This window comes from Zootermopsis nevadensis, unplaced genomic scaffold (assembly GCF_977971745.1).
Source record: "Zootermopsis nevadensis isolate Lab colony 2312 unplaced genomic scaffold, Znev_1.0 Znev_ptg000021l, whole genome shotgun sequence".
Lineage (NCBI taxonomy): Eukaryota > Metazoa > Arthropoda > Insecta > Blattodea > Termopsidae > Zootermopsis > Zootermopsis nevadensis.
In genome coordinates, this window is record NW_028259153.1 from 2,156,521 (window position 1) to 3,309,953 (window position 1,153,433).

Genomic DNA, 1,153,433 nt, shown 5'->3' on the forward strand with positions numbered 1-1,153,433 from the left:
TAGAGACATTTAAATGTTTAGAGATTGTTCGAAAGTCAATTTTTAAAAGGCAAATATCTCCCGATCTGTAGGAATCTGAGAGACAAAACTTATGTCACTTTGAGGGAACGTATATGTCAACTTCCTGTCAGAGTCACGTCAATGTATGTCCAAGGGTTTGGAGTATACAGACATTTGAATTTTTCGAGATTATTCGAAAGTCAATTTGTGAAATGGCAAATATCTCCCGATCTGTAGGAATCTGAGAGACAAACCTTATGTCACTTTGAGGGAACACATATGTTAACTTCATGTCAGAGTCACATCAATGTATGTCCAAGGGTTTGGAGGATAGAGACATTTCAATTTTTCGAGATTATTCGAAAGTCAATTTTTGAAAGGCAAATATCTCCCGATCTGTAGGAATCTGTGAGACAAACCTGATGTCACTTTGAGGGAACGTATATGTCAAGTTCCTGTCAGAGCCTCGTCAATATATGTCCAAGGGCTTGGAGGATAGAGACATTTTGGTTTTTAAAGATTATTCGAAAGTCAATTTTTAAAAGGCAAATATCTCCCGATCTGTAGGAATCTGAGAGACAAACCTTATGTCACTTTGAGGGAACGTATATGTCAACTTCCTGTCAGTGTCACGTCAATGTATGTCCAAGAGTTTGGAGGATAGAGACATTTCAATTTTTCGAGATTATTCGAAAGTCACTTTTTAAAAGGCAAATATCTCCAGATCTGTAGGAATCTGAGAGACAAAACGTATGTCACTTTGAGGGAACGTATATGTTAACTTCCTGTCAGAGTCACGTCATTGTATGTCCAAGGGTTTGGAGGATAGAGACATTTAAATTTTTAGAGATTATTCGAAAGTCAATTTTTAAAGGGCAAATATCTCCCGATCTGTAGGAATCTGAGAGACAAAACTTATGTCACTTTGAGGGAACGTATATGTCAACTTCCTGTCATTGTTACGTCAATGTATGTCCAAGGGTTTGGAGGATAGAGACATTTAAATTTTTCGAGATTAATCGAAAGTCAATTTTTAAAAGGCAAATATCTCCCGATCTGTAGGAATCTGAGAGACAAAACTTATGTCACTTTGAGGAAACCTATATGTCAACTTCCTGTCAGAGTCACGTCAATGTATGTCCAAGGGGTTGGAGGATAGAGACGATTTAATTTTTCGAGATTATTCGAAAGTCAATTTATGAAAAGGCAAATATCTCCCGATCTGTAGGAATCTGTGAGACAAACCTTATGTCACTTTGAGGGAACGTATATGTCAACTTCCTGTCAGAGTCTCGTCAATATGTGTCCAAGGGTTTGGAGGATAGAGACATTTGAATTTTTCGAGATTATTCGGAAGTCAATTTTTAAAAGGCAAATATCTCCCGATCTGTAGGCATCTGAGAGACAAACCTTATGTCACTTTCAGGGAACGCATATGTCAAATTCATGTCAGAGTCTCGTCAATGTATGTCGAGGGGTTTGGAGGATAGAGACATTTAAATTTTTAGAGATTATTCGAAAGTCAATTTTTAAAAGGCAAATATCTCCCGATCTGTAGGAATCTGAGAGACAAAACGTATGTCACTTTGAGGGACCGTATATGTCAACTTCCTGTCAGAGTCACGTCATGGTATATCCAAGGGTTTGGAGGATAGAGACATTTTAATTCTTCGAGATTATTCGAAAGTCAATTTGTGAAAGGCAAATATCTCCCGATCTGTAGGAATCTGAGAGACAAAACTTTTGTCACTTTGAGGGAACGCATATGTCAACTTCATGTCAGAGTCACGTCAATGTATGTCCAAGGGTTTGGAGGATAGAGACATTTAAATTTTTAGAGATTATTCGAAAGTCAATTTTTAAAAGGCAAATATCTCCCGATCTGTAGGAATCTGAGAGTCAAAACTTATGTCACTTTGAGGGAACGTATATGTAAACTTCCTGTCAGAGTCACGTCAATGTATGTCCAAGGGTTTGGAGGATACAGACATTTTAATTTTTCGAGATTATTCGAAAGTCAATTATTAGAAAACAAAGATCTCGCGATCTGTAAGAATCTGAGAGACAAAACTTATGTCACTTTGAGATAACGTATATGTCAACTTCATGTCATAGTCACGTCAATGTATGTCGAGGGGTTTGGAGGATAGAGACATTTAAATTTTTAGAGCTTATTCGAAAGTCAATTTTTAAAAGGCAAATATCTCCCGATCTGTAGGAATCTGAGACACAAAACTTATGTCACTTTGAGGGAACGTATATGTCAACTTCCTGTCAGAGGTACGTCAATGTATGTCCAAGGGTTTGGAGGATAGAGACATTTAAATTTTTCGAGATTATTCGAAAGTCAATTTTTAAAGGCAAATATCTCCCGATCTGTAGGAATCTGAGAGTCAAACCTTATGTCACGTTGAGGGAACGTATATGTAAACTTCCTGTCAGAGTCACGTCAATGTATGTCCAAGAGTTTGGAGGATACAGACATTTTAATTTTTCGAGATTATTCGAAAGTCAATTATTAAAAGGCAAATATCTCCCGATCTGTAGGAATCTGAGAGACAAAACTTATGTCACTTTGAGGGAACGTATACGTCAACTTCATGTCATTGTCACGTCAATGTATGTCGAGGGGTTTGGAGGATAGAGACATTTAAATTTTTAGAGATTATTCGAAAGTCAATTTTTAAAAGGCAAATATCTCCCGATCTGTAGGAATCTGAGAGACAAAACGTATGTCACTTTGAGGGACCGTATATGTCAACTTCCTGTCAGAGTCACGTCATGGTATGTCCAAGGGTTTGGAGGATAGAGACATTTTAATTCTTCGAGATTATTCGAAAGTCAATTTGTGAAAGGCAAATATCTCCCGATCTGTAGGAATCTGAGAGACAAAACTTTTGTCACTTTGAGGGAACGCATATGTCAACTTCATGTCAGAGTCACGTCAATGTATGTCCAAGGGTTTGGAGGATAGAGACATTTAAATTTTTAGAGATTATTCGAAAGTCAATTTTTAAAAGGCAAATATCTCCCGATCTGTAGGAATCTGAGAGTCAAAACTTATGTCACTTTGAGGGAACGTATATGTAAACTTCCTGTCAGAGCCACGTCAATGTATGTCCAAGGGTTTGGAGGATACAGACATTTTAATTTTTCGAGATTATACAAAAGTCAATTATTAAAAAACAAAGATCTCCCGATCTGTAAGAATCTGAGAGACAAAACTTATGTCACTTTGAGATAACGTATATGTGAACTTCATGTCATAGTCACGTCAATGTATGTCGAGGGGTTTGGAGGATAGAGACATTTAAATTTTTAGAGCTTATTCGAAAGTCAATTTTTAAAAGGCAAATATCTCCCGATCTGTAGGAATCTGAGACACAAAACTTATGTCACTTTGAGGGAACGTATATGTCAACTTCCTGTCAGAGGTACGTCAATGTATGTCCAAGGGTTTGGAGGATAGAGACATTTAAATTTTTCGAGATTATTCGAAAGTCAATTTTTAAAGGCAAATATCTCCCGATCTGTAGGAATGTGAGAGTCAAACCTTATGTCACGTTGAGGGAACGTATATGTAAACTTCCTGTCAGAGTCACGTCATGGTATGTCCAAGGGTTTGGAGGATAGAGACATTTTAATTCTTCGAGATTATTCGAAAATCAATTTGTGAAAGGCAAATATCTCCCGATCTGTAGGAATCTGAGAGACAAAACTTTTGTCACTTTGAGGGAACGCATATGTCAACTTCATGTCAGAGTCACGTCAATGTATGTCCAAGGGTTTGGAGGATAGAGACATTTAAATTTTTAGAGATTATTCGAAAGTCAATTTTTAAAAGGCAAATATCTCCCGATCTGTAGGAATCTGAGAGTCAAAACTTATGTCACTTTGAGGGAACGTATATGTAAACTTCCTGTCAGAGTGACGTCAATGTATGTCCAAGGGTTTGGAGGATACAGACATTTTAATTTTTCGAGATTATTCGAAAGTCAATTATTAAAAAACAAAGATCTCCCGATCTGTAAGAATCTGAGAGACAAAACTTATGTCACTTTGAGATAACGTATATGTCAACTTCCTGTCAGAGGTACGTCAATGTATGTCCAAGGGTTTGGAGGATAGAGACATTTAAATTTTTCGAGATTATTCGAAAGTCAATTTTTAAAGGCAAATATCTCCCGATCTGTAGGAATCTGAGAGTCAAACCTTATGTCACGTTGAGGGAACGTATATGTAAACTTCCTGTCAGAGTCACGTCAATGTATGTCCAAGGGTTTGGAGGATACAGACATTTTAATTTTTCGAGATTATTCGAAAGTCAATTATTAAAAGGCAAATATCTCCCGATGTGTAGGAATCTGAGAGACAAAACTTATGTCACTTTGAGGGAACGTATATGTCAACTTCATGTCATTGTCACGTCAATGTATGTCGAGGGGTTTGGAGGATAGAGACATTTAAATTTTTAGAGCTTATTCGAAAGTCAATTTTTAAAAGGCAAATATCTCCCGATCTGTAGGAATCTGAGACACAAAACTTATGCCACTTTGAGGGAACGTATATGTCAACTTCCTGTCAGAGGTACGTCAATGTATGTCCAAGGGTTTGGAGGATAGAGACATTTTAATTCTTCGAGATTATTCGAAAGTCAATTTGTGAAAGGCAAATATCTCCCGATCTGTAGGAATCTGAGAGACAAAACTTTTGTCACTTTGAGGGAACGGATATGTCAACTTCATGTCAGAGTCACGTCAATGTATGTCCAAGGGTTTGGAGGATAGAGACATTTAAATTTTTAGAGATTATTCGAAAGTCAATTTTTAAAAGGCAAATATCTCCCGATCTGTAGGAATCTGAGAGTCAAAACTTATGTCACTTTAAGGGAACGTATATGTAAACTTCCTGTCAGAGTCACGTCAATGTATGTCCAAGGGTTTGGAGGATACAGACATTTTAATTTTTCGAGATTATTCGAAAGTCAATTATTAAAAAACAAAGATCTACCGATCTGTAAGAATCTGAGAGACAAAACTTATGTCACTTTGAGATAACGTATATGTCAACTTCATGTCATAGTCACGTCAATGTATGTCGAGGGGTTTGGAGGATAGAGACATTTAAATTTTTAGAACTTATTCGAAAGTCAATTTTTAAAAGGCAAATATCTCCCGATCTGTAGGAATCTGAGACACAAAACTTATGTCACTTTGAGGGAACGTATATGTCAACTTCCTGTCAGAGGTACGTCAATGTATGTCCAAGGGTTTGGAGGATAGAGACATTTAAATTTTTCGATATTATTCGAAAGTCAATTTTTAAAGGCAAATATCTCCCGATCTGTAGGAATCTGAGAGTCAAACCTTATGTCACGTTGAGGGAACGTATATGTAAACTTCCTGCCAGAGTCACGTCAATGTATGTCCAAGGGTTTGGAGGATACAGACATTTTAATTTTTCGAGATTATTCGAAAGTCAATTATTAAAAGGCAAATATCTCCCGATCTGTAGGAATCTGAGAGACAAAACGTATGTCACTTTGAGGAACCGTATATGTCAACTTCCTGTCAGAGTCACGTCATGGTATGTCCAAGGGTTTGGAGGATAGAGACATTTTAATTCTTCGAGATTATTCGAAAGTCAATTTGTGAAAGGCAAATATCTCCCGATCTGTAGGAATCTGAGAGACAAAACTTTTGTCACTTTGAGGGAACGCATATGTCAACTTCATGTCAGAGTCACGTCAATGTATGTCCAAGGGTTTGGAGGATAGAGACATTTAAATTTTTAGAGATTATTCGAAAGTCAATTTTTAAAAGGCAAATATCTCCCGATCTGTAGGAATCTGAGAGTCAAAACTTATGTCACTTTCAGGGAACGTATATGTAAACTTCCTGTCAGAGTCACGTCAATGTATGTCCAAGGGTTTGGAGGATACAGACATTTTAATTTTTCGAGATTATTCGAAAGTCAATTATTAAAAAACAAAGATCTCCCGATCTGTAAGAATCTGAGAGACAAAACTTATGTCACTTTGAGATAACGTATATGTCAACTTCATGACATAGTCACGTCAATGTATGTCGAGGGGTTTGGAGGATAGAGACATTTAAATTTTTAGAGCTTATTCGAAAGTCAATTTTTAAAAGGCAAATATCTCCCGATCTGTAGGAATCTGAGACACAAAACTTATATCACTTTGAGGGAACGTATATGTCAACTTCCTGTCAGAGGTACGTCAATGTATGTCCAAGGGTTTGGAGGATAGAGACATTTAAATCTTTCGAGATTATTCGAAAGTCAATTTTTAAAGGCAAATATCTCCCGATCTGTAGGAATCTGAGAGTCAAACCTTATGTCGCGTTGAGGGAACGTATATGTAAACTTCCTGTCAGAGTCACGTCAATGTATGTCCAAGGGTTTGGAGGATACAGACATATTAATTTTTCGAGATTATTCGAAAGTCAATTGTTAAAAGGCAAATATCTCCCGATCTGTAGGAATCTGAGAGACAAAACTTTTGCCACTTTGAGGGAACTCATATGTCAACCTCATGTCAGAGTCTCGTCAATGTATGTCCAAGGGTTTGGAGGATAGAGACATTTTAATTTTTCGAGATTATTTGAAAGTCAATTTTTAAAAGGCAAATATCTCCCGATCTGTAGGAATCTGAGAGACAAAACTTATGCCACTATGAGGGAACGTATATGTCAACTTCATGTCAGAATCTCGTCAAAGTATGTCCAAGGGTTTGGAGGATAGAGACATTTGAATTTTTCGAGATTATTCGAAAGTCAATTTTTAAAAGGCAAATATCTCCCGATCTGTAGGCATCTGAGAGACAAACCTTATGTCACGTTGAGGGAACGCATATGTCAACTTCATGCCAGAGTCTCGTCAATGTTTGTCCAAGGGTTTGGAGGATAGAGACATTTTAGTTTTTAGAGATTATTCGAAAGTCAAATATTAAAAGGCAAATATCTCCCGATCTGTAGGAATCTGAGAGACAAACCTTATGTCACTTTGAGGGAACGTATATGTAAACTTCCTGTCAGAGTCACGTCAATGTATGTCCAAAAGTTTAAAGGATACAGACATTTTAATTTTTCAAGATTATTCGAAAGTCAATTATTAAAAAACAGAGATCTCCCGATCTGTAATAACCTGAGAGACAAAACTTATGTCACTTTGAGATAACGTATATGTCAACTTCATGTCATAGTCACGTCAATGTATGTCGAGGGGTTTGGAGGATAGAGACATTTAAATTTTTAGAGGTTATTCGAAAGTCAATTTTTAAAAGCCAAATATCTCCCGATCTGTAGGAATCTGAGACACAAAACTTATGTCACTTTGAGGGAACGTATATGTCAACTTCCTGTCAGAGGTACGTCAATGTATGTCCAAGGGTTTGGAGGATAGACACATTTAAATTTTTCGATATTATTCGAAAGTCAATTTTTAAAGGCAAATATCTCCCGATCTGTATGAATCTGAGAGTCAAACCTTATGTCACGTTGAGGGAACGTATATGTAAACTTCCTGTCAGAGTCACGTCAATGTATGTCCAAGGGTTTGGAGGATACAGACATATTAATTTTTCGAGATTATTCGAAAGTCAATTTTTAAAAGGCAAATATCTCCCGATCTGTAGGAATCTGAGAGACAAAACTTATGTCACTTTGAGGGAACGTATATGTCAACTTCATGTCATAGTCACGTCAATGTATGTCGAGGGGTTTGGAGGATAGAGACATTTAAATTTTTAGAGATTATTCGAAAGTCAATTTTTAAAAGGCAAATATCTCCCGATCTGTAGAAATCTGAGAGACATAACGTATGTCACTTTGAGGGACCGTATATGTAAACTTCCTGTCAGAGTCACGTCAATGTATGTCCAAGGGTTTGGAGGATACAGACATTTTAATTTATCGAGATTATTCGAAAGTCAATTATTAAAAGGCAAATATCTCCCGATCTGTAGGAATCTGAGAGACAAAACTTTTGCCACTTTGAGGGAACTCATATGTCAACCTCATGTCAGAGTCTCGTCAATGTATGTCCAAGGGTTTGGAGGATAGAGACATTTTAATTTTTCGAGATTATTTGAAAGTCAATTATTAAAAGGCAAATATCTCCCGATCTGTAGGAATCTGAGAGACACAACTTATGCCACTATGAGGGAACGTATATGTCAACTTCATGTCAGAATCTCGTCAAAGTATGTCCAAGGGTTTGGAGGATAGAGACATTTGAATTTTTCGAGATTATTCGGAAGTCAATTTTTAAAAGGCAAATATCTCCCGATCTGTAGGCATCTGAGAGACAAACCTTATGTCACTTTGAGGGGACGCATATGTCAACTTCATGTCAGAGTCTCGTCAATGTATGTTCAAGGGTTTGGAGGATAGAGACATTTTAATTTTTCGAGATTATTCGAAAGTCAATTTTTAAAGGCAAATATCTCCCGATCTGTAGGAATCTGAGAGACAAAGCTTATGTCACTTTGAGGGAACGTATATGTCAACTTCATGTCATAGTCATGTCAATGTATGTCGAGGGGTTTGGAGGATAGAGACATTTAAAATTTTAGAGATTATTCGAAAGTCAATTATTAAAAAACAAATATCTCCCGATCTGTAGGAATCTGAGAGACAAAACTTATGTGACTTTGAGGGAACGTATATGTCAACTTCCTGTCTGAGTCACGTCAATGTATGTCCAAGGGTTTGGAGGATAGAGACATTTAAATTTTTAGAGATTATTCCAAAGTCACTTTTTAAAAGGCAAATATCTCCCGATCTGTATTAATCTGAGAGACAAGACTTATGTCACTTTGAGGGAACGCATATGTCAACTTCATGTCAGAGTCACGTCAATGTATGTTCAAGGGTTTGGAGGATAGAGACATTTTAATTTTTCGAGATTATTCGAAAGTCATTTTTTAAAAGGCAAATATCTCCCGATCTGTAGGAATCTGAGAGACAAAACTTATGTCACTTTGAGGAAACGTACATGTCAACTTCCTGTCAGAGTCACGTCAATGTATGTCCAAGGGTTTGGAGGATACAGACATTTTAATTTATCGAGATTATTCGAAAGTCAATTATTAAAAGGCAAATATCTCCCGATCTGTAGGAATCTGTGAGACAAAACTTTTGCCACTTTGAGGGAACTCATATGTCAACCTCATGTCAGAGTCTCGTCAAAGTATGTCCAAGGGTTTGGAGGATAGACACATTTGAATTTTTCGAGATTATTCGAAAGTCAATTTTTAAAAGGCAAATATCTCCCGATCTGTAGGCATCTGAGAGACAAACCTTATGTCACGTTGAGGGAACGCATATGTCAACTTCATGCCAGAGTCTCGTCAATGTTTGCCCAAGGGTTTGGAGGATAGAGACATTTTAATTTTTCGAGAACATTCGAAAGTCAATTTTTAAAAGGCTAATATCTCCCGATATGTATCAATCTGAGAGACAAAACTTATGTCACTTTGAGGGAACGTATATGTCAACTTCCTGTCAGAGGTACGACAATGTATGTCCAAGGGTTTGGAGGATAGAGACATTTAAATGTTTAGAGATTGTTCGAAAGTCAATTTTTAAAAGGCAAATATCTCCCGATCTGTAGGAATCTGAGAGACAAAACTTATGTCACTTTGAGGGAACGTATATGTCAACTTCCTGTCAGAGTCACGTCAATGTATGTCCAAGGGTTTGGAGTATACAGACATTTTAATTTTTCGAGATTATTCGAAAGTCAATTTGTGAAATGGCAAATATCTCCCGATCTATAGGAATCTGAGAGACAAACCTTATGTCACTTTGAGGGAACACATATGTTAACTTCATGTCAGAGTCACATCAATGTATGTCCAAGGGTTTGGAGGATAGAGACATTTCAATTTATCGAGATTATTCGAAAGTCAATTTTTGAAAGGCAAATATCTCCCGATCTGTAGGAATCTGTGAGACAAACCTTATGTCACTTTGAGGGAACGTATATGTCAAGTTCCTGTCAGAGCCTCGTCAATATATGTCCAAGGGTTTGGAGGATAGAGACATTTTAGTTTTTAGAGATTATTCGAAAGTCAAATATTAAAAGGCAAATATCTCCCGATCTGTAGGAATCTGAGAGACAAACCTTATGTCACTTTGAGGGAACGTATATGTCAACTTCATGTCATTGTCACGTCAATGTATGTTGAGGGGTTTGGAGGATAGAGACATTTAAATTTTTAGAGATTATTCGAAAGTCAATTTTTAAAAGGCAAATATCTCCAGATCTGTAGGAATCTGAGAGACAAAACGTATGTCACCTTGAGGGAACGTATATGTTAACTTCCTGTCAGAGTCACGTCATTGTATGTCCAAGGGTTTGGAGGATAGAGACTTTTAAATTTTTAGAGATTATTCGAAAGTCAATTTTTAAAGGGCAAATATCTCCCGATCTGTAGGAATCTGAGGGACAAAACTTATGTCACTTTGAGGGAACGTATATGTCAACATCCTGTCAGAGTTACGTCAATGTATGTCCAAGGGTTTGGAGGATAGAGACATTTTAATTTTTCGAGATTATTCGAAAGTCAATTTTTAAAAGGCAAATATCTCCCGATCTGTAGGAATCTGAGAGACAAAACTTATGTCACTTTGAGGAAACCTATATGTCAACTTCCTGTCAGAGTCACGTCAATGTATGTCCAAGGGGTTGGAGGATAGAGACGATTTAATTTTTCGAGATTATTCGAAAGTCAATTTATGAAAAGGCAAATATCTCCCGATCTGTAGGAATCTGTGAGACAAACCTTATGTCACTTTGAGGGAACGTATATGTCAACTTCCTGTCAGAGTCTCGTCAATATATGTCGAAGGGTTTGGAGGATAGAGACATTTGAATTTTTCGAGATTATTCGGAAGTCAATTTTTAAAAGGCAAATATCTCCCGATCTGTAGGCATCTGAGAGACAAACCTTATGTCACTTTGAGGGAACGCATATGTCAACTTCATGTCAGAGTCTCGTCAATGTATGTTCAAGGGTTTGGAGGATAGAGACATTTTAATTTTTCGAGATTATTCGAAAGTCAATTTTTAAAGGCAAATATCTCCCGATCTGTAGGAATCTGAGAGACAAAGCTTATGTCACTTTGAGGGAACGTATATGTCAACTTCATGTCATAGTCATGTCAATGTATGACGAGGGGTTTGGAGGATAGAGACATTTAAATTTTTAGAGATTATTCGAAAGTCAATTATTAAAAAACAAATATCTCCCGATCTGTAGGAATCTGAGAGACAAAACTTATGTCACTTTGAGGGAACGTATATGTCAACTTCCTGTCTGAGTCACGTCAATGTATGTCCAAGGGTTTGGAGGATAGAGACATTTAAATTTTTAGAGATTATTCCAAAGTCACTTTTTAAAAGGCAAATATCTCCCGATCTGTATTAATCTGAGAGACAAGACTTATGTCACTTTGAGGGAGCACATATGTCAACTTCATGTCAGAGTCTCGTCAAAGTATGTCCAAGGGTTTGGAGGATAGAGACATTTGAATTTTTCGAGATTATTCGAAAGTCAATTTTTAAAAGGCAAATATCTCCCGATCTGTAGGCATCTGAGAGACAAACCTTATGTCACGTTGAGGGAACGCATATGTCAACTTCATGCCAGAGTCTCGTCAATGTTTGCCCAAGGGTTTGGAGGATAGAGACATTTTAATTTTTCGAGAGCATTCGAAAGTCAATTTTTAAAAGGCTAATATCTCCCGATATGTATCAATCTGAGAGACAAAACTTATGTCACTTTGAGGGAACGTATATGTCAACTTCCTGTCAGAGGTACGAAAATGTATGTCCAAGGGTTTGGAGGATAGAGACATTTAAATGTTTAGAGATTGTTCGAAAGTCAATTTTTAAAAGGTAAATATCTCCCGATCTGTAGGAATCTGAGAGACAAAACTTATGTCACTTTGAGGGAACGTATATGTCAACTTCCTGTCAGAGTCACGTCAATGTATGTCCAAGGGTTTGGAGTATACAGACATTTTAATTTTTCGAGATTATTCGAAAGTCAATTTGTGAAATGGCAAATATCTCCCGATCTGTAGGAATCTGAGAGACAAACCTTATGTCACTTTGAGGGAACACATATGTTAACTTCATGTCAGAGTCACATCAATGTATGTCCAAGGGTTTGGAGGATAGAGACATTTCAATTTATCGAGATTATTCGAAAGTCAATTTTTGAAAGGCAAATATCTCCCGATCTGTAGGAATCTGTGAGACAAACCTTATGTCACTTTGAGGGAACGTATATGTCAAGTTCCTGTCAGAGCCTCGTCAATATATGTCCAAGGGTTTGGAGGATAGAGACATTTTAGTTTTTAGAGATTATTCGAAAGTCAATTTTTAAAAGGCAAATATCTCCCGATCTGTAGGAATCTGAGAGACAAACCTTATGTCACTTTGAGGGAACGTATATGTCAACTTCATGTCATTGTCACGTCAATGTATGTCGAGGGGTTTGGAGGATAGAGACATTTAAATTTTTAGAGCTTATTCGAAAGTCAATTTTTAAAAGGCAAATATCTCCCGATCTGTAGGAATCTGAGACACAAAACTTATGCCACTTTGAGGGAACGTATATGTCAACTTCCTGTCAGAGGTACGTCAATGTATGTCCAAGGGTTTGGAGGATAGAGACATTTAAATTTTTCGAGATTATTCGAAAGTCAATTTTTAAAGGCAAATATCTCCCGATCTGTAGGAATCTGAGAGTCAAACCTTATGTCACGTTGAGGGAACGTATATGTAAACTTCCTGTCAGAGTCACGTCATGGTATGTCCAAGGGTTTGGAGGATAGAGACATTTTAATTCTTCGAGATTATTCGAAAGTCAATTTGTGAAAGGCAAATATCTCCCGATCTGTAGGAATCTGAGAGACAAAACTTTTGTCACTTTGAGGGAACGGATATGTCAACTTCATGTCAGAGTCACGTCAATGTATGTCCAAGGGTTTGGAGGATAGAGACATTTAAATTTTTAGAGATTATTCGAAAGTCAATTTTTAAAAGGCAAATATCTCCCGATCTGTAGGAATCTGAGAGTCAAAACTTATGTCACTTTAAGGGAACGTATATGTAAACTTCCTGTCAGAGTCACGTCAATGTATGTCCAAGGGTTTGGAGGATACAGACATTTTAATTTTTCGAGATTATTCGAAAGTCAATTATTAAAAAACAAAGATCTCCCGATCTGTAAGAATCTGAGAGACAAAACTTATGTCACTTTGAGATAACGTATATGTCAACTTCATGTCATAGTCACGTCAATGTATGTCGAGGGGTTTGGAGGATAGAGACATTTAAATTTTTAGAGCTTATTCGAAAGTCAATTTTTAAAAGGCAAATATCTCCCGATCTGTAGGAATCTGAGACACAAAACTTATGTCACTTTGAGGGAACGTATATGTCAACTTCCTGTCAGAGGTACGTCAATGTATGTCCAAGGGTTTGGAGGATAGAGACATTTAAATTTTTCGATATTATTCGAAAGTCAATTTTTAAAGGCAAATATCTCCCGATCTGTAGGAATCTGAGAGTCAAACCTTATGTCACGTTGAGGGAACGTATATGTAAACTTCCTGCCAGAGTCACGTCAATGTATGTCCAAGGGTTTGGAGGATACAGACATTTTAATTTTTCGAGATTATTCGAAAGTCAATTATTAAAAGGCAAATATCTCCCGATCTGTAGGAATCTGAGAGACAAAACGTATGTCACTTTGAGGGACCGTATATGTCAACTTCCTGTCAGAGTCACGTCATGGTATGTCCAAGGGTTTGGAGGATAGAGACATTTTAATTCTTCGAGATTATTCGAAAGTCAATTTGTGAAAGGCAAATATCTCCCGATCTGTAGGAATCTGAGAGACAAAACTTTTGTCACTTTGAGGGAACGCATATGTCAACTTCATGTCAGAGTCACGTCAATGTATGTCCAAGGGTTTGGAGGATAGAGACATTTAAATTTTTAGAGATTATTCGAAAGTCAATTTTTAAAAGGCAAATATCTCCCGATCTGTAGGAATCTGAGAGTCAAAACTTATGTCACTTTGAGGGAACGTATATGTCAACTTCCTGTCAGAGGTACGTCAATGTATGTCCAAGGGTTTGGAGGATAGAGACATTTAAATTTTTCGATATTATTCGAAAGTCAATTTTTAAAGGCAAATATCTCCCGATCTGTAGGAATCTGAGAGTCAAACCTTATGTCGCGTTGAGGGAACGTATATGTAAACTTCCTGTCAGAGTCACGTCAATGTATGTCCAAGGGTTTGGAGGATACAGACATATTAATTTTTCGAGATTATTCGAAAGTCAATTGTTAAAAGGCAAATATCTCCCGATCTGTAGGAATCTGAGAGACAAAACTTTTGCCACTTTGAGGGAACTCATATGTCAACCTCATGTCAGAGTCTCGTCAATGTATGTCCAAGGGTTTGGAGGATAGAGACATTTTAATTTTTCGAGATTATTTGAAAGTCAATTTTTAAAAGGCAAATATCTCCCGATCTGTAGGAATCTGAGAGACAAAACTTATGCCACTATGAGGGAACGTATATGTCAACTTCATGTCAGAATCTCGTCAAAGTATGTCCAAGGGTTTGGAGGATAGAGACATTTGAATTTTTCGAGATTATTCGAAAGTCAATTTTTAAAAGGCAAATATCTCCCGATCTGTAGGCATCTGAGAGACAAACCTTATGTCACGTTGAGGGAACGCATATGTCAACTTCATGCCAGAGTCTCGTCAATGTTTGTCCAAGGGTTTGGAGGATAGAGACATTTTAGTTTTTAGAGATTATTCGAAAGTCAAATATTAAAAGGCAAATATCTCCCGATCTGTAGGAATCTGAGAGACAAACCTTATGTCACTTTGAGGGAACGTATATGTAAACTTCCTGTCAGAGTCACGTCAATGTATGTCCAAAAGTTTAAAGGATACAGACATTTTAATTTTTCAAGATTATTCGAAAGTCAATTATTAAAAAACAGAGATCTCCCGATCTGTAATAACCTGAGAGACAAAACTTATGTCACTTTGAGATAACGTATATGTCAACTTCATGTCATAGTCACGTCAATGTATGTCGAGGGGTTTGGAGGATAGAGACATTTAAATTTTTAGAGGTTATTCGAAAGTCAATTTTTAAAAGCCAAATATCTCCCGATCTGTAGGAATCTGAGACACAAAACTTATGTCACTTTGAGGGAACGTATATGTCAACTTCCTGTCAGAGGTACGTCAATGTATGTCCAAGGGTTTGGAGGATAGACACATTTAAATTTTTCGATATTATTCGAAAGTCAATTTTTAAAGGCAAATATCTCCCGATCTGTAGGAATCTGAGAGTCAAACCTTATGTCACGTTGAGGGAACGTATATGTAAACTTCCTGTCAGAGTCACGTCAATGTATGTCCAAGGGTTTGGAGGATACAGACATATTAATTTTTCGAGATTATTCGAAAGTCAATTTTTAAAAGGCAAATATCTCCCGATCTGTAGGAATCTGAGAGACAAAACTTATGTCACTTTGAGGGAACGTATATGTCAACTTCATGTCATAGTCACGTCAATGTATGTCGAGGGGTTTGGAGGATAGAGACATTTAAATTTTTAGAGATTATTCGAAAGTCAATTTTTAAAAGGCAAATATCTCCCGATCTGTAGAAATCTGAGAGACATAACGTATGTCACTTTGAGGGACCGTATATGTAAACTTCCTGTCAGAGTCACGTCAATGTATGTCCAAGGGTTTGGAGGATACAGACATTTTAATTTATCGAGATTATTCGAAAGTCAATTATTAAAAGGCAAATATCTCCCGATCTGTAGGAATCTGAGAGACAAAACTTTTGCCACTTTGAGGGAACTCATATGTCAACCTCATGTCAGAGTCTCGTCAATGTATGTCCAAGGGTTTGGAGGATAGAGACATTTTAATTTTTCGAGATTATTTGAAAGTCAATTATTAAAAGGCAAATATCTCCCGATCTGTAGGAATCTGAGAGACAAAACTTATGCCACTATGAGGGAACGTATATGTCAACTTCATGTCAGAATCTCGTCAAAGTATGTCCAAGGGTTTGGAGGATAGAGACATTTGAATTTTTCGAGATTATTCGGAAGTCAATTTTTAAAAGGCAAATATCTCCCGATCTGTAGGCATCTGAGAGACAAACCTTATGTCACTTTGAGGGAACGCATATGTCAACTTCATGTCAGAGTCTCGTCAATGTATGTTCAAGGGTTTGGAGGATAGAGACATTTTAATTTTTCGAGATTATTCGAAAGTCAATTTTTAAAGGCAAATATCTCCCGATCTGTAGGAATCTGAGAGACAAAGCTTATGTCACTTTGAGGGAACGTATATGTCAACTTCATGTCATAGTCATGTCAATGTATGTCGAGGGGTTTGGAGGATAGAGACATTTAAAATTTTAGAGATTATTCGAAAGTCAATTATTAAAAAACAAATATCTCCCGATCTGTAGGAATCTGAGAGACAAAACTTATGTGACTTTGAGGGAACGTATATGTCAACTTCCTGTCTGAGTCACGTCAATGTATGTCCAAGGGTTTGGAGGATAGAGACATTTAAATTTTTAGAGATTATTCCAAAGTCACTTTTTAAAAGGCAAATATCTCCCGATCTGTATTAATCTGAGAGACAAGACTTATGTCACTTTGAGGGAACGCATATGTCAACTTCATGTCAGAGTCACGTCAATGTATGTTCAAGGGTTTGGAGGATAGAGACATTTTAATTTTTCGAGATTATTCGAAAGTCATTTTTTAAAAGGCAAATATCTCCCGATCTGTAGGAATCTGAGAGACAAAACTTATGTCACTTTGAGGAAACGTACATGTCAACTTCCTGTCAGAGTCACGTCAATGTATGTCCAAGGGTTTGGAGGATACAGACATTTTAATTTATCGAGATTATTCGAAAGTCAATTATTAAAAGGCAAATATCTCCCGATCTGTAGGAATCTGTGAGACAAAACTTTTGCCACTTTGAGGGAACTCATATGTCAACCTCATGTCAGAGTCTCGTCAAAGTATGTCCAAGGGTTTGGAGGATAGACACATTTGAATTTTTCGAGATTATTCGAAAGTCAATTTTTAAAAGGCAAATATCTCCCGATCTGTAGGCATCTGAGAGACAAACCTTATGTCACGTTGAGGGAACGCATATGTCAACTTCATGCCAGAGTCTCGTCAATGTTTGCCCAAGGGTTTGGAGGATAGAGACATTTTAATTTTTCGAGAACATTCGAAAGTCAATTTTTAAAAGGCTAATATCTCCCGATATGTATCAATCTGAGAGACAAAACTTATGTCACTTTGAGGGAACGTATATGTCAACTTCCTGTCAGAGGTACGACAATGTATGTCCAAGGGTTTGGAGGATAGAGACATTTAAATGTTTAGAGATTGTTCGAAAGTCAATTTTTAAAAGGCAAATATCTCCCGATCTGTAGGAATCTGAGAGACAAAACTTATGTCACTTTGAGGGAACGTATATGTCAACTTCCTGTCAGAGTCACGTCAATGTATGTCCAAGGGTTTGGAGTATACAGACATTTTAATTTTTCGAGATTATTCGAAAGTCAATTTGTGAAATGGCAAATATCTCCCGATCTGTAGGAATCTGAGAGACAAACCTTATGTCACTTTGAGGGAACACATATGTTAACTTCATGTCAGAGTCACATCAATGTATGTCCAAGGGTTTGGAGGATAGAGACATTTCAATTTATCGAGATTATTCGAAAGTCAATTTTTGAAAGGCAAATATCTCCCGATCTGTAGGAATCTGTGAGACAAACCTTATGTCACTTTGAGGGAACGTATATGTCAAGTTCCTGTCAGAGCCTCGTCAATATATGTCCAAGGGTTTGGAGGATAGAGACATTTTAGTTTTTAGAGATTATTCGAAAGTCAAATATTAAAAGGCAAATATCTCCCGATCTGTAGGAATCTGAGAGACAAACCTTATGTCACTTTGAGGGAACGTATATGTCAACTTCATGTCATTGTCACGTCAATGTATGTTGAGGGGTTTGGAGGATAGAGACATTTAAATTTTTAGAGATTATTCGAAAGTCAATTTTTAAAAGGCAAATATCTCCAGATCTGTAGGAATCTGAGAGACAAAACGTATGTCACTTTGAGGGAACGTATATGTTAACTTCCTGTCAGAGTCACGTCATTGTATGTCCAAGGGTTTGGAGGATAGAGACTTTTAAATTTTTAGAGATTATTCGAAAGTCAATAATTAAAAGGCAAATATCTCCCGATCTGTAGGAATCTGAGGGACAAAACTTATGTCACTTTGAGGGAACGTATATGTCAACATCCTGTCAGAGTTACGTCAATGTATGTCCAAGGGTTTGGAGGATAGAGACATTTTAATTTTTCGAGATTATTCGAAAGTCAATTTTTAAAAGGCAAATATCTCCCGATCTGTAGGAATCTGAGAGACAAAACTTATGTCACTTTGAGGAAACCTATATGTCAACTTCCTGTCAGAGTCACGTCAATGTATGTCCAAGGGGTTGGAGGATAGAGACGATTTAATTTTTCGAGATTATTCGAAAGTCAATTTATGAAAAGGCAAATATCTCCCGATCTGTAGGAATCTGTGAGACAAACCTTATGTCACTTTGAGGGAACGTATATGTCAACTTCCTGTCAGAGTCTCGTCAATATATGTCGAAGGGTTTGGAGGATAGAGACATTTGAATTTTTCGAGATTATTCGGAAGTCAATTTTTAAAAGGCAAATATCTCCCGATCTGTAGGCATCTGAGAGACAAACCTTATGTCACTTTGAGGGAACGCATATGTCAACTTCATGTCAGAGTCTCGTCAATGTATGTTCAAGGGTTTGGAGGATAGAGACATTTTAATTTTTCGAGATTATTCGAAAGTCAATTTTTAAAGGCAAATATCTCCCGATCTGTAGGAATCTGAGAGACAAAGCTTATGTCACTTTGAGGGAACGTATATGTCAACTTCATGTCATAGTCATGTCAATGTATGACGAGGGGTTTGGAGGATAGAGACATTTAAATTTTTAGAGATTATTCGAAAGTCAATTATTAAAAAACAAATATCTCCCGATCTGTAGGAATCTGAGAGACAAAACTTATGTCACTTTGAGGGAACGTATATGTCAACTTCCTGTCTGAGTCACGTCAATGTATGTCCAAGGGTTTGGAGGATAGAGACATTTAAATTTTTAGAGATTATTCCAAAGTCACTTTTTAAAAGGCAAATATCTCCCGATCTGTATTAATCTGAGAGACAAGACTTATGTCACTTTGAGGGAACACATATGTCAACTTCATGTCAGAGTCTCGTCAAAGTATGTCCAAGGGTTTGGAGGATAGAGACATTTGAATTTTTCGAGATTATTCGAAAGTCAATTTTTAAAAGGCAAATATCTCCCGATCTGTAGGCATCTGAGAGACAAACCTTATGTCACGTTGAGGGAACGCATATGTCAACTTCATGCCAGAGTCTCGTCAATGTTTGCCCAAGGGTTTGGAGGATAGAGACATTTTAATTTTTCGAGAGCATTCGAAAGTCAATTTTTAAAAGGCTAATATCTCCCGATATGTATCAATCTGAGAGACAAAACTTATGTCACTTTGAGGGAACGTATATGTCAACTTCCTGTCAGAGGTACGACAATGTATGTCCAAGGGTTTGGAGGATAGAGACATTTAAATGTTTAGAGATTGTTCGAAAGTCAATTTTTAAAAGGTAAATATCTCCCGATCTGTAGGAATCTGAGAGACAAAACTTATGTCACTTTGAGGGAACGTATATGTCAACTTCCTGTCAGAGTCACGTCAATGTATGTCCAAGGGTTTGGAGTATACAGACATTTTAATTTTTCGAGATTATTCGAAAGTCAATTTGTGAAATGGCAAATATCTCCCGATCTGTAGGAATCTGAGAGACAAACCTTATGTCACTTTGAGGGAACACATATGTTAACTTCATGTCAGAGTCACATCAATGTATGTCCAAGGGTTTGGAGGATAGAGACATTTCAATTTATCGAGATTATTCGAAAGTCAATTTTTGAAAGGCAAATATCTCCCGATCTGTAGGAATCTGTGAGACAAACCTTATGTCACTTTGAGGGAAAGTATATGTCAAGTTCCTGTCAGAGCCTCGTCAATATATGTCCAAGGGTTTGGAGGATAGAGACATTTTAGTTTTTAGAGATTATTCGAAAGTCAATTTTTAAAAGGCAAATATCTCCCGATCTGTAGGAATCTGAGAGACAAACCTTATGTCACTTTGAGGGAACGTATATGTCAACTTCATGTCATTGTCACGTCAATGCATGTTGAGGGGTTTGGAGGATAGAGACATTTAAATTTTTAGAGATTATTCGAAAGTCAATTTTTAAAAGGCAAATATCTCCAGATCTGTAGGAATCTGAGAGACAAAACGTATGTCACTTTGAGGGAACGTATATGTTAACTTCCTGTCAGAGTCACGTCATTGTATGTCCAAGGGTTTGGAGGATAGAGACATTTAAATTTTTAGAGATTATTCGAAAGTCAATTTTTAAAGGGCAAATATCTCCCGATCTGTAGGAATCTGAGAGACAAAACTTATGTCACTTTGAGGGAACGTATATGTCAACATCCTGTCAGAGTTACGTCAATGTATGTCCAAGGGTTTGGAGGATAGAGACATTTTAATTTTTCGAGATTATTCGAAAGTCAATTTTTAAAAGGCAAATATCTCCCGATCTGTAGGAATCTGAGAGACAAAACTTATGTCACTTTGAGGAAACCTATATGTCAACTTCCTGTCAGAGTCACGTCAATGTATGTCCAAGGGGTTGGAGGATAGAGACGATTTAATTTTTCGAGATTATTCGAAAGTCAATTTATGAAAAGGCAAATATCTCCCGATCTGTAGGAATCTGTGAGACAAACCTTATGTCACTTTGAGGGAACGTATATGTCAACTTCCTGTCAGAGTCTCGTCAATATATGTAAAAGGGTTTGGAGGATAGAGACATTTGAATTTTTCGAGATTATTCGGAAGTCAATTTTTAAAAGGCAAATATCTCCCGATCTGTAGGCATCTGAGAGACAAACCTTATGTCACTTTGAGGGAACGCATATGTCAACTTCATGTCAGAGTCTCGTCAATGTATGTTCAAGGGTTTGGAGGATAGAGACATTTTAATTTTTCGAGATTATTCGAAAGTCAATTTTTAAAGGCAAATATCTCCCGATCTGTAGGAATCTGAGAGACAAAGCTTATGTCACTTTGAGGGAACGTATATGTCAACTTCATGTCATAGTCATGTCAATGTATGTCGAGGGGTTTGGAGGATAGAGACATTTAAATTTTTAGAGATTATTCGAAAGTCAATTATTAAAAAAACAAATATCTCCCGATCTGTAGGAATCTGAGAGACAAAACTTATGTCACTTTGAGGGAACGTATATGTCAACTTCCTGTCTGAGTCACGTCAATGTATGTCCAAGGGTTTGGAGGATAGAGACATTTAAATTTTTAGAGATTATTCCAAAGTCACTTTTTAAAAGGCAAATATCTCCCGATCTGTATTAATCTGAGAGACAAAACTTATGTCACTTTGAGGGAACGTATATGTCCACTTCCTGTCAGAGTCACGTCAATGTATGTCCAAGGGTTTGGAGGATAGAGACATTTTAATTTCTCGAGATTATTCGAAAGTCAATTTTTGAAAAGGCAAATATCTCCCGATCTGTAGGAATCTGAGAGACAAAACTTATGTCACTTTGAGGGAACGTATATGTAAACTTCCTGTCAGAGTCACGTCAATGTATGTCCAAGGATTTGGAGGATAGAGACATTTTAATTTTTCGAGATTATTCGAAAGTCAATTTTTGAAAAGGCATATATCTCCCGATCTGTAGGAATCTGAGAGACAAAACTTATGTCGATTTGAGGGAACGTATATGTCAACTTCATGTCAGAATCTCGTCAATGTATGTCCAAGGGTTTGGACGATAGAGACATTTTAATTTTTCGAGATTATTCGAAAGTCAATTTTTAAAAGACAAATATCTCCCGATCTGTAGGCATCTGAGAGCAAAACTTATGTCACTTTGAGGGAACGTATATGTCAACTTCCTGTCAGAGTCACGTCAATGTATGTCCAAGGGTTTGGAGGATAGAGACATTTAAATTTTTAGAGATTATTCGAAAGTCAATTTTTAAAAGGCAAATATCTCCCGATCTGTAGGAATCTGAGAGACACAACTTATGTCACTTTGAGGGAACGCATATGTCAACTTGATGTCAGAGTTACGTCAATGTATGTCCAAGGGTTTGGAGGATAGAGACATTTTAATTTTTCGAGATTATTCGAAAGTCAATTTGTGAAAGGCAAATATCTCCCGATCTGTAGGAATCTGAGAGACAAAACTTATGTCACTTTGAGGGAACGTATATGTCAACTTCATGTCATAGTCACGTCAATGTATGTAGAGGGGTTTGGAGGATAGAGACATTACAATTTTTAGAGATTATTCGAAAGTCAATTTTTAAAATTCAAATATCTCCCGATCTGTAGGAATCTGAGAGACAAAACTTATGTCACTTTGAGGGAACGTATATGTAAACTTCCTGTCAGAGTCACGTCAATGTATGTCCAAGGGTTTGGAGGATAGAGACATTTTAATTTCTCGAGATTATTCGAAAGTCAATTTTTGAAAAGGCAAATATCTCCCGATCTGTAGGAATCTGAGAGACAAATCTTATGTCACTTTGAGGGAACGTATATGTCAACTTCATGTCAGAGTCACGTCAATGTATGTCCAAGGGTTTGGAGGATAGAGACATTTAAATTTTTAGAGATTATTCGAAAGTCAGTTTTTAAAAGCCAAATATCTCCCGATCTGTAGGAATCTGAGAGACACAACTTATGTCACTTTGAGGGAACGCATATGTCAACTTGATGTCAGAGTTACGTCAATGTATGTCCAAGGGTTTGGAGGATAGAGACATTTTAATTTTTCGAGATTATTCGAAAGTCAATTTGTGAAAGGAAAATATCTCCCGATCTGCAGGAATCTGAGAGACAAAACTTATGTCACTTTGAGGGAACGTATATGTCAACTTCATGTCATAGTCACGTCAATGTATGTCGAGGGGATTGGAGGATAGAGACATTTAAATTTTTAGAGATTATTCGAAAGTCAATTTTTAAAAGGCAAATATCTCCCGATCTGTAGGAATCTGAGAGACAAAACTTATGTCACTTTGAGGGAACGTATATGTCAACTTCATGTCATAGTCACGTCAATGTATGTCGAGGGGTTTGGAGGATAGAGACATTTAAATTTTTAGAGATTATTCGAAAGTCAATTTTTAAAAGGCAAATATCTCCCGATCTGTAGGAATCTGAGAGACAAAACTTATGTCACTTTGAGGGAACGTATATGTCAACTTCCTGTCAGAGGTACGTCAATGTATGTCCAAGGGTTTGGAGGATAGAGACATTTAAATTTTTAGAGATTATTCGAAAGTCAATTTTTAAAGGCAAATATCTCCCGATCTGTAGGAATCTGAGAGTCAAAACTTATGTCACGTTGAGGGAAAGTATATGTAAACTTCCTGTCAGAGTCACGTCAATGTATGTCCAAGGGTTTGGAGGATACAGACATTTTAATTTTTCGAGATTATTCGAAAGTCAATTATTAAAAGGCAAATATCTCCCGATCTGTAGGAATCTGAGAGACAAAACTTTTGTCACTTTGAGGGAACGTATATGTCAACTTCATGTCATAGTCACGTCAATGTATGTCGAGGGGTTTGGAGGATAGAGACATTTAAATTTTTAGAGATTATTCGAAAGTCAATTTTTAAAAGGCAAATATCTGCCGATCTGTAGGAATCTGAGAGACAAAACGTATGTCACATTGAGGGACCGTATATGTCAACTTCCTCTCAGAGTCACGTCATTGTATGTCCAAGGGTTTGGAGGATAGAGACATTTTAATTCTTCGAGATTATTCGAAAGTCAATTTGTGAAAGGCAAATATCTCCCGATCTGTAGGAATCTGAGAGACAAAACTTTTGTCACTTTGAGGGAACGCATATGTCAACTTCATGTCAGAGTCACGTCAATGTATGTCCAAGGGTTTGGAGGATAGAGACATTTAAATTATTAGAGATTATTCGAAAGTCAATTTTTAAAAGGCAAATATCTCCCGATCTGTAGGAATCTGAGACACAAAACTTATGTCACTTTGAGGGAACGTATATGTCAACTTCCTGTCAGAGGTACGTCAATGTAAGTCCAAGGGTTTGGAGGATAGAGACATTTAAATTTTTAGAGATTATTCGAAAGTCAATTTTTAAAAGGCAAATATCTCCCGATCTGTAGGAATCTGAGAGACAAAACTTATGTCACTTTGAGGGAACGTATATGTAAACTTCCTGTCAGAGTCACGTCAATGTATGTCCAAGGGTTTGGAGGATAGAGACATTTGAATTTTTCGAGATTATTCGAAAGTCAATTTTTGAAAAGGCAAATATCTCCCGATCTGTAGGAATCTGAGAGACAAAACTTATGTCAATTTGAGGGAACGTATATGTCAACTTCATGTCAGAATCTCGTCAATGTATGTCCAAGGGTTTGGACGATAGAGACATTTTAATTTTTCGAGATTATTCGAAAGTCAATTTTTAAAAGACAAATATCTCCCGATCTGTAGGCATCTGAGAGACAAAACTTATGTCACTTTGAGGGAACGTATATGTCAACTTCCTGTCAGAGTCACGTCAATGTATGTCCAAGGGTTTGGAGGATAGAGAAATTTAAATTTTTAGAGATTATTCGAAAGCCAATTTTTAAAAGGCAAATATCTCCCGATCTGTAGGAATCTGAGAGACAAAACTTATGTCACTTTGAGGGAAAGTATATGTAAACTTCCTGTCAGAGTCATGTCAATGTATGTCCAAGGGTTTGGAGGATAGAGACATTTTAATTTCTCGAGATTATTCGAAAGTCAATTTTTGAAAAGGCAAATATCTCCCGATCTGTAGGAATCTGAGAGACAAAACTTATGTCACTTTGAGGGAACGTATATGTCAACTTCATGTCAGAGTCACGTCAATGTATGTCCAAGGGTTTGGAGGATAGAGACATTTAAATTTTTAGAGATTATTCGAAAGTCAATTTTTAAAAGGCAAATATCTCCCGATCTGTAGGAATCTGAGAGACACAACTTATGTCACTTTGAGGGAACGCATATGTCAACTTGATGTCAGAGTTACGTCAATGTAAGTCCAAGGGTTTGGAGGATAGAGACATTTTAATTTTTCGAGATTATTCGAAAGTCAATTTTTAAAATTCAAATATCTCCCGATCTGTAGGAATCTGAGAGACAAAACTTATGTCACTTTGAGGGAACGTATATGTCAACTTCATGTCATAGTCACGTCAATGTATGTCGAGGGGTTTGGAGGATAGAGACATTTAAATTTTTAGAGATTATTGGAAAGTCAATTTTTAAAAGGCAAATATCTCCCGATCTGTAGGAATCTGAGAGACAAAACTTATGTCACTTTGAGGGAACGTATATGTCAACTTCCTGTCAGAGGTACGTCAATGTATGTCCAAGGGTTTGGAGGATAGAGACATTTAAATCTTTAGAGATTATTCGAAAGTCAATTTTTAAAGGCAAATATCTCCCGATCTGTAGGAATCTGAGAGTCAGAACTTATGTCACGTTGAGGGAAAGTATATGTAAACTTCCTGTCAGAGTCACGTCAATGTATGTCCAAGGGTTTGGAGGATACAGACATTTTAATTTTTCGAGATTATTCGAAAGTCAATTATTAAAAGGCAAATATCTCCCGATCTGTAGGAATCTGAGAGACAAAACTTATGTCACTTTGAGGGAACGTATATGTCAACTTCATGTCATAGTCACGTCAATGTATGTCGAGGGGTTTGGAGGATAGAGACATTTAAATTTTTAGAGATTATTCGAAAGTCAATTTTTAAAAGGCAAATATCTCCCGATCTGTAGGAATCTGAGAGACAAAACGTATGTCACTTTGAGGGACCGTATATGTCAACTTACTGTCAGAGTCACGTCATTGTATGTCCAAGGGTTTGGAGGATAGAGACATTTTAATTCTTCGAGATTATTCGAAAGTCAATTTGTGAAAGGCAAATATCTCCCGATCTGTAGGAATCTGAGAGACAAAACTTTTGTCACTTTGAGGGAACGCATATGTCAACTTCATGTCAGAGACACGTCAATGTATGTCCAAGGGTTTGGAGGATAGAGACATTTAAATTTTTAGAGATTATTCGAAAGTCAATTTCTAAAAGGCAAATATCTCCCGATCTGTAGGAATCTGAGAGTCAAAACTTATGTAACTTTGAGGGAAAGTATATGTAAACATCCTGTCAGAGTCACGTCAATGTATGTCCAAGGGTTTGGAGGATAGAGACATTTTAATTTCTCGAGATTATTCGAAAGTCAATTTTTGAAAAGGCAAATATCTCCCGATCTGTAGGAATCTGAGAGACAACTCTTATGTCACTTTGAGGGAACGCATATGTCAACTTCATGTCAGAGTCACGTCAATGTATGTCCAAGGGTTTGGAGGATAGAGACATTTAAATTTTTAGAGATTATTCGAAAGTCAATTTTTAAAAGGCAAATATCTCCCGATCTGTAGGAATCTGAGAGACACAACTTATGTCACTTTGAGGGAACGCATATGTCAACTTGATGTCAGAGTTACGTCAATGTATGTCCAAGGGTTTGGAGGATAGAGACATTTTAATTTTTCGAGATTATTCGAAAGTCAATTTTTAAAATTCAAATATCTCCCGATCTGTAGGAATCTGAGAGTCAAAACTTATGTCACTTTGAGGGAAAGTATATGTAAACATCCTGTCAGAGTCACGTCAATGTATGTCCAAGGGTTTGGAGGATAGAGACATTTTAATTTCTCGAGATTATTCGAAAGTCAATTTTTGAAAAGGCAAATATCTCCCGATCTGTAGGAATCTGAGAGACAACTCTTATGTCACTTTGAGGGAACGTATATGTCAACTTCATGTCAGAGTCACGTCAATGTATGTCCAACGGTTTGGAGGATAGAGACATTTAAATTTTTAGAGATTATTCGAAAGTCAATTTTTAAAAGGCAAATATCTCCCGATCTGTAGGAATCTGAGAGACACAACTTATGTCACTTTGAGGGAACGCATATGTCAACTTGATGTCAGAGTTACGTCAATGTATGTCCAAGGGTTTGGAGGATAGAGACATTTTAATTTTTCGAGATTATTCGAAAGTCAATTTTTAAAATTCAAATATCTCCCGATCTGTAGGAATCTGAGAGACAAAACTTATGTCACTTTGAGGGAACGTATATGTCAACTTCATGTCATAGTCACGTCAATGTATGTCGAGGGGTTTGGAGGATAGAGACATTTAAATTTTTAGAGATTATTCGAAAGTCAATTTTTAAAAGGCAAATATCTCCCGATCTGTAGGAATCTGAGGGACAAAACTTATGTCACTTTGAGGGAACGTATATGTCAACTTCCTGTCAGAGGTACGTCAATGTATGTCCAAGGGTTTGGAGGATAGAGACATTTTAATTTCTCGAGATTATTCGAAATTCAATATTTAAAGGCAAATATCTCCCGATCTGTAGGAATCTGAGAGTCAGAACTTATGTCACGTTGAGGGAAAGTATATGTAAACTTCCTGTCAGAGTCACGTCAATGTATGTCCAAGGGTTTGGAGGATACAGACATTTTAATTTTTCGAGATTATTCGAAAGTCAATTATTAAAAGGCAAATATCTCCCGATCTGTAGGAATCTGAGAGACAAAACTTATGTCACTTTGAGGGAACGTATATGTCAACTTCATGTCATAGTCACGTCTATGTATGTCGAGGGGTTTGGAGGATAGAGACATTTAAATTTTTAGAGATTATTCGAGAGTAAATTTTTAAAAGGCAAATATCTCCCGATCTGTAGGAATCTGAGAGACAAAACGTATGTCACTTTAAGGGGACGTATATGTCAACTTCCTGTCAGAGTTACGTCAATGTATGTCCAAGTGTTTGGAGGATAGAGACATTTTAATTTTTCGAGATTATTCGAAACTCAATTTGTGAAAAGGCAAATATCTCCCGATCTGTAGGAATCTGAGAGACAAAACTTATGTCACGTTGAGGGAACGTATATGTCAACGTCCTGTCAGAGTCACGTCAATGTATGTCCAAGGGTTTGGAGGATAGAGACATTTAAATTGTTAGAGATTATTCGAAAGTCAAATTGTAAAAGGCAAATATCTCCCGATCTGTAGGAATCTGAGAGACAAAACTTATGTCACTTTGAAGGAACGTATATGTAAACGTCCTGTCAGAGTCACGTCAATGTATGTCCAAGGGTTTGGAGGGTAGAGACATTTAAATTTTTCGAGATTATTCGAAAGTCAATTTTTGTAAAGGCTAATATCTCCCGATCTGTTGGAATCTGAGAGACAAAACTTATGCCACTATGAGGGAACGTATATGTCAACTTCATGTCAGAATCTCGTCAAAGTATGTACAAGGGTTTGGAGTATACAGACATTTTAATTTTTCGAGATTATTCGAAAGTCAATTTTTGAAAAGGCAAATATCTCCCGATCTGTAGGCATCTGAGAGACAAACCTTATGTCACTTTGAGGGATTGTATATGTCAACTTCCTGTTAGAATCACGTCAATGTATGTCCAAGGGTTTGGAGGATAGAGATATTTTAATTTTTCGAGATTATTCGAAAGTCAATTTTAAAAGGCAAATATCTCCCGATCTGTAGGAATCTGAGAGACAAAACTTATGTAATTTTGAGGGAATGTATATGTCAACTTTATGTCATAGTCACGTCAATGTATGTAAAAGGGTTTGGAGGATAGAGACATTTAAATTTTTAGAGATTATTCGAAAGTCAATTTTTAAAAGGCAAATATCTCCCGATCTGTAGGAATCTGAGAGACAAAACTTATGTAATTTTGAGGGAATGTATATGTCAACTTTATGTCATAGTCACGTCAATGTATGTAAAAGGGTTTGGAGGATAGAGACATTTAAATTTTTAGAGATTATTCGAAAGTCAATTTTTAAAAGGCAAATATCTCCCGATCTCTAGGATTCTGAGAGACAAAACTCATGTCAGTTAGAGGTAACATATATGTCATCGTCATGTAAACGTCACGTCAATGTAAGTCCAAGTGTTTGCAGGGTAGAGAACTTTTAATTTTTGAAGGTTATTCGAAAGTCAATGTTTCAAAGGCATATATCTCCCGATCTGTAGGAAACTGAGAGACAACACTCATGTCACTTTGAGGTAACGTATATATCATCGTCATGTCAGAATCACGTCAATGTAATTCCAAGGGTTTGCAGGATAGAGAACTTTTAATGTGTGAAGGTTATTGGACAGTCAATTTTTCAAAGGCATATAACTCCCGATCTGCAGGAATCTGAGAGGCACAACTCATGTCAGTTTGAGGTAACGTATATATCATCATGTCAGGGTCACGTCAATGTAAGTCCAAGGGTTTGGAGGATAGAGAACTTTTAATTTTTCAGTGGTATTCGAAACTCAATTTTTCAAAGGCATATATCTCCAGATCTGTAGGAAACCGAGAGACAAAACTCATTTCAGTTTGAGGTAACGTATATATCATCGTCATGTCAGAGTCACGTCAATGTAAGTCCAAGGCTTTGCAGGATAGAGAACTTTTAATTTTGAAGTTTATTCGAAAGTCAATTTTTCAAAGGCATATATCTCCCGGTCTGTAGGAAACTGAGAGACAAAACTCATGTCAGTTTCAGGTAACGTATATGTCATCGTCATATCAGAGTCACGTTAATGTAAGTCCAAGAGTTTGCAGGATAGAGAACTTTTAATTTTTCAGGGGTATTCGAAAGTCACTTTTTCAAAGATATATATCTCCCGATCTGTATGAAACTGAGAGACACAACTCATGAGAGTTTGAGGTAACGTGTATATCATCGTCATGTCAGAGTCATGTCAATGTAAGTCCAAGGGTTTGCAGGATAGAGAACTTTTAATTTTTGAATGTTTATTCGAAAGCCATTTTTTCAAAGGCATATATATCCCGATCTGCAGGAAACTCAGAGAGAAAACTCATGTCAGTTTGAGGTAACATATATGTCATCGTCATGTGAATGTCACGTCATTGTAGTTAAAAAGGTTTGCAGGATAGAGAACTTTTAATTTTTGAAGGTTATCCGAAAGTCAATGTTTCAAAGGCATGTATCTCCCGATCTGTAGAAAACTCAGAGACAACAATCATGTCAGTTTTAGGTAACGGAAATGTCATCGTCATATCAGAGTCACGTCAATGTAAGTCCAAGGTTTTGCAGGATAGAGAACTTTTAATTTTTCAGGGGTATACGAAACTCACTTTTTCAAAGGCATATATGTCCCGATCTCTACGAAACTGAGAGACACAACTCATGACAGTTTGAGGTAACGTATATATCATCGTCATGTCAGAGTCACGTCAATGTAAGTCCAAGTGTTTGCAGGAAAGAGAACTTTTAATTTTTGAAGTTTATTCGAAAGTTAATTTTTCAAAGGCATATTTCTCCCGATCTGTAGGAAACTGAGAGACAAAACTCATGTCAGTTTGAGGTAACATATATGTCATCGTCATGTGAATGTCACGTCATTGTAGTTAAAAAGGTTTGCAGGATAGAGAACTTTTAATTTTTGAAGGTTATCCGAAAGTCAATGTTTCAAAGGCATGTATCTCCCGATCTGTAGGAAACTGAGAGACACAACTCATGTCAGTTTGAGGTAACGTATAGAACATCGTAATGTCAGAGTCACGTCAATGTGAGTCCAAGGGTTTGGAGGATAGTGACCTTTCAATATTTCAAGAGTATTCGAAACTCAATTTTTCAAAGGTATATATCTCCCGATCTGTAAGAATCTGAGAGACAAACCTCATGTCAGTATGAGGTCACGTATATGTCAACATCATGTCAGAGTCACGTCAATGTAAGTCCAAGGGTTTGCAAGATAGAGACCTTTTAATTTTTCAACGTTATTCGAAAGTCAATTTTTCAAAGGCATATATCTCCCGATCTGTAGGAATCTGAGAGACAAAGCTTATGTCACTTTGAGGGAACGCATATGTCAACTTCATGTCAGAGTCTCGTCAATGTATGTACAAGGGTTTGGAGGATAGAGACATTTTAATTTTTCGAGATTATTCGAAAGTCAATTTTTAAAAGGCAAATATCTCCCGATCTGTAGGAATCTGAGAGACAAAGCTTATGTCACTTTGAGGGAACGTATATGTCAACTTCATGTCATAGTCATGTCAATGTATGTCGAGGGGTTTGGAGGATAGAGACATTTAAATTTTTAGAGATTATTCGAAAGTCAATTATTAAAAAACAAATATCTCCCGATCTGTAGGAATCTGAGAGACAAAACTTATGTCACTTTGAGGGAACGTATATGTCAACTTCCTGTCTGAGTCACGTCAATGTATGTCCAAGGGTTTGGAGGATAGAGACATTTAAATTTTTAGAGATTATTCGAAAGTCAATTTTTAAAAGGCAAATATCTCCCAATCTGTAGGAATCTGAGAGACAAAACTTATGTCACTTTGAGGGAACGTATATGTAAACTTCCTGTCAGAGTCACGTCAATGTATGTTCAAGGGTTTGGACGATAGAGACATTTTAATTTTTCGAGATTATTCGAAAGTCAATTTTTAAAAGACAAATATCTCCCGATCTGTAGGCATCTGAGAGCAAAACTTATGTCACTTTGAGGGAACGTATATGTCAACTTCCTGTCAGAGTCACGTCAATGTATGTCCAAGGGTTTGGAGGATAGAGAAATTTAAATTTTTAGAGATTATTCGAAAGCCAATTTTTAAAAGGCAAATATCTCCCGATCTGTGGGAATCTGAGAGACGCAACTTATGTCACTTTGAGGGAAAGTATATGTAAACTTCCTGTCAGAGTCACGTCAATGTATGTCCAAGGGTTTGGAGGATAGAGACATTTTAATTTCTCGAGATTATTCGAAAGTCAATTTTTGAAAAAGCAAATATCTCCCGATCTGTAGGAATCTGAGAGACAAATCTTATGTCACTTTGAGGGAACGTATATGTCAACTTCATGTCAGAGTCACGTCAATGTATTTCCAAGGGTTTGGAGGATAGAGACATTTAAATTTTTAGAGATTATTCGAAAGTCAATTTTTAAAAGGCAAATATCTCCCGATCTGTAGGAATCTGAGAGACACAACTTATGTCACTTTGAGGGAACGCATATGTCAACTTGATGTCAGAGTTACGTTAATGTATGTCCAAGGGTTTGGAGGATAGAGACATTTTAATTTTTCGAGATTATTCGAAAGTCAATTTGTGAAAGGCAAATATCTCCCTATCTGCAGGAATCTGAGAGACAAAACTTATGTCACTTTGAGGGAACGTATATGTCAACTTCATGTCATAGTCACGTCAATGTATGTCGAGGGGTTTGGAGGATAGAGACATTACAATTTTTAGAGATTATTCGAAAGTCAATTTTTAAAATTCAAATATCTCCCGATCTGTAGGAATCTGAGAGACAAAACTTATGTCACTTTGAGGGAAAGTATATGTAAACTTCCTGTCAGCGTCACGTCAATGTATGTCCAAGGGTTTGGAGGATAGAGACATTTTAATTTCTCGAGATTATTCGAAAGTCAATTTTTGAAAAGGCAAATATCTCCCGATCTGTAGGAATCTGAGAGACAAATCTTATGTCACTTTGAGGGAACGTATATGTCAACTTCATGTCAGAGTCACGTCAATGTATGTTCAAGGGTTTGGAGGATAGAGACATTTAAATTTTAAGAGATTATTCGAAAGTCAATTTTTAAAAGCCAAATATCTCCCGATCTGTAGGAATCTGAGAGACACAACTTATGTCACTTTGAGGGAACGCATATGTCAACTTGATGTCAGAGTTACGTCAATGTATGTACAAGGGTTTGGAGGATAGAGACATTTTAATTTTTCGAGATTATTCGAAAGTCAATTTGTGAAAGGCAAATATCTCCCGATCAGCAGGAATCTGAGAGACAAAACTTATGTCACTTTGAGGAAACGTATATGTGAACTTCATGTCATAGTCACGTCAATGTATGTCGAGGGGTTTGGAGGATAGAGACATTACAATTTTTAGAGATTATTCGAAAGTCAATTTTTAAAATTCAAATATCTCCCGATCTGTAGGAATCTGAGAGACAAAACTTATGTCACTTTGAGGGAACGTATATGTCAACTTCTTGTCATAGTCACGTCAATGTATGTTGAGGGGTTTGGAGGATAGAGACATTTAAATTTTTAGAGATTATTCGAAAGTCAATTTTTAAAAGGCAAATATCTCCAGATCTGTAGGAATCTGAGAGACAGAACGTATGTCACTTTGAGGAAACGTATATGTTAACTTCCTGTCAGAGTCACGTCATTGTATGTCCAAGGGTTTGGAGGATAGAGACATTTAAATTTTTAGAGATTATTCGAAAGTCAATTTTTAAAGGGCAAATATCTCCCGATATGTATCAATCTGAGAGACAAAACTTATGTCACTTTGAGGGAACGTATATGTCAACTTCCTGTCAGAGGTACGACAATGTATGTCCAAGGGTTTGGAGGATAGAGACATTTAAATGTTTAGAGATTGATCGAAAGTCAATTTTTAAAAGGCAAATATCTCCCGATCTGTAGGAATCTGAGAGACAAAACTTATGTCACTTTGAGGGAACGTATATGTCAACTTCCTGTCAGAGTCACGTCAATGTATGTCCAAGGGTTTGGAGTATACAGACATTTTAATTTTTCGAGATTATTCGAAAGTCAATTTGTGAAATGGCAAATATCTCCCGATCTGTAGGAATCTGAGAGACAAACCTTATGTCACTTTGAGGGAACACATATGTTAACTTCATGTCAGAGTCACATCAATGTATGTCCAAGGGTTTGGAGGATAGAGACATTTGAATTTTTCGAGATTATTCGAAAGTCAATTTTTAAAAGGCAAATATCTCCCGATCTGTAGGCATCTGAGAGACAAACCTTATGTCACTTTGAGGGAACGCATATGTCAACTTCATGCCAGAGTCTCGTCAATGTTTGTCCAAGGGTTTGGAGGATAGAGACATTTCAATTTTTCGAGATTATTCGAAAGTCAATTTTTGAAAGGCAAATATCTCCCGATCTGTAGGAATCTGTGAGACAAACCTTATGTCACTTTGAGGGAACGTATATGTCAAGTTCCTGTCAGAGCCTCGTCAATATATGTCCAAGGGTTTGGAGGATAGAGACATTTTAGTTTTTCGAGATTATTCGAAAGTCAATTTTTAAAAGGCAAATATCTCCCGATCTGTAGGAATCTGAGAGACAAACCTTATGTCACTTTGAGGGAACGTATATGTCAACTTCATGTCATTGTCACGTCAATGTATGTTGAGGGGTTTGGAGAATAGAAACATTTAAATTTTTAGAGATTATTCGAAAGTCAATTTTTAAAAGGCAAATATCTCCAGATCTGTAGGAATCTGAGAGACAAAACGTATGTCACTTTGAGGGAACGTATATGTTAACTTCCTGTCAGAGTCACGTCATTGTATGTCCAAGGGTTTGGAGGATAGAGACATTTAAATTTTTAGAGATTATTCGAAAGTCAATTTTTAAAAGGCAAATATCTCCCGATCTGTAGGAATCTGAGAGACAAAACTTATGTCACTTTGAGGAAACGTATATGTCAACTTCCTGTCAGAGTCACGTCAATGTATGTCCAAGGGGTTGGAGGATAGAGACGATTTAATTTTTCGAGATTATTCGAAAGTCAATTTATGAAAAGGCAAATATCTCCCGATCTGTAGGCATCTGAGAGACAAACCTTATGTCACTTTGAGGGAACGCATATGTCAACTTCATGTCAGAGTCTCGTCAATGTATGTTCAAGGGTTTGGAGGATAGAGACATTTTAATTTTTCGAGATTATTCGAAAGTCAATTTTTAAGGGCAAATATCTCCCGATCTGTAGGAATCTGAGAGACAAAGCTTATGTCACTTTGAGGGAACGTATATGTCAACTTCATGTCATAGTCATGTCAATGTATGTCGAGGGATTTGGAGGATAGAGACATTTAAATTTTTAGAGATTATTCGAAAGTCAATTATTAAAAAACAAATATCTCCCGATCTGTAAGAATCTGAGAGACAAAACTTATGTCACTTTGAGGGAACGTATATGTCAACTTCCTGTCTGAGTCACGTCAATGTATGTCCAAGGGTTTGGAGGATAGAGACATTTTAATTTCTCGAGATTATTCGAAAGTCAATTTTTGAAAAGGCAAATATCTCCCGATCTGTAGGAATCTGAGAGACAACTCTTATGTCACTTTGAGGGAACGTATATGTCAACTTCATGTCAGAGTCACGTCAATGTATGTCCAAGGGTTTGGAGGATAGAGACATTTAAATTTTTAGAGATTATTCGAAAGTCAATTTTTAAAAGGCAAATATCTCCCGATCTGTAGGAATCTGAGAGACACAACTTATGTCACTTTGAGGGAACGCATATGTCAACTTGATGTCAGAGTTACGTCAATGTATGTCCAAGGGTTTGGAGGATAGAGACATTTTAATTTTTCGAGATTATTCGAAAGTCAATTTTTAAAATTCAAATATCTCCCGATCTGTAGGAATCTGAGAGACAAAACTTATGTCACTTTGAGGGAACGTATATGTCAACTTCATGTCATAGTCACGTCAATGTATGTCGAGGGGTTTGGAGGATAGAAACATTTAAATGTTTAGAGATTATTCGAAAGTCAATTTTTAAAAGGCAAATATCTCCCGATCTGTAGGAATCTGAGAGACAAAACTTATGTCAATTTGAGGGAACGTATATGTAAACTTCCTGTCAGAGTCACGTCAATGTATGTCCAAGGGTTTGGACGATAGAGACATTTTAATTTTTCGAGATTATTCGAAAGTCAATTTTTAAAAGACAAATATCTCCCGATCTGTAGGCATCTGAGAGCAAAACTTATGTCACTTTGAGGGAACGTATATGTCAACTTCCTGTCAGAGTCACGTCAATGTATGTCCAAGGGTTTGGAGGATAGAGAAATTTAAATTTTTAGAGATTATTCGAAAGCCAATCTTTAAAAGGCAAATATCTCCCGATCTGTAGGAATCTGAGAGACGCAACTTATGTCACTTTGAGGGAAAGTATATGTAAACTTCCTGTCAGAGTCACGTCAATGTATGTCCAAGGGTTTGGAGGATAGAGACATTTTAATTTCTCGAGATTATTCGAAAGTCAATTTTTGAAAAGGCAAATATCTCCCGATCTGTAGGAATCTGAGAGACAAATCTTATGTCACTTTGAGGGAACGTATATGTCAACTTGATGTCAGAGTCACGTCAATGTATGTCCAAGGGTTTGGAGGATAGAGACATTTAAATTTTTAGAGATTATTCGAAAGTCAGTTTTTAAAAGCCAAATATCTCCCGATCTGTAGGAATCTGAGACACACAACTTATGTCACTTTGAGGGAACGCATATGTCAACTTGATGTCAGAGTTACGTCAATGTATGTCCAAGGGTTTGGAGGATAGAGACATTTTAATTTTTCGAGATTATTCGAAAGTCAATTTGTGAAAGGCAAATATCTCCCGATCTGCAGGAATCTGAGAGACAAAACTTATGTCACTTTGAGGGAACGTATATGTCAACTTCATGTCATAGTCACGTCAATGTATGTCGAGGGGTTTGGAGGATAGAGACATTACAATTTTTAGAGATTATTCGAAAGTCAATTTTTAAAATTCAAATATCTCCCGATCTGTAGGAATCTGAGAGACAAAACTTATGTCACTTTGAGGGAACGTATATGTCAACTTCATGTCATAGTCACGTCAATGTATGTCGAGGGGTTTGGAGGATAGAGACATTTAAATTTTTAGAGATTATTCGAAAGTCAATTTTTAAAAGGCAAATATCTCCCGATCTGTAGGAATCTGAGAGACAAAACTTATGTCACTTTGAGGGAACGTATATGTCAACTTCCTGTCAGAGGTACGTCAATGTATGTCCAAGGGTTTGGAGGATAGAGACATTTAAATTTTTAGAGATTATTCGAAAGTCAATTTTTAAAGGCAAATATCTCCCGATCTGTAGGAATCTGAGAGTCAAAACTTATGTCACGTTGAGGGAAAGTATATGTAAACTTCCTGTCAGAGTCACGTCATTGTATGTCCAAGGGTTTGGAGGATACAGACATTTTAATTTTTCGAGATTATTCGAAAGTCAATTATTAAAAGGCAAATATCTCCCGATCTGTAGGAATCTGAGAGACAAAACTTATGTCACTTTGAGGGAACGTATATGTCAACTTCATGTCATAGTCACGTCAATGTATGTCGAGGGGTTTGGAGGATAGAGACATTTAAGTTTTTAGAGATTATTCGAAAGTCAATTTTTAAAAGGCAAATATCTGCCGATCTGTAGGAATCTGAGAGACAAAACGTATGTCACTTTGAGGGACCGTATATGTCAACTTCCTCTCAGAGTCACGTCATTGTATGTCCAAGGGTTTGGAGGATAGAGACATTTTAATTCTTCGAGATTATTCGAAAGTCAATTTGTGAAAGGCAAATATCTCCCGATCTGTAGGAATCTGAGAGACAAAACTTTTGTCACTTTGAGGGAACGCATATGTCAACTTCATGTCAGAGTCACGTCAATGTATGTCCAAGGGTTTGGAGGATAGAGACATTTAAATTATTAGAGATTATTCGAAAGTCAATTTTTAAAAGGCAAATATCTCCCGATCTGTAGGAATCTGAGACACAAAACTTATGTCACTTTGAGGGAACGTATATGTCAACTTCCTGTCAGAGGTACGTCAATGTATGTCCAAGGGTTTGGAGGATAGAGACATTTAAATTTTTAGAGATTATTCGAAAGTCAATTTTTAAAAGGCAAATATCTCCCGATCTGTAGGAATCTGAGAGACAAAACTTATGTCACTTTGAGGGAACGTATATGTAAACTTCCTGTCAGAGTCACGTCAATGTATGTCCAAGGGTTTGGAGGATAGAGACATTTGAATTTTTCGAGATTATTCGAAAGTCAATTTTTGAAAAGGCAAATATCTCCCGATCTGTAGGAATCTGAGAGACAAAACTTATGTCAATTTGAGGGAACGTATATGTCAACTTCATGTCAGAATCTCGTCAATGTATGTCCAAGGGTTTGGACGATAGAGACATTTTAATTTTTCGAGATTATTCGAAAGTCAATTTTTAAAAGACAAATATCTCCCGATCTGTAGGCATCTGAGAGACAAAACTTATGTCACTTTGAGGGAACGTATATGTCAACTTCCTGTCAGAGTCACGTCAATGAATGTCCAAGGGTTTGGAGGATAGAGAAATTTAAATTTTTAGAGATTATTCGAAAGCCAATTTTTAAAAGGCAAATATCTCCCGATCTGTAGGAATCTGAGAGACAAAACTTATGTCACTTTGAGGGAACGTATATGTCAACTTCATGTCAGAGTCACGTCAATGTATGTCCAAGGGTTTGGAGGATAGAGACATTTAAATTTTTAGAGATTATTCGAAAGTCAATTTTTAAAAGGCAAATATCTCCCGATCTGTAGGAATCTGAGAGACACAACTTATGTCACTTTGAGGGAACGCATATGTCAACTTGATGTCAGAGTTACGTCAATGTAAGTCCAAGGGTTTGGAGGATAGAGACATTTTAATTTTTCGAGATTATTCGAAAGTCAATTTTTAAAATTCAAATATCTCCCGATCTGTAGGAATCTGAGAGACAAAACTTATGTCACTTTGAGGGAACGTATATGTCAACTTCATGTCATAGTCACGTCAATGTATGTCGAGGGGTTTGGAGGATAGAGACATTTAAATTTTTAGAGATTATTCGAAAGTCAATTTTTAAAAGGCAAATATCTCCCGATCTGTAGGAATCTGAGAGACAAAACTTATGTCACTTTGAGGGAACGTATATGTCAACTTCCTGTCAGAGGTACGTCAATGTATGTCCAAGGGTTTGGAGGATAGAGACATTTAAATCTTTAGAGATTATTCGAAAGTCAATTTTTAAAGGCAAATATCTCCCGATCTGTAGGAATCTGATTGTCAGAACTTATGTCACGTTGAGGGAAAGTATATGTAAACTTCCTGTCAGAGTCACGTCAATGTATGTCCAAGGGTTTGGAGGATACAGACATTTTAATTTTTCGAGATTATTCGAAAGTCAATTATTAAGAGGCAAATATCTCCCGATCTGTAGGAATCTGAGAGACAAAACTTATGTCACTTTGAGGTAACTTATATGTCAACTTCATGTCATAGTCACGTCAATGTATGTCGAGGGGTTTGGAGGATAGAGACATTTAAATTTTTAGAGATTATTCGAAAGTCAATTTTTAAAAGGCAAATATCTCCCGATCTGTAGGAATCTGAGAGACAAAACGTATGTCACTTTGAGGGACCGTATATGTCAACTTACTGTCAGAGTCACGTCATTGTATGTCCAAGGGTTTGGAGGATAGAGACATTTTAATTCTTCGAGTTTATTCGAAAGTCAATTTGTGAAAGGCAAATATCTCCCGATCTGTAGGAATCTGAGAGACAAAACTTTTGTCACTTTGAGGGAACGCATATGTCAACTTCATGTCAGAGACACGTCAATGTATGTCCAAGGGTTTGGAGGATAGAGACATTTAAATTTTTAGAGATTATTCGAAAGTCAATTTCTAAAAGGCAAATATCTCCCGATCTGTAGGAATCTGAGAGTCAAAACATATGTCACTTTGAGGGAAAGTATATGTAAACATCCTGTCAGAGTCACGTCAATGTATGTCCAAGGGTTTGGAGGATAGAGACATTTTAATTTCTCGAGATTATTCGAAAGTCAATTTTTGAAAAGGCAAATATCTCCCGATCTGTAGGAATCTGAGAGACAACTCTTATGTCACTTTGAGGGAACGTATATGTCAACTTCATGTCAGAGTCACGTCAATGTATGTCCAAGGGTTTGGAGGATAGAGACATTTAAATTTTTAGAGATTATTCGAAAGTCAATTTTTAAAAGGCAAATATCTCCCGATCTGTAGGAATCTGAGAGACACAACTTATGTCACTTTGAGGGAACGCATATGTCAACTTGATGTCAGAGTTACGTCAATGTATGTCCAAGGGTTTGGAGGATAGAGACATTTTAATTTTTCGAGATTATTCGAAAGTCAATTTTTAAAATTCAAATATCTCCCGATCTGTAGGAATCTGAGAGACAAAACTTATGTCACTTTGAGGGAACGTATATGTCAACTTCATGTCATAGTCACGTCAATGTATGTCGAGGGGTTTGGAGGATAGAAACATTTAAATGTTTAGAGATTATTCGAAAGTCAATTTTTAAAAGGCAAATATCTTCCGATCTGTAGGAATCTGTGAGACAAAACTTATGTCACTTTGAGGGAACGTATATGTCAACTTCCTGTCAGAGGTACGTCAATGTATGTCCAAGGGTTTGGAGGATAGAGACATTTAAATCTTTAGAGATTATTCGAAAGTCAATATTTAAAGGCAAATATCTCCCGATCTGTAGGAATCTGAGAGTCAGAACTTATGTCACGTTGAGGGAAAGTATATGTAAACTTCCTGTCAGAGTCACGTCAATGTATGTCCAAGGGTTTGGAGGATACAGACATTTTAATTTTTCGAGATTATTCGAAAGTCAATTATTAAAAGGCAAATATCTCCCGATCTGTAGGAATCTGAGAGACAAAACTTATGTCACTTTGAGGGAACGTATATGTCAACTTCATGTCATAGTCACGTCTATGTATGTCGAGGGGTTTGGAGGATAGAGACATTTAAATTTTTAGAGATTATTCGAAAGTAAGTTTTTAAAAGGCAAATATCTCCCGATCTGTAGGAATCTGAGAGACAAAACGTATGTCACTTTGAGGGAACGTATATGTCAACTTCCTGTCAGAGTTACGTCAATGTATGTCCAAGTGTTTGGAGGATAGAGACATTTTAATTTTTCGAGATTATTCGAAACTCAATTTGTGAAAAGGCAAATATCTCCCGATCTGTAGGAATCAGAGAGACAAAACTTATGTCACGTTGAGGGAACGTATATGTCAACGTCCTGTCAGAGTCACGTCAATGTATGTTCAAGGGTTTGGAGGATAGAGACATTTAAATTGTTAGAGATTATTCGAAAGTCAAATTGTAAAAGGCAAATATCTCCCGATCTGTAGGAATCTGAGAGACAAAACTTATGTCACTTTGAAGGAACGTATATGTAAACGTCCTGTCAGAGTCACGTCAATGTATGTCCAAGGGTTTGGAGGGTAGAGACATTTAAATTTTTCGAGATTATACGAAAGTCAATTTTTGAAAAGGCTAATATCTCCCGATCTGTTGGAATCTGAGAGACAAAACTTATGCCACTATGAGGGAACGTATATGTCAACTTCATGTCAGAATCTCGTCAAAGTATGTACAAGGGTTTGGAGGATAGAGACATTTGAATTTTTCGAGATTATTCGAAAGTCAATTTTTAAAAGGCAAATATCTCCCGATCTGTAGGCATCTGAGAGACAAACCTTATGTCACTTTGAGGGAACGCATATGTCTACTTCATGCCAGAGTCTCGTCAATGTTTGTCCAAGGGTTTGGAGGATAGAGACATTTAAATGTTTAGAGATTATTCGAAAGTCAATTTTTAAAACGCAAATATCTTCCGATCTGTAGGAATCTGAGAGACAAAACTTATGTCACTTTGAGGGAACGTATATGTAAACTTCCTGTCAGAGTCACGTCAATGTATGTCCAAGGGTTTGGAGTATACAGACATTTTAATTTTTCGAGATTATTCGAAAGTCAATTTTTGAAAAGGCAAATATCTCCCGATCTGTAGGCATCTGAGAGACAAACCTTATGTCACTTTGAGGGATTGTATATGTCAACTTCCTGTTAGAAGCAAGTCAATGTATGTCCAAGGGTTTGGAGGATAGAGATATTTTAATTTTTCGAGATTATTCGAAAGTCAATTTGAAAAGGCAAATATCTCCCGATCTGTAGGAATCTGAGAGACAAAACTTATGTAATTTTGAGGGAATGTATATGTCAACTTTATGTCAGAGTCACGTCAATGTAAGTCCAAGGGTTTGCAAGATAGAGACCTTTTAATTTTTCAACGTTATTCGAAAGTCAATTTTTCAAAGGCATATATCTCCCGATCTGTAGGAATCTGAGAGACAAAGCTTATGTCACTTTGAGGGAACGCATATGTCAACTTCATGTCAGAGTCTCGTCAATGTATGTACAAGGGTTTGGAGGATAGAGACATTTTAATTTTTCGAGATTATTCGAAAGTCAATTTTTAAAAGGCAAATATCTCCCGATCTGTACGAATCTGAGAGACAAAGCTTATGTCACTTTGAGGGAACGTATATGTCAACTTCATGTCATAGTCATGTCAATGTATGTCGAGGGGTTTGGAGGATAGAGACATTTAAATTTTTAGAGATTATTCGAAAGTCAATTATTAAAAAACAAATATCTCCCGATCTGTAGGAATCTGAGAGACAAAACTTATGTCACTTTGAGGGAACGTATATGTCAACTTCCTGTCTGAGTCACGTCAATGTATGTCCAAGGGTTTGGAGGATAGAGACATTTAAATTTTTAGAGATTATTCGAAAGTCAATTTTTAAAAGGCAAATATCTCCCAATCTGTAGGAATCTGAGAGACAAAACTTATGTCACTTTGAGGGAACGTATATGTAAACTTCCTGTCAGAGTCACGTCAATGTATGTTCAAGGGTTTGGACGATAGAGACATTTTAATTTTTCGAGATTATTCGAAAGTCAATTTTTAAAAGACAAATATCTCCCGATCTGTAGGCATCTGAGAGCAAAACTTATGTCACTTTGAGGGAACGTATATGTCAACTTCCTGTCAGAGTCACGTCAATGTATGTCCAAGGGTTTGGAGGATAGAGAAATTTAAATTTTTAGAGATTATTCGAAAGCCAATTTTTAAAAGGCAAATATCTCCCGATCTGTGGGAATCTGAGAGACGCAACTTATGTCACTTTGAGGGAAAGTATATGTAAACTTCCTGTCAGAGTCACGTCAATGTATGTCCAAGGGTTTGGAGGATAGAGACATTTTAATTTCTCGAGATTATTCGAAAGTCAATTTTTGAAAAAGCAAATATCTCCCGATCTGTAGGAATCTGAGAGACAAATCTTATGTCACTTTGAGGGAACGTATATGTCAACTTCATGTCAGAGTCACGTCAATGTATTTCCAAGGGTTTGGAGGATAGAGACATTTAAATTTTTAGAGATTATTCGAAAGTCAATTTTTAAAAGGCAAATATCTCCCGATCTGTAGGAATCTGAGAGACACAACTTATGTCACTTTGAGGGAACGCATATGTCAACTTGATGTCAGAGTTACGTTAATGTATGTCCAAGGGTTTGGAGGATAGAGACATTTTAATTTTTCGAGATTATTCGAAAGTCAATTTGTGAAAGGCAAATATCTCCCTATCTGCAGGAATCTGAGAGACAAAACTTATGTCACTTTGAGGGAACGTATATGTCAACTTCATGTCATAGTCACGTCAATGTATGTCGAGGGGTTTGGAGGATAGAGACATTACAATTTTTAGAGATTATTCGAAAGTCAATTTTTAAAATTCAAATATCTCCCGATCTGTAGGAATCTGAGAGACAAAACTTATGTCACTTTGAGGGAAAGTATATGTAAACTTCCTGTCAGCGTCACGTCAATGTATGTCCAAGGGTTTGGAGGATAGAGACATTTTAATTTCTCGAGATTATTCGAAAGTCAATTTTTGAAAAGGCAAATATCTCCCGATCTGTAGGAATCTGAGAGACAAATCTTATGTCACTTTGAGGGAACGTATATGTCAACTTCATGTCAGAGTCACGTCAATGTATGTTCAAGGGTTTGGAGGATAGAGACATTTAAATTTTAAGAGATTATTCGAAAGTCAATTTTTAAAAGCCAAATATCTCCCGATCTGTAGGAATCTGAGAGACACAACTTATGTCACTTTGAGGGAACGCATATGTCAACTTGATGTCAGAGTTACGTCAATGTATGTACAAGGGTTTGGAGGATAGAGACATTTTAATTTTTCGAGATTATTCGAAAGTCAATTTGTGAAAGGCAAATATCTCCCGATCAGCAGGAATCTGAGAGACAAAACTTATGTCACTTTCAGGGAACGTATATGTGAACTTCATGTCATAGTCACGTCAATGTATGTCGAGGGGTTTGGAGGATAGAGACATTACAATTTTTAGAGATTATTCGAAAGTCAATTTTTAAAATTCAAATATCTCCCGATCTGTAGGAATCTGAGAGACAAAACTTATGTCACTTTGAGGGAACGTATATGTCAACTTCTTGTCATAGTCACGTCAATGTATGTTGAGGGGTTTGGAGGATAGAGACATTTAAATTTTTAGAGATTATTCGAAAGTCAATTTTTAAAAGGCAAATATCTCCAGATCTGTAGGAATCTGAGAGACAGAACGTATGTCACTTTGAGGAAACGTATATGTTAACTTCCTGTCAGAGTCACGTCATTGTATGTCCAAGGGTTTGGAGGATAGAGACATTTAAATTTTTAGAGATTATTCGAAAGTCAATTTTTAAAGGGCAAATATCTCCCGATATGTATCAATCTGAGAGACAAAACTTATGTCACTTTGAGGGAACGTATATGTCAACTTCCTGTCAGAGGTACGACAATGTATGTCCAAGGGTTTGGAGGATAGAGACATTTAAATGTTTAGAGATTGATCGAAAGTCAATTTTTAAAAGGCAAATATCTCCCGATCTGTAGGAATCTGAGAGACAAAACTTATGTCACTTTGAGGGAACGTATATGTCAACTTCCTGTCAGAGTCACGTCAATGTATGTCCAAGGGTTTGGAGTATACAGACATTTTAATTTTTCGAGATTATTCGAAAGTCAATTTGTGAAATGGCAAATATCTCCCGATCTGTAGGAATCTGAGAGACAAACCTTATGTCACTTTGAGGGAACACATATGTTAACTTCATGTCAGAGTCACATCAATGTATGTCCAAGGGTTTGGAGGATAGAGACATTTGAATTTTTCGAGATTATTCGAAAGTCAATTTTTAAAAGGCAAATATCTCCCGATCTGTAGGCATCTGAGAGACAAACCTTATGTCACTTTGAGGGAACGCATATGTCAACTTCATGCCAGAGTCTCGTCAATGTTTGTCCAAGGGTTTGGAGGATAGAGACATTTCAATTTTTCGAGATTATTCGAAAGTCAATTTTTGAAAGGCAAATATCTCCCGATCTGTAGGAATCTGTGAGACAAACCTTATGTCACTTTGAGGGAACGTATATGTCAAGTTCCTGTCAGAGCCTCGTCAATATATGTCCAAGGGTTTGGAGGATAGAGACATTTTAGTTTTTCGAGATTATTCGAAAGTCAATTTTTAAAAGGCAAATATCTCCCGATCTGTAGGAATCTGAGAGACAAACCTTATGTCACTTTGAGGGAACGTATATGTCAACTTCATGTCATTGTCACGTCAATGTATGTTGAGGGGTTTGGAGGATAGAAACATTTAAATTTTTAGAGATTATTCGAAAGTCAATTTTTAAAAGGCAAATATCTCCAGATCTGTAGGAATCTGAGAGACAAAACGTATGTCACTTTGAGGGAACGTATATGTTAACTTCCTGTCAGAGTCACGTCATTGTATGTCCAAGGGTTTGGAGGATAGAGAAATTTAAATTTTTAGAGATTATTCGAAAGTCAATTTTTAAAAGGCAAATATCTCCCGATCTGTAGGAATCTGAGAGACAAAACTTATGTCACTTTGAGGAAACGTATATGTCAACTTCCTGTCAGAGTCACGTCAATGTATGTCCAAGGGGTTGGAGGATAGAGACGATTTAATTTTTCGAGATTATTCGAAAGTCAATTTATGAAAAGGCAAATATCTCCCGATCTGTAGGCATCTGAGAGACAAACCTTATGTCACTTTGAGGGAACGCATATGTCAACTTCATGTCAGAGTCTCGTCAATGTATGTTCAAGGGTTTGGAGGATAGAGACATTTTAATTTTTCGAGATTATTCGAAAGTCAATTTTTAAGGGCAAATATCTCCCGATCTGTAGGAATCTGAGAGACAAAGCTTATGTCACTTTGAGGGAACGTATATGTCAACTTCATGTCATAGTCATGTCAATGTATGTCGAGGGATTTGGAGGATAGAGACATTTAAATTTTTAGAGATTATTCGAAAGTCAATTATTAAAAAACAAATATCTCCCGATCTGTAGGAATCTGAGAGACAAAACTTATGTCACTTTGAGGGAACGTATATGTCAACTTCCTGTCTGAGTCACGTCAATGTATGTCCAAGGGTTTGGAGGATAGAGACATTTAAATTTTTAGAGATTAATCCAAAGTCACTTTTTAAAAGGCAAATATCTCCCGATCTGTATTAATCTGAGAGACAAAACTTATGTCACTTTGAGGGAACGCATATGTCAACTTCATGTCAGAGTCACGTCAATGTATGTTCAAGGGTTTGGAGGATAGAGACATTTTAATTTTATGAGATTATTCGAAAGTCAATTTTTAAAAGGCAAATATCTCCCGATCTGTAGGAATCTGAGAGACAAAACTTATGTCACTTTGAGGGAACGTATATGTCCACTTCCTGTCAGAGTCACGTCAATGTATGTCCAAGGGTTTGGAGGATAGAGACATTTAAATTTTTAGAGATTATTCGAAAGTCAATTTTTAAAAGGCAAATATCTCCCAATCTGTAGGAATCTGAAGGACAAAACTTATGTCACTTTGAGGGAACGTATATGTAAACTTCCTGTCAGAGTCACGTCAATGTATGTCCAAGGATTTGGAGGATAGAGACATTTTAATTTTTCGAGATTATTCGAAAGTCAATTTTTGAAAAGGCAAATATCTCCCGATCTGTAGGAATCTGAGAGACAAAACTTATGTCAATTTGAGGGAACGTATATGTAAACTTCCTGTCAGAGTCACGTCAATGTATGTCCAAGGGTTTGGACGATAGAGACATTTTAATTTTTCGAGATTATTCGAAAGTCAATTTTTAAAAGACAAATATCTCCCGATCTGTAGGCATCTGAGAGCAAAACTTATGTCACTTTGAGGGAACGTATATGTCAACTTCCTGGCAGAGTCACGTCAATGTATGTCCAAGGGTTTGGAGGATAGAGAAATTTAAATTTTTAGAGATTATTCGAAAGCCAATCTTTAAAAGGCAAATATCTCCCGATCTGTAGGAATCTGAGAGACGCAACTTATGTCACTTTGAGGGAAAGTATATGTAAACTTCCTGTCAGAGTCACGTCAATGTATGTCCAAGGGTTTGGAGGATAGAGACATTTTAATTTCTCGAGATTATTCGAAAGTCAATTTTTGAAAAGGCAAATATCTCCCGATCTGTAGGAATCTGAGAGACAAATCTTATGTCACTTTGAGGGAACGTATATGTCAACTTCATGTCAGAGTCACGTCAATGTATGTCCAAGGGTTTGGAGGATAGAGACATTTAAATTTTTAGAGATTATTCGAAAGTCAGTTTTTAAAAGCCAAATATCTCCCGATCTGTAGGAATCTGAGACACACAACTTATGTCACTTTGAGGGAACGCATATGTCAACTTGATGTCAGAGTTACGTCAATGTATGTCCAAGGGTTTGGAGGATAGAGACATTTTAATTTTTCGAGATTATTCGAAAGTCAATTTGTGAAAGGCAAATATCTCCCGATCTGCAGGAATCTGAGAGACAAAACTTATGTCACTTTGAGGGAACGTATATGTCAACTTCATGTCATAGTCACGTCAATGTATGTCGAGGGGTTTGGAGGATAGAGACATTACAATTTTTAGAGATTATTCGAAAGTCAATTTTTAAAATTCAAATATCTCCCGATCTGTAGGAATCTGAGAGACAAAACTTATGTCACTTTGAGGGAACGTATATGTCAACTTCATGTCATAGTCACGTCAATGTATGTCGAGGGGTTTGGAGGATAGAGACATTTAAATTTTTAGAGATTATTCGAAAGTCAATTTTTAAAAGGCAAATATCTCCCGATCTGTAGGAATCTGAGAGACAAAACTTATGTCACTTTGAGGGAACGTATATGTCAACTTCCTGTCAGAGGTACGTCAATGTATGTCCAAGGGTTTGGAGGATACAGACATTTTAATTTTTCGAGATTATTCGAAAGTCAATTATTAAAAGGCAAATATCTCCCGATCTGTAGGAATCTGAGAGACAAAACTTTTGTCACTTTGAGGGAACGCATATGTCAACTTCATGTCAGAGTCACGTCAATGTATGTCCAAGGGTTTGGAGGATAGAGACATTTAAATTATTAGAGATTATTCGAAAGTCAATTTTTAAAAGGCAAATATCTCCCGATCTGTAGGAATCTGAGACACAAAACTTATGTCACTTTGAGGGAACGTATATGTCAACTTCCTGTCAGAGGTACGTCAATGTATGTCCAAGGGTTTGGAGGATAGAGACATTTAAATTTTTAGAGATTATTCGAAAGTCAATTTTTAAAAGGCAAATATCTCCCGATCTGTAGGAATCTGAGAGACAAAACTTATGTCACTTTGAGGGAACGTATATGTAAACTTCCTGTCAGAGTCACGTCAATGTATGTCCAAGGGTTTGGAGGATAGAGACATTTGAATTTTTCGAGATTATTCGAAAGTCAATTTTTGAAAAGGCAAATATCTCCCGATCTGTAGGAATCTGAGAGACAAAACTTATGTCAATTTGAGGGAACGTATATGTCAACTTCATGTCAGAATCTCGTCAATGTATGTCCAAGGGTTTGGACGATAGAGACATTTTAATTTTTCGAGATTATTCGAAAGTCAATTTTTAAAAGACAAATATCTCCCGATCTGTAGGCATCTGAGAGACAAAACTTATGTCACTTTGAGGGAACGTATATGTCAACTTCCTGTCAGAGTCACGTCAATGAATGTCCAAGGGTTTGGAGGATAGAGAAATTTAAATTTTTAGAGATTATTCGAAAGCCAATTTTTAAAAGGCAAATATCTCCCGATCTGTAGGAATCTGAGAGACAAAACTTATGTCACTTTGAGGGAACGTATATGTCAACTTCATGTCAGAGTCACGTCAATGTATGTCCAAGGGTTTGGAGGATAGAGACATTTAAATTTTTAGAGATTATTCGAAAGTCAATTTTTAAAAGGCAAATATCTCCCGATCTGTAGGAATCTGAGAGACACAACTTATGTCACTTTGAGGGAACGCATATGTCAACTTAATGTCAGAGTTACGTCAATGTAAGTCCAAGGGTTTGGAGGATAGAGACATTTTAATTTTTCGAGATTATTCGAAAGTCAATTTTTAAAATTCAAATATCTCCCGATCTGTAGGAATCTGAGAGACAAAACTTATGTCACTTTGAGGGAACGTATATGTCAACTTCATGTCATAGTCACGTCAATGTATGTCGAGGGGTTTGGAGGATAGAGACATTTAAATTTTTAGAGATTATTCGAAAGTCAATTTTTAAAAGGCAAATATCTCCCGATCTGTAGGAATCTGAGAGACAAAACTTATGTCACTTTGAGGGAACGTATATGTCAACTTCCTGTCAGAGGTACGTCAATGTATGTCCAAGGGTTTGGAGGATAGAGACATTTAAATCTTTAGAGATTATTCGAAAGTCAATTTTTAAAGGCAAATATCTCCCGATCTGTAGGAATCTGAGAGTCAGAACTTATGTCACGTTGAGGGAAAGTATATGTAAACTTCCTGTCAGAGTCACGTCAATGTATGTCCAAGGGTTTGGAGGATACAGACATTTTAATTTTTCGAGATTATTCGAAAGTCAATTATTAAAAGGCAAATATCTCCCGATCTGTAGGAATCTGAAAGACAAAACTTATGTCACTTTGAGGTAACTTATATGTCAACTTCATGTCATAGTCACGTCAATGTATGTCGAGGGGTTTGGAGGATAGAGACATTTAAATTTTTAGAGATTATTCGAAAGTCAATTTTTAAAAGGCAAATATCTCCCGATCTGTAGGAATCTGAGAGACAAAACGTATGTCACTTTGAGGGACCGTATATGTCAACTTACTGTCAGAGTCACGTCATTGTATGTCCAAGGGTTTGGAGGATAGAGACATTTTAATTCTTCGAGTTTATTCGAAAGTCAATTTGTGAAAGGCAAATATCTCCCGATCTGTAGGAATCTGAGAGACAAAACTTTTGTCACTTTGAGGGAACGCATATGTCAAATTCATGTCAGAGACACGTCAATGTATGTCCAAGGGTTTGGAGGATAGAGACATTTAAATTTTTAGAGATTATTCGAAAGTCAATTTCTAAAAGGCAAATATCTCCCGATCTGTAGGAATCTGAGAGTCAAAACATATGTCACTTTGAGGGAAAGTATATGTAAACATCCTGTCAGAGTCACGTCAATGTATGTCCAAGGGTTTGGAGGATAGAGACATTTTAATTTCTCGAGATTATTCGAAAGTCAATTTTTGAAAAGGCAAATATCTCCCGATCTGTAGGAATCTGAGAGACAACTCTTATGTCACTTTGAGGGAACGTATATGTCAACTTCATGTCAGAGTCACGTCAATGTATGTCCAAGGGTTTGGAGGATAGAGACATTTAAATTTTTAGAGATTATTCGAAAGTCAATTTTTAAAAGGCAAATATCTCCCGATCTGTAGGAATCTGAGAGAAACAACTTATGTCACTTTGAGGGAACGCATATGTCAACTTGATGTCAGAGTTACGTCAATGTATGTCCAAGGGTTTGGAGGATAGAGACATTTTAATTTTTCGAGATTATTCGAAAGTCAATTTTTAAAATTCAAATATCTCCCGATCTGTAGGAATCTGAGAGACAAAACTTATGTCACTTTGAGGGAACGTATATGTCAACTTCATGTCATAGTCACGTCAATGTATGTCGAGGGGTTTGGAGGATAGAGACATTTAAATGTTTAGAGATTATTCGAAAGTCAATTTTTAAAAGGCAAATATCTTCCGATCTGTAGGAATCTGTGAGACAAAACTTATGTCACTTTGAGGGAACGTATATGTCAACTTCCTGTCAGAGGTACGTCAATGTATGTCCAAGGGTTTGGAGGATAGAGACATTTAAATCTTTAGAGATTATTCGAAAGTCAATATTTAAAGGCAAATATCTCCCGATCTGTAGGAATCTGAGAGTCAGAACTTATGTCACGTTGAGGGAAAGTATATGTAAACTTCCTGTCAGAGTCACGTCAATGTATGTCCAAGGGTTTGGAGGATACAGACATTTTAATTTTTCGAGATTATTCGAAAGTCAATTATTAAAAGGCAAATATCTCCCGATCTGTAGGTATCTGAGAGACAAAACTTATGTCACTTTGAGGGAACGTATATGTCAACTTCATGTCATAGTCACGTCTATGTATGTCGAGGGGTTTGGAGGATAGAGACATTTAAATTTTTAGAGATTATTCGAAAGTAAGTTTTTAAAAGGCAAATATCTCCCGATCTGTAGGAATCTGAGAGACAAAACGTATGTCACTTTGAGGGAACGTATATGTCAACTTCCTGTCAGAGTTACGTCAATGTATGTCCAAGTGTTTGGAGGATAGAGACATTTTAATTTTTCGAGATTATTCGAAACTCAATTTGTGAAAAGGCAAATATCTCCCGATCTGTAGGAATCAGAGAGACAAAACTTATGTCACGTTGAGGGAACGTATATGTCAACGTCCTGTCAGAGTCACGTCAATGTATGTTCAAGGGTTTGGAGGATAGAGACATTTAAATTGTTAGAGATTATTCGAAAGTCAAATTGTAAAAGGCAAATATCTCCCGATCTGTAGGAATCTGAGAGACAAAACTTATGTCACTTTGAAGGAACGTATATGTAAACGTCCTGTCAGAGTCACGTCAATGTATGTCCAAGGGTTTGGAGGGTAGAGACATTTAAATTTTTCGAGATTATACGAAAGTCAATTTTTGAAAAGGCTAATATCTCCCGATCTGTTGGAATCTGAGAGACAAAACTTATGCCACTATGAGGGAACGTATATGTCAACTTCATGTCAGAATCTCGTCAAAGTATGTACAAGGGTTTGGAGGATAGAGACATTTGAATTTTTCGAGATTATTCGAAAGTCAATTTTTAAAAGGCAAATATCTCCCGATCTGTAGGCATCTGAGAGACAAACCTTATGTCACTTTGAGGGAACGCATATGTCTACTTCATGCCAGAGTCTCGTCAATGTTTGTCCAAGGGTTTGGAGGATAGAGACATTTAAATGTTTAGAGATTATTCGAAAGTCAATTTTTAAAACGCAAATATCTTCCGATCTGTAGGAATCTGAGAGACAAAACTTATGTCACTTTGAGGGAACGTATATGTAAACTTCCTGTCAGAGTCACGTCAATGTATGTCCAAGGGTTTGGAGTATACAGACATTTTAATTTTTCGAGATTATTCGAAAGTCAATTTTTGAAAAGGCAAATATCTCCCGATCTGTAGGCATCTGAGAGACAAACCTTATGTCACTTTGAGGGATTGTATATGTCAACTTCCTGTTAGAAGCACGTCAATGTATGTCCAAGGGTTTGGAGAATAGAGATATTTTAATTTTTCGAGATTATTCGAAAGTCAATTTGAAAAGGCAAATATCTCCCGATCTGTAGGAATCTAAGAGACAAAACTTATGTAATTTTGAGGGAATGTATATGTCAACTTTATGTCATAGTCACGTCAATGTATGTAAAAGGGTTTGGAGGATAGAGACATTTAAATTTTTAGAGATTATTCGAAAGTCAATTTTTAAAAGGCAAATATCTCCCGATCTCTAGGATTCTGAGAGACAAAACTTATGTCAGTTTGAGGGAACGTATATGTCAACTTCATGTCATAGTCACGTCAATGTATGTCCAAGGGTTTGGAGGATAGACACATTTAAATTTTTAGAGATTATTCGAAAGTCAATTTTTAAAAGGCAAATATCTCCCGATCTGTAGGAATCTGAGAGACAAAACTTATGTCACTTTGAGGGAAAGTATGTGTCAACTTCCTGTCAGAGTTACGTCAATGTATGTCCAAGTGTTTGGAGGATAGAGACATTTGAATTTTTCGAGATTATTCGAAAGTCAATTTTTGAAGAGGCAAATATCTCCCGATCTGTAGGCATCTGAGAGACAAAACTTATGTCACTTTGAGGGAACGTATATGTAAACTTCCTGTCAGAGTCACGTCAATGTATGTCCAAGGATTTGGAGGATAGAGACATTTTAATTTTTCGAGATTATTCGAAAGTCAATTTTTGAAAAGGCAAATATCTCCCGATCTGTAGGAATCTGAGAGACAAAACTTATGTCAATTTGAGGGAACGTATATGTAAACTTCCTGTCAGAGTCACGTCAATGTATGTCCAAGGGTTTGGACGATAGAGACATTTTAATTTTTCGAGATTATTCGAAAGTCAATTTTTAAAAGACAAATATCTCCCGATCTGTAGGCATCTGAGAGCAAAACTTATGTCACTTTGAGGGAACGTATATGTCAACTTCCTGTCAGAGTCACGTCAATGTATGACCAAGGGTTTGGAGGATAGAGAAATTTAAATTTTTAGAGATTATTCGAAAGCCAATCTTTAAAAGGCAAATATCTCCCGATCTGTAGGAATCTGAGAGACGCAACTTATGTCACTTTGAGGGAAAGTATATGTAAACTTCCTGTCAGAGTCACGTCAATGTATGTCCAAGGATTTGGAGGATAGAGACATTTAAATTTTTAGAGATTATTCGAAAGTCAATTTTTAAAAGGCAAATATCTCCCAATCTGTAGGAATCTGAAGGACAAAACTTATGTCACTTTGAGGGAACGTATATGTAAACTTCCTGTCAGAGTCACGTCAATGTATGTCCAAGGATTTGGAGGATAGAGACATTTTAATTTTTCGAGATTATTCGAAAGTCAATTTTTGAAAAGGCAAATATCTCCCGATCTGTAGGAATCTGAGAGACAAAACTTATGTCAATTTGAGGGAACGTATATGTAAACTTCCTGTCAGAGTCACGTCAATGTATGTCCAAGGGTTTGGACGATAGAGACATTTTAATTTTACGAGATTATTCGAAAGTCAATTTTTAAAAGACAAATATCTCCCGATCTGTAGGCATCTGAGAGACAAATCTTATGTCACTTTGAGGGAACGTATATGTCAACTTCATGTCAGAGTCACGTCAATGTATGTCCAAGGGTTTGGAGGATAGAGACATTTAAATTTTTAGAGATTATTCGAAAGTCAGTTTTTAAAAGCCAAATATCTCCCGATCTGTAGGAATCTGAGAGACACAACTTATGTCACTTTGAGGGAACGCATATGTCAACTTGATGTCAGAGTTACGTCAATGTATGTCCAAGGGTTTGGAGGATAGAGACATTTTAATTTTTCGAGATTATTCGAAAGTCAATTTGTGAAAGGCAAATATCTCCCGATCTGTAGGAATCTGAGAGACAAAACTTATGTCACTTTGAGGGAACGTATATGTCAACCTGATGTCATAGTCACGTCAATGTATGTCGAGGGGTTTGGAGGATAGAGACATTTAAATTTTTAGAGATTATTCGAAAGTCAATTTTTAAAAGGCAAATATCTCCCGATCTGTAGGAATCTGAGAGACAAAACTTATGTCACTTTGAGGGAACGTATATGTCAACTTCATGTCATAGTCACGTCAATGTATGTCGAGGGGTTTGGAGGATAGAGACATTTAAATTTTTAGAGATTATTCGAAAGTCAATTTTTAAAAGGCAAATATCTCCCGATCTGTAGGAATCTGAGAGACAAAACTTATGTCACTTTGAGGGAACGTATATGTCAACTTCCTGTCAGAGGTACGTCAATGTATGTCCAAGGGTTTGGAGGATAGAGACATTTAAATTTTTAGAGATTATTCGAAAGTCAATTTTTAAAGGCAAATATCTCCCGATCTGTAGGAATCTGAGAGTCAAAACTTATGTCACGTTGAGGGAAAGTATATGTAAACTTCCTGTCAGAGTCACGTCAATGTATGTCCAAGGGTTTGGAGGATACAGACATTTTAATTTTTCGAGATTATTCGAAAGTCAATTATTAAAAGGCAAATATCTCCCGATCTGTAGGAATCTGAGAGACAAAACTTATGTCACTTTGAGGGAACGTATATGTCAACTTCATGTCATAGTCACGTCAATGTATGTCGAGGGGTTTGGAGGATAGAGACATTTAAATTTTTAGAGATTATTCGAAAGTCAATTTTTAAAAGGCAAATATCTGCCGATCTGTAGGAATCTGAGAGACAAAACGTATGTCACATTGAGGGACCGTATATGTCAACTTCCTCTCAGAGTCACGTCATTGTATGTCCAAGGGTTTGGAGGATAGAGACATTTAAATTTTTAGAGATTATTCGAAAGTCAATTTCTAAAAGGCAAATATCTCCCGATCTGTAGGAATCTGAGAGTCAAAACATATGTCACTTTGAGGGAAAGTATATGTAAACATCCTGTCAGAGTCACGTCAATGTATGTCCAAGGGTTTGGAGGATAGAGACATTTTAATTTCTCGAGATTATTCGAAAGTCAATTTTTGAAAAGGCAAATATCTCCCGATCTGTAGGAATCTGAGAGACAACTCTTATGTCACTTTGAGGGAACGTATATGTCAACTTCATGTCAGAGTCACGTCAATGTATGTCCAAGGGTTTGGAGGATAGAGACATTTAAATTTTTAGAGATTATTCGAAAGTCAATTTTTAAAAGGCAAATATCTCCCGATCTGTAGGAATCTGAGAGACACAACTTATGTCACTTTGAGGGAACGCATATGTCAACTTGATGTCAGAGTTACGTCAATGTATGTCCAAGGGTTTGGAGGATAGAGACATTTTAATTTTTCGAGATTATTCGAAAGTCAATTTTTAAAATTCAAATATCTCCCGATCTGTAGGAATCTGAGAGACAAAACTTATGTCACTTTGAGGGAACGTATATGTCAACTTCATGTCATAGTCACGTCAATGTATGTCGAGGGGTTTGGAGGATAGAGACATTTAAATGTTTAGAGATTATTCGAAAGTCAATTTTTAAAAGGCAAATATCTTCCGATCTGTAGGAATCTGTGAGACAAAACTTATGTCACTTTGAGGGAACGTATATGTCAACTTCCTGTCAGAGGTACGTCAATGTATGTCCAAGGGTTTGGAGGATAGAGACATTTAAATCTTTAGAGATTATTCGAAAGTCAATATTTAAAGGCAAATATCTCCCGATCTGTAGGAATCTGAGAGTCAGAACTTATGTCACGTTGAGGGAAAGTATATGTAAACTTCCTGTCAGAGTCACGTCAATGTATGTCCAAGGGTTTGGAGGATACAGACATTTTAATTTTTCGAGATTATTCGAAAGTCAATTATTAAAAGGCAAATATCTCCCGATCTGTAGGAATCTGAGAGACAAAACTTATGTCACTTTGAGGGAACGTATATGTCAACTTCATGTCATAGTCACGTCTATGTATGTCGAGGGGTTTGGAGGATAGAGACATTTAAATTTTTAGAGATTATTCGAAAGTAAATTTTTAAAAGGCAAATATCTCCCGATCTGTAGGAATCTGAGAGACAAAACGTATGTCACTTTGAGGGAACGTATATGTCAACTTCCTGTCAGAGTTACGTCAATGTATGTCCAAGTGTTTGGAGGATAGAGACATTTTAATTTTTCGAGATTATTCGAAACTCAATTTGTGAAAAGGCAAATATCTCCCGATCTGTACGAATCAGAGAGACAAAACTTATGTCACGTTGAGGGAACGTATATGTCAACGTCCTGTCAGAGTCACGTCAATGTATGTCCAAGGGTTTGGAGGGTAGAGACATTTAAATTTTTCGAGATTATACGAAAGTCAATTTTTGAAAAGGCTAATATCTCCCGATCTGTTGGAATCTGAGAGACAAAACTTATGCCACTATGAGGGAACGTATATGTCAACTTCATGTCAGAATCTCGTCAAAGTATGTACAAGGGTTTGGAGGATAGAGACATTTGAATTTTTCGAGATTATTCGAAAGTCAATTTTTAAAAGGCAAATATCTCCCGATCTGTAGGCATCTGAGAGACAAACCTTATGTCACTTTGAGGGAACGCATATGTCTACTTCATGCCAGAGTCTCGTCAATGTTTGTCCAAGGGTTTGGAGGATAGAGACATTTAAATGTTTAGAGATTATTCGAAAGTCAATTTTTAAAACGCAAATATCTTCCGATCTGTAGGAATCTGAGAGACAAAACTTATGTCACTTTGAGGGAACGTATATGTAAACTTCCTGTCAGAGTCACGTCAATGTATGTCCAAGGGTTTGGAGTATACAGACATTTTAATTTTTCGAGATTATTCGAAAGTCAATTTTTGAAAAGGCAAATATCTCCCGATCTGTAGGCATCTGAGAGACAAACCTTATGTCACTTTGAGGGATTGTATATGTCAACTTCCTGTCAGAAGCACGTCAATGTATGTCCAAGGGTTTGGAGGATAGAGATATTTTAATTTTTCGAGATTATTCGAAAGTCAATTTTTAAAAGGCAAATATCTCCCAATCTGTAGGAATCTGAAGGACAAAACTTATGTCACTTTGAGGTAACGTATATGTCATCGTCATGGCAGAGTCAAGACAATGTAAGTACAAGGTGTTGGAGTATAGAGACCTTTTAATTCTTCAAGGGTATTCGAAAGTCAATTTAAAAAGGAATATATCTCCCGATCTGTAGGAATCTGAGAGACATAACTCATGTCAGTTTGATTTAACCTATATGTCATCGCCATGTCAGAGTCCTGTGAATGTAAGTCCAAGAGTTTGGAAAATGGAGAACTTTTAATTTTTCAAGGTTATTCGAAAGTCAATTTTTCAAAGTCTTGACGAAGAATAATTTTAAATGGATACTTTACTGCATCATTTAATATCGGTCTATGTCCACTTTTGTGTCAGGTTTGTTTAGCTTTTTTTTCCAACTTATATTATGTTTACGTTGCGTCTACTGATAAACAAGACTAATGTTGCAACGTTGAATATGTTCATGCCAAAATAACTCAAGTGCAAGGTTACCGTATTATAAAGTTTTTTCCGAAAAGAACTATTTTCAGCATTAAAAAGATTTTCGCAGATGAACTGTGAAGTCTAGCAGTCGGAATTGGCACTTATACTATAACGCCAAGAAACCAACGTAGTTATTAAGTTTCTTTCATGCAACTGCATTATACATCTTGAGCAAAAGTTACATTACAATTTAAAAGAAGTAATGACGTTTTATTTAGGTAAAGTACTCGAAAACAAATTTCTCTACAACCTTGGGCAAAAATTCAAATTTCCCAACGTACTGCTGGAGTTTCCAGGCATTTCCCTAAAAGACGTGCAGATCCTATGAATTATTAATGGCGGATTACAATCGTAGGAAGCGTGCTTTTTGCTGTTCTGTATATGAAGAAACGCATTCATCGACCGCTGCAGAACGTCCTTACCAAATAAGATTTGAGGAGCAGTCTCCTAGCAGTGTATTCAATATTATGTGGCATTCGCAGTTCAAGAAGATGAAGAATTCTTCGGGAACAAACCGTGTTTACTGAAGAAACTACGTTTCACGAAAGTAGTTAGTAACCATTTCTAACCATGCGGGGATCAGAATCGCCCGGGTTCGTAGTTGAACATCATCACCGCTTTCCGAAACTGAACAGCTATAAACAAAAACTTTGATGTTGGACCACTGTTGTAAAGCAATCTATTTTCCAATACGTGGTCTGAATAAAAACCTTTTAAATCTATACTGTAATTTGCAGTCGCCCTTCAACGTTCGTGCCGCTTGATTTCAACTTTAGTCAAACGACGCACACAGTTTTTATTAAAAAGCAGTTTATCAATCTCCTACTCACCACTCCTACGCGATGACCTCGAAGATACTTGTCTTCTTAGCGCATGGAGACCGCACGCATAAGAACAAAGACTGCAGACCAACCAAGTCCTCACAATAGCAAATTATGAACGACACACGCAAAACAGTCAAACTGGGCACCAGAACAGCATTCAGCACAAGGCATACGTAAGAAACAGATGAGTCTTCACAGCCAATATGTCTTTTTAAGAAATGTAGACTATTTCACAAGAATAAAATGCACATCACTTGGCTTGTAAATCTTAATTTGTGGCAATGACATTAAAGAATCTATACACATCGCAGTATTGATCCCGAAGATTATAAATGTTACTAATAAAATCACAGATAATATCCAACTGACAACGAAATGACATAGTCAGCACATCATAAATATTATTAATTTAAATTAAAGAAAATTAAAACTGTTGTCGAAGGAATTGTGAATACCTTTCAGAAGTTTATTTGGCCATGTGTCGGACAGTTTCACTTGCAATGGTCAAATGAACATTAGTTCTTTCGTAACAGACCCTTTTATACATATCTGAAACTAAAGAAATTTTGTGATCTTGTTTCAGTTCAAAAGTTCCCTAACCAAACTCATGATTTTAATTTGGTTTTAATGCACGTTTACAATGAACCACGGTTAGCCTATGTTACATTTTGTGGCGACTTCAGTGGATACAAAACCAGTTACTTGTATCACCTAAACTGACAACAGTCTATTATTCTTAACAAATTGCTTTAGTGTAGTAATGACCTTGATGTTTTCATTGATAATAAGGACATAACGTGTTAAAACATTTCATCTTGCGTATCATGTCGTTAAATATGATTATAATTAGGATCACACCGCAAATTAAATATACAAAGTAAAGTGTTTCGTAAACCAACCTCACAACTCTTCGTTAATGTTGACAATGGACCCGCGAAAATCTCTCACTGCTTATGGAAGTCACAATCACACGCCACCTGTCAACTCCTGAGCCCCTATCGTCAACGCCAATAACGGTGAACCAGCAGGCTTACATCCTACGGCCACAACCTGCGACAAGCGACTGTGACACTGCGCAGAACCAGCGAGCAACTGAGGGGAACGCGCATCGCGAACAGAGACACCGCGCACAGTTACGGGAATTGTCTGAAGATGAATAGGTCTCCGATTTAAGAAGTTTCAAAACGTCGCCGTGTAGAAAGAATATCACACCTGAAGATTTCTGTCTTCTGGGTTGTTGCGCTGTGTAGTCTGGTAGATGTTAACCAACGTTTCAGAGGTCATACTGCCTCCGTCATCAGGGCGATGATTCGTTGGTAAACATCTACCATACTACACGGCGCAACAACCCAGAAGGCAGAAATCTTCATACTCATCGCTCTGATGATGGCGGCAGTATGACCTCTGAAACGTTGGTTAACATCGACCAGACTACATAGCGCAACAACCCAGAAGACAGAAATCTTCATACTCATCGCCCTGATGATGGAGGCAGTATGACCTCTGAAACGTTGGTAAACATCTACCAGACTACACAGCACAATAACCCAGAAGACAGAAATCTTCATACTCTGATGACGGAGGCAGTATGACCTCTGAAACGTTGGTAAACATCTACCAGACTACACAGCGCAACAACCCAGAAGACAGAAATCTTCATACTCATCGCCCTGATGACGGAGGCAGTATGACCTCTGAAACGTTGGTTAACATCGACCAGACTACACAGCGCAACAACCCAGAAGACAGAAATCTTCATACTCATCGCCCTGATGATGGAGGCAGTATGACCTCTGAAACGTTGGTAAACATCTACCAGACTACACAGCACAATAACCCAGAAGACAGAAATCTTCATACTCTGATGACGGAGGCAGTATGACCTCTGAAACGTTGGTAAACATCTAAAAGACTACACAGCGCAACAACCCAGAAGACAGAAATCTTCATACTCATCGCCCTGATGACGGAGGCAGTATGACCTCTGAAACGTTGGTAAACATCTACCAGACTACACAGCGCAACAACCCAGAAGACAGAAATCTTCATACTCATCGCCCTGATGACGGAGGCAGTATGACCTCTGAAACGTTGGTTAACATCGACCAGACTACACAGCGCAACAACCCAGAAGACAGAAATCTTCATACTCACCGCTGTAAAAACCTCAAATCTTACAATATCACACCTTCTTTAGGGCATTTATCCGATCGAGATACGCTTTTCATTTCATCATAACATATTTTAATTTCATCCATCCCTCATTCTACCGATGCTCACTATTTCGCTAATCTTTTACGTGCATATGACCCACTAACTTATTTTAATCGATCTTGTTTGAGAATGGTCCCCACCACAGTTACATGATCCTACTCCACTTTCTTTACAGGGTGTTAAAAAATGGTATTTAGAACACATGACTGGCTCATTAATCGACGAATGAATAACGACCAAAAGGTCTGAAACTGGAGCTACAGAGTTTTAACAGCCAATAACAAAGTACTTAATGACAAGGCAATCCAACGTAAGGGACAAGTAATCTTCACATACCTTTATGCGTGCGTGCGTGTGAAAATACGGTTAATGTAATTATTTACGCAGCTTCTTAGAAAGGCCCAGCATGTTTCGATCCTAGTGGGTCTCCTTCAGTGACATTTACTGATTATAAGAACGTGAACAGGAAGTTCTTCAATACCTTCAATTGTGCGACTTCCTTCGTGCCACATTTCTTTAGTGTTCTGTTTGACGATAGGTCCATACGAACAGGATCCTTAAATCTTTTTCTCGGACTGGGACCTGTTCATATACGTTCTTGGCAGATGATCCAGAAGTGGTTTGCCATTGCCTTCTTCTGTGTGTGAATGGAGTAATTGTTGGGATGCCACGGAGGAAAACTCCGTGTTGCCTAGACCACGGCCTTGCCCAACACAAGTTATAAATTCGGGCACCGCCGGGAATCGAAACCTAGACCTCAGGATTACAAGGCCAGCGTTCTAAAGGCTAGACGACCGTGCGACATACTAAAATAAAATTTCCAAAACTTCACACCAGTAAAGTCGTCATTCGCAGATGGCTGTCTTCTGGGTTGTTGCGCTTTGTAGTCTGGTAGTAGTTCAACGACGTTTTCAGCGGTCCTTGCAGCCTCCATCATCACCATTAATATTTATACGAAGAACTATCCAGAAACAGAAGCACAGTTTGCATTTTCATAAGCCCTTGTTACGTTGTCAAAGCTTTCGTCTCTTTTGATTACCGACATCCCAGTCTGGCGCGCGCGGTCAGAAGGGCACTGAACACAAATATCCAGCCCTGGCATGGTACGAATATGAAATATCGCTCGCTGCATTTTTCTACGGCCATATGTATGCATGATAGTGGGATGTGTTCGTATAACACATTCTCTGTCCAAGAGCTGTCAAGATGAATACTGAAGCTGTATAACTTTCGATTGAAAGAACACATTTCTAGGCTCGTTCAGACTGAAAAGTTTCAAAAATGCTCCTGATGGCTTCTCCGTGTTTCCCTGTCTCTTTGTCCACAAATCGAGAATTGCAATATGTATTTTAATTACATTGATATTGGCAAATTAGAGACATTCTAGTCTTAGCTAATGCGAAGGTTTCGATAGCAAGTGGACAGATATGAGATTTGTGTCACAACACACTTTTTGTGTTTTGTATTATTGTTTTTCTGCGTCATCTCACCTCGAGAAACATTAGACTGACTCCGGTAATACAGTGAAACCTATAGCCATCGTTCCTCGAACTAACGTTTTACCGCATGCATCGTCCGTCTTGTTCGGTCCCAGATACATCCCATATAGAATAATGTTACATTTTCCCGTTTCTATCGTTACTCGAACTATCATGTGTTTCCTAAGGTGACAGCAAAATAAATTCCAGATGTACATGATTTACAGAGGTTGGACCTGTTTAAATGTGACGTTAGTGTGGATATGTATACATAATGAATATATTTTTAACAAACAGGATATTTGTAATATCTCGATATATTTCAAAATAAAATTTTGACATTTGTATTATATTATGTCTTATCGCTTTTTAGAAATTCGCACGAAGGCATCAAAGTCGTGAGGTGGACCACTTATCAATAATGATATTACGCGCTCACACAATCCCCATATAACACAAATAGTGCTTACATGCGTGTAATACATCATAACACGTCTAAAATTACATAATGTTTAGACAAAAATTATTTCTTGCAAAATTGATGCAGTGTAGATGTTGACGCAAATACGTAGCAGATTCATGAATAACGATTACCCAATCTAACTCACTATAAATCAGTATCATGTAACGACAGAATTGGAATAAACATACGTGAATGATAGTACGTCAAAAATGAATATAAACCGCCTCAGAAAAAATTGAATACAAATCTCTGGTACATTAATTGCAATGCTTGGTGGGCGCGGAATTCGTGGCGCACGTCAAACTTGTGGTAACAAATTGGTGTCCTATGTCAAATGTCAAAAAAATACATCGAAAATATTACCTCACATTTACTCGAGGAAACGACGTACAACCACAAAGACGCAGTCTATCGGAGAAATACGGAACCAAAGATATGACGTGCCATCTGTGAAGACTTCAATGGAAAGAAATCAATACTTTCGAATGGCATCGAGGACCAATCATAAGTCAGTCAGTACAGATTTTGTCTTGGAACAGTCGGCTGGTCCCGGTTTGTATACTCTCCATTAAACTACGGTTGGAATTATTTGATTTCGGTCACTCACTATCAACGTAACTTTGTGCTCTAGAAATAGAGTTCTTCGGGACCATTAACAAGATTAATTACCACCGTTCAATGACGTATTAACGGGTGCTACATGCAGTGAATCTCAGTGTAAGGATGTCTTCTCCGTGACGTGTGAGAATAGAAACAAGTGAACACCAATTCAACATAACATGCAAGAATATGTGCGGTTCCCCACATTGAGATATACGACTTCAGTGAAAGGACATTTGCATGCCATGTGTACTCAGTAAAGACGTTTGTACGAGTTAGTATAACGTAAATCATATACAGATATCGCGTATGTGCAGAAGCTGGACCTATGTAATTTGAGAACATTTATTCTTTATAACGATACTGTAGTAATTACATGTAGTGTAATATAAAATTAAATAAATATTTAATAAATTATTCTTCGTGTGACAACAATGAAATATTCAATAGCATCATATTTAAGTGATAAGTCATTGGTGTACTTGCAATTACTGAAAGTATGTGTCCAATCAAATATCATTGTAAAAAATTTAATTAGGTATGAAAGTGAAGCCCAGAATATAATATACTTCTTAAAGTGACGGAATCGAATTTTTGAGTGTTTAATAATTTACAATTAACCATATCGAGCTCAAGGTGCCCTCACATGCGCACGTCATACGACTGCACTGCGCAACAACGTCTGCGCAGGTGCCTCACTAACCTAACCTAACCTAACCCAAACCAACCAAATCGGTGTAATCCGGATCAGTGCAAAATAGTTTCCTGCGCACGAATTTTGGAAAAAACAAATGGATGCTCAGAAATTATTGAAATTTTGTATGGACGTCATGCCACAGGTAAGTTAATGATATTCATACTCTATTATGTCTTATTGCTTTTTATAAATTCGCACGAAGCCATCAAAGTCGTGAGGTGGAGGATGCGCAAAGTCGGCCACGACCACTTATCAATAATGATATTACGCGCTCACACAATCCCCATATAACACAAATAGTGCTTATATGCATGTAATACATCATAACACGTCTAAAAGTACATAATGTTTACACAAAAATTCTTTCTTGTAAAATTGATGCAATGTAGATTTTGACGCAAATACGTATCAGATTCATGCGTAACGATGACCCATTCTAACTCACTATAAATAAGTATCATGTAACGAAAGAAATGAAATAAACATACGTGAATGATAGTACGCCATTAATTAATATAAAACGCCTCACAAAAAAATTGAATATAAATCTCTGGTACATTAATTGCAATGATTGGTGGTCTCGGAATTGATGGCGCACGTCAAACTTGTCTTAACATATTGGTGTCCTATGTCAAATGTCAAAAAAATATATCGAAAATATTGCTTCACATTTACTCGAGGACACGACGTACAAACACAAAGACGCAGTCTACCGGAGAAATACGGAACCAACGATATGACGTGACATCTGTGAAGACTTCAATGGAAAGAAATCAATACTTTCGAATGGCATCGATGGACCAATCAGAAGTCAGTCAGTACAGATTTTGTCTTGGAACAGTCGGCTGGTCCAGGTTGAATACTCTCCATTAAACTACGATTGGAATTATTTGATTTCGGTCGCTCAGTATCAACGTAACTTTGTGCTCTATAAATAGAGTTCTTCGGGACCATTAACAAGATTAATTACCACCGTTCAATCACGTATTAACGGGTGCTACATGCAGTGAATCTCAGTGTAAGGATGTCTTCTCCCTGACGTGTGAGAATAGAAACAAGTGAAGACCAATTCAACATAACATGCAAGATTATGAGCGGTTCGCCACATTGAGATATACGACTTCAGTGAAAGGACATTTGCATGCCATGTGTACTCAGTAAAGACGTTTGTACGAGTTAGTAACACGTAAATCATATACAGATATCGCGTATGTGCAGAAGCTGGACCTATGTAATTTGAGAACATTTATTCTTTATAACGATACTGTAGTAATTACATATAGTGTAATATAAAATTAAATAAATATTTAATAAATTATTCTTCGTGTAACAACATATATACTTCCACAATGAAATATTCAATAGCATCATATTTAAGTGATAAGTCATTGGTGTACTTGCAATTACTGAAAGTATGTGTCCAATCAAATATCCTTGTAAAAAAAATTAATTAGGTATGAAAGTGAAGCCCAGAATACAATATACTTCTTAAAGCGACGGAATCGAATTTTTGAGTGTTTAATAATTTACAATTAACCGTATCGAGCTCAAGGTGCCCTCACATGCGCAAGTCATACGACTGCACTGCGCAACAACGTCTGCGCAGGTGCCTCACTAACCTAACCTAACCTAACCTAACCTAACCTAACCTAAACCAACCAAAACGGTGTAATCCGGATCAGTGCAAAATACTTTCCTGCGCACGAATTTTAGAAAAAACCAATGGATGCTCAGAAATTATTGAAATTTTGCATGGACGTCATGCCACAGGTAAATTAATGATATTCATACTCTATTATGTCTTATTGCTTTTTAGAAATTCGCACGAAGCCATCAAAGTCGTGAGGTGGAGGATGCGCAAAGTCGGCCACGACCACTTATCAATAATGATATTACGCGCTCACACAATCCCCATACAACACAAATAGTGCTTATATGCGTGTAATACATCATAACACGTCTAAAATTACATAATGTTTACACAAAAATTCTTTCTTGCAAAATTGATGCAATGTAGATTTTGACGCAAATACGTATCAGATTCATGCGTAACGATGACCCAATCTAACTCACTATAAATAAGTATCATGTAACGAAAAAATTGGAATAAACATACAAGAATGATATTACGTCATTAATTAATATAAATCGTCTCACAAAACAAATTGAATATAAATCTCTGGTACATTAATTGCAATACTTGGTGGGCGCAGAATTCGTGGCGCACGTCAAACTTGTGGTAACATATTGGTGTCCTATGTCAAATGTCAACAAAATATATCGAAAATATTGGCTCACAATTACTCGAGAACACGACGTACAATCACAAAAACGCAGTCTACCGGAGAAATACGGAACCAACGATATGACGTGCCATCTGTGAAGACTTCAATGGAAAGAAATCAATACTTTCGAATGGCATCGAGGACCAATCAGAAGTCAGTCAGTACAGATTTTGTCTTGGAACAGTCGGCTGGTAGCGGTTGAATATTCTCCGTTAAACTACGGTTGGAATTATTTGATTTCGGTCGCTCAGTATCAACGTAACTTTGTGCTCTAGAAATAGAGTTCTTCGGGACCATTAACAAGATTAATTAACACCGTTCAATCACGTATTAACGGGTGCTACATGCAGTGGAACTCAGTGTAAGGATGTCTTCTCCGTGACGTGTGAGAATAGAAACAAGTGAACACCAATTCAACATAACATGCAAGAATATGTGCGGTTCGCCACATTGAGATATACGACTTCAGTGAAAGGACATTTGCATGCCATGTGCACTCATTAAAGACGTTTGTACGAGTTAGTAACACGTAAATCGTATACAGATATCGCGTATGTGCAGAAGCTGGACCTATGTAATTTGAGAACATTTATTCTTTATAACGATACTATAGTAATTACATATAGTGTAATATAAAATTAAATAAATATTTAATAAATTATTCTTCGTGTGACAACATATATACTTCCACAATGAAATATTCAATAGTATCATATTTAAGTGATAAGTCATTGGTGTACTTTCAATTACTGAAAGTATGTGTCCAATCAAATATCCTTGTAAAAAAATTTAATTAGGTATGAAAGTGAAGCCCAGAATATAATATACTTCTTAAAGCGACGGAATCGAATTTTTGAGTGTTTAATAATTTACAATTAACCGTATCGATCTCAAGGTGCCCTCACATGCGCACGTCATACGACTGCACTGCGCAACAACGTCTGCGCAGGTGCCTCACTAACCTAACCTAACCTAACCTAACCCAAACCAACCAAAACGGTGTAATCCGGATCAGTGCAAAATACTTTCCTGCGCACGAATTTTGGAAAAAACCAATGGATGCTCAGAAATTATTGAAATTTTGTATGGACGTCATGCCACAGGTAAGTTAATGATATGCATACTCTATTATGTCTTATTGCTTTTTAGAAATTCGCACGAAACCATCAAAGTCGTGAGGAGGAGGATGCGCAAAGTCGGCCACGACCACTTATCAATAATGATATTACGCGCTCACACAATCCCCATATAACACAAATGGTGCTTATATGCGTGTAATGCATCATAACACGTCTAAAATTACATAATGTTTACACAAAAATTCTTTCTTGCAAAATTGATGCAATGTAGATTTTGACGCAAATACGTATCAGATTCATGCGTAACGATGACCCAATCTAACTCACTATAAATAAGTATCATGTAACGAAAGAAATGAAATAAACATACGTGAATATTAGTACGCCATTAATTAATATAAAACGCCTCACAAAAAAATTGAATATAAATCTCTGGTACATTAATTGCAATGATTGGTGGTCTCGGAATTGATGGCGCACGTCAAACTTGTCTTAACATATTGGTGTCCTATGTCAAATATCAAAAAAATATATCGAAAATATTGCTTCACATTTACTCGAGGACACGACGTACAAACACAAAGACGCAGTCTACCGGAGAAATACGGAACCAACGATATGACGTGCCATCTGTGAAGACTTCAATGGAAAGAAATCAATACTTTCGAATGACTATCGAGGACCAATCAGAAGTCAGTCAGTACAGATTTTGTCTTGGAACAGTCGGCTGGTCCCCGTTGAATACTCTCCATTAAACTACGATTGGAATTATTTGATTTCGATCGATCAGTATCAACGTAACTTTGTGCTCTAGAAATAGAGATCTTCGGGACCATTAACAAGATTAATTACCACCGTTCAATCACGTATTAACGGGTGCTACACGCAGTGAATCTCAGTGTAAGGATGTCTTCTCCCTGACGTGTGAGAATAGAAACAAGTGAAGACCAATTCAACAAAACATGCAAGATTATGTGCGGTTCGCCACATTGAGATATACGACTTCAGTGATAGGACATTTGCATGCCATGTGTACTCATTAAAGACGTTTGTACGAGTTAGTAACACGTAAATCATATACAGATATCGCGTATGTGCAGAAGCTGGACCTATGTAATTTGAGAACATTTATTCTTTATAAAGATACTGTAGTAATTACATATAGTGTAATATAAAATTAAATAAATATTTAATAAATTATTCTTCGTGTGACAACATATATACTTCCACAATGAAATATTCAATACCATCATATTTAAGTGATAAGTCATTGGTGTACTTGCAATTACTGAAAGTATGTGTCCAATCAAATATCCTTGTAAAAAAATTTAATTAGGTATGAAAGTGAAGCCCAGAATACAATATACTTCTTAAAGCGACGGAATCGAATTTTTGAGTGTTTAATAATTTACAATTAACCGTATCGAGCTCAAGGTGCCCTCACATGCGCACGTCATACGACTGCACTGCGCAACAACGTCTGCGCAGGTGCCTCACTAACCTAACCTAACCTAACCTAACCTAACATAAACCAACCAAAACGGTGTAATCCGGATCAGTGCAAAATAGTTTCCTGCGCACGAATTTTGGAAAAAACCAATGGATGCTCAGAAATTATTGAAATTTTGTATGGACGTCATGCCACAGGTAAGTTAATGATATTCATACTCTATTATGTTTTATTGCTGTTTAGAAATTTGCACGAAGCCATCAAAGTCGTGAGGTGGAGGATGCGCAAAGTCGGCCACGACCACTTATCAATAATGATATTACGCGCTCAAACAATCCCCATATAACACAAATAGTGATTATATGCGTGTAATACATCATAACACGTCTAAAATTACATAATGTTTACACAAAAATTCTTTCTTGCAAAATTGATGCAATGTAGATTTTGACGCAAATACGTATCAGATTCATGCGTAACGATGACCCAATCTAACTCACTATAAATAAGTATCATGTAACGAAAGAAATGAAATAAACATACGTGAATATTAGTACGCCATTAATTAATATAAAACGCCTCACAAAAAAATTGAATATAAATCTCTGGTACATTAATTGCAATGATTGGTGGTCTCGGAATTCATGGCGCACGTCAAACTTGTCTTAACATATTGGTGTCCTAAGTCAAATGTCAAAAAAATATATCGAAAATATTGCTTCACATTTACTCGAGGACACGAAGTACAAACACAAAGACGCAGTCTACCGGAGAAATACGGAACCAACGATATGACGTGCCATCTGTGAAGACTTCAATGGAAAGAAATCAATACTTTCGAATGGCATCGAGGACCAATCAGAAGTCAGTCAGTACAGATTTTGTCTTGGAACAGTCGGCTGGTCCCCGTTGAATAGTCTCCATTAAACTACGATTGGAATTATTTGATTTCGGTCGCTCAGTATCAACGTAACTTTGTGCTCTAGAAATAGAGTTCTTCGGGACCATTAACAAGGTTAATTACCACCGTTCAATCACGTATTAACGGGTGCTACATGCAGTGAATCTCAGTGTAAGGATGTCTTCTCCCTGACGTGTGAGAATAGAAACAAGTGAAGAACAATTCAACATAACATGCAAGATTATGTGCGGTTCGCCACATTGAGATATACGACTTCAGTGAAAGGACATTTGCATGCCATGTGTACTCATTAAAGACGTTTGTACGAGTTAGTAACACGTAAATCATATACAGATATCGCGTATGTGCAGAAGCTGGACCTATGTAATTTGAGAACATTTATTCTTTATAACGATACTGTAGTAATTACATATAGTGTAATATAAAATTAAATAAATTATTCTTCGTGTGACAACATATATACTTCCACAATGAAATATTCAATACCATCATATTTAAGTGATAAGTCATTGGTGTACTTGCAATTACTGAAAGTATGTGTCCAATCAAATATCCTTGTAAAAAAATTTAATTAGGTATGAAAGTGAAGCCCAGAATACAATATACTTCTTAAAGCGACGGAATCGAATTTTTGAGTGTTTAATAATTTACAATTAACCGTATCGAGCTCAAGGTGCCCTCACATGCGCACGTCATACGACTGCACTGCGCAACAACGTCTGCGCAGGTGCCTCACTAACCTAACCTAACCTAACCTAACCTAACATAAACCAACCAAAACGGTGTAATCCGGATCAGTGCAAAATAGTTTCCTGCGCACGAATTTTGGAAAAAACCAATGGATGCTCAGAAATTATTGAAATTTTGTATGGACGTCATGCCCCAGGTAAGTTAATGATATTCATACTCTATTATGTCTTATTGCTTTTTAGAAATTTGCACGAAGCCATCAAAGTCGTGAGGTGGAGGATGCACAAAGTCGGCCACGACCACTTATCAATAATGATATTACGCGCTCAAACAATCCCCATATAACACAAATAGTGATTATATGCGTGTAATACATCATAACACGTCTAAAATTACATAATGTTTACACAAAAATTCTTTCTTGCAAAATTGATGCAATGTAGATTTTGACGCAAATACGTATCAGATTCATGCGTAACGATGACCCAATCTAACTCACTATAAATAAGTATCATGTAACGAAAGAAATGAAATAAACATACGTGAATATTAGTACGCCATTAATTAATATAAAACGCCTCACAAAAAAATTGAATATAAATCTCTGGTACATTAATTGCAATGATTGGTGGTCTCGGAATTCATGGCGCACGTCAAACTTGTCTTAACATATTGGTGTCCTATGTCAAATGTCAAAAAAATATATCGAAAATATTGCTTCACATTTACTCGAGGACACGAAGTACAAACACAAAGACGCAGTCTACCGGAGAAATACGGAACCAACGATATGACGTGCCATCTGTGAAGACTTCAATGGAAAGAAATCAATACTTTCGAATGGCATCGAGGACCAATCAGAAGTCAGTCAGTACAGATTTTGTCTTGGAACAGTCGGCTGGTCCCCGTTGAATAGTCTCCATTAAACTACGATTGGAATTATTTGATTTCGGTCGCTCAGTATCAACGTAACTTTGTGCTCTAGAAATAGAGTTCTTCGGGACCATTAACAATGTTAATTACCACCGTTCAATCACGTATTAACGGGTGCTACATGCAGTGAATCTCAGTGTAAGGATGTCTTCTCCCTGACGTGTGAGAATAGAAACAAGTGAAGAACAATTCAACATAACATGCAAGATTATGTGCGGTTCGCCACATTGAGATATACTTCAGTGAAAGGACATTTGCATGCCATGTGTACTCATTAAAGACGTTTGTACGAGTTAGTAACACGTAAATCATATACAGATATCGCGTATGTGCAGAAGCTGGACCTATGTAATTTGAGAACATTTATTCTTTATAACGATACTGTAGTAATTACATATAGTGTAATATAAAATTAAATAAATTATTCTTCGTGTGACAACATATATACTTCCACAATGAAATATTCAATACCATCATATTTAAGTGATAAGTCATTGGTGTACTTGCAATTACTGAAAGTATGTGTCCAATCAAATATCCTTGTAAAAAAATTTAATTAGGTATGAAAGTGAAGCCCAGAATACAATATACTTCTTAAAGCGACGGAATCGAATTTTTGAGTGTTTAATAATTTACAATTAACCGTATCGAGCTCAAGGTGCCCTCACATGCGCACGTCATACGACTGCACTGCGCAACAACGTCTGCGCAGGTGCCTCACTGACCTAACCTAACCTAACCCAAACCAACCAAAACGGTGTAATCCGGATCAGTGCAAAATACTTTCCTGCGCACGAATTTTGGAAAAAACCAATTAATGCTCAGAAATTATTGAAATTTTGTATGGACGTTATGCCACAGGTAAGTTAATGATATTCATAATCTATTATGTCTTATTGCTTTTTAGAAATTCGCACGAAGCCATCAAAGTCGTGAGGTGGAGGATGCGCAAACTCGGCCACGACCACTTATCAATAATGATATTACGCGCTCACACAATCCCCATATAACACAAATAGTGCTTATATGCGTGTAATACATCATAACACGTCTAAAATTACATAATGTTTACACAAAAATTCTTTCTTGCAAAATTGATGCAATGTAGATTTTGACGCAAATACGTATCAGATTCATGCGTAACGATGACCCAATCTTACTCACTATAAATAAGTATCATGTAACGAAAGAAATGAAATAAACATACGTGAATATTAGTACGCCATTAATTAATATAAAACGCCTCACAAAAAAATTGAATATAAATCTCTGGTACATTAATGGCAATGATTGGTGGTCTCGGAATTGATGGCGCACGTCAAGCTTGTCTTAACATATTGGTGTCCTATGTCAAATGTCAAAAAAATATATCGAAAATATTGCTTCACATTTACTCGAGAACACGACGTACAAACACAAAGACGCAGTCTACCGGAGAAATACGGAACCAACGATATGACGTGCCATCTGTGAAGACTTCAATGGAAAGAAATCAATACTTTCGAATGGCATCGAGGACCAATCAGAAGTCAGTCAGTACAGAATTTGTCTTGGAACAGTTGGCTGGTCCAGGTTGAATACTCTCCATTAAACTACGATTGGAATTATTTGATTTCGGTCGCTCAGTATCAACGTAACTTTGTGCTCTAGAAATAGAGTTCTTCGGGACCATTAACAAGATTAATTACCACCGTTCAATCACGTATTAACGGGTGCTACATGCAGTGGAACTCAGTGTAAGGATGTCTTCTCCGTGACGTGTGAGAATAGAAACAAGTGAACACCAATTCAACATAACATGCAAGAATATGTGCGGTTCGCCACATTGAGATATACGACTTCAGTGAAAGGACATTTGCATGCCATGTGCACTCATTAAAGACGTTTGTACGAGTTAGTAACACGTAAATCGTATACAGATATCGCGTATGTGCAGAAGCTGGACCTATGTAATTTGAGAACATTTATTCTTTATAACGATACTATAGTAATTACATATAGTGTAATATAAAATTAAATAAATATTTAATAAATTATTCTTCGTGTGACAACATATATACTTCCACAATGAAATATTCAATAGTATCATATTTAAGTGATAAGTCATTGGTGTACTTTCAATTACTGAAAGTATGTGTCCAATCAAATATCCTTGTAAAAAAATTTAATTAGGTATGAAAGTGAAGCCCAGAATATAATATACTTCTTAAAGCGACGGAATCGAATTTTTGAGTGTTTAATAATTTACAATTAACCGTATCGATCTCAAGGTGCCCTCACATGCGCACGTCATACGACTGCACTGCGCAACAACGTCTGCGCAGGTGCCTCACTAACCTAACCTAACCTAACCTAACCCAAACCAACCAAAACGGTGTAATCCGGATCAGTGCAAAATACTTTCCTGCGCACGAATTTTGGAAAAAACCAATGGATGCTCAGAAATTATTGAAATTTTGTATGGACGTCATGCCACAGGTAAGTTAATGATATGCATACTCTATTATGTCTTATTGCTTTTTAGAAATTCGCACGAAACCATCAAAGTCGTGAGGAGGAGGATGCGCAAAGTCGGCCACGACCACTTATCAATAATGATATTACGCGCTCACACAATCCCCATATAACACAAATGGTGCTTATATGCGTGTAATGCATCATAACACGTCTAAAATTACATAATGTTTACACAAAAATTCTTTCTTGCAAAATTGATGCAATGTAGATTTTGACGCAAATACGTATCAGATTCATGCGTAACGATGACCCAATCTAACTCACTATAAATAAGTATCATGTAACGAAAGAAATGAAATAAACATACGTGAATATTAGTACGCCATTAATTAATATAAAACGCCTCACAAAAAAATTGAATATAAATCTCTGGTACATTAATTGCAATGATTGGTGGTCTCGGAATTGATGGCGCACGTCAAACTTGTCTTAACATATTGGTGTCCTATGTCAAATATCAAAAAAATATATCGAAAATATTGCTTCACATTTACTCGAGGACACGACGTACAAACACAAAGACGCAGTCTACCGGAGAAATACGGAACCAACGATATGACGTGCCATCTGTGAAGACTTCAATGGAAAGAAATCAATACTTTCGAATGACTATCGAGGACCAATCAGAAGTCAGTCAGTACAGATTTTGTCTTGGAACAGTCGGCTGGTCCCCGTTGAATACTCTCCATTAAACTACGATTGGAATTATTTGATTTCGATCGATCAGTATCAACGTAACTTTGTGCTCTAGAAATAGAGATCTTCGGGACCATTAACAAGATTAATTACCACCGTTCAATCACGTATTAACGGGTGCTACACGCAGTGAATCTCAGTGTAAGGATGTCTTCTCCCTGACGTGTGAGAATAGAAACAAGTGAAGACCAATTCAACAAAACATGCAAGATTATGTGCGGTTCGCCACATTGAGATATACGACTTCAGTGAAAGGACATTTGCATGCCATGTGTACTCATTAAAGACGTTTGTACGAGTTAGTAACACGTAAATCATATACAGATATCGCGTATGTGCAGAAGCTGGACCTATGTAATTTGAGAACATTTATTCTTTATAAAGATACTGTAGTAATTACATATAGTGTAATATAAAATTAAATAAATATTTAATAAATTATTCTTCGTGTGACAACATATATACTTCCACAATGAAATATTCAATACCATCATATTTAAGTGATAAGTCATTGGTGTACTTGCAATTACTGAAAGTATGTGTCCAATCAAATATCCTTGTAAAAAAATTTAATTAGGTATGAAAGTGAAGCCCAGAATACAATATACTTCTTAAAGCGACGGAATCGAATTTTTGAGTGTTTAATAATTTACAATTAACCGTATCGAGCTCAAGGTGCCCTCACATGCGCACGTCATACGACTGCACTGCGCAACAACGTCTGCGCAGGTGCCTCACTAACCTAACCTAACCTAACCTAACCTAACATAAACCAACCAAAACGGTGTAATCCGGATCAGTGCAAAATAGTTTCCTGCGCACGAATTTTGGAAAAAACCAATGGATGCTCAGAAATTATTGAAATTTTGTATGGACGTCATGCCACAGGTAAGTTAATGATATTCATACTCTATTATGTCTTATTGCTCTTTAGAAATTTGCACGAAGCCATCAAAGTCGTGAGGTGGAGGATGCACAAAGTCGGCCACGACCACTTATCAATAATGATATTACGCGCTCAAACAATCCCCATATAACACAAATAGTGATTATATGCGTGTAATACATCATAACACGTCTAAAATTACATAATGTTTACACAAAAATTCTTTCTTGCAAAATTGATGCAATGTAGATTTTGACGCAAATACGTATCAGATTCATGCGTAACGATGACCCAATCTAACTCACTATAAATAAGTATCATGTAACGAAAGAAATGAAATAAACATACGTGAATATTAGTACGCCATTAATTAATATAAAACGCCTCACAAAAAAATTGAATATAAATCTCTGGTACATTAATTGCAATGATTGGTGGTCTCGGAATTCATGGCGCACGTCAAACTTGTCTTAACATATTGGTGTCCTATGTCAAATGTCAAAAAAATATATCGAAAATATTGCTTCACATTTACTCGAGGACACGAAGTACAAACACAAAGACGCAGTCTACCGGAGAAATACGGAACCAACGATATGACGTGCCATCTGTGAAGACTTCAATGGAAAGAAATCAATACTTTCGAATGGCATCGAGGACCAATCAGAAGTCAGTCAGTACAGATTTTGTCTTGGAACAGTCGGCTGGTCCCCGTTGAATAGTCTCCATTAAACTACGATTGGAATTATTTGATTTCGGTCGCTCAGTATCAACGTAACTTTGTGCTCTAGAAATAGAGTTCTTCGGGACCATTAACAATGTTAATTACCACCGTTCAATCACGTATTAACGGGTGCTACATGCAGTGAATCTCAGTGTAAGGATGTCTTCTCCCTGACGTGTGAGAATAGAAACAAGTGAAGAACAATTCAACATAACATGCAAGATTATGTGCGGTTCGCCACATTGAGATATACTTCAGTGAAAGGACATTTGCATGCCATGTGTACTCATTAAAGACGTTTGTACGAGTTAGTAACACGTAAATCATATACAGATATCGCGTATGTGCAGAAGCTGGACCTATGTAATTTGAGAACATTTATTCTTTATAACGATACTGTAGTAATTACATATAGTGTAATATAAAATTAAATAAATTATTCTTCGTGTGACAACATATATACTTCCACAATGAAATATTCAATACCATCATATTTAAGTGATAAGTCATTGGTGGACTTGCAATTACTGAAAGTATGTGTCCAATCAAATATCCTTGTAAAAAAATTTAATTAGGTATGAAAGTGAAGCCCAGAATACAATATACTTCTTAAAGCGACGGAATCGAATTTTTGAGTGTTTAATAATTTACAATTAACCGTATCGAGCTCAAGGTGCCCTCACATGCGCACGTCATACGACTGCACTGCGCAACAACGTCTGCGCAGGTGCCTCACTAACCTAACCTAACCTAACCTAACCCAAACCAACCAAAACGGTGTAATCCGGATCAGTGCAAAATACTTTCCTGCGCACGAATTTTGGAAAAAACCAATGGATGCTCAGAAATTATTGAAATTTTGTATGGACGTCATGCCACAGGTAAGTTAATGATATTCATACTCTATTATGTCTTATTGCTTTTTAGAAATTCGCACGAAGCCATCAAAGTCGTGAGGTGGAGGATGCGCAAAGTCGGCCACGACCACTTATCAATAATGATATTACGCGCTCACAAATCCCCATATAACACAAATAGTGCTTATATGCGTGTAATACATTATAACACGTCTAAAATTACATAATGTTTACACAAAAATTCTTTCTTGCAAAATTGATGCAATGTAGATTTTGACGCAAATACGTATCAGATTTATGCGTAACGATGACCGAATCTAACTCACTATAAATAAGTATCATGTAACGAAAGAAATGAAATAAACATACGTGAATATTAGTACGCCATTAATTAATATAAAACGCCTCACAAAAAATTGAATATAAATCTCTGGTACATTAATTGCAATGATTGGTGGTCTCGGAATTCATGGCGCACGTCAAACTTGTCTTAACATATTGGTGTCCTATGTCAAATATCAAAAAAATATATCGAAAATATTGCTTCACATTTACTCGAGGACACGAAGTACAAACACAAAGACGCAGTCTACCGGAGAAATACGGAACCAACGATATGACGTGCCATCTGTGAAGACTTCAATGGAAAGAAATCAATACTTTCGAATGGCATCGAGGACCAATCAGAAGTCAGTCAGTACAGATTTTGTCTTGGAACAGTCGGCTGGTCCCCGTTGAATAGTCTCCATTAAACTACGATTGGAATTATTTGATTTCGGTCGCTCAGTATCAACGTAACTTTGTGCTCTAGAAATAGAGTTCTTCGGGACCATTAACAAGGTTAATTACCACCGTTCAATCACGTATTAACGGGTGCTACATGCAGTGAATCTCAGTGTAAGGATGTCTTCTCCCTGACGTGTGAGCATAGAAACAAGTGAAGAACAATTCAACATAACATGCAAGATTATGTGCGGTTCGCCACATTGAGATATACTTCAGTGAAAGGACATTTGCATGCCATGTGTACTCATTAAAGACGTTTGTACGAGTTAGTAACACGTAAATCATATACAGATATCGCGTATGTGCAGAAGCTGGACCTATGTAATTTGAGAACATTTATTCTTTATAACGATACTGTAGTAATTACATATAGTGTAACATAAAATTAAATAAATATTTAATAAATTATTCTTCGTGTGACAACATATATACTTCCACAATGAAATATTCAATACCATCATATTTAAGTGATAAGTCATTGGTGTACTTGCAATTACTGAAAGTATGTGTCCAATCAAATATCCTTGTAAAAAAATTTAATTAGGTATGAAAGTGAAGCCCAGAATACAATATACTTCTTAAAGCGACGGAATCGAATTTTTGAGTGTTTAATAATTTACAATTAACCGTATCGAGCTCAAGGTGCCCTCACATGCGCACGTCATACGACTGCACTGCGCAACAACGTCTGCGCAGGTGCCTCACTGACCTAACCTAACCTAACCCAAACCAACCAAAACGGTGTAATCCGGATCAGTGCAAAATACTTTCCTGCGCACGAATTTTGGAAAAAAACAATTAATGCTCAGAAATTATTGAAATTTTGTATGGACGTTATGCCACAGGTAAGTTAATGATATTCATAATCTATTATGTCTTATTGCTTTTTAGAAATTCGCACGAAGCCATCAAAGTCGTGAGGTGGAGGATGCGCAAACTCGGCCACGACCACTTATCAATAATGATATTACGCGCTCACACAATCCCCATATAACACAAATAGTGCTTATATGCGTGTAATACATCATAACACGTCTAAAATTACATAATGTTTACACAAAAATTCTTTCTTGCAAAATTGATGCAATGTAGATTTTGACGCAAATACGTATCAGATTCATGCGTAACGATGACCCAATCTTACTCACTATAAATAAGTATCATGTAACGAAAGAAATGAAATAAACATACGTGAATATTAGTACGCCATTAATTAATATAAAACGCCTCACAAAAAAAATTGAATATAAATCTCTGGTACATTAATTGCAATGATTGGTGGTCTCGGAATTGATGGCGCACGTCAAACTTGTCTTAACATATTAGTGTCCTATGTCAAATGTCAAAAAATATATCGAAAATATTGCTTCACATTTACTCGAAGACACGACGTACAAACACAAAAACGCAGTCTACCGGAGAAATACGGAACCAAAGATATGACGTGCCATCTGTGAAGACTTCAATGAAAAGAAATCAATACTTTCGAATGGCATCGAGGACCAATCAGAAGTCAGTCAGTACAGATTTTGTCTTGGAACAGTCGGCTGGTCCCCGTTGAATACTCTCCATTAAACTACGATTGGAATTATTTGATTTCGGTCGCTCAGTATCAACGTAACTTTGTGCTCTAGAAATAGAGTTCTTCGGGACCATTAACAAGATTAATTACCACCGTTCAATCACGTATTAACGGGTGCTACATGCAGTGAATCTCAGTGTAAGGATGTCTTCTCCCTGACGTGTGAGAATAGAAACAAGTGAAGAACAATTCAACATAACATGCAAGATTATGTGCGGTTCGCCACATTGAGATATACTTCAGTGAAAGGACATTTGCATGCCATGTGTACTCATTAAAGACGTTTGTACGAGTTAGTAACACGTTAATCATATACAGATATCGCGTATGTGCAGAAGCTGGACCTATGTAATTTGAGAACATTTATTCTTTATAACGATACTGTAGTAATTACATATAGTGTAACATAAAATTAAATAAATATTTAATAAATTATTCTTCGTGTGACAACATATATACTTCCACAATGAAATATTCAATACCATCATATTTAAGTGATAAGTCATTGGTGTACTTGCAATTACTGAAAGTATGTGTCCAATCAAATATCCTTGTAAAAAAATTTAATTAGGTATGAAAGTGAAGCTCAGAATACAATATACTTCTTAAAGCGACGGAATCGAATTTTTGAGTGTTTAATAATTTACAATTAACCGTATCGAGCTCAAGGTGCCCTCACATGCGCACGTCATACGACTGCACTGCGCAACAACGTCTGCGCAGGTGCCTCACTGAACTAACCTAACCTAACCCAAACCAACCAAAACGGTGTAATCCGGATCAGTGCAAAATACTTTCCTGCGCACGAATTTTGGAAAAAACCAATTAATGCTCAGAAATTATTGAAATTTTGTATGGACGTCATGCCACAGGTAAGTTAATGATATTCATAATCTATTATGTCTTATTGCTTTTTAGAAATTCGCACGAAGCCATCAAAGTCGTGAGGTGGAGGATGCGCAAACTCGGCCACGACCACTTATCAATAATGATATTACGCGCTCACACAATCCCCATATAACACAAATAGTGCTTATATGCGTGTAATACATCATAACACGACTAAAATTACATAATGTTTACACAAAAATTTTCTTGCAAAATTGATGCAATGTAGATTTTGACGCAAATACGTATCAGATTCATGCGTAACGATGACCCAATCTTACTCACTATAAATAAGTATCATGTAACGAAAGAAATGAAATAAACATACGTGAATATTAGTACGCCATTAATTAATATAAAACGCCTCACAAAAAAATTGAATATAAATCTCTGGTACATTAATGGCAATGATTGGTGGTCTCGGAATTGATGGCGCACGTCAAGCTTGTCTTAACATATTGGTGTCCTATGTCAAATGTCAAAAAAATATATCGAAAATATTGCTTCACATTTACTCGAGGACACGACGTACAAACACAAAGACGCAGTCTACCGGAGAAATACGGAACCAACGATATGACGTGCCATCTGTGAAGACTTCAATGGAAAGAAATCAATACTTTCGAATGGCATCGAGGACCAATCAGAAGTCAGTCAGTACAGAATTTGTCTTGGAACAGTTGGCTGGTCCAGGTTGAATACTCTCCATTAAACTACGATTGGAATTATTTGATTTCGGTCGCTCAGTATCAACGTAACTTTGTGCTCTAGAAATAGAGTTCTTCGGGACCATTAACAAGATTAATTACCACCGTTCAATCACGTATTAACGGGTGCTAAATGCAGTGAATCTCAGTGTAAGGATGTCTTCTCCCTGACGTGTGAGAATAGAAACAAGTGAAGACCAATTCAACATGACATGCAAGATTATGAGCGGGTCGCCACATTGAGATATTCGATTTCAGTGAAAGGACATTTGCATGCCATGTGTACTCATTAAAGACGTTTGTACGAGTTAGTAACACGTAAATCATATACAGATATCGCGTATGTGCAGAAGCAGGACCTATGTAATTTGAGAACATTTATTCTTTATAACGATACTGTAGTAATTACATATAGTGTAATATAAAATTAAATAAATATTTAATAAATTATTCTTCGTGTGACAACATATATACTTCCACACTGAAATATTCAATAGCATCATATTTAAGTGATAAGTCATTGGTGTACTTGCAATTACTGAAAGTATGTGTCCAATCAAATATCCTTGTAAAAAAATTTAATTAGGTATGAAAGTGAAACCCAGAATACAATATACTTCTTAAAGCGACGGAATCGAATTTTTGAGTGTTTAATAATTTACAATTAACCGTATCGAGCTCAAGGTGCCCTCACATGCGCACGTCATACGACTGCACTGCGCAACGTCTGCGCAGGTGCCTCAGTAACCTAACCTAACCTAACCTAACCTAACCCAAACCAACCAAAACGGTGTAATCCTGATCAGTGCAAAATACTTTCCTGCGCACGAATTTTGGAAAAAACAAATGGATGCTCAGAAGTTATTGAAATTTTGTATGGACGTCATGCCACAGGTACGTTAATGATATTCATACTCTATTATGTCTTATTGCTTTTTAGAAATTCGCACGAAGCCATCAAAGTCGTGAGGTGGAGGATGCGCAAAGTCGGCCACGACCACTTATCAATAATGATATTACGCGCTCACACAACAACCATATAACACAAATAGTGCTTATATGCGTGTAATACATCATAACAAGTCTAAAATTACATAATGTTTACACAAAAATTCTTTCTTGCAAAATTGATGCAATGTAGATTTTGACGCAAATACGTATCAGATTCATGCGTAATGATGACCCATTCTAACTCACTATAAATAAGTATCATGTAACGAAAGAAATGAAATAAACATACGTGAATGATAGTACGTCATTAATTAATATAAAACGCCTCACAAAAAAATTGAATATAAATCTCTGGTACATTAATTACAATGCTTGGTGGTCTCGGTATTGATGGCGCACGTCAAACTTGTGGTAACATATTGGTGTCCTATGTCAAATGTCAAAAAAATACATCGAAAATATTGTTACACATTTACTCGAGGACACGACGTACAAACACAAAGACGCTGTCTACCGGAGAAATACGGAACCAAAGATATGACGTGCCATCTGTGAAGACTTCAATGGAAAGAACTCAAAACTTTCGAATGGCATCGAGGACCAATCAGAAGTCAGTCAGTACAGATTTTGTCTTGGAACAGTCGGCTGGTGCCGGTTGTATACTCTCCATTAAACTACTGTTGGAATTACTTGATTTCGGCCGCTCAGTGTCAACGTAACTTTGTGCTCTAGAAATAGAGTTCTTCGGGACCATTAACAAGATTAATTACCACCGTTCAATCACGTATTAACGGGTGCTAAATGCAGTGAATCTCAGTGTAAGGATGTCTTCTCCCTGACGTGTGAGAATAGAAACAAGTGAACACCAATTCAACATAACATGCAAGAATATGTGCGGTTCGCCACATTGAGATATACGACTTCAATGAAAGGACATTTGCATGCCATGTGTACTCATTAAAGACGTTTGTACGAGTTAGTAACATGTAAATCATATACAGATATCGCGTATGTGCAGAAGCTGGACCTATGTAATTTGAGAACATTTATTCTTTATAACGATACTGTAGTAATTACATATAGTGTAATATAAAATTAAACAAATATTTAATAAATTATTCTTCGTGTGACAACATATATACTTCCACAATGAAATATTCAATAGTATCATACTTGAGAGATAAGTCATTGGTGTACTTGCAATTACTGAAAGTATGTGTCCAATCAAATATACTTGTAAAAGAATTTAATTAGGTATGAAAGTGAAGCCCAGTATATAATATGCTTCTTAAAGCGACGGAATCGAATTTTTGAGTGTTTAATAATTTACAATTAACCGTATCGAGCTCAAGGTACCCTCACATGCGCACGTCATACGACTGCACTGCGCAACAACGTCTGCGCAGGTGCCTCACTAACCTAACCTAACCCAAACCAACCTAAACGGTGTAATCCGGATCAGTGCAAAATAGTTTCCTGCGCACGAATTTTGGAAAAAACCAATGGATGCTCAGAAATTATTGAAATTTTGTATGGACGTCATGCCACAGGTAAGTTAATGATATTCATACTCTATTATGTCTTATTGCTTTTTAGAAATTCGCACGAAGCCATCAAAGTCGTGAGGTGGAGGATGCGCAAAGTGGGCCACGACCACTTATCAATAATGATATTACACGCTCACACAATCCCCATATAACACAAATAGTGCTTATATTCGAGTAATACATCATAGCACGTCTAAAATTACATAATGTTTCCACAAGAATTATTTCTTGCAAAATTGATGCAGTGTAGATGTTGACGCAAACACGTAGCAGATTCATGCGTAACGATGACCCAATCTAACTCACTATAATTAAGTATCATGTAACGAAAAAATTGGAATAAACATACGTGACAGATAGTACGTCATTTATTAATATAAATAGCCTCACAAAAAAAATTGAATATAAATCTCTGGTACATTAATTGCAATGCTTGGTGGGCGCGGAATTCGTGGCGCACGTCAAACTTGTGGTAACATATCGGTGTCCTATGTCAAATGTCAAAAAAATATATCGAAAACATTGCCGCACATTAACTCGAGGACACAAAGTACAAACAGAAAGACGCAGTCTATCGGAGAAATACGGAACCAACGATATGACGTGCCATCTGTGAAGACTTCAATGGAAAGAAATCAATACTTTCGAATGGCATCGAGGACCAATCAGAAGTCAGTCAGTACAGATTTTGTCTTTGGAACAGTCGGCTGGTCACGGTTGAATACTCTCCATTAAACCACGGTTGGATATATTTGATTTCGGTCGCTCAGTATCAACGTAACATTGTGCTCTAGAAATAGATTTCTTCGGGACCATTAACAAGATGAATTACCATCGTTCAATCACGTATTAACGGGTGCTACTTGCAGTGGATCTCAGTGTAAGGATGTCTTCTCCCTGACGTGTGAGAATAGAAACAAGTGAACACCAATTCAACATAACATGCAAGAATATGTGCGGTTCGCCACATTGAGATATACGACTTCAGTGAAAGGACATTTGCATGCCATGTGTACTCAGTAAAGACGTTTGTACGAGTTAGTAACACGTAAATCATATACAGATATCGCGTATGTGCAGAAGCTGGACCTATGTAATTTGAGAACATTTATTCTTTATAACGATGACTGGGGTTACTGTGGTAATTACATGTAGTGTAATATAAAATTAAATAAATATTTAATAAATTATTCTTCGTGTGACAACATATATACTTCCACAATGAAACATTCAATAGCATCATATTTAAGTGATAAGTCATTGGTGTACTTGCAATTACTGAAAGTATATGTCCAATAAAATATCCTTGTAAAAAATTTAATTTGGTATGAAAGTGAAGCCCAGAATATAATATACTTCTTAAGGTGGCGGAATCGAATTTTTGAGTGTTTAATAATTTACAATTAAGCATATCGAGCTCAAGGTGCCCACACATGCGCAAGTCATACGACTGCACTGCGCAACAACGTCTGCGCAGGTGCCTCACTAACCTAACCTAACCTAACATAACCTAACCTAACCCAAACCAACCAAGACAGGGTAATCAAGATCAGTGCAAAGCGGCTTCATGCGCACGAATTTTTGAAAAATCGAATGGATGCTCAGAAATTGTTGAAATTTTGTATGGACGTCATGCCACAGGTAAGTTAATGATATTCATATCGCTTTTTATAAATTCACACTAAGGTATCAAAATCCCGAGGTGGAAGAAACGCGAAATCGGCCACGATCACCAACATCCGACTTTATCAACACAAGATTGTTCTATAATTTAAGAACATTGAAATATTGGAGTTTTTAATTTCCCGCTATCGATAACAGAACTCATACGATGCCGTAACCTAGACAAGTTGCACACGTCACTGCGCATCACCTTCTGCGCAGATGCCCCATTGTCCTAACCTAACTCAACCCTATAGCGGTAATCTGCGTCAGCTGAGCATTACGATCTGTGCACGAATTTTCGAAAAAACCATGGATGGTCGGAAATTGCTGAAGTTTTGTATGGACGTCGTGCCACAGGTAAGTAATAAAATTTCATACTCTTTAGTGTCACAACACTTGGAATAAATTCACACGAAGGTATCAAAGTCCCGAGGTGGAAGAAACGCGAAATCGGCAACGATCACCAACATCCGACTTTATCAACAAGGAATTATGTACAAAAACGTTTCTTTATGTTTTCTAACTGGTGCCTATACGTGCATAGATACGACATAAGACTAAAAAATGCACAAAATAAGTGTAGAATTATTTTTATGGCGAAGAAACTGATAGTGACTAAGGTTATGTAAGCGCGTTGTCAATTAATACGTAAGGATTCGCGCACAGAAATCACCATACGTAAATAACGGGATTAAAATTTAATTCAAACACATTCAAGTGACGGAAATTAGGAAAAAACAACAAATAAATGTGCAATATCAAAAACCATTTCGAAAATTATGCAATTCTTCGTACGCATTGATGGCTGCATGTGAAAAAAGACTTTCCGAATTAGGCTGGTGATGACGTGCTGCTGCAGTCAGGTAAATCAATAACCCTTCTACGTAGCGATTGGCCGACAGCAGAGCTCACAAATTTACGAACTTTAACGAAGAGAAAACTAAACAGAAAATGACGTGGTTCCATTCGATTGGACAGACCTGTACATCGGCTTTCAAATACGTGAGATTGATGTCAGCCCCGCAAGTCAAAGTCAGTCGTTATTGATTTTCGTCGAGATGCAGTGGTGCAGTCTCCGTGATTCAATGTTTCCCTTGGAATTTAGCTAAGACATATTCACCTTCTTAAGTTCAAGCTTTCGGACGTTAGTACTCAAACAAATGCGTTCATCGGGATAATTAGCAACATTTATATCCTGCGATGCATATTAAACTACTGTGTGCTTCGTACAGAGAAGACGAGAGGACGTTCTCCTTCCAGTGTCGTATGCAAGATGGAGCCAAGTACAAAATTACACTTACGGTCTGATGTACGTGAACGTGTGAATTGCCGAGATGTGTCATTAAACTCCGGGAATTAACTTTCGACATTACACGTGAGCACAAAAGAGGCGAGAGTTTCTTATGGTGACAGCCAAATAAATTCCAGATGTACCTGATTTACTGAAGTTGGACGTGTCTAAATGTAACGTGTGTGTGCATATGTATACATATATATTTCTGACAATCCGGATCTTTGTAATATCTCGATACATTTTAAAATAAAATTTTGACATGTGTATTAATGATTCCTAAGCGTAAGCAGACTACAAATGCAATTCAACAACTACCAATGCGTAAAAACATACACAAGTGACGTGAGCTAATAGTCTTTCGAGGTCAACAATAAGGTAACCAATGTAAAATCTTTGAAGTGTAAAGCTATGGTAGTAACTCAAACAACAAGATTGTTCTATAATTTGAGAACATTGAAATATTCGTGTTTTTAATTTACCGCAATCGATAATAGAACTCATACGATGATGTAACCTAGACACCTTCTGTGCAGATGCCCCATTAACCTAACCTAAACTAACTCAACTCTACAGCGATAATCTGTGTCAGCTGAACATGACTACGTGCGCACGAATTTTCGAAATAGACCATTGATGGTCGGAGATTGCTGAAATTGTGTATGGTCGTCGTGCCACATGGTGAAATATGGTTAAAATGATTATACAAAATTTATGTGGCTTCATAACCAAGGATTTGCACATAAAATTATTTTGTGTAAATACATATGTTAAGAATGAATCAGTATATATGTAAGGGAATAATTTTTGGTCCTAAAGGAAATAATGCAACATAACAAAATTTTGGGAATAACATATTTTGTGTCTACAAGCTTCTTCCAGTCTACATGGCATAACAACCTATAAAACAGTCATTTGAACCTGAAATCAACCAATAAAGCACACTCACCCTGTGCTGCATCAGCCTGTTCCTTTGCGACTACTAGCGAGCCTTTCAGAAATTGACTGCTAGCTGTTATTCTTGAGACAACAAATCCAGTTAACGGACAGAATCATGGAAGTACGAGCGAAGCTGAAGCAAGTCTTGAGGTGTGATGTCCGACACGGATCCTGATGCAAGTAGTTTCTCACGTTCTAGAGCATCAGCAGCTCTAAAATCACCAATCATATTATAATGCTTCACTACATTTTTATCCAATACCACATAAAATTTTTAATTTATTTTTCTGCCTAAGAAACATGGATTCAAGATTCCTGTTAATAACTACAAAAATCCACGATCAATACAAATATAAAGAAAATATATACACTGAAAAAGGCAGCCAGCACACACTGAACCAATTTTGTATTACTAATTTTCAATTCGTACAATATTTCATCCGTTTGCATAATATTTACCTATATGAAATTAATTCAAATATTTCAAATCAAATTCTTTAAAATGATCTCAAAACTTCCATTTGGTTACATAACATATACAGTCCAATGAGTGGTTTTGATTATCCTCTGGTAGCATTCCACAAGTGTCATTGAGAGAAAAGGACATTCTGAAGAAAGGTTCCACTAGCAGAGTGAATCAGATAATATACTGAATGACATTTTGGTGAATGATAAAATGATTACAGACCCAACAACATTTGACTTACCTGTTTCATCATTGTGAAGCCACAATTATAAGCTCCATGATCCAGTATTAAAAACCTGCAGTGTATTTATTAATCAGACATACTTCGCAAACTCTATTGCAATTTATGATGTTTCAGCTGTATTTTTGGTTATTAGCCATTGAAGGAAGAACTAAATTAATGAAGATTTCTCACTTCTGGGTTGTTGCGCTGTGTAGTCTGGTCGATGTTTACCAACGTTTCAGAGGTCATACTGCCTCCATCATCAGGGCGATGAGTATGAAGATTTCTGTCTTCTGGGTTGTTGCGCTGTGTAGTCTGGTCGATGTCAACCAACGTTTCAGAGGTCATACTGCCTCCAATTCATCACCCTGATGACGGAGGCAGTATGACCTCAGAAACGTTGGTTAACATCGACCAGACTACACAGCGCAACAACCCAGAAGACGGAAATCTTCATACTCTGGTGACGGAGGCAGTATGACCTCTGAAACGTTGATAAACATCGAGCAGACTACACAGCGCAAGAACCCAGAAGACAGCAATCTTCATACTCATCGCCCTGATGACGGAGGCAGTATGACCTCTGAAACGTTGTTTAACATCGACCAGACTACACAGCGCAACAACCCAGAAGACAGCAATCTTCATACTCATCGCCCTGATGACGGAGGCAGTATGACCTCCGAAACATTGGTTAACATCGACCAGACTACACAGCGCAACAACCCAGAAGACAGAGATCTTCATACTCTGATGACGGAGGCAGTATGACCTCCGAAACATTGGTTAACATCGACCAGACTACACAGCGCAACAACCCAGAAGACAGAAATCTTCATACTCTGATGACGGAGGCAGTATGACCTCCGAAACCTTGGTTAACATCGACCAGACTACACAGCGCAACAACCCAGAAGACAGAAATCTTCATACTCTGATGACGGAGGCAGTATGACCTCCGAAACATTGGTTAACATCGACCAGACTACACAGCGCAACAACCCAGAAGACAGAAATCTTCATACTCTGATGACGGAGGCAGTATGACCTCCGAAACATTGGTTAACATCGACCAGACTACACAGCGCAACAACCCAGAAGACAGAAATCTTCATACTCTGATGACGGAGGCAGTATGACCTCCGAAACATTGGTTAACATCGACCAGACTACACAGCGCAACAACCCAGAAGACAGAAATCTTCATACTCTGATGACGGAGGCAGTATGACCTCCGAAACATTGGTTAACATCGACCAGACTACACAGCGCAATAACCCAGAAGACAGAAATCTTCATACTCACCGCTGTGAAAACCTCGAACCCTACAACTAAATTAATATTGATATATATATATATTTATTCTTCAAGTCTATACACAAACCATTTTAATATTGATGTTTAAAATTAAAATTGATATAAATAATTCGCGCTATTCATCGTTTTTCTCGATGTTACAATTTGCGCTATATATTACAACATGTTTCGATGTCTCAGCATCATCTTCAGGTTTATTTTTTAAAACTATTCAATATTTTTCAATGCACGCTTTTCGGTAATTGTAGATTGTAGGTTGTAGTTGTGGATGTTCCTTTTATCTTCTGATTCTCTGCATAATATGTGGCGTGTTTATATTATTTTGTTCATTATTTCTGTGAAATTATCAACAATATAATTAATATTATTCATACGTAAATGAGTTTGGACATCGTTATAAAAATTTTCATTAAGCAATATAGAAACATAATAACATACCAGGAGTTGGATGTGTCGTGTGTCCTCGGCTGGACAGGTCTGATCGGGTGAATGTCAGTTCACAGACTAGTTTGGTGTACTGAATGGGTCGTATATATAGGTAGCATGGTGTTATGGAGTTGGGTCAATAACCTGAATTGTGTTAAATATAGAGTTATTTAAATATGGGTTGTTGTCGTTTAGCGCAATATTTTGTTTATGTGTACGTTGTATATGGTATTTTTCTATGGTTTCTCTATGTCGTCTATTTTGTACAATCTTTATAATGTCCAATGTTTGTTCGATTCCCCCATATGTGTGCCCCGTGTTTAATATATGTTTTGCGTAAGCTGAGTGATCCTTATTATGTTTTATAGCTGTTACATGTTCTTTGTGTCTTCGTTTAAAGTTACGTCCTGTTTGGCCTATGTAGGTTAAAGGACAGTCTATGCATTTCAATCTATATACACCGGGTTGTTCGTATTGGTTTTTTGTGTCTAATGTTGTTTTTGTTTTAAAATGTTTTTTATTGTATTTTTTGTTCTGTATGCAACTTTTATATTTACGTATGAATAATATTAATTATATTGTTGATAATTTCACAGAAATAATGAACAAAATAATATAAACACGCCACATAATATGCAAAGAATCAGAAGATAAAAGGAACATCCACAACTACAACCTACAATCTACAATTACCGAAAAGCGTGCATTGAAAAATAAAAAATATTGAATAGTTTTAAAAAATAAACCTGAAGATGATGCTGAGACATCGAAACATGTTGTAATATATAGCGAAAATTGTAACATCGAGAAAAACGATGAATAGCGCGAATTATTTATATCAATTTTAATTTTAAACATCAATATTAAAATGGTTTGTGTATAGACTTGAAGAATAAATATATATATCAATTGAAAACACAAACATGACGCATCTAAACTATAAATTAATATTCCTTAGCAGCAACAAATAACATGGCAAGATATAAACAATTTCAGGACTGAAATTGCTGAAAAAAGAAGCTGGATGTTCCTCCATAATGCTGGTATCTACCTACATGTTAACAGACAGCATTACATCACAGAAGACCAACATCTTCACCACCATAAGAATGTCAAATCTGAAAATTGGAAGACTTATCATGCTGATGATGATTTAACTGCCTAAAATTCAAATGATATACCACTTGTAGCCCAAAGCAAGCTGACCGAGATTGTGAGGAGGAGGAGGTCTAAAGCATACAAACGACAGATTAACGACTCACAATTTCTGTAAGCAATTCCCTGGAATAGAGAAAACTTCCTTAAAATATGTAGATTCGGAGACCACTGTCAAAATGCTAGAACCGCTATGGCAAAACTGGACTACTTTTGGTTTAATATAAAAGATAAACGAATCTGTGATCATGGGCACTAAAACACACAAAGTGTTCTGTCCAATGTTCTGAAGATTAAAATTTATGCGATGCAACAAATCAAATTAGAGAGCCTGTGTAGATGACAAACGTAGATGGGAGGATAATCTCAGGCGGGATCTATGGGAGATAGGAGTTGAAGGAGACTGGATTTTGTTGGCCCAGGTCAGGGTCCGGTAGAGGGCTTTGGTTAATTCGGTGATGAACCTTCAGGTTCAGTAAGCCATCTAGTTAGTTAGTTAGTTAGTTAGTGTAGATGACAATGACAACTACACATAAGAATTACTGCTGACCAAATCACGATTAAAATATCTCAAAAGGACAACACTATATTGCTTTGAACTTCATACAATGCTAATTCAATACATTGACAATGCAATAGTAGTTATCAACATCAGATTTAAGGAGTATAATATCTGCTTAAATGTCACAGCAGTCCTTCCAGCTCCCAACCATTAAAGTGACTATAAGAAAAGTCACACCAAATAGTCCATCCATTTGTAAACTTTCTGAATGAGGAAATGCTAGCAATCACAGGTATCTGATTACTGTGACTCTCAACTAAGAATGATGGGTGGTTTTACTTCCTTGAATAAAATATTTAAATATTAAAGGTAATCAGCAAAGCATTCATACTTACAAACACAGGCAGTGGCATCCCACAACAAATTCCTAAGAAGTTCAAATACTTATATGAAACTGCTATAATGAATATTAATGAAAATTTGAGACACACCTAGAAAATTACACCATAAAATCTAAATACACAATTTCAAGGTCCTATTACAACTTTTTTACTCATACATACAGAAGATATGGTATTATATCCCAAAAAAACCAACTCATTCAATCCTTTCTCCCTCTGTCCTGTTAAAACCCAATACCGCTAACATAAAATATCACCACTGAATGTGATTCATACAGTTACATCTGTACACATTACAAAAACCTACTTCCTAAAGCTCCATTTTAATATATCCTCATATCTCTGCTGCTGTTACTTTCCAAGAGGCAAATCATTTTCCCACTAAAAATTGGCAATATGATGTGATAATTATAACATTACTACATACACTTGATGGTCTAATGAGCTGTTTTGTAGCGTAGCACTTAGAGTGTCAACATTTCAAATGAAAATATTACATATAATGGCTTGAGGTTACTCAGCACAGATTGGGAAATAAAACATGATATGACAACAGATTATGAACAAATCGACTATATTTGGGGCGTACCAATATAATTACGAGATGACTATGGAAAATTGTGTTTTCAAATGCCAACCACTCAATTTGCTTGTTTATTATTAGTTCAAATGCTTAAGCAGAGGTGAACGATCATCCAACCATATCGCCGGTCCGAAGCATGATGCCTCAGACCGCGCGGCTACGGCGCAGGACTAATGCAGGTATTAGCCAGTCAACATTCTACATGGTGATGTTTCCTCAAATGTTGCATGTGCAAACCTCAAACACTACGCGTACGACACATAAGTGTCACTCTGATGCCCGCACGAAGCACAGCAAGCACATAGCATGTCATGCTAGCCTCCTTCCCACCCTTCAGCCAGATGCCAAGTTAAATGATGCAAACAATACTAACATCATTCTGATAAACATTTTCACACATGAATAAGAAATTGTAAGTGGCACCAAAACAAATCTTGCACTGCTAGTTCAGTATCATAAGGCTTCACCTGGAAGATGAGTTAAAATGGAACTATGAAAAGGGGATTAAACTGCTTTATTAATATATAATAAATGTGTGGAATCAATTATAGTCACACTCGCTTAAGACATTTTCTTATTGAAGTGGTGTTCACAGACAGCAAGTGTTATTGCCTAAACATGCTTACCGACATTTATTATAACAAGCGTCTAAAATTGATACTGCTTACAAAGTCAAGTGGTTGTCAATATCAGCCAAACAAAACACTTCTAAGTGAACTCAGCAAGATTCAGCCAATCAAAAACATCCATTTATGATTGTTTCGTGCTCAATTTCCATTACTTACTGTGTTAAGCTAAGGTAAGCATTGTTCTACTGTAATATTTGTCTGCTTTACTTACCGATTCTTTACTATGTTTGTTAATTGTAACAATTTACCATGTTCTTATAATGTTTAATTGTCAAAAATTACCACATTTTTTAAGGTTAACTTACTATGTAGTCTTAGAACAAATTAGGCCTTCGTCCAGTATTTCCCCAATTTCACATAATGAAGGCTTTCATGAACAAATTAAATTCATTTTGTGCGGATAAACTATAATTAGAGTCTATCATATGCCAGAAAACATTAATATACATGAAGCCTTTAGTTTTAATTTCAGTTCCAAAAAGTGTTAAGATATTAACCCTTCACACACCATTTGAATTTCTGCATCTTGAAGCCAATTAATTCAAACACACTTTATCCTGAAACACACTGGCCCACAACCTTTTTTTATTATTAATTATTAACACACACATGCACACACAAACAGCACACCAATAAACCTCTAAATCACAAAGCATCCCAGGAACCCATGTCGGTTCTCTGCTGTTTTAAAAACCGCCCCCCCCCCCAAAGCAATTTTGGTCCGAAAATGGAGCAGACACTGCATGTCTGATCACCGAGCAGAGAATCCCCTCACGAGCCCCCCGACAACAGAGGAAAACTGGAGAGGACCAGGGTGCACTCTGGCGGGAAAATAAGGTTAAAAACAGGGTGACACACAGGCACGTAGAAGAGTACAGAGTGACAGGGAAGGAAACATAATGAATAAAGTTTCATTCTATGAAGGAGGGGGTGAAGGGGGGGGGGGGACATTAAAACTGAAGTTGGAATTATTAAATGAATTAGATGTCTTTTAGTACCAGAAATTATCTATAAACCACAACTTCTGCATACTATTTACGTGCCATATGCTGTCCCCAGTTGATATTCAGGAATTACGAGAGCAACCATTGGCCACGGAGCTCTAGCAAGCATTGAATATGCCACACCCAAGATACACTACAAACAAAACAAAACGTATGGTAATAAATTGTATAGCATCGACGAGGGGTCAATCGCCGACTGGGACAGATGATTTTTCCTCTAGCATGCCCAGTCCAGTTCTGGGGCCCACCTAGCCTCCTATCCAATGGGTACCAGGGTCCTTTCCTGTAGGTAAAGCATGGCCAGGGCGTGATGCTGACCACTCACCCCCATCTAGTGCTGAGGTCAAGAAAGGGAGGAGCTATACCTCCGCTTCCCCCAAGCGCCTACATGGCGTATGGTGGGACAGCTTTACTTATACTTAGCACGCTTTAAGAAGACTATATATTCATCTGGATTCCAGATGATGAAAATGCCACTTATTTGTTAATCGTTACTTTGTTGCAATAGGTACACTAGATAACACAACAGTCTAAATTTGATTATTCCAAATCAATAATCCCTCCTGCACAACTAACCCTGAAGGGACATTGAAAAAGCAGCCAACCTTTGACCTGGGATCAATGGCCTTTGAGCTACGACTTGTGGCAACACATGAACATTGGGTCGCATATGAGGATACCCACGTATACATCAATCGGAACATATAAAGTTTTCCTATCCACTGGAACGTAGAAGTAAATGTTCCATCTACATGGATATTGTACCTATCATGTTCAAATAATCCTTAATGTGAAATAAATATAAACCATGTCAATATGAAATTTCTGAATTGAAATCTCTGTAATGAACTCTACTCCTAGATTTAAAAATACTGCAAAATTCCAGTTTTATTGCTAAGTCAATAACAATAATAAAGATATTATTCTTACCATTGCAATATATGGATTGATGAAAGTGAAGGCAAGAAGTGCATGGCAGCCAATGGACACCAGAACTGAAAATCATACTCAAGAGTATATTCTTGCCAACTTTATCCACCAGAAGACCAAGGAGAGGTGATGCCACAGCTGATATTACGTATATATACAATACTGTTCACTGTGTTTGCATTGTCAGGTGTGAATTCTAACTTGCGCTCAAAAAATACCCTGCAAATAACATACAATAAAGTATAAGTTATTTGTATTTAGACTACTTTAAAAACTGCAATCTTTACAGTCTCAGCATCATTAAATTTGTAGTTTATTTAACGATGCTGTGAACAGCTCAAATTACATAGCAAACAGTGAGAGGATGATTAAGAATAAAGAGATGAAGAGGATGTGGGAGACGAATTTAAGGCACTACTTGATCAGCAAGACTGAGGAAAACCATAACCTATTCAGTCAGACCTCTGGGCCAAGATTTAAAACTGGGACCTCCTGGATGAAATGCAGAAGCATCTGATTCATGGCAAAGTACAGGTGAACTTATTCCTATGCCTAAATATCATAACACAAAGCATATGGGAGTACAAAGCTTCATGCAATCTTAATCATATAACTTAAAAGAGACGAGTGATCGACTTCATGCACTGGTCATATTGCCATATAGAAAAAGCATCATAATTCATTGGTTAGAAGTCTAGATGGCCCTCAGAGGCATTATGGAAGTAAATGTGAGGATAGAAAGCTAAGTCCCAAATGTAATTCAAACCCTAGATACCCAGTTAGTACAAAATTAAAAAACTAACCTACAAATTCTCTATGAAAATATTTTTGTATGCACATAATTACAAACACTGCACACATGTGAAACTTAGAGGCTTTATCTGACAATACCTGTGGTTAGAACATGTACTAATCAAAAAGATGAACAGAAATGGATCAGTAAACTATATAATTATTAATTCACAATTGTTGCTAGTCTCGTCATACAGACTAAAACATTTTAAGAGAAATTGACACACTGAGTTAGAACTTTTTGTCTTTTCCATCACAGGAAACATTTTCACAAATACATACTACTTCCTTGTTATAAATGTCACATGCTACGAGTATGTTTATGAACACACAGTTCATAAAAAAAAGAGAAGTAACAGACAATGCTCATAAGACCCCATAGCATGAAGTTAGTAACAAAGTTATTAATTTATTTTCGAGGGCAATGTCCAGTTACAAAGATAGTTATTAATGAAATCCTTATCCAAGGCCATCAGGGCAATTGTAGTTTTGAACACCCATAAGAGTAAATTTATTAATGAAATTATTTAGCTGGGACATATGAAATACAATCTTAAATGATGGAATACCTTACACCAATGAAGAAGAAATATGGGTCTGAGTATATATTATTCATGGTGTGGTATTACACCTACATTTTCTTATTAACTCCTAGTTTCATTCCAAGCGAGTCTTTTCCATTCTTACTACTTCAAATTTAACTACCAGAAATTCATCCATTACCTCTAAGTCTTTAATAGGCCCCTTACAAAGTCATAAAAAGATTCAAAATGTTATTATTTATGAATATGGCTCCACAGTTTTATGTTTATTGCTATAAATTCAAACAAAATAAGATTCAAATACCTATAATATACTAACATACTAACTACTCAGAAGAATCTATGGTGACTGTTCAAAAAATAGGAAAAAATTGCTGTTTTATGGAACAATCTCATAGAGGCATCAACCACCTCTGAAATACCAGTCAATTTCTTATACTTGCTACCATGAAATCTCAACAACAGAAATAAAAAATCATCAGTATGTATTTAGACAACATTTGCAACATCAGGAATGCAAAGAATAACATAGAAATAGACAGGGTATGTCCAACAACATACATGCAAAAATATGTTTAGTGAAATGAGCTCCTCTACCACCTTCCTTTTAAATGACTTGTGGACAAAAGTCTGTGGAATGCCCTTGGATAAGAAATTTAATGAATGCACAACCGTGGGTAAAATATCCTCACACCTCTACACATATCAATGCTACTACATTCTTTCAAATGCTGAAAGATGCCAACCAAATAAGGAACAGGAAACTTATATTTACAGGAAGACTACATGACAAATTTATTATGTTCAAATGAAATATTAACCTTTATCAACCGGGAATAGGGGATTTAAATGTCCACAGTACAAGGCTGCCAGCTGGACTCTAGCGTCAATAGTTTAGTAGTACGCTACTGCACTGAAGTGCACAATCAGCTGGACTTCACATAAATTGTGACACACAGTCAACAAAGGTTAATCAATGGAAAAATATGGTCTAGCAGAATATATCATTCAGACCAATGTGTACTTCAATCACTGTTCTTTGTGGATTCATGCCCTGACATCAAGTTTTTCACAAAGACAGTGAAAGCGGCTAATGCTGAGACTAAGGATGAGTGGAGCTTTATTTTTAAGTCCTTTACATACATTCATAGTATAGTGTTTAGTACTAAAATAGCTTACTTTTTATATTTTATATGTTTATGAATAACCCACTACACAAGTAGGTGTTCATATCCTGTACACATCAGCATGTCAAGTAGTATTAAAAATTATATTAAAATTGGCCGTCAATCACAATATAAGATAATTAAAAGATTAAAATATCATTTTTTCGTTCCGTATCGAGTACTCGATTTACATATGGAACATTTACGACATGTTTCGGCTATCATAGAGCCGTCATCAGGTGTTATGTTATAAACTTTTAATTTTTAATACTATTTAAATAAATCACAATATGACGCACTTACAATATCTTCTGTCAAGTAGTGTTTGGCTACAGACTAATATTTCCACCTCTTGATTACTAACAGTTCATAGCTGCTATCAATTCAGAGGGCAAAGAACAATCAAAACAAGCTGAGTAGGAAATAAATTCTGCTACAAAGAGCAAATCAGGTGAAGGAATTATATTTTCTGAATCGTTATTAAATTCTCCGTCCATTGTATAAAACAAACAAAACGAAACAACAGTCCTATTCAGTATTCGTACTATTTTAATGTATTAAATGCAACCGCCTACCACAGCAAGACAGAAGATGGGCTACACACGACAAATCACAGACCATAAATCACCTGTAACTGATAACCTCTATGACAAACCTGATCCACAGAAGTTCTGCAAAAGGAAACCTTTCTTGACTGTGCTACCATCTTCTGGTTGAGCGGAACTATTTCAGCTTCGGTAGCTCTGCTCAGTCGATAATAAGAATTACTACTACTACTACTACGCCTCATTTCTCGGGATTTTAACCTTGGGTTTAGGGTAGACTGTCGCGTCTGCAGCATGTACAAAGAATGTGACTATAAATCACATGGCAAGATAGCGTAGTCCTTCAATAGATCGTCACGTAAGAACCAAAATTTCTTCGCTGTGCACTAACGTAGGAAAACCAATACTTGTATTGGTGTTGGTGATACCTTGGTCATCTTTGTGATTAAGCTTTCTGTGATTTACTGAGGGCATGCGTAGTTTCTTGATGTTAGATGTTAGATTGTAGGAAGATGGTGATGAAATGATGAATTACTTACTGATGACCTTGGATAAGGATTTCATTAATAACTATCTTTGCCATCTGTGATGACCTCAACGGAAAGAAATCAATACTTTCGAATGGCATCGAGGACCAATCAGAAGTCAGTCAGTACTCTTTCTGTCTTCGAAGAGTCGGATGGTCCCGATTGAATAGTCCCCATTGAACTACGGTTTAGAATTACTAGATTTCGGTCGGTCAGTATCAACGTAATTTTGTGCTCTAGAAATAGAGTTCTTCGGGACCATTAACAAGATTAATTACCACCGTCAATCACGTATTAACGGATGCTACCTACAGTGAATCTCAGTGTAAGGATGTCTTCTCGGTGACGTGTGAGAATAGAAACAAGTGAAAGACCAATCTAACATAACATGCAAGAATATGTGCGGTTCGCCACATTGAGACATATGACTTCAGTGAAAGGACATTTGCATGCCATGTGTGCTCAGTAAAGACGTTCTTACGAGTTAGTAACACGTATATCATATACAGATATCGCGTATCTGCAGAAGCTGGACCTATGTAATTTGAGAACATTTATTCTTTATAACGATGGGTGGGGTCACTGTAGTAATTACATGTAGTGTAATATAAAATTAAATAAATATTTTAATAAATTATACGTGTGACAACATATGTACTTCCACAATTAAATATTCAATAACATCATATTTAAGTGATAAGTAATTGGTGTACTTGCAATTACTGAAAGTATGTGTACAAAAAAAAATATCCTTGTGAAAAAATTAAATTAGGTATGAAAGTGAAGCCCAGAATATAATATACTTTTTAAAGCGACGGAGTCGAATTCTTGAGTGTTTAATAATTTACAATTAACCATAACGTGCTCAACGTACCCTCACATGCGCACGTCATACGACTGCACTGCGCAACAACGTCTGCGCAGGTGCCCCACTAACCTAGCCTAACCTAACCTAACTTAACACAAACCAACCAAAACAGGGTAATCTCGATCAGTGCAAAATGGTTTCCTGCGCACGAATTTTGGAAAAAGCGAATGGATGCTCAGATATTATTGAAATTTTGTATGCACGTCATGCCACAGGTAAGTTAATGATATTCATACCTTATTATGTCTTATCGCTCTTTAGAAATTAGCAAGAAAGCATCAAAGTCGTAAGGTGGAGGATGCGCAAAGTCGGCCACGACCACTTACCAATAATGATATTACGCGCTCACACAATCCCCATATGATACAAATAGTGCTTATGTGCGTGTAATACATCATAACACGTCTAAAATTACATAATATTTCCACGAGAATTATTTCTTGCAAAACTGATGCAGTGTAGATGTTGACGCAAATACGTAGCAGATTCATGCGTAACGATGATCCAATCTAACTCACTATAAATAAGTATCATGTAACGAAAGAATCGGAATAAACATACGTTAATGATAGTACGTCATTTATTAATATAAATCGCCTCAAAAAAAACAGAATATAAATCTGTGGTACATTAATTGCAATGCTTGGTGGGCGCAGAATTCGTGGCGCACGTCAAACTTGTGGTAACATATTGGTGTCCTATGTCCAATGTCAACAAAATATATCAAAAGTATTGCCTCACATTTACTCGAGGACACGACGTACAAACACAAAGACGCAGTATATCGGAAAATTACGGAACCAAAGATAAGACGTGCCATCTGTGATGACCTCAATGGAAGGAAATCAATACTTTCGAATGGCATCGAGGACCAATCAGAAGTCAGTCACTACTGATTCTGTATTGGAACAGTCGCCTGGTCCCGATTGAAGAGTCGCCATTAAACTACGGTTGGAATTATTTGATTTCGGTCGTTCAGCTTCAACGTAATTTTGTGCTTTAGAAATAGAGTTCTTCGGGACCATTAACAAGGTTAATTACCACCCCTCAATCACGTATTAACGGATGGTACCTACAGTGAATCTCAGAGTAAGGATGTCTTCACGGTGACGTGTGAGAATAGAAACAAGTAATACACCAATCTAACATAACATGCAAGAATAAGTGCGGTTCCCAACATTGAGACATACGACACCAGTGAAAGGACATTTGCATGAAATGTGTGCTCAGTAAAGACGTTTTTACGAGTTAGTTACACGTATACCATATATAGATATCGCGTATCTGCAGAAGATGGACCTATGTAATTTGAGAACATTTATTCTTTATAACGATGGCTGGGGTCACTGTCGTAATTAAATGTAGTGTAAAATAAAATTAAATAAATATTTTAATAAATTCTACGTGTGACAACATATATACTTCCACAATGAAATATTCAACATCATATTTCAGTGATAAGTGATTTGTGTACTTGCAATTAATGAAAGTATGTGTCCAATAAAATATCTGTGTAAAAGAATTAAATTAGGTATGAAAGTGAAGCCCAGAATATAATATACTTTTTAAAGTCACGGAATCGAATTCTTGAGACTTTAATAATTTACCATTAACCATAACGAGCTCAAGGTGCCCATACATGCGCACGTCATACGACTGCTCTGCGCAACAACTTCTGCGCAGGTGCCCACTAACCTAACCTAACCTAACCTAACCTAACCCAAACCAACCAAAACAGGGTAATCTCGATCAGTGCAAAATTGTTTCCTGCGCACGAATTTTGGAAATAGCGAATGGATGCTCAGATATTATTGAAATTTTGTATGGACGTCATGCCACAGGTAAGTTAATGATATTCATACTCTATTATGTCTTATCGCTCTTTAGAAATTCGCAAGAAAGCATGAAAGTCGTGAGGTGGAGGATGCGCAAAGTCGGCCACGACCACTTATCAATAACGATATTACGCGCTCACACAATCCCCATATGATACAAATAGTGCTTATATGCGTGTAATATATCATAACACGTCTAAAATTACATGATATTTCCACGAGAATTATTTCTTGCAAAACTGATGCAGTGTAGATGTTGACGCAAATACGTAGCAGATTCATGCGTAACGATGACCCAATCTAACTCATTATAAATAAGTATCACGTAACGAAAAATCGGAATAAACATACGTGAATGATAGTACGTCATTTATTAATAAAAATCGCCTCACAAAAAAACTGAATATAAATCTCTGGTACATTAATTGCAATGCTTAGTGGGCGCAGAATTTGTGGCGCACGTCAAACTTGTGGTGACATATTGGTGTCCTATGTCCAATGTCAACAAAATATATCGAAAGTATTGCCTCACATTTACTCGAGGACACGACGTACAAACACAAAGACGCAGTCTATCGTTAAATTACGGAACCAAAGATAAGACGTGCCATCTGTGATGACCTCAATGGAGGGAAATCAATACTTTCGAATGGCATCGAGGACCAATAAGAAGTCAGTCACTACTGATTCTGTATTGGAACAGTCGGCTGGTCCCGATTGAAGAGTCGCCATTAAACTACGGTTGGAATTATTTGATTTCGGTCGTTCAGTGTCAACGTAATTTTGTGCTTTAGAAATAGAGTTCTTCGGGGGCATTAACAAGATTAATTACCACCCTTCAATCAAGTATTAACGGGTGCTACCTACAGTGAATCTCAGTGTAAGGATGTCTTCACGGTGACGTGTGAGAATAGAAACAAGTGATACACCAATCTAACATAACATGCAAGAATAAGTGCGGTTCGCAACATTGAGACATACGACACCAGTGAAAGGACATTTGCATGAAATGTGTGCTCAGTAAAGACGTTTTTACGAGTTAGTGACACGTATATCATATACAGATATCGCGTATCTGCAGAAGCTGGACCTATGTAATTTGAGAACATTTATTCTTTATAACGATGGCTGGGGTCACTGTAGTAATTACATGTAGTGTAATATAACATTAAATAAATATTTTAATAAATTCTACGTGTGACAACATATATACTTCCACAATGAAATATTCAACATCATATTTAAGTGATAAGTGATTTGTGTACATGCAATTAATGAAAGTATGTGTCCAATAAAATATCCTTGTAAAATAATTAAATTAGGTATGAAAGTGAAGCCCAGAATATAATATACTTTTTAAAGCGACGGAATCGAATTCTTGAGAGTTTAATAATTTACAATTAACCATAACGAGCTCAAGGTGCCCATACATGCGCACGTCATACGACTTCACTGCGCAACAACTTCTGCGCAGGTGCCCCACTAACCTAACCTAACCTAACCTAAACCAAACCAACCAAAACAGGGTAATCTCGATCAGTGCAAAATGGTTTACTGCGCACGAATTTTGGAAAAAGCGAATGGATGCTCAGATATTATTGAAATTTTGTATGGACGTCATGCCACAGGTAAGTTAATGATATTCATACTCTATTATGACTTATCGCTCTTTAGAAATTCGCAAGAAAGCATCAAAGTCGTGAGGTGAAGGTTGCGCAAAGTCGGCCACGACCACTTATCAATAACGATATTACGCGCTCACACAATCCCCATATGATACAAATAGTGCTTATATGCGTATAATTCATCATAACACGTCTAAAATTAGATAATATTTCCACGAGAATTATTTCTTGCAAAACTGATGCAGTGTAGATGTAGACGCAAATACGTAGCAGATTCATGCGTAACGATGATCCAATCTAACTCACTATAAATAAGTATCATCTAACGAAAAATCGGAATAAACATACGTGAAAGATAGTACGTCATTCATTAATATAAATCGCCTCACAAAAAAATGAATATAAATCTCTGGTACAGTAATTGCAATGCTTGGTGGGCGCAGAATTCGTGGCGCACGTCAAATTTGTGGTAACATATTGGTGTCCTATGTCCAATGTCAACAAAATATATCGAAAGTATTGCCTCACATTTACTCGAGGACACGACGTACAAACACAAAGACGCAGTCTATCGGAAAATTACGGAACCAAAGATAAGACGTGCCATCTGTGATGACCTCAATGGAAGGAAATCAATACTTTCGAATGGCATCGAGGACCAATCAGAAGTCAGTCACTACTGATTCTGTATTAGAACAGTCGGCTGGTCCCGATTGGAGAGTCGCCATTAAACTACGGTTGGAATTATTTGATTTCGGTCGTTCAGTGTCAACGTAATTTTGTGCTTTAGAAATAGAGTTCTTCCGGAAAATTAACAAGATTAATTACCACCCTTCAATGACGTATTAACGGGTGCTACCTACAGTGAATCTCAGTGTAAGAATGTCTTCACGGTGACGTGTGAGAATAGAAACAAGTGATACATCAATCTAACATAACATGCAAGAATAAGTGCGGTTCTCCACATTGAGACATACGACTTCAGTGAAAGGACATTTGCATGCCATGTGTGCTCGGTAAAGACGTTCTTACGAGTTAGTGACACGTATATCATATACAGATATCGCGTATCTGCAGAAGCTGGACCTATGTAATTAGAGAACTTTTATTCTTTATAAGGATGACTGGGGTCACTGTAGTAATTACATGTAGTGTAATATAAAATTAATAAATATTTTAATAAATTCTACGCGTGACAACATATATACTTCCACAATGAAATATTCAACAACATCATATTTAAGTGATAAGTGATTTGTGTACTTGCAATTACTGAAAGTATGTGTCCAAAAAAAATATCTTTGTGAAAAATTAAATTAGGTACGAAAGTGAAGCCCAGAATATAATATACTTTTTAAAGCGACGGAATCAAATTCTTGAGTGTTTAATAATTTACAATTAAACATAACGAGCTCAAGGTGCCCATACATGCGCACGTCATACGACTGCACTGCGCAACAACTTCTGCGCAGGTGCCCCACTAACCTAACCTAACCTAACCTAACCTAACCCAAACCAACCAAAACAGGGTAATCTCGATCAGTGCAAAATCGTTTCCTGCGCACGAATTTTGGAAAAAGCGAGTGGATGCTCAGATATTATTGAAATTTTGTGTGGACGTCATGCCACAGGTAAGTTAATGATATTCATACTCTATTATGTCTTATCGCTCTTTAGAAATTCGCAAGAAAGCATCAAAGTCGTGAGGTGGAGGATGCGCAAAGTCGGCCACGACCACTTATCAATAACGATATTACGCGCTCACACAATCCCCATATGATGCAAATAGTGCTTATATGCATGTAATACATCACAACACGTCAAAAATTACATAATGTTTCCACGAGAATTATTTCTTGCAAAACTGATGCAGTGTAGATGTTGACGCAAATACGTAGCAGATTCATGCGTAACGATGACCCAATCTAACTCACTATAAATAAGCATCATGTAACGAAAAATTGGAATAAACATACGTGAATGATAGTACGTCATTTATTAATAAAAATCGCCTCACAAAAAAACTGAATATAAATCTCTGGTACATTAATTGCAATGCTTGGTGGGCGCAGAAATTGTGGCGCACGTCAAACTTGTGGTGATATATTGGTGTCCTATGTCCAATCTCAACAAAATATATCGAGAGTATTGCCTCACATTTACTCGAGGACACGACGTACAAACACAAAGACGCAGTCTATCGGAAAATTACGGAACCAAAGATAAGACGTGCCATCTGTGATGACCTCAATGGAAGGAAATCAATACTTTCGAATGGCATCGAGGACCAATCAGAAGTCAGTCACTACTGATTCTGTATTGGAACAGTCGGCTGGTCCCGATTGAAGAGTCGCCATTAAACTACGGTTGGAATTATTTGATTTCGGTCGTTCAGTGTCAACGTAATTTTTTGCTTTAGAAATAGAGTTCTTCGGGAGCATTAACAAGATTAATTACCACCCTTCAAAAACGTATTAACGGGTGCTACTTACAGTGAATCTCAGTGCAAGGATGTCTTCACGGTGACGTGTGAGAATAGAAACATGTGATACACCAATCCAACATAACATGCAAGAATAAGTGCGGTTCGCCACATTGAGACATACGACTTCAGCGAAAGGACATTTGCATGCCATGTGTGCTCAGTAAAGACGTTCTTACGAGTTAGTAACACGTATATCATATACAGATATCGCGTATCTGCAGAAGCTGGACCTATGTAATTTGAGAACATTTATTCTTTATAACGATGGCTGGGGTCACTGTAGTAATTACATGTAGTGTAATATAAAATTAAATAAATATTTTAATAAATTCTACGTGTGGCAACATTTATACTTCCACAATGAAATATTCAACAACATCATATTTAAGTGATAAGTGATTTGTGTACTTGCAATAACTGAAAGTATGTATCCAAAAAAAAATATCCTTGTGAAAAAATTAAATTAGGTATGTAAAGTGAAGCCCAAAATATAATATACTTTTTAAAGCGACGGAATCGAATTCTTGAGAGTTTAATAATTTACAATTTAACATAACGAGCTCAAGGTGCTCATATATGCGCACATCATACCACTGCACTGCGCAACAACTTCTGCGCAGGTGCCCCACTAACCTAACCTAACCTAACCTAACCTAACCTAACCTAACCCAAACCAACCAAAACAGGGTAATCTCGATCAGTGCAAAATGGTTTCCTGCGCACGAATTTTGGAAAAAGCGAATGGATGCTCAGATATTATTGAAATTTTGTATGGACGTCATGCCACAGGTAAGTTAATGATATTCATACTCTATTATGTCTAATCGCTCTTTAGAAATTCGCAAGAAAGCATCAAAGTCGTGAGGTGGAGGTTGCGCAAAGTCGGCCACGACCACTTATCAATAACGATATTACGCGCTCACACAATCCCCATATGATGCAAATAGTGCTTATATGCATGTAATACATCATAACACGTCAAAGTACATAATATTTTCACGAGAATTATTTCTTGCAAAACTGATGCAGTGTAGATGTTAACGCAAATACGTAGCAGATTCATGCGTAACGTTGTCCAATCTAACTCACTATAAATAAGTATCATGTAACAAAAGAATCGGAATAAACATACGTGAATGATAGTACGTCATTTATTAATATAAATCGCCTCAAAAAAACTGAATATAAATCTCTGGTACATTAATTGCAATGCTTGGTGGGCGCAGAATTTGTGGCGCACGTCAAACTTGTGGTGACATATTGGTGTCCTATGTCCAATGTCAACAAAATATATCAAAAGTATTGCCTCACATTTACTCGAGGACACGACGTACAAACACAAAGACGCAGTCTATCGGAAAATTACGGAACCAAAGATAAGACGTGCCATCTGTGATGACCTCAATGGAAGGAAATCAATACTTTCGAATGGCATCGAGGACCTATCAGAAGTCAGTCACTACTGATTCTGTATTGGAACAGTCGGCTGGTCCCGATTGAAGAGTCGCCATTAAACTACAGTTGGAATTATTTGATTTCGGTCGTTCAGTGTCAACGTAATTTTGTCCTTTAGAAATAGAGTTCTTCCGGAATATTAACAAGATTAATTACCACCCTTCAAAAACGTATTAACGGGTGCTACTTACAGTGAATCTCAGTGCAAGGATGTCTTCACGGTGACGTGTGAGAATAGAAACATGTGATACACCAATCCAACATAACATGCAAGAATAAGTGCGGTTCGCCACATTGATACATACGATTTCAGTGAAAGGACATTTGCATGCCATGTGTGCTCAGTAAAGACGTTCTTACGAGTTAGTAACACGTATATCATATACAGATATCGCGTATCTGCAGAAGCTGAATCTATGTAATTTGAGAACTTTTATTCTTTATAACGATGGCTGGGGTCACTGTAGTAATTACATGTAGTGTAATATAAAATTAAATAAATATTTTAATAAATTCTACGTGTGGCAACATATATACTTCCACAATGAAATATTCAAAAACATCATATTTAAGTGATAAGTGATTTGTGTACTTGCAATTAGTGAAAGTATGTATCCAAAAAAAAATATCCTTGTGAAAAAATTAAATTAGGTATGTAAACTGAAGCCCAGAATATAATATACTTTGTAAAGCGACGGAATCGAATTCTTGAGAGTTTAATAATTTACAATTAAACATAATGAGCTCAAGGTGCCCATACATGCGCACGTCATACGACTGCACTGCGCAACAACTTCTGCGCAGGTGCCCCACTAACCTAACCTAACCTAACCCAAACCAACCAAAACAGGGTAATCTCGATCAGTGCAAAATCGTTTCCTGCGCACGAATTTTGGAAAAAGCGAGTGGATGCTCAGATATTATTGAAATTTTGTGTGGACGTCATGCCACAGGTAAGTTAATGATATTCATACTCTATTATGTCTTATCGCTCTTTAGAAATTCGCAAGAAAGCATCAAAGTCGTGAGGTGGAGGATGCGCAAAGTCGGCCACGACCACTTATCAATAACGATATTACGCGCTCACACAATCCCCATATGATGCAAATAGTGCTTATATGCATGTAATACATCATAACACGTCAAAAATTACATAATGTTTCCACGAGAATTATTTCTTGCAAAACTGATGCAGTGTAGATGTTGACGCAAATACGAAGCAGATTCATGCGTAACGATGACCCAATCTAACTGACTATAAATAAGCATCATGTAACGAAAAATTGGAATAAACATACGTGAATGATAGTACGTCATTTATTAATAAAAATCGCCTCACAAAAAACTGAATATAAATCTCTGGTACATTAATTGCAATGCTTGGTGGGCGCAGAATTTGTGGCGCACGTCAAACTTGTGGTGACATATTGGTGTCCTATGTCCAATGTCAACAAAATATATCGAAAGTATTGCCTCACATTTACTCGAGGACACGACGTACAAACACAAAGACGCGGTCTATCGGAAAATTACGGAACCAAAGATAAGACGTGCCATCTGTGATGACATCAATGGAAGGAAATCAATACTTTCGAATGGCATCGAGGACCAATCAGAAGTCAGTCACTAATGATTCTGTATTGGAACAGTCGGCTGGTCCCGATTGAAGAGACGCCATTAAACTACGGTTGGAATTATTTGATTTCGGTCGTTCAGTGTCAACGTAATTTTGTGCTTTAGAAATAGAGTTCTTCGGGAACATTAAAAAGATTAATTACCACCCTTCAATCACGTATTAACGGGTGCTACCTACATTGTATCTCAGTGTAAGGATGTCTTCACGGTGACGTGTGAGAATAGAAACAAGTTATAAACCAATCTAACATAACATGCAAGAATAAGTGCGGTTCGCCACATTGAGACATACGACTTCAGTGAAAGGACATTTGCATGCCATGTGTGCTCAGTAAAGACGTTTTTACGAGTTAGTAACACGTATATCATATACAGATATCGCGTATCTGCAGAAGCTGGACCTATGTAATTTGAGAACATTTATTCTTTATAACGATGACTGGGGTCACTGTAGTAATTACATGTAGTGTAATATAAATTAAATAAATATTTTAATAAATTCTACGTATGACAACATATATACTTCCACAATGAAATATTCAACAACATCATATTTAAGTGATAAGTGATTTGTGTACTTGCAATTACTGAAAGTATGTATCCAAAAAAAAATATCCTTGTGAAAAAATTAAATTAGGTATGTAAAGTGAAGCCCAGAATATAATATATTTTTTAAAGCGACGGAATCGAATTCTTGAGAGTTTAATAATTTACAATTAAACATAATGAGCTCAACGTGCCCATACATGCGCACGTCATACGACTGCACTGCGCAACAACTTCTGCGCAGGTGCCCCACTAACCTAACCTAACCTAACCCAAACCAACCAAAACAGGGTAATCTCGATCAGTGCAAAATCGTTTCCTGCGCACGAATTTTGGAAAAAGCGAGTGGATGCTCAGATATTATTGAAATTTTGTGTGGACGTCATGCCACAGGTAAGTTAATGATATTCATACTCTATTATGTCTTATCGCTCTTTAGAAATTCGCAAGAAAGCATCAAAGTCGTGAGGTGGAGGATGCGCAAAGTCGGCCACGACCACTTATCAATAACGATATTACGCGCTCACACAATCCCCATATGATGCAAATAGTGCTTATATGCATGTAATACATCATAACACGTCAAAAATTACATAATGTTTCCACGAGAATTATTTCTTGCAAAACTGATGCAGTGTAGATGTTGACGCAAATACGAAGCAGATTCATGCGTAACGATGACCCAATCTAACTCACTATAAATAAGCATCATGTAACGAAAAATTGGAATAAACATACGTGAATGATAGTACGTCATTTATTAATAAAAATCGCCTCACAAAAAACTGAATATAAATCTCTGGTACATTAATTGCAATGCTTGGTGGGCGCAGAAATTGTGGCGCACGTCAAACTTGTGGTGACATATTGGTGTCCTATGTCCAATGTCAACAAAATATATCGAAAGTATTGCCTCACATTTACTCGAGGACACGACGTACAAACACAAAGACGCGGTCTATCGGAAAATTACGGAACCAAAGATAAGACGTGCCATCTGTGATGACATCAATGGAAGGAAATCAATACTTTCGAATGGCATCGAGGACCAATCAGAAGTCAGTCACTAATGATTCTGTATTGGAACAGTCGGCTGGTCCCGATTGAAGAGACGCCATTAAACTACGGTTGGAATTATTTGATTTCGGTCGTTCAGTGTCAACGTAATTTTGTGCTTTAGAAATAGAGTTCTTCGGGAACATTAAAAAGATTAATTACCACCCTTCAATCACGTATTAACGGGTGCTACCTACATTGAATCTCAGTGTAAGGATGTCTTCACGGTGACGTGTGAGAATAGAAACAAGTTATAAACCAATCTAACATAACATGCAAGAATAAGTGCGGTTCGCCACATTGAGACATACGACTTCAGTGAAAGGACATTTGCATGCCATGTGTGCTCAGTAAAGACGTTTTTACGAGTTAGTAACACGTATATCATATACAGATATCGCGTATCTGCAGAAGCTGGACCTATGTAATTTGAGAACATTTATTCTTTATAACGATGACTGGGGTCACTGTAGTAATTACATGTAGTGTAATATAAATTAAATAAATATTTTAATAAATTCTACGTATGACAACATATATACTTCCACAATGAAATATTCAACAACATCATATTTAAGTGATAAGTGATTTGTGTACTTGCAATTACTGAAAGTATGTATCCAAAAAAAAATATCCTTGTGAAAAAATTAAATTAGGTATGTAAAGTGAAGCCCAGAATATAATATACTTTTTAAAGCGACGGAATCGAATTCTTGAGAGTTTAATAATTTACAATTAAACATAACGAGCTCAAGGTGCCCATAAATGCGCACATCATACCACTGCACTGCGCAACAACTTCTGCGCAGGTGCCCCACTAACCTAACCTAACCTAACCTAACCTAAGCCAAACCAACCAAAACAGGGTAATCTCGATCAGTGCAAATGGTTTCCTGCGCACGAATTTTGGAAAAAGCGAATGGATGCTCAGATATTATTGAAATTTTGTATGGACGTCATGCCACAGGTAAGTTAATGATATTCATACTCTATTATGTCTAATCGCTCTTTAGAAATTCGCAAGAAAGCATCAAAGTCGTGAGGTGGAGGTTGCACAAAGTCGGCCACGACCACTTATCAATAACGATATTACGCGATCACACAATCCCCATATGATGCAAATAGTGCTTATATGCATGTAATACATCATAACACGTCAAAGTACATAATATTTTCACGAGAATTATTTCTTGCAAAACTGATGCAGTGTAGATGTTGACGCAAATACGTAGCAGATTCATGCGTAACGTTGACCCAAACTAACTCACTATAAATAAGTATCATGTAACAAAAGAATCGGAATAAACATACGTGAATGATAGTAAGTCATTTATTTATATAAATCGCCTCAAAAAAAACTGAATATAAATCTCTGGTACATTAATTGCAATGCTTGGTGGGCGCAGAATTTGTGGCGCACGTCAAACTTGTGGTGACATTGGTGTCCTATGTCCAATGTCAACAAAATATATCAAAAGTATTGCCTCACATTTACTCGAGGACACGACGTACAAACACAAAGACGCAGTCTATCGGAAAATTACGGAACCAAAGATAAGACGTGCCATCTGTGATGAACTCAATGGAAGGAAATCAATACTTTCGAATGGCATCGAGGACCAATCAGAAGTCAGTCACTACTGATTCTGTATTGGAACAGTCGGCTGGTCCCGATTGAAGAGTCGCCATTAAACTACGGTTGGAATTATTTGATTTCGGTCGTTCAGTGTCAACGTAATTTTGTCCTTTAGAAATAGAGTTCTTCGGGAACATTAACAAGATTAATTACCACCCTTCAAAAACGTATTAACGGGAGCTACTTACAGTGAATCTCAGTGCAAGGATGTCTTCACGGTGACGTGTGAGAATAGAAACATGTGATACACCAATCCAACATAACATGCAAGAATAAGTGCGGTTCGCCACATTGAGACATACGATTTCAGTGAAAGGACATTTGCATGCCATGTGTGCTCAGTAAAGACGTTCTTACGAGTTAGTAACACGTATATCATATACAGATATCGCGTATCTGCAGAAGCTGGATCTATGTAATTTGAGAACTTTTATTCTTTATAACGATGGCTGGGGTCACTGTAGTAATTACATGTAGTGTAATATAAAATTAAATAAATATTTTAATAAATTCTACGTGTGGCAACATATATACTTCCACAATGAAATATTCAACAACATCATATTTAAGTGATAAGTGATTTGTGTACTTGCAATTACTGAAAGTATGTGTCCAAAAAAAATATATTTATGAAAAAATTAAATTAGGTATGTAAAGTGAAGCCCAGAATATAATATACTTTTTAAAGCGACGGAATCGAATTCTTGAGAATTTAATAATTTACAATTAAACATAACGAGCTCAAGGTGCCCATACATGCGCACATCATACCACTGCACTGCGCAACAACTTCTGCGCAGGTGCCCCACTAACCTAACCTAACCTAACCTAACCTAACCCAAACCAACCAAAACAGGGTAATCTCGATCAGTGCAAAATCGTTTCCTGCGCACGAATTTTGGAAAAAGCGAATGGATGCTCAGATATTATTGAAATTTTGTATGGACGTCATGCCACAGGTAAGTTAATGATATTCATACTCTATTATGTCTAATCGCTCTTTAGAAATTCGCAAGAAAGCATCAAAGTCGTGAGGTGGAGGTTGCGCAAAGTCGGCCACGACCACTAATCAATAACGATATTACGCGATCACACAATCCCCATATGATGCAAATAGTGCTTATATGCATGTAATACATCACAACACGTCAAAAATTACATAATATTTCCACGAGAATTATTTCTTGCAAAACTGATGCAGTGTAGATGTTGACGCAAATACGTAGCAGATTCATGCGTAACGATGACCCAATCTAACTCACTATAAATAAGTATCATGTAACGAAAAATTGGAATAAAAATACGTGAATGATAGTACGTCATTTATTAATAAAAATCGCCTCACAAAAAAACTGAATATAAATCTCTGGTACATTAATTGCAATGCTTGGTGGGCGCAGAATTTGTGGCGCACGTCAAACTTGTGGTGACATATTGGTGTCCTATGTCCAATGTCAACAAAATATATCGAAAGTATAGCCTCACATTTACTCGAGGACACGACGTACAAACACAAAGACGCAGTCTATCGGAAAATTACGGAACCAAAGATAAGACGTGCCATCTGTGATGACCTCAATGGAAGGAAATCAATACTTTCGAATGGCATCGAGGACCAATCAGAAGTCAGTCACTACTGATTCTGTATTGGAACAGTCGGCTGGTCCCGATTGAAGAGTCGCCATTAAACTACGGTTGGAATTATTTGATTTCGGTCGTTCAGTGTCAACGTAATTTTGTCCTTTAGAAATAGAGTTCTTCGGGAACATTAACAAGATTAATTACCACCCTTCAAAAACGTATTAACGGGTGCTACTTACAGTGAATCTCAGTGCAAGGATGTCTTCACGGTGACGTGTGAGAATAGAAACATGTGATACACCAATCCAACATAACATGCAAGAATAAGTGCGGTTCGCCACATTGAGACATACGATTTCAGTGAAAGGACATTTGCATGCCATGTGTGCTCAGTAAAGACGTTCTTACGAGTTAGTAACACGTATATCATATACAGATATCGCGTATCTGCAGAAGCTGGATCTATGTAATTTGAGAACTTTTAATCTTTATAACGATGGCTGGGGTCACTGTAGTAATTACATGTAGTGTAATATAAAATTAAATAAATATTTTAATAAATTCTACGTGTGGCAACATATATACTTCCACAATGAAATATTCAACAACATCATATTTAAGTGATAAGTGATTTGTGTACTTGCAATTACTGAAAGTATGTGTCCAAAAAAAATATATTTATGAAAAAATTAAATTAGATATGTAAAGTGAAGCCCAGAATATAATATACTTTTTAAAGCGACGGAATCGAATTCTTGAGAGTTTAATAATTTACAATTAAACATAACGAGCTCAAGGTGCCCATACATGCGCACATCATACCACTGCACTGCGCAACAACTTCTGCGCAGGTGCCCCACTAACCTAACCTAACCTAACCTAACCTAACCCAAACCAACCAAAACAGGGTAATCTCGATCAGTGCAAAATGGTTTCCTGCGCACGAATTTTGGAAAAATCGAATGGATGCTCAGATATTATTGAAATTTTGTATGGACGTCATGCCACAGGTAAGTTAATGATATTCATACTCTATTATGTCTAATCGCTCTTTAGAAATTCGCAAGAAAGCATCAAAGTCGTGAGGTGGAGGTTGCGCAAAGTCGGCCACGACCACTTATCAATAACGATATTACGCGATCACACAATCCCCATATGATGCAAATAGTGCTTATATGCATGTAATACATCACAACACGTCAAAAATTACATAATATTTCCACGAGAATTATTTCTTGCAAAACTGATGCAGTGTAGATGTTGACGCAAATACGTAGCAGATTCATGCGTAACGATGACCCAATCTAACTCACTATAAATAAGTATCATGTAACGAAAAATTGGAATAAAAATACGTGAATGATAGTACGTCATTTATTAATAAAAATCGCCTCACAAAAAAACTGAATATAAATCTCTTCTACATTAATTGCAATGCTTGGTGGGCGCAGAATTTGTGGCGCACGTCAAACTTGTGGTGACATATTGGTGTCCTATGTCCAATGTCAACAAAATATATCGAAAGTATAGCCTCACATTTACTCGAGGACACGACGTACAAACACAAAGACGCAGTCTATCGGAAAATTACGGAACCAAAGATAAGACGTGCCATCTGTGATGACCTCAATGGAAGGAAATCAATACTTTCGAATGGCATCGAGGACCAATCAGAAGTCAGTCACTACTGATTCTGTATTGGAACAGTCGGCTGGTCCCGATTGAAGAGTCGCCATTAAACTACGTTTGGAATTATTTGATTTCGGTCGTTCAGTGTCAACGTAATTTTGTGCTTTAGAAATAGAGTTCTTTGGGAACATTAACAAGATTAATTACCACCCTTCAATCACGTATTAACGGGTGCTACCTACAGTGAATCTCAGTGTAAGGATGTCTTCACTGTGACGTGTGAGAATAGAAACAAGTTATAAACCAATCTAACATAACATGCCAGAATAAGTGCGGTTCCCCACATTGAGACATACGACTTCAGTGAAAGGACATTTGCATGCCATGTGTGCTCAGTAAAGACGTTCTTACGAGTTAGTAACACGTATATCATATACAGATATCGCGTATCTGCAGAAGCTGGACCTATGTAATTTGAGAACATTTATTCTTTATATCGATGACTGGGGTCACTGTAGTAATTACATGTAGTGTAATATAAAATTAAATAAATATTTTAATAAATTCTACGTGTGACAACATATATACTTCCACAATGAAATATTCAACAACATCATATTTAAGTGATAAGTGATTTGTGTACTTGCAATTAGTGAAAGTATGTATCAAAAAAAAATATCCTTGTGAAAAAATTAAATTAGGTATGTAAAGTGAAGCCCAGAATATAATATACTTTTTAAAGCGACGGAATCGAATTCTTGAGAGTTTAATAATTTACAATTAAACATAATGAGCTCAAGGTGCCCATACATGCGCACGTCATACGACTGCACTGCGCAACAACTTCTGCGCAGGTGCCCCACTAACCTAACCTAACCTAACCTAACCTAACCTAACCTAACCTAACCCAAACCAACCAAAACAGGGTAATCTCGATCAGTGCAAAATCGTTTCCTGCGCACGAATTTTGGAAAAAGCGAGTGGATGCTCAGATATTATTGAAATTTTGTGTGGACGTCATGCCACAGGTAAGTTAATGATATTCATACTCTATTATGTCTAATCGCTCTTTAGAAATTCGCAAGAAAGCATCAAAGTCGTGAGGTGGAGGTTGCGCAAAGTCGGCCACGACCACTTATCAATAACGATATTACGCGATCACACAATCCCCATATGATGCAAATAGTGCTTATATGCATGTAATACATCACAACACGTCAAAAATTACATAATGTTTCCACGAGAATTATTTCTTGCAAAACTGATGCAGTGTAGATGTTGACGCAAATACGTAGCAGATTCATGCGTAACGATGACCCAATCTAAAACACTATAAATAAGCATCATGTAACGAAAAATTGGAATAAACATACGTGAATGATAGTACGTCATTTATTAATAAAAATCGCCTCACAAAAAAACTGAATATAAATCTCTGGTACATTAATTGCAATGCTTGGTGGGCGCAGAAATTGTGGCGCACGTCAAACTTGTGGTGATATATTGGTGTCCTATGTCCAATCTCAACAAAATATATCGAGAGTATTGCCTCACATTTACTCGAGGACACGACGTACAAACACAAAGACGCAGTCTATCGGAAAATTACGGAACCAAAGATAAGACGTGCCATCTGTGATGACCTCAATGGAAGGAAATCAATACTTTCGAATGGCATCGAGGACCAATCAGAAGTCAGTCACTACTGATTCTGTATTGGAACAGTCGGCTGGTCCCGATTGAAGAGTCGCCATTAAACTACGGTTGGAATTATTTGATTTCGGTCGTTCAGTGTCAACGTAATTTTTTGCTTTAGAAATAGAGTTCTTCGGGAGCATTAACAAGATTAATTACCACCCTTCAAAAACGTATTAACGGGTGCTACTTACAGTGAATCTCAGTGCAAGGATGTCTTCACGGTGACGTGTGAGAATAGAAACATGTGATACACCAATCCAACATAACATGCAAGAATAAGTGCGGTTCGCCACATTGAGACATACGATTTCAGTGAAAGGACATTTGCATGCCATGTGTGCTCAGTAAAGACGTTCTTACGAGTTAGTAACACGTATATCATATACAGATATCGCGTATCTGCAGAAGCTGGATCTATGTAATTTGAGAACTTTTAATCTTTATAACGATGGCTGGGGTCACTGTAGTAATTACATGTAGTGTAATATAAAATTAAATAAATATTTTAATAAATTCTACGTGTGGCAACATATATACTTCCACAATGAAATATTCAACAACATCATATTTAAGTGATAAGTGATTTGTGTACTTGCAATTACTGAAAGTATGTGTCCAAAAAAAATATATTTATGAAAAAATTAAATTAGGTATGTAAAGTGAAGCCCAGAATATAATATACTTTTTAAAGCGACGGAATCGAATTCTTGAGAGTTTAATAATTTACAATTAAACATAACGAGCTCAAGGTGCCCATACATGCGCACATCATACCACTGCACTGCGCAACAACTTCTGCGCAGGTGCCCCACTAACCTAACCTAACCTAACCTAACCTAACCCAAACCAACCGAAACAGGGTAATCCCGATCAGTGCAAAATGGTTTCCTGCGCACGAATTTTGGAAAAATCGAATGGATGCTCAGATATTATTGAAATTTTGTATGGACGTCATGCCACAGGTAAGTTAATGATATTCATACTCTATTATGTCTAATCGCTCTTTAGAAATTCGCAAGAAAGCATCAAAGTCGTGAGGTGGAGGTTGCGCAAAGTCGGCCACGACCACTTATCAATAACGATATTACGCGATCACACAATCCCCATATGATGCAAATAGTGCTTATATGCATGTAATACATCACAACACGTCAAAAATTACATAATATTTCCACGAGAATTATTTCTTGCAAAACTGATGCAGTGTAGATGTTGACGCAAATACGTAGCAGATTCATGCGTAACGATGACCCAATCTAACTCACTATAAATAAGTATCATGTAACGAAAAATTGGAATAAAAATACGTGAATGATAGTACGTCATTTATTAATAAAAATCGCCTCACAAAAAAACTGAATATAAATCTCTGGTACATTAATTGCAATGCTTGGTGGGCGCAGAATGTGTGGCGCACGTCAAACTTGTGGTGACATATTGGTGTCCTATGTCCAATGTCAACAAAATATATCGAAAGTATAGCCTCACATTTACTCGAGGACACGACGTACAAACACAAAGACGCAGTCTATCGGAAAATTACGAAACCAAAGATAAGACGTGCCATCTGTGATGACCTCAATGGAAGGAAATCAATACTTTCGAATGGCATCGAGGACCAATCAGAAGTCAGTCACTACTGATTCTGTATTGGAACAGTCGGCTGGTCCCGATTGAAGAGTCGCCATTAAACTACGTTTGGAATTATTTGATTTCGGTCGTTCAGTGTCAACGTAATTTTGTGCTTTAGAAATAGAGTTCTTTGGGAACATTAACAAGATTAATTACCACCCTTCAATCACGTATTAACGGGTGCTACCTACAGTGAATCTCAGTGTAAGGATGTCTTCACTGTGACGTGTGAGAATAGAAACAAGTTATAAACCAATCTAACATAACATGCCAGAATAAGTGCGGTTCCCCACATTGAGACATACGACTTCAGTGAAAGGACATTTGCATGCCATGTGTGCTCAGTAAAGACGTTCTTACGAGTTAGTAACACGTATATCATATACAGATATCGCGTATCTGCAGAAGCTGGACCTATGTAATTTGAGAACATTTATTCTTTATATCGATGACTGGGGTCACTGTAGTAATTACATGTAGTGTAATATAAAATTAAATAAATATTTTAATAAATTCTACGTGTGACAACATATATACTTCCACAATGAAATATTCAACAACATCATATTTAAGTGATAAGTGATTTGTGTACTTGCAATTAGTGAAAGTATGTATCCAAAAAAAAATATCCTTGTGAAAAAATTAAATTAGGTATGTAAAGTGAAGCCCAGAATATAATATACTTTGTAAAGCGACGGAATCGAATTCTTGAGAGTTTAATAATTTACAATTAAACATAATGAGCTCAAGGTGCCCATACATGCGCACGTCATACGACTGCACTGCGCAACAACTTCTGCGCAGGTGCCCCACTAACCTAACCTAACCTAACGTAACCTAACCTAACCTAACCTAACCCAAACCAACCAAAACAGGGTAATCTCGATCAGTGCAAAATCGTTTCCTGCGCACGAATTTTGGAAAAAGCGAGTGGATGCTCAGATATTATTGAAATTTTGTGTGGACGTCATGCCACAGGTAAGTTAATGATATTCATACTCTATTATGTCTAATCGCTCTTTAGAAATTCGCAAGAAAGCATCAAAGTCGTGAGGTGGAGGTTGCGCAAAGTCGGCCACGACCACTTATCAATAACGATATTACGCGATCACACAATCCCCATATGATGCAAATAGTGCTTATATGCATGTAATACATCACAACACGTCAAAAATTACATAATGTTTCCACGAGAATTATTTCTTGCAAAACTGATGCAGTGTAGATGTTGACGCAAATACGTAGCAGATTCATGCGTAACGATGACCCAATCTAACTCACTATAAATAAGCATCATGTAACGAAAAATTGGAATAAACATACGTGAATGATAGTACGTCATTTATTAATAAAAATCGCCTCACAAAAAAACTGAATATAAATCTCTGGTACATTAATTGCAATGCTTGGTGGGCGCAGAATTTGTGGCGCACGTCAAACTTGTGGTGACATATTGGTGTCCTATGTCCAATGTCAACAAAATATATCAAAAGTATTGCCTCACATTTACTCGAGGACACGACGTACAAACACAAAGACGCAGTCTATCGGAAAATTACGGAACCAAAGATAAGACGTGCCATCTGTGATGACCTCAATGGAAGGAAATTAATACTTTCGAATGGCATCGAGGACCAATCAGAAGTCAGTCACTACTGATTCTGTATTGGAACAGTCGGCTGGTCCCGATTGAAGAGTCGCCATTAAACTACGGTTGGAATTATTTGATTTCGGTCGTTCAGTGTCAACGTAATTTTGTCCTTTAGAAATAGAGTTCTTCGGGAACATTAACAAGATTAATTACCACCCTTCAAAAACGTATTAACGGGTGCTACTTACAGTGAATCTCAGTGCAAGGATGTCTTCACGGTGACGTGTGAGAATAGAAACATGTGATACACCAATCCAACATAACATGCAAGAATAAGTGCGGTTCGCCACATTGAGACATACGATTTCAGTGAAAGGACATTTGCATGCCATGTGTGCTCAGTAAAGACGTTCTTACGAGTTAGTAACACGTATATCATATACAGATATCGCGTATCTGCAGAAGCTGGATCTATGTAATTTGAGAACTTTTATTCTTTATAACGATGGCTGGGGTCACTGTAGTAATTACATGTAGTGTAATATAAAATTAAATAAATATTTTAATAAATTCTACGTGTGGCAACATATATACTTCCACAATGAAATATTCAACAACATCATATTTAAGTGATAAGTGATTTGTGTACTTGCAATTACTGAAAGTATGTGTCCAAAAAAAATATATTTATGAAAAAATTAAATTAGGTATGTAAAGTGAAGCCCAGAATATAATATACTTTTTAAAGCGACGGAATCGAATTCTTGAGAGTTTAATAATTTACAATTAAACATAACGAGCTCAAGGTGCCCATACATGCGCACATCATACCACTGCACTGCGCAACAACTTCTGCGCAGGTGCCCCATTAACCTAACCTAACCTAACCTAACCTAACCCAAACCAACCAAAACAGGGTAATCTCGATCAGTGCAAAATGGTTTCCTGCGCACGAATTTTGGAAAAAGCGAATGGATGCTCAGATATTATTGAAATTTTGTATGGACGTCATGCCACAGGTAAGTTAATGATATTCATACTCTATTATGTCTAATCGCTCTTTAGAAATTCGCAAGAAAGCATCAAAGTCGTGAGGTGGAGGTTGCGCAAAGTCGGCCACGACCACTTATCAATAACGATATTACGCGATCACACAATCCCCATATGATGCAAATAGTGCTTATATGCATGTAATACATCACAACACGTCAAAAATTACATAATATTTCCACGAGAATTATTTCTTGCAAAACTGATGCAGTGTAGATGTTGACGCAAATACGTAGCAGATTCATGCGCAACGATGACCCAATCTAACTCACTATAAATAAGTATCATGTAACGAAAAATTGGAATAAAAATACGTGAATGATAGTACGTCATTTATTAATAAAAATCGCCTCACAAAAAAACTGAATATAAATCTCTGGTACATTAATTGCAATGCTTGGTGGGCGCAGAATTTGTGGCGCACGTCAAACTTGTGGTGACATATTGGTGTCCTATGTCCAATGTCAACAAAATATATCGAAAGTATAGCCTCACATTTACTCGAGGATACGACGTACAAACACAAAGACGCAGTCTATCGGAAAATTACGGAACCAAAGATAAGACGTGCCATCTGTGATGACCTCAATTGAAGGAAATCAATACTTTCGAATGGCATCGAGGACCAATCAGAAGTCAGTCACTACTGATTCTGTATTGGAACAGTCGGCTGGTCCCGATTGAAGAGTCGCCATTAAACTACGGTTGGAATTATTTGATTTCGGTCGTTCAGTGTCAACGTAATTTTGTGCTTTAGAAATAGAGTTCTTCGGGAACATTAAAAAGATTAATTACCACCCTCTAATCACGTATTAACGGGTGCTACCTACAGTGAATCTCAGTGTAAGGATGTCTTCACGGTGACGTGTGAGAATAGAAACAAGTTATAAACCAATCTAACATAACATGCAAGAATAAGTGCGGTTCGCCACATTGAGACATACGACTTCAGTGAAAGGACATTTCCATGCCATGTGTGCTCAGTAAAGACGTTTTTACGAGTTAGTAACACGAATATCATATACAGATATCGCGTATCTGCAGAAGCTGGACCTATGTAATTTGAGAACATTTATTCTTTATAACGATGACTGGGGTCACTGTAGTAATTACATGTAGTGTAATATAAATTAAATAAATATTTTAATAAATTCTACGTATGACAACATATATACTTCCACAATGAAATATTCAACAACATCATATTTAAGTGATAAGTGATTTGTGTACTTGCAATTAGTGAAAGTATGTATCCAAAAAAAAATATCCTTGTGAAAAAATTAAATTAGGTATGTAAAGTGAAGCCCAGAATATAATATACTTTTTAAAGCGACGGAATCGAATTCTTGAGAGTTTAATAATTTACAATTAAACATAATGAGCTCAAGGTGCCCATACATGCGCACGTCATACGACTGCACTGCGCAACAACTTCTGCGCAGGTGCCCCACTAACCAAACCTAACCTAACCTAACCTAACCTAACCTAACCCAAACCAACCAAAACAGGGTAATCTCGATCAGTGCAAAATCGTTTCCTGCGCACGAATTTTGGAAAAAGCGAGTGGATGCTCAGATATTATTGAAATTTTGTGTGGACGTCATGCCACAGGTAAGTTAATGATATTCATACTCTATTATGTCTTATCGTTCTTTAGAAATTCTCAAGAGAGCATCAAAGTCGTGAGGTGGAGGATGCGCAAAGTCGGCCACGACCACTTATCAATAACGATATTACGCGCTAACACAATCCCCATATGATGCAAATAGTGCTTATATGCATGTAATACATCATAAGACGTCAAAAATTACATAATGTTTCCACGAGAATTATTTCTTGCAAAACTGATGCAGTGTAGATGTTGACGCAAATACGTAGCAGATTCATGCGTAACGATGACCCAATCTAACTCACTATAAATAAGCATCATGTAACGAAAAATTGGAATAAACATACGTGAATGATAGTACGTCATTTATTAATAAAAATCGAATCACAAAAAAAATGAATATAAATCTCTGGTACATTAATTGCAATGCTTGGTGGGCGCAGAATTTGTGGCGCACGTCAAACTTGTGGTGATATATTGGTGTCCTATGTCCAATCTCAACAAAATATATCGAGAGTATTGCCTCACATTTACTCGAGGACACGACGTACAAACACAAAGACGCAGTCTATCGGAAAATTACGGAACCAAAGATAAGACGTGCCATCTGTGATGACCTCAATGGAAGGAAATCAATACTTTCGAATGGCATCGAGGACCAATCAGAAGTCAGTCACTACTGATTCTGTATTGGAACAGTCGGCTGGTCCCGATTGAAGAGTCGCCATTAAACTACGGTTGGAATTATTTGATTTCGGTCGTTCAGTGTCAACGTAATTTTTTGCTTTAGAAATAGAGTTCTTCGGGAGCATTAACAAGATTAATTACCACCCTTCAAAAACGTATTAACGGGTGCTACTTACAGTGAATCTCAGTGCAAGGATGTCTTCACGGTGACGTGTGAGAATAGAAACATGTGATACACCAATCCAACATAACATGCAAGAATAAGTGCGGTTCGCCACATTGAGACATACGACTTCAGTGAAAGGACATTTGCATGCCATGTGTGCTCAGTAAAGACGTTCTTACGAGTTAGTAACACGTATATCATATACAGATATCGCGTATCTGTAGAAGCTGGACCTATGTAATTTGAGAACCCTTATTCTTTATAACGATGGCTGGGGTCACTGTAGTAATTACATGTAGTGTAATATAAAATTAAATAAATATTTTAATAAATTCTACGTCTGGCAACATATATACTTCCACAATGAAATATTCAACAACATCATATTTAAGTGATAAGTGATTTGTGTACTTGCAATTACTGAAAGTATGTATCCAAAAAAAAATATCCTTGTGAAAAAATTAAATTAGGTATGTAAAGTGAAGCCCAGAATATAATATACTTTTTAAAGCGACGGAATCGAATTCTTGAGAGTTTAATAATTTACAATTAAACATAACGAGCTCAAGGTGCCCATACATGCGCACGTCATACGACTGCACTGCGCAACAACTTCTGCGCAGATGCCCCACTAACCTAACCTAACCTAACCTAACCTAACCTAACCCAAACCAACCAAAACAGGGTAATCTCGATCAGTGCAAAATCGTTTCCTGCGCACGAATTTTGGAAAAAGCGAATGGATGCTCAGATATTATTGAAATTTTGTATGGACGTCATGCCACAGGTAAGTTAATGATATTCATACTCTATTATGTCTAATCGCTCTTTAGAAATTCGCAAGAAAGCATCAAAGTCGTGAGGTGGAGGTTGCGCAAAGTCGGCCACGACCACTTATCAATAACGATATTACGCGCTCACACAATCCCCATATGATGCAAATAGTGCTTATATGCATGTAATACATCATAACACGTCAAAGTACATAATATTTTCACGAGAATTATTTCTTGCAAAACTGATGCAGTGTAGATGTTGACGCAAATACGTAGCAGATTCATGCGTAACGTTGACCCAATCTAACTCACTATAAATAAGTATCATGTAACAAAAGAATCGGAATAAACATACGTGAATGATAGTACGTCATTTATTAATAAAAATCGCCTCACAAAAAAACTGAATATAAATCTCTGGTACATTAATTGCAATGCTTGGTGGGCGCAGAATTTGTGGCGCACGTCAAACTTGTGGTGATATATTGGTGTCCTATGTCCAATGTCAACAAAATATATCGAAAGTATTGCCTCACATTTACTCGAGGACACGACGTACAAACACAAAGACGCAGTCTATCGGAAAATTACGGAACCAAAGATAAGACGTGCCATCTGTGATGACCTCAATGGAAGGAAATCAATACTTTCGAATGGCATCGAGGACCAATCAGAAGTCAGTCACTACTGATTCTGTATTGGAACAGTCGGCTGGTCCCGATTGAAGAGTCGCCATTAAACTACGGTTGGAATTATTTGATTTCGGTCGTTCAGTGTCAACGTAATTTTGTGCTTTAGAAATAGAGTTCTTCGGGAATATTAAAAAGATTAATTACCACCCTTCAATCACGTATTAACGGGTGCTACCTACAGTGAATCTCAGTGTAAGGATGTCTTCACGGCGACGTGTGAGAATAGAAACAAGTTATAAACCAATCTAACATAACATGCAAGAATAAGTGCGGTTCGCCACATTGAGACATACGACTTCAGTGAAAGGACATTTCCATGCCATGTGTGCTCAGTAAAGACGTTTTTACGAGTTAGTCACACGTATATCATATACAGATATCGCGTATCTGCAGAAGCTGGACCTATGTAATTTGAGAACATTTATTCTTTATAACGATGACTGGGGTTACTGTAGTAATTACATGTAGTGTAATATAAATTAAATAAATATTTTAATAAATTCTACGTATGAAAACATATATACTTCCACAATGAAATATTCAACAACATCATATTTAAGTGATAAGTGATTTGTGTACTTGCAATTACTGAAAGTATGTATCCAAAAAAAAATATCCTTGTGAAAAAATTAAATTAGGTATGTAAAGTGAAGCCCAGAATATAATATACTTTTTAAAGCGACGGAATCGAATTCTTGAGAGTTTAATAATTTACAATTAAACATAATGAGCTCAAGGTGCCCATACATGCGCACGTCATACGACTGCACTGCGCAACAACTTCTGCGCAGGTGCCCCACTAACCTAACCTAACCTAACCTAACCTAACCTAACCCAAACCAACCAAAACAGGGTAATCTCGATCAGTGCAAAATCGTTTCCTGCGCACGAATTTTGGAAAAAGCGAGTGGATGCTCAGATATTATTGAAATTTTGTGTGGACGTCATGCCACAGGTAAGTTAATGATATTCATACTCTATTATGTCTTATCGTTCTTTAGAAATTCGCAAGAAAGCATCAAAGTCGTGAGGTGGAGGTTGCGCAAAGTCGGCCACGACCACTTATCAATAACGATATTACGCGCTAACACAATCCCCATATGATGCAAATAGTGCTTATATGCATGTAATACATCATAACACGTCAAAAATTACATAATGTTTCCACGAGAATTATTTCTTGCAAAACTGATGCAGTGTAGATGTTGACGCAAATACGTAGCAGATTCATGCGTAACGATGATCCAATCTAACTCGCTATAAATAAGCATCATGTAACGAAAAATTGGAATAAACATACGTGAATGATAGCACGTCATTTATTAATAAAAATCGCCTCACAAAAAAACTGAATATAAATCTCTGGTACATTAATTGCAATGCTTGGTGGGCGCAGAATTTGTGGCGCACGTCAAACTTGTGGTGATATATTGGTGTCCTATGTCCAATCTCAACAAAATATATCGAGAGTATTGCCTCACATTTACTCGAGGACACGACGTACAAACACAAAGACGCAGTCTATCGGAAAATTACGGAACCAAAGATAAGACGTGCCATCTGTGATGACCTCAATGGAAGGAAATCAATACTTTCGAATGGCATCGAGGACCAATCAGAAGTCAGTCACTACTGATTCTGTATTGGAACAGTCGGCTGGTCCCGATTGAAGAGTCGCCATTAAACTACGGTTGGAATTATTTGATTTCGGTCGTTCAGTGTCAACGTAATTTTTTGCTTTAGAAATAGAGTTCTTCGGGAGCATTAACAAGATTAATTACCACCCTTCAAAAACGTATTAACGGGTGCTACTTACAGTGAATCTCAGTGCAAGGATGTCTTCACGGTGACGTGTAAGAATAGAAAAATGTGATACACCAATCCAACATAACATGCAAGAATAAGTGCGGTTCCCCACATTGAGACATACGACTTCAGTGAAAGGACATTTGCATGCCATGTGTGCTCAGTAAAGACGTTCTTACGAGTTAGTAACACGTATATCATATACAGATATCGCGTATCTGCAGAAGCTGGACCTATGTAATTTGAGAACATTTATTCTTTATAACGATGACTGGGGTCACTGTAGTAATTACATGTAGTGTAATATAAATTAAATAAATATTTTAATAAATTCTACGTATGACAACATATATACTTCCACAATGAAATATTCAACAACATCATATTTAAGTGATAAGTGATTTGTGTACTTGCAATTACTGAAAGTATGTATCCAAAAAAAAATATCCTTGTGATAAAATTAAATTAGGTATGTAAAGTGAAGCCCAGAATATAATATACTTTTTAAAGCGACGGAATCGAATTCTTGAGAGTTTAATAATTTACAATTAAACATAATGAGCTCAAGGTGCCCATACATGCGCACGTCATACGATTGCACTGCGCAACAACTTCTGCGCAGGTGCCCCACTAACCTAACCTAACCTAACCTAACCTAACCTAACCCAAACCAACCAAAACAGGGTAATCTCGATGAGTGCAAAATCGTTTCCTGCGCACGAATTTTGGAAAAAGCGAGTGGATGCTCAGATATTATTCAAATTTTGTGTGGACGTCATGCCACAGGTAAGTTAATGATATTCATACTCTATTATGTCTTATAGTTCTTTAGAAATTCGCAAGAAAGCATCAAAGTCGTGAGGTGGAGGATGCGCAAAGTCGGCCACGACCACTTATCAATAACGATATTACGCGCTAACACAATCCCCATATGATGCAAATAGTGCTTATATGCATGTAATACATCATAACACGTCAAAAATTACATAATGTTTCCACGAGAATTATTTCTTGCAAAACTGATGCAGTGTAGATGTTGACGCAAATACGTAGCAGATTCATGCGTAACGATGACCCAATCTAACTCACTACAAATAAGCATCATGTAACGAAAAATTGGAATAAACATACGTGAATGATAGTACGTCATTTATTAATAAATATCGCCTCACAAAAAAACTGAATATAAATCTCTGGTACATTAATTGCAATGCTTGGTGGGCGCAGAATTTGTGGCGCACGTCAAACTTGTGGTGATATATTGGTGTCCTATATCCAATCTCAACAAAATATATCGAGAGTATTGCCTCACATTTACTCGAGGACACGACGTACAAACACAAAGACGCAGTCTATCGGAAAATTACGGAACCAAAGATAAGACGTGCCATCTGTGATGACCTCAATGGAAGGTTATCAATAATTTCGAATGGCATCGAGGACCAATCAGAAGTCAGTCTCTACTGATTCTGTATTGGAACAGTCGGCTGGTCCCGATTGAAGAGTCGCCATTTTACTACGGTTGGAATTATTTGATTTCGGTCGTTCAGTGTCAACGTAATTTTTTGCTTTAGAAATAGAGTTCTTCGGGAGCATTAACAAGATTAATTACCACACTTCAAAAACGTATTAACGGGTGCTACTTACAGTGAATCTCAGTGCAAGGATGCCTTCACGGTGACGTGTGAGAATAGAAACATGTGATACACCAATCCAACATAACATGCAAGAATAAGTGCGGTTCGCCACATTGAGACATACGACTTCAGTGAAAGGACATTTGCATGCCATGTGTGCTCAGTAAAGACGTTCTTACGAGTTAGTAACACGTATATCATATACAGATATCGCGTATCTGCAGAAGCTGGACCTATGTAATATGAGAACCCTTATTCTTTATAACGATGGCTGGGGTCACTGTAGTAATTACATGTAGTGTAATATAAATTAAATAAATATTTTAATAAATTCTACGTATGAAAACATATATACTTCCACAATGAAATATTCAACAACATCATATTTAAGTGATAAGTGATTTGTGTACTTGCAATTACTGAAAGTATGTATCCAAAAAAAAATATCCTTGTGAAAAAATTAAATTAGGTATGTAAAGTGAAGCCCAGAATATAATATACTTTTTAAAGCGACGGAATCGAATTCTTGAGAGTTTAATAATTTACAATTAAACATAATGAGCTTAAGGTGCCCATACATGCGCACGTCATACGACTGCACTGCGCAACAACTTCTGCGCAGGTGCCCCACTAACCTAACCTAACCTAACCTAACCTAACCTAACCTAACCCAAACCAACCAAAACAGGGTAATCTCGATCAGTGCAAAATCGTTTCCTGCGCACGAATTTTGGAAAAAGCGAGTGGATGCTCAGATATTATTGAAATTTTGTGTGGACGTCATGCCACAGGTAAGTTAATGATATTCATACTCTATTATGTCTTATAGTTCTTTAGAAATTCGCAAGAAAGCATCAAAGTCGTGAGGTGGAGGATGCGCAAAGTCGGCCACGACCACTTATCAATAACGATATTACGCGCTAACACAATCCCCATATGATGCAAATAGTGCTTATATGCGTGTAATACATCATAACACGTCAAAGTACATAATATTTCCACGAGAATTATCTAATGCAAAACTGATGCAGTGTAGATGTTGACGCAAATACGTAGCAGATTCATGCGTAACGATGATCCAATCTTACTCACTATAAATAAGTATCATGTAACGAAAAATTGGAATAAACATACGTGAATGATAGTACGACATTTATTAATAAAAATCGCCTCACAAAAAAACTGAATATAAATCTCTGGTACATTAATTGCAATGCTTGGTGGGTGCAGAATTTGTGGCGCACGTCAAACTTGTGGTGATATATTGGTGTCCTATGTCCAATGTCAACAAAATATATCGAAAGTATTGCCTCACATTTACTCGAGGACACGACGTACAAACAGAAAGACGCAGTCTATCGGAAAATTACGGAACCAAAGATAAGACGTGCCATCTGTGATGACCTCAATGGAAGGAAATCAATACTTTCGAATGGCATCGAGGACCACTCAGAAGTCAGTCACTACTGATTCTGTATTGGAACAGTCGGCTGGTCCCGATTGAAGAGTCGCCATTAAACTACGGTTGGAATTATTTGATTTCGGTCGTTCAGTGTCAACGTAATTTTGTGCTTTAGAAATAGAGTTCTTCGGGAACATTAACAAGATTAATTACCACCCTTCAATCACGTATTAACGGGTGCTACCAACAGTGAATCTCAGTGTAAGGATGTCTTCACGGTGACATGTGAGAATAGAAAGAAGTTATAAACCAATCTAACATAACATGCAAGAATAAGTGCGGTTCGCCACATTGAGACATACGACTTCAGTGAAAGGACATTTGCATGCCATGTGTGCTCAGTAAAGACGTTTTTACGAGTTAGTAACACGTATATCATATACAGATATCGCGTATCTGCAGAAGCTGGACCTATGTAATTTGAGAACATTTATGCTTTATAACGATGACTGGGGTCACTGTAGTAATTACATGTAGTGTAATATAAAATTAAATAAATATTTTAATAAATTCTACGTGTGACAACATATATACTTCCACAATGAAATATTCAACAACATCATATTTAAGTGATAAGTGATTTGTGTACTTGCAATTACTGAAAGTATGTACCCCAAAAAAAATATCCTTGTGAAAAAATTAAATTAGGTATGTAAAGTGAAGCCCAGAATATAATATACTTTTTAAAGCGACGGAATCGAATTCTTGAGAGTTTAATAATTTACAATTAAACATAATGAGCTCAAGGTGCCCATACATGCGCACGTCATACGACTGCACTGCGCAACAACTTCTGCGCAGGTGCTCCACTAACCTAACCTAACCTAACCTAACCTAACCCAAACCAACCAAAACAGGGTAATCTCGATCAGTGCAAAATCGTTTCCTGCGCACGAATTTTGGAAAAAGCGAGTGGATGCTCAGATATTATTGAAATTTTGTGTGGACGTCATGCCACAGGTACGTTAATGATATTCATACTCTATTATGTCTTATCGCTCTTTAGAAATTCGCAAGAAAGCATCAAAGTCGTGAGGTGGAGGATGCGCAAAGTCGGCCACGACCACTTATCAATAACGATATTACGCGCTCACACAATCCCCATACGATGCAAATAGTGCTTATATGCGTGTAATACATCATAACACGTCTAAAATTACATAATATTTCCACAAGAATTATTTCTTGCAAAACTGATGCAGTGTAGATGTTGACGCAAATACCTAGCAGATTCATGCGTAACGATGACCCAATGTAACTCACTATAAATAAGTATCATGTAACGAAAAATTGGAATAAACATACGTGAATGATAGTACGACATTTATTAATAAAAATCGCCTCACAAAAAAACTGAATATAAATCTCTGGTACATTAATTGCAATGCTTGGTGGGTGCAGAATTTGTGGCGCACGTCAAACTTGTGGTGACATATTGGTGTCCTATGTCCAATGTCAACAAAATATATCGAAAGTATTGCCTCACATTTACTCGAGGACACGACGTACAAACAGAAAGACGCAGTCTATCGGAAAATAACGGAACCAAAGATAAGACGTGCCATCTGTGATGACCTCAATGGAAGGAAATCAATACTTTCGAATGGCATCGAGGACCACTCAGAAGTCAGTCACTACTGATTCTGTATTGGAACAGTCGGCTGGTCCCGATTGAAGAGTCGCCATTAAACTACGGTTGGAATTATTTGATTTCGGTCGTTCAGTGTCAACGTAATTTTGTGCTTTAGAAATAGAGTTCTTCGGGAACATTAACAAGATTAATTACCACCCATCAATCACGTATTAACGGGTGCTACTTAACGTGAATCTCAGTGCAAGGATGTCTTCACGGTGACGTGTGAGAATAGAAACAAGTGATACACCAATCCAACATAACATGCAAGAATAAGTGCGGTTCGCCACATTGAGACATACGACTTCAGTGAAAGGACATTTGCATGCCATGTGTGCTCAGTAAAGACGATCTTACGAGTTAGTAACACGTATATCATATACAGATATCGCGTATCTGCAGAAGCTGGACCTATGTAATTTGAGAAAATTTATTCTTTATAACGATGACTGGGGTCACTGTAGTAATTACATGTAGTCTAATATAAAATTAAATAAATATTTTAATAAATTCTAGGTGTGGCAACATATATACTTCCACAATGAAATATTCAACAACATCATATTTAAGTGATAAGTGATTTGTGTACTTGCAATTACTGAAAGTATGTGTCCAAAAAAATATATTTATGAAAAAATTAAATTAGGTATGTAAAGTGAAGCCCAGAAAATAATATACTTTTTAAAGCGACGGAATCGAATTCTTGAGAGTTTAATAATTTACAATTAAACATAACGAGCTCAAGGTGCCCATACATGCGCACGTCATACGACTGCACTGCGCAACAACTTCTGCGCAGGTGCCCCACTAACCTAACCTAACCTAACCTAACCTAACCCAAACCAACCAAAACAGGGTAATCTCGATCAGTGCAAAATGGTTTCCTGCGCACGAATTTTGGAAAAAGCGAATGGATGCTCAGATATTATTGAAATTTTGTATGGACGTCATGCCACAGGTACGTTAATGATATTCATACTCTATTATGTTTAATCGCTCTTTAGAAATTCGCAAGAAAGCATCAAAGTCATGAGGTGGAGGTTGCGCAAAGTCGGCCACGACCACTTATCAATAACGATATTACGCGCCCACACAATCCCCATATGATGCAAATAGTGCTTATATGCGTGTAATACATCATAACACGTCTAAAATTACATAATATTTCCACGAGAATTATCTCTTGCAAAACTGATGCAGTGTAGATGTTGACGCAAATACGTAGCAGATTCATGCGTAACGATGATCCAATCTTACTCACTATAAATAAGTATCATGTATCGAAAAATTGGAATAAACATACGTGAATGATAGTACGTCATTTATTAATAAAAATCGCCTCACAAAAATACTGAATATAAATCTCTGGTACATTAATTGCAATGCTTGGTGGGCGCAGAATTTGTGGCGCACGTCAAACTTGTGGTGACATATTGGTGACCTATGTACAATGTCAACAAAATATATCGAAAGTATTGCCTCACATTTACTCGAGGACACGAAGTACAATCACAAAGACGCAGTCTATCGGAAAATTACGGAACCAAAGATAAGACGTGCCATCTGTGATGACCTCAATGGAAGGAAATCAATACTTTCGAATGGCATCGAGGACCAATCAGAAGTCAGTCACTACTGATTCTGTATTGGAACAGTCGGCTGGTCCCGATTGAAGAGTCGCCATTAAACTACGGTTGGATTTATTTGATTTCGGTCGTTCAGTGTCAACGTAATTTTTTGCTTTAGAAATAGATTTCTTCGGGAGCATTAACAAGATTAATTACCACCCTTCAAAAACGTATTAACGGGTGCTACTTACAGTGAATCTCAGTGCAAGGATGTCTTCACGGTGACGTGTGAGAATAGAAATATGTGATACACCAATCCAACATAACATGCAAGAATAAGTGCGGTTCGCCACATTGAGACATACGACTTCAGTGAAAGGACATTTGCATGCCATGTGTGCTCAGTAAAGACGTTTTTACGAGTTAGTAACACGTATATCATATACAGATATCGCGTATCTGCAGAAGCTGGACCTATGTAATTTGAGAACATTTATTCTTTATAACGATGACTGGGGTCACTGTAGTAATTACATGTAGTGTAATATAAAATTAAATAAATATTTTAATAAATTCTACGTGTGACAACATATATACTTCCACAATGAAATATTCAACAACATCATATTTAAGTGATAAGTGATTTGTGTACGTGCAATTACTTAAAGTATGTATCCAAAAAAAAAATATCCTTGTGAAAAAATTAAATTAGGTATGTAAAGTGAAGCCCAGAATATAATATACTTTTTAAAGCGACGGAATCGAATTCTTGAGAGTTTAATAATTTACAATTAAACATAATGAGCTCAAGGTGCCCATACATGCGACGTCATACGACTGCAATGCGCAACAACTTCTGCGCACGTGCCCCACTAACCTAACCTAACCTAACCTAACCTAACCTAACCCAAACCAACCAAAACAGGGTAATCTCGATCAGTGCAAAATCCTTTCCTGCGCAAGAATTTTGGAAAAAGCGAGTGGATGCTCAGATATTATTGAAATTTTGTGTGGACGTCGTGCCACAGGTAAGTTAATGATATTCATACTCTAATATGTCTTATCGCTCTTTAGAAATTCGCAAGAAAGCATCAAATTTGTGAGGTGGAGGATGCGCAAAGTCGGCCACGACCACTTATCAATAACGATCTTACGCGCTCACACAATCCCCATATGATGCAAATAGTGCTTATATGCGTGTAATACATCATAACACGTCAAAGTACATAATATTTCCACGAGAATTATCTAATGCAAAACTGATGCAGTGTAGATGTTGACGCAAATACGTAGCAGATTCATGCGTAACGATGATCCAATCTTACTCACTATAAATAAGTATCATGTAACGAAAAATTGGAATAAACATACGTGAATGATAGTACGACATTTATTAATAAAAATCGCCTCACAAAAAAACTGAATATAAATCTCTGGTACATTAATTGCAATGCTTGGTGGGTGCAGAATTTGTGGCGCACGTCAAACTTGTGGTGATATATTGGTGTCCTATGTCCAATGTCAACAAAATATATCGAAAGTATTGCCTCACATTTACTCGAGGACACGACGTACAAACAGAAAGACGCAGTCTATCGGAAAATTACGGAACCAAAGATAAGACGTGCCATCTGTGATGACCTCAATGGAAGGAAATCAATACTTTCGAATGGCATCGAGGACCACTCAGAAGTCAGTCACTACTGATTCTGTATTGGAACAGTCGGCTGGTCCCGATTGAAGAGTCGCCATTAAACTACGGTTGGAATTATTTGATTTCGGTCGTTCAGTGTCAACGTAACTTTGTGCTTTAGAAATAGAGTTCTTCGGGAACATTAACAAGATTAATTACCACCCTTCAATCACGTATTAACGGGTGCTACCAACAGTGAATCTCAGTGTAAGGATGTCTTCACGGTGACATGTGAGAATAGAAAGAAGTTATAAACCAATCTAACATAACATGCAAGAATAAGTGCGGTACGCCACATTGAGACATACGACTTCAGTGAAAGGACATTTGCATGCCATGTGTGCTAAGTAAAGACGTTTTTACGAGTTAGTAACACGTATATCATATACAGATATCGCGTATCTGCAGAAGCTGGACCTATGTAATTTGAGAACATTTATGCTTTATAACGATGACTGGGGTCACTGTAGTAATTACATGTAGTGTAATATAAAATTAAATAAATATTTTAATAAATTCTACGTGTGACAACATATATACTTCCACAATGAAATATTCAACAACATCATATTTAAGTGATAAGTGATTTGTGTACTTGCAATTACTGAAAGTATGTACCCCAAAAAAAATATCCTTGTGAAAAAATTAAATTAGGTATGTAAAGTGAAGCCCAGAATATAATATACTTTTTAAAGCGACGGAATCGAATTCTTGAGAGTTTAATAATTTACTATTAAACATAATGAGCTCAAGGTGCCCATACATGCGCACGTCATACGACTGCACTGCGCAACAACTTCTGCGCAGGTGCTCCACTAACCTAACCTAACCTAACCTAACCTAACCTAACCCAAACCAACCAAAACAGGGTAATCTCGATCAGTGCAAAATCGTTTCCTGCGCACGAATTTTGGAAAAAGCGAGTGGATGCTCAGATATTATTCAAATTTTGTGTGGACGTCATGCCACAGGTACGTTAATGATATTCATACTCTATTATGTCTTATCGCTCTTTAGAAATTCGCAAGAAAGCATCAAAGTCGTGAGGTGGAGGATGCGCAAAGTCGGCCACGACCACTTATCAATAACGATATTACGCGCTCACACAATCCCCATACGATGCAAATAGTGCTTATATGCGTGTAATACATCATAACACGTCTAAAATTACATAATATTTCCACAAGAATTATTTCTTGCAAAACTGATGCAGTGTAGATGTTGACGCAAATACCTAGCAGATTCATGCGTAACGATGACCCAATGTAACTCACTATAAATAAGTATCATGTAACGAAAAATTGGAATAAACATACGTGAATGATAGTACGACATTTATTAATAAAAATCGCCTCACAAAAAAACTGAATATAAATCTCTGGTACATTAATTGCAATGCTTGGTGGGTGCAGAATTTGTGGCGCACGTCAAACTTGTGGTGACATATTGGTGTCCTATGTCCAATGTCAACAAAATATATCGAAAGTATTGCCTCACATTTACTCGAGGACACGACGTACAAACAGAAAGACGCAGTCTATCGGAAAATTACGGAACCAAAGATAAGACGTGCCATCTGTGATGACCTCAATGGAAGGAAATCAATACTTTCGAATGGCATCGAGGACCACTCAGAAGTCAGTCACTACTGATTCTGTATTGGAACAGTCGGCTGGTCCCGATTGAAGAGTCGCCATTAAACTACGGTTGGAATTATTTGATTTCGGTCGTTCAGTGTCAACGTAATTTTGTGCTTTAGAAATAGAGTTCTTCGGGAACATTAACAAGATTAATTACCACCCTTCAATCACGTATTAACGGGTGCTACTTAACGTGAATCTCAGTGCAAGGATGTCTTCACGGTGACGTGTGAGAATAGAAACAAGTGATACACCAATCCAACATAACATGCAAGAATAAGTGCGGTTCGCCACATTGAGACATACGACTTCAGTGAAAGGACATTTGCATGCCATGTGTGCTCAGTAAAGACGTTCTTACGAGTTAGTAACACGTATATCATATACAGATATCGCGTATCTGCAGAAGCTGGACCTATGTAATTTGAGAAAATTTATTCTTTATAACGATGACTGGGGTCACTGTAGTAATTACATGTAGTGTAATATAAAATTAAATAAATATTTTAATAAATTCTACGTGTGACAACATATATACTTCCACAATGAAATATTCAACAACATCATATTTAAGTGATAAGTGATTTGTGTACTTGCAATTACTTAAAGTATGTATCCAAAAAAAAAATATCCTTGTGAAAAAATTAAATTAGGTATGTAAAGTGAAGCCCAGAATATAATATACTTTTTAAAGCGACGGAATCGAATTCTTGAGAGTTTAATAATTTACAATTAAACATAATGAGCTCAAGGTGCCCATACATGCGACGTCATACGACTGCAATGCGCAACAACTTCTGCGCACGTGCCCCACTAACCTAACCTAACCTAACCTAACCTAACCTAACCCAAACCAACCAAAACAGGGTAATCTCGATCAGTGCAAAATCCTTTCCTGCGCAAGAATTTTGGAAAAAGCGAGTGGATGCTCAGATATTATTGAAATTTTGTGTGGACGTCGTGCCACAGGTAAGTTAATGATATTCATACTCTAATATGTCTTATCGCTCTTTAGAAATTCGCAAGAAAGCATCAAATTTGTGAGGTGGAGGATGCGCAAAGTCGGCCACGACCACTTATCAATAACGATCTTACGCGCTCACACAATCCCCATATGATGCAAATAGTGCTTATATGCGTGTAATACATCATAACACGTCAAAGTACATAATATTTCCACGAGAATTATCTAATGCAAAACTGATGCAGTGTAGATGTTGACGCAAATACGTAGCAGATTCATGCGTAACGATGATCCAATCTTACTCACTATAAATAAGTATCATGTAACGAAAAATTGGAATAAACATACGTGAATGATAGTACGACATTTATTAATAAAAATCGCCTCACAAAAAAACTGAATATAAATCTCTGGTACATTAATTGCAATGCTTGGTGGGTGCAGAATTTGTGGCGCACGTCAAACTTGTGGTGATATATTGGTGTCCTATGTCCAATGTCAACAAAATATATCGAAAGTATTGCCTCACATTTACTCGAGGACACGACGTACAAACAGAAAGACGCAGTCTATCGGAAAATTACGGAACCAAAGATAAGACGTGCCATCTGTGATGACCTCAATGGAAGGAAATCAATACTTTCGAATGGCATCGAGGACCACTCAGAAGTCAGTCACTACTGATTCTGTATTGGAACAGTCGGCTGGTCCCGATTGAAGAGTCGCCATTAAACTACGGTTGGAATTATTTGATTTCGGTCGTTCAGTGTCAACGTAATTTTGTGCTTTAGAAATAGAGTTCTTCGGGAACATTAACAAGATTAATTACCACCCTTCAATCACGTATTAACGGGTGCTACCAACAGTGAATCTCAGTGTAAGGATGTCTTCACGGTGACATGTGAGAATAGAAAGAAGTTATAAACCAATCTAACATAACATGCAAGAATAAGTGCGGTTCGCCACATTGAGACATACGACTTCAGTGAAAGGACATTTGCATGCCATGTGTGCTCAGTAAAGACGTTTTTACGAGTTAGTAACACGTATATCATATACAGATATCGCGTATCTGCAGAAGCTGGACCTATGTAATTTGAGAACATTTATGCTTTATAACGATGACTGGGGTCACTGTAGTAATTACATGTAGTGTAATATAAAATTAAATAAATATTTTAATAAATTCTACGTGTGACAACATATATACTTCCACAATGAAATATTCAACAACATCATATTTAAGTGATAAGTGATTTGTGTACTTGCAATTACTGAAAGTATGTACCCCAAAAAAAATATCCTTGTGAAAAAATTAAATTAGGTATGTAAAGTGAAGCCCAGAATATAATATACTTTTTAAAGCGACGGAATCGAATTCTTGAGAGTTTAATAATTTACAATTAAACATAATGAGCTCAAGGTGCCCATACATGCGCACGTCATACGACTGCACTGCGCAACAACTTCTGCGCAGGTGCTCCACTAACCTAACCTAACCTAACCTAACCTAACCCAAACCAACCAAAACAGGGTAATCTCGATCAGTGCAAAATCGTTTCCTGCGCACGAATTTTGGAAAAAGCGAGTGGATGCTCAAATATTATTGAAATTTTGTGTGGACGTCATGCCACAGGTACGTTAATGATATTCATACTCTATTATGTCTTATCGCTCTTTAGAAATTCGCAAGAAAGCATCAAAGTCGTGAGGTGGAGGATGCGCAAAGTCGGCCACGACCACTTATCAATAACGATATTACGCGCTCACACAATCCCCATACGATGCAAATAGTGCTTATATGCGTGTAATACATCATAACACGTCTAAAATTACATAATATTTCCACAAGAATTATTTCTTGCAAAACTGATGCAGTGTAGATGTTGACGCAAATACCTAGCAGATTCATGCGTAACGATGACCCAATGTAACTCACTATAAATAAGTATCATGTAACGAAAAATTGGAATAAACATACGTGAATGATAGTACGACATTTATTAATAAAAATCGCCTCACAAAAAAACTGAATATAAATCTCTGGTACATTAATTGCAATGCTTGGTGGGTGCAGAATTTGTGGCGCACGTCAAACTTGTGGTGACATATTGGTGTCCTATGTCCAATGTCAACAAAATATATCGAAAGTATTGCCTCACATTTACTCGAGGACACGACGTACAAACAGAAAGACGCAGTCTATCGGAAAATTACGGAACCAAAGATAAGACGTGCCATCTGTGATGACCTCAATGGAAGGAAATCAATACTTTCGAATGGCATCGAGGACCACTCAGAAGTCAGTCACTACTGATTCTGTATTGGAACAGTCGGCTGGTCCCGATTGAAGAGTCGCCATTAAACTACGGTTGGAATTATTTGATTTCGGTCGTTCAGTGTCAACGTAATTTTGTGCTTTAGAAATAGAGTTCTTCGGGAACATTAACAAGATTAATTACCACCCTTCAATCACGTATTAACGGGTGCTACTTAACGTGAATCTCAGTGCAAGGATGTCTTCACGGTGACGTGTGAGAATAGAAACAAGTGATACACCAATCCAACATAACATGCAAGAATAAGTGCGGTTCGCCACATTGAGACATACGACTTCAGTGAAAGGACATTTGCATGCCATGTGTGCTCAGTAAAGACGTTCTTACGAGTTAGTAACACGTATATCATATACAGATATCGCGTATCTGCAGAAGCTGGACCTATGTAATTTGAGAAAATTTATTCTTTATAACGATGACTGGGGTCACTGTAGTAATTACATGTAGTCTAATATAAAATTAAATAAATATTTTAATAAATTCTAGGTGTGGCAACATATATACTTCCACAATGAAATATTCAACAACATCATATTTAAGTGATAAGTGATTTGTGTACTTGCAATTACTGAAAGTATGTGTCCAAAAAAAAATATCCTTGTGAAAAAATTAAATTAGGTATGTAAAGTGAAGCCCAGAAAATAATATACTTTTTAAAGCGACGGAATCGAATTCTTGAGAGTTTAATAATTTACAATTAAACATAACGAGCTCAAGGTGCCCATACATGCGCACGTCATACGACTGCACTGCGCAACAACTTCTGCGCAGGTGCCCCACTAACCTAACCTAACCTAACCTAACCTAACCCAAACCAACCAAAACAGGGTAATCTCGATCAGTGCAAAATGGTTTCCTGCGCACGAATTTTGGAAAAAGCGAATGGATGCTCAGATATTATTGAAATTTTGTATGGACGTCATGCCACAGGTACGTTAATGATATTCATACTCTATTATGTTTAATCGCTCTTTAGAAATTCGCAAGAAAGCATCAAAGTCATGAGGTGGAGGTTGCGCAAAGTCGGCCACGACCACTTATCAATAACGATATTACGCGCCCACACAATCCCCATATGATGCAAATAGTGCTTATATGCATGTAATACATCATAACACGTAAAAAATTACATAATGTTTCCACGAGAATTATTTCTTGCAAAACTGATGCAGTGTAGATGTTGAGGCAAATACGTAGCAGATTCATGCGTAACGATGACCCAATCTAACTCACTATAAATAAGCAACATGTAACGAAAAATTGGAATAAACATACCTGAATGACAGTACGTCATTTATTAATAAAAATCGCCTCACAAAAAAACTGAATATAAATCTCTGGTACATTAATTTCAATGCTTGGTGGGCGCAGAATTTGTGGCGCACGTCAAACTTGTGGTGATATATTGGTGTCCTATGTCCAATCTCAACAAAATATATCGAGAGTATTGCCTCACATTTACTCGAGGACACGACGTACAAACACAAAGACGCAGTCTATCGGAAAATTACGGAACCAAAGATAAGACGTGCCATCTGTGATGACCTCAATGGAAGGAAATCAATACTTTCGAATGGCATCGAGGACCAATCACAAGTCAGTCACTACTGATTCTGTATTGGAACAGTCGGCTGGTCCCGATTGAAGAGTCGCCATTAAACTACGGTTGGAATTATTTGATTTCGGTCGTACAGTGTCAACGTAATTTTTTGCTTTAGAAATAGAGTTCTTCGGGAGCACGAACAAGATTAATTACCACCCTTCAAAAACGTATTAACGGGTGCTACTTACAGTGAATCTCAGTGCAAGGATGTCTTCACGGTGACGTGTGAGAATAGAAACATGTGATACACCAATCCAACATAACATGCAAGAATAAGTGCGGTTCGCCACATTGAGACATACGACTTCAGTGAAAGGACATTTGCATGCCATGTGTGCTCAGTAAAGACGTTCTTACGAGTTAGTAACACGTATATCATATACAGATATCGCGTATCTGCAGAAGCTGGACCTATGTAATTTGAGAACATTTATTCTTTATAACGATGACTGGGGTCACTGTAGTAATTACATGCAGTGTAATATAAAATTAAATAAATATTTTAATAAATTCTACGTGTGACAACATATATACTTCCACAATGAAATATTCAACAACATCATATTTAAGTGATAAGTGATTTGTGTACTTGCAATTACTGAAAGTATGTATCCAAAAAAAAATATCCTTGTGAAAAAATTAAATTAGGTATGTAAAGTGAAGCCCAGAATATAATATACTTTTTAAAGCGACGGAATCGAATTCTTGAGAGTTTAATAATTTACAATTAAACATAATGAGCTCAAGGTGCCCATACATGCGCACGTCATACGACTGCACTGCGCAACAACTTCTGCGCAGGTGCCCCACTAACCTAACCTAACCTAACCTAACCTAACCTAACCTAATCCAAACCAACCAAAACAGGGTAATCTCGATCAGTGCAAAATCGTTTCCTGCGCACGAATTTTGGAAAAAGCGAATGGATGCTCAGATATTATTGAAATTTTGTGTGGACGTCATGCCACAGGTAAGTTAATGATATTCATACTCTATTATGTCTTATCGCTCTTTAGAAATTCGCAAGAAAGCATCAAAGTCGTGAGGTGGAGGATGCGCAATGTCGGCCACGACCACTTATCAATAACGATATTACGCGCTCACACAATCCCCATATGATGCAAATAGTGCTTATATGCGTGTAATACATCATAACACGTCTAAAATTACATAATATTTCCACGAGAATTATTTCTTGCAAAACTGATGCAGTGTAGATGTTGACGCAAATACGTAGCAGATTCATGCGTAACGATGACCCAATGTAACTCACTATAAATAAGTATCATGTAACAAAAAATTGGAATAAACATACGTGAATGATAGTACGTCATTTATTAATAAAAATCGCCTCACAAAAAAACTGAATATAAATCTCTGGTACATTAATTGCAATGCTTGGTGGGCGCAGAATTTGTGGCGCACGTCAAACTTGTGGTGACATATTGGTGTCCTATGTCCAATGTCAACAAAATATATCGAAAGTATTGCCTCACATTTACTCGAGGACACGACGTACAAACACAAAGTCGCAGTCTATCGGAAAATTACGGAACCAAAGATAAGACGTGCCATCTGTGATGACCTCAATGGAAAGAAATTAATACTTTCGAATGGCATCGAGGACCAATCAGAAGTCAGTCAGTACTCTTTCTGTCTTGGAACCGTAAGATGGTCCCGATTGAATAGTCCCCATTAAACTACGGTTGGAATTATTTGATTTCGGTCGTTCAGTGTCAACGTAATTTTCTGCTCTAGAAACAGAGTTCTTCGGGACCATTAACATGATTAATTACCACCGTTCAATCACGTATTAACGGGTGCTACCTACAGTGAATCTCAGTGTAAGGATGTCTTCTCGGTGACGTGTGAGAATAGAAACAAGTGAACACCAATCCAACATAACATGCAAGAATATGTGATGTTCGCCACATTGAGACATACGACTTCAGTGAAAGGACATTTGCATGCCAAGTGTGCTCAGTAAAGACATTTGTACGAGTTAGTAACACGAAAATCATATACAGATATCGCGTATCTGCAGAAGCTGGACCTATGTAATTTGAGAACATTTATTCTTTATAACGATGATTGGGGTCAATAGTAATTACATGTAGTTTAATAAAAAATTAAATAGATATTTTAATAAATACTTCTTCGTGTGACAACTGATATACTTCCACAATGAAATATTCAATAACATCATACTTAAGTGATAAGTGATTGGTGTACTTGCAATTACTGAAAGTATGTCTCCAATAAAATATCCTTGTAAAAATTTTAAATTAGGTATGAAAGTGAAGCTCAGAATATAATATAATTTTTAAAGCGACGGAATCGAATTCTTGAGTGTTTAATAATTTACAATTAACCATAACGAGCTCAAGGTACCCTCACATGCGCACGTCATACGACTGAACTGCGCAACGTCTGCGCAGGTGACCCACTAACCTAACCTAACCTAACCTAACCTAACCCAAACCACCAAAACAGGGCTCAGATATTATTGAAATTTTGTATGCACGTCATGCCACAGGTAAGTTAATGATATTCATACCTTATTATGTCTTATCGCTCTTTAGAAATTAGCAAGAAAGCATCAAAGTCGTGAGGTTTAGAATGAGCAAAGTCGGCCACGACCACTTATCAATAACGATATTAAGCGCTCACACAATCCCCATATGTTACAAATAGTGCATATGTGCGTGTAATACATCATAACACGTCTAAAATTACATAATATTTCCACGAGAATTATTTCTTGCAAAACTGATGCAGTGTAGATGTTGACGCAAATACGTAGCAGATTCATGCGTAACGATGATCCAATCTAACTCACTATAAATAAGTATCATGTAACGAAAGAATCGGAATAAACATACGTTAATGATAGTACGTCATTTATTAATATAAATCGCCTCAAAAAAACAGAATATAAATCTGTGGTACATTAATTGCAATGCTTGGTGGGCGCAGAATTCGTGGCGCACGACAAACTTGTGGTAACATATTGGTGTCCTATGTCAAATGTCAACAAAATATATCGAAAGTATTGCCTCACATTTACTCGAGGACGCGACGTACAAACACAAAGACGCAGTCTATCGGAAAAACACGGAACCAAAGATAAGAATTGCCATCTGTGATGACCTCAATGGAAAGAAATTAATACTTTCGAATGGCATCGAGGACCAATCAGAAGTCAGTCAGTACTCTTTCTGTCTTGGAACCGTAAGATGGTCCCGATTGAATAGTCCTCATTAAACTACGGTTGGAATTATTTGATTTCGGTCGTTCAGTGTCAACGTAATTTTGTGCTTTAGAAATAGAGTTCTTCGGGAACATTAACAACATTAATTACCACCCTTCAATCACGTATTAACGGGTGCTACCTACAGTGAATCTCAGTGCAAGTATGTCTTCACGGTGACGTGTGAGAATAGAAACAAGTGATACACCAATCTAACATAACATGCAAGAATAAGTGCGGTTCGCCACATTGAGACATACAACTTCAGTGAAAGGACATTTGCATGCCATGTGTGCTCAGTAAAGACGTTTTTACGAGTTAGTAACACGTATATCATATACAGATATCGCGTATCTGCAGAAGCTGGACCTATGTAATTTGAGAACATTTATTCTTTATAACGATGACTGGGGTCACTGTAGTAATTACATGTAGTGTAATATAAAATTAAATAAATATTTTAATAAATTCTACGTGTGACAACATATATATTTCCACAATGAAATATTCAACAACATCATATTTAAGTGATAAGTGATTTGTGTACTTGCAATTACTGAAAGTATGTATCCAAAAAAAAATATCATTGTGAAAAAATTAAATTAGGTATGTAAAGTGAAGCCCAGAATATAATATACTTTTTAAAGCGACGGAATCGAATTCTTGAGAGTTTAATAATTTACAATTAAACATAATGAGCTCAAGGTGCCCATACATGCGCACGTCATACGACTGCACTGCGCAACAACTTCTGCGCAGGTGCCCCACTAACCTAACCTAACCTAACCTAACCTAACCTAACCCAAACCAACCAAAACAGGGTAATCTCGATCAGTGCAAAATCGTTTCCTGCGCACGAATTTTGGAAAAAGCGAATGGATGCTCAGATATTATTGAAATTTTGTATGGACGTCATGCCACAGGTACGTTAATGATATTCATACTCTATTATGTCTAATCGCTCTTTAGAAATTCGCAAGAAAGCATCAAAGTCGTGAGGTGGAGGTTGCGCAAAGTCGGCCACGACCACTTATCAATAACGATATTACGCGCCCACACAATCCCCATATGATGCAAATAGTGCTTATATGCATGTAATACATCATAACACGTCAAAAATTACATAATGTTTCCACGAGAATTATTTCTTGCAAGACTGATGCAGTGTAGATGTTGACGCAAATACGTAGCAGATTCATGCGTAACGATGACCCAATCTAACTCACTATAAATAAGCAACATGTAACGAAAAATTGGAATGAACATACGTGAATGACAGTACGTCATTTATTAATAAGAATCGCCTCACAAAAAAACTGAATATAAATCTCTGGTACATTAATTTCAATGCTTGGTGAGCGCAGAATTTGTGGCGCACGTCAAACTTGTGGTGATATATTGGTGTCCTATGTCCAATCTCAACAAAATATATCGAGAGTATTGCCTCACATTTACTCGAGGACACGACGTACAAACACAAAGACGCAGTCTATCGGAAAATTACGGAACCAAAGATAAGACGTGCCATCTGTGATGACCTCAATGGAAGGAAATCAATACTTTCGAATGGCATCGAGGACCAATCAGAAGTCAGTCACTACTGATTCTGTATTGGAACAGTCGGCTGGTCCCGATTGAAGAGTCGCCATTAAACTACGGTTGGAATTATTTGATTTCGGTCGTACAGTGTCAACGTAATTTTTTGCTTTAGAAATAGAGTTCTTCGGGAGCATTAACAAGATTAATTACCACCCTTCAAAAACGTATTAACGGGTGCTACTTACAGTGAATCTCAGTGCAAGGATGTCTTCACGGTGACGTGTGAGAATAGAAACATGTGATACACCAATCCAACATAACATGCAAGAATAAGTGCGGTTCGCCACATTGAGACATACGACTTCAGTGAAAGTACATTTGCATGCCATGTGTGCTCAGTAAAGACGTTCTTACGAGTTAGTAACACGTATATCATATACAGATATCGCGTATCTGCAGAAGCTGGACCTATGTAATTTGAGAACCCTTATTCTTTATAACGATGGCTGGGGTCACTGTAGTAATTACATGTAGTGTAATATAAAATTAAATAAATATTTTAATAAATTCTACGTGTGGCAACATATATACTTCCACAATGAAATATTCAACAACATCATATTTAAGTGATAAGTGATTTGTGTACTTGCAATTACTGAAAGTATGTGTCCAAAAAAAATATATTTATGAAAAAATTAAATTAGGTATGTAAAGTGAAGCCCAGAATATAATATACTTTTTAAAGCGACGGAATCGAATTCTTGAGAGTTTAATAATTTACAATTAAACATAACGAGCTCAAGGTGCCCATACATGCGCACGTCATACGACTGCACTGCGCAACAACTTCTGCGCAGGTGCCCCACTAACCTAACCTAACCTAACCTAACCTAACCCAAACCAACCAAAACAGGGTAATCTCGATCAGTGCAAAATGGTTTCCTGCGCACGAATTTTGGAAAAAGCGAATGGATGCTCAGATATTATTGAAATTTTGTATGGACGTCATGCCACAGGTAAGTTAATGATATTCATACTCTATTATGTCTAATCGCTCTTTAGAAATTCGCAAGAAAGCATCAAAGTCGTGAGGTGGAGGTTGCGCAAAGTCGGCCACGACCAATTGTCAATAACGATATTACGCGCTCACACATTCCCCATATGATGCAAATAGTGCTTATATGCATGTAATACATCATAACACGTCAAAAATTACATAATATTTCCACGAGAATTATTTCTTGCAAAACTGATGCAGTGTAGATGTTGACGCAAATACGTAGCAGATTCATGCGTAACGATGACCCAATCTAACTCACTATAAATAAGTATCATGTAACGAAAAATTGGAATAAAAATACGTGAATGATAGTACGTCATTTATTAATAAAAATCGCCTCACAAAAAAACTGAATATAAATCTCTGGTACATTAATTGCAATGCTTGGTGGGCGCAGAATTTGTGGCGCACGTCAAACTTGTGGTGACATATTGGTGTCCTATGTCCAATGTCAACAAAATATATCGAAAGTATTGCCTCACATTTACTCGAGGACACGACGTACAAACACAAAGACGCAGTCTATCGGAAAATTACGGAACCAAAGATAAGACGTGCCATCTGTGATGACCTCAATGGAAGGAAATCAATACTTTCGAATGGCATCGAGGACCAATCAGAAGTCAGTCACTACTGATTCTGTATTGGAACAGTCGGCTGGTCCCGATTGAAGAGTCGCCATTAAACTACGGTTGGAATTATTTGATTTCGGTCGTTCAGTGTCAACGTAATTTTGTGCTTTAGAAATAGAGTTCTTCGGGAACATTAACAACATTAATTACCACCCTTCAATCACGTATTAACGGGTGCTACATACAGTGAATCTCAGTGTAAGGATGTCTTCACGGTGACGTGTGAGAATAGAAACAAGTTATAAACCAATCTAACATAACATGCAAGAATAAGTGCGGTTCGCCACATTGAGACATACGACTTCAGTGAAAGGACATTTGCATGCCATGTGTGCTCAGTAAAGACGTTTTTACGAGTTAGTAACACGTATATCATGTACAGATATCGCGTATCTGCAGAAGCTGGACCTATGTAATTTGAGAACATTTATTCTTTATAACGATGACTGGGGTCACTGTAGTAATTACATGCAGTGTAATATAAAATTAAATAAATGTTTTAATAAATCCTACGTGTGACAACATATATACTTCCACAATGAAATATTCAACATCATATTTAAGTGATAAGTGATTTGTGTTCTTGCAATTAATGAAAGTATGTGTCCAATAAAATATCCGTGTAAAAGAATTAAATTAGGTATGAAAGTGAAGCCCAGAATATAATACACTTTTTAAAGTCACGGAATCGAATTCTTGAGACTTTAATAATTTACAATTAACCATAACGAGCTCAAGGTGCCCATACATGCGCACGTCATACGACTGCTCTGCGCAACAACTTCTGCGCAGGTGCCCACTAACCTAACCTAACCTAACCTAACCTAACCTAACCCAAACCAACCAAAACAGGGTAATCTCGATCAGTACAAAATTGTTTCCTGCGCACGAATTTTGGAAAAAGCGAATGGATGCTCAGATATTATTGAAATTTTGTATGGACGTCATGCCACAGGTAAGTTAATGATATTCATACTCTATTATGTCTTATCGCTCTTTAGAAATTCGCAAGAAAGCATCAAAGTCGTGAGGTGGAGGATGCGCAAAGTCGGCCACGACCACTTATCAATAACGATATTACGCGCTCACACAATCCCCATATGATACAAATAGTGCTTATATGCGTGTAATATATCATAACACGTCTAAAATTACATGATATTTCCACGAGAATTATTTCTTGCAAAACTGATGCAGTGTAGATGTTGACGCAAATACGTAGCAGATTCAAGCGTAACGATGACCCAATCTAACTCACTATAAATAAGTATCACGTAACGAAAAATCGGAATAAACATACGTGAATGATAGTACGTCATTTATTAATAAAAATCGCCTCACAAAAAAACTGAATATAAATCTCTGGTACATTAATTGCAATGCTTGGTGGGCGCAGAATTTGTGGCGCACGTCAAACTTGTGGTGACATATTGGTGTCCTATGTCCAATGTCAACAAAATATATCGAAAGTATTGCCTCACATTTACTCGAGGACACGACGTACAAACACAAAGACGCAGTCTATCGGAAAATTACGGAACCAAAGATAAGACGTGCCATTTGTGATGACCTCAATGGAAGGAAATCAATACTTTCGAATGGCATCGAGGACCAATCAGAAGTCAGTCACTACTGATTCTGTATTGGATCAGTCGGCTGGTCCCGATTGAAGAGTCGCCATTAAACTACGTTTGAAATTATTTGATTTCGGTCGTTCAGTGTCAAAGTAATTTTGTGCTTTAGAAATAGAGTTCTTCGGGAACATTAACAAGATTAATTACCACCCTTCAATCACGTAATAACGGGTGCTACCTACAGTGAATCTCAGTGTAAGAATGTCTTCACGGTGACGTGTGAGAATAGAAACAAGTGATACATCAATCTAACATAACATGCAAGAATAAGTGCGGTTCTCCACATTGAGACATACGACTTCAGTGAAAGGACATTTGCATGCCATGTGTGCTCAGTAAAGACGTTCTTACGAGTTAGTAACACGTATATCATATACAGATATCGCGTATCTGCAGAAGCTGGACCTATGTAATTAGAGAACTTTTATTCTTTATAAGGATGACTGGGGTCACTGTAGTAATTACATGTAGTGTAATATAAAATTAAATAAATATTTTAATAAATTCTACGTGTGACAACATATATACTTCCACAATGAAATATTCAACAACATCATATTTAAGTGATAAGTGATTTGTGTACTTGCAATTACTGAAAGTATGTGTCCAAAAAAAAATATCCTTGTGAAAAATTAAATTAGGTACGAAAGTGAAGCCCAGAATATAATATACTTTTTAAAGCGACGGAATCGAATTCTTGAGTGTTTAATAATTTACAATTAAACATAACGAGCTCAAGGTGCCCATACATGCGCACGTCATACGATTGCACTGCGCAACAACTTCTGCGCAGGTGCCCCACTAACCTAACCTAACCTAACCTAACCCAAACCAACCAAAACAGGGTAATCTCGATCAGTGCAAAATAGTTTCCTGCGCACGAATTTTGGAAAAAGCGAATGGATGCTCAGATATTATTGAAATTTTGTATGAACGTCATGCCACAGGTAAGTTAATGATATTCATACTCTATTATGTCTTATCGCTCTTTAGAAATTCGCAAGAAAGCATCAAAGTCGTGAGGTGGAGGTTGCGCAAAGTCGGCCACGACCACTTATCAATAACGATATTACGCCCTCACACAATCCCCATATGATACAAATAGTGCTTATATGCGTGTAATACACACGTCTAAAATTACATAATATTTCCACGAGAATTATTTCTTGCAAAACTGATGCAGTGTAGATGTAGACGCAAATACGTAGCAGATTCATGCGTAACGATGATCCAATCTAACTCACTATAAATAAGTATCATGTAACGAAAAATCGGAATAAACATACGTGAATGATAGTACGTCATTTATTAACATAAATCGCCTCACAAAAAACTGAATATAAAACTCTGGTAAAGTAATTGCAATGCTTGGTGGGCGCAGAATTCGTGGCGCACGTCAAATTTGTGGTAACATATTGGTGTCCTATGTCCAATGTCAACAAAATATATCGAAAGTATTGCCTCACATTTACTCGAGGACACGACGTACAAACACAAAGACGCAGTCTATCGGAAAATTACGGAACCAAAGATAAGACGTGCCATCTGTGATGACCTCAATGGAAGGACATCAATACTTTCGAATGGCATCGAGGACCAATCAGAAGTCAGTCACTACTGATTTGTATTAGAACAGTCGGCTGGTCCCGATTGGAGAGTCGCCATTAAACTACTTTTGGAATTATTTGATTTCGGTCGTTCAGTGTCAACGTAATTTTGTGCTTTAGAAATAGAGTTCTTCCGGAAAATTAACAAGATTAATTACCACCCTTCAATCACGTATTAACGGGTGCTACCTACAGTGAATCTCAGTGTAAGAATGTCTTCACGGTGACGTGTGAGAATAGAAACATGTGATACATCAATCTAACATAACATGCAAGAATAAGTGCGGTTCTCCACATTGAGACATACGACTTCAGTGAAAGGACATTTGCATGCCATGTGTGCTCGGTAAAGACGTTCTTACGAGTTAGTGACACGTATATCATATACAGATATCGCGTATCTGCAGAAGCTGGACCTATGTAATTAGAGAACTTTTATTCTTTATAAGGATGACTGGGGTCACTGTAGTAATTACATGTAGTGTAATATAAAATTAAATAAATATTTTAATAAATTCTACGTGTGACAACATATATACTTCCACAATGAAATATTCAACAACATCATATTTAAGTGATAAGTGATTTGTGTACTTGCAATTACTGAAAGTATGTGTCCAAAAAAAATATCTTTGTGAAAAATTAAATTAGGTACGAAAGTGAAGCCCAGAATATAATATACTTTTTAAAGCGACGGAATCGAATTCTTGAGTGTTTAATAATTTACAATTAAACATAACGAGATCAAGGTGCCCATACATGCGCACGTCATACGACTGCACTGCGCAACAACTTCTGCGCAGGTGCCCCACTAACCTAACCTAACTAACCTAACCTAACCTAACCCAAACCAACCAAAACAGGGTAATCTCGATCAGTGCAAAATGGTTTCCTGCGCACGAATTTTGGAAAAAGCGAATGGATGCTCAGATATAATTGAAAATTTGTATGGACGTCATGCCACAGGTAAGTTAATAATATTCATACTCTATTATGTCTTATCGCTCTTTAGAAATTCGTAAGAAAGCATCAAAGTCGTGAGGAGGAGGTTGCGCAAAGTCGGCCACGACCACTTATCAGAAACGATATTACGCCCTCACACAATCCCCATATGATACAAAGAGTGCTTATATGCGTGTAATACACACGTCTAAAATTACATAATATTTCCACGAGAATTATTTCTTGCAAAACTGATGCAGTGAAGATGTTGACGCAAATACGTAGCAGATTCATGCGTAACGATGACCCAATCTAACTCACTATAAATAAGTATCATGTAACGAAAAATTGGAATAAACATACGTGAATGATAGTACGTCATTTATTAATAAAAATCGCCTCACAAAAAAACTGAATATAAATCTCTGGTACATTAATTGCAATGCTTGGTGGACACAGAATTTGTGGCGCACGTCAAACTTGTGGTAAGACATTGGTGTCCTATGTCCAATGTCAACAAAATATATCGAAAGTATTGCCTCACATTTACTCAAGGACACGACGTACAATCACAAAGACGCAGTCTATCGGAAAATTACGGAAGGAAAGATAAGACGTGCCATCTGTGATGACCTCAATGGAAGGAAATCAATACTTTCGAATGGCATCGAGGACCAATCAGAAGTCAGTCAGTACTGATTCTGTATTGGAACAGTCGGCTGGTCCCGATTGAAGAGTCGCCATTAAACTACGGTTGGAATTATTTGATTTCGGTCGTTCAGTGTCAACGTAATTTTGTGCTTTAGAAATAGAGTTCTTCGGGAACATTAACAGATTAATTACCACCCTTCAATCACGTATTAACGGGTGCTACCTACAGTGAATCTCAGTGTAAGGATGTCTTCACGGTGACGTGTGAGAATAGAAAAAGTGATACACCAATCTAACATAACATGCAAGAATAAGTGCGGTTCTCCACATTGAGACATACGACTTCAGTGAAAGGACATTAGCATGCCATGTGTGCTCAGTAAAGACGTTTTTACGAGTTAGTAACACGTATATCATATACAGATATCGCGTATCTGCAGAAGCTGGACCTATGTAATTTGAGAAAATTTATTCTTTATAACGATGACTGGGGTCACTGTAGTAATTACATGTAGTGTAATATAAAATTAAATAAATATTTTAATAAATTCTACGTGTGACAACATATATACTTCCACAATGAAATATTCAACAACATCATATTTAAGTGATAAGTGATTTGTGCACTTGCAATTAATGAAAGTATGTGTTCAATAAAATATCCTTGTAAAAGAATTAAATTAGGTATGAAAGTGAAGCTCAGAATATAATATACTTTTTAAAGCCACGGAATCTAATTCTTGAGTGTTTAATAATTTACAATTAAACATAACGAGCTCAAGGTGCCCATACATGCGCACGTCATACGACTGTTCTGCGCAACAACTCCTGCGCAGGTGCCCCACTAACCTAACCTAACCTAACCTAACCTAACCTAACCTAACCCAAACCAACCAAAACAGGGTAATCTCGATCAGTGCAAAATAGTTTCCTGCGCACGTATTTTGGAAAAAGCGAATGTATGCTCAGATATTATTGAGATTTTGTATGGACGTCATGCCACAGGTAAGTTAATGATATTCATACTCTATTATGTCTTATCGCTCTTTAGAAATTCGCAAGAAAGCATCAAAGTCGTGAGGTGGAGGATGCGCAAAGTCGGCCACGACCACTTACAATAACAATATTACGCGCTCACACAATCCCCATATGATACAAATAGTGCTTACATGTGTGTAAAACATCATAACACGTCTAAAACTACATAATATTTCCACGAGAATTATTTCTTGCAAAACTGATGCAGTGTAGATATTGACGCAAATACGTAGCAGATTCATGCGTACCGATGACCCAATCTAACTCACTATAAATAAGTATCACGTAACGAAAAATCGGAATAAACATACGTGAATGATAGTACGTCATTTATTAATAAAAATCGCCTCACAAAAAACTGAATATAAATCTCTGGTACATTAATTGCAATGCTTGGTGGGCGCAGAATTTGTGGAACACGTCAAACTAGTGGTAACATATTGGTGTCCTATGTCCAATGTCAACAAAATATATCGAAAGTATTGCCTCACATTTATTCGAGGACACGAATTACAAACACAAAAACGCAGTATATCGGAAAATTACGGAACCAAAGATAAGTGTGCCATCAGTGATGACCTCAATGGAAGGAAATCAATACTTTCGAATGGCATCGAGTACCAATCAGAAGTCAGTCAGTACTGATTCTGTATTGGAACAGTCGGCTGGTCCCGATTGAAGAGTCGCCATTAAACTACGGTTGGAATTATTTGATTTCGGTCGTTCAGTGTCAACGTAATTTTGTGCTTTATAAATAGAGTTCTCCGGGGACATTAACAAGATTAATTACCACCCTTCAATCACGTATTAACGGGTGCTACCTACAGTGAATCTCAGTGTAAGGATGTCTTCACGGTGACGTGTGAGAATAGAAACAAGTTATAAACCAATCTAACATAACATGCAAGAATAAGTGCGGTTCGCCACATTGAGACATACGACACCAGTGAAAGGACATTTGCATGAAATGAGTGCTCAGTAAAGACGTTTTTACGAGTTAGTTAGACGTATATCATATATTGATATCGCGTATCTGCAGAAGCTGGACCTATGTAATTTGAGAACATTTATTCTTTATAACGATAACTGGGGTCACTGTAGTAATTACATGTAGTGTAATATAAAATTAAATAAATATTTTAATAAATTCTACGTGTGACAACATATATACTTCCACAATGAAATATTCAACAACATCATATTTAAGTGATAAGTGATTTGTGTACTTGCAATTACTGAAAGTATGTGTCCAAAAAAAAAATATCCTTGTGAAAAATTAAATTAGGTACGAAAGTGAAGCCCAGAATATAATATACTTTTTAAAGCGACGGAATCGAATTCTTGAGTGTTTAATAATTTACAATTAAACATAACGAGCTCAAGGTGCCCATACATGCGCACGTCATACGACTGCACTGCGCAACAACTTTTGCGCAGGTGCCCCACTAACCTAACCTAACCTAACCTAACCCAAGCCAACCAAAACACGGTAATCTCGATCAGTGCAAAATGGATTCCTGCGCACGAATTTTGGAAAAAGCGAATGGATGCTCAGATATTATTGAAATTTTGTATGGACGTCATGCCACAGGTAAGTTAATGATTTTCATGCTCTATTATGTCTTATCGCTCTTTAGAAATTCGCAAGTAAGCATCAAAGTCGTGAGGTGGAGGTTGCGCAAAGTCGGCCACGACCACTTATCAATAACGATATTACGCCCTCACACAATCCCCATATGATACAAATAGTGCTTATATGCGTGTAATACACACGTCTAAAATTACATAATATTTCCACGAGAATTATTTCTTGCAAAACTGATGCAGTGTAGATGTTGACGCAAATACGTAGCAGATTCATGCGTAACGATGACCCAATCTAACTCACTATAAATAAGTATCATGTAACGAAAAATCGGAATAAACATACGTGAATGATAGTACGTCATTTATTAATAAAAATCGCCTCACAAAAAAACTGAATATAAATCTCTGGTACATTAATTGCAATGCTTGGTGGGCGTAGAATTTGTGGCGCACGTCAAACTTGTGGTGACATATTGGTGTCCTATGTCCAATGTCAACAAAATATATCGAAAGTATTGCCTCACATTTACTCGAGGACACGACGTACAAACACAAAGACGCAGTCCATCGTTAAACTAATGAACCAAAGATAAGACCTGCCATCTGTGATGACCTCAATGGAGGGAAATCAATACTTTCGAATGGCATCGAGGACCAATAAGAAGTCAGCCACTACTGATTCTGTATTGGAACAGTCGGCTGGTCCCGATTGAAGAGTCGCCATTAAACTACGGTTGGAATTATTTGATTTCGGTCGTTCAGTGTCAACGTAATTTTGTGCTTTAGAAATAGAGTTCTTTGGGAACATTAACAAGATTAATTACCACCCTTCAATCACGTATTAACGGGTGCTACCTACAGTGAATATTAGTGCAAGGATGTCTTCACGGTGACGTGTGAGAATAGAAACAAGTGATACACCAATCCAACATAACAAGCAAGAATAAGTGCGGTTCGCCACATTGAGACATACGACTTCAGTGAAAGGACATTTGCATGCCATGTGTGCTCAGTAAAGACGTTTTTACGAGTTAGTTACACGTATATCATATATAGATATCGCGTATCTGCAGAAGCTGGACCTATGTAATTTGAGTATATTTATCCTTTATAACGATGGCTGGGGTCACTGTAGTAATTACATGTAGTGTAATATAAAATTAAATAAATATTTTAATAAATTCTACGTGTGACAACATATATACTTCCACAATGAAATATTCAACATCATATTTAAGTGATAAGTGATTTGTGTACTTGCAATTACTGAAAGTATGTGTCCAAAAAAAATATATTTATGAAAAAATGAAATTAGGTATGTAAAGTGAAGCCCAGAATATAATATACTTTTTAAAGCGACGGAATCGAATTCTTGAGTGTTTAATAATTTACAATTAAACATAACGTGCTCAAGGTGCCCATACATGCCCACGTCATACGACTGCACTGCGCAACAACTTCTGCGCAGGTGCCCCACTAACCTAACCTAACCAAACCTAACCCAAACCAACCAAAACAGGGTAATCTCGATCAGTGCAAAATGGTTTCCTGCGCACGAATTTTGGAAAAAGAGAATGTATGCTCAGATATTATTGAAATATTGTATGGACGTCATGCCACAGGTAAGTTAATGATATTCATACTCTATTATGTCTTATCGCTCTTTAGAAATTCGCAAGAAAGCATCAAAGTCGTGAGGTGGAGGTTGCGCAAAGTCGGCCACGACCACTTATCAGTAACGATATTACGCGCTCACACAATCCCCATATGATGCAAATAGTGCTTATATGCGTGTAATACATCATAGCACGTCTAAAATTACATAATATTTCCACGAGAATTATTTCTTGCAAAACTGATGCAGTGTAGATGTTGACGCAAATACGTAGCAGATTCATGCGTAACGATGACCCAATCTAACTCACTATAAATAAGTATCATGTAACGAAAAATCGGAATAAACATACGTGAATGATAGTACGTCATTTATTGATAAAAATCGCCTCACAAAAAAACCTGAATATAAATCTCTGGTACACTAATTGCAATGCTTGGTGGGCGCAGAATTTGTGGCGCACGTCAAACTTGTGGTGACATATTGGTGTCCTATGTCCAATGTCAACAAAATATATCGAAAGTATTGCCTCACATTTACTCGAGGACACGACGTACAAACACAAAGACGCAGTCTATCGGAAAATTACGGAACCAAAGATAAGACGTGTCATCTGTGATGACCTCAATGGAAGGAAATCAATACTTTCGAATGGCATCGAGGACCAATCAGAAGTCAGTCACTACTGATTCTGTATTGGAACAGTCGGCTGGTCCCGATCGAAGAGTCGCCATTAAACTACGGTTGGAATTATTTGATTTCGGTCGATCAGTGTCAACGTAATTTTGTGCTTTAGAAATAGTTCTTCGGGAACATTAACAAGATTAATTACCACCCTTCAATCACGTATTAACGGGTGCTACCTATAGTGAATCTCAGTGTAAGGATGTCTTCACGGTGACGTGTGAGAATAGAAACAAGTTATAAACCAATCCAACATAACATGCAAGAATAAGTGCGGTTCGCCACATTGAGACATACGACTTCAGTAAAAGGACATTTGCATGCCATGTGTGCTCAGTAAAGACGTTTTTACGAGTTAGTAACAAGTATATCATATACAGATATCGCGTATCTGCAGAAGCTGGACCTATGTAATTTGAGAACATTTATTCTTTATAACGATGACTGGGGTCACTGTAGTAATTACATGTAGTGTAATATAAAATTAAATAAATATTTTAATAAATTCTACGTGTGACAACATATATACTTCCACAATGAAATATTCAACAACATCATATTTAAGTGATAAGTGATTTGTGCACTTGCAATTAATGAAAGTATGTGTTCAATAAAATATCCTTGTAAAAGAATTAAATTAGGTATGAAAGTGAAGCTCAGAATATAATATACTTTTTAAAGCCACGGAATCTAATTCTTGAGTGTTTAATAATTTACAATTAAACATAACGAGCTCAAGGTGCCCATACATGCGCACGTCATACGACTGTTCTGCGCAACAACTCCTGCGCAGGTGCCCCACTAACCTAACCTAACCTAACCTAACCTAACCTAACCTAACCTAACCTAACCCAAACCAACCAAAACAGGGTAATCTCGATCAGTGCAAAATAGTTTCCTGCGCACGTATTTTGGAAAAAGCGAATGTATGCTCAGATATTATTGAAATTTTGTATGGACGTCATGCCACAGGTAAATTAATGATATTCATACTCTATTATGTCTTATCGCTCTTTAGAAATTCGCAAGAAAGCATCAAAGTCGTGAGGTGGAGGATGCGCAAAGTCGGCCACGACCACTTACAATAACAATATTACGCGCTCACACAATCCCCATATGATACAAATAGTGCTTACATGTGTGTAATACATCATAACACGTCTAAAACTACATAATATTTCCACGAGAATTATTTCTTGCAAAACTGATGCAGTGTAGATATTGACGCAAATACGTAGCAGATTCATGCGTACCGATGACCCAATCTAACTCACTATAAATAAGTATCACGTAACGAAAAATCGGAATAAACATACGTGAATGATAGTACGTCATTTATTAATAAAAATCGCCTCACAAAAAACTGAATATAAATCTCTGGTACATTAATTGCAATGCTTGGTGGGCGCAGAATTTGTGGAACACGTCAAACTAGTGGTAACATAGTGGTGTCCTATGTCCAATGTCAACAAAATATATCGAAAGTATTGCCTCACATTTATTCGAGGACACGAATTACAAACACAAAAACGCAGTATATCGGAAAATTACGGAACCAAAGATAAGTGTGCCATCTGTGATGACCTCAATGGAAGGAAATCAATACTTTCGAATGGCATCGAGTACCAATCAGAAGTCAGTCAGTACTGATTCTGTATTGGAACAGTCGGCTGGTCCCGATTGAAGAGTCGCCATTAAACTACGGTTGGAATTATTTGATTTCGGTCGTTCAGTGTCAACGTAATTTTGTGCTTTATAAATAGAGTTCTTCGGGGACATTAACAAGATTAATTACCACCCTTCAATCACGTATTAACGGGTGCTACCTACAGTGAATCTCAGTGTAAGGATGTCTTCACGGTGACGTGTGAGAATAGAAACAAGTTATAAACCAATCTAACATAACATGCAAGAATAAGTGCGGTTCGCCACATTGAGACATACGACACCAGTGAAAGGACATTTGCATGAAATGAGTGCTCAGTAAAGACGTTTTTACGAGTTAGTTAGACGTATATCATATATTGATATCGCGTATCTGCAGAAGCTGGACCTATGTAATTTGAGAACATTTATTCTTTATAACGATAACTGGGGTCACTGTAGTAATTACATGTAGTGTAATATAAAATTAAATAAATATTTTAATAAATTCTACGTGTGACAACATATATACTTCCACAATGAAATATTCAACAACATCATATTTAAGTGATAAGTGATTTGTGTACTTGCAATTACTGAAAGTATGTGTCCAAAAAAAAAATATCCTTGTGAAAAATTAAATTAGGTACGAAAGTGAAGCCCAGAATATAATATACTTTTTAAAGCGACGGAATCGAATTCTTGAGTGTTTAATAATTTACAATTAAACATAACGAGCTCAAGGTGCCCATACATGCGCACGTCATACGACTGCACTGCGCAACAACTTCTGCGCAGGTGCCCCACTAACCTAACCTAACCTAACCTAACCCAAGCCAACCAAAACACGGTAATCTCGATCAGTGCAAAATGGATTCCTGCGCACGAATTTTGGAAAAAGCGAATGGATGCTCAGATATTATTGAAATTTTGTATGGACGTCATGCCACAGGTAACTTAATGATTTTCATGCTCTATTATGTCTTATCGCTCTTTAGAAATTCGCAAGAAAGCATCAAAGTCGTGAGGTGGAGGTTGCGCAAAGTCGGCCACGACCACTTATCAATAACGATATTACGCCCTCACACAATCCCCATATGATACAAATAGTGCTTATATGCGTGTAATACACACGTCTAAAATTACATAATATTTCCACGAGAATTATTTCTTGCAAAACTGATGCAGTGTAGATGTTGACGCAAATACGTAGCAGATTCATGCGTAACGATGACCCAATCTAACTCACTATAAATAAGTATCATGTAACGAAAAATCGGAATAAACATACGTGAATGATAGTACGTCATTTATTAATAAAAATCGCCTCACAAAAAAACTGAATATAAATCTCTGGTACATTAATTGCAATGCTTGGTGGGCGTAGAATTTGTGGCGCACGTCAAACTTGTGGTGACATATTGGTGTCCTATGTCCAATGTCAACAAAATATATCGAAAGTATTGCCTCACATTTACTCGAGGACACGACGTACAAACACAAAGACGCAGTCTATCGTTAAACTAATGAACCAAAGATAAGACCTGCCATCTGTGATGACCTCAATGGAGGGAAATCAATACTTTCGAATGGCATCGAGGACCAATAAGAAGTCAGCCACTACTGATTCTGTATTGGAACAGTCGGCTGGTCCCGATTGAAGAGTCGCCATTAAACTACGGTTGGAATTATTTGATTTCGGTCGTTCAGTGTCAACGTAATTTTGTGCTTTAGAAATAGAGTTCTTTGGGAACATTAACAAGATTAATTACCACCCTTCAATCACGTATTAACGGGTGCTACCTACAGTGAATATTAGTGCAAGGATGTCTTCACGGTGACGTGTGAGAATAGAAACAAGTGATACACCAATCCAACATAACAAGCAAGAATAAGTGCGGTTCGCCACATTGAGACATACGACTTCAGTGAAAGGACATTTGCATGCCATGTGTGCTCAGTAAAGACGTTTTTACGAGTTAGTTACACGTATATCATATATAGATATCGCGTATCTGCAGAAGCTGGACCTATGTAATTTGAGTATATTTATCCTTTATAACGATGGCTGGGGTCACTGTAGTAATTACATGTAGTGTAATATAAAATTAAATAAATATTTTAATAAATTCTACGTGTGACAACATATATACTTCCACAATGAAATATTCAAGAACATCATATTAAGTGATAAGTGATTTGTGTGCTTTCAATTACTGAAAGTATGTATCCAAAAAAAAATATCCTTGTGAAAAAATTAAATTAGGTATGTAAAGTGAAGCCCAGAATATAATATACTTTTTAAAGCGACGGAATCGAATTCTTGAGAGTTTAATAATTTACAATTAAACATAATGAGCTCAAGGTGCCCATACATGCGCACGTCATACGACTGCACTGCGCAACAACTTCTGCGCAGGTGCCCCACTAACCTAACCTAACCTAACCTAACCTAACCCAAACCAACCAAAACAGGGTAATCTCGATCAGTGCAAAATGGTTTCCTGCGCACGAATTTTGGAAAAAGCGAATGGATGCTCAGATATTATTGAAATTTTGTGTGGACGTCATGCCACAGGTAATTAAATGATATTCATACTCTATTATGTCTTATCGCTCTTTAGAAATTCGCAAGAAAGCATCAAAGTCGTGAGGTGGAGGATGCGCAAAGTCGGCCACGACCACTTATCAATAACGATATTACGCGCTCACACAATCCCCATATGATGCAAATAGTGCTTATATGCGTGTAATACATCATAACACGTCTAAAATTACATAATATTTCCACGAGAATTATTTCTTGCAAAACTGATGCAGTGTAGATGTTGACGCAAATACGTAGCAGATTCATGCGTAACGATGATCCAATCTAACTCACTATAAATAAGTATCATGTAACGAAAAATTGGAATAAACATACGTGAATGATAGTACGTCATTTATTAATAAAAATCGCCTCACAAAAAAACTGAATATAAATCTCTGGTACATTAATTGCAATGCTTGGTGGGCGCAGAATTTGTGGCGCACGTCAAACTTGTGGTGACATTGGTGTCCTATGTCCAATGTCAACAAAATATATCGAAAGTATTGCCTCACATTTACTCGAGGACACGACGTACAAACACAAAGACGCAGTCTATCGGAAAATTACGGAACCAAAGATAAGACGTGCCATCTGTGATGACCTCAATGGAAGGAAATCAATACTTTCGAATGGCATCGAGGACCAATCAGAAGTCAGCCACTACTGATTCTGTATTGGAACAGTCGGCTGGTCCCGATTGAAGAGTCGCCATTAAACTACGGTTGGAATTATTTGATTTCGGTCGTTCAGTGTCAACGTAATTTTGTGCTAGAGAAATAGAGTTCTTCGGGAACATTAACAAGATTAATTACCACCCTTCAATCACGTATTAACGGGTGCTACCTACAGTGAATCTCAGTGTCGGGATGTCTTCACGGTGACGTGTGAGAACAGAAACAAGTTATAAACCTATCTAACATAACATGCAAGAATAAGTGCGGTTCGCCACATTGAGACATACGACTTCAGTGAAAGGACATTTGCATGCCATGTGTGCTCAGTAAAGACGTTTTTACGAGTTAGTAACACGTATATCAAATACAGATATCGCGTATCTGCAGAAGCTGGACCTATGTAATTTGAGAACATTTATTCTTTATAACGATGACTGGGGTCACTGTAGTAATTACATGCAGTGTAATATAATATTAAATAAATATTTTAATAAATTCTACGTGTGACAACATATACACTTCCACAATGAAATATTCAACATCATATTTAAGTGATAAGTGATTTGTGTACTTGCAATTACTGAAAGCATGTATCCAAAAAAAAATATCCTTGTGAAAAAATTAAATTAGGTATGTAAAGTGAAGCCCAGAATATAATATACTTTTTAAAGCGACGGAATCGAATTCTTGAGAGTTTAATAATTTACAATTAAACATAATGAGCTCAAGGTGCCCATACATGCGCACGTCATACGACTGCACTGCGCAACAACTTCTGCGCAGGTGCCCCACTAACCTAACCTAACCTAACCTAACCTAACCCAAACCAACCAAAACAGGGTAATCTCGATCAGTGCAAAATCGTTTCCTGCGCACGAATTTTGGAAAAAGCGAGTGGATGCTCAGATATTATTGAAATTTTGTGTGGACGTCATGCCACAGGTAAGTTAATGATATTCATACTCTCTTATGTCTAATCGCTCTTTAGAAATTCGCAAGAAAGCATCAAAGTCGTGGGTGGAGGTTGCGCAAAGTTGGCCACGACCACTTATCAATAACGATATTACGCGCTCACACAATCCCCATATGATGCAAGTAGTGCTTATATGCATGTAATACATCATAACACGTCAAAAATTACATAATGTTTCCACGAGAAGTATTTCTTGCAAAACTGATGCAGTGTAGATGTTGACGCAAATACGTAGCAGATTCATGCGTAACGATGACCCAATCTAACTCACTATAAATAAGTATCATGTAACGAAAAATTGGAATAAAAATACGTGAATGATAGTACGTCATTAATTAATAAAAATCGCCTCACAAAAAAACTGAATATAAATCTCTGGTACATTAATTGCAATGCTTGGTGGGCGCAGTATTTGTGGCGCACGTCAAACTTGTGGTGACATATTGGTGTCCTATGTCCAATGTCAACAAAATATATCGAAAGTATTGCCTCACATTTACTAGAGGACACGACGTACAAACACAAAGACGCAGTCTATCGGAAAATTACGGAACCAAAGATAAGACGTGCCATCTGTGATGACCTCAATGGAAGGAAATCAATACTTTCGATTGGCATCGAGGACCAATCACAAGTCAGTCACTACTGATTCTGTATTGGAACAGTCGGCTGGTCCCGATTGAAGAGTCGCCATTAAACAACGGTTGGAATTATTTGATTTCGGTCGTTCAGTGTCAACGTAATTTTGTGCTTTAGAAATAGAGTTCTTCGGGAACATTAACAAGATTAATTACCACCCTTCAATCACGTATTAACGGGTGCTACCTACAGTGAATCTCAGTGTAAGGATGTCTTCACGGTGACGTGTGAGAATAGAAACAAGTTATAAACCAATCTAACATAACATGCAAGAATAAGTGCGCTTCGCCACATTGAGACATACGACTTCAGTGAAAGGACATTTGCATGCCATGTGTGCTCAGTAAAGACGTTTTTACGAGTTAGTAACACGTATATCATATACAGATATCGCGTATCTGCAGAAGCTGGACCTATGTAATTTGAGAACATTTATTCTTTATAACGATGACTGGGGTCACTGTAGTAATTACATGTAGTGTAATATAAAATTAAATAAATATTTTTATAAATTCTACGTGTGGCAACATATATACTTCCACAATGAAATATTCAACAACATCATATTTAAGTGATAAGTGATTTGTGTACTTGCAATTACTGAAAGTATGTGTCCAAAAAAAATATATTTATGAAAAAATTAAATTAGGTATGTAAAGTGAAGCCCAGAATATAATATATTTTTAAAGCGACGGAATCGAATTCTTGAGAGTTTAATAATTTATAATTAAACATAACGAGCTCAAGGTGCCCATACATGCGCACGTCATACGACTGCACTGCGCAACAACTTCTGCGCAGGTGCCCCACTAACCTAACCTAACCTAACCTAACATAACCCAAACCAACCAAAACAGGGTAATCTCGATCAGTGCAAAATGGTTTCCTGCGCACGAATTTTGGAAAAAGCGAATGGATGCTCAGATATTATTGAAATTTTGTATGGACGTCATGATACAGGTAAGTTAATGATATTCATGCTCTCTTATGTCTAATCGCTCTTTAGAAATTCGCAAGAAAGCATCAAATTCGTGAGGTGGAGGTTGCGCAAAGTTGGCCACGACCACTTATCAATAACGATATTACGCGCTCACACAATCCCCATATGATGCAAATAGTGCTTATATGCATGTAATACATCATAACACGTCAAAAATTAAAATCTCTGGTACATTAATTGCAATGCTTGGTGGGCGCAGAATTTGTGGCGCACGTCAAACTTGTGGTGACATATTGGTGTCCTATGTCCAATGTCAACAAAATATATCGAAAGTATTGCCTCACATTTACTCGAGGACACGACGTACAAACACAAAGACGCAGTCTATCGGAAAATTACGGAACCAAAGATAAGACGTGCCATCTGTGATGACCTCAATGGAAGGAAATCAATACTTTCGAATGGCATCGAGGACCAATCAGAAGTCAGTCACTACTGATTCTGTATTGGAACATTCGGCTGGTCCAGATTGAAGAGTCGCCATTAAACTACGGTTGGAATTATTTGATTTCGGTCGTTCAGTGTCAACGTAATTTTGTGCTATAGAAATAGAGTTCTTCGGGAACATTAACAAGATTAATTACCACCCTTCAATCACGTATTAACGGGTGCTACCTACAGTGAATCTCAGTGTAAGGATGTCTTCACGGTGACGTGTGAGAACAGAAACAAGTTATAAACCAATCTAACATAACATGCAAGAATAAGTGCGGTTCGCCACATTGAGACATACGACTTCAGTGAAAGGACATTTGCATGCCATGTGTGCTCAGTAAAGACGTTTTTACGAGTTAGTAACACGTATATCATATACAGATATCGCGTATCTGCAGAAGCTGGACCTATGTAATTTGAGAACATTTATTCTTTATAACGATGACTGGGGTCACTGTAGTAATTACATGTAGTGTAATATAAAATTAAATAAATATTTTAATAAATTCTACGTGTGACAACATATATACTTCCACAATGAAATATTCAACAACATCATATTTAAGTGATAAGTGATTTGTGTACTTTCAATTACTGAAAGTATGTATCCAAAAAAAAATATCCTTGTGAAAAAATTAAATTAGGTATGTAAAGTGAAGCCCAGAATATAATATACTTTTTAAAGAGACGGAATCGAATTCTTGAGAGTTTAATAATTTACAATTAAACATAATGAGCTCAAGGTGCCCATACATGCGCACGTCATACGACTGCCCTGCGCAACAACTTGTGCGCAGGTGCCCACTAAACTAACCTAACCTAACCTAACCTAACCTAACCTAACCTAACCTAACCCAAACCAACCAAAACAGGGTAATCTCGATCAGTGCAAAATCGTTTCCTGCGCACGAATTTTGGAAAAAGCGAGTGGATGCTCAGATATTATTGAAAATATGTGTGGACGTCATGCCACAGGTAAGTTAATGATATTCATACTCTATTATGTCTTATCCCTCTTTAGAAATTCCCAAGAAAGCATCAAAGTCGTGAGGTGGAGGATGCGCAAAGTCGGCCACGACCACTTATCAATAACGATATTACGCGCTCACACAATCCCCATATGATGCAAATAGTGCTTATATGCATGTAATACATCATAACACGTCAAAAATTACATAATATTTCCACGAGAATTATTTCTTGCAAAACTGATGCAGTGTAGATGTTGCCGCAAATACGTAGCAGATTCATGCGTAACGATGACCTAATCTAACTCACTATAAATAAGCATCATGTAACGAAAAATTGGAATAAACATACGTGAATGATAGTACGTCATTTATTAATAAAAATCGCCTCACAAAAAAACTGAATATAAATCTCTGGTACATTAATTGCAATGCTTGGTGGGCGCAGAATTTGTGGCGCACGTCAAACTTGTGGTGATATATTGGTGTCCTATGTCCAATGTCAACAAAATATATCGAAAGTATTGCCTCACATTTACTCGAGGACACGACGTACAAACACAAAGACGCAGTCTATCGGAAAATTACGGAACCAAAGATAAGACGTGCCATCTGTGATGACCTCAATGGAAGGAAATCAATACTTTCGAATGGCATCGAGGACTAATCAGAAGTCAGTCACTACTGATTCTGTATTGGAACAGTCGGCTGGTCCCGATTGAAGAGTCGCCATTAAACTACGGTTGGAATTATTTGATTTCGGTTGTTCAGTGTCAACGTAATTTTGTGCTTTAGAAATAGAGTTCTTCGGGAACATTAAAAAGATTAATTACCACCCTTCAATCACGTATTAACGGGTGCTACCTACAGTGAATCTCAGTGTAAGGATGTCTTCACGGTGACGTGTGAGAATAGAAACAAGTTATAAACCAATCTAACATAACATGCAAGAATAAGTGCGGTTCGCCACATTGAGACATACGACTTCAGTGAAAGGACATTTGCATGCCATGTGTGCTCAGTAAAGACGTTTTTACGAGTTAGTAACACGTATATCATATACAGATATCGCGTATCTGCAGAAGCTGGACCTATGTAATTTGAGAACATTTATTCTTTATAACGATGACTGGGGTCACTGTAGTAATTACATGTAGTGTAATATAAATTAAATAAATATTTTAATAAATTCTACGTATGACAACATATATACTTCCACAATGAAATATTCAACAACATCATATTTAAGTGATAAGTGATTTGTGTACTTGCAATTACTGAAAGTATGTATCCAAAAAAAAATATCCTTGTGAAAAAATTAAATTAGGTATGTAAAGTGAAACCCAGGATATAATATATTTTTTAAAGCGACGGAATCGAATTCTTGAGAGTTTAATAATTTACAATTAAACATAATGAGCTCAAGGTGCACATACATGCGCACGTCATACGACTGCACTGCGCAACAACTTCTGCGCAGGTGCCCCACTAACCTAACCTAACCTAACCTAACCCAAACCAACCAAAACAGGGTAATCTCGATCAGTGCAAAATGGTTTCCTGCGCACGAATTTTGGAAAAAGCGAATGGATGCTCAGATATTATTGAAATTTTGTATGGACGTCATGATACAGGTAAGTTAATGATATTCATGCTCTCTTATGTCTAATCGCCCTTTAGAAATTCGCAAGAAAGCATCAAAGTCGTGAGGTGGAGGTTGCGCAAAGTTGGCCACGACCACTTATCAATAACGATATTACGCGCTCACACAATCCCCATATGATGCAAATAGTGCTTATATGCATGTAATACATCATAACACGTCAAAAATTACATAATGTTTCCACGAGAATTATTTCTTGCAAAACTGATGCAGTGTAGATGTTGACGGAAATACGTAGCAGATTCATGCGTAACGATGACCCAATCTAACTCACTATAAATAAGTATCATGTAACGAAAAATTGGAAAAAAATACGTGAATGATAGTACGTCATTTATTAATAAAAATCGCCTCACAAAAAAACTGAATATAAATCTCTGGTACATTAATTGCAATGCTTGGTGGGCGCAGAATTTGTGGCGCACGTCAAACTTGTGGTGACATATTGGTGTCCTATGTCCAATGTCAACAAAATATATCGAAAGTATTGCCTCACATTTACTCGAGGACACGACGTACAAACACAAAGACGCAGTCTATCGGAAAATTACGGAACCAAAGATAAGACGTGCCATCTGTGATGACCTCAATGGAAGGAAATCAATACCTTCGAATGGCATCGAGGACCAATCAGAAGTCAATCACTACTGATTCTGTATTGGAACAGTCGGTCCAGATTGAAGAGTCGCCATTAAACTACGGTTGGAATTATTTGATTTCGGTCGTTCAGTGTCAACGTAATTTTGTGCTATAGAAATAGAGTTCTTCGGGAACATTAACAAGATTAATTACCACCCTTCAATCACGTATTAACGGGTGCTACCTACAGTGAATCTCAGTGTAAGGATGTCTTCACGGTGACGTGTGAGAACAGAAACAAGTTATAAACCAATCTAACATAACATGCAAGAATAAGTGCGGTTCGCCACATTGAGTAATACGACTTCAGTGAAAGGACATTTGCATGCCATGTGTGCTCAGTAAAGACGTTTTTACGAGTTAGTAACACGTATATCATATACAGATATCGCGTATCTGCAGAAGCTGGACCTATGTAATTTGAGAACATTTATTCTTTATAACGATGACTGGGGTCACTGTAGTAATTACATGTAGTGTAATATAAAATTAAATAAATATTTTAATAAATTCTACGTGTGACAACATATATACTTCCACAATGAAATATTCAACAACATCATATTTAAGTGATAAGTGATTTGTGTACTTTCAATTACTGAAAGTATGTATCCAAAAAAAAATATCCTTGTGAAAAAATTAAATTAGGTATGTAAAGTGAAGCCCAGAATATAATATACTTTTTAAAGAGACGGAATCGAATTCTTGAGAGTTTAATAATTTACAATTAAACATAATGAGCTCAAGGTGCCCATACATGCGCACGTCATACGACTGCACTGCGCAACAACTTCTGCGCAGGTGCCCACTAAACTAACCTAACCTAACCTAACCTAACCTAACCTAACCTAACCCAAACCAACCAAAACAGGGTAATCTCGATCAGTGCAAAATCGTTTCCTGCGCACGAATTTTGGAAAAAGCGAGTGGATGCTCAGATATTATTGAAAATATGTGTGGACGTCATGCCACAGGTAAGTTAATGATATTCATACTCTATTATGTCTTATCCCTCTTTAGAAATTCCCAAGAAAGCATCAAAGTCGTGGGGTGGAGGATGCGCAAAGTCGGCCACGACCACTTATCAATAACGATATTACGCGCTCACACAATCCCCATATGATGCAAATAGTGCTTATATGCATGTAATACATCATAACACGTCAAAAATTACATAATATTTCCACGAGAATTATTTCTTGCAAAACTGATGCAGTGTAGATGTTGCCGCAAATACGTAGCAGATTCATGCGTAACGATGACCTAATCTAACTCACTATAAATAAGCATCATGTAACGAAAAATTGGAATAAACATACGTGAATGATAGTACGTCATTTATTAATAAAAATCGCTTCACAAAAAAACTGAATATAAATCTCTGGTACATTAATTGCAATGCTTGGTGGGCGCAGAATTTGTGGCGCACGTCAAACTTGTGGTGATATATTGGTGTCCTATGTCCAATGTCAACAAAATATATCGAAAGTATTGCCTCACATTTACTCGAGGACACGACGTACAAACACAAAGACGCAGTCTATCGGAAAATTACGGAACCAAAGATAAGACGTGCCATCTGTGATGACCTCAATGGAAGGAAATCAATACTTTCGAATGGCATCGAGGACTAATCAGAAGTCAGTCACTACTGATTCTGTATTGGAACAGTCGGCTGGTCCCGATTGAAGAGTCGCCATTAAACTACGGTTGGAATTATTTGATTTCGGTCGTTCAGTGTCAACGTAATTTTGTGCTTTAGAAATAGAGTTCTTCGGGAACATTAAAAAGATTAATTACCACCCTTCAATCACGTATTAACGGGTGCTACCTACAGTGAATCTCAGTGTAAGGATGTCTTCACAGTGACGTGTGAGAATAGAAACAAGTTATAAACCAATCTAACATAACATGCAAGAATAAGTGCGGTTCGCCACATTGAGACATACGACTTCAGTGAAAGGACATTTGCATGCCATGTGTGCTCAGTAAAGACGTTTTTACGAGTTAGTAACACGTATATCATATACAGATATCGCGTATCTGCAGAAGCTGGACCTATGTAATTTGAGAACATTTATTCTTTATAACGATGACTGGGGTCACTGAAGTAATTACATGTAGTGTAATATAAATTAAATAAATATTTTAATAAATTCTACGTATGACAACATATATACTTCCACAATGAAATATTCAACAACATCATATTTAAGTGATAAGTGATTTGTGTACTTGCAATTACTGAAAGTATGTATCCAAAAAAAAATATCCTTGTGAAAAAATTAAATTAGGTATGTAAAGTGAAACCCAGGATATAATATATTTTTTAAAGCGACGGAATCGAATTCTTGAGAGTTTAATAATTTACAATTAAACATAATGAGCTCAAGGTGCACATACATGCGCACGTCATACGACTGCACTGCGCAACAACTTCTGCGTAGGTGCCCCACTAACCTAACCTAACCTAACCTAACCTAACCTAACCTAACCCAAACCAACCAAAACAGGGTAATCTCAATCAGTGCAAAATGGTTTCCTGCGCACGAATTTTGGAAAAAGCGAATGGATGCTCAGATATTATTGAAATTTTGTATGGACGTCATGCCACAGGTAAGTTAATGATATTCATACTCTATTATGTCTAATCGCTCTTTAGAAATTCGCAAGAAAGCATCAAAGTCGTGAGGTGGAGGTTGCGCAAAGTCGGCCACGACCACTTATCAATAACGATATTACGCGCTCACACAATCCCCATATGATACAAATAGTGTTTATATGCGTGTTATACATCATAACACGTCTAAAATTACATAATATTTCCACGAGAATTATTTCTTGCAAAACTGATGCAGTGTAGATGTTGACGCAAATACGTAGCATATTCATGCGTAACGATGACCCAATCTAACTCACTATAAATAAGTATCATGTAACGAAAAATTGGAATAAAAATACGTGAATGATAGTACGTCATTTATTAATAAAAATCGCCTCACAAAAAAACTGAATATAAATCTCTGGTACATTAATTGCAATGCTTGGTGGGCGCAGAATTTGTGGCGCACGTCAAACTTGTGGTGACATATTGGTGTCCTATGTCCAATGTCAACAAAATATATCGAAAGTATTGCCTCACATTTACTCGAGGACACGACGTAAAAACACAAAGACGCAGTCTATCGGATAATTACGGAACCAAAGATAAGACGTGCCATCTGTGATGACCTCAATAGAAGGAAATCAATACTTTCGAATGGCATCGAGGACCAATCAGAAGTCAGTCACTACTGATTCTGTATTGGAAGAGTCGGCTGGTCCCGATTGAAGAGTCGCCATTAAACTACGGTTGGAATTATTTGATTTCGGTCGTTCAGTGTCAACGTAATTTTGTGCTTTAGAAATAGAGTTCTTCGGGAACATTAACAAGATTAATTACCACCCTTCAATCACGTATTAACGGGTGCTACCTACAGTGAATCTCAGTGTAAGGATGTCTTCACGGTGACGTGTGAGAATAGAAACAAGTTATAAACCAATCTAACATAACATGCAAGAATAAGTGCGCTTCGCCACATTGAGACATACGACTTCAGTGAAAGGACATTTGCATGCCATGTGTGCTCAGTAAAGACGTTTTTACGAGTTAGTAACACGTATATCATATACAGATATCGCGTATCTGCAGAAGCTGGACCTATGTAATTTGAGAACATTTATTCTTTATAACGATGGCTGGGGTCACTGTAGTAATTACATGTAAAGTAATATAAAATAAAATAAATATTTTAATAAATTCTACGTGTGGCAACATATATACTTCCACAATGAAATATTCAACAACATCATATTTAAGTGATAAGTAATTTGTGTACTTGCAATTACTGAAAGTATGTGTCCAAAAAAATATATTTATGAAAAAATTAAATTAGGTATGTAAAGTGAAGCCCAGAAAATAATATACTTTTTAAGGCGACGGAATCGAATTCTTGAGAGTTTAATAATTTACAATTAAACATAACGAGCTCAAGGTGCCCATACATGCGCACGTCATACCACTGCACTGCGCAACAACTTCTGCGCAGGTGCCCCACTAACCTAACCTAATCTAACCTAACCCAAACCAACCAAAACAGGGTAATCTCGATCAGTGCAAAATGGTTTCCTGCGCACGAATTTTGGAAAAAGCGAATGGATGCTCAGATATTATTGAAATTTTGTATGGACGTCATGATACAGGTAAGTTAATGATATTCATGCTCTCTTATGTCTAATCGCTCTTTAGAAATTCGCAAGAAAGCATCAAAGTCGTGAGGTGGAGGTTGCGCAAAGTTGGCCACGACCACTTATCAATAACGATATTACGCGCTCACACAATCCCCATATGATGCAAATAGTGCTTATATGCATGTAATACATCATAACACGTCAAAAATTACATAATGTTTCCACGAGAATTATTTCTTGCAAAACTGATGCAGTGTAGATGTTGACGCAAATACGTAGCAGATTCATTCGTAACGATGACCCAATCTAACTCACTATAAATAAGTATCATGTAACGAAAAATTGGAAAAAAATACGTGAATGATAGTACGTCATTTATTAATAAAAATCGCCTCACAAAAAAACTGAATATAAATCTCTGGTACATTAATTGCAATGCTTGGTGGGCGCAGAATTTGTGGCGCACGTCAAACTTGTGGTGATATATTGGTGTCCTATGTCCAATGTCAACAAAATATATCGAAAGTATTGCCTCACATTTACTCGAGGACACGACGTACAAACACAAAGACGCAGTCTATCGGAAAATTACGGAACCAAAGATAAGACGTGCCATCTGTGATGACCTCAATGGAAGGAAATCAATACTTTCGAATGGCATCGAGGACCAATCAGAAGTCAGTCACTACTGATTCTGTATTGGAACAGTCGGTCCAGATTGAAGAGTCGCCATTAAACTACGGTTGGAATTATTTGATTTCGGTCGTTCAGTGTCAACGTAATTTTGTGCTATAGAAATAGAGTTCTTCGGGAACATTAACAAGATTAATTACCACCCTTCAATCACGTATTAACGGGTGCTACCTACAGTGAATCTCAGTGTAAGGATGTCTTCACGGTGACGTGTGAGAACAGAAACAAGTTATAAACCAATCTAACATAACATGCAAGAATAAGTGCGGTTCGCCACATTGAGACATACGACTTCAGTGAAAGGACATTTGCATGCCATGTGTGCTCAGTAAAGACGTTTTTACGAGTTAGTAACACGTATATCATATACAGATATCGCGTATCTGCAGAAGCTGGACCTATGTAATTTGAGAACATTTATTCTTTATAACGATGACTGGGGTCACTGTAGTAATTACATGTAGTGTAATATAAAATTAAATAAATATTTTAATAAATTCTACGTGTGACAACATATATACTTCCACAATGAAATATTCAACAACATCATATTTAAGTGATAAGTGATTTGTGTACTTTCAATTACTGAAAGTATGTATCCAAAAAAAAATATCCTTGTGAAAAAATTAAATTAGGTATGTAAAGTGAAGCCCAGAATATAATATACTTTTTAAAGAGACGGAATCGAATTCTTGAGAGTTTAATAATTTACAATTAAACATAATGAGCTCAAGGTGCCCATACATGCGCACGTCATACGACTGCACTGCGCAACAACTTCTGCGCAGGTGCCCACTAAACTAACCTAACCTAACCTAACCTAACCTAACCTAACCCAAACCAACCAAAACAGGGTAATCTCGATCAGTGCAAAATCGTTTCCTGCGCACGAATTTTGGAAAAAGCGAGTGGATGCTCAGATATTTTTGAAAATATGTGTGTACGTCATGCCACAGGTAAGTTAATGATATTCATACTCTCTTATGTCTAATCGCTCTTTAGAAATTCGCAAGAAAGCATCAAAGTCGTGAGGTGGAGGTTGCGCAAAGTTGGCCACGACCACTTCTCAATAACGATATTACGCGCTCACACAATCCCCATATGATGCAAGTAGTGCTTATATGCATGTAATACATCATAACACGTCAAAAATTACATAATGTTTCCACGAGAAGTATTTCTTGCAAAACTGATGCAGTGTAGATGTTGACGCAAATACGTAGCAGATTCATGCGTAACGATGACCCAATCTAACTCACTATAAATAAGTATCATGTAACGAAAAATTGGAATAAACATACGTGAATGATAGTACGTCATTAATTAATAAAAATCGCCTCACAAAAAAACTGAATATAAATCTCTGGTACATTAATTGCAATGCTTGGTGGGCGCAGTATTTGTGGCGCACGTCAAACTTGTGGTGACATATTGGTGTCCTATGTCCAATGTCAACAAAATATATCGAAAGTATTGCCTCACATTTACTCGAGGACACGACGTACAAACACAAAGACGCAGTCTATCGGAAAATTACGGAACCAAAGATAAGACGTGCCATCTGTGATGACCTCAATGGAAGGAAATCAATACTTTCGATTGGCATCAAGGACCAATCACAAGTCAGTCACTACTGATTCTGTATTGGAACAGTCGGCTGGTCCCGATTGAAGAGTCGCCATTAAACAACGGTTGGAATTATTTGATTTCGGTCGTTCAGTGTCAACGTAATTTTGTGCTTTAGAAATAGAGTTCTTCGGGAACATTAACAAGATTAATTACCACCCTTCAATCACGTATTAACGGGTGCTACCTACAGTGAATCTCAGTGTAAGGATGTCTTCACGGTGACGTGTGAGAATAGAAACAAGTTATAAACCAATCTAACATAACATGCAAGAATAAGTGCGCTTCGCCACATTGAGACATACGACTTCAGTGAAAGGACATTTGCATGCCATGTGTGCTCAGTAAAGACGTTTTTACGAGTTAGTAACACGTATATCATATACAGATATCGCGTATCTGCAGAAGCTGGACCTATGTAATTTGAGAACATTTATTCTTTATAACGATGACTGGGGTCACTGTAGTAATTACATGTAGTGTAATATAAAATTAAATAAATATTTTAATAAATTCTACGTGTGACAACATATATACTTCCACAATGAAATATTCAACAACATCATATTTAAGTGATAAGTGATTTGTGTACTTTCAATTACTGAAAGTATGTATCCAAAAAAAAATATCCTTGTGAAAAAATTAAATTAGGTATGTAAAGTGAAGCCCAGAATATAATATACTTTTTAAAGAGACGGAATCGAATTCTTGAGAGTTTAATAATTTACAATTAAACATAATGAGCTCAAGGTGCCCATACATGCGCACGTCATACGACTGCACTGCGCAACAACTTCTGCGCAGGTGCCCACTAAACTAACCTAACCTAACCTAACCTAACCTAACCTAACCCAAACCAACCAAAACAGGGTAATCTCGATCAGTGCAAAATCGTTTCCTGCGCACGAATTTTGGAAAAAGCGAGTGGATGCTCAGATATTTTTGAAAATATGTGTGTACGTCATGCCACAGGTAAGTTAATGATATTCATACTCTCTTATGTCTAATCGCTCTTTAGAAATTCGCAAGAAAGCATCAAAGTCGTGAGGTGGAGGTTGCGCAAAGTTGGCCACGACCACTTCTCAATAACGATATTACGCGCTCACACAATCCCCATATGATGCAAGTAGTGCTTATATGCATGTAATACATCATAACACGTCAAAAATTACATAATGTTTCCACGAGAAGTATTTCTTGCAAAACTGATGCAGTGTAGATGTTGACGCAAATACGTAGCAGATTCATGCGTAACGATGACCCAATCTAACTCACTATAAATAAGTATCATGTAACGAAAAATTGGAATAAACATACGTGAATGATAGTACGTCATTAATTAATAAAAATCGCCTCACAAAAAAACTGAATATAAATCTCTGGTACATTAATTGCAATGCTTGGTGGGCGCAGTATTTGTGGCGCACGTCAAACTTGTGGTGACATATTGGTGTCCTATGTCCAATGTCAACAAAATATATCGAAAGTATTGCCTCACATTTACTCGAGGACACGACGTACAAACACAAAGACGCAGTCTATCGGAAAATTACGGAACCAAAGATAAGACGTGCCATCTGTGATGACCTCAATGGAAGGAAATCAATACTTTCGATTGGCATCGAGGACCAATCACAAGTCAGTCACTACTGATTCTGTATTGGAACAGTCGGCTGGTCCCGATTGAAGAGTCGCCATTAAACAACGGTTGGAATTATTTGATTTCGGTCGTTCAGTGTCAACGTAATTTTGAGCTTTAGAAATAGAGTTCTTCGGGAACATTAACAAGATTAATTACCACCCTTCAATCACGTATTAACGGGTGCTACCTACAGTGAATCTCAGTGTAAGGATGTCTTCACGGTGACGTGTGAGAATAGAAACAAGTTATAAACCAATCTAACATAACATGCAAGAATAAGTGCGCTTCGCCACATTGAGACATACGACTTCAGTGAAAGGACATTTGCATGCCATGTGTGCTCAGTAAAGATGTTTTTACGAGTTAGTAACACGTATATCATATACAGATATCGCGTATCTGCAGAAGCTGGACCTATGTAATTTGAGAACATTTATTCTTTATAACGATGACTGGGGTCACTGTAGTAATTACATGTAGTGTAATATAAAATTAAATAAATATTTTTATAAATTCTACGTGTGGCAACATATATACTTCCACAATGAAATATTCAACAACATCATATTTAAGTGATAAGTGATTTGTGTACTTGCAATTACTGAAAGTATGTGTCCAAAAAAAATATATTTATGAAAAAATTAAATTAGGTATGTAAAGTGAAGCCCAGAATATAATATATTTTTAAAGCGACGGAATCGAATTCTTGAGAGTTTAATAATTTATAATTAAACATAACGAGCTCAAGGTGCCCATACATGCGCACGTCATACGACTGCACTGCGCAACAACTTCTGCGCAGGTGCCCCACTAACCTAACCTAACCTAACCTAACATAACCCAAACCAACCAAAACAGGGTAATCTCGATCAGTGCAAAATGGTTTCCTGCGCACGAATTTTGGAAAAAGCGAATGGATGCTCAGATATTATTGAAATTTTGTATGGACGTCATGATACAGGTAAGTTAATGATATTCATGCTCTCTTATGTCTAATCGCTCTTTAGAAATTCGCAAGAAAGCATCAAATTCGTGAGGTGGAGGTTGCGCAAAGTTGGCCACGACCACTTATCAATAACGATATTACGCGCTCACACAATCCCCATATGATGCAAATAGTGCTTATATGCATGTAATACATCATAACACGTCAAAAATTAAAATCTCTGGTACATTAATTGCAATGCTTGGTGGGCGCAGAATTTGTGGCGCACGTCAAACTTGTGGTGACATATTGGTGTCCTATGTCCAATGTCAACAAAATATATCGAAAGTATTGCCTCACATTTACTCGAGGACACGACGTACAAACACAAAGACGCAGTCTATCGGAAAATTACGGAACCAAAGATAAGACGTACCATCTGTGATGACCTCAATGGAAGGAAATCAATACTTTCGAATGGCATCGAGGACCAATCAGAAGTCAGTCACTACTGATTCTGTATTGGAACATTCGGCTGGTCCAGATTGAAGAGTCGCCATTAAACTACGGTTGGAATTATTTGATTTCGGTCGTTCAGTGTCAACGTAATTTTGTGCTATAGAAATAGAGTTCTTCGGGAACATTAACAAGATTAATTACCACCCTTCAATCACGTATTAACGGGTGCTACCTACAGTGAATCTCAGTGTAAGGATGTCTTCACGGTGACGTGTGAGAACAGAAACAAGTTATAAACCAATCTAACATAACATGCAAGAATAAGTGCGGTTCGCCACATTGAGACATACGACTTCAGTGAAAGGACATTTGCATGCCATGTGTGCTCAGTAAAGACGTTTTTACGAGTTAGTAACACGTATATCATATACAGATATCGCGTATCTGCAGAAGCTGGACCTATGTAATTTGAGAACATTTATTCTTTATAACGATGACTGGGGTCACTGTAGTAATTACATGTAGTGTAATATAAAATTAAATAAATATTTTAATAAATTCTACGTGTGACAACATATATACTTCCACAATGAAATATTCAACAACATCATATTTAAGTGATAAGTGATTTGTGTACTTTCAATTACTGAAAGTATGTATCCAAAAAAAAATATCCTTGTGAAAAAATTAAATTAGGTATGTAAAGTGAAGCCCAGAATATAATATACTTTTTAAAGAGACGGAATCGAATTCTTGAGAGTTTAATAATTTACAATTAAACATAATGAGCTCAAGGTGCCCATACATGCGCACGTCATACGACTGCCCTGCGCAACAACTTGTGCGCAGGTGCCCACTAAACTAACCTAACCTAACCTAACCTAACCTAACCTAACCTAACCCAAACCAACCAAAACAGGGTAATCTCGATCAGTGCAAAATCGTTTCCTGCGCACGAATTTTGGAAAAAGCGAGTGGATGCTCAGATATTATTGAAAATATGTGTGGACGTCATGCCACAGGTAAGTTAATGATATTCATACTCTATTATGTCTTATCCCTCTTTAGAAATTCCCAAGAAAGCATCAAAGTCGTGAGGTGGAGGATGCGCAAAGTCGGCCACGACCACTTATCAATAACGATATTACGCGCTCACACAATCCCCATATGATGCAAATAGTGCTTATATGCATGTAATACATCATAACACGTCAAAAATTACATAATATTTCCACGAGAATTATTTCTTGCAAAACTGATGCAGTGTAGATGTTGACGCAAATACGTAGCAGATTCATGCGTAACGATGATCCAATCTAACTCACTATAAATAAGCATCATGTAACGAAAAATTGGAATAAACATACGTGAATGATAGTACGTCATTTATTAATAAAAATCGCCTCACAAAAAAACTGAATATAAATCTCTGGTACATTAATTGCAATGCTTGGTGGGCGCAGAATTTGTGGCGCACGTCAAACTTGTGGTGATATATTGGTGTCCTATGTCCAATGTCAACAAAATATATCGAAAGTATTGCCTCACATTTACTCGAGGACACGACGTACAAACACAAAGACGCAGTCTATCGGAAAATTACGGAACCAAAGATAAGACGTGCCATCTGTGATGACCTCAATGGAAGGAAATCAATACTTTCGAATGGCATCGAGGACTAATCAGAAGTCAGTCACTACTGATTCTGTATTGGAACAGTCGGCTGGTCCCGATTGAAGAGTCGCCATTAAACTACGGTTGGAATTATTTGATTTCGGTCGTTCAGTGTCAACGTAATTTTGTGCTTTAGAAATAGAGTTCTTCGGGAACATTAAAAAGATTAATTACCACCCTTCAATCACGTATTAACGGGTGCTACCTACAGTGAATCTCAGTGTAAGGATGTCTTCACGGTGACGTGTGAGAATAGAAACAAGTTATAAACCAATCTAACATAACATGCAAGAATAAGTGCGGTTCGCCACATTGAGACATACGACTTCAGTGAAAGGACATTTGCATGCCATGTGTGCTCAGTAAAGACGTTTTTACGAGTTAGTAACACGTATATCATATACAGATATCGCGTATCTGCAGAAGCTGGACCTATGTAATTTGAGAACATTTATTCTTTATAACGATGACTGGGGTCACTGTAGTAATTACATGTAGTGTAATATAAATTAAATAAATATTTTAATAAATTCTACGTATGACAACATATATACTTCCACAATGAAATATTCAACAACATCATATTTAAGTGATAAGTGATTTGTGTACTTGCAATTACTGAAAGTATGTATCCAAAAAAAAATATCCTTGTGAAAAAATTAAATTAGGTATGTAAAGTGAAACCCAGGATATAATATATTTTTTAAAGCGACGGAATCGAATTCTTGAGAGTTTAATAATTTACAATTAAACATAATGAGCTCAAGGTGCACATACATGCGCACGTCATACGACTGCACTGCGCAACAACTTCTGCGCAGGTGCCCCACTAACCTAACCTAACCTAACCTAACCCAAACCAACCAAAACAGGGTAATCTCGATCAGTGCAAAATGGTTTCCTGCGCACGAATTTTGGAAAAAGCGAATGGATGCTCAGATATTATTGAAATTTTGTATGGACGTCATGATACAGGTAAGTTAATGATATTCATGCTCTCTTATGTCTAATCGCCCTTTAGAAATTCGCAAGAAAGCTTCAAAGTCGTGAGGTGGAGGTTGCGCAAAGTTGGCCACGACCACTTATCAATAACGATATTACGCGCTCACACAATCCCCATATGATGCAAATAGTGCTTATATGCATGTAATACATCATAACACGTCAAAAATTACATAATGTTTCCACGAGAATTATTTCTTGCAAAACTGATGCAGTGTAGATGTTGACGGAAATACGTAGCAGATTCATGCGTAACGATGACCCAATCTAACTCACTATAAATAAGTATCATGTAACGAAAAATTGGAAAAAAATACGTGAATGATAGTACGTCATTTATTAATAAAAATCGCCTCACAAAAAAACTGAATATAAATCTCTGGTACATTAATTGCAATGCTTGGTGGGCGCAGAATTTGTGGCGCACGTCAAACTTGTGGTGACATATTGGTGTCCTATGTCCAATGTCAACAAAATATATCGAAAGTATTGCCTCACATTTACTCGAGGACACGACGTACAAACACAAAGACGCAGTCTATCGGAAAATTACGGAACCAAAGATAAGACGTGCCATCTGTGATGACCTCAATGGAAGGAAATCAATACTTTCGAATGGCATCGAGGACCAATCAGAAGTCAGTCACTACTGATTCTGTATTGGAACAGTCGGTCCAGATTGAAGAGTCGCCATTAAACTACGGTTGGAATTATTTGATTTCGGTCGTTCAGTGTCAACGTAATTTTGTGCTATAGAAATAGAGTTCTTCGGGAACATTAACAAGATTAATTACCACCCTTCAATCACGTATTAACGGGTGCTACCTACAGTGAATCTCAGTGTAAGGATGTCTTCACGGTGACGTGTGAGAACAGAAACAAGTTATAAACCAATCTAACATAACATGCAAGAATAAGTGCGGTTCGCCACATTGAGTAATACGACTTCAGTGAAAGGACATTTGCATGCCATGTGTGCTCAGTAAAGACGTTTTTACGAGTTAGTAACACGTATATCATATACAGATATCGCGTATCTGCAGAAGCTGGACCTATGTAATTTGAGAACATTTATTCTTTATAACGATGACTGGGGTCACTGTAGTAATTACATGTAGTGTAATATAAAATTAAATAAATATTTTAATAAATTCTACGTGTGACAACATATATACTTCCACAATGAAATATTCAACAACATCATATTTAAGTGATAAGTGATTTGTGTACTTTCAATTACTGAAAGTATGTATCCAAAAAAAAATATCCTTGTGAAAAAATTAAATTAGGTATGTAAAGTGAAGCCCAGAATATAATATACTTTTTAAAGAGACGGAATCGAATTCTTGAGAGTTTAATAATTTACAATTAAACATAATGAGCTCAAGGTGCCCATACATGCGCACGTCATACGACTGCACTGCGCAACAACTTCTGCGCAGGTGCCCACTAAACTAACCTAACCTAACCTAACCTAACCTAACCTAACCTAACCTAACCCAAACCAACCAAAACAGGGTAATCTCGATCAGTGCAAAATCGTTTCCTGCGCACGAATTTTGGAAAAAGCGAGTGGATGCTCAGATATTATTGAAAATATGTGTGGACGTCATGCCACAGGTAAGTTAATGATATTCATACTCTATTATGTCTTATCCCTCTTTAGAAATTCCCAAGAAAGCATCAAAGTCGTGGGGTGGAGGATGCGCAAAGTCGGCCACGACCACTTATCAATAACGATATTACGCGCTCACACAATCCCCATATGATGCAAATAGTGCTTATATGTATGTAATACATCATAACACGTCAAAAATTACATAATATTTAAACGAGAATTATTTCTTGCAAAACTGATGCAGTGTAGATGTTGCCGCAAATACGTAGCAGATTCATGCGTAACGATGACCTAATCTAACTCACTATAAATAAGCATCATGTAACGAAAAATTGGAATAAACATACGTGAATGATAGTACGTCATTTATTAATAAAAATCGCCTCACAAAAAAACTGAATATAAATCTCTGGTACATTAATTGCAATGCTTGGTGGGCGCAGAATTTGTGGCGCACGTCAAACTTGTGGTGATATATTGGTGTCCTATGTCCAATGTCAACAAAATATATCGAAAGTATTGCCTCACATTTACTCGAGGACACGACGTACAAACACAAAGACGCAGTCTATCGGAAAATTACGGAACCAAAGATAAGACGTGCCATCTGTGATGACCTCAATGGAAGGAAATCAATACTTTCGAATGGCATCGAGGACTAATCAGAAGTCAGTCACTACTGATTCTGTATTGGAACAGTCGGCTGGTCCCGATTGAAGAGTCGCCATTAAACTACGGTTGGAATTATTTGATTTCGGTCGTTCAGTGTCAACGTAATTTTGTGCTTTAGAAATAGAGTTCTTCGGGAACATTAAAAAGATTAATTACCACCCTTCAATCACGTATTAACGGGTGCTACCTACAGTGAATCTCAGTGTAAGGATGTCTTCACAGTGACGTGTGAGAATAGAAACAAGTTATAAACCAATCTAACATAACATGCAAGAATAAGTGCGGTTCGCCACATTGAGATATACGACTTCAGTGAAAGGACATTTGCATGCCATGTGTGCTCAGTAAAGACGTTTTTACGAGTTAGTAACACGTATATCATATACAGATATCGCGTATCTGCAGAAGCTGGACCTATGTAATTTGAGAACATTTATTCTTTATAACGATGACTGGGGTCACTGTAGTAATTACATGTAGTGTAATATAAATTAAATAAATATTTTAATAAATTCTACGTATGACAACATATATACTTCCACAATGAAATATTCAACAACATCATATTTAAGTGATAAGTGATTTGTGTACTTGCAATTACTGAAAGTATGTATCCAAAAAAAAATATCCTTGTGAAAAAATTAAATTAGGTATGTAAAGTGAAACCCAGGATATAATATATTTTTTAAAGCGACGGAATCGAATTCTTGAGAGTTTAATAATTTACAATTAAACATAATGAGCTCAAGGTGCACATACATGCGCACGTCATACGACTGCACTGCGCAACAACTTCTGCGTAGGTGCCCCACTAACCTAACCTAACCTAACCTAACCTAACCTAACCCAAACCAACCAAAACAGGGTAATCTCAATCAGTGCAAAATGGTTTCCTGCGCACGAATTTTGGAAAAAGCGAATGGATGCTCAGATATTATTGAAATTTTGTATGGACGTCATGCCACAGGTAAGTTAATGATATTCATACTCTATTATGTCTAATCGCTCTTTAGAAATTCGCAAGAAAGCATCAAAGTCGTGAGGTGGAGGTTGCGCAAAGTCGGCCACGACCACTTATCAATAACGATATTACGCGCTCACACAATCCCCATATGATACAAATAGTGTTTATATGCGTGTTATACATCATAACACGTCTAAAATTACATAATATTTCCACGAGAATTATTTCTTGCAAAACTGATGCAGTGTAGATGTTGACGCAAATACGTAGCATATTCATGCGTAACGATGACCCAATCTAACTCACTATAAATAAGTATCATGTAACGAAAAATTGGAATAAAAATACGTGAATGATAGTACGTCATTTATTAATAAAAATCGCCTCACAAAAAAACTGAATATAAATCTCTGGTACATTAATTGCAATGCTTGGTGGGCGCAGAATTTGTGGCGCACGTCAAACTTGTGGTGACATATTGGTGTCCTATGTCCAATGTCAACAAAATATATCGAAAGTATTGCCTCACATTTACTCGAGGACACGACGTAAAAACACAAAGACGCAGTCTATCGGATAATTACGGAACCAAAGATAAGACGTGCCATCTGTGATGACCTCAATGGAAGGAAATCAATACTTTCGAATGGCATCGAGGACCAATCAGAAGTCAGTCACTACTGATTCTGTATTGGAACAGTCGGCTGGTCCCGATTGAAGAGTCGCCATTAAACTACGGTTGGAATTATTTGATTTCGGTCGTTCAGTGTCAACGTAATTTTGTGCTTTAGAAATAGAGTTCTTCGGGAACATTAACAAGATTAATTACCACCCTTCAATCACGTATTAACGGGAGCTACCTACAGTGAATCTCAGTGTAAGGATGTCTTAACGGTGACGTGTGAGAATAGAAACAAGTTATAAACCAATCTAACATAACATGCAAGAATAAGTGCGGTTCGCCACATTGAGACATACGACTTCAGTGAAAGGACATTTGCATGCCATGTGTGCTCAGTAAAGACGTTTTTACGAGTTAGTAACACGTATATCATATACAGATATCGCGTATCTGCAGAAGCTGGACCTATGTAATTTGAGAACATTTATTCTTTATAACGATGGCTGGGGTCACTGTAGTAATTACATGTAGAGTAATATAAAATAAAATAAATATTTTAATAAATTCTACGTGTGGCAACATATATACTTCCACAATGAAATATTCAACAACATCATATTTAAGTGATAAGTGATTTGTGTACTTGCAATTACTGAAAGTATGTGTCCAAAAAAATATATTTATGAAAAAATTAAATTAGGTATGTAAAGTGAAGCCCAGAAAATAATATACTTTTTAAGGCGACGGAATCGAATTCTTGAAAGTTTAATAATTTACAATTAAACATAACGAGCTCAAGGTGCCCATACATGCGCACGTCATACCACTGCACTGCGCAACAACTTCTGCGCAGGTGCCCCACTAACCTAACCTAATCTAACCTAACCCAAACCAACCAAAACAGGGTAATCTCGATCAGTGCAAAATGGTTTCCTGCGCACGAATTTTGGAAAAAGCGAATGGATGCTCAGATATTATTGAAATTTTGTATGGACGTCATGATACAGGTAAGTTAATGATATTCATGCTCTCTTATGTCTAATCGCTCTTTAGAAATTCGCAAGAAAGCATCAAAGTCGTGAGGTGGAGGTTGCGCAAAGTTGGCCACGACCACTTATCAATAACGATATTACGCGCTCACACAATCCCCATATGATGCAAATAGTGCTTATATGCATGTAATACATCATAACACGTCAAAAATTACATAATGTTTCCACGAGAATTATTTCTTGCAAAACTGATGCAGTGTAGATGTTGACGCAAATACGTAGCAGATTCATTCGTAACGATGACCCAATCTAACTCACTATAAATAAGTATCATGTAACGAAAAATTGGAAAAAAATACGTGAATGATAGTACGTCATTTATTAATAAAAATCGCCTCACAAAAAAACTGAATATAAATCTCTGGTACATTAATTGCAATGCTTGGTGGGCGCAGAATTTGTGGCGCACGTCAAACTTGTGGTGACATATTGGTGTCCTATGTCCAATGTCAACAAAATATATCGAAAGTATTGCCTCACATTTACTCGAGGACACGACGTACAAACACAAAGACGCAGTCTATCGGAAAATTACGGAACCAAAGATAAGACGTGCCATCTGTGATGACCTCAATGGAAGGAAATCAATACTTTCGAATGGCATCGAGGACCAATCAGAAGTCAGTCACTACTGATTCTGTATTGGAACAGTCGGTCCAGATTGAAGAGTCGCCATTAAACTACGGTTGGAATTATTTGATTTCGGTCGTTCAGTGTCAACGTAATTTTGTGCTATAGAAATAGAGTTCTTCGGGAACATTAACAAGATTAATTACCACCCTTCAACCACGTATTAACGGGTGCTACCTACAGTGAATCTCAGTGTAAGGATGTCTTCACGGTGACGTGTGAGAACAGAAACAAGTTATAAACCAATCTAACATAACATGCAAGAATAAGTGCGGTTCGCCACATTGAGACATACGACTTCAGTGAAAGGACATTTGCATGCCATGTGTGCTCAGTGAAGACGTTTTTACGAGTTAGTAACACGTATATCATATACAGATATCGCGTATCTGCAGAAGCTGGACCTATGTAATTTGAGAACATTTATTCTTTATAACGATGACTGGGGTCACTGTAGTAATTACATGTAGTGTAATATAAAATTAAATAAATATTTTAATAAATTCTACGTGTGACAACATATATACTTCCACAATGAAATATTCAACAACATCATATTTAAGTGATAAGTGATTTGTGTACTTTCAATTACTGAAAGTATGTATCCAAAAAAAATATCCTTGTGAAAAAATTAAATTAGGTATGTAAAGTGAAGCCCAGAATATAATATACTTTTTAAAGAGACGGAATCGAATTCTTGAGAGTTTAATAATTTACAATTAAACATAATGAGCTCAAGGTGCCCATACATGCGCACGTCATACGACTGCACTGCGCAACAACTTCTGCGCAGGTGCCCACTAAACTAACCTAACCTAACCTAACCTAACCTAACCTAACCTAACCCAAACCAACCAAAACAGGGTAATCTCGATCAGTGCAAAATCGTTTCCTGCGCACGAATTTTGGAAAAAGCGAGTGGATGCTCAGATATTATTGAAAATATGTGTGTACGTCATGCCACAGGTAAGTTAATGATATTCATACTCTATTATGTCTTATCCCTCTTTAGAAATTCCCAAGAAAGCATCAAAGTCGTGAGGTGGAGGATGCGCAAAGTCGGCCACGACCACTTATCAATAACGATATTACGCGCTCACACAATCCCCATATGATGCAAATAGTGCTTATATGCATGTAATACATCATAACACGTCAAAAATTACATAATGTTTCCACGAGAATTATTTCTTGCAAAACTGATGCAGTGTAGATGTTGCCGCAAATACGTAGCAGATTCATGCGTAACGATGACCTAATCTAACTCACTATAAATAAGCATCATGTAACGAAAAATTGGAATAAACATACGTGAATGATAGTACGTCATTTATTAATAAAAATCGCCTCACAAAAAAAACTGAATATAAATCTCTGGTACATTAATTGCAATGCTTGGTGGGCGCAGAATTTGTGGCGCACGTCAAACTTGTGGTGATATATTGGTGTCCTATGTCCAATGTCAACAAAATATATCGAAAGTATTGCCTCACATTTACTCGAGGACACGACGTACAAACACAAAGACGCAGTCTATCGGAAAATTACGGAACCAAAGATAAGACGTGCCATCTGTGATGACCTCAATGGAAGGAAATCAATACTTTCGAATGGCATCGAGGACCAATCAGAAGTCAGTCACTACTGATTCTGTATTGGAACAGTCGGCTGGTCCCGATTGAAGAGTCGCCATTAAACTACGGTTGGAATTATTTGATTTCGGTCGTTCAGTGTCAACGTAATTTTGTGCTTTAGAAATAGAGTTCTTCGGGAACATTAACAAGATTAATTACCACCCTTCCATCACGTATTAACGGGTGCTACCTACAGTGAATCTCAGTGTAAGGATGTCTTCACGGTGACGTGTGATAACAGAAACAAGTTATAAACCAATCTAACATAACATGCAAGAATAAGTGCGGTTCGCCACATTGAGACATACGACTTCAGTGAAAGGACATTTGCATGCCATGTGTGCTCAGTAAAGACGTTTTTACGAGTTAGTAACACGTATATCATATACAGATATCGCGTATCTGCAGAAGCTGGACCTATGTAATTTGAGAACATTTATTCTTTATAACGATGACTGGGGTCACTGTATTAATTACATGCAGTGTAATATAAAATTAAATAAATATTTTAATAAATTCTACGTGTGACAACATATATACTTCCACAATGAAATATTCAACAACATCATATTTAAGTGATAAGTGATTTGTGTACTTGCAATTACTGAAAGTATGTATCCAAAAAAAATATCCTTGTGAAAAAATTAAATTAGGTATGTAAAGTGAAGCCCAGAATATAATATACTTTTTAAAGCGACGGAATCGAATTCTTGAGAGTTTAATAATTTACAATTAAACATAATGAGCTCAAGGTGCCCATACATGCGCACGTCATACGACTGCACTGCGCAACAACTTCTGCGCAGTTGTCCCACTAACCTAACCTAACCTAACCTAACCTAACCTAACCCAAACCAACCAAAACAGGGTAATCTCGATCAGTGCAAAATCGTTTCCTGCGCACGAATTTTGGAAAAAGCGAGTGGATGCTCAGATATTATTGAAATTTTGTGTGGACGTCATGCCACAGGTAAGTTAATGATATTCATACTCTATTATGTCTTATCGCTCTTTAGAAATTCGCAAGAAAGCATCAAAGTCGTGAGGTGGAGGATGCGCAAAGTCGGCCACGACCACTTATCAATAACGATATTACGCGCTCACACAATCCCCAAATGATGCAAATAGTGCTTATATGCGTGTAATACATCATAACACGTCTAAAATTACATAATATTTCCACGAGAATTATTTCTTGCAAAACTGATGCAGTGTAGATGTTGACGCAAATACGTAGCAGATTCATGCGTAACGATGATCCAATCTAACTCACTATAAATAAGTATCATGTAACGAAAAATTGGAATAAACATACGTGAATGATAGTACGTCATTTATTAATAAAAATCGCCTCACAAAAAAACTGAATATAAATCTCTGGTACATTAATTGCAATGCTTGGTGGGCGCAGAATTTGTGGCGCACGTCAAACTCGTGGTGACATATTGGTGTCCTATGTCCAATGTCAACAAAATATATCGAAAGTATTGCCTCACATTTACTCGAGGACACGACGTACAAACACAAAGACGCAGTCTATCGGAAAATTACGGAACCAAAGATAAGACGTGCCATCTGTGATGACCTCAATGGAAGGAAATCAATACTTTCGAATGGCATCGAGGACCAATCAGAAGTCAGTCACTACTGATTCTGTATTGGAACAGTCGGCTGGTCCCGATTGAAGAGTCGCCATTAAACTACGGTTGGAATTATTTGATTTCGGTCGTTCAGTGTCAACGTAATTTTGTGCTTTAGAAATAGAGTTCTTCGGGAACATTAAAAAGATTAATTACCACCCTTCAATCACGTATTAACGGGTGCTACCTACAGTGAATCTCAGTGTAAGGATGTCTTCACGGTGACGTGTGAGAATAGAAACAAGTTATAAACCAATCTAACATAACATGCAAGAATAAGTGCGGTTCGCCACATTGAGACATACGACTTCAGTGAAAGGACATTTGCATGCCATGTGTGCTCAGTAAAGACGTTTTTACGAGTTAGTAACACGTATATCATATACAGATATCGCGTATCTGCAGAAGCTGGACCTATGTAATTTGAGAACATTTATTCTTTATAACGATGACTGGGGTCACTGTAGTAATTACATGTTGTGTAATATAAATTAAATAAATATTTTAATAAATTCTACGTATGACAACATTTATACTTCCACAATGAAATATTCAACAACATCATATTTAAGTGATAAGTGATTTGTGTACTTGCAATTACTGAAAGTATGTATCCAAAAAAAAATATCCTTGTGAAAAAATTAAATTAGGTATGTAAAGTGAAGCCCAGAATATAATATACTTTTTAAAGCGACGGAATCGAATTCTTGAGAGTTTAATAATTTACAATTAAACATAATGAGCTCAAGGTGCCCATACATGCGCACGTCATACGACTGCACTGCGCAACAACTTCTGCGCAGGTGCCCCACTAACCTAACCTAACCTAACCTAACCTAACCTAACCCAAACCAACCAAAACAGGGTAATCTCGATCAGTGCAAAATGGTTTCCTGCGCACGAATTTTGGAAAAAGCGAATGGATGCTCAGATATTATTGAAATTTTGTATGGACGTCATGCCACAGGTACGTTAATGATAATCATACTCTATTATGTCTAATCGCTCTTTAGAAATTCGCAAGAAAGCATCAAAGTCGTGAGGTGGAGGTTGCGCTAAGTCGGCCACGACCACTTATCAATAACGATTTTACGCGCCCACACAATCCCCATATGATGCAAATAGTGCTTATATGCGTGTAATACATCATAACACGTCAAAAATTACATAATGTTTCCACGAGAATTATTTCTTGCAAAACTGATGCAGCGTAGATGTTGACGCAAATACGTAGCAGATTCATGCGTAACGATGACCCAATCTAACTCACTATAAATAAGCAACATGTAACGAAAAATTGGAATAAACATACCTGAATGACAGTACGTCATTTATTAATAAAAATCACCTCACAAAAGAACTGAATATAAATCTCTGGTACATTAATTTCAATGCTTGGTGGGCGCAGAATTTGTGGCGCACGTCAAACTTGTGGTGATATATTGGTGTCCTATGTCCAATGTCAACAAAATATATCGAGAGTATTGCCTCACATTTACTCGAGGACACGACGTACAAACACAAAGACGCAGTCTATCGGAAAATTACGGAACCAAAGATAAGACGTGCCATCTGTGATGACCTCAATGGAAGGAAATCAATACTTTCGAATGGCATCGAGGACCAATCAGAAGTCAGTCACTACTGATTCTGTATTGGAACAGTCGGCTGGACCCGATTGAAGAGTCGCCATTAAACTACGGTTGGAATTATTTGATTTCGGTCGTACAGTGTCAACGTAATTTTTTGCTTTAGAAATAGAGTTCTTCGGGAGCATTAACAAGATTAATTACCACCCTTCAAAAACGTATTAACGGGTGCTACTTACAGTGAATCTCAGTGCAAGGATGTCTTCACGGTGACGTGTGAGAATAGAAACATGTGATACACCAATCCAACATAACATGCAAGAATAAGTGCGGATCGCCACATTGAGACATACGACATCAGTGAAAGGACATTTGCATGCCATGTGTGCTCAGTAAAGACGTTCTTACGAGTTAGTAACACGTATATCATATACAGATATCGCGTATCTGCAGAAGCTGGACCTATGTAATTTGAGAACATTTATTCTTTATAACGATGGCTGGGGTCACTGTAGTAATTACATGTAGTGTAATATAAAATTAAATAAATATTTTAATAAATTCTACGTGTGGCAACATATATACTTCCACAATGAAATATTCAACAACATCATATTTAAGTGATAAGTGATTTGTGTACTTGCAATTACTGAAAGTATGTGTCCAAAAAAAATATATTTATGAAAAAATTAAATTAGGTATGTAAAGTGAAGCCCAGAATATAATATACTTTTTAAAGCGACGGAATCGAATTCTTGAGAGTTTAATAATTTACAATTAAACATAACGAGCTCAAGGTGCCCATACATGCGCACGTCATACGACTGCATTGCGCAACAACTTCTGCGCAGGTGCCCCACTAACATAACCTAACCTAACCTAACCTAACCTAACCCAAACCAACCAAAACAGGGTAATCTCGATCAGTGCAAAATGGTTTCCTACGCACGAATTTTGGAAAAAGCGAATGGATCCTCAGATATTATTCAAATTTTGTATGGACGTCATGCCACAGGTAAGTTAATGATATTCATACTCTATTATGTCTAATCGCTCTTTAGAAATTCGCAAGAAAGCATCAAAGTCGTGAGGTGGAGGTTGCGCAAAGTCGGCCACGACCACTTATCAATAACGATATTACGCGCTCACACAATCCCCATATGATGCAAATAGTGCTTATATGCATGTAATACATCATAACACGTCAAAAATTACATAATATTTCCACGAGAATTATTTCTTCCAAAACTGATGCAGTGTAGATGTTGACGCAAATACGTAGCAGATTCATGCGTAACGATGACCCAATCTAACTCACTATAAATAAGTATCATGTAACGAAAAATTGGAAAAATACGTGAATGATAGTACGTCATTTATTAATAAAAATCGCCTCACAAAAAAACTGAATATAAATCTCTGGTACATTAATTGCAATGCTTGGTGGGCGCAGAATTTGTGGCGCACGTCAAACTTGTGGTGACATATTGGTGTCCTACGTCCAATGTCAACAAAATATATCGAAAGTATTGCCTCACATTAACTCGAGGACACGACGTACAAACACAAAGACGCAGTCTATCGGAAAATTACGGAACCAAAGATAAGACGTGCCATCTGTGATGACCTCAATGGAAGGAAATCAATAATTTCGAATGGCATCGAGGACCAATCAGAAGTCAGTCACTACTGATTCTGTATTGGAACAGTCGGCTGGTCCCGATTGAAGAGTCGCCATTAAACTACGGTTGGAATTATTTGATTTCGGTCGTTCAGTGTCAACGTAATTTTGTGCTTTATAAATAGAGTTCTTCGGGAACATTAACAAGATTAATTACCACCCTTCAATCACGTATTAACGGGTGCTACCTACAGTGAATCTCAGTGTAAGGATGTCTTCACGGTGACGTGTGAGAATAGAAACAAGTTATAAACCAATCTAACATAACATGCAAGAATAAGTGCGGTTCGCCACATTGAGACATACGACTTCAGTGAAAGGACATTTGCATGCCATGTGTGCTCAGTAAAGACGTTTTTACGAGTTAGTAACACGTATATCATATACAGATATCGCGTATCTGCAGAAGCTGGACCTATGTAATTTGAGAACATTTATTCTTTATAACGATGACTGGGGTCACTGTAGTAATTACATGCAGTGTAATATAAAATTAAATAAATATTTTAATAAATTCTACGTGTGACAACATATATACTTCCACAATGAAATATTCAACAACATCATATTTAAGTGATAAGTGATTTGTGTACTTGCAATTACTGAAAGTATGTATCCAAAAAAAAATATCCTTGTGAAAAAATTAAATTAGGTATGTAAAGTGAAGCCCAGAATATAATATACTTTTTAAAGCGACGGAATCGAATTCTTAAGAGTTTAATAATTTACAATTAAACATAATGAGCTCAAGGTGCCCATACATGCGCACGTCATACGACTGCACTGCGCAACAACTTCTGCGCAGGTGCCCCACTAACCTAACCTAACCTAACCTAACCTAACCTAACCTAACCCAAACCAACCAAAACAGGGTAATCTCGATCAGTGCAAAATCGTTTCCTGCGCACGAATTTTCGAAAAAGCGAGTGGATGCTCAGATATTATTGAAATTTTGTGTGGACGTCATGCCACAGGTAAGTTAATGATATTCATACTCTATTATGTCTTATCGCTCTTTAGAAATTCGGAAGAAAGCATCAAAGTCGTGAGGTGGAGGATGCGCAAAGTCGGCCACGACCACTTATCAATAACGATATTACGCGCTCACACAATCCCCATACGATGCAAATAGTGCTTATATGCGTGTAATAAATCATAACACGTCTAAAATTACATAATATTTCCACGAGAATTATTTCTTGCAAAACTGATGCAGTGTAGATGTTGACGCAAATACCTAGCAGATTCATGCGTAACGATGACCCAATGTAACTCACTATAAATAAGTATCATGTAACGAAAAATTGGAATAAACATACGTGAATGATAGTACGACATTTATTAATAAAAATCGCCTCACAAAGAAACTGAATATAAATCTCTGGTACATTAATTGCAATGCTCTGGTGGGCGCAGAATTTGTGGCGCACGTCAAACTTGTGGTGACATATTGGTGTCCTATGTCCAATGTCAACAAAATATATCGAAAGTATTGCCTCACATTTACTCGATGACACGACGTACAAAAACAAAGACGCAGTATATCGGAAAATTACGGAACCAAAGATAAGACGTGACATCTGTGATGACCTCAATGGAAGGAAATCAATACTTTCGAATGGCATCGAGGACCAATCAGAAGTCAGTCACTACTGATTCTGTATTGGAACAGTCGGCTGGTCCCGATTGAAGAGTCGCCATTAAACTACGGTTGGAATTATTTGATTTCGGTCGTTCAGTTTCAACGTAATTTTGTGCTTTAGAAATAGAGTTCTTCGGGAACATTAACAAGATTAATTACCACCCTTCAATCACGTATTAACGGGTGCTACTTACAGTGAATCTCAGTGCAAGGATGTCTTCACGGTGACGTGTGAGAATAGAAACAAGTGATACACCAATCCAACATAACATGCAAGAATAAGTGCGGTTCGCCACATTGAGACATACGTCTTCAGTGAAAGGACATTTGCATGCCATGTGTGCTCAGTAAAGACGTTCTTACGAGTTAGTAACACGTATATCATATACAGATATCGCGTATCTGCAGAAGCTGGACCTATGTAATTTGAGAACATTTATTCTTTATAACGATGACTGGGGTCACTGTAGTAATTACATGTAGTCTAATATAAAATTAAATAAATATTTTAATAAATTCTACTTGTAGCAACATATATACTTCCACAATGAAATATTCAACAACATCATATTTAAGTGATAAGTGATTTGTGTACTTGCAATTACTGAAAGTATGTGTCCAAAAAAATATATTTATGAAAAAATTAAATTAGGTATGTAAAGTGAAGCCTAGAAAATAATATACTTTTTAAAACGACGGAATCGAATTCTTGAGAGTTTAATAATTTACAATTAAACATAACGAGCTCAAGGTGCCCATACATGCGCACGTCATACGACTGCACTGCGCAACAACTTCTGCGCAGGTGCCCCACTAACCTAACCTAACCTAACCTAACCTAACCTAACCCAAACCAACCAAAACAGGGTAATCTCGATCAGTGCAAAATGGTTTCCTGCGCACGAATTTTGGAAAAAGCGAATGGATGCTCAGATATTATTGAAATTTTGTATGGACGTCATGCCACAGGTACGTTAATGATATTCATACTCTATTATGTCTAATCGCTCTTTAGAAATTCGCAAGAAAGCATCAAAGTCGTGAGGTGGAGGTTGCGCAAAGTCGGCCACGACCACTTATCAATAACGATATTACGCGCCCACACAATCCCCATATGATGCAAATAGTGCTTATATGCATGTAATACATCATAACACGTCAAAAATTACATAATGTTTCCACGAGAATTATTTCTTACAAAACTGATGCAGTGTAGATGTTGACGCAAATACGTAGCAGATTCATGCGTAACGATGACCCAATCTAACTCACTATAAATAAGCAACATGTAACGAAAAATTGGAATAAACATACCTGAATGACAGTACGTCATTTATTAATAAAAATCGCCTCACAAAAAAACTGAATATAAATCTCTGGTACATTAATTTCAATGCTTGGTGGGCGCAGAATTTGTGGCGCACGTCAAAATTGTGGTGATATATTGGTGTCCTATGTCCAATCTCAACAAAATATATCGAGAGTATTGCCTCACATTTACTCGAGGACACGACGTACAAACACAAAGACGCAGTCTATCGGAAAATTACGGAACCAAAGATAAGACGTGCCATCTGTGATGACCTCAATGGAAGGAAATCAATACTTTCGAATGGCATCGAGGACCAATCAGAAGTCAGTCACTACTGATTCTGTATTGGAACAGTCGGCTGGTCCCGATTGAAGAGTCGCCATTAAACTACGGTTGGAATTATTTGATTTCGGTGGTACAGTGTCAACGTAATTTTTTGCTTTAGAAATAGAGTTCTTCGGGAGCATTAACAAGATTAATTACCACCCTTCAAAAACGTATTAACGGGTGCTACTTACAGTGAATCTCAGTGCAAGGATGTCTTCACGGTGACGTGTGAGAATAGAAACATGTGATACACCAATCCAACATAACATGCAAGAATAAGTGCGGTTCGCCACATTGAGACATACGACTTCAGTGAAAGGACATTTGCATGCCATGTGTGCTCAGTAAAGACGTTCTTACGAGTTAGTAACACGTATATCATATACAGATATCGCGTATCTGCAGAAGCTGGACCTATGTAATTTGAGAACATTTATTCTTTATAACGATGGCTGGGGTCACTGTAGTAATTACATGTAGTGTAATATAAAATTAAATAAATATTTTAATAAATTCTACGTGTGGCAACATATATACTTCCACAATGAAATATTCAACATCATATTTAAGTGATAAGTGATTTGTGTACTTGCAATTACTGAAAGTATGTGTCCAAAAAAAATATATTTATGAAAAAATTAAATTAGTTATGTAAAGTGAAGCCCAGAATATAATATACTTTTTAAAGCGACGGAATCGAATTCTTGAGAGTTTAATAATTTACAATTAAACATAACGAGCTCAAGGTGCCCATACATGCGCACGTCATACGACTGCACTGCGCAACAACTTCTGCGCAGGTGCCCCACTAACCTCACCTAACCTAACCTAACCTAACCTAACCTAACCTAACCCAAACCAACCAAAACAGGGTAATCTCGATCAGTGCAAAATGGTTTCCTGCGCACGAATTTTGGAAAAAGCGAATGGATGCTCAGATATTATTGAAATTTTGTATGGACGTCATGCCACAGGTACGTTAATGATATTCATACTCTATTATGTCTAATCGCTCTTTAGAAATTCGCAAGAAAGCATCAAAGTCGTGAGGTGGAGGTTGCGCAAAGTCGGCCACGACCACTTATCAATAACGATATTACGCGCCCACACAATCCCCATATGATGCAAATAGTGCTTATATGCATGTAATACATCATAACACGTCAAAAATTACATAATGTTTCCACGAGAATTATTTCTTGCAAAACTGATGCAGTGTAGATGTTGACGCAAATACGTAGCAGATTCATGCGTAACGATGACCCAATCTAACTCACTATAAATAAGCAACATGTAACGAAAAATTGGAATAAACATACCTGAATGACAGTACGTCATTTATTAATAAAAATCGCCTCACAAAAAAACTGAATATAAACCTCTGGTACATTAATTTCAATGCTTGGTGGGCGCACAATTTGTGGCGCACGTCAAACTTGTGGTGATATATTGGTGTCCTATGTCCAATCTCAACAAAATATATCGAGAGTATTGCCTCACATTTACTCGAGGACACGACGTACAAACACAAAGACGCAGTCTATCGGAAAATTACGGAACCAAAGATAAGACGTGCCATCTGTGATGACCTCAATGGAAGGAAATCAATACTTTCGAATGGCATCGAGGACCAATCAGAAGTCAGTCACTACTGATTCTGTATTGGAACAGTCGGCTAGTCCCGATTGAAGAGTCGCCATTAAACTACGGTTGGAATTATTTGATTTCGGTCGTACAGTGTCAACGTAATTTTTGCTTTAGAAATAGAGTTTTTCGGGAGCATTAACAAGATTAATTACCACCCTTCAAAAACGTATTAACGGGTGCTACTTACAGTGAATCTCAGTGCAAGGATGTCTTCACGGTGACGTGTGAGAATAGAAACATGTGATACACCAATCCAACATAACATGCAAGAATAAGTGCGGTTCGCCACATTGAGACATACGACTTCAGTGAAAGGACATTTGCATGCCATGTGTGCTCAGTAAAGACGTTCTTACGAGTTAGTAACACGTATATCATATACAGATATCGCGTATCTGCAGAAGCTGGACCTATGTAATTTGAGAACCCTTATTCTTTATAACGATGGCTGGGGTCACTGTAGTAATTACATGTAGTGTAATATAAAATTAAATAAATATTTTAATAAATTCTACGTGTGGCAACATATATACTTCCACAATGAAATATTCAACAACATCATATTTAAGTGATAAGTGATTTGTGTACTTGCAATTACTGAAAGTATGTGTCCAAAAAAAATATATTTATGAAAAAATTAAATTAGGTATGTAAAGTGAAGCCCAGAATATAATATACTTTTTAAAGCGACGGAATCGAATTCTTGAGAGTTTAATAATTTACAATTAAACATAACGAGCTCAAGGTGCCCATACATGCGCACGTCATACGACTGCACTGCGCAACAACTTCTGCGCAGGTGCCCCACTAACATAACCTAACCTAACCTAACCTAACCTAACCCAAACCAACCAAAACAGGGTAATCTCGATCAGTGCAAAATGGTTTCCTACGCACGAATTTTGGAAAAAGCGAATGGATCCTCAGATATTATTCAAATTTTGTATGGACGTCATGCCACAGGTAAGTTAATGATATTCATACTCTATTATGTCTAATCGCTCTTTAGAAATTCGCAAGAAAGCATCAAAGTCGTGAGGTGGAGGTTGCGCAAAGTCGGCCACGACCACTTATCAATAACGATATTACGCGCTCACACAATCCCCATATGATGCAAATAGTGCTTATATGCATGTAATACATCATAACACGTCAAAAATTACATAATATTTCCACGAGAATTATTTCTTCCAAAACTGATGCAGTGTAGATGTTGACGCAAATACGTAGCAGATTCATGCGTAACGATGACCCAATCTAACTCACTATAAATAAGTATCATGTAACGAAAAATTGGAAAAATACGTGAATGATAGTACGTCATTTATTAATAAAAATCGCCTCACAAAAAAACTGAATATAAATCTCTGGTACATTAATTGCAATGCTTGGTGGGCGCAGAATTTGTGGCGCACGTCAAACTTGTGGTGACATATTGGTGTCCTACGTCCAATGTCAACAAAATATATCGAAAGTATTGCCTCACATTTACTCGAGGACACGACGTACAAACACAAAGACGCAGTCTATCGGAAAATTACGGAACCAAAGATAAGACGTGCCATCTGTGATGACCTCAATGGAAGGAAATCAATAATTTCGAATGGCATCGAGGACCAATCAGAAGTCAGTCACTACTGATTCTGTATTGGAACAGTCGGCTGGTCCCGATTGAAGAGTCGCCATTAAACTACGGTTGGAATTATTTGATTTCGGTCGTTCAGTGTCAACGTAATTTTGTGCTTTATAAATAGAGTTCTTCGGGAACATTAACAAGATTAATTACCACCCTTCAATCACGTATTAACGGGTGCTACCTACAGTGAATCTCAGTGTAAGGATGTCTTCACGGTGACGTGTGAGAATAGAAACAAGTTATAAACCAATCTAACATAACATGCAAGAATAAGTGCGGTTCGCCACATTGAGACATACGACTTCAGTGAAAGGACATTTGCATGCCATGTGTGCTCAGTAAAGACGTTTTTACGAGTTAGTAACACGTATATCATATACAGATATCGCGTATCTGCAGAAGCTGGACCTATGTAATTTGAGAACATTTATTCTTTATAACGATGACTGGGGTCACTGTAGTAATTACATGCAGTGTAATATAAAATTAAATAAATATTTTAATAAATTCTACGTGTGACAACATATATACTTCCACAATGAAATATTCAACAACATCATATTTAAGTGATAAGTGATTTGTGTACTTGCAATTACTGAAAGTATGTATCCAAAAAAAAATATCCTTGTGAAAAAATTAAATTAGGTATGTAAAGTGAAGCCCAGAATATAATATACTTTTTAAAGCGACGGAATCGAATTCTTAAGAGTTTAATAATTTACAATTAAACATAATGAGCTCAAGGTGCCCATACATGCGCACGTCATACGACTGCACTGCGCAACAACTTCTGCGCAGGTGCCCCACTAACCTAACCTAACCTAACCTAACCTAACCTAACCTAACCCAAACCAACCAAAACAGGGTAATCTCGATCAGTGCAAAATCGTTTCCTGCGCACGAATTTTCGAAAAAGCGAGTGGATGCTCAGATATTATTGAAATTTTGTGTGGACGTCATGCCACAGGTAAGTTAATGATATTCATACTCTATTATGTCTTATCGCTCTTTAGAAATTCGGAAGAAAGCATCAAAGTCGTGAGGTGGAGGATGCGCAAAGTCGGCCACGACCACTTATCAATAACGATATTACGCGCTCACACAATCCCCATACGATGCAAATAGTGCTTATATGCGTGTAATAAATCATAACACGTCTAAAATTACATAATATTTCCACGAGAATTATTTCTTGCAAAACTGATGCAGTGTAGATGTTGACGCAAATACCTAGCAGATTCATGCGTAACGATGACCCAATGTAACTCACTATAAATAAGTATCATGTAACGAAAAATTGGAATAAACATACGTGAATGATAGTACGACATTTATTAATAAAAATCGCCTCACAAAGAAACTGAATATAAATCTCTGGTACATTAATTGCAATGCTCTGGTGGGCGCAGAATTTGTGGCGCACGTCAAACTTGTGGTGACATATTGGTGTCCTATGTCCAATGTCAACAAAATATATCGAAAGTATTGCCTCACATTTACTCGATGACACGACGTACAAAAACAAAGACGCAGTATATCGGAAAATTACGGAACCAAAGATAAGACGTGACATCTGTGATGACCTCAATGGAAGGAAATCAATACTTTCGAATGGCATCGAGGACCAATCAGAAGTCAGTCACTACTGATTCTGTATTGGAACAGTCGGCTGGTCCCGATTGAAGAGTCGCCATTAAACTACGGTTGGAATTATTTGATTTCGGTCGTTCAGTTTCAACGTAATTTTGTGCTTTAGAAATAGAGTTCTTCGGGAACATTAACAAGATTAATTACCACCCTTCAATCACGTATTAACGGGTGCTACTTACAGTGAATCTCAGTGCAAGGATGTCTTCACGGTGACGTGTGAGAATAGAAACAAGTGATACACCAATCCAACATAACATGCAAGAATAAGTGCGGTTCGCCACATTGAGACATACGTCTTCAGTGAAAGGACATTTGCATGCCATGTGTGCTCAGTAAAGACGTTCTTACGAGTTAGTAACACGTATATCATATACAGATATCGCGTATCTGCAGAAGCTGGACCTATGTAATTTGAGAACATTTATTCTTTATAACGATGACTGGGGTCACTGTAGTAATTACATGTAGTCTAATATAAAATTAAATAAATATTTTAATAAATTCTACTTGTGGCAACATATATACTTCCACAATGAAATATTCAACAACATCATATTTAAGTGATAAGTGATTTGTGTACTTGCAATTACTGAAAGTATGTGTCCAAAAAAATATATTTATGAAAAAATTAAATTAGGTATGTAAAGTGAAGCCTAGAAAATAATATACTTTTTAAAACGACGGAATCGAATTCTTGAGAGTTTAATAATTTACAATTAAACATAACGAGCTCAAGGTGCCCATACATGCGCACGTCATACGACTGCACTGCGCAACAACTTCTGCGCAGGTGCCCCACTAACCTAACCTAACCTAACCTAACCTAACCTAACCCAAACCAACCAAAACAGGGTAATCTCGATCAGTGCAAAATGGTTTCCTGCGCACGAATTTTGGAAAAAGCGAATGGATGCTCAGATATTATTGAAATTTTGTATGGACGTCATGCCACAGGTACGTTAATGATATTCATACTCTATTATGTCTAATCGCTCTTTAGAAATTCGCAAGAAAGCATCAAAGTCGTGAGGTGGAGGTTGCGCAAAGTCGGCCACGACCACTTATCAATAACGATATTACGCGCCCACACAATCCCCATATGATGCAAATAGTGCTTATATGCATGTAATACATCATAACACGTCAAAAATTACATAATGTTTCCACGAGAATTATTTCTTACAAAACTGATGCAGTGTAGATGTTGACGCAAATACGTAGCAGATTCATGCGTAACGATGACCCAATCTAACTCACTATAAATAAGCAACATGTAACGAAAAATTGGAATAAACATACCTGAATGACAGTACGTCATTTATTAATAAAAATCGCCTCACAAAAAAACTGAATATAAATCTCTGGTACATTAATTTCAATGCTTGGTGGGCGCAGAATTTGTGGCGCACGTCAAAATTGTGGTGATATATTGGTGTCCTATGTCCAATCTCAACAAAATATATCGAGAGTATTGCCTCACATTTACTCGAGGACACGACGTACAAACACAAAGACGCAGTCTATCGGAAAATTACGGAACCAAAGATAAGACGTGCCATCTGTGATGACCTCAATGGAAGGAAATCAATACTTTCGAATGGCATCGAGGACCAATCAGAAGTCAGTCACTACTGATTCTGTATTGGAACAGTCGGCTGGTCCCGATTGAAGAGTCGCCATTAAACTACGGTTGGAATTATTTGATTTCGGTGGTACAGTGTCAACGTAATTTTTTGCTTTAGAAATAGAGTTCTTCGGGAGCATTAACAAGATTAATTACCACCCTTCAAAAACGTATTAACGGGTGCTACTTACAGTGAATCTCAGTGCAAGGATGTCTTCACGGTGACGTGTGAGAATAGAAACATGTGATACACCAATCCAACATAACATGCAAGAATAAGTGCGGTTCGCCACATTGAGACATACGACTTCAGTGAAAGGACATTTGCATGCCATGTGTGCTCAGTAAAGACGTTCTTACGAGTTAGTAACACGTATATCATATACAGATATCGCGTATCTGCAGAAGCTGGACCTATGTAATTTGAGAACATTTATTCTTTATAACGATGGCTGGGGTCACTGTAGTAATTACATGTAGTGTAATATAAAATTAAATAAATATTTTAATAAATTCTACGTGTGGCAACATATATACTTCCACAATGAAATATTCAACATCATATTTAAGTGATAAGTGATTTGTGTACTTGCAATTACTGAAAGTATGTGTCCAAAAAAAATATATTTATGAAAAAATTAAATTAGTTATGTAAAGTGAAGCCCAGAATATAATATACTTTTTAAAGCGACGGAATCGAATTCTTGAGAGTTTAATAATTTACAATTAAACATAACGAGCTCAAGGTGCCCATACATGCGCACGTCATACGACTGCACTGCGCAACAACTTCTGCGCAGGTGCCCCACTAACCTAACCTAACCTAACCTAACCTAACCTAACCTAACCTAACCCAAACCAACCAAAACAGGGTAATCTCGATCAGTGCAAAATGGTTTCCTGCGCACGAATTTTGGAAAAAGCGAATGGATGCTCAGATATTATTGAAATTTTGTATGGACGTCATGCCACAGGTACGTTAATGATATTCATACTCTATTATGTCTAATCGCTCTTTAGAAATTCGCAAGAAAGCATCAAATTCGTGAGGTGGAGGTTGCGCAAAGTCGGCCACGACCACTTATCAATAACGATATTACGCGCCCACACAATCCCCATATGATGCAAATAGTGCTTATATGCATGTAATACATCATAACACGTCAAAAATTACATAATGTTTCCACGAGAATTATTTCTTGCAAAACTGATGCAGTGTAGATGTTGACGCAAATACGTAGCAGATTCATGCGTAACGATGACCCAATCTAACTCACTATAAATAAGCAACATGTAACGAAAAATTGGAATAAACATACCTGAATGACAGTACGTCATTTATTAATAAAAATCGCCTCACAAAAAAACTGAATATAAACCTCTGGTACATTAATTTCAATGCTTGGTGGGCGCACAATTTGTGGCGCACGTCAAACTTGTGGTGATATATTGGTGTCCTATGTCCAATCTCAACAAAATATATCGAGAGTATTGCCTCACATTTACTCGAGGACACGACGTACAAACACAAAGACGCAGTCTATCGGAAAATTACGGAACCAAAGATAAGACGTGCCATCTGTGATGACCTCAATGGAAGGAAATCAATACTTTCGAATGGCATCGAGGACCAATCAGAAGTCAGTCACTACTGATTCTGTATTGGAACAGTCGGCTAGTCCCGATTGAAGAGTCGCCATTAAACTACGGTTGGAATTATTTGATTTCGGTCGTACAGTGTCAACGTAATTTTTTGCTTTAGAAATAGAGTTTTTCGGGAGCATTAACAAGATTAATTACCACCCTTCAAAAACGTATTAACGGGTGCTACTTACAGTGAATCTCAGTGCAAGGATGTCTTCACGGTGACGTGTGAGAATAGAAACATGTGATACACCAATCCAACATAACATGCAAGAATAAGTGCGGTTCGCCACATTGAGACATACGACTTCAGTGAAAGGACATTTGCATGCCATGTGTGCTCAGTAAAGACGTTCTTACGAGTTAGTAACACGTATATCATATACAGATATCGCGTATCTGCAGAAGCTGGACCTATGTAATTTGAGAACCCTTATTCTTTATAACGATGGCTGGGGTCACTGTAGTAATTACATGTAGTGTAATATAAAATTAAATAAATATTTTAATAAATTCTACGTGTGGCAACATATATACTTCCACAATGAAATATTCAACAACATCATATTTAAGTGATAAGTGATTTGTGTACTTGCAATTACTGAAAGTATGTGTCCAAAAAAAATATATTTATGAAAAAATTAAATTAGGTATGTAAAGTGAAGCCCAGAATATAATATACTTTTTAAAGCGACGGAATCGAATTCTTGAGAGTTTAATAATTTACAATTAAACATAATGAGCTCAAGGTGCACATACATGCGCACGTCATACGACTGCACTGCGCAACAACTTCTGCGCAGGTGCCCCACTAACCTAACCTAACCTAACCTAACCTAACCCAAACCAACCAAAACAGGGTAATCTCGATCAGTGCAAAATGGTTTCCTGCGCACGAATTTTGGAAAAAGCGAATGGATGCTCAGATATTATTGAAATTTTGTATGGACGTCATGCCACAGGTAAGTTAATGATATTCATACTCTATTATGTCTAATCGCTCTTTAGAAATTCGCAAGAAAGCATCAAAGTCGTGAGGTGGAGGTTGCGCAAAGTCGGACACGACCACTTATCAATAACGATATTACGCGCTCACACAATCCCGATATGATGCAAATAGTGCTTATATGCATGTAATACATCATAACACGTCAAAAATTACATAATATTTCCACGAGAATTATTTCTTCCAAAACTGATGCAGTGTAGATGTTGACGCAAATACGTAGCAGATTCATGCGTAACGATGACCCAATCTAACTCACTATAAATAAGTATCATGTAACGAAAAATTGGAAAAAATACGTGAATGATAGTACGTCATTTATTAATAAAAATCGCCTCACAAAAAAACTGAATATAAATCTCTGGTACATTAATTGCAATGCTTGGTGGGCGCAGAATTTGTGGCGCACGTCAAACTTGTGGTGACATATTGGTGTCCTATGTCCAATGTCAACAAAATATATCGAAAGTATTGCCTCACATTTACTCGAGGACACGACGTACAAACACAAAGACGCAGTCTATCGGAAAATTACGGAACCAAAGATAAGACGTGCCATCTGTGATGACCTCAATGGAAGGAAATCAATACTTTCGAATGGCATCGAGGACCAATCAGAAGTCAGTCACTACTGATTCTGTATTGGAACAGTCGGCTGGTCCCGATTGAAGAGTCGCCATTAAACTACGGTTGGAATTATTTGATTTCGGTCGTTCAGTGTCAACGTTATTTTGTGCTTTAGAAATAGAGTTCTTCGGGAACATTAACAAGATTAATTACCACCCTTCAATCACGTATTAACGGGTGCTACCTACAGTGAATCTCAGTGTAAGGATGTCTTCACGGTGACGTGTGAGAATAGAAACAAGTTATAAACCAATCTAACATAACATGCAAGAATAAGTGCGGTTCGCCACATTGAGACATACGACTTCAGTGAAAGGACATTTGCATGCCATGTGTGCTCAGTAAAGACGTTTTTACGAGTTAGTAACACGTATATCATATACAGATATCGCGTATCTGCAGAAGCTGGACCTATGTAATTTGAGAACATTTATTCTTTATAACGATGACTGGGGTCACTGTAGTAATTACATGCAGTGTAATATAAAATTAAATAAATATTTTAATAAATTCTACGTCTGACAACATATATACTTCCACAATGAAATATTCAACAACATCATATTTAAGTGATAAGTGATTTGTGTACTTGCAATTACTGAAAGTATGTATCCAAAAAAAAATATCCTTGTGAAAAAATTAAATTAGGTATGTAAAGTGAAGCCCAGAATATAATATACTTTTTAAAGCGACGGAATCGAATTCTTGAGAGTTTAATAATTTACAATTAAACATAATGAGCTCAAGGTGCCCATACATGCGCACGTCATACGACTGCACTGCGCAACAACTTCTGCGCAGGTGCCCCACTAACCTAACCTAACCTAACCTAACCTAACCTAACCTAACCCAAACCAACCAAAACAGGGTAATCTCGATCAGTGCAAAATCGTTTCCTGCGCACGAATTTTGGAAAAAGCGAGTGGATGCTCAGATATTATTGAAATTTTGTGTGGACGTCATGCCACAGGTAAGTTAATGATATTCATACTCTATTATGTCTTATCGCTCTTTAGAAATTCGCAAGAAAGCATCAAAGTCGTGAGGTGGAGGATGCGCAAAGTCGGCCACGACCACTTATCAATAACGATATTACGCGCTCACACAATCCCCATACGATGCAAATAGTGCTTATATGCGTGTAATAAATCATAACACGTCTAAAATTACATAATATTTCCACGAGAATTATTTCTTGCAAAACTGATGCAGTGTAGATGTTGACGCAAATACCTAGCAGATTCATGCGTAACGATGACCCAATGTAACTCACTATAAATAAGTATCATGTAACGAGTAATTGGAATAAACATACGTGAATGATAGTACGACATTTATTAATAAAAATCGCCTCACAAAAAAACTGAATATAAATCTCTGGTACATTAATTGCAATGCTTGGTGGGCGCAGAATTTGTGGCGCACGTCAAACTTGTGGTGACATATTGGTGTCCTATGTCCAATGTCAACAAAATATATCGAAAGTATTGCCTCACATTTACTCGATGACACGACGTACAAACACAAAGACGCAGTATATCGGAAAATTACGGAACCAAAGATAAGACGTGCCATCTGTGATGACCTCAATGGAAGGAAATCAATACATTCGAATGGCATCGAGGACCAATCAGAAGTCAGTCACTACTGATTCTGTATTGGAACAGTCGGCTGGTCCCGATTGAAGAGTCGCCATTAAACTACGGTTGGAATTATTTGATTTCGGTCGTTCAGTTTCAACGTAATTTTGTGCTTTAGAAATAGAGTTCTTCGGGAACATTAACAAGATTAATTACCACCCTTCAATCACGTATTAACGGGTGCTACTTACAGTGAATCTCAGTGCAAGGATGTCTTCACGGTGACGTGTGAGAATAGAAACAAGTGATGCACCAATCCAACATAACATGCAAGAATAAGTGCGGTTCGCCACATTGAGACATACGACTTCAGTGAAAGGACATTTGCATGCCATGTGTGCTCAGTAAAGACGTTCTTACGAGTTAGCAACACGTATATCATATACAGATATCGCGTATCTGCAGAAGCTGGACCTATGTAATTTGAGAAAATTTATTCTTTATAACGATGACTGGGGTCACTGTAGTAATTACATGTAGTCTAATATAAAATTAAATAAATATTTTAATAAATTCTACGTGTGGCAACATATATACTTCCACAATGAAATATTCAACAACATCATATTTAAGTGATAAGTGATTTGTGTACTTGCAATTAATGAAAGTATGTGTCCAAAAAAATATATTTATGAAAAAATTAAGTTAGGTATGTAAAGTGAAGCCCAGAAAATAATATACTTTTTAAAGCGACGGAATCGAATTCTTGAGAGTTTAATAATTTACAATTAAACATAACGAGCTCAAGGTGCCCATACATGCCAACGTCATACGATTGCACTGCGCAACAACTTCTGCGCAGGTGCCCCACTAACCTAACCTAACCTAACCTAACCTAACCTAACCCAAACCAACCAAAACAGGGTAATCTCGATCAGTGCAAAATGGTTTCCTGCGCACGAATTTTGGAAAAAGCGAATGGATGCTCAGATATTATTGAAATTTTGTATGGACGTCATGCCACAGGTAAGTTAATGATATTCATACTCTATTATGTCTAATCGCTCTTTAGAAATTCGCAAGAAAGCATCAAAGTCGTGAGGTGGAGGTTGCGCAAAGTCGGACACGACCACTTATCAATAACGATATTACGCGCTCACACAATCCCGAAATAATGCAAATAGTACTTATATGCATGTAATACATCATAACACGTCAAAAATTACATAATATTTCCACGAGAATTATTTCTTCCAAAACTGATGCAGTGTAGATGTTGACGCAAATACGTAGCAGATTCATGCGTAACGATGACCCAATCTAACTCACTATAAATAAGTATCATGTAACGAAAAATTGGAAAAAATACGTGAATGATAGTACGTCATTTATTAATAAAAATCGCCTCACAAAAAAACTGAATATAAATCTCTGGTACATTAATTGCAATGCTTGGTGGGCGCAGAATTTGTGGCGCACGTCAAACTTGTGGTGACATATTGGTGTCCTATGTCCAATGTCAACAAAATATATCGAAAGTATTGCCTCACATTTACTCGAGGACACGACGTACAAACACAAAGACGCAGTCTATCGGAAAATTACGGAACCAAAGATAAGACGTGCCATCTGTGATGACCTCAATGGAAGGAAATCAATACTTTCGAATGGCATCGAGGACCAATCAGAAGTCAGTCACTACTGATTCTGTATTGGAACAGTCGGCTGGTCCCGATTGAAGAGTCGCCATTAAACTACGGTTGGAATTATTTGATTTCGGTCGTTCAGTGTCAACGTAATTTTGTGCTTTAGAAATAGAGTTCTTCGGGAACATTAACAAAATTAATTACCACCCTTCAATCACGTATTAACGGGTGCTACCTACAGTGAATCTCAGTGTAAGGATGTCTTCACGGTGACGTGTGAGAATAGAAACAAGTTATAAACCAATCTAACATAACATGCAAGAATAAGTGCGGTTCGCCACATTGAGACATACGACTTCAGTGAAAGGACATTTGCATGCCATGTGTGCTCAGTAAAGACGTTTTTACGAGTTAGTAACACGTATATCATATACAGATATCGCGTATCTGCAGAAGCTAGACCTATGTAATTTGAGAACATTTATTCTTTATAACGATGACTGGGGTCACTGTAGTAATTACATGTAGTGTAATATAAAATTAAATAAATATTTTAATAAATTCTACGTGTGGCAATATATATACTTCCACAATGAAATATTCAACATCATATTTAAGTGATAAGTGATTTGTGTACTTGCAATTACTGAAAGTATGTATCCAAAAAAAAATATCCTTGTGAAAAAATTAAATTAGGTATGTAAAGTGAAGCCCAGAATATAATATACTTTTTAAAGCGACGGAATCGAATTCTTGAGAGTTTAATAATTTACAATTAAACATAATGAGCTCAAGGTGCCCATACATGCGCACGTCATACGACTGCACTGCGCAACAACTTCTGCGCAGGTGCCCCACTAACCTAACCTAACCTAACCTAACCTAACCTAACCTAACCTAACCCAAACCAACCAAAACAGGGTAATCTCGATCAGTGCAAAATCGTTTCCTGCGCACGAATTTTGGAAAAAGCGAGTGGATGCTCAGATATTATTGAAATTTTGTGTGGACGTCATGCCACAGGTACGTTAATGATATTCATACTCTATTATGTCTTATCGCTCTTTAGAAATTCGCAAGAAAGCATCAAAGTCGTGAGGTGGAGGATGCGCAAAGTCGGGCACGACCACTTATCAATAACGATATTACGCGCTCACACAATCCCCATATGATGCAAATAGTGCTTATATGCGTGTAATACATCATAACACGTCTAAAATTACATAATATTTCCACGAGAATTATTTCTTGCAAAACTGATGCAGTGTAGATGTTGACGCAAATACGTAGCAGATTCATGCGTAACGATGACCCAATCTAACTCACTATAAATAAGTATCATGTAACGAAAAATTGGAATAAACATACGTGAATGATAGTACGACATTTATTAATAAAAATCGCCTCACAAAAAAACTGAATATAAATCTCTGGTACATTAATTGCAATGCTTGGTGGGCGCAGAATTTGTGGCGCACGTCAAACTCGTGGTGACATATTGGTGTCCTATGTCCAATGTCAACAAAATATATCGAAAGTATTGCCTCACATTTACTCGAGGACACGACGTACAAACACAAAGACGCAGTCTATCGGAAAATTACGGAACCAAAGATAAGACGTGCCATCTGTGATGACCACAATGGAAGGAAATCAATACTTTCAAATGGCATCGATGACCAATCAGAAGTCAGTCACTACTGATTCTGTATCGGAACAGTCGGCTGGTCCCGATTGAAGAGTCGCCATTAAACTACGGTTGGAATTATTTGATTTCGGTCGTTCAGTGTCAACGTAATTTTTTGCTTTAGAAATAGAGTTCTTCGGGAGCATTAACAAGATTAATTACAACCCTTCAAAAACGTATTAACGGGTGCTACTTACAGTGAATCTCAGTGCAAGGATGTCTTCACGGTGACGTGTGAGAATAGAAACATGTGATACACCAATCCAACATAACGTGCAAGAATAAGTGCGGTTCGCCACATTGAGACATACGACTTCAGTGAAAGGACATTTGCATGCCATGTGTGCTCAGTAAAGACGTTCTTACGAGTTAGTAACACGTATATCATATACAGATATCGCGTATCTGCAGAAGCTGGACCTATGCAATTTGAGAACATTTATTCTTTATAACGATGGCTGGGGTCACTGTAGTAATTACATGTAGTGTAATATAAAATTAAATAAATATTTTAATAAATTCTACGTGTGGCAACATATATACTTCCACAATGAAATATTCAACAACATCATTTTTAAGTGATAAGTGATTTGTGTGCTTGCAATTACTGAAACTATGTGTCCAAAAAAATATATTTATGAAAAAATTAAATTAGGTATGTAAAGTGAAGCCCAGAATATAATATACTTTTTAATGCGACGGAATCGAATTCTTGAGAGTTTAATAATTTACAATTAAACATAACGAGCTCAAGGTGCCCATACATGCGCACGTCATACGACTGCACTGCGCAACAACGTCTGCGCAGGTGCCCCACTAACCTAACCTAACCTAACCTAACCCAAACCAACCAAAACAGGGTAATCTCGATCAGTGCAAAATGGTTTCCTGCGCACGAATTTTGGAAAAAGCGAATGGATGCTCAGATATTATTGAAATTTTGTATGGACGTCATGCCACAGGTAAGTTAATGATATTCATACTCTATAATGTCTAATCGCTCTTTAGAAATTCGCAAGAAAGCATCAAAGTCGTGAGGTGGAGGTTGCGCAAAGTCGGCCACGACCACTTATCAATAATGATACTACGCGCTCACACAATCCCCATATGATACAAATAGTGCTTATATGCGTGTAATACAACATAACACGTCTAAAATTACATAATATTTCCACGAGAATTATTTCTTGCAAAACTGATGCAGTGTAGATGTTGACGCAAATACCTAGCAGATTCATGCGTAACGATGACCCAATGTAACTCACTATAAATAAGTATCATGTAACGAATAATTGGAATAAACATACGTGAATGATAGTACGACATTTATTAATAAAAATCGCCTCACAAAAAAACTGAATATAAATCTCTGGTACATTAATTGCAATGCTTGGTGGGCGCAGAATTTGTGGCGCACGTCAAACTTGTGGTGACATATTGGTGTCCTATGTCCAATGTCAACAAAATATATCGAAAGTATTGCCTCACATTTACTCGATGACACGACGTACAAACACAAAGACGCAGTATATCGGAAAATTACGGAACCAAAGATAAGACGTGCCATCTGTGATGACCTCAATGGAAGGGAATCAATACTTTCGAATGGCATCGAGGACCAATCAGAAGTCAGTCACTACTGATTCTGTATTGGAACAGTCGGCTGGTCCCGATTGAAGAGTCGCCATTAAACTACGGTTGGAATTATTTGATTTCGGTCGTTCAGTTTCAACGTAATTTTGTGCTTTAGAAATAGAGTTCTTCGGGAACATTAACAAGATTAATTACCACCCTTCAATCACGTATTAACGGGTGCTACTTACAGTGAATCTCAGTGCAAGGATGTCTTCACGGTGACGTGTGAGAATAGAAACAAGTGATGCACCAATCCAACATAACATGCAAGAATAAGTGCGGTTCGCCACATTGAGACATACGACTTCAGTGAAAGGACATTTGCATGCCATGTGTGCTCAGTAAAGACGTTCTTACGAGTTAGCAACACGTATATCATATACAGATATCGCGTATCTGCAGAAGCTGGACCTATGTAATTTGAGAACATTTATTCTTTATAACGATGACTGGAGTCACTGTAGTAATTACATGTAGTCTAATATAAAATTAAATAAATATTTTAATAAATTCTACGTGTGGCAACATATATACTTCCACAATGAAATATTCAACAACATCATATTTAAGTGATAAGTGATTTGTGTACTTGCAATTAATGAAAGTATGTGTCCAAAAAAATATATTTATGAAAAAATTAAGTTAGGTATGTAAAGTGAAGCCCAGAAAATAATATACTTTTTAAAGCGACGGAATCGAATTCTTGAGAGTTTAATAATTTACAATTAAACATAACGAGCTCAAGGTGCCCATACATGCCAACGTCATACGATTGCACTGCGCAACAACTTCTGCGCAGGTGCCCCACTAACCTAACCTAACCTAACCTAACCTAACCTAACCTAACCCAAACCAACCAAAACAGGGTAATCTCGATCAGTGCAAAATGGTTTCCTGCGCACGAATTTTGGAAAAAGCGAATGGATGCTCAGATATTATTGAAATTTTGTATGGACGTCATGCCACAGGTAAGTTAATGATATTCATACTCTATTATGTCTAATCGCTCTTTACAAATTCGCAAGAAAGCATCAAAGTCGTGAGGTGGAGGTTGCGCAAAGTCGGACACGACCACTTATCAATAACGATATTACGCGCTCACACAATCCCGAAATAATGCAAATAGTGCTTATATGCATGTAATACATCATAACACGTCAAAAATTACATAATATTTCCACGAGAATTATTTCTTCCAAAACTGATGCAGTGTAGATGTTGACGCAAATACGTAGCAGATTCATGCGTAACGATGACCCAATCTAACTCACTATAAATAAGTATCATGTAACGAAAAATTGGAAAAAATACGTGAATGATAGTACGTCATTTATTAATAAAAATCGCCTCACAAAAAAACTGAATATAAATCTCTGGTACATTAATTGCAATGCTTGGTGGGCGCAGAATTTGTGGCGCACGTCAAACTTGTGGTGACATATTGGTGTCCTATGTCCAATGTCAACAAAATATATCGAAAGTATTGCCTCACATTTACTCGAGGACACGACGTACAAACACAAAGACGCAGTCTATCGGAAAATTACGGAACCAAAGATAAGACGTGCCATCTGTGATGACCTCAATGGAAGGAAATCAATACTTTCGAATGGCATCGAGGACCAATCAGAAGTCAGTCACTACTGATTCTGTATTGGAACAGTCGGCTGGTCCCGATTGAAGAGTCGCCATTAAACTACGGTTGGAATTATTTGATTTCGGTCGTTCAGTGTCAACGTAATTTTGTGCTTTAGAAATAGAGTTCTTCGGGAACATTAACAAAATTAATTACCACCCTTCAATCACGTATTAACGGGTGCTACCTACAGTGAATCTCAGTGTAAGGATGTCTTCACGGTGACGTGTGAGAATAGAAACAAGTTATAAACCAATCTAACATAACATGCAAGAATAAGTGCGGTTCGCCACATTGAGACATACGACTTCAGTGAAAGGACATTTGCATGCCATGTGTGCTCAGTAAAGACGTTTTTACGAGTTAGTAACACGTATATCATATACAGATATCGCGTATCTGCAGAAGCTAGACCTATGTAATTTGAGAACATTTATTCTTTATAACGATGACTGGGGTCACTGTAGTAATTACATGTAGTGTAATATAAAATTAAATAAATATTTTAATAAATTCTACGTGTGGCAATATATATACTTCCACAATGAAATATTCAACATCATATTTAAGTGATAAGTGATTTGTGTACTTGCAATTACTGAAAGTATGTATCCAAAAAAAAATATCCTTGTGAAAAAATTAAATTAGGTATGTAAAGTGAAGCCCAGAATATAATATACTTTTTAAAGCGACGGAATCGAATTCTTGAGAGTTTAATAATTTACAATTAAACATAATGAGCTCAAGGTGCCCATACATGCGCACGTCATACGACTGCACTGCGCAACAACTTCTGCGCAGGTGCCCCACTAACCTAACCTAACCTAACCTAACCTAACCTAACCTAACCTAACCCAAACCAACCAAAACAGGGTAATCTCGATCAGTGCAAAATCGTTTCCTGCGCACGAATTTTGGAAAAAGCGAATGGATGCTCAGATATTATTCAAATTTTGTATGGACGTCATGCCACAGGTAAGTTAATGATATTCATACTCTATAATGTCTAATCGCTCTTTAGAAATTCGCAAGAAAGCATCAAAGTCGTGAGGTGGAGGTTGCGCAAAGTCGGCCACGACCACTTATCAATAATGATACTACGCGCTCACACAATCCCCATATGATACAAATAGTGCTTATATGCGTGTAATACAACATAACACGTCTAAAATTACATAATATTTCCACGAGAATTATTTCTTGCAAAACTGATGCAGTGTAGATGTTGACGCAAATACCTAGCAGATTCATGCGTAACGATGACCCAATGTAACTCACTATAAATAAGTATCATGTAACGAATAATTGGAATAAACATACGTGAATGATAGTACGACATTTATTAATAAAAATCGCCTCACAAAAAAACTGAATATAAATCTCTGGTACATTAATTGCAATGCTTGGTGGGCGCAGAATTTGTGGCGCACGTCAAACTTGTGGTGACATATTGGTGTCCTATGTCCAATGTCAACAAAATATATCGAAAGTATTGCCTCACATTTACTCGATGACACGACGTACAAACACAAAGACGCAGTATATCGGAAAATTACGGAACCAAAGATAAGACGTGCCATCTGTGATGACCTCAATGGAAGGAAATCAATACTTTCGAATGGCATCGAGGACCAATCAGAAGTCAGTCACTACTCATTCTGTATTGGAACAGTCGGCTGGTCCCGATTGAAGAGTCGCCATTAAACTACGGTTGGAATTATTTGATTTCGGTCGTTCAGTTTCAACGTAATTTTGTGCTTTAGAAATAGAGTTCTTCGGGAACATTAACAAGATTAATTACCACCCTTCAATCACGTATTAACGGGTGCTACTTACAGTGAATCTCAGTGCAAGGATGTCTTCACGGTGACGTGTGAGAATAGAAACAAGTGATGCACCAATCCAACATAACATGCAAGAATAAGTGCGGTTCGCCACATTGAGACATACGACTTCAGTGAAAGGACATTTGCATGCCATGTGTGCTCAGTAAAGACGTTCTTACGAGTTAGCAACACGTATATCATATACAGATATCGCGTATCTGCAGAAGCTGGACCTATGTAATTTGAGAACATTTATTCTTTATAACGATGACTGGAGTCACTGTAGTAATTACATGTAGTCTAATATAAAATTAAATAAATATTTTAATAAATTCTACGTGTGGCAACATATATACTTCCACAATGAAATATTCAACAACATCATATTTAAGTGATAAGTGATTTGTGTACTTGCAATTAATGAAAGTATGTGTCCAAAAAAATATATTTATGAAAAAATTAAGTTAGGTATGTAAAGTGAAGCCCAGAAAATAATATACTTTTTAAAGCGACGGAATCGAATTCTTGAGAGTTTAATAATTTACAATTAAACATAACGAGCTCAAGGTGCCCATACATGCCAACGTCATACGATTGCACTGCGCAACAACTTCTGCGCAGGTGCCCCACTAACCTAACCTAACCTAACCTAACCTAACCTAACCTAACCCAAACCAACCAAAACAGGGTAATCTCGATCAGTGCAAAATGGTTTCCTGCGCACGAATTTTGGAAAAAGCGAATGGATGCTCAGATATTATTGAAATTTTGTATGGACGTCATGCCACAGGTAAGTTAATGATATTCATACTCTATTATGTCTAATCGCTCTTTACAAATTCGCAAGAAAGCATCAAAGTCGTGAGGTGGAGGTTGCGCAAAGTCGGACACGACCACTTATCAATAACGATATTACGCGCTCACACAATCCCGAAATAATGCAAATAGTGCTTATATGCATGTAATACATCATAACACGTCAAAAATTACATAATATTTCCACGAGAATTATTTCTTCCAAAACTGATGCAGTGTAGATGTTGACGCAAATACGTAGCAGATTCATGCGTAACGATGACCCAATCTAACTCACTATAAATAAGTATCATGTAACGAAAAATTGGAAAAAATACGTGAATGATAGTACGTCATTTATTAATAAAAATCGCCTCACAAAAAAACTGAATATAAATCTCTGGTACATTAATTGCAATGCTTGGTGGGCGCAGAATTTGTGGCGCACGTCAAACTTGTGGTGACATATTGGTGTCCTATGTCCAATGTCAACAAAATATATCGAAAGTATTGCCTCACATTTACTCGAGGACACGACGTACAAACACAAAGACGCAGTCTATCGGAAAATTACGGAACCAAAGATAAGACGTGCCATCTGTGATGACCTCAATGGAAGGAAATCAATACTTTCGAATGGCATCGAGGACCAATCAGAAGTCAGTCACTACTGATTCTGTATTGGAACAGTCGGCTGGTCCCGATTGAAGAGTCGCCATTAAACTACGGTTGGAATTATTTGATTTCGGTCGTTCAGTGTCAACGTAATTTTGTGCTTTAGAAATAGAGTTCTTCGGGAACATTAACAAAATTAATTACCACCCTTCAATCACGTATTAACGGGTGCTACCTACAGTGAATCTCAGTGTAAGGATGTCTTCACGGTGACGTGTGAGAATAGAAACAAGTTATAAACCAATCTAACATAACATGCAAGAATAAGTGCGGTTCGCCACATTGAGACATACGACTTCAGTGAAAGGACATTTGCATGCCATGTGTGCTCAGTAAAGACGTTTTTACGAGTTAGTAACACGTATATCATATACAGATATCGCGTATCTGCAGAAGCTAGACCTATGTAATTTGAGAACATTTATTCTTTATAACGATGACTGGGGTCACTGTAGTAATTACATGTAGTGTAATATAAAATTAAATAAATATTTTAATAAATTCTACGTGTGGCAATATATATACTTCCACAATGAAATATTCAACATCATATTTAAGTGATAAGTGATTTGTGTACTTGCAATTACTGAAAGTATGTATCCAAAAAAAAATATCCTTGTGAAAAAATTAAATTAGGTATGTAAAGTGAAGCCCAGAATATAATATACTTTTTAAAGCGACGGAATCGAATTCTTGAGAGTTTAATAATTTACAATTAAACATAATGAGCTCAAGGTGCCCATACATGCGCACGTCATACGACTGCACTGCGCAACAACTTCTGCGCAGGTGCCCCACTAACCTAACCTAACCTAACCTAACCTAACCTAACCTAACCTAACCCAAACCAACCAAAACAGGGTAATCTCGATCAGTGCAAAATCGTTTCCTGCGCACGAATTTTGGAAAAAGCGAGTGGATGCTCAGATATTATTGAAATTTTGTGTGGACGTCATGCCACAGGTACGTTAATGATATTCATACTCTATTATGTCTTATCGCTCTTTAGAAATTCGCAAGAAAGCATCAAAGTCGTGAGGTGGAGGATGCGCAAAGTCGGCCACGACCACTTATCAATAACGATATTACGCGCTCACACAATCCCCATATGATGCAAATAGTGCTTATATGCGTGTAATACATCATAACACGTCTAAAATTACATAATATTTCCACGAGAATTATTTCTTGCAAAACTGATGCAGTGTAGATGTTGACGCAAATACGTAGCAGATTCATGCGTAACGATGACCCAATCTAACTCACTATAAATAAGTATCATGTAACGAAAAATTGGAATAAACATACGTGAATGATAGTACGACATTTATTAATAAAAATCGCCTCAGAAAAAAACTGAATATAAATCTCTGGTACATTAATTGCAATGCTTGGTGGGCGCAGAATTTGTGGCGCACGTCAAACTCGTGGTGACATATTGGTGTCCTATGTCCAATGTCAACAAAATATATCGAAAGTATTGCCTCACATTTACTCGAGGACACGACGTACAAACACAAAGACGCAGTCTATCGGAAAATTACGGAACCAAAGATAAGACGTGCCATCTGTGATGACCACAATGGAAGGAAATCAATACTTTCAAATGGCATCGATGACCAATCAGAAGTCAGTCACTACTGATTCTGTATTGGAACAGTCGGCTGGTCCCGATTGAAGAGTCGCCATTAAACTACGGTTGGAATTATTTGATTTCGGTCGTTCAGTGTCAACGTAATTTTGTGCTTTAGAAATAGAGTTCTTCGGGAACATTAACAAAATCAATTACCACCCTTCAATCACGTATTAACGGGTGCTACCTACAGTGAATCTCAGTGTAAGGATGTCTTCACGGTGACGTGTGAGAATAGAAACAAGTTATAAACCAATCTAACATAACATGCAAGAATAAGTGCGGTTCGCCACATTGAGACATACGACTTCAGTGAAAGGACATTTGCATGCCATGTGTGCTCAGTAAAGACGTTTTTACGAGTTAGTAACACGTATATCATATACAGATATCGCGTATCTGCAGAAGCTAGACCTATGTAATTTGAGAACATTTATTCTTTATAACGATGACTGGGGTCACTGTAGTAATTACATGTAGTGTAATATAAAATTAAATAAATATTTTAATAAATTCTACGTGTGGCAATATATATACTTCCACAATGAAATATTCAACATCATATTTAAGTGATAAGTGATTTGTGTACTTGCAATTACTGAAAGTATGTATCCAAAAAAAAATATCCTTGTGAAAAAATTAAATTAGGTATGTAAAGTGAAGCCCAGAATATAATATACTTTTTAAAGCGACGGAATCGAATTCTTGAGAGTTTAATAATTTACAATTAAACATAATGAGCTCAAGGTGCCCATACATGCGCACGTCATACGACTGCACTGCGCAACAACTTCTGCGCAGGTGCCCCACTAACCTAACCTAACCTAACCTAACCTAACCTAACCTAACCTAACCCAAACCAACCAAAACAGGGTAATCTCGATCAGTGCAAAATCGTTTCCTGCGCACGAATTTTGGAAAAAGCGAGTGGATGCTCAGATATTATTGAAATTTTGTGTGGACGTCATGCCACAGGTACGTTAATGATATTCATACTCTATTATGTCTTATCGCTCTTTAGAAATTCGCAAGAAAGCATCAAAGTCGTGAGGTGGAGGATGCGCAAAGTCGGCCACGACCACTTATCAATAACGATATTACGCGCTCACACAATCCCCATATGATGCAAATAGTGCTTATATGCGTGTAATACATCATAACACGTCTAAAATTACATAATATTTCCACGAGAATTATTTCTTGCAAAACTGATGCAGTGTAGATGTTGACGCAAATACGTAGCAGATTCATGCGTAACGATGACCCAATCTAACTCACTATAAATAAGTATCATGTAACGAAAAATTGGAATAAACATACGTGAATGATAGTACGACATTTATTAATAAAAATCGCCTCACAAAAAAACTGAATATAAATCTCTGGTACATTAATTGCAATGCTTGGTGGGCGCAGAATTTGTGGCGCACGTCAAACTCGTGGTGACATATTGGTGTCCTATGTCCAATGTCAACAAAATATATCGAAAGTATTGCCTCACATTTACTCGAGGACACGACGTACAAACACAAAGACGCAGTCTATCGGAAAATTACGGAACCAAAGATAAGACGTGCCATCTGTGATGACCACAATGGAAGGAAATCAATACTTTCAAATGGCATCGATGACCAATCAGAAGTCAGTCACTACTGATTCTGTATCGGAACAGTCGGCTGGTCCCGATTGAAGAGTCGCCATTAAACTACGGTTGGAATTATTTGATTTCGGTCGTTCAGTGTCAACGTAATTTTTTGCTTTAGAAATAGAGTTCTTCGGGAGCATTAACAAGATTAATTACCACCCTTCAAAAACGTATTAACGGGTGCTACTTACAGTGAATCTCAGTGCAAGGATGTCTTCACGGTGACGTGTGAGAATAGAAACATGTGATACACCAATCCAACATAACGTGCAAGAATAAGTGCGGTTCGCCACATTGAGACATACGACTTCAGTGAAAGGACATTTGCATGCCATGTGTGCTCAGTAAAGACGTTCTTACGAGTTAGTAACACGTATATCATATACAGATATCGCGTATCTGCAGAAGCTGGACCTATGCAATTTGAGAACATTTATTCTTTATAACGATGGCTGGGGTCACTGTAGTAATTACATGTAGTGTAATATAAAATTAAATAAATATTTTAATAAATTCTACGTGTGGCAACATATATACTTCCACAATGAAATATTCAACAACATCATTTTTAAGTGATAAGTGATTTGTGTGCTTGCAATTACTGAAACTATGTGTCCAAAAAAATATATTTATGAAAAAATTAAATTAGGTATGTAAAGTGAAGCCCAGAATATAATATACTTTTTAATGCGACGGAATCGAATTCTTGAGAGTTTAATAATTTACAATTAAACATAACGAGCTCAAGGTGCCCATACATGCGCACGTCATACGACTGCACTGCGCAACAACGTCTGCGCAGGTGCCCCACTAACCTAACCTAACCTAACCTAACCTAACCCAAACCAACCAAAACAGGGTAATCTCGATCAGTGCAAAATGGTTTCCTGCGCACGAATTTTGGAAAAAGCGAATGGATGCTCAGATATTATTGAAATTTTGTATGGACGTCATGCCACAGGTAAGTTAATGATATTCATACTCTATAATGTCTAATCGCTCTTTAGAAATTCGCAAGAAAGCATCAAAGTCGTGAGGTGGAGGTTGCGCAAAGTCGGCCACGACCACTTATCAATAACGATACTACGCGCTCACACAATCCCCATATGATACAAATAGTGCTTATATGCGTGTAATACAACATAACACGTCTAAAATTACATAATATTTCCACGAGAATTATTTCTTGCAAAACTGATGCAGTGTGGATGTTGACGCAAATACGTAGCAGATTCATGCGTAACGATGATCCAATCTAACTCACTATAAATAAGTATCATGTAACGAAAAATTGGAATAAACATACGTGAATGATAGTACGTCATTTATTAATAAAAATCGCCTCACAAAAAAACTGAATATAAATCTCTGGTACATTAATTGCAATGCTTGGTGGGCGCAGAATTTGTGGCGCACGTCAAACTCGTGGTGACATATTGGTGTCCTATGTCCAATGTCAACAAAATATATCGAAAGTATTGCCTCACATTTACTCGAGGACACGACGTACAAACACAAAGACGCAGTCTATCGGAAAATTACGGAACCAAAGATAAGACGTGCCATCTGTGATGACCTCAATGGAAGGAAATCAATACTTTCGAATGGCATCGAGGACCAATCAGAAGTCAGTCACTACTGATTCTGTATTGGAACAGTCGGCTGGTCCCGATTGAAGAGTCGCCATTAAACTACGGTTGGAATTATTTGATTTCGGTCGTTCAGTGTCAACGTAATTTTGTGCTTTAGAAATAGAGTTCTTCGGGAACATTAACAAGATTAATTACCACCCTTCAATCACGTATTAACGGGTGCTACCTACAGTGAATCTCAGTGTAAGGATGTCTTCACGGTGACGTGTGAGAATAGAAACAAGTTATAAACCAATCTAACATAACATGCAAGAATAAGTGCGGTTCGCCACATTGAGACATACGACTTCAGTGAAAGGACATTTGCATGCCATGTGTGCTCAGTAAAGACGTTCTTACGAGTTAGTAACACGTATATCATATACAGATATCGCGTATCTGCAAAAGCTGGATCTATGTAATTTGAGAACTTTTATTCTTTATAACGATGGCTGGGGTCACTGTAGTAATTACATGTAGTGTAATATAAAATTAAATAAATATTTTAATAAATTCTACGTGTGGCAACATATATACTTCCACAATGAAATATTCAACAACATCATATTTAAGTGATAAGTGATTTGTGTACTTGCAATTACTGAAAGTATGTATCCAAAAAAAAATATCCTTGTGAAAAAATTAAATTAGGTATGTAAAGTGAAGCCCAGAATATAATATACTTTTTAAAGCGACGGAATCGAATTCTTGAGAGTTTAATAATTTACAATTAAACATAATGAGCTCAAGGTGCCCATACATGCGCACGTCATACGACTGCACTGCGCAACAACTTCTGCGCAGGTGCCCCACTAACCTAACCTAACCTAACCTAACCTAACCTAACCTAACCTAACCCAAACCAACCAAAACAGGGTAATCTCGATCAGTGCAAAATCGTTTCCTGCGCACGAATTTTGGAAAATGCGAGTGGATGCTCAGATATTATTGAAATTTTGTGTGGGCGTCATGCCACAGGTAAGTTAATGATATTCATACTCTATTATGTCTTATCGCTCTTTAGAAATTCGCAAGAAAGCATCAAAGTCGTGAGGTGGAGGATGCGCAAAGTCGGCCACGACCACTTATCAATAACGATATTACGCGCTCACACAATCCCCATACGATGCAAATAGTGCTTATATGCGTGTAATAAATCATAACACGTCTAAAATTACATAATATTTCCACGAGAATTATTTCTTGCAAAACTGATGCAGTGTAGATGTTGACGCAAATACCTAGCAGATTCATGCGTAACGATGACCCAATCTAACTCACTATAAATAAGTATCATGTAACGAAAAATTGGAATAAACATACGTGAATGATAGTATGACATTTATTAATAAAAATCGCCTCACAAAAAAACTGAATATAAATCTCTGGTACATTAATTGCAATGCTTGGTGGGCGCAGAATTTGTGGCGCACGTCAAACTTGTGGTGACATATTGGTGTCCTATGTCCAATGTCAACAAAATATATCGAAAGTATTGCCTCACATTTACTCGATGACACGACGTACAAACACAAAGACGCAGTATATCGGAAAATTACGGAACCAAAGATAAGACGTGCCATCTGTGATGACCTCAATGGAAGGAAATCAATACTTTCGAATGGCATCGAGGACCAATCAGAAGTCAGTCACTACTGATTCTGTATTGGAACAGTCGGCTGGTCCCGATTGAAGAGTCGCCATTAAACTACGGTTGGAATTATTTGATTTCGGTCGTTCAGTTTCAACGTAATTTTGTGCTTTAGAAATAGAGTTCTTCGGGAACATTAACAAGATTAATTACCACCCTTCAATCACGTATTAACGGGTGCTACTTACAGTGAATCTCAGTGCAAGGATGTCTTCACGGTGACGTGTGAGAATAGAAACAAGTGATACACCAATCCAACATAACATGCAAGAATAAGTGCGGATCGCCACATTGAGACATACGACTTCAGTGAAAGGACATTTGCATGCCATGTGTGCTCAGTAAAGACGTTCTTACGAGTTAGTAACACGTATATCATATACAGATATCGCGTATCTGCAGAAGCTGGACCTATGTAATTTGAGAACATTTATTCTTTATAACGATGACTGGGGTCACTGTAGTAATTACATGTAGTCTAATATAAAATTAAATAAATATTTTTATAAATTCTACGTGTGGCAACATATATACTTCCACAATGAAATATTCAACAACATCATATTTAAGTGATAAGTGATTTGTGTACTTACAATTACTGAAAGTATGTGTCCAAAAAAATATATTTATGAAAAAATTAAGTTAGGTATGTAAAGTGAAGCCCAGAAAATAATATACTTTTTAAAGCGACGGAATCGAATTCTTGAGAGTTTAATAATTTACAATTAAACATAACGAGCTCAAGGTGCCCATACATGCGCACGTCATACGACTGCACTGCGCAACAACTTCTGCGCAGGTGCCCCACTAACCTAACCTAACCTAACCTAACCTAACCTAACCCAAACCAACCAAAACAGGGTAATCTCGATCAGTGCAAAATGGTTTCCTGCGCACGAATTTTGGAAAAAGCGAATGGATGCTCAGATATTATTGAAATTTTGTATGGACGTCATGCCACAGGTACGTTAATGATATTCATACTCTATTATGTCTAATCGCTCTTTAGAAATTCGCAAGAAAGCATCAAAGTCGTGAGGTGGAGGTTGCGCAAAGTCGGCCACGACCACTTATCAATAACGATATTACGCGCCCACACAATCCCCATATGATGCAAATAGTGCTTATATGCATGTAATACATCATAACACGTCAAAAATTACATAATGTTTCCACGAGAATTATTTCTTGCAAAACTGATGCAGTGTAGATGTTGACGCAAATACGTAGCAGATTCATGCGTAACGATGACCCAATCTAACTCACTATAAATAAGCAACATGTAACGAAAAATTGGAATAAACATACCTGAATGACAGTACGTCATTTATTAATAAAAATCGCCTCACAAAAAAACTGAATATAAATCTCTGGTACATTAATTTCAATGCTTGGTGGGCGCACAATTTGTGGCGCACGTCAAACTTGTGGTGATATATTGGTGTCCTATGTCCAATCTCAACAAAATATATCGAGAGTATTGCCTCACATTTACTCGAGGACACGACGTACAAACACAAAGACGCAGTCTATCGGAAAATTACGGAACCAAAGATAAGACGTGCCATCTGTGATGACCTCAATGGAAGGAAATCAATACTTTCGAATGGCATCGAGGACCAATCAGAAGTCAGTCACTACTGATTCTGTATTGGAACAGTCGGCTGGTCCCGATTGAAGAGTCGCCATTATACTACGGTTGGAATTATTTGATTTCGGTCGTACAGTGTCAACGTAATTTTTTGCTTTAGAAATAGAGTTCTTCGGGGGCATTAACAAGATTAATTACCACCCTTCAATCACGTATTAACGGGTGCTACCTACAGTGAATCTCAGTGTAAGGATGTCTTCACGGTGACGTGTGAGAATAGAAACAAGTGATACACCAATCTAACATAACATGCAAGAATAAGTGCGGTTCGCAACATTGAGACATACGACACCAGTGAAAGGACATTTGCATGAAATGTGTGCTCAGTAAAGACGTTTTTACGAGTTAGTTACACGTATACCATATATAGATATCGCGTATCTGCAGAAGCTGGACCTATGTAATTTGAGAACATTTATTCTTTATAACGATGGCTGGGGTCACTGTAGTAATTACATGTAGTGTAATATAACATTAAATAAATATTTTAATAAATTCTACGCGTGACAACATATATACTTCCACAATGAAATATTCAACATCATATTTAAGTGATAAGTGATTTGTGTACATGCAATTAATGAAAGTATGTGTCCAATAAAATATCCTTGTAAAATAATTAAATTAGGTATGAAAGTGAAGCCCAGAATATAATATACTTTTTAAAGCGACGGAATCGAATTCTTGAGAGTTTAATAATATACAATTAACCATAACGAGCTCAAGGTGCCCATACATGCGCACGTCATACGACTTCACTGCGCAACAACTTCTGCGCAGGTGCCCCACTAACCTAACCTAACCTAACCTAAACACAACCAACCAAAACAGGGTAATCTCGATCAGTGCAAAATGGTTTACTGCGCACGAATTTTGGAAAAAGCGAATGGATGCTCAGATATTATTGAAATTTTGTATGGACGTCATGCCACAGGTAAGTTAATGATATTCATACTCTATTATGACTTATCGCTCTTTAGAAATTCGCAAGAAAGCATCAAAGTCGTGAGGTGAAGGTTGCGCAAAGTCGGCCACGACCACTTATCAATAACGATATTACGCGCTCACACAATCCCCATATGATACAAATAGTGCTTATATGCGTATAATTCATCATAACACGTCTAAAATTACATAATATTTCCACGAGAATTATTTCTTGCAAAACTGATGCAGTGTAGATGTAGACGCAAATACGTAGCAGATTCATGGGTAACGATGATCCAATCTAACTCACTATAAATAAGTATCATCTAACGAAAAATCGGAATAAACATACGTGAATGATAGTACGTCATTTATTAATATAAATCGCCTCACAAAAAAATGAATATAAATCTCTGGTACAGTAATTGCAATGCTTGGTGGGCGCAGAATTCGTGGCGCACGTCAAATTTGTGGTAACATATTGGTGTCCTATGTCCAATGTCAACAAAATATATCGAAAGTATTGCCTCACATTTACTCGAGGACACGACGTACAAACACAAAGACGCAGTATATCGGAAAATTACGGAACCAAAGATAAGACGTGCCATCTGTGATGACCTCAATGGAAGGAAATCAATACTTTCGAATGGCATCGAGGACCAATCAGAAGTCAGTCACTACTGATTCTGTATTAGAACAGTCGGCTGGTCCCGATTGGAGAGTCGCCATTAAACTACGGTTGGAATTATTTGATTTCGGTCGTTCAGTGTCAACGTAATTTTGTGCTTTAGAAATAGAGTTCTTCCGGAAAATTAACAAGATTAATTACCACCCTTCAATGACGTATTAACGGGTGCTACCTACAGTGAATCTCAGTGTAAGAATGTCTTCACGGTGACGTGTGAGAATAGAAACAAGTGATACATCAATCTAACATAACATGCAAGAATAAGTGCGGTTCTCCACATTGAGACATACGACTTCAGTGAAAGGACATTTGCATGCCATGTGTGCTCGGTAAAGACGTTCTTACGAGTTAGTGACACGTATATCATATACAGATATCGCGTATCTGCAGAAGCTGGACCTATGTAATTAGAGAACTTTTATTCTTTATAAGGATGACTGGGGTCACTGTAGTAATTACATGTAGTGTAATATAAAATTAATAAATATTTTAATAAATTCTACGTGTGACAACATATATACTTCCACAATGAAATATTCAACAACATCATATTTAAGTGATAAGTGATTTGTGTACTTGCAATTACTGAAAGTATGTGTCCAAAAAAAATATCTTTGTGAAAAATTAAATTAGGTACGAAAGTGAAGCCCAGAATATAATATACTTTTTAAAGCGACGGAATCGAATTCTTGAGTGTTTAATAATTTACAATTAAACATAACGAGCTCAAGGTGCCCATACATGCGCACGTCATACGACTGCACTGCGCAACAACTTCTGCGCAGGTGCCCCACTAACCTAACCTAACCTAACCTAACTTAACCTAACCCAAACCAACCAAAACAGGGTAATCTCGATCAGTGCAAAATGGTTTCCTGCGCACGAATTTTGGAAAAAGCGAATGGATGCTCAGATTTAATTGAAAGTTTGTATGGACGTCATGCCACAGGTAAGTTAATAACATTCATACTCTATTATGTCTTATCGCTCTTTAGAAATTCGCAAGAAGGCATCAAAGTCGTGAGGTGGAGGTTGCGCAAAGTCGGCCACGACCACTTATCAAAAACGATATTACGCCCTCACACAATCCCCATATGATACAAATAGTGCTTATATTCGTGTAATACACACGTCTAAAATTACATAATATTTCCACGAGAATTATTTCTTGCAAAACTGATGCAGTGTAGATGTTGACGCAAATACGTAGCAGATTCATGCGTAACGATGACCCAATCTAACTCACTATAAATAAGTATCATGTAACGAAAAATTGGAATAAACATACGTGAATGATAGTACGTCATTTATTAATAAAAATCGCCTCACAAAAAAACTGAATATAAATCTCTGGTACATTAATTGCAATGCTTGGAGGGCGCAGAATTTGTGGCGCACGTCAAACTTGTGGTGACATATTGGTGTCCTATGTCCAATGTCAACAAAATATATCGAAAGTATTGCCTCACATTTACTCGAGGACACGACGTAAAAACACAAAGACGCAGTCTATCGGAAAATTACGGAACCAAAGATAAGACGTGCCATCTATGATGACCTCAATGGAAGGAAATCAATACTTTCGAATGGCATCGAGGACCAATCAGAAGTCAGTCACTACTGATTCTGTATTGGAACAGTCGGCTGGTCCCGATTGAAGAGTCGCCATTAAACTACGGTTGGAATTATTTGATTTCGGTCGTTCAGTGTCAACGTAATTTTGTGCTTTAGAAATAGAGTTCTTCGGGAACATTAACAAGATTAATTACCACCCTTCAATCACGTATTAACGGGTGCTACCTATAGTGAATCTCAGTGTAAGGATGTCTTCACGGTGACGTGTGAGAATAGAAACAAGTTATAAACCAATCTAACATAACACGCAAGAATAAGTGCGCTTCGCCACATTGAGACATACGACTTCAGTGAAAGGACATTTGCATGCCATGTGTGCTCAGTAAAGACGTTTTTGCGAGTTAGTAACACGTATATCATATACAGATATCGCGTATCTGCAGAAGCTGGACCTATGTAATTTGAGAACATTTATTCTTTATAACGATGACTGGGGACACTGTAGTAATTACATGTAGTGTAATATAAAATTAAATAAATATTTTAATAAATTCTACGTGTGGCAACATATATACTTCCACAATGAAATATTCAACAACATCATATTTAAGTGATAAGTGATTTGTGTACTTGCAATTACTGAAAGTATGTGTCCAAAAAAAATATATTTATAAAAAAATTAAATTAGGTATGTAAAGTGAAGCCCAGAATATAATATATTTTCAAAGCGACGGAATCGAATTCTTGAGAGTTTAATAATTTACAATTAACCATAACGAGCTCAAGGTGCCCGTACATGCGCACGTCATACGACTGCACTGCGCAACAACTTCTGCGCAGGTGCCCCACTAACCTAACCTAACCTAACCTAACCTAACCCAAACCAACCAAAACAGGGTAATCTCGATCAGTGCAAAATGGTTTCCTGCGCACGAATTTTGGAAAAAGCGAATGGATGCTCAGATATTATTGAAATTTTGTATGGACGTCATGCCACAGGTAAGTTAATGATATTCATACTCTATTATGTCTAATCGCTCTTTAGAAATTCGCAAGAAAGCATCAAAGTCGTGAGGTGGAGGTTGCGCAAAGTCGGCCACGACCACTTATCAATAACGATATTACGCGCTCACACAATCCCCATATGATACAAATAGTGTTTATATGCGTGTATACATCATAACACGTCTAAAATTACATAATATTTCCACGAGAATTATTTCTTGCAAAACTGATGCAGTGTAGATGTTGACGCAAATACGTAGCAGATTCATGCGTAACGATGACCCAATCTAACTCACTATAAATAAGTATCATGTAACGAAAAATTGGAATAAACATACGTGAATGATAGTACGTCATTTATTAATAAAAATCGCCTCACAAAAAAACTGAATATAAATCTCTGGTACATTAATTGCAATGCTTGGTGGGCGCAGAATTTGTGGCGCACGTCAAACTTGTGGTGACATATTGGTGTCCTATGTCCAATGTCAACAAAATATATCGAAAGTATTGCCTCACATTTACTCGAGCACACGACGTAAAAACACAAAGACGCAGTCTATCGGAAAATTACGGAACCAAAGATAAGACGTGCCATCTATGATGACCTCAATGGAAGGAAATCAATACTTTCGAATGGCATCGAGGACCAATCAGAAGTCAGTCACTACTGATTCTGTATTGGAACAGTCGGCTGGTCCCGATTGAAGAGTCGCCATTAAACTACGGTTGGAATTATTTGATTTCGGTCGTTCAGTTTCAACGTAATTTTGTGCTTTAGAAATAGAGTTCTTCGGGAACATTAACAAGATTAATTACCACCCTTCAATCACGTATTAACGGGTGCTACCTATAGTGAATCTCAGTGTAAGGATGTCTTCACGGTGACGTGTGAGAATAGAAACAAGTTATAAACCAATCTAACATAACACGCAAGAATAAGTGCGCTTCGCCACATTGAGACATACGACTTCAGTGAAAGGACATTTGCATGCCATGTGTGCTCAGTAAAGACGTTTTTGCGAGTTAGTAACACGTATATCATATACAGATATCGCGTATCTGCAGAAGCTGGACCTATGTAATTTGAGAACATTTATTCTTTATAACGATGACTGGGGTCACTGTAGTAATTACATGTAGTGTAATATAAAATTAAATAAATATTTTAATAAATTCTACGTGTGGCAACATATATACTTCCACAATGAAATATTCAACATCATATTTAAGTGATAAGTGATTTGTGTACTTGCAATTACTGAAAGTATGTGTCCAAAAAAAATATATTTATGAAAAAATTAAATTAGGTATGTAAAGTGAAGCCCAGAATATAATATATTTTTAAAGCGACGGAATCGAATTCTTGAGAGGTTAATAATTTATAATTAAACATAACGAGCTCAAGGTGCCCATACATGCGCACGTCATACGACTGCACTGCGCAACAACTTCTGCGCAGGTGCCCCACTAACCTAACCTAACCTAACCTAACCTAACCCAAACCAACCAAAACAGGGTAATCTCGATCAGTGCAAAATGGTTTCCTGCGCACGAATTTTGGAAAAAGCGAATGGATGCTCAGATATTATTGAAATTTTGTATGGACGTCATGCCACAGGTAAGTTAATGATATTCATACTCTATTATGTCTAATCGCTCTTTACAAATTCGCAAGAAAGCATCAAAGTCGTGAGGTGGAGGTTGCGCAAAGTCGGCCACGACCACTTATCAATAACGATATTACGCGCTCACACAATCCCCATATGATGCAAATAGTGCTTATATGCATGTAATACATCATAACACGTCAAAAATTACATAATATTTCCACGAGAATTATTTCTTGCAAAACTGATGCAGTGTAGATGTTGACGCAAATACGTAGCAGATTCATGCGTAACGATGACCCAATCTAACACACTATAAATAAGTATCATGTAACGAAAAATTGGAATAAAAATACGTGAATGATAGTACGTCATTTATTAATAAAAATCGCCTCACAAAAAAACTGAATATAAATCTCTGGTACATTAATTGCAATGCTTGGTGGGCGCAGAATTTGTGGCGCACGTCAAACTTGTGGTGACATATTGGTGTCCTATGTCCAATGTCAACAAAATATATCGAAAGTATTGCCTCACATTTACTCGAAGACACGACGTAAAAACACAAAGACGCAGTCTATCGGAAAATTACGGAACCAAAGATAAGACGTGCCATCTGTGATGACCTCAATGGAAGGAAATCAATACTTTCGAATGGCATCGAGGACCAATCAGAAGTCAGTCACTACTGATTCTGTATTGGAACAGTCGGCTGGTCCCGATTGAAGAGTCGCCATTAAACTACGGTTGGAATTATTTGATTTCGGTCGTTCAGTGTCAACGTAATTTTGTGCTATAGAAATAGAGTTCTTCGGGAACAAAACAAGATTAATTACCACCCTTCAATCACGTATTAACGGGTGCTACCTACAGTGAATCTCAGTGTAAGGATGTCTTCACGGTGACGTGTGAGAACAGAAACAAGTTATAAACCAATCTAACATAACATGCAAGAATAAGTGCGGTTCGCCACATTGAGACATACGACTTCAGTGAAAGGACATTTGCATGCCATGTGTGCTCAGTAAAGACGTTTTTACGAGTTAGTAACACGTATATCATATACAGATATCGCGTATCTGCAGAAGCTGGACCTATGTAATTTGAGAACATTTATTCTTTATAACGATGACTGGGGTCACTGTAGTAATTACATGTAGTGTAATATAAAATTAAAAAAATATTTTAATAAATTCTACGTGTGACAACATATATACTTCCACAATGAAATATTCAACAACATCATATTTAAGTGATAAGTGATTTGTGTACTTGCAATTACTGAAAGTATGTATCCAAAAAAAAATATCCTTGTGAAAAAATTAAATTAGGTATGTAAAGTGAAGCCCAGAATATAATATACTTTTTAAAGCGACGGAATCGAATTCTTGAGAGTTTAATAATTTACAATTAAACATAATGAGCTCAAGGTGCCCATACATGCGCACGTCATACGACTGCACTGCGCAACAACTTCTGCGCAGGTGCCCCACTAACCTAACCTAAGCTAACCTAACCTAACCCAAACCAACCAAAACAGGGTAATCTCGATCAGTGCAAAATCGTTTCCTGCGCACGAATTTTGGAAAAAGCGAGTGGATGCTCAGATATTATTGAAATTTTGTGTGGACGTCATGTCACAGGTAAGTTAATGATATTCATACTCTCTTATGTCTAATCGCTCTTTAGAAATTCGCAAGAAAGCATCAAAGTCGTGAGGTGGAGGTTGCGCAAAGTTGGCCACGACCACTTATCAATAACGATATTACGCGCTCACACAATCCCCATATGATGCAAGTAGTGCTTATATGCATGTAATACATCATAACACGTCAAAAATTACATAATATTTCCACGAGAATTATTTCTTGCAAAACTGATGCAGTGTAGATGTTGACGCAAATACGTAGCAGATTCATGCGTAACGATGACCCAATCTAACTCACTATAAATAAGTATCATGGAACGAAAAATTGGAATAAACATACGTGAATGATAGTACGTCATTTATTAATAAAAATCGCCTCACAAAAAAACTGAATATAAATCTCTGGTACATTAATTGCAATGCTTGGTGGGCGCAGTATTTGTGGAGCACGTCAAACTTGTGGTGACATATTGGTGTCCTATGTCCAATGTCAACAAAATATATCGAAAGTATTGCCTCACAGTTACTCGAGGACACGACGTACAAACACAAAGACGCAGTCTATCGGAAAATTACGGAACCAAAGATAAGACGTGCCATCTGTGATGACCTCAATGGAAGGAAATCAATACTTTCGATTGGCATCGAGGACCAATCACAAGTCAGTCACTACTGATTCTGTATTGGAACAGTCGGCTGGTCCCGATTGAAGAGTCGCCATTAAACAACGGTTGGAATTATTTGATTTCGGTCGTTCAGTGTCAACGTAATTTTGGGCTTTAGAAATAGAGTTCTTCGGGAACATTAACAAGATTAATTACCACCCTTCAATCACGTATTAACGTGTGCTACCTACAGTGAATCTCAGTGTAAGGATGTCTTCACGGTGACGTGTGAGAATAGAAACAAGTTATAAACCAATCTAACATAACATGCAAGAATAAGTGCGGTTCGCCACATTGAGACATACGACTTCAGTGAAAGGACATTTGCATGCCATGTGTGCTCAGTAAAGACGTTCTTACGAGTTGGTAACACGTATATCATATACAGATATCGCGTATCTGCAGAAGCTGGACCTATGTAATTTGAGAACATTTATTCTTTATAACGATGGCTGGGGTCACTGTAGTAATTACATGTAGTGTAATATAAAATTAAATAAATATTTTAATAAATTCTACGTGTGGCAACATATATACTTCCACAATGAAATATTCAACAACATCATATTTAAGTGATAAGTGATTTGTGTACTTGCAATTACTGAAAGTATGTGTCCAAAAAAAATATATTTATGAAAAAATTAAATTAGGTATGTAAAGTGAAGCCCAGAATATATTATACTTTTTAAAGCGACGGAATTGAATTCTTGAGAGTTTAATAATTTACAATTAAACATAATGAGCTCAAGGTGCCCATACATGCGCACGTCATAAGACTGCACTGCGCAACAACTTCTGCGCAGGTGCCCCACTAACCTAACCTAACCTAACCTATCCTAACCCAAACCAACCAAAACAGGGTAATCTCGATCAGTGCAAAAAGGTTTCCTGCGCACGAATTTTCGAAAAAGCGAATGGATGCTCAGATATTATTGAAATTTTGTATGGACGTCATGCCACAGGTAAGTTAATGATATTCATACTCTATTATGTCTAATCGCTCTTTAGACATTCGCAAGAAAGCATCAAAGTCGTGAGGTGGAGGTTGCGCAAAGTCGGCCACGACCACTTATCAATAACGATATTACGCGCTCACACAATCCCCATATGATGCAAGTAGTGCTTATATGCATGTAATACATCATAACACGTCAAAAATTACATAATGTTTCCACGAGAATTATTTCTTGCAAAACTGATGCAGTGTAGATGTTGACGCAAATACGTAGCAGATTCATGCGTAACGATGACCCAATCTAACTCACTATAAATAAGTAACATGGAACGAAAAATTGGAATAAACATACGTGAATGATAGTACGTCATTTATTAATAAAAATCGCCTCACAAAAAAACTGAATATAAATCTCTGGTACATTAATTTCAATGCTTGGTGGGCGCAGTATTTGTGGAGCACGTCAAACTTGTGGTGACATATTGGTGTCCTATGTCCAATGTCAACAAAATATATCGAAAGTATTGCCTCACATTTACTCGAGGACACGACGTACAAACACAAAGACGCAGTCTATCGGAAAATTACGGAACCAAAGATAAGACGTGCCATCTGTGATGACCTCAATGGAAGGATATCAATACTTTCGATTGGCATCGAGGACCAATCACAAGTCAGTCACTACTGATTCTGTATTGGAACAGTCGGCTGGTCCCGATTGAAGAGTCGCCATTAAACAACGGTTGGAATTATTTGATTTCGGTCGTTCAGTGTCAACGTAATTTTGGGCTTTAGAAATACAGTTCTTCGGGAACATTAACAAGATTAATTACCACCCTTCAATCACGTATTAACGGGTGCTACCTACAGTGAATCTCAGTGTAAGGATGTCTTCACGGTGACGTGTGAGAACAGAAACAAGTTATAAACCAATCTAACATAACATGCAAGAATAAGTGCGCTTCGCCACATTGAGACATACGACTTCAGTGAAAGGACATTTGCATGCCATGTGTGCTCAGTAAAGACGTTTTTACGAGTTAGTAACACGTATATCATATACAGATATCGCGTATCTGCAGAAGCTGGACCTATGTAATTTGAGAATATTTATTCTTTATAACGATGACTGGGGTCACTGTAGTAATTACATGCAGTGTAATATAAAATTAAATAAATATTTTAATAAATTCTACGTGTGACAACATATATACTTCCACAATGAAATATTCAACAACATCATATTTAAGTGATAAGTGATTTGTGTACTTGCAATTACTGAAAGTATGTATCCAAAAAAAAATATCCTTGTGAAAAAATTAAATTAGATATGTAAAGTGAAGCCCAGAATATAATATACTTTTTAAAGCGACGAAACCAAATTCTTGAGAGTTTAATAATTTTCAATTAAACATAATGAGCTCAAGGTGCCCATACATGCGCACGTCATACGACTGCAATGCGCAACAACTTCTGCGCAGGTGCCCCACTAACCTAACCTAACCTAACCTAACCTAACCTAACCCAAACCAACCAAAACAGGGTAATCTCGATCAGTGCAAAATCGTTTCCTGCGCACGAATTTTGGAAAAAGCGAGTGGATGCTCAGATATTATTGAAATTTTGTGTGGACGTCATGCCACAGGTAAGTTAATGATATTCATACTCTATTATGTCTTATCGCTCTTTAGAAATTCGCAAGAAAGCATCAAAGTCGTGAGGTGGAGGCTGCGCAAAGTCGGCCACGACCACTTATCAATAACGATATTACGCGCTCACACAATCCCCATATGATGCAAATAGTGCTTATATGCGTGTAATACATCATAACACGTCTAAAATTACATAATATTTCCACGAGAATTATCTCTTGCAAAACTGATGCAGTGTAGATGTTGACGCAAATACGTAGCAGATTCATGCGTAACGATGATCCAATCTTACTCACTATAAATAAGTATTATGTAACAAAAATTGGAATAAACATACGTGAATGATAGTACGTCATTTATTAATAAAAATCGCCTCACAAAAAAACTGAATATAAATCTCTGGTACATTAATTGCAATGATTGGTGGGCGCAGAATTTGTGGCGCACGTCAAACTTGTGGTGACATATTGGTGTCCTATGTCCAATGTCAACAAAATATATCGAAAGTATTGCCTCACATTTACTCGAGGACACGACGTACAATCACAAAGACGCAGTCTATCGGAAAATTACGGAACCAAAGATAAGACGTGCCATCTGTGATGACCTCAATGGAAGGAAATCAATACTTTCGAATGGCATCGAGGACCAATCAGAAGTCAGTCACTACTGATTCTGTATTGGAACAGTAGGCTGGTCCCGATTGAAGAGTCGCCATTAAACTACGGTTGGAATTATTTGATTTCGGTCGTTCAGTTTCAACGTAATTTTGTGCTTTAGAAATAGAGTTCTTCGGGAACATTAACAAGATTAATTACCACCCTTCAATCACGTATTAACGGGTGCTACTTACAGTGAATCTCAGTGCAAGGATGTCTTCACGGTGACGTGTGAGAATAGAAACAAGTGATACACCAATCCAACATAACACGCAAGAATAAGTGCGGTTCGCCACATTGAGACATACGACTTCAGTGAAAGGACATTTGCATGCCATGTGTGCTCAGTAAAGACGTTCTTACGAGTTAGTAACACGTATATCATATACACATATCGCGTATCTGCAGAAGCTGGACCTATGTAATTTGAGAACATTTATTCTTTATAACGATGGCTGGGGTCACTGTAGTAATTACATGTAGAGTACTATAAAATAAAATAAATATTTTAATAAATTCTACGTGTGGCAACATATATACTTCCACAATGAAATATTCAACAACATCATATTTAAGTGATAAGTGATTTGTGTACTTGCAATTACTGAAAGTATGTGTCCAAAAAAATATATTTATGAAAAAATTAAATTAGGTATGTAAAGTGAAGCCCAGAAAATAATATACTTTTTAAAGCGACGGAATCGAATTCTTGAGAGTTTAATAATTTACAATTAAACATAACGAGCTCAAGGTGCCCATACATGCGCCCGTCATACCACTGCACTGCGCAACAACTTCTGCGCAGGTGCCCCACTAACCTAACATAACGTAACCTAACCTAACCTAACCCAAACCAACCAAAACAGGGTAATCTCGATCATTGCAAAATGGTTTCCTGCGCACGAATTTTGGAAAAAGCGAATGGATGCTCAGATATTATTGAAATTTTGTATGGACGTCATGCCACAGGTGAGTTAATGATATTCATACTCTCTTATGTCTAATCGCTCTTTAGAAATTCGCAAGAAAGCATCAAAGTCGTGAGGTGGAGGATGCGCAAAGTCGGCCACGACCACTTATCAATAACGATATTACGCGCTCACACAATCCCCATATGATGCAAATAGTGCTTATATGCATGTAATACATCATAACACGTCAAAAATTACATAATGTTTCCACGAGAATTATTTCTTGCAAAACTGATGCAGTGTAGATGTTGCCGCAAATACGAAGCAGATTCATGCGTAACGATGACCTAATCTAACTCACTATAAATAAGCATCATGTAACGAAAAATTGGAATAAACATACGTGAATGATAGTACGTCATTTATTAATAAAAATCGCCTCACAAAAAAACTGAATATAAATCTCTGGTACATTAATTGCAATGCTCGGTGGGCGCAGAATTTGTGGCGCACGTCAAACTTGTGGTGATATATTGGTGTCCTATGTCCAATGTCAACAAAATATATCGAAAGTATTGCCTCACATTTACTCGAGGACACGACGTACAAACACAAAGACGCAGTCTATCGGAAAATTACGGAATCAAAGATAAGACGTGCCATCTGTGATGACCTCAATGGAAGGAAATCAATACTTTCGAATGGCATCGAGGACCAATCAGAAGTCAGTCACTACTGATTCTGTATTGGAACAGTCAGCTGATCCCGATTGAAGTGTCGCCATTAAACTACGGTTGGAATTATTTGATTTCGGTCGTTCAGTGTCAACGTAATTTTGTGCTTTAGAAATAGAGTTCTTCGGGAACATTAACAAGATTAATTACCACCCTTCAATCACGTATTAACGGGTGCTACCTACAGTGAATCTCAGTGTAAGGATGTCTTCACGGTGACGTGTGAGAATAGAAACAAGTTATAAACCAATCTAACATAACATGCAAGAATAAGTGCGGTTCGCCACATTGAGACATACGACTTCAGTGAAAGGACATTTGCATGCCATGTGTGCTCAGTAAAGACGTTTTTACGAGTTAGTAACACGTATATCATATACAGATATCGCGTATCTGCAGAAGCTGGACCTATGTAATTTGAGAACATTTATTCTTTATAACGATGACTGGGGTCACTGTAGTAATTACATGTAGTGTAATATAAAATTAAATAAATATTTTAATACATTCTACGTGTGACAACATATATACTTCCACAATGAAATATTCAACAACATCATATTTAAGTGTTAAGTGATTTGTGTACTTTCAATTACTGAAAGTATGTATCCAAAAAAAATATCCTTGTGAAAAAATTAAATTAGGTATGTAAAGTGAAGCCCAGAATATAATATACTTTTTAAAGAGACGGAATCGAATTCTTGAGAGTTTAATAATTTACAATTAAACATAATGAGCTCAAGGTGCCCATACATGCGCACGTCATACGACTGCACTGCGCAACAACTTCTGCGCAGGTGCCCACTAAACTAACCTAACCTAACCTAACCTAACCTAACCTAACCTAACCTAACCCAAACCAACCAAAACAGGGTAATCTCGATCAGTGCAAAATCGTTTCCTGCGCACGAATTTTGGAAAAAGCGAGTGGATGCTCAGATATTATTGAAATTTTGTGTGGACGTCATGCCACAGGTAAGTTAATGATATTCATACTCTATTATGTCTTATCCCTCTTAAGAAATTCCCAAGAAAGCATCAAAGTCGTGAGGTGGAGGATGCGCAAAGTCGGCCACGACCACTTATCAATAACGATATTACGCGCTCACACAATCCCCATATGATGCAAATAGTGCTTATATGCATGTAATACATCATAACACGTCAAAAATTACATAATGTTTCCACGAGAATTATTTCTTGCAAAACTGATGCAGTGTAGATGTTGCCGCAAATACGTAGCAGATTCATGCGTAACGATGACCCAATCTAACTCACTATAAATAAGCATCATGTAACGAAAAATTGGAATAAACATACGTGAATGATAGTACGTCATTTATTAATAAAAATCGCCTCACAAAAAAACTGAATATAAATCTCTGGTACATTAATTGCAATGCTTGGTGGGCGCAGAATTTGTGGCGCACGTCAAACTTGTGGTGATATATTGGTGTCCTATGTCCAATGTCAACAAAATATATCGAAAGTATTGCCTCACATTTACTCGAGGACACGACGTACAAACACAAAGACGCAGTCTATCGGAAAATTACGGAACCAAAGATAAGACGTGCCATCTGTGATGACCTCAATGGAAGGAAATCAATACTTTCGAATGGCATCGAGGACCAATCAGAAGTCAGTCACTACTGATTCTGTATTGGAACAGTCGGCTGGTCCCGATTGAAGAGTCGCCATTAAACTACGGTTGGAATTATTTGATTTCGGTCGTTCAGTGTCAACGTAATTTTGTGCTTTAGAAATAGAGTTCTTCGGGAACATTAACAAGATTAATTACCACCCTTCAATAACGTATTAACGGGTGCTACCTACAGTGAATCTCAGTGTAAGGATGTCTTCACGGTGACGTGTGATAACAGAAACAAGTTATAAACCAATCTAACATAACATGCAAGAATAAGTGCGGTTCGCCACATTGAGACATACGACTTCAGTGAAAGGACATTTGCATGCCATGTGTGCTCAGTAAAGACGTTTTTACGAGTTAGTAACACGTATATCATATACAGATATCGCGTATCTGCAGAAGCTGGACCTATGTAATTTGAGAACATTTATTCTTCATAACGATGACTGGGGTCACTGTATTAATTACATGCAGTGTAATATAAAATTAAATAAATATTTTAATAAATTCTACGTGTGACAACATATATACTTCCACAATGAAATATTCAACAACATCATATTTAAGTGATAAGTGATTTGTGTACTTGCAATTACTGAAAGTATGTATCCAAAAAAAAATATCCTTGTGAAAAAATTAAATTAGGTATGTAAAGTGAAGCCCAGAATATAATATACTTTTTAAAGCGACGGAATCGAATTCTTGAGAGTTTAATAATTTACAATTAAACATAACGAGCTCAAGGTGCTCATATATGCGCACATCATACCACTGCACTGCGCAACAACTTCTGCGCAGGTGCCCCACTAACCTAACCTAACCTAACCTAACCTAACCTAACCTAACCCAAACCAACCAAAACAGGGTAATCTCGATCAGTGCAAAATCGTTTCCTGCGCACGAATTTTGGAAAAAGCGAGTGGATGCTCAGATATTATTGAAATTTTGTGTGGACGTCATGCCACAGGTAAGTTAATGATATTCATACTCTATTATGTCTTATCGCTCTTTAGAAATTCGCAAGAAAGCATCAAAGTCGTGAGGTGGAAGTTGCGCAAAGTCGGCCACGACCACTTATCAATAACGATATTACGCGCTCACACAATCCCCATATGATACAAATAGTGTTTATATGCGTGTTATACATCATGACACGTCTAAAATTACATAATATTTCCACGAGAATTATTTCTTGCAAAACTGATGCAGTGTAGATGTTGACGCAAATACGTAGCATATTCATGCGTAACGATGACCCAATCTAACTCACTAAAAATAAGTATCATGTAACGAAAAATTGGAATAAAAATACGTGAATGATAGTACGTCATTTATTAATAAAAATCGCCTCACAAAAAAAATGAATATAAATCTCTGGTACATTAATTGCAATGCTTGGTGGGCGCAGAAATTGTGGCGCACGTCAAACTTGTGGTGACATATTGGTGTCCTATGTCCAATGTCAACAAAATATATCGAAAGTATTGCCTCACATTTACTCGAGGACACGACGTACAAACACAAAGACGCAGTCTATCGGAAAATTACGGAACCAAAGATAAGACGTGCCATCTGTGATGACCTCAATGGAAGGAAATCAATACTTTCGAATGACATCGAGGACCAATCAGAAGTCAGTCACTACTGATTCTGTATTGGAACAGTCGGCTGGTCCCGATTGAAGAGTCGCTATTAAACTACGGTTGGAATTATTTGATTTCGGTCGTTCAGTGTCAACGTAATTTTGTGCTTTAGAAATAGAGTTCTTCGGGAACATTAACAAGATTAATTACCACCCTTCAATCACGTATTAACGGGTGCTACCTACAGTGAATCTCAGTGTAAGGATGTCTTCACGGTGACGTGTGAGAATAGAAACAAGTTATAAACCAATCTAACATAACATGCAAGAATAAGTGCGGTTAGCCACATTGAGACATACGACCTCAGTAAAAGGACATTTGCATGCCATGTGTGCTCAGTAAAGAAGTTTTTACGAGTTAGTAACACGTATATCATATACAGATATCGCGTATCTGCAGAAGCTGGACCTATGTAATTTGAGAACATTTATTCTTTATAACGATGACTGGGGTCACTGTAGTAATTACATGTAGTGTAATATAAAATTAAATAAATATTTTAATAAATTCTACGTGTGACAACATATATACTTCCACAATGAAATATTCAACAACATCATATTTAAGTGATAAGTGATTTGTGTACTTGCAATTAGTGAAAGTATGTATCCAAAAAAAAATATCCTTGTGAAAAAATTAAATTAGGTATGTAAAGTGAAGCCCAGAATATAATATACTTTGTAAAGCGACGGAATCGAATTCTTGAGAGTTTAATAATTTACAATTAAACATAATGAGCTCAAGGTGCCCATACATGCGCACGTCATACGACTGCACTGCGCAACAACTTCTGCGCAGGTGCCCCACTAACCTAACCTAACCTAACCTAACCTAACCCAAACCAACCAAAACAGGGTAATCTCGATAAGTGCAAAATCGTTTCCTGCGCACGAATTTTGGAAAAAGCGAGTGGATGCTCAGATATATTGAAATTATGTGTGGACGTCATGCCACAGGTAAGTTAATGATATTCATACTCAATTATGTCTTATCGTTCTTTAGAAATTCGCAAGAAAGCATCAAAGTCGTGAGGTGGAGGATGCGCAAAGTCGGCCACGACCACTTATCAATAACGATATTACGCGCTAACACAATCCCCATATGATGCAAATAGTGCTTATATGCATGTAATACATCATAACACGTCAAAAATTACATAATGTTTCCACGAGAATTATTTCTTGCAAAACTGATGCAGTGTAGATGTTGACGCAAATACGTAGCAGATTCATGCGTAACGATGACCCAATCTAACTCACTATAAATATGCATCATGTAACGAAAAATTGGAATAAACATACGTGAATGATAGTACGTCATTTATTAATAAAAATCGCCTCACAAAAAAACTGAATATAAATCTCTGGTACATTAATTGCAATGCTTGGTGGGCGCAGAATTTGTGGCGCACGTCAAACTTGTGGTGATATATTGGTGTCCTATGTCCAATCTCAACAAAATATATCGAGAGTATTGCCTCACATTTACTCGAGGACACGACGTACAAACACAAAGACGCAGTCTATCGGAAAATTACGGAACCAAAGATAAGACGTGCCATCTGTGATGACCTCAATGGAAGGAAATCAATACTTTCGAATGGCATCGAGGACCAATCAGAAGTCAGTCACTACTGATTCTGTATTGGAACAGTCGGCTGGTCCCGATTGAAGAGTCGCCATTAAACTACGGTTGGAATTATTTGATTTCGGTCGTTCAGTGTCAACGTAATTTTTTGCTTTAGAAATAGAGTTCTTCGGGAGCATTAACAAGATTAATTACCACCCTTCAAAAACGTATTAACGGGTGCTACTTACAGTGAATCTCAGTGCAAGGATGTCTTCACGGTGACGTGTGAGAATAGAAACATGTGATACACCAATCCAACATAACATGCAAGAATAAGTGCGGTTCGCCACATTGAGACATACGACTTCAGTGAAAGGACATTTGCATGCCATGTGTGCTCAGTAAAGACGTTCTTACGAGTTAGTAACACGTATATCATATACAGATATCGCGTATCTGAAGAAGCAGGACCTATGTAATTTGAGAACATTTATTCTTTATAACGATGGCTGGGGTCACTGTAGTAATTACATGTAGTGTAATATAAAATTAAATAAATATTTTAATCAATTCTACGTGTGGCAACATATATACTTCCACAATGAAATATTCAACAACATCATATTTAAGTGATAAGTGATTTGTGTACTTGCAATTACCGAAAGTATGTATCCAAAAAAAAATATCATTGTGAAAAAATTAAATTAGGTATGTAAAGTGAAGCCCAGAATATAATATACTTTTTAAAGCGACGGAATCGAATTCTTGAGAGTTTAATAATTTACAATTAAACATAACGAGCTCAAGGTGCCCATAAATGCGCACATCATACCACTGCACTGCGCAACAACTTCTGCGCAGGTGCCCCACTAACCTAACCTAACCTAACCTAACCTAACCCAAACCAACCAAAACAGGGTAATCTCGATCAGTGCAAATGGTTTCCTGCGCACGAATTTTGGAAAAAGCGAATGGATGCTCAGATATTATTGAAATTTTGTATGGACGTCATGCCACAGGTAAGTTAATGATATTCATACTCTATTATGTCTAATCGCTCTTTAGAAATTCGCAAGAAAGCATCAAAGTCGTGAGGTGGAGGTTGCACGAAGTCGGCCACGACCACTTATCAATAACGATATTACGCGATCACACAATCCCCATATGATGCAAATAGTGCTTATATGCATGTAATACATCATAACACGTCAAAGTACATAATATTTTCACGAGAATTATTTCTTGCAAAACTGATGCAGTGTAGATGTTGACGCAAATACGTAGCAGATTCATGCGTAACGTTGACCCAAACTAACTCACTATTAATAAGTATCATGTAACAAAAGAATCGGAATAAACATACGTGAATGATAGTACGTCATTTATTAATATAAATCGCCTCAAAAAAACTGAATATAAATCTCTGGTACATTAATTGCAATGCTTGGTGGGCGCAGAATTTGTGGCGCACGTCAAACTTGTGGTGACATATTGGTGTCCTATGTCCAATGTCAACAAAATATATCAAAAGTATTGCCTCACATTTACTCGAGGACACGACGTACAAACACAAAGACGCAGTCTATCGGAAAATTACGGAACCAAAGATAAGACGTGCCATCTGTGATGAACTCAATGGAAGGAAATCAATACTTTCGAATGGCATCGAGGACCAATCAGAAGTCAGTCACTACTGATTCTGTATTGGAACAGTCGGCTGGTCCCGATTGAAGAGTCGCCATTAAACTACGGTTGGAATTATTTGATTTCGGTCGTTCAGTGTCAACGTAATTTTGTCCTTTAGAAATAGAGTTCTTCGGGAACATTAACAAGATTAATTACCACAATTCAAAAACGTATTAACGGGTGCTACTTACAGTGAATCTCAGTGCAAGGATGTCTTCACGGTGACGTGTGAGAATAGAAACATGTGATACACCAATCCAACATAACATGCAAGAATAAGTGCGGTTCGCCACATTGAGACATACGATTTCAGTGAAAGGACATTTGCATGCCATGTGTGCTCAGTAAAGACGTTCTTACGAGTTAGTAACACGTATATCATATACAGATATCGCGTATCTGCAGAAGCTGGATCTATGTAATTTGAGAACTTTTATTCTTTATAACGATGGCTGGGGTCACTGTAGTAATTACATGTAGTGTAATATAAAATTAAATAAATATTTTAATAAATTCTACGTGTGGCAACATATATACTTCCACAATGAAATATTCAACAACATCATATTTAAGTGATAAGTGATTTGTGTACTTGCAATTAGTGAAAGTATGTATCCAAAAAAAAATATCCTTGTGAAAAAATTAAATTAGGTATGTAAAGTGAAGCCCAGAATATAATATACTTTGTAAAGCGACGGAATCGAATTCTTGAGAGTTTAATAATTTACAATTAAACATAATGAGCTCAAGGTGCCCATACATGCGCAAGTCATACGACTGCACTGCGCAACAACTTCTGCGCAGGTGCCCCACTAACCTAACCAAACCTAACCTAACCTAACCTAACCTAACCTAACCTAACCCAAACCAACCAAAACAGGGTAATCTCGATCAGTGCAAAATCGTTTCCTGCGCACGAATTTTGGAAAAAGCGAGTGGATGCTCAGATATTATTGAAATTTTGTGTGGACGTCATGCCACAGGTAAGTTAATGATATTCATACTCTATTATGTCTTATCGCTCTTTAGAAATTCGCAAGAAAGCATCAAAGTCGTGAGGTGGAGGATGCGCAAAGTCGGCCACGACCACTTATCAATAACGATATTACGCGCTCACACAATCCCCATATGATGCAAATAGTGCTTATATGCATGTAATACATCATAACACGTCAAAAATTACATAATGTTTCCACGAGAATTATTTCTTGCAAAACTGATGCAGTGTAGATGTTGACGCAAATACGTAGCAGATTCATGCGTAACGATGACCCAATCTAACTCACTATAAATAAGCATCATGTAACGAAAAATTGGAATAAACATACGTGAATGATAGTACGTCATTTATTAATAAAAATCGCCTCACAAAAAAACTGAATATAAATCTCTGGTACATTAATTGCAATGCTTGGTGGGCGCAGAATTTGTGGCGCACGTCAAACTTGTGGTGATAAATTGGTGTCCTATGTCCAATGTCAACAAAATATATCGAAAGTATTGCCTCACATTTACTCGAGGACACGACGTACAAACACAAAGACGCAGTCTATCGGAAAATTACGGAACCAAAGATAAGACGTGCCATCTGTGATGACCTCAATGGAAGGAAATCAATACTTTCGAATGGCATCGAGGACCAATCAGAAGTCAGTCACTACTGATTCTGTATTGGAACAGTCGGCTGGTCCCGATTGAAGAGTCGCCATTAAACTACGGTTGGAATTATATGATTTCGGTCGTTCAGTGTCAACGTAATTTTGTGCTTTAGAAATAGAGTTCTTTGGGAACATTAACAAGATTAATTACCACCCTTCAATCACGTATTAACGGGTGCTACCTACAGTGAATCTCAGTGTAAGGATGTCTTCACTGTGACGTGTGAGAATAGAAACAAGTTATAAACCAATCTAACATAACATGCCAGAATAAGTGCGGTTCACCACATTGAGACATACGACTTCAGTGAAAGGACATTTGCATGAAATGTGTGCTCAGTAAAGACGTTTTTACGAGTTAGTAACACGTATATCATATACAGATATCGCGTATCTGCAGAAGCTGGACCTATGTAATTTGAGAACATTTATTCTTTATAACGAAGACTGGGGTCACTGTAGTAATTACATGTAGTGTAATATAAAATTAAATAAATATTTTAATAAATTCTACGTGTGACAACATATATACTTCCACAATGAAATATTCAACAACATCATATTTAAGTGATAAGTGATTTGTGTACTTCCAATTACTGAAAGTATGTATCCAAAAAAAAATATCCTTGTGAAAAAATTAAATTAGGTATGTAAAGTGAAGCCCAGAATATAATATACTTTTTAAAGCGACGGAATCGAATTCTTGAGAGTTTAATAATTTACAATTAAACATAATGAGCTCAAGGTGCCCATACATGCGCACGTCATACGACTGCACTGCGCAACAACTTCTGCGCAGGTGCCCCACTAACCTAACCTAACCTAACCTAACCTAACCTAACCTAACCTAACCTAACCCAATCCAAACAAAACAGGGTAATCTCGATCAGTGCAAAATCCTTTCCTGGGCACGAATTTTGGAACAAGCGAGTGGATGCTCAGATATTATTGAAATTTTGTGTGGACGTCGTGCCACAGGTAAGTTAATGATATTCATACTCTATTATGTCTTATCGCTCTTTAGAAATTCGCAAGAAAGCATCAAATTCGTGAGGTGGAGGATGCGCAAAGTCGGCCACGACCACTTATCAATAACGATATTACGTGCTCACACAATCCCCATATGATGCAAATAGTGCTTATATGCGTGTAATACATCATAACACGTCTAAAATTACATAATATTTCCACGAGAATTATCTCTTGCAAAACTGATCCAGTGTAGATGTTGACGCAAATACGTAGCAGATTCATGCGTAACGATGATCCAATCTTACTCACTATAAATAAGTATCATGTAACGAAAAATTGGAATAAACATACGTGAATGATAGTACGTCATTTATTAATAAAAATCGCCTCACAAAAAAACTGAATATAAATCTCCGGTACATTAATTGCAATGCTTGGTGAACGCAGAATTTGTGGCGCACGTCAAACTTGTGGTGACATATTGGTGTCCTATGTCCAATGTCAACAAAATATATCGAAAGAATAGCCTCACATTTACTCGAGGATACGACGTACAAACACAAAGACGCAGTCTATCGGAAAATTACGGAACCAAAGATAAGACGTGCCATCTGTGATGACCTCAATTGAAGGAAATCAATACTTTCGAATGGCATCGAGGACCAATCAGAAGTCAGTCACTACTGATTCTGTATTGGAACAGTCGGCTGGTCCCGATTGAAGAGTCGCCATTAAACTACGGTTGGAATTATTTGATTTCGGTCGTTCAGTGTCAACGTAATTTTTTGCTTTAGAAAGAGAGTTCTTCGGGAGCATTAACAAGATTAATTACCACCCTTCAAAAACGTATTAACGGGTGCTACTTACAGTGAATCTCAGTGCAAGGATGTCTTCACGGTGACGTGTGAGAATTGAAACATGTGATACACCAATCCAACATAACATGCAAGAATAAGTGCGCTTCGCCACATTGAGACATACGACTTCAGTGAAAGGACATTTGCATGCCATGTGTGCTCAGTAAAGACGTTCTTACGAGTTAGTAACACGTATATCATATACAGATATCGCGTATCTGCAGAAGCTGGACCTATGTAATTTGAGAACATTTATTCTTTATAACGATGACTGGGGTCACTGTAGTAATTACATGTAGTGTAATATAAAATTAAATAAATATTTTAATAAATTCTACGTGTGACAACATATATACTTCCACAATGAAATATTCAACAACATCATATTTAAGTGATAAGTGATTTGTGTACTTGCAATTAGTGAAAGTATGTATCCAAAAAAAATATCCTTGTGAAAAAATTAAATTAGGTATGTAAAGTGAAGCGCAGAATATAATATACTTTGTAAAGCGACGGAATCGAATTCTTGAGAGTTTAATTATTTACAATTAAACATAATGAGCTCAAGGTGCCCATACATGCGCACGTCATACGACTGCACTGCGCAACAACTTCTGCGCAGGTGCCCCACTAACCTAACCTAACCTAACCTAACCTAACCCAAACCAACCAAAACAGGGTAATCTCGATCAGTGCAAAATCGTTTCCTGCGCACGAATTTTGGAAAAAGCGAATGGATGCTCAGATATTATTGAAATTTTGTATGGACGTCATGCCACAGGTAAGTTAATGATATTCATACTCTATTATGACTAATCGCTCTTTAGAAATTCGCAAGAAAGCATCAAAGTCGTGAGGTGGAGGATGCGCAAAGTCGGCCACGACCACTTATCAATAACGATATTACGCGCTCACACAATCCCCATATGATGCAAATAGTGCTTATATGCATGTAATACATCATAACACGTCAAAGTACATAATATTTTCACGAGAATTATTTCTTGCAAAACTGATGCAGTGTAGATGTTGACGCAAATACGTAGCAGATTCATGCGTAATGATGACCCAATCTAACTCACTATAAATAAGCATTATGTAACGAAAAATTGGAATAAACATACGTGAATGATAGTACGTCATTTATTAATAAAAATCGCCTCACAAAAGAACTGAATATAAATCTCCGGTACATTAAAAGCAATGCTTGGTGGGCGCAGAATTTGTGGCGCACGTCAAACTTGTGGTGATATATTGGTGTCCTATGTCCAATGTCAACAAAATATATCGAAAGTATTGCCTCACATTTACTCGAGGACACGACGTACAAACACAAAGACGCAGTCTATCGGAAAATTACGGAACCAAAGATAAGACGTGCCATCTGTGATGACCTCAATGGAAGGAAATCAATACTTTCGAATGGCATCGAGGACCAATCAGAAGTCAGTCACTACTGATTCTGTATTGGAACAGTCGGCTGGTCCCGATTGAAGAGTCGCCATTAAACTACGGTTGGAATTATTTGATTTCGGTCGTTCAGTGTCAACGTAATTTTGTGCTTTAGAAATAGAGTTCTTCGGGAACATTAAAAAGATTAATTACCACCCTCTAATCACGTATTAACGGGTGCTACCTACAGTGAATCTCAGTGTAAGGATGTCTTCACGGTGACGTGTGAGAATAGAAACAAGTTATAAACCAATCTAACATAACATGCAAGAATAAGTGCGGTTCGCCACATTGAGACATACGACTTCAGTGAAAAGACATTTCCATGCCATGTGTGCTCAGTAAAGACGTTTTTACGAGTTAGTAACACGAATATCATATACAGATATCGCGTATCTGCAGAAGCTGGACCTATGTAATTTGAGAACATTTATTCTTTATAACGATGACTGGGGTCACTGTAGTAATTACATGTAGTGTAATATAAATTAAATAAATATTTTAATAAATTCTACGTATGACAACATATATACTTCCACAATGAAATATTCAACATCATATTTAAGTGATAAGTGATTTGTGTACTTGCAATTACTGAAAGTATGTATCCAAAAAAAAATATCCTTGTGAAAAAATTAAATTAGGTATGTAAAGTGAAGCCCAGAATATAATATACTTTTTAAAGCGACGGAATCGAATTCTTGAGAGTTTAATAATTTACAATTAAACATAATGAGCTCAAGGTGCCCATACATGCGCACGTCATACGACTGCACTGCGCAACAACTTCTGCGCAGGTGCCCCACTAACCAAACCTAACCTAACCTAACCTAACCTAACCTAACCTAACCCAAACCAACCAAAACAGGGTAATCTCGATCAGTGCAAAATCGTTTCCTGCGCACGAATTTTGGAAAAAGCGAGTGGATGCTCAGATATTATTGAAATTTTGTGTGGACGTCATGCCACAGGTAAGTTAATGATATTCATACTCTATTATGTCTTATCGTTCTTTAGAAATTCGCAAGAAAGCATCAAAGTCGTGAGGTGGAGGATGCGCAAAGTCGGCCACGACCACTTATCAATAACGATATTACGCGCTAACACAATCCCCATATGATGCAAATAGTGCTTATATGCATGTAATACATCATAAGACGTCAAAAATTACATAATGTTTCAACGAGAATTATTTCTTGCAAAACTGATGCAGTGTAGATGTTGACGCAAATACGTAGCAGATTCATGCGTAACGATGACCCAATCTAACTCACTATAAATAAGCATCATGTAACGAAAAATTGGAATAAACATACGTGAATGATAGTACGTCATTTATTAATAAAAATCGAATCACAAAAAAAATGAATATAAATCTCTGGTACATTAATTGCAAGGCTTGGTGGGCGCAGAATTTGTGGCGCACGTCAAACTTGTGGTGATATATTGGTGTCCTATGTCCAATCTCAACAAAATATATCGAGAGTATTGCCTCACATTTACTCGAACACGACGTACAAACACAAAGACGCAGTCTATCGGAAAATTACGGAACCAAAGATAAGACGTGCCATCTGTGATGACCTCAATGGAAGGAAATCAATACTTTCGAATGGCATCGAGGACCAATCAGAAGTCAGTCACTACTGATTCTGTATTGGAACAGTCGGCTGGTCCCGATTGAAGAGTCGCCATTAAACTACGGTTGGAATTATTTGATTTCGGTCGTTCAGTGTCAACGTAATTTTTTGCTTTAGAAATAGAGTTCTTCGGGAGCATTAACAAGATTAATTACCACCCTTCAAAAACGTATTAACGGGTGCTACTTACAGTGAATCTCAGTGCAAGGATGTCTTCACGGTGACGTGTGAGAATAGAAACATGTGATACACCAATCCAACATAACATGCAAGAATAAGTGCGGTTCGCCACATTGAGACATACGACTTCAGTGAAAGGACATTTGCATGCCATGTGTGCTCAGTAAAGACGTTCTTACGAGTTAGTAACACGTATATCATATACAGATATCGCGTATCTGCAGAAGCTGGACCTATGTAATTTGAGAACCCTTATTCTTTATAACGATGGCTGGGGTCACTGTAGTAATTACATGTAGTGTAATATAAAATTAAATAAATATTTTAATAAATTCTACGTCTGGCAACATATATACTTCCACAATGAAATATTCAACAACATCATATTTAAGTGACAAGTGATTTGTGTACTTGCAATTACTGAAAGTATGTATCCAAAAAAAAATATCCTTGTGAAAAAATTAAATTAGGTATGTAAAGTGAAGCCCAGAATATAATATACTTTTTAAAGCGACGGAATCGAATTCTTGAGACTTTAATAATTTACAATTAAACATAACGAGCTCAAGGTGCCCATACATGCGCACGTCATACCACTGCACTGCGCAACAACTTCTGCGCAGGTGCCCCACTAACCTAACCTAACCTAACCTAACCTAACCTAACCCAAACCAACCAAAACAGGGTAATCTCGATCAGTGCAAAATCGTTTCCTGCGCACGAATTTTGGAAAAAGCGAATGGATGCTCAGATATTATTGAAATTTTGTATGGACGTCATGCCACAGGTAAGTTAATGATATTCATACTCTATTATGTCTAATCGCTCTTTAGAAATTCGCAAGAAAGCATCAAAGTCGTGAGGTGGAGGTTGCGCAAAGTCGGCCACGACCACTTATCAATAACGATATTACGCGCTCACACAATCCCCATATGATGCAAATAGTGCTTATATGCATGTAATACATCATAACACGTCAAAGTACATAATATTTTCACGAGAATTATTTCTTGCAAAACTGATGCAGTGTAGATGTTGACGCAAATACGTAGCAGATTCATGCGTAACGTTGACCCAATCTAACTCACTATAAATAAGTATCATGTAACAAAAGAATCGGAATAAACATACGTGAATGATAGTACGTCATTTATTAATAAAAATCGCCTCACAAAAAAACTGAATATAAATCTCTGGTACATTAATTGCAATGCTTGGTGGGCGCAGAATTTGTGGCGCACGTCAAACTTGTGGTGATATATTGGTGTCCTAGGTCCAATGTCAACAAAATATATCGAAAGTATTGCCTCACATTTACTCGAGGACACGACGTACAAACACAAAGACGCAGTCTATCGGAAAATTACGGAACCAAAGATAAGACGTGCCATCTGTGATGACCTCAATGGAAGAAAATCAATACTTTCGAATGGCATCGAGGACCAATCAGAAGTCAGTCACTACTGATTCTGTATTGGAACAGTCGGCTGGTCCCGATTGAAGAGTCGCCATTAAACTACGGTTGGAATTATTTGATTTCGGTCGTTCAGTGTCAACGTAATTTTGTGCTTTAGAAATAGAGTTCTTCGGGAACATTAAAAAGATTAATTACCACCCTTCAATCACGTATTAACGGGTGCTACCTACAGTGAATCTCAGTGTAAGGATGTCTTCACGGCGACGTGTGAGAATAGAAACAAGTTATAAACCAATCTAACATAACATGCAAGAATAAGTGCGGTTCGCCACATTGAGACATACGACTTCAGTGAAAGGACATTTCCATGCCATGTGTGCTCAGTAAAGACGTTTTTACGAGTTAGTCACACGTATATCATATACAGATATCGCGTATCTGCAGAAGCTGGACCTATGTAATTTGAGAACATTTATTCTTTATAACGATGACTGGGGTCACTGTAGTAATTACATGTAGTGTAATATAAATAAAATAAATATTTTAATAAATTCTACGTATGAAAACATATATACTTCCACAATGAAATATTCAACAACATCATATTTAAGTGATAAGTGATTTGTGTACTTGCAATTACTGAAAGTATGTATCCAAAAAAAAATATCCTTGTGAAAAAATTAAATTAGGTATGTAAAGTGAAGCCCAGAATATAATATACTTTTTAAAGCGACGGAATCGAATTCTTGAGAGTTTAATAATTTACAATTAAACATAATGAGCTCAAGGTGCCCATACATGCGCACGTCATACGACTGCACTGCGCAACAACTTCTGCGCAGGTGCCCCACTAACATAACCTAACCTAACCTAACCTAACCTAACCTAACCTAACCCAAACCAACCAAAACAGGGTAATCTCGATCAGTGCAAAATCGTTTCCTGCGCACGAATTTTGGAAAAAGCGAGTGGATGCTCAGATATTATTCAAATTTTGTGTGGACGTCATGCCACAGGTAAGTTAATGATATTCATAGTCTACTATGTCTTATCGTTCTTTAGAAATTCGCAAGAAAGCATCAAAGTCGTGAGGTGGAGGATGCGCAAAGTCGGCCACGACCACTTATCAATAACGATATTACGCGCTAAAACAATCCCCATATGATGCAAATAGTGCTTATATGCATGTAATACATCATAACACGTCAAAAATTACATAATGTTTCCACGAGAATTATTTCTTGCAAAACTGATGCAGTGTAGATGTTGACGCAAATACGTAGCAGATTCATGCGTAACGATGACCCAATCTAACTCGCTATAAATAAGCATCATGTAACGAAAAATTGGAATAAACATACGTGAATGATAGTACGTCATTTATTAATAAAAATCGAATCACAAAAAAAATGAATATAAATCTCTGGTACATTAATTTCAATGCTTGGTGGGCGCAGAATTTGTGGCGCACGTCAAACTTGTGGTGATATATTGGTGTCCTATGTCCAATCTCAACAAAATATATCGAGAGTACTGCCTCACATTTACTCGAGGACACGACGTACAAACACAAAGACGCAGTCTATCGGAAAATTACGGAACCAAAGATAAGACGTGCCATCTGTGATGACCTCAATGGAAGGAAATCAATACTTTCGAATGGCATCGAGGACCAATCAGAAGTCAGTCACTACTGATTCTGTATTGGAACAGTCGGCTGGTCCCGATTGAAGAGTCGCCATTAAACTACGGTTGGAATTATTTGATTTCGGTCGTTCAGTGTCAACGTAATTTTTTGCTTTAGAAATAGAGTTCTTCGGGAGCATTAACAAGATTAATTACCACCCTTCAAAAACGTATTAACGGGTGCTACTTACAGTGAATCTCAGTGCAAGGATGACTTCACGGTGACGTGTGAGAATAGAAACATGTGATACACCAATCCAACATAACATGCAAGAATAAGTGCGGTTCGCCACATTGAGACATACGACTTCAGTGAAAGGACATTTGCATGCCATGTGTGCTCAGTAAAGACGTTCTTACGAGTTAGTAACATGTATATCATATACAGATATCGCGTATCTGCAGAAGCTGGACCTATGTAATTTGAGAACATTTACTCTTTATAACGATGACTGGGGTCACTGTAGTAATTACATGTAGTGTAATATAAATTAAATAAATATTTTAATAAATTCTACGTATGACAACATATATACTTCCACAATGAAATATTCAACAACATCATATTTAAGTGATAAGTGATTTGTGTACTTGCAATTACTGAAAGTATGTATCCAAAAAAAAATATCCTTGTGATAAAATTAAATTAGGTATGTAAAGTGATGCCCAGAATATAATATACTTTTTAAAGCGACGGAATCGAATTCTTGAGAGTTTAATAATTTACAATTAAACATAATGAGCTCAAGGTGCCCATACATGCGCACGTCATACGACTGCACTGCGCAACAACTTCTGCGCAGGTGCCCCACTAACCTAACCTAACCTAACCTAACCTAACCTAACCTAACCTAACCCAAACCAACCAAAACAGGGTAATCTCGATCAGTGCAAAATGGTTTCCTGCGCACGAATTTTGGAAAAAGCGAATGGATGCTCAGATATTATTGAAATTTTGTATGGACGTCATGCCACAGGTAAGTTAATGATATTCATACTCTATTATGTCTAATCGCTCTTTAGAAATTCGCAAGAAAGCATCAAAGTCGTGAGGTGGAGGTTGCGCAAAGTCGGCCACGACCACTTATCAATAACGATATTACGCGCTCACACAATCCCCATATGATGCAAATAGTGCTTATATGCATGTAATACATCATAACACGTCAAAGTACATAATATTTTCACGAGAATTATTTCTTGCAAAACTGATGCAGTGTAGATGTTGACGCAAATACGTAGCAGATTCATGCGTAACGTTGACCCAATCTAACTCACTATAAATAAGTATCATGTAACAAAAGAATCGGAATAAACATACGTGAATGATAGTACGTCATTTATTAATAAAAATCGCCTCACAAAAAAACTGAATATAAATCTCTGGTACATTAATTGCAATGCTTGGTGGGCGCAGAATTTGTGGCGCACGTCAAACTTGTGGTGATATATTGGTGTCCTAGGTCCAATGTCAACAAAATATATCGAAAGTATTGCCTCACATTTACTCGAGGACACGACGTACAAACACAAAGACGCAGTCTATCGGAAAATTACGGAACCAAAGATAAGACGTGCCATCTGTGATGACCTCAATGGAAGGAAATCAATACTTTCGAATGGCATCGAGGACCAATCAGAAGTCAGTCACTACTGATTCTGTATTGGAACAGTCGGCTGGTCCCGATTGAAGAGTCGCCATTAAACTACGGTTGGAATTATTTGATTTCGGTCGTTCAGTGTCAACGTAATTTTGTGCTTTAGAAATAGAGTTCTTCGGGAACATTAAAAAGATTAATTACCACCCTTCAATCACGTATTAACGGGTGCTACCTACAGTGAATCTCAGTGTAAGGATGTCTTCACGGCGACGTGTGAGAATAGAAACAAGTTATAAACCAATCTAACATAACATGCAAGAATAAGTGCGGTTCGCCACATTGAGACATACGACTTCAGTGAAAGGACATTTCCATGCCATGTGTGCTCAGTAAAGACGTTTTTACGAGTTAGTCACACGTATATCATATACAGATATCGCGTATCTGCAGAAGCTGGACCTATGTAATTTGAGAACATTTATTCTTTATAACGATGACTGGGGTCACTGTAGTAATTACATGTAGTGTAATATAAATAAAATAAATATTTTAATAAATTCTACGTATGAAAACATATATACTTCCACAATGAAATATTCAACAACATCATATTTAAGTGATAAGTGATTTGTGTACTTGCAATTACTGAAAGTATGTATCCAAAAAAAAATATCCTTGTGAAAAAATTAAATTAGGTATGTAAAGTGAAGCCCAGAATATAATATACTTTTTAAAGCGACGGAATCGAATTCTTGAGAGTTTAATAATTTACAATTAAACATAATGAGCTCAAGGTGCCCATACATGCGCACGTCATACGACTGCACTGCGCAACAACTTCTGCGCAGGTGCCCCACTAACATAACCTAACCTAACCTAACCTAACCTAACCTAACCTAACCCAAACCAACCAAAACAGGGTAATCTCGATCAGTGCAAAATCGTTTCCTGCGCACGAATTTTGGAAAAAGCGAGTGGATGCTCAGATATTATTCAAATTTTGTGTGGACGTCATGCCACAGGTAAGTTAATGATATTCATAGTCTACTATGTCTTATCGTTCTTTAGAAATTCGCAAGAAAGCATCAAAGTCGTGAGGTGGAGGATGCGCAAAGTCGGCCACGACCACTTATCAATAACGATATTACGCGCTAAAACAATCCCCATATGATGCAAATAGTGCTTATATGCATGTAATACATCATAACACGTCAAAAATTACATAATGTTTCCACGAGAATTATTTCTTGCAAAACTGATGCAGTGTAGATGTTGACGCAAATACGTAGCAGATTCATGCGTAACGATGACCCAATCTAACTCGCTATAAATAAGCATCATGTAACGAAAAATTGGAATAAACATACGTGAATGATAGTACGTCATTTATTAATAAAAATCGAATCACAAAAAAAATGAATATAAATCTCTGGTACATTAATTTCAATGCTTGGTGGGCGCAGAATTTGTGGCGCACGTCAAACTTGTGGTGATATATTGGTGTCCTATGTCCAATCTCAACAAAATATATCGAGAGTACTGCCTCACATTTACTCGAGGACACGACGTACAAACACAAAGACGCAGTCTATCGGAAAATTACGGAACCAAAGATAAGACGTGCCATCTGTGATGACCTCAATGGAAGGAAATCAATACTTTCGAATGGCATCGAGGACCAATCAGAAGTCAGTCACTACTGATTCTGTATTGGAACAGTCGGCTGGTCCCGATTGAAGAGTCGCCATTAAACTACGGTTGGAATTATTTGATTTCGGTCGTTCAGTGTCAACGTAATTTTTTGCTTTAGAAATAGAGTTCTTCGGGAGCATTAACAAGATTAATTACCACCCTTCAAAAACGTATTAACGGGTGCTACTTACAGTGAATCTCAGTGCAAGGATGACTTCACGGTGACGTGTGAGAATAGAAACATGTGATACACCAATCCAACATAACATGCAAGAATAAGTGCGGTTCGCCACATTGAGACATACGACTTCAGTGAAAGGACATTTGCATGCCATGTGTGCTCAGTAAAGACGTTCTTACGAGTTAGTAACATGTATATCATATACAGATATCGCGTATCTGCAGAAGCTGGACCTATGTAATTTGAGAACATTTACTCTTTATAACGATGACTGGGGTCACTGTAGTAATTACATGTAGTGTAATATAAATTAAATAAATATTTTAATAAATTCTACGTATGACAACATATATACTTCCACAATGAAATATTCAACAACATCATATTTAAGTGATAAGTGATTTGTGTACTTGCAATTACTGAAAGTATGTATCCAAAAAAAAATATCCTTGTGATAAAATTAAATTAGGTATGTAAAGTGATGCCCAGAATATAATATACTTTTTAAAGCGACGGAATCGAATTCTTGAGAGTTTAATAATTTACAATTAAACATAATGAGCTCAAGGTGCCCATACATGCGCACGTCATACGACTGCACTGCGCAACAACTTCTGCGCAGGTGCCCCACTAACCTAACCTAACCTAACCTAACCTAACCTAACCTAACCTAACCCAAACCAACCAAAACAGGGTAATCTCGATCAGTGCAAAATGGTTTCCTGCGCACGAATTTTGGAAAAAGCGAATGGATGCTCAGATATTATTGAAATTTTGTATGGACGTCATGCCACAGGTAAGTTAATGATATTCATACTCTATTATGTCTAATCGCTCTTTAGAAATTCGCAAGAAAGCATCAAAGTCGTGAGGTGGAGGTTGCGCAAAGTCGGCCACGACCACTTATCAATAACGATATTACGCGCTCACACAATCCCCATATGATGCAAATAGTGCTTATATGCATGTAATACATCATAACACGTCAAAGTACATAATATTTTCACGAGAATTATTTCTTGCAAAACTGATGCAGTGTAGATGTTGACGCAAATACGTAGCAGATTCATGCGTAACGTTGACCCAATCTAACTCACTATAAATAAGTATCATGTAACAAAAGAATCGGAATAAACATACGTGAATGATAGTACGTCATTTATTAATAAAAATCGCCTCACAAAAAAACTGAATATAAATCTCTGGTACATTAATTGCAATGCTTGGTGGGCGCAGAATTTGTGGCGCACGTCAAACTTGTGGTGATATATTGGTGTCCTAGGTCCAATGTCAACAAAATATATCGAAAGTATTGCCTCACATTTACTCGAGGACACGACGTACAAACACAAAGACGCAGTCTATCGGAAAATTACGGAACCAAAGATAAGACGTGCCATCTGTGATGACCTCAATGGAAGGAAATCAATACTTTCGAATGGCATCGAGGACCAATCAGAAGTCAGTCACTACTGATTCTGTATTGGAACAGTCGGCTGGTCCCGATTGAAGAGTCGCCATTAAACTACGGTTGGAATTATTTGATTTCGGTCGTTCAGTGTCAACGTAATTTTGTGCTTTAGAAATAGAGTTCTTCGGGAACATTAAAAAGATTAATTACCACCCTTCAATCACGTATTAACGGGTGCTACCTACAGTGAATCTCAGTGTAAGGATGTCTTCACGGCGACGTGTGAGAATAGAAACAAGTTATAAACCAATCTAACATAACATGCAAGAATAAGTGCGGTTCGCCACATTGAGACATACGACTTCAGTGAAAGGACATTTCCATGCCATGTGTGCTCAGTAAAGACGTTTTTACGAGTTAGTCACACGTATATCATATACAGATATCGCGTATCTGCAGAAGCTGGACCTATGTAATTTGAGAACATTTATTCTTTATAACGATGACTGGGGTCACTGTAGTAATTACATGTAGTGTAATATAAATAAAATAAATATTTTAATAAATTCTACGTATGAAAACATATATACTTCCACAATGAAATATTCAACAACATCATATTTAAGTGATAAGTGATTTGTGTACTTGCAATTACTGAAAGTATGTATCCAAAAAAAAATATCCTTGTGAAAAAATTAAATTAGGTATGTAAAGTGAAGCCCAGAATATAATATACTTTTTAAAGCGACGGAATCGAATTCTTGAGAGTTTAATAATTTACAATTAAACATAATGAGCTCAAGGTGCCCATACATGCGCACGTCATACGACTGCACTGCGCAACAACTTCTGCGCAGGTGCCCCACTAACATAACCTAACCTAACCTAACCTAACCTAACCTAACCTAACCCAAACCAACCAAAACAGGGTAATCTCGATCAGTGCAAAATCGTTTCCTGCGCACGAATTTTGGAAAAAGCGAGTGGATGCTCAGATATTATTCAAATTTTGTGTGGACGTCATGCCACAGGTAAGTTAATGATATTCATAGTCTACTATGTCTTATCGTTCTTTAGAAATTCGCAAGAAAGCATCAAAGTCGTGAGGTGGAGGATGCGCAAAGTCGGCCACGACCACTTATCAATAACGATATTACGCGCTAAAACAATCCCCATATGATGCAAATAGTGCTTATATGCATGTAATACATCATAACACGTCAAAAATTACATAATGTTTCCACGAGAATTATTTCTTGCAAAACTGATGCAGTGTAGATGTTGACGCAAATACGTAGCAGATTCATGCGTAACGATGACCCAATCTAACTCGCTATAAATAAGCATCATGTAACGAAAAATTGGAATAAACATACGTGAATGATAGTACGTCATTTATTAATAAAAATCGAATCACAAAAAAAATGAATATAAATCTCTGGTACATTAATTTCAATGCTTGGTGGGCGCAGAATTTGTGGCGCACGTCAAACTTGTGGTGATATATTGGTGTCCTATGTCCAATCTCAACAAAATATATCGAGAGTACTGCCTCACATTTACTCGAGGACACGACGTACAAACACAAAGACGCAGTCTATCGGAAAATTACGGAACCAAAGATAAGACGTGCCATCTGTGATGACCTCAATGGAAGGAAATCAATACTTTCGAATGGCATCGAGGACCAATCAGAAGTCAGTCACTACTGATTCTGTATTGGAACAGTCGGCTGGTCCCGATTGAAGAGTCGCCATTAAACTACGGTTGGAATTATTTGATTTCGGTCGTTCAGTGTCAACGTAATTTTTTGCTTTAGAAATAGAGTTCTTCGGGAGCATTAACAAGATTAATTACCACCCTTCAAAAACGTATTAACGGGTGCTACTTACAGTGAATCTCAGTGCAAGGATGACTTCACGGTGACGTGTGAGAATAGAAACATGTGATACACCAATCCAACATAACATGCAAGAATAAGTGCGGTTCGCCACATTGAGACATACGACTTCAGTGAAAGGACATTTGCATGCCATGTGTGCTCAGTAAAGACGTTCTTACGAGTTAGTAACACGTATATCATATACAGATATCGCGTATCTGCAGAAGCTGGACCTATGTAATTTGAGAACATTTACTCTTTATAACGATGACTGGGGTCACTGTAGTAATTACATGTAGTGTAATATAAATTAAATAAATATTTTAATAAATTCTACGTATGACAACATATATACTTCCACAATGAAATATTCAACAACATCATATTTAAGTGATAAGTGATTTGTGTACTTGCAATTACTTAAAGTATGTATCCAAAAAAAAATATCCTTGTGATAAAATTAAATTAGGTATGTAAAGTGATGCCCAGAATATAATATACTTTTTAAAGCGACGGAATCGAATTCTTGAGAGTTTAATAATTTACAATTAAACATAATGAGCTCAAGGTGCCCATACATGCGCACGTCATACGACTGCACTGCGCAACAACTTCTGCGCAGGTGCCCCACTAACCTAACCTAACCTAACCTAACCTAACCTAACCTAACCTAACCCAAACCAACCAAAACAGGGTAATCTCGATCAGTGCAAAATGGTTTCCTGCGCACGAATTTTGGAAAAAGCGAATGGATGCTCAGATATTATTGAAATTTTGTATGGACGTCATGCCACAGGTAAGGTAATGATATTCATACTCTATTATGTCTAATCGCTCTTTAGAAATTCGCAAGAAAGCATCAAAGTCGTGAGGTGGAGGTTGCGCAAAGTCGGTCACGACCACTTATCAATAACGATATTACGCGCTCACACAATCCCCATATGATGCAAATAGTGCTTATATGCATGTAATACATCATAACACGTCAAAGTACATAATATTTTCACGAGAATTATTTCTTGCAAAACTGATGCAGTGTAGATGTTGACGCAAATACGTAGCAGATTCATGCGTAACGTTGACCCAATCTAACTCACTATAAATAAGTATCATGTAACAAAAGAATCGGAATAAACATACGTGAATGATAGTACGTCATTTATTAATAAAAATCGCCTCACAAAAAAACTGAATATAAATCTCTGGTACATTAATTGCAATGCTTGGTGGGCGCAGAATTTGTGGCGCACGTCAAACTTGTGGTGATATATTGGTGTCCTATGTCCAATGTCAACAAAATATATCGAGAGTATTGCCTCACATTTACTCGAGGACACGACGTACAAACACAAAGACGCAGTCTATCGGAAAATTACGGAACCAAAGATAAGACGTGCCATCTGTGATAACCTCAATGGAAGGAAATCAATACTTTCGAACGGCATCGAGGACCAATCAGAAGTCAGTCACTACTGATTCTGTATTGGAACAGTCGGCTGGTCCCGATTGAAGAGTCGCCATTAAACTACGGTTGGAATTATTTGATTTCGAACGTTCAGTGTCAACGTAATTTTTTGCTTTAGAAATAGAGTTCTTCGGGAGCATTAACAAGATTAATTACCACCCTTCAAAAACGTATTAACGGGTGCTACTTACAGTGAATCTCAGTGCAAGGATGCCTTCACGGTGACGTGTGAGAATAGAAACATGTGATACACCAATCCAACATAACATGCAAGAATAAGTGCGGTTCGCCACATTGAGACATACGACTTCAGTGAAAGGACATTTGCATGCCATGTGTGCTCAGTAAAGACGTTCTTACGAGTTAATAACACGTATATCATATACAGATATCGCGTATCTGCAGAAGCTGGACCTATGTAATTTGAGAACCCTTATTCTTTATAACGATGGCTGGGGTCACTGTAGTAATTACATGTAGTGTAATATAAAATTAAATAAATATTTTAATAAATTCTACGTGTGGCAACATATATACTTCCACAATGAAATATTCAACAACATCATATTTAAGTGATAAGTGATTTGTGTACTTGCAATTACTGAAAGTATGTATCCAAAAAAAAATATCCTTGTGAAAAAATTAAATTAGGTACGTAAAGTGAAGCCCTGAATATAATATACTTTTTAAAGCGACGGAATCGAATTCTTGAGAGTTTAATAATTTACAATTAAACATAATGAGCTCAAGGTGCCCATACATGCGCACGTCATACGACTGCACTGCGCAACAACTTCTGCGCAGGTGCCCCACTAACCTAACCTAACCTAACCTAACCTAACCTAACCTAACCCAAACCAACCAAAACAGGGTAATCTCGATCAGTGCAAAATGGTTTCCTGCGCACGAATTTTGGAAAAAGCGAATGGATGCTCAGATATTATTGAAATTTTGTATGGACGTCATGCCACAGGTAAGTTAATGATATTCATACTCTATTATGTCTAATCGCTCTTTAGAAATTCGCAAGAAAGCATCAAAGTCGTGAGGTGGAGGATGCGCAAAGTCGGCCACGACCACTTATCAATAACGATATTACGCGCTAACACAATCCCCATATGATGCAAATGGTGCTTATATGCATGTAATACATCATAACACGTCAAAAATTACATAATGTTTCCACGAGAATTATTTCTTGCAAAACTGATGCAGTGTAGATGTTGACGCAAATACGTAGCAGATTCATGCGTAACGATGACCCAATCTAACTCACTATAAATAAGTATCATGTAACGAAAAATTGGAATAAACATACGTGATTGATAGTACGTCATTTATTAATAAAAATCGCCTCACAAAAAAACTGAATATAAATCTCTGGTACATTAATTGCAATGCTTGGTGGGCGCAGAATTTGTGGAGCACGTCAAACTTGTGGTGATATATTGGTGTCCTATGTCCAATGTCAACAAAATATATCGAAAGTATTGCCTCACATTTACTCGAGGACACGACGTACAAACACAAAGACGCAGTCTATCGGAAAATTACGGAACCAAAGATAAGACGTGCCATCTGTGATGACCTCAATGGAAGGAAATCAATACTTTCGAATGGCATCGAGGACCAATCAGAAGTCAGTCACTACTGATTCTGTATTGGAACAGTCGGCTGGTCCCGATTGAAGAGTCGCCATTAAACTACGGTTGGAATTATTTGATTTCGGTCGTTCAGTGTCAACGTAATTTTGTGCTTTAGAAATAGAGTTCTTCGGGAACATTAAAAAGATTAATTACCACCCTTCAATCACGTATTAACGGGTGCTACCTACAGTGAATCTCAGTGTAAGGATGTCTTCACGGTGACGTGTGAGAATAGAAACAAGTTATAAACCAATCTAACATAACATGCAAGAATAAGTGCGGTTCGCCACATTGAGACATACGACTTCAGTGAAAGGACATTTCCATGCCATGTCTGCTCAGTAAAGACGTTTTTACGAGTTAGTCACACGTATATCATATACAGATATCGCGTATCTGCAGAAGCTGGACCTATGTAATTTGAGAACATTTATTCTTTATAACGATGACTGGGGTCACTGTAGTAATTACATGTAGTGTAATATAAATTAAATAAATATTTTAATAAATTCTACGTATGAAAACATATATACTTCCACAATGAAATATTCAACAACATCATATTTAAGTGATAAGTGATTTGTGTACTTGCAATTACTGAAAGGATGTATCCAAAAAAAAATATCCTTGTGAAAAAATTAAATTAGGTATGTAAAGTGAAGCCCAGAATATAATATACTTTTTAAAGCGACGGAATCGAATTCTTGAGAGTTTAATAATTTACAATTAAACATAATGAGCTCAAGGTGCCCATACATGCGCACGTCATACGACTGCACTGCGCAACAACTTCTGCGCAGGTGCCCCACTAACCTAACCTAACCTAACCCAAACCAACCAAAACAGGGTAATCTCGATCAGTGCAAAATCGTTTCCTGCGCACGAATTTTGGAAAAAGCGAGTGGATGCTCAGATATTATTGAAATTTTGTGTGGACGTCATGCCACAGGTAAGTTAATGATATTCATACTCTATTATGTCTTATCGTTCTTTAGAAATTCGCAAGAAAGCATCAAAGTCGTGAGGTGGAGGATGCGCAAAGTCGGCCACGACCACTTATCAATAACGATATTACGCGCTAACACAATCCCCATATGATGCAAATAGTGCTTATATGCATGTAATACATCATAACACGTCAAAAATTACACAATGTTTCCACGAGAATTATTTCTTGCAAAACTGATGCAGTGTAGATGTTGACGCAAATACGTAGCAGATTGATGCGTAACGATGATCCAATCTAACTCGCTATAAATAAGCATCATGTAACGAAAAATTGGAATAAACATACGTGAATGATAGCACGTCATTTATTAATAAAAATCGCCTCACAAAAAAACTGAATATAAATCTCTGGTACATTAATTGCAATGCTTGGTGGGCGCAGAATTTGTGGCGCACGTCAAACTTGTGGTGATATATTGGTGTCCTATGTCCAATCTATAACGATGACTGGGGTCACTGTAGTAATTACATGTAGTGTAATATAAATTAAATAAATATTTTAATAAATTCTACGTATGACAACATATATACTTCCACAATGAAATATTCAACAACATCATATTTAAGTGATAAGTGATTTGTGTACTTGCAATTACTTAAAGTATGTATCCAAAAAAAAATATCCTTGTGATAAAATTAAATTAGGTATGTAAAGTGATGCCCAGAATATAATATACTTTTTAAAGCGACGGAATCGAATTCTTGAGAGTTTAATAATTTACAATTAAACATAATGAGCTCAAGGTGCCCATACATGCGCACGTCATACGACTGCACTGCGCAACAACTTCTGCGCAGGTGCCCCACTAACCTAACCTAACCTAACCTAACCTAACCTAACCTAACCTAACCCAAACCAACCAAAACAGGGTAATCTCGATCAGTGCAAAATGGTTTCCTGCGCACGAATTTTGGAAAAAGCGAATGGATGCTCAGATATTATTGAAATTTTGTATGGACGTCATGCCACAGGTAAGGTAATGATATTCATACTCTATTATGTCTAATCGCTCTTTAGAAATTCGCAAGAAAGCATCAAAGTCGTGAGGTGGAGGTTGCGCAAAGTCGGTCACGACCACTTATCAATAACGATATTACGCGCTCACACAATCCCCATATGATGCAAATAGTGCTTATATGCATGTAATACATCATAACACGTCAAAGTACATAATATTTTCACGAGAATTATTTCTTGCAAAACTGATGCAGTGTAGATGTTGACGCAAATACGTAGCAGATTCATGCGTAACGTTGACCCAATCTAACTCACTATAAATAAGTATCATGTAACAAAAGAATCGGAATAAACATACGTGAATGATAGTACGTCATTTATTAATAAAAATCGCCTCACAAAAAAACTGAATATAAATCTCTGGTACATTAATTGCAATGCTTGGTGGGCGCAGAATTTGTGGCGCACGTCAAACTTGTGGTGATATATTGGTGTCCTATGTCCAATGTCAACAAAATATATCGAGAGTATTGCCTCACATTTACTCGAGGACACGACGTACAAACACAAAGACGCAGTCTATCGGAAAATTACGGAACCAAAGATAAGACGTGCCATCTGTGATAACCTCAATGGAAGGAAATCAATACTTTCGAACGGCATCGAGGACCAATCAGAAGTCAGTCACTACTGATTCTGTATTGGAACAGTCGGCTGGTCCCGATTGAAGAGTCGCCATTAAACTACGGTTGGAATTATTTGATTTCGAACGTTCAGTGTCAACGTAATTTTTTGCTTTAGAAATAGAGTTCTTCGGGAGCATTAACAAGATTAATTACCACCCTTCAAAAACGTATTAACGGGTGCTACTTACAGTGAATCTCAGTGCAAGGATGCCTTCACGGTGACGTGTGAGAATAGAAACATGTGATACACCAATCCAACATAACATGCAAGAATAAGTGCGGTTCGCCACATTGAGACATACGACTTCAGTGAAAGGACATTTGCATGCCATGTGTGCTCAGTAAAGACGTTCTTACGAGTTAATAACACGTATATCATATACAGATATCGCGTATCTGCAGAAGCTGGACCTATGTAATTTGAGAACCCTTATTCTTTATAACGATGGCTGGGGTCACTGTAGTAATTACATGTAGTGTAATATAAAATTAAATAAATATTTTAATAAATTCTACGTGTGGCAACATATATACTTCCACAATGAAATATTCAACAACATCATATTTAAGTGATAAGTGATTTGTGTACTTGCAATTACTGAAAGTATGTATCCAAAAAAAAATATCCTTGTGAAAAAATTAAATTAGGTACGTAAAGTGAAGCCCTGAATATAATATACTTTTTAAAGCGACGGAATCGAATTCTTGAGAGTTTAATAATTTACAATTAAACATAATGAGCTCAAGGTGCCCATACATGCGCACGTCATACGACTGCACTGCGCAACAACTTCTGCGCAGGTGCCCCACTAACCTAACCTAACCTAACCTAACCTAACCTAACCTAACCCAAACCAACCAAAACAGGGTAATCTCGATCAGTGCAAAATGGTTTCCTGCGCACGAATTTTGGAAAAAGCGAATGGATGCTCAGATATTATTGAAATTTTGTATGGACGTCATGCCACAGGTAAGTTAATGATATTCATACTCTATTATGTCTAATCGCTCTTTAGAAATTCGCAAGAAAGCATCAAAGTCGTGAGGTGGAGGATGCGCAAAGTCGGCCACGACCACTTATCAATAACGATATTACGCGCTAACACAATCCCCATATGATGCAAATGGTGCTTATATGCATGTAATACATCATAACACGTCAAAAATTACATAATGTTTCCACGAGAATTATTTCTTGCAAAACTGATGCAGTGTAGATGTTGACGCAAATACGTAGCAGATTCATGCGTAACGATGACCCAATCTAACTCACTATAAATAAGTATCATGTAACGAAAAATTGGAATAAACATACGTGATTGATAGTACGTCATTTATTAATAAAAATCGCCTCACAAAAAAACTGAATATAAATCTCTGGTACATTAATTGCAATGCTTGGTGGGCGCAGAATTTGTGGAGCACGTCAAACTTGTGGTGATATATTGGTGTCCTATGTCCAATGTCAACAAAATATATCGAAAGTATTGCCTCACATTTACTCGAGGACACGACGTACAAACACAAAGACGCAGTCTATCGGAAAATTACGGAACCAAAGATAAGACGTGCCATCTGTGATGACCTCAATGGAAGGAAATCAATACTTTCGAATGGCATCGAGGACCAATCAGAAGTCAGTCACTACTGATTCTGTATTGGAACAGTCGGCTGGTCCCGATTGAAGAGTCGCCATTAAACTACGGTTGGAATTATTTGATTTCGGTCGTTCAGTGTCAACGTAATTTTGTGCTTTAGAAATAGAGTTCTTCGGGAACATTAAAAAGATTAATTACCACCCTTCAATCACGTATTAACGGGTGCTACCTACAGTGAATCTCAGTGTAAGGATGTCTTCACGGTGACGTGTGAGAATAGAAACAAGTTATAAACCAATCTAACATAACATGCAAGAATAAGTGCGGTTCGCCACATTGAGACATACGACTTCAGTGAAAGGACATTTCCATGCCATGTCTGCTCAGTAAAGACGTTTTTACGAGTTAGTCACACGTATATCATATACAGATATCGCGTATCTGCAGAAGCTGGACCTATGTAATTTGAGAACATTTATTCTTTATAACGATGACTGGGGTCACTGTAGTAATTACATGTAGTGTAATATAAATTAAATAAATATTTTAATAAATTCTACGTATGAAAACATATATACTTCCACAATGAAATATTCAACAACATCATATTTAAGTGATAAGTGATTTGTGTACTTGCAATTACTGAAAGGATGTATCCAAAAAAAAATATCCTTGTGAAAAAATTAAATTAGGTATGTAAAGTGAAGCCCAGAATATAATATACTTTTTAAAGCGACGGAATCGAATTCTTGAGAGTTTAATAATTTACAATTAAACATAATGAGCTCAAGGTGCCCATACATGCGCACGTCATACGACTGCACTGCGCAACAACTTCTGCGCAGGTGCCCCACTAACCTAACCTAACCTAACCCAAACCAACCAAAACAGGGTAATCTCGATCAGTGCAAAATCGTTTCCTGCGCACGAATTTTGGAAAAAGCGAGTGGATGCTCAGATATTATTGAAATTTTGTGTGGACGTCATGCCACAGGTAAGTTAATGATATTCATACTCTATTATGTCTTATCGTTCTTTAGAAATTCGCAAGAAAGCATCAAAGTCGTGAGGTGGAGGATGCGCAAAGTCGGCCACGACCACTTATCAATAACGATATTACGCGCTAACACAATCCCCATATGATGCAAATAGTGCTTATATGCATGTAATACATCATAACACGTCAAAAATTACACAATGTTTCCACGAGAATTATTTCTTGCAAAACTGATGCAGTGTAGATGTTGACGCAAATACGTAGCAGATTGATGCGTAACGATGATCCAATCTAACTCGCTATAAATAAGCATCATGTAACGAAAAATTGGAATAAACATACGTGAATGATAGCACGTCATTTATTAATAAAAATCGCCTCACAAAAAAACTGAATATAAATCTCTGGTACATTAATTGCAATGCTTGGTGGGCGCAGAATTTGTGGCGCACGTCAAACTTGTGGTGATATATTGGTGTCCTATGTCCAATCTCAACAAAATATATCGAGAGTATTGCCTCACATTTACTCGAGGACACGACGTACAAACACAAAGACGCAGTCTATCGGAAAATTACGGAACCAAAGATAAGACGTGCCATCTGTGATGACCTCAATGGAAGGAAATCAATACTTTCGAATGGCATCGAGGACCAATCAGAAGTCAGTCACTACTGATTCTGTATTGGAACAGTCGGCTGGTCCCGATTGAAGAGTCGCCATTAAACTACGGTTGGAATTATTTGATTTCGGTCGTTCAGTGTCAACGTAATTTTTTGCTTTAGAAATAGAGTTCTTCGGGAGCATTAACAAGATTAATTACCACCCTTCAAAAACGTATTAACGGGTGCTACTTACAGTGAATCTCAGTGCAAGGATGTCTTCACGGTGACGTGTGAGAATAGAAACATGTGATACACCAATCCAACATAACATGCAAGAATAAGTGCGGTTCCCCACATTGAGACATACGACTTCAGTGAAAGGACATTTGCATGCCATGTGTGCTCAGTAAAGACGTTCTTACGAGTTAGTAACATGTATATCATATACAGATATCGCGTATCTGCAGAAGCTGGACCTATGTAATTTGAGAACATTTATTCTTTATAACGATGACTGGGGTCACTGTAGTAATTACATGTAGTGTAATATAAATTAAATAAATATTTTAATAAATTCTACGTATGACAACATATATACTTCCACAATGAAATATTCAACAACATCATATTTAAGTGATAAGTGATTTGTGTACTTGCAATTACTGAAAGTATGTATCCAAAAAAAAATATCCTTGTGATAAAATTAAATTAGGTATGTAAAGTGATGCCCAGAATATAATATACTTTTTAAAGCGACGGAATCGAATTCTTGAGAGTTTAATAATTTACAATTAAACATAATGAGCTCAAGGTGCCCATACATGCGCACGTCATACGACTGCACTGCGCAACAACTTCTGCTCAGGTGCCCCACTAACCTAACCTAACCTAACCTAACCTAACCTAACCTAACCCAAACCAACCAAAACAGGGTAATCTCGATCAGTGCAAAATGGTTTCCTGCGCACGAATTTTGGAAAAAGCGAATGGATGCTCAGATATTATTGAAATTTTGTATGGACGTCATGCCACAGGTAAGTTAATGATATTCATACTCTATTATGTCTAATCGCTCTTTAGAAATTCGCAAGAAAGCATCAAAGTCGTGAGGTGGAGGTTGCGCAAAGTCGGTCACGACCACTTATCAATAACGATATTACGCGCTCACACAATCCCCATATGATGCAAATAGTGCTTATATGCATGTAATACATCATAACACGTCAAAGTACATAATATTTTCACGAGAATTATTTCTTGCAAAACTGATGCAGTGTAGATGTTGACGCAAATACGTAGCAGATTCATGCGTAACGTTGACAAAATCTAACTCACTATAAATAAGTATCATGTAACAAAAGAATCGGAATAAACATACGTGAATGATAGTACGTCATTTATTAATAAAAATCGCCTCACAAAAAAACTGAATATAAATCTCTGGTACATTAATTGCAATGCTTGGTGGGCGCAGAATTTGTGGCGCACGTCAAACTTGTGGTGATATATTGGTGTCCTATGTCCAATGTCAACAAAATATATCGAGAGTATTGCCTCACATTTACTCGAGGACACGACGTACAAACACAAAGACGCAGTCTATCGGAAAATTACGGAACCAAAGATAAGACGTGCCATCTGTGATGACCTCAATGGAAGGAAATCAATACTTTCGAACGGCATCGAGGACCAATCAGAAGTCAGTCACTACTGATTCTGTATTGGAACAGTCGGCTGGTCCCGATTGAAGAGTCGCCATTAAACTACGGTTGGAATTATTTGATTTCGGTCGTTCAGTGTCAACGTAATTTTTTGCTTTAGAAATAGAGTTCTTCGGGAGCATTAACAAGATTAATTACCACCCTTCAAAAACGTATTAACGGGTGCTACTTACAGTGAATCTCAGTGCAAGGATGCCTTCACGGTGACGTGTGAGAATAGAAACATGTGATACACCAATCCAACATAACATGCAAGAATAAGTGCGGTTCGCCACATTGAGACATACGACTTCAGTGAAAGGACATTTGCATGCCATGTGTGCTCAGTAAAGACGTTCTTACGAGTTAATAACACGTATATCATATACAGATATCGCGTATCTGCAGAAGCTGGACCTATGTAATTTGAGAACCCTTATTCTTTATAACGATGGCTGGGGTCACTGTAGTAATTACATGTAGTGTAATATAAAATTAAATAAATATTTTAATAAATTCTACGTGTGGCAACATATATACTTCCACAATGAAATATTCAACAACATCATATTTAAGTGATAAGTGATTTGTGTACTTGCAATTACTGAAAGTATGTATCCAAAAAAAAATATCCTTGTGAAAAAATTAAATTAGGTATGTAAAGTGAAGCCCTGAATATAATATACTTTTTAAAGCGACGGAATCGAATTCTTGAGAGTTTAATAATTTACAATTAAACATAATGAGCTCAAGGTGCCCATACATGCGCACGTCATACGACTGCACTGCGCAACAACTTCTGCGCAGGTGCCCCACTAACCTAACCTAACCTAACCTAACCTAACCTAACCCAAACCAACCAAAACAGGGTAATCTCGATCAGTGCAAAATGGTTTCCTGCGCACGAATTTTGGAAAAAGCGAATGGATGCTCAGATATTATTGAAATTTTGTATGGACGTCATGCCACAGGTAAGTTAATGATATTCATACTCTATTATGTCTAATCGCTCTTTAGAAATTCGCAAGAAAGCATCAAAGTCGTGAGGTGGAGGATGCGCAAAGTCGGCCACGACCACTTATCAATAACGATATTACGCGCTAACACAATCCCCATATGATGCAAATGGTGCTTATATGCATGTAATACATCATAACACGTCAAAAATTACATAATGTTTCCACGAGAATTATTTCTTGCAAAACTGATGCAGTGTAGATGTTGACGCAAATACGTAGCAGATTCATGCGTAACGATGACCCAATCTAACTCACTATAAATAAGTATCATGTAACGAAAAATTGGAATAAACATACGTGAATGATAGTACGTCATTTATTAATAAAAATCGCCTCACAAAAAAACTGAATATAAATCTCTGGTACATTAATTGCAATGCTTGGTGGGCGCAGAATTTGTGGCGCACGTCAAACTTGTGGTGATATATTGGTGTCCTATGTCCAATGTCAACAAAATATATCGAAAGTATTGCCTCACATTTACTCGAGGACACGACGTACAAACACAAAGACGCAGTCTATCGGAAAATTACGGAACCAAAGATAAGACGTGCCATCTGTGATGACCTCAATGGAAGGAAATCAATACTTTCGAATGGCATCGAGGACCAATCAGAAGTCAGTCACTACTGATTCTGTATTGGAACAGTCGGCTGGTCCCGATTGAAGAGTCGCCATTAAACTACGGTTGGAATTATTTGATTTCGGTCGTTCAGTGTCAACGTAATTTTGTGCTTTAGAAATAGAGTTCTTCGGGAACATTAAAAAGATTAATTACCACCCTTCAATCACGTATTAACGGGTGCTACCTACAGTGAATCTCAGTGTAAGGATGTCTTCACGGTGACGTGTGAGAATAGAAACAAGTTATAAACCAATCTAACATAACATGCAAGAATAAGTGCGGTTCGCCACATTGAGACATACGACTTCAGTGAAAGGACATTTCCATGCCATGTCTGCTCAGTAAAGACGTTTTTACGAGTTAGTCACACGTATATCATATACAGATATCGCGTATCTGCAGAAGCTGGACCTATGTAATTTGAGAACATTTATTCTTTATAACGATGACTGGGGTCACTGTAGTAATTACATGTAGTGTAATATAAATTAAATAAATATTTTAATAAATTCTACGTATGAAAACATATATACTTCCACAATGAAATATTCAACAACATCATATTTAAGTGATAAGTGATTTGTGTACTTGCAATTACTGAAAGGATGTATCCAAAAAAAAATATCCTTGTGAAAAAATTAAATTAGGTATGTAAAGTGAAGCCCAGAATATAATATACTTTTTAAAGCGACGGAATCGAATTCTTGAGAGTTTAATAATTTACAATTAAACATAATGAGCTCAAGGTGCCCATACATGCGCACGTCATACGACTGCACTGCGCAACAACTTCTGCGCAGGTGCCCCACTAACCTAACCTAACCTAACCTAACCTAACCTAACCTAACCCAAACCAACCAAAACAGGGTAATCTCGATCAGTGCAAAATCGCATCCTGCGCACGAATTTTGGAAAAAGCGAGTGGATGCTCAGATATTATTGAAATTTTGTGTGGACGTCATGCCACAGGTAAGTTAATGATATTCATACTCTATTATGTCTTATCGTTCTTTAGAAATTCGTAAGAAAGCATCAAAGTCGTGAGGTGGAGGATGCGCAAAGTCGGCCACGACCACTTATCAATAACGATATTACGCGCTAACACAATCCCCATATGATGCAAATAGTGCTTATATGCATGTAATACATCATAACACGTCAAAAATTACATAATGTTTCCACGAGAATTATTTCTTGCAAAACTGATGCAGTGTAGATGTTGACGCAAATACGTAGCAGATTCATGCGTAACGATGACCCAATCTAACTCACTACAAATAAGCATCATGTAACGAAAAATTGGAATAAACATACGTGAATGATAGTACGTCATTTATTAATAAAAATCGCCTCACAAAAAAACTGAATATAAATCTCTGGTACATTAATTGCAATGCTTGGTGGGCGCAGAATTTGTGGCGCACGTCAAACTTGTGGTGATATATTGGTGTCCTATATCCAATCTCAACAAAATATATCGAGAGTATTGCCTCACATTTACTCGAGGACACGACGTACAAACACAAAGACGCAGTCTATCGGAAAATTACGGAACCAAAGATAAGACGTGCCATCTGTGATGACCTCAATGGAAGGTTATCAATAATTTCGAATGGCATCGAGGACCAATCAGAAGTCAGTCACTACTGATTCTGTATTGGAACAGTCGGCTGGTCCCGATTGAAGAGTCGCCATTTTACTTCGGTTGGAATTATTTGATTTCGGTCGTTCAGTGTCAACGTAATTTTTTGCTTTAGAAATAGAGTTCTTCGGGAGCATTAACAAGATTAATTACCACCCTTCAAAAACGTATTAACGGGTGCTACTTACAGTGAATCTCAGTGCAAGGATGCCTTCACGGTGACGTGTGAGAATAGAAACATGTGATACACCAATCCAACATAACATGCAAGAATAAGTGCGGTTCGCCACATTGAGACATACGACTTCAGTGAAAGGACATTTCCATGCCATGTGTGCTCAGTAAAGACGTTTTTACGAGTTAGTCACACGTATATCATATACAGATATCGCGTATCTGCAGAAGCTGGACCTATGTAATTTGAGAACATTTATTCTTTATAACGATGACTGGGGTCACTGTAGTAATTACATGTAGTGTAATATAAATTAAATAAATATTTTAATAAATTCTACGTATGAAAACATATATACTTCCACAATGAAATATTCAACAACATCATATTTAAGTGATAAGTGATTTGTGTACTTGCAATTACTGAAAGTATGTATCCAAAAAAAAATATCCTTGTGAAAAAATTAAATTAGGTATGTAAAGTGAAGCCCAGAATATAATATACTTTTTAAAGCGACGGAATCGAATTCTTGAGAGTTTAATAATTTACAATTAAACATAATGAGCTCAAGGTGCCCATACATGCGCACGTCATACGACTGCACTGCGCAACAACTTCTGCGCAGGTGCCCCACTAACATAACCTAACCTAACCTAACCTAACCTAACCTAACCTAACCCAAACCAACCAAAACAGGGTAATCTCGATCAGTGCAAAATCGTTTCCTGCGCACGAATTTTGGAAAAAGCGAGTGGATGCTCAGATATTATTCAAATTTTGTGTGGACGTCATGCCACAGGTAAGTTAATGATATTCATAGTCTACTATGTCTTATCGTTCTTTAGAAATTCGCAAGAAAGCATCAAAGTCGTGAGGTGGAGGATGCGCAAAGTCGGCCACGACCACTTATCAATAACGATATTACGCGCTAAAACAATCCCCATATGATGCAAATAGTGCTTATATGCATGTAATACATCATAACACGTCAAAAATTACATAATGTTTCCACGAGAATTATTTCTTGCAAAACTGATGCAGTGTAGATGTTGACGCAAATACGTAGCAGATTCATGCGTAACGATGACCCAATCTAACTCGCTATAAATAAGCATCATGTAACGAAAAATTGGAATAAACATACGTGAATGATAGTACGTCATTTATTAATAAAAATCGAATCACAAAAAAAATGAATATAAATCTCTGGTACATTAATTTCAATGCTTGGTGGGCGCAGAATTTGTGGCGCACGTCAAACTTGTGGTGATATATTGGTGTCCTATGTCCAATCTCAACAAAATATATCGAGAGTATTGCCTCACATTTACTCGAGGACACGACGTACAAACACAAAGACGCAGTCTATCGGAAAATTACGGAACCAAAGATAAGACGTGCCATCTGTGATGACCTCAATGGAAGGAAATCAATACTTTCGAATGGCATCGAGGACCAATCAGAAGTCAGTCACTACTGATTCTGTATTGGAACAGTCGGCTGGTCCCGATTGAAGAGTCGCCATTAAACTACGGTTGGAATTATTTGATTTCGGTCGTTCAGTGTCAACGTAATTTTTTGCTTTAGAAATAGAGTTCTTCGGGAGCATTAACAAGATTAATTACCACCCTTCAAAAACGTATTAACGGGTGCTACTTACAGTGAATCTCAGTGCAAGGATGACTTCACGGTGACGTGTGAGAATAGAAACATGTGATACACCAATCCAACATAACATGCAAGAATAAGTGCGGTTCGCCACATTGAGACATACGACTTCAGTGAAAGGACATTTGCATGCCATGTGTGCTCAGTAAAGACGTTCTTACGAGTTAGTAACACGTATATCATATACAGATATCGCGTATCTGCAGAAGCTGGACCTATGTAATTTGAGAACATTTACTCTTTATAACGATGACTGGGGTCACTGTAGTAATTACATGTAGTGTAATATAAATTAAATAAATATTTTAATAAATTCTACGTATGACAACATATATACTTCCACAATGAAATATTCAACAACATCATATTTAAGTGATAAGTGATTTGTGTACTTGCAATTACTGAAAGTATGTATCCAAAAAAAAATATCCTTGTGATAAAATTAAATTAGGTATGTAAAGTGATGCCCAGAATATAATATACTTTTTAAAGCGACGGAATCGAATTCTTGAGAGTTTAATAATTTACAATTAAACATAATGAGCTCAAGGTGCCCATACATGCGCACGTCATACGACTGCACTGCGCAACAACTTCTGCGCAGGTGCCCCACTAACCTAAACTAACCTAACCTAACCTAACCTAACCCAAACCAACCAAAACAGGGTAATCTCGATCAGTGCAAAATGGATTCCTGCGCACGAATTTTGGAAAAAGCGAATGGATGCTCAGATATTATTGAAATTTTGTATGGACGTCATGCCACAGGTAAGTTAATGATATTCATACTCTATTATGTCTAATCGCTCTTTAGAAATTCGCAAGAAAGCATCAAAGTCGTGAGGTGGAGGTTGCGCAAAGTCGGCCACGACCACTTATCAATAACGATATTACGCGCTCACACAATCCCCATATGATGCAAATAGTGCTTATATGCATGTAATATATCATAACACGTCAAAGTACATAATATTTTCACGAGAATTATTTCTTGCAAAACTGATGCAGTGTAGATGTTGACGCAAATACGTAGCAGATTCATGCGTAACGTTGACCCAATCTAACTCACTATAAATAAGTATCATGTAACAAAAGAATCGGAATAAACATACGTGAATGATAGTACGTCATTTATTAATAAAAATCGCCTCACAAAAAAACTGAATATAAATCTCTGGTACATTAATTGCAATGCTTGGTGGGCGCAGAATTTGTGGCGCACGTCAAACTTGTGGTGATATATTGGTGTCCTATGTCCAATGTCAACAAAATATATCGAAAGTATTGCCTCACATTTACTCGAGGACACGACGTACAAACACAAAGACGCAGTCTATCGGAAAATTACGGAACCAAAGATAAGACGTGCCATCTGTGATGACCTCAATGGAAGGAAATCAATACTTTCGAATGGCATCGAGGACCAATCAGAAGTCAGTCACTACTGATTCTGTATTGGAACAGTCGGCTGGTCCCGATTGAAGAGTCGCCATTAAACTACGGTTGGAATTATTTGATTTCGGTCGTTCAGTGTCAACGTAATTTTGTGCTTTAGAAATAGAGTTCTTCGGGAACATTAAAAAGATTAATTACCACCCTTCAATCACGTATTAACGGGTGCTACCTACAGTGAATCTCAGTGTAAGGATGTCTTCACGGTGACGTGTGAGAATAGAAACAAGTTATAAACCAATCTAACATAACATGCAAGAATAAGTGCGGTTCGCCACACTGAGACATACGACTTCAGTGAAAGGACATTTCCATGCCATGTCTGCTCAGTAAAGACGTTTTTACGAGTTAGTCACACGTATATCATATACAGATATCGCGTATCTGCAGAAGCTGGACCTATGTAATTTGAGAACATTTATTCTTTATAACGATGACTGGGGTCACTGTAGTAATTACATGTAGTGTAATATAAATTAAATAAATATTTTAATAAATTCTACGTATGACAACATATATACTTCCACAATGAAATATTCAACAACATCATATTTAAGTGATAAGTGATTTGTGTACTTGCAATTACTGAAAGTATGTATCCAAAAAAAAATATCCTTGTGATAAAATTAAATTAGGTATGTAAAGTGAAGCCCAGAATATAATATACTTTTTAAAGCGACGGAATCGAATTCTTGAGAGTTTAATAATTTACAATTAAACATAATGAGCTCAAGGTGCCCATACATGCGCACGTCATACGATTGCACTGCGCAACAACTTCTGCGCAGGTGCCCCACTAACCTAACCTAACCTAACCTAACCTAACCTAACCCAAACCAACCAAAACAGGGTAATCTCGATCAGTGCAAAATCGTTTCCTGCGCACGAATTTTGGAAAAAGCGAGTGGATGCTCAGATATTATTGAAATTTTGTGTGGACGTCATGCCACAGGTAAGTTAATGATATTCATACTCTATTATGTCTTATACTTCTTTAGAAATTCGCAAGAAAGCATCAAAGTCGTGAGGTGGAGGATGCGCAAAGTCGGCCACGACCACTTATCAATAACGATATTACGCGCTAACACAATCCCCATATGATGCAAATAGTGCTTATATGCATGTAATACATCATAACACGTCAAAAATTACATAATGTTTCCACGAGAATTATTTCTTGCAAAACTGATGCAGTGTAGATGTTGACGCAAATACGTAGCAGATTCATGCGTAACGATGACCCAATCTAACTCACTACAAATAAGCATCATGTAACGAAAAATTGGAATAAACATACGTGAATGATAGTACGTCATTTATTAATAAAAATCGCCTCACAAAAAAACTGAATATAAATCTCTGGTACATTAATTGCAATGCTTGGTGGGCGCAGAATTTGTGGCGCACGTCAAACTTGTGGTGATATATTGGTGTCCTATATCCAATCTCAACAAAATATATCGAGAGTATTGCCTCACATTTACTCGAGGACACGACGTACAAACACAAAGACGCAGTCTATCGGAAAATTACGGAACCAAAGATAAGACGTGCCATCAGTGATGACCTCAATGGAAGGTTATCAATAATTTCGAATGGCATCGAGGACCAATCAGAAGTCAGTCACTACTGATTCTGTATTGGAACAGTCGGCTGGTCCCGATTGAAGAGTCGCCATTTTACTACGGTTGGAATTATTTGATTTCGGTCGTTCAGTGTCAACGTAATTTTTTGCTTTACAAATAGAGTTCTTCGGGAGCATTAACAAGATTAATTACCACCCTTCAAAAACGTATTAACGGGTGCTACTTACAGTGAATCTCAGTGCAAGGATGCCTTCACGGTGACGTGTGAGAATAGAAACATGTGATACACCAATCCAACATAACATGCAAGAATAAGTGCGGTTCGCCACATTGAGACATACGACTTCAGTGAAAGGACATTTGCATGCCATGTGTGCTCAGTAAAGACGTTCTTACGAGTTAGTAACACGTATATCATATACAGATATCGCGTATCTGCAGAAGCTGGACCTATGTAATATGAGAACCCTTATTCTTTATAACGATGGCTGGGGTCACTGTAGTAATTACATGTAGTGTAATATAAATTAAATAAATATTTTAATAAATTCTACGTATGAAAACATATATACTTCCACAATGAAATATTCAACAACATCATATTTAAGTGATAAGTGATTTGTGTACTTGCAATTACTGAAAGTATGTATCCAAAAAAAAATATCCTTGTGAAAAAATTAAATTAGGTATGTAAAGTGAAGCCCAGAATATAATATACTTTTTAAAGCGACGGAATCGAATTCTTGAGAGTTTAATAATTTACAATTAAACATAATGAGCTCAAGGTGCCCATACATGCGCACGTCATACGACTGCACTGCGCAACAACTTCTGCGCAGGTGCCCCACTAACCTAACCTAACCTAACCTAACCTAACCTAACCCAAACCAACCAAAACAGGGTAATCTCGATCAGTGCAAAATGGTTTCCTGCGCACGAATTTTGGAAAAAGCGAATGGATGCTCAGATATTATTGAAATTTTGTATGGACGTCATGCCACAGGTAAGTTAATGATATTCATACTCTATTATGTCTAATCGCTCTTTAGAAATTCGCAAGAAAGCATCAAAGTCGTGAGGTGGAGGTTGCGCAAAGTCGGCCACGACCACTTATCAATAACGATATTACGCGCTCACACAATCCCCATATGATGCAAATAGTGCTTATATGCATGTAATACATCATAACACGTCAAAGTACATAATATTTTCACGAGAATTATTTCTTGCAAAACTGATGCAGTGTAGATGTTGACGCAAATACGTAGCAGATTCATGCGTAACGTTGACCCAATCTAACTCACTATAAATAAGTATCATGTAACAAAAGAATCGGAATAAACATACGTGAATGATAGTACGTCATTTATTAATAAAAATCGCCTCACAAAAAAACTGAATATAAATCTCTGGTACATTAATTGCAATGCTTGGTGGGCGCAGAATTTGTGGCGCACGTCAAACTTGTGGTGATATATTGGTGTCCTATGTCCAATGTCAACAAAATATATCGAGAGTATTGCCTCACATTTACTCGAGGACACGAAGTACAAACACAAAGACGCAGTCTATCGGAAAATTACGGAACCAAAGATAAGACGTGCCATCTGTGATGACCTCAATGGAAGGAAATCAATACTTTCGAACGGCATCGAGGACCAATCAGAAGTCAGTCACTACTGATTCTGTATTGGAACAGTCGGCTGGTCCCGATTGAAGAGTCGCCATTAAACTACGGTTGGAATTATTTGATTTCGGTCGTTCAGTGTCAACGTAATTTTTTGCTTTAGAAATAGAGTTCTTCGGGAGCATTAACAAGATTAATTACCACCCTTCAAAAACGTATTAACGGGTGCTACTTATAGTGAATCTCAGTGCAAGGATGCCTTCACGGTGACGTGTGAGAATAGAAACATGTGATACACCAATCCAACATAACATGCAAGAATAAGTGCGGTTCGCCACATTGAGACATACGACTTCAGTGAAAGGACATTTGCATGCCATGTGTGCTCAGTAAAGACGTTCTTACGAGTTAATAACACGTATATCATATACAGATATCGCGTATCTGCAGAAGCTGGACCTATGTAATTTGAGAACCCTTATTCTTTATAACGATGGCTGGGGTCACTGTAGTAATTACATGTAGTGTAATATAAAATTAAATAAATATTTTAATAAATTCTACGTGTGGCAACATATATACTTCCACAATGAAATATTCAACAACATCATATTTAAGTGATAAGTGATTTGTGTACTTGCAATTACTGAAAGTATGTATCCAAAAAAAAAATATCCTTGTGAAAAAATTAAATTAGGTATGTAAAGTGAAGCCCTGAATATAATATACTTTTTAAAGCGACGGAATCGAATTCTTGAGAGTTTAATAATTTACAATTAAACATAATGAGCTCAAGGTGCCCATACATGCGCACGTCATACGACTGCACTGCGCAACAACTTCTGCGCAGGTGCCCCACTAACCTAACCTAACCTAACCCAAACCAACCAAAACAGGGTAATCTCGATCAGTGCAAAATGGTTTCCTGCGCACGAATTTTGGAAAAAGCGAATGGATGCTCAGATATTATTGAAATTTTGTATGGACGTCATGCCACAGGTAAGTTAATGATATTCATACTCTATTATGTCTAATCGCTCTTTAGAAATTCGCAAGAAAGCATCAAAGTCGTGAGGTGGAGGATGCGCAAAGTCGGCCACGACCACTTATCAATAACGATATTACGCGCTAACACAATCCCCATATGATGCAAATGGTGCTTATATGCATGTAATACATCATAACACGTCAAAAATTACATAATGTTTCCACGAGAATTATTTCTTGCAAAACTGATGCAGTGTAGATGTTGACGCAAATACGTAGCAGATTCATGCGTAACGATGACCCAATCTAACTCACTATAAATAAGTATCATGTAACGAAAAATTGGAATAAACATACGTGAATGATAGTACGTCATTTATTAATAAAAATCGCCTCACAAAAAAACTGAATATAAATCTCTGGTACATTAATTGCAATGCTTGGTGGGCGCAGAATTTGTGGCGCACGTCAAACTTGTGGTGATATATTGGTGTCCTATGTCCAATGTCAACAAAATATATCGAAAGTATTGCCTCACATTTACTCGAGGACACGACGTACAAACACAAAGACGCAGTCTATCGGAAAATTACGGAACCAAAGATAAGACGTGCCATCTGTGATGACCTCAATGGAAGGAAATCAATACTTTCGAATGGCATCGAGGACCAATCAGAAGTCAGTCACTACTGATTCTGTATTGGAACAGTCGGCTGGTCCCGATTGAAGAGTCGCCATTAAACTACGGTTGGAATTATTTGATTTCGGTCGTTCAGTGTCAACGTAATTTTGTGCTTTAGAAATAGAGTTCTTCGGGAACATTAAAAAGATTAATTACCACCCTTCAATCACGTATTAACGGGTGCTACCTACAGTGAATCTCAGTGTAAGGATGTCTTCACGGTGACGTGTGAGAATAGAAACAAGTTATAAACCAATCTAACATAACATGCAAGAATAAGTGCGGTTCGCCACATTGAGACATACGACTTCAGTGAAAGGACATTTCCATGCCATGTCTGCTCAGTAAAGACGTTTTTACGAGTTAGTCACACGTATATCATATACAGATATCGCGTATCTGCAGAAGCTGGACCTATGTAATTTGAGAACATTTATTCTTTATAACGATGACTGGGGTCACTGTAGTAATTACATGTAGTGTAATATAAATTAAATAAATATTTTAATAAATTCTACGTATGAAAACATATATACTTCCACAATGAAATATTCAACAACATCATATTTAAGTGATAAGTGATTTGTGTACTTGCAATTACTGAAAGGATGTATCCAAAAAAAAATATCCTTGTGAAAAAATTAAATTAGGTATGTAAAGTGAAGCCCAGAATATAATATACTTTTTAAAGCGACGGAATCGAATTCTTGAGAGTTTAATAATTTACAATTAAACATAATGAGCTCAAGGTGCCCATACATGCGCACGTCATACGACTGCACTGCGCAACAACTTCTGCGCAGGTGCCCCACTAACCTAACCTAACCTAACCTAACCTAACCCAAACCAACCAAAACAGGGTAATCTCGATCAGTGCAAAATCGTTTCCTGCGCACGAATTTTGGAAAAAGCGAGTGGAGGCTCAGATATTATTGAAATTTTGTGTGGACGTCATGCCACAGGTAAGTTAATGATATTCATACTCTATTATGTCTTATCGTTCTTTAGAAATTCGCAAGAAAGCATCAAAGTCGTGAGGTGGAGGATGCGCAAAGTCGGCCACGACCACTTATCAATAACGATATTACGCGCTAACACAATCCCCATATGATGCAAATAGTGCTTATATGCATGTAATACATCATAACACGTCAAAAGTTACATAATGTTTCCACGAGAATTATTTCTTGCAAAACTGATGCAGTGTAGATGTTGACGCAAATACGTAGCAGATTCATGCGTAACGATGATCCAATCTAACTCGCTATAAATAAGCATCATGTAACGAAAAATTGGAATAAACATACGTGAATGATAGCACGTCATTTATTAATAAAAATCGCCTCACAAAAAAACTGAATATAAATCTCTGGTACATTAATTGCAATGCTTGGTGGGCGCAGAATTTGTGGCGCACGTCAAACTTGTGGTGATATATTGGTGTCCTATGTCCAATCTCAACAAAATATATCGAGAGTATTGCCTCACATTTACTCGATGACACGACGTACAAACACAAAGACGCAGTCTATCGGAAAATTACGGAACCAAAGATAAGACGTGCCATCTGTGATGACCTCAATGGAAGGAAATCAATACTTTCGAATGGCATCGAGGACCAATCAGAAGTCAGTCACTACTGATTCTGTATTGGAACAGTCGGCTGGTCCCGATTGAAGAGTCGCCATTAAACTACGGTTGGAATTATTTGATTTCGGTCGTTCAGTGTCAACGTAATTTTTTGCTTTAGAAATAGAGTTCTTCGGGAGCATTAACAAGATTAATTACCACCCTTCAAAAACGTATTAACGGGTGCTACTTACAGTGAATCTCAGTGCAAGGATGTCTTCACGGTGACGTGTGAGAATAGAAACATGTGATACACCAATCCAACATAACATGCAAGAATAAGTGCGGTTCCCCACATTGAGACATACGACTTCAGTGAAAGGACATTTGCATGCCATGTGTGCTCAGTAAAGACGTTCTTACGAGTTAGTAACACGTATATCATATACAGATATCGCGTATCTGCAGAAGCTGGACCTATGTAATTTGAGAACATTTATTCTTTATAACGATGACTGGGGTCACTGTAGTAATTACATGTAGTGTAATATAAATTAAATAAATATTTTAATAAATTCTACGTATGACAACATATATACTTCCACAATGAAATATTCAACAACATCATATTTAAGTGATAAGTGATTTGTGTACTTGCAATTACTGAAAGTATGTATCCAAAAAAAAATATCCTTGTGATAAAATTAAATTAGGTATGTAAAGTGAAGCCCAGAATATAATATACTTTTTAAAGCGACGGAATCGAATTCTTGAGAGTTTAATAATTTACAATTAAACATAATGAGCTCAAGGTGCCCATACATGCGCACGTCATACGACTGCACTGCGCAACAACTTCTGCGCAGGTGCCCCACTAACCTAACCTAACCTAACCTAACCTAACCTAACCTAACCCAAACCAACCAAAACAGGGTAATCTCGATCAGTGCAAAATCGTTTCCTGCGCACGAATTTTGGAAAAAGCGAGTGGATGCTCAGATATTATTGAAATTTTATGTGGACGTCATGCCACATGTAAGTTAATGATATTCATAATCTACTATGTCTTATCGTTCTTTAGAAATTCGCAAGAAAGCATCAAAGTCGTGAGGTGGAGGATGCGCAAAGTCGGCCACGACCACTTATCAATAACGATATTACGCGCTAACACAATCCCCATATGATGCAAATAGTGCTTATATGCATGTAATACATCATAACACGTCAAAAATTACATAATGTTTCCACGAGAATTATTTCTTGCAAAACTGATGCAGTGTAGATGTTGACGCAAATACGTAGCAGATTCATGCGTAACGATGACCCAATCTAACTCACTATAAATAAGCATCATGTAACGAAAAATTGGAATAAACATACGTGAATGATAGTACGTCATTTATTAATAAAAATCGCCTCACAAAAAAAATGAATATAAATCTCTGGTACATTAATTGCAATGCTTGGTGGGCGCAGAATTTGTGGCGCACGTCAAACTTGTGGTGATATATTGGTGTCCTATATCCAATCTCAACAAAATATATCGAGAGTATTGCCTCACATTTACTCGAGGACACGACGTACAAACACAAAGACGTAGTCTATCGGAAAATTACGGAACCAAAGATAAGACGTGCCATCTGTGATGACCTCTATGGAAAGAAATCAATACTTTCGAATGGCATCGAGGACCAATCAGAAGTCAGTCACTACTGATTCTGTATTGGAACAGTCGGCTGGTCCCGATTGAAGAGTCGCCATTAAACTACGGTTGGAATTATTTGATTTCGGTCGTTCAGTGTCAACGTAATTTTTTGCTTTAGAAATAGAGTTCTTTGGGAACATTAACAAGATTAATTACCACCCTTCAATCACGTATTAACGGGTGCTACCTACAGTGAATCTCAGTGTAAGGATGTCTTCACTGTGACGTGTGAGAATAGAAACAAGTTATAAACCAATCTAACATAACATGCCAGAATATGTGCGGTTCCCCACATTGAGACACACGACTTCAGTGAAAGGACATTTGCATGCCATGTGTGCTCAGTAAAGACGTTTTTACGAGTTAGTAACACGTATATCATATACAGATATCGCGTATCTCCAGAAGCTGGACCTATGTAATTTGAGAACATTTATTCTTTATAACGAAGACTGGGGTCACTGTAGTAATTACATGTAGTGTAATATAAAATTAAATAAATATTTTAATAAATTCTACGTGTGGCAACATATATACTTCCACAATGAAATATTCCACAACATCATATTTAAGTGATAAGTGATTTGTGTACTTGCAATTACTGAAAGTATGTATCCAAAAAAAAATATCCTTGTGAAAAAATTAAATTAGGTATGTAAAGTGAAGCCCAGAATATAATATACTTTTTAAAGCGACGGAATCGAATTCTTGAGAGTTTAATAATTTACAATTCAACATAACGAGCTCAAGGTGCCCATACATGCGCACGTCATACGACTGCACTGCGCAACAACTTCTGCGCAGGTGCCCCACTAACCTAACCTAACCTAACCTAACCTAACCCAAACCAACCAAAACAGGGTAATCTCGATCAGTGCAAAATGGTTTCCTGCGCACGAATTTTGGAAAAAGCGAATGGATGCTCAGATATTATTGAAATTTTGTGTGGACGTCATGCCACAGGTAAGTTAATGATATTCATACTCTATTATGTCTTATCGCTCTGTAGAAATTCGCAAGAAAGCATCAAATTCGTGAGTTGGAGGATGCGCAAAGTCGGCCACGACCACTTATCAATAATGATATTACGCGCTCACACAATCCCCATATGATGCAAATAGTGCTTATATGCGTGTAATACATCATAACACGTCTAAAATTACATAATATTTCCACGAGAATTATTCCTTGCAAAACTGATGCAGTGTAGATGTTGACGCAAATACGTAGCAGATTCATGCGTAACGATGATCCAATCTAACTCACTATAAATAAGTATCCTGTAACGAAAAATTGGAATAAACATACGTGAATGATAGTACGTCATTTATTAATAAAAATCGCCTCACAAAAAAACTGAATATAAATCTCTGGTACATTAATTGCAATGCTTGGTGGGCGCAGAATTTGTGGCGCACGTCAAACTCGTGGTGACATATTGGTGTCCTATGTCCAATGTCAACAAAATATATCGAAAGTATTGCCTCACATTTACTCGAGGACACGACGTACAAACACAAAGACGCAGTCTATCGGAAAATTACGGAACCAAAGATAAGACGTGCCATCTGTGATGACCTCAATGGAAGGAAATCAATACTTTCGAATGGCATCGAGGACCAATCAGAAGTCAGTCACTACTGATTCTGTATTGGAACAGTCGGCTGGTCCCGATTGAAGAGTCGCCATTAAACTACGGTTGGAATTATTTGATTTCGGTCGTTCAGTGTCAACGTAATTTTTTGCTTTAGAAATAGAGTTCTTCGGGAGCATTAACAAGATTAATTACCACCCTTCAAAAACGTATTAACGGGTGCTACTTACAGTGAATCTCAGTGCAATGATGTCTTCACGGTTACGTGTGAGAATAGAAACATGTGATACACCAATCCAACATAACATGCAAGAATAAGTGCGGTTCGCCACATTGAGACATACGACTTCAGTGAAAGGACATTTGCATGCCATGTGTGCTCAGTAAAGACGTTTTTACGAGTTAGTAACACGTATATCATATACAGATATCGCGTATCTGCAGAAGCTGGACCTATGTAATTTGAGAACATTTATTCTTTATAACGATGACTGGGGTCACTGTAGTAATTACATGTAGTGTAATATAAAATTAAATAAATATTTTAATAAATTCTACGTGTGACAACATATATACTTCCACAATGAAATATTCAACAACATCATATTAAGTGATAAGTGATTTGTGTACTTGCAATTACTGAAAGTATGTATCCAAAAAAAAATATCCTTGTGAAAAAATTAAATTAGGTATGTAAAGTGAAGCCCAGAATATAATATACTTTTTAAAGCGACGGAATCGAATTCTTGAGAGATTAATAAATTACAATTAAACATAATGAGCTCAAGGTGCCCATACATGCGCACATCATACGACTGCACTGCGCAACAACTTCTGCGCAGGTGCCCCACTAACCTAACCTAACCTAACCTAACCTAACCCAAACCAACCAAAACAGGGTAATCTCGATCAGTGCAAAATCGTTTCCTGCGCACGAATTTTGGAAAAAGCGATTGGATGCTCAGATATTATTGAAATTTTGTGTGGACGTCATGCCACAGGTACGTTAATGATATTCATACTCTATTATGTCTTATCGCTCTTTAGAAATTCGCAAGAAAGCATCAAAGTCGTGAGGTGGAGGATGCGCAAAGTCGGCCACGACCACTTATCAATAACGATATTACGCGCTCACACAATCCCCATACGATGCAAATAGTGCTTATATGCGTGTAATACATCATAACACGTCTAAAATTACATAATATTTCCACAAGAATTATTTCTTGCAAAACTGATGCAGTGTAGATGTTGACGCAAATACCTAGCAGATTCATGCGTAACGATGACCCAATGTAACTCACTATAAATAAGTATCATGTAACGAAAAATTGGAATAAACATACGTGAATGATAGTACGACATTTATTAATAAAAATCGCCTCACAAAAAAACTGAATATAAATCTCTGGTACATTAATTGCAATGCTTGGTGGGCGCAGAATTTGTGGCGCACGTCAAACTTGTGGTGACATATTGGTGTCCTATGTCCAATGTCAACAAAATATATCGAAAGTATTGTCTCACATTTACTCGATGACACGACGTACAAACACAAAGACGCAGTATATCGGAAAATTACGGAACCAAAGATAAGACGTGCCATCTGTGATGACCTCAATGGAAGGAAATCAATACTTTCGAATGGCATCGAGGACCAATCAGAAGTCAGTCACTACTGATTCTGTATTGGAACAGTCGGCTGGTCCCGATTGAAGAGTCGCCATTAAACTACGGTTGGAATTATTTGATTTCGGTCGTTCAGTTTCAACGTAATTTTGTGCTTTAGAAATAGAGTTCTTCGGGAACATTAACAAGATTAATTACCACCCTTCAATTACGTATTAACGGGTGCTACTTAACGTGAATCTCAGTGCAAGGATGTCTTCACGGTGACGTGTGAGAATTGAAACATGTGATACACCAATCCAACATAACATGCAAGAATAAGTGCGGTTCGCCACATTGAGACATACGACTTCAGTGAAAGGACATTTGCATGCCATGTGTGCTCAGTAAAGACGTTCTTACGAGTTAGTAACACGTATATCATATACAGATATCGCGTATCTGCAGAAGCTGGACCTATGTAATTTGAGAACATTTATTCTTTATAACGATGACTGGGGTCACTGTAGTAATTACATGTAGTCTAATATAAAATTAAATAAATATTTTAATAAATTCTAGGTGTGGCAACATATATACTTCCACAAAGAAATATTCAACAACATCATATTTAAGTGATAAGTGATTTGTGTACTTGCAATTACTGAAAGTATGTGTCCAAAAAAATATATTTATGAAAAAATTAAATTAGGTATGTAAAGTGAAGCCCAGAAAATAATATACTTTTTAAAGCGACGGAATCGAATTCTTGAGAGTTTAATAATTTACAATTAAACATAACGAGCTCAAGGTGCCCATACATGCGCACGTCATACGACTGCACTGCGCAACAACTTCTGCGCAGGTGCCCCACTAACCTAACCTAACCTAACCTAACCTAACCCAAACCAACCAAAACAGGGTAATCTCGATCAGTGCAAAATGGTTTCCTGCGCACGAATTTTGGAAAAAGCGAATGGATGCTCAGATATTATTGAAATTTTGTATGGACGTCATGCCACAGGTACGTTAATGATATTCATACTCTATTATGTTTAATCGCTCTTTAGAAATTCGCAAGAAAGCATCAAAGTCGCGAGGTGGAGGTTGCGCAAAGTCGGCCACGACCACTTATCAATAACGATATTACGCGCTCACACAATCCCCATATGATACAAATAGTGTTCATATGCGTGTTATACATCATAACACGTCTAAAATTACATAGTATTTCCACGAGAATTTTTTCTTGCAAAACTGATGCAGTGTAGATGTTGACGCAAATACGTAGCATATTCATGCGTAACGATGACCCAATCTAACTCACTATAAATAAGTATCATGTAACGAAAAATTGGAATAAAAATACGTGAATGATAGTACGTCATTTATTAATAAAAATCGCCTCACAAAAAAACTGAATATAAATCTCTGGTACATTAATTGCAATGCTTGGTGGGCGCAGAATTTGTGGCGCACGTCAAACTTGTGGTGACATATTGGTGTCCTATGTCCAATGTCAACAAAATATATCAAAAGTATTGTCTCACATTTACTCGAAGACACGACGTACAAACACAAAAACGCAGTCTATCGGAAAATTACGGAACCAAAGATAAGACGTGCCATCTGTGATGACCTCAATGGAAGGAAATCAATACTTTCGAATGACATCGAGGACCAATCAGAAGTCAGTCACTACTGATTCTGTATTGGAACAGTCGGCTGGTCCCGATTGAAGAGTCGCCATTAAACTACGGTTGGAATTATTTGATTTCGGTCGTTCAGTGTCAACGTAATTTTGTGCTTTAGAAATAGAGATCTTCGGGAACATTAAAAAGATTAATTACCACCCTTCAATCACGTATTAACGGGTGCTACCTACAGTGAATCTCAGTGTAAGGATGACTTCACGGTGACGTGTGAGAATAGAAACAAGTTATAAACCAATCTAACATAACATGCAAGAATAAGTGCGGTTCGCCACATTGAGACATACGACTTCAGTGAAAGGACATTTGCATGCCATGTGTGCTCAGTAAAGACGTTTTTACGAGTTAGTAACACGTATATCATATACAGATATCGCGTATCTGCAGAAGCTGGACCTATGTAATTTGAGAACATTTATTCTTTATAACGATGACTGGGGTCACTGTAGTAATTACATGTAGTGTAATATAAAATTAAATAAATATTTTAATAAATTCTACGTGTGGCAACATATATACTTCCACAATGAAATATTCAACATCATATTTAAGTGATAAGTGATTTGTGTACTTGCAATTACTGAAAGTATGTGTCCAAAAAAAATATATTTATGAAAAAATTAAATTAGGTATGTAAAGTGAAGCCCAGAATATAATATACTTTTTAAAGCGACGGAATCGAATTCTTGAGAGTTTAATAATTTACAATTAAACATAACGAGCTCAAGGTGCCCATACATGCGCACGTCATACCACTGCACTGCGCAACAACTTCTGCGCAGGTGCCCCACTAACCTAACCTAACCTAACTTATCCTAAACCAAACCAACCAAAACAGGGTAATCTCGATCAGTGCAAAATGGTTTCCTGCGCACGAATTTTGGAAAAAGCGAATGGATGCTCAGATATTATTGAAATTTTGTGTGGACGTCATGCCACAGGTAAGTTAATGATATTCATACTCTATTATGTCTTATCGCTCTTTAGAAATTCGCAAGAAAGCATCAAAGTCGTGAGGTGGAGGATGCGCAATGTCGACCACGACCACTTATCAATAACGATATTACGCGCTCACACAATCCCCATATGATGCAAATAGTGCTTATATGCGTGTAATACATCATAACACGTCTAAAATTACATAATATTTCCACGAGAATTATTTCTTGCAAAACTGATGCAGTGTAGATGTTGACGCAAATACGTAGCAGATTCATGCGTAACGATGACCCAATGTAACTCACTATAAATAAGTATCATGTAACAAAAAATTGGAATAAACATACGTGAATGATAGTACGTCATTTATTAATAAAAATCGCCTCACAAAAAAACTGAATATAAATCTCTGGTACATTAATTGCAATGCTTGGTGGGCGCAGAATTTGTGGCGCACGTCAAACTTGTGGTGACATATTGGTGTCCTATGTCCAATGTCAACAAAATATATCGAAAGTATTGCCTCACATTTACTCGAGGACACGACGTACAAACACAAAGACGCAGTCTATCGGAAAATTACGGAACCAAAGATAAGACGTGCCATCTGTGATGACCTCAATGGAAGGAAATCAATACTTTCGAATGGCATCGAGGACCAATCAGAAGTCAGTCAGTACTGATTCTGTCTTGGAACAGTCGGCTGGTCCCGATTGAATAGTCACCATTAAACTACGGTTGGGATTATTTGATTTCGGTCGTTCAGTGTCAACGTAATTTTCTGCTCTAGAAACAGAGTTCTTCGGGACCATTAACATGATTAATTACCACCGTTCAATCACGTATTAACGGGTGCTACCTACAGTGAATCTCAGTGTAAGGATGTCTTCTCGGTGACGTGTGAGAATAGAAACAAGTGAACACCAATCCAACATAACATGCAAGAATATGTGATGTTCGCCACATTGAGACATACGACTTCAGTGAAAGGACATTTGCATGCCAAGTGTGCTCAGTAAAGACATTTGTACGAGTTAGTAACACGAAAATCATATACAGATATCGCGTATCTGCAGAAGCTGGACCTATGTAATTTGAGAACATTTATTCTTTATAACGATGATTGGGGTCACTAGTAATTACATGTAGTTTAATAAAAAAATAAATAGATATTTTAATAAATACTTCTTCGTGTGACAACTGATATACTTCCACAATGAAATATTCAATAACATCATACTTAAGTGATAAGTGATTGGTGTACTTGCAATTACTGAAAGTATGTCTCCAATAAAATATCCTTGTAAAAATTTTAAATTAGGTATGAAAGTGAAGCTCAGAATATAATATACTTTTTAAAGCGACGGAATCGAATTCTTGAGTGTTTAATAATTTACAATTAACCATAACGAGCTCAAGGTACCCTCACATGCGCACGTCATACGACTGCACTGCGCAACGTCTGCGCAGGTGACCCACTAACCTAACCTAACCTAACCTAACCTAACCCAAACCACCAAAACAGGGCAATCTCGATCAGTGCAAAATGGTTTCCTGCGCACGAATTTTGGAAAAAGCGAATGGATGCTCAGAAATTATTGAAATTTTGTATGGAAGTCATGCCACAGGTAAGTTAATGATATTCATACTCTATTATGTCATATCGCTTTTTATAAATTCACACGAAGGTATCAAATTCCCGAGGTGGAAGAAAAGCGAAATCGGCCACGATCACCAACATCTGACTTTATCAACACAAGGTTGTTCTATAATTTAAGAACATTGAAATAGTCGAGTTTTTAATTTCCCGCAATCGATAACAGAACTCATACGATGCCGTAGCCTAGACAACTTGCACACGTCACTGCGCATCACCTTCTGCGCAGGTGCCCCATTAACCTAAGCTAACCTAACCTAACCTAACCTTACCTAACACAACCCTATAGCGGTAATCTGCGTGAGCTGAGCATGACGACCTGTGCACGAATTTTCGAAAAAACCATGGATGGTCGGAAATTGCTGAAATTTTGTATGGACGTCGTGCCACAGGTAAGTAATAAAATTTCATACTCTTTAGTGTCACAACACTTGGAATAAATTCACACGAAGGTATCAAATTCCCGAGGTGGACGAAACGCGAAATCGGCCACGATCACCAACATCCGACTTTATCAACATGGAATTACGCTCAAAAACGTTTCTTTATGGTTTTTAACTGGTGCCTATACCTGCACAGATACGTCATAAGACTAAAAAATGCACAAAATGAGTGTAGAAATATTTTTATGGCGAAGAAACTGATAGTGACTAAGGTTATGTAAGCGCGTTGTCAATTAATATGTAAGGATTCGCGCACAGAAATCACCATACGTAAATAACGGGATTAAGATTTAATTCAAACACATTCAAGTGACGGAAATTAGGAAAAGCAACAAATAAATATGCAATATGAATTGCAAACATCAAAAACCATTTCGAAAATTATGCAACTCTTAGTACGCATTGAATGTAGCGTACAGATGGCTGCATGTGAAAAAAGACTTTCCGAATTAGGCTGGTGATGACGTGCTGTTGCAGTCAGGTAAATCAATAACCCTTCTACGTAGCGATTGGCCGACAGCAGAGCTCACAAATTTACGAACTTTAACGAAGAGAAAACTAAACAGAAAATGACGTGGTTCCATTCGATTGGACAGTACTGTACATCGGCTTTCAAATACGTGAGATTGATGTCAGCCCCGGAAGTCAAAGTCAGTCGTTATTGATTTTCGTCGAGATGCAGTGGTACAGTCTCCGTGATTCAATGTTTGCCTTGGAATTTAGCTAAGACATATTCACCTTCTTAAGTTCAAGTTTTCGGACGTTAGTACTCAAACAAATTCGTTCATCGGGATAATTAGCAACATTTACATCCTGCGATGCATATTAAACTACTGTGTGCTTCGTACAGAGAAGACGAGAGGACGTTCTCCTTCCAGTGTCGTATGCAAGATGGAGCCAAGTACAAAATTACACTTACGGTCTGATGTACGTGAACGTGTGAATTGCCGAGATGTGTCATTAAACTCCGGGAATTAACTTTCGACATTACACGTGAGCACAAAAGAGGCGAGAGTTTCTTATGGTGACAGCCAAATAAATACCAGATGTACCTGATTTACTGAAGTTGGACGTGTCTAAATGTGACGTGTGTGTGCATATGTATACATATATATTTCTGACAATCCGAATCTTTATAATATCTCGATACATTTTAAAATAAAATTTTGACATGTGTATTAATGATTCCTAAGCGTAAGCAGACTACAAATGCAATTCAACAACTACCAATGCGTAAAAACATACACAAGTGACGTGAGCTAATAGTCTTTCGAGGTCAACAATAAGGTAACCAATGTAAAATCTTTGAAGTGTAAAGCTATGGTAGTAACTCAAACAACAAGATTGTTCTATAATTTGAGAACATTGAAATATTCGAGTTTTTAATTTACCGCAATCGATAATAGAACTCATACGATGCTGTAACCTAGACACCTTGCACACGTCACTGCGCATCACCTTCTGCGCAGATGCCTCATTAACCTAACCTAACTCAACTCTAGAGCGATAATCTGTGTCAGCTGAACATGACTACGTGCGCACGAATTTTCGAAATAGACCATTGATGGTCGGAGATTGCTGAAATTGTGTATGGTCGTCGTGCCACATGGTGAAATATGGTTAAAATGATTATACAAAATTTATGTGGCTTCATAACCAAGGATTTGCACATAAAATTATTTTGTGTAAATACATATGTTAAGAATGAATCAGTATATATGTAAGGGAATAATTTTTGGTCCTAAAGGAAATAATGCAACATAACAAAATTTTGGGAATAACATATTTTGTGTCTACAAGCTTCTTCCAGTCTACATGGCATAACAACCTATAAAACAGTCATTTGAACCTAAAAATCAACCAATAAAGCACACTCACCCTGTGCTGCATCAGCCTGTTCCTTTGCGACTACTAGCGAGCCTTTCAGAAATTGACTGCTAGCTGTTATTCTTGAGACAACAAATCCAGTTAACGGACAGAATCATGGAAGTACGAGCAAAGATGAAGCAAGTCTTGAGGTGTGATGTCCGACACGGATCCTGATGCAAGTAGTTTCTCACGTTCTAGAGCATCAGCAGCTCTAAAATCACCAATCATATTATAATGCTTCACTACATTTTTATCCAATACCACATAAAATTTTTAATTTATTTTTCTGCCTAAGAAACATGGATTCAAGATTCCTGTTAATAACTACAAAAATCCACGATCAATACAAATATAAAGAAAACATATACACTGAAAAAGGCAGCCAGCACACGCTGAATCAATTTTGTATTACTAATTTTCAATTCGTACAATATTTCATCCGTTTGCATAATATTTACCTACATGAAATGAATTCAAATATTTCAAATCAAATTCTTTAAAATTATATCAAAACTTCCATTTGGTTACATAACATATACAGTCCAATGAGTGGTTCTGACTATCCTCTGGTAGCATTCCACAAGTGCCATTGAGAGAAAAGGACATTCTGAAGAAAGGTTCCACTAGCAGAGTGAATCAGATAATATACTGAATGACATTTTGGTGAATGATAAAATGATTACAGACCTAACAACATTTTACTTACCTGCTTCATCATTGTGAAGCCACAAGTATAAGCTCACTGTGGGAATTAAACAAATGTGTAGAAATGTTAAACATGATCCAGTATAAAAAACCTGCAGTGTATTTATTACTCAGATATACTTCGCAAGTTCTATTGCAATTTATGATGTTTCAGCTGTATTTTTGGTTATTAGCCATTGAAGGAAGAACTAAATTAATGAAGATGGCCATCTTCAGGGTTGATGCGCTGTTTAGTCTGGTAGATGTTTACCAACGTTTCAGAGGTCATACTGCCTCCGTCATCAGAGTATGAAGATTTCTGTCTTTTGGGTTGTTGCGCTGTGTAGTCTGGTCGATGTTAACCAAAGTTTCAGAGGTCATACTGCCTCCGTCATCAGAGTATGAAGATTTCTGTCTTCTGGGTTGTTGCGCTGTGTAGTCTGGTCGATGTTTACCAACGTTTCAGAGAACATACTGCCTCCGTCATCAGAGTATGAAGATTTCTGTCTTCTGGGTTGTTGCGCTGTGTAGTCTGGTCGATGTTTACCAACGTTTCAGAGGTCATACTGCCTCCGTCATCAGAGTATGAAGATTTCTGTCTTCTGGGTTGTTGCGCTATGTAGTATGGTCGATGTTAACCAACGTTTCAGAGGTCACACTGCCTCCAATTCATCACCCTGATGACGGAGGCAGTATGACCTCAGAAACGTTGGTTAACATCTACCAGACTACACAGCGCAACAACCCAGAAGACAGCAATCTTCATACTCATCGCCCTGATGATGGAGGCAGTATGACCTCTGAAACGCTGGTTAACATCGACTAGACTACACAGCGCAACAACCCAGAAGACAGAAATCTTTATCGCTCTGATGATGGAGGCAGTATGATCCCTGAAACGTTGGTAAACATCTACCAGACTACACAGCGCAACAACCCAGAAGACAGAAATCTTCATACTCTGATGATGGAGGCAGTATGATCCCTGAAACGTTGGTAGACATCTACCAGACTACACAGCGCAACAACCCAGAAGACAGAAATCTTCATACTCTGATGATGGAGGCAGTATGATCCCTGAAACGTTGGTAAACATCTACCAGACTACACAGCGCAACAACCCAGAAGACAGAAATATTCATACTCATCGCCCTGATGATGGAGGCAGTATGACCTCTGAAACGTTGGTTAACATCGACCAGACTACACAGCGCAACAACCCAGAAGACAGAAATCTTCATACTCACCGCTGTGAAAACCTCGAACCCTACAACTAAATTAATATTCCTTAGCAGCAACAAATAAAAACTGCACAATGACGAACTTAAAAATCTGTACTGCTCTCCCAGTATTGTGAGGGTGATTAAGTCGAGAAGAGTGAGATGGGCGGGACATGTAGCGCGCATGGATGGGACAAGAGGTGTGCACCGGGTACTTTTTGGGAAACCTGAAGGGAAGAGACCGCTGGGGAGACCTAGACGTAGATGGAAGGATAATCTCAGGCGGGATCTATGGGAGATAGGAGTTGAAGGAAACTGGATTTTGTTGGCCCAGGACAGGGTCCGGTGGAGGGCTTTGGTTAACTCGGTGATGAACCTTCGGGTTCGGTAAGCCATCTAGTTAGTTAGTTAGTTAGTTAGCAGCAACAAATAACATGGCAAGATATAAACAATTTCAGGACTGAAATTCCTGAAAAAAGAAGCTGGATGTTCCTCCAAAATGCTGGTATCTACCTACATGTTAACAGACAGCATTACATCACAGAAGACCAACATCTACACCACCATAAGAAAGTCGAATCTGAAAATTGGAAGACTTATCATGCTGATGATGACTTAACTGCCTAAAATTCAAATGATATACCACTTGTTGCCCAAAGCAAGCTGACCGAGATTGTGAGGAGGAGGAGGTCTAAACCATACAAACGACAGATTAACGACTCACAATTTCTATAAGCAATTCCCTGGAATAGAGAAAACTTCACCGTCAATCACAAATATAATATTGTTAAAAGATTAAAACATCATTTAACGTTCCCCATCGAGTACTCGATTACGTAGGAACTTACACGACTAGTTTCGGCTATAATTTAGCCATCAACGGGTGTTATGTAGTTTAAACCTATCATTGAATTACTGATTTTTATTGTTTTTTATGATTTATAGTCTTCATTTTCTGATGATGTTCTTGTCCTTTATTGTTTCTTCGTTTGTTGCACTATCACAGGTCACTATTAGGTTTGTATTTCGTATTTCGTAGTAACGTCAATATTTTGTGTAGGACTGTGAAGTAAAGTTTCAATTTTATCAATGACAATTGATTATAGAATATAGAAAACAAAATAAATAGTAAAAATAAATTATGTGAACTTACCCAAGAAGCAATATCACACTCGTATGTAAGAGAACGGAGATGTACTGGACTGTATTGCGTGGTGGCTGGTTACCGACTGGGGTGCTAGTGGGTGAAAGGTGGTTTGTTAGGGTTGAGGTCAAGGTACTAAAGTGCTTTAAAGATGGGGTTGTTAAGTTCAATACTATTATCATTAAGGCATAAGTTTTGTTTATAATTTTGATATATGTAATATTTTTCTATTGTGTCCCTGTGTCTTTTGTTTTTTTATTATTTTCATTATGTCCATTGTTTCATTGATTGTATTATATGCGTGTCCTGTATTGAGAATGTGTTTAGAGTATGCAGAACTATCTTTATTGTGTTTTATGGCTGCTATGTGTTCTTTGTATCTGTGTGTGAAAGTGCGACCTGTTTGACCTATGTATATTAGAGGGCAATCTTTACATTTCAATTTATATATACCTGGTAGTTGATATTGGTTGTTTTCGTTTGTAATTGGTTTTTGTTTGAGGATGTTTTTTATTGTGTTTTTAGTTTTGTAGGCCATTTTTTAATATCTTATAATTTAGTTATGAATTTGGTTTCTTTTCCTATGTATGTAAAAGTGGCCCATTTATTTTGTATGTTTTCGTTTTCGTTGGGTTTTGTCGTATTATTAGGTTTTTTATTTAGTTTATAGCTATTATATCCGTTTTCTTTAAGAATTTGTTGAATGATGTTTAGTTCTATTTGTTTGTTTTTATAGATATTGGGTATATATTTTTTTCTGTTTAGTAGGTAATTTATAGCCATTTGTTTGTGTTCGATGGGGTGGCAGGATGAGGCATGTATTATTGTGCTTGTATTTGTTGGTTTTCTGTAAACAACAAACAATTTCGACTTCAAAATTTACAGAAAACCCAACCCCAAAACCCAACGAAAACGAAAACATACAAAATAAATGGGCCACTTTTACATACATAGGTAAAGAAACCAAATTCATAACTAAATTATAAGATATTAAAAAAAATGGCCTACAAAACTAAAAACACAATAAAAAACATCCTCAAACAAAAACCAATTACAAACGAAAACAACCAATATCAACTACCAGGTATATATAAATTGAAATGTAAAGATTGCCCTCTAATATACATAGGTCAAACAGGTCGCACTTTCACACACAGATACAAAGAACACATAGCAGCCATAAAACACAATAAAGATAGTTCTGCATACTCTAAACACATTCTCAATACAGGACATGCCTATAACACAATCAATGAAACAATGGACATATTGAAAATAATAAAAAAACAAAAGACACAGGGACACAATAGAAAAATATTACATATATCAAAATTATAAACAAAACTTATGCCTTAATGATAATAGTATTGAACTTAACAACCCCATCTTTAAAGCACTTCAGTACCTTGACCTCAACCCTAACAAACCACCTTTCACCCACTAGCACCGCAGTCGGTAACCAGCCACGATCCAATACAGCCCAGAACATCTCCGTTCTCTTATATACGAATACGATATTACTTCTTGGGTAAGTTCACATAATTTATTTATTTTCACCATTTATTTTGTTTTCTATATTCTATTTTCAATTGTCATTGATGGGATTAAAACTTTACTTCACAGTCCTACACAAAATATTGACGTTACTACGAAATACGAAATACAAACCTAATAGTGACCTGTGATAGTGCAACAAACGAAGAAACAATAAAGGACAAGAACATCATCAGAAAATGAAGACTATAAATCATAAAAAACAATAAAAATCAGTAATTCAGTGATAGGTTTAAACTACATAACACCAGTTGATGGCTAAATTATAGCCGAAACTAGTCGTGTAAGTTCCTATGTAATCGAGTACTCGATGGGGAACGTTAAATGATGTTTTAATCTTTTAACAATATTATATTTGTGATTGACGGCAAATTTTTAATATATTTTTAATACTTATAAATCACAATATGACGCATTTACAATATCTCAGAGAAAACTTCCTTAAAATATGTAGATTCGGAATATTTCCACCTCTTGATTACTAACAGTTCATAGCTGCTATCAATTCAGAGGGCAAAGAACAATCAAAACAAGCTGAGTAGGAAATAAATTCTGCTACAAAGAGCCAATCAGGTGAAGGAATTATATTTTCTGAATCGTTATTAAATTCTCCGTCCATTGTATAAAACAAACAAAACGAAACAACAGTCCTATTCAGTATTCGTACTATTTTAATGTATTAAATGCAACCGCCTACCACAGCAAGACAGAAGATGGGCTACACACGACAAATCACAGACCATAAATCACCTGTAACTGATAACCTCTATGACAAACCTGATCCCCAGAAGTTCTGCAAAAGGGAAACCTTTCTTGACTGTGCTACCATCTTCTGGTTGAGCGGAACTATTTCAGCTTCGGTAGCTCTGCTCAGTCGATAATAAGAATTACTACTACTACTACTACGCCTCATTTCTCGGGATTTTAACCTTGGGTTTAGGGTAGACTGTCGCGTCTGCAGCATGTACAAAGAATGTGACTATAAATCACATGGCAAGATAGCGTAGTCCTTCAATAGATCGTCACGTAAGAACCAAAATTTCTTCGCTGTGCACTAATGTAGGAAAACCATTACTTGTATTGGTGTTGGTGATACCTTGGTCATCTTTGTGATTAAGCTTTCTGTGATTTACTGAGGGCATGCGTAGTTTCTTGATGTTAGATGTTAGATTGTAGGAAGATGGTAATGAAATGATGAATTACTTACTGATGACCTTGGATAAGGATTTCATTAATAACTATCTTTGCCATCTGTGTGACCTCAACGGAAAGAAATCAATACTTTCGAATGGCATCGAGGACCAATCAGAAGTCAGTCAGTACTCTTTCAGTCTTGGAAGAGTCGGATGGTCCCGATTGAATAGTCCCCATTGAACTACGGTTTAGAATTACTTGATTTCGGTCGGTCAGTATCAACGTAATTTTGTGCTCTAAAAATAGAGTTCTTCGGGACCATTAACAAGATTAATTACCACCGTCAATCACGTATTAACGGATGCTACCTACAGTGAATCTCAGTGTAAGGATGTCTTCTCGGTGACGTGTGAGAATAGAAACAAGTGAAAGACAAATCTAACATAACATGCAAGAATATGTGCGGTTCGCCACATTGAGACATACGACTTCAGTGAAAGGACATTTGCATGCCATGTGTGCTCAGTAAAGACGTTCTTACGAGTTAGTAACACGTATATCATATACAGATATCGCGTATCTGCAGAAGCTGGACCTATGTAATTTGAGAACATTTATTCTTTATAACGATGGGTGGGGTCACTGTAGTAATTACATGTAGTGTAATATAAAATTAAATAAATATTTTAATAAATTATACGTGTGACAACATATGTACTTCCACAATTAAATATTCAACAACATCATATTTAAGTGATAAGTGATTGGTGTACTTGCAATTAGTGAAAGTATGTGTACAAAAAAAATATCCTTGTGAAAAAATTAAAATAGGTATGAAAGTGAAGCCCAGAATATAATATACTTTTTAAAGCAACGGAGTCGAATTCTTGAGTGTTTAATAATTTACAATTAACCATACCGTGCTCAACGTACCCTCACATGCGCACGTCATACGACTGCACTGCGCAACAACGTCTGCGCAGGTGCCCCACTAACCTAGCCTAACGTAACCTAACTTAACACAAACCAACAAAAACAGGGTAATCTCGATCAGTGCAAAATGGTTTCCTGCGCACGAATTTTGGAAAAAGCGAATGGATGCTCAGATATTATTGAAATTTTGTATGCACGTCATGCCACAGGTAAGTTAATGATATTCATACCTTATTATGTCTTATCGCTCTTTAGAAATTAGCAAGAAAGCATCAAAGTCGTAAGGTGGAGGATGCGCAAAGTCGGCCACGATCACTTACCAATAATGATATTACACGCTCACACAATCCCCATATGATACAAATAGTGCATATGTGCGTGTAATACATCATAACACGTCTAAAATTACATAATATTTCCACGAGAATTATTTCTTGCAAAACTGATGCAGTGTAGATGTTGACGCAAATACGTAGCAGATTCATGCGTAACGATGATCCAATCTAACTCACTATAAATAAGTATCATGTAACGAAAGAATCGGAATAAACATACGTTAATGATAGTATGTCATTTATTAATATAAATCGCCTCAAAAAAACAGAATATAAATCTGTGGTACATTAATTGCAATGCTTGGTGGGCGCAGAATTCGTGGCGCACGACAAACTTGTGGTAACATATTGGTGTCCTATGTCAAATGTCAACAAAATATATCGAAAGTATTGCCTCACATTTACTCGAGGACGCGACGTACAAACACAAAGACGCAGTCTATCGGAAAAACACGGAACCAAAGATAAGAATTGCCATCTGTGATGACCTCAATGGAAAGAAATTAATACTTTCGAATGGCATCGAGGACCAATCAGAAGTCAGTCAGTACTCTTTCTGTCTTGGAACCGTAAGATGGTCCCGATTGAATAGTCCCATTAAACTACGGTTGCAATTATTTGATTTCGGTCGTTCAGTGTCAACGTAATTTTGTGCTTTAGAAATAGAGTTCTTCGGGAACATTAACAACATTAATTACCACCCTTCAATCACGTATTAACGGGTGCTACCTACAGTGAATCTCAGTGCAAGGATGTCTTCACGGTGACGTGTGAGAATAGAAACAAGTGATACACCAATCTAACATAACATGCAAGAATAAGTGCGGTTCGCCACATTGAGACATACGACTTCAGTGAAAGGACATTTGCATGCCATGTGTGCTCAGTAAAGACGTTTTTACGAGTTAGTAACACGTATATCATATACAGATATCGCGTATCTGCAGAAGCTGGACCTATGTAATTTGAGAACATTTATTCTTTATAACGATGACTGGGGTCACTGTAGTAATTACATGTAGTGTAATATAAAATTAAATAAATATTTTAATAAATTCTACGTGTGACAACATATATATTTCCACAATGAAATATTCAACAACATCATATTTAAGTGATAAGTGATTTGTGTACTTGCAATTACTGAAAGTATGTGTCCAATAAAATATCCTTGTAAAAAAATTAAATTAGGTATGAAAGTGAAGCCCAGAATATAATATACTTTTTAAAGCGACGGAATCGAATTCTTGAGTGTTTAATAATTTACAATTAAACATAACGACCTCAAGGTCCACATACATGCGCACGTCATACGACTGCTCTGCGCAACAACTTCTGCGCATGTAACCCAATAACCTAACCTAACCTAACCTAACCCAAACCGACCATAACAGGGTAATCTCGATCAGTGCAAAATGGTTTCCTGCGCACGAATTTTGGAAAAACCGAATGGATGCTCAGATATTATTGAAATTTTGTATGGACGTCATGCCACAGGTAAGTTAATGATATTCATACTCTATTATGTCTTATCGCTCTTTAGAAATTCGCAAGAAAGCATCAAAGTCGTGAGGTTTAGAATGAGCAAAGTCGGCAACGACCACTTATCAATAACGATATTAAGCGCTCACACAATCCCCATATGTTACAAATAGTGCTTATATGCGTGTAATACATCATAACACGTCTAAAATTACATAATATTTCCACGAGAATTATTTCTTGCAAAAATGATGCAGTGTAGATGTTGACGCAAATACGTAGCAGATTCATGCGTAACGATGACCCATTCTAACTCACTATAAATAAGTATCATGTAACAAAAAATCGGAATAAACATACGTGAGTGATAGTACGTAATCTATTAATAAAAATCGCCTCACAAAAAAAATGAATATAAATCTCTGGTACATTAATTGCAATGCTTGGTGGACGCAGAATTTGTGACGCACGTCAAACTTGTGGTAACACATTGGTGTCCTATGTCCAATGTCAACAAAATATATCGAAAGTATTGCCTCACATTTACTCAAGGACACGACGTACAAACACAAAGACGCAGTCTATCGGAAAATTACGGAACCAAAGATAAGACGTGCCATCTGTGATGACCTCAATGGAAGGAAATCAATACTTTCGAATGGCATCGAGGACCAATCAGAAGTCAGTCAGTACTGATTCTGTATTGGAACAGTCGGCTGGTCACGATTGAAGAGTCGCCATTAAACTACGATTGGAATTATTTGATTTCGGTCGTTCAGTGTCAACGTAATTTTGTGCTTTAGAAATAGAGTTCTTCGGGAACATTAACAAGATTAATTACCACCCTTCAATCACGTATTAACAGGTGCTACCTACAGTGAATCTCAGTGCAAGGATGTCTTCACGGTGACGTGTGAGAATAGAAACAAGTGATACACCAATCTAACATAACATGCAAGAATAAGTGCGGTTCGAAACATTGAGACATACGACTTCAGTGAAAGGACATTTGCATGCCATGTGTGCTCAGTAAAGACGTTTTTACGAGTTAGTAACACGTATATCATATACAGATATCGCGTATCTGCAGAAGCTGGACCTATGTAATTTGAGAACATTTATTCTTTATAACGATGACTGGGGTCACTGTAGTAATTACATGTAGTGTAATATAAAATTAAATAAATATTTTAATAAATTCTACGTGTGACAACATATATATTTCCACAATGAAATATTCAACAACATCATATTTAAGTGATAAGTGATTTGTGTACTTGCAATTACTGAAAGTATGTGTCCAATAAAATATCCTTGTAAAAAAATTAAATTAGGTACGAAAGTGAAGCCCAGAATATAATATACTTTTTAAAGCGACGGAATCGAATTCTTGAGTGTTTAATAATTTACAATTAAACATAACGACCTCAAGGTGCCCATACATGCGCACGTCATACGACTGCTCTGCGCAACAACTTCTGCGCAGGTAACCCAATAACCTAACCTAACCTAACCTAACCTAACCTAACCCAAACCAACCAAAACAGGGTAATCTCGATCAGTGCAAAATCGTTTCCTGCGCACGAATTTTGGAAAAAGCGAATGGATGCTCAGATATTATTGAAATTTTGTATGGACGTCATGCCACAGGTACGTTAATGATATTCATACTCTATTATGTCTAATCGCTCTTTAGAAATTCGCAAGAAAGCATCAAAGTCGTGAGGTGGAGGTTGCGCAAAGTCGGACACGACCACTTATCAATAACGATATTACGCGCCCACACAATCCCCATATGATGCAAATAGTGCTTATATGCATGTAATACATCATAACACGTCAAAAATTACATAATGTTTCCACGAGAATTATTTCTTGCAAAACTGATGCAGTGTAGATGTTGACGCAAATACGTAGCAGATTCATGCGTAACGATGACCCAATCTAACTCACTATAAATAAGCAACATGTAACGAAAAATTGGAATGAACATACGTGAATGACAGTACGTCATTTATTAATAAAAATCGCCTCACAAAAAAACTGAATATAAATCTCTGGTACATTAATTTCAATGCTTGGTGGGCGCAGAATTTGTGGCGCACGTCAAACTTGTGGTGATATATTGGTGTCCTATGTCCAAACTCAACAAAATATATCGAGAGTATTGCCTCACATTTACTCGAGGACACGACGTACAAACACAAAGACGCAGTCTATCGGAAAATTACGGAACCAAAGATAAGACGTGCCATCTGTGATGACCTCAATGGAAGGAAATCAATACTTTCGAATGGCATCGAGGACCAATCAGAAGTCAGTCACTACTGATTCTGTATTGGAACAGTCGGCTGGTCCCGATTGAAGAGTCGCCATTAAACTACGGTTGGAATTATTTGATTTCGGTCGTACAGTGTCAACGTAATTTTTTGCTTTAGAAATAGAGTTCTTCGGGAGCATTAACAAGATTAATTACCACCCTTCAAAAACGTATTAACGGGTGCTACTTACAGTGAATCTCAGTGCAAGGATGTCTTCACGGTGACGTGTGAGAATAGAAACATGTGATACACCAATCCAACATAACATGCAAGAATAAGTGCGGTTCGCCACATTGAGACATACGACTTCAGTGAAAGTACATTTGCATGTCATGTGTGCTCAGTAAAGACGTTCTTACGAGTTAGTAACACGTATATCATATACAGATATCGCGTATCTGCAGAAGCTGGACCTATGTAATTTGAGAACATTTATTCTTTATAACGATGGCTGGGGTCACTGTAGTAATTACATGTAGTGTAATATAAAATTAAATAAATATTTTAATAAATTCTACGTGTGGCAACATATATACTTCCACAATGAAATATTCAACAACATCATATTTAAGTGATAAGTGATTTGTGTACTTGCAATTACTGAAAGTATGTGTCCAAAAAGATATATTTATGAAAAAATTAAATTAGGTATGTAAAGTGAAGCCCAGAATATAATATACTTTTTAAAGCGACGGAATCGAATTCTTGAGAGTTTAATAATTTACAATTAAACATAACGAGCTCAAGGTGCCCATACATGCGCACGTCATACGACTGCACTGCGCAACAACTTCTGCGCAGGTGCCCCACTAACCTAACCTAACCTAACCTAACCTAACCCAAACCAACCAAAACAGGGTAATCTCGATCAGTGCAAAATGGTTTCCTGCGCACGAATTTTGGAAAAAGCGAATGGATGCTCAGATATTATTGAAATTTTGTATGGACGTCATGCCACAGGTAAGTTAATGATATTCATACTCTATTATGTCTAATCGCTCTTTAGAAATTCGCAAGAAAGCATCAAAGTCGTGAGGTGGAGGTTGCGCAAAGTCGGCCACGACCAATTATCAATAACGATATTACGCGCTCACACAATCCCCATATGATGCAAATAGTGCTTATATGCATGTAATACATCATAACACGTCAAAAATTACATAATATTTCCACGAGAATTATTTCTTGCAAAACTGATGCAGTGTAGATGTTGACGCAAATACGTAGCAGATTCATGCGTAACGATGACCCAATCTAACTCACTATAAATAAGTATCATGTAACGAAAAATTGGAATAAAAATACGTGAATGATAGTACGTCATTTATTAATAAAAATCGCCTCACAAAAAAACTGAATATAAATCTCTGGTACATTAATTGCAATGCTTGGTGGGCGCAGAATTTGTGGCGCACGTCAAACTTGTGGTGACATATTGGTGTCCTATGTCCAATGTCAACAAAATATATCGAAAGTATTGCCTCACATTTACTCGAGGACACGACGTACAAACAGAAAGACGCAGTCTATCGGAAAATTACGGAACCAAAGATAAGACCTGCCATCTGTGATGACCTCAATGGAAGGAAATCAATACTTTCGAATGGCATCGAGGACCAATCAGAAGTCAGTCACTACTGATTCTGTATTGGAACAGTCGGCTGGTCCCGATTGAAGAGTCGCCATTAAACTACGGTTGGAATTATTTGATTTCGGTCGTTCAGTGTCAACGTAATTTTGTGCTTTAGAAATAGAGTTCTTCGGGAACATTAACAAGATTAATTACCACCCTTCAATCACGTATTAACGGGTGCTACATACAGTGAATCTCAGTGTAAGGATGTCTTCACGGTGACGTGTGAGAATAGAAACAAGTTATAAACCAATCTAACATAACATGCAAGAATAAGTGCGGTTCGCCACATTGAGACATACGACTTCAGTGAAAGGACATTTGCATGCCATGTGTGCTCAGTAAAGACGTTTTTACGAGTTAGTAACACGTATATCATATACAGATATCGCGTATCTGCAGAAGCTGGACCTATGTAATTTGAGAACATTTATTCTTTATAACGATGACTGGGGTCACTGTAGTAATTACATACAGTGTAATATAAAATTAAATAAATATTTTAATAAATTCTACGTGTGACAACATATATACTTCCACAATGAAATATTCAACAACAACATATTTAAGTGATAAGTGATTTGTGTACTTGCAATTACTGAAAGTAAGTATCCAAAAAAAAATATCCTTGTGAAAAAATTAAATTAGGTATGTAAAGTGAAGCTCAGAATATAATATACTTTTTAAAGCGACGGAATCGAATTCTTGAGAGTTTAATAATTTACAATTAAACATAACGAGCTCAAGGTGCCCATACATGCGCACGTCATACCACTGCACTGCGCAACAACTTCTTCGCAGGTGCCCCACTAACCTAACCTAATCTAACCTAACCTAACCTAACCTAACCTAACCCAAACCAACCAAAACAGGGTAATCTCGATCAGTGCAAAATCGTTTCCTGCGCACGAATTTTGGAAAAAGCGAGTGGATGCTCAGATATTATTGAAATTTTGTGTGGACGTCATGCCACAGGTAAGTTAATGATATTCATACTCTATTATGTCTTATCGCTCTTTAGAAATTCGCAAGAAAGCATCAAAGTCGTGAGGTGGAGGATGCGAAAAGTCGGCCACGACCACTTATCAATAAAGATATTACGCGCTCACACAATCCCCATATGATGCAAATAGTGCTTATATGCGTGTAATACATCATAACACGTCAAAAATTACATAATGTTTCCACGAGAATTATTTCTTGCAAAACTGATGCAGTGTAGATGTTGACGCAAATACGTAGCAGATTCATGCGTAACGATGACCCAATCTAACTCACTATAAATAAGCAACATGTAACGAAAAATTGGAATGAACATACGTGAATGACAGTACGTCATTTATTAATAAAAATCGCCTCACAAAAAAACTGAATATAAATCTCTGGTACATTAATTTCAATGCTTGGTGGGCGCAGAATTTGTGGCGCACGTCAAACTTGTGGTGATATATTGGTGTCCTATGTCCAAACTCAACAAAATATATCGAGAGTATTGCCTCACATTTACTCGAGGACACGACGTACAAACACAAAGACGCAGTCTATCGGAAAATTACGGAACCAAAGATAAGACGTGCCATCTGTGATGACCTCAATGGAAGGAAATCAATACTTTCGAATGGCATCGAGGACCAATCAGAAGTCAGTCACTACTGATTCTGTATTGGAACAGTCGGCTGGTCCCGATTGAAGAGTCGCCATTAAACTACGGTTGGAATTATTTGATTTCGGTCGTACAGTGTCAACGTAATTTTTTGCTTTAGAAATAGAGTTCTTCGGGAGCATTAACAAGATTAATTACCACCCTTCAAAAACGTATTAACGGGTGCTACTTACAGTGAATCTCAGTGCAAGGATGTCTTCACGGTGACGTGTGAGAATAGAAACATGTGATACACCAATCCAACATAACATGCAAGAATAAGTGCGGTTCGCCACATTGAGACATACGACTTCAGTGAAAGTACATTTGCATGTCATGTGTGCTCAGTAAAGACGTTCTTACGAGTTAGTAACACGTATATCATATACAGATATCGCGTATCTGCAGAAGCTGGACCTATGTAATTTGAGAACATTTATTCTTTATAACGATGGCTGGGGTCACTGTAGTAATTACATGTAGTGTAATATAAAATTAAATAAATATTTTAATAAATTCTACGTGTGGCAACATATATACTTCCACAATGAAATATTCAACAACATCATATTTAAGTGATAAGTGATTTGTGTACTTGCAATTACTGAAAGTATGTGTCCAAAAAAAATATATTTATGAAAAAATTAAATTAGGTATGTAAAGTGAAGCCCAGAATATAATATACTTTTTAAAGCGACGGAATCGAATTCTTGAGAGTTTAATAATTTACAATTAAACATAACGAGCTCAAGGTGCCCATACATGCGCACGTCATACGACTGCACTGCGCAACAACTTCTGCGCAGGTGCCCCACTAACCTAACCTAACCTAACCTAACCTAACCCAAACCAACCAAAACAGGGTAATCTCGATCAGTGCAAAATGGTTTCCTGCGCACGAATTTTGGAAAAAGCGAATGGATGCTCAGATATTATTGAAATTTTGTATGGACGTCATGCCACAGGTAAGTTAATGATATTCATACTCTATTATGTCTAATCGCTCTTTAGAAATTCGCAAGAAAGCATCAAAGTCGTGAGGTGGAGGTTGCGCAAAGTCGGCCACGACCAATTATCAATAACGATATTACGCGCTCACACAATCCCCATATGATGCAAATAGTGCTTATATGCATGTAATACATCATAACACGTCAAAAATTACATAATATTTCCACGAGAATTATTTCTTGCAAAACTGATGCAGTGTAGATGTTGACGCAAATACGTAGCAGATTCATGCGTAACGATGACCCAATCTAACTCACTATAAATAAGTATCATGTAACGAAAAATTGGAATAAAAATACGTGAATGATAGTACGTCATTTATTAATAAAAATCGCCTCACAAAAAAACTGAATATAAATCTCTGGTACATTAATTGCAATGCTTGGTGGGCGCAGAATTTGTGGCGCACGTCAAACTTGTGGTGACATATTGGTGTCCTATGTCCAATGTCAACAAAATATATCGAAAGTATTGCCTCACATTTACTCGAGGACACGACGTTCAAACAGAAAGACGCAGTCTATCGGAAAATTACGGAACCAAAGATAAGACGTGCCATCTGTGATGACCTCAATGGAAGGAAATCAATACTTTCGAATGGCATCGAGGACCAATCAGAAGTCAGTCACTACTGATTCTGTATTGGAACAGTCGGCTGGTCCCGATTGAAGAGTCGCCATTAAACTACGGTTGGAATTATTTGATTTCGGTCGTTCAGTGTCAACGTAATTTTGTGCTTTAGAAATAGAGTTCTTCGGGAACATTAACAAGATTAATTACCACCCTTCAATCACGTATTAACGGGTGCTACATACAGTGAATCTCAGTGTAAGGATGTCTTCACGGTGACGTGTGAGAATAGAAACAAGTTATAAACCAATCTAACATAACATGCAAGAATAAGTGCGGTTCGCCACATTGAGACATACGACTTCAGTGAAAGGACATTTGCATGCCATGTGTGCTCAGTAAAGACGTTTTTACGAGTTAGTAACACGTATATCATATACAGATATCGCGTATCTGCAGAAGCTGGACCTATGTAATTTGAGAACATTTATTCTTTATAACGATGACTGGGGTCACTGTAGTAATTACATGCAGTGTAATATAAAATTAAATAAATATTTTAATAAATTCTACGTGTGACAAGATATATACTTCCACAATGAAATATTCAACAACAACATATTTAAGTGATAAGTGATTTGTGTACTTGCAATTACTGAAAGTAAGTATCCAAAAAAAAATATCCTTGTGAAAAAATTAAATTAGGTATGTAAAGTGAAGCTCAGAATATAATATACTTTTTAAAGCGACGGAATCGAATTCTTGAGAGTTTAATAATTTACAATTAAACATAACGAGCTCAAGGTGCCCATACATGCGCACGTCATACCACTGCACTGCGCAACAACTTCTTCGCAGGTGCCCCACTAACCTAACCTAATCTAACCTAACCTAACCTAACCTAACCTAACCCAAACCAACCAAAACAGGGTAATCTCGATCAGTGCAAAATCGTTTCCTGCGCACGAATTTTGGAAAAAGCGAGTGGATGCTCAGATATTATTGAAATTTTGTGTGGACGTCATGCCACAGGTAAGTTAATGATATTCATACTCTATTATGTCTTATCGCTCTTTAGAAATTCGCAAGAAAGCATCAAAGTCGTGAGGTGGAGGATGCGAAAAGTCGGCCACGACCACTTATCAATAAAGATATTACGCGCTCACACAATCCCCATATGATGCAAATAGTGCTTATATGCGTGTAATACATCATAACACGTCTAAAATTACATAATATTTCCACGAGAATTATTTCTTGCAAAACTGATGCAGTGTAGATGTTGACGCAAATACGTAGCAGATTCATGCGTAACGATGATCCAATCTAACTCACTATAAATAAGTATCATGTAACGAAAAATTGGAATAAACATACGTGAATGATAGTACGTCATTTATTAATAAAAATCGCCTCACAAAAAAACTGAATATAAATCTCTGGTACATTAATTGCAATGCTTGGTGGGCGCAGAATTTGTGGCGCACGTCAAACTCGTGGTGACATATTGGTGTCCTATGTCCAATGTCAACAAAATATATCGAAAGTATTGCCTCACATTTACTCGAGGACACGACGTACAAACACAAAGACGCAGTCTATCGGAAAATTACGGAACCAAAGATAAGACGTGCCATCTGTGATGACCTCAATGGAAGGAAATCAATACTTTCGAATGGCATCGAGGACCAATCAGAAGTCAGTCACTACTGATTCTGTATTGGAACAGTCTGCTGGTCCCGATTGAAGAGTCGCCATTAAACTACGGTTGGAATTATTTGATTTCGGTCGTTCAGTGTCAACGTAATTTTTTGCTTTAGAAATAGAGTTCTTCGGGAGCATTAACAAGATTAATTACCACCCTTCAAAAACGTATTAACGGGTGCTACTTACAGTTAATCTCAGTGCAAGGATGTCTTCACGGTGACGTGTGAGAATAGAAACATGTGATACACCAATCCAACATAACATGCAAGAATAAGTGCGGTTCGCCACATTGAGACATACGACTTCAGTGAAAGGACATTTGCATGCCATGTGTGCTCAGTAAAGACGTTCTTACGAGTTAGTAACACGTATATCATATACAGATATCGCGTATCTGCAGAAGCTGGACCTATGTAATTTGAGAACATTTATTCTTTATAACGATGGCTGGGGTCACTGTAGTAATTACATGTAGTGTAATATAGAATTAAATAAATATTTTAATAAATTCTACGTGTGACAACATATATACTTCCACAATGAAATATTCAACAACATCATATTTAAGTGATAAGTGATTTGTGTACTTGCAATTACTGAAAGTATGTATCCAAAAAAAAACATCCTTGTGAAAAAATTAAATTAGGTATGTAAAGTGAAGCCCAGAATATAATATACTTTTTAAAGCGACGGAATCGAATTCTTGAGAGTTTAATAATTTACAATTAAACATAACGAGCTCAAGGTGCCCATACATGCGCACGTCATACGACTGCACTGCGCAACAACTTCTGCGCAGGTGCCCCACTAACCTTACCTAACCTAACCTAACCTAACCTAACCCAAACCAACCAAAACAGGGTAATCTCGATCAGTGCAAAATGGTTTCCTGCGCACGAATTTTGGAAAAAGCGAACGGATGCTCAGATATTATTGAAATTTTGTATGGACGTCATGCCACAGGTAAGTTAATGATATTCATACTCTATTATGTGTAATCGCTCTTTAGAAATTCGCAAGAAAGCATCAAAGTCGTGAGGTGGAGGTTGCGCAAAGTCGGCCACGACCACTTATCAATAACGATATTACGCGCTCACACAATCCCCATATGATGCAAATAGTGCTTATATGCATGTAATACATCATAACACGTCAAAAATTACATAATATTTCACCGAGAATTATTTCTTGCAAAACTGATGCAGTGTAGATGTTGACGCAAATACGTAGCAGATTCATGCGTAACGATGACCCAATCTAACTCACTATAAATAAGTATCATGTAACGAAAAATTGGAAAAAAATACGTGAATGATAGTACGTCATTTATTAATAAAAATCGCCTCACAAAAAAACTGAATATAAATCTCTGGTACATTAATTGCAATGCTTGGTGTGCGCAGAATTTGTGGCGCACGTCAAACTTGTGGTGACATATTGGTGTCCTATGTCCAATGTCAACAAAATATATCGAAAGTATTGCCTCACATTTACTCGAGGACACAACGTACAAATACAAAGACGCAGTCTATCGGAAAATTACGGAACCAAAGATAAGACGTGCCATCTGTGATGACCTCAATGGAGGGAAATCAATACTTTCGAATGGCATCGAGGACCAATAAGAAGTCAGTCACTACTGATTCTGTATTGGAACAGGCGGCTGGTCCCGATTGAAGAGACACCATTAAACTACGGTTGGAATTATTTGATTTCGGTCGTTCAGGGTCAACGTAATTTTGTGCTTTAGAAATAGAGTTCTTCGGGGGCATTAACAAGATTAATTACCACCCCTCAATCACCTATTAACGGATGGTACCTACAGTGAATCTCAGAGTAAGGATGTCTTCACGGTGACGTGTGAGAATAGAAACAAGTGATACACCAATCTAACATAACATGCAAGAATAAGTGCGGTTCGCAACATTGAGACATACGACACCAGTGAAAGGACATTTGCATGAAATGTGTGCTCAGTAAAGACGTTTTTACGAGTTAGTTACACGTATACCATATATAGATATCGCGTATCTGCAGAAGCTGGACCTATGTAATTTGAGAACATTTATTCTTTATAACGATGGCTGGGGTCACTGTAGTAATTACATGTATTGTAATATAAAATTAAATAAATATTTTAATAAATTCTACGTGTGACAACATATATACTTCCACAATGAAATATTCAACATCATATTTAAGTGATAAGTGATTTGTGTTCTTGCAATTAATGAAAGTATGTGTCCAATAAAATATCCGTGTAAAAGAATTAAATTAGGTATGAAAGTGAAGCCCAGAATATAATATACTTTTTAAAGTCACGGAATCGAATTCTTGAGACTTTAATAATTTACAATTAACCATAACGAGCTCAAGGTGCCCATACATGCGCACGTCATACGACTGCTCTGCGCAACAACTTCTGCGCAGGTGCCCACTAACCTAACCTAACCTAACCTAACCTAACCTAACCCAAACCAACCAAAACAGGGTAATCTCGATCAGTACAAAATTGTTTCCTGCGCACGAATTTTGGAAAAAGCGAATGGATGCTCAGATATTATTGAAATTTTGTATGGACGTCATGCCACAGGTAAGTTAATGATATTCATACTCTATTATGTCTTATCGCTCTTTAGAAATTCGCAAGAAAGCATCAAAGTCGTGAGGTGGAGGATGCGCAAAGTCGGCCACGACCACTTATCAATAACGATATTACGCGCTCACACAATCCCCATATGATACAAATAGTGCTTATATGCGTGTAATATATCATAACACGTCTAAAATTACATGATATTTCCACGAGAATTATTTCTTGCAAAACTGATGCAGTGTAGATGTTGACGCAAATACGTAGCAGATTCAAGCGTAACGATGACCCAATCTAACTCACTATAAATAAGTATCACGTAACGAAAAATCGGAATAAACATACGTGAATGATAGTACGTCATTTATTAATAAAAATCGCCTCACAAAAAAACTGAATATAAATCTCTGGTACATTAATTGCAATGCTTGGTGGGCGCAGAATTTGTGGCGCACGTCAAACTTGTGGTGACATATTGGTGTCCTATGTCCAATGTCAACAAAATATATCGAAAGTATTGCCTCACATTTACTCGAGGACACGACGTACAAACACAAAGACGCAGTCTATCGGAAAATTACGGAACCAAAGGTAAGACGTGCCATTTGTGATGACCTCAATGGAAGGAAATCAATACTTTCGAATGGCATCGAGGACCAATCAGAAGTCAGTCACTACTGATTCTGTATTGGAACAGTCGGCTGGTCCCGATTGAAGAGTCGCCATTAAACTACGTTTGAAATTATTTGATTTCGGTCGTTCAGTGTCAACGTAATTTTGTGCTTTAGAAATAGAGTTCTTCGGGAACATTAACAAGATTAATTACCACCCTTCAATCACGTATTAACGGGTGCTACCTACAGTGAATATCAGTGTAAGGATGTCTTCACGGTAACGTGTGAGAATAGAAACAAGTGATACACCAATCTAACATAACATGCAAGAATAAGTGCGGTTCGCCACATTGAGACATACGACTTCAGTGAAAGGACATTTGCATGCCATGTGTGCTCAGTAAAGACGTTTTTACGAGTTAGTTACACGTATATCATATATAGATATCGCGTATCTGCAGAAGCTGGACCTATGTAATTTGAGTACATTTATTCTTTATTACGATGGCTGGGGTCACTGTAGTAATTACATGTAGTGTAATATAAAATTAAATAAATATTTTAATAAATTCTACGTGTGACAACATATATACTTCCACAATGAAATATTCAACAACATCATATTTAAGTGATAAGTGATTTGTGTACTTGCAATTACTGAAAGTATGTGTCCAAAAAAAAATATCCTTGTGAAAAATTAAATTAGGTACGAAAGTGAAGCCCAGAATATAATATACTTTTTAAAGCGACGGAATCGAATTCTTGAGTGTTTAATAATTTACAATTAGACATAACGAGCTCAAGGTGCCCATACATGCGCACGTCATACGACTGCACTGCGCAACAACTTCTGCGCAGGTGCCCCACTAACCTAACCTAACCTAACCCAAACCAACCAAAACAGGGTAATCTCGATCAGTGCAAAATGGTTTCCTGCGCACGAATTTTGGAAAAAGCGAATGGATGCTCAGATATTATTGAAATTTTGTATGGACGTCATGCCACAGGTAAGTTAATGATATTCATACTCTATTATGACTTATCGCTCTTTAGAAATTCGCAAGAAAGGATAAAAGTCGTGAGGTGGAGGTTGCGGAAAGTCGGCCACGACCACTTATCAATAACGATATTACGCCCTCACACAATCCCCATATGATACAAATAGTGCTTATATGCGTGCAATTCATCATAACACGTCTAAAATTACATAATATTTCCACGAGAATTATTTCTTGCAAAACTGATGCAGTGTAGATGTAGACGCAAATACGTAGCAGATTCATGAGTAACGATGACCCAATCTAACTCACCATAAATAAGTATCATGTAACGAAAAATCGGAATAAACATACGTGAGTGATAGTACGTCATTTATTAATAAAAATCGCCTCACAAAAAAACTGAATATAAATCTCTGGTACATTAATTGCAATACTTGGTGGGCGCAGAATTTGTGGCGCACGTCAAACTTGTGGTGACATATTGGTGTCCTATGTCCAATGTCAACAAAATATATCGAAAGTATTGCCTCACATTTACTCGAGGACACGACGTACAAACACAAAGACGCAGTCTATCGGAAAATTACGGAACCAAAGATAAGACCTGCCATGTGTGATGACCTCAATGGAGGGAAATCAATACTTTCGAATGGCATCGAGGACCAATAAGAAGTCAGTCACTACTGATTCTGTATTGGAACAGTCGGCTGGTCCCGATTGAAGAGTCGCCATTAAACTACGGTTGGAATTATTTGATTTCGGTCGTTCAGTGTCAACGTAATTTTGTGCTTTAGAAATAGAGTTCTTCGGGGGCATTAACAAGATTAATTACCACCCTTCAATCGGGTATTAACGGGTGCTACCTACAGTGAATCTCAGTGTAAGAATGTCTTCAAGGTGACGTGTGAGAATAGAAACAAGTGATACATCAATATAACATAACATGCAAGAATAAGTGCGGTTCTCCACATTGAGACATACGACTTCAGTGAAAGGACATTTGCATGCCATGTGTGCTCGGTAAAGACGTTCTTACGAGTTAGTAACACGTATATCATGTACAGATATCGCGTATCTGCAGAAGCTGGACCTATGTAATTAGAGAACTTTTATTCTTTATAAGGATGACTGGGGTCACTGTAGTAATTACATGTAGTGTAATATAAAATTAAATAAATATTTTAATAAATTCTACGTGTGACAACATATATACTTCCACAATGAAATATTCAACAACATCATATTTAAGTGATAAGTGATTTGTGTACTTACAATTACTGAAAGTATGTGTCCAAAAAAAAATATCCTTGTGAAAAATTAAATTAGGTACGAAAGTGAAGCCCAGAATATAATATACTTTTTAAAGCGACGGAATCGAATTCTTGAGTGTTTAATAATTTACAATTAAACATAACGAGCTCAAGGTGCCCATACATGCGCACGTCATACGATTGTACTGCGCAACAACTTCTGCGCAGGTGCCCCACTAACCTAACCTAACCTAACCTAACCCAAACCAACCAAAACAGGGTAATCTCGATCAGTGCAAAATAGTTTCCTGCGCACGAATTTTGGAAAAAGCGAATGGATGCTCAGATATTATTGAAATTTTGTATGGACGTCATGCCACAGGTAAGTTAATGATATTCATACTCTATTATGTCTTATCGCTCTTTAGAAATTCGCAAGAAAGCATCAAAGTCGTGAGGTGGAGGTTGCGCAAAGTCGGCCACGACCACTTATCAATAACGATATTACGCCCTCACACAATCCCCATATGATACAAATAGTGCTTATATGCGTGTAATACACACGTCTAAAATTACATAATATTTCCACGAGAATTATTTCTTGCAAAACTGATGCAGTGTAGATGTAGACGCAAATACGTAGCAGATTCATGCGTAACGATGATCCAATCTAACTCACTATAAATAAGTATCATGTAACGAAAAATCGGAATAAACATACGTGAATGATAGTACGTCATTTATTAACATAAATCGCCTCACAAAAAACTGAATATAAATCTCTGGTACAGTAATTGCAATGCTTGGTGGGCGCAGAATTCGTGGCGCACGTCAAATTTGTGGTAACATATTGGTGTCCTATGTCCAATGTCAACAAAATATATCGAAAGTATTGCCTCACATTTACTCGAGGACACGACGTACAAACACAAAGACGCAGTCTATCGGAAAATTACGGAACCAAAGATAAGACGTGCCATCTGTGATGACCCAATGGAAGGAAATCAATACTTTCGAATGGCATCGAGGACCAATCAGAAGTCAGTCACTACTGATTCTGTATTAGAACAGTCGGCTGGTCCCGATTGGAGAGTCGCCATTAAACTACTGTTGGAATTATTTGATTTCGGTCGTTCAGTGTCAAAGTAATTTTGTGCTTTAGAAATAGAGTTCTTCCGGAAAATTAACAAGATTAATTACCACCCTTCAATCACGTATTAACGGGTGCTACCTACAGTGAATCTCAGTGTAAGAATGTCTTCACGGTGACGTGTGAGAATAGAAACAAGTGATACATCAATCTAACATAACATGCAAGAATAAGTGCGGTTCTCCACATTGAGACATACGACTTCAGTGAAAGGACATTTGCATGCCATGTGTGCTCGGTAAAGACGTTCTTACGAGTTAGTAACACGTATATCATATACAGATATCGCGTATCTGCAGAAGCTGGACCTATGTAATTAGAGAACTTTTATTCTTTATAAGGATGACTGGGGTCACTGTAGTAATTACATGTAGTGTAATATAAAATTAAATAAATATTTTAATAAATTCTACGTGTGACAACATATATACTTCCACAATGAAATATTCAACAACATCATATTTAAGTGATAAGTGATTTGTGTACTTGCAATTACTGAAAGTATGTGTCCAAAAAAAATATCTTTGTGAAAAATTAAATTAGGTACGAAAGTGAAGCCCAGAATATAATATACTTTTTAAAGCGACGGAATCGAATTCTTGAGTGTTTAATAATTTACAATTAAACATAACGAGATCAAGGTGCCCATACATGCGCACGTCATACGACTGCACTGCGCAACAACTTCTGCGCAGGTGCCCCACTAACCTAACCTAACTAACCTAACCTAACCTAACCCAAACCAACCAAAACAGGGTAATCTCGATCAGTGCAAAATGGTTTCCTGCGCACGAATTTTGGAAAAAGCGAATGGATGCTCAGATATAATTGAAAATTTGTATGGACGTCATGCCACAGGTAAGTTAATAATATTCATACTCTATTATGTCTTATCGCTCTTCAGAAATTCGCAAGAAAGCATCAAAGTCGTGAGGAGGAGGTTGCGCAAAGTCGGCCACGACCACTTATCAGAAACGATATTACGCCCTCACACAATCCCCATATGATACAAATAGTGCTTATATGCGTGTAATACACACGTCTAAAATTACATAATATTTCCACGAGAATTATTTCTTGCAAAACTGATGCAGTGAAGATGTTGACGCAAATACGTAGCAGATTCATGCGTAACGATGACCCAATCTAACTCACTATAAATAAGTATCATGTAACGAAAAATTGGAATAAACATACGTGAATGATAGTACGTCATTTATTAATAAAAATCGCCTCACAAAAAAACTGAATATAAATCTCTGGTACATTAATTGCAATGCTTGGTGGACACAGAATTTGTGGCGCACGTCAAACTTGTGGTAAGACATTGGTGTCCTATGTCCAATGTCAACAAAATATATCGAAAGTATTGCCTCACATTTACTCAAGGACACGACGTACAAACACAAAGACGCAGTCTATCGGAAAATTACGGAAGGAAAGATAAGACGTGCCATCTGTGATGACCTCAATGGAAGGAAATCAATACTTTCGAATGGCATCGAGGACCAATCAGAAGTCAGTCAGTACTGATTCTGTATTGGAACAGTCGGCTGGTCCCGATTGAAGAGTCGCCATTAAACTACGGTTGGAATTATTTGATTTCGGTCGTTCAGTGTCAACGTAATTTTGTGCTTTAGAAATAGAGTTCTTCGGGAACATTAACAGATTAATTACCACCCTTCAATCACGTATTAACGGGTGCTACCTACAGTGAATCTCAGTGTAAGGATGTCTTCACGGTGAAGTGTGAGAATAGAAAAAGTGATACACCAATCTAACATAACATGCAAGAATAAGTGCGGTTCTCCACATTGAGACATACGACTTCAGTGAAAGGACATTAGCATGCCATGTGTGCTCAGTAAAGACGTTTTTACGAGTTAGTAACACGTATATCATATACAGATATCGCGTATCTGCAGAAGCTGGACCTATGTAATTTGAGAACATTTATTCTTTATAACGATGACTGGGGTCACTGTAGTAATTACATGTAGTGTAATATAAAATTAAATAAATATTTTAATAAATTCTACGTGTGACAACATATATACTTCCACAATGAAATATTCAACAACATCATATTTAAGTGATAAGTGATTTGTGCACTTGCAATTAATGAAAGTATGTGTTCAATAAAATATCCTTGTAAAAGAATTAAATTAGGTATGAAAGTGAAGCTCAGAATATAATATACTTTTTAAAGCCACGGAATCTAATTCTTGAGTGTTTAATAATTTACAATTAAACATAACGAGCTCAAGGTGCCCATACATGCGCACGTCATACGACTGTTCTGCGCAACAACTCCTGCGCAGGTGCCCCACTAACCTAACCTAACCTAACATAACCTAACCTAACCTAACCTAACCCAAACCAACCAAAACAGGGTAATCTCGATCAGTGCAAAATGGTTTCCTGCGCACGTATTTTGGAAAAAGCGAATGTATGCTCAGATATTATTGAAATTTTGTATGGACGTCATGCCACAGGTAAGTTAATGATATTCATACTCTATTATGTCTTATCGCTCTTTAGAAATTCGCAAGAAAGCATCAAAGTCGTGAGGTGGAGGATGCGCAAAGTCGGCCACGACCACTTACAATAACAATATTAAGCGCTCACACAATCCCCATATGATACAAATAGTGCTTACATGTGTGTAATACATCATAACACGTCTAAAATTACATAATATTCCCACGAGAATTATTTCTTGCAAAACTGATGCAGTGTAGATATTGACGCAAATACGTAGCAGATTCATGCGTAACGATGACCCAATCTAACTCACTATAAATAAGTATCACGTAACGAAAAATCGGAATAAACATACGTGAATGATAGTACGTCATTTATTAATAAAAATCGCCTCACAAAAAACTGAATATAAATCTCTGGTACATTAATTGCAATGCTTGGTGGGCGCAGAATTTGTGGAACACGTCAAACTAGTGGTAACATATTGGTGTCCTATGTCCAATGTCAACAAAATATATCGAAAGTATTGCCTCACATTTATTCGAGGACACGAATTACAAACACAAAAACGCAGTATATCGGAAAATTACGGAACCAAAGATAAGTGTGCCATCTGTGATGACCTCAATGGAAGGAAATCAATACTTTCGAATGGCATCGAGTACCAATCAGAAGTCAGTCAGTACTGATCCTGTATTGGAACAGTCGGCTGGTCCCGATTGAAGAGTCGCCATTAAACTACGGTTGGAATTATTTGATTTCGGTCGTTCAGTGTCAACGTAATTTTGTGCTTTATAAATAGAGTTCTTCTGGGACATTAACAAGATTAATTACCACCCTTCAATCACGTATTAACGGGTGCTACCTACAGTGAATCTCAGTGTAAGGATGTCTTCACGGTGACGTGTGAGAATAGAAACAAGTTATAAACCAATCTAACATAACATGCAAGAATAAGTGCGGTTCGCCACATTGAGACATACGACACCAGTGAAAGGACATTTGCATGAAATGAGTGCTCAGTAAAGACGTTTTTACGAGTTAGTTAGACGTATATCATATATTGATATCGCGTATCTGCAGAAGCTGGACCTATGTAATTTGAGAACATTTATTCTTTATAACGATAACTGGGGTCACTGTAGTAATTACATGTGGTGTAATATAAAATTAAATAAATATTTTAATAAATTCTACGTGTGACAACATATATACTTCCACAATGAAATATTCAACAACATCATATTTAAGTGATAAGTGATTTGTGTACTTGCAATTACTGAAAGTATGTGTCCAAAAAAAAAATATCCTTGTGAAAAATTAAATTAGGTACGAAAGTGAAGCCCAGAATATAATATACTTTTTAAAGCGACGGAATCGAATTCTTGAGTGTTTAATAATTTACAATTAAACATAACGAGCTCAAGGTGCCCATACATGCGCACGTCATACGACTGCACTGCGCAACAACTTCTGCGCAGGTGCCCCACTAACCTAACCTAACCTAACCTAACCCAAGCCAACCAAAACACGGTAATCTCGATCAGTGCAAAATGGATTCCTGCGCACGAATTTTGGAAAAAGCGAATGGATGCTCAGATATTATTGAAATTTTGTATGGACGTCATGCCACAGGTAAGTTAATGATTTTCATGCTCTATTATGTCTTATCGCTCTTTAGAAATTCGCAAGTAAGCATCAAAGTCGTGAGGTGGAGGTTGCGCAAAGTCGGCCACGACTACTTATCAATAACGATATTACGCCCTTACACAATCCCCATATGATACAAATAGTGCTTATATGCGTGTAATACACACGTCTAAAATTACATAATATTTCCACGAGAATTATTTCTTGCAAAACTGATGCAGTGTAGATGTTGACGCAAATACGTAGCAGATTCATGCGTAACGATGACCCAATCTAACTCACTATAAATAAGTATCATGTAACGAAAATTCGGAATAAACATACGTGAATAACAGTACGTCATTTATTAATAAAAATCGCCTCACAAAAAAACTGAATATAAATCTCTGGTATATTAATTGCAATGCTTGGTGGGCGTAGAATTTGTGGCGCACGTCAAACTTGTGGTGACATATTGGTGTCCTATGTCCAATGTCAACAAAATATATCGAAAGTATTGCCTCACATTTACTCGAGGACACGACGTACAAACACAAAGACGCAGTCTATCGTTAAACTAATGAACCAAAGATAACACCTGCCATCTGTGATGACCTCAATGGAGGGAAATCAATACTTTCGAATGGCATCGAGGACCAATAAGAAGTCAGCCACTACTGATTCTGTATTGGAACAGTCGGCTGGTCCCGATTGAAGAGTCGCCATTAAACTACGGTTGGAATTATTTGATTTCGGTCGTTCAGTGTCAACGTAATTTTGTGCTATAGAAATAGAGTTCTTCGGGAACATTAACAAGATTAATTACCACCCTTCCATCACGTATTAACGGGTGCTACCTACAGTGAATATTAGTGCAAGGATGTCTTCACGGTGACGTGTGAGAATAGAAACAAGTGATACACCAATCCAACATAACAAGCAAGAATAAGTGCGGTTCGCCACATTGAGACATACGACTTCAGTGAAAGGACATTTGCATGCCATGTGTGCTCAGTAAAGACGTTTTTACGAGTTAGTTACAAGTATATCATATATAGATATCGCGTATCTGCAGAAGCTGGACCTATGTAATTTGAGTATATTTATCCTTTATAACGATGGCTGGGGTCACTGTAGTAATTACATGTAGTGTAATATAAAATTAAATAAATATTTTAATAAATTCTACGTGTGACAACATATATACTTCCACAATGAAATATTCAACATCATATTTAAGTGATAAGTGATTTGTGTACTTGCAATTACTGAAAGTATGTGTCCAAAAAAAATATATTTATGAAAAAATGAAATTAGGTATGTAAAGTGAAGCCCAGAATATAATATACTTTTTAAAGCGACGGAATCGAATTCTTGAGTGTTTAATAATTTACAATTAAACATAACGTGCTCAAGGTGCCCATACATGCCCACGTCATACGACTGCACTGCGCAACAACTTCTGCGCAGGTGCCCCACTAACCTAACCTAACCGAACCTAACCCAAACCAACCAAACAGGGTAATCTCGATCAGTGCAAAATGGTTTCCTGCGCACGAATTTTGGAAAAAGCGAGTGGATGCTCAGATATTATTGAAATATTGTATGGACGTCATGCCACAGGTAAGTTAATGATATTCATACTCTATTATGTCTTATCGCTCTTTAGAAATTCGCAAGAAAGCATCAAAGTCGTGAGGTGGAGGTTGCGCAAAGTCGGCCACGACCACTTATCAGTAACGATATTACGCGCTCACACAATCCCCATATGATGCAAATAGTGCTTATATGCGTGTAATACATCATAGCACGTCTAAAATTACATAATATTTCCACGAGAATTATTTCTTGCAAAACTGATGCAGTGTAGATGTTGACGCAAATACGTAGCAGATTCATGCGTAACGATGACCCAATCTAACTCACTATAAATAAGTATCATGTAACGAAAAATCGGAATAAACATACGTGAATGATAGTACGTCATTTATTGATAAAAATCGCCTCACAAAAAAACCTGAATATAAATCTCTGGTACATTAATTGCAATGCTTGGTGGGCGCAGAATTTGTGGCGCACGTTAAACTTGTGGTGACATATTGGTGTCCTATGTCCAATGTCAACAAAATATATCGAAAGTATTGCCTCACATTTACTCGAGGACACGACGTACAAACACAAAGACGCAGTCTATCGGAAAATTACGGAACCAAAGATAAGACGTGTCATCTGTGATGACCTCAATGGAAGGAAATCAATACTTTCGAATGGCATCGAGGACCAATCAGAAGTCAGTCACTACTGATTCTGTATTGGAACAGTCGGCTGGTCCCGATCGAAGAGTCGCCATTAAACTACGGTTGGAATTATTTGATTTCGGTCGTTCAGTGTCAACGTAATTTTGTGCTTTAGAAATAGAGTTCTTCGGGAACATTAACAAGATTAATTACCACCCTTCAATCACGTATTAACGGGTGCTACCTATAGTGAATCTCAGTGTAAGGATGTCTTCACGGTGACGTGTGAGAATAGAAACAAGTTATAAACCAATCTAACATAACATGCAAGAATAAGTGCGGTTCGCCACATTGAGACATACGACTTCAGTAAAAGGACATTTGCATGCCATGTGTGCTCAGTAAAGACGTTTTTACGAGTTAGTAACAAGTATATCATATACAGATATCGCGTATCTGCAGAAGCTGGACCTATGTAATTTGAGAACATTTATTCTTTATAACGATGACTGGGGTCACTGTAGTAATTACATGTAGTGTAATATAAAATTAAATAAATATTTTAATAAATTCTACGTATGACAACATATATACTTCCACAATGAAATATTCAACAACATCATATTTAAGTGATAAGTGATTTGTGTACTTGCAATTACTGAAAGTATGTATCCAAAAAAAAATATCCTTGTGAAAAAATTAAATTAGGTATGTAAAGTGAAGCCCAGAATATAATATACTTTTTAAAGCGACGGAATCGAATTCTTGAGAGTTTAATAATTTACAATTAAACATAATGAGCTCAAGGTGCCCATACATGCGCACGTCATACGACTGCACTGCGCAACAACTTCTGCCCAGGTGCCCCACTAACCTAACCTAACCTAACCTAACCTAACCTAACCTAACCAAAACCAACCAAAACAGGGTAATCTCGATCAGTGCAAAATCGTTTCCTGCGCACGAATTTTGGAAAAAGCGAGTGGATGCTCAGATATTATTGAAATTTTGTGTGGACGTCATGCCACAGGTAAGTTAATGATATTCATACTCTATTATGTCATATCGCTCTTTAGAAATTCGCAAGAAAGCATCAAAGTCGTGAGGTGGAGGATGGGCAAAGTCGGCCACGACCACTTATCAATAACGATATTACGCGCTCACACAATCCCCATATGATGCAAATAGTGCTTATATGCGTGTAATACATCATAACACGTCTAAAATTACATAATATTTCCACGAGAATTATTTCTTGCAAAACTGATGCAGTGTAGATGTTGACGCAAATACGTAGCAGATTCATGCGTAACGATGATCCAATCTAACTCACTATAAATAAGTATCATGTAACGAAAAATTGGAATAAAAATACGTGAATGATAGTACGTCATTTATTAATAAAAATCGCCTCACAAAAAAACTGAATATAAATCTCTGGTACATTAATTGCAATGCTTGGTGGGCGCAGAATTTGTGGCGCACGTCAAACTTGTGGTGACATATTGGTGTCCTATGTCCAATGTCAACAAAATATATCGAAAGTATTGCCTCACATTTACTCGAGGACACGACGTACAAACACAAAGACGCAGTCTATCGGAAAATTACGGAACCAAAGATAAGACGTGCCATCTGTGATGACCTCAATGGAAGGAAATCAATACTTTCGAATGGCATGGAGGACCAATCAGAAGTCAGTCACTACTGATTCTGTATTGGAACAGTCGGCTGGTCCAGATTGAAGAGTCGCCATTAAACTACGGTTGGAATTATTTGATTTCGGTCGTTCAGTGTCAACGTAATTTTGTGCTATAGAAATAGAGTTCTTCGGGAACATTAACAAGATTAATTACCACCCTTCAATCACGTATTAACGGGTGCTACCTACAGTGAATCTCAGTGTAAGGATGTCTTCACGGTGACGTGTGAGAACAGAAACAAGTTATAAACCAATCTAACATAACATGCAAGAATAAGTGCGGTTCGCCACATTGAGACATACGACTTCAGTGAAAGGACATTTGCATGCCATGTGTGCTCAGTAAAGACGTTTTTACGAGTTAGTAACACGTATATCATATACAGATATCGCGTATCTGCAGAAGCTGGACCTATGTAATTTGAGAACATTTATTCTTTATAACGATGACTGGGGTCACTGTAGTAATTACATGTAGTGTAATATAAAATTAAATAAATATTTTAATAAATTCTACGTGTGACAACATATATACTTCCACAATGAAATATTCAACAACATCATATTTAAGTGATAAGTGATTTGTGTACTTTCAATTACTGAAAGTATGTATCCAAAAAAAAATATCCTTGTGAAAAAATTAAATTAGGTATGTAAAGTGAAGCCCAGAATATAATATACTTTTTAAAGAGACGGAATCGAATTCTTGAGAGTTTAATAATTTACAATTAAACATAATGAGCTCAAGGTGCCCATACATGCGCACGTCATACGACTGCCCTGCGCAACAACTTCTGCGCAGGTGCCCACTAAACTAACCTAACCTAACCTAACCTAACCTAACCCAAACCAACCAAAACAGGGTAATCTCGATCAGTGCAAAATCGTTTCCTGCGCACGAATTTTGGAAAAAGCGAGTGGATGCTCAGATATTATTGAAAATATGTGTGGACGTCATGCCACAGGTAAGTTAATGATATTCATACTCTATTATGTCTTATCCCTCTTTAGAAATTCCCAAGAAAGCATCAAAGTCGTGAGGTGGAGGATGCGCAAAGTCGGCCACGACCACTTATCAATAACGATATTACGCGCTCACACAATCCCCATATGATGCAAATAGTGCTTATATGCATGTAATATATCATAACACGTCAAAGTACATAATATTTTCACGAGAATTATTTCTTGCAAAACTGATGCAGTGTAGATGTTGACGCAAATACGTAGCAGATTCATGCGTAACGTTGACCCAATCTAACTCACTATAAATAAGTATCATGTAACAAAAGAATCGGAATAAACATACGTGAATGATAGTACGTCATTTATTAATAAAAATCGCCTCACAAAAAAACTGAATATAAATCTCTGGTACATTAATTGCAATGCTTGGTGGGCGCAGAATTTGTGGCGCACGTCAAACTTGTGGTGATATATTGGTGTCCTATGTCCAATGTCAACAAAATATATCGAAAGTATTGCCTCACATTTACTCGAGGACACGACGTACAAACACAAAGACGCAGTCTATCGGAAAATTACGGAACCAAAGATAAGACGTGCCATCTGTGATGACCTCAATGGAAGGAAATCAATACTTTCGAATGGCATCGAGGACTAATCAGAAGTCAGTCACTACTGATTCTGTATTGGAACAGTCGGCTGGTCCCGATTGAAGAGTCGCCATTAAACTACGGTTGGAATTATTTGATTTCGGTCGTTCAGTGTCAACGTAATTTTGTGCTTTAGAAATAGAGTTCTTCGGGAACATTAAAAAGATTAATTACCACCCTTCAATCACGTATTAACGGGTGCTACCTACAGTGAATCTCAGTGTAAGGATGTCTTCACGGTGACGTGTGAGAATAGAAACAAGTTATAAACCAATCTAACATAACATGCAAGAATAAGTGCGGTTCGCCACATTGAGACATACGACTTCAGTGAAAGGACATTTGCATGCCATGTGTGCTCAGTAAAGACGTTTTTACGAGTTAGTAACACGTATATCATATACAGATATCGCGTATCTGCAGAAGCTGGACCTATGTAATTTGAGAACATTTATTCTTTATAACGATGACTGGGGTCACTGTAGTAATTACATGTAGTGTAATATAAATTAAATAAATATTTTAATAAATTCTACGTATGACAACATATATACTTCCACAATGAAATATTCAACAACATCATATTTAAGTGATAAGTGATTTGTGTACTTGCAATTACTGAAAGTATGTATCCAAAAAAAAATATCCTTGTGAAAAAATTAAATTAGGTATGTAAAGTGAAACCCAGGATATAATATATTTTTTAAAGCGACGGAATCGATTTCTTAAGAGTTTAATAATTTACAATTAAACATAATGAGCTCAAGATGCACATACATGCGCACGTCATACGACTGCACTGCGCAACAACTTCTGCGCAGGTGCCCCACTAACCTAACCTAACCTAACCTAACCTAACCTAACCTAACCCAAACCAACCAAAACAGGGTAATCTCGATCAGTGCAAAATCGTTTCCTGCGCACGAATTTTGGAAAAAGCGAGTGGATGCTCAGATATTATTGAAAATATGTGTGGACGTCATGCCACAGGTAAGTTAATGATATTCATACTCTATTATGTCTTATCCCTCTTTAGAAATTCCCAAGAAAGCATCAAAGTCGTGAGGTGGAGGATGCGCAAAGTCGGCCACGACCACTTATCAATAACGATATTACGCGCTCACACAATCCCCATATGATGCAAATAGTGCTTATATGCATGTAATACATCACAACACGTCAAAAATTACATAATGTTTCCACGAGAATTATTTCTTGCAAAACTGATGCAGTGTAGATGTTGACGCAAATACGTAGCAGATTCATGCGTAACGATGACCCAATCTAACTCACCATAAATAAGCATCATGTAACGAAAAATTGGAATAAACATACGTGAATGATAGTACGTCATTTATTAATAAAAATCGCCTCACAAAAAAACTGAATATAAATCTCTGGTACATTAATTGCAATGCTTGGTGGGCGCAGAATTTGTGGCGCACGTCAAACTTGTGGTGATATATTGGTGTCCTATGTCCAATGTCAACAAAATATATCGAAAGTATTGCCTCACATTTACTCGAGGACACGACGTACAAACACAAAGACGCAGTCTATCGGAAAATTACGGAACCAAAGATAAGACGTGCCATCTGTGATGACCTCAATGGAAGGAAATCAATACTTTCGAATGGCATCGAGGACTAATCAGAAGTCAGTCACTACTGATTCTGTATTGGAACAGTCGGCTGGTCCCGATTGAAGAGTCGCCATTAAACTACGGTTGGAATTATTTGATTTCGGTCGTTCAGTGTCAACGTAATTTTGTGCTTTAGAAATAGAGTTCTTCGGGAACATTAAAAAGATTAATTACCACCCTTCAATCACGTATTAACGGGTGCTACCTACAGTGAATCTCAGTGTAAGGATGTCTTCACGGTGACGTGTGAGAATAGAAACAAGTTATAAACCAATCTAACATAACATGCAAGAATAAGTGCGGTTCGCCACATTGAGACATACGACTTCAGTGAAAGGACATTTGCATGCCATGTGTGCTCAGTAAAGACGTTTTTACGAGTTAGTAACACGTATATCATATACAGATATCGCGTATCTGCAGAAGCTGGACCTATGTAATTTGAGAACATTTATTCTTTATAACGATGACTGGGGTCACTGTAGTAATTACATGTAGTGTAATATAAATTAAATAAATATTTAAATAAATTCTACGTATGACAACATATATACTTCCACAATGAAATATTCAACAACATCATATTTAAGTGATAAGTGATTTGTGTACTTGCAATTACTGAAAGTATGTATCCAAAAAAAAATATCCTTGTGAAAAAATTAAATTAGGTATGTAAAGTGAAACCCAGGATATAATATATTTTTTAAAGCGACGGAATCGAATTCTTAAGAGTTTAATAATTTACAATTAAACATAATGAGCTCAAGGTGCACATACATGCGCACGTCATACGACTGCACTGCGCAACAACTTCTGCGCAGGTGCCCCACTAACCTAACCTAACCTAACCTAACCTAACCTAACCTAACCCAAACCAACCAAAACAGGGTAATCTCGATCAGTGCAAAATCGTTTCCTGCGCACGAATTTTGGAAAAAGCGAGTGGATGCTCAGATATTATTGAAATTTTGTGTGGACGTCATGCCACAGGTAAGTTAATGATATTCATACTCTATTATGTCTAATCGCTCTTTAGAAATTCGCAAGAAAGCATCAAAGTCGTGAGGTGGAGGTTGCGCAAAGTCGGCCACGACCACTTATCAATAACGATATTACGCGATCACACAATCCCCATATGATGCAAATAGTGCTTATATGCATGTAATACATCACAACACGTCAAAAATTACATAATGTTTCCACGAGAATTATTTCTTGCAAAACTGATGCAGTGTAGATGTTGACGCAAATACGTAGCAGATTCATGCGTAACGATGACCCAATCTAACTCACTATAAATAAGCATCATGTAACGAAAAATTGGAATAAACATACGTGAATGATAGTACGTCATTTATTAATAAAAATCGCCTCACAAAAAAACTGAATATAAATCTCTGGTACATTAATTGCAATGCTTGGTGGGCGCAGAATTTGTGGCGCACGTCAAACTTGTGGTGATATATTGGTGTCCTATGTCCAATCTCAACAAAAAATATCGAAAGTGTTGCCTCACATTTACTCGAGGACACGACGTACAAACACAAAGACGCAGTCTAACTTAAAATTACGGAACCAAAGATAAGACCTGCCATCTGTGATGACCTCAATGCAGGGAAATCAATATTTCGAATGGCATCGAGGACCAATCAGAAGTCAGTCACTACTGATTCTGTATTGGAACAGTCGGCTGGTCCCGATTGAAGAGTCGCCATTAAACTACGGTTGGAATTATTTGATTTCGGTCGTTCAGTGTCAACGTAATTTTGTGCTTTAGAAATAGAGTTCTTCGGAAACATTAACAAGATTAATTACCACCCTTCAATCACGTATTAACGGGTGCTACCTACAGTGAATCTCAGTGTAAGGATGTCTTCACGGTGACGTGTGAGAACAGAAACAAGTTATAAACCAATCTAACATAACATGCAAGAATAAGTGCGGTTCGCCACATTGAGACATACGACTTCAGTGAAAGGACATTTGCATGCCATGTGTGCTCAGTAAAGACGTTTTTACGAGTTAGTAACACGTATATCATATACAGATATCGCGTATCTGCAGAAGCTGGACCTATGTAATTTGAGAACATTTATTCTTTATAACGATGACTGGGGTCACTGTAGTAATTACATGTAGTGTAATATAAAATTAAATAAATATTTTAATAAATTCTACGTGTGACAACATATATACTTCCACAATGAAATATTCAACAACATCATATTTAAGTGATAAGTGATTTGTGTACTTTCAATTACTGAAAGTATGTATCCAAAAAAAAATATCCTTGTGAAAAAATTAAATTAGGTATGTAAAGTGAAGCCCAGAATATAATATACTTTTTAAAGAGACGGAATCGAATTCTTGAGAGTTTAATAATTTACAATTAAACATAATGAGCTCAAGGTGCCCATACATGCGCACGTCATACGACTGCCCTGCGCAACAACTTCTGCGCAGGTGCCCACTAAACTAACCTAACCTAACCTAACCTAACCTAACCTAACCTAACCTAACCCAAACCAACCAAAACAGGGTAATCTCGATCAGTGCAAAATCGTTTCCTGCGCACGAATTTTGGAAAAAGCGAGTGGATGCTCAGATATTATTGAAAATATGTGTGGACGTCATGCCACAGGTAAGTTAATGATATTCATACTCTATTATGTCTTATCCCTCTTTAGAAATTCCCAAGAAAGCATCAAAGTCGTGAGGTGGAGGATGCGCAAAGTCGGCCACGACCACTTATCAATAACGATATTACGCGCTCACACAATCCCCATATGATGCAAATAGTGCTTATATGCATGTAATACATCATAACACGTCAAAAATTACATAATGTTTCCACGAGAATTATTTCTTGCAAAACTGATGCAGTGTAGATGTTGCCGCAAATACGTAGCAGATTCATGCGTAACGATGACCCAATCTAACTCACTATAAATAAGCATCATGTAACGAAAAATTGGAATAAACATACGTGAATGATAGTACGTCATTTATTAATAAAAATCGCCTCACAAAAAAACTGAATATAAATCTCTGGTACATTAATTGCAATGCTTGGTGGGCGCAGAATTTGTGGCGCACGTCAAACTTGTGGTGATATATTGGTGTCCTATGTCCAATGTCAACAAAATATATCGAAAGTATTGCCTCACATTTACTCGAGGACACGACGTACAAACACAAAGACGCAGTCTATCGGAAAATTACGGAACCAAAGATAAGACGTGCCATCTGTGATGACCTCAATGGAAGGAAATCAATACTTTCGAATGGCATCGAGGACTAATCAGAAGTCAGTCACTACTGATTCTGTATTGGAACAGTCGGCTGGTCCCGATTGAAGAGTCGCCATTAAACTACGGTTGGAATTATTTGATTTCGGTCGTTCAGTGTCAACGTAATTTTGTGCTTTAGAAATAGAGTTCTTCGGAAACATTAAAAAGATTAATTACCACCCTTCAATCACGTATTAACGGGTGCTACCTACAGTGAATCTCAGTGTAAGGATGTCTTCACGGTGACGTGTGAGAATAGAAACAAGTTATAAACCAATCTAACATAACATGCAAGAATAAGTGCGGTTCGCCACATTGAGACATACGACTTCAGTGAAAGGACATTTGCATGCCATGTGTGCTCAGTAAAGACGTTTTTACGAGTTAGTAACACGTATATCATATACAGATATCGCGTATCTGCAGAAGCTGGACCTATGTAATTTGAGAACATTTATTCTTTATAACGATGACTGGGGTCACTGTAGTAATTACATGTAGTGTAATATAAAATTAAATAAATATTTTAATAAATTCTACGTGTGACAACATATATATTTCCACAATGAAATATTCAACAACATCATATTTAAGTGATAAGTGATTTGTGTACTTGCAATTACTGAAAGTATGTATCCAAAAAAAAATATCCTTGTGAAAAAATTAAATTAGGTATGTAAAGTGAAACCCAGGATATAATATATTTTTTAAAGCGACGGAATCGATTTCTTAAGAGTTTAATAATTTACAATTAAACATAATGAGCTCAAGATGCACATACATGCGCACGTCATACGACTGCACTGCGCAACAACTTCTGCGCAGGTGCCCCACTAACCTAACCTAACCTAACCTAACCTAACCTAACCTAACCCAAACCAACCAAAACAGGGTAATCTCGATCAGTGCAAAATCGTTTCCTGCGCACGAATTTTGGAAAAAGCGAGTGGATGCTCAGATATTATTGAAATTTTGTGTGGACGTCATGCCACAGGTAAGTTAATGATATTCATACTCTATTATGTCTAATCGCTCTTTAGAAATTCGCAAGAAAGCATCAAAGTCGTGAGGTGGAGGTTGCGCAAAGTCGGCCACGACCACTTATCAATAACGATATTACGCGATCACACAATCCCCATATGATGCAAATAGTGCTTATATGCATGTAATACATCACAACACGTCAAAAATTACATAATGTTTCCACGAGAATTATTTCTTGCAAAACTGATGCAGTGTAGATGTTGACGCAAATACGTAGCAGATTCATGCGTAACGATGACCCAATCTAACTCACTATAAATAAGCATCATGTAACGAAAAATTGGAATAAACATACGTGAATGATAGTACGTCATTTATTAATAAAAATCGCCTCACAAAAAACTGAATATAAATCTCTGGTACATTAATTGCAATGCTTGGTGGGCGCAGAATTTGTGGCGCACGTCAAACTTGTGGTGATATATTGGTGTCCTATGTCCAATCTCAACAAAAAATATCGAAAGTGTTGCCTCACATTTACTCGAGGACACGACGTACAAACACAAAGACGCAGTCTATCTTAAAATTACGGAACCAAAGATAAGACCTGCCATCTGTGATGACCTCAATGCAGGGAAATCAATATTTCGAATGGCATCGAGGACCAATCAGAAGTCAGTCACTACTGATTCTGTATTGGAACAGTCGGCTGGTCCCGATTGAAGAGTCGCCATTAAACTACGGTTGGAATTATTTGATTTCGGTCGTTCAGTGTCAACGTAATTTTGTGCTTTAGAAATAGAGTTCTTCGGAAACATTAACAAGATTAATTACCACCCTTCAATCACGTATTAACGGGTGCTACCTACAGTGAATCTCAGTGTAAGGATGTCTTCACGGTGACGTGTGAGAACAGAAACAAGTTATAAACCAATCTAACATAACATGCAAGAATAAGTGCGGTTCGCCACATTGAGACATACGACTTCAGTGAAAGGACATTTGCATGCCATGTGTGCTCAGTAAAGACGTTTTTACGAGTTAGTAACACGTATATCATATACAGATATCGCGTATCTGCAGAAGCTGGACCTATGTAATTTGAGAACATTTATTCTTTATAACGATGACTGGGGTCACTGTAGTAATTACATGTAGTGTAATATAAAATTAAATAAATATTTTAATAAATTCTACGTGTGACAACATATATACTTCCACAATGAAATATTCAACAACATCATATTTAAGTGATAAGTGATTTGTGTACTTGCAATTACTGAAAGTATGTATCCAAAAAAAAATATCCTTGTGAAAAAATTAAATTAGGTATGTAAAGTGAAGCCCAGAATATAATATACTTTTTAAAGCGACGGAATCGAATTCTTGAGAGTTTAATAATTTACAATTAAACATAATGAGCTCAAGGTGCCCATACATGCGCACGTCATACGACTGCACTGCGCAACAACTTCTGCGCAGGTGCCCCACTAACCTAACCTAACCTAACCTAACCTAACCTAACCTAACCCAAACCAACCAAAACAGGGTAATCTCGATCAGTGCAAAATCGTTTCCTGCGCACGAATTTTGGAAAAAGCGAGTGGATGCTCAGATATTATTGAAATTTTGTGTGGACGTCATGCCACAGGTAAGTTAATGATATTCATACTCTCTTATGTCTAATCGCTCTTTAGAAATTCGCAAGAAAGTATCAAAGTCGTGAGGTGGAGGTTGCGCAAAGTTGGCACGACCACTTATCAATAACGATATTACGCGCTCACACAATCCCCATATGATGCAAGTAGTGCTTATATGCATGTAATACATCATAACACGTCAAAAATTACATAATGTTTCCACGAGAATTATTTCTTGCAAAACTGATGCAGTGTAGATGTTGACGCAAATACGTAGCAGATTCATGCATAACGATGACCCAATCTAACTCACTATAAATAAGTATCATGTAACGAAAAATTGGAATAAACATACGTGAATGATAGTACGTCATTTATTAATAAAAATCGCCTCACAAAAAAACTGAATATAAATCTCTGGTACATTAATTGCAATGCTTGGTGGGCGCAGAATTTGTGGCGCACGTCAAACTTGTGGTGACATATTGGTGTCCTATGTCCAATGTCAACAAAATATATCGAAAGTATTGCCTCACATTTACTCGAGGACACGACGTAAAAACACAAAGACGCAGTCTATCGGAAAATTACGGAACCAAAGATAAGACGTGCCATCTGTGATGACCTCAATGGAAGGAAATCAATACTTTCGAATGGCATCGAGGACCAATCAGAAGTCAGTCACTACTGATTCTGTATTGGAACAGTCGGCTGGTCCCGATTGAAGAGTCGCCATTAAACTACGGTTGGAATTATTTGATTTCGGTCGTTCAGTGTCAACGTAATTTTGTGCTTTAGAAATAGAGTTCTTCGGGAACATTAACAAGATTAATTACCACCCTTCAATCACGTATTAACGGGTGCTACCTACAGTGAATTTCAGTGTAAGGATGTCTTCACGGTGACGTGTGAGAATAGAAACAAGTTATAAACCAATCTAACATAACATGCAAGAATAAGTGCGCTTCGCCACATTGAGACATACGACTTCAGTGAAAGGACATTTGCATGCCATGTGTGCTCAGTAAAGACGTTCTTACGAGTTGGTAACACGTATATCATATACAGATATCGCGTATCTGCAGAAGCTGGACCTATGTAATTTGGGAACATTTATTCTTTATAACGATGGCTGGGGTCACTGTAGTAATTACATGTAGTGTAATATAAAATTAAATAAATATTTTAATAAATTCTACGTGTGGCAACATATATACTTCCACAATGAAATATTCAACAACATCATATTTAAGTGATAAGTGATTTGTGTACTTGCAATTACTGAAAGTATGTGTACAAAAAAAATATATTTATGAAAAAATTAAATTAGGTATGTAAAGTGAAGCCCAGAATATAATATACTCTTTAAAGCGACGGAATCGAATTCTTGAGAGTTTAATAATTTACAATTAAACATAATGAGCTCAAGGTGCCCATACATGAGCACGTCATAAGACTGCACTGCGCAACAACTTCTGCGCAGGTGCCCCACTAACCTAACCTAACCTAACCTATCCTAACCCAAACCAACCAAAACAGGGTAATCTCGATCAGTGCAAAATGGTTTCCTGCGCACGAATTTTGGAAAAAGCGAATGGATGCTCAGATATTATTGAAATTTTGTATGGACGTCATGCCACAGGTAAGTTAATGATATTCATACTCTATTATGTCTAATCGCTCTTTAGAAATTCGCAAGAAAGCATCAAAGTCGTGAGGTGGAGGTTGCGCAAAGTCGGCCACGACCACTTATCAATAACGATATTACGCGCTCACACAATCCCCATATGATACAAATAGTGTTTATATGCGTGTTATACATCATAACACGTCTAAAATTACATAATATTTCCACGAGAATTATTTCTTGCAAAACTGATGCAGTGTAGATGTTGACGCAAATACGTAGCATATTCATGCGTAACGATGACCCAATCTAACTCACTATAAATAAGTATCATGTAACGAAAAATTGGAATAAAAATACGTGAATGATAGTACGTCATTTATTAATAAAAATCGCCTCACAAAAAACTGAATATAAATCTCTGGTACATTAATTGCAATGCTTGGTGGGCGCAGAATTTGTGGCGCACGTCAAACTTGTGGTGACATATTGGTGTCCTATGTCCAATGTCAACAAAATATATCGAAAGTATTGCCTCACATTTACTCGAGGACACGACGTAAAAACACAAAGACGCAGTCTATCGGAAAATTACGGAACCAAAGATAAGACGTGCCATCTGTGATGACCTCAATGGAAGGAAATCAATACTTTCGAATGGCGTCGAGGACCAATCAGAAGTCAGTCACTACTGATTCTGTATTGGAACAGTCGGCTGGTCCCGATTGAAGAGTCGCCATTAAACTACGGTTGGAATTATTTGATTTCGGTCGTTCAGTGTCAACGTAATTTTGTGCTTTAGAAATAGAGTTCTTCGGGAACATTAACAAGATTAATTACCACCCTTCAATCACGTATTAACGGGTGCTACCTACAGTGAATCTCAGTGTAAGGATGTCTTCACGGTGACGTGTGAGAATAGAAACAAGTTATAAACCAATCTAACATAACATGCAAGAATAAGTGCGGTTCGCCACATTGAGACATACGACTTCAGTGAAAGGACATTTGCATGCCATGTGTGCTCAGTAAAGACGTTTTTACGAGTTAGTAACACGTATATCATATACAGATATCGCGTATCTGCAGAAGCTGGACCTATGTAATTTGAGAACATTTATTCTTTATAACGATGGCTGGGGTCACTATAGTAATTACATGTAGAGTAATGTAAAATAAAATAAATATTTTAATAAATTCTACGTGTGGCAACATATATACTTCCACAATGAAATATTCAACAACATCATATTTAAGTGATAAGTGATTTGTGTACTTGCAATTACTGAAAGTATGTGTCCAAAAAAATATATTTATGAAAAAATTAAATTAGGTATGTAAAGTGAAGCCCAGAAAATAATATACTTTTTAAGGCGACGGAATCGAATTCTTGAGAGTTTAATAATTTACAATTAAACATAACGAGCTCAAGGTGCCCATACATGCGCACGTCATACCACTGCACTGCGCAACAACTTCTGCGCAGGTGCCCCACTAACCTAACCTAACCTAACCTAACCTAACCTAACCCAAACCAACCAAAACAGGGTAATCTCGATCAGTGCAAAATGGTTTCCTGCGCACGAATTTTGGAAAAAGCGAATGGATGCTCAGATATTATTGAAATTTTGTATGGACGTCATGATACAGGTACGTTAATGATATTCATGCTCTCTTATGTCTAATCGCTCTTTAGAAATTCGCAAGAAAGCATCAAAGTCGTGAGGTGGAGGTTGCGCAAAGTTGGCCACGACCACTTATCAATAACGATATTACGCGCTCACACAATCCCCATATGATGCAAATAGTGCTTATATGCATGTAATACATTATAACACGTCAAAAATTACATAATGTTTCCACGAGAATTATTTCTTGCAAAACTGATGCAGTGTAGATGTTGACGCAAATACGTAGCAGATTCATGCGTAACGATGACCCAATCTAACTCACTATAAATAAGTATCATGTAACGAAAAATTGGAAAAAAATACGTGAATGATAGTACGTCATTTATTAATAAAAATCGCCTCACAAAAAAACTGAATATAAATCTCTGGTACATTAATTGCAATGCTTGGTGGGCACAGAATTTGTGGCGCACGTCAAACTTGTGGTGACATATTGGTGTCCTATGTCCAATGTCAACAAAATATATCGAAAGTATTGCCTCACATTTACTCGAGGACACGACGTACAAACACAAAGACGCAGTCTATCGGAAAATTACGGAACCAAAGATAAGACGTGCCATCTGTGATGACCTCAATGGAAGGAAATCAATACTTTCGAACGGCATCGAGGACCAATCAGAAGTCAGTCACTACTGATTCTGTATTGGAACAGTCGGCTGGTCCCGATTGAAGAGTCGCCATTAAACTACGGTTGGAATTATTTGATTTCGGTCGTTCAGTGTCAACGTAATTTTGTGCTATAGAAATAGAGTTCTTCGGGAACATTAACAAGATTAATTACCACCCTTCAATCACGTATTAACGGGTGCTACCTACAGTGAATCTCAGTGTAAGGATGTCTTCACGGTGACGTGTGAGAACAGAAACAAGTTATAAACCAATCTAACATAACATGCAAGAATAAGTGCGGTTCGCCACATTGAGACATACGACTTCAGTGAAAGGACATTTGCATGCCATGTGTGCTCAGTAAAGACGTTTTTACGAGTTAGTAACACGTATATCATATACAGATATCGCGTATCTGCAGAAGCTGGACCTATGTAATTTGAGAACATTTATTCTTTATAACGATGACTGGGGTCACTGTAGTAATTACATGTAGTGTAATATAAAATTAAATAAATATTTTAATAAATTCTACGTGTGACAACATATATACTTCCACAATGAAATATTCAACAACATCATATTTAAGTGATAAGTGATTTGTGTACTTTCAATTACTGAAAGTATGTATCCAAAAAAAAATATCCTTGTGAAAAAATTAAATAAGGTATGTAAAGTGAAGCCCAGAATATAATATACTTTTTAAAGAGACGGAATCGAATTCTTGAGAGTTTAATAATTTACAATTAAACATAATGAGCTCAAGGTGCCCATACATGCGCACGTCATACGACTGCACTGCGCAACAACTTCTGCGCAGGTGCCCACTAAACTAACCTAACCTAACCTAACCTAACCTAACCTAACCTAACCCAAACCAACCAAAACAGGGTAATCTCGATCAGTGCAAAATCGTTTCCTGCGCACGAATTTTGGAAAAAGCGAGTGGATGCTCAGATATTCTTGAAAATATGTGTGGACGTCATGCCACAGGTAAGTTAATGATATTCATACTCTATTATGTCTTATCCCTCTTTAGAAATTCCCAAGAAAGCATCAAAGTCGTGAGGTGGAGGATGCGCAAAGTCGGCCACGACCACTTATCAATAACGATATTACGCGCTCACACAATCCCCATATGATGCAAATAGTGCTTATATGCATGTAATACATCATAACACGTCAAAAATTACATAATGTTTCCACGAGAATTATTTCTTGCAAAACTGATGCAGTGTAGATGTTGCCGCAAATACGTAGCAGATTCATGCGTAACGATGACCTAATCTAACTCACTATAAATAAGCATCATGTAACGAAAAATTGGAATAAACATACGTGAATGATAGTACGTCATTTATTAATAAAAATCGCCTCACAAAAAAACTGAATATAAATCTCTGGTACATTAATTGCAATGCTTGGTGGGCGCAGAATTTGTGGCGCACGTCAAACTTGTGGTGATATATTGGTGTCCTATGTCCAATGTCAACAAAATATATCGAAAGTATTGCCTCACATTTACTCGAGGACACGACGTACAAACACAAAGACGCAGTCTATCGGAAAATTACGGAACCAAAGATAAGACGTGCCATCTGTGATGACCTCAATGGAAGGAAATCAATACTTTCGAATGGCATCGAGGACCAATCAGAAGTCAGTCACTACTGATTCTGTATTGGAACAGTCGGCTGGTCCCGATTGAAGAGTCGCCATTAAACTACGGTTGGAATTATTTGATTTCGGTCGTTCAGTGTCAACGTAATTTTGTGCTTTAGAAATAGAGTTCTTCGGGAACATTAACAAGATTAATTACCACCCTTCCATCACGTATTAACGGGTGCTACCTACAGTGAATCTCAGTGTAAGGATGTCTTCACGGTGACGTGTGATAACAGAAACAAGTTATAAACCAATCTAACATAACATGCAAGAATAAGTGCGGTTCGCCACATTGAGACATACGACTTCAGTGAAAGGACATTTGCATGCCATGTGTGCTCAGTAAAGACGTTTTTACGAGTTAGTAACACGTATATCATATACAGATATCGCGTATCTGCAGAAGCTGGACCTATGTAATTTGAGAACATTTATTCTTTATAACGATGACTGGGGTCACTGTATTAATTACATGCAGTGTAATATAAAATTAAATAAATATTTTAATAAATTCTACGTGTGACAACATATATACTTCCACAATGAAATATTCAACAACATCATATTTAAGTGATAAGTGATTTGTGTACTTGCAATTACTGAAAGTATGTATCCAAAAAAAAATATCCTTGTGAAAAAATTAAATTAGGTATGTAAAGTGAAGCCCAGAATATAATATACTTTTTAAAGCGACGGAATCGAATTCTTGAGAGTTTAATAATTTACAATTAAACATAATGAGCTCAAGGTGCCCATACATGCGCACGTCATACGACTGCACTGCGCAACAACTTCTGCGCAGTTGTCCCACTAACCTAACCTAACCTAACCTAACCTAACCTAACCCAAACCAACCAAAACAGGGTAATCTCGATCAGTGCAAAATCGTTTCCTGCGCACGAATTTTGGAAAAAGCGAGTGGATGCTCAGATATTATTGAAATTTTGTGTGGACGTCATGCCACAGGTAAGTTAATGATATTCATACTCTATTATGTCTTATCCCTCTTTAGAAATTCCCAAGAAAGCATCAAAGTCGTGAGGTGGAGGATGCGCAAAGTCGGCCACGACCACTTATCAATAACGATATTACGCGCTCACACAATCCCCATATGATGCAAATAGTGCTTATATGCGTGTAATACATCATAACACGTCTAAAATTACATAATATTTCCACGAGAATTATTTCTTGCAAAACTGATGCAGTGTAGATGTTGACGCAAATACGTAGCAGATTCATGCGTAACGATGATCCAATCTAACTCACTATAAATAAGTATCATGTAACGAAAAATTGGAATAAACATACGTGAATGATAGTACGTCATTTATTAATAAAAATCGCCTCACAAAAAAACTGAATATAAATCTCTGGTACATTAATTGCAATGCTTGGTGGGCGCAGAATTTGTGGCGCACGTCAAACTCGTGGTGACATTTTGGTGTCCTATGTCCAATGTCAACAAAATATATCAAAAGTATTGCCTCACATTTACTCGAGGACACGACGTACAAACACAAAGACGCAGTCTATCGGAAAATTACGGAACCAAAGATAAGACGTGCCATCTGTGATGACCTCAATGGAAGGAAATCAATACTTTCGAATGGCATCGAGGACCAATCAGAAGTCAGTCACTACTGATTCTGTATTGGAACAGTCGGCTGGTCCCGATTGAAGAGTCGCCATTAAACTACGGTTGGAATTATTTGATTTCGGTCGTTCAGTGTCAACGTAATTTTGTGCTTTAGAAATAGAGTTCTTCGGGAACATTAAAAAGATTAATTACCACCCTTCAATCACGTATTAACGGGTGCTACCTACAGTGAATCTCAGTGTAATGATGTCTTCACGGTGACGTGTGAGAATAGAAACAAGTTATAAACCAATCTAACATAACATGCAAGAATGAGTGCGGTTCGCCACATTGAGACATACGACTTCAGTGAAAGGACATTTGCATGCCATGTGTGCTCAGTAAAGACGTTTTTACGAGTTAGTAACACGTATATCATATACAGATATCGCGTATCTGCAGAAGCTGGACCTATGTAATTTGAGAACATTTATTCTTTATAACGATGACTGGGGTCACTGTAGTAATTACATGTAGTGTAATATAAATTAAATAAATATTTTAATAAATTCTACGTATGACAACATATATACTTCCACAATGAAATATTCAACAACATCATATTTAAGTGATAAGTGATTTGTGTACTTGCAATTACTGAAAGTATGTATCCAAAAAAAAATATCCTTGTGAAAAAATTAAATTAGGTATGTAAAGTGAAACCCAGAATATAATATATTTTTTAAAGCGACGGAATCGAATTCTTGAGAGTTTAATAATTTACAATTAAACATAATGAGCTCAAGGTGCCCATACATGCGCACGTCATACGACTGCACTGCGCAACAACTTCTGCGCAGGTGCCCCACTAACCTAACCTAACCTAACCTAACCTAACCTAACCTAACCTAACCCAAACCAACCAAAACAGGGTAATCTCGATCAGTGCAAAATCGTTTCCTGCGCACGAATTTTGGAAAAAGCGAGTGGATGCTCAGATATTATTGAAATTTTGTGTGGACGTCATGCCACAGGTAAGTTAATGATATTCATACTCTATTATGTCTAATCGCTCTTTAGAAATTCGCAAGAAAGCATCAAAGTCGTGAGGTGGAGGTTGCGCAAAGTCGGCCACGACCACTTATCAATAACGATATTACGCGATCACACAATCCCCATATGATGCAAATAGTGCTTATATGCATGTAATACATCACAACACGTCAAAAATTACATAATGTTTCCACGAGAATTATTTCTTGCAAAACTGATGCAGTGTAGATGTTGACGCAAATACGTAGCAGATTCATGCGTAACGATGACCCAATCTAACCCACTATAAATAAGCAACATGTAACGAAAAATTGGAATAAACATACGTGAATGATAGTACGTCATTTATTAATAAAAATCGCCTCACAAAAAAACTGAATATAAATCTCTGGTACATTAATTGCAATGCTTGGTGGGCGCAGAATTTGTGGCGCACGTCAAACTTGTGGTGATATATTGGTGTCCTATGTCCAATCTCAACAAAATATATCGAGAGTATTGCCTCACATTTACTCGAGGACACGACGTACAAACACAAAGACGCAGTCTATCGGAAAATTACGGAACCAAAGACGATGATGACCTCAATGGAAGGAAATCAATACTTTCGAATGGCATCGAGGACCAATCAGAAGTCAGTCACTACTGATTCTGTATTGGAACAGTCGGCTGGTCCCGATTGAAGAGTCGCCATTAAACTACGGTTGGAATTATTTGATTTCGGTCGTTCAGTGTCAACGTAATTTTTTGCTTTAGAAATAGAGTTCTTCGGGAGCATTAACAAGATTAATTACCACCCTTCAAAAACGTATTAACGGGTGCTACTTACAGTGAATCTCAGTGCAAGGATGTCTTCACGGTGACGTGTGAGAATAGAAACATGTGATACACCAATCCAACATAACATGCAAGAATAAGTGCGGTTCTCCACATTGAGACATACGACTTCAGTGAAAGGACATTTGCATGCCATGTGTGCTCAGTAAAGACGTTCTTACGAGTTAGTAACACGTATATCATATACAGATATCGCGTATCTGCAGAAGCTGGACCTATGTAATTTGAGAACATTTATTCTTTATAACGATGGCTGGGGTCACTGTAGTAATTACATGTAGTGTAATATAAAATTAAATAAATATTTTAATAAATTCTACGTGTGGCAACATATATACTTCCACAACGAAATATTCAACAACATCATATTTAAGTGATAAGTGATTTGTGTACTTGCAATTACTGAAAGTATGTATCCAAAAAAAAAATATTTATGAAAAAATTAAATTAGGTATGTAAAGTGAAGCCCAGAATATAATATACTTTTTAAAGAGACGGAATCGAATTCTTGAGAGTTTAATAATTTACAATTAAACATAACGAGCTCAAGGTGCTCATATATGCGCACATCATACCACTGCACTGCGCAACAACTTCTGCGCAGGTGCCCCACTAACCTAACCTAACCTAACCTAACCTAACCTAACCTAACCCAAACCAACCAAAACAGGGTAATCTCGATCAGTGCAAAATCGTTTCCTGCGCACGAATTTTGGAAAAAGCGAGTGGATGCTCAGATATTATTGAAATTTTGTGTGGACGTCATGCCACAGGTAAGTTAATGATATTCATACTCTATTATGTCTTATCGCTCTTTAGAAATTCGCAAGAAAGCATCAAAGTCGTGAGGTGTAGGATGCGCAAAGTCGGCCACGACCACTTATCAATAACGATATTACGCGCACACACAATCCCCATATGATGCAAATAGTGCTTATATGCGTGTAATACATCATAACACGTCTAAAATTACATAATATTTCCACGAGAATTATTTCTTGCAAAACTGATGCAGTGTAGATGTTGACGCAAATACGTAGCAGATTCATGCGTAACGATGATCCAATCTAACTCACTATAAATAAGTATCATGTAACGAAAAATTGGAATAAACATACGTGAATGATAGTACGTCATTTATTAATAAAAATCGCCTCACAAAAAAACTGAATATAAATCTCTGGTACATTAATTGCAATGCTTGGTGGGCGCAGAATTTGTGGCGCACGTCAAACTCGTGGTGACATATTGGTGTCCTATGTAAAATGTCAACAAAATATATCGAAAGTATTGCCTCACATTTACTCGAGGACACGACGTACAAACACAAAGACGCAGTCTATCGGAAAATTACGGAACCAAAGATAAGACGTGCCATCTGTGATGACCTCAATGGAAGGAAATCAATACTTTCGAATGGCATCGAGGACCAATCAGAAGTCAGTCACTACTGATTCTGTATTGGAACAGTCGGCTGGTCCCGATTGAAGAGTCGCCATTAAACTACGGTTGGAATTATTTGATTTCGGTCGTTCAGTGTCAACGTAATTTTGTGCTTTAGAAATAGAGTTCTTCGGGAACATTAAAAAGATTAATTACCACCCTTCAATCACGTATTAACGGGTGCTACCTACAGTGAATCTCAGTGTAAGGATGTCTTCACGGTGACGTGTGAGAATAGAAACAAGTTATAAACCAATCTAACATAACATGCAAGAATAAGTGCGGTTCGCCACATTGAGACATACGACTTCAGTGAAAGGACATTTGCATGCCATGTGTGCTCAGTAAAGACGTTTTTACGAGTTAGTAACACGTATATCATATACAGATATCGCGTATCTGCAGAAGCTGGACCTATGTAATTTGAGAACATTTATTCTTTATAACGATGACTGGGGTCACTGTAGTAATTACATGTAGTGTAATATAAATTAAATAAATATTTTAATAAATTCTACGTATGACAACATATATACTTCCACAATGAAATATTCAACATCATATTTAAGTGATAAGTGATTTGTGTACTTGCAATTACTGAAAGTATGTATCCAAAAAAAAATATCCTTGTGAAAAAATTAAATTAGGTATGTAAAGTGAAGCCCAGAATATAATATACTTTTTAAAGCGACGGAATCGAATTCTTGAGAGTTTAATAATTTACAATTAAACATAATGAGCTCAAGGTGCCCATACATGCGCACGTCATACGACTGCACTGCGCAACAACTTCTGCGCAGGTGCCCCACTAACCTAACCTAACCTAACCTAACCTAACCTAACCTAACCTAACCTAACCTAACCCAAACCAACCAAAACAGGGTAATCTCGATCAGTGCAAAATCGTTTCCTGCGCACGAATTTTCGAAAAAGCGAGTGGATGCTCAGATATTATTGAAATTTTGTGTGGACGTCATGCCACAGGTAAGTTAATGATATTCATACTCTATTATGTCTTATCGCTCTTTAGAAATTCGCAAGAAAGCATCAAAGTCGTGAGGTGGAGGATGCGCAAAGTCGGCCACGACCACTTATCAATAACGATATTACGCGCTCACACAATCCCCATACGATGCAAATAGTGCTTATATGCGTGTAATAAATCATAACACGTCTAAAATTACATAATATTTCCACGAGAATTATTTCTTGCAAAACTGATGCAGTGTAGATGTTGACGCAAATACCTAGCAGATTCATGCGTAACGACGACCCAATGTAACTCACTATAAATAAGTATCATGTAACGAAAAATTGGAATAAACATACGTGAATGATAGTACGACATTTATTAATAAAAATCGCCTCACAAAAAAACTGAATATAAATCTCTGGTACATTAATTGCAATGCTTGGTGGGCGCAGAATTTGTGGCGCACGTCAAACTTGTGGTGACATATTGGTGTCCTATGTCCAATGTCAACAAAATATATCGAAAGTATTGCCTCACATTTACTCGATGACACGACGTACAAACACAAAGACGCAGTATATCGGAAAATTACGGAACCAAAGATAAGACGTGCCATCTGTGATGACCTCAATGGAAGGAAATCAATACTTTCGAATGGCATCGAGGACCAATCAGAAGTCAGTCACTACTGATTCTGTATTGGAACAGTCGGCTGGTCCCGATTGAAGAGTCGCCATTAAACTACGGTTGGAATTATTTGATTTCGGTCGTTCAGTTTCAACGTAATTTTGTGCTTTAGAAATAGAGTTCTTCGGGAACATTAACAAGATTAATTACCACCCTTCAAAAACGTATTAACGGGTGCTACTTACAGTGAATCTCAGTGCAAGGATGTCTTCACGGTGACGTGTGAGAATAGAAACATGTGATACACCAATCCAACATAACATGCAAGAATAAGTGCGGTTCGCCACATTGAGACATACGACTTCAGTGAAAGGACATTTGCATGCCATGTGTGCTCAGTAAAGACGTTCTTACGAGTTAGTAACACGTATATCATATACAGATATCGCGTATCTGCAGAAGCTGGACCTATGTAATTTGAGAACATTTATTCTTTATAACGATGGCTGGGGTCACTGTAGTAATTACATGTAGTGTAATATAAAATTAAATAAATATTTTAATAAATTCTACGTGTGGCAACATATATACTTCCACAACGAAATATTCAACAACATCATATTTAAGTGATAAGTGATTTGTGTACTTGCAATTACTGAAAGTATGTATCCAAAAAAAAATATCCTTGTGAAAAAATTAAATTAGGTATGTAAAGTGAAGCCCAGAATATAATATACTTTTTAAAGCGACGGAATCGAATTCTTGAGAGTTTAATAATTTACAATTAAACATAACGAGCTCAAGGTGCTCATATATGCGCACATCATACCACTGCACTGCGCAACAACTTCTGCGCAGGTGCCCCACTAACCTAACCTAACCTAACCTAACCTAACCTAACCTAACCCAAACCAACCAAAACAGGGTAATCTCGATCAGTGCAAAATCGTTTCCTGCGCACGAATTTTGGAAAAAGCGAGTGGATGCTCAGATATTATTGAAATTTTGTGTGGACGTCATGCCACAGGTAAGTTAATGATATTCATACTCTATTATGTCTTATCGCTCTTTAGAAATTCGCAAGAAAGCATCAAAGTCGTGAGGTGGAGGATGCGCAAAGTCGGCCACGACCACTTATCAATAACGATATTACGCGCTCACACAATCCCCATATGATGCAAATAGTGCTTATATGCGTGTAATACATCATAACACGTCTAAAATTACATAATATTTCCACGAGAATTATTTCTTGCAAAATGATGCAGTGTAGATGTTGACGCAAATACCTAGCAGATTCATGCGTAACGATGATCCAATCTAACTCACTATAAATAAGTATCATGTAACGAAAAATTGGAATAAACATACGTGAATGATAGTACGTCATTTATTAATAAAAATCGCCTCACAAAAAAACTGAATATAAATCTCTGGTACATTAATTGCAATGCTTGGTGGGCGCAGAATTTGTGGCGCACGTCAAACTCGTGGTGACATATTGGTGTCCTATGTAAAATGTCAACAAAATATATCGAAAGTATTGCCTCACATTTACTCGAGGACACGACGTACAAACACAAAGACGCAGTCTATCGGAAATTACGGAACCAAAGATAAGACGTGCCATCTGTGATGACCTCAATGGAAGGAAATCAATACTTTCGAATGGCATCGAGGACCAATCAGAAGTCAGTCACTACTGATTCTGTATTGGAACAGTCGGTTGGTCCCGATTGAAGAGTCGCCATTAAACTACGGTTGGAATTATTTGATTTCGGTCGTTCAGTGTCAACGTAATTTTGTGCTTTAGAAATAGAGTTCTTCGGGAACATTAAAAAGATTAATTACCACCCTTCAATCACGTATTAACGGGTGCTACCTACAGTGAATCTCAGTGTAAGGATGTCTTCACGGTGACGTGTGAGAATAGAAACAAGTTATAAACCAATCTAACATAACATGCAAGAATAAGTGCGGTTCGCCACATTGAGACATACGACTTCAGTGAAAGGACATTTGCATGCCATGTGTGCTCAGTAAAGACGTTTTTACGAGTTAGTAACACGTATATCATATACAGATATCGCGTATCTGCAGAAGCTGGACCTATGTAATTTGAGAACATTTATTCTTTATAACGATGACTGGGGTCACTGTAGTAATTACATGTAGTGTAATATAAATTAAATAAATATTTTAATAAATTCTACGTATGACAACATATATACTTCCACAATAAAATATTCAACAACATCATATTTAAGTGATAAGTGATTTGTGTACTTGCAATTACTAAAAGTATGTATCCAAAAAAAATATCCTTGTGAAAAAATTAAATTAGGTATGTAAAGTGAAGCCCAGAATATAATATACTTTTTAAAGCGACGGAATCGAATTCTTGAGAGTTTAATAATTTACAATTAAACATAATGAGCTCAAGGTGCCCATACATGCGCACGTCATACGACTGCACTGCGCAACAACTTCTGCGCAGGTGCCCCACTAACCTAACCTAACCTAACCTAACCTAACCTAACCCAAACCAACCAAAACAGGGTAATCTCGATCAGTGCCAAATCGTTTCCTGCAAATGAATTTTCGAAAAAGCGAGTGGATGCTCAGATATTATTGAAATTTTGTGTGGACGTCATGCCACAGGTAAGTTAATGATATTCATACTCTATTATGTCTTATCGCTCTTTAGAAATTCGCAAGAAAGCATCAAAGTCGTGAGGTGGAGGATGCGCAAAGTCGGCCACGACCACTTATCAATAACGATATTACGCGCTCACACAATCCCCATACGATGCAAATAGTGCTTATATGCGTGTAATAAATCATAACACGTCTAAAATTACATAATATTTCCACGAGAATTATTTCTTGCAAAATTGATGCAGTGTAGATGTTGACGCAAATACCTAGCAGATTCATGCGTAACGACGACCCAATGTAACTCACTATAAATAAGTATCATGTAACGAAAAATTGGAATAAACATACGTGAATGATAGTACGACATTTATTAATAAAAATCGCCTCACAAAAAAACTGAATATAAATCTCTGGTACATTAATTGCAATGCTGGTGGGCGCAGAATTTGTGGCGCACGTCAAACTTGTGGTGACATATTGGTGCCCTATGTCCAATGTCAACAAAATATATCGAAAGTATTGCCTCACATTTACTCGATGACACGACGTACAAACACAAAGACGCAGTATATCGGAAAATTACGGAACCAAAGATAAGACGTGCCATCTGTGATGACCTCAATGGAAGGAAATCAATACTTTCGAATGGCATCGAGGACCAATCAAAAGTCAGTCACTACTGATTCTGTATTGGAACAGTCGGCTGGTCCCGATTGAAGAGTCGCCATTAAACTACGGTTGGAATTATTTGATTTCGGTCGTTCAGTTTCAACGTAATTTTGTGCTTTAGAAATAGAGTTCTTCGGGAACATTAACAAGATTAATTACCACCCTTCAAAAACGTATTAACGGGTGCTACTTACAGTGAATCTCAGTGCAAGGATGTCTTCACGGTGACGTGTGAGAATAGAAACATGTGATACACCAATCCAACATAACATGCAAGAGTAAGTGCGGTTCGCCACATTGAGACATACGACTTCAGTGAAAGGACATTTGCATGCCATGTGTGCTCAGTAAAGACGTTCTTACGAGTTAGTAACACGTATATCATATACAGATATCGCGTATCTGCAGAAGCTGGACCTATGTAATTTGAGAACATTTATTCTTTATAACGATGGCTGGGGTCACTGTAGTAATTACATGTAGTGTAATATAAAATTAAATAAATATTTTAATAAATTCTACGTGTGGCAACATATATACTTCCACAACGAAATATTCAACAACATCATATTTAAGTGATAAGTGATTTGTGTACTTGCAATTACTGAAAGTATGTGTCCAAAAAAATATATTTATGAAAAAATTAAATTAGGTATGTAAAGTGAAGCCTAGAAAATAATATACTTTTTAAAGCGACGGAATCGAATTCTTGAGAGTTTAATAATTTACAATTAAACATAACGAGCTCAAGGTGCCCATACATGCGCACGTCATACGACTGCACTGCGCAACAACTTCTGCGCAGGTGCCCCACTAACCTAACCTAACCTAACCTAACCTAACCTAACCCAAACCAACCAAAACAGGGTAATCTCGATCAGTGCAAAATGGTTTCCTGCGCACGAATTTTGGAAAAAGCGAATGGATGCTCAGATATTATTGAAATTTTGTATGGACGTCATGCCACAGGTACGTTAATGATAATCATACTCTATTATGTCTAATCGCTCTTTAGAAATTCGCAAGAAAGCATCAAAGTCGTGAGGTGGAGGTTGCGCAAAGTCGGCCACGACCACTTATCAATAACGATATTACGCGCCCACACAATCCCCATATGATGCAAATAGTGCTTATATGCGTGTAATACATCATAACACGTCAAAAATTACATAATGTTTCCACGAGAATTATTTCTTGCAAAACTGATGCAGTGTAGATGTTGACGCAAATACGTAGCAGATTCATGCGTAACGATGACCCAATCTAACTCACTATAAATAAGCAACATGTAACGAAAAATTGGAATAAACATACCTGAATGACAGTACGTCATTTATTAATAAAAATCGCCTCACAAAAGAACTGAATATAAATCTCTGGTACATTAATTTCAATGCTTGGTGGGCGCAGAATTTGTGGCGCACGTCAAACTTGTGGTGATATATTGGTGTCCTATGTCCAATCTCAACAAAATATATCGAGAGTATTGCCTCACATTTACTCGAGGACACGACGTACAAACACAAAGACGCAGTCTATCGGAAAATTACGGAACCAAAGATAAGACGTGCCATCTGTGATGACCTCAATGGAAAGAAATCAATACTTTCGAATGGCATCGAGGACCAATCAGAAGTCAGTCACTACTGATTCTGTATTGGAACAGTCGGCTGGTCCCGATTGAAGAGTCGCCATTAAACTACGGTTGGAATTATTTGATTTCGGTCGTACAGTGTCAACGTAATTTTTTGCTTTAGAAATAGAGTTCTTCGGGAGCATTAACAAGATTAATTACCACCCTTCAAAAACGTATTAACAAGTGCTACTTACAGTGAATCTCAGTGCAAGGATGTCTTCACGGTGACGTGTGAGAATAGAAACATGTGATACACCAATCCAACATAACATGCAAGAATAAGTGCGGTTCGCCACATTGAGACATACGACTTCAGTGAAAGGACATTTGCATGCCATGTGTGCTCAGTAAAGACGTTCTTACGAGTTAGTAACACGTATATCATATACAGATATCGCGTATCTGCAGAAGCTGGACCTATGTAATTTGAGAACATTTATTCTTTATAACGATGGCTGGGGTCACTGTAGTAATTACATGTAGTGTAATATAAAATTAAATAAATATTTTAATAAATTCTACGTGTGGCAACATATATACTTCCACAATGAAATATTCAACAACATCATATTTAAGTGATAAGTGATTTGTGTACTTGCAATTACTGAAAGTATGTGTCCAAAAAAAATATATTTATGAAAAAATTAAATTAGGTATGTAAAGTGAAGCCCAGAATATAATATACTTTTTAAAGCGACGGAATCGAATTCTTGAGAGTTTAATAATTTACAATTAAACATAACGAGCTCAAGGTGCCCATACATGCGCACGTCATACGACTGCACTGCGCAACAACTTCTGCGCAGGTGCCCCACTAACCTAACCTAACCTAACCTAACCTAACCTAACCCAAACCAACCAAAACAGGGTAATCTCGATCAGTGCAAAATGGTTTCCTGCGCACGAATTTTGGAAAAAGCGAATGGATCCTCAGATATTATTCAAATTTTGTATGGACGTCATGCCACAGGTAAGTTAATGATATTCATACTCTATTATGTCTAATCGCTCTTTAGAAATTCGCAAGAAAGCATCAAAGTCGTGAGGTGGAGGTTGCGCAAAGTCGGCCACGACCACTTATCAATAACGATATTACGCGCTCACACAATCCCCATATGATGCAAATAGTGCTTATATGCATGTAATACATCATAACACGTCAAAAATTACATAATATTTCCACGAGAATTATTTCTTCCAAAACTGATGCAGTGTAGATGTTGACGCAAATACGTAGCAGATTCATGCGTAACGATGACCCAATCTAACTCACTATAAATAAGTATCATGTAACGAAAAATTGGAAAAATACGTGAATGATAGTACGTCATTTATTAATAAAAATCGCCTCACAAAAAAACTGAATATAAATCTCTGGTACATTAATTGCAATGCTTGGTGGGCGCAGAATTTGTGGCGCACGTCAAACTTGTGGTGACATATTGGTGTCCTACGTCCAATGTCAACAAAATATATCGAAAGTATTGCCTCACATTTACTCGAGGACACGACGTACAAACACAAAGACGCAGTCTATCGGAAAATTACGGAACCAAAGATAAGACGTGCCATCTGTGATGACCTCAATGGAAGGAAATCAATAATTTCGAATGGCATCGAGGACCAATCAGAAGTCAGTCACTACTGATTCTGTATTGGAACAGTCGGCTGGTCCCGATTGAAGAGTCGCCATTAAACTACGGTTGGAATTATTTGATTTCGGTCGTTCAGTGTCAACGTAATTTTGTGCTTTAGAAATAGAGTTCTTCGGGAACATTAACAAGATTAATTACCACCCTTCAATCACGTATTAACGGGTGCTACCTACAGTGAATCTCAGTGTAAGGATGTCTTCACGGTGACGTGTGAGAATAGAAACAAGTTATAAACCAATCTAACATAACATGCAAGAATAAGTGCGGTTCGCCACATTGAGACATACGACTTCAGTGAAAGGACATTTGCATGCCATGTGTGCTCAGTAAAGACGTTTTTACGAGTTAGTAACACGTATATCATATACAGATATCGCGTATCTGCAGAAGCTGGACCTATGTAATTTGAGAACATTTATTCTTTATAACGATGACTGGGGTCACTGTAGTAATTACATGCAGTGTAATATAAAATTAAATAAATATTTTAATAAATTCTACGTGTGGCAACATATATACTTCCACAACGAAATATTCAACAACATCATATTTAAGTGATAAGTGATTTGTGTACTTGCAATTACTGAAAGTATGTATCCAAAAAAAAAATATCCTTGTGAAAAAATTAAATTAGGTATGTAAAGTGAAGCCCAGAATATAATATACTTTTTAAAGCGACGGAATCGAATTCTTGAGAGTTTAATAATTTACAATTAAACATAACGAGCTCAAGGTGCTCATATATGCGCACATCATACCACTGCACTGCGCAACAACTTCTGCGCAGGTGCCCCACTAACCTAACCTAACCTAACCTAACCTAACCTAACCCAAACCAACCAAAACAGGGTAATCTCGATCAGTGCAAAATCGTTTCCTGCGCACGAATTTTGGAAAAAGCGAGTGGATGCTCAGATATTATTGAAATTTTGTGTGGACGTCATGCCACAGGTAAGTTAATGATATTCATACTCTATTATGTCTTATCGCTCTTTAGAAATTCGCAAGAAAGCATCAAAGTCGTGAGGTGGAGGATGCGCAAAGTCGGCCACGACCACTTATCAATAACGATATTACGCGCTCACACAATCCCCATATGATGCAAATAGTGCTTGTATGCGTGTAATACATCATAACACGTCTAAAATTACATAATATTTCCACGAGAATTATTTCTTGCAAAACTGATGCAGTGTAGATGTTGACGCAAATACGTAGCAGATTCATGCCTAACGATGATCCAATCTAACTCACTATAAATAAGTATCATGTAACGAAAAATTGGAATAAACATACGTGAATGATAGTACGTCATTTATTAATAAAAATCGCCTCACAAAAAAACTGAATATAAATCTCTGGTACATTAATTGCAATGCTTGGTGGGCGCAGAATTTGTGGCGCACGTCAAACTCGTGGTGACATATTGGTGTCCTATGTAAAATGTCAACAAAATATATCGAAAGTATTGCCTCACATTTACTCGAGGACACGACGTACAAACACAAAGACGCAGTCTATCGGAAAATTACGGAACCAAAGATAAGACGTGCCATCTGTGATGACCTCAATGGAAGGAAATCAATACTTTCGAATGGCATCGAGGACCAATCAGAAGTCAGTCACTACTGATTCTGTATTGGAACAGTCGGCTGGTCCCGATTGAAGAGTCGCCATTAAACTACGGTTGGAATTATTTGATTTCGGTCGTTCAGTGTCAACGTAATTTTGTGCTTTAGAAATAGAGTTCTTCGGGAACATTAAAAAGATTAATTACCACCCTTCAATCACGTATTAACGGGTGCTACCTACAGTGAATCTCAGTGTAAGGATGTCTTCACGGTGACGTGTGAGAATAGAAACAAGTTATAAACCAATCTAACATAACATGCAAGAATAAGTGCGGTTCGCCACATTGAGACATACGACTTCAGTGAAAGGACATTTGCATGCCATGTGTGCTCAGTAAAGACGTTTTTACGAGTTAGTAACACGTATATCATATACAGATATCGCGTATCTGCAGAAGCTGGACCTATGTAATTTGAGAACATTTATTCTTTATAACGATGACTGGGGTCACTGTAGTAATTACATGTAGTGTAATATAAATTAAATAAATATTTTAATAAATTCTACGTATGACAACATATATACTTCCACAATAAAATATTCAACAACATCATATTTAAGTGATAAGTGATTTGTGTACTTGCAATTACTGAAAGTATGTATCCAAAAAAAAATATCCTTGTGAAAAAATTAAATTAGGTATGTAAAGTGAAGCCCAGAATATAATATACTTTTTAAAGCGACGGAATCGAATTCTTGAGAGTTTAATAATTTACAATTAAACATAATGAGCTCAAGGTGCCCATACATGCGCACGTCATACCACTGCACTGCGCAACAACTTCTGCGTAGGTGCCCCACTAACCTAACCTAACCTAACCTAACCTAACCCAAACCAACCAAAACAGGGTAATCTCGATCAGTGCCAAATCGTTTCCTGCGCACGAATTTTCGAAAAAGCGAGTGGATGCTCAGATATTATTGAAATTTTGTGTGGACGTCATGCCACAGGTAAGTTAATGATATTCATACTCTATTATGTCTAATCGCTCTTTAGAAATTCGCAAGAAAGCATCAAACTCGTGAGGTGGAGGATGCGCAAAGTCGGCCACGACCACTTATCAATAACGATATTACGCGCCCACACAATCCCCATACGATGCAAATAGTGCTTATATGCGTGTAATAAATCATAACACGTCTAAAATTACATAATATTTCCACGAGAATTATTTCTTGCAAAATTGATGCAGTGTAGATGTTGACGCAAATACCTAGCAGATTCATGCGTAACGACGACCCAATGTAACTCACTATAAATAAGTATCATGTAACAAAAAATTGGAATAAACATACGTGAATGATAGTACGACATTTATTAATAAAAATCGCCTCACAAAAAAACTGAATATAAATCTCTGGTACATTAATTGCAATGCTGGTGGGCGCAGAATTTGTGGCGCACGTCAAACTTGTGGTGACATATTGGTGTCCTATGTCCAATGTCAACAAAATATATCGAAAGTATTGCCTCACATTTACTCGATGACACGACGTACAAACACAAAGACGCAGTATATCGGAAAATTACGGAACCAAAGATAAGACGTGCCATCTGTGATGACCTCAATGGAAGGAAATCAATACTTTCGAATGGCATCGAGGACCAATCAGAAGTCAGTCACTACTGATTCTGTATTGGAACAGTCGGCTGGTCCCGATTGAAGAGTCGCCATTAAACTACGGTTGGAATTATTTGATTTCGGTCGTTCAGTTTCAACGTAATTTTGTGCTTTAGAAATAGAGTTCTTCGGGAACATTAACAAGATTAATTACCACCCTTCAAAAACGTATTAACGGGTGCTACTTACAGTGAATCCCAGTGCAAGGATGTCTTCACGGTGACGTGTGAGAATAGAAACATGTGATACACCAATCCAACATAACATGCAAGAATAAGTGCGGTTCGCCACATTGAGACATACGACTTCAGTGAAAGGACATTTGCATGCCATGTGTGCTCAGTAAAGACGTTCTTACGAGTTAGTAACACGTATATCATATACAGATATCGCGTATCTGCAGAAGCTGGACCTATGTAATTTGAGAACATTTATTCTTTATAACGATGGCTGGGGTCACTGTAGTAATTACATGTAGTGTAAGATAAAATTAAATAAATATTTTAATAAATTCTACGTGTGGCAACATATATACTTCCACAACGAAATATTCAACAACATCATATTTAAGTGATAAGTGATTTGTGTACTTGCAATTACTGAAAGTATGTGTCCAAAAATATATATTTATGAAAAAATTAAATTAGGTATGTAAAGTAAAGCCTAGAAAATAATATACTTTTTAAAGCGACGGAATCGAATTCTTGAGAGTTTAATAATTTACAATTAAACATAACGAGCTCAAGGTGCCCATACATGCGCACGTCATACGACTGCACTGCGCAACAACTTCTGCGCAGGTGCCCCACTAACCTAACCTAACCTAACCTAACCTAACCTAACCCAAACCAACCAAAACAGGGTAATCTCGATCAGTGCAAAATGGTTTCCTGCGCACGAATTTTGGAAAAAGCGAATGGATGCTCAGATATTATTGAAATTTTGTATGGACGTCATGCCACAGGTACGTTAATGATAATCATACTCTATTATGTCTAATCGCTCTTTAGAAATTCGCAAGAAAGCATCAAAGTCGTGAGGTGGAGGTTGCGCAAAGTCGGCCACGACCACTTATCAATAACGATATTACGCGCCCTCACAATCCCCATATGATGCAAATAGTGCTTATATGCGTGTAATACATCATAACACGTCAAAAATTACATAATGTTTCCACGAGAATTATTTCTTGCAAAACTGATGCAGTGTAGATGTTGACGCAAATACGTAGCAGATTCATGCGTAACGATGACCCAATCTAACTCACTATAAATAAGCAACATGTAACGAAAAATTGGAATAAACATACCTGAATGACAGTACGTCATTTATTAATAAAAATCGCCTCACAAAAGAACTGAATATAAATCTCTGGTACATTAATTTCAATGCTTGGTGGGCGCAGAATTTGTGGCGCACGTCAAACTTGTGGTGATATATTGGTGTCCTATGTCCAATCTCAACAAAATATATCGAGAGTATTGCCTCACATTTACTCGAGGACACGACGTACAAACACAAAGACGCAGTCTATCGGAAAATTACGGAACCAAAGATAAGACGTGCCATCTGTGATGACCTCAATGGAAGGAAATCAATACTTTCGAATGGCATCGAGGACCAATCAGAAGTCAGTCACTACTGATTCTGTATTGGAACAGTCGGCTGGTCCCGATTGAAGAGTCGCCATTAAACTACGGTTGGAATTATTTGATTTCGGTCGTACAGTGTCAACGTAATTTTTTGCTTTAGAAATAGAGTTCTTCGGGAGCATTAACAAGATTAATTACCACCCTTCAAAAACGTATTAACAAGTGCTACTTACAGTGAATCTCAGTGCAAGGATGTCTTCACGGTGACGTGTGAGAATAGAAACATGTGATACACCAATCCAACATAACATGCAAGAATAAGTGCGGTTCGCCACATTGAGACATACGACTTCAGTGAAAGGACATTTGCATGCCATGTGTGCTCAGTAAAGACGTTCTTACGAGTTAGTAACACGTATATCATATACAGATATCGCGTATCTGCAGAAGCTGGACCTATGTAATTTGAGAACATTTATTCTTTATAACGATGGCTGGGGTCACTGTAGTAATTACATGTAGTGTAATATAAAATTAAATAAATATTTTAATAAATTCTACGTGTGGCAACATATATACTTCCACAATGAAATATTCAACAACATCATATTTAAGTGATAAGTGATTTGTGTACTTGCAATTACTGAAAGTATGTGTCCAAAAAAAATATATTTATGAAAAAATTAAATTAGGTATGTAAAGTGAAGCCCAGAATATAATATACTTTTTAAAGCGACGGAATCGAATTCTTGAGAGTTTAATAATTTACAATTAAACATAACGAGCTCAAGGTGCCCATACATGCGAACGTCATACGACTGCACTGCGCAACAACTTCTGCGCAGGTGCCCCACTAACCTAACCTAACCTAACCTAACCTAACCCAAACCAACCAAAACAGGGTAATCTCGATCAGTGCAAAATGGTTTCCTGCGCACGAATTTTGGAAAAAGCGAATGGATCCTCAGATATTATTCAAATTTTGTATGGACGTCATGCCACAGGTAAGTTAATGATATTCATACTCTATTATGTCTAATCGCTCTTTAGAAATTCGCAAGAAAGCATCAAAGTCGTGAGGTGGAGGTTGCGCAAAGTCGGCCACGACCACTTATCAATAACGATATTACGCGCTCACACAATCCCCATATGATGCAAATAGTGCTTATATGCATGTAATACATCATAACACGTCAAAAATTACATAATATTTCCACGAGAATTATTTCTTCCAAAACTGATGCAGTGTAGATGTTGACGCAAATACGTAGCAGATTCATGCGTAACGATGACCCAATCTAACTCACTATAAATAAGTATCATGTAACGAAAAATTGGAAAAATACGTGAATGATAGTACGTCATTTATTAATAAAAATCGCCTCACAAAAAAACTGAATATAAATCTCTGGTACATTAATTGCAATGCTTGGTGGGCGCAGAATTTGTGGCGCACGTCAAACTTGTGGTGACATATTGGTGTCCTACGTCCAATGTCAACAAAATATATCGAAAGTATTGCCTCACATTTACTTGAGGACACGACGTACAAACACAAAGACGCAGTCTATCGGAAAATTACGGAACCAAAGATAAGACGTGCCATCTGTGATGACCTCAATGGAAGGAAATCAATAATTTCGAATGGCATCGAGGACCAATCAGAAGTCAGTCACTACTGATTCTGTATTGGAACAGTCGGCTGGTCCCGATTGAAGAGTCGCCATTAAACTACGGTTGGAATAATTTGATTTCGGTCGTTCAGTGTCAACGTAATTTTGTGCTTTAGAAATAGAGTTCTTCGGGAACATTAACAAGATTAATTACCACCCTTCAATCACGTATTAACGGGTGCTACCTACAGTGAATCTCAGTGTAAGGATGTCTTCACGGTGACGTGTGAGAATAGAAACAAGTTATAAACCAATCTAACATAACATGCAAGAATAAGTGCGGTTCGCCACATTGAGACATACGACTTCAGTGAAAGGACATTTGCATGCCATGTGTGCTCAGTAAAGACGTTTTTAAGAGTTAGTAACACGTATATCATATACAGATATCGCGTATCTGCAGAAGCTGGACCTATGTAATTTGAGAACATTTATTCTTTATAACGATGACTGGGGTCACTGTAGTAATTACATGCAGTGTAATATAAAATTAAATAAATATTTTAATAAATTCTACGTGTGACAACATATATACTTCCACAATGAAATATTCAACAACATCATATTTAAGTGATAAGTGATTTGTGTACTTGCAATTACTGAAAGTATGTATCCAAAAAAAAATATCCTTGTGAAAAAATTAAATTAGGTATGTAAAGTGAAGCCCAGAATATAATATACTTTTTAAAGCGACGGAATCGAATTCTTGAGAGTTTAATAATTTACAGTTAAACATAATGAGCTCAAGGTGCCCATACATGCGCACGTCATACGACTGCACTGCGCAACAACTTCTGCGCAGGTGCCCCACTAACCTAACCTAACCTAACTTAACCTAACCTAACCTAACCTAACCCAAACCAACAAAAACAGGGTAATCTCGATCAGTGCAAAATCGTTTCCTGCGCACGAATTTTCGAAAAAGCGAGTGGATGCTCAGATATTATTGAAATTTTGTGTGGACGTCATGCCACAGGTAAGTTAATGATATTCATACTCTATTATGTATTATCGCTCTTTAGAAATTCGGAAGAAAGCATCAAAGTCGTGAGGTGGAGGATGCGCAAAGTCGGCCACGACCACTTATCAATAACGATATTACGCGCTCACACAATCCCCATACGATGCAAATAGTGCTTATATGCGTGTAATAAATCATAACACGTCTAAAATTACATAATATTTCCACGAGAATTATTTCTTGCAAAACTGATGCAGTGTAGATGTTGACGCAAATACCTAGCAGATTCATGCGTAACGATGACCCAATCTAACTCACTATAAATAAGTATCATGTAACGAAAAATTGGAAAAATACGTGAATGATAGTACGTCATTTATTAATAAAAATCGCCTCACAAAAAAACTGAATATAAATCTCTGGTACATTAATTGCAATGCTTGGTGGGCGCAGAATTTGTGGCGCACGTCAAACTTGTGGTGATATATTGGTGTCCTACGTCCAATGTCAACAAAATATATCGAAAGTATTGCCTCACATTTACTCGAGGACACGACGTACAAACACAAAGACGCAGTCTATCGGAAAATTACGGAACCAAAGATAAGACGTGCCATCTGTGATGACCTCAATGGAAGGAAATCAATAATTTCGAATGGCATCGAGGACCAATCAGAAGTCAGTCACTACTGATTCTGTATTGGAACAGTCGGCTGGTCCCGATTGAAGAGTCGCCATTAAACTACGGTTGGAATTATTTGATTTCGGTCGTTCAGTGTCAACGTAATTTTGTGCTTTAGAAATAGAGTTCTTCGGGAACATTAACAACATTAATTACCACCCTTCAATCACGTATTAACGGGTGCTACCTACAGTGAATCTCAGTGTAAGGATGTGATCACGGTGACGTGTGAGAATAGAAACAAGTTATAAACCAATCTAACATAACATGCAAGAATAAGTGCGGTTCGCCACATTGAGACATACGACTTCAGTGAAAGGACATTTGCATGCCATGTGTGCTCAGTAAAGACGTTTTTAAGAGTTAGTAACACGTATATCATATACAGATATCGCGTATCTGCAGAAGCTGGACCTATGTAATTTGAGAACATTTATTCTTTATAACGATGACTGGGGTCACTGTAGTAATTACATGCAGTGTAATATAAAATTAAATAAATATTTTAATAAATTCTACGTGTGACAACATATATACTTCCACAATGAAATATTCAACAACATCATATTTAAGTGATAAGTGATTTGTGTACTTGCAATTACTGAAAGTATGTATCCAAAAAAAATATCCTTGTGAAAAAATTAAATTAGGTATGTAAAGTGAAGCCCAGAATATAATATACTTTTTAAAGCGACGGAATCGAATTCTTGAGAGTTTAATAATTTACAATTAAACATAATGAGATCAAGGTGCTCATATATGCGCACGTCATACGACTGCACTGCGCAACAACTTCTGCGCAGGTGCCCCACTAACCTAACCTAACCTAACCTAACCTAACCTAACCCAAACCAACCAAAACAGGGTAATCTCGATCAGTGCAAAATGGTTTCCTGCGCACGAATTTTGGAAAAAGCGAATGGATCCTCAGATATTATTCAAATTTTGTATGGACGTCATGCCACAGGTAAGTTAATGATATTCATACTCTATTATGTCTAATCGCTCTTTAGAAATTCGCAAGAAAGCATCAAAGTCGTGAGGTGGAGGTTGCGCAAAGTCGGCCACGACCACTTATCAATAACGATATTACGCGCTCACACAATCCCCATATGATGCAAATAGTGCTTATATGCATGTAATACATCATAACAAGTCAAAAATTACATAATATTTCCACGAGAATTATTTCTTCCAAAACTGATGCAGTGTAGATGTTGACGCAAATACGTAGCAGATTCATGCGTAACGATGACCCAATCTAACTCACTATAAATAAGTATCATGTAACGAAAAATTGGAAAAATACGTGAATGATAGTACGTCATTTATTAATAAAAATCGCCTCACAAAAAAACTGAATATAAATCTCTGGTACATTAATTGCAATGCTTGGTGGGCGCAGAATTTGTGGCGCACGTCAAACTTGTGGTGACATATTGGTGTCCTACGTCCAATGTCAACAAAATATATCGAAAGTATTGCCTCACATTTACTCGAGGACACGACGTACAAACACAAAGACGCAGTCTATCGGAAAATTACGGAACCAAAGATAAGACGTGCCATCTGTGATGACCTCAATGGAAGGAAATCAATAATTTCGAATGGCATCGAGGACCAATCAGAAGTCAGTCACTACTGATTCTGTATTGGAACAGTCGGCTGGTCCCGATTGAAGAGTCGCCATTAAACTACGGTTGGAATTATTTGATTTCGGTCGTTCAGTGTCAACGTAATTATGTGCTTTAGAAATAGAGTTCTTCGGGAACATTAACAAGATTAATTACCACCCTTCAATCACGTATTAACGGGTGCTACCTACAGTGAATCTCAGTGTAAGGATGTCTTCACGGTGACGTGTGAGAATAGAAACAAGTTATAAACCAATCTAACATAACATGCAAGAATAAGTGCGGTTCGCCACATTGAGACATACGACTTCAGTGAAAGGACATTTGCATGCCATGTGTGCTCAGTAAAGACGTTTTTACGAGTTAGTAACACGTATATCATATACAGATATCGCGTATCTGCAGAAGCTGGACCTATGTAATTTGAGAACATTTATTCTTTATAACGATGACTGGGGTCACTGTAGTAATTACATGCAGTGTAATATAAAATTAAATAAATATTTTAATAAATTCTACGTGTGACAACATATATACTTCCACAATGAAATATTCAACAACATCATATTTAAGTGATAAGTGATTTGTGTACTTGCAATTACTGAAAGTATGTATCCAAAAAAAAATATCCTTGTGAAAAAATTAAATTAGGTATGTAAAGTGAAGCCCAGAATATAATATACTTTTTAAAGCGACGGAATCGAATTCTTGAGAGTTTAATAATTTACAATTAAACATAATGAGCTCAAGGTGCCCATACATGCGCACGTCATACGACTGCACTGCGCAACAACTTCTGCGCAGGTGCCCCACTAACCTAACCTAACCTAACCTAACCTAACCTAACCTAACCCAAACCAACCAAAACAGGGTAATCTCGATCAGTGCAAAATCGTTTAATGCGCACGAATTTTCGAAAAAGCGAGTGGATGCTCAGATATTATTGAAATTTTGTGTGGACGTCATGCCACAGGTAAGTTAATGATATTCATACTCTATTATGTATTATCGCTCTTTAGAAATTCGGAAGAAAGCATCAAAGTCGTGAGGTGGAGGATGCGCAAAGTCGGCCACGACCACTTATCAATAACGATATTACGCGCTCACACAATCCCCATACGATGCAAATAGTGCTTATATGCGTGTAATAAATCATAACACGTCTAAAATTACATAATATTTCCACGAGAATTATTTCTTGCAAAACTGATGCAGTGTAGATGTTGACGCAAATACCTAGCAGATTCATGCGTAACGATGACCCAATGTAACTCACTATAAATAAGTATCATGTAACGAAAAATTGGAATAAACATACTTGAATGATAGTACATTTATTAATAAAAATCGCCTCACAAAAAAACTGAATATAAATCTCTGGTACATTAATTGCAATGCTTGGTGGGCGCAGAATTTGTGGCGCACGTCAAACTTGTGGTGACATATTGGTGTCCTATGTCCAATGTCAACAAAATATATCGAAAGTATTGCCTCACATTTACTCGATGACACGACGTACAAACACAAAGACGCAGTATATCGGAAAATTACGGAACCAAAGATAAGACGTGCCATCTGTGATGACCTCAATGGAAGGAAATCAATACTTTCGAATGGCATCGAGGACCAATCAGAAGTCAGTCACTACTGATTCTGTATTGGAACAGTCGGCTGGTCCCGATTGAAGAGTCGCCATTAAACTACGGTTGGAATTATTTGATTTCGGTCGTTCAGTTTCAACGTAATTTTGTGCTTTAGAAATAGAGTTCTTCGGGAACATTAACAAGATTAATTACCACCCTTCAATCACGTATTAACGGGTGCTACTTACAGTGAATCTCAGTGCAAGGATGTCTTCACGGTGACGTGTGAGAATAGAAACAAGTGATACACCAATCCAACATAACATGCAAGAATAAGTGCGGTTCGCCACATTGAGACATACGACTTCAGTGAAAGGACATTTGCATGCCATGTGTGCTCAGTAAAGACGTTCTTACGAGTTAGTAACACGTATATCATATACAGATATCGCGTATCTGCAGAAGCTGGACCTATGTAATTTGAGAACATTTATTCTTTATAACGATGACTGGGGTCACTGTAGTAATTACATGTAGTCTAATATAAAATTAAATAAATATTTTAATAAATTCTACGTGTGGCAACATATATACTTCCACAATGAAATATTCAACAACATCATATTTAAGTGATAAGTGATTTGTGTACTTGCAATTACTGAAAGTATGTGTCCAAAAAAATATATTTATGAAAAAATTAAATTAGGTATGTAAAGTGAAGCCTAGAAAATAATATACTTTTTAAAGCGACGGAATCGAATTCTTGAGAGTTTAATAATTTACAATTAAACATAACGAGCTCAAGGTGCCCATACATGCGCACGTCATACGACTGCACTGCGCAACAACTTCTGCGCAGGTGCCCCACTAACCTAACCTAACCTAACCTAACCTAACCTAACCTAACCTAACCCAAACCAACCAAAACAGGGTAATCTCGATCAGTGCAAAATGGTTTCCTGCGCACGAATTTTGGAAAAAGCGAATGGATGCTCAGATATTATTGAAATTTTGTATGGACGTCATGCCACAGGTACGTTAATGATATTCATACTCTATTATGTCTAATCGCTCTTTAGAAATTCGCAAGAAAGCATCAAAGTCGTGAGGTGGAGGTTGCGCAAAGTCGGCCACGACCACTTATCAATAACGATATTACGCGCCCACACAATCCCCATATGATGCAAATAGTGCTTATATGCATGTAATACATCATAACACGTCAAAAATTACATAATGTTTCCACGAGAATTATTTCTTGCAAAACTGATGCAGTGTAGATGTTGACGCAAATACGTAGCAGATTCATGCGTAACGATGACCCAATCTAACTCACTATAAATAAGCAACATGTAACGAAAAATTGGAATAAACATACCTGAATGACAGTACGTCATTTATTAATAAAAATCGCCTCACAAAAAAACTGAATATAAACCTCTGGTACATTAATTTCAATGCTTGGTGGGCGCACAATTTGTGGCGCACGTCAAACTTGTGGTGATATATTGGTGTCCTATGTCCAATCTCAACAAAATATATCGAGAGTATTGCCTCACATTTACTCGAGGACACGACGTACAAACACAAAGACGCAGTCTATCGGAAAATTACGGAACCAAAGATAAGACGTGCCATCTGTGATGACCTCAATGGAAGGAAATCAATACTTTCGAATGGCATCGAGGACCAATCAGAAGTCAGTCACTACTGATTCTGTATTGGAACAGTCGGCTGGTCCCGATTGAAGAGTCGCCATTAAACTACGGTTGGAATTATTTGATTTCGGTCGTTCAGTGTCAACGTTATTTTGTGCTTTAGAAATAGAGTTCTTCGGGAACATTAACAAGATTAATTACCACCCTTCAATCACGTATTAACGGGTGCTACCTACAGTGAATCTCAGTGTAAGGATGTCTTCACGGTGACGTGTGAGAATAGAAAAAAGTTATAAACCAATCTAACATAACATGCACGAATAAGTGCGGTTCGCCACATTGAGACATACGACTTCAGTGAAAGGACATTTGCATGCCATGTGTGCTCAGTAAAGACGTTTTTACGAGTTAGTAACACGTATATCATATACAGATATCGCGTATCTGCAGAAGCTGGACCTATGTAATTTGAGAACATTTATTCTTTATAACGATGACTGGGGTCACTGTAGTAATTACATGCAGTGTAATATAAAATTAAATAAATATTTTAATAAATTCTACGTCTGACAACATATATACTTCCACAATGAAATATTCAACAACATCATATTTAAGTGATAAGTGATTTGTGTACTTGCAATTACTGAAAGTATGTATCCAAAAAAAAATATCCTTGTGAAAAAATTAAATTAGGTATGTAAAGTGAAGCCCAGAATATAATATACTTTTTAAAGCGCCGGAATCGAATTCTTGAGAGTTTAATAATTTACAATTAAACATAATGAGCTCAAGGTGCCCATACATGCGCACGTCATACGACTGCACTGCGCAACAACTTCTGCGCAGGTGCCCCACTAACCTAACCAAACCTAACCTAACCTAACCTAACCTAACCTAACCTAACCCAAACCAACCAAAACAGGGTAATCTCGATCAGTGCAAAATCGTTTCCTGCGCACGAATTTTGGAAAAAGCGAGTGGATGCTCAGATATTATTGAAATTTTGTGTGGACGTCATGCCACAGGTAAGTTAATGATATTCATACTCTATTATGTCTTATCGCTCTTTAGAAATTCGCAAGAAAGCATCAAAGTCGTGAGGTGGAGGATGCGCAAAGTCGGCCACGACCACTTATCAATAACGATATTACGCGCTCACACAATCCCCATACGATGCAAATAGTGCTTATATGCGTGTAATAAATCATAACACGTCTAAAATTACATAATATTTCCACGAGAATTATTTCTTGCAAAACTGATGCAGTGTAGATGTTGACGCAAATACCTAGCAGATTCATGCGTAACGATGACCCAATGTAACTCACTATAAATAAGTATCATGTAACGAAAAATTGGAATAAACATACGTGAATGATAGTACGACATTTATTAATAAAAATCGCCTCACAAAAAAACTGAATATAAATCTCTGGTACATTAATTGCAATGCTTGGTGGGCGCAGAATTTGTGGCGCACGTCAAACTTGTGGTGACATATTGGTGTCCTATGTCCAATGTCAACAAAATATATCGAAAGTATTGCCTCACATTTACTCGATGACACGACGTACAAACACAAAGACGCAGTATATCGGAAAATTACGGAACCAAAGATAAGACGTGCCATCTGTGATGACCTCAATGGAAGGAAATCAATACTTTCGAATGGCATCGAGGACCAATCAGAAGTCAGTCACTACTGATTCTGTATTGGAACAGTCGGCTGGTCCCGATTGAAGAGTCGCCATTAAACTACGGTTGGAATTATTTGATTTCGGTCGTTCAGTTTCAACGTAATTTTGTGCTTTAGAAATAGAGTTCTTCGGGAACATTAACAAGATTAATTACCACCCTTCAATCACGTATTAACGGGTGCTACTTACAGTGAATCTCAGTGCAAGGATGTCTTCACGGTGACGTGTGAGAATAGAAACAAGTGATGCACCAATCCAACATAACATGCAAGAATAAGTGCGGTTCGCCACATTGAGACATACGACTTCAGTGAAAGGACATTTGCATGCCATGTGTGCTCAGTAAAGACGTTCTTACGAGTTAGTAACACGTATATCATATACAGATATCGCGTATCTGCAGAAGCTGGACCTATGTAATTTGAGAACATTTATTCTTTATAACGATGACTGGGGTCACTGTAGTAATTACATGTAGTCTAATATAAAATTAAATAAATATTTTAATAAATTCTACGTGTGGCAACATATATACTTCCACAATGAAATATTCAACAACATCATATTTAAGTGATAAGTGATTTGTGTACTTGCAATTACTGAAAGTATGTATCCAAAAAAAAATATCCTTGTGAAAAAATTAAATTAGGTATGTAAAGTGAAGCCCAGAATATAATATACTTTTTAAAGCGACGGAATCGAATTCTTGAGAGTTTAATAATTTACAATTAAACATAATGAGCTCAAGGTGCCCATACATGCGCACGTCATACGACTGCACTGCGCAACAACTTCTGCGCAGGTGCTCCACTAACCTAACCTAACCTAACCTAACCTAACCTAACCTAACCTAACCTAACCCAAACCAACCAAAACAGGGTAATCTCGATCAGTGCAAAATCGTTTCCTGCGCACGAATTTTCGAAAAAGCGAGTGGATGCTCAGATATTATTGAAATTTTGTGTGGACGTCATGCCACAGGTAAGTTAATGATATTCATACTCTATTATGTCTTATCGCTCTTTAGAAATTCGCAAGAAAGCATCAAAGTCGTGAGGTGGAGGATGCGCAAAGTCGGCCACGACCACTTATCAATAACGATATTACGCGCTCACACAATCCCCATACGATGCAAATAGTGCTTATATGCGTGTAATAAATCATAACACGTCTAAAATTACATAATATTTCCACGAGAATTATTTCTTGCAAAACTGATGCAGTGTAGATGTTGACGCAAATACCTAGCAGATTCATGCGTAACGATGACCCAATGTAACTCACTATAAATAAGTATCATGTAACGAAAAATTGGAATAAACATACGTGAATGATAGTACGACATTTATTAATAAAAATCGCCTCACAAAAAACTGAATATAAATCTCTGGTACATTAATTGCAATGCTTGGTGGGCGCAGAATTTGTGGCGCACGTCAAACTTGTGGTGACATATTGGTGTCCTATGTCCAATGTCAACAAAATATATCGAAAGTATTGCCTCACATTTACTCGATGACACGACGTACAAACACAAAGACGCAGTATATCGGAAAATTACGGAACCAAAGATAAGACGTGCCATCTGTGATGACCTCAATGGAAAGAAATCAATACTTTCGAATGGCATCGAGGACCAATCAGAAGTCAGTCACTACTGATTCTGTATTGGAACAGTCGGCTGGTCCCGATTGAAGAGTCGCCATTAAACTACGGTTGGAATTATTTGATTTCGGTCGTTCAGTTTCAACGTAATTTTGTGCTTTAGAAATAGAGTTCTTCGGGAACATTAACAAGATTAATTACCACCCTTCAATCACGTATTAACGGGTGCTACTTACAGTGAATCTCAGTGCAAGGATGTCTTCACGGTGACGTGTGAGAATAGAAACAAGTGATACACCAATCCAACATAACATGCAAGAATAAGTGCGGATCGCCACATTGAGACATACGACTTCAGTGAAAGGACATTTGCATGCCATGTGTGCTCAGTAAAGACGTTCTTACGAGTTAGTAACACGTATATCATATACAGATATCGCGTATCTGCAGAAGCTGGACCTATGTAATTTGAGAACATTTATTCTTTATAACGATGACTGGGGTCACTGTAGTAATTACATGTAGTCTAATATAAAATTAAATAAATATTTTTATAAATTCTACGTGTGGCAACATATATACTTCCACAATGAAATATTCAACAACATCATATTTAAGTGATAAGTGATTTGTGTACTTGCAATTACTGAAAGTATGTGTCCAAAAAAATATATTTATGAAAAAATTAAGTTAGGTATGTAAAGTGAAGCCCAGAAAATAATATACTTTTTAAAGCGACGGAATCGAATTCTTGAGAGTTTAATAATTTACAATTAAACATAACGAGCTCAAGGTGCCCATACATGCGCACGTCATACGACTGCACTGCGCAACAACTTCTGCGCAGGTGCCCCACTAACCTAACCTAACCTAACCTAACCTAACCTAACCCAAACCAACCAAAACAGGGTAATCTCGATCAGTGCAAAATGGTTTCCTGCGCACGAATTTTGGAAAAAGCGAATGGATGCTCAGATATTATTCAAATTTTGTATGGACGTCATGCCACAGGTAAGTTAATGATATTCATACTCTATTATGTCTAATCGCTCTTTAGAAATTCGCAAGAAAGCATCAAAGTCGTGAGGTGGAGGTTGCGCAAAGTCGGACACGACCACTTATCAATAACGATATTACGCGCTCACGCAATCCCGAAATGATGCAAATAGTGCTTATATGCATGTAATACATCATAACACGTCAAAAATTACATAATATTTCCACGAGAATTATTTCTTCCAAAACTGATGCAGTGTAGATGTTGACGCAAATACGTAGCAGATTCATGCGTAACGATGACCCAATCTAACTCACTATAAATAAGTATCATGTAACGAAAAATTGGAAAAAATACGTGAATGATAGTACGTCATTTATTAATAAAAATCGCCTCACAAAAAAACTGAATATAAATCTCTGGTACATTAATTGCAATGCTTGGTGGGCGCAGAATTTGTGGCGCACGTCAAACTCGTGGTGACATATTGGTGTCCTATGTCCAATGTCAACAAAATATATCGAAAGTATTGCCTCACATTTACTCGAGGACACGACGTACAAACACAAAGACGCAGTCTATCGGAAAATTACGGAACCAAAGATAAGACGTGCCATCTGTGATGACCTCAATGGAAGGAAATCAATACTTTCGAATGGCATCGAGGACCAATCAGAAGTCAGTCACTACTGATTCTGTATCGGAACAGTCGGCTGGTCCCGATTGAAGAGTCGCCATTAAACTACGGTTGGAATTATTTGATTTCGGTCGTTCAGTGTCAACGTAATTTTTTGCTTTAGAAATAGAGTTCTTCGGGAGCATTAACAAGATTAATTACCACCCTTCAAAAACGTATTAACGGGTGCTACTTACAGTGAATCTCAGTGCAAGGATGTCTTCACGGTGACGTGTGAGAATAGAAACGTGATACACCAATCCAACATAACATGCAAGAATAAGTGCGGTTCGCCACATTGAGACATACGACTTCAGTGAAAGGACATTTGCATGCCATGTGTGCTCAGTAAAGACGTTCTTACGAGTTAGTAACACGTATATCATATACAGATATCGCGTATCTGCAGAAGCTGGACCTATGTAATTTGAGAACATTTATTCTTTATAACGATGGCTGGGGTCACTGTAGTAATTACATGTAGTGTAATATAAAATTAAATAAATATTTTAATAAATTCTACGTGTGGCAACATATATACTTCCACAATGAAATATTCAACAACATCATATTTAAGTGATAAGTGATTTGTGTGCTTGCAATTACTGAAACTATGTGTCCAAAAAAATATATTTATGAAAAAATTAAATTAGGTATGTAAAGTGAAGCCCAGAATATAATATACTTTTTAATGCGACGGAATCGAATTCTTGAGAGTTTAATAATTTACAATTAAACATAACGAGCTCAAGGTGCCCATACATGCGCACGTCATACGACTGCACTGCGCAACAACGTCTGCGCAGGTGCCCCACTAACCTAACCTAACCTAACCCAAACCAACCAAAACAGGGTAATCTCGATCAGTGCAAAATGGTTTCCTGCGCACGAATTTTGGAAAAAGCGAGTGGATGCTCAGAAATTATTGAAATTTTGTATGGAAGTCATGCCACAGGTAAGTTAATGATATTCATACTCTATTATGTCATATCGCTTTTTATAAATTCACACGAAGGTATCAAATTCCCGAGGTGGAAGAAAAGCGAAATCGGCCACGATCACCAACATCCGACTTTATCAACACAAGATTGTTCTATAATTTAAGAACATTGAAATATTCGAGTTTTTAATTTCCCGCAATCGATAACAGAACTCATACGATGCCGTAGCCTAGACAACTTGCACACGTCACTGCGCATCACCTTCTGCGCAGATGCCCCATTAACCTAAGCTAACCTAACCTAACCTTACCTAACACAACCCTATAGCGGTAATCTGCGTGAGCTGAGCACGAATTTTCGAAAAAACCATGGATGGTCGGAAATTGCTGAAATTTTGTATGGACGTCGTGCCACAGGTAAGTAATAAAATTTCATACTCTTTAGTGTCACAACACTTGGAATAAATTCACACGAAGGTATCAAATTCCCGAGGTGGACGAAACGCGAAATCGGCCACGATCACCAACATCCGACTTTATCAACATGGAATTACGCTCAAAAACGTTTCTTTATGCTTTTTAACTGGTGCCTATACCTGCACAGATACGTCATAAGACTAAAAAATGCACAAAATGAGTGTAGAAATATTTTTATGGCGAAGAAACTGATAATGACTAAGGTTATGTAAGCGCGTTGTCAATTAATACGTAAGGATTCGCGCACAGAAATCACCATACGTAAATAACGGGATTAAGATTTAATTCAAACACATTCAAGTGACGGAAATTAGGAAAAGCAACAAATAAATATGCAATATGAATTGCAAACATCAAAAACCATTTCGAAAATTATGCAACTCTTAGTACGCATTGAATGTAGCGTACAGATGGCTGCATGTGAAAAAAGACTTTCCGAATTAGGCTGGTGATGACGTGCTGTTGCAGTCAGGTAAATCAATAACCCTTCTACGTAGCGATTGGCCGACAGCAGAGCTCACAAATTTACGAACTTTAACAAAGAGAAAACTAAACAGAAAATGACGTGGTTCCATTCGATTGGACAGTACTGTACATCGGCTTTCAAATACGTGAGATTGATGTCAGCCCCGGAAGTCAAAGTCAGTCGTTATTGATTTTCGTCCAGATGCAGTGGTGCAGTCTCCGTGATTCAATGTTTGCCTTGGAATTTAGCTAAGACATATTCACCTTCTTAAGTTCAAGCTTTCGGACGTTAGTACTCAAACAAATGCGTTCATCGGGATAATTAGCAACATTTACATCCTGCGATGCATATTAAACTACTGTGTGCTTCGTACAGAGAAGACGAGAGGACGTTCTCCTTCCAGTGTCGTATGCAAGATGGAGCCAAGTACAAAATTACACTTACGGTCTGATGTACGTGAACGTGTGAATTGCCGAGATGTGTCATTAAACTCCGGGAATTAACTTTCGACATTACACGTGAGCACAAAAGAGGCGAGAGTTTCTTATGGTGACAGCCAAATAAATACCAGATGTACCTGATTTACTGAAGTTGGACGTGTCTAAATGTGACGTGTGTGTGCATATGTATACATATATATTTCTGACAATCCGGATCTTTATAATATCTCGATACATTTTAAAATAAAATTTTGACATGTGTATTAATGATTCCTAAGCGTAAGCAGACTACAAATGCAATTCAACAACTACCAATGCGTAAAAACATACACAAGTGACGTGAGCTAATAGTCTTTCGAGGTCAACAATAAGGTAACCAATGTAAAATCTTTGAAGTGTAAAGCTATGGTAGTAACTCAAACAACAAGATTGTTCTATAATTTGAGAACATTGAAATATTCGAGTTTTTAATTTACCGCAATCGATAATAGAACTCATACGATGCTGTAACCTAGACACCTTGCACACGTCACTGCGCATCACCTTCTGCGCAGATGCCTCATTAACCTAACCTAACTCAACTCTAGAGCGATAATCTGTGTCAGCTGAACATGACTACGTGCGCACGAATTTTCGAAATAGACCATTGATGGTCGGAGATTGCTGAAATTGTGTATGGTCGTCGTGCCACATGGTGAAATATGGTTAAAATGATTATACAAAATTTATGTGGCTTCATAACCAAGGATTTGCACATAAAATTATTTTGTGTAAATACATATGTTAAGAATGAATCAGTATATATGTAAGGGAATAATTTTTGGTCCTAAAGGAAATAATGCAACATAACAAAATTTTGGGAATAACATATTTTGTGTCTACAAGCTTCTTCCAGTCTACATGGCATAACAACCTATAAAACAGTCATTTGAACCTGAAATCAACCAATAAAGCACACTCACCCTGTGCTGCATCAGCCTGTTCCTTTGCGACTACTAGCGAGCCTTTCAGAAATTGACTGCTAGCTGTTATTCTTGAGACAACAAATCCAGTTAACGGACAGAATCATGGAAGTACGAGCGAAGCTGAAGCAAGTCTTGAGGTGTGATGTCCGACACGGATCCTGATGCAAGTAGTTTCTCACGTTCTAGAGCATCAGCAGCTCTAAAATCACCAATCATATTATAATGCTTCACTACATTTTTATCCAATACCACATAAAATTTTTAATTTATTTTTCTGCCTAAGAAACATGGATTCAAGATTCCTGTTAATAACTACAAAAATCCACGATCAATACAAATATAAAGAAAATATATACACTGAAAAAGGCAGCCAGCACACACTGAACCAATTTTGTATTACTAATTTTCAATTCGTACAATATTTCATCCGTTTGCATAATATTTACCTATATGAAATTAATTCAAATATTTCAAATCAAATTCTTTAAAATGATCTCAAAACTTCCATTTGGTTACATAACATATACAGTCCAATGAGTGGTTTTGATTATCCTCTGGTAGCATTCCACAAGTGTCATTGAGAGAAAAGGACATTCTGAAGAAAGGTTCCACTAGCAGAGTGAATCAGATAATATACTGAATGACATTTTGGTGAATGATAAAATGATTACAGACCCAACAACATTTGACTTACCTGTTTCATCATTGTGAAGCCACAATTATAAGCTCCATGATCCAGTATTAAAAACCTGCAGTGTATTTATTACTCAGACATACTTCGCAAACTCTATTGCAATTTATGATGTTTCAGCTGTATTTTTGGTTATTAGCCATTGAAGGAAGAACTAAATTAATGAAGATTTCTCACTTCTGGGTTGTTGCGCTGTGTAGTCTGGTCGATGTTTACCAACGTTTCAGAGGTCATACTGCCTCCATCATCAGGGCGATGAGTATGAAGATTTCTGTCTTCTGGGTTGTTGCGCTGTGTAGTCTGGTCGATGTCAACCAACGTTTCAGAGGTCATACTGCCTCCAATTCATCACCCTGATGACGGAGGCAGTATGACCTCAGAAACGTTGGTTAACATCGACCAGACTACACAGCGCAACAACCCAGAAGACGGAAATCTTCATACTCTGATGACGGAGGCAGTATGACCTCTGAAACGTTGGTAAACATCGACCAGACTACACAGCGCAACAACCCAGAAGACAGAAATCTTCATACTCTGATGACGGAGGCAGTATGACCTCTGAAACGTTGGTAAACATCGACCAGACTACACAGCGCAACAACCCAGAAGACAGAAATCTTCATACTCTGATGACGGAGGCAGTATGACCTCTGAAACGTTGGTAAACATCGACCAGACTACACAGCGCAACAACCCAGAAGACAGAAATATTCATACTCTGATGACGGAGGCAGTATGACCTCTGAAACGTTGGTAAACATCGACCAGACTACACAGCGCAACAACCCAGAAGACAGAAATCTTCATACTTTGATGACGGAGGCAGTATGACCTCTGAAACGTTGGTAAACATCGACCAGACTACACAGCGCAACAACCCAGAAGACAGAAATATTCATACTCTGATGACGGAGGCAGTATGACCTCTGAAACGTTGGTAAACATCGACCAGACTACACAGCGCAACAACCCAGAAGACAGAAATCTTCATACTCTGATGACGGAGGCAGTATGACCTCTGAAACGTTGGTAAACATCGACCAGACTACACAGCGCAACAACCCAGAAGACGGAAATCTTCATACTCTGATGACGGAGGCAGTATGACCTCTGAAACGTTGGTAAACATCGACCAGACTACACAGCGCAACAACCCAGAAGACGGAAATCTTCATACTCTGATGATGGAGGCAGTATGACCTCTGAAACGTTGGTAAACATCGACCAGACTACACAGCGCAACAACCCAGAAGACAGAAATATTCATACTCTGATGACGGAGGCAGTATGACCTCTGAAACGTTGGTAAACATCGACCAGACTACACAGCGCAACAACCCAGAAGACAGAAATCTTCATACTCTGATGACGGAGGCAGTATGACCTCTGAAACGTTGGTAAACATCGACCAGACTACACAGCGCAACAACCCAGAAGACAGAAATCTTCATACTCTGATGACGGAGGCAGTATGACCTCTGAAACGTTGGTAAACATCGACCAGACTACACAGCGCAACAACCCAGAAGACGGAAATCTTCATACTCTGATGATGGAGGCAGTATGACCTCTGAAACGTTGGTTAACATCGACCAGACTACACAGCGCAACAACCCAGAAGACGGAAATCTTCATACTCTGATGATGGAGGCAGTATGCCCTCTGAAACGTTGGTTAACATCCACCAGACTACACAGCGCAACAACCCAGAAGACAGAAATCTTCATACTCTGATGACGGAGGCAGTATGACCTCAGAAACGTTGGTTAACTTCGACCAGACTACACAGCGCAACAACCCAGAAGACGGAAATCTTCATACTCTGATGACGGAGGCAGTATGACCTCTGAAACGTTGGTAAACATCGACCAGACTACACAGCGCAACAACCCAGAAGACAGAAATCTTCATACTTTGATGACGGAGGCAGTATGACCTCTGAAACGTTGGTAAACATCGACCAGACTACACAGCGCAACAACCCAGAAGACAGAAATCTTCATACTCTGATGACGGAGGCAGTATGACCTCCGAAACATTGGTTAACATCGACCAGACTACACAGCGCAACAACCCAGAAGACAGAAATCTTCATACTCTGATGACGGAGGCAGTATGACCTCCGAAACATTGGTTAACATCGACCAGACTACACAGCGCAATAACCCAGAAGACAGAAATCTTCATACTCACCGCTGTGAAAACCTCGAACCCTACAACTAAATTAATATTGATATATATATATTTATTCTTCAAGTCTATACACAAACCATTTTAATATTGATGTTTAAAATTAAAATTGATATAAATAATTCGCGCTATTCATCGTTTTTCTCGATGTTACAATTTGCGCTATATATTACAACATGTTTCGATGTCTCAGCATCATCTTCAGGTTTATTTTTTAAAACTATTCAACATTTTTCAATGCACGCTTTTCGGTAATTGTAGATTGTAGGTTGTAGTTGTGGATGTTCCTTTTATCTTCTGATTCTCTGCATATTATGTGGCGTGTTTATATTATTTTGTTCATTATTTCTGTGAAATTATCAACAATATAATTAATATTATTCATACGTAAATGAGTTTGGACATCGTTATAAAAATTTTCATTAAGCAATATAGAAACATAATAACATACCAGGAGTTGGATGTGTCGTGTGTCCTCGGCTGGACAGGTCTGATCGGGTGAATGTCAGTTCACAGACTAGTTTGGTGTACTGAATGGGTCGTATATATAGGTAGCATGGTGTTATGGAGTTGGGTCAATAACCTGAATTGTGTTAAATATAGAGTTATTTAAATATGGGTTGTTGTCGTTTAGCGCAATATTTTGTTTATGTGTACGTTGTATATGGTATTTTTCTATGGTTTCTCTATGTCGTCTATTTTGTACAATCTTTATAATGTCCAATGTTTGTTCGATTCCCCCATATGTGTGCCCCGTGTTTAATATATGTTTTGCGTAAGCTGAGTGATCCTTATTATGTTTTATAGCTGTTACATGTTCTTTGTGTCTTTGTTTAAAGGTACGTCCTGTTTGACCTATGTAGGTTAAAGGACAGTCTATGCATTTCAATCTATATACACCGGGTTGTTCGTATTGGTTTTTTGTGTCTAATGTTGTTTTTGTTTTAAAATGTTTTTTATTGTATTTTTTGTTCTGTATGCAACTTTTATATTTACGTATGAATAATATTAATTATATTGTTGATAATTTCACAGAAATAATGAACAAAATAATATAAACACGCCACATAATATGCAGAGAACCAGAAGATAAAAGGAACATCCACAACTACAACCTACAATCTACAATTACCAAAAATCGTGCATTAATAAATAAAAAATATTGAATAGTTTTAAAAAATAAACCTGAAGATGATGCTGAGACATCGAAACATGTTGTAATATATAGCGCAAATTGTAACATCGAGAAAAACGATGAATAGCGCGAATTATTTATATCAATTTTAATTTTAAACATCAATATTAAAATGGTTTGTGTATAGACTTGAAGAATAAATATATATATATATCAATTGAAAACACAAACATGACGCATCTAAACTATAAATTAATATTCCTTAGCAGCAACAAATAACATGGCAAGATATAAACAATTTCAGGACTGAAACTGCTGAAAAAAGAAGCTGGATGTTCCTCCATAATGCTGGTATCTACCTACATGTTAACAGACAGCATTACATCACAGAAGACCAACATCTTCACCACCATAAGAATGTCAAATCTGAAAATTGGAAGACTTATCATGCTGATGATGATTTAACTGCCTAAAATTCAAATGATATACCACTTGTAGCCCAAAGCAAGCTGACCGAGATTGTGAGGAGGAGGTCTAAAGCATACAAACGACAGATTAACGACTCACAATTTCTATAAGCAATTCCCTGGAATAGAGAAAACTTCATTAAAAATGTAGATTCGGAGACCACTGTCAAAATTCTAGAACCGCTATGGCAAAACTGGACTACTTTTGGTTTAATATAAAAGATAAACGAATCTGTGATCAAGGGCACTAAAACACACAAAGTGTTCTGTCCAATAATCTGAAGAGTAAAATTTCTGCGATGCAACAAATCAAATTAGAGAGTCTGTGTAGATGACGAACGTAGATGGGAGGATAATCTCAGGCGGGATCTATGGGAGATAGGAGTTGAAGGAGACTGTATTTTGTTGGCCCAGGACAGGGTCCGGTGGAGGGCTTTGGTTAATTCGGTGATGAACCTTCAGGTTCAGTAAGCCATCTGGTTAGTTAGTGTAGATGACAATGACAACTACACATAAGAATTACTGCTGACCAAATCACGATTAAAATATCTCAAAAGGACAACACTATATTGCTTTGAACTTCATACAATGCTAATTCAATACATTGACAATGCAATAGTAGTTATCAACATCAGATTTAAGGAGTATAATATCTGTTTAAATGTCACAGCAGTCCTTCCAGCTCCCAACCATCAAAGTGACTATAAGAAAAGTCACACCAAATAGTCCATCCATTTGTAAACTTTCTGAATGAGGAAATGCTAGCAATCACAGGTATCTGATTACTGTGACTCTCAACTAAGAATGATGGGTGGTTTTACTTCCTTGAATAAAATATTTAAATATTAAAGGTAATCAGCAAAGCATTCATACTTACAAACACAGGCAGTGGCATCCCACAACAAATTCCTAAGAAGTTCAAATACTTATATGAAACTGCTATAATGAATATTAATGAAAATTTGAGACACACCTAGAAAATTACACCATAAAATCTAAATACACAATTTCAAGGTCCTATTACAACTTTTTTACTCTTATATACAGAAGATATGGTATTATATCCCAAAAACCAACTCATTCAATCCTTTCTCCCTCTGTCCTGTTAAAACCCAATACCGCTAACATAAAATATCACCACTGAATGTGATTCATACAGTTACATCTGTACACATTCCAAAATCTACTTCCTAAAGCTCCATTTTAATATATCCTCATATCTCTGCTGCTGTTACTTTCCAAGAGGCAAATCATTTTCCCACTAAAAATTGGCAATATGATGTGATAATTATAACATTACTACATACACTTGATGGTCTAATGAGCTGTTTTGTAGCGTAGCACTTAGAGTGTCAACATTTCAAATGAAAATATTACATATAATGGCTTGAGGTTACTCAGCACAGATTGGGAAATAAAACATGATATGACAACAGATTATGAACAAATCGACTATATTTGGGGCGTACCAATATAATTACGAGATGACTATGGAAAGTTGTGTTTTCAAATGCCAACCACTCAATTTGCTTGTTTATTATTAGTTCACATGCTTAAGCAGAGGTGAACGATCATCCAACCAGATATAGGATGATGTGTGGTCAGCACGACGATCCCCCAGCCATTGCTAGATTTCCTGATCGGATTACGCTACTCATTGTAGCTCCCCAATTTCCTCACGATGCTGGGTTGGCACCGGTCCCATACACTAGTCGAAAGCTCATGAGAAAATTTCTTCTCCCCTGAGACTCGAACCAGCGCGCATTCCATATCGCCGGTCCGAAGCATGATGCCTCAGACTGCGCGGCTACGGCGCAGGACTAATGCAGGTATTAGCCAGTCAACATTCTACATGGTGATGTTTCCTCAAATGTTGCATGTGCAAACCTCAAACACTACGCGTACGACACATAAGTGTCACTCTGATGCCCGCACAAAGCACAGCAAGCACATAGCATGTCATGCTAGCCTCCTTCCCACCCTTCAGCCAGATGCCAAGTTAAATGATGCAAACAATACTAACATCATTCTGATAAACATTTTCACACATGAATAAGAAATTGTAAGTGGCACCAAAACAAATCTTGCACTGCTAGTTCAGTATCATAAGGCTTCACCTGGAAGATGAGTTAAAATGGAACTATGAAAAGGGGATTAAACTGCTTTATTAATATATAATAAATGTGTGGAATCAATTATAGTCACACTCGCTTAAGACATTTTCTTATTGAAGTGGTGTTCACAGACAGCAAGTGTTATTGCCTAAACATGCTTACCGACATTTATTATAACAAGCGTCTAAAATTGATACTGCTTACAAAGTCAAGTGGTTGTCAATATCAGCCAAACAAAACACTTCTAAGTGAACTCAGCAAGATTCAGCCAATCAAAAACATCCATTTATGATTGTTTCGTGCTCAATTTCCATTACTTACTGTGTTAAGCTAAGGTAAGCATTGTTCTACTGTAATATTTGTCTGCTTTACTTACCGATTCTTTACTATGTTTGTTAATTGTAACAATTTACCATGTTCTTATAATGTTTAATTGTCAAAAATTACCACATTTTTTAAGGTTAACTTACTATGTAGTCTTAGAACAAATTAGGCCTTCGTCCAGTATTTCCCCAATTTCACATAATGAAGGCTTTCATGAACAAATTAAATTCATTTTGTGCGGATAAACTATAATTAGAGTCTATCATATGCCAGAAAACATTAATATACATGAAGCCTTTAGTTTTAATTTCAGTTCCAAAAAGTGTTAAGATATTAACCCTTCACACACCATTTGAATTTCTGCATCTTGAAGCCAATTAATTCAAACACACTTTATCCTGAAACACACTGGCCCACAACCTTTTTTTATTATTAATTATTAACACACACATGCACACACAAACAGCACACCAATAAACCTCTAAATCACAAAGCATCCCAGGAACCCATGTCGGTTCTCTGCTGTTTTAAAAACCGCCCCCCCCCCCCCCAAAGCAATTTTGGTCCGAAAATGGAGCAGACACTGCATGTCTGATCACCGAGCAGAGAATCCCCTCACGAGCCCCCCGACAACAGAGGAAAACTGGAGAGGACCAGGGTGCACTCTGGCGGGAAAATAAGGTTAAAAACAGGGTGACACACAGGCACGTAGAAGAGTACAGAGTGACAGGGAAGGAAACATAATGAATAAAGTTTCATTCTATGAAGGAGGGGGTGAAGGGGGGGGGGACATTAAAACTGAAGTTGGAATTATTAAATGAATTAGATGTCTTTTAGTACCAGAAATTATCTATAAACCACAACTTCTGCATACTATTTACGTGCCATATGCTGTCCCCAGTTGATATTCAGGAATTACGAGAGCAACCATTGGCCACGGAGCTCTAGCAAGCATTGAATATGCCACACCCAAGATACACTACAAACAAAACAAAACGTATGGTAATAAATTGTATAGCATCGACGAGGGGTCAATCGCCGACTGGGACAGATGATTTTTCCTCTAGCATGCCCAGTCCAGTTCTGGGGCCCACCTAGCCTCCTATCCAATGGGTACCAGGGTCCTTTCCTGTAGGTAAAGCATGGCCAGGGCGTGATGCTGACCACTCACCCCCATCTAGTGCTGAGGTCAAGAAAGGGAGGAGCTATACCTCCGCTTCCCCCAAGCGCCTACATGGCGTATGGTGGGACAGCTTTACTTATACTTAGCACGCTTTAAGAAGACTATATATTCATCTGGATTCCAGATGATGAAAATGCCACTTATTTGTTAATCGTTACTTTGTTGCAATAGGTACACTAGATAACACAACAGTCTAAATTTGATTATTCCAAATCAATAATCCCTCCTGCACAACTAACCCTGAAGGGACATTGAAAAAGCAGCCAACCTTTGACCTGGGATCAATGGCCTTTGAGCTACGACTTGTGGCAACACATGAACATTGGGTCGCATATGAGGATACCCACGTATACATCAATCGGAACATATAAAGTTTTCCTATCCACTGGAACGTAGAAGTAAATGTTCCATCTACATGGATATTGTACCTATCATGTTCAAATAATCCTTAATGTGAAATAAATATAAACCATGTCAATATGAAATTTCTGAATTGAAATCTCTGTAATGAACTCTACTCCTAGATTTAAAAATACTGCAAAATTCCAGTTTTATTGCTAAGTCAATAACAATAATAAAGATATTATTCTTACCATTGCAATATATGGATTGATGAAAGTGAAGGCAAGAAGTGCATGGCAGCCAATGGACACCAGAACTGAAAATCATACTCAAGAGTATATTCTTGCCAACTTTATCCACCAGAAGACCAAGGAGAGGTGATGCCACAGCTGATATTACGTATATATACAATACTGTTCACTGTGTTTGCATTGTCAGGTGTGAATTCTAACTTGCGCTCAAAAAATACCCTGCAAATAACATACAATAAAGTATAAGTTATTTGTATTTAGACTACTTTAAAAACTGCAATCTTTACAGTCTCAGCATCATTAAATTTGTAGTTTATTTAACGATGCTGTGAACAGCTCAAATTACATAGCAAACAGTGAGAGGATGATTAAGAATAAAGAGATGAAGAGGATGTGGGAGACGAATTTAAGGCACTACTTGATCAGCAAGACTGAGGAAAACCATAACCTATTCAGTCAGACCTCTGGGCCAAGATTTAAAACTGGGACCTCCTGGATGAAATGCAGAAGCATCTGATTCATGGCAAAGTACAGGTGAACTTATTCCTATGCCTAAATATCATAACACAAAGCATATGGGAGTACAAAGCTTCATGCAATCTTAATCATATAACTTAAAAGAGACGAGTGATCGACTTCATGCACTGGTCATATTGCCATATAGAAAAAGCATCATAATTCATTGGTTAGAAGTCTAGATGGCCCTCAGAGGCATTATGGAAGTAAATGTGAGGATAGAAAGCTAAGTCCCAAATGTAATTCAAACCCTAGATACCCAGTTAGTACAAAATTAAAAAACTAACCTACAAATTCTCTATGAAAATATTTTTGTATGCACATAATTACAAACACTGCACACATGTGAAACTTAGAGGCTTTATCTGACAATACCTGTGGTTAGAACATGTACTAATCAAAAAGATGAACAGAAATGGATCAGTAAACTATATAATTATTAATTCACAATTGTTGCTAGTCTCGTCATACAGACTAAAACATTTTAAGAGAAATTGACACACTGAGTTAGAACTTTTTGTCTTTTCCATCACAGGAAACATTTTCACAAATACATACTACTTCCTTGTTATAAATGTCACATGCTACGAGTATGTTTATGAACACACAGTTCATAAAAAAAAGAGAAGTAACAGACAATGCTCATAAGACCCCATAGCATGAAGTTAGTAACAAAGTTATTAATTTATTTTCGAGGGCAATGTCCAGTTACAAAGATAGTTATTAATGAAATCCTTATCCAAGGCCATCAGGGCAATTGTAGTTTTGAACACCCATAAGAGTAAATTTATTAATGAAATTATTTAGCTGGGACATATGAAATACAATCTTAAATGATGGAATACCTTACACCAATGAAGAAGAAATATGGGTCTGAGTATATATTATTCATGGTGTGGTATTACACCTACATTTTCTTATTAACTCCTAGTTTCATTCCAAGCGAGTCTTTTCCATTCTTACTACTTCAAATTTAACTACCAGAAATTCATCCATTACCTCTAAGTCTTTAATAGGCCCCTTACAAAGTCATAAAAAGATTCAAAATGTTATTATTTATGAATATGGCTCCACAGTTTTATGTTTATTGCTATAAATTCAAACAAAATAAGATTCAAATACCTATAATATACTAACATACTAACTACTCAGAAGAATCTATGGTGACTGTTCAAAAAATAGGAAAAAATTGCTGTTTTATGGAACAATCTCATAGAGGCATCAACCACCTCTGAAATACCAGTCAATTTCTTATACTTGCTACCATGAAATCTCAACAACAGAAATAAAAAATCATCAGTATGTATTTAGACAACATTTGCAACATCAGGAATGCAAAGAATAACATAGAAATAGACAGGGTATGTCCAACAACATACATGCAAAAATATGTTTAGTGAAATGAGCTCCTCTACCACCTTCCTTTTAAATGACTTGTGGACAAAAGTCTGTGGAATGCCCTTGGATAAGAAATTTAATGAATGCACAACCGTGGGTAAAATATCCTCACACCTCTACACATATCAATGCTACTACATTCTTTCAAATGCTGAAAGATGCCAACCAAATAAGGAACAGGAAACTTATATTTACAGGAAGACTACATGACAAATTTATTATGTTCAAATGAAATATTAACCTTTATCAACCGGGAATAGGGGATTTAAATGTCCACAGTACAAGGCTGCCAGCTGGACTCTAGCGTCAATAGTTTAGTAGTACGCTACTGCACTGAAGTGCACAATCAGCTGGACTTCACATAAATTGTGACACACAGTCAACAAAGGTTAATCAATGGAAAAATATGGTCTAGCAGAATATATCATTCAGACCAATGTGTACTTCAATCACTGTTCTTTGTGGATTCATGCCCTGACATCAAGTTTTTCACAAAGACAGTGAAAGCGGCTAATGCTGAGACTAAGGATGAGTGGAGCTTTATTTTTAAGTCCTTTACATACATTCATAGTATAGTGTTTAGTACTAAAATAGCTTACTTTTTATATTTTATATGTTTATGAATAACCCACTACACAAGTAGGTGTTCATATCCTGTACACATCAGCATGTCAAGTAGTATTAAAAATTATATTAAAATTGGCCGTCAATCACAATATAAGATAATTAAAAGATTAAAATATCATTTTTTCGTTCCGTATCGAGTACTCGATTTACATATGGAACATTTACGACATGTTTCGGCTATCATAGAGCCGTCATCAGGTGTTATGTTATAAACTTTTAATTTTTAATACTATTTAAATAAATCACAATATGACGCACTTACAATATCTTCTGTCAAGTAGTGTTTGGCTACAGACTAATATTTCCACCTCTTGATTACTAACAGTTCATAGCTGCTATCAATTCAGAGGGCAAAGAACAATCAAAACAAGCTGAGTAGGAAATAAATTCTGCTACAAAGAGCAAATCAGGTGAAGGAATTATATTTTCTGAATCGTTATTAAATTCTCAGTCCATTGTATAAAACAAACAAAACGAAACAACAGTCCTATTCAGTATTCGTACTATTTTAATGTATTAAATGCAACCGCCTACCACAGCAAGACAGAAGATGGGCTACACACGACAAATCACAGACCATAAATCACCTGTAACTGATAACCTCTATGACAAACCTGATCCACAGAAGTTCTGCAAAAGGAAACCTTTCTTGACTGTGCTACCATCTTCTGGTTGAGCGGAACTATTTCAGCTTCGGTAGCTCTGCTCAGTCGATAATAAGAATTACTACTACTACTACTACGCCTCATTTCTCGGGATTTTAACCTTGGGTTTAGGGTAGACTGTCGCGTCTGCAGCATGTACAAAGAATGTGACTATAAATCACATGGCAAGATAGCGTAGTCCTTCAATAGATCGTCACGTAAGAACCAAAATTTCTTCGCTGTGCACTAACGTAGGAAAACCAATACTTGTATTGGTGTTGGTGATACCTTGGTCATCTTTGTGATTAAGCTTTCTGTGATTTACTGAGGGCATGCGTAGTTTCTTGATGTTAGATGTTAGATTGTAGGAAGATGGTGATGAAATGATGAATTACTTACTGATGACCTTGGATAAGGATTTCATTAATAACTATCTTTGCCATCTGTGATGACCTCAACGGAAAGAAATCAATACTTTCGAATGGCATCGAGGACCAATCAGAAGTCAGTCAGTACTCTTTCTGTCTTCGAAGAGTCGGATGGTCCCGATTGAATAGTCCCCATTGAACTACGGTTTAGAATTACTAGATTTCGGTCGGTCAGTATCAACGTAATTTTGTGCTCTAGAAATAGAGTTCTTCGGGACCATTAACAAGATTAATTACCACCGTCAATCACGTATTAACGGATGCTACCTACAGTGAATCTCAGTGTAAGGATGTCTTCTCGGTGACGTGTGAGAATAGAAACAAGTGAAAGACCAATCTAACATAACATGCAAGAATATGTGCGGTTCGCCACATTGAGACATATGACTTCAGTGAAAGGACATTTGCATGCCATGTGTGCTCAGTAAAGACGTTCTTACGAGTTAGTAACACGTATATCATATACAGATATCGCGTATCTGCAGAAGCTGGACCTATGTAATTTGAGAACATTTATTCTTTATAACGATGGGTGGGGTCACTGTAGTAATTACATGTAGTGTAATATAAAATTAAATAAATATTTTAATAAATTATACGTGTGACAACATATGTACTTCCACAATTAAATATTCAATAACATCATATTTAAGTGATAAGTGATTGGTGTACTTGCAATTACTGAAAGTATGTGTACAAAAAAAAATATCCTTGTGAAAAAATTAAATTAGGTATGAAAGTGAAGCCCAGAATATAATATACTTTTTAAAGCGACGGAGTCGAATTCTTGAGTGTTTAATAATTTACAATTAACCATAACGTGCTCAACGTACCCTCACATGCGCACGTCATACGACTGCACTGCGCAACAACGTCTGCGCAGGTGCCCCACTAACCTAGCCTAACCTAACCTAACTTAACACAAACCAACCAAAACAGGGTAATCTCGATCAGTGCAAAATGGTTTCCTGCGCACGAATTTTGGAAAAAGCGAATGGATGCTCAGATATTATTGAAATTTTGTATGCACGTCATGCCACAGGTAAGTTAATGATATTCATACCTTATTATGTCTTATCGCTCTTTAGAAATTAGCAAGAAAGCATCAAAGTCATAAGGTGGAGGATGCGCAAAGTCGGCCACGACCACTTACCAATAATGATATTACGCGCTCACACAATCCCCATATGATACAAATAGTGCTTATGTGCGTGTAATACATCATAACACGTCTAAAATTACATAACATTTCCACGAGAATTATTTCTTGCAAAACTGATGCAGTGTAGATGTTGACGCAAATACGTAGCAGATTCATGCGTAACGATGATCCAATCTAACTCACTATAAATAAGTATCATGTAACGAAAGAATCGGAATAAACATACGTTAATGATAGTACGTCATTTATTAATATAAATCGCCTCAAAAAAAACAGAATATAAATCTGTGGTACATTAATTGCAATGCTTGGTGGGCGCAGAATTCGTGGCGCACGTCAAACTTGTGGTAACATATTGGTGTCCTATGTCCAATGTCAACAAAATATATCAAAAGTATTGCCTCACATTTACTCGAGGACACGACGTACAAACACAAAGACGCAGTATATCGGAAAATTACGGAACCAAAGATAAGACGTGCCATCTGTGATGACCTCAATGGAAGGAAATCAATACTTTCGAATGGCATCGAGGACCAATCAGAAGTCAGTCACTACTGATTCTGTATTGGAACAGTCGCCTGGTCCCGATTGAAGAGTCGCCATTAAACTACGGTTGGAATTATTTGATTTCGGTCGTTCAGCTTCAACGTAATTTTGTGCTTTAGAAATAGAGTTCTTCGGGACCATTAACAAGGTTAATTACCACCCCTCAATCACGTATTAACGGATGGTACCTACAGTGAATCTCAGAGTAAGGATGTCTTCACGGTGACGTGTGAGAATAGAAACAAGTAATACACCAATCTAACATAACATGCAAGAATAAGTGCGGTTCCCAACATTGAGACATACGACACCAGTGAAAGGACATTTGCATGAAATGTGTGCTCAGTAAAGACGTTTTTACGAGTTAGTTACACGTATACCATATATAGATATCGCGTATCTGCAGAAGATGGACCTATGTAATTTGAGAACATTTATTCTTTATAACGATGGCTGGGGTCACTGTCGTAATTACATGTAGTGTAAAATAAAATTAAATAAATATTTTAATAAATTCTACGTGTGACAACATATATACTTCCACAATGAAATATTCAACATCATATTTCAGTGATAAGTGATTTGTGTACTTGCAATTAATGAAAGTATGTGTCCAATAAAATATCTGTGTAAAAGAATTAAATTAGGTATGAAAGTGAAGCCCAGAATATAATATACTTTTTAAAGTCACGGAATCGAATTCTTGAGACTTTAATAATTTACCATTAACCATAACGAGCTCAAGGTGCCCATACATGCGCACGTCATACGACTGCTCTGCGCAACAACTTCTGCGCAGGTGCCCACTAACCTAACCTAACCTAACCTAACCTAACCCAAACCAACCAAAACAGGGTAATCTCGATCAGTGCAAAATTGTTTCCTGCGCACGAATTTTGGAAATAGCGAATGGATGCTCAGATATTATTGAAATTTTGTATGGACGTCATGCCACAGGTAAGTTAATGATATTCATACTCTATTATGTCTTATCGCTCTTTAGAAATTCGCAAGAAAGCATGAAAGTCGTGAGGTGGAGGATGCGCAAAGTCGGCCACGACCACTTATCAATAACGATATTACGCGCTCACACAATCCCCATATGATACAAATAGTGCTTATATGCGTGTAATATATCATAACACGTCTAAAATTACATGATATTTCCACGAGAATTATTTCTTGCAAAACTGATGCAGTGTAGATGTTGACGCAAATACGTAGCAGATTCATGCGTAACGATGACCCAATCTAACTCATTATAAATAAGTATCACGTAACGAAAAATCGGAATAAACATACGTGAATGATAGTACGTCATTTATTAATAAAAATCGCCTCACAAAAAAACTGAATATAAATCTCTGGTACATTAATTGCAATGCTTAGTGGGCGCAGAATTTGTGGCGCACGTCAAACTTGTGGTGACATATTGGTGTCCTATGTCCAATGTCAACAAAATATATCGAAAGTATTGCCTCACATTTACTCGAGGACACGACGTACAAACACAAAGACGCAGTCTATCGTTAAATTACGGAACCAAAGATAAGACGTGCCATCTGTGATGACCTCAATGGAGGGAAATCAATACTTTCGAATGGCATCGAGGACCAATAAGAAGTCAGTCACTACTGATTCTGTATTGGAACAGTCGGCTGGTCCCGATTGAAGAGTCGCCATTAAACTACGGTTGGAATTATTTGATTTCGGTCGTTCAGTGTCAACGTAATTTTGTGCTTTAGAAATAGAGTTCTTCGGGGGCATTAACAAGATTAATTACCACCCTTCAATCACGTATTAACGGGTGCTACCTACAGTGAATCTCAGTGTAAGGATGTCTTCACGGTGACGTGTGAGAATAGAAACAAGTGATACACCAATCTAACATAACATGCAAGAATAAGTGCGGTTCGCAACATTGAGACATACGACACCAGTGAAAGGACATTTGCATGAAATGTGTGCTCAGTAAAGACGTTTTTACGAGTTAGTGACACGTATATCATATACAGATATCGCGTATCTGCAGAAGCTGGACCTATGTAATTTGAGAACATTTATTCTTTATAACGATGGCTGGGGTCACTGTAGTAATTACATGTAGTGTAATATAACATTAAATAAATATTTTAATAAATTCTACGTGTGACAACATATATACTTCCACAATGAAATATTCAACATCATATTTAAGTGATAAGTGATTTGTGTACATGCAATTAATGAAAGTATGTGTCCAATAAAATATCCTTGTAAAATAATTAAATTAGGTATGAAAGTGAAGCCCAGAATATAATATACTTTTTAAAGCGACGGAATCGAATTCTTGAGAGTTTAATAATTTACAATTAACCATAACGAGCTCAAGGTGCCCATACATGCGCACGTCATACGACTTCACTGCGCAACAACTTCTGCGCAGGTGCCCCACTAACCTAACCTAACCTAACCTAAACCAAACCAACCAAAACAGGGTAATCTCGATCAGTGCAAAATGGTTTACTGCGCACGAATTTTGGAAAAAGCGAATGGATGCTCAGATATTATTGAAATTTTGTATGGACGTCATGCCACAGGTAAGTTAATGATATTCATACTCTATTATGACTTATCGCTCTTTAGAAATTCGCAAGAAAGCATCAAAGTCGTGAGGTGAAGGTTGCGCAAAGTCGGCCACGACCACTTATCAATAACGATATTACGCGCTCACACAATCCCCATATGATACAAATAGTGCTTATATGCGTATAATTCATCATAACACGTCTAAAATTAGATAATATTTCCACGAGAATTATTTTTTGCAAAACTGATGCAGTGTAGATGTAGACGCAAATACGTAGCAGATTCATGCGTAACGATGATCCAATCTAACTCACTATAAATAAGTATCATCTAACGAAAAATCGGAATAAACATACGTGAAAGATAGTACGTCATTCATTAATATAAATCGCCTCACAAAAAAATGAATATAAATCTCTGGTACAGTAATTGCAATGCTTGGTGGGCGCAGAATTCGTGGCGCACGTCAAATTTGTGGTAACATATTGGTGTCCTATGTCCAATGTCAACAAAATATATCGAAAGTATTGCCTCACATTTACTCGAGGACACGACGTACAAACACAAAGACGCAGTCTATCGGAAAATTACGGAACCAAAGATAAGACGTGCCATCTGTGATGACCTCAATGGAAGGAAATCAATACTTTCGAATGGCATCGAGGACCAATCAGAAGTCAGTCACTACTGATTCTGTATTAGAACAGTCGGCTGGTCCCGATTGGAGAGTCGCCATTAAACTACGGTTGGAATTATTTGATTTCGGTCGTTCAGTGTCAACGTAATTTTGTGCTTTAGAAATAGAGTTCTTCCGGAAAATTAACAAGATTAATTACCACCCTTCAATGACGTATTAACGGGTGCTACCTACAGTGAATCTCAGTGTAAGAATGTCTTCACGGTGACGTGTGAGAATAGAAACAAGTGATACATCAATCTAACATAACATGCAAGAATAAGTGCGGTTCTCCACATTGAGACATACGACTTCAGTGAAAGGACATTTGCATGCCATGTGTGCTCGGTAAAGACGTTCTTACGAGTTAGTGACACGTATATCATATACAGATATCGCGTATCTGCAGAAGCTGGACCTATGTAATTAGAGAACTTTTATTCTTTATAAGGATGACTGGGGTCACTGTAGTAATTACATGTAGTGTAATATAAAATTAATAAATATTTTAATAAATTCTACGCGTGACAACATATATACTTCCACAATGAAATATTCAACAACATCATATTTAAGTGATAAGTGATTTGTGTACTTGCAATTACTGAAAGTATGTGTCCAAAAAAAATATCTTTGTGAAAAATTAAATTAGGTACGAAAGTGAAGCCCAGAATATAATATACTTTTTAAAGCGACGGAATCGAATTCTTGAGTGTTTAATAATTTACAATTAAACATAACGAGCTCAAGGTGCCCATACATGCGCACGTCATACGACTGCACTGCGCAACAACTTCTGCGCAGGTGCCCCACTAACCTAACCTAACCTAACCTAACCTAACCCAAACCAACCAAAACAGGGTAATCTCGATCAGTGCAAAATCGTTTCCTGCGCACGAATTTTGGAAAAAGCGAGTGGATGCTCAGATATTATTGAAATTTTGTGTGGACGTCATGCCACAGGTAAGTTAATGATATTCATACTCTATTATGTCTTATCGCTCTTTAGAAATTCGCAAGAAAGCATCAAAGTCGTGAGGTGGAGGATGCGCAAAGTCGGCCACGACCACTTATCAATAACGATATTACGCGCTCACACAATCCCCATATGATGCAAATAGTGCTTATATGCATGTAATACATCACAACACGTCAAAAATTACATAATGTTTCCACGAGAATTATTTCTTGCAAAACTGATGCAGTGTAGATGTTGACGCAAATACGTAGCAGATTCATGCGTAACGATGACCCAATCTAACTCACTATAAATAAGCATCATGTAACGAAAAATTGGAATAAACATACGTGAATGATAGTACGTCATTTATTAATAAAAATCGCCTCACAAAAAAACTGAATATAAATCTCTGGTACATTAATTGCAATGCTTGGTGGGCGCAGAAATTGTGGCGCACGTCAAACTTGTGGTGATATATTGGTGTCCTATGTCCAATCTCAACAAAATATATCGAGAGTATTGCCTCACATTTACTCGAGGACACGACGTACAAACACAAAGACGCAGTCTATCGGAAAATTACGGAACCAAAGATAAGACGTGCCATCTGTGATGACCTCAATGGAAGGAAATCAATATTTTCGAATGGCATCGAGGACCAATCAGAAGTCAGTCACTACTGATTCTGTATTGGAACAGTCGGCTGGTCCCGATTGAAGAGTCGCCATTAAACTACGGTTGGAATTATTTGATTTCGGTCGTTCAGTGTCAACGTAATTTTTTGCTTTAGAAATAGAGTTCTTCGGGAGCATTAACAAGATTAATTACCACCCTTCAAAAACGTATTAACGGGTGCTACTTACAGTGAATCTCAGTGCAAGGATGTCTTCACGGTGACGTGTGAGAATAGAAACATGTGATACACCAAACCAACATAACATGCAAGAATAAGTGCGGTTCGCCACATTGAGACATACGACTTCAGCGAAAGGACATTTGCATGCCATGTGTGCTCAGTAAAGACGTTCTTACGAGTTAGTAACACGTATATCATATACAGATATCGCGTATCTGCAGAAGCTGGACCTATGTAATTTGAGAACATTTATTCTTTATAACGATGGCTGGGGTCACTGTAGTAATTACATGTAGTGTAATATAAAATTAAATAAATATTTTAATAAATTCTACGTGTGGCAACATTTATACTTCCACAATGAAATATTCAACAACATCATATTTAAGTGATAAGTGATTTGTGTACTTGCAATAACTGAAAGTATGTATCCAAAAAAAAATATCCTTGTGAAAAAATTAAATTAGGTATGTAAAGTGAAGCCCAAAATATAATATACTTTTTAAAGCGACGGAATCGAATTCTTGAGAGTTTAATAATTTACAATTAAACATAACGAGCTCAAGGTGCTCATATATGCGCACATCATACCACTGCACTGCGCAACAACTTCTGCGCAGGTGCCCCACTAACCTAACCTAACCTAACCTAACCTAACCTAACCTAACCCAAACCAACCAAAACAGGGTAATCTCGATCAGTGCAAAATGGTTTCCTGCGCACGAATTTTGGAAAAAGCGAATGGATGCTCAGATATTATTGAAATTTTGTATGGACGTCATGCCACAGGTAAGTTAATGATATTCATACTCTATTATGTCTAATCGCTCTTTAGAAATTCGCAAGAAAGCATCAAAGTCGTGAGGTGGAGGTTGCGCAAAGTCGGCCACGACCACTTATCAATAACGATATTACGCGCTCACACAATCCCCATATGATGCAAATAGTGCTTATATGCATGTAATACATCATAACACGTCAAAGTACATAATATTTTCACGAGAATTATTTCTTGCAAAACTGATGCAGTGTAGATGTTAACGCAAATACGTAGCAGATTCATGCGTAACGTTGTCCAATCTAACTCACTATAAATAAGTATCATGTAACAAAAGAATCGGAATAAACATACGTGAATGATAGTACGTCATTTATTAATATAAATCGCCTCAAAAAAAACTGAATATAAATCTCTGGTACATTAATTGCAATGCTTGGTGGGCGCAGAATTTGTGGCGCACGTCAAACTTGTGGTGACATATTGGTGTCCTATGTCCAATGTCAACAAAATATATCAAAAGTATTGCCTCACATTTACTCGAGGACACGACGTACAAACACAAAGACGCAGTCTATCGGAAAATTACGGAACCAAAGATAAGACGTGCCATCTGTGATGACCTCAATGGAAGGAAATCAATACTTTCGAATGGCATCGAGGACCTATCAGAAGTCAGTCACTACTGATTCTGTATTGGAACAGTCGGCTGGTCCCGATTGAAGAGTCGCCATTAAACTACGGTTGGAATTATTTGATTTCGGTCGTTCAGTGTCAACGTAATTTTGTCCTTTAGAAATAGAGTTCTTCCGGAATATTAACAAGATTAATTACCACCCTTCAAAAACGTATTAACGGGTGCTACTTACAGTGAATCTCAGTGCAAGGATGTCTTCACGGTGACGTGTGAGAATAGAAACATGTGATACACCAATCCAACATAACATGCAAGAATAAGTGCGGTTCGCCACATTGATACATACGATTTCAGTGAAAGGACATTTGCATGCCATGTGTGCTCAGTAAAGACGTTCTTACGAGTTAGTAACACGTATATCATATACAGATATCGCGTATCTGCAGAAGCTGAATCTATGTAATTTGAGAACTTTTATTCTTTATAACGATGGCTGGGGTCACTGTAGTAATTACATGTAGTGTAATATAAAATTAAATAAATATTTTAATAAATTCTACGTGTGGCAACATATATACTTCCACAATGAAATATTCAAAAACATCATATTTAAGTGATAAGTGATTTGTGTACTTGCAATTAGTGAAAGTATGTATCCAAAAAAAAATATCCTTGTGAAAAAATTAAATTAGGTATGTAAAGTGAAGCCCAGAATATAATATACTTTGTAAAGCGACGGAATCGAATTCTTGAGAGTTTAATAATTTACAATTAAACATAATGAGCTCAAGGTGCCCATACATGCGCACGTCATACGACTGCACTGCGCAACAACTTCTGCGCAGGTGCCCCACTAACCTAACCTAACCTAACCCAAACCAACCAAAACAGGGTAATCTCGATCAGTGCAAAATCGTTTCCTGCGCACGAATTTTGGAAAAAGCGAGTGGATGCTCAGATATTATTGAAATTTTGTGTGGACGTCATGCCACAGGTAAGTTAATGATATTCATACTCTATTATGTCTTATCGCTCTTTAGAAATTCGCAAGAAAGCATCAAAGTCGTGAGGTGGAGGATGCGCAAAGTCGGCCACGACCACTTATCAATAACGATATTACGCGCTCACACAATCCCCATATGATGCAAATAGTGCTTATATGCATGTAATACATCATAACACGTCAAAAATTACATAATGTTTCCACGAGAATTATTTCTTGCAAAACTGATGCAGTGTAGATGTTGACGCAAATACGAAGCAGATTCATGCGTAACGATGACCCAATCTAACTGACTATAAATAAGCATCATGTAACGAAAAATTGGAATAAACATACGTGAATGATAGTACGTCATTTATTAATAAAAATCGCCTCACAAAAAACTGAATATAAATCTCTGGTACATTAATTGCAATGCTTGGTGGGCGCAGAATTTGTGGCGCACGTCAAACTTGTGGTGACATATTGGTGTCCTATGTCCAATGTCAACAAAATATATCGAAAGTATTGCCTCACATTTACTCGAGGACACGACGTACAAACACAAAGACGCGGTCTATCGGAAAATTACGGAACCAAAGATAAGACGTGCCATCTGTGATGACATCAATGGAAGGAAATCAATACTTTCGAATGGCATCGAGGACCAATCAGAAGTCAGTCACTAATGATTCTGTATTGGAACAGTCGGCTGGTCCCGATTGAAGAGACGCCATTAAACTACGGTTGGAATTATTTGATTTCGGTCGTTCAGTGTCAACGTAATTTTGTGCTTTAGAAATAGAGTTCTTCGGGAACATTAAAAAGATTAATTACCACCCTTCAATCACGTATTAACGGGTGCTACCTACATTGTATCTCAGTGTAAGGATGTCTTCACGGTGACGTGTGAGAATAGAAACAAGTTATAAACCAATCTAACATAACATGCAAGAATAAGTGCGGTTCGCCACATTGAGACATACGACTTCAGTGAAAGGACATTTGCATGCCATGTGTGCTCAGTAAAGACGTTTTTACGAGTTAGTAACACGTATATCATATACAGATATCGCGTATCTGCAGAAGCTGGACCTATGTAATTTGAGAACATTTATTCTTTATAACGATGACTGGGGTCACTGTAGTAATTACATGTAGTGTAATATAAATTAAATAAATATTTTAATAAATTCTACGTATGACAACATATATACTTCCACAATGAAATATTCAACAACATCATATTTAAGTGATAAGTGATTTGTGTACTTGCAATTACTGAAAGTATGTATCCAAAAAAAAATATCCTTGTGAAAAAATTAAATTAGGTATGTAAAGTGAAGCCCAGAATATAATATATTTTTTAAAGCGACGGAATCGAATTCTTGAGAGTTTAATAATTTACAATTAAACATAATGAGCTCAACGTGCCCATACATGCGCACGTCATACGACTGCACTGCGCAACAACTTCTGCGCAGGTGCCCCACTAACCTAACCTAACCTAACCCAAACCAACCAAAACAGGGTAATCTCGATCAGTGCAAAATCGTTTCCTGCGCACGAATTTTGGAAAAAGCGAGTGGATGCTCAGATATTATTGAAATTTTGTGTGGACGTCATGCCACAGGTAAGTTAATGATATTCATACTCTATTATGTCTTATCGCTCTTTAGAAATTCGCAAGAAAGCATCAAAGTCGTGAGGTGGAGGATGCGCAAAGTCGGCCACGACCACTTATCAATAACGATATTACGCGCTCACACAATCCCCATATGATGCAAATAGTGCTTATATGCATGTAATACATCATAACACGTCAAAAATTACATAATGTTTCCACGAGAATTATTTCTTGCAAAACTGATGCAGTGTAGATGTTGACGCAAATACGAAGCAGATTCATGCGTAACGATGACCCAATCTAACTCACTATAAATAAGCATCATGTAACGAAAAATTGGAATAAACATACGTGAATGATAGTACGTCATTTATTAATAAAAATCGCCTCACAAAAAACTGAATATAAATCTCTGGTACATTAATTGCAATGCTTGGTGGGCGCAGAAATTGTGGCGCACGTCAAACTTGTGGTGACATATTGGTGTCCTATGTCCAATGTCAACAAAATATATCGAAAGTATTGCCTCACATTTACTCGAGGACACGACGTACAAACACAAAGACGCGGTCTATCGGAAAATTACGGAACCAAAGATAAGACGTGCCATCTGTGATGACATCAATGGAAGGAAATCAATACTTTCGAATGGCATCGAGGACCAATCAGAAGTCAGTCACTAATGATTCTGTATTGGAACAGTCGGCTGGTCCCGATTGAAGAGACGCCATTAAACTACGGTTGGAATTATTTGATTTCGGTCGTTCAGTGTCAACGTAATTTTGTGCTTTAGAAATAGAGTTCTTCGGGAACATTAAAAAGATTAATTACCACCCTTCAATCACGTATTAACGGGTGCTACCTACATTGAATCTCAGTGTAAGGATGTCTTCACGGTGACGTGTGAGAATAGAAACAAGTTATAAACCAATCTAACATAACATGCAAGAATAAGTGCGGTTCGCCACATTGAGACATACGACTTCAGTGAAAGGACATTTGCATGCCATGTGTGCTCAGTAAAGACGTTTTTACGAGTTAGTAACACGTATATCATATACAGATATCGCGTATCTGCAGAAGCTGGACCTATGTAATTTGAGAACATTTATTCTTTATAACGATGACTGGGGTCACTGTAGTAATTACATGTAGTGTAATATAAATTAAATAAATATTTTAATAAATTCTACGTATGACAACATATATACTTCCACAATGAAATATTCAACAACATCATATTTAAGTGATAAGTGATTTGTGTACTTGCAATTACTGAAAGTATGTATCCAAAAAAAAATATCCTTGTGAAAAAATTAAATTAGGTATGTAAAGTGAAGCCCAGAATATAATATACTTTTTAAAGCGACGGAATCGAATTCTTGAGAGTTTAATAATTTACAATTAAACATAACGAGCTCAAGGTGCCCATAAATGCGCACATCATACCACTGCACTGCGCAACAACTTCTGCGCAGGTGCCCCACTAACCTAACCTAACCTAACCTAACCTAAGCCAAACCAACCAAAACAGGGTAATCTCGATCAGTGCAAATGGTTTCCTGCGCACGAATTTTGGAAAAAGCGAATGGATGCTCAGATATTATTGAAATTTTGTATGGACGTCATGCCACAGGTAAGTTAATGATATTCATACTCTATTATGTCTAATCGCTCTTTAGAAATTCGCAAGAAAGCATCAAAGTCGTGAGGTGGAGGTTGCACAAAGTCGGCCACGACCACTTATCAATAACGATATTACGCGATCACACAATCCCCATATGATGCAAATAGTGCTTATATGCATGTAATACATCATAACACGTCAAAGTACATAATATTTTCACGAGAATTATTTCTTGCAAAACTGATGCAGTGTAGATGTTGACGCAAATACGTAGCAGATTCATGCGTAACGTTGACCCAAACTAACTCACTATAAATAAGTATCATGTAACAAAAGAATCGGAATAAACATACGTGAATGATAGTAAGTCATTTATTTATATAAATCGCCTCAAAAAAAACTGAATATAAATCTCTGGTACATTAATTGCAATGCTTGGTGGGCGCAGAATTTGTGGCGCACGTCAAACTTGTGGTGACATTGGTGTCCTATGTCCAATGTCAACAAAATATATCAAAAGTATTGCCTCACATTTACTCGAGGACACGACGTACAAACACAAAGACGCAGTCTATCGGAAAATTACGGAACCAAAGATAAGACGTGCCATCTGTGATGACCTCAATGGAAGGAAATCAATACTTTCGAATGGCATCGAGGACCAATCAGAAGTCAGTCACTACTGATTCTGTATTGGAACAGTCGGCTGGTCCCGATTGAAGAGTCGCCATTAAACTACGGTTGGAATTATTTGATTTCGGTCGTTCAGTGTCAACGTAATTTTGTCCTTTAGAAATAGAGTTCTTCGGGAACATTAACAAGATTAATTACCACCCTTCAAAAACGTATTAACGGGAGCTACTTACAGTGAATCTCAGTGCAAGGATGTCTTCACGGTGACGTGTGAGAATAGAAACATGTGATACACCAATCCAACATAACATGCAAGAATAAGTGCGGTTCGCCACATTGAGACATACGATTTCAGTGAAAGGACATTTGCATGCCATGTGTGCTCAGTAAAGACGTTCTTACGAGTTAGTAACACGTATATCATATACAGATATCGCGTATCTGCAGAAGCTGGATCTATGTAATTTGAGAACTTTTATTCTTTATAACGATGGCTGGGGTCACTGTAGTAATTACATGTAGTGTAATATAAAATTAAATAAATATTTTAATAAATTCTACGTGTGGCAACATATATACTTCCACAATGAAATATTCAACAACATCATATTTAAGTGATAAGTGATTTGTGTACTTGCAATTACTGAAAGTATGTGTCCAAAAAAAATATATTTATGAAAAAATTAAATTACGTATGTAAAGTGAAGCCCAGAATATAATATACTTTTTAAAGCGACGGAATCGAATTCTTGAGAATTTAATAATTTACAATTAAACATAACGAGCTCAAGGTGCCCATACATGCGCACATCATACCACTGCACTGCGCAACAACTTCTGCGCAGGTGCCCCACTAACCTAACCTAACCTAACCTAACCTAACCCAAACCAACCAAAACAGGGTAATCTCGATCAGTGCAAAATGGTTTCCTGCGCACGAATTTTGGAAAAATCGAATGGATGCTCAGATATTATTGAAATTTTGTATGGACGTCATGCCACAGGTAAGTTAATGATATTCATACTCTATTATGTCTAATCGCTCTTTAGAAATTCGCAAGAAAGCATCAAAGTCGTGAGGTGGAGGTTGCGCAAAGTCGGCCACGACCACTTATCAATAACGATATTACGCGATCACACAATCCCCATATGATGCAAATAGTGCTTATATGCATGTAATACATCACAACACGTCAAAAATTACATAATATTTCCACGAGAATTATTTCTTGCAAAACTGATGCAGTGTAGATGTTGACGCAAATACGTAGCAGATTCATGCGTAACGATGACCCAATCTAACTCACTATAAATAAGTATCATGTAACGAAAAATTGGAATAAAAATACGTGAATGATAGTACGTCATTTATTAATAAAAATCGCCTCACAAAAAAACTGAATATAAATCTCTTCTACATTAATTGCAATGCTTGGTGGGCGCAGAATTTGTGGCGCACGTCAAACTTGTGGTGACATATTGGTGTCCTATGTCCAATGTCAACAAAATATATCGAAAGTATAGCCTCACATTTACTCGAGGACACGACGTACAAACACAAAGACGCAGTCTATCGGAAAATTACGGAACCAAAGATAAGACGTGCCATCTGTGATGACCTCAATGGAAGGAAATCAATACTTTCGAATGGCATCGAGGACCAATCAGAAGTCAGTCACTACTGATTCTGTATTGGAACAGTCGGCTGGTCCCGATTGAAGAGTCGCCATTAAACTACGTTTGGAATTATTTGATTTCGGTCGTTCAGTGTCAACGTAATTTTGTGCTTTAGAAATAGAGTTCTTTGGGAACATTAACAAGATTAATTACCACCCTTCAATCACGTATTAACGGGTGCTACCTACAGTGAATCTCAGTGTAAGGATGTCTTCACTGTGACGTGTGAGAATAGAAACAAGTTATAAACCAATCTAACATAACATGCCAGAATAAGTGCGGTTCCCCACATTGAGACATACGACTTCAGTGAAAGGACATTTGCATGCCATGTGTGCTCAGTAAAGACGTTCTTACGAGTTAGTAACACGTATATCATATACAGATATCGCGTATCTGCAGAAGCTGGACCTATGTAATTTGAGAACATTTATTCTTTATATCGATGACTGGGGTCACTGTAGTAATTACATGTAGTGTAATATAAAATTAAATAAATATTTTAATAAATTCTACGTGTGACAACATATATACTTCCACAATGAAATATTCAACAACATCATATTTAAGTGATAAGTGATTTGTGTACTTGCAATTAGTGAAAGTATGTATCAAAAAAAAATATCCTTGTGAAAAAATTAAATTAGGTATGTAAAGTGAAGCCCAGAATATAATATACTTTTTAAAGCGACGGAATCGAATTCTTGAGAGTTTAATAATTTACAATTAAACATAATGAGCTCAAGGTGCCCATACATGCGCACGTCATACGACTGCACTGCGCAACAACTTCTGCGCAGGTGCCCCACTAACCTAACCTAACCTAACCTAACCTAACCTAACCCAAACCAACCAAAACAGGGTAATCTCGATCAGTGCAAAATCGTTTCCTGCGCACGAATTTTGGAAAAAGCGAGTGGATGCTCAGATATTATTGAAATTTTGTGTGGACGTCATGCCACAGGTAAGTTAATGATATTCATACTCTATTATGTCTAATCGCTCTTTAGAAATTCGCAAGAAAGCATCAAAGTCGTGAGGTGGAGGTTGCGCAAAGTCGGCCACGACCACTTATCAATAACGATATTACGCGATCACACAATCCCCATATGATGCAAATAGTGCTTATATGCATGTAATACATCACAACACGTCAAAAATTACATAATGTTTCCACGAGAATTATTTCTTGCAAAACTGATGCAGTGTAGATGTTGACGCAAATACGTAGCAGATTCATGCGTAACGATGACCCAATCTAAAACACTATAAATAAGCATCATGTAACGAAAAATTGGAATAAACATACGTGAATGATAGTACGTCATTTATTAATAAAAATCGCCTCACAAAAAAACTGAATATAAATCTCTGGTACATTAATTGCAATGCTTGGTGGGCGCAGAAATTGTGGCGCACGTCAAACTTGTGGTGATATATTGGTGTCCTATGTCCAATCTCAACAAAATATATCGAGAGTATTGCCTCACATTTACTCGAGGACACGACGTACAAACACAAAGACGCAGTCTATCGGAAAATTACGGAACCAAAGATAAGACGTGCCATCTGTGATGACCTCAATGGAAGGAAATCAATACTTTCGAATGGCATCGAGGACCAATCAGAAGTCAGTCACTACTGATTCTGTATTGGAACAGTCGGCTGGTCCCGATTGAAGAGTCGCCATTAAACTACGGTTGGAATTATTTGATTTCGGTCGTTCAGTGTCAACGTAATTTTGTCCTTTAGAAATAGAGTTCTTCGGGAGCATTAACAAGATTAATTACCACCCTTCAAAAACGTATTAACGGGTGCTACTTACAGTGAATCTCAGTGCAAGGATGTCTTCACGGTGACGTGTGAGAATAGAAACATGTGATACACCAATCCAACATAACATGCAAGAATAAGTGCGGTTCGCCACATTGAGACATACGATTTCAGTGAAAGGACATTTGCATGCCATGTGTGCTCAGTAAAGACGTTCTTACGAGTTAGTAACACGTATATCATATACAGATATCGCGTATCTGCAGAAGCTGGATCTATGTAATTTGAGAACTTTTAATCTTTATAACGATGGCTGGGGTCACTGTAGTAATTACATGTAGTGTAATATAAAATTAAATAAATATTTTAATAAATTCTACGTGTGGCAACATATATACTTCCACAATGAAATATTCAACAACATCATATTTAAGTGATAAGTGATTTGTGTACTTGCAATTACTGAAAGTATGTATCCAAAAAAAAATATCCTTGTGAAAAAATTAAATTAGGTATGTAAAGTGAAGCCCAGAATATAATATATTTTTTAAAGCGACGGAATCGAATTCTTGAGAGTTTAATAATTTACAATTAAACATAATGAGCTCAACGTGCCCATACATGCGCACGTCATACGACTGCACTGCGCAACAACTTCTGCGCAGGTGCCCCACTAACCTAACCTAACCTAACCCAAACCAACCAAAACAGGGTAATCTCGATCAGTGCAAAATCGTTTCCTGCGCACGAATTTTGGAAAAAGCGAGTGGATGCTCAGATATTATTGAAATTTTGTGTGGACGTCATGCCACAGGTAAGTTAATGATATTCATACTCTATTATGTCTTATCGCTCTTTAGAAATTCGCAAGAAAGCATCAAAGTCGTGAGGTGGAGGATGCGCAAAGTCGGCCACGACCACTTATCAATAACGATATTACGCGCTCACACAATCCCCATATGATGCAAATAGTGCTTATATGCATGTAATACATCATAACACGTCAAAAATTACATAATGTTTCCACGAGAATTATTTCTTGCAAAACTGATGCAGTGTAGATGTTGACGCAAATACGAAGCAGATTCATGCGTAACGATGACCCAATCTAACTCACTATAAATAAGCATCATGTAACGAAAAATTGGAATAAACATACGTGAATGATAGTACGTCATTTATTAATAAAAATCGCCTCACAAAAAACTGAATATAAATCTCTGGTACATTAATTGCAATGCTTGGTGGGCGCAGAAATTGTGGCGCACGTCAAACTTGTGGTGACATATTGGTGTCCTATGTCCAATGTCAACAAAATATATCGAAAGTATTGCCTCACATTTACTCGAGGACACGACGTACAAACACAAAGACGCGGTCTATCGGAAAATTACGGAACCAAAGATAAGACGTGCCATCTGTGATGACATCAATGGAAGGAAATCAATACTTTCGAATGGCATCGAGGACCAATCAGAAGTCAGTCACTAATGATTCTGTATTGGAACAGTCGGCTGGTCCCGATTGAAGAGACGCCATTAAACTACGGTTGGAATTATTTGATTTCGGTCGTTCAGTGTCAACGTAATTTTGTGCTTTAGAAATAGAGTTCTTCGGGAACATTAAAAAGATTAATTACCACCCTTCAATCACGTATTAACGGGTGCTACCTACATTGAATCTCAGTGTAAGGATGTCTTCACGGTGACGTGTGAGAATAGAAACAAGTTATAAACCAATCTAACATAACATGCAAGAATAAGTGCGGTTCGCCACATTGAGACATACGACTTCAGTGAAAGGACATTTGCATGCCATGTGTGCTCAGTAAAGACGTTTTTACGAGTTAGTAACACGTATATCATATACAGATATCGCGTATCTGCAGAAGCTGGACCTATGTAATTTGAGAACATTTATTCTTTATAACGATGACTGGGGTCACTGTAGTAATTACATGTAGTGTAATATAAATTAAATAAATATTTTAATAAATTCTACGTATGACAACATATATACTTCCACAATGAAATATTCAACAACATCATATTTAAGTGATAAGTGATTTGTGTACTTGCAATTACTGAAAGTATGTATCCAAAAAAAAATATCCTTGTGAAAAAATTAAATTAGGTATGTAAAGTGAAGCCCAGAATATAATATACTTTTTAAAGCGACGGAATCGAATTCTTGAGAGTTTAATAATTTACAATTAAACATAACGAGCTCAAGGTGCCCATAAATGCGCACATCATACCACTGCACTGCGCAACAACTTCTGCGCAGGTGCCCCACTAACCTAACCTAACCTAACCTAACCTAAGCCAAACCAACCAAAACAGGGTAATCTCGATCAGTGCAAATGGTTTCCTGCGCACGAATTTTGGAAAAAGCGAATGGATGCTCAGATATTATTGAAATTTTGTATGGACGTCATGCCACAGGTAAGTTAATGATATTCATACTCTATTATGTCTAATCGCTCTTTAGAAATTCGCAAGAAAGCATCAAAGTCGTGAGGTGGAGGTTGCACAAAGTCGGCCACGACCACTTATCAATAACGATATTACGCGATCACACAATCCCCATATGATGCAAATAGTGCTTATATGCATGTAATACATCATAACACGTCAAAGTACATAATATTTTCACGAGAATTATTTCTTGCAAAACTGATGCAGTGTAGATGTTGACGCAAATACGTAGCAGATTCATGCGTAACGTTGACCCAAACTAACTCACTATAAATAAGTATCATGTAACAAAAGAATCGGAATAAACATACCTGAATGATAGTAAGTCATTTATTTATATAAATCGCCTCAAAAAAAACTGAATATAAATCTCTGGTACATTAATTGCAATGCTTGGTGGGCGCAGAATTTGTGGCGCACGTCAAACTTGTGGTGACATTGGTGTCCTATGTCCAATGTCAACAAAATATATCAAAAGTATTGCCTCACATTTACTCGAGGACACGACGTACAAACACAAAGACGCAGTCTATCGGAAAATTACGGAACCAAAGATAAGACGTGCCATCTGTGATGACCTCAATGGAAGGAAATCAATACTTTCGAATGGCATCGAGGACCAATCAGAAGTCAGTCACTACTGATTCTGTATTGGAACAGTCGGCTGGTCCCGATTGAAGAGTCGCCATTAAACTACGGTTGGAATTATTTGATTTCGGTCGTTCAGTGTCAACGTAATTTTGTCCTTTAGAAATAGAGTTCTTCGGGAACATTAACAAGATTAATTACCACCCTTCAAAAACGTATTAACGGGAGCTACTTACAGTGAATCTCAGTGCAAGGATGTCTTCACGGTGACGTGTGAGAATAGAAACATGTGATACACCAATCCAACATAACATGCAAGAATAAGTGCGGTTCGCCACATTGAGACATACGATTTCAGTGAAAGGACATTTGCATGCCATGTGTGCTCAGTAAAGACGTTCTTACGAGTTAGTAACACGTATATCATATACAGATATCGCGTATCTGCAGAAGCTGGATCTATGTAATTTGAGAACTTTTATTCTTTATAACGATGGCTGGGGTCACTGTAGTAATTACATGTAGTGTAATATAAAATTAAATAAATATTTTAATAAATTCTACGTGTGGCAACATATATACTTCCACAATGAAATATTCAACAACATCATATTTAAGTGATAAGTGATTTGTGTACTTGCAATTACTGAAAGTATGTGTCCAAAAAAAATATATTTATGAAAAAATTAAATTACGTATGTAAAGTGAAGCCCAGAATATAATATACTTTTTAAAGCGACGGAATCGAATTCTTGAGAATTTAATAATTTACAATTAAACATAACGAGCTCAAGGTGCCCATACATGCGCACATCATACCACTGCACTGCGCAACAACTTCTGCGCAGGTGCCCCACTAACCTAACCTAACCTAACCTAACCTAACCCAAACCAACCAAAACAGGGTAATCTCGATCAGTGCAAAATGGTTTCCTGCGCACGAATTTTGGAAAAATCGAATGGATGCTCAGATATTATTGAAATTTTGTATGGACGTCATGCCACAGGTAAGTTAATGATATTCATACTCTATTATGTCTAATCGCTCTTTAGAAATTCGCAAGAAAGCATCAAAGTCGTGAGGTGGAGGTTGCGCAAAGTCGGCCACGACCACTTATCAATAACGATATTACGCGATCACACAATCCCCATATGATGCAAATAGTGCTTATATGCATGTAATACATCACAACACGTCAAAAATTACATAATATTTCCACGAGAATTATTTCTTGCAAAACTGATGCAGTGTAGATGTTGACGCAAATACGTAGCAGATTCATGCGTAACGATGACCCAATCTAACTCACTATAAATAAGTATCATGTAACGAAAAATTGGAATAAAAATACGTGAATGATAGTACGTCATTTATTAATAAAAATCGCCTCACAAAAAAACTGAATATAAATCTCTTCTACATTAATTGCAATGCTTGGTGGGCGCAGAATTTGTGGCGCACGTCAAACTTGTGGTGACATATTGGTGTCCTATGTCCAATGTCAACAAAATATATCGAAAGTATAGCCTCACATTTACTCGAGGACACGACGTACAAACACAAAGACGCAGTCTATCGGAAAATTACGGAACCAAAGATAAGACGTGCCATCTGTGATGACCTCAATGGAAGGAAATCAATACTTTCGAATGGCATCGAGGACCAATCAGAAGTCAGTCACTACTGATTCTGTATTGGAACAGTCGGCTGGTCCCGATTGAAGAGTCGCCATTAAACTACGTTTGGAATTATTTGATTTCGGTCGTTCAGTGTCAACGTAATTTTGTGCTTTAGAAATAGAGTTCTTTGGGAACATTAACAAGATTAATTACCACCCTTCAATCACGTATTAACGGGTGCTACCTACAGTGAATCTCAGTGTAAGGATGTCTTCACTGTGACGTGTGAGAATAGAAACAAGTTATAAACCAATCTAACATAACATGCCAGAATAAGTGCGGTTCCCCACATTGAGACATACGACTTCAGTGAAAGGACATTTGCATGCCATGTGTGCTCAGTAAAGACGTTCTTACGAGTTAGTAACACGTATATCATATACAGATATCGCGTATCTGCAGAAGCTGGACCTATGTAATTTGAGAACATTTATTCTTTATATCGATGACTGGGGTCACTGTAGTAATTACATGTAGTGTAATATAAAATTAAATAAATATTTTAATAAATTCTACGTGTGACAACATATATACTTCCACAATGAAATATTCAACAACATCATATTTAAGTGATAAGTGATTTGTGTACTTGCAATTAGTGAAAGTATGTATCAAAAAAAAAATATCCTTGTGAAAAAATTAAATTAGGTATGTAAAGTGAAGCCCAGAATATAATATACTTTTTAAAGCGACGGAATCGAATTCTTGAGAGTTTAATAATTTACAATTAAACATAATGAGCTCAAGGTGCCCATACATGCGCACGTCATACGACTGCACTGCGCAACAACTTCTGCGCAGGTGCCCCACTAACCTAACCTAACCTAACCTAACCTAACCTAACCTAACCCAAACCAACCAAAACAGGGTAATCTCGATCAGTGCAAAATCGTTTCCTGCGCACGAATTTTGGAAAAAGCGAGTGGATGCTCAGATATTATTGAAATTTTGTGTGGACGTCATGCCACAGGTAAGTTAATGATATTCATACTCTATTATGTCTAATCGCTCTTTAGAAATTCGCAAGAAAGCATCAAAGTCGTGAGGTGGAGGTTGCGCAAAGTCGGCCACGACCACTTATCAATAACGATATTACGCGATCACACAATCCCCATATGATGCAAATAGTGCTTATATGCATGTAATACATCACAACACGTCAAAAATTACATAATGTTTCCACGAGAATTATTTCTTGCAAAACTGATGCAGTGTAGATGTTGACGCAAATACGTAGCAGATTCATGCGTAACGATGACCCAATCTAAAACACTATAAATAAGCAACATGTAACGAAAAATTGGAATAAACATACGTGAATGATAGTACGTCATTTATTAATAAAAATCGCCTCACAAAAAAACTGAATATAAATCTCTGGTACATTAATTGCAATGCTTGGTGGGCGCAGAAATTGTGGCGCACGTCAAACTTGTGGTGATATATTGGTGTCCTATGTCCAATCTCAACAAAATATATCGAGAGTATTGCCTCACATTTACTCGAGGACACGACGTACAAACACAAAGACGCAGTCTATCGGAAAATTACGGAACCAAAGATAAGACGTGCCATCTGTGATGACCTCAATGGAAGGAAATCAATACTTTCGAATGGCATCGAGGACCAATCAGAAGTCAGTCACTACTGATTCTGTATTGGAACAGTCGGCTGGTCCCGATTGAAGAGTCGCCATTAAACTACGGTTGGAATTATTTGATTTCGGTCGTTCAGTGTCAACGTAATTTTGTGCTTTAGAAATAGAGTTCTTCGGGAGCATTAACAAGATTAATTACCACCCTTCAAAAACGTATTAACGGGTGCTACTTACAGTGAATCTCAGTGCAAGGATGTCTTCACGGTGACGTGTGAGAATAGAAACATGTGATACACCAATCCAACATAACATGCAAGAATAAGTGCGGTTCGCCACATTGAGACATACGATTTCAGTGAAAGGACATTTGCATGCCATGTGTGCTCAGTAAAGACGTTCTTACGAGTTAGTAACACGTATATCATATACAGATATCGCGTATCTGCAGAAGCTGGATCTATGTAATTTGAGAACTTTTAATCTTTATAACGATGGCTGGGGTCACTGTAGTAATTACATGTAGTGTAATATAAAATTAAATAAATATTTTAATAAATTCTACGTGTGGCAACATATATACTTCCACAATGAAATATTCAACAACATCATATTTAAGTGATAAGTGATTTGTGTACTTGCAATTACTGAAAGTATGTGTCCAAAAAAAATATATTTATGAAAAAATTAAATTAGGTATGTAAAGTGAAGCCCAGAATATAATATACTTTTTAAAGCGACGGAATCGAATTCTTGAGAGTTTAATAATTTACAATTAAACATAACGAGCACAAGGTGCCCATACATGCGCACATCATACCACTGCACTGCGCAACAACTTCTGCGCAGGTGCCCCACTAACCTAACCTAACCTAACCTAACCTAACCCAAACCAACCAAAACAGGGTAATCTCGATCAGTGCAAAATGGTTTCCTGCGCACGAATTTTGGAAAAATCGAATGGATACTCAGATATTATTGAAATTTTGTATGGACGTCATGCCACAGGTAAGTTAATGATATTCATACTCTATTATGTCTAATCGCTCTTTAGAAATTCGCAAGAAAGCATCAAAGTCGTGAGGTGGAGGTTGCGCAAAGTCGGCCACGACCACTTATCAATAACGATATTACGCGATCACACAATCCCCATATGATGCAAATAGTGCTTATATGCATGTAATACATCACAACACGTCAAAAATTACATAATGTTTCCACGAGAATTATTTCTTGCAAAACTGATGCAGTGTAGATGTTGACGCAAATACGTAGCAGATTCATGCGTAACGATGACCCAATCTAACTCACTATAAATAAGCATCATGTAACGAAAAATTGGAATAAAAATACGTGAATGATAGTACGTCATTTATTAATAAAAATCGCCTCACAAAAAAACTGAATATAAATCTCTGGTACATTAATTGCAATGCTTGGTGGGCGCAGAATTTGTGGCGCACGTCAAACTTGTGGTGACATATTGGTGTCCTATGTCCAATGTCAACAAAATATATCAAAAGTATTGCCTCACATTTACTCGAGGACACGACGTACAAACACAAAGACGCAGTCTATCGGAAAATTACGGAACCAAAGATAAGACGTGCAATCTGTGATGACCTCAATGGAAGGAAATCAATACTTTCGAATGGCATCGAGGACCAATCAGAAGTCAGTCACTACTGATTCTGTATTGGAACAGTCGGCTGGTCCCGATTGAAGAGTCGCCATTAAACTACGGTTGGAATTATTTGATTTCGGTCGTTCAGTGTCAACGTAATTTTGTCCTTTAGAAATAGAGTTCTTCGGGAACATTAACAAGATTAATTACCACCCTTCAAAAACGTATTAACGGGTGCTACTTACAGTGAATCTCAGTGCAAGGATGTCTTCACGGTGACGTGTGAGAATAGAAACATGTGATACACCAATCCAACATAACATGCAAGAATAAGTGCGGTTCGCCACATTGAGACATACGATTTCAGTGAAAGGACATTTGCATGCCATGTGTGCTCAGTAAAGACGTTCTTACGAGTTAGTAACACGTATATCATATACAGATATCGCGTATCTGCAGAAGCTGGATCTATGTAATTTGAGAACTTTTATTCTTTATAACGATGGCTGGGGTCACTGTAGTAATTACATGTAGTGTAATATAAAATTAAATAAATATTTTAATAAATTCTACGTGTGGCAACATATATACTTCCACAATGAAATATTCAACAACATCATATTTAAGTGATAAGTGATTTGTGTACTTGCAATTACTGAAAGTATGTGTCCAAAAAAAATATATTTATGAAAAAATTAAATTAGGTATGTAAAGTGAAGCCCAGAATATAATATACTTTTTAAAGCGACGGAATCGAATTCTTGAGAGTTTAATAATTTACAATTAAACATAACGAGCTCAAGGTGCCCATACATGCGCACATCATACCACTGCACTGCGCAACAACTTCTGCGCAGGTGCCCCACTAACCTAACCTAACCTAACCTAACCTAACCCAAACCAACCAAAACAGGGTAATCTCGATCAGTGCAAAATGGTTTCCTGCGCACGAATTTTGGAAAAAGCGAATGGATGCTCAGATATTATTGAAATTTTGTATGGACGTCATGCCACAGGTAAGTTAATGATATTCATACTCTATTATGTCTAATCGCTCTTTAGAAATTCGCAAGAAAGCATCAAAGTCGTGAGGTGGAGGTTGCGCAAATTCGGCCACGACCACTTATCAATAACGATATTACGCGATCACACAATCCCCATATGATGCAAATAGTGCTTATATGCATGTAATACATCACAACACGTCAAAAATTACATAATATTTCCACGAGAATTATTTCTTGCAAAACTGATGCAGTGTAGATGTTGACGCAAATACGTAGCAGATTCATGCGCAACGATGACCCAATCTAACTCACTATAAATAAGTATCATGTAACGAAAAATTGGAATAAAAATACGTGAATGATAGTACGTCATTTATTAATAAAAATCGCCTCACAAAAAAACTGAATATAAATCTCTGGTACATTAATTGCAATGCTTGGTGGGCGCAGAATTTGTGGCGCACGTCAAACTTGTGGTGACATATTGGTGTCCTATGTCCAATGTCAACAAAATATATCAAAAGTATTGCCTCACATTTACTCGAGGACACGACGTACAAACACAAAGACGCAGTCTATCGGAAAATTACGGAACCAAAGATAAGACGTGCCATCTGTGATGACCTCAATGGAAGGAAATCAATACTTTCGAATGGCATCGAGGACCTATCAGAAGTCAGTCACTACTGATTCTGTATTGGAACAGTCGGCTGGTCCCGATTGAAGAGTCGCCATTAAACTACGGTTGGAATTATTTGATTTCGGTCGTTCAGTGTCAACGTAATTTTGTGCTTTAGAAATAGAGTTCTTCGGGAACATTAAAAAGATTAATTACCACCCTCTAATCACGTATTAACGGGTGCTACCTACAGTGAATCTCAGTGTAAGGATGTCTTCACGGTGACGTGTGAGAATAGAAACAAGTTATAAACCAATCTAACATAACATGCAAGAATAAGTGCGGTTCGCCACATTGAGACATACGACTTCAGTGAAAGGACATTTCCATGCCATGTGTGCTCAGTAAAGACGTTTTTACGAGTTAGTAACACGAATATCATATACAGATATCGCGTATCTGCAGAAGCTGGACCTATGTAATTTGAGAACATTTATTCTTTATAACGATGACTGGGGTCACTGTAGTAATTACATGTAGTGTAATATAAATTAAATAAATATTTTAATAAATTCTACGTATGACAACATATATACTTCCACAATGAAATATTCAACAACATCATATTTAAGTGATAAGTGATTTGTGTACTTGCAATTAGTGAAAGTATGTATCCAAAAAAAAATATCCTTGTGAAAAAATTAAATTAGGTATGTAAAGTGAAGCCCAGAATATAATATACTTTTTAAAGCGACGGAATCGAATTCTTGAGAGTTTAATAATTTACAATTAAACATAATGAGCTCAAGGTGCCCATACATGCGCACGTCATACGACTGCACTGCGCAACAACTTCTGCGCAGGTGCCCCACTAACCAAACCTAACCTAACCTAACCTAACCTAACCTAACCTAACCCAAACCAACCAAAACAGGGTAATCTCGATCAGTGCAAAATCGTTTCCTGCGCACGAATTTTGGAAAAAGCGAATGGATGCTCAGATATTATTGAAATTTTGTATGGACGTCATGCCACAGGTAAGTTAATGATATTCATACTCTATTATGTCTAATCGCTCTTTAGAAATTCGCAAGAAAGCATCAAAGTCGTGAGGTGGAGGTTGCGCAAAGTCGGCCACGACCACTTATCAATAACGATATTACGCGCTCACACAATCCCCATATGATGCAAATAGTGCTTATATGCATGTAATACATCATAACACGTCAAAGTACATAATATTTTCACGAGAATTATTTCTTGCAAAACTGATGCAGTGTAGATGTTGACGCAAATACGTAGCAGATTCATGCGTAACGTTGACCCAATCTAACTCACTATAAATAAGTATCATGTAACAAAAGAATCGGAATAAACATACGTGAATGATAGTACGTCATTTATTAATAAAAATCGCCTCACAAAAAAACTGAATATAAATCTCTGGTACATTAATTGCAATGCTTGGTGGGCGCAGAATTTGTGGCGCACGTCAAACTTGTGGTGATATATTGGTGTCCTATGTCCAATGTCAACAAAATATATCGAAAGTATTGCCTCACATTTACTCGAGGACACGACGTACAAACACAAAGACGCAGTCTATCGGAAAATTACGGAACCAAAGATAAGACGTGCCATCTGTGATGACCTCAATGGAAGGAAATCAATACTTTCGAATGGCATCGAGGACCAATCAGAAGTCAGTCACTACTGATTCTGTATTGGAACAGTCGGCTGGTCCCGATTGAAGAGTCGCCATTAAACTACGGTTGGAATTATTTGATTTCGGTCGTTCAGTGTCAACGTAATTTTGTGCTTTAGAAATAGAGTTCTTCGGGAACATTAAAAAGATTAATTACCACCCTTCAATCACGTATTAACGGGTGCTACCTACAGTGAATCTCAGTGTAAGGATGTCTTCACGGCGACGTGTGAGAATAGAAACAAGTTATAAACCAATCTAACATAACATGCAAGAATAAGTGCGGTTCGCCACATTGAGACATACGACTTCAGTGAAAGGACATTTCCATGCCATGTGTGCTCAGTAAAGACGTTTTTACGAGTTAGTCACACGTATATCATATACAGATATCGCGTATCTGCAGAAGCAGGACCTATGTAATTTGAGAACATTTATTCTTTATAACGATGGCTGGGGTCACTGTAGTAATTACATGTAGTGTAATATAAAATTAAATAAATATTTTAATAAATTCTACGTGTGGCAACATATATACTTCCACAATGAAATATTCAACAACATCATATTTAAGTGATAAGTGATTTGTGTACTTGCAATTACTGAAAGTATGTATCCAAAAAAAAATATCATTGTGAAAAAATTAAATTAGGTATGTAAAGTGAAGCCCAGAATATAATATACTTTTTAAAGCGACGGAATCGAATTCTTGAGAGTTTAATAATTTACAATTAAACATAACGAGCTCAAGGTGCCCATAAATGCGCACATCATACCACTGCACTGCGCAACAACTTCTGCGCAGGTGCCCCACTAACCTAACCTAACCTAACCTAACCTAACCCAAACCAACCAAAACAGGGTAATCTCGATCAGTGCAAATGGTTTCCTGCGCACGAATTTTGGAAAAAGCGAATGGATGCTCAGATATTATTGAAATTTTGTATGGACGTCATGCCACAGGTAAGTTAATGATATTCATACTCTATTATGTCTAATCGCTCTTTAGAAATTCGCAAGAAACCATCAAAGTCGTGAGGTGGAGGTTGCACGAAGTCGGCCACGACCACTTATCAATAACGATATTACGCGATCACACAATCCCCATATGATGCAAATAGTGCTTATATGCATGTAATACATCATAACACGTCAAAGTACATAATATTTTCACGAGAATTATTTCTTGCAAAACTGATGCAGTGTAGATGTTGACGCAAATACGTAGCAGATTCATGCGTAACGATGACCCAATCTAACTCACTATAAATAAGCATCATGTAACGAAAAATTGGAATAAACATACGTGAATGATAGTACGTCATTTATTAATAAAAATCGCCTCACAAAAGAACTGAATATAAATCTCTGGTACATTAAAAGCAATGCTTGGTGGGCGCAGAATTTGTGGCGCACGTCAAACTTGTGGTGATATATTGGTGTCCTATGTCCAATGTCAACAAAATATATCGAAAGTATTGCCTCACATTTACTCGAGGACACGACGTACAAACACAAAGACGCAGTCTATCGGAAAATTACGGAACCAAAGATAAGACGTGCCATCTGTGATGACCTCAATGGAAGGAAATCAATACTTTCGAATGGCATCGAGGACCAATCAGAAGTCAGTCACTACTGATTCTGTGTTGGAACAGTCGGCTGGTCCCGATTGAAGAGTCGCCATTAAACTACGGTTGGAATTATTTGATTTCGGTCGTTCAGTGTCAACGTAATTTTGTGCTTTAGAAATAGAGTTCTTCGGGAACATTAAAAAGATTAATTACCACCCTCTAATCACGTATTAACGGGTGCTACCTACAGTGAATCTCAGTGTAAGGATGTCTTCACGGTGACGTGTGAGAATAGAAACAAGTTATAAACCAATCTAACATAACATGCAAGAATAAGTGCGGTTCGCCACATTGAGACATACGACTTCAGTGAAAGGACATTTCCATGCCATGTGTGCTCAGTAAAGACGTTTTTACGAGTTAGTAACACGAATATCATATACAGATATCGCGTATCTCAGAAGCTGGACCTATGTAATTTGAGAACATTTATTCTTTATAACGATGACTGGGGTCACTGTAGTAATTACATGTAGTGTAATATAAATTAAATAAATATTTTAATAAATTCTACGTATGACAACATATATACTTCCACAATGAAATATTCAACAACATCATATTTAAGTGATAAGTGATTTGTGTACTTGCAATTAGTGAAAGTATGTATCCAAAAAAAAATATCCTTGTGAAAAAATTAAATTAGGTATGTAAAGTGAAGCCCAGAATATAATATACTTTTTAAAGCGACGGAATCGAATTCTTGAGAGTTTAATAATTTACAATTAAACATAACGAGCTCAAGGTGCCCATACATGCGCACGTCATACGACTGCACTGCGCAACAACTTCTGCGCAGATGCCCCACTAACCTAACCTAACCTAACCTAACCTAACCTAACCCAAACCAACCAAAACAGGGTAATCTCGATCAGTGCAAAATCGTTTCCTGCGCACGAATTTTGGAAAAAGCGAATGGATGCTCAGATATTATTGAAATTTTGTATGGACGTCATGCCACAGGTAAGTTAATGATATTCATACTCTATTATGTCTAATCGCTCTTTAGAAATTCGCAAGAAAGCATCAAAGTCGTGAGGTGGAGGTTGCGCAAAGTCGGCCACGACCACTTATCAATAACGATATTACGCGCTCACACAATCCCCATATGATGCAAATAGTGCTTATATGCATGTAATACATCATAACACGTCAAAGTACATAATATTTTCACGAGAATTATTTCTTGCAAAACTGATGCAGTGTAGATGTTGACGCAAATACGTAGCAGATTCATGCGTAACGTTGACCCAATCTAACTCACTATAAATAAGTATCATGTAACAAAAGAATCGGAATAAACATACGTGAATGATAGTACGTCATTTATTAATAAAAATCGCCTCACAAAAAAACTGAATATAAATCTCTGGTACATTAATTGCAATGCTTGGTGGGCGCAGAATTTGTGGCGCACGTCAAACTTGTGGTGATATATTGGTGTCCTATGTCCAATGTCAACAAAATATATCGAAAGTATTGCCTCACATTTACTCGAGGACACGACGTACAAACACAAAGACGCAGTCTACCGGAAAATTACGGAACCAAAGATAAGACGTGCCATCTGTGATGACCTCAATGGAAGGAAATCAATACTTTCGAATGGCATCGAGGACCAATCAGAAGTCAGTCACTACTGATTCTGTATTGGAACAGTCGGCTGGTCCCGATTGAAGAGTCGCCATTAAACTACGGTTGGAATTATTTGATTTCGGTCGTTCAGTGTCAACGTAATTTTGTGCTTTAGAAATAGAGTTCTTCGGGAACATTAAAAAGATTAATTACCACCCTTCAATCACGTATTAACGGGTGCTACCTACAGTGAATCTCAGTGTAAGGATGTCTTCACGGCGACGTGTGAGAATAGAAACAAGTTATAAACCAATCTAACATAACATGCAAGAATAAGTGCGGTTCGCCACATTGAGACATACGACTTCAGTGAAAGGACATTTCCATGCCATGTGTGCTCAGTAAAGACGTTTTTACGAGTTAGTCACACGTATATCATATACAGATATCGCGTATCTGCAGAAGCTGGACCTATGTAATTTGAGAACATTTATTCTTTATAACGATGACTGGGGTTACTGTAGTAATTACATGTAGTGTAATATAAATTAAATAAATATTTTAATAAATTCTACGTATGAAAACATATATACTTCCACAATGAAATATTCAACAACATCATATTTAAGTGATAAGTGATTTGTGTACTTGCAATTACTGAAAGTATGTATCCAAAAAAAAATATCCTTGTGAAAAAATTAAATTAGGTATGTAAAGTGAAGCCCAGAATATAATATACTTTTTAAAGCGACGGAATCGAATTCTTGAGAGTTTAATAATTTACAATTAAACATAATGAGCTCAAGGTGCCCATACATGCGCACGTCATACGACTGCACTGCGCAACAACTTCTGCGCAGGTGCCCCACTAACCTAACCTAACCTAACCTAACCTAACCTAACCCAAACCAACCAAAACAGGGTAATCTCGATCAGTGCAAAATCGTTTCCTGCGCACGAATTTTGGAAAAAGCGAGTGGATGCTCAGATATTATTGAAATTTTGTGTGGACGTCATGCCACAGGTAAGTTAATGATATTCATACTCTATTATGTCTTATCGTTCTTTAGAAATTCGCAAGAAAGCATCAAAGTCGTGAGGTGGAGGATGCGCAAAGTCGGCCACGACCACTTATCAATAACGATATTACGCGCTAACACAATCCCCATATGATGCAAATAGTGCTTATATGCATGTAATACATCATAACACGTCAAAAATTACATAATGTTTCCACGAGAATTATTTCTTGCAAAACTGATGCAGTGTAGATGTTGACGCAAATACGTAGCAGATTCATGCGTAACGATGATCCAATCTAACTCGCTATAAATAAGCATCATGTAACGAAAAATTGGAATAAACATACGTGAATGATAGCACGTCATTTATTAATAAAAATCGCCTCACAAAAAAACTGAATATAAATCTCTGGTACATTAATTGCAATGCTTGGTGGGCGCAGAATTTGTGGCGCACGTCAAACTTGTGGTGATATATTGGTGTCCTATGTCCAATCTCAACAAAATATATCGAGAGTATTGCCTCACATTTACTCGAGGACACGACGTACAAACACAAAGACGCAGTCTATCGGAAAATTACGGAACCAAAGATAAGACGTGCCATCTGTGATGACCTCAATGGAAGGAAATCAATACTTTCGAATGGCATCGAGGACCAATCAGAAGTCAGTCACTACTGATTCTGTATTGGAACAGTCGGCTGGTCCCGATTGAAGAGTCGCCATTAAACTACGGTTGGAATTATTTGATTTCGGTCGTTCAGTGTCAACGTAATTTTTTGCTTTAGAAATAGAGTTCTTCGGGAGCATTAACAAGATTAATTACCACCCTTCAAAAACGTATTAACGGGTGCTACTTACAGTGAATCTCAGTGCAAGGATGTCTTCACGGTGACGTGTGAGAATAGAAACATGTGATACACCAATCCAACATAACATGCAAGAATAAGTGCGGTTCCCCACATTGAGACATACGACTTAAGTGAAAGGACATTTGCATGCCATGTGTGCTCAGTAAAGACGTTCTTACGAGTTAGTAACACGTATATCATATACAGATATCGCGTATCTGCAGAAGCTGGACCTATGTAATTTGAGAACATTTATTCTTTATAACGATGACTGGGGTCACTGTAGTAATTACATGTAGTGTAATATAAATTAAATAAATATTTTAATAAATTCTACGTATGACAACATATATACTTCCACAATGAAATATTCAACAACATCATATTTAAGTGATAAGTGATTTGTGTACTTGCAATTAATGAAAGTATGTATCCAAAAAAAAATATCCTTGTGATAAAATTAAATTAGGTATGTAAAGTGAAGCCCAGAATATAATATACTTTTTAAAGCGACGGAATCGAATTCTTGAGAGTTTAATAATTTACAATTAAACATAATGAGCTCAAGGTGCCCATACATGCGCACGTCATACGATTGCACTGCGCAACAACTTCTGCGCAGGTGCCCCACTAACCTAACCTAACCTAACCTAACCTAACCTAACCCAAACCAACCAAAACAGGGTAATCTCGATCAGTGCAAAATCGTTTCCTGCGCACGAATTTTGGAAAAAGCGAATGGATGCTCAGATATTATTGAAATTTTGTATGGACGTCATGCCACAGGTAAGTTAATGATATTCATACTCTATTATGTCTAATCGCTCTTTAGAAATTCGCAAGAAAGCATCAAAGTCGTGAGGTGGAGGTTGCGCAAAGTCGGCCACGACCACTTATCAATAACGATATTACGCGCTCACACAATCCCCATATGATGCAAATAGTGCTTATATGCATGTAATACATCATAACACGTCAAAGTACATAATATTTTCACGAGAATTATTTCTTGCAAAACTGATGCAGTGTAGATGTTGACGCAAATACGTAGCAGATTCATGCGTAACGTTGACCCAATCTAACTCACTATAAATAAGTATCATGTAACAAAAGAATCGGAATAAACATACGTGAATGATAGTACGTCATTTATTAATAAAAATCGCCTCACAAAAAAACTGAATATAAATCTCTGGTACATTAATTGCAATGCTTGGTGGGCGCAGAATTTGTGGCGCACGTCAAACTTGTGGTGATATATTGGTGTCCTATGTCCAATGTCAACAAAATATATCGAAAGTATTGCCTCACATTTACTCGAGGACACGACGTACAAACACAAAGACGCAGTCTATCGGAAAATTACGGAACCAAAGATAAGACGTGCCATCTGTGATGACCTCAATGGAAGGAAATCAATACTTTCGAATGGCATCGAGGACCAATCAGAAGTCAGTCACTACTGATTCTGTATTGGAACAGTCGGCTGGTCCCGATTGAAGAGTCGCCATTAAACTACGGTTGGAATTATTTGATTTCGGTCGTTCAGTGTCAACGTAATTTTGTGCTTTAGAAATAGAGTTCTTCGGGAACATTAAAAAGATTAATTACCACCCTTCAATCACGTATTAACGGGTGCTACCTACAGTGAATCTCAGTGTAAGGATGTCTTCACGGCGACGTGTGAGAATAGAAACAAGTTATAAACCAATCTAACATAACATGCAAGAATAAGTGCGGTTCGCCACATTGAGACATACGACTTCAGTGAAAGGACATTTCCATGCCATGTGTGCTCAGTAAAGACGTTTTTACGAGTTAGTCACACGTATATCATATACAGATATCGCGTATCTGCAGAAGCTGGACCTATGTAATTTGAGAACATTTATTCTTTATAACGATGACTGGGGTTACTGTAGTAATTACATGTAGTGTAATATAAATTAAATAAATATTTTAATAAATTCTACGTATGAAAACATATATACTTCCACAATGAAATATTCAACAACATCATATTTAAGTGATAAGTGATTTGTGTACTTGCAATTACTGAAAGGATGTATCCAAAAAAAAATATCCTTGTGAAAAAATTAAATTAGGTATGTAAAGTGAAGCCCAGAATATAATATACTTTTTAAAGCGACGGAATCGAATTCTTGAGAGTTTAATAATTTACAATTAAACATAATGAGCTCAAGGTGCCCATACATGCGCACGTCATACGACTGCACTGCGCAACAACTTCTGCGCAGGTGCCCCACTAACATAACCTAACCTAACCTAACCTAACCTAACCTAACCTAACCCAAACCAACCAAAACAGGGTAATCTCGATCAGTGCAAAATCGTTTCCTGCGCACGAATTTTGGAAAAAGCGAGTGGATGCTCAGATATTATTGAAATTTTGTGTGGACGTCATGCCACAGGTAAGTTAATGATATTCATACTCTATTATGTCTAATCGCTCTTTAGAAATTCGCAAGAAAGCATCAAAGTCGTGAGGTGGAGGATGCGCAAAGTCGGCCACGACCACTTATCAATAACGATATTACGCGCTAACACAATCCCCATATGATGCAAATAGTGCTTATATGCATGTAATACATCATAACACGTCAAAAATTACATAATGTTTCCACGAGAATTATTTCTTGCAAAACTGATGCAGTGTAGATGTTGACGCAAATACGTAGCAGATTCATGCGTAACGATGACCCAATCTAACTCACTATAAATAAGTATCATGTAACGAAAAATTGGAATAAACATACGTGAATGATAGTACGTCATTAATTAATAAAAATCGCCTCACAAAAAAACTGAATATAAATCTCTGGTACATTAATTGCAATGCTTGGTGGGCGCAGAATTTGTGGCGCACGTCAAACTTGTAGTGATATATTGGTGTCCTATGTCCAATGTCAACAAAATATATCGAAAGTATTGCCTCACATTTACTCGAGGACACGACGTACAAACACAAAGACGCAGTCTATCGGAAAATTACGGAACCAAAGATAAGACGTGCCATCTGTGATGACCTCAATGGAAGGAAATCAATACTTTCGAATGGCATCGAGGACCAATCAGAAGTCAGTCACTACTGATTCTGTATTGGAACAGTCGGCTGGTCCCGATTGAAGAGTCGCCATTAAACTACGGTTGGAATTATTTGATTTCGGTCGTTCAGTGTCAACGTAATTTTGTGCTTTAGAAATAGAGTTCTTCGGGAACATTAAAAAGATTAATTACCACCCTTCAATCACGTATTAACGGGTGCTACCTACAGTGAATCTCAGTGTAAGGATGTCTTCACGGTGACGTGTGAGAATAGAAACAAGTTATAAACCAATCTAACATAACACGCAAGAATAAGTGCGGTTCGCCACATTGAGACATACGACTTCAGTGACAGGACATTTCCATGCCATGTGTGCTCAGTAAAGACGTTTTTACGAGTTAGTCACACGTATATCATATACAGATATCGCGTATCTGCAGAAGCTGGACCTATGTAATTTGAGAACATTTATTCTTTATAACGATGACTGGGGTCACTGTAGTAATTACATGTAGTGTAATATAAATTAAATAAATATTGTAATAAATTCTACGTATGAAAACATATATACTTCCACAATGAAATATTCAACATCATATTTAAGTGATAAGTGATTTGTGTACTTGCAATTACTGAAAGGATGTATCCAAAAAAAAATATCCTTGTGAAAAAATTAAATTAGGTATGTAAAGTGAAGCCCAGAATATAATATACTTTTTAAAGCGACGGAATCGAATTCTTGAGAGTTTAATAATTTACAATTAAACATAATGAGCTCAAGGTGCCCATACATGCGCACGTCATACGACTGCACTGCGCAACAACTTCTGCGCAGGTGCCCCACTAACCTAACCTAACCTAACCTAACCTAACCTAACCCAAACCAACCAAAACAGGGTAATCTCGATCAGTGCAAAATCGTTTCCTGCGCACGAATTTTGGAAAAAGCGAGTGGATGCTCAGATATTATTGAAATTTTGTGTGGACGTCATGCCACAGGTAAGATAATGATATTCATACTCTATTATGTCTTATCGTTCTTTAGAAATTCGCAAGAAAGCATCAAAGTCGTGAGGTGGAGGTTGCGCAAAGTCGGCCACGACCACTTATCAATAACGATATTACGCGCTAACACAATCCCCATATGATGCAAATAGTGCTTATATGCATGTAATACATCATAACACGTCAAAAATTACATAATGTTTCCACGAGAATTATTTCTTGCAAAACTGATGCAGTGTAGATGTTGACGCAAATACGTAGCAGATTCATGCGTAACGATGATCCAATCTAACTCGCTATAAATAAGCATCATGTAACGAAAAATTGGAATAAACATACGTGAATGATAGCACGTCATTTATTAATAAAAATCGCCTCACAAAAAAACTGAATATAAATCTCTGGTACATTAATTGCAATGCTTGGTGGGCGCAGAATTTGTGGCGCACGTCAAACTTGTGGTGATATATTGGTGTCCTATGTCCAATCTCAACAAAATATATCGAGAGTATTGCCTCACATTTACTCGAGGACACGACGTACAAACACAAAGACGCAGTCTATCGGAAAATTACGGAACCAAAGATAAGACGTGCCATCTGTGATGACCTCAATGGAAGGAAATCAATACTTTCGAATGGCATCGAGGACCAATCAGAAGTCAGTCACTACTGATTCTGTATTGGAACAGTCGGCTGGTCCCGATTGAAGAGTCGCCATTAAACTACGGTTGGAATTATTTGATTTCGGTCGTTCAGTGTCAACGTAATTTTTTGCTTTAGAAATAGAGTTCTTCGGGAGCATTAACAAGATTAATTACCACCCTTCAAAAACGTATTAACGGGTGCTACTTACAGTGAATCTCAGTGCAAGGATGTCTTCACGGTGACGTGTGAGAATAGAAACATGTGATACACCAATCCAACATAACATGCAAGAATAAGTGCGGTTCCCCACATTGAGACATACGACTTCAGTGAAAGGACATTTGCATGCCATGTGTGCTCAGTAAAGACGTTCTTACGAGTTAGTAACACGTATATCATATACAGATATCGCGTATCTGCAGAAGCTGGACCTATGTAATTTGAGAACATTTATTCTTTATAACGATGACTGGGGTCACTGTAGTAATTACATGTAGTGTAATATAAATTAAGTAAATATTTTAATAAATTCTACGTATGACAACATATATACTTCCACAATGAAATATTCAACAACATCATATTTAAGTGATAAGTGATTTGTGTACTTGCAATTACTGAAAGTATGTATCCAAAAAAAAATATCCTTGTGATAAAATTAAATTAGGTATGTAAAGTGAAGCCCAGAATATGATATACTTTTTAAAGCGACGGAATCGAATTCTTGAGAGTTTAATAATTTACAATTAAACATAATGAGCTCAAGGTGCCCATACATGCGCACGTCATACGATTGCACTGCGCAACAACTTCTGCGCAGGTGCCCCACTAACCTAACCTAACCTAACCTAACCTAACCTAACCCAAACCAACCAAAACAGGGTAATCTCGATCAGTGCAAAATCGTTTCCTGCGCACGAATTTTGGAAAAAGCGAGTGGATGCTCAGATATTATTCAAATTTTGTGTGGACGTCATGCCACAGGTAAGTTAATGATATTCATACTCTATTATGTCTTATAGTTCTTTAGAAATTCGCAAGAAAGCATCAAAGTCGTGAGGTGGAGGATGCGCAAAGTCGGCCACGACCACTTATCAATAACGATATTACGCGCTAACACAATCCCCATATGATGCAAATAGTGCTTATATGCATGTAATACATCATAACACGTCAAAAATTACATAATGTTTCCACGAGAATTATTTCTTGCAAAACTGATGCAGTGTAGATGTTGACGCAAATACGTAGCAGATTCATGCGTAACGATGACCCAATCTAACTCACTACAAATAAGCATCATGTAACGAAAAATTGGAATAAACATACGTGAATGATAGTACGTCATTTATTAATAAATATCGCCTCACAAAAAAACTGAATATAAATCTCTGGTACATTAATTGCAATGCTTGGTGGGCGCAGAATTTGTGGCGCACGTCAAACTTGTGGTGATATATTGGTGTCCTATATCCAATCTCAACAAAATATATCGAGAGTATTGCCTCACATTTACTCGAGGACACGACGTACAAACACAAAGACGCAGTCTATCGGAAAATTACGGAACCAAAGATAAGACGTGCCATCTGTGATGACCTCAATGGAAGGTTATCAATAATTTCGAATGGCATCGAGGACCAATCAGAAGTCAGTCTCTACTGATTCTGTATTGGAACAGTCGGCTGGTCCCGATTGAAGAGTCGCCATTTTACTACGGTTGGAATTATTTGATTTCGGTCGTTCAGTGTCAACGTAATTTTTTGCTTTAGAAATAGAGTTCTTCGGGAGCATTAACAAGATTAATTACCACCCTTCAAAAACGTATTAACGGGTGCTACTTACAGTGAATCTCAGTGCAAGGATGCCTTCACGGTGACGTGTGAGAATAGAAACATGTGATACACCAATCCAACATAACATGCAAGAATAAGTGCGGTTCGCCACATTGAGACATACGACTTCAGTGAAAGGACATTTGCATGCCATGTGTGCTCAGTAAAGACGTTCTTACGAGTTAGTAACACGTATATCATATACAGATATCGCGTATCTGCAGAAGCTGGACCTATGTAATATGAGAACCCTTATTCTTTATAACGATGGCTGGGGTCACTGTAGTAATTACATGTAGTGTAATATAAATTAAATAAATATTTTAATAAATTCTACGTATGAAAACATATATACTTCCACAATGAAATATTCAACAACATCATATTTAAGTGATAAGTGATTTGTGTACTTGCAATTACTGAAAGTATGTATCCAAAAAAAAATATCCTTGTGAAAAAATTAAATTAGGTATGTAAAGTGAAGCCCAGAATATAATATACTTTTTAAAGCGACGGAATCGAATTCTTGAGAGTTTAATAATTTACAATTAAACATAATGAGCTTAAGGTGCCCATACATGCGCACGTCATACGACTGCACTGCGCAACAACTTCTGCGCAGGTGCCCCACTAACCTAACCTAACCTAACCTAACCTAACCTAACCTAACCCAAACCAACCAAAACAGGGTAATCTCGATCAGTGCAAAATCGTTTCCTGCGCACGAATTTTGGAAAAAGCGAGTGGATGCTCAGATATTATTGAAATTTTGTGTGGACGTCATGCCACAGGTAAGTTAATGATATTCATACTCTATTATGTCTTATAGTTCTTTAGAAATTCGCAAGAAAGCATCAAAGTCGTGAGGTGGAGGATGCGCAAAGTCGGCCACGACCACTTATCAATAACGATATTACGCGCTAACACAATCCCCATATGATGCAAATAGTGCTTATATGCGTGTAATACATCATAACACGTCAAAGTACATAATATTTCCACGAGAATTATCTAATGCAAAACTGATGCAGTGTAGATGTTGACGCAAATACGTAGCAGATTCATGCGTAACGATGATCCAATCTTACTCACTATAAATAAGTATCATGTAACGAAAAATTGGAATAAACATACCTGAATGATAGTACGACATTTATTAATAAAAATCGCCTCACAAAAAAACTGAATATAAATCTCTGGTACATTAATTGCAATGCTTGGTGGGTGCAGAATTTGTGGCGCACGTCAAACTTGTGGTGATATATTGGTGTCCTATGTCCAATGTCAACAAAATATATCGAAAGTATTGCCTCACATTTACTCGAGGACACGACGTACAAACAGAAAGACGCAGTCTATCGGAAAATTACGGAACCAAAGATAAGACGTGCCATCTGTGATGACCTCAATGGAAGGAAATCAATACTTTCGAATGGCATCGAGGACCACTCAGAAGTCAGTCACTACTGATTCTGTATTGGAACAGTCGGCTGGTCCCGATTGAAGAGTCGCCATTAAACTACGGTTGGAATTATTTGATTTCGGTCGTTCAGTGTCAACGTAATTTTGTGCTTTAGAAATAGAGTTCTTCGGGAACATTAACAAGATTAATTACCACCCTTCAATCACGTATTAACGGGTGCTACCAACAGTGAATCTCAGTGTAAGGATGTCTTCACGGTGACATGTGAGAATAGAAAGAAGTTATAAACCAATCTAACATAACATGCAAGAATAAGTGCGGTTCGCCACATTGAGACATACGACTTCAGTGAAAGGACATTTGCATGCCATGTGTGCTCAGTAAAGACGTTCTTACGAGTTAGTAACACGTATATCATATACAGATATCGCGTATCTGCAGAAGCTGGACCTATGTAATTTGAGAACATTTATGCTTTATAACGATGACTGGGGTCACTGTAGTAATTACATGTAGTGTAATATAAAATTAAATAAATATTTTAATAAATTCTACGTGTGACAACATATATACTTCCACAATGAAATATTCAACAACATCATATTTAAGTGATAAGTGATTTGTGTACTTGCAATTACTGAAAGTATGTACCCCAAAAAAAATATCCTTGTGAAAAAATTAAATTAGGTATGTAAAGTGAAGCCCAGAATATAATATACTTTTTAAAGCGACGGAATCGAATTCTTGAGAGTTTAATAATTTACAATTAAACATAATGAGCTCAAGGTGCCCATACATGCGCACGTCATACGACTGCACTGCGCAACAACTTCTGCGCAGGTGCTCCACTAACCTAACCTAACCTAACCTAACCTAACCCAAACCAACCAAAACAGGGTAATCTCGATCAGTGCAAAATCGTTTCCTGCGCACGAATTTTGGAAAAAGCGAGTGGATGCTCAGATATTATTGAAATTTTGTGTGGACGTCATGCCACAGGTACGTTAATGATATTCATACTCTATTATGTCTTATCGCTCTTTAGAAATTCGCAAGAAAGCATCAAAGTCGTGAGGTGGAGGATGCGCAAAGTCGGCCACGACCACTTATCAATAACGATATTACGCGCTCACACAATCCCCATACGATGCAAATAGTGCTTATATGCGTGTAATACATCATAACACGTCTAAAATTACATAATATTTCCACAAGAATTATTTCTTGCAAAACTGATGCAGTGTAGATGTTGACGCAAATACCTAGCAGATTCATGCGTAACGATGACCCAATGTAACTCACTATAAATAAGTATCATGTAACGAAAAATTGGAATAAACATACGTGAATGATAGTACGACATTTATTAATAAAAATCGCCTCACAAAAAAACTGAATATAAATCTCTGGTACATTAATTGCAATGCTTGGTGGGTGCAGAATTTGTGGCGCACGTCAAACTTGTGGTGACATATTGGTGTCCTATGTCCAATGTCAACAAAATATATCGAAAGTATTGCCTCACATTTACTCGAGGACACGACGTACAAACAGAAAGACGCAGTCTATCGGAAAATTACGGAACCAAAGATAAGACGTGCCATCTGTGATGACCTCAATGGAAGGAAATCAATACTTTCGAATGGCATCGAGGACCACTCAGAAGTCAGTCACTACTGATTCTGTATTGGAACAGTCGGCTGGTCCCGATTGAAGAGTCGCCATTAAACTACGGTTGGAATTATTTGATTTCGGTCGTTCAGTGTCAACGTAATTTTGTGCTTTAGAAATAGAGTTCTTCGGGAAAATTAACAAGATTAATTACCACCCTTCAATCACGTATTAACGGGTGCTACTTAACGTGAATCTCAGTGCAAGGATGTCTTCACGGTGACGTGTGAGAATAGAAACAAGTGATACACCAATCCAACATAACATGCAAGAATAAGTGCGGTTCGCCACATTGAGACATACGACTTCAGTGAAAGGACATTTGCATGCCATGTGTGCTCAGTAAAGACGTTCTTACGAGTTAGTAACACGTATATCATATACAGATATCGCGTATCTGCAGAAGCTGGACCTATGTAATTTGAGAAAATTTATTCTTTATAACGATGACTGGGGTCACTGTAGTAATTACATGTAGTCTAATATAAAATTAAATAAATATTTTAATAAATTCTAGGTGTGGCAACATATATACTTCCACAATGAAATATTCAACAACATCATATTTAAGTGATAAGTGATTTGTGTACTTGCAATTACTGAAAGTATGTGTCCAAAAAAAAATATCCTTGTGAAAAAATTAAATTAGGTATGTAAAGTGAAGCCCAGAAAATAATATACTTTTTAAAGCGACGGAATCGAATTCTTGAGAGTTTAATAATTTACAATTAAACATAACGAGCTCAAGGTGCCCATACATGCGCACGTCATACGACTGCACTGCGCAACAACTTCTGCGCAGGTGCCCCACTAACCTAACCTAACCTAACCTAACCTAACCTAACCCAAACCAACCAAAACAGGGTAATCTCGATCAGTGCAAAATGGTTTCCTGCGCACGAATTTTGGAAAAAGCGAATGGATGCTCAGATATTATTGAAATTTTGTATGGACGTCATGCCACAGGTACGTTAATGATATTCATACTCTATTATGTTTAATCGCTCTTTAGAAATTCGCAAGAAAGCATCAAAGTCATGAGGTGGAGGTTGCGCAAAGTCGGCCACGACCACTTATCAATAACGATATTACGCGCCCACACAATCCCCATATGATGCAAATAGTGCTTATATGCATGTAATACATCATAACACGTCAAAAATTACATAATGTTTCCACGAGAATTATTTCTTGCAAAACTGATGCAGTGTAGATGTTGAGGCAAATACGTAGCAGATTCATGCGTAACGATGACCCAATCTAACTCACTATAAATAAGCAACATGTAACGAAAAATTGGAATAAACATACCTGAATGACAGTACGTCATTTATTAATAAAAATCGCCTCACAAAAAAACTGAATATAAATCTCTGGTACATTAATTTCAATGCTTGGTGGGCGCAGAATTTGTGGCGCACGTCAAACTTGTGGTGATATATTGGTGTCCTATGTCCAATCTCAACAAAATATATCGAGAGTATTGCCTCACATTTACTCGAGGACACGACGTACAAACACAAAGACGCAGTCTATCGGAAAATTACGGAACCAAAGATAAGACGTGCCATCTGTGATGACCTCAATGGAAGGAAATCAATACTTTCGAATGGCATCGAGGACCAATCACAAGTCAGTCACTACGGATTCTGTATTGGAACAGTCGGCTGGTCCCGATTGAAGAGTCGCCATTAAACTACGGTTGGAATTATTTGATTTCGGTCGTACAGTGTCAACGTAATTTTTTGCTTTAGAAATAGAGTTCTTCGGGAGCACGAACAAGATTAATTACCACCCTTCAAAAACGTATTAACGGGTGCTACTTACAGTGAATCTCAGTGCAAGGATGTCTTCACGGTGACGTGTGAGAATAGAAACATGTGATACACCAATCCAACATAACATGCAAGAATAAGTGCGGTTCGCCACATTGAGACATACGACTTCAGTGAAAGGACATTTGCATGCCATGTGTGCTCAGTAAAGACGTTCTTACGAGTTAGTAACACGTATATCATATACAGATATCGCGTATCTGCAGAAGCTGGACCTATGTAATTTGAGAACATTTATTCTTTATAACGATGGCTGGGGTCACTGTAGTAATTACATGTAGTGTAATATAAAATTAAATAAATATTTTAATAAATTCTACGTGTGGCAACATATATACTTCCACAATGAAATATTCAACAACATCATATTTAAGTGATAAGTGATTTGTGTACTTGCAATTACTGAAAGTATGTGTCCAAAAAAAATATATTTATGAAAAAATTAAATTAGGTATGTAAAGTGAAGCCCAGAATATAATATACTTTTTAAAGCGACGGAATCGAATTCTTGAGAGTTTAATAATTTACAATTAAACATAACGAGCTCAAGGTGCCCATACATGCGCACGTCATACGACTGCACTGCGCAACAACTTCTGCGCAGGTGCCCCACTAACCTAACCTAACCTAACCTAACCTAACCTAACCTAATCCAAACCAACCAAAACAGGGTAATCTCGATCAGAGCAAAATCGTTTCCTGCGCACGAATTTTGGAAAAAGCGAATGGATGCTCAGATATTATTGAAATTTTGTGTGGACGTCATGCCACAGGTAAGTTAATGATATTCATACTCTATTATGTCTTATCGCTCTTTAGAAATTCGCAAGAAAGCATCAAAGTCGTGAGGTGGAGGATGCGCAATGTCGGCCACGACCACTTATCAATAACGATATTACGCGCTCACACAATCCCCATATGATGCAAATAGTGCTTATATGCGTGTAATACATCATAACACGTCTAAAATTACATAATATTTCCACGAGAATTATTTCTTGCAAAACTGATGCAGTGTAGATGTTGACGCAAATACGTAGCAGATTCATGCGTAACGATGACCCAATGTAACTCACTATAAATAAGTATCATGTAACAAAAAATTGGAATAAACATACGTGAATGATAGTACGTCATTTATTAATAAAAATCGCCTCACAAAAAAACTGAATATAAATCTCTGGTACATTAATTGCAATGCTTGGTGGGCGCAGAATTTGTGGCGCACGTCAAACTTGTGGTGACATATTGGTGTCCTATGTCCAATGTCAACAAAATATATCGAAAGTATTGCCTCACATTTACTCGAGGACACGACGTACAAACACAAAGACGCAGTCTATCGGAAAATTACGGAACCAAAGATAAGACGTGCCATCTGTGATGACCTCAATGGAAAGAAATTAATACTTTCGAATGGCATCGAGGACCAATCAGAAGTCAGTCAGTACTCTTTCTGTCTTGGAACCGTAAGATGGTCCCGATTGAATAGTCCCCATTAAACTACGGTTGGAATTATTTGATTTCGGTCGTTCAGTGTCAACGTAATTTTCTGCTCTAGAAACAGAGTTCTTCGGGACCATTAACATGATTAATTACCACCGTTCAATCACGTATTAACGGGTGCTACCTACAGTGAATCTCAGTGTAAGGATGTCTTCTCGGTGACGTGTGAGAATAGAAACAAGTGAACACCAATCCAACATAACATGCAAGAATATGTGATGTTCGCCACATTGAGACATACGACTTCAGTGAAAGGACATTTGCATGCCAAGTGTGCTCAGTAAAGACATTTGTACGAGTTAGTAACACGAAAATCATATACAGATATCGCGTATCTGCAGAAGCTGGACCTATGTAATTTGAGAACATTTATTCTTTATAACGATGATTGGGGTCAATAGTAATTACATGTAGTTTAATAAAAAATTAAATAGATATTTTAATAAATACTTCTTCGTGTGACAACTGATATACTTCCACAATGAAATATTCAATAACATCATACTTAAGTGATAAGTGATTGGTGTACTTGCAATTACTGAAAGTATGTCTCCAATAAAATATCCTTGTAAAAATTTTAAATTAGGTATGAAAGTGAAGCTCAGAATATAATATAATTTTTAAAGCGACGGAATCGAATTCTTGAGTGTTTAATAATTTACAATTAACCATAACGAGCTCAAGGTACCCTCACATGCGCACGTCATACGACTGCACTGCGCAACGTCTGCGCAGGTGACCCACTAACCTAACCTAACCTAACCTAACCTAACCCAAACCACCAAAACAGGGCTCAGATATTATTGAAATTTTGTATGCACGTCATGCCACAGGTAAGTTAATGATATTCATACCTTATTATGTCTTATCGCTCTTTAGAAATTAGCAAGAAAGCATCAAAGTCGTGAGGTTTAGAATGAGCAAAGTCGGAAACGACCACTTATCAATAACGATATTAAGCGCTCACACAATCCCCATATGTTACAAATAGTGCATATGTGCGTGTAATACATCATAACACGTCTAAAATTACATAATATTTCCACGAGAATTATTTCTTGCAAAACTGATGCAGTGTAGATGTTGACGCAAATACGTAGCAGATTCATGCGTAACGATGATCCAATCTAACTCACTATAAATAAGTATCATGTAACGAAAGAATCGGAATAAACATACGTTAATGATAGTACGTCATTTATTAATATAAATCGCCTCAAAAAAACAGAATATAAATCTGTGGTACATTAATTGCAATGCTTGGTGGGCGCAGAATTCGTGGCGCACGACAAACTTGTGGTAACATATTGGTGTCCTATGTCAAATGTCAACAAAATATATCGAAAGTATTGCCTCACATTTACTCGAGGACGCGACGTACAAACACAAAGACGCAGTCTATCGGAAAAACACGGAACCAAAGATAAGAATTGCCATCTGTGATGACCTCAATGGAAAGAAATTAATACTTTCGAATGGCATCGAGGACCAATCAGAAGTCAGTCAGTACTCTTTCTGTCTTGGAACCGTAAGATGGTCCCGATTGAATAGTCCTCATTAAACTACGGTTGGAATTATTTGATTTCGGTCGTTCAGTGTCAACGTAATTTTGTGCTTTAGAAATAGAGTTCTTCGGGAACATTAACAACATTAATTACCACCCTTCAATCACGTATTAACGGGTGCTACCTACAGTGAATCTCAGTGCAAGGATGTCTTCACGGTGACGTGTGAGAATAGAAACAAGTGATACACCAATCTAACATAACATGCAAGAATAAGTGCGGTTCGCCACATTGAGACATACGACTTCAGTGAAAGGACATTTGCATGCCATGTGTGCTCAGTAAAGACGTTTTTACGAGTTAGTAACACGTATATCATATACAGATATCGCGTATCTGCAGAAGCTGGACCTATGTAATTTGAGAACATTTATTCTTTATAACGATGACTGGGGTCACTGTAGTAATTACATGTAGTGTAATATAAAATTAAATAAATATTTTAATAAATTCTACGTGTGACAACATATATATTTCCACAATGAAATATTCAACAACATCATATTTAAGTGATAAGTGATTTGTGTACTTGCAATTACTGAAAGTATGTATCCAAAAAAAAATATCATTGTGAAAAAATTAAATTAGGTATGTAAAGTGAAGCCCAGAATATAATATACTTTTTAAAGCGACGGAATCGAATTCTTGAGAGTTTAATAATTTACAATTAAACATAATGAGCTCAAGGTGCCCATACATGCGCACGTCATACGACTGCACTGCGCAACAACTTCTGCGCAGGTGCCCCACTAACCTAACCTAACCTAACCTAACCTAACCTAACCCAAACCAACCAAAACAGGGTAATCTCGATCAGTGCAAAATCGTTTCCTGCGCACGAATTTTGGAAAAAGCGAATGGATGCTCAGATATTATTGAAATTTTGTATGGACGTCATGCCACAGGTACGTTAATGATATTCATACTCTATTATGTCTAATCGCTCTTTAGAAATTCGCAAGAAAGCATCAAAGTCGTGAGGTGGAGGTTGCGCAAAGTCGGCCACGACCACTTATCAATAACGATATTACGCGCCCACACAATCCCCATATGATGCAAATAGTGCTTATATGCATGTAATACATCATAACACGTCAAAAATTACATAATGTTTCCACGAGAATTATTTCTTGCAAGACTGATGCAGTGTAGATGTTGACGCAAATACGTAGCAGATTCATGCGTAACGATGACCCAATCTAACTCACTATAAATAAGCAACATGTAACGAAAAATTGGAATGAACATACGTGAATGACAGTACGTCATTTATTAATAAGAATCGCCTCACAAAAAAACTGAATATAAATCTCTGGTACATTAATTTCAATGCTTGGTGAGCGCAGAATTTGTGGCGCACGTCAAACTTGTGGTGATATATTGGTGTCCTATGTCCAATCTCAACAAAATATATCGAGAGTATTGCCTCACATTTACTCGAGGACACGACGTACAAACACAAAGACGCAGTCTATCGGAAAATTACGGAACCAAAGATAAGACGTGCCATCTGTGATGACCTCAATGGAAGGAAATCAATACTTTCGAATGGCATCGAGGACCAATCAGAAGTCAGTCACTACTGATTCTGTATTGGAACAGTCGGCTGGTCCCGATTGAAGAGTCGCCATTAAACTACGGTTGGAATTATTTGATTTCGGTCGTACAGTGTCAACGTAATTTTTTGCTTTAGAAATAGAGTTCTTCGGGAGCATTAACAAGATTAATTACCACCCTTCAAAAACGTATTAACGGGTGCTACTTACAGTGAATCTCAGTGCAAGGATGTCTTCACGGTGACGTGTGAGAATAGAAACATGTGATACACCAATCCAACATAACATGCAAGAATAAGTGCGGTTCGCCACATTGAGACATACGACTTCAGTGAAAGTACATTTGCATGCCATGTGTGCTCAGTAAAGACGTTCTTACGAGTTAGTAACACGTATATCATATACAGATATCGCGTATCTGCAGAAGCTGGACCTATGTAATTTGAGAACCCTTATTCTTTATAACGATGGCTGGGGTCACTGTAGTAATTACATGTAGTGTAATATAAAATTAAATAAATATTTTAATAAATTCTACGTGTGGCAACATATATACTTCCACAATGAAATATTCAACAACATCATATTTAAGTGATAAGTGATTTGTGTACTTGCAATTACTGAAAGTATGTGTCCAAAAAAAATATATTTATGAAAAAATTAAATTAGGTATGTAAAGTGAAGCCCAGAATATAATATACTTTTTAAAGCGACGGAATCGAATTCTTGAGAGTTTAATAATTTACAATTAAACATAACGAGCTCAAGGTGCCCATACATGCGCACGTCATACGACTGCACTGCGCAACAACTTCTGCGCAGGTGCCCCACTAACCTAACCTAACCTAACCCAAACCAACCAAAACAGGGTAATCTCGATCAGTGCAAAATGGTTTCCTGCGCACGAATTTTGGAAAAAGCGAATGGATGCTCAGATATTATTGAAATTTTGTATGGACGTCATGCCACAGGTAAGTTAATGATATTCATACTCTATTATGTCTAATCGCTCTTTAGAAATTCGCAAGAAAGCATCAAAGTCGTGAGGTGGAGGTTGCGCAAAGTCGGCCACGACCAATTGTCAATAACGATATTACGCGCTCACACATTCCCCATATGATGCAAATAGTGCTTATATGCATGTAATACATCATAACACGTCCAAAATTACATAATATTTCCACGAGAATTATTTCTTGCAAAACTGATGCAGTGTAGATGTTGACGCAAATACGTAGCAGATTCATGCGTAACGATGACCCAATCTAACTCACTATAAATAAGTATCATGTAACGAAAAATTGGAATAAAAATACGTGAATGATAGTACGTCATTTATTAATAAAAATCGCCTCACAAAAAAACTGAATATAAATCTCTGGTACATTAATTGCAATGCTTGGTGGGCGCAGAATTTGTGGCGCACGTCAAACTTGTGGTGACATATTGGTGTCCTATGTCCAATGTCAACAAAATATATCGAAAGTATTGCCTCACATTTACTCGAGGACACGACGTACAAACACAAAGACGCAGTCTATCGGAAAATTACGGAACCAAAGATAAGACGTGCCATCTGTGATGACCTCAATGGAAGGAAATCAATACTTTCGAATGGCATCGAGGACCAATCAGAAGTCAGTCAGTACTGATTCTGTATTGGAACAGTCGGCTGGTCCCGATTGAAGAGTCGCCATTAAACTACGGTTGGAATTATTTGATTTCGGTCGTTCAGTGTCAACGTAATTTTGTGCTTTAGAAATAGAGTTCTTCGGGAACATTAACAACATTAATTACCACCCTTCAATCACGTATTAACGGGTGCTACATACAGTGAATCTCAGTGTAAGGATGTCTTCACGGTGACGTGTGAGAATAGAAACAAGTTATAAACCAATCTAACATAACATGCAAGAATAAGTGCGGTTCGCCACATTGAGACATACGACTTCAGTGAAAGGACATTTGCATGCCATGTGTGCTCAGTAAAGACGTTTTTACGAGTTAGTAACACGTATATCATGTACAGATATCGCGTATCTGCAGAAGCTGGACCTATGTAATTTGAGAACATTTATTCTTTATAACGATGACTGGGGTCACTGTAGTAATTACATGCAGTGTAATATAAAATTAAATAAATGTTTTAATAAATCCTACGTGTGACAACATATATACTTCCACAATGAAATATTCAACATCATATTTAAGTGATAAGTGATTTGTGTTCTTGCAATTAATGAAAGTATGTGTCCAATAAAATATCCGTGTAAAAGAATTAAATTAGGTATGAAAGTGAAGCCCAGAATATAATACACTTTTTAAAGTCACGGAATCGAATTCTTGAGACTTTAATAATTTACAATTAACCATAACGAGCTCAAGGTGCCCATACATGCGCACGTCATACGACTGCTCTGCGCAACAACTTCTGCGCAGGTGCCCACTAACCTAACCTAACCTAACCTAACCTAACCTAACCCAAACCAACCAAAACAGGGTAATCTCGATCAGTACAAAATTGTTTCCTGCGCACGAATTTTGGAAAAAGCGAATGGATGCTCAGATATTATTGAAATTTTGTATGGACGTCATGCCACAGGTAAGTTAATGATATTCATACTCTATTATGTCTTATCGCTCTTTAGAAATTCGCAAGAAAGCATCAAAGTCGTGAGGTGGAGGATGCGCAAAGTCGGCCACGACCACTTATCAATAACGATATTACGCGCTCACACAATCCCCATATGATACAAATAGTGCTTATATGCGTGTAATATATCATAACACGTCTAAAATTACATAATATTTCCACGAGAATTATTTCTTGCAAAACTGATGCAGTGTAGATGTTGACGCAAATACGTAGCAGATTCAAGCGTAACGATGACCCAATCTAACTCACTATAAATAAGTATCACGTAACGAAAAATCGGAATAAACATACGTGAATGATAGTACGTCATTTATTAATAAAAATCGCCTCACAAAAAAACTGAATATAAATCTCTGGTACATTAATTGCAATGCTTGGTGGGCGCAGAATTTGTGGCGCACGTCAAACTTGTGGTGACATATTGGTGTCCTATGTCCAATGTCAACAAAATATATCGAAAGTATTGCCTCACATTTACTCGAGGACACGACGTACAAACACAAAGACGCAGTCTATCGGAAAATTACGGAACCAAAGATAAGACGTGCCATTTGTGATGACCTCAATGGAAGGAAATCAATACTTTCGAATGGCATCGAGGACCAATCAGAAGTCAGTCACTACTGATTCTGTATTGGATCAGTCGGCTGGTCCCGATTGAAGAGTCGCCATTAAACTACGTTTGAAATTATTTGATTTCGGTCGTTCAGTGTCAACGTAATTTTGTGCTTTAGAAATAGAGTTCTTCGGGAACATTAACAAGATTAATTACCACCCTTCAATCACGTAATAACGGGTGCTACCTACAGTGAATCTCAGTGTAAGAATGTCTTCACGGTGACGTGTGAGAATAGAAACAAGTTATAAACCAATCTAACATAACATGCAAGAATAAGTGCGGTTCGCCACATTGAGACATACGACTTCAGTGAAAGGACATTTCCATGCCATGTCTGCTCAGTAAAGACGTTCTTACGAGTTAGTAACACGTATATCATATACAGATATCGCGTATCTGCAGAAGCTGGACCTATGTAATTAGAGAACTTTTATTCTTTATAAGGATGACTGGGGTCACTGTAGTAATTACATGTAGTGTAATATAAAATTAAATAAATATTTTAATAAATTCTACGTGTGACAACATATATACTTCCACAATGAAATATTCAACAACATCATATTTAAGTGATAAGTGATTTGTGTACTTGCAATTACTGAAAGTATGTGTCCAAAAAAAAATATCCTTGTGAAAAATTAAATTAGGTACGAAAGTGAAGCCCAGAATATAATATACTTTTTAAAGCGACGGAATCGAATTCTTGAGTGTTTAATAATTTACAATTAAACATAACGAGCTCAAGGTGCCCATACATGCGCACGTCATACGATTGCACTGCGCAACAACTTCTGCGCAGGTGCCCCACTAACCTAACCTAACCTAACCTAACCCAAACCAACCAAAACAGGGTAATCTCGATCAGTGCAAAATAGTTTCCTGCGCACGAATTTTGGAAAAAGCGAATGGATGCTCAGATATTATTGAAATTTTGTATGAACGTCATGCCACAGGTAAGTTAATGATATTCATACTCTATTATGTCTTATCGCTCTTTAGAAATTCGCAAGAAAGCATCAAAGTCGTGAGGTGGAGGTTGCGCAAAGTCGGCCACGACCACTTATCAATAACGATATTACGCCCTCACACAATCCCCATATGATACAAATAGTGCTTATATGCGTGTAATACACACGTCTAAAATTACATAATATTTCCACGAGAATTATTTCTTGCAAAACTGATGCAGTGTAGATGTAGACGCAAATACGTAGCAGATTCATGCGTAACGATGATCCAATCTAACTCACTATAAATAAGTATCATGTAACGAAAAATCGGAATAAACATACGTGAATGATAGTACGTCATTTATTAACATAAATCGCCTCACAAAAAACTGAATATAAAACTCTGGTAAAGTAATTGCAATGCTTGGTGGGCGCAGAATTCGTGGCGCACGTCAAATTTGTGGTAACATATTGGTGTCCTATGTCCAATGTCAACAAAATATATCGAAAGTATTGCCTCACATTTACTCGAGGACACGACGTACAAACACAAAGACGCAGTCTATCGGAAAATTACGGAACCAAAGATAAGACGTGCCATCTGTGATGACCTCAATGGAAGGACATCAATACTTTCGAATGGCATCGAGGACCAATCAGAAGTCAGTCACTACTGATTTGTATTAGAACAGTCGGCTGGTCCCGATTGGAGAGTCGCCATTAAACTACTTTTGGAATTATTTGATTTCGGTCGTTCAGTGTCAACGTAATTTTGTGCTTTATAAATAGAGTTCTCCGGGGACATTAACAAGATTAATTACCACCCTTCAATCACGTATTAACGGGTGCTACCTACAGTGAATCTCAGTGTAAGGATGTCTTCACGGTGACGTGTGAGAATAGAAACAAGTTATAAACCAATCTAACATAACATGCAAGAATAAGTGCGGTTCGCCACATTGAGACATACGACACCAGTGAAAGGACATTTGCATGAAATGAGTGCTCAGTAAAGACGTTTTTACGAGTTAGTTAGACGTATATCATATATTGATATCGCGTATCTGCAGAAGCTGGACCTATGTAATTTGAGAACATTTATTCTTTATAACGATAACTGGGGTCACTGTAGTAATTACATGTAGTGTAATATAAAATTAAATAAATATTTTAATAAATTCTACGTGTGACAACATATATACTTCCACAATGAAATATTCAACAACATCATATTTAAGTGATAAGTGATTTGTGTACTTGCAATTACTGAAAGTATGTGTCCAAAAAAAAAATATCCTTGTGAAAAATTAAATTAGGTACGAAAGTGAAGCCCAGAATATAATATACTTTTTAAAGCGACGGAATCGAATTCTTGAGTGTTTAATAATTTACAATTAAACATAACGAGCTCAAGGTGCCCATACATGCGCACGTCATACGACTGCACTGCGCAACAACTTCTGCGCAGGTGCCCCACTAACCTAACCTAACCTAACCTAACCCAAGCCAACCAAAACACGGTAATCTCGATCAGTGCAAAATGGATTCCTGCGCACGAATTTTGGAAAAAGCGAATGGATGCTCAGATATTATTGAAATTTTGTATGGACGTCATGCCACAGGTAAGTTAATGATTTTCATGCTCTATTATGTCTTATCGCTCTTTAGAAATTCGCAAGTAAGCATCAAAGTCGTGAGGTGGAGGTTGCGCAAAGTCGGCCACGACCACTTATCAATAACGATATTACGCCCTCACACAATCCCCATATGACACAAATAGTGCTTATATGCGTGTAATACACACGTCTAAAATTACATAATATTTCCACGAGAATTATTTCTTGCAAAACTGATGCAGTGTAGATGTTGACGCAAATACGTAGCAGATTCATGCGTAACGATGACCCAATCTAACTCACTATAAATAAGTATCATGTAACGAAAAATCGGAATAAACATACGTGAATGATAGTACGTCATTTATTAATAAAAATCGCCTCACAAAAAAACTGAATATAAATCTCTGGTACATTAATTGCAATGCTTGGTGGGCGTAGAATTTGTGGCGCACGTCAAACTTGTGGTGACATATTGGTGTCCTATGTCCAATGTCAACAAAATATATCGAAAGTATTGCCTCACATTTACTCGAGGACACGACGTACAAACACAAAGACGCAGTCCATCGTTAAACTAATGAATCAAAGATAAGACCTGCCATCTGTGATGACCTCAATGGAGGGAAATCAATACTTTCGAATGGCATCGAGGACCAATAAGAAGTCAGCCACTACTGATTCTGTATTGGAACAGTCGGCTGGTCCCGATTGAAGAGTCGCCATTAAACTACGGTTGGAATTATTTGATTTCGGTCGTTCAGTGTCAACGTAATTTTGTGCTTTAGAAATAGAGTTCTTTGGGAACATTAACAAGATTAATTACCACCCTTCAATCACGTATTAACGGGTGCTACCTACAGTGAATATTAGTGCAAGGATGTCTTCACGGTGACGTGTGAGAATAGAAACAAGTGATACACCAATCCAACATAACAAGCAAGAATAAGTGCGGTTCGCCACATTGAGACATACGACTTCAGTGAAAGGACATTTGCATGCCATGTGTGCTCAGTAAAGACGTTTTTACGAGTTAGTTACACGTATATCATATATAGATATCGCGTATCTGCAGAAGCTGGACCTATGTAATTTGAGTATATTTATCCTTTATAACGATGGCTGGGGTCACTGTAGTAATTACATGTAGTGTAATATAAAATTAAATAAATATTTTAATAAATTCTACGTGTGACAACATATATACTTCCACAATGAAATATTCAACATCATATTTAAGTGATAAGTGATTTGTGTACTTGCAATTACTGAAAGTATGTGTCCAAAAAAAATATATTTATGAAAAAATGAAATTAGGTATGTAAAGTGAAGCCCAGAATATAATATACTTTTTAAAGCGACGGAATCGAATTCTTGAGTGTTTAATAATTTACAATTAAACATAACGTGCTCAAGGTGCCCATACATGCCCACGTCATACGACTGCACTGCGCAACAACTTCTGCGCAGGTGCCCCACTAACCTAACCTAACCAAACCTAACCCAAACCAACCAAAACAGGGTAATCTCGATCAGTGCAAAATGGTTTCCTGCGCACGAATTTTGGAAAAAGAGAATGTATGCTCAGATATTATTGAAATATTGTATGGACGTCATGCCACAGGTAAGTTAATGATATTCATACTCTATTATGTCTTATCGCTCTTTAGAAATTCGCAAGAAAGCATCAAAGTCGTGAGGTGGAGGTTGCGCAAAGTCGGCCACGACCACTTATCAGTAACGATATTACGCGCTCACACAATCCCCATATGATGCAAATAGTGCTTATATGCGTGTAATACATCATAGCACGTCTAAAATTACATAATATTTCCACGAGAATTATTTCTTGCAAAACTGATGCAGTGTAGATGTTGACGCAAATACGTAGCAGATTCATGCGTAACGATGACCCAATCTAACTCACTATAAATAAGTATCATGTAACGAAAAATCGGAATAAACATACGTGAATGATAGTACGTCATTTATTGATAAAAATCGCCTCACAAAAAAACCTGAATATAAATCTCTGGTACACTAATTGCAATGCTTGGTGGGCGCAGAATTTGTGGCGCACGTCAAACTTGTGGTGACATATTGGTGTCCTATGTCCAATGTCAACAAAATATATCGAAAGTATTGCCTCACATTTACTCGAGGACACGACGTACAAACACAAAGACGCAGTCTATCGGAAAATTACGGAACCAAAGATAAGACGTGTCATCTGTGATGACCTCAATGGAAGGAAATCAATACTTTCGAATGGCATCGAGGACCAATCAGAAGTCAGTCACTACTGATTCTGTATTGGAACAGTCGGCTGGTCCCGATCGAAGAGTCGCCATTAAACTACGGTTGGAATTATTTGATTTCGGTCGATCAGTGTCAACGTAATTTTGTGCTTTAGAAATAGTTCTTCGGGAACATTAACAAGATTAATTACCACCCTTCAATCACGTATTAACGGGTGCTACCTATAGTGAATCTCAGTGTAAGGATGTCTTCACGGTGACGTGTGAGAATAGAAACAAGTTATAAACCAATCCAACATAACATGCAAGAATAAGTGCGGTTCGCCACATTGAGACATACGACTTCAGTAAAAGGACATTTGCATGCCATGTGTGCTCAGTAAAGACGTTTTTACGAGTTAGTAACAAGTATATCATATACAGATATCGCGTATCTGCAGAAGCTGGACCTATGTAATTTGAGAACATTTATTCTTTATAACGATGACTGGGGTCACTGTAGTAATTACATGTAGTGTAATATAAAATTAAATAAATATTTTAATAAATTCTACGTGTGACAACATATATACATCCAAAATGAAATATTCAACAACATCATATTTAAGTGATAAGTGATTTGTGTACTTGCAATTACTGAAAGTATGTATCCAAAAAAAAATATCCTTGTGAAAAAATTAAATTAGGTATGTAAAGTGAAGCCCAGAATATAATATACTTTTTAAAGCGACGGAATCGAATTCATGAGAGTTTAATAATTTACAATTAAACATAATGAGCTCAAGGTGCCCATACATGCGCACGTCATACGACTGCACTGCGCAGGTGCCCCACTAACCTAACCTAACCTAACCTAACCTAACCTAACCTAACCAAAACCAACCAAAACAGGGTAATCTCGATCAGTGCAAAATCGTTTCCTGCGCACGAATTTTGGAAAAAGCGAATGGATGCTCAGATATTATTGAAATTTTGTGTGGACGTCATGCCACAGGTAAGTTAATGATATTCATACTCCATTATGTCTAATCGCTCTTTAGAAATTCGCAAGAAAGCATCAAAGTCGTGAGGTGGAGGTTGCGCAAAGTCGGCCACGACCACTTATCAATAACGATATTACGCGCTCACACAATCCCCATATGATGCAAATAGTGCTTATATGCATGCAATACATCATAACACGTCAAAAATTACATAATATGTCCACGAGAATTATTTCTTGCAAAACTGATGCAGTGTAGATGTTGACGCAAATACGTAGCAGATTCATGCGTAACGATGACCCAATCTAACTCACTATAAATAAGTATCATGTATCGAAAAATTGGAAAAAATTACGTGAATGATAGTACGTCATTTATTAATAAAAATCGCCTCACAAAAAAACTGAATATAAATCTCTGGTACATTAATTGCAATGCTTGGTGGGCGCAGAATTTGTGGCGCACGTCAAACTTGTGGTGACATATTGGTGTCCTATGTCCAATGTCAACAAAATATATCGAAAGTATTGCCTCACATTTACTCGAGGACACGACGTACAAACACAAAGACGCAGTCTATCGGAAAATTACGGAACCAAAGATAAGACGTGTCATCTGTGATGACCTCAATGGAAGGAAATCAATACTTTCGAATGGCATCGAGGACCAATCAGAAGTCAGTCACTACTGATTCTGTATTGGAACAGTCGGCTGGTCCCGATTGAAGAGTCGCCATTAAACTACGGTTGGAATTATTTGATTTCGGTCGTTCAGTGTCAACGTAATTTTGTGCTTTAGAAATAGAGTTCTTCGGGAACATTAACAAGATTAATTACCACCCTTCAATCACGTATTAACGGGTGCTACCTATAGTGAATCTCAGTGTAAGGATGTCTTCACGGTGACGTGTGAGAATAGAAACAAGTTATAAACCAATCTAACATAACATGCAAGAATAAGTGCGGTTCGCCACATTGAGACATACGACTTCAGTGAAAGGACATTTGCATGCCATGTGTGCTCAGTAAAGACGTTTTTACGAGTTAGTAACACGTATATCATATACAGATATCGCGTATCTGCAGAAGCTGGACCTATGTAATTTGAGAACATTTATTCTTTATAACGATGACTGGGGTCACTGTAGTAATTACATGTAGTGTAATATAAAATTAAATAAATATTTTAATAAATTCTACGTGTGACAACATATATACTTCCACAATGAAATATTCAACAACATCATATTTAAGTGATAAGTGATTTGTGTACTTGCAATTACTGAAAGTATGTATCCAAAAAAAAATATCCTTGTGAAAAAATTAAATTAGGTATGTAAAGTGAAGCCCAGAATATAATATACTTTTTAAAGCGACGGAATCGAATTCTTGAGAGTTTAATAATTTACAATTAAACATAATGAGCTCAAGGTGCCCATACATGCGCACGTCATACGACTGCACTGCGCAACAACTTCTGCGCAGGTGCCCCACTAACCTAACCTAACCTAGCCTAACCTAACCTAACCTAACCCAAACCAACCAAAACAGGGTAATCTCGATCAGTGCAAAATCGTTTCCTGCGCACGAATTTTGGAAAAAGCGAGTGGATGCTCAGATATTATTGAAATTTTGTGTGGACGTCATGCCACAGGTAAGTTAATGATATTCGTACTCTATTATGTCTTATCGCTCTTTAGAAATTCGCAAGAAAGCATCAAAGTCGTGAGGTGGAGGATGGGCAAAGTCGGCCACGACCACTTATCAATAACGATATTACGCGCTCACACAATCCCCATATGATGCAAATAGTGCTTATATGCGTGTAATACATCATAACACGTCTAAAATTACATAATATTTCCACGAGAATTATTTCTTGCAAAACTGATGCAGTGTAGATGTTGACGCAAATACGTAGCAGATTCATGCGTAACGATGATCCAATCTTACTCACTATAAATAAGTATCATGTAACGAAAAATTGGAATATACATACGTGAATGATAGTACGTCATTTATTATTAAAAATCGCCTCACAAAAAAACTGAATATAAATCTCTGGTACATTAATTGCAATGCATGGTGGGCGCAGAATTTGTGGCGCACGTCAAACTTGTGGTGACATATTGGTGTCCTATGTCCAATGTCAGCAAAATATATCGAAAGTATTGCCTCACATTTACTCGAGGACACGACGTACAATCACAAAGACGCAGTCTATCGGAAAATTACGGAACCAAAGATAAGACGTGCCATCTGTGATGACCTCAATGGAAGGAAATCAATACTTTCGAATGGCATCGAGGACCAATCAGAAGTCAGTCACTACTGATTCTGTATTGGAACAGTCGGCTGGTCCCGATTAAAGAGTCGCCATTAAATTACGGTTGGAATTATTTGATTTCGGTCGTTCATTGTCAACGTAATTTTGTGCTTTAGAAATAGAGTTCTTCGGGAACATTAACAAGATTAATTACCACCCTTCAATCACGTATTAACGGGTGCTACCTACAGTGAATCTCAGTGTAAGGATGTCTTCACGGTGACGTGTGAGAATAGAAACAAGTTATAAACCAATCTAACATAACATGCAAGAATAAGTGCGGTTCTCCACATTGAGACATACGACTTCAGTGAAAGGACATTAGCATGCCATGTGTGCTCAGTAAAGACGTTTTTACGAGTTAGTAACACGTATATCATATACAGATATCGCGTATCTGCAGAAGCTGGACCTATGTAATTTGAGAACATTTATTCTTTATAACGATGACTGGGGTCACTGTAGTAATTACATGTAGTGTAATATAAAATTAAATAAATATTTTAATAAATTCTACGTGTGACAACATATATACTTCCACAATGAAATATTCAACAACATCATATTTAAGTGATAAGTGATTTGTGCACTTGCAATTAATGAAAGTATGTGTTCAATAAAATATCCTTGTAAAAGAATTAAATTAGGTATGAAAGTGAAGCTCAGAATATAATATACTTTTTAAAGCCACGGAATCTAATTCTTGAGTGTTTAATAATTTACAATTAAACATAACGAGCTCAAGGTGCCCATACATGCGCACGTCATACGACTGTTCTGCGCAACAACTCCTGCGCAGGTGCCCCACTAACCTAACCTAACCTAACCTAACCTAACCTAACCTAACCCAAACCAACCAAAACAGGGTAATCTCGATCAGTGCAAAATAGTTTCCTGCGCACGTATTTTGGAAAAAGCGAATGTATGCTCAGATATTATTGAAATTTTGTATGGACGTCATGCCACAGGTAAATTAATGATATTCATACTCTATTATGTCTTATCGCTCTTTAGAAATTCGCAAGAAAGCATCAAAGTCGTGAGGTGGAGGATGCGCAAAGTCGGCCACGACCACTTACAATAACAATATTACGCGCTCACACAATCCCCATATGATACAAATAGTGCTTACATGTGTGTAATACATCATAACACGTCTAAAACTACATAATATTTCCACGAGAATTATTTCTTGCAAAACTGATGCAGTGTAGATATTGACGCAAATACGTAGCAGATTCATGCGTACCGATGACCCAATCTAACTCACTATAAATAAGTATCACGTAACGAAAAATCGGAATAAACATACGTGAATGATAGTACGTCATTTATTAATAAAAATCGCCTCACAAAAAACTGAATATAAATCTCTGGTACATTAATTGCAATGCTTGGTGGGCGCAGAATTTGTGGAACACGTCAAACTAGTGGTAACATAGTGGTGTCCTATGTCCAATGTCAACAAAATATATCGAAAGTATTGCCTCACATTTATTCGAGGACACGAATTACAAACACAAAAACGCAGTATATCGGAAAATTACGGAACCAAAGATAAGTGTGCCATCTGTGATGACCTCAATGGAAGGAAATCAATACTTTCGAATGGCATCGAGTACCAATCAGAAGTCAGTCAGTACTGATTCTGTATTGGAACAGTCGGCTGGTCCCGATTGAAGAGTCGCCATTAAACTACGGTTGGAATTATTTGATTTCGGTCGTTCAGTGTCAACGTAATTTTGTGCTTTATAAATAGAGTTCTTCGGGGACATTAACAAGATTAATTACCACCCTTCAATCACGTATTAACGGGTGCTACCTACAGTGAATATCAGTGTAAGGATGTCTTCACGGTGACGTGTGAGAATAGAAACAAGTTATAAACCAATCTAACATAACATGCAAGAATAAGTGCGGTTCGCCACATTGAGACATACGACACCAGTGAAAGGACATTTGCATGAAATGAGTGCTCAGTAAAGACGTTTTTACGAGTTAGTTAGACGTATATCATATATTGATATCGCGTATCTGCAGAAGCTGGACCTATGTAATTTGAGAACATTTATTCTTTATAACGATAACTGGGGTCACTGTAGTAATTACATGTAGTGTAATATAAAATTAAATAAATATTTTAATAAATTCTACGTGTGACAACATATATACTTCCACAATGAAATATTCAACAACATCATATTTAAGTGATAAGTGATTTGTGTACTTGCAATTACTGAAAGTATGTGTCCAAAAAAAAAATATCCTTGTGAAAAATTAAATTAGGTACGAAAGTGAAGCCCAGAATATAATATACTTTTTAAAGCGACGGAATCGAATTCTTGAGTGTTTAATAATTTACAATTAAACATAACGAGCTCAAGGTGCCCATACATGCGCACGTCATACGACTGCACTGCGCAACAACTTCTGCGCAGGTGCCCCACTAACCTAACCTAACCTAACCTAACCCAAGCCAACCAAAACACGGTAATCTCGATCAGTGCAAAATGGATTCCTGCGCACGAATTTTGGAAAAAGCGAATGGATGCTCAGATATTATTGAAATTTTGTATGGACGTCATGCCACAGGTAAGTTAATGATTTTCATGCTCTATTATGTCTTATCGCTCTTTAGAAATTCGCAAGAAAGCATCAAAGTCGTGAGGTGGAGGTTGCGCAAAGTCGGCCACGACCACTTATCAATAACGATATTACGCCCTCACACAATCCCCATATGATACAAATAGTGCTTATATGCGTGTAATACACACGTCTAAAATTACATAATATTTCCACGAGAATTATTTCTTGCAAAACTGATGCAGTGTAGATGTTGACGCAAATACGTAGCAGATTCATGCGTAACGATGACCCAATCTAACTCACTATAAATAAGTATCATGTAACGAAAAATCGGAATAAACATACGTGAATGATAGTACGTCATTTATTAATAAAAATCGCCTCACAAAAAAACTGAATATAAATCTCTGGTACATTAATTGCAATGCTTGGTGGGCGTAGAATTTGTGGCGCACGTCAAACTTGTGGTGACATATTGGTGTCCTATGTCCAATGTCAACAAAATATATCGAAAGTATTGCCTCACATTTACTCGAGGACACGACGTACAAACACAAAGACGCAGTCTATCGTTAAACTAATGAACCAAAGATAAGACCTGCCATCTGTGATGACCTCAATGGAGGGAAATCAATACTTTCGAATGGCATCGAGGACCAATAAGAAGTCAGCCACTACTGATTCTGTATTGGAACAGTCGGCTGGTCCCGATTGAAGAGTCGCCATTAAACTACGGTTGGAATTATTTGATTTCGGTCGTTCAGTGTCAACGTAATTTTGTGCTTTAGAAATAGAGTTCTTTGGGAACATTAACAAGATTAATTACCACCCTTCAATCACGTATTAACGGGTGCTACCTACAGTGAATATTAGTGCAAGGATGTCTTCACGGTGACGTGTGAGAATAGAAACAAGTGATACACCAATCCAACATAACAAGCAAGAATAAGTGCGGTTCGCCACATTGAGACATACGACTTCAGTGAAAGGACATTTGCATGCCATGTGTGCTCAGTAAAGACGTTTTTACGAGTTAGTTACACGTATATCATATATAGATATCGCGTATCTGCAGAAGCTGGACCTATGTAATTTGAGTATATTTATCCTTTATAACGATGGCTGGGGTCACTGTAGTAATTACATGTAGTGTAATATAAAATTAAATAAATATTTTAATAAATTCTACGTGTGACAACATATATACTTCCACAATGAAATATTCAACATCATATTTAAGTGATAAGTGATTTGTGTACTTGCAATTACTGAAAGTATGTGTCCAAAAAAAATATATTTATGAAAAAATTAAATTAGGTATGTAAAGTGAAGCCCAGAATATAATATACTTTTTAAAGCGACGGAATCGAATTCTTGAGTGTTTAATAATTTACAATTAAACATAACGTGCTCAAGGTGCCCATACATGCCCACGTCATACGACTGCACTGCGCAACAACTTCTGCGCAGGTGCCCCACTAACCTAACCTAACCAAACCTAACCCAAACCAACCAAAACAGGGTAATCTCGATCAGTGCAAAATGGTTTCCTGCGCACGAATTTTGGAAAAAGAGAATGTATGCTCAGATATTATTGAAATATTGTATGGACGTCATGCCACAGGTAAGTTAATGATATTCATACTCTATTATGTCTTATCGCTCTTTAGAAATTCGCAAGAAAGCATCAAAGTCGTGAGGTGGAGGTTGCGCAAAGTCGGCCACGACCACTTATCAGTAACGATATTACGCGCTCACACAATCCCCATATGATGCAAATAGTGCTTATATGCGTGTAATACATCATAGCACGTCTAAAATTACATAATATTTCCACGAGAATTATTTCTTGCAAAACTGATGCAGTGTAGATGTTGACGCAAATACGTAGCAGATTCATGCGTAACGATGACCCAATCTAACTGACTATAAATAAGTATCATGTAACGAAAAATCGGAATAAACATACGTGAATGATAGTACGTCATTTATTGATAAAAATCGCCTCACAAAAAAACCTGAATATAAATCTCTGGTACATTAATTGCAATGCTTGGTGGGCGCAGAATTTGTGGCGCACGTCAAACTTGTGGTGACATATTGGTGTCCTATGTCCAATGTCAACAAAATATATCGAAAGTATTGCCTCACATTTACTCGAGGACACGACGTACAAACACAAAGACGCAGTCTATCGGAAAATTACGGAACCAAAGATAAGACGTGTCATCTGTGATGACCTCAATGGAAGGAAATCAATACTTTCGAATGGCATCGAGGACCAATCAGAAGTCAGTCACTACTGATTCTGTATTGGAACAGTCGGCTGGTCCCGATCGAAGAGTCGCCATTAAACTACGGTTGGAATTATTTGATTTCGGTCGTTCAGTGTCAACGTAATTTTGTGCTTTAGAAATAGAGTTCTTCGGGAACATTAACAAGATTAATTACCACCCTTCAATCACGTATTAACGGGTGCTACCTATAGTGAATCTCAGTGTAAGGATGTCTTCACGGTGACGTGTGAGAATAGAAACAAGTTATAAACCAATCTAACATAACATGCAAGAATAAGTGCGGTTCGCCACATTGAGACATACGACTTCAGTAAAAGGACATTTGCATGCCATGTGTGCTCAGTAAAGACGTTTTTACGAGTTAGTAACAAGTATATCATATACAGATATCGCGTATCTGCAGAGCTGGACCTATGTAATTTGAGAACATTTATTCTTTATAACGATGACTGGGGTCACTGTAGTAATTACATGCAGTGTAATATAAAATTAAATAAATATTTTAATAAATTCTACGTGTGACAACATATATACATCCACAATGAAATATTCAAGAACATCATATTTAAGTGATAAGTGATTTGTGTGCTTGCAATTACTGAAAGTATGTATCCAAAAAAAAATATCCTTGTGAAAAAATTAAATTAGGTATGTAAAGTGAAGCCCAGAATATAATATACTTTTTAAAGCGACGGAATCGAATTCTTGAGAGTTTAATAATTTACAATTAAACATAATGAGCTCAAGGTGCCCATACATGCGCACGTCATACGACTGCACTGCGCAGGTGCCCCACTAACCTAACCTAACCTAACCTAACCTAACCTAACCTAACCAAAACCAACCAAAACAGGGTAATCTCGATCAGTGCAAAATCGTTTCCTGCGCACGAATTTTGGAAAAAGCGAGTGGATGCTCAGATATTATTGAAATTTTGTGTGGACGTCATGCCACAGGTAAGTTAATGATATTCATACTCTATTATGTCTTATCGCTCTTTAGAAATTCGCAAGAAAGCATCAAAGTCGTGAGGTGGAGGATGGGCAAAGTCGGCCACGACCACTTATCAATAACGATATTACGCGCTCACACAATCCCCATATGATGCAAATAGTGCTTATATGCGTGTAATACATCATAACACGTCTAAAATTACATAATATTTCCACGAGAATTATTTCTTGCAAAACTGATGCAGTGTAGATGTTGACGCAAATACGTAGCAGATTCATGCGTAACGATGATCCAATCTAACTCACTATAAATAAGTATCATGTAACGAAAAATTGGAATAAAAATACGTTAATGATAGTACGTCATTTATTAATAAAAATCGCCTCACAAAAAAACTGAATATAAATCTCTGGTACATTAATTGCAATGCTTGGTGGGCGCAGAATTTGTGGCGCACGTCAAACTTGTGGTGACATTGGTGTCCTATGTCCAATGTCAACAAAATATATCGAAAGTATTGCCTCACATTTACTCGAGGACACGACGTACAATCACAAAGACGCAGTCTATCGGAAAATTACGGAACCAAAGATAAGACGTGCCAACTGTGATGACCTCAATGGAAGGAAATCAATACTTTCGAATGGCATCGAGGAGCAATCAGAAGTCAGTCACTACTGATTCTGTATTGGAACAGTCGGCTGGTCCCGATTGAAGAGTCGCCATTAAACTACGGTTGGAATTATTTGATTTCGGTCGTTCAGTGTCAACGTAATTTTTTGCTTTAGAAATAGAGTTCTTCGGGAGCATTAACAAGATTAATTACCACCCTTCAAAAACGTATTAACGGGTGCTACTTACAGTGAATCTCAGTGCAAGGATGTCTTCACGGTGACGTGTGAGAATTGAAACATGTGATACACGAATCCAACATAACATGCAAGAATAAGTGCGGTTCGCCACATTGAGACATACGACTTCAGTGAAAGGACATTTGCATTCCATGTGTGCTCAGTAAAGACGTTCTTACGAGTTAGTAACACGTATATCATATACAGATATCGCGTATCTGCAGAAGCTGGACCTATGTAATTTGAGAACATTTATTCTTTATAACGATGGCTGGGGTCACTGTAGTAATTACATGTAGTGTAATATAAAATTAAATAAATATTTTAATAAATTCTACGTGTGGCAACATATATACTTCCACAATGAAATATTCAACAACATCATATTTAAGTGATAAGTGATTTGTGTACTTGCAATTACTGTAAGTATGTGTCAAAAAAAAATATATTTATGAAAAAATTAAATTAGGTATGTAAAGTGAAGCCCAGAATATAATATACTTTTTAAAGCGACGGAATCGAATTCTTGAGAGTTTAATAATTTACAATTAAACATAATGAGCTCAAGGTGCCCATACATGCGCACGTCATACGACTGCACTGCGCAACAACTTCTGCGCAGGTGCCCCACTAACCTAACCTAACCTAACCTAACCTAACCTAACCTAACCCAAACCAACCAAAACAGGGTAATCTCGATCAGTGCAAAATCGTTTCCTGCGCACGAATTTTGGAAAAAGCGAGTGGATGCTCAGATATTATTGAAATTTTGTGTGGACGTCATGCCACAGGTAAGTTAATGATATTCGTACTCTATTATGTCTTATCGCTCTTTAGAAATTCGCAAGAAAGCATCAAAGTCGTGAGGTGGAGGATGGGCAAAGTCGGCCACGACCACTTATCAATAACGATATTACGCGCTCACACAATCCCCATATGATGCAAATAGTGCTTATATGCGTGTAATACATCATAACACGTCTAAAATTACATAATATTTCCACGAGAATTATTTCTTGCAAAACTGATGCAGTGTAGATGTTGACGCAAATACGTAGCAGATTCATGCGTAACGATGATCCAATCTTACTCACTATAAATAAGTATCATGTAACGAAAAATTGGAATATACATACGTGAATGATAGTACGTCATTTATTATTAAAAATCGCCTCACAAAAAAACTGAATATAAATCTCTGGTACATTAATTGCAATGCATGGTGGGCGCAGAATTTGTGGCGCACGTCAAACTTGTGGTGACATATTGGTGTCCTATGTCCAATGTCAACAAAATATATCGAAAGTATTGCCTCACATTTACTCGAGGACACGACGTACAATCACAAAGACGCAGTCTATCGGAAAATTACGGAACCAAAGATAAGACGTGCCATCTGTGATGACCTCAATGGAAGGAAATCAATACTTTCGAATGGCATCGAGGACCAATCAGAAGTCAGTCACTACTGATTCTGTATTGCAACAGTCGGCTGGTCCCGATTGAAGAGTCGCCATTAAATTACGGTTGGAATTATTTGATTTCGGTCGTTCAGTGTCAACGTATTTTTGTGCTTTAGAAATAGAGTTCTTCGGGAACATTAACAAGATTAATTACCACCCTTCAATCACGTATTAACGGGTGCTACCTACAGTGAATCTCAGTGTAAGGATGTCTTCACGGTGACGTGTGAGAATAGAAACAAGTTATAAACCAATCTAACATAACATGCAAGAATAAGTGCGGTTCACCACATTGAGACATACGACTTCAGTGAAAGGACAGTTGCATGCCATGTGTGCTCAGTAAAGACGTTTTTACGAGTTAGTAACACGTATATCATATACAGATATCGCGTATCTGCAGAAGCTGGACCTATGTAATTTGAGAACTTTTAATCTTTATAACGATGGCTGGGGTCACTGTAGTAATTACATGTAGTGTAATATAAAATTAAAAAAATATTTTAATAAATTCTACGTGTGACAACATATATACTTCCACAATGAAATATTCAACAACATCATATTTAAGTGATAAGTGATTTGTGTACTTGCAATTACTGAAAGTATGTATCCAAAAAAAAATATCCTTGTGAAAAAATTAAATTAGGTATGTAAAGTGAAGCCCAGAATATAATATACTTTTTAAAGCGACGGAATCGAATTCTTGAGAGTTTAATAATTTACAATTAAACATAATGAGCTCAAGGTGCCCATACATGCGCACGTCATACGACTGCACTGCGCAACAACTTCTGCGCAGGTGCCCCACTAACCTAACCTAACCTAACCTAACCTAACCTAACCCAAACCAACCAAAACAGGGTAATCTCGATCAGTGCAAAATCGTTTCCTGCGCACGAATTTTGGAAAAAACGAGTGGATGCTCAGATATTATTGAAATTTTGTGTGGACGTAATGCCACAGGTAAGTAAATGATATTCATACTCTATTATGTCTTATCGCTCTTTAGAAATTCGCAAGAAAGCATCAAAGTCGTGAGGTGGAGGATGCGCAAAGTCGGCCACGACCACTTATCAATAACGATATTACGCGCTCACACAATCCCCATATGATGCAAATAGTGCTTATATGCGTGTAATACATCATAACACGTCTAAAATTACATAATATTTCCACGAGAATTATTTCTTGCAAAACTGATGCAGTGTAGATGTTGACGCAAATACGTAGCAGATTCATGCGTAACGATGATCCAATCTAACTCACTATAAATAAGTATCATGTAACGAAAAATTGGAATAAACATACGTGAATGATAGTACGTCATTTATTAATAAAAATCGCCTCACAAAAAAACTGAATATAAATCTCTGGTACATTAATTGCAATGCTTGGTGGGCGCAGAATTTGTGGCGCACGTCAAACTTGTGGTGACATTGGTGTCCTATGTCCAATGTCAACAAAATATATCGAAAGTATTGCCTCACATTTACTCGAGGACACGACGTACAATCACAAAGACGCAGTCTATCGGAAAATTACGGAACCAAAGATAAGACGTGCCATCTGTGATGACCTCAATGGAAGGAAATCAATACTTTCGAATGGCATCGAGGACCAATCAGAAGTCAGTCACTACTGATTCTGTATTGGAACAGTCGGCTGGTCCCGATTGAAGAGTCGCCATTAAACTACGGTTGGAATTATTTGATTTCGGTCGTTCAGTGTCAACGTAATTTTTTGCTTTAGAAATAGAGTTCATCGGGAGCATTAACAAGATTAATTACCACCCTTCAAAAACGTATTAACGGGTGCTACTTACAGTGAATCTCAGTGCAAGGATGTCTTCACGGTGACGTGTGAGAATTGAAACATGTGATACACCAATCCAACATAACATGCAAGAATAAGTGCGCTTCGCCACATTGAGACATACGACTTCAGTGAAAGGACATTTGCATGCCATGTGTGCTCAGTAAAGACGTTCTTACGAGTTAGTAACACGTATATCATATACAGATATCGCGTATCTGCAGAAGCTGGACCTATGTAATTTGAGAACATTTATTCTTTATTACGATGGCTGGGGTCACTGTAGTAATTACATGTAGTGTAATATAAAATTAAATAAATATTTTAATAAATTCTACGTGTGGCAACATATATACTTCCACAATGAAATATTCAACAACATCATATTTAAGTGATAAGTGATTTGTGTACTTGCAATTACTGAAAGTATGTGTCCAAAAAAATATATTAATGATAAAATTAAATTAGGTATGTAAAGTGAAGCCCAGAATATAATATACTTTTTAAAGGGACGGAATCGAATTCTTGAGAGTTTAATAATTTATAATTAAACATAAGGAGCTCAAGGTGCCCATACATGCGCACGTCATACGACTGCACTGCGCAACAACTTCTGCGCAGGTGCCCCACTAACCTAACCTAACCTAACAAAACCTAACCCAAACCAACCAAAACAGGGTAATCTCGATCAGTGCAAAATGGTTTCCTGCGCACGAATTTTGGAAAAAGCGAATGGATGCTCAGATATTATTGAAATTTTGTATGGACGTCATGCCACAGGTAAGTTAATGATGTTCATACTCTATTATGTCTAATCGCTCTTTAGAAATTCGCAAGAAAGCATCAAAGTCGTGAGGTGGAGGTTGCGCAAAGTCGGCCACGACCACTTATCAATAACGATATTACGCGCTCACACAATCCCCATATGATGCAAATAGTGCTTATATGCATGTAATACATCATAACACGTCAAAAATTACATAATATTTCCACGAGAATTATTTCTTGCAAAACTGATGCAGTGTAGATGTTGACGCAAATACGTAGCAGATTCATGCGTAACGATGACCCAATATAACTCACTATAAATAAGTATCATGTAACGAAAAATTGGAATAAAAATACGTGAATGATAGTACGTCATTTATTAATAAAAATCGCCTCACAAAAAAACTGAATATAAATCTCTGGTACATTAATTGCAATGCTTGGTGGGCGCAGAATTTGTGGCGCACGTCAAACTTGTGGTGACATATTGGTGTCCTATGTCCAATGTCAACAAAATATATCGAAAGTATTGCCTCACATTTACTCGAGGACACGACGTACAAACACAAAGACGCAGTCTATCGGAAAATTACGGAACCAAAGATAAGACGTGCCATCTGTGATGACCTCAATGGAAGGAAATCAATACTTTCGATTGGCATCGAGGACCAATCACAAGTCAGTCACTACTGATTCTGTATTGGAACAGTCGGCTGGTCCCGATTGAAGAGTCGCCATTAAACTACGGTTGGAATTATTTGATTTCGGTCGTTCAGTGTCAACGTAATTTTGTGCTAGAGAAATAGAGTTCTTCGGGAACATTAACAAGATTAATTACCACCCTTCAATCACGTATTAACGGGTGCTACCTACAGTGAATCTCAGTGTCGGGATGTCTTCACGGTGACGTGTGAGAACAGAAACAAGTTATAAACCTATCTAACATAACATGCAAGAATAAGTGCGGTTCGCCACATTGAGACATACGACTTCAGTGAAAGGACATTTGCATGCCATGTGTGCTCAGTAAAGACGTTTTTACGAGTTAGTAACACGTATATCAAATACAGATATCGCGTATCTGCAGAAGCTGGACCTATGTAATTTGAGAACATTTATTCTTTATAACGATGACTGGGGTCACTGTAGTAATTACATGCAGTGTAATATAATATTAAATAAATATTTTAATAAATTCTACGTGTGACAACATATACACTTCCACAATGAAATATTCAACATCATATTTAAGTGATAAGTGATTTGTGTACTTGCAATTACTGAAAGCATGTATCCAAAAAAAAATATCCTTGTGAAAAAATTAAATTAGGTATGTAAAGTGAAGCCCAGAATATAATATACTTTTTAAAGCGACGGAATCGAATTCTTGAGAGTTTAATAATTTACAATTAAACATAATGAGCTCAAGGTGCCCATACATGCGCACGTCATACGACTGCACTGCGCAACAACTTCTGCGCAGGTGCCCCACTAACCTAACCTAACCTAACCTAACCTAACCCAAACCAACCAAAACAGGGTAATCTCGATCAGTGCAAAATCGTTTCCTGCGCACGAATTTTGGAAAAAGCGAGTGGATGCTCAGATATTATTGAAATTTTGTGTGGACGTCATGCCACAGGTAAGTTAATGATATTCATACTCTCTTATGTCTAATCGCTCTTTAGAAATTCGCAAGAAAGCATCAAAGTCGTGGGTGGAGGTTGCGCAAAGTTGGCCACGACCACTTATCAATAACGATATTACGCGCTCACACAATCCCCATATGATGCAAGTAGTGCTTATATGCATGTAATACATCATAACACGTCAAAAATTACATAATGTTTCCACGAGAAGTATTTCTTGCAAAACTGATGCAGTGTAGATGTTGACGCAAATACGTAGCAGATTCATGCGTAACGATGACCCAATCTAACTCACTATAAATAAGTATCATGTAACGAAAAATTGGAATAAAAATACGTGAATGATAGTACGTCATTAATTAATAAAAATCGCCTCACAAAAAAACTGAATATAAATCTCTGGTACATTAATTGCAATGCTTGGTGGGCGCAGTATTTGTGGCGCACGTCAAACTTGTGGTGACATATTGGTGTCCTATGTCCAATGTCAACAAAATATATCGAAAGTATTGCCTCACATTTACTAGAGGACACGACGTACAAACACAAAGACGCAGTCTATCGGAAAATTACGGAACCAAAGATAAGACGTGCCATCTGTGATGACCTCAATGGAAGGAAATCAATACTTTCGATTGGCATCGAGGACCAATCACAAGTCAGTCACTACTGATTCTGTATTGGAACAGTCGGCTGGTCCCGATTGAAGAGTCGCCATTAAACAACGGTTGGAATTATTTGATTTCGGTCGTTCAGTGTCAACGTAATTTTGTGCTTTAGAAATAGAGTTCTTCGGGAACATTAACAAGATTAATTACCACCCTTCAATCACGTATTAACGGGTGCTACCTACAGTGAATCTCAGTGTAAGGATGTCTTCACGGTGACGTGTGAGAATAGAAACAAGTTATAAACCAATCTAACATAACATGCAAGAATAAGTGCGCTTCGCCACATTGAGACATACGACTTCAGTGAAAGGACATTTGCATGCCATGTGTGCTCAGTAAAGACGTTTTTACGAGTTAGTAACACGTATATCATATACAGATATCGCGTATCTGCAGAAGCTGGACCTATGTAATTTGAGAACATTTATTCTTTATAACGATGACTGGGGTCACTGTAGTAATTACATGTAGTGTAATATAAAATTAAATAAATATTTTTATAAATTCTACGTGTGGCAACATATATACTTCCACAATGAAATATTCAACAACATCATATTTAAGTGATAAGTGATTTGTGTACTTGCAATTACTGAAAGTATGTGTCCAAAAAAAATATATTTATGAAAAAATTAAATTAGGTATGTAAAGTGAAGCCCAGAATATAATATATTTTTAAAGCGACGGAATCGAATTCTTGAGAGTTTAATAATTTATAATTAAACATAACGAGCTCAAGGTGCCCATACATGCGCACGTCATACGACTGCACTGCGCAACAACTTCTGCGCAGGTGCCCCACTAACCTAACCTAACCTAACCTAACATAACCCAAACCAACCAAAACAGGGTAATCTCGATCAGTGCAAAATGGTTTCCTGCGCACGAATTTTGGAAAAAGCGAATGGATGCTCAGATATTATTGAAATTTTGTATGGACGTCATGATACAGGTAAGTTAATGATATTCATGCTCTCTTATGTCTAATCGCTCTTTAGAAATTCGCAAGAAAGCATCAAATTCGTGAGGTGGAGGTTGCGCAAAGTTGGCCACGACCACTTATCAATAACGATATTACGCGCTCACACAATCCCCATATGATGCAAATAGTGCTTATATGCATGTAATACATCATAACACGTCAAAAATTAAAATCTCTGGTACATTAATTGCAATGCTTGGTGGGCGCAGAATTTGTGGCGCACGTCAAACTTGTGGTGACATATTGGTGTCCTATGTCCAATGTCAACAAAATATATCGAAAGTATTGCCTCACATTTACTCGAGGACACGACGTACAAACACAAAGACGCAGTCTATCGGAAAATTACGGAACCAAAGATAAGACGTGCCATCTGTGATGACCTCAATGGAAGGAAATCAATACTTTCGAATGGCATCGAGGACCAATCAGAAGTCAGTCACTACTGATTCTGTATTGGAACATTCGGCTGGTCCAGATTGAAGAGTCGCCATTAAACTACGGTTGGAATTATTTGATTTCGGTCGTTCAGTGTCAACGTAATTTTGTGCTATAGAAATAGAGTTCTTCGGGAACATTAACAAGATTAATTACCACCCTTCAATCACGTATTAACGGGTGCTACTTACAGTGAATCTCAGTGTAAGGATGTCTTCACGGTGACGTGTGAGAACAGAAACAAGTTATAAACCAATCTAACATAACATGCAAGAATAAGTGCGGTTCGCCACATTGAGACATACGACTTCAGTGAAAGGACATTTGCATGCCATGTGTGCTCAGTAAAGACGTTTTTACGAGTTAGTAACACGTATATCATATACAGATATCGCGTATCTGCAGAAGCTGGACCTATGTAATTTGAGAACATTTATTCTTTATAACGATGACTGGGGTCACTGTAGTAATTACATGTAGTGTAATATAAAATTAAATAAATATTTTAATAAATTCTACGTGTGACAACATATATACTTCCACAATGAAATATTCAACAACATCATATTTAAGTGATAAGTGATTTGTGTACTTTCAATTACTGAAAGTATGTATCCAAAAAAAAATATCCTTGTGAAAAAATTAAATTAGGTATGTAAAGTGAAGCCCAGAATATAATATACTTTTTAAAGAGACGGAATCGAATTCTTGAGAGTTTAATAATTTACAATTAAACATAATGAGCTCAAGGTGCCCATACATGCGCACGTCATACGACTGCCCTGCGCAACAACTTGTGCGCAGGTGCCCACTAAACTAACCTAACCTAACCTAACCTAACCTAACCTAACCCAAACCAACCAAAACAGGGTAATCTCGATCAGTGCAAAATCGTTTCCTGCGCACGAATTTTGGAAAAAGCGAGTGGATGCTCAGATATTATTGAAAATATGTGTGGACGTCATGCCACAGGTAAGTTAATGATATTCATACTCTATTATGTCTTATCCCTCTTTAGAAATTCCCAAGAAAGCATCAAAGTCGTGAGGTGGAGGATGCGCAAAGTCGGCCACGACCACTTATCAATAACGATATTACGCGCTCACACAATCCCCATATGATGCAAATAGTGCTTATATGCATGTAATACATCATAACACGTCAAAAATTACATAATATTTCCACGAGAATTATTTCTTGCAAAACTGATGCAGTGTAGATGTTGCCGCAAATACGTAGCAGATTCATGCGTAACGATGACCTAATCTAACTCACTATAAATAAGCATCATGTAACGAAAAATTGGAATAAACATACGTGAATGATAGTACGTCATTTATTAATAAAAATCGCCTCACAAAAAAACTGAATATAAATCTCTGGTACATTAATTGCAATGCTTGGTGGGCGCAGAATTTGTGGCGCACGTCAAACTTGTGGTGATATATTGGTGTCCTATGTCCAATGTCAACAAAATATATCGAAAGTATTGCCTCACATTTACTCGAGGACACGACGTACAAACACAAAGACGCAGTCTATCGGAAAATTACGGAACCAAAGATAAGACGTGCCATCTGTGATGACCTCAATGGAAGGAAATCAATACTTTCGAATGGCATCGAGGACTAATCAGAAGTCAGTCACTACTGATTCTGTATTGGAACAGTCGGCTGGTCCCGATTGAAGAGTCGCCATTAAACTACGGTTGGAATTATTTGATTTCGGTTGTTCAGTGTCAACGTAATTTTGTGCTTTAGAAATAGAGTTCTTCGGGAACATTAAAAAGATTAATTACCACCCTTCAATCACGTATTAACGGGTGCTACCTACAGTGAATCTCAGTGTAAGGATGTCTTCACGGTGACGTGTGAGAATAGAAACAAGTTATAAACCAATCTAACATAACATGCAAGAATAAGTGCGGTTCGCCACATTGAGACATACGACTTCAGTGAAAGGACATTTGCATGCCATGTGTGCTCAGTAAAGACGTTTTTACGAGTTAGTAACACGTATATCATATACAGATATCGCGTATCTGCAGAAGCTGGACCTATGTAATTTGAGAACATTTATTCTTTATAACGATGACTGGGGTCACTGTAGTAATTACATGTAGTGTAATATAAATTAAATAAATATTTTAATAAATTCTACGTATGACAACATATATACTTCCACAATGAAATATTCAACAACATCATATTTAAGTGATAAGTGATTTGTGTACTTGCAATTACTGAAAGTATGTATCCAAAAAAAAATATCCTTGTGAAAAAATTAAATTAGGTATGTAAAGTGAAACCCAGGATATAATATATTTTTTAAAGCGACGGAATCGAATTCTTGAGAGTTTAATAATTTACAATTAAACATAATGAGCTCAAGGTGCACATACATGCGCACGTCATACGACTGCACTGCGCAACAACTTCTGCGCAGGTGCCCCACTAACCTAACCTAACCTAACCTAACCCAAACCAACCAAAACAGGGTAATCTCGATCAGTGCAAAATGGTTTCCTGCGCACGAATTTTGGAAAAAGCGAATGGATGCTCAGATATTATTGAAATTTTGTATGGACGTCATGATACAGGTAAGTTAATGATATTCATGCTCTCTTATGTCTAATCGCCCTTTAGAAATTCGCAAGAAAGCATCAAAGTCGTGAGGTGGAGGTTGCGCAAAGTTGGCCACGACCACTTATCAATAACGATATTACGCGCTCACACAATCCCCATATGATGCAAATAGTGCTTATATGCATGTAATACATCATAACACGTCAAAAATTACATAATGTTTCCACGAGAATTATTTCTTGCAAAACTGATGCAGTGTAGATGTTGACGGAAATACGTAGCAGATTCATGCGTAACGATGACCCAATCTAACTCACTATAAATAAGTATCATGTAACGAAAAATTGGAAAAAAATACGTGAATGATAGTACGTCATTTATTAATAAAAATCGCCTCACAAAAAAACTGAATATAAATCTCTGGTACATTAATTGCAATGCTTGGTGGGCGCAGAATTTGTGGCGCACGTCAAACTTGTGGTGACATATTGGTGTCCTATGTCCAATGTCAACAAAATATATCGAAAGTATTGCCTCACATTTACTCGAGGACACGACGTACAAACACAAAGACGCAGTCTATCGGAAAATTACGGAACCAAAGATAAGACGTGCCATCTGTGATGACCTCAATGGAAGGAAATCAATACCTTCGAATGGCATCGAGGACCAATCAGAAGTCAATCACTACTGATTCTGTATTGGAACAGTCGGTCCAGATTGAAGAGTCGCCATTAAACTACGGTTGGAATTATTTGATTTCGGTCGTTCAGTGTCAACGTAATTTTGTGCTATAGAAATAGAGTTCTTCGGGAACATTAACAAGATTAATTACCACCCTTCAATCACGTATTAACGGGTGCTACCTACAGTGAATCTCAGTGTAAGGATGTCTTCACGGTGACGTGTGAGAACAGAAACAAGTTATAAACCAATCTAACATAACATGCAAGAATAAGTGCGGTTCGCCACATTGAGTAATACGACTTCAGTGAAAGGACATTTGCATGCCATGTGTGCTCAGTAAAGACGTTTTTACGAGTTAGTAACACGTATATCATATACAGATATCGCGTATCTGCAGAAGCTGGACCTATGTAATTTGAGAACATTTATTCTTTATAACGATGACTGGGGTCACTGTAGTAATTACATGTAGTGTAATATAAAATTAAATAAATATTTTAATAAATTCTACGTGTGACAACATATATACTTCCACAATGAAATATTCAACAACATCATATTTAAGTGATAAGTGATTTGTGTACTTTCAATTACTGAAAGTATGTATCCAAAAAAAAATATCCTTGTGAAAAAATTAAATTAGGTATGTAAAGTGAAGCCCAGAATATAATATACTTTTTAAAGAGACGGAATCGAATTCTTGAGAGTTTAATAATTTACAATTAAACATAATGAGCTCAAGGTGCCCATACATGCGCACGTCATACGACTGCACTGCGCAACAACTTCTGCGCAGGTGCCCACTAAACTAACCTAACCTAACCTAACCTAACCTAACCTAACCTAACCCAAACCAACCAAAACAGGGTAATCTCGATCAGTGCAAAATCGTTTCCTGCGCACGAATTTTGGAAAAAGCGAGTGGATGCTCAGATATTATTGAAAATATGTGTGGACGTCATGCCACAGGTAAGTTAATGATATTCATACTCTATTATGTCTTATCCCTCTTTAGAAATTCCCAAGAAAGCATCAAAGTCGTGGGGTGGAGGATGCGCAAAGTCGGCCACGACCACTTATCAATAACGATATTACGCGCTCACACAATCCCCATATGATGCAAATAGTGCTTATATGCATGTAATACATCATAACACGTCAAAAATTACATAATATTTCCACGAGAATTATTTCTTGCAAAACTGATGCAGTGTAGATGTTGCCGCAAATACGTAGCAGATTCATGCGTAACGATGACCTAATCTAACTCACTATAAATAAGCATCATGTAACGAAAAATTGGAATAAACATACGTGAATGATAGTACGTCATTTATTAATAAAAATCGCTTCACAAAAAAACTGAATATAAATCTCTGGTACATTAATTGCAATGCTTGGTGGGCGCAGAATTTGTGGCGCACGTCAAACTTGTGGTGATATATTGGTGTCCTATGTCCAATGTCAACAAAATATATCGAAAGTATTGCCTCACATTTACTCGAGGACACGACGTACAAACACAAAGACGCAGTCTATCGGAAAATTACGGAACCAAAGATAAGACGTGCCATCTGTGATGACCTCAATGGAAGGAAATCAATACTTTCGAATGGCATCGAGGACTAATCAGAAGTCAGTCACTACTGATTCTGTATTGGAACAGTCGGCTGGTCCCGATTGAAGAGTCGCCATTAAACTACGGTTGGAATTATTTGATTTCGGTCGTTCAGTGTCAACGTAATTTTGTGCTTTAGAAATAGAGTTCTTCGGGAACATTAAAAAGATTAATTACCACCCTTCAATCACGTATTAACGGGTGCTACCTACAGTGAATCTCAGTGTAAGGATGTCTTCACAGTGACGTGTGAGAATAGAAACAAGTTATAAACCAATCTAACATAACATGCAAGAATAAGTGCGGTTCGCCACATTGAGACATACGACTTCAGTGAAAGGACATTTGCATGCCATGTGTGCTCAGTAAAGACGTTTTTACGAGTTAGTAACATGTATATCATATACAGATATCGCGTATCTGCAGAAGCTGGACCTATGTAATTTGAGAACATTTATTCTTTATAACGATGACTGGGGTCACTGTAGTAATTACATGTAGTGTAATATAAATTAAATAAATATTTTAATAAATTCTACGTATGACAACATATATACTTCCACAATGAAATATTCAACAACATCATATTTAAGTGATAAGTGATTTGTGTACTTGCAATTACTGAAAGTATGTATCCAAAAAAAAATATCCTTGTGAAAAAATTAAATTAGGTATGTAAAGTGAAACCCAGGATATAATATATTTTTTAAAGCGACGGAATCGAATTCTTGAGAGTTTAATAATTTACAATTAAACATAATGAGCTCAAGGTGCACATACATGCGCACGTCATACGACTGCACTGCGCAACAACTTCTGCGTAGGTGCCCCACTAACCTAACCTAACCTAACCTAACCTAACCTAACCTAACCCAAACCAACCAAAACAGGGTAATCTCAATCAGTGCAAAATGGTTTCCTGCGCACGAATTTTGGAAAAAGCGAATGGATGCTCAGATATTATTGAAATTTTGTATGGACGTCATGCCACAGGTAAGTTAATGATATTCATACTCTATTATGTCTAATCGCTCTTTAGAAATTCGCAAGAAAGCATCAAAGTCGTGAGGTGGAGGTTGCGCAAAGTCGGCCACGACCACTTATCAATAACGATATTACGCGCTCACACAATCCCCATATGATACAAATAGTGTTTATATGCGTGTTATACATCATAACACGTCTAAAATTACATAATATTTCCACGAGAATTATTTCTTGCAAAACTGATGCAGTGTAGATGTTGACGCAAATACGTAGCATATTCATGCGTAACGATGACCCAATCTAACTCACTATAAATAAGTATCATGTAACGAAAAATTGGAATAAAAATACGTGAATGATAGTACGTCATTTATTAATAAAAATCGCCTCACAAAAAAACTGAATATAAATCTCTGGTACATTAATTGCAATGCTTGGTGGGCGCAGAATTTGTGGCGCACGTCAAACTTGTGGTGACATATTGGTGTCCTATGTCCAATGTCAACAAAATATATCGAAAGTATTGCCTCACATTTACTCGAGGACACGACGTAAAAACACAAAGACGCAGTCTATCGGATAATTACGGAACCAAAGATAAGACGTGCCATCTGTGATGACCTCAATGGAAGGAAATCAATACTTTCGAATGGCATCGAGGACCAATCAGAAGTCAGTCACTACTGATTCTGTATTGGAACAGTCGGCTGGTCCCGATTGAAGAGTCGCCATTAAACTACGTTTGGAATTATTTGATTTCGGTCGTTCAGTGTCAACGTAATTTTGTGCTTTAGAAATAGAGTTCTTCGGGAACATTAACAAGATTAATTACCACCCTTCAATCACGTATTAACGGGTGCTACCTACAGTGAATCTCAGTGTAAGGATGTCTTCACGGTGACGTGTGAGAATAGAAACAAGTTATAAACCAATCTAACATAACATGCAAGAATAAGTGCGCTTCGCCACATTGAGACATACGACTTCAGTGAAAGGACATTTGCATGCCATGTGTGCTCAGTAAAGACGTTTTTACGAGTTAGTAACACGTATATCATATACAGATATCGCGTATCTGCAGAAGCTGGACCTATGTAATTTGAGAACATTTATTCTTTATAACGATGGCTGGGGTCACTGTAGTAATTACATGTAAAGTAATATAAAATAAAATAAATATTTTAATAAATTCTACGTGTGGCAACATATATACTTCCACAATGAAATATTCAACAACATCATATTTAAGTGATAAGTAATTTGTGTACTTGCAATTACTGAAAGTATGTGTCCAAAAAAATATATTTATGAAAAAATTAAATTAGGTATGTAAAGTGAAGCCCAGAAAATAATATACTTTTTAAGGCGACGGAATCGAATTCTTGAGAGTTTAATAATTTACAATTAAACATAACGAGCTCAAGGTGCCCATACATGCGCACGTCATACCACTGCACTGCGCAACAACTTCTGCGCAGGTGCCCCACTAACCTAACCTAATCTAACCTAACCCAAACCAACCAAAACAGGGTAATCTCGATCAGTGCAAAATGGTTTCCTGCGCACGAATTTTGGAAAAAGCGAATGGATGCTCAGATATTATTGAAATTTTGTATGGACGTCATGATACAGGTAAGTTAATGATATTCATGCTCTCTTATGTCTAATCGCTCTTTAGAAATTCGCAAGAAAGCATCAAAGTCGTGAGGTGGAGGTTGCGCAAAGTTGGCCACGACCACTTATCAATAACGATATTACGCGCTCACACAATCCCCATATGATGCATATAGTGCTTATATGCATGTAATACATCATAACACGTCAAAAATTACATAATGTTTCCACGAGAATTATTTCTTGCAAAACTGATGCAGTGTAGATGTTGACGCAAATACGTAGCAGATTCATTCGTAACGATGACCCAATCTAACTCACTATAAATAAGTATCATGTAACGAAAAATTGGAAAAAAATACGTGAATGATAGTACGTCATTTATTAATAAAAATCGCCTCACAAAAAAACTGAATATAAATCTCTGGTACATTAATTGCAATGCTTGGTGGGCGCAGAATTTGTGGCGCACGTCAAACTTGTGGTGATATATTGGTGTCCTATGTCCAATGTCAACAAAATATATCGAAAGTATTGCCTCACATTTACTCGAGGACACGACGTACAAACACAAAGACGCAGTCTATCGGAAAATTACGGAACCAAAGATAAGACGTGCCATCTGTGATGACCTCAATGGAAGGAAATCAATACTTTCGAATGGCATCGAGGACCAATCAGAAGTCAGTCACTACTGATTCTGTATTGGAACAGTCGGTCCAGATTGAAGAGTCGCCATTAAACTACGGTTGGAATTATTTGATTTCGGTCGTTCAGTGTCAACGTAATTTTGTGCTATAGAAATAGAGTTCTTCGGGAAAATTAACAAGATTAATTACCACCCTTCAATCACGTATTAACGGGTGCTACCTACAGTGAATCTCAGTGTAAGGATGTCTTCACGGTGACGTGTGAGAACAGAAACAAGTTATAAACCAATCTAACATAACATGCAAGAATAAGTGCGGTTCGCCACATTGAGACATACGACTTCAGTGAAAGGACATTTGCATGCCATGTGTGCTCAGTAAAGACGTTTTTACGAGTTAGTAACACGTATATCATATACAGATATCGCGTATCTGCAGAAGCTGGACCTATGTAATTTGAGAACATTTATTCTTTATAACGATGACTGGGGTCACTGTAGTAATTACATGTAGTGTAATATAAAATTAAATAAATATTTTAATAAATTCTACGTGTGACAACATATATACTTCCACAATGAAATATTCAACAACATCATATTTAAGTGATAAGTGATTTGTGTACTTTCAATTACTGAAAGTATGTATCCAAAAAAAAATATCCTTGTGAAAAAATTAAATTAGGTATGTAAAGTGAAGCCCAGAATATAATATACTTTTTAAAGAGACGGAATCGAATTCTTGAGAGTTTAATAATTTACAATTAAACATAATGAGCTCAAGGTGCCCATACATGCGCACGTCATACGACTGCCCTGCGCAACAACTTGTGCGCAGGTGCCCACTAAACTAACCTAACCTAACCTAACCTAACCTAACCTAACCTAACCCAAACCAACCAAAACAGGGTAATCTCGATCAGTGCAAAATCGTTTCCTGCGCACGAATTTTGGAAAAAGCGAGTGGATGCTCAGATATTATTGAAAATATGTGTGGACGTCATGCCACAGGTAAGTTAATGATATTCATACTCTATTATGTCTTATCCCTCTTTAGAAATTCCCAAGAAAGCATCAAAGTCGTGAGGTGGAGGATGCGCAAAGTCGGCTACGACCACTTATCAATAACGATATTACGCGCTCACACAATCCCCATATGATGCAAATAGTGCTTATATGCATGTAATACATCATAACACGTCAAAAATTACATAATATTTCCACGAGAATTATTTCTTGCAAAACTGATGCAGTGTAGATGTTGACGCAAATACGTAGCAGATTCATGCGTAACGATGATCCAATCTAACTCACTATAAATAAGCATCATGTAACGAAAAATTGGAATAAACATACGTGAATGATAGTACGTCATTTATTAATAAAAATCGCCTCACAAAAAAACTGAATATAAATCTCTGGTACATTAATTGCAATGCTTGGTGGGCGCAGAATTTGTGGCGCACGTCAAACTTGTGGTGATATATTGGTGTCCTATGTCCAATGTCAACAAAATATATCGAAAGTATTGCCTCACATTTACTCGAGGACACGACGTACAAACACAAAGACGCAGTCTATCGGAAAATTACGGAACCAAAGATAAGACGTGCCATCTGTGATGACCTCAATGGAAGGAAATCAATACTTTCGAATGGCATCGAGGACTAATCAGAAGTCAGTCACTACTGATTCTGTATTGGAACAGTCGGCTGGTCCCGATTGAAGAGTCGCCATTAAACTACGGTTGGAATTATTTGATTTCGGTTGTTCAGTGTCAACGTAATTTTGTGCTTTAGAAATAGAGTTCTTCGGGAACATTAAAAAGATTAATTACCACCCTTCAATCACGTATTAACGGGTGCTACCTACAGTGAATCTCAGTGTAAGGATGTCTTCACGGTGACGTGTGAGAATAGAAACAAGTTATAAACCAATCTAACATAACATGCAAGAATAAGTGCGGTTCGCCACATTGAGACATACGACTTCAGTGAAAGGACATTTGCATGCCATGTGTGCTCAGTAAAGACGTTTTTACGAGTTAGTAACACGTATATCATATACAGATATCGCGTATCTGCAGAAGCTGGACCTATGTAATTTGAGAACATTTATTCTTTATAACGATGACTGGGGTCACTGTAGTAATTACATGTAGTGTAATATAAATTAAATAAATATTTTAATAAATTCTACGTATGACAACATATATACTTCCACAATGAAATATTCAACAACATCATATTTAAGTGATAAGTGATTTGTGTACTTGCAATTACTGAAAGTATGTATCCAAAAAAAAATATCCTTGTGAAAAAATTAAATTAGGTATGTAAAGTGAAACCCAGGATATAATATATTTTTTAAAGCGACGGAATCGAATTCTTGAGAGTTTAATAATTTACAATTAAACATAATGAGCTCAAGGTGCACATACATGCGCACGTCATACGACTGCACTGCGCAACAACTTCTGCGCAGGTGCCCCACTAACCTAACCTAACCTAACCTAACCCAAACCAACCAAAACAGGGTAATCTCGATCAGTGCAAAATGGTTTCCTGCGCACGAATTTTGGAAAAAGCGAATGGATGCTCAGATATTATTGAAATTTTGTATGGACGTCATGATACAGGTAAGTTAATGATATTCATGCTCTCTTATGTCTAATCGCCCTTTAGAAATTCGCAAGAAAGCATCAAAGTCGTGAGGTGGAGGTTGCGCAAAGTTGGCCACGACCACTTATCAATAACGATATTACGCGCTCACACAATCCCCATATGATGCAAATAGTGCTTATATGCATGTAATACATCATAACACGTCAAAAATTACATAATGTTTCCACGAGAATTATTTCTTGCAAAACTGATGCAGTGTAGATGTTGACGGAAATACGTAGCAGATTCATGCGTAACGATGACCCAATCTAACTCACTATAAATAAGTATCATGTAACGAAAAATTGGAAAAAAATACGTGAATGATAGTACGTCATTTATTAATAAAAATCGCCTCACAAAAAAACTGAATATAAATCTCTGGTACATTAATTGCAATGCTTGGTGGGCGCAGAATTTGTGGCGCACGTCAAACTTGTGGTGACATATTGGTGTCCTATGTCCAATGTCAACAAAATATATCGAAAGTATTGCCTCACATTTACTCGAGGACACGACGTACAAACACAAAGACGCAGTCTATCGGAAAATTACGGAACCAAAGATAAGACGTGCCATCTGTGATGACCTCAATGGAAGGAAATCAATACCTTCGAATGGCATCGAGGACCAATCAGAAGTCAATCACTACTGATTCTGTATTGGAACAGTCGGTCCAGATTGAAGAGTCGCCATTAAACTACGGTTGGAATTATTTGATTTCGGTCGTTCAGTGTCAACGTAATTTTGTGCTATAGAAATAGAGTTCTTCGGGAACATTAACAAGATTAATTACCACCCTTCAATCACGTATTAACGGGTGCTACCTACAGTGAATCTCAGTGTAAGGATGTCTTCACGGTGACGTGTGAGAACAGAAACAAGTTATAAACCAATCTAACATAACATGCAAGAATAAGTGCGGTTCGCCACATTGAGTAATACGACTTCAGTGAAAGGACATTTGCATGCCATGTGTGCTCAGTAAAGACGTTTTTACGAGTTAGTAACACGTATATCATATACAGATATCGCGTATCTGCAGAAGCTGGACCTATGTAATTTGAGAACATTTATTCTTTATAACGATGACTGGGGTCACTGTAGTAATTACATGTAGTGTAATATAAAATTAAATAAATATTTTAATAAATTCTACGTGTGACAACATATATACTTCCACAATGAAATATTCAACAACATCATATTTAAGTGATAAGTGATTTGTGTACTTTCAATTACTGAAAGTATGTATCCAAAAAAAAATATCCTTGTGAAAAAATTAAATTAGGTATGTAAAGTGAAGCCCAGAATATAATATACTTTTTAAAGAGACGGAATCGAATTCTTGAGAGTTTAATAATTTACAATTAAACATAATGAGCTCAAGGTGCCCATACATGCGCACGTCATACGACTGCACTGCGCAACAACTTCTGCGCAGGTGCCCACTAAACTAACCTAACCTAACCTAACCTAACCTAACCTAACCTAACCCAAACCAACCAAAACAGGGTAATCTCGATCAGTGCAAAATCGTTTCCTGCGCACGAATTTTGGAAAAAGCGAGTGGATGCTCAGATATTATTGAAAATATGTGTGGACGTCATGCCACAGGTAAGTTAATGATATTCATACTCTATTATGTCTTATCCCTCTTTAGAAATTCCCAAGAAAGCATCAAAGTCGTGGGGTGGAGGATGCGCAAAGTCGGCCACGACCACTTATCAATAACGATATTACGCGCTCACACAATCCCCATATGATGCAAATAGTGCTTATATGCATGTAATACATCATAACACGTCAAAAATTACATAATATTTCCACGAGAATTATTTCTTGCAAAACTGATGCAGTGTAGATGTTGCCGCAAATACGTAGCAGATTCATGCGTAACGATGACCTAATCTAACTCACTATAAATAAGCATCATGTAACGAAAAATTGGAATAAACATACGTGAATGATAGTACGTCATTTATTAATAAAAATCGCTTCACAAAAAAACTGAATATAAATCTCTGGTACATTAATTGCAATGCTTGGTGGGCGCAGAATTTGTGGCGCACGTCAAACTTGTGGTGATATATTGGTGTCCTATGTCCAATGTCAACAAAATATATCGAAAGTATTGCCTCACATTTACTCGAGGACACGACGTACAAACACAAAGACGCAGTCTATCGGAAAATTACGGAACCAAAGATAAGACGTGCCATCTGTGATGACCTCAATGGAAGGAAATCAATACTTTCGAATGGCATCGAGGACTAATCAGAAGTCAGTCACTACTGATTCTGTATTGGAACAGTCGGCTGGTCCCGATTGAAGAGTCGCCATTAAACTACGGTTGGAATTATTTGATTTCGGTCGTTCAGTGTCAACGTAATTTTGTGCTTTAGAAATAGAGTTCTTCGGGAACATTAAAAAGATTAATTACCACCCTTCAATCACGTATTAACGGGTGCTACCTACAGTGAATCTCAGTGTAAGGATGTCTTCACAGTGACGTGTGAGAATAGAAACAAGTTATAAACCAATCTAACATAACATGCAAGAATAAGTGCGGTTCGCCACATTGAGACATACGACTTCAGTGAAAGGACATTTGCATGCCATGTGTGCTCAGTAAAGACGTTTTTACGAGTTAGTAACATGTATATCATATACAGATATCGCGTATCTGCAGAAGCTGGACCTATGTAATTTGAGAACATTTATTCTTTATAACGATGACTGGGGTCACTGTAGTAATTACATGTAGTGTAATATAAATTAAATAAATATTTTAATAAATTCTACGTATGACAACATATATACTTCCACAATGAAATATTCAACAACATCATATTTAAGTGATAAGTGATTTGTGTACTTGCAATTACTGAAAGTATGTATCCAAAAAAAAATATCCTTGTGAAAAAATTAAATTAGGTATGTAAAGTGAAACCCAGGATATAATATATTTTTTAAAGCGACGGAATCGAATTCTTGAGAGTTTAATAATTTACAATTAAACATAATGAGCTCAAGGTGCACATACATGCGCACGTCATACGACTGCACTGCGCAACAACTTCTGCGTAGGTGCCCCACTAACCTAACCTAACCTAACCTAACCTAACCTAACCTAACCCAAACCAACCAAAACAGGGTAATCTCAATCAGTGCAAAATGGTTTCCTGCGCACGAATTTTGGAAAAAGCGAATGGATGCTCAGATATTATTGAAATTTTGTATGGACGTCATGCCACAGGTAAGTTAATGATATTCATACTCTATTATGTCTAATCGCTCTTTAGAAATTCGCAAGAAAGCATCAAAGTCGTGAGGTGGAGGTTGCGCAAAGTCGGCCACGACCACTTATCAATAACGATATTACGCGCTCACACAATCCCCATATGATACAAATAGTGTTTATATGCGTGTTATACATCATAACACGTCTAAAATTACATAATATTTCCACGAGAATTATTTCTTGCAAAACTGATGCAGTGTAGATGTTGACGCAAATACGTAGCATATTCATGCGTAACGATGACCCAATCTAACTCACTATAAATAAGTATCATGTAACGAAAAATTGGAATAAAAATACGTGAATGATAGTACGTCATTTATTAATAAAAATCGCCTCACAAAAAAACTGAATATAAATCTCTGGTACATTAATTGCAATGCTTGGTGGGCGCAGAATTTGTGGCGCACGTCAAACTTGTGGTGACATATTGGTGTCCTATGTCCAAAGTCAACAAAATATATCGAAAGTATTGCCTCACATTTACTCGAGGACACGACGTAAAAACACAAAGACGCAGTCTATCGGATAATTACGGAACCAAAGATAAGACGTGCCATCTGTGATGACCTCAATGGAAGGAAATCAATACTTTCGAATGGCATCGAGGACCAATCAGAAGTCAGTCACTACTGATTCTGTATTGGAACAGTCGGCTGGTCCCGATTGAAGAGTCGCCATTAAACTACGTTTGGAATTATTTGATTTCGGTCGTTCAGTGTCAACGTAATTTTGTGCTTTAGAAATAGAGTTCTTCGGGAACATTAACAAGATTAATTACCACCCTTCAATCACGTATTAACGGGTGCTACCTACAGTGAATCTCAGTGTAAGGATGTCTTCACGGTGACGTGTGAGAATAGAAACAAGTTATAAACCAATCTAACATAACATGCAAGAATAAGTGCGCTTCGCCACATTGAGACATACGACTTCAGTGAAAGGACATTTGCATGCCATGTGTGCTCAGTAAAGACGTTTTTACGAGTTAGTAACACGTATATCATATACAGATATCGCGTATCTGCAGAAGCTGGACCTATGTAATTTGAGAACATTTATTCTTTATAACGATGACTGGGGTCACTGTAGTAATTACATGTAGTGTAATATAAATTAAATAAATATTTTAATAAATTCTACGTATGACAACATATATACTTCCACAATGAAATATTCAACAACATCATATTTAAGTGATAAGTGATTTGTGTACTTGCAATTACTGAAAGTATGTATCCAAAAAAAAATATCCTTGTGAAAAAATTAAATTAGGTATGTAAAGTGAAACCCAGGATATAATATATTTTTTAAAGCGACGGAATCGAATTCTTGAGAGTTTAATAATTTACAATTAAACATAATGAGCTCAAGGTGCACATACATGCGCACGTCATACGACTGCACTGCGCAACAACTTCTGCGCAGGTGCCCCACTAACCTAACCTAACCTAACCTAACCTAACCTAACCTAACCTAACCCAAACCAACCAAAACAGGGTAATCTCAATCAGTGCAAAATGGTTTCCTGCGCACGAATTTTGGAAAAAGCGAATGGATGCTCAGATATTATTGAAATTTTGTATGGACGTCATGCCACAGGTAAGTTAATGATATTCATACTCTATTATGTCTAATCGCTCTTTAGAAATTCGCAAGAAAGCATCAAAGTCGTGAGGTGGAGGTTGCGCAAAGTCGGCCACGACCACTTACCAATAACGATATTACGCGCTCACACAATCCCCATATGATACAAATAGTGTTTATATGCGTGTTATACATCATAACACGTCTAAAATTACATAATATTTCCACGAGAATTATTTCTTGCAAAACTGATGCAGTGTAGATGTTGACGCAAATACGTAGCATATTCATGCGTAACGATGACCCAATCTAACTCACTATAAATAAGTATCATGTAACGAAAAATTGGAATAAAAATACGTGAATGATAGTACGTCATTTATTAATAAAAATCGCCTCACAAAAAAACTGAATATAAATCTCTGGTACATTAATTGCAATGCTTGGTGGGCGCAGAATTTGTGGCGCACGTCAAACTTGTGGTGACATATTGGTGTCCTATGTCCAATGTCAACAAAATATATCGAAAGTATTGCCTCACATTTACTCGAGGACACGACGTAAAAACACAAAGACGCAGTCTATCGGATAATTACGGAACCAAAGATAAGACGTGCCATCTGTGATGACCTCAATGGAAGGAAATCAATACTTTCGAATGGCATCGAGGACCAATCAGAAGTCAGTCACTACTGATTCTGTATTGGAACAGTCGGCTGGTCCCGATTGAAGAGTCGCCATTAAACTACGGTTGGAATTATTTGATTTCGGTCGTTCAGTGTCAACGTAATTTTGTGCTTTAGAAATAGAGTTCTTCGGGAACATTAACAAGATTAATTACCACCCTTCAATCACGTATTAACGGGAGCTACCTACAGTGAATCTCAGTGTAAGGATGTCTTAACGGTGACGTGTGAGAATAGAAACAAGTTATAAACCAATCTAACATAACATGCAAGAATAAGTGCGCTTCGCCACATTGAGACATACGACTTCAGTGAAAGGACATTTGCATGCCATGTGTGCTCAGTAAAGACGTTTTTACGAGTTAGTAACACGTATATCATATACAGATATCGCGTATCTGCAGAAGCTGGACCTATGTAATTTGAGAACATTTATTCTTTATAACGATGGCTGGGGTCACTGTAGTAATTACATGTAGAGTAATATAAAATAAAATAAATATTTTAATAAATTCTACGTGTGGCAACATATATACTTCCACAATGAAATATTCAACAACATCATATTTAAGTGATAAGTGATTTGTGTACTTGCAATTACTGAAAGTATGTGTCCAAAAAAATATATTTATGAAAAAATTAAATTAGGTATGTAAAGTGAAGCCCAGAAAATAATATACTTTTTAAGGCGACGGAATCGAATTCTTGAGAGTTTAATAATTTACAATTAAACATAACGAGCTCAAGGTGCCCATACATGCGCACGTCATACCACTGCACTGCGCAACAACTTCTGCGCAGGTGCCCCACTAACCTAACCTAATCTAACCTAACCCAAACCAACCAAAACAGGGTAATCTCGATCAGTGCAAAATGGTTTCCTGCGCACGAATTTTGGAAAAAGCGAATGGATGCTCAGATATTATTGAAATTTTGTATGGACGTCATGATACAGGTAAGTTAATGATATTCATGCTCTCTTATGTCTAATCGCTCTTTAGAAATTCGCAAGAAAGCATCAAAGTCGTGAGGTGGAGGTTGCGCAAAGTTGGCCACGACCACTTATCAATAACGATATTACGCGCTCACACAATCCCCATATGATGCAAATAGTGCTTATATGCATGTAATACATCATAACACGTCAAAAATTACATAATGTTTCCACGAGAATTATTTCTTGCAAAACTGATGCAGTGTAGATGTTGACGCAAATACGTAGCAGATTCATTCGTAACGATGACCCAATCTAACTCACTATAAATAAGTATCATGTAACGAAAAATTGGAAAAAAATACGTGAATGATAGTACGTCATTTATTAATAAAAATCGCCTCACAAAAAAACTGAATATAAATCTCTGGTACATTAATTGCAATGCTTGGTGGGCGCAGAATTTGTGGCGCACGTCAAACTTGTGGTGACATATTGGTGTCCTATGTCCAATGTCAACAAAATATATCGAAAGTATTGCCTCACATTTACTCGAGGACACGACGTACAAACACAAAGACGCAGTCTATCGGAAAATTACGGAACCAAAGATAAGACGTGCCATCTGTGATGACCTCAATGGAAGGAAATCAATACTTTCGAATGGCATCGAGGACCAATCAGAAGTCAGTCACTACTGATTCTGTATTGGAACAGTCGGCTGGTCCCGATTGAAGAGTCGCCATTAAACTACGGTTGGAATTATTTGATTTCGGTCGTTCAGTGTCAACGTAATTTTGTGCTTTAGAAATAGAGTTCTTCGGGAACATTAACAAGATTAATTACCACCCTTCAATCACGTATTAACGGGAGCTACCTACAGTGAATCTCAGTGTAAGGATGTCTTAACGGTGACGTGTGAGAATAGAAACAAGTTATAAACCAATCTAACATAACATGCAAGAATAAGTGCGCTTCGCCACATTGAGACATACGACTTCAGTGAAAGGACATTTGCATGCCATGTGTGCTCAGTAAAGACGTTTTTACGAGTTAGTAACACGTATATCATATACAGATATCGCGTATCTGCAGAAGCTGGACCTATGTAATTTGAGAACATTTATTCTTTATAACGATGGCTGGGGTCACTGTAGTAATTACATGTAGAGTAATATAAAATAAAATAAATATTTTAATAAATTCTACGTGTGGCAACATATATACTTCCACAATGAAATATTCAACAACATCATATTTAAGTGATAAGTGATTTGTGTACTTGCAATTACTGAAAGTATGTGTCCAAAAAAATATATTTATGAAAAAATTAAATTAGGTATGTAAAGTGAAGCCCAGAAAATAATATACTTTTTAAGGCGACGGAATCGAATTCTTGAGAGTTTAATAATTTACAATTAAACATAACGAGCTCAAGGTGCCCATACATGCGCACGTCATACCACTGCACTGCGCAACAACTTCTGCGCAGGTGCCCCACTAACCTAACCTAATCTAACCTAACCCAAACCAACCAAAACAGGGTAATCTCGATCAGTGCAAAATGGTTTCCTGCGCACGAATTTTGGAAAAAGCGAATGGATGCTCAGATATTATTGAAATTTTGTATGGACGTCATGATACAGGTAAGTTAATGATATTCATGCTCTCTTATGTCTAATCGCTCTTTAGAAATTCGCAAGAAAGCATCAAAGTCGTGAGGTGGAGGTTGCGCAAAGTTGGCCACGACCACTTATCAATAACGATATTACGCGCTCACACAATCCCCATATGATGCAAATAGTGCTTATATGCATGTAATACATCATAACACGTCAAAAATTACATAATGTTTCCACGAGAATTATTTCTTGCAAAACTGATGCAGTGTAGATGTTGACGCAAATACGTAGCAGATTCATTCGTAACGATGACCCAATCTAACTCACTATAAATAAGTATCATGTAACGAAAAATTGGAAAAAAATACGTGAATGATAGTACGTCATTTATTAATAAAAATCGCCTCACAAAAAAACTGAATATAAATCTCTGGTACATTAATTGCAATGCTTGGTGGGCGCAGAATTTGTGGCGCACGTCAAACTTGTGGTGACATATTGGTGTCCTATGTCCAATGTCAACAAAATATATCGAAAGTATTGCCTCACATTTACTCGAGGACACGACGTACAAACACAAAGACGCAGTCTATCGGAAAATTACGGAACCAAAGATAAGACGTGCCATCTGTGATGACCTCAATGGAAGGAAATCAATACTTTCGAATGGCATCGAGGACCAATCAGAAGTCAGTCACTACTGATTCTGTATTGGAACAGTCGGTCCAGATTGAAGAGTCGCCATTAAACTACGGTTGGAATTATTTGATTTCGGTCGTTCAGTGTCAACGTAATTTTGTGCTATAGAAATAGAGTTCTTCGGGAACATTAACAAGATTAATTACCACCCTTCAACCACGTATTAACGGGTGCTACCTACAGTGAATCTCAGTGTAAGGATGTCTTCACGGTGACGTGTGAGAACAGAAACAAGTTATAAACCAATCTAACATAACATGCAAGAATAAGTGCGGTTCGCCACATTGAGACATACGACTTCAGTGAAAGGACATTTGCATGCCATGTGTGCTCAGTGAAGACGTTTTTACGAGTTAGTAACACGTATATCATATACAGATATCGCGTATCTGCAGAAGCTGGACCTATGTAATTTGAGAACATTTATTCTTTATAACGATGACTGGGGTCACTGTAGTAATTACATGTAGTGTAATATAAAATTAAATAAATATTTTAATAAATTCTACGTGTGACAACATATATACTTCCACAATGAAATATTCAACAACATCATATTTAAGTGATAAGTGATTTGTGTACTTTCAATTACTGAAAGTATGTATCCAAAAAAAAATATCCTTGTGAAAAAATTAAATTAGGTATGTAAAGTGAAGCCCAGAATATAATATACTTTTTAAAGAGACGGAATCGAATTCTTGAGAGTTTAATAATTTACAATTAAACATAATGAGCTCAAGGTGCCCATACATGCGCACGTCATACGACTGCACTGCGCAACAACTTCTGCGCAGGTGCCCACTAAACTAACCTAACCTAACCTAACCTAACCTAACCTAACCTAACCCAAACCAACCAAAACAGGGTAATCTCGATCAGTGCAAAATCGTTTCCTGCGCACGAATTTTGGAAAAAGCGAGTGGATGCTCAGATATTATTGAAAATATGTGTGTACGTCATGCCACAGGTAAGTTAATGATATTCATACTCTATTATGTCTTATCCCTCTTTAGAAATTCCCAAGAAAGCATCAAAGTCGTGAGGTGGAGGATGCGCAAAGTCGGCCACGACCACTTATCAATAACGATATTACGCGCTCACACAATCCCCATATGATGCAAATAGTGCTTATATGCATGTAATACATCATAACACGTCAAAAATTACATAATGTTTCCACGAGAATTATTTCTTGCAAAACTGATGCAGTGTAGATGTTGCCGCAAATACGTAGCAGATTCATGCGTAACGATGACCTAATCTAACTCACTATAAATAAGCATCATGTAACGAAAAATTGGAATAAACATACGTGAATGATAGTACGTCATTTATTAATAAAAATCGCCTCACAAAAAAACTGAATATAAATCTCTGGTACATTAATTGCAATGCTTGGTGGGCGCAGAATTTGTGGCGCACGTCAAACTTGTGGTGATATATTGGTGTCCTATGTCCAATGTCAACAAAATATATCGAAAGTATTGCCTCACATTTACTCGAGGACACGACGTACAAACACAAAGACGCAGTCTATCGGAAAATTACGGAACCAAAGATAAGACGTGCCATCTGTGATGACCTCAATGGAAGGAAATCAATACTTTCGAATGGCATCGAGGACCAATCAGAAGTCAGTCACTACTGATTCTGTATTGGAACAGTCGGCTGGTCCCGATTGAAGAGTCGCCATTAAACTACGGTTGGAATTATTTGATTTCGGTCGTTCAGTGTCAACGTAATTTTGTGCTTTAGAAATAGAGTTCTTCGGGAACATTAACAAGATTAATTACCACCCTTCCATCACGTATTAACGGGTGCTACCTACAGTGAATCTCAGTGTAAGGATGTCTTCACGGTGACGTGTGATAACAGAAACAAGTTATAAACCAATCTAACATAACATGCAAGAATAAGTGCGGTTCGCCACATTGAGACATACGACTTCAGTGAAAGGACATTTGCATGCCATGTGTGCTCAGTAAAGACGTTTTTACGAGTTAGTAACACGTATATCATATACAGATATCGCGTATCTGCAGAAGCTGGACCTATGTAATTTGAGAACATTTATTCTTTATAACGATGACTGGGGTCACTGTATTAATTACATGCAGTGTAATATAAAATTAAATAAATATTTTAATAAATTCTACGTGTGACAACATATATACTTCCACAATGAAATATTCAACAACATCATATTTAAGTGATAAGTGATTTGTGTACTTGCAATTACTGAAAGTATGTATCCAAAAAAAATATCCTTGTGAAAAAATTAAATTAGGTATGTAAAGTGAAGCCCAGAATATAATATACTTTTTAAAGCGACGGAATCGAATTCTTGAGAGTTTAATAATTTACAATTAAACATAATGAGCTCAAGGTGCCCATACATGCGCACGTCATACGACTGCACTGCGCAACAACTTCTGCGCAGTTGTCCCACTAACCTAACCTAACCTAACCTAACCTAACCCAAACCAACCAAAACAGGGTAATCTCGATCAGTGCAAAATCGTTTCCTGCGCACGAATTTTGGAAAAAGCGAGTGGATGCTCAGATATTATTGAAATTTTGTGTGGACGTCATGCCACAGGTAAGTTAATGATATTCATACTCTATTATGTCTTATCGCTCTTTAGAAATTCGCAAGAAAGCATCAAAGTCGTGAGGTGGAGGATGCGCAAAGTCGGCCACGACCACTTATCAATAACGATATTACGCGCTCACACAATCCCCAAATGATGCAAATAGTGCTTATATGCGTGTAATAAATCATAACACGTCTAAAATTACATAATATTTCCACGAGAATTATTTCTTGCAAAACTGATGCAGTGTAGATGTTTACGCAAATACGTAGCAGATTCATGCGTAACGATGATCCAATCTAACTCACTATAAATAAGTATCATGTAACGAAAAATTGGAATAAACATACGTGAATGATAGTACGTCATTTATTAATAAAAATCGCCTCACAAAAAAACTGAATATAAATCTCTGGTACATTAATTGCAATGCTTGGTGGGCGCAGAATTTGTGGCGCACGCCAAACTCGTGGTGACATATTGGTGTCCTATGTAAAATGTCAACAAAATATATCGAAAGTATTGCCTCACATTTACTCGAGGACACGACGTACAAACACAAAGACGCAGTCTATCGGAAAATTACGGAACCAAAGATAAGACGTGCCATCTGTGATGACCTCAATGGAAGGAAATCAATACTTTCGAATGGCATCGAGGACCAATCAGAAGTCAGTCACTACTGATTCTGTATTGGAACAGTCGGCTGGTCCCGATTGAAGAGTCGCCATTAAACTACGGTTGGAATTATTTGATTTCGGTCGTTCAGTGTCAACGTAATTTTGTGCTTTAGAAATAGAGTTCTTCGGGAACATTAAAAAGATTAATTACCACCCTTCAATCACGTATTAACGGGTGCTACCTACAGTGAATCTCAGTGTAAGGATGTCTTCACGGTGACGTGTGAGAATAGAAACAAGTTATAAACCAATCTAACATAACATGCAAGAATAAGTGCGGTTCGCCACATTGAGACATACGACTTCAGTGAAAGGACATTTGCATGCCATGTGTGCTCAGTAAAGACGTTTTTACGAGTTAGTAACACGTATATCATATACAGATATCGCGTATCTGCAGAAGCTGGACCTATGTAATTTGAGAACATTTATTCTTTATAACGATGACTGGGGTCACTGTAGTAATTACATGTAGTGTAATATAAATTAAATAAATATTTTAATAAATTCTACGTATGACAACATTTATACTTCCACAATGAAATATTCAACAACATCATATTTAAGTGATAAGTGATTTGTGTACTTGCAATTACTGAAAGTATGTATCCAAAAAAAAATATCCTTGTGAAAAAATTAAATTAGGTATGTAAAGTGAAGCCCAGAATATAATATACTTTTTAAAGCGACGGAATCGAATTCTTGAGAGTTTAATAATTTACAATTAAACATAATGAGCTCAAGGTGCCCATACATGCGCACGTCATACGACTGCACTGCGCAACAACTTCTGCGCAGGTGCCCCACTAACCTAACCTAACCTAACCTAACCTAACCTAACCCAAACCAACCAAAACAGGGTAATCTCGATCAGTGCAAAATGGTTTCCTGCGCACGAATTTTGGAAAAAGCGAATGGATGCTCAGATATTATTGAAATTTTGTATGGACGTCATGCCACAGGTACGTTAATGATAATCATACTCTCTTATGTCTAATCGCTCTTTAGAAATTCGCAAGAAAGCATCAAAGTCGTGAGGTGGAGGTTGCGCTAAGTCGGCCACGACCACTTATCAATAACGATATTACGCGCCCACACAATCCCCATATGATGCAAATAGTGCTTATATGCGTGTAATACATCATAACACGTCAAAAATTACATAATGTTTCCACGAGAATTATTTCTTGCAAAACTGATGCAGTGTAGATGTTGACGCAAATACGTAGCAGATTCATGCGTAACGATGACCCAATCTAACTCACTATAAATAAGCAACATGTAACGAAAAATTGGAATAAACATACCTGAATGACAGTACGTCATTTATTAATAAAAATCACCTCACAAAAGAACTGAATATAAATCTCTGGTACATTAATTTCAATGCTTGGTGGGCGCAGAATTTGTGGCGCACGTCAAACTTGTGGTGATATATTGGTGTCCTATGTCCAATCTCAACAAAATATATCGAGAGTATTGCTTCACATTTACTCGAGGACACGACGTACAAACACAAAGACGCAGTCTATCGGAAAATTACGGAACCAAAGATAAGACGTGCCACCTGTGATGACCTCAATGGAAGGAAATCAATACTTTCGAATGGCATCGAGGACCAATCAGAAGTCAGTCACTACTGATTCTGTATTGGAACAGTCGGCTGGACCCGATTGAAGAGTCGCCATTAAACTACGGTTGGAATTATTTGATTTCGGTCGTACAGTGTCAACGTAATTTTTTGCTTTAGAAATAGAGTTCTTCGGGAGCATTAACAAGATTAATTACCACCCTTCAAAAACGTATTAACGGGTGCTACTTACAGTGAATCTCAGTGCAAGGATGTCTTCACGGTGACGTGTGAGAATAGAAACATGTGATACACCAATCCAACATAACATGCAAGAATAAGTGCGGTTCGCCACATTGAGACATACGACATCAGTGAAAGGACATTTGCATGCCATGTGTGCTCAGTAAAGACGTTCTTACGAGTTAGTAACACGTATATCATATACAGATATCGCGTATCTGCAGAAGCTGGACCTATGTAATTTGAGAACATTTATTCTTTATAACGATGGCTGGGGTCACTGTAGTAATTACATGTAGTGTAATATAAAATTAAATAAATATTTTAATAAATTCTACGTGTGGCAACATATATACTTCCACAATGAAATATTCAACAACATCATATTTAAGTGATAAGTGATTTGTGTACTTGCAATTACTGAAAGTATGTGTCCAAAAAAAATATATTTATGAAAAAATTAAATTAGGTATGTAAAGTGAAGCCCAGAATATAATATACTTTTTAAAGCGACGGAATCGAATTCTTGAGAGTTTAATAATTTACAATTAAACATAACGAGCTCAAGGTGCCCATACATGCGCACGTCATACGACTGCACTGCGCAACAACTTCTGCGCAGGTGCCCCACTAACCTAACCTAACCTAACCTAACCTAACCTAACCCAAACCAACCAAAACAGGGTAATCTCGATCAGTGCAAAATGGTTTCCTGCGCACGAATTTTGGAAAAAGCGAATGGATCCTCAGATATTATTCAAATTTTGTATGGACGTCATGCCACAGGTAAGTTAATGATATTCATACTCTATTATGTCTAATCGCTCTTTAGAAATTCGCAAGAAAGCATCAAAGTCGTGAGGTGGAGGTTGCGCAAAGTCGGCCACGACCACTTATCAATAACGATATTACGCGCTCACACAATCCCCATATGATGCAAATAGTGCTTATATGCATGTAATACATCATAACACGTCAAAAATTACATAATATTTCCACGAGAATTATTTCTTCCAAAACTGATGCAGTGTAGATGTTGACGCAAATACGTAGCAGATTCATGCGTAACGATGACCCAATCTAACTCACTATAAATAAGTATCATGTAACGAAAAATTGGAAAAATACGTGAATGATAGTACGTCATTTATTAATAAAAATCGCCTCACAAAAAAACTGAATATAAATCTCTGGTACATTAATTGCAATGCTTGGTGGGCGCAGAATTTGTGGCGCACGTCAAACTTGTGGTGACATATTGGTGTCCTACGTCCAATGTCAACAAAATATATCGAAAGTATTGCCTCACATTTACTCGAGGACACGACGTACAAACACAAAGACGCAGTCTATCGGAAAATTACGGAACCAAAGATAAGACGTGCCATCTGTGATGACCTCAATGGAAGGAAATCAATAATTTCGAATGGCATCGAGGACCAATCAGAAGTCAGTCACTACTGATTCTGTATTGGAACAGTCGGCTGGTCCCGATTGAAGAGTCGCCATTAAACTACGGTTGGAATTATTTGATTTCGGTCGTTCAGTGTCAACGTAATTTTGTGCTTTATAAATAGAGTTCTTCGGGAACATTAACAAGATTAATTACCACCCTTCAATCACGTATTAACGGGTGCTACCTACAGTGAATCTCAGTGTAAGGATGTCTTCACGGTGACGTGTGAGAATAGAAACAAGTTATAAACCAATCTAACATAACATGCAAGAATAAGTGCGGTTCGCCACATTGAGACATACGACTTCAGTGAAAGGACATTTGCATGCCATGTGTGCTCAGTAAAGACGTTTTTACGAGTTAGTAACACGTATATCATATACAGATATCGCGTATCTGCAGAAGCTGGACCTATGTAATTTGAGAACATTTATTCTTTATAACGATGACTGGGGTCACTGTAGTAATTACATGCAGTGTAATATAAAATTAAATAAATATTTTAATAAATTCTACGTGTGACAACATATATACTTCCACAATGAAATATTCAACAACATCATATTTAAGTGATAAGTGATTTGTGTACTTGCAATTACTGAAAGTATGTATCCAAAAAAAAATATCCTTGTGAAAAAATTAAATTAGGTATGTAAAGTGAAGCCCAGAATATAATATACTTTTTAAAGCGACGGAATCGAATTCTTAAGAGTTTAATAATTTACAATTAAACATAATGAGCTCAAGGTGCCCATACATGCGCACGTCATACGACTGCACTGCGCAACAACTTCTGCGCAGGTGCCCCACTAACCTAACCTAACCTAACCTAACCTAACCTAACCTAACCTAACCCAAACCAACCAAAACAGGGTAATCTCGATCAGTGCAAAATCGTTTCCTGCGCACGAATTTTCGAAAAAGCGAGTGGATGCTCAGATATTATTGAAATTTTGTGTGGACGTCATGCCACAGGTAAGTTAATGATATTCATACTCTATTATGTCTTATCGCTCTTTAGAAATTCGGAAGAAAGCATCAAAGTCGTGAGGTGGAGGATGCGCAAAGTCGGCCACGACCACTTATCAATAACGATATTACGCGCTCACACAATCCCCATACGATGCAAATAGTGCTTATATGCGTGTAATAAATCATAACACGTCTAAAATTACATAATATTTCCACGAGAATTATTTCTTGCAAAACTGATGCAGTGTAGATGTTGACGCAAATACCTAGCAGATTCATGCGTAACGATGACCCAATGTAACTCACTATAAATAAGTATCATGTAACGAAAAATTGGAATAAACATACGTGAATGATAGTACGACATTTATTAATAAAAATCGCCTCACAAAGAAACTGAATATAAATCTCTGGTACATTAATTGCAATGCTCTGGTGGGCGCAGAATTTGTGGCGCACGTCAAACTTGTGGTGACATATTGGTGTCCTATGTCCAATGTCAACAAAATATATCGAAAGTATTGCCTCACATTTACTCGATGACACGACGTACAAAAACAAAGACGCAGTATATCGGAAAATTACGGAACCAAAGATAAGACGTGACATCTGTGATGACCTCAATGGAAGGAAATCAATACTTTCGAATGGCATCGAGGACCAATCAGAAGTCAGTCACTACTGATTCTGTATTGGAACAGTCGGCTGGTCCCGATTGAAGAGTCGCCATTAAACTACGGTTGGAATTATTTGATTTCGGTCGTTCAGTTTCAACGTAATTTTGTGCTTTAGAAATAGAGTTCTTCGGGAACATTAACAAGATTAATTACCACCCTTCAATCACGTATTAACGGGTGCTACTTACAGTGAATCTCAGTGCAAGGATGTCTTCACGGTGACGTGTGAGAATAGAAACAAGTGATACACCAATCCAACATAACATGCAAGAATAAGTGCGGTTCGCCACATTGAGACATACGTCTTCAGTGAAAGGACATTTGCATGCCATGTGTGCTCAGTAAAGACGTTCTTACGAGTTAGTAACACGTATATCATATACAGATATCGCGTATCTGCAGAAGCTGGACCTATGTAATTTGAGAACATTTATTCTTTATAACGATGACTGGGGTCACTGTAGTAATTACATGTAGTCTAATATAAAATTAAATAAATATTTTAATAAATTCTACTTGTGGCAACATATATACTTCCACAATGAAATATTCAACAACATCATATTTAAGTGATAAGTGATTTGTGTACTTGCAATTACTGAAAGTATGTGTCCAAAAAAATATATTTATGAAAAAATTAAATTAGGTATGCAAAGTGAAGCCTAGAAAATAATATACTTTTTAAAGCGACGGAATCGAATTCTTGAGAGTTTAATAATTTACAATTAAACATAACGAGCTCAAGGTGCCCATACATGCGCACGTCATACGACTGCACTGCGCAACAACTTCTGCGCAGGTGCCCCACTAACCTAACCTAACCTAACCTAACCTAACCTAACCCAAACCAACCAAAACAGGGTAATCTCGATCAGTGCAAAATGGTTTCCTGCGCACGAATTTTGGAAAAAGCGAATGGATGCTCAGATATTATTGAAATTTTGTATGGACGTCATGCCACAGGTACGTTAATGATATTCATACTCTATTATGTCTAATCGCTCTTTAGAAATTCGCAAGAAAGCATCAAAGTCGTGAGGTGGAGGTTGCGCAATGTCGGCCACGACCACTTATCAATAACGATATTACGCGCCCACACAATCCCCATATGATGCAAATAGTGCTTATATGCATGTAATACATCATAACACGTCAAAAATTACATAATGTTTCCACGAGAATTATTTCTTACAAAACTGATGCAGTGTAGATGTTGACGCAAATACGTAGCAGATTCATGCGTAACGATGACCCAATCTAACTCACTATAAATAAGCAACATGTAACGAAAAATTGGAATAAACATACCTGAATGACAGTACGTCATTTATTAATAAAAATCGCCTCACAAAAAAACTGAATATAAATCTCTGGTACATTAATTTCAATGCTTGGTGGGCGCAGAATTTGTGGCGCACGTCAAACTTGTGGTGATATATTGGTGTCCTATGTCCAATCTCAACAAAATATATCGAGAGTATTGCCTCACATTAACTCGAGGACACGACGTACAAACACAAAGACGCAGTCTATCGGAAAATTACGGAACCAAAGATAAGACGTGCCATCTGTGATGACCTCAATGGAAGGAAATCAATACTTTCGAATGGCATCGAGGACCAATCAGAAGTCAGTCACTACTGATTCTGTATTGGAACAGTCGGCTGGTCCCGATTGAAGAGTCGCCATTAAACTACGGTTGGAATTATTTGATTTCGGTCGTACAGTGTCAACGTAATTTTTTGCTTTAGAAATAGAGTTCTTCGGGAGCATTAACAAGATTAATTACCACCCTTCAAAAACGTATTAACGGGTGCTACTTACAGTGAATCTCAGTGCAAGGATGTCTTCACGGTGACGTGTGAGAATAGAAACATGTGATACACCAATCCAACATAACATGCAAGAATAAGTGCGGTTCGCCACATTGAGACATACGACTTCAGTGAAAGGACATTTGCATGCCATGTGTGCTCAGTAAAGACGTTCTTACGAGTTAGTAACACGTATATCATATACAGATATCGCGTATCTGCAGAAGCTGGACCTATGTAATTTGAGAACATTTATTCTTTATAACGATGGCTGGGGTCACTGTAGTAATTACATGTAGTGTAATATAAAATTAAATAAATATTTTAATAAATTCTACGTGTGGCAACATATATACTTCCACAATGAAATATTCAACATCATATTTAAGTGATAAGTGATTTGTGTACTTGCAATTACTGAAAGTATGTGTCCAAAAAAAATATATTTATGAAAAAATTAAATTAGTTATGTAAAGTGAAGCCCAGAATATAATATACTTTTTAAAGCGACGGAATCGAATTCTTGAGAGTTTAATAATTTACAATTAAACATAACGAGCTCAAGGTGCCCATACATGCGCACGTCATACGACTGCACTGCGCAACAACTTCTGCGCAGGTGCCCCACTAACCTAACCTAACCTAACCTAACCTAACCTAACCTAACCTAACCCAAACCAACCAAAACAGGGTAATCTCGATCAGTGCAAAATGGTTTCCTGCGCACGAATTTTGGAAAAAGCGAATGGATGCTCAGATATTATTGAAATTTTGTATGGACGTCATGCCACAGGTACGTTAATGATATTCATACTCTATTATGTCTAATCGCTCTTTAGAAATTCGCAAGAAAGCATCAAAGTCGTGAGGTGGAGGTTGCGCAAAGTCGGCCACGACCACTTATCAATAACGATATTACGCGCCCACACAATCCCCATATGATGCAAATAGTGCTTATATGCATGTAATACATCATAACACGTCAAAAATTACATAATGTTTCCACGAGAATTATTTCTTGCAAAACTGATGCAGTGTAGATGTTGACGCAAATACGTAGCAGATTCATGCGTAACGATGACCCAATCTAACTCACTATAAATAAGCAACATGTAACGAAAAATTGGAATAAACATACCTGAATGACAGTACGTCATTTATTAATAAAAATCGCCTCACAAAAAAACTGAATATAAACCTCTGGTACATTAATTTCAATGCTTGGTGGGCGCACAATTTGTGGCGCACGTCAAACTTGTGGTGATATATTGGTGTCCTATGTCCAATCTCAACAAAATATATCGAGAGTATTGCCTCACATTTACTCGAGGACACGACGTACAAACACAAAGACGCAGTCTATCGGAAAATTACGGAACCAAAGATAAGACGTGCCATCTGTGATGACCTCAATGGAAGGAAATCAATACTTTCGAATGGCATCGAGGACCAATCAGAAGTCAGTCACTACTGATTCTGTATTGGAACAGTCGGCTAGTCCCGATTGAAGAGTCGCCATTAAACTACGGTTGGAATTATTTGATTTCGGTCGTACAGTGTCAACGTAATTTTTTGCTTTAGAAATATAGTTTTTCGGGAGCATTAACAAGATTAATTACCACCCTTCAAAAACGTATTAACGGGTGCTACTTACAGTGAATCTCAGTGCAAGGATGTCTTCACGGTGACGTGTGAGAATAGAAACATGTGATACACCAATCCAACATAACATGCAAGAATAAGTGCGGTTCGCCACATTGAGACATACGACTTCAGTGAAAGGACATTTGCATGCCATGTGTGCTCAGTAAAGACGTTCTTACGAGTTAGTAACACGTATATCATATACAGATATCGCGTATCTGCAGAAGCTGGACCTATGTAATTTGAGAACCCTTATTCTTTATAACGATGGCTGGGGTCACTGTAGTAATTACATGTAGTGTAATATAAAATTAAATAAATATTTTAATAAATTCTACGTGTGGCAACATATATACTTCCACAATGAAATATTCAACAACATCATATTTAAGTGATAAGTGATTTGTGTACTTGCAATTACTGAAAGTATGTGTCCAAAAAAAATATATTTATGAAAAAATTAAATTAGGTATGTAAAGTGAAGCCCAGAATATAATATACTTTTTAAAGCGACGGAATCGAATTCTTGAGAGTTTAATAATTTACAATTAAACATAATGAGCTCAAGGTGCACATACATGCGCACGTCATACGACTGCACTGCGCAACAACTTCTGCGCAGGTGCCCCACTAACCTAACCTAACCTAACCTAACCTAACCCAAACCAACCAAAACAGGGTAATCTCGATCAGTGCAAAATGGTTGCTCAGATATTATTGAAATTTTGTATGGACGTCATGCCACAGGTAAGTTAATGATATTCATACTCTATTATGTCTAATCGCTCTTTAGAAATTCGCAAGAAAGCATCAAAGTCGTGAGGTGGAGGTTGCGCAAAGTCGGACACGACCACTTATCAATAACGATATTACGCGCTCACACAATCCCGATATGATGCAAATAGTGCTTATATGCATGTAATACATCATAACACGTCAAAAATTACATAATATTTCCACGAGAATTATTTCTTCCAAAACTGATGCAGTGTAGATGTTGACGCAAATACGTAGCAGATTCATGCGTAACGATGACCCAATCTAACTCACTATAAATAAGTATCATGTAACGAAAAATTGGAAAAAATACGTGAATGATAGTACGTCATTTATTAATAAAAATCGCCTCACAAAAAAACTGAATATAAATCTCTGGTACATTAATTGCAATGCTTGGTGGGCGCAGAATTTGTGGCGCACGTCAAACTTGTGGTGACATATTGGTGTCCTATGTCCAATGTCAACAAAATATATCGAAAGTATTGCCTCACATTTACTCGAGGACACGACGTACAAACACAAAGACGCAGTCTATCGGAAAATTACGGAACCAAAGATAAGACGTGCCATCTGTGATGACCTCAATGGAAGGAAATCAATACTTTCGAATGGCATCGAGGACCAATCAGAAGTCAGTCACTACTGATTCTGTATTGGAACAGTCGGCTGGTCCCGATTGAAGAGTCGCCATTAAACTACGGTTGGAATTATTTGATTTCGGTCGTTCAGTGTCAACGTTATTTTGTGCTTTAGAAATAGAGTTCTTCGGGAACATTAACAAGATTAATTACCACCCTTCAATCACGTATTAACGGGTGCTACCTACAGTGAATCTCAGTGTAAGGATGTCTTCACGGTGACGTGTGAGAATAGAAACAAGTTATAAACCAATCTAACATAACATGCAAGAATAAGTGCGGTTCGCCACATTGAGACATACGACTTCAGTGAAAGGACATTTGCATGCCATGTGTGCTCAGTAAAGACGTTTTTACGAGTTAGTAACACGTATATCATATACAGATATCGCGTATCTGCAGAAGCTGGACCTATGTAATTTGAGAACATTTATTCTTTATAACGATGACTGGGGTCACTGTAGTAATTACATGCAGTGTAATATAAAATTAAATAAATATTTTAATAAATTCTACGTCTGACAACATATATACTTCCACAATGAAATATTCAACAACATCATATTTAAGTGATAAGTGATTTGTGTACTTGCAATTACTGAAAGTATGTATCCAAAAAAAAATATCCTTGTGAAAAAATTAAATTAGGTATGTAAAGTGAAGCCCAGAATATAATATACTTTTTAAAGCGACGGAATCGAATTCTTGAGAGTTTAATAATTTACAATTAAACATAATGAGCTCAAGGTGCCCATACATGCGCACCTCATACGACTGCACTGCGCAACAACTTCTGCGCAGGTGCCCCACTAACCTAACCTAACCTAACCTAACCTAACCTAACCTAACCCAAACCAACCAAAACAGGGTAATCTCGATCAGTGCAAAATCGTTTCCTGCGCACGAATTTTGGAAAAAGCGAGTGGATGCTCAGATATTATTGAAATTTTGTGTGGACGTCATGCCACAGGTAAGTTAATGATATTCATACTCTATTATGTCTTATCGCTCTTTAGAAATTCGCAAGAAAGCATCAAAGTCGTGAGGTGGAGGATGCGCAAAGTCGGCCACGACCACTTATCAATAACGATATTACGCGCTCACACAATCCCCATACGATGCAAATAGTGCATATATGCGTGTAATAAATCATAACACGTCTAAAATTACATAATATTTCCACGAGAATTATTTCTTGCAAAACTGATGCAGTGTAGATGTTGACGCAAATACCTAGCAGATTCATGCGTAACGATGACCCAATGTAACTCACTATAAATAAGTATCATGTAACGAGTAATTGGAATAAACATACGTGAATGATAGTACGACATTTATTAATAAAAATCGCCTCACAAAAAAACTGAATATAAATCTCTGGTACATTAATTGCAATGCTTGGTGGGCGCAGAATTTGTGGCGCACGTCAAACTTGTGGTGACATATTGGTGTCCTATGTCCAATGTCAACAAAATATATCGAAAGTATTGCCTCACATTTACTCGATGACACGACGTACAAACACAAAGACGCAGTATATCGGAAAATTACGGAACCAAAGATAAGACGTGCCATCTGTGATGACCTCAATGGAAGGAAATCAATACTTTCGAATGGCATCGAGGACCAATCAGAAGTCAGTCACTACTGATTCTGTATTGGAACAGTCGGCTGGTCCCGATTGAAGAGTCGCCATTAAACTACGGTTGGAATTATTTGATTTCGGTCGTTCAGTTTCAACGTAATTTTGTGCTTTAGAAATAGAGTTCTTCGGGAACATTAACAAGATTAATTACCACCCTTCAATCACGTATTAACGGGTGCTACTTACAGTGAATCTCAGTGCAAGGATGTCTTCACGGTGACGTGTGAGAATAGAAACATGTGATACACCAATCCAACATAACATGCAAGAATAAGTGCGGTTCGCCACATTGAGACATACGACTTCAGTGAAAGGACATTTGCATGCCATGTGTGCTCAGTAAAGACGTTCTTACGAGTTAGTAACACGTATATCATATACAGATATCGCGTATCTGCAGAAGCTGGACCTATGTAATTTGAGAACCCTTATTCTTTATAACGATGGCTGGGGTCACTGTAGTAATTACATGTAGTGTAATATAAAATTAAATAAATATTTTAATAAATTCTACGTGTGGCAACATATATACTTCCACAATGAAATATTCAACAACATCATATTTAAGTGATAAGTGATTTGTGTACTTGCAATTACTGAAAGTATGTGTCCAAAAAAAATATATTTATGAAAAAATTAAATTAGGTATGTAAAGTGAAGCCCAGAATATAATATACTTTTTAAAGCGACGGAATCGAATTCTTGAGAGTTTAATAATTTACAATTAAACATAATGAGCTCAAGGTGCACATACATGCGCACGTCATACGACTGCACTGCGCAACAACTTCTGCGCAGGTGCCCCACTAACCTAACCTAACCTAACCTAACCTAACCCAAACCAACCAAAACAGGGTAATCTCGATCAGTGCAAAATGGTTTCCTGCGCACGAATTTTGGAAAAAGCGAATGGATGCTCAGATATTATTGAAATTTTGTATGGACGTCATGCCACAGGTAAGTTAATGATATTCATACTCTATTATGTCTAATCGCTCTTTAGAAATTCGCAAGAAAGCATCAAAGTCGTGAGGTGGAGGTTGCGCAAAGTCGGACACGACCACTTATCAATAACGATATTACGCGCTCACACAATCCCGATATGATGCAAATAGTGCTTATATGCATGTAATACATCATAACACGTCAAAAATTACATAATATTTCCACGAGAATTATTTCTTCCAAAACTGATGCAGTGTAGATGTTGACGCAAATACGTAGCAGATTCATGCGTAACGATGACCCAATCTAACTCACTATAAATAAGTATCATGTAACGAAAAATTGGAAAAAATACGTGAATGATAGTACGTCATTTATTAATAAAAATCGCCTCACAAAAAAACTGAATATAAATCTCTGGTACATTAATTGCAATGCTTGGTGGGCGCAGAATTTGTGGCGCACGTCAAACTTGTGGTGACATATTGGTGTCCTATGTCCAATGTCAACAAAATATATCGAAAGTATTGCCTCACATTTACTCGAGGACACGACGTACAAACACAAAGACGCAGTCTATCGGAAAATTACGGAACCAAAGATAAGACGTGCCATCTGTGATGACCTCAATGGAAGGAAATCAATACTTTCGAATGGCATCGAGGACCAATCAGAAGTCAGTCACTACTGATTCTGTATTGGAACAGTCGGCTGGTCCCGATTGAAGAGTCGCCATTAAACTACGGTTGGAATTATTTGATTTCGGTCGTTCAGTTTCAACGTAATTTTGTGCTTTAGAAATAGAGTTCTTCGGGAACATTAACAAGATTAATTACCACCCTTCAATCACGTATTAACGGGTGCTACTTACAGTGAATCTCAGTGCAAGGATGTCTTCACGGTGACGTGTGAGAATAGAAACATGTGATACACCAATCCAACATAACATGCAAGAATAAGTGCGGTTCGCCACATTGAGACATACGACTTCAGTGAAAGGACATTTGCATGCCATGTGTGCTCAGTAAAGACGTTCTTACGAGTTAGTAACACGTATATCATATACAGATATCGCGTATCTGCAGAAGCTGGACCTATGTAATTTGAGAACCCTTATTCTTTATAACGATGGCTGGGGTCACTGTAGTAATTACATGTAGTGTAATATAAAATTAAATAAATATTTTAATAAATTCTACGTGTAGCAACATATATACTTCCACAATGAAATATTCAACAACATCATATTTAAGTGATAAGTGATTTGTGTACTTGCAATTACTGAAAGTATGTGTCCAAAAAAAATATATTTATGAAAAAATTAAATTAGGTATGTAAAGTGAAGCCCAGAATATAATATACTTTTTAAAGCGACGGAATCGAATTCTTGAGAGTTTAATAATTTACAATTAAACATAATGAGCTCAAGGTGCACATACATGCGCACGTCATACGACTGCACTGCGCAACAACTTCTGCGCAGGTGCCCCACTAACCTAACCTAACCTAACCTAACCTAACCCAAACCAACCAAAACAGGGTAATCTCGATCAGTGCAAAATGGTTTCCTGCGCACGAATTTTGGAAAAAGCGAATGGATGCTCAGATATTATTGAAATTTTGTATGGACGTCATGCCACAGGTAAGTTAATGATATTCATACTCTATTATGTCTAATCGCTCTTTAGAAATTCGCAAGAAAGCATCAAAGTCGTGAGGTGGAGGTTGCGCAAAGTCGGACACGACCACTTATCAATAACGATATTACGCGCTCACACAATCCCGATATGATGCAAATAGTGCTTATATGCATGTAATACATCATAACACGTCAAAAATTACATAATATTTCCACGAGAATTATTTCTTCCAAAACTGATGCAGTGTAGATGTTGACGCAAATACGTAGCAGATTCATGCGTAACGATGACCCAATCTAACTCACTATAAATAAGTATCATGTAACGAAAAATTGGAAAAAATACGTGAATGATAGTACGTCATTTATTAATAAAAATCGCCTCACAAAAAAACTGAATATAAATCTCTGGTACATTAATTGCAATGCTTGGTGGGCGCAGAATTTGTGGCGCACGTCAAACTTGTGGTGACATATTGGTGTCCTATGTCCAATGTCAACAAAATATATCGAAAGTATTGCCTCACATTTACTCGAGGACACGACGTACAAACACAAAGACGCAGTCTATCGGAAAATTACGGAACCAAAGATAAGACGTGCCATCTGTGATGACCTCAATGGAAGGAAATCAATACTTTCGAATGGCATCGAGGACCAATCAGAAGTCAGTCACTACTGATTCTGTATTGGAACAGTCGGCTGGTCCCGATTGAAGAGTCGCCATTAAACTACGGTTGGAATTATTTGATTTCGGTCGTTCAGTGTCAACGTTATTTTGTGCTTTAGAAATAGAGTTCTTCGGGAACATTAACAAGATTAATTACCACCCTTCAATCACGTATTAACGGGTGCTACTTACAGTGAATCTCAGTGCAAGGATGTCTTCACGGTGACGTGTGAGAATAGAAACAAGTGATGCACCAATCCAACATAACATGCAAGAATAAGTGCGGTTCGCCACATTGAGACATACGACTTCAGTGAAAGGACATTTGCATGCCATGTGTGCTCAGTAAAGACGTTCTTACGAGTTAGCAACACGTATATCATATACAGATATCGCGTATCTGCAGAAGCTGGACCTATGTAATTTGAGAACATTTATTCTTTATAACGATGACTGGGGTCACTGTAGTAATTACATGTAGTCTAATATAAAATTAAATAAATATTTTAATAAATTCTACGTGTGGCAACATATATACTTCCACAATGAAATATTCAACAACATCATATTTAAGTGATAAGTGATTTGTGTACTTGCAATTAATGAAAGTATGTGTCCAAAAAAATATATTTATGAAAAAATTAAGTTAGGTATGTAAAGTGAAGCCCAGAAAATAATATACTTTTTAAAGCGACGGAATCGAATTCTTGAGAGTTTAATAATTTACAATTAAACATAACGAGCTCAAGGTGCCCATACATGCCAACGTCATACGATTGCACTGCGCAACAACTTCTGCGCAGGTGCCCCACTAACCTAACCTAACCTAACCTAACCTAACCTAACCTAACCCAAACCAACCAAAACAGGGTAATCTCGATCAGTGCAAAATGGTTTCCTGCGCACGAATTTTGGAAAAAGCGAATGGATGCTCAGATATTATTGAAATTTTGTATGGACGTCATGCCACAGGTAAGTTAATGATATTCATACTCTATTATGTCTAATCGCTCTTTAGAAATTCGCAAGAAAGCATCAAAGTCGTGAGGTGGAGGTTGCGCAAAGTCGGACACGACCACTTATCAATAACGATATTACGCGCTCACACAATCCCGAAATAATGCAAATAGTGCTTATATGCATGTAATACATCATAACACGTCAAAAATTACATAATATTTCCACGAGAATTATTTCTTCCAAAACTGATGCAGTGTAGATGTTGACGCAAATACGTAGCAGATTCATGCGTAACGATGACCCAATCTAACTCACTATAAATAAGTATCATGTAACGAAAAATTGGAAAAAATACGTGAATGATAGTACGTCATTTATTAATAAAAATCGCCTCACAAAAAAACTGAATATAAATCTCTGGTACATTAATTGCAATGCTTGGTGGGCGCAGAATTTGTGGCGCACGTCAAACTTGTGGTGACATATTGGTGTCCTATGTCCAATGTCAACAAAATATATCGAAAGTATTGCCTCACATTTACTCGATGACACGACGTACAAACACAAAGACGCAGTATATCGGAAAATTACGGAACCAAAGATAAGACGTGCCATCTGTGATGACCTCAATGGAAGGAAATCAATACTTTCGAATGGCATCGAGGACCAATCAGAAGTCAGTCACTACTGATTCTGTATTGGAACAGTCGGCTGGTCCCGATTGAAGAGTCGCCATTAAACTACGGTTGGAATTATTTGATTTCGGTCGTTCAGTTTCAACGTAATTTTGTGCTTTAGAAATAGAGTTCTTCGGGAACATTAACAAGATTAATTACCACCCTTCAATCACGTATTAACGGGTGCTACTTACAGTGAATCTCAGTGCAAGGATGTCTTCACGGTGACGTGTGAGAATAGAAACATGTGATACACCAATCCAACATAACATGCAAGAATAAGTGCGGTTCGCCACATTGAGACATACGACTTCAGTGAAAGGACATTTGCATGCCATGTGTGCTCAGTAAAGACGTTCTTACGAGTTAGTAACACGTATATCATATACAGATATCGCGTATCTGCAGAAGCTGGACCTATGTAATTTGAGAACCCTTATTCTTTATAACGATGGCTGGGGTCACTGTAGTAATTACATGTAGTGTAATATAAAATTAAATAAATATTTTAATAAATTCTACGTGTGGCAACATATATACTTCCACAATGAAATATTCAACAACATCATATTTAAGTGATAAGTGATTTGTGTACTTGCAATTACTGAAAGTATGTGTCCAAAAAAAATATATTTATGAAAAAATTAAATTAGGTATGTAAAGTGAAGCCCAGAATATAATATACTTTTTAAAGCGACGGAATCGAATTCTTGAGAGTTTAATAATTTACAATTAAACATAATGAGCTCAAGGTGCACATACATGCGCACGTCATACGACTGCACTGCGCAACAACTTCTGCGCAGGTGCCCCACTAACCTAACCTAACCTAACCTAACCTAACCCAAACCAACCAAAACAGGGTAATCTCGATCAGTGCAAAATGGTTTCCTGCGCACGAATTTTGGAAAAAGCGAATGGATGCTCAGATATTATTGAAATTTTGTATGGACGTCATGCCACAGGTAAGTTAATGATATTCATACTCTATTATGTCTAATCGCTCTTTAGAAATTCGCAAGAAAGCATCAAAGTCGTGAGGTGGAGGTTGCGCAAAGTCGGACACGACCACTTATCAATAACGATATTACGCGCTCACACAATCCCGATATGATGCAAATAGTGCTTATATGCATGTAATACATCATAACACGTCAAAAATTACATAATATTTCCACGAGAATTATTTCTTCCAAAACTGATGCAGTGTAGATGTTGACGCAAATACGTAGCAGATTCATGCGTAACGATGACCCAATCTAACTCACTATAAATAAGTATCATGTAACGAAAAATTGGAAAAAATACGTGAATGATAGTACGTCATTTATTAATAAAAATCGCCTCACAAAAAAACTGAATATAAATCTCTGGTACATTAATTGCAATGCTTGGTGGGCGCAGAATTTGTGGCGCACGTCAAACTTGTGGTGACATATTGGTGTCCTATGTCCAATGTCAACAAAATATATCGAAAGTATTGCCTCACATTTACTCGAGGACACGACGTACAAACACAAAGACGCAGTCTATCGGAAAATTACGGAACCAAAGATAAGACGTGCCATCTGTGATGACCTCAATGGAAGGAAATCAATACTTTCGAATGGCATCGAGGACCAATCAGAAGTCAGTCACTACTGATTCTGTATTGGAACAGTCGGCTGGTCCCGATTGAAGAGTCGCCATTAAACTACGGTTGGAATTATTTGATTTCGGTCGTTCAGTGTCAACGTTATTTTGTGCTTTAGAAATAGAGTTCTTCGGGAACATTAACAAGATTAATTACCACCCTTCAATCACGTATTAACGGGTGCTACCTACAGTGAATCTCAGTGTAAGGATGTCTTCACGGTGACGTGTGAGAATAGAAACAAGTTATAAACCAATCTAACATAACATGCAAGAATAAGTGCGGTTCGCCACATTGAGACATACGACTTCAGTGAAAGGACATTTGCATGCCATGTGTGCTCAGTAAAGACGTTTTTACGAGTTAGTAACACGTATATCATATACAGATATCGCGTATCTGCAGAAGCTGGACCTATGTAATTTGAGAACATTTATTCTTTATAACGATGACTGGGGTCACTGTAGTAATTACATGCAGTGTAATATAAAATTAAATAAATATTTTAATAAATTCTACGTCTGACAACATATATACTTCCACAATGAAATATTCAACAACATCATATTTAAGTGATAAGTGATTTGTGTACTTGCAATTACTGAAAGTATGTATCCAAAAAAAAATATCCTTGTGAAAAAATTAAATTAGGTATGTAAAGTGAAGCCCAGAATATAATATACTTTTTAAAGCGACGGAATCGAATTCTTGAGAGTTTAATAATTTACAATTAAACATAATGAGCTCAAGGTGCCCATACATGCGCACGTCATACGACTGCACTGCGCAACAACTTCTGCGCAGGTGCCCCACTAACCTAACCTAACCTAACCTAACCTAACCTAACCTAACCCAAACCAACCAAAACAGGGTAATCTCGATCAGTGCAAAATCGTTTCCTGCGCACGAATTTTGGAAAAAGCGAGTGGATGCTCAGATATTATTGAAATTTTGTGTGGACGTCATGCCACAGGTAAGTTAATGATATTCATACTCTATTATGTCTTATCGCTCTTTAGAAATTCGCAAGAAAGCATCAAAGTCGTGAGGTGGAGGATGCGCAAAGTCGGCCACGACCACTTATCAATAACGATATTACGCGCTCACACAATCCCCATACGATGCAAATAGTGCTTATATGCGTGTAATAAATCATAACACGTCTAAAATTACATAATATTTCCACGAGAATTATTTCTTGCAAAACTGATGCAGTGTAGATGTTGACGCAAATACCTAGCAGATTCATGCGTAACGATGACCCAATGTAACTCACTATAAATAAGTATCATGTAACGAGTAATTGGAATAAACATACGTGAATGATAGTACGACATTTATTAATAAAAATCGCCTCACAAAATAACTGAATATAAATCTCTGGTACATTAATTGCAATGCTTGGTGGGCGCAGAATTTGTGGCGCACGTCAAACTTGTGGTGACATATTGGTGTCCTATGTCCAATGTCAACAAAATATATCGAAAGTATTGCCTCACATTTACTCGATGACACGACGTACAAACACAAAGACGCAGTATATCGGAAAATTACGGAACCAAAGATAAGACGTGCCATCTGTGATGACCTCAATGGAAGGAAATCAATACTTTCGAATGGCATCGAGGACCAATCAGAAGTCAGTCACTACTGATTCTGTATTGGAACAGTCGGCTGGTCCCGATTGAAGAGTCGCCATTAAACTACGGTTGGAATTATTTGATTTCGGTCGTTCAGTTTCAACGTAATTTTGTGCTTTAGAAATAGAGTTCTTCGGGAACATTAACAAGATTAATTACCACCCTTCAATCACGTATTAACGGGTGCTACTTACAGTGAATCTCAGTGCAAGGATGTCTTCACGGTGACGTGTGAGAATAGAAACAAGTGATGCACCAATCCAACATAACATGCAAGAATAAGTGCGGTTCGCCACATTGAGACATACGACTTCAGTGAAAGGACATTTGCATGCCATGTGTGCTCAGTAAAGACGTTCTTACGAGTTAGCAACACGTATATCATATACAGATATCGCGTATCTGCAGAAGCTGGACCTATGTAATTTGAGAACATTTATTCTTTATAACGATGACTGGGGTCACTGTAGTAATTACATGTAGTCTAATATAAAATTAAATAAATATTTTAATAAATTCTACGTGTGGCAACATATATACTTCCACAATGAAATATTCAACAACATCATATTTAAGTGATAAGTGATTTGTGTACTTGCAATTAATGAAAGTATGTGTCCAAAAAAATATATTTATGAAAAAATTAAGTTAGGTATGTAAAGTGAAGCCCAGAAAATAATATACTTTTTAAAGCGACGGAATCGAATTCTTGAGAGTTTAATAATTTACAATTAAACATAACGAGCTCAAGGTGCCCATACATGCCAACGTCATACGATTGCACTGCGCAACAACTTCTGCGCAGGTGCCCCACTAACCTAACCTAACCTAACCTAACCTAACCTAACCTAACCCAAACCAACCAAAACAGGGTAATCTCGATCAGTGCAAAATGGTTTCCTGCGCACGAATTTTGGAAAAAGCGAATGGATGCTCAGATATTATTGAAATTTTGTATGGACGTCATGCCACAGGTAAGTTAATGATATTCATACTCTATTATGTCTAATCGCTCTTTAGAAATTCGCAAGAAAGCATCAAAGTCGTGAGGTGGAGGTTGCGCAAAGTCGGACACGACCACTTATCAATAACGATATTACGCGCTCACACAATCCCGAAATAATGCAAATAGTGCTTATATGCATGTAATACATCATAACACGTCAAAAATTACATAATATTTCCACGAGAATTATTTCTTCCAAAACTGATGCAGTGTAGATGTTGACGCAAATACGTAGCAGATTCATGCGTAACGATGACCCAATCTAACTCACTATAAATAAGTATCATGTAACGAAAAATTGGAAAAAATACGTGAATGATAGTACGTCATTTATTAATAAAAATCGCCTCACAAAAAAACTGAATATAAATCTCTGGTACATTAATTGCAATGCTTGGTGGGCGCAGAATTTGTGGCGCACGTCAAACTTGTGGTGACATATTGGTGTCCTATGTCCAATGTCAACAAAATATATCGAAAGTATTGCCTCACATTTACTCGAGGACACGACGTACAAACACAAAGACGCAGTCTATCGGAAAATTACGGAACCAAAGATAAGACGTGCCATCTGTGATGACCTCAATGGAAGGAAATCAATACTTTCGAATGGCATCGAGGACCAATCAGAAGTCAGTCACTACTGATTCTGTATTGGAACAGTCGGCTGGTCCCGATTGAAGAGTCGCCATTAAACTACGGTTGGAATTATTTGATTTCGGTCGTTCAGTGTCAACGTAATTTTGTGCTTTAGAAATAGAGTTCTTCGGGAACATTAACAAAATTAATTACCACCCTTCAATCACGTATTAACGGGTGCTACCTACAGTGAATCTCAGTGTAAGGATGTCTTCACGGTGACGTGTGAGAATAGAAACAAGTTATAAACCAATCTAACATAACATGCAAGAATAAGTGCGCTTCGCCACATTGAGACATACGACTTCAGTGAAAGGACATTTGCATGCCATGTGTGCTCAGTAAAGACGTTTTTACGAGTTAGTAACACGTATATCATATACAGATATCGCGTATCTGCAGAAGCTAGACCTATGTAATTTGAGAACATTTATTCTTTATAACGATGACTGGGGTCACTGTAGTAATTACATGTAGTGTAATATAAAATTAAATAAATATTTTAATAAATTCTACGTGTGGCAATATATATACTTCCACAATGAAATATTCAACATCATATTTAAGTGATAAGTGATTTGTGTACTTGCAATTACTGAAAGTATGTATCCAAAAAAAAATATCCTTGTGAAAAAATTAAATTAGGTATGTAAAGTGAAGCCCAGAATATAATATACTTTTTAAAGCGACGGAATCGAATTCTTGAGAGTTTAATAATTTACAATTAAACATAATGAGCTCAAGGTGCCCATACATGCGCACGTCATACGACTGCACTGCGCAACAACTTCTGCGCAGGTGCCCCACTAACCTAACCTAACCTAACCTAACCTAACCCAAACCAACCAAAACAGGGTAATCTCGATCAGTGCAAAATCGTTTCCTGCGCACGAATTTTGGAAAAAGCGAGTGGATGCTCAGATATTATTGAAATTTTGTGTGGACGTCATGCCACAGGTACGTTAATGATATTCATACTCTATTATGTCTTATCGCTCTTTAGAAATTCGCAAGAAAGCATCAAAGTCGTGAGGTGGAGGATGCGCAAAGTCGGCCACGACCACTTATCAATAACGATATTACGCGCTCACACAATCCCCATATGAAGCAAATAGTGCTTATATGCGTGTAATACATCATAACACGTCTAAAATTACATAATATTTCCACGAGAATTATTTCTTGAAAAACTGATGCAGTGTAGATGTTGACGCAAATACCTAGCAGATTCATGCGTAACGATGACCCAATGTAACTCACTATAAATAAGTATCATGTAACGAATAATTGGAATAAACATACGTGAATGATAGTACGACATTTATTAATAAAAATCGCCTCACAAAAAAACTGAATATAAATCTCTGGTACATTAATTGCAATGCTTGGTGGGCGCAGAATTTGTGGCGCACGTCAAACTTGTGGTGACATATTGGTGTCCTATGTCCAATGTCAACAAAATATATCGAAAGTATTGCCTCACATTTACTCGATGACACGACGTACAAACACAAAGACGCAGTATATCGGAAAATTACGGAACCAAAGATAAGACGTGCCATCTGTGATGACCTCAATGGAAGGAAATCAATACTTTCGAATGGCATCGAGGACCAATCAGAAGTCAGTCACTACTGATTCTGTATTGGAACAGTCGGCTGGTCCCGATTGAAGAGTCGCCATTAAACTACGGTTGGAATTATTTGATTTCGGTCGTTCAGTTTCAACGTAATTTTGTGCTTTAGAAATAGAGTTCTTCGGGAACATTAACAAGATTAATTACCACCCTTCAATCACGTATTAACGGGTGCTACTTACAGTGAATCTCAGTGCAAGGATGTCTTCACGGTGACGTGTGAGAATAGAAACAAGTGATGCACCAATCCAACATAACATGCAAGAATAAGTGCGGTTCGCCACATTGAGACATACGACTTCAGTGAAAGGACATTTGCATGCCATGTGTGCTCAGTAAAGACGTTCTTACGAGTTAGCAACACGTATATCATATACAGATATCGCGTATCTGCAGAAGCTGGACCTATGTAATTTGAGAACATTTATTCTTTATAACGATGACTGGGGTCACTGTAGTAATTACATGTAGTCTAATATAAAATTAAATAAATATTTTAATAAATTCTACGTGTGGCAACATATATACTTCCACAATGAAATATTCAACAACATCATATTTAAGTGATAAGTGATTTGTGTACTTGCAATTAATGAAAGTATGTGTCCAAAAAAATATATTTATGAAAAAATTAAGTTAGGTATGTAAAGTGAAGCCCAGAAAATAATATACTTTTTAAAGCGACGGAATCGAATTCTTGAGAGTTTAATAATTTACAATTAAACATAACGAGCTCAAGGTGCCCATACATGCCAACGTCATACGATTGCACTGCGCAACAACTTCTGCGCAGGTGCCCCACTAACCTAACCTAACCTAACCTAACCTAACCTAACCTAACCCAAACCAACCAAAACAGGGTAATCTCGATCAGTGCAAAATGGTTTCCTGCGCACGAATTTTGGAAAAAGCGAATGGATGCTCAGATATTATTGAAATTTTGTATGGACGTCATGCCACAGGTAAGTTAATGATATTCATACTCTATTATGTCTAATCGCTCTTTAGAAATTCGCAAGAAAGCATCAAAATCGTGAGGTGGAGGTTGCGCAAAGTCGGACACGACCACTTATCAATAACGATATTACGCGCTCACACAATCCCGAAATAATGCAAATAGTGCTTATATGCATGTAATACATCATAACACGTCAAAAATTACATAATATTTCCACGAGAATTATTTCTTCCAAAACTGATGCAGTGTAGATGTTGACGCAAATACGTAGCAGATTCATGCGTAACGATGACCCAATCTAACTCACTATAAATAAGTATCATGTAACGAAAAATTGGAAAAAATACGTGAATGATAGTACGTCATTTATTAATAAAAATCGCCTCACAAAAAAACTGAATATAAATCTCTGGTACATTAATTGCAATGCTTGGTGGGCGCAGAATTTGTGGCGCACGTCAAACTTGTGGTGACATATTGGGGTCCTATGTCCAATGTCAACAAAATATATCGAAAGTATTGCCTCACATTTACTCGAGGACACGACGTACAAACACAAAGACGCAGTCTATCGGAAAATTACGGAACCAAAGATAAGACGTGCCATCTGTGATGACCTCAATGGAAGGAAATCAATACTTTCGAATGGCATCGAGGACCAATCAGAAGTCAGTCACTACTGATTCTGTATTGGAACAGTCGGCTGGTCCCGATTGAAGAGTCGCCATTAAACTACGGTTGGAATTATTTGATTTCGGTCGTTCAGTGTCAACGTAATTTTGTGCTTTAGAAATAGAGTTCTTCGGGAACATTAACAAAATTAATTACCACCCTTCAATCACGTATTAACGGGTGCTACCTACAGTGAATCTCAGTGTAAGGATGTCTTCACGGTGACGTGTGAGAATAGAAACAAGTTATAAACCAATCTAACATAACATGCAAGAATAAGTGCGGTTCGCCACATTGAGACATACGACTTCAGTGAAAGGACATTTGCATGCCATGTGTGCTCAGTAAAGACGTTTTTACGAGTTAGTAACACGTATATCATATACAGATATCGCGTATCTGCAGAAGCTAGACCTATGTAATTTGAGAACATTTATTCTTTATAACGATGACTGGGGTCACTGTAGTAATTACATGTAGTGTAATATAAAATTAAATAAATATTTTAATAAATTCTACGTGTGGCAATATATATACTTCCACAATGAAATATTCAACATCATATTTAAGTGATAAGTGATTTGTGTACTTGCAATTACTGAAAGTATGTATCCAAAAAAAAATATCCTTGTGAAAAAATTAAATTAGGTATGTAAAGTGAAGCCCAGAATATAATATACTTTTTAAAGCGACGGAATCGAATTCTTGAGAGTTTAATAATTTACAATTAAACATAATGAGCTCAAGGTGCCCATACATGCGCACGTCATACGACTGCACTGCGCAACAACTTCTGCGCAGGTGCCCCACTAACCTAACCTAACCTAACCTAACCTAACCTAACCTAACCTAACCCAAACCAACCAAAACAGGGTAATCTCGATCAGTGCAAAATCGTTTCCTGCGCACGAATTTTGGAAAAAGCGAGTGGATGCTCAGATATTATTGAAATTTTGTGTGGACGTCATGCCACAGGTACGTTAATGATATTCATACTCTATTATGTCTTATCGCTCTTTAGAAATTCGCAAGAAAGCATCAAAGTCGTGAGGTGGAGGATGCGCAAAGTCGGCCACGACCACTTATCAATAACGATATTACGCGCTCACACAATCCCCATATGATGCAAATAGTGCTTATATGCGTGTAATACATCATAACACGTCTAAAATTACATAATATTTCCACGAGAATTATTTCTTGCAAAACTGATGCAGTGTAGATGTTGACGCAAATACGTAGCAGATTCATGCGTAACGATGACCCAATCTAACTCACTATAAATAAGTATCATGTAACGAAAAATTGGAATAAACATACGTGAATGATAGTACGACATTTATTAATAAAAATCGCCTCACAAAAAAACTGAATATAAATCTCTGGTACATTAATTGCAATGCTTGGTGGGCGCAGAATTTGTGGCGCACGTCAAACTCGTGGTGACATATTGGTGTCCTATGTCCAATGTCAACAAAATATATCGAAAGTATTGCCTCACATTTACTCGAGGACACGACGTACAAACACAAAGACGCAGTCTATCGGAAAATTACGGAACCAAAGATAAGACGTGCCATCTGTGATGACCACAATGGAAGGAAATCAATACTTTCAAATGGCATCGATGACCAATCAGAAGTCAGTCACTACTGATTCTGTATCGGAACAGTCGGCTGGTCCCGATTGAAGAGTCGCCATTAAACTACGGTTGGAATTATTTGATTTCGGTCGTTCAGTGTCAACGTAATTTTTTGCTTTAGAAATAGAGTTCTTCGGGAGCATTAACAAGATTAATTACCACCCTTCAAAAACGTATTAACGGGTGCTACTTACAGTGAATCTCAGTGCAAGGATGTCTTCACGGTGACGTGTGAGAATAGAAACATGTGATACACCAATCCAACATAACGTGCAAGAATAAGTGCGGTTCGCCACATTGAGACATACGACTTCAGTGAAAGGACATTTGCATGCCATGTGTGCTCAGTAAAGACGTTCTTACGAGTTAGTAACACGTATATCATATACAGATATCGCGTATCTGCAGAAGCTGGACCTATGCAATTTGAGAACATTTATTCTTTATAACGATGGCTGGGGTCACTGTAGTAATTACATGTAGTGTAATATAAAATTAAATAAATATTTTAATAAATTCTACGTGTGGCAACATATATACTTCCACAATGAAATATTCAACAACATCATTTTTAAGTGATAAGTGATTTGTGTGCTTGCAATTACTGAAACTATGTGTCCAAAAAAATATATTTATGAAAAAATTAAATTAGGTATGTAAAGTGAAGCCCAGAATATAATATACTTTTTAATGCGACGGAATCGAATTCTTGAGAGTTTAATAATTTACAATTAAACATAACGAGCTCAAGGTGCCCATACATGCGCACGTCATACGACTGCACTGCGCAACAACGTCTGCGCAGGTGCCCCACTAACCTAACCTAACCTAACCTAACCTAACCCAAACCAACCAAAACAGGGTAATCTCGATCAGTGCAAAATGGTTTCCTGCGCACGAATTTTGGAAAAAGCGAATGGATGCTCAGATATTATTGAAATTTTGTATGGACGTCATGCCACAGGTAAGTTAATGATATTCATACTCTATAATGTCTAATCGCTCTTTAGAAATTCGCAAGAAAGCATCAAAGTCGTGAGGTGGAGGTTGCGCAAAGTCGGCCACGACCACTTATCAATAACGATACTACGCGCTCACACAATCCCCATATGATACAAATAGTGCTTATATGCGAGTAATACAACATAACACGTCTAAAATTACATAATATTTCCACGAGAATTATTTCTTGCAAAACTGATGCAGTGTGGATGTTGACGCAAATACGTAGCAGATTCATGCGTAACGATGATCCAATCTAACTCACTATAAATAAGTATCATGTAACGAAAAATTGGAATAAACATACGTGAATGATAGTACGTCATTTATTAATAAAAATCGCCTCACAAAAAAACTGAATATAAATCTCTGGTACATTAATTGCAATGCTTGGTGGGCGCAGAATTTGTGGCGCACGTCAAACTCGTGGTGACATATTGGTGTCCTATGTCCAATGTCAACAAAATATATCGAAAGTATTGCCTCACATTTACTCGAGGACACGACGTACAAACACAAAGACGCAGTCTATCGGAAAATTACGGAACCAAAGATAAGACGTGCCATCTGTGATGACCTCAATGGAAGGAAATCAATACTTTCGAATGGCATCGAGGACCAATCAGAAGTCAGTCACTACTGATTCTGTATTGGAACAGTCGGCTGGTCCCGATTGAAGAGTCGCCATTAAACTACGGTTGGAATTATTTGATTTCGGTCGTTCAGTGTCAACGTAATTTTGTGCTTTAGAAATAGAGTTCTTCGGGAACATTAACAAGATTAATTACCACCCTTCAATCACGTATTAACGGGTGCTACCTACAGTGAATCTCAGTGTAAGGATGTCTTCACGGTGACGTGTGAGAATAGAAACAAGTGATACATCAATCTAACATAACATGCAAGAATAAGTGCGGTTCTCCACATTGAGACATACGACTTCAGTGAAAGGACATTTGCATGCCATGTGTGCTCGGTAAAGACGTTCTTACGAGTTAGTGACACGTATATCATATACAGATATCGCGTATCTGCAGAAGCTGGACCTATGTAATTAGAGAACTTTTATTCTTTATAAGGATGACTGGGGTCACTGTAGTAATTACATGTAGTGTAATATAAAATTAATAAATATTTTAATAAATTCTACGTGTGACAACATATATACTTCCACAATGAAATATTCAACAACATCATATTTAAGTGATAAGTGATTTGTGTACTTGCAATTACTGAAAGTATGTGTCCAAAAAAAATATCTTTGTGAAAAATTAAATTAGGTACGAAAGTGAAGCCCAGAATATAATATACTTTTTAAAGCGACGGAATCGAATTCTTGAGTGTTTAATAATTTACAATTAAACATAACGAGCTCAAGGTGCCCATACATGCGCACGTCATACGACTGCACTGCGCAACAACTTCTGCGCAGGTGCCCCACTAACCTAACCTAACCTAACCTAACTTAACCTAACCCAAACCAACCAAAACAGGGTAATCTCGATCAGTGCAAAATGGTTTCCTGCGCACGAATTTTGGAAAAAGCGAATGGATGCTCAGATTTAATTGAAAGTTTGTATGGACGTCATGCCACAGGTAAGTTAATAACATTCATACTCTATTATGTCTTATCGCTCTTTAGAAATTCGCAAGAAGGCATCAAAGTCGTGAGGTGGAGGTTGCGCAAAGTCGGCCACGACCACTTATCAAAAACGATATTACGCCCTCACACAATCCCCATATGATACAAATAGTGCTTATATTCGTGTAATACACACGTCTAAAATTACATAATATTTCCACGAGAATTATTTCTTGCAAAACTGATGCAGTGTAGATGTTGACGCAAATACGTAGCAGATTCATGCGTAACGATGACCCAATCTAACTCACTATAAATAAGTATCATGTAACGAAAAATTGGAATAAACATACGTGAATGATAGTACGTCATTTATTAATAAAAATCGCCTCACAAAAAAACTGAATATAAATCTCTGGTACATTAATTGCAATGCTTGGAGGGCGCAGAATTTGTGGCGCACGTCAAACTTGTGGTGACATATTGGTGTCCTATGTCCAATGTCAACAAAATATATCGAAAGTATTGCCTCACATTTACTCGAGGACACGACGTAAAAACACAAAGACGCAGTCTATCGGAAAATTACGGAACCAAAGATAAGACGTGCCATCTATGATGACCTCAATGGAAGGAAATCAATACTTTCGAATGGCATCGAGGACCAATCAGAAGTCAGTCACTACTGATTCTGTATTGGAACAGTCGGCTGGTCCCGATTGAAGAGTCGCCATTAAACTACGGTTGGAATTATTTAATTTCGGTCGTTCAGTGTCAACGTAATTTTGTGCTTTAGAAATAGAGTTCTTCGGGAACATTAACAAGATTAATTACCACCCTTCAATCACGTATTAACGGGTGCTACCTATAGTGAATCTCAGTGTAAGGATGTCTTCACGGTGACGTGTGAGAATAGAAACAAGTTATAAACCAATCTAACATAACACGCAAGAATAAGTGCGCTTCGCCACATTGAGACATACGACTTCAGTGAAAGGACATTTGCATGCCATGTGTGCTCAGTAAAGACGTTTTTGCGAGTTAGTAACACGTATATCATATACAGATATCGCGTATCTGCAGAAGCTGGACCTATGTAATTTGAGAACATTTATTCTTTATAACGATGACTGGGGACACTAGTAATTACATGTAGTGTAATATAAAATTAAATAAATATTTTAATAAATTCTACGTGTGGCAACATATATACTTCCACAATGAAATATTCAACAACATCATATTTAAGTGATAAGTGATTTGTGTACTTGCAATTACTGAAAGTATGTGTCCAAAAAAAATATATTTATAAAAAAATTAAATTAGGTATGTAAAGTGAAGCCCAGAATATAATATATTTTCAAAGCGACGGAATCGAATTCTTGAGAGTTTAATAATTTATAATTAAACATAACGAGCTCAAGGTGCCCATACATGCGCACGTCATACGACTGCACTGCGCAACAACTTCTGCGCAGGTGCCCCACTAACCTAACCTAACCTAACCTAACCTAACCCAAACCAACCAAAACAGGGTAATCTCGATCAGTGCAAAATGGTTTCCTGCGCACGAATTTTGGAAAAAGCGAATGGATGCTCAGATATTATTGAAATTTTGTATGGACGTCATGCCACAGGTAAGTTAATGATATTCATACTCTATTATGTCTAATCGCTCTTTAGAAATTCGCAAGAAAGCATCAAAGTCGTGAGGTGGAGGTTGCGCAAAGTCGGCCACGACCACTTATCAATAACGATATTACGCGCTCACACAATCCCCATATGATACAAATAGTGTTTATATGCGTGTTATACATCATAACACGTCTAAAATTACATAATATTTCCACGAGAATTATTTCTTGCAAAACTGATGCAGTGTAGATGTTGACGCAAATACGTAGCAGATTCATGCGTAACGATGACCCAATCTAACTCACTATAAATAAGTATCATGTAACGAAAAATTGGAATAAACATACGTGAATGATAGTACGTCATTTATTAATAAAAATCGCCTCACAAAAAAACTGAATATAAATCTCTGGTACATTAATTGCAATGCTTGGTGGGCGCAGAATTTGTGGCGCACGTCAAACTTGTGGTGACATATTGGTGTCCTATGTCCAATGTCAACAAAATATATCGAAAGTATTGCCTCACATTTACTCGAGCACACGACGTAAAAACACAAAGACGCAGTCTATCGGAAAATTACGGAACCAAAGATAAGACGTGCCATCTATGATGACCTCAATGGAAGGAAATCAATACTTTCGAATGGCATCGAGGACCAATCAGAAGTCAGTCACTACTGATTCTGTATTGGAACAGTCGGCTGGTCCCGATTGAAGAGTCGCCATTAAACTACGGTTGGAATTATTTGATTTCGGTCGTTCAGTGTCAACGTAATTTTGTGCTTTAGAAATAGAGTTCTTCGGGAACATTAACAAGATTAATTACCACCCTTCAATCACGTATTAACGGGTGCTACCTATAGTGAATCTCAGTGTAAGGATGTCTTCACGGTGACGTGTGAGAATAGAAACAAGTTATAAACCAATCTAACATAACACGCAAGAATAAGTGCGCTTCGCCACATTGAGACATACGACTTCAGTGAAAGGACATTTGCATGCCATGTGTGCTCAGTAAAGACGTTTTTGCGAGTTAGTAACACGTATATCATATACAGATATCGCGTATCTGCAGAAGCTGGACCTATGTAATTTGAGAACATTTATTCTTTATAACGATGACTGGGGTCACTGTAGTAATTACATGTAGTGTAATATAAAATTAAATAAATATTTTAATAAATTCTACGTGTGGCAACATATATACTTCCACAATGAAATATTCAACATCATATTTAAGTGATAAGTGATTTGTGTACTTGCAATTACTGAAAGTATGTGTCCAAAAAAAATATATTTATGAAAAAATTAAATTAGGTATGTAAAGTGAAGCCCAGAATATAATATATTTTTAAAGCGACGGAATCGAATTCTTGAGAGGTTAATAATTTATAATTAAACATAACGAGCTCAAGGTGCCCATACATGCGCACGTCATACGACTGCACTGCGCAACAACTTCTGCGCAGGTGCCCCACTAACCTAACCTAACCTAACCTAACCTAACCCAAACCAACCAAAACAGGGTAATCTCGATCAGTGCAAAATGGTTTCCTGCGCACGAATTTTGGAAAAAGCGAATGGATGCTCAGATATTATTGAAATTTTGTATGGACGTCATGCCACAGGTAAGTTAATGATATTCATACTCTATTATGTCTAATCGCTCTTTACAAATTCGCAAGAAAGCATCAAAGTCGTGAGGTGGAGGTTGCGCAAAGTCGGCCACGACCACTTATCAATAACGATATTACGCGCTCACACAATCCCCATATGATGCAAATAGTGCTTATATGCATGTAATACATCATAACACGTCAAAAATTACATAATATTTCCACGAGAATTATTTCTTGCAAAACTGATGCAGTGTAGATGTTGACGCAAATACGTAGCAGATTCATGCGTAACGATGACCCAATCTAACACACTATAAATAAGTATCATGTAACGAAAAATTGGAATAAAAATACGTGAATGATAGTACGTCATTTATTAATAAAAATCGCCTCACAAAAAAACTGAATATAAATCTCTGGTACATTAAGTGCAATGCTTGGTGGGCGCAGAATTTGTGGCGCACGTCAAACTTGTGGTGACATATTGGTGTCCTATGTCCAATGTCAACAAAATATATCGAAAGTATTGCCTCACATTTACTCGAAGACACGACGTAAAAACACAAAGACGCAGTCTATCGGAAAATTACGGAACCAAAGATAAGACGTGCCATCTGTGATGACCTCAATGGAAGGAAATCAATACTTTCGAATGGCATCGAGGACCAATCAGAAGTCAGTCACTACTGATTCTGTATTGGAACAGTCGGCTGGTCCCGATTGAAGAGTCGCCATTAAACTACGGTTGGAATTATTTGATTTCGGTCGTTCAGTGTCAACGTAATTTTGTGCTATAGAAATAGAGTTCTTCGGGAACAAAACAAGATTAATTACCACCCTTCAATCACGTATTAACGGGTGCTACCTACAGTGAATCTCAGTGTAAGGATGTCTTCACGGTGACGTGTGAGAACAGAAACAAGTTATAAACCAATCTAACATAACATGCAAGAATAAGTGCGGTTCGCCACATTGAGACATACGACTTCAGTGAAAGGACATTTGCATGCCATGTGTGCTCAGTAAAGACGTTTTTACGAGTTAGTAACACGTATATCATATACAGATATCGCGTATCTGCAGAAGCTGGACCTATGTAATTTGAGAACATTTATTCTTTATAACGATGACTGGGGTCACTGTAGTAATTACATGTAGTGTAATATAAAATTAAAAAAACATTTTAATAAATTCTACGTGTGACAACATATATACTTCCACAATGAAATATTCAACAACATCATATTTAAGTGATAAGTGATTTGTGTACTTGCAATTACTGAAAGTATGTATCCAAAAAAAAATATCCTTGTGAAAAAATTAAATTAGGTATGTAAAGTGAAGCCCAGAATATAATATACTTTTTAAAGCGACGGAATCGAATTCTTGAGAGTTTAATAATTTACAATTAAACATAATGAGCTCAAGGTGCCCATACATGCGCACGTCATACGACTGCACTGCGCAACAACTTCTGCGCAGGTGCCCCACTAACCTAACCTAAGCTAACCTAACCTAACCCAAACCAACCAAAACAGGGTAATCTCGATCAGTGCAAAATCGTTTCCTGCGCACGAATTTTGGAAAAAGCGAGTGGATGCTCAGATATTATTGAAATTTTGTGTGGACGTCATGTCACAGGTAAGTTAATGATATTCATACTCTCTTATGTCTAATCGCTCTTTAGAAATTCGCAAGAAAGCATCAAAGTCGTGAGGTGGAGGTTGCGCAAAGTTGGCCACGACCACTTATCAATAACGATATTACGCGCTCACACAATCCCCATATGATGCAAGTAGTGCTTATATGCATGTAATACATCATAACACGTCAAAAATTACATAATATTTCCACGAGAATTATTTCTTGCAAAACTGATGCAGTGTAGATGTTGACGCAAATACGTAGCAGATTCATGCGTAACGATGACCCAATCTAACTCACTATAAATAAGTATCATGGAACGAAAAATTGGAATAAACATACGTGAATGATAGTACGTCATTTATTAATAAAAATCGCCTCACAAAAAAACTGAATATAAATCTCTGGTACATTAATTGCAATGCTTGGTGGGCGCAGTATTTGTGGAGCACGTCAAACTTGTGGTGACATATTGGTGTCCTATGTCCAATGTCAACAAAATATATCGAAAGTATTGCCTCACAGTTACTCGAGGACACGACGTACAAACACAAAGACGCAGTCTATCGGAAAATTACGGAACCAAAGATAAGACGTGCCATCTGTGATGACCTCAATGGAAGGAAATCAATACTTTCGATTGGCATCGAGGACCAATCACAAGTCAGTCACTACTGATTCTGTATTGGAACAGTCGGCTGGTCCCGATTGAAGAGTCGCCATTAAACAACGGTTGGAATTATTTGATTTCGGTCGTTCAGTGTCAACGTAATTTTGGGCTTTAGAAATAGAGTTCTTCGGGAACATTAACAAGATTAATTACCACCCTTCAATCACGTATTAACGTGTGCTACCTACAGTGAATCTCAGTGTAAGGATGTCTTCACGGTGACGTGTGAGAATAGAAACAAGTTATAAACCAATCTAACATAACATGCAAGAATAAGTGCGGTTCGCCACATTGAGACATACGACTTCAGTGAAAGGACATTTGCATGCCATGTGTGCTCAGTAAAGACGTTCTTACGAGTTGGTAACACGTATATCATATACAGATATCGCGTATCTGCAGAAGCTGGACCTATGTAATTTGAGAACATTTATTCTTTATAACGATGGCTGGGGTCACTGTAGTAATTACATGTAGTGTAATATAAAATTAAATAAATATTTTAATAAATTCTACGTGTGGCAACATATATACTTCCACAATGAAATATTCAACAACATCATATTTAAGTGATAAGTGATTTGTGTACTTGCAATTACTGAAAGTATGTGTCCAAAAAAAATATATTTATGAAAAAATTAAATTAGGTATGTAAAGTGAAGCCCAGAATATATTATACTTTTTAAAGCGACGGAATTGAATTCTTGAGAGTTTAATAATTTACAATTAAACATAATGAGCTCAAGGTGCCCATACATGCGCACGTCATAAGACTGCACTGCGCAACAACTTCTGCGCAGGTGCCCCACTAACCTAACCTAACCTAACCTATCCTAACCCAAACCAACCAAAACAGGGTAATCTCGATCAGTGCAAAAAGGTTTCCTGCGCACGAATTTTCGAAAAAGCGAATGGATGCTCAGATATTATTGAAATTTTGTATGGACGTCATGCCACAGGTAAGTTAATGATATTCATACTCTATTATGTCTAATCGCTCTTTAGACATTCGCAAGAAAGCATCAAAGTCGTGAGGTGGAGGTTGCGCAAAGTCGGCCACGACCACTTATCAATAACGATATTACGCGCTCACACAATCCCCATATGATGCAAGTAGTGCTTATATGCATGTAATACATCATAACACGTCAAAAATTACATAATGTTTCCACGAGAATTATTTCTTGCAAAACTGATGCAGTGTAGATGTTGACGCAAATACGTAGCAGATTCATGCGTAACGATGACCCAATCTAACTCACTATAAATAAGTAACATGGAACGAAAAATTGGAATAAACATACGTGAATGATAGTACGTCATTTATTAATAAAAATCGCCTCACAAAAAAACTGAATATAAATCTCTGGTACATTAATTTCAATGCTTGGTGGGCGCAGTATTTGTGGAGCACGTCAAACTTGTGGTGACATATTGGTGTCCTATGTCCAATGTCAACAAAATATATCGAAAGTATTGCCTCACATTTACTCGAGGACACGACGTACAAACACAAAGACGCAGTCTATCGGAAAATTACGGAACCAAAGATAAGACGTGCCATCTGTGATGACCTCAATGGAAGGATATCAATACTTTCGATTGGCATCGAGGACCAATCACAAGTCAGTCACTACTGATTCTGTATTGGAACAGTCGGCTGGTCCCGATTGAAGAGTCGCCATTAAACAACGGTTGGAATTATTTGATTTCGGTCGTTCAGTGTCAACGTAATTTTGGGCTTTAGAAATACAGTTCTTCGGGAACATTAACAAGATTAATTACCACCCTTCAATCACGTATTAACGGGTGCTACCTACAGTGAATCTCAGTGTAAGGATGTCTTCACGGTGACGTGTGAGAACAGAAACAAGTTATAAACCAATCTAACATAACATGCAAGAATAAGTGCGCTTCGCCACATTGAGACATACGACTTCAGTGAAAGGACATTTGCATGCCATGTGTGCTCAGTAAAGACGTTTTTACGAGTTAGTAACACGTATATCATATACAGATATCGCGTATCTGCAGAAGCTGGACCTATGTAATTTGAGAATATTTATTCTTTATAACGATGACTGGGGTCACTGTAGTAATTACATGCAGTGTAATATAAAATTAAATAAATATTTTAATAAATTCTACGTGTGACAACATATATACTTCCACAATGAAATATTCAACAACATCATATTTAAGTGATAAGTGATTTGTGTACTTGCAATTACTGAAAGTATGTATCCAAAAAAAAATATCCTTGTGAAAAAATTAAATTAGATATGTAAAGTGAAGCCCAGAATATAATATACTTTTTAAAGCGACGAAACCAAATTCTTGAGAGTTTAATAATTTACAATTAAACATAATGAGCTCAAGGTGCCCATACATGCGCACGTCATACGACTGCACTGCGCAACAACTTCTGCGCAGGTGCCCACTAAACTAACCTAACCTAACCTAACCTAACCTAACCTAACCTAACCTAACCTAACCTAACCTAACCCAAACCAACCAAAACAGGGTAATCTCGATCAGTGCAAAATCGTTTCCTGCGCACGAATTTTGGAAAAAGCGAGTGGATGCTCAGATATTATTGAAATTTTGTGTGGACGTCATGCCACAGGTAAGTTAATGATATTCATACTCTATTATGTCTTATCCCTCTTAAGAAATTCCCAAGAAAGCATCAAAGTCGTGAGGTGGAGGATGCGCAAAGTCGGCCACGACCACTTATCAATAACGATATTACGCGCTCACACAATCCCCATATGATGCAAATAGTGCTTATATGCATGTAATACATCATAACACGTCAAAAATTACATAATGTTTCCACGAGAATTATTTCTTGCAAAACTGATGCAGTGTAGATGTTGCCGCAAATACGTAGCAGATTCATGCGTAACGATGACCCAATCTAACTCACTATAAATAAGCATCATGTAACGAAAAATTGGAATAAACATACGTGAATGATAGTACGTCATTTATTAATAAAAATCGCCTCACAAAAAAACTGAATATAAATCTCTGGTACATTAATTGCAATGCTTGGTGGGCGCAGAATTTGTGGCGCACGTCAAACTTGTGGTGATATATTGGTGTCCTATGTCCAATGTCAACAAAATATATCGAAAGTATTGCCTCACATTTACTCGAGGACACGACGTACAAACACAAAGACGCAGTCTATCGGAAAATTACGGAACCAAAGATAAGACGTGCCATCTGTGATGACCTCAATGGAAGGAAATCAATACTTTCGAATGGCATCGAGGACCAATCAGAAGTCAGTCACTACTGATTCTGTATTGGAACAGTCGGCTGGTCCCGATTGAAGAGTCGCCATTAAACTACGGTTGGAATTATTTGATTTCGGTCGTTCAGTGTCAACGTAATTTTGTGCTTTAGAAATAGAGTTCTTCGGGAACATTAACAAGATTAATTACCACCCTTCAATAACGTATTAACGGGTGCTACCTACAGTGAATCTCAGTGTAAGGATGTCTTCACGGTGACGTGTGATAACAGAAACAAGTTATAAACCAATCTAACATAACATGCAAGAATAAGTGCGGTTCGCCACATTGAGACATACGACTTCAGTGAAAGGACATTTGCATGCCATGTGTGCTCAGTAAAGACGTTTTTACGAGTTAGTAACACGTATATCATATACAGATATCGCGTATCTGCAGAAGCTGGACCTATGTAATTTGAGAACATTTATTCTTCATAACGATGACTGGGGTCACTGTATTAATTACATGCAGTGTAATATAAAATTAAATAAATATTTTAATAAATTCTACGTGTGACAACATATATACTTCCACAATGAAATATTCAACAACATCATATTTAAGTGATAAGTGATTTGTGTACTTGCAATTACTGAAAGTATGTATCCAAAAAAAAATATCCTTGTGAAAAAATTAAATTAGGTATGTAAAGTGAAGCCCAGAATATAATATACTTTTTAAAGCGACGGAATCGAATTCTTGAGAGTTTAATAATTTACAATTAAACATAACGAGCTCAAGGTGCTCATATATGCGCACATCATACCACTGCACTGCGCAACAACTTCTGCGCAGGTGCCCCACTAACCTAACCTAACCTAACCTAACCTAACCTAACCTAACCCAAACCAACCAAAACAGGGTAATCTCGATCAGTGCAAAATCGTTTCCTGCGCACGAATTTTGGAAAAAGCGAGTGGATGCTCAGATATTATTGAAATTTTGTGTGGACGTCATGCCACAGGTAAGTTAATGATATTCATACTCTATTATGTCTTATCGCTCTTTAGAAATTCGCAAGAAAGCATCAAAGTCGTGAGGTGGAGGATGCGCAAAGTCGGCCACGACCACTTATCAATAACGATATTACGCGCTCACACAATCCCCATATGATTCAAATAGTGCTTATATGCGTGTAATACATCATAACACGTCTAAAATTACATAATATTTCCACGAGAATTATTTCTTGCAAAACTGATGCAGTGTAGATGTTGACGCAAATACGTAGCAGATTCATGCGTAACGATGATCCAATCTAACTCACTATAAATAAGTATCATGTAACGAAAAATTGGAATAAACATACGTGAATGATAGTACGTCATTTATTAATAAAAATCGCCTCACAAAAAAACTGAATATAAATCTCTGGTACATTAATTGCAATGCTTGCTGGGCGCAGAATTTGTGGCGCACGTCAAACTCGTGGTGACATATTGGTGTCCTATGTCCAATGTCAACAAAATATATCGAAAGTATTGCCTCACATTTACTCGAGGACACGACGTACAAACACAAAGACGCAGTCTATCGGAAAATTACGGAACCAAAGATAAGACGTGCCATCTGTGATGACCTCAATGGAAGGAAATCAATACTTTCGAATGGCATCGAGGACCAATCAGAAGTCAGTCACTACTGATTCTGTATTGGAACAGTCGGCTGGTCCCGATTGAAGAGTCGCCATTAAACTACGGTTGGAATTATTTGATTTCGGTCGTTCAGTGTCAACGTAATTTTGTGCTTTAGAAATAGAGTTCTTCGGGAACATTAAAAAGATTAATTACCACCCTTCAATCACGTATTAACGGGTGCTACCTACAGTGAATCTCAGTGTAAGGATGTCTTCACGGTGACGTGTGAGAATAGAAACAAGTTATAAACCAATCTAACATAACATGCAAGAATAAGTGCGGTTCGCCACATTGAGACATACGACTTCAGTGAAAGGACATTTGCATGCCATGTGTGCTCAGTAAAGACATTTTTACGAGTTAGTAACACGTATATCATATACAGATATCGCGTATCTGCAGAAGCTGGACCTAAGTAATTTGAGAACATTTATTCTTTATAACGATGACTGGGGTCACTGTAGTAATTAAATGTAGTGTAATATAAATTAAATAAATATTTTAATAAATTCTACGTATGACAACATATATACTTCCACAATGAAATATTCAACAACATCATATTTAAGTGATAAGTGATTTGTGTACGTGCAATTACTGAAAGTATGTATCCAAAAAAAAATATCCTTGTGAAAAAATTAAATTAGGTATGTAAAGTAAAACCCAGAATATAATATATTTTTTAAAGCGACGGAATCGAATTCTTGAGAGTTTAATAATTTACAATTAAACATAATGAGCTCAAGGTGCCCATACATGCGCACGTCATACGACTGCACTGCGCAACAACTTCTGCGCAGGTGCCCCACTAACCTAACCTAACCTAACCTAACCTAAGCCAAACCAACCAAAACAGGGTAATCTCGATCAGTGCAAATGGTTTCCTGCGCACGAATTTTGGAAAAAGCGAATGGATGCTCAGATATTATTGAAATTTTGTATGGACGTCATGCCACAGGTAAGTTAATGATATTCATACTCTATTATGTCTAATCGCTCTTTAGAAATTCGCAAGAAAGCATCAAAGTCGTGAGGTGGAGGTTGCACAAAGTCGGCCACGACCACTTATCAATAACGATATTACGCGATCACACAATCCCCATATGATGCAAATAGTGCTTATATGCATGTAATACATCATAACACGTCAAAGTACATAATATTTTCACGAGAATTATTTCTTGCAAAACTGATGCAGTGTAGAAGTTGACGCAAATACGTAGCAGATTCATGCGTAACGTTGATCCAAACTAACTCACTATAAATAAGTATCATGTAACAAAAGAATCGGAATAAACATACGTGAATGATAGTAAGTCATTTATTTATATAAATCGCCTCAAAAAAACTGAATATAAATCTCTGGTACATTAATTGCAATGCTTGGTGGGCGCAGAATTTGTGGCGCACGTCAAACTTGTGGTGACATATTGGTGTCCTATGTCCAATGTCAACAAAATATATCAAAAGTATTGCCTCACATTTACTCGAGGACACGACGTACAAACACAAAGACGCAGTCTATCGGAAAACTACGGAACCAAAGATAAGACGTGCCATCTGTGATGACCTCAATGGAAGGAAATCAATACTTTCGAATGGCATCGAGGACCAATCAGAAGTCAGTCACTACTGATTCTGTATTGGAACAGTCGGCTGGTCCCGATTGAAGAGTCGCCATTAAACTACGGTTGGAATTATTTGATTTCGGTCGTTCAGTGTCAACGTAATTTTGTCCTTTAGAAATAGAGTTCTTCGGGAACATTAACAAGATTAATTACCACCCTTCAAAAACGTATTAACGGGTGCTACTTACAGTGAATCTCAGTGCAAGGATGTCTTCACGGTGACGTGTGAGAATAGAAACATGTGATACACCAATCCAACATAACATGCAAGAATAAGTGCGGTTCGCCACATTGAGACATACGATTTCAGTGAAAGGACATTTGCATGCCATGTGTGCTCAGTAAAGACGTTCTTACGAGTTAGTAACACGTATATCATATACAGATATCGCGTATCTGCAGAAGCTGGATCTATGTAATTTGAGAACTTTTATTCTTTATAACGATGGCTGGGGTCACTGTAGTAATTACATGTAGTGTAATATAAAATTAAATAAATATTTTAATAAATTCTACGTGTGGCAACATATATACTTCCACAATGAAATATTCAACAACATCATATTTAAGTGATAAGTGATTTGTGTACTTGCAATTACTGAAAGTATGTATCCAAAAAAAAATATCCTTGTGAAAAAATTAAATTAGGTATGTAAAGTGAAGCCCAGAATATAATATACTTTTTAAAGCGACGGAATCGAATTCTTGAGAGTTTAATAATTTACAATTAAACATAACGAGCTCAAGGTGCCCATACATGCGCACATCATACCACTGCACTGCGCAACAACTTCTGCGCAGGTGCCCCACTAACCTAACCTAACCTAACCTAACCTAAGCCAAACCAACCAAAACAGGGTAATCTCGATCAGTGCAAATGGTTCCCTGCGCACGAATTTTGGAAAAAGCGAATGGATGCTCAGATATTATTGAAATTTTGTATGGACGTCATGCCACAGGTAAGTTAATGATATTCATACTCTATTATGTCTAATCGCTCTTTAGAAATTCGCAAGAAAGCATCAAAGTCGTGAGGTGGAGGTTGCACAAAGTCGGCCACGACCACTTATCAATAACGATATTAAGCGATCACACAATCCCCATATGATGCAAATAGTGCTTATATGCATGTAATACATCATAACACGTCAAAGTACATAATATTTTCACGAGAATTATTTCTTGCAAAACTCATGCAGTGTAGATGTTGACGCAAATACGTAGCAGATTCATGCGTAACGTTGACCCAAACTAACTCACTATAAATAAGTATCATGTAACAAAAGAATCGGAATAAACATACGTGAATGATAGTACGTCATTTATTAATATAAATCGCCTCAAAAAAAACTGAATATAAATCTCTGGTACATTAATTGCAATGCTTGGTGGGCGCAGAATTTGTGGCGCACGTCAAACTTGTGGTGACATATTGGTGTCCTATGTCCAATGTCAACAAAATATATCAAAAGTATTGCCTCACATTTACTCGAGGACACGACGTACAAACACAAAGACGCAGTCTATCGGAAAATTACGGAACCAAAGATAAGACGTGCCATCTGTGATGACCTCAATGGAAGGAAATCAATACTTTCGAATGGCATCGAGGACCAATCAGAAGTCAGTCACTACTGATTCTGTATTGGAACAGTCGGCTGGTCCCGATTGAAGAGTCGCCATTAAACTACGGTTGGAATTATTTGATTTCGGTCGTTCAGTGTCAACGTAATTTTGTCCTTTAGAAATAGAGTTCTTCGGGAACATTAACAAGATTAATTACCACCCTTCAAAAACGTATTAACGGGTGCTACTTACAGTGAATCTCAGTGCAAGGATGTCTTCACGGTGACGTGTGAGAATAGAAACATGTGATACACCAATCCAACATAACATGCAAGAATAAGTGCGGTTCGCCACATTGAGACATACGATTTCAGTGAAAGGACATTTGCATGCCATGTGTGCTCAGTAAAGACGTTCTTACGAGTTAGTAACACGTATATCATATACAGATATCGCGTATCTGCAGAAGCTGGATCTATGTAATTTGAGAACTTTTAATCTTTATAACGATGGCTGGGGTCACTGTAGTAATTACATGTAGTGTAATATAAAATTAAATAAATATTTTAATAAATTCTACGTGTGGCAACATATATACTTCCACAATGAAATATTCAACAACATCATATTTAAGTGATAAGTGATTTGTGTATTTGCAATTACTGAAAGTATGTGTCCAAAAAAAATATATTTATGAAAAAATTAAATTAGGTATGTAAAGTGAAGCCCAGAATATAATATACTTTTTAAAGCGACGGAATCGAATTCTTGAGAGTTTAATAATTTACAATTAAACATAACGAGCTCAAGGTGCAAATACATGCGCACATCATACCACTGCACTGCGCAACAACTTCTGCGCAGGTGCCCCACTAACCTAACCTAACCTAACCTAACCTAACCCAAACCAACCAAAACAGGGTAATCTCGATCAGTGCAAAATGGTTTCCTGCGCACGAATTTTGGAAAAATCGAATGGATGCTCAGATATTATTGAAATTTTGTATGGACGTCATGCCACAGGTAAGTTAATGATATTCATACTCTATTATGTCTAATCGCTCTTTAGAAATTCGCAAGAAAGCATCAAAGTCGTGAGGTGGAGGTTGCGCAAAGTCGGCCACGACCACTTATCAATAACGATATTACGCGATCACACAATCCCCATATGATGCAAATAGTGCTTATATGCATGTAATACATCACAACACGTCAAAAATTACATAATATTTCCACGAGAATTATTTCTTGCAAAACTGATGCAGTGTAGATGTTGACGCAAATACGTAGCAGATTCATGCGTAACGATGACCCAATCTAACTCACTATAAATAAGTATCATGTAACGAAAAATTGGAATAAAAATACGTGAATGATAGTACGTCATTTATTAATAAAAATCGCCTCACAAAAAAACTGAATATAAATCTCTGGTACATTAATTGCAATGCTTGGTGGGCGCAGAATTTGTGGCGCACGTCAAACTTGTGGTGACATATTGGTGTCCTATGTCCAATGTCAACAAAATATATCGAAAGTATAGCCTCACATTTACTCGAGGACACGACGTACAAACACAAAGACGCAGTCTATCGGAAAATTACGGAACCAAAGATAAGACGTGCCATCTGTGATGACCTCAATGGAAGGAAATCAATACTTTCGAATGGCATCGAGGACCAATCAGAAGTCAGTCACTACTGATTCTGTATTGGAACAGTCGGCTGGTCCCGATTGAAGAGTCGCCATTAAACTACGGTTGGAATTATTTGATTTCGGTCGTTCAGTGTCAACGTAATTTTGTGCTTTAGAAATAGATTTCTTTGGGAACATTAACAAGATTAATTACCACCCTTCAATCACGTATTAACGGGTGCTACCTACAGTGAATCTCAGTGTAAGGATGTCTTCACTGTGACGTGTGAGAATAGAAACAAGTTATAAACCAATCTAACATAACATGCCAGAATAAGTGCGGTTCCCCACATTGAGACATACGACTTCAGTGAAAGGACATTTGCATGCCATGTGTGCTCAGTAAAGACGTTCTTACGAGTTAGTAACACGTATATCATATACAGATATCGCGTATCTGCAGAAGCTGGACCTATGTAATTTGAGAACATTTATTCTTTATAACGATGACTGGGGTCACTGTAGTAATTACATGTAGTGTAATATAAAATTAAATAAATATTTTAATAAATTCTACGTGTGACAACATATATACTTCCACAATGAAATATTCAACAACATCATATTTAAGTGATAAGTGATTTGTGTACTTGCAATTAGTGAAAGTATGTATCCAAAAAAAAATATCCTTGTGAAAAAATTAAATTAGGTATGTAAAGTGAAGCCCAGAATATAATATACTTTGTAAAGCGACGGAATCGAATTCTTGAGAGTTTAATAATTTACAATTAAACATAATGAGCTCAAGGTGCCCATACATGCGCACGTCATACGACTGCACTGCGCAACAACTTCTGCGCAGGTGCCCCACTAACCTAACCTAACCTAACCTAACCTAACCCAAACCAACCAAAACAGGGTAATCTCGATAAGTGCAAAATCGTTTCCTGCGCACGAATTTTGGAAAAAGCGAGTGGATGCTCAGATATTATTGAAATTATGTGTGGACGTCATGCCACAGGTAAGTTAATGATATTCATACTCAATTATGTCTTATCGTTCTTTAGAAATTCGCAAGAAAGCATCAAAGTCGTGAGGTGGAGGATGCGCAAAGTCGGCCACGACCACTTATCAATAACGATATTACGCGCTAACACAATCCCCATATGATGCAAATAGTGCTTATATGCATGTAATACATCATAACACGTCAAAAATTACATAATGTTTCCACGAGAATTATTTCTTGCAAAACTGATGCAGTGTAGATGTTGACGCAAATACGTAGCAGATTCATGCGTAACGATGACCCAATCTAACTCACTATAAATATGCATCATGTAACGAAAAATTGGAATAAACATACGTGAATGATAGTACGTCATTTATTAATAAAAATCGCCTCACAAAAAAACTGAATATAAATCTCTGGTACATTAATTGCAATGCTTGGTGGGCGCAGAATTTGTGGCGCACGTCAAACTTGTGGTGATATATTGGTGTCCTATGTCCAATCTCAACAAAATATATCGAGAGTATTGCCTCACATTTACTCGAGGACACGACGTACAAACACAAAGACGCAGTCTATCGGAAAATTACGGAACCAAAGATAAGACGTGCCATCTGTGATGACCTCAATGGAAGGAAATCAATACTTTCGAATGGCATCGAGGACCAATCAGAAGTCAGTCACTACTGATTCTGTATTGGAACAGTCGGCTGGTCCCGATTGAAGAGTCGCCATTAAACTACGGTTGGAATTATTTGATTTCGGTCGTTCAGTGTCAACGTAATTTTTTGCTTTAGAAATAGAGTTCTTCGGGAGCATTAACAAGATTAATTACCACCCTTCAAAAACGTATTAACGGGTGCTACTTACAGTGAATCTCAGTGCAAGGATGTCTTCACGGTGACGTGTGAGAATAGAAACATGTGATACACCAATCCAACATAACATGCAAGAATAAGTGCGGTTCGCCACATTGAGACATACGACTTCAGTGAAAGGACATTTGCATGCCATGTGTGCTCAGTAAAGACGTTCTTACGAGTTAGTAACACGTATATCATATACAGATATCGCGTATCTGAAGAAGCAGGACCTATGTAATTTGAGAACATTTATTCTTTATAACGATGGCTGGGGTCACTGTAGTAATTACATGTAGTGTAATATAAAATTAAATAAATATTTTAATCAATTCTACGTGTGGCAACATATATACTTCCACAATGAAATATTCAACAACATCATATTTAAGTGATAAGTGATTTGTGTACTTGCAATTACTGAAAGTATGTATCCAAAAAAAAATATCATTGTGAAAAAATTAAATTAGGTATGTAAAGTGAAGCCCAGAATATAATATACTTTTTAAAGCGACGGAATCGAATTCTTGAGAGTTTAATAATTTACAATTAAACATAACGAGCTCAAGGTGCCCATAAATGCGCACATCATACCACTGCACTGCGCAACAACTTCTGCGCAGGTGCCCCACTAACCTAACCTAACCTAACCTAACCTAACCCAAACCAACCAAAACAGGGTAATCTCGATCAGTGCAAATGGTTTCCTGCGCACGAATTTTGGAAAAAGCGAGTGGATGCTCAGATATTATTGAAATTTTGTATGGACGTCATGCCACAGGTAAGTTAATGATATTCATACTCTATTATGTCTAATCGCTCTTTAGAAATTCGCAAGAAAGCATCAAAGTCGTGAGGTGGAGGTTGCACGAAGTCGGCCACGACCACTTATCAATAACGATATTACGCGATCACACAATCCCCATATGATGCAAATAGTGCTTATATGCATGTAATACATCATAACACGTCAAAGTACATAATATTTTCACGAGAATTATTTCTTGCAAAACTGATGCAGTGTAGATGTTGACGCAAATACGTAGCAGATTCATGCGTAACGTTGACCCAAACTAACTCACTATTAATAAGTATCATGTAACAAAAGAATCGGAATAAACATACGTGAATGATAGTACGTCATTTATTAATATAAATCGCCTCAAAAAAACTGAATATAAATCTCTGGTACATTAATTGCAATGCTTGGTGGGCGCAGAATTTGTGGCGCACGTCAAACTTGTGGTGACATATTGGTGTCCTATGTCCAATGTCAACAAAATATATCAAAAGTATTGCCTCACATTTACTCGAGGACACGACGTACAAACACAAAGACGCAGTCTATCGGAAAATTACGGAACCAAAGATAAGACGTGCCATCTGTGATGACCTCAATGGAAGGAAATCAATACTTTCGAATGGCATCGAGGACCAATCAGAAGTCAGTCACTACTGATTCTGTATTGGAACAGTCGGCTGGTCCCGATTGAAGAGTCGCCATTAAACTACGGTTGGAATTATTTGATTTCGGTCGTTCAGTGTCAACGTAATTTTGTCCTTTAGAAATAGAGTTCTTCGGGAACATTAACAAGATTAATTACCACCCTTCAAAAACGTATTAACAGGTGCTACTTACAGTGAATCTCAGTGCAAGGATGTCTTCACGGTGACGTGTGAGAATAGAAACATGTGATACACCAATCCAACATAACATGCAAGAATAAGTGCGGTTCGCCACATTGAGACATACGATTTCAGTGAAAGAACATTTGCATGCCATGTGTGCTCAGTAAAGACGTTCTTACGAGTTAGTAACACGTATATCATATACAGATATCGCGTATCTGCAGAAGCTGGATCTATGTAATTTGAGAACTTTTATTCTTTATAACGATGGCTGGGGTCACTGTAGTAATTACATGTAGTGTAATATAAAATTAAATAAATATTTTAATAAATTCTACGTGTGGCAACATATATACTTCCACAATGAAATATTCAACAACATCATATTTAAGTGATAAGTGATTTGTGTACTTGCAATTAGTGAAAGTATGTATCCAAAAAAAAATATCCTTGTGAAAAAATTAAATTAGGTATGTAAAGTGAAGCCCAGAATATAATATACTTTGTAAAGCGACGGAATCGAATTCTTGAGAGTTTAATAATTTACAATTAAACATAATGAGCTCAAGGTGCCCATACATGCGCAAGTCATACGACTGCACTGCGCAACAACTTCTGCGCAGGTGCCCCACTAACCTAACCAAACCTAACCTAACCTAACCTAACCTAACCTAACCTAACCCAAACCAACCAAAACAGTGTAATCTCGATCAGTGCAAAATCGTTTCCTGCGCACGAATTTTGGAAAAAGCGAGTGGATGCTCAGATATTATTGAAATTTTGTGTGGACGTCATGCCACAGGTAAGTTAATGATATTCATACTCTATTATGTCTTATCGCTCTTTAGAAATTCGCAAGAAAGCATCAAAGTCGTGAGGTGGAGGATGCGCAAAGTCGGCCACGACCACTTATCAATAACGATATTACGCGCTCACACAATCCCCATATGATGCAAATAGTGCTTATATGCATGTAATACATCATAACACGTCAAAAATTACATAATGTTTCCACGAGAATTATTTCTTGCAAAACTGATGCAGTGTAGATGTTGACGCAAATACGTAGCAGATTCATGCGTAACGATGACCCAATCTAACTCACTATAAATAAGCATCATGTAACGAAAAATTGGAATAAACATACGTGAATGATAGTACGTCATTTATTAATAAAAATCGCCTCACAAAAAAACTGAATATAAATCTCTGGTACATTAATTGCAATGCTTGGTGGGCGCAGAATTTGTGGCGCACGTCAAACTTGTGGTGATAAATTGGTGTCCTATGTCCAATGTCAACAAAATATATCGAAAGTATTGCCTCACATTTACTCGAGGACACGACGTACAAACACAAAGACGCAGTCTATCGGAAAATTACGGAACCAAAGATAAGACGTGCCATCTGTGATGACCTCAATGGAAGGAAATCAATACTTTCGAATGGCATCGAGGACCAATCAGAAGTCAGTCACTACTGATTCTGTATTGGAACAGTCGGCTGGTCCCGATTGAAGAGTCGCCATTAAACTACGGTTGGAATTATATGATTTCGGTCGATCAGTGTCAACGTAATTTTGTGCTTTAGAAATAGAGTTCTTTGGGAACATTAACAAGATTAATTACCACCCTTCAATCACGTATTAACGGGTGCTACCTACAGTGAATCTCAGTGTAAGGATGTCTTCACTGTGACGTGTGAGAATAGAAACAAGTTATAAACCAATCTAACATAACATGCCAGAATAAGTGCGGTTCCCCACATTGAGACATACGACTTCAGTGAAAGGACATTTGCATGAAATGTGTGCTCAGTAAAGACGTTTTTACGAGTTAGTAACACGTATATCATATACAGATATCGCGTATCTGCAGAAGCTGGACCTATGTAATTTGAGAACATTTATTCTTTATAACGAAGACTGGGGTCACTGTAGTAATTACATGTAGTGTAATATAAAATTAAATAAATATTTTAATAAATTCTACGTGTGACAACATATATACTTCCACAATGAAATATTCAACAACATCATATTTAAGTGATAAGTGATTTGTGTACTTCCAATTACTGAAAGTATGTATCCAAAAAAAAATATCCTTGTGAAAAAATTAAATTAGGTATGTAAAGTGAAGCCCAGAATATAATATACTTTTTAAAGCGACGGAATCGAATTCTTGAGAGTTTAATAATTTACAATTAAACATAATGAGCTCAAGGTGCCCATACATGCGCACGTCATACGACTGCACTGCGCAACAACTTCTGCGCAGGTGCCCCACTAACCTAACCTAACCTAACCTAACCTAACCTAACCTAACCTAACCTAACCCAATCCAAACAAAACAGGGTAATCTCGATCAGTGCAAAATCCTTTCCTGGGCACGAATTTTGGAAAAAGCGAGTGGATGCTCAGATATTATTGAAATTTTGTGTGGACGTCGTGCCACAGGTAAGTTAATGATATTCATACTCTATTATGTCTTATCGCTCTTTAGAAATTCGCAAGAAAGCATCAAATTCGTGAGGTGGAGGATGCGCAAAGTCGGCCACGACCACTTATCAATAACGATATTACGTGCTCACACAATCCCCATATGATGCAAATAGTGCTTATATGCGTGTAATACATCATAACACGTCTAAAATTACATAATATTTCCACGAGAATTATCTCTTGCAAAACTGATCCAGTGTAGATGTTGACGCAAATACGTAGCAGATTCATGCGTAACGATGATCCAATCTTACTCACTATAAATAAGTATCATGTAACGAAAAATTGGAATAAACATACGTGAATGATAGTACGTCATTTATTAATAAAAATCGCCTCACAAAAAAACTGAATATAAATCTCCGGTACATTAATTGCAATGCTTGGTGAACGCAGAATTTGTGGCGCACGTCAAACTTGTGGTGACATATTGGTGTCCTATGTCCAATGTCAACAAAATATATCGAAAGTATAGCCTCACATTTACTCGAGGATACGACGTACAAACACAAAGACGCAGTCTATCGGAAAATTACGGAACCAAAGATAAGACGTGCCATCTGTGATGACCTCAATTGAAGGAAATCAATACTTTCGAATGGCATCGAGGACCAATCAGAAGTCAGTCACTACTGATTCTGTATTGGAACAGTCGGCTGGTCCCGATTGAAGAGTCGCCATTAAACTACGGTTGGAATTATTTGATTTCGGTCGTTCAGTGTCAACGTAATTTTTTGCTTTAGAAATAGAGTTCTTCGGGAGCATTAACAAGATTAATTACCACCCTTCAAAAACGTATTAACGGGTGCTACTTACAGTGAATCTCAGTGCAAGGATGTCTTCACGGTGACGTGTGAGAATTGAAACATGTGATACACCAATCCAACATAACATGCAAGAATAAGTGCGCTTCGCCACATTGAGACATACGACTTCAGTGAAAGGACATTTGCATGCCATGTGTGCTCAGTAAAGACGTTCTTACGAGTTAGTAACACGTATATCATATACAGATATCGCGTATCTGCAGAAGCTGGACCTATGTAATTTGAGAACATTTATTCTTTATAACGATGACTGGGGTCACTGTAGTAATTACATGTAGTGTAATATAAAATTAAATAAATATTTTAATAAATTCTACGTGTGACAACATATATACTTCCACAATGAAATATTCAACAACATCATATTTAAGTGATAAGTGATTTGTGTACTTGCAATTAGTGAAAGTATGTATCCAAAAAAAATATCCTTGTGAAAAAATTAAATTAGGTATGTAAAGTGAAGCGCAGAATATAATATACTTTGTAAAGCGACGGAATCGAATTCTTGAGAGTTTAATTATTTACAATTAAACATAATGAGCTCAAGGTGCCCATACATGCTCACGTCATACGACTACACTGCGCAACAACTTCTGCGCAGGTGCCCCACTAACCTAACCTAACCTAACCTAACCTAACCCAAACCAACCAAAACAGGGTAATCTCGATCAGTGCAAAATGGTTTCCTGCGCACGAATTTTGGAAAAAGCGAATGGATGCTCAGATATTATTGAAATTTTGTATGGACGTCATGCCACAGGTAAGTTAATGATATTCATACTCTATTATGTCTAATCGCTCTTTAGAAATTCGCAAGAAAGCATCAAAGTCGTGAGGTGGAGGATGCGCAAAGTCGGCCACGACCACTTATCAATAACGATATTACGCGCTCACACAATCCCCATATGATGCAAATAGTGCTTATATGCATGTAATACATCATAACACGTCAAAGTACATAATATTTTCACGAGAATTATTTCTTGCAAAACTGATGCAGTGTAGATGTTGACGCAAATACGTAGCAGATTCATGCGTAACGATGACCCAATCTAACTCACTATAAATAAGCATCATGTAACGAAAAATTGGAATAAACATACGTGAATGATAGTACGTCATTTATTAATAAAAATCGCCTCACAAAAGAACTGAATATAAATCTCCGGTACATTAAAAGCAATGCTTGGTGGGCGCAGAATTTGTGGCGCACGTCAAACTTGTGGTGATATATTGGTGTCCTATGTCCAATGTCAACAAAATATATCGAAAGTATTGCCTCACATTTACTCGAGGACACGACGTACAAACACAAAGACGCAGTCTATCGGAAAATTACGGAACCAAAGATAAGACGTGCCATCTGTGATGACCTCAATGGAAGGAAATCAATACTTTCGAATGGCATCGAGGACCAATCAGAAGTCAGTCACTACTGATTCTGTATTGGAACAGTCGGCTGGTCCCGATTGAAGAGTCGCCATTAAACTACGGTTGGAATTATTTGATTTCGGTCGTTCAGTGTCAACGTAATTTTGTGCTTTAGAAATAGAGTTCTTCGGGAACATTAAAAAGATTAATTACCACCCTCTAATCACGTATTAACGGGTGCTACCTACAGTGAATCTCAGTGTAAGGATGTCTTCACGGTGACGTGTGAGAATAGAAACAAGTTATAAACCAATCTAACATAACATGCAAGAATAAGTGCGGTTCGCCACATTGAGACATACGACTTCAGTGAAAGGACATTTCCATGCCATGTGTGCTCAGTAAAGACGTTTTTACGAGTTAGTAACACGAATATCATATACAGATATCGCGTATCTGCAGAAGCTGGACCTATGTAATTTGAGAACATTTATTCTTTATAACGATGACTGGGGTCACTGTAGTAATTACATGTAGTGTAATATAAATTAAATAAATATTTTAATAAATTCTACGTATGACAACATATATACTTCCACAATGAAATATTCAACATCATATTTAAGTGATAAGTGATTTGTGTACTTGCAATTACTGAAAGTATGTATCCAAAAAAAAATATCCTTGTGAAAAAATTAAATTAGGTATGTAAAGTGAAGCCCAGAATATAATATACTTTTTAAAGCGACGGAATCGAATTCTTGAGAGTTTAATAATTTACAATTAAACATAATGAGCTCAAGGTGCCCATACATGCGCACGTCATACGACTGCACTGCGCAACAACTTCTGCGCAGGTGCCCCACTAACCAAACCTAACCTAACCTAACCTAACCTAACCTAACCTAACCCAAACCAACCAAAACAGGGTAATCTCGATCAGTGCAAAATCGTTTCCTGCGCACGAATTTTGGAAAAAGCGAGTGGATGCTCAGATATTATTGAAATTTTGTGTGGACGTCATGCCACAGGTAAGTTAATGATATTCATACTCTATTATGTCTTATCGTTCTTTAGAAATTCGCAAGAAAGCATCAAAGTCGTGAGGTGGAGGATGCGCAAAGTCGGCCACGACCACTTATCAATAACGATATTACGCGCTAACACAATCCCCATATGATGCAAATAGTGCTTATATGCATGTAATACATCATAAGACGTCAAAAATTACATAATGTTTCCACGAGAATTATTTCTTGCAAAACTGATGCAGTGTAGATGTTGACGCAAATACGTAGCAGATTCATGCGTAACGATGACCCAATCTAACTCACTATAAATAAGCATCATGTAACGAAAAATTGGAATAAACATACGTGAATGATAGTACGTCATTTATTAATAAAAATCGAATCACAAAAAAAATGAATATAAATCTCTGGTACATTAATTGCAAGGCTTGGTGGGCGCAGAATTTGTGGCGCACGTCAAACTTGTGGTGATATATTGGTGTCCTATGTCCAATCTCAACAAAATATATCGAGAGTATTGCCTCACATTTACTCGAACACGACGTACAAACACAAAGACGCAGTCTATCGGAAAATTACGGAACCAAAGATAAGACATGCCATCTGTGATGACCTCAATGGAAGGAAATCAATACTTTCGAATGGCATCGAGGACCAATCAGAAGTCAGTCACTACTGATTCTGTATTGGAACAGTCGGCTGGTCCCGATTGAAGAGTCGCCATTAAACTACGGTTGGAATTATTTGATTTCGGTCGTTCAGTGTCAACGTAATTTTTTGCTTTAGAAATAGAGTTCTTCGGGAGCATTAACAAGATTAATTACCACCCTTCAAAAACGTATTAACGGGTGCTACTTACAGTGAATCTCAGTGCAAGGATGTCTTCACGGTGACGTGTGAGAATAGAAACATGTGATACACCAATCCAACATAACATGCAAGAATAAGTGCGGTTCGCCACATTGAGACATACGACTTCAGTGAAAGGACATTTGCATGCCATGTGTGCTCAGTAAAGACGTTCTTACGAGTTAGTAACACGTATATCATATACAGATATCGCGTATCTGCAGAAGCTGGACCTATGTAATTTGAGAACCCTTATTCTTTATAACGATGGCTGGGGTCACTGTAGTAATTACATGTAGTGTAATATAAAATTAAATAAATATTTTAATAAATTCTACGTCTGGCAACATATATACTTCCACAATGAAATATTCAACAACATCATATTTAAGTGACAAGTGATTTGTGTACTTGCAATTACTGAAAGTATGTATCCAAAAAAAAATATCCTTGTGAAAAAATTAAATTAGGTATGTAAAGTGAAGCCCAGAATATAATATACTTTTTAAAGCGACGGAATCGAAAACTTGAGACTTTAATAATTTACAATTAAACATAACGAGCTCAAGGTGCCCATACATGCGCACGTCATACCACTGCACTGCGCAACAACTTCTGCGCAGGTGCCCCACTAACCTAACCTAACCTAACCTAACCTAACCTAACCTAACCCAAACCAACCAAAACAGGGTAATCTCGATCAGTGCAAAATCGTTTCCTGCGCACGAATTTTGGAAAAAGCGAATGGATGCTCAGATATTATTGAAATTTTGTATGGACGTCATGCCACAGGTAAGTTAATGATATTCATACTCTATTATGTCTAATCGCTCTTTAGAAATTCGCAAGAAAGCATCAAAGTCGTGAGGTGGAGGTTGCGCAAAGTCGGCCACGACCACTTATCAATAACGATATTACGCGCTCACACAATCCCCATATGATGCAAATAGTGCTTATATGCATGTAATACATCATAACACGTCAAAGTACATAATATTTTCACGAGAATTATTTCTTGCAAAACTGATGCAGTGTAGATGTTGACGCAAATACGTAGCAGATTCATGCGTAACGTTGACCCAATCTAACTCACTATAAATAAGTATCATGTAACAAAAGAATCGGAATAAACATACGTGAATGATAGTACGTCATTTATTAATAAAAATCGCCTCACAAAAAAACTGAATATAAATCTCTGGTACATTAATTGCAATGCTTGGTGGGCGCAGAATTTGTGGCGCACGTCAAACTTGTGGTGATATATTGGTGTCCTAGGTCCAATGTCAACAAAATATATCGAAAGTATTGCCTCACATTTACTCGAGGACACGACGTACAAACACAAAGACGCAGTCTATCGGAAAATTACGGAACCAAAGATAAGACGTGCCATCTGTGATGACCTCAATGGAAGGAAATCAATACTTTCGAATGGCATCGAGGACCAATCAGAAGTCAGTCACTACTGATTCTGTATTGGAACAGTCGGCTGGTCCCGATTGAAGAGTCGCCATTAAACTACGGTTGGAATTATTTGATTTCGGTCGTTCAGTGTCAACGTAATTTTGTGCTTTAGAAATAGAGTTCTTCGGGAACATTAAAAAGATTAATTACCACCCTTCAATCACGTATTAACGGGTGCTACCTACAGTGAATCTCAGTGTAAGGATGTCTTCACGGTGACGTGTGAGAATAGAAACAAGTTATAAACCAATCTAACATAACATGCAAGAATAAGTGCGGTTCGCCACATTGAGACATACGACTTCAGTGAAAGGACATTTCCATGCCATGTGTGCTCAGTAAAGACGTTTTTACGAGTTAGTAACACGAATATCATATACAGATATCGCGTATCTGCAGAAGCTGGACCTATGTAATTTGAGAACATTTATTCTTTATAACGATGACTGGGGTCACTGTAGTAATTACATGTAGTGTAATATAAATTAAATAAATATTTTAATAAATTCTACGTATGACAACATATATACTTCCACAATGAAATATTCAACATCATATTTAAGTGATAAGTGATTTGTGTACTTGCAATTACTGAAAGTATGTATCCAAAAAAAAATATCCTTGTGAAAAAATTAAATTAGGTATGTAAAGTGAAGCCCAGAATATAATATACTTTTTAAAGCGACGGAATCGAATTCTTGAGAGTTTAATAATTTACAATTAAACATAATGAGCTCAAGGTGCCCATACATGCGCACGTCATACGACTGCACTGCGCAACAACTTCTGCGCAGGTGCCCCACTAACCAAACCTAACCTAACCTAACCTAACCTAACCTAACCTAACCCAAACCAACCAAAACAGGGTAATCTCGATCAGTGCAAAATCGTTTCCTGCGCACGAATTTTGGAAAAAGCGAGTGGATGCTCAGATATTATTGAAATTTTGTGTGGACGTCATGCCACAGGTAAGTTAATGATATTCATACTCTATTATGTCTTATCGTTCTTTAGAAATTCGCAAGAAAGCATCAAAGTCGTGAGGTGGAGGATGCGCAAAGTCGGCCACGACCACTTATCAATAACGATATTACGCGCTAACACAATCCCCATATGATGCAAATAGTGCTTATATGCATGTAATACATCATAAGACGTCAAAAATTACATAATGTTTCCACGAGAATTATTTCTTGCAAAACTGATGCAGTGTAGATGTTGACGCAAATACGTAGCAGATTCATGCGTAACGATGACCCAATCTAACTCACTATAAATAAGCATCATGTAACGAAAAATTGGAATAAACATACGTGAATGATAGTACGTCATTTATTAATAAAAATCGAATCACAAAAAAAATGAATATAAATCTCTGGTACATTAATTGCAAGGCTTGGTGGGCGCAGAATTTGTGGCGCACGTCAAACTTGTGGTGATATATTGGTGTCCTATGTCCAATCTCAACAAAATATATCGAGAGTATTGCCTCACATTTACTCGAACACGACGTACAAACACAAAGACGCAGTCTATCGGAAAATTACGGAACCAAAGATAAGACGTGCCATCTGTGATGACCTCAATGGAAGGAAATCAATACTTTCGAATGGCATCGAGGACCAATCAGAAGTCAGTCACTACTGATTCTGTATTGGAACAGTCGGCTGGTCCCGATTGAAGAGTCGCCATTAAACTACGGTTGGAATTATTTGATTTCGGTCGTTCAGTGTCAACGTAATTTTTTGCTTTAGAAATAGAGTTCTTCGGGAGCATTAACAAGATTAATTACCACCCTTCAAAAACGTATTAACGGGTGCTACTTACAGTGAATCTCAGTGCAAGGATGTCTTCACGGTGACGTGTGAGAATAGAAACATGTGATACACCAATCCAACATAACATGCAAGAATAAGTGCGGTTCGCCACATTGAGACATACGACTTCAGTGAAAGGACATTTGCATGCCATGTGTGCTCAGTAAAGACGTTCTTACGAGTTAGTAACACGTATATCATATACAGATATCGCGTATCTGCAGAAGCTGGACCTATGTAATTTGAGAACCCTTATTCTTTATAACGATGGCTGGGGTCACTGTAGTAATTACATGTAGTGTAATATAAAATTAAATAAATATTTTAATAAATTCTACGTCTGGCAACATATATACTTCCACAATGAGATATTCAACAACATCATATTTAAGTGACAAGTGATTTGTGTACTTGCAATTACTGAAAGTATGTATCCAAAAAAAAATATCCTTGTGAAAAAATTAAATTAGGTATGTAAAGTGAAGCCCAGAATATAATATACTTTTTAAAGCGACGGAATCGAATTCTTGAGACTTTAATAATTTACAATTAAACATAACGAGCTCAAGGTGCCCATACATGCGCACGTCATACCACTGCACTGCGCAACAACTTCTGCGCAGGTGCCCCACTAACCTAACCTAACCTAACCTAACCTAACCTAACCCAAACCAACCAAAACAGGGTAATCTCGATCAGTGCAAAATCGTTTCCTGCGCACGAATTTTGGAAAAAGCGAATGGATGCTCAGATATTATTGAAATTTTGTATGGACGTCATGCCACAGGTAAGTTAATGATATTCATACTCTATTATGTCTAATCGCTCTTTAGAAATTCGCAAGAAAGCATCAAAGTCGTGAGGTGGAGGTTGCGCAAAGTCGGCCACGACCACTTATCAATAACGATATTACGCGCTCACACAATCCCCATATGATGCAAATAGTGCTTATATGCATGTAATACATCATAACACGTCAAAGTACATAATATTTTCACGAGAATTATTTCTTGCAAAACTGATGCAGTGTAGATGTTGACGCAAATACGTAGCAGATTCATGCGTAACGTTGACCCAATCTAACTCACTATAAATAAGTATCATGTAACAAAAGAATCGGAATAAACATACGTGAATGATAGTACGTCATTTATTAATAAAAATCGCCTCACAAAAAAACTGAATATAAATCTCTGGTACATTAATTGCAATGCTTGGTGGGCGCAGAATTTGTGGCGCACGTCAAACTTGTGGTGATATATTGGTGTCCTAGGTCCAATGTCAACAAAATATATCGAAAGTATTGCCTCACATTTACTCGAGGACACGACGTACAAACACAAAGACGCAGTCTATCGGAAAATTACGGAACCAAAGATAAGACGTGCCATCTGTGATGACCTCAATGGAAGGAAATCAATACTTTCGAATGGCATCGAGGACCAATCAGAAGTCAGTCACTACTGATTCTGTATTGGAACAGTCGGCTGGTCCCGATTGAAGAGTCGCCATTAAACTACGGTTGGAATTATTTGATTTCGGTCGTTCAGTGTCAACGTAATTTTGTGCTTTAGAAATAGAGTTCTTCGGGAACATTAAAAAGATTAATTACCACCCTTCAATCACGTATTAACGGGTGCTACCTACAGTGAATCTCAGTGTAAGGATGTCTTCACGGCGACGTGTGAGAATAGAAACAAGTTATAAACCAATCTAACATAACATGCAAGAATAAGTGCGGTTCGCCACATTGAGACATACGACTTCAGTGAAAGGACATTTCCATGCCATGTGTGCTCAGTAAAGACGTTTTTACGAGTTAGTCACACGTATATCATATACAGATATCGCGTATCTGCAGAAGCTGGACCTATGTAATTTGAGAACATTTATTCTTTATAACGATGACTGGGGTCACTGTAGTAATTACATGTAGTGTAATATAAATTAAATAAATATTTTAATAAATTCTACGTATGAAAACATATATACTTCCACAATGAAATATTCAACAACATCATATTTAAGTGATAAGTGATTTGTGTACTTGCAATTACTGAAAGTATGTATCCAAAAAAAAATATCCTTGTGAAAAAATTAAATTAGGTATGTAAAGTGAAGCCCAGAATATAATATACTTTTTAAAGCGACGGAATCGAATTCTTGAGAGTTTAATAATTTACAATTAAACATAATGAGCTCAAGGTGCCCATACATGCGCACGTCATACGACTGCACTGCGCAACAACTTCTGCGCAGGTGCCCCACTAACATAACCTAACCTAACCTAACCTAACCTAACCTAACCTAACCCAAACCAACCAAAACAGGGTAATCTCGATCAGTGCAAAATCGTTTCCTGCGCACGAATTTTGGAAAAAGCGAGTGGATGCTCAGATATTATTCAAATTTTGTGTGGACGTCATGCCACAGGTAAGTTAATGATATTCATAGTCTACTATGTCTTATCGTTCTTTAGAAATTCGCAAGAAAGCATCAAAGTCGTGAGGTGGAGGATGCGCAAAGTCGGCCACGACCACTTATCAATAACGATATTACGCGCTAAAACAATCCCCATATGATGCAAATAGTGCTTATATGCATGTAATACATCATAACACGTCAAAAATTACATAATGTTTCCACGAGAATTATTTCTTGCAAAACTGATGCAGTGTAGATGTTGACGCAAATACGTAGCAGATTCATGCGTAACGATGACCCAATCTAACTCGCTATAAATAAGCATCATGTAACGAAAAATTGGAATAAACATACGTGAATGATAGTACGTCATTTATTAATAAAAATCGAATCACAAAAAAAATGAATATAAATCTCTGGTACATTAATTTCAATGCTTGGTGGGCGCAGAATTTGTGGCGCACGTCAAACTTGTGGTGATATATTGGTGTCCTATGTCCAATCTCAACAAAATATATCGAGAGTACTGCCTCACATTTACTCGAGGACACGACGTACAAACACAAAGACGCAGTCTATCGGAAAATTACGGAACCAAAGATAAGACGTGCCATCTGTGATGACCTCAATGGAAGGAAATCAATACTTTCGAATGGCATCGAGGACCAATCAGAAGTCAGTCACTACTGATTCTGTATTGGAACAGTCGGCTGGTCCCGATTGAAGAGTCGCCATTAAACTACGGTTGGAATTATTTGATTTCGGTCGTTCAGTGTCAACGTAATTTTTTGCTTTAGAAATAGAGTTCTTCGGGAGCATTAACAAGATTAATTACCACCCTTCAAAAACGTATTAACGGGTGCTACTTACAGTGAATCTCAGTGCAAGGATGACTTCACGGTGACGTGTGAGAATAGAAACATGTGATACACCAATCCAACATAACATGCAAGAATAAGTGCGGTTCGCCACATTGAGACATACGACTTCAGTGAAAGGACATTTGCATGCCATGTGTGCTCAGTAAAGACGTTCTTACGAGTTAGTAACACGTATATCATATACAGATATCGCGTATCTGCAGAAGCTGGACCTATGTAATTTGAGAACATTTACTCTTTATAACGATGACTGGGGTCACTGTAGTAATTACATGTAGTGTAATATAAATTAAATAAATATTTTAATAAATTCTACGTATGACAACATATATACTTCCACAATGAAATATTCAACAACATCATATTTAAGTGATAAGTGATTTGTGTACTTGCAATTACTGAAAGTATGTATCCAAAAAAAAATATCCTTGTGATAAAATTAAATTAGGTATGTAAAGTGATGCCCAGAATATAATATACTTTTTAAAGCGACGGAATCGAATTCTTGAGAGTTTAATAATTTACAATTAAACATAATGAGCTCAAGGTGCCCATACATGCGCACGTCATACGACTGCACTGCGCAACAACTTCTGCGCAGGTGCCCCACTAACCTAACCTAACCTAACCTAACCTAACCTAACCTAACCTAACCTAACCCAAACCAACCAAAACAGGGTAATCTCGATCAGTGCAAAATGGTTTCCTGCGCACGAATTTTGGAAAAAGCGAATGGATGCTCAGATATTATTGAAATTTTGTATGGACGTCATGCCACAGGTAAGTTAATGATATTCATACTCTATTATGTCTAATCGCTCTTTAGAAATTCGCAAGAAAGCATCAAAGTCGTGAGGTGGAGGTTGCGCAAAGTCGGTCACGACCACTTATCAATAACGATATTACGCGCTCACACAATCCCCATATGATGCAAATAGTGCTTATATGCATGTAATACATCATAACACGTCAAAGTACATAATATTTTCACGAGAATTATTTCTTGCAAAACTGATGCAGTGTAGATGTTGACGCAAATACGTAGCAGATTCATGCGTAACGTTGACCCAATCTAACTCACTATAAATAAGTATCATGTAACAAAAGAATCGGAATAAACATACGTGAATGATAGTACGTCATTTATTAATAAAAATCGCCTCACAAAAAAACTGAATATAAATCTCTGGTACATTAATTGCAATGCTTGGTGGGCGCAGAATTTGTGGCGCACGTCAAACTTGTGGTGATATATTGGTGTCCTATGTCCAATGTCAACAAAATATATCGAGAGTATTGCCTCACATTTACTCGAGGACACGACGTACAAACACAAAGACGCAGTCTATCGGAAAATTACGGAACCAAAGATAAGACGTGCCATCTGTGATAACCTCAATGGAAGGAAATCAATACTTTCGAACGGCATCGAGGACCAATCAGAAGTCAGTCACTACTGATTCTGTATTGGAACAGTCGGCTGGTCCCGATTGAAGAGTCGCCATTAAACTACGGTTGGAATTATTTGATTTCGGTCGTTCAGTGTCAACGTAATTTTTTGCTTTAGAAATAGAGTTCTTCGGGAGCATTAACAAGATTAATTACCACCCTTCAAAAACGTATTAACGGGTGCTACTTACAGTGAATCTCAGTGCAAGGATGCCTTCACGGTGACGTGTGAGAATAGAAACATGTGATACACCAATCCAACATAACATGCAAGAATAAGTGCGGTTCGCCACATTGAGACATACGACTTCAGTGAAAGGACATTTGCATGCCATGTGTGCTCAGTAAAGACGTTCTTACGAGTTAATAACACGTATATCATATACAGATATCGCGTATCTGCAGAAGCTGGACCTATGTAATTTGAGAACCCTTATTCTTTATAACGATGGCTGGGGTCACTGTAGTAATTACATGTAGTGTAATATAAAATTAAATAAATATTTTAATAAATTCTACGTGTGGCAACATATATACTTCCACAATGAAATATTCAACAACATCATATTTAAGTGATAAGTGATTTGTGTACTTGCAATTACTGAAAGTATGTATCCAAAAAAAAATATCCTTGTGAAAAAATTAAATTAGGTATGTAAAGTGAAGCCCTGAATATAATATACTTTTTAAAGCGACGGAATCGAATTCTTGAGAGTTTAATAATTTACAATTAAACATAATGAGCTCAAGGTGCCCATACATGCGCACGTCATACGACTGCACTGCGCAACAACTTCTGCGCAGGTGCCCCACTAACCTAACCTAACCTAACCCAAACCAACCAAAACAGGGTAATCTCGATCAGTGCAAAATCGTTTCCTGCGCACGAATTTTGGAAAAAGCGAGTGGATGCTCAGATATTATTGAAATTTTGTGTGGACGTCATGCCACAGGTAAGTTAATGATATTCATACTCTATTATGTCTTATCGTTCTTTAGAAATTCGCAAGAAAGCATCAAAGTCGTGAGGTGGAGGATGCGCAAAGTCGGCCACGACCACTTATCAATAACGATATTACGCGCTAACACAATCCCCATATGATGCAAATAGTGCTTATATGCATGTAATACATCATAACACGTCAAAAATTACACAATGTTTCCACGAGAATTATTTCTTGCAAAACTGATGCAGTGTAGATGTTGACGCAAATACGTAGCAGATTCATGCGTAACGATGATCCAATCTAACTCGCTATAAATAAGCATCATGTAACGAAAAATTGGAATAAACATACGTGAATGATAGCACGTCATTTATTAATAAAAATCGCCTCACAAAAAAACTGAATATAAATCTCTGGTACATTAATTGCAATGCTTGGTGGGCGCAGAATTTGTGGCGCACGTCAAACTTGTGGTGATATATTGGTGTCCTATGTCCAATCTCAACAAAATATATCGAGAGTATTGCCTCACATTTACTCGAGGACACGACGTACAAACACAAAGACGCAGTCTATCGGAAAATTACGGAACCAAAGATAAGACGTGCCATCTGTGATGACCTCAATGGAAGGAAATCAATACTTTCGAATGGCATCGAGGACCAATCAGAAGTCAGTCACTACTGATTCTGTATTGGAACAGTCGGCTGGTCCCGATTGAAGAGTCGCCATTAAACTACGGTTGGAATTATTTGATTTCGGTCGTTCAGTGTCAACGTAATTTTTTGCTTTAGAAATAGAGTTCTTCGGGAGCATTAACAAGATTAATTACCACCCTTCAAAAACGTATTAACGGGTGCTACTTACAGTGAATCTCAGTGCAAGGATGTCTTCACGGTGACGTGTGAGAATAGAAACATGTGATACACCAATCCAACATAACATGCAAGAATAAGTGCGGTTCCCCACATTGAGACATACGACTTCAGTGAAAGGACATTTGCATGCCATGTGTGCTCAGTAAAGACGTTCTTACGAGTTAGTAACACGTATATCATATACAGATATCGCGTATCTGCAGAAGCTGGACCTATGTAATTTGAGAACATTTATTCTTTATAACGATGACTGGGGTCACTGTAGTAATTACATGTAGTGTAATATAAATTAAATAAATATTTTAATAAATTCTACGTATGACAACATATATACTTCCACAATGAAATATTCAACAACATCATATTTAAGTGATAAGTGATTTGTGTACTTGCAATTACTGAAAGTATGTATCCAAAAAAAAATATCCTTGTGATAAAATTAAATTAGGTATGTAAAGTGAAGCCCAGAATATAATATACTTTTTAAAGCGACGGAATCGAATTCTTGAGAGTTTAATAATTTACAATTAAACATAATGAGCTCAAGGTGCCCATACATGCGCACGTCATACGATTGCACTGCGCAACAACTTCTGCGCAGGTGCCCCACTAACCTAACCTAACCTAACCTAACCTAACCTAACCCAAACCAACCAAAACAGGGTAATCTCGATCAGTGCAAAATCGTTTCCTGCGCACGAATTTTGGAAAAAGCGAGTGGATGCTCAGATATTATTGAAATTTTGTGTGGACGTCATGCCACAGGTAAGTTAATGATATTCATACTCTATTATGTCTTATACTTCTTTAGAAATTCGCAAGAAAGCATCAAAGTCGTGAGGTGGAGGATGCGCAAAGTCGGCCACGACCACTTATCAATAACGATATTACGCGCTAACACAATCCCCATATGATGCAAATAGTGCTTATATGCATGTAATACATCATAACACGTCAAAAATTACATAATGTTTCCACGAGAATTATTTCTTGCAAAACTGATGCAGTGTAGATGTTGACGCAAATACGTAGCAGATTCATGCGTAACGATGACCCAATCTAACTCACTACAAATAAGCATCATGTAACGAAAAATTGGAATAAACATACGTGAATGATAGTACGTGATTTATTAATAAAAATCGCCTCACAAAAAAACTGAATATAAATCTCTGGTACATTAATTGCAATGCTTGGTGGGCGCAGAATTTGTGGCGCACGTCAAACTTGTGGTGATATATTGGTGTCCTATATCCAATCTCAACAAAATATATCGAGAGTATTGCCTCACATTTACTCGAGGACACGACGTACAAACACAAAGACGCAGTCTATCGGAAAATTACGGAACCAAAGATAAGACGTGCCATCTGTGATGACCTCAATGGAAGGTTATCAATAATTTCGAATGGCATCGAGGACCAATCAGAAGTCAGTCACTACTGATTCTGTATTGGAACAGTCGGCTGGTCCCGATTGAAGAGTCGCCATTTTACTACGGTTGGAATTATTTGATTTCGGTCGTTCAGTGTCAACGTAATTTTTTGCTTTAGAAATAGAGTTCTTCGGGAGCATTAACAAGATTAATTACCACCCTTCAAAAACGTATTAACGGGTGCTACTTACAGTGAATCTCAGTGCAAGGATGCCTTCACGGTGACGTGTGAGAATAGAAACATGTGATACACCAATCCAACATAACATGCAAGAATAAGTGCGGTTCGCCACATTGAGACATACGACTTCAGTGAAAGGACATTTCCATGCCATGTGTGCTCAGTAAAGACGTTTTTACGAGTTAGTCACACGTATATCATATACAGATATCGCGTATCTGCAGAAGCTGGACCTATGTAATTTGAGAACATTTATTCTTTATAACGATGACTGGGGTCACTGTAGTAATTACATGTAGTGTAATATAAATTAAATAAATATTTTAATAAATTCTACGTATGAAAACATATATACTTCCACAATGAAATATTCAACAACATCATATTTAAGTGATAAGTGATTTGTGTACTTGCAATTACTGAAAGTATGTATCCAAAAAAAAATATCCTTGTGAAAAAATTAAATTAGGTATGTAAAGTGAAGCCCAGAATATAATATACTTTTTAAAGCGACGGAATCGAATTCTTGAGAGTTTAATAATTTACAATTAAACATAATGAGCTCAAGGTGCCCATACATGCGCACGTCATACGACTGCACTGCGCAACAACTTCTGCGCAGGTGCCCCACTAACATAACCTAACCTAACCTAACCTAACCTAACCTAACCTAACCCAAACCAACCAAAACAGGGTAATCTCGATCAGTGCAAAATCGTTTCCTGCGCACGAATTTTGGAAAAGCGAGTGGATGCTCAGATATTATTCAAATTTTGTGTGGACGTCATGCCACAGGTAAGTTAATGATATTCATAGTCTACTATGTCTTATCGTTCTTTAGAAATTCGCAAGAAAGCATCAAAGTCGTGAGGTGGAGGATGCGCAAAGTCGGCCACGACCACTTATCAATAACGATATTACGCGCTAAAACAATCCCCATATGATGCAAATAGTGCTTATATGCATGTAATACATCATAACACGTCAAAAATTACATAATGTTTCCACGAGAATTATTTCTTGCAAAACTGATGCAGTGTAGATGTTGACGCAAATACGTAGCAGATTCATGCGTAACGATGACCCAATCTAACTCGCTATAAATAAGCATCATGTAACGAAAAATTGGAATAAACATACGTGAATGATAGTACGTCATTTATTAATAAAAATCGAATCACAAAAAAAATGAATATAAATCTCTGGTACATTAATTTCAATGCTTGGTGGGCGCAGAATTTGTGGCGCACGTCAAACTTGTGGTGATATATTGGTGTCCTATGTCCAATCTCAACAAAATATATCGAGAGTATTGCCTCACATTTACTCGAGGACACGACGTACAAACACAAAGACGCAGTCTATCGGAAAATTACGGAACCAAAGATAAGACGTGCCATCTGTGATGACCTCAATGGAAGGAAATCAATACTTTCGAATGGCATCGAGGACCAATCAGAAGTCAGTCACTACTGATTCTGTATTGGAACAGTCGGCTGGTCCCGATTGAAGAGTCGCCATTAAACTACGGTTGGAATTATTTGATTTCGGTCGTTCAGTGTCAACGTAATTTTTTGCTTTAGAAATAGAGTTCTTCGGGAGCATTAACAAGATTAATTACCACCCTTCAAAAACGTATTAACGGGTGCTACTTACAGTGAATCTCAGTGCAAGGATGACTTCACGGTGACGTGTGAGAATAGAAACATGTGATACACCAATCCAACATAACATGCAAGAATAAGTGCGGTTCGCCACATTGAGACATACGACTTCAGTGAAAGGACATTTGCATGCCATGTGTGCTCAGTAAAGACGTTCTTACGAGTTAGTAACACGTATATCATATACAGATATCGCGTATCTGCAGAAGCTGGACCTATGTAATTTGAGAACATTTACTCTTTATAACGATGACTGGGGTCACTGTAGTAATTACATGTAGTGTAATATAAATTAAATAAATATTTTAATAAATTCTACGTATGACAACATATATACTTCCACAATGAAATATTCAACAACATCATATTTAAGTGATAAGTGATTTGTGTACTTGCAATTACTGAAAGGATGTATCCAAAAAAAAATATCCTTGTGAAAAAATTAAATTAGGTATGTAAAGTGAAGCCCAGAATATAATATACTTTTTAAAGCGACGGAATCGAATTCTTGAGAGTTTAATAATTTACAATTAAACATAATGAGCTCAAGGTGCCCATACATGCGCACGTCATACGACTGCACTGCGCAACAACTTCTGCGCAGGTGCCCCACTAACCTAACCTAACCTAACCTAACCTAACCTAACCTAACCCAAACCAACCAAAACAGGGTAATCTCGATCAGTGCAAAATCGTTTCCTGCGCACGAATTTTGGAAAAAGCGAGTGGATGCTCAGATATTATTGAAATTTTGTGTGGACGTCATGCCACAGGTAAGTTAATGATATTCATACTCTATTATGTCTTATCGTTCTTTAGAAATTCGTAAGAAAGCATCAAAGTCGTGAGGTGGAGGATGCGCAAAGTCGGCCACGACCACTTATCAATAACGATATTACGCGCTAACACAATCCCCATATGATGCAAATAGTGCTTATATGCATGTAATACATCATAACACGTCAAAAATTACATAATGTTTCCACGAGAATTATTTCTTGCAAAACTGATGCAGTGTAGATGTTGACGCAAATACGTAGCAGATTCATGCGTAACGATGACCCAATCTAACTCACTACAAATAAGCATCATGTAACGAAAAATTGGAATAAACATACGTGAATGATAGTACGTCATTTATTAATAAAAATCGCCTCACAAAAAAACTGAATATAAATCTCTGGTACATTAATTGCAATGCTTGGTGGGCGCAGAATTTGTGGCGCACGTCAAACTTGTGGTGATATATTGGTGTCCTATATCCAATCTCAACAAAATATATCGAGAGTATTGCCTCACATTTACTCGAGGACACGACGTACAAACACAAAGACGCAGTCTATCGGAAAATTACGGAACCAAAGATAAGACGTGCCATCTATGATGACCTCAATGGAAGGTTATCAATAATTTCGAATGGCATCGAGGACCAATCAGAAGTCAGTCACTACTGATTCTGTATTGGAACAGTCGGCTGGTCCCGATTGAAGAGTCGCCATTTTACTTCGGTTGGAATTATTTGATTTCGGTCGTTCAGTGTCAACGTAATTTTTTGCTTTAGAAATAGAGTTCTTCGGGAGCATTAACAAGATTAATTACCACCCTTCAAAAACGTATTAACGGGTGCTACTTACAGTGAATCTCAGTGCAAGGATGCCTTCACGGTGACGTGTGAGAATAGAAACATGTGATACACCAATCCAACATAACATGCAAGAATAAGTGCGGTTCGCCACATTGAGACATACGACTTCAGTGAAAGGACATTTCCATGCCATGTGTGCTCAGTAAAGACGTTTTTACGAGTTAGTCACACGTATATCATATACAGATATCGCGTATCTGCAGAAGCTGGACCTATGTAATTTGAGAACATTTATTCTTTATAACGATGACTGGGGTCACTGTAGTAATTACATGTAGTGTAATATAAATTAAATAAATATTTTAATAAATTCTACGTATGAAAACATATATACTTCCACAATGAAATATTCAACAACATCATATTTAAGTGATAAGTGATTTGTGTACTTGCAATTACTGAAAGTATGTATCCAAAAAAAAATATCCTTGTGAAAAAATTAAATTAGGTATGTAAAGTGAAGCCCAGAATATAATATACTTTTTAAAGCGACGGAATCGAATTCTTGAGAGTTTAATAATTTACAATTAAACATAATGAGCTCAAGGTGCCCATACATGCGCACGTCATACGACTGCACTGCGCAACAACTTCTGCGCAGGTGCCCCACTAACATAACCTAACCTAACCTAACCTAACCTAACCTAACCTAACCCAAACCAACCAAAACAGGGTAATCTCGATCAGTGCAAAATCGTTTCCTGCGCACGAATTTTGGAAAAAGCGAGCGGATGCTCAGATATTATTCAAATTTTGTGTGGACGTCATGCCACAGGTAAGTTAATGATATTCATAGTCTACTATGTCTTATCGTTCTTTAGAAATTCGCAAGAAAGCATCAAAGTCGTGAGGTGGAGGATGCGCAAAGTCGGCCACGACCACTTATCAATAACGATATTACGCGCTAAAACAATCCCCATATGATGCAAATAGTGCTTATATGCATGTAATACATCATAACACGTCAAAAATTACATAATGTTTCCACGAGAATTATTTCTTGCAAAACTGATGCAGTGTAGATGTTGACGCAAATACGTAGCAGATTCATGCGTAACGATGACCCAATCTAACTCGCTATAAATAAGCATCATGTAACGAAAAATTGGAATAAACATACGTGAATGATAGTACGTCATTTATTAATAAAAATCGAATCACAAAAAAAATGAATATAAATCTCTGGTACATTAATTTCAATGCTTGGTGGGCGCAGAATTTGTGGCGCACGTCAAACTTGTGGTGATATATTGGTGTCCTATGTCCAATCTCAACAAAATATATCGAGAGTATTGCCTCACATTTACTCGAGGACACGACGTACAAACACAAAGACGCAGTCTATCGGAAAATTACGGAACCAAAGATAAGACGTGCCATCTGTGATGACCTCAATGGAAGGAAATCAATACTTTCGAATGGCATCGAGGACCAATCAGAAGTCAGTCACTACTGATTCTGTATTGGAACAGTCGGCTGGTCCCGATTGAAGAGTCGCCATTAAACTACGGTTGGAATTATTTGATTTCGGTCGTTCAGTGTCAACGTAATTTTTTGCTTTAGAAATAGAGTTCTTCGGGAGCATTAACAAGATTAATTACCACCCTTCAAAAACGTATTAACGGGTGCTACTTACAGTGAATCTCAGTGCAAGGATGACTTCACGGTGACGTGTGAGAATAGAAACATGTGATACACCAATCCAACATAACATGCAAGAATAAGTGCGGTTCGCCACATTGAGACATACGACTTCAGTGAAAGGACATTTGCATGCCATGTGTGCTCAGTAAAGACGTTCTTACGAGTTAGTAACACGTATATCATATACAGATATCGCGTATCTGCAGAAGCTGGACCTATGTAATTTGAGAACATTTACTCTTTATAACGATGACTGGGGTCACTGTAGTAATTACATGTAGTGTAATATAAATTAAATAAATATTTTAATAAATTCTACGTATGACAACATATATACTTCCACAATGAAATATTCAACAACATCATATTTAAGTGATAAGTGATTTGTGTACTTGCAATTACTGAAAGTATGTATCCAAAAAAAAATATCCTTGTGATAAAATTAAATTAGGTATGTAAAGTGGGGCCCAGAATATAATATACTTTTTAAAGCGACGGAATCGAATTCTTGAGAGTTTAATAATTTACAATTAAACATAATGAGCTCAAGGTGCCCATACATGCGCACGTCATACGACTGCACTGCGCAACAACTTCTGCGCAGGTGCCCCACTAACCTAACCTAACCTAACCTAACCTAACCTAACCCAAACCAACCAAAACAGGGTAATCTCGATCAGTGCAAAATGGTTTCCTGCGCACGAATTTTGGAAAAAGCGAATGGATGCTCAGATATTATTGAAATTTTGTATGGACGTAATGCCACAGGTAAGTTAATGATATTCATACTCTATTATGTCTAATCGCTCTTTAGAAATTCGCAAGAAAGCATCAAAGTCGTGAGGTGGAGGTTGCGCAAAGTCGGCCACGACCACTTATCAATAACGATATTACGCGCTCACACAATCCCCATATGATGCAAATAGTGCTTATATGCATGTAATATATCATAACACGTCAAAGTACATAATATTTTCACGAGAATTATTTCTTGCAAAACTGATGCAGTGTAGATGTTGACGCAAATACGTAGCAGATTCATGCGTAACGTTGACCCAATCTAACTCACTATAAATAAGTATCATGTAACAAAAGAATCGGAATAAACATACGTGAATGATAGTACGTCATTTATTAATAAAAATCGCCTCACAAAAAAACTGAATATAAATCTCTGGTACATTAATTGCAATGCTTGGTGGGCGCAGAATTTGTGGCGCACGTCAAACTTGTGGTGATATATTGGTGTCCTATGTCCAATGTCAACAAAATATATCGAGAGTATTGCCTCACATTTACTCGAGGACACGACGTACAAACACAAAGACGCAGTCTATCGGAAAATTACGGAACCAAAGATAAGACGTGCCATCTGTGATGACCTCAATGGAAGGAAATCAATACTTTCGAACGGCATCGAGGACCAATCAGAAGTCAGTCACTATTGATTCTGTATTGGAACAGTCGGCTGGTCCCGATTGAAGAGTCGCCATTAAACTACGGTTGGAATTATTTGATTTCGGTCGTTCAGTGTCAACGTAATTTTTTGCTTTAGAAATAGAGTTCTTCGGGAGCATTAACAAGATTAATTACCACCCTTCAAAAACGTATTAACGGGTGCTACTTACAGTGAATCTCAGTGCAAGAATGCCTTCACGGTGACGTGTGAGAATAGAAACATGTGATACACCAATCCAACATAACATGCAAGAATAAGTGCGGTTCGCCACATTGAGACATACGACTTCAGTGAAAGGACATTTGCATGCCATGTGTGCTCAGTAAAGACGTTCTTACGAGTTAATAACACGTATATCATATACAGATATCGCGTATCTGCAGAAGCTGGACCTATGTAATTTGAGAACCCTTATTCTTTATAACGATGGCTGGGGTCACTGTAGTAATTACATGTAGTGTAATATAAAATTAAATAAATATTTTAATAAATTCTACGTGTGGCAACATATATACTTCCACAATGAAATATTCAACAACATCATATTTAAGTGATAAGTGATTTGTGTACTTGCAATTACTGAAAGTATGTATCCAAAAAAAAATATCCTTGTGAAAAAATTAAATTAGGTATGTAAAGTGAAGCCCTGAATATAATATACTTTTTAAAGCGACGGAATCGAATTCTTGAGAGTTTAATAATTTACAATTAAACATAATGAGCTCAAGGTGCCCATACATGCGCACGTCATACGACTGCACTGCGCAACAACTTCTGCGCAGGTGCCCCACTAACCTAACCTAACCTAACCTAACCTAACCTAACCCAAACCAACCAAAACAGGGTAATCTCGATCAGTGCAAAATGGTTTCCTGCGCACGAATTTTGGAAAAAGCGAATGGATGCTCAGATATTATTGAAATTTTGTATGGACGTCATGCCACAGGTAAGTTAATGATATTCATACTCTATTATGTCTAATCGCTCTTTAGAAATTCGCAAGAAAGCATCAAAGTCGTGAGGTGGAGGATGCGCAAAGTCGGCCACGACCACTTATCAATAACGATATTACGCGCTAACACAATCCCCATATGATGCAAATGGTGCTTATATGCATGTAATACATCATAACACGTCAAAAATTACATAATGTTTCCACGAGAATTATTTCTTGCAAAACTGATGCAGTGTAGATGTTGACGCAAATACGTAGCAGATTCATGCGTAACGATGACCCAATCTAACTCACTATAAATAAGTATCATGTAACGAAAAATTGGAATAAACATACGTGAATGATAGTACGTCATTTATTAATAAAAATCGCCTCACAAAAAAACTGAATATAAATCTCTGGTACATTAATTGCAATGCTTGGTGGGCGCAGAATTTGTGGCGCACGTCAAACTTGTGGTGATATATTGGTGTCCTATGTCCAATGTCAACAAAATATATCGAAAGTATTGCCTCACATTTACTCGAGGACACGACGTACAAACACAAAGACGCAGTCTATCGGAAAATTACGGAACCAAAGATAAGACGTGCCATCTGTGATGACCTCAATGGAAGGAAATCAATACTTTCGAATGGCATCGAGGACCAATCAGAAGTCAGTCACTACTGATTCTGTATTGGAACAGTCGGCTGGTCCCGATTGAAGAGTCGCCATTAAACTACGGTTGGAATTATTTGATTTCGGTCGTTCAGTGTCAACGTAATTTTGTGCTTTAGAAATAGAGTTCTTCGGGAACATTAAAAAGATTAATTACCACCCTTCAATCACGTATTAACGGGTGCTACCTACAGTGAATCTCAGTGTAAGGATGTCTTCACGGTGACGTGTGAGAATAGAAACAAGTTATAAACCAATCTAACATAACATGCAAGAATAAGTGCGGTTCGCCACACTGAGACATACGACTTCAGTGAAAGGACATTTCAATGCCATGTCTGCTCAGTAAAGACGTTTTTACGAGTTAGTCACACGTATATCATATACAGATATCGCGTATCTGCAGAAGCTGGACCTATGTAATTTGAGAACATTTATTCTTTATAACGATGACTGGGGTCACTGTAGTAATTACATGTAGTGTAATATAAATTAAATAAATATTTTAATAAATTCTACGTATGACAACATATATACTTCCACAATGAAATATTCAACAACATCATATTTAAGTGATAAGTGATTTGTGTACTTGCAATTACTGAAAGTATGTATCCAAAAAAAAATATCCTTGTGATAAAATTAAATTAGGTATGTAAAGTGAAGCCCAGAATATAATATACTTTTTAAAGCGACGGAATCGAATTCTTGAGAGTTTAATAATTTACAATTAAACATAATGAGCTCAAGGTGCCCATACATGCGCACGTCATACGATTGCACTGCGCAACAACTTCTGCGCAGGTGCCCCACTAACCTAACCTAACCTAACCTAACCTAACCTAACCTAACCTAACCCAAACCAACCAAAACAGGGTAATCTCGATCAGTGCAAAATCGTTTCCTGCGCACGAATTTTGGAAAAAGCGAGTGGATGCTCAGATATTATTGAAATTTTGTGTGGACGTCATGCCACAGGTAAGTTAATGATATTCATACTCTATTATGTCTTATACTTCTTTAGAAATTCGCAAGAAAGCATCAAAGTCGTGAGGTGGAGGATGCGCAAAGTCGGCCACGACCACTTATCAATAACGATATTACGCGCTAACACAATCCCCATATGATGCAAATAGTGCTTATATGCATGTAATACATCATAACACGTCAAAAATTACATAATGTTTCCACGAGAATTATTTCTTGCAAAACTGATGCAGTGTAGATGTTGACGCAAATACGTAGCAGATTCATGCGTAACGATGACCCAATCTAACTCACTACAAATAAGCATCATGTAACGAAAAATTGGAATAAACATACGTGAATGATAGTACGTCATTTATTAATAAAAATCGCCTCACAAAAAAACTGAATATAAATCTCTGGTACATTAATTGCAATGCTTGGTGGGCGCAGAATTTGTGGCGCACGTCAAACTTGTGGTGATATATTGGTGTCCTATATCCAATCTCAACAAAATATATCGAGAGTATTGCCTCACATTTACTCGAGGACACGACGTACAAACACAAAGACGCAGTCTATCGGAAAATTACGGAACCAAAGATAAGACGTGCCATCTGTGATGACCTCAATGGAAGGTTATCAATAATTTCGAATGGCATCGAGGACCAATCAGAAGTCAGTCACTACTGATTCTGTATTGGAACAGTCGGCTGGTCCCGATTGAAGAGTCGCCATTTTACTACGGTTGGAATTATTTGATTTCGGTCGTTCAGTGTCAACGTAATTTTTTGCTTTACAAATAGAGTTCTTCGGGAGCATTAACAAGATTAATTACCACCCTTCAAAAACGTATTAACGGGTGCTACTTACAGTGAATCTCAGTGCAAGGATGCCTTCACGGTGACGTGTGAGAATAGAAACATGTGATACACCAATCCAACATAACATGCAAGAATAAGTGCGGTTCGCCACATTGAGACATACGACTTCAGTGAAAGGACATTTGCATGCCATGTGTGCTCAGTAAAGACGTTCTTACGAGTTAGTAACACGTATATCATATACAGATATCGCGTATCTGCAGAAGCTGGACCTATGTAATATGAGAACCCTTATTCTTTATAACGATGGCTGGGGTCACTGTAGTAATTACATGTAGTGTAATATAAATTAAATAAATATTTTAATAAATTCTACGTATGAAAACATATATACTTCCACAATGAAATATTCAACATCATATTTAAGTGATAAGTGATTTGTGTACTTGCAATTACTGAAAGTATGTATCCAAAAAAAAATATCCTTGTGAAAAAATTAAATTAGGTATGTAAAGTGAAGCCCAGAATATAATATACTTTTTAAAGCGACGGAATCGAATTCTTGAGAGTTTAATAATTTACAATTAAACATAATGAGCTCAAGGTGCCCATACATGCGCACGTCATACGACTGCACTGCGCAACAACTTCTGCGCAGGTGCCCCACTAACCTAACCTAACCTAACCTAACCTAACCTAACCCAAACCAACCAAAACAGGGTAATCTCGATCAGTGCAAAATGGTTTCCTGCGCACGAATTTTGGAAAAAGCGAATGGATGCTCAGATATTATTGAAATTTTGTATGGACGTCATGCCACAGGTAAGTTAATGATATTCATACTCTATTATGTTTAATCGCTCTTTAGAAATTCGCAAGAAAGCATCAAAGTCGTGAGGTGGAGGTTGCGCAAAGTCGGCCACGACCACTTATCAATAACGATATTACGCGCTCACACAATCCCCATATGATGCAAATAGTGCTTATATGCATGTAATACATCATAACACGTCAAAGTACATAATATTTTCACGAGAATTATTTCTTGCAAAACTGATGCAGTGTAGATGTTGACGCAAATACGTAGCAGATTCATGCGTAACGTTGACCCAATCTAACTCACTATAAATAAGTATCATGTAACAAAAGAATCGGAATAAACATACGTGAATGATAGTACGTCATTTATTAATAAAAATCGCCTCACAAAAAAACTGAATATAAATCTCTGGTACATTAATTGCAATGCTTGGTGGGCGCAGAATTTGTGGCGCACGTCAAACTTGTGGTGATATATTGGTGTCCTATGTCCAATGTCAACAAAATATATCGAGAGTATTGCCTCACATTTACTCGAGGACACGAAGTACAAACACAAAGACGCAGTCTATCGGAAAATTACGGAACCAAAGATAAGACGTGCCATCTGTGATGACCTCAATGGAAGGAAATCAATACTTTCGAACGGCATCGAGGACCAATCAGAAGTCAGTCACTACTGATTCTGTATTGGAACAGTCGGCTGGTCCCGATTGAAGAGTCGCCATTAAACTACGGTTGGAATTATTTGATTTCGGTCGTTCAGTGTCAACGTAATTTTTTGCTTTAGAAATAGAGTTCTTCGGGAGCATTAACAAGATTAATTACCACCCTTCAAAAACGTATTAACGGGTGCTACTTACAGTGAATCTCAGTGCAAGGATGCCTTCACGGTGACGTGTGAGAATAGAAACATGTGATACACCAATCCAACATAACATGCAAGAATAAGTGCGGTTCGCCACATTGAGACATACGACTTCAGTGAAAGGACATTTGCATGCCATGTGTGCTCAGTAAAGACGTTCTTACGAGTTAATAACACGTATATCATATACAGATATCGCGTATCTGCAGAAGCTGGACCTATGTAATTTGAGAACCCTTATTCTTTATAACGATGGCTGGGGTCACTGTAGTAATTACATGTAGTGTAATATAAAATTAAATAAATATTTTAATAAATTCTACGTGTGGCAACATATATACTTCCACAATGAAATATTCAACAACATCATATTTAAGTGATAAGTGATTTGTGTACTTGCAATTACTGAAAGTATGTATCCAAAAAAAAAATATCCTTGTGAAAAAATTAAATTAGGTATGTAAAGTGAAGCCCTGAATATAATATACTTTTTAAAGCGACGGAATCGAATTCTTGAGAGTTTAATAATTTACAATTAAACATAATGAGCTCAAGGTGCCCATACATGCGCACGTCATACGACTGCACTGCGCAACAACTTCTGCGCAGGTGCCCCACTAACCTAACCTAACCTAACCCAAACCAACCAAAACAGGGTAATCTCGATCAGTGCAAAATGGTTTCCTGCGCACGAATTTTGGAAAAAGCGAATGGATGCTCAGATATTATTGAAATTTTGTATGGACGTCATGCCACAGGTAAGTTAATGATATTCATACTCTATTATGTCTAATCGCTCTTTAGAAATTCGCAAGAAAGCATCAAAGTCGTGAGGTGGAGGATGCGCAAAGTCGGCCACGACCACTTATCAATAACGATATTACGCGCTAACACAATCCCCATATGATGCAAATGGTGCTTATATGCATGTAATACATCATAACACGTCAAAAATTACATAATGTTTCCACGAGAATTATTTCTTGCAAAACTGATGCAGTGTAGATGTTGACGCAAATACGTAGCAGATTCATGCGTAACGATGACCCAATCTAACTCACTATAAATAAGTATCATGTAACGAAAAATTGGAATAAACATACGTGAATGATAGTACGTCATTTATTAATAAAAATCGCCTCACAAAAAAACTGAATATAAATCTCTGGTACATTAATTGCAATGCTTGGTGGGCGCAGAATTTGTGGCGCACGTCAAACTTGTGGTGATATATTGGTGTCCTATGTCCAATGTCAACAAAATATATCGAAAGTATTGCCTCACATTTACTCGAGGACACGACGTACAAACACAAAGACGCAGTCTATCGGAAAATTACGGAACCAAAGATAAGACGTGCCATCTGTGATGACCTCAATGGAAGGAAATCAATACTTTCGAATGGCATCGAGGACCAATCAGAAGTCAGTCACTACTGATTCTGTATTGGAACAGTCGGCTGGTCCCGATTGAAGAGTCGCCATTAAACTACGGTTGGAATTATTTGATTTCGGTCGTTCAGTGTCAACGTAATTTTGTGCTTTAGAAATAGAGTTCTTCGGGAACATTAAAAAGATTAATTACCACCCTTCAATCACGTATTAACGGGTGCTACCTACAGTGAATCTCAGTGTAAGGATGTCTTCACGGTGACGTGTGAGAATAGAAACAAGTTATAAACCAATCTAACATAACATGCAAGAATAAGTGCGGTTCGCCACATTGAGACATACGACTTCAGTGAAAGGACATTTCCATGCCATGTCTGCTCAGTAAAGACGTTTTTACGAGTTAGTCACACGTATATCATATACAGATATCGCGTATCTGCAGAAGCTGGACCTATGTAATTTGAGAACATTTATTCTTTATAACGATGACTGGGGTCACTGTAGTAATTACATGTAGTGTAATATAAATTAAATAAATATTTTAATAAATTCTACGTATGAAAACATATATACTTCCACAATGAAATATTCAACAACATCATATTTAAGTGATAAGTGATTTGTGTACTTGCAATTACTGAAAGGATGTATCCAAAAAAAAATATCCTTGTGAAAAAATTAAATTAGGTATGTAAAGTGAAGCCCAGAATATAATATACTTTTTAAAGCGACGGAATCGAATTCTTGAGAGTTTAATAATTTACAATTAAACATAATGAGCTCAAGGTGCCCATACATGCGCACGTCATACGACTGCACTGCGCAACAACTTCTGCGCAGGTGCCCCACTAACCTAACCTAACCTAACCTAACCTAACCTAACCTAACCCAAACCAACCAAAACAGGGTAATCTCGATCAGTGCAAAATCGTTTCCTGCGCACGAATTTTGGAAAAAGCGAGTGGAGGCTCAGATATTATTGAAATTTTGTGTGGACGTCATGCCACAGGTAAGTTAATGATATTCATACTCTATTATGTCTTATCGTTCTTTAGAAATTCGCAAGAAAGCATCAAAGTCGTGAGGTGGAGGATGCGCAAAGTCGGCCACGACCACTTATCAATAACGATATTACGCGCTAACACAATCCCCATATGATGCAAATAGTGCTTATATGCATGTAATACATCATAACACGTCAAAAATTACATAATGTTTCCACGAGAATTATTTCTTGCAAAACTGATGCAGTGTAGATGTTGACGCAAATACGTAGCAGATTCATGCGTAACGATGATCCAATCTAACTCGCTATAAATAAGCATCATGTAACGAAAAATTGGAATAAACATACGTGAATGATAGCACGTCATTTATTAATAAAAATCGCCTCACAAAAAAACTAAATATAAATCTCTGGTACATTAATTGCAATGCTTGGTGGGCGCAGAATTTGTGGCGCACGTCAAACTTGTGGTGATATATTGGTGTCCTATGTCCAATCTCAACAAAATATATCGAGAGTATTGCCTCACATTTACTCGATGACACGACGTACAAACACAAAGACGCAGTCTATCGGAAAATTACGGAACCAAAGATAAGACGTGCCATCTGTGATGACCTCAATGGAAGGAAATCAATACTTTCGAATGGCATCGAGGACCAATCAGAAGTCAGTCACTACTGATTCTGTATTGGAACAGTCGGCTGGTCCCGATTGAAGAGTCGCCATTAAACTACGGTTGGAATTATTTGATTTCGGTCGTTCAGTGTCAACGTAATTTTTTGCTTTAGAAATAGAGTTCTTCGGGAGCATTAACAAGATTAATTACCACCCTTCAAAAACGTATTAACGGGTGCTACTTACAGTGAATCTCAGTGCAAGGATGTCTTCACGGTGACGTGTGAGAATAGAAACATGTGATACACCAATCCAACATAACATGCAAGAATAAGTGCGGTTCCCCACATTGAGACATACGACTTCAGTGAAAGGACATTTGCATGCCATGTGTGCTCAGTAAAGACGTTCTTACGAGTTAGTAACACGTATATCATATACAGATATCGCGTATCTGCAGAAGCTGGACCTATGTAATTTGAGAACATTTATTCTTTATAACGATGACTGGGGTCACTGTAGTAATTACATGTAGTGTAATATAAATTAAATAAATATTTTAATAAATTCTACGTATGACAACATATATACTTCCACAATGAAATATTCAACAACATCATATTTAAGTGATAAGTGATTTGTGTACTTGCAATTACTGAAAGTATGTATCCAAAAAAAAATATCCTTGTGATAAAATTAAATTAGGTATGTAAAGTGAAGCCCAGAATATAATATACTTTTTAAAGCGACGGAATCGAATTCTTGAGAGTTTAATAATTTACAATTAAACATAATGAGCTCAAGGTGCCCATACATGCGCACGTCATACGACTGCACTGCGCAACAACTTCTGCGCAGGTGCCCCACTAACCTAACCTAACCTAACCTAACCTAACCCAAACCAACCAAAACAGGGTAATCTCGATCAGTGCAAAATCGTTTCCTGCGCACGAATTTTGGAAAAAGCGAGTGGATGCTCAGATATTATTGAAATTTTATGTGGACGTCATGCCACATGTAAGTTAATGATATTCATAATCTATTATGTCTTATCGTTCTTTAGAAATTCGCAAGAAAGCATCAAAGTCGTGAGGTGGAGGATGCGCAAAGTCGGCCACGACCACTTATCAATAACGATATTACGCGCTAACACAATCCCCATATGATGCAAATAGTGCTTATATGCATGTAATACATCATAACACGTCAAAAATTACATAATGTTTCCACGAGAATTATTTCTTGCAAAACTGATGCAGTGTAGATGTTGACGCAAATACGTAGCAGATTCATGCGTAACGATGACCCAATCTAACTCACTATAAATAAGCATCATGTAACGAAAAATTGGAATAAACATACGTGAATGATAGTACGTCATTTATTAATAAAAATCGCCTCACAAAAAAAATGAATATAAATCTCTGGTACATTAATTGCAATGCTTGGTGGGCGCAGAATTTGTGGCGCACGTCAAACTTGTGGTGATATATTGGTGTCCTATATCCAATCTCAACAAAATATATCGAGAGTATTGCCTCACATTTACTCGAGGACACGACGTACAAACACAAAGACGTAGTCTATCGGAAAATTACGGAACCAAAGATAAGACGTGCCATCTGTGATGACCTCTATGGAAAGAAATCAATACTTTCGAATGGCATCGAGGACCAATCAGAAGTCAGTCACTACTGATTCTGTATTGGAACAGTCGGCTGGTCCCGATTGAAGAGTCGCCATTAAACTACGGTTGGAATTATTTGATTTCGGTCGTTCAGTGTCAACGTAATTTTTTGCTTTAGAAATAGAGTTCTTTGGGAACATTAACAAGATTAATTACCACCCTTCAATCACGTATTAACGGGTGCTACCTACAGTGAATCTCAGTGTAAGGATGTCTTCACTGTGACGTGTGAGAATAGAAACAAGTTATAAACCAATCTGACATAACATGCCAGAATATGTGCGGTTCCCCACATTGAGACACACGACTTCAGTGAAAGGACATTTGCATGCCATGTGTGCTCAGTAAAGACGTTTTTACGAGTTAGTAACACGTATATCATATACAGATATCGCGTATCTCCAGAAGCTGGACCTATGTAATTTGAGAACATTTATTCTTTATAACGAAGACTGGGGTCACTGTAGTAATTACATGTAGTGTAATATAAAATTAAATAAATATTTTAATAAATTCTACGTGTGGCAACATATATACTTCCACAATGAAATATTCCACAACATCATATTTAAGTGATAAGTGATTTGTGTACTTGCAATTACTGAAAGTATGTATCCAAAAAAAAATATCCTTGTGAAAAAATTAAATTAGGTATGTAAAGTGAAGCCCAGAATATAATATACTTTTTAAAGCGACGGAATCGAATTCTTGAGAGTTTAATAATTTACAATTCAACATAACGAGCTCAAGGTGCCCATACATGCGCACGTCATACGACTGCACTGCGCAACAACTTCTGCGCAGGTGCCCCACTAACCTAACCTAACCTAACCTAACCTAACCCAAACCAACCAAAACAGGGTAATCTCGATCAGTGCAAAATGGTTTCCTGCGCACGAATTTTGGAAAAAGCGAATGGATGCTCAGATATTATTGAAATTTTGTGTGGACGTCATGCCACAGGTAAGTTAATGATATTCATACTCTATTATGTCTTATCGCTCTGTAGAAATTCGCAAGAAAGCATCAAATTCGTGAGTTGGAGGATGCGCAAAGTCGGCCACGACCACTTATCAATAATGATATTACGCGCTCACACAATCCCCATATGATGCAAATAGTGCTTATATGCGTGTAATACATCATAACACGTCTAAAATTACATAATATTTCCACGAGAATTATTCCTTGCAAAACTGATGCAGTGTAGATGTTGACGCAAATACGTAGCAGATTCATGCGTAACGATGATCCAATCTAACTCACTATAAATAAGTATCCTGTAACGAAAAATTGGAATAAACATACGTGAATGATAGTACGTCATTTATTAATAAAAATCGCCTCACAAAAAAACTGAATATAAATCTCTGGTACATTAATTGCAATGCTTGGTGGGCGCAGAATTTGTGGCGCACGTCAAACTCGTGGTGACATATTGGTGTCCTATGTCCAATGTCAACAAAATATATCGAAAGTATTGCCTCACATTTACTCGAGGACACGACGTACAAACACAAAGACGCAGTCTATCGGAAAATTACGGAACCAAAGATAAGACGTGCCATCTGTGATGACCTCAATGGAAGGAAATCAATACTTTCGAATGGCATCGAGGACCAATCAGAAGTCAGTCACTACTGATTCTGTATTGGAACAGTCGGCTGGTCCCGATTGAAGAGTCGCCATTAAACTACGGTTGGAATTATTTGATTTCGGTCGTTCAGTGTCAACGTAATTTTTTGCTTTAGAAATAGAGTTCTTCGGGAGCATTAACAAGATTAATTACCACCCTTCAAAAACGTATTAACGGGTGCTACTTACAGTGAATCTCAGTGCAATGATGTCTTCACGGTTACGTGTGAGAATAGAAACATGTGATACACCAATCCAACATAACATGCAAGAATAAGTGCGGTTCGCCACATTGAGACATACGACTTCAGTGAAAGGACATTTGCATGCCATGTGTGCTCAGTAAAGACGTTCTTACGAGTTAGTAACACGTATATCATATACAGATATCGCGTATCTGCAGAAGCTGGACCTATGTAATTTGAGAACATTTATTCTTTATAACGATGACTGGGGTCACTGTAGTAATTACATGTAGTCTAATATAAAATTAAATAAATATTTTAATAAATTCTAGGTGTGGCAACATATATACTTCCACAAAGAAATATTCAACAACATCATATTTAAGTGATAAGTGATTTGTGTACTTGCAATTACTGAAAGTATGTGTCCAAAAAAATATATTTATGAAAAAATTAAATTCGGTATGTAAAGTGAAGCCCAGAAAATAATATACTTTTTAAAGCGACGGAATCGAATTCTTGAGAGTTTAATAATTTACAATTAAACATAACGAGCTCAAGGTGCCCATACATGCGCACGTCATACGACTGCACTGCGCAACAACTTCTGCGCAGGTGCCCCACTAACCTAACCTAACCTAACCTAACCTAACCCAAACCAACCAAAACAGGGTAATCTCGATCAGTGCAAAATGGTTTCCTGCGCACGAATTTTGGAAAAAGCGAATGGATGCTCAGATATTATTGAAATTTTGTATGGACGTCATGCCACAGGTACGTTAATGATATTCATACTCTATTATGTTTAATCGCTCTTTAGAAATTCGCAAGAAAGCATCAAAGTCGCGAGGTGGAGGTTGCGCAAAGTCGGCCACGACCACTTATCAATAACGATATTACGCGCTCACACAATCCCCATATGATACAAATAGTGTTCATATGCGTGTTATACATCATAACACGTCTAAAATTACATAGTATTTCCACGAGAATTTTTTCTTGCAAAACTGATGCAGTGTAGATGTTGACGCAAATACGTAGCATATTCATGCGTAACGATGACCCAATCTAACTCACTATAAATAAGTATCATGTAACGAAAAATTGGAATAAAAATACGTGAATGATAGTACGTCATTTATTAATAAAAATCGCCTCACAAAAAAACTGAATATAAATCTCTGGTACATTAATTGCAATGCTTGGTGGGCGCAGAATTTGTGGCGCACGTCAAACTTGTGGTGACATATTGGTGTCCTATGTCCAATGTCAACAAAATATATCAAAAGTATTGTCTCACATTTACTCGAAGACACGACGTACAAACACAAAAACGCAGTCTATCGGAAAATTACGGAACCAAAGATAAGACGTGCCATCTGTGATGACCTCAGTGGAAGGAAATCAATACCTTCGAATGACATCGAGGACCAATCAGAAGTCAGTCACTACTGATTCTGTATTGGAACAGTCGGCTGGTCCCGATTGAAGAGTCGCCATTATACTACGGTTGGAATTATTTGATTTCGGTCGTTCAGTGTCAACGTAATTTTGTGCTTTAGAAATAGAGATCTTCGGGAACATTAAAAAGATTAATTACCACCCTTCAATCACGTATTAACGGGTGCTACCTACAGTGAATCTCAGTGTAAGGATGACTTCACGGTGACGTGTGAGAATAGAAACAAGTTATAAACCAATCTAACATAACATGCAAGAATAAGTGCGGTTCGCCACATTGAGACATACGACTTCAGTGAAAGGACATTTGCATGCCATGTGTGCTCAGTAAAGACGTTTTTACGAGTTAGTAACACGTATATCATATACAGATATCGCGTATCTGCAGAAGCTGGACCTATGTAATTTGAGAACATTTATTCTTTATAACGATGACTGGGGTCACTGTAGTAATTACATGTAGTGTAATATAAAATTAAATAAATATTTTAATAAATTCTACGTGTGGCAACATATATACTTCCACAATGAAATATTCAACATCATATTTAAGTGATAAGTGATTTGTGTACTTGCAATTACTGAAAGTATGTGTCCAAAAAAAATATATTTATGAAAAAATTAAATTAGGTATGTAAAGTGAAGCCCAGAATATAATATACTTTTTAAAGCGACGGAATCGAATTCTTGAGAGTTTAATAATTTACAATTAAACATAACGAGCTCAAGGTGCCCATACATGCGCACGTCATACCACTGCACTGCGCAACAACTTCTGCGCAGGTGCCCCACTAACCTAACCTAACCTAACTTATCCTAAACCAAACCAACAAAAAACAGGGTAATCTCGATCAGTGCAAAATGGTTTCCTGCGCACGAATTTTGGAAAAAGCGAATGGATGCTCAGATATTATTGAAATTTTGTATGGACGTCATGCCACAGGTAAGTTAATGATATTCATACTCTATTATGTCTAATCGCTCTTTAGAAATTCGCAAGAAAGCATCAAAGTCGTGAGGTGGAGGTTGCGCAAAGTCGGCCACGACCACTTATCAATAACGATATTACGCGCTCACACAATCCCCATATGATACAAATAGTGTTCATATGCGTGTTATACATCATAACACGTCTAAAATTACATAATATTTCCACGAGAATTTTTTCTTGCAAAACTGATGCAGTGTAGATGTTGACGCAAATACGTAGCATATTCATGCGTAACGATGACCCAATCTAACTCACTATAAATAAGTATCATGTAACGAAAAATTGGAATAAAAATACGTGAATGATAGTACGTCATTTATTAATAAAAATCGCCTCACAAAAAAACTGAATATAAATCTCTGGTACATTAATTGCAATGCTTGGTGGGCGCAGAATTTGTGGCGCACGTCAAACTTGTGGTGACATATTGGTGTCCTATGTCCAATGTCAACAAAATATATCAAAAGTATTGCCTCACATTTACTCGAAGACACGACGTACAAACACAAAGACGCAGTCTATCGGAAAATTACGGAACCAAAGATAAGACGTGCCATCTGTGATGACCTCAATGGAAGGAAATCAATACTTTCGAATGACATCGAGGACCAATCAGAAGTCAGTCACTACTGATTCTGTATTGGAACAGTCGGCTGGTCCCGATTGAAGAGTCGCCATTAAACTACGGTTGGAATTATTTGATTTCGGTCGTTCAGTGTCAACGTAATTTTGTGCTTTAGAAATAGAGATCTTCGGGAACATTAAAAAGATTAATTACCACCCTTCAATCACGTATTAACGGGTGCTACCTACAGTGAATCTCAGTGTAAGGATGTCTTCACGGTGACGTGTGAGAATAGAAACAAGTTATAAACCAATCTAACATAACATGCATGAATAAGTGCGGTTCGCCACATTGAGACATACGACTTCAGTGAAAGGACATTTGCATGCCATGTGTGCTCAGTAAAGACGTTTTTACGAGTTAGTAACACGTATATCATATACAGATATCGCGTATCTGCAGAAGCTGGACCTATGTAATTTGAGAACATTTATTCTTTATAACGATGACTGGGGTCACTGTAGTAATTACATGTAGTGTAATATAAAATTAAATAAATATTTTAATAAATTCTACGTGTGGCAACATATATACTTCCACAATGAAATATTCAACAACATCATATTTAAGTGATAAGTGATTTGTGTACTTGCAATTACTGAAAGTATGTATCCAAAAAAAAATATCCTTGTGAAAAAATTAAATTAGGTATGTAAAGTGAAGCCCAGAATATAATATACTTTTTAAAGCGACGGAATCGAATTCTTGAGAGTTTAATAATTTACAATTAAACATAATGAGCTCAAGGTGCCCATACATGCGCACGTCATACGACTGCACTGCGCAACAACTTCTGCGCAGGTGCCCCACTAACCTAACCTAACCTAACCTAACCTAACCAAACCTAACCCAAACCAACCAAAACAGGGTAATCTCGATCAGTGCAAAATCGTTTCCTGCGCACGAATTTTGGAAAAAGCGAATGGATGCTCAGATATTATTGAAATTTTGTGTGGACGTCATGCCACAGGTAAGTTAATGATATTCATACTCTATTATGTCTTATCGCTCTTTAGAAATTCGCAAGAAAGCATCAAAGTCGTGAGGTGGAGGATGCGCAATGTCGACCACGACCACTTATCAATAACGATATTACGCGCTCACACAATCCCCATATGATGCAAATAGTGCTTATATGCGTGTAATACATCATAACACGTCTAAAATTACATAATATTTCCACGAGAATTATTTCTTGCAAAACTGATGCAGTGTAGATGTTGACGCAAATACGTAGCAGATTCATGCGTAACGATGACCCAATGTAACTCACTATAAATAAGTATCATGTAACAAAAAATTGGAATAAACATACGTGAATGATAGTACGTCATTTATTAATAAAAATCGCCTCACAAAAAAACTGAATATAAATCTCTGGTACATTAATTGCAATGCTTGGTGGGCGCAGAATTTGTGGCGCACGTCAAACTTGTGGTGACATATTGGTGTCCTATGTCCAATGTCAACAAAATATATCGAAAGTATTGCCTCACATTTACTCGAGGACACGACGTACAAACACAAAGACGCAGTCTATCGGAAAATTACGGAACCAAAGATAAGACGTGCCATCTGTGATGACCTCAATGGAAGGAAATCAATACTTTCGAATGGCATCGAGGACCAATCAGAAGTCAGTCAGTACTGATTCTGTCTTGGAACAGTCGGCTGGTCCCGATTGAATAGTCACCATTAAACTACGGTTGGGATTATTTGATTTCGGTCGTTCGTAATTTTCTGCTCTAGAAACAGAGTTCTTCGGGACCATTAACATGATTAATTACCACCGTTCAATCACGTATTAACGGGTGCTACCTACAGTGAATCTCAGTGTAAGGATGTCTTCTCGGTGACGTGTGAGAATAGAAACAAGTGAACACCAATCCAACATAACATGCAAGAATATGTGATGTTCGCCACATTGAGACATACGACTTCAGTGAAAGGACATTTGCATGCCAAGTGTGCTCAGTAAAGACATTTGTACGAGTTAGTAACACGAAAATCATATACAGATATCGCGTATCTGCAGAAGCTGGACCTATGTAATTTGAGAACATTTATTCTTTATAACGATGATTGGGGTCACTAGTAATTACATGTAGTTTAATAAAAAATTAAATAGATATTTTAATAAATACTTCTTCGTGTGACAACTGATATACTTCCACAATGAAATATTCAATAACATCATACTTAAGTGATAAGTGATTGGTGTACTTGCAATTACTGAAAGTATGTCTCCAATAAAATATCCTTGTAAAAATTTTAAATTAGGTATGAAAGTGAAGCTCAGAATATAATATACTTTTTAAAGCGACGGAATCGAATTCTTGAGTGTTTAATAATTTACAATTAACCATAACGAGCTCAAGGTACCCTCACATGCGCACGTCATACGACTGCACTGCGCAACGTCTGCGCAGGTGACCCACTAACCTAACCTAACCTAACCTAACCTAACCCAAACCACCAAAACAGGGCAATCTCGATCAGTGCAAAATGGTTTCCTGCGCACGAATTTTGGAAAAAGCGAATGGATGCTCAGAAATTATTGAAATTTTGTATGGAAGTCATGCCACAGGTAAGTTAATGATATTCATACTCTATTATGTCATATCGCTTTTTATAAATTCACACGAAGGTATCAAATTCCCGAGGTGGAAGAAAAGCGAAATCGGCCACGATCACCAACATCTGACTTTATCAACACAAGGTTGTTCTATAATTTAAGAACATTGAAATAGTCGAGTTTTTAATTTCCCGCAATCGATAACAGAACTCATACGATGCCGTAGCCTAGACAACTTGCACACGTCACTGCGCATCACCTTCTGCGCAGGTGCCCCATTAACCTAAGCTAACCTAACCTAACCTAACCTTACCTAACACAACCCTATAGCGGTAATCTGCGTGAGCTGAGCATGACGACCTGTGCACGAATTTTCGAAAAAACCATGGATGGTCGGAAATTGCTGAAATTTTGTATGGACGTCGTGCCACAGGTAAGTAATAAAATTTCATACTCTTTAGTGTCACAACACTTGGAATAAATTCACACGAAGGTATCAAATTCCCGAGGTGGACGAAACGCGAAATCGGCCACGATCACCAACATCCGACTTTATCAACATGGAATTACGCTCAAAAACGTTTCTTTATGGTTTTTAACTGGTGCCTATACCTGCACAGATACGTCATAAGACTAAAAAATGCACAAAATGAGTGTAGAAATATTTTTATGGCGAAGAAACTGATAGTGACTAAGGTTATGTAAGCGCGTTGTCAATTAATATGTAAGGATTCGCGCACAGAAATCACCATACGTAAATAACGGGATTAAGATTTAATTCAAACACATTCAAGTGACGGAAATTAGGAAAAGCAACAAATAAATATGCAATATGAATTGCAAACATCAAAAACCATTTCGAAAATTATGCAACTCTTAGTACGCATTGAATGTAGCGTACAGATGGCTGCATGTGAAAAAAGACTTTCCGAATTAGGCTGGTGATGACGTGCTGTTGCAGTCAGGTAAATCAATAACCCTTCTACGTAGCGATTGGCCGACAGCAGAGCTCACAAATTTACGAACTTTAACGAAGAGAAAACTAAACAGAAAATGACGTGGTTCCATTCGATTGGACAGTACTGTACATCGGCTTTCAAATACGTGAGATTGATGTCAGCCCCGGAAGTCAAAGTCAGTCGTTATTGATTTTCGTCGAGATGCAGTGGTACAGTCTCCGTGATTCAATGTTTGCCTTGGAATTTAGCTAAGACATATTCACCTTCTTAAGTTCAAGTTTTCGGACGTTAGTACTCAAACAAATTCGTTCATCGGGATAATTAGCAACATTTACATCCTGCGATGCATATTAAACTACTGTGTGCTTCGTACAGAGAAGACGAGAGGACGTTCTCCTTCCAGTGTCGTATGCAAGATGGAGCCAAGTACAAAATTACACTTACGGTCTGATGTACGTGAACGTGTGAATTGCCGAGATGTGTCATTAAACTCCGGGAATTAACTTTCGACATTACACGTGAGCACAAAAGAGGCGAGAGTTTCTTATGGTGACAGCCAAATAAATACCAGATGTACCTGATTTACTGAAGTTGGACGTGTCTAAATGTGACGTGTGTGTGCATATGTATACATATATATTTCTGACAATCCGAATCTTTATAATATCTCGATACATTTTAAAATAAAATTTTGACATGTGTATTAATGATTCCTAAGCGTAAGCAGACTACAAATGCAATTCAACAACTACCAATGCGTAAAAACATACACAAGTGACGTGAGCTAATAGTCTTTCGAGGTCAACAATAAGGTAACCAATGTAAAATCTTTGAAGTGTAAAGCTATGGTAGTAACTCAAACAACAAGATTGTTCTATAATTTGAGAACATTGAAATATTCGAGTTTTTAATTTACCGCAATCGATAATAGAACTCATACGATGCTGTAACCTAGACACCTTGCACACGTCACTGCGCATCACCTTCTGCGCAGATGCCTCATTAACCTAACCTAACTCAACTCTAGAGCGATAATCTGTGTCAGCTGAACATGACTACGTGCGCACGAATTTTCGAAATAGACCATTGATGGTCGGAGATTGCTGAAATTGTGTATGGTCGTCGTGCCACATGGTGAAATATGGTTAAAATGATTATACAAAATTTATGTGGCTTCATAACCAAGGATTTGCACATAAAATTATTTTGTGTAAATACATATGTTAAGAATGAATCAGTATATATGTAAGGGAATAATTTTTGGTCCTAAAGGAAATAATGCAACATAACAAAATTTTGGGAATAACATATTTTGTGTCTACAAGCTTCTTCCAGTCTACATGGCATAACAACCTATAAAACAGTCATTTGAACCTAAAAATCAACCAATAAAGCACACTCACCCTGTGCTGCATCAGCCTGTTCCTTTGCGACTACTAGCGAGCCTTTCAGAAATTGACTGCTAGCTGTTATTCTTGAGACAACAAATCCAGTTAACGGACAGAATCATGGAAGTACGAGCAAAGATGAAGCAAGTCTTGAGGTGTGATGTCCGACACGGATCCTGATGCAAGTAGTTTCTCACGTTCTAGAGCATCAGCAGCTCTAAAATCACCAATCATATTATAATGCTTCACTACATTTTTATCCAATACCACATAAAATTTTTAATTTATTTTTCTGCCTAAGAAACATGGATTCAAGATTCCTGTTAATAACTACAAAAATCCACGATCAATACAAATATAAAGAAAACATATACACTGAAAAAGGCAGCCAGCACACGCTGAATCAATTTTGTATTACTAATTTTCAATTCGTACAATATTTCATCCGTTTGCATAATATTTACCTACATGAAATGAATTCAAATATTTCAAATCAAATTCTTTAAAATTATATCAAAACTTCCATTTGGTTACATAACATATACAGTCCAATGAGTGGTTCTGACTATCCTCTGGTAGCATTCCACAAGTGCCATTGAGAGAAAAGGACATTCTGAAGAAAGGTTCCACTAGCAGAGTGAATCAGATAATATACTGAATGACATTTTGGTGAATGATAAAATGATTACAGACCTAACAACATTTTACTTACCTGCTTCATCATTGTGAAGCCACAAGTATAAGCTCACTGTGGGAATTAAACAAATGTGTAGAAATGTTAAACATGATCCAGTATAAAAAACCTGCAGTGTATTTATTACTCAGATATACTTCGCAAGTTCTATTGCAATTTATGATGTTTCAGCTGTATTTTTGGTTATTAGCCATTGAAGGAAGAACTAAATTAATGAAGATGGCCATCTTCAGGGTTGATGCGCTGTTTAGTCTGGTAGATGTTTACCAACGTTTCAGAGGTCATACTGCCTCCGTCATCAGAGTATGAAGATTTCTGTCTTTTGGGTTGTTGCGCTGTGTAGTCTGGTCGATGTTAACCAAAGTTTCAGAGGTCATACTGCCTCCGTCATCAGAGTATGAAGATTTCTGTCTTCTGGGTTGTTGCGCTGTGTAGTCTGGTCGATGTTTACCAACGTTTCAGAGAACATACTGCCTCCGTCATCAGAGTATGAAGATTTCTGTCTTCTGGGTTGTTGCGCTGTGTAGTCTGGTCGATGTTTACCAACGTTTCAGAGGTCATACTGCCTCCGTCATCAGAGTATGAAGATTTCTGTCTTCTGGGTTGTTGCGCTATGTAGTATGGTCGATGTTAACCAACGTTTCAGAGGTCACACTGCCTCCAATTCATCACCCTGATGACGGAGGCAGTATGACCTCAGAAACGTTGGTTAACATCTACCAGACTACACAGCGCAACAACCCAGAAGACAGCAATCTTCATACTCATCGCCCTGATGATGGAGGCAGTATGACCTCTGAAACGCTGGTTAACATCGACTAGACTACACAGCGCAACAACCCAGAAGACAGAAATCTTTATCGCTCTGATGATGGAGGCAGTATGATCCCTGAAACGTTGGTAAACATCTACCAGACTACACAGCGCAACAACCCAGAAGACAGAAATCTTCATACTCTGATGATGGAGGCAGTATGATCCCTGAAACGTTGGTAGACATCTACCAGACTACACAGCGCAACAACCCAGAAGACAGAAATCTTCATACTCTGATGATGGAGGCAGTATGATCCCTGAAACGTTGGTAAACATCTACCAGACTACACAGCGCAACAACCCAGAAGACAGAAATATTCATACTCATCGCCCTGATGATGGAGGCAGTATGACCTCTGAAACGTTGGTTAACATCGACCAGACTACACAGCGCAACAACCCAGAAGACAGAAATCTTCATACTCACCGCTGTGAAAACCTCGAACCCTACAACTAAATTAATATTCCTTAGCAGCAACAAATAAAAACTGCACAATGACGAACTTAAAAATCTGTACTGCTCTCCCAGTATTGTGAGGGTGATTAAGTCGAGAAGAGTGAGATGGGCGGGACATGTAGCGCGCATGGATGGGACAAGAGGTGTGCACCGGGTACTTTTTGGGAAACCTGAAGGGAAGAGACCGCTGGGGAGACCTAGACGTAGATGGAAGGATAATCTCAGGCGGGATCTATGGGAGATAGGAGTTGAAGGAAACTGGATTTTGTTGGCCCAGGACAGGGTCCGGTGGAGGGCTTTGGTTAACTCGGTGATGAACCTTCGGGTTCGGTAAGCCATCTAGTTAGTTAGTTAGTTAGTTAGCAGCAACAAATAACATGGCAAGATATAAACAATTTCAGGACTGAAATTCCTGAAAAAAGAAGCTGGATGTTCCTCCAAAATGCTGGTATCTACCTACATGTTAACAGACAGCATTACATCACAGAAGACCAACATCTACACCACCATAAGAAAGTCGAATCTGAAAATTGGAAGACTTATCATGCTGATGATGACTTAACTGCCTAAAATTCAAATGATATACCACTTGTTGCCCAAAGCAAGCTGACCGAGATTGTGAGGAGGAGGAGGTCTAAACCATACAAACGACAGATTAACGACTCACAATTTCTATAAGCAATTCCCTGGAATAGAGAAAACTTCACCGTCAATCACAAATATAATATTGTTAAAAGATTAAAACATCATTTAACGTTCCCCATCGAGTACTCGATTACGTAGGAACTTACACGACTAGTTTCGGCTATAATTTAGCCATCAACGGGTGTTATGTAGTTTAAACCTATCATTGAATTACTGATTTTTATTGTTTTTTATGATTTATAGTCTTCATTTTCTGATGATGTTCTTGTCCTTTATTGTTTCTTCGTTTGTTGCACTATCACAGGTCACTATTAGGTTTGTATTTCGTATTTCGTAGTAACGTCAATATTTTGTGTAGGACTGTGAAGTAAAGTTTCAATTTTATCAATGACAATTGATTATAGAATATAGAAAACAAAATAAATAGTAAAAATAAATTATGTGAACTTACCCAAGAAGCAATATCACACTCGTATGTAAGAGAACGGAGATGTACTGGACTGTATTGCGTGGTGGCTGGTTACCGACTGGGGTGCTAGTGGGTGAAAGGTGGTTTGTTAGGGTTGAGGTCAAGGTACTAAAGTGCTTTAAAGATGGGGTTGTTAAGTTCAATACTATTATCATTAAGGCATAAGTTTTGTTTATAATTTTGATATATGTAATATTTTTCTATTGTGTCCCTGTGTCTTTTGTTTTTTTATTATTTTCATTATGTCCATTGTTTCATTGATTGTATTATATGCGTGTCCTGTATTGAGAATGTGTTTAGAGTATGCAGAACTATCTTTATTGTGTTTTATGGCTGCTATGTGTTCTTTGTATCTGTGTGTGAAAGTGCGACCTGTTTGACCTATGTATATTAGAGGGCAATCTTTACATTTCAATTTATATATACCTGGTAGTTGATATTGGTTGTTTTCGTTTGTAATTGGTTTTTGTTTGAGGATGTTTTTTATTGTGTTTTTAGTTTTGTAGGCCATTTTTTAATATCTTATAATTTAGTTATGAATTTGGTTTCTTTTCCTATGTATGTAAAAGTGGCCCATTTATTTTGTATGTTTTCGTTTTCGTTGGGTTTTGTCGTATTATTAGGTTTTTTATTTAGTTTATAGCTATTATATCCGTTTTCTTTAAGAATTTGTTGAATGATGTTTAGTTCTATTTGTTTGTTTTTATAGATATTGGGTATATATTTTTTTCTGTTTAGTAGGTAATTTATAGCCATTTGTTTGTGTTCGATGGGGTGGCAGGATGAGGCATGTATTATTGTGCTTGTATTTGTTGGTTTTCTGTAAACAACAAACAATTTCGACTTCAAAATTTACAGAAAACCCAACCCCAAAACCCAACGAAAACGAAAACATACAAAATAAATGGGCCACTTTTACATACATAGGTAAAGAAACCAAATTCATAACTAAATTATAAGATATTAAAAAAAATGGCCTACAAAACTAAAAACACAATAAAAAACATCCTCAAACAAAAACCAATTACAAACGAAAACAACCAATATCAACTACCAGGTATATATAAATTGAAATGTAAAGATTGCCCTCTAATATACATAGGTCAAACAGGTCGCACTTTCACACACAGATACAAAGAACACATAGCAGCCATAAAACACAATAAAGATAGTTCTGCATACTCTAAACACATTCTCAATACAGGACATGCCTATAACACAATCAATGAAACAATGGACATATTGAAAATAATAAAAAAACAAAAGACACAGGGACACAATAGAAAAATATTACATATATCAAAATTATAAACAAAACTTATGCCTTAATGATAATAGTATTGAACTTAACAACCCCATCTTTAAAGCACTTCAGTACCTTGACCTCAACCCTAACAAACCACCTTTCACCCACTAGCACCGCAGTCGGTAACCAGCCACGATCCAATACAGCCCAGAACATCTCCGTTCTCTTATATACGAATACGATATTACTTCTTGGGTAAGTTCACATAATTTATTTATTTTCACCATTTATTTTGTTTTCTATATTCTATTTTCAATTGTCATTGATGGGATTAAAACTTTACTTCACAGTCCTACACAAAATATTGACGTTACTACGAAATACGAAATACAAACCTAATAGTGACCTGTGATAGTGCAACAAACGAAGAAACAATAAAGGACAAGAACATCATCAGAAAATGAAGACTATAAATCATAAAAAACAATAAAAATCAGTAATTCAGTGATAGGTTTAAACTACATAACACCAGTTGATGGCTAAATTATAGCCGAAACTAGTCGTGTAAGTTCCTATGTAATCGAGTACTCGATGGGGAACGTTAAATGATGTTTTAATCTTTTAACAATATTATATTTGTGATTGACGGCAAATTTTTAATATATTTTTAATACTTATAAATCACAATATGACGCATTTACAATATCTCAGAGAAAACTTCCTTAAAATATGTAGATTCGGAATATTTCCACCTCTTGATTACTAACAGTTCATAGCTGCTATCAATTCAGAGGGCAAAGAACAATCAAAACAAGCTGAGTAGGAAATAAATTCTGCTACAAAGAGCCAATCAGGTGAAGGAATTATATTTTCTGAATCGTTATTAAATTCTCCGTCCATTGTATAAAACAAACAAAACGAAACAACAGTCCTATTCAGTATTCGTACTATTTTAATGTATTAAATGCAACCGCCTACCACAGCAAGACAGAAGATGGGCTACACACGACAAATCACAGACCATAAATCACCTGTAACTGATAACCTCTATGACAAACCTGATCCCCAGAAGTTCTGCAAAAGGGAAACCTTTCTTGACTGTGCTACCATCTTCTGGTTGAGCGGAACTATTTCAGCTTCGGTAGCTCTGCTCAGTCGATAATAAGAATTACTACTACTACTACTACGCCTCATTTCTCGGGATTTTAACCTTGGGTTTAGGGTAGACTGTCGCGTCTGCAGCATGTACAAAGAATGTGACTATAAATCACATGGCAAGATAGCGTAGTCCTTCAATAGATCGTCACGTAAGAACCAAAATTTCTTCGCTGTGCACTAATGTAGGAAAACCATTACTTGTATTGGTGTTGGTGATACCTTGGTCATCTTTGTGATTAAGCTTTCTGTGATTTACTGAGGGCATGCGTAGTTTCTTGATGTTAGATGTTAGATTGTAGGAAGATGGTAATGAAATGATGAATTACTTACTGATGACCTTGGATAAGGATTTCATTAATAACTATCTTTGCCATCTGTGTGACCTCAACGGAAAGAAATCAATACTTTCGAATGGCATCGAGGACCAATCAGAAGTCAGTCAGTACTCTTTCAGTCTTGGAAGAGTCGGATGGTCCCGATTGAATAGTCCCCATTGAACTACGGTTTAGAATTACTTGATTTCGGTCGGTCAGTATCAACGTAATTTTGTGCTCTAAAAATAGAGTTCTTCGGGACCATTAACAAGATTAATTACCACCGTCAATCACGTATTAACGGATGCTACCTACAGTGAATCTCAGTGTAAGGATGTCTTCTCGGTGACGTGTGAGAATAGAAACAAGTGAAAGACAAATCTAACATAACATGCAAGAATATGTGCGGTTCGCCACATTGAGACATACGACTTCAGTGAAAGGACATTTGCATGCCATGTGTGCTCAGTAAAGACGTTCTTACGAGTTAGTAACACGTATATCATATACAGATATCGCGTATCTGCAGAAGCTGGACCTATGTAATTTGAGAACATTTATTCTTTATAACGATGGGTGGGGTCACTGTAGTAATTACATGTAGTGTAATATAAAATTAAATAAATATTTTAATAAATTATACGTGTGACAACATATGTACTTCCACAATTAAATATTCAACAACATCATATTTAAGTGATAAGTGATTGGTGTACTTGCAATTAGTGAAAGTATGTGTACAAAAAAAATATCCTTGTGAAAAAATTAAAATAGGTATGAAAGTGAAGCCCAGAATATAATATACTTTTTAAAGCAACGGAGTCGAATTCTTGAGTGTTTAATAATTTACAATTAACCATAACGTGCTCAACGTACCCTCACATGCGCACGTCATACGACTGCACTGCGCAACAACGTCTGCGCAGGTGCCCCACTAACCTAGCCTAACGTAACCTAACTTAACACAAACCAACAAAAACAGGGTAATCTCGATCAGTGCAAAATGGTTTCCTGCGCACGAATTTTGGAAAAAGCGAATGGATGCTCAGATATTATTGAAATTTTGTATGCACGTCATGCCACAGGTAAGTTAATGATATTCATACCTTATTATGTCTTATCGCTCTTTAGAAATTAGCAAGAAAGCATCAAAGTCGTAAGGTGGAGGATGCGCAAAGTCGGCCACGATCACTTACCAATAATGATATTACACGCTCACACAATCCCCATATGATACAAATAGTGCATATGTGCGTGTAATACATCATAACACGTCTAAAATTACATAATATTTCCACGAGAATTATTTCTTGCAAAACTGATGCAGTGTAGATGTTGACGCAAATACGTAGCAGATTCATGCGTAACGATGATCCAATCTAACTCACTATAAACAAGTATCATGTAACGAAAGAATCGGAATAAACATACGTTAATGATAGTATGTCATTTATTAATATAAATCGCCTCAAAAAAACAGAATATAAATCTGTGGTACATTAATTGCAATGCTTGGTGGGCGCAGAATTCGTGGCGCACGACAAACTTGTGGTAACATATTGGTGTCCTATGTCAAATGTCAACAAAATATATCGAAAGTATTGCCTCACATTTACTCGAGGACGCGACGTACAAACACAAAGACGCAGTCTATCGGAAAAACACGGAACCAAAGATAAGAATTGCCATCTGTGATGACCTCAATGGAAAGAAATTAATACTTTCGAATGGCATCGAGGACCAATCAGAAGTCAGTCAGTACTCTTTCTGTCTTGGAACCGTAAGATGGTCCCGATTGAATAGTCCCATTAAACTACGGTTGCAATTATTTGATTTCGGTCGTTCAGTGTCAACGTAATTTTGTGCTTTAGAAATAGAGTTCTTCGGGAACATTAACAACATTAATTACCACCCTTCAATCACGTATTAACGGGTGCTACCTACAGTGAATCTCAGTGCAAGGATGTCTTCACGGTGACGTGTGAGAATAGAAACAAGTGATACACCAATCTAACATAACATGCAAGAATAAGTGCGGTTCGCCACATTGAGACATACGACTTCAGTGAAAGGACATTTGCATGCCATGTGTGCTCAGTAAAGACGTTTTTACGAGTTAGTAACACGTATATCATATACAGATATCGCGTATCTGCAGAAGCTGGACCTATGTAATTTGAGAACATTTATTCTTTATAACGATGACTGGGGTCACTGTAGTAATTACATGTAGTGTAATATAAAATTAAATAAATATTTTAATAAATTCTACGTGTGACAACATATATATTTCCACAATGAAATATTCAACAACATCATATTTAAGTGATAAGTGATTTGTGTACTTGCAATTACTGAAAGTATGTGTCCAATAAAATATCCTTGTAAAAAAATTAAATTAGGTATGAAAGTGAAGCCCAGAATATAATATACTTTTTAAAGCGACGGAATCGAATTCTTGAGTGTTTAATAATTTACAATTAAACATAACGACCTCAAGGTCCACATACATGCGCACGTCATACGACTGCTCTGCGCAACAACTTCTGCGCATGTAACCCAATAACCTAACCTAACCTAACCTAACCCAAACCGACCATAACAGGGTAATCTCGATCAGTGCAAAATGGTTTCCTGCGCACGAATTTTGGAAAAACCGAATGGATGCTCAGATATTATTGAAATTTTGTATGGACGTCATGCCACAGGTAAGTTAATGATATTCATACTCTATTATGTCTTATCGCTCTTTAGAAATTCGCAAGAAAGCATCAAAGTCGTGAGGTTTAGAATGAGCAAAGTCGGCAACGACCACTTATCAATAACGATATTAAGCGCTCACACAATCCCCATATGTTACAAATAGTGCTTATATGCGTGTAATACATCATAACACGTCTAAAATTACATAATATTTCCACGAGAATTATTTCTTGCAAAAATGATGCAGTGTAGATGTTGACGCAAATACGTAGCAGATTCATGCGTAACGATGACCCATTCTAACTCACTATAAATAAGTATCATGTAACAAAAAATCGGAATAAACATACGTGAGTGATAGTACGTAATCTATTAATAAAAATCGCCTCACAAAAAAAATGAATATAAATCTCTGGTACATTAATTGCAATGCTTGGTGGACGCAGAATTTGTGACGCACGTCAAACTTCTGGTAACACATTGGTGTCCTATGTCCAATGTCAACAAAATATATCGAAAGTATTGCCTCACATTTACTCAAGGACACGACGTACAAACACAAAGCCGCAGTCTATCGGAAAATTACGGAACCAAAGATAAGACGTGCCATCTGTGATGACCTCAATGGAAGGAAATCAATACTTTCGAATGGCATCGAGGACCAATCAGAAGTCAGTCAGTACTGATTCTGTATTGGAACAGTCGGCTGGTCACGATTGAAGAGTCGCCATTAAACTACGATTGGAATTATTTGATTTCGGTCGTTCAGTGTCAACGTAATTTTGTGCTTTAGAAATAGAGTTCTTCGGGAACATTAACAAGATTAATTACCACCCTTCAATCACGTATTAACAGGTGCTACCTACAGTGAATCTCAGTGCAAGGATGTCTTCACGGTGACGTGTGAGAATAGAAACAAGTTATAAACCAATCTAACATAACATGCAAGAATAAGTGCGGTTCGAAACATTGAGACATACGACTTCAGTGAAAGGACATTTGCATGCCATGTGTGCTCAGTAAAGACGTTTTTACGAGTTAGTAACACGTATATCATATACAGATATCGCGTATCTGCAGAAGCTGGACCTATGTAATTTGAGAACATTTATTCTTTATAACGATGACTGGGGTCACTGTAGTAATTACATGTAGTGTAATATAAAATTAAATAAATATTTTAATAAATTCTACGTGTGACAACATATATATTTCCACAATGAAATATTCAACAACATCATATTTAAGTGATAAGTGATTTGTGTACTTGCAATTACTGAAAGTATGTGTCCAATAAAATATCCTTGTAAAAAAATTAAATTAGGTACGAAAGTGAAGCCCAGAATATAATATACTTTTTAAAGCGACGGAATCGAATTCTTGAGTGTTTAATAATTTACAATTAAACATAACGACCTCAAGGTGCCCATACATGCGCACGTCATACGACTGCTCTGCGCAACAACTTCTGCGCAGGTAACCCAATAACCTAACCTAACCTAACCTAACCTAACCTAACCCAAACCAACCAAAACAGGGTAATCTCAATCAGTGCAAAATCGTTTCCTGCGCACGAATTTTGGAAAAAGCGAGTGGATGCTCAGATATTATTGAAATTTTGTGTGGACGTCATGCCACAGGTAAGTTAATGATATTCATACTCTATTATGTCTTAACGCTCTTTAGAAATTCGCAAGAATGCATCAAAGTCGTGAGGTGGAGGATGCGAAAAGTCGGCCACGACCACTTATCAATAAAGATATTACGCGCTCACACAATCCCCATATGATGCAAATAGTGCTTATATGCGTGTAATACATCATAACACGTCAAAAATTACATAATGTTTCCACGAGAATTATTTCTTGCAAAACTGATGCAGTGTAGATGTTGACGCAAATACGTAGCAGATTCATGCGTAACGATGACCCAATCTAACTCACTATAAATAAGCAACATGTAACGAAAAATTGGAATGAACATACGTGAATGACAGTACGTCATTTATTAATAAAAATCGCCTCACAAAAAAACTGAATATAAATCTCTGGTACATTAATTTCAATGCTTGGTGGGCGCAGAATTTGTGGCGCACGTCAAACTTGTGGTGATATATTGGTGTCCTATGTCCAAACTCAACAAAATATATCGAGAGTATTGCCTCACATTTACTCGAGGACACGACGTACAAACACAAAGACGCAGTCTATCGGAAAATTACGGAACCAAAGATAAGACGTGCCATCTGTGATGACCTCAATGGAAGGAAATCAATACTTTCGAATGGCATCGAGGACCAATCAGAAGTCAGTCACTACTGATTCTGTATTGGAACAGTCGGCTGGTCCCGATTGAAGAGTCGCCATTAAACTACGGTTGGAATTATTTGATTTCGGTCGTACAGTGTCAACGTAATTTTTTGCTTTAGAAATAGAGTTCTTCGGGAGCATTAACAAGATTAATTACCACCCTTCAAAAACGTATTAACGGGTGCTACTTACAGTGAATCTCAGTGCAAGGATGTCTTCACGGTGACGTGTGAGAATAGAAACATGTGATACACCAATCCAACATAACATGCAAGAATAAGTGCGGTTCGCCACATTGAGACATACGACTTCAGTGAAAGTACATTTGCATGTCATGTGTGCTCAGTAAAGACGTTCTTACGAGTTAGTAACACGTATATCATATACAGATATCGCGTATCTGCAGAAGCTGGACCTATGTAATTTGAGAACATTTATTCTTTATAACGATGGCTGGGGTCACTGTAGTAATTACATGTAGTGTAATATAAAATTAAATAAATATTTTAATAAATTCTACGTGTGGCAACATATATACTTCCACAATGAAATATTCAACAACATCATATTTAAGTGATAAGTGATTTGTGTACTTGCAATTACTGAAAGTATGTGTCCAAAAAAAATATATTTATGAAAAAATTAAATTAGGTATGTAAAGTGAAGCCCAGAATATAATATACTTTTTAAAGCGACGGAATCGAATTCTTGAGAGTTTAATAATTTACAATTAAACATAACGAGCTCAAGGTGCCCATACATGCGCACGTCATACGACTGCACTGCGCAACAACTTCTGCGCAGGTGCCCCACTAACCTAACCTAACCTAACCTAACCTAACCCAAACCAACCAAAACAGGGTAATCTCGATCAGTGCAAAATGGTTTCCTGCGCACGAATTTTGGAAAAAGCGAATGGATGCTCAGATATTATTGAAATTTTGTATGGACGTCATGCCACAGGTAAGTTAATGATATTCATACTCTATTATGTCTAATCGCTCTTTAGAAATTCGCAAGAAAGCATCAAAGTCGTGAGGTGGAGGTTGCGCAAAGTCGGCCACGACCAATTATCAATAACGATATTACGCGCTCACACAATCCCCATATGATGCAAATAGTGCTTATATGCATGTAATACATCATAACACGTCAAAAATTACATAATATTTCCATGAGAATTATTTCTTGCAAAACTGATGCAGTGTAGATGTTGACGCAAATACGTAGCAGATTCATGCGTAACGATGACCCAATCTAACTCACTATAAATAAGTATCATGTAACGAAAAATTGGAATAAAAATACGTGAATGATAGTACGTCATTTATTAATAAAAATCGCCTCACAAAAAAACTGAATATAAATCTCTGGTACATTAATTGCAATGCTTGGTGGGCGCAGAATTTGTGGCGCACGTCAAACTTGTGGTGACATATTGGTGTCCTATGTCCAATGTCAACAAAATATATCGAAAGTATTGCCTCACATTTACTCGAGGACACGACGTTCAAACAGAAAGACGCAGTCTATCGGAAAATTACGGAACCAAAGATAAGACGTGCCATCTGTGATGACCTCAATGGAAGGAAATCAATACTTTCGAATGGCATCGAGGACCAATCAGAAGTCAGTCACTACTGATTCTGTATTGGAACAGTCGGCTGGTCCCGATTGAAGAGTCGCCATTAAACTACGGTTGGAATTATTTGATTTCGGTCGTTCAGTGTCAACGTAATTTTGTGCTTTAGAAATAGAGTTCTTCGGGAACATTAACAAGATTAATTACCACCCTTCAATCACGTATTAACGGGTGCTACATACAGTGAATCTCAGTGTAAGGATGTCTTCACGGTGACGTGTGAGAATAGAAACAAGTTATAAACCAATCTAACATAACATGCAAGAATAAGTGCGGTTCGCCACATTGAGACATACGACTTCAGTGAAAGGACATTTGCATGCCATGTGTGCTCAGTAAAGACGTTTTTACGAGTTAGTAACACGTATATCATATACAGATATCGCGTATCTGCAGAAGCTGGACCTATGTAATTTGAGAACATTTATTCTTTATAACGATGACTGGGGTCACTGTAGTAATTACATGCAGTGTAATATAAAATTAAATAAATATTTTAATAAATTCTACGTGTGACAACATATATACTTCCACAATGAAATATTCAACAACAACATATTTAAGTGATAAGTGATTTGTGTACTTGCAATTACTGAAAGTAAGTATCCAAAAAAAAATATCCTTGTGAAAAAATTAAATTAGGTATGTAAAGTGAAGCTCAGAATATAATATACTTTTTAAAGCGACGGAATCGAATTCTTGAGAGTTTAATAATTTACAATTAAACATAACGAGCTCAAGGTGCCCATACATGCGCACGTCATACCACTGCACTGCGCAACAACTTCTTCGCAGGTGCCCCACTAACCTAACCTAATCTAACCTAACCTAACCTAACCTAACCTAACCCAAACCAACCAAAACAGGGTAATCTCGATCAGTGCAAAATCGTTTCCTGCGCACGAATTTTGGAAAAAGCGAGTGGATGCTCAGATATTATTGAAATTTTGTGTGGACGTCATGCCACAGGTAAGTTAATGATATTCATACTCTATTATGTCTTATCGCTCTTTAGAAATTCGCAAGAAAGCATCAAAGTCGTGAGGTGGAGGATGCGAAAAGTCGGCCACGACCACTTATCAATAAAGATATTACGCGCTCACACAATCCCCATATGATGCAAAAAGTGCTTATATGCGTGTAATACATCATAACACGTCTAAAATTACATAATATTTCCACGAGAATTATTTCTTGCAAAACTGATGCAGTGTAGATGTTGACGCAAATACGTAGCAGATTCATGCGTAACGATGATCCAATCTAACTCACTATAAATAAGTATCATGTAACGAAAAATTGGAATAAACATACGTGAATGATAGTACGTCATTTATTAATAAAAATCGCCTCACAAAAAAACTGAATATAAATCTCTGGTACATTAATTGCAATGCTTGGTGGGCGCAGAATTTGTGGCGCACGTCAAACTCGTGGTGACATATTGGTGTCCTATGTCCAATGTCAACAAAATATATCGAAAGTATTGCCTCACATTTACTCGAGGACACGACGTACAAACACAAAGACGCAGTCTATCGGAAAATTACGGAACCAAAGATAAGACGTGCCATCTGTGATGACCTCAATGGAAGGAAATCAATACTTTCGAATGGCATCGAGGACCAATCAGAAGTCAGTCACTACTGATTCTGTATTGGAACAGTCTGCTGGTCCCGATTGAAGAGTCGCCATTAAACTACGGTTGGAATTATTTGATTTCGGTCGTTCAGTGTCAACGTAATTTTTTGCTTTAGAAATAGAGTTCTTCGGGAGCATTAACAAGATTAATTACCACCCTTCAAAAACGTATTAACGGGTGCTACTTACAGTTAATCTCAGTGCAAGGATGTCTTCACGGTGACGTGTGAGAATAGAAACATGTGATACACCAATCCAACATAACATGCAAGAATAAGTGCGGTTCGCCACATTGAGACATACGACTTCAGTGAAAGGACATTTGCATGCCATGTGTGCTCAGTAAAGACGTTCTTACGAGTTAGTAACACGTATATCATATACAGATATCGCGTATCTGCAGAAGCTGGACCTATGTAATTTGAGAACATTTATTCTTTATAACGATGGCTGGGGTCACTGTAGTAATTACATGTAGTGTAATATAGAATTAAATAAATATTTTAATAAATTCTACGTGTGACAACATATATACTTCCACAATGAAATATTCAACAACATCATATTTAAGTGATAAGTGATTTGTGTACTTGCAATTACTGAAAGTATGTATCCAAAAAAAAACATCCTTGTGAAAAAATTAAATTAGGTATGTAAAGTGAAGCCCAGAATATAATATACTTTTTAAAGCGACGGAATCGAATTCTTGAGAGTTTAATAATTTACAATTAAACATAACGAGCTCAAGGTGCCCATACATGCGCACGTCATACGACTGCACTGCGCAACAACTTCTGCGCAGGTGCCCCACTAACCTTACCTAACCTAACCTAACCTAACCTAACCCAAACCAACCAAAACAGGGTAATCTCGATCAGTGCAAAATGGTTTCCTGCGCACGAATTTTGGAAAAAGCGAACGGATGCTCAGATATTATTGAAATTTTGTATGGACGTCATGCCACAGGTAAGTTAATGATATTCATACTCTATTATGTGTAATCGCTCTTTAGAAATTCGCAAGAAAGCATCAAAGTCGTGAGGTGGAGGTTGCGCAAAGTCGGCCACGACCACTTATCAATAACGATATTACGCGCTCACACAATCCCCATATGATGCAAATAGTGCTTATATGCATGTAATACATCATAACACGTCAAAAATTACATAATATTTCACCGAGAATTATTTCTTGCAAAACTGATGCAGTGTAGATGTTGACGCAAATACGTAGCAGATTCATGCGTAACGATGACCCAATCTAACTCACTATAAATAAGTATCATGTAACGAAAAATTGGAAAAAAATACGTGAATGATAGTACGTCATTTATTAATAAAAATCGCCTCACAAAAAAACTGAATATAAATCTCTGGTACATTAATTGCAATGCTTGGTGTGCGCAGAATTTGTGGCGCACGTCAAACTTGTGGTGACATATTGGTGTCCTATGTCCAATGTCAACAAAATATATCGAAAGTATTGCCTCACATTTACTCGAGGACACGACGTACAAATACAAAGACGCAGTCTATCGGAAAATTACGGAACCAAAGATAAGACGTGCCATCTGTGATGACCTCAATGGAGGGAAATCAATACTTTCGAATGGCATCGAGGACCAATAAGAAGTCAGTCACTACTGATTCTGTATTGGAACAGGCGGCTGGTCCCGATTGAAGAGACACCATTAAACTACGGTTGGAATTATTTGATTTCGGTCGTTCAGGGTCAACGTAATTTTGTGCTTTAGAAATAGAGTTCTTCGGGGGCATTAACAAGATTAATTACCACCCCTCAATCACGTATTAACGGATGGTACCTACAGTGAATCTCAGAGTAAGGATGTCTTCACGGTGACGTGTGAGAATAGAAACAAGTGATACACCAATCTAACATAACATGCAAGAATAAGTGCGGTTCGCAACATTGAGACATACGACACCAGTGAAAGGACATTTGCATGAAATGTGTGCTCAGTAAAGACGTTTTTACGAGTTAGTTACACGTATACCATATATAGATATCGCGTATCTGCAGAAGCTGGACCTATGTAATTTGAGAACATTTATTCTTTATAACGATGACTGGGGTCACTGTAGTAATTACATGCAGTGTAATATAAAATTAAATAAATATTTTAATAAATTCTACGTGTGACAACATATATACTTCCACAATGAAATATTCAACATCATATTTAAGTGATAAGTGATTTGTGTTCTTGCAATTAATGAAAGTATGTGTCCAATAAAATATCCGTGTAAAAGAATTAAATTAGGTATGAAAGTGAAGCCCAGAATATAATATACTTTTTAAAGTCACGGAATCGAATTCTTGAGACTTTAATAATTTACAATTAACCATAACGAGCTCAAGGTGCCCATACATGCGCACGTCATACGACTGCTCTGCGCAACAACTTCTGCGCAGGTGCCCACTAACCTAACCTAACCTAACCTAACCTAACCCAAACCAACCAAAACAGGGTAATCTCGATCAGTACAAAATTGTTTCCTGCGCACGAATTTTGGAAAAAGCGAATGGATGCTCAGATATTATTGAAATTTTGTATGGACGTCATGCCACAGGTAAGTTAATGATATTCATACTCTATTATGTCTTATCGCTCTTTAGAAATTCGCAAGAAAGCATCAAAGTCGTGAGGTGGAGGATGCGCAAAGTCGGCCACGACCACTTATCAATAACGATATTACGCGCTCACACAATCCCCATATGATACAAATAGTGCTTATATGCGTGTAATATATCATAACACGTCTAAAATTACATGATATTTCCACGAGAATTATTTCTTGCAAAACTGATGCAGTGTAGATGTTGACGCAAATACGTAGCAGATTCAAGCGTAACGATGACCCAATCTAACTCACTATAAATAAGTATCACGTAACGAAAAATCGGAATAAACATACGTGAATGATAGTACGTCATTTATTAATAAAAATCGCCTCACAAAAAAACTGAATATAAATCTCTGGTACATTAATTGCAATGCTTGGTGGGCGCAGAATTTGTGGCGCACGTCAAACTTGTGGTGACATATTGGTGTCCTATGTCCAATGTCAACAAAATATATCGAAAGTATTGCCTCACATTTACTCGAGGACACGACGTACAAACACAAAGACGCAGTCTATCGGAAAATTACGGAACCAAAGGTAAGACGTGCCATTTGTGATGACCTCAATGGAAGGAAATCAATACTTTCGAATGGCATCGAGGACCAATCAGAAGTCAGTCACTACTGATTCTGTATTGGAACAGTCGGCTGGTCCCGATTGAAGAGTCGCCATTAAACTACGTTTGAAATTATTTGATTTCGGTCGTTCAGTGTCAACGTAATTTTGTGCTTTAGAAATAGAGTTCTTCGGGAACATTAACAAGATTAATTACCACCCTTCAATCACGTATTAACGGGTGCTACCTACAGTGAATATCAGTGTAAGGATGTCTTCACGGTAACGTGTGAGAATAGAAACAAGTGATACACCAATCTAACATAACATGCAAGAATAAGTGCGGTTCGCCACATTGAGACATACGACTTCAGTGAAAGGACATTTGCATGCCATGTGTGCTCAGTAAAGACGTTTTTACGAGTTAGTTACACGTATATCATATATAGATATCGCGTATCTGCAGAAGCTGGACCTATGTAATTTGAGTACATTTATTCTTTATTACGATGGCTGGGGTCACTGTAGTAATTACATGTAGTGTAATATAAAATTAAATAAATATTTTAATAAATTCTACGTGTGACAACATATATACTTCCACAATGAAATATTCAACAACATCATATTTAAGTGATAAGTGATTTGTGTACTTGCAATTACTGAAAGTATGTGTCCAAAAAAAAATATCCTTGTGAAAAATTAAATTAGGTACGAAAGTGAAGCCCAGAATATAATATACTTTTTAAAGCGACGGAATCGAATTCTTGAGTGTTTAATAATTTACAATTAGACATAACGAGCTCAAGGTGCCCATACATGCGCACGTCATACGACTGCACTGCGCAACAACTTCTGCGCAGGTGCCCCACTAACCTAACCTAACCTAACCTAACCCAAACCAACCAAAACAGGGTAATCTCGATCAGTGCAAAATGGTTTCCTGCGCACGAATTTTGGAAAAAGCGAATGGATGCTCAGATATTATTGAAATTTTGTATGGACGTCATGCCACAGGTAAGTTAATGATATTCATACTCTATTATGACTTATCGCTCTTTAGAAATTCGCAAGAAAGGATAAAAGTCGTGAGGTGGAGGTTGCGCAAAGTCGGCCACGACCACTTATCAATAACGATATTACGCCCTCACACAATCCCCATATGATACAAATAGTGCTTATATGCGTGCAATTCATCATAACACGTCTAAAATTACATAATATTTCCACGAGAATTATTTCTTGCAAAACTGATGCAGTGTAGATGTAGACGCAAATACGTAGCAGATTCATGAGTAACGATGACCCAATCTAACTCACCATAAATAAGTATCATGTAACGAAAAATCGGAATAAACATACGTGAGTGATAGTACGTCATTTATTAATAAAAATCGCCTCACAAAAAAACTGAATATAAATCTCTGGTACATTAATTGCAATACTTGGTGGGCGCAGAATTTGTGGCGCACGTCAAACTTGTGGTGACATATTGGTGTCCTATGTCCAATGTCAACAAAATATATCGAAAGTATTGCCTCACATTTACTCGAGGACACGACGTACAAACACAAAGACGCAGTCTATCGGAAAATTACGGAACCAAAGATAAGACCTGCCATGTGTGATGACCTCAATGGAGGGAAATCAATACTTTCGAATGGCATCGAGGACCAATAAGAAGTCAGTCACTACTGATTCTGTATTGGAACAGTCGGCTGGTCCCGATTGAAGAGTCGCCATTAAACTACGGTTGGAATTATTTGATTTCGGTCGTTCAGTGTCAACGTAATTTTGTGCTTTAGAAATAGAGTTCTTCGGGGGCATTAACAAGATTAATTACCACCCTTCAATCGGGTATTAACGGGTGCTACCTACAGTGAATCTCAGTGTAAGAATGTCTTCAAGGTGACGTGTGAGAATAGAAACAAGTGATACATCAATATAACATAACATGCAAGAATAAGTGCGGTTCTCCACATTGAGACATACGACTTCAGTGAAAGGACATTTGCATGCCATGTGTGCTCGGTAAAGACGTTCTTACGAGTTAGTAACACGTATATCATATACAGATATCGCGTATCTGCAGAAGCTGGACCTATGTAATTAGAGAACTTTTATTCTTTATAAGGATGACTGGGGTCACTGTAGTAATTACATGTAGTGTAATATAAAATTAAATAAATATTTTAATAAATTCTACGTGTGACAACATATATACTTCCACAATGAAATATTCAACAACATCATATTTAAGTGATAAGTGATTTGTGTACTTACAATTACTGAAAGTATGTGTCCAAAAAAAAATATCCTTGTGAAAAATTAAATTAGGTACGAAAGTGAAGCCCAGAATATAATATACTTTTTAAAGCGACGGAATCGAATTCTTGAGTGTTTAATAATTTACAATTAAACATAACGAGCTCAAGGTGCCCATACATGCGCACGTCATACGATTGCACTGCGCAACAACTTCTGCGCAGGTGCCCCACTAACCTAACCTAACCTAACCTAACCCAAACCAACCAAAACAGGGTAATCTCGATCAGTGCAAAATAGTTTCCTGCGCACGAATTTTGGAAAAAGCGAATGGATGCTCAGATATTATTGAAATTTTGTATGGACGTCATGCCACAGGTAAGTTAATGATATTCATACTCTATTATGTCTTATCGCTCTTTAGAAATTCGCAAGAAAGCATCAAAGTCGTGAGGTGGAGGTTGCGCAAAGTCGGCCACGACCACTTATCAATAACGATATTACGCCCTCACACAATCCCCATATGATACAAATAGTGCTTATATGCGTGTAATACACACGTCTAAAATTACATAATATTTCCACGAGAATTATTTCTTGCAAAACTGATGCAGTGTAGATGTTGACGCAAATACGTAGCAGATTCATGCGTAACGATGATCCAATCTAACTCACTATAAATAAGTATCATGTAACGAAAAATTGGAATAAACATACGTGAATGATAGTACGTCATTTATTAATAAAAATCGCCTCACAAAAAAACTGAATATAAATCTCTGGTACATTAATTGCAATGCTTGGTGGGCGCAGAATTTGTGGCGCACGTCAAACTCGTGGTGACATATTGGTGTCCTATGTCCAATGTCAACAAAATATATCGAAAGTATTGCCTCACATTTACTCGAGGACACGACGTACAAACACAAAGACGCAGTCTATCGGAAAATTACGGAACCAAAGATAAGACGTGCCATCTGTGATGACCTCAATGGAAGGAAATCAATACTTTCGAATGGCATCGAGGACCAATCAGAAGTCAGTCACTACTGATTCTGTATTGGAACAGTCTGCTGGTCCCGATTGAAGAGTCGCCATTAAACTACGGTTGGAATTATTTGATTTCGGTCGTTCAGTGTCAACGTAATTTTTTGCTTTAGAAATAGAGTTCTTCGGGAGCATTAACAAGATTAATTACCACCCTTCAAAAACGTATTAACGGGTGCTACTTACAGTTAATCTCAGTGCAAGGATGTCTTCACGGTGACGTGTGAGAATAGAAACATGTGATACACCAATCCAACATAACATGCAAGAATAAGTGCGGTTCGCCACATTGAGACATACGACTTCAGTGAAAGGACATTTGCATGCCATGTGTGCTCAGTAAAGACGTTCTTACGAGTTAGTAACACGTATATCATATACAGATATCGCGTATCTGCAGAAGCTGGACCTATGTAATTTGAGAACATTTATTCTTTATAACGATGGCTGGGGTCACTGTAGTAATTACATGTAGTGTAATATAGAATTAAATAAATATTTTAATAAATTCTACGTGTGACAACATATATACTTCCACAATGAAATATTCAACAACATCATATTTAAGTGATAAGTGATTTGTGTACTTGCAATTACTGAAAGTATGTATCCAAAAAAAAACATCCTTGTGAAAAAATTAAATTAGGTATGTAAAGTGAAGCCCAGAATATAATATACTTTTTAAAGCGACGGAATCGAATTCTTGAGAGTTTAATAATTTACAATTAAACATAACGAGCTCAAGGTGCCCATACATGCGCACGTCATACGACTGCACTGCGCAACAACTTCTGCGCAGGTGCCCCACTAACCTTACCTAACCTAACCTAACCTAACCTAACCCAAACCAACCAAAACAGGGTAATCTCGATCAGTGCAAAATGGTTTCCTGCGCACGAATTTTGGAAAAAGCGAACGGATGCTCAGATATTATTGAAATTTTGTATGGACGTCATGCCACAGGTAAGTTAATGATATTCATACTCTATTATGTGTAATCGCTCTTTAGAAATTCGCAAGAAAGCATCAAAGTCGTGAGGTGGAGGTTGCGCAAAGTCGGCCACGACCACTTATCAATAACGATATTACGCGCTCACACAATCCCCATATGATGCAAATAGTGCTTATATGCATGTAATACATCATAACACGTCAAAAATTACATAATATTTCACCGAGAATTATTTCTTGCAAAACTGATGCAGTGTAGATGTTGACGCAAATACGTAGCAGATTCATGCGTAACGATGACCCAATCTAACTCACTATAAATAAGTATCATGTAACGAAAAATTGGAAAAAAATACGTGAATGATAGTACGTCATTTATTAATAAAAATCGCCTCACAAAAAAACTGAATATAAATCTCTGGTACATTAATTGCAATGCTTGGTGTGCGCAGAATTTGTGGCGCACGTCAAACTTGTGGTGACATATTGGTGTCCTATGTCCAATGTCAACAAAATATATCGAAAGTATTGCCTCACATTTACTCGAGGACACGACGTACAAATACAAAGACGCAGTCTATCGGAAAATTACGGAACCAAAGATAAGACGTGCCATCTGTGATGACCTCAATGGAGGGAAATCAATACTTTCGAATGGCATCGAGGACCAATAAGAAGTCAGTCACTACTGATTCTGTATTGGAACAGGCGGCTGGTCCCGATTGAAGAGACACCATTAAACTACGGTTGGAATTATTTGATTTCGGTCGTTCAGGGTCAACGTAATTTTGTGCTTTAGAAATAGAGTTCTTCGGGGGCATTAACAAGATTAATTACCACCCCTCAATCACGTATTAACGGATGGTACCTACAGTGAATCTCAGAGTAAGGATGTCTTCACGGTGACGTGTGAGAATAGAAACAAGTGATACACCAATCTAACATAACATGCAAGAATAAGTGCGGTTCGCAACATTGAGACATACGACACCAGTGAAAGGACATTTGCATGAAATGTGTGCTCAGTAAAGACGTTTTTACGAGTTAGTTACACGTATACCATATATAGATATCGCGTATCTGCAGAAGCTGGACCTATGTAATTTGAGAACATTTATTCTTTATAACGATGACTGGGGTCACTGTAGTAATTACATGCAGTGTAATATAAAATTAAATAAATATTTTAATAAATTCTACGTGTGACAACATATATACTTCCACAATGAAATATTCAACATCATATTTAAGTGATAAGTGATTTGTGTTCTTGCAATTAATGAAAGTATGTGTCCAATAAAATATCCGTGTAAAAGAATTAAATTAGGTATGAAAGTGAAGCCCAGAATATAATATACTTTTTAAAGTCACGGAATCGAATTCTTGAGACTTTAATAATTTACAATTAACCATAACGAGCTCAAGGTGCCCATACATGCGCACGTCATACGACTGCTCTGCGCAACAACTTCTGCGCAGGTGCCCACTAACCTAACCTAACCTAACCTAACCTAACCCAAACCAACCAAAACAGGGTAATCTCGATCAGTACAAAATTGTTTCCTGCGCACGAATTTTGGAAAAAGCGAATGGATGCTCAGATATTATTGAAATTTTGTATGGACGTCATGCCACAGGTAAGTTAATGATATTCATACTCTATTATGTCTTATCGCTCTTTAGAAATTCGCAAGAAAGCATCAAAGTCGTGAGGTGGAGGATGCGCAAAGTCGGCCACGACCACTTATCAATAACGATATTACGCGCTCACACAATCCCCATATGATACAAATAGTGCTTATATGCGTGTAATATATCATAACACGTCTAAAATTACATGATATTTCCACGAGAATTATTTCTTGCAAAACTGATGCAGTGTAGATGTTGACGCAAATACGTAGCAGATTCAAGCGTAACGATGACCCAATCTAACTCACTATAAATAAGTATCACGTAACGAAAAATCGGAATAAACATACGTGAATGATAGTACGTCATTTATTAATAAAAATCGCCTCACAAAAAAACTGAATATAAATCTCTGGTACATTAATTGCAATGCTTGGTGGGCGCAGAATTTGTGGCGCACGTCAAACTTGTGGTGACATATTGGTGTCCTATGTCCAATGTCAACAAAATATATCGAAAGTATTGCCTCACATTTACTCGAGGACACGACGTACAAACACAAAGACGCAGTCTATCGGAAAATTACGGAACCAAAGGTAAGACGTGCCATTTGTGATGACCTCAATGGAAGGAAATCAATACTTTCGAATGGCATCGAGGACCAATCAGAAGTCAGTCACTACTGATTCTGTATTGGAACAGTCGGCTGGTCCCGATTGAAGAGTCGCCATTAAACTACGTTTGAAATTATTTGATTTCGGTCGTTCAGTGTCAACGTAATTTTGTGCTTTAGAAATAGAGTTCTTCGGGAACATTAACAAGATTAATTACCACCCTTCAATCACGTATTAACGGGTGCTACCTACAGTGAATATCAGTGTAAGGATGTCTTCACGGTAACGTGTGAGAATAGAAACAAGTGATACACCAATCTAACATAACATGCAAGAATAAGTGCGGTTCGCCACATTGAGACATACGACTTCAGTGAAAGGACATTTGCATGCCATGTGTGCTCAGTAAAGACGTTTTTACGAGTTAGTTACACGTATATCATATATAGATATCGCGTATCTGCAGAAGCTGGACCTATGTAATTTGAGTACATTTATTCTTTATTACGATGGCTGGGGTCACTGTAGTAATTACATGTAGTGTAATATAAAATTAAATAAATATTTTAATAAATTCTACGTGTGACAACATATATACTTCCACAATGAAATATTCAACAACATCATATTTAAGTGATAAGTGATTTGTGTACTTGCAATTACTGAAAGTATGTGTCCAAAAAAAAATATCCTTGTGAAAAATTAAATTAGGTACGAAAGTGAAGCCCAGAATATAATATACTTTTTAAAGCGACGGAATCGAATTCTTGAGTGTTTAATAATTTACAATTAGACATAACGAGCTCAAGGTGCCCATACATGCGCACGTCATACGACTGCACTGCGCAACAACTTCTGCGCAGGTGCCCCACTAACCTAACCTAACCTAACCTAACCCAAACCAACCAAAACAGGGTAATCTCGATCAGTGCAAAATGGTTTCCTGCGCACGAATTTTGGAAAAAGCGAATGGATGCTCAGATATTATTGAAATTTTGTATGGACGTCATGCCACAGGTAAGTTAATGATATTCATACTCTATTATGACTTATCGCTCTTTAGAAATTCGCAAGAAAGGATAAAAGTCGTGAGGTGGAGGTTGCGCAAAGTCGGCCACGACCACTTATCAATAACGATATTACGCCCTCACACAATCCCCATATGATACAAATAGTGCTTATATGCGTGCAATTCATCATAACACGTCTAAAATTACATAATATTTCCACGAGAATTATTTCTTGCAAAACTGATGCAGTGTAGATGTAGACGCAAATACGTAGCAGATTCATGAGTAACGATGACCCAATCTAACTCACCATAAATAAGTATCATGTAACGAAAAATCGGAATAAACATACGTGAGTGATAGTACGTCATTTATTAATAAAAATCGCCTCACAAAAAAACTGAATATAAATCTCTGGTACATTAATTGCAATACTTGGTGGGCGCAGAATTTGTGGCGCACGTCAAACTTGTGGTGACATATTGGTGTCCTATGTCCAATGTCAACAAAATATATCGAAAGTATTGCCTCACATTTACTCGAGGACACGACGTACAAACACAAAGACGCAGTCTATCGGAAAATTACGGAACCAAAGATAAGACCTGCCATGTGTGATGACCTCAATGGAGGGAAATCAATACTTTCGAATGGCATCGAGGACCAATAAGAAGTCAGTCACTACTGATTCTGTATTGGAACAGTCGGCTGGTCCCGATTGAAGAGTCGCCATTAAACTACGGTTGGAATTATTTGATTTCGGTCGTTCAGTGTCAACGTAATTTTGTGCTTTAGAAATAGAGTTCTTCGGGGGCATTAACAAGATTAATTACCACCCTTCAATCGGGTATTAACGGGTGCTACCTACAGTGAATCTCAGTGTAAGAATGTCTTCAAGGTGACGTGTGAGAATAGAAACAAGTGATACATCAATATAACATAACATGCAAGAATAAGTGCGGTTCTCCACATTGAGACATACGACTTCAGTGAAAGGACATTTGCATGCCATGTGTGCTCGGTAAAGACGTTCTTACGAGTTAGTAACACGTATATCATATACAGATATCGCGTATCTGCAGAAGCTGGACCTATGTAATTAGAGAACTTTTATTCTTTATAAGGATGACTGGGGTCACTGTAGTAATTACATGTAGTGTAATATAAAATTAAATAAATATTTTAATAAATTCTACGTGTGACAACATATATACTTCCACAATGAAATATTCAACAACATCATATTTAAGTGATAAGTGATTTGTGTACTTACAATTACTGAAAGTATGTGTCCAAAAAAAAATATCCTTGTGAAAAATTAAATTAGGTACGAAAGTGAAGCCCAGAATATAATATACTTTTTAAAGCGACGGAATCGAATTCTTGAGTGTTTAATAATTTACAATTAAACATAACGAGCTCAAGGTGCCCATACATGCGCACGTCATACGATTGCACTGCGCAACAACTTCTGCGCAGGTGCCCCACTAACCTAACCTAACCTAACCTAACCCAAACCAACCAAAACAGGGTAATCTCGATCAGTGCAAAATAGTTTCCTGCGCACGAATTTTGGAAAAAGCGAATGGATGCTCAGATATTATTGAAATTTTGTATGGACGTCATGCCACAGGTAAGTTAATGATATTCATACTCTATTATGTCTTATCGCTCTTTAGAAATTCGCAAGAAAGCATCAAAGTCGTGAGGTGGAGGTTGCGCAAAGTCGGCCACGACCACTTATCAATAACGATATTACGCCCTCACACAATCCCCATATGATACAAATAGTGCTTATATGCGTGTAATACACACGTCTAAAATTACATAATATTTCCACGAGAATTATTTCTTGCAAAACTGATGCAGTGTAGATGTAGACGCAAATACGTAGCAGATTCATGCGTAACGATGATCCAATCTAACTCACTATAAATAAGTATCATGTAACGAAAAATCGGAATAAACATACGTGAATGATAGTACGTCATTTATTAACATAAATCGCCTCACAAAAAACTGAATATAAATCTCTGGTACAGTAATTGCAATGCTTGGTGGGCGCAGAATTCGTGGCGCACGTCAAATTTGTGGTAACATATTGGTGTCCTATGTCCAATGTCAACAAAATATATCGAAAGTATTGCCTCACATTTACTCGAGGACACGACGTACAAACACAAAGACGCAGTCTATCGGAAAATTACGGAACCAAAGATAAGACGTGCCATCTGTGATGACCTCAATGGAAGGAAATCAATACTTTCGAATGGCATCGAGGACCAATCAGAAGTCAGTCACTACTGATTCTGTATTAGAACAGTCGGCTGGTCCCGATTGGAGAGTCGCCATTAAACTACTGTTGGAATTATTTGATTTCGGTCGTTCAGTGTCAAAGTAATTTTGTGCTTTAGAAATAGAGTTCTTCCGGAAAATTAACAAGATTAATTACCACCCTTCAATCACGTATTAACGGGTGCTACCTACAGTGAATCTCAGTGTAAGAATGTCTTCACGGTGACGTGTGAGAATAGAAACAAGTGATACATCAATCTAACATAACATGCAAGAATAAGTGCGGTTCTCCACATTGAGACATACGACTTCAGTGAAAGGACATTTGCATGCCATGTGTGCTCGGTAAAGACGTTCTTACGAGTTAGTAACACGTATATCATATACAGATATCGCGTATCTGCAGAAGCTGGACCTATGTAATTAGAGAACTTTTATTCTTTATAAGGATGACTGGGGTCACTGTAGTAATTACATGTAGTGTAATATAAAATTAAATAAATATTTTAATAAATTCTACGTGTGACAACATATATACTTCCACAATGAAATATTCAACAACATCATATTTAAGTGATAAGTGATTTGTGTACTTGCAATTACTGAAAGTATGTGTCCAAAAAAAATATCTTTGTGAAAAATTAAATTAGGTACGAAAGTGAAGCCCAGAATATAATATACTTTTTAAAGCGACGGAATCGAATTCTTGAGTGTTTAATAATTTACAATTAGACATAACGAGCTCAAGGTGCCCATACATGCGCACGTCATACGACTGCGCTGCGCAACAACTTCTGCGCAGGTGCCCCACTAACCTAACCTAACCTAACCTAACCCAAACCAACCAAAACAGGGTAATCTCGATCAGTGCAAAATGGTTTCCTGCGCACGAATTTTGGAAAAAGCGAATGGATGCTCAGATATTATTGAAATTTTGTATGGACGTCATGCCACAGGTAAGTTAATGATATTCATACTCTATTATGACTTATCGCTCTTTAGAAATTCGCAAGAAAGGATAAAAGTCGTGAGGTGGAGGTTGCGCAAAGTCGGCCACGACCACTTATCAATAACGATATTACGCCCTCACACAATCCCCATATGATACAAATAGTGCTTATATGCGTGCAATTCATCATAACACGTCTAAAATTACATAATATTTCCACGAGAATTATTTCTTGCAAAACTGATGCAGTGTAGATGTAGACGCAAATACGTAGCAGATTCATGAGTAACGATGACCCAATCTAACTCACCATAAATAAGTATCATGTAACGAAAAATCGGAATAAACATACGTGAGTGATAGTACGTCATTTATTAATAAAAATCGCCTCACAAAAAAACTGAATATAAATCTCTGGTACATTAATTGCAATACTTGGTGGGCGCAGAATTTGTGGCGCACGTCAAACTTGTGGTGACATATTGGTGTCCTATGTCCAATGTCAACAAAATATATCGAAAGTATTGCCTCACATTTACTCGAGGACACGACGTACAAACACAAAGACGCAGTCTATCGGAAAATTACGGAACCAAAGATAAGACCTGCCATGTGTGATGACCTCAATGGAGGGAAATCAATACTTTCGAATGGCATCGAGGACCAATAAGAAGTCAGTCACTACTGATTCTGTATTGGAACAGTCGGCTGGTCCCGATTGAAGAGTCGCCATTAAACTACGGTTGGAATTATTTGATTTCGGTCGTTCAGTGTCAACGTAATTTTGTGCTTTAGAAATAGAGTTCTTCGGGGGCATTAACAAGATTAATTACCACCCTTCAATCGGGTATTAACGGGTGCTACCTACAGTGAATCTCAGTGTAAGAATGTCTTCAAGGTGACGTGTGAGAATAGAAACAAGTGATACATCAATATAACATAACATGCAAGAATAAGTGCGGTTCTCCACATTGAGACATACGACTTCAGTGAAAGGACATTTGCATGCCATGTGTGCTCGGTAAAGACGTTCTTACGAGTTAGTAACACGTATATCATATACAGATATCGCGTATCTGCAGAAGCTGGACCTATGTAATTAGAGAACTTTTATTCTTTATAAGGATGACTGGGGTCACTGTAGTAATTACATGTAGTGTAATATAAAATTAAATAAATATTTTAATAAATTCTACGTGTGACAACATATATACTTCCACAATGAAATATTCAACAACATCATATTTAAGTGATAAGTGATTTGTGTACTTACAATTACTGAAAGTATGTGTCCAAAAAAAAATATCCTTGTGAAAAATTAAATTAGGTACGAAAGTGAAGCCCAGAATATAATATACTTTTTAAAGCGACGGAATCGAATTCTTGAGTGTTTAATAATTTACAATTAAACATAACGAGCTCAAGGTGCCCATACATGCGCACGTCATACGATTGCACTGCGCAACAACTTCTGCGCAGGTGCCCCACTAACCTAACCTAACCTAACCTAACCCAAACCAACCAAAACAGGGTAATCTCGATCAGTGCAAAATAGTTTCCTGCGCACGAATTTTGGAAAAAGCGAATGGATGCTCAGATATTATTGAAATTTTGTATGGACGTCATGCCACAGGTAAGTTAATGATATTCATACTCTATTATGTCTTATCGCTCTTTAGAAATTCGCAAGAAAGCATCAAAGTCGTGAGGTGGAGGTTGCGCAAAGTCGGCCACGACCACTTATCAATAACGATATTACGCCCTCACACAATCCCCATATGATACAAATAGTGCTTATATGCGTGTAATACACACGTCTAAAATTACATAATATTTCCACGAGAATTATTTCTTGCAAAACTGATGCAGTGTAGATGTAGACGCAAATACGTAGCAGATTCATGCGTAACGATGATCCAATCTAACTCACTATAAATAAGTATCATGTAACGAAAAATCGGAATAAACATACGTGAATGATAGTACGTCATTTATTAACATAAATCGCCTCACAAAAAACTGAATATAAATCTCTGGTACAGTAATTGCAATGCTTGGTGGGCGCAGAATTCGTGGCGCACGTCAAATTTGTGGTAACATATTGGTGTCCTATGTCCAATGTCAACAAAATATATCGAAAGTATTGCCTCACATTTACTCGAGGACACGACGTACAAACACAAAGACGCAGTCTATCGGAAAATTACGGAACCAAAGATAAGACGTGCCATCTGTGATGACCTCAATGGAAGGAAATCAATACTTTCGAATGGCATCGAGGACCAATCAGAAGTCAGTCACTACTGATTCTGTATTAGAACAGTCGGCTGGTCCCGATTGGAGAGTCGCCATTAAACTACTGTTGGAATTATTTGATTTCGGTCGTTCAGTGTCAAAGTAATTTTGTGCTTTAGAAATAGAGTTCTTCCGGAAAATTAACAAGATTAATTACCACCCTTCAATCACGTATTAACGGGTGCTACCTACAGTGAATCTCAGTGTAAGAATGTCTTCACGGTGACGTGTGAGAATAGAAACAAGTGATACATCAATCTAACATAACATGCAAGAATAAGTGCGGTTCTCCACATTGAGACATACGACTTCAGTGAAAGGACATTTGCATGCCATGTGTGCTCGGTAAAGACGTTCTTACGAGTTAGTAACACGTATATCATATACAGATATCGCGTATCTGCAGAAGCTGGACCTATGTAATTAGAGAACTTTTATTCTTTATAAGGATGACTGGGGTCACTGTAGTAATTACATGTAGTGTAATATAAAATTAAATAAATATTTTAATAAATTCTACGTGTGACAACATATATACTTCCACAATGAAATATTCAACAACATCATATTTAAGTGATAAGTGATTTGTGTACTTGCAATTACTGAAAGTATGTGTCCAAAAAAAATATCTTTGTGAAAAATTAAATTAGGTACGAAAGTGAAGCCCAGAATATAATATACTTTTTAAAGCGACGGAATCGAATTCTTGAGTGTTTAATAATTTACAATTAAACATAACGAGATCAAGGTGCCCATACATGCGCACGTCATACGACTGCACTGCGCAACAACTTCTGCGCAGGTGCCCCACTAACCTAACCTAACTAACCTAACCTAACCTAACCCAAACCAACCAAAACAGGGTAATCTCGATCAGTGCAAAATGGTTTCCTGCGCACGAATTTTGGAAAAAGCGAATGGATGCTCAGATATAATTGAAAATTTGTATGGACGTCATGCCACAGGTAAGTTAATAATATTCATACTCTATTATGTCTTATCGCTCTTCAGAAATTCGCAAGAAAGCATCAAAGTCGTGAGGAGGAGGTTGCGCAAAGTCGGCCACGACCACTTATCAGAAACGATATTACGCCCTCACACAATCCCCATATGATACAAATAGTGCTTATATGCGTGTAATACACACGTCTAAAATTACATAATATTTCCACGAGAATTATTTCTTGCAAAACTGATGCAGTGAAGATGTTGACGCAAATACGTAGCAGATTCATGCGTAACGATGACCCAATCTAACTCACTATAAATAAGTATCATGTAACGAAAAATTGGAATAAACATACGTGAATGATAGTACGTCATTTATTAATAAAAATCGCCTCACAAAAAAACTGAATATAAATCTCTGGTACATTAATTGCAATGCTTGGTGGACACAGAATTTGTGGCGCACGTCAAACTTGTGGTAAGACATTGGTGTCCTATGTCCAATGTCAACAAAATATATCGAAAGTATTGCCTCACATTTACTCAAGGACACGACGTACAAACACAAAGACGCAGTCTATCGGAAAATTACGGAAGGAAAGATAAGACGTGCCATCTGTGATGACCTCAATGGAAGGAAATCAATACTTTCGAATGGCATCGAGGACCAATCAGAAGTCAGTCAGTACTGATTCTGTATTGGAACAGTCGGCTGGTCCCGATTGAAGAGTCGCCATTAAACTACGGTTGGAATTATTTGATTTCGGTCGTTCAGTGTCAACGTAATTTTGTGCTTTAGAAATAGAGTTCTTCGGGAACATTAACAGATTAATTACCACCCTTCAATCACGTATTAACGGGTGCTACCTACAGTGAATCTCAGTGTAAGGATGTCTTCACGGTGAAGTGTGAGAATAGAAAAAGTGATACACCAATCTAACATAACATGCAAGAATAAGTGCGGTTCTCCACATTGAGACATACGACTTCAGTGAAAGGACATTAGCATGCCATGTGTGCTCAGTAAAGACGTTTTTACGAGTTAGTAACACGTATATCATATACAGATATCGCGTATCTGCAGAAGCTGGACCTATGTAATTTGAGAACATTTATTCTTTATAACGATGACTGGGGTCACTGTAGTAATTACATGTAGTGTAATATAAAATTAAATAAATATTTTAATAAATTCTACGTGTGACAACATATATACTTCCACAATGAAATATTCAACAACATCATATTTAAGTGATAAGTGATTTGTGCACTTGCAATTAATGAAAGTATGTGTTCAATAAAATATCCTTGTAAAAGAATTAAATTAGGTATGAAAGTGAAGCTCAGAATATAATATACTTTTTAAAGCCACGGAATCTAATTCTTGAGTGTTTAATAATTTACAATTAAACATAACGAGCTCAAGGTGCCCATACATGCGCACGTCATACGACTGTTCTGCGCAACAACTCCTGCGCAGGTGCCCCACTAACCTAACCTAACCTAACCTAACCTAACCTAACCTAACCTAACCCAAACCAACCAAAACAGGGTAATCTCGATCAGTGCAAAATGGTTTCCTGCGCACGTATTTTGGAAAAAGTGAATGTATGCTCAGATATTATTGAAATTTTGTATGGACGTCATGCCACAGGTAAGTTAATGATATTCATACTCTATTATGTCTTATCGCTCTTTAGAAATTCGCAAGAAAGCATCAAAGTCGTGAGGTGGAGGATGCGCAAAGTCGGCCACGACCACTTACAATAACAATATTAAGCGCTCACACAATCCCCATATGATACAAATAGTGCTTACATGTGTGTAATACATCATAACACGTCTAAAATTACATAATATTCCCACGAGAATTATTTCTTGCAAAACTGATGCAGTGTAGATATTGACGCAAATACGTAGCAGATTCATGCGTAACGATGACCCAATCTAACTCACTATAAATAAGTATCACGTAACGAAAAATCGGAATAAACATACGTGAATGATAGTACGTCATTTATTAATAAAAATCGCCTCACAAAAAACTGAATATAAATCTCTGGTACATTAATTGCAATGCTTGGTGGGCGCAGAATTTGTGGAACACGTCAAACTAGTGGTAACATATTGGTGTCCTATGTCCAATGTCAACAAAATATATCGAAAGTATTGCCTCACATTTATTCGAGGACACGAATTACAAACACAAAAACGCAGTATATCGGAAAATTACGGAACCAAAGATAAGTGTGCCATGTGTGATGACCTCAATGGAAGGAAATCAATACTTTCGAATGGCATCGAGTACCAATCAGAAGTCAGTCAGTACTGATCCTGTATTGGAACAGTCGGCTGGTCCCGATTGAAGAGTCGCCATTAAACTACGGTTGGAATTATTTGATTTCGGTCGTTCAGTGTCAACGTAATTTTGTGCTTTATAAATAGAGTTCTTCTGGGACATTAACAAGATTAATTACCACCCTTCAATCACGTATTAACGGGTGCTACCTACAGTGAATCTCAGTGTAAGGATGTCTTCACGGTGACGTGTGAGAATAGAAACAAGTTATAAACCAATCTAACATAACATGCAAGAATAAGTGCGGTTCGCCACATTGAGACATACGACACCAGTGAAAGGACATTTGCATGAAATGAGTGCTCAGTAAAGACGTTTTTACGAGTTAGTTAGACGTATATCATATATTGATGTCGCGTATCTGCAGAAGCTGGACCTATGTAATTTGAGAACATTTATTCTTTATAACGGTAACTGGGGTCACTGTAGTAATTACATGTAGTGTAATATAAAATTAAATAAATATTTTAATAAATTCTACGTGTGACAACATATATACTTCCACAATGAAATATTCAACAACATCATATTTAAGTGATAAGTGATTTGTGTACTTGCAATTACTGAAAGTATGGGTCCAAAAAAAAAATATCCTTGTGAAAAATTAAATTAGGTACGAAAGTGAAGCCCAGAATATAATATACTTTTTAAAGCGACGGAATCGAATTCTTGAGTGTTTAATAATTTACAATTAAACATAACGAGCTCAAGGTGCCCATACATGCGCACGTCATACGACTGCACTGCGCAACAACTTCTGCGCAGGTGCCCCACTAACCTAACCTAACCTAACCTAACCCAAGCCAACCAAAACACGGTAATCTCGATCAGTGCAAAATGGATTCCTGCGCACGAATTTTGGAAAAAGCGAATGGATGCTCAGATATTATTGAAATTTTGTATGGACGTCATGCCACAGGTAAGTTAATGATTTTCATGCTCTATTATGTCTTATCGCTCTTTAGAAATTCGCAAGTAAGCATCAAAGTCGTGAGGTGGAGGTTGCGCAAAGTCGGCCACGACTACTTATCAATAACGATATTACGCCCTTACACAATCCCCATATGATACAAATAGTGCTTATATGCGTGTAATACACACGTCTAAAATTACATAATATTTCCACGAGAATTATTTCTTGCAAAACTGATGCAGTGTAGATGTTGACGCAAATACGTAGCAGATTCATGCGTAACGATGACCCAATCTAACTCACTATAAATAAGTATCATGTAACGAAAATTCGGAATAAACATACGTGAATAACAGTACGTCATTTATTAATAAAAATCGCCTCACAAAAAAACTGAATATAAATCTCTGGTATATTAATTGCAATGCTTGGTGGGCGTAGAATTTGTGGCGCACGTCAAACTTGTGGTGACATATTGGTGTCCTATGTCCAATGTCAACAAAATATATCGAAAGTATTGCCTCACATTTACTCGAGGACACGACGTACAAACACAAAGACGCAGTCTATCGTTAAACTAATGAACCAAAGATAACACATGCCATCTGTGATGACCTCAATGGAGGGAAATCAATACTTTCGAATGGCATCGAGGACCAATAAGAAGTCAGCCACTACTGATTCTGTATTGGAACAGTCGGCTGGTCCCGATTGAAGAGTCGCCATTAAACTACGGTTGGAATTATTTGATTTCGGTCGTTCAGTGTCAACGTAATTTTGTGCTTTAGAAATAGAGTTCTTTGGGAACATTAACAAGATTAATTACCACCCTTCAATCACGTATTAACGGGTGCTACCTACAGTGAATATTAGTGCAAGGATGTCTTCACGGTGACGTGTGAGAATAGAAACAAGTGATACACCAATCCAACATAACAAGCAAGAATAAGTGCGGTTCGCCACATTGAGACATACGACTTCAGTGAAAGGACATTTGCATGCCATGTGTGCTCAGTAAAGACGTTTTTACGAGTTAGTTACAAGTATATCATATATAGATATCGCGTATCTGCAGAAGCTGGACCTATGTAATTTGAGTATATTTATCCTTTATAACGATGGCTGGGGTCACTGTAGTAATTACATGTAGTGTAATATAAAATTAAATAAATATTTTAATAAATTCTACGTGTGACAACATATATACTTCCACAATGAAATATTCAACATCATATTTAAGTGATAAGTGATTTGTGTACTTGCAATTACTGAAAGTATGTGTCCAAAAAAAATATATTTATGAAAAAATGAAATTAGGTATGTAAAGTGAAGCCCAGAATATAATATACTTTTTAAAGCGACGGAATCGAATTCTTGAGTGTTTAATAATTTACAATTAAACATAACGTGCTCAAGGTGCCCATACATGCCCACGTCATACGACTGCACTGCGCAACAACTTCTGCGCAGGTGCCCCACTAACCTAACCTAACCGAACCTAACCCAAACCAACCAAAACAGGGTAATCTCGATCAGTGCAAAATGGTTTCCTGCGCACGAATTTTGGAAAAAGAGAATGTATGCTCAGATATTATTGAAATATTGTATGGACGTCATGCCACAGGTAAGTTAATGATATTCATACTCTATTATGTCTTATCGCTCTTTAGAAATTCGCAAGAAAGCATCAAAGTCGTGAGGTGGAGGTTGCGCAAAGTCGGCCACGACCACTTATCAGTAACGATATTACGCGCTCACACAATCCCCATATGATGCAAATAGTGCTTATATGCGTGTAATACATCATAGCACGTCTAAAATTACATAATATTTCCACGAGAATTATTTCTTGCAAAACTGATGCAGTGTAGATGTTGACGCAAATACGTAGCAGATTCATGCGTAACGATGACCCAATCTAACTCACTATAAATAAGTATCATGTAACGAAAAATCGGAATAAACATACGTGAATGATAGTACGTCATTTATTGATAAAAATCGCCTCACAAAAAAACCTGAATATAAATCTCTGGTACATTAATTGCAATGCTTGGTGGGCGCAGAATTTGTGGCGCACGTCAAACTTGTGGTGACATATTGGTGTCCTATGTCCAATGTCAACAAAATATATCGAAAGTATTGCCTCACATTTACTCGAGGACACGACGTACAAACACAAAGACGCAGTCTATCGGAAAATTACGGAACCAAAGATAAGTGTGCCATGTGTGATGACCTCAATGGAAGGAAATCAATACTTTCGAATGGCATCGAGTACCAATCAGAAGTCAGTCAGTACTGATCCTGTATTGGAACAGTCGGCTGGTCCCGATTGAAGAGTCGCCATTAAACTACGGTTGGAATTATTTGATTTCGGTCGTTCAGTGTCAACGTAATTTTGTGCTTTATAAATAGAGTTCTTCTGGGACATTAACAAGATTAATTACCACCCTTCAATCACGTATTAACGGGTGCTACCTACAGTGAATCTCAGTGTAAGGATGTCTTCACGGTGACGTGTGAGAATAGAAACAAGTTATAAACCAATCTAACATAACATGCAAGAATAAGTGCGGTTCGCCACATTGAGACATACGACACCAGTGAAAGGACATTTGCATGAAATGAGTGCTCAGTAAAGACGTTTTTACGAGTTAGTTAGACGTATATCATATATTGATGTCGCGTATCTGCAGAAGCTGGACCTATGTAATTTGAGAACATTTATTCTTTATAACGGTAACTGGGGTCACTGTAGTAATTACATGTAGTGTAATATAAAATTAAATAAATATTTTAATAAATTCTACGTGTGACAACATATATACTTCCACAATGAAATATTCAACAACATCATATTTAAGTGATAAGTGATTTGTGTACTTGCAATTACTGAAAGTATGGGTCCAAAAAAAAAATATCCTTGTGAAAAATTAAATTAGGTACGAAAGTGAAGCCCAGAATATAATATACTTTTTAAAGCGACGGAATCGAATTCTTGAGTGTTTAATAATTTACAATTAAACATAACGAGCTCAAGGTGCCCATACATGCGCACGTCATACGACTGCACTGCGCAACAACTTCTGCGCAGGTGCCCCACTAACCTAACCTAACCTAACCTAACCCAAGCCAACCAAAACACGGTAATCTCGATCAGTGCAAAATGGATTCCTGCGCACGAATTTTGGAAAAAGCGAATGGATGCTCAGATATTATTGAAATTTTGTATGGACGTCATGCCACAGGTAAGTTAATGATTTTCATGCTCTATTATGTCTTATCGCTCTTTAGAAATTCGCAAGTAAGCATCAAAGTCGTGAGGTGGAGGTTGCGCAAAGTCGGCCACGACTACTTATCAATAACGATATTACGCCCTTACACAATCCCCATATGATACAAATAGTGCTTATATGCGTGTAATACACACGTCTAAAATTACATAATATTTCCACGAGAATTATTTCTTGCAAAACTGATGCAGTGTAGATGTTGACGCAAATACGTAGCAGATTCATGCGTAACGATGACCCAATCTAACTCACTATAAATAAGTATCATGTAACGAAAATTCGGAATAAACATACGTGAATAACAGTACGTCATTTATTAATAAAAATCGCCTCACAAAAAAACTGAATATAAATCTCTGGTATATTAATTGCAATGCTTGGTGGGCGTAGAATTTGTGGCGCACGTCAAACTTGTGGTGACATATTGGTGTCCTATGTCCAATGTCAACAAAATATATCGAAAGTATTGCCTCACATTTACTCGAGGACACGACGTACAAACACAAAGACGCAGTCTATCGTTAAACTAATGAACCAAAGATAACACCTGCCATCTGTGATGACCTCAATGGAGGGAAATCAATACTTTCGAATGGCATCGAGGACCAATAAGAAGTCAGCCACTACTGATTCTGTATTGGAACAGTCGGCTGGTCCCGATTGAAGAGTCGCCATTAAACTACGGTTGGAATTATTTGATTTCGGTCGTTCAGTGTCAACGTAATTTTGTGCTTTAGAAATAGAGTTCTTTGGGAACATTAACAAGATTAATTACCACCCTTCAATCACGTATTAACGGGTGCTACCTACAGTGAATATTAGTGCAAGGATGTCTTCACGGTGACGTGTGAGAATAGAAACAAGTGATACACCAATCCAACATAACAAGCAAGAATAAGTGCGGTTCGCCACATTGAGACATACGACTTCAGTGAAAGGACATTTGCATGCCATGTGTGCTCAGTAAAGACGTTTTTACGAGTTAGTTACAAGTATATCATATATAGATATCGCGTATCTGCAGAAGCTGGACCTATGTAATTTGAGTATATTTATCCTTTATAACGATGGCTGGGGTCACTGTAGTAATTACATGTAGTGTAATATAAAATTAAATAAATATTTTAATAAATTCTACGTGTGACAACATATATACTTCCACAATGAAATATTCAACATCATATTTAAGTGATAAGTGATTTGTGTACTTGCAATTACTGAAAGTATGTGTCCAAAAAAATATATTTATGAAAAAATGAAATTAGGTATGTAAAGTGAAGCCCAGAATATAATATACTTTTTAAAGCGACGGAATCGAATTCTTGAGTGTTTAATAATTTACAATTAAACATAACGTGCTCAAGGTGCCCATACATGCCCACGTCATACGACTGCACTGCGCAACAACTTCTGCGCAGGTGCCCCACTAACCTAACCTAACCGAACCTAACCCAAACCAACCAAAACAGGGTAATCTCGATCAGTGCAAAATGGTTTCCTGCGCACGAATTTTGGAAAAAGAGAATGTATGCTCAGATATTATTGAAATATTGTATGGACGTCATGCCACAGGTAAGTTAATGATATTCATACTCTATTATGTCTTATCGCTCTTTAGAAATTCGCAAGAAAGCATCAAAGTCGTGAGGTGGAGGTTGCGCAAAGTCGGCCACGACCACTTATCAGTAACGATATTACGCGCTCACACAATCCCCATATGATGCAAATAGTGCTTATATGCGTGTAATACATCATAGCACGTCTAAAATTACATAATATTTCCACGAGAATTATTTCTTGCAAAACTGATGCAGTGTAGATGTTGACGCAAATACGTAGCAGATTCATGCGTAACGATGACCCAATCTAACTCACTATAAATAAGTATCATGTAACGAAAAATCGGAATAAACATACGTGAATGATAGTACGTCATTTATTGATAAAAATCGCCTCACAAAAAAACCTGAATATAAATCTCTGGTACATTAATTGCAATGCTTGGTGGGCGCAGAATTTGTGGCGCACGTCAAACTTGTGGTGACATATTGGTGTCCTATGTCCAATGTCAACAAAATATATCGAAAGTATTGCCTCACATTTACTCGAGGACACGACGTACAAACACAAAGACGCAGTCTATCGGAAAATTACGGAACCAAAGATAAGACGTGTCATCTGTGATGACCTCAATGGAAGGAAATCAATACTTTCGAATGGCATCGAGGACCAATCAGAAGTCAGTCACTACTGATTCTGTATTGGAACAGTCGGCTGGTCCCGATCGAAGAGTCGCCATTAAACTACGGTTGGAATTATTTGATTTCGGTCGTTCAGTGTCAACGTAATTTTGTGCTTTAGAAATAGAGTTCTTCGGGAACATTAACAAGATTAATTACCACCCTTCAATCACGTATTAACGGGTGCTACCTATAGTGAATCTCAGTGTAAGGATGTCTTCACGGTGACGTGTGAGAATAGAAACAAGTTATAAACCAATCTAACATAACATGCAAGAATAAGTGCGGTTCGCCACATTGAGACATACGACTTCAGTAAAAGGACATTTGCATGCCATGTGTGCTCAGTAAAGACGTTTTTACGAGTTAGTAACAAGTATATCATATACAGATATCGCGTATCTGCAGAAGCTGGACCTATGTAATTTGAGAACATTTATTCTTTATAACGATGACTGGGGTCACTGTAGTAATTACATGTAGTGTAATATAAAATTAAATAAATATTTTAATAAATTCTACGTATGACAACATATATACTTCCACAATGAAATATTCAACAACATCATATTTAAGTGATAAGTGATTTGTGTACTTGCAATTACTGAAAGTATGTATCCAAAAAAAAATATCCTTGTGAAAAAATTAAATTAGGTATGTAAAGTGAAGCCCAGAATATAATATACTTTTTAAAGCGACGGAATCGAATTCTTGAGAGTTTAATAATTTACAATTAAACATAATGAGCTCAAGGTGCCCATACATGCGCACGTCATACGACTGCACTGCGCAACAACTTCTGCGCAGGTGCCCCACTAACCTAACCTAACCTAACCTAACCTAACCTAACCTAACCAAAACCAACCAAAACAGGGTAATCTCGATCAGTGCAAAATCGTTTCCTGCGCACGAATTTTGGAAAAAGCGAGTGGATGCTCAGATATTATTGAAATTTTGTGTGGACGTCATGCCACAGGTAAGTTAATGATATTCATACTCTATTATGTCATATCGCTCTTTAGAAATTCGCAAGAAAGCATCAAAGTCGTGAGGTGGAGGATGGGCAAAGTCGGCCACGACCACTTATCAATAACGATATTACGCGCTCACACAATCCCCATATGATGCAAATAGTGCTTATATGCGTGTAATACATCATAACACGTCTAAAATTACATAATATTTCCACGAGAATTATTTCTTGCAAAACTGATGCAGTGTAGATGTTGACGCAAATACGTAGCAGATTCATGCGTAACGATGATCCAATCTAACTCACTATAAATAAGTATCATGTAACGAAAAATTGGAATAAAAATACGTGAATGATAGTACGTCATTTATTAATAAAAATCGCCTCACAAAAAAACTGAATATAAATCTCTGGTACATTAATTGCAATGCTTGGTGGGCGCAGAATTTGTGGCGCACGTCAAACTTGTGGTGACATTGGTGTCCTATGTCCAATGTCAACAAAATATATCGAAAGTATTGCCTCACATTTACTCGAGGACACGACGTACAATCACAAAGACGCAGTCTATCGGAAAATTACGGAACCAAAGATAAGACGTGCCATCTGTGATGACCTCAATGGAAGGAAATCAATACTTTCGAATGGCATCGAGGACCAATCAGAAGTCAGTCACTACTGATTCTGTATTGGAACAGTCGGCTGGTCCCGATTGAAGAGTCGCCATTAAACTACGGTTGGAATTATTTGATTTCGGTCGTTCAGTGTCAACGTAATTTTTTGCTTTAGAAATAGAGTTCTTCGGGAGCATTAACAAGATTAATTACCACCCTTCAAAAACGTATTAACGGGTGCTACTTACAGTGAATCTCAGTGCAAGGATGTCTTCACGGTGACGTGTGAGAATTGAAACATGTGATACACCAATCCAACATAACATGCAAGAATAAGTGCGGTTCGCCACATTGAGACATACGACTTCAGTGAAAGGACATTTGCATGCCATGTGTGCTCAGTAAAGACGTTCTTACGAGTTAGTAACACGTATATCATATACAGATATCGCGTATCTGCAGAAGCTGGACCTATGTAATTTGAGAACATTTATTCTTTATAACGATGACTGGGGTCACTGTAGTAATTACATGTAGTGTAATATAAAATTAAATAAATATTTTAATAAATTCTACGTGTGACAACATATATACTTCCACAATGAAATATTCAACAACATCATATTTAAGTGATAAGTGATTTGTGTACTTGCAATTACTGAAAGTATGTATCCAAAAAAAAATATCCTTGTGAAAAAATTAAATTAGGTATGTAAAGTGAAGCCCAGAATATAATATACTTTTTAAAGCGACGGAATCGAATTCTTGAGAGTTTAATAATTTACAATTAAACATAATGAGCTCAAGGTGCCCATACATGCGCACGTCATACGACTGCACTGCGCAACAACTTCTGCGCAGGTGCCCCACTAACCTAACCTAACCTAACCTAACCTAACCTAACCCAAACCAACCAAAACAGGGTAATCTCGATCAGTGCAAAATCGTTTCCTGCGCACGAATTTTGGAAAAAGCGAGTGGATGCTCAGATATTATTGAAATTTTGTGTGGACGTCATGCCACAGGTAAGTTAATGATATTCGTACTCTATTATGTCTTATCGCTCTTTAGAAATTCGCAAGAAAGCATCAAAGTCGTGAGGTGGAGGATGGGCAAAGTCGGCCACGACCACTTATCAATAACGATATTACGCGCTCACACAATCCCCATATGATGCAAATAGTGCTTATATGCGTGTAATACATCATAACACGTCTAAAATTACATAATATTTCCACGAGAATTATTTCTTGCAAAACTGATGCAGTGTAGATGTTGACGCAAATACGTAGCAGATTCATGCGTAACGGTGATCCAATCTTACTCACTATAAATAAGTATCATGTAACGAAAAATTGGAATATACATACGTGAATGATAGTACGTCATTTATTATTAAAAATCGCCTCACAAAAAAACTGAATATAAATCTCTGGTACATTAATTGCAATGCTTGGTGGGCGCAGAATTTGTGGCGCACGTCAAACTTGTGGTGACATATTGGTGTCCTATGTCCAATGTCAACAAAATATATCGAAAGTATTGCCTCACATTTACTCGAGGACACGACGTACAATCACAAAGACGCAGTCTATCGGAAAATTACGGAACCAAAGATAAGACGTGCCATCTGTGATGACCTCAATGGAAGGAAATCAATACTTTCGAATGGCATCGAGGACCAATCAGAAGTCAGTCACTACTGATTCTGTATTGGAACAGTCGGCTGGTCCCGATTGAAGAGTCGCCATTAAATTACGGTTGGAATTATTTGATTTCGGTCGTTCAGTGTCAACGTAATTTTGTGCTTTAGAAATAGAGTTCTTCGGGAACATTAACAAGATTAATTACCACCCTTCAATCACGTATTAACGGGTGCTACCTACAGTGAATCTCAGTGTAAGGATGTCTTCACGGTGACGTGTGAGAATAGAAACAAGTTATAAACCAATCTAACATAACATGCAAGAATAAGTGCGGTTCACCACATTGAGACATACGACTTCAGTGAAAGGACATTTGCATGCCATGTGTGCTCAGTAAAGACGTTTTTACGAGTTAGTAACACGTATATCATATACAGATATCGCGTATCTGCAGAAGCTGGACCTATGTAATTTGAGAACATTTATTCTTTATAACGATGACTGGGGTCACTGTAGTAATTACATGTAGTGTAATATAAAATTAAATAAATATTTTAATAAATTCTACGTGTGACAACATATATACTTCCACAATGAAATATTCAACAACATCATATTTAAGTGATAAGTGATTTGTGTACTTGCAATTACTGAAAGTATGTATCCAAAAAAAAAATATCCTTGTGAAAAAATTAAATTAGGTATGTAAAGTGAAGCCCAGAATATAATATACTTTTTAAAGCGACGGAATCGAATTCTTGAGAGTTTAATAATTTACAATTAAACATAATGAGCTCAAGGTGCCCATACATGCGCACGTCATACGACTGCACTGCGCAACAACTTCTGCGCAGGTGCCCCACTAACCTAACCTAACCTAACCCAAACCAACCAAAACAGGGTAATCTCGATCAGTGCAAAATCGTTTCCTGCGCACGAATTTTGGAAAAAACGAGTGGATGCTCAGATATTATTGAAATTTTGTGTGGACGTCATGCCACAGGTAAGTTAATGATATTCATACTCTATTATGTCTTATCGCTCTTTAGAAATTCGCAAGAAAGCATCAAAGTCGTGAGGTGGAGGATGCGCAAAGTCGGCCACGACCACTTATCAATAACGATATTACGCGCTCACACAATCCCCATATGATGCAAATAGTGCTTATATGCGTGTAATACATCATAACACGTCTAAAATTACATAATATTTCCACGAGAATTATTTCTTGCAAAACTGATGCAGTGTAGATGTTGACGCAAATACGTAGCAGATTCATGCGTAACGATGATCCAATCTAACTCACTATAAATAAGTATCATGTAACGAAAAATTGGAATAAACATACGTGAATGATAGTACGTCATTTATTAATAAAAATCGCCTCACAAAAAAACTGAATATATATCTCTGGTACATTAATTGCAATGCTTGGTGGGCGCAGAATTTGTGGCGCACGTCAAACTTGTGGTGACATTGGTGTCCTATGTCCAATGTCAACAAAATATATCGAAAGTATTGCCTCACATTTACTCGAGGACACGACGTACAATCACAAAGACGCAGTCTATCGGAAAATTACGGAACCAAAGATAAGACGTGCCATCTGTGATGACCTCAATGGAAGGAAATCAATACTTTCGAATGGCATCGAGGACCAATCAGAAGTCAGTCACTACTGATTCTGTATTGGAACAGTCGGCTGGTCCCGATTGAAGAGTCGCCATTAAACTACGGTTGGAATTATTTGATTTCGGTCGTTCAGTGTCAACGTAATTTTTTGCTTTAGAAATAGAGTTCTTCGGGAGCATTAACAAGATTAATTACCACCCTTCAAAAACGTATTAACGGGTGCTACTTACAGTGAATCTCAGTGCAAGGATGTCTTCACGGTGACGTGTGAGAATTGAAACATGTGATACACCAATCCAACATAACATGCAAGAATAAGTGCGCTTCGCCACATTGAGACATACGACTTCAGTGAAAGGACATTTGCATGCCATGTGTGCTCAGTAAAGACGTTCTTACGAGTTAGTAACACGTATATCATATACAGATATCGCGTATCTGCAGAAGCTGGACCTATGTAATTTGAGAACATTTATTCTTTATTACGATGGCTGGGGTCACTGTAGTAATTACATGTAGTGTAATATAAAATTAAATAAATATTTTAATAAATTCTACGTGTGACAACATATATACTTCCACAATGAAATATTCAACAACATCATATTTAAGTGATAAGTGATTTGTGTACTTGCAATTACTGAAAGTATGTGTCCAAAAAAATATATTAATGATAAAATTAAATTAGGTATGTAAAGTGAAGCCCAGAATATAATATACTTTTAAAGGGACGGAATCGAATTCTTGAGAGTTTAATAATTTATAATTAAACATAACGAGCTCAAGGTGCCCATACATGCGCACGTCATACGACTGCACTGCGCAACAACTTCTGCGCAGGTGCCCCACTAACCTAACGTAACCTAACACAACCTAACCCAAACCAACCAAAACAGGGTAATCTCGATCAGTGCAAAATGGTTTCCTGCGCACGAATTTTGGAAAAAGCGAATGGATGCTCAGATATTATTGAAATTTTGTATGGACGTCATGATACAGGTAAGTTAATGATATTCATGCTCTCTTATGTCTAATCGCTCTTTAGAAATTCGCAAGAAAGCATCAAAGTCGTGAGGTGGAGGTTGCGCAAAGTTGGCCACGACCACTTATCAATAACGATATTACGCGCTCACACAATCCCCATATGATGCAAATAGTGCTTATATGCATGTAATACATCATAACACGTCAAAAAGTAAAATCTCAGGTACATTAATTGCAATGCTTGGTGGGCGCAGAATTTGTGGCGCACGTCAAACTTGTGGTGACATATTGGTGTCCTATGTCCAATGTCAACAAAATATATCGAAAGTATTGCCTCACATTTACTCGAGGACACGACGTACAAACACAAAGACGCAGTCTATCGGAAAATTACGGAACCAAAGATAAGACGTGCCATCTGTGATGACCTCAATGGAAGGAAATCAATACTTTCGAATGGCATGGAGGACCAATCAGAAGTCAGTCACTACTGATTCTGTATTGGAACAGTCGGCTGGTCCAGATTGAAGAGTCGCCATTAAACTACGGTTGGAATTATTTGATTTCGGTCGTTCAGTGTCAACGTAATTTTGTGCTATAGAAATAGAGTTCTTCGGGAACATTAACAAGATTAATTACCACCCTTCAATCACGTATTAACGGGTGCTACCTACAGTGAATCTCAGTGTAAGGATGTCTTCACGGTGACGTGTGAGAACAGAAACAAGTTATAAACCAATCTAACATAACATGCAAGAATAAGTGCGGTTCGCCACATTGAGACATACGACTTCAGTGAAAGGACATTTGCATGCCATGTGTGCTCAGTAAAGACGTTTTTACGAGTTAGTAACACGTATATCATATACAGATATCGCGTATCTGCAGAAGCTGGACCTATGTAATTTGAGAACATTTATTCTTTATAACGATGACTGGGGTCACTGTAGTAATTACATGTAGTGTAATATAAAATTAAATAAATATTTTAATAAATTCTACGTGTGACAACATATATACTTCCACAATGAAATATTCAACAACATCATATTTAAGTGATAAGTGATTTGTGTACTTTCAATTACTGAAAGTATGTATCCAAAAAAAAATATCCTTGTGAAAAAATTAAATTAGGTATGTAAAGTGAAGCCCAGAATATAATATACTTTTTAAAGAGACGGAATCGAATTCTTGAGAGTTTAATAATTTACAATTAAACATAATGAGCTCAAGGTGCCCATACATGCGCACGTCATACGACTGCCCTGCGCAACAACTTCTGCGCAGGTGCCCACTAAACTAACCTAACCTAACCTAACCTAACCTAACCCAAACCAACCAAAACAGGGTAATCTCGATCAGTGCAAAATCGTTTCCTGCGCACGAATTTTGGAAAAAGCGAGTGGATGCTCAGATATTATTGAAAATATGTGTGGACGTCATGCCACAGGTAAGTTAATGATATTCATACTCTATTATGTCTTATCCCTCTTTAGAAATTCCCAAGAAAGCATCAAAGTCGTGAGGTGGAGGATGCGCAAAGTCGGCCACGACCACTTATCAATAACGATATTACGCGCTCACACAATCCCCATATGATGCAAATAGTGCTTATATGCATGTAATACATCATAACACGTCAAAAATTACATAATGTTTCCACGAGAATTATTTCTTGCAAAACTGATGCAGTGTAGATGTTGCCGCAAATACGTAGCAGATTCATGCGTAACGATGACCTAATCTAACTCACTATAAATAAGCATCATGTAACGAAAAATTGGAATAAACATACGTGAATGATAGTACGTCATTTATTAATAAAAATCGCCTCACAAAAAAACTGAATATAAATCTCTGGTACATTAATTGCAATGCTTGGTGGGCGCAGAATTTGTGGCGCACGTCAAACTTGTGGTGATATATTGGTGTCCTATGTCCAATGTCAACAAAATATATCGAAAGTATTGCCTCACATTTACTCGAGGACACGACGTACAAACACAAAGACGCAGTCTATCGGAAAATTACGGAACCAAAGATAAGACGTGCCATCTGTGATGACCTCAATGGAAGGAAATCAATACTTTCGAATGGCATCGAGGACTAATCAGAAGTCAGTCACTACTGATTCTGTATTGGAACAGTCGGCTGGTCCCGATTGAAGAGTCGCCATTAAACTACGGTTGGAATTATTTGATTTCGGTCGTTCAGTGTCAACGTAATTTTGTGCTTTAGAAATAGAGTTCTTCGGGAACATTAAAAAGATTAATTACCACCCTTCAATCACGTATTAACGGGTGCTACCTACAGTGAATCTCAGTGTAAGGATGTCTTCACGGTGACGTGTGAGAATAGAAACAAGTTATAAACCAATCTAACATAACATGCAAGAATAAGTGCGGTTCGCCACATTGAGACATACGACTTCAGTGAAAGGACATTTGCATGCCATGTGTGCTCAGTAAAGACGTTTTTACGAGTTAGTAACACGTATATCATATACAGATATCGCGTATCTGCAGAAGCTGGACCTATGTAATTTGAGAACATTTATTCTTTATAACGATGACTGGGGTCACTGTAGTAATTACATGTAGTGTAATATAAATTAAATAAATATTTTAATAAATTCTACGTATGACAACATATATACTTCCACAATGAAATATTCAACAACATCATATTTAAGTGATAAGTGATTTGTGTACTTGCAATTACTGAAAGTATGTATCCAAAAAAAAATATCCTTGTGAAAAAATTAAATTAGGTATGTAAAGTGAAACCCAGGATATAATATATTTTTTAAAGCGACGGAATCGATTTCTTAAGAGTTTAATAATTTACAATTAAACATAATGAGCTCAAGATGCACATACATGCGCACGTCATACGACTGCACTGCGCAACAACTTCTGCGCAGGTGCCCCACTAACCTAACCTAACCTAACCTAACCTAACCTAACCCAAACCAACCAAAACAGGGTAATCTCGATCAGTGCAAAATCGTTTCCTGCGCACGAATTTTGGAAAAAGCGAGTGGATGCTCAGATATTATTGAAAATATGTGTGGACGTCATGCCACAGGTAAGTTAATGATATTCATACTCTATTATGTCTTATCCCTCTTTAGAAATTCCCAAGAAAGCATCAAAGTCGTGAGGTGGAGGATGCGCAAAGTCGGCCACGACCACTTATCAATAACGATATTACGCGCTCACACAATCCCCATATGATGCAAATAGTGCTTATATGCATGTAATACATCACAACACGTCAAAAATTACATAATGTTTCCACGAGAATTATTTCTTGCAAAACTGATGCAGTGTAGATGTTGACGCAAATACGTAGCAGATTCATGCGTAACGATGACCCAATCTAACTCACTATAAATAAGCATCATGTAACGAAAAATTGGAATAAACATACGTGAATGATAGTACGTCATTTATTAATAAAAATCGCCTCACAAAAAAACTGAATATAAATCTCTGGTACATTAATTGCAATGCTTGGTGGGCGCAGAATTTGTGGCGCACGTCAAACTTGTGGTGATATATTGGTGTCCTATGTCCAATGTCAACAAAATATATCGAAAGTATTGCCTCACATTTACTCGAGGACACGACGTACAAACACAAAGACGCAGTCTATCGGAAAATTACGGAACCAAAGATAAGACGTGCCATCTGTGATGACCTCAATGGAAGGAAATCAATACTTTCGAATGGCATCGAGGACTAATCAGAAGTCAGTCACTACTGATTCTGTATTGGAACAGTCGGCTGGTCCCGATTGAAGAGTCGCCATTAAACTACGGTTGGAATTATTTGATTTCGGTCGTTCAGTGTCAACGTAATTTTGTGCTTTAGAAATAGAGTTCTTCGGGAACATTAAAAAGATTAATTACCACCCTTCAATCACGTATTAACGGGTGCTACCTACAGTGAATCTCAGTGTAAGGATGTCTTCACGGTGACGTGTGAGAATAGAAACAAGTTATAAACCAATCTAACATAACATGCAAGAATAAGTGCGGTTCGCCACATTGAGACATACGACTTCAGTGAAAGGACATTTGCATGCCATGTGTGCTCAGTAAAGACGTTTTTACGAGTTAGTAACACGTATATCATATACAGATATCGCGTATCTGCAGAAGCTGGACCTATGTAATTTGAGAACATTTATTCTTTATAACGATGACTGGGGTCACTGTAGTAATTACATGTAGTGTAATATAAATTAAATAAATATTTTAATAAATTCTACGTATGACAACATATATACTTCCACAATGAAATATTCAACAACATCATATTTAAGTGATAAGTGATTTGTGTACTTGCAATTACTGAAAGTATGTATCCAAAAAAAAATATCCTTGTGAAAAAATTAAATTAGGTATGTAAAGTGAAACCCAGGATATAATATATTTTTTAAAGCGACGGAATCGAATTCTTAAGAGTTTAATAATTTACAATTAAACATAATGAGCTCAAGGTGCACATATATGCGCACGTCATACGACTGCACTGCGCAACAACTTCTGCGCAGGTGCCCCACTAACCTAACCTAACCTAACCTAACCTAACCTAACCTAACCTAACCCAAACCAACCAAAACAGGGTAATCTCGATCAGTGCAAAATCGTTTCCTGCGCACGAATTTTGGAAAAAGCGAGTGGATGCTCAGATATTATTGAAAATATGTGTGGACGTCATGCCACAGGTAAGTTAATGATATTCATACTCTATTATGTCTTATCCCTCTTTAGAAATTCCCAAGAAAGCATCAAAGTCGTGAGGTGGAGGATGCGCAAAGTCGGCCACGACCACTTATCAATAACGATATTACGCGCTCACACAATCCCCATATGATGCAAATAGTGCTTATATGCATGTAATACATCATAACACGTCAAAAATTACATAATGTTTCCACGAGAATTATTTCTTGCAAAACTGATGCAGTGTAGATGTTGACGCAAATACGTAGCAGATTCATGCATAACGATGACCCAATCTAACTCACTATAAATAAGTATCATGTAACGAAAAATTGGAATAAACATACGTGAATGATAGTACGTCATTTATTAATAAAAATCGCCTCACAAAAAAACTGAATATAAATCTCTGGTACATTAATTGCAATGCTTGGTGGGCGCAGAATTTGTGGCGCACGTCAAACTTGTGGTGACATATTGGTGTCCTATGTCCAATGTCAACAAAATATATCGAAAGTATTGCCTCACATTTACTCGAGGTCACGACGTAAAAACACAAAGACGCAGTCTATCGGAAAATTACGGAACCAAAGATAAGACGTGCCATCTGTGATGTCCTCAATGGAAGGAAATCAATACTTTCGAATGGCATCGAGGACCAATCAGAAGTCAGTCACTACTGATTCTGTATTGGAACAGTCGGCTGGTCCCGATTGAAGAGTCGCCATTAAACTACGGTTGGAATTATTTGATTTCGGTCGTTCAGTGTCAACGTAATTTTGTGCTTTAGAAATAGAGTTCTTCGGGAACATTAACAAGATTAATTACCACCCTTCAATCACGTATTAACGGGTGCTACCTACAGTGAATTTCAGTGTAAGGATGTCTTCACGGTGACGTGTGAGAATAGAAACAAGTTATAAACCAATCTAACATAACATGCAAGAATAAGTGCGCTTCGCCACATTGAGACATACGACTTCAGTGAAAGGACATTTGCATGCCATGTGTGCTCAGTAAAGACGTTCTTACGAGTTGGTAACACGTATATCATATACAGATATCGCGTATCTGCAGAAGCTGGACCTATGTAATTTGGGAACATTTATTCTTTATAACGATGGCTGGGGTCACTGTAGTAATTACATGTAGTGTAATATAAACTTAAATAAATATTTTAATAAATTCTACGTGTGGCAACATATATACTTCCACAATGAAATATTCAACAACATCATATTTAAGTGATAAGTGATTTGTGTACTTGCAATTACTGAAAGTATGTGTACAAAAAAAATATATTTATGAAAAAATTAAATTAGGTATGTAAAGTGAAGCCCAGAATATAATATACTTTTTAAAGCGACGGAATCGAATTCTTGAGAGTTTAATAATTTACAATTAAACATAATGAGCTCAAGGTGCCCATACATGCGCACGTCATAAGACTGCACTGCGCAACAACTTCTGCGCAGGTGCCCCACTAACCTAACCTAACCTAACCTATCCTAACCCAAACCAACCAAAACAGGGTAATCTCGATCAGTGCAAAATGGTTTCCTGCGCACGAATTTTGGAAAAAGCGAATGGATGCTCAGATATTATTGAAATTTTGTATGGACGTCATGCCACAGGTAAGTTAATGATATTCATACTCTATTATGTCTAATCGCTCTTTAGAAATTCGCAAGAAAGCATCAAAGTCGTGAGGTGGAGGTTGCGCAAAGTCGGCCACGACCACTTATCAATAACGATATTACGCGCTCACACAATCCCCATATGATACAAATAGTGTTTATATGCGTGTTATACATCATAACACGTCTAAAATTACATAATATTTCCACGAGAATTATTTCTTGCAAAACTGATGCAGTGTAGATGTTGACGCAAATACGTAGCATATTCATGCGTAACGATGACCCAATCTAACTCACTATAAATAAGTATCATGTAACGAAAAATTGGAATAAAAATACGTGAATGATAGTACGTCATTTATTAATAAAAATCGCCTCACAAAAAACTGAATATAAATCTCTGGTACATTAATTGCAATGCTTGGTGGGCGCAGAATTTGTGGCGCACGTCAAACTTGTGGTGACATATTGGTGTCCTATGTCCAATGTCAACAAAATATATCGAAAGTATTGCCTCACATTTACTCGAGGACACGACGTAAAAACACAAAGACGCAGTCTATCGGAAAATTACGGAACCAAAGATAAGACGTGCCATCTGTGATGACCTCAATGGAAGGAAATCAATACTTTCGAATGGCGTCGAGGACCAATCAGAAGTCAGTCACTACTGATTCTGTATTGGAACAGTCGGCTGGTCCCGATTGAAGAGTCGCCATTAAACTACGGTTGGAATTATTTGATTTCGGTCGTTCAGTGTCAACGTAATTTTGTGCTTTAGAAATAGAGTTCTTCGGGAACATTAACAAGATTAATTACCACCCTTCAATCACGTATTAACGGGTGCTACCTACAGTGAATCTCAGTGTAAGGATGTCTTCACGGTGACGTGTGAGAATAGAAACAAGTTATAAACCAATCTAACATAACATGCAAGAATAAGTGCGCTTCGCCACATTGAGACATACGACTTCAGTGAAAGGACATTTGCATGCCATGTGTGCTCAGTAAAGACGTTTTTACGAGTTAGTAACACGTATATCATATACAGATATCGCGTATCTGCAGAAGCTGGACCTATGTAATTTGAGAACATTTATTCTTTATAACGATGGCTGGGGTCACTATAGTAATTACATGTAGAGTAATGTAAAATAAAATAAATATTTTAATAAATTCTACGTGTGGCAACATATATACTTCCACAATGAAATATTCAACAACATCATATTTAAGTGATAAGTGATTTGTGTACTTGCAATTACTGAAAGTATGTGTCCAAAAAAATATATTTATGAAAAAATTAAATTAGGTATGTAAAGTGAAGCCCAGAAAATAATATACTTTTTAAGGCGACGGAATCGAATTCTTGAGAGTTTAATAATTTACAATTAAACATAACGAGCTCAAGGTGCCCATACATGCGCACGTCATACCACTGCACTGCGCAACAACTTCTGCGCAGGTGCCCCACTAACCTAACCTAACCTAACCTAACCTAACCTAACCCAAACCAACCAAAACAGGGTAATCTCGATCAGTGCAAAATGGTTTCCTGCGAACGAATTTTGGAAAAAGCGAATGGATGCTCAGATATTATTGAAATTTTGTATGGACGTCATGATACAGGTACGTTAATGATATTCATGCTCTCTTATGTCTAATCGCTCTTTAGAAATTCGCAAGAAAGCATCAAAGTCGTGAGGTGGAGGTTGCGCAAAGTTGGCCACGACCACTTATCAATAACGATATTACGCGCTCACACAATCCCCATATGATGCAAATAGTGCTTATATGCATGTAATACATTATAACACGTCAAAAATTACATAATGTTTCCACGAGAATTATTTCTTGCAAAACTGATGCAGTGTAGATGTTGACGCAAATACGTAGCAGATTCATGCGTAACGATGACCCAATCTAACTCACTATAAATAAGTATCATGTAACGAAAAATTGGAAAAAAATACGTGAATGATAGTACGTCATTTATTAATAAAAATCGCCTCACAAAAAAACTGAATATAAATCTCTGGTACATTAATTGCAATGCTTGGTGGGCACAGAATTTGTGGCGCACGTCAAACTTGTGGTGACATATTGGTGTCCTATGTCCAATGTCAACAAAATATATCGAAAGTATTGCCTCACATTTACTCGAGGACACGACGTACAAACACAAAGACGCAGTCTATCGGAAAATTACGGAACCAAAGATAAGACGTGCCATCTGTGATGACCTCAATGGAAGGAAATCAATACTTTCGAACGGCATCGAGGACCAATCAGAAGTCAGTCACTACTGATTCTGTATTGGAACAGTCGGCTGGTCCCGATTGAAGAGTTGCCATTAAACTACGGTTGGAATTATTTGATTTCGGTCGTTCAGTGTCAACGTAATTTTGTGCTATAGAAATAGAGTTCTTCGGGAACATTAACAAGATTAATTACCACCCTTCAATCACGTATTAACGGGTGCTACCTACAGTGAATCTCAGTGTAAGGATGTCTTCACGGTGACGTGTGAGAACAGAAACAAGTTATAAACCAATCTAACATAACATGCAAGAATAAGTGCGGTTCGCCACATTGAGACATACGACTTCAGTGAAAGGACATTTGCATGCCATGTGTGCTCAGTAAAGATGTTTTTACGAGTTAGTAACACGTATATCATATACAGATATCGCGTATCTGCAGAAGCTGGACCTATGTAATTTGAGAACATTTATTCTTTATAACGATGACTGGGGTCACTGTAGTAATTACATGTAGTGTAATATAAAATTAAATAAATATTTTAATAAATTCTACGTGTGACAACATATATACTTCCACAATGAAATATTCAACAACATCATATTTAAGTGATAAGTGATTTGTGTACATTCAATTACTGAAAGTATGTATCCAAAAAAAAATATCCTTGTGAAAAAATTAAATAAGGTATGTAAAGTGAAGCCCAGAATATAATATACTTTTTAAAGAGACGGAATCGAATTCTTGAGAGTTTAATAATTTACAATTAAACATAATGAGCTCAAGGTGCCCATACATGCGCACGTCATACGACTGCACTGCGCAACAACTTCTGCGCAGGTGCCCACTAAACTAACCTAACCTAACCTAACCTAACCTAACCCAAACCAACCAAAACAGGGTAATCTCGATCAGTGCAAAATCGTTTCCTGCGCACGAATTTTGGAAAAAGCGAGTGGATGCTCAGATATTCTTGAAAATATGTGTGGACGTCATGCCACAGGTAAGTTAATGATATTCATACTCTATTATGTCTTATCCCTCTTTAGAAATTCCCAAGAAAGCATCAAAGTCGTGAGGTGGAGGATGCGCAAAGTCGGCCACGACCACTTATCAATAACGATACTACGCGCTCACACAATCCCCATATGATGCAAATAGTGCTTATATGCATGTAATACATCATAACACGTCAAAAATTACATAATGTTTCCACGAGAATTATTTCTTGCAAAACTGATGCAGTGTAGATGTTGCCGCAAATACGTAGCAGATTCATGCGTAACGATGACCTAATCTAACTCACTATAAATAAGCATCATGTAACGAAAAATTGGAATAAACATACGTGAATGATAGTACGTCATTTATTAATAAAAATCGCCTCACAAAAAAACTGAATATAAATCTCTGGTACATTAATTGCAATGCTTGGTGGGCGCAGAATTTGTGGCGCACGTCAAACTTGTGGTGATATATTGGTGTCCTATGTCCAATGTCAACAAAATATATCGAAAGTATTGCCTCACATTTACTCGAGGACACGACGTACAAACACAAAGACGCAGTCTATCGGAAAATTACGGAACCAAAGATAAGACGTGCCATCTGTGATGACCTCAATGGAAGGAAATCAATACTTTCGAATGGCATCGAGGACCAATCAGAAGTCAGTCACTACTGATTCTGTATTGGAACAGTCGGCTGGTCCCGATTGAAGAGTCGCCATTAAACTACGGTTGGAATTATTTGATTTCGGTCGTTCAGTGTCAACGTAATTTTGTGCTTTAGAAATAGAGTTCTTCGGGAACATTAACAAGATTAATTACCACCCTTCCATCACGTATTAACGGGTGCTACCTACAGTGAATCTCAGTGTAAGGATGTCTTCACGGTGACGTGTGATAACAGAAACAAGTTATAAACCAATCTAACATAACATGCAAGAATAAGTGCGGTTCGCCACATTGAGACATACGACTTCAGTGAAAGGACATTTGCATGCCATGTGTGCTCAGTAAAGACGTTTTTACGAGTTAGTAACACGTATATCATATACAGATATCGCGTATCTGCAGAAGCTGGACCTATGTAATTTGAGAACATTTATTCTTTATAACGATGACTGGGGTCACTGTATTAATTACATGCAGTGTAATATAAAATTAAATAAATATTTTAATAAATTCTACGTGTGACAACATATATACTTCCACAATGAAATATTCAACAACATCATATTTAAGTGATAAGTGATTTGTGTACTTGCAATTACTGAAAGTATGTATCCAAAAAAAAATATCCTTGTGAAAAAATTAAATTAGGTATGTAAAGTGAAGCCCAGAATATAATATACTTTTTAAAGCGACGGAATCGAATTCTTGAGAGTTTAATAATTTACAATTAAACATAATGAGCTCAAGGTGCCCATACATGCGCACGTCATACGACTGCACTGCGCAACAACTTCTGCGCAGTTGTCCCACTAACCTAACCTAACCTAACCTAACCTAACCTAACCCAAACCAACCAAAACAGGGTAATCTCGATCAGTGCAAAATCGTTTCCTGCGCACGAATTTTGGAAAAAGCGAGTGGATGCTCAGATATTATTGAAATTTTGTGTGGACGTCATGCCACAGGTAAGTTAATGATATTCATACTCTATTATGTCTTATCCCTCTTTAGAAATTCCCAAGAAAGCATCAAAGTCGTGAGGTGGAGGATGCGCAAAGTCGGCCACGACCACTTATCAATAACGATATTACGCGCTCACACAATCCCCATATGATGCAAATAGTGCTTATATGCGTGTAATACATCATAACACGTCTAAAATTACATAATATTTCCACGAGAATTATTTCTTGCAAAACTGATGCAGTGTAGATGTTGACGCAAATACGTAGCAGATTCATGCGTAACGATGATCCAATCTAACTCACTATAAATAAGTATCATGTAACGAAAAATTGGAATAAACATACGTGAATGATAGTACGTCATTTATTAATAAAAATCGCCTCACAAAAAAACTGAATATAAATCTCTGGTACATTAATTGCAATGCTTGGTGGGCGCAGAATTTGTGGCGCACGTCAAACTCGTGGTGACATTTTGGTGTCCTATGTCCAATGTCAACAAAATATATCAAAAGTATTGCCTCACATTTACTCGAGGACACGACGTACAAACACAAAGACGCAGTCTATCGGAAAATTACGGAACCAAAGATAAGACGTGCCATCTGTGATGACCTCAATGGAAGGAAATCAATACTTTCGAATGGCATCGAGGACCAATCAGAAGTCAGTCACTACTGATTCTGTATTGGAACAGTCGGCTGGTCCCGATTGAAGAGTCGCCATTAAACTACGGTTGGAATTATTTGATTTCGGTCGTTCAGTGTCAACGTAATTTTGTGCTTTAGAAATAGAGTTCTTCGGGAACATTAAAAAGATTAATTACCACCCTTCAATCACGTATTAACGGGTGCTACCTACAGTGAATCTCAGTGTAATGATGTCTTCACGGTGACGTGTGAGAATAGAAACAAGTTATAAACCAATCTAACATAACATGCAAGAATGAGTGCGGTTCGCCACATTGAGACATACGACTTCAGTGAAAGGACATTTGCATGCCATGTGTGCTCAGTAAAGACGTTTTTACGAGTTAGTAACACGTATATCATATACAGATATCGCGTATCTGCAGAAGCTGGACCTATGTAATTTGAGAACATTTATTCTTTATAACGATGACTGGGGTCACTGTAGTAATTACATGTAGTGTAATATAAATTAAATAAATATTTTAATAAATTCTACGTATGACAACATATATACTTCCACAATGAAATATTCAACAACATCATATTTAAGTGATAAGTGATTTGTGTACTTGCAATTACTGAAAGTATGTATCCAAAAAAAAATATCCTTGTGAAAAAATTAAATTAGGTATGTAAAGTGAAACCCAGAATATAATATATTTTTTAAAGCGACGGAATCGAATTCTTGAGAGTTTAATAATTTACAATTAAACATAATGAGCTCAAGGTGCCCATACATGCGCACGTCATACGACTGCACTGCGCAACAACTTCTGCGCAGGTGCCCCACTAACCTAACCTAACCTAACCTAACCTAACCTAACCTAACCCAAACCAACCAAAACAGGGTAATCTCGATCAGTGCAAAATCGTTTCCTGCGCACGAATTTTGGAAAAAGCGAGTGGATGCTCAGATATTATTGAAATTTTGTGTGGACGTCATGCCACAGGTAAGTTAATGATATTCATACTCTATTATGTCTAATCGCTCTTTAGAAATTCGCAAGAAAGCATCAAAGTCGTGAGGTGGAGGTTGCGCAAAGTCGGCCACGACCACTTATCAATAACGATATTACGCGATCACACAATCCCCATATGATGCAAATAGTGCTTATATGCATGTAATACATCACAACACGTCAAAAATTACATAATGTTTCCACGAGAATTATTTCTTGCAAAACTGATGCAGTGTAGATGTTGACGCAAATACGTAGCAGATTCATGCGTAACGATGACCCAATCTAACCCACTATAAATAAGCAACATGTAACGAAAAATTGGAATAAACATACGTGAATGATAGTACGTCATTTATTAATAAAAATCGCCTCACAAAAAAACTGAATATAAATCTCTGGTACATTAATTGCAATGCTTGGTGGGCGCAGAATTTGTGGCGCACGTCAAACTTGTGGTGATATATTGGTGTCCTATGTCCAATCTCAACAAAATATATCGAGAGTATTGCCTCACATTTACTCGAGGACACGACGTACAAACACAAAGACGCAGTCTATCGGAAAATTACGGAACCAAAGACGATGATGACCTCAATGGAAGGAAATCAATACTTTCGAATGGCATCGAGGACCAATCAGAAGTCAGTCACTACTGATTCTGTATTGGAACAGTCGGCTGGTCCCGATTGAAGAGTCGCCATTAAACTACGGTTGGAATTATTTGATTTCGGTCGTTCAGTGTCAACGTAATTTTTTGCTTTAGAAATAGAGTTCTTCGGGAGCATTAACAAGATTAATTACCACCCTTCAAAAACGTATTAACGGGTACTACTTACAGTGAATCTCAGTGCAAGGATGTCTTCACGGTGACGTGTGAGAATAGAAACATGTGATACACCAATCCAACATAACATGCAAGAATAAGTGCGGTTCTCCACATTGAGACATACGACTTCAGTGAAAGGACATTTGCATGCCATGTGTGCTCAGTAAAGACGTTCTTACGAGTTAGTAACACGTATATCATATACAGATATCGCGTATCTGCAGAAGCTGGACCTATGTAATTTGAGAACATTTATTCTTTATAACGATGGCTGGGGTCACTGTAGTAATTACACGAGGACACGACGTACAAACACAAAGACGCAGTCTATCGGAAAATTACGGAACCAAAGACGATGATGACCTCAATGGAAGGAAATCAATACTTTCGAATGGCATCGAGGACCAATCAGAAGTCAGTCACTACTGATTCTGTATTGGAACAGTCGGCTGGTCCCGATTGAAGAGTCGCCATTAAACTACGGTTGGAATTATTTGATTTCGGTCGTTCAGTGTCAACGTAATTTTTTGCTTTAGAAATAGAGTTCTTCGGGAGCATTAACAAGATTAATTACCACCCTTCAAAAACGTATTAACGGGTGCTACTTACAGTGAATCTCAGTGCAAGGATGTCTTCACGGTGACGTGTGAGAATAGAAACATGTGATACACCAATCCAACATAACATGCAAGAATAAGTGCGGTTCTCCACATTGAGACATACGACTTCAGTGAAAGGACATTTGCATGCCATGTGTGCTCAGTAAAGACGTTCTTACGAGTTAGTAACACGTATATCATATACAGATATCGCGTATCTGCAGAAGCTGGACCTATGTAATTTGAGAACATTTATTCTTTATAACGATGGCTGAGGTCACTGTAGTAATTACATGTAGTGTAATATAAAATTAAATAAATATTTTAATAAATTCTACGTGTGGCAACATATATACTTCCACAACGAAATATTCAACAACATCATATTTAAGTGATAAGTGATTTGTGTACTTGCAATTACTGAAAGTATGTATCCAAAAAAAAAATATTTATGAAAAAATTAAATTAGGTATGTAAAGTGAAGCCCAGAATATAATATACTTTTTAAAGCGACGGAATCGAATTCTTGAGAGTTTAATAATTTACAATTAAACATAACGAGCTCAAGGTGCTCATATATGCGCACATCATACCACTGCACTGCGCAACAACTTCTGCGCAGGTGCCCCACTAACCTAACCTAACCTAACCTAACCTAACCTAACCTAACCCAAACCAACCAAAACAGGGTAATCTCGATCAGTGCAAAATCGTTTCCTGCGCACGAATTTTGGAAAAAGCGAGTGGATGCTCAGATATTATTGAAATTTTGTGTGGACGTCATGCCACAGGTAAGTTAATGATATTCATACTCTATTATGTCTTATCGCTCTTTAGAAATTCGCAAGAAAGCATCAAAGTCGTGAGGTGTAGGATGCGCAAAGTCGGCCACGACCACTTATCAATAACGATATTACGCGCTCACACAATCCCCATATGATGCAAATAGTGCTTATATGCGTGTAATACATCATAACACGTCTAAAATTACATAATATTTCCACGAGAATTATTTCTTGCAAAACTGATGCAGTGTAGATGTTGACGCAAATACGTAGCAGATTCATGCGTAACGATGATCCAATCTAACTCACTATAAATAAGTATCATGTAACGAAAAATTGGAATAAACATACGTGAATGATAGTACGTCATTTATTAATAAAAATCGCCTCACAAAAAAACTGAATATAAATCTCTGGTACATTAATTGCAATGCTTGGTGGGCGCAGAATTTGTGGCGCACGTCAAACTCGTGGTGACATATTGGTGTCCTATGTAAAATGTCAACAAAATATATCGAAAGTATTGCCTCACATTTACTCGAGGACACGACGTACAAACACAAAGACGCAGTCTATCGGAAAATTACGGAACCAAAGATAAGACGTGCCATCTGTGATGACCTCAATGGAAGGAAATCAATACTTTCGAATGGCATCGAGGACCAATCAGAAGTCAGTCACTACTGATTCTGTATTGGAACAGTCGGCTGGTCCCGATTGAAGAGTCGCCATTAAACTACGGTTGGAATTATTTGATTTCGGTCGTTCAGTGTCAACGTAATTTTGTGCTTTAGAAATAGAGTTCTTCGGGAACATTAAAAAGATTAATTACCACCCTTCAATCACGTATTAACGGGTGCTACCTACAGTGAATCTCAGTGTAAGGATGTCTTCACGGTGACGTGTGAGAATAGAAACAAGTTATAAACCAATCTAACATAACATGCAAGAATAAGTGCGGTTCGCCACATTGAGACATACGACTTCAGTGAAAGGACATTTGCATGCCATGTGTGCTCAGTAAAGACGTTTTTACGAGTTAGTAACACGTATATCATATACAGATATCGCGTATCTGCAGAAGCTGGACCTATGTAATTTGAGAACATTTATTCTTTATAACGATGACTGGGGTCACTGTAGTAATTACATGTAGTGTAATATAAATTAAATAAATATTTTAATAAATTCTACGTATGACAACATATATACTTCCACAATGAAATATTCAACATCATATTTAAGTGATAAGTGATTTGTGTACTTGCAATTACTGAAAGTATGTATCCAAAAAAAAATATCCTTGTGAAAAAATTAAATTAGGTATGTAAAGTGAAGCCCAGAATATAATATACTTTTTAAAGCGACGGAATCGAATTCTTGAGAGTTTAATAATTTACAATTAAACATAATGAGCTCAAGGTGCCCATACATGCGCACGTCATACGACTGCACTGCGCAACAACTTCTGCGCAGGTGCCCCACTAACCTAACCTAACCTAACCTAACGTAACCTAACCTAACCTAACCTAACCTAACCCAAACCAACCAAAACAGGGTAATCTCGATCAGTGCAAAATCGTTTCCTGCGCACGAATTTTCGAAAAAGCGAGTGGATGCTCAGATATTATTGAAATTTTGTGTGGACGTCATGCCACAGGTAAGTTAATGATATTCATACTCTATTATGTCTTATCGCTCTTTAGAAATTCGCAAGAAAGCATCAAAGTCGTGAGGTGGAGGATGCGCAAAGTCGGCCACGACCACTTATCAATAACGATATTACGCGCTCACACAATCCCCATACGATGCAAATAGTGCTTATATGCGTGTAATAAATCATAACACGTCTAAAATTACATAATATTTCCACGAGAATTATTTCTTGCAAAACTGATGCAGTGTAGATGTTGACGCAAATACCTAGCAGATTCATGCGTAACGACGACCCAATGTAACTCACTATAAATAAGTATCATGTAACGAAAAATTGGAATAAACATACGTGAATGATAGTACGACATTTATTAATAAAAATCGCCTCACAAAAAAACTGAATATAAATCTCTGGTACATTAATTGCAATGCTTGGTGGGCGCAGAATTTGTGGCGCACGTCAAACTTGTGGTGACATATTGGTGTCCTATGTCCAATGTCAACAAAATATATCGAAAGTATTGCCTCACATTTAATCGATGACACGACGTACAAACACAAAGACGCAGTATATCGGAAAATTACGGAACCAAAGATAAGACGTGCCATCTGTGATGACCTCAATGGAAGGAAATCAATACTTTCGAATGGCATCGAGGACCAATCAGAAGTCAGTCACTACTGATTCTGTATTGGAACAGTCGGCTGGTCCCGATTGAAGAGTCGCCATTAAACTACGGTTGGAATTATTTGATTTCGGTCGTTCAGTTTCAACGTAATTTTGTGCTTTAGAAATAGAGTTCTTCGGGAACATTAACAAGATTAATTACCACCCTTCAAAAACGTATTAACGGGTGCTACTTACAGTGAATCTCAGTGCAAGGATGTCTTCACGGTGACGTGTGAGAATAGAAACATGTGATACACCAATCCAACATAACATGCAAGAATAAGTGCGGTTCGCCACATTGAGACATACGACTTCAGTGAAAGGACATTTGCATGCCATGTGTGCTCAGTAAAGACGTTCTTACGAGTTAGTAACACGTATATCATATACAGATATCGCGTATCTGCAGAAGCTGGACCTATGTAATTTGAGAACATTTATTCTTTATAACGATGGCTGGGGTCACTGTAGTAATTACATGTAGTGTAATATAAAATTAAATAAATATTTTAATAAATTCTACGTGTGGCAACATATATACTTCCACAACGAAATATTCAACAACATCATATTTAAGTGATAAGTGATTTGTGTACTTGCAATTACTGAAAGTATGTATCCAAAAAAAAATATCCTTGTGAAAAAATTAAATTAGGTATGTAAAGTGAAGCCCAGAATATAATATATTTTTTAAAGCGACGGAATCGAATTCTTGAGAGTTTAATAATTTACAATTAAACATAACGAGCTCAAGGTGCTCATATATGCGCACATCATACCACTGCACTGCGCAACAACTTCTGCGCAGGTGCCCCACTAACCTAACCTAACCTAACCTAACCTAACCTAACCCAAACCAACCAAAACAGGGTAATCTCGATCAGTGCAAAATCGTTTCCTGCGCACGAATTTTGGAAAAAGCGAGTGGATGCTCAGATATTATTGAAATTTTGTGTGGACGTCATGCCACAGGTAAGTTAATGATATTCATACTCTATTATGTCTTATCGCTCTTTAGAAATTCGCAAGAAAGCATCAAAGTCGTGAGGTGGAGGATGCGCAAAGTCGGCCACGACCACTTATCAATAACGATATTACGCGCTCACACAATCCCCATATGATGCAAATAGTGCTTATATGCGTGTAATACATCATAACACGTCTAAAATTACATAATATTTCCACGAGAATTATTTCTTGCAAAATGATGCAGTGTAGATGTTGACGCAAATACCTAGCAGATTCATGCGTAACGATGATCCAATCTAACTCACTATAAATAAGTATCATGTAACGAAAAATTGGAATAAACATACGTGAATGATAGTACGTCATTTATTAATAAAAATCGCCTCACAAAAAAACTGAATATAAATCTCTGGTACATTAATTGCAATGCTTGGTGGGCGCAGAATTTGTGGCGCACGTCAAACTCGTGGTGACATATTGGTGTCCTATGTAAAATGTCAACAAAATATATCGAAAGTATTGCCTCACATTTACTCGAGGACACGACGTACAAACACAAAGACGCAGTCTATCGGAAATTACGGAACCAAAGATAAGACGTGCCATCTGTGATGACCTCAATGGAAGGAAATCAATACTTTCGAATGGCATCGAGGACCAATCAGAAGTCAGTCACTACTGATTCTGTATTGGAACAGTCGGTTGGTCCCGATTGAAGAGTCGCCATTAAACTACGGTTGGAATTATTTGATTTCGGTCGTTCAGTGTCAACGTAATTTTGTGCTTTAGAAATAGAGTTCTTCGGGAACATTAAAAAGATTAATTACCACCCTTCAATCACGTATTAACGGGTGCTACCTACAGTGAATCTCAGTGTAAGGATGTCTTCACGGTGACGTGTGAGAATAGAAACATGTGATACACCAATCCAACATAACATGCAAGAGTAAGTGCGGTTCGCCACATTGAGACATACGACTTCAGTGAAAGGACATTTGCATGCCATGTGTGCTCAGTAAAGACGTTTTTACGAGTTAGTAACACGTATATCATATACAGATATCGCGTATCTGCAGAAGCTGGACCTATGTAATTTGAGAACATTTATTCTTTATAACGATGACTGGGGTCACTGTAGTAATTACATGTAGTGTAATATAAATTAAATAAATATTTTAATAAATTCTACGTGTGGCAACATATATACTTCCACAATGAAATATTCAACAACATCATATTTAAGTGATAAGTGATTTGTGTACTTGCAATTACTGAAAGTATGTGTCCAAAAAAAATATATTTATGAAAAAATTAAATTAGGTATGTAAAGTGAAGCCCAGAATATAATATACTTTTTAAAGCGACGGAATCGAATTCTTGAGAGTTTAATAATTTACAATTAAACATAACGAGCTCAAGGTGCCCATACATGCGCACGTCATACGACTGCACTGCGCAACAACTTCTGCGCAGGTGCCCCACTAACCTAACCTAACCTAACCTAACCTAACCTAACCCAAACCAACCAAAACAGGGTAATCTCGATCAGTGCAAAATGGTTTCCTGCGCACGAATTTTGGAAAAAGCGAATGGATCCTCAGATATTATTCAAATTTTGTATGGACGTCATGCCACAGGTAAGTTAATGATATTCATACTCTATTATGTCTAATCGCTCTTTAGAAATTCGCAAGAAAGCATCAAAGTCGTGAGGTGGAGGTTGCGCAAAGTCGGCCACGACCACTTATCAATAACGATATTACGCGCTCACACAATCCCCATATGATGCAAATAGTGCTTATATGCATGTAATACATCATAACACGTCAAAAATTACATAATATTTCCACGAGAATTATTTCTTCCAAAACTGATGCAGTGTAGATGTTGACGCAAATACGTAGCAGATTCATGCGTAACGATGACCCAATCTAACTCACTATAAATAAGTATCATGTAACGAAAAATTGGAAAAATACGTGAATGATAGTACGTCATTTATTAATAAAAATCGCCTCACAAAAAAACTGAATATAAATCTCTGGTACATTAATTGCAATGCTTGGTGGGCGCAGAATTTGTGGCGCACGTCAAACTTGTGGTGACATATTGGTGTCCTACGTCCAATGTCAACAAAATATATCGAAAGTATTGCCTCACATTTACTCGAGGACACGACGTACAAACACAAAGACGCAGTCTATCGGAAAATTACGGAACCAAAGATAAGACGTGCCATCTGTGATGACCTCAATGGAAGGAAATCAATAATTTCGAATGGCATCGAGGACCAATCAGAAGTCAGTCACTACTGATTCTGTATTGGAACAGTCGGCTGGTCCCGATTGAAGAGTCGCCATTAAACTACGGTTGGAATTATTTGATTCCGGTCGTTCAGTGTCAACGTAATTTTGTGCTTTAGAAATAGAGTTCTTCGGGAACATTAACAAGATTAATTACCACCCTTCAATCACGTATTAACGGGTGCTACCTACAGTGAATCTCAGTGTAAGGATGTCTTCACGGTGACGTGTGAGAATAGAAACAAGTTATAAACCAATCTAACATAACATGCAAGAATAAGTGCGGTTCGCCACATTGAGACATACGACTTCAGTGAAAGGACATTTGCATGCTATGTGTGCTCAGTAAAGACGTTTTTACGAGTTAGTAACACGTATATCATATACAGATATCGCGTATCTGCAGAAGCTGGACCTATGTAATTTGAGAACATTTATTCTTTATAACGATGACTGGGGTCACTGTAGTAATTACATGCAGTGTAATATAAAATTAAATAAATATTTTAATAAATTCTACGTGTGGCAACATATATACTTCCACAACGAAATATTCAACAACATCATATTTAAGTGATAAGTGATTTGTGTACTTGCAATTACTGAAAGTATGTATCCAAAAAAAAAATATCCTTGTGAAAAAATTAAATTAGGTATGTAAAGTGAAGCCCAGAATATAATATACTTTTTAAAGCGACGGAATCGAATTCTTGAGAGTTTAATAATTTACAATTAAACATAACGAGCTCAAGGTGCTCATATATGCGCACATCATACCACTGCACTGCGCAACAACTTCTGCGCAGGTGCCCCACTAACCTAACCTAACCTAACCTAACCTAACCTAACCCAAACCAACCAAAACAGGGTAATCTCGATCAGTGCAAAATCGTTTCCTGCGCACGAATTTTGGAAAAAGCGAGTGGATGCTCAGATATTATTGAAATTTTGTGTGGACGTCATGCCACAGGTAAGTTAATGATATTCATACTCTATTATGTCTTATCGCTCTTTAGAAATTCGCAAGAAAGCATCAAAGTCGTGAGGTGGAGGATGCGCAAAGTCGGCCACGACCACTTATCAATAACGATATTACGCGCTCACACAATACCCATATGATGCAAATAGTGCTTGTATGCGTGTAATACATCATAACACGTCTAAAATTACATAATATTTCCACGAGAATTATTTCTTGCAAAACTGATGCAGTGTAGATGTTGACGCAAATACGTAGCAGATTCATGCCTAACGATGATCCAATCTAACTCACTATAAATAAGTATCATGTAACGAAAAATTGGAATAAACATACGTGAATGATAGTACGTCATTTATTAATAAAAATCGCCTCACAAAAAAACTGAATATAAATCTCTGGTACATTAATTGCAATGCTTGGTGGGCGCAGAATTTGTGGCGCACGTCAAACTCGTGGTGACATATTGGTGTCCTATGTAAAATGTCAACAAAATATATCGAAAGTATTGCCTCACATTTACTCGAGGACACGACGTACAAACACAAAGACGCAGTCTATCGGAAAATTACGGAACCAAAGATAAGACGTGCCATCTGTGATGACCTCAATGGAAGGAAATCAATACTTTCGAATGGCATCGAGGACCAATCAGAAGTCAGTCACTACTGATTCTGTATTGGAACAGTCGGCTGGTCCCGATTGAAGAGTCGCCATTAAACTACGGTTGGAATTATTTGATTTCGGTCGTTCAGTGTCAACGTAATTTTGTGCTTTAGAAATAGAGTTCTTCGGGAACATTAAAAAGATTAATTACCACCCTTCAATCACGTATTAACGGGTGCTACCTACAGTGAATCTCAGTGTAAGGATGTCTTCACGGTGACGTGTGAGAATAGAAACAAGTTATAAACCAATCTAACATAACATGCAAGAATAAGTGCGGTTCGCCACATTGAGACATACGACTTCAGTGAAAGGACATTTGCATGCCATGTGTGCTCAGTAAAGACGTTTTTACGAGTTAGTAACACGTATATCATATACAGATATCGCGTATCTGCAGAAGCTGGACCTATGTAATTTGAGAACATTTATTCTTTATAACGATGACTGGGGTCACTGTAGTAATTACATGTAGTGTAATATAAATTAAATAAATATTTTAATAAATTCTACGTATGACAACATATATACTTCCACAATAAAATATTCAACAACATCATATTTAAGTGATAAGTGATTTGTGTACTTGCAATTACTGAAAGTATGTATCCAAAAAAAAATATCCTTGTGAAAAAATTAAATTAGGTATGTAAAGTGAAGCCCAGAATATAATATACTTTTTAAAGCGACGGAATCGAATTCTTGAGAGTTTAATAATTTACAATTAAACATAATGAGCTCAAGGTGCCCATACATGCGCACGTCATACCACTGCACTGCGCAACAACTTCTGCGTAGGTGCCCCACTAACCTAACCTAACCTAACCTAACCTAACCCAAACCAACCAAAACAGGGTAATCTCGATCAGTGCCAAATCGTTTCCTGCGCACGAATTTTCGAAAAAGCGAGTGGATGCTCAGATATTATTGAAATTTTGTGTGGACGTCATGCCACAGGTAAGTTAATGATATTCATACTCTATTATGTCTAATCGCTCTTTAGAAATTCGCAAGAAAGCATCAAACTCGTGAGGTGGAGGATGCGCAAAGTCGGCCACGACCACTTATCAATAACGATATTACGCGCCCACACAATCCCCATACGATGCAAATAGTGCTTATATGCGTGTAATAAATCATAACACGTCTAAAATTACATAATATTTCCACGAGAATTATTTCTTGCAAAATTGATGCAGTGTAGATGTTGACGCAAATACCTAGCAGATTCATGCGTAACGACGACCCAATGTAACTCACTATAAATAAGTATCATGTAACAAAAAATTGGAATAAACATACGTGAATGATAGTACGACATTTATTAATAAAAATCGCCTCACAAAAAAACTGAATATAAATCTCTGGTACATTAATTGCAATGCTGGTGGGCGCAGAATTTGTGGCGCACGTCAAACTTGTGGTGACATATTGGTGTCCTATGTCCAATGTCAACAAAATATATCGAAAGTATTGCCTCACATTTACTCGATGACACGACGTACAAACACAAAGACGCAGTATATCGGAAAATTACGGAACCAAAGATAAGACGTGCCATCTGTGATGACCTCAATGGAAGGAAATCAATAATTTCGAATGGCATCCAGGACCAATCAGAAGTCAGTCACTACTGATTCTGTATTGGAACAGTCGGCTGGTCCCGATTGAAGAGTCGCCATTAAACTACGGTTGGAATAATTTGATTTCGGTCGTTCAGTGTCAACGTAATTTTGTGCTTTAGAAATAGAGTTCTTCGGGAACATTAACAAGATTAATTACCACCCTTCAATCACGTATTAACGGGTGCTACCTACAGTGAATCTCAGTGTAAGGATGTCTTCACGGTGACGTGTGAGAATAGAAACAAGTTATAAACCAATCTAACATAACATGCAAGAATAAGTGCGGTTCGCCACATTGAGACATACGACTTCAGTGAAAGGACATTTGCATGCCATGTGTGCTCAGTAAAGACGTTTTTAAGAGTTAGTAACACGTATATCATATACAGATATCGCGTATCTGCAGAAGCTGGACCTATGTAATTTGAGAACATTTATTCTTTATAACGATGACTGGGGTCACTGTAGTAATTACATGCAGTGTAATATAAAATTAAATAAATATTTTAATAAATTCTACGTGTGACAACATATATACTTCCACAATGAAATATTCAACAACATCATATTTAAGTGATAAGTGATTTGTGTACTTGCAATTACTGAAAGTATGTATCCAAAAAAAAATATCCTTGTGAAAAAATTAAATTAGGTATGTAAAGTGAAGCCCAGAATATAATATACTTTTTAAAGCGACGGAATCGAATTCTTGAGAGTTTAATAATTTACAGTTAAACATAATGAGCTCAAGGTGCCCATACATGCGCACGTCATACGACTGCACTGCGCAACAACTTCTGCGCAGGTGCCCCACTAACCTAACCTAACCTAACTTAACCTAACCTAACCTAACCTAACCTAACCCAAACCAACAAAAACAGGGTAATCTCGATCAGTGCAAAATCGTTTCCTGCGCACGAATTTTCGAAAAAGCGAGTGGATGCTCAGATATTATTGAAATTTTGTGTGGACGTCATGCCACAGGTAAGTTAATGATATTCATACTCTATTATGTATTATCGCTCTTTAGAAATTCGGAAGAAAGCATCAAAGTCGTGAGGTGGAGGATGCGCAAAGTCGGCCACGACCACTTATCAATAACGATATTACGCGCTCACACAATCCCCATACGATGCAAATAGTGCTTATATGCGTGTAATAAATCATAACACGTCTAAAATTACATAATATTTCCACGAGAATTATTTCTTGCAAAACTGATGCAGTGTAGATGTTGACGCAAATACCTAGCAGATTCATGCGTAACGATGACCCAATCTAACTCACTATAAATAAGTATCATGTAACGAAAAATTGGAAAAATACGTGAATGATAGTACGTCATTTATTAATAAAAATCGCCTCACAAAAAAACTGAATATAAATCTCTGGTACATTAATTGCAATGCTTGGTGGGCGCAGAATTTGTGGCGCACGTCAAACTTGTGGTGATATATTGGTGTCCTACGTCCAATGTCAACAAAATATATCGAAAGTATTGCCTCACATTTACTCGAGGACACGACGTACAAACACAAAGACGCAGTCTATCGGAAAATTACGGAACCAAAGATAAGACGTGCCATCTGTGATGACCTCAATGGAAGGAAATCAATAATTTCGAATGGCATCGAGGACCAATCAGAAGTCAGTCACTACTGATTCTGTATTGGAACAGTCGGCTGGTCCCGATTGAAGAGTCGCCATTAAACTACGGTTGGAATTATTTGATTTCGGTCGTTCAGTGTCAACGTAATTTTGTGCTTTAGAAATAGAGTTCTTCGGGAACATTAACAAGATTAATTACCACCCTTCAATCACGTATTAACGGGTGCTACCTACAGTGAATCTCAGTGTAAGGATGTGATCACGGTGACGTGTGAGAATAGAAACAAGTTATAAACCAATCTAACATAACATGCAAGAATAAGTGCGGTTCGCCACATTGAGACATACGACTTCAGTGAAAGGACATTTGCATGCCATGTGTGCTCAGTAAAGACGTTTTTAAGAGTTAGTAACACGTATATCATATACAGATATCGCGTATCTGCAGAAGCTGGACCTATGTAATTTGAGAACATTTATTCTTTATAACGATGACTGGGGTCACTGTAGTAATTACATGCAGTGTAATATAAAATTAAATAAATATTTTAATAAATTCTACGTGTGACAACATATATACTTCCACAATGAAATATTCAACAACATCATATTTAAGTGATAAGTGATTTGTGTACTTGCAATTACTGAAAGTATGTATCCAAAAAAAATATCCTTGTGAAAAAATTAAATTAGGTATGTAAAGTGAAGCCCAGAATATAATATACTTTTTAAAGCGACGGAATCGAATTCTTGAGAGTTTAATAATTTACAATTAAACATAATGAGATCAAGGTGCTCATATATGCGCACGTCATACGACTGCACTGCGCAACAACTTCTGCGCAGGTGCCCCACTAACCTAACCTAACCTAACCTAACCTAACCTAACCCAAACCAACCAAAACAGGGTAATCTCGATCAGTGCAAAATGGTTTCCTGCGCACGAATTTTGGAAAAAGCGAATGGATCCTCAGATATTATTCAAATTTTGTATGGACGTCATGCCACAGGTAAGTTAATGATATTCATACTCTATTATGTCTAATCGCTCTTTAGAAATTCGCAAGAAAGCATCAAAGTCGTGAGGTGGAGGTTGCGCAAAGTCGGCCACGACCACTTATCAATAACGATATTACGCGCTCACACAATCCCCATATGATGCAAATAGTGCTTATATGCATGTAATACATCATAACAAGTCAAAAATTACATAATATTTCCACGAGAATTATTTCTTCCAAAACTGATGCAGTGTAGATGTTGACGCAAATACGTAGCAGATTCATGCGTAACGATGACCCAATCTAACTCACTATAAATAAGTATCATGTAACGAAAAATTGGAAAAATACGTGAATGATAGTACGTCATTTATTAATAAAAATCGCCTCACAAAAAAACTGAATATAAATCTCTGGTACATTAATTGCAATGCTTGGTGGGCGCAGAATTTGTGGCGCACGTCAAACTTGTGGTGACATATTGGTGTCCTACGTCCAATGTCAACAAAATATATCGAAAGTATTGCCTCACATTTACTCGAGGACACGACGTACAAACACAAAGACGCAGTCTATCGGAAAATTACGGAACCAAAGATAAGACGTGCCATCTGTGATGACCTCAATGGAAGGAAATCAATAATTTCGAATGGCATCGAGGACCAATCAGAAGTCAGTCACTACTGATTCTGTATTGGAACAGTCGGCTGGTCCCGATTGAAGAGTCGCCATTAAACTACGGTTGGAATTATTTGATTTCGGTCGTTCAGTGTCAACGTAATTATGTGCTTTAGAAATAGAGTTCTTCGGGAACATTAACAAGATTAATTACCACCCTTCAATCACGTATTAACGGGTGCTACCTACAGTGAATCTCAGTGTAAGGATGTCTTCACGGTGACGTGTGAGAATAGAAACAAGTTATAAACCAATCTAACATAACATGCAAGAATAAGTGCGGTTCGCCACATTGAGACATACGACTTCAGTGAAAGGACATTTGCATGCCATGTGTGCTCAGTAAAGACGTTTTTACGAGTTAGTAACACGTATATCATATACAGATATCGCGTATCTGCAGAAGCTGGACCTATGTAATTTGAGAACATTTATACTTTATAACGATGACTGGGGTCACTGTAGTAATTACATGCAGTGTAATATAAAATTAAATAAATATTTTAATAAATTCTACGTGTGACAACATATATACTTCCACAATGAAATATTCAACAACATCATATTTAAGTGATAAGTGATTTGTGTACTTGCAATTACTGAAAGTATGTATCCAAAAAAAAATATCCTTGTGAAAAAATTAAATTAGGTATGTAAAGTGAAGCCCAGAATATAATATACTTTTTAAAGCGACGGAATCGAATTCTTGAGAGTTTAATAATTTACAATTAAACATAATGAGCTCAAGGTGCCCATACATGCGCACGTCATACGACTGCACTGCGCAACAACTTCTGCGCAGGTGCCCCACTAACCTAACCTAACCTAACCTAACCTAACCTAACCCAAACCAACCAAAACAGGGTAATCTCGATCAGTGCAAAATGGTTTCCTGCGCACGAATTTTGGAAAAAGCGAATGGATGCTCAGATATTATTGAAATTTTGTATGGACGTCATGCCACAGGTACGTTAATGATATTCATACTCTATTATGTCTAATCGCTCTTTAGAAATTCGCAAGAAAGCATCAAAGTCGTGAGGTGGAGGTTGCGCAAAGTCGGCCACGACCACTTATCAATAACGATATTACGCGCCCACACAATCCCCATATGATGCAAATAGTGCTTATATGCATGTAATACATCATAACACGTCAAAAATTACATAATGTTTCCACGAGAATTATTTCTTGCAAAACTGATGCAGTGTAGATGTTGACGCAAATACGTAGCAGATTCATGCGTAACGATGACCCAATCTAACTCACTATAAATAAGCAACATGTAACGAAAAATTGGAATAAACATACCTGAATGACAGTACGTCATTTATTAATAAAAATCGCCTCACAAAAAAACTGAATATAAACCTCTGGTACATTAATTTCAATGCTTGGTGGGCGCACAATTTGTGGCGCACGTCAAACTTGTGGTGATATATTGGTGTCCTATGTCCAATCTCAACAAAATATATCGAGAGTATTGCCTCACATTTACTCGAGGACACGACGTACAAACACAAAGACGCAGTCTATCGGAAAATTACGGAACCAAAGATAAGACGTGCCATCTGTGATGACCTCAATGGAAGGAAATCAATACTTTCGAATGGCATCGAGGACCAATCAGAAGTCAGTCACTACTGATTCTGTATTGGAACAGTCGGCTGGTCCCGATTGAAGAGTCGCCATTAAACTACGGTTGGAATTATTTGATTTCGGTCGTTCAGTGTCAACGTTATTTTGTGCTTTAGAAATAGAGTTCTTCGGGAACATTAACAAGATTAATTACCACCCTTCAATCACGTATTAACGGGTGCTACCTACAGTGAATCTCAGTGTAAGGATGTCTTCACGGTGACGTGTGAGAATAGAAAAAAGTTATAAACCAATCTAACATAACATGCACGAATAAGTGCGGTTCGCCACATTGAGACATACGACTTCAGTGAAAGGACATTTGCATGCCATGTGTGCTCAGTAAAGACGTTTTTACGAGTTAGTAACACGTATATCATATACAGATATCGCGTATCTGCAGAAGCTGGACCTATGTAATTTGAGAACATTTATTCTTTATAACGATGACTGGGGTCACTGTAGTAATTACATGCAGTGTAATATAAAATTAAATAAATATTTTAATAAATTCTACGTCTGACAACATATATACTTCCACAATGAAATATTCAACAACATCATATTTAAGTGATAAGTGATTTGTGTACTTGCAATTACTGAAAGTATGTATCCAAAAAAAAATATCCTTGTGAAAAAATTAAATTAGGTATGTAAAGTGAAGCCCAGAATATAATATACTTTTTAAAGCGCCGGAATCGAATTCTTGAGAGTTTAATAATTTACAATTAAACATAATGAGCTCAAGGTGCCCATACATGCGCACGTCATACGACTGCACTGCGCAACAACTTCTGCGCAGGTGCCCCACTAACCTAACCAAACCTAACCTAACCTAACCTAACCTAACCTAACCTAACCCAAACCAACCAAAACAGGGTAATCTCGATCAGTGCAAAATCGTTTCCTGCGCACGAATTTTGGAAAAAGCGAGTGGATGCTCAGATATTATTGAAATTTTGTGTGGACGTCATGCCACAGGTAAGTTAATGATATTCATACTCTATTATGTCTTATCGCTCTTTAGAAATTCGCAAGAAAGCATCAAAGTCGTGAGGTGGAGGATGCGCAAAGTCGGCCACGACCACTTATCAATAACGATATTACGCGCTCACACAATCCCCATACGATGCAAATAGTGCTTATATGCGTGTAATAAATCATAACACGTCTAAAATTACATAATATTTCCACGAGAATTATTTCTTGCAAAACTGATGCAGTGTAGATGTTGACGCAAATACCTAGCAGATTCATGCGTAACGATGACCCAATGTAACTCACTATAAATAAGTATCATGTAACGAAAAATTGGAATAAACATACGTGAATGATAGTACGACATTTATTAATAAAAATCGCCTCACAAAAAAACTGAATATAAATCTCTGGTACATTAATTGCAATGCTTGGTGGGCGCAGAATTTGTGGCGCACGTCAAACTTGTGGTGACATATTGGTGTCCTATGTCCAATGTCAACAAAATATATCGAAAGTATTGCCTCACATTTACTCGATGACACGACGTACAAACACAAAGACGCAGTATATCGGAAAATTACGGAACCAAAGATAAGACGTGCCATCTGTGATGACCTCAATGGAAGGAAATCAATACTTTCGAATGGCATCGAGGACCAATCAGAAGTCAGTCACTACTGATTCTGTATTGGAACAGTCGGCTGGTCCCGATTGAAGAGTCGCCATTAAACTACGGTTGGAATTATTTGATTTCGGTCGTTCAGTGTCAACGTAATTATGTGCTTTAGAAATAGAGTTCTTCGGGAACATTAACAAGATTAATTACCACCCTTCAATCACGTATTAACGGGTGCTACCTACAGTGAATCTCAGTGTAAGGATGTCTTCACGGTGACGTGTGAGAATAGAAACAAGTTATAAACCAATCTAACATAACATGCAAGAATAAGTGCGGTTCGCCACATTGAGACATACGACTTCAGTGAAAGGACATTTGCATGCCATGTGTGCTCAGTAAAGACGTTTTTACGAGTTAGTAACACGTATATCATATACAGATATCGCGTATCTGCAGAAGCTGGACCTATGTAATTTGAGAACATTTATTCTTTATAACGATGACTGGGGTCACTGTAGTAATTACATGCAGTGTAATATAAAATTAAATAAATATTTTAATAAATTCTACGTGTGACAACATATATACTTCCACAATGAAATATTCAACAACATCATATTTAAGTGATAAGTGATTTGTGTACTTGCAATTACTGAAAGTATGTATCCAAAAAAAAATATCCTTGTGAAAAAATTAAATTAGGTATGTAAAGTGAAGCCCAGAATATAATATACTTTTTAAAGCGACGGAATCGAATTCTTGAGAGTTTAATAATTTACAATTAAACATAATGAGCTCAAGGTGCCCATACATGCGCACGTCATACGACTGCACTGCGCAACAACTTCTGCGCAGGTGCCCCACTAACCTAACCTAACCTAACCTAACCTAACCTAACCCAAACCAACCAAAACAGGGTAATCTCGATCAGTGCAAAATGGTTTCCTGCGCACGAATTTTGGAAAAAGCGAATGGATGCTCAGATATTATTGAAATTTTGTATGGACGTCATGCCACAGGTACGTTAATGATATTCATACTCTATTATGTCTAATCGCTCTTTAGAAATTCGCAAGAAAGCATCAAAGTCGTGAGGTGGAGGTTGCGCAAAGTCGGCCACGACCACTTATCAATAACGATATTACGCGCCCACACAATCCCCATATGATGCAAATAGTGCTTATATGCATGTAATACATCATAACACGTCAAAAATTACATAATGTTTCCACGAGAATTATTTCTTGCAAAACTGATGCAGTGTAGATGTTGACGCAAATACGTAGCAGATTCATGCGTAACGATGACCCAATCTAACTCACTATAAATAAGCAACATGTAACGAAAAATTGGAATAAACATACCTGAATGACAGTACGTCATTTATTAATAAAAATCGCCTCACAAAAAAACTGAATATAAACCTCTGGTACATTAATTTCAATGCTTGGTGGGCGCACAATTTGTGGCGCACGTCAAACTTGTGGTGATATATTGGTGTCCTATGTCCAATCTCAACAAAATATATCGAGAGTATTGCCTCACATTTACTCGAGGACACGACGTACAAACACAAAGACGCAGTCTATCGGAAAATTACGGAACCAAAGATAAGACGTGCCATCTGTGATGACCTCAATGGAAGGAAATCAATACTTTCGAATGGCATCGAGGACCAATCAGAAGTCAGTCACTACTGATTCTGTATTGGAACAGTCGGCTGGTCCCGATTGAAGAGTCGCCATTAAACTACGGTTGGAATTATTTGATTTCGGTCGTTCAGTGTCAACGTTATTTTGTGCTTTAGAAATAGAGTTCTTCGGGAACATTAACAAGATTAATTACCACCCTTCAATCACGTATTAACGGGTGCTACCTACAGTGAATCTCAGTGTAAGGATGTCTTCACGGTGACGTGTGAGAATAGAAAAAAGTTATAAACCAATCTAACATAACATGCACGAATAAGTGCGGTTCGCCACATTGAGACATACGACTTCAGTGAAAGGACATTTGCATGCCATGTGTGCTCAGTAAAGACGTTTTTACGAGTTAGTAACACGTATATCATATACAGATATCGCGTATCTGCAGAAGCTGGACCTATGTAATTTGAGAACATTTATTCTTTATAACGATGACTGGGGTCACTGTAGTAATTACATGCAGTGTAATATAAAATTAAATAAATATTTTAATAAATTCTACGTCTGACAACATATATACTTCCACAATGAAATATTCAACAACATCATATTTAAGTGATAAGTGATTTGTGTACTTGCAATTACTGAAAGTATGTATCCAAAAAAAAATATCCTTGTGAAAAAATTAAATTAGGTATGTAAAGTGAAGCCCAGAATATAATATACTTTTTAAAGCGCCGGAATCGAATTCTTGAGAGTTTAATAATTTACAATTAAACATAATGAGCTCAAGGTGCCCATACATGCGCACGTCATACGACTGCACTGCGCAACAACTTCTGCGCAGGTGCCCCACTAACCTAACCAAACCTAACCTAACCTAACCTAACCTAACCTAACCTAACCCAAACCAACCAAAACAGGGTAATCTCGATCAGTGCAAAATCGTTTCCTGCGCACGAATTTTGGAAAAAGCGAGTGGATGCTCAGATATTATTGAAATTTTGTGTGGACGTCATGCCACAGGTAAGTTAATGATATTCATACTCTATTATGTCTTATCGCTCTTTAGAAATTCGCAAGAAAGCATCAAAGTCGTGAGGTGGAGGATGCGCAAAGTCGGCCACGACCACTTATCAATAACGATATTACGCGCTCACACAATCCCCATACGATGCAAATAGTGCTTATATGCGTGTAATAAATCATAACACGTCTAAAATTACATAATATTTCCACGAGAATTATTTCTTGCAAAACTGATGCAGTGTAGATGTTGACGCAAATACCTAGCAGATTCATGCGTAACGATGACCCAATGTAACTCACTATAAATAAGTATCATGTAACGAAAAATTGGAATAAACATACGTGAATGATAGTACGACATTTATTAATAAAAATCGCCTCACAAAAAAACTGAATATAAATCTCTGGTACATTAATTGCAATGCTTGGTGGGCGCAGAATTTGTGGCGCACGTCAAACTTGTGGTGACATATTGGTGTCCTATGTCCAATGTCAACAAAATATATCGAAAGTATTGCCTCACATTTACTCGATGACACGACGTACAAACACAAAGACGCAGTATATCGGAAAATTACGGAACCAAAGATAAGACGTGCCATCTGTGATGACCTCAATGGAAGGAAATCAATACTTTCGAATGGCATCGAGGACCAATCAGAAGTCAGTCACTACTGATTCTGTATTGGAACAGTCGGCTGGTCCCGATTGAAGAGTCGCCATTAAACTACGGTTGGAATTATTTGATTTCGGTCGTTCAGTTTCAACGTAATTTTGTGCTTTAGAAATAGAGTTCTTCGGGAACATTAACAAGATTAATTACCACCCTTCAATCACGTATTAACGGGTGCTACTTACAGTGAATCTCAGTGCAAGGATGTCTTCACGGTGACGTGTGAGAATAGAAACAAGTGATACACCAATCCAACATAACATGCAAGAATAAGTGCGGTTCGCCACATTGAGACATACGACTTCAGTGAAAGGACATTTGCATGCCATGTGTGCTCAGTAAAGACGTTCTTACGAGTTAGTAACACGTATATCATATACAGATATCGCGTATCTGCAGAAGCTGGACCTATGTAATTTGAGAACATTTATTCTTTATAACGATGACTGGGGTCACTGTAGTAATTACATGTAGTCTAATATAAAATTAAATAAATATTTTAATAAATTCTACGTGTGGCAACATATATACTTCCACAATGAAATATTCAACAACATCATATTTAAGTGATAAGTGATTTGTGTACTTGCAATTACTGAAAGTATGTGTCCAAAAAAATATATTTATGAAAAAATTAAATTAGGTATGTAAAGTGAAGCCTAGAAAATAATATACTTTTTAAAGCGACGGAATCGAATTCTTGAGAGTTTAATAATTTACAATTAAACATAACGAGCTCAAGGTGCCCATACATGCGCACGTCATACGACTGCACTGCGCAACAACTTCTGCGCAGGTGCCCCACTAAACTAACCTAACCTAACCTAACCTAACCTAACCTAACCCAAACCAACCAAAACAGGGTAATCTCGATCAGTGCAAAATCGTTTCCTGCGCACGAATTTTGGAAAAAGCGAGTGGATGCTCAGATATTATTGAAATTTTGTGTGGACGTCATGCCACAGGTAAGTTAATGATATTCATACTCTATTATGTCTTATCGCTCTTTAGAAATTCGCAAGAAAGCATCAAAGTCGTGAGGTGGAGGATGCGCAAAGTCGGCCACGACCACTTATCAATAACGATATTACGCGCTCACACAATCCCCATACGATGCAAATAGTGCTTATATGCGTGTAATAAATCATAACACGTCTAAAATTACATAATATTTCCACGAGAATTATTTCTTGCAAAACTGATGCAGTGTAGATGTTGACGCAAATACCTAGCAGATTCATGCGTAACGATGACCCAATGTAACTCACTATAAATAAGTATCATGTAACGAAAAATTGGAATAAACATACGTGAATGATAGTACGACATTTATTAATAAAAATCGCCTCACAAAAAACTGAATATAAATCTCTGGTACATTAATTGCAATGCTTGGTGGGCGCAGAATTTGTGGCGCACGTCAAACTTGTGGTGACATATTGGTGTCCTATGTCCAATGTCAACAAAATATATCGAAAGTATTGCCTCACATTTACTCGAGGACACGACGTACAAACACAAAGACGCAGTATATCGGAAAATTACGGAACCAAAGATAAGACGTGCCATCTGTGATGACCTCAATGGAAAGAAATCAATACTTTCGAATGGCATCGAGGACCAATCAGAAGTCAGTCACTACTGATTCTGTATTGGAACAGTCGGCTGGTCCCGATTGAAGAGTCGCCATTAAACTACGGTTGGAATTATTTGATTTCGGTCGTTCAGTTTCAACGTAATTTTGTGCTTTAGAAATAGAGTTCTTCGGGAACATTAACAAGATTAATTACCACCCTTCAATCACGTATTAACGGGTGCTACTTACAGTGAATCTCAGTGCAAGGATGTCTTCACGGTGACGTGTGAGAATAGAAACAAGTGATACACCAATCCAACATAACATGCAAGAATAAGTGCGGATCGCCACATTGAGACATACGACTTCAGTGAAAGGACATTTGCATGCCATGTGTGCTCAGTAAAGACGTTCTTACGAGTTAGTAACACGTATATCATATACAGATATCGCGTATCTGCAGAAGCTGGACCTATGTAATTTGAGAACATTTATTCTTTATAACGATGACTGGGGTCACTGTAGTAATTACATGTAGTCTAATATAAAATTAAATAAATATTTTTATAAATTCTACGTGTGGCAACATATATACTTCCACAATGAAATATTCAACAACATCATATTTAAGTGATAAGTGATTTGTGTACTTGCAATTACTGAAAGTATGTGTCCAAAAAAATATATTTATGAAAAAATTAAGTTAGGTATGTAAAGTGAAGCCCAGAAAATAATATACTTTTTAAAGCGACGGAATCGAATTCTTGAGAGTTTAATAATTTACAATTAAACATAACGAGCTCAAGGTGCCCATACATGCGCACGTCATACGACTGCACTGCGCAACAACTTCTGCGCAGGTGCCCCACTAACCTAACCTAACCTAACCTAACCTAACCTAACCCAAACCAACCAAAACAGGGTAATCTCGATCAGTGCAAAATGGTTTCCTGCGCACGAATTTTGGAAAAAGCGAATGGATGCTCAGATATTATTCAAATTTTGTATGGACGTCATGCCACAGGTAAGTTAATGATATTCATACTCTATTATGTCTAATCGCTCTTTAGAAATTCGCAAGAAAGCATCAAAGTCGTGAGGTGGAGGTTGCGCAAAGTCGGACACGACCACTTATCAATAACGATATTACGCGCTCACACAATCCCGAAATGATGCAAATAGTGCTTATATGCATGTAATACATCATAACACGTCAAAAATTACATAATATTTCCACGAGAATTATTTCTTCCAAAACTGATGCAGTGTAGATGTTGACGCAAATACGTAGCAGATTCATGCGTAACGATGACCCAATCTAACTCACTATAAATAAGTATCATGTAACGAAAAATTGGAAAAAATACGTGAATGATAGTACGTCATTTATTAATAAAAATCGCCTCACAAAAAAACTGAATATAAATCTCTGGTACATTAATTGCAATGCTTGGTGGGCGCAGAATTTGTGGCGCACGTCAAACTCGTGGTGACATATTGGTGTCCTATGTCCAATGTCAACAAAATATATCGAAAGTATTGCCTCACATTTACTCGAGGACACGACGTACAAACACAAAGACGCAGTCTATCGGAAAATTACGGAACCAAAGATAAGACGTGCCATCTGTGATGACCTCAATGGAAGGAAATCAATACTTTCGAATGGCATCGAGGACCAATCAGAAGTCAGTCACTACTGATTCTGTATCGGAACAGTCGGCTGGTCCCGATTGAAGAGTCGCCATTAAACTACGGTTGGAATTATTTGATTTCGGTCGTTCAGTGTCAACGTAATTTTTTGCTTTAGAAATAGAGTTCTTCGGGAGCATTAACAAGATTAATTACCACCCTTCAAAAACGTATTAACGGGTGCTACTTACAGTGAATCTCAGTGCAAGGATGTCTTCACGGTGACGTGTGAGAATAGAAACGTGATACACCAATCCAACATAACATGCAAGAATAAGTGCGGTTCGCCACATTGAGACATACGACTTCAGTGAAAGGACATTTGCATGCCATGTGTGCTCAGTAAAGACGTTCTTACGAGTTAGTAACACGTATATCATATACAGATATCGCGTATCTGCAGAAGCTGGACCTATGTAATTTGAGAACATTTATTCTTTATAACGATGGCTGGGGTCACTGTAGTAATTACATGTAGTGTAATATAAAATTAAATAAATATTTTAATAAATTCTACGTGTGGCAACATATATACTTCCACAATGAAATATTCAACAACATCATATTTAAGTGATAAGTGATTTGTGTGCTTGCAATTACTGAAACTATGTGTCCAAAAAAATATATTTATGAAAAAATTAAATTAGGTATGTAAAGTGAAGCCCAGAATATAATATACTTTTTAATGCGACGGAATCGAATTCTTGAGAGTTTAATAATTTACAATTAAACATAACGAGCTCAAGGTGCCCATACATGCGCACGTCATACGACTGCACTGCGCAACAACGTCTGCGCAGGTGCCCCACTAACCTAACCTAACCTAACCCAAACCAACCAAAACAGGGTAATCTCGATCAGTGCAAAATGGTTTCCTGCGCACGAATTTTGGAAAAAGCGAGTGGATGCTCAGAAATTATTGAAATTTTGTATGGAAGTCATGCCACAGGTAAGTTAATGATATTCATACTCTATTATGTCATATCGCTTTTTATAAATTCACACGAAGGTATCAAATTCCCGAGGTGGAAGAAAAGCGAAATCGGCCACGATCACCAACATCCGACTTTATCAACACAAGATTGTTCTATAATTTAAGAACATTGAAATATTCGAGTTTTTAATTTCCCGCAATCGATAACAGAACTCATACGATGCCGTAGCCTAGACAACTTGCACACGTCACTGCGCATCACCTTCTGCGCAGATGCCCCATTAACCTAAGCTAACCTAACCTAACCTTACCTAACACAACCCTATAGCGGTAATCTGCGTGAGCTGAGCACGAATTTTCGAAAAAACCATGGATGGTCGGAAATTGCTGAAATTTTGTATGGACGTCGTGCCACAGGTAAGTAATAAAATTTCATACTCTTTAGTGTCACAACACTTGGAATAAATTCACACGAAGGTATCAAATTCCCGAGGTGGACGAAACGCGAAATCGGCCACGATCACCAACATCCGACTTTATCAACATGGAATTACGCTCAAAAACGTTTCTTTATGCTTTTTAACTGGTGCCTATACCTGCACAGATACGTCATAAGACTAAAAAATGCACAAAATGAGTGTAGAAATATTTTTATGGCGAAGAAACTGATAATGACTAAGGTTATGTAAGCGCGTTGTCAATTAATACGTAAGGATTCGCGCACAGAAATCACCATACGTAAATAACGGGATTAAGATTTAATTCAAACACATTCAAGTGACGGAAATTAGGAAAAGCAACAAATAAATATGCAATATGAATTGCAAACATCAAAAACCATTTCGAAAATTATGCAACTCTTAGTACGCATTGAATGTAGCGTACAGATGGCTGCATGTGAAAAAAGACTTTCCGAATTAGGCTGGTGATGACGTGCTGTTGCAGTCAGGTAAATCAATAACCCTTCTACGTAGCGATTGGCCGACAGCAGAGCTCACAAATTTACGAACTTTAACAAAGAGAAAACTAAACAGAAAATGACGTGGTTCCATTCGATTGGACAGTACTGTACATCGGCTTTCAAATACGTGAGATTGATGTCAGCCCCGGAAGTCAAAGTCAGTCGTTATTGATTTTCGTCCAGATGCAGTGGTGCAGTCTCCGTGATTCAATGTTTGCCTTGGAATTTAGCTAAGACATATTCACCTTCTTAAGTTCAAGCTTTCGGACGTTAGTACTCAAACAAATGCGTTCATCGGGATAATTAGCAACATTTACATCCTGCGATGCATATTAAACTACTGTGTGCTTCGTACAGAGAAGACGAGAGGACGTTCTCCTTCCAGTGTCGTATGCAAGATGGAGCCAAGTACAAAATTACACTTACGGTCTGATGTACGTGAACGTGTGAATTGCCGAGATGTGTCATTAAACTCCGGGAATTAACTTTCGACATTACACGTGAGCACAAAAGAGGCGAGAGTTTCTTATGGTGACAGCCAAATAAATACCAGATGTACCTGATTTACTGAAGTTGGACGTGTCTAAATGTGACGTGTGTGTGCATATGTATACATATATATTTCTGACAATCCGGATCTTTATAATATCTCGATACATTTTAAAATAAAATTTTGACATGTGTATTAATGATTCCTAAGCGTAAGCAGACTACAAATGCAATTCAACAACTACCAATGCGTAAAAACATACACAAGTGACGTGAGCTAATAGTCTTTCGAGGTCAACAATAAGGTAACCAATGTAAAATCTTTGAAGTGTAAAGCTATGGTAGTAACTCAAACAACAAGATTGTTCTATAATTTGAGAACATTGAAATATTCGAGTTTTTAATTTACCGCAATCGATAATAGAACTCATACGATGCTGTAACCTAGACACCTTGCACACGTCACTGCGCATCACCTTCTGCGCAGATGCCTCATTAACCTAACCTAACTCAACTCTAGAGCGATAATCTGTGTCAGCTGAACATGACTACGTGCGCACGAATTTTCGAAATAGACCATTGATGGTCGGAGATTGCTGAAATTGTGTATGGTCGTCGTGCCACATGGTGAAATATGGTTAAAATGATTATACAAAATTTATGTGGCTTCATAACCAAGGATTTGCACATAAAATTATTTTGTGTAAATACATATGTTAAGAATGAATCAGTATATATGTAAGGGAATAATTTTTGGTCCTAAAGGAAATAATGCAACATAACAAAATTTTGGGAATAACATATTTTGTGTCTACAAGCTTCTTCCAGTCTACATGGCATAACAACCTATAAAACAGTCATTTGAACCTGAAATCAACCAATAAAGCACACTCACCCTGTGCTGCATCAGCCTGTTCCTTTGCGACTACTAGCGAGCCTTTCAGAAATTGACTGCTAGCTGTTATTCTTGAGACAACAAATCCAGTTAACGGACAGAATCATGGAAGTACGAGCGAAGCTGAAGCAAGTCTTGAGGTGTGATGTCCGACACGGATCCTGATGCAAGTAGTTTCTCACGTTCTAGAGCATCAGCAGCTCTAAAATCACCAATCATATTATAATGCTTCACTACATTTTTATCCAATACCACATAAAATTTTTAATTTATTTTTCTGCCTAAGAAACATGGATTCAAGATTCCTGTTAATAACTACAAAAATCCACGATCAATACAAATATAAAGAAAATATATACACTGAAAAAGGCAGCCAGCACACACTGAACCAATTTTGTATTACTAATTTTCAATTCGTACAATATTTCATCCGTTTGCATAATATTTACCTATATGAAATTAATTCAAATATTTCAAATCAAATTCTTTAAAATGATCTCAAAACTTCCATTTGGTTACATAACATATACAGTCCAATGAGTGGTTTTGATTATCCTCTGGTAGCATTCCACAAGTGTCATTGAGAGAAAAGGACATTCTGAAGAAAGGTTCCACTAGCAGAGTGAATCAGATAATATACTGAATGACATTTTGGTGAATGATAAAATGATTACAGACCCAACAACATTTGACTTACCTGTTTCATCATTGTGAAGCCACAATTATAAGCTCCATGATCCAGTATTAAAAACCTGCAGTGTATTTATTAATCAGACATACTTCGCAAACTCTATTGCAATTTATGATGTTTCAGCTGTATTTTTGGTTATTAGCCATTGAAGGAAGAACTAAATTAATGAAGATTTCTCACTTCTGGGTTGTTGCGCTGTGTAGTCTGGTCGATGTTTACCAACGTTTCAGAGGTCATACTGCCTCCATCATCAGGGCGATGAGTATGAAGATTTCTGTCTTCTGGGTTGTTGCGCTGTGTAGTCTGGTCGATGTCAACCAACGTTTCAGAGGTCATACTGCCTCCAATTCATCACCCTGATGACGGAGGCAGTATGACCTCAGAAACGTTGGTTAACATCGACCAGACTACACAGCGCAACAACCCAGAAGACGGAAATCTTCATACTCTGATGACGGAGGCAGTATGACCTCTGAAACGTTGGTAAACATCGACCAGACTACACAGCGCAACAACCCAGAAGACAGAAATATTCATACTCTGATGACGGAGGCAGTATGACCTCTGAAACGTTGGTAAACATCGACCAGACTACACAGCGCAACAACCCAGAAGACAGAAATCTTCATACTCTGATGACGGAGGCAGTATGACCTCTGAAACGTTGGTAAACATCGACCAGACTACACAGCGCAACAACCCAGAAGACAGAAATATTCATACTCTGATGACGGAGGCAGTATGACCTCTGAAACGTTGGTAAACATCGACCAGACTACACAGCGCAACAACCCAGAAGACAGAAATCTTCATACTTTGATGACGGAGGCAGTATGACCTCTGAAACGTTGGTAAACATCGACCAGACTACACAGCGCAACAACCCAGAAGACAGAAATATTCATACTCTGATGACGGAGGCAGTATGACCTCTGAAACGTTGGTAAACATCGACCAGACTACACAGCGCAACAACCCAGAAGACAGAAATCTTCATACTCTGATGACGGAGGCAGTATGACCTCTGAAACGTTGGTAAACATCGACCAGACTACACAGCGCAACAACCCAGAAGACGGAAATCTTCATACTCTGATGACGGAGGCAGTATGACCTCTGAAACGTTGGTAAACATCGACCAGACTACACAGCGCAACAACCCAGAAGACGGAAATCTTCATACTCTGATGATGGAGGCAGTATGACCTCTGAAACGTTGGTAAACATCGACCAGACTACACAGCGCAACAACCCAGAAGACAGAAATATTCATACTCTGATGACGGAGGCAGTATGACCTCTGAAACGTTGGTAAACATCGACCAGACTACACAGCGCAACAACCCAGAAGACAGAAATCTTCATACTCTGATGACGGAGGCAGTATGACCTCTGAAACGTTGGTAAACATCGACCAGACTACACAGCGCAACAACCCAGAAGACAGAAATCTTCATACTCTGATGACGGAGGCAGTATGACCTCTGAAACGTTGGTAAACATCGACCAGACTACACAGCGCAACAACCCAGAAGACGGAAATCTTCATACTCTGATGATGGAGGCAGTATGACCTCTGAAACGTTGGTTAACATCGACCAGACTACACAGCGCAACAACCCAGAAGACGGAAATCTTCATACTCTGATGATGGAGGCAGTATGCCCTCTGAAACGTTGGTTAACATCCACCAGACTACACAGCGCAACAACCCAGAAGACAGAAATCTTCATACTCTGATGACGGAGGCAGTATGACCTCAGAAACGTTGGTTAACTTCGACCAGACTACACAGCGCAACAACCCAGAAGACGGAAATCTTCATACTCTGATGACGGAGGCAGTATGACCTCTGAAACGTTGGTAAACATCGACCAGACTACACAGCGCAACAACCCAGAAGACAGAAATCTTCATACTTTGATGACGGAGGCAGTATGACCTCTGAAACGTTGGTAAACATCGACCAGACTACACAGCGCAACAACCCAGAAGACAGAAATCTTCATACTCTGATGACGGAGGCAGTATGACCTCCGAAACATTGGTTAACATCGACCAGACTACACAGCGCAACAACCCAGAAGACAGAAATCTTCATACTCTGATGACGGAGGCAGTATGACCTCCGAAACATTGGTTAACATCGACCAGACTACACAGCGCAATAACCCAGAAGACAGAAATCTTCATACTCACCGCTGTGAAAACCTCGAACCCTACAACTAAATTAATATTGATATATATATATTTATTCTTCAAGTCTATACACAAACCATTTTAATATTGATGTTTAAAATTAAAATTGATATAAATAATTCGCGCTATTCATCGTTTTTCTCGATGTTACAATTTGCGCTATATATTACAACATGTTTCGATGTCTCAGCATCATCTTCAGGTTTATTTTTTAAAACTATTCAACATTTTTCAATGCACGCTTTTCGGTAATTGTAGATTGTAGGTTGTAGTTGTGGATGTTCCTTTTATCTTCTGATTCTCTGCATATTATGTGGCGTGTTTATATTATTTTGTTCATTATTTCTGTGAAATTATCAACAATATAATTAATATTATTCATACGTAAATGAGTTTGGACATCGTTATAAAAATTTTCATTAAGCAATATAGAAACATAATAACATACCAGGAGTTGGATGTGTCGTGTGTCCTCGGCTGGACAGGTCTGATCGGGTGAATGTCAGTTCACAGACTAGTTTGGTGTACTGAATGGGTCGTATATATAGGTAGCATGGTGTTATGGAGTTGGGTCAATAACCTGAATTGTGTTAAATATAGAGTTATTTAAATATGGGTTGTTGTCGTTTAGCGCAATATTTTGTTTATGTGTACGTTGTATATGGTATTTTTCTATGGTTTCTCTATGTCGTCTATTTTGTACAATCTTTATAATGTCCAATGTTTGTTCGATTCCCCCATATGTGTGCCCCGTGTTTAATATATGTTTTGCGTAAGCTGAGTGATCCTTATTATGTTTTATAGCTGTTACATGTTCTTTGTGTCTTTGTTTAAAGGTACGTCCTGTTTGACCTATGTAGGTTAAAGGACAGTCTATGCATTTCAATCTATATACACCGGGTTGTTCGTATTGGTTTTTTGTGTCTAATGTTGTTTTTGTTTTAAAATGTTTTTTATTGTATTTTTTGTTCTGTATGCAACTTTTATATTTACGTATGAATAATATTAATTATATTGTTGATAATTTCACAGAAATAATGAACAAAATAATATAAACACGCCACATAATATGCAGAGAACCAGAAGATAAAAGGAACATCCACAACTACAACCTACAATCTACAATTACCAAAAATCGTGCATTAATAAATAAAAAATATTGAATAGTTTTAAAAAATAAACCTGAAGATGATGCTGAGACATCGAAACATGTTGTAATATATAGCGCAAATTGTAACATCGAGAAAAACGATGAATAGCGCGAATTATTTATATCAATTTTAATTTTAAACATCAATATTAAAATGGTTTGTGTATAGACTTGAAGAATAAATATATATATATATCAATTGAAAACACAAACATGACGCATCTAAACTATAAATTAATATTCCTTAGCAGCAACAAATAACATGGCAAGATATAAACAATTTCAGGACTGAAACTGCTGAAAAAAGAAGCTGGATGTTCCTCCATAATGCTGGTATCTACCTACATGTTAACAGACAGCATTACATCACAGAAGACCAACATCTTCACCACCATAAGAATGTCAAATCTGAAAATTGGAAGACTTATCATGCTGATGATGATTTAACTGCCTAAAATTCAAATGATATACCACTTGTAGCCCAAAGCAAGCTGACCGAGATTGTGAGGAGGAGGTCTAAAGCATACAAACGACAGATTAACGACTCACAATTTCTATAAGCAATTCCCTGGAATAGAGAAAACTTCATTAAAAATGTAGATTCGGAGACCACTGTCAAAATTCTAGAACCGCTATGGCAAAACTGGACTACTTTTGGTTTAATATAAAAGATAAACGAATCTGTGATCAAGGGCACTAAAACACACAAAGTGTTCTGTCCAATAATCTGAAGAGTAAAATTTCTGCGATGCAACAAATCAAATTAGAGAGTCTGTGTAGATGACGAACGTAGATGGGAGGATAATCTCAGGCGGGATCTATGGGAGATAGGAGTTGAAGGAGACTGTATTTTGTTGGCCCAGGACAGGGTCCGGTGGAGGGCTTTGGTTAATTCGGTGATGAACCTTCAGGTTCAGTAAGCCATCTGGTTAGTTAGTGTAGATGACAATGACAACTACACATAAGAATTACTGCTGACCAAATCACGATTAAAATATCTCAAAAGGACAACACTATATTGCTTTGAACTTCATACAATGCTAATTCAATACATTGACAATGCAATAGTAGTTATCAACATCAGATTTAAGGAGTATAATATCTGTTTAAATGTCACAGCAGTCCTTCCAGCTCCCAACCATCAAAGTGACTATAAGAAAAGTCACACCAAATAGTCCATCCATTTGTAAACTTTCTGAATGAGGAAATGCTAGCAATCACAGGTATCTGATTACTGTGACTCTCAACTAAGAATGATGGGTGGTTTTACTTCCTTGAATAAAATATTTAAATATTAAAGGTAATCAGCAAAGCATTCATACTTACAAACACAGGCAGTGGCATCCCACAACAAATTCCTAAGAAGTTCAAATACTTATATGAAACTGCTATAATGAATATTAATGAAAATTTGAGACACACCTAGAAAATTACACCATAAAATCTAAATACACAATTTCAAGGTCCTATTACAACTTTTTTACTCATATATACAGAAGATATGGTATTATATCCCAAAAACCAACTCATTCAATCCTTTCTCCCTCTGTCCTGTTAAAACCCAATACCGCTAACATAAAATATCACCACTGAATGTGATTCATACAGTTACATCTGTACACATTACAAAAACCTACTTCCTAAAGCTCCATTTTAATATATCCTCATATCTCTGCTGCTGTTACTTTCCAAGAGGCAAATCATTTTCCCACTAAAAATTGGCAATATGATGTGATAATTATAACATTACTACATACACTTGATGGTCTAATGAGCTGTTTTGTAGCGTAGCACTTAGAGTGTCAACATTTCAAATGAAAATATTACATATAATGGCTTGAGGTTACTCAGCACAGATTGGGAAATAAAACATGATATGACAACAGATTATGAACAAATCGACTATATTTGGGGCGTACCAATATAATTACGAGATGACTATGGAAAGTTGTGTTTTCAAATGCCAACCACTCAATTTGCTTGTTTATTATTAGTTCACATGCTTAAGCAGAGGTGAACGATCATCCAACCAGATATAGGATGATGTGTGGTCAGCACGACGATCCCCCAGCCATTGCTAGATTTCCTGATCGGATTACGCTACTCATTGTAGCTCCCCAATTTCCTCACGATGCTGGGTTGGCACCGGTCCCATACACTGGTCGAAAGCTCATGAGAAAATTTCTTCTCCCCTGAGACTCGAACCAGCGCGCATTCCATATCGCCGGTCCGAAGCATGATGCCTCAGACTGCGCGGCTACGGCGCAGGACTAATGCAGGTATTAGCCAGTCAACATTCTACATGGTGATGTTTCCTCAAATGTTGCATGTGCAAACCTCAAACACTACGCGTACGACACATAAGTGTCACTCTGATGCCCGCACAAAGCACAGCAAGCACATAGCATGTCATGCTAGCCTCCTTCCCACCCTTCAGCCAGATGCCAAGTTAAATGATGCAAACAATACTAACATCATTCTGATAAACATTTTCACACATGAATAAGAAATTGTAAGTGGCACCAAAACAAATCTTGCACTGCTAGTTCAGTATCATAAGGCTTCACCTGGAAGATGAGTTAAAATGGAACTATGAAAAGGGGATTAAACTGCTTTATTAATATATAATAAATGTGTGGAATCAATTATAGTCACACTCGCTTAAGACATTTTCTTATTGAAGTGGTGTTCACAGACAGCAAGTGTTATTGCCTAAACATGCTTACCGACATTTATTATAACAAGCGTCTAAAATTGATACTGCTTACAAAGTCAAGTGGTTGTCAATATCAGCCAAACAAAACACTTCTAAGTGAACTCAGCAAGATTCAGCCAATCAAAAACATCCATTTATGATTGTTTCGTGCTCAATTTCCATTACTTACTGTGTTAAGCTAAGGTAAGCATTGTTCTACTGTAATATTTGTCTGCTTTACTTACTGATTCTTTACTATTTTTGTTAATTGTAACAATTTACCAAGTTATTATAATGTTTAATTGTCAAAAATTACCACATTTTTTAAGGTTAACTTACTATGTAGTCTTAGAACAAATTAGGCCTTCGTCCAGTATTTCCCCAATTTCACATAATGAAGGCTTTCATGAACAAATTAAATTCATTTTGTGTGGATAAACTATAATTAGAGTCTATCATATGCCAGAAAACATTAATATACATGAAACCTTTAGTTTTAATTTCAGTTCCAAAAAGTGTTAAGATATTAACCCTTCACACACCATTTGAATTTCTTCATCTTGAAGCCAATTAATTCAAACACACTTTATCCTGAAACACACTGGCCCACAACCTTTTTTTATTATTAATTATTAACACAAACAGCACACCAATAAGCCTCTAAATCACAAAGCATCCCAGGAACCCATGTCGGTTCTCTGCCGTTTTAAAAACCGCCTCCCCAAAGCAATTTTGGTCCGAAAATGGAGCAGACACTGCATGTCTGATCACCGAGCAGAGAATCCCCTCACGAGCCCCCCGACAACACAGGAAAACTGGAGAGGACCAGGGTGCACTCTGGCGGGAAAATAAGGTTAAAAACAGGGTGACACACAGGCACGTAGAAGAGTACAGAGTGACAGGGAAGGAAACATAATGAATAAAGTTTCATTCTATGAAGGAGGGGGTGAAGGGGGGGGGGGGGGACATTAAAACTGAAGTTGGAATTATTAAATGAATTAGATGTCTTTTAGTACCAGAAATTATCTATAAACCACAACTTCTGCATACTATTTACGTGCCATATGCTGTCCCCAGTTGATATTCAGGAATTACGAGAGCAACCATTGGCCACGGAGCTCTAGCAAGCATTGAATATGCCACACCCAAGATACACTACAAACAAAACAAAACGTATGGTAATAAATTGTATAGCATCGACGAGGGGTCAATCGCCGACTGGGACAGATGATTTTTCCTGTTGCCTCTGCGTCCAGACCAGTTCTGGGGCTCACCCAGCCTCCTATCCAATAGGTACCAGGGTCCTTTCCTGTAGGTAAAGCATGGCCAGGGCATGATGCTGACCACTCACCCCCATCTAGTGCTGAGGTCAAGAAAGGGAGGAGCTATACCTCCGCTTCCCCCAAGCGTCTACATGGCGTATGGTGGGACAGCTTTACTTATACTTAGCACGCTTTAAGAAGACTATATATTCATCTGGATTCCAGATGATGAAAATGCCACTTATTTGTTAATCGTTACTTTGTTGCAATAGGTACACTAGATAACACAACAGTCTAAATTTGATTATTCCAAATCAATAATCCCTCCTGCACAACTAACCCTGAAGGGACATTGAAAAAGCAGCCAACCTTTGACCTGGGATCAATGGCCTTTGAGCTACGACTTGTGGCAACACATGAACATTGGGTCGCATATGAGGATACCCACGTATACATCAATCGGAACATATAAAGTTTTCCTATCCACTGGAACGTAGAAGTAAATGTTCCATCTACATGGATATTGTACCTATCATGTTCAAATAATCCTTAATGTGAAATAAATATAAACCATGTCAATATGAAATTTCTGAATTGAAATCTCTGTAATGAACTCTACTCCTAGATTTAAAAATACTGCAAAATTCCAGTTTTATTGCTAAGTCAATAACAATAATAAAGATATTATTCTTACCATTGCAATATATGGATTGATGAAAGTGAAGGCAAGAAGTGCATGGCAGCCAATGGACACCAGAACTGAAAATCATACTCAAGAGTATATTCTTGCCAACTTTATCCACCAGAAGACCAAGGAGAGGTGATGCCACAGCTGATATTACGTATATATACAATACTGTTCACTGTGTTTGCATTGTCAGGTGTGAATTCTAACTTGCGCTCAAAAAATACCCTGCAAATAACATACAATAAAGTATAAGTTATTTGTATTTAGACTACTTTAAAAACTGCAATCTTTACAGTCTCAGCATCATTAAATTTGTAGTTTATTTAACGATGCTGTGAACAGCTCAAATTACATAGCAAACAGTGAGAGGATGATTAAGAATAAAGAGATGAAGAGGATGTGGGAGACGAATTTAAGGCACTACTTGATCAGCAAGACTGAGGAAAACCATAACCTATTCAGTCAGACCTCTGGGCCAAGATTTAAAACTGGGACCTCCTGGATGAAATGCAGAAGCATCTGATTCATGGCAAAGTACAGGTGAACTTATTCCTATGCCTAAATATCATAACACAAAGCATATGGGAGTACAAAGCTTCATGCAATCTTAATCATATAACTTAAAAGAGACGAGTGATCGACTTCATGCACTGGTCATATTGCCATATAGAAAAAGCATCAGGATTCATTGGTTAGAAGTCTAGATGGCCCTCAGAGGTATTATGGAAGTAAATGTGAGGATAGAAAGCTAAGTCCCAAATGTAATTCAAACCCTTGATACCCAGTCAGTACAAAATTAAAAAACTAACCTACAAATTCTCTATGAAAATATTTTTGTATACACATAATTACAAACACTGCACACATGTGAAACTTAGTGGCTTTATCTGACAATACCTGTGGTTAGAACATGTACTAATCAAAAAGATGAACAGAAATGGATCAGTAAACTATATAATTATTAATTCACAATTGTTGCTAGTCTCGTCATACAGACTAAAACATTTTAAGAAAAAGCTGACACACTGAGTTAGAACTTTTTGTCTTTTCCATCACAGGAAACATTTTCACAAATACATACTACTTCCTTGTTATAAATGTCACATGCTACGAGTATGTTTATGAACACACAGTTCATAAAAAAAAGAGAAGTAACAGACAATGCTCATAAGACCCCATAGCATGAAGTTAGTAACAAAGTTATTAATTTATTTTCGAGGGCAATGTCCAGTTACAAAGATAGTTATTAATGAAATCCTTATCCAAGGCCATCAGGGCAATTGTAGTTTTGAACACCCATAAGAGTAAATTTATTAATGAAATTATTTAGCTGGGACATATGAAATACAATCTTAAATGATGGAATACCTTACACCAATGAAGAAGAAATATGGGTCTGAGTATATATTATTCATGGTGTGGTATTACACCTACATTTTCTTATTAACTCCTAGTTTCATTCCAAGCGAGTCTTTTCCATTCTTACTACTTCAAATTTAACTACCAGAAATTCATCCATTACCTCTAAGTCTTTAATAGGCCCCTTACAAAGTCATAAAAAGATTCAAAATGTTATTATTTATGAATATGGCTCCACAGTTTTATGTTTATTGCTATAAATTCAAACAAAATAAGATTCAAATACCTATAATATACTAACATACTAACTACTCAGAAGAATCTATGGTGACTGTTCAAAAAATAGGAAAAAATTGCTGTTTTATGGAACAATCTCATAGAGGCATCAACCACCTCTGAAATACCAGTCAATTTCTTATACTTGCTACCATGAAATCTCAACAACGGAAATAAAAAATCATCAGTATGTATTTAGACAAAATTTGCAACATCAGGAATGCAAAGAATAACATAGAAATAGACAGGGTATGTCATAACAACAACATACATGCAAAAATATGTTTAGTGAAATGAGCTACTCTACCACCTTCCTTTTAAATGACTTGTGGACAAAAGTCTGTGGAATGCCCTTGGATAAGAAATTTAATGAATGCACAACCGTGGGTAAAATATCCTCACACCTCTACACATATCAATGCTACTACATTCTTTCAACTGCTGAAAGATGCCAACCAAATAAGGAACAGGAAACCTATATTTACAGGAAGACTACAGTTTTTCACAAAAACAGTAAAAGCGGCTAATGCTGAGACTAAGAATGAGTGGAGTTTAATTTTTAAGTCCTTTACATACCTTCATAGTACAGTGTTTATGAATAACCCACTACACAAGTAGGTGTTCATATCCTGTACACATCAGCATGTCAAGTACTGTTTGGCTACAGACTAATATTTCCACCTCTTGATTACTAACAGTTCATAGCTGCTATCAATTCAGAGGGCAAAGAACAATCAAAACAAGCTGAGTAGGAAATAAATTCTGCTACAAAGAGCAAATCAGGTGAAGGAATTATATTTTCTGAATCGTTATTAAATTCTCCGTCCATTGTATAAAACAAACAAAACGAAACAGCAGTCCTATTCAGTATTCGTACTATTTTCATGTATTAAATGTAACCGCCTACCACAGCAAGACAGAAGATGGGCTACACACGACAAATCACAGACCATAAAACACCTGTAACTGATAACCTCTATGACAAACCTGCTCCACAGATGTGCTGCAAAAGGGAAACATACCTTGACTGTGCTACCATCTTCTGGTTGGGCGGAACTATTTCAGCTTCGGTAGCTCTGTTCAGTCGATAATAAGAATTACTACTACTACTACGCCTCATTTCTCGGGATTTTAACCTTGGGTTTAGGGTAGACTGTCGTGTCTGCAGCATGTACAAAGAATGTGACTATAACTCACATGGCAAGATAGCGTAGTCCTTTAATAGATCGTCACGTAGGAACCAAAATTTCTTCGCTGTGCACTAACGTAGGAAAACCAATACTTGTATTGGTGCTGATGATACCTTGGTCATCTTTGTGATTAAGCTTTCTGTGATTTACTGAGGGCACGCGTAGTTTTTTGATGTTAGATGTTAGATTATAGGAAGATGGTGATGAAATTATGAATTACTTACTCCTACTGAAAGTAGAGCTTCAGGAGAGTTTGATAGAATCAAGACTAGATATGATATATATCTCTGAGTGTTACTTTTAACTAATGTAGCGTTGAATTCTGTTAGCCTGCAAATTTCGTCATAAAATGTTCATTATCCTCCATAATTTGGACGCTGCATTAGAAGGAGCAGTGTTTGGATAAGCATTTAATATTCATATTAGACGTATCACTAAATATCGTGTTTACTTGACTGCGAAAGGAAGGGATGCTTTGAATCCTGTACAAATACTCTCAAATACTCATGTATGACACGTGAAAAACTGTGGCCAAAATTTTTTTAAAAAATTGGTAGCTTATGTATGATTTATTTTATGTTATTTCAAAATGTAGAAGTGGCCAAGTCATCTCACAGGTGGTCTCTTCCTGTCAGGTTCTCTGATCAAAATCCCGTGTGTACGCGTTCTTCCATGCCTTTAAATGTCTCATCCATTTCATAATCCTTTATTTCATCACCGTAATAATATTTTAGAAGGAGTACAAATTATGAAGCTCGTCATTATGGGACCTTTAGCCTGTTACTGTTTTTGCCTCAAGTTCTTTGTGTCATTTTCCAAAAAGTAAGAGACTACACTAAAATAACAGTTAGCATATTTCAGTTTTCATATATTTGATTACACATGAACACAAAAATTCCATATGTAACCCACCTTTAATTTCTTTTTTTGAATTTGATTTTGATCTGTCCATGTTCTTTTGTAATATACCACATTTTCCAAGGATTTATATGCTACCTATATTACGATTCTCTTCTGGATTTTGGTGACAAGACATGACTTCTCTACTTTTAATTTTATACCAGAAAAATTATCAGCATGTCTCACTACTGAAAATATAATTAAATAATATCATGTAAGTTTGTTTCAGTCTGACCCTTGCAAATATTTGTACGTTCACAGAATTTCATGTTTTTTTTATAAATTGTAAAAATGTGAAAAACTTGCCTCCAGAGAATGGTAAGAGGTCTTACTATGAACAATTAAAAAATGTCAATGTGGATGTACGAAGAAGGCTGTCAGACTACACGGCGCTACAACCCAGAAGACAGCCATCTTTATAACGGATGATTTGCAGAAAATACATATATCAGTATGTACTCTGTCAACATCCATTTCCCGACGAACAATGTACGATATACGTAAGCGTTTGTACATTTTGACAACTGCCCCCATAATCAGGGAATAACGGCATAAGTACATCTAAAACGGCAGTGAACTTCTACGACACCACGGGATGCAACAACCCAGAAGAGAGAAATCTATATACTCATCGCCGTGAGAACCTGATATCTCACCACAATGAACAAATAACAACGTATAGCCACTTATGCAATTTCATTCCCGGTGCTTTAAAACTTTCAAAGGACTAATTTAATCTCTGCGGAGGTACCGGGGTTATTTTTACTACACGATTTTCTATAGGTCGGCGTCTTACATGAATGCAACTATCGCATAACAGCAGAGATGACTGTACACATCAGTCACATGAAAGAATCTCGAGGACTAGCGAATTGCCGATTGTAAATGTAATGCCATTATATTACTCGTCAATGTTTTGGTGCTGGGAACGCATGTCATTAACTTCCCATTTGATTTTCATTATAAAAGAGTTTCAATTTACGCCGATCACGATTAAGTGGGATGATAACATTAATATTGACCTTAGGGAGACAGGTATCGATGAAGGGAACTGGAAGCTGATAGCTAAGGATATAGTCCAATGGCGGGCTTCTGGGTACAAGGTGAAGTCCTCCGTGTTCCATAAAGAAAGGGGGTTATTCTTTGACAAACCGAGTAACAATCGACTTTTCAAAGAATTTCTCGAGCCACAGATTAATTGACGTCTGTCATGTCCTGAAGTCCTATTAAGTCCTACTTTTACGCTGAAACAACCATATCAGTAAATAAACGAACCTGAAATATGTGCTGTGGTACGACAGAATCACTCTGTGCACAGAAAAAGTGCCACCGTCTTCCAAACTCAACACTGCGTCACATAGCAAGTTCTTCTCTCTCAAATCACTCAAAGAAAGAAATACTTCGGTGCACATGCACCTGCCATCTTGCTGGGGACAGCCACTCTCTTGCTTAACCTCCGTTTTCTGATAAATAGATTACTGTTTTAACAGGTTTTTCGTCAAAGTGATATGCGTGCATTATCAACTGTTAGTGTCTGAGAAGAAGCCACGGTGGTCTAGCGGTTAGAACGCTGGCCTTGTAATCCTGGGGTCTCGGGTTCGATTCCCGGCGGTGCCCGAATTTATAACTTGTGTTGGGCAAGGCCGTGGTCTAGGCAACACGGAGTTTTCCTCCGTGGCATCCCAACAATTACTCCATTCACACACAGAAGAAGGCAATGGCAAACCACTTCTGGATCATCTGCCAAGAACGTATATGAACAGGTCCCAGTCCGAGAAAAGGATGGAAGAATCCTGTTCATATGGACCTGTCGTCAGACAGAACACTAAATAATAATAAATAGTGTCTGAGAAGAATATTTGATCCTGCGAGAGAGTAAGTAAAATTACATGATGTGAAGCTTTTATAATTGGCATTCTTTTCTAAGTAATAATTATTAGGGTCATCTAATTGTGAAGGATAAAATGGTCGGGGCATGTAGTACACATGAAATAGACAAGAAATGCAACATTTCTATCGTAAAATCTGAAAGTAAGAGACCATTTGGGAAAGCTAAATATTCGTGCGACGATAATCTTAAAATTGACATTAAAAAATTGGGACTGAGGGTATGGACTGACTTCATCTGCCTCCGGATATGGTCCAGGTGTGGGATCTTGTAAACACGGCAATGAAACATCGAATTTCATAAAAGGCGAGAAATTTGATTACCTGGGCTACTATTAGATTCTGAAGCAAGACTTCGGGTCCTTGGAATCAGTTTCTTTCTTATTTACAGAAATGCCTGTTGAGTTTCGCTATGAATAAATTTTACTGTAATTTGTTAGTAATGTATAAGATGCGGTCATTAAACAATGTACGAAAATCAATTAATATATTACGAGAAAACCAGCTGAGGAATAAGTGAGGTTCATTTAAAAGAAGACGCAGTTCATTGGACACATTTGATTCAGATCTTCGCGGGACAGTGGGGCAGGCTTTAAGAAATTAATAAAATAATAAATAAATACCTACAAAATTAATATAAAATAATTTTCTAAATTCTATCTTCTTTTTTTCGAAAGTTTTCTAACAATGGGTTTGTACAAAAACTCGATATGCATTTGTAGAATATTCTGTGTGGCATTAGCGACTGCTTTAAAGCAGGTGTGCAGTTTACTGAATTATCGATAATGAAGGTCAAGACAGCTTTTAAACTCGTAGCGACCAGGATTATTATTGAATTTACATTTTAGAAATATTTAACTATTTAATGTAACGGAATGACAGAGCTATTTCATTGCTATAAAGACTCTTTTATCATTTACTATGTATGCAGTATAATTGCCTGAATAAACCGTATTGCAATCCACTCCTTTACCTAAGAAACTAATTGTTACGTCATCTGTTTACTCGGCATTGTTGTGTTTCATTATCGCTTCAACAATCCGCTTTCGTTATTGCGGAAAGAGCTGAGCTGTGAATCGCTTGTAGAAGAAGTGCGTCGTAGAATAGATAATTTTGTGCTGGTAAAATCCTTTCAGAATATCACAAGTTCTTCTCTTATATAAGAATTATTAAGAAATCTGTGATACTGCCCTCCACTCTCTCCATTTTATTTTTGGTTAAATTGATAATTGCCGGTGCACATCGTGGTCTGTTACAATTGAACAAAGTTTAAGGTAAGATCCAGTGCCGAGTGACTTTTAAACGTTCATTCCTCAGGAATGCTGAGAGTGAGGGTAATGTAACCTATATGTAAAATGATCAGTAAATAACGACCTTTAAGAATCTGTAATGTATTTATTGTAATTATAATTATTTATATATTTATTGTAATTTTAATGAACCAATGTGTACAATTTTCAATGCATCTGGCGCGTTAAGCGCCCGCCTCTCGAAAACCGTAAGAGATGGATCTGGACATATTGCGTACGAAATACGTATTACCTCATGAGCTTTCCATATCTGTTTTCAGATTTTACATATCACAGATGGTTTAGGTTCTACAAACATTTATTTATATAAACAAAGGCGCATCGCACTCCACGCTACTACTGCGTCTGCGCAGTTGCGTTATACTATGTAGAGATAACAAGATGGATGACATTGAAGCTAAAAGAGTCCGATGATGATAATTTAAATACAAACACGTATTTTACGTCAGATTCTCCGGAACCGTGGTTCCACATTCAATTTTTAGTTCAGGTTAAGGGAACTTAGTTTAGGAAAGATATTTAATGACTTCTAAATGCTGGGCTTTCGAATATGGAAATTTAAAAAAAAATGCTTAATTTTGGATTTTGAAATTTCAAAAATTTTTGGGATCTCTAAACTTGTAGATGTTTACATGTTTTAAAAACTTAGAATATTTAGAAATTTTCTAAATATGTAAATGTATTTCCCGGGACAATGCGAATGTAATATGACCAACTGCAAGTGCTACGTCACAGACGTGCATATCTAGACAGGGGAACAACATCAATAAGTTAACCAACTCTGGGAAGCTGATTTATTCTTGATAAGCTGACTTTCATTTAACCGACAAAGATATTGCTTCCAATTTCTGGAACCCAAAGGTTCATTTCAGCATTCAACAGCCCGCCACTAAACAATATCCTAAGCCAGATAAATTCAGTCCACAATATCAAAGATCTTGTTTATTTACGATCAGTTTTAATATTATCCTCCCATCTAAATCCAGATATTCCCTTCGGTTTCCCCCCACTAAATTGGTGTGCATTTCTCATCTCCATAATGAATCGTACTTTGCTATTCTCTTACTAGCTTAATTTTGTTTTTTTATTAATGTATAAGGATTACATTAGCAATCTTACAAACCAAATTATTTCAGCGATATGTTATCAGACTTCAATGGCCTCGACAGACTCAAGATTACTTCGGAGGACATGGATTCGTATTCGACGAGTCCCTCTATACGCCCTAACATTTTGAATCACCCTGTATATGCCACGTAAATGGTGATATTATATTCTCTACCGATTTCATTCGTCTGTTGGAAAATTATTGTTGAGAGGATATCGTCGTTCCAAGAGGGCCTGGACTTACAAACTAATCCATGAAGTGCAGCGTGTATAGTACTATAAATATTAAAATGTCTCCTGACTCGTTGATCGTAAAGAAACATTATTCTCTAAAGAAAACGGATGTTGTATTATTGTAACAAAAAGTAAACAAATCACTAGCAAATATCAGTAACATAAGATTGTTATATATGTAAATGGGCTCGTATAATTATTAATTTTGTTAATTTTTTCCGCTTGTATGCAGCCGATTTCAGTAATACTGCGGCAGAGTCTGTCGTTCCTTTGTTAACATTTTCTGTTAATCGTTAGAGAAACAAAGGTTTCTTGCATAAGTCTCTCTGACATTCAACGTGATAATCTGTTAATGTAAGAAATGTTTTCTTGTTCAATATTTTCTTCTTATAATACAATTTCTTGTGATTGATTGTGGCGTTTTGTAGGTGGAATGTGAGAATTATATTCCAGATCTGCAAAAAGAATTAGCCAGGAAGGATGAGAGACTACGTTGTTATGAAAAGTAACTTCTGCTTGCAAGAAACTTTGGATCTAGACGCAAGGCAATTTAACAAGCAGTAGATTTTAGGACGATGGAATGCAAGGAAAGGAAACTTGAAATGGTATCAGCAGAAATTGTACAGAAATTCAATGACCTGGAGTCGGAAATTGTTGCTTCGATGAAAGTTGCTTCAGAAATGGAAGACAAAATGAGGCGGAAAGAACGAGAATGTTGTGACCTGCAATCACAAGTGACCTTGAAAAATCTGTTTATAAACCGACTGGGCGCTGAGCTAACATCGGCAGCACGTGATCTGGCACGACGTATGGAGGAAAACACGAAACTTCGTACCAAAATACGTGATTTGGAGGATCAGCTTCAGTATTACAGGAAGACAAATGACAAAATTAAGAGGGACACGCGGCCAGTAAAATGTATTACACAGACGTTGGAACGACGTGGCATTTGTCATAGTTATCAGGATTATGACGCAAAACCTCGACATGACTCCACTAGTGACAGGGCAATGTCGGTAGAATCCAGTACTACAATTGACAGAACAACCTCACCATTCGTCCATTTACAGAGTGATCATATCAGGTGATTAGTTTCTGTTGTATATAGTCTTATAACCCCATGATTCGTCCTTACTGATAATACGAGTTGTAGTTATTTAATAAATTGTAACCATTGTTTTCTCTGAAACATTTACAAATATCACGATATTAGATTTTAAATGCTGTGGTCAAGAACTGAGACCCGTTTACAGAGACTAGGGTTTATACGAAAACTTACTTTTGAAAAAACCGATTAAACCGGTTTTCGATTTTTTACAACAAATTAAAACAGTAAAAAAATATTTATACTTATTTTAAAAAAAAATCAGTTTATTTAATCTTTATGGAACTACAAAAATATGACAAAATAAAATATACTCCATACAAAATCAAATAATAATAATAGCATAATAGAATGCGTTTGTGGATTTGCATGTCAAACATTCGCCTGACTCATGAAGATTAGTTTTACTACAATATGCTTGTGCCCGAGGCGATTTCAAGTCAAAATGTTAATGTTTTTAATTAATTTTTACATATTAATTGTAGTACCTAAAAATCTTTTTTTTTTTAAATTTTAAAAACCGGTTTTCGAATTTTACAAATTTATCCAAAAATATCGGTTTTTAAACCCGGTTTTTAAAAACCGACAAACCCCTAACAGAGACCTAGGAACTCCTGGTCACTTGTCAGCGGTCGTTAACGCGAAGAAAAGTATTCTTGGTATAATATTTTTGTCCCCGTTAAGAAATTTGAAGTTGTGAAATGTTTCTAACAGCTGGGTATATAGCCGTTTTATTTTCACAGTATCTTCTGTTCGATGTCGTGGCTACTGACATTCAAAATGTTATTTGGCTGTCATATTTAAATTGCTGATACGACCAGTTTAATGGAATATGATTTCATGTTTAAAACTTAACAACATTATATTTACTTTTGATTTGTTACCACCTTTCGAACTTTGTATGTTTAATCTATCTCATAACGTCACAGCCTGTTCTCAAAGACCCATTTAGAATATTATTCTTCCATATAAGACCCTGGTTTCCAGCGATTTCTTACAAAATTTTCTAACTCACAGTTCTACTTGTTTCACTACTTTTTTGAAATATGCCCCAGTTAGTTTACCATTGGCATAATTATTCGAACGTTAGCGAAGAGTATAAATCATTCATTTTTCTACAGTGTAATTTAATACATTATTTTCTTACTTTATCTATCCAAGGCTAGATATCCTCCTTATCAGTACATATATTTCCATCAATTTTTAATAATTTATGTTCATTTTATTCATTTTTATATATTTCATAGTTACAACCCAAATGGTGTACAAAGGGCACAATTGCGCGTTGAGGAAACCTGTGAAAATATGCATATTAATAGGAGCTTTGCTGGTGGACGTGTGAAATATTATACCACGGAAGGTAAGTGTTCAATTTCGTATCATCTCTTGTTGCAGGCTACTAAGGCTTTCTTCTGCAAATTGAGGGAAGTCAAGAACACCTCAATGAGGATAGCCGGTCTCCAGACAGAAAATCATAATAGAATCTCCCAGATATTAAGAAATATTGAAGGTTAATTGACCATGATATTTGGTAGCCTCGTTCGAGTAATTATCTACAACTGTTCGGGTAGAGGGTAGATGTTGATTACGAGTTGAAAATTCTTTTAGTGTAGATGTTTAGGGAATTTATTTTATACCGGATTTTTTTTTAAATTCTTGCATTTATAATTAAGGAAAGCATAGAAATTTGCTATATTCACCCCAAAAAGTACAAATATATTCTGTACATTTGACATATTTTTCTTTGTTCCTTTCATGTATTCTGAAATATAATTCTATGTATGGTAATTCTGTTGGAAGCTAGAGAAAAATTAATCGTAATCTAGCACTTTTGAGTTAAGATTTAGTGCTCAGTACCTATAGCCTGAAGTCAATTATTTTGCTCTTAATTTCAAATACGTTATGTGCCAAGGAGATTTAACAAGCAATTAAACATAAGTTAAAATTTTAATATTATGTATATGTATACCCTTACAATGCATATACAAAGCAGCCAATGATATTATGCAAGGAAAACTTACATAAAAAATATACATATCCAATTTAAATACTTGTAGCCACAAACATTCTGTCTTCCTCAGAAAGATGCTCACTATGGAGGTTTACTCTATCGGTTTGGCATTCTGTGGTAGCTGTGTGTCTCTTGGTATCGGCTGTGCAAATTACGATATTTTATTTTCTTACCAAATTGCTTTATCTGCATGCAAAAATTCTTGTTTAATTTTAATTAGGCTCAAGCTATGTAGAACTAGCGTATGATTTGATACAAACATCATTTGTATTCAAATGAATAGTGAAGAATGCAGTATCATTTGCACATAAAAATTCTCAAACTAAGATAGTTTGCCCACAGCAAACGTTCTCAATGTGAGATTTGACGTATTCTTTTTAAAAAATTGTTGTTGGACTACACGACTCTGTTTTCCATGCAAATAGCCAAAAGTGCTTCAGGTATTAACTTCCGTCACGCATACTTATTTCTTACATTTAAAAACTGCATAGCAGAAACATTGGAACTGATAAGGGTAGAATCACGAGGAAAGTTGCTTAAAATTCTTATGTCCTTAGCTATAAGGCTCGTAGTAGATTCAGTTTTGAAAGAATTTCAAAATAATTATTGCCAGAAAAATAAATTCTTCTAAGTTAATTTAAGAATTCATGTATCCATTAGATGAACAGAGAACATATAATGTGAATATGTTATTTGCAGAGTCTGCAGTTTCTTCTACCACTGTGCCAAGTAACAGAAACGCTATAAGGCCCCGTACTGCCCCATATTCACACTGGTGGAAGACAACAAAGAGATGGTTGGTCAAACTGATGAACAGAAAACAAAATGTGAGCACAAAATGCAGCCAGTCAATCCGACTCTTATAAAACAAAACATGGTACATGTATTTTTTACATTACGAATTACAAAAGATGGCTGTCTTCTGGTTTGTTGTGCCATGTAGTCTGGTAGAAGTTTACAGACGTTTCAGAGGGTCATGATGATGGAGGCAGCAAGGACCTTCTTAAATATCAGTAAACTTCTACGAGACTATACATGGCACAACAACCCAGAAGACAGCCATCTTCGGACTCACTGCTTTGAAAAATTTCAAATATTACATAGGATAAATTTCACTTATGAGAGGAATTTGCCCAGGATTTTCTATGTTTTCCAATGCAAACACTGCACTCTTCTAGGTTGTAATAGGTACACAGTTCATTATAGAAGTTCTGGTAATACGTGTATGTTCTCCTTCCTTCTTTTCAAATTTTCTATATCTGACTCATTGTGTTGTATTCTCTTGAAAGTCGTCTTTATCAAAACAATAATTAATTTACTGCTACATGTTATAAGTTTTTAATGATATATGTAATTATAATTATAAAGATATTTTACTCAGAATAAATTTATATTTCTTATTAATGTTTTAAGGGAAAAATTTGTTACTCTTGATATTTTCTCCGGTGTCATGCAGGCTGTTGGGGGAACCTATTACACAAGGGTGGACCTGTTTCTGGTTACATTTTGTTCTGTAGTACGTGGTTGCTGTTGGAATTTAAGAAATTCTCGTTTGATGTAACACGGACAAAATTATGATATCGAGGTGCAGAACTTTACAACATTTAAGCCTAATGTCTGACAATCCACTTAAAAAATTCATTTACAATAAGCATAAACTGCAAAATGTAATAAATATGGGTCATTTAAAATGCGAAGAATTATTTTTATTCGGGTTGTGTAAAGATACGGTAACTTAACTGGTATTTATTGCGAATTTCACCAAGACATCATGGCGACTGCCACATAGCAGCTATTGAACTTTCTTTCACATCAGACATTTCTGAATTTACTTTAGAACCACTCCTCTGCATATCCTAAGACGACACAACCTTATAAATTATTTTATTTTCATAAATTTTTATGGTGATCTCTCAGAATATTCACTATGATTTACTTTCATCAACACTCTTTCATTAATTGATTTCTGTTTATAATATACTTTTGGGTCCGTAGGCCATCATCACTGTTCTTACGTCATATTTTCATCTCACATCTCAGCCTCCACTGTGCAGAAAACTGCCCAGTAAACAATTACAGTTGCAGATTTATGAATGTTAATAATTTACTTCATAGTTGGTGTACGAAAACAATAACGGTGTTATGTGATGCTGTTAGACAACAAACACAGGTAGAATACATCGTTATGGTTTGTACAAACAGACAGAAGAAATGTTTTATATTTTAGCATATTTGCAAGTTTACAAATTCAATTAAAATTTACAAATTGCAGTATCAATCGCATTGAACCGGGTTATCTCGACGGGGGCAAGGAATTTTTCCTCCAGCCTCTGCGTCCAGACCGGCTCTGGGCCCCGCCCAGCCTCGTATCCAATGGGTACCGGGATTCTTTCCCTGGGGTAAAGCACGGCCGGGGCGTGATGCTGACCACTTACCCCATCTAGTGCCGAGGTCAAGAATGAGTAGGAGCTATACCTCCTCTCCCCCCAAGCGCCTACATGGCGTATAGTGGGACAGCTTTACTCTATTTTAGGATCAGGCACATTAACATGATTGAAATGTGGAGTAGTGGAAATTGTTCTCACTGTCACAGCGTCCAGACTGCTCTGGAAGCCACCCCAGACAGACCAAGTTTCACACCCATACAATACAAAAAATTAAAATTAGTTTAGTCTTCACATTGTTAGGTAAGATATGGTAAGATATCATATTCAGTCATTCATCTAATTAATTTATTACTAAATATATGTCTGCTTCTGAGTTCTTGAATGATAATTTCAAACATTGCGACGAAATTTCAATGTCAATTCTGCCAGCTAAGACGACGCTGACATATGGCAAAACTTGCCAACTGTGATTTCAACATTATACAGCTTAATTCTCCGAGTTTCTTTTTACGACCGATTGCATAGTTATTATTTTTGTCGTGTGAGTTCTGAAACATTCTACTGGCAGAGAAATTTTACATAATTAAGGGTGGTTAGATAGAGCTTGTCATAATTTACTTTATGCATAATAGACCTATAAATACATATCTACGCGTCATCAGGGATATTTGTGGTGGAAAAAGTGGTAATGAAATAGTTCCTTGGCTTGTCCCTCCTAATCATCTCTCCACCATTGGTCCATACATATCTGTAATTGTTGTATAAGGTGTGCAATAGCTATGATAAATTATTATCGTACCTTGAATTGAATTGAATTGAATTGATAATAAATTTCAGCTGTGGCCCAGCATTTGGCTGGCATTATGGTAAAGGTAGTTTTTATCAGTAGAAATGCACATCAAAACAAAACTATTTCTTAAAATGTTTTCCAGTTATGTCTAATACAAAGTAATTAATTAATTAAGAAGTTTGAATTTAAATTGTTCATCATCATCATCTCCATGGTTTAACCTATTGTAGTTGTCTATTTGCCGTCAGACTGTAAGAATTATAAACCATTAGCTGTTATGCTGATGAAGATACATAATTAAATTATCTAAATTAGTAACTTCATGGAGCAGAGTCTTTCTTATGGCTCTAACTGTTGCTTAGGTAGGCAAGAAATTCGGTCCTTTTATGGAACCCGATAGTTAATTTCCATGTTCACAAGAGTCCGCCACTGCTCCCTGTTCTGAGCTACATGAATCCAATCCACATTCTCACACCGTTTTTCTCCAAGACCTCCACTATTATTTTCCTTTCGCCCATAACTGACTCTCCCTCCAACGTTTTCCCGGACAAATATTTCTGTATTTATCACCTAAATTAGCCACGGTGGTCTAGCGGTTAGAACGCTGGCCTTGTAATCCTGGGGTCTCGGGTTCGATTCCCGGCGGTGCCCGAATTTATAACTTGTGTTGGGCAAGGCCGTGGTCTAGGCAACACGGAGTTTTCCTCCGTGGTATCCCAACAATTACTCCATTCACACACAGAAGAAGGCAATGGCAAACCACTTCTGGATCATCTGCCAAGAACGTATATGAACAGGTCCCAGTCCGAGAAAAGGATGGAAGGATCCTGTTCATATGGACCTGTCGTCAGACAGAACACTTAAAAAAAAAAATTATCACCTCTGTCGTGCGTGCTTCGCCCCCAGCCATTCTCACCCTCTTTGATTTCTTAGCCGCAATATTAATATTTTGTGATGAATGTCAGAAACGAAGCCTTGCCGTCCGGAATCCTGACTGCACACAGCGTAATGGATTTTAGATTAAACGTCTCAGACATGCACGACCTCTGTCTGCTAATGGATGTCACAAGCATAACCTACGTGAAGACTCCAGTATTTACATATGTTTCGTGTGATTGCCGTTGGTCTGAGTAGCCTTTAGTTCAGGACAGCAAAGTGTAGAAGGGTTTTTGTGAACTTCCTTCTAATGTCGCGGGATGTTAGAATAACAAAAATAATATATAGTCTCCTACCCCTTCCTTCCCCTCACTTTTCTAAACTCCTCACTTCCTAAATGAGCTTTCATCCATCTTATTTACTGCGATGTACTAAACGCGGCAAACGGGGGTCTCTATTTCGGGACCTCGACGTCTTTTGATAAATGGCTTTTTGGGCATGGAAATTCTTCTTGGCTCGTCCCGGATTTCTGGAACCGTGTCTCGAGAAGACCTGCTTCGTGGGGTGTTCAATAGACGTTCCGGATCGCACTAATTCAGTTGTGCTATAAACCCATTACAATGATAATTAATCAAATACTTGGCTGTGTGTCAATCAGTGTTATTTGGCTATGACAGGAATGCAGAATAAGACAATGCTGGTTTTTCTTATAACTCAGCGGATTTTAAGTTTTTATAACCAAGCACAAAAACTCACAATATTATAAAAATCTTCATGAACTTAACCTACATAGTTAGAACATAATTTAGGCAAAAAATTAAAAGTGAAACCACTCAAAAAAAAAATTAGTTTATTACATGTATCGACTGTAGAAATAAATAAATGTAAGACATAGGCTCATAGAATATTTGTGCAAATATTGAATATGCATTCGCGGACGGTCGACAAGAGGCAGTCCTCGAGCTTGGGATTTTGCAGTGGATAATAACTCCTAGCCGTAAGGAATCTGCATATTAGTCAAGGAATTGGTACAACATAAAGGACCTTGGGCAGCCAGAAATTCGCCAGAGAATTTTCCTTTAATTAAAGTTTTAACGTAGTATCCATATTGATTTCAATCAAACCGTTTCCTTTTATTCCTGTTAGTCCCATTAAATTTTAAATATCGACATTAAATATATTTTTAATCCAATTTTTATTTTCACCTTGAGGTTCGAAGTCCTCTTGTTGTGGATCTGTTATGTCTGTACCGTATTATCTTCTAATTTGTTATTATTTTTAATTAATTATACCCCATTACATTCTATTATAATACATTCATCCTATTCTGTTTCAATATATTGTAGTAGATTATACATTTTATTCTAAACGCCTTAATCAAAACACCTTTGGATTTTCGTGGTTTGTTTGTCTTTAAGCCGTTCTTGCATCAAGGAGGAACAAGGAGAGGATAAAAGTTGAATATGACATATCAATCACAGCAGGGCTCTTTCCTCCTTGAAATATTTTTCTTTGTGTATGATAATAGCAAGTCTTCAACAAGGCAGTTAATTAACGCTTGTTCGTACTTGAATTTCTTCCAGCTACACAATGTATAAATATTATTACATAGAAGAGACATGCTTTTATTAATAACAGTAAAGACAGGCAAGCTTCCTCCCCATGTAACTCAAAAACACATTGTAATCAAGATTTAAAATAGACAGACGAAAGCTGACAAACACCTTTGTACCTGATGAAACAGCTGTCGAGTTCATGAGTACAGCTGACTTCATGGTACGTAAAACGTCCTCTTAAAATAGTCAAAATCAATTAATCTGCCTAGAAAGTCCTCAGATTTCTTTTAGGGAAAACTTTTTAAACAATCGCGGTATTGGACAATGTCCTGGGTCATCTCAATCTAGTCCACAGCCTCGCATTTCAGTTCTTTAATATCAGCATTACGAACTGTGGAGTCTGGACTTCATCTCTCCTTCAGACATCCAGGATCGCTTCTCCACGGTATAATATACATTCAGTTCTATTTTAATTGTCACACGTCAAATATCACTTCTTAATCGTCGTGAATTAGAATCTAGGAACTGTTTTACCAAAAGTTACCTCCCAGTATTATTCATGGAAAATTTAAACAGTTTTATGTAAATGTGATACTGTCAAAAGACTGCTTTGGGATGTGGGAGTGAAGGGGTGATAATGATTTGCTTAAGAGTTTAAAAAAAGAACACACACGCACAGTGAAAATGGCGGCCTGCCATTGGTAAAGTGATGATGTCTGTCATAATTAATTACCGTTCCAATTAATGACTCGCATAAATCACAACAAGCTACGACACTACCTTTTTATAAACACAGGGGACAGGATGATCTAGGCATATAATCCCGCATCATTGAACTTTTCTGTTGTGATTTTAGAGCGTAACCAATGGTTTTATCCCTTTGTTTGGTATTAATGGCTCGGGTACGATGGAGTTCATTATCTCAGCTGCACTGGATTTCCCCCCCTTCTTTTTTAACTGGCATCAATGAGCTCCAATTGTGTATTATCTACACTCTTTGTTTTAATACTTCCAGCACATAAATCCAACATTATTATGGCAAACTTTTAGTCATATAAGCTGTGACGCTGGTTTATCGCCATGACAGAAGTCCGCAAACTGTGGCACTTAGGTCTAATATGTGACTGTTTTATAGCAGTGGTATTCAACCTTTTTTGTTCGCGTACCCCCAGATATAATTTCTCTTCAACTTTGTACCCCCAAAGTTGTTGGTGTATAATTCAAGTTATACATAGTATATAATCTACATATAAAATAAATTACATAATAGTTATACATAGTATATAATCTACATCTAAAATAAATTAAATAAATTACATTACTGATTATTCAGTGTTTATCATAAAATAATATTTTTTTTAAATTTCACGTACCCCCAGATATAATTTCTCTTCAACTTTGTACCCTCAAAGTTGTTGGTGTATAATTCAAGTTATACATAGTATATAATCTACATATAAAATAAATTACATAAATTACATTACTGATTATTCAGTGTTTATCATAAAATAACATTTTTTTTTAAATTTCACGTACCCCCTAAGATGTCTTCGCGTACCCCCAGATATAATTTCTCTTCAACTTTGTACCCCCAAAGTTGTTGGTGTATAATTCAAGTTATACATAGTATATAATCTACATATAAAATAAATTACATAATAGTTATACATAGTATATAATCTACATATAAAATAAATTACATAATAGTTATACATAGTATATAATCTACATCTAAAATAAATTAAATAAATTACATTACTGATTATTCAGTGTTTATCATAAAATAATATTTTTTTTAAATTTCACGTACCCCCAGATATAATTTCTCTTCAACTTTGTACCCTCAAAGTTGTTGGTGTATAATTCAAGTTATACATAGTATATAATCTACATATAAAATAAATTACATAAATTACATTACTGATTATTCAGTGTTTATCATAAAATAACATTTTTTTTTTAAATTTCACGTACCCCCTAAGATGTCTTCGCGTACCCCCAGATATAATTTCTCTTCAACTTTGTACCCCCAAAGTTGTTGGTGTATAATTCAAGTTATACATAGTATATAATCTACACCTAAAATAAATTAAATAAATTACATTACTGATTATTCAGTGTTTATCATAAAATAATATTTTTCTTTAAATTTCACGTACCCCCTAAGATGTCTTCGGGTACCCCAGGTTGAATACCACTGGTTCATAGGATTCTGGCACTACTATTTTACGTTCTGACACAACCGCGGAGGAATCGTAAATGAGCATATAATCATTCATTCTATAGTCCTATTTTTAGACGTGCCCAGTACAAACTGAGTGTTCTTTGTTTGTTTTTTAGAGCCCAAAGGTTAAAGAAGGTTGTGGATTAGCCCATCAGGGACTCTTAGCCGCTCAAGTTCTACACCTGCAGTGGTAACATTTCCCCTTTATTCAGACGTAAAATAGTTCCTAAAACTTCTTAACGCACAACCTAATGACCAAGACCAAAAGTGTGACTATATTGAGGACACGTTTATGAGTTTTCACCTAAAAGGAAGGCCACGATGCCTTGTCAAATCACCTACAAAATTACTACGTGCCATGTTGTTGCTATTAAAAGATTTGTGATCGGATTATTCACATTTTGCACATGTACAACCACACATAAACCAAATTCACTTGAGACATTTTACATGCTATTATGAGAGACCATGACGGCTTAGAGTACTAGTTGGCACAGAATTTGTTTGCTAACCTGTGATCGAAAATAGACGGGAGTTATCTTGGCGCGTTGTTAAGAACAGAATATCACACTCCGGAAGACCCACAACATTTTGTCTTATAAGAATTAAAATTTAATATATATCGTATGCGTATAAGAATTAAAAATATTTGGGTTGTGTTTCTTAATTTAAATAAATATGCGTTATGGAGGTAATTGAAATAATCTGATACAATTTACTACTTTATGCACCTTATATTAATTTGTTTAGGGATTATCTTTAAAAGAAGTTCCCTTAAAATAAATATAGGTCTATATGAACAAGATGAAAACCAATACCACGAACGGAATAATATTAGTAATCAATCATCTTAGAATGCTTAATAATAATAAAATTTGACATTTTTTTTCATTTTTAAGCTCACATTATGAAAGAAAAGTTCAACAAATTGACCTATTTCGGAACCTCAGCTTCGTCTTACGTCAATGCATCATAGGGATATGAATTTCTTACGAGATGTAGGGCCGTAGTCTGATAGAGGCTTGCCGACGTTTCAGAGGTACTTTCTGCATCCCCTTCACACTCGCCGCCTCACAACACAGATCCAAAGATGATTTTGTGTCACAGCTGTTTCATCTTAGGTGTATTGATTACACTTTCTTTACTGATTCATGACTGTACCTTTTAGTGTCGTCGCCATAACTCGATTTACTGAACCTCGTTTGTAAGATCGGGAAGCTCTGGGGGGATGTGGTATAACTTTCTAAGACGTGTAACGTAAGAGAAAGGGAACATGTTAGTACCTAAAGTTGCCGGCGGCTGTCCCTAGGGCCACCTGTCAGAGACTTATGCCTACCGTCTCCATGTGAAACAGAAGAATGTTCTGAAATATTTTCTTGTCTCTTTGTTTTGAACAAGAGTGGAACAGTAGTTCAGCAGTACTTTGCAACTATAAGTAGGCACACTACTGGGGAAATTGAGAAAGGAAACCTCACTAAAATCTATACAGTAGCTCCATTTCTATGGATCCTATAGCTCCACGTTAGAGAAGATGCGATCTCTCGGAGAGGTGGTAAGATACAGAACGGAGTACCGTAAATTTAATGGAGATTTTAGAGAGAAAATGGGAGTAGCAGATACCAACTATCAGCAGGAATTGTTAAAACAAATAGCTCTGTCAATACAAACCGAAGGGCAGAACATACCAGGGGCGTCCATCAAAACTTCCACGAATTATTTGTGTGTTTAAACCAGGGGTGGCCAACCCAAATGATCTTTCGGGCCACTTTGGAAATGCATCATAACTCCGCGGGCCACATATAAAATTATATATCCCCATATTAGATTTAGATACACTATAGACATTTTTTTGGAGTGAAAAATTGAAACATAATGAGTTATTATTATTGTGTTTACTATTATTCTTACATGTAAACATAGATAATATAATAATAATGATACTAAGCGTACATTGTAAAGAAATATATAGCACTAAAAATTTTAATACATTGGTTTTCACTACTTTGGCCATTATAAAATAAATATATTTTGTAAAAGTGTGATGAATCTCGCGGGCCGGAAAAATGTTCAAGGCGGGCCACATGCGGCCCGCGGGCCGCGGGTTGGCCACCCCTGGTTTAAACCCTTCCACAGTGCCAGCTCTTGGGGACAGTAGAATTTGAACCCTGCTACTAATGTGATAAGCGGATTATGTTAGGCTAACTCCGAGGAAAGGCGTACCTCATTAAACTTCAAGTTAATTTGTTATAGAAAGAAATCTTTGTTGTTAAATAAATTATACCACAAACACTGTACTGTGTAAGAAAAATAATTGTGACGTAATCAGTGATTACACCATTGGTTCTTAACACAATATAGATTTATTTCAAACTGCTAACAGTAAAAATGACAATTTCATGGACTAATGCCTGACTGTACTGAAATCACATTGCTGACAATCTAGCGAGGGAAACTTTCTTCCACGCGGTAATTAATTCCCTCCAGTCTTGTGCCACTCAGTCGGCATCCGTGCAGAGAACTTCACGAACCACGAGACACCTTTCACTTGAAAATAAACTGTCGATGCGTTCTTTTGGCAAGAAATTGTACTTGGGATTTTCCGGTCATTTTCAGAATAATCTACGCTACTCGAGGCGTTTCTAGTAATTCGTTGCAAAATCGCGCTGTCTTTGAACTATCTGGGGATCTTCAAGGCCGCTGACCGGACACGCGATTTTACTCCGTAATCCGCAATATTATTTTCCCTTAATTTCGTTTCAAAATACCTTTGGTTTTTTTTAAAAAGAAAAGAAAAGGGATTTATACCAAATGTCTTGCACAAATTATAAGGATGGGAAAACTAGAGTAATTCATTCCATGTCAGATAGAACAGTGCTGTCAACCAATCCATTTCTGATTTTTGTTTTAAATTTGTTGTCTATGAAGTTCTCCAAAGCTTCAGTTCTCTATTGTGACCTGTAGATACTAATAAATAAACTTATATGGTTCTTAGGATGTGACAGCGGTTCGGGAATAGTGGACCTACGGATCGCCCTGGTGTAGATCTATCACTGAGCGAAGACCCCCAATGTCGGACGCCACGATGAATGGGGAGTGGAACCTAACGGTTGTGGTGATGCTGCCTTATGGAACGTAGTCCATGGTTGTCGAAGAACCCCTCTGTTAATTTGTGTCATATTATGTTAGGTTAGGTTATGTTTGGTTTCGTAAGATGAGGGTGGATGGAGTAGGATCGATAAAGTAGAGGGCTTATTTCAAAAGTTTTACGATTGAGATAAATATGTTTTCAAGTGCTACGCGCATTTAGAAGTAAAAATTTACCAAAAAAAACGCACGTGGGATCTCTACGTATAGTGATAAGTATTATAATTTCCGGTGTTGTTATTTAACAAGTCTCAAACAAGATCAGACATCCCTTGCTAATTGCTTTTTCGAGTACCAGTGATATACCACAGGTGTGTCATGTGTTATCATATATTTTGTTCTAAGTTTTTAGTTTGAACCCGCCCCCATAAAAGGTATGAGTCTTTCTATGATTATAAAGGATTATATATATATATAATTATATGTATTTTTAATATATTTCAAAGTTTCCTCCTGTATGTACTGTGCACATTTATTTTAAGCCAATAAAATCTTAAAATTTTACCTTAAGATAATTATTATAAAACCTGTTGTAGAATAATATATATAAAATATCTTAACATCGTGGTAATAACAGTAATTGGTTTACATTCTGTTTTCTATGGCAAAGAAGTAGACAGTGTTTCAAGAGATGTGCTAAACAAAATATTATATATGGACTTTACACTGCTATCGATTTATCGACGAGGTATGCCTATTGCATTATTTTTTTTTTTCGAAGTCCGCCTCGCAATGTCCGATGGGCTAGACAATGCCAGAGACAGGTTATCTGCCCCGCCCACTGCCCTTTCAACTTCTACGTAATGGTAACTTCTTTTTCGAAAGGGAGCCAGACTTCAGAAGTTCAAGCTTTCGCAGTGGTAGTTATCAAGGAATACAGCACTGCCATCTATCAGCTACGGACGGAGTTAATGCCCACAACTGCTGCTCGAGGACGCAGTTCCACGTTCAGTTGTCATCGTATTGTAAAATATATACGTATATGTCGCAGTTCTGGACTCAACGGTAGCAGCTAGAGAATTTTAAAATTTGGTGGCACACACTTCGAACATATTCGCCATATCTCTGTTCTTAACTTCCAGTATATTTCCCTAAATACATTAGTCTTACGTGTATCATTTACCAACTTCGCTAGAGATGCTACGTAGGGAAAAACGCTGATTTATTTCCTGGAAAAAATTTCAATTTTCAGAGGAAATGAACTGACTGGAGAACATTGGGAATAATCACAATTATATGGACTTTTAAATTGTTCAAGTTGGGGAGACCTTGTGCTGTTTAGCTTAATATTACCAGTCCGGTCAGTCATATAAATTTCCTGTCCGATATTTACCCTTTAAGGTAGGAGTTAATCTGTGTTTCTGTATGTTTCCGAGGCCTCAATTGGAATACGCGCCTAAGAATTTTAACTAAATAATTAAAATGAACAGAGTATTTCTCGAGAAACTTATCAAATAATTCCCCGTTTTCGTGTAGCAACGAAGAGCCATTACCGTGGTTGAAAATCTTCTTTCGTATTAGGGAGGTCCTGGGTTCAAACCTCGGCCTAAAGACCGGCAATTCTGACTCGGATTTTCGTAGTTTCTCTCATTACCTCCAAGCAAATACTGGGTTAGTAACTTAAATTAGAACACGACCGCTTCCTTCCACATCCTTTAAAATTCATTATTCAATATCATAATCTAATTCGATAAATACATAAATACAACCAAATCATAGGCTTTATTGAGGTCTGTAAATAGATGGTTTACTATGTACTATGTACTATGTGCGGGTACCCACTTAACTCTGTCAAACTTCACTGTGGAGCATTGCAGAAAGACACCAGTGTCATTCATGGCACCTAAGCTAATTGTTTTTGGAATAATTCTTGCTTCGAATTAACTTGCTCTAATGTAAATCGAACATTTCGATGAGAGCATCATTTTAATATATTTTAAATATTTAAATGTTAATTGTAATAATATTTTAATATTTTAACATTTAATAGTAATATTTTTATTGTGATTAGACTGATAAAATTGAGCAAGTATATATTCAACACAATATGACGCAACATTATCATCTTCGAATTAACTTTAAAAACAATGAGCCTAATGTATAACATTACTGGATTAAGCTTCGGTATTGGATGTTTTTTAATTAATGTGAGAAACCTCAAACAGCTTACTGTTTTCCTTCTTTAATTATCTCCGATGGAGGTCGTGATATCACCACCTCTCAGACAATAACAGACATTGCAGTGTACGTACAAGGCTGGGAAAAAATATATATACCTAATTCCTTAAGCAGTGTGGATGGTATTTTACTTAATTAAATTCATAAGTTGGTATAGTTGCGTCATATTGTGAAGATATATATTTAATTAATTATTCTTGTCCGTCTATTCACAATTTATAATTTAGAATTAAGATTAAGATAATTAAAATATCATGTGATGTTCCTTATCTAAACATTCGATTTACAGTTAGAACATCTTTTTATTACTTTTTTTGACATGTTTCGGTTCTTAAATGAACCATCTTCAGGTGTATAAAAATTAAAATTATATAAACTTAAAACTTAATCGATTAAGTTTTAAGTTTATATAATTTTAATTTTTAATCGATTAAGTTTTAAGTTTATATAATTTTAATTTTTATACACCTGAAGAAGGTTCATTTAAGAACCGAAACATGTCAAAAGAAAGTAAGAAAAAGATGTTCTAACTATAAATCGAATGTTTCGATAAGAAACATCACATGATATTTTAATTATCTTAATCTTAATTTTAAATTTTAAATTGTGAATAGACGGACAAGAATAATTAATTAATTAAATTCTTTCAAGAAAGTTGGCCCTAAATATAATTATCGACTGTGTATAAACCAAATTCCTGCCAAATACACAGTTCTATACGTCATTCTAGTAAAAATAATCGTTTGGAAATTCGATCATTTGCAGGATTGCGTTCACTTTCCAGCGCACGTTTGGCGTACCTTCTTCATTGTGACTATTTTTAACCTAACCACGACTTACTTTCTTTAGCAGAAAAATTCATAAGGATAATGGAAGGTAAGTGACATCATAGAATGAGGACAGAATCGCACATGCCAACATAAAACTGCACGACCCATACGGATTGAACTCAATTACTTCGCAGTGCTTATATGACCGGAATGCAATTAATGGTTTTAGTTCGATCGCTTTGGGGTTTCGAGCAACGGAGGGAGGGCGAAGCCCATTATAAGGATCCAGGGACAGACGGTGTTGGGGCAACGGGATCCGTGAATAGAAGTTTTGGGAACTTGGGCAAAGTCTGACGTCCTTGACTACAGTCACAAGTAAAGCAGGCACTTCTGTGAAATTTCGCTTGTTTTTTAAGGTTTCTTCAGTAGTCTATGGTTTTCACTGGCTTGGTATCCACAGTGAAGAGAAGAAGTTTTCATCTTTCTCTCAGTCTTCAAGAAAGAGGACAGAAGGAAAATGCTTAAAATTTATGAGCTAAAGACACAATAGAGAGAATACATTTCTCTTTTTACTGTACAGACTCTATAACTTATAAGCACACGAGCTGTATAAAACTTTTCCAACATTTCTCTTATACTACTTTTTGGTATCTTACTACAAACTTGTCCTCGAGGAGCGGTTTTTTTTATGCAGAAGTATTCATTAAACGTTTATAGTTTTATCTGACACGTGTCTTGGCCGTTTTCCTTCATATATTCTAAACTCTCCTACATAGGAACCTAAAATGAACAGCTTAGAATCTTTAAAATATCACCAGGCTTACGGACATAGTCATGTATAAACAACAAAACCTAACCTAACCAGAGTGACGCGCTCTTGAAAAGCGCGGCGGTTGCCAAGGACAAGGCCTTACGAGGGTTAGGTGATACTGGGATACTGAGAACAAGCCGTTCTTCAAGTGCCACAGGTTATAGCCTCCTCCGAAACGTCAGAAGTAATTTTCACCGCCGTGAAAAATCCCACACTTCATAGGACCATAAATACGAGTATCTTTCGAATATTATATAGAATTTTAATTATTTCTCGACAATAAAAATCGATATAAGTATTCTGAGGTTCTGATTGCAGTAAATATTTATATCTTGATATTCTGCGTAGTATCGTCATATGGACTTGTAGGTAAATACCAAAGTTCCAGAGAAACACCACGCGTGATGGTGAAAGTGTTCCTCCGACCCGTAAGAGCCCCAGGCGTCGCTCTAATTCCGATGCACTTCGGGGGACCCGGGGCTGGCTGGACGATGCGGTAATCATATAAGCCTGTGCTCTTGCCAAAATAATATGATCTAATCTGATCAAAACCTAACTAGTTTTTGAATCCGTTTATGATTCTTCGTTGGGGGGGGGGGGGGGTGTGATTGGGAACTGAACTAAACCTAAACCTGCTAAAAAAATCATTTTGGCTTCTTAGTCGTGAAGCATATCCCTTGAGCAATAGGATAAAATTAAATGGAAATAAGGTTACGAGTAGTCAGTGGACAAGAGTTTGGAAGAAGGCAGTCGTATCACTGAATTCTCTTGTAGAGATCAATGGAAACCTCGAGAAATTTCAGTAAAAAACCGAGACTCGTGCCAGTGCCTCTGTAATCAAAGTCTGTAGTGTCTCAGCTAACACAAACTATTGTGGCCATCCAGGAAATTTCAGTGGCGGGGATTGTACATGTTATCATCGATAATTTTAAATGGCTATGCCATTTGTCACTTCCGTCTCCATCTGTATGTCATTCTTTATTTTCATGAATTTATAACTTGTGTTGGGCAAGGCCGTGGTCTAGGCAACACGGAGTTTTCCTCCGTGGCATCCCAACAATTACTCCATTCACACACAGAAGAAGGCAATGGCAAACCACTTCTGGATCATCTGCCAAGAACGTATATGAACAGGTCCCAGTCCGAGAAAAGGATCGAAGGATCCTGTTCATATGGACCTGTCGTCAGACAGAACACTAAATAAATAAAATAACTGAACTGTATCCCTACTTCAAAGTAACTTTGTTATAGATTTCATTTTTATGACTTCAAGCAACAAGCCCAATTTCTATGGAACAAAAGATTTGGTTCGACTAAAGGAATGAATTTATACTGAACAAGTCTGTCATTTCAACTACTCATCACGGTTCACACAATCATATTTATGAAGTTACTGAGCTCTACGACGGAGGTGTCTGTCAAAAAAACAAAAGAACTGAACTGCATGTGGAGTATCTGAACAATGATATAGCCTCTAATGGTTAAAAAATAAAGCTGTCCCACTATACGCCATATAGGCGCTTGGGGGGAGAGAACTATAGCTCCTACTCATTCTTAACGTCGGCACTAGATGGAGGTAAGTGGTCAGCATCACGCCCCGGCCGTGCTTTATCCCCAGGTAAAGGACCCCGGTACCCATTGTAGAGGAGGCTGGGTGGACCCCAGAGCCGGTCTGGACGCAGAGGCTAGAGGAAAAATCCTCTGCCCCCGTCAGGGATCGAACCCCGGTCGTCCAGCCCGTAGCCAATCACTATACTGACTTAGCTACATCGATTCATGCCTATATTGGGTACCACAGAAAAATTTAAACGCGTGAACTGGGGGATTAGTTTGGAGCAGAAAATGAAATTGAAATAATGCACCTTGTTAAACGCCTCAGTACGTTTTTCCTGCGGAGAGGTTTGAACCCAGAACGCCCAGAAACGTGCATTAGCAGAGTCTGTGTCTGAAAACGTTGTTATTCTCATACTATGAGAATGTCTTAGATACCATTAAGTTGTTTCTTTTTTCCTTCTGTCTGCGATGCTCTGTAAGACTAGAAAACAAGGATGTGGGACGAAGACGATGGTATACTGAACCACCCCAACCCACCCCATCCCCTGTGCTGGTGTGCGACCACTTGATTGGATTCCCAATTAGCTACAAAGTTCCCTCTGAAACATCGGCTACCAGCAACACACGTAATGTTCCTGCTTTGCCACAAGCTACAAAATTGTACGATCCTAATCAAAGAAAAGTCGAGGGAAGTCGAAATGCACCTGAGTCCAAAGTCCGTATCTCTCGCTCTAGCCACACAAATGTTCACTGCACATGTGAAGTGATCGGAACGGTATTTTGACCAGTGGGTAAATTTCTTTTTAACACAAAAACAAATGAAAGGGAGAAACGTTCTTGTAGGTTCGCGAATCCTCCACGGCGCTAGACGTTTTAAGCTACAGAAGACAGCGGCTTTAAAAGTATAATTTAATTTAATCTTGTTAGATTGGAAACGTAGACTTTGACGATCGCAGATTAGGGGCGCTTGGCACAGAGTGGAATATTTTCGCCTGAAAGAGAAGATAACACGAAGATGGCGAAAACCATATGATAGTAGGTAAATAATTTATGCAATTTAGATTTATTTTTGTGATTAACTCGCGAAGGATGAGATTTGTGGGGCACGTAGAAATTATACAAAATATTATCCGAGAAGACTTCAAATAAGAGACTATTTATACAATCCAGGATAATATTAGAGTTTTTGATAAAGAAATGAGGCTGATGGATTGGAATCGTCTCGCACAGCACAGGATACATTAATCACGGCAAAAACGACTATAATATACTCTTAAAGTGCTCTTTCTACTGCATAGACAACAATTAACTTACAAACAAGTGGAATAACAATTCATTACTTAAATATTTATAAATCGACGTTGCATCAACGTGGTAACTTTTATATTTAGGCTGTGGATTCATGGCTCATTGAGCTTCTGTCTTCAACCCAGAAGATTGTAGGCATGGGTATACAACCAGGAGGCTGCAAGGCACATCTTGGACCCGCGGCGAATTACCACCGTTTTTGGACAAACAACCTTGAAGATATCTTAACGTTTTAAAATGATAGGAGCTTTAAGACAGAAAATTTGGTGCATGGAAAATTTACTGAATTCATTGAAATTTTGAGATATAACTAGAAACTAATTTACATTAGTAAATCCCTGGTTACATAACATCACATGTTGCAAAGTTGGTACAACTGAGGTACATTCCGTTGCTAGTTTGAGGAAATGTCAGCGCTGTTTAATGTAGCGTTGCGAAATGCTTGTAGTAGCAGATTTTGCAATGCATGGATCGACATTTGTCACATATTGAGTGACATGTCACATGTTAAACCTTGAAACAAGTTATCGTTGTCTCACCGAAATTGTTTCGTGTGCAAAGAACAGGGAATTGATGTTTTATCCGCACGACAGTTTCTTTCTAAATGAAATCGTAAGGAATGGATTTGTCAGAAATCTCACACTTGACGTATTACTTGAGAGTCAGCTGGGCCTACACACAAATAAAATGTCAGAACTCATGTTTGTAGAAGTGGAAAACAGGAATATGTCACCTACACGAAATACTCTATCAGTGTTATGTGGGATTCCATAGTTTGGACAGCAAATGTTCGCCAGATATTATCAATCTGTCGAATTAATGGAGAATGAGGTGTACGGAACATGTAGCACGCATGCATAATTCAGTTTTTATTAGAAAACCTGAAGGGAAGAGACACCTTGAGGGACCTGGTCATAGAAGGAATGATATTATTCAAACAGGTCTTAAATAAATAGATTTTGTGTGTGGACTTGATTAATTAGACTCAAAATTAAGCTCTTGTGAGCAGAATAATGAACCTTCAGGTTATATAAAATTCTTACAATTTGTTGACTCGCTGAGCGACTATAACCTTTTCAAAATGAGTGTTTTGGTTGTTGTTCGCTGAAGCAGGGATTGCACACGGTAGATTTAATTATTTATATTTTATTTAAAGACACTTTTTTATTAGCTCAGACTAAGTAGCGTCGAATGAGAGTAAGATTAGTGAATAATGTTGAAAGCGATTTAGCCTAATTTAAGGTACTATACCCGAATTTGCGCGGAGGATTGAGAAAAACCACGAAAACTCCCAGTAAGTATAGCCGGTCTACGTACACAAGATTTGAAACCGGGACCTCCCGAATACCTCTCGATCATGACGTACGGTTCACACGATAGGTTTCAATGTTTTGTTTCTTTATTTAATGTTGTCATATTAAGTGTAGTGGTTTTTTGAGACGGATAAAATGAGGGAAAACTTTAATTTTGCGTACTGTCTCCATGTGACGAAGTGGGTATCACTGAGATATCCTGATCGTCTTCTCAGAGACACTGCATAATCGTACCTCATATTTTTAGGAGTTAAAACTGCAGAAGAACAGGATATACGTTTCGCTTAAATTGTATTACCACCGAAATGTACAAATTTAATTAATGCTCACGTATGAGCGGTGATAAAAATAACAATTTCAGTCCAGGCATCCATCTGAATAAGATGTGAAACCACGGCTATGTTTATGCTTTGGATTCATAATTCCACATTACTTCAGCAGAGTAGATGAAGAACCACACAATTAAAGTCTACTTCCCCCCCCCCCCCCCCCCCGGTACGAATTTAACTCCTTCACGTTTTGACTCTCATCGGATACAGAGAGAAAATATGCATCAGGCCAGGCCGCAGAAATGGTAAACCTTCAGAGAACCCGGAGACGAATTACCGTAATTAACAGGATGAACTACGTGGGGCTGAGAGACACTCACAGACGGACGATGAGAACATAGGCCACCCTCACAGCATCTCTTATTTTCCTCTTTTATTTTATTGAATCTTAAGTATGTGCCATTAGCATTAGTGAGATCACTGTTTTACGATAGGGCAGATTTTTCTGATGTATTTCGTCAGGTTCCTCAGATTAATTAACTATCCTGATATAGGCCTATATCATGTAATCTATCTCAAAACCCCTGTGACCTCATTCTTAACTCACAAACAATATAATATCCATCCATCAAGGTTCTATTACCTTAATGTTTGATGCAAAATCATAAAACAATCTAACGACTAATCCATTTATATTTATGGCGTATTTCTATCTTCCAATAAAACATTTCGCTTGCCCTATTCCTTCCTGTCCTCACGCAACCTGCTAGGAAATTGTAAGGAATTTCTTCAGTGTACAAAGGGATCTACAGTCCGTATTATTCATTGTGGCCTCTGGCCGGCGTGTTAGGGGAATGTAGGGGAAAGTTGTGGGGGGAATTTTCTCAGGGGCAACGTACTTCACTGCAGCACGCTAATCAGCAACTACTATTCTAATGAAAAACATCTATCATACGAGAAAATCCCTGCTAGGAATTCGATATACGCGCATGCGCAAGATTTCGCGGTGAGTGACGACCCATCCTAAAAACATTCGTTCCACAACCACTGAACGAACAACAGACGACAGGCTTTCACGTGTTCTGATGGGTACAGCTTTAAGATTACCTCACAGCGGCACAGCGATTTAATCTAGAATATTATCACAACACCCACAGAACACATTTGAGATGCACCCACTACACGCTACTCTTAACTGCTTGATGTTTTCAGTCTGTGTAGTAGCGTAAAACTCTGACGTATCACACTTCCCACCAATAGCAGCCCTCTAGTCCAGCTGATAAGGAACATTCCCCCCGCACCGACTAGAAACGACTTCCCCCAGCAGGGTTTTTCTCCTGGTCTGTGGACAGTGCCTCACGCTCCGGCCGAGGAAAGACTTAGGCAATCATTTAAAAAAGACTCTAGGACGGTCTCAAAGCCAGTCTAGTGACGTGCTGAAGACAAAAGGTCACAGTCCAACAGTCCCGCTGGTGCATCAGGGCACTGAAATCGGACGTTTCGAAGTGACCGTACACTAAACTACTCAATTCAATTTACATAAATTTCATTTGTAAGAAAGTGGCACAGTCTGCTTCCTGTGTTTCAAGGAGTAAAATCTCGAAGCATCAATAAAATAAAAAGAAAGAAGGAAATGTGGATCTAATGTTAATTCTGTGACAGCAGCGCCGTGAGGTCTTAGATAGAAGACACCAATATTTTGGATAAACAAACTTGTCTCATTCCCAGAGCTGAAGATGGAGGTCGTATTCGCCTCCGAAACGCTTAGTTTCTACGTACAAACCCACATGGTTTTACAGCAAACAATGAAAATAAAATATATTTTTGTTCTCTCTGTCCCTTCAATCTGCACAGTCTTAGTAATTTTCGGAGTTCAATTTTTAAAGCATTTGTCATCTGAGATGTTTTCTTCTCGCACAAGAGAGCAGAGTGCTTACAGCTCTGTTCGGCGGTAGAACCAAAGAAAGACAAAGGATTAATTGCAGATAAGAACGTTCTAAACCTTTCTCTTGTTATCCCAGAACACTTCTGCCTTTTTGTTTTACCCCAGAGAATTGCAGGAGATTCAGGAGAGAGAGGATAAAACCATAGCCTACGTGGTATTTCTACGATCGTGAGAGAAAGTGTTTTGGACAAATCCTTTGCGCTACTCGAAACCTCTCTTGGCTACCCCGTATGTCTGTTAGGTTGACAATCCTCGTACACAGCGATTAGTGTTTATAGATTCAATGTTTATTAAGAATCCACTACATTTATCGATCTTAATTAGTTACTTTCATATAGTTCTGTTTAAGTGTTCGAGATATGACATGATTTGTAAATACATTTTCTGTTTATACAATATGTATACAAATAAGTTGTCGTCAAAGTGGCCGCGTGGTCACTGGGACCGTGGGTTCGAATCCCGGATGTTTGTCCGCGTTTTTCTGTGTTGTGTTGTCCTGTGTAAAGATAGAGGCCTTGCGACGGGCCGATCCCTCGTCCAGGGAGTCCCAACAACTGTCTAATAGATCAAAGCCAACGAAAAGTTGTCATCTTACTCTCATAAGTTTTAGATATTAAAGGCAGAATAAATCACGTTTAAGGTTACAAAAATTTCGTGGCCACCAATCTGACCTGACTTAAAGTCTTTCCGATTATTTTCTGTAAAGGTATTGGAAGGATACGGTTTTTCACAAAATTCTACACGCAATTCTATAGCTGAAAATTGTTATAGAGTCAGAGAATGAAGCTATAACCAAATTACTAAAAATTCTGTGCTACGTTATCTTCGGAGACATAACATGGAAAATATTTTAGAGTAACAAACAAATTATTCAAGCGTGTAGAAATATATGTAAAATTGTTTTAATGTTCCGATACATAATAAAGACGTTTTAAAGCGTCAGGTCATGTACGTGTGCCGGAAATGTAAGTTCACAAATAATAAATAGGCCGAGCAGTTTTCAAAACCAGCAGCGTTCTCTGTAGCAGGTAAAGGACATGTCTGAGTGAAGATGATAATGATTGTGGTTGTGATACTGACAGATTCTGTAGAAATCTGCTTCAGTTAGTTTTGGGTTAACAGTCTACTCGCGGAGTATATATTTCCTTCGTAAAACTAAGTATTCAAAACTCTGCACCGCTCGTTTTATAATTTGAGTGGCCGATATTTGAAAAGTTACAAAGTTCCCCTTCATTTTCATTTTGCCAATACAAATCAGGTTCTAACTCCATAACTTACAACTACATTACACGGCTAAGACATGTAATTGGTTGAAATTTGAACACATGCACATGGATTCCATCAAACAAAGAAAATTTCGACTTTATCTTTACATCATCTAGTCCAGCGGTATTCAACCTTTTTTGTTCGCGTACCCCCAGATATAATTTCTCTTCAACTTTGTACCCCCAAAGTTGTTGGTGTATAATTCAAGTTATACATAGTATATAATCTACATATAAAATCAATTAAATAAATTACATTACTGATTATTCAGTGTTTATCATAAAATAATACAATCTTTTTAAAAAAAAATTTCACGTACCCCCTAAGATGTCTTCGCGTACCCCCAGATATAATTTATCTTCAACTTTGTACCCCCAAAGTTGTTGGTGTATAATTTCAGTTATACATAGTATATAATCTACATATAAAATAAATTAAATAAATTACATTACTGATTATTCAGTGTTTATCATAAATAATATTTTTTTTTTAAATTTCACGTACCCCCTAAGATGTCTTCGCGTACCCCCGGGGGTACGCGTACCCCCAGGTTGTATACCACTGATCTAGCCAAGGCTGTACCCAACACGGAATCAAATTATCCGCAACAGAAATTAATTCAGCTAAATTAGACAGCATAACTGAAGACTGAATTATTTATCAAAAGACTTCATTTGCATACATATTAGTAACGTTGCATGAGCCTACTGTTTCTAAGAGCTGTTGCAGACGTTGACTACAGCTTCAGCTGTGATATGAATTTTTAGATTTCTGTGTAAGATATTGTACATGGAACAGAGAACAGGTGGGCAGAACAGAAACCAGTTTTTCCAAGGCCAATGAAAAGATAACGTCATTTGTGTACTGCTTCCATAATAGTAAGCCTATTCTATAAACAGCGGTACTGAATACTACAGTCATGTTGTAAGCTGCTTTAACAATGAAGTAAAGAGTGTGTTTAATGGGCCAGAAGCGATCCACAGTACGAACCTTGACAATGTTTCACTTTCTGATGTACTATACTATATTATAATTCTATCCACATGAAAACGAGGCTGACATCAAATTAGGACAAGTTTTATATTAAACATTTTGCTGCTGTCATATTTTGAGAAACGTACATGAGCTAATACACCACTGTCAATGTTTAAACGTTTAACGAATAAAGATGATTGTAATATTTTGTAAGCATTAAACTAAAATGTGTTTCAACATTATAAAATATCACATATCAAACGATTAAAGATGGTATGACTTACTGTTTTCCTGCTTTATGAAGAAATTCTCGATCAGGTCCTGTTACAACTTCTAATGTGCACAAACAACTGTACTGCAACTGAAAATGCTCGTGTGGGTTTACAGTCTTACGAAGATAGCGTTGATATTTGTTTCACTACAGAGTTCAAAGCAACATAACCTGTAAATAACTTACTACTAGCGAGATGCTTTCCACTTCCTCTTGCTTGCGGTGTCTTCCACCGGGAGCGCTAGTTTGAACTCAGTGCACGTTGTTAAATAGTTTACATATTTCGTGCTATGTGGCAGCACATCTCAGCGGCAATGATACATCAAATTAATTCAAAGAGTTTATTAAACTTGAAGATGATTGTCTTTAGCGATGTTGCTTCGTGTACAGTAGTCTGGTTGACGTTTACAGACGTTTCGGAGATGCTTGTTGCCTCAAAACATTATCCAACATGTCGCTCACGGAAATTTTTTACGAAAATCGGTAATCTGTTTGAACATTTTGAACGTTGGGATCCATGAATGCAATTAAATCATAGAAAATAACAAAATCAGGTTTGAAAGATTACAAATTTAATAGTAACATATCGGAAATTACACTGGGTTCTTTCAAATAAAATTTGATTTATTGCAAACACTATTACAAATTTCCCTCGATAAATTATGAAATATATCGTAATGTTAATATTGTTTTTTTTGTGTAACTTAAAATTAATGAAAGTCGATTGGGTAAGCTGTCAAGATGGTTGTGCAAGATAGTCGCGAAAACACCAAGCTACTGAATTTGAACGTAACAAAAGTTTTGAGAATTAAAAAGATTGTTTTAAATTAAATTTTTGCAAATATAAAATAAAACTGTATAAACCGTATTATAGAAACTTCTTTGTTATGCCTAAGATTCTAGTCGCTGTGAGGTTGTCCTTCGTGGTCTTCCGGTCTCCTGGCCCTGAAGACGTAGGTCATATTATCCTCCGAAACATTAGTAATCTCCTACAACGCCACACGACGTCACAACCCAGACACCCACGGTAAACGGTGTTAGCAGATGTCAGTAAAAAGATAAATTATGTTCTTCAACTTAAATCTGTCTAAACTATAGTGAAGAATTTCTGAACGCCATAATCTTCCTGTCAAAATTACATTTTGATTATGAGTGTAAAATTATATTCAACGTCGATTGAACAGCTACACTCCAGAGCTGTTAGCACACGATAGAAGTTTTGATTTCATTGAAATATTCACAGTTCTTTGTTACAAACAAACTTCTGATAAAACCCGATACTTACTTTTCTACAAAAGACTGTATTTGTATTTTGTCACAAATGTCAAATTAATTATGCAGTAGCCTACGAATATTACGTTTTATGAGTTGTAACACCTGCAGACTTGTAAGTAGATACAATCATTTCGGTTGTACATGCTGCCCCCATCTTCAGGGGTTACTTCAGCCTTGAATATAAAGTCAGTATATTCCTCCGAAACGTCGGTATTTACCTGCAAGTTCAAAGAGTGTTGTAATCTAGAAGGCCAATACAGACACCTTCATTGCCGACTGAACATCAGACCTCATACATGTAGAGATTTTCTTTATTAAATAGAACAGACGTGCATTTGATTTGGACGAAAATATAAAACAAATTGTGCATGCGGGAATGTCTCAAGTGACTGAGAAGAAACGTGTAATTTTGAAGAGAATAACTGAATTATTATACTGCACCAGGTAGAGTACAATACCCCAAGCATCACAAGTTTCTGTAATAATATTTTAGACGTCAGTCTTAGTTCCCCTTTCAAACATTAACGAACGAAAATTTCATTAATCATCTTAGACTCTCAATTGTGTGTGTTCACTTCGTATGCTTCATCGTGGAACAAGTCACGACGAGGTGTGTACGGCCGCGTTGTAAGAAAGACGCGAGTAGCTGGAACTCCGGAAGATTGGGGTAAGAGAGATGACTAACAGAACAAAGGCGTCTGAGGAACTCATCAGTAACTTTTGGTGTTGTTAAGACAACAAGTATCTTCAAAACGCAATTGCGTGAGACACATTAGACTATTTTAATGGGAACTCGAAACTATCTTTATTTTCTCTAGTGCACCAACAAATCGTGGCATGTCATTATAAGAAATGATCCACAATCAATACCCAGAATGCAACTGTGGATCATATGCAATGTTTCATAATGTACTGAGAAATTAATATCAAAATAAAATTTAAATGACGATAACTGGTCTTCGGTGAATAGTTGTACAGATTATGCCAAAGGGGAAAATAATTATTTTTAATTCAGATTTTTTTAAAACCTTTCTCTTACGACGATCCGAAACTAGTTTCTTTATCCCACGTACTAAACTCCGCAGAAACCTGGTTCTCAATGGTATTCTGGGCTGGAACGCCGGGTGGACTCCTACAAGACACCCGCTTCGGAGGAACATACTAATCCATCTTCAGGGCTGAAGTATTTTTCCTACGAAATGGTGGTATCTACCTACAATTCCACTCAGTGTTACAACCCAGAACACCAACACCGAAATTTTCACAGCGCACAGTATCTCAAATGATAATTGATAAAATATTAAAAAAAATGACAGAGTTTGAGAAAACATGTCACGCGGAAATTGCATTGGATGGAGGTATTGTCACTTTCCTGGCAGGTCTATGCTCCGTGGTCTGAAATTACACGAATAATTCACTAGGTCATAGGTTCCCAAACTTTTATACCTTGTGTCCCCCTTTAAAAATTTCATAAATTGCACGCCCCCCCTTCCAGAACAAGTGCAAGCAAACAGATTTGACATAAAATTTAGCTATGAGTATACATTATTTTATAATTTAGTATATATTATTCAATGCATTTAATTTAAAAATTGTAATAAATTATACGCTTCATTCCTGGATTAGTAGGATGGATGTGGTCGCTTCTGTGAACGTAACTTATACCGAGGTTGGAGTTTTGAAATTGACGCTCTAAGGTTGTATTCAAGGTTCATCGTAGAACGATGCTTTGTTTTGATGGCAGCCAATGCTGAACTGCCTGAATCAAGCGAAGGATGTTAGAAATGTTTCTCCTGTGGACTAGATTAAGTTTTAATTCCATAAAGGGGAGGATTTTCTAGAAAACTCTATTCCATGAAATGATTATGTTCTGATAAACCTCATGTATGTAAAAATATGTTACGAAGATATAGTATTTCTGTTTGGCGTAGATTTATAGGCAGCTAATTCGAATTCAACAGAATCTTCACCACCTCTGATTTACATATGCTCTCGAACATCCTGGATCCAATAAAAATCTCAACTGTACAAGACGTCTTCAGCTTTTTAACAACGAAAATGACTCTTCATGATCTCAAGTAAATGATAATAAAAGTAATAACAAGTGTTTGGAAATATCTTTTTATTATTTTTATTTTGGAATTCTCAAATTTAAAGAGAGTTATGTACAAAAGAAATTATATACAGTTATCATATCAGCTGTGAATACAATGAGTCTTAAAATTTCAGTTTCGCACTCTTATTCAGACACACACATACAAACATACATACATAATATGAACAAGCACTCCAACAATTTTCATCATGCCTATAAACCTCGCTACCATGACAATAATCAGACAAAACAACATCCATATCACTGTATTCAGCTCACATTATTTGAAGAAACGTAAAGGACGTAAATTACAACAAATTTAAAACCGGATAATCGCGTTTATTTCAGTACGCGACGTCCCAATAGTCGCGATCGAACGTTGTAGATTATCAGAAAGGGGTTTTATGTTGTATTTAATATCAGAATCTCTCCATTTAAGGTTTTCTTGTCTGCGTAGTTCTAATCGAAAAAGAAAAGATGAATTTATACGCATCTCCAAGAACATCTACTTGGCACAGGAAAAGATTCATTAAGCAGAAACATTGAACGTATGAGAATTGCTATAGCCTAATTTTCAAGTTACTGACTTCAATGCCCTAAAAATTAAAATACCTAACTATTAAAGTAGTAATACTGTAAGTTATTAAATTAAAATGTTCATTGAAAATATGTAAGCATAATACACATGAATTAATTACAAAGGCGTTATGTGTTACTGTAGTTCGGGACGTTCATTTTGGATGTAATTAATATGAGAGTGAGTTACACTCCCATCGTAATAAAATCGGCCCGGCCATGACGTGTGTTCGCCTTACGGCTTCCTTTTTTCAGAAAACTTACCGCACCTTCGTAAAATGTACTCATGATAGTGCGTTAAGAATTGAAAATAAATGTTTACATTTCTTTGTCATCAGAAAAGAAACACAACGAAAATATTTAAATTGCAGTAAGTGAAATGTTTTGATTTTTAGGTTCATTAATAAACATTCATACTACAGTTCTATACATTAACGACCCCTGTACCTAGGTCGTATATATTGAAACTAAATTATAAACACGTTGTCCTTCATTAAATTAAGAACAGTTACTTAACAACGGACTAAACTTGTTTTTCCCTTCACAAATATAAATTTCTGAATATATTTAGAATGCATATTTTTAGGACCTGAGCTGGCTTATATAAAATACATTACATCGCTGATACAAAAAGGATAAGCATTTGACTGGACATTTGAAAAATTCTCGAAGAACATTTTGCAGACATTTTTACAAGGTTTTATCTCTTGGACAATAAAAATGAAAATCAGGATTGTTTTTTTTCCAGTGGCGGCTCGTAGTTACAAATGAGACTCAAATCTGTAACATAAAGTAAATTGTTTTACGTAAGGAGAGTGTTAATTTCATCTTTATCGATGTTGCACAAATTTAAAATCGCCTAAGGCATTTTCAACATAATACTTCAAGTACTTATATTACAGACTTAAGCAAGAACTTCACAGTTCTCAGCGAAAAAAGATATTCCTAAGTACTGATACTAAAAAATTAGCAATTGTAATATTCATATGAAACTCAGTTCTAACAACACTACTTCCAAAACACAATCTAACTAATATGATCACATTTTTCATGTCTAAACAGCAAGAATAATAGAAAAAATATAATTGTGAAAAACATGCAATTTATATATACACGAAACGGGTACCTTCTGTACGAGATGACGTCAGACACTCTTGAATACCCCCAAATGACACATCATTTCTCTTTAAGTGTATACGTTAAAAAGGTCGTATTATTTAACACAACTTCCATGGGAATATATGACTTTTTATGAACATTTTGAGTCAAAATGATTTTCGATTTCAGCCTTAAGTCTACGTTTCATTACCACAGAAATTATACCCATCAAATTACTATTACTAGAAAATCAAGAAATTTAAAAATGGAACAGAAATATTTGTAACACGAAGACAATTTTGGTAAATAGAATGTTATGACTTAAAAGTATATTTGTAAACAGCTTTACCGCAAGTGAATGCTGGGAGACGGATCCGCTGATATTAGTTTACTAAAAATTCTCAATTAACTATGGTGAGTTACATAAGCTGCAAGAAAGTAGTTTATATACTTTGATCTTTATTAATCAAAGAGAGTTCATGTAACAGACGAAACAACACATTCCCGTTGCAGGAGAACCAAAGGTTAATATTTTATATCGCTTTTGTATTCACACAGTATTGCTGTGTACTGAAGCCAAATAACACAACTTATCAACGTGAAATGTCACTAAATGACATTCAAAATGCCTTACGTATTGGTCGGCACCTGTAGTAATCCTATACGTAAATGTGTAACTTTTGCAATACCGATTTTATAATATTCATTGGTTCGATGTGGGTATTATGAAAATACAAAGCGAAAAACAAGGACAATATTTATATGTGGGGCACATGCGAAAAGAGCGAAGGTACCCAACTCGGATGACAATTTTCTAACCTCCCAAAATTTACCACCGCGAGACACATTCATTCAACAACTTTTAAATGTTACAAGTATTTCCTGTAGAACCACGGTCCCACTCAGTTTGAGACCTAAACACGATTCAGAGTATACCAACATAACAACACACCACTTGCAGATCGCTGCATGATTCTTAAATACTGTATCCACTGGACTGAACTGTAAAAAAACCTCGATAATATTCCTGTCCTATTTCACGCCTACAATTTACATATGGCTCTTGACAGAATTTGTCGATAACTAACCATAATACTTGTGAAGGTCGTCTCGGAATGACAGCATAATAATAATAATATCCCTACAAGCCGCCACTGAACGTACAACTTTCACTCGGAGCCAGCCAGGAATTGCAAAATTTAATGCCAATAACACTATTTTCTTGTGTGTTACAAAGTTGAGGAACACATAATATATTACTTTACTTTATACACAATACATTATTAAGTTTTATACATTTCGAATTTGTACAAAAAAAGGTTAACATTCTGAATACCTCATTTTTATCTCTTTCTTGTATTGCTTTTTAATTAAGGCAAGACAGTGTGGTTGTATACGAGACGTAACGCTGCAGATTCTGTTCTTTACATTACATACTACTATACACATTTCTTCATCTTTTCCACTCTCAAACACAGAACTTCACACTTGAAGGAAAGAATTAAAAATAAGAGAATATTTTAGCTTTGCTACACACATCGACAGACATTTCATATTATTATATTAAAACGCTATAAGACTCACTGTTTAGAGTAGACTAACTACGGGCTCTTATGAACCTCTACTTTAGTGAAACATCCCCAAATAATTTGTACCCGGTCTCGACAGTGTGAGAGGATGAAATAGCTTAACAAATGAAATAAATTTTGTGGAGGTGTTAAAACGCATTAGCACGGACTAAACTTTTAAATGCTACTTAATAACAACACATATATTTAATATACTTTGCGTGGGTCTCGTACCTTGAAATTAACAGCTTCTAACATGTTCGTACGTCATTTACGAAGTGACAGTGACGATGTAATGGGGGTCATATAACCTCTGCCGTGATTAGATGGGGTATATTTTGTATAAGTTATTTTAAGAAGCTAGAAAATCAGGATTTAAGTCTGTTCATCCACAAAGGAATGCTGAACTTGTGGCGAATGGCAGATATGTGAACAGTAGTCTACTCTAAACGGCAAATCCACTATAGATACTGTTGGCGAGATGCGTAAATAAAGAAAAATAATTAATTTTAAAATCGACAGACTTCCAGAGTACCTTGCCTACCTCTCAGTCTGCTCCGTATATATGCCTCTATTTTCAATGTGATAACGTGCAGAGCGCAAAACAATGAGAGAACGAAAACCACTCACATTTTAATGCGTTTAATAGAGTAATTAACGCCGCTCTAATAATGATCCTCGTAACAGTTACGAAGTCTTTCAGATTTATAATGTATTTCCATTTTTATATTTTAGTTTATAATTTTCCCCTAAGGATGAACTTTGTCTATGAAAGGACATCGGTTGGCCTAAAACACAGCCCTAGATGGTTTTTACTGGCCAGAAAATGCCCTTTTACAAACAGTTGTGTATGAATTTTTAAAAAAAATTTCTGCTCACAGGATTTCAGCACACCACATGTAGATGAGTTTAAAGAACGCATTTAACCCTATAACATGATTTTGAGATAAAATCCACATGCTTCAGTAAACCAAGTCAATCTATATATTAAAGACATAAGAGACTATTCTTTGTTTAAATATGAGGGAATTATTTGAAATGAATAAAATATTTGGCACGGGATTACACAATGCATTCAGGGAAATCATTTAACAAAACTCTGGAGATTAAATTGTTATTATACGAACAGAGAGAAGCCAAATTAACCCCAAATAATAATTAATAATTCTGTACCTGCCTCCAAGGAAACAAGCCGATCCTTACAAATTTATCTTTTAATTACGATCAGGAAAAGATTAGCTCACTTACTTTGAGATAGAAAGGATGTATGACGAGTTAAGGATCGACAATCAAATGGTACACATAGTTACCGCTTCCCCATAAACGAATACGTGTTCTTAGTTTCAAAAACTGAATTTTTACAAAGTGTGTCCGTCACATAGGGTGTCGACCTGGCTGAGGGCAGACCACAGATCCCGGGCACCCCCGACTATTGATCAACACGACACGCGAGGGCGCATGTGTCTGGTGTGGCAAGGAAATGCGTGACTATTAACACGATTTCAGTACTGAAACACGGAAAATAAAGAGAAAATCAGATACGTTCGGTGGCAACCAAACCAACACAAATGTCACGGGTGACCGAAAGTGAACGTTTGTTTAAATGCGGATATGACGAAAATCGATCTTTTTTCAAATTTTGCTTCTACAAAAAAAAAGTCTAATGGTCACTCCATAAGGTAACCAAAACATTGAATCTAACATGTAACACATGGAGTGACCACAGAAACTGATAATATCGCTCAAAGTAATGTTGAAATGAAATTATGCGACGACCAAAATGCCATTTCTATTCTCTTCAACACATTGAAGGGTAAAATAAAAATAACCTACTCATAAACTAATTTACAGGCGCAGTTAATGTAATACCCACATTTGTTCAAACTTAAGACGTCCACGATGGTTTGAGAGACAAGAAATTTCGAAGAACTGAAGGGAATTTAAGAAAAATGTAACCTTCTGTGGTTATAAAATCCAAAAATTAATGACGGTGTTTTTTAAATTTTAAAACGCTTTGGAAATCAAGTGATGGAACACTTTAAATAATGTTACGTGTTCTTTTTAGAGGCAAAAACTACACACGCGCCATAAGTACCTTGCATTATTCACAGAGTATTAACGATCACGTAGCATGCACGATGGAGACGACAGATGGACAAAGTTTTATTCGAAAAACCTGAAATGAAAGTTGCAGTCGCAAATGGAAGACATGTCAAAGTGTAAACGGATTGATCAGAGGGCAGAGGGTAAACATTTCGCAAAGTAATGGTCATTAATATATTGTGGGCAAGTGTTCGAATACATCTCAAATGAACGTAAGTTTCCAAAACCAAAATCGAATTCGCTGTAACCAATACAAATTTGTAAGACCTCCGACGAGGGAAATTTTCATGTGTTGAAAATTTCTAATTTATATAAAATCAGAAGTAGAAATTAATGTAAACGTTGCATACGTAAGTAGGATTTGAGGTTTTTATGGCGGTGACTCTGAAACGTCGGTAAACTTCTATCAGACTTGCGTCGCAACAATCCAGATGACAGCCATCTTCGTTAAATACATAACTCGAGAATTTCTCAATTCTGAAACAGCTTCTCGGCATTTGAAAGTACATTGAATAGAATTGAATCCACTTCAGTAACATTAATTATTGACAAATAAACACATTTCGAAAAATGACTCTACAGGCGCTAAGGTATAATTCAAATTAATCTGAATTATTATAAGATGATAGAGTTGCGTCATATTGTAAAAATATATATTTAATTAATTAATCTTGTCCGTCAAATCACAATTTAAAAATTTAAAATTATCTATCTTAATTTTAAATTTTTAAATTGTGATTAGACGGACAAGATTAATTAATTAAATATCTGAATTATTATTTCTAAGAGTAAATTTAATTATTCTTGACTACCAAAATAGACATTTCAAAAAAATTACTTTGTAGGCGTAATGGTATAATTAAAATTAATCTGATTAATTATTTCCACGAATGAGAAAAATTATTCTTGATAAGCAAAATACAAACATTTCGAAAACAAATTAATTTGCGGTAGTTAAGGTATAATTAAAATTAATCTAAATTAATTATTTTCATATTTAGCGAATGGGCAATGCCCGTTGCCGTCTAGGTTCAGAATAACACGAGCACGACGTCCAGAAATTTGGTTTTAGCGCAGTCAGAACTCTTAAACAAAGGACATCATTTATAATTTGTACACTTCATGCAGCTGAGGTACGTGCTGGAACCCCGTTCCTCACAGTTCCACCCTCACGATACGAAGCACTGCATATCGAGGGTCGTTTGTAAATAACAACAAAGCAGACAACGTTTTTAAAAAGAAGCGATTCTCAGTTTCCAATCAAACTTTGTCCGCGTTCCAGCTAATTTCAATAAAACAGAATATGGGAAGCTTCAAGACACAGAAATCCTATTTTAAACCCGCTTTCTCCTATAACCACTTAACATAAGATATTTGTTTTGTTTGATATTCTTAGATGTGTTTCCTCAGAGTCCTCCAAAACTCCCAAAGAAAAATTTAGGAAATGAATTTAAATGCCTTCAGCAACCGAAAATTGCTGTCTTCCGAGCTGCAAAGTCGTGTTCTCTGGTAAAAGTTTACCAACGTTTCAGTGGTCACTGCTGCCTCCATCATCACTCATGGCAAAGACGTCTCTATTAGAGTTACACGGCGTTATAACCCAGATGGCAACATCTTCGTGGTCACCGCCTCAAATCCCACCTAGATGTTGACTTCGATCATGGTTCACAAATGACAAATAACCAAAGGTATATTTAGTTTCAAACTGAGGAAATTTCTCGCACACAATATAAAAGACAATTTCACAAACCGTGATAGCTGAGTCATTTGGGTACAGCGATTCTTTGCGAATCAGACGACCGTGGTTTGATTCCCGACAAAAACACCGAATTTCATGTTTTGGCATTATATCCAAACGGTGCAGGGCCCACTCAGCCTTCTGCCCAGTGAAGTTGATAACGAGACTCTAACAGGGGGGTATGAATATACACCCCTATATGTCTTCATGCAGAGATTACGCACAGAGACAATTTTTATAACACAATTTCTTTTGAATTCCAACACTGGTCATGATATTCGAAATATTTCCAATATGAATCTGTAAGGCGGTACTGATATCAAAATTAATGGCCTCTCCATTCCTAGTGCTATGAACTCCCTGCTGGTATAAACAGCGAAAATAAAACCCTAGGCTATCCCACACTTTGCAGTCCACTCAATGCGTACTCCGGGTCACGCTGAGCTCCAGGTAGCTACGTCTGTCTGATTACGCATTCCTCATACATCAACACGTGCCTGGTCTGTGGACTATTTCTTCTATCTTGACACATTCACTGCACTAAAGGCAATGGAATTGCAAAATGCAAATTTTATGAATCACATTGCAACATCACGCAATGTATCAGAGTTACAGAATGGATTTCATGTATCTTTGCGCGCTTTCGCAAATTAAGCTAATCAAAAGTGACCAATGCTAGTGTACTTGGTAGTTAATTTCAGTAAATGGAATTTTTAAGCACTCTACCATGTTATGACTTATTATTTATACATAATGATAATTTCGAGTGCCTAAGTAGTGTGATGTAGTTATGATGTTACTTCACGTTCAGGAAACTGCACAAAAAACAGAATATTTTTACGAGAATGTCACTAAATAAATTAATTTAACGAATTATTAATTTATTTTTACGAGAATGTCACTAAATAAATTAATTTAACGAATTATTAATTTATTTTTACGAGAATGTCACTAAATAAATTAATTTAACGAATTATTAATTTATTTTTACGAGAATGTCACTAAATAAATTCATTTAACGAATTATTAATTTATTTTTACGAGAATGTCACTAAATAAATTAATTTAACGAATTATTAATTTATTTTTACGAGAATGTCACTAAATAAATTAATTTATCGAATTATTAATTTATTTTTACGAGAATGTCACTAAATAAGTTAATTTAACGAATTATTAATTTATTTTTACGAGAATGTCACTAAATAAATTAATTTAACGAATTATTAATTTATTTTTACGAGAATGTCACTAAATAAATTAATTTAACGAATTATTAATATATCTGTAGCATTTTAAGCAATTAAAATATCAATGAATTGCAAATACATGCAACTCAAACAGCCTAATTATTTGTTTTCTTTTATCACACATTCTGTATATTCGAAGAAGTTTCAAAAACGTATATCACACAGCAATATCAAAGTGAGCAAAAAATTTTCTTACACAGAGTACAAATTATGTAGCAATGAGAACAACTTTCAGACATGAAATTATTAGTTACTTTACTCATCAATGAGTGGCTCTTATATGCTTTGCTAGCTTCTTTACTTAAATGTTAACGACAATAAATACAAGCTCTGACGAAAACACAAACATTTACGAAGCACACAATATCAGAATTAATTTAAAAATATAAAAACACGATATTTGCATACTAGGAACAGAAAATATGCAAGGGTGCCACTGCTCTGACCTGTTTTCTGGGCTGTAGCACCATCAAGTTTGGTAGAAGTTCATTAGCGTTTCAGAGGTCTTTGCTGCCTCCATCATCAGGGCGATAAATAACCTGAATTTGAAATCCTTCCGCCTTCAGCTGTGGCTCCCAGTTCCTGACAGTTTCCTACGTATCTCAAACCATATAAGTCCATGCGCGCATCTTACTCATCACCCTGATGGTGGAGGCAGGAAGGACCTCTGAAACGTCGGTAACTTCTACCAGACTACACTGCACTACAACCCATCTCTGGACTCACCGCCTTGAAAATCACAAATGCTACTTAGCTAGTAAAATTAAGGCGTCACGTTGGTTATTGTAACCATTCTGGAAAGTGCGTCCGCCAGTGGTAGATTAAATAATCACAAATTTGAATTCCTGACAAAAAACTGTCTGGTGACAAATTTACACATTGTCCGTACAATTCTTACTGACCCCCAAAACATTCAGATCTGAAAAAATTTCATGGTTTCGCTATAGTACGAATTATAGTTCAATACCGGTGGCAATATCATATTTACTTTAACAAAAGTCTTTTAAAATACGTAAATAGTAGTCAAATTTTATGCTCGATACTCGAGCGTCACTTCAAAAATCCTATTTTATCTTCACTTAAATTAGATTCAGGAATATTTTTGACACTTATTGTTATAAACTTTCGGCAAATGTTACAAACTTTAATAAGTCCACGTTTATCATATCTGTTACTGAATTATTTATTGAATAATGGTTCTTTTAGTTAAATGTGTCATTCTCCAGGTTCAGAATAAGATTAAATAATATTCTTTTAACTGATGTCTTTGTCCTATATTATTATTTTACACTTCTCAGAGCTCCCAAAGACGGTATATCTACTTTTGGAGTTAATGTGAGCATTTTAATATTCGGAGGCCAACAAAATCCAGTAATTTCGTAATTTTAAATGAATCTCTGCTGTCTCATTAAGTATTGCACTTGACTTATGTATCTGTCTAAATTTTGTTCTTCAAATTTCACGCATTAACTTTTAATTAAATTGTAAAATTATTTATATTTTATTGAAATTCTTGATATATTTTGTAAACACTAAATGCTCATGGATGACTGTGATGCTTTGTCCTGTTAGTTACTGAAAGAATATTCTGACATAAACGTAATTTAAGTCAGAATACTTCATATGAAATTCCACTATTTTCAAACCTCAAATTATCTATCGTTTTTCTTTTATCTGTATTCAATCAGTTCTTTATTATTAATGTACTGCATTAACAGCCAAAAGGCCGATTAAAGATACAGCACAACACAAAAACACAATAATAAATATAGGAATATAACAACAGATTATAAAGAAATTACAGAGTGTAGAGAAAGTTAATATACATAATACAGGGTTATTCATAATCCCCTGACACATTACAAAATATCTCCAGACTTTAATGGTGCAAAGGATGGTAACACGCGACATGCCGATAGAACGAGAAACTCTCAAAGTTTATTTTACATATCTCATAAATTCTCTATGACCATGCGCTGCCTCGTTGGCCACCCCGATCACCGGACTTGACGCCATGTGACTTTGTCTTACGGGGGTACGTTAAGGACCATGTCTTTGTACCGTCTCGGCCACGGGATCTGCCTGAGCTGCGGAGACAAATCATCGCTGCCATCTCACAAATCGATCGTGACATGCTGCAGCGAGTATGGGCGAAAATGGGTTATCGGCTTGACGTCTGCCGCGTCACAAAGGGAGGACACATAGAACATTTATGAGGAACGTAAAATAAACTTGGAGAGTTTCTCTTTCTATCGGCATGTCGTATGTTACAATCCATTAAACCATTCAAGTCTAGCGATGTTTTGTAATGTGACAGGGAATTATGAATAACCCTGTATAAAGGAAAACTTTCTGCTGAATATATCAATACATCTGTAATAATAATTCAATTAGACTTAGTCAATTAGTTTAAAAATAGAAGAAAACACGTAAGATACAAAGAAACAAGGTACTAAATCAGGGAATTTACATAATTAGAATAAGATAATTAATCTTATGCTGCGTGCAGGAGATGAGGAATGGGCAAAACGTATATAAATCTATATATAATGTAATTAAGACCAAATATATGGACAGTATGACAGTTATAGAATAAGATTAAGGAAAACAATTCTTTTTGAAATACTCTTGGGCTATAAGCTGCGTCAGGTGGCCGAACGGCGGCAGAAGATTTGGCTTTTTCACCGTTCATCCACCTGCTGTAAAAGCTGCACTTCACAAATCTAAAACAATTTTTGTTTCAAATATATCAAAGTCCCTGCAGAAAACATTAGCTTCAGATCTAGCAGAAGGGCAATTTTTCATTTAAGGGCTGAAATCAAACAAAGAGAAGTCTCTGAGATACCAATTAGCAATTCGAAGACGACGCTTCCAGAAGCGAGGGGCAGTATTTATATCAATGTTTATAACATGGTTTCAACATTTCCTTTTGCTGTCCCACCAAATCAACATTTCTCATATTCAACAACCTCTCAACTCCTACAACATTAAATCATTAAATAAGAAGGCTTCAGAAAAAAAATTAATGATGGGGTTTAAGATTCTGGAATCACAGATTTATTGTGGATTTTTCTTCTTGGCTTTCAGTACTTATTATGTTCTCTCAGAGATTCCTGGTATGCCAAGAAAAGATCGTCATTCTTGAGGGTTTATAACAGAGGTACACGAAACATGCAAAGGGTTCCTGGATGGCACATAATTCACTCATTCTGCTACGTTGGAAACTGAGATCTCAACTACGAAGATTGAACAGAACAACATACTTGCATTAAAGCAGCTTGTAATCCCTTCACAACTAATATCACAGTAGCTGCCGCCTTTGAATACTTTTAACTGACACGAAGTTTAATTGCTACAGCTCATTAAAAGGTAATTTAAAAGTTAAGATTACAATTCTTAACCTTCCCTTCAATATTACACTATTTTCTAAGTTCCCATAACGTTCAGATTAAATTCTGAAATATTATAAGACTTTGCCTCATCCTAAGTTGCTTTTAATGTTAACTTAGGACTGAAGATATATTCTACTCGATTATATGAATGTATCACGCAAAACAAATTGAAGAAATCTAGTTACGTAACTCACCAACAGACTGCACTCTGATCTTCAAGAAAAGAGAATTTTTGTTTAATACGTAAAAACATTTGCAGAATTATGAGGAAACAAACATAAAGAATCTCTTCGATCACAAGGATCTAGAAATCGCTTATCTTTTCCTTTACACACAAAGTCACAAAGCAAAATCATTTAAACTTTCATCTTATCCCATTCTCATACTTCAAAAATGTACTTTGAATCAGTGATGATTATTAGATTAATATTGTCCACAGACAACTTCTTACATGCCCGGATATTATATTAATAAAATACACGAAAAAGAGAACTGATTCAATGTGATTTCAGCTGTACGTTTCACTTTTCTAAATATCTAGCCATTTTCGTTAATTATTCTCCTGTTTATAAAATGTTTAATCCCCGACAGAACCGAAGTTGCCCTTAAGTATTGCTTTTATATTAATACGTAGGGAGTGGATGGGTGAGTACACAATGCTCCCTCACTATGCCAATGTTGGAAGATACAAGAAGTGTTCTTTTATTTTAGTAACATTCTGTTTAGTTGTTTAAGAAAGTGACCTAGTGGAACTGTACACCGGTGTGCACCAGAACCACACGAGTGTTTATGAATTCTTTAGAATTCCTGCACGTCACTCCTCACTTCCTTCTGACAAATCATCTTTCTAAGGTTCAGTTGTATTAGAATGCGTATACTTCCGTCTACTTTAATATCTGACGCAATCGTGTAAACACGAAAATACCTCATTACTTACTCCTCCCTGCCTCAATAAACAAATACGTGCTTCTAATTTACGGGATTGGTTTCCTCATTAAGAACATTTCCTACAATAATCTGAGACAGAAAGAATATTGTATTGTACAAAGTTCCATTTCAATTTAAAAGTAAGACTTGACACTAGAGAGAGAAGTGTCCACATCTTAAAATTGTGTACATACACTTAATTAGATTCATTAATTGCACGGATGACGAGAAAAATTGAAGATACAGTTCTTCCTACGAAAAGGAAGATGAATACAGTTTATGCCTATGGCCAGAGTACCATTTTCTTGTCTGAATGACATCTGAAAGGAAGATCTCCAGACTGCTGAATTAATTGGAGAAGCTTGGATGATCTCTGAGATGTCTACAACCACACCAGAGGGACAAGAACTTTTTATCACTCTATAAAAATCACTGCATCAGACAAATAACAATCCTTAGACTAGTAGAGGCTCTGAACTGTAGTTCAGAGCTTGGTGGAATGAAAGAAGTATTGGCTCCACTGGAGTTCAGTCGTGACTACGAGTGGTGAGGGCTACTTTGAACCACCGCCACGATGACCATTAACACACTTGGATGACGAGATGTGGTTGCTGTGGTGATGGTACTTGTCAACATCCTTTTCTAAGATGTGATCGAAGTGGCCATTATTGATGGGGTGGCAAATGGCTCGGCAAACGTCGCCGTTGACACAGGAGAAGCCGTTGGCAGCTGACTGCCCACGGCTGTTGGTGCCTCTGTGTCCAGATCGGGTAGAACGCCGCCCACCACTAGCGGTAGCAGCAGACCCTGCTCCTACCTTGGCCTCCGTCCCTCCAGGTCCCCCTGTGGGAAGGAAGAACACACTGGGCACTGGGCTGGAGGCAAGGAGCTCTAGCTACAGTTCCGTCACAGGTATTGGCTTGAGACTCTGCTGTTGAGCTGCACGCACAATGTAGTCCTCGTCAGAGAACGTCTTCTGATACTCGTGTTCCTTTCGGCTTATGGCACGATTGTTCCACTTGTAGTCTTTGAGGGCATCTTGAAGGCGGCGTCTGTAGCGGTAAAGCAGGATTCCTAACAGTGCTATGAGGGCCACTCCTGTGCCACAAAGTGCGCCAATAATGGCTTGTTGCCGGGTATCATGGAGGGCACAGCCCAACTCATCTGCTGACAGTGACTTCAGAGGTCGATCCTTGAGGTGTTTGGGTGCTGCACACAAGACTTGGCTGGCATTTCGACGTGCCAGGAGATCACGGAGCCACAACAGTGAACATCTGCACTCCAGAGGATTCTCTGCCAGGTCTAGTTTTCGCAGCTCTGGCCATGTGGCCAATGGCTCAGAGAAGGTGGTGAAAGCATTGTCCCGAAGCACCAGGTGCCTAAGATTTGGCAGACCTGCAAGGGCACCCTCTTCAATTGACGACAGCTTTTTGTTACTACTCAGGACAAGTGCCTCCAAGTTCAAATTATCGGCAAGGGCGCCCTTCTCAACACGTTCGAGTTGTTGGGCTCCAGATACGTCAAGTCGCTTCAGTTTCTCCAAGCCTTGGAATGCATGAGCCTCCAAGGCAGTGAATTCATTCTGCCCGACACTGAGCTCCTCAAGTCGAGGGAGTATAGCAAGCTGGCGTGTTGGGACGACCCGCAGACAATTGTCATGCAGGCCAAGGCTCCTGAGCACAGATAAGCCTCGAAAAGCATTCTCGCTTATGTTTTGTAAGCTGGCTCCACTAACATCCAAGTTAGTTAGGCGATTTAACCCATGGAATGCGTCATCTGGTAGCGCTGTAAATGCATTCAGTCCCACTTTTAATTCGGCCAGGTTACTGAGTTCGACAAACGATGATGTAGGCACGGCACGAAGTTGATTATCGTCGAGGTACAACACTCTCAGAGCTGTCAGGCCAGCAAATGCGGCTGGATCAACACGTGACACTCGATTCTGACCTACATCAAGTTCTTCCAACTGTGGTAGAAGGCTGAAGAGACGCTCTGGGAGTTCCTCCAGATAGTTACCCCTTAGGCTGAGTACAGTAAGGGCTCTCAAACCCACGAACGTCGTATTACTCACCGACGAAATTTTGTTGTGATTGAGATGGAGTTCGACCAGCTTCCTCTGAGCTTCAAAACTCCTCGTGTGGATGCTCACCAAATGGTTATATGACAGATCCACGTATTTGAGCTCACCGTAAAACTGAAAGGCAGCGTCCACCGTCTTGATGCGATTGTATTTAAGCACCAGCCGTTGGATAGAAGGGTTCAGTGTTATTGGAATCACGTCCAAGTTGGCCTCGATACATGTCACCACCAACGTGTCATCATCACAGGTGCAGCCGGTGGGGCAGAAAGCCAGCGCCTTGGCGGCCGACGCGAGCAGAGCTGCCACACATATAATGAGGAGAAGAGGTTGTGAGGGTGTAGCCATCTTGCTAGCGGCGCAACATCTCGGCATCAACGGCAAGACAATCTGAAAACAAAGACATGACGAAATGAGATGGGAGTTTTCGTGCCAATGAAAATTTATACTGTGGCCTGCTGGGTAGTCTACGAGGTGCGATCGGAAAGTTTAGAGACTGTGTCAATAGAGGGCGAACCGGATGTAGTACGAGCTTCTGCCTTTAAGGGGGTGCGGCCTACATTCATAGTGAATCAGTGTGCCAGCCGGCATCATCGAATTAGCATTTGTTTCTTAGTTACGGGTGTTTTGGTAGTGCATTACACCGACCCTCCTGCGATTTCGGAATGGCGTGTGCATCAAATTTTGCCAAAGACTCGCCAAAACGGCTACGGAAACCTATGAAATGCTAAAGCAAGCATTTCGGGAGTCCGCAAACTTTTGTGTGGCATTCACGTTTTAAAAATGGCCGAACCTCTGTCGATGATGACGAGCGTTCTGGACGACCATCTTCGAGCACAACGCCCGAAAATGTTACGAAGATTCGGCAGGCCATTCACGAAGATCGACGTCGTACCATCAACGACTTGTGCGACATTGTTGGGATAGGCTATGGGACCTGTCAGCTGATTCTAAAGGAAGAACTCCACATGCGACGCATCATGACAACGCGCCAGCGCACACCGCCCTCAAAGTTCGGCAGTTTTTGGCCTCAAATACCATGGCCGTCATCCCGCACTCTCCTTATTCGCCGTGTGACTTCTTCCTCTTCCCAAAGATGAAAATTCAGCTAAAGGGAAGGAGATTTGAGACGATAGAAGAGATTCAGGCAGAATCGCAGATGGTGCTTGACAGGCTGACAAAGAAAGATTTCCAGGGATGCTTCCAGGCTTGGCAGCGGCGCTGGGATCGTTGTGTTCACTCCCAGGGGAACTACTTCGAGGGTGATGGGTGAATTTAATACCTGAGATAAGTGTACGGGTTTTTATACGCGCAGTCTGGAAAGCTTTCGATCGCACCTCGTAATGCTATTGCACACTCAATAGACTACAGTATAGTGCAAACATAACTTTTATATGCACTGAGAAACCAAAACAAATTCGTGTGACTCGCTTTATTGCGTTGGTCTGGAACCGAAACCGCAATATCTCCGAGATACGCCTATACATCTACTGGAACGACTATAACTGTGTGCCTTTCTAAGTTCATACAAATCCACAAACTGGTTAAAGGGGGAGGCACAGCCATTAAACGTGAAATTAATTTTAGTTAAACAAAATTTTCACTAGACGAACGACTTTCAAGAAAAGCATTCATTTTGTAAACTTTAAGGGTGCAATGTGTGTAGAAAAATATCTCTTCAGGCCTTTAGGTTTATTAAAAAAGACATACTGGGCTCGAACGGACAGAATATAACTTATTTTATCTTAGAGGGAAAATTAAAGTACAATTTCTACTGAAATCATTGGATTCCAGTGTCTGAATTGAGCTGGCGTGTGGTGAAATGAAGAAATAGTTATCACGAAACAGACATGCATAAAACATTCTTTTACACTTTCATAAATTCACGAAAACTGAGTTAGGTAAAACAGGCAGTGGAATGAATTCTCATAAATATTTAAAAAGAGCAAACCCCACAACTGATGTTGATTTCGTGCAGGATCCGTTTTAACTCGTCTGTATAACGCAAGCTGAATAAATACAATTCTCGTCCACTGCGGCCTGATTTAGAGACACACATCAGGGTTTTTTTTCTCGAGTTCTACGAAACGCAAGTCCCAATTTGTACTGCAAATATCACCGCTGTAAGCTGAAACATTTATAAATTTGCTGAAGAGTCTATTTTCTGTTATGGAAAAGATTATAATGCCATAAATATAAATTTATCAGTTTATCTTTGAACGACAGAATGTGATATTCTAATTCTTACTGTTTTAGTTATTATTATGATTATTATGAGGTGTTTTTTTGGAAGGAGATCGAATTGGACATGCGTATATTGGTTTTGGTAGAGATTATTTTGTATAATTAAACATATCGTCAATTTCCTAGATATTTTTAATCTTTGGTGTTTTGGTACCCAAGCCAATTCTGTAATTTCAAAAAGCTGTAGACAGTTCTACATCACACTACAATGTAACTGAGTATTCCAAAAGTTAGTACCAACTGTGAGTCCGCCTTCTTAGAAGTCATGGACTCTTTGTGATTTGTATTATGCAGACATGAAATAATCTCCGTTAAGTCAACAGCCTTTAAGTGGTCTAAAATATCAACAGTAAGCATTATTTTGCTTAATAATTACTCTTTGGTCCATTAATGATTTACTGTGAACATGAAGAGGCTGGATTGCGTTGATGGTGTCACGAGGGACAATCATACGCACAGCGCGCGTCATAAGCGTGATTCTTATGCGTACGTAAATTGTGTTACGTGCAACTTTTGTGGGTAATATTTTGGTTATTAAACACAGGTAAGGCGATTGGATTTTGTACGATTTTGAAGTTTTCACGGCGGTGAGTCAGAAGATGCCTGTCTTCTGGATCGTTTTCGTCGTGTAGTCTGCTAAAAGCTTACTGACGTTTCAGAGATGCTTGCTACTTAATACTGTGATAAGTCTTCTGTTTCCCTAAGCCATCTAGTTAGTTAACACAGGTGAACCGAAAGTGTAATTGTGCTTTAGTTTTCTTTGCCTTCATAGGCACGTAGCGAGACACTTTACTTACATTATAATTACTATTATTTATTGTATAAATTTAAAGTTATGTTATCTGACCCAATTTTCAGGAATTCAAAGAGAAAATTTCTTTCTTAAGATGTATTCAGTTTTAGTCAAAACATTTCTGGGCTATCTCACATACCTCAAACATGTCTCGTAGTTAACAAGGTTTATTCAGAAAAGACTGTCTGATCTGAGCGGAGAACGAGGTCAGTTTCATTCGAAACTTCATTCGTTCCCGCCGAAATTCTTAGGTCATGGTAAGGTTAAAGCAGATTAACGGCGTTGCTGAGTAGATAACACGAAGTCTAATACAATTTGAACATAAAGACAGGACGCTACCGAGGTAGAATTATAGGCAGTGAACTATCCCAGGCGACACTCGGACAAGGGAGCTCCTGAAGGAGAGAATGGCTATCAGTACACTAAAAGTCAACACAGTCAAATATGATACAGGGATCGAATGACTTCCAGAGAATTGAAGTTTTCACGACGGCGAGAATTTCGATTGCAGTCATCTGGATTTTGATGCCGTGAAGATTTAAAATCTTGGATAGCACTGATTCAGATGAACCTATTTTCTCTATCTTCAGTACATGAAATAGAGACAAAAGGTCGGTATAGAATTTTTTAACCACCTACAAGACAACATGGCGATATAACTCAGACAACCACAATTAAAACAACATACTACTCACAAGTGTGCCCTGCTTTACAACTCACTCGATACATCTGGGCTCGGTTCCAGACCACCGCAATAAAGCGAGTCATACGAATTGTTTGGTTTCTCAGTGCATATAAAAGTTATGTTTACGCTGTACTGTAGTCTATTAAGTGTGCAATAGCGTTATGTCTAAAAAACATCGCGAGAATTACCAAAATGTGACACAGAGACACGAAGTGAGCACATGTTGGAAAAATGGCGCCGATAGACTTGCTCGAAGCAATGAAACGAGGTATGCCTGTACTTTTGCAGATACTTTCTGACTTATCTTCGTATGGCATTGTATTTGATAATGAAAATGGCCATCTTCTGTTTAATATTAATAACCCACATCAATATCCAGATGATATCTGGATAATAATTCATATAACTAATAACATATAAAGAACGTGTTATCAAGGCATTAACTTTTTTTCTGTTAAACACTGAAACAGTAAATACATACAGATTTTAAGGTCATGTTGCAACGGCTATTAATAATGAATGCGTAGATTTTTGAGAAATAAAATGAAACTCGTGCCACTGTCAATGAAAGTTCTGTTCTCAAAACAAGATGACATAACTAGTAATGAATACTCAAAGGCACGTCAAAGTAAAACCCTGGAATTTTCCATCAGCGCCAAACCGTGACGAGAGTTGAGGTAGAATGTAATAAAACATTTATCTTCCAAGACCGCGGGGAAGGCAAAAACCAAACCTGTAATTTTGTACCAGGATTTTTCCGTACAGAATAAAACCGAAATTAACTAAGGAGATGTTCTAGGCCATTTAAAATGTAAGTTGCGTAGATTAATAAATAAATAAATGATATCGATTTCAGACCGGCAACTCAACTTCTTTTCATGATTCCAGAACAGCTTATTTCGTGAGCTGAGGCCATCTACGTGTTTACCACCGACAATACAACCGAGTGATGAAACTGAAGTTCCGATAATTTTGTTACTGCTGAAAAATCAAAACAAGACAAGCCACAGACAGGAGCATGCAATCGCTCTTGTGGACGTACGGGTGGACCTAATTATTATTCATAGTATACGTCGCCCCACTTGCAAGTACCGGGAAGACAAGTTCTCTCAGACTCCGAGAAGACGGAAGACCTGGCCGACAACCTTGAGGCCCAGTTTCGACCTGTAAGTGATCCATCAGACCCGGCAGTTACTGAGGCAATACGCGCATACGAGTAAGCACCCGCAAGTGAACCGAAATTAACCAGTCCCTCCGAGGTCCTTCTGGCCTTCAGGATCGGGGACCGAACGGTATTCAGAACAGGGTCCTAAGACATCTACTATACGAGGTGCGATCGGAAAGTTTCCAGACTGTGTCAATAGAGGGCGAACCGGATGTAGTACGAGCTTCTGCCGCTAGGGGGTGCGGCCTACATTCATAGTGAATCAGTGTGCCAGCCGGCATCATCGAATTAGCATTTGTTTCTTAGTTACGGGCGTTTTGGTAGTGCATTACACCGACCCTCCTGCGATTTCGGAATGGCGTGTGCATCAAATTTTGCCAAAGACTCGCCAAAACGGCTACGGAAACCTATGAAATGCTAAAACAAGCATCCTGTCTTAGGACCAGAAGCAGAATCGACTTCTCGTTTGTCAGGAGCTCAAAGATCTTGCAAGAACCGACCCCAACTTCCTTTCTAAGCTCCGTGTGACTTCTTCCTCTTCCCAAAGATGAAAATTCAGCTAAAGGGAAGGAAATTTGAGACGATAGAAGAGATTCAGGCAGAATCGCAGATGGTGCTTGACAGGCTGACAAAGAAAGATTTCCAGGGATGCTTCCACACTTGGCAGGGGCGCTGGGATCGTTGTGTTCACTCCCAGGGGAACTACTTCGAGGGTGATGGATGAATTTAATACCTGAGATAAGTGTACGGGTTTTTATACGCGCAGTCTGGAAACCTTTCGATCGCATCTCGTATTCCCTCCCTGATAATTACAGACTGTAATGCAACGGTTAAAATGAGGTCCAGTGTCTGAGTTGCAACATTTCACGGAGCGGAAGTATTCGTTACATGTTACCAACCTCTGAAGTTTTATGGCATGGATCTGTACTATTTCGTGAGTAGGATAATAAATGGAAATGGAAAAGAGGGTGTTCTGTGGGGGTGTGGAGAGACGTAAAGGGTAGTTAAGGTTTATGTGGCGATAACTAGTTCTGGAGTGATTTCTTTTAGGGTAGGAGTTGAAAGGAATAAGATGCGGGTATATTCAGGTCTTGTTTATGCGCTGGTTGTTTCATATCGATGACTCTGCTAACATAATAACCTACGTAAACCAGAGGAGTATTTACCTTTATCTTTTCTCATCGTACAACACGGTAAATATAATTTTCGATACGGCAGGGGCCCACGAACCACTAGTTCTAAAACACCATTTAAAATTAATGCATTTCTGTCACCAAAGTACCGTACACCAAGACCTAGATTTCAATTTCTTCAACAGTCGCATTAAAGAATATTTTGTGAATGTCAATGCAATATAATCACGTCAGAAGCTGAAGTGGTTCTTACAAACTATAAGCAGCAAAGGAATTATACACAGAAAATCCTCACAAACAACACCAATGAGTAATAATGTTCTCTCAGATAAGAACAGAACTCTGAAATACAGCAGACTCCCGATTATCCAACCTACACGTGACCGAAAGACAGCCAGATAATGTAAAATGTCGGATAATACGGAAAACTAATAAAGAAGTCGATGGCAAATATGAACCAACATTCATAACTCAATTTAATATATTATTAAATTACGAAGAAAAGAAGGCGTTAAATAAAGAATTTCACAAACAAAAATTGCAAATGAACGAGTTTTATTTTGAATACATTCGGTATTTCCTTCTGAGCCTCCGTCCTTTTCTTTCTGACAAGGTCACAAGGTCCCGCCAGCGTCTGCACAGCAGAACGTCTTAGGGCGGTATCGCACTAGGATGCCAACGGGAGGCCATGGCGCAGCTGCCAGCATCTCGGCCAAACTCAATGCATTAATTAAGTAGTCATAATCGCATCCGGCATCCGTCTGGCAGCGCTTCCAACTTGGCATCGCTGCCAAGTTCAAATGCTACTGGCATCGCTGCCACGGCCAAGGCCAAATCAACATCACATGACAGTCTGGCCAGTCCATTGACGTCCGTGCGTGAATGTGCTTGTGTGTATTTCTGTTTCTTCCAAACGTGGATAATTTCGACACCGAAAGATTGATAATTGAAATTCAGTCCCGACCATCACTATGGGATTCATCTGCTATTGAATACGCAAACCGGGACTTGAAAAGAAGAAACTGAGTAGAACTTGTGGAAATATTTGGAGGAGATTTATTTACAGTAGAAAAGAAAGAATTAGCTAAGAAGTGTTCCTATGGCTTTATTTGCGGGGCCGCTTTCCAATATGGCAACTTGATTTATAAGTTTCTTTGTTTAGCAATCTATATATCTATCTATATATCACAAATAATGTGAATTAAGAAGAAACCTGCTTTTATAATGTTTTATTAAATAAAGTTTGTTCATGTAATATTACATGTGATTTGCAAGAACTGAAATATTTCAAATTCAATAATGGTATGGACGTGCAAAGTGTGTGTATGGAGAATTTTTCTTACTTATTTCTTTGTTACAGAATTGAAATTCACTCCAGGTATGTAGTTTTGATAAAGGTAAATCTCATTTCCTCAAAAGTGATAAAAGTGGACATTTCTCCTTCCTAATAGCCCTTCATTTCGTGATCTCATAACGTTGATCCATCTGTTCGCTCGACTGGCGTCGAAAGCTGGCAGCTTGTCTGGCGTCTTTTTCTGGCAGCTGGACGCCATGGCATCGCTGTTGGTGTCGCTGCCATGGCTTCCTAGTGCGATACCGCCCTTAGCGGTCGTGTCCCTTCGTTGCCCAACGTAAGCAAATGCCAGGCGTCGATAAAACGTAAGGTCGGATAACCAGCCCGTACTGTCCACAATTCGGCACTGAATAAGAGGGCAGAGTCAGAAATATAACTGGTATCATTCTTACCTCGGTTCATTAGTAACTTTCGAGATAAAATATATCCGAAACACCTACCAGAATCAAACCCCGATACAGTGCCCCTGTTCATACCGCCAACCTAACACAGCGCTCAAGACAACGTCAAACAGAATCCCGATAAAGCGCCACTCGCATAGCCGCCTCGCCTACCTGTGACAATACTCCGGTATAGCTGTTTAACGGCGCTACTGAACTTTTCCGTAATGGCATTCTCTTTGAGCAACGAACATACAATACACATCTCATTTTGAGATGATAAAGTTGCGTCATATTGTGATAAATATATATTTGTTTAAATCTTGTCAGTCTAATCACAATAAAATTCCTATTAAATATTAAAATATTACTATATTATATACTAATATTCGATTTACAATTAGACCATCATTTTTTTTTCACGACATGTTTCAGTTCTAAAAGAACCATCTTCAGGTGTATAAAATTATATAAACTTAAATATAATAATTAAATGCAACTTTTATATATTATTGTATTTTAGTCAGATGTTTATCAGATATCAAATGATGTTCTCTTCCAGATTTTATTCCATTTTAATAACATATTCGAAGTTGTTCTGTATATGTACGTCGTGCTTAATATGATTTTTTGTGTGGGTGAACGTTTTTGTTGTTGTTTTTGTATCAGCCTGTAATGTAAATAATATAAAGACTAAATAAAATAAATAAAATAAGTAAAATAAATAAAATAAAATAAAATATATTTCATTTTGAATACAATCGTTAGAGTGGTAACAACGTTAAATAAATCCTGTTTAACGAAGTTATTATGATGGAGATGTTATCTACGTCGTTCACGCTCATTATGAAAACTAAAATATAATTTTATATCCAGCCGTTTCTGAATCACACATGAATTTATACTCTACACTCAGCACGCCACTGCTGGTATGCTAATGGTAAGAACATCCCGAGATGTGTTCAACTGTGACACAGCATCTGCAATGAAAATCTATAAAAATTACAGGAATATAGAAAAAGACAATACGAACAGCTTCTCTTATGGACTGATGGGACTTTCTCAGAATGGTATCCTGTTCTGTCAAATCATTTTCACGTATAGTTAATAATTCGTCAAATGATTCTATGGTTAAACGCAGATAGCTGAAGAACTTATCAGGATATTTTCTTAAATCATTGCTGACCTCATCACTGAACGCCTTACGCTGCACAGTGGATCCATCTGTCGTGGAACTCTCCCTACATGGCTCTCGGCAATCAGAGGTAAATTAGGTTGGTCAGACTGTAATATATCTTTCATCGTCATGAATGTTTAATGAAAGCTACGCGTTGGAATATTTTGTCCAGAGGGATTTGAATTGATTTGTTTTATCATCACAGTGAGATTGATAGAATTGGAGGGAGATAAGACAGCGATAATGGACTGTGAGAACGTAACTATTGACATACATTCCTTGTCTCTTGTTAGTTACTGGATTTTGTAATCCTCTCTTCACAGCTGTGCTTTCAGACAGTGGCTACGCTGTAAGGAATTCTGACAACACTGTACGTAACACGTGTGTAACAAGCCTGCTCTGCGCGAGTTTCGTAATCAGTAGGTAGTCGTTTCACTGTGGTGGTAGGAGCTGTGTGAACCAGAGGGAAAACTTAAGAACGGTTGGTAATTCAAACAAACTCTCGTCCTGGACGGCCACCGACCGTAACTGATAAGGGACACATCTAAGAAGACGGAAAACAAGCACTGATAAAATTGTATCTTAATCGTCTTTCCAGAGAACGCATTTCTACTGCAAGTTTCGACAGATTACTGAAATTATTCTGCCTTTCAACGCACACACCAACAGAAGTACCAGCGACTACCACAAAGTCTCACGATACAGGCGCCTTGAAACCTATCACTGAAAGTGAGTTGACATTTTATATTTCCTCAAGGCTAAACGAAAGTGTAATTTATTACGTATGTCAACAACAGAAAAAAAACGAAACAAAGAAACATTCATTTTTATGTAGCCACAATCTATAAAACAGTTCCTTTAATAGATGGAAGACTTTTTTTTCAACATCCTACAGAGAAATTACACAAGAAATGACGTCATATTTCAATAACACTATAAATGTCAAATACCAAAACAAAATTAGCTTAGGTCAAAATGTACCAAATCTCTTTACTTCCGTAACAGTATATTCGTGGATTCTTACGGTTGCTAGGTTATGTAAAGGAACTTAGTCAACTGTACAAGAGCTTAAGTTCAAATTATAAGATGCTAATCGCTTTCGATGTATTCTAAGGAATTCGTACATAGGGACTGTTTACAATCACATAAGAACTATGAATAATCTATGCCCATGTGGAGATTCGAACAAGGTGCCTCCAGATATTGTACAGTCCTAAAAATACTGAAATAATCAACTTCCTCGTCACACAATACACAAATCGATCGGTTCCTTCTCTCTTAAGAGTTATTTCACAACTCTCATGTATTACCTCATATTTGAGTTTTGAATATGTCACAGGTTTCGTAATCACAGGATTCTGTCACTCATGTGACACAGGTAACGTTTCATTCAGGGCGATGTCCATAAATAATTATTAAATCTTCTAAAGATTGGCTGAATATCGAATGAACTCGACTATAATGCAAGTAAATTATCATAAATCTTGAAAATAAGTTTAAAACGAAGTGCCAAGTAAAAAACAACAACGAAGAATTAGAATTAAAATTGCAAGAAGTATGAAAATAAAAGTGGTTATACGAAATCGACCTGAAAAATACAGGGAGTAAGACAAACGTAGTAGGACCAAGTATGGAATTTCATTCACAGGACGAGATATTTCAAGTTGTAAGATAAATAAATATTTTCAAAAAGCGCTCAACTTGGAAAAGACACTAGATTTTGAGGGAAAATCTGGCTTTATTTATGTTTCCCACTGAAACCGCATAAACGACCAAGGTTCGCATTTTCCACGATTAACAGTCTTGATGTAAGTGACATGTGACGGGCTCCGGGTAGATTCCACACATCAAGGCTGTACGGATAGCTTCTCCACTAGGATCAATCGGGAACACACATAGTCTAACGTTACAGAGGCGTTTGCTGCCTCCATCATCAGGAAATAAGTACACGGCGCAACCCACAAGACTTTCGCCTGTAGTATTTATTGAACTGTCTCTTTTATAAACGAGTACAAAACTTCAGTTTCTTTGTAAGCGAAGATAAATTACATTTTTCCATATTTATAACAAAATAAAGTAATTCATTACTGTTGGATATAAATGTGATTTTTAGACTATGTACTTTTAGTTTTAACAAAAATATAAGAAAGATATTACCGAATCTCTTCAACTACGTAATATCTTGTATTTCTCTCCAACGCTGGTGTTCGAAGGAAATCGGCGGTGGCGGTGTCAGTGGGGTAACAAGGTAAAGGAGCTTACGACCCACGTGGGAAACATTACCAAGATTGCGAGAGGGGAAGAACCTGATTCCACCTACCTACTGTAGACACCACGGGGAGGAAAGCTTTAAACAGAGTTACAAGGAGATTTTGACGAAACGATATGCTACAGAGCCTTCCGAGTCTTCCTAAGTTTTACAGCAGTTTATCCCTCTCTGCGGCTGTAATGATCCACGCAGGAAGAGGTTTAGACCTTCTATAAAAACAAAATGAAAACGTTAATAAATTACTCAAAATTCACAACGCCCTGAAATTGTCACGGTTGAGTGATTAGCCGTCCTGTTTCGTATATGGGAAATATCCGGGTTGAAAACTCAGCCCGGAAACTGGTATCCTGTTTCGTGGTTTTCCTCATACTCTCCCAGCATTTACAATCATCATACCACTTTAAGATATATAACACGACCACCTGAGAAATGTCGTTCAACAACCCAAGAAGAAGACTGAAAGGAAATATAACTCTTAACCGGACGGAGCAAAGTCCTTGTTGGGAAGTTCAAAGTCACTGAGCTGGTCTAAAAATCCCCAGTCTTCTGTGGAACCCGAAGGCGGTCACAAACTCCACCAATGGACCCTGTCCTCAGTCATGCCACCACATCATTTCTTTATCATCGACTCGAAGACCATCCTCCCATGTACGCCAAGATTTGCCAACTGAATCCCTTCACGTCTTCGAACTTAATTTGTACATCTCCCCACATGCATGTTACATGTCCAGCCCATCTCATCCATCCGATCCGACAACCACGTGGCTACTTATCAGCTGAAACTCCAAGAAGTTCTCTTTCAGTTATTGAAATGGAGATAAAACATCTCGACAGCCCAGTTTAAGAGGCAGGATGAAAGATGGAGTTCAATGTAAAACAGTAAGAAGTTTAAATGAAGCTGAAATTAACTCAACCTTATAATTGAATACTCTGGCCACAGTAGGAATATTTTCTCAACAAGGGAAACTTCTATCTGGCCGATTTAAATAAACCACTGGAGAGGGCACGGGGGGGGGGGCAAATGCAAATTTGGCAAAACGACGCGAAATCAGTGTCGCCATTGTTCGCGACGAAGACGAGAAACATCTTAAAGTTGAGGGCGAAAGGTGTGCGAACTGGGAATCGAGAATTTTGGTATTAAGGAGCAAACGAGGAAGACTCGAGTAGCAAAACTTTATTTTCCCTGCTCAACAGTTTGGGACACCGAATCCCCCCCCCCCCCTCACAAACTTATCTCCCACATGGTATACGTACCATAATATCTTTCCTAACCGTCAGGAATGTTTTTGAAAGTAAAATGTCTCTTTTACACCGTTTTCTTAAAAAATCCTCATGTCTAGGGAAATCAAGTTTGGCTAAGACAGGCAAGGCAGGGGATAGACCACGTAATCTTGCCCTGTGGGGCGCAGGGCGAAGGCAAACTGTAAAATAGTAGAGGAGATGCCAAGAATATAAATTAATTAAAATATAAATAAATAGTTGCTTACTTGCTACGTTACGATTTAATTATATTTCCCATCTGACGTCCAATGTGGTCCACAGGAGAGGCTAAACACGACTGTCGAAATCCATTAATCTTAGTTATTATTTCCAGTCAGGTCACCTCTCTTTATACGCGTTTCATTACACGCAGAATATTTAACTTCCTAAAATGTATCTACGTCTCTGTGATCCAGAAGTGTGTAACATATAGTTTTCTTAATACATCTGATTCTCACTGTCAATAATCTCTACGTGATGGAAATAATTTAAAGTCTTTCTTACCTGAAGATGGCTGTATTCTGGGTTGTAGCGCCGTGTAAGTCTGGTAGACGTTTTCCTCATTGCTATGATAATGCAGGCAGCAATGACCTCTGAAACGTCGGTAAACTTCTACCAGACTTACACAGCGCTACAACCCAGAAGACAGCCATCTTCAATCTCACCGCCGCGAAAACCTCAAATCCTACATTCTTTCTTACACACAATCTACAGCTCCTAAACCCACAAACTACATAAAAATTCTCTTCACACACGCATATCGTTTGCATTATATTGGCCATCAAATGGCGAATGTAATCTATAACAACCTGTATGCCACTTATTTTAATTAGTTCAGAATTTGAGTTATTTTATACGTAAGAAATATACAGAAACCTGTACTTAGATGTTGAAATTTGACCTAGGAAGTACATTAAAAGCTCAATTGTTTCCCTGTAGTAAAAAGTAAAGCAGTCCCACTAAACGCCATGTAGGCGTTTGGGGGGAGTGGAGGTATAGCTCCTCTCTTCCTTGACCTAGGCACTAGATGGGGTTAGTGGTCAGCATCACGCCCCGGCCGGCTTTACCACCGGGAAAGGACCCCCCGGTACCCATTGTAGAGGAGGCTGGGTGGGGCCCAGAGCCGGTCTGGACGCAGAGGCTAGAGGAAAAAATCCTCTGCCCCCGTCGGGGTTCGAACCCCGGCCGTCCAGCCCGAAGCTAGTCACTTTTCTGACTGAGTTATATCCAGGCTCATTGTTTCCTTGTTGTAAGGTTCGTTTATGGTACAAAACCCTTGTGAACAGAGTACGACAGCCCGTTACAGTCAACATAACGAATATGATTGGTAGTTAGAGCTTTGTTGACAATGTGTCATGCAATACTGAAATCTCGCAGTATCAGGTTTAGCACGATAAATCCACATAACAAATGCACTTTTCATATCTGAACAGATACACGTAACTACCCGAATAAATGTTTGTTTATGTCGTTGGTTGTTGTTGATTTGCATGACAACTGAACATCTAAAAACTTCCAATTAAATCCGATTTATGCCATACATTTAAAAAAATTCCTTAGTCCTACAATTAATACGATTTTCCTTCAAATACATACCACCTGGTTATAACTTTAATTCATTGCTTAAAGTCCACTGATGTATTTAAACAAATGACTGCGGTTTCTTTGAACAAATTCATGTTTCTGAATTGGGTTTTCTAGTATACTCAAGAAAAAGTTCGATCGTATACAATAAAGTATTTAAGGTTCTAAATTTTAACAAAATAAAATTGGAAATGTTCAACTGGAAGTTTGTGGGGGAAACCGGCCACGTAGTCGAGTGAAACCGCTGAGGGAAATTAAAAAAAACTGTAACTTGTTTCAAATAAAATAACTGTATAAGCGTACACAAATATAATTAAAGTAAACATGGATCGATATCAGTGAACATTTCCTGAAAATAACTCGGTATAATTCTTAATGAATGTCAGATTCATTACTGACACACAGAAACTTAATGTGAAAGTGGCTTATAGTAGCAGCAGCTTTGTCTCTCAATTTATCAAATATCAGCCACGTCATCAATTATCACGGAGTTTATCAGTTGCTTCTGGATTCTCTCAAGCTCAGTGCCGAGTTTTATATTTATCTTAGTGTTCTGTCTGACGACAGGTCCATATGAACAGGATCCTTCCATCCTTTCTCGGACTGGGACCTGTTCATATACGTTCTTGGCAGATGATCCAGAAGTGGTTTGCCATTGCCTTATTCTGTGTGTGAATGGAGTAATTGTTGGGATGCCACGGAGAAACCGGGGAAGCCCCCGGAGGAAAACTCCGTGTTGCCTAGACCACGGCCTTGCCCAACACAAGTTATAAATTCGGGCACCGCCGGGAATCGAACCCGAGACCCCAGGATTACAAGGCCAGCGTTCCAACCGCTAGACCACCGTGGCTTGTTAGTGCCGGGTTAGTACTTTAAAACAGGCCACTACAGCTTCCTGAAAAGCTCTTATCCACCGTTCATGATAGTCGACCAGACTTAATCAATGCCATAATCTCTGCAGTCGAGACAGTGTCATTAAAAATCCAAGGAGTCATCAGTCTACGAAGTCGAAAAGTATACCGACTGAAAAATGGATACGTAAATCTGTTGGGAAGATGGCCACGAACGGTGAGTTCTAAAGGGTTTAAAGTCTACTTCAAGACTAATCCAGGACTCAACTACAACTCCTCAGCCGTCCCGCATTTCTTCTGACTGTAGGCCTTGACGAAATAACTGGAAAGCCGTGCGATATGATTCCACATGCAATTAGTGGTCGTGCCAATTTGTCCTGTAAGTATCTAATATTTCCATGATATTTTGTACTCCAAGTTCGAAGCGTGTAACGCCATTATCCTCTTGGTCCTTTGAAGTGCAGACTGCTAATGGCCTTAATAACTTCACTTCAGCACCTTCGATCCATTTCCTTTGAGGGGCTGTCAGTGTCCAATTTTCTGCATCGTACGGCAAAACGGAGACAGCCAGTGTTTTATAAAACTTCAGAACTGTTCATTTTCCTTACACTTTTCAATAGAGTTCTCTTTACTGTGCCTGGTAGCTGTAGGAACGTGGCCAATTTAACTTCCGGGTCTTTATTTATAACATAAGAAATATTACATCAAAAGTAGTTAATACAGATCATTTGTTCTAATATTTGGTTACTGATTTATATTTTAGCTCTGAGATGTTCTGCTTCAATTTTCTTTGTAGATAACCGGAGGTTTTGTATGATCTGAAGCTTTCACGGCGACTAATGAAGAAGACACCAACGTTTCGACCCTGAGGACGACGACGAAGATTGTTCTCGAAACGTCGGTTGATAGCCCGAGAAGAAATCACCAAACCGCCTGTTTTATTCCTTTGCAAATTTATTTAAGCTGTAAGTTTTACTCAGTCTGATAGGACAATCTGATCGTCCGCATATATTAATGAATTTAGGGGTATGTCACCATATAAAGTGGTTTGTTTTCAGTTGCAATTGACATTAACTTGAAACAAAACAAGGTTTGTGATACAGGACATCCTTATCTAACTCCTTGTGATATTTCTGTGCAGTCCTCACTGTTTCTGAATTTTATTTTGATTGTAATCACTGTGTGGATATACATATTCTTAATAGTTCCTATTAAATGTCTTGGTTTACAAGATTTCTTAAAGTTTTACTTTGTTTACTGTGTCAAACGATTTCTCTAATTCGATAAAACCTATATATGCTGGTATATTACCCTGCCTGTGTTTATAAATGATTTGGGATACACACGATCCACAACCGATCGATGTTTTCTGAACCCATTCTGTTCTTTGAGGAGTCAGATATCATCATCAAACGTTGTGTGATCATTTTAACACATATTTTGTGTCCCGTATTTAAGAAAATTATTCCCCTGTAATTTTTTTCAACTCTACTTGTCACATTTTTTATATATATGGGGACTTTAACTGCTATTCTCCACTCTTCTGGTATATTGTCATATATCCAATATATATTTATAAAATCAAAGAATTTTACAAGAAAACTGTTTAGTACATACTTAAAAAGTTCATTATTAAAGCCATCTGACCCCAGTGATTTCCTGTCTTTGATTTTTTAATTACCTACGTACGATCTTCTGTAATTATCAGGTCGACTTTGTCATGCCTCTTTTTATTTGTGATTAAAGCAGCTCTTTCTTCATTCCACATGTGAAAGGCCCTTTTAAACTTTCCCTTTTCCTTTTCCCAAGGCTTCCGTAGCTGATTGCATTACTACAGATTTTAGTGTTTCCCCATTCTGTGTTAATTTTTAAGCTTTTAAGTGACTGAGAATGATACTTTTTTTAATTCTGCTTTGATGTAAGTATCGGATACTAGGCTCTTCCAATAAATTCACTCTGAAGACCTCTTCATCTAGTTTGGTCTCTAAATAATTTTACGCCATTTTTGAGGGGGGCAGATTTTTTGTACATTAATATGAAATGATCTGGCACTTACATCAAAACCTCTACGTACTCTGGTGTCCTTTACGAGCAGAGTGGTTTTTCTGCTTGATGAAATATAATCAATAATACATCTACTGCCAAATGCACATTAAGTTATCTTACGAACTTATTTATGGCGGTAAAAGGTATTAGTTATTTTAAGTGCATTCCACGAGGCAAATTAATCTAGTGCGCTGTCAACTCTGGTATTTAAATCGTCCGCAACATTAAGGTAATCATTTGTATTTATTTTGGCAATTATTACTTGTAGTTCATGGTTTATTCTACTTTCCTTCCTCAGGTGTAGACACCAACTACGAGGTGCGATCGGAAAGTTTCCATACTGTGTCAATAGAGGGCGAACCGGATGTAGTACGAGCTTCTGACTTTAGGGGGTGCGGCCTACATTCATAGTGAATCAGTGTACCAGCCGGCATCATCGAATTAGCATTTGTTTCTTAGTTACGGGCGTTTTGGTAGTGCATTACACCGACCCTCCTGTCAGCTGATTCTAAAGGAAGAACTCCACATGCGACGCATCCTGTCTGAGGACCAGAAGCAGAATCGACTTCTCGTTTGTCAGGAGCTCAAAGATCTTGCAAGAACCGACCCCAACTTCCTTTCTAAGCTCCGTGTGACTTCTTCCTCTTCCCAAAGATGAAAATTCAGCTAAAGGGAAGGAGATTTGAGACGATAGAAGAGATTCAGGCAGAATCGCAGATGGTGCTTGACAGGCTCACAAAGAAAGATTTCCAGGGATGCTTCCAGGCTTGGCAGCGGCGCTGGGATCGTTGTGTTCACTCCCAGGGGATATACTTCGAGGGTGATGGATGAATTTAATACCTGAGATAAGTGTACGGGTTTTTATACGCGCAGTCTAGAAACTTTCCGATCGCATCTCGTATACTCATGTACCCTCTCCTTGATTTATATCGTATATAAGTATTCTCTCATTGGCTCTGTTCATCCATTTTGATTTCAACCATGTCTGATATTCTAATACTTCAACGCCACTATAGAATAATACATCATCTTTTAATTCTTGAGAACCAAATCAATGTTTTATATCTCGGCCTCGCGAGTAATGTGGGGAAAAAAAATGTTGGGCACTCACATGGAAATCTGACGTCTAAATCAGTTAATTTTCAAACATTTTTTATACTTGTTTATATTTCTAGATTCTTAAATATGTGTATATAATGGTGTTAGAATAGAAAATCATAATTAATATGAAACACGAGCCAGTCTACTCATTAATCTACAGATCCAAGCGTATGAAAACAGGTTCACAGTACAACCATAATTGGCAGAATTAATATATTTTAATCAACTAAAATGTTAATAATTTTAACGTAATTCGGGATTTGCCGGAATGTTAATCCCTTCGTGTAAAATATTACAAATTTATTAACAACAGTTACCGATATGAAACCATTTTAACATGTTTCTCGTACCCCCGCTCTTGGTGTAGGCCAAATACATGCTTATATTCTATCATAACACTCGCATTCATATCGATAAAATGGAAGCTCAGGGGTATTACACAGTACGCGTACTGTTTTCAAGGCTTTTCTGGGATTTAACACACCTAAGCGTATTATTTACTGTCTACATGACAAATCTGCTTCACGCACATAAATTTTACTGCACGAAATAATGCAGTGCTTTTGTTCTGAATAATGCGAGAGTTTGAATGGATATTTGCCTGCATTTCAAATACGAATGCCTACAAAAAAATGTCGAGGCAGACGGGAGGTCCACACGAAATTTAATACCTACATAATAATACGATAAAAGGACGGATTGTCCAGTTGCAAAACGCGTAATTCTCCCGAAGCACGATCACAAAACTTGTTTATCTTCAGATAAGCGTAGTAATTTAAGGTAAAAAATAAACTTTTTGCCGGTGGGATGACTAGTGGACGGGCGTACTCCGTATCATGTGAGGAGTTTTGTTTCGACTGTCAATCGAGGACGTTCATCACTTCGCCCGGCAAAGTGTCGAAGCGTGTGACAGACGTGGAGGATTTCGACAAGTGTCTTATTTAGCACTCAATTCATTAATTTTGTGTCAAAGTAAATATGTCGGCAATTATCTATAAACTACTTCCGAAACTGAGTTACATGATTAATTTAAAACGCGGTAACACTAACTTAAGATCAGTTATTATTTGGTCAAACACATTTTATTTTGATTTTAAAGTTGTTTGTAAAGATTATCACAGCATACAGTGAGGAATTATATATCAGATAAAGTTTTCTTTGCATGGGTTATACATCCTGGACCACAGCATACAGAATGAAACTTCACTTTCTGCAGCCCCAAACAAAAGTTCGAGATAACGAAGATTTCCGACAGCCAGCTTCGTACTTATCGTCGTGAGAACACCAAATCCTAATTACCCATCTTGGTTGAACCAAACGGAACTTTAATGAACCAGTCCCTGTGAATGCGACCGTGGACTGTTTTATTATTCGTCCCACAGTCCAGGACGTGTTGGTTAGTCCCACCCCAACATACACATTCCTTCTACAAAGCAATCAGAATATTGTAACCGCTCATCTGACATTATTATTTATTTAGTGTTCTGTCTGACGACAGGTCCATATGAACAGGATCCTTCCATCCTTTTCTCGGACTGGGACCTGTTCATATACGTTCTTGGCAGATGATCCAGAAGTGGTTTGCCATTGCCTTCTTCTGTGTGTGAATGGAGTAATTGTTGGGATGCCACGGAGGAAAACTCCGTGTCGCCTAGACCACGGTCTTGCCCAACACAAGTTATAAATTCGGTCACCGCCGGGAATCGAACCCGAGACCCCAGGATTACAAGGCCAGCGTTCTAACCGCTAAACTATTTATTTATTTAGTGTTCTGTCTGACGACAGGTCCATATGAACAGGATCCTTCCATCATTTCCTCGGACTGGGACCTGTTCGTATACGTTCTTGGCAGATGATCCAGAAGTGGTTTGCCATTGCCTTCTTCTGTGTGTGAATGGAGTAATTGTTGGGATGCCACGGAGGAAAACTCCGTGTTGCCTAGACCACGGCCTTCCCCAACACAAATTCGGGCACCGCCGGGAATCGAACCCGAGACCCCAGGATTACAAGGCCAGCGTTCTAACCGCTAGACCACCGTGGCGGTTCTACACATCTTATAAACTTATAATTTCTTTTTTTCTCCTGTAACTTCATTATTACTGTGTGTCTTAAATAGTAGTGACTTCAAACTTCAATCCGAATTATTGGTGGCTGGTGTAAACAGACCGTTAACACGACCTGAGATAATAGCCCACCTACCGATGAGCTACGACCCAATATCCTACGCCTTGAGATACCCACAAAGCCCTCGGGAGTAGAGGCAGTCGAACACCCACCCTGAAACGACAGCTATCACGAGGTTACAGCGGACGGTTACAATTTAGACTTTAAAAAGTCACATAATTAAGATATTCGGTCACTTTGATTGTCTATTGTCTCATACCAAAAGCTGTTAGGCCTAATGCGGACGATTACTGTTACCCCGTCTCCTTTAGACAGTCTTGTATTGCTTTACAACAGCCTAGAATCTTAAATCATAATGCAGACGTTTCGGACAACTCAAAAATCGAACAAATCACAGAACAGATGGCGTTTCGTTAATGGCATGTTCATAAGAAACGTTTATAAAGGCTTCATTGCCTGCCCTTTCGATTTTCGAAACTGTTGAAAAAAAAGACTGCAATACCTTGGACACTTTTCTACGGAAAACGAGAAATGTCCTCCTGGGACTAGTCTATCCAGAAAAATTAGGATACACACTCTTTGGTCAGCTTTATTTAACTGTTCGGAGACAACTGTACAATAAGGCAAGATGAGTCTTAGTCCGGTTGCCCGATCCAAAATCTGCAATGCATTTTGTTTAGGTCGCACACATAAATCCGCTATTGGGTTCCTACTCTCCGAGGGCTGTTAGCGCACAGGTCCTGTGTAAGCTCTTATATACCTTTACATTTTAAACTTAAGTTTACGTGTAACTTTTGTAATGCACAATAACTTTCGAGTACTGTAATACTTTTTTCAGATTTTTTTAACGTCGCTTAGTTGGGTAAGTATTGATTTTCACTCTCCATTGGCTTCTTTATACAATTTGGAGCATCTGACATGAAACACGCGCCTCAAGTTTTTCTTTTGTTATCCTTACTTTTTAATTCCATGCTAAAAAAAAACTTGTCTTGAAAATCAATATTATTTAATATCAAACTTTTTATGTAACATCAATGCAGAGGGACAAAAGAACAGCGCTGTATTTAAATAATTCTTTTACGCTTATACATCCAGTAGATTAAACCCATACAATATCGGATCGTGCCTTATCAGATCTTGATGTTTGGAATTAACTGCTTTATACAGAGTCTACAATTTATGACAATCGGGGCGTGCTTGGATTGCGTGGTCGGCCGGCGCTGTGTTGACGTGGGCAGGACTAGTGCGTGCTCTTCCCTCTACTGCAAACACGTGAGTACATTCGCCTTCTCTGCATGCCACCATAAATAGTATCTTTTTTAAATTTAACGTCTAACGCTAATAAGTGAAATGGGAAAGAATCTTTGTAGAATTATTTGCTTTGAAACGGTGAACACTTCAAGTTACAAGCAGCCCCGATCCCAAGGGGTGCCATCAGCTGTAAATCCCTCAGTTCTGCTGACCTCTAAACTTACATTTGGTAAACAAAAAAAGGCAGCAGGTGGCGAGTGGACCTACTGTAGACGCAATGCATGCACAAAGAATTTTACTGGGAAATCCTCTTTAAAAAAACACCCACGTGAACACCAAATAAATACAATTATAATAGGATTAGGGAGATTCGTTGTGAGAATTAGAGGAAAACGAAAAATTTCAGTATCGTGTCCGATGACGGTGTTGAACTTTCGGGTTCTAAATATGGCTTCTATGTGTTATACGATATAGGACACCATTTTATGTTCCTGTAACCGTCAAATACAATTTCAATGTTGACGTTTACCTTGAGTCTGAACCTCTCGTCCTGAAATTGCAAATGCAGAAATATAACAAATTTAAATTATCCTGCATAAAAATACAACATTGATTCTTTTGACACAATGAATATGAGTGTTATGAAAAAGAAATTAATTAAGGAATATACTGGACGTAATATCATTCTTACATACGGAACAGTTGGAACATATGGACAGATGAACTAATGACATATTTAAATCTTAAAACTTTGCATACCGCGTAGTCTATTGGAATATAAAAACAAGCATACGAACAAACTCTTTACACTATAAACGACACTAGTACCAAACGCGTTTCGACCTCAAGAGGTCATCATCAGTGGCAAATTTTCTTTTGATCATATAGCCGACGGTAAATATATTTCTCAAAGTTTCTAGAATTACAATTTTATGAAATATTCCAACATACAAAAATCTATTTTGTTTGATCCATGCATTATCACAGGACGTGGACAAAGCGCACAGTTTTGTCCCGAGTACAGCAAAAACTAGAGAACCCTAAACATCACCACAAATATCTGGGTCTATCATTTATTTCGTATCATCTCAACTTGTTTATTAATTTATTTACTCACAGTATTTTACTGCTCACAGAATCACGGATGCAACTACAACACTTTCCTACATTACACGAAAGAAAGTCTACATATTAATACAGGGTCATATAATTAATATCCGAACACCAGTAACTTCAGTAACTAAGCTTATCTGGTATCTCCAATATTCTGTTTGGCTTGTATTATTGACTACAAAAAGACTTCAAACACCTTGTAACACTGTAAGTGTTCCCTGCTTTCTTCACTTCAAAGCCCGCGGACACATGAAGATGAAGCTGTCTCAGTGCTTAGGCTGATGGAAGATGCGATGACAGGCACTCTCATACGTAGCTAGTTATTCGCATAACTATAACCACCGTCACCAACTGCAAACTTCAAGGCCACGGAAGTCCCTCCCTCCCAACCCTTCGCCGTGGACAATAAGTTAGCAGTTCTTGAACGAGCGGTTCCTGGGAATCTCGCCCAATCCACTGGAAACCGGTGGGAACACGAGCCAGAACCAGTCTGATGCAGAGGCAAGCATGCCCCAGCACAGGGGTCGGCAAACATGTTTTCTAAAGGGCCAAATAGTAGATACTTTAGTCTCTGCGGGCCAAGAGGCAAACTCGAGGATATTTATATAGGTAAGCCTACTTATGTAACAAGAAAAAACCAAGTTTTAACAAATTTATTGGACAAAATGTAACGTAATAATAATAAGTAGACTACAATTGTTTGAAATACAGCTCTACTAATGAGAAGAATGGAATTGCCTGTTTATTAGATGATATTTCACCAAACTGAGGTTTAAATTCAGTACTCGCTATCATCAAAATTTATTGTAAATGTTCATCCGTTAACGCTGACCTCTATTGAGATTTTGCATATTTCATCTTTGAAAATGTCTTTTTACACAGGTAGGTGCTGCCAAATGCAGATACAAATCCCCGAGCATATGATCTTAATTGGCCGTATCCATCGCTTCGAAGACATTTATAGAATTCTGTTAGATTCTTCTCTTGAAATTTGCTTTTTAGCAAGTCATCACACTGCAGATTAATCACTTCCAATTGTACAGTCAAATGAATTTTGAAATATGGAAATGTCTTCCGCACTTGCATCAAGATCCGAGAAACGCTTCTGGAACTGTAGTTTGAGTTCAAAAAATATATCCGTGAAATTCCAAAGAATTAAATATGTAAAATCCGTTCTTAGCTCGCGGGTCGTAAAAAAAAAAGAGGCGGCGGGCCGTAGTTTGTCGACCCCTGGCCTAGCACGTTTTCGCCCAGTAATCTTGGCGAAGAATCAACGAATTTGTTTCAATACAAGGAAATAAAAACTGTGCACCTGTGGCGTGCTGTAACGTGAGCGGACCTCAGCAGTGTCGGTGTGACGTGCAAGGTTCGTTCACTCATCCAAAAGTCTGGGAGGATGAGTCATACCTTTAAAACGCAAAATTTCATAGCATATTTACACTGGAAAATCCAAGGACTTGAAACAGGAACAGTGATTATTTCCGTAAATAACAGAAATCAAATGATCTTATAACGTGTTTTATTTGAGGCAAGGAAGTTATAATTATTATTTAGATGAACTTCGTGATCCTTGAAAAGCTAACAGTCGTCTAGCTAGTCAAGACATTTCATTACCGTGTTCACAAGAGCCCATACCTAACCACGTGCCCTGCCAGCCAATCCACTGACAGGTCTAGCGACGACGAACATGAAAAGGGAGATGGTTCGTTCTTGCTGTGAAATGTCCTCACAGACCTGCGCACTACAGCACAGTAAGTTTAGTAATGAACCCGCAGAGAGGGGCGACGGACAGGCGAGAGGTGTGCGCGGATTCTTCCACTCTCTAGCAGCGCAGGTCGAGTTGTGCTTCGAACAATATTCGATCTGACTGAGGCTATGAAAATGAGAGTTGCAATAAAATATCCAAGACGGCGTTTAAAAATAGCAGGCGTACTAAAAAAAAAGTATCCAAATTTCTGATTTAACGCGTCTTTAAAATACCGTGTAGAAAACTTACAAAACAAGTTGTTTAAAAATGTAATTTAAACAGGAAACCACCACAAATCCGAACCTCTTCCCCCATTCATTCAAATTTCTGCTTCATATTGTGCCAAAAGAAAGGAGTCTTCAGGTCAACACGGGAAATTAAACTAATCTACTATAAAAATTCGAGATTTGTCGTCGTCTATCAAAAAATGACGTCATCAAACAAATGACGTGAGTAAGACACTAAACTAACCCCCCAAGGGGGGTTGGTGAAGTGTTTTAACCCCCCATTCGGGGGGTTTGGTTTAGCTTCTTACTCAAGATTTTAAAACGCAACCAACCCCCTTGGGGGGTTGGTGAAGTGTTTTAACCCCCCATCCGGGGGGGGGGGGGGTTGGTTGGTTTAGTTTCTTACTCAAGATTTTAAAACTAACGTGAAAAACTTAACCAACCCCCCGAGGAGTTCCGAAAAAAGCGCTCTGCTCTAGTAGCACAAAAGCAGACGCTGGGATGACAAAGAACATAAAAATATTTTTTACGTAGCCCACTAATGCAGTGAGGAGACACGGAACGAACAAAAGTCTTTTTATCCAAGACGCCAAAAATCGAAATGTCCCATGCAATCCTAAAAACAAGGCGGCGTCCACGTCGTGACCCAAAAATCCTCCAATATTAAACACGGCAAAACTAATCCAAAAATTGTCGACTCACCACGCTTGGGAGCGTCGTCGTATATCCCGTAGCACCGGGACTCAACCAGGACGAAAACGATGATCCAAACAATTTTGGAAGTTCGATAACGCAATCATCCGAGGCGAGGTCCACAACCCGGAAAAACGTGGAAGGGATGGATGGGGGGTCGAGGGGGGTGGAAAATTCGTTTTTACGTCAATGTTTTGTCATTCTTAAGTACGAGCCATGGCGAAACCGCACTTCCTGTCGAGGGACGTCCATCGTATGCCCTTTAGAGGATAAAGAAACATATGCAATGTAAGTGCATAAGGCGTGGAAGAAACGAGTAACAAAGGGAAAATACGCGAATCTTCCTGAAGAACTGATGGACGCTGAAACTCATTTTCATGAATATTTCATGTTTCCACTGCGTGCTGTCAATATTTTACTGGGAAAAGTACAGAATGACTCACAAAAGCGAAGGAAGTGTCCGTCGGACGAAAAAAGTAGCACCAAACGGGCATTTGACGGTGTTTCAAGTATGCGAAAAACGATTACCTGCTACTTTCAAAACTTATTATTAATTATTTGAAAATACAAAGCAAATTGCAATGCAGACACAAAATTCTGTAGTTATTTTTGTTGTGTCCATTTTTTATTTTGCATTACGTAGCGGTTAGAACGCTGGCCTTGTAATCCTGGGGTCCCGGGTTCGATTCCCGGCGGTGCCCGAATTTATAACTTGTGTTGGGCAAGGCCGTGGTATAGGCAACACGGAGTTTTCCTCCGTGGCATCCCAACAATTACTCCATTCACACACAGAAGAAGGCAATGGCAAACCACTTCTGGATCATCTGCCAAGAACGTATATGAACAGGTCCCAGTCCGAGAAAAGGATGGAAGGATCCTGTTCATATGGACCTGTCGTCAGACAGAACACTAAATAAATAAAATAAAAATTACGTTATACAATTGTAGGAATTTGAATCACAGTAACATAATCTCATCATGCCAGTGAATGTATCTGACTCTGAAAATAATTCTGTTCAGGAACAGGTGTACCGCCAGAAGGTTTCAGATGTACCACGAATTTCCATACGAAATTGCATATTCATATGTTACAGTCAGAAAAATTCAATATCTTGCCTCTCGTAATCAGAATTCGTAATAAACACATACATACGTTCATTATCGATAGTTTTATGCGGTCAAAATAAATTCTCACTCCTGCAACTCCTTTTGAAACACGCGGTACTGCAAACTTGTGTCCGCCTGTTACTCTATAAACATACAAACAATTGTTCTCAAGACTTACAGCACAACAAACTCTTAATTGGTATGTGCGAATTGACAAAAATTACTGCTACAATTCACAAAAAATGAGTGTGTGTTTTCGTTTTCGATAATCCGTGAAGATGGTGGTCGCCGCGATGTTCCAATAAATATGCATTTACCCCCAAGGTAGTTCGTAAAGATAGAAATTAAGCTGTAACATTTGACATTATTTATAAAATACGAATATAACGCTCCCAATAATATAATATTATAATTGCTATATCACTCTTCTAAAAATCAAAAACATTAATATGAAATGACACCGGTTGGGGAAAAAGGTTACGAAAAATAATAGCAGTTCCCCGAACTGAACCTTGTTTACATCGCGTCTCGTCTTACCTGGAAAGGCGTATAGCAGTACCTAACAAGATGCAGTTCACCTTTAAATAACGAAATTCCCGCTAACGCCTACACTATGCTACCAGGGCAATGACCACTTTCCCCGAACAGGAAACCAGATATGCGGACAGAAAACTTGTTCACCACTCCGCACAAGAAAACTAAAACATCATTACTTCAGTGATGTCATCATGCTTATGGACCTCTGAGTCACTCTGCCAAAAGAAAACGTGGCCGCTCTTCGCTGAAACACAGGTTAACTGGGCCCCTTGTCTCGACTACATGGCGCGTCCTCAGGTTGCAGATGGAGAAGACGGTCTCCAGACAAGGGGAGTTGCAGAGAATTTACTAAACAAGAGGTCCCAGACATTCGACAAAGGGTGGGTTTACTGCCGAATAACAGGTTCCTGAATGACCACATTCATGTCAAGCCGAGGTCATGGTTAGGGCAAGGTCACGGCAGTATCAGCCCAATGAAATTCCGAATAAGGCCTTTAAAATTTTCAAGGTCATTTAGGGGTAATTTGTTTTCTAGCTTATTTCTGCCGAACGGTGGGTCCATGAATGACCATATTCACGTCAATTTGAGGTCATGGTTAGGTCAAGGTCATGTCAACCTCAGCCCAAGCGTATGCCGAATAGAGGCTATCATGTTGCGAAATGTTACACAGGGCTTCAGATTTGGAGCTTTAAATGCCAGGAGTCTTCTACGTAAACTCTCTAAATTAAAAAAAATTATGTTATTATTATCTGCATTAATAGAACATAGTGCATAGTAAATTAATCGCCCTCATGTGCGAGGAAAAGCGCCTGTAGAACCAGACAATCATTTAATTTTAAACAAAACGTACTTGAAAACAACTACAATAGCAGTTACCTTGCAAAGATAAATATGATATTAGCGGTGTAAGAAGTGGAACCGGAAACGTTTGTTTAAATTGACGGCAGAGTGGAACAGAGTTTATAGGTCAAGCTGGGGACAAACATTCTGGTTGGTAAGCCTGAAGGGGAAAGACCACTCGGAAGACCTACGCGTAGTTGACAGAATGACATTAAAATGGATGTTAAAGGTGACAGAACTGGATTCATTTTGCTCAGGACACGAACCACTGGCGAGAAATTGTAAACATGGTAATGAACCCTCTAACTAGATGACTTACCTAACCCGAAGGTTCATCACCGAATTAACCAAAACTCTCCACCGGACCCTGTCCTGGGCCAACAAGATCCAGTCTCCTTCAACTCCTATCTCCCATAGATACCGCCTGACATTATCCTCCCATCTACGTCTAGGTCTCCCCAGGGGTCTCTTCCCCTCAGGCTTCCCAAATAGTGGACCCAACCAACCAGATGGCTTACGGAACCCGAAGGTTCATCACCGAATTAACCAAAGCCCACCACCGGACAACAAATTCCAGTCTCCTTCAACTCCTATCTCCCATAGATCCCGCCTGAGATTATCCTCCCATCTACGTCTAGGTCTCCCCAGCGGTCTCTTCCCCTCAGGCTTCCCAAATAGTGGACCAAACCAACTAGATGGCTCACGGAACCCGAAGGTTCATCACCGAACTAACCAAAGCCCACCACCGGACCCTGTCTCCTTCAACTCCTATCTCCCATAGATCCCGCCTGAGATTATCCTCCATCTACGTCTAGGTCTCCCCAGCAGTCTCTTTCCCTCAGGCTTCCCAACCAGTACCCGGTGCACACCTCTTGTCCCATCCATGTACGCTACATGCCCCACCAATCACCCTCGGGTTCCATAAATGCCAAAGAATTTTTGAGTAACTGAGCGGCTACGATCATCTCAAGAACTCCGTTCCGCGGAGTTAATTTTGTAACCAAATAATACAAGTGCCTATTTATTCTAACACACATTATCAACCACAAAGACTAGTTCCACTTCTGACACATCTTTTCCAAATAAATATTTACTAATAATCCAATCATTCATCAGACATAAAACCGAGCTTCTGTAAGCGTCGTTAAACAAACTAAGAATAAAGAGACGTAGACGGAGGTTATTACAGAGGACCTAGAGCTTTTGGAATAACGAAGCACTGGGAGAAGGGATTATGGAGGGAATCCGTTCTGCCAGCAGTGATTAATTCCGTCCAAATTCGCTCCCTACATGATGACGGTAGCAGAGGTTCATATTCACGCAATCCGGATGAAAAAAACTTGAAGACAGGTGAATCTTAAACTCCGCAACGGCAATCCACATATGAAATAGTTGAGGACGGGAATCATCTTCAGCTAATTGTGCAACCACGAAGAGATCACAAGCTCACAGCATCAGTGCAGTTAGATTCTCATTCAAGGAGTGTTTTTGTCAAATTCATCAACATAAACTACAACTTATTACACGCATATTAATTACAAAAAATTGTTCCTGGTGCTTAATTACAAGCGTCATGACGGCATACAGGGGAGTGGAGCTGCTCACATTCTTAACACGGGCACTAAATGGACTTCAGTGGTCAGGTTCAAGCCCTGACCGCCTTATCGCCTCGTCATAGAAAATATACGATCAGCAGCCCGTTTAGATCTGCCTGGAATCGAACGCAGGGTATCCAACATGCAGCCTGGCTATTATGCTGAGCTATCCCGACTTTACAAAATTCATTTATTCTCAACACAAGTATCAGTTCGTTCAATACATCACGTCATTACCAGCTACATTTTATCACGTGGGGGAAAAAAGCAAACTACTGAGCTGAAACCAGTGTGCAGCTTATAAATGCACTTTAGTCGGTTAGAGCCAGGGGCTTGATGAGAAAACCGATTTGCTGTAAAAAGAAAATCAAAGCAATCCATCTCGAACACCCGCCTCCTTCCTTACTGAAGTCACTAACAAAAAAGTATAGCAATTTAATTTAATTTTGTGATGGTTTATATATTTCTTTTTTTAGAAACCTGCTTTTTCGACAGTACTTTATACTGGATCAACACAAAAAATTGTTCTCTCTAATTTATGGGTCTGCACTCTGGAAAATTGATTCGACTGATCGCTGTTCTTAACGTGAAGGTAATCTGTCTTGTCTCTGAAAGAGGCACGAACATATTTTGAGAGAGGTCACAGTTTCAAGTCCCTCCCCCCTCTCCATATATGCCATGAAATGTTTAGGAACGACAAGAAATTTTTAAATTAATTTAGAAAAGACTAGTTTGGTGACAAACGGATCGAAATATATGTCACGAACTGATATGCGATTCTGTATTACGAGGTGCGATCGGAAAGTTTCAAGACTGCGCCTATAAAAACCCGTACACTTATCTCAGGTATTAAATTCATCCATCACCCTCGAAGTAGTTACCCTGGGAGTGAACACAACGATCCCAGCGCCGCTGCCAAGCCTGGAAGCATCCCTGGAAATCTTTCTTTGTCAGCCTGTCAAGCACCATCTGCGATTCTGCCTGAATCTCTTCTATCGTCTCAAATCTCCTTTCCTTTAGCTGAATTTTCATCTTTGGGGAGAGGAAGAAGTCACACGGAGCTTAGAAAGGAAGTTGGGGTCGGTTCTTGCAAGATCTTTGAGCTCCTGACAAACGAGAAGTCGATTCTGCTTCTGGTCCTCAGACAGGATGCGTCGCATGTGGAGTTCTTCCTTTAGAATCAGCTGACAGGTCCCATAGCCTATCCCAACAATGTCGCACAAGTCGTTGATGGTACGACGTCGATCTTCGTGAATGGCCTGCCGAATCTTCGTAACATTTTCGGGCGTTGTGCTCGAAGATGGTCGTCCAGAACGCTCGTCATCATCGACAGAGGTTCGGCCATTTTTAAAACGTGAATGCCACACAAAAGTTTGTGCACGACCCATTGCGGACTCCCCAAATGCTTGCTTTAGCATTTCATAGGTTTCCGTAGCCGTTTTGGCGAGTCTTTGGCAAAATTTGATGCACACGCCATTCCGAAATCGCAGGAGGGTCGGTGTAATGCACTACCAAAACGCCCGTAACTAAGAAACAAATGCTAATTCGATGATGCCGGCTGGCACACTGATTCACTATGAATGTAGGCCGCACCCCCTAGCGGCAGAAGCTCGTACTACATCCGGTTCGCCCTCTATTGACACAGTCTGGAAACTTTCCAATCGCACCTCGTATGTTTTATGCTCTAAAATTATTGAATCTGGATAAAATAAACCACTTAGGTTTCATTAATTACTGTAATGTAAGGAGCATTCCAGATTTGTGAATTATTATTAACCGCGCATTTCTGATTAAGCAGAGAAACAACACGGTTTCTGAAAACTCTCCCGATGTTATGGTCGCTAAGCTCTGCAAAACTTGATCACATACCCCATAGCAGATTTACGTATCCGCTATAAATGTTTGCTGGACAAGACATTTTAATAACGTCGTGTGACAAACTGTTATCATACATTTACGTAAATGCGAAATGTCACAACCACCACGACTTTCTAACCTCCCTTTCCCTAGTTCCGGAGAGACACATTTTCCTTACATTACATATCCAGTAATTGGTAACCCGAAGTAAAATTAGCATGGATTTTACCCGGCGAATTTATTTCTGATATCCGCACAGCTTCCTCCATAGGATTTTGAAGGTAGGAAGACACATACGAGGCAAACTAGCCCCTTGCCTGCCACCAGCGGGTCTGCCAACAAGCAACACTGAACCCACCCTCGAGGCTTCTAACACCTCCTGGTTCTGAAACAACCATGGCGTGCAGCCATACGGTACACCATCACTCCTACCCAGTATTTACAATACTACGCTAACATTTTTAGGGTTATTAAATAAACTAAGTGGACAGGAAATGTAGCACGCATGGGAGACATACGAGATGTAGCATATATAAAGTTTAAATCGAAAATCTGATGGGTAAAGACCACTTAAGAAACTCGAGTAAAGAAGTAAGAATAATATCGCATTATTTTTAAACACGATGTAAAAATCTAAACCGGAATTAAATTGTCCAGAACAGGTCAGGATGTTTTGAAGCCGGCAAATAACATTCCGGTTGCAATTTTTGAGCTGCTGAGAGACCATCAGCTTTGAGACTGTCCCATAGAATTATTCTTCCATACCCATTTCGGTGACATCCTAAAATAAAGTTTTAAAACAGAAAATAAATTTAACTTACGGCAAATTTGAACCTGGACCGAAAGATGACCCTAATATTAACATATTTCATGTTATTCAAGTTGAAGGATAATTCATTAGATGTTGACTTTCTGGGTTGTAGCACCGCGTAGACTTGCAAGCAGCTACCGACGTTCCGGAGTGACTTAATTCTACCTCCATACTGAAGGAGGAGGCAGTATGTTCCTTCGATACAATCCCTCGCGGCTTGCCAACCTCTAAAATCATCAGTGACATTTTCGCCGCTGTGAAGACCTCACATTTAATCCTTACACACCAGCTTCGAGTCTTGGAACCGGTCAGCGACTGATTACAGAGTTCGATTCCCAGCAGGATACACTGAGAACGGTACTAGGGACACAGCCATACATTTAGCTAATACGAACGAGGGCTTTTCTCGCCGAGGTATAAAACGACCTGAGTGTGCAAATGACTACTCGCCTTCACCATCACGGATGTTTGGAATGCGTGGAGCCTTATCAGACGTCCCCTATAAAGGGAGGGAGAGAAATCCAGCCAGCGAGCGCGTGATCACGGCAAAGGACAATCTACTTATCAATCTCTTGGTATGTTCCTCGTTTACTATTTTTAATATATATTTATACGATTATTTATTTTATTTCCTATGTCAATTCATACTCATTCCAAGAAAATAATTAAACATTAATTCCACAGATAAATATAACGTCTCACTACAATAAACTACGGATCATTATAATATATTGCATCAAATATCTAATAGTTTTTAAAATATTTTAAATTGATAAAAACCTGAAGACGACGGTATTACCCGTCGAAACATGTCGTTTTAATAAAAATCGCTAAAAAAAATATAATGTAAAATCGTATTTACGATTAAGAGCGCTAATATAATATTTTACACAATAAAATGTTTTAATATTATATAATTTTTACAACACCAATAAACTTCAAACGTTTGTGTATAGACTGTACAAAATAAATATATTTAATACAGCAGTGTTGGCATTTCCGACGCTCCAGAGTCATAAAAGAGATTATTAAGACGTGTTTCTAAATTCACCTTCACGACCGTAAAGATACAATATGCAATGTACTGGAACTATATAAAACGACGAAGAAATAATCTTAGAACAAAGGCACGTCTGTGTTCTGTGAATGGGTACGAGCCGAATAGGCTACCTCAGTTATTTGTAACACAGAAACTGATCAGAGAAAAGATATGTAGGTCGCCACATAAGAAGATGGCACATTACTCCTGAGCTAGAACGAGAGGCTGTATAACCTTGCAGGTGATTACAAGATTTTATTACAACATGGTATTTGTTAAATGTTACCAGTACAGGTAGACCCCGTTTTACGACGCGTCATTTTACGTTGTTTCACATTAACGCCGTTTAAAAATAATAATGATTTTTTTAAAAAAAAAAACAAATATAAGAAGAAAATTTGAAAAATCAAGCTTAAACGAGGAAGAATTCTAATCGATTTACGCCGACCCTGAGGAGGTGGAACGTAACCCCGGCGTAAATCGAGGCCTACCTGTATTTGTAGGAGTGGTAGAGTCTAGAGCTAGGTCACACATTCGTACACATATTCATCTAACACACTCTAATACTAGGCTACCTGATCTTACATGGAAAATAAACTTAAACCTTCAACCCAAGTATGAACATTTCGTTTGAATCATCTCTTTTTTGCATAGCTACGTTCATTACGAGACCCCCTTCAACCCTTCGCTGCTTTTATGGGACACTAAGTGTTATTATTACTGTGTCAACAGCCAGCCACTCGAACCATCCTGATTGACCATGAACCAATGTCCATCCATCTGAGTGCCGAGAGTCACCCCCAAAATATATGCACCTATTGTAGATAATTCAAAATAAATCTGAGTTTTCACGACTGCGATTATGAATATGGCTGTCTTCTGGATTAATGCGCCCTAGAGAAGCAAGCACCTCTGAAACGTCGGTAAACTTCTATCAGGCTACACAGCGAACGACCCAGAAGACATCCATCTTCAGGAGAGATTTGCTGAACGAAGCAGGCACGAGTGTTTAAGTAATTAAACAAAAAAACAAAGTTTCAATTGCCATTGCACCAGAGATCAATTACTGCATTGCGTTTAGGAGGACATATAAGCATCAGGCGCACTGGGAATGTTGCTTCAAGATGAATTCCTTCTCCGACACATACAAAATTTTGGTTGGACAGTCACAAAGAGTGAGACCACTCCACAATTTCGGTTCACGTAACTACGAATTTGTGGTACTCGGAGCAGCAACACTGACTGTCCTGAAGCACACAGTCGTTCTTGTGTTACACGAGCCTCGTAGGTTTGTAAGATAGCAATTATCAGCAACGCACAGCACAGAGAGAAATAAAGTTTTTTGTGGCTAAGACGTTTAAACCAGCGGTAACCGACAAACAGGAGGGTCGATTACAATACGTTCTCTGTTTCCACTTTCTAGCATCACAAAAACCATTCTCCGTCATGTTGACCCCCCCCCCCCCCCGGATTCGAGGGTGTTATCACACTCCACGTACAAGTGTGGTGTCTGGATATCACTTCCACACGGACACAAAACTTCCACTTTCACTGTATACAAATATCTTAAGAGCGAAATGTGCCTAATAACATGCACAACATCGCGAACATCTTCTTGGACTGTTCTAAATGTAATATCCAGTGAAACCGATAATGTCACTAGTCGATCTGTATTTCCACTCTAAATAAATATTTTCCTTAATATGATAAAAATAAATATCCTGGAAATTTTCAACATTAATACGTAGAAAATAGAAATAGAATGAAGATTTCTGTCTTCTGGGTTGTTGCGCTGTGTAGTCTGGTAGATGTTTACCAACGTTTCGGAGGTCATACTGCCTCCGTCATCAGAGTATGAAGATTTCTGTCTTCTGGGTTGTTGCGCTGTGTAGTCTGGTCGATGTTAACCGACGTTTCAGAGGTCATACTGCCTCCATCATCAGAGCGATGAAGATTTCTGTCTTCTGGGTTGTTGCCCTGTGTAGTCTGGTTGATGTTAACCGACGTTTCAAAGGTCATACTGCCTCCATCATCAGGGCGATGAAGATTTCTGTCTTCTGGGTTGTTGCGCTGTGTAGTCTGGTCGATGTTAACCAACGTTTCAGAGGTCATACTGCCTCCGTCATCAGAGTATGAAGATTTCTGTCTTCTGGGTTGTTGTGCTGTGTAGTCTGGTCGATGTTTACCAACGTTTCAGAGGTCATACTGCCTCCGTCATCAGGGCGATGAATATTCATAGCCCTGATGACAAAGACAGTATGACCTCTGAAACGTTGTTTAACATCTACCAGACTACACAGCGCAACAACCCAGAAGACGGAAATCTTCATACTCACCGCTGTGAAAACCTCAAATCTTACACAGAAATAGAATGATTAAAAATAACAGTTTTTAAAGACTCAATATGTGTTAGGTCTACACTTTATTTTGTTTTACAGCTGTAATTATCGATAAAAACAGATAAGATTCCAGTGAAAGTTATAATCATTCTTCATTAATCACATTATTATAAAGCTATCACTATTTATTATCATCAGGGCGATGAATATTCATAGCCCTGATGACAAAGACAGTATGACCTCTGAAACGTTGTTTAACATCTACCAGACTACACAGCGCAACAACCCAGAAGACGGAAATCTTCATACTCACCGCTGTGAAAACCTCAAATCTTACACAGAAATAGAATGATTAAAAATAACAGTTTTTAAAGACTCAATATGTGTTAGGTCTACACTTTATTTTGTTTTACAGCTGTAATTATCGATAAAAATAGATAAGATTCCAGTGAAAGTTATAATCATTCTTCATTAATCACATTATTATAAAGCTATCACTATTTATTATCCGTATAGTTACTTCAATTTAAATATAATAACAGAAAATGTCGAAATAAAATCGATTTTTTGTGATAATTTCCAAAAATAACACACAGCGTCACAATCGAGAAACACCACAATCCAAATTTTCACTATTGTGGAAAAAAAGGCGTACACGTAGATAGAGAAAGTAGACCCGATCAATTAAAACCCTCCGATTCGGCTCCAAGACTTCCCGACCAAAATATTAGGTGTCGACACTCCAAATACGAACTTTCTTCACAAGAACAAAACACGTCCGGTTGCCGGAAGCCGCTTAAGGTTTGCCTACACTACGAAAGACCGGAGTTCGATTCTCACTGACGTGTTCATATTTAATTAACAAGTCTTAAATGTTTTTTGAGGCCATAAAGTTTCATTTATTTGTTTAAATTGTAGAATTTATTAATTTTTTCCCTTTACTCATATTCGACAATGAGAGAGTGGAGTGCAGTTGGTTTCTGAAAATGAAATACTAAAAATAAACAGTTCCCCTTTTAGGTATCTGCAGGGTGGGTCAAAGATCACACAAAAACAGCTGACAAAGCATATTGGCAGTAAGAATAATGCCATTTTTGAAGAAATAGTATTAAATGTTTCATGAACAAGACAGCTAGGATACAATAATCCCATATCACTTCATCGTTCTCGAATATGAACAGATGGATGATGAAAAAATGAATGCGGGTTCAAAAGTGAAATTAAATTTCACGTCCTCTGAAGTCAAAAAAGAAGTACTTCTGGACATATCGGTACACTTACTCCTACATCTTTGGCGGATATGTACATCTAATAACATTTAAGAAAAACAACACCTTCGCCCAAAAATAGAAAAACAAACGTAATGAAACATCACCAAAAAACTACAGAAATCATAATTGAGTTTTAAGTTCTTAGATATACTTTACACCTGATGATGGTTTTATAAAAACCGAAACATGTTGTGTAAATGTTCCGAAATGTAAATCGATCAATCGATAAGGAACATGAATGATATTTTATTATCTTAATTATAAGAAATTTTAAATATTGTGATCAGACGGATTAAAATAAATAATTGTTATAATATTCACAATATGACGCAATTAAACTATCTTATAATATTAAGGAAGTCAAATCGTGTGAAACAGTTTCAAATATACAATTAATATCCAGTTATAAATAAAGAGTGAAGGAAAGCAAGACATCGCCAATACAACGCTTTTTACTCTCCGCGTGAGGTTCCGAGTTTGCGGCATCCTGGAAACGTGAAGGGTCACTCCAGGTGCAATGTGCTGACCGTGTTGCAACACGTTGTCGTAACCGGTGCCACCAACCTAACAAAACCACACTTTCCTTACTCCATGTTACAGTTCAATAACACACTAGTTTCATGCATACCGGCTGCAGCCACAGCGAAAATCTGTGGACATATTTTCGCGTATTACACGACCCTTAAAACCGACCCCTAAACTTTCTAATACCAAAACACTGAACTCCTCATTAGTGCCATTAAAATTTAAAATAAACAGACTTCCTACTCCGTTCCTACATTTTTACATTCATCTAGAGCAGTGGTATTCAACCTTTTTTGTTCTCGTACCCCCAGATATAATTTCTCATCCAAATTTGTACCCCCAAAGTTGTTGGTGTATAATTCAAGTTATACATAGTATATAATCTACATTTAAAATAAATTAAATAAATTACATTACTGATTATTCAGTGTTTATCGTAAAATAATACATTTTTTAAATTTCACGTACACCCTAAGATGTCTTCGCGTACCCCCAGATATAATTTCTCTTCAACTTTGTACCCCCAAAGTTGTTGGTGTATAATTCAAGTTATACGTAGTATATAATCTACACCTAAAATAAATTAAATAAATTACATTACTGATTATTCAGTGTTTATCGTAAAATAATACATTTTTTAAATTTCACGTACACCCTAAGATGTCTTCGCGTACCCCCAGATATAATTTATCTTCAACTTTGTACCCCCAAAGTTGTTGGTGTATAATTCAAGTTATACATAGTATATAATCTACATTTAAAATAAATTAAATAAATTACATTACTGATTATTCAGTGTTTATCGTAAAATAATACATTTTTTAAATTTCACGTACACCCTAAGATGTCTTCGCGTACCCCCAGATATAATTTATCTTCAACTTTGTACCCCCAAAGTTGTTGGTGTATAATTCAAGTTATACATAGTATATAATCTACACCTAAAATAAATTAAATAAATTACATTACTGATTATTCAGTGTTTATCGTAAAATAATACATTTTTTAAATTTCACGTACACCCTAAGATGTCTTCGCGTACCCCCAGATATAATTTATCTTCAACTTTGTACCCCCAAAGTTGTTGGTGTATAATTCAAGTTATACATAGTATATAATCTACATTTAAAATAAATTAAATAAATTACATTACTGATTATTCAGTGTTTATCGTAAAATAATACATTTTTTAAATTTCACGTACACCCTAAGATGTCTTCGCGTACCCCCAGATATAATTTATCTTCAACTTTGTACCCCCAAAGTTGTTGGTGTATAATTCAAGTTATACATAGTATATAATCTACACCTAAAATAAATTAAATAAATTACATTACTGATTATTCAGTGTTTATCATAAAATAATATTTTTTTTAAAAATTCGCGTACCCCCGGGGGTACGCATACCCCAGGTTGAATACCACTGAGCTAGAGCAACCGACTTTACTAATGGGTATTTTCCTACAAGTCCCCATGCACGCTATACAATTTTTCTGCATTATTTCTAACAGCGAAAAACAAAATTAAATAACAGAAAGGAAAACGGAAAAAATAGAAAATAGTTTGGTGCTTTTACGTGATACAGCATTTTCTTAAGACCTCCTGTAAGCTAACGACTCTCGTCTTAACTTGGCCTGATAATATCAGGTGGAAGAAGGGAACTTCTTTAGTAAATCTAATTTACTTCTTTCCTACATAAACTTAAAACAGATTCACCAAAGTGTGTGTGTGTGTTAAATTATACACAAAACTGTTTTCTTAAGCTCCTTCAAGTACTAAATATACGATAAATAATATTAAAACATACACAGACTAGTTTTACGAGTTACCTAATGTGTACTTTTCTCTGTTTTAATTTATATACAACTGGAGACATTAACGTTACAAAACTATCAAAACACCGGTCCTCCGAGCGGATGTATTGAAATAATTTAGCTGCCTATCGTTAAGTCTTACCAATATTATTTCTGTCAACCAGTGTTAAAATATTTGCCAATGTATCGCAGCATGATGACCACTTTATGAAAAAAAGGTTTGCCAAAGAACGTAACAGCTGAGGGCACAACTCTTCGCGGTTTAGGGTTGGCTGCTACCAGAAGGAAAAGTAAAATATTTTATAATTCCACTCATTCGAAGGCTGACGGGACACAACATGTTGCCACCCAATGAGGACCATACTTGCGATCCATAAACCACGGTTTGACCACAGTCTGAATTATAAAAATTATAAAATCACGTTTCGGACTGGTCCAAGTATGAGACTAGCTCATTCAGGACAGAAGCTGAATCTAGCTTCCGAAACGTTGTCATTTTATTATACTATAATTCAGACGATAAATAAAGTAGAGTGGTTTTGCAGATTAAAAAAGCACCTTCGTTAGAAACCTTCAGACTTCAAGACCGGACACGTGCAATCCCTACTGAAATACACACAGACGCGTTCTTGCAAATTTTGAATGCTCCCTATTTGAAATAAAAATAAATAATTTCATACGTACACCAAGTATCATCCACAAAAGCGTAGTAAAAAACATGAGCGTATCTCGTCAACATGTGATTTATCGAATCTTACCATTCTTATTAAAATCAAAATGAGCGAACTGCCAATCTGACTGTGTGTACTTTCGACAAACTTCATCACAAAGCATGAAAATACGTTTTAAATGTTTTATTCTCTACCAATTCGTTTGTTTATCGGAAACTGACTGTTGAAAACCATCACAGATCAGAGGGCCTTAACCTTGGATTGTAAACTGATCAATAAATGCAATGTACAGCCTGCGATATACGTTGAATGACCTATAACCTTTTAAAGAACAAAATTTAATTAAAGATTGCGTCGGTTACATTAATTACAAACTTTAGTTTCTGGGTTTTAAGCAATGTAAATCATAGCAATATAACATCGCGCGTTAGCTCCGAGGTAAGGCACGCATAGTCATGGAATCACCAGAACCCTGATGATGGCAGCAGTAAGTCAGTTTCTGCCAGAATACACGGCGCTTCAGAATACAGCTACGAGAACCAGAAGTCACACCAAGAGCGACTGTCCACTTGCCTGAGTTCTGCTAATCAACGAAGATCACTCAACTCAGTTCTCAGAGTAAATTTTTTTATGTTCTCTCGAGGGGGAGAGGAAATTAATAAGGCTTGTCTTCTAGACCAGTGGTCTCCAAACGTTTTTGTTCGTGCACCCCTACTTACTAAAAAACGTAGCACGCATCCCCGGAATAAATAAATATTTAAGTGTAATTTGTATTATATTTATTATTTATTTACAAATAATTTACATCTAGCATCACATCACAAAAAATCACAAATACAAGAATACAAAACAAAATTAAATTGAAATTATCTCGCGACCCCCATGGACCATCTCGCGCACCCTACTTTGGAGACCACTGTTCTAGACCAGTGATATTCAACCTTTTTTGTTCGCGTACCCCCAGATATAATTTCTCTTCAACTTTGTACCCCCAAAGTTGTTGGTGTATAATTCAAGTTATACATAGTATATAATCTACATATAAAATAAATTAAATATATTACATTACTGATTATTCAGTGTTTATCATAAAATAATATATTTTTTTTTAAATTTCACGTACCCCCAGGGGTACGCGAAGACATCTTAGGGGGTACAAAATTGAAGAGAAATTATATCTAAGGGTACGCGAACCAAAAATGTTGAATACCACTGCTCTAGACTACACGATGCAGAAGCCATCTCCATCTTAATTCTCAGAAGTTTGTTAACTTATCGGCGGAATTTGTAACGGTCACTAAGACGCTGCAACCTAATCCTGATACATTCCTACAGATGCTGCAAAGTGCATATCGATGCGTTATGGCCACATGTATCATGGCGCGTAGGCCCCATAACAGAAAGTGGATAACAGCAAGATATAATATTCGCTCGTCTCCTTGTTTTAGAACCAACACCTGCAACGTAAACACTCTGAAGGTTTGTTTGAGGTTTACAGAAAGTCCCCAGCGCTCCGCGGAAATCAACTCACAAAAATTGTCACGTGATACTCAAGCGATCAAACGGGTTATTAGTCTGCGGGGTACAGATGTATTTTGGGCGACTTGCGTACATTTTTGTAATAATGTACTGAGTCACTTTGGTTACATGATTCCAGAAGCCACGCTGTGTTGATATAATTAATATTTCACAGCAGCTATTCCTTAAATGTTTAGCTGAATGAATAACTTCAATTGAAGACCATTGACACGTTTTGCTGATGAAAAGTTGGGTGACACATGAATCGAGCCTGATTTTGTGAGATTTTAGGTTTTCAGGACCGTGTAGACTCGTTGTGGTACACTCATCTACCTACGATTCTATACGTTATAAACCTGATCTTGAACGCATAGACGAATGTCGACAAATTTTGAGATTTGATAAACGAGAAAACTGTAGAGCAATTTAAATTTCCATATATTAATATATCGGACTATTTTAACGACTTCATTATGTAAGAGTCTAAGATTGTCTTGATCGTTTCATCACAACGTCGCACTCTAAACAAAAACAAATGTGCGAATTAGTTTAGCAGAAGATTAAAACAATCAGTGCAAAGACGAAAAAGTCTCAAATAAGTTCAGGCCAAGCTAAAAACAAATTATATTTAATCTAAAAACTTAGTGGTCTATTACTACAAGTATATAAAATTTCCTTTCAGTGTACACAGTTCAGACTTTTCACGTTGAAGTAGTATCACATAACAGTGAACCGTTGCTTGTGAATTTATGTTTAAAATTAAGTGGACTGATAAATTACGAAATTTGCTGGTCTTAGACAGGATAGGCGAAGGAAGAATTCTATGAAAAAATTTTACGAGAAGAGATAAGATGGTGGGACACATTTTGAAGCACCCAGGATTGGTTAATTTGGTAATGGAATGGAAGAATTATAGGGAGAGACAAAGATTGGAAAATGTGACGCAGAATTTTGAGGATGTGGAAATGAAGAGATTGGCGCAAGATGGACGAAAATGGGGGTCCGCATCAAACCAGTCGAAAGACTGATGATAAACAAACAAAGGCAGGAGCTAATCGCTGCCATAATTATTTCGAACACGGCAGTCTAGGAAACAAACACGGAACACTAAGACAACGGGTATGATCTAAGGATAATGGGCCATACCAGAAAGACACGTGACTCCACACTTCATTGTCAGCATGAAGAACAGGGAACAGGAAGGAGTGAAGTAGGAAAACATGACAATTACGAGCATGCCCACACTTGGTGATCGATGAATACCGCGCGCGGAAAGGTAACTCCAGAAAAAAAGTTGATACACAGACGTCATTTAGTTTTTTATATAACAGAGACACCCAATAGTCTACTTTAATTTAATGCGTGTTCTTACAATTGATATTGATATACACAAATATCACATTTGTCGTATCACAAGCTTTAAATAACACATTAATTTTTCAGTTCTTAAACTATACGAAAATTTGAGAATCTCGCAATACTTCCGGATATTATAGTGACCATATAAACAAATACATTCTTAACAGTCTTACGTTTATTACAGTAATTGGCTCTTCCCCTGACCATGGTAGTGCCTAATGCAGAAACATGTCTGGCAAAAACAGATAAATTTTATAACATACCGGCCCGTTTAATTTATGTGTGAAATAATTAATGTATCTGATGGATAAATATTACAGTTTTGTTTGTGCACGCCAATCAGGGCTGTCCGTACCAGACCGCAAGCAACACTGCCATCTAGGGCACTAACTAACCAACCAGATGGCTTATCGAACCCGAAGGTTCATCACCGAATTAACCAAAGCCCTCCACCGGACCCTGTCCTGGGCCAACAAAATCCAGTCTCCTTCAACTCCTATCTCCCATAGATCCCGCCTGAGATTATCCTCCCATCTACGTCTAGGTCTCCCCAGGGGTCTCTTCCCCTCAGGCTTCCCAACCAATACCCGGTGCACACCTCTTGTCCCATCCATGCGTGCTACATGCCCCATCAATCTCATTCTTCTCGATTTAATCACCCTCACAATACTGGGGGAGCAGTACAGATTTTTAAGCTCGTCATTGTGCAGTTTTCTCCAGGCCCCATCGTCTTCTCTCCTAGGCCCAAATATCCTCCTCAACACCTGTAATCTGTGTTCCACCCTCAGAACGAGAGACCATGTTTCGCACCCATACAAAACAACAGGCAAGATTATTGTTTTGTAAACTTTAATCTTCAGGTTCTTAGAAATCAGACGGGAACACAAAATATTTTGAACTAGGGCACACTGTAAGCAATTACATACACAGTATTTGGGTGATTTATTAATGACTCACGTCCGGGTCATTTTGTTTGTGAAGATAGTTTTCAGTTCCACGACATTACAAAATATTTCATCCTCTCAGATAATGCGATTTCAGTTACTAAACCAAACACGTGATTTGTTGTAGCAGTAAAATATTAAGTCACAACTGCATGACGTACTTTCCCGTGCCAGTCAACGGAATGTCTGAACGGAAAAGATCATTTTCTGAAATTTCTTTGCGTAAATACTTTCAGAGGAAAACTTTCTTCCTACTCTTACAAGATCATCTTTTGATAACTGCAGGAAGAGGGTTTTGATAATAAAGGAAATGCGATGGGGTGGAAAGTAGGCTCTTGAAACTAAGCCAACGAATGTCATTCTTTGAATTATAGTTTCTCAGGCCACAACTCATAGAACTGTATGAATTTAGCTCTGTCTGTGCGTGTGTATATATCGAATAGAATTTATTTACATTCCATATATCCTTCAAAGGCCTAATCCAAGGATGTAGAACATGTCATAGTACAAATACAATACTTGTTTCTAGTACAAATATAAATACATAGTTATAACAGCTATTGACAGAATTTTCGAATTACAGTATTACAGCAAAATAACTATGATGAGAAACAACTACCATTATTACTTACATGGAATTTATAACAGTTTAGACTTTTTGGGTGATAAAAAATTCTTCTTATTTATTTATTTAGTGTTCTGTCTGAGGACAGGTCCATATGAACAGGATCCTTCCATCCTTTTCTCGGACTGGGACCTGTTCATATACGTTCTTGGCAGATGATCCAGAAGTGGTTTGCCATTGCCTTCTTCTGTGTGTGAATGGAGTAATTGTTGGGATGCCACGGAGGAAAACTCCGTGTTGCCTAGACCACGGCCTTGCCCAACACAAGTTATAAATTCGGGCACCGCCGGGAATCGAACCCGAGACCCCAGGAATACAAGGCCAGCGTTCTAACCGCTAGACAACCTCATCTTATTATTATTTAGTGTTCTGTCTGACGACAGGTCCATATGAACAGGATCCTTCCATCCTTTTCTCGGACTGGGACCTGTTCATATACGATCTTGGCAGATGATCCAGAAGTGGTTTGCCATTGCCTTCTTCTGTGTGTGAATGGAGTAATTGTTGGGATGCCACGGAGGAAAACTCCGTGTTGCCTAGACCACGGCCTTGCCCAACACAAGTTATAAATTCGGGCACCGCCGGGAATCGAACCCGAGACCCCAGGAATACAAGGCCAGCGTTCTAACCGCTAGACTACAGAGTAGGAATGATATAAGAGATACACTCTCTCTCTCTCTCTCTTTATATATATATATATATATATATATATATATACACACACATACATACACGTATGCACGTACACAAATTCTCAGCACATGGGTGCTCCTTTCGGTAACCGGATTAGGATGAATAAGAAAGTGTAAAGGCAGCGAGATTCAAAACAGAAAACAATTCAGCAGCAATGAAAAGAAGAGAAACATTACTGCATAGTTTAATATGTTCCAAAGCCAACCCAACTGGGGCTATTAAAGAGATTCGTCTATCGATTGTCGTAATTTATTTGTGGCGTGGTAGGGCAGTATTTCAAGTAAATGTGCTTAGAAAGACTATACACGGTAAAAGAGTTAGTTGTGCATACTGAATGAAAGTGGGCGAGATACCTAATACCATCCTAATGTACGGCAAAACCTATTCAAAGACGTACTCTGTAACGAGAAAGAAACTTGTCCAACTTTCCAACTGTAAATGGTCAGAAATGAATTTTTCAAAAGTTGCATTGAACTTCGCACAAAGTCTTCAAAGCTATTTTCTGCTATTGCGAAAAGTTTCGATTTTTGTGCGAGGTTAAAACAGAAAATCAGTCTACTGACTTCACTAAACATCGCCAAATTTTCGAACGGGTCCATCTCACACGACCAAAATCAGTCCTTTTGCTCAAGTTCTCGCGCTACCTCTACATCCTTTGACGGTCGCTGAGATATCGACGTCCACACATGCCCATTTGCTCTCACGTTCCGACAAAATGCCCAAGTGTTGACCCGACTCTAGAGAACAATTAAAGTCACTCCAAAGACTGACAACGTATTGTCCGCATTTGCAACCCAGCGGTCTCCGAATCTGTAAGAAATGGTGACTTCACGTGCATGAACTATGTAACACAGAATTAGAATAATACTCATACATACATTACTATCATAGCATCCGTTGAAACATGAAACCTAATTGTAGCATGTTATAAGTTAAACATAACACAGAAGGCCTGTAACGATTTAAAAGTAGTAAATACAAGCAAATAAAGGCAACCTTGAGACTCTTATTCAAAAAATTAAAACATATTTCCAGTACAATCGATACTAAAAAGATCGACTTCATTTCATTCCCAGAAGGCACAGCGAGACTTAATTTTACGACAGTTCTGGGGGAAAATATAATATCGTAGAATTGAAGTCTATACATGTTTCCATTAAGAAAATAACAATTTAAAAGCAACATAACTGCAAAATAAAAAAAAATAAAAAAATTCTCTCACTACGTAATATTCCAAAATGAGAACCCCCAAACTGTAACCAAGTTACAAAATTTCTTGCTACGTTATACGGTACATAAAATAATAAGTAAATTATTACAAGGGGAAAACTCTGGCAGACATCATTTTGCCTTGCACTTGAACACTGCGCCCCCCCCCCCCCCCCCCATCATAAAAAGAAAGAATCTTATCGACCGGTCCACCATTTGCTTCTAGAATCTTCATACTTCTCAGCGCTAATTAAAATTCTCGTCCCCTCCCACTTCACAAATTAGCACACACAAGAAGAGAGCACAGAAGAGAGGTTTCAGATACCTTGTTAAATTTAAACCAAACCAGTCAGCAGATTCTGATAAGCATACATTACAAACAGCGTACATAAAACCAATAATTCAAAACCTTCGTTTTGATTTAACACGGATCATCTCACACACGAAACAAATTCGTCAAATGTAGCCGATTTGACAGTTTTCGGACTGACATAAATATTACAGCTGGAAATATGTTAATTGAATAAAAATTTCCTTGGATATTATCCATCTTCTAGTAAATATAAAACGTAAAACGACGTTTCGGAGATGGGACTCTATCTCCGTCTTCAGGTTCCTACACAGTTGGGCCCACTAGGAACCTGAAGACGGAGATAGAGTCCCATCTCCGAAACGTCGTTTTACGTTTTATATTTACTAGACGATGGATAATATCCAAGAAAATTTTTATTCAATTGACTCTTCACCATCGTCAAGAAGTTTTAGATTTGATATGGAAATATGTTTATCTACTTACACGAATCCCCCCTGCCCTGTAGATACAAACTTGTGAACGTTGTACCAAATCGTAACAAAACTACTGACAGCACACCGTGCAAGTTTAACAAAATATTTTACACTTCCAATCCACGTCTAAACCTGTACAAATGTCCATAATAACCAAAGCCCGGTTTACAACGGAAAGTTATTCTTGAAATAAGGAAAGTTCACCAAATGACGTCACTTTGAGGTGTCTAAATACCGAAAATGAGGCAACAGATAATTATAATTATACATTTACAACAATCTTTTATTATAAAATGCATTTTGTTGATATTGGGGGGGAGGGGTTCTACCTGGACACCCCTGCACTGCCACCATCCTAGTTCTAACATATCCCAAACTCCGATAAGTGTCCTCAAGACACTGAAGACGTAATCCTAATCTTGAGTTGGCCTTACCAAACCTTCTCATACCTCGTTGCTGGTAAAATGAACGAAAATAGTTAATATGACTCATCGCCCTGATGATGGAGGCAGCAAGAACTTCTGAAAAGTTGGCAAATTTCTACCAGACTACACTGCGCTACAAACCAGAATACAGAAATCTTCCCAAAAAATTGATTTTTATATTTGTTTACGTATGAGATCACAATGATTTCTTAATACTACGTACAGAACTACAAATTAATATTCGTGGGGCCATAGTATTAAGAATAGCTTAATACACGAAAATGTACGTTTGCCTAAATTTTAGTACGAGGCTTACGATCAGTATGCCGTAGTTTCGTCGCCCCTGTTCTGATTAAGAAATTCGTCAACATCACATGCAGCGTAATGTAATATAAAATAATATTGTTGGGTGCGTTAGTAGAGAATGCAAAGCCACTTACTTGCATGAACTGAAATTAAAGAACTCGGAAAGAGGCATGACACAGCAGTAAATCCATTTCAAAGGAAGTTTGAAATCTGACCACACTTATCCTACAAATTCCGGAACAAACCAATGATACTAAGTACCAAGTTTATTTTCTTATAAACCGTATAAAACTTATACCACATCATTTTAATTACTTTATATTTTATCAGCCTGAACATATCAAACGCTCATAAAAGCGTCATCTGATTTCGCTTAATTAATTTGCATATCAAGCGTTTTATTTTTAATATCATTTGTATATTTAATTAATTTCAATTTTAATTTGCATGTCAGCTTATCAGTATTTATGCAGATTCCTATTCCTATTTGGTATGTTCCATTTGTGAGGTTTGTAATACCGAATTTGGCAAATTCCAATTGCTAAGTTCACCACAATTTCTACGCTATGATATTCAAGTTTTAAGAATTTATGTTTATAGCAAAATTTGTATTTCATTGCATTGTTTACCACTTAGAGAGTTAGTAGCTGAAAAAAACTCTGACAAAAACGTATTTCCACACATGTACCGATTTTGTCTCTGATCTAAAATGAAATGGGCGGTGTTAGTCACCGAAACTGGGGCTTAGAGCCATTGGGAGATCTTGTCATACATTTTTGTGTTATACCTTGTAACTCTGTAAACCAATTGCGAGTGACAGATTTACTGGGACTGTGTCCTATTCCTAAGTTGTTAAATTGACAAGAAAAATTTACAGTGCTTCAGAAATACTTTTTATCTTTATTTCAAAATAAAGTGTCGTCATGTGTAAGAGAATTACCATATATAACAACAATAAACTAAATTATATCGTGCTATTGTAATCTAAGTAAACGATGTTGCGTGTGTGTGTGAGATTACTTAAATATATTTCATGTAACGTCATATAAACCATATCAGTATTCATTTCCAGCTAGCTACAAAAGACCGTGAACACGATTACAGAGTTTTCCACCCAAATTTATGGCGCCCAAATTATTCAGTCATTTATTTCCTTAATGAATCCAATATATTATTACATATCACCAATGGCGACCCTAATACAATCGATTGCAAGCTAGCGAATACTACGTGATGAAGAATTGGAGTGTAGCATTTGTACAGGAACTACATATATATTTTATGCTCAAAATTCAATTAGTGTTCTTAGTGGAAAAAAAAACATTTTTACTTATTACAGAGTATGATGATACAGTCCTATACGTGAAATGAGTTAAAATAAAAATGTAGTTTCGTGTTGTGCGTAGAGTCCAATTCGTAGATACATAATGTCTTTTTTCTCCAAAATATATGAAATGACTAATTATTTTTGATCATTTTCTGAGTTAGGAGCTGGTGAAATTATTATGTAACACCTGCCCGTAAGAAATAACCACCACAGCTTCGCGCAGGGCTGTAAAATACTCCATAACTACGCACAAATGTAGACTGACAGCCATTTGAGTTTCTCACGAAAGCGGTTTAAGATGTCGAAATTCGTATTCTGAGTTGTAACGCCGTGTAGGTAGACAAATAGGTTGGCACCAACAAACCTAATATCGGGTAACTCTGAAGGCAGAGAAATATATTTCTCCGAAAAGTTGGCAGCCACCTACAAGACTCACGATCAAGATTTCGCCTTTGGAGCCGAAACCCGTCTAAATATTATTTTAAAATGCAGTTCTTGTACCACAGAGAAATCGTGTGTCCATCACAAACATCAGATGGTTAATATAAGCGTACAGATGGCGTCATAATTTCAGTCATTGGACGAATTTGTCTCTTCTGTAAATTCCATTTCATACAATGATTTGTGCCAGATGTCCATTAAACATAGACACCAATATTTATGCTTAATTTGAAGAAAAACATGAATTTGAAAGTCTTTTTCGAATCCTCCGACGGCAAGGAGGAGTCCGAAATTTCCCTAGGTCGGTTGCCCACGTTCCATCGTAGACCAGTCGGTATGGCACGGAAAGTGGCCCAATTTCGGGGCGGTTAAGGATTGTAGCGAGGTTGGGTTCGGTTAAGTAAACTTAGTTTGTGTTAGACGCTGGCCTTGTAATCCTGGGGTCTCGGGTTCGATTCCCGGCGGTGCCCGAATTTATAACTTGTGTTGGGCAAGGCCGTGGTCTAGGCAACACGGAGTTTTCCTCCGTGGCATCCCAACAATTACTCCATTCACACACAGAAGAAGGCAATGGCAAACCACTTCTGGATCATCTGCCAAGAACGTATATGAACAGGTCCTAGTCCGAGAAAAGGATGGAAGGATCCTGTTCATATGGACCTGTCGTCAGACAGAACACTAAATAAATAAATAAATAAGACCAGGGCAGACTGAGTCAGGTGAGGTCGGTAGTTTCGTTGCGTGAGGTATATTAGATTGTACTGGGTTAGAGTGGGTTGAATTCGGGTGTTAGATTAGTTTGGGATATGTTAAGTGAGGTTAGTTAAAGTTGGTTTAGGTTACATTACATTTCGCATTGAGGGGTGTGCCCGGGCGGGCATAGAGCCCCAGCGGGTGAGCACCGGTGTAGTGCCGTTGGGCATCCGATTTGGCGGGCTTAAACACACACACATTATTTGTTTATGTTGGTTGAATTTTAAAATATTTTCATCTGGAAATATTTGTGTGGCGTAAACGCAGTTGGCACTACGCTTTTCAAAGATAATGAAATATATCGTAAGGATAATAAGCCTTTGGGTTCCACAAAACCATTTAAATTTCTTAATCAGCTGATAGATTAACAGCTTCTTAAGAAAGACCCTCTCTATTCGGTGGAGACGTTTCGAAGGAGTTGCTAAATCAACTTTAACATGCAGGGAGCATTTGAGGACTTCAACCTGTAGTCCTTATATCCTTTTTGCGTGAAAATTGGACACAATGGAACTCGTTTCTATCTTTGTATGCAGATGGCACCCACGTATTACCGAGTATGTGCTTGGTTAATTAATAAATAACTCATACTATAATTTCTAAACTGACAGGCAGGTGGTAGAAAAGAAAGTTTGGCGTGCCTGCATCCATGGGGCTCAGTTCCCTTCATACAATGGCAGTCGCCCAGCACAAAATCCCGCATTTTTGAAACCGAATTATTCATTATTGTCCTCACAAGATCCCGCCACTGGTCTCTCTATGTACCACATGAATTGAAACATATTTCTCCCAAGATCCATAACGCTCATCCGTCTACGCGTTGGTTTTTCTCCGCAAGACGAATCCAAAATTTAGTACGAATTTATTATTTCTCATGAATACTACATATCACATCTACTTTATTCTCCTTATTTTGCAACCCTAATAATATTCGTTAAAGGGTACAGTACAACGTGACCCTCAGTGTGATATTTACCACACACTCTTAGGTTGAAATCTTCTCTTCAACTCCGTGCTCTCAAATACCCTCGACCTGTGTTATTCCATTTATGTCGGGAGTTTCACAAATGTAAAAAGCAACAGGTAATGTTACAGCTTTGTATGTTATACTTTAATCTCTGCGTCATTAGACAGTGAACGAAAAGACAAAAGCCAAATCTTGGCGTACTTTACTGAATTCATTGGAAAACAGCACACGTTCCTCTACGTCTTAAATGACGAAATTTCATTATTCTGAAACATTCCACTGGAGGCAGGTGATACCAGATCATCAATACGCCAGTCTGTTGAAGGTTTACGTTGCTATGTACGTAAACTCCATAACCACAGGTCGGAAACATTTCTAATAAGTGGACACAAATGATCAGTAGATTGGAATTAAATTTATAGTCACATTTACAGATTATATTTATAAGGACGCTGGCCTTGTAATCCTGAGGTCTCGGGTTCGATTCCCGGCGGTGCCCGAATTTATAAGTTGTGCTGGGCAAGGCCGTGGTCTAGGCAACACGGAGTTTTCCTCCGTGGCATCCCAACAATTACTCCATTCACACACACAGAAGAAGGCAATGGCAAACCACTTCTGGATCATCTGCCAAGAACGTATATGAACAGGTCCCAGTCCGAGAAAAGGATGGAAGGATCCTGTTCATATGGACCTGTCGTCAGACAGAACACTAAATAAATAAATAATATTTATAAGGAATTGATTTATTAAGCGTATCTTCTGCTTCCATTACAAAAGACAAACTGACCTCTGAAGTACTAAGTCTTTTGCGTTTTATTTATGTAATATTTTATATGTTTGGCGAAGGCCTACAAATATGATCTCTGCAGTCATGCAGAGAAGTGTTCTAAAAAAACTACACAGATCCTATTTACTGAAAATTAACTTCTCTCTGAACTTATACTGGAGATTTAACGTAAATACTATCGCAGTTTTGCTAGGTATTAAATATAAGGAAACACGTCTTTCGAATTCGCTTCATACTTCAACGCAGACTGGGCGAAGTCAGTGCGAGAACACAATTTACGCTTCTTACTAAATGCAGACATACTAAACGAGTATCACAGAGATCCCCGACGGGGGCAGAGGATTTTTCCTCTAGCCTCTGCGTCCAGACCGGCTCTGGGGCCCACCCAGCCTCCTTTACAATGGATACCGGGGGTCCTTTCCCGGGGTAAAGCCGGCCAGGGCGTGATGCTGACCACTCTCCCCCATCTAGTGCCGAGGTCAAGGAAGAGAGGAGCTATACCCCCCAAGCGCCTGAATGGCGTATAAAGGAACAGATTAATTAATTAATTCGTTAATCATAGAAAACAGGTTTTGATCATTACCAAACGTAACAAAAGTGAATGTTTCTGTCCCCTAACTTCTAGAAAAAGTCAGCTTTATGTTTCTGAAAACAGGCCCTATGTGACCACTGAAAATTCCAACTAACTCAGTTATAGGTTTTAGGGTTGTATGAGAAAGTGGTTTTAGACGTGCGAACCTGCCTTTTTGTGTATACATCATTTTGGGGCACTGTTTTATATGGAGACAAAGAAATCGTTTACTTTTCATTTATGATCGATATGTTCCTTGAAACATAAACCTCCAGAGAAAAATATTCTGATTAGTTACTGGTGCTATTCACTCTTCTCAGCAACAGCCTAATTAATCCGTCATTCTGTTACCGTTCACTAACGCAATGCTTTACAAACAATTCTGAAGAAGGCACTGTTACATGCAGTTAGTAGCATTTATGAAAAAACTACTTCTGTATAATCTTGAAACTATCCAATTAACCCAATGTCCTCTTAATAGCGGAGAAACCTATCCTGTTCGCTATTTACAGGGTCTGAGGTTTTCACAGCGGTGAGTCTGAAGATTTCTGTCTTCTGGGTTGTTGCGCTGTGTAGTATGGTCGATGTTAACCTACGTTTCGGAGGTCATATTGCCTCCGTCATCAGGGCGATGAATCTATAGAAGCTAATTACCTTCATTCGGACTTAACAACTGTCTATGCTGTATTATGACGGTGTATGGAGATACATATATTAAAATGCCTTGGATGGGGAAGACGGTTCATTTTAATGATAATGTTTGTGGGTGTTTTCACATTCATTTATATTGCTAGTAGCCGGAGGGAGGGGAGGTTTCTTCTGTTGACTTCATTGCTTCGTCACGTATATTCATTTCCCATTTACATTAACATTCAAATTCTTTCTAAGAAACCACTGCAAGACTTTTACGTTATACGACTTCCTTCAGTCCACCTCTGTGCGACTCACACCGTCAAATTAAAATTTAGAATTCTCAAATGCCCTAAAGCTTGTTTTTAACATAAAACGTTAGATGGATTTGCTGTTACTGGAAGGATTTTATGAATAATTAATTTCCAAAACACATTCCAACATTCTACAGAAAGCAATATGCAGATTTACAGTTACCTCATCTGTTATCGACGTCATAGACTCTCTTGTTCGAAGCGCGGATTTTAGTCGACACCCAGATGGAAATTTACCTGAAACACACAAAAAACCAAGAACATACACATTTTGAATTTAAGACAAGCAAAATATAGCTACCCTCTAAAATACTCCACGCAGCACACAACCTTTCTTGAGAATCTAACAGTAGCTAACTGAGTCAAGAAATTCATTGTATGTTATGTAACTACATGATTCATTACAACGTACAACAGTCCGCCATTCGACCCCATCCTGAGACTGTCAAATCTAGTCTACATCAACACGGGCTATGCTTAAGATCAATTTCAAAATTACCATCCGGTATAATCCTACATATCTGACCTCTACCAAGTTCCCTAACTAAAATGCTGTGTGCAATTATTTATCTACGCGTGCCACACCATCCATCAATTACATTCTCATTTATTTCAAAAACTGCAAAACTGGCGAAGAGTATAAATCCTCCCCGATGCAAATGTTCTCCATTCTTTTCCTAGTTCGTATAAATCACTCAAGGAAAAAGTATTCAGTCCCCCAGGTCAATGAGTGTCTCAAGTAATTAAACTTCAACTGTCTACTCTACATTCCCATAGTTTTACAAAAATTCAGTTTACTTTGTCGTTCCATTGAATCATAATTCAATTCCCAAAAATAAACCCAAGAGATTTTGTTCGAAACTTCCAAAGTTCCAATGCACTTTCCTATGGGCGCTCTATAGCCCAACATCAGAATTTGTTGAGCCATCTTTCTTCAAGACAAAACGATGCAATTATGGCCCTCAATCTTTAAGACCTTGGACCACATCCTTATGGACTCGCGGACCGTTGGTTATAAATCAGACAAAAACCTCACGGCATTTTATAACATATGCCAGACCTACTAACTTAGTAATGCATAGATATTCGGTAACTTTCTTTAACACAACTGGAGGGCCGTGTAGTCTGGTAGAACACTAACCCAGGAGAACCATCTTCAGACTCACGGCCGTGAAAAACCTCAAATCCTACAGAGTTTGTCGAAGTTCTTGGTATGACGTCAATCATGGCGACAGGCACTGCCAAATATCGACCATAGCAACAAAGCGTATTTTCTGACAATGTGTTAACCATCCTTTAGGTTAAAGAATGGTAAAGTGTTGCAAACATTATACGCGGGTCCCACAAAACACGTCCGCGGGCGTCGAGCTATACAAATATTACTAACCTCCACCGTGCAACGTGTGACGTCGAAGATGTCTTATGGACTCGTGTCTTAATTATATAAATTATCGACTACAGTAACACATCAATGCTCTTAATTTCAAACACACGCCTGTACGTGGAATTGCTGTGGGGATCGGAAGACTCTAAAGCCTTAACACCAGTTCAAACTAAACCAATATTGACAGAACTACAAGGAGTCTTGAAACATCACTCTTTGGTCGCCAGTATTCTTTACTCCTGACCATTGTGATAGCTTCCGTCTCTCGTTATCTAAAATTGTCCCTCAACGCACTTAACACCGCCGAGCTGGCGACACGGCCACTTACTCAAGGTCCAGGATGAGGAAAAACTACAGCCTTCACACAGATTAAGAAATGGTTTTCGTAAATACAAAGACAAAGTAAACGCCTGTACGAGGTGCGATCGAAAGGTTTCCAGACTGCGCCTATAAAAACCCGTACACTTATCTCAGGTATTAAATTCATCCATCACCCTCGAAGTAGTTCCCCTGGGAGTGAACACAACGATCCCAGCGCAAGTCGTTGATGGTACGACGTCGATCTTCGTGAATGGCCTGCCGAATCTTCGTAACATTTTCGGGCGTTGTGCTCGAAGATGGTCGTCCAGAACGCTCGTCATCATCGACAGAGGTTCGGCCATTTTTAAAACGTGAATGCCACACAAAAGTTTTTGCACGACCCATTGCGGACTCCCCAAATGCTTGCTTTAGCATTTCTTTGGCAAAATTTGATGCACACGCCATTCCGAAATCGAAGGAGGGTCGGTGTAATGCACTACCAAAACGCCCGTAACTAAGAAACAAATGCTAATTCGATGATGCCGGCTGGCACACTGATTCACTATGAATGTAGGCCGCACCCCCTAGCGGCAGAAGCTCGTACTACATCCGGTTCGCCCTCTATTGACACAGTCTTGAAACTTTCCGATCGCACCTCGTATATCGAGGTTTCAGGTAGTTCAGTAAACCAAACAAGAATTCTTTAAAATAAGTCTTACGAAGCAATGTACAACTGTAATACACTTACGCTCCGAAGGTTAGGCAACTTATCTTTCACGACGATACTGAGCCACAGGAGGTTTCATTCTTATCAAGAAATTCCAAATAAATTCCCATGTGAAAAAACTTCTTTCCAAGCATCTTTCTTGTTATTTCAGTTTTTATAATCTTCTAAAATTACATTCCATAAACATAAACGCAGTTCGCAGTTCTGTAATAAATTTAACATTTGCGCTCTGGATCAGCCGACGAAGATATGAATAGGATCCAACATTAAAATATCTAACGGAAAACTACGATCCTAAATCGAAGATCTAGCATCTAGCCATCTAGCAGAGAATCAGGAGAGACTTGGGTGAGAAATGGCCGCTGAATTTTGCCGTAAATCTACTTCCCCTCCAAATTTATACTACGGATTTTATCACCATTAAAAATCCATCGACATCGCGGCCGGGTTTGAACCCGCGAACCTTAGATCCAGTGGCAAGCACACTAACCTCTGGTCTACCGAGGGCATCGAATTGCTGAACACTGTTTGTGAGCAATGTTCGTCTTTGTCTGTACCCAGGTTTACGTTCGTCCTTTCGCTTCAGGTGTTGCGATTACTAAATTTTGTAAGCATTCCTCATCTCCTCACTGAATATATTACCCTACGCGTAAATCCTGCTTAAACTGCAGAGATGTACAAGTCGTGGGCCGCCTTGTTCTTTATTCAGACAGCCAGAGGCAAATGACACGTCACATCTTAGTAAAGGCGGTTAAGGACAATTTAAAATGTTAAGTAATGCAAAAGTAAGAATGTGAAGAAGTTTCTTGTCACTATTAAAAGCTATCAGAGTTTCCCTTATCAAAAAGGACAAATACTCAGTCACTTTCGAGATGAAACTCTGTATTCCGAACATCTTGACAGATATTTGTGGCCACTTGAATTACGTAAAACAGGAAGCTGTACAGAAAATTCAACTTACGAATAAATGGTACGCCTACGGCAATGTATTGGCCTCCTGAACGGAATTATAAAACATTTCATTCACTGTTTCGAGAATAACCCTTCTCACTTTCCAAACTTACGAGAAAATATTTCAACAGTCGGCATGTTAGACATATTAGAGAGATCAGAAGGCTTCGATGAGGACACTGTATAATGATTGACCACGGACTGGACGACCGGCGTTCGATCCCCGACAGTGGGTTCGAATCCCACTCAAGGCATGGATGTTTATCCGTGTCTCTCTGTGTTGTGCTGTCCTGTGTACAGGTAGAGACCTTGCGACGGGCTGATCACTCATCCAAGGAGTCATATCAAAGTCTAAATAGGTCAAATAACCTCCAAAGAGGCGGCCAAGACGCACACTAGGTTCTAGAGCCAAAGATGAGATGATGATATATTGAAATCACTTAATACATTGTTTTCTGTAGATCCAAGTATAAGTTTGAATATTAATTATAAAGTTGAATACAAATATCTATGACCAAAACGTGTTTCTCGTTGACAGTTTTCAACCTTAAACTGACCTCAGACTACTTTACGGTTTAATACATTTCTGAAAAGGGGGGAAAAAAATGATAAAATGCATTTTATAATTATGCCATTTTTAAGTAAATCTCATGTTGTTGGAATACCTTCAACTGGTGAATAGAACTTATATTAAAAATTATTATACATATCCTTATTTTTACCCTGAATATCGATCACGTTTCGCGGAGACGTAATTTCCTACGATATGAGGGTTTCAAAATTATGCATGTTATATGAGTAGTCTTTATGGGGCCGGGGGGGGGGGGGGGGGGTTGAAGGTTGAAAAGTAGTTAACTTTCTTACCGACGAGGCTTCTGTCACGTTGCCGTTGTTAATCCCCCACAGAGCGCAACACAATATGAACGGCGCAAATTTGTCCAGCAAAAGCATTTGGTTAATCTGGGCTACGGATCAACCAAGCCAGGCAATCACTCGTGGGCATTTTTGATAAGCCTGTCCGAACTAAGCAGACCGAGACAAGGCGCTTTAGTGAAAACAATCACACCAGGAAAGTGTTTCGTTGGCCCCTCCAAATCAAACTACTCGATATACACGTCGTTTTGAAATCCAATTGCCTTGTCCTCTTGGTTTCAGATTAGAGGGCTCTTAATAATCAGGCCCATGCGGACATATTTAAATTAATTCTGGTTTAACGACAAACATTAACCCTTTGAAGCCGAAGATCGTCTGAATATTATTTAAGAATTCAGTCCGTACCGCAAAGAAAACACTAAACCTCACCATTACGAAAATCAGCTGGTTAACCCTTTGAAGCCGAAGATCGTCTGAATATTATTTATGAATTCAGCCCGTACCGCGAAGAAAACACTTCACTTAACCATTAGAAGTCGAATCAGGCGGTACCACATAAGATTTAACATCCCGGTCAAAGCCTTAATCAATCACAGAAGCGAACATTCTTTTGTTTGAACGCGTTTTTTATTATTCTGTAAATATTTATAATATATAATGTGTACGGTAGCCATGTTCATAGCTGCCATATACATTTATGCAACACAGCAAAGAAAATACATTAATTTCGCAGATTTCTTAAGTCTGGTCGTAAAACGTTTACTTTAAAGACATTAGGCAACCTTTAGTTTTCGATGGGGTCGTACCCTCTGTTCGCTCACAATTTCAATGTCTTTGCAGAACTGTACACATGAGACACGTACGTATATGTCATTGATACGAAGGCACACAGCTTAACGATACGACCTACTAATGACGTGGTCTCCGTGTTTAAACATGTCTCTCCCTGCTACAGAGGTTCAGCTCGAAATAATGGTATGTAAACTTCAGTGTCGTGTAGTACAGCAGACAGGAAAAACATGAAATATTAAGTAGAATAGACCATTACTGATAACTCGATGAAGAAATGCAAACATTATTCCAAGTCCTCATGTAATATATACACACTGCCGTGTCGCAATGACATATTTCATAGGCTTTACGTTTTCTCTATTAATCTGAAATAAAATTATTTATTTTGAAATTGTATGAAAAACTAAGCTACAGGTTCCGGATTGAATCTAAATCGCAGAAAATCTTCTACGTACATCCACGGAGCAGAGCTCTTCTTGATAAGCTGATAGATCCCAGCCGATAAAGAAATTCCCCCAAACTTCATGAAGCCGGAAGTTTCATTACCGTCTTCGAAACACCCTTCCAGAAATATGTTGAGCCAATCTACACCCGGGCAGTCAACGCACTCATATACATAACCTATTTTTCATATTCTTCCTTCAAATCCTAGTCTCCTTTCCATGGAAATATTGCTTTCTACCAGGTGTTTCGACTATACAAAAATTATATTTTAGATTCCTACACTATAATATTTTACCGTTCTGAAATTAATGACAAGTAATGCCTTAAGGGAGAAGTCATGAAGAAATTTAAAATGAGGAACTGAAACATGTCGTGAAACATGAAAAATGATGGTCTAATGTAAAATCGAATATTTCGATAAAGAACATCATTTAATATTTTAAATATTTTAAAATGTTAATTATTGTAATATTTTAATATTTAATAAGAATTATTGTGATTAGACGGACAAGATTTAATATATACTGATTATATTTTTGTTAACTTTTGAAATGATACTGTATCGGCTACTAGAGTTGCGAAACGTTGCTGGGGAAAAAATTATAGAAATTAGAACCAGCTCTATCAGGTCCCATACTTTGGAATTACGTGTTACAAATTGTGACGAAGGCTTTAAGTTCAGAAATGGCAGCAGAAAGAATCTGTGTTCTCGCAAAAGAAACGAAAATTTACTTTTTCTAACTCGGGCCCAGTACCATGAAAATAGAATAAAAATTAATATGATTATAGTAGGCGTCACAAAACTGTATGCTTCAAGGTCACGGTGGGACTACGCGCCCCTATCTGCGCGGCTGCAAATCAGAGTTCTCGAACCATTTCTCTCTCAGCCATATCACAAAATGGGGGTACGAAACTACACATCTAAGTAGAAAACACTTTCCCCACAAACATTCTAGTATACGAAAACAAAGCTTTACTCATGTTTGTTTCGTTTCACCCTAGTAGATTTTAATTTTGTTTCACTTTTTTTTTATTAGTGTTCTGTCTGACGACAGGTCCATATGAACAGGATCCTTCCATCCTTTTCTCGGACTGGGACCTGTTCATATACGTTCTTGGCAGATGATCCAGAAGTGGTTTGCCATTGCCTTCTTCTGTGTGTGAATGGAGTAATTGTTGGGATGCCATGGAGGAAAACTCCGTGTTGCCTAGACCACGGCCTTGCCCAACACAAGTTATAAATTCGGGCACCGCCGGGAATCGAACCCGAGACCCCAGGATTACAAGGCCAGCGTTCTAACCGCTAGACCACCTCATCTTATTATTATTTAGTGTTCTGTCTGAGGACAGGTCCATATGAACAGGATCCTTCCATCCTTTTCTCGGACTAGGACCTGTTCATATACGTTCTTGGCAGATGATCCAGAAGTGGTTTGCCATTGCCTTCTTCTGTGTGTGAATGGAGTAATTGTTGGGATGCCATGGAGGAAAACTCCGTGTTGCCTAGACCACGGCCTTGCCCAACACAAGTTATAAATTCGGGCACCGCCGGGAATCGAACCCGAGACCCCAGGATTACAAGGCCAGCGTTCTAACCGCTAGACCACCTCATCTTATTATTATTTAGTATTCTGTCTGAGGACAGGTCCATATGAACAGGATCCTTCCATCCTTTTCTCGGACTGGGACGTGTTCATATACGTTCTTGGCAGATGATCCAGAAGTGGTTTGCCATTGCCTTCTTCTGTGTGTGAATGCCACGGAGAAACCGGGGAAGCCCCCGGAGGAAAACTCCGTGTTGCCTAGACCACGGCCTTGCCCAACACAAGTTATAAATTCGGGCACCGCCGGGAATCGAACCCGAGACCCCAGGATTACAAGGCCAGCGTTCTAATTTTGTTTGACCCTAGTAGATTTTAATTTTACATTGATGCCAATTTTAAACAATGTTTATCTAGCACCGCCATTTCAAGTTCACTGTCAATGACAAAAATAGAAAAAAGCTAATGTAAACTTACAAAAGTTTACTCTGCTGTGTGCCTTCCTTTTCTAGAACTTTTCTTTTTACTACAGACTTTTCTGCTTCATCGAATTATTTAACGTGACGTAATCAAATTTCTACAAAGATGTTACAGAAGAAAGTCAGGACAAAGAATTTCTCTTGCTTGAAAAATTCAACTAGTCGTTATCTGTGTCATAAAAGAACTCTCGCTTGCCCATGAATAGAATAAAAAACTCGTACCCTTATACAACTGTCCAACCACAAAAGTTTGCGTATTTTAATGCATTAGTTTATCAAGGAGATATTAAAGATCGAAATACGTCCAGTCGACAGTAAAATTCCGTTGATTTATTGCCCTATATATAATAGATGTACTTGAGTAAACAAGCACAAATGATATAAAAGTTAACTTTTTACATTTTAGTTAACTTAAAACTTCTACGTTCATAAATAACTTTGGTCATTTAAGTAATTTATTAAACATATACGACGGAAATCACTATAAATAGACACACAAGGAATCAATGTTGGAAAAAAAAGGTTACGCCTTACATAATTCCTTCATTAATTTACCCAATGGTTTATATTGATACAACAGCTTCGAGATAAGACTTTCTTTCATCTCAAAAGCAGTTTGAGGACTCGAGTTTGAGGTGTTCATTTCAAATGTTCCAGTCATTTATTTTGATAGATCTTTATTACTGAAGTTATAACTACTATTCTCACTTATTTACATTTTTGGTTCGTCATTCTGTATACAAAGACCACTCCGAGGATACGCATTCAAAGGGTCTCCATTTTTTTAATTAATTAATTTCTTGACACCCAAAATCCGAATTCCTGCCAGTCTGTTCCGCACTTTGAAAGTGAATTTTCCGTATATCTCTACATTCTGTATTTATTTTTTTAAAATAAACGTAAAATGTCCTAATATTTTCCGTATGTCCTCATTTCTTAACTGATCTGTTCCAGTCCAACCTTAGAAGGTCCTCAGGCATTTCATATCTGCTGCCTGCGTTATATTCCAGTCTCTCTTATTCAGCGTTCATGTTTCGTTACTTTACAAATGCAATGGCACAGCCATAATCTCACGATATTTTAAATATGTCTCTTTCCTAGTCCACGCACGCGTACGTCGAGGATAGGTTGAAACCCTGTCTCAGTACTTGATTAATAACGATTTCTTGTGAAAGTCGTTCATCTCCTAAAACTATTTTTACTTTAGACCCATTATATATTTTCCAAAACGTTTATTAAATGTCTATGTTATCATATTTTATCCAAAATCTCCCAGAGTTTCCTATTAACTCTATCAAATTATATTTTTCCAGATCAATACAACCAATATGCGTTTCACATTAAACTCTTTTTTATTAACCCTTTGAAGCCGAAGATCGTCTGAATATTATTTATGAATTCAGTCCGTACCGCGAAGAAAACACTACACCTCACCATTACGAAAATCAGCTGGTTAACCCTTTGAAGCCGAAGCTCGTCTTCATAATATTTACGAATCCAGACCGTACCGCGAAGAAAACACTTCACTTAACCATTAGAAGTCGAATCAGGCGGTACCACATAAGATTTAACAAAAGAACATTTCGATCAAAGCCTTAAATAATTTTATATAAGGTGAAAACGCAGACAATGTAAAAAAAAGTACCTATCTAAAACTACGTTGATATTCTAATAAGATTATCTCAAAGCGTGAAATTATTAGTTTGGTGTATACTTTGTGTGTAATATTCAGGAGACCAATTCCTCGTTTTACTCTTTAATTATCGAAATAACATGTGCTTGATAACAAGTTTTGGAAAATTCAGCACATCGCCAGCACACATTTATGAAGTCTGAAAGTCTATTATTGAGGACTTCACCAGCATATTTCAGTAATTCAATATTAATTATATCAGTTCCAGCCGCCATTCTATTTTTCATTATGACCTGTAATTCCTCCATTATGATTAAATCAAACAAAACAACTAAGTGTTACGCAGTTTCTAAATTTATAACTAGTAAAAAATAGTGAACTTGCAAAGTGATCAAAGTTGTTCAAAAACAACCCAAGAAAAAATGTGGTAGGTGCTACAATCCTTAAGGCACTATAACAATTAATATTTTAGTACTTCATGCATCTACAACTGCAGAAAACAAAGTTACTTCAAGCATTTGCTTCCCAATGGAGTAACTCGTCACTAATTCCACGAACTCTGGCCATCACAACCTGCGTAAAGTTATTTTCTTCTTTGAAAGTTAAACGTCGACCTCATCTTATTATTATTTAGTGTTCTGTCTGAGGACAGGTCCATATGAACAGGATCCTTCCATCCTTTTCTCGGACTGGGACCTGTTCATATACGTTCTTGGCAGATGATCCAGAAGTGGTTTGCCATTGCCTTCTTCTGTGTGTGAATGGAGTAATTGTTGGGATGCCACGGAGAAACCGGGGAAGCCCCCGGAGGAAAACTCCGTGTTGCCTAGACCACGGCCTTGTCCAACACAAGTTATAAATTCTGGCACCGCCGGGAATCTAACCCGAGACCCCAGGATTACAAGGCCAGCGTTCTAACCGCTAGACCACCTCATCTTATTATTATTTAGTGTTCTGTCTGAAGACAGGTCCATATGAACAGGATCCTTCCATCCTTTTCTCGGACTGGGATCTGTTCATATACGTTCTTGGCAGATGATCCAGAAGTGGTTTGCCATTGCCTTCTTCTGTGTAATTGTTGGGATGCCACGGATATACCGGGGAAGCCCCCGGAGGAAAACTCCGCGTTGCCTAGACCACGGCCTTGCCCAACACAAGTTATAAAAATTCGGGCACCGCCGGGAATCGAACCCGAGACCCCAGGATTACAAAAATGTAATTTCTCCGAAAGTTTTTGATTTTAACCGAATTACACATTACTACTTCTAGAATCGCTCAATGAAGGATGAGAACCCACTATGAATCTGACCCTAAGTTATAACACTAAAATAAATTTAATATAATAACGATTAAGGGTCACGAAACCAAATCAAATATATGACTTCACAGTCCCCTTGAATGACCATACATGGATACGGCGATGTACAACACACACTTGGATATTTTTATTATTTGTTATGTATGAGATAGTCGTAAACTTTGTACCGCGAAAAGTCCTAAAGCATATTACGAGTAGTCTACCAAGCAATTCTTGCCTTAATCTGCTGGTATCCAAGAAGCACGTTCGAAATTAACAGAGTTAAATATTTTAAGTTCACTGTGGCACTGTGATTTCAAGCTTCTCGTCATGTCTGAAAAAAGCCATAGTCATTTGTATTATTAGCTACTGTGTCCACACGTCTAGCCAAGCGTTATCGTACAAAAAGGCTTACGTCATCAACAGCGGATAACTGGGTGACAAATCACGAACATTTCATGAGTTTGTGGCGTAACCAACTTCATGGAGCAACTATTTCTTAGAAGACAAGAACCACTCAGCTAGACAAGAAATTCCCGGAATTTCATGTAACCCATATGTTCCTTACCATTTTCACAAGATCGCGCCACTGGAACCATCCACATGAATCCAGTCCACATTCTTACAAACTATTTCGTAAAAAAATGAAATTTAATATTATCTTCCCACCTGTGCCCAGGACTTTGAGAGCATTTATCCTCGCTCCTTTGTGTAACACATATCCCATCATATCCTCATTTGTTTGTTCACAACCAACAACACGAGATGACGGGTACAAATAATGGAGTTCCTCATCATACAATTCTCTCCAACCTCCTATCATTCGCTATGTTACGTCCAAACACACCAAGGAAATCAAGAGATCTATTTTCTCCTTCCCCACAGAAATCATTCAGAAGCGAAATGACAATTTGGACCTTCAAAATCTGTACCCTTCTTCAAGTATTATTATGACGATACAGTCAGATGAAAGGAGCATGTAGCAATGATTAGAAAAAAAAATAGAGACGTTTACAAAATGTTAGCCTACAGAACTGTACGAAACCACCTGAAAAGTCTAAGCGCAGTTAGGATAATATTAAAATGGATATCATATAATTAGGTCGTATAGATAGAATATGGGATTGAACTAGACCAGGGGTCAGCAAAACTACGGCCCGCGAGCTAAGAACGGATTTTAAATATTTAAATTCTTTGAAATTTCAAACTGCTTTGTGCATTTTCCATGCTGTCAAAAATTAAAAGAAGTGAAATTTCCATTCGCGCACAAATTTGCAGCGGATATATTTTCTGAACTCAAATTACAGTTCCAGAAGCGTTTCTCAGATCTTGATGCAAGTGCGGAAGACATTTCCATATTTCAAAATCCATTTGACTGTCAAATTGAGAAGCTCCCACCTAACCTTCAATTAGAAGTGATTGATCTGCAGTGTGATCACATGCTACAAAGCAAATTTCAAGAGAAGAATCTAACAGAATTCTATAAATGTCTTCCAAGCGATGAATACGGCCAATTAAGATCATATGCTCGGGGATTTATATCTGTATTTGACAGCTCTTACCTGTGTGAAAAGACATTTTCAAAGATGAAATATGTAAAATCTCAATACAGGTCAGCGTTAACGGATGAACATTTACAATCAATTTTGATGATAGGGAGTACTGAATTTAAACCTCAGTTTGGTGAAATATCATATCATATACAAGCAATTCCATTCTTCTCATTAGTAGAGCTGTATTTCAAACAATTGTAGTCTAAATATTATTATTACGTTACATTTTGTCCAATAAATTTGTTAAAACTTGGTTTTTTTCTTGTTACATAAGTAGGCTTACCTCTATAAATATCCTCGAGTATGCCTTTTGGCCCGCAGAGCCTAAAGTATCTACTATTTGGCCCTTTAGAAAAAATGTTTGCCGACCCCTGAACTAGAGCAGTGGTATTCAACCTTCTTTGTTCGCGTACCCCCAGATATAATTTCTCTTCAACTCTGTACCCCCAAATTTGTTGGTGTATAATTCAAGTTATACATAGTATATAATCTACACCTAAAATAAATTACATCCAAAATGATGTATTAAATGTGGCCCTGATTATTCAGTGCTTATCATTTTTTTTTTAAATTTCACGTACCCCCGGGGGTACGCGTACCCCAGGTTGAATACCACTGAACTAGACGATACCATTGGCAAACTCTTGTGAACAGAGTAACAAACCTTTGTCTTGCATAAAAATGAAGGAAGGACATTTCCTAAGCAGGTGATCAACCATCAGAGCATGAAATTAGTTACATGGTGGACTTACTTACGAGTAAATGATAGTCCAGCTGGTACGGAGGACTGATATCAACAAAATGACGGCGATATCACTTTTAATATTATCAAACAGTGGCGTACGATACTTGTCGAAAGCAACAGTTTTGCTGTACACCCGAGTGACGTATATCGCGTATTGATAAATACAGAATGTCAGGGCGCTTTATTTTTAATAGCTTACGACATTGTGGATCACTGTGGACCATCTTATGCCCAATGCAATGCAGTGGCTACGACAAAAGACCTAAATACAGGTAGGACTCGGTTTACGTCGGGGTTAGGTTCCTGAGATTTCCGGCGTAAATTGAAGTATAAATATAATTGGAACATATGTAAATACATTAGGTTCCGTTGCAAGATTTTCAGTAATCAATACAAAATAATAGAAAAATGTTTTATTTCTTTGAAATTTACGTATTGAAAATTAAGATATTGTAAATGCGTCATAGTGTGATTATAATTATTAAAAAATATATTAAGAATTGCCGTCAATCACAAATATAATAATGTTAAAAAGATTAAAACATCATTTGAGGTTCCCTATCGAGTACTCGATTACATAGGAACTTACACGACTAGTTTCGGCTACAATTTAGCCATCAACGGGTGTTATGTAGTTTAAAACTTATTACTGAAAAGTTGATTTTTATTGTTTTCCATAATTTATAGTCTTCATCGTCTGATGTTGTTCTTCTTGTTCTTTATATTGTATTATATTAACAATATAAAGAACAATAATTATGGAAAACAAATAAAAATCAACTTTTCAGTAATAAGTTTTAAACTACATAACACCCGTTTATGGCTAAATTGTAGCTGAAACTAGTCGTGTAAGTTCCTATGTAATCCAGTACTCGATAGGAAACCTCAAATGATGTTTTAATCTTTTTAACATTATTATATTTGTGATTGACAGCAATTCTTAATATATTTTTAATAGTATTGAAAATTGTATAATGTTTATAAAAAAAAATACTGCTTTAAAAACGATAGAATAGACGTCTTTTCTGATAATAAGTTAACATGCCGAGGCAAGTCTCTGACCGGGTCCGGAAATGTGGATTCCAATCATTCCTCTTTGCCCTTCTCATTCCTCTCGTGTCGCGTTAGTCGCCCATCAATCTTGTCGATCTCCAGCAATATAAAACAACCAAATCTCCTTTCTACAAAACGTCCTATACGCACGTTCCAACAAACATATTACAATTAATAATAAGACAGACCACTCAGCAGTAAGAGAACCTGGGCTCGTTTTGAAACACTGGATACTCGAAGCAGGCTTTCCTGGCATCTTTGGATCAGGGGTGTACAGAGTAGCTTAGGGACTAACCAATCCCATGATAGAGAATCCTTAAGAAGCTAACACTACACTCAGATAAGAAACAGGAAGGTCCATTGTCGTGTTAAAAACAGCATCCCTCTGATACATATCTGACGTAGAAGAATCCAGACCATATACCCAAACCTTTCTCAAACATCCATTTTAATATTACACTCCCACCTACGCCCAGGACTTGTAAGTGGTCCTTGCTTCATCGTTATACCGAATGTTGAAAATAATTCCTTCCTATATGAATCACAGGCTTTCTAGAAGTCCCGCAGCACTCCTGATTTGTCTCTGGTATATATAATAATATAATATATTTGGTTTAGACTATATACAGAGATCTGTGGCCGCCTAACACCAGGTTTTCACGGCCACAGTCCTTACATACGTAGCACTATTAGCACTACTGCTTACTACAACTATTCACTAATGCTACTCTACATGACTATTCGGAGAATGCAGAATATCTGATCGACATTTCAAGGATTAAGTCGAAATCTATAATGATTATCTGCGACAGAAAAGTGTTGGATATAATTATCTATGTGGGTGACACGTGATATTATTTAACCCCTGGAACTTTCCCGCCTAGGACCGTCCCAATGATGCTCGCTTCGTTGGAGTCTAGCTCCCAGAGGCTTTGCCCCACGAGCCAATTCTCCCCTGCCTTGGACACCGCTAAGCATCCATAATCCTTGTTGCAACATTAACAAAAGACTGAAGTAAGTTCAACGTCGGAACATCGCTGGGCATCAATGTTCCTGGATCACATGAATGTGACAACGCCCTTCGGGGTGAGGAATAAAGGCGGCCTTTGGAATGTCAGCATACTCCAAAGAGTACAACTATCCATTCTTCTTTCGTGGGGGATTTGATGCATCCCGCCAAATGTTCATCGGGAAAGCGCGTTCAAGATTGACGTTCTTCAGAAGCTCAACAGTTGCTCACAACGAAAGTTACTGCCAAAAATAATGTAATTTGCAAAACGTGTTTTACGATATCAGGATCGTAGTTTTGTACATACGGGGCGGCCTAAACTTTTGGCAACACGCGTTTTCGGGCAGTACAAAATACACCAGAGGTCTGTATACAGCAGGCTAGCCGAAATCTCCCACTCTAGACTTTTCATTTTTCAATCTTTCAATATTTCTTTCTCATCTCTGCATCTGTTACTTTCTTATCATTTTGTCTATTTCCAAAATGTCATTTTAACTTAATAGGCTATACTAATTATACCTACAACTGCGTATGGGAAAGCTTACAGCGTACTTCAATTAACAACAGGCACAATAATCACTAGGCCACCAATATTATTATTATTATTATAAGAGTCCCTAGTTCGATTCCAATCGTTGCTATCAACAACCACGATATAAAAACAGCCCCTAAATCAAGATAATGGCAACGAACTGCCAAAACGTCGCACGCATTACATATAAAAAACAGTGTAGAAAACCATGTTTAGTACCGTAAGGGTCCAGGTTCGATCTCATCCATCGGAACTGTTCGTATTTGCCAAACGTAAAATAAATTTCGAAAGTTAATTTCCACGATCTCACAGCTCTCCCTGCAATTCGAACGTGGTGTGGATTCCAAACAAAACCACAAACCGGCTGGATGTATCTAATCCATTTCCACTTTCCAATGCCAGCGAACGGCGGGCACAGAGAACAAACAATGAGGCTGCTGTGGGAATTACCATCACACTGGTAAGTGCTGTCTTTCTGTGTGTGCACTTTATTCTACACACAAGCTTCTATTTTCCTTTTCATTTAAATTAACCAACTCCACTAGCAAAAGCTCTTAGGTTACGTGGCTGGCCACACGACTATAATCGCACTCAAACTTCTGGTTCGGAGCGGATGAAATGACCTTGGGTAGTTACGCCTATATTTTGAGGGGGGGTTCAAGAGATATAGCTCAGAATTTTCGTTTTACTGTACTTACATAATTCGCTGTTAACCGAAATACACACAATTGGGAAACCTCTCGCTATGAGTAACTACATACGGCCTGATATTGAGCATGATGTACATATACAGAACAACATCGAGTATGTTATTAAAATGGAATAAAATCTGGAAAAGAACATCGTTTGATATCTGATAAAAATCTGATAAAAAAAATGTACGCTAAAATAATATATAGAAATTGTATTTAAGTTATTATTGATTTGAATTTTTATATAATTATATACACCTGAAGATAGTTCTTTTATATCGTGAAAAATGATGGTCTAATGTAAATCGAATATTTCGATAAAGAACATCATTTGATATATTTTAAATATTTTAAATGTTAATTATTGTAATATTTTAATATTTGATAAGAATTTATTGTGATTAGACGGACAAGATTTAAATAATATATATTTATTATATCACAATATGACGCAACTTTACCATCTCTGATAAAGAATGTCGAATCATGAACTAGGATGCGTCTTACCGATCACCACGCAAAGCTAAAAAACAGATACTGACACTGATAAAAGAGAGCAGGGTAAAATATCTCACTTATTAAAGATAATTAGTGGTTAAAATATGAAATTGTTGATAAGAACAAGTACGAAAAATTTGTCATGAAGTTTCAACAAATTATCTTCATTTGTAGACCAGTGACCTGCAAAGGTAAATAAGGCCCTAGGTCTGGGAAAGGTCGATAACCCATCTCACATCTCGTTCAAGTCACTCTTAGGTCCTACAGTTGCACAGATGAATGTTTCTACAGGATAAACGAATTATATATTAAGGACCGAAGTAGGAAAAGTCTGACGTAATATCAGAGTACATACAATTTCCACGAACGTTTTTTCTACTATATCCGGGGGTCTCGGGTTCGATTCCAGGCGGTGCCCGAATTTATAACTTGTGTTGGGCAAGGCCGTGGTCTAGGCAACACGGAGTTTTCCTCCGTGGCATCCCAACAATTACTCCATTCACACACAGAAGAAGGCAATGGCAAACCACTTCTGGATCATCTGCCAAGAACGTATATGAACAGGTCCCAGTCCGAGAAAAGGATGGAAGGATCCTGTTCATATGGACCTGTCGTCAGACACAACACTAAATAAATAATAAGATGAGGTGGTCTAGCGGTTAGAACGCTGGCCTTGTAATCCTGGGTCTCGGGTTCGATTCCCGGCGGTGCCCGAATTTATAACTTGTGTTGGGCAAGGCCGTGGTCTAGGCAACACGGAGTTTTCCTCCGGGGGCTTCCCCGGTTTCTCCGTGGCATCCCAACAATTACTCCATTCACACACAGAAGAAGGCAATGGCAAACCACTTCTGGATCATCTGCCAAGAACGTATATGAACAGGTCCCAGTCCGAGAAAAGGATGGAAGGATCCTGTTCATATGGACCTGTCGTCAGACAGAACACTAAAGAAATAATAAATAAAATTTGTAAGTAGTACTTAAAATTTTAATCCAAGAATGGGTGTGTAATATGTTTAAGGGAGAAACAAATTTACAGTTTAGAAAATTATCGTAATAATAAAAAAAAAAACCTAAGTCACAAAAATGTACAAATCACTCAAGAAATTTGTATACTGTTGATATTTGACATAATATTATCAACAACGACAATAAACCAAGTGAAATTAAAATTATTCAAAACCAGAATTAAATTATTCAGGTAACTTTCAATGAAAACCCTCACACCAATTTCATCCAAATCCGTCAAAACAATTTTAGAGATCAAAAATGGAGGACACTCACTCATGTTCATTTACTACGAGTTTAGGCATTTTAAAATCTATTCTAAAAACCAAGAGACATATGAAAACAGGAACACCGGATTTCATTTTGTTTTCTCACAACATAAAAATCAATGCTTTTTCAAACCACACGAAGTATTTCCATCTTCAAAATAAGATGCGTTAAAAGTTTATAATTTGTCATACTTCTCTGCTGAGTTTATGGCTATAATTTTAGAATAGCAATTTTTCGAAACACACTCCAGAAAATGAAGAAAAAAAATCACATTACTAATATGTATATTGCACTCAACAAGGCTAGAAAAACGTACTCTTTGCAGCACACAGACATTTAAAATTTCTACTTCACGCCACATGACGTAGGGCATTGATAGTCATTCAAAGTCATAATTGAGAACAATATGTTCCAATAATATCCTTTGTTCATTTGCAATATGATCCTAAGATATGTCGGAGAATCGTCTGATACAAAAACATGAGTCTTAAAGACACCATCTTGTTCGCTTTACAAGATGGTGTAGCATAATGCTATGGAGGCACTGACTTCGAACCGGGGCTCGGTAATATGTTTCTCGTGTTTTATTCAGTACCTTCAAGTGAATTCCAGGACATTATCTTCAAACGTCACGATCGATTCCTTACAGTATTCATGAACATCGTCCCATGTCATTCGACGACAGATCCATAACTCCTTCACCTGAAATCGCGTCATTAAACACGCTAAGATAACCTATAATATTATTAATGATCGGCTCTGGCTACTAGATTCTCGCGGGGTCAAATGAGGACCAGAAATTCACGTGGTGTGTTGAACGTAATATAAAAAATCTCATGTCAGGATAATTAGTGAGAGGATAAGATTCGAACCAGGTACTTTCAAATTAGGAAACCAGAATCTGTTGTCTTGAGCTAATTAATACGCCCAACTTCGAAAATCGAGCCAATGACGTATGAACACGTACCAAGCACATTTGCTGTTACATCATAGCGTCCGAAAACACAGAAATACGTGGATCGAGAATGGTAATTTGTTTAATTCCATATTAACAAGCAAATAACGCGATTTCTCTGCACCTCGTGTGCGTAATTTACATGTTGGTTCCAATTCATCTCTCCAGTTCATCAGCTCATTTTCTTCAAACCCCAAACAATTCCTATCCCCATTTCCATTATCACCTCCTCCATTCCCGTGGTATTTTGCATTCGCTCCAATTGAATCTCTCCTGACCTGCGAGGTTCGACGTGTTCCTATGACGGGCTGTTGAAACGACTAACAAATACAAATGAATTTCGTAATCAAATTAAGAGCATTCAGTTCAGAAAGCACCAGTCTACGTTCTCTTCTTTCCAGACACTAACTGCACGGAACGTGGTGAAGATATTCCCCGCTTAACATGGAATCCGAAGGTCCATTGCCGTGTTGACCAAAACCCATACTGGACCGACCTCATGCAGTCCGCATCCTCGGAGACAATTATTTACTATATTTCCATATTCTCTCATCTACGTAAAGGTGTCCTAATTGTTTTCGGGTAAAACTACTATATTTGTCCTCAGGTAACCCTCGACGAAGTAAAAGTACAACATAGACTTTCGGAGATGAGCTACATATTCTCCGTTTCGGAAAGCAATGCCGCTGCCATCTTCCGGGTTAATTCTCAAGGAAGATAACAGCCACTATGTTCTTAAGGTCACTAGATTTTGAAATATCTATTTTCAACCCGTCACAGTGGCCGCGTAGTCTGAGGCGTGGGCCTTGTTCCGCTTGGTCACTGGGACCGTGGGTTCGAATCCCACTCAAGAAAATTTATGTTTGTCAGCGTCTTTCTGTGTTGCGCCGTCCCGTGTAAAGATAGTGACCTTGAAATGGGCTGATCACTCGTCTAAGGAGTCCTACCGAATGTCTAATAGATCAAAGCCAACGAAAGTTTGGACCCGCAGAGGTTCAAGACACTGAAGAACGGGTCGCCTGAGCATCCTAAGTGAGTAAGTAAGTATTTTCAACAGTGAACATTCTAATTCATTTGAAGACGCTACGTCCTTAAAACAGTCCTTCCAAGGACCACATAACCAACGTTCTGTTTCACCGGGTTTAGGGATACGGGTAAATACCCGTGCCGTGTAGTTTTAAATCCTAAATCCGTACTGTCTGACACCACACACAAGTCATTTTACCAGCTCACAATAGTCATGAAACTCATTTTATTTTCCTCATTCCAGTCCTAAAACACGTACCGGGCCGTTCTTCAAAATGGTCACTTTTGGTCTACACACAAGGAGTCTTATCTGAGTCAACTTATCCGTATCCCGAAAAACATGTTCCATAATGCACTGTTTTGAACGCATAGATCACATCGACATTGATGCCTTTACGGGGGTATTGGTAGCCCCCAGGCTATCTGCAAGCCTTCATTAGCAGGTCCAAACAAACATTGCACTACCCCACCCAGCGTTTAAATAACGTGGCCGACTTCAGTGGCATTAAAGGCAAAAATTTGAATAGGTCGATATTATTAAGGAACTGCAAGCTTGAAATAGCGTCGCAAAAGTTTTCTCTCTCTGATTGGTGTTTGGAATAGGAACACAAAAAAATATTAAGTAACAGAGCAAGTCACATTACGATACGATAATTATCACTGTTTAATGCTGAGACTGCAATGATGATTAAATCAACGAGATGGCACGCACATGTAGCATGCACGGGGTACAAAATTCACAAACACTTGTTGGAGAACTCAAGAGCAAGGTATCGCTTGAGGCCTAGGAAACAACACGAAAGAATAATATTAAAATTAATCAAAGGGATAAAATTTATTTCAATATGAACTGCATACATTTAACTTAAAATGGGGTCCAACACCGGGCTTTTGTGGTCATGGTGATCGCTCGAGTTAAATAATTTACAAAATTATCAATCAACAAAACACTCAACTCCTCTAGCGTAAACCTCATTAAGGCAGATACAACGGATAGCCAATTTATCGGTAAAGTTTCTCCTATGCATAAATAACACGAAATGATGATGTATGAATGGATGAGAGGAGGTAAATCTCCACTCATTCTCCGTCTAGACTAGACTGATGTGAGTGGTCCAGTGTCCTCGAAACTTCAAATCAGCTAGCTCTTTGAGCGTATGTCACATTGCAAACCAATGATCGGCGGGCCTGCAAAGCTTCACAAACGCAGGGGAGGAAAATACGAAAAGTTGTGGCTTATTATAATTGTGTAAAAAGCCTGTTCATTGACGGTGAACAATTTTCATTCTCTACTGACAATAACATGCGAATTCCCTAAAGCTATTGAGTGGGAGGGCTTTCTGTGTAGAGGAAATACTGTACAGAGTTAACAAAGCAGTCGATCAGCGACTCTCAATAAACGACAGATAACATGGCCGTTTATCATGGGGTAAAGTTACCATTTTAAGCTTTCCTTTTATTTCTATTCAGTTGGTAACATTGCTGAAAGGAGAACGCCATTTTACTGCAGACTGCACAAGAAATGTGAGAATAATATTTCAAAGTGCTGGGTGCTGTTAACCCAAGGAAAATTACGCTACAGAAGAATATGTCCATGTACATTTAGAAAGAAAGAAAGAAAGAAAGAAAGAAAAGAGAGACAGTCGCTGACGTTAGGAAAGAAGTTTTTATAGTCAAGAGAACCATGAATAATACACAAGACTGAGAGGCAACTACGTAATAAAATGGCAACGGTGAAGAATTGCAAGTCTCGGGTATTAAGGGAAGTAACTTCAAAAATAAAAAATAAGGCTTGCTTTTGGATGAAAAGAATTGCACGGAGAACTTCGATGTCTTATATTTCAAACAACTTACCGCAAGCAAAATTATGTTATAAAAACGGAAAAGAGCGTAGAAATATATTGCTCAGGTATTAAGGGAAAATTTATAGGACAAATAGCAGTGTGTCAAAAATAATGTAAAATTATACCAGCCTTTTATATTTCACTTGAAAAAAGACATAATTTTTTTTTTTTCAACAAAGAACTTAACATTCTGTTCTACGTTCTAAAACGTATCAATCCTTGAAAATTATTTTCAAAGAGATCTCGTATCCTTTCGACTGACAGAATCTTAAATTATTTAACGACGCTATATTGCAGCGAACAATAGAGTGGGCACATAAGAATGTATGGATTTGGAAGGAAAGGTTCGCGGTAAATTTCAAAGTTATATTAACGCAGTTCCAGTTGTCATAAAACCTCAGTGTAGAAGGTCAGTGCCCCAGACAAGGTTAGACTTGGGTACCTCCGGAACAGAAGTCTACAACGTAATTGCTACACGAACATTCACAAGTTAAAATACGAGAAAACGTTGTTTAAAATTTACCACAAACTCACCATAGAAATAAAGCAACACGTTCGTGACTAAGGTCATGTTTTGCTCTCATGCCTACGTCTCTTGTGTTTGAGACGAGACGTTACTAGAGCAACATCGGAATTTTTATTATTTATTTTATTTAGTGTTCTGTCTGACGACAGGTCCATATGAACACGATCCTTCCATCCTTTTCTCGGACTGGGACCTGTTCATATACGTTCTTGGCAGATGATCCAGAAGTGGTTTGCCATTGCCTTCTTCTGTGTGTGAATGGAGTAATTGTTGGGATGCCACGGTTGAAAACTCCGTGTTGCCTAGACCACGGCCTTGCCCAACACAAGTTATAAATTCGGGCACCGCCGGGATTCCAACCCGAGACCCCAGGATTACAAGGCCAGCGTTCTAACCGCTAGACCACCGTGGCTACTAACATCGGAATGCGAACTCTAAAATATTCTTGGTCGATCAGCAGTGTCAACAATCAGTTAAAACTCAAGGTTTCAGAGACTCACTCATCTCCATAATCAGGTACACTGACATGGCTGATCGCCCGAAAAGTTTCTATAACAGTTATTCGTCGTTAAAGAAATTACTACTTTTATTTTCATGAAAAAACGCGTAAAACACTTGCAATCTCAACCATAATTAATGTTATAATTTTCTCGTCAGCACCGTCATTAAAAGACTAAATATAAACTCTTACGCGAATATTCAAATATGTTCTCCGGTCTTATAGATTCTCATACTTAATTTCATAAATTACATATGTACTTGCCGCTGTTTAATACATTTCAGCATTCAACAAATTCATGATGCAGCTAGTTTCAGAAGTAAGAACGGGCCCAGATGCTATATAAATTTATACACAAGGAAAGGATGAAATCCTGACAAATATTTTTGAAACTAATTACTGTGAATCGTATCATACTGTTCTTTGGTTGAGGGATAACAAGATTTCCTATATTATCTAACAATAATTATCGAAAGTTGAGGCCTATGACAACCTTACGATTAAGAACAACAATTGTAAGAATGTTTACTTTTCCGCAGTAAACAAAGCGAACACTCAGATAGTTACTTTATAAACTTGAAACCAAGTGCCTACTCTGTCATCTGCGTTTCCAGTTATTTAGTTTCATAATAAAACACATTAAAGTGGCTTTTGAATGTATTGTCTTGTTTAACTGGTTTATAATTTACCACAACTCACTTAAGAACGTGGAAACTCAAATCGTTCAAAAGGCATTTGCTTCTAAATTTTATCCAACTTAAAAACATTGAGATGCTTGATAATTACCGACATACGAGGTGCGATCGGAAAGTTTCAAGACTGTGTCAATAGAGGGCGAACCGGATGTAGTACGAGCTTCTGCCGCTAGGGGGTGCGGCCTACATTCATAGTGAATCAGTGTGCCAGCCGGCATCATCGAATTAGCATTTGTTTCTTAGTTAGGGTCGTTTTGGTAGTGCATTACACCGACCCTCCTGCAATTTCGGAATGGCGTGTGCATCAAATTTTTCCAAAGACTCGCCAAAACGGCTACGGAAACCTATGAAATGCTAAAGCAAGCATTTGGGGAGTCCGCAATGGGTCGTGCACAAACTTTTGTGTGGCATTCACGTTTTAAAAATGGCCGAACCGATCGCACCTCGTAAAGTCCGCACTTAATAATTAACGATGGTTAAATTTTGTCGAAATGCTTCAGTAGGCCTATTCGATGTATTTTAACGTAGTTTATTCGAACACGCTCACATAATTCGTCATTACACAGCGTGAAATGGAATAATGGTTGAGAATTACGTATCTGGATTCTACAGAAAGACCGTGGTCTATTTTGACGTCTGGGAACAACTGAAATATCAGATACGCGGGGCACATAAAAATATAAAAAGTATTTAGCCTGAGACACGTGTGCCCCCTCATGGGGGTTTATTACCGGACTTAACAGCCTCTCGGTCCACAGCCACACATCCTACTTCATTAAGACCCATTTTAACACCACCTCTTCCAAGAAGCCTCCTTCTTTAGGGTTTTCAGACTGTACATTTGTAGGCATTTCTCAGTTCCTCTGCGCGTGCTACAAGACCCGCAAATCTTTATTTGGTCACTCCAGAAACATCTGATGAAGAGTACAAATTATAAAATTTCCTCCATTTGTTTCCACTTAGATTAAAATTAAATTATTTGGTTATTCCGTCAAATCACAATGTATTTAAAATAAGATAATTAAAATAATTAAAATATCATTCTTTGTTCCATATCGAATAATCGATTTACAATTGGAACAGTTACAACATGTTTCGGTTTTATTAAACCATCATCAGGTGTAAAATTATATTAAATTTAAAACTCAATTACAATTTTTTACAATTTTTTCGTAGTGTAGTTTTTTGGAGGTCGTGTCCAGATATTTTCATATAATGGATCAACTTTATTGTTTGAAGTTATGCTATTGATGTTTACATTGGTCTGTGAAGTATATGATTCAAAGAAACATTATTGAATATGGATGAATATAGAAAACAATTAAATAAATAAATAAATAATATTATAAGGAAAGTAAAATATACATACCAGAGATGAAATAGTAGACAACACAGTTGTGTCTGGAGGTGATCCAGAAGCATCACTTCAAACAATAAAGTTGATCCATTATATGAAAATATCTGGACACGACCTCCAAAACTACACTACGAAAATATTTTAAAAAATTATAATTGAGTTTTAAATTTAATATAATTTTACACCTGATGATGGTTTAATAAAACCGAAACATGTTGTAACTGTTCCAATTGTAAATCGATTATTCGATATGGAACAAAGAATAATATTTTAATTATTTTAATTTAAATACATTGTGATTTGACGGAATAACCAAATAATTTAATTTTAATTTAATAAATCACAATATGACGCAACTACACTATCTTCCACTTAGATCTTGATTCAGCCCCCTCGACATGTAAACAACGTAACATGACTGTACTATTACAAAGCAGAATTAACCCCTCATGATACAGCACATCTCTTGTATTTAGGATCGTCTGGTATTTCTTGCTACAAGCCGAGGGAGAAATGAACGCTGCAGACATTAGCCCAGATCCCACAGTCGGAGGAACGAACGTCCAAGAGTATCTCACATATTATGGGGGCGAGAACTAACATTGGTAATGGTTAATACTCGTATGATTATGACGATGACATGAGTTCAGATGATAATGTATAGAATACCTAAGCAACGTATGGAATGCCTAAAGTCAGTAGGCAATATATCGTAAAGTTAATATTGTTTGGTTGTGTAAATTAAAATTAATGAAAGCCGATTGGGTAAGCTGTCAAGATGGAGGTTGTGAAAGATAGTCGCGAAAACACCAAGCTACTGAATCTGGACGTAACAAAAGTTTTGAGAATTAAAATAATTGTTTTATATTAAATTTTTGTAAATATAAAATAAAACAAAATTGTATAAATCGTATTATAGAAATTTATTTGTTATATACTTTTCCTAAAGTATAAAACAAACTGTTAGTTTCATACATTGCCTAAAAGTCCTAGGCATTTTATAAAATTTCTTGCGCATATTAAAACAGTCATAATTTTCCGATATTCAGAAGTAACTTAAACCAGATTAACCTAAACTAGCTTCACCTAACCTCAAATAACCTAACCTACCCAAATAAAATCTCAATTTAAAAAAATACCTAGCAATGTCTCACCATACATAACAAATTCTTCCCAACAGAAAGTAAACAAATTTAACCTAATGTAACTTTACATAAATTAACTACACTGTTATAATCTGACATAACCTAACTTAACCTAACCAAACCTACCCCAAACTAACTTAAACTAACCTGAACCCACAAAACCTACACCGAAGTAACTCAACTACATTCTTGGGCTTTTATGATTGATAAATTTCAAATTTTTCATGATTTCAAAGTTTCTAAAACTTTAAATTCCTCAGAATTCCTAATTTAAACAATTTTAATTTTTTAAAATTTCCAAACTTTCTAAACAACCACAATATAAAAATTTTCAAATTTTTTCAAAATTACAAAATCCAGAATTTAACATTTCACGATCACTATTCGAAATTTTAACATTTAAAATTAATACTTAAATATTTATCCCAACTTACACTTCCTTCATCGAAATAAACTGAATTAACTAAAACATGTCTTAACCAGAAAGAACCAGGACAGACACGACCAGCCCATAATGCGTTCTCCCCATGTACGTAATGGATGCCCCTAAGGACTGAAAAATTTCGCCAAAACATGTCACGCCTTTGTAGATATGTAAATAAAACTAATAAAAATATATATCGGACGTATGACATGAAAAGACGACTTCAGTCAGTTATAATTTATTCATCATTAACTCTTACAGATTAGGTCTTGTTACAATTCGGAATTAATTTCGAAATTAATAATGTTTCAAGACCTGGTACGGCCCCTCTGACGTCTGTATTATCAGACCATCGCAAGGTGTCTGTTTGCACTGCAACACAGAAAGATAGGAACCAAAATCCATACCTTCAGCCGGATTCGAGCTCGTGATCCAAGTGACCAAGATCCACGTCCTAGATCGTGTAGCCACCGAGATAGACTGTTAACAAAATTCCTTAGAAAATAATATTTTTAAGCTTACGAAAACGTGGCGGTAACAAGTTTTGTTTTCGAGATAGATCACAAATGCCACGTTTCTCTCAAATCTCACATTCTGCCTCCGTTGCATCACGCTACGTTCGTCTCTCACCACTTCCTCGTCTGGTGGGGAGCTGGGGTCAGTAAATTATGGTTACTGCAGAGGAGAAATAACTATTATGCCGTTAATGTTCACTTCGCTCTTAATGCGTTTAGAACGCGTGCATGTGCGTAGGTCTGTAACATTGCACGCTCAGTCCTAGTCTAACCGTAACGAAGATTAGGGATCATCAGGGCTTTTCCAACAGAAATAGTACAGAGTTACATCTTCAATATACCCCCGCCTAAAAGGGAGGGCGTGTTCCGTAAATTCGCACTGAAGCAACTTAATACAGGGTTATTCATAATCCCCTGACACATTACAAAATATCTCCAGACTTTAATGATGCAAAGGATGGTAACACGCGACATGCCGATAGAACGAGAAACTCTCAAAGTTTATTTTACATATCTCATAAATTCTCTATGACCATGCGCTGCCTCGTTGGCCACCCCGATCACCGGACCTGACTCCATGTGACTTTGTCTTACGGGGGCACGTTAAGGACCAGGTCTTTGTACCGTCTCGGCCACGGGATCTGCCTGAGCTGCAAAGACGAATCATCTGTGCCATCTCACAAATCGATCGTGACATGCTGCAGCGAGTATGGGCGAAAATGGGTTATCGGCTTGACGTCTGCAGCGTCACAAAGGGAGGACACATAGAACATTTATGAGGAACGTAAAATAAACTTGGAGAGTTTCTCTTTCTATCGGCGTGTCCCATGTTACCATCCGTTGAACCATTCAAGTCTAGCGATTTTTTGTAATGTGTCAGGGAATTATGAATGACCCTGTACTATGTTTTGATTGGTAGAGACAGGGAAATGTGGCCGTGGAGAGGACAAATAAAGAAGAAAAATACACGCTATTTATTTGTAAACAAACTGTGGAACATAACAAAGTGTCACCGAAAGGTTAAGCATTAAACAAAATATCGAGGGAAAGTTAGACTTTAAAATAAAATAACAACGGAGTGTTAAGTCTACTGCTGCTACACAATTTATATAGAATCGTTACTTTCCCATTTAGTGGCATAACCTTACAAATGTTCCTTGCTTCATTATCACTTCTACATTTACGTTTTCAACCCATAAAACTGTCCACGGTCAACATCATTAACGCTAACATTCTGGAAAATAACTCGAACCCAAGTTAACAGTCAGCAGCGTAAACCTGACGGAGTCCGCGGGTTGCGATGAGACAAAGACGGGAACACGGGGTGATAGAACCTGGAAGAAGATATCGCACAATGAGAGTTGGGCACAATATTTATACTCTTACATATGCTGAATTAAACAAACCAAATTAACTTGCAAAAGCTAAACCCTCTTAGCTTCCTGAGCAGTAGTCTTATCATAATCCATTTTAGTGTGTTTGGCAGAACGCGTAAAATCGAATTATATACTTTCTGATATGATAAAGTTGCGTCATATTGTGATAAATATATATTTGTTTAAATCTTGTCAGTCTAATCACAATAAAATTTCTATTAAATATTAAAATATTACTATTGATATTCATTTAGTCTTTATATTATTTACTTTACAGGATGATACAAAAACAACAACAAAACGTTCACCCACACAAAATCATGTTAAGCACGACGTACATACAGAACAACTTCGAATATGTTATTAAAATGGAATAAAATCTGGAAGAGAACATCATTTGAAAATCTGATAAACATCTGACTAAAAGTTTCATTTAAGAAATTATATTTAAGTTTATATAATTTTATACACCTGAAGATGGTTCTTTTAGAACTAAAACATGTCGTGTAAAAAAAATGATGGTCTAATTGTAAATCGAATATTTCGATAGAGAACATCATTTAATATATTTTAAATATTTAAATGTTAATTATAGTAATATTTTAATATTTAATAGAAATTTTATTGTGATTAGACTGACAAGATTTAAACAAATTTATACTTTCTGCAAAGAAGACTTCACATTTTTCACGCATATAATCGAATCCGCGTTGGACAAAAACGCGTTCGACGGTCACTGTACTCTGGGATGGGGTGGGGCAGACTTCCTCATGAACAGCAGCCCACTCACGTTGCCTTAAGCCATACGGTACTGGATCCGGTATATGGAATATTTTTTGCAGTTTTTATGTTTTCTAGACTGAAATATTGACCAAACCAATGAAAATGGAGCTCCATCTTTCCTCAGACATCTTTCAGTAAAAAATTTCCCAATTCTACGAAATGGGTACCGAAACCTGGTTCGCCATAAATTTCAAACGCACCGACATAAATCCGTGCAATAAACCTAGAACCCACAATTTAATGATCACTTTCACTCACTTCCCCACCCACACAAATGATGGAAATTTCTTGAAATTCCGTGGAAATGTATTTAAAATTCTATTAAACTGGGCGTAAAATAGCAAACAGGTTCAGACATTACTAAATTATCTTAAAAAGTCAGTCAGTAGTAAAATGTTTCTCATATTACGATTTGAGGTTCTCACGGATGCGAGTACGAAGACAGGCGAGTGCCCTGATGATGGAGGCAGCAAGGACCTCCAAAACCTTAACAAACTTCTACCAAATCGCACGGCGCTACAACCTAGAAGACAGCAATCTTCATGTTCGATATTATTTATGCCTCAGTGATCTTCCAACATCATATTTATTTATATCTTGCTCACAAGAAACCCTGAAAGTGTTGATTAGTGTGAGGCGTCTTAGTATTTGATTTGTAGCTTTTCGATAAGATAGACTACCCATACCGATAGTTATTGCCAAAAATTGGCAATTGGAATTGTGCCGGCATGTTTAAACATAACCTCTGCGACGTCCTTGGTCCTCTGACTACATATTTCTTCCAGATGTATACGAAGTCGTAATTGAAAAGGTGATTCTGTTTGGAACCGGTCACAAACCTAATCCATATGAAGCCATTACTTAACACGAAGCTAACATTTTAAAATGGAACAGTACACTTTATTCGAAACCGATGACAGAAATCTTTTGGTGATGTTTAAGCTTTAGCGCTAAGAAAGATAACACATTATGGGCCCATCCAAGTCTATTTGTCGCCCTAGAACTTGGCAATCCCAGGGCGCACGTAGTCCTCCGCGTTAGTGTCCGATACTGTCGTCCGATTTTAACGAAAATACGAGATGTGTCGATAGTCAGAGCGAATTTGATGAGGCACAATTTTGAATTTTCAAATTGCAAACAAGCAGAGAAGTCATTCCACCCTTGGGACTTGAACCCCGGTTACCCAACCCGCGACGTAATCACTATATTGACAGAGTTACTCCGTCTCTCATTAAATATGCATGCAGAACGTTAATCTGAAACGTATTACACCTAGTTACAGTCATTACGTCTAAATATGTGTGACACCATAAACACGAAACGTAATTATTTTAGTCCATGATTTTATAAAAACTGTGAGCGAGAAACAAATATTTTAGTCATTAAATATTACCTCTACATTCTTCTCGTCCTATCTTGCGGAACATAGAGTACTGCAGTATTAAATTTCTCGCTTCTGTATTGTAGAATCGTTTCAGAAAGTGGAAACAAAAACCACCAAAGCAGATTTTGTGGTTCTCGTATTTACCTGCAATGTCAGACGATGCTTCAGGTCAGAATGTTTAAAATTGAGGCTATGGAACTCCAAACATCCCAGAAATGTTACAGCTGCATTACTCAACTCCCGTACAGTCGTCTGCATGACCCAAGAGTGTTTTCTCTTGCAGACATACACGTTCATAATAACATTCCCAGGAACTGTCTATGTGGCAAAACGTCCACTCATATTTATGAAGGAACCTAACTCCAATTCAGTTTAGTGGTTCAATGATGTTCAATTAAAAACAGTCCCCTCTCTCAAATTGCAACGTGGTAGAACGTAAGTAGTAGTCAATACCAGCCCAGAAATTGAGAAGAACACCAACTGGGTACTAGCATAAATCAGGAAGGGACTCCCCACCCAGTCAAAAAATCGCATGTAGACCAAGTACCATTTACTGTTGTTCGATTTTAACCAAAAACTCTCCAACATGCAAATCCGTACGTGCAGATGCCCTGGAGTTGACGTCCTTTGTATTCTGAAGACACCGTGTCCTAACTCTGAGCAGACACCGGCTATCCTGAGGTCCTGTACGGTGTTCCTTAGACCCTCCTTACAAACGCCGGAGTAATACCACACCTCTTCCCACGACCGCTTCCTTCCATATCCTTCGAAAATACATCATGCGATCATTCTAAGCGATATACGAGGGTCGCTCATTAAGTAATGCCCCACATTTTTTTTCTCAGCCAATAATAAAGATAGAAAAGTGCACTTTTACATGCTTGAGATTTGATGTTTCCCGCGTTCGTGTACGGAGTTTCAAATGATTCAAACCGATAGCGGAGCTGTAGTGAACTGTTAAAATGGCGTCTGTGAACGACTCTCGTTACAAGCAACGAGCTGTAATTGAATTCTTTTTTGCTGAAAAAGAAACTGTGGTGAACATTCATAAACGTTTGTGTGCTGTGTATGGAAGCTGTGCAGTCGATAGGAGCACCGTTGGTCGCTGGGCTAAGAGAGTTAAAGCTTCAGGAAGTGAAGAAACAGAGCTCCGTGATCTGCCGCGCTCTGGGCGTCCTGCCACAGCCACCACTCCAGACATGTTGAACCGCGCGGATGCCATTATTCGTGAGGATCGGCGCATCACAACTCGACAATTGGCCCAACAGCTTTCAGTCAGTAATGGAAGTGTGATTGCAATTATCCGGGCTCCTGCATATTCGAAGGTGTGCGCATGATGGGTTCCACGAAGTCTCACAGCAGACCACAGGATTCAAAGGAAAACGATTTCTTCTGAATTGTTGGAGCGTTTTGATGCTGAGGGAGAGATCTTTCTGTCCCGGATCATTACAGGTGAAGAAACCTGGATACACCACTTTGAGCCGGAGACAAAAAGGCAGTCAATGGAGTGGCATCATCCTCAATCACCGAGAAAGAAGAAATTCAAGACAACTCCCTCCGCCGGAAAAGTCATGATGACTGTCTTTTGGGACAGTGATGGGGTCATTCTTGTGGATGTGATGCCAAGAGGTGCGACCATCAATTCAGACGCGTACATTATGACCCTGGAAACCCTCAAGAAGCGTTTCCGACGAGTTCGGCCTCACAAGCATCCAGCAGAAATTTTGCTCCTGCATGACAATGCACGCCCTTACACAAGTCCGAGAACCCGGGAAGAAATCACCAAATTTGGTTGAACGGTGCTGCCCCATCCACCCTCCGACTCCATCTCTTTGGACCACTTAAAGATGCTATCCGCGGAACAAGATTTGAAGATGACGAGAGCGTGATTCAAGCAGTGAGGACATGGCTACGTGCACAGGACAAGAGCTGGTACCGGCAAGGCATGCATGCACTTGTTCCACGCTGGCGTAAAACCGTACAAGTTGATGGGGACTATGTGGAAAAATAGTATGTGTAAAGGAAACATTGATTTATATTGTCACTAAATTTGAGCCATCTTGAATAAATATGTTCTGAGGAAAAAAATGTGGGGCATTACTTAATGAGCGACCCGACGTAGTCTGTGGTACTCGCAGCGTCGACAAAGACATCTGTCCTTTGATTGTCTCCTCTCACTTCACACTATCGAGTTTCTAGTCTGAGAACAGATAAAAATATGGCGGCGTATGCCTATATGAACCCGCCACGGTGGTCTAGCAGTCACAACGCTAGTCTTGTAAGCCGGGGGTCCCGGGTTCGATTCCCGGCGGTGCCCGAATTTATAACTTGTGTTGGGCAAGGCCGTGGTCTAGGCAACACGGAGTTTTCCTCCGTGGCATCCCAACAATTACTCCATTCACACATAGAAGAAGGCAATGGCAAACCACTTCTGGATCATCTGCCAAGAACGTATACGAACAGGACCCAGTCCGAGAAAAGGATGGAAGGATCCTGTTCATATGGACCTGTCGTCAGACAGAACACTAATAATAATAAGATGAGGTGGTCTAGCGGTTAGAACGCTGGCCTTGTAATCCTGGGGTCTCGGGTTCGATTCCCGGCGGTGCCTGAATTTATAACTTGTGTTGGGCAAGGCCGTGGTCTAGGCAACACGGAGTTTTCCTCCGTGGCATCCCAACAATTACTCCATACACACACAGAAGAAGGCAATGGTAAACCACTTCTGGATCATCTGCCAAGAACGTATATGAACAGGTCCCAGTCCGAGAAAAGGATGGAAGGATCCTGTTCATATGGACCTGTCGTCAAGACAGAACACTTAACAAAAATAATGCCTATATGAGCTTTAAATTAGTTTCGTTTAAAAGCAGATCCTTGACTTTCCCCTGTAGTGAACAGAACTCCAAGCATCAGCTTACGATGCGCAAATCCTAGACAGGGACGACAATTGTTGGTAACTCAACTCGATTAAGACGGACACAGAATCTCCATAACGAATCGGTAATAGAACCAAATCATAATGGCATGGCGGATACAATATATTGGTTGAGTTCCTTGTATACAGACACCCCCTCCCTCTGGCTTGATAGAATGTCAAATGTAAATTCCCCATTCCAGGAAATTACCTGTCAGTTATCTAAAATTACAAAGTGTGGAAAACAGCAACCTCTCACAGCACGCATGGATGCATTCTACTCCGTGTGCATGCACGCATGGATTTATCTGTGAAACTACGGAATGAAAACGTATGACAAAGTCCAACAACAAATTGACACAGCTCATTGCAGTTCACACTGTTTCATACATGCAAATGCGAACAGAATGAAATGCTTTGCACAATGCCAGAATATCACTGTGCAAACGGAACGAAGCACGGATTTCTTCCTTAGAAGCCGCCGTTAGATAATAAAACTCTTAATTAATTAATTAATAATTGTTTTATAGTTTATTTAACTACGCTATTTCAGTAACTCAGAATGCAGCGTCGAATGAGAGGATGATTCTATTTTATTTATTTAGTGTTCTGTCTGACGACAGGTCCATATGAACAGGATCCTTCCATCCTTTTCTCGGACTGGGACCTGTTCATATACGTTCTTGGCAGATGATCCAGAAGTGGTTTGCCATTGCCTTCTTCTGTGTGTGAATGGAGTAATTGTTGGGATGCCACGGAGGAAAACTCCGTGTTGCCTAGACCACGGCCTTGCCCAACACAAGTCATAAATTCGGGCACCGCCGGGAATCGAACCCGAGACCCCCAGGATTACAAGGCCAGCGTTCTAACCGCTACACCACCGTGGCTGAGAGGATGAAAGATAATAATAAATTAGAAACGAAGCGGCCGTGGCCAATTTTAAAGGAAATGAGGACAACCACGAAAAGACTCTGGGAGAATATCCGGTCGCCAGCCAAAATTTGAACCAGGGACCTCCTCAATATGAACCATGCTAACCACTAGGCCACGATATTCGACGAAACTGTAAAATCTGGAGTAGGAAATTCATAAGTCACTTTTGCGAAGCTATCACTCAGATAACAAGTACTGAACCGTCGGTACTCGAAGAATTAACGACCGGTAGGCAGCACAAATGATGGCAATTTATTGAATATTCACTGCGATTTGTTACGTTTATTAACTATTCATTTCCAATTAAGCACCACAAATATTAACTTTGGCGGTAAGTTTCTCTCATCATTTAGCCTGATACAATATTTAAAACTGTACAAACACCGCGCACAACAAACAGGCGGACCACAGGCCGAAAAACTCTGGACTAAAATATAAGATGTATGATTTGAGGTTTTCACAGCGGTGAGTCTGAAGATTTCTGTCTTCTGGGTTGTTGCGCTGTGTAGTCTGGTCGATGTTAACCAACGTTTCAGAGGTCATACTGCCTCCATCATCAGGGCGATGAGTATGAAGATTTCTGTCTTCTGGGTTGTTGCGCTGTGTAGTCTGGTCGATGTTAACCAACGTTTCAGAGGTCATACTGCCTCCATCATCAGGGCGATGAGTATGAAGATTTCTGTCTTCTGGGTTGTTGCGCTGTGTAGTCTGGTCGATGTTAACCAACGTTTCAGAGGTCATACTGCCTCCGTCTTCAGAGTCTGAAGATTTCTGTCTTCTGGGTTGTTGCGCTGTGTAGTCTGGTCGATGTTAACCAACGTTTCAGAGGTCATACTACCTCCATCATCAGGGCGATGAGTATGAAGATTTCTGTCTTCTGGGTTGTTGCGCTGTGTAGTCTGGTCGATGTTAACCAACGTTTCAGAGGTCATACTGCCTCCATCATCAGGGCGATGAGTATGAAGATTTCTGTCTTCTGGGTTGTTGCGCTGTGTAGTCTGGTCGATGTTAACCAACGTTTCAGAGGTCATACTGCCTCCATCATCAGGGCGATGAGTATGAAGATTTCTGTCTTCTGGGTTGTTGCGCTGTGTAGTCTGGTCGATGTTAACCAACGTTTCAGAGGTCATACTGCCTCCGTCTTCAGAGTCTGAAGATTTCTGTCTTCTGGGTTGTTGCGCTGTGTAGTCTGGTCGATGTTAACCAACGTTTCAGAGGTCATACTACCTCCATCATCAGGGCGAAGAGTATGAAGATTTCTGTCTTCTGGGTTGTTGCGCTGTGTAGTCTGGTCGATGTTAACCAACGTTTCAGAGGTCATACTACCTCCATCATCAGGGCGATGAGTATGAAGATTTCTGTCTTCTGGGTTGTTGCGCTGTGTAGTCTGGTCGATGTTAACCAACGTTTCAGAGGTCATACTGCCTCCATCATCAGGGCGATGAGTATGAAGATTTCTGTCTTCTGGGTTGTTGCGCTGTGTAGTCTGGTCGATGTTAACCAACGTTTCAGAGGTCATACTGCCTCCATCATCAGGGCGATGAGTATGAAGATTTCTGTCTTCTGGGTTGTTGCGCTGTGTAGTCTGGTCGATGTTAACCAACGTTTCAGAGGTCATACTGCCTCCGTCTTCAGAGTCTGAAGATTTCTGTCTTCTGGGTTGTTGCGCTGTGTAGTCTGGTCGATGTTAACCAACGTTTCAGAGGTCATACTACCTCCATCATCAGGGCGATGAGTATGAAGATTTCTGTCTTCTGGGTTGTTGCGCTGTGTAGTCTGGTCGATGTTAACCAACGTTTCAGAGGTCATACTACCTCCATCATCAGGGCGATGAGTATGAAGATTTCTGTCTTCTGGGTTGTTGCGCTGTGTAGTCTGGTCGATGTTAACCAACGTTTCAGAGGTCATACTGCCTCCATCATCAGGGCGATGAGTATGAAGATTTCTGTCTTCTGGGTTGTTGCGCTGTGTAGTCTGGTCGATGTTAACCAACGTTTCAGAGGTCATACTGCCTCCATCATCAGGGCGATGAGTATGAAGATTTCTGTCTTCTGGGTTGTTGCGCTGTGTAGTCTGGTCGATGTTAACCGACGTTTCAGAGGTCATACTGCCTCCGTCATCAGAGTATGAAGATTACTGTCTTCTGGGTTGTTGCGTTATGTAGTCTGGCAAATACAATCCTGCACCACGTACTGTCCACAGATAACGAGAAAAACCCTGCTGAGGGAAGTCATTTCTGGTGCGGTGCTTGGGGAAAGTTACTTATCAGCTGGACTAGTGGGCTGCTATTCGTGTGACTCGCTTTATTGCTGTGGTCTGGAACCGACCCCGCAATATCTCCGAGGTATGCCTGTATTCCTATGCAGATAATAATGACAAATACGTGGGCTAAGAATCCTAACCTTAAATTTCTGCAAGCGTTTAAATGTCATCCATTTTGTTAACATTTTCCTACAACAGGTCTTTTATCTGCAAGTAACAAATATGTATAAGTAATTATAAATTAATAAAAAGTGTTATTATTAATATCGTCCAAACCATCCTTCAAGTAGTAGGTGGCGTGCAATGCGAGAATGGTAAAGTATGATGGATTCCAATTCTCGGAGGCAGTCTAATCGACCACACCTGTCCATCTGGACGCAAACAAATTACGAAACATTCTGCGCGTGCATTATTATAAAAATCGTGACTAAGTCTGTCACAGTCACCTACAAAACAAACAAAAATAAATCACTTCTGAGGTCAACGCCTACTGCTGTCCTCTGTGTTAATACATACACTAAATTTAATGAAAAACACAGCATACAAACAATATTAAAACCGAAAGAACATATCTCCCTCTTCCATTAATCATATCTGGCTCAACCCTCTTTTAACGATTTTTTTTAATTTTTCTGGAAAGCGAGCATGACGGCTGTCGAAATAAATTAGTGACGTGAAGTTAATGCGTCCAGCCCCGCGTGTACACCGAGACTAACTAATTAGATGGATTACCGAACCCGGTTCATCACCGAATTAACCACAGCCCTCCACCGGACAACAAATTCCAGTCTCCTTCAACTCCTATCTCCCACAGATCCCGCCTCACATTAGCCTCCCATCTACGTCTAGGTCTCCCCAGCGGTCCCTTCCCCTCAGGCTTCCCAAATAGTGGACCCAACCAACCAGATGGCTTAGCGAACACAAAGGTTTATCACCGAATTAATCAAAGCCCTCCACCGGACCCTGTCCTGGGCCAACAAAATCCAGTCTCCTTCAACTCCTATCTCCCATAGATCCCGCCTGACATTATCCTCCCATCTACGTCTAGGTCTCCCCAGCGGTCTCTTCCCCTCAGGCTTCCCAACCAGTACCCGGTGCACACCTCTTGTCCCATCCATGCGTGCTACATACCCCGCCCATCTCATTCTTCTCGACTTAATCACCCTGACAATATTGGGGGAGGAGTACAGATTTTTAAGCTCGTCATTATGCAGTTTTCTCCAGACCCCATCGTCTTCTCTCTTAGGCCCAAATATCCTCCTCAACACCCGATTCTCAAACACCTGCAATCTGTGTTCCTCCCTCTGAGTGAGAGACCATGTTTCGCACCCATACAAAACAACAGGCAAGATTATTGTTTTGTAAACTTTAATTTTCAGGTTCTCAGAAATCAGCCAGGAACACAAAATATTTTGGACTTAGAAGTAGCAAGCATTTCCAGAATTTAGTCTCCTCCTAACTTCCTCGTGAGTGTCATTATGATTGAAACACACGGAAAGGTAAAACAATAATAAATCAGACTGATCCGTTCACCAAAGTCAAATGCTCAGATGATTAATAATGAGTTGGAAATGAAAGTAAGAGAACATGGCCGTACCAGTGACTTCCCGAATGTGGAAGAGATTCATTGGAAGAGATAACAGTAACGACCGGGAATCGAACTCCGGTATCCCAGTCACTTCAGTGATACGTTACAAAGAAATAGTTACAGTAGTTGTGGCGCTGATGGTAGCAGAAATTTTCACACAGGCCTGTGAAACCCAACACAAAATTGTGAATACTTACAACACGAAACTCCCTACGTGAGCCAAGTCTTGGCAGCACTTTGTTAAAATAATGTGTAAATCTCCAACTGCTGTAAACAAGGACATGGACTCCATGACTCAACTTAAAATAACTTCTTGTCACATCAATTAGTGGCTTGTGTTCTAATTATCCATCCACGAACGGCTTTGGCACTAAGGCGAACACGTCACAAATATTTTCCTCGGAGAAATTCTGATTCCCTGCTCATTATATTTGTAAATCAGAATGGCTGATAATCTCAAGATACTACTTCCTCTTTTATCAGTTTTCTCTCTGTTGTGTAAATTAAAAAAAGAGAAGTAATTTATATTAAAACTTCGCCGAATAAAAATCAAGATGAACACTTTCATGTTTAAGAAGGCCTTCAAGCAGTGTAAAAATATTAACGGAAAACGTGCGGGAGATATTCGTTCACGATTCGTGAAACCCTGCAACAAGTGGCCTAATTTCAATGTTATTTCCTCTTCTGTTAGGGTAAGACCTGCAAACACAAGCAAATGAAAGAAAACGTTTACATTCAGCATTTCGAACATACTGACGTGAACAACAGGGCATGTTGAGAACAGGAATTAAATTCGGTCGCGATGGTTAAATTTAAGTTATCATCACCCTGATGACGGAGGCAGTATGACCTCTGAAACGTCGGTAAACTTCTACCAAACTATACAGCGCAACAACCCAGAAGACAGAAATCTTCATATTTTTAATCGCCCTGATGATGGAGGCAGTATGACCTCCGAAACGTCGGTAAACTTCTATCAAACTACACAGCGCAACAATCCAGAAGACAGAAATCTTCATACTCTGATGACGGAGGCAGTACGACCTCTGAAACGTTGGTAAACATCGACCAGACTACACAGCGCAACAACCCAGAAGACAGAAATCTTCATACTAATCGCCCTGATGACGGAGGCAGTATGACCTCTGAAACGTCGGTAAACTTCTACCAAACTATACAGCGCAACAACCCAGAAGACGGAAATCTTCATATTTTTAATCGCCCTGATGATGGAGGCAGTATGACCTCCGAAACGTCGGTAAACTTCTATCAAACTACACAGCGCAACAATCCAGAAGACAGAAATCTTCATACTCTGATGACGGAGGCAGTACGACCTCTGAAACGTTGGTTAACATCGACCAGACTACACAGCGCAACAACCCAGAAGACGGAAATCTTCATACTCTGATGACGGAGGCAGTATGTCCTCTGAAACGTTGGTAAACATAGACCAGACTACACAGCGCAACAACCCAGAAGACAGAAATCATCATACTCATCGCCCTGAGGATGGAGGCAGTATGACCTCTGAAACGTTGGTTAACATCGACCAGACTACACAGCGCAACAACCCAGATGACAGAAATCTTCATACTCATCGCCCTGATGATGGAGGCAGTATGACCTCTGAAACGTTGGTTAACATCGACCAGACTACACAGCGCAACAACCCAGAAGACAGAAATCTTCATACTCATCGCCCTGATGATGGAGGCAGTATGACCTCTGAAACGTTGGTTAACATCGACCAGACTACACAGCGCAACAACCCAGAAGACGGAAATCTTCATACTCATCGCCCTGATGATGGAGGCAGTATGACCTCTGAAACGTTGGTTAACATCGACCAGACTACACAGCGCAACAACCCAGAAGACGGAAATCTTCATACTCACCGCCGTGAAAACATCAAATCCTATAAATTTAAGTTAATTTTCTTGTAAAACATTGAATTTTGAATCAAAACTATTAATCAACATGAGCCGGGATAGCTCAGTCAGTATAGTGACTAGCTACGGGCTGGACGACCGGGGTTCGATCCCCGATGGGGGCAGAGGATTTTTCCTCTAGCCTCTGCGTCCAGACCGGCTCTGGGGCCCACCCAGCCTCCTATACAATGGGTACCGGGGTCATTTCCCGGGGGTAAAGCCGGCCGGGGCGTGATGCTGACCACTCACCCCCATCTAGTGCCGGGGTCAAGGAAGAGAGGAGCTATACCTCCACTCACCCCAAACGCCTACATGGCGTATAGTGGGACAAACTTTACTTTACTTACTATTAATCAACAGATTTCCTCACTTAACTAACTGATAGTAAATTATGCAGTTCTTATGTATTAACACTCAGTAAACATTAAAATGGAGAAATACCTTATTAATCTTCACGCCGGAGTGAACAGGCATGAATGCAGAATATTAAAAATGCATACAAGAAACAATGGTCGTAAATCCTCGAGGGCTGAAGTGACAATATTAAAATGGACATTACACAAATAACGAATAAACAGTAACTAGTAAATCACATAAGTATCAACGTTCGATGGAAAACCCTACACCATAAAGTCTGTTACAAAACGCGTGGAATAATATTAAAGTTGGAAAAACAATTTTGTATTTCCTGATCCTGAGCTATTTGGAAAGCGGCCAGGGTGACCAAACTTTTAATACGACTCGACAAAATTTCCCAGTTCTCGAGCTTTTAATGTAATTTATAACAACTATACTGTAGTTTGTAATTTTTAGCACACAAAATTGTTCCCTGTTTCGTCGAACACAAATGTCATATGCCAGTGTTCCACTAGCGGTTAGAACGCTGGCCTTGTAATCCTGGGGTCTCGGGTTCGATTCCCGGCGGTGCCCGAATTTATAACTTGTGTTGGGCAAGGCCGTGGTCTAGGCAACACGGAGTTTTCCTCCGTGGCATCCCAACAATTACTCCATTCACACACAGAAGAAGGCAATGGCAAACCACTTCTGGATCATCTGCCAAGAACGTATATGAACAGGTCCCAGTCCGAGAAAAGGATGGAAGGATCCTGTTCATATGGACCTGTCGTCAGACAGAACACTAAATAAATAACAGTTGCCTATTTTTCGAAGATAGTGATGCACTGTTGCATGATGGGAAGCTGGAAATTATGCATTAACCTCCAGAGGCAAGATATTAATGTCAAATTTCACGAAAATACGGAAAAGAGGTTTAAAAGACCATAGTTCAAGTGACAGGAAAACGCTTTGACACAAAGAATCACAGAACTATTAAAGCCCTTTAGGTATAAAATAGTTCGTAATTAAAACAAATATGTAGGAAAGAGAAAAGGTAAATCAATTCCACTATAGTAACCAGAACATGAAAGAAACTACGTTTCATTAATTTTTCAGCGAACAGAGGAAAGGGGATCCCCATTCTCAGCGAACAGAGCATCACCAGCATTACGACGACACGATATCGGGTTCAGATCAAAGAGCATATATAAAGGGAGGTGAGAGACGGAGAGACAATTTGTGAATTCTCTTTGGGGAGATAAAATAAAACAGAAAGAAACTGTTAAAAATTACATAGTAACAGGATGATGGATCACATGTTTGTGGCATCCTCTGTTTGGAAAAGGTACAGTCCACAGACCAGGAGAAAATCCCTGCGAGGGGAAGTCGTCTCTGGTCGGTGAGGGGGGGAATGTTTACTGCCTGGTGGACTAGAGGGCTGATATTGGTGGGAAGTGTGACACGTCAGAGTTTAAGGCTATTACACAGACTGAAAACATCAAGCAGTTAAGAGTAGCGTGTAGTGAGCGCACCTCTAATGTGTTCTCATAATATTCTAGATTGTGTCGCTGTGCCTCTGTGAGGTAATCTTAAAGCTGTACCCAACAGAACACGTGAAAGCCTGTCGTCTGTCGTTCGTTCAGTGGTTGTGGAACGAATGCTTTTAGGATGGGTCGTCAGTCACCGCGAAATCTTACGCATGCGCGTATATCGAATTCCTAGCAGGGATTTTCTCCTGGTCTGTGGACTGTACAGCTCTAATGTGTTCTGCGGGTGTTGCGATAATATTCTAGATTAAATCGCTGTGCCTCTGTGAGGTAATCCTAAAGCTGTAGCCATCAGAACACGTGAAAGCCTGTCGTCTGTTGTTCGTTCAGTGGTTGTGGAACGAATGCTTTTAGGATCGGTCGTCACTCACCGCGAAATCTTGCGCATACAGGGCTTTTCTCCTGATCTGTGGACTGTAAGTAAACCAAGAGGAGACCGACACAAGATGACCTTTCGTATCCATCTCTTTCTAGATGTGTGTGCGCAGATCGTCTCAACAGATATGACGTGCGTGGAAGAGGCTGGTTGCTGGACCAGTTAGGTGAGTATACGCGCCACTCGCTGCCCCATCAGGGTTTACAATTCTGATCACGTTGTCACAGAACTGAAGGAACGGGTTTGAATCGCCTTTCTGTCTGTCGGAAGCAGCGATTCGATTTTGTATTATCTTACATGGAATTGTATCATTGAACACGCGCAACGTCTCGTGACCAAGGTTTCTAAGGCGTAATTCGTTTCTGTAGGGGTTTTCTGATTTAGAAATATTCTTCTATCCACGTAATAACAAGGTGCAGAGAGGAGAAAATGACACGAAATCCAATTTTACTTATTTGTGGTTCTTTAAGTCTCAGACAATTTAAAGTCAAATGGTGGGATAATTAATGAAAAATTAATTTGAAATGAAGCGGTGGTGGCCTAATTTACAGCCTTTTCTCGGATTACTGATGAAAACTATGAAAACCTTCAGTCAGGATAACCGATCTCCGAGTCAATATTTAAATCCAGGACTTACCGAATACAGCCTCTAAGTTTGGCGCATATGATATGATAAATATAAACTCCATAGACGTAATTTGACGCAATTTTGGATGTTTGAATAAAAACTTCGTAAGTTTTAATGGTCATCTGAGTTAGTCAAATAAATGTAGGACGCTAAGATGGACGAGACATGTAATTCAAATTGAGAAACTATTATTTTATTTTAGAAAGAGAAGATGACGGAGACCAAGAAGAAGATGGGATGGTAACTTCACAGATGTCTCACGATGGAAAATGGACAGAACCGTATCATATTTTACGTAACTGTCTATACCTTTTGGCATCTGGGCATTAAGGAGTAACGTGGTAGACTCTTATTATACGGTTTTGCTTAGAACATACTGGAAAGAGAACAGCTGCAGATTCAAGCCGCCACGCCTCTAATATACATATGAATTTAACAGAATTCAGTACTGTGAATTATGCAATTTATAACTTCAATAGCTCGACACAAACAATGTGGCACTCGCACGTGTGGAGCGAACGACACGACTTCAGTGTTGTCCAAATCAACTCCACGACGACGACGACGACGTGAGACCCTGGCAACGTTACCTGATGAACCACCAATCAATTTCCTCCCTGGTTAGCACACAAAAGGCCTATGACCGAATGCAGGTATCCTAACTCAGATTGTCCTCTTTTCTCAGTCCTTCAAGGCAAATCCAGGGATAGTACCTTAAATTAGGCCACGACCGCTTCCTTCCGCAACATTTCTAATTGAATATCCTCTCATTCGACGCTATATAGTCTGAGCTACTCAAAAAACGTCGTTAAATAAACCACAGGGCCTATGAATGCCTGTTTAGTAATTCTAGTGAACTTATTACGAAATATGAATTAATAATATAAAAATATCGCGTGGAAAAAATTAAATGATACGACGAAGGTTCGAAGGCCCAGCCTATTGCAGAAGCCATATCTTTTACGTATAAATATTATCAAATCACCCAACTTCAAAACTGTGCTTGGCTGATTGGTTTGTGACGTACAGAATTCCAAAATACACATTTTCTTTCGTTCATCTGCTTCAAGGATATACGCCACGGGCCTGTTTCAGACTTCAGGAGAACGAGTCATCCCATCTGACTATGGTTCGTCCGATATTTCGGTATCCTCTTGGTTAAGGTTAGAACTTTTTATGAAATGTGTCAATTAGTTCTACGTAAATTGAAAGTGCCTTCTTTACGAAGTATATGAAATTTAAATATCTAGAATATCATTTAAAAGTCTGCCGACTATCTGTTAAGCTAAAAGCAGATATTCCTTGCTAGCTGTAGACAGTATCTGATGCTACTGAGGACAATTAACTGCGATGGTTATGGTGGAAAACAGAATTACTATGTAAATCCGGCTCTACGTCCCCCATTTTGGTGCCATATTTGCCTCATTTGTGTTAGCCGGCATGTATTTTGCTATACGTTATTGGTATATTTGTTGGAACCTCTTTGGTTATTTAGTACACAAAGCTCAATCAGCTAGATCAGTGGTATTCAACCTTTTTTGTTCGCGTACCCCCAGATATAATTTCTCTTCAACTTTGTACCCCCAAAGTTGTTGGTGTATAATTCAAGTTATACATAGTATATAATCTACACCTAAAATAAATTAAATAAATTACATTACTGATTATTCAGTGTTTATCATAAAATAATACAATTTTTTTAAAAAAATTCTCGTACCCCCTAAGATGTCTTCGCGTACCCCCAGATATAATTTCTCTTCAACTTTGTACCCCCAAAGTTGTTGGTGTATAATTCAAGTTATACATAGCATATAATCTACATCTAAAATAAATTAAATAAATTACATTACTGATTATTCAGTGTTTATCATAAAATAATATAATTTTTTTAAAAAATTTCACGTACCCCCGGGGGTACGCGTACCCCGGGTTGAAACCACTGAGCTAGATGACTCGGTCTTCCTCTCTTCTTGGGATTACGTCGTCTGGCTCGTTAAGATTAATTGTAAGTAGTAATTATTTATTTCAATAATGTTTATTATTATTATTATTATTTCTTTTCAGTGTAATTTCTTTCTTGTACATCATTTGTTATATTACAGTGTTGTTTTGCTGTTGTTTTTGGGCTGTAACTGGCCTTGTGTGGCTGTTGTGAATGGATTAATTATTAATTCTGGACACACAAGGATTGCTTCGGACGATCGTGATTCCGGGAACTACACTTCTAGTGGAATGAGAGGTCAATAACCTTGGTGAACAGATTAATGTCATGTAAATAACCCGCAGGTGGTTAGGTAAGACAGTGAGTGCGCACATGCGCAGACAGGTTAAGTTGCCTTGGCATTCCCCCGACCCACACACACACACAAGTTTACAAACTGACAGAACGAACACGGATTTCTGCCGCGTGTTTAAATACATTGAACTACATTCTACTTTTTCACCTGAACCAGTCCAGCCTCACAAATACGAAGAATAAAGGACTGTGTACAGTCCACAGACCAGGAGAAATTCCCTGCTAGGAATTCGATATACGCGCATGCGCGAGATTTCGCGGTGAGTGACGACCGACCCTAAAAGCATTCGTTCCACAACCACTGAACGAACAACAGACGACAGCTTTAAGATTACCTCACAGCGGCACAGTGATTTAATCTAGAATATTATGAGAACACATTAGAGGTGCGCTCACTACGCGCTACTCTTAACACAGAATATTTTTCTACTCCTTACTTAGTGAATGTTCGTTAGCGTTAGAGTCAACTGTTGGTTCCTTCGCTTTATGTGCAGCCCTGAAAATCCTACAGTACGCACAAACCTAATGAAGCAACTCCATACAACCAGTGTCTCGACTAATACTTCCCCCTTCCGCGCCGAGCGCTTCTGCAGCGTGAGGGGAGGTAGGGGAGTGAGGTTCTACGTCCCCCTCTCGCACAATAGAACGTGACACATCGAGCCAGCTGCTTGCATCTTTGCACAGAATGCTGGGAAAGCCACTCTTGTCTAGACCTTGAACTACCGGTCAATGCAATATGTAGGCGCTTGCATTCAACTGCATGACGTCTGTGATTTCTGATATATTACAGTTCAGATCGAAACCTCGAGTACTTACTAGCGTCATCAGGTCTTTCTATTGATAAGAACAGGCATTTTTAGGTTTTTAATTTGAGCGAATGAAAACTGGGAAAAAATTCAATTACAAATATCATACCTTGTAAATTATGTTTCATTGTTTCTTTAGTAGGAAACATTTAATGCAAGGCCCCAATGACTGTCGATGATTGTGAATGGTCTAAGACAGTGGTATTCAACCTGGGGTACGGGTACCCCCGGGGGTACGCAACATCTTAGGGGGTACGTGAAATTTAAAAAAAATATTATTTTATGATAAACACTGAATAATCAGTAATGTAATTTATTTAATTTATTTTAGGTGTAGATTATATACTATGTATAACTGGAATTATACACCAACAACTTTGGGGGTACAAAGTTGAAGATAAATTATATCTGAGGGTACGCGAAGACATCTTAGGGGGTACGTAAAATTTAAAAAAAAAAATTATGATAAACACTGAATAATCAATCATGTAATTTATTTTAGGTGTAGATTATATATTATGTATAACTTGAATTACACACCAACAACTTTGGGGGTACAAATTTGGAAGAGAAATTATATCTGGGGGTACGCGAACAAAAAATGGTTGAATACCACTAGTCTAAGATTGGGAATGATGCCGTCATGTTTCGCTGTCAAAAACAATGCAGACGAAAGTAATTCCAGACAATTCCCTAGAGGCAAGTTGCTCTAGCAAGAGTCTAGAAGACATCAGAAGAAATCAGTCCAGGAAATGTTGGTAAGAATTCACATAGAAACCACACATTACGAAAGCCCTGATCACTCCGACACACGACAATAAAGTTGCCAGTTGCTTTTGTATTGTTTAATTAGCCTACGGGTAGAGAAAAGTTTACAAGAAACAGGTCTCTAATTTGTATGCTTCACCAACTATTAAAGGGATAATAATCATATCGCGGAGATGGCAAAAACGTGCAAAATTCTGGTTGAAAAGCCTGAAACGAGGAGACCGCTCTGACGGATGCCTTTGTAGTACTAAAATGGATCTTACGGAAACAGTTTTAGAGTTACTTTGATCTCCTTTATTAATATCTGATGCAGCGTACAAATTATTACGCTCCTCGTACAATTTCCTCTTTCTACCCTTGCCTTGAACACTAGTTTGGCGGGATAACCTCTATGCTAGGAGGAGGCACATTTTATTTATGAGAACGCGTGTAAAATTATGATAATATCGATTTCTCTTCTCGATGAATCATACGAAAACACTGAAGTCTGGTTTCGTCTAGTTTGACTTGTGTCAGGCAAGACGCCATGTAATCGAGAGTTTTAAAGTTAAAGTCTCGTTTTTAAACCCTTATCATACAGAGTAGCGTTTCTCAACCTATGGTACGCGAGCCAATGTTGGGTGGTAAATGAAATAAGTACGAAAATCAAGCAAGGTTGAAATTAACTGAAATGGAACCTGACATACGAAAGTACAAACTTCGCACTGAAGCCTAAATTGATTTGTTATGTAGTCAAAAATATGTTTTTTGTGCAATATGAAATCGTCGTATATGTATGCACACTTTAATTTCCACTATTAGGCATTTGAGTAGTTATTAAACTGAATAAAAGTTTTCTTGGATATTATCCATCGTCTAGTAAAAATAAAACGTAAAATGACGTTTCGGAGATGGGGCTCTATCTCCGTCTTCAGGTTCCTACACAGTTGGGCCCACTAGATAGAGCTAATCCCTATCTAGTGGGCCCAACTGTGTAGGAACCTGAAGACAAACAGGCCCCTGTGAGACCCTAATATAAGCTAGAGCCCGTGTTAGGAAGTGTCGCACCGTATGATTCTGAGTTACTTCATTACGCTTAATACTGAGAAAGTCCACCAGAACTACTGTAAATAACTATTATATTTTATTTATTTAGTGTTCTGTCTGACGACAGGTCCATATGAACAGGATCCTTCCATCCTTTTCTCGGACTGGGACCTGTTCATATACGTTCTTGGCAGATGATCCAGAAGTGGTTTGCCATTGCCTTCTTCTGTGTGTGAATGGAGTAATTGTTGGGATGCCACGGAGGAAAACTCCGTGTTGCCTAGACCACGGCCTTGCCCAACACAAGTTATAAATTCGGGCACCGCCGGGAATCGAACCCGAGACCCCAGGATTACAAGGCCAGCTCGGGAGCCACATTCGGTTCTCGGAAGGTTCATTGTGGTTTGTTTCTAGCTGTTTGTTTTTTTTAAAAAATGATGTTTCAATCAAAAACGCATGCTTGACCACAATCTTAAAATAAACTACAGATTTATTGAATGATTATTATTAATTATGTAGATACAACGAAAATTGTAAACTATATTCCAAGCCACCGCGTAAAAAATGGAATGTAGATGCTATGTTGTTAGCTATTTCAGCTGTGGGGGAAAAGACAAATAAATGACAGCTTTTAAACTCCATAATGTCCTCGGTTCAATCCTCCACAGACGTGTAAATGACAGTTCTCTAAATCGTAAAGAAGCCTTAGAAACAGTGCTGGGACGGGACACCGTTTGCCTAGAGAAGTTGAGGAACAGTTTATGCAATTATTTCCAGATAACGTGGTTTGTCATCTGCAGATGTACCAGCATTTGGCTTTCCAGCTGTCCATAAGGAATAGCTTTCCACATCCATTTTCCATCGACAGTCGAAAAGAAGTGGCTGAAAGGTTTCTTCAGACGCCTTTATATGAGATCACCGCAAGGGATCTCCGCTGTCAGGATGAAGTCATTCACTCCTGATAATGTGATTCATCCTGTGATAAACCCTATTCACGGGACTAACCATACGCCATCGAACAAACCAGGAGTGATCGCCCTATTCGAAAAGTTCTTCTCATTCTAGTACAGAATTAGACACAATAGGACATTCCCCAAATCGAACATTCAACTTTGACGAAACTGGTGTTACCACAGAGCGGGATAAACACTGAAAGGGCAAGTAACCTTTGCACCTTTCCGTGTACTCCCATCCACAAAGTTTCAGCAACACATTGCAATGTTTCCAGCACCTCTAAGTCTTTACTAAACCAACGAAAGACGACACAGATGTGTTGATATTCGATGGGCACTACTCCCACAATGGGAACAGATATGGCGCGAGAAAACCACGTTTCCTTGGTCTCGGTGTGATTGCCCCACGAATGCAGCCGATTATAGCGGCTTTAACCCTTTGAAGCCGAAGATCGTCTGAATATTATTTATGAATTCAGTCCGTACCGCGAAGAAAACACTACACCTCACCATTACGAAAATCAGCTGGTTAACCCTTTGAAGCCGAAGCTCGTCTTCATAATATTTACGAATCCAGACCGTACCGCGAAGAAAACACTTCACTTAACCATTAGAAGTCGAATCAGGCGGTACCACATAAGATTTAACATCCCGGTCAAAGCCTTAATGAGGGCATTTAAAACCTACTACATTTAGGAAATTGACAAGTACCTCAGAAATCATTCTGGACGCGCTGTAACCCACTATAAAATTCCTGGGTTGATTAGAAAAACTTGCCTTCGGGATACTTCTGCTGAAACAGCTGTCAACGGTCTCAGAACATGATTTCATTAATCAGCAATCAAACATCACTATCATTAGTGGATAATGTTCAGAATCTCAGACTACCGTTGTTCAACGCATCAGTCCGTTGCATTACAGTGTCGAACGTTTCACAAACAATTTCAAAAAAAAAAAAATTCGCGGCGTGTAACACCTTTTGTAAGCGGTTCCCTGTACAGAAGTTGAAAGATAACAAATCCGACCACAACACAATGAAATCTGATAAAAAAAGGTTGAACAAAACATTGTGCATGTCGACATAAATCAAAATCAAGCGAGATTGTGGCTGCTACAAAAGTATCTGGCAAGAGAAATTCCAGATTACACAAAGTTTCGTGCATCAACTCAGAGTGTGATTTTGAAGTTCCAATTCCCATCGACGCCGAACGTACATTCCGTGGCGGTTTCAAGTTAAATTATGGGACCGGTGGGTCCAGTGCACTCAGCGCACGTCACCCTGACTATGACAGTCATAATAATTTTACGAGGGGCCCACATTAGGACCTCATGGTTTCCTAATACAGGGCACGTAATACATAAGATTTATTACTAACCTTACAACACACTTAGTACTTCTGTTACTGAGCTTTAATGTGATAAATAATATATGCTTAAAAACATCACAAATTGAAAATATGGCTGTTTTAAAAGGGGGGGGGAGTTTCAACCAGTACCTTCATTTTAATTAGCAATGGCTAATTCATTTCTGGCTGATACGAAGACAACAACAAAACGTTCACCCACACAAAATCATGTTAAGCACGACGTACATATACAGAACAACTTCGAATACGATATTAAAATACAATAAAATCTGTAAGAAAACATCATTTTGATATCTGATAAACATCTGACTAAAAGTTGCATTTAAGAAATTATATTTATACACCTGAAGATAGTTCATTTGGAACTGAAACATGTCGTGTGAAAAAGTGATGTTCTAATGTAAATCAAACATTTCGATAGAGAACATCATTTTAATATATTTTAAATATTTAAATATTTTAAATATTTAAATGTTAATTATAGTAATATTTTAATATTTAATAGGAATTTTATTGTGATTAGACTGACAAGATTTAAACAAAAATAAACAAAAATGGCGATTAAGTTAAATGAGCTCATTTATATAACACGACAGATCGAGAGTTTGAACATGGCTGTCTAATGTGTTGTTATGCAGTGTAGTCTGGTAGAAATTTACGGACGTTTCAGAGGTCCTTGCCATATTCAAACTCACCGCCATCAAAACCTCAAATTCTACATAGACCCGGAGTTGACAAGAAAAGATAAACTTGGCACAAGGTATGTAAGAGGTTGAGTATTGGTAAAATAATATAAAAATATCTGCTGACAGAGGGGGTTGGCTTCTGTGTGATGTAAACACGCTATAACTTGAGAGATGAATAAAATAACTGAAACATCTAAAACCCAGTCAATGCAATCCATCTCCATAGCATGTCAAAGATAATACAAATCGAAGAACTTTAATTATACTACTGTGATGAGTGATTTTCTGTGTTTATGAATAAATAACAACAAAGACTCTTACATGGAATGACGTAAAGTCAAGACAAACCGGACACCTTTTCGTGCAACGCGGCCCCATATCCAATACTTTAAATAAAACAAACACGGATACACAAATGCATCTTCACTTCAGATGTGTCCAGATATTTGCACCCCACTGTATATCGCAGTGTCAACCCCGTAATGAGACGGCATACTCCCACACAGATAATAAATGTCGTTTCGGGAACATTTTCATGGCGGCGAGGAAGTCGACCTTGGCCCTATGGATGCTAACGCTGGGTTGTCTTGTGGGCGGTCGCCAACAGTTCGGAGAAACATATCGCCTCGATCTTCAGCGCCAAGACGTCACAACTCAGACGACCACGAAGGACGTTTCGGAAGCTGATATGCTCTTTTGACACGAGGTACGTTGATTTGACTAACGAGTTTCTTGTTCCTCGTTTCCTTGAGGGGTCCGCCCGCAGTGGCCGCGCGGTCTGAGGCGTGGGCCTTGTGCCACTGAGACCGTGGGTTCGAATCCCACTCAAGCCATGAATGTTTGTCGGCGTCTTTCTGTGTTGTGCTGTCCTGTGTACAGGTAGAGACCTTGCGACGGGCCGATCCCTCGTCCAAGGAGTCCTACTGAAGGTCTATAGATCGAGTAAACGAAAAAGTTGGGACCGGCAGTGCTCAGGCACTTGAAGAACGGGTCGTTCCCGGTATCCCTGTGTCCCGTTTTCTTCAACAGCTTTATTATTATTTAGTGTTCTGTCTGACGACAGGTCCATATGAACAGGATCCTTCCATCCTTTTCTCTTCTCGGACTGGGACCTGTTCATATACGTTCTTGGCAGATGATCCAGAAGTGGTTTGCCATTACCTTCTTCTGTGTGTGAATGGAGTAATTGTTGGGATGCCACGGAGGAAAACTCCGTGTTGCCTAGACCACGGCCTTGCCCAACACAAGTTATAAATTCGAACCCGAGACCCCAGGATTACAAGGCCAGCGTTCTAACCGCTAGACCACCTCATCTTATTATTATTTAGAGTTCTGTCTGACGACAGGTCCATATGAACAGGATCCTTCCATCCTTTTCTCGGACTGGGACCTGTTCATATACGTTCTTGGCAGATGATCCAGAAGTGGTTTGCCATTACCTTCTTCTGTGTGTGAATGGAGTAATTGTTGGGATGCCACGGAGGAAAACTCCGTGTTGCCTAGACCACGGCCTTGCCCAACACAAGTTATAAATTCGGGCACCGCAGTAATGCAGTATCACAGTCGCTGTCATCAAAATGGGCTGACATATACCTCCGTGTTAGAATTCATAGGACAATACTTAATTTAAGCAAGTTCTCTGCGTGCATGGCACAAGATAATTCACCTAAAGCGAATGTTAAAACGGTGTTGGATCTCGACATACGCTACTAGTAAACTGGGTGATAAACAGTACGATAAAGTAAAGTCTTTCTGTACAATCGGTAGTTCCTTTTTTCGCCACACAGGCGCACTCATTCTCCTTCGTTGTCGGAAACTTGTTTAAGTATGAAAATACCAGCAGATAAATTGTACCCAATTTTTCCTCTCCGGCCGAATATATTCTATTATATAATATAAATGGAAAAACATTAAAAGATCCTTGTAAGTACTGTACCCGGGACCAAAATATGTGTTTCGCCTACGTCTCAAGCTTTCGGGTAGAATATAAACGCGCATACTATATAAACCAAAGACATTACCGTCAGAGTAAATGAGACAGCGAGGTACGAAGTAGGTACTGCCGCCTGGAGATAATTTTTATACTACGGAAAAAAATATATATCCTTCCTAATCTGCTACCCGTCACACCTCTCTGATCCCTTTCCCATTTACTTCCAACAGACCTCGAACGCACAGATTTTGAGTCAAATCATACCTCGAAGAATTATAAAGAATCTAAACACAGGAAAAAAGACACCATCGGTTATCAATTATTTAACAACATTTATACCAATTTTTTTATTAAATTATTTACGAACATGGGCACTGCCCATAATATGAGGTATGCCCAATTAAATATTCATGGCGTTTCGGGAGTTGGTTCATTACGAAACCCACTCGCTTGAAACTGGAAAAGAGCCAAGTCTTGAAACATCGTGTACATACAATTTTCGTAACACAAAGGAAAAGTCCAACTTAACGTTCATATAATGTTATAATGACATCTAACAAATACATAAATACGATTACCTAACAAAGCCAATACAAGAGATTGAAGCATTTATTATTTTAAAATAAACATGCTTGTTACACAAACATTTCACAGAGTGCAGTTAACTTTAATAGATTTTAGCAGATGCACCGAGAAATAATTCATACAAAATATATTTCCGTTTTCTCCAAGAAAATTTCAACGGAACGAAATTATATTTCTGTTCGTCAAGACTTCGAGAGTGATTATGGCATTCACTGAGAGACGTGGCGTGAACCTTGATCCAATGAAGTATAACGCGAATTCATTCAACAGTGTTCTGTCTGACGACAGGTCCATATGAACAGGATCCTTCCATCCTTTTCTCGGACTGGGACCTGTTCATATACGTTCTTGGCAGATGATCCAGAAGTGGTTTGCCATTGCCTTCTTCTGTGTGTGAATGAAGTAATTGTTGGGATGCCACGGAGGAAAACTCCGTGTTGCCTAGACCACGGCCTTGCCCAACACAAGTTATAAATTCGGGCACCGCCGGGAATCGAACCCGAGACCCCAGGATTACAAGGCCAGCGTTCTAACCGCTAGACCACCTCATCTAATTAGTATTTAGTGTTCTGTCTGAGGACAGGTCCATATGAACAGGATCCTTCCATCCTTTTCTCGGACTGGGACCTGTTCATATACGATCTTGGCAGATGATCCAGAAGTGGTTTGCCATTGCCTTCTTCTGTGTGTGAATGGAGTAATTGTTGGGATGCCACGGAGGAAAACTCCGTGTTGCCTAGACCACGGCCTTGCCCAACACAAGTTATAAATTCGGGCACCGCAGGGAATCGAACCCGAGACCCCAGGATTACAAGGCCAGCGTTCTAACCGCTAGACCACCGTGGCACGGTCATTCAACATAAACGCAGAGTAAATATTTTACCACTTTACAAATGCATCCGTCTTCGATATGACTTCAGAAGATCTTTGTGCAACATCTGTGAACGTCTGAGACCTCAGCTCATACAGCAACTTCGTCATAAAACGAAGACAGCAGATATCAGCACACAAATGACATTACAGGAACAGCTGTGACTTCCAACTCTTTCGAAACATCCCACAGGCAGTTGAAACGCTGCCAAGCAAAGTCTTTTACGTGTTACATCATCGGATGCATTTCATGAGTCACGTGACTCCCGAGGAGAGGACAGACAATTTATAACGTTGTGCTCTTGCTGGAGAGAGACGGGTCTTGGGGGGGGGGGGGGGGGGGCCGTTGCCTGGCATACTACACAATAGTTACTATTCAGGTTCCGTCAACCTGAAGCCCAATGTGGTACATCCCAAAGACACGCATACACACATTCAATTAACGAAATGAAGACATTTTAATGAACCAAACCATTACATACGTCAGCATTGGTGTTCAAAATGACCACAGTTTCGTGACAGTTAGCATCGGTGAACAACTTACTGACAAGGGGCCACGAAAGTTTCTGCTACGTGTATATCTTTTTTAGACACCGTGCGTGCGTGAGATCATCAAAACCATCACGAACTATGCAGACTTAAAGTTTGGTAGATACTGGAACAAATTCACAGATAATTTTCTAAAAATTAATGCTTCTGCGGGAATTTTAAATCGAACTCCAGCATAGGAATAACGTCGTGTCATTAAAACTTCTTTGTTCGGCTGATTTGTTGCATTGCACTCATTTAACAAAAACCATGAGTGTAGGGATAGGAAACATTTTCAATACCGCGGACCAAATTAACTATTCATGTTCTTGTCGGGGCCCACAAAAACATTAATGATGTGGTAATTGTATTTCTGTAAACGAGTGTACTTGATATTTGCCTAAAAACTGATAAAACCTGTTTCTCCCCACAACTAAGTTTATTGTGAAGTCGATGATTATTAGCTTCCAACAAGTCATAGCTAATTTTACAAAACTTCAGTTATAACTGCCACAGCAAATTCAAACCGTATTTGCGATTGTCTGGTCACCAGCGGAAAACTTTTGCTCTCGTCGTATTCCCAAATCATGTGAGACGCCGCATAAAAATGTTGCTAGGTCCACAGGTTGGTTACCCCTGCACTCAATCAATCTTCCACATTCATCCAAGTTCATAAACAATTATAAAACAGTAACAGGTAACTCGACCTAGAAATGAGATATGAAAAGCTAGGAACCGAATAATTCTTGTCATGAAACACGTGAGAATGGCTTGTTGAGGTTCATGGTACAGTCCACAGATCACGAGAAAAGCGCTGGTAGGAATTCGATATACGCGCATGCGCAAGATTTCGCGGTGAGTGACGACCGACCCTAAAAGCATTCGTTCCACAACCACTGAACGAACGACAGACGACAGGCTTTCATGTGTTCTAATGGGCACAGCTTTAAGATTACCTCACAGAGGCACAGCGATTTAATCTAGAATATTATCAGAACACATTAGAGGTGCGCTCACTACACGCTACTCGTAACTGCTTGATGTTTTCAGTCTGTGTAGTAGCGTAAAACTCTGACGTATCACACTTCCCACCAATAGCAGCCCTCTAGTCCACCAGGCAGTAAACATTCCCCCCGCACCGACCAGAAACGACTTCCCCTCGCAGGGATTTTCTCGTCATCTGTGGACAGTACATTCCGAGTGCAAACCCTGTAAATAGTTTAAACAGTAATGGTCGTCAGACCGCCTGAATTCTCCCGCTTGTTGCTAGGTGAGCTAGAGAGAAATCTGGAGCTTCTAGATTGTGATTTATTCTGAAAATAAACCTTTTAGCGGTCTGACAGACAGCACCATGTCAGTTACGGTATTATAACAGCTGCTTTGATTGTTTATTCTTATCAAAATATTAGCTTACTCAGTTTTAGTGAGCTAAATCGGTATTTATATCAACTGTAAAATTAAATTAATTTAATTTGTATTGTCTAATTATGGATCGACAGCGAGTGAATGAATTCAAACATTCCATCGAAGTTCTACATAACTTGAAAGAGAAACGGGGTTCATTTTGGAAAAATGAATACAGTTCATAATCAGAACAAAATGATAATAACTTACGCCACCATTTTTATTCTTTATCCCACCTAATTTGAGAATAAGAACAAACATTTCTTTAATAACGGTTCTGATTAGTTTGCAACACTACAACAAATTAGTTGAAATTCAAACGTCTTTATCAGAACACACGAACAGCATGGGGGGGATCTCGTCTTACCAGTTGTGGCAGTCTGGGGCACCGTAGAATTTGAAAGCTACAAATAAAAATAACACCTCAAAACAAGAGAAAAACAATTAAAAATATCAGTCGTGTTATGTTACTTGAATATTTCCCCCGAGAATCACGCCTATTAAATATCTCCTTTGTCAAGGCAAGGAACTATGCATTAATATCAACAAATATCAAATTCGGTTTTATTTTTGTTCAAAAAAATTGATAGGCAGTGTCGGACACTGCAGCAGTTATTTTCGTGAAAACGTCAATCGTGAACAGTATATTGAAAATTAAACATTTTTGTAATTCTTTTTGTACTTTTCCCTCAAATATCGCGACATTTTAAGAAAATCGGGAAATTTTCAAACTTTTTCAAATTCACAGCCTCGTATCTTTTCGAGTTTTTGAGATACACACTTGGAGGCCACGATGAGTTGTAACATATACAATCCTCTTCAAAACAACACTTGGTTCACTCGGATCGGATAATTACTCTCTGAGATATGATCCCGTTTATGGAAACGTGTCGAATCCGGAAAGTCTAAAATCGTGGGTTAACTTTGCGCGTGCGCAGTTCGCGACGTCCGGCTGCCACGAATGTCGGGGCGGTACTGGCACAAACTTTCATCCTTCCTCTTTAAAACGAGACTAAGATCGCGGCGTTATGTCTATTTTTAGCCGAGTTATTGAAGTTTGAAATTACTTCGACAGAAACTGTCGCTCATTTTGTCATCGATTTTAAAGACGTTTTCTCGTCAAAAACAGAAGAATGTCACATTTACACTTTCTACTGTCGTAGCACAGTATAGCAATAAACTGTTTAAATTGATCACTTCGTGGATTAAAATATATACGAGGTGCTACCCAAAAGTTCGGGGCGAGTAGTATCCTTTGTGAATTAGTGTGCCAACAGCCATGAAGGCGAGAGGCCGCGTTCTTGAGTCTCGGGTAGCACCTCGTATAGTGCGTTGCCCCAGACAAGACGGCGATGGACATACATCGGTTTATACACTCACCTATTCCGGTCTCACAGCAGCCACAATGAGATTAAGACGGACGGAAACTGGAGGAGAGAGAGAGTTGGACAAGCAGGTACATCTGCCAAAATTGATACAGCTCCTGATCACACAACACTTACCACTTGCTATATTTGCAAACTACTAGTTGCTCAGCATTTCCGCATTTCCTATGTTTATCTCGCTCGCCTCGGAGCACGTGAACAACTGGACACGGCAAGAGACATCTTGTATTCCTCTGTGGCTGGAGGAAATGAAATGATCATGGACATGACTGTGCGCGTGATTCATCTGCCAGAACATGCCTAGCTCTCAAGTGGGATTGCTGCGATAGCAAATTAATGTGGTGGCGGATTCACGGAGCACAGTCCTCGTTCAGTTGCTCAGCTGGCAATGAAACTATCCCGACTTTTATGGAACCTAAGTTCACTGGCCCCAAACGTGACAGAATGACTCCAGTTTGTATACTCGCGTCCCTTTGATTAAGGTCCATTTTAATATAATCCTGTACCTGCGACTAGATCTCCCAAATAATTTCGTCCCTTCAGAAATTCTTCAGACTGAACCTTTGTAAGCATTTACCAGCTTCCACGATCTATACAAATTATTAATATGTTTAAATATAATTGTATAACGCCACGCTGGTTGTAATCCTGGGGTCTCGGGTTCGATTCCCGGCGGTGCCCGAATTTATAACTTGTGTTGGGCAAGGCCGTGGTCTAGGCAACACGGAGTTTTCCTCCGTGGCATCCCAACAATTACTCCATTCACACACAGAAGAAGGCAATGGCAAACCACTTCTGGATCATCTGCCAAGAACGTATATGAACAGGTCCCAGTCCGAGAAAAGGATGGAAGGATCCTGTTCATATGGACCTGTCGTCAGACAGAACACTAATTAATTATTATTAATGCTCGTGTATCTCATGTTCCTCCCTCAGAATTAGAGAACAAGTTTTACTCTCGTAACATATAACATAATATAAATTACGCAGTTTGCTTCGTGGTTAATTAATTTACGATCTGTAAACATATCATTACATTAAATTCCCTGACAAAGAAATTAAGCTGTGACTCCATGACGCAAACAAAGGAGTTTTGCTTACTTCTTTTGGAATGCACATATAAACAGATACTGCGATTTCGGGAAACAGAAATTAATTCGTCAGAAGTAATAAAAGTACCTGCAGAATTTTGATCTGAACCAGCAGCAAATTTTAAAACACTATATAAATCACAGATGTGAATCAGCACTGTGAGCAATCTGATTGAGCATATGAAAAGTAAACATCGTGGCCTATTTAAGTTCTATTTATTAGTGGAATTCGTCTCGACGGACCGAGGATCCAGTCATTTGAAAACGCACAACAGGCAGTGTGGTCACCAGTCCACCTGTCACTAGCGTTCCTTAATGGAAGTCACGTACCCCGTTATATAGACGATAAAAACACCAGTGAGTCATCGGAATTCGAACACTCAACTCTTTGCATTGTTTGGATTTCGACTCGCCGTTCGCTCTCGTAAATGTGGACGCTGGCGTTTTCATTTTCCCAAAGGAGCGTTGTAGACTACTATACCCAGAAACTTTATAATCACGGATGACTGGTTGGTTTCTAGGTTTCTAGGTTTGTTGCTCACACCCATAGTCTCTCCATAAAATACACCAAAAATTTCGTTGTGTAACTTTCCCAACCATTTCCCCTCACTCCCTCCCTCATCAATTACATAAATCAAAGCAAAGAATTGGCATAAACACAGCTGCTTGACTGGTTCGTTCTTTGGTTGTTAGGGTCGTTGCTTCTTTGACTGTTAGTCGGTTGTTTGCTGGTTTGGTTGGTTGGCTCGTTGATTAGTCGGTTAATTGGTTCATTCATTCATTCATTCATTCATTCATTCGATGGTTGGTTGGTTCAATGATGGATGGTTCGTTCGTTGGTTGGTTCGTTGGTTAGTCGGTTAATTGGTTCGTTCATTCATTCATTCATTCATTCATTCGATGGTTGGTTGGTTCAATGATGGATGGTTCGTTCGTTGGTTGGTTCGTTGGTTAGTCGGTTAATTGGTTCGTTCATTCATTCATTCATTCATTCATTCGATGGTTGGTTGGTTCAATGATGGATGGTTCGTTCGTTGGTTGGTTCGTTGGTTAGTCGGTTAATTGGTTCGTTCATTCATTCATTCATTCATTCATTCGATGGTTGGTTGGTTCAATGATGGATGGTTAATTCGTTGCCTTGTTGGTTCGTCGGTGGGTTCCTTGGTTCGTTGGTTCGTTCGTCAGTTGGTTGGTTGCTTTCTTCGTTCAGTGGTTGGTTGTTTCATTATTTGTCTAGTTTGATGGTTGGTTAAGTGGCCCGTTGGTTGCTGTTTGGTTCGTTGGTCAATCCGTTCGTTGGATACGTTAGTCTGTTGGTTGCTTCGTTGGCTGGTTTGCTTATTTACTTGGTTTCTCGGTTGGTTGGTTGGCTGGTTGGTTAACTAGTTTAGTTCGTTCACTTCTTGGTCCACTGGTTTGTATCGGGTTCAGTGGTTGGTTGTGTCAGTCATTCATCGTCTCTCCATCTTTAGTTTTTATACGGAAAGCAAACTCGAGAGCTTACAAAACCACGGCTACATTTAGCAACACTAAACGAAAAAAAGATCTGCAAAAGGAACAATGAATATCATACGAAAACATTAAGTGTCTTTGCAAAGCGTTAATCGCTCAAGCATGACGTGGAAATACTCGTGCACACATTTAAAGCACCGCCAAACACGAATCTAAAACTTCCATTCTGTTTTACTAACGGGATAGTTTAAGAGTCGATGGTAACTGACTTTGCCACTTTGCGTCATGAAGAAGGTCGATAGCACAAAGCGAATGTTTCGTTATTTCCCATTTGAATTTTTCTTGAATTCTGGATTTGCAATTCTGAAGAAGTCTTACGAGTATACCTTATCGCCTAACAAGTAAATTATTGTAAACAGACCGACATATACAGACTTATTCCATGATTTATCAAAACTGCAAAGTTAAAATTGCGATGGAATGATTAGACTGACACCGTGGTTGTATTTTTAACGGATGCAGTCTTTCAGTGTTAATCCGCCAAAATGCCTACTAGTGGGTCCAATTCTCAGATCTGAAACTTTCTAGTCTCAGCTGTAGAACCATCGACATCTTTAACGAAGATCGTATTTTGCTTACCGATGTCAGTCAGCTTCTTAAACAATAATATTTGTTCTCATTTCACCGTTTTAATTTGTAATAAAATTTAATTTTTTATGTTATCTAAATATTGTTTAAAACTGAACTGATTTTAATTTAATTATTATATTACTTAGGCATATTATTTAGCTCATTTATTTGATTTTAAAAACTTTGCATACCGTGTAGTGTATTAGAATATAGTATTAAGCAAACCAACAACTATTAACACTATAATAAGACACTATTGCCATACGCGTTTCGACCTCAAGAGGTCATCATCAGTGGCATCAGAGAAATTAATACATTTAGTCAAATGGTTCAAACTGGATTCAGAATCAAAATGAAAAGGTCGCTTCGAATATTTTGTCAAATATCTGAATCCAGTTTAAATCATTTGATTAAATGAATTAATTTCCCTGATGCCACTGATGATGACCTCTTGAGGTCGAAACGCGTATGGCAATAGTGTCTATTATAGTGTTAATAGTTGTTGGTTTGTTTACTCTATATTCATTTGAATTATTATTCAATAAATGATTTAACTAAATTATTATCATTAATAATATTGTACAATTATAGTTTGTTTTTGTATTTGTAATAATTTACTTTTATTATTATTATTTTTATATTTTATTTTGTACTGATATTAGTGCTTGTTTGTTATTCGCTTTATTTGGCTGTTGTCAAGCACTTAAATAAATTAATTTAATTATTAAATGTTCTTAAATAAACACACAGTAACAAATCAATCTGTAAAAATATGTATAGAATATTCTGTACATTACACAATTGATATCACGTGGCCTGTATTCAATTTATTCTTGTAAATTAAATGTTTAAGAGAGACGTGTAAGAAAACACAACAGAACCGAAATAAACACTCCACAAATATGAGACAGTGTCGACGAATCAACTGTCGGCCAATTAATCATTCAATCAGGTCTACAGCCGTTTCTTCTGGTAGACGTACAACACAATCAGCATTAGTAATGTGGCTACAAAATCATCAGTCATACGCATATTAAATCGCGTCTGGTGACTAGGACAGACCCTGTCCCATCCCGGAATAACAGTGGATTGATTATCAATTAAAATGAGAGTCATTTAATAATAGCAAGTAACACACACACGTGATTATCAGGAGACAGTGAGTCCTTTGTCGTTATTAAATCCAGCCTCAAATTTGGAGTAGATCACGTGTCGCCGCTGTTCGTAGACGTGTTTCTTCATCACATGCCTACGTCACCAACCGCATTTCATGTATAAAAAGGGGCGAGTACGAAATTATGCAACACGTTTCTCTTTTCATTAACACAGAACGAGGGAAAAACAAAGATCACATGAACAGCTGTAAATTATTTGAAACCATGTCGAATAAAATCCACTCGTCATTCTCTTCTGGGCATCGGTTATAACAGAATAATAAACAGAAAATACCACCAAGGCAGTTAAACCACAGGTTGCAGCTTTGTGCGGATAGAACGCTGGCCTTGTAATCCTGGGGGTCTCGGGTTCAATTCCCGGCGGTGCCCGAATTTATAACTTGTGTTGGGCAAGGCCGTGGTCTAGGCAACACGGAGTTTTCCTCCGTGGCATCCCAACAATTACTCCATTCACACACAGAAGAAGGCAATGGCAAACCACTTCTGGATCATCTGCCAAGAACGTATATGAACAGGTCCCAGTCCGAGAAAAGGATGGAAGGATCCTGTTCATATGGACCTGTCGTCAGACAGAACACTAAATAATAATAAGATGAGGTGGTCTAGCGGTTAGAACGCTGGCCTTGTAATCCTGGGGTCTCGGGTTCGATTCCCGGCGGTGCCCGAATTTATAACTTGTGTTGGGCAAGGCCGTGGTCTAGGCAACACGGAGTTTTCCTCCGGGGGCTTCCCCGGTTTCTCCGTGGCATCCCAACAATTACTCCATTCACACACAGAAGAAGGCAATGGCAAACCACTTCTGGATCATCTGCCAAGAACGTTTATGAACACTAAAAAAAACAGCGACTCCCGTATCTGTTATTTGCATGTACGCACGAAATAAACGCAAAAGATCTGGTCACGTCTCTCTGCATCATTTAACTCGAGAACCACTGGACGGATTTTGATAAAATTTGGTTATGACGTTATGCCATTGCAGACGAACCTTAAAATCATACTTTTGCGTTTTCTACGATTGATAATACCAACACAGCGGCCAAACAAACATATGAGGTGGCATCGATACTAGAACCACTTGCATGGTCATGTCTGGTTACAGATGTTTGAAAATACTACGTTGGTTCTGGGTCTAACGGGCTTTTCTTACCAAAATACGTCTGCACCAGAATGACGAAAATAAGCTTCTTGGCAGATGGTGGCAACACTGTTCTCATTCCCATACACACGGCGTGTTCGCATTAGAAGATCACAAAATGGCGTCGGACAATTTTCTCACTCCAGCCGTAGAACAACGCTGTATAATTAAATTTCTGGAGAAATTTCTCCGGAGGTTAAGTGCTCAAATTTGAAAGTGTATGGCTGAAGCAACGAATTTTCGGAAGGCCGTGAATAGTTCGCCAACCGACCACATGGTCACGTGTCACAGACATGAACAATAGACACGTTGAGGTGATTTTGGAAAACATGCGAATTAAAGTGCGTGGTATAACATCAATTATTCGTGAACAGTCATTTTTCAAGAAAGTGTGTGCACGATGGGTCCAAAAGATGCTGACATTCGACTAGAAGGCACAACGTGTTTCTGTGTCTTCAGACCATCTGAATCGGACTGAACTCGAGTGTAGAGCATTTCTAAAGGAAATGGTGACTTGTGACGATATATGGATACATTACCTCACTCCAGAATCAAAGAAGTCGAGTTTGGAATGGGGAAATATATAGAGCGGTGGTCTCAATTGGCTGCTTGAGTCTACTTCTGTATTTACCGCCGGCATCAATGCCCCAATCATCTCGACGAGAACATTCATCTGTGTCACACATTTTCGTCCAGAACGTCTACACCAAGAGTTTCCAAAGAGCGGGAACATTCTAAAATACAGAAATCATTGCCATCCTATTCGAAGTTTGCATAACCAATGACAAACAGGTTAAATTATGATTAGGTAAATATCGAATGTTATAAAGTGTTCACGTAATTAAATTAATTGTGAACACACTGATATGTAAGCAAATATGAAACTGCTCATTACTGCTTGTCACACAAATGTCCACTTTGATTTTCGAAGTCTCGGTTTTCAATTCCTCCCCCGATCTCACTGGCCACCTGTTTTGTTGATTGAAGCATGTTCGAATTTCTATCCTGGGCCCCGTCACCCCGCAACACAACAGCATGAACTACAAGTTTCATAATATAAACGAGGGACGGAACAGCTACTTAAGAATTCAAAACACATGACAAACGGACGAAATTACTATTACCATCGAGGTACTGCACTTCATACAACGAGGTAATGGTTCATGGTTTAACCCAAATGATCAATACTGTACGCGAAATAAGGCGAAATTATGTAAGACTTGAGGTTCTCACAGCGGTGAGTATGAAGATTTATATTCATCTCCCTGATGACGGAGGCAGTATGACCTCTGAAACGTTGGTTAACATCGACCAGACTACACAGCGCAATAACCCAGAAGACAGAAATCTTCATACTCTGATGACGGAGGCAGTATGACCTCTGAAACGTTGGTTAACATCGACCAGACTACACAGCGCAATAACCCAGAAGACAGAAATCTTCATACTCTGATGACGGAGGCAGTATGACCTCTGAAACGTTGGTTAACATCGACCAGACTACACAGCGCAATAACCCAGAAGACAGAAATCTTCATACTCTGATGACGGAGGCAGTATGACCTCTGAAACGTTGGTTAACATCGACCAGACTACACAGCGCAATAACCCAGAAGACAGAAATCTTCATACTCTGATGACGGAGGCAGTATGACCTCTGAAACGTTGGTTAACATCGACCAGACTACACAGCGCAATAACCCAGAAGACAGAAATCTTCATACTCTGATGACGGAGGCAGTATGACCTCTGAAACGTTGGTTAACATCGACCAGACTACACAGCGCAATAACCCAGAAGACAGAAATCTTCATACTCTGATGACGGAGGCAGTATGACCTCTGAAACGTTGGTAAACATCGACCAGACTACACAGCGCAATAACCCAGAAGACAGAAATCTTCATACTCTGATGACGGAGGCAGTATGACCTCTGAAACGTTGGTTAACATCGACCAGACTACACGGCGCAACAACCCAGAAGACAGAAATCTTCATACTCTGATGACGGAGGCAGTATGACCTCCGAAACGTCGGTAAACATCGACCAGACTACACAGCGCAATAACCCAGAAGACAGAAATCTTCATACTCTGATGACGGAGGCAGTATGACCTCTGAAACGTTGGTTAACATCGACCAGACTACACGGCGCAAGAACCCAGAGAATGGAAATCTTCAAGCCGAAATAACTTAATGAGATAAATATGACTGCTTATATTTTATGGTAATATCTGCTTTTGGCAACACAAGAAGGAAGGGGGACTCACCCCGTCGTCTGAAAGACCTCGGCTCCTTCTTGAAAAACTGATATTTGCACAAAGGGTACAAATTTACAGTCATTCATGGAACTAAACTGGATCGTTGTCTCCGTAACTTACTTACTCCATGGAGCCAAGTCCTTCCTGAGAAGCCAATAGTCGCTAATCCACTCAAGAAATTCCCAAAATTTTATGGAACCCGAAGGTTCATTACCGTGTTCACAACAGCCCACCACTGGTCCCTAACCTGAGTCAGATGAACCCAGGTCTCATTCCTTCTAGTTTGCCCGCCCAAACCCAGTATACATTCTCCGGGGTTCGATCCCCGACAGGGGCAAAGGATTTTTCCTCTAGACTCTGCGTCCAGACCGGTTCCGGGGCCCACTCAGCCTCGTAACAATGGTTACCGGGGTCCTTTCCCGGGGGTAAAGCCGGCCGGGGCGTGATGCTGACCACTCGCCCCCATCTAGTGCCGAGGTCAAAGCCCCTACATGTATAGTGAGACAGCTTTGCTTATTTGTGTTTAAGATGCTTCTCACCGAACGTCTCAGCCGAGCGGTTGGCTTCTGCTAGAGGTCCGGTTCAAACGTCGATAGCTTCCTTCCATATAAACCCTGTTTCAGCCCGACGTTCGACGCTATTGGCAGCGAGCTTAAATAAGCCATGAACACAAAAAACAATTAATATACAGTGACGCTCCCATTTACGTAATGATCTCCGTTCTCTTCCAGGCATGTCACCAGGTTATAAGTACTTTTGTGTTTAACACATCTAATTTTGCTTTCATAGCTCAGAGACAGAATATTTTGCTACTGGGCTTATAAAACACAAAGATTGCGAACTGAGAAGGATTACGTGATCAGCTGTCATGAGCGGCACTAGGCGAGAAAACAAGGAAACACTGAAAAACGGGGCAGAAGGATCGAATTATTCGGGAATGATTAACATTGCATTCCACTTTACGAATTCCTACAAACGACAAGGATTTCAACCTCAAAACTGTTCAATTTTGTCACAAAATATTCCTAACTGTATCAACATATAAAAAGTCATTACATTACGAAATACAGGGTGTCCGAGAAAGAGTGTACTCATTTTAAACGTCTTTATTGAGAAAATAAACAGAGCTAGGAGAGCACAGTTTTCACCACATGAAACAGTGACTCAGAAAGTTTCTTCCCCATACGTTTCCTCCAAGATGGTTTGGAGAAGGTGGGCCCTTTGTATGACCTACAAGATCACCGGATTTAACGCCCATGGATTTCTTCCTTCGGGGGTACACAAAGGACCAGGTGGACCGCAAACGAGTCACTTGTTTGCAAGATTTGAAAAACAGCATCGTCCATTCTGTGGAAGGAATCACGCCTCAAACGTGTGGCAACGCATCTGAATACAGAACGGGCATTGTGCGAGCATGAAAGGGAGCTCAGATCGAAGTGCAGTGAAATGGAGAAAGTTGGCGGGAAAAAGTTTCTGAATTGCTGTTTCATGTAGCTCTGTTTATTTCCCCAATAAAAATGTTTAAAAAATGTGTCCACTCTTTCTCGGACCACCTGTATATTTCAAAAGTCGACAATTGGTTCTACCTTTACGTCAGAACTGCCCAGCTTAACTTTCGCCAGTCACTTGTAACAAATAAATCGAAACATTTGAAAACCATTTCAAATGCACAACATAAGAAGACATTGCGACCTATAATTGATTTAAACAGACAACACCAACTATTTTCCAATGTTTTTGATACTACAAGTTGTCCCACTTAACTTGGAACCGCCACAACCCGCCCCAATAGCGAACTACCGGGGAAACAGTCACAACACGTCATAACCCCTATACAGTCGCATCTCGGTCACAAGAGGTAGGTCCATTCTGCAACAGCATAGCTCACTGGCTCACGTCCTAGACGACCGGAGTTCGATTCCTATGATTCTTCTTCAGTTATTCTGGATCCATATACGAGGTGCGATCGGAAAGTTTCAAGACTGTGTCAATAGAGGGCGAACCGGATGTAGTACGAGCTTCTGCCGCTAGAGGGTGCGGCCTACAATCATAGTGAATCAGTGTGCCAGCCGGCATCATCGAATTAGCATTTGTTTCTTAGTTACGGGCGTTTTGGTAGTGCATTACACCGACCCTCCTGCGATTTCGGAATGGCGTGTGCATCAAATTTTGCCAAAGACTCGCCAAAACGGCTACGGAAACCTATGAAATGCTAAAGCAAGCATTTGGGGAGTCCGCAATGGGTCGTGCACAAACTTTTGTGTGGCATTCACGTTTTAAAAATGGCCGAAACTCTGTCGATGATGACGAGCGTTCTGGACGACCATCTTCGAGCACAACGCCCGAAAATGTTACGAAGATCGACGTCGTACCATCAACGACTTGTGCGACATTGTTGGGATAGGCTATGGGACCTGTCAGCTGATTCTAAAGGAAGAACTCCACATGCGACGCATCCTGTCTGAGGACCAGAAGCAGAATCGACTTCTCGTTTGTCAGGAGCTCAAAGATCTTGCAAGAACCGACCCGTACTTCCTTTCTAAGCTCCGTGTGACTTCTTCCTCTTCCCAAAGATGAAAATTCAGCTAAAGGGAAGGATATTTGAGACGATAGAAGAGATTCAGGCAGAATCGCAGATGGTGCTTGACAGGCTGACAAAGAAAGATTTCCAGGGATGCTTCCAGGCTTGGCAGCGGCGCTGGGATCGTTGTGTTCACTCCCAGGGGAACTACTTCGAGGGTGATGGATGAATTTAATACCTGAGATAAGTGTACGGGTTTTTATACGCGCAGCCTGGAAACTTTCCGATCGCACCTCGTAAGACGAATTTTTCTGGCACTGACGTAAAGCTCTGCAAATCGACATACGAGCCGCTGTATGTCCTATCAATTTTCTCTAACAGTAATTGTGTTCAGAAGCAAAAACTTTTCGTTGACTAACACTGCTGAACAGATGAACAGAGACACTAGTAATCTCGGCTGACTGGAGCTTTGGACGTTGATTTGACGTAAAGCTGACTTGCAACTAATAATAAAAAGGCTGAAGATTGCTAAGGATGTGTCACGGGACCCGCTGGCATCAACCTGATCCATAATGATCCAGAGGATTATTCCACCAAAACGTATACAAGTCGTTAACTTCTGGAGTCTCTCGCAGTATGCAAATGTTACGGACGTGTGAAATTACCTTCGCTGTATAGACGGCCACTATGTTGATGCAATATTATAAGGTAATTAAAGGGCAAACACGACAACACAATGTGATAACCAATTTTATCGTTTTACTTCTAAGAAACGGAGAGTACAGCAAAGCAAATTTTTTCAAGGCTTTAAAGTGTTGTAATATAAATGTCTGTTGTGTACAATGAAACTTGGGACTAATGAAATCAAATACAAAAGAGTAACAGAAACATAATTTAAGCCCGAAGATAATATCGAATCATCAGGATACTGGAGTTGGCAAAGTATTCACAAATTCTGTTAAATCATAAAACTGTTGTTAGTATTCTCCTATTGTCTTCCGAATTAAAGTTACAATTTCATCCTATTTACGTATCACGTTTCGTTCTTAAAAATATAATGTCAGCAAATGTGCAGTATTTCGTGCACGTGTGATACCCGCATTTTTAAGCGTAAAAGAAACCTCCCACAGGATATTAATTACTGATTTCAAGATGGCCCTCTTCTGGGTTGTTGCGCTGTGTAGTCTGGTCGATGTTTACCAACGTTTCAGAGGTCATACTGCCTCCGTCATCAGAGTATGAAGATTTCTGTCTTCTGGGTTGTTGCGCTGTGTAGTCTGGTCGATGTTAACCAACATTTCAGAGGTCATACTGCCTCCATCATCAGAGTATGAAGATTTCTGTCTTCTGGGTTGTTGCGCTGTGTAGTCTGGTCGATGTTTACCAACGTTTCAGAGGTCATACTGCCTCCGTCATCAGAGTATGAAGATTTCTGTCTTCTGGGTTGTTGCGCTGTGTAGTCTGGTCGATGTTAACCAACATTTCAGAGGTCATACTGCCTCCATCATCAGAGTATGAAGATTTCTGTCTTCTGGGTTGTTGCGCTGTGTAGTCTGGCCGATGTTTACCAACGTTTCAGAGATCATACTGCCTCCGTCATCAGAGTATGAAGATTTCTGTCTTCTGGGTTGTTGCGCTGTGTAGTCTGGTTTATGTTTACCAACGTTTCAGAGGTCATACTGCCTCCGTCATCAGAGTATGAAGATTTCTGTCTTCTGGGTTGTTGCGCTGTGTAGTCTGGTCGATGTTAACCAACATTTCAGAGGTCATACTGCCTCCATCATCAGAGTATGAAGATTTCTGTCTTCTGGGTTGTTGCGCTGTGTAGTCTGGTCGATGTTTACCAACGTTTCAGAGGTCATACTGCCTCCGTCATCAGAGTATGAAGATTTCTGTCTTCTGGGTTGTTGCGCTGTGTAGTCTGGTCGATGTTTACCAACGTTTCAGAGGTCATACTGCCTCCGTCATCAGAGTATGAAGATTTCTGTCTTCTGGGTTGTTGCGCTGTGTAGTCTGGTCGATGTTTACCAACGTTTCAGAGGTCATACTGCCTCCGTCATCAGAGTATGAAGATTTCTGTCTTCTGGGTTGTTGCGCTGTGTAGTCTGGTCGATGTTAACCAACATTTCAGAGGTCATACTGCCTCCATCATCAGAGTATGAAGATTTCTGTCTTCTGGGTTGTTGCGCTGTGTAGTCTGGTCGATGTTAACCAACATTTCAGAGGTCATACTGCCTCCGTCATCAGAGTATGAAGATTTCTGTCTTCTGGGTTGTTGCGCTGTGTAGTCTGGTCGATGTTTACCAACGTTTCAGAGGTCATACTGCCTCCGTCATCAGAGTATGAAGATTTCTGTCTTCTGGGTTGTTGCGCTGTGTAGTCTGGTTTATGTTTACCAACGTTTCAGAGGTCATACTGCCTCCGTCATCAGAGTATGAAGATTTCTGTCTTCTGGGTTGTTGCGCTGTGTAGTCTGGTCGATGTTAACCAACGTTTCAGAGGTCATACTGCCTCCGTCATCAGGGCGATGAGTATGAAGATTTCTGTCTTCTGGGTTGTTGTGCTGTGTAGTCTGGTCGATGTCAACCAACGTTTCGGAGGTCATACTGCCTCCATCATCAGGGCGATGAGTAGCAAGATTTCTGTCTTCTGGGTTGTTGCGCTGTGTATTCTGGTCGATGTTTAACAACGTTTAAGAAGTCCTTGCTGCGTCCTTGATCAGGGCGATCTCCCTCGCCCTGATGACGGAGACCGCAAGGAAAATGCATTTCTGAAGCGAACTTTGACTTGTTGCGAGATATGGTAACCCCACATCACCCCAGAATCAGAGACGTCCTGAACTACATACGAAGCCAGCCAACTCCCTTCTTTTCTGCCGGCATCAATGCCTTGCCATGTAATCCCGAAATGACAACATCTGGGCCCATTCACTCACTCACTCCATAGAGCAGGACGTTCTTTGAAAAGTCGATTGTTACTCGCCTTGTTAAAGAGCGTCCCATTTTCTTTGCGGAACCCAACGGTTCATTACCGTGTTCACAAAAACCCGCCGCCAGACTCTAACCTCGTCTTGTCCCATTAGACATCCTAAATATTTGAAGTGACGTAGTACATCTTGTATCGAATTCTCACACCGTAACACATTTCCACGTCAAAACAGTCTCATCCCAGGCATAAATTCTTTCTTAAATTCAAAAAATAACTCCAATTCCGCTCACAAACAGCCGTTAACTGCTCTATTCTAAATAAAAAAAAATTTTGAGTTAGTTTACTTTCATCAGATTCGAAATTAAATTCTAAAAGCATGTTTTAATAGCATAGAATTCTTGTACAAACACTTCCTTCCGGTCAGACACACGGAGATCACAAAGTACAGTCCGCGACTGTAATCTTGAGACTTGCTGGGTGAAGGAGGAAAGGTAGCGTCTGCCTTTAAAGCTACGTACTTCCTGTATTCCTTGCAACTCTCAATATTACAGTCGTGGACTGTACTTCTTTTAACTAGTTGTCAATATCGACATCTGAACGTATCCCAGGCCCAGAGGCGCTTTATTATGGACTCGAGGGCAGACAGCATGGCAAAAATGAGGACGATTTATTCAAACGCCATGGTAATTAAGAATAATACTAACTTCCTGCTGCAAACATATTCACATAGACAAATTAAGTACTTTTATAAGTCACCAGCGTGCAGCTATATGTTCCAGTATATATATAAAAAAACTGAAATTAAAACAAAACTATTACTGAAAACATAAATAAACTCTAATTTTATCTGCTTGTAATTCACATGACGAAATTACTTGAGATAAACTGTCTCACCCAACAACAAACCTGATGTAAACAGAGGGGTACAGAATTCGTGATTAGAGGGTCGGAACTCGCACGTGCTTAATGTTCATAAAGTGTGCGTACAGTCCACAGATCAGGAGAAAATCCCTGGTAGGAATGCGATATACGCGCATGCGCAAGATTTCGTGAGTTCAGAATGCTTAAAATTAACACGTGTCAATGATTAATCAATGCATAAATTGTACAAAAATTGTAATTGAATTGTCTGTATAATCTGCCCTGCCCAGAAAACGACAAGCGATTATTAAATAAAGGTACGGTCTTTCTCCAATCGTGTGGTGGGCGGAAGGTTCATTCTCATCAGGTTCGTACTTGGGCGAGACGAATAACGGGGACTTCTTCTGTCGGCGATTAGAAGGCGTGAAAGTGAGGTCCAATGACATCAGCATCAGTAAAAACGACTCTAGACAAGTTAAAAGTGGACAGATAGGTGTGTCCTAATTCACAGTGCACTGTCACTTAGAAAGAAGCATTTGCCTTGGGCAGACTTTATAACGACGCAGGTAGCAACAAGCGACAGGCGACAGGCGACATACGATATCAAATCGCCTTCTTCCTATTCGTGGCAGCCTTTTGCAGGATTTACATCAGGGGTGGGGGACCTTTTCGTGTTGGAAGGCCGCATTAATTTAGCTGTAATCAAATAAGATAGCCAAGGTGGTCTAGCGGTTGTAATCCTGGGGTCTCGGGTTCGATTCCCGGCGGTGCCCGAATTTATAACTTGTGTTGGGCAAGGCCGTGGTCTAGGCAACACGGAGTTTTCCTCCGTGGCATCCCAACAATTACTCCATTCACACACAGAAGAAGGCAATGGCAAACCACTTCTGGATCATCTGCCAAGAACGTATATGAACAGGTCCCAGTCCGAGAAAAAGATGGAAGGATCCTGTTCATATGGACCTGTCGTCAGACAGAACACTAAATAAATAAATAATAATAATAATCAAATAAGGCCGCATTCAAGAAACTTCAATTAGATATACTTAAAAATGTACATTAATTTGTAAAAATCTAACTACTACGTACTAAATAATTTCAAAAAATAAAAACTATTTGTTAATTTTAAAGTTAACTAATCTTTTAATGACTTTATTGTGTCTAAGTTTTGTTGGAAAGCATTTGAATATTTGGTTGCAGCATGTATTAATAAAAATAAAAGGATTTGTTCTGTAAAATTTGGATTCAGTCTAAAGCCCGCACTTAAGGACCTAGAGGGCCACATGTGGCCTTAGGGCCGCTGGTTCCCCACCCCTGATTTACACCAAAGCAGCAAACGGGAGATAGCGCATCGCCAAATACCTGCTGTTTGCTCCCAGTCGCGTCGGTGTGAACCAACCTCCCTTAAAAGTTTCTCGTCATTATTAAGTAAGCCTCAACAGAAAGACACGGGCACGCAAAACTAATAATTACAAGTTGTATAATGTGTACTTAATCCTTTACAGCACAGTGATAACTGTATGAACCACGTTTTAACAATCAATAACACGATTTCAATCCCACGATTCTCAGATTAAGCGAGTTTATTTTTATGAAGGCATTAACCAACTGGTCTTTGTGATCGACACACGTTCGTTTTCCTTGACTAACGCAGGGGTATTTCAATAACTCTTTGGACCCCCCCCCCCCACCGGGTACTTAGAAAAGTGGGCCCTCTTCCTGCCATTTTCGTGTTAAAAGTTGCAAATTCAATATCAGAAACAATTTATTTTGAAATACAAATGTACATAATTTTAACAAAATCATCATTATTTATACAAATTACTAAATTTCACAGCTTCTAACAGAGTACAGGTCATAAATGTTATCTCAGACCACAAAAAATTTTGATTAGCAAAACTTGCATTATCAAAATTATGTATTTGGAATAATAACAATAAACGAGTTATTAAATAAAAATTGCAATAAATTCATTTTATAAAATTAATCACAGAAACTGATTAAATAACTTGCCTCTAATTAAAGTATCAGAATCTCTCATCTTTGGGGATTATCATTACTAAAGATAATGTACCATACCATCACACAATCCAAAAAAATTCCAAAATACTTTCTGTATTTCGGTTTCAACAGCTGTCAACACTTTGGCCCCCTACAAATTCTTCACAAATCGTGACTAACAAGTATATCAAGGGGTTCCTTTTCCAAAATTATCATAATTTTTTCATGAATTCGCGTAAAAATGAGTCAAACTGACTAAATCAGTCCAATAAAGTCAATGATTTGGTTGTCCCCTCTTAAAGCAAGCCCTCTTCACCGAAGGAGAACACTAATTTCGAGTACTGGTGGATGCAGGTTGTATTACTTTTAATATTTCAATTATTTCCTCTTGTCATTACGCGTTCAAAGGATATAGTCCTTGTTTAATTAGTGAACTGAAGGAGGAAATTACTTCTTTTAAGAATCAGACGTTTAATTCAGCACGCATTATTGTTTGGGACGAAATAATTATCATTATAATTTCACCTTCTACGTTAGAAAATATATTAACCGGACACATATAGCACACAATAGACTGTGTATGTGATTACATTACTCAAAAAATTGACAGTGGAACCACGGTTCCGGAGAATTTGACGTAAATACGTCTATACGGAAAGGAAGTTTATATATTGGCTTTATTCTAAATATTTCCTTTATACATTCTTTACAATTGAGATAAGTTTGATTAAGACTTTGCTTATTTAACTTGAATTAATTACGCTTAAAATGGGTCTGTGGTAGATGAATGTAATGTAAAGTAATGTACTGTTTTATAGGTAACAACAATCCCAGAGCCGGGATAGCTCAGTCAGTATAGTGAGTAGCTACGGGCTGGACGACCGGGGTTCGATCCCCGACGGGGGGGGCAGAGGATTTTTCCTCTAGCCTCTGGGGGCCCCACCCAGCCTCCTCTACAATGGGTACCGGGGTCCTTTCCCGGGGGTAAAGCCGGCCGGGGCGTGATGCTGACCACTCGCCCTATCTAGTGCCGAGGTCAAGGAAGGGAGGAGCTATACCTTCACTCACCCCAAGCGCCTACATGGCGTATAATAAGACAAACTTACTTTTTACACATTTTCGTTCCACGTTTTCGTTTCACGTTTTTGCCGAATGACCCTTCCGTATGGACGTATTTACGTCAGAAGTCGGTTTTTGCAAATACAGATTTTTAATGACTTGGGCACTGGAGGTAAGTAAAGTAAAGTAAAGTTTGTCCCACTATACGCCATGTAGGCGTTTGGGGGGAGTGGAGGTATAGCTCCTCTCTTCCTTGACCTCGGCACTAGATGGGGGTGAGTGGTCAGCATCACGCCCCGGCCGGCTTTACCCCCGGGAAAGGACCCCGGTACCCATTGTAGAGGAGGCTGGGTGGGCCCCAGAGCCGGTCTGGACGCAGAGGCTAGAGGAAAAATCCTCTGCCCCCGTCGGGGATCGAACCCCGGTCGTCCAGCCCGTAGCTTGTCACTACACTGACTTAGCTATCCCGGCTCATGGGCACTGGAGGTACAAACTGAATTTTTAAACATTGTTTAGATTAGTTTTGGCTTCAAAGTATTAATATTTCACAGTTTCTTTTACTTCGCGTTACGACAGAGCCCTCTACACAGCGCAGTAACATTCTCGTTGGAGTTCATCACGTGACACTGTTAATTACGTCATATGTATAGTCAGTTCTACTAATACAGCGTAGTCACAGCAGGAGGGGAAAATTTTACACGAGGCTTGTTACACAGTTAACATTTACCAGGGACGTGCTCAAACTTTATAAGCGGAAAATGTTTCGTACATTCAAAATCGGCAACATTATATCAACGCACGAGCTATTCCTCAATGTCACGTGGCGTGTTTTCTAGGGTTAGAAGAGAACTTTGATGAGCATCGCCACGAATATTTGCTCGAAGACGCCTGGGCCAAAAGTTAACACAGAAGTTGCGTGACAGTTAGATATAAATACGTAAATTAAAACTCAGATCTAAATATAAAATGTCTACTTCTCGTTTGGAGGACACTTTATCAAAATGAAGAAATCACACCGTCTCCTGTCTACCAGAAACGTAAATTCTACGCTATCGATCTCACTTCAATTCTTCAAGCCTTCGTATTTCCTCCATTCGCCGGTAGTGACAACAGAAATCATAAGATAAAAGATAATCTGACAGGGAAAGAGCTTCAGTAGTGGTTTACCGACGTTTCAGAGGTGCTTGCCGTCTTCATCATCAGTGTAAGCAGAAGACAGCCATTTTATGCTCGCTGCAATGAAACCCTCAATCTCACAGTCGCTTCAGAGTTCACCATCTCCTCCTGATGAAAATCAGAGAACACTTCTGGCCCCTGGCCGAGGAACAACCACGTAACTGTTCCATTTTTAATGTACACTTCTCCTAGCGTAACAATTATTATTTTTAACAAACCGCTAACAGCGAACTCTTTTGATGACGTCAATCAATGGTGGCCTTGAGATGCAAAGAACGATAATGTAACACCGTCTGTTAGAAACCAGGTTTCTTTTGTTAAAAAAAGAAAATTATTGTAATTATCGATAAAGAGGAACGAAACTTTTGAAGAAACGTTCGCCGATTCTGGTAAGATAAAGCAAAATGTTTGATTTTGATCAGAACAAAACATGTTTTTCTTTCTAGCCTCTCTAGCGGAATGAAAAACCAAGTAAAAGACATTCAATCTTTATCCACACTGGAAGAAACTCTGATTTCTTGGATTAGGAGTTGCTAATAATCTTCGAATCGAAAAACACTGGTGGTTACCATGAAGTTTTCAGGTTTGAAAATTTTCCTGTCTTGTAGGGTACTAACTAGTGTAACTGATTTGAACAACGCCACGTGTCAGGTTGCCACGTCGACATAATACCTCATACAGGCAAGCAGGACGCTGCTTAGTGGCTAAAATCGAAATCTCTTCTACGAAAAGCACAACTCATGAGGACAACGACGCAGACAAACACACGAACGTGGGGTTAAGGATTGATTTGGTGAGAAACTGCCTCAGCAACTTGCGGAGTTAACTGAAGGCTACGCGGCAAGACTTGAAAGGTCGATTCAGATACGACAGAGGCACGACCCGAGCAGACAAGCAATGAAGTTTAAAAGAACCCTGATCATGCAATTTTCTCTTCATCACTGACGATTACACGAAGCCAGAAGGAGATCAGGAAGGGATTGAAAACCGACGTCGTATCGCCATTTGTGAACGTGTAGTTAAATTCGAATCAAAAACTGCTTAACACTAGATATTTTTTTGTTTAAATTGGCGGAAGGGATATAGACATACGAGACTCTCGGTACACGCCAATCACAGTTGATTACTATTTATTATATATTATTTAGTGTTCTGTCTGACGACAGGTCCATATGAACAGGATCCTTCCATCCTTTTCTCGGACTGGGACCTGTTCATATACGTTCTTGGCAGGTGATCCAGAAGTGGTTTGCCATTGCCTTCTTCTGTGTGTGAATGGAGAAACCGGGGAAGCCCCCGGAGGAAAACTCCGTGTTGCCTAGACCACGGCCTTGCCCAACGCAAGTTATAAATTCGGGCACCGCCGGGAATCGAACCCGAGACCCCCAGGATTACAAGGCCAGCGTTCTAACCGCAGTAGATTACTGCGGAAGGATATTACTTTTATAATGTGGTATTGTGTTATATCCGGTTTGAAGTAAGAGTTAAATGATTTTATAAAAGTCTTGCGCGATGTTATCAGTCTCGTTTGGTCAACACACACTAAAGAAAGAACACGTACAAACTGACCTTGTTTGCTGAATGCACGATTGAATTCACAGGCAAGCCAAGTGTTGTAAAATGTCAGACTCTTGTAATTTTTTTAGCTGTGTATTTTAAAACAAGATGGAGCTTTTTTATACTTTGGTTATAAAACGTTCAAGTAGACAGCTGTAGTGAAAACAGTGTCACAGTTCAAAAATAAAGTAATCTATGTCATTATCACTCATTAAAAGCGAAGTGGCTACTCTGACGAGAAGTCATACGACTAACCACGTCTTGCTGAAATGCGCTGAACCTGTTTTCGAACGGGAGTGAGCGGACTTTAGGGTGCAACTCATTCCCATGTTTTGAACGATCTCCAGCCTTTCCAGTGGTTAATCGTAACTTATTCTGAAGTAACAGGCGAGGGATCTTTTTCAATGGTGGACAATTAGAATTACATCAAAGGTTGTGCAATTAAAATTGCGAAAAATCTGTTTTCAAGGTCATTTATTTGGAACACCGATGACTGAATTTATTTGCATGGTTTTTGTATGTGAAACCGTGGGGGGGGGGGACACAGAATTAAGCACAGAAATATTCCTACTTTTATTTCAAGCTACCTTCATCTTGTTGTTAAGTGAGACTATTTCTGTGACTCTTAGCCTCTAACCAGTTTCTTTCTTAGCTGTTCACTCAGTCAAAAGTCTGTGATACAAAGGTTCCTATTTAATACGTTAATACCAAGATTCTTATCCAATGCAACAAACCCCGAAGATTACATGAGGATTTCAAGAAAATCTACAGAGGGTATTGTGAGAAATGACAGCTCCTTGCAGACTCCCACCATAACTTAAGTTCAGAAATATGACCAGCTGACAGAAAAATATAAAATAATAAAAAGAGCAATTTCCAGTATTTCGAAACATGTTAAAGAGATGTGAAGCTTGCTTGCAAGAACAAGGAAGTCACTTTGAACATCTTTTGTGATTTAAGGTAAGAACAATTAATGTAATTACATGTATTAGTGACGAGAAATATTCGTAGTCCGCTGTTACTAGCGGCACCGAAACTGATTCGCCCGGTCACCCACCGGAAGAACGCGCACGACTCCCGCCCACATCAACAGAGCTCCGGCCGACCACGCAATGCAAGCATGACCGCAGCCTCATAAATTGTAGACCCGGTACAAGGACCTTCTCATCGAAATACAGCGATTGTGGAAAGTGAAAGCAAAAGTAATCCCGATAATTATAGGAGCAACTGTAACTGTCTTCAGGTCACTCAGAAAATATTTGGCCAACATCCCGGGCGAACACGACATCAGAAAACTTCAAAAAACTGCCATTTTAGGATATTCATACGTCATTCGAAAGACGCTGTCGTAAAATATATAGTCATCCCTCACAATAAAACTATATGATACATGTAACACGTATTAAAAACAAAATGTAATTCGGAAATAGCTGCTACATTATATACCTCAGGGGCAAGGTCTGTCTCGGGTACATTGAAGTAAAAACCGTGTAATGTGTTGAATAGATTGAATAATAAGGAAATGAAGGAGAGCCAACCCTCACATCAATGATTAAAACACTGTAACAAATGCAAAACTGCGGACTTCTAAATTATAACGTTCATTCTCCGTCCATCATTTGACCTGCACGTATTATTATAAAAAAATTTATTACCACTTCCTCGCTCTTACGTATTCTGCAATTCACACGTAAAGCCTAGTCTAAACACTGAGCTGTCTAACGACGCGGTTCAGTGGTTTGCATTCCTGTTTTGTAGTCGGGAAGTCCCAGGTTCAAATAACCTGGCTAAGGTCTTGCATGGGGTTAAAATATCCCTCCACGCATTAATCACTAATTATCCTATCAGTGGACGCTAAATAATCTGAAATATAGAGCAAACCAAGTAAAATGACAGTGACCACGTTTCAAAAAATTACGTTTTAAATCGCGATAATTTTATTAAACTTGTTAAAACGTAAAAGATCTCTCTGACGGTGGGTGGGGTTGCAAAATTTTACACAAACGAATGTTATAGCATTACACAATTTAAAAGAGAAGAAATTATCTTGGCTAAAAATTATGGTACTTGTGGGTTAACGGGACACAGAACGGGGAAGTCAAATATATCTGGAGTTGGATTGTCACGGAAAACTTGGCATGCGTATACCCGTGTACTCGGTTGCTCTCATCTCTTAGTTCGTTCAGTTATTAAATTTGGCCTCCTATTAACATCTCGTGCATATCCAAACAATATATAATAATTTGTCATTTATTGAAATAAAATATAATAACTTTCAAGTATTGTCATTTATCCACACACATTAACCTAACCTAACCTAACCTATTTTTAAAGCGACGTGTCTCGATAACCCACAAGTACCAAAATTATTTTTCGAAGCACATCAGAAACATAATCCAGAAGTGAGAAAAATACCAATGCTGATAAGGTTAGGGCCTTGAACGAAAAATAATAAGATACCGAAGGCACTGGCCGTGTTTCCTGGAGCGAAAAGCCATGCCCTAGACCGTGTGGCCAGTTCCTTGAGCAGGATTCGAACCCGCGATCCCATGACCCACGTCGCTGACCACACGGTCGGCGAGATCAGCTAATGCCTTTTTATCGTAACAAATTTTCGTCGAACATGGTACGTGAACAAAATGGAGCTTTCGTCAGCTCATTCTCTTTCCAGGGGGCAATGAGTCAACACGCCCCGACAGTCTTAATTGGGCGAAGTTCATGTCTGGAGATAAGCCGTAGGGAACCGAAAACTTGTTGCAGAGTCTTCAAAGAGACTAGACTGCTTTATACAACGCCTGGGAATTTTCGTGTTATCTTAAATTTGTTTCAACTGCAGGGGTAATTGAATTTCTCGCCGGATTATGCAGCACAATACAAAAAAAAATTCCAGCGTCTGCCCGGAATCGAACTCCGGTCGTGTCTTTAGTAGCCGTGCTCCACTTCCCGGCAACAGAACCGGAAAAACGTGATACAGACGTTAGGTAATTTTCTAGCTTGTTCATGTCTTCCGTCGACAGAGATCTAGCCTACACTTTACACACATTATTAATTCTATCACGCAAAAATGTAGTATGCACGGGCGTGAACTCAAGTGGAATATGGCTGACTACGCTGATTCGACTGAATTCCTTGTCTGTGACAAAATATTTGGAAGGAAACGGAAACTATCCCTCAGGAAGTAATCTAAACGCGTAATAACTGAACTGAAGTTGATGAAAGTCTTTCATCAACTACTTTATTGTCCTGTATACACTATAATTTCGATGATAATACAAGAGTTATAGATAAATAAACTCGCTCTATTTGTCACAAACCCACAACACTGTTCCAAACCTAACCTACAAATCTCTTCGCTCTACTGTCGGAACTTGTACGACTAATTCAGAAAACAATGGACATGAAGACTTATTCAGCTGTAACATGACGATTATACATCTGACCACACACAAAAAGTTGGCCGTTGGCCTACATAACGTTTCATGGAGATCATAACAGTGCCAACAAAATAAGAAATGACGTCACTAATGACGCGTTTTGTTTACTTACATTCCTCCTACTTTTCCATAACTTGAAATCTCTTTCCTCTGCTACACTTTGAGGCAGGTGTTATATCCACCGTTGTGATAGCTTCAAAACTGTACTCGACACACACACACAAACGGTAGCAACACTTCAAATCTAACACAAACAACTGTAGTCCATATATTTATCCACACATCAATGTGAAACAAAATGAATTATAAACTGCTACATCATGAGTAATGGCGCGTACTGAATCAGAACTTCTTATGAAATGTGGGCACAAATAATTCACAAAATGGCACACGTTCACATCTGCTTTTCCAGCCACAACACTTTTCTGTTATCACCAGTTAATAACTTCCTGTGATTTGATTACGTATCCACTGACAATAGATGGTTGTAGATGCTAATTCAAATAACACAAAACACAACGCTCGTTCTAACCTCAAACGCAACTACCAGCCCACTGCTGGCAGCGTTTCCGTCTCTCGCTCAGTTGGCTTTCCTCTGACCACACATCCTCCCCGCTCCTCGTCTGTCCTAAACGCGTTTGCGTTCTTCATTTCTCTGTCCGACCACTAGTCCACCTAGCGGCCACAAACATGAACCTTAGTCGCAACGATGTTGCCAGTTCAGTGTAAGAGATTTTCTTTTAAAACATCCTCGTTGATAGAATTTCTTTTTACATTAAACGTCTGGTTTTCCTTTTAGAGGACATCGTGAAAACTAGTCTCATTTTCTGATATAATTAATTTGCTTTTGTTGTACTGGTGAACTATTTTGCTTCTAGGCTGATGCTTTAAGTAACACAAAACTCGGGCACGAAGATCCTTCAAGCCACACGTTTGGAGTTATCTGCCCCACATTGCCAGATTTCTCACCGTCAGACGCTTAGTGACGTCCCGAGTTAAACTTGTCTAACAATTTCTATATTCGTTTATTCCTTTCTGTTTCCCTGATTAATCAATTTGCAACGAGGGAAAAGGTCGCCTTGGAGACCTAGTCAGCGATGGATATATAAGATTAAATTGGTTCTAGAGCCGAATAACCCCTTCGTTGCACTCCAGTAATTAAAAGATCATTTAAACAAACCAGGAATTAATCGAACGGAATAGATCAACATAGGCTGTCGTTAATTCAGTAATGAATCTACGAAATTTGTTTAACGATTCTGGTCAAACTGAGGTTATTTATGACACAAAATGATATGGAAACAATGAATATGAATGATAAATAGGGAAACAATTGCAGATAAAATCAATTGTTGCTAAGTTACAAAAGACACTGCATTTTTCCGTTGCATACAGGAAACATTCACTTCATTAAAAAAAAATATTTCTAATAGGCTAGCCTAAAGTGTTCATTATTGTATTTAATGTGACTATTCTTAAGAATATTGCCCGTTTTAGAGAGATCTATACAAGTTTCACGTAAATTCCTCCGGTAAGTTTCAACTTGCGCCAACGCCAAATTTAATCGATTTTCGTTGAGTAGTTTTGTAGGTGAAACATGAAAATGAAACGGACAAACACAACCTCCTCATTATGTGTTTATCAATACATTTTATATTATTATAATTCGTAATAAAATGAGTATAATTTAAGAAAAAATATTCCTGCTATGACAGCAATGAAACGTCGACTGCCCGAGAAGATTAAGTAGATCCCATAAAGCAACAGTGTTATGTATTTGGTTATTTATATTATTATTTATTTAGTGTTCTGTCTGACGACAGGTCCATATGAACACGATCCTTCCATCCTTTTCTCGGACTGGGACCTGTTCATATACGTTCTTGGCAGATGATCCAGAAGTGGTTTGCCATTGCCTTCTTCTGTGTGTGAATGGAGTAATTGTTGGGATGCCACGGAGGAAAACTCCGTGTTGCCTAGACCACGGCCTTGCCCAACACAAGTTATAAATCTGAACACCACCGGGAATTGAACCCGGGACCCCATGATTACAAGGCCAGCGTTCTAACTGCCGGGAAAGAGATCACTGGAATGGAAAATCCATTCAATTCACCCAGTAAATAAAGTCCATCTTCGTCCAGTTGTGTAAAGCTGCGATATGTGAAATGAACGTAAAATACTGAAGGGTTTTAATTAATTCAGTACTGGGTGTCAATGTTACTGAAGTACATAAGCAATTTCTAATATCACATAAAGAGTAACTTAGTGGTTGATGATATAACAAAAAATTCACCAGTTGATTCGGGGAGAGCGGAGTATGGATTTATTAATCTCCCGACATTTATACGTAAAAATTTTCTTGATTGATTTACGTTCTGCGCAGAAATAAGTCACAAATATTGATGGTTACATATTCTCCCCGAATTCCACACCGGCATTAATAGCATTCATCTTGCAGCAGATCACAAAAAGATTCAAAATGTAAACACCAGCTGTGATATAAGAACGATCGATAAAAATTTGTTGGTCGATGCAGTTTAATATCAATTGTATTCTTTGGCAATCATCGTAAATGGTTTTACTACCCTTCTTATAAATAAGTACAATAGTACATTTCTTAATTTCCTCTGACAATTACTCCCTATTTCAAACATAATTAATAAGTCTGTGGGCCTTAGAAAGTGCTGAATTTAGTGTAGAATACTCCGGTCTGCCTAGAAGTGTACCGCCGGTACAATGAAATTGGAGGAAATGTTTTAGTGTTTTAACACAATAGTGAAATATTATGTCACCATTTTCATCTTTTATAAAGTTCGTTCAGGTTGGTAGCTCTTCTTAAATTCATATATGGCTCTCCGAAGGTAACAAATATTTTGGTCTTCCTGTCTTTTTCAAACAAGTTAATTCTGTCTGTCGGATATTGAGGATTGAGATAATGAACTATAATAAATTTTCGTAGGGTAATTTCTTGGAAAACAGTCGTTTTAAACGTGCTGAAGGAGACGGATGGGGGACAGGAGATGGAAAGATGTTCTATTAATGATTTTTAAATTTCGGTTTCTGATACTTTAGTGTAAGTCAGTACATTGACACGCCATGGAAATCATAATAACTGTGGATCCTAGTAGCTCCTGCCGTAAGAGGTGTGCACCGGGTATTGGTTGGAAAGCCTGAAGGGAAGAGACCTAGGGGAGACCTAGACGTAGATGGGAGGATAATGTCAGGCGGGATCTATGGGAGATAGGAGTTGAAGGAGACTGGATTTTGTTGGCCCAGGAAAGGGTCCGGTGGAGGGCTTTGATTAATTTGGTGATGAACCTTTGTGTTCGCTAAGCCATCTGGTTGGTTGGGTCCACTATTTGGGAAGCCTGAGGGGAAGAGACCTCCGGGGAGACCTAGACGTAGATGGGAGGATAATGTCAGGCGGGATCTATGGGAGATAGGAGTTGAAGGAGACTGGATTTTGTTGGCCCAGGACAGGGTCCGGTGGAGGGCTTTGATTAATTCGGTGATGAACCTTTGTGTTCGCTAAGCCATCTGGTTGGTTGGGTCCACTATTTGGGAAGCCTGAGGGGAAGAGACCTCCGGGGAGACCTAGACGTAGATGGGAGGATAATGTCAGGCGGGATCTATGGGAGATAGGAGTTGAAGGAGACTGGATTTTGTTGGCCCAGGACAGGGTCCGGTGGAGGGCTTTGATTAATTTGGTGATGAACCTTTGTGTTCGCTAAGCCATCTGGTTGGTTGGGTCCACTATTTGGGAAGCCTGAGGGGAAGAGACCTCCGGGGAGACCTAGACGTAGATGGGAGGATAATGTCAGGCGGGATCTATGGGAGATAGGAGTTGAAGGAGACTGGATTTTGTTGGCCCAGGACAGGGTCCGGTGGAGGGCTTTGATTAATTCGGTGATGAACCTTTGTGTTCGCTAAGCCATCTGGTTGGTTGGGTCCACTATTTGGGAAGCCTGAGGGGAAGAGACCTCCGGGGAGACCTAGACGTAGATGGGAGGATAATCTCAGGCGGGATCTATGGGAGATAGGAGTTGAAGGAGACTGGATTTTGTTGGCCCAGGACAGGGTCCGGTGGAGGGCTTTGGTTAATTCGGTGATGAACCTTCGGGCTCCGTAGGCCATCTGGTTGGTTGGGTCCACTATTTGAGAAGCCTGAGGGGAAGAGACCTCTGGGGAGACCTAGACGTAGATGGGAGGATAATCTCAGGCGGGATCTATGGGAGATAGGAGTTGAAGGAGACTGGATTTTGTTGGCCCAGGACAGGGTCCGGTGGAGGGCTTTGGTTAATTCGGTGATGAACCTTCGGGATCGGTAAGCCATCTGGTTGGTTGGGTCCACTATTTGGGAAGCCTGAGGGGAAGAGACCTCTGGGGAGACCTAGACGTAGATGGGAGGATAATCTCAGGCGGGATCTATGGGAGATAGGAGTTGAAGGAGACTGGATTTTGTTGGCCCAGGACAGGGTCCGGTGGAGGGCTTTGGTTAATTCGGTGATGAACCTTTGTGTTCCGTAAACCATCTAGTTGGTTAGTAAAGTATAAATTTCATGTTCTGAAATAGAATTATTTTTGGTTACGTTTTAGAGAAATTTAATCAAAAAGTGAAAGTAAGTTGTAAAACAAGGTTATGCACGCGGGAAGCATGCATGCTTACAAATTGTTTTATTTACTTCTATACAATTAAATTAGGACATAATATTTATTCATTCTGGGAGATACGCGTTTGAATGTCGTACCGGAGTCCAACATTCTTAACAAAGGTTTCTTGCAAAAATGCCTAATCTCATTTATCGAAAGCGTCGTTATGCAAACAAAGCGTAGGCCTAAATAGGCTTAATTAAAAATAATAACATATGCAAGCTCACATTAGAAGAATCTTGAAAAAGATGTTTGTTAAAGTTGAAAGACCATTCCGTTCGATGTCCTAATGGCGGAAGAGCTCGTTAAAGAAGGCTACAGCCGCCACCTACAGTTAATTCTTCCCATAACTTTCATTTAAAGCTCCCACATCCTGAGCAAATGATGTATTATTCTTAAACGATCTAAATTAAATATCACTGTGTTAGCAAACACGAAGGTTCAAGTCCGCTAATGACAAAGTCCCCCCATTGCAAAGGATCCAAAGTCAGTTCTGTCCACCCTTCGATCCTAATGTGTGTCACTCGTTTCCAACTCGATCTTGCAGAAGTCCATATTTCCCAACGATGTTCCTCCACTAAAATGGCACTGCCCCAACATAGGTTCTAGTAAGTGATATTATGTTTTAACCTAGAAATTTCTCTTACAACGTTGCATACCATACAGCGTTGAATATCTTAAATATAAAATTGTGCTTACAGACAAAACTGTTTTACACTTTAAAAACCACTTTGTGCCAAACGCTTTTCCAAAATAATACACCAACTTTTACGCAATATAAACGTTCAGTGTGGTTTTATAAAATATGACTGTTTTTATGCAAAGTGTTGATTTGTGAATTATATGATTTTAATAGATAGATTAATGGAATAAATTAATATGTTTTTTGCCACTGATGATACCTTATGAGGTCAAAACGCGTTTAGCAAGAAGTGTTTTTTAAAGTGTAGACAGTTTTGTTTATATGCACAATTTTATATTTAAGAAATTTTTCGTTTAAAAACAATGTTTAACGTAGCAACGGTGATACGACACTTGGAAGAAGGTCGAAGTTACAGTCGTTGCCACGAAGGAATTCTACAAAGTAACTCAGTTCGACGATAATAAAAGAGCTCTCACTTCCTTTTTGAGCACTGTTACCGAGAGAAACTCACGACTTATCCAAGTCGACACATTCCACAAGTGAAAACTGAATCTTTTATGTTTATATCTTCTTGTGTCAGAATTGTATGGCGATCAGAATAGCAACTTCATTACTCGAACGAACACACCGTGCATTTTGCTTACTTTCGCTGTCTGATTGTATTCATTCTTACGTACTCGGTGCCGACAGATTTTATCGATCGCATGTGAACATATTTCTGAGATGGAGTCATCTCATAATCTCGTCACTCTTCCGTTCAAATCTTGTCGGACAAATACAATTTCAGTGAACCTAATGGCACATCACGCTGCTTAAAAATCTCTTACAGCTTATTATTTGCCTTGGTCAGTCATCTCCAGATCTACAGATTCTTCTATTCATGCCTACAATTTCATTACTTTCGTGTACTACAATCCTTTTTTAAGAATCTCACAGTCATTTAATTTTTCAAAAGATTCCAGACATTTTGTGGAAACCAAAATATCATTATCATGTTAACATAAACCCGCCATTGTATCCTCCTTCGAGCCAATTGAATTAAGTTCACACTCACATCAAGTTTCCTAAAGTGACTTTTAATAGGCTCACTAACTACTCATCTAATCTTCCGTCACCCAAGTGGTCTCTTTCATAAAATGTTTTCCGACTAAAGTGTCGTACATCTGCACATGTAAACCTGCCGTGTGCTCCTTCATTTCATAAACCTAATTTTATTTGGCGATGAGTGCAATTGACGAAGTTGTCATTACGCAATTGTACCAACCGTTCCTAATATTTCATCCGTCATTGGTCCAAACACTTTGCTCAACAACTATTCAGCACCCTCAACTTACGTAAAGGCCGCCATTCACGATCGCTCCAGATGGATGGCATCCGAATGGATGACGTCCAAACGGATGTCGTCCAAACAGGTACTACATTCGCGGTCGCGTCACGCCAGTCGCGGTTTGTTGTCACTCTGTGAAGTGTGTGGTGTTTGCGATGGACGAAGAATTGTTACTAGCTACGGCAGTATGCCTGTATATTAAAAGGAGGAAACCAAAACGAAAGTGGTCAAAGCAATGGCTCTTAAATAGAAGCAATTTAAGTCCTTATGCTCCTTTCTGAAGCAACTTCTAAGGGAATTTTCTTTGTTGGCGGTAGGATCTTTGGTTTTAAATAAAACCACCAATTCTTCCATTGCTAAGCTTCTTTTAGCTCTATCATGATAGTCTTCATTACTTATCTGCCACAAACATGGCAACTCTCTATATTTCTCAATCACCTCAATAACAAACTCACGACCCGACATTATACAAGTTTGGACTTCACTGGACGAAGGCTCGTGGCAGACTGGCATGAGAATGGACCACGTTTCCGCCACTCACGAACCGATTTGGAGTGGCTCGATCGCCGATTCCCCCATTCACGATACGATGGAGCGATCGGATGGATTATGGCTCGACAGAATATCCAAACGAGCCCACTACGCCACGCCAATGGACTTCAGTTTCCGCATTCACGGTACAATTTTGGAGCGACACCGCGCCATTTGGACGAATGGAGCGATCGTGAATGGCCGGCCTTAAGAATTCAGATTCTCACGGTGACGAATATGAAGATGGCTGTCTTCAGAGTTGTCGCGCCGTGTAAACTGATAGAAATTGATCGAAGTTTCAGAGGATCTTATTAACTACCTTATTAGGGTGATTATTTAACGCTGATGATGATGGCAGAAAGTTCCTCTGAAACTTCAGTCAGTATCTACACGCGGTGCAACATCCCAGAAGACAAACGTCTTCCTTCTCAAGTTATGTTCGTCACGTCTTGATTTTTTTACAACTCATATAATATTTAGTATCCTTGTACCTCTGCAGTCATTCGCCATGTTCTAGCGCGGTAATTTGTATGCGCTGTTTTGAAGTTAGATCTGCATTAAGACTGCTCTTTTAGAAAAAGGTTATTTTTCTGTAAAGATGATCCCGAAAGTGATCTTGTACAACCGGGATTCAGTGTGATTGGTCGTAAATTCTTATAAAGTAAAACAACAAGATATTTAAGCCAGCTGCAGCTTTAATAGCTCCCTCTGTTTGCATTTATTCCCTAGTACTGATTTAATACAGCAGTTTATATAAGCCTACAAATCACATAGGATTACATAAAACAGCTGAGACAAAGCGAGAGTCGATTTTAACATTCTACCAAAATTCTTGATGCATGCCAATTTATATTTATCCTAGATACATTATTCTGACAATACTAGGTGACCTTTCTAAATCACGATGTTTCTTGTCATATAAGTGCTCATTTAACAGCATCGTTCTTATGAGCACAAATGTTTCCACAGAGGAAAAAATATAGACTGTGATCTGGTTTGTGACACTTCTTATATCTTACAAGTACCTACCAGCGTTTTGAAGGAACATTGATAAACCTATCCTGACGATGGAGGCAAACTGTTCCTCCGAAACGTTGATATCGTTACCAAGGCGACAATAATCCACTGTTTTTTCCGAATGATTTAAGAAAATCTGAACATCAATAAAATTCGAACCACGTAAGTATTTTTTAAGTTGGATGCTTTTAGCAGTGGCTGTCATCTGTGTACCGTGTAGTCAGGTCGTATCATCGCCCTGATGACGGAGACAATAAGGAACCTTGAAACATTGGTAAACTTCTACCAGACTACACGATGCTACATCCCACAAGACAGCCGTATTCAAATTTGCTACCTTGAGAGCCTCAGTTCCTATATTCAAATACATTCTCAATTTGTCATGTCCCTTCAGTCAAAGCAGACTTGCTTCTGACAGAGGTGGTTCTCTTGGTAAACTAGTCGCGTGTTTTCTGAGGAATATTGTTAAATCACATGCACAAATAGAATTTATTGTCAAGATTTTGAGGTACGTTGGTCGGGAACACTTTTTTAGGCACAAGTTCAGTCATGACTAACTAGGCCCGTCTTGTCGAGGCATCGATAGACCACTCTACCACACGCAGGTACAAACAAGTCACTTATTACCATCAAATCCATGACCTAATAAGTAACACTGATGTCATATTCAGTTCGTACACAATTCAACTACTCGTGTACAGCAAACATCTACACAATCCGATCACACTTTGCTTAAACTGACTAATTATGACGTCATATGTGCGATGTACCGCTGATGAGTTCTCTCTCCATTTCCTGACATTTACTATGGTCTTTTACAAATTCATCCAGTGGATGACTTTGGGACACGTAGCCAATTAAGGCTTCCTCTGTCTGAATAATAATCTACACATAGGCCTTTAAAATCAGTGTACGTATGAAGTCCTTTGTTTACCACGATGCCAAATTTGAGCAAATAATAGAATGTTATGGCCGTGTTATGTCCATATTTACCGTCATAACTCTGCATTCCTTTCCATCATCGTTTAAAACTCGGTGCTATTTGAATTAAAATAAGTTACCTTGGGTGTGTAAAGAAAAACAATGGCCTAGAGTCTATATCTGACGAGTATTGTATTAATTCCTTTAAGTTCGTTGATTAAAGTATTTGTCAATATCAAATGTCTATTGCGGATAAACATCGAATTAAATATAAATACGAAACAAATAAAATAACATTAAATTACAATAGAAAATAACTAGGATTACGTCAGCATGAGGTGTTCTGCAGGGAAGTAGTGTAGATCTAGACTAGATCTTAAAATCGTTCTTTTTTAAAAAGATAAATATTCTGTAATTGGTTTAGAGTAATAACAGATGTGAGGATAATATTAAAATGGATGTCAGAGGAACAGGTTTTCGCAGATTATAGACTGGGTTAACTGACTCGAGTATAGACCGACAGAGGGATGTTATGTACAAGGCAATGATCCTTTTGTTTCCATAAAAGGCGGGTCATTTCTGTATTAGCCAAGCTCCATGAAGTTAATAATAATAGTAATGTGGAACGTGAAGGCAAAGGTGATCCCAGACGTCCAGGTGATGTTGAACGCTTGTCAAGATGATTTCAAATGCCTCTAGATGACGTCTGTGGTAAACACTGCTACGTAATGATCTTCAGGGACGGACACTCTGGAACATGCGAAGGAATTCTGAGTGTGGAAATTCTCCTTCTACCTTTCCAAGGTTTGTGTACTAATTTCTCCGTTGTGAAGCAAAGACTATTGATCCTTCCACCTCTTTTTAGGTCTTCCAAGGCTTCATCTTCCCTTTGGTTTGTATTTCATATCGTCTTTCGAGAGGCGTTCCTGGGGCATTCTTTCTAGATGTTCTTTTCATTTTGTAGGACATTTTTTATTTATATACTTACATTTTATACTTTCAGCTCTTGCCAAATATCATCATTCCGAATGTGGTTTCTTGTTACTCCGACTAATGGTCGCAGGAATCTCATCTTTGCAGCTTCTTTCATCTGCTGTACCTATTACCCAGCATTCACTTCCATGGAGTAGAGCAGGTTTACCAACTATATTGTAGAATCTCAGTAAGATATCTTTCCTCATTTGTCTTCCGATATCTCTCTTTATTGTTTCATTTATTCTGTTATAATTTGTCAATGGGGGGTCTTCATTTCTTCTTGTCTTCTATCTGCTATCAAATTTCGTAGGTATTTAAATGTTTTAACTTGTTCAAAGATTTCATTATCTATAACAGTTTTCACTTTTCTTATATTTTTAACTCGAAAAGAAAAAACCCTTGTCTTCATGTTATATAATTCCGCTAGGTCTGTTAAAATCTTTGAGAAATTTCCTAACTCGTCCTCTGTGTTTGATATTAAAATCTGATCATCGGCGTATAGAAATTTCCCATAATATTTTTATGTTTTATGCTCAAGAGTGCAGAGGGCAAATAATCTAATTATTCTTGATCCCCGGTAGAAATACCATATATATGTATATATATATATATATATATATATATATATATATATTAGTCTGCAGAAGATTATTATAAGAAATGAAGAAAAAGATTTCAAATTCCTACGAGGTTGCTTACTTTGTAGCCAACGGTGGTATAAGAGACTCAAAAGATTGTCAATATAAATAATCAGTTGTATTAATTCCTATGTGTTTATTTTAAGAAAACCCTGAGATAAGATCTGGTACTTTCGCTAACGTTTCAGTGGTGTGTCTCACGTTTCGAAACATACTCACGTAGACAGAATCTGAAGCATTCCGAAGAAGGTATGTTTAATTACTTCTGTACCTATTTAAACACGCCCCTCAAAGCACCCTGCTTCGAAATTTGACTTCTCCATCTCATCATATCAGCATATCACAGCGCTACAGAATAGAGAGGATTCCAGAAACCTGACTTTCATTAATTCCATTCCGATGTAATCGGATTATTAATAATGTAAGTGGCACTGTGGTGGCAATTTTATATTACCGTCGCCCTACGTTCCTTCTAAGAGCAATGTTTTCTAATATCTCTCTCCTATCCTCTCGTCTACTCTCCACGTTATATTTTAAAGTGTTTCAACGCTACTGCGTTTTTAGGATAATCCTGAGAGTATAGGAAAAGAGCTGGCCTTGTAATCCTGGGGTCTCGGGTTCGATTCCCGGCGGTGCCCGAATTTATAACTTGTGTTGGGCAAGGCCGTGGTCTAGGCAACACGGAGTTTTCCTCCGGGGGCTTACCCGGTTTCTCCGTGGCATCCCAACAATTACTCCATTCACACACAGAAGAAGGCAATGACAAACCACTTCTGGATCATCTGCCAAGAACGTATATGAACAGGTCCCAGTCCGAGAAAAGGATGGAAGGATCCTGTTCATATGGACCTGTCCTCAGACAGAACACTAAATAATAATAAGATGAGGTGGTCTAGCGGTTAGAACGCTGGCCTTGTAATCCTGGGTCTCGGGTTCGATTCCCGGCGGTGCCCGAATTTATAACTTGTGTTGGGCAAGGCCGTGGTCTAGGCAACACGGAGTTTTCCTCCGTGGCATCCCAACAATTACTCCATTCACACACAGAAGAAGGCAATGGCAAACCACTTCTGGATCATCTGCCAAGAACGTATATGAACAGGTCCCAGTCCGAGAAAAGGATGGAAGGATCCTGTTCATATGGACCTGTCGTCAGACAGAACACTAAATAATAAATAAATAATAGGAAAAGAGTAAAGACTAGATCACAGTAACAATTAGTGAAAAGTAAGAAAATCAGAAAATTATTTTTTCATTTACATTAATGTTAAGGAGGGGATTTGAATTCCGTCTATCGTCTATATTTCAATAAAATTACGACGTTTCGGAACTTCTTCTGTCTTTAGGTAAAAAGGGGAAGGATGGAACACGTAGTTGTTGAGCTCTCTGGTTGCGACTTCGAAGTCCCCGCATCAGAAGCAGCGGCCAACGACAACCATCAGTGGAAAGAGAACTCGTGGATATGTGTAGTTAGACACCTACCCCGTCTGTGAGATACTCCCAAGTCATAAATTGCGTTTATCAGTGACAAAATGAAAATTTGCTGGGTTGGCATAGTACAGAAGAAATCAACGGCGACATTGTAAGAGAGGGATGGAATGACAGATCGTGAAGACTCCATAAAATCCATAAAATTAGATGAGGCCGGTACCAATCCAAGACAAAGAACTTTGTCCAGGAATCTAGGATTTTACAATGCACTTCACGAATCAGTGAAACCCAAATGGGAGAGATTTCTAAGTTCTGTTGGCAAATTTTAATATTATTTAAATATGGAGGGTAAACAAAGTCTAAAATACAATTTTTTGCAAATTGTAACGCCCCAACTTCAGACATCTCAGACTTGAGACATAATAACTCTCTGGCAGTATAAACCGAATGTTTAACACCTTTAAACGTCCGCCAATGGATTCAGTCATGGCTGCCAATTCCAGCCAATTCCAATAACAGTATAACATCCTAGAATCCAGCAAAATGTTATTCCCCCACATCATAACCCTTTTGACATCAGTGGAATTCTAGATCAAAACGAAATTATACATTTCGGTTACCGGTCAGTAATTAGTAGAAATTTGCAAAGCACGCTCACCTTAATACAAAGGTCAGTAAAAGGCTCCTACAATACTTGTTACTGTTACTATAGTCCACAGACCAGGAGAAAATCACTGCTACGAATTCGATATACGCGCATGCGCAAGATTTCGCGGTGAGTGACGACCCATCCTAAAAACATTTGTTCCACAACCACTGAACGAACAACAGACGACAGGCTTTCACGTGTTCTAATGGCTACAGCTTTAAGATTACCTCACAGAGGCACAGTGATTTAATATAGAATATTATCGCAACACCCGCAGAACACATTAGAAGTGCGCTCACTACAAGCTACTCTCAACTGCTTGATGTTTTCAGTCTGTGTAGTAGCCTTAAACTCTGACGTATCACACTTCCCACCAATAGCAGCCCTCTAGTCCACCAGGCAGTAAACATTCCCCCCGCACCGACCAGAAACGACTTCCCCTCGCAGGGACTTTCACGTCATCTGTGGACAGTACGTTGTGCAACTTCGCGATTTCTTGATGAATCTCTTGTCAAAGCCGCTGAGAAAATTAACCCCGCAACAAATACCTTCCTCTCTACTGAGATACTTCGTCGTTAAACACTACTCTAGATCGAATCAAGGGCCGCTGACATTAATAACGAAGTGTTTTCCGTCTCCGGAACGCATCAGAGGTTCCTGCAGTTTTAGTTTTCAACCTCAAATTACGTACGTAAGCACGGAGACTTGTCACTTCCTTTGTCTTAAGTTCGCCTGTACTTTGTCACAACCAAAGTATCAAGTGAAACTCTGTGAGAAACGAGTCTTTGTTGCTTTCATACGACACGGCTATTGGAAACCCGTTTGTCTGTGTACGTCCCTCAACGCACAGGAAGTGCCTAGTCGCTTGTTTTCATGCGCTGCACTGCGGTGAAAACCTGAACTAAACTATTTACGACAAAGAGATAAGATAAACAGAACATGAGGAATATTAGGATATTGACTCGATACAGCTAACTTTTAGAGAGAGACAACTAAAGAAGGTAAGGAATATATTGACACAACTTTGATCTCACTCAGAGGGTTATAAATATGATGACAACGATAATAATAATAATCACATAATTTCCCTCAGACGATCGAAAAGTTTCCCCCATGTTAATAATGAACTTATAAGTTGGTGCACTGCAGTAAATACTTCATTATTCTTGAAATTATAATTAAATTAATCCAGAAGCTAAAAGATGTGACATCCACGTCGTCGTTTGTATCACTTACCGCCGTGGCGAAATTTGGTAACACGTTTCATGGATCCATTTGATAGCGGGTTATGTGGATTCATGCATTGTACCCATGTCATAGTTTAACGACGAAATATGAATCGCTTATAAACAACAGGTAAAATGAACCAGACCAGATAATATTACGGAAAGAAAGGCGACACAGAAGACATATTTGTTATTTTTGAAGATTATATCACGAAAGACGAGGTCAACATTGAAACATAACTTTCGTATTCTAAATTGAAATCTGAATACGAAATACGAAACCTTTTACGATTAAATTGCTTTCTTATTACGTCTCTCTGTAGACAATTGCCATCCGCAATCTTTCTTTTACTTTCACATTAAATTCTCTTTCTTTTTTACTGATTTAATTATTTATGTTGTTCTGTGATTGGTGGAACTCTACGGTGTTGCCAACTGTTCTAAATGGTCAGCGCGTGGGACGGAGTAAACATATAGCTGGTGAATACTTAGTCACTACCGACCCTGCTGGACACGTGACCTTGGAATTGTTACATTTGAGTCATTATTTCCCCCATTGCGGAAGTTCTCAGACGTTACAAGTATCAGGGTCACCTGGGGTTCAAAATGTCAGTTGTTGTTCACTTACATAATTTGATAAATTATTAGTGAGTTCCGGCACGGTGAATTTATAATTATACACAGAGTCGAATATGAACTGCTGAAGACACTTTCATAAGAATGTAAAGATATCAAGTTTACAAATTATTTCAGCCAGTGTGAATAATACGTAATAGGTAGCTGCTTTTCTAAACTACAGAACTTTTGTTGACTTAGGCAGTCCGATCCGCGGCCCTCGAGAAAGACCATTTGCCTACCCTGAAATACTTTCGCCAGATGAATCAGATAAAAATAGGTCACAGACTAATTTTTGGACAATTCGACCTAAAAGTGAATATGACCACTTTTCTCCATCTAGTGTGGAGGCTTAAGAATGTTTTAAGGGACACTTCCTCGCGACTTCATGGTGTGGTGCATAATTAAACACAGGGACAACTTTATCTGTATCTTTTCTGAAGATCCTTGAGCTTCTTTTCAACGGTACACACATCTCTCTCCAGAGTACAGTCATAACGATAATGCACTCTGTAATATATGCCAGTTGATCGCAAACACGTTCTATAAAGTTACTATTACTAATGTCTGGTAATTAGGTAAAATTAGTTCGAAACTGCTGACGTTGAAATCAGATGAAATCAGCGATAGAAAATGTGAAAGTATCAATAATCAGGCTGAATATAACTTCTCCCACGTACTCTCAAGTCATCATCAACTTGCATCACGTATCTGACTGGAAGGTACAGAAAATCAACAGATGATGAATCTCAGTACTGAAAATTTGTGACTATGGTGCGTTGTTGAAGCGAACTCTTTTCTGGACATTATCCATCGTCCAAGATTAAATAAAATAAATAAAACCACGACGTTTCGGAGATGGGAGTCTATCTCCGTCTTTGGGTAAAACCTATTCTGTTTGGCCTAATCGATAGAGCTAATCCCCATCACCGAAACGTAGTGGTTATTGATTTCATTTTATTTTATCTTGGACGATGGATAATGTCCAGAAAACAGTTTGCTTCAGATGATGTAAGTACGTTTAATAACTCGTGATACGAGCAGTTTCCAAAACGACGTCTCCTGCAATGGAAATTCCTTCAGTATACGAGGAGTTGCCTATTTTTATGAATCTCCCTTTTGTGGACAGAAGTTCAGAACAGATCTTTGTTCCCTCTTCTTTGAATGTTGGAGGAAATGTGCCGGAAGGACCAGGCGGGGATATCGGATTCATAAAGGACCTCACACCTTGAGGTTGTTGGCAGAGTGCGGAAAGAGACCGTGTCCCATTCTATGGCTGTAAATACGAGGTGCGATCGGAAAGTTTCAAGACTGCGCGTATAAAAACCCGTACACTTATCTCAGGTATTAAATTCATCCATCACCTTCGAAGTAGTTAGTAGTTGTGTTCACTCCCAGGGGAACTACTTCGAGGGTGATGGATGAATTTAATACCTGAGATAAGTGTACGGGTTTTTATACGTGCAGTCTGGGAACTTTCCGATCGCACCTCGTATACCAATATGACTGTAGGAAAGAAATACAAAGACAACTGATCATATATATATATATATATATATATATACGAGCTGCGATCGGAAAGTTTCCAGACTGCGCCTATAAAAACCCGTACACTTATCTCAGGTATTAAATTCATCCATTACCCTCGAAGTAGTTGTGTTCACTCCCAGGGGAACTACTTCGAGGGTGATGGATGAATTTAATACCTGAGATAAGCGTACGGGTTTTTATACGCGCAGTCTTGAAACTTTCCGATCGCACCTCGTACAACGAAATGGCATTATGTAGACTATTTTATATGAGCACTTATTATAAAACGGGCTATGCTCGGTAAATGTACGCACGATACGTGGGTAACAATTACAAATAAAATAAAATGGAAAATAAAAGGAAATTAATGAGAAACAGAAGAAAAACGGAATGAGAATTTGACAAATGGATAGATGAACGGTCGGGTTGTAGGGAAAAATGATTAACAGATGAATGGAGATGTAGTGAAAGGAATTTTGGTATTGTTCATATACACTACTTGAAGTACACACTATAGCAGCCGTCGCCAAGACCATAGAAAACTTAACCTGTCACAAAAGAACTTATTTCTCACTAGATGGATTATGACTTGAAACAAGGTGAGTGTGGGTTTAAAGACGCTTGCCTGTGCACAAATCCCGAATTGGTGTAATACCAGGTGGCTGGAGGTGTGAGTTGTGGGGGAGGATGTTTATGGTTTGAAAAGACTGCTTTACAGCAGGTATACACTGGACAGTAGAGTACAGCTCTTCAGCTCTTCCTACATGTCTGTCTGCCGACAGATGGACAGGCTAAAATACGATGTCATTTCGCAGATTAATCTGTCAGTAAAGACAGAACTTTACATTTCAGTATTTTCAACCGCTGGAAAAGCCAAACAGGAGCCTCAGGAACATCCGAACAAGTTACGGCTTGTAATGTCCTCCGACCCTGCACGTACGACAAGAAACAGCAGAATATCACTTAAAACCTGCTAACAATAGTCGATGTTACTTTGTTTCTTCATGAATATCCGTCATTACACGTAATTAAACTAAATTATTTATTCTACCAACACTCTTTATACATTTGTTCCATTTCCCTCCTTGCGCCCAAAATTCATAACGTTGGCATAATTGGATTTGCGAAAAATATCATATCCCTAATTTACTTATAATTTTGTGTAATTATTAGGGCGACTACGCCAAGGACGAGATGGGTGGGACATTTAGCACTGACGCATGTCATAGATGTGAAAAATGTACACAGGTTAGTAGGAAAACCTGAAGTGAATTGAAAGGACTTCTTGGTGTAGATAAGAGGAGAAATCTAAAAGGTAGGGTGCAGGTTCGGACTCATGTTGCTTAGTATAGGATGTAGTGACGGGCTCATGTGAGCAGGGTGATGGAATTTCGGGGTCCAATAAATGGTACAGATTGGACCTACTGAGCCACAACGAGTTTCATAAGGACTCTGCTCCGTGGAGTTTGAATTATTTCCAGAGCAGTATCATTGGGGGTTAAAATTTACCTTAATATCATTATATATAAAAAAATTTAATCACTTTCCCACGTCTTCCTTAACCTTGACTACTGGAAAGAGTTCTTAAATGCACATGACAAAATAGTTCTTATCTCACAGGCGGTGAACGGTGTATAATATCGGCTACTACAATTATATTTTATCTCACAATATCCGGTTTTAATACTGACCATGCAGCATTCCAACACGCAGCACAAATGATGTGACTAGTCTCTCTTTACTAACAGATTTCCTTTTGTTCCTTGCACTAAAGAGAATTATTACAGATCAGGCATTCCCCGACTTCTGTGTAGTTAGAGACAGGCGGTGTTCTCTGCTTCCAAAGACCTGTCCTTTGTATCTTACAACATTACCTAGTGGGCAATTTTGTACAGTAATTTATGTGAAACAGAATGTGTTTGCTAAGCCGAAATGTTCTCTGGTACAGAAGATGAAGTACACTTCGCACTTTACCGTACGAATAAAACGAAATTTATGAGACAAATCAGTATTTTCCAGACAAACGCTCCTTTCAACACAAACGAGGACAAATGAGTGGATTGGAAAATACAGCCCTAACCCACTGAGGAGTAGATTGATATTAAAAACAGGAAGTATTACTGTACGTCAATAAACGTAAGTGAAATACTCCAACGTAAAGCTAAAGTCGACTGTTTCATCGTGTCAGTTCTTCCGAAACATACTTCATGCCATGTCACATTAAGGAGGATCACGTTTATGAACTAACTAACTAACTAACTAACTAACTAACTAACTAACTAGATGGCTTACCGAACCCGAAGGTTCATCACCGAATTAACCAAAGCCCTCCACCGGACCCTGTCCTGAGCCAAAAAAATTCGGTCTCCTTCAACTCCTATCTCCCATAGATCCCGCCTGACATCCTCCCATCTACGTCTAGGTCTCCCCAGCAATCTCTTCCCCTCAGGCTTCCCAAATAGTGGACCCAACCAACCAGATGGCTTACGAAATCCCAAGGTTCATCACCGCATTAACCAAAGCCCTCCACCGGACTCTGTCCTGGGCCAACAAAATCCAGTCTCCTTCAACTCCTATCTCCCATAGATCCCGCCTGAGATTATCCTCCCATCTACGTCTAGGTCTCCCCAGCGATCTCTTCCCCTCAGGTTTCCCAACCAGTATCACGTTTATGAACTAGATGCCTAAACTGAAAATTCTAGATTGTCTTGAAGCAAAATTGAGACAAAAACAAAAATCAAATACGCAGGCTAAATTATTTTAAAAAATTGTAATTAAAATATTGACGTCCTTGTCGAGAGCTTTAGTGACATCAAAACGACGATACAAATTATTTGTTTTGAAGTTATTTGTTAAGAATAACTTGCAGAATTGCTTTAGAGCAGATGCTGGAAAGTCAATCACCTTCTCGAAGACGAACATCCGCTGAAATTTTGTTACCAATCTGTTTATTGTGTCTTCCTCGGTACTTCGTTGACAGGATACGCACTGGTAAATGCCTCACGAAGGGCTCATAATTTCGTTGTTCTGATTGCTACTGGGTTGAATTTAAATGGGACACTCTGTACAAGCAAATAGCACATAATCTTATCTGTTAAGTTGTTCTCCAGTGAAACATTCTCCCTCGCCTTCCGAGAATAATACAGATTAACGATGAATATGATCATCTTGCTGAAGCGAATATTTGATTCCAAGAGGGGGGAGTATCGGGATGCTGGAGAAAATTGCACAGTGATGAGCTTCATAATTTCTGGGGCTTACATTATTAAACAGAGGAAGATGAGCTGTTCCGGACATTTAGCTTCTTCTTAGTTAAGATAGGGGCCAGTAGCGGGCTCTCATAACCATGTTAATTTCTCCGAGTACCATAAAAGACGAGGAACTCCTTGATCACTTGAGGGACTAGAAACATAATCTATAATGGATCCAGCCTGTAAATATCCCTATGTTATATGATGTATTACTGTAAATATAATTTACAGAAAGTTAAATTCTTCCCGAGGATTGGGCCATGTATCCACAGAAGGCAATACACTTATCACATCTTCGCCCGTGTTGAGTTGTAACACGCGATATCGTGACAAAGTTACTCACATTTATTATTCCTTGCATTGTGGGTGGGTTTCTTTTCGGTTTATATTCTAGTAACAAGGTAACAATCTTTCTTCCCAGCAAAATAATTCTATTTATCCATTCATAATTATTTTAACATTACTGGTAAAATTTTAGTAACATGAAATTAGCAATGTTGACAAAGCAACTTTCTTATTTTAAATATCAATGTACACAACAGGTCCAAATTAAGTGACAAGCTAACTAACTAACTAACTAAATTAACATGTTATTCAACTTCAGGCAACAAATAGGTTTCCAAACAAAGATGATTTCAATTGACAATTAATTAGTTTGGTTACGATGTAGTGGCAACATTTTCTCTTGGAAGAGAGCTACAGATAACACGGAGTGGAGATTTCTGATCGAAGACTCCGTAATACGCCCTTGTCCCTAATATAGTCAGTAAAGCTGGTGGTAATTTGCCTTCCTTCGTAAAGTTCAGAGCTTATGACTAAACCACACTGAATTAATCTCTTAATGTTGCTCACATATATGTCAGTTTTCTACACCTCATTCAGATTCATTTTAACTAATTACAATTTCACGGGGCATAGAAAAACCATAATCAAACCTTAAAAGAAAGATCATCTGTGTAGCCGTTTTATATGCATCCGAATGAGACTATTGGAGAAACGCAATTCTTCAGGGCGGTCTTGGGAAACAGAATGATGACTGTTCGAAAATTTAATGAAGTTAACAGTGATATTAAATATAACGGTCCGTGTGTAGCTGTGGCCGTCCTTACCCTGCGGTCACTCGCCAGCTGATGTCCCGAAATTTCTGTTATTTCCTGGGCTACTCGTAATGTAGTGTAAGACGGTAAGATGACTGTTCGTAAGGATAATTTAAAAAGGATCTAATCCCTGGTTTCCGTGTAGGCGATTCGTGGGGAAAATAGAATAGGAATGATCCCCTAAGAGGACTCAGATATTGTGCCTCTGTCCTCTTAAGATGATGCACAAATGCACTGATGTGGAATCATAGCAGTTCGTTATTTTCAGTCTTTATACAAAACGAACAATAAAATTGTACTCTGCAAAGATTGATCGATTTCGATTCTAACTCCATTAAAATGTCGGCTAAACTTCGGATGTTCAGAGTGGCGACGTGTTACCGCGGTTAAATACTTCTATAATTTGCCGTCGTCGGGGATTGAACTATGGGTCAGACCGACTGAGGATGGAGGCCATGGATCCATTATAGGAACTAAGTGACAGAAATTATCACATATTTTAGAAAGAATACCTCCAAACAGAATTCCGAGTTGATCTATCAATATAAACCGATGTAAAATCTTCTGAGGTGCATTCGGGTAAAGACGGACCTCGGCACTAGATGGGGTGAGAGGGCGTGATGCTGACCTCTCACCCTATCTAGTGCAGAGGTTAAGAATGAGTAGGAGCTATACCGATACCCCTCCCCACAAGCGCCTACATGGCGTGTAGCGGGGCAGCTTTACGTTTCTTTTTGCATCTGACAAGGACAGTTCAAGAGTTTGCTTGATGTTGTTGGTGATACGACATCTGAAAAATCAGCGATTAATAAAATAAAGAAATCATTGATCAAGAAGAGGATTTACACATAAAATAAGCCCACAATCGCAAACATCTTTAATTCCGTTGTTTTCACCTTACTTTAGAATTCATCGGGTGGAAACGAGGATGTTAAAATTCTGATCCGGATTTGTACGAATTTTCCGAGATCCTACATCTAATGTTTTCATTGAAGGTAGGAGCATCTCTTTCTAGCTAACGAGCTGTACAGTCGCTTGCAAATCTAGCAGAAATTAAAGAGGCCGTAGTTAACTTTTGTGGACCCCATCGAGCAGAAAAGTGGCGATGTGTGGGAATTTGGAGCAAAGCCATGCTTTTGGCAGGAAAAGGGAATGAGAAAATGCTAATCGCCATTGCAGGTTTCAGGGTTTGGAAGGGAAAAGCGGTGAGGTGGCTGGCTTCAAATTGCCTTTCAAATCTTGTCAAGAGTTCGGCGTCTGTTTGTCGCGTTCCCAAACGACATCCATTTGCCGCTTAAAAGAACTCTTTCGCGACAAACGTGGATGCCTGTTAAACTGTGAAACTTGCTAAGCTATTTTCGCTTGTCGCTTTCTATATACATAAAGATACTCGCAGAATAAATGAGGGCCCATTTTTTGTACCGAAAGCTTGTTTCACTCTTGGTACACTGCTTGTTGCATCATAATTATCAGGGGCACTTAGCGTTTCGTTAACATTAATGGTTTTGTTTTCGTATTTGATGCTGTAAATTTGTTATGTTTTGGTGAACCTTGTTTATTTTTAACGTGAATGCAATAACTTTATTGACAGACCGAAACTGAAAAGGTTCTTTTGAACTGTGATGTGATCCGGACTGATTTTTTCTTGGGTTATTTAACGACTCTGTTCCGAATTCAGGGGTCATGTGGCGTTCAATGGTTTATTTATTTAGTGTTCTGTCTGACGACAGGTCCATATGAACAGGATCCTTCCATCCTTTTCTCGGACTGGGACCTGTTCATATACGTTCTTGGCAGATGATCCAGAAGTGGTTTGCCATTGCCTTCTTCTGTGTGTGAATGGAGTAATTGTTGGGATGCCACGGAGAAACCGGGGAAGCCCCCAGAGGAAAACTCCGTGTTGCCTAGACCACGGCCTTGCCCAACACAAGTTATAAATTCGGGCACTGCCGGGAATCGAACCCGAGACCCCTGGATTACAAGGCCAGCGTTCTAACCGCTAGACCACTGCTAAAACATTATTTGTGGGATGGGACAGTGACCTGTTTCAACACATTAGTGCCGTTAAACACCTGCTTCTCTTAGAGTGAGAGATGAAGTTTCATACCTGGTAATTTCATGGTTTTGATCTCTTTATCTGTAGACAGAATATGAGATATTAAACCATTCTGAACTCATCAGTAGTGGGCATTTTCAATTTGATTTGCTACTGAGACTGTATTTATGCACGAACGTAGAAAATTAAAGTCATATCTCTAGTAAAATTAAAATTATTCATTATCAGAACTCTTTCCATCGTCTGTTCTTTAAAACCCACGATGTTTCGGATGCTGGTTCTCTCTCCATCTTCAGATGAGAGGTACCTAGTCTGTTGGGTCCCTTAGATAGATTATTGCTGTTTTATCATTTTATTTTCCCATATACGTATTATAATCTGCTGACAAAACCTGTACTCAGGTGGATATGATGAGATAGTTGGGCGATATATATTGTCCAGTGACAGAGACTAGCTCTATCTGAGGGACTCAACAGAGCAGGTGCCTCTCACCTGAAGATGTAGACAGAACCAGCCTCCGAAACGTCGTGAGTTTTAAAGAATAGACGATGGAAAAAGTCCTGACAATGAATAATTTTAAGTGTAATCTACCGTCGTCAAAACCCTTTAGAATTGAATCATACGTCTAATACATCATATATTTCAGTTCCTCACGCATTTATAAAGTATGAATCCTCCAGATACAGCTTTTAACCTCACTTAATGCTGAGTACAGTCAAAATTATTGTTTTGTTAGAAGAAAATGTGGTGACCATACGAAGTGTCTTAATTCTTACTCTTTACAAAATATTATTATGAGATTGGCGGGACATGTAGCACGAATGGTAGCGATGAAAATTTCATATAAGAAGCAAAACGTTCTGTAGGGAATCTTCCGCAAAAGAAGACATTTGGGAGGGTCCAATGCCTGGCTCCTGCAAACACGATAATGAAATAAATAATTACTAAAATAATAAATTACTTTATCTAGACTGACAATTCAATGTTACTCGTTTTATTAGACGAATTTAATAAACCAGTTACATGGAATATAACGGTAAGAAATAAAACTTAAAAAATAGAGCAATGTATTCATTGTTTTGCTTATGGCAGCTAAAATGAACATAAATAATTCATTATTGTGTGGTTAATTTTGAGGCGATGGCGTAGTGTAATTAGAAACCTTCCTTCATGAAAGCTAATCCACTTCAGTTCAGGGTCACATTATAAGACGTGAGTAGGCAGAAACCGAACTAGTCCGGTTTGCATAATGAAGTTACTTGGTCGTGTTGTGTTTGGTTGTTAGCCCGGATCTGTATTCTGCCTCGGTAAACGCTGGGTTTCAACGATGTCATTGCCAAAGGAACGTTCAGTTCTGCAGGATCGGAACGTGAAGGGAATAAGCTGAATCCATTTTCAGGGTTTGACTCCATGAAGTCAGCTATGTGCACGAACAATGCTTTTGGCCGAAATCACAAGTTAAGAACATGGATTCTGACGGGGGTCCTGTTCAGTTTTTCCTACGTTTACGGACAGAATGATAAGAAAAGTGATATTAAATAGGCCATGACAAATTATTTATTCATTTACAAATCATAATTAAGATTATTTCGTTTGTGACTGGTTTTCAGAGACGTGCTTTCGTCAACAAAACATGAATGAGGGGACACGAAAATAGGAAGGAAGAAATTACGAAGACAAAAATAAAAGTATTAAAGAAAGAAAGACAGAAAATAACAATCCAGCAAACAGGCGAGCGTAGGGTTTTAAAAGTAGACCCAATCAGTACATCAGAAGAAACAGGACTACAGAAAGCTATTTAACATTACATGATCAATTTACATAAAGAAAAACTGGTTCGCAAGGTCCACAGACTCTTCTTTGGCACTCTTAAATTATCCTGTGTCAAGCTCTACTAAGGCGCTCTGCTGAATCCGGAGACGGAGGTAAGCTGAATTCCTTCCAGTGAGGACACAACCCACGTACATCGATTTATTATGCCGACTGATTATGTTTACTGCCAGTTTATTCAGTGTAGGGAATACCACATTGAGGTCTCAGCGCATCTTCCATTCCACCTTCTGCTCGTCTGTACCGACTTCCACTAAGAACCATCGTATCACACAGTGGTGTGGACAGGAGACCATCAAAGTCACAAGTCTACAGAGTGCTGGTCATCTTTCGTTAGTGTTTCGTGTACGTTATTCTCAACATTACTTAAAAAATCTCCAGCTGGTAGATCCATTGGAATTTATGGACTTTCGCAGTCCACAAGAGCTGCCAACATCTCATGAGATCCGAACACTAGATAAACATCCATTCACACAACAAACCAGCGATCTTATCATCAAATGTTAATCAGCCACTGTGGTGACACGGTTGTTGAAACCTTACAAATACGAGAGAATTAAAAGAGAATGTCCTTGATCCTCAAAGGAATGAACACATTTCCGCCTCAACTTCAACGATGCAAGCGCTCTTTTGCCTGACGAGCCTTTGTCCTCTCGCCACAGGAACCTGTTGGAGTAGCCAGGTTCTGCAGAGGATGTCACGTTAACGACGGGATGTCTGATCAATAGCACTGCACAAGTTTCCGCATTGTCCTCGCCGGCAATAGTTCAGGCAAACGAGGACAAAGCACCTGACGTGCATGTCACCTTATCATCCTGTACGTAACATGAGGTAACTTCATTAGCATCAGCGAAACCTGTGAACGTGTAACTAATTTCGATTTTACGTGGAAATCTCTGAATCAGCTGATATAATTAACAATATTTTCAATTTGGAAGGACGGAAGGAATAGGAGAAACACAGACGTGCCTTGTTAATCCTATGGCTTTAGAAAGTGGGTTTATATAATTATTTCCGATAAGTACCTCAGGTAGGCAGAAAGTGGATAGTCGGCTTAATATTACGAACAAAGTTGCTCATGAACAGACTAACTGTGGACACTCCGAGGACTGATGATGGCTGTCTTCTGGAATGTTGTGCTGTGTAATCTTGTACGAAATTCTGAGGTGCTTACTGCTGCTATCAAAAGTGCGATTACGCTCTGGAGATAGAGACGAGATGAAAGCAGCAAATACCTTGAAACGTCGGTAATTTTCTACGCCACTACAAAGCGCAACATTCCAGAAGACATTAATCTTCATAGTCACCATTGTGAGAACCTGAAATCATTCTGTGAACTGACTCTTATGAAAGGAAACGTTAAATAATAAAAAGGAAATTGTATTAAATAATGAGTTTGATATCATGATTTACTTACTAATACTGTGCACTTTTAGGCAGAGTGCATTGAAACTGTCCAATGTAAGAGTCACAGTTACAGTATTAAATCGTATTTTACATGCTATCATATGGACAGAAACATTTCTTCTTTTCCAAGTAATGGTAAGCAGGAGTGGGAAAGCCATAGACTAGTTTAAAAAAATGCTGTTCTGTAAGGGTTCGATTCCCGGCGGTGCCCGAATTTATAACTTGTGTTGGGCAAGGCCGTGGTCTAGGCAACACGGAGTTTTTCTCCGTGACATCCCAACAATTACTCCATTCACACACAGAAGAAGGCAATGGCAAACCACTTCTGGATCATCTGCCAAGAACCTATATGAACAGGTCCCAGTCCGAGAAAAGGATCGAAGGATCCTGTTCATATGGACCTGTCGTCAGACAGAACACTAAATAAATATAAAAAGGAATATATGCATCCAAAGCATATTTAAGAATTGTTCTCGCAAATGTGTCTCAATGTCAATGACATCGTAGGCCTGCATATGGCGTTGTACGAGGCATGGAATACTCATTCCTGACACACGTTCTATGTGTCAAAAATAAATTACATTGAAATCAAAAACCAAAAAAGCAAAGTTATATTAAGTGTTCGAATTGGATACTGCGTTCAGCGATGTTCTCTCTTTCCTCATGTTTGATGCAAAACCGGTGAAGAAATTATGAGTCATCAGACGAAATATTGTCGACTTTCTTAGAGCAGGAGCATCGTGAAATGTATCCCTAAACTCATACTGACAAGTAAGAACGAAATGTCAGTAGTGTTCGATAATGAAAGGCGTCCTTGAAGACCTGTCGGACTGGTTTTAGCAGGTTACTTCATGACGTGACCTGCGTGGGCACTTGTATAGTCACAGCGATACCGTGTTTATTAATCCAGTTGAATTGTATCGAGTTCCAACTATCAATAAATATTTCAATAAGCGGTGCGTGACTTTTCGATCGTGTGTATATGGTTGCAGTGTTGTCACCAGTTCAGGCGCAAGTGAATTCACAGACAAACGCTGTAAGTAATCAGACCGAAAGAGCTTCTTAATTATATGTATATTTCAAACGAAAGCGATCAAAATATCAAAATGAAATTTTGCTGAAATGTCTCGAGAGAAGAGACCATTTGGGATTTAACGACCGTCGCCGATTGGTTGAAGCTATTAATGTAGGGTCTGTGGGTATATAAATCAGGGATGGGGAACATTTTCATGTTGGAAGGCCGCGTTCAAGATACTTCAATTAGATACACTTAAAAATGTACATTATTTTGTAAAAATTTAACTACTATGTACTTAATAATTTCAAAAAAATAAAAACTATTTGTTAATTTTAAAGTTAACTAATCTTTTAATGACTTTATTGTGTCTAAGTTTTGTTGGAAAGCATTTGAATATTTGGTTGCAGCATGTATTAATAAAAATAAAAGGATTTGTTCTGTAAAATTTGGATTCAGTCTAAAGGCCGCACTTAAGGACCTAGAAGGCCACATGTGGCCTTAAGGCCGCGGGTTCCCCACCCCTGGTATAAATGATACAAACTGATCAGGTTACCGTCCAATGGCGGTGTTTAGTAAATATTATAATGAGCCTTCGGGCTTCTTAAGAGATGAGAAATTTATTGACTGGATGAGCGGGAATCCACTACTCGGGTTTGTGTTGTTAACAAGCAGAAATTTCTAGGAGATGTAATTTTTCATTTCATGTTGATGTACATACGTCGTGAACCTATTAAGATTAATGTTATTTATGAGGAATAAAATTCTCTCTCTTAATTCCCTGGTGGAGACAGAGAGGGCTTACACAACGTTTGTCTTCTGCTCCACATTGACGCTGTTGGTCACCCGAGAAGACTTACCACTTTAATCGCTGCGACAGCCTCAAGTCCGTTGGACCTCTCCGCGTCACTTTCTTCCTTTCATTATCTTTCTTCTTTTCGTTCTTTCTCATATTTTCCTCCCTTCTTCTCTTTTCTTTCCTTTTGATTCCTTAAGAAACACACGTACGATAAACAGTCTGAGCACACAATGTCTGCCTTCATTTCAACAGAGTGAGTGAAAGTTGTCTGGACAATTTCTGTTTACAACAGCGCGTATACTACACCATAATTACAGCGAAAGTTGTTCATTTCTAATAACGCAACTTGCATGGACAAAAGCCAGACTAATGGCTGAAATATAAGAGGATTCGACTTGATTTTCAAACTGTTTAACCACCCACCACTGAACCGGATAATTTAATCCTGTAAAATACGTATTTTCACTATTTTCTAAAAAGCATCACGCGGTGGAGTATTGCAAATGCAATTAAACACTTACCACAAAGCTGTTCAGCCCGTTTAAAGGTTGTAGATAATAAAAAAAACACCTCACTTTACCTACAGTCCTTGCATATGTGATTTTTTTTTAAAATAGGTTAATTGCCTGTATAAGTTTTCCATGCCATTCAGGTCTTGATAAAATAATATTATTTTATATTTATTTATTTTATTAATAATATTTATTTTACGAGTGTGCTCATTATCATAATTTTTGGACATTCCCAATTGTGGGTTAGTGTATATATAGCAAGGCTTAATTAAAAAACATAAACTACTTAATTGTAAGGGATCTGATGAAGGCTTATTGTAATTAATATTATCTAATGGATTTCTGGCCTTTGTGGTGGTATGTTCTGAATACTTAACGATGGTCAAAATTTCGGAAAAAAAATAACCCATAATTCTAATAACCGATTTTTTTTTTAGAAAAATTAAGACGATTTCAGTTTCTAACATAGCAAAATAGTACAGTTTTGGCCACTGAAATTAAGTACTGCGGTTAAAGGTTAGCCAAAGGTACCACTACCTTGTAGACAAAGTAATTAGTAATGCAGACATAACAGTGTTTGTAGACACAGACGATTAGAATCTACACTTACTGTTCTAACGTACAGACAGTTAAAAACTTTATTTTGTTTCTTTTAAATCGGGAGCATTGAACCCACATTTTTCTGCTGTTTATAAACTCTTTTCGGGTGGAGAATTTCAATTTAATTGGAAGCCTGGAGCTGCTCTATTGAATTTTAAAGTGACCATTAGGTCTTTTTTACAGTGGTGTCATAAAAATATTTAAAATGCAAGGATATAATTAGAAGAAAATACATCTGGTAAAATAAACCTTATGCAACATAATTGCTGATCTCGTACTTACTACATTCGAAAATATGACATAGGTAAACCCAGGCGAAGGTTACATTTGATAAATTCTGCTATCATTCAGTTCTGAATATTTGTTGACGTGTTTTATCTAAAGCCTAATAATTACATTATATAAAACCATAATGTTTCTTATTCGTATGGGCAATGGTGTGAAACTTATCACACATACGGTTGTAAGGTGTCTGGTAAGGGGACAGACCATCTCTGTCGGGCCCCCTAGGGAATAGAGAATAGGGCCTTGTCCTCCAAACGGTCACCTGAAGACGGAAATAGAACGAAATTGCGAAAATTCGTTGTCTAATTAAAAACGTTTATTTGGTGGATTAAGTCCAATAAAATAATTACAACATATATCCCATGTCAGCACCTGGTATTGGTCGGGAAGCCTAAGGGGAAGAGACCGCTGGGGAGACCTAGACGTAGATGAGATGATAATCTCAGGCGGGATCTATGGGAGATAGGAGTCGAAGGAGACTGGATTTTGTTGGCCCAGGACAGGGTCCGGTGGAGGGCTTTGGTTAATTCGGCGATGAACCTTCGGGTTTCTTAAGCCATCTGGTTGGTTGGGTCCACTGTTTGGGAAGCCTGAGGGGAAGAGACCTCTGGGGAGACCTAGACGTAGATGGGAGGATAATCTCAGGCGGGATCTATGGGAGATAGGAGTTGAAGAAGACTGGATTTTGTTGGCCCAGGACAGGGTCCGGTGGAGGGCTTTGGTTAATTCGGTGATGAACCTTGGGATTTCGTAAGCCATCTGGTTGGTTGGGTCCACTATTTGGGAAGCCTGATGGGAAGAGACCTCTGGGGAGACTTAGACGTAGATGGGAGTATAATGTCAGGCGGGATCTATGGGAGATAGGAGTTGAAGGAGACTGGATTTTGCTGGCCCAGGACAGGGTCCGGTGGAGGACTTTGGTTAGTTCGGTGATGAACCTTCGGGTTCCGTAAGCCATCTGATTGGTTGGGTCCACTATCTGGGAAGCCTGAGGGAAAGAGACCTTTGGGGAGACCTAGACGTAGATGGAGGATAATCTCAGGCGGGATCTATGGGAGATAGGAGTTGAAGGAGACTGGATTTTGTTGGAATAATTAAAACCTGAAGAGTTAGTCGGACTGGAAATGTAGGACGCGTTTGAAAAATAGAAATACATAGAAACCATTAGTCGGTAAATCTGTCCGTGCGTCTAATGTTGATAGTCGATCTTTTTCTAGTTTTTATTGGTGTATAGCCTACTACAAAATCCAACGCGGTTTTGTGAGAGTTATTTAACCACATGCGTCGTTTTAGAAAGACAGAAACTGGTGTAACGACCGGGAATAAACGAATGAAACACAGCACATACACAGAAAGGGAGTGAATTAACTCAAGAAATCCTGAAATATTCTAGGAGCAGGGGCAAGACCTTTGGTGGTAATGCTTGAAACATGAAAGGAACTGGCTGGCTGTGTGTGCGTTTTCTGCACAAGGTACAGAACGAGAAAAATTACAGAGAAACATGAAAATAATAATGAATAGAATTCACGTGAAAAGCCCGATTATGGAGACATATTTTAAGACTGTACAAACATAGAAATTGTGCAAATTACGTAGCATCAAAACCAACAGTACGACAATCAAGCCAATATAAATTAGGTGATAAGCCTTTTTTCAAATTTTGTATCTATTTTACTTTTATTATTTCTAGTAAAGGTATGAATTTTAATTCTCTGTTAATTTTCTGTTTTCATAAGTTCACATGTCAGAAGTGTCAAGCAGTGAGCGGACTTGATGAATGAGGTTCTCTGCTGTGATGTCGCTTAATTGGATAACTGGGGTCCCATTCTCGAGGAAACAAGTTTATTTTGCTTTTTTTGTAATAACGTTGATGTATTAACTTGCAATACAGCAAACCGTTGTTTTAAATTCTCCAGACACTGCAGCCATGACATTGCGTAACTTGAAGTATTGTATTAAAAGTCGAAAGGCAGACGACAAAGCAAGTAATGACGTAAATGAAGGATATCAGGACCATTCAAATGCGCTGGTTTGTGTTCACGTACGTTCCTCGGGGTGTACTTTTAGCATTTATTGAGGCTATGAATCACAAGTGCATACAAAGAAATTTCCTGAGGGAATTCCAAGTCCTCCATCTCGTGCGAAAATTATTCCTAAGTTGTGACTACGAAAGGTATTCAACACAAATAAGCAGACAGTACAGAGCTACCTGCAGACTGGAATTCACTGAGTATAAATTGTGTTACTTAAAACACTTGGTTACAATAGTAATTTTATTTTATTCGGTAATGAATGAAGAGATACTAAGCTCATTCCCTTACGAATTAGCTCTGACTCACATCCAAAGAGATAAATGCATAGTCGTTCTTTCAGAAAATTCGTGAAAGTTTTCGTTATTAAAACTACTAAAGTCTATTTATTATTACTGTTATTTAGTATGGTATTTAGTTCCTGAAAGTTATATGGATTTTTTAATAAATAAAGCGAAAATTGGCGTGACAAGTAGCAGATTGGGAAAGATCAGAAATCAACTTGATTAATATCACCTGGGAGATATACGAGTGGATATAAATCTAATATTAAAATAAATTATAAACAAACAGGGTGTGATGGTGTGAACTAGACGTAGATATGTAAGACTTGAGGTTCTCACAGCGGTGAGTATGAAGATTTCCGTCTTCTGGGTTGTTGCGCTGTGTAGTCTGGTCGATGTTAACATCTTCATATTCATCGGCCTGATGATGGAGGCAGTATGACCTCTGAAACGTTGGTTAACATCGACCAGACTACACAGTCGCAACAACCCAGAAGACAGAAATCTTCATACTCTGATGACGGAGGCAGTATGACCTCTGAAACGTTGGTGGACATCTGCCAGACTACACAGCGCAAGAACCCAGAAGACGGATATCATCTTTAGACGTAGATAACTTCGGATAGGATAAACTGACCGCCCCTAATGAATACAGAAATGAATTTTCGAATTCAGCTACTATCAGCTTCTCAAGAATAACTCTGCTCTACAGGGGGTCAGAACATGCGATAATCAAACTCTTCCATCGGCATGACCCAACGGGAAATGAGGACAGATATTGACAGTGAGCAGCTTGAAAAATGAGACGAATGCAGAAAATCTATTATGAAAGAGATACATTGGACAGAGACAGGTTGAAATAAAGACAGGTAAACGAGGCAGCGTTGGAATATTTGAGAATGAAAATAGCATTAATTATGCTTGCAGCCAACGGACTGGGTGTCGGGGAACCTTGCAAGGTTGGGTGATCACTAGATAACAATCGTGTGTGGGAACACCAGGAAAAAACACCCCTTCCCACCCCACGTCATCCAACGCACTTTTCGTGTCGCCCTATGTGATCACACGAATTAACCTCCTATTCTTAACTAACTGCTGTTACCAGGCAATGACATAGACCAGTGGTTTTCAACCTGGGGTACGCGTGCCCCCGGGGGTACGCGAAGATATCTTAGGGGGTACGTGAAATTTTAAAAAAAGTATTATTTTATGATAAACACTGAATAATCAGTAATGTAATTTGTTTAATTTATTTTAGATGTAGATTATATACTATGTATAACTTGAATTATACACCAACAACTTTGGGGGTACAAAGTTGAAGAGAAATTATATCTGGGGGTACGCGAAGAAATCTTAGGGGGTACGTGAAATTTAAAAAAATATATATTATTTTATGATAAACACTGAATAATCAGTAATGTAATTTATTTAATTTATTTTAGATGTAGATTATATACTATGTATAACTTGAATTATACACCAACGACTTTGGGGGTACAAAGTTGAAGAGAAATTATATCTGGGGGTACGCGAAGAAATCTTAGGGGGTACGTGAAATTTTTTTAATAAAAATTGTATTATTTTATGATAAACACTGAATAATCAGTAATGTAATTTGTTTAATTTATTTTAGATGTAGATTATATACTACGTATAACTTGAATTATACACCAACGACTTTGGGGGTACAAAGTTGAAGAGAAATTATATCTGGGGGTACGCGAACAAAAAAGGTTGAATACCACTGACATAGACCACAAAATGTGCATACAAACACGCTCTACTGAGACTGTAACAAACTATAAATGTCCGTATTTGGTTTTGTAAACGCGATGTGTTATTTGGCTACGAACTTTGTGTGAAGAAAGTAAAATAACTGGTGACTAATGTTTCACAGTAATTTGTTGCAATCACCTTGTTTTGACGAGGCTGAATTTTCTTCTGAGACGGTAGTAACCACCCACAGGACATCGTATTATTCCAGATCACAATGAGACTTTATAATGTCGGGTCTCGCTCGAAGTATTTGCTTGTACACAAAACCATTTCAGATATGAATTTAAAATTATACTTCTTCTGTTTTTATTACACTATACTATTATAATAGACCATATTATATCTTCTTTCCTTTTCTACTAATACTGTACTAAATGTTTGTCTTAAAGCGAAGTAGAATTTTCGTAATACACAGCTACAAATATGACAGCGTAGAACGTGATATGTGATGTTTTTCTTCGTACATTCTTTAATACTTCTATTGCTGGAAACGGGAAGTTGTGTGAATTAGGGTATACAATGGACCAATAAGAAACAACCAAATCCGTGTAATAAATTTTAGTTTACGTTGGTCGCAACAAATACACACTTGGGTGGAAGGGTGGGAGGGGAACACCACGAAGCGACATCATTTTCAGTGAAATAACCCAATTCTTCCTTGTATAATACCAGATGCGAAATTGTTACATTTAGGTTGGCGAAATGGCGTGTATGGGTTAAAGTGTGTAGGAAAATTCTACATCAAAACAGAAAAATTACGTTTCAAATTCGACAACCTCAGAACTGGATGAAGATGTAAGTATTCCTGTCAAATTTTATTACCTTAAGGCCATTATATTTTTGAGAGCAAACTTTTAAAGTCGTCAAAAATTATCTTTTTTCTGCACAAGTTATCTCAGAAAAGGATATTCTGGCCTAATTGAGAAACAGAGCTCACTTGATGTTCATTTCAAAGATAATAAAATCCCTTTTCTAATGACGTAATGCATTAATATTAAGAAATTGTGTTTTCAAGGTCATGAAATTTCATCTTCATCCTTGTGCTTCTCAAAATGCGGTATTTAATTTTTTAAAAGATAGTGAGTGCACGCAACTATAATTTAATATTTTTTTTACTGTCAAACGACACTTCAGAGCAAAATGCTTCACAAACCTCAATCCTATTGCAGTTCTAACTGAATATTCTCAGATGTTTTATATAATAGTTGCACGCACAAAACACTTTTGCAAAGAAATTATAATCCAGCGTGTTGAGAAATATAAGGACGAGGGTGAAATTTGAAAAATCTGGAAATTTTTCAAAATATTTTTAAGTAATATGTTATTGGAAAGGCATTTTATTAGCTTTGAAATTAACATATATTAAGCTCTGTATTTCAATTAGGGCAGAAGGCATGATACTTATCTATGATAACTCGAGCAGATTTTTTTTTTACGTTTTTGAATGTCTGCTCTCAATAATCTAATGACCATAAGGCAGTAAATTTAGGCAAGAATACTTATCTCACAAAAACTCTACAGTCCTGAGTGAATCGGACAATCGCGCAGTGTAAAAAACCGATTTTATCGAAATTAGATGGGGGCAAAAGTGTTTTCAGTTACAATAAACACGATCACACAAATTCCTTGCAACATTATCCTTTCCATCTTCGCTTTCCGTCTTTAAGTGAAGTAGCTCAAGCTCGAAGTTATTTTGCGTCCGCTGTAAACCAAAAATTGACTCCTCTGATTGGTATCCGAAATGCAACATACGGGCGGAGAGACGTGTACTAAAATTCTGTAAGCATTTCTCAAGCTCTAGAATAGCTCCGGTGAAAATACGTAGCAATTATAAACCGAACGTCGCTGGTTTGTATTCCGGAGATCCCGGACCAAGTCTCGGCTTTGATATCTGCTGTCCGAACGGGATTTCTCGTGGTTTTCCAAAGTCCCACCAAACAATTGCTGGAAGAATGTCTTAAAACCAGGACAGCTTTCTTCCACACTTAGAACATGTTACCCTAGTTAGTGTCTGGGATACATAAATTATGTAATAGTTATTTTCCGCTATCAGCTGACATCGTTTTGTCCTTGCATCTCTCAAGGATCCTTCATGTGGAGTTCATACATTTCAGTAGTTTCGTTTGCTTCGTAGTGTCAACCAGACAACTGAACGTAGCAAACAGTAATGTGCCGTAAGGTAACGCTGATTCCGTAAGACATGGATGTATTCTATGACGTAAGGTACATTTAATTATATCCCCGATACTTAACCAAATGCCAAGTCACGCAGACGTGCTGGATATTGAATGTAGAGTTCTGTACGGACCGGAATTTTAAAAATTTTAACTAGCCCGACGACCATTTGGCCCGTCTCAACCCGAGCCAGAAGTTCATCTTCAAATACGTTACCCGTAAACTACCTAAGATCGACGTTTTTTTATTTTAGCCCAAATGTATCTCGATATATTTAACTCCTGCTCCGACTATAGTGTCACTGATGCACGTTTATTTCTGTCCACAAATGCCAGTAATCGTTTAACAAATAATTTAACGATGCTCTGAAACATCCAATTTTGGATTTTCATCAACGACACAAAAAATACAGAATGCCAAGTGTGTTATACCGAAATGTATTTGGGAGGGGAATCTATGGAAAATTCCCAAGAAAACCGAGTCCGTGGGATTTGTTCCCTGAGCCCAATTATGTCACGAGCTTAAGATAAGCGCTACTACTAATATATATATATATATATATATATATATATATATATATTTCGAAAGCACAGCTCTAGAAAGCCCGAAATGTTCTGTATGACAATTGATTTGCAAAAATTTAGTCCAGGCCCGAAATTCTCTTATGCCACTACGTTTTATGGCTCAGAACTTGGGGCCCAAATTGATGAAATAGCTATTGGAAATCTTAATTTTCGTTTACCGTTAAAAATACACATATTGTGCCCAGCCAGCGGTAGATCGAGGCCCTTTTAATGTGACTTAGCCCAGGGTAGAAGATATTTTGAGTCCTGGGTACGCACTGGATGAGGCTGGGTGGATCTCAGAACCGGTCTGAAAGTTTGGTAAAAAGGAAGACTCACGCCCTGGCTGAAATATACCCGCGATGGATTCTGTGTTACATGGATCTGTGAAGTATGAACAAATAACTTAAAAAAAGTGTAGAATTTAAGTTATGTTTTAAACTCTTCAAACCTTTATGTTAAAATATCCCCTCCGAAATAAAATTCCAAAAACAGAAGAGAATTGAGAAATGAGAGACAAATTTGCCATCACAGTGGTAGGCCCACATCTATGCAACTCACGAATTAAAATTTATTCATCTATTTTAAATGGGTAAATAAAACAAAAGCGTTTGCTGGAGGGTGTTAAGGAGAATATTTGTAGGCTGTCTAGGACAGAGGAAGTAGCTCGACGGGGAGCATACATAATAAGGAGCTTCATCATTTGTACTGTTCACCGAAACATTGTCATCACGAAAAATGAGATGGCCGGTGCATGTAATATATACGAGAGTGAAAGGCGAAAAAATGTTTGAACACAGACCTGAAAGGTAGAGAGTAATTGGAAGACACTAGGCATTGAAGGCAGAATAATATTAAAATAAATCTTGAAGAAATAGAATGCAAAGTTATCGATTGGATTCACGTGGCCGATGACTGGTTCTTGTGAACACGGTAATTAATCTTTGGGGTTCCATAAACGGTGGGTAATATTTTGCGTTACCGTAAGTGCTCTTGGAACAGCAAACAGCAGAGGTTGTGGCAACCTTGAAACCTACGCAAAACGTCAGTTGCAGTTAAGTGTTAATAACGAGAGCCTCATGTAGGAGGGAATAAATTGCACAATTGCATTGCTTAAGACACTCGAACGTGATCACTTACAATTTCTCTACATTATTATGGAAGATGGAAAAGTTTCTTTCCTGATCATATAAGCTTAAATTTTTTTAGATGTTAAAATTCCTTGATTCATTGCGCATTACAGCCATGAAGTTAAAAAATCATTTGTAAGACATGAGGTTCTCACAGCGGTGAGTATGAAGATATCCGTCTTCTGGGTTATTGCGCTGTGTAGTCTGGTCGATGTTTAGCAACGTTTCAGAGGTCATACTGCCTCCATCATCAGGGCGATGAGTCTGAAGATTTCTGTCTTCTGGGTTGTTGCGCTGTGTAGTCTGGTCGATGTTAACCAACGTTTCAGAGGTCATACTGCCTCCGTCATCAGGGCGTCAACCCAGAAGACAGAAATCTTCATACTCATCGCCCTGATGAAGGAGGCAGTATGACCTCTGAAACGTTGGTTAACATCGACCAGACTACACAGCGCAATAACCCAGAAGACAGAAATCTTCAAAAAATCATTTGTAAAGAGGAATTTAGCCTGCCAGAGAAAATAAAGAGGATGGAGAAATATACAGTGAGGTGTTTCTTAATTCGTATTTTTCGCCAAATATTACGAGGGTTATCGAACGGGCGGATCATGAAGCATGCGTGAGGAGACGGTAAATGCTTATAAAACTGAAGTTATAAAACCCGAGAGGAAAGTAACGACTTTGGCGACCTTAGCTTACGGCGTGGGTGTGAGAAAGTGGAATGGTATCAACTGCCTCGAGACGAACTCAACACGGAAATGAAACTTATGGTTCCATAAAAGACGAAGGATGGTAGACCATCCGTTTGCCGAGTTGTATTTTGTTCCTTGGAGTTAGTTACATGCTCATGTAAGTCATTTTAGATGAATTAAAAATTATGTTCGGCGACTGAGGTATAATTTAGCCAGGGTTTTCAGGACAGCGCTGCAGAGAGAAATGCTACAAGTTCCTTATATATAACTTTAGTTGCCGGTGAGTTATACATTGAACTCGAATCCGCGAAAACTTACGGACAATTATACACTTCTTGTGTATTAGGTGAGGCTTTCGCTGCGACTGAAGTTGGTAGAAGATTCTCGGTCTATAAGCCGCGTAATGTGGCTGAACGGTGAACAAACAATTGTTCTCGAAACGTTGGAAGGGAATTTGATTGTACGCTTCGTGTTAAATTTCTGCGAGTGTCTCCGATTTTATCAAATTCAGTAATAAACAAAGAAAATGTTAAAAGAAAAACTATGAAATAAGTAAATAAATATCGTGATTAATTACATCATAACCATGCTTCCGGGAAAGAGAGAGTTTAAGAATTGAAGTCACATTCACTTTCAAAGACACAGTTAAAGTTTATTAACTGAATTGCCAAAAAGTAAGGTTGTAGGATATTTTCACCGATTTGGTAAAGAACAAAATGTTATTGGCCAGTTCTTAGGTGAGACATTTCATTTCTAGCGTTTAAATAATTAGTAATCTTCTAAAACAACAAGAATTATTCTAATTTTTTTTAAAAAAACCCGCCATTCTACAAAGTAATGAAAACAAATATTAATATATCAACCGTAAGAATTTAAAGGGCTCCTGCAGATTAGACTTGTGGACACTAAAGAGGATGAATTTAGCGATTATACGATGCTTGGCTTCATACACTGTACCATAAGACATTAGACTCGCAATTACTAATTTTACATAACTTTACTCTGCCCGATAAAGTGATGGAATGACGGTTTGGGACCATCAATGTCGATACTTAACCATCTTAAGTAAATTTATGAGTTAAGAGAAAGCAAATTTATCCCTTTGCATGAAGTCATACAGATAAGTGACTGTAAAGCTTCGCGCGTTCTGGATGGCAAGATGGTGAGGGGTGGTCAGCCTGGTTTCATCTAGAGGCTGGGTGGTCACACCGTCAGTCTGAATGTGGCTAACAGAGAAATCATTGAACACTGTGGTCTTCTCGCTTATGACATCGTGCAATTACCGAAGTTTCGGAGGAACATAACTCCTCCTTCTTCGTTACTTCCTTAACTGGCAAACCCATACGAAACTATGCAGCGTTACAGCTCAGAAAACCAAATCCAAAATATTCACAAGATTTCGAAATTCACACCAAATACAAAAATATACTTACAAACTTAAAACACGCTTATCTAGACGGCAGACAGTCATATTACAACAGAATTACCTCTCTCTGTATAAATTTACGTTGTCCAGAACGTATCCAAACAATTTATTGCCTGAGCTATATCGATCCTTACAACGCCCGGTGTTTCAGAACGAATCTGGCCAATACTCAGACAGAAACGCCACTCACTCCCTCACTCTATAGTGCAGGATATTCTTTGAAAAGTCAATTGTTACTTGGCTTGTCAAAGAATTGCCTACTTTCCTTATGAAAAGGTTCATAACCATGTAAGACTTGAGGTTCTCACAGCGGTGAATATGAAGATTTCTGTCTTCTGTGTTATTGCGCTGTGTAGTCTGGTCGATGTTAACCAACGTTTCAGAGGTCATACTGCCTCCGTCATCAGGGCGATCATCGCCCTGATGACGGAGGCAGTATGACCTCTGAAACGTTGGTTAACATCGACCAGACTACACAGCGCAATAACCCAGAAGACAGAAATCTTCGTTCATAACCATGTTCACAAAAGCTTGTCACCGGACTCTACCGTGAGCCAGCTGCCTCCAATTCGCTCCATCGATTCTTATCTCCCTAAGGTCCATCTTTACATTACCCTCTCACCTTCGCCTAGGTCTTCCCAGAAGGTCTCCTCTCTTCAGGCCTCCCAACCAGTACCTTTTAAACACACCTCCCCATCCCAATGCCTCTGCATATCTCACCTCATACTCCTGGATTTAATCACCCTAACAATATCAGGTGAGGAATACAAGCCGTGAAGCTAATCATTATTCAATTTTCTCCTAAATCCGTCTTCCTCCCTTTCAGGTCAAAATATCTTCCTCAACACTCTCATCAAAACCCTCTATCTATATATTTCTCCTTCAAAGTGAGAGACCATGTTTCGCACCCATTTACGATTTAATCGGTGCAACAACATTAGCATCCACACGACGAGTACGGACAATACATTAAGGCCTGGAGTGAAATGTGACATGTGGTGAGAATAACAAAAACTTTTTATTGTTTAAACGTCCGACTTAGTCAGTTTTTAAAAACATTTTTTACCCAATTAGACTCACGTTTTCATTACAGTCAGTCAGTAGCGTTTGCATACAAGTTGGAAGAAGTATTTTAACTCTGTACTTTTATATATTTTTAGAAGCTTTATATTGAAATATAACATATTTACTGGCCACTGAAGATGACCCCTTAGGGCCGAAACGCGTATGGTCTACGTATAATACCGTTCAGTGTTAAAAGTTGTTGGTTATACAATTATACATTTTAATTAGCCTGACTAGCTTTTTAGATACAACAAGCAAAATATTGTAAAGATCTTCTCTTTAATCATTGACTAACTCCGTCAGGACACGTTACTGAGCTACAGGTTATTTTCTGTTTATAGTTGTTATCTCCCGTTTAAATTCAACCTGGAGGGCAACCCCCTATCGGCTGTCCACGTCGGTTTATTCAATTCATTCGTAGCTGCTTTCAATATCTGGAAGCCTTCATCTCCACTCGAAACGTAAGGACGTTCCGAGCCGAGGTGACATTCTGTGATGTTCTGTGAATAGGATGCTGTACAGATGTTTAATACCTGTTAAGAAGGAATTAAAATCTACTTGAGTTTTCAAATAAGTACAATAAGTAACCGTTACACAGCGTGTCACAATAGAAGAATGACTTTTCAGAATTCTGCCCACGATCTTTTGTTCACAACTAAATATTTTCAATTGAACGTCTGGTATGCATCAGTCCACGACGTCCATTGAAGTGAGTACAAATTCACATTCTGAACACCAGATGGTTCTTTGAAATCTGCGAATTCTGAAAGTTATTAAAAATGGAAAATTTAGTGTCATATAAATATTATGCTAGAGAATAAAATTAATAATTTGTATGATCTCCGTTACCGGCCATGTAAGATTAAGACGTGACCTAAGAACCAAAATATCCGGTGTATAAAAAGTTTTTTTTAAAAAAAGTTTGTCCCACTATACGCCATGTAGGCGCTTGGGGTGAGTGAAGGTATAGCTCCTCCCTTCCTTGACCTCGGCACTAGATGGGGGTGAGTGGTCAGCATCACGCCTCGGCCGGCTTTACCCCCGGGAAAGAACCCCGGTACCCATTGTAGAGGAGGCTGGGTGGGCCCCAGAGCCAGTCTGGACGCAGAGGCTAGAGGAAAAATCCTCTGCCCCCGTCGGGGATCGAACCCCGGCCGTCCAGCCCGTAGCTAGTCACTATACTGACTGAGCTATCCCGGCTTTAATTTATCTTCTATTTTGACACCTAAAAATTATTATGTACGTACAAAATTTTAATTTTAATTTTATAAAAAAACTTGGTCTGAAAATATTTAACAAAAAGACTACTGCGAAGAATATTTGGATATCACTTACGATTCTTAGACATAACTGAAAGATATACCTTGATTCGAATTAGGGAACGATTCTATGGCGGACTTTTGTAAACACGGTAATGAACCTTTGGGTTCTGTGACAGGCGGAGGAACTAGCTGACTAGCTGATCCTGTAATTAGGGTGAGAAGAGAAGCTACATGCATATGTAACGTTTAAGTCCGCTTAGCGTTAAATATACAGAATAATATTTACAGTTCGTATAATTGTTGTGGGCCGATGAAGAGACTCTGTCGAGATCTGAACAACGCGGTCTGCTTGGCAATTAGTAAAATGTGTCAGCCCGACCACTTAGTACGGACGATATAAACCTTGAAGCAAATTAGTCTTTCGCTAATTAAAGTGAAGGCCTGGCAGGAAAATTTGAAGCCAGATGTTTTCATAGGGTGAGGGCAAGTTTTCACACCATAGTCGGTATTAAAGATTTTGTCGTAGTAACTACCTGGATATCTTACCGAACTCTGTTCATCACCGAATTAACCAAAGCCCTCCACCGAACCCTGTCCTGGGCCAACAAAATCCAGTCTCCTTCAACTCCTATCTCCCATAGATCCCGCCTGAGATTATCCTCCCATCTACGTCTAGGTCTCCCCAGAGATCTCTTCCCCTCAGACTTCCCAAATAGTGAACCCAACCAACCAGATGGCATACGGAACTCGAAGGTTCATCACCGAATTAACCAAAGCCCTCCACCGGACCCTGTCCTGGGCCAACAAAATCCAGTCTCATTCAACTCCTGTCTCCCATAGATCCCGCCTGACATTATCCTCCCATCTACGTCTAAGTCTCCCCAGCGGTCTCTTTCCCTCAGGTTTCCCAACCAGTACCCGGTGCACACCTCTTATCCCATCCATGCGCGCTACGTGCCCAGCCCATCTCATTCTTCCCGACTTAATCACCCTGACAATATTGGGGGATGAGTACAGATTTTTAAGCTCATCATTATGCAGTTTTCTCCACGCCCCATCGTCTTCTCTCCTAGGCCCAAATATCCTCCTCAACACCCTGTTCTCAAGCACCTGCAATCTGTGTTCCTCCCTCTGAGTGAGAGACCATGTTTCGCACCCATACAAAACAACAGACAAAATTATTGTTTTTTATACTTTAATTTTCAAGTTCTTAAAAATCTTACACATTCCTTCATTCACTATTTCACTATGGATAGAAATTATATGGTAAATATCCGGACAGCTCGAGACCATCCCGATTTAACTTTTTAAATAACACCTGGGGATTTGCAATCAGACACAGGCGAGGCACTAGTTACTTCCAATTGATAAACACGTCAGTTGCCATCTCTTTCAGTATTCATTAACAATCCCAAAATCTAGACACATTGTTCTTTTTAAATCACAAGTTTACGATTTCCTGTACCTAAAAATATCGAATTTATATTGAAACCAATACGTATTTATTTTACAAAACAATCCGCTATTCTATATACTGAACAAAAGACGTTTCGTGATCCTATTAATTTGTCAGAGCCACGACTGGATGGAAATAATAAAAACACAGCCTAACCGTCTAGTCATGAAAAGAATTCACGTAGTGAATGGTCCGTTCTTCCGCCATTTTCCTCACAGCATGCAGTCGTAGCAACGAGTGTTCCACTGTGCCTCTCACAATGTCGAACTTGGAGTACAATAAACGATCCCTGGGCGATACGTTCAGTCAGTGGGAACTGAGGTGATCTCCGTTCAGCTTACATGCCACGAGGCTCGTGAATAGACGTCCACTTAACGGAATTAACTCAGTCTTTCAGCTCACTCACTCTACATGCATTGATAATAGAGTAATAAAATTTATTTGTAATTCAGAATTCAAAATTGAAACCGACGTTTTACGACAGCGAAGACAGGCTTTTGGTGGCAAGCATCTAGAAGACGCTTACAACTTACAGCTAGCACAGTGTTAAAATACAAAAAAAATTCGATTGGAATAAATAAAATTTCCATTAGATTTATATCTTATGCTCTCATATCATGACATTTCCAAAAACATTGATTTTCCAAACTCCATCACACAAAAATAACCTATCTTAAGGACGGATATAAGCGGTTAAGTAAATTCACATCAGAATCTCTGAATTAATGTAACATCAGAATCTAAATATTTAAAATTCTTCGACACCGGACAGAAATTCAGTTCTTAGATAGAAAATCAACACGTGCTTTGAAATCATCAGCGACTAATCAAACTATTAAGGGCATTTTCGAATTCTCGTGCGGAATCGCAAACCTTTCCGAGGGCCCCGAGTTGTCCTCGGGCATAAGATTGGCGATGTTTGCTTTAGAGTGACGTTTCAAACATGTTAGAGCTTTCGCATAATTTGTTCCTATCTTGTTGTTTAATTGTTTAATTTTAACCGTCTAATCACAATAAAATATTTTATTAAATATTAAAATATTATTACTACAATTAACATTTAATATTTAAAATATTTAAAATATATTAAAATGATGCTCTTCGTTTTACAATTAGAGCATCATCTTTTTCACGACATGTTTCGGTTTTCAATGAACCATCTTCAGGTGTATAATCGATATAAATTTAAATGTAATATTCTAAATGCAATCCTTCGTCAGATGTCCATTAAATATCGGAAAGTTATCCTCTTCTAGATCAATTGTACTTTGTTATCACATTCAATGTTGTTTCGTAAATGTCTATGTCGCGTATAGCGTGATCTTGCGTGGGTGAAATGTTTGTAGTGGTTTTTTATAATCGGTCAGATATGAAGAGTTAAGGAGGTCCGTCTAGAAGTAATGTTGTGTTTTTTTTGTTCCTATCTGCTAATATTTCGGAAAAACCGTCGCGGAGAATAAGTTTGGTGTTATGACACCTTATACGAGGCTTTGGATTAGTGAAACTAAGCAACTATTAGCTTTTCCTCAAGAAGGACAATTTTGTATGGAATTAAGAAAATGTGGTTTTGGGAAATCTTTACGCTTTTTCATAAGGAAAGAATGCCATATGGGTACGTCTTTTCCTTCTGACTATCGCGTATTTTCTATGTTACTACGTTATCATTCAACCAGAGAGAATTCTCTCCAAACAAAGATCATTTCCCGGCAAAGGTTTAGATCGAACCCGGGATCCTTTAAACAGTCAAAGCAATCACCACAATCATAGCCATCATTCTCTTCAAAATCACAATATCATAATATCTATATTCATAAGAATACTATTACCATCCATTTCATATACGAACGTCAATTGTAGAAAAAACACTTATTTTGACTACTCTGTAGTGTACATCTTTTAATCTCCTTTTGAAATGTTATTACTCTTTAAATTTAATTTCAATATCTCATGTGATGTTTGATGTCTTTGGGAGACGGGGTGGCTCAGTCGGTATAGTAACTGGCTACAAACTGGAGTTACAGAATAACGTGCAGTCTTAGAAATTTTCGAACATTGCTGTGCTTTGCTCTCGAGTAGGAAGTAATCTATCCACGGCCATTGCATCACATCAGCTTTCGTTTCCTGAGCCGTATCCTACGGTCTGTACATTAATATCGATTTCACTACATTCTCCCTTCCTTTTGTGAGTGCACCGTAAATATGATAATACTCACCCACCAGTTCGTTCCGCTGTTGTCGGTACCTGGTTGCTCTACGTCACGGCTTGGCTCAGTCTGCATATCCAACGCAGAGCGGAGCTCTTATGTTCGTTCACCAGGGACTCCAGTGGCGGGCGGGCACGCACCAAACTTATGGTTTTACTTCTGAGTAGGAAATAATTCAAGTTCTGCATGCATTTCTTACCTTACTCATGCGTGCTACGTGTCCCAACCACGAAAACCTAGCGAAAAATATAAATTACAGACAAGGTACTCGATGTACAAAGAAAGCTAGTTAGATGGGGCGAGATTCGTGTTGTTTATAACCATCAAATTTGTCAGTGTTACCTGTGTCACGTCTGGGCCAACTAAAATCGACCTTACATAGTCTACTGCAACCTAAGAAAGCAATGATGACAACTGCAAGGCAGTTATCTAAAGCAGTGGTATTCAACCAGGGGTACGTGAAATTAGAAATATATTATTTTATTATAAACACTGAATAATGAGTAATGTAATTTATTTAATTTATTTTAGATGTAGATTATATACTATGTATAATTTGAATTATACACCAACAACTTTGGGGGTACAAAGTTGAAGAGAAATTATATCTGGGGGTACGCGAAGACATCTTAGGGGGTACGTGAAATTTAAAAAATATAAATATATTTTATGATAAACACTGAATAATCAGTAATTTAATTTATTTTAGATGTAGATTATATACTATGTATAACTTGAAATATACACCAACAACTTTGGGGGTACAAAGTTGAAGAGAAATTATATCTGGGGGGTACGCGAACAAAACGTGGTTGAATACCACTGATCTAAAATCCTGTTCTTCTGAGTAAAGTTTTATGTTATGGATTTGTACCGGCCTCATCGAATTTTATCGATTCTTGTCGACGTCATCCCATGCAATTTTATTTGTAACCTGTATCGACTAAGCGAATTTAATTTCTATTTCTACTTAAGTTTTACATTTTGTTAATGATAATACGACTGATGACTAGGAAGTATCTCACAGATGAGGTAGGGCTAATTATACACATCTGTGAGTTCTCTTTCCACAGATGGTTGTCGTTGTCACGTCTCATTCCGCGTTATTTAATACTGGTGTCATGTGAATTATTTAATTCAAGGAATTATCTCTGTAAACCTACCCCTGCATGTAAAATTTGCGCGTGTGTCGAATAAACTACAAAAGCAGGTGACTGAGGTTCAGAATAATTTGGTATTCGACAGTAAGAGTATAATTACTTGAAGGAACTGCTCTTATGTTTGTACACTGAAACCAAGAACATTTATACATGGGTAAATAACCGATTTATGGTAAGCTTCCATCCGAAATTCTGAAAGGAAGAAACCGCTTGGAATAATTGATTATGAATAGGAGGATAATATTAAAGTTGATCTTTGAAAACGGGTTGTAAATGGGTTCTTTTAAAGCGTCTGAGAATAAGTACTAGGGACGAACTCTTTTGTGGAAACGGCGATGAACCTTCGCGTTCTATAAAAGACAGACAATTCTTATCTACCTGAGAGCATTACCAGTTCCTTAAGAAAGGCTTTGCTAAATAGAGTTTGTTGTTCGAGTCTCTTTAAACCCTGGGATTTAGTGTACGTTCATCCAGTTCAGTGTGGAGTGTATGAGGATTAGCTAAAGGTTTCCACATATGTGTAAATGTAAATTTGTATTAGATGTAGCTCATCAGGAATTATATATTAAATTACGTATAATAATATTGGGGAGTGAATAGAAAATATTTCGATGAGAAGTACACATTATGAATGTTGCAGGGACGTACGAAACGTCGGTAAACTTCCTAGAAGACTACAACCGTGAATTAAGACAGCCATGTTCCTTCCTTCGTCAGTGTTTAAAATCACGTTGAAAGAGAATTAATCTAAAATGCATATCTGTTATTAATTTTGTAAGAATTTGTCATGGTTTACTTAAAAGACACACACTACTAAAAAAAGTTGAATATTTGGTTGCTAATCCACGTTTCCAACCAGATCCCTTTAGAAAACTAATTGGAATTTTCAGGTAATGTAACACTCTTCAGCGCAGAGTGATTCTGTGGAAAAAGTACACAGAGGCACTGACGTAGGCGTATGATTTTATGAAAATATGACGGTGTCCTTTTCTTACCTGACAGTAAATTTCGAGTGAGTTTCGTGTCTTAGACGAATAATTATAGAATAAGTAATTATCCACTTTTGTTTTCTGTGCGTTAAAGTAATCACCGTTTTGGGTTGAATTAAAATATTTCTGAACAGTCTACTGCATTGTCGGTCAATACTAAGATTTCCAGAATTTTAATCTGTTCTTCAGAAGATCACAAATCTAACGGGAAGGACCAAATGGATGACTTAGGAGTCGATCAGAGGATAATATTAAAAATGATATTAAAATTATGCCGTTACTGGTGTGGGTAGGTTCAAGTGGTGAGCTTTTTTGATAGCGCCAATGAAACCTCGGGTTCCGCAGAATGCGGATAGCTGAGAGACTTCCAGCTTCATGGAGCGCTGTGCTCGGAAGATCACTCCCAATTAGCTACTTAGGCTGGAGATATTCGAGTTAATGAGAGAGAAACTTTGGAAGGAAGGAGAGGGCGAATAGGACGCGGCTCACACTTCGTAAGCCGTGAATCCCCGAAGGATCAGACGTGTATCAAGGCAGAAATCGTCAAGGGTGGTGAGACCAAGCTCTGTAAATTGTCTCTCCGCCACTGGCTCCTTCTTAGCCCAAAGGCCTACTACAACAGCTCAGCTTGATTCCATGTATCTTCATCATAATATTAAGTCCTCGGAAGCCTTCTGCGTTCTGTTATTTCGAATTACTGATGGCAAGGCAAAGCATGAATAAATGAATGGGATATTATGGAACTACAGTAAATGGGGGTGTGCTATGTCGACGTAAGGGGAGGATATTCTCCCCTCTATTGCTTTCATCAAATCCCTCATGGACAGTGGTGGATTTAAGGAACAGTATACAGGTATGAACAAGGTTGAACAGAAAAGCAACACTTCACAAATGGAGGTGTCTAAATCCTGTACCATTCTTTCGTTTTCCTTTCTTCCTTAATTTCCTCCCGAATTTATAACTTGTGTTGGGCAAGGCCGTGGTCAAGGTATCACGGAGTTTTCCTCCGGGGCTTCCCCGGTTTCTCCGTGGCATCCCAACAATTACTCCATTCACACACAGAAGAAGGCAATGGCAAACAACTTCTGGATCATCTGCCAAGAACGTATATGAACAGGTCCCAGTCCGAGAAAAGGATGGAAGGATCCTGTTCATATGGACCTGTCGTCAGACAGAACACTACATAATAATAATAAAATAAACAACTTGTTATCCAGTTCAATATAAAATACGTCTTCAGAGCATCATATGGATATATTCATCTCACGACAAAATGGTCACGAATGTAAACGATGTGTTTTCATACATTAACGTGACCTCCTTGCCTATGGAATGCTTAAAGGCACATTAAGGTGTGTGATGTTGATATAGTTAGGTGGAGGATATTAGGGTCACGTAGGCATTAACCTAATCACAAGCACAAAGCGGACACTCTTGTGACACTACATTCAAAATTTATATAAGTACCACGCCCCCCAATTCAGCCACGTGTTTAATCTTCAGTAGTAGGATTACATGTTTTATCCATTGAAGAAATATTTAAAGTGGGCCACTGAAAATTATTGTGACGTTAAGAATGCCAGATGCGAGAGTTGCAACATGTAGGCCTACCAGATGACGGCCCCGAGGATAGAAATATGTCGAGGAGGATTTCAAGTATGTCACGATAAATGTTTTGTTAGACGCTAAAGACGGAAAAAATTAAATAATAAATACTCGAAGGAACTGTTAGTATATTCATATATAACATTTAAGATCTAGTGACGAATTCGGAAAATTAAATGTTATAGATCCTTTGATAACTTACGAGAACCGTGAACATGTGAAGAGGATATTATATCGATTTAATTATTGGACTAAATTTACTTTCATAATAAAATTATGTTAATAAAATCACAGGAGCATAATTTTTTTTTAATTTCAAATTTCTTTCGCTGATGACATGTTAAACGTTATGTAAGATAATTTAACTTTTTGTATACCTAGATTTCCAGCACCGAATGAAATGAGAATATTATCATGAATAGGATTTGGAATCAGGTAAACACAGACTGAAAAAGAAACTTTACCTGCATTAGAAAGACGTGGTTGTCAGGGTGTTCCGTACTGTCGAAGAGACCGAATTTTTCTACAACAGAATTCAAAATTAAAATAAATCATTCAATAGTTTCAGCCCGTATTTTTATTCGAAGACGGCATTCCAAAGGCAGAAACAGAATGAAACTATTAAAAATAAATGGTATGTCTAATGGCTTACCAGACCGCTCAGTCTGATATAAATTCCAGAGTTGCACACAAAATGATACACGTTTGAAAGTTTGAATAAAAGATTTAACATTCGTATAATTGTAATATATACATATCTGAAGACAAAGAATGTTAATGTGAATTTGTCCTTTATGGATTACATGTTCAATGCAACACCAAAGGAAGAATTCGCAGGAGTTTGTGTCCTGGTTACTGTGTGGCCAAAGCTGATATCCTGCTCGCCATTTTAAGCACGTCATCAGAAATACTTATCCATCAGATGTGCGAGCATAAAGGATAAAACGTTTATTACAACTCTAAAGAGTGCAGAATTATTGATAAGATTTGTATATGTGGGTATATTTTCGTCAATTTGACATATTAAAATGTGAGTTTCTGCATTTTTTTTAAATTATGTATTTCGTGATGTTAACAGTTTCAATGTGATGTTTACTTTGACGAAACTTGGATTTCAATTGTAGCCTCGAGCTTGGTGTTTTCGTGTTTGAAGTAGGCTACGGAATGATACAGTTACTGTTGGCCTATTTTTCTAAGCGGAGTGTGTGCAGTAACTTATGAACTCACTTCTCTAGTTTTTTTGGTACATACTGAAAGGTAAATATGTCAGTACACCATAGAGACGTGTGGGGGCGTGGAAGTATATCTCCGCGTATCCTTAACTTTGGAGGAGAGTAGTTAGCTTTACAGCTCGGGAAAGAATTCCAGAAACCACCGCACAAGACGAGTCATGGGCCCCACGGCCATTCTCGATAAAGTAGTGAAGAAACCGTGTTTGTGCTATAGTCAGTCACTTTAACACATTAGATATCTGAGCTGCCGATTTGTTACTATCAAGAAACACAAGTTAAGTGACGCAAAATTTATATTTCTGGAGCAATATCAGAAGACAAGTGAGATGTGAGGTTCTCACGGCTGCAAGTTTGAAGATGGCGGTCTTCAGAAGGACAGTTTTAATTCTTGGTAAAGTGTCAGAATTTACTGTAACAGATCTGAAGTTGTACTTATATAGGCTACGTATAAATGAACTGCAGTAAACTAAACCAGTGGTAATCAACTTGGGGTACGCGAAGATATCTTAGGGAGTACGTGAAATATTAAAAAAAATATTATTTTGTGATAAATACTGAATAATGAGTAATGTAATTTATTTAATTTATTTTAGATGTAGATTATATACTATGTATAACTTGAATTATGCACCAACAAATTTGGGGGTACAAAGTTGAAGAAAAATTATATCTGGGGGTACGCGAAGACATCTTAGGGGTTACGTGAAATATTAAAAAAATATATTATTTTGTGATAAATACTGAATAATGAGTAATGTAATTTATTTAATTTATTTTAGATGTAAATTATATACTATGTATAACTTGAATTATGCACCAACAAATTTGGGGGTACAAAGTTGAAGAGAAATTATATCTGGGGGTACGCGAAGACATCTTAGGGGTTACGTGAAATATTAAAAAAATATATTATTTTGTGATAAATACTGAATAATGAGTAATGTAATTTATTTAATTTATTTTAGATATAGATTATATACTATGTATAACTTGAATTATACACCAACAACTTTGGGGGCTACAAGTTGAAGAGAAATTATATCTGGGGTTGAATACCACTGAACTAAACGAATTATTTTTATAGTCAGTTTATGTAATAAAACAAATATTTAGAGCATGATGTCGCCCAAAAGTAGCTAAAAGTGTTCCATAAATTGTCTTAATAAAACTATAAATAAAATATTGTAGCAATATGGAATGAAAAACTTTAAGAGCTATGCCGGCCACTTATTTTGTGCTAGCCAACAAGAGTGAATGCACAATATATAGAAAATTTTGGTTATAGGCATACCTGCGGGAGAAGTGAGAAATGTTTTCATTATTTTCGTTGGAACACCTGAAAGAAAGTTACAAAATCACTTTGGGTACAAAGACATGGATAGTGGATGATGTTAAGTAGAATTTTGAAGGCGTAAGATGGTAAGATGTAGCGTGGATTCAACTGACTGAAGATAAGGTATAGTGCAAGTTCTTATGAACTCAGTAATAAATAATTTTATTCCATAAATGTGAGGGATTTGGTGACCTGATGAGTGACTGTAAGCTTCTTAAGACTGGCTTATGCAGTATTTTTTTGTTACCGAATGCAAAGAAGCATTTCCAAGACGTCAGACGACTATGTGGAAGATTCAACGTTGAACCCCGTTCGTTGTTTCGCCAAAGAGAGAGCCCTGTGGAGCTGACAAGATTACGAATGCAAAGTCTGAACTGGTTGCAAGGGGCAGGAGGAAGGATACATCGGCGTGATGATGCGGTCTGAACCTGTCCAGTGTCTCTTCGTAAGACAAACAAGTCAGAACGGCGTTAAGGTATTTGCGAAACCAAGAGTCAGTGGTACAGTAACACGAATAATAAACGATATCAAGTGTTAATTAAATTCAAATCTTATCCAGACCCTCACTTGGGGATAACATTAATAACAAACAGTCGCCTTCCTTAGTGTTTGCAGTCTGTGTGGCGTGGATTAACTGCTTCTGTATTAAGGCATACATGGACTCGTCGATGAAATGAAAACAAGTATGTGTTCAGCTCAGTAATAGATTAAGTTCGTTGTTTCCGCTGATTAATGTTGTTATAGCTGCTGGCTGACCAAACATTCGAGGAATTATGTAAAACACTTTACACTAAACTGGAAAACACCTGCATCTGTGGTAACTGAGATTATGCTGGATCTATCCGAATCTATTCGAATTCATCCGGAGACGCACGAAGGTCTCCGAAGAAGTGTATCAGAACGCCACGCATCGTCCTGAGTGTGCGCATTGAATCACTGAATGCAAAAATATTTTTATAAAATCTCTGGTCTTTATGAGTGCAATAATAATGTTTCCATGGACAGATCAGATCAAATAATACTTGTTGTATTATAGAAAGAAAGTGAAATAAAGTTCAATATGAGGAACTAAAGGTCATCAGATACTGTAATTACATATTTTAAACTTGAAATAATAAAACATCAGAGACATCTTATTGTCGAAAAAAAACCAGGACAAATTAAACTCTTCTACTACAAAAGCAAGATACACTAACTGAGGCTCGTTGTGGATTTTCTCAGTCGCTCCAGACAATGCCGGGACGGTATTTTTATTTAGGCTATGACCGATTCCTTCCATATCCTTTACAAATTAATTTGTGATTAATCATCCCGTCTTTTGATGTTATATATTCTCAGCTACTTATACATTGTATTTGAGTAACCTACAAATATAAATTTGGAACAGAATTTATTCTTGGTCTTCCAAGGGCGTGGTTTCCAACAGACGTGCAATTGAAAATCCATAAAATCCTCGCTACAAGTCCAAGACGCTGTAGACCAGTGGTATTCAACCTGGGGTACGCGTACCCCCGGGGGTACGCGAAGACATCTTAGGGGTTACGTGAAATTTAAAAAAAATTGTATTATTTTATGATAAACACTGAATAATCAGTAATGTAATTTATTTAATTTATTTTATATGTAGATTATATACTATGTATAACTTGAATTATACACCAACAACTTTAGGGTACAAATTTGAAAAGAAATTATAGCTGGGGGTAAGCGAACAAAAAAAGGTTGAATACCACTGCTGTAGACTACCAGATGTTACCATCCTAACAGTGCCAAATATTTCCTTATCAGCATTTTGCTTTTTGAAACCTTGTAATGAACATTTTTCCCGCGAAGCAGAAGACAGTGTGTTACACACATACAAAAGGCGAAAAGAGTTCTATCTTTGTATGTCGTTATTATCAGGGTTTTAGGAATGAAGGATTATTGGAGTCATATCGCATCTCAGACTGGCGACATCCAGGGAGAAAATACAAGGAACTTTGGTCTCTGCTCACCTGTTACTAGCTAAATTTATTTCCAGCAATATCCACAGACCCTGACGTCTGTGCGAGCAGTCCTAACTATTGTTAGAAGACTACGCGTTTCAGAAACAGTTACATTACGCCTTAAGATGTAGTGATTCGCAAAGCAGTGTTTGTGGACGCAACTTTGCCTCAGGAGTTGAAACAGGAGAAAGGGGGCGAACATTCGAGGAAATGCTCAGACAGCAAGACTTGAACTTTGCAAACAGAAAAGCAAACGCATGGAAGAGGAAATAGGTTGGGGAAATGGTCAGTAATTTCAACAAGGATTCTGCATAGATGTGAGGAGACGAAGGTTGGAAGGACCTTAAGGGAAACGGAGGGAAGATGAGATTTCTGATGTTGGTGCTTCGTATGAGCGGATTTCAATGGCTAAGGCAGCAATGAGGGCAACGGATCCTCTGAATGCTTCATGCAGCGAATCCATTGTTTGCTACAGACTTCCGAAGTTACATGACGACTGCTGCAATGCTTAGCCTATTGGTCAGTGGCGTGTAGACTGTTATATGCCAAGAAACATGGACGTATCCTTCACTGAAGATTGTTGGCTGCTACTGCGTTGATGGATTGATCACTGGCGTACGGACTAAATAATCAGTGAATTCATTGATTATTACGTAATCAAAATATATGATGATTTGTTTATTTGTTTAAATCTTGTCAGTCTAATCACAATAAAATTCCTATTAAATATTAAAATAATACTAAAATTAACATTTAAATATTTAAAATGATCTTCTCTATCGAAATGTTCGATTTACATTAGAGCATCACTTTTTCCCACGACATGTTTCAGTTCTAAAAGAACCATCTTCAGGTGTATAAAATTATATAAACTTAAATATAATTTCTTAAATGCAACTTTTAGTCAGATGTTTATCAGATATCAAAATTATGATATGATATGAATGATATGATGATTGTTTTAAAATACGGAATCTCCCATAAAACGTCGGTTACAATGGCTTATTAAGAGTGAAAATTGTTGAATTTACACGTTCTTGAGATTCCCCTCCCCCAAGATCGATTTAAAGCCCTTGTTAAACTTATCTTTACAGTGCCATGTACACACCTACCACTTGCTATGTTATTTACGTTCAGTAGAAGTGGACAGAGGGTTGTTTGTTGTGTGTGCGGTGTTTATAAGAAGATTCCGTGTCCTGAGTGATGTAGCAGGTACATGGGAATGCGTCTCGTGACAAGGAAGTACCGAATATGACAATATTGCCACGAATGATTATAATATTTCGGGACCCAGAAGTGTCTGTCTGTGATGATCTGGCGAGAAAACAGTTGAATTACACGAGTGAAGATTTAAAGCAGTGAATCATCAGCAGCGTGAAGGAGTTCTTGTGTTGGAGATGAAATACTTTGGGTTACCGCCTAATTCGTCAAGGGAGAAAAACCTGAACGCCAGACACCGGTGGAAGCTTACCGACGTTTCAGAGGTCCTTCTGTCTCGATCTTCAGGCCCTGACTTCTACGAGACTACACGGCTGAACAACTCAGAAGACAGCGATCTTCAGACTCACCGCCGTGAAAACTTCTCTATCTAAGTCTAGGTCTTCAGAGTGGTCTATTCAATTTAGGTTTTCTAACTAAAACTTTTGATGTAGTTCTAATCTCTCTTAAGCGCGATACGTGCTATGTCCATCTGGCCCATCTTGATATTATGACCTCATTCAAGTTTTGTGAAGAGTACAGACTATGGAAGCTCCTCAGTGTGAATTATTTTTCCGTCTCCTGTGACTTCATCTCTCTTAGGTCCAAATATTTTTCTAAGAAACTTGTTCTCGAACAATCTCGGTCTGTGTTTTCCCCTTAACGTGAGAGATCAGGTTTGACACAATACAAAACAGACAAAATTATAGTTTTGCGTGAATATTAAAGATTTTTAATCTGAACGGCGACAAGAATTCCTTAAATTTACTGTAGCTCCAAAATAACTAATGACTACGGAACTAATTATGAGTAAAAACATTGAAAATTACTGTAAATAAAACTGTACATTACCATTTCGGCAAATACAGCTAAGTAATTTAGCAAAACAGAGAACTGTTGTTGGTAAAACGCGGCAAATGACTCGCTTAGTGATTTCTAAACCCAGAATTCAAACGGCTTGAAACATCCCGAAATCCACGAAGCAGTTTTGTCATGATACCGACTGCACCGCACATCCTTTTCCTGCTTTGTTGTGTGTCTGCTTACCCTTAAGTACAATACCAACCCCCTACTGCACCCTCCTCTAACCATATCCGTTCCACCCTATCATGACAATAACATGAACGAAGGGTGATCTCACGAGGAAGAAGGGATGACGCTCTCCTGAGAAATCTTCTTCCGTTCCTCGGAATTCTCTTACTGCCTCAAGTTTGTTTTCCGAAAACGAGAAACAGTTTTCGACAAAAACCAACACAAGAACATCCAAATTGATATTCTGTTCGTGTGCGCGCCACAGAAGTGAATTACACAACAAACAGTGAAAGGAAAGGGACTAGAAAGGAGAGGAAATTAATTTGAAATTTATGGCAAGGATGCTATCAAGGTGCCAACAGACTGGTGCAAAGTGATGTGTTTCTGTGCACAGGGCGATGTCTACTGTTCCTGGTATAGCAGTCACACAACGGAGGAAGACGCCGGACTCGGTCGGCTTCACAGTCTACAGAATTCCGTGTTATTGCAACTGGTATTAGGTCTAATGAAGGGCAAGCTATCATCTTGCAATGGTTAAACAGCAGACGGTAGACTTACACTGACATCGATAGACTACGTTTCGTTTCATTTATTTTTATTCTTGAATAATGGCATCAGAATGAGAGGGTGAAAAACATATATGGACATTTTAATAGGTCTACGTTTATTCCACAGTTACAATAAATGTCACGGAGAAGAGTCCTTGTGACTCAGCTGACCAACACAATCCTGCATTTTACTGAATATGAGTGTTCAAAGGATAGTACCAAAATTATATTAACTCAATCCACTTCCAAATGCTCATTTTATTAACTAACTAACTAACAAACTAGATGGCTTACAAAACCCGAGGGTTCATCACCGAACTAACAAAAGCCCTCCACCGGACCCTGTCCTGGGCCAGCAAAATCCAGTCTCCTTCAACTCCTATCTCCCATAGATCCCGCCTAAGATTATCCTCCCATCTACGTCTAGGTCTCCCCAGTGGTCTCTTCCCCTCAGGCTTCCCAAATAGTGGACCCAACCAACCAGATGGCTTACGGAACCCGAAGGTTCATCACCGAATTAACCAAAGCCCTCCACCGGACTCTGTCCTGGGCCAGCAAAATCCAGTCTCCTTCAACTCCTATCTCCCATAGATCCCGCCTAAGATTATCCTCCCATCTACGTCTAGGTCTCCCCAGTGGTCTCTTCCCCTCAGGTTTCCCAAATAGTAGACCCAACCAACCAGATGGCTTAGCGAACCCGAAGGTTCATCACCGAATTAACCAAAGCCCTCCACCGGACCCTGTCCTGGGCCAGCAAAATCCAGTCTCCTTCAACTCCTATCTCCCATAGATCCCGCCTAAGATTATCCTCCCATCTACGTCTAGGTCTCCCCAGCAGTCTCTTCCCCTCAGGCTTCCCAAATAGTGGACCCAACCAACCAGATGGCTTAGCGAACCCGAAGGTTCATCACCGAATTAACCAAAGCCCTCCACCGGACCCTGTCCTGGGCCAACAAATTTCAGTCTCCTTCAGCTCCTATCTCCCATAGATCCCGCCTGAAATTATCCTCCCATCTACGTCTAGGTCTCTCCAGAGGTCTCTTCCCCTTAGGCTTCCCAACCAATACCCGGTACACACCTCTTGTCCCATCCACGCGCGCTACATGCCCAGCCCATCTCATTCTTCTCGACTTAATCACCCTGACAATACTGGGGGAGCAGTACAGATTTTTAAGCTCGTCATTATGCAGTTTTCTCCACGCCCCGTCGTCTTCTCTCCTAGGCCCAAATATCCTCCTCAACACCCGATTCTCAAACACCTGCAATCTGTGTTCCTCCCTCAGAGTGAGAGACCATGTTTCGCACCCATACAAAACAACAGGTAGAATACTTTTATAAAATTTTAACTATTTTAATATCCTCCCAGGTATGCCTGAATCAGTGACATTTTCTCTTCTATTGTAGTTATATGTAAATTTCTCATCCCTTGTGCGTGCTACATGCCCCGTCGATCTCCATCTCCTCTCCTTCGATTTGATGGCTTAATATTCAATGGTGATAACTGAACATTAGCAGGGTACTCACTGTGCAGGTACTCCATCTGCACTGTTCTCTATCTCAAGTAGCGAGATAAAATTTCACGCTAATACACAACATTAGGTAGAATGTTATTTGATCCCAGGGGAGTGTTCAGTTCTCCTGACATTAGCCGAATGTTTCACCAGGAACATCTGTATTTTAACTGAAGAACTCGCAATTTTGAAGCGCCACAACTGAACTAAGCCCCGAAGATGTTCCTGTGTCATACACTGGATCATTGACGCAACATTTCAGAGACTAGATTCGCAGTTTGCGGTTCCATAAGAATCGATAAGACATGTATAGAAGTTGCAATACTGTATAGTTACACGGTCGAGTTGATCCTTCGAATTTAATCTGAAAATCTCAAGACGTCGCTGAGTTATTGATATAATTTCATAGCTCTTAGGGGTGGGGAGGATAGGTTTTATTAAATTTCTCTCCTGTTACGTCAATCGAACCAGACTTCAGTAACTTGAATATGATTCGCGTTTGATTCACTCTTTCAAATCGCAGAAATAAATGTTAAAATCAGTAGTCCGACTGTGGGGAGGTGTTAGGCCTACAGGCGTATCTCCTGCTGTGTCGCTGTGTATGAGGTCTGTTCAAGTGTGTATGTGCAGTGCAGGTCCATTGCTTTACTGTCGTGGGTTTATTCAGTCTCTACACCCGACGCGCGTGAGCACCTCTTAGGGCGGTGTCGCACTAGGAGGCCATGGCGCAGCTGCCAGCATCTCGGCCAAACTCAATGCATTAATTTAGTAGTCATAATCGCACCTGGCATCCGTCTGGCAGCGCTTCCAACTTGGCATCGCTGCCAACCAAGATGCCAAGTTCAAATGCTACTGGCATCGCTGCCAAGGCCAAATCAACATCACATGACAGTCTGGCCAGTCCATTGACGTCCGTGCGTGAATGTGCTTGTGTGTATTTCTGTTTCTTCCAAACGTGGATAATTTCGACACCGAAAGATTGATAATTGAAATTCAGTCCCGACCATCATTATGGGATTCATCTGCTATTGAATACGCAAACCGGGACTTGAAAAGAAGAAACTGAGTAGAACTTGTGGAAATATTTGGAGGAGATTTATTTACAGTAGAAAAGAAAGAATTAGCTAAGAAGTGTTCCTATGGCTTTATTTGTGGGGCCGCTTTCCAATATGGCAACTTGATTTATAAGTTTCTTTGTTTAGCAATCTATATATCTATCTATATATCACAAATAATGTGAATTAAGAAGAAACCTGCTTTTATAATGTTTTATTAAATAAAGTTTGTTCATGTAATATTACATGTGATTTGCAAGAACTGAAATATTTCAAATTCAATAATGGTATGGACGTGCAAAGTGTGTGTATGGAGAATTTTTTTTTACTTATTTCTTTGTTACAGAATTGAAATTCACTCCAGGTATGTAGTTTTGATAAAGGTAAATCTCATTTTCTCAAAAGTGATAAAAGTGAACATTTCTCCTTGCTAATAGCCCTTCATTTCGTGATCTCATAACGTTGATCCATCTGTTCGCTCGACTGGCGTCGAAAGCTGGCAGCTTGTCTGGCGTCTTTTTCTGGCAGCTGGACGCCATGGCATCGCTGTTGGTGTCGCTGCCATGGCATCCTAGTGCGATACCGTCCTTAACCAGTCTTCACGGGTACGTCTATATGCAAAGGCAATGCTAGTCTGTCCTCTCGCTTAAGCATCACGCCATGAAAATTTATGTTAGAATGGAGGTAAAGCTCCATATATTCTTAATCTCAACGCTTTACAGTGTTGGAATGAGACCTAGGTTCCGATTCCAGAGGTATTTTGGACACAAAAGCACACAGAACATTCTTTGCCCATTCTGGGGATGGAAGTCAATAGCCAGTCATTTTACTAACTGACTTATCCGATGTTCACGATACACGCGTACAAGCTTTGATTATTAGTAAACGCCAAATAACCGTATTCATCATATAAAGTACAGAGATTTTATGTCATAAAGACGTACGGAGAAGTGGAGGTCTGTCCACTCGTTCGTGACCTCTGTTGTAGATGGGGGTGAGGTTTTAGCTTCAGAGTTCCTTTGTAACCATGGCAGGGCGCGTTCTCAGGTTCTTCATGCAAGAGACTGTCTCCTGTTACGGTGAAAGTGAATTAAATGCTAACAGATTTGCGATTCGGAAACCACTTAGAGACTGAAGATGACTGTCTTCTGGGTTGTAATATCCGCTGACGTGAGTTGTAAAATTTTATACAGGTGGACATCTAAACAAAATACCTTTAAGGAGACCATGAACGCAACGTTTATGAGCGTGAGGTCTGATAAGAACGCACGAACATTTAAAACTTTCAAGCAGCAGATGAATGTAAAAGTTTCTAATAAATTAACACAAGAACGACGCTGCTAGTACCAGAAATACTCGCGGGATGCTGTGAGGATGACATCACAAATGATGGCGGGCTGTGCATATGGTTTAGCTTATCTATATACACACTAGAACGTGTCAGTGGAGGTCAACAAATGACTAACGCATGTGTAAATAAACTTATGGATCCAGTGTTAGATCAAACAACATCTTTTATGCAGACGGAGATAAGTGTTCACAACGAATGTCACTTCAACTCAAAAACTGCTGGCGCTTCTGACAAGGAACAGCGCACGGGAACATTCCTCTCTTCAAGATACTGAGGCCTTTTACGAAACACGACAAAATCTTGTTCGTCTATCACTCCTGATAAATATTAAACCAAAATGGCAGATTTTATTCAAAGTTGGTATAAACACGACTACAACACCTTTGTGTTTCTTAATTTCCTCCCAATAAATTACACAAACAGACTTAGATTATAATGTTCCAGACATTCTTAACGTCGGCAATTGATAAAGGTGAATGTGTCTGCTTCACGCTCTGGGAGCTTTACCCCTGATACAAATGACGTGGAAACAGGTGGGGAGGGGCCTTGAGAGCCATGTACAATTGGTGCGGAAGATAAAAGGCTCTGTCCCTGTCGGGACACGAAACCCGATCTCCGGCCCGTAGTTTAGTCACGATTCTGACTAAACTATGTCCTTTACAAGAACAGACATTTACATATCGGGAATGAGCATTTCTTGGCGTAGTAGCTGGTTAGAAAGTCAGGCTACATAATGAACGTCTCGAATTCGCGATGGAAATGCAAGGACGATGAGTGGGTGTGTTCAGAAATATGACACCACAAGTACAGTCTCACTAGTAACGGACAATGCACTTCCAGCATTTGTCAGTAGTCGGCTTGTAAATGACAAAGAAAATTATGAGTTTTTCGTAACTAGACAGTCCCTTCATCGTCACGTCCGAAGAAAATCGTGGCCCACTTTATATCTTATAGCAGGCAACGTGCCTTCTTTTATGGCGAGAAGTTGACCTCTGACCCCTGCAAATGGGGAGATAAAGAATGTATTCACCTTCGCGTGCCTCACACGTCTTCAAGGCTCTGTGCTTGGTCGAAAGACAACCTTATCTCTAATCCCAGAAGCCAATCTGTCTGCATTAGCTGCCTTAATCTAAGGGATAAAACTGCTCAGAGTTTACTACAAACACTGTTACTTGTTAGGTTAGGTTTCTAGTTACAAATCGACCAAGTGACTAAGAACTCCTACTTCGTATTTAGGAGGTCGAAGACTGGCTATCCTGAACTTTTTCGTAGAACAGCGTCCCACAAGGCAAATTTACAGACAGTAGTTACTTAAATTAAGGACGACACCTTCATGCCTTATCATTTCCTCATTATACATTAACCATTCCATCATTCGAAAACTGTGACTTTTACTGAAGATATATTAAAAGAGTATTTAGAAGAATACGTAACTCTGAAATGTTGGCGTTGTAAGACGAATTAAAGTAACTGTTGTAGCCATACCGGAAAGATGCATCTAAACTACAGCTGACCGGAAGTAAAATCAATGCTAAATTTTTAACAAAGAAATTACATTGTGACGACTAAACATCTTAATTTTTAAGACTGTAGCACTTTAAAAAAACAAACCGAAATATTTTAAAATTTGTTAGGACTAGGTACTTGCCGAAAAGAAGTTACTACCTCGGAATTCACATCATAAACCGAGGAAAGACATGACAAATCTAAAACAGCCGGTGCTCTAATCTGGATCCGAACCCACAGCCTTCCGTAATAAAGCCTTAGTAAAGCCTTATAGCCACTTGGGTGGAGATAAGCTATAGCTCGTACTAATTCTCAACCTCGACACTAGATGGGGGGGGTGAGCGGTCAGCATCACGCTCCGGCCGAGTTTTACCCCGGTGGAAAGGACTCCCGGTACCCATTGGACAGGCGGCTGGGTGGGTCCCAGAGCCGGTCTGGACGCAGAGGCTAGAGGAAATTCCTCTGCCCACGTCGAGGATCGAAACCCAATCGTCTAGCCCGTAGTCAGTCTCTATACTGATTGATAACAGAGCAGCAAAGCCGCTAGCAATAAGTTAATATCTAATTGTAAGATTTTTATTGAAACATGAAGGTACTTTATCGCATAACAGCCCGCCAATTTGGGTCCACTGAGAAAATTGATCCCACATAATCACTCACGTGTTAGTTAAGCACCATTTTAAAATTATACTCTCACCTACACGTGGATCTTTGAACTTCTAGCTGAAATGTATGCATTTCTCAATTATCTAACTCGTTCTACATGTACATAGATCTTTATTTAAATATCCTAACGATATATCGTGAACGGTACACACTTTAAAGCTGAACTTTGTTTCAAACTTCACTCTTTCAGCTGAATACATTCTGAAGAATCTTGAATCTAAGGTCCGAATTGTTTCGCTCGTAACTGACTGTTCTGTAGGCTAATGATGTAATTCAATTTGTTATTTCATCCCGCCGCTGTCGCTAGTGTGTTGTTGGCTGGTCTGTATTTCTATTGAGTAACCTACACACAGCTCCGAACTAGATTCAGTATTTGAAGCGAAATTCTCTCGAAATAATTAACTCTATATTAGGCTTTTACAATGCAGTGTAATGGCACGCGGCCAAAGATTATTAGAAATTGGATAATAGACGGATAATTGTTATGATGCGGGTCTAATGAGGCTCTATACACCACAGCTAGTTAAGTGTTAACGTGGGCGAACTTGTGGAGAGGTCGTATTTGTGGAACAATTTCATAACATTCTATTAGCAGTTGAGGGAACATTCATTTGCCTTGCATTATGTTTTGGCTACGTTTATTTTTGTTATTTTATTTGTAGTGTTCTGTCTGACGACAGGTCCATATGAACAGGATCCTTCCATCCCTTTCTCGGACTGGGACCTGTTCATATACGTTCTTGGCAGATGATCCAGAAGTGGTTTGCCATTGCCTTCTTCTGTGTGTGAATGGAGTAATTGTTGGGATGCCACGGAGGAAAACTCCGTGTTGCCTAGACCACGGCCTTGCCCAACACAAGTTATAAATTCGGGCACCGCCGGGAATCGAACCCGAGACCCCAGGATTACAAGGCCAGCGTTCTAACCGCTAGACCACCGTCGGTCATCGTATGAAAGAAAAATTCGTTACTACTGAAACAGAAGACAATTCTAAACACGAAATTTCATTTTAAATTTATTAGGCAAACTTAGCGCTTTGGTGTAAGCGTAAAATGCCTTATGGGAAAGTCCAATTACGAGCTCCTGCCACACCATCTGACGTGAAGTAAAATAATTTTGGAAATACTTCTCCATAGATTTTTGCGTCAGAAATTCGATGTGTAACTTTGGCTTATGAGTGTGAGCCGAGTCGACGTAATTGTAAACACTGCAATTGTCATTTTCAGGGTGAATGTGGGAAGATATCTGAAGGAATCGATTACAGTATTTGCCGTGACGCTGTTTAGCACTCATAATTCGATACGGATTACACACGAAATATGTGTTATATAACTAATATTCAGCAGGATACAAATTTGCTCTTGAAAACGATATTTTCGGATAAAAAATTCTTCTGGACCTGACAGATCTAACAAAAGTAGCGGAAAACTTAACGAACGCAGAGTAGGACCACCCCTAATACAAAAGGTCAGAGAATCGTGAAGATTAATGCAAAGGGAAAATATTAAGATTACGGTTCACATATGAACAAAACAGATAGTTGATAAAACATTATTCAACACAGTATCAGAACAAGACTTGAAAAAACACGTAGGAAATACGAAAAAGAGACAGCTGATGAAGATGGCTGACTTTTTGAATGTTGCACCGAGCAGTTTGACAGAGGCTTACTGATGTTTCAGAGGTATTAATGCCTCCACCATTAGGGAATTTATGGGAACTGAAATTTAATCAAAAGTCTATCGTGCATTTTTCTTGCAAAACCAAAAATAATATGAACGACTGCGCTAACGAGCAGAGGAATGTGAGCAGGAGGTGAACGGCGGGATGAGTATTTCGGGTCGTAGGAGTTAGCAGTGGAGATCGACGTGTGTCGAGACGAGAAGATTAACTTTACATTCAGTGTGAAATGCTAATATTATTTGAATATTATTTAGATTAGCTTGAGCAATTTTTCTAAAAATCCGTTATGAAGGTCAGAATATCAGATGACCATGTCTAAAGCCAAATACGAGGCTGGTCTACAAAGTAAGTTTCCCTGGGGCCGTTTACAGAAACAAAACCCAATTTCATGGAAATATTTATTGCAACAGATACAGCAAGTGTCCAGCTATTTTTCAACATATTCGCCACCGGAATTGAGACATTTGTCATACCGTGGGACCAACTTTTAATACCTGTGTCGTAGAAGTCTGCCGCCTGGGATTGGAACCACTGTGTGACAACCATCTCCGCCTCTCTGTCATTCTCAAAACGCTGACGCTGACCGGACAGGAATTTCTTGAGGTGTAGGAAAAGATGGAAATCACTGGGAGCGAGGTCCGGGCTGTAGGGTGAATGATTAAACACCTCCCAGCTGAACTCCTGCACGAGACTTGCTGTCCGTCGAGCCGTGTGCGGCCTAGCGTTATCACTGACCGCACTTCACAGTCGGCGGGAGCTGGAATAAGAACCTCCATCTTCAACAGCTGCAACGATGCTACTGTGAGAACGCGAGAAGTACCGTTAGTGCATGCGCCATGCTACGTCATTGCTCTATCACGTACGCACAGTCGCTTCGCGCAATATAAGGTTTGCTAGCTGTGGGACGAGTGGGAAACTTACTTTTGGGACGCGCCTCGTATTTTAAATTCCTTTGGAAAACAATATTAAAATAGTGATAATTTGAATGTGTATTTGTTCAAAGTTTATCATTTCGTTTCGGCTGCTCGAGTATTTAAAGATTTATTAAAGGACGAATATGACTGCACACGAAATCCTTTAACACTTGTAATATAACGCCAGAAATGAGACCGCTGGTGGCGAAGTTTCGAAACATTCGGACGTCGATGACTTTGGACTCTTTCCTATTAATGTACTGGGCTTGTAGAAAGGGCGAGTGTCAGAAGAAATTACTCATTCACACTCTCTCTGCCCCTTACTTTCCGGAAAGACGTGACTTGATGTAATGAAATGGGGGTAAGTACTCATCACATTTTCCTCGACCTCACGGTTACATCTACAAAGACAGTGTGGAAGAAGGCACTGGCATATTTTAACTTAATAGGAAAAACGACAAGTTTCTGCGTGTCCAATATTTTACACTTCCGGCTCAGTTCAAAGGTGACTCCTGTGTTAAAGTCTCGGCAAAGATGTAATCTAGATTTCATTGGCCATGAAAGGTTTTCTCATAAAAACAGAACATAGCCAATAAGGTTAACTGTGTATTCATTAAAACAAACCTCCAACGAGTAACAGAACTTCAGTTATTTAATTAACTTAATGGATGTTTCTTTGTTGCTGAATATAAAAAGTTGACTCTCATTATGATAATAAGAATCACTAGGCAACCAACTTGTATCACAAGATTTAGGGACATCATCGCAGCCAACAAGAGAATACCTTGCATATAATAGTTTAATTATTCTTAATGTCACAGAGTAATTGTTCGGTGATAAGATAAAGATAACGCTGAACGTTTAGTGCATTTATGTATACGAAATTAAAGCTGTCTCCTATAGAGTTAACGATGTCTCTGTAATTAAGAGCTATAACCTGAAGATTTACGGCGAATAGAGATAAGATTCTGCACTACATGGAGATATCAGCTTCAAGCTTCCGTCATCTTAACTATTACAAAAGAAGATAAGTGTGTGACGAAAATAAAATTTCATGACCCTGTGGGGGATAGAACTCTGGTTATCCAACCTATAGCTAGGCACTGAGTTTTCCCAGCCTGTGATCTCCGACTTGTTTTCTATTGAAGGTAATTTTTTCTGTTTGAGAGTCTGAGAAATTACTTTCTAATCTCTGAAACAAACGCATACAAAAGTGTCTAAAAATTTATTACTAATGGGTCAGTTTCCTGACATCTAATAAATATGTAAATTGCAGAAAAATTATTAATATTGTAAAATGAACGAATCTTAACAACGCACTCCCCATTAAAGTTTCATTATACACTATACCGTATAAAGCAGGACTGCTTTACGACGGAAGAATCCTTCTTTATTATTATTAAGTGTTCTGTCTTACGACAGGTCCATTGCTCTGCCCAAAAAGAGCTCTCCAGTTGTCCATATTCTCGGCTTCTCGCTTTAATTCCTGGAACGTCATCTTCTTTCCTTGTTTCAGATCGTCGGTTAGCTGTATCAATCTTCTTCCTAGTCCTCTCTTTCCTTCAACCTGGCCTTCGGTGATATCACTCAGTAACCCATTCCTTCTCATAATATGTCCCAGCCAGTTAGCTTTCCTTCGTGTAATCGCCTGCAGAATGCTTCTTTGCTCGTTGACTCTCCTCAATACTTCTTCGTTGGTCACTCGATCCGTCCACCTGATCTTCTCTATTCTTCTCCAACACCACATTTCGACTATCGAACACAAAGAATATTGTAGTGTTTATTATACAAGAAGTCGCCACTGTCACATCAATACAGTCCATCCTCTCAGTATATTTTAAAGCTCTGGGTGTTACACAGATATTGTAATATTTGTATAAAATATCCTTCTTTGACACTGCAAACTGATGCAAAGTAGCTGACTGGTAGAGAAGTGACATGACCATTTCGAATCGATATTATCTTCGCTGTCCTACGATGATTGTTTGCATGGATCCTCTGTAATGGCTGTAGTCATCGTGAGACTTTCGACAGCAGTATTCGGAGTAATGCTTGTTGGGTCAAACTCTATGGATGGCTACCTGATCAGTGGAAACTTGCCGCTAGCAGACTGAAAGTGGATTCTCATTGATCGAATGCAGCATCCGAAACCGTGTGAATACAGTCGTTTATCTATTATTGTGTTTCAAAACTTTGGGCCTATGGATTTCCTCTTTTGTAATGAACTCCCAGTACAGTATGATAGTTTGTATGAGCGTGAAATGTGATCAGTTTGGAAAAAAAAAATTAACAAGGGAATGGAAAATTTTACAATGAGGAATTTCGTGATTTTATACTGCACCAATTTTAAAGTTTTCCTTGTTGTTAAGGAGGCTCTTAAGGGATAGATTCAATTAGGCGGGTAACTTCATTTTTGATATCCGGTTCGTATGGATCGAATCACCACTGCGACCTACTCTGGAATACCATTCTTTTTCAACGCGATGAAGGAAGTGATTGATCTGAGGTTTTACGGCGGTGAATTCGAAGATGGCTGTCTTCTGGGTTGTAGTGCCGTGTTGTCTGGTAGAAGTTTAGCAAATTTTAGAGGTCCTTGCAACCTCCATCACCAGGGCGATCGCCACGATGGTGAAAACTTCTGCCAGAATACACGGCGCTGCAATCCATAAGACAGCCATCTACGAAATTATCGAATTCTGTTTCTTGGGGTCACCTGGCCAAGTCTTCCTCAAATAATAATTTATATCGAGAACTAACTTAAATTATTAGGATGTTGTAAGTTGAAATGAATAATTCTAATTTAAAGTATGGTTTTAGTAAATGTTAACTAAAGTATTTCATGAAATATAAGGTACCTGAAACAATTTTGGGTATCTTAAGTTTTGGAAAAACTGTCAAATTGTTCTTGCTTAAATGGAGTGGTGAAACTTCCGGAGATATGTTCTTGATTTGGATTGCAAATAAAGGGATATGATCGATTTTTAGGTGAAATAAATGTTGGGGTTAAATGACCCTATTAGGAAACCAATGATCCTGTTATGGGTACAAACTAGCATCTAAAAAATTATAAATCTAATTAAATTGTGACTTATGAAGTTAACAGTTAATTCATACAAAAAAAATTTCAAAATAAATATCATATACTCGCAATTAATAGACGCTTATGTAATTAACACATTTTTTCCAACTACAGTACCATCTTCTCGAAGATTGTTCTCTGGCCATTGGCCTCTCTATTTTGATTCCAGTTTTTAAAACAATTTCTCTCCTCTCATTAGAATCTTTTCCGCACCAAGAGAATGTTGAGGAAATCTGCGCCAAGTATGTTAATTTTTGGAACTCATCGTTTATATTTGAATATATGTTGAGATAAACATTTTAGATAAAAACCATTAAACACACCAAATGTTATGTACAGTAACATATATTTCATTCACGATTTGTATCGCTATGCAATATATGTTCTATCACTTGGTCGTCTGAAGAGATAACATGGACAATGAAATAACCTAGTCTTTCCACTCAGTCCTCACGACAGTGTGCCTCCGAAGCTTACAGTAGGTGTTGGCAATGTCTCGTGTATTACATTCCTGTACAAATCGCAAAATTTTCAGTTTATTTTTTAACATTGAATCACACTATGGAGAGCTTGTGCGCAAATTTGGTTTCAACGTGTATAAAGTTGATAGTGGGGAAAAAAGGGCGAAAATGTGAGATCAACAAACAACAGGGAATAGTAGTATGTTGGTAACACTGAGGCACCATGGCTGACGTACCTTAGAGCGTCCTTCCTGAAGATGGATGCCAGGAAGGGAGACCAGAAGGGCAGTAGCACACATAGGTTTATAGAGCAGAGAGAAACAAACTCCAGGGAGTTGAGAGGTCATCTCAGGGGCAGCTGAGGCCCCTGCTGGAAAGAGTCATAGTCTGGTTATCGGGAGAGGGGTTGCACGGCTACGGTAAGAACTTATATTCTCTCAGGCAACTTAATGACTGCAGTGTATAGGGGCTTAACACAACCCTCCAAAGAAACTTCGTAATTTATGTTACATAGAAATCCCTCGCCATTTTAGTCATTCTATACACAATGGTATTTCTAAATTACTCCGACGAGGCAAAGACAAGTTTATTTACTCGTACAGAAAAAGACACGTTTGAGAATGATACATGCGTGTATGAGACGGTTTTATGAAGACAAGAAAAATGATCTGGCAATTTTGGAACGAAAAATGACGCTACGAGTTCTAACTCTGATAGAAAAGGTTCGACTGTCGATCTGTCTGCATGTAGGTTAGGGAACATAGTCGTTAATTTTGAGGTAATAGTGTTCAAGTATGTACATGCAGCATGTAACATGTACTTATTGATAATCTGATAGTTACTAAGCTGATCAAAAATCATGAACATGTTCATAATGTAGTATATTTGCGTCATATTGTGAATTAGGTTAATATTTTAATATTTTCCGTCAAATCACAATTTTAATAAGATAATAAAATATAAAATATTTTAAATATCATTTCACGTTCCGTACCTGAGGACGGTTAAAGATAACCGAAACATGTCGTAAGAGACGTTCCAATTTGTAAATCGATCATTCGATACGGAACGTGAAATGATATTTTAAATATTTTATATTTTATTATCTTATTAAAATTGTGATTTGACGGAAAATATTAAAATATGAACATGTTCATTACCGTGTTCACAAAGACCATTATTGGTCCCCACGGTTTGCGAGTTCAATTTATTTTTTTACTCGCGCCTCATTCCCTTAATACAATTTTAATATTATCCTCTCCCCATTGCTTAGTTCTTAGAAATGGCCGTGGAATTCAACTGCTTAACTGGAAGGGTTTTGTTTGCTGATTTGAAGTTGACCATTCATTGCCTGCCAATTACGAAATTAAAACACCAGAAATCTCCGCTCCAGAATTACATACCTCGGACTTGGTTAGGAAATGAAAAGTTTTTGTCTTTAACTATCACTTTCGGGGACAAGCAGAGTTAACTGTTAAAGATTTCCAACGTTTCGTCAAACAATTATGTTACCTTCTTCAGGATGAACATGTTTTGGGGTTTAGGGGTCCATGTGTAGAGCAGTAGAAGGCGAATTGGATATGAAAGACGTGGTTCAGGTAAACTGGGGTTGGAGAATTTCAGTAACCATGCTGTAAGGAGAAGAAGTTTTTAGGTGAAAATGCCCTGGAAGGAAGTTTTATCTTCCACGTGGTTAGGAAGGAAGACGTTTATTGCCCTCACATCCGGGTAGCATTTTTATATCTGTTATTACATTTTTCGGAAGAGGTTATTACTTTGATTTAGTCAGTTTATCTTTGTAGGACATAACCTCAAAAATCACATCGTCACAGTTATTTTAACGCTGACAGCGCCCCGCAAGAGGAACTTGTACACGAGTATGTAGTATACATATAAGTTCAAATTTTGCGACCCATATACCATGTTTTATCTAAAAAAATTTGTCAGATACAGTTTAATTGAATAAAAATTTACTTGGATATTATCCATCGTCTAGTAAATATAAAACGTAAAACGACGTTTCGGAGATGGGGATTAGCTCTATCTAGTGGGCCCAACTGTGTAAGAACCTGAAGACGGAGATAGAGTCCCATCTCCGAAACGTCTTTTTACGTTTTATTTTTACTAGACGATGGATAATATCCAAGGAAATTTTTATTCAATTGACTCTTCACCATTTTCAAGAAGTTTTAGATTTGAGATACAGTTTACTTTGTTTTAATTAAAAATAAATGGCTTGCCCAGTGAAAGAAACTCATTCGAGGCCCATTTAAAGAAAGTATTCTACAAGCCGTGTGGATCAGTAAAAGTTTTCAAGACGTTTGTCATTCCTAAGGAAATAAAATAGGCCATTTATATTATTATTCTGTCTGTGTGTTCCTCCTTTCATCTTCTAAAACGTTTGACAAATATTTACATATTCTGATATGAATATTTCGTAGGCGTATGCTATCCGATATTTACATACTCCCTTAATTTTCTTTTACGCGTAAAGGAGAATAAGAAAGTGTATATGATAATTGTTTACCTGAAAAGTAAAGCTGATAGCAGTGGAACGTTTCTACGGGCCTAAACTAATGTATTCCCATCATTTGTACCAGTTGTTTTTAGAATGGTAAAAAAATTCCACGTTCAACATAACTGTCCCATTTTATAGAACGCACCAGAAATCAATAATGATGTGTGAACAATTTTTATTGATAGTGTGTGTAGAAACTAGTGAAATTGGCAATAAAAACACAGTTGGGTATGGTAGCAGTTGTATGAACCAGTCACTGGGACCGTGGGTTCGAATCCCACTCAAGCCATGAATGTTATTCTGTGTTGTGCTGTCCTGTGTACAGGTAGAGGCCTTGCGACGGGCCGATCCCTCATCCAAGGAGTCCTACCGAATGTCTATAGATCAAAGTCAACGAAAAGTTGAGACCCGCAGATGCTCAAGGCACTTGAAGAAGGTCGTTCCCGGTATCCCAGTGAATGCTTAAAGAACGCGGCAGGGTGTTGATAATGCAGGTTAACAAAATATAACATATCTTAATATTAAAAAACAAATGTGTAACCGTATCCGGACCGATAATGCTTAAACTGAAGCGAGCATCGAACAAGGTGATACAATAATTCTTAGGGTCTAACATAAAATACTGTATTGTAATGGAATACAGCCTACTATGTGATTACTTTGTCAAAGTTTATAATAAAGTTGCCTCTAATTTAAATCTTTCATCCTCATGTCACTTCAACTCAACAGTCATAAAGATATTTTGATGGCTGGCGGTAATTTCTTCGCCTTTCTCCATAAGCACGGACTTTCCTATGAAAACGACTGTCAACTGTTAGCAGTGACGCAGGTCTCACCGGCTCTTCTAATTACTGTAGAGTCACCTCAGATAACGCACAATTTTATTTATAAACCCGGTTTTTCCTTAATCTGAAGGAGCGTGTTTTATGTCGGTCGACTTTATTGCAGTGGTGGGACTTGAATACTGAACTAGGACATTTGATTGCAGTTAGGTATCGTAATTATCGCATTTGACCTTACCTTCTAATCCACTGCCAAATACAATTTACTCAGTTTATGCTCTAAGAATTTTACACAATTTTTCTGTACCGTGTTCAAAAGATATCTTTTAGGTAATATACCAACTTTCTAGCCAAAGTTCGGTATATTTCTTAACACATCGCGAAGGAATATTTAAAGATTGTTTTAAATTCTAAAACAATATTAAAAATTCCTAAGATGGTAAAGTTGCGTCATATTGTGATATAATAAATATATATTATTTAAATCTTGTCCGTCTAATCACAATAATTCTTATTAAATATTAAAATATTACAATAATTAACATTTAAAATATTTAAAATATTAAATGATGTTCTTTATCGAAATATTCGATTTACATTAGACCATCATTTTTCGATAAAGAACATCATTTAATATTTTAAATATTTTAAATGTTAATTATTGTAATATTTTAATATTTAATAAGAATTATTGTGATGAGACGGACAAGATTTAATATATATTAAAAATTCCGTTAAAATGTACTTAAAATATTTCATAGCCGAATCTTTCGTCTTCTCTCAGTCGTTTTGCCTTTCTTATATTTCTATTCCGTAATATTTTATCACGTTTTTGGTCACTGTTTCTCATGTTTCTTTCGTAATCCCTTCCTACATCATCCTCCGGAGAGGAATCCAACTTAGCATTCACCGGTCACCTTGCCAATACCCCGGCGTACGCAGAATCAAACTCAGTGTAACTGAGTTGCCGGATGCTAGACGCGGCTTGACCGTGGAGGCGATGGTTTTAAAGACGGGTCTTAAGCATAATTGCCCTTTGCTTGAGCAGTCAGAGACCCGGCTCCGGATAATCTTCCGGCTAGATGGCACCTAGTGGCACGTTCCGTCTAACCGTCCGAGTCGGAGAAGTCCAACTTTTGACTTTGAATGTCGTGGCTTGGCGAGCCTTCCGGTAGATCGCTGTCTTCCATCGGCAGAATTGGGTTTATGCCCACCGGACTGGTCAGTGACTCGTTCGCCCGATCATTTAGCTTTGGCTAACGCCTCGAATTCTCTCCTTCTCGGCGAGGCTGTGCAGTTTCAGCTTTCGAAAGACACCCGGGAACAGCTCGGGTTAGTGGTCATTGAGAAAGACTTTCTTCCACACCAGGAATACAAGTGCAGCCCACAAGCAGCTAACAACCGTGCTACCCACTATGAAAACATATTCCCTACTCACTAACATTATTTGATATGGTTGTGAAAAACACGATGTTTGTATCATAATATTTATCTACTTAAAATTCCGCTGTCTGATATAACTTGGAACAGATACAAAGTAAGATACATACAAAACGTTGTATTTGATCGTAATGTAGGTTATATTTTTTCGATGCAATATAACAGTTCCATGGAAGATAAATGCAACGTTATTCCAGAAATTGTGACACATATTCAATACCGATTCTTTAAAGTCTGATGTAAATATGACAAATATACACAAGAAATACCTCGGATATTATTTGTCTAGCCAAGTTTAAAAAGCTTCTCCACTGAAAATATTTTTGAAAAAATCTTTGTCACACAATCCATTTTGTGTTCAATCGAAATTCTTAATTTTGTTAAATTATTTTGTGTGTTGAAGATGATACAATTAAAATAAAAATCATATAATATCATTAATACGTATTTGGCAAACCTATGCCAATATTTTCGATTACAAATTACAGGAGAACACACACGAACAGACACACACACACACAAAATACACACGCCCTGACAGAGATGTAGGTTTTCTTGGTTTTATCCAATATATTTCGGACACAGAGTTTCCCGGATAAAGATGTTTCTAACGTTGGACGGTAAATATACGGGTTTTAGTTGTAATTACAGAAAACACTTCAATCCCACAATAATTGCCAAGATATGCAATTATTAATTTCAAGCAATCAGTTAAATATTAAGCACGGAAAAACAGTAATAGCGGGCCCATACGTCATCGAGAACGTAAATAACAAATTGAACATCGTATTTCAAACGTTCGTATTTAAAGCAGAGTAATATTTTTAGGTTAACGGGAATATTTTGCGAATAAGTGAAAAATCTTAAGTAACTTTGGCCGGAAAACAGGAGAGCTGGGAATTTAGAGGAAGCAAGCAATTAAGATTGATCTTAAGCAGATTGTGAGGATAGGAGGAGAATTGAACTGGTTCAGATTCGTGTCTAGATGCAGGCTTTGATGTTTAGCAATGTTGAATTTTCGTGGGGTGTTTGTTAATTACTTGATTGATTGTATTAAAAATGGACATTGGTATTAAGCAGACTAAACTATTGGTCTATGTTGCATTCCGTTCAGTTTATAAACAGCAACATAGAATTCTATAGGTACACGATGCTTATGTTCACTTACCCATGATTTTCTCTTTTTCAAAAGATGAAAATATCTGCAACAAAGGTGATGCTGTCATATCCCCATCACACCTGCGAACAATAAGAAACACCAGTCCATATTAATGATTTAATAAACTGTATTCAGTGCATCGAATATTTTCTGTGTAGGCCTACCGTACAGATGTTAACAAAAGTTAAAGTTTTAACATACAAAATTTAATGAATCATAGGGGCATAACCAAACAACTTTTAACATCGAAGAATTATTTAAGTTTCTTGAGCGACGCATTTCCAGAAGGAATTACGACCAGCCAATCACACAGGCAGTAAAAAAAGACAATGTTCCCAACCACCAAGCTTCTAACAGTGGTAAGTATTTTTACAGTCTGCTGTATAGTCTTTGATATAATACGTTAAAATATTTAATTTGATTTTCAGAACAGAGAGACGAATGTTCCTAAAAGTAATTAAAATTCATTTATTAAGTATGATATTGTGTGTCTTCATGGAGGCAAGAACAGCTGTTTGAAATATTATTTAAATGAGCTGAGCCCCTAAAAGGGTTTAATTGAAACAACAAGTTCATATGTAAAATTAGCAGTTATTTCATATAAAATTCTTCCGTCTTCAACTTAACACTGCATTTGTTTACGTGTTGGGACGTCACGACAACACGCAGCTTTCTTCCATGTTTTCCCATTTTACCATGAGAGGGAACTGTTATGGGCATTCGACTCGGAGGGAGCTGCTTATCGGCTTTAACAGGGGTTAGTTACCGGAGAGAGATCGGAGGACGTTGGTCGACATTCGGACTTTGGTTCGCGGCGTGGCCTATGGTGAATCAGTCGGAGGACCACGGACTTCATAATGTATGGACAAGTTACAACTTATTTCACTGAGACGTATTATGAAGCCCAATGCCGGTTGATCCTATTAGTAACGCTGTGCTACCTGTTTGAGTCAGTCTGGGGTTTGTTAGTTATTAGTGTTCTATGTATATGACTTACGCATTTCAAATTTAATTGGAGATAGTCCCTCAAATTATTTTCCTCCAATTTAAAGTAACTCACAGAGCCTGAAACATTATTGTCCGAACAGAGATAATTACAGAAGTCACGACCATTTAAATTCTATTAGTAGAGACATAACATTTAGTAATTCTAATGTAAGGGGAACAACGGTTCATGTCAATTTTAATTATTATTATTATTTTAAAAATAAGAAATGTAAGACGTGATTAATGACAATATTTTTTGACACAGTGACCATTTTGTGAAAAAAAATGATGTATCTGTTCTTTTGAGGCAATATCAAAATAGTAACTAGCTTACTAATAAAAACAATTATTCAAGTCCTTGATTAAAAACTTATACTTTAAACTTAATAGGTTTAGAACCATCAGGGCCTTAAATAAATTTATAAAATATTTACGGACCATTTAAATGTATTTTATGGATTTTTTGTCTAGAATTAAAGTGATTTTTATCAATTTGAAAATTTAGATTCGTCTACATTTCTGTCAGTTTCGGCAGACAAAGAAATCAAATGTGTGTTAAACTACACATCTCTAAGAGTACTGGGCGTTGTAGACAACGTTCTACTCAAAAACTATCACCTATGTGTCTAGCGGTTAGACAGCTGGCCTTGTAACCCTGGGGTCTCGGGTTCGATTCCCGGCGGTGCCCGAATTTATAACTTGTGTTGGGCAAGGCCGTGGTCTAGGCAACACGGAGTTTTCCTCCGTGGCATCCCAACAATTACTCCATTCACACACAGAAGAAGGCAATGGCAAACCACTTCTGGATCATCTGCCAAGAACGTATATCAACAGGTCCCAGTCCGAGAAAAGGATGGAAGGATCCTGTTCATATGGACCTGTCGTCAGACAGAACACTAAATAAATAATAATAATAATGTGTAATGCAAGTTGCTATAATGATAATCTACAACTGTTCTGTACAGGAAACGTAAAAAGCCTTATGTAAATGTTAGCATTAATAAAAGTTGTAGAGGAACGGGTATCTCTGAGTCGCATATTGAATTATGTTCTATTTACTTCTTAGCAAAAACAGAAACTACTCATGAAATATACCGTTATCGTTTGATCTTTCAAACGGTTGTATTGCTGACAGATAACACATCGTTAAACACTACTGAATAGGCCTGTGTTGTTCTAAATTTTTTACCAGACACTTTTGGCCTGTTTTCTTAATAATTTGCATTGTAATGTTATCTGCCATCTTCCTCTCTCTTCTACTCTTAAGAATAAGGCTCTATGACGTGTTCCAATTCCAAGAAACTTCTAGGCATTTGGCATGAATTCGTATATCGGCACACACTATTTGATTCAGCGTACGTAAAATTTGTGGTTGAAGTGAAAAGGATGTGTCCTGAGACAGGGGTAGATTGAAATGAATTAAAATTATACCCAATTACTAAGACAATTTTAGTTAATTATTAATGTGATGAATGTTTATCGAAGTTAGTTAAAAATCCACTTCGATTTTTTTTAAAAACAAAATTATCCAAGAAAGCGAAAATGTGTGGAATATTTATGTAAATTTTTGTGGAAAGTACAGAAAAGTTGTTGTATTCTTAATGTAAAGTGGTCGTTAAAACTGACCAATGTGAAAGAATACTGAAAAGGTTAGAGACACTTTAGTTAAATTATCAAACGTTAAAATTAATCAAAACCGAGGTATTTTTTTTTTCGAGTTGATTCAGGCGTACGGTGGAAATTAATCACATTCTACGTTCTTAAACACACTTCATTTACTTCCACTGTGATACAAGAGAACACATCCCAGAAAACCGTGAACAGGCATAGAGTTGGACAGGAATTCAGGCCTAATACCGCGAGGTCACTGTGTCATTTAACCAAAGATCACAAATTATCGATTTACACGCCAATGTTTTATTCAAAAATATTGTCACAAAAACTGAAAGTTGCTAAAATGTTTTCTATATTAACATTTTATTTTGTTTTTGATGTATTTTTTCATATATTAATATTTCCCCTGTTCTTAGTTTCTGTGCAATTTTTTTTTTCATTATATTCCGAAGCAAGATTTTGCCCTAAGAAATTCTAAACTTTTTCTGAATTTTCCTAACCAACAAAGAAACTTGGTGAAAAATATGGCTTCAAGAATATAGATTATTGAAAAATTTTGTGCGTTAGGTTTCTGAGCTCATTATTCGTGTTAACGTGGAATGGAAGTTGATTACATGTCGTATTATAAACAACTTAATAAATGTCTTCCTTCTGTATCATAGAACTTTAGTTATATTGACCTTTTAGTAGCTTTTTCTCACATTTTGGCGGAATACCATACACTAGGGTTATATTCTGAAACGTGGTTAAACTTCTACCAGATAATACGGCGAAACAACCTAGTCGACAGCCATCTTGTTAAACCATGCTCGTTGTTACTTGTTTATACCTCCTAAAAACCTAATATGATCACATTCTTTCGCTCTGCTTGATTTCCATGGTTAGTAGGTACTGTTAAATATCACGTAGAACAGGATGTTTCGGTGTATCTGTAGTGAGTAAGCTTTCTGATGCGATAGCGGCGATCCGACAGTTTGTCTGCAAATAGTATTAACCTTGTTCCAAAGGTTAATCCATGTGCTGAAAGCTGGCAGGTAATATTTCATTCTGTACATGGTTTTGTGCGCATGAGCAGAACGACTCCGAGCACATCCATTGCGCTTTCCCGTGTTAACGGTTGCTATTTGGCGAGACTGTCTTCCTGGGACTGAGCCTCAAACTGACCCTATGTCTATCCCCCAGACGATATATGAGTAAATATGGAGCAGTGATCGCCTCCTTCTTAAAAAATTGCGTGCCACTTGGATCTAGTTATTCATTTGAGGATTGGAGCTTAACTATCCTATGCAGGTGAACTGAAACACGAAATAAATTGAACTGTAATGACCCATTACATAACAGATTTATTAGATCTAGCTTATTTGATTTTTATTTTTATAGCATGTTTTAAATTTCGCAAGTTTTACATCATCAGCCACACTAAGACAATTTTATTAATTTCCACCTTATTCATAAACTTCTATATTATATAATAACTATTTACAATTCATTAGCTTCCGGTTAATTGGGCCATCGGTTAATCGTGGTAGCCTTTTATGTAGGTTAAATCCTAAAGAACAAACCTTCTTAACTGTTTACGTGGAACTTGGCATAATTGGGGCAAACCGGAATCCAATGTATTTATATCTTTCTATTCTTATTACATTTAATCTCCTGCGTTTTCGTCTTCCGCTAAAATTTTCATAGAAACGCAGTGAATGCTAAAATATTTAAAGTGGATACGCCTACACATTTACCTCGGAGTTCAGCAAGCCTATAAAATCCGCACATAAATTATAACTTCCGGAAACGAGACGGAACGAACCAAAATTTTTAAAATTAAAATCTCATAAGTATTCGGGATTGCAGGTTTGCTTTACGATAAAGATGCTTGTCGTAGTCTATAAGGTTGTGATGAATAGAAACTTCTGTAACCGCCTACAAAATGCCACTTTGTTTAAACAACACACGTCTGTATGACAAAAACGAGTAACAATTACATGTTAATATCATCTACCAAAAAACTTCTAATTCTGACTACGTTGTAGGGTCATTGTTCCAAAAATAATCACACTTTATGCAGACATATCTCAATTTTCAGTGTATACGCCCTGAATTTGAATGCATTTACTCCAACGTTTCACAAGATTTTAAAAGTAATTAGGACAACAATTCTGGTCCCTAAGGTATAATTGTAACGATAATTTCAATGATTAATGATAAATTTAAGTCTACATACAACAATAAATATCTATTGGTTGTCCCGGAAAAACTGATCGTTCTGCAGATGTTAGAGTCTATATCCGAGCACGTCGTACGAAAAGATAAAAAAATAAATAAATAATAACACATAAATTACCAAAGAAAATTAGAAAGTTTTTTGAAAATACAGAACAATAGAACCTGGAATTAGGGCCAGTTCTAGGGATCTTGCATAAATAACATTTCTCCAACAATTAATAACCAATCAGACCCACAAGTGTCATATTTCTATGAATAAAACACAATATCTTATATGAGCAAATGGTTTACTGCTAAAAAAACTGGCCCTAATCTACGCAAATAAGTACAATGAAATTTATTACAAATAATTCAACAAAATATGCTCCCAGCATTAATTATAAAATTAAGTATATCGAAGAGATATTAAAAATAAAATTAATGCGTTTACACATTGATGATCACCAAAAGCGGTCAAATTATACTGACAAATTGATTTCCTAAGTTACGAAGACATGTTTGGCGCTTAGATCTGTGTTTCGTGTAAGCAACTCCGACACCTTCATATCAGTCTACGTTGTCTATTTTCACCTTTTAATGAAGCAAGGAATACTTTTGACCGCAATTTATATAACAGTAAAAATATATTCTCAATATAAAGAAAATTTTGCAAAATGGCTTGTGACAAAATTTGTGTGTGCGCATAATCAAGAAATTTTACGGCAAAGGGAACACAGCAGCCACGCCGGCCGTGCGCATGCGTGGCTCTCTACGCGTTACGACCTTCCGTTGTTTGGTGTTCCTGGCTTCCATATTGTAACAGCTGCTCAGCGCAATGCGCACACATGATGGGTGAACTGAATGTTCATCTGCCAGGATGATGTCTACCGGGACGGTTCATTATCTAAATACAAACGAGCCCTTGTTTTAAATTAATATTTGCTTAACTGGTGATTAAGTTTATCGCATTTTCTGTAAACCAAAGGTTCATTACCACGCTCAAGAGACCTCGCCAAGGGACCCTATCCCAAGGAAACAAATTCCCACTCTATTTATTTTGTACATGTTTCATTATATCCTTTCACCCATGTTTATCTTTCCCACTTCGACTCTTCCCTTCACGTCTTCACACCCCTTAGACCGATATTTTGATCTGTCATTCGTGTACGTATCCTAACCATTCCATACCCCTTGATTTCATTAGACGTATAATATTTGTTCAAGAAAACAAATTATATATTTTCTCATTGCTATTTTCTCTGTCGTATTTTCAAGATATGGGACTCAATAAATAAACAATTTAGCACAATTTTGTTGCTTTATGCAATAACATTTTCCGGAAATTTTTATTAATATCAGACTAATTAAACTTCTTCATAAACAATACAAAATCTTGTGTGTTCTAAATTTTAAAGCGTTTGAAATAAAACAGGAATAATACTGAGGACTGACGTTTCAGAGGGGCTTGCTGCCATCGTCAGGGAGATAAACACAGCGTCGCAGTGACTGACTGAAATTTACCGAGGATAATCTTGTAAATGTAGATTTATACGTCACTGGGAATAAAACGGAATGTGATAAACCGACGACCCTCTAAAACAACGGTCGAGCCGATAATAGATACTTCAGTTTGACCGAAGTGTCATTGTTCGATTACTAAAACGCTGGTTTGCACGACTTGATTTTGAAACTACTACTGAATTGTTATAGACTATGGATTCGTTCATGATGAATGCAAGGTTTCAATCGTAATATTGACAAATGAGGGCATACACATGGCAATTACACACCTCTTGAACACATGCATTTAAAATTTAACTAAAACAACAAATGAATTTATCCTTCGTCTTGTAGTTAAATGACAAATTTTAATTGGACTGAAATATTAAATGTAATGAAAATCCGTTAATTTAGATCGGATTTACTGAATACGGACAATTGGACGGACGGGAGTCGTGTATTGAAAACGTGCCTAGGAGAGCAGTCCAATTAAAAGCTGAATTTGTTAACTGGCTTTGGTCATGGCAGATAAAATTGCTTTCCTTCTCTTTTATAAAGATAATTTGCAACTGCACTATGCAAATATTTGCTACTTAACAAGATGAATAATTACGTATAATAAGTACCGAAGTATAAATCATAGCGTGTTATTATCTTTCATGTTACATAATTGTATCCAATTATGGCGTAGGTCAATTCTCTTCTGTGTTGTTCTTACTGAAATTGTAGGCTTGGCAGGGAAGGCTCCTCGTGATTTACTACGACTTGTAGAGTCAATGGATTAAATTACCCAGTATCTTCTCTCCGTCTGGCCTTCATAACGTGTGCTTGCAGATTTTAACTCATTAGCGACGAAGGGACCTAACTATTTGTACATGTCTGAAAGTTTTGTAAATGAAAAAGGGTAGATTTTAACATTTTAAAATTAACAGGTCAATTCTGCTTGCTGTCTTAAATAAATCAACAAACCCATATTATTTTTTCGGAAGTCACTTGTCATTTGTATATTTTTAGGAAGTAATTTCTACAATAAACATAATTATTCATTCTTTCTGCTGTAAATTTGCGAAGCTATTTAACACTTTAATTTCTTTAAAAATTATAACAATAATTCTAAACATAAAGACATAATTAAAATCGTATTAATAAAATAAAATGTAGACGTCTTTAATCCAGAAGGGCGTATCAGCATATTTGCATAATCATATATAAATGGTCCAATTGCACAAAATAATGGTTTGTATGACATACTAGAAAGCGTAATTCTGATTCTGCTCTACACAGAGATACTGTGCCAGGGACACGAAAATCTTTTGAGGACATCAAATTGTTTCCGTCTATTTTAAGAACGCATCCTTCCTCTCTCTTATACCCACTCGTTGAATGTCGTCATTTCTGCCTTTAAACCCTTTCCCTGGCAACCTAAAAGACCGCTTTTATGCAGGCCTCCTACTGAAAAACGCCTACGAACATTTTGTTTGATTTCATTTTCTAAATATCGTTTCGACGCCCGGGGAATATTCAGCGAAAGTCCACCAGGTAATTAATTGCGTGTTTTATATTCCAGTCTTTGGTACTTGAGGGAGGGGCATTGGACGTCTCCGTTTTGGAGACTCATTTTATTTTGTTTGGAAGTTGTTTCGGTTTATCAAACCGTCATCAGGTGTAAATTATAAACTTTTAAACTCAAATTACAATTATTTATAGTTTTTACAATTTTATAATTTTATCATCTTTCTCAGTATATTTTTTGGAAGTTGTGTTTAGATATTATTAATATAACATTATTTGTTGAGGTGGTGTTTTGATGTTTTACCAGTCTGTGAAGTAAAGGATTCGAAAACATTAATGAAATATAATTGAATATAGAAAACAAAATGAACTAAAATAATAAATAATAGTAAATAAACATACCATATATGAAATAGCAATCGGTTCAGATGTGTTCAGAGGAGAGATCCAGAAGTGTTACCATCTCGGAACGAGGTTCGTTGTGAATGTTCCGATGTAAATCGAATGCTCGATATGGAACATAAGATGATATTTAATCATTTTAATTACCTTATCTTACTATTTTATTGTGATTTGACGGTAAACAAATATAATAATTATTTTAATTAACATCACAATATGACGCAACTATACTATCTCAAGTATATATTACTATACATCACCATATATTACAATCGTCTCTGTTGTAATTGTTGATAATTTTGTTGTTATTGATTTCATTAAAATTTGGAATGTATATTATTTGTGTTAATGAACCATGCGTCTTGTTATGTGCCACACTTGGAAACGGGGGACTGCCACGTTTGGCCCAACTCTTCCCTGATTTATATATGGAAAAATACAGTTACTTTTGAGTATGAATACTAATGAGACACATTTGTCAAAACTAAGCAAACGTAAGAATTTAAACTCCTATAAGTCTCTCATTTTGTCATACGCCTTGCTTGAATAATGCCTTCTAATTCATGATGCAATAATCAGGTCAGTTCAGGCAGCTAGACGCTAGATCCGCGTTAAATCCCAGGTGACTTTGTCATGTGAGTGGTGAACATTGGATCAGATTTTTCTCCAATTTCCTTAGTTATACCCTGCTAATGACTATTCAGCCACTGCTACATCTTCATCTGTTACCAACCCACGAACTACATGACAACCCTGTCATCGGTCATGACTTAGGGGTTCCATCTCTGATCCGGCAGTTAGATGGTCACGGGATGAAGTCAGTTATTTATAGTACATCGTTTACAAGAACGTATTTTACACAGAGGCACTTCAATATATTCTATGTAATAATAAGCTTGAAATTATTTTGTTGGAAGGCGTTTGGTATATCCAGACGAACGCGAATTTTAATCCAGTCTGCGAGGCGCAAAAATCATGAAAATAAGCAGAACAATTAGGTCACATATCATAAATAATAATACACAATTATTATTATTAATATTTTATAACCAGTTTGTTAACCTTGTTTGTTAAGATCGCGCCTTTTTGGGACAGATTAAACACTAGATATCGCATATATGCCATGCTTACATTTCGACATAGTAGTGCTAAAGAATCTGACAAAGTAACACCATGCATCAAGAATATTTTTAAGAAACTAATAGTCGCTTACGTAGCCAAGAAATTCCCCCGAGTTATATGGATCCTGAGGGTACATTTACGTATTCACAAGTATCCACCATTGGTACCCATCCTGAATCACATTCCGCAACCAAACACCCATTCAACATATATTTTTATATAATTCTGAAAAGTACGCCTAGGTAACTCAGGTGTTTACTTCCCTAGAAGGTTTTACAACGAAAATTTTGTATGCATGTCTTATTTCTGCTACGTCCAGCCCACAAATCTCATTACTGCAAACGTAATACGCATTCCTGATGGCGAGTTAAAATAGATCACGAAAACTTTAACATATACCATGCTCTTCTGTAGAAACAATGGCGCCTCGAGCAGATAGCGAACATCGGGCGTTGAACTCTAACCACCCTGGGCGTTGAACTCAAGCCCCCTTCATACTAATATTTACACTGTGTTCGTTGGACGGAAAATTGGAGAGCGCTGGGTTCGGAGCAGCAAATGAACTGAGAGCTGACTTCACGAAACACTTGTTACCTCCGGTCTCCATCTCGTGTGGTTTGATGATCGGTGTGGCCTCACCAAAGGTCAGGTTCACAAACTGATGCCTTAAGATCTGATATACAACTGCAAAACACTACGCTAATGGATTGGTGTCTCTTAGAACATCCAAAATTATAAGAAAGTTTGAGTCGAAAACATTACTAACAAGTCCATAGTAACGAAGTTTGCCTAATCCACCTGTAACATGCTGATCCTTGGACTGCTCTAAGCCAAAACTTGTCGTACAAACAGAGAACTGCTTTGCCTACAGAATGCAAATCTGGTATTTATAAACTAAATTTTTAGAACAGGTGGAATCCTGGATTTATTCCAGTGCACTCCAGATGTGAAATTTGTTAAATAATACTAATTCTAACATATAAATAATTCTGATAAGATATAGCCTAAATCATTACAAAAATAAAATCATTAAAAATTCATAGAAAGCAATTCTTGGCCCGAGTAATCTAAATTCTACTAATATTTAAATAATAAAACTCGTAATCCGAATTACCCAAAATTACAATATCAAAATATTTATATTAATTTAAATACTTCCGTTTCCAACAATCAAACATGGACACAAGGTGGCCTGTTTTGTACGGCTGTGAGATGACTGCTTGAGCGGGCGTCGTCCATTGGCGCCTAGCTAACTGGCTTAGTGTCGGTGTGGGTAGCGGAAACTTTAATTTTCTACATGACTGTACTTTGCCTCCAGCAGGCTTGAATAGAGGAGAGCCCGTGCTCTCACAGATCACCGATCCCAGATAAGAGGAATTCAGTAAGCTAATCAAAGTTGCAGTCTGGCATAAAATGGCTACCTAACCACATAGTTATTTAATAATCAACAAACAAAAATCAAATCCGTAAAGTTTGGTCTCTTGTGTCATGAAATTAATTATTTTTAATAAATTCTACAAAATTAGAGAACTACATACGCCACCTTGCTTAAAAAATAAGCATTTAGAAAGGAATGTAAATAGGAACTCTATAACTTGTCATTGACTCAAAATTAAACTTAACCTAGTCTGAAAAATATTTCGGATAAAAGGGTAACTTTAAAGAATCATTAAATGTTCTGTTGACGAAACCCTTTTAGATATATCTATAGTCATATAAAATAAATTATCATCAGTAACACATCTATTGCGTAGTAGTGGATTTAGTGTAAAATTTTAATAGCTCTTTGTTAAAACTTTACTCTTTATGAAACATAAATAATATTTTAAATTGTACTCATCTGTATATTTTGTACTAATAACTTATCCCACATCCTGAAGTCAGTCTGACTAACTTTGGGGTTCATAGTATGTATCTAAACGCTGAGAAGAGCGAGAGGAAATGATATATAAACTTTTTACAAAAGTTTATTTCGATTTCGTGAAAGGAAGAGATTAACCGAGAGAAATTTAAGGTACACGTATTCTTTCAAGCCCCCCCATGCGAACTTGTCTTGTTCAAAAAGAGAGGGAAAGTGGCCTATACGTTGTTCATAATATGGGTACGTAATGACATCAGGAGAGGATCAGTAATTGCAATTAATTTAAATCAATTAATTGCATATTATTTAAGGTTTTATTTATTTATTATTAACTGCAAATGGGTTTATACCCGGTGGCAGTGGTTCTACAATAAGACACAACAAAACAACACACATCACACAAAATAACATACCACACTCAAAATAAAACAACTCATAAGATTACCGCGTTTGTACGTATATGTAGTTCTTTTAAAATATTTAATCAGGAGAGCAAAATCCAGAAATTTTTCAGTTTTTATATAGATCAGTCATGTGCATGAATTAGTCTTATTAATTACGAAATTAGAATAATCAGTATACAGTGTCAACGGTAAAAAAATACACTTTAATGAATATTACATTATAAGGCCCAAAATTCCTCAACAATAAATGGTCACCAACCAACATTGATTATTATACAGAAATAATTCTTATATCATTACAATGGGATAGTTGAGAGTGTAATTTAAGTTCTGAAGTTACGTAATTTGTGACATACGTTTTTCAATGCATGATCTCATTCGAGAGATCTCCGAACACATGAAATAATTATACGTTACTGATCTACGTCGATAATTAAAATTGATATCGGTTTCCAATATCTGAACGGCATCGAGATTAACTTTGGAATTTGCACTTATGCGAAAATTTCAGTATTTATTATTTTAAGTAAGTTAACATTAAATGTTATTTATTGAAAACTAATATTTGATACCGTTGTGAAACAGACAATATAAAAACAAGTCTATGAGTTTCATACGACCCCACATTTTATTCGCATTCTACGAAATTTCGTATTTTTCAAGCTCCAGGTCAGTATTTCGTGTGTCCCTTATGTCGTTCTCTGTTTATAAGTGTTCCAGGAAGCCTCCAACGCTTGGCATCCGATGGAATGTCTTCTCCCAGCATTTTCAATAACATCGGTTAGTGGTTAAAACATTATTAATGACATTCTCATGGACGTAATAAGTCTCACTTTAACTTAGTAAAAAAGGTAAAATGTTTTAAAAAATAATCAAGGTCAATGTGACTTAAATCGTTTTTGAAATAACATTTTGCTCTTAATAAACTTTGCATTTTTAAAATAAATTCATGGAACCTAAGCGATGTTTTAAACTGTGTTTCGTGTCGTATTTGTAAACCAAAGCCACGACAATGTAATTAGCGAGAAAATTGGGCATAACATTACTACCACACTGAATTAACCTCTAAAGGTGTTTGAAATATGATACAGCGCGGTGGGTTGTTCCAGATTTTCATATCGCAGTTTCGGATTCAACAAAAAATCGGAAGTTAACGATGTTACATTTATGCAGACTTTAACTGATTAAATCGTATTTTGGTTTACAGGCATGCATGATTAATAAGACAACATATTGTGTAAATGAAAATTGAAATTATTCAGAACTGTAATTTTGACTGTTGTTATGCTAGACAGAATGAGATGAAATTTGGTATGGACGTCATTTCATTGGTATCTACCATTATAAAGTCGTGCCGTTTAATTTTCCACAATCGGTAATACAACTTTGGTGGACGAACGAATTTCTGAGGTGAAATTGACACTGGCGTCACTTAATATAGAGTCATACAATGACTTTTGAGAATAGATTTTCGAAAGATATACAATTTTGGTCCAGCAATTACTTGAACGAAGATATCCGTCTTCTGGGTTATTGCGCTGTGTAGTCTAGTCGATGTTAACCAACGTCATCGCCCTGATGACGGAGGCAGTATGACCTCTGAAACGTTGATAAACATCGACCAGACTACACAGCGCAACAACCCAGAAGACGGAAATCTACATACTCATCGCCCTGATGATGGAGGCAGTATGACCTCTGAAACGTTGGTTAACATCGACCAGACTACACAGCGCAATAACCCAGAAGACGGATATCTTCATACTCACCGCTGTGAGAACCTCAAGTCTTACAATTACTTGAACATTCTAAAACTACTGAGTAATCCACCACAGAACTAATTGGCGGTGTGCTGTATTGATATTGATTCATAACACCTACAGAAGACATTATTAAAACATTATTTGTATTGTTTTAAATTAAAACAAAGTAAGATAATGACGTAAGACTGGTTTTACAGAGTAGCATGTTAAGAAATATTTAAGCATTTAACGAAGGCTACACCTCACATTTATTGAACAGCTCGTAAAGCAATTTGTGATGTTCTGTCAAAAATCAGATTCCAAGAAAAATATAATAAAGGGAACTTGTTTGAAAATTATGTTAATATATTTCTGAAAATGTACATATCAGCGAATGAATAAATCTTACGTTGTAAAGATAAGGATATTCAGAATTTTCAAAGAATGCATGTGGATACTCGATAATTTCCAGTCTTCTTATGTGAGGGTATGGCACCTGTCTTTGTCTTTAATTGGTCACATTGATTGAGGGTGTTTGGGATGTGATGGGAAGAAGTAAATGAAGGCAGGAGAAATTTTCAAAATTTGTACACGTCATAAAATATTACCCTAGGCAGATGAATAAATTAAGACAGGGATGGGCACGGATTATACGGGAGAACTAAGATATACACACAAAAGTTGTCGTAGAGGTAATGAGAATATTTTCTGGAATTTTAGAATCAGTTTAAAGGGAATTGGTTTTTTGTAGAATTGAAACAAATTCAGTACGTAACATTACTATAAACAATTTATTAACAACAACAAGTAAATAAATACACATATAAAGAGGAAGGGAAGTTCAAAATGAATAGAGAAAGAATTAAATTGACAAGGGATGGAAAGAAACAAAGACTGAACGTAAAATGAGAGCAGGTAATAGGAAATTTAAACAAAATATTCTCTTATTTAATTTTACCTTATTACATTTTTTCTTCTATACTCGTTCTTTCAAGTTCAGTAATATTTAAAAAATATTTTAAATTATTTACGTTACAGGCCAATGTTGAACCACTTTCACTTCAAAATATACCCTCACTCCAATGAATTTGGAAGTAAACATCATCAGAAGTTACACAACAGTAATTAAGTTTTAGTTTATAAGATTATAATTTTTAACTTTTAACTTTACACCTGAAGATGGTTCAATGTAACCGAAACATGTAGTAAAAAGATGTATCAAATATGTAAATGATATTTTAATATCTTATGTATAAATTTTATTTATATACAATTGTGATTAGACGGAAAAAAAAAACACGAATAATTAAAATATTCTGGTTGGAAAGATTGCAAGCATTCCTTTAATATTTGTTGACCTATGTGTAGTAGCCTGCAGGCCAAACATCCCGATGTGTGAACACAGTTCTTTGGTGGTTCCGGTTGTGATGGCGTTGAAGAGCTCATATTGGCTTCTAATTTGCACACAGCCAACCAAAACTTTTCTCTTTTTTTCCCCATCTTACAAACTCCCCAGGCTAAGTTTTCCATTCGCTTTTCGGATGTCTTACTTAACTGTGGATGGAGACAAGGAAAGGGTTAAAATGCTGGCTTGAGTTTTCTCTGCGAGTTTTATCAAAGGCTTAAACCAAATTAGAGGGAGGTCTTTTGTGGCTCTAAGATTTAACTAATCCACCCCAGTAGTTCCTCTTTTTTTATTTCCATCTCATTCTGTTTGATTTACAGGTCATTTATTATTTTCAATGTCTGAGAAGTGAAAAGTCACGTGAACGCAAACTGAATGATAAGTCTGCCATTTCGTAGAATTGTGGTTTAGAAATAAGAGATGACATATTTAAAGCTGCAATTTTTCTCTTATAACTAAATTGGATTTCACTGTAAATTCTTAACAGCATCGTTATAAGATGTGAGACTGATCATTTTCTCCACGGTTTCTAAAGAAATTTTAAAATGTCCGTGTCCAATGCGTAATATAAATCCTTTCTTAATGCTTTTACTCAAATGATAATGTACAGTTTATGTCACTTCAGAATAGAATTTCTATCATTCAAATAACTCTGAGACTTAAAATTACTAACAGAATATATGACAATATAAACGTTACAAAATACTTATTACGTACGAATCACGTTAGACGTTTGTTACGACCAACTGGTAGTAATTTCATGACAGCATGATAGCATTCAGTAAAGAAATCACTTACAATCTCCTCTCACCTAGCTTTGGATTTGCAAAGGTTCCCATATGTTACAGCAATCATGTCATTTAGTAAATCGTTTGGGTCTACTTGTTAAGTCATCGTAGGAAGAAAGCAATTATTACGTTGGATTCACTTGTGTTCCATTATTCTCTAAAGTACATATGATTGTAGAAGTTACAACGAATGACAATAAACTGGAAATACAATTTATTATTCTCTGACATATTTTCAGAACATGCTAATTTTGGATAATTTAGTCAATAGTACTACGTAGGAAATTTAAATGGATAAATAAAAGACGGACGTGTAGTAACATTATTTATATGTCTTAATGTGAAGGGAATGAGTTCTAAGACGATGAATATCGAGCCTTGGGAGACCTAGGTTTAGCTCAGAGGATAATATTAAAATGTACTATAAAGAAATACGTGTATCTACTGGATTCACGTGGCTCAAATAGTAGGGCAGAAATATGTTTAGTGATATAGGAAACATAAACAGTGAGCAAATTTCTTTAGTGAAAATATTTTTTGCAAAAGAATATAATAGTTTAGCAGACTGGAAGATTAAACAGGACAGAAATGAAATGCAAAAGTAATATTTATCACACCTAAAATTACAGATGCAAATTTGTGTAATGTGTTCATTACTGACATCCGATTTTAAATGAAACATTAAAATCGGTTCCACACTTCTAAAATTTTTACACACGGACAGCCAGAGGGGCAGCAAGATAGAAATTGCGACCACAGTAGGTATACTTTTGCAAAATTTCAGTACAGATCTACACGAGTAGCCTGTATACGGCAATACATAGAAGATGAATAATATATATATATATATATATATATATATATATATATATATATACATTGAATTCACACGATGATACCTCGTATAACAAAATGGCTTCTATGCTTTGCAGAAACACGAGTCTTGTGTTTTAGCCCACAAAGGGCTGTCTGTAAGCATGGTGCGAGCAGAGGTCAAGACGTGCTTCCTAGAACCACCTTAACTCTCCAGGGTTCGAATCACACTCTCAGGTTTCGTGGACCCGGGTCTAGCTCTCAAGTCACTAGACATGAATTATTTGAAGATGCGGTTATATATTTCTTTGCTCTCGTCCCAGTGCAGGGATTCAACAGCCTCGCTCGAGGAAGTCAGGGACCCGGTAGCATACGACTCACTGGCATGCAAATGAAGAGGGTAGACATACACGTGAAGGAATCTTCTGAATTCAGCGTCGGCACGGCGTTCGTAAGGGAAAATGAGTGTAATTATGAAGGGTTGGTGTCAGGAGAATTCTTCATCATCTGCTATGAACATTGGACTCATTCTGTGTTCAAGTTCCGTCAGAACCAATGACTTTTTTATATCCAACTTTTCCATTTTTGACCCAAAATACTTCTTCCACGAGGTCTAAACTGTATACCTCGTTTTTCTATATTTTATTTTCGTTCTAAATGTCCTTTCCATTTATTTCTGTGTTCTATTGTCTAAACAAATTTGTTTCTTTCTGAATTCTTCAGTTGCCTTTCATTTATTAATGCGTGTTATTCTATTAATATCCCGAATAAATTAACTTTAGGCTCTCGCAAAATTACATATAATGTAAATGTCTAAAAATTATATCAGTACAGTACAAACGGTACGTCCATAAATGTATGTAATTTTAAATGGATGTAATCAAATTGGAAGGAGGCATTCGGGCGGTAACAAGACTTGTCGTATGTAGTCTGTGTACAATAGGATATAAGATGTAACATCTCAGTTCATTTGAAATCTCAGATGTTTATTGTTCTGAACGTTCCGGTTCTGAGTATCGGCCTTAGAACAGAATGGCATAATTAGTGTTTTTATCAATGTAAACAAACACTAATAATAACTGTTATAATTATTATAATCTCAACTATAATTCGATGACGGTGGACGTCTTATTGAATGTTAGCTATATCTTCTTGCCCCTTGAACATTCAAACCCGCTAAATTTCACACTAACTTCAGTCGATATTAAAGACGAAACTTTCATCTTACTTAACCTAAGCAGCTAAAGCGAACATCAGAATTTCACTCGATCAGAGCTCGGCTGCAAAACAGATTTCATTAATTAGGTTATTAAATGTTTCCTATCGCTTCCAACAGACGATTAATTCCCTCAGAAACATATCGAAATTTATCGCGCAATCAGACAGTTGCTAACATTCAATACTAGAGGTCTAATTAATTGTTTAATCAGTCCAATTTTTTTACGTACGTTACGAAAAAAAATAAATTACGGTAAGCAAAATGTGAAAATGACAAATACAACAGAAATTGAGGGAAATATAAAAACGTTTAATAATTATGGAAAGAAAAGGTACTGGACAAAACATGAAAATGAATTGAAATTGCAGAAAAAACAAAGAGAGAAAACATTGGCACGCAGGAAGGAAGAGAAGTGTAGAAATAGATAAAGAAACAAAGAAGGAAAGAAAATAAAAAAGACTTAAATGAAGTAAAGAACAGAATAGGTTGAAAAGATTAAATGCAGAGAAATCAAGAGAAATATGGAAGAAATAAATAGAAAGAAACAGGAGACAAGAAAAAGAAAATTTTAATTTCGGTGTTGAATAAAATTTTCCTGCGTTCTCAGATAAACAAATTTATTTGTTCTATGTTGAATAAGGAGGAAATGCCACAGCAGTGGAAGGAATCGATTATTATACCAAAACAAAGAAGGGCGATAAGACATTGTAATAATTATCGAGGAACCTCCCTCTAATCACCTGCTTACAAAATTTTATCAAACATTATTCTGGCGAGGCTGACTCCATATGCAATTGAAATGATTGGGAATCATCAGTGTGAGTTCAGTAGTAACAGATCAAATTTTCTACATTCGACAGATACTAGAGGAAAAAGTGGGAATACAATGGAATAGCACATGAACTATTTATAGCATTCAAGAAAGCCTACGACCAAGTTAAATGAGACGCTGTTTATAATATTTTTCTTGGGTTCGGTGTCCCTAAGAAGCTGGTAGGGCTAATTAAAATGTGTTTAAGTTGTGCTGTATGGGTGCGAAACTTGGTCTCGCACTTAGAGGGAGCAACGTAGATTGAGGATCTTTGAGAACCGAGTTTTGAGGAGCATATTTGGACCTGAAAGGGAGGAAGACGGATTTAGAAGAAAATTGCATAATGATTAGCTTCACGGCTTGTACTCCTCACCTGGTAATGTTAGGGTGGTGGGTCGCATTGGGGAGATGAGGTGTTGGTTGGGAGGCCTGAAGGGAGGAGACCTCTGGGAAGACCCCGGCGTAGGTGGGAGGATAATGTAAAAATGGGCCTTAGGGAGATAGGAATTGATGGAGGGAACTGGATGCAGCTGGCTTAAGGTAGAGTCCGGTAGCGAGATTTTGTGAACACGGTTATGAACCTTCGGGTTAAATAAAAAAGTGGGCTATTCTCTAACAAGCCCAGTTTACAAATCGACTTTCCAAAGGCTATTCTGTACCATAGAGTGAGTGCTGAATATTAGAACATTTACAACAAAATCTTAATCGTTTCCAAATGTACTTTAATTCGTAAGAGGTTAATTAAAGTAGCAGATCCTTTGTGTACTTGAGTTGCGCTGTATTCGTAAACTAACATAAATTACCCCCTCCCTTTCGTCAAGGCAGGATCACAAGGGATCAACCGACATTGGCAGAACTGGAAAAAGTAATTTAACATTTTGAAATATTCCCCACTTTCATTAAGTTCTCTTGTATTGTTTTTGAGTAGTGATAATAGAGGCGAGGTTTAAAATTTTGGATAGAGCTTGTATTTTACAATACCGACATTTCGCCCCTTCACGTGCTGTAATCTGTTGGAAAATATTAGAACCGGAAATTCTCACAAAGGAAATTTGGCTGTAGCGTTCTCGGCCATTTTGTGAGTTTTTTGTTCAAGGACTGCGCGTTTGTTGATTGCTGTTGTTTAAAGGTACAACGACTTAAAGTTAAGTTAAAATATAAACATGAAGATATATTACAGCTTTAGATATTCATTCAACTTTTAATACTTCAGTACGCGAGTCATACTTTAGCTCTAATTGATTGGGCCCAAGAGAGTAGGATTTACCTAAAGACGGAGATGAAGTCCCATCTCCGAAACGTCGTGACTTTTATTGGTTTTATTTAGTGTTGGACGATGGATAATGTCCAGAAAACAACTTGCTTCAACAACGCACCATCGTCACAAAATTTCAGGATTGAGCTTTACTGAAATCTACGATATTTCGTGATACGCAGACCAGCGTAAGTCTAACACATGGATCCTATTATTGTTTAGCACATTCAAAATTGCAATAAGTCGTTTACATCTAAGAAGATTACCTGGTTACGTGGAAATGTCTTCGTAGAAAATAACGTAATTATTTTAGAATAAAAGTTCTGTAAATGATTATTGCTATGCATTTTGTATTAAAAATTGTTGAATATATCATATTTCGATACTTTATCGAAATGTAGCACGTATATTTTTTGTATGATTCAATATTGTGTGTACGAGGTGCGATCGGAAAGTTTCAAGACTGCGCGTATAAAAACCTGTACACTTATCTCAGGTATTAAATTCGCAGATGGTGCTTGACAGGCTGACAAAGAAATATTTCCAGGGATGCTTCCAGGCTTGGCAGCTGCGCTGGGATCGTTGTGTTCACTCCCAGGGGAACTACTTCGAGGGGGATGGATGAATTTAATACCTGAGATAAGTGTACGGGTTTTTATAGGCGCAGTCTTGAAACTTTCCGATCGCACCTCGTAAGTTATCAATACGAATTATATTGTTTCGAGCCCTGCAGCCAAATAAATTTATAATTTTCCTTATCCGGGCAACTGTTTCAGGGGAAGATGTTAAAAACGAAATGGATCACGTATTTGCACGTTCGTCTATACTGCGACAAGTCTAATATGGATAGAATTCATCAAGGAAAAGGACGATGATCTGTCATTCGATTTCTGTTCCCAGGTGGTGTGAAAGTTAGTGAAAGTAACCGAGGAATTTCACATGGGTAAAGCGATAAGCGTATGAGGAACATGTCGCTTCCACTTTTACAGTAGAAGGTGGAGACCCTATGTTCCTCTAAACGTTGTTAACCCCTCACAAGATTACACTGAATCACATATCAGAAGAGACACGAGAGACACTGTTTTATATTTGAATCAGGAAACTTGTTGAGCGTTGAGTGAAGTGCTTTGGAAAAAAAATGAGCATCACATTGAAAAATAAAATATTAGTACCCTTAACTTTATTTATTTATTTAGTGTTCTGTCTGACGACAGGTCCATATGAACAGGATCCTTCCATTCTTTTCTCGGATTGGGACCTGTTCATATACGTTCTTGGCAGATGATCCAGAAGTGGTTTGCCATTGCCTTCTTCTGTGTGTGAATGGAGTAATTGTTGGGATGCCACGGAGGAAGACTCCGTGTTGCCTAGACCACGGCCTTGCCCAACACAAGTTATAAATTCGGGCACCGCCGGGAATCGAACCCGAGACCCCAGGATTACAAGGCCAGAGTTCTAACCGCTAGACCACCTCCTCATATTATTATTTAGTGTTCTGTCTGAGGAGAGGTCCATATGAACAGGATCCTTCCATCCTTTTCTCGGATTGGGACCTGTTCATATACGTTCTTGGCAGATGATCCAGAAGTGGTTTGCCATTGCCTTCTTCTGTGTGTGAATGGAGTATTTGAAACCGGGGAAGCCCCCGGAGGAAAACTCCGTGTTGCCTAGACCACGGCCTTGACCAACACAAGTTATAAATTTATGACGAAATTCTATTTAATTTTCTACTTTAATTCTCTCTCATATTGTGATATGCAGCGTTCAAAAACTTATTGAACAGACAAAAATATTACGTAATGCGTCATTGCTGCTGTATATCAAAAGAATTTTATACCACTAATCCTTATGTAATCGCGTATGAAAAATTCCGTAATCAGACCTAGCTAATCGTTAAATGCAATTAAACTGTATTCTAGCACCTGTAAAATTCATTCGTACTGAACTAATACGCTCTCTTTACCCTCCAAAATAATCCGATGCCATTTACAGTAACACCGCTAATAACATTAGATTATTAGGAAACAGACAGTGGAATTAAGCCTTGTGCTGTGTATTAGTATGTAATGAGAGTAAAGCACAGATTATCTTCAAAATAGCGTTGCCCTTTCAAATAGAAGACCAAAACATCATAAAGTGATTGGACCATCTAGTTTGCTTTTGCTATGTGTGCGGTTAAATTAAATATTATTATATAAAATTAAAATTTAAAATTCAATCATATACTAATACGTAATTTCAGAGGTAAGGAAAAATTGAACACTTCTGTCGTCTTCACAAATTGTGCGTAAAGGGCGTTTCGTTTGGAAAAGCTTCCTTCCTTGTTGGCTTTCCAAAAGCACTCTACTACAGGACAGGATTTTCAAACTTCCTGCACCACTGAACTCGATATTATGAAATGTTTTCTGCAAGATTATTCACTTGTAATATATCTTCTGTGATCTGGCTTGGTGTTATTTCTTCAGGCTGTCTATATCGTTTATTCTGTTACCTTTGGCTACCGCCCACAACTATAATTCATAAGAAGGAGCATGTGTTGCCATAGAAATGTTATAATTCTGGAAAGTGTGTTTCTGAAATCAATAGAACATCCTCTGTATATATACATAGAAAAGTCTCTATTTAACTATAATTCGGAAAGAAATTTAAAAAGTTGAATAAAATTGAAATTATTTCCTTATATATATATATATATATATATATATATATATGTATGTAGGTACGTATGTTGACTTACAGATCCATAAATGATTCACTAATCCGACAGAGACTTGGCAGTAAAATCCTTGAGATGATAATGTTGCGTCATATTGTGATGATTATAATTGTTTAATTTTAACCGTCTAATCACAATAAAATATTTTATTAAATATTAAAATATTATTAATATATTTTAAATATTTTAAATATTGAATGTTAATTGTAGTAATAATATTTTAATATTTAATAAAATATTTTATTGTGATTAGACGGTTAAAATTAAACAAGTAAAATCCTTCTTAGTGTTCTTGGTTTCTAGTTCGGTGAGGATCGCTTTTGTAAGTCAGAAGATAGAAAAAATGAGACCTCAACCGAAACTGCTTGTTTAGGAAGGGATATTTCAGGAACAAATGTAGCAAACCCGAAATACTGTCCTGGATTCGTTTCCGGGTAAAGTTATTTCTGTATATTAGAATTAAATTACGGTAGAAGAACACCGATCAATCCGATACTGTTTATTTCGGCGAGGAAATTACAGATTCAATGCAAATATATAAATATGCTGCCTGTAATAATTACGGGAAATTGTCTAAAGTAGTTTAGCTCACTTAAAAAATGCAATCATTGCAGGCTGTATTTCAAGGATCTACTTGTACGTAGATATTATCTTAGAAAGACAAAATTAATTTTGTTTCAGTCTATTTATTCAGATTCTGAAATACGAATCAAACGACACAGTCCTGCGACCACTCATTCAGTTCACTGACAAGAGATTTCTTTAAAGATTTGTTGTAAATTGCTAATAGTTTTATAGAGAATGACTGTTATCTGTCAAAAAATAAAACTAACAAATACATCTCCGTTAAACCAACAGCAATGCATATATAGCTCTTGGTACATAATTATATAATTTCAGCGTTTATTTGTAACAAAAGTACGTAATGACATACATAAATCTAAAAGTGAACACATAATGAGCACAAATTTGCATGTATATCTGCCAGTGTAGGAAAACGATTGAAGACAGCTCAGAACTAGCAGCGTAGCAAAGCAAGGGGGATGAGTCCTTCCGTTGCCTTGAAGCACAAAACCTAGTGACGGTTACCACAGACAAATTTTCTTGTGAAGATTATGGTGAAAAGAAGACCAATTAACACATTGATGAAGATATCAAAAGAGGAACTCGAAGATCTTTTTAAAATTGTGAGCTTTATGAAATTAACAGAAAACTATCTTTATAAGTACAGTGTAAGATGACACTCTTTTGAAGAATTTTTATATATCAGAGGAAGATTTTACTGCGTTGAATACTGTATGAAAAAGAGGCTTTATGTTGGAAATGGTTTCCCCTGTAGGAACTCGGCATAAACGTACATCCCACAGAAAATGTTGATAATCTATATTCATAGCATACGCAACAGGAGGGCCGTTGAATCACACATTCCACTGAAAGGACTAAGGCCCTTAAGAACTGCCGACATTATGATGATTACGTATTCCTGTTTCTACGTGCTTGCTTTAAAACACAAAATCGTAAATTCAGAGAGACGCAGTGATCTCCCGTCGTGTCGGGCTTCATTCTCACATACCTGATCCACTGTTCCATCTCTGCTAAACTGTGCAGGGCAAAGCCTCGACTTTTTAAGGCAGAATTAGTACTGTACTTCGAAGTATGATGGCTTTAACTAGCGTCAATAGGACATGTTTCCTTCTGCAATGCAATAGATTGACGTTTAATGTTTTATAAGAGTTTTACCTGTCGTGTATTGATCCGAAATTTGGTCTCTCACTCTAGGGCAGTGGTATTCAACTTGGGGTACGCGAAGACATCTTAAGGGGTACGTGAAATTTAAAAAAAATATTTTATGATAAACACTGAATAATCAGTAATGTAATTTATTTAATTTATTTTAGGTGTAGATTATATACTATGTATAACTTGAATTATACACCAACAACTTTGGGGGCTACAAGTTGAAGAGAAATTATATCTGGGGGTACGAGAAGACATCTTAGAGGGTACGTGAATTTTTTTTAAAAAAAATTGTATTATTTTATGATAAACACTGAATAATCAGTAATGTAATTTATTTAATTTATTTTAGGTGTAGATTATATACTATGTATAACTTGAATTATACACCAACAACTTTGGGGGCTACAAGTTGAAGAGAAATTATATCTGGGGGTACGCGAAGACATCTTAGAGGGTACGTGAATTTTTTTTAAAAAAAAATTGTATTATTTTATGATAAACACTGAATAATCAGTAATGTAATTTATTTAATTTATTTTAGGTGTAGATTATATACTATGTATAACTTGAATTATACACCAACAACTTTGGGGGCTACAAGTTGAAGAGAAATTATATCTGGGGGTACGCGAAGACATCTTAGAGGGTACGTGAATTTTTTTTAAAAAAAATTGTATTATTTTATGATAAACACTGAATAATCAGTAATGTAATTTATTTAATTTATTTTAGGTGTAGATTATATACTATGTATAACTTGAATTATACACCAACAACTTTGGGGAGTACAAAATTGAAGAAAAATTATATCTGGGGGTACGCGAACAAAAAAGTTTGAATATCACTGCTCTAGGGGATGAAATTGTGTATGGTAACAGGGGGATGAAGACACAATGTTCCACACAAACTATAGTTTTTACACAAAATAATTTTGTAATCGAAAATAGCGATTTGGTTGATTAATATGGCTAGAATTCACATTTACTAAACATTTTGTGTAAGACTCTCCAAAACGAAATCCTACTAACGTGTGTCAAAATATTTTTTTGAGACTGGAGGCAAGAAATAGACAAGTGTTGATGGCCGTGAATATTTATGTTCTGGAAACATGCTACAAACTCACTCTTAACATAATTACAAAGTTTATTTTCAAATTGTATTGATATATTATCTAGCACAGAAGTAAATGGATACTGGAATGTGATGTCTAAAACGGATCTTCGAAAACTAACCAGTCCTCGATATATATTACAACTATTAATTCATTACGTGAATATTATGTGGAACTTTCACCACGGTCTGAATAAAGATCCACGCGACGTTTCGGCAAGATACCTTCGTTCCGTTTGTTATCCTTAACCGGAGTTCAATCTAAATCGTCGAACCCTGTACTGAAATGGAATTAGTACGTGATAAATTTATCATTGTAATAAAAACCATTTTCTTGAAGATGCGTATAGAACCAAGTCCCGAAACGTCCCTTATGTAAAAGAAAGCATACCGCAGACAAAGCACGATTACCCAACACAGTATTCTTTGCCTTTATACAGTATGGATTACCATACGGCGGTAACATGCTCTTTGATTCAGGACTTTGGTTCCTGTAAATGGCATTTCGCAGAGGTAATACCGAAAAATATCTTTTAAGTGTTCCCGAAAGTATATTCAATTGAATCTTAAGAGTCCATGACTGCAGGAAGATCGCTAATGAAGATATCCTAGGAGCTGGAAATCAAAAGGTCAAACGAGCTCTCATAAAGGCGTAGTACAGCCTGAAATTCGTTGTTGTAATTCAATTTTCAACCCCTCCTGTCCCATCTGTCGCTGTTGCGTGCCTTTTCATAGTGGTTCTGTTGAAGGAAAATCCATTAAGGTGTCTATTCCAATGTAGTGGTCAGTTCCCTCTGATAAGTTCAACAAACGAGTGTGTTGTGTGAAACTGAGAGTCAGAAGGTCATTTCTACCTCTCCCCCCCTTGGGCTGGAGCAAATCCTCCCACTTTGTGTACCACAAAAGCTTTGTCTCCGGTGAAGTGAAGTCGACTCAGACGGGTTCTGGCCTGTGGGTGTGTGTGGTAGGTGCGCACACACGCAACAATTTCTAAAGCGTCTCACGCAGTCGACGACATGTTTACGCAATAACTTCCTAAACTCTTTGATAATTTTCACAAAGCATGCAAGTAATAATATAGGAAAGTAATTCCGTTATGACCGGGTTTATGGAACTGATCCTTGACGTCATTAATACATGACAAAGACAGTCCATTCAATAAAGGAACAAGGTTTCGACACTGCCTCCTTCGGACCTCAGCGGTGTATTAGTAATATCAATAAAATACTCTTGTTATCAAAAGCTAAACAAAAACACACAAGAGCTTTTGTAATATTTTCTGCGATATTACGTAATAAGTTCAAAATATATGTAACATTTGAGGTTTTCACAGCGGTGGGTATGAAAATTTCCGTCTTCTGGGTTGTTGCGCTGTGTAGTCTGGTCGATGTTAACCAACGTTTCAGAGGTCATACTGCCTCCATCATCAGAGTATGAAGATTTCTGTCTTCTGGGTTGTTGCGCTGTGTAGTCTGGTCGATGTTAACCAACGTTTCAGAGGTCATACTGCCTCCATCATCAGAGTATGAAGATTTCTGTCTTCTGGGTTGTTGCGCTGTGTAGTCTGGTCGATGTTAACCAACGTTTCAGAGGTCATACTGCCTCCGTCATCAGAGTATGAAGATTTCCGTCTTCTGGGTTGTGCGCTGTGTAGTCTGGTCGATGTTAACCAACGTTTCAGAGGTCATACTGCCTCCGTCATCAGAGTATGAAGATTTCCGTCTTCTGGGTTGTTGCGCTGTGTAGTCTGGTCGATGTTAACCAACGTTTCAGAGGTCATACTGCCTCCGTCATCAGAGTATGAAGATTTCCGTCTTCTGGGTTGTGCGCTGTGTAGTCTGGTCGATGTTAACCAACGTTTCAGAGGTCATACTGCCTCCGTCATCAGAGTATGAAAATTTCCGTCTTCTGGGTTGTTGCGCTGTGTAGTCTGGTCGATGTTAACCAACGTTTCAGAGGTCATACTGCCTCCATCATCAGAGTATGAAGATTTCTGTCTTCTGGGTTGTTGCGCTGTGTAGTCTGGTCGATGTTAACCAACGTTTCAGAGGTCATACTGCCTCCATCATCAGAGTATGAAGATTTCTGTCTTCTGGGTTGTTGCGCTGTGTAGTCTGGTCGATGTTAACCAACGTTTCAGAGGTCATACTGCCTCCATCATCAGAGTATGAAGATTTCTGTCTTCTGGGTTGTTGCGCTGTGTAGTCTGGTCGATGTTAACCAACGTTTCAGAGGTCATACTGCCTCCATCATCAGAGTATGAAGATTTCTGTCTTCTGGGTTGTTGCGCTGTGTAGTCTGGTCGATGTTAACCAACGTTTCAGAGGTCATACTGCCTCCATCATCAGAGTATGAAGATTTCTGTCTTCTGGGTTGTTGCGCTGTGTAGTCTGGTCGATGTTAACCAACGTTTCAGAGGTCATACTGCCTCCGTCATCAGAGTATGAAGATTTCCGTCTTCTGGGTTGTGCGCTGTGTAGTCTGGTCGATGTTAACCAACGTTTCAGAGGTCATACTGCCTCCGTCATCAGAGTATGAAGATTTCCGTCTTCTGGGTTGTGCGCTGTGTAGTCTGGTCGATGTTTACCAACGTTTCGGAGGTCATACTGCCTCCGTCATCAGAGTATGAAGATTTCTGTCTTCTGGGTTGTTGCGCTGTGTAGTCTGGTAGATGTTAACCAACGTTTCAGAGGTCATACTGCCTCCGTCATCAGAGTATGAAGATTTCCGTCTTCTGGGTTGTTGCGCTGTGTAGTCTGGTCGATGTTTACCAACGTTTCGGAGGTCATACTGCCTCCGTCATCAGAGTATGAAGATTTCCGTCTTCTGGGTTGTGCGCTGTGTAGTCTGGTCGATGTTTACCAACGTTTCGGAGGTCATACTGCCTCCATCATCAGGGCGATGAGTATGAAGATTTCCGTCTTTTGGGTTGTTGCGCTGTGTAGTCTGGTCGATGTTAACCAACGTTTCAGAGGTTTACATGAACGTGTACACACAGTTATTTCAGAGCTATGAATCTGACAGATTTCTAGGACGAAGCCAATGTTGTGTAAAATAATTCACGTTTCCATAGCCTTAAGGACTACTTAACGTCTGAAATGCATTTTTATTTTATATACTTTCATCATGGATAATATTAAAATGTATCTTCGGTAAATTACATCCATCTGGATCAGGTTAGGTACCGGTGGTGGACACAGAAATTAACCTTCTAGTTGCGTAAAAAGAGGGAAATATATTTTATAGCTGAGCGTACTATTTATTGACTTCTCAAGAATGAGTGAGGTATGTAGCCAGCGAGTTTGTTTAGGCGGTTTTAATAATGTATATTAATAAGTTACTTAGATTTTGATTTATTATCATATGGCGAAAAAATTTTAATTTGTTAAAAGTAGATTTCTGTCTTCTGGGTTGTTGCGCTGTGTAGTCTGGTCGATGTTAACCAACGTTTCAGAGGTCATACTGCCTCCATCCTCAGGGCGATGAGTATGATGATTTCTGTCTTCTGGGTTGCTGCGCTGTGTAGTCTGGTCGATATTAACCAACGTTTCAGAGGTCATACTGCCTCCGTCATCAGGGCGGTGAGTATGAATATTTCTGTCTTCTGGGTTGTTGCGCTGTGTAGTCTGGTCGATGTTAACCAACGTTTCAGAGGTCATACTGCCTCCGTCATCAGAGTATGAAGATTTCTGTCTTCTGGGTTGTTGCGCTGTGTAGTCTGGTCGATGTTAACCAACGTTTCAGAGGTCATACTGCCTCCGTCATCAGGGCGATATTCACAGCGCAATAACCCAGAAGACAGAAATCTTCATATTCACCGCTGTGAGAACCTCAAGTCTTACTTGTTAAAAGTAGGTTACTTGATTCCAGATATTAATTTTGAAGTTCTTGCACTGGTTTAAAAGTCGAATAAATCCTGCAGTTTATAATGAAAAATAGAATGTAGGTTAGTTCCTGTTCGTTATTTTAATCTGATGCATCAATAGAAAGTTCATTCACCTCCCCGTGTAAGGCTCTGAAGTTGAAATTCATCTTCTGGAATAACGGCATCTGATTCTTGTTTCATTCTTATGTAAAATTTCAAACACAATACATTTTGAACCTTGGATATGAAAGAATGCGCGCCTATTTCAAATAAAAATAAATTGAATTTAAATTTGTTTGTATAATATCACTAGTCTTTGACGGGGGAACAAATTACTCCACCGGGTTTTAAACCCTTACAGAATTCCTTTATAATGAAATGAACACGTTTCGTGATGGAACGAGGCATCGTTAATCTCATCATGGCCGACAACGTTATGGTGGTATTCAACTGGCGTTAAATTCCGTCCATCTCTTCCCGTTTTCTTGTATATTCTAATTTTGTAGCTAGGGATTATATTTTTTTTAGTTCAGGAGACAGACAACGCGGAGATGAGCTAGGGTTAATGTAAGGGAAACTAAGACACGCTGTACAGAGAATGGCAGAGTATGTCAAATGGACTTAATTGTGTCGGCTAAAAAAGGTACGGCTAGTCGGTTCTCTAAAGATTGCTGGACAGTTACTAAGTCAGTTAATCACTCTGATGTTGGCGACGACTCTAACATAGACAGTTAGCGAAAATAAATCTGGTTTTACTTCGAGACCAGCCAAGTTCTGGTTGGGTCAGAGACGAGGTCCTTACTAAGGAACGAGGGTATAATAATAGGCTGGGGAGGTGACAAATGAGTATGAAACAATGGTGGAATGATGATTAGCAGGGAATAGCTGAAGAGGTCGTAGAGATACACGAGGTGCGATCGCAAAGTTTCCAGACTGCGCCTATAAAAAAAAAAACCCGTACGCTTATCTCAGGTATTAAATTCATCCATCACCCTCGAAGTAGTTTTCCTGGGAGTGAACACAACGATCCCAGCGCCGCTGCCAAGCCTGGAAGCATCCCTGGAAATCTTTCTTTGTCAGCCTGTCAAGCACCATCTGCGATTCTGCCTGAATCTCTTCTATCGTCTCAAATCTCCTTCCCTTTAGCTGAAATTTCATCTTTGGGAAGAGGAAGAAGTCACACGGAGCTTAGAAAGGAAGTTGGGGTCGGTTCTTGCAAGATCTTTGAGCTCCTGACAAACGAGAAGTCGATTCTGCTTCTGGTCCTCAGACAGGATGCGTCGCATGTGGAGTTCTTCCTTTAGAATCAGCTGACAGGTCCCATAGCCTATCCCAACAATGTCGCACAAGTCGTTGATGGTACGACGTCGATCTTCGTGAATGGCCTGCCGAATCTTCGTAATATTTTCGGGCGTTGTGCTTGAAGATGGTCGTCCAGAACGCTCGTCATCATCGACAGAGGTTCGGCCATTTTTAAAACGTGAATGCCACACAAAAGTTTTTGCACGACCCATTGCGGACTCCCCAAATGCTTGCTTTAGCATTTCATAGGTTTCCGTAGCCGTTTTGGCGAGTCTTTGGCAAAATTTGATGCACACGCCATTCCGAAATCGCAGGAGGGTCGGTGTAATGCACTACCAAAACGCCCGTAACTAAGAAACAAATGCTAATTCGATGATGCCGGCTGGCACACTGATTCACTATGAATGTAGGCCGCACCCCTAGCGGCAGAAGCTCGTACTACATCCGGTTCGCCCTCTATTGACACAGTCTGAAAACTTTCCAATCGCACCTCATATTCTCCGGTATTATATAATCCACTACAAATCCCACTTGAGTTTACCCAGGAACGAAGAGGAATCTCCGAATTTAGAAACCTTCGAAATTAATGCTAACAGCATCGATGTAAAAAAATATAAAAAAAACACAAACAAAATTTTCATGACACATAATAAAAGGCCGCTATTACAAAAGACAAACTTTTTTGTTCATGCGTTTCTGTCAGTAACGAAATCCGAGGCCAGATTAAACGAATCTACCTGGCGCCAGTTACGAATGCACTTTGTCACTGACATCTCGAAGACCAAAGACGATGTAGGGGATAACATTTAGAAGGATAATTATTCACCGTCTCTTGCGTCACAATTTCACTAGCATTTATTACACTGTTGCACTTTTGTACCAAATTTTATTTTAATATCATATAGTTATCATCAGGTTAATTGATTTGCATAAAGTACATGAAAGAAAGGTACACAGAGCTGATCATGCTGTCCGTCTGTCCACATGATTCAACTCGAGAAATGCTGGACGTATATTGAAAAAGTTTGGTAAGGAAATTAGATAATTTGAATCTACGTTAAAATCACATTTTTTTAAAATTTTATTTTGTGTAATCTGTAATACCAACCTGGCGGACTAATAGATTTGTGAGTTGGGTTCGACACTAGCGCCACTGACAATAGAGACATACAATGATGTATGGTTTTATATATTCGGAGAATAACAAAATTTGAAAATGTAATTCTTTGTACGATGCAAAGTAAAAACACGCGGGCGGCATGAACAAGAATAATTTAACTTCATTAAAATTTGATACTATGTCTCCGTGCAGATGAGTCAAATATGCTACAATTTAGCTAACGCGCCGTACGACACAGATCTGTTGATTTACAATTGAAAAATACTTTTAAGACCGTAAGATCTGTATAGTTGAGAACTAAAATTGTCAAAGACAACTGATTTATTGCAATTTTATTATTTAGTGTTCTGTCTGACGACAGGTCCATATGAACAGGATCCTTCCATCCTCTTCTCGGACTGGGACCTGTTCATATACGTTCTTGGCAGATGATCCAGAAGTGGTTTGCCATTGCCTTCTTCTGTGTGTGAATTGAGTAATTGTTGGGATGCCACGGAGAAACCGGGGAAGCCCCCGGAGGAAAACTCCGTGTTGCCTAGACCACGGCCTTGCCCAACACAAGTTATAAATTCGGGCACCGCCGGGAATCGAACCCGAGACCCCAGGATTACAAGGCCAGCGTTCTAACCGCTAGACCACCGTGGCTTTTATTGCAATAATAATTCAAAATTTGTAAAAAAAAACGCATGTGTGTATTCTAGTAAGGATTAAAGTTGTCCATATTTTGTATTATATTACCCTGTGTGGTGAAAAACAGGTTCCTTAAGTAATTTCATTGTACAATGAGGTGTGACAGTGATTATAACAAAACAATTATGACAGCGTCGTAATTCAGCGTCATATATGGAAAAACTGAGGACAATTATGAAAGATCACAATTAAAATATCCGATCCGCTGGTAAACTTCGAGCCACGTACCGCTCAGTTATGCTATAGGAGGAGCTGTCTTTAAAGTTAGATTAACAGACTGTTGAATGGAGTTCGACCTTCTGAGTGCAGAGAAACTCGTGAAATGGGAAAGAGGAATTCCTTTTTATACAGCGTGTAACGCAGAGACTGTATGTACCACCACAAAATTAAACAAGGTGCATATGTACATGAAGGTTCACTTGTATGCTCAGAGAGTAGAATTTGATCACTCACTGCCACGTTCTACCTGACCAGTGTGTCCACATTTCGGCTTTTACCTCGTACAAAATAAAAACGAGATTGAAGTTTACATTATGTGTGCAAACTCAATCGCACTTTGTACCCTGGCAAAGAACTCATGGAAACTATAATACGACTTTCAATGACAAGATTTTTCTTCGAGCTGACTGATTCTACTGAGTAATTCGACTTTGTAGAATACTTTACTTCTTTGAGCACTATTAACATCTCCAAAGTAGAGTCCTTTTGTATACAGGGTGAGTCAAAAGTATGTTTACAAACTTCGTGTGCGTGTTCCAGGATCAAAAATAAGAAATAATATTCCTATGAACATCGGTCGCAAATGTTTCATTTTCGAAATAACAGCCAAAAATAAGTTTCAATGTATGCCTTCATTGCCGAGTATAAGGACAGGGATATTTCTTTTTAACAGATGCTCAAAGGTTGCGCCTGCATTCTCCACACTACACAAGACTGAATTATTCGTTCGTACACACCAGGGTTTCCTCGAATCATCTGACATGCATTCTGCACACGTTCCCATAGGTCGTCTTCATTGTTTATGGGCGTTGCATCAACGACGGACTTCAAGTGACCCCACAGATAAAAGTCCAATGGGGTGAAGTCCGGTGACCTTGGTGGCCATGCCACTGGGCCACCACACCCAATCCATCGCTGAGGGTACTGTTCATTGAGATGATCTCTGACGCGATGGGAGAAGTGTGCCGGGGCTCTGACGTACATAAACCACATTTGTCTTCTTGTATTCAGTGGTACATCTTCAAGGAGACGTGGCAAGTGTCTTCTTAAGAATCACCGATATGAAGGTCCTCTTAGGCGTGATGGAAACATGTGTGGACCAATAAGCATGTCGCCAGATTCTTGTCCAAATGTTAATTGAAAATCTTTGCTGGAAGCTGGATTCACTTTGACATAAAGTCAACTAATTGAAATTTATTTTTGGATATTATTTCGAAAATGAAACATTTGCGACCCCAAGTTCATAGGAACATTTTTTATGATACCGAAACACGCACATGAAGTTTGTAAACATACTTCTGACTCACCCTGTATATTCGAAGAAATGTTAAAAATAAAACATTGTGTATTTACTCATCGTATCCCAGTTTTAAATACCAAAAAGTCAGAACGTTTCTTGTCCATCAGTTGTCTGCATACAAAGCCATTGTTCTGAAAACCATCCCACTTATGCACATCCATCCATCCATCAATGTCTCCAGATCAGTGTTTCCCAATCTTTTATGAATGGCGACAGACTATACGGAAACTCAGCGACTCCGTGACGCTCCGCTCACGGAGAGACCAACGTAAACAACTCATGGAGAGACAGCTCACGGAAACATTTTTCCTTCGAAATTTAGTTAGACGGGTGTCCAAAAGTTTGTCGAAGAAAAACGAATATTTTTGGAGAATTTTGTCAGGTCTACGGACTGCCTTGTTTGTAGATGATTGTCCTTCGTGTTGTAGCACGGTGTTGTCTGGTAGAAGTTTATCAACCTTGGGTACTTTTATGTAAGAATTTCTAACCTTTCATACAAACTAACATGAATTTCGTTGTCGTGCGCTGAGAACTGACCGCTCATCCTCGAGACTCACTACAAATCCTCCTACAACCCAGTGGTGAATTGTTCCTTTTAAAAGCCTGTTGCAAGGAAGTTACGCTGTTGTCAGTAGCCGACATTTTCTCGCAAAGTAATTGGACTAGAGCACAATGGAGCGAGCCCCCCCCCCCAGTCGTGTTCTTTTAATAAATTGACATTTGACGCTGCAAACTTCGCCACTTCAACAACATTGTATTCGCTCGAGAGAAAAAACGATACGAGTAGATACGAAAAGTGGTCTTTGGCTCTGAATTAGGGAATATGTCATCAGTTCTACAGCACGTACAGCAGGGTTGTCCAAAAGTTTTGCTGGCCTACTTTAGGCAAATCATATACAATTGAACACGATCAAATGTCATTTATACCACGTGAGTCAAATTTTTATAGAAATACGAGGCCCTCCTTTTTCTATGAAATCCGCGAGTACTTTGGACTTTTTTGTTGAATTTAATCTAAATAATCCATAACATTTCGATACCCACAGGCCACAATTGAAGTAGCTGTGTTTGTAGTTTTAGTCAAATCGAAAGATGTTCTCCATACTCGGTAGGATAGGTTGACATTAGCAAATCCTACTTAGGTTCACAGTCTAAAAGTGTTTTTAACCTCAGAATGGCTTTGAAATGTAAGCTACGGGCAGCTTATAATCACATTGTACAGCATCTGTAAGTCTTGGAGCAACGTATGTAAACTAGGACTGCATAGACAAATGCGGACAATGACCTACAAAACTTTTCTCTAACACCTGGTGAGCGGAAGATATAGTACCCTGGGTCAATTGAAACAGAAGAATAGACAGAAAGACTCAAAATTCTTCAGCCGACGTCAAAATATTGTCATTAAGATAATGACTGATAATTAGGAAACTTGAGCGTCCCTCCGTAATAAGTGTCCACACGAGATTTTGAAACCACAAGGTCACATTCAAGGACGAGTCTTTTTATAAGAAAGTCTCTGCTAAAATCGAAGCTTTGTTTAGTCGATATGACAGACAAAACAAATTATGTGGTTAAAATTTCAGTTACATTTAAAAACAAATTACTTCATTAAATGATAACAAGTAGATCTAACATCCGTACGTTTTGGACATCAGAAGTCTGTGCTGACACAATATTAGTTTATATTAGTCCTCCATTTCATATTCCACTTGCCTTGTTAACATGATTTGACAACCGTCTTTATCAAATCAAAACTGTCTCACTGTAAACACTGAAATATAAGACTATTTAATTTGTTCATTAATCGCCAAGTATTTTTAAATATATTTATTTTGTACAGTCTATACACAAACGTTTGAAGTTTATTGGTATTGTAAAAATTATATAATATTAAAACATTTTGTTGTGTAAAATATTATATTAGCGCTCTTAATCGTAAATACGATTTTACATTATATTTTTTTTATAATTTTTACAACACCAATAAACTTCAAACGTTTGTGTATAGACTGTACAAAATAAATATATTTAATCAAACACAAACATGACGCATATAAGATACAAATTCAAGTATTTTGTTTTCATTTCAAGTTCTTGAATCAAAAGTTATCTTATCACAATGATAATTATACATGCCAAGTATTTTAACATTCATTCGTAGAACAAACACTGATTATTTACCTACACAACAAAACAATTTTATTTTTGAAATGAGATGATTTTCTTTCGCGTAGGATCTGCATTGAAAAACATCTCGAATCTCAGTATACCTTACAATTTTATCTAAACTAGGGCAAACAATATCGAATAGATCGCGTTAATTATGCACTAGAAGAAATATAACAATATAGCCAGAAAATCACCTGTGGAGCTGAGAACGGAACCGCGAGGATCTTTTAGGAATTATAACGTGTAGATTATGAGAATAAAACAGTGCAAGAACGGGTACAGTCTTATGGACGTGTTGATAACGTAAACGACGCTGAGAAGACGTGCCCGATACAAATGAGATTGCATTCATTAACAAGTCTGCACCCCGTGCAGTGAGTGAACATCGCCAACCAACCAAAAAACTACGGTCGGATCCAACGTACGAGGCAAAACATCGTCCCTTTGCTAGTTACGCCGTTCCTGCTTACGAAACGCATTGCTGGAGCCTTGCAACTAAAATGAGGAAATTTCGTCGTGGTGGAAGACCTTGGCTGTTCAATCCAGGGCTAACGCGAACACTGTGGTGAAACATTTAAAGCTAAAAAAATTACGAAATGTACATAATTGCTGTTTATTTACTGAAGTAACTGAATGAATTAAATGTAAAGATGAAGGTAATAAGGGCAGACAGTCATTTGTTGGTTGTGGAGGAAAGAATGGTTAGTAGGGGAGGAAAGGTTTAGTAGGTAGGAAGGGAATGATGGGAAGGAAGGGAAGGGTTGAAGCCTCCCCGGGATTCACACACGAGACGAGCATTGTCAGAGAAATAGTACATTTATATAAACCTGCGATTTGAAGATGGGCTCCACTTTCCTGTTCTACTGTGATACAAGTATGTTTCGACAGTTGATATAATTGCGTCATATTGTGAATTAAAATTTAATTATTCGTGTTTTTTTTCCCGTCTAATCACAATTGTATATAAATAAAATTTATACATAAGATATTAAAATATCATTTACATATTTGGTACATCTTTTTACTACATGTTTCGGTTACATTGAACCATCTTCAGGTGTAAAGTTAAAAGTTAAAATTAAAAAAAAATATTTTAAATTATTTACGTTACAGGCCAATATTGAACCACTATCACTTCAAAATACACCCTCACTCCAATGAATTTGGAAGTAAACATCATCAGAAGTTACACAACAACAGTAATTAAGTTTTAGTTTATAAGATTATAATTTTTAACTTTTAACTTTACACCTGAAGATGGTTCAATGTAACCGAAACATGTAGTAAAAAGATGTACCAAATATGTAAATGATATTTTAATATCTTGTGTATAAATTTTATTTATATACAATTGTGATTAGACGGAAAAGAAACACGAATAATTATGTTTCGACATTAAACGAGGACATGGACAGAGAATGACATGTATTCCTGACCTCCAGAATTATATGTACCATAATCCATAGAGCATCGTACTTTTTAGAAGCTTATAGTGGATCAGTTATTCAATAAAATTTTTATCTTCTGTGAAACATAGGAATAATTACCGTGTTCACAAAAGCCCTCAAAGGCGAGTGTCACAATTTTGCAGTCATAACGCTGCTAAGACTGGTTACGTTACTCGACAAGGCGCCATAGAAATACAAAAGCTTGCAAGAGGAATAGATTGTCTGTCGACAACCACAGGTACAAGCAGAAATCGAGACTGGCGACGTCTTGTGCGAGGGGCCAGGTATTTACAATCTTCACCAGAAAAAAAGGACCAAACCTTACATTTCCTTAAAAGTACAGTTAAGACATAAAGAAATATTTGAAAATTCCCAACTATTTTCACTGTCATATTCATTAAACAACAGAATTGAAACCACTTGGCTTGACCAGAGTCGTCATAAAAAATATGATTTTTTTCTAAACAGGATTCCTTTACATTTAATTGGATCTAAATATATTTGATTCGTTTGTTATACAGGTGGCCGTGTGGGCCCCAGAAACGTTCTCAAAGTTGTGGCCATGAACAACAATCCTTCCCCTGCCGGAAACAGAATTCCGGTCATCCTGTTTAACTAGTCCGTATAATAATTGATCTATTCCATTTTGGGGTCGTTGAAGGTAAAACTCCAAGCGTTCTAGACATCGGAAACGGATGGAAGTAACTGATTTTAAATAACATGGAAATTTTTTCCGCGGTACAGGACACTTTAGCAATTCTATTCAGTAACCATCACCGCGTAGTCCTATACAGCAAGGGCATGGCAGTTTCTCAGACCGCGGGCGGACTAAGGCATTCATGCGCTGAGAATAGATGCATATCTCTTCAATAAGCTAACGCGGACGTCATGGTATTTAAAAATAATATAGCATTTTATTAAGTGACACAGGAGTAGAACCTGTATTTGTAAACACTGGGATAACTTCATGTTTAGAGTGAAATAAATAATAGTTTGATTCATGTTCAGGCTACATTTACAGATTATTGTACGAATTTATCAATCCTTTCATCCATTCTACATGGCCCGTCCATCTCGTCTTCTAGAAAGTCATCGGTATTCTTGGTCACACCGTCGAAGAATTCGGTGATCTGAACTACAAATGAAAATGTTAACTCGTTCGACAGCATTGACTGAGAAACAAAGCAAAAGTGTAATTATTAAAACACTTTTTTGACAGGTGTCATTTCATATTGTGTCAGTTTCGTGCTTTTGTTCGAGAGAGAGGGACGCTAGGACTGGCAAAGTTGGGAACGTCGGTCGAACTCGATACCATATCGATTACTGATATCGATATTCGTGTATTTACGTGCTTCAATGCTTAATTTTGAATACTATAAGAATATTAAGTATACGTTCATTAAGCAGGTATACGATATGGTACACATTACATTGTCCTAAGTATTACGAACATTTATACCATTCTATTTTGTTATGTCGTTGAATTGGCAGGTTACACTCTTATTTTCAACATTACTGGTAGAAATAAGTATCAAACCCGGTACCATTCGAATTCAGAAATATTTTTGTTAAACACCCAGATGATCCGGTGGTCAATTATTCTATCAGCTACTGAGTTCATTCAACATTCAATTAGATATGATACGATGGTTATGGAGGACAAATAAGAAGAGGCGGTGATAGATACGGCCGTGACCAATTTTAAGTACATTTCTCGGCATTCGACTGCGTGAACTCTACAGTGAATAAACACGCTCCAGTGTTTGTCGGAAATCGATCACTGGTCGTCCAGCTCGTAACCAGTCACTTCAATGGTTGAGCTAACTCGAGCTGATGTCATATGGTGTACTGAACTCAGTCGCGAAAATAAAGGGGCACGAATCGAGCTCGTATTATTGAACAATAAAGGGAGAAAAAATTATTATAATTTTAATTTTGTAAGCGGATGTTAGTGTGAAGATTTGTAGTTCTTTAGTAACTGTTTCTTAATAATAAAGTGTAGTAGGTCTATAAATAAAAGATGGTTAATATGAGTAGAAGCGCCGTGTAGTATGGTAGTAGTTTACCAACGTTTCACAACAAGAGACACAGAGACATTATTGAAAAATACCACATACAACAAACATTTAAACAAAATATTTGCTTAAATGACAATAATATTTATCTTAATAACCCTATCTTTAATTCCCTTCAAATACTTAACTCCACCCCCAACAACCTCCTTTCACTTACCACCCCCCCTACAAACAACCACGATCAATAACGAAAGTATTCAGTTCCAACACAACATTACTTCTAGACGGACCTCATCCACTGTTCATATCTGGTATGTTTAAAGTTTTTAAATTAGAATTTCTCAATATATTATTTTGTTTTCTATCTCTAATATTTATTTAGTCTTTATAATATTATTATTTAATTTACAGGCCGATTATAAAAAACCACTACAAACATTTCACCCACGCAAGATCACGCTATACGCGACATAGACATTTACGAAACAACATTGAATGTGATAACAAAGTACAATTGATCTAGAAGAGGATAACTTTCCGATATTTAATGGACATCTGACGAAAGATTGCATTTAGAATATTACATTTAAATTTATATCGATTATACACCTGAAGATGGTTCATTGAAAACCGAAACATGTCGTGAAAAAGATGATGCTCTAATTGTAAATCGAACATTTCGATAAAAAGAGCATCATTTTAATATATTTTAAATATTAAATGTTAATTGTAGTAATAATATTTTATTGTGATTAGACGGTTAAAATTAAACAATTAAAGTGAAGATGTCTCCGGTATTTTTCTTGAATGCTGGGGACGGCGTAGGGGGTCGACGGAAGAGATAGCTCCAAAGCCCTTCTCGTTCTTGAACTCGGCATTGTGGGGGGGGGGGGATCGAACTCCGGCCGTTAAACCAGAAGTCATTCACTCCAGTTGCTGAGCTAACCCAGTTCCAACAAATAATGTTAAGACAATAAAATGAAGAACAAGAATGGTAATGTATGCAGCTTTCACGGGGGAATAATAAATTGCTGGAACATTGTATTTACTAAACCTGAATGAAGAGACAAGAAGAATTCAAAAATTAGATAATATTAAAAATGATTTCTCGTATATAGAATGTGAGGGTTTGGTTTGGATTTAACTGGCTCAGGATAGGGTCTAGTGGCGGGATCTTGTGAAGATAGAAATGAACTTTTGGGTCCCTTGAAAGTCGAGAATTTCTTTGGTTCTACTTTATAAAGTTATTTTGTTCGTAAAGTGTTTCTGTGGGTCAAGCTGGTACGAGGCTTGTCCACAACTTTTGTAGATTATAGACTGGCTTGGGGAGTGGCTACCAGGTCCTTCCGTTGACATAGCAAAAGGCACGTTTGACAGAAAAGCACGGAAAGGTCTTGTGATGTTGTGATGAGGATTTCATTTCCCTTCTCGCTTGGCGAATGTGACGATGCCGCCACGTCTGGGTATTGAACGCACTGAAGATTTGGTGGGAATAAAAAGTTAGAAGGGAGCAAAGCAAAGGGAATTCGCGAACCGCGATGTAGGAAAATGACCAAGTGACCTCAGTTCAGAACCGAGTCCGACGCACAAATTGCCCGCCATTATGTGTATACACGTGGAGACAAAATTCAGCTTCCGGGACTTTTTCTTATAAAAAAGAGTTGAGAAAGTTTTGTATGAGAATAAAGAGTTGTTCCACAGAAAACGCCGTAAGGTTCTGTTGTAGGGTCCACTGACCTGTAAGAAAACTGATTTCTCTCCCTACAACTGCCTTTCTACCACTGAGATCAGGAAATTTCGTTTCTGATTCCTTGTGTTGTACAGGAAGTTGGATCGAGGTTGTCAGTAAAAAAAGAGAGAGAGAGCTATAGATTGTGGCGGAAATTGTCCACCATTTTGTCCGTGAGCTTAATGCAGCAACTAACTCAACTGACGAAGTAAACACAGTACATATCCTCAGACTATGTTTTCTCAATTTTTATTTTAATAATATTCTTCTACGTATGCGTAAGTCTCCGAGTCAGTCAGGTTCTACCACTAAGATTTTCCTGTAGACTACACAAAACGAATAAGGTAAATCATAAGATATTGTAGATGCGTCATATTGTGATTTATTTAAATAGTATTAAAAATATATTAAAATCACAATATAAGATAATTAAAAGATTAAAATATCATTTTTCGTTCCGTATCGAGTACTCGATTTACATATGGAACATTTACGACATGTTTCGGCTATCATAGAGCTGTCATCAGGTGTTATGTTATAAACTTTTTAACTGAATTACTGATTTTTAATGATTTTTAGTTTTCATTTTTCTTATCATTTTCTCGTCCTTCATATTGTATCTTCATCCGTTGTTGTGTCACATGTCACTAATATGATTGTATGTCGTAGTGATGCCAATGTTGTGTATATTGGACTGTGAAGTAAAGGTTTCAAAACTATTAATGAAAATTGAATATAGAAAACAAAATAAATAGATGAAAGTAATCATATAAACTTACCCGAGAAGAAATATCGTATCAGTATTATGAGAGATCGGAGGTATACTGTATCGGATCGTCCATTGAAAATCGTGATGTCCGGCGTTCATTACTTACGATCAGAGATTTAACCCTACTTTGTATTTATGACAGTTAAGCGTTTGTTTTAAAATCCGACAAATAGCCCTCATTTTTCGAAAAAAGTGGTCAGATAAAGTAATCATTATGTAGACAGTCGCACATGGCGGGTAGAAACAGCATCTCTTATAATTACAAATCTCTTATAAATTCATTTTAAGAAATAACATGTCTCCTTCAGCGCCTGGGACCACAAAGCCGGTAGGGACATTATGTAGAATATAAACTTCTTACCCAGTCCGGGATCCAAACCTCGGTTCTCCAGTCTGTAGTTGGTTATTTTATGGGCGTTTAGGGGCACGTCCTATCCATGATTGACTGTGATAACACCAACCCCCACGCAGATTATTATTTAATGGCAACAGCTGGAATCGAACCAGGTATTTAATCACAATTATAATTATTACAATAACCAGAACGTTTAAAGTTTACTAACAGTTTATTATAAGACCTACCAGATTTGGTATAAAGAACGTTTCTGGAAGTAATATTAATTTATTTCAATAATTCTGTATTTATAATTTTAAAGTTTTAACTAATTATAGGTCATAAAATGAGGCGTAATGTTTTAATTTATTCAGTTCAGTCCTACACATCACTCAAGTCTTTCACTTTTGACCTCTCAAATTACATAACGTAACGTTCTGTAAACTCGGTCTAAAGTAACATTACTACGATACGTGTCTTGTCTTCACAAGTTTCATCAAAATCCACGACCGACCTCGAAGCTCTTGGACCAGACACTAATTGTCCTTGACGACTTAAAAGCCTCGCAGGCATTGTAAGGTCAGTCACATTAAAGAAAGAACTTTTGTGATGTTCTGTATGGAGGTGACTTAACGTTATAAGTATTTTGAGTTTAGAAGATCTCGTATCACACGAACAGAGCTCCGGACATGCAACGTCTTAAATATTAACTAGAATTTAATATCTCATATTTCTCTGACATCCAACTCAATGGCTTTTAGCCGTGATGAGACATGAGACGTGTTTTCTGAGTACGGTATGTAGAAGAGTGGCTTATGAAACTTTTTTTAGGATAATACAATGGGACTGTATGAGTCGGGGGAAAGCTTTTACTTCTGCGACGTGAACATAGCTCCATGGATCAGAGTTAATCTTTAGAAGCGCAGATTCAGACTCTTAGCTAGCCAAAAGGGAAGTTAATTACATTACCACCTGTTTTAAGTAATCGGTAAATCTACATTTTATCTGTGGAATCGCATAAATCTCAAATTAAACAGCAATTATTTCATTAAACAGTTCTGAACAATTGGTCTTTGTAATGGAAAAAGTTTGTTTTTTGGTTGTGATAACTGAGTGTTTAAATATAGACGGGCTCTGAAATCATGTTAACCAGTGAATTACTAAAATATTTTACATAAAATATCAATATTTGTGAAAATATCAGTAAAAGACCACACGTTACAGAGAAATTAAGAGACTATTATATTCGCATGCAGCAGTTAATGAAAATGATGTGGAGGTCACCGTATTACTAATTGTTTCATCACACTTTAAACACAGTATCAAAATCCCGTTGTATGTCTTAGACTTCTGCTCCTTACCATTCTAAATTACTCTCTTATTTTATCCTTATTAGAAAACGTGTGTGCAAGGCGTGAAAACTTTCTAACAAAATTATTCCCTTTATTTCCTCCACAACGCTGGCCTTGTAATCCTGGGGTCTCTGGTTCGATTCCCGGCGGTGCCCGAATTTATAACTTGTGTTGGGCAAGGCCGTGGTCTAGGCAACACGGAGTTTTCCTCCGTGGCATCCCAACAAATTACTCCATTCACACACAGAAGAAGGCAATGGCAAACCACTTCTGGATCATCTGCCAAGAACGTATATGAACAGGTCCCAGTCCGAGAAAAGGATGGAAGGATCCTGTTCATATGGACCTGTCGTCAGACAGAACACTAAATAATAATAATAATAATAATAATCCCTCAATAAAATCTATAATTGTTCCTATTCGTTAAAGGGTTAAGAACTTTAAGCGACTTTCTAAAGCGTATTGGCCTTCAGATGAACCCGAATGTAAACGGGATAACCTACAAAAAGGATACAGCATTTTCCACTGTAAAGGAGGAAAATGCAAGACAGTAACACAGTAACAATTTCAGGAGGAAACAGAACGTATGACCAGGGCGAGAGAAGGAAAATACGACAGTCTTCTACCTGGTCCGGTATGTGTAATATAATGTCAGAGAAATTTAACTTTCGGAATACACGACAATTCTTCATATTTCGGCTATTATTTTGCTACGACGACGTTTCTAGTGCATGGCGGTTACACACATAAATTCCAAACAAGGTCCATAAAGAGTTATACGATGTCTCGAAAGATATAAAAACAGACTCACTTCATACCAACTTGAAAAAGCTGGAACGAAACAGAGTAGAAGAAAGAACTTTGCTACTTTGTTTTATGGAAAGAATAAGATTTCTTTTCCACGTGTTAAAGAGTTTACGTTTTATTCTTCAAATTCCATTTTAGTTTTCCCTAAAATATAAGGTGACACTGAAAGAACATACATAAATATTACATATATTTATTTTTATTTTATTTTTAAAAATATATGAATTGATAAGCCTGATGATGATGTGGTAAACATCGAAACATGTCGTCGAAATCAAAAGCGCTGTGATAAATGTAATATTATAAGACACAGAAAAGCGCCACAATTTATATTGTAAATGTTATTAATAATTTTAACAACATTATTTTAAAACAAGTTTTGTGTATAGACTGGAAAAATAAATATATGTATTGATAAAACACAAACATGACGCAATTAAGATAAAAAAAATATATATATAAATATTACAGTTTTTGCGTCGCCAATATTTATAGAAGAAATTTTGTTTTCAGGTCCCTTGCGTTTCTGTCTTCAAATTCTCTATCTTCTGAGTAGTAATCCTACAGCTTTAAGAGACGAACCATGACCACAAAAATTAGAACGAATGCAGAAATAGTAAGCACTAAAATAAGATAAAACACGATTTTAACGAAGGTTTCAAAAAGATTTCACACTTATTTGTCGATAAGTCCAAATGACAAATATTTCCTGAAAGGTATTTAAGAGAACTTGTGGGTATTCCTATGATTATATGCGATTATTTATATCTCAATGGCAATTAGTTCTTCAGTATTTGATGAACATTTTGTGTGGTACGTCTTTTTACGGTTATGGAAACGTCGGAATTCATCTGTGTTCCTCGTCTTTGGCGACTGGAGATAAAGTTCTTGGTAGCATTTTCTATAATAACTGCATAACATCGAGATAAATTTCGATAGCCCTGAATCCCACTGTATGAAGCAAAGTCTTTCAGAAAGTAACAATAACCAACATAATCAAGAAATCCCCTGTCTTCTATAAAATCCAAAGAGTTTATTAATTGCGTCAATACGAGCTCGTCACTGATCTACGAGGTGCGATCGGAAAGTTTCAAGACTGTGTCAATAGAGGGCGAACCGGATGTAGTACGAGCTTCTGCCGCTAGGGGATGCGGCCTACATTCATAGTGAATCAGTGTGCCAGCCGGCATCATCGAATTAGCATTTGTTTCTTAGTTACGGGCGTTTTGGTAGTGCATTACACATACCCTCCTGCGATTTCGGAATGGCGTGTGCATCAAATTTTGCCAAAGACTCGCCAAAACGGCTACGGAAACCTATGAAATGCTAAAGCAAGCATTTGGGGAGTCCGCAATGGGTCGTGCACAAACTTTTGTGTGGCATTCACGTTTTAAAAATGCCCGAACCTCTGTCGATGATGACGAGCGTTCTGGACGACCATCTTCGAGCACAACGCCCGAAAATGTTACGAAGATCGACGTCGTACCATCAACGACTTGTGCGACATTGTTGGGATAGGCTATGGGACCTGTCAGCTGATTCTAAAGGAAGAACTCCACATGCGACGCATCCTGTCTGAGGACCAGAAGCAGAATCGACTTCTCGTTTGTCAGGAGCTCAAATATCTTGCAAGAACCGACCCCAACTTCCTTTCTAAGCTCCGTGTGACTTCTTCCTCTTCCCAAAGATGAAAATTCAGCTAAAGGGAAGGAGATTTGAGACGATAGAAGAGATTCAGGCAGAATCGCAGATGGTGCTTGACAGGCTGACAAAGAAAGATTTCCAGGGATGCTTCCAGGCTTGGCAGCGGCGCTGGGATCGTTGTGTTCACTCCCAGGGGAACTACTTCGAGGGTGATGGATGAATTTAATACCTGAGATAAGTGTACGGGTTTTTATACGCGCAGTCTTGAAACTTTCCGATCGCACCTCGTATACAGAGTACTAAGCCAGACGAATTCAAGTCCATACCTTCACACCCTTAAGTATTTAATGAAATATTTTCGTGTGAGTAACATATTTTTTCTGCCCCACGCGTGTTGTTAAATTCCTCATCCAATTGTTCCTGTTTTGATCATCCTAATCATATTTTGGGTATTATAAAGTAGCTTAGTTTTGTACGTGGACACCAAGGTCAAGGTAGCACATACCGCCTCCATTTGAGCTCACATGCATAACACATGAAGCTAATACAAGAAAAACAAAAAAGAATAAATGAGGTTACTAAATATCTAACCAATTTCAACGCAAAGTCAAATAACCTTGCCATTTCTGTAGACGTAAGATGCCATTTCACATAATTATTAAGTTATTATAAAAATATTGCTGTTGTTTAAGGCAGGTGATCATTAAAATTGATTTATATCCACAAAACAATTATTATATTATGTTACATGTATCAATTTCAGGCTTCACCCCCAGATATTTTAGTTGGAGAGTGTAATAGCCTACGTAATTTTATATAGACTCATAATTATCAGCTTTTATTTAGTCCAAAGGCCCTTTAACACAATTTTATTGAAAGAGACCTTTGATTGTAAAATACTACTGAAGTTTTTCTTGAGGAATCAGGATGTGAGACTGTAGAGTGGATTTATCTGATTCAGAATAGCGATAAGTATATATGTATGTTACTTGTTTTATTATTTTTATTTAGTGTTCTGTGTGACGACAGGTCCATATGAACAGGATCCTTCAATCATTTTCTCGGACTGGGACCTGTTCATATACGTTCTTGGCAGATGATCCAGAAGTGGTTTGCCATTGCCTTCTTCTGTGTGTGAATGGAGTCATTGTTGGGATGCCACGGAGGAAAACTCCGTGTTGCCTAGACCACGGCCTTGCCCAACACAAGTTATAAATTCGAACCCGAGACCCCAGGATTACAAGGCCAGCGTTCTAACCGCTAGACCACCGTGGCGGTATGTTACTTGTTAACTTACGTAAAAATATTGAGACCTTGTGATTAAACTTTGGTGTCGAAACATTTAGCTATAATATTTGTATGGACAATAGAAACATTTGTAATTTTTGGGTGTAATTCATAGTCTGTATATTCGAGTGTAAAGATGAGAACGTTGGCAATGCGTGACCTGGCTGACACTGTGACCACATACCCTGAACTCAATTGTTAACGGTTACATAGCTCGAGTCCCCTCCCTGAACAAACCTCATCAGAAGCTACTTCATTACTGAGCATAAGAATCGACTCATCACGGATTCACTGCACACACAAGAGGACAGGGTGCAATCAGGCGCCACCCTCGAGGTCAGTGTCCTGTATGCGTATTTGCTAATAACTGGAAGACACAAACAGGGAATTTGGTCCAGCGAATTAGATCATTGGTGTATGAAATGCTGGTTGTATTCTGACTTGAAAATAAAAACTCGGTCGGATATAGGCAGAGTTTTAATAATTTTTGTGTTGGTAATGTAAAAATTTTCAATAAAATTATATATCGACTGTGAAATTGGAAAGGTGATTAAGCGGACGGATCGTGAAGCTCATTACTCATTTCATGACGTGGTGCTTTATCAATTAATAACGCTTAATTTTAGTGTACACAGACTTAAAAATTATTGTGTATACGTGGTTTACATTTATTAAGAAATAAATATGACCATGGATGTAAGATGGAAGTTCATATCTTTAAAATCCAGGACTTAAAAATAGTTAACCAAAAACCATAAGAAGAAACTCGTTATTATTTAATTTTTCGATCCTCTATATTATTTCGTCTTCCCTTTGTTATCAAATGCCCTCCGTCTATGTTTGTCGATTAGAGAAAAAAACAGAGTTTCATATCTATAAAAAAACACAATGACGTCAAAATGTTGTATATTTTAATCTTTGGAAAGATTGAATATGTCTAACTTCTAATGAAAGAGCTACAAAATGTAAAAGACAAATTATACTGAAAAAGGCTATTAATTGCACGACTCATAAAATTACTTTAGTGTTAGAGAACTTAATTTATATTCGGTGTGTAAATACATAGATTGACTGTCCAAGGGCTTGCATATATTTCTCAGCCTCCCCAAACAAATACGTAGATGATATCTTACACCGCATCACCTGTATAAATATCATACAAATTATTATTACCATCAACGCCATAACAACAAGTTATGTCTACTTTAGACTATCGACTTACGAATCAAAATAAAATACGATCGTTAAACACATGATATATGGAAATACTCTTGTCAGAAAAATATTTATATCTAATGAACACACACTGAAATGTAGATATAAACGTATTCAGGCCCCTAACGAAAATAATTCTGTGTAATATTTATCGAAATTATGATATTTCTCAGTAATGGACCATAGTTCCGAATGCTTATCATTCATTTTAGTTACTTCAAAATTAATAGTATGATGTCGCAAATTAATAGGAATTTGAAGATTTCCGTCTTCTGGGTTGTTGCGCTGTGTAGCCTGGTCGATGTTTACCAACGTTTCAGAGGTCATACTGCCTCCATCATCAGGGCGATGAGTATGAAGATTTCTGTCTTCTGGGTTGTTGTGCTGTGTAGCCTGGTCGATGTTTACCAACGTTTCAGAGGTCATACTGCCTCCGTCATCACGGCGATGAGTATGAAGATTTCCGTCTTCTGGGTTGTTGCGCTGTGTAGCCTGGTCGATGTTTACCAACGTTTCAGAGGTCATACTGCCTCCATCATCAGGGCGATGAGTATGAAGATTTCTGTCTTCTGGGTTGTTGTGCTGTGTAGCCTGGTCGATGTTTACCAACGTTTCAGAGGTCATACTGCCTCCGTCATCAGGGCGATGAGTATGAAGATTTCCGTCTTCTGGGTTGTTGCGCTGTGTAGCCTGGTCGATGTTTACCAACGTTTCAGAGGTCATACTGCCTCCATCATCAGGGCGATGAGTATGAAGATTTCCGTCTTCTGGGTTGTTGCGCTGTGTAGCCTGGTCGATGTTTACCAACGTTTCAGAGGTCATACTGCCTCCATCATCAGGGCGATGAGTATGAAGATTTCTGTCTTCTGGGTTGTTGTGCTGTGTAGTCTGGTCGATGTTTACCAATGTTTCTGAGGTTATACTGCCTCCGTCATCAGGGCGAAGAGTATGAAGATTTCTGTCTTCTGGGTTGTTGTGCTGTGTAGCCTGGTCGATGTTTACCAACGTTTCAGAGGTCATACTGCCTCCGTCATCACGGCGATGAGTATGAAGATTTCCGTCTTCTGGGTTGTTGCGCTGTGTAGCCTGGTCGATGTTTACCAACGTTTCAGAGGTCATACTGCCTCCATCATCAGGGCGATGAGTATGAAGATTTCTGTCTTCTGGGTTGTTGTGCTGTGTAGCCTGGTCGATGTTTACCAACGTTTCAGAGGTCATACTGCCTCCGTCATCAGGGCGATGAGTATGAAGATTTCCGTCTTCTGGGTTGTTGCGCTGTGTAGCCTGGTCGATGTTTACCAACGTTTCAGAGGTCATACTGCCTCCGTCATCAGGGCGATGAGTATGAAGATTTCCGTCTTCTGGGTTGTTGTGCTGTGTAGCCTGGTCGATGTTTACCAACGTTTCAGAGGTCATACTGCCTCCGTCATCAGGGCGATGAGTATGAAGATTTCCGTCTTCTGGGTTGTTGTGCTGTGTAGCCTGGTCGATGTTTACCAACGTTTCAGAGGTCATACTGCCTCCGTCATCAGGGCGATGAGTATGAAGATTTCCGTCTTCTGGGTTGTTGTGCTGTGTAGCCTGGTCGATGTTTACCAACGTTTCAGAGGTCATACTGCCTCCGTCATCAGGGCGATGAGTATGAAGATTTCTGTCTTCTGGGTTGTTGTGCTGTGTAGTCTGGTCGATGTTTACCAACGTTTCAGAGGTCATACTGCCTCCGTCATCAGGGTGATGAGTATGAAGATTTCCGTCTTCTGGGTTGTTGCGCTGTGTAGCCTGGTCGATGTTTACCAACGTTTCAGAGGTCATACTGCCTCCATTATCAGGGCGATGAGTATGAAGATTTCCGTCTTCTGGGTTGTTGCGCTGTGTAGCCTGGTCGATGTTTACCAACGTTTCAGAGGTCATACTGCCTCCATCATCAGGGCGATGAGTATGAAGATTTCTGTCTTCTGGGTTGTTGTGCTGTGTAGCCTGGTCGATGTTTACCAACGTTTCAGAGGTCATACTGCCTCCGTCATCACGGCGATGAGTATGAAGATTTCCGTCTTCTGGGTTGTTGCGCTGTGTAGCCTGGTCGATGTTTACCAACGTTTCAGAGGTCATACTGCCTCCGTCATCAGGGCGATGAGTATGAAGATTTCCGTCTTCTGGGTTGTTGCGCTGTGTAGCCTGGTCGATGTTTACCAACGTTTCAGAGGTCATACTGCCTCCGTCATCAGGGCGATGAGTATGAAGATTTCTGTCTTCTGGGTTGTTGCGCTGTGTAGCCTGGTCGATGTTTACCAACGTTTCAGAGGTCATACTGCCTCCGTCATCACGGCGATGAGTATGAAGATTTCCGTCTTCTGGGTTGTTGCGCTGTGTAGCCTGGTCGATGTTTACCAACGTTTCAGAGGTCATACTGCCTCCGTCATCAGGGCGATGAGTATGAAGATTTCCGTCTTCTGGGTTGTTGCGCTGTGTAGCCTGGTCGATGTTTACCAACGTTTCAGAGGTCATACTGCCTCCGTCATCACGGCGATGAGTATGAAGATTTCCGTCTTCTGGGTTGTTGCGCTGTGTAGTCTGGTCGATGTTTACCAACGTTTCAGAGGTCATACTGCCTCCGTCATCAGGGCGATGAGTATGAAGATTTCTGTCTTCTGGGTTGTTGTGCTGTGTAGTCTGGTCGATGTTTACCAACGTTTCAGAGGTCATACTGCCTCCATCATCAGGGCGATGAGTATGAAGATTTCTGTCTTCTGGGTTGTTGTGCTGTGTAGTCTGGTCGATGTTTACCAACGTTTCAGAGGTCATACTGCCTCCATCATCAGGGCGATGAGTATGAAGATTTCTGTCTTCTGGGTTGTTGTGCTGTGTAGTCTGGTCGATGTTTACCAACGTTTCAGAGGTCATACTGCCTCCATCATCAGGGCGATGAGTATGAAGATTTCTGTCTTCTGGGTTGTTGTGCTGTGTAGTCTGGTCGATGTTTACCAACGTTTCAGAGGTCATACTGCCTCCGTCATCAGGGCGATGAGTATGAAGATTTCTGTCTTCTGGGTTGTTGTGCTGTGTAGTCTGGTCGATGTTTACCAACGTTTCAGAGGTCATACTGCCTCCATCATCAGGGCGATGAGTATGAAGATTTCTGTCTTCTGGGTTGTTGTGCTGTGTAGTCTGGTCGATGTTTACCAACGTTTCAGAGGTCATACTGCCTCCGTCATCAGAGTATGAAGATTTCTGTCTTCTGGGTTGTTGCGCTGTGTAGTCTGGTCGATGTTTACCAACGTTTCAGAGGTCATACTGCCTCCGTCATCAGAGTATGAAGATTTCTGTCTTCTGGGTTGTTGCGCTGTGTAGTCTGGTCGATGTTTACCAACGTTTCAGAGGTCATACTGCCTCCGTCATCAGGGCGATGAGTATGAAGATTTCCGTCTTCTGGGTTGTTGCGCTGTGTAGCCTGGTCGATGTTTACCAACGTTTCAGAGGTCATACTGCCTCCGTCATCAGGGCGATGAGTATGAAGATTTCTGTCTTCTGGGTTGTTGCGCTGTGTAGCCTGGTCGATGTTTACCAACGTTTCAGAGGTCATACTGCCTCCGTCATCAGGGCGATGAGTATGAAGATTTCTGTCTTCTGGGTTGTTGCGCTGTGTAGTCTGGTCGATGTTAACCAACGTTTCAGAGGTCATACTGTCTCCGTCATCAGAGTATGAAGATTTCTGTCTTCTGGGTTGTTGCGCTGTGTAGTCTGGTCGATGTTAACCAACGTTTCAGATGTCATACTGCCTCCGTCATCAGGGCGATCTTCATACTCACCGCTGTGAGAACCTCAAGTCTTACATAATATGAATTCATTGAATTTACCAACAAAATGTTATTGATATTGATAATAACAATAATGTGTTCGCCAGCTTTATAAAGGTGTTGTTATCAATACGTCAATATTCGTATAAAGTGATATCCTGATACAGTGTATTCATATTATTAACTGTAATAATCTAACACGTGAAAAATTCGCTTTGATATAACATATAATTTTTAGAACTCTATAACCTAATACATTCTACCACAAACTATGTTTCGTTGATGACAAATGAGTGTTCTGTTTAATTAATGTACATGTATCTCAGTGAGAGTCTTGCTTCTGTATTATGTTTATTTGTGTAACAGCAAAAACTTTGGAATACTTTTTATAATTTATGTAATATAACTTTAACAATAGCCACATGAGAGTCGGTACTTGGACGTGTTTGCTGTTTTTTTATTCATTATGCATTATAAAGTATATAAATCAAGCTGTCAACTGTAAAGTTTATGTACGAGCATCTAACGAAGAAGGGTAGAGGAAATATTACATACCACTTGTAGGAAGAGGTCGTAGATTGTTTTGAACCAGAGGTTGGAGAGAAAAATTCACTTGCATTTTACTATTGTTATTGTTTTAAGGTACATGTAAATATATGTGGACGGAAGACACGTGCGATAAATTTAAGACCGGAAATGCGTAGCGAATATTTCCATTAAATTCTCTTTCTGTTGTTAAGCTTTTTCCTAGGGAATTAAATCTCTACAAAGCTATCCCAGTTCTTTTGTTTCAAAACAGTGTTCATTATTTTATCACAACAGCCTTATAAATTGTCCCCGGCAGGAGCAAGGGATATTTCTTCTAGTCGGGTTTCTTGGGTTTTTGGATTTTGTCCATCGTCCAATTAGTGCCGAGGTCAATAGGTAATAGGAGCTATATCTTCTCTTCCCCAAAGCGCGCCCATGGCGTATAGCTAGACCACCGTGGTACTTCACCTTATACACAAAGATAAATACATAAAGAACACCAAAACACATCAATGGTATAATAAAATTTGCTAAAATATTAGACAATATTTAAAAGGGAGGGAACACATTATTTTTTGTATTTATTCTATGTAATAATTTTATTTATTTCTCTTATATCTTGAATTTAATTGACTTTAGATTCCGTACAGGTCTGCGACAGTGGTTAATTCATTACAATAGGGCCTATTATGTATTATACTATTCTATGTGACATTGATTTGATAGTAAAAGGTATGTTTTTTAAAATGAAAATGCCAAGGTAAGGTAGAAAAGAATTACAAAGACGTTAGGTCAAATCAATACATCTCTGGACACAATCAGTTATGTTACATCCAAGACAGACTATTCGATTTTATTCCTCGATATTAAAAAATAAATTTCCTCACGTGAAAATCCTCTTTTGGAATTTAATTTCTAAATCAATTTATTTTACTTTTAGAAAGTTCTGTAAATTCAACTAATATGGTTTATGACAAATGAAAAATTGTTTAGAAGTGTGATAAGGATTTGAAGAGCCTTCAAAAGTTTAGTTGTAATGGAACTTTGTCATCCAACATGTAGCGTCTCAGTTCGCAGAGAATCCCGTTTTCTTGGTTTAAATAGCACGCTATCCAGCGATGTCGAGGGGAACACGGGAACATACGTTCCTACCATTCCCAAACGTTATTACATTTGCCTGCCATACACGAATTCAGACCAAATGCTTTCGTATTGTCGCGTGCTAATACAATTTTCTGCTAAAACACTCGATTAATTCATTCGCCATAAGCCGTTTCATAAACTTTTGTGTTGCACTGTCGTCCCTTCGTATTAATCTCGCCTCCAGAGTGTTCGATGATGGAATTGTAGAAATATAACTGATATATCCGGTTACTTTATATATCATTTGTTTATTAAACAACAGATTCAGGTATTTAAATTTTATAGCGTCGAATGATAATGAATAATTATAGGCTAATGAACTGAAAATATATGGAAGGAACCAGTCGTGGTGTAATACAATGCAGTGTTCCAGCATTTGACTGACAAAGATGAAAAATACAATATTTTGTCAGTCTACAGGTCGATGTTTTAACCCGGGACATCCCGATTACGAAGCAGTGATACTGATCACTCAGCAGTGACGTTCGTTGCTATATTGGATAGCGAATTTGTGGGAAGTGTAAGTCCCATAACACATGGATAATAATTTTATTTGTGTTATTTTTAATATTACGTCTTCTAAAATTTGGTTTTATATTAGGTGTAATATCTGGGAGTAATTTGATTAACTAATAACTTAATTACACGAGCATTAAAACGACTTAGAACAATCTTTCACATATTTATTTTGTTGCTGAGAACCAAGATTTCCATGCCTATTTTAACTTCGTGATCTATTTCTGTCTGAACACCGAACGTCACAGCTGAAATATCTCTGCTGGATCATTTTCGGGAGACTTGGTATCAAAATATGAGCCCAGAGATCAGTAAACAAGATGTTTACAGTGATTTCTGTCGGTTCTTCCAGAAAACTGTTAGCACCTCAATTTCACAGTACCTCAAATTCGTTAGTCACTTACAACAAAAAAATTCTCGTTCCACTTACAGCTTATATACGCTATTTAATGTAATTACAACACTATAGGACCTTGACTTCACTTGAACATTCTTCAGAATATCTGTCAGCATAACTGTGCCTGTCTTATATATTACATTCCAGTGATGTCGCCCTGAAAGACACCAAAATGTTGACTCCACTCGGAGACCAGACGAGTGAGTGTAAAGGAAGGTAATTTTTACGCATATCTAGAGTATTTATTATTATTTATTTAGTGTTCTGTCTGACGACAGGTCCATATGAACAGGATCCTTCCATCCTTTTCTCGGACTGGGACCTGTTCATATACGTTCTTGGCAGATGATCCAGAAGTGGTTTGCCATTGCCTTCTTCTGTGTGTGAATGGAGTAATTTTTGGGATGCCACGGAAAAACCGGGGAAGCCCCCGGAGGAAAACTCCGTGTTGCCTAGACCACGGCCTTGCCCAACACAAGTTATAAATTCGGGCACAAATTAACATAAAACACATTAAAGACTATAACAAATTTGCAGTCCAGGAGCATGCTTTTCAGAACAATTAGGTTCATCGACAAAAAAATGTATGATTTATGAGAGGCAATTTGCATACATTTTGAATGATATACATAGTCAAACCGAATTCAGCGCGACGGACACAATATTTGGCGTAATAAATATCTGTTTACCTGACGTAACCTAGTAATTATCAAGACTGGAAAGGAGTGCACACTAACATTCAAAAGGCGTCATATCATATACCTTGATTGTGACGTCAGCAAATTACCTCGTTGGTAACAACGACCCAAAGGAACTGCGTGCTCTTACTCAAAAGGATTAATAAATGAAACAGTGTTATTATATGTAATAATTGTATCCAAGGCCACTGTTGTGTCACTGTGTAGTCGAGCCAAGAACACATTCGGGTCCCACCGTTGTAACGACGTGTTCCAACAAAGATATCATCTTCCGCTGTTGGGACAACGAATCTCAAGGTCATTCGGGCAGACTACATACGAAGTGAAATGAAACTTACGAACATGAGTTGATTCTTGTTCTACGATCTAGCATGTGCGAAGAACATACTGAAAATGAAATATAAGATGGTAAAGTTGCGTCATATTGTGATATATTAAGTATATATTAACTCTTGTCCGTCTAATCACAATAAATTCTTATTAAATATTAAAATATTACAATAATTAACATTTAAAATATTAAATGAGGATGGTTCTTTTAGGAACTGAAACATGTCGTGAAACATGAAAAATGATGGTCTAATGTAAATCGAATATTTCGATAAAGAACATTATTTAATATTTTAAATATTTTAAATATTAATTATTGTAATATTTTAATATTTAATAAGAATTTATTGTGATTAGACGGACAAGAGTTAATATATAAAAATGAAACGTAGGAAATTTAAATGTTTCATTTTCTGTTCTGTATTCCAGAGGCTACTATAATTTTCTGTTGCAACAAGTAAACCTACATATAAAAGATCTTCGAATAAAAAAAATACTCCCACAAAAATAATTTTTACTCTGTCTTAGCCTATGTTATTTATTATCTTTACTAAAAACTACCTTAACATGAAGATCATACAAGTGCCTGACTTTAACTATTGAATGTGATTTAATCCTTTGAAATCGATGCTCGTATAAATATTTCAAAACTTAATCCGTACTGCAAAGAAAACTCAATTCTTTACCATTACAAATATCAACTGGTTATTGCTGTTTAAATAAATAATTGCTGATTTCATTGACAATTACAGGACCCCCATAAATACACAGTAAAGAAGGCTATACATAGTCACCATTTTAATTTAAAGGTTTAATTGTATCTGACTATTTTAATGGTAAGATAGTGTAATTGCGTCATATTGTGAATATTATAACAATTATTTATTTTAATCCGTCTGATCACAATATAATTTTATTTAAAATTTCTTATAATTAAGAACATTTACAGTTAAGTGTAAATGTTCCGAAATGTAAATCGATCAATCGATAAGGAACATGAATGATATTTTATTATCTTAATTATAAGAAATTTTAAATAAAATTATATTGTGATCAGACGGATTAAAATAAATAATTGATATTTTAATGGTGTAATTATTTTTCAGAGAATAGTTGTGCACAATGTTAATAAGACTACTAATTCCATTCCTTTCAAAGTTGAACACAATACTGTATATATATATATATATATATATATATAGCTTATACTTTAAACAAGACATGACGTTTAGGGATAACTCGTATTGCCATGACGTGCTGAGTTGCTTTTGTAATGAAAGAGTAGTTCATTTGGACGGTTTATTGCACAAATATTTTCGGACTAAATGTTAAAAAACGGAAAAAAAAAACAGAATTTGGTTGAAAATTTGTTAAACTTCAGCTTCGTGTTCGGAAGTTTTCGGGTTCAAATCTCGCTGCATAAATCAGATGCCTGAGTAAGATGTCTCGTGTTTTTAACCAGTTACTTTAAGTAAATGCCACGATAGTACTTTAAATATATCCATATATATATATATCTTTCGACGCCATATAGTCTGAGCTGCTGATAGCTTCGAACCACTATCCAACAACGAATTTCGACACTTAGTCCACAAACACAAACCAGAAGGCACTGCTAATGTATGCCGGTATCACTGTGAAGCTCTCAGGACACATTTCAGTATACAGGACGCTGTCACATGATTTGAAGACGTTTCTCTCTCTCTCTCTCTCTCTCTCTCTCTCTCTCTCTCTCAGTTAATAACAGTAACTTTCACTTTCACGTGACTTGCCTGGGTGAAGGCGACATCTTTAATTTCCCTACGGACTCATGTCTAGTAAGCTTCTGAATTAATTTGCACGAGTTTGTAATGCTAAATGCAAATAAAATTTTGTCGAAACGTTAGGAACGGTTTTCGTCTCCAGATGAAACTTTGTAATAACCGAAGGAAATTATTTAGGTCTACGAAAGTGGAAGACACAGAAGGACGGACAAACAAATATAATGAGGTACTTCATGACATCAACGGTCCCCCTTGTGTTCCATCATCATATAATAGATTTATACAAAATTTGCATATTCTATAATGATGACTTAACATTAGTCCCAGCTTCCTTGAGAAGTTTATAGTCTCTCAGCTGGCCAAGACATTTACATTGAACCTAGACAGCTGAATCCAGTCCACATCTCCCCATGCGTGCTACATATTGAGAACGAATCGACTCCTAGAGTTCATCGCATTAAAAATATAATAATGATGATAAGTACAAATTATTAAATTTGTACAAGTGACGCACAAATTAAGACAAATATGGCTTTAGATGGCCTTCGTATTTGGTTTCCGTGACCAGTCTGTAGCTGGTGCTTGTGGTCCATTTAAGGGCGCCTACAGCAGGTCATGTCTTTTATAGCGCCGAATTATAGGGTGATAAATAAATAAGTAATTGGAAAGGATATGGAAGAAAACGATCTTGGAATAATTTAAGGCACTATCCTGGCTTTCGCTTAAAGGAACTAAGCAATACGTGGTTTATTACAGTGGTATTAAACCTTTTTTGTTTGCGTACCCCCAGATATAATTTCTCTTCAACTTTGTACCCCCAAAGTTGTTGGTGTATAATTCAAGTTATACATAGTATATAATCTACATATAAAATAAATTAAATAAATTAAATGACTGATTATTCAGTGTTTATCATAAAATAATACAATTTGTTTTTAAAAAATTTCACGTACCCCCTAAGATGTCTTTGCGTAGCCCCAGATATAATTTCTCTTCAACTTTGTACCCCCAAAGTTGTTGGTGTATAATTCAAGTTATACATAATATATAATTACATCTAAAATAAATTAAATAAATTACATTACTGATTATTCAGTGTTTAAAATAAAATAATTTCTTTTTAAATTTCATGTACCCCCTAAGATGTCTTCGCGTACCCCCAGATATAATTTCTCTTCAACTTTGTACCCCCAAAGTTGTTGGTGTATAATTTAAGTTATACATAGTATATAATCTACACCTAAAATAAATTAAATAAATTACATTACTGATTATTCAGTGTTTAAAATAAAATAATTTATTTTTAAATTTCACGTACCCCCTAAGATGTCTTCGCGTACCCCCGGGGGTACGCGTACCCCAGGTTGAATACCACTGGTTTATTAGACCTTGAGGCTTCAATTCGAACAATGAAACATGAACACAAGTTTTATTACAAAGTTCTATTTACCAGCTGTAGAACTATCCAAACTCTAAACACTGTTACAGCACATAAACACTATTTTTACTCCCGATCCATAAATGGTTCAATTCTGATGCAAAACATCAGCTTGGGTATTCGATAACAAAGAAAACGCAAATAACAGTTATCACTGGGTCATACCACCATTTCAAAATATATTTTTTCCGAATTTTTATGTGCCTTAAGGGGCTGCCTCGTAACTCGTGGACATGTTTTAGAACAAATGACTTCGTGAGTTCTAGAAGCCGTTCGATCCTCCAGGCGGCGACAGCTGTCTTCGAAAGCCTTGGCTCTCTGTAGTTTCTCTTCACAGACAAGTCGCGTTGTAACCTGTTTCCTGTCATCTGCACTTGTACGAGGTATAAGGTACTGGCAGCACGTGAAGAATTCTGAGATCCCCTTTTTTATCTGTCATTCTTACTGCTAAAGAAACGTGCGCTTTGTCTTATTGAACACTGGACATTCACATACATCACTGTATTGGCTGAGTTTGAGGGCTTCTGATAATTCCAGGCTGGAGCGTTCGGTGGAATTAAGAACAGATAAAATATCTTCGTTTTACCTAGAAAGCCGATGTAAAATTTGGAACCGTTGACTAATAATTTTAATATATTTTAAATATTTAAATGTTAATTATGGAAATATTTTAATATTTAATAGGAATTTTATTGTGATTAGACTGAAAAGATTTAAACAAATATATATTTATTACAATATGACGCAACATTATCATCTCATAAATATTACTTCGATCCAAGGTTAAGAAAGTAAAATAAGAATGGAGAAAACTGCGTATTGAGATACTTAAGAATTTTTTTAGGTACATTTAACCAAGTATTGAGTAGTAAAGGGGATTAGATTGGCGGATGTATGGGACAGGAATTAACCATGTGATAAATGTAAACAAAATTTTAGACGGTATCCTGAAAGACCACCCGAAGGTCTACGTATATATGTGATGATAATATTAAAATGTATATTGAATAAATTTTCACTTCGATCATGTAACGTTGCTTAAAGTGATAGATTTTTCACTTTTCTTTGTCATATTCTGCAGGTTTTATGCAGTACGTCTGGACTATGTTTATTTTGTTATTTCATGTTATTTTAATTTTTTAATGTAATTAATACATTTTATTCTATTAATTTATCTTGTGCTTGGCACTTTTCAATTGTTGTCAAGCATATAAATAAATAAATTGAATTATTATCGTTATATCATAATCATTAATAAAGAAGCTGAAATGTTTATTATAGTAAACGAAGACACCCACGTACCTGTGAATTAAATACAACACTCCCTTTCGCTTCTATATCCAAAACCTCACTTACGTAACGTATTTAAAGGTACGCTTACATTCATCAGTTCAAATTCGTCCTGAAGAAATTCTTCGAAAACCCATTTCTTCTGTAAAACGAGGTATTATTTTATTCTATTTTTGTAATATTTTAAAGATATTTACTTTAAGGCGAATGTCTCCTTTACCTGTATTATCTTAATCTTGTTTAAACAGCGACAAATTTTCATATTTTAAAACCCATTAATTTTCACAAAAGGTATAAAAGTTACAAAATTATAATTTCGTTCTCAGAACTACAGCTGGGAATTATAAAAGCTGTAATATATTTATCGACGTAGGCCTTTTCCTGTCAGCAAGATTCTTGATACTTATCTCAAAACTACAGCAGGAGCTATGGCCATACGACGTGTGGTAAGGAAGGTTGTTGCAAGCCACGTGCTGTATCGATCTGCGGGTTATACGATGATTATGATAATACAATACAGTCCACCTACCCATCGAGCTTTTCACTACCAACATTAGCTAGCACGTAATGTCACTAATGATTTGGAACCTCAAATCTAACAGACAACTAGTACAGTGGTTCTAAAACCGCGTATTCAAAGTGTTTCGCCTAAAAATGAACAATATTTTGTTTTGTAATGTTTTAAATCTTATGAATCCGAACAAAAAATTACATTTCTCATCCGTAACGAAGACAAAACAAAACTATTTTTCATTTCGTATCATTATTATAGGAAATCTATATAATAAAAACAAACTGGTCCGATCCGCCGACCTTGATTTGAACACAAGGAGTCATTAGAAGACATAATCTGTTGCTGAAATAGAACAATAAGAATTCCTTTTATGTAAAGAAAACAAAAACAACAGTCCGTGCAGTAGACGGTGACATTATATCAGAAAAAACCGCTTTAGACAAGTGATTAAAATAACTTTGTAGTGACTTACGTACAATTACGCTTTAAGTATAGAATGTGAGTCCGTTCCGTATGTTGATGTCTTGCATTCAAATTAAGTCAGAGCTCTCTTAGTGTAATTCTTCAGGAAAATCCAATAACATCGCCGTGACTGTCAAATATCAACTCAGATTCTCTGGCAACACAACCAGAAGTTTTAAAACAGTTAAAAGACGCCCTCTCCTACCCCATCGGACCATAACCTTAACTTCTGCAATCAACTTACTTCGACCGAGTTTGGTCTCTACATTTCCCTCTCTCTTCGCCCAGATCTGATTTCCGCCAAAAATTGCGGTCTGCGAGTTCTTCCTATTGAAGTAACTAAATCTGCAATGTGTAGACGCCTTCATGGGTGTTCCTAAGTTTGTTTACCTTTGTCAATGCCTTACTGTTTTCACAACGACATTGTATATGCCATAACAAATGACGTACACACAGCAGCCAGTCTGACAAGTTTCCATAAGATCGCTTCGGTTGTGGGGTCGGAGTCAGCAAAAATGTACCGACTCCGACTCCGACTCCGACCTCGATATAAAATCTTAAGAACAATTTTGATACCGTGTGAGCCGCCGGTGGCCTAACGCTTAGGGAGATTCAACGACGCGTTGAGCCACGTCGTGTGGGAATAATGCTTTGTAACTTTGGTTCCGATACCTTAAGAATACAAACTGTCTACAAATCAACCAATTTCTGCAATAACCATTAGACTTATATTTCAATATAGGTTATAAGTCTGAAAAGTGTCCTTATGATTTACGTGGTGGTGATGATCTCTTATGGTACCATTTACCATTTTAGTAGATTTATCATTATTAATCCATATCGAGCTTTTATGAAGAAGTCGGAGGTTTTAGTACCAACTCCACAGCCCTGATCGTAGTGGCATTAGGATTGTTGTGGTTATTGTGATAAGTAAAGTCCACTACTGGTTCATTGCGACGCGACATTCATAAATCCTGTGAAAGACAGGACAAGGCTAACAAACTTGTTTAGCCAGACAAAAATTATGAACGAAACTAAGAGTATTATTAAAGTCAGTGATATGAGTAGAATATGTAGTAAGATATAATCTTATTGATGTAAGTACTTAAGACAGAACTTTTCCACTTTATAGATTCCGCCACCTACTAGATCTCAAATCCAAATTGTTCCTGGTTGCATTCTCTAACATCAGCAGTTTGCATGGACACAGTTCAATGCAGGTCTTAGATCTTAACCCTTTAAGTAGACATTGCATAAGAGGCAACTGTAAATTTTATTCTTACTTATAAACGAACACAACCCTGCAAGCTCGATGAATTTTAACCTCGGGACTAGATGGTGGTAAATGATCGGCTTTATATCCTCGCCGCATTATCTCCGAGGAAACAGACCGTAGCTATTCGACGAGGCCAGGTGGACCTCGAGTCGTTCTCGACTAAACAGCGAAGGAGATAAGGAATCGAACCCCAACTATCCAGCATATATTTATTATTCAGGATATTCTAAATGTTGAGTTTATATTTAGTTGTACGAATCTTTTAAATGAAGGTAAGTGTTTTAACTTCAGTAGTGAAGTTAGGAATATGGAAAACAATATCACGTTACAAGGCGCGGTTTGGAAACGTGTCTCATTTCTTAATAATCGATATAAGCTGCTCTGGTTGGCCGCCCATACTGATCAACCATAGCTCGTAAAGAGGAGTTGGGAACGAGGGAAATCTTTATCGCATCTACACGAAGAGACCTTCGTTATTTCGCGACTGGAAACTTCAAGACGGATTCAAGTTAATAACAAAAGAAGTCCGTTATACACGTATCCTGAATTACAAAAACTTCTACAACACTTCTTATTAGACACGTGACAGTATTTCTCTTCTGAATTGTTAATTTCTGGAAAATTGCTCTTATTTTCATGTTATCGTCATATTTAAGAGTGTATTTTGTCCATAGGTCAACATCTGTCCTTAACGTACCCCCATAAGACAAAATCACACGGCGTCAGGTCGGGTGATCGGGGTGGCCAACGAGGCAGCGCATGGTCGTAGATCATTTATGAGATATGTAAAATAAACGTTGAGAGTTTCTCGTTCTATCGGCATTTCGCGTGTTACCATCCTTTGCATCATTAAAGTCAGGAGATATTTTGTAATGTGTCAGGGAATTATGAATAACCCTGTATATCTGTCCGATCCCCCGTATTATTGGCTCCACGTTAGCCAATAGGGACTGGTGCCCATTCAACCACCTAACACGATTGGTGACCCGAGAATAATTCATTATACTTAGTCGCTATGAAAGCTTCAGATCATATATTTGCCATGATTTTTACGCCGCGTATTTTGAATGACTATCCCACACGAAACTCCCATGTTACATGTTCACAAGCGCAAAAGATGCGCCTTATGCCTCTTTTTACTTTATTCTAACATTTTCATCTCGTTCAGACCCAAATGGATGAGTATATTTTTGTGTCCTCTGAGGTCTACTTGTACGTCTATGCGGAAACTGCTGAAGATAACACACGTTCAGTAATTTAATATTGATCTGGAGAACGCGAGTGGAAAATGCAAATTAATGTACGGATTGCAACATTCCCAAACTTATTATACTGCACGTTAAAATGGGATCCGGCTTATTTTAATGCGTGTTATTTTGTGCTGGTTACGGCAGAGATTCAAAGGCATTGAGATGTTTACACGCTCTGAAATGTATGTCGGCTGCATATGGAATTAAACCAGTACGTGAACATATGTAGATCGGCTCATGAGCAAATTCACTCTGTTTACTATTGAGAAGTTTGGCTTCATAACTAAATATTAAAGTGGTATAAGTTGCATTATAACACGTAAAAACAGGTGATGTGAAAATTGGTCACTCATTCGAGTGTAAGAAAACAGATTGAGTGTTTTTGTTCTCATAAATGGTTACGTTGTTGTGCAGAATAATTCCCAACAGCTACTAACTCAAAATAAGCCACGATCTCTTATGCATACCTATTAACTCATCTTTCTTAACCATTGAAACTTAAAGCATGTTGTCGGATACAACTAACATTTATCAAAGTAACTCATTTGAGGACAGTCCTGAGTGCAATGCTGACAGTCGCTCAGGATGTCAAATAACCTCCAAACCGGATGTTTAAGAAACCGAACTTTCATTACAGTTTCACAAAAGCCAGTCCATATCCTGTGGCACACGAATCCAGAACATGCCCTCTCACTAAATTTAATTAAGATCCGTTTTAATATTATACTGTCTTCTGAGTAATATCTTTTATTTAGGCTTTCTAACCTAAATTTATTAACTGTCAATTCATGCTACAAGTCCTGCTCAACTCATCATCTTTGGTTTAATAATCCTAGTAACATTTACTGAAGAGTACACATTATAAAGCTCCGAATTACGCGACTGTCTCAGCTCCGTGTCGCTACACCCCTCTAGCGTACAAGTTCTTTCGTGACGGCAAGCTTTACAGAAATCCAGACTTCCGCCCTTCCTTCCAGACAGGTACCGGTAACTACCAGTCGGGGGTTGTACCCGATTATTTATTTGCATGCAACGCTGGCGTCTTGAATTCTTAAATATTTACCTCCATATCCAAATACTTTTATAGCAAAGTTGCATGTACAGTAGGAAGAAAAATTACTCCAGTGGAGTACACATGCCTTCCAATTGCGTTATTTTCATTTCTGTATGTCCTATAACCTACTATCTTTCATATATTTTTTATCTCACAAGAAATAAAATATTTTTAAGAATCTAATTACATTTAGAAAGTATTCCATGTGATTTTATTGTATTTCTTTGACGCATAAATATATAGGAATATTTTTTCAGATAAAGTTTTGATTTTAATCAGTTCTGTGATCCTGTAACGAATATATATATTTTTTGCAATGAGCTGATTTAATTATAAAGAATAAAGTTATATTTGTCTAATAAAAAATCGAAGTTTATTTTACGAATTTACTAGACTCTAAAAGTTTTCACTGTTATTAGCCTATAATTTATCTAAAAATATGACGATGTAAGAAAATTGTATTAAGTTTCTTTATTAAAGTGTCTTTCAGCAGTAAAGAGCCTACGACTGACAACCACTAACAAAAACAAATACAAAAATAATAGTCCAACGTGTCAAACAGTTTAATTGGAAATATAGGTTACAGTTGCTTACAACTGCCATGGACGACCATCGGTGTTCACTAAATTTGTATTAATGCAATATCGTGAACAAAGAACAGTGTTTCTTAGCTTTACCATTACAATTCGCTGTGTACCGTAAGTACAATTAAGCAAACATGCTTGATAATAACATAAAGGTTTATTTGTTATATAAACCGTTCCCGCACTAAGGTTATATTACATGGGATTTCAGCGCGACAACTCCTAAAACAGCACGAGGTCATCGCTGTCCTTTAGAAGAATTCAAGTCTCTGTGTCAATTCCATAACTTCTGATAGAGCAGAACGATGTTTGTTCGAGTCCATGGATCATTATTTCTTGTTTGATTATTCTAAATTTCTTTGTCTTCATTTGTTTACGTCTTTTAATCTGAACTAGCATTACAAAAACAAGCTGGACCACACCTTTCAGTTGGTATTAATTTAAAGGCAATGCTATTAAGCTCAGTAACTTTCAAAAGGAATCCTGGCGATATAAATCCATTGCTCAATTTTAAAAAAGCGTGTATTGGATATTTAATAAGGGATTTCCTCATATGAAACTGCGACCATGAAGCGTCTATGTGGCAAGGCACCAGTTACGAAACTCTTGTGTGTGTTTTTCTGTGTTAAAGGAAGGAAAAAAAGTATATAAAATGTAAAGTCAGTTTCAGTTTACTTGAAGCTGACTTTGGGAACAATAAAGATGTTGTTAGATATAAACAGTGCCTATTTGCACCTAATTGGTGTTTCACTGACTTATAAATAGTGTAATGAGCTAAAAATTATGTCTGTATTGATAATATTTAACACGAAATACGTATTTACGATTTGTTATTCTGTCGTTAAAATCGTAATAAAATATTTATTTTGTTTCAATACCTGTAACGTGGACTTCCCACGTCATGTGATAATATATAACTTATTATTTATATAGTTTTGTTAATGCGGTCGTAACATATTAATCTTTTATTGCCCGAATTTATAACTTGTGTTGGGCAAGGCCGTGGTCTAGGCATCACGAGGTTTCCTCCGTGGCATCCAAACAATTACTCCATTCACACACAGAAGAAGGCAATGGCAAACCACTTCTGGATCATCTGCTAAGAACGTATATGAACAGGTCCCAGTCCGAGAAAAGGTTGGAAGGACCCTGTTCATATGGACCTGTCGTCAGACAGAACACTAAGATAAATAAATAATAAATAAATAAAATGCTGGGTTTTATACTTGTTTGCAACTCAGCCTTTAATCACCTCGTACACAAGATTTCATAAGAGTATGAAACCAGACTTTACTGCTCTGTAAAAATATTAGATTAAACATAAATCTTTATAGTCACTTCAATCAAAATAAAATCGATGTTATTCAATGTCAATGACGTTCGAAGACCGGTTATTTATTTATTACTGTTATATTCAACGTCACATTGAAATGCGTATATTTTATAGCGTCGAATTATAAAATTAACGGATAAGTACGGGATCGTTGTGTAATTTAAAGTAATATTCCAGAATTTGTCTAAATGGATTAAGGAAAATCACCAAAATCTTAGTCAAATTGGCCAGTCCCCAAACCGACATTTTTAACCTGAGATATTTCGAATGCAAACCAAGAATACTAACAACTCGACCACCCCGTTTGACTCATTTTTATTAAATATTACCGAAGACTTCAAGGTGTGAAAGACACCATTATGAGTGACTCAAAAAGACGAAGGAAATTACATCTGCCAGCAACGGGTAGTAATATATTGCAAAGTAGAATGCGGTTCATAGTGCTGCTTCTGTTCCAGACATGGACCTACTAGTCTTATCTGCACTATTCGACAAAATTTTATGATATTAACGTTGAATAATGTTTATAAAATCACGGTACACTCGACGGAAACTTTAAGATGTAAGGTAACGCTGGTGTGTAACTTCTTCAAACGCCAATGAGTCCAGACCTATTTAAGATAGAGAATATAAACCCATACGTAAATTAAAGATTAAAATGATGTTTAATTTATTCTATAATGCATATTTTACACTTTGTTTAAATAATTACTCAAAACATGTAATAACTATACATTCGTTCCCTAAATTAAACTGATTTCCACGTCTAAAGCGTAGGAGTTGGATCTGGACGTATTGCGAGAGAAATACGTAAATAAACACGAGATTTTCAAATTTGTAAACAGATTTCAGCTAACTCTCACGGTTTAGGAGTTTTGGCAATTTATTTTGTAACAAAGAACTGTTCTAGAGTGAGTGTGTTGACTACGCAACCCGTAGATAAGATATCGACAGATGACGCCACGTATAGATAAGATGTAAAGGTATACATTTACATGTAAATAAAATTTTATTTCAGTACAAATATACTTATACAATTAAACGTTATTCAACGTTAATTAGGAAACCGTGGTTCCAGTGTCAATATTTTTAGAAGAAGTTGTCTCTGAAGTTATTCAGTTTCAGTTACCTTTAATTCGCGGTCATTAGCACGAGAAACGTGGACGTCATGCAGACTTCTGAGACGAGAATAAATTGTAGTTTGTAAGAAAATTAATCTTTGAAAAATGTATAATATTTATTGAATTTGTTTTTCTTTGAAAATTGATGTAATATAAGTTTGTGCGTGACTGTTGAAGACATCATTACCAAGTCTTTATTTAATTCTGCATTAATCTCTAAAATAATAGCTACAAAGAAGTAAGCATGTCGCTAGATAAACGTCTCTGTGAATCTACCACAGCCTCACTAAGTGACATTAACATTTTAGTGGGAAATACGTGCGTTATTTTGTGTTGTTGATAAAGTTTGTTTATGCTCTAAACTCATCCCTTCTACTAGCATGTCGGTTGAATCAGTCAAGGGAAGGAATATTAACTTATGTCCTGATCAAAGTTCTCTTAACTGATGGTAAGCAGACAGACTTATCGATGTCGCAAAACCTTGTCAAAGTAAACTGATCTGAATTTAAATTTTGTTCCAAATAATGGAAAGGAGGTAAATATTCATAATCTTAAATATCGATCATTTCCTCACATCTTGTTGCTATGGGAACAGGTAAAAAGTTTCTCTGAAGTGGAGAATGAATTTATTTCATTCGTGAAGTTTTTTTAAAAAGTAACTTGTAAAACAGACATGATCATTTTAAGTTCTACGCACAAAGGAAATTCTGATTTTTCTTTATTTTCCAAAGATAAAGTCGAAAGGAAGTGAATACTGAGAGGAGGAGAGGAACCAAGATCAATAACAGAGTAGAAAAACGAAAAATAAATTTCAATCCAAAAGGAATTGGAGGAAATGCGGGTTACGATCTAGCAGTTCCAAGTTTCTTTCGGTGTTGTAAACTCGACAATTGGCGCCACTGGAAACACGTCGTGGTCCAGAGAACTGTACTAAGAGTGTGTGAGGGAGATTGAGGCACTTAGTTCGTGACGTAATACAGAAGGTGGGTTGAGAGGTTAAAATGTATGGCCCTTCTCGAACAAGCAGCAGACATTCTTTAGTTTTAAGAGGTGGGTGTATAGCAGTTCGGCTGCTCGGAGCTGAGATACGTGTGAGTTTCAAGTTGATTTATTTGTATTTCTAAATCACTTGCTACGTAAACAGAACATTCGAGACAGCTCTTTTGGGAAGTTCATTTACACGAGGCAAACAGCAAGGCTACACGATTTGCGACCTCAAACTGAAGTCCACGATAAACTCTCATGGTTTTTCTTTTCTTAACTAAGCACATTTTCTCTGCATATATTCTAAACAACGTGGAATAAAACGGTGATTATGAATGATGACTTGGAAATTATCTTGAAGCCAGAAAAATGAGCGTGGCATAACATGAATAATCTAAATTATAGTTTTGCATATAGAGTACACGAATTCCGGAGAAAAGATTACTGAATAAAATTCTGGTTTATCGACCAAAGGGACGACGCCTCTGGAAATGATGTAGGGAGATCCACAGCGTGAAACCGAATAAGGTGTAGGCCTATACAAGTTTGAAAATTTATTGTGACCAATAGAATGCTAATATCACAACACACATTTTACACAGAATTTAACACTTCAAGATTTTATAAATGTGTTCAATATGGATGCCATTGTTTATGCGGCAATTTGAAGAATCATGAAAGCGATTTATTGAATTTTATTCTGGCGAATGAATAGGTTAGAAAACTATTTTCGGTTCTTACTTCAGGGAAGTATAAAATCTGAGAGTGTTAAATTTATTCACATAAGATCTCTTGTGTCTTACTTAAGTCCGAAAGTTTCCCTTTAATGGCGCGTTATTATACTTAAAATTGTTCTTCTGTTCTTCGTTTAAACTAAAAATTATATAAAAAAGGAAACACAACGTTTCGGAAGCTTTATCTAGATCCGCCTTCATGTAAAATGGACAAGAAGACAGATAAACTATCTCCTGGGTCGCTTGGTTGAGTTAGGCTCAGGTCTGAGACAATAAATTTGTAATTTACACAATGGTCAAAGTATAAAAGAAGATTTTTCTATAATATTTTTTCTAATGTGGCTGCAATAAAAATAAAACAGTTGATAAAAATTGTACTTTTAAAAATAGTATTTCTGAACAATATTTATTTTTTCGTGTTAAAAATAATGCTCTTTGCATCACTTGAAATGGAAGTATCTGTGTTTTAAAATAATACGATTTTAAGAGACAATCTTAAACAGAGCACAATCAACAGTTGAATTACATACAGAGCCAGTCAAGGAGAGACGGAATAGAACAGTTTCAAGACTGTATTTCTTGACAGCAAATATTTAAACGTTCACCCTTAAAACAAACACTGCAGTATGTACTAGTTAATCAATTATGATATTTTAAGAAAGTAGCTGAAATTTTTCAGAAGTATTCTTATGTGAGCGAAGCAGCGTTTCGTATAATCGACGAGGAGTTTCTTGTATCTGAGGAATTAGGTGCCTTAATGCCAGCGGTAGGTGCAGATTTATAAGACGACAAGTTTCTGAACGTCTTGATATAGCAACACAGAAATAAGGTAGACAGATGCGTCAAATTTGGTCAGAAGAAACAGTCAAGTTTTTCGCTTATCACGAGCGACGTGCAGAATTCAATTGATCGCGATTTGATAATATGCCATTGCTTGATACAGGAATATAAAATCTGAGTTACAAAGATGTTTTCTATGATATGGAATTTTATTGGTTGGATCGTGGTTTAGATGCTTAAACGCCTGTACGAGTTGAAGTCAAAAAGGGAATTATTCTTGGACGTGAAGAAGATTTTCTTACCCCATCTTTGTGATCACGGCGTTGACACCACTCAACACCTGAACGAACAGAAGATCAGCCAACGAGGAGAATCGCCTTCCGAATGAAATGTTTTTGACAAAGTGACAGCCTTCGATAGCAACACGAACTGCGAACAAGAATTGTGAAACATTTCGCAGTTCTGACAAAGGAAAATTCTATTGATACTAGAAAATACAAATCTAACTTCTTGAATAAGAACGAAACTCTCGTTCTCAAGATGCATGATATTTACTTATATTCAATACTAAAATTTGAAATGGAAATGGAGGATCCACAGTGTTACGAGACTTAAAAATACCTTAAGACATGTTCGACTCCTTAACTTTAATAAAATACCTTTACCTGCAGATACGTTATGGAATCTTATGCTTAGTGACTATAAACGACTGAAGACAAGTGTTTTTGAACAGTTTTTTAAAAAAATTAAAGTGGTTAAGGGTAAATCTAGAAATTGTAGGACTACTTCCAAGTTGCTGCTTCTCACATTTGTCCAGACATTGAGAATTTGTTAGTAAAGAAAGAAAAAAGTTAGAAATTTCTCATTGACGTCCTTCATCCTACAACATAAAAATGTAAGTCACAACTATTATACTCGTATTAACATTTCTCGTTGCGTTAATACTAATAATTTTCATTGCTGAAATGCTTAAATTATATACGTAAGCTTCGAGGTTTTCATGGCGATGAGTCTGAAGATTTCTGTCTTCTGGGTTGTTGTGCTGTGTAGCCTGGTAGATGTTTACCAACGTTTCAGAGGTCATACTGCCTCCATCATCAGGGCGATGAGTATGAAGATTTCTGTCTTCTGGGTTGTTGTGCTGTGTAGTCTGGTCGATGTTTACCAACGTTTCAGAGGTCATACTGCCTCCGTCATCAGGGCGATCGCCAGAAGACAGAAATCTTCAAATTTCTTACAGCTAGTCAGGGACGAAGTCGTGATTTTACTTGGATCAGCGGTGCTAATAGAGACTTTTGCAGTTATGGTAACTGAACCTGCAACTGGGAAGGACGTTGATATGAAAGTGGGAACATTACAGAGATTAAGCTTCATTCAGAAGCAGATAACATTCCAAGAATTCAGTAAAACAGTTACGCTTTTGTTGTTTGACAAGAATAGTGAACACTTCCGCAACAAAAGTGTTTCCTGCACATTTTCCTTGAGTAACTAGCAAGCTATAAAGAGACGTACTTCGGGTCGAATATAATAACCAGACAGACTGAGGTTATGTACGCCTACTGCACAGACAGAGCTGGTTACACACAGACGTCTATGCCGACAAATAACGATATTATGTTGCAAGAAAGCAAAATGTTGTCATCAGTTCTCCGTTTTTATGAGATGAACCTATCAGTTGGCACTGAGCTTAGTATATTATATGATAAATAAATTGTAGAATGAAACATGTACAAATATAAGAAATTCTAAGAACACAAAACTTGAAGACCTTATTTGGACAGGACAAGTAACTTGCCAGGAGATGAGATGAGACTATTAATTATTGTATTCAAAATTGGTACGTATATTGCTTTAAATAAGTCAGGAGTAAAGAGTATTAGGTTATCATTGCAAAAGTTGTTAATTAAATACGTACTCAAGATCGTAAATATAAATCTCGCAGAGTATATAATAATTTAATAGATTAATAATTATATATTTTCTCAGAAGAACTGAATTTACCGTCACGTCTAGTTTCACGATAGTTGTGGTGTCTGACAATGAGAGGCGCTATATCGGGGGGCCGACAAAACAATTTTTAAAATGACATTATATAACTTTTAGACGAATAACATAGAATTAGTTAGACTTATTTATTAACACTTTTGCCAAATACGTAGTTTTTAGATTGATCACGACATAATATACTTCAGGATCCGTAATCTTTCTCTTGTGATTAACAAATACAAAAATTCTTCTTTCCGAATTCTTGACACAGGAAGTCAAAACACGTATTATTTTCTACCGTCGAGGCTCTTACTGTTACAGGTCACAAAGTGTTAGACTGTAAAATGAGAGGTAAATTTGTAAGGGAGACCTCTATTTATTTCTCTGGGCCTTGAGAGGCCAACAAAAGAGGTCTCGCGTTTCAAACAGTACAAAATTTACTTAATAACACTACAAAAACGCACATTAGTAGGGGGCAAGGAATCAGTTTTAAAGCTCAGAAACTTACAAAACTACGAAACCCCAAAAGCAAACAGGAAAATTAAAATTCAAAATCCAACAGCACGGAAAGACAACAAGAAGTCTCCAAGAGTAAATCAGCAAAAGGGGAGGTCAGGTGAAAAGGAGTGGGGGAGACGTAATTATAGAGGTAAGGTAAAGAGCTGGAAAGACAAGATTAAACAGAGAAGAGTTGAAAGCAGCTATACAAACTATGAAACGCGAGCCACACACGGCTCAATTAATAGATAGAAGTGAGTGGTTAGGTTCACGATCCGGTCTCCTTATCCCGGGTAAAGGGCCCACTGACCCAGTTCGACAGGAGCGGACCTCAGAAACGGTCTGGACACGCCCATCTCTTGAAAGGTCGACATCACAGGAATGATAAAAATTCTCTACGCGGTCATCTGTGAAATACATCGCAGTCTATGAAGAAGTAACCCACACCCTACCTCAAGGGATTTGTGAATGGTTGACTCAATGCATGAATTGTTGGGCATTGTCCAACGTGTGATGAATATTTGATGCTCTTGTAGTACCTGGACTTGCATTTGGAGGTGATTCGTTTTCCTATGCTTTATATTATGTTGCGGTAGAACTTGGAATACTTTTAATATGGCGTCGTACACAAGCCAGCACACCGCTTGGGTGATCTACGAGCACATCCAAACTCAATTTTCACATTCATGCCTACAATACGTGTATCCAGTACGAAGCTCAGAACTTAAGAAATGTAATTTTCTCAGCTTAAAAGTGACCCAAATTCAGATTTGTTTATATAAATTTAGAAATACGTTAAATATATTTTTTATGGTCGTTCTGTTTTGTGTCAGTGGATAACTAAAGTCATTAAACATTTCAGAATTAAAAGTTTTATGTGTTAGGTAACAGTGATCCAACTGGCGGCCCGCGGGCCGGGTCCGACACGCGAAAGTATTTGTTAATAGTTAGTAAAAACCATTTTATTTTCATTACTCTTAATGATTTTAGAAAAAATATAATTGCAATTCCCATCTCGTCTGCTGCTTTAAGTACAAATTCCATATGTCTGTACGCGTTATCTGAGGATGTGTTAAGATCAACCATTCTTTACGCAATAACAAAAATAGAATCAATTGAATAAAAATTTTCTGGGATATTATCCATCGTCTAGTAAATATAAAACGTAAAACGACGTTTCGGAGATGGTACTCTATCTCCGTCTTCAGGTTCCTACACAGTTGGGCCCACTAGATAGAGCTAATCCCTATCTCCGCCCTGATGACGGAGGCAGTATGACCTCTGAAACGTTGGTTAACATCAACCAGACTACACGGCGTAACAACCCAGAAGACAGAAATCTTCATACTCTGATGATGGAGGCAGTATGACCTCTGAAACGTTGGTTAACATAGACCAGACTACACGGCACAAGAACCCAGAAGACGGAAATCTTCAACTCTATAGCAATTTGAGCACATTTAAATAAAAATTTTATTTCAGAATTTGCAATGGTAATTTGTCATTTCTGAATAAGTGTTATTAAAGATAACACCCAAATGCAAAAATAGTGACAATAGTTATTTCTTGGCCCTCGGATCCAACAGGAAAATTATTCTGGCCCGAACGAGGAAAATAGTTGGACCACTCTGTCTTAGGTAATGTCCGGAAATTTTCTCTCAATTAAAGTAAGATTTTTAATAAAACAGAAGGGTATTTAAAAAATCTATATATTGGGTAAAATAGTTCAAACATACGATTAAATTATCATGAAATAATCTAATTGTTAATTTGAAAAAGACGAAATACAAAACATTACACAGAGCGGCATTACCCATGCGTTGGGATAATGGTGCTGAGTCTTGGATACATAAGTAAGTTTGGAGAGGATCTGTAAGACATTATTTAAAACATTAATAACAACTGTAGTCCTTCGTAGTATATTGCCCACTACATTCTTCATGCGCCAATACCAAACACGACACACATCGAAAAACTCATTGCCCCGCCCAAATTTTAAAAAGGAACCAGGCGCATTGTATTGTTCTCTTCATGATTCAGAAAACCTGGAAAGCTATCAAAGTCGTCGTCACAGATATGCTTTTCGTTAATATATGATTTGAAGAGATATCAAACCAAGCCTACGTCATTGGTTTTCTCTTCTCTTTTGTGTTTTACGTGTTTTAGGAACGTTTTTACAAAACTTGTTAGATCGACAACGTTCAGCTCCATCAAGTTCTTGTAACATTGGTGTTGAAGTTAATGTTCCCGACTCCAGTTTCTTAGACTCATGGCCTTTGGGCCTATTCGTTGGTACATTTGAAGGTAATAGTATTGGAGATTTGTCTACAGTGGATGTAAAACAGGTATGGAGATTTCGTGCAGAGGATTTTATCATGATGAAGTCTGAATCTGACTTATCCCAGATGAAACAGAACTACGAGATTAGAAATCACTGCAGTAGATGTTTACTTATCTTCTGCAGGTTACGTGCAACCATGAAGTCCACTAAACCACAAGTTTCTGGATTCAGAAAAAAATTCAAATTTTCTCTCAAAGCCCTTCAAAGCTTTCTAAAACTTGACACTCTGTTATATGCCTTATTAAACAAGGAAGCAAGTTCGATGTGGAAAATAGTTTTGCGTGGGCGGAAGGATTTCGAGTCCAGAGATTGCAACCTATGAGATGTGTGCTGTGGTTCTGAAGCAATGCAGATTAATATATTTTGCAGAATAAGTAGGATTGAAGTGAAATGTAACTAGAATGATTCAGAAATGATAAATTTATTTGTGTAGCAGAGTGTTTGAGCCAGTGGAAATAACTCAATGATCATCCAAACATTTAGTTCTGTAAACAAAGAACAGGATGTCTCTTCATGTATCCGTACAACCAATCATTGCCACCTAGAAATCATTTGGATAAATTATTCTTTATTTTAATCCACTTCGTAAATTTATATGCTGTTATTCTTAGCATAGTAAGAGTGGTTCCAAAAATAGTTTTGCAAGCTACAGAATATGATTTTCTATCTCACTCGCTTGTTTTACATTATAAATATATTTTTTCGCAAAAATGACTCCCCAAATTTTACAGCTTTCAGTTACAGTATTAAATGCGGACTGCGTTGTTGGAGTTATCCATGAAACGTTTGTTATCGTTCTCTCTCTCTCTCTCCCCTCTCTCGCTCTTTTTGTCTGTCTTCCTAGGCATCTAAAAATAAATTAGATAAGATTAACCTAATAAATTCTAGGCATTTTTTAAATAAAGAGGGAGCCCAAGTGTGTTTTGAAAATGCTTCAAGAGTTAATCATTTCAAGTAAAATGTGACAGTTATGAAAGTAGTTTCAAATGACCTATCCACATAATTTAAAATACTATCACAATAGAACGTGCATTAGCAATAGTCCTCCATCATGTAGCACATAGTCCGAAACTGAATATCTACAAGATAATGAGATGTGTTAAATTTTTAGATTTTAATCGGGTAATGGTGCTCAGTGTTAGGGTAAAGCCACACAGTGTGAGATCCATTACCCTGCCTGGTAATCTTTAATGTGGCTATTCCTTACACAGCATAGACTGTGTATTTAAATAAAACATTTCACAATCTGTTTTAAGAAGTATTAGTTTTAATATAATATCGCAGATAATTTTGTATTTCAAAATTATTGATTCTCAGTAAGATTTGAGGTTTTCACAGCGGTGAGTCTGAAGATTTCTGTCTTCTGGGTTGTTGTGCTGTGTAGTCTGCTCGATGTTTACCAACGTTTCAGAGGTCATACTGCCTCCGTCATCAGGGCGATGAGTATGAAGATTTCTGTCTTCTGGGTTGTTGCTCTGTGTAGCTGGTCGATGTTTACCAACGTTTCAGAGGTCATACTGCCTCCGTCATCAGAGTATGAAGATTTTTATCTTCTGGGTTGTTGCGCTGTGTAGTCTGGTCGATGTTTACCAACGTTTCAGAGGTCATACTGCCTCCATCATCAGGGCGGTGAGTCTGAAGATTTCTGTCTTCTGGGTTGTTGCTCTGTGTAGCTGGTCGATGTTTACCAACGTTTCAGAGGTCATACTGCCTCCGTCATCAGAGTATGAAGATTTCTGTCTTCTGGGATGTTACGCTGTGTTGTCTGGTCGATGTTAACCAACGTTTCAGAGGTCATACTGCCTCCATCATCAGGGCGGTGAGTCTGAAGATTTCTGTCTTCTGGGATGTTACGCTGTGTTGTCTGGTCGATGTTTACCAACGTTTCAGAGGTCATACTGCCTCCGTCATCAGAGTATGAAGATTTCTGTCTTCTGGGTTTTTGCGCCGTGTAGTATGGGCGATTTCCACCAACGTTTCAGAGGTCATACTGCCTCCGTCTTCAGGGCGGTTTATCTGATAACCATCTACCAGACTACACGGCGCAACAACCCGGAAGACATGAAATCGTTATCGCTTCTCACTTTGAACGAGAAATAGGTGCCTGTTGGAACAAATTCTTACAAAAACCTTTCCTTCTCTGTAACTTCGTAAAATTCTGATAGAACATCAAGATTGAATTTCAGTCTGCCTGTCACATCCCGTGATTACGGACGAGCCGAACTCCTCTAGATCCCCAGCACCACCTCACCTGTCGGCCCACGTGTTTAAAAAAACACTGTCGCGTTGTTAAGCGACTGCGTGGGGATCCCGGAGGATGTGCAAACAATCGAATGTACGTTTACGGTATAGGGTGGCCCAAAGTCATGTACAATGCGCGTGTGTAGGACGCGACACAAAGTTAATAAAAATTTGTAACTGGGAATTAATTTTGTTACATTTTGAACAGCTTTTGATTCTTTTTTGGGCCCAATATCTTTTTTGACACTCCATATTCTAAGAACCAACCGATTTAGACCAGACACGTTTATGTACGTAGCGTTTTTTAAAAGTTACATAACTAACTAACGAGATTTCTTACCGAACCCGAAGGTTCATCACCGAATTAACCAAAGCCCTAGACCGGACCCTGTCCTGGGCCAACAAAATCCAGTCTCCTTCAACTCCTATCTCCCATAGATCCCGCCTGAGATTATCCTCCCATCTACGTCTAGGTCTCCCCTGAGGTCTCTTCCCCTCAGGCTTCCCAAATAGTGGACCCAACCAACCAGATGGCTTACAGAAACCGAAGGTTCATCACCGAATTAACCAAAGCCCTCCACCGGTCCATGTCCTGGGCCAACAAAATCCAGTCTCCTTCAACTCCTATCTCCCATATATTATCCTCCCATCTACGTCTAGGTCTCCCCAGATGTCTCTTCCCCTCAGGCTTTCCGACCAATAACCGGTGCACACCTCTTGCCCCATCCATGCGCGCTACATGCCCTGCCCCTCTCATTCCTCTTGACTTAATCACCCTGAAGGTGTGACTGATATAGGCAATATTAAGTCATGCCGCGTGTTTGTTATTACCCGCATAAAGTTAGATCCTCTTTCATGTAAACTACGTAGAAACTATTAATTATTTCAGTAGGAATAATAAAGAACAAGTGAGGTAGTGGTTGTATTATTTGCATCGAATCAGTAAATAGATAATGGAATTAGGTTAAATGACTTATCTAGGCCACTTATAGAACACGTGTACACAGTAATGGAATGTTCTACATCCTGTTGTGTGTGATAATAACATAAGAAGACACAGGCGCTACATGTATTTCAACTGAACTTTTAGTACCAGAACCCACCTCTTTAAGTGAATTGAACTGCCATTCAGCCATCGCAAGGCAGTACAGGGCACAATAATTCTAAATCGATATTAAATTCTCAGTAACCTCGTCTTGTGGGGTCGTTCTTAAGATGTCTTTAAACACAAATCTCAGAAAGTCAATAAATGATCTCAGTGAAAGTAAACCAAAAGTTGAAGATTTCTGTCTTCTGGGTTGTTGTGCTGTGTAGTCTGGTCGATGTTAACCAACGTTTCAGAGGTCATACTGCCTCCGTCATCAGAGTATGAAGATTTCTGTCTTCTGGGTTGTTGCGCTGTGTAGTCTGGTCGATGTTTATCAACGTTTCAGAGGTCATACTGCCTCCATCATCAGGGCGATGAAGATTTCTGTCTTCTGGATTGTTGCACTGTGTAGTCTGGTCGATGTTAACCAACGTTTCAGAGGTCATACTGCCTCCGTCATCAGAGTATGAAGATTTCTGTCTTCTGGGTTGTTGCGCTGTGTAGTCTGGTCGATGTTAACCAACGTTTCTGAGGTCATACTGCCTCCGTCATCAGAGTATGAAGATTTCTGTCTTCTGGGTTGTTGCGCTGTGTAGTCTGGTCGATGTTAACCAATGTTTCAGAGGTCATACTGCCTCCGTCATCAGAGTATGAAGATTTCTGTCTTCTGGGTTGTTGCGCTGTGTAGTCTGGTCGATGTTAACCAATGTTTCAGAGGTCATACTGCCTCCGTCATCAGAGTATGACGATTTCTGTCTTCTGGGTTGTTGCGCTGTGTAGTCTGGTCAATGTTAACCAACGTTTCTGAGGTCATACTGCCTCCGTCATCAGAATATGAAGATTTCTGTCTTCTGGGTTGTTGCGCTGTGTAGTCTGGTCGATGTTAACCAACGTTTCTGAGGTCATACTGCCTCCGTCATCAGAGTATGAAGATTTCTGTCTTCTGGGTTGCTGCGCTGTGTAGTCTAGTCGATGTTAACCAACGTTTCTGAGGTCATACTGCCTCCGTCATCAGAGTATGAAGATTTCTGTCTTCTGGGTTGCTGCGCTGTGTAGTCTAGTCGATGTTAACCAACGTTTCTGAGGTCATACTGCCTCCGTCATCAGAGTATGAAGATTTCTGTCTTCTGGGTTGTTGCGTTGTGTAGTCTGGTCGATGTTAACCAACGTTTCTGAGGTTATACTGCCTCCGTTGTTTGCTCGACCTTGGTGTAAGTGAATAGGAGGAAAGGCCACTGTACAGTTCGGTCAAATCGGAGTACAGTGACAAAAACTAAAGAGAAACTCTGGATAGAAGTCTGTGAAACTCTACTGCCAAACTCGAGCCAACTTGACAAGAAAGAAGTATCTGAATAATTTATTTGGATACATACGCAAGAGAACGATATCTTCCCTTGTAAGGTTATACCATTCTGAAGTATGAAACGTATTACTGGAATTGATAAACAGTGCCATATCGCTGTTAACGCCGTCATAATTTATCCTAGTTTTACTTTTCACACTAGTTGAAGAATGCTACTCATCACTTTCAGAGACAGTGGTGAATACGAGCTAGATAGGAGGACAGTTGAAGGCATTCAGAAGATTTTTAAAAGCCCTCCAAAGAGAAAACTTTCCACAGCGCTCAAGAAATATGGTTGGATTTACCTCCGTGCAACACACTACCCATCTTCTTTCAGTCGGCTTATCCGTGTCCAGATTATAACAGAATTTTTGGTAAATCCATTGGAAGTATTTTTTGAAGGTGAACAAACAGAAATAAAATGAGACGCTACATTTTTATTTATGACAACTAGGACGTATATGTGGTTACATAACATTTGATGGGAGGCTGTGTTACAATTCAGTTTATCTGATAAATTTTATATACGGACAAATCTTAAAAACAGGCAAGATCTTAAAAAGTAGTAATGCATTATAGACTGCGACAGAAACAAGACATTTAGGATATATTATTTTAACTGATTAGACCCTTTTACGTCTGAGCCTCAGGACGTGACTCCCTCTAAGTCAATTTTAAGTTATAACCGTACTTAATTTTAGATCTTGCAAATTAACAATTTGCAGAATGTTCTTTTACAAAAATTTCGTCTGCATGCACTTATTTATTCTCTCACCTATCCAAACCAAATACAAAATACTTTTTAGCTTCTTAAATTTAATTACTCTAATAATGTTAATTGGCCTGGATGTATGTAAGTATACCAAGAAAACAAAAATTAAGTTTTTTGGTACCTGGCCGTAGCATGATCTCTGTCTTTAATGAGATGAAAACTGTCTTACACACGCCTAATAGAATGAGGACTATTTGAATCAGTTATCTTTAGACTCTTCGTACTCAGACTATAACCGAAGACTCTCCCTGTGGAATTCTTAAGAACTATTCCTAACACCAGAAGGTTCAGTACGACGCGGCAACAGAATTCTTCGGGAGCAGTCTTTGCTCAACCTCTGGAAGCCGGAGACAGTGATCTAGGGATTATATGGAAAGAGGTTTACGTTATAAGAGACCCTTAGCAATTTCTGGGACAAGACACGTTATAAACTGGTTGTTATCATAATCACTGGTCAGACTAAATTACTGAAACCGGTTGCTTAAAAACAGACCGGAACTCCACTGAGCATGCACATCCTGACAGCGAAACAATTATCCGCCTCGTTCAGTGTTCACAAGAGTCCGGTCGCTGGTTCTTATCATGATCCAAGTCTTTACGGTCCACAGTCCCTAATTGTTTCTTCAAGATCAGTTTCAATATTATACTCATATAAAACAAAACACTGTCTACAATGGAGTATTAATAGTCTCGTGTAGTCTTGTTAAGAGTAAAATTCTGTAAGATGATATAGTTGCGTCATATTGTGATAAAATATATTAATTAATTATTCGGTTTTGGTCCGTCTAATCAGAATTCAAATTTAAAATTTAAAATTTACAATTAAGATAATTAAAATATCATTTGATGTTCCTCATCGAACAATCGATTTACATTTTGAACATATTTTTGTTTCGGTTTCTATATTCTATAATTATCTTAATTGTAAATTTTAAATTTTAAATTTGAATTCTGATTAGACGGACAAAAACCGAATAATTAACAGATTTTCATTAAACTTTTTTAAACGCGATACGACTCCAGACTTCCCACATCTCTGTCTCTTCTGATTTATTATCATCAATAAATAACATTAATTAAAAGGAAATTGTGAAATGGAGATAAATTTAAAAGTACAAGACCTTTATCTTTATAGTATAGAAGTCAAGATCCTATACTTATACACCTTCCATTTCATAACCTGACTTCGTACGACATATAACTATGCTATTTACTCCATAACTTTCGTACTTACTAGTACGGTAAATATACAGAATATGGGGACAATTGGAACGGGGAGACAACCCCATAAATGAAAATCATACGGATATAATTCTCTAGAAATAATCGTTCACGAGATATCATGGTAGGGAGAAATCGTCAAATGGGCAAGAGTTTCACCGATCATAAGGAGAAAAGAATCCACTGTTGATGCAGAGAGGCATAGACAACAGACACACGGAGGGTTAAATAGATACAAAATAAACTTTAGGGGACACTCATGAACTAGAGAGTTAACGCAGAAGAACAGCGTACATAAAAGGAATACACATTACTCACATCTAAAGATAAACAAGACTTGAGGAGCTCACAACGCCTGTGGACATAGATCACAGCAGGTAGTTAGCTAAGAGTGCGGTTGTTTCAGTGTCCATCATGGTTAGTCGACGTGCAACACTTCAAATGTACATCGCGGAATACTAGCGTGAACATGTCTGCATGAATAGTCGCCATAACAGCATGAAACTTGGCTGTCAGGTCTTCTATGTCGCGGTCGTCTCTTGTGCGGTGCTGGTGTTGACAGCAGTTTGCAAGTCTCCCTCATCCTGTCGTACACATTACTGGGCTGGGGGCGACGTGCTGGCTACCTCCATGCAGCGTGAATAAAGATACCACAAGCTCGAAGCATCGAATACGTTATCACAGTAACAGTGCAAAGTGAAGTTCGTTTCAGTTGTTATTTCTTGGTGATTTGTTCAATGTCTTTCGACGACTGCACAGCGCAAAAGGTAAGACTAGTCCTCCGCGTTTAGTGTTGACCTTGGTATCTCAAAAGAGCTATCATTGTATTTCCTGTGCTGTACGTAACGTTTTATGACATTTGGAATTCCCAAAGATTGATTAATTTACGTGCATGTAAAAATCCCTTTCAGAGAATTATTCCTTTAGCATTTTCGTTTTGTTCTTAGATTTTCTTCAAATTTCCCTTGTTGTTATGAGACATTTTTTATGATAATGTTACTTAAACTTCCACATAACAAAACCTAAATTTATCTTTCGGTTTTGTAAACAATCCGAAGTATAACTCTGATGTTTATTCATCTAGGCGATCAAATTCGTCCATATTTCTATTCGTCTGTATATATACCTACTTTTATATTTATTTGTCTATATATTATATTAAATCTTGTCCGTCTAATCACAATAAATTCTTATTAAATATTAAAATATTACAATAATTAACATTTAAAATATTTAAAATATTAAATGATGTTCTTTATCGAAATATTCGATTCACATTAGACCATCATTTTTTTTCACTACATGTTTCAGTTCCTAAAAGAACTATCTTCAGGTGTATATATTTATATAAAGATTCAAATCAATAATAACTTAAATACAATTTCCATATACTATTTTAGCGCACATATTTATATCAGATTTTTTTATCAGAAATCGAACGATGTTCTTTTCCAGATTTATTCAATTTTAATAATATACTCGATGTTGTTCTGTATATGTACATCATGTTCGATATTTGTCTACGTAATAACCTACTTACACGTCAATCTATGTATCTAACAGCGTTATTTGACGAAAATATTGCTTAAGTGTGACATATCAATCATCAACCAATCAATTAGTCTGCCTGTATCTTTATCTTCCGTGAGAAGAAGTAGATAGTTTATTAGCCAGCAAAGAAGTTCCAGCTTTTACGGAACTATAACGCTCACGAAATTATTAAACCTTTTGAGTTCAGTCCATAAATTCACACCTCATTGCTTCTGATAGTAGGAAAGTAACTTTTGGATCCGAGGCAAAACTCTGAGCTGTAGTAAGCCAGGGATATGCAACTTAAAACAACAGCTTTCTAGTCTGCACAGTCTGTTTATGTTTCTGATTTTGATAAACTGTTTCGTGTAATTTGAGTTTGTATACGTAAGTTTGCTTGTTCGTGTGTTTTGGTTTTCTGATATTAATTTATATGCCTGAGTTTATTAATTTGTTTAATTGAGTTTGTGAATTTCAGTTTATTTCTGTATTCATGTATAGCCACAGTTTTTAAGTGCGTTTTTCTTGTTCTGTTGTTGTGGATAATATGTTACCATCTGTGAAAACGTTTTGAATCTGTTCTCATGCAGGCTAAATATTTTTTAGACTGCGCGCTTTGTTTGAAAATGCGTCAGTAAATTTATATAAAAAATCTTCAACAAAACAGTTTATATAAACCTCGTTGTGTCTGTACGCTCTTAATTTAAAACACTAATTAAATTTTCTCAGACTACCCACACTTCGGAATTTTCCATACCTCACAGGTGTTACTGCAAATACAGGGTGAGTCAGAAGTATGTTCACAAACTTCGTGTGCGTTTTCCAGGATCGAAAATAAGAAAAAAATGTTCCTATGAACTTGGGGTCGCAAATGCTTCATTTTAGAAATTTTTACCTTATATTATAATGATAGGCATAATGAGATAAATAATTGTTAATCTTGTTTTCTGCTCTCTCTCAGTTTTAATTTTCTTTATTATGATTATTATGACTGAGGACAGACAATAAGTACTAAATGGAATTTGGAAACAACACAACCACTTTGCAGCAAAACATGTGCACCTCCAATATACTTTTATTGCCACTCTATGTATTTTTCTGCAATATACATGTACAAATATAAATAAGTATCTTTAAGTTTTAATGTTTACACATAGTTAATACATTTTAGATCAAACGATGTGAAATATTATATTTTAATTTATTTCAAATAATGAATATTTTTAAAATAAAAAATATTATAATAAAGATTGATAATAATAATAATAATAATAATAATAACAAAATAGAACATTTTTCGGTTGTGGTAGATTTATAAAGAAATTGTCGAGGCCAAATATTGCCGTAAACCATCTACCTCCCACTCCACGGTATGAAAAATAGGGTTGGTATGCCGCGATGATTCTTCGACAATATTTAGTGTGACGCGAGTTTAGGAAGGTTGGGTATGGTGTGGAGTATCAAGTGTAGATTGATCCAGTTTGGGTGTCCCAAGTCGCCACTAAACTCCGATCGGCCCCAGAGTCCAGAGTTCGATCTCTACAATAAAACCACTGTTCAATAAACTACCAGCATATTTAACTCGTCTGCTGGATCACACACTTGAAAAGCTTCTTCAGCTGTCTGGGACACAACTCGGCATTGCGCAGCTGACCGTGGTACAGTTAGGTCTACGAAGCTGTCAAATTTTTTTCTCATATTTTGTTAAAAGAAGTCCACACCAAATACAACATGTTTAAGTAAAATTTGTACATGTGAATGAAATCTGCAATTTATATTATGTTTTCATATTTCGTTTTTACAAAACTCACATAATTTTCATTTCAGCTTTTTTCGAAATACCTTTCCGGGTAGACCGCCAATATCACATCGAATAAAAATCCGTTCTGTAGTTTATAACCGTAGGCTTACGAAGGACAACAAATGGTGAGACATTACCGACTACTCCATCGTGAAACACCTTTATTCACATTGCTCTGAGATATAAAATATTGCAATATTCTATAGCATCATTACAATGTCTGATTTCCTAAACGTCGGTAAACACAAAACTATTTGGTGTTAAGTACGCGATTCTTTATAATTTCACAATTATTTTTTTACCAACGGAGCATAAATTCTGATATTATTTGACAAACAGTGAATGAACGAAAGTTTATACAGAACTAGATCATGCCATCTTCTGTGTTTCTCTTACATATTGTATAAAATGAAAGCGTAATAGGGATGCCTGTCCTCGCGTATTTTCTCCGAAACTACTTAACAGTCTCCACATTAACATTGGTAACAAAGATCAGGACCATTCATAATCAGGCAAATTTCGTATTGGTTCTTAGCGATCTAATATCACGAACTTCCTCGACGTTTGAGGACTTTACCTCAAGAAAATAATTAAACTATGTTACGTAAATTATAGAGTTTGTCAAGATTTAAAAATGTAACGGTGCATATTCAACGAAACAGGATTACAATTTAAAATATTGTGGACATTTCATTTCCGTCAACTCAGCTAATCTGAGTGTTTTTCATATATTTATGTTAAATATAATTCAGGAAACAATCACTCCCTTAAGCATACCTGATCATGGATGGCTTGAAGCATTTCGGGCAACATTTGATGATCTTGTGCCATTCATTTCATCTAGACTTACCCTAAGCCTACAGGCAAATTGTAAGACGTAAACCGAAAGCAAATAAAAACGAAATTCTATTTCGCATTACAAACAGGGCCCTGTTTCCAGAAAATCTTGATCTTTGGTTTCCAATACTTTATACAGAACTTGACGTCGTCTGGGGAATTTAATCTCGTCGTTATGCCCCCCCTGCGCGCCAGAGGGTCTCCCGCATTTCCCTGACCAGTAGCATCTTTCTTTCTTCTCGTACATACAATCATTTCGTCTTGTCCACAATCCAAGCGAAACAATCTTGTCTTTGCAAACAATGCCTGAATGGCCGACGTCTTGCAGTGTGGCGCCTGTCTGACCTGCGAACTCTACACCGCGACTCATTCTGTCTTTAGAGATGTGACTGACACACGTGGGTAATCGAAAACATACAGCAGTTGCATTATATTTTTTGAAACTTAATATCTCAAATTACGGATAGAACATACGTAGAGGTTTAGATCTGAGGTTTTCACTGTGATGAATACGACAACTTCTGTCTTGTGACTGTAAACTTCTACCAGTATCCATGGCGCAACACCCCAGAAGACAGGCACCAAACATCACTCGGATATTTTGATTTCCCATAAGTCTAATTTTGGATTAACGTTGTTTTATTCAGGTATTCCTTAATTATATTTGTGAAATATCGCAATTTTCGATGTTACCTTGAAAACAAAAATCTCTTGAGATTTGTCATGAGGAAGGTAACATGGAAAATGTAGGACGGGTTATGTGAATGCCGACACTGAGGGGTTTGTTAATGAGATTTGTCGTCGAGAAGTTAAATCTGAAATAAATGACGCTTAGAAGACCACAAGCATTACTCATTAAATTAATCAATGATTTCTTCCATAATGTTTCAAGAGTTTTTGTGTTTAATTTATTCGAAGAAAATGTCAATACATCACATCCGCTGGCTTATTTAGACAATGCATAGTTTTACTGGGGTGATCCCAAAATATACACCAATTAAAAAAAGGTTACATACAGCGTTAACTCTGTAATTATTTATTCGTAGATACTCATTGGGGGTAAACACGTCACAACACAGCATCATCATCAACCTATTAAGTTGAAACAGGCTTGTTTAATAACCAAAAAGTACACAATGTATACGTCGTTCCGTGTTCCCTGTAAACATTTGTGTTTCTTCTACCCGTAGAATGTTCATGAAAAATGACAAGTTGTATGATTGACTCACAGTCAGAGACGAAGGCTGTTTCGGACAGCCGACAATGATTTATGACATCCTCGAAGTAGCTGAGTCCTTTATCTGTGCTTGTAGGAGGACAGAAATAACAGACATTAGAAGCATCAACATCTCTGGTATCTGAAGTCGAGCCAGGATACATCCAGACTTGATATCATTCAGCATTCAAAATATAACTTTGTCTTTAAAAACAAGGATAATTAACCTGTAGCACGAAGGATCAGTGGGTCTGTTTTCGTTATAGATTTAGATATGCTCCACTGTCATACAGGAACATATCAACATCAAAGGTAAAAAAGCCTTGTGTCCCTAAGGTCCATCAGATCCATTCAAACAACACGTCAGTCAAGCAATAAACGAACCAATGAACACTAATAACTAGTCTGTGTTGTGCTGGTTGACTGTCTTCCCCTTTTCATGCATCCTGGCTGAGGTTAACAGACATGTGCCTTGTGTCTGACGGCACGTACAAATATTTCTTTTCTCTGTTTGGAAGTTGATGATGGAGGGTGGAGTTATATTACATCTGGTAGTTTAAGGACACAAACAGTTGCTAACCTACAGAATGCTCTAGAATTTTGCATCAGATGTAAAATAAGACACAAAGACCGGAATTGGAGACTACTGGAACGAGCGTCTTGAGAAATACAGAAGCAGAAATGAAGATTGAGCACATGAGAAGCCGAGGACTCAGGCATCAATGCGAGATCGATAAAAGAGATGAACGTCGAATTCCGTACATGAAGGAAACAATGGAGTAACTTTGTATCACGAGTGACACTCTACAGAAATGTGCAAATAGTGAGAGAGACAACTCCATCACAGGAAGACGGCGAGGTTCACACCCTGGAGGAAACAGACCCATGACCTGAATAAAATAATAAATTGCATCAATAATTCGATCAGCGATTGACGTGACTGAGATGGCTATGACCAGTCGATCAGAAAGTTCATCAACTGTAGATACGAAGTTTTTTTTCGCAGGAGTTAGTTTCGGTGATCGTGTGGGCTGTGGTGTCTTGTAGACTTTCGATTGTATAACAATGTTTCGTAAAAATCTACTGCCTCCATCTTCAGGACTGGACATCGAAATATTATGGAAATATCATGTTTATCAGAAACGTCGGTGTACAGCCAAAAGATTCCACGGCCCAACAAATCAGAATATCGCAAAGTAAACGTAACAAACAGTAAAGCGAACTCACGGCCACTGTGACCGGCCACACAAACAAACAGGTCTTTTTAATATTATGAAGGTAATTTGCTCCAAATCTGATTTTCGTTGCTAATTTCCTGACAATGTATCTACTAAATCCGATACCTGTTTAACGTATTCATAACCTGATACTTTGATTGGTAGATTTCACTAAAATTTGTAGACATATTCCAATTTTAGTTGAAATCGGAAAATATAAAAGGACACCACATGATAACTGCATGATTTTCTGCGCGTCTAAGTGACTAGATGGAAAATTCTCATCCAGTGCCGTAATCACATGACGTCATCAACCCTGTCACGTGTTAGAGCCAGAAAAGAAAAATTCTTGCGATCGCACCAGAATAGTCAAGCTATGCGTACGTTTCCTAACTTGTTTATTTTAAGGTGGATGGTTGTTAGCCTCTCATTGAATCTTCAATCCAAGGGACTTTTGTCGGCTGTCTGTGATTGTTTATTCAATAAATCAACAGTTCTCCCTCCCTCATACATCTATAATCCTGTCTCGCCCATCTGACACCAGCGGACGACGGAAATACATAGAAATGGGCCTATTATATTTGTTACGAAAACATTCATTCTAACTTGTCAAAAATTTATAAAGTCCTTCTTAAGCTATTTTAACATGAAGAGAATTTGTTTATTTGTTTATATTTGTTTAAATCTTGTCAGTCTAATCACAATAAAATTCCTATTAAATATTAAAATATTACTATAATTAACATTTAAATATTTAAGATTTAAACAAATATATATTTATCACAATATGACGAAACTTTATCATCTCATGAAGAGAATTAACAAATACAACATTGGAAAGTGTGTGTTTCAGTAGGTTTATATTTAGGGTCTGCATAAAAACATTTGTAAGCTGTCTGCCAGTTGTAGACTTAAAAATTTGGCTAAAGTTTACTATTATTCTTGTCTCACTCTTACTCTTAAAGAATATTTTGTAGGGACGGAATGTGCGACATCAGGGGTGGATGATAGGAGACCAAGGAATGCAAGAAATATAATGGAAGTGTCGGTTTGTGTGGCGGTCTTGGGACGGCGGGCGACTGTCTAGGAGCCCTCGAGCGCAATCGTCTGCATATTTCACGGCGAATGAAGCCAACTCGCAGAGGGCGAAGACGAAAATTGTTGAGAAGGGTAAACAGGCAGGAAGTGACGTAACACTTCCGACTATAGGGTGCCCCCAAAGCTATCGAAAAATTAATTTGGGCGGACTTCATGAAGGTTATTAGGAAGGAGGAGTATAAATTGGATTAAACGATTGGTCTAAAATTTAAGTGAGATTACACTCTCGTCACCAGAACGTAGAAAAATTCATAATACAATGAGAGTTAACAATTCGTTTGAAAACGCGAACAATTTCAGATATTTGGGGAATGAAAGTATTAGTTCAAAAGTACGTTCACGACGAAGCTAAGACCATTCAGTTCAGGATCTTTTTACGTTTTCCCATCTCCTACAGGAACATTAAGGTCAAACTATGTACGACATTAAAGCAGACTTGAAACGTTTTCTCCCACATGTACGTAATTCATCATCCGGTGTTGTATAACAAATATTTTGTTGAATTAATCAATATTCATTCGCTTCCAATCAATAATGAACATAGATAAAAAAACAGAAAATTTTTATCTGCTAACAGATGGAATAAGAAGTTATTTTTGCTATTTTTTATAGAAGATAAGTCTGCCTCGGTGGACTAGTGGTTGGTGTGCTCCCCACTGGACCCAAGGTTATCGGGTTCAAACCCGGCCAATGTCGATCGTTTTTTAAGGGTGATACAAATCCGTAGCGCAACTGTAAAAGTAAAGCTGTCGGTCCTATGTCGTAGATTTATGGCGTGTAAAAGAATCGTGCGAGTACGAATGACATATTTCGAAAGCAAAATTTAGCAGCCAATTCTCACCCAAGTTTCTCCTGATTCACTACTAAATGGCTCTAGCAGACAAATCAGGATTGGGTAGAAATTGTGCAGAGGCAGTGAGCTTGTCACTCACTACTCCTAAATGCACACTTCAAAAGACAAAGAAACCTCCCACATGGGACGAGGCCGAGGATCGAAGTCAGGCTGTTGCGTCATAGAGTCAATTATAGAATATAAAGGTTTTAAGTAGAACGACTTTGTGTGCGAGATATCTCGATCAGAGCATGGAAAATTTTAATTTAAAACGCACGTGATTTTACCCTTGACGAATATGAAGACAAACATACGACGGGCGTTTCAAACTTTCAAGGCTTTATTATTAACCGAACTCGATATGGAAATAATACCCCAAGGATACAGGATACCTATCACTTTTTTATATATTTATTTAGTGTTCTGTCTGACGACAGGTCCATATGAACAGGATCCTTCCATCCTTTTCTCGGACTGGGACCTGTTCATATACGTTCTTGGCAGATGATCCAGAAGTGGTTTGCCATTGCCTTCTTCTGTGTGTGAATGGAGTAATTGTTGGGATGCCACGGAGGAAAACTCCGTGTTGCCTAGACCACGGCCTTGCCCAACACAAGTTATAAATTCGGGCACCGCCGGGAATCGAACCCGAGACCCCAGGATTACAAGGCCAGCATTCTAACCGCTAGACCACCTCATCTTATTATTATTTAGTGTTCTGTCTGACGACAGGTCCATATGAACAGGATCCTTCCATCCTTTTCTCGGACTGGGACCTGTTCATATACGTTCTTGGCAGATGATCCAGAAGTGGTTTGCCATTGCCTTCTTCTGTGTGTGAATGGAGTAATTGTTGGGATGCCACGGAGAAACCGGGGAAGCCCCCGGAGGAAAACTCCGTGTTGCCTAGACCACGGCCTTGGCCTTTGATTCCACTGTTATTTGACTTTTGGAATTTCGACGATATTTTTATGACAAATAAATCTTTAGGAATGCAGTTAAAATTCTTACTGCTCATACCGATGATTTTTGGCGTTTGACTAAAGTTGGAAGAACCACTTGACGTTCGAATAGCCTGTGGTCAGAACGTTTTGAGAAAAAGTGAAGAGAGAATGATGTAATATATCATTTCTTTAAAGATTACCGCCTTATTTCAGAAAAATACTAATTCTGTTATTGATGTTATGTAAAAGGAGTTATATAAGGCAGATTTTGACAAAACAGTTGAAAATATTCATCTACGCACCAAATACAACATTTCATCGAAATCTGTTAAATTGTTACGGAGACGGCACAATGACACGCAAGGGAATTATGAATAAATTTTACACTCTTTAAATCTAATGGAATTGAACAAATCGAATGTAGACAACGATTTTTTTGAAAGAACCAAGCTTTAATTGAAGTTTGTTAAAAGGTGACAACGAAAACTAGGTACGGATTTTACCGGGTACATTACTACAGTGTTCAGTTTTGTAAAAAGAATTCTTAGGAAATTACTTTAACTCATTAAATGACATTTAACGTGAATAACATTTAAAAATTCAATTCTTACCCACAAGAAAACATCACGCATCGCAATTGCAAATGTATAACAAATGTAATCCATTAACTGGACTCTGAATACAATAAGCAATTATAAGAGTGAAAGCACACGGTTTTCATAGTTAGGCCTTAATGTCCAATAGACTGTTAAGTATAAAATATGTACCCACTAACTGACTATGAGTCATTTTCTCGTATAAAAGCGAAAACATGTATTAAGCCCATGCGTAGTTACCACAGTACGTATATAGACACACATATTAACTAATTAGTAATTTTCAGGACGTCAAATTTATGTAAACAGTAATAACCATAGGCTATATATAACATAGTTACATCCATCTCTTGCTAAGTTTAATAAACAATGTGTACTGTAATAAAACATTAAAAGCGACACACGTATGCATAACTTGTCATTATGAAAATTACATTCCTACTGAAATTTTAAAGTGCATTTTTTTAGCGTCGAAACACGTTACAATAATTAATCGACCCAGAACGTTTCGTGTGATTTGAACCAGATATGAAAAGTGCACAGGAAGATATTACACAGACGGCAACAGTGGCCGAGTGGTCTGGAGTGTGGACCTTGATCCGAGTCATGCTGCCGAGAGGTCTCGACCCAGAGGTCCTACCAAATATCTAAATGCTTTAAGGAACTTTCCATATGTGAGGCGGCGAAGGTCCTTCAAGGACTACAGAATCACGTAGTAAGTAAATAAGTGGACAGTTTTGTAATTAATATCAATATTACTTTTTCCATAAGGAAAGGATCTGTGTTTCAGAGGCACATACTTCCTCCGTCATCAGATCTGAAGTGAGGAATGCTGTGTAAGTCGACAATTTATAGGGGGAAAGGATGTGGACTCTATTGGATTGGCCAGACTCTCTGCATCCTAATTATACAAATTTTACTTACACAATTAATCAGCCCTGATGATGGAGGTAGTGTGTTCACCTGAATCTCGCCAACATAACCCACTTCCATACACAGCAAGCGCTAAACCCCGGGTCAGATTTTACAATGAATCACCGTGAAACAGATTTTCTCGTAGTGTTTATGTAGTGTCTGTAAGTGATTAGGAATTTGAAGATTAATAAAAAAAGTTGGGAAATTTCAAATTTTAAAAAAAAATACTCATGAAACTTCATGGAGAAAAATGTTATTATTATAAGCTCTGAAAAATTTATTAAGGAGTCAATTGAATAAAAATTTTCTTGGATATTATCCATCGTCTAGTAAATATAAAACGTAAAACGACGTTTCGGAGATGGGACTCTATCTCCGTCTTCAGGTTCCTACACAGTTGGGACCACTAGATAGAGCTAATCATTGTTTTTCTATGTAATGTCCTCACAGGTCCCTGTGTATTTTAACAAAAGGTCTACAACTTTACTGGTTTCGTTAGAATAAAATGATTGACTATTATTTTTATTGAAAATTCATCAGTGGTGTTTGATGGATGTGTTCCTTAACCGACACACATACCAAACCTATGACCCGATAATAAAAACATACAAATCTAATGCTTCTTCCTCGATGGCAGTGCTGAAAAGACAAGTAACCAAATTATCCATCAAATAAGTTGGGCCAACTTAAAACGCGAAGAGACCACGAACTCAGTTCAGAGCACGTTAGTAACCAACATAGTTCAAGAACTGTTTACAATGTACGGCGCCGCCATGATTATAACAGTTTGACTTTCTACTGACCACATCAACAATTTACTCATAATAAAATATGCTGTGCCCGTCATAATTAAGCATAGATTATTTAACTATTGCCATGGTAACGCTGTTAAGAATCTTGGTCTTATGACTTGGCGCTATTTAAAGTTTATCAGAATCTTTAGGGGGCAGAATCTTAGAGACATTTAACCTGTTCGAAGTTTAAGTCATTTTTAAAAATAGGACAGTTACCCGCTGATGTAATTAAAATTGGTTTTGCATGTAGGCAGACGTTAGATGCTCAGAAGTTGTTTCTGCAGGACACTTACGAATATCTTTAAAACTGATTAGTGTAGGTAATGCTCTAATCACAAATGTTCTTGTGTTAAGAGTAAAATTTTTTCGTATAGTGTTTAGTGTTACGAGGCGAAAAATCAGGTCTATTCTCGGGCAAGAAAGACTGATAAGAAATTTAAGCATTTGTCGAATTCATCTTCAGTAACGCGGAAATTCTACTGGTATTTGTGATAGAAGTGTAAACCTTAAAGCATATTTATGTTTTATGTTGTAAACATATTTTTATGATCAGATTTTGAGAAAATAAACTTTCACTTCGTGTAAAGCATCGGTCACAGCGAAAATTCATTCATGTGCTTAAGAACGACGCAATGGATACACATGCAAGAGCGGTGATAAAATGACACTCACTTTTAACCTTGGAGCTATATGGAGGAGGGTAGCCAGCTTCCATTCAAGATTCGACCGCTATAAGCGTCTGAGTAAAATCCAAGTTAAAATAACTTAGAACATCCTCGTTTAAAATTAAATGAAACTACAAAATGTGTTTCGGAGTTTTAACGTGTGGAGGAAAATCTGCATGATCACTACCATGTTTCAGTTTTACGTTTTCACTCATGCACTTCGTTAAAAAAATACAAATAGCAAACTTTCAGTATAAAACTCAACATTGGATGAGACACAGTGTCTTCGTCATAAATGACGCGCGTCCAGCCAGTGCCCTTCCAAGAAGCGGACTCGACCCGGGAATCAAACTCTGTTACCAACTGTGATACCGCATGAAAACAGGTTATAGTAGCTGGAAGGACCGTACATAATGCCCAAGACATGGTAACTACGAGCCAGCTGACAGCCGGGTACACTGCCATGGTTTTAACAAAACGCACAAACGAATATCTGTATACAGAATGATCTCATAACAAGAAGAATTTATATCTTTCCCTATTAAATTTTATTTATTCTAAAAAGCTGTTTGAATTATATAATAAATCTAGAAGGAATTTGAATCCAATGGATAACATGAGTCTGTGAATACGTAAGGAGAAAACATGAAGGCCTCAGTATAAATAAATAATAAACAATCTATTGTGATTTAGAAATGAGATTAACCGAGAAGTAAACTCAAAGAAAACAAAAGAATCTCTTGATATCTTGTCATCAAATTTTAGAAAGAATTAATATTACAATTATATAAAAAAAAATATATAGTTACGAAATTCCGGGAAAGTTTTGGCTAAGTTTCGATATTTGGAAATCACAGTAACAAATCAAAATTATATTCACAACGAAATTAAAAGCGGATTAACTTCGTGGATTGCTAGATGCTATTCAGTGCCGATTATTCGATTTTCCCGGATACTCCGATCGATGTGCTATTTGACATGTTTGGGCCTAGAACCAGTTTGCTAAGCAATCGGGCCGATCTCTTCTGAAGCTCTCCATCAGATCATAAACTTTTCTTTTATTCATACAGTTGAGGGGCCGATATTCAATTCACAGGTCGGCTAACCTAACCCCCACTAGAGTTACCAACTTAACTCAGACCCTCCAACAACATATTTTCAGTGTGTTAACAGTGTTCATCAAATCTTGTTGGTCAAATCTAAAACTTCTTGACGATGGTGAAGAGTCAATTGAATAAAAATTTACTTGGATATTATCCATCGTCTAGTAATAAAACGTAAAAAACGTAAAACTGAGTAGGAACCTGAAGACGGAGATAGAGCCCCATCTCCGAAACGTCGTTTTAAGTTTTTTACGTTTTATTACTAGACGATGGATAATATCCAAGTAAATTTTTATTCAATTAAATCTTGTTGGAATTTGAAGGAGTAATAGTAATATTTTATAGCATAAATATCATAAATGATTAATAAATAGTATCTATTACAAACAACTTACTATAGTTTTTTCCCGTATAAATGCGTTAGCCAGACTGATTAAATCTTCAGCTCACTGAGCCTTGTGTGAAAGTGCCTTTAGTCTACAGTGATCTTCACTTGTTATCACAGACTGTTCATAATAGTCAGATCACGGATCGTGTTCTACCAAAGGTGCAGCCATGTCAACCACTCAGACCGACTGAGAGTAAAATAAGTAAGTTTTTACTGGATATATTCTCCATGCTATGCCTTCAAACTCTCATTACTTATAGCAGTAAACCGCAACCAGTGTGATGCAAATTTGTATATGATATTATATTTTCGAATGTTATTTTTAGAATCAGGCAATATCTTATCTTTCGTCATTAGAATTCGTAATATTATCTTTATCACACACACATACTGATTCATCGTTGATAGTTTTATTCAACATGTTATACGTTATTATTGTCAGTCTTTACTTTAAAAGATGTTCATTCAGCGTCATAGTATTTAATACACAAACGAAATGTTTCGAATTTTGAATTCCATCTTCACGTCTGTATTAACGTTCTTATATTTCCACGCTATTGGTTTTAGAAACACTATGTTGAATTTAAATTAAATGTCTTTCAGTGTATGTATTAAATCACGTTTGTATATTAAATACTAACACATTACGTGAAAACTTTGTTATGCCTTGTGAGATGTAATACCGTGTAGTAAATAGATACTGAAAGACGTTTCAGAGGTTGCCTATCAAACCCTAGTCTAGAAGACAACCATATTTTTATTTATTCTTTATCCACAGAATGGTTTCCTTGAATATAGAATAACAAAGGTAACAAATTAAAATGAAAATAAGGTAGTATATTTGCGTCATATTGTGAATTAGGTTAATATTTTTTTATATTTTCCGTCAAATCACAATTTTAATAAGATAATAAAATATAAAATATTTAAAATATCATTTCACGTTCCGCATCGAATGATCGATTTAGAGACGTTCCAATTTGTAAATCGACCATTCGATGCGGAACGTGAAATTATATTTTAAATATTTTATATTTTATTATCTTATTAAAATTGTGATTTGACGGAAAATATTAAAATATAAATAAAATGAAAATAAAAATTAAACTTGTTAAAATATAAATAATTTGGATTCATTCTCTTGAATATCTTCTGGGTGTTAATAAACAATTATACTGATGCAGATAACAAGTAATCTTGCAATACCCTTGATGTATATACTCTCATATAAACGTTTTATCTGCCTGTCGAACATAAATAAAGAAGAAACCAAAATTATAATAAGACCACATCTCATAAATCAATTGAAAATGGGATGAAAAATCAAAATTACGTTAATGTTTTCCCTTCCACAATCTAAACATTTAAAGATTAAAACTATTGTTTAATTTTTGTTTTACGTGGATGGAAAACCTGACATGAACTTGGACGGGGGACGTTTGAAAATAAGGTGCTGAGAAAAATATTTAACTCTGAGAGACATTACGCTACATAATTTTGATTTCCAAACCTTTTACCACTCGCCAAATATTATTAGGATGATAAAATCAGAAATATGAATATCTCACGAAGAAATAAATTGACCTAGGCGTAGACAGAAATATTATACTAAGGTAGATCTTAAATTCTTAGGGAGGGAAAGTGCGGACGAACTGAACAACTACTAAATTCTAACTTTTTGAACAATTGTTATTCAATTCCTTATAGTACCTAGTTCTGTGGAATTCTAGCATAAAGTAAAATCTTGAAACATAACCCTTCCCTTTGTTTAACGCTGTATTATTATCCGTCAAACAAAACTGAAAAAGGACTGTTTATATGCACTGCTAAATTCCATATCATTGAAGTTTGTTCTTGTACACGTTGATTGCAGTTATATTCAAATTGTATACTTCAAGATAAAGGTCACGGATATATATGAGTCATTAAATTGAATCATAAGGCTAATGAGTAATAAAATATAACATATCAGAAATTATGAACACAAAGTTGAGAGCAAATAGGAGCTAACTAATTTCTCCTATAATTTGTACTCATACACATTCACTCATACGCACACAAACAAAAACACGTTTAAGGGATGATATATTAATTGCTTAATCGATTTTCCTCTTATATCGATCGCTCAATCGAGATTACGGCTGTGGAAGACCAGTTTGCTGCTACTGAAATTTTGAATAAGCTTCCGTTAAATCCGTCTGATGACATAGTTTTTGAGAAGCTGATCTAAGATATTGACAAATTTGAAAACAAATTTCGCACTAAGCTGAAACGAAACGTTACTATAAATTCATTTTAGAGAATTTTGTAGCATATTTTATTTGGGGAAATAAATTAAAAACGTAACAATTTCGAATTACTGAATGTTAACAAATTTATCAGATGAACCCACTTTCTCTCATTCACTGTCTCTCTCTTACACTGCATAAAATACACTGATACGAAATGTATACTGTATTTATAATGCGAGGAACGTGTTTTAATAATCTCGTATATATACGTGTTTCTATTTAACCTCTTGTAACGAATTATAAACTAAGATATCTACAATATGGAACGGTTATGTCATTTATATGAAATGGACTTAAATAGTCGAAAGAGAAATAATTAAAACGGAAACGTTCCAATTACGAATTTGAAGTATCCAAGAAAACAAATATTTTAAATTAAAATATATAATAAAATTCAGGTCAATACACAAACTTTATTTACAGATGTTAAAATTTTAAAATTTAAAATTTGCGCCAATCATCGCTACAACGATGTTACAATAGAGCGCCTTCATTGGCGATGATGGGCGCAAATTTTAAATTTTAAATTTTAAATTTTAAAATTTTAACATCTGTAAATAAAGTTTGTGTATTGACCTGAATTTTATTATATATTTTAATTATAAAACACAAACATGACGCATTTAAACCTTAAATATTTTAAACATTCACCACACTTAAAAGGCTCTTCCATTACGGAAACGGCCTATTACAATCAACGAGGCACAAAATACCACTACAGGTCTAAGACGTTCTTGCTGTAAACTTATAATTACAACTCAAAATAATGACATTTTCAAAATTTTTCGCCCGCAGTTGCGTTATATTCGAATCTGTAGCTCTTGTATCAATTAAACCGATCATTAATGTTGTTCCCATTGTAAGATATGTACCAAATTGTGCAATCTGTAGACTGCAAAGATAAAGAAAGATCTTTCTCGTTGGAGTTTGAAACTATGTTTAACAGAATCGCACTAATTTCGCTCTCGAGGTGACTAATGACGTTACTTATACAAACTACGACCTGTATTACAATGTTGTTGCCCAAGTTAGTACGAAGTATATACTATTTCGGTCATGTTCATGAAGACTAGTATGCAAATCTTTATGTTCTTCGTAATACGAGCATATCAAGTGTCCACTTGGCTTATCCTGTTGGTTAAAATAATTCACTTTCGACGAAAAACGCTAACTTCCCATATTTACAGTCTAATGTTATGTTAGCACAAAATGGAAAGAAGACCTTTTTCTCGTCCAAGGCCTACTATGTGCTTTTATACTGTTCAGAATAAAAGATTCATACGACAGAAATACTGTGATTCCTCAGATATCTTTAGCATTATCGCAAAACTTTTATTTTTACAGACGTCCGGGAGTCATTAACTTTCTAACGAGCTGTGGTTAACGTTTCCTCTTACAGTCTATATCATATTGCATAATATGAACGGACACACCCACGTACTCTCATACCAGGCACAAAGCGGACTACTATTGGTACAAGGACTGATAACTCGGAACAAAACACAGGCTGTATTATAAAGCTCCATCAGTAGGTTGAATATTATGCAAAACGAGTTAACCAAATAGTACCTTGCGGTATAGTTATTATATAAGATAAGCCGAATCAACATCTTAAGGCGACGTATCACCTTACTCTAGAAATCTGTCCTAACAGCCTTTCGTTACGTAAACTAAACTTCAATGAATAGATTAAGAATTACCACCAGGAAGAGATCAATTTACATGGACAATAGCAGAAACCAAGCACCGACAGATTTCTCAATCAGTTGGTTTTTATTCGAATATGACACTTGTGTGAATGAAAAGGATTTAAAGAAATTTATCATTATTGTATGGAGATTTCATTGCAAATTCTTATAGTCTGTTTGTAAGATATGATGTAGACACAATTTATTTACACTTAATACATAAGATATTTTATTCATAAGTAAACTCTAATTAACACATTGAAAACCTCATCAAAATGATAAAATCCCTTGTAACATAACTGTCTTCTGAATGAAGGGAAAAAATATAAAAATATTGTACAATTTCTTTTAAATATTCAAATTATTCGATATTTTGCAACAATAAATTATTTGGGAGTTTCTAAACACAACTTAAGCACGAACTAAGGATAACTTACACATGAATATGAAAACATTATGACATTATTTATATATTGTTTGTAACATTTGTTAATCTTTTTGGACATATTCAATTGGAAGCGTATTTTTGAAACTGCTCAAATACAACTAGAAACTTTGGGATCCATTTTCACGAAACCTTCTATTGTGGTGGCTGCCTCGTCGGTCTTACTGTTAATGACAATTATTTCTGCTGATGAACCTTCCTTATTATAGCTCAGTATTAAAAGTAGGCGACTGTGAACTGTCCGTTGTTATTTCAATAGGTGGACTTGTCTTACTTTGTACATCGGGTTGAGTCATTCGATTTCGTACGCGGCACAGTTTCAAGTCAAATTTGTTTCCGCCATTATTTTACTGAGTTATACGAGGTGCGATCGGAAAGTTTAAAGACTGCGCTTATAAAAACCCGTACACTTATCTCAGGTATTAAATTCATCCATCACCCTCGACGTAGTTCCCCTGGGAGTGAACACAACAATCCCAGCGCCGCTGCCAAGCCTGGAAGCATCCCTGGAAATCTTTCTTTGCCAGCCTGTCAAGCACCATCTGCGATTCTGCCTGAATTCCTTCTATCGTCTCAAATCTCCTTCCCTTTGGCTGAATTTTCATCTTTGGGAAGAGGAAGAAGTCACACGAAGCTTAGAAAGGAAGTTGGGGTCGGTTCTTGCAAGATCTTTGAGCTCCTGACAAACGAGAAGTCGATTCTGCTTCTGGTCCTCAGACAGGATGCGTCGCATGTGGAGTTCTTCCTTTAGAATCAGCTGACAGGTCCCATAACCTATCCCAACAATGTCGCACAAGTCGTTGATGGTACAACGTCGATCTTCGTGAATGGCCTGCCGAATATTCGTAACATTTTCGGGCGTTGTGCTCGAAGATGGTCGTCCAGAACGCTCGTCATCATCGACAGAAATTCGGCCATTTTTAAAACGTGAATGCCACACAAAAGTTTGTGCACGACCCATTGCGGACTCCCCAAATGCTTGCTTTAGCATTTCATAGGTTTTCGTAGCCGTTTTGGCGAGTCTTTTGCAAAATTTGATGCACACGCCATTCCGAAATCGCAGGATGGTCGGTGTAATGCACTACCAAAACGCCCGTAACTAAGAAACAAATGCTAATTCGATGATGCCGGCTGGCACACTGATTCACTATGAATGTAGGCCGCACCCCCTAAAGGCAGAAGCTCGTACTACATCCGGTTCGCCCTCTATTGACACAGTCTTGAAACTTTCCGATCGCACCTCGTACTTGCTGTTAGCAATGAGTGATAGAGGATTGTGATTTGTCGGAAATGATGTGTCAGATTTATCTGTTCTGTTTCTTGTTATTTTTCATGTTTTTTCCCCCTTAACAAGCTTGAAATTGATAAAATTTTCCTGTCACAATCATCTACAACCCACTAAGCGCTAAAATGATTTTCTCTGCCTTCCAGAGACATGTATTCGATGAATTTTATTCTACAGTGGCAGTGTAATTTCATTTTTCTTCCTAGCTATTCTAGACTACATCAAATTGAAACCTTTAAATATATTTTTGAAGATTATTCTTTCCTTCTTCAGCTGACGTGTATTTTTTTTGAAAGTTCATTCATATCCTTGCTGTTGACGAGTCGTCTGATGCCTCACGGCTTCCGTACCAGATTTAATCTTCATCTTCTTCTGAAATGATCGTGATAACTTGTTTATTATTACTTAAGGTGGTACTGTACCAAAATCCATTCGAATCTCTTCTGCTATTTGCATTCCGCTTTAAATTGTAGATCATATATATTGTAGGTGCGTCATATTGTGATTTTATTTAAAAATAGTATTAAAATATATTAAAATTGTCCGTCAATCACAATAAAGTAATATAAGATAATTAGATGGTTAAAATATTATCCTTTATCGAGTACTCGATTTACATATGGAACATTCTCGACATATGTCAGACTTATAAACAAAACATATGCCTTAATGACAATAACATTTTGCTTAACAACCCCATTTTTAATGCACTCCAGTACCTTGACCCCAACCCTGACAAACCACCTTTCACCCACTAGCACCGCAGTCAATAACCAACCTCGCTCCGATACGATGTACTTCTGATCTCTCCTCTTACAACTTCGATATTACTTCTCTGGTAAGTTTATACGTTCACTTTCATTTATTTATTTTGTTTTCTATATTCAATTTCATTAATGGTTTTGAATCCTTTAATTCACAGACCAATATACGCAGCATTAACATCACTCCGACAATACGATTGCATCAATGTTATATATAACACATCAAATAAGTTGATACAAGAAAAACGAAGAAATGATAAGAAAATTAAAAAATTAAAAATTAGTAATTGAATTAAGAGTTTATAACATACACCTGATGACGGCTCTATTAAAGCCGAAACATGTCGAGAATGTTCCATATGTAAATCGAGTACTCGATACGGAACAAAGGATAATATTTTAACTATCTAATTATCTTATATTACTTTATTGTGATTGACGGACAATTTTAATATATTTTAATACTATATTTGTAGATCATATGTTCCTTCTCTCGCCTAATAACCTAAAATTCAAAGTACGTGGGGGAGAAAGGAATGAATTTAATAGTATGTTTCTATTATAAATTTCTTAATGAATTCCCACATTGTCACTTATTAGAGACAATTATTTCACACAAGGAAGACAATTTTACAATAAACACGCAGAGATCTTTGTGAGCTTTGTGGTTATAATAGAATTTTAAGAACACTTAATCATTCATTTCTTGTTGTAATAGCTTGTAATGACAGGATATTATTAGATACTTGTAGAAGTTTTATTAACAGTTCCGATTTGCGAGATGAAACGTATCTGATTAAATAAAATGGTACAAGTGACCGATATAATAGTAGAAATATTCCGGTGATTCTAACCTTTACCGTGCGAGTGAGGGCCACTTTGGTTATCATTTGAAATCCGTGGTTATCGGATTGCTGTCGAAACCGACTTCCAGCTGGGCTATGCCTAAGACACGACTCAAAGACACTAAAATGACAGATATATAAAATTAATAAGTTTGTTAAAGACAATATTAATTAAATCGAAGAATAAAATTTATATATATTATGGAAGACACTGGATAATATATGTAATTTTTTGTTAATAATTATAATAATATTTAATGGTGATAATATAAGAAAATTTTATTCATGAAAAGTTTGTCCATAAGATATTACTTGCACACATCGAAATTTATAAATTATTCAGTTCAGTCAGCTACTGTTTTGTATATTATTGTGTTAATCACCTGATAATGGTACATTTTGATCGAAACGTGTTGTGAGAGAGAAATACTGTATATAATGAATAATTGGGTGGTCCTATGGCGGCTTTTTCTATACAGAAACAGCGTGCAACGTTATAAGATTACATTCAGGTTATCAACCTAAGGTGACAGATGGAAATGAGTGTTGTAAGCGCTCATAAAATCATAATTTGATTTCGTTTAATCAATTCTAATATTCAGGTTTATTATAATATAAAGCTTATATGCTTTTGGTAACGATTTATAATGTAATTAATTTCAGTATTAGTTTATAAGTTAATTTATCAGTATTTATGCGCTTTCATATTCTAAATTTTTCATTTTGTTATGATCCATTTGTGGGGTTTATGATGCGTTTGGAAACTTAGGTGGCACATCCGCTCCCACGTTCAAAATCCACCCCAATTGCTATATATGTTTATATATATGTATATATATGATTAGTTAAGTAGTTAAGGTGACATATATTCTACAAAAAAATCGTATTTATTTCCATCTAGCTACAAACGATCTAAAGATCAACGAAAGTAAACTTTGAATTAACCCTATGGCGCCCAAAGTATCTGTTAATTCAGTAATTAATTTTTTCCTTAATTAATCTCATATAATATTCCATTATGATCCTAATATAATCGAGAGTAAGCTAGCGAAAACTCAGCGCGGAAGAATTGGAAAGTAGTGATTGGTTATAGTAACGCGTATCAGGATTATATTTTAACCTCCTGACTACGAAATAGGACCACGGTTTTCGGCTGTACGTCTCATGACAAAGCCTTGTATAATGACGTGAGAAAATTGAAACCACCCGAAAAGTATCTGTCTTTGTAAAAGAGTTCTGGCACTAAGCTAAAGTAAAATACATGTTTCACAGGATGTTTTGACAAAAATGTGGTAATTAGACACACTACCTAAGAGTCTAGCGTATAATAATACGGCTTAAGACGACTGTTTCAACGCTATATTATCTGAATTACTGACAAAAGCATCGATAATATAAACTATAAATAAATAAACGACTGTGTTCAGAATGTAAGGGTAATTAATAAATCATCCTGCCCTCTGCATCACAACATCTCCGATCTCTCATAAACCTGATACGATATTACTTCTTGGGTAAGTTCACATGATTAATTTCAACTATTTATTTTGTTTTCTATATTCAATTTTCATTAATAGTTTGAAACCTTTACTTCACAGTCCGTATACAAAACATTTACATCAATACGAAATACGAAATACAAACATATTAGTGACATGTGATACCACAACGAATGAAGAAACAATATAAAGGACAAGAACATCACAAGAAAAATGAAGACTAAAAATCATTTAAAAATCAGTAAAAAAATCAGTAATTTAGTGAAAAGTTTTAATACATAACACCTGATGATGGCTATATATAGCAGAAACATGTCGTGTAAGTTTCACATGTAAATCGAGTACTCGATAGGGAACGTAAAATGATATTTTAATTTTTTAATAATATTATATTGTGATTGACGGTTAATTTTAATATATTTTTAATACTATATAAATCACAATATGACGCATCTACAATACCTTATAACTGAAATACTATTCGTCATTCGGTGAGCAAACATCCCGGTGACACACGGGTTCTATCGTGTTGATGGCAACGCTTTTCGGGCTACTAAAAGTTGCATGTAACAAAGTATGGAGGGAATGGATCTTTCTATCCGTCGAGGTCGGTTGGCTTGTGGTCAGTTGACTCAGTGAATTTAAAGAGCACCTAAGCGATGTTTGCTTTTCGGATTCTGGAACGAGCTGTGTTGCAGCGATGCCTACCTACAACGGGTGAAAATAGTCCGTGAAATTGTAGAACCAAGACTTCCGTGTCACCTCTCCGTTACTCTCTTGTTTGTTTCCCGTTTTATCTCTTTAATTTTTAAGTCTAATTCTAGCCTCCGTCGTCTGTTTACACTGAAACCATCAGCTTATTGTCTTCCAAGTTTTTAATTCACGATAATTTCTTAATTGTTAATTAAGAAGGACTTCATCATCAACTATCATCATCATCATCATAACAACAACATGATATAACAAATGCAATGAAAAACATGCTAGCAGAGTCAGTAGGGAAATAATTCCGTTTTCACCATCAAAACACATTCCAAAATCTGTTTAAATCTTGTCAGTATAATCACAATAAAATTCCTATTAAAATATTACTATAATTAACATTTAAACATTTAAAATATATTATACGATGTTCTCTATCGAAATGTTCGATTTACATTAGATCATCAATTTTTAATTTTTACACGACATGTTTCAGTTCTAAAAGAACCATCTTCAGGTGTATAAAATTATATAAACTTAAATATAATTTCTTAAATGCAACTTTTAGTCAGATGTTTATCAGATTTCAAATGATGTTTTCTTATAGATTTTATTGTATTTTTTTAATATCGTATTCGAAGTTGTTCCGTATGTACGTCGTGCTTAACATGATTTTGTGTGGGTGAACGTTTTGTTGTTGTTTTTGTATCATCCTGTAAAGTAAATAATATAAAGACTAAATGAATATTAATAAATTAGAAATAGAAAATAAAATAATATATTTGATAACATATGAGTACGTTTACGTTAATGAATACATTCACTGTGTCCTGCTTAGAAACAGGGGGAGAATATTAATATTGAAGCATCAAATTTAATGTAAGTAAATCCAATATAAGAAGTGAAGACGGTGTATTATGAGAAAACGTTATTAAAAGAAATACAAATGATTCGACAAATTAAGATGACTGTAAATACGGAATTCTTATTGCAGACTTCTTATGTATGATTTACGTTTCTGATATCGTTTTGGAGCTGTGATGGATAGTGGTTTCACATAAAAAGGAGTTCTATAACTTGTTTTCTTCTCGAAATATGAACAAAATCATGGAGTAAAATTTTTCTTAACCAGCTAAATTCCACGCTATTTATGAACCCGGAAGTTGCATTATCATGTGTACACGATCGATCCACTGGTCCTTGACCTGTCCCTTCACGATTTCCAATCAAAATTTTGTAGACATTTCTTATCTCCCCATGTGTCCAAGATGCAACACCAATTTCAATCTCGGTTTTATTATTCTAAAAAAAATTCCTGGACAGCTCACATTTTTCTGCTCTGTATTATAAAATTGTCTTCATCTACCTGTCACTTCGTTACTCTTGGGACGTAGCACGCATGGGAGAAATGTGAAAAGTATTAACATTTTTGTTGGGAAGTTTGAAGAGTAGAGGCCACTCAGAAAACCTGAGCTTAAATGGAAGATCGACCTTAAGAAAATAAGAGTTTGGACTGGACTTATCTGACAGAAGATAAATGTCGACGGTGGGCTTTTGTAAAATCAGTAATGAACCTTTGGATTCCACAAAATTCTGGGAATCCAGTTAGTTAGAGGGTCAGTAACATTGCTTATTCAGTAATGTATGAAACAAAAAACTCATATATTAAGCATCGCGTAATAGCCACGTGCCTCTGTTTTTCATCTGTGAATATTTTGATAAGTTGTTGGGAAGGCAGAAGATATTTTACAAAAATGTAATAAGTGTTGAAAACTTCACTTTATACTAGTGTTGAATAATCTAAAAGTCTGAGAAAATAAAAATGAGTTTCAAAAATAGAAGAAAAAAAATTAAGTCAGTGTTATTAATCATTTCACAAAGCCCTCTCTTGAAATTTATTGAATATCAATAACGACAAATCTGATGTGTGATTTGGAAATCTAGTTTTATTTTAAAAACATTGCTATGCTAACGGATGGGCAAATTGTAACCTTGCAGAGAAATTTTAAATTCATTCAACAATCCAGATATATCTAAATATGTGATTTGATTCAGTTTATTGTCATAGTTAAACAGATTTTCGAATCTCACTATTCTTTTTTCGGCAGAAGAATTTCTTCAGTTATTCATGCATCTCTTAAAACAACTGTCCTGCTAACCACCATGAAGGCGCTTCGGGGGAGATGTAGTACAGCTCCTACTCACTCCTGACCTCGGCAATAGATGGGGTGAGTAGTCAGCGTCACGTCCAGGCCGCACTTTTTCCTCTCTGCACACATTTTAAAAGTCTGCTGATGAATAATCATGTTGAGACACTTTATGAAACAGAAGTTATGTTGATGCAGCGAACATTTTAGAACATAGCATCTTGAAAATTATCTAATTTATAGCATCGTTTTTACAAAATGTTTCGCTGGAATGACACGAGTCAAGATTATTTTGAAACCTGAGAATAAGGTTCATACAGCTGACACCTGCAGATAAGTCGTACATGTACATGATTACCTCCATGAATACAAACTTCACATAATATTTTCCATCAAATCCTGACTCGTTTTTAAGAATAAATGCGGTTTTTGTATGGAATCGGAGTGGCTGTAATTTAATTAAAAAATCATTTCTTATCACTAATCTCACTTTAGCTCAGGGACGTACGAACTCAACTGCTTCTGTGTGAAGTTTTTAAACCTTTTAAATTACTTTTAAAACCTAATACAAGTCTTCAATGACAGCAGAATTTCTTGTTGGCATGACCCAGAACCAAAAAAATATAGTTTTATTTAACTTTGACCCCTCTAGAAAGTGACATAGCCATCAGCCAAAGTTCCATATTTCATTTCCAGAAATAATACTAACTTATTTAATTTCGGTTTCTTATTTGCTAGAACTTCACAGCAACTAACTCCGTGGTCTCTCTTCTCCATTAGCTGTTATTGAGGTACATCTGTGACCAACTTTATGAACTTTTCTTAACAATTTTTTTTCTCGTGTCTACCAATGGTCCTACCACTTTAGGGTTGCACTATATACAATCACCACAAACCGATCGTGGTTTCCTAAGATGTTCTTGGTTTTCCTCAGTTCCTCAGACAAATTCTAATACAGTACCCTGCATTAGGCTACTACTGTCTTTTTATGTCATCCCAAATTCTTTATTTATTAGTAATTATTTTCTTATCATTCGACGCTATAGTCAATGAAATAAGCTCGTTAAATAGACCAACATTAATAAAACTTTACACCGATATTTATGAGATAGGATAGCTGCGTCATATTGTAATATTAATTAAAATAATTATTATATTTGTTTACCGTCAAATCACAATAAAATAGTAAGATCAGATAATTAAAATGATTAAAATATCATCTTATGTTCCATATCGAGCATTCGATTTACATCGGAACTTTCACAACATGTTTCGGTTTATAAAACCGTCATCAGGTGTAAATTATAAACTTTTAAACTAAAATTGCAATTATTTATAGTTTTTACAATTTTATAATTTTATCATCTTTCTCAGTATATTTTATGGAAGTTGTGTTTAGATATTATTAATATAACATTATTTGTTGAGGTGGTGTTATTGATGTTTATACCAGTTTATACCATCATTTTAATTATCTTATCTTACTATTTTATTGTGATTTAACGGTAAACAAAAATATATAAATATTTTAAGCGATATTTAGGCAAAACTGCTCTGCCAAGGAGCCCGTACTACACAGAACCAGACTGATGATGCCAGAGCGATGTAAAGAAGTCATCGGACAGGCAGTATAATTCTAAAAAAAACAGAATTACATTATTTAGGTCAGCAGTAAAGAATGGGATAAAACTTAATTGAGCTGGGCACATCTGCAAATGCACAGATGATTTCCTTAGCAATACAATGTGGATTTTGCAGATTAATCTGTGGTTGCGAGTGAAAAAGATTCACTTTAGGATCGATATTGTTTTATTATATGAAATACATGCTACGAAACTTTATTGCCTTATATCGTAAATTATGTAATATATATATATATATATATATATATGTGTGTGTGTGTGTGTGTGTGTTAGTGAAATCTCGCACACGTTTAAAAATTAAAAGTTGCATTTAAGAAATTATATTTAAGTTTATATTATTTTATACACCTGAAGATGGTTCTTATAGAACCGAAACATGTCATGTAAAAAGTGTTGATCTAATGTAAATCGAACATTTTGATAGAGAACATCATTTAATATATTTTAAATATTTAAATGTTAATTATAGTAATATTTTAATATTTTAATAGGAAACTTTGTGATTAGACTGACAAATTTAAACAAATATATATTTATCACAAAATGACGCAACTTTATCATCTCTTAAAAATTTAAAGTTAATTTATAAGCAATCCACTGCAATCAATAATATATCGGAATATCGTTCGCGAGGGGTTGAGAATCACTAAATAAGCAGGTGTACACTCCGTGAAGCAAGTGTCTTCCAGCTCTCTCCGGGATGTAATGGAACGCACATACAATTGAAAATAACGCTAAAACATGAGGATTATTACCCTGTCATTGACTTTGGATAGATCCCTATAAGAAATTAACAGTTGTGTGGATAAAAATGGTACATCAGAAACCATTACTATATTGCCTGACTCAATTCCTCTAAAGGAGTGTGTCATCCGCATCCACGGAGGGACATCCTACATAGGCGTATTAATCTGACACGTAATATTCTTATCTTACATCTTAAACTGTATGGTCATATTAAAGTGGCAATATCTGGATCAGGGCCTGAGATAATGCTTCTGAATGAAACTCGGCTCTTAGTTCATTCCACTTTCTCTGAATTAACGAGGGGGCGTTCGGAATTCCGACGAAGACCTGTCCTGACTTGGCGTGTTTCCTCAGTTCGTGAAGGCAGATACAAGACGTTACCTTGTAATATTTACAATTTCCGTATGAGACCATTAGAGAATGAAGTCTTGGCCATAAAATTTACTTCTAATTTGGAATGATATACAAACATTTTAGTAAATTATTGTTTATTTAACTGAAGATGGCTGTCTTCTGGGTTGTTGCGTCATGTAGTCTGGTAGATGTTTACCTACGTTTCAGAGGTCCTTGCTACCTCCATCATCAGGGCGATTAGTCATCGCTCTGATGATGTAGGCAGAAGTTCAACATTTACGGAATTGGCAGGAAAGGTATTCAAGTGACTAAAATATTTCCCTCGCCAACGCAGTCCCTCACCAGCACCAGCAAAAGCCACTTCACGTAAGCTCTCCTTCCACGAAAGCTGCCTTCTTATTAAAATAAATCTGCCTTCGATTAACCATCATCTGCATCGATTATATCAAAAACTTTCCTACCACAACTTCTAGTCCGTAATCACTAAACATATAACTTCAACAAGTTCTTTCATGCTTCAAGAAACGCCTTTCTCATACATTTATTCCTTAAACGCTTCGTATAAATAATTTCATAAAAGACATTTTAAAATACGTGTCCCTTAAATCCAATATTTGAGATTTCTTCACAGTTGCGAAATACAATACACATAAAATTCCCAAATTCTATAGGTATTTCAAATTTTTACAGAAGTGCTTCTGATACTGATTTATCCGCCGACACCTTCTTCAGTTACATTTTTATCTTTGTGATTCATCGTATTTAGGCGTCTAGAATATCAACCAACATAAAGAATTCTCTGCACAGAAGACAAACAGTACCATAAAGTCTACATTATAACAGCAAATAATAGTAATATATATGTTTTATATATATATATATATATACATACATACATACAAACATACATGCATACACTGGATTATAATTTTGTCAATACTACCGTATTCTGTTGATCAAGTTATTTATAACTTAACAATTTTATTCAATGATAATTTTGACTTTTAGTAATTCATTTAATATCCACACTATTCTTAACAATTAAAATTATCCTAAAATAATAGAGTATCCACCTGAAGATGATTCTACTGTGATCGAAACATGTGGTATAATTAACGAATAAATAAAACCTAAGAATAGTTGTGAGGTCGGACGCATTGTATTATTATTTTAAATATTAGGGTTTTTTTTAGGTTTAGTGAAATAAAGTAAACATAAAACCATTCAAATACAAAATTAATTTGAAGGTAAATTTTCGATTTAGCTTTGCACATAGCGTTCAGACTGAGGTGACTACCAACTCGGTAGCTAAAAAGAGTCTTAAGCCAGTTTCTTAAATATTGTATTTAATTATTAAGTTGTGTATCGAAAAAAAATGTTGATAATCCCCAAATATTTGTTTATGAATTATTAGCTCTTATCGCGTAGAAGGAACGCATAATGGGGAGGTCTTGCCACTCCAATTCCTTCGTTTTAAAGCCAAATACATATATTAAATGTTACAGTTCTGATTCACAAAGAAGTCTGTTAGACAAAATTAATTTTTTAAGATAGTATAATTGCGTCATATTGTGAATCAAATATTAAATTAATTATTCGGTTTTGTCCGTCTAATCACAATTATATTTAAAATTTACAAATAAGATAATTAAAATATAATTTTATGTTCCACATCGAATAATCGATTTACATTTGGAACATTTTTACAACATGTTTCGGTTTCATCGAACCATCTTCAGGTGTAAAATTATATCAACAAACTTAAAACTCAATTACAATTTCTGTTGTGTAGCTTTTTGGTGATGTTCATTAAATGTAGATCACATTAAGATTTATATAATAAAATTTGAAGCATTTATGGAGTTGAAATATAAGTGATGACAGAACTGAAAATATTGTTCATGTAAGCAATATGAACCTTCCCTCATTTGCACTGATGTGGTTTTTATTGTCATTCGAAAAATGGGAAACGGTTTTGCGATTGAATTATGTGGCTAGAGGTGTAAAATCTAGTAAAGTTTACGGAAGAATGGCAGTTTGGCATGGCGATAACTCTATGTGCCACAGGAAAGTGGAGAATTGCAAATGAAGATGATGAGCGTTGTGGGTGGCCGTCAGCTGTAACAAGTGTTCAAGTTGAGGGTCAGACCTAAAACGAGGAATCGGCGCTGAAGAAATGAGCACCAGTCAAATAAGGACGCAGTGCAAAAATGGTATACAGCGAAAGGAAAATTATATTTATCGTTTTGATTAAAACCGGATCGTGACGGAGTGTTGAACCAAGTACACTGATTGAAAGTCAGTGCGGTTTAGTACAAAACATATGAAACTCCTTTGTGAATATTTCGTCAGAACTTACAATAAAATAATTCATTTTGTTTCCGTAGCCGTTTTGGCGAGTCTTTGGCAAAATTTGATGCACACGCCATTCCGAAATCGCAGGAGGGTCGGTGTAATGCACTACCAAAACGCCCGTAACTAAGAAACAAATGCTAATTCGATGATGTCGGCTGGCACACTGATTCACTATGAATGTAGGCCGCACCCCCTAAAGGCAGAAGCTCGTACTACATCCGGTTCGCCCTCTATTGACACAGTCTTGAAACTTTTCGATCGCACCTCGTACTTTATTTACACAATTAATACGGATTCAGATCGAAACATTTGTGAACGTTCTGATACTTTCCAGGAACTTTTGTGGTCTGCATTAATAACGAAATAAACAGTTACAGTCGGTCCTGTGTGCCATTCGCTCACTTTTTGTTAGCAAGCTACAGGAGAAGGATGGACGCAGAAATATTGATATTTTGTTTTATTTAACCGTTTGAGGCTCTAAAGGTAGTTTAAATAATGTTTAAACACGTGTTTCCAACTCAAAGACGACATAAAGCTTCTCTACTAGCCCTTTTTTAGAGAAATAACCACTGTTTATTTATACAATTGAAAATTGACTTAACCTAAACAGATTCCGATGTCAGAACAACAGTTTATTGTATTTGTGAATTTCGGAATAGTGAGTCAGTGATCAATTATAAATTTCATAAGTTCTACTTACTGGTTACAGCTGCGTTTGAAGCTCAGTACGTGTTAGCTCATAATAAGATATAGAGACGTACCTGAAACAAAGAAGAAAATACAATTAACTTTTCAAAAAAATACTGTCTTTGTGTCCTTCAGTCGCTCAGCTAGTCGATAAGTTTTTATGGGACCTGAATGTTTGCTGCCATATTCACAAGTGTCCTTCACAGTGGGCCATATATCCTCAGCCTAATTAATTATGTCCAAAATTTCTGATCTGATTTATTTAAAATTTATCTTAATATTATCCTCCCGCCTACTTAAGTTACTTTATTAAATTCTATTCTCTTCACTTGTTTTGACCAAAACCTTGTGATACCCTTTATTATATGCATTTAAATACATCACCCGATTAAAATAATGTATGCAAAACGAACTGATATGGTTCTGCTGGTCAGGGAATTAATCGTATTTTATGTAGACCGAGATTCATTACCATAAACATGATTTTGATGTACGAGGTGCGATCGGAAAGTTTAAAGACTGTGTCAATAGAGAGCGAACCGGATGTAGTACGAGCTTCTGCCGCTAGGGGATGCGGCCTACATTCATAGTGAATCAGTGTGCCAGCCGGCATCATCGAATTAGCATTTGTTTCTTAGTTACGGGCGTTTTGGTAGTGCATTACACCGACCCTCCTGCGATTTCGGAATGGCGTGTGCATCAAATTTTGCCAAAGACTCGCCAAAACGGCTACGGAAACCTATGAAATGCTAAAGCAAGCATTTGGGGAGTCCGCAATGGGTCGTGCACAAACTTTTGTGTGGCATTCACGTTTTAAAAATGGCCGAACCTCTGTCGATGATGATGACGAGCGTTCTGGACGACCATCTTCGAGCACAACGCCCGAAAATGTTACGAAGATCGACGTCGTACCATCAACGACTTGTGCGACATTGTTGGGATAGGCTATGGGACCTGTCAGCTGATTCTAAAGGAAGAACTCCACATGTGACGCATCCCGTCTGAGGACCAGAAGCAGAATCGACTTCTCGTTTGTCAGGAGCTCAAAGATCTTGCAAGAACCGACCCCAACTTCCTTTCTAAGCTCCGTGTGACTTCTTCCTCTTGCCAAAGATGAAAATTCAGCTAAAGGGAAGGAGATTTGAGACGATAGAAGAGATTCAGACAGAATCGCAGACGGTGCTTGACAGGCTGAGAAAGAAAGATTTCCAGGGATGCTTCCAGGCTTGGCAGCGGCGCTGGGATCGTTGTGTTCACTCCCAGGGGAACTACTTCGGGGGTGATGGATGAATTTAATACCTGAGATAAGTGTACGGGTTTTTATAGGCGCAGTATAGAAACTTTCCGATCGCACCTTGTATGTTGTTTATTCGTCTCATATGATCTGATATTATCGGACTTACAGATGCAATAAAACATACGAGTTTTTCCACTTTGAGTCCACTGTTATTTAAGGTGCTACGTATTCCATCCTCTAACTCGCTGCTCGCTAGGCGACCCAGACACGTATTTTCTCAGCCCCTCAAGCCTCGTGTTTTCTTATCCTTCCACCCTAACAGTATCATGCAACTTTCATGATAGGACGGATGTCTGTGCTGTAAAACAACTTCTATTATTCATGTACTAATTTGAGGAAGGGGTCTTGAATGTGATCTATATATGCGAACTTGTACGAAACCGTGGGGGACCGCCCCAATAACCTCAAGGATTAAGTGTGTGTTCAGAGGAACCGCGTGGAAGGCCTCTCTGCTTCTGTTCTTGCTAAGATAATAGCCTGTAGCTCTTGGACTGTTACTATTAATGACACAGGGTTGTACCCAACGTAATGTCCTCTTCTGTATCTCACTCTATGCCACTCCTGTCCTTACAAAGGAAACCTCAAGCATGCTTTCTGTATTTGGAGTTGAAATCCTAAAGATAGCCTATCTGAGAAAGGGCTTTGTGACTACGCTGTGAATATTCTCTGAGAAGAACAGAGTCTTTACGAACCAACATTGGGATTCTTGTCTCTACAGTAAACTGTACAAGACTGAGACGACCATGTTGAAGCTAATGATGTTCGGCGACTGAGTAACACCCCGATCACAATACTGAATTTCCTGAGGTGTGAGGATAATCACGGTTAGTGAATTGGAAAAGACAGAGAAGGAAACGTCACTGCCTACTTCAAGCTTATGTCCGCCTTTGTCACAGAAAGACTGAAATAGATTGTAGGGAAAGGTATATTTTCCCCTGTGTGTAAGCATCACCCGCTAAAGAACACAGCGGACAAACAATCCTGCAAGACTTTAGTTCGATTTCCAGCAGAGATAGGCCACGTCGACTTTGGATGCGGGGTCCACCCTCTCTCCTATGCGATACGTAGTGGAGGTTCCTTTACCGATGGTAAAGCGATCAGTGTTTCAAACTGCAGAGATTCTAAATGATTTATAACGTACATCCAAAGACGTAGCGCTTAATTAAACACATACATATTACATTACTTAAGACTTGAGGTGAATAATTAATACGTGAGAGGTACTACTGGATGTCACTTGTGTTCTGCGTTGTACAAACTCAATAGAGCCCGGTCTCTGGGTATAGCACCGCACGGTAACGAAATTAGGATGGTCGTAGGGCCTATCATACTACCCATTTCTGTGAAAGTAGAGTGATACAATGTAAAGAATGTTCGAATTTTAAACCCGGATTTTTCGAGCCCGATTGGTTAAACCTGGACGCGGGTTTCCACAGAGTAAAATTAACACATTTTGTCAGAGAATGTACTTGCCACTGATAAGAATTTCCATTTCCTTCTTGAGATATTAGCAGCCTCGACATTTTCTGCCAGACTAAAAGCATGACATTAGTGATCAGGGAGAAAGAAGGACTGCAAAACGACCCCGCCCGGTGACTTACATCCCTTCAGTTCACGCATGCGTATCGGAGGGTATAGCGAAAGTCATGTTATTCATATTGTTCTTAAAGCATGAAGACGTGTCGGAGGGTTGAAATGAGGCTGCTTGCATTTTTACGTAGATAATGTAGACGGGAAAATTGTAATATTGATATTCCTGTCGCTGTATACACACCTGACAGAGGACCCCTCTGCACCAAATGCATAGGAGGCTGAGTTGACCCCGGAAACATCCTTGTCGTCAATGTTCTGGCTATGCACAAACCTTCATCTGACATAAAAGACAGACCGAGAGGCAATCTGTTTCCAAGGACGACAAAAAGAACTCGCTTGTCCTGATTTGTAAATTCCTAACCATCCAGTTGGAAACAGGCTAACTCAATACCGTACCCCTCAGAGAATCAGACTTCCATACACCCAATTTTTGCGACAATACTAACAAAGCACGCTCTCGCTACCCGTGATCGACTTGAACCTCACCGAGTGTCTGAGCGGAGGATTCCCTATGTTAATAACGGTGATCTCAACGCAAAGCACACAGACTGGAAACCTAGGTCGATTACAGTCAGGGGTTCGCTCCTGCGTGGTTACGATAAAAGAAACTACTGTTTGATATATGGGCCGGACTCTGCAACCACACAATGCCACCCCCGATATCCTTGATTTAGTGGGTGTCAACAATCTCGTCCTACCTGTGAATATGTCTGTTTGTTCCTCAATCATGTCGGACTTGACGTGAATGGAAGGGGATAATTAAAAGCGTGTGTAGGTAGTCGACTAGTTTCTTGAGGATCTTACCAACACCATCCAAAAGGTCTGAGCGTTATCTGCCAGCAAGGGCCGATTACGTCCCTCTGCCTATCCTAATCACTAGTATTCAGGATAAAATTCGCCTTAAGAACCAGAAGAGAAGGCAATGGTAAGTCGCGAGGAACCCGCTCTGGTTACCCAGGTCAACTGCCTCTCGAGAACGGTAACCGATTGGCTGAAAGAGTGGATACATGAAGAAAGGAGTAATATACAAGAATCTTTGGACATTGAAGACCACTCACTATCGACAACGGCGAAGACAGTATGGGAGTTTCTACTACGTTGTCCCCTTTCAAGTGCCAAGCGTACAAGCGCCTTAGACTCCGAGGATGTGGACGCCCTGGTTGACAGCTTTAAGCCTCAGTTCCAGCCGAGGGACGATCCATTAGTCTCGGAAGATAACAAGATGGTTACTGAGGCGAGGTGGGAATAAAAATATGTCCCCGCAATTGAACCGAAATTATCCAGTCCCTCAGAGGACCTACAGACCATCAGGGGAGAAATGTTTGACAAGGCTGCGGGCCCAAACGATATTGCAGACAGGGTCCTGAAGAATCTAAGCTTACGATATCATTTTTTCACTAAAGTGTTTAGTTATTCAGAAGCGGTACTCCCCATCAGCATAGAAACACGCTCGCGTGGTATACATACTGAAGTGTGACCAAGCTGCCTTCTTTCTTAAGACCATAAGACTACATGACACTTTTAACAAGCTCTTCGAAAAGATTCTACTCAGGATTTACTGAGTAGTAAAGGAAAACGGATTGCTGCGTGATAAACAGTCTGGGTTTCGACTCAGACAGCACGACACTACAGCTGGCCTGCCTTATGGAGAGTTAAGAGACCACGCGTTTTTTTCCTTTGATATGGCTAAAGACTTCGACATCGTGCGTGTCAGAATCCTCCTTTATAATCTTTCCACCCTAAACTTCACGCCTTGTTTGACAGAAACTATATCATATATGACGTTCCAAAATTTCTTTCAGTCATAAAAGTTCACATGTGATTAGCGAGCTGGAGAGGCCAGAGTGGACTCGTCGCACCCTGTGCTCTTTAATATGCAACGTGAAAGACATACTTACACCCTGCGACCACGTGGATCTTACGTAGTACGCGGATAACATGACACTCATTCCGCAATCCATCGCTTCTCTACGATTATTTGGAGGTCTATCCCGGTAGACCGGTGCGCTGGTTATGGTACTTGAGGATTGCCATCGACGTCTCGAAGAACACCGTAATGCTCATTTTAAGCCCGCGAGACGCATCAAGAAAGCCCTGAGTAGTTCAGTTTCTCGGAGGACAAATACAGTGGGTCGAAATGACTCGGTATCTTGAGATGACCTTTGACACTCAGGTTACCTGACCCTCGCACGTAAGCCAGGTTGTCAGCTCAAAGACTTGTCGTTACTGGCCTCCTTTTTAACAGGAAAAGCCGACTGTCAGAAGCGGCGTGCTACTGAACAAACAACTCATTGTTCCTGTGGCGGATTACGCATGTCGTATCTGGAAGCCTGTTGCCTGGAGCCACTCCAGGAGTTGCAAATGTTACAATCAGTCTTCGCATTGCGACTGTCGCAATTTGGTACGTTTGTAACATAGCGTATAACAGATTTAAATTTCCATTCCTCAATGACCCAATCAGAGTACTGATTGAGAAATTAGAATAAAAGTTAGGTCTTGTTTCTTTCAGTAATTTGAAAGTCCCCTGTACTGACCAAGCGCTGACTGAAATCACGGATTACGTAGTGGGACTGTTTTTCAGCAGAGTTAATATGCAGTTACTGAAAAGACGACAAAGTTGGCGAAACTAGTGGAGCCTGAGGTTTCCTTGTTCTCCTTTACTTGTAAGGTTATAGCGGGGAATAATCGGAAAGGGACACGACCCACCTTCCCAAATCATCAGGGCCCTTACCAAGTCATTAAGCCAGTCACACTTAAGAACATTAAACTCATCTAAACATATAAAAAAAGGGATTTTGTTCTAAAAATTTCAAATTAATTTCGAAAAATTTATGTCACAGTCGGATGTAATATAATGATTTACTGTAAGTAATAGAAATTTCAACCCATATACACTCTTCAGTAGTTTCAAAATCACATCTCCGCTTAACACCTCCAAATGATATTATCTACAATGAAGACTCGTAAATTTGTAAATTCACAGAGGAACGTTCAAGTGTGTGGAATATATCCATATTTCACTTTGAAGAGCCCAAATTTTATTAACTGATATTCCGTTGGTAAAGTTGGGCAAGATATTCCATCAATACTTTCAGTTTCTTTGTTAAAGTTCTCGTTTATAAAGTTTTGGTATTTGTTTTTAATACAACTTGCATCAACTTCTCACAAATTCATTGTTCACTAAACAAATATTACATCACTGAAATTAATGTTTTAATAACATATCAGTCTAATTTAAAGTCATCACAAGAACTTCACATAAAGGAAAAATATTCGCGAAATATGACGTGGCTAAAATCTCACGAATTGGCAGTGTTAAAGATGTTTCTTCAGTACGACTCAAACTAGAAAGCACAGATTGGCATCTCTGGTATAGACTGATCAAACCCGCTACCCTTAACATATTAAGGTGATCAAATGGGTTGGCGGTTAGTCTACACAATTCAAACAAACATTTGAGCTTTTATTGAACGGAGAAAACAAAACATTTCTTTTGTATTCTTCCGATTTTAATGTTCTCGCCACCTAGCCAGACAGAGGAATTCACCGTTCAGTTATGTCCACATTAAAGATCAGTATAGTGCGTATTAAGTAACATTCTGAGAAGGTGATAATTAGTGAACTGTTAACGAACTTTTGTGAAATTTTATATAACCCGGAAACTCATTAACTTCGAACCTGTCATAAGCTACTATAATTCAGTCCACTCCCACAAAACATATTCTTTATTACCTACTTAAAACTCTTACATCTATGCTTTGTAATTTCAAGTGGCTTCGCCTTATCTCTTTAGATTATTCTGTCAAAACTTCTAAAGCAACTCTTTTCTGGTTACATTTCTGTATACAACTCATATCAGTATTTAAATATAGGTTGTCTCAAAAATATTTATACACATTATAATACAGAATCTTGTTATCGAACTCATTGTATTGTAAGGAGAACCTGGTATGGTCTACATCAATTATGTTATGTCATGTGCCAATCGACAACACATTTTTTTCACCAACGGATTTGTCGCAGAGATCTGTTTACTACCATCGCGATCGCCAGATTTATCCCCGCCTAATTAAGTTATGGAGTTTCTTCAAGGATGCGGTGTACATCACAAAGCCTGCAACACTTCAAGCCCCCCCCCCCCCGGCAAGAAATTGAGGTCTTGATCACCAACCCCAGCAGAAAATTTGGTGGCTGCTTATCAGTCAATTGTTCAACGCTGTGATCTGTCCGACGAAGCTAACGGTGGTCATTTTGAACAACTACACTAACCAACTAGATGGCTTACAGAAACCGAAGGTTCATCACCGAATTAACCAAAGCCCTCCGCCGGACCCTGTCCTGTGCCAACAAAATCCAGTCTCCTTCAACTCCTATCTCCCATAGATCCCGCCTGACAATATCTTTCCTTCTACGTCTAGGTCTCCCCAGCGGTCTCTTCCCCTCAGGCTTCCCAAATAGTGGACCCAACCAACCAGATGGCTTATCGAACCCGAAGGTTCATCACCGAACTAACAAAAGCCCTCCACCGGACCCTGTTCTGGGCCAACAAAATCCAGTCTCCTTCAACTCCTATCTCCCATAGATCCCGCCTGAGATTATCCTCCCATCTACGTCTAGGTCTCCCCAGCGGTCTCTTCCCCTCAGGCTTCCCAAATAGTGGACCCAACCAACCAGATGGCTTACGAAATCCGAAGGTTCATCACCGAACTAACAAAAGCCCTCCACCGGACCCTGTTCTGGGCCAACAAAATCCAGTCTCCTTCAACTCCTATCTCCCATAGATCCCGCCTGACCTTATCCTCCCATCTACGTCTAGGTCTCCCCAGTGGTCTCTTCCCCTCAGGTTTCCCAACCAATACCGGGTACACACCTCTTAAACAGCTAAACTAGATTCGCCAATTCACGAAGTACCAATGCTGACGTTTGTAACGGTACAGTTTTTCTAAAATTCATTTATTTATTTTCTTGAATGTGTGGACATCTTTTGGGACTTTATGTGGTATATATTTTTACAACATGAAACACAAAATAAAGACAAACTCAGAATGTGACATGATTAGGTACTGTGCTATGTCTTTTGCAATGTTTCCTATCCAACAGCAAAAAGTAGTAACTTCTAATATATTTTGCATATGTGAGGCCGCTATTTGTGATCTGCTGTGTACTTGGCCATCTGTGTGTACAGTCCGTAGTTGAATTCCACTCTATCTGTTGCTTTCAACTATTCCGTTTGTACTTCCGACACTCCTTCGCAGGAATTGTGTTGTTTCTAAATATTACGTGACTTCAGTAACCTTCCCCTTTTTCTTTGTATCAAGTCCCATAACGCACGCTACTTGCTGGATTATTGACAAGTTAAAAGTTCGTACGACGTCTTCAAATATGCATTGGCAAAATTACTTTCCTTCTAAGCAGTTAATCGATCTTCATTATATTTTTATATGGGAAAGAAAATGGGTCTTTAACCTTAAATTAAAAATTTATATTTGTATCCCAAGTGATTTCTACACATAGATTTTATAATAGATTTAAAGTAGATGTGCCTGAAGGAATTGAAGACGGAAATTGAACTGAAAATAATATTGCACACATTATGAATACCTGTATAAGATGGCTGTTTTTAACATCCGGAAAGTGTCATCGTGGTCCATCGGTCGGGATGATTTGCGGTCCTCGAAGGAAGTGTATAGAAAAATCCATATCGATGACAAGAAAAGAAAGTATTTTTCAAAAGTCGGTAACAAAGTTATAAAACAAGTATTACAATTTGTTTAAATCTTGTCAGTCTAATCACAATAAAATTCCTATTAAAAATATTACTATAATTAACATTTAAATATTTAAAATATATTAAATGATATTCTCTATCGAAATGTTCGATTTACATTAGAACATCACTTTTTTACATGACATGTCTAATTTAAATGTTAATTATGGTAATATTTTAATATTTTTAATAGGAATTTTTATTGTGATTAGACTGACAAGATTTAAACAAATATATATTTATCACAATTTGACGCAACTTTATCATCTCAATTATTACAATTTAAGTCTAAGTTAGGAAAATGGGATAAATTCTGAGCTGAATGAATAGAAAAAATTCATCCCAAAACATCGAGATTATACCCGACATTTTCCTTCCCCCACCCTTCGCCTCTCTCGTCTACAGTATCCAGTAATGCACTGTCTGTTTTCGTAGACTTCAGCACAAAAAACGAAAGAACTCGTATAACACAAGTATTGGGTCTTACTGAGTAAGTTCCGTCTTGTTTACTCCCACCTCCCTTCCACCAAAAAGCACAAAAACGGGCAGAAATCGAAGAATAAGAAGAAAAAGAAGTAGACGGGAGAAAGAGGAGTCTGTAACGGCTACAGCATCCCAATGACCAGATCTCCTCTGGTCGAAGGGTGTTTGCGTTGACTATTCTAGCCAGGTCCACAGAGCTTCCAATAGGTCACATGTAGTTGGCCGGCTCTAGATAGCATTGAAACCCTCAGCGTTCACTTCCAGTATTGTTTGTCCAAGTCACGTGACTGGTGAGAGAAGAGGGGGGGGAGGTGCTCCTGAAAAATGGAACGAGAGTTAATTGTCTACAGAGAGGTGAGGAAATTCCACTGAGTCTTCCTCGGTCTTATTTCAACCCTCCTCTGTCTTCTCTTGTTGTCGGTTCCACTGGGGGTTGAATACTGAGGGGTTGGTAGAAGGAAGAGTTTCGTTTTTTATTTCTTAGCAACAGAACACCAGTCAAAGGGGATGAAAACGAGTCGGTTCGAAGGTGGGATACAACAGATATATTTTGCCCCTAAAACAAATGACTTCTATGAGGAGCTGAGGTATAAAGTGCATTTTTTTTGTTCACAATCAGTCGTAGATTCTGAAGATTTCTGTCTTCTGGGTTGTTGCGCTGTGTAGTCTGGTCGATGTTTACCAACGTTTCAGAGGTCATACTGCCTCCGTCTTCAGAGTATGAAGATTTCTGTCTTCTGGGTTGTTGCGCTGTGTAGTCTGGTCGAAGTTTACCAACGTTTCAGAGGTCATACTGCCTCCGTCTTCAGAGTATGAAGATTCCTGTCCTCTGGGTTGTTGCCCTGTGTAGTCTGGTCGATGTTAACCAACGTTTCAGAGGTCATACTGCCTCCGTCATCAGAGTATGAAGATTTCCGTCTTCTGGGTTGTGCGCTGTGTAGTCTGGTTGATGTTTACCAACGTTTCGGAGGTCATACTGCCTCCGTCATCAGAGTATGAAGATTTCTGTCCTCTGGGTTGTGCGCTGTGTAGTCTGGTGGATGTTTACCAACGTTTCGGAGGTCATACTGCCTCCGTCATCAGAGTATGAAGATTTCTGTCCTCTGGGTTGTTGCCCTGTGTAGTCTGGTCGATGTTTACCAACGTTTCGGAGGTCATACTGCCTCCGTCATCAGAGTATGAAGATTTCTGTCCTCTGGGTTGTTGCCCTGTGTAGTCTGGTCGATGTTAACCAACGTTTCAGAGGTCATACTGCCTCCGTCATCAGAGTATGAAGTTTTCCGTTTTCTGGGTTGTGCGCTGTGTAGTCTGGTCGATGTTTACCAACGTTTCGGAGGTCATACTGCCTCCGTCATCAGAGTATGAAGATTTCTGTCTTCTGGGTTGTTGCCCTGTGTAGTCTGGTCGATGTTAACCAACGTTTCAGAGGTCATACTGCCTCCGTCATCAGAGTATGAAGATTTCCGTCTTCTGGGTTGTGCGCTGTGTAGTCTGGTCGATGTTTACCAACGTTTCGGAGGTCATACTGCCTCCGTCATCAGAGTATGAAGATTTCTGTCCTCTGGGTTGTTGCCCTGTGTAGTCTGGTCGATGTTAACCAACGTTTCAGGGGTCATACTGCCTCCGTCATCAGAGTATGAAGATTTCTGTCCTCTGGGTTGTTGCGATGTGTAGTCTGGTCGATGTTAACCAACGTTTCAGAGGTCATACTGTCTCCGTCATTAGATTATAAAGATTTCTGTCTTCTGGGTCGTTGCGCTGTGTAGTCTGGTCGATGTTTACCAACGTTTCAGAGGTCATACTGCCTCCGTCATCAGGGTGATTCATACTACACAGCGCAACAACTCAGAAGACAGAAATCTTCATAATCTAATAACGGAGGCAGTATGACCTCTGAAACGTTGGTTAACATCGACCAGACTACACAGGGCAACAACCCAAAGGACAGAAATCTTCATACTCTGATGACGGAGGCAGTATGACCCCTGAAACGTTGGTTAACATCGACCAGACTACACAGGGCAACAACTCAGGAGACAGAAATCTTCATACTCACCGCTGTGAAAACCTCAAATCATACAGTCGTAGATTCTTTTCATTCCAGTGTCCATAAAGAAGGTATTCTTTTTATCTGGCCAGGTACCTTCATGTTCGTATTACAGGAACAGAAAAGTTTAAACACTTCGATTAGTATGTCACATTCAGATTGAAAATAGACCTTACAGTTTGTCACATTGAATTTCGATAAATATATAGTTCGCAGAAACTATTGGCAACGACGAGTTGCGGTCGTGGGCAATTTGAATCACGCTTGAAGACCATGAAGAGAAGTAAATGGACTTGACATGTTCGAATTATCCATTAGCATTACCACAGTTCCTGCAGTTGTGCAAATTGAACAACAGATGATGCTGACTTCCGTAAGGTCACTACATGATAATTTCTGAACACAAATCATGACAATACAAATATAATAATTTTTTTCTGATTATTACAATATAAAAATCTGAAGAAAGTAATCATCAGGTGAATAAAAAACACTTGAAGTTCATACAGGAATAGGAGTATGGAGTAAGTGTGGTTTCTGAATATTTTTTCTTTCATAGATTTTGAACACCTCATTGGTAGTAATGTCAATTTATTTTAGGTTGTAAAACAAACTTAACCACAAATGACGAGATTTTAGTTATACATTGGTTTTCCTTGTACTTCGCTGAATAATGACCATATTGACATCAAAAGTAATTCAAATTTATTTAGTAACATTATTCTTAGAATATATGTCATGTGCCAATTTTTATATGATGAACCAGTTTTAAAACCTAAAAGTCAGTCCCAAGCTTCATATAAATCAGAAATTACGTGAAAAATTAGCGAGGAAAATATTATACAGCGCGTAATTATCGAGCAGGCCGTGAGTTATATGAGGAAGCTAAACCAAATTTAATCAAGTTTCATCAGTCTGTAAAACGACTAGCTTACGGGCCAGAATTCACTTACCATCAAAGCACTAAGCTCGTATCCGCCCCTTCGTAATGCATGACCGAAATTGGTTACAGCTTTGTCTGATATCCTTTGATACTGACATGATATCATGGAATGGTACTTAAGAAAATTTTATTAATGCAATAGGCCTCGGGTTTGCACATTGGAATATAAATAGACTGTTTCAGGGATTATTTACGCTGTGTTATCTAAGATTTAGCGAGTTTCCTTCATACATATCGAACAAAGATGAATGCAGACTATGTTTTTCTTATCTTCTGACGTGACACTTTTGATTAGTATAATATATTTTAAACAAATTATGTCTACCAGAACACTCAATGGCGAAAATTTGATACTATTATCGTCACAGTTAATATGTACATCTGATTCACAAATTTATCTTAGATTCAAGCTTTAATTAGAGGTGACTAATTTATGTAAAGAATAACTGAGACATAATGACTTCAACAAATACATGTCCAGATATAGAATAAATCATTCTTAAAATATCGAAAAGAACTTAGCAGGTCGAAGTCAGTCAGTTGACACAGCGAAAATGGAATCTGCTTTATATCAATGTCAATAACCATTTGGAATCAGAATTAATGCCAGTTCATTTCCCTTTATATCACATATTTATATCATTAGACCAGAGGTTCCCAAAGTGTGGGACGCGCCCCCCTGGGGGGGAGAGTTGTTTGTATGAAAAACCTTTTTTTACCGAAATATGGAGAAACATTTTTAACATCCTTTGCTTGGTTGAGGCAGTTTAATTGTCTTACAGTGCTGTAGAATTCAGAGCGTATATTTTATTACAGTTTTTAAATTAAATTAATTTAATAATATATACTAGATTATAAAAAATGTATACTTATAGCTAAAATTTATGTAAAATCTGTTTGCTTCCACTTGTTCTCAAAGAAGGGGCTTAAAATTTATGAAATGTTTTAAGAGGGGCGCAAGGTATAAAAGTTTGGGAACCTCTGCACTAGTCTGATATTAGAACCAAGGCTTGTCGTCACAAGGATCTAGTATACAACTTTGCATGTCACGTGTGAACACTGTACCTCAATTTCATTTTATGTAATATATTTAAATGATAGCTGGAAGTGAAAATATCGTTCGCTAAATAAAAAGTTTACTCTATTCATGTCTTAATATAGGCTGTATTTGTGTGTAACCTGAATTCAAAGAAATGTATATTATTACTTCTTCTTAATATGCAAAAATATTTGTTTGATAGAAGATTGCTGTCTTCAGGGTTGTAGCGACTTGTAGTCTGATAGAAATTTACCGACGTTTTAGAGTTTCTTGCTGCCTCCATCATCAGGGCAATGACTGAACGCCTTGATGATAGAGGTTGCCCAGGAGACAAAATTCTACCGGACTCAGCGCGTCAGAACCTCAAATCCTACTAATTTGTTTGTTACTTTAATGGATACAGGTGTGGTTACTGCGAATTGGACACTGCGTAACGAACCACAAAGAACTGATCTTGAAATTGGCAATTTACACAACATTACATTTATTAAATTTTTTTTAAAAAAAATTCCAACCCGCAATATCTCAGTTGTTAAGATGGGTACGTTTTGATTAAAAATAAATTTATTTTTGTATTTATTTAATTACGTACTTATAGTTTATTTAACGACGATTTAAATATCTAGAGTATACAGAGACGGATGAGAAGATAAATAATGAATTTTAAAGAATGTGGAAGAAATTGTTTGTAGCCTAGTAATATCCCAGTATTTGTCTGAAGGAACTGAGGTAAATCTCAGTCAAGATAGCTGGTCTCTGGGCTGAGATTTGAACCCGGACCTTCCGAATACGACCTTCCTTAATTAGTAATGGGAATTTTAAGGGTAATATTGAACGTCACAGTTATCATATGGACTTCTAAGCATTCAATAAATAACGTCCGACCAATGTCCTTATAAATTCATTTCGAATTCAGCACTTACAGTTCAAACGATGTCAAATCTCAGCGTTTTATAAAAATTCTATGTTGGACATTTCGTCTCGCGTAAGATATACTTTAGTGTCCTCGATGTTTCAAAAGTTGGCTCTACTATCGTCTTCAAGTGTTTGGTTAACATTCTACAGACAGATTTTTTGTGGTTTGCAAGCTAAGTTTGTATTTAAAATGCCCTTGGTTTGATCTCAACTGCGGTTAACGACATCAAAATAAATTATTGACAAAAATCGATGAATGAAATAACAAAGTATGACCTTAGGACGGAAGTAGACACAGCTTTCGGAACGCTCAGTACATCAGATATTTTTCATACCATAGACAACGTCCAATGTAACAGTCGAAAAACAAATGAACTATTGTCACCAAATTTTAAAGAAACTCAAAAATGAATAAAAAAATTATGTGCACTGTACTCTCACACGTACTCCTCACCAGTCACAATAAAATATAATACAAATTGCTTAATTGTTAAATGGTAATATTTACAGAGAAATATCACGCATCAAATGTATAAAATGTGATAATAACAATTCCCTAGACTAATTCAAAAAGTTTCGATTAAATTTTATGATAATGCCAATTTCTGTTTTAGAATCTTTCATATATGAAACATATTATTTGTTATCACATGCAGAAACGTCTGCATTTAATCTCTTTCTTAAACAATTAGAACATTAAGTGGCGGTACAATTACGATAACAGCCACGGTGGTCTAGCGGTTAGAACGCTGGCCTTGTAATCCTGGGGTCTCAGGTTCGATTCCCGGCGGTGCCCGAATTTATAACTTGTGTTGGGCAACGCCGTGGTCTAGGCAACACGGAGTTTTCCTCCGTGGCATCCCAACAATTACTCCATTCACACACAGAAGAAGGCAATGGCAAACCACTTCTGGATCATCTGCCAAGAACGTATATGAACAGGTCCCAGTCCGAGAAAAGGATGGAAGGATCCTGTTCATATGGACCTGTCGTCAGACAGAACACTAAATAATAATAAGATGAGGTGGTCTAGCGGTTAGAACGCTGGCCTTGTAATCCTGGGGTCTCGGGTTCGAATTTATAACTTGTGTTGGGCAAGGCCGTGGTCTAGGCAACACGGAGTTTTCCTCCGTGGCATCCTAACAATTACTCCATTCACACACAGAAGAAGGCAATGGCAAACCATTTCTGGATCATCTGCCAAGAACGTATATGAACAGGTCCCAGTCCGAGAAAAGGATGGAAGGATCCTGTTCATATGGACCTGTCGTCAGACAGAACACTAAATAAATAAAAACAATTGCGATAATTGCGTAACGAGGCCAATTAGAAGTACAAAGTGAGAACCTTAATATTTCATACTTTTCATAAAGTATTGTAAGTTGATAAAATAAAATAAATTATAAGATGGTTATAACAATTAGCACGTGAAGGGAAATGTAAAATTGATGCAAAATTTTAGTTGGAAAACCTTTTATGGGAGAGGATATTTAGAAAGAATATTATTGTATCTTAACGAAATGGAATGTGAGGATATCACTGGATAGCGTTTAGTGATAGAATTTCTTATCTTGCTGAGAAGATATCAGCTCTTCAATGACTTCGCTCCATGCGGTTAGCCAATCTGGAAGTCTAAATAATTATTATGCTCCGGCTGGCATCTTTAAGATTGAATTAGGTGACCGGTTATCCTGATTCAAGTTTGCACAGATGTTTCAAGTTTTGTGTTGGAAAAGGACGTATGTTGGGTGGGTAATTTTTTTTCTGTTGAACGTTACAGTGCTACGTGGACTGGAAAACGTTTGAAGTGACAAAGAATTCAATATATTTAAAAAAAAATTCAGAACTGCTCTTTGAAACTGGGTGGAGTGTAGGCTCATATAACAGTATACTTGAAGCAATGCCAAAACCCACATGTAAACATACCTAGACTATATCAGTTGACTGTCTGGTTTAGACATTCTATCTATGCAATGCGCAAAATACAAATTTCAACGTCGTACTAAAAACGAAGAGGAAAGTTTAACAGGGGAAAAAAGTTCCTGCCTTCCTTAGCTCATAAATACGTAACATCGTTAAATGGCTCAGTCATTACCGGCTCTAAGGTTGGAGAGCACAAAAAAATAGGTTGGAAGGGAGAGAATAACAGAAAAGCGTTGAAGGTCTGAGAGCAGTAAGGGGAGATAGAAAGACAGAAATAAATTGGAAATATTTGGTGCCGAAATATTCCTAACTCAGTTTCTTTCGCAATCTCCCCAAGCTTCATCGACTCTTTATACAGAGTAATTTTCACAACGAACATGTTGACAAAGAAATAACGAAAGTAGTTATGATACCTTAAAGCCTGCTACCAAAATGTACGAGGTGCGATCGGAAAGTTTCTAGACTGCGCCTATAAAAACCCGTACACTTATCTCAGGTATTAAATTCATCCATCACCCTCGAAGTAGTTTCCCTGGGAGTGAACACAACGATCCCAGCGCCGCTGCCAAGCCTGGAAGCATCCCTGGAAATCTTTCTTTGTCAGCCTGTCAAGCACCATCTGCGATTCTGCCTGAATCTCTTCTATCGTCTCAAATCTCCTTCCCTTTAGCTGAATTTTCATTTTTGGGAAGAGGAAGAAGTCACACGGAGCTTAGAAAGGAAGTTGGGGTCGGTTCTTGCAAGATCTTTGAGCTCCTGACAAACGAGAAGTCGATTCTGCTTCTGGTCCTCAGACAGGATGCGTCGCATGTGGAGTTCTTCCTTTAGAATCAGCTGACATGTCCCATAGCCTATCCCAACAATGTCGCACAAGTCGTTGATGGTACGACGTCGATCTTCGTGAATGGCCTGCCGAATCTTCGTAACATTTTCGGGCGTTGTGCTCGAAGATGGTCGTCCAGAACGCTCGTCATCATCGACAGAGGTTCGGCCATTTTTAAAACGTGAATTCCACACAAAAGTTTGTGCACGACCCATTGCGGACTCCCCAAATGCTTGCTTTAGCATTTCATAGGTTTCCGTAGCCGTTTTGGCGAGTCTTTGGCAAGAGATTCAGGCAGAATCGCAGATGGTGCTTGACAGGCTGACAAAGAAAGATTTCCAGGGATGCTTCCAGGCTTGGCAGCGGCGCTGGGATCGTTGTGTTCACTCCCAGGCGAACTACTTCGAGGGTGATGGATGAATTTAATACCTGAGATAAGTGTACGGGTTTCTATACGCGCAGTCTTGAAACTTTCCGATCGCACCTCTTACGCTCATCATTAAATTTGTGAAAACCAATTTGATCTGTACGTCCTGAGAGCGTAGAAATACAGTCTATTAAACTTAAGCCGAATAACCTAGACAGTACAATGAGTGGCTACGAAAGCAAAGATCGGGCTTCGATTCCTACCAGACCATACCTTTTCCACCTTGCCACATCATTTAGAACTATCGTAGGCCCACCCACACTCCTATCTGATGGACACCTGAGGCGATTACCCGGGTGCTAACGCGATTGGATCGTGAAGGCAAACACCTAAATGTAAAGCCGGTGATAAGAGACTGTGCAGTTTTGATATCCATTCGTCCACACGTCTTCATTTCGTGGTGTTTAATTAAACACAACGGCAAATTTACCTTACATTTATTATATAGAAATTTAAATATTATTCTCTGAGTCTAAAGGATTTGTAACCTACCCCAAAATTGAAAATGACTGTCGTCTGGGATGTTGCGACGTGTAGTCTGAAAGTAGTTTACCGACGTTTCAGAGGCTTTCTCATTGAAATGATTATGGTAAACTTATCATAAAAAAATTAAAAGATATAATTAATACATGGTAAAATATAGACCTTGTTGCTGAAATATTTTATTGATTTTATTTGTATTTTTAAGAATACTAACACATTTAAAGAAGGTCAAAGTAACTGTTTATTGGGGTACCGAAATTAGTTCTGTGCTAGTCCCTTCAAAATTTGTCTCAACATGGAGACACGCGCATTTAAGGGAAAGTGAAAATCCTGCTGACCGGAATTTACTAGCTGTAAATCTGGTAATACAATATTATACTTACGAGAGACTTTTAAGTATAAATATCAACTGGATATATTATTTAAATGTTTTATAATAAATTGTAAAATTAATTAATTTTATTTCAAATTTGAAAAAGAAGTAGCTTCAATGTACTATGTAAATGCATTATTGAAGAGCAGTGGCGTGGAGCTTTGGAGAGCAATCATTTGGATTATCAGTTTTAGTGAAACTTCTGAAGCTTGACAAATAAAATATATAATTAAAAAAATAAATCAAATCTATAATTTAATGTCATTAACTGCGTATTGTGTAGAATACAAATTTCATGTAGGCAATACTCGAAATATACGCAGACAATTCAACTCTGATTCGAAAATCTGAAGTCTTCCGTCCCATTCAGTCTGACACTTGGCAAATCATAATCTAGACCAAAGTCGGCCTAAGATTTTTTCCCCATGATGATACAATGCGAAGACATTACCTGAAATCGGCCTGGCTGTTAGTATTGGGATCGAACTTGATTGACATCAAAGAGAATTCGTGCTTTGTCGAACACAATCCGAAATTGAAAAGTCGTTTTTGTTTTGAATAAAAAAGTAAATTAGAACTTATTAGGTGCTTTGTTACAAAATGTATGTATCTGAGAGCGTTAAGCCTGCATGCTTATTTAGTATTATATGTACAATACTCGTTTAAGATGGTGGAAAATAACTCCTTAATTATCACGACTAAAAACAGTGTTATCACAATGTGTTTGCTAAACATCGACTAAGCTTACTGTAAGCTACATTATATGTTACGCTTTCGCTAAATATTCATAGGCCTGTCGATTATGTTACTCCACTTATGAAACAAATAATATCATTCTGTACATCCAGAAGCACAGTTTTAAAATGTCCCTCAAGTCAAGCTACATGGGAGACCCTGAGTTGGCAGCTGAGTTAGAAGCCTGGGGTATTAGAGTTGAAATTATGTAGTTTGTAGGGTAAGTTAACGAGGTTAAAGTTGATGGGCTTGAGAGGGAAGATGGGTGGAATAAGGGAATAAGTGGCTGTCTGTAGAATGGGCAACATTCTTAGACGATAATTTGGCGGTTAATGGTACAAGGACTCTCTACGATGGGTGGTCAGTTCACATATGCAAGGTTACAAAGGTTGGTGTTAGATTACAGTGGTTATACCCCATAGTAGCAACATCGAAAAAACACTTTGCTTCTGTGCAAATATTATTTAGTCCCACACACTAGCCCATGGAGACTTGGACATAGTCATATAAAGATTTTCTGTTATAACTTTTGTTCTGAATTGGTCAATGTAGGGTTGATTGAACTTCTAAAATGAAGCAAGGATACTGTCTCATGTTCGAACCGAGCAAAAACCACCATTGAAGGTAAAAACTAAAAAGATTAAAGCTGTCCCATTACACGCCATTTAGGGACTTGGGGATCGAACCCCGGTCGTCAAGTCCGTAGTCAGTCACTTACTAAGCCTCTTCGGTTGTTTACCAATGCAGGTAGAAATGGATTTAAGAATCTTTTACAAATTAAATCTGCTAGATGACAGCGGAATCATACTTTAAAGGAAGTTACAGTCTCAGAACTTAAAGCTAGAGGTAACAGTTGGTATGACTCAGTCTAAAACGAATCACACGTGTCGGACGTTCAGGAAAATGGAAGACTTGAGGTTCTCAAGGCAGCCCGTTTTGCTGTATGCTGGGTTGTTGCGACGTGTAGTCTAATGTACGGCGCAGGAAACACTTTAAAATATTTCTATCTTATATGCGTCATGTTTGTGTTTGATTAAATATATTTATTTTGTACAGTCTATACACAAACGTTTGGAGTTTATTGGTGTTGTAAAAAATTATATAATATTAAAACATTTTGTTGTGTAAAATATTATATTAGCGCTCTTAATCGTAAATACGATTTTACATTATATTTTTAAGCGCTTTTATTAAAACGACATGTTTCGACGGGTAATACCGTCGTCTTCAGGTTTTTATTAAATTAAAATATTTTAAAAACTATTAGATATTTGATGCAATATATTATAATGATCCGTAGTTTCGTTTGTAGCTTTCCATTTTCATGGTAAGTTGCTTATTGTAGTCAGACGTTATATTTATCTGTGTAATTAATATAAATATCTATTAAAAATAGTAAACGAGGAACATACCAAGAGATGTTGTGTAGAGTAACGTGCGTCTGACGGCTGGTGAAGATAATCTGTGTCTGGTGTATGTATGTTGTTTGAGGGTTAATATAATATTTTACACAACAAAATGTTTTAATATTATATAATTTTTACAACACCAATAAACTTCAAACGTTTGTGTATAGACTGTACAAAATAAACATATTTACTCAAAAATATATTGCTAAGCATTGGCCCAAAGGCACCTCCAGATGTGAAACCAAGAGCGTAAATTTAAAACCAAACGTCTTAGCGTAAGAACTGTCTTAATGTGCAAACGACCCCTGCAGTTTTAACGTGCCACTAATTTAATTTTGAAGAACCTACGGCATGTTTACCCAGGACCTGATTCAAACTTTCTGGCTTATCGCGACTTCAGCCCAGTTAACACCGACCAGTCCGAATAGCATATAAAAATATTGAGGACTAAAGGAAGTAATTACAAGATTCTTCATTCAGAAATTAGTTGAACACTCACCCCCTAGTCGGATCTTCCTGGAGTGCTTTCATTTCGATAAATAATTTTGTAAATTTTAAACTCAGAGGTTTCCTCTCCGTTTCAGCCAGCAGTAGGTGTCAGAATGTGTTACAGAGCCATTCGACAACTACCTCCATCGTCGTTGTTAGTCTACGAAACACATTCGAACTTTCAACTGTTAATTTTAAAAATATCTTTGCTAGGAATGCGTGATTTGCCTAAAAATATAAAAGTTATTTGTTAAGAAATTTATCCAGATTCATTGTAAGTAACAAATTTAAAACGTATTTAAATGAATAGAACAATATTATCACAGGAATATTTCTAATACTGTCACCTGATTAAGAGGTTAACTTAGTTGCATTCGTTAAAATAGAAAAGGAGTTGCAACACAACACTCTAAACAATTCATAGTCATGACATTGATTACGTTAATGCTGTTCGGTAAACTAACACCACCGTTAAAGGTCACGAAACATTTGTATTTATTCTGTTCACAACATGTCCGATCTGGCTTACAAAATGTCGGTGGCAAGTCGGTTGTTACCGACAGCAACATTCACGACAAAGTGCAGAGAGTTTGTTTCAAAGGTTACGCTGTCGTAGGAAGTTTACATGCAGTTGAAACTATTCCGTCCTGTTTCCACATTATTAAATTAAACACATTCTGTGTTACACATAATCTCAAAAGTACATCGAATTACGAAATGTTGTTCTCTGTACGATCTCTGAACTTGTTTGAACTGGTTTTGGTTCAAAACCTTTCATGGGACAGAATTTTGTCTTTAAACGATGGTGATTATTCAACATAAATAATTTCATTCAACAAATAAATGAAGGTAAAGAGTCTTGAAATAATTAAACACCTTTCAACTGTTAAAACATTAACACTAATTAATATTTCGGGATCCATTGATAATTTACAAGGGAAAGAACTGACTTCATGTTAAATTAATTAGCTCAACATCAACTTAAACATGCATGAATCAACTATGGGTTATTTCATTAACAGTTATTTATATTTAATCATTTGCATTACCCTTTGCTTACTGGCTGGTAAACTTTTCGCTATTCAATTAACAAATCACGTGATGCCCTCCCTCCAGTTTCAATATACAGCAATAGATAACCAGTGGTCCCGGGTTCGATTCCCGGCGGTGCCCGAATTTATAACTTGTGTTGGGCAAGGCCGTGGTCTAGGTAACACGGAGTTTTCCTCCGGGGGTTCCCCGGTTTCTCCGTGGCATCCCAACAATTACTCCATTCACACACAGAAGAAGGCAATGGCAAACCACTTCTGGATCATCTGTCAAGAACGTATATGAACTGGTCCCAGTCCGAGAAAAGGATGGAAGGATCCTGTTCATATGGACCTGTCGTCAGACAGAACACTAAATAATAAAATAGTCTAGCGGTTAGAAAGCTGGCCTTGTAATCCTGGGGTCTCGGGTTCGATTCCCGGCGGTGCCCGAATTTATAACTTGTGTTTGGCAAGGCCGTGGTCTAGGCAACACGGAGTTTTCCTCCGTGGCATCCCAACAATTACTCCATTCACACACAGAAGAAGGCAATGGCAAACCACTTCTGGATCATCTGCCAAGAACGTATATGAACAGGTCCCAGTCCGAGAAAAGGATGGAAGGATCCTGTTCATATGGACCTGTCGTCAGACAGAACACTAATAATAATAATAATAATTATAAACCCATCGCCTTCATTTATTTCCAACAGCAAAACCTTAGAGAGGAACACTGCGTGAATCAAAATTATCTGAATAGGCTTCTCCACTATCCCTCGATCGCCTCTAATGTACGCGGCGTAAGCTGTACTGTACTAAAACATCGATAATACAAACAAATGTAATTTTGTCGTACACCCGCTGAAACCACGGCCATCGTCATTAACATAACCACACCAAACGAGAGGATATACCACGACGAAAACAAGAGAAGCCATAAAGCTAATCGAAATGAAACCACTCCGAGTTTACTAATTTTGACAAGTACAATTTGAACACGGTGGGACGCCTGTGTTAAGGGGTATCTAAAGATACAGATAAAGCGACTTTTTATACATACGGTGCGTTTAAACCCAGATGAAGTAACATGGAATGGCTTCAAACACTCACGTAGAATACCGAACTAACATGGCTAAGAATTTCTTGAAGTTATATAAGTTTTAAACAGCGATATGCCGAGAATACGAAATTTATATGTAGCTACCAAAAATTATTCTAATGACAGCTTCTTTATAAAATAGTTTGAACTGTAATGTCATGAAACTGGAATCTTAGTGCAGGTAAACCTTGTTTTACGCCGGGATTAGTTACCTGGAGATGCCAGCGTATATCGAAAGACGAATTATAACGTATATCAAATCTAAAACTTCTTGACGATGGTGAAGAGTCAATTGAATAAAATTTTTGGATATTATCCATCGTCTAGTAAATATAAAACGTAAAACGACGTTTCGGAGATGGGACTCTATCTCCGGAGATAGGGATTAGCTCTATCTAGTAGGCCCAACTGTGTAGGAACCTGAAGACGGAGATAGAGTCCCATCTCCGAAACGTCGTTTTACGTTTTATATTTACTAGACAATGGATAATATCCAAAAAATTTATTCAATTGAATTATAACGTATTTTAACAGATGTGTTCCAACTCCGACACCAGACAGGACCAATGTCGCGTAATCTGTGCAGGTACCTACTAATCCTAACCAGAACTTTCTTAATTTTCCAATGTGTGTTGGATGTTCTGGGGCATTGTTCAACAATAACAGCGCCATCCTTGGATAATTATTTTTGTCACAGTGTAGGGTTTCAAATAATTTTGTGGCAAACGAAGGAAGTTACTCGAAAATGTTCAAATCGTCGTAAAACAAGGGTTTATTCTTAATCAACGAATGAGAAACAAAGGTTACTTGGATTTTTGCATTGTATGCAATTATTTTTTTGTCAAATTTAACGTTTTTAAACTTCATACGTTATAACTGTAGGATTTAACAACAAATATTTAGAAAATCTGTGAAAGTAAACGACTGTGGTTACTTTAAAGTACTATCCAGGATTGAAGCGAACTACGAGACCTCTTACGTACCAGTATTCGAAACTTAGACACTAATGTTCCAGTACAAATCAAATTCCGAATTTCTGTATCCCCGACTGATACAAAATCCGTTGGAGTGTCTGAAATATTGTAATGTACTCTATTCTTTACTATAACGGATCGCTCATGTTCCAGAGAGTGACATGAACAAAGCTAATCACACAGTAATAAAATTTAAATTATCCTCAAAAGTGGGTAGCAATCAGTACTTCACGTACCAGCTGTCGGCTATAACGGATCATAAACGACACTGTTCTATTTAGACTGGCGTTTTTCCGTATGTGGCGTAACCACATTTCATCACCTAAAACTGTCATCAATGAAACGTCAAACCGTTACGAAACAGCAGATGTGAATTTTCACTGACAAATTGAACTAAATTACGAAACGGAATATTTGACATGATACGACGTTTCTGGTGGTGTTTAGTGTGACTGGTGGTTGTCGGGGAGGGGGAGGGGGGGACACTGAAATTTTCGTCGGTTATGTAGAGCGTGGCGACAGAAAACCTGGACTCATTTCCTCTATAATATTTCGACGAAGGTTATACACAAATCCACAGCCAAATAGCTTCTTAATTAATATGACTGTCTTCTGGGATGTTACGCCCTGTAGTGTGGCTTACAAAAGACAGCCATATTTATTCAAATTTGGTTAGATTTATCTTGCATAGATAGATAGCACACAATGTTAAGAAAATATTTAAACGTTGGAGATATGATTTGACATGGGAAGGAAAAATGAACTGATTTATACAGTTGTCGTATTCGTTGGGTGTCAGTAGTTAAATCCATGAATTTACTGTGTATTGGAAAACGGTAGGCATGCATTCAGAATTCTAAAGGAGGCAAGTTACTAGCAGATGACCACAGAAGAATCACAATATTTATAAGAGTAAAATCAAATGTGTGTTTTAACATTAAACAAATAGTACAATGATGTAAACTCAAAATAACTGCCTATGGATAACACCAAAATAAGGAAATTTGTTGATAGAAGAAGCCATCAAGTTGTATTTACTGCTTGGGAAGCTGTAGGTAGCTCTTGGGCTCAGGACAGGACATTCAATGCAACCTTCTCAGCTTACAGGATTATTTTTTTTTTGTTAATATTGAATGCCAGGTACAGCTACTTAAGATATTCATACAGTTAAGCATCTTTATCTGTTTCTTCTGTAAATTTTAATAATTTTGCAAATTTTCTACTCGACTTAAATATATTGAAATAATAATAATAAAATAATTGAACAGGAGGAATTACGAGACACATATTTAGGCCAAGTTCCCTATTTATATAATTATCTGTTGTCATTAAACATTTTTTGAGAATTCAAAAAAATAAATGCATCATTTTCAAATTAATCGTGTTAAATCAAAGTCAGATATTAATAGAACAAAATTACGTATAAATGAAAGACATACTAACTTACTTTAACATCGCTATAGGAACTGATCTTTCAGAATAAATGTTTGGCTCGGATGGGTTTAGAATCTAGGACTTTCAGAAAGAATCCACACGTACATTCAAATGTCATACGTGATAGTCATGAAATTTGGGAAAGAACCCAGTTCTAACTACACCATCCTCAGTTCGCTTTGTGCTATGTTGCTGCAAATGTTTCTGCACCAAGAAAAAACTCTTTGCCTGTATTCAGGAACTGTTGAAATAGACTTGGAAGAGTAGCGAATTAATTACTAACTTGTTGACAAGAGAAAAGGGACCGAAGTATTCTAACAGAGTAACCCCGGTTATTCAATCTGCATAACTAATGAATATGAGAATAATTTCTAAGGACACGTAGTCACAAGTTATACAAGATTAATTTAAAAATAATCACGAAATTACAATGTTAGTATATAGACAATTCCAAATTATAGGTTCTTTAAATTGTATGAAAAACAATAGAATGGGGGGTTACGTAATGGATTGTTTGTGGAGAAAATGGTTTAGGCTCTAAGACATGTAACAGTGTTTAGTTGTAAATTATAGGTGGTAACGTAATTCGTCCTTTTACGAGACCTCCAATTCCTGTAATGTGCCCCTTCAGGTAGCATATGGAGAGCCAGATGTGAAATGAATTACCAGAAACGTTAGGCATATTATTTCACAACAAAAATTAAAGTTTTGATTCTTTGCTAAACATTATTATTAGTGCTGTTTAAAAAGAATTTAATTCCTTATTTTTCTATGAGTGCAAACCGTCTGTTCGTTGGATGGCGACAAGACAAGAGTGTTTTAAACGACACTGTTTGAACCGTAAAGGATTCATGGCACGAAATTGGTTTGTGGGTATTTTGGCGGATTCTAAGCTCTCTTAACAAACGAACGAAAGTCAGGGTGGGGTCGTAGCAACACTTGAATTATATTTGAGATTTCTCGGGATAGAATCACAGATCAGAGAAATTCTGACGGAGTTCGTTCATGGTTTGGTCCTGCCCTCCAGAGAATACAGAGTAAGAAACTTAAAACAGATCACTACCGCTTCCTTCCAAATCCGATGAAATTAATAATGAAAAGTTATTGAAAAATTTTATGATGAGTGAGTCATACGCAGGAATACTCCAAGTAACAACGACTTAAGAGAAAGAATATAGCATCAAGATGAAGAAACTGTATAACGAGAACCTTCGGTTTGTTAATATTTTTCAAATTTTATTGGGATTATCTAATCGAGAAACATAGGATGGGAGCAGAATGCAGCACGAATGGAAGCGTGATAAATAATAAAATTATACTCTGAAGGAAAACACAATCTTGTATGGGAGGATAATATTTCGTGTTTATTGAAAAGAAGACGGATTCAGTGTAAGGTCCAGTGACAGTCTTAAAAATTCGGGTTCCATAAAAAGTGGGAATCATTCAGAATAGTTTTGTGACTCTCTGCTTTCAAGAAGAATTCTGCTTCACGCAGTTAGAAGTTCCTGCTATCAAAATCTAATTTGTTATGACACTGTTTAATTTTAAGTGGATTGCCTTTTGTTCATACTGACCAATACAAATATTTAAATTCAATTCAGATAACTGTTGTATAATTTATTGTAAGATAACGCAGAACTGAAATTAATTTAGTTCCAAGGTATAACAAATTTTAATACTGGTTTACATGTGGATAACTACACTTTTATTTACGAAAAACACGGAACTTGTAAATTTCCAATAAAAGCTACAAAATTCTTACAAAATTAGAGTAAATGCAAAGCTAAACTATGACACTCACATTATAATTTCTCTTCGATTACCTAGTGTTCTTTCAATTTAATCTTAAAGTCCTTGTTCCCCATTTTGCTCTAGTCTAATATCTTTGTTTCTCTGTTTCTTTTAAACCCTTAAGTTCGTGTAAATTATTCCTTCCCGGTAGCAGGCCTAACATAATAGGACGCCCAATTCCAGTTTGTGGCTAAAAAACATTATAATGGCCAGTTTCTTGCTCTCAACTATAAATTATTGAAACTGCTGTCATACCAACTGCTAGAAAAGTAATTGCAGGAGCATTTTGTGGTTGGTTATAATACTAAATTTCAACTGAAATTCTGTAAATTGCAGCGTATAGATAACATTTCTGTACCCTATATGTACCAAAAGCTCTGTCTCTTCATATAATGTTTGTACTATTCAGTAATATCAACAGACTGTTTTATCCTTCATGATGATATTTTTACCTATTACAGAAACACGGAAATCATTAGTCCACGATATCTTTTTTTCTCAAAATATTAGGTTCTGTCTCACTGTCTTCCAGAAGCAAGGCTCATACTCCAAATAGGATAATTCGATCGCCAGCTTCCTTTTTAATCTGAACTGATGTCGGTTCGAATCTTTAACTTTAAAGAAACTAATATACTTCTACTTTTCATTTTAGTAATCGCCAAGAACTGTAAGCGATGAAAAGAAAATCTATGGATAATGACAGCTGTTTTAGCCAGAAATTGGAGGCAGTGGTTTTAAGATCAATAATGTAAACAACAAGGTCGAAAGTCCCTTAACAGTGTTACTATGGTAACCATTATAATAATTTATTCATAACAGACACGTATAGCTATAAACATTGCCTGTGAATAAAAAATTGACGGTTGCCGCTGGATACCTGAAAGAAACCATGCAACGTGCGTGTCTTGTTTAACGATGACTGCAACTTAAATGCTGAATCGTCGATAAATTACGGGAATAATGACATATTTCATGTACGTAATAGCAGTAACTCACACAGGAAATCTCTCATTTCAACCCAGTCGGAAACTGATAATTACTACACATGACATATGTTATAGCAATATTTATAATTCTATTAATCTGAATTCTGCGTGACGAGAAATATAAATTGTTCCAATTTATTACAGGGAATATCAATTAAGTCTTGAGACAGAAGTGGTATATGTACAGTACTCAGGCTAACTAGCTAGCTGGCTTAAGGAAACCGAAAGTTTATAACCGAATTAACCAAAACTCTCCACCGGACCCTTAACTGGGCTAACAAAATCCAATCTCCTTCAACTCCTATCTCCCATAGACATCGCGTGACATCATCTCATCTATGTCTAGGTCTCCCCAGTGGTCTCTTCCCCTCAGGCTTCCCGACCAACATCTGGTATACACTTCTAGTCCCAACCATGCGCGCTACATGCCCAGCCCATCTCATTCTTCTCGACTTAATCACCCTGACTGTTTTGTTACAATTTCTTTTACAGTGTTTAGACTTTTGTACTTATTTTTAATGGGAATTACCTTTTGTTTTTTTGTTCATTTTACATTACTTCTATTCACACGTCAAGCAGTAGTCTTTTTAGAAGCTAGTAGTCGCTCAGCTGGTTTAGAAGCTAAAGGTTCATTATCATGTTTACAAGAGCTCACCACTGGTCCCTATTCTGAGCCAGATGAATCCAACCTGTACCTTCACACCCTGCATTATTAACAATTATACTAATATTATCATCCCATTTTGGCCTAAGTCTTCCAAGTAGTATTTTCTCTTCAGGATTTCCGAACACATTTTTGTATGCATTTCTCATGTCACTTGTTGGTTACACATCTCGCCCAATAACGTTTAACCTATGCATTAGAAAGGCGACTGTGTTTTGTTTTAATCTGTCATAGAGTTTAAGCCTAAATAAGGCTTCTAAAACACTCTAAATACATTCCAGAAGAGTCAGGTGATCGGGACGGCTTAGAACGTATTACTGGACAGCACACGAAAATTGCTTCAAAATCAATTAAGACTAAAAAGTTGCATTTAAGAAATTATATTTAAGTTTATATAATTTTATACACCTGAAGATGGTTCTTTTAGAACTGAAACATGTCGTGTAAAAAGTGATATTCTAATGTAAATCGAACATTTTGTTAGAGAATATCATTTAATATATTTTAAATATTTAAATGTTAATTATGGTAATATTTTAATATTTAATAGGAATTTTATTGTGATTAGACTGACAATATTTAAACAAATATATCTCTATCACAATATGACGCAACTTTATCATCTCATGATCTTGCATGTCAAGGTAAATAAACTGCTGTTACCTTAAAGATCCTTAAACCAAGTATTAACATTTTTTAAACCGAGTTATTATTATTATTACATATTTTTACTCTTTCACAGGATATTTATTTCTATGTACTTGAGACAAACTTTGCCCCTGAGGTACTTAGTGCAGCAGATATTTCTCAAACACATTTTGTTTTCTAACAGGTGTTACATACATTAAACAGATTTCGCGTGAACGTCTTTCGAATGATGTTTGATGTTCCTATAATGTCGGATTTCTGAAGTATCGTATGTCGTGTTTGTCCGGGGTGTTGGCCAAATATTTTTTGAGTGACCTGGAGACGGTTCCAGTTTCTCCTATAATAATAAGCAAAAGTAATCCCAATAGTTATAGGACCAACAGGAATTGTCTCCAGGTCACTGAGAAAATATTTGGCTAACATCCCGGACAAACACGACATCAGGGAACTGCAGAAGACCTCCATTTTGGGATCTTCATACATCATTCGAAAGACGCTGTCATAAAATAAAATTATATAATACATGTAATACATATTAAAAACAAAATGTATCCCGGAAATAGCTGCTGCCCTATGTACCTTAGGGACAAGGTCTGTCTCGGGTACATGGAAGTACGTACCCCATAAAGTGGTGAATAGATGGAATAATAATAATAAGTTGATGTTCGAAAAGAGTGAGCTGAGGAAAACATTTGGACCAAGGAGGCGGAAAGTAATTGGAGGATGGAGAAAATTTCATAATAAGAAATTCATAATCTGTACTTCCATCAAATATTATTACAGGGTCAAACTCATGACGATTGAGTGGGCGGATACATCAAGGATGTTGTACAGAATTTTGATCTGTAAACGTGTTGGGAAGAGATCACTTTCAAGACCTAGTCGTATATGAATGAATGTAATGAATCTTGAAGGACCAGGGCGGGAGAATGTGGATTGGATTAATCTAGATTCGTTTAGAGTGCAGTGGCGAAATTTGTAAACAAAGTAATGGACTTTTGGGTTCAACAATTTGATGTGGATTTCTCTGCTAGCTAACTATTAGCTTCACAAGGGGCACAGCAGACTTCACATTTTTGAGAGAGATAAATTTTAAGATTTGATTTTTTTTTTTGTAGCTTAAATGCGTCATGTTTGTGTTTGATTCAATCTATATTTATTTTCACAGTCCATACACAAACGTTGTAATTAAATGATGTTGTTAAAATTATATAATATTAAAACATTATGTAGTATAAAATATTATATTTTGGCGCTTTTAATCGTAAATACGATTTTACATTATTTAGCGCTTTTTTATTTATTAAACGACATGTTTCGATGGATAATACCTCATCTTCAGGTTTATATCAATTTTAAAATATTTTAAAATTATTAGATATTTTAATGCAATGTATTATATTTATTTGTGGTTTGTTTGTAGATTTTCTATTTTCATGGTGAGTTGTTTGTTTGTAGTCAGACGTTTATTTTCTGTGGAATTAATGTTTAATTATTATCATGATTTTATGATTCATTTAAACTATCTGATGTTCAGGGTCAAATTTACATATTTAAATGCGTCAGTTTCTGGACGATCTGACAGACATTTCGGACGTTAAAGGGGAAAATAAATAGAAGATGTGGTACGATCATAAATCGTTCTTTCTTTTATCCGTTTTCGGGCAGAATACCTGAGACCATAGGTGATGTCCAACTGCCTTTTTACTTCAACTAATGTGGCGTAGAAATCAGAAGCCTGTAAGAGATTTACAACTGCTGACTGTGCAATGCCAAGCTTATTCTCTGCATTATCGATTGGGAATCGCGCACGGCCGTACGATAGAGCATTATCAAATATCTGTCGCTAAGGCACGTGACCTTACGCCATTTTGTTCACCGGCTGAGCGAAATGAAAAGGACAAGAACGAGTTTTAGCAACTGTGCCATTCTCACTTCTCTCGTGTTCTGCAGGTTCAGGGAAAATATAATTTCAGTACATTGATTTCTTTAATAACACTCTTTCAACTTTTTACGCTGTATAGTGTCGATTGAAGAAATTACATAACATTCATTAGATGGTAAAGTTGCGTCATATTGTGATATAATAAATATATATTAAATCTTGTCCGTCTAATCACAATAAATTCTTATTAAATATTAAAATATTACAATAATTAACGTTTAAAATATTTAAAATATCAAATGATGTTTTTTATCGAAATATTCGATGATGGTCTAATGATGGTCTAATGTAAATCGAATATTTCGATAAAGAACATCATTTGATATTTTAAATATTTTAAAATGTTAATTATTTTAATATTTTAATATTTAATAAGAATTTATTGTGATTAGACGGACAAGATTTAATATATAACATTCATTAATTAAATTACTGCTCATTAGACTACAGACCTTAAAAAAACGAAGAATGTGTGATTCCATCTTGATTACCTTCAAAAGTTAAAGAACGGCATGAATATGAAATGACTGGTTTCTGTTCATTACAAAATATATAACAGTCTTCCCAACATTGTAGATTAAATAATGAGGTCGGAAACTATCATCAACATCATCACCACCACAAAAAAAAACACTATTGGCGAGTTCTATTTACAAGCATTAGAACTGAATATTGCTGTCTTCTGGGTTGTTACGCGGTTTCTCGACGTTTCAGAGGCCCCCATTAACATGGCTATCGCCCTGCTGAAGGAGATAACATGCATCTTTGAAACCCAAAATCTTACTAATGACCAGAACTTTTCACACTTAATTTTGTTTTACGTGTCTGGTACCGTTATACTGAAACTATTTCGGTGCAAGCTTTGAGGCGTTCCTTCCTGACGCAATACGAAGTTTAATTACATCCAAGATTCTGGAATGATGAATAATACTCATTGCTTAGGTCATAATGTCCAAAAAGCTTATGAATGTTAGTTGAAAGTAGACTCTCTGATGAAGATATAAAGTACCACGACACTTACCTAATACAGACGCGTCGAAGTAGTTTCATAGAAATTTCCTATTCCAATATTTGCTTTCAAGGACTGTGGACATTACGTCGTATTGTCAGAAACGCTGGTCTACCTGTCAAAGCAAATCACTCCTAAACACAAATTATCGTGGGCAAACACTTTAAAAATGTGTGACATTTAAAAATAAGACATGTAAATAGTTTACAAAAGATCTAATGCAGAATTGACGGTAATTAGTGCGCGTGATACACAGAAGAATTAAGTCGAATAGCGAGTATATTGAAATATTTAAGTTAAAGACTTCAAGGCATAATAATTTATAGAGGGTAAACATCTATGCACACAGTCAACTGACTAAACTATCTTCGGGAATTAGAATCTCAAGGGTGAATACAGCTGATTCAGGCGATACAATCCAGTATACATTAATAGAATCTTAGTCTTTAAGATATAGCTGGATATTACTTTTCCAAGTGAATGCGTTCCACAAAATTTCTAGAACATTGGTGCTGAACCCGTTTCGAGAATTTCAGCTGATCGAGAAATTCTTCGCATAATATAGAACCCGGCTTTTAGTTGACGTAATCATTAATAAAAGACCGCGATTATTCCATATCTGGAGCCACATGAAATTAATATAGACACCAAATCCTATTTCTCTAAGATCCATATTGATACTAAAATGTATTATTTACCGAATGGTCTCTTAGCTTCAGGCTTTGCGACCAAAATTTTGTCATTATTTCCCATCTCCCCGTGTCTCGATCATCTAATCCCCTTTGAAACAGGTTTTTTAGACAAAATATGTAGGTCTAAAAATCGTAAAAAAATCTCCTGAAACTTTATGAAATTTTTATAGTTAATGAAAAATAAAGTTATAAAAATCACTAAAACAGCCTTAAAATTTTGATATTTAGGATTGGTCAAATATCGTATATAAGTGCAAGAGTAGATCTATCACTAATAAAACTAGATCTCTTCAGCATTATGTTAAACATATTTTCAAATTCGTATTTGATGGCATCCGGTCATGACACTTAAAACTATACGTAAAAAATACAAAGTCAATATTGATATCAATTATCATATAGGTAGGAAAGTCGACAGAGTGGTCCATACATTTGAAGATGGTTGTTTTATGAAATGGGGCGCCGTGGAGTCTGACATAATTTTACCGACGTTTCGGATGTACTTGATGACTTAATTATCAGGGAGCCCTGATGAAGGCAGCAAGCATATCTGAAACTTCCATTAACTTCTGTCAGACTAAATGTCGGAACAACCTAGAAAATATTCGTTTATTCTCTATGTCGTGTGAATCTGAAATCTGTTCTCAGTTCTATACATTTTATTTCAGAAGCCCAATCTCATATTAAGAAGTACTGACTTTTGCTGGCCTACACAAAATACAAAATGTGTGGTCAGTACTTTTTTTTAACAAACCCTGAGTTTCCCTTAATACGCGATTATATGATATTTTACACATACATTTTACTGGTAACAAAAACGCAGAAGCCTAATGTATAGATAGAAACCATCATGAAGACGAGCATTTCTCCACAATGGCTTCGAGTTTTTATTAGACGGTGCTGATAGAGACAGCAAGAAAAATACTGCATGAAAATGCAATATAAAAATATATAGGAAATGGCTTTGGGGTCGTGCAGGTGGTGGGGTGGGGTTTTCAATAAACGCGATGCATGTGCGTGGTAGGATGACGCCCTGGCGTGACGCAAGCAAAACCTGTATCCCGGGTGCAAGATGAGATGTGATACGACGAGATGTTTCGGGCAGTACAAACATTATTCATAGTTCCGTTCTCAGTAAAATTAAATGAATAAACTACATGTCCGACACAATTAACTAACTAACTAGCTAGCTGCTTAGGGAAGCCGGGGGTTCATCACCGAACTAACCAAAGCCCTCCATCGGACCCTGTCCTGGACCAACAAAATCCAGTCTCCTTCAACTTCCATCTCCCATAGATCCCGCCTGACATTATCCTCCCATCTACATCTAGGTCTCTCCAGAGGTCTCTTCCCCTCAGGCTTCTCAAATAGTGGACCCAACCAACCAGATGGCTTACGGAACCCGAAGGTTCATCACCGAACTAACTAAAGCCCTCCACCGGACCCTGTCCTGGGCCAACAAAATCCAGTCTCCTTCAACTCCTATCTCCCATAGATCCCGTCTGAAATTATCCTCCCATCTACGTCTAGGTCTCCCCAGGGGTCTCTTCCCCTCAGGCTTTCCAAATAGTGGACCCAACCAACTGAGATGGCTTAAGAAACCCGAAGGTTCATCACCGAACTAACCAAAGCCCTCCACCGGACCCTGTCCTGGGCCAACAAAATCCAGTCTCCTTCAACTCCTATCTCCCATAGATCCCGCCTGACATTATCCTCCCATCTACATCTAGGTCTCTCCAGAGGTCTCTTCCCCTCAGGCTTCCCAACCAGTACCCGGTGCACACCTCTTGTCCCATCCATGCGCGCTACATGCAAAGCCCATCTCATTCTTCTCGACTTAATCACCCTGACAATACTGGGGGAGGTGTACAGATTTTTAAGTTCGTCATTATGCAGTTTTCTCCACGCCCCATCGTCTTCTCTCCTAGGCCAAAATATCCTCCTCAACACCTGCAATCTATGTTCCACCCTCAGAATGAGAGACCGTGTTTCGCACCCATACAAAATAACAGGCAAAATTATTGTTTTGTATATTTTAATTTTTAGGTAGCAAGCATTTCCAGAATTTATTCTCCTCCTAATCTCGTCGTGGATATCATTTTGATTTGTTATTGTTGTTCCCAGATATTTTAACTTTGTCACACGATAGAATGAAACTAATATATATTAAATTTAAAAAAAAAAAACACGTAATAAATTACAGAAAAGTTTTGTTTTGACGAAAGATCGCACAGTATTTAAATGTTTATATTTTACTCTATGGACATGATTTTCAGCACAGTTGGTAAAAGTGCTCGATCTCTCCTGAATCCACGCTTTCTGCTGATCCATTAGCCAATTTTGTATCTCTCCTTCCCACGACTGGTGCTTATTCCACGTGTACTTTCATCAGTGATTGATGTTAGGTTGTCCCGGATACGCTGATCGATCTACTTTTTTACCTCAAAACATGACGTAGTTGATTACCGCTCAGAACTTGTATCACAAACACCAGTCCGATCTCCTTTGTATCTTTCCACTAATCATATATTTTGTCTACTTAAAAAGTTTTGTCATACTGAAAGGAGAAGAGAAGATAAGATAAGATTTGGATGTTGTTGGCGAAGAATATGTTCAAGTGGGAGAAATTATAATGATTAATGCTTGAGTTATTTAATTAGACTTTGTAAAATATAGATTACTGAAAGAAGAATTGTAAACTGACTTGGCCTACTGGTACTGACCTAGTATTTAACTGAGGAATACCACGGAAAGTGTCGATCATAATCGCCGGTTTCTGTAGAAGAATGGAACCTTTCACTCCAAGCATATACGAGGTGCGATCGGAAGGTTTCCAGACTGCGCGTATAAAAACCCGTACACTTATCTCAGGTATTAAATTCATCCATCACCCTCGAAGTAGTTCCCCTGGGAGTGAACACAACGATCCCAGCGCCGCTGCCAAGCCTGGAAGGCTTGACAGGCTGACAAAGAAAGATTTCCAGGGATGCTTCCAGGCTTGGCAGCGGCGCTGGGATCATTGTGTTCACTCCCAGGGGAACTACTTCGAGGGTGATGGATGAATTTAATACCTGAGATAAGTGTACGGGTTTTTATACGCGCAGTCTTGAAACTTTCCGATCGCACCTCGTATTTATACAAGATCTCTCTCTGCTTAGTACGACAGAATACATTTAGAAATGAATACATGTGGAAATTGGGTAAGATGGTAAAGTGGTGTTGTTTCAAATGTTGGCGTGCGAGGTAACATTTGAAAGTTTAATTTATTAGTAGAAATATTTGGCAAAATTTGAAACCAGGTTACGATAGATGTACTGTGTTCAAATACTACATTCAAAGTAAGGAGCTATTTGTTAATGCGGATGCAATTTTATGTTTTGATGAAAGAGATATCACGCAAACCTTCATGAATTCACTTTAATATCACATTCAATATGAAAAGCTTAATTTCCACTATTCGCATCTAACAAATAAATTGTATGGAACATAATGAATATATTAATTTCATTTATTGATTTAGATCATACGTGACTGGGTAAGCGCACGATGGCAAAACGACCAGATAAGGAAGAATTAAGCTCTTCAGTAAAGTATTCACTGGAAAAAATAAGTAAGTTAAGGAAAAAGTTAAATTTTAAGACAGGTTTAAATGCAAAAGAGACGTAAAGGTAACTGTGATATATTTGCAACCAGATGAAGACTAGTTTCAGTGCGAAACGTGGTAGCACAGGGCCTGAATCTGATATGAACCGGCGGATTTATTTAAATATGATTATTGTTAAATCGTCAACTTAACCTAAGATACGTAATAGGGTGACGAAAATGCAGTGCTCTATGAAATGTGTTATTGCTCACAAACTAAGGTTAATAAGACTATAATAGGCTATGATACATAGTTCAATAATAAACTTAGTGTCGCCAACTTATCATACTAGTACCTAGCCTGACACTTATCGTCTTGAGTTCTGATCTAGAGAGCACAGCGCGTATAATTTTATTTCATAAAACACAGTTGCAAGGTAAAGAAATATTTTAGAAATTTCTTCAAATAAAATTTAAACTGCTTACTAGTGACGATAACAATAATTTGAACTCGTTTACTAAGACGAAATTTAGGCGATATTAGGTCTATATTCTGCACACCGCTTGTTAGAAATAATTTTTTTTTTTAGATTTGAATAGTTCTGTGGAATTAAACGTGCAAATTAAGATATGGTAAATAAAGCCTCACTAATCACCATATCTGTGCCTTTATTTAGATCCGAATGCTGAGCGTTAACATAATAACAAGATAGAAGAATGAAAATGACAGAAAAGTATTTCCTCCCGAGTCATAAACGTAGTGAACATATTACAGAATAAATGAGACTAGCGAATATCAATATGGCGACAGTAAAAAGACTATCAGAAGAAATGACTATAACATCTGGGCAGAACGAACGAAAACCGAAGCTGCTGTCTTAATATAACACAAAGAGCCGAAGATGTCAGAGGAACTCTGACAAAAACATGAAAGAGTTTCAAACCTTTTCAGTTCGATTACCGGCGGTGCCAGAATTTATAACTTGTGTTGGGCAAGGCCGTGGTCTAGGCAACACGGAATTTTCCTCCGTGGCATCCCAACAATTACTCCATTCACACACAGAAGAAGGCAATGGCAAACCACTTCTGGATCATCTGCCAAGAACGTATATGAACAGGTCCCAGTCCGAGAAAAGGATGGAAGGATCCTGTTCATATGGACCTGTCGTCAGACAGAACACTAAATAATAATAAGATGAGGTGGTCTAGCGGTTAGAACGCTGGCCTTGTAATCCTGGGGTCTCGGGTTCGATTCCCGGCGGTGCCCGAATTTATAACTTGTGTTGGGCATCGCCGTGGTCTAGGCAACACGGAGTTTTCCTCCGGGGGCTTCCCCGGTTTATCCGTGGCATCCCAACAATTACTCCATTCACACACAGAAGAAGGCAATGGCAAATCACTTCTGGATCATCTGCCAAGAACGTATATGAACAGGTCCCAGTCCGACAAAAGGATGGAAGGATCCTGTTCATATGGACCTGTCGTCAGACAGAACACTAAATAAATAACACAAAGTACGTAAAACAATAATCATGCCGCCATTTCATTAATTATAGGCCTACAAGTAAAATAGGATATAAAAAATCAATTATTAGATTATTATACTGGACAGTTACTTAATTACTATTCATAAAAAATATGCGAACATTTCATACGAACTTATTGCCTCCATATATCTTTAATCCTGTTGATGAAGGCAGAATGTTCCCGTAGAACGTTTGTACACAGACAAAATATTACATGGTGTAACAAATCAGGAGAGATCGATATTCATTTCGCCGTGATAACCTCAGATCTTACGTCATTACTGATGATAGCAGAATAAAATGCCTTCGAAACATAGCTTTGTGGCTGAAAATAAATCTCCGCGTAAGGTTCTGCGTTACTCGTCTCGTGACGCACTGATTGATCAATCACCCACCGTCCACAACAGTTTGCGCCAGAATGAAATTGTACGCCCATCAGACTGTCGATTTACAACCCCTCTCTTCCACGTCCTCGGCGTTCAAATGCAATTGAAACTCAACCAATTCCCACTCAAAATCACTTCGGTATGCAATGCAGAAGCAGTAGGCGTGATGAGTCTGGTTTATTCAAGATAGGTCACCAAATGCTTAAACCATCATTTGCAATTACAATCGACACGACATGTGTTACTGCTGTAGATCGATTGAGGGCCCAATATGTCGTGAGTGTGAACAAGGTCGATTAATTGTACAGTCTGCACATAAAATACAAACTACGCCATCTTTCACCAGGGAACCAATTAGACTCTTTTTAAAGGAAAAATTGAAGAACGTTGTTAGTTAAATTTCTGGTCGAACATTTGGCCTCATGAACACTTATATTTTTGACAGTCTAGCGGTCAGAACACTGGCCTTGTAATCCTGGGGTCTCGGGTTCGATTCCCGGCGGTGCCCGAATTTATAACTTGTGTTGGGCAAGGCCGTGGTCTAGGCAACACGGAGTTTTCCTCCGTGGCATCCCAACAATTACTCCATTCACACACAGAAGAAGGCAATGGCAAACCACTTCTGGATCATCTGCCAAGAACGTATATCAACAGGTCCCAGTCCGAGAGAAGGATGGAAGGATCCTGTTCATATGGACCTGTCCTCAGACAGAACACTAAATAATAATAAGATGAGGTGGTCTAGCGGTTAGAACGCTGGCCTTGTAATCCTGAGGTCTCGGGTTCGATTCCCGGCGGTGCCCGAATTTATAACCTGTGTTGGGCAAGGCCGTGGTCTAGGCAACACAGAGTTTTCCTCCGTGGCATCCCAACAATTACTCCATTCACACACAGAAGAAGGCAATGGCAAACCACTTCTGGATCATCTGCCAAGAACGTATATCAACAGGTCCCAGTCCGAGAAAAGGATGGAAGGATCCTGTTCATATGGACCTGTCGTCAGACAGAACACTACAAATAAAAATAAAATAAAAATCGGTTCTCATATAAACATGGAAAGCTACTACATGTTAGTAAGGGTTTAATATAAGATACCGTCAACATAAACGGTTGTTTTAAAGTAATTTTTGCTTAACCGGCTGTAGAATGTACTTCTCGCTGATTACGCGGAAACTGTAAAGAAAGAATTATCTTTCATTCTACAAAGAAAATAATTTTGCCTTTTATGAAAATTGTCACTTTTTGCAAATTCACAACTTTACCTCTGGGTGGACGATATTTTGAAGTTCTCCAATATTTACACCCCATAATAAAACCGCCCCCTCGTCTCAGCTTCGGACCACATACACGAATACGTACGTGAGGGTAAAACTCCACGCATTTGTAACCTCGGCACTACCCAAAAATTAGACAAACTTGTCGGAGATAGGTGTTCCGTAATACTGAATATCTCGTGATTGTAGTTGCGTCATTCAATATCAGGCAAGCTGTTTTATTCTCTTGCGAGTTCGACTGTAATCGACCTCCAAACGCTGAAGTCACAGAACATTACGCGACAAATCATTGAACCACTCGTCATCCTTATCCAGTTTATGTATTGATGGCTGTCAGTGGAAATCGTAACATTCTAAAAATAAAAATTCGATCCTTGCCGAAAATCGAATGGAGATTTTTCGAGACTATAATTAATTTCACTGTTCAGCAAAACTGGTTCACTCAAACCCTACACAAAAATAAATACTTGTTAGTATCTAATATTCATATAAGTATTATGTAATAATTTCTTTCTAGCATAATAAAGAACTCCATAGTTTGCCCTCTTCACCTAAAATTATTAAGACGATCAGATTAATAAAGCTGAAATGAACGGAATATGCACTGCCCATTTGGGAGTTTAGAAACGCAGTTGGTTGTTAAGCATGCAGGGAACAGACCACTCGGAGGACATAGGTATAGATGGGAGAATGATAATAAAATGGTTCTTAATTAAATAATTAAATTAATCTTGGACAGAGATTGTTGCCGCATTTCTGTGGACACTGAAATGAACAGACGTTTCGGGAACCAACTCTGTTCCCATCATCAGGGTCCCGAAACGTCGGTTTACTACGGTAACCAGTTAACGCGGCTGATTGCCCGAGAATATTTTATTGATTGTACTCGCCGCGAAAGTCTCAAATCCTATAACAGTCTAGTTTGTATGAAAGGCGGGCAATTTCTTGGCTAGCTCAGCTTTCTATTAGATTCCAATTAAAGGCTGAGTTTCATGGAGTTAGTCAATTAGTTAACATTTAAGTTAAAAGACGGCATCCCGAGTGAAAGCTGTCACTAACAAAAGTTACTGTTCAATGCCCGTGCATCTCGACGCGCGCCGCGTAGGGGTAAGAAGGGAGAGTTTGCAAGTTTCGTGGGAAAACCATGCAGAACATGGGATTCTAATATTTAAATAGTTGTCAGAGTAACTGGTTTTAGAAGTAGACAAAACAGGTTTAGCAGTGAGCTGAATATGTGTTAAAACCATTGAGTTCTTGCCCTAAAAATTTGTCGGCTTATTTCTAACTGAATTACCTTACTTCGTGGAGCTGAATCCTTTCTCGGATTATTCATGGAACCCGAAGGATCATTGCCATGTTCACGACAGTCAACCACTCGTTCCTATCCTGAGCCAGATAAATCCAGATTACATTTCTTGAATAAATTAAGCGCCTCTCGCCACCTGCTTTAGTATTGCGTACCGAAGTGAATGGAGAGGGGGAACGCCTAAAGTTCAATTGTATTTGAACTTGATGTAGAAGGAAGGGAGTAGAAATCGACAGTCTGATAGACTTAAAATATCATTCGGGTGCGGACTGTTGTAGACAATGGCTGATCGACCAATCAGAAGACGAGTAACTAGAAACCTTACCCGGAGATTTATTTCCAGCATCAAAGTTATATTTCCAAGACATTGTAAAACCCTATCTCCTGTAAATAATAAAGTGTGAATATCAATTACCTCATGAGAAGTTATGTCATGTGGTATTTTAACTGTGTTCAAAAGTTTCCAGAGGAATGTAGTGCTTTTACATTTTTCCTTTAATAAATTTTAATAAAATGTATTACAATATACGTTTCGTGTGCAGAGAATTTACTTTCCGTAGGCAGATTAAAATTTCGTTTGTCTCTAATCTTTGATAATGATGAGGCGTCTTAAAAATAGAACAATAAAATATAAAATAGGTGCCCATACTCGAAACCAGCCCGCATGCTCAAACAGGTTATTGCACAAATTTGGCTACCCTACTCACTATATCAGCCGCTTGTGTAATATTCATTCGCTAAACAAATCTCAAAAAGTTTACGTAAAGTAATTTTTAAACACATTTAATTTATTTTGAGGAAGTGATTCAGTATGCTTAGCTAGAATTTGTTTATCACCACTATTTTTTTAATTATCTGACTAGAATTACGTATCCCTTACCTTTAAATTGATATTTTCCAATGCTTAAATTTACTAACCAAACAATCGGAAATGTTCTACAATCATCAAGAAATCCCGATAAGAAAATCATTGTCATTCTTTTTTAATACTTTCCATGTTAATTATCATTACACCGAGAACTTGCCGGTATTAATACAAACACGCATGTACAAGCTCGTGAAATTATGAAAAATATTAGAAAATTCATTCATCTCACAAGCTCAAATCCTACAACAGTCAAAATCTCTCTTATTACTAACATTGAACATATCGAAAATTAGGCCTCCTCATTATATAATATGACATTATGACCTATGGCTCTTCCTGTCCCATAGCTGAAATCCAATGTCAATAATTTTCGATAAATTGTCGCCGTCTTCTGTACAATTCGGTGGCACGAAAGTTGATGTGGTGAATGTGGACACTGGCCTTTAAACTGTTGCTAAATTCTAATCTGAAGACACTTAAAGATTTCAATTCAAATTATTATACGAATGATTTAAAATGCTTTTGATTTATTCTAAATTATTTGTGCGTGAATACGATGTTTTGATTACAGTACCCCTGAGATATATTACAGGCGAGCCTATCTAAAATGAAATCAGTGGAGGTCCCAGAGGTTGCAAGGCTTCGAGAGGTTATCAAGAGAGGGAAACCGCAGTAACACGTTTAGGATATTGTGACATACTGCGAAACGAACTGAAGCCACATATTCGCGAAAAAAAAAAGCAAGGAGGAAGATTGTCGAATGGTGTCCTGCCCTCTCATTCTGTTGTCTATACCAGGGAAACCAATCAGAAACTGAAATTTGAAGCCCTCGACCTCTCACCGTAAAGTCCAGACCTCGCACCTTCTGATTATAATCTGTTTCGACCCTTGAAGTAGGCTTAGAGAGATTGTCGATATGCGGATACCACGGAAGAGAAGATTTTTGTATTTTGACGGGAGAACTTGTTGAGCGCAAGACTAAATTTAACGAGAAGCAGGAAGACAATATAAAAAAGTGAAAAAACTGTGAAAGTTATAAAGGAATAAATTAAATTCTAAAACTTTTGTGACTTTTGCGTTGTTGAAGTAAACAGTTTTCTTTATATTATCCATCGTCAAATAAATAAAATCAATAAAATTTACGACGTTTCGGAGATGTGACTATCTTCATCCTCAGGTAGATGTACTCAGTTGGTCCGGAGACAGGGATTATCTCTATCAATTGGGCCTAACTGCGTAGGTCTACCAGAAGGCGGAGATAGAGTCCCATCTCCGAAACGTCGTGGATTTTATTTATTGGACGATGGATAATATTCAGAAAACTGTTTACTTCAAATAAATTAAAATTAAAATAAATCTGTCCCACTATACGCCATGTAGGCGCTTGGGGGGAGAGATGGTATAGCTCACACTCATTCTTGACCTCGGCACTAGATGGGGGTGAGTGGTCAGCATCACGCCCCGGCCGGCTTTACCCCCGGGAAAGGACCCCGGTACCCATTGTAGAGGAGGCTGGGTGGGCCCCAGAGGCTAGAGGAAAAATCCTCTGCCCCCGTCGGGGATCGAACCCCGGTCGTCCAGCCCGTATACTCACTGAGCTACACCGGGTCATACAAATAAATAAAATTTTAATAAAATTATAATTGCGAGTAATTTTTGAATCGGATAAAAACAGAGGCAGAAATTTATGTAGACATAATCCTGTCTAATTTCAGTTTGTCAGTGTTGGTCTTCCTGGCTGTGCTTTTTGCAAAGTTTCACCCAGTTCTGTGGCAAAAGCGATGTCCACCAATCACAATCCTGCTTTAATCATCAGCGTTCACCATCGCCTCTAGTTACTCTGTCAGTGTATTTTGGGCGCAGCGGGGAGTTTTGAGGGACCGGTGTGTAAGCACGGGATGTTATACGCATTGATTATAGAACCTTAGAGCAGTCAATACTGAAATCACGACAACAAACTGTGTATATTTACTCCTGTGGTGGTAATCATCATCTGGTGCCAAAAACCCGTCGGAGCTAATTACGTATGGGAGCATGTTAATCTTCAGCCAGTAATTACTCGTCCATTAGAACTAATCGCCTCAGGATCAATCAGGCGATGCGCGTTCACCATTTTAGCCAGATATAACGAGCTAAATCAATTAAAATATCCGTGAGTTATCCAGCGGTTCGTAAGCACGCAGAAATGTACATACCATGTGGCATCGGCAGTGAAATATTTTCATAAATATTTCCATGGTTTTCTGTCACGAAAGGAATTTACAAATAATTTTATAAACGTATCCTATAAATCAGGGGTACTAGTTTTAAGACAGAAATTGGCGTCTAGTCATATTATGATAAGAGTAAATGTAAGAAAAAATGTAAATCACGTATAAAAGCCACTGAACTGTTAACAGTAAGAAGTAAGTCCTATTTAATTAAGTTAATAATCACATTCTGGCTTTATGGAACCGTGTTCTCAAGCACCCTCCGTGCGCCCCCTATTCCTGTAAGATCTATTATAATATTATCCCCCAACTATGTCTATCAATTAGTTTCTTCCCACCAGATTCTGTGATTAAAACTGTATACTCCATATTTATTAATATTTTTCTTTAAATCATTGCATTACAGACTAATATTGAACATCAGATGAACCACGCCACATAAAAAACAATAACCTTCGTTCTAATTTATAAGAGTAATCTGATAAGAACATTTCAATAAACTGCATAACATTGTAAAAGGATTGTATTTCGAGTTTTAAATTTACCAATCTAATTTATACCTGAGGACGGTTAAATATAACCGAAACATGTCGTAAGAGACGTTCCAATTTGTAAATCGATCATTCGATGCGGAACCTGAAATGATATTTTAAATATTATATATTTTATTATCTTATTAAAAATTGTGATTTGACGGAAAATATTAAAATATTAACTTAATTCACAATATGACGCAAATATACTACCTTGTAAATGAACTTCATCACCATTCCAATATAGCTCATTTAGTCTTCCTTGATTTAACATAACCTAATTAAATATAATTAAAATTACAAATAATGAAGCTTATTATTTTATAATTTTCTATTCTTTCATTTGATTTATGCCCATATGACCTAAACAACCTTTTTCTAATCCCTTAATTTGAGTTTTCTATTAGGAATAAAGAAGAGATTTATCAGTCACTGAATATTTAATTAATCGTTATGGACTCATATCTCCAGCCACCTTGCACCATCTTCTTCGATGAGAAAATGCAAGGAGTTTTAGGCTGAAGAACGTATAAAGCACTAAGTATATGTGACTAAAATTCCGTGTTAATAAATCTTCAAAACCTTTGTCTTCTATTAAGATAATTTTTGTAAAAATTAAATAACATGGCGGCTGTTCGAAATATGTATTTAGCGATTATTAATGTGCCAACCAAGGTTATGGTGATTTATGTGTAATTAATACTGAACTAAAACATAATTATGCCTGTAAGGTTTCTAATTTTTTTTCTTCAGGAATTACAAACATGGAGACAATGCGATTCGCTAGAGTTAATGGTTGTGAGAAATTACAATAGCTTAAATAGCGCACAGACCCACTAATTCCTGCTAATCTGTAAATATTTAATTACTTGGAGGATAGCATGCTCTATATGTTCAAGAACTTCTGCTGTGTAGGAAAATAACGTATGTTTGTTCCTGTCTTTGCGTGATTTTATTCGACGAAGAGACGGATTCTCATGAACCTCAGGTCATGATATTTAAATGCATTTAATTTAAACTATACCAATATGACGACGACTTTGTAAAATTTGTGATGTGAGACATTTTAATGCAGTCCAGCAATGAAATAACAATAGCCCATACGCTTCAATATTGATAGATCCCGCGGGGTGGGAGGATTTTTAAGACAAAGTTCCAAGCATTTTGGTACCTTCCGGCATCTGTACCAATGGGAAGAGTCTTTTGGTGTCCGTTGGATAGGTCCCAGAGCCAGTAAGGACGAATGATATTAATTTAAATAAAATTTAAAATTAAATGATTTACTACACAAAGAAAACTGACGAACAAAACTATAATTACAACCATAAGAATTTTGAGAAATAGTAATATAATAAAATAATAATAAAAATAATAACGCAAAAATAGTTATTTGAAAAAACTACGTTGTTTGAAATTAAAAGTAACAATACAACAACAGAAATATAAAATGTTAATTTTAGAAAAGAAATTTAAGTCTACTTACATTTAAAATTACAGTGAGTAACATTTCTAATTGGTGAGAAATAAAGCTTTAGACGTTAAGGAAACACAAAATGCTGAAGATATTTTGGATAGTTTAATATTCATGTAAGGACATTTTGGTATATCTGATACTGTAGATGTTCGAAGAGAAGGGGTAGGGGTGAGGTGTTAATGTTATAGAGAACAACCCTGAGCAGCAGAGTAGCTTATGTTGGAATATATGTGAAAATTTACAATAACAGAATTGTTACACCAAATATCCAATCTAGCGGTAAAACCATATTTTTTAAAAGCAATTTCAGAAATATAAGTTTATTGTTGTAATATTCTTTGTGCCTTGGTAAAGAGTGATTATAGGGAATCAAGAGTAAATATATAAAATAAAACTTTATTTAACGATTTGTGCCGTTCGGATTACGAAGGCCAACTCGAAATGCAGCATTCTGTTCAGTTTAAAGGGTGCAAAGCCATAAAGGATTACAGAGGAAGATTTATTCGTGTATGTTTTCAGTACTGAGCGTTAGTTTGACTATTAATTTAAACCAATGATATGGCCCGTTTGAGAATGTTATTAATAGATGGATTACAATTTATTATTTTTTATAATGACGTGTTCGGGAGTAGGGCACAGTTATTAATTACTTCCTGCGGCCAATCAATCAAACCAGTAGCATACGCTGTTCATTATGTCTTTATCGGTTCCAAATCTTGGCCCGGAATATGGCCATCCTGACTGAGGCTTTCTGTGTCTTTCGTAGGTCCCTCCATGCAAGTTCCGGGATATTAGGACCTGCCTTATAGTAGGCTACGACCACTTCCTCCCGTATACTGTCCAGTTCAAAATCCTATCCTCGGAGAAAATTTTATAATCTCCCCTGTTGGCAATATGCTTAAATAAATAAATAAATTTTTTTAAAGAGACAAAAATTAATTATTCAATATCTGGAACCAGGCTAAACTTTTAAAATATTGGCTTAAGATGATAGAGTTGCGTCATATTGTGAAAATATATATTTAATTAATTAATCTTGTCCGTCTAATCACAATTTAAAATTTAAAATTAAGATAGTTATTTTAGAACATATTTCAACACAGAGAATTCTTAATATTGGCGATATATACCTATTACAGCGTGGTACTTAAAGCAAGATTTTTACGATGAACTTGTAAACTTCGTTTAATATTAAACGTGATTTTCATATGAATGTTGACTATGTGTATCAGTTTTAGTACTGATTACACAACGTAACTGATTATGAATTCCCAGTACCGTATTAGCAGTTTCATGGAAACGCTACTCCCAAAACGTGTTATTTGTCAGTCCCAAAACAGGCTACCGCTCACAGAACACAGAAAACAGACCAATACAAAGCTTCCTAAAGCGTTGCCATCAATCAAAACAATTCCCCCCTGTGACGGTGAACGCCAAGTTGCCTTTCTGGTCTGAATGTAACCCAGTTTAATTCCAAATCAAACCTAATTTTTGGAGCATTATCGTGGATCAAGGGGTCGGTCTTTTAGTTGTAATATGTTGAAGTGAGATGGAGAGGAAGCCAAAGCGAGGGCGAGGTCAGCTTTCATTCAACATGACACAAAGCGATGGGGGTGGCAAAGGTGAATTAACACGTGAGTGGACAGAGGTAATTTACGGGGTACGGTTCAGGTAGCTGAAGGCTGACGATAGGAATGCGGAGTGAGACGGATCTACCTGGTTCCAGGTTTGAAGACGAGTAGAAGTGACGTTGCAGGGTAATGTTAAACGTTTTGTCTTCAGATTCAGAAGAAGGAAAATGCTGATCTCTGACAAACTTCTTCATTTTAAGATCAAAATCTATTTCATCTAGTAATCGTGTTAATAAGTTTCACTTTTATTAAGAAGAGTTAGGTGGTTAAATCTCGTACTTGAAAATGCACCCGTAAGTCAACACAGCATTATTCTATAAAATGATTGACTCTTATGTAGGTATATATGAAAATTCAGCTAAAGGGAAGGAGATTTGAGACGATAGAAGAGATTCAGGCAGAATCGCAGATGGTGCTTGACAGGCTGACAAAGAAAGATTTCCAGGGATGCTTCCAGGCTTGGCAGCGTCGCTGGGATCGTTGTGTTCACTGCCAGGGGAACTACTTCGAGGGTGATGGATGAATTTAATACCTGAGATAAGTGTACGGGTTTTTATAGGCGCAGTCTTGAAACTTTCCGATCGCACCTCGTATATATATGATCAGTTATCTTTGTATTTCTTTCCTACAGTCATATTGGTATAATTATCGTAATTATTAGCAGCTGAACTGACTTGCTCTGACCATGAAGAATGGCTGATATTTCAGGTGACATGTAAGAAGATGTCTGTCTTCTGGGTTGTACTGTGTGGTCTGGTAGATGTTTACTGACTTTTTCATGGGGGGATGAGGGGTTTGCTTGGTACTTTTATTATCAGGGCGACTATATGGCGCAACAACCCAGCCATTTTCGTATAGAATGGCGTCTCAGTGTTTCTCATGGTGGAGACACTCTCGACGGTTGAAAATTAGTAACAGGTTTTAGGATGAAAAGCTTTAATTAAATTGAGCAAAGCACATATATCTATGTCCTTAGTAATAATTAAAACCAACGACATAATGGGTTGAGATGGGAAGGCCAGGAGTTTAATAGATACAACCATCTGATTGGAATTATGTCTGTATTATCAGTAAAGTGGATTATTTTTCGTACGAGAGTTAGATCTAACAGAAGGTAAATTGGTGATTATGAATGTACGTAAGTAAAAAATTTTTAGCGAAGTGTCTTAAAAGACTCTACTACTTAAGAGGAATGTAAATAGAACCACGAGCAACTTTATTCAATAACCACGAAATCTGGTGACACATACGTTCGTAAGATAATTATGCGAAAATATTTTAAAATTGCTCGATTCCGACACAGTTTGCGCTTTTAAATACGGATTACAGATGAACATGGGTAAGTGAAAAAATTGGCGAAGTAGAAATGTTAAAATTTCATGTTTAAAAATAAGAGTAATTTATCTTAATGATCTGGAACAATTTCGTATATTATTTAATGATTATATTTTAAGATAATGGAAACCTCAGAAATGAATTATTACATTCAGAGGGAAAATAAATTAATAAACAGAATCATGTAATGCATAATAGTTTGGGGTAAAGTAACAGCTGGAAGCTACTCAAAACAAGGTTTCAGGACTCATAAAACTTGAGGAAACTAATTGTCTCTATAAAAGTACAATATAAATTTGAGCGATACACATTTTTGCTCGAACATTCTTGTATTACGAACTCCTGTGCCTATGTTATACTTGTTTCATTATTTTAAATGTGTTCGCTAGAGCAGTTCTTTTGTCTAATTTAAGAAGTGCGCAAGAATCAACATGGCTGTTCCTTATGTGAGGATTTCTGGATATATCTGTGTAACATACTCAGCTAGATAAATTAATCCATGAAGCAGTTGAAATTATATTTTACTCACTTCAGCCTCTCTCTTCGTATTGTCAGTAAGCTTGGGTAGTTTTCCTACAATAATTACTGACCAGCTGTAAAATTGGAATAACGGGTTAGTGGAACATTATAATAAACGACAACTGCATTTATATTGAGTTAAGAAAACATCAGCAAATATTGCACTAAAATAATGTTTAAAATAATAAATGATTTTCAAATTTCTTCCTTGTGTATAAATAAGAATACCACAATGACCAGAAATAAATTTAACAGAAAAAGAATTTCTGGTATTTGGCCTAGAATAATTTTTAAATATTTTCTTTTCACATTTTAGGCAATAACTTGCTGTTATTTATGTCTGTAACAAATTTATGATCACAATTTATACGTTAAAGTGCCTAAAAACGTGACGGATAGACAGGCAGATGGTGTTTCTGAACAATGTTTGAAAATGTAAAAACACAAAAATTTAAAACGGTAATTGTGATTATTTTGTGGGGATAGAATTCTGTGAAATAATCTCCACGCTAATTCATGTTTAACAGTCGTTTCAATCTGAGCTTCTCAATTTGTGTCAACGAATTATATTTTGTAAAATTAGGTTACTCCTCTTGAGAACAAAGGTTCAGTTTTATAGCAGTTAAGTACTTCAAACGCTACAATTCGTGCATAACATTTATAAAAATTGCTAAGTGACATGCTTAAAACAGAAAACAGACATTTCTTGAATTTTCTTGAATTTTTCTTGAACCCATGAAGTTCCTCTGATTTCTTTTTTCGCTAACAGAAACCGCCTGATATCACTGCAGTCTATTGAGAGGTCATAGAACGAAACAAACATGCCTAGTACTTGGTACCCGTAAGTACCAGTACGAGAAAATATCATCTTTTCACCTAAGTGAGGATATTTCTAAAGGGAATCTATGATGCGTGCTAGATTTATCAGACCCAAGGTAGGGACCAGTAGCTGGGCTCTTGTAAGAACGGCAAACATCTGGGTTTCGTACACATCTTAATGCCTGCACCCTGTGTTCTAAATGTAACTCAGTAGCAGTAATGTTCTAGGGAGGAGTAATGTAGATAAATTAAGAATACAGCAGGTTATTACAAAAGTATGGAGGCATTTCACATCAGGAGGATGTAGATTGTAGTTCGAGCTGCTGTTAGTTAAATGGACCTTGGAAATCTTCTAGCGGCCAGAGGAAAATTTGATCCCAGGTGGTATAGGGAAACCATCGTGCACCGCCACGGCACGGCAGGGGGGCGGAAGGGAGGAATTTCACTCCGGGTGGCCTATCTGCTGTGATAGGGTAACGTTAACTGCAAAATTCACCTCTCTGCAAGAAGGTAGCTGCCTATACTGATTCTTCAATCCGAAACATCCACTCTGTTTTAAATCGAGTAAATCATTCAATAAACACGAATAGCTCAGCAAAGTGACCTAATGCTCATTGGAAAAGTAACCTATTTTCCAATGGGTACAATGGGGGCTAGCGTCTTTACATAGTATAACGAAAAGATACACTTTAATATTATCTTCCGAAGTATGCCTAGGTATTATAAGTAGTTTTCTGCTCAGGTGTTATAATTAAAATATTGTGTGAATTTCTCAACACTTTGATTCGCGCTATATGACACACTCACCTCATAATATTTTGTTTTATCACACCAACACAATTTGACGAAGTTAATAAATTATAAATCCCCCTCATATTTGATTCTGTTTATCGTCCCGTTATTTGATTACACTAAGAGTCCAAATTCTTGCCTCTGAAACTTGTTTTCAAAAATCTTCGATTTTTTTTTCCATTACTGAATTAGAAGCTAATGTTTTACACCCATACAAATAAAACGAATTCTTAATTATGGTCTGTGTACATACTTTAATCTATGTGTGTTTATATATAAGACATGAAGACAAAGGATTTTGATGTGAATAACAATACGTATTTCCTGTATTTATTCTGCTATTAATTACTGTGTAAATGTGATTTTTATTTGATAAATTTTGGCACTTTTAAACAGTATATCAGTTACCAGTACGTTACGAAAAGTAATGTTATTAAAATAACGGACATAATTCTGTGAGAAAAAAATGCAAGAATCAGCAGTTGATATCAAAAGCAATTTTGAAGGACTGCAGGAAGGGAATAAATAATTTAATCATGGAATGGATTGGTTATCAAAAGGCAATTAATATTGTTCCACATAGCCGAATGTAGAAGTCAATAGAGCTAATAGGAGTAATCAATAACATTGTTAAATTCTGCAAGTTATTTATAGATAAATGGAGCACGAATCTACTGTTGAAAACAAACCGGAAACTGGTTCAATAAAATAAGTTGAGGAATATTTCAGGATGACTCAATGGTACCACTCAATTTCTGCATAGCTCCTGTCCCTTTAAATTATAACCTAACCAGATATAAATGTGGTTAAAATTATATGGAACAGGAAGGAAGACAAACCATTTGTTGTACAAGGATGAACTAAAGCATGAGACTTGAGAATGAATTCAAAATTAAAATAAATTTTTACAAGCTGTCTCTAAAACTTTCAGGTTCTTTGAATACGTGGTATCCATCTGGGACAAGAACCAATTTGTTCTCAGTTGTTCGTGTCATATGATCGATAAAATGATTCAGCCACTACATAAGTTACTTTAAAATTATTATCGGGGGCACAACACCCACTGGACAGCGAACAGAGCTGATATTTTGCTTTGTAACTATGTATTTTCTCTCCTCCCTTCTGAACTGTGAGAAACCCGAATATTCGAAGGAAATCGATGTTTTTTATTAACTTTCTTTGTCCGTGCATCAAAGAAACCCTTACAAAAACTGAATACAAGCCTCAACTATGCTAGTTGTCGTGTCACCATGATTCAGTACCGAGCCGGGTTAATGAGATCATGTCACTGTTATTATAATCCCGGGTGACATCAGTCCGGTCCCCAAGGCGCATCAGCACAGACTGCGGGAAACTTGCGACAAGGAATTCAAACCAGGGTGCCTTATACCTGTCTGTAAAGGGATCTCAAGGGACCTGGATATTATACGTTTCGAGTCGGTTTTTGTTTGACTCAGGTAAGCTGCTGGGTTCTATATGTGGTACAGTATTTATGTACAACTGTACTGCTCAATGTTAATAGTTGTTGGTTATAAAATTTTATTTTGAGTTGCTACACGGCGTGAAACGTTTGAGCAGAATTTATGACTAAAATTACAAGCGAGAATTTTATGGTCTAGCGGTTAGAACGCTGGCCTTGTAATCCTGGGGTCTCGGGTTCGATTCCCGGCGGTGCCCGAATTTATAACTTGTGTTGGGCAAGGCCGTGGTCTAGGCATCACGGAGTTTTCCTCCGGGGGCTTCCCCGGTTTCTCCGTGGCATCCCAACAATTACTCCATTCACACACAGAAGAAGGCAATGGCAAACTACTTCTGGATCATCTGCCAAGAATGTATATGAACAGGTCCCAGTCCGAGAAAAGGATGGAAGGATCCTGTTCATATGGACCTGTCGTCAGACAGAACACTAAATAATAATAAGATGAGGTGGTCTAGCGGTTAGAACGCTGGCCTTGTAATCCTGGGGTCTCGGGTTCGATTCCCGGCGGTGCCCGAATTTATAACTTGTGTTGGGCAAGGCCGTGGTCTAGGCAACACGGAGTTTTCCTCCGGGGGCTTCCCCGGTTTCTCCGTGGCATCCCAACAATTACTCCATTCACACACAGAAGAAGGCAATGGCAAACCACTTCTGGATCATCTGCCAAGAACGTATATGAACAGGTCCCAGTCCGAGAAAAGGACGGAAGGATCCTGTTCATATGGACCTGTCGTCAGACAGAACACTAAATAATAATAAATGGACAATACATAGTTTCTGTGACGTAAATAAATATTTCATATCTTCCTTCAACTGCTCTATCTTTTCTTGCCTACTTAATTTTGGAGTAGTACGTTAATGGCTTTCTGTAATCCATGTTCCAGAATAGTCATGAAAGTCATTTAATGCACAATGCTCGCTCATTCTGTAAGAGGACTTATTAACAGTGGCAAGATTAACGACAGAACGCTCAAGTGGTAACTACGAGTAGGGGGCATTCCTTGATCGGGGAATATATCAATAAATTTGTTATAAAAATAGGACATACAATTTTTTTTGGAATTAACGAACTACATGTTTTCTTAATAGAGAATCTTTATACTTCGGTTTTGTGAAATAAATGTACCTTTTCAGATAATTTTTGAAACAGAGGACGGAACAAAACTATACAAACAGGAAATAATGTGTATTCGAGCACGCAATATTCCTTAGAATTCTCGCATTTTATCTCCGTTTCAATTTTTAAATATTTTCCATTTAGTGGTTTTAACACAAAGTTCACGAGGACAGGAAAATCCTCCTTTAAATGAATATTTTCATTTAATATACTTTCCAATGTGGACAATATTTTACCGTTCATGTTTGTGTAACAAATCACTAAGGCTCGCGTTCTCTTTGACATTATAGAAATGTAATAATTGATTCGAGAAATATGGCTACTTGTCTTCTGAGTTCTTTCGCCGTATCATCTGCCTTCATCATAAAGGCGATGGTTACCCTAATGGTAGCAGCAGGTATCTCTGAAACGTCGGCAAACTTTCACCAGACTACACGGCGGAATAACCCAAAAGACATTTTCATACTCGCCGCCGTGAGAAAATTTAAAGCTCATTAAATTAGAGTAAGTTCTTAAAGACGAGAAATAGAATGAACGCTAATGGTTTGCCCTCAGAATTATCGAGAAACCATGTCTGTACTGCGTCATACGTCGCGAAATACGCACCAGATTAGCAGGAATACAGATAACTGAATCCCACCACTGCGAAACACCATTATGAAGTTCGAAGTGCTTGTCATTCGCGGTGGAAATCCATATTCGGCTTACTCGTACGTAGAGAGGTAATTTCTGTTTGCACAGTAAATCTAATTTTGTGAAAACCTCGTAAAATATTGTGTCTTGTCTGCGTTATAAAAGGATTAATGTGTGAAAGTGGAGATGTGAAATGTTGAAATTAGTCTACGTCTGTGAACCGACGGTTCAGAGGATAATCTCTCCGAATGAACAATAATACTCTGCCACACGCAAACAACAGGATAGGAAATATCAAGGAGGATTTGGTACGTATTAAAAATGAGGGCTGCTGAATATTCAACTAACAGTTATTTTTTGTGTTTTATATTATTGTTCTATACGGTGTGTAACCGTGGCGGTCTAGCGGTCAGAACACTAGCCTTGTAAGCCTGGGGTCTCGGGTTCAATTCCCGGTGGTGCTCAAATTTATAACTTGTGTTGGGTAAGGCCGTGGTTTAGGCATCACGGAGTTTTACTCCGGGGGCTTCCCCGGTTTCTCCGTGGCATCCCAACAATTACTCCACTCACACACAGAAGAAGGCAATGGCAAACCACTTCTGGATCATCTGCCAAGAACGTATATGAACAGGTCCCAGTCCGAGAAAAGGATGGAAGGATCCTGTTCATACGGACCTGTCGTCAGACAGAACACTAAATAATAATAATAATAACGGTGTGTAACTCCGAGGGCAGAATACAGGTTAAGAGTGATTATAAAGTTCTGATTTTCTGCCCTATGAGCGCTGGAATAAGGATGGATTGGATAAAATTACATGATTAGACGTTCCACGATTTTCGGTCTTGGCCGTATATTAAAAGACTTCATTAAACAAAGAAATAGGAAACATAATAAATATGTAAAATTTTTGTGCGTATAAACAAAGGTGAAGGGACATCTTAATAACTCGTAGAAGTGCACATGAATATAATGTTAAATCGCACTTTAATGAACACATGGAGTGTCGTGTACTGATACAAGTTTTAGTTCAGTATTAAACCTTGATCGGATACGGTAATACTTCTGGATCACCTCCAGACACAACTGTGTTGTCTACTATTTCATCTCTGACCGATGTAAACATCAAAAGCATCACTTCAAACAATAAGGTTGATCTAATATATGAAAATATCTGGACACGACCTCCAAAACTACACTACGAAAAAATTGTAAAAAATTGTAATTGAGTTTTAAATTTAATATAATTTTTACACGTGATGATGGTTTAATAAAACCGGAACATGTTGTAACTGTTCCAATTATAAATCTATTATTCGATATGGAACAAAGAATGATATTTTAATTATTTTAATTATCTTATTTTAAATAAATTGTGATTTGACGGAATAACCAAATAATTTAATTTTAATGATACAAGTTTATCAAGAAGACGGTTTAGGTTTTAAATTTAAGCATGGTTTAAATAGTTTACTATATATGTTTGATAAAATTTTGTGGTTTTTGAAAAGTATTTTCTTTTATGTACAGTTCTGGATACTTTACTTAAGAAGATACCTGACGGATTTATTGAAGTAACATCTTAAATACAAATATATTTGGTTTGCTTTGTTGAAGTCCCGCTGATATGTATCCAGGACTCCCATTATAATTGCTTTCCGAATGTGAACATAAATGTTTCTAGACCTTCATGTTCTTATCGACAAAAAGTTCGTGAGATGAAGTACTGAAATGTTACATATCCTTGCATCAGATTAAAATGTTGAAATAACGTAATGTAGAAAATTCTGGAAGAAATACGTTTCAAAATATTAAGACCGCCATAATGTCATTTGTCGTAGCGATAAATGGATTTTATTTTGACATTTAAATGACAATAAGAGCAAAGAGGCTAATTCACACTAAAAAAACTCAGAATTCTTATCAAATAGGATCTACAGATAGAACTTATTTCGTAAATATTGATACAAATAATCTTATGTGAATATTAACTCAATTTGTTTTTCTGTTTATGATCTCTGGTAACTTGAGTAGTCTTTGTTACAAATGGGAGTAAATCATATTTACCACAATAGAGCGCATCTGCTAGCAGTCGAACTGTTGATGGAATGCCCCGTTGAAGGCCTTTGGTCTCCAAAGGTTAAAACATATTCTATGAACGCAATTTGTGTACTACCGGAATTAAAATTCCACGTCTCGATTCCATTCATATTGGCATTTATTAATTAAAATTTTAGATTTGTCCTGGATTTCCTGGAATTAGCAGCATAAATTCGTTGTTTTAAGAAAACGAGCGTCATGGAACATAAATCTGGTTTATTTCTGAAAACAGGTATCTTGTAAATAACACTAAAACATAAATTAAAAATCTTGTTCTGCTAAGGTAAAACGTGTGTTTTTGTTGTTGTTAAAAACTCTGCGAAACTGAGTGATCAGTTTAAAATTTACAGATTGCAGCTATAGAGAATAAATTTGGACTCAGAATTATAAAAATTGAATTTTACGTAATATTGCGGAAACTCACGGCCATGACCCATAAAATTCCTATATAGAACCGTGAAGGCTTTAGAAATGTGTGCTCTTTGAAGTACGAAACTATGGCAGAACAAGATATGTTTCTAATTACATTTTCAGCTTAGAATCCACTGACAGGAAAAGGTGTAGTTTATTTGCCTGGACTCCTGCGTCTATTTGAACCTGTCTTTGACAATTTACCGCCCTGCTGATAGAAACATAGTCTTCAAATTCTCCAGCCCGAGTTTATAGCTTGCACTACATTTAATCTACGATGAAATATATTCATTTTAGCAAGTTATGAAATGGACGCATATCGTAACATATTTCAAGCGTTAGACAGAATACAAAATTTGACCAATCCGTCTATCGAAGTAATATTTAAACTCTCAGTTCATGCCTCACAGAAAACGCAACGTACCTCCATTACTAAGATCAACGGGTTAATGCTGTAAGACTAATTACATAGAGAGTAATTCTTCTTATGAAGCAGATTGTACGTTATACTAGTCAATACATTTTCCGCCTGTCATGGAACCCCTAAGATATATCGCTGTTTCCACAAGAGCCCGTTTTAGGATAATATCACGAGTCAGATGAATCCAGTCGACAACTCCATACCATATTCCACTCAAATCCATTTTAGTATTAACCCTACGGAATCTCGCGGCCCCGTGGTCAACACTTTCACTTTGCATTTGGGAAGTCCCATGATCAAATCCCATCAAGCTACTCTGACTCGACTGTTCAACGTTTTCCTCAGTTCCTCCAGGCAATTCAATAAATGCTGGTAACACTTTGTAACTAACATTAATTTACTTTCAGAATATTTCCTATATTGGTGATTAAATTCTAAATCATTCCCTAAATTCTCGTGTAGAAACCTAGCATATTCGGCTGTCAGTTACAAAGTGTTACCAGCATTTATTGAGTTAAGAATGAAGGGACCATTCTCAGGGCTGATGAACTTAACTGTGACGTAGAACGAGGGGCTGAAGTTATTGGAAGACAGTGCAGATAAACAAATAGTCCCAACACATAAGAGTGGTGTGTACTCACAGACGAAAACACAAGATTGGTGGTGCAACGGCGAGGTTATGTAAACCCCGGATCCCAGTGACTAACGAGTTCCAACAAATTCCGGAGGATAAATCAGCTTCATTTTTCCTATTACTCGGTTACTTTAATTCATCTGTAGCTAACACCTCTCCTACTACTATGTTATTGTTACTGTCTTAATCACTGATTTTGTTATTTGTACATAATGTAGATAATTTTTGCAATCTACGTCACACACAGTTAAGATTATGGAATGAAAAACGATTACCTGGACTTTCAGTACGCATGGAAGGAACAAGAAATGCATATAAAGTTTTAAAATTAAATTATTTGGTTATTCCGTCAAATCACAATGTATTTAAAATAAGATAATTAAAATAATTAAAATATCATTCTTTGTTACATATCGAATAATCGATTTACAATTGTTCCAATTGTAAATCGATTAATCGATTATTCGATATGGAACAAATAATGATATTTTAATTATTTTAATTATCTTATTTTAAATACATTGTGATTTGACGGAATAACCAAATAATTTAATTTTAATTCAATAAATCACAATATGACGCAACTACACTATTTTATATAAAGTTTTGTTAAATACAGTTGAAGAAATGTACCGGGCGCCCGTGAGAGGTTATTATTAAAGATGTGGTTTATTTTAACACGGCAATGGAAATTCGTGTTGTATAAAATACAGGAATTTTGAGAATAGCTGAGTAGCTATTGTCTTCTCTATGAAGTTACTTAAGTTATTATTCCTCTGTTAATGTTCATAAGTCTGTACCGTGGTATATACGTGTATGAGGGAAGTTTACGCACGTTAACCTCCGCACCAGATAGAGAAAAGTCATTTTCAAGCCTCGATCGGTTTGTTTCCTGGAAGATAATCCCGGATATCGAACAGATATTTTTTCAGTAATAGTTTAAAATGTTACTTGTCTTTTTATTGCAAGCCTGATTGAAATTATATTAATATGTATATCAAATGAAGCCACTTTGATATTTGTGGGTGGTTCTGTATGTTTGAGCTCATAGACGTAGAATTTAAATTGACGTGGACTAATGGTCGATATTTCTAAATTTATATTACGGAATACTGTATTGGGTTCAAATAATGTGTTCGTACAGAAAGAAATATTTTCAACGATGTGTAGGCGATGGAAAATAAGAAATGGAGAAAAGACGGTATGATTTTAAGGTTAAAAAGCTCGAAGAAAGGGAAGGAATACTGTGAGAAATAAAGTTGCGAAATTATCGTCCCCAGGTAAAAGTAATTATGCGTATGTTGCACGTTAGGTCACTAAACTGACGTCACACAAACACGCAAATGTTAAATCGGTCATTAATGCGACCCCTTGTTAAGTTGATGGAAGAGATATGAACAAGTCTGCACGGTACATGGAATGGAATTAAGTAAAACCTACAAGACGATGGGTGTAATTTCAAATATTGCCACTTGATTGACTGCGTTCTCAGAGTCAAACCTTAAACATTATTACTTTGACATCACAGCAGTTTACTAGAATGCCTAATTTTGTTCGTCGTATGATTATTACTGCAGTAAAGTATTAAATTATTATATATTTTAAATCTTGTTCGTCTAATCACAATAAATTCTTATTAAATATTAAAATATTACAATAATTAACATTTAAAATATTTAAAATATATCAAATGATGTTCTTTATCGAAATATTCGATTTACATTAGACATTCATTTTCATTAAAAAATGATATTCGATTTTCATTAGACAATCATTTTAATTTAAAAATGATGGTCTAATGTAAATCGAATATTTCGATAAAGAACATCATTTGATATATTTTAAATATTTTAAATGTTAATCATTGAAATATTTTAATAATTAATAAGAATTTATTGTGATTAGACGGACAAGATTTAAAATATATATTTATTATATCACAATATGACGCAAATTTACCATCTTATTAAATTATTATCTAACCTTTGTCGAATCTTCTTGTAGTCTTATTCGCTGTTCGGGATTCTTCTAGACAAAATATTAGTTCACAGAATCTGCAAATAAACAAAGAGAAGGCATTATTTTTTATGACGTGTAATTATATGTTAAGTACAGCCACTTCGGAGATAATGAGACATTTGCGTTTTGATATATCCTACTTCATGAAAGCAATTGAAATACTAAGATGGAAGTCTTCTAGATTTTTGTACAGTAGAATACACGGCTCAGAAAAGCAGAATACAGTCATATTTTTACTCGCCGCAATAAGAATATTAAATCTCATTTGAAGTAATTCTCCTACATCGCATATCCTTTGTAACCTGATGAAATGTGATTGATTGCCTTTAATACAAATTCTTACTTTGAAATTCAGTGTAATTAGGCAGGAGTCAGATGGTTTCAAGAATAATAATAAAAAAAAATGCGGAAGGATGTTAGGAAATTTTATGACAAAATAATCCAATTCGGTTCACTTCAATTTATCTTAGTTGATCTTATTTACAAATATAAGTAATTGCGAGACATCACAGTTGAACACCTGTCTAACTACTCGTCTACCTTGGCTGATTTTCCTCAGTTGTAAGGCAAATTCCAAGGTGTAATTCAAGAGGGTCAGAGCCCGCCTTCCGCATTAACGGAGACATTCAGCTGAAATGATTTCTCTCCCCCCACCCCACACACCACAGTGGCCATCAACCAAAGCCATTCCGTCACTTCTGTCTTTAAATTCCAGACAACCATTCTACCTATTTTATTTTAACAGAGGACATTTGCCTGATGGGGTTATCTGCCACCTGTAGCAATGCCCGAATGCTGACGTTTATCGAAACAGGATACAAAGGACATCTTAAACGTGATGAATACATTTGAGAAGAACTGGGAATAACAGTTATCTGTGACGTAATCACCGTGAATTCTTGACATAAGAAGAATTTAATTGAATAAAAATTTACTTGGATATTATCCATCGTCTAGTAAAAATAAAACGTAAAACGACGTTTCGGAGATGGGACTCTATCTCCGTCTTCAGGTTCCGGAGGTCTCCGGAGATAGGGACTAGCTCTATCTAGTGGGCCCAACTGTAGGAACCTGAAGACGGAGATAGAGTCTCATCTCCGAAACGTCGTTTTAAGTTTTATATTTACTAGACGATGGATAATATCCAAGTAAATTTTTATTCAATTGACTCTTCACCATCGTCAAGAAGTTTTAGATTTGATATAAGATGAATTTGTTTGGCACCGTTAAAATTGATCCTTCCCTGGATTAATATCTGACGCTTCGGTGATCGCCGTCCAGATTAACTTGCGTCTGTCTCGTCTTCATCGGTGCTGGGCGGCTCAGCGCTGGAACGTCGTCTTTTATGGGGTCAAAATTGTTCCAGCGAGACGTGCGTGACCCACGATTGTTCCACTAGGAACTAGGAGAAAGTTCTCGAATGACCGAGAAAGAAAATGTGCGCACGCATCTCAGTTCCAGCTGCATCATTACAGCCAGATAGGCGGGAGTGTCATGTTCCCTTGGGAACCATTATGGCTGGCGTATGTAGCGACATAGTAATACAGAATTAATCGAAAAAAAAATATATTAAAACATATGGAAAGAATCTTTGGTGAGTAGAACCCCGTTTTTGAAACAAAGAGAACAATAATTGTACTGTAATCAACAGTGCCATTCATATGCAGAGCGACATTTTTCAGTCCGGATTTTAATGTCCAAAATCTCGCTCTGCGTACTCAAAATGTGGACGGAAAATGTCTGTGGTGTTCACGTTTTTTTAGAATATTTTCCACTAGCTCAATGACTTCTTCATAGTTAACTTGTTTTATTGTTAGAATTTTAAGGTCGTCTTGTTTCGATATTCAATAGGCCTACACGAAAACTTTCAATAAATAAATATTATTAAAATCAATTTCTCCTTATTGTAATGTAGTTCTTGGTGAAAATAAATACCTATGGCATTTCAGTTTGCATTGTGCTGGTTAAATATCACATTGGAAACGGTTCGGAAAATAAACCGACTCCAACCGACTCTGATAAACACTCCAGTTACAGTCACCGTCCGAAGTCCGGAGACAATTAACGGAATGAACAAACTAGTTTCCTTCACGTCGAAATTCAGACAGTGTTTTAATACAGTTTACGTGTTCCACATGCTTATATGTATAAACCAAGTTTTCTAACTTAAAGGTCAGTTAGTACCGAGATGTATTAGCATAATATTATAAAGGTAACGAGTTTGATTCTAAATGTTGCCATTAATATAAAGATTAAATAAGTTAGAAAATTTACTTACAGAGTAAAAATTAAGGTGCGTTAACAACGATTTGACTTTGGGCAGATGAAATATTTTAAGAACACTGCTCACAGCTACGTAACCACCAAAAGAGAAAAGAATTTTCCTAATTTTGTTTGTTTATCGTTTTCTGGCTATTTTTAGAAACATGACAAGCATAGCAAAAATATAGGAGTTGTATTTTTTTCGTGGTAAACATAGAAACCGTCTTAAAATGGAAATCAGAAAAAATCCAAGGTAAATACAGTAACTTTTTTCTGGAATACCGATGAAATGTATTGAACACTGACGTCACTGCATCCATAAGCCGTCTCCTCCTTACTGTCGATTGGAGCAATGTACCATTTTGGAATATCACCCAGTGCCATAACGTCCTTACCGGATGTTCATGAACATCCGCCAAGATATTTTGTCGAGTTACACTTAAAGGCGACTACGATATTACAGGCAATGACGTCACCAATCGTCACACAGGATCATGTTTAATGACCATACACACTGACTGTGATACGTAATGTGTTTTAATAATGTAACAACACAATTTTAACATCTTAAGATTAAAAAATAGCTTCGTTTAACAAACTTTGAAGTCACTATCGTACCAGTAGGGATAGGCCTGTTCACGGTGGTGAGTCCGAAGATGGACTTCTTCTGGTGTGGTCTGGTAGAAGATTTCCAACGTTTCAGAGGCCCGTGCTACCTCCATCTTCAGGGCGATAAACAAAAACCTCTGAAACGTTAGTAAACTTCTACCAGATTATACTGCCCAACAACCCTGAAGACAGATATTTTTCCCCTCACATAATTTTTTTTATGTTTTGATTAGAAACATTAAGAACCTTAAAGACGACCACTTTGTGGGCAGAAACATAACATTTTAGATATAAATGGTACTGTGTAACATTTCAGTAGGTTCACTTGTATGTATGTCTCATTCTGTCATTTTTTTTGCAAGACGATTTCATTAATTCTATAGGCTATAGTTAGCACAGAAGAATGTTTTGAGATAATTAGCTGGAAAGAGTGACAAAGAACGGAGTATCGAAGTTTCTTCATCAGTATAGACGAAGATTGTGGATGGCAGAGATGTCTGACAATGTGATGGAACTCTTTTTAATATTATAAGTTGAACACCCCTTGAACATCGTCCTCTGGTAGCGTCTGACTTGTGTTGGGCAAGGCCGTGGTCTAGGCAACACGGAGTTTTCCTCCGTGGCATCCCAACAATTACTCCATTCACACACAGAAGAAGGCAATGGCAAACCACTTCTGGATCATCTGCCAAGAACGTATATGAACAGGTCCCAGTCCGAGAAAAGGATGGAAGGATCCTGTTCATATGGACCTGTCGTCAGACAGAACACTAAATAATAATAAATGTTTCTTATGTTTTTCTTTTAGACGATTTTTATAAACTACGTTTTATTACTTTAAACTCCGTAAGGTGTATTTAATTTCGTTTCATCTAATTTACAGTAGATGAAGAAACAAGGGGCTATTCCGTGGTAGTGGTGATGATCCTCAGTGGATATCACTTTTTCGATAAATATCATGTACTCGAGCGAGGGCCTTGCCTGTTATATTTAAAGTTGGACGCGCCATTTCGCACTGGTACCAGAGCGGAATATTACGGATAATTACTAGACCATTTTACGTTTCATCTCCACTAACACTTGGAAGTGAAAAGCAGAGAGACGGAGACAGAAATTTACGCTTACAACAAAGCGCTTTAGAGTTACTGCAGTTAAAACATTCATGCTTATTAGGTAATTGTTGTAAAGTCCACTTAAAAGCTCTTAGGGGTACACAAAGGCGGATAAAACACTCAAGCGACGCCTGGTATTAGGCAACTCTGCTGTGGTTGTGTTCACCGTAAAATTTTCAAGTTGACTGAAAATCTTTGTTAAGTAGGGATTACGTGGTCACTGCACGGAACAAAATAAATATTTTAGTCTTCAAACAGATAAGAATATTAGTGTCCTATAAAGCAAGTTTTGCAATCCGATACACTACGGTTGATGACAGTTTAGGAATTGAATATCTTTCTAAACTTTACATCTATCAAGATGGCTGTTTTCTGGGTTGTTGCGCCGTGTAGTCTGGTAGACGTTTTCCTCATTGCCCTGATAATGCAGGCAGCAAGGACCTCTTAAACGTCGGTAAACTTCTGCACGGTGCAACAACCCAGAAGACAGCAAGCCATCTTCAGACTCAACGCTTTGGAAACCTCAAATCCTACTTTACATATCTCTTCATCGAGCATTGTCTTTCTCGACAAGCTTACAGTCGCACAGCTGGTCGCAAAATTCCCATTTAATTCTTACTATACAGACTTTAGTGCAATCTATCGATCAACGATAAGAAATGTTAAAAGTGAACTTCAGCCAGAAGTTGGTATAAGGAAGGATTTACGAGGTGCGATCGGAAATTTTAAAAACCCGTAGACTTATCTTAGGTATTAAATTCATCCATCACCCTCGAAGTAGTTCCCCTGGGAGTGAACACAACGATCCCAGCGCCGCTGCCAAGCCTGGAAGCATCCCTGGAAATCTTTCTTTGTCAGCCTGTCAAGCACCATCTGCGATTCTGCCTGAATCTCTTCTATCGTCTCAAATCTCCTTCCCTTTAGTTGAATTTTCATCTTTGGGAAGAGGAAGAAGTCACACGGAGCTTAGAAAGGAAGTTGGGGTCGGTTCTTGCAAGATATTTGAGCTCCTGACAAACGAGAAGTCGATTCTGCTTTGGTCCTCAGACAGGATGCGTCGCATGTGGTGATCGCACCTCGTATGTTACTGCTGTTAAAATTCGTAGTAACCTACTCGAAGATATAAAAGGGGCTTCGCTGAAGATCGTGCCATGAAGACAAATTTTAATTTTTATGATTGTATGGTAGTTGTTGGTCATATTCACTCCCCGGCCGCTTTAACTCCAGCATCTATTGGAGGAGACTGAGGCTTCAGAAACATTATTGATTAAAAAATTCTGCCGGAACTTTCTAGTCACTAACAGACTAAATGTTAAAGTAAGATATTTCGTGAGGGACTGCTTCTAACAAACCCTACTTGTCTGGTAGATTATACCTGATGTTTATCTGTGTTTTCTCGTTAGGGAAAGTAGTTTTGTAGAAAAGAGGAGCACAGAAAGTATCCCCCTCCGTTCCTCCCGGAATTCTATGCGACATAATTCACACAATAAGTATCCATTCAGGTAAAGAAGTATTCGAAACTGTGGCGTCTTCTACATTATGTTCTTTCTTTAGTCTATTTCAACTTATCTCAGTTCCCTAATAATTCAAGACAAATTTGTTATTCTTTAGAAATGTTCCACAAAACACGGTATACAAAAGCTTTACTTACAGATTCAAGCAACATCATTCTCTTTCCTGCCAAAGTATACCTTTCTGGTGTGACCTACTAGAACACGGAGAGATCGTCCTCACGTGCCCTCACTGTCTTCCCTGCTTTTAACTTTGATAAAAGTTGTAAGTATTACAGAAAGGGGACAAAGTCTAATAATTAGGACGCCTCCCCGCATGTCGGCGGGATGAGTTCATTACAACTGTGTTTAAAAATTCAGCTCTCTGTGTGGGGTCTACTCACAACCCATTCCTGGGGTACAACGAATTTGTATTAACATACGATCAAACATCAATTACGACTTACACTTTTCGTGTTTAAAGATCTCAGTATATTTACTTTTCCTCACGTGTTTTGTCTGTTCTTTACGAATATCTTCTGAGGTTTATTTTTTAATATAATGTCACTTGTTTAAAAATCTCAGCCGTTTGTTTTAGACTTTAAAATCTTATTTAAGAGATGATATAGTTGCGTCATTTTGTGATAAATATATATTTGTTTAATATTTTCAGTCTAATCACAATAAAATTCCTATTAAATATTAAAATATTGCTATAATTAACATTTAAATATTTAAAATATATTAAAATGATGTTCTCTATCGAAATGTTCGATTTACATTAGAACATCACTTTTTCACACGACATGTTTCAGTTCTAAATGAACTATCTTCAGGTGTATAAAATTATATAAACTTAAATATAATTTCTTAAATGCAACTTTTAGTCAGATGTTTATCGGATTTCAAATGATGTTTTCTTCCAGATTTTATTGTATTTTTCTAATATCGTATTCGAAGTTGTTCTGTATATGTACGTCGTGCTTAACATGATTTTGTGTGGGTGAACGTTTTGTTGTTGTTTTTGGATCAGCCTGTAAAATAAATAATACAAAGAATAAATAAATATTAATAAATTAGAAATAGAAAATAAAATAATAATATATTTGATAAATTTAATTTTGAAACATACCAGAAATGAAGTTGTGGAGGAGTTATGTCCGTCTGGAAGTATTGCTGTGTTTGAACTGAATAGTGTTCATTATTGATCGTGGTTGTTTGTAGGGGGGGGGGATAAGTGAAAGGAGGTTGTTGGGGATGGAGTTAAGTATTTGAAGGGAATTAAAGATAGGGTTATTAAGGTAAATATTATTGTGATTCAAGCAAATATTTTGTTTGAATGTTTGTTGTATATGGTATTTTTCAATTGTGTCTCTGTGTTTCTTGTTGTGTACTATTTTTAAGATGTCTATTGTGTCTGTTATCGTGCTATATGCATGTCCGGTGTTTAGAATGTGTTTGTCAAACAAAATATTTGTATTCATAAAAGTATTTCCAAAACTTTGGCTAGCCAGTTTTGTATTTAATTACTTTCATTGACCAAGTAGTAGAACCCGAAGGTCCAACACCGTGAAAGCCAGACCGCGCCACTGGACATTGTTCTCAGTCACCTCCACCCACTAGATTTTTCAATCACATGTTCAACGTCCACCACGAACATCGAATTTGAACTTTCTTTCTGCAAATTCTTCTAGTTAAAAATTTTGTCTTGTTCAGTACAGATAGAACTGCTCTCGTTTTAACCAAACCTTGTGGTCGCAGGTCAACGTACGAGGTGCGATCGGAAAGTTACCAGACTGCGCCTATAAAAACCCGTACACTTATCTCAGGTATTAAATTCATCCATCACCCTCGAAGTAGTTCCCCTGAAGTTACTCTGGTTTGTGTGTTTAATAAGCATTTATAATATTGCAATTCGATAATTTCGGATATCAGACTAAGGCTCGTCAGACGTAACGGTAAGAAGTAGTGGAAATTATAAACAAAGGCGGATAAAACAAAATAAATAAGCCATAAATTGACGATGAAGATAAATAAATGTACCAAACTGACAAGTGAAATAGATAAAATTTGTGCAATGACATACAGGAGGAGTAACGAGACGTGTTATCGCATTACGCTGTTAAAAATAAAGAACCAAGGGGAAAGGTTATAAAAAGAAAAAGATTTAAAACGGGAGAAAGATTTTGCAAAATAAATATCCGGCCTAGGAGACAAAGGATAGACACTAAAAAGAAATATTTTTGCATAAAACAAAGGAAAATATATATCAAAAGAAATGTTATTACAGAAGAGACAAGAAATAAACTGAGATGATGGCAGAACAAAAGAAATAAAGTGTTGAAAGCTGAGTGGACCGTGACGCCTCCATGCGATCGACTTCACAATTGCATGAACCACTTCTCCTCTGCGGGCGCCGTCAGTCGTGGATCTGATCTGATCTGATGTACCTCACTAATTGCATTCCGTGATGGGCTTCACTCATTACAGTTGCAAATCGTTTAACTGAGCAGACAGATTCTATTAAACTGTTGGTCAAAGCAGGGAGGAAAATGTGTTAAGGACAACTATACACTACATTATTTTCAATTTTATAATTTTAAAACTTATGTGTCATCGCTAATTTTAATTGTAAAAAAAACAAACACTCCCACCCCATAGTACGTTAAATTTATGTCATATGAACGAAACATAGCAATTCTACTATAAGTGGTCGATAGGTCCTGTAATTGGTTCATCCTCATTAATCACGTGTAAGGGAAAGTTTTTTTCACATTTCTTTAATGTGTTTTATTTTAGAAATATTTCAAATTTTTCTCCAACTCACTGTCCCCTACAGACGATGGAATAGCCTTTTGATAAGTGCTGAATTATTGTTTACAGCGACCAATTATTTCTCATGTTTTACACCTGAAGATGGTTTATATAGAAACCGAAACATGTTGTAAAAATATGTTCCAAATGTAAATCGATTGTTCGATGAGGAGCATCAAATGATATTTTAATTATCTTAATTGTAAATATTAAATTTTAAATTTGAATTGTGATTAGACGGACCAAAACCGAATAATTAATTAATATATGATTTCACAATATGACGCAACTATATTATCTTAACAATATTTCAGGAAAAACCTTCTTACATTTTAATATTTGCTTATAATCTAAATTAATTATTCAAAAAATAAATTATTGTGACTTTCGCTCCCGTGATAAGAGAGTAAACAATTTTGGATGATAGGTAACAGTGATCGATATAAATAAATTGCTTCATATAAATGTAAAAACGAACAAGAATTTATCTTTTTCGTTGCCTATCTTAGGCCATCTGGGATTCGATATCCCAGCGACTTATTCTCACTTTGAAACCGTTCAGCCAGTGATATCTCATGACTACCACTGACGTACCGGCGTTATACCCTGAGGGTGAGGACGGTTGAGTCCGCACTGCAGAAAATAGTTTCAAACAGCAGTTTTAAATTTTAGACAGTGTTTAAAAATTGGTTTCTTATAAGGAAAAAATTGGTATCTACCTGAAAGAAGCGAAACTACATATGTGGCTTTACTGTACTATTTAATAGCAACTTCAGCCTTCAAACATGCGCTGTTTTTTAAATTATTCTAGTTGTGCCATGTATTAGTATCAGCGTACTTTACATTGTGTCGTGCTTTCAAGGACGGAAGTTTCACTAAATTTGGAAGAAATACTTCAATGAAAAACCATATACCAGGACGTTGGAACAAAAATAACCAAAAACTGAATAAAAGACGGTTGGAGAGAGAAGGAAATGGATTCATAAGGCAAACTAACTTCTGTACAGTCTTTGCAGTACGGTATTACAGCCTGTTCAAAATTGAGTTCGTTCCTCTATATAATAGTCGGCTAAGGTTATAAAATATTTGATTTTGCTGGCATTCTCTGGTGTGTAAGTTTACATCCAGCCATGTTAGTACAAATACCCGGTTGAATTTTGTGGGAGAGTGGGTGTTCACTGAATACAAACACATTTAACAGGACATAAGTAGTGACATCTGCATCTATCTCTACCTATCACCTACAAGTAAAATGGAACACAATGCCTACGAAAGCGAAATAAACAGAACTGATAGATGATGATGTATAAACAGTGCGAGGAAAGAGTGATATAATTATAATAATCATACTAATGATAATAACAGACTATAAGCCACGGTGGTCTATCGGATAGAACGCTGGCCTTGTAATCCTGGGGTTTCGGGTTCGATTCCCGGCGGTGCCCGAATTTATAACTTGTGTTGGACAAGGCCGTGGTCTAGGCAACACGGAGTTTTCCTCCGTGGCATCCCAACAATTACTCCATTTACACACAGAAGAAGGCAATGGCAAACCACTTCTGGATCATCTGCCAAGAACGTATATGAAAAGGTCCCAGTCCGAGAAAAGGATGGAAGGGTCCTGTTCATATAGACCTGTCGTCAGACAGAACACTAAATAATAATAAGATGAGTTGGTCTAGCGGTTAGAACGCTGGCCTTGTAATCCTGGGGCCTCGGGTTCGATTCCCGGCGGTGCCCGAATTTATAACTTGCGTTGGGCAAGGCCGTGGTCTAGGCAACACGGAGTTTTCCTCCGGGGGCTTCCCCGGTTTCTCCGTGGCATCCCAACAATTACTCCATTCACACACAGAAGAAGGCAATGGCAAACCACTTCTGGATCATCTGCCAAGAACGTATATGAACAGGTCCCAGTCCGAGAAAAGGATGGAAGGATCCTGTTCATATGGACCTGTCCTCAGACAGAACACTAAATAAATAAATAAATATTTCTGCAATACTGCTGATATTTTATCGTGGATTCAGGGAAATTCGCGACATATTACCTCTTCTAAGCTATTTTTGATATCAGGAATGGAGAGTATATCCATGTATGTGTGGTTACTTCAGATCACTTCATTTATTTGTTATTTTGCAACTCCCAATATTGTACAATAATTGTTTTTACGATGTTTTGACAGATTTTTCACAAAATTCTTTGGATAGGCCTAGTAGTTCCACAATTCTGAATTTCTAATGTCAGAAACTTATAAGTCCTATGCTCTCATTCTTGGTCACCATTTTCCTTCCCGGACTACGCGCGCCCTCAGTCTCAAGAAGAGCGTCATTAGGAATAGTATTACAGTCATTTGGACCTCTGAGAAGATTCAACGCCTCAAGTGGCCATTACCTTTGTAGACTCCTCACGACCCCAACTCCAAATACTCTACAGAGTTCACATCAACAGAAGGACTTCTCTGAACTTCAGTAGCATTGGCTCAATGTTCGTCGGTCCGTGTCGAGCGAGGTTAAAGGACATGTCGGCATGGCAGGTCTCTGCTGACTTTCCTCCTTTATTTTTTATAAGACAGGCAATGCAATACGTTTCAAAAATTTGCCGAAGGGAGTATTAAACACGTTCTTGATACCTAGGAGACCCATTAGACTGATATCACAACTTCATGCGTTTCATTGTTTTTCCATTACTCGTTCATTAATTTAATCATTCACGCATTTACTACACATGCGCACGCACTTATAAACTGTTAATTATTAAATAATTTTCGTTTGATGTACGTAAATCTTATTAATCTCATAAAACGAAGTGTTTATTCCTGTGTCGCTGTTAATTACAATGGTTTAATAAGGAGATCAGTAATGAAAATTCAAATAATGATATAAATAATTAGTTTCAGAAGTTTTATTAAATTGTTTGACAACAGAAAGGAACTTACACTAGGTACTAATACATACTAAACGTTGAATAAATTGAAACAAAACTATGAAGATACAATCAATTTAACTTAATACCATGTTGATAGGGCGTCATCAAAGTAAACGCTGTTTCTGCTAACAATGTCTAAAAATCTGCACATTTGAACGAGGTGCGATCGGAAAGTTTCTAGACTGTGTCAATAGAGGGCGAACCGGATGTAGTACGAGCTTCTCTCGTACAATACTCTAACCTCTTCCAGCACGAAACGTCCAATGTGTATACGAGGTACGATTCTAAAGGAAGAACTCCACATGCGACGCATCCTGTCTGAGGACCAGAAGCAGAATCGACTTCTCGTTTGTCAGGAGCTCAAAGATCTTGCAAGAACCGACCCCAACTTCCTTTCTAAGCTCCGTGTGACTTCTTCCTCTTCCCAAAGATGAAAATTCAGCTAAAGCGAAGGAGATTTGAGACGATAGAAGAGATTCAGGCAGAATCGCAGATGGTGCTTGACAGGCTGACAAGGAAAGATTTGCAGGGATGCTTCCAGGCTTGGCAGCGGCGCTAAGATCGTTGTGTTTACTGCCAGGTGAACTACTTCGAGGGTGATGGATGAATTTAATACCTGAGATAAGTGTACGGGTTTTTATACGCGCAGTCTTGAAACTTTCCGATCGCACCTCGTATCATTATGAAAGACTATGTCGTAATCGACTGTTCACACTAGAGATACACAATTTTTTTATGTCTTGCAGGCATATGAATACCGACAGTGTGCATTAAGGAATAACAAATTATTTTACCATGAAAATATTAATAAGAAATAAAATAACGAAATGTTGTCTGGAATGAAGTATTATAAAATTTAAATTATTCAAAATTATATTCATATGAAGTATCTAACTAAACATACTCTGATGATATAAATTAGCAAATTGCCATTGTAAATTCTTCCAGTTCAGTAAAGTCTGTTGTAAAATAATTCCATACGACAGACTGACAGTCTAGTTTCAACGCAATTAAATTATTATATAAAACAAAAAGAAGATCAATGTTATTTCATGTAACGAATAAGTCCAATATTCTTAGCCCCTAACACACAATTGAAATTAAAACAAATTTTAATATGTAACATATCACTATGCTACTTATTACAGTCCGTAAGCAAAATTTTAAAATAACCAAGAACGTAATTACAATTAACACTGCTCATTTACGATGTAGGATACATTATTTTAATTTTCTTAAATGCAAAGTTCCGTATAGTTTTCGGTATACAAGTTTCGTACAGAATCAATATAAATTTCTTAAAATATGTAATCCTCTACAGACTTATGTTTTGATATTTCTTAAGGTTTTCAGCAAAACAGAATAAATTTGGAATGGCAGTTCAATGGGAAGTATAAAGTATTAAATACAGTTATCCGATGGTAGAACCTTGTGATTCAACCGACAACACACAGATGCTAAGAAGTGAATTAAAGAACATGTATTTGATAATTAAGTTTGGAAAGTTTGTTAAGATAGACCAAATTATTGAGATTACGACCTGCTTTCCACCAATAGATATCAACACACACTCTCCACAAAATTTGGTACCAGTGTATACTTTCATGGTTCCTTCAAAGCTGTTATTACTGCTTATAATTTTGCAACTCATTTTAAGATATTAGGCTTTTATATTAGTTAAATAAAAAATTTTATCCAAAATTACGAGACACAACTATATACGCCTGATTTTTAATTCTTAAGTATTTGTCTCTCTTGACTTTAATTACAAAATATCCGTTGTTATTTCATCTGTTATGATCGCTTGTTAAAACATTGAAAAGAGATTATTTATTAAGGAGCCTATTAATTTAGGAACCAAAATAAAAAATGTTACCTAAACAACATAAAAGTGAATTACCTCTGCAATTACACGATTCTCCCAATTTTTGTCTATCTGGTTGGATAGTGGATGCATAGTCAGATCATATTCCGCATCTCGGCTATTAACCCATCAAATCTCCTAACTATACTATTTTATATTTTCAATACATTTTCTATAATTCATTTCCTTATAAAATTTGCGTCTAATTTTTCTGTATTCTGCGGGCCAAATAGTTAATTTAGTATTTGAGGCTTTCACTGCGGTGAGGATGAATATGGCTATGTACTGGATGGTAAAAATTTAGAATCTTTTCAGAGGTGCTTGCTGCCTCCATCGTCAGGGCGATGAGTTCACTCATATAGTTGAGTTACATACACAAATGCGCCATCATTTTTCCTGTAAAATAATCGGCCTGTTTTTCGGAACAATTCTGACTGGTCCGCTCTAACCCATGTTTCAGGTAAGACGACTCTTGGCAAATGGTTTTGAGTTGGGGTTTAATGTTATTCCTCACTAGCAAATGGCCCTAAGTGGGAAAACTTCGATTATGTGGCTTATACAAATAACATCAGCGGTTAACATTAACATCTGGCCTGCACAATTTGAAAATACGTGTGGACTGAAATGTAAATTATATAAGTGCTTCGAGTAGCAGTCTCGTATGTTTTGCGTGATAATTACATTAGTTAACTTCATGAAAACGTTATGCATTAATTATGCGTAAGAAAATAAACTAAAGCGATATATTAATTATTGCTGTAATTAAATTTAAATACCTGTGCATTATTTTACGATTTAAATTTGTAAAAGCGAAAATTCAGTAACTAACAAGTTGTTATTAATTATTTTATTAATAGAAAAAAACAGACGTTTTTGATATGTCTTGTAATTTTTAAGAATGTAGGTAATAAAATAAGGTTAATATAACCCAGACACCAAAGTATTTCATTTCTAAACTATAACTTAAAGAAGATAAAATGATTTTAGAGAATGCACTGCATATTATCCTAGGTAAAGGAAGAAATTTTAATTTACTTTTATCATACCCCATGTAACTTTAATGGAAAATATAACATTGCTAAACTGTAAAATTGTTTTTATGTTTAATTGTGATTAATGAGACACGTTACACTTCTTATCTACAAGTAATTTATCATACTCAGTAACCATATTTGTTGTACATGTCTTCAAAATAACTTTGAAATTTTCATCAGTTAGAGAAGTTCGGTGTTTGGTTTTATTCATTTGTATTATGGAAAAGCTTTGTTCCTAAATACACAACAAACTTATACAGGAGAATAACTTAAGTTTCTGAACTTGGTCACATCCAAGCAACTGTATAACTCCGGAAGACTACTTTATCTATGTATATTTCAGTAAACTGACGAGCTCTGAAGTTCAAAAACATTAATCTGCAGATTAATGGGAGTTCTTCTCCATTCGATAAGAAAGAGTCTTCAGTTAACCTCAATAACGTCTCTTCTTCTTAGGAAAACATCAGTCTCGTTTAAGACTCTTGCATTAATACTTCAATATCATTAAAGTATTTTTTCATAGCTTAGCAGGGTTGTACAGAAGAATATGTTTTTACAAATAGGAAAATAGACTCATTTCTCCACTAGACAGTTAAATTTTGAACAGTTGTAACTTTATTTTTAAGGATGTGAGCACTGTTATAATTTCAAATATAAGTTTAGCTTTCCCTTAAAGCTGTAAATTAAGGTCAGTTATGTGACATATAATGTCACAAAGGAAATACACGTCATAGTAAAACATCTCGTCTTTAAGCTGTGGGATTTTTCTTGGATAATATTCCAAAATCTGAACTATTTCTTCCCTGAGTACTACGAAATATTGTAGCACTTTTCCACTGTTAAACCAACGAACTTCATACGATAGAGCGAGTTACTGTAGTTTGTGTTTACGTCTTCGAGAAATACTTGAAATAACCTGTATTTCATCCCCTAGAATGTAGTTTACAACTCAAACTACCACAGGCACCGTATGCTTAAAATTTAAAACTTTGCTACGTAGCACTTGCTGGTGAATAATAAAGTAACTTTTTATTAGCCTCTTACCAGAATATTTTTATATAAGAGTCACTGCACAAATATTTTTACCTCGCATAGACGGCGGCTACTTAATTTTAAAATGTAATTAACACTTGCGCAATGTATGCCAAATCAGTGCTCTCGTCCATGGCCAAAGATTTAATTTAAGTTTTACAGTTTTCTACCTTAGTTAATTATTGAGGTTTTTAGAATTATCAGTCACTTTTTTATCACCCTTAAAAATTCATCGACCTCGGCAGGGGTGGAACCCGCGAACCTTGGGTCTAGTGGCGAGCACACTAACCACTGGTCCACCACTGAGGGCGACGATTATCTCCAGAATATCAAAGCACTCCGTCAGGATACCGTGCACCTACATTAGACGAAATGTCTCAAGATAGTCACACTTCCTAGGATGTCCTCCGACGCCGGGATACTACGTTTCAGAGGTTAGGTTAGGTTTGTCATTCGAGTCACTACTCTGTGAGATCCGTTAGGTAAAGCTTGTCAGATTTCAGAGACTCATTCGTCTGTCATAAGCAAAGCGAGAATCAATGACTCTGTATTATGTTGGAGTTAATTAAATGTTCATCCTTTGAGAAATGAAGACACACGAGCTTATGTGTGAGTAAACAGCAGCCCATGGGAAAACACCAGAAATATTCTGACATTGCTCGTGTTTATAACTTTATGACTCTAATATTTACAATTTACACACTGAAGAAAATAAATTAATATTAAATCTTGTCCGTCTAATCACAATAAATTCTTATTAAATATTAAAATATTAGAATAATTAACATTTAAAATATTTAAAATATTAAATGAAGTTCTTTATCGAAATATTCGATTTACATTAGACCATCATTTTTCATGTTTCACGACATGTTTCAGTTCCTAAACGAACCATCCTCAGGTGTATATAATTATATAAAGCTTAAAAAAAAATTTAATATATACTTATTATATCACAATATGACGCAACTTTACCATCTTATAAATTAATATTATTCAAATACAAAATAAACTCAAGATTAAAAATACATCTTTGCAATAATAGTAGGTTTCGATCTGTTACAATTCTGCCAGTTAAAGGATCAGACAGTGATGTTTAGTAGAAATTCATTTGATTGTAGCTGTAAGTTTATATTCTGCCTAGACCGTTTAAAATTTTATAATTAACTCCGTTGGGTATATATATCACGCAATGATATTACAACATCGTAAATGTGTACTCTTTCGAGTACACTTACATTCCTGACGGCCCGAACATCGAAGAATTCGGACTCCGAAGTCTGTTGAGCTTTAATATTGCGACAATGGTTCCCATTGTTACGCAAGTGACCCCCTGGTTATGTGGGTTGCCTACGTCCTAGGAAAACGCAATAGACATAGCTAAACAGATAGACAGACAAACATGGACGGGTTGTTCTTCGCTAATGATAGAGTAATTCCCCTTGGTTCGTTATTATGTGTTCTTTACATGGGGAGAAAGCTTTATGGGCTGGTCGTGTCTGTCCGTCCGCCCATCCGAGAGTCGTGTCCAATTGATTCTACTCCTACCATTGGATGGATTGGGATGACATTTGGAGGTTTTGCCATTCGACACCTCTTGCTATCCTAGGAGAGATGATAATAAGATGACAGATTAGGAAATTTGTCAGGTGGACATACATTAGGCCACTGAGATGCTGATCTGGTGGTCAAAGAGGGAATTATCGAAGTCCGAATTTGTTTGTTTGCGGTGGTTACTGTGCTTAAAAGTGGCCTATTGTTATGCATTATTTAAATGGTTACCAAAGTAATAGTGGTTCTTTCTAAAGTAAGTAGAGAATCAGTCGAAGTGTTCTTATATGTTAAAATTGTTTGCTTTTTTGGGACAGGTTAAGTTAAATTGGGTTAGGTTAGGTTAGGTTAGGTTAGGTTAGGTGCGACATTGGTAATTCTTCATGTTGGGTCCTGTTTGGTCAGGTTGGGTTAACTAAGGTTAGGAGACTTCAGGTTAGGTTAGGTTATGTCAGGTTAGGACAGGTTATTTGATTTTACGTTGAGTTACGTTAGGTTATGGTTGGTAAGATTTTACTGTTGTTCAGGTCTCGTTGTTTGAGGTTAGGTTACATAGGGTTATATTATGTTCAATTAGGTTTCGTTATGTGAGGTAAATAAAGGACACTTTTTACTTTTAAATTATGGTCTTTTAGGTTATGTATAGTTAGATTTAGTTTCTTTAATTTTGGTTAGAAAATTTTAGGTTGTGATAAATGTTTAAATTTAAAGTTTCAGTTTTGAAATTTAAAATTTAGAAACTGTGAATTTTTTATCTTGGAATCTTAAAATTTGATGATGATGATGATGATGATGATGATGATGAGGGTTTTGAAATTGTGAGGCAAATAAATATTGTGGGAAAAGGAGGGATTAAATGTTTCTAAATACGCATTGTAAAGAACGCATGAGGATATTTTATGTTTTGTAGCACGGAAACAATTTCCGAGAATAATCACGAAGGCAAGAAAGTTTACTGAGGGACGATAATGCTCTTCATCCTTGCGACATAACCCCGTGACCCTTGGCTGAGACCTCACACCCCGTTCCCTTCCTCTCGTCGCTCAATTAGCTGTAGCAGGTCTCGTGTAGTCGTGTCGACTTTAAGGACACTCTCAAATGCCTGTGCTATCTCTGTTCTCCTTTCTCACCTGGTTACCGCTAAGTACAGTGCGTGCACATTTTATCACACTCTCAGATGCTGTTACCAAATAACTTATGATCAGTATCCGCAGATAAGTTTATTAACTGTATGAAGGTCAGTCTTTCTTTACAAGATAATAGTACACTCAGCTAATTAAAAAACAACCCGTCTTTTATGGAAAAAGATGGGTCACTACGGTCACTATCTGGAGTCAGATGAATTCAATCCACAGCCCTAAGCCCTATTTCCCCAAAGATTCATTCTTATATTGACCTCCCATCTACTTCTTGATCTTCCGAGTGCTTTCCTCACTTCAAGATTTAAAACCAAAATTTGGTAAACACTCCTCATCCTCTCATGCTCGATACGTCCTTGATCTTATCATCCTTTGACATCAGCCGCGAAGTCTTGGTCGTGGGCCTTGATCGCTCGGAGAGTGCCCTATGTGGTTCGAATCCCACTTAAAGCTTGAAGGTTTGTCCTCTTCTTGAGCTGTCTTGTTAACGTATAGCTATTTCAATGGACTGACAGCTCATCCAAATATTCCTACCAAGTGTATAAATAGCTTAAGAAGATGCAGTCCTAAACAATCATTGGTCTAGCAGCCTGAAGATCAAGACAGACAGCGACACCTTAGAGACAGCGTCACGATAGTATTAGTACTAAAATAAAACTTGGAGAAATAGGTTTGAAATTGTAGAGTGGATGTAACTGGCTCAAGATATGGTCCAATAGGTTGGGAGGGAAAGATGTTTACGGAGATGAACCTTTGGGTTCAGTACTATATTACTACATTTCTTCTTTAAAGCTCGTGATTTGCTGAGAAACTGAATGTTAAAACAATAACATAAATGGCTGATGTTTTAATTTGTTATAAACTCGTGCTACTATTGCATAATATGGGTAGCCACTGTTGGTTAAAATATCGACGCCAACTAGCCGGCCAGGCCTGTGGCATGTTCCATTTGCGGAGACAATTTAGTTTAGGGTAAAGCCCATGGAATAAAATGTCTGTATTTTTCTCAATTACTGTTAAATTAGGGATATTTTGGAGAGAATGTATATCGGAGTGAATTGACGGAGACACACGTAATAAACAAGCATTCAATTTAGGGAAGACATCGTATGAACAGACGAATTATATATTATTTAAATCTTGTCCGTCTAATCACAATAAATTCTTATTAAATATTAAAATATTACAATAATTAACATTTAAAATATCTGATAAACATCTGATAAAAATGTATGCTAAAATAATATATAGAAATTGTATTTAAGAAATTGTATTTAAGTTATTAATGATTTGAATCTTTATATAAATATATACACCTGGAGATAGTTCTTTTAGGAACTGAAACATGTCGTGAAACATGAAAATGATGGTCTAATGTAAATCGAATATTTCGATAAAGAACATCATTTAATATTTTAAATATTTTAAATTTTAATTATTGTAATATTTTAATATTTAATAAGAATTTATTGTGATTAGACGGACAAGATTTAAATAATATATATTTATTATATCACAATATGACGCAAATTTACCATCAGACGAATTATCATTGAAGATTTTTAATTCTCGTAAGAAATATTAATGGAGATTTCGAATATTGTCATTACCTTGTATGCCTGTTAACTCTTTCAAATTCAATTGCTGGTGATACCAGCTCTCAAAATTGACGTGAAGGTCTTCCGTTAGTTATGTTTGTGTCTGAAAGCCCTCCTGAAAAGCACGACTGGCATGTGTTTCGAGGCGTTTAATTCAGTAACACTGATGAAGCTTCACTACACGTGTATGTACGTACCTGTTTCTGTCACATGGGACCACTTCATCATACGATCTACACAACTTTATAATAGCATTTTAGCTCGATTAATGCTTAGAAAAATGTTTTCAAAATAGCTTCATGCTTGCGAGATTGACTTATATTGTGAAGATGATAATTAGAAGTTTCATATCAGGTTCAGCTTAACACTGTAATTTAATCTGACACAGGAAAATTTGGTCATAATACAAATACGATTTAACATGCTGCTTTTTCTGTTGTTATATTCTCGTATTTATTTATTTTCCCACTTCTCTCCCTTTTCTTCTTCCTTTCTTTCTTTTCCTCTCAGGTTTATTTATTTAATCGTTCATTCTTGTACTTTCCTGTGTCATATATTTCTTTGACAGATGTCCTAACACTTTACAAATTGCATCTAGAACTTTGTCAGATGACAATATTTTTATGAAACTTGAATTTGGGAAGTTACTAAAAGTGTTGTTGTCTTTTTTAAGCTACCATTCCATTGTTTACTTAGAGAGACTGAAGACAACCATGAGCCAGTACTGTATAATTATGCCAGCTGAGAAATTTAATATACGGAGTGCGGAAAATACTTTATTAATGACACTTATATTCTTCAATTTCGTCATATATTGGTTACATTTAAACTGCAGCCAGTTTAATTCTTTAAAACCCCCATAGGTAAGGAAATGCAATACCCTAGGGTTACTTGCATATGTGGGTGTGAAACTTGGTCTCTCGCTACGGAGGAAAAATTTGGACGGTGCGCATTTGAGGGCTGGATGCTTCAGAGGAATTAACATAGGTTCCAATAAAACTGTACAATGAGAATCATCATGATTTTTTCCAGTCATCACACATTCTGTAGTTGATTAAATAAACGTTAAATAAATATCTGGGACATGTAGCACGCATGTTAAAGCTGAGAAATTCATAGATAATTTAATTTTAAAAATCAATAAATAGCTAACTTTGGAGAATTAGGCGAAGACGGGAGTTTTATATTAATTTCATGAAAGGAACGAGTGAAAATGTTATGCAGGAACAGTTTTAAGTTAAAACATTTCGTTCCGGAGAATTGTATTATTCGCACAGCGAGCTTGATGTTGGTACAAAAGCAAGATACAAGCACACGGAGTATTATACTTGTAAAATACAGAGGAGTAAGGCGAGAGAGCAATTTTGTAAGAGATGGTACAGCACGAGGAACAAGAAAATTCCGGATCCTCCTTTGTCTCATGTGACAGAATAGAATGAGGGGAAATAGTAGCTTAGAAGGTTTTATTCAGAAATCTCCAGAAGGTAAAGACAGAGGAGGGGAAGGTTCTTTTTCTCTACAACTTTTCAAAAGCTGCCGAGTGCTCTGAAGTTTTCTGTGTATAATGAAGCGCTGGAAAGTCATTCCCATTGGGGTTTGCTTCTTGAATTTGTAACTACGCGAAAGTATGCGTCAAAGGGGAGAATGATAATTATGTAGGAGAGGAATGAAATAAGAGAGAAAGGTTTTCACATGATGAAAATCCGTGAGTAAACCTGGACAGTATTCGATGCTACTGTATAGCTCTGCAGACGTTGGGACTAATACGACGCTCGTTTTGGTGTTGAGGCTGATTCAACGCCCACAGTGGAACAAGTGTGACGACAGCGCGAAACTACAATCAAAGACTTTTGCCTCTGTGTTAAGTTAATGTGGACTTTGAGCGGATGCTAACGCGTAAAACACTCTTCGTCTCTCCACAGAATGTTGTGCGATAGGAGCTCATCCGAAAATTGCATGCAAAGAGGACGACAATCTGGAAACACAGAACCGTTCCACGAGTAATGTTATGGATGCTATTGCTTGTCATTGAAGTACGTCGAGGACCCTTCGTTTAGACAGTCCCGAAATATCTCGTGCGATGTAAGCGAGCATCTGCAGACCTCGTTACCCAGTTGCAAGTACAGCGTCTTCATCGAGTGGCGTCCGACTGTCCAAGGACGAACTGCATTCACACGCGTCGAAGGACTCACACGTCCTGTCTCAAGGAGACGCTGCTCCTGTCGTCGAAACACAATGACGTCGACCAGGATAACGTAGCTCGCGTTCCCGTGCAACAGTACCAGCTCGACTATTACAGATACCGAGGATTGTGACCATGTCTCAGTATTCGCCGCGTGTGTCTTGCATGATCATTCGGCCAGACCTGAGTCCTACTGTGCACTCCGTGTCTTGAGTGCACCTGATAACGCGCTTTATGTATCTCCGAAACAACACTCCTGATAAGAGTGTTACCCCATTTGACGGTGATGAACATCTCGAAAACTCAGCCTCTCAGAACATATAATATTTTCGAAATATTTCTTAAGGAGGAATCATAGTATGGAGAGCTTGTGGGCGGATTTATTTTCATTCTCTATATATAGAAAATATGCATTAACCAAAGGTCCGTAAGCCTACTGTCTATTACCACAAAACATTTTTGGGTACTAAGGTAGTTATGTAGTAGTTTAATTTAGCTAATATAACTTTTACCTCTGAAGTTCGCATTAGCACTGTGTTGGTATTAAATTGTTGGCTATTAAATGAAGTACGGAGGTCAAATGACCTTAAGCATGTAACCGTCCCACTCCTGTCTGCTGTTGTTGGAGTTGCTCGGCTCGGTTCCAGTCTTGTCGATCTCTGTCGTATGTGATGTTATTCGGGATTCCTGCTCATGTAGGCATGGAACTTTTCTCAGGGAATATTACACGGAGGGGTTTAAGCTGAGCGCCAAAGAGGAAGGTTTTCGGGATTGGTTTCGAGAATGAAGTTGGTAGTTTTGCAAAGCACAATTTATTTATTTTGCAATTAACATTCACTGGCCGAATCGAGCTACAAAACATTCAGGATGTTGCTTCCTCTGAATTCCAGAAAAGAGTGTCCTCGAAGAAAACTTTCCTGTCCTTTAGTCACAGGACTTCCACCCTTAACTTTCACAAACAAATGATCTATTTGGCCAGTAATTATGCGATGCTCCCATTGGTCAGCTCAGCCCTAGCTCACGTGGACTATTCAAAAACCTTTTAGCCAGCGGGTGGCCCTGCCAGAATTTTGGCGGTCACACGGTGCCATAATTCTTGCCTTTACAGTCATTGATTGTTTAACTTTTTTTTTTAAGTGTGAGTGAGCCTTCTGCACTGAATGCAGAGCACCTACCAACAAACTGACCCCTGGCCTGAAAAGGACGCACTTGCCTAACATGTGAAACGCGTAAAATTTTATTATTTGTTTCCAAATTATATTTATTTACGCCTCGCCGAGACTCGAACCCAGAACGCGCGGTCACAAGCATCACAAGAAATTTCATGAATCTCTGTACTTTTGTGTATTAATGTTAATATACTGAGGTTTATTTTACAAATATTAAATTCACCGCAAATTTTTAGTGTACGTTTTAGATTTCATCGGCATTCGTTAAAAAATTCCGAGGCTAAACACGATAATATCATGACCTTTAAGTTACGAGTTACTTTTAATTAAAATTAAATTATTTGGTTATTCCGTCAAATCACAATGTATTTAAAATAAGATACTTAAAATAATTAAAATATCATTCTTTGTTCCATATCGAATAATCGATTTACAATTGGAACAGTTACAGCATGTTTCGGTTTTATTAAACCATCATCAGGTGTAAAATTATATTAAATTTAAAACTCAATTACAATTTTTTACAATTTTTCGTAGTGTAGTTTTTGGGAGGTCATGTCCAGATATTTTCATATAATAGATCAACTTTATTGTTTGAAGTGATGCTTTTGATGTTTACATCGGTCTGTGAAGTAAATGATTCAAAGAAACATAATTGAATATGGATGAATATAGAAAACAATTAAATAAATAAATAATATTATAAGGAAAGTAAAATAAAACACACCAGAGATAAAATAGTAGACAACACAGTTGTGTCTGGAGGTGATTCAGAAGTATGTTGTAACTGTTCCAATTGTAAATCGATTATTCGATATGGAACAAAGAATGATATTTTAATTATTTTAATTATCTTATTTTAAATAAATTGTGATTTGACGGAATAACCGAATAATTTAATTTTAATTCAATAAATCACAATATGACGCAACTACACTATTTTATGAGTTACTTTGCGGAAGGAACTCGCAAAGCAACTTGCTATTAAGTTACAACTTGGCGGTTTCATCGGAGTCAGCGCTTAATACTGCACGCCAGCGGTTTTCCCAGTGTGTTTTGATATCGATGCTGAAATACATTTCATTTCTAATTTTTGTTACTGTAACTCCACTGTCCAATTGGGATACCTCCATTTATGCCCATAAGAGTAAATAATAGATGCCTATTGGTGTAATAACAACGAGATGACCAATAACGATACGCGGTTATTCCGATAATTTCCCCCTGGAGTTGAAGAGAGAGGTCACTGACGAGGCACAGCGATTTGACTAAATACTGTATATACACCAGAGGGTGTTGAGGGGGTTGGGAGGGTGGCAGGACCTGCCGAAGCAATCATGAAACAAAACATGTTCAAAAGTCTGACTACACATTTGATAACGACCATTACCTTTAAAAAAAAAAAGGATTTTTGATATGAATCTATGTCTCGAAAATTAAATCCAAATGTCCTGTTGTTGTTACGTATCGTCTGTAAAAATCATTTGTACGGCACATCTACGCATGTTATAATCTAACTTCAGCGAGATATATAATTCGATTTCAAAAACAATAACCGCGAAATATGGTTCTAATTGCACGATATTTCATTTTGCTACTACATAAGAGACCCAGATCACTTAAAACACAACACGGCGTTTAACTTGCTTAACAAAGTACAGTCCACGACTGTAATCTTGAGACTTCAGGGCGATGATATCGCCCTGATGACGGCAGTATGACTTCTGAAACGTTGGTTAACATCTACCAAACTACACGGCGCAAGAACCCAGAAGACAGAAATCTTCATACTCATCGCCCTGATGATGGAGGCAGTATGATCTCTGAAACGTTGGTAAACATCGACCAGACTATACGGCGCAACAACCCAGAAGACAGAAATCTTCATCGCCCTGATGACGGAGGCAGTATGACCTCTGAAACTTTGATTAACATCGACCAGACTACACAGCGCAACAACCCAGAAGACAGAAATCTTCATACTCTGATGACGGAGGCAGTATGACCTCTGAAACGTTGGTAAACATCGACCAGACTACACAGCGCAACAACCCAGAAGACAGAAATCTTTATCGCCCTGATGACGGAGGCAGTATGACCTCTGAAACCTGTATATGTATAATTACTTAGCCAATTTATGTACCTCATAATTATTTTAACTTACTTAACTGGACCATAGACAACAAGCTTTTATTTTTAAATTTGCAATTCTTAATTTAAGTTACATATAACTCAGGTTCAGAATAAGAAATATGTCCACGAGTGCGTATAGATGATCGAGAATGTCTCAGACATGTCGTCCAAAATTTAATTTAATTTTCTTAATAACATAGAAACATTGAGTGTGACGAATCATTATTTATAATATTTATAGGGAATAACAGCACAATAGGATATATTATTACTCTAGGTCTCTATAGTGGTCTCTTTCCTTTATGATTTCCGAAAAAAACTTTGGTTGTGTCCATGATTTATAACATGAGTCCTTCATACTGCTTATGTTTGTCTACGTTGATTTGATGATAACAATATATTTTATTGAAGGGAACAAATTCTGAAACTCACCATTATTCAATGGCATCGTTCTTCGTGTTCGTCGGAACTTGTTCTCGAACGCTCTAAATCCCATTTTATTTCAGTTTGCTCATAAGCCATTAAACGCATATGAAACAATTACATTTTTGTCATTAGTGTTTCAAACAAAATATAGGAATATTAAAGACTCTAAACTTAACAGTAACTAGGATTCTTAGATTTTAATATGCTCCTAACTTGTAAGAGATTGAGGTTTTCATGATATTGAAAATGTTGTTATTAATATTTTCGATTTTGGCACTACGTAGACTTATAAGTTAACGCATCTCAACCTAAAAGACTATAGTAAAATTTTTCCAAACTTTACTATAAATTTAGTTTTGATCCGTTGTTAAATATTAACTTTGCATATTTTAATGTGTTTTATTGTATTGCGATTATTATTTTATTATTTAGTGTTCTGTCTGACGACAGGTCCATATGAACAGGATCCTTCCATCCTTTTCTCGGACTGGGACCTGTTCATATACGTTCTTGGCAGATGATCCAGAAGTGGTTTGCCATTGCCTTCTTCTGCGTGTGAATGGAGTAATTGTTGGGATGCCACGGAGAAACCGGGGAAGCCCCCGGAGGAAAACTCCGTGTTGCCAAGACCACGGCCTTGCCCAACACAAATTATAAATTCGGGCACCGCCGGGAATCGAACCCGAGACCCCCAGGATTACAAGGCCAACGTTCTAACCGCTAGACCACCGTGGCGATATTGTATTGTGATAACGAGACGTAAACTGTGCTTGTTTTTAAACCTTTATCCTCATTACCGTCTAAAAAATGGAGAATGTTCTAAATATCTCACGGTATTTTACGTCTATGTAGATTCAAGTCTGCGACATGAAGAGATTGAAAATAAAGTTATTTTTGTCTAGGTTGACAATATTAATTTAAGCCATTTGTTTACTGTTTAGAAGCATTAAAATTTTAGAAGACATCATTTTCAATATATTTTATAAATAATTGTTTTATTATCTAATTTTTAAACACGCTGTAGTTTCTTCTGATGGAGGGTTTCCTTCTTTTAACGAGAACGAATTTCGCACTCCTAGTGCAGACATTTGAAATCTGTGTTTTTAATTACTTTATTTTAGGCTTTCGTGTCTGAACTAGACATCTGGCTTACACATGATTCTATTTATGCAGCATTGAAGGACAGAGAAATTAATTTCCGATTCTGAATGCTGAATGTGCGAGTAACAAGCTGTGGTAAAACAACACTGAGTAGGTTTGAATACTGGAATTTCAGTGACAGAGGCATGGCCCACCACCCCTCCTGTCGAACCAGACGCTTTTGCGCCATTGTGTTCTGCAGCCGACATCATGGAAAGGGAGTTGGGAGTGGCCAGCGGGAGTGGGTGCATTTGGTAGGGGATAAATTGAAGAAACAATGGGTACCGTATACAGAATTGTAAACGCTGTGATCAGGAAGGAAGCCCCAATTTCCAGCGCAATATATGGACGTACCCCATCTCAATCTGCAATACAATCAGTCGACAGTCACAGTCGGGCTGCTGGATCAGCAGATAACAGAATTCCATCTAACCCTACTGGACAGAGCTCAGTCACTGACAGCATGTGGCCCGAGATTGACAGCATTCGGGCAGCAAATACTCGACCGTATATCTAGTGTGCACGACGTGTGTGACTCTCATTTCATGGTCCCTGTATCCAACCCAGATATCAAATATAAACCTAGCTGATGTGTCTTACCCAGACCAGAAACTCCCCGGTAATAGCGCGTAGATTAACGTATTTATAAACATACTATACAATTTATATAGTAGTCGTCACCAAATTACAAATTTCAAGGTCACATAAAAGCCATATGACACTGAAACAGTGGTATCTGGACGACTGAAGATAGTTGCTATTAATACCAACGGTGTACCGTTGAAGTCTTTCCGTGGCCTTGAAACATGCAATTTGGAGATCGCTAACAAGGAATTATTAACTGTGCCCTTGTTAACAAGGTATTCGCATACCCTCAGTTTGCGGGCTGAGAAAAAGACTACAGGCTGCTCAAATATGGAATAAGCAGATGTTGACAGCCGACAAGGGGCGTTCCTCAGCATTGAACGTACAGTGGATGTGACGATAATATTTCATTGTAAAAATAAAACATGGAAAATAATGCTATATAATATCTTGGGTGGAGGGGGTGTGGACTGGATTCATTTGGCTCAGGATAGGGGCCGGTGGTGGGTTTCTGTTGGCATGCTAATGAATACTGAGGTTTAGAATGTATCGATAGGCTTACCAGTTATCGACTATTGTTTTCGAATAACACGGAAATCTAATCCAGTTTGTGGTGAGGTTTTGAAACAGCCAGCTCGGTTCTGTGGAAGATTCCCTGATCTGTCCCTAATAGGCATTAATGCTCACTAGCTTAAACTAACCGCACAAAAGGTTAGTATTCATGCAAAATGATTGAACCGACTTTTTTAAAACAAGTTTATGCTCAGTAGGATTTGAGATTTTTACGGTGGTGAATCTGAAGAGTGCTGTCTTCTGGGTTGTTACACCGTGTAGACAACAACCTAGAAGACAGTCATCTTCAGATTTATATTAAGTTATCTTCTGACAACCAGTAGATTTATATATTAAATCTTGTCCGTCTAATCACAATAAATTCTTATTAAATATTAAAATATTACAATAATTAACATTTAAAATATTTAAAATATTAATATCGAATATTTCAATAAAGAACATCATTTAATATTTTAAATGTTAATTATTGTAATATTTTAATATTTAATAAGAATTTATTGTGATTAGACGGACAAGATTTAAAATATACTTATTATATCACAATATGACGCAACTTTACCATCTTATGAACCAGTAGATTATCAATAGTAGACAGAAAGCGAATGGCTATCGGCTGGACGACCGGGTTTTAGTTCGTGACAGGAACAGGGACGTCTTACTGAGGCGATCAAAGCCGCTTTGGGACAAATTCCGGAAACATAAACTCTGTACTCGAAATAAGTAGTCTAAAGGAAGTTACTTTTCCCGGATATAAAGTAGTCGGAGCGTGTGTTCTCCACATACCTGCACAAAGCGTTTAGGTTAAAATACGTAGAACGTGAAGCCTCGTCAAAATTGTTGTTATTTAATGATGCTCTGTCAACTCGAGATGTTATTTCGCGTCGAATGGTCAATGTTTGTATAATCAGGCTGGTGTACTGTCATGTGGTATCTGCTTTGGCTGTCTGTGAATATCCTTCATTTCTGTGGTGACGAGAGACGTGAATGCAAACACAATCTGGAAAATTCTTAGGAAACGTTTGATGCATACAGGTATTTGCATATGAGTACTTTGGACATTTATAGATTCCGTTTTAATTACAAATGTTATTTAGGGATTAGAATTATGGATGATCATAAAGAGTAGATAAGTAGATATCTCGAAGAAAAATCTCTTATTACCATCACAAGCGATCGAATTTTGGTACATAAAAAAATTCCATACTTCCGAAAATTAGTTTCATAGAAAAATTCTTCTGGTGTGAGTTATTCTTAATAAATATTTATACTTTTGAAACTTTAGTATTTAATACTAAAGAATAACTTAGGAAATGCACACGGAGCATTGCAATTTCACCTTTAGCCTTCGAGATTTGCGACAGTGACATCATAGACAAACAGGAATTGAGGTTTTCACAGTGGTGACTACGATGATGGCTGTGTCCTGGGTTGTCCAGACTGCACGGTGTCACAAATGTCTGAGTGGCTGGAGATTCGTAGTACAATTATGGAAACCAAAGTAACCACAGTAACGAAGGTAAACAAAGTAACTACTGTAATTAAAGCAGCCTAATGTTTTCCAACTAGTAACTCCGCGCGCAGAAGAGAACGCAAATTTTCCATCATGTTTGTCCGACTTATGGACAGGTTTCAATAAACAGGTTTTGTAGATAGCAAAATTTTCCAGCACTAAATTTCGAAGGGATTCGATCAGCCATTCTCGATTTATATGCGATCTGGTCGTAGCTGAAATATTAACAGGAGCACCGCAGGGTCTTCGAGTTCAATAATCTGTAACATATCAGAATTTACACAACTAATTGTAGTCTCTAAAACCACGCCAATATTCTAATATAATCGTACTATGTAGTTGCATATTTCGGACGTAAGAAAAAGGTGACTGGCATCTGTTCACACACTTTTAATCAATTTATCTGAGCTTTATTGATATTTCTGAACAAATGCATTATCGAAATAGTAAGAAATATTGTGACAATGCAAGTAATACTGTTTTTAGCACATGTTTAAAATTATTCAGTTAACAGACAGAAGACGTTTGATTTGTGTTAGAGGCTTTGTCTTGTTTGTTTGCCGTCATATCCGACCTCTGTCCGCTACTCGTCAAAATATCAACGCACAAATTCATGTAAAATTCTTCATTTAAATGATGAAATGGCGGTTGTATAAACTTTACTCCTGTAGTTATTATTTGATAATTATATGTACGTATATTAAGTTCAATCAGTTCTGATATTGGAACGTGAGCTTAGATCCCGAACCTTGAATAGGAATAATAATAATAAGGAGTTCATTATTTTTTTAAATAAAACCTGCGAAATAAAATTAAATATAAATTTAAATTTACTTCCGTTGTTGTAGATGCAGTATATAGTCTATATTATACAATGAAACAAAGAAAAAACGAAGATGTATGATCTGAAGCTTTCACAGCGACTAAATATAAAGAATTCTTCTCGGGATACCAGCCGTGTCAGGTGATTGAGTTGAGAGAACACCGACGTTTCGAGAGCCATCTTCGTCCTCGTCCTCAGGGTACTAAACGTCCTGACATGGCTGGTAGCCCGAGAAGAATACATTACAAGATAGGAAGTATTAGCAACAACACAGAACGAGAATTAAGTGACTAGGTAACGTTAAACACTGCATTTGGGTGGCAGGGGGATATAATTACACTCGACGTGCTTGTCAGGGAACAAGAAAGTTCAATACAGTACATACATGGATCATACCTTCAACTAAATGTGTGCATTTAGAAATTTAATTCCGATATTAAAGAGCGGTTAGAACGCTGACCTTGTAATCCTGGGGTCTCGGGTTCGATTCCCGGCGGTGCCCGAATTTATAACTTGTGTTGGGCAAGGCCGTGGTCTAGGCAACACGGAGTTTTCCTCCGTGGCATCCCAACAATTACTCCATTCACACACAGAAGAAGGCAATGGCAAACCACTTCTGGATTATCTGGCAAGAACGTATATGAACAGGTCCCAGTCCGAGAAAAGGATGGAAGGATCCTGTTCATATGGACCTGTCGCCAGACAGAACACTAAATAATAAAAAATAAATTAAAGAGAATATATCGTTCCAAATAATTCTTGGTATTCAAATGTTGCTTTTCATTCAGAATGTCGTGTTTTTCTCACTGTGGTAGCAGAATCCTAAGTAGCTTCACCAAACTAGAGTCTACATATTTGAGATCCATTCTAATGTTATCGTACCATGTGTTTTGTTTTTCAAAACGACTCCCCACCAAAACTCTGTATGATCCACTGTTTTCTCCATTCTGGTGAAATATCTGATTTCCCGGCATGTTCTAACCTCTTTGATTTCACAACGACAACAATATTAAGTGACCTGAATAAATCATATAAAGAGAATGTTCAACTGACTGTAAAATATTTACTAAGTTACAGTTTACACACTTGTACGCACATTAATTTGTAACCAACTTCTTTTTAAACTTATAAAATATCTCTTCTTTCAATAATTAACAACACTACATTACTTTTTAATTACATTCTGTATCGATTCCTGAAAACAGGGTCATCATATGCCCTGAAGAAATACAGCTCCTGTGAAATTATGTAAACGCTTATGCACTCACGACTAAATATTTGCCTGTTTAATCGCTGGAGGACTTTGTACATCCTGCTTTCGTCTAACATCTCCCACTGATCACATGGACAGGCCTACACAGAGTAATGACCCACGTTCCAGCCACGATGTGTTTGTTCCACGCAATGGGAAATCAGTGCAAGGCAAATACACACCGCTACATTGACGAGGTTGGTTCTTGTTAAGATAGCCTGTGGGCGTCAGATCGCCTTGCACCTCTCGGTTGTACGGAACACCCCATTCATGTCATTCTGTACCCGCGGCAGTATTCTCAACAGTTGGCTTAGCAAACACCACGTCTATGGACCTATCATCGCTGTTTTTTTGTTTCAGAAAACTAACAAACCACTCCCTGTCTCTGAATTTTACGTGGTAGTAGACACGACAAAACTTTCTCTGTCCTCCTTTGGATGAAAATGTTTATGCGTCTTGTAATCACGTCTTTTCATGTCTGATGTTATAAATATGTAGTACGCACAATTACAATCGTAAACCTAAATAAAATAAACCGCTCGGAAGACCCATGTGTTGTTGGGGAGATAATATTAAAATTAATTTAAAAAAAAAATATTTGAGGATATATGGACTGAATACAGTGACACATGGCAGGCACTTGTGAACACGTTAATGATACTTTGGCTTTCATAAAGGATGGAAAATTCTCGATTAGTTGATGGACCATCAGTGACACAATAAGGTGCCTATTCCACGAGGTTATTTTCTATTAACTCATCAAATTATACATCAGCATGTTACATGATTAATAATTTCTGTTAATTTATATAAGAACACTAATACAACTGTATAGGTTATAAAACATAGAAATATATTAGAGATTAATTAAGAAAGGACAAAGAACATCATTTAATATTTTAAATATTTTAAATGTTAATTATTTTAATAATTTAATATTTAATAAGAATTTATTGTGATTAGACGGACAAGATTTAATATACACTTAATATATAATATATAAGAAAGGACAGTAGATAACAATTTTAGAAGGAAGTAGTCAAGACCTATTTTAAGTTACTCTTTTAGCATCACTTGGATATACGAAAATCAAGAGAAAGAACACTACTCTAGCATGCTAAGTGGCTCATCCAATACTGATCCATAATTATTATATTAATTTAAGGAACGCGTGTGCAGAGTACTGCAGTATCGACTATGTTTACTGAATGAGGTTAGTAAATGTCGATGTCGAGCGCTTGAATAACATGGCAGTTACCAAACGCGCTCTTTCTGGAGTCTGTGATAGAATGAAAGCTGTTAGCTTTTCAACCCTTCTCAGGAAAATTGGTAGCAACAGTACTTCTGAATGCAGCTCCGGGGGAAATTTCTAAAGAATATCAAAAAAGGACGCATTGCTATAGTAGCCTGTATTTCTCCTTGTCGCCATTAAATCGATATGTGCCATATGGCTGCCTGGGGAGGGGTGGTTGGCCAATGAAGTGGTTGAAAAATAAGGGTAGAACAAGTCAATTCTGCAAGATGAGATATATGAAACGGGGAAATTTGAAGGAGTCAGGGGAAAGTGGATATATATGAACTGAAAAGCCCGAGGTCCATATGGGGGTGCATATTAATGTTACTGTTTATTTTTGAAACACGACAACAACGAACCTTGCAAAGTCTCAAAGAGGCTTTAAAAATAACTAAATTATATAACTATGTTCTCGCGGTGAAACCTCACATACGTTGCCTATGGCTGAATGACACATTAAAAATCATATTATAAACTGCCGATTTCAAATTAAAAAATGTTCGTATATTTAACTAAACTAACTTAAAATTATGTAGAAATTATAAACGATATAATCGACAGATACATTTCCAGCAGGGGCGAAGCGACGGAATACTTAAAAGTTTAACATTAAAGCCTACAGTTTATTTACATTTACAGTGTTGTTTGATTTTAATTACAAACGTTAATCATCTAGTAAATGGACCTACGTATATTTACTTTTCGTCCCTATAACAAATTTATTATCTACTTCATTTTTAGATAATTATCACATTTACAGACACATCTTTTCGTTTCGTTAGAATATCTGTTAACAGAGCGTAAAAAAACTGACTGAATCAATAAACCAATCAAATCAGCCTGAAATTTACATTGTACTCTCAGGGATTACATTCATGTGCTAGTCTAACTCTATTAAATTAGTGCACAATAGAGAATTATGTCCGTCAGTATCCACGTTTAATCTCCGAAACTAAACAATGAATTTCTAAAGGTCTACAAGTTTATAAATTTCAAGGTCATCGTCTAGAACAGAATAAAAAATTGTTTTATTCTAGAACATCACAAAAAAATGTTGTTTTTGTATGGTATTAAGTTCGGGACAATTATTACAATAGAAGCTAGGGACCTAAGGGTAGGATTTGAATATTCAGGCAACTCAATAAATTTAGTTGAATAGTGGTTGAACAGTTAATCGGGTTGTTTCCATTTCAGATAATTAAATATTTGCAAGTTTTTTTTTAAAATTAGTAGCATATTTTTTTACACACGAAAAGTGTTTAATTTATAATAATCGAATTATCACATCTGGAATATTTTGCTTATATAATTAGTTTTTGAATTTAAAAATAAGATACAATGCAATAAATTTTCCAGTTAGCTTACTATTTTATTTAATTTGCATAAAAGTCATTTGCGATGAAATGCGACCTTTTTGTACCAATCTGATAATGAGAAATTGGGCGTAATTTATAATGAATTTGTTATAGTATATTTAGCTGTTTGGTAGAGAGAAACGACGGTCTATTTTTATATTTGTACTGTGCCCACATTTGCGAATGTTTTAAGTATATTAATTTATCGATTGACTGGTTTTACAGATTTGTCTCCCACAATTTCAATGCAAGATACAGGAGAACGCGCGATTCTGGCTTAAGTGACTATGACTAACCTATAAACTGATTATTAAATAATTATACATATTATATATTAGTTACTCATGATAACTGAAATTAAAATTTGGAGTAAATTTACTTAAAATAAAGAAACAAGCTAAATTTTGGAAGTGACATATCCATTTTTTATAAAGATGACCCATTTAGGTTTTGTTCAATGTGCGGGAAGACGATAATTGTTGGTCTTAAAAATCGTGCAATGCAGTTACTTCTGTTAACGCTAAGATTTCAGCCTTGTTGGCGATTTTACAGAATCTCCACTCTCCATCCAATTACACTGCCAAGCCAAATCTATATTTAAACTGGACATTGCTAATTGGAATACACAAACACTAATGAAATCTATACGATATTCATCACAACATCATTAAATAATATTAATTTTAATCATTAGAGCCAGTAATTAGTCATAGACTGCCTAGCTTTAATTAATTAAAACCAAAACAATTGCAGAAGATATATTATATACTCCGTTTATTGTATTAAATGACTTTTATCTGCGTGGTTTGAACTCCAGCTGACAAATTTATTCTTAGCAAAGAAAAATATATTGCTATAGAATACAGAATATATCTGATTTTGCCATAAAATTAGTTTCACTCTTACCTTAGATAGATGGAAAGTATAAATAATGTTTTCTGCATTTAATTATTCTAAACTAGAATAACACTTAAAAGAATGCGTCTTTTGATTTAAATAAAAAGAAGAAATTAATAATAAATTGAAAAATAAATGAAGCCTCTAGCGCCTTAATAAAACACAAGCTCACTTATAGATGATTGTATTCAGATCTGTAAATTCAACTGCACTGTAAGCTATAAAGCGAAAATCTTCCTTTAATCACTTCATGTTTGCGTACTGATATTATTATTTTAAGAATAAAAATATATTACCGAATAATTTTCATCTTCACACAAATTATTCTTACAACGTAATATTAATTTGTCTTTTTTGTAATTTTATATTCGTAATATAAAATAAATGTACGATAGAAAATAAATGCGTATATTAGTATTGAATCATCGAAATGTTGTTATTTAACTAAAATGTGTGTAAATTTATTTCAGTGCAGAACTTTACGTACATGAGCATAATATATCTTATAGAGTTTAAGGTTTTCATGCGTCATGTTTGTGTTTTTGATTAAAATATATATAATAAAATTCAGGTCAAAAACAACACCTGAAGATGATGTATTACATCGAAACATGTTGTGAAATGAATGAAAGAGCTCTAATGTAACATCCTTATAGTGATGAATAGCGCAAATTTAAAATTTTAAACACATTTAAATTTTAAATTTTAACATCCAAATATAGTTTTGTGTATTGACCTGAATTTTATTATATATATTTTAATCTTATAGAGTGTTTACACAAAATATAATTGGGTTACATTTAGCATAATTTACAGATCAGTGAGAGTAAGATGTGTAAAAATATAAAAGAAAAATGTAGTAATATAAAACGAGAGACTCTGTTTCCTATTATAAGAAAAAATAGATAATTAATATTTGGTTGTGATATAAAATTTGATTATGCTAGAGAAACATACATACTTTGTTGTACAAGAAATTAAAAAAGTAGGTGAACATGGTTTAAAACTGGTATCTGGATACTGAGAAGAATAAATAATGGGTCTGAGAGAACAAGATGGCATACTATAAAAATTTTCGGAAGCAATGAATTCGAGAAAAATATTTTCAGTATAAAATAGCTTGATTTTAATGAACAGGCGGCTTACAATAAAATAATAAATTCTACCAATGTTCTAAAATAAATAAATATAGCAAACTACTTGTATAAGTTTAGATTTAAATGTGAGAATAAATTTAAAGTAGAGACTGTAATTGAAAATGGAGAGGTTGAAGTAAAATTATATTTTTTGGAGTAAAGAGCATGTAGTCGTTGAATAGTTCCACTAGAGAAAGTTATTACATTAGAGCTGGCTTTAAGTGGACACAATTTTCTGTATACAAAACAAAAAATTAATAAATTAATTACTTAATAATATCTGAGTGAGAAACTGAATTCTAAGAACTATATATATGCTGGGCAATACATATGTAATATAATGACACTACAACATGAAGATTAACAATTAACCCTGGCATATGAACGGTCTTGAAATATTTGTAGATTTTGTGGTATTATATTCTAACCGTTGGAGACTTATTTTAATTCTTGAGTAATATTATAAATCAGAGCTGACTAGAAACACTGTGAATGATATACAACACGCTGAAAAAATATAATCTAGAATATATACTGGCCAAAACGAAATGGTACCTTCATTTATAGGATAAAATTCGATTCTGGTTTAAAAAAAATCTCCTAGCACAAATCTCAACTCTGTTGGATGGACAAAGTTAGGAGATGATAATTAATGCGTCATTCCGGTATCACTAAGAATTGACGATGACTTATTTTAATACAGGCCTAAGCCGTTAAACTGAGCAGAATGACGATGGGGACAGATACAGAGACAGGTCCAGGACTCGTGTTCGTGTAAATCAGACGCAATCCAGTGCAGCTAAAGGCGAAACCCAAATTTGTGAGGCGCACGTTATTGTCAGCAGTAACTCACATGCTATTCCACGTCCTTTCTATGTTTCTGCACACTGGCTTCGACTCAAGACATTTACAGAAGCAAATGCCACGTTTGTCACACTGATGATTTCCTATGGAGAGAGACCGGAGGCTTCGTGGTGGATGAAGGGACATCGAAGAATGTTCTGCTGACAGTGTGTCGCCGTTCCTTTGTCTATTAATCATTGCAGCACATCCGTCACTTTTCCTCGGGGTGTGTGGCTGCCATGTACAAGCAGAACTTTGGTCTTAAGTCAGACGTTTCATCTCCGACCCAGCACTGGGCCGGTCTCGAATTGAAAGTAATTTTTGAGTAATAGAAATAATTTCACACCAGTCAGGAAAGTCGGTAATCATACTTCTAACACAGACCTACAAGAGTACAACATGCCGCGATTTGAAGAAGGGGTTTGCAAATAAAACGTAAACAATCTCTCATAAATTTGGTGAATAACAAAGTGAATATGCAGGCAAGTTCAGATCTCGGTCTTGGTCTTCTGACAATAAAATCTTACGGTCTTACTGCGTTGGAAAGTGTCCAGCATTTTAGTGATATCAAATCAGTCCCCCTTCCCGTCTTACACAAAATGTTAGTGCAAGTACGACAGAAGAAGGTAGGCTACAGTGGAAATAAATTTTGAATTTTTCTAAATGATGAAATTATAATGAGATTAATTTTTCTGTGACCGTTAAAAACGCTAGTGGTGAAATCTCGTCTCCAGAATTTATCTTAATTCAATTCAATTAATTTATTTACGTGTTTGCCAACAGCAAGAAGCCAATAACAGGCAAACACTGATAATATATACAATAATAGTGAAATAATAATGGATAATATTACACAAACGGATTAACTAAACTTATACATGTACAGTATTAAATGTAACTGCCAAGTACAGGCAAACCCAAAATAGAAACAATATTAACACAGAGCAAAAAATGAAGAAATATAAATAAAAACAAATAATCCACCTAGGGAACACTAATATAAATGTACATCGTTAAAGAAATACAAAAAGTGAAGTAATAAATCGCAGATTCACCGCCTTTAATTAATATAAGTAAGATGTGTATTAAATGACATTCTAGTAAATATTGATTTTAACAACATCGTTCACGATTTCGCCACGTCGAAAAGTAGACAAGTGGTGCTAATAGTCAAAGTTGTGGCCTCGTAAGACTTCAATTAGAGGTAATAATTTTCACCCAAATTTTTAGATTAATTTTATAAACTGAATTTATTTTATTTCTTGTTTCCTAACTGTCGTTGATTTGTTATTCCAAAACCGTAATTTTGTTACAACAAGTCCTGCTAATCACAATGACTCGTATTTCTTTAGAAGAAATGGCATTGTATTAATATGTGCATAAATAATGATTATTTAGTTAATATATTTCTATTTCAAAATGCGTTCATCGAAATAAATTGTAAAAGTATTTTAAATTGTAATTTGTTTCTTATATTGCATTTCCTTATTACAACATGAAAATGTCAGGAACAGAGAACACTTTCCCAAGTACGCCGGGGGCTTAAAGAGTTGTTGAGAAGTCCGTGGGTATACATAGTTGCCACCGATCTAATGTACAGTGGACCCAGTAATGGTCTGAGTGCCTGGGGCGACTGAAGTCTATAAACGGTCAAAGGTTTCGATCAAGCGTGGCTGCGACCCCACCCACACTACTGGAGCAGGAGCTGTCTCCAGCGGTGGTCCAGATGGCGCCAGGGGTGAACCGCAGAGAAAGGATAACGCTTTCCTCTTCTCTCGTATACGATGCGCAGGAAAGATCTGTTCGTTGCGAACAGAAGCCAGAGGGTGATAGCGGGCCTTTGATAAACGTTCCGCCTTTGCAGTTTCTTCCAACGTCTTTTAACAAAGATGTTTGTGTGCTGAGGACATTTTTTGGATATAGTAAAAGGTGTTTAAATCAGTAAAAAATATTTTAAACGCCAATTCCTAAATTCCAGACTTTTTTTTTGGAGTAGTCACAAAATAAATTCGAAATATATAGTTCTGTAATTAGTGGCCTTAAATATTTTAAGGGAACATAACTATGTTAGGATGGGGAGACAGAAGAAACCTGAGCATATATAAAGACAGAATATTTTCTGCGCTAAACTGCTAGAAATATTGAGACAGATCGTCATAAAGTCTAGGGTTTTGTTTTCTGATTTATGCATGTCGAATCGGTTTATATGTATGGCAGTCAAACCACAGCGAGCTAATTTCAATTAAATAACAGTATGCATTTATTTTCAAAGACACAGAAGAATTGCTTTTTAATCCACGGTTTAACACATAACACGAACGATTTAGCATTTACGAATCTTAATACCATGCAGCGTCACAGCGGTAAATAAGGAAAAAAAAAATATATAGATGTCCCAGTTTTTAGAATTTAGATTAGAAATTGAATTTCGTTAAAAGTAAGACTAATTCAATCTTTGTTTCTTGCATTGCGCAAACCTTCATGTGCCAGCCGAGGGCTTAAATCATCCTATTGTTTTTTATGAAGTTTATTAAAGATACAATTAGACGGTTTAGTAGATAGGAGCATTAAGCGTAAAAATGAAATTAAATAAATAAGTATTTTAATTATTTCACTACAGCCTATTTCATAAAAAGACCTTGGCTAAGAACAAGTCCTTCACGTAGACTGCAATGAATTCGGAATGAAACAGCAACTTTATTTAAAATTAAGCAATTACAAATAATTGTAGTGATTATTAAATTTTTATTAGGCTTTCATAATTTTTCCTGCTTATGTTGTGTTATTATGTATTTGGCCTTATTTTTATTACTTTTAAATCAGAAAATCCAACTCTTTCTGACGTATACAGACACATAGCATGCATTCATTCATATACAAATTATGCCCCATATTTATAGCGTCGGCGCGACTGTACAAACAGTTTATTGAAACCAATATTACACTTGTCAATTGAATGTAATGTGAAAGGGACTTAGCACTTGCCAGAAGAAGTTGATGACCCTGCGGCTGGACTAGAATTGACTGAAAATGTTGTCATGGACGTCGTATCTGCAATGGTAAAACTATGGTAAATGAGGGAGACGTTGTCCTAGCATAATTACCCCACGTTCTAGGATTTGACGGCGATGAGTCTGAAGATGTCTGTCTTCAGGGTTGTTGCGCCGTGTAGTCTGGTAGAAGTTTACCAATGTTTCAGAGGTCCTTGCTGTCTCCATCATCAGGGCGATGAGGCTTGTTGAAGGAGACAGCAAGGACATCTGTAACGTCGCTAAATTTCTACCAGACCCAAGAAGACAGACATATTTCCCCATAGGTCCTCGAGTGAGTGAGTGGTCTCTAGAAGAGTGGCGTAGAGCGGAAGGCGATGTTTGTATGATCAGATATCAGCCATTACAAGACAAGATTTTTCGCCCAATCAAAATTCTTATATGTCAGTTAGCTAAGCAATTTCAGAATAGTTCAATAGAGGGCCTTATTAATAAAATTTTTAAGACCTTTTCGATTCTCATTAGTAATAAAACTAGTGACTAGTGACTTCATCATTACGAGTCAATACGTAGGTGTTCCTGTCCACATCAGAATATTTGCAGTGTTGCAAACTGATACAGTGTAATATTAGTGTCGAATACAGAGCAGTATTCGTCCTGTGAAAGGAAGGAGAAGAAGACAATCTCCCCCCCCTTGGACCCCACATCCGGACAGCTGTACAACATGTGGTAAGATGTCACTGAACGGGTAAACCATAAAAACAGACGTCTTTACTGAGTGGCACGTCACGCAGCCCGCAGAACGTGATTAGTCAAGTCAGCGTGTGCAGGAAACGTCAGGTAGGAAGGCAATAATCCCAGTTGTGAATTAACCATCTGGACCTTTGTACATGACTCCGACCACGTGAGGTCCTGTAGCTTCATACAAAACCCAATAATAAGCGATACGTGAGGTTCTGAAGATTTACTCCTTTAGGCTGGTCGCACACCGGTGTTTAAAGAAAAGACGAGACACGGGACAATGAGATAACGTTAGAAAATACAAAATAAAACATGAAGTTCACTGGCTTCTACAAGACCCCAGAACATAGCCATCTTCTTACCCGGCGTCTCAAGAACCTCAGACCTCACGAAAATAAGAGTTGCTTACTTAGTCACCGATACAGACCACTTGGTCAGAAGTGAACAAAATGGCAGCGGAGATATTTCAGGTTCCCAAGATGCAACATTTCAGAATGTGAAGACAATGAAATCATTGTAAGACTTGAGGTTCTCACAGCGGTGAGTATGAAGATTTCCGTCTTCTGGGTTGTTGCGCTGTGTAGTCTGGTCGATGTTAACCAACGTTTCAGAGGTCATACTGCCTCCATCATCAGGGCGATGAATATCGCCCTGATGACGGAGGCAGTATGACCTCTGAAACGTTGGCAAATATCTACCAGACTACATAGCCCAACAACCCAGAAGACAGGAATCTTCATACTCATCGCCCTGATGATGGAGGCAGTATGACCTCTGAAACGTTGGTAAACATCGACCAGACTACACGGCGCAACAACCCAGAAGACAGAAATCTTCATACTCATCGCCCTGATGACGGAGGCAGTATGACCTCTGAAACGTTGGTTAACATCGACCAGACTACACGGCGCAACAACCCAGAAGACAGAAATCTTCATACTCATCGCCCTGATGATGGAGGCAGTATGACCTCTGAAACGTTGGTAAACATCGACCAGACTACACAGCGCAACAACCCAGAAGACAGAAATCTTCATACTCATCGCCCTGATGACGGAGGCAGTATGACCTCTGAAACGTTGGTTAACATCGACCAGACTACACGGCGCAACAACCCAGAAGACAGAAATCTTCATCCTCATCGCCCTGATGATGGAGGCAGTATGACCTCTGAAACGTTGGTTAACATCGACCAGACTACACGGCGCAACAACCCAGAAGACAGGAATCTTCATACTCATCGCCCTGATGATGGAGGCAGTATGACCTCTGAAACGTTGGTAAACATCGACCAGACTACACAGCGCAACAACCCAGAAGACAGGAATCTTCATACTCATCGCCCTGATGATGGAGGCAGTGTGACCTCTGAAACTTTGGCAAATATCTACCAGACTACACAGCGCAACAACCCAGAAGACGGAAATCTTCATCGCCCTGATGATGGAGGCAGTATGACCTCTGAAACGTTGGCAAATATCTACCAGACTACACAGCGCAACAACCCAGAAGACGGAAATCTTCAATGAAATCATTGTTACGCGAGACATACGATTCGGGAGCTGTAGTGTAAGAAAGACGAGGAGCTACTGTGTTCGTTCATTTATTCAGGACATGGAGACAAAAATTTAATTCTTTTATTGAGCTCTGACGAGAAGTTTTGGTTTCACATGAATGTCGCCGGAAACCTTTGGCGATGGAAGAGGTGCGGTATCTAAGACAAGCGAGACTGCTATTTACACAGTCGAAGAAGCTTGTATGATGCAGCGTGATTTATTTTGGAAAAAAAATAATAGTTATGTATTCTTTAGTGCGGGTATTTATGGAATATTATATTCGAAAAGTTTTACTAAAATTTGTAGACGCACGCCACTTCTGATCAAAATCGGGAATGAGTAACTAGAATTTTACCTAAAGACCTGCATTAACTTGGTTAAAAATCGAATACCAAATTGTGGCGAAATATTCAAAATTGTTACGCCATGCCATAGCTTGTATAGTAAAGCCACATGTTAAATGTCGTCATTGTATGTAGAAACTTGGCTATGGCACGTTGTCTAGACGATTGATTGATAGTTTAATTTTTGCTGGAAAGTATATTTTTTAC

At 37.4% G+C, this 1,153,433-nt stretch overlaps 2 protein-coding genes and 5 long non-coding RNA genes across 21 annotated transcripts; 4 read left to right on the top strand and 3 right to left on the bottom strand.

The window, feature by feature from the left end:
* Positions 1 to 84,659: 84,659 nt before the first annotated feature.
* Positions 84,660 to 711,309, bottom strand: LOC110832119 (uncharacterized). Of its 6 annotated transcripts, none has more exons than XR_015536085.1 (10): positions 711,107 to 711,309; positions 676,084 to 676,302; positions 667,393 to 667,594; positions 581,024 to 581,225; positions 387,948 to 388,166; positions 379,245 to 379,446; positions 298,027 to 298,228; positions 95,794 to 96,012; positions 88,168 to 88,369; positions 84,660 to 85,159 (listed from the first exon to the last, which is right to left on the bottom strand). It is a non-coding gene; the product is annotated as an uncharacterized LOC110832119 (long non-coding RNA). The 6 variants fall into 6 exon arrangements; XR_015536086.1 differs by lacking the exon at positions 711,107 to 711,309 and adding an exon at positions 678,289 to 678,675; XR_015536087.1 differs by lacking the exon at positions 711,107 to 711,309 and adding an exon at positions 678,620 to 678,670.
* On the top strand, positions 682,641 to 698,935 carry LOC110832118 (uncharacterized). Of its 6 annotated transcripts, none has more exons than XM_022068828.2 (5): positions 682,641 to 682,963; positions 684,769 to 685,424; positions 686,693 to 686,805; positions 688,156 to 688,333; positions 698,282 to 698,935. In XM_022068828.2, exons 2-4 carry the CDS (start codon positions 684,916 to 684,918, stop codon positions 688,320 to 688,322), a joined length of 789 nt encoding a protein of 262 aa, XP_021924520.1. In that variant the 5' UTR covers positions 682,641 to 682,963; positions 684,769 to 684,915; the 3' UTR covers positions 688,323 to 688,333; positions 698,282 to 698,935. The 6 variants fall into 6 exon arrangements, with proteins under 6 accessions (XP_021924520.1, XP_087208760.1, XP_021924521.1 ...); XM_022068830.2 differs by having other exon boundaries at positions 682,704 to 682,963; positions 688,156 to 688,283; XM_087352634.1 differs by lacking the exon at positions 698,282 to 698,935 and having other exon boundaries at positions 688,156 to 689,126.
* A 3,164-nt stretch (positions 711,310 to 714,473) lies between the features above and the next one.
* On the bottom strand, positions 714,474 to 937,515 carry LOC110832116 (uncharacterized). 3 transcript variants are annotated; one of them, XM_087353112.1, is made up of 3 exons: positions 937,445 to 937,515; positions 782,612 to 782,685; positions 714,474 to 729,582 (listed from the first exon to the last, which is right to left on the bottom strand). In XM_087353112.1, the coding sequence occupies exons 1-3, from the start codon at positions 937,500 to 937,502 to the stop codon at positions 728,011 to 728,013; spliced, it is 1,704 nt and encodes a 567-aa protein (XP_087209238.1). In that variant the 5' UTR covers positions 937,503 to 937,515; the 3' UTR covers positions 714,474 to 728,010. The 3 variants fall into 3 exon arrangements, with proteins under 3 accessions (XP_087209238.1, XP_087209239.1, XP_021924518.2); XM_087353113.1 differs by lacking the exon at positions 937,445 to 937,515 and adding an exon at positions 863,274 to 863,794; XM_022068826.2 differs by lacking the exons at positions 782,612 to 782,685; positions 937,445 to 937,515 and adding an exon at positions 731,144 to 731,243.
* On the top strand, positions 738,470 to 747,364 carry LOC110832117 (uncharacterized). Of its 2 annotated transcripts, XR_002543825.2 has the most exons (3): positions 738,470 to 738,852; positions 744,884 to 745,052; positions 746,432 to 747,364. It is a non-coding gene; the product is annotated as an uncharacterized LOC110832117 (long non-coding RNA). The 2 variants fall into 2 exon arrangements; XR_002543824.2 differs by lacking the exon at positions 746,432 to 747,364 and having other exon boundaries at positions 744,884 to 745,742.
* LOC110835625 (uncharacterized) lies at positions 903,242 to 908,584 on the bottom strand. The gene is made up of 2 exons (XR_002544961.2): positions 908,239 to 908,584; positions 903,242 to 903,840 (listed from the first exon to the last, which is right to left on the bottom strand). It is a non-coding gene; the product is annotated as an uncharacterized LOC110835625 (long non-coding RNA).
* An 82,233-nt stretch (positions 937,516 to 1,019,748) lies between the features above and the next one.
* LOC110840752 (uncharacterized) lies at positions 1,019,749 to 1,088,320 on the top strand. 2 transcript variants are annotated; one of them, XR_015536126.1, is made up of 3 exons: positions 1,019,749 to 1,020,144; positions 1,087,302 to 1,087,391; positions 1,088,041 to 1,088,320. It is a non-coding gene; the product is annotated as an uncharacterized LOC110840752 (long non-coding RNA). The 2 variants fall into 2 exon arrangements; XR_002546984.2 differs by lacking the exons at positions 1,087,302 to 1,087,391; positions 1,088,041 to 1,088,320 and adding exons at positions 1,029,975 to 1,030,163; positions 1,044,941 to 1,045,638.
* Positions 1,088,321 to 1,140,870: 52,550 nt separating this feature from the next.
* Positions 1,140,871 to 1,145,401, top strand: LOC110836519 (uncharacterized). The gene is made up of 3 exons (XR_002545330.2): positions 1,140,871 to 1,141,112; positions 1,142,024 to 1,142,267; positions 1,144,945 to 1,145,401. It is a non-coding gene; the product is annotated as an uncharacterized LOC110836519 (long non-coding RNA).
* The last annotated feature ends 8,032 nt before the right edge of the window (positions 1,145,402 to 1,153,433 follow it).

What these genes read in the sequence shown, in the direction of transcription:
- LOC110832118 (XM_022068828.2), top strand. Translation starts at nt 684,916, where the DNA reads ATGGAATGCAAGGAAAGGAAACTTGAAATGGTATCAGCAGAAATTGTA. An exon ending in TTACAGAGTGATCATATCAG is followed by an intron (nt 685,425 to 686,692) that starts GTGATTAGTTTC and finishes TATATTTCATAG; the next exon opens with TTACAACCCAAATGGTGTAC. An exon ending in GAAATATTATACCACGGAAG is followed by an intron (nt 686,806 to 688,155) that starts GTAAGTGTTCAA and finishes TGTTATTTGCAG; the next exon opens with AGTCTGCAGTTTCTTCTACC.
- LOC110832116 (XM_087353112.1), bottom strand. Translation starts at nt 937,502, where the DNA reads ATGACAGCATCACCTTTGTTGCAGATATTTTCATCTTTTGAAAAAGAG. An exon ending in TGAAAAAGAGAAAATCATGG is followed by an intron (nt 782,686 to 937,444) that starts GTAAGTGAACAT and finishes TGTGTGTTTCAG; the next exon opens with GTAAATTTCCATCTGGGTGT. An exon ending in TGACGTCGATAACAGATGAG is followed by an intron (nt 729,583 to 782,611) that starts GTAACTGTAAAT and finishes CTTTGTTTTCAG; the next exon opens with ATTGTCTTGCCGTTGATGCC.